The sequence below is a fragment of the Myodes glareolus genome, chromosome 3 (genome assembly GCF_982192425.1).
Source record: "Myodes glareolus chromosome 3, mMyoGla1.1, whole genome shotgun sequence".
Classification (NCBI taxonomy): domain Eukaryota; kingdom Metazoa; phylum Chordata; class Mammalia; order Rodentia; family Cricetidae; genus Myodes; species Myodes glareolus.
In genome coordinates, this window is record NC_142028.1 from 70,594,182 (window position 1) to 71,719,432 (window position 1,125,251).

Below are 1,125,251 nucleotides of genomic sequence, written 5' to 3' on the forward strand. Positions count from 1 at the left end.
ACAGACTGTAGTTTAGAATCATATGGGGGCATAAACCCTCTCTTCCCCAACTTGCTTTTTGTCAGAATACTTTTACTACAGCAAGAGAATGAAACTAGGACACCCGCTTTCTCCAACTAGGTCCCATCTCTTAAAGCCCTCGCCACCACCCAACAGGTATCCCTGAAGCCTCTTCTGATCATCAGATTTTTATGGAATGCTCTTTCTGGAACTTTATAAATGTTCAAGAACTTCATTTACAAACAACCCTTTTCTGCTGATGGCTTGCATGTCTCTATCTGGGTTTCAACATTGTCTCCTAACAGGATATTACAGGAAACCGCACACCTATCTGTTAACGGTAACACCACTTAGTCTCTTGGCCCTCAGCAGAGGATCCCACGAGAAGGAGCAGCCAGTGGAGTCTGACAATCCTGAGTTCAGAGGTGTGATGAGGACAGGGTCACAGTCAAGGGAAACTGTCATTAGCCACTCACACTTGAGAAAGAAAACGACCCCAGTCCTGTTCCATCTCCGAGCTTGAGTCTTTGATTTCTCTTTTTTAAATTATAGAATAGCCACACCAAAAGAGGTTTTTGTCTACAGACAACCTGAAGAATAATAATGAAACCAAACCCCACGTGCCACAGGCCTGGACCGAAGCCTTGCCAGCATCTCAGAAAGTGCGTGTGTGCTCTGCCACACCTCCTCTCCGCAGACCCTCTCCACCTAAGGTAACCACCGTCCTCAATTTCGCTGTCCTCATTCCTTGGGCTTCATCATTTTACCTTCTACATGTGCACTTCTAAATCAAACATCACCTAATTGCTACCGACATTTTCAGAAGGAGAATCATACAATAGGGGCTCTCTGTCAGCTTCTTCCTCTCAACATTGAATGCTGAGTTCAATCTAAAGTAATAATAATGTATATACTATAGTAGTCATGTTTTAATATATAATAGTAATGTTTTAATTTTGCTTCTTAATAATCCACTGTAAAAGTCTAGCACCGTCTCTTTATTATACTGTATATTGGTGTTTTGACTAAATCCATTATCTTCGCTGTTATAGAAAATTATAATACAAATGTTTATGCATTTCTACAGGGTACACAGTGGGGTGGAATCACTGGCTCACATAATGTATGGATGTGTTCAATTTTGCCAGAAAACTCCAGTCAGTTCCCCAAAATGGCTGCGCAAGCTTGCTCTCTCACAGCAGATCGGAGTTTGTTACTCCACATCTGTTGTGTGACTTTTGGGGGAGAAATAAAAAAATAGGAATTCACCCCCAAAATGGAGACAGAGCTGGCAGACTGGAGACTAAGACCATCAACTCCACCTTGATAAATGAGTTTATTGGTGTTACTGACAGACGGGCCCATGTAGTCGTAACACCAAAGCCCCCACCCTTAACTTCGGGGCAGAGAGGGGAGATGGAATCCCTGCTGTGAAGGTCACCACCACCACCATCATCATCACCACCAAGAGGGAATGTTGACCAACACAGCTATCTGCTGTCTGGTTCCGTGTTCTTTGAGTCGTGACTGTGGGTCACTGTCTCCTGCCAATCACCACAGGCACTCAGCTTCACAATGCTGATGGTCACGTCAAGGCCAGAGCCAACAATCCTGCGCCAGGACACCAATATCATCAAGAGGCACTGTGCCATCTTTACTTGGACATGTAACAGCATCTCTCTGCGGTCTTCCAAAGTTGTCGGTGGAGCTAAGGATTTCCATGAGCGCCTGTCTTTTTGTCCACTACTTGATTACAAAGCATAGATTTTAACACTCAGAGTCAGTTTTATAAAATGTCTTTCAGGATCTAACTTATCTTTTTACTTCAGGAGATCTTGTGAGGAATGTGTTCTTAATTTATTTAATTCTTTCTTTACTGTGTGTATATCATGACCCCTAAGTGTCAGGGGCATCTGATAAACTATATCCCAGAAGTTCTATTTGCCCTCTCCTGTTCGGTCACCTAATTCACATGGGTTTATTTTTAATAGATTATGAAGAATCAAATTCCTTTTTTTCTTTTAGTAAGGACAATCAATTTTCTCAGCACTATAAATGGCTAATTCCATTCTTCTCCAATGATTAGCAATGTCCACTGTGAGAAGATTGGAGGTTCCATGTGTATGCCACTTATTTACTTGGTTTTTCTGAGGCACGGTCTCACTAAGTTCTCCTGGTGTGGGACTCACTGTAAAGACCAGGCTGGCCTTGAATTCCTAGAGATCCACCTGCCTCTCTCTGTCTTCAAGTGCTGGGATTAAAAGTGTGCGCCACCAGACCAGACTCCGCCCACTTCCTTTCAGGCTCTTCCTTCTAGTCCAGTGTCCTCTGTGTCTGCCACCATCTTGATTTAGATTACTTTAAGATGAATCTTGCCACCTGATAGAAGAAACCCACACCCAGCTCATTCCCCTTGTTTAGAAGGCTCTCCACCCTTTGTTACACTGTATATACTCTAGAATTGCCTTCTCAAGTTCCAAATCTCAATGGCCTCGCATTGAATCCAAAAATAGCAGTTTGGAGAATTTATATCTTTATAATGCAATAGATTGTGTATATGAACATGATGTATGTCTTTATTCAGATCTTAATGTAATGTACTTCAATAATGTTTTAGAATTCTTCATAAATTTTTTCATACTTTATGATGTATTTATTTCCTAGACTTCTTTATATTTTTGTTCCTAATGTGAATGGTTTATTTTAAATTTTGCAACTGATTGTTATTGATGTATAGAAATTGAATTGACTTTTGTATATTGATTTTGTATCCAGCAACTCTGCTAAAAGTCTCACTTTTAATTCAAATAACTTATAGTTTCTTATGGGTTTTCATATAGTCAATAATAGATCTTCAAATAATAATAATTTTGTTTCTTCTCTCCTAAGGCTTGTACTTCATATTTAATTTTTAAAAATATGTGTCTTGGGCTGATGCCTGCCACCTCCTCCATTGGCAATAATAATCACTATTCTCTCTCTTCCTTTCAGACAGGGTCTCCTGTAGCCAGACTGGTTTCAAACTTCTCACTTTCAATAATGAGGAAACTTAGCCTCAGAGAATTTAATTTGTCCAAAGTCTCATCATTAGAAACAGAAAAGAAAATCAGTCCTCCAATTCAGACTCAACCCCTCCAGATCCATTCTGCCTTCTCCGCTATGGGCTCCTTTTCCTTTCTCCACAACTAAGATGCGTTTGATTTTTTTTTTTTAAATAGGTCACATAAAAACATCAAATTGCCACTAAAAAAAAGTACTTTCATTTCTTCTGCTTGAAAAAAAAAAAAAAGAGGGGGTGATTTTAATTTAACCACTCCATCTGTACTATCAAGAAGTCCCAGGGGCTGGAAGGAACAGTTTGCCCTGTGGGTGTTTGCTCTTCCCTCCCAAGGTCAGCCAGAAGGTTGGGTGAGTGTTCATATTTCAAGTTAACAATCAAGGAAACTGAGGCTCGGAGAGGGGGATTCTCAGTGGGAAGCAAAAGAACAGTGTGTGCACGGTACATCAAAATGATGCGTGTGGAATAGCCCCCACCAGGGACGCGTTTTCCAGTCCCAGGTACCAATGACGAGGGCTTAGAAAAGGCCCTTGTATGGTCTTTGCGAGTCTGTGGCGGCAAGGGACTCGTGTGGGGGTAGGGAGGAAGCCAGCTGGGGTCTTCTGCTCCTCTCCATGCACGTGTTCATTCACTTAATAAGCAGAGTTTTAGTAAGGGCCACCTGTCCCGTCCTAGTCCTAGATCTAAGGTTGAGAACAGAGCTGGGAACCAGCCACCAGCCATTCACAGTCTCTGCCCTGCTGAAGGATTCCACCCAGCAGGGAGTCAGCCCCACAAACCTCACTGCTGAGGACCTAGGGCTCCCAAACCCAGCCCCTGCCATCAAACAGGTCCACAAGGCTTGAGGATAGCGGGGAGTATCCCCCAGGTTTCTGTGTGGAAGCTGTCACGCCTCTCTGGCAAGCTGATGATGACCCTTGGGCTTCCCAGGGCCTGCCGCATCCCAGGTGCTGCTGGAAGCCTGTCCGTCAGCATGCCAATTGAAGGGGAAATTGAATCCAGGGGCTCCTTCTGGTCTTGTTTGCTCACTTTTTTCTTAGCATGATCTTTGGTTTCATTATATTTAGGTGTTTCTTTTATTTACCCATGCACCAAGAAGAAGAAGGAGGGGAAATAAAGAAAAAAAGAAAAAAGGAAGGTGCCTCTTTAAGCCAAGCATGAAATGTATTAGGTGCCTAAAGTTGAGAATAATGGGCTCCCCCCACCCACCTACCCACCCTGGAAAGCTAGCCTACAGGAGGAGGGGAAAAAAAATCCATTCAAATAATTTCGTTTAGTCCTAAGTATAAAATAACCGAAGTCAAGGTGTCTCCGCTGTTATTATTTTTTCTGATGTTTTTGACACCCGCATGTGGAGTTCTCCGGCGTTCACAGCTTCTAGAGCTGTGAGCTCCCACTCGGTATATCCGTAATACTCCTTAATATTTTCATTTTGATGTAATTTGCGGCCCCAGCTTTTTAAATATCCGCTCTGTAATAATGTTTAATTTCAGGGGTCACTCCGCCAAGGAGTATATTAAAGCTTATAAAACTCATTTCCAAAGCTCAAATATCAAGCTGTGATCAGGTTAGGAGGGCAGCATCTGTGAATATTTCATCCTTTATCATACTGATAATAAGGAGATGACAGAGGCGCATTATTACAATGAGAGAATTGCTCATTTCAGGCCTGGTGCTGGAAGCTGGGGTCTGCCGTGTGTATTACTCAATAAGACCAATTCTGATATGAAAAGCAAGTTTACTGAGGCACCACTGTGTCTTATTTGATTGGAATGAATAATATATGGAGCTGCCGTTCTGACTGCTGCCGGCCGGGGGAGGGGAGGCCTGCACAGAGAGGTGCACTTGGGGATAGACAGGGAAATAATTTATCAAAGGATGTGTTTTATGGCCTGAAAATAAAGTTAAGATAACCACTGTTTATTACAATCATTATTTCGGAAATCTGTATTCTGCAAACCTTAAACATGTGCCAGCTTACATGGGGGAAAGCCTCGTGATCCGTTCGTCGGGTAGCGATGCCTCATAATTAACTATTTGCGCATAGGGGCTGAGTGAACTTGACACTTGGGCTGATGCCTGCCACCTCCTCCATCGGCAACTTTCATTACTGCTTGCGTCAAGCCAACTTCATCAAGTGGAAACCTTAAAACACCGGCCTTGCTGGTAGGGGGAGGAGAAAATACTATCGGCTGTGAGCACCCAATAGGAAGCCCCTCTAATTACTGCCTCCTGCCCAGAAGCCCCCATCGCACCCACACTCACGCCTTCCTGTCGTGGTGAAAGCTGGTAGCTAGGGGGCAGCTTCTTGGTCGAGGATTCACGTTTCCTTGGAGCTATCCATTGGGTCTGTTCTTTCCCATTCTGACCCTGGCGTGCCACCGTCCACCCCGCTCCACCGTCCTCCACAGCTGCTCTTCACCAGGCCTCCTCCACTCGGCCTAGGATTGTGATCGTGGTCAGAAGTACATCCCTTGGCCTAGGATCGTCCTTCCTCTACACCATAGCTATTTGTCTTCACTTCCCGTCCACGTATCTCCTAAGAATGGAGTGCACCTAGTGCCCCACCAAGTCACATGCCATTCCCCACTTGGTTCATTCCCATCACCCCAAGGAGCCCAGTCCCTCAAGGCCAAGGCCTAATGCTATGCTGGTTACCAAGCCCACTGGCACTTCCCACTGTGTAATCAGCTTACCTTGATGGCCAAGTTAGTCCCCATCTTCTCAGAACCCTGCTGGGTTTTATCCTTTCCTCATTCCCTGTTTGCCTCTGGTTCCTCTTCTGGCAACTCTTGCCACCCTCCCTGAAGATGAGGAGCTACCACAGGCTTTGCCCTGACCTCTCCTTGTACCCCTGACCTCCCCTCGTACCACCCACTCTACTGACTTTGACTTAGAAATTGCAACTTATGATGATTGCTTTACACCGAGCCTTTCTTGGAGAACCAAACCCCTCTGTCTAATGGAGGGCCCCATTTGTACCCCAGTACAACCAGTGAAAATTAAACAACACAAACAGGCTTACACATGCTAGTCCTTCACCCCCCTCTCCCTCCCCCCATCCTCCTCCCCTCCTCTTCCTCACTCTCCTCATCATTTCTCCAGCTCCGCTGGAGAGAGAATCCTAAAAGTAAACCCAAACTAAAATGCAGGCCAACATCCTCAATCCTTTCAGGTCCCTTGGTCCCTACTTATAATTCTTTATCGAGCTTGATGCTTCTTTCTTATGATCTTAAAACTGACTATAAAAGTAACATGCACTTAAAAAAAAAACTTTTCAAACGATACTGAAGTGGAGTAGGCAAAAAAAAACAACCATTAACATTTTAATAAGGATTACATCTGGTGCTAAAACAAGTTCAGTCACCCTGTGTTTCCTGGGCACCAACTCTGTTCCAATCATTACTCTAGGCACAGGCATTCATGTTCCCCTTTTCTCTACAAAAGTGGGGCCTAGTCATGCATATAACACCTTTAATTTAATAAAGCACATATTTTCATGAGGGTAGCTACGGAGTCACGTACTCCATTAAACAGTTAATAGTGTCCCATTAAACGCCTGTAGCACAATTTACTTACTTAAGTAGATCCCTGCTGATGAACATTTGGGTTACATCCAAAATTTGACATCAATAATGACTTTCAATAAACACTCTTCTACATAAATCTTTTCTCACTTGTTCAATTATTGCTTTAGAACAAGTTTCTAGAAGTGTGGAGTTGAATATGATTTTTTTCCCCCCAGTGCTCAGGATTGAGTTCAGTTAGGGCTGTTGCTCTACCACTGAGCTACTTCCAAAACCCACGAGTGTACGCAGGTTTGAGTACATGCGTGTGAGTACTTGTTCAGGCCAGAGGGTAATGACAGGCATCTTCCTCAATGATTCACCACCTTAGTTTTGAGACACTGTCACAAATTGTCTCACCATTTTGTCAAGGTCAGCTGGGGAGTAAACCCTAATGATCTTTGTGGCCCTGTCCCGTTCCCTCCCCTGGCACTGGGTTTCCAGGAGCATGCCACTACACACTCAGCTGAACGTTCAAACTTAAGTCCTAATGCTTGTGAGCCACCTGCCCAGCCCCCAAGTACACAGATTTCAAAGCTTTTTTTAAAATTACTATTAACTATTGGCAAATACCTTCCAATGATGAATTTCCCTCCCACCAATGTGAAAACATTCTTACATTTAGCTTTGCCCATTTTCCATCCTTTTGTTATTGCTTATATCGCTACTGGTGAATTTCTTTCCATACTCCAACTGGCTACTGTGTTTCTAGTCTACAGCGCTTGTTCATTCACTGTCTTTGACAATTTGTTTGAAAGATGGTTCTTATGTTTCCAACTTAAGTGTTTATCAACTCCTTTTATCTTAGAAATTGCATGCTTAGAAATAAAAACAGGTTTTGTGTGTGTGTGTGTGTGAGAGAGAGAGAGAGAGCGAGAGAGCGAGAGAGAGAGAGAGAGAGAGAGAGAGAGAGAGAGAGAGGTGGCCTGAGGGTATACGTGTGCTTCGTGAGAATGCAGCGTCCATGGAGACCGGAAGGGGAGTCAGAGTCCCTGGAGCTGGAATTATAAGATATTGTGAACCGCCCAAGGTGGGTGCTGGAAACCAAACCCAGGTCCTCTGGAAAAGCAGCAATCACTCTAGAAACAGCCAGCTTTTGTCTACTATATAAGTTGCAGCCATTTTTAAACAGAGGGTAACTAGTCTTCTATATCTGTTCATAAATCTGGTCTCTGCTTTTAGAGGTCATGGTTAGAGAAGGCTTCCCACTACAAAGTTATAGCACATATAAAGATCTACATTTGTATTTTGTTCCAATAATTCTTCTATTTTCCCTTTTAGGTTTCAGGCCTTTACCTTTTAGAGTTGTTCTCAATGAGTGGGTTACTCATTTTTACAATGCCTTGATCAATAAAAACATAGGGTCATAACTGAAAAAATGTACAGCCAATAAACAAACAAACAAACAAACCCCAGTGCACTAGCCTAATAAAGAGTGACCGGGAAAGCAAACCAACAGAAAGACCCAGGCAATCATATGGCGTGAACTTCAGAACAAGTCAAGGACGCCTCTTCTACCATTTCTATCCAGAATCTATTGGAGCTCCAGGGCAGTGCAATAGGGAGGCAAAGTAGAGAGAGCGGGTATACAGACGAGAAAGGAAGAGTTAAATGGTCTTTGCAAAGAGCGTAATTATGGGAAATTCCAGGACAGCTACCAGAAACCACTTAACAGAACACAACTTTTAACACTACAAATCATGGAATAATAATAATAAAAATGTGCAAAAACACTTGGTGCCTTCTAGATCTAACCAAACAACAGGAGAATTAGAGCTTGACACAGTTTGGAATGAGGTTGAAGTTTAAGGTAAAATGTTTAGAATACACTTAAGAAAGATGAATGAGACGTTCACACTGCACACTGCAGAAGAAATTATACATGACATATATGTAGACAGCATACTCTATTCACAGACTCAAAAGGTTCAGTACCATCAAGCTGCCCATTCTTCTCAAATTAATCTATAAATTCAATACACTTCTAATCAAGGTCTTAGAGAATCTTTGCATAAATTGAGAAATTAATTCTAAAGCTAAATGGAAATACAATGGATATAAAAGTGCTAAAGGAAATCTGAGGAGGGCTGGGGGAAGGCCCAGTGGATAAGATGCTTGCAGTGTAGGTGTGAGGACCCGAGTTTGGATCCCCAGAATTATGTAAATGCCAGGCAGGCATGGTGCTTAGCTGTAACCCCAGCACTTGGCAGGCAGAGACAGGGGATTCCCCAGGGCAAGCTGGCTAGTTAGTTCAGCTAGCATTGGTGAGTCCCAGGTTCAGTGAGAGGCCTCACCTCACAAATAACATGGAGAGTCAGTGAAGAAGACACCCACATCCACTCTGGCTATGAACATGTGTACCCCCACACATGTATGTATGGCTATGCACACCTGTGCCCACACACATGTATGTATGGCTATGCACACCTGTGCCCACACACATGTATGTATGGCTATGCACACCTGTGCCCACACACATGTATATACACTACATTTACAGATAGACAATGGACTTTCATTTCCCAGCCACCCAGACCCAAATAATCACACAGAAACTATTAATTACAATACTGTTTGACCAACAGCTCAGGCATATTCCTACCTAGCTTTTATATTTTAAATTAACTCATTTCTATTTATCTGTGTATCGTCATGAGGCTATGGTTTACCAGTAAGATTCTGATGTTTTTCTCCTTTGGCAGCTACATGGTGTCTCCTTGACTCCGCCTACTCTCTCTATATATCTCTGTTCTGATTTCCGTCCTGGCTTTACTCTGCTAAGTCATTGGCCAAAACAGCTTTATTCGTCAACCTGTAAAAGCAACACATATACAGAAGGACATCTCACATCTTTCTAAATAAAAAGGAAGGTTTTAACTTTAACATAGTAAAATTACATATACAAAACAGTTTTCAAGAAGAATTATAGTTACAATGGTTAGTCCATTTACATTTGACAAATTAAGGAAAATACTCTATCATCTATCCTATCTTTGTGAGTCTAAAGTTTTATATCTAATTTATCTTTTATCATAACTAAGGAAAACAACTCTATCTAGTCTTCAACTCCATCAAAGATCCCAGAAGGGATCTATAATATAACCTAAGTAAACAGGAAGAAGTGCATTGTAAGCAACTTCCAATGTTCTAGAAATGACAGAGACATCTCACTGCCTGGATGACTGTCAGAGTTTTTATAGGTCCATAATATCTGGCAGACTTATCAGTGAAGCAGGAAATTTGAAGGTCTATTCAGCCTTGTAATGGCAAAATTTGTCAGTTGCTTTCTTCTGTGTCTTGCAGAAAGTCTGGCAATTTCTACTGTGAAGCAGGAACCCTGAAGGACCGTCACACCTTTTGGAAAGTTCAGCAGTCACTTTTCTGTGGGTCCTACATGTACAGTTTATTCAATATACCATCAAGCAGTCCAGGTAGGAGCAGTTTCTTGCTCAAATGGTTAGCCTTGTCACTTTGAAAGCAAATTCCATAACGAGTTTCTTCAATGCCCATCAACCTCTCTGAAGTAATTGGTGCTGCCAGAAGTAGACATATCTTACTGTCAAGAAAAGTCTAAGTTCTTAAGACATTTTAAATGCCATATTCTGTAGGTCTTTAAAGTGTTGAAGATTATCTATCAAACTGAAATATATCTCTGCATATCTAGAAAACCTAGCTAACATATTTAAAAGTTTGACTATTATAGATGATTATCTATTAATCTGTATTTCTTAATTATACATTACATTTTTAAATGAGCTGCACAAACACAATACCTTAAACAAGAACAAAAATACATAAACAAATTTGTGCACCAACATGGATAACTACATCCACATACAAACCTAAGGAAGCTTGGAAATGAATTCTAGACACACAAAAAAAACAAAGTTTAGCCACATTTTTTTTCAGCTGGTGGCTTGCTGCAGCTCCCTTAAGATAGGTCTTCCTGATTCAGCAGCAGAAAAAAAATTTTAAAAAGTGCATTTTTGAAACGGCAGCTCCCTGAGCCATGCTGCCAGCATGAACTCAGGTGCTTTCAGGAGGCTGAGCACTTGAATTGTTTATAAATGTTTGTTTACATTTAAAGGGGGATATACTATAAATATTTGCATTGGTATGGATCTTGGTTTATTGATACAAATTTAAGGTCAATTTTGTTATATACACATTTCTACTCTTGATTAAGGTACTGTGTTTGTGCAGCTCATTTAAAATGTAATGTATAATTAAGAAATATAGGTTAATAGATAATCATCTATAATAGCCAAGCTGTAGTCATGTTAGTTAGATTTTCTAGATGTACAGAGATGTATTTCAGATGGATAGGCATTCTTCAAACCTTTCAAAGACATTTAAAATGTTTAAGAACTTGAGACTTTTCATGACATGAGAAACATCTGCTCCTGGCAGCACCAATCTACTTCAAAAGGATGATGGGCACCGAAGAGGCTCCTATGGCATTGGTTAGCCATTTGGGTAAAAAACTGCTCTTGTCTGGACAACTTGATGCTATGCTGTATGAACTGGACATGCAGGACCCACAGAGAAATGACTGCTGAACTTGCCCAAAGCTGAGATGGTCCTTTGGGGTTCCTGCTACATGAAAGAGTCTGCCAGACATTCTGCAGGACATAGAAGAAGGCAGCTGATGGACTTTGCCATTACAAGGCAGAACAGATTTTCAAATTTCCTGCTTCGTGGAAAAATCTGCTGGATATTATGAGGCTGTAGGCTGAATATGGATACTCCAACAATACAGAAGAACTTTGGGTAACTGTCCAAGCAGAGATGTCTCTGTCAATTCTAGAGTTTTGGAAGTTGATTACAATGCACCTCTTGTTTACTTAGGTAATATTATATCCTCCTGGGGTCTTTGATAGTGTTGAAGAATAGTTATAATTATAATTTTCCTTAGTTATGATAAAAGATAAAGTAGATATAAATATTGCAACTGTAATTCCTGCTTGATACTTGTTGTTATATGTAATTTTACTATGTTAAAGTTAAAACCTTCCTTTTTATTTAAGTAGAAAAAAGGAAATGGTGTGGGAAGTCCTTTTGTATATGTGTTGCTTTTATTGGTTAATAAATAAAAAATCTGCCTTGGCCCGTGATAAGACAGAGTAGAACTGTGCAGGGAAAACTAAACTGAATGCTGGGAAAAAGAAGGCAGAGTCAGGGAGACACCATGTAGCTACCAGAGAGGAAAGATGTGAGCTGTGGTTATTTTGGGAGTCTGGGCAGCTGGGTAACAAACAAGCAGCCTCCTACAACAGAAGCAGAACTCTCATACACCACTAACAAGATATAAAATGATATAGCAGTTGGGGATGTAGCTCAGTTGGTAGCATGCTTACTTAGCATGTACCAAGCTCTGGATTCAATCCCCAGCACTGCATACATTGGGTGTGATAGTAGAAGACTTAATTCTAGCACTTGGCATGCAGAGGCAGGGAGATCAAGAGTTTAAATTCAACCTTGGCTATATACCAAGTTTGAGGCCAACCTGGGCTACATAAGACTTTGGTCCCAAAATATAAAACAATAACCCAAAAAATAGTATGGTCACTTCATAAAGTACTTTCTTAGACAGTTAATTACACACAGCCAAGGAATTCAACTCATGAGTATTTACCCAAATGAACAAATAACCTTGCACACTTACAGTGCTTTGAGATTTTCTGATATTTTTTTCTCTGCGTCTAAGGATGCAGACTTGGCGGCCAAGGGCACTGGGCTGCATCTGCCTCTGCCTCTGGGTCTAGAGAGAGGAAGCTGTTGCCCACGTTGGGCAAATGGTCATTGAAGTCTTTCCCTTCACTGTGCCCCACAGCCTCCTAGCAAACCTTCATCTCTGTCCTTACCTCCCCTCTACATTTGACAGGAGACTTTACTTCCCATCTCTGGTGCAGGTCAGGAGGTGTGTGTCCCCCTACAAGACTGGGATTCTACTTGGGTAAAGTTTAATGTAGCACAGATTCTAATTGTTCTTAATAATAAAAACTTGGCGTCAGCTATCAGGGAGTGAAAACTGAAGGATCAGAGAAGCAGAGCAGCCAAGACCCAAGGAGTTCCTGATGGCAGAGGAGTGGTTTCTGGTGGGTCTAGCTGGGGTGTGGATGTCAGTTAAGGATCCCTATATAAGCTGCCCTGGTACACAATAAAGGGGGTATTTTGGGGGGAATTCAAGGATGACCCATGTCTCTGTCTCTTTGTGTATGTGTGTGTTTCAATCTCCAGCCCCTTGCCCAGCTCGTGAAAGGTCCCATAGAGCAGGCCATACCTACAGGAACAGTACCGTAGTACACATAGTACAGGCGCTACAGGACCGTAGTCCATGGAGTAGCACGGACGGTACAAGTCACTAGAGTTCTTACCTCTACCAAAGCTCAGACCAAAAGGGACAATCCTGTTCTCAGACAGCCTCCTCTGACTGACTGCCTCAGACTGCACTGAACTCCTGCCTCCTCACACCTTATATTCCTCTCTGTGCCCAGTCGTATCACTCCTGTCTCTACTTCCCTCGTGCTGGAATTAAAGACATGTAATCCCAAGTGCTGGGATCACCTTTGTGTGAGCTGTTTCTCTTTTCGACTGGATCAATTTCATGTAACCCAGGGTGGCCTTAAACTAGCAAAGATCTGTCTGTCTCCCGGGTGCTGGGATTAAAGTTGTGTGTCACCACTGCCTGGGCTCTAGTGACTTACCTCTGCCTCTGTTTTTGTTTGTTAAAACACAAACAAAATATCACTGCAGTGTTAGGGGCTTAAGTATAACCTTTTTTTCTTTCCACATAATTCACTGCAGAGACACACACGCGCAAAGACGTGCACACAACTATTCATAATAGGTATTCATAAGTATATTCATAAGTATATTCATAATGGCTCCAATGACCATTTGGAAACAGTCCAGATGTCCATTCACAGGTGAGCAGATGAATGAACTATGCTGTCTACATCCCAGAGTACAGTCACCCCTTCCTAACAGATAGACAGGGAGTGGGATTGGGTCTAGGACACTCCCTCCCCACTGCTTCCGAAGTCTAGGGATGCTCCAGTCCCTTAAGAAAATGCCATGAAATTGACAAGCACTCTACACTCACCCTAAGCTTCAAATCTTTTCTAGGATACTTGCCTCACACAAAGTGGGCAGCGAACGGCTGTCACGCTGCATCCTTCAGAGCATAATGACACAAAAGAGGTCCCTGCAAGCTCAACACAGGCACAATCATTGCTAAATAGTTCCCATCTACAGTAGGTTTGAATCCAGGATGCAAAAGGTGTGGTTGGGGGCAGAAGGATGGGCAGCTGTGACGTTCTGCCATAGGTGAAACATTCAGAGACATGAATAAACTTCAGAATAATTATGCTGAGTGAAAGGAGCCGCATGGAAGGGGATGCGCAGCCGCAGAAGCCACAGGGGTAGAAATCAGAAGAGTGGCTGCATAGCACTGTGTGATGGAGGGACACCAGGACACCACGTGAAGGGAGGGATGTTCTAGACTCTACAGAGACGGGTATGTACATTGAAGTGCACTATGGCTTCTTTGCTTGCTTTCCTTCCCTTACACAGCTTAGAAAGAAAAGTACTAGACAATACAGGGCAGAACCACTGTTTGGATGGAAGTATCACTCCAGCCCCTGACATTCAATTTGGAAAGCTGGAGTGGAAAGTCCCATTTCAAGTCCCCTCCCCTGGGAGTTGCCTCAGTCCAAACTACACCCGCGAGAAAGACAGGAGGGTGACCTCTCCCCAGGGAAGGTCAAGACCACTCCCACAGGCTATTTAAACTGCCCCCCACCCCAGTCTTTCTGGTTCTCCTTCTCCTTCCTCTTTGAATTTTTCCTGAGGGCCACTCAAGAGCGCTGGCATCCATTAAACCTGGGCTTTGTCTAATTCGGTTTGATTTGGTCTGATTTGGATTATTGTGTCTGCGGAGAGGCTTGTCGGGCCAAAAAAAACTTTACAAAACTTTAACCAAAATTCCTTTAGAGCTTTGTGTGGTGGCATGTGCTGTAATCCCAGCATTCAGGAGGCAGAGACTGAGGGATCTCAAGTTCAAGGCCAGCCCGGGATAAATAGCAAGATTTTCTTAAAGTAAAATTTAAATTTAAAAAAGGAGGGTGGCATTGCTTAGCAATGCAGGGCTTGTTTAGTATGGGTGAGGTCCTAGGTTCAATCCCCAGTATTGCCAATTAATTAACTAACTAAAAAGATTCTTCTAACAACAGAATCTGAATTCAAATTATTTCATCTGATCAGAACAAGTATCTTGGATAGAACCAGCATTGTGGGTTCTCCAGTGCATTCTGTTCCCAGATGAGGACTGAGCGGAACACCTGTTTAGGTAAAGGGAGTGGCAAAGCTTGTCACCATGAGGGACACATCCATTCAAGTCACCCTCCCCATTCATTCTTCTGAGAAAATGGTGTCCACGAAGGAACCGAGGGAAGCCTTCGGGCATCAGTCTTTGACAATGGCTGCTGGAATCACGTCTCCTAATTAAGACTTTGAAACCTTGCTTTCCCTTATAGGAAGCTGCAACAAGAAGAGATATATAATGCTTTGGCTACTGAGTTACTGGGTAGATAACGATTCTATTTCGTAGCTTCAATTTATGTAGATGGACACTGTAGCCCAAAGACACATTCCCTTCAAAGACCATGGGCTGTCGGCTCAACTGGGCGCTTATTCTGAGTTCAGCCATCCCCTGGGTTTAGCGGAAGAGATGAGTGCCTACCTCTTAGCATCCACAGCGACACCCAAATACTGAGAGCTGTGGGTGTTCTGCACCCAACCAAGTTCTGAAAGACTAAAGAAGGAAAAGAAAAAGAGCACAGACCAGCAGCTTAAGGAAGGATGGGTTTGTTTGGGCTCGTGGTTCCGTGAGCTGTAAGCCCGCCACGGTAGGAAGGATATGGCAGTGGTCGCTCCATGGTGTCAAGAGCATGCCGCTAGGACTCCTCCCATCTCCCAGGATCAGAAAACAGAGACAAGACAGGCCCACCAGGGACCCGCTTCCAACAGCGGGACTCCGCCTCCTGAAGGCTCTGCAACCTCCCAAAAGAGCACCACCAGCTGGAGACCAACTGCTCAGATCCAGGTGCTTGTGGGGGGCAGCTTTACTCAAGCCACAGCGGAAGGGGTGGGGTAGGGAGAGGGCAATAGATGAAAGCGGTCTCATCCAACACCCACTGTCCTCCATGCCCACCTCCCACCCCACCTCTGTATCCCCTTCACAGTGCCTTGGACAGCCCCGTCCCACTGATGTCACGTCTCTCAACACCACCATGTGTCCAAGACACAGCACACACATGGCTACCCGGGAACTCCTCCGAGCACCCTTGGGCCCACTCAGCACTCCATTAAAAGGGTGGCCCCACCTTATTAGCAAGTCTATAGCCTCCGAGGCAGAAGGGTGTCTCTCATCCCATTTATTGGGCATATTATTCTCGTCAGTGGCTTTTAGAGGATTTCGCTAATGCAGGGACGGTACATACCATCACAATTAAGACATAGCTAATAAATTAAGTTTTATGGACATAAATCAGCAGGTATGCCTATTCAGCTGTTACACCGCACTTAGGCATATGCTTCACACCTGAAGATGAGGTCTGCTTCTATTCAGGCGTTGTAATGGCCTTGTTAATGGAATATTAATTACCTCGCAGTTGGACAGCACCACTATCCGCTCCTGCTCTCTTGCCACTGGCGTTCTCAAAGGAAAATGTTTCTCCACCTTTTCACCGGAAAGACATTGAATCTCGGCCAGGCTCACGATCACCTCCAGCAGGCCCATGTAGAATGAGGTTCACGGCTCCTCAGCTCTGCACCCCAAAGTAAGGGAGAAATACGCTTTAGGACATGACCAGGTATTGCTCCCCACTGTGCCCTGGACCCATCAGGAGAAAGATCACCCAAACCTGAACCAGGACAGTGAAAGCATCCAGTCCACTGTCCTCCCAGGACCCTATGGGAGGGATGGAGGCTTGGACTGAGCATAGGGAACTCAGCTCCTCATCAACTGCCTTCTTGTAAGTTGTCATCACCTGGGGGGTTAAACACAGGTGTTTATTTCTCACAATTCTGGAAGCTGGGAGGTCCAAAGTCCAGGTAGAGGCAGATCCAGTTCCTGGTGAAGAGTCACTTCTTGGCCATTTTCCCACAGTATATGCTCCCTACCCCATCCCCAGTTTTCCTCAGTGTGGGCTTTGTTCTCTGAGAGATAGAGGGAAGGAGAAAGGAGAGAAGGACTGAGAGAGGAAGAGAGAGAGGAGAGCAAAAAAGAGACCTTATCTTTCTTAAAAGCCATTCATTCCATCACGTGGGCACCATCCTCATGACTGCTTCTAAACTTCATTACTCTCCAAAGTCTCTACCTCCTTGACAGATTCCCATTGGAGATTAGCATTTCCACGGACGAACATTAAACCTAACACAACTCCAGCTATAACCATCAATACGACCTGAGGCTGCTCACTTACTGTCTTCGGCCTTGTATGTATTAAGAATGAAATCAAAGGTCGGGCAGTGGTGGTGCATGCCTTTAATTCCAGCACTTGGAAGGCAGAGGCAGGCAGATCTCTGTGAGTTCAAGGCCAGCCTGGTCTACAAGAGCTAGTTCTAGGACAGGCTCCAAAGTTACAGAAAAACACTGTCTTGAAAAAATAAAACAAACAAACAAACAACAACAACAACAAAATATAATTAAGTGACCATGGATAAAGCACGGATCATGGACCATCTTGTGATTGTCTTTTCAAGACTATGGAAGAAACACACTCCACAAGGAGATGGATAGATTTAGTCTGAAAGGAAGAGAGGGTTCTGAGTGCCAGTCATCCTAGATGGGTTGTTAATTCGGGGTGTGAGAAAAACTGGGGAGGGATACTAGGAAGAAAGATGGGTCTGGCAGCGAAGCATACGCCACACAAGCATGAGGATCCAAGTTCCTTTGCTAGTATGCATATAAAAGCCAAACATGGTGGTGTATATCTGTAATCCCAGTGCTGGGGAGACTGAGACAAGATGATCCCAGGGGCTTGCTGTCCAGACAGTCTAGACTAATCAATGGACTCCAGATTCATTGAGAGAAAACAAGGTTGGAAGAAACTGACCTCTGACCTACACACACAAACACACACACACACAGTAAACAAATAAATAAATAAATGGAAAAAAAAGTGTAAAGCAAAAGAGAGCCAGAGTCGCACACAGAAGTAGGACATATAGAATGCCTTCTCCACACAGAGGCATGAAGAAATTTTGACCCTAAATTTTGCAGCATGAAAAGGCTGGAGAAGAGTTGGGTGACCAACCGTGCCAGCTGAGCCAGAAAGAACAGGACTGTACATTTCAATCAGCAACACCAGAAACGGTAGCCACCCAGATGCCAGCACGTCACAGCAGCAGCCACAATCAGGGCACTTAGAATCTGGAGCCCTGTTACTATGGAGGACTAGATTTTTGGACACCAGGAGTAGAACCATGCCATGAGAAAAAAAAAATCATATACTTGAAGAGGGGGGTTTCCATCAAGAACATAGATAACAACCAAATTAATGTCTTAGCTACTTTCACTGTTGCTGTGATAAAATGCCCTGGAAGCAGGAAGGGAGAAAAGGCTAATTCGGTCACACAGATCAAGAGTACAGTCCATCATGGCCAGGAAGCCAAGGTACCAGGAGTTTGAAGCAGCTGGTCACATTGTAATAGTCTGTCCTGTCCCTTTAAGAGACAAGCCCCACCCACTCCCTCCACGGCCTACCACCAAGGCAGGTGGATCTTCCTTTTGCTTCCAGTCTAAGCTCTTCCTTTTCCATCTTTCTCCCAAAGAGGTAGCTTCTGCCTTGCTCTCTTCTCCCCACTTCTCCCCTTTCCCTGCCCTCTCTGCTCTTTCTCCTTCTTCCCTTCTTCCCTTCTCCTCTTTCCCCTTCCCTTCCATAACCCACTAAATAAATATCCTCACCTCACTCTGCATGGCATGCCTATCCATCTGTCTCTCACCCACAGTGGCTGTGGCTCCTTGTGGGACTGGCTGCCACACGAGGTCTCTCACCCACCATGCAGCTCCCTGCCTGGACTGGCTGCCCCTCATGACCCATCTTGGTCTCATGGCCCCCTGCCCACTGCCGCCACTCGGGGACCTGCAACATTTTATTTTTACCAAAACACACATGGCATCTGCAATCGGGAAACAGAAGGATGAACGCATGCACGCTAGTGCCCATATTCCACCTCTCCAGGACTCTCTTAAGATGGATCTTCCCACAATGACTAATGTCATCAAGATAATCTCCCCCAGACCCAGAAGCCCATCTCCTAAGTGATTCTAGATTCTTCCAAGTTGACAATTAACACTAATAACCACAGCTCGTAATCTCTTCCCTGGGATCAGTTTGTGCCCAAAAACCTGCTAAGCAAAGGAAAAAAACCCAACCAGGCAGGACCCAGCACACCTGCACCTCAGGTCCAGTTCTGCTTCCAAACCTCAAAATAGTAGGAGACAACTCCCAGCCTGGCCAGCTGTCTCTCAAACACCATTGTCAAAGTCAAGCCACCTTTTTCTCTGAGAAACACCAGTTAAGATAGTTTCCCCTCCTTTTCTTCATCTGGGGTTGGGGTGGGGGGGGGAATGTCTCAGACCAGGGATCGCAGGATTTCTTCCTTTGCATCCATTTAGCATATCAATTCCCACATTTTCTGCTTGAACTTCAGAGCAAAGGGAAGCTGAACCTTTGCCTATTTAATGCATGCTTTTGCATATTTTCCTGGACTCTTTCAGTTCCCCTTTGCCCTTGAGTTGCCCATCACAGACACACTCTGCTCCTGGGCTTAGGGGAGGCCCTTTCTCTCCACAACTAAATGGGCATTGACCCATCCCACACACTGCCTACTCCTTCAACAGAGAGTTAGGAGTCCAGGGCCAAAGTGGGCTGCAGAAATGGGGGAAGAGAATGAGGGATTAGGTGACTGGACACCAGACAGGGGTTATAGGTCTAGGCAGTCAGAGAAAAAAATGTGATTTGGTTTGCAAAGCTGATGGAGTGGAACCAAAACAGCTGATGCTCTGTGATGAGCCCATGTTCTGCGTGGGTCAAGTCAAGAGGCTCTCACAATGTAGGGGATTGCGCTCTGTAATACCGGGCACCCAGTGCTCATCTTCTGTCTCTCTACAATGAAGCAGGGGTGGGGGAGAGGGAGGGAGAGAGAGGAGAGGGAGGAGAGAGGAAGGAGAACAAATAATGGAAAGAAAGAGAATCTTTCTGGAGCTTTCAGTGTGAGATCAGTCTTGGACCACTTGCAGGAGCAGCAAATATAGCAGGAGTCTGTGGCCAAGCAAAGTTACATGACCAGCCAGAAAGCAAACACCAAGTGTATAAGCCAGTTCTATAGTCTCCTTTAAGGTAAGCCCCAATGACATAAGTGTCTCCCACCAGGCCCCACCTCTGCTCCCAATAAGACCACTCTGGTGACCCAATCCATTAATGCATAAATCTTTGGGGGATATTTGTCCAAACCACAGCACCAGAAGAAATCTTCAGAAGCATCCCAACCAGCTATTGCTGAGTAACAGACGGCCTCCATCAGGAATCACAGTAAGCATCCATTCAGGGCAGACATCTGCAGGTCATAGGTGGTGTGTATCTCATTCAGGCTGGGGTTGGCTGCCCAAATGCAAATGTTGGTTCCGCCTGGGTGTGTCACATTCTATTCCCTATTGGTCAACAAGCTTCCTGAGGTATGTTCTTCTCACAGTGGTGACGGAAGCGCAGAGAGGAAATGAGAGCCCCTCCATGACTTCCGTCCCTGTCATTGGCTAAAGCTAGAAGCTAGTCCCATGCCAAGCCTTAAGGTAGAGAGGTCCAGAAAATACATCGTTGCCTTAGTGGGAAGAACTGCAAAGGCTATGGGCAAGGGCGTAGACAGACAGAGAGGGTGAGAATCAGGGTCAGCAGTACAGACTGCAAGGGGAATGTGTCCTGTGGCGTCTTCATGTGTCTTCACTCTCCCTAGCAACCTTGACACGTGGTAATTTTATTTCCATTTTACATATGAAATTCAAACTCAGAAAGAAGAGAAATGGCTCAGCCACTCCACCAACAAGCATAAAAGCATGAAGACATATAAACCAATCTTTCAGCCAACTCCACGTCCATAATCTGCTCTAAGCCCAGTGTTCCTTCAGAAGATATGAGACCTTTTGAGGTGTTCTAAAGGGTCCCCCATTGTTGGTGGTCAGCAACAAACTTCACGGAAAAAAAAAGGACTTCAATGTTCCTTTTTTTATGATTCTTTAGAAATTTCATGTAGTCTTTTGAGACTGGGCCTCTCTGTGTAGTCTTGGATGTCTTGAAACTCACCCCATTTGACCAGGTTGGCCTTGAACTCACAGAGATCCACCTGTCTCTGCCTCCTGAGGGCTGGCTTTAAAGGCATGCACTGCCGTGCCTGGCTTATACAGCATATTTTATCATGTTCTTTGCCGTTCCCTGACTACTCCCCAATCCTCCCCTACTGTCTTAGGGTGACAATAGTTGTTACTGAGCACCATTACCAAAAGCAATTCATGGAGGAGCAGGTTTATTTCGCTTGCTCTTCCATATATCATTCACTGTTGAAGGCTGTCAGGAGCTCACACAGGGCAGGACCCCAGGCAGGAGTTAATGCAGAAGCCATAGAGGACTGCAGAGAACTGGCATTCTCCTTATGGCTTGCTCTGCCAGATTTCTTATAGAACTCAAGACCACAAGCCGAGGGATGGCACCACCCACAATTACTAACTAAGAGATTGTCTTACAGGCTTGCCTAAAGCTGGTCTTGTAGAGGCATTTTCTCAATTGTGCTTCTTTCCTTTCAGATGACTCCATCTCGTGTCAAGATGACATAAAACTAACCAGCCTACCCTCTTCCTACCCATCCAATTTTGTGTTCTTTCTCTCTCTTTATTTAAAAAAAAAAGCGACCAAAAATTGCAGTCTGATTTGTGTTGGCCAAGTACTCCTGAGCATGGGGCCCACCATGGAGTGTGGCTGACACATACAGGGATACTCCATTGGAGAGAACGATTTTCCTTCTGCAAGCAGCTATCATTTGCAAATCACTTCCTGGCTAGAGGTGGAACTTTGTGCCTAATTCCCCTCCATCCTGGGATTCTGTCTAGGGTGAGCCTGTGCAAATTCTGTGCATGCTGTCATAGTTTCTATGAGTTCACTCAGGTGTCTGCCCTGTTGAGTTTGGGAAATGCTGGTTCCTTAAAGGACTTGCTAACACTTCAGCTTTGGCTTACATCTCATCTCATGGAGTGGGCCTTCAATCTACTTTTGAAGACGTGGTTGGTTAACCCCTTCACATTGTGTCATGGTTGCAACCATGGGCATAGCTTGCAGGTGGGTCATTATTACAACTCACTCAGCTGGGGGAATTTGATGATGACCTCTCTCCTCCAGTAGTGTACACAGCACCTTTTAGCACTCTGGATGCTAGCCAATAAGGATGAAGCTTCTAGTCGGATTTCAGTCAAAACTCCAGCTAAATTTCTCCATGTTCGGTTCCAGAAGAATACATTGTGTTCCATAATAGGATCTTACTGTCAAGTTATTAAAGGTAACCTATATCATTGGCTATAGTTTGTAGGGTTAGGGGGTTCCTACAGGACTCCTTTGGCTGATGACTCAAAAAGATGCAACCTGTCCTGGGACTGGGGTTTTTTTTTCCCTTTGGTAGCATATAATATCTAGTTGGGACACTGCCTCCCCCACTATATGGAGACTCTATTTAAAAACTTCTGCAGGAGCAGGTTTTCATATAGCTTTTCAAATGGCCTTCAGTATTCTCAACTATAAAGGATTTAGAAGAAATGAGCAATAGAAAATGCCTGGCATGTGTGCTGCCACTAGCCATTCCTACTACATCCATGACAGACATCACTGATCAATGAGGCATCACTAATCAATGAGGCACTCTTCCTCCCCTGTCTCAACCTTTCTCCACACAGCTCTGCCAATAGCCATTGCTGTTGCACTAGAGATGACACAGAAGGTCAGAAGGTAAATCTTGCCCGACATGATGCACAGATTTCTTCCGAGGTCCCGCCAGGCCCGACTGCCTGTGACACTGTAAATAACAGTGCCGTCGTGGCACAACAGTGTCCTGGTTTCATCTGTTGGTGTGACAAAGCACACTGCTCAAAAGCAACTTTGGGGAGGAAAGACTTTGTTTCAGCAGAAACCACAGAGGAAGGCTGCTTGCTGGCTTGCTCGCTGGCTCATGCTTAGCTAGCATCGCCCAGCACTGCCTTTCCAGGGAATGATTCCACCCATAGTGGGCTGAACCCTGCTACAGTTCATAGTCAGACAATCCCCCACAGATAGGACCACAAGCCTATCTGACCCGGGTAATTCTTCCATTGGGACTCCTTTCTCGGGTGACTACAGACTGTGTCACGCTGACATTTAAACTAACTTGGTTGGACAAACAGACTGGAAAAGGTACCTGGTTATAGTCAGAAGAACAGATTCAAGTAAAAAAAAAATCGCTGAGACTGTAACATAAGAAAAATACTAAAGTTCTCTGGCGTGAGCACACCATTCCTGTGACCCCTGAAGCCACTTGAAGTCTATCGTTTCCTCCCATCAATGCTAACTGTACACCTATAGAGTGTCAAACACTGCTGCCAAGGGACTGAGAAAACCAGTGAGACACCTAGCACAGCCACAACCGTTCGTCCCAAAGGAGGCTGTAGAGTGGTGAGCGGTCCTCTTACTTCTGAGGTCCTGTCCGAAGCTAATATTCCACTAATACCAGTAGAATGCACAAGACATCATCACAAGACTCATAAACCCTCCCCATTCTCCAAGCCTGAAGACCTGGTACAACTAATGGGTTGCTATGACCTAGGACATCTTCAAGTGTAAATGGAAGAGGATTATCCCACAGCATCCAAGGCCCCAGAATAAACTATGAACGCCAAGCCCAGCTTCTCTGGACCTATCTTCCAGGTTTAGCAATTCTCAGCTCCTCTTCTTTGTTACTTAATAGCTGGTAGACCTTGGGTTCCCCTCCTTTTGTAAGCACCTGGTTACCTTACCTGAAAACCTCACTGCCACAGCACCTGTACAGTATTGTGCAAGCAACCACACGAGGGCCTGCAACAGGCCGCACCTGGAAGTTCCCACCCTGTCAAAGTTCCAGGACAGTCAGAGCTGTTACACAGAGAAACCGTTTCAAACAAACAAAAGCACAAAACAAAACAAGAACAACAAAAAACAGCTTCTCCAGTCTAGCTCTTGGCTATTTATGTCTTATTTTTTTAAATCTAGCTGAAGAGAGGACTTGGTTGGTAAAGCACTTGTCTTGCAAACATAAGAGCCTGAATTTGATCACTGTAACAAAATCAGAGCAGAGACAGCAAGGGCTTACTGGTCAACCAGGCAGGTCTACTTAGCAAATTTCAGGCCAGTGAGAAACACTGTCTCAAAAGAAAACAATGATGAACAGAACCTAAGGATGCACACCCTAGGGTGTTCTTATGCATAAACATATGCATCCCCATACATAAGCAGAGAGAGAGAGAGAGAGAGAGAGAGAGAGAATGAATCTAGTGAGCTCTCTTTTTTTCTTTTTCTGTTCATTTGTTTTTTAATTTTTTTGAGACAGGGTTTCTCTGTGAAACAGCCCTGGCTGTCCTGGAACTCACCCTGTAGACCAGGCTCACTTTGAACTCACTGAGATCCTCCTGCCTCTGCCTCCCAAGTGCTGGGATTAAAGGTGTGCATCACCACCTCTGACTCAAATTTCTTTTTCAACTGTGTTTTTATTTGCTCTCTGGCTCCAACCACCAGAGAGTCTATAAGGGCCCTTGACTCCCCAGATATTCTTTTCCTTGGTGACGAGGCTGAATGACCACGATTTCACTCCTAAACCCTAGCACTGGGGATGGTTGGCAGAACCGGAAGTACTCATTCTCCCATAGCTTACTACTTCCTGTTTAACTCAGCCCAAAGTTCTCTTCATTTTCTTCCATACACACCAGGGAGTTTCCCGGCCATGGAGATGGAGGACTACAAAGAAGTTGCTGCCCAGACTTGATAGCCACCCTGTCACCATGCAGGGGAGTAGCTATGGGGCAGGGTGGAGGGTTGGTGTATGGGTTTGTGAGTGAGGGTGAGGCGGAAGGGGCATGAGGCTAGGGGTATGTTCATATGCCCTAGGTGTGCTATTCCTATTCATGTATTATGTGTGGCTTGCCTGTGAGTGTGGAGTTGGGTTCCAGTGTACTATTACGTCAGTTATGTACTGTATGTATGGACCTGTGTGTTCATGTGAATGGAAGTCTCACACGTATTTGACATGAGGCTCCTCTGTATACATGGTGCTTGGATGACTGTGTACATGTATGTGAAGTGTATAGTGCATGTGTGTTAAATCCAAAGGTTCCTCTGGTCTAGGTATGTCTATTTGAACTTGGGTGTAGCATGGAACATGTCTGTCCTTTGAAGAAGTGGTGTCTATGTATGATGGGGTGATGGGAATGATGATGAGACTCATAAGGAGCCCCACAATGACCTGGAATGAGGGAGGAAGAGGAGCCCTTTCTTGGCTAAGCCTGTCAGAACTACACAAATAAAGAACCACAGCAAAAGGATGAGCCATTTGGAAAATATCCAGGTATAAATGGACTATCAGCTGGTCCCAAGAAGAAAGATGTTATGAGCCAGGCCCAGAGAAGTGGAGGGTGGGTGCCAGAAAATCAGTGGAGATAGTTATGGGCACAGCCTCAGGGAGTGTGAGACACACAGATCTGGGTCTGAATCCTCAGCCTCAGGAAGTGTGACACACACAGACCTGGGTCTGAATCCTTACCTCTGATAAATTTCTAAGTATGTGGATAGAGGGTACCAGTTCTTCTTCACTATCTCACCTTTGCCATTCATGTAATGGGCTATAAAGATGAAAACAAAGCAATACACAAGAGGGCTTTAAGATTTATTTTTATTTTACATGTATGGGTGTTTTGGCTGCACGGATATCTGTGTACTAAGTTTTTGCAGTGCCAGCAGGGGCAAGAAGAGGGTATCGGGTCCCCTAGAACTAGAGTTACAGATAGTTGCTAGCTACGGTATGGATGCTGAGACCCAAACTCAGGTTATCTGGGAGAACAGCCAGTGCTCCTAACCACTGAGCACTCTGTCCAGCCCTATAAGTGGTGCCTGGTATACAGTAAACACCACTGCTTGTACTGTTGTCTTCCCCTCCTACCCCAGGCCTCACCTCTGCTGCTATCAGGAGCTTCTAACAGAAGACTTGACCAGGAGGACATAGAGGTTTGAACCACCACCCTGCCAAGAGTGATACCTTAGCTCTCGGATACATGCCCCTCAAGAGGTATCCAGTGTTCCCTTGCTCCCTATTAGGCCTGGGCTGCCTAGTAAGACAGCTGGTGAGTGTGAGTGTGTGTGTGTGTGTGTGTGTGTGTGTGTGTGTGTGTGTGTGCGCGCGCGCGTGTCTCAGAATAACATACTTGCCTATGAGTGGCAGCTGTTTGTGTTTATGCATGTCTAACGGCAACTGCCTACACTGGGGCTCTACCCACAGCCAAATCCTGGAGCACGGTTGTTCATTCATCTACTCACTCACAGATTGAGAACCTCCCAGGAGCTGTCCTAGGAGCTGGGGAGATGGTGGTGACCGCGACACCAGCTGCAGGCATCGGGCACTTCAATAGCACGTGCCAGCTCCCTGAAGACAAGAATATTTTTTTGTTAAAATACTATTGTTGCAGGGCTTTCCAATATCTGAATTATTCACGTCCTTCCGAGATGACCAGAAAGCTTTCTGCTCCATCAAGATGTCTAATTGGCTCAAGGAGCACCTCATTAGGGCTCCATCTGTCCCTGCTGCTGGTGAAAGCCCACAGCACGTATCATGGACTGGTTGGTTGGACGTCACTTGCTTTTGCGTTTAGCTGGTTGGTTTTGGAGTTTTAGGTGATTAATACTCCTGCCAAGCTCATCTGGCTTCTGCTGTGCTTCTATGCGGCCCAAATGGCGTCTCCTTAGAATGAGGCCAGGAGTCACTTTAAGCAAACAAGAGGTTGATATGATAACAGGACTGCCAGGAAGGGGCCAGGGGTAATGGAGTTCCTCCACTTTCCTTTCTGCAGCCTGGGATTCCCTCTGCTCCTCTCGGGGAAGGACCTGTGGTGTCACCCCTCCTCAGAGAGTTGAGTGTACCCTTCAGTCTCTTAGAAGAACCAAAAGCCCCTCCATCCTTTACCTACCCCTGCCTCAGGAAACACGGAGAAGGCCTCGGTGGTCACAACTCAGTCCCTTAACAAAATCCTCGGTCCATCTCAAAATACCATATTACTGTTTTCTGGTTTTTGTTTTTGAGACAAAGTCTTATACTATAGCCCCAGGTAGCTTCATACTCAAGTTATAGCACAGGCTAGCCTCAAAGTTGGGGCAATCCTCAGGTCTCAGTCTCCCAACCCCTGAGATTACAGGTATGCACAACCACCCCTGGCCCACTCAATTATGTTGCTATAACAGCTTACCAACAGTACAACCATGAGCAGGATTCCTGGCCCTGCAGGAGCTTGTGTTGATAGCTGAGCCTGTGAGTGATTTCAATTAGTGGGACAGCTTTGCCACATAAGCAGCCATGCTCATGGCTAAAGGCTTTCTAATGGCCATTTGTCCACAGACCCACTCAGCAGTTCTGCCCGCCTTGTCTGAAGATGGCTCCTAGTCAGTCAGGTGGGGACAGGGACGGAAATGGCCTGGAGTAACTCAGTTTCCTACTCCATGCCAGCACAAGGCAGGTGCTGGGTCCAAGAAGAAGACTAGAAGCCTGCAAGGTTCAGAACTAGCATAGCCTGATTTCCAGAATGTTCTCCTGGGCAGAGTAAGCCATCAGCATAGCCCTCATCCAATAACGTCCAACCCTTTAAAAAAATTTTATTGTGCTTTAATTATATGTATATGTGTGTTTGTGTGCACATGAGTATAATGTTCCAGGACAGAGGACAGAGTTTTATTCCCTGGAGGTGGCTGTGAACAGCCCGACATGGTGCTGGGAACCAAGCTCAGGTCCTCTACACGGTCACCAACAAAATAGAAGGGATTAGTGGCATATGAAATCAATGCAGGCAAGAAGGTTCTTTTAGTAGGTGCTCAGGAGAGATGGCTCTGAAAAGATAGTTTTGACGTAAGATCTAAGTAATAAGAAAGAAAAGATTTACATCAAAGATTAGACGGTGTGTGTGGGCGGAGAAGGATGTGCAAAGGCCTGTGAAGGAGATAAAAATCTTCACTGTGTTCAGGACTCGAAAATTAGTGAACCCACTGCAGGCTGCAGCAGATAGAAGGAAGGGGGATGCTGGGACATTAAGAGAGAGGTGCTGGCGATGTTTTTGTTTGGTCTAACAGGTTGTGGGAAGATAATGGACTTGCTTTGTTTGCTTGTCTGTTTGCTTTGAGACAAGGTCTCACCATGTAGACCAGGCTGGCCTCAGACACAGACAGGGGGCTGCCTCGGCCTTCTGAGTGCTGGGATTAAAGCCGTGTGCTGCTGTGCCCAGTTAGATGCTTTGATTTTAGTTTAAACGTGACAGGAAGCTGCTGAGGGTCTTTGAACCAGGAAGTGAAACGACATGACTGAAATTTTTAAGAGCTCTTAAAAAGCTGGGGAGCTGGCTCAGTGGGTAAAGCACTGAGGGCGAGCATGGGGACCACAGTGGGAAGTCCAGAACCTGCTCAAAAGCCAGGCAGGTGCGGCAGCCTGCATGCAATTCTGGTACTCACTTTCCCAGAGCAAGCTCATATGGCAAATTCTCACTCGCTTCCACTGAGAGACCCTGCTCAGTGAATAAAGTCAAGAACATTCCAAGGGGATTCCTGAAATCAGCCTTGACAGACATATGCACACACATGTGAATTTACACACTTGCAAATCGATACACACACACACACACACACACACACACACACACACACACTACATATACGCATGAGGGAAAAAGAAAGATGATCATTTTTAAAGAGATGTCTTTGGAGGTTGAGGAGAGAAGAGGCCATGCAAAGGACTTCTGCGATACCCAGGTGAGAGGGGATAACCACAGAGACTCACGGGGAGGTGGAGCCAGTGCTAGAAGATACAAACCTGGGAAGACATCGTTTGGATCAGAGCCTGCGGGAGTTACTAAGAGATGTGATGTCGGAGGAGCAGTGGGGACGTGAAAATGACTCCAAGCTTTTCAGCTTGAGTCTCTCTAAGGATGGGGGCTGTGGTCCAAGTGTCTGTGTCTCCTCAGTATTCACATGGAGACAGAGCTTCCAGCAGGAGATGGTAGTAGGAGGGAGGGCCTTCTGAGACGTGGTCAGGGAGAATCCTCATAGGATTCACTTAGTACAGAAGAAATCAAGGGAGTCTGTCTTTTGGGGCATGTGAGAAAACACCCATCTGAAAAACAAAAACAAAAACAAAAACAAAACAAAACAACAACAACAACAAAAACTGACCAGATGCCAAATCTGGTACCTTGATCTTGGGTCTTCCTACCCTCCAGAACCATGAGAGAATATCTTCGTTGTTTATATAAGTCACCCTGTCCATGGCCTTTACTTATCGAATCCCAAATAGACTAAGACAATGAGCTTCAGAATTTACCACACTGTTAAAACAAAGACTGTGTGTAGGAGGAGGCACCTGAGATGAGGAAGAGTGATTCCAGAGCATTGGGGGCATGGCGAGTAGCCTAGAAGACATCCCAAAGGAGATTTCCAACAGCAGCAATGACTCATTGGGTAAAGACACCTGCTGCCGAGCCCGACATCCTGAGTTCAGGCCTCAAGACCCACGTGATGGAAAGCAAGAACTATTCCTGAAGCTGCCGTCTGACCTGCACCTGTGCTCAAAACACACCTGTGGCACCGCACACTAAATAAATATAAACCATAACCAGACAGGTGTTGGGGGGCGGGGGACGCCTTTGCCGCCAGCACTCAAGAGGCAGAGGCCAGCAGGTCTCTAAGAGACTGAGGCTAGACTTGTCTACATAATGAGTTCTACCGCGCCAGCACGGTCTGGAACCACGAGTCTCGGCGGAGGGTGTCCAGGTTGAATGAAATCCACAGAGCACGAGGTTGAGGTGAAACAGCAGCTTTTTTATTGTTCTGCTGGGGCTAGCTTTTATACCATGGCACCAAATGGGGAGGGGGCTGCGAAGGGACTGTCACCTGACCCAAGGAGGGACTCTCACCTGACCCCAGTAGGGGTCAAGGACTGATCACGTGCATTCAACCTTCACCTGTCCCCAGTAGGGACTGTCACCTGACCCCAGCAGGGATCAAGGAATAATCACATGCACTCAAACTTCCTCATCCAACTCCAGGAGCAGAGGGAAGTTATGATTCTTTGCAGATAAGCACCTCAAATGGGGGCAGGGAAATATAACTCGGGGTAGCAATTCCCACAGAGTTCCAGTACTGTCAAGGCTACATAGTAAGTCCCTGTCTCAAAACAACAAAACAAAAACAAACAAAAAAAATGTAACAAAAAGATTGTCTTTTTTTAGAAAGGAGGGGCAGTCCTCTGAGCCTGGGGTTCAGGATTAGGACTGTACAGAGACAGGCAGACACCTCAGTACAAGGCTAGATGAATCAACCAAAGGAGAGAAAGGATGGAGAAACAGACGGAAGCACAGGTGAGATTATGCAAATGTTCCTAAGTGGATTGGAGGACAAGCAAAGACGAAGACAGGAAAGCAGAAGGGAGACAATGTTACAAGGCATTTGTAGTGGAGCCTTCTGCTTCCAGCCTGGGTGAATAACAAAGGCCGGATGTAGCCATGCTTAAGCTAGAACCCCAAGGCGCTGGTCACAAGCGGCAGTTTTTCAGCCATTGTGCAATAAACTGGCCATGCATGTGGTCCCAGAGAGAAGGAACAATTCATGAGAGAGAAGTAATTTTCAGACCCCAACAAAGGGAGCGGCAGCTGAAACATAACCTGGAAGCCTGGGTGAGCTGGCGAGTCAGAGGCCAAGGAGCCTGAGTTTGTAAGACAGGGTATGGAGAGGAGGGATGGGCCTACGGGAAGACCGGAACACCGCTGCAGGTCGGTAGAGACCTGCTTAGTGGGTGATCCCTGCACATGCTTACAAAACAAAAGCCTTTATACTGCATGACCCACTGAGTCACACCACACCTTCCACGACAAGATACTTCCTTTTCTTTTTCTTTTACATTTTGTTTTGTTTTATCTTGGCGGGAAGGGTGTTGCAAGGGCATAGGACAGATGCCAAGGGTTAGGAAGAGGAGTGGGATCGACAAAGAATCAATAAAAAGTAAAATTAGAAAAAAAGGAAAGACCTTTCAGATGGAGAAAGATCCACCAGGAAAACAGAACACACTTCAGAGCCCAAGACCGGAAGCAGCCCTCCCAACACATCGGATCCTTGGTAGAGAAGTCAGGAGATAATCTGTTGCTTTAGCATTGGTGATGAATTAATTATACCTAAACCCAAAGTTGCTTTGGGTCTGCCAGGACAAAGTTCAAAAAGTATTCACTTTATCGCATCCCAAGTTACTATGCACCCCCAAAAAGTCCTACACGGTTCACATAATGAAATGCCGCAGCTATAAGGATATTCGGTACCATTTTGTAGCCTTGAAGCAAAAACTAACAGGGGTAGAAATTTCGTAATCAGGGTCAAATCAATCAGCAGAAACAGACTCACTGACAGCAGTGTTAGCACGGTAGAACAGTGATGTGGCTGTTGTAAGGATATTCCTTTTTTTTCTGTAAGGCAGAGAAAAACATGACATGAGAGAAAGAAAATAGAATACATCAAAAACAAGTGGAAATACTAACAATTAACATAGCGTGTTCATTGAAGAATAGACGGAGTAGGATGAAAAGACTGGACCTAGCAGAAGGAAAAATGAAATGAGAGACCTTGAAAATATAGGAATAAAGTAGGTATGTAGCTCACGCTTTAATCCCAGAACTTGAGAGGCAGAGACAGGAGGATCTCTGAATTTGAAGTCAGCCTGGTCTACATAGTGAGTTCTATGACAGCCAGAGCTATATAAGAGAGACCCAATCCTCTCTCTCCTCCAAAAAAAAAAAAAAAAAAAAAAAAAAAAAAAAAAAAGGAAAAAAGAAGAAAGGGAGGGAGAAAGGAGGAAGGAAAGGAAGGAAAAAGACTAGGATTATAAACTATTTACAATGAATTAATGAAAGACAGAGGGGCAGGAAACCTGTGTCAGTGACTTCTGGCCAGGAAATGGGGAGAGGCATAAATGAGCTTGAAGAAGAAAGACACAATTTTCCAAAATTTGGTGAATACTAAACTTATTGATGTACATAGTTCAGTAAGTCCAAAAGATAGCTGAGCATCCCTTTAATGCAGTCCTCAGAGGCAGGAGGATCTCTGTGAGTTTGAGGTCAGCCTGTTTTACATACCGAGTTTCATGATGATATAGTGAAACCTGTCTCAATAATGTAAAATAAACCCAAGGGTTAAAAAATAAAGAATTTAAAAAAGAACAAGTCCAAAGTATGCCACAATAGAAATCCTGGAAATCACAATACAAAGGAAACCTTAAAGGTAGAGAGCTAGGCACTTTACATACAGAAAAACAAAACAGAAAAATATGACAGCAAATTTATGGGGAGCTGGGAGAGCCACAGGAAAAGAGACATCATGATGTAAGCTAGTACAAGGCAAGGAAGAAAAAATGTCAACATAGAATTTTTTACCCAGGAAAAGCACTGTTCAAAAACCTACAAGTGAAATGCTCCCCCACCCCCCCAACACACACACACCCTGGACTGCCAGCAGACAGGGATGCTCCCCGCCCAACACACACACACCCTGGACTGCCAGCAGACAGGGACTCGGAGAACAGCTAGAACCATTTGGATAAGAATCTGGTCACCAAGGGGAACAAAGGACAGGAGCTGTAACTGGAGGATGCATGTAGAAAGCCTTCCCCCCATCTCTTTAGAAGACAAGGTCTGGCTTACAGTTTTTGAAAGTGATGGTGTATAGTTTATAGTGTATGGACAAGTCAATTTTTTTTAAAAAAAAAGCAAAAAATATAGAAGAAATGGGAAAATGTCACTATAAAGTTCTCATATGACACGATACATATATGATTTGAAGACTTCATAAACTAAATATACACGCATAGATGCCCAGATTAATGACAAAATACAACAAAAAGAGAGACTAAATTATTGTGGTTTGCATACCGAAGGCCCATTAGGTAAAGGCTTATCTCCAGCCTGCAGTGGTACTGGTAGGTGGTGCAACCTTTATGAATTGGAGCCTGGTCAAAGGGAGCTAGGTCCTTGAAGGGGACATGGGACACCACACTCAGCACTCATTCTCCTCTCTCTATCTCCCTGTTCACTGAGAGCTTAGCAGCTTCCTTCCACAGCACCCCTCCCCCATCATGTACTGCCTCACCACAAACCCGAACGCAGTGGGACCAGCCCACCATAGGACCTCCAAATCCACCAGCCTAAATACATTGTCCTCCCGCAAGTGCTTTGTGCCAGTGTAAGAGAGCTGACTAACACATGAGTCAGTATGGCAGACAACACAAAATCAGCTTTGAAAATAAGTTAGGAAAAAAGGATCAAAGATCAGAGGGACAATATAAATAGCAAGTTGGTAAAAATTTAAATGTAAACATATTGGTAATTTTGTAAACTATAAAAATCTACATCATCAAAGTAAATTTTTTAACTAAATTCATTTACGTACGTACATACGTATGCACGTGTGTGTGTGTGTGTGTGTGTGTGTGTGTGTGTGTGTCTGTCTGTCTGTCTGTCTGTCTTGGGGGGAGGGAATGCTGGGCTGGGCATGCCACAACATGTATGTGGCGGTCAGAGAACAAATTGTGGGAATCAGTCCTCCTGGGGATTGAACTCAGGTCGTGAGGCTTGGCAGCGGGCTGCTGAGTCATCTCATCAGGCCCCGCACAGTCTGATTTTAAGAAGCAGACAATCAAGCTGGATGCATTTGTTACCTACAAGAAACCCACTTTAAATATGAGGGTAAGTGGGTTAAAAATGAGAAGCTACAGAAGACAGCCACACCAGTGCTGAGGAAGGGAACGAAGAGGTCCCATTTATGAGGAACAGCTTCTCTGTGGAACGCGCTCACACTTCCTGAGCGTGCAGCAGAAGAATACAGACTTCCAAGTTTATGTGAAGCATGGCACCAAGATCATATTTGCACATAAAATAAGTCTTAAGTGTACTTAAGATAAATAAAAACACATAAAATACACTTGCTGGCCACAGTAGAGTTAAATCAGAAATCAAAACCAGAAAAAAATAGCTTTTATCCCCCAAATTAAGAAATGTTGGAAAATAAATCACACACTTCTAAATAGCCTATGGATCTAAAAAAATCATAAAATAAATGTGATATTTTGTACTTTGTGAAAATTAAAATACAATACCTCAAAATGTGTGAAATGTTGAGTCAATGCTTAAAGATGTAGCGGGAAAGATCCATATTCGAGAAGCAGAGAGTTCTCAAGATGATGACCGGCTTTCCATGTGACAGTTCAAATGAGAAATGTCCCATAGGCTTGGGCATTTGAACAACGGTCCCCAGGTGGCGGTGCTGTTTGGAGAAGTTTAGGGGTGCAATCTAAGGATGCATTCATCCCTGAGGAAGCATCTCACTGGGCAGTTTAAAGACTGTATAGCCTCATCTACTTCCAGTTCTCTCTCTCTCTCTCTCTCTCTCTCTCTCTCTCTCTCTCTCTCTCTCTCTCTTTCTCTCTCTCTCTCTCTCTTTCTCTCTGCTTGTACTTCCAGTAAAGAATATGACCTCATGGCTTCCTATTCCACTGGCCTTGACTGCTGCCCACCACCGCCCATTGCCTGCAAACACATTGTCCGCTCTGGAACCATAAGCCAAAGTAAATTAAAACCAAAATGCACAGAAAAGAGTAATAAGATCTGAACAGAAGTCGTTACATAGAAAACTATGGGGTAAATTGAAGAGATTAATAACCGGTCTTTCTTTCCTTCCTTCCTTCCTTCTTTCCTTCCTTCCTTCCTTCATTTTATAAAGATCGATAAGACAAACAAACTTCTAATGAGAATTTTTAAAAGGAAAGGCTGAAACCCCAGTTGCCATTATCAGGAAGCCCATGGCTCCGTCGCTACAGCTCTTCTCGCCCGGAACAGGAGCACAGGAATGGACAGGAATGGTACAAACAATGTAAGCTAATGAGTCACACAACCTATGTGAAATGGACGAATGGTTTAAAAGAGTCTAGCTGGCAAAGCTAACATCTCCCTACAAAGAAAACATCAGTCCCAGAGACATCAGTGAATTCCAACAAGCATTAACGGAAAAAGTAATGATCCTACACACACACACACACACACACACACACACACACACACACAATCATGACAATACGACAGGTAAAAGTATGAGCCTAGTGACCCAGGTTTGAGCTCCCAAATCCACATAAAGGTGGGAAGAGAGCACTAATGTCCACGTGTGTGCAGTGGCACTCTCACCCCACGTACACACCTTGAGTGCACAGCACACTAATAAAGGTTTTTAAAGGAAAGAAAGAATTACCATGGAGGGTGAGCTGTTTACTGGCTTGCTCCTCACTGCTTGCTCAGCCTGCTTGCTTAAAGAACCCAGAACCACCAGCACATGGACAGCATCGCCCATGGGCTAGGCCCTCCCCCATCAATCACTAATTCAGAAAATGCCTTTACAGGCTTGTCTGCAGCCCAATCTCACAGAGGTTAGTTTCTCCAGCAAAGGCTCCTTCCTCTCTTGTGTCAAGATTCTGGCTTGTGTCAAGTTGACATAAAACCAGCCAACAAAATGACAGAGTGTAGTTGGTGCCTCCCTCCAGGTTAGATCTAGGTACGTCCCTAAAGGTTTGGGATAGGAATTCAGAGATGGGGTAGAACCTTAGGTCAGGGCCTCCTGGAAGCTAGAAATGAGGTGACACCCGGTGGTTGAGGGTACCTTATGAGGTCCAGTGGTCCCTAAACATCATGTGGGCAATCACTGCAATCCTGCTGATAGACGCCATGGTTGGCGATAAGAACATAGGAAAAGAAGATGACCAGAGCATGCCAAAGCAGGGCCTCCTGACTTCCACATTGTCTTCTACAATGGCCGGGGTTGGAAGTGAAGGTGTTGGTTATAGGAGAAAGCCTGCAGTGGCAAAAGAGGAGAGGAGGTAGGATAGGCAAGGAAAGCACCAACCTGTGGTTCCCATCTGATGCCTATGACCTGAGAGGGGCCAAGGTCGGTAGGACAGAAAAGTCCTGCAGCTCGGCACAGTTCTGAGAATGTCTTGGCCAGGCTGACAGGGAGCCCTGGAGAGCAGACAGCCCATATACAGAGTCCTGTACCCAAGAGGAAACAACCTGGGTGAGGAATCTTGTGGTCGGAAGCTGCTCCTTCGTTCCCAGCTGCCCAGACTCGAAATAATCACACAGAAACTGTATTAATTAAATCACTGCTTAGCCCATTAGCTCTAGCTTCTTTTTGGCTAGCTCTTACATCCTAAACTAACCCATCTCCACTAATCTGTGCATCACCACAAGGTCGTGGCCTACCGGCAAAGTTTTGGCAAGCTCCAGCGGAGGCTCTATGGCTTCTCACTGACTTTGCCTACTCTCTCTCTATACCTTTCCCAGCCTGGCTACACTCTCTTAAGCCACTGGCCCAAAGCAGTTTCTTTATTAATCAATAAAAGCAACACACACACAGAAGGACTTCCCACACTAGAATCTCACAGTAGTCAGTGGTTGTCTGGCACAGGCCAGAAAAGACACAGGTCTCAGCTAGCCGTCACCCAGGTCCAAAGAAAGCCTCACAGGCCCTCAGCCCACCCCACTCCTTACCGCTGGTTCTCCAAGTGGTCCACTTCTGCTGCCCGCGTGGTTGATTTCATTCCGAAGAAGTCTTCTTTTCAGAGCATTTATTAAACAGGCTGGCAAGGGGATGAGAGTCAAAGGGGGTGAGGGATCCGAAATAAACAAGAAGGAACTGGGAGAGAGCGGGTGAAAGCAGAGCCTTCAGGGCTGAGATGAGAGCCAAGACACGTCCCATTGCTTCCATTCCCTGTGGCATTGTTTGGTTTTGTCGACCCTGGTTGATTAGAGCGGCCTGACTCCTTGTGTTTGTTGGCACTGTTTTATGAGAAACGCTGGGAAGTATTTCCCTGCAGCTGACAGTCCAGTCTGAAGTCCAGCTCAGTTCAACCTTGGTCAGTACCCAGACCTCCTTGAGGACAGTGGCTGGCACCAGAAGGTTATCTTTGACCCAGTATGGCTCATGGCTCTCAAGCTGCCCATGATCTCACGTATGGGTCCCCAGGAAGCATGCTGTTGGGAAAGAGCCAAGTAAAATCCATCAGGATGGGCAGATTCGCCAGCAGAGAGCAAACCCAAGAAAGTACAGCCCGGGAACTGAAGTGCGAAGGTGAGCGAGGGAGCATAGGTATGAGAGAGGCATCTGCCTGCCGTGAGACGACAGGGTCTAGGTCCCCTATGAGATCCTACCAACTGGTACGTACATGCAAATATCTATAGAATGAATTCATTAGGGAGCCGACCAAAAGGCAACCTTTCCCCCCACTTCAGTGAGAATTTTGGGGAAAGAAAAGAGAAGCCACACAGACAAAGCCAACCAAGAGGGACAAGAGGTCAGTGCGGAACTGGAAGCCACTCCACAGAGCCCGGAGCTGGGTGGAAGAAATCCCAGAGGCTTTTGGGAAGCAGAGGAAAGGGACCATGAGGTAAGATGCTCTAACAACATGAGGGAAGTCAGGGAATAAGCCTACAGTGAGGCTGGAGTCAGGAAGACATTTTTCTCATACCCCAGTGGCCCTTACCCACAGACTTCCCAACTATGCCTCCCAAGACAGGTAATAGGAAGAAGTCATAGGAACTTCCTCCAAAGACCAGGGTGATGAGGAGAGGAATCAGGAGCAGAGCTCCAGGCAGGAGCAAGAAAAGAAAGAAGCACCAGGGCCTTCCTTGCTGAGGAGCAAGAGGACCAAAAGTAAAGACCTTGGGGGCTAGAGATGAATCGATGCTTGACACACAGCATGAAAACCCTGTTTACCTTCAGCAACCATGTAAAAGCTAGGCACTGTGCAAAGTCTTGAACCCCAGTGCTGGGGAGTCGGAGACGGGTGGATCCTTAACGCTCATTGGCCAGTCAGTCTAGCGAAAGCCAAAGATTATGGGTTCAGTGAGAGACTCTGTCTCAAAACAACAAGGAAAGCTGAGCCGGTTAGTTTTTTGCCAAGTTTACCCAGACTTGGGTCTGGAGAGAAGGAACCTCAGCTGAGGATTGCTTCCCTCGGCTAGGCCTGTAGGCAAGTCTGTGCCACATTTTCCTGATTAATGATTAATGTGGGAGGGTCCAGCCCACTGTGGTTTGATTCTACCACTAGGCAGGTGATATGGGGTTATATAAAAGAGCAGGCTGAGCGAGCCCTGGAAAGCAAGCCAGTAAATAGCTTTCCTCCATGATGTGTGCTCCAGACTCTTGGTGAGTCCCTGCCCTGACTTCCTTCAGTGATGGACCTGCTACCTAGAACTGTAAACCAAATAAGTCCTTTCTTCCTCAGATGGATTTTAGTCTCGGTGCCTATCATAGCGATAGAAACCAAACCAGAAGAAGACACCTGGTGCTGACCTCTGACCTCTGCACACATGTACATAATAGAGACAAACATGGACATACATCACACACGCACAGACATGAAACACATTTACATGTGCATGCGCACAGAACTCAGGGTTTATAGGCACAAAGGCTATGACCTTGCTTTGTTGCGTGTGTAAACCATTTAATCCTCCTGATTGTTCTCAATAATTTCTTCAGGAATTCTCAGTTCCTGTAAAAACAGGTCAGAAATTTAACATCCATTTCAGAAGCAGAATCACATACCAGATGGGACTACATAGGGGCAGGAACGTCATGAGCCCAGTCCCTACTACCTGCAAATCCTGCCAGTGCCCTGCACAAAGCTCTGGCCACTGCTGACAATGGGACACCTTGGGAGCAGAAGCATACACCCTGGAAGCTGGTCTCCAAGGGGAGTGGACTTGACTTATGTTCTCATATACGGACCACGGTAGAGGCCAATCCCAGCAGCTCTCCAGAACAGGTTTTCTCCTCAGGGGCATCTTCCTCTCGGCACAATACAAGCAAATAGACCATGTGTTCGCCACGCCACAGTGCAGGCTGGCAAAGCGGGTGTGAGATTAATGGCTTTCCTGTACAACAAAGGCCTCCCTGCACAGCAGCAGAATTCAATATGCAAACCTCACCACCCTGGCCTCAGACCCACCCTCCCGACTCAGTGGACAGCAGCAGCTCGAACTCGTAATGTATGCAAGCTCCGGCTGCTGGGCCCGAGTTATTATTCATTACGGTTTTCTATTACCCAGTGATAAATGACGCCCCCAGGCTGGCGTTGCCCCCAGAATGCTTATTACGGCTCACTTAAGTAGGCGTTGATTTAGCTTAAATCGGTTGTTCTGTTCAGCCCAGACATGGGCCTGCCCCGGCTCTGCCTGAAAGACTCCCTTCAGCAGCGCCTAATTGAATTCTAACTACTTGAACCTCCTATTAGGGAAAAGTGGGGGTAGGAAACCCCTGTGGGGCCATAGGGTGCCCCAAGCCCCAACGGTGTCTCCAGTCTGTGCAATCCTAATTTGGTAGGAACTCTCCTTTGACTTCAGCCAATAAATTTTGACAAGCAACTCCAATTAGGCCAGAGAGAACTTGGCTGGCAGAGAAAGGATGAAATCGAAGGTAGAAGCAGCCTTGGGGTGCTACTGTGACCATCCCTAAGCCTTGCCTCTAGATCAGGACATGCTGTCTATGAGCTGTCCATCCGTCCACTATTTGCAAGAGGGATGGGGCCCCTCTTGCCCTTCACAAGGACCCAGCACAGAAGGATTGGCACCCGAGATGCCTCAACTTGGGTCAGAAGCTCTGCCATTCATTCATGGAAAATCTACTGAGCGTGGAGGCTGTATCAGGTGCTAACCCGGGTGGTAGATACACGACCGTGAACAGGAGAGGGAATGCTCACCCACCAGATGGGGCGGCACGGGCCTATGATCCCAGCACGTGGGAGATAGAAGTAGATTAGGAGTTCAAACAGGGCAGTGCTGGCGCATGGCTTTAATTCTAGCGCTTGGGAAGCAGAGGCAGGCAGATCTCTGGGAGTTGGAGGCCAGCTTGGTCTATAGAGAAACCCTGTCTCAAAAAAAAAATTTTTAAAAAAAGATTAGGAGTTCAAGGTTATACTCTGTTCTATTTCCCTCCATTGCCCCATCCCCCATTCCTGTCTGCCATTGTGGAGGTCACCGTCAAGTTGTATTTACTTTGTTGCTAGTTGTGTGCCACACATTGTTCAGAGGACCACACTCACAACACCAAACTTAAATACCATCACAGCCCAGATTTTCCTATTTTTACGGGAAAAAAACCAGAGTGTTGGGAAGTATCCAATGGTTCGCCCAAGGCTACTTCCAGGGTAACGGGTCAAGTGTGCAGTGAGATTTAAATAAAAAGCAAATCCAAGTTATGCATCCTCTTCTGTAGCTGCACGAGGTTGCACTCTTTCATTTGCCTCACACGCTGGAGGAGCTCATGCATTTCGCTTCCCTGGGAAGTCCCATAATCCCTCATGCACGCTAATGCTAATGGTCCCTTCTCATGACTGGAGCAGGAATGGCCGTAGCCCATGGCCACAGGGTGGCTAGAATACTTGACTGCGACAGGGACAGCCGTGGCCATGGTCACGGGGGTGGTTAGAATACTCGACTGCAGTGGGAACAACCGTGGCCCGTGGTCACGGGGTGGTTAGAATACTCGCTCTGCCTCATTCTAGCACCGTGATTGCGCAAGTCCTTTATATGCTCTAAGGCCTCCCTTTCCTCCTCTAAAATGGATGGCCGTGATAGCACTGCCTGGAAAGGAGTAACAGTGCTACCTCAGGTTAGACCAAGTTTTGGAGCACTTCGGCAGCAGTGCTTCGTGTGCGATGAGCTGTGATCTTCGGCGTGCGGCAGGACAGGGCAAGGCCAGGAAATGATAAAAAAACAAAACAAAACAAAGCAAACCAAAAAAACACCTAGGAAGTATCTTCAAAGCTAGATATAGGCTCGTGAATGTAAACTCAGCACTATGAGACACTGAGGCAGGAGGATTTGTGGGTTCAAAACCAGCCTGCGCTATTTATTGAGACTCTGTCCCAAAAAAGGAAAAGGAAGAGGTAGATGAGGAGGAGGAGGGAGAGGAGGGAGAAGGGGAGGGGAGGAACAGGATGAGGAGGAAGGGGAGGAAGAAGAACAGGAGAAGGATGAGGAAGTGGAGGAGGAGGAAGAGATGGAACATTTCTTTAACAGGAAGACAGGTTAAAGTATTGGGAATGCCCACATAAAAGCAGAGTTCTGTCTAAAGCTGGAATAATTGAAAATTCCTGCGAGAATTCCTACACAGACGTGGTCTGAGGCTCAGAAGTGTGAAGGACACAGGAGGTCTTTAGGTTGCTCTGCATTGTCCACTATCATTTTCTTCTCTTTCTCCCTTTGTAAAGTTCTTAAAGAAAAAGAACCTCTCCCCTGCTCCCCGCCCTGTCCCCACTGCAAGTGGGATACCAAGGGGAGAGATGATCACACAGATTGCAACCGCAAGGGCTGGTGTTTCCCGGGACTGCCATCCCCACTGGAGAAAGTGTTAAGGATCGAAAAGACCAAAACCACAGCTTTGCCATTGTCTGTTTAGCACTTTCTTTTCTCTTTCTCTCCTTCTTTCCTTCCTTCCTTCCTTCTTCTTTCTCTTCTTCTTCTTCTTCTTCTTCTTCTTCTTCTTCTTCTTCTTCTTCTTCTTCTTCTTCTTCCTCCTCCTCCTCCTCCTCCTCCTCCTCCTCCTCCTCCTCCTCCTCCTCCTTCTTTTTAGACAGAGTCTCTCATTATGTAGCTCTGGCTATCATGGAACTCACTCTGTAGACCAGGCTGGCCTCGGCTCACAGAGATCTGCCTGCCTCTGCCTCCCGAGTTCTGGGATTAAAAGAGCCCTGTGTGCTGAGAAGACACTGGGGATGTCTAAGGGTTAAGAACACCACAGTCCCAAAGGCCCCGAGGTCACCAGAACACAGCTAACCAGACTGATAGCAAGTGTCCTGGGTCACCACCTCAGCAGTCTCTGCTTTTGCTTTTGTTTGATTGCTTTTAATTTAAAATTCTTCCCAGCCAACAGGACAGTGCTTGCCTAGCATGGGCAAAGTCCTGAGGTCACTCCTCAGTCTGAGGATTATTTAAAAAATTAATAAGTATAAAAAAATAAATATGGGTAGTTTCTTCATCCAGGTTTTGGCCCACTGAGCTTCTGGATTGTCTGTTTTATCTCTGGGAGACACAGCCATGTGCAGAAACAGGATGCCTCAGGCAGACAAGAAGGGTTAAGCTGCTGCTGTGACCCTGGTGTGCTACATGTGTGGGGCCTGGGGTCAGGCCCACAGTGGCAGCTTTCCACCGGGTGTCCCATGAACTCAGGGCCTGAGCCGCATGTGTCCCTGCTCTCCCTGCGGTATCCCAAGCCTGGAACATTCCTCAGACAAGGTCACCTTTGCCTGGTAATAAGGCTCAGTTAGAGAATTATTTATCAGCTTTTAAGAAATACATCATTTTCATCATAAAAAATAATATCGCTGTGTTTCAGAAAAATTGGGAAATAGAAAAAAATAGAAAAGAAACAAAAATAAGCCATAATTCATTCACCCTGACATCTCTATTAACATTCTGGGAACGTTTCCTTTCTCCTAAGCTTTAACTCTTACCCCCATTACAATCATGGTGAACTCACCATTCTATATATGTATGGTGAACTCGAGATAGATAGATTGATAGATAGATAGATAGATGATAGATAGATGCATATATACATATATACACATGTATATATGTGTGTGTGCATGTATGTATATATATATATATATATATATCATACCATATCAGCTTAATATATGCCTAATACCTCCTAAGCATTTTGGGGGCACCATACATAATCTGAATAAATGTCATTTTAGTGACTATCTAGTACTCCATAGAGTGTAGGCAATTTCCCTAGGTAGTCCATTGATGAGTCTGTCATCATTGTAAACAACACTGGAAAGAGCATCAATGCAACTAATATTTTCTTCTCCAGTAGTTGAAGTTATTTCTTTCCAGTCATATTAGCGAAAAAAAATCTATTTTGTGGTACTAATGTGTGTGTGTGTGTGTGTGTGTGTGTGTGTGTGTCAAGGAGAGTCCTAGGAAAGAGACAGTGCTCAGTTTATTTCACTCACCTCTTCTTGACCTATAATGGTGACAACGTCACCTATGTGCAGGGCTGGCACTGGGATTACTTCCTGACATGTGATTAGCACCACATGTCTCTGGCTGTAGCTCATCAATGACCACAGAGCCCTGAGAGTTCAATTGCATGGTCAGTAGCTGCTGGAGAGGCCCTCGGGATGCAAGAATGAATTAACTGTGGGGCTGGCTGTCTCTCAGTGAATAAGCAAGGAAGAACAAAACAGCTAGTACATGCTACACTAAAATGGAGGGCAAGGCGAAGAAAGGAGGTACACCCTGCAGGAGCTCAGGGTGGGGATAAGGACGCTATGGGAAATGCAGTTTGGATGGAGGACACACAGGGGGATTGGATGAGAGACACGGGTGGAGATAAGCATTGGAAATGAAGCAATGGGGACCTGGGAGGTGGCCCAGTGGATCTAAGCACTTGCTTTGCCAACATAAGGACTGGAGCTGGAATCTCCAGCACCCATTTGAAAAGCTCGGTATACCTCCATTGATGCCAGGGAGGGTGGGGCAGAGGAAGTGGATTTCTGGGACTTGCTGGGAGCCAGTCTAGCTCCAGGTTCAGTCAGAGTTTCTGTCTAAAGAGAATAAAGTGGGGGGCTGGAGATATGGCTCAGAGGTTAAGAGCACTGGCTGCTCTTCCAGAGGTCTTGAGTTCAATTCCCAGCAACCACATGGTGGCTCATAACCATCTGTTATGAGATCTGGTGTCCTCTTCCAGCCTGCAGACATCCATGGAGGCAGAATGTTGTATAATAAATAAATAAATAAATAAATAAATAAATCTTTTTTAAAAAAAGAGAGAGAGAATAAAGTGAAGAGTGATACAGAAGGACACCAAACATCTTCTCTGTCCTCTGCACACACATGCACAGACATGTGGACCCCTCTTGCAAACGTGTGAGCATACACTATACACATATATATCATGCACACACGTTTAGGAAAGAAGGAAGGAAGGAAGTGAAAGAAACCAGCAACTTTTTAATGGGTTGACAAAGGGAAGGAGAGGGATTCCAGGGAGGAAAACTAAAACCTATACTTAAAATCCGTATGGAAACATCTAGTAGGTCCATGGTAGTCATGGGGTATATATACCTGGCCACTCAGGGAGCAGATTCGACTATAGGATGAACTTGCTTTCTAGAATTCGCTGCTGGTTCTCTGGTCTTGTCATCAGTGCTCATTTTCAACATGGACAAGATGGGACGAGGTGTTAAAACAGAAAGCATGCCTCTTACAGAAGAAAAGATTCAAATTCTACCTGCAACCTGTGCACATCCACCTCATGGCTGAAGCGGCAGACTTCCTCCAACTCCCTCTCCGATCAAGCCCTCTGCCACCTCTGGCCCTAACCCATGTCACAGCCAGTCCTTAGATTGCTTTCTGTTGTGACAAAATGCTGGCCAAACTCAACTCAGGGAAGGAAGGGTTCATTTGGTTTACAGCTTAAGGTCCGAGCGGGAGCAAGAACTTAGAGGCTGGAACTAAAACAGAGATCACGGAGGAATACTGCTCACCGGCCTCTACCCCATGACTTGCTCCCCCATGGCATGCTCAGTTTGTTTTCTTATAGCTCCCAGGACCTCTTGATTGGAGATGGCACTGCCCATGATGGGCCGGGCTCTTCCATATCAATCATAACCAGGGAAATACCTTACAGGCCATCTCATGGAGTCAATCCCCCAACTAAGGGTCCCAGTGGTGATACTTTGTGCTATAATAAATAAAGCTTGCCTGAGGATCAGAGTGTGGGGCAGCCAGTTACTAGTTCTTACCTTTTTTTTTTAACCCATTACCACACAGCACAAGCAAAATATCACCGCAGGTCCCTCTTTCCAGATGACCCTAGTTTGTGTCAAATTGGGGTGTGGAGGGACTAATCAGCATGCAACCTTTACTCTCACTCACGGCCTTGTCCACACTCATCTCCTGCTTAGCTACAACCTCATTTTGTCTCCTGTATTCACCTATTAGATGGCAAATCCCTCGATGGCAGGGATGGAACCGGCTGGTCAATTGTTTCCTTTGCTTTGGTTCAAGGACCCATTCTAAAGTTACTGAATCAAAACCAGTCAAGCAAACAGAATTCACCTAGACACAGGTGAGATGTGATCAGCATTATCAAGGCCAAGACTAACGCCACTTAACACTTGAAGTCATTTAACTGTCCCTACCTCTCTCTCCCTTCCCATCCTCTCTTGCCTCACTCCCTCCTTATATTCACCAAGCCTCTTGGATCACCTTTCAGATTACACCTCTACCCAACTATGCAGCTTTGAGTAACCTAGGAAACCATTAGGAAAAGGGGTGGGGGGTGGGAATAGTATTGCCCAACTATGCCAGTAGTCCACGTTGGTCCAAAAGCACCCATGATAAAATTAATGAGGTGCTTTCCAAGCACTGAGGAGTACTCTAGACATTAACATGCATAGACCTACATGATCTTTACAGCCAGCCTTTGGGGTATGATGTGAGCCTCATTTTAAAGATGAGGTCAGCACTGTAACCAAAGTCTAATTTGTTTGACCAAGTGTGCAGTCATTGATAAATGATTGCGCCAAGCCATGAACCAAGAAGTCTGACTCCAGAGTCCAGGCTTTTAACACTGCAGTAGATTGGTTTTGGATGCTTGGCAATGGACAGCCTAGTAGGGACACAGGAGTGTGTTAGACCATTCTTAAAATAGGGCATTTATAAAGAAATGTCAGCCTTTAAAATCCATGATAGACGACACGCAGGGGGTGGATAGGGAAGGGAATGGCGAAGAGATGGAGAAATGGACGGGTAGATGAATGGAGGATTACTGGACAGACAAATTTGACCCTTGGTTTCCTTATTGTTTAGCCCATTCCACAGTAAAGAACAGTATTGATTGAAAAGGAAGTGTGGTGACACACACTTTTAATCCCAGCACTCAGGAGGCAGAGGCAGGAGGATCTCTGTAAATTCAAGGCCAGCCCCGTCTCTGCAGAGAGTTCCGAGACAGCCAGAGATAGACAGAGAGATCCTGTCTCAAAGAAAACCAAATACAAACAAACAAACAAACAAAAAAGCAATTCCAACAATACCCTTGACATCTACAGGAAAGCTGGAAAGGGAACCCAGGGTTTGTGTTCTCTTGCTTTAGGGAGAAATTGCTTAAAGGACGTCCTTGCTTAAAGGACGCATTCTGAAATTCCTAGTTAGAGAAGGGTGTTTTGTGCCTGCTTGTATTCAGTGGGATATCTCAGAAGTAGGGAAGATGGAGGAGAAAGCTTAGAGTGTAAAAGGCGGCTATGGGAGAGGAGGTTCTCAAGTGGTAACAGAAGGGACCGAAGCCCTTGGTGAGTCCCACGATTTCAGCCTTAACTTGTCAGCCTGGCAAGATGGGCACTCCAGTAACACTAAACACACAGTGTGTCGTCTGCTCCTGAGAACCCTTCAGTAACTTCCTCCTTGCTCTCAGAACACCAGCCAAACTCCACAGCCAGCCTGTGAGCGCCTTCCTGAGACACTCCCCCAAGACCTCCGCACTGCAGCTCCCCAGAACCACTCCCACTAGCTGCCCTACTTTGCTTTCAGGACTTGTGATAAACACCAACCAAAATCAATTTGGAAAGCAAGGGGTTTCCTTGGCCTCCACTTCCCCATCACGGTGTATCATTAAGGTAAGGGAGAGGGGCAAGTCAAGCAAGAAGAGAAGCAAAACCATGGAAATGATTGGCTTGCTTCTTCTGGCTTGCTTGGCAACCTCTCTCCTAGAGCCCAGGATCACCTGCCCAGGGACCGCACTGCCCACGGTAGGCTGGGCCCTCCTGCATCAATTAGCAGTCAAGAAAATCCTCCCATGGACATGCCTGAAGGCCAATCTGATGGAGGCAATGCTTCCACTGCGGTTCCCCTTTCCCAGGTTTGCCAAGCGGACAACCAACATCAGCCATGGCGTTAGCATTCTTTCAGTTCAGCGAGCAAACTCTCCTGCCCCAAGATCTGTGGGCATGCTATTGTTTGGCTGAATGAATGTTTGTTCTTACCAATACCTCCAACTACTGGAATACTCTTCTCCCCTCCCCTCTGCAGCCTTCCCCTCCCCGCTAATTTCATCTCTGGAGAATGTCTTCTAGGACCACAATATTGAGTCTTCAAGTGCACAGTGAAGTAGGTTGCGTTCCCTTCCTTGATTCTCCAATAAGGGTTCTTATTAAATCAATAGAGCCTTTTCTAATCAGCGGCACACGGTGCTTTTTTTTTTTTTTAAGCTACAGTAACTGTTAAATGAATCACAGACAAGTACTCTGCCCCTCCCACTACAGCCGGTTCTTTCCTGCTTCTGCGACCCACCTACTCAACCCCCTGCTCATTAATGCCATGCGGGCTGTGCCCTTTGACCCTTCTGGCTTCTCATGTTGTCACCCCTTCAGAAAACTCCAGCTGGGACTGCCTTCTCTACAGAACCTGCTGATCCTTCCCAGGTTCCTTAGCTCTCCTAGGTTCAAAGGTTCCAGTGGCCTTGATCAGGTGAGCATGTCTGATCCTAACTATCTGAGCTGCCAAAACTTTGTGTGTGTGTGTGTGTGTGTGTGTTTCCCCTATGTTCTAGACTGAATTATTATAGCCAGAGGGAGCCATTCATCAGCTCTGACACTGCGAGAAGCTTCCTAGGCAAACAGCTTTATTGCTGCGTGAGATTAACCCAGACTGCAGTAATTTGTAACAAAGATAAGAAAATTGCACTGGTCTCGCAGAAATAAATCTGAATTCCAGAGTGGACAAAGGGGACTTCAACTCGAAATCTGCTATTTCAGATATAATCAAATTTATAACCGCCCCTGAAGAGCATAAAAAGCCAAGCGTAGCTTCCGGTCGGAGGTGCCTCTTCAAGACCCACCATGATGAAATCAATTTCGCTGGACCACATAACATGCTGCAAGTCCTGGCCCTGCCTCGTTTGTACGGGAGACCGTTGGCTCTGCTTGAGAAGCATATCCCTGTTCTGGCGTCGGGAGATGAGGAGGTGTCAGGAACCAAGAGAGGTGGGATTTCACGTGCGGTCAGGCAACCTGTCTCTTACCAGCTGTAAAATCTGGAGGAAACAGAAGATAAGAGGCCCCTCCCAGAGCTGCTGTGAGATGAGACAGGATAAGCATGGGAGAGGGAATGCAGACGTCAGTCATTAACGAGAGCTTGTTAACCTCAAAGGTTCCACGGCCGAGCTCCAAAATACTGCCACTGGATCAGGGCTTCGTTTGAGTGATGTGGCTGTCTCCCATCTCAGGAAAGGGGCCTTGTAATCATATCCATTAACAAAGGCAGAAACTGGAGGCCAGAGAGACCATGGCACCTACCCAAGGTCACCCAGTCAGCAAGAGGCAGGCCATGAGGTTGGACACCTGCTCTTGGAAACTATATAGTGTTTTCCATTATATGGCAGCCGCTGTGCTGGCCACAGGGATATAAAGGTGACAGTCTTGTGGTGTCAGACCTGGCAGAACACAGCACCTGGTGGAACACATGTCTATGAATAAGTTAGAGCCTTTAATCCAACAGCAAGTGACACTCATTATTCAAGTATGTGCCGGGTACGGTTCTGAGAGCTCCGTGCAAATCTCATTTGGTACTTACACAAGCAGGGGAGGCAGACACTTGTTACCCCGTGTGGATATAGGAACAGGCCCTGAGATCACACATGGCTCAGCAGTAGAATGAGGAGTTTAGCCAAGGTTGTTTCTCCTCTGCTGCAGAAGATGCCATAGGAGAGAGAGTTGGAAGAACCATGGGAACCAGGGCCAGGAAAGAGGCCCGAAGGTGTCACAGAATTAACAACCAGAAAGAAGAAGCAGAGGAAACCGAGGAAAATCTCAGATTGTCTTGCCACGAGGAGTGATCGGATCCACCCTGAGCTCAGGGACACTGAGAGGGAAATGGGCAGCCACAGGGACCTGGCAGTGCAGGCATTCATCGGGAAGACCATCTCCGAAGTCCCACTCAGGTCTAGTTCACAGTGGGCACTAATTCCTCATGAAGACACACCCAGACCGAGAAATTCAGACCCAGATGAGTTCTGGAGAACTAGGTCATCCAAGGAAGGAAACCAAGAGCCAAAGGAGGACAGAATTGGGTGAAACTGTTCAGATTCCGGGTCTGAGGGTCCAGACAGAAGGGAGTGGGATAGCATGGGGGACATCACTAGGTGGATCCACTGGATGACTAAGCTGCAGCAAATGGAGCCCTGTCAGCCTCAGTTTCCACATTTGGAAAACAGGGATAGCAACCTCTCTCAGGATGTCACCGTGAGGATTAAATGACAGCCGGGGAGAAATTGTCAGGATGTGTGACACTCTACTTCTCAAACAGTACTGATTGCACCTCCTTCACCCACCAAGCCAATGACCTCTGGAGCCCGTGCCACCTCCCCCAGCCATTGCTCATGGCCTCTTCTCCGTTCAGTCAGACCCTGCTCCCCTACCCCAATCTGCCTGAACTCAAGATCCCTATAAAACCTGTGAGACTTCACAATGACTCAGCCCCTTTAAAGTGGCCCGAAAAATCCAGTCAAAGGAGGGAGCGGGTGGGTTGATCTAAGACGGTCAGAACTTTGCTTTCACTAATGGGTGTGGGCAGAACACCTGTCAGAGAGAGCCCCCACCTTTCACCTCTCCTGACTGAAAAGGTGAGCCCACTTAGAAGCAGACAAACTGGGCAACCCAACATCACATTCCCCTGTCTTAATCATCGTCCTTACTCATGGGATTCAAGGAAAACACAAGTTCCTGGGACTTTCTTGTTGCTGCCTACACAAAGAGGGGTTGTGAGGTCCTGCGAGACACTTGATAGAAAAGCAACAGCGTGAGCGAGTGTGCGCGTGCACATACAAAATCTCAGTGCAGAGGTGGGTCACCTGGCCAGCAACTCCCTCACAGAGCATTTGCCCCTCCCCCTAAATCATTCCTTCCTGAGGGTCCCTCAAGACGTCTCTTTTGTACTTTGCCCAGAAAGAAAGTAAATATTTTTCAATGAAATTCAGCAATCAATTAAACACCGGTCTCTCTTTAATGCCAACGTTGAACCAACAGCGACTGCACATTCCAACAAGAATATTTAAAGCAATTAAACTTTAGTTACTTCTAAAACAAATTCTTTTAAATGCTAATGACCATTGTTTTCGCACTTCATAAGTAAAATTCTGTGTCGAGCAAGGTTAGATGATTGCGATGATTTAATTGTACTTCTCAAAGAAGAGAGAATGTTAAGAAAAAAGCTAAGATGGACCTCTTACCACATCCCTACCACAAAATGTCCTGTAACAATAGCAGCGTGATTTGCTGAAATTAAAATGCTATTATGGTGAAATTAGGGCTTCAATATTTTTAGCAGCCTTAATAGGCCTTGCATTTTAAGGGACATCTGATAATAGATAATTACATTTCATCTTAAAGAAACTGAGTTGTTTTCTTAAGGAAAATACTTTTCTTTCTTCCAGAGAGGTTAAAGCTGAGCCATCATTAGAAGCAGCTCGGAGCTCGAGGTTCCTGCTTCGGCATGGGAAATACAGATTAGCATATAAATAGCCTTCGGAGCCTGCTTGATTCCAGCTATTTTGCGTTTCAATGTGGCATCAGAATGCACTTAGCAAGAAATGTTCGAGAGGAGAAAGAGGTTTGTAATACGTCGCTTTTATAGAGGGGGGAACTTTAAGTATAAAAGATCATCCACTCTTCTGTGGGCTTTTTTTTTTCCCTTCCGTATCCTTTCAATGCCCCAATTACAGACTCCAAGGAGCCAACAGGCCCCCTAGAACAGATCCTTGGTTTACACCGCAGCTTTTCTCTGGACTGAGAAAATAAGTCCAAATGGCCCACTGGAAGTAAGACAAATATTCGGGTTTGCCTCTGGGTGAGGTAAGGGTCCTGGGGGGCACTCGGGGTCCTTTATCCTCACCCTCCTGCTACCCGTCAGCAGTGGTTATGTGCAGGGCCCCTCCAGGTCCCATTTGCTGGAGCAATGAGGGAGACTCCTGGCTTGCTGCCGGAGGCTGGCTTCCCCTCCTGGGAAATCTCCGGAACTGGGCATGGAGCCTGAGGGTCTCTTTGCTCCCCTCCACACTCCCAACTCCTGCCAACACACACACACACACACACACACACACACACACGCACACACACGCACACATCTTCTATTATAGATAAATGATTGTAAGCCTCCACTTTTTGAGCACCGGGCAGTTAGTTGTAAGAAGCATGCTGCCCTACCGTTCAGCTGTTTGAATGGGGGTGGGGAGGACGTGGATGGACAACGTGATTTTTCCTTAACGCTGCACGGGAAGACGAATGTGAGGCAAGCACCCAGTCTACTTCCCAGCATGGCTTTCAGATGGAGACAGGAACCATCACTGGGACCCAGGCCACAGTCTCTCGGCCCCTTAATCCATAACCATGTTACTAATCAAGAGCCCTCTTCTCCCTTGCCAATGCAGAGCCTTGGGTTCAAGTCCAGGCTCCCCCAATGAGCTTGTGTATATGTGTAAGAGAGAAGAAAAGGCAAGCCCTTTCCTATCCATCAGGAAGAACATAGATGCTTGCCTATCATAAAGGACAGGTGACACTCAGGAGGCAGGTGGATCTCTGTGAGTTCAAGTTCCAGGTCAGCCAGGGCTACGCAGTGAGAAACTGTCTCAAAACAAACAAACAGAAGGAAAGGAGGGAGGGGAAGAAAGGTGTTCTGGTTGGCTTTCTGCTGCTGGGATAAACACCATGACCAAATGCAACTTGGGGAGGAGAGGGTTTATTTTTTCATCTTCCAACTCTCAGATCACACTCCATCCCTTAGGAGAGTCAAGGCAGGAACTCAAGGCAGGAACTCAAGACAGGAACCTGGCAGCAGGAACTGAAACAAAAGGGGGATGTCTATTCCTCAGCCTGCTTTCTTACGTAAGTCAGGACCACCTGTCCAGGGGGCACTACCCACCATGGGATGTCCCCTCACATCCCTCATTGATTAAGAAGATTCCCCCCATAGACTTGCCTATAGGACAGTATGATGGACGCATTTTCTCAATTCATGTTCCCTCTTCCAGGAAATGACCCTAGCTTGGATCAAGTTGACAAATGCTGCGGGAGCTACTTCTGCTCCTTCAACCAATAGTCTTTGAGTTACCAGCCCACTGGGGTGTGGTGTCTTTCGCTTTAAAGATAAACTTTGGCAGCCCTCTCGCTCTCTTGCTTACTTCGGTTTTCACTTCTGACTATCAGACGCTTTTCCTGTTCCTGCAGGAGGCTGTTGTCTAGGACGGTGATCTGTAAGTTTTCCCTTTTAAATAAATAACCCTTTTATTAATCTTAATTCTGAGTTTGCGTGGGATTGCTTTTGTTTTGTGACTTACTCCATCAGACAAAAATAAAATAAAATAAAATAACCAGCCTAACAAGTTACAATAGAAAAGTAACTAAAAGCAACTGAAGGCCAAAATGAACCACACATGTACAAAAGATTCTGTAAGCCGAAGAACTGAATAAAATATCAAGACTACAGAGAGTTTGGATGCTGCAAATCCGGAGTCAAGTTGTCTTGGGCTATTTTCAGTTGCTCTGAAAGTCATTCATTCTCTACTTCTGTGTCCTCCTTCTGACTGCCAAGACCTTTAAGGTGCATCTTAGCCATGTCCACTAGCTCTCACCAATCTAGACACTAAGGATGCCGTCAGCATCTTAAGCTACAGCGGAGGTCTTCCTGCTTTGCTATGAGTTGCCTACCTGCAGCCCCCACCAATGTATTTGATTTATGACTTCCTTTGTTCTATAACTAATAAAATGTCATGTGACCACTTTCATGGCAGGATGCGTATTTTAGCTATGGCCACTCACATTTAGCTTAAAAATATATATAAGTGTCTCTTATTCTTTTTGAGGTGAGAGCTGTGTTTTTCAAGACAGGTTTTCTCTGTAGATTTGAAGCCTGTCCTGGAACTAGCTCTTGTAGACCAAGCTGGCCTTGAACTCACAGAGATCTACCTGCCTCTGCCTCCTGAGTGCTGGGATTAAAGGCATGCGCCACCACTACCCAGCTTGATCATAGTTTTTAAATGACACTGGACCCTTCAGATCAAAGCAAAGCTAAAAGATTCAGGGTTCGATGCTTTGGTTCCATGAAGCACGGTCAAAACGTGAGTGGTTGGACAAAAGGGGTGTTATTAAAAGAGGTGGTCTATCCAGATTCTTCTTGGCCCATCAGTTACAGTATTTTTTTTAAGATTAATTTATTTTTACATGTATGAGTATTTTCCTGCATGTATGTGTGTGCACTGCATACGTGCAGTTCCTGAGGAGGTCAGCAGAGGCATTCCATCTCCTAGAGCAAGCGTTACAGACAGTTGTGAGCCACCACATGGGTGCAGGAAACTGAGCTTGGGTCCTTCACGAGAGCAGCAAACTCTTAGGCGTCTCTCCAGCCCCCTTGTAGATTTCTTCCTCCATGATGTGAGGCAGGGTTCTGAGATAAGGATCTTAAGCACCCGAAGGCCCAGCTCTTAGAGAGACAGGTGGAAGAGCGCATGTTTAGGGTTCGTGACTGGCTTTGGGGAGGGTGGTACAGTAGTTAGCTCTCCTTAGACACTGATGGGCAGGCCCATGGTGGGTCATAAGCTGGTCACACCTGACCAACCCCCAACTGGACAAGTAACAGATGAAGACCCTCTCGATGGGGCCTTGGGAGTTCATAGTGCAGAGGGGCTGCCTTACTAGCAGATCCCAGGATAGGCTTAAAAATGACCAGTCCCCATAGAGATAGCCTCAGTCTTCATCCTGTTCCCAACATAAGACCCATAAAAGGCCACCGTGCATCTCAGCATAGAGGCTCTCCTACCACAGAGACACTGGGCGTGTCAGCACAGAGACATTCCTACCTTAGAGTCTCTTCTACTCTAAGAAGTTTTCCTCAACTTTCCTTAGTAATTCTTCATTTGCTTGGCTCACTCCTTGCCGGCTTTTTCTTATTTCTCTTGGGCAGAAGACAATGACCTCACAAGCCACTGGCTTGGAGTGGCTTTGGGGACACTCAGGCACCCTAGCTCCCTGAATTAAGCTCACTGAGAGCTGAGAAAGGCTCTGCCACTCTCAGAGAACCCTGCCCCACCATTATGACTCACCTTGGGGACAGTAATTAGGGTTTCTTTGCTCACTACAGACAAGGACAAGAGTGCAAGATCGGAGAGCCAGAGGGAAGCTTCTGAGGCTTTCACTTTGGGGTGCTACCTTCTGAGCCCCCATAGACACCCAGCATATCTGCTCTAAGCTGGGGTTCCCTCGTTGCTAACAGAATTGTAAACCCTACCTTATGGGCACATGCGCTACAGTAGGAAGACAGCAGAAATGGAAGTGGAAGAGCCTGGTGCGGTCCTCCACTGTTGCACGGTGTTGTTAGGTCACTTATATCTTTCCTGGATCATCCTTTAGTACAGGTCTGGGGCTCTGTCCATCCAGCCAGGCTGGAGCTAAGGAGTGGTCCAAAGTCTCACCCAGACTATATACAGCAGCTCAAGTCATTTTCTCTCCCCAGATCTAGCCACCACTTTGCTTGGATCCCTGAGGCTCCAGTCATAGCACGTGCTAGCAAGGCCTTCAGGAAGCAGCCAGTGCAGGACACTTGCCCACTTCCGGTCCTTTAAGCTGTATCAAGAGGGAGTAAGCATGGCACTGGGGTCAGGACTCAGAAAATGGTATCAAAAATAAGATCTGGAGAGCCAAAGGGTACAGCACGGGAAGCTCTCTGCCTCCTGATTTACAGGTCTGTGCCTCTAGGAGACGCTGGATTTGTGGATTTGGGGGGGGGGTCCCTTCCCCAGAGTGCTCTCATCCACAAGAATGGACTAGAGTGGAACCAGTCTCTGTTCTGTGTTCATGCATCACCTAAAGCCGACTTACTCTTCTGCCTAAATTACCACATCCTCATTTCTGTCTTAGTTACGTCTCAATAGCTAGGATGAGAAAGACACCGTGACGAACAGGCTTACAGCGTCCGAGGGTCAGAGTCCATGACCACCACGGCAGGGAGCGTGGCAGCCAGCAGACCGGACACTAGAACAGTTGTTGAGAGTTCACATTTAATCTGCAAGTGCGAGGCCAAGAGAGAGTCGCTAGGCACAGCGCTGAGTCTTTTGAAACACTGTGTATCTAACTGTGGGGGCAGGCTCTGAGGTGTCCTATGCTCAGGATACCACCCTTTGCCCAGTATGTCAGCTGACTTCATGTGGCCTGCAAGATGTAGCACTCACTCTCAGCTCCAGCACCATGTCTGCCTGTATGCCGCCATGCTCCTCATCATGATGGTAATGGACTGAGCCTCTGAACCTGTAAGTGAGCCACCCTAATTAAATGTCTTCCTTTTGAGAGTTGCCATGGTCATGGTGTCTCTTCACAGCAATAGTAACACTAAGACAGTGATGTATGTACCAGTAAGGAAGCCAGGGGGAGAGTGGACTCAGCCGAGATTCTGAGTGGACAGTATCCACCTAAAATCAATTAAACAGAATCCTCCTAAACCTAAGCAAAGTAAACGCCTCTGCCATGTACATGCGTGTGTGCGTGTGTGCATGTGTGCAGGTATGTGTGTCCCTTGTCAAACACATTTTTAGGATATAGACACGGAAAGCACAGCATAACTCTTTCTAAAGTGCAGAGAATATTTCATTCTTAGGCACCTCAGGTACCTTAACTCCGTCTCAGACACACAGTCAAGGTTACGGAATACCCTGAGTCTATCACCTGGGGTACTCTCAGGCGGTGCTATACGGAGAGCGTTGAGGGCACAGAAGTTTGTCTGGGGTTTTAAGCATCACAGCTGACACGGTCCACTCACACAAGGCAAGGTCTGTGCCTACAGGAAGGTGCGTTGCTGTGGCCATGACTGTTTTCATTCGTGTGCTAACACTCTCGTATGCTGCCCTGACATTTCCAAGCTGCAGCTTGGTAGACCTCTGCAAAACAAAGGGGGGGGGGGACAAATTGGTGGTCACACAACAATGTGAATGTCTTGGAAAGATAAAATCTTTCAAACCATAAGCACAGAGAAGTTGGGCAACAGGCCCGATGCTCCAGAGGTTGTAAGTGATGGGGTCTCACTGAGAACCGAGGCCAGGGCCACTATGGAGGTAGCTCAGATGCACATCTGGTCATCCCTCCTATGTGACTCCACCCAAACCCTCCATTCACCGTCAAAGCACTGCTGCCAAGTCAGCGCTTCTCCCCTTCAATCGTTATGTTGAGAAGTTTTCATTCATTTCATTGAACTCCTCCTTTCTGTTTTTTTCCTAGTGCTTTTCAGGGTGGCAGCTGGCCAAGACATTTCTGCCACTCCAAACTGTCATGAGAATCATTTCCCTAGAGCTCCCCTCAAACTAGATGATTCCATCGCCCCCAGTGAAGGGCCAAACTCCACAACCTCCTTGAGAAATCACACATCATGAGATAGTCTCCCATGATGTCTCTCCCCTCTACCTACCATGGTCTATCTAGCAGCTGGTTCTTTCCAGTCAACTTCCCAAGCTACCCGTTCCCCACTCTTCCCTCCAGGTCTAAGCAACTGTCACCTCCCTCCCTGCACATCACCCAATCCATCTCTTTTCTCCTACTCAGTCCTGGTCGAACACATTTTCCACAACGGAGAAACATCCTGTTTACTGCTCCCGTTCTCAGAGCCCTCCCTACCAGAACTCAAGCTGAGACCCAATTTTCCAGTCCGCTTCTGTTTCCCTAACACAGCACAGCCCTGCACAGGCTAAGGTGTCCGGGGAGTGCTGGTTACAGGAAAGAATCAAGTATAATAACCTTAATTGTAGACAATGAAAATCATCTGTTATACACGCAAAAATGGCCCTATATCTTTTTTAGTTGTGGGTTATTTGCTTGCTTGCAATTCCAACATTAGTCTTTATCTGAGGAGATGTTAGCATATCTAGACTCTAAGCAATTCCTCCTCGTCCCCCCAGCATCAGAGACAAAATAGAAGGCTTTGTGACTTGCATGCACTGAGACACGGCACTTCATTCTGTGGCTTGAGAACGGAAGGAGACTACAGTGATTGAACTGGACATTTTCCATCTCTATTATTTTAATTATAAACATAAACTATTTGGGGGTTAAAAAATCAAATGGAAATCTGTCTATCAATTTCACAATTAACATCTCATTTCAAGAGACCAATCAACTCAGATGAGGGCCAGTGACCTTAATCTCTCCCCAAATACACTACTTGATTCCTCTCATTAGTAGAAAAATCTCTAAACTATGAAACAACTGGGTTAACCCCATGACAGTGTCAACGATGTCCCTGCCGCATCTAAATAAGTCCAGGGATCTCGGTGACCTTGGTGTCACAATTTGTACGGGAGGAATCGAGAAGGCAAAAGCTGTGCCAATCGAATGGCAGAAGTCACAAGGCCACCTTAATTTTTTCATTTATTTGTCTGAGACTGTGGAAAGATGTACAGTCGTTAGGGAACTTCTTTCAGCACTGATTAGTAGAGGTTAACCCAGAAGGGGAGCAAAGCCCAAAGCCAGGGGCAGTGAAGTCAGCCCAGAAGGTTCTATGGAAGATTCGAGTGGAAAGAAAATTCATTGATTTTTGATTGCGTTTTAAAGATTTACTTTATCGTGGTTTTTAACTGTGGGTATGTGTGGGCTACGTATGGTGTCTTAGTCAGAGTTACTATCACTGTAATGAAACTCCATGACCAAAGCAAGTTGGGGAGGAAAGGGTTATCTGGTTTATGCTTTACCATTGAAGGAAGTCGGGACAAGAATTCAAACAAGGCAGGATCCGGGAGGCAGGAGCTGATGCAGAGGCTACGGGAGAGTGATGCTTACTAGCTTGCTCCTCATGGCCTGCTCAGCCTGCTTTCTTATAGAACCCAGGACCACCAGCCCCGGGATGGCACCATCCAAAATGAGCTGGGGCCTCCCCCTGGATCATTGAGAAAATGCCCTACAGATTTGCCTATGGCCTGGTCTTATGGAGGTAACTTTTTCAATCTCTCTGATACCAGTTTGTGTCAAGTTGACATAAAACTAGCCATCACAGTGGGTATCTGCACATGAGTGCCAATGCCTGACAAGTCCAGAAGAATCGGAGTCCCCTGGAGCTAGAGTTACAGGCAGTTGTGAGCCACCTGATAGGGGTGATGGGAATCAAACTCAGCTCCTCTGCAAGAGTAGTAGCTGATCTTGACCAAAGAGCCATCTCTCCAGTCCCAGGAAATGTTTTTCTTCTTTTGGAGAGGGTCTTACTGAGTAGCCCTGGCTAGCCTGGAACCTGTCATGTAGCTCTTGAACTCTGAGACCTTTCTGCCTCTGTCTCCTTGAATGCTGGGATTTAAAGTGTGTAGCGGTGTAGGAGGTCCTTCTGTCTATGTGCTGCTTTCATTGGTTAATAAAGGAACTGGCTTGGTCTGTTGATAGGGCAGAGCTTAGGCAGCCAGGAATATGGAACTGAATTCTGGGAGGAAGAAGGCAGAGTCAGGGAGACGCCATGGATTCACAGCCAGAGGAAGATGTGCTGAAACTTTCCTGGTAGGCCACGACCTCATGGTGATGCACAGATTAATGGAGATGGGTTGAATTAAGATGTAAGAGTTAGCCAATAAGAAGTTAGAGTTAATGGGCCAAGCAGTGATTTAATGAATGTAGTTTCTGTGTGGTTATTTCAGTTCTGGGCAGTCGGGACAAACAAGCGGGCCCTCCTCCTAAAGTGCAACACCATGCCTGGCAGGGAATTCAATTTTTTAAAAAAGTTAAAAGTAGGGCTGGGGTCAGGGAGGTGATTCAGTTGCTAAAATACAAGGAATACTAGTTCAATCTTCAGAAACCTCATTTGAAAAGTTGTACGTGGTAGTCCACACCATATCCCTTGCACCAAGGAGGCTAAGACAGGAGGATCTCTGGGTCTTATTGGCCTAGCAGTCTAACCTAAGAGGTAAGCTTCCAGTCAGTAAGAGAGCCTGTCTCAAATAGACACATTACTGAAGATGATTCCTGTGGTTTCCCTCCAGCCTCCACATGCACACCCCACACAAGCACCCACACACATACATACATACACATGCACACCCCACACAAGCACACACATACATACACATGCACACCCCACACAAGCACCCACATACATACACATGCACACCCCCACACAAGCACCCACATACATACACATGCACACCCCCACACAAGTACCCACATACATACACATTCACACCCCCACACAAGCACCCACATACATACACATACACACACCCACAAAAGCGCCCACATACATACACATACACACACCCACAAAAGCGCCCACATACATACACATGTACATCCCCACACAAGTACCTACACACATACACATGCGCAAATACATTCATTAAAATTGATTTTCTAAAGATGGGAAACAGGAAAATATACTATCAAACAATGCTTCTGCAGTATCCATGACCTTGCGAGGATCATTCATAAAACCATTCACTCCACAGAGAGAACCAGCCCTCCCAAAGTTCACAGGGTCACCGAAGTAAGGATGGGAGATATATACACAGGTACCAACCCAACATTAGGATCAGAAAAAATTTTTTTTACTAATGGACTCATTGACAGATTTCTAAGTAGTTTCATTTTGGAGGAGACTTGGGCGGCATAGGATACCAAAACAACCAGTAAACCATTTCAGTGCCTGACAGGCACACTCTGCCTTGTCCTCAAGTCCTCTGGTTGACTCAGCTTAAGCCACTTTCTCCACGTCTTCTCTGCGATCTCTGACTACTATCCCTCAACCTGCTGCAGGGAAGACTGAGCGGCCAGAGTTCTGAAGCTATAGGGACTAGAAACCCACATAAGCTAAGCTGAGGCAGCAAAGTAGGGTTCAGGGGTTCAGGAACTATTCCCCAGAACTCAAGGGCAAAAACAACAAGAGGCCTCCAGGAAGGATCTCTCTCTCTCTCTGCTGTTCTGCCCCACACTGTTGCTTATCAGTTCATGGGGTGGAGAGAAATGGCCAGCTCGTGCTCCCAAGCTCCCGCCTCCATTATGACAATCCAAGGAATATCTGTTGTAGCCAGCCTGGTCTACAGAGCAAGCTCCAGGCCAGCCAAGGCTCCACAGAGAGATCCTGTCCAAGGAAAACCTGAATCACCCAACGTGGGTCAGACATCCATCAAGACCATGCAGAAGGTCACATGGCACAGACATGATGATGAGGGCTTATACCAAAGATGAGGAGGGTGATTGGGGAAGATTACCAGGCACCAGGCAGACTCCCCGCTGGAGGTGTCTAGAAGTAATGAAGTGTGTTGTCACAACCAAAGGCCAAGGAACCAACCTGACACGGGGAGCCAGGGGACAAGGCAAATGACCCCGAGCTGCTGCCACAACCACTGAGATATCATTTGGACCCCACTCAGCATCCTGGTCCTGTGCTCTCCACCTAAAGAATTCAAAGGAGACACACAGAGTAGCATGTGGAAGACAAACTTTACTGCAGAGTGGGAGGAAGCACACTCTCAAGGGGTGTGAGTAGGCAGTGCCGAAGAGACTACTGTAGCGGTCTGTGTTTGAGGCAGGCCTGACGCCATTTCTGAAGTCCCTAGAATGGGCAGGAGAATATTCCTATCCAGGTGGTCGACAGGCTCATTTAGATGAATTCTCGTAGTCATGAGATAGGAATCTTACAGTCTTCCAGGAAGTTCAAAGTGTGCCATCTTCATTTGGAGTCAGAAACCGACTCGGATCCTGTTCTTTTGACCAGTGAAGAGAGGCCCCGCTTCAGTTCCTGGTTCTGCAGGCTGCCAATCTGGGGGAGCATCAGTCACCAGTGGCCTTCAAACTGGGGGACAGGAGAGAACTCAGTAGAAAAGAGAGCCTGTAGCTGCCCCACACCTTGGGAGAGGAGCCCTGGCTGTGCCCTTTGAGAGAATCTGTCCTCTCATAATGCTGGCCACGTCCATAATCTGCAAGACTCCTTCCACCACGCGGCCTGAAGCTCCACAAAGTCAGACACGACACTGCTTCTGTTTTTCTTTACCTTCTTGGCACTAAGTGGAATGCATCATGGGCACCCATTTAAGAATGCCAGGGGAAGTGGGTGTGGCTCAGTGGTTAAAAGCACCTGAAGCTCTTGCAGAGGACCCAGGTTCAAGCCCTAGGCCCACGTACATCAGGTATGATAGCACACGCACTGGGGACATGGAGACAGGAGGATGACTCTCAGCTATTTAGGGATTCAAGACCAGCCTAGCACGCCTGAGACCTCTCCCCACCACACACCGAAGCCCACACATCCTCACACGTGCACGAGAACACACGTGTACAAATCAGAGAGCTCAGTATGTCTGGTCAGATGATTCGGTTCATGAGCTGAGTTTCAGAGGACAGAGGAATCTTTCAGAAAGGTAAGACACTCCTGGTAGAGGGAATGACAGGGACCTAAAGGTGTGGAGGCACCTGGTGCAACCATGGGGCAGCTCGTGGTGAGAGAACTGGCCGGAGGGCATCTCATGGTCTCATGAGGAGGAGAGTGGCGTCCTAAGAGCCAGGAGTTATGTGTAGATATTAGATGCCATCCACTGGGGATGCCGGGAGGCAGGAAGGTGAATTAGAAAGTGGGTGGAATCATCCAAGAGGAAAGTGAAGGCAGCGAGGCAGGATTGAGAGTCAGGAAGGAGCCTGAGGTACAACTCAGCAGGAGAGCCAGTGCCCCGCATTCTCAAAGCCCGAGGTTTGATCCCAGCACTGAAAAAGTGTTAAGAAGAAAGCAGAATCAGTAAAAAATAGTAAGACAGACCTCACCTCCCCAGGGACTGGGAGTTTCTGCTCTGCCTGCCCCACTCCTGGGCTGCTGGGACTCACTGGTGCCTGACCAACACTCAGCAGAATTGCTAAGAGAATAAACTCAGGAGAGACTGACTGACAAACAAGGGCTGCAATAGCTACCAGGGTGGGGTGCCAGGCAGAGCCCTTGGAGGGTTTCCGAATCCTTGCTATGTCTTTATCCTACCTCCATGGCATGCCTACAGCACCCAAACACCTTTTATCCTCAGTTCAACCTTCAACACAGGCCTAGGCTCCCTGTAGGGCCAGCCCTCCATCCCCGCTACTGATCAGGACTGGAGTCAACGAAAATGGTAGGCCATGGGTCTCCTACTCTTCAGAAACTGCCCTGTTGTATGATGTTTTATTTTTTTTTACTTTTTGGGGGGCCCGTCACCCAGCTCCCAAATAAATCACAAACGAAGGCTTATTCTTAGTTATGAATGTCCAGCTTTAGCTTGGCTTGTGTCTTGCCAGCTTTTCTTAAATTGTCCCGACTACCTTTTGCCTCTGAGCTTTTATCTTTCTTGCTTCTGTATATCTTACTTCCCTTATTACTCTGTGAGTGACTGGGTGGCCCCTGATGTCCTCCTCTCCTTGTTCTCTTTCTGCTCCCCTCGGTCTTGTTCTCCTTCTATTTATACTCTTTCTGCCAGCCCCGCCTATCCTTGCTCCTGCCTCGCTATTGTCTGTCCAGCTCTTTATTAGACCATCAGGTGTTTTAGACGGGCAAAGAATCACAGCTTCACAGAGTTCAACAAATGCAGCGTAAACAAAAGTCATACACCTGAAAATAATATTCCCCAACACTGCTCAGCCTGAAGACCCATGAGCAAGGGAGTGACAGGGAAGCAAGGCTCAGGTAGGATGGGTCAGGGGTCTCTGCACAGAGCTTCCTTGGTGGGCACTGGAAAGGCAGCTCAGTGGTTAAGAGCACTTGCTAATCTTGGAGAGGACCCGAGTTCAGTTTCCAGCACCCACGTCAGGAGCCTCCCAGGGGCCTGTAGCACCAGTTCCTGCGGGTCCAACTGCCTCTTCTGGCCTCTGTAAGCACCTCTCTGTTTTGTTTTGGAGACAAGGTCTCATGCAGCAGAGACTGGCCTCAAACTCAGTACGGAGCTGAGGATGGCTTTGAGCTTCAGATCCTCCTGCCCCTACCTTTGGAGTGCCGGGATCCCGGACATGCACCGTGCCCAGTTTATGTGGTGCTGAGGATTGAACCCAAGGTTTCTTAAATGCTAGGTGTTCACTCTACCACTGTCATCCCCAGCCCTACCTGTGACAATTCTTTAGAGAGTTGGGTTTTCGTGTTTTGTTTTGTTTTGTTGTTGTTTTACAGTTATTAGAGAATAGACATTTGTCTTGGAGTTTCTATTATTGCAATAAAACCGTCCTTTCAGATAACTCTGTCTTGTGTCAAGTTGGCATAAGACGAGCCAGCACAACTGACCCCTTGTCAGCTTGAACACAAACACATCACTATTAAGCCACAACCCTTCCTTTTTAATCCGTCTCCAAGATCTCAAATTAGAAACATAAATAAGTTTAAAAGTCCCAGTCTTTACAAATTCAAACCCGTTAAAATTTCAGTCCCTTTAAAATAGTCAATTTTTCTCAAAAATCCAGTCTTATAAAATTCAAAGTTTTTCAACTGTAGGAATGAATTAAATACCTTCTTTAAGACGGACAAACCAAGGCACAGTCACAAGCTTAACTAAGCAAAACAAAACCCCAACAGTATAAATAACTCAATATCCAATTATCTGGGATTCACTCACGATTTCCTGAGTTCCTCTAAGGAGCTTGGGTCACTTCTCCAGCTCCGCCTTCTGCAGCACACATACAGCTCGCCTTCTGGGCTCCAGATGACCCCACTCCACTGCAGTTATTCCTGGTGGTCATCCCACGGTATGGGCATCTCCAAAATGCTGGGGTCTTCTACTACAACTAGGCGCGCTTTCACCAATAGCCTCTCTTGGGCTCTCCTCATGGCGTGAAACCTCAATTTTTCTGCATGCCCCCTTCAGTCCTGAGCCTTCGACTGCCATTGAGGCTGTCCCTTCACCAGCAGCCTGTCCAGACCTCTCTCAGTGCCAAGCCTCAGTTGCTGTCCGTGACTCCTTCGGCACAAGGTACAACCTCGGTCACTTCTAGAGCACAGCTTGGGTGTGCCGGCCCTGGGCAAGCACTTTCCAGAAGATTTTACCTCAGTGATGCTGGCCCCTTCTCAATCACCGCTCATGTCTTAGCTCCAGCTGACCAGAATCAACTGTCCCAGAAATGCAAGAGTTTCACTTCAGTATCGCCAGCGTCTTGTTAATTATGGCTGACTCCAGCCCCAGCTGACCAAAACAACAAAATCTCAGTTCAAAATAGCAAATGGCCCTGACAGAGTCTTTAAACTTCCCTCTGAAATTTCAAAAGCCAGTCCTCCATTTTCTACACTGCTCTCAACCTTCTGAACTTCCAAGCTCCCACAGAACATTCCACGGAGCTCTCAACACCCAATGACTTTTCTAGTCAAAAAAAAAGTCCCAAAGTCCCTCCACAGTCCTTCCCAAAACCTGGTCCGGTCTGTCCTAGCAACATCCCTCTATGTTGGTGCCAATTTGTCTCAGGGTTTCCATTATTGTGACAAAATGCCAGGACCAAAAGGCAAGTTGGGGAGTAAAGGGTTTATTTGGCTAATACTTCCACAGCCCTGTTCATTATTGAAGGAAGTCAGTACAGGAGCTCAAGCAAGGCATGGTCCTGGAGGCAGGAGCTGATGCAGAAGCCATGGAGGGGTGCTGCTTACTGGCAACTTTGTTAGAGAACCCAGGATCACCAGTCCAGGGATGGAACAACCCACAATGGGTGAAGATCCCCCCCATCAATTACTAAACGTCCTTACATCTGGATCTTATGGAGGCATCTTCTCAACTGAGTTTCCCTCCATTAAGATAACTCTAGCTACGTCAAGCTGACGTAACAGTAGCCAGCACAATACTGCATTTTAATGGGAGTTTCTGGTTATTATTGTCTGGATTTATTTTTTATAAGCGAAAAAGCAGAGCTGAATCCAGCACTTGAATCACTTCAAACAGAAACACTACCCAGAAATCCTAAAGGAATCGGGACACAGTCTGGTGGTACCTATACTCAGGGAAAATCTAGCCTTCAGCTTCCTCGCAAATGTTATTGTGACAGTCACCATGAAGCTAGAGGAGCAGCTCAAGGGGCACTGGTTAACTCTCAACTATTCCAAGCCTTTGGGTTGGCCTGAAAATTTCCCACTGTCTGTCAGACTCAGTTTGCCTCTATAATAACCTTGATGGAGATTTCCTCTAGACATAATCCATTTTGACTAAATCAAGCACTGTAAAGAAGAAGAAAGGGAAATCCAAGTTTTAAAAAAAAATTACCACACAATAATATGAATAAGTAAGTTTCCTTGTATCTTTACAGTTACATGGATGAGACGTCCAACACGTTCATGTTACCAGGCGCTCTGCCCACACACACTTAGCAGTTGTATTACGTCACCTCATGTGACTTAGCTAGGTTGATTTAACCACTAGCCGCTTTCTTTTTTGACAGGCAGACCTGTGATAAAGAACAACCTTCTCCCTGAAGTGGTTTCCATAATCAAGCTAACTAGCATGGAGGAATTCTAGGTGTGATGATAACTCTCCCCTGTCTACTTGACTGCATTTCAGAATCACCTAGAAGGTGTCTTTGAGAACATGTGGTAGTCTGAAAGAAAATGGCCCTCAAAGGGAGTGGCACTATTAGGAGGTGCGGCCTTGACGGAGGAAGTGTGTCACTGTGGGGACAGGCTTTGAGGTCTCTTTTGATCAAACTTTGCTCAGCGTAACAGACAGTTCACTTCTTATTACCTTCTGATCAAGATGTAGCCAGCACCATGTCTACCCGCACACCACCATGCTCCCCGCCACAATGATTAATGGACTGAACTCTGAAACTGTGAGACACCCCAATTACATGTTTTCCTTTATAAGAGTTGCTGTGGTCATGGTGTCTCTTCACAGCAATAGAAACCCTAACTAAGACAGGGCATTTCCACAAAGGTGTGATTGAGGTGAGATCTACCCAGACTGTGGATCCAGGGCTGGGGTCCCAGACTGAATAGAAAGGAGAAAGTGAGATGGGCTGCAAAATTCATCTCTCCCTGAGTCCTGACTCCAAAGGCAACATGACCAGCTGTGTCATGCTCCTGCAGCAGCACCTTCCTCACCGGCGATGGCACCCTCAAAGCAGGAACCAAAACAAATCCTTTTTTCCTCACGCTGACTTCTGCCAGGCATTTTGTCGTTAATAAACTAGGAGATGCAGCGAGGAAGAGAATGAACATCTGAGTACATTTTCTAGGGGGAAAAAAAGATATTGCCTTTGTGTCCTGCGTAGATTGTGATGCAGACTGAACCTGGGCCTTCTGGCTCTCAGGCAGTGTGAAAGGTTGCATCATATCTCAGTGCAGGGCCGGCATCCATCCGCACCTGTCAGCCTTGCAGGAAAGGTTGTTTCATGGCTTGTCTCACACAGGGAAATTCCTGCACACCTCACAAAGGACTCTGCATCAGGGCTCTTTCCTCAGATAACTGAAGCCAAGTATAGGTGATTTCAGCGGCACACGAAGACTGACAGTTTCCAGCCTAAAGTCAAGAAGCAGATTCGCAAATAAGCAGTAACAGGTCAGGAAGAGCTTGGGAAGACCACCACCTCCCCATGCATGCTCCACGGCCACCTCAGATTCTATTTGCTATTCATTTTAGTGTTTACATGTGTGTATGTGTGCATGCATGTGTGTCCATGTGTGGAGGCCAATTCAAAACTTGTGGTATTGTCATCAGGAAAGCTGCTTAATTCCTGTAAGATAGGGTCTGTCATTGACCCCAAGTTGACCAGCGCTGGGACTACAGTGCACACCATCATACCTGATGTGGGTGCTGGGAATCAAATTCAGAACTTCCCATTTACAAAGCCAGCACTTTTGCCTGCTGAGCCACTCCCCACCCCAGACAATCAGAATAACTCTAATCTGCCTCTACGTTGTGTATCAAGAACCATTGCACAGGGCAAGAGTACCTGATATGCTGAGCATGGGCAATGAACCCAGGCACATGAGTACCTGACCCTCTTCCATCTGAGTTTGGAAGGCAGAGCATCCTCTTACCTACCCACAAGTAACAGCACATTTGGATTCTAGACAATCTAAGAAGGGAAACGTATGTGTAGATGCCTATGGCCTGGCCATCTTGACTCTCACATGATTTCTAAGTCAATCACAAGGCACATTGCCCTCCATCTTAGCAAGAAAACTAAGGCTGGCTCAATGAGGGAAACTAGCTTCCTAAACCCATGCCAGAGGCAGAGCTGAGTTCCGTGGCCACTCAGTACTGTCTACTGTAACGTAAACTACAAATGTGTGTGTGTGTGTGTGTGTGTGTAGACATATGTGTATATATACATATATATGTATACATGTGTATATATATTTGTGTGTATGTATATATGTACATATATCAATTTATTAAGGGGTACAATGGAACAGACTCACAGACACAGGACAAGGTATAACCAGTTGCAGAATCCTTCCATTTTGTTCAAGGAAGCTGAGAACTGACCACAAACTGCTCCACCCCACCTGACCCAGTCGTCACAACCCAAGGGAGGTCACAACCACCTCCCTCTCAAGTAGTCATATCCGCAGACAAGAAGCCCTGCCCTAAGGCTGATACCCCAAGGCTACTGGCAGAATGAATTCCCACAACAATCTTCTCGTGGTCCAGTGTGTGCACTGTGGACATGGAGGCCTCTCGCTTGAGCAGTGACTAACGGAAGAGGTTGAGCCCCCACCATCACAAGAGTCTGTTCATACTGCTCTCCCGCACACTGTCTTACCTTTTTATAGCTGCTACCATTTCTGGTTCCTGAAGGAAAGATTGAGCAGTGAGCCCGTCTGTTCTGCCATTCAATGTGTTAAATTAGTGTGTGGACATAAGTTCAGTGGATTTTAAGGACCTGATACTTGCAGCAGAGGGTCAGGTACCCACATGCATGGGCACATTGTCCATGCTCAGCCGGTCAGGTAACTCTTGCCCTGTGCAATGGTTCTTGACACACAAAGTAGAGGCAGATTAGAATTCATCTGGTTGTCTGGGTGGGAAGTGACTCAGTTGATAAAGTGCTGTCTTTGTAAATGGGAAGTTCTGAATTTGACTCCCAGCACCCATACAGAAGTGCCAGGTATGATGGTGTGCACTGTAGTCCCAGTGCTGGTCAACTTTGGGCAATGGCAGACCCTCTTTTACAAGAAGTGGGCAGCCTTCCTGATGACAAGACCTGGTGTGGGAGAATTGTCTGTATTCTGTCAGTTATGTTTTAAATAAACGCTGATTGGCCAGGCAGGAGGTGTAGGCAGGAAAGCCAGACAGGACGTGGAAATGATGCAAGGAGAGCAGGAGGATTCTGGGGAGGAGGAAGTTGATTCCTCCCACTCCTGCCCAGATCACCGAAGCAGCAGGATGTGAGCTGCCCCACTGAAAAAGGTACTGAGCCACATGGCTAAAATAGATCAGAAAAAAGGGTTAATCAAGATGTGAAAGTTAGCCAGTAAGAAGCCTGACCTAATGGGCCAATCAGCATTATAACTTATAGAGATCTCTTGTGTGATTTTTCTCTGGGACTAAACAGACTGGGGGAACCGGGCGGGACAGAAAAACTCCCAACAAACAGGCCCCCTCATGTTACAAAGACCTTAATGATAATTGATCTTAACCTCGTGTATTAGGTAGACTGTCTGGAAACACAGCTTGGAAATTCATGGGAAGCAAAGGTTTTTGTTGGATTTTCAGGAAGGTGACATCTCAAGGAGGAAGGTTGGGACTTGAGAAGACAGAGAATCATGGTGAAGTATAGAGGTAGCTTGCCCCCTTCTACTCTGCATTGTCCTGAGTGCTAGAAGCAGATTAGGAAAACCAGAGAGAAACAATGTAGGGGACCTCTCTGGAAGAGATGAAGTTTGACATTGGTGGCCCTAGGGACTGGGAGTTGCATGAGGGTACATGGAGTGAGGACCATTGAGGTGACTCAACAGATGGACACTCGCCACCAAGTCTGACAGACCTGAGCTCTGGCCCTGGGATCCAAATAGCGGAGGAGAAAACCAGCTCCCTAAAGTTGTCTTCTGACTTCCACACATACACTATGGAGCACATCCATGCTCACACGCATGTGTGCACACACACACACACACACAAATGTAATGAAAACATTTTAAGCAAGGAGTGAGCTTAGTAGCCACAGGACATGAGACTGGACAGGCAGGGCATTTTTAACTTGGCCCCCGGACAAAGCCATTTTGACAGGGACTGAGACAAAGGGAATGAATATTTCACTGCTTTTATTACTGACACAGTGGGTGGTTGGCATTGTCGCCCAGTTGTTAACTCCACCCCCACGAGCTTGATGAAACTGAATAGTGTGACTGGAGGGAGGACCCAGGCTGCCTTTGGATTACATCATTTTAAATCATAACTGTGTAATAAGCATTAGGTCATTACATCCTTGCTTAGGTTTGTATATGTGTGAGCAAACAGTCTAGGATACCGCACACAGCATTTTCCCTACAAGGGACCTATGAGGCATGTCCACCTTCTACACCACACATTTTGTAAGGTTGTGGGGGGGGGGCGGTTTCCTGTAAGTGTTTCTTTAGTCCAGGAAAAACAAGCAAATAACAAAGATACATTTCACCTTCAAACAAGGATTTCAGGCCGGTGGACAGACTCGGTCAGGGCTTGCCGTGCAAACGCGAGGACCTGGGTATGGATGGAGACCCCACGCCCATGTAAAGACCAAGTGGTACATCCCTGTTACCACAGCAGCGGGATAGCAGGCAGGTTGATCTCTGAAGCTCACTGGCCAGCTAACCTCACTGCACTGAAGAGCTCCAGGTTCACGGAAAGACGCTGTCTCAAAAACTAAGGCGGTGAACAACTGAAGAAGATTTCCCTCATCCACCTCTGACCTCCACACTCACACACACAGAATAAAGGGATAGGAAAAGTCCAGTCCGTTGTTCTCTGCTGCGGTGGCCGCATTAAACATCTCTTGCCATAAAATGGCCATGTCAACATACCAGTGTCTAAAACCCTATTCAGGACCACCAAATGCTCGACAGTCCACATGGCCTCTCCCAATTCTCTTGCTCAGTTGTACTATTGCCTGTATCCCCAGACCTGTTCCAAACTCGCTTAGCCCTACAGAAAGCCCTTTAGCCATGCTTTGAGTTGTAATTTTTAAAATCAGATTTATTCATTCATTTTGTCAGTGAGTGTGTGTGTGTGTGTGTGTGTGAGAGAGAGAGAGAGAGAGAGAGAGAGAGAGAGAGAGGAGAGAGAGGAGAGAGAGAGAGAGAGAGAGAGAGAGAGAGAGAGGAGAGAGAGGAGAGAGAGAGAGAGAGAGAGAGAGAGAGAGAGAGAGAGAGAGAGAGAGCGCTTTCAGGAGTCAGTTTCTCCCTTCTACCATGTGGGTTTCAGGCATGGAGCTCAGATCCCCAGCAACAAGCGCCCCACCTCAACTTGCTGAGTCATGAGTTGGAAAATTTCAAACACCAGTGAATTAAATGGGTCTGTGAACAAAGAAAAGAACATATCCCAGCTGTCCTCCAGAGAGGAAGCCCTGCCTTGCTGGCTCTGTCACCACGTCGCAGGGTCTCCGTAGAGAAATGTGTATAATATATAAATAATAGAATGCCAGGGTTTGGGGAAGACTCGCAGAGCTCCTAATGACCTGACCAGAAGATGAATGAGGGAAGAGATAAGGTGAACGTGAAGTGATCTAATTCGGGACGGTTATTAGAATTGCGAGCAAGCCACCGTGGGCCCGTAAGTCAAGTTCCATTGTGTTTGAGTCTGTTTGGAGGTGCACAACAGGAGGGAAGCTCTTCCTGGCTCCGGTATCTGGGCGGAAATGTCAAGAATGTTGTCCAGTTTCAAAGCTGACATAGCACTCGCAACCACTGCCTGTGTAGGACACAGATCCCAAGGTGCAAATGTCAGTGCACAGTATCTCACGAGGTCAAGGCATCTCTGTCCCCAGGTCACGAATGCCCTAAAGTTATATCCAGCCCCTAACTGGCCTCTCCAAGTCCCTTCAGGGGCCTTCCCCGGCCTCCCTCAAGCAGGAACAAGGCCTGGGTGCAGGACTGATGCCCACCCAACATGTCACAGAGCTCTTGCAGTAGACAATAAGCTAAGATGTGGAGGCCACAAGGAGGGACGATCTCACAGTCAGGAAGGATAAAACTAGCCTGGGGTGAGTGACCCGTAAACAGAAGTACTTCCTGTTCCTTATACCAGGATACAGCTGAGAATAACCCCCTCCATCCTCGGCCCTCCTGGATCTCAGTGGACACAATTACTGCAGATAAATGAAAGAATTACCAACTCATGGGGCAGAGGGGATATTCTGAGAAGCCACAGTTGCGGATCTGACTAGAGGTCAGAGAAGTGGCCTTAAGCTAAGACCTACAAACTGAGGCAGGATCAAGGGCTGTGGGCCTAATGATTGACAGATGTCAAGGTCCTAGGCTGGAAAAGCTCAGGAAACAACCAGAGTGTAGAAAGAGAAACCATAGGGCTACAGGGCTGTGGGAAAGGTCAGGGGGAGTCCAGACAGAGTAGAGAGACTACACACGGAGCATGGAAGTGCTTTGGAGCCAGCCAGACTCGGGTTCAATTCCTGGACCCACCAGTTCTAGATGTAAACCCTTGGGTAGGTGGCTTGACCTCTCTGAGCCCATCTCTTCAAATCCATAAACAATAATCCCTTCCTACGTCGCAAAGTCGGGGGCAGGTGGAAATAATGCAACTTGTACACAAAGTCTTTTCTTGGTGCAATAACGACCCGTAATAAACATTAGGTGGATAAGAAAGTCAGTGCTGAAGCTGAGCCCCAGCAACAGGCTGGGAGCAGTTGTGACTTCTCCTGGGGACACATGCCACTTCCCCTGGTTAGCCTTGTCCTCTGACATTCTCAACACAGCTCAATGTCTTTGACAGAAGTGTCACCAGAGTTCCTTTGCCGCTGTCAGGTTCCTATTGAGTCCTTCTGCGGCTCCACAGAGAGGACACCGCAGCTCACATGCCTTCCCCGCAGGCCCTGCAGTGGTGCCGCCACAGCCGGTGTCACAGGTAGTCCTCCTCTAGTGGCTAAAAGATGCTGGAGCCCCCATTCCCGTCCCAGTGGCCCAACCATGGCTGCTAGGATCTGATGCCAATGAAGATTTCCAGAGTGTGTTCTAGAATACAAGGAGTCCAAACCACCTACTTCTGTCCATCTCCAAATCCTGGTTGATTCTCACCTGATGGAGAACCCCAGGGTCCTCCATATATGGCAAGAATATATCCTAGAGGCCTGGGCCTGGAACCTGCCTCCTAGCTAGGAATGACCGTCTAGGCCATGGGTCACAGTGTGTCATAGACATGCAGAGTTCCTTAGGTCAGTAGCCATCTATGGAAGAGACGTGGATCTGCCTTCCTTGCTCCCAGGACCACATGGCTAGTGTCCTGTCAAGTCACACGATGGATCCAGAGTTCTAGCACTCAGTCTAGACCCAGTAGCATCCTCATTAGCCACCATATAGCCATGTGCCGCCTCTGAGCCCACATGAGAATGCAGTGGAGGGCTATGTTGCCAACCCCTAGTCCCCTTTGGGCACCCATGGAAAACCCACATCTCACACCCAGAGGACACAATGCTAAGTATATAAAAAAGACTTAGAGAAAAGAAGGTCTTTTTTAAACTTTTTACATTTGTGTTTATATGTATATGTCTGTGTGTAGTCCTCACAGAGGCCAGAAGAGAGTATCAGATCCCGGGGAGCTGAAGTTTCAGGCAGTTGTAAGCTACTGTCTGTCACTGTGCTGACCAAAGAAGAGTTAACATTGTCACTTAGTTGCATCCTAGTGATGGAAAGCGTTCCTACAGGGATGCTCCAGCATTACAAGCACAGGGGTGACCCCCGAGAGGGTCCTGCGGGTGGCAGTGTACTGGCAGAAGCTGCTGTGCCCTGACACTGCCCACAGCTTGGTCAAAGGCTTTCCTCCCTCGCATTCCAGCTTCTGGACCAGCTCCCGCCTCTTGGTCCATTTCTTTTGGAACTGCGGACATCAAGCTTCTCTGAGTAGGAAGTGCAGATTAGGTCGGATGCTACTAAGTAGTGTCTTAGTCAGGGTTGCTATTGCTGTGCTAAAGCACTGTGACCACAAGCAACCTGGGGAGGAAAAGGCCTCACTCATCTCTCAGTTTCTAGTCCATCACAACGAAAGGCAGGAGCTCAAGGCGAGCATCTGGAGGCAGGCACTGATGCGAAGGCCATGCTGCTTACTGGCTTGCTCTTCACAGCTTGCTCAGCCTGCTTTGTTAACAGCATCCAGGACCGCCTGCCAGGGGCTGACAACCACGGTGGACTGGACTCGCCCACACTCATCACCAGTCAAGAAAACGCACTACAGAGCTGCCTATGCCCAAGTCTGATGGAGGCATTTTCTCGAATGAGGCTCCCTCTCCCAAATGACTCTGGCTTGTGTCAAGTTGACATGAAACTAGCCAGCATGATAAAAGGGCTAGGGAGCGTCATCCAGGCTTTTCTGCCCTGCCACCCTGTGCCACCCACATTCGTCCTGTTTACCCCCTCTGGAGGGTCCAGTAATGAGGTGCCACCTTGGGAGGAGAGAGCAACCCCTCTCCTCAGTTGAGGTCCCCTCTCCCAAGGTGTGTCAAGTTGACAAGGAGTCAATTGTGTTAGTTAGGTTTTTGCTAGCTTGTCACAACCTAGGGTCATGTGGGAAGAAGGACTCTCAATTAGGGCAATGCCTTCATCTGATTAACCTGTAGGCAAGCCTGTGAGGGGGGGACTTTATTGATTAATGATTGATGGGAGGGCCCACCACACTGTGGGTGTGCTACCCCTGAGCAGATGGTTCTAGAAAGGCAGTCAAACAAGCCGTGAAGAGCAAGCCAATCAGCAGTGTTCTTTCATGGTTCATGCTTAGGGTCCCGGTTTCAGAGTCCTGCCTTGGGTTCCATGGCTTCCCCTGATAGTGGCCTGTTACCTGGAAGCGTGAGCCAAACAAACCTATGCCCTTCCAAGCTGATCATAATGCTCATCACGAATGGAAAGCAATCCAGGGCAGACCACAGTAGGCTTTATGCAAACAGACGGAGTGGGTATGCTGTGGAGGAGAGGCCTGGATGTTCCTCTCCTGGGGACTGCCCGAGTTTTACCATCGCCTCCCTTCTACCCTTCCCCATTCCCAGACCCCAGCACCATGCCTTAGACCCTGGGGTCCTGCAGAACTACACAGGCATCAAAGTCATTAAAGTCAGGAGATGCTGCCCACCTCCAGCCACCAGCAGAACCATCGTGCCTCCGTGCATTCATCTTCTTTGTAACTGGCCAAACTGGAGCCTTAGCCAGTCCCTGTGGTATGTCAGAGCAATATGTTAAGAACTAGGCAAAAAAAGAAAAAAAGAAAAAAAAGAAAGAACTAGGCTCACAGCAGCCCAAGAAACATTTATAGTCGACACTTTGATCCGTTTACATCCTCTTTTCCCATTGTTTGGGACTGCCAATCATTTGGCCCACCTAGCCCTAGCCATAACCCTTACCAGGGCTAGATGATCAGAATGCCCCCATCCACTGGGCTCAGTGGTGAAGCAGTGAACACATGACCCTAGAAAGCCTGCTCTCCCGAAGCTCAAAATGAAACCAAGCTTGAGCCGACCCTGCCACTCAGGCTTCAGGAGAAAGGCTCAGAACTTATGAAGAAGGTTCTCCTTTTATGTGGGCTTTGCAAGAATGTCTCTCAGAACAGAGTCTTTTTCTACGGCAGGTGACATTGACTAATACAGGAGCCATGTATTAGGACAGCCCACAGAAGAGTGTAAGAAGACCCAAACAAACCCTGACATAGCAGAGCTAACGCAGTAAGTCTACTTCTCACAGAAAGTCAGGGATGGCCAGGCTGCCTCCCTTTGTCCCGAGTATCTGACTCCACAAAGTTACAAAGGATAGAGGGAGGACCCACCAGCTCCCAGTACCTTGTCCTTCCCCTGACCAGTGTCACTTCTACTCACAGGCTACAGGACAACAGTCACGTGACTTACGATCACGGCGGGGGGGGGGGGGGGCGGGCGCTGGAGCTCAGGGGTCCTTTTTCTTATCCCGATTGCCTATTCTACCTCTGGCACACCCAGCAAGATCGTCCCCAAAGCTGCCCCACTCTTAGCCTGGTACCCAAAGACAAGACTTCATGGAACCCATCCCAAACCCGGGGCTTAGGGCTGTAGACTCCCACCGAATCCCACAGGCTGGGTTTCTGTGAGAAACGTTCTTCCCCGGGGCAATTAGGCCAACCCAAACAAATTGGCCCAGAAAAATCAAGACTCCCACAAGTGCAGGGACTTGACCTTGAAGGGAGACAGCCTCGCCAGCCTCGTGCTTCTTAATCAACACAATTATGCCGAGGCCTCCACCGAGAGTCCCCTGCTAGTCTCTGCCCACCCCTAGACAGCGCTCAATTGGAAGGAGCCTAATTAGTGCAGAGAGGCACTAGGAGAAGGAGGGGTGGCCTCCTGATCCTCTTCAGGAGCCTGCTGAGCCTTCAAAGGAGCCAGGGCAGGCAAGTAGAGGGCTCTCCTGAGTCCCAGCTCGAGGTGAGGGAGAAATGGCAGCCAAGGGCTTGTAAATCAGTAGCGCCTAATGTAAACACCGCTCGCTCTCTCTTCTAATGAGCCCATTTTCCCCACAGCTGGAAGGGGCGGGCAGTGGCTGGGAGGCCTTTGATGTGATTCCTCGGGAGCCCGGTGCAAGCACCAGTGCGTTCTGTAGCAGGCTGGGCCCTTTCATCTCGGCTAAGAGAGCTACCTCCCTAATATCATAGCCTGCCCACCTGGAAGACAGGTCTCGGGACTCTGGAATCAGCTGTGGAAGAAATTCAGATAGTTTTGCTTTTAGTCCTCTGGTCGCATTAGCAGGGAAGCTGGCTGGCCAGCCTCCTGGAGAAGGAGCAGGGTGGAATAGGCGGGACAGGTGTACCGAGGCTGGGAGGCCACCGTGGAACACGTTATGCTAATGTACTCATATGCACAAATGAGAATGTTCTTAAAGACCACCAACTAAATTAGGAAAAATTTGTGATCAATGAGTGCAATTAGGGCAGAGTCCCCCAAAGAACACCCTTTAGGGAGGCCAGCGCGAGGCCAGAACAGAGGGGACCCTGGCCCAAACTGCTGGGGAAGCTCTGACGTCAGAAGAGCGATTCCAGAGCCTAGCAGGGCTTCCTGCTTGTCCCACCATCTCACACAGAAAGCTCAGCTCTTTTTCTGCCTTCAATGCCCTCTGCAAGATGCTTGCCTGCAGGCCGCATCACAATAGCCTCCTTGGTCTCTTGCCCAGTGCCACCCTCTCTTCTCAGTCCTCATTGCTGGTGGCACTGTCCCCAAGAGTCAGTCCTTTCCAGTTTGGCCTCTCCCTCACAGCCCCACTGTCCCAGCATGACTCCCTGTCATCTCTGGACCCCTCAAGGCGACCAGCTTCTCTAGTCCCTTAGCCATCAGTGTAACTGTCACCTCCCCTAAGAGTTCTCTAGCTCTACATGGCCTCGGATGGACCCACCTTCTTCATGGAACCCTGGCCTGTTTCTTGCTTGCTGACTCCAGCCCAGCCTCCTGTTCTTTGCTGAGTTGTGTTCCTAACCCCACACAATGCCTCCGTAACTCGATAAGATCTTAAATATTTAATGAAGAAAGTAAGAACGCAAATGAAAAGGGGTGGGGTGGGGTGGGGTGGGGTGTAATTTGTGCTATAGGTGCCGCCGTGTGTGGTGGTGCGCTCCTGCAAGCCCAACGCTCAAGAGGCTGTGGCAGGAGGAATGTCATGAGTTCAAGGCCAGCCTGGGCTACCATGAGGGCTAAGGTTCTATTTTAAGTTCCAATTACTATGCTTAGGAGATCTATGAAACACAAATGCCTCTAACCTGCAAGCCCCACTTGCCTAGGGACAGAAAACTCCCTGGAATGCTGGGGGCTGTTGTTCATGTCAGATGGCAAGCCATGTATTTTCAGTTCTATAAACAAGGTTGGTTGCCCCAACTGCACAGGGTGTGCCTGATCACACATAGGCTGGAGGTATGTAGGCAGGAAGTATATCTCAATGTATGCTTGCCCCGTCCCCAGTTGGATGGAAGAAGTACATAGCCCTGTGGGCCTTGCCTTTATAAGTCACCGACTAACATAATTCACTGCCATTGTCTGGGAACCCCAGGTACAAGCCTGGCCCAGGGTCCATCATCCTGGCTAGTATTTAGTAAATCTTGCTTCCAATTTGGCTCAAAAATTATGCTTATGGTCATATTCTCACCCGGTGGATTAACACTACATAATGAGTTCAAGGGAGTGTCCCCTTCCCAGCAGAGCTGAGGAAACCACCTGTGTGGCCAGAAGGAGGACCAGACAGCAAGCATTTCCAGGGCCTTCCGTGTGCCTCCCTTACAGCAGGAATCCCCATGACACTGCTTCAAGATGGAGACCAATATAAGCCCTGCTGGAGAGACCCAAGGGTCAGAGAGCACTTGCCAAGGTCACATAGCTACTAAGTGACACTCAGTTTGAATTCAGGCTGAATCCAGTGACCAGGTTTTTATTTAATGGCGTCTGCCTAGAAAGAAGAACTAACAATGATCATCCAGCTGCCGGAATCGCCTGTGAAAGACTGAGTTTATCCCGAAGGAAAGTGAGCAGGGAAATCACATCACTAAAGGGAACTATGGGGAGGAGAAAACGTGTAACTTTTCAAACACTTACAAATCTGTCCACATACGTGGGCTGGGGAGATGGCTCACTGGAGAAAGGGCCGTGCAAACAAGAGGACTTGAGTTCAGATCCTCAGCATTCACAGAAAAGCCAGGCGTGATGTAACCTCAGTTCCATGAATATAGAGACAGGTGGATCCTGGGAGCTTGCTACCAGCCAGTCTAGCCAATTGGTGAACTCCAGTGAAAATACCTTGTCTCAAAAAGATATGGAAGACAATGATAGAGAAAAACACTTGACATTAATCTCTAGCCCCCACACATACAATAGGGCTGGAGATGACTCTCACAGGGCTAGAGATATAGTTCAGTGGTAAAGGGCTTGCCTAACACTCGCAGAGCCCTGAGTTCAATCCCCAGATCCACACAAACCGAGCATGGTGGTATATTCCTATAATCCCTATACTCAGGAGGTGGAGCAGGAGGATTGTGGTAAAACATTCCTTTACAGCGTGTATAGATGTGTCACTGCGGTTTGTGTAATAAAGAGCTGAATGACCAATATCTAGACAGAAAGAGGTTAGGCGGGACTTCCAGGCAGAGAGAAAAGAAGAGGAGATGAATCTAGGCATGGGGGAAATGCCAGAAGAGACAGAGAAGAAACAGGACATGTAGGAGGAGAGAGAAAAGCCATGAACCAAATGGCAACATATATATTAATGGAAATAGGTTAATTTAAGTTATAAGAACTAATTAGAAACAAACCTAAGTAAACTAAGGCTGAGTTTTCATAACAAATCTCTGTGTTGTGTTTCGGGGGCTGGTGGTCAAAGAAAGCCTGCTACGCTCAGGCCTAACGGCCTGACTTTGACTCACACAGTGGAAGGAGAGAACCAATCCTGAAAGTTATCCCCTGACCTCCACACATTGTCAGTGGCACATGCATACATATGCACACACACACATACACACACTCATACACTCATACACTCATACACATACTCTAGAAACAAATGAAGGACACTCTGCACACAAAGGAACATATGAACAAAACAAAAGTAGCTCAGTAAGACCTTTTCTATTTCTTCATAAAGAGTGTGCCAAGTCCCAAGCCAGTTAACAAGCACACTTGGCCAAAATGGCGTCCACCTGCCGCTGTTGATGAGTGCATCTCATCCCATTGGTGAGAGCCAAACTTTACAATCTTCTGTCCTTGGTTAATCTGTGCAAAGAGGAAGGGGTCAGTTGGGGAAATATGAGTCCTTGCAGGGCTAACTATCTTTGATAGGAAAAAAAAACTTATTTTTCACAATGTAGACCTACATATATGTACATATACATAAACACACACATGTATGCATATATACACATATATTATACATGTACATATATACACAAATATCTGTGTATCATACATATATACAAACACAAATATATATACACATACACATACATATAAAGAGATACATGAAATATATATGCACATACACAATACATGCATGCATACACATACATAAATGTATCGTACAAACACATAATACATACATATGTTGGAGTTCCTTCTGTTTGTGTGTTGCTTTCATTGGGTAATAAATAAAGAAACTGCCTGGGCCTTTTGATAGGGCAGAACTTAGTTAGGTGTGGAAACAGAACTGAATGCTAGGAGGAAGAAGAGCAGAGTCAGAGGTGCCATGGATCCTCTGCCTGAGACAGATGCTGGTTAGAATCTTTCCCAGTAAGTCATTGCTACATGGTGATACACAGATTAATAGAAATGGGTTAAAATAATATAAAAGTTAGCCATTAAGAAACTAGAGCTAATGGGCCCAGCAATGATTTAATTAATACAATTTCTGTGTGGTTATTTCAGGGCTAAGCTAGCCGGGTAGCTGGGACGAACAAGCAGCCCCTCCTTACAACACACACACTTCAGAGGAAAGCAGGAACCGCACACCACAAAGGAAACACAGAAAGAACGAGATGCATGGTGCCTGAGCACGCATGCACTGCCCTGACCCTGTCTGTGATTATGCGCAGCTCTCACACAGGAGGACTGCAGACCCCACAATATCCCCTCACCTTCCACTCTTATGAAATAACTTTTTTGTACATTGTGAAGATGTGTCACTCGGATTGGTTTCATAAGCAGCTGAACAGCCAATAGCCGGGGCAGAGAGGATGCTGGGAAGAAGGTGGAGACATCAGGAGATGCAGAGAAGCAGGATGAGCAGTAGGGAGATGAGGTAATAAAACCACACAGCAGAAAGTAAATTAAGAGAAATGGGTTCATTTCAGTTATAAGCGTTAGTTAGAAACAGGCCTGAGGTATTGGCCAAGCTTTCATAATTAATAATAAGCTTTTGTGTCATTATTAGGGAGCCGACGGTCCCACAAAACATCCACACCTACGTTCTACTCACTAGTTCTCCTGCTGGACCAAGCCCAAGTGCTAGCTGAATTTCCCTCTTCTTGGCTTCTGTTTCCTACCCTCTTCCCATTGTCCCCCACCCCATGTTTTCTGGATAAGTCAGCTCCCAAACAAACTCCTAAAACCCCAATCCTTGCCTGCCTCCATCATTTGGCAATTTGACAACCTTAAACTACATTTCCCAGAATCCTATTTTCTGCAAGGTCAGATCACAAAGAACTTCCTAAGAGAGGCCTGGGAGGGAACACAGTGTGGTTGCTGGGCTGAGGTCCAGGGGAACGAGTTTGGCTCAGTGACCACCAGCTTATTTTCTCCCACCATAAACCCCCAAAGGTAAGAAGAACAGATGCTCAAAAGTTCCCACTGGACCCCAGCTCAGGCTTCTGAGTTCCTCTTTATCTTTGCTATCCCCCACGCTCTAACTGCCTTCCATTCCCAGCTAGCCACACACTGTCTATGCTTCCCAGTCAAAGCCAGGCTCAGTGACCCCAGTGTGACAAAGATGTAGTGTGTGAGGTCAAACCCCCATGAGGCATCCATAAGATATGAGTGTATATTCTAGAAGAAACCCTAGAGGTCAAGCGTGTCAGTGAGGTTCAGGTTGATCTCCATTGGGGAGGATCTTGGTTCTTCCTAGTGGTGGCTGGTGTTCTCTGTGAGTCCCCACTGATCCTCCTTGACTCAGATTCGGCTTTTGGGGAGAGAAATCCCCAGGATTTCCTGAACCACTGTGGATTGGAGTCTTCACAGGTAGACTGAGGCAGGACAAGGCCATTGGATGAGCTCGGTCCTAGCTGTATGCCCACGCCTCCTTCTGTGTCAGGAAACAACATTAGCGCCCTCTCCAGCATCCAAGAAGAAATGTTTCTGCTCAAATGTCAGGAACATTATCATTTGTTTTTTTAAGTGGTGGCATATTCGCTGGTGCTCTCCTTTAAGATCCTCAATACAAACTCAGACTGATGGTTTATGACTCGGTTCCCTGGGGCCGAAGCAGGCACCAGGTTCCAAGGGACTAGAAAAGACCCAGCCAGGCTTTCCACAGTGAAAGGTGCCAGAGGGTCAGCTGGAATCTGGCTGGAGTTCTTGGAGGATTCTGGGAAGCTGGGGCCCAGGAAGTGTGAGTGAAATGCTCACCATCCTGCAAGCAAAGTTCTTTTCCCCAGTGTTCTGAATTTCCCACTAGGCCCCATGTGTGTCCGCTCCAGCTGATACTGACTCCTCAGGAGGGAGACCTGGTGGGTTGGTTCCTCACCACCAGGTGAGGCTTGGGGTGAGTAGCTAGTGAGATGGAAAGAGGGGGCGATGAAGAGAGAGAAGGAGGGAGGAAGGGAGGAAGGACAGCAGCAACCTTAGAGCTAGATGTCACATCTTAGAGGTCTGGGAACCTAGCTTAGTTGGTAGAACGCTTGCCTAGCATTCATGAATCCACACACTGGATACAGTGGCAGAAGTCTGAAACACAGGACTTCTGAAGGGGTGGCAGAAGAATCAGAAGTTCAAGGTCATCCTTGGCTGTTGTCCTGGTTTGCTTCAGCTGCCATCTTGACACAGCCTAGAGTTTTCTGAGGGAGGCTCACTTGAGTAATTGCTCAGGTCAGGTTGGCCTGTTGCCATGTCTGGGATTTGTCAAGTATTAGACTAATTAGATTGTCTTGAATGATGATTGATGTAGGAGAGCCCAGCCTACTATGAGTAGCATTGTTACAGAAGAGGACTCCTGTTTGTCCCGGCCACCCGGCTAGCTTAACCCTGAAATAACCTGTATTCATTCAAAAACTGTATTCATTAAAACACTGCTTGGCCCATTAGCTCCAGTTTCTTATTGGCTAATTTTTACATCTTTATGTAACCCATTTCTATTAATCTGTGTATCGCCACATGACTGTGGCTTACCAGCAAAATTTTAACCAACGTCCATTTCAGGCAGAAGATCCATGGCTTCCCTTCTCTTTCCTTCTTCCTTCCCGCATTCAGTTCTGTTTTCTCTGCCTACCTAAGTTCTACCCCTATCAGCTAGGCCAAGGCAGTTTCTTTATTCATTAACCAATGAAAGCAACACTTGAACAGAAGAACCTCCTACACCATTTCCTCTTTTCTGTTTAAACAAAAAAGAAGGCTTTAACTTTAACATAGCAAAATTATTTATAACAAACAGGTATCAAATAAGAATTACAGTTATATGTTCTCTTTGAATTGTTTGAATTCTGAGGAAGGAACAAGAGCTGCTAAAAGATATTTGTTTATAAATGCTGCTGAATTAATTCAAGATAGGTATTTTACTTTGGAGAAGAGGTTTTGCTTTTGTTTTCACGGAAATGAGAGGCTGTGGATTCATTCTGAGTTAAGAATAATCAGGTTTGATAAAGAAAGACCACCTGAGAAATCTCTGGTAGGACCAGATGGCCCAGATGTGAGAGTTCTACATCCAGAACAGGTTCAAGACTGCTGCCTGAGATGATCAAGACTCACAGGATACTCTAGTCAGGACTTGATCATTATTCAAATTTTATTTAGGTCCCCATAAGATTATCAGTGCCCCCAACCAACAGGAAGTAGCCTGGAATACTATGCCCACATTCCCAAAAAATGGACTATGGATAGTTTCCTTTGTTTAAAAAAAGAGGGGGAAGTGGTGTGGGACAATTCTGTATTCTGTCAATTATATTTTAAATAAGCACTGATTGGCCAGTAGCCAGGCAGAAAGTATAAGCGGGACAACCAGACAGGAAGTAGAGGCAGGGCAATGAGAACAGGAGAATTCTGGGAAGAGGACAGTCCATTCCTCTGCAGTCCTGCCCAGATACGGAAGGAAGATGTGACCTGCTCCACTGAAAAAGGTCCCAAGCCATGTGACTAACATATACTAGAATAATGGGCTAATATAAGTTATAAGAGTTAATAAGAAGTCTGAGCTAATGGGCCAATCAGTTTATAACTAATGTAGACCTCTGTGTGATTTTCTTTGGGACTTAACGACTGTGGGAACCGGGCAGGACAGAAACCCCTCCAACAGCACAGCATCATCCCTGGGCAGGTGGGCTTGGACTGTATGAGAAAGCTGGCTGAGAAATCCAGAAAGCCAGTCAGCAAGCAACATTTCTCCATGACTTCAAGCTCTCACCTGGAGTTCCTGCCCTGACTTTCCACAGGGATGGTCTATGACCAGGAAGTGTAAACCAAATAAACCCTTCCCCAGCAGTCATGAAGCCATGTTGCTTTTGCTCAGACTGTTTGATCACAACAGGAAGAAACTAGAGCAGCTCCCTGACAAAGTGTAGGCCAGCCTGGGCTACATGAGACTCTCTATTCAAAAAGTAAAATAAAAAAATAAATAAAACCCTAGAAGTCATACATCTCAGTTCCTAGCCCAATAAAAGTCCTTTCCTTCATGCTTTCTGTACTCTACCCTCGCGCTTATAAAACCGTAATTGCCCCTCCATCATTTACCCAGAATTCTTCTGAACTATTCACTTAGAAGCCGTTTGTGTCAGTTACCAGGAGTCCAGCTCCTCGTGTTAGAAAGGAGAACTGTGGGCCACCCCACCCAAGACCCTTCAGCTGTGAGGACATGCAAAGCCTGTTTGCTAGGGTGTTGTCGCCTAGCCTGGCAAATGACAGTCTCCAGCTGCGTAAAGAACCCCAGCCTTAGACAGCCTTCATGCCTCCTCCCCAGCACCTCCAGCCTCCAATTCCAGCGTGATGGCCACTGCGCGATATTAGCATCTAAATTATTTCAAGGAGATATAATAAGATTCACCCAGCAGGCCATTAATGACGAAAGAGATTATTACTGGAAAAATTCCAAGACTGACTTGGAGCAGAGGTGGTTCATCTAAATGACCCGTTCCCTGCACCCCAGATCACCCTGTTCCCCAGAGAGGATTCGGATTTGAAAAAGTAGCTGCCACACAGTGTGTTCACATTTATGCAAGAGGGGCTTCCAGAAGGAGGTCCCTGGAGAGTCCGGGTCGGGAGTGCACGGCGGTGAGGAAAATGAGATGTTCCCTGAATTGTAAGAATGTTCTGTGGCAGAATTTACAGGAAGCATCTCAAGTCTCCATATTTGGCAGGCATCCAGCCAGAGTTGTCAAGTATTAGATTAATTTTAATTCGATGCAAAAAAAAAAAAAAAAACCCACGTTCGTGTAGTGTTGCAATCGAGACTGAAACACACAAAAGCCAAGAGTCCTTGAAGTACATCATTCCAAAGCCTAAGCCTCCTTTCAGGCATCCATCAAAAGAGGCTCCTCGGCAGAGCGTTCCCCAGCTAGCTACCGCCTTCAAACTGTGCCACTTTACCAAGTAAATGAGCCACTTCGGAGTGACCCGAGGGTTGGAGCTGTTGATTAACGTCCCCCCACAGGTTCTGGCCACAAGAGTTAAAAAAAAAAAAATTAAAGTCTCTGACCTAGTGTTCAGGAGCCTCCATGGTCTAACCTCAAAACTCCCCCTCCCTGCCCCGCCTCACCTATTAGTCCACAGGCTGCCATGGTACAGCATTACCATTGGTTCCCTTAGCTTGAACTTGAACCTGCTCCACTCAAAATCCCGAAAGGAAGCAGTCCAAGACCCCCTATCCCAGAGCTCCCCCAAGCCCCAGCTGCTTCTTGAGAAGGGAAGCATCTGACCCAGAGAGGGCGGTGCATTGGCTCTCCACCAGCCAATCAGGTTCCTCTTGCAGTTCCTACTGAGGAGATGCAAATAGAAGTTAGCAGGTAGCTGCTTTAAGCAAGGAAGAAGGAAGACATTCAAAGTCAATACCCAACGAGGAGAAAGTCGAGTCACCCCAGAGAGAGGAAAGTCAGGGAGCACGAGATGAGCCGGGAAAGAGCCTGCCAACAGGGCTCTGGTTTCCAGTTCCTGACTCTCTCTCAAGACTCTCCCTGCACCGTCTACCCTGGTGGCTGAAAAGTTTTTACACCCCAATAAACCTCTCCGCCGAGGCAATAATCTGAATCAGACCAAATCAAACCGAATTAGAAAAAGCCCAGGTTTATGGATGCCAGGACTCCTAGATGGCCTTCCAGGCCCTCAGAGAGGAGATGAGGAAGGAAGAATTGAAAACCACGTGTTGGGGCGAGGGGAGCAGTTTAAATACCCTGTGGAAGTGGTCTTGAGCATCTCTTGGGAGGAGTCACTGTTTGGTGGAGTCTGGACTAAGGCAATTCCCAGGGATGGGGCTTGGGATGGAACTTTCCACCCAAACATTCCAGATTCTTTGGATATATGGAGGCCGGGGGCTGGGGTGAAGCCTTAACCCAAACAATGACCTGTGAGACACCCTTCTATCCTGACGAGCTATTCGGCTCATAGTCTACCCCCAGCACAGGGCTTCTGTGGGATCCTTGGGAAAACTCTCACTGGGAAGATACAGCAACAACTCCCTTGGAGAAAAAGATACCTGCCACCTAGCATCCTCCACATACGGCAGGTGACCACATGAGTGCTCTAGATGTGGCCTCAGCTTCCACATCTCCGCTTGCAGCAGTGGGCCTCAACCCTCTTTCTGCCGAGGTCTCTTCCATGAGATGTGGACCTGTGACGAAACGTACTTTAAGGAATCAGTTCACATTATTATGGAGGTCAAAAAAGTCTAAAATCTCCAGAGCGGGCCAATAGTCTGGAGACCCGGGATGTTACTACTGTTGTTCAAGTCAGAGGGCCATATGCAACAGAATGCCATCAACAGATGGGGTAAGGTCCACTTACATAACTCACAGCTGACCACTGTTACTCTCACCCACAAATACCCCTGTCTTTATGGAAACATCCACAATAATGCTTGGTCCTCATGCTGACCCAGGAGTATAGCCTTACATGCTTATATGGTTAGGGGTGTGTGTGTGTGTGTGTGTGTGTGTGTGTGTGTGTGTGTGTGTGTATGAATGTGTTGTGCACATGCGTACACATTCCTGCTTAGAATCTAGACTCTTGGAGGAGGAAATGTTCTAGATGAACAATGAACCCACATGCATGAGAAGCCAGGTCAAGAGCAGAGTGTGCCCTTGGCCTGCATGCTTCCCTGCAAATGTGTGACTAAGTTGTCCAGTCACTGGCCTGGGAAGCTGTTTAGCAGTCTGCACTCTTTGATGGGAGACGGAACCCACCAGTGTGTGCCAGCTCAGTGTGCAGTGTTGGGAAGACGAGCAAGGCCGAACAGAGCTTCCTAACCTTTTCCAGCACTGTGGAGTGGCCAGGTGAGCAGAGCGGTCACCCACAGGCTTCTTACCTTTGTCACCCTATCTTGCCCATGTTGAGCCAGTGACCAGATTCCCCCATGTCCCCGTCCCTTGAGGAGGCTTTTTGAGGACCAATGGTCCAGAGGGAGCTAGAGCTTGCCTTCAAAACAGTTTTTCCTTCTGGATTTTTTTTCTTAAACCCTTTGCTCTTTAAGGAGAATCTAAGTATCTCCCATGATTGTAATACCCTACAACTAACACACATGCTTTGAACAAATACATCATTGTATGTACATTTTCGTATGTATGCACACACATATAGATGTGTACCAACCTACATGTATACATCTGTGGCCACACATACACAGATATATGCATACACGTGTGTATATGTGAACACGTGTACACACACACCTGCATGCAGCTGCACACATACATCTGTGTCATCGCACACAGAGATACACGCATGTGCATATATACATGCACACAATATTACAAATTGTGTCATCACTCATATACATGTACACATTATGTATACATGCAAACAAAACACCTGTATGTTTGCATGCACCTACACCAGACATCTGTCTTCACAAACCTGCATGCTCTCGCATCCATGCATTCACACATGCCTATGCCTGTACATGTGTATGTACACATGTGTATGCACACACACTGTGGTAGTTTGAATAAGAATGGCCCCCTAGGTTCATATATTTGAAGCTTAGTAATCAAAGAGCGGCACTACTTGACAAAGAAGGAGGTGTGGCCTTGTTGGAGGAAGTGTGTCACTGGGGGTGGGCTTTGAGGTTACAAAAGCTCACACCAGCCCAGCATCTCACTCTTCCTGCTGTCTGCAGAACCAGATGTAGAACTCTCAGCTACTTCTCCGGCACCATGTCTGCCTGCTTCCTGCCATAATGACTTACTAAACCTTCGAAAATGAAAGCAAGCCCCAGTGAAATGCTTTCTTTAATAAGAGCTGCCATGGTCATGCTGTCTCTTTGCAGCAATAGAACAGTGGCAGAGACACACATGTGTGCACACATGCATGAACACTAACTCTAGCCATGCCAAACTACCCCTAAACTCATCACTTTCTCCTCCTGTACGTCTCCTACACCAGGGTCTTCCAGAATATTCTTTACCTGTTTCCTTTTTCTACCTAGGTATTTCTTAGTCTTATGCCACATCCACACTTGAACTTCTGACCCTCAGTGTTGTAAGACCTGTTTACCTGTCTAAGCAACAAAATGCATGCCTATTATGTACACCATTGGATGTATCCCTGGTACCTGTATGAGCTAATATCCTTGGTATGAGTGGATGGATGGATGGATGGATGGATGGATGGATGGATGGATGGATGCATGGATGGATGGATGCATGGATGGATGGATGGATGCATGGATGGATGCATGGATGGATGCATGGATGGATGGATGCATGGATGGATGGATGGATACATGGATGGATGGATGGATGCATGGATGGATGGATGGATGCATGGATGCATGGATGGATGCATGCATGGGTGGATGAATGGATGCATGCATGCATGGATGCATGCATGGATGGATGGATGGATAGGTGGGTGGGATAATGGATAGGATGATGGATGGGTAAATGGTGGATGAATATAGAACCAATTTATTAACTCTTATCCTCATCTACCTCAGGGAAATAGTTTGAGCCTAGATCTCAGCACCCCCGTTGGTTCCCCAAGATATCTGTGAGCCCAGATATCATTCAGACACAGTCCCCTCTGTGCCAGGGCTCTGGAGAATCTTCAGCTTAAGGAAAAGGGGTACCCACAATTTGACTATGATATAGAAGCCTTCTCAGGTTCACACATAGTTAGCATCCCATCAGGCTGGCCTGACCCTCTCAGAGACTCTTAAAAAGTGAAAGCCCTTTGCTGATAACATATCAAGAAATCTCCGTGAGATATGGTTTCCTGACTGGGTCCAAACTGATGACCATGCCAAGCGGAGAGATAACGGGTGAGGGCTCCTGGCAGGAGCTGGGGATGAGGGCGGCGATGAAAAATGGCCACATCATGCTCTCTTCAACGTGAAAGTCTGTTCTGAGATAGAACAAATGAGGTTCCTGTCCTTGAGGAAGGCTCTCAGGAGAGTTTTCTCTCTGGGGAGAGGCCATGGGAGCAGGGCACAATCGGATTACTCATAAGTTTACTTCTCTTCTTGCCTCCGTGCATCGGGTGTCTGAGAGACCCTGTTTTCAGTTAACGCAGAACCAGCCTTCTCGAAGCCTTATTCTCCTTTCTATTCTGCACCCCCACCTGACGCTCCTCCTGGGGCTGCTATCCCCGGAAGCCACAGACCATCATCCCCAAGTCTCCCTTTTCCTCCCTGTACCCATCTCACAATCAAGAGTCCCAGTCACTACCCACTCTCAAGTGACTCCTTAAATATTCCTTGCCCTTTGCCCCCAGTGCCTACCTTGGGGCTCATCGGCCTTCCAAACTGAGTGCCTCCTCCATAGTCACCCTTCGAGCACACAACCATCACCTCACAGGTAGAATCCATTTCCCCACCTTTCCTAGCACATGGCACTGGCCACCCTCCGAGGCTCAAGGTCCCTTTCTCAAGTCACTCAACCTCCTGCTTAATCTTCCTCTTCTGTGTCGAAGCTCTCTCTTCTCCCTTCTATGAGGACACTTGTGATTGTATTTAAACCCTCCCAGATAATTCAGGGTGATTGCTCCATTGCAAAATCCATAGTGCAGTCCCATCTACAAAGGGTTTTTGCCATCTAGGGTAGCATTGAGGGCTAGGGATATAGCTCAGCTATGGAGGCTCATGCTAAGGCTATATAGCTCAACCTTAGCGTGCATGCATCCCTGAGTCCCATGCCCAGGAATGCAAAATGAAAAGTGATGTTTGCGGGCTTATAGGATTGGGGGCCATCATCTGGGCAGGCAGGGTGGCATCTTACAGAACGTGGTGGCTTACGTGGTAACATGAGTTGTAGCGTGCGGTTGCATCCAAGAGAGCTCCACAGCTTCTAGCTCAAGTCAACCACTGTGAGAAGAAAAGAGGGTATCCAAATTTGGAGGTGTCCTGAAGGCCTCCGAGATGGACTCGCATATCTGAAGCTTAGGGGAGCCTTCAGAATGGTTCAGAGTGTGGAGCCTGATGCTGGAAGGCTGGAGAACGGAGAGCTGCGGGAAGGACACCAATGGGCTGACTCAGGAGCCCAGGTAGGAAGCCCAAGTAGGAAGGCTCATATTCTTGATGAGGCGCAGGAAGAGTGAGGAAGTCCTGCTATTATTACATATACGTCCAGTGGTTCTTGTACTCAGATAAAGATTGAATTGCTCATATTGTTCTGGGTTTCACTTCACAGTGGGTCTTGCAGTGTGTTGGGGGCTGTGGACCCAGACCCTGAATTTCCTGTAAACAACTTGCTATGCTTGCAGCTGCTCTGAGCAAAACAACTTGTTTTCCGGTGTTTGCAGCTGCTCTGAGCATGAGACCCTCAGGAGTTCCTGATGGCAGGGGAGTGGTTTCTGGTGGGTTTGGCCTGGCTATCAGCTAAGAAGCCCTATATAAACTGCCATGGAACACAATAAAGGGGACATTCTTGTATCAAGGATGACCCCTGCCCCCCTGTCTGAATGCATGTGTTTTTAACTCTCCAGCCTAGCTCCCAGCTCACCATCCCGTGGTGCAGGCACTATGGCAGTGCTTGGAGATGTTTGCACATCAGCACTTAAAGACACATCTCATTCTTTTGAACGGCTCCATCAGAACCTTACTGCACCCACCCTAGCCAGCGAGCCCCCAGTTTACTTAACTCTTCCGCTGATGCTGATGGTGGCCACTTGAGTTGCTACCAACTTTTAGCTTCCAGAAGCCCTCCTGCTCAGACGCCTCCTGTGAGGATGGCTCTGGGACAGATGCCGCCTAGACATGCAGGCCAGTTGCAGCATTTTGATTCTTGATGGATGCTATTAAGTGGTCCTCCAAAGATACTCCGCCGGCTCCCCTCACCACCCACCGTGCAGGACTCATTTCCTCGCCCCTTCCCAACACGAAAATGGTGGTTATCCATATTTATAAATTTCCATCTGCCTGGCGAGGGGGAAAGGCGGCTGGTTTGGGTTTCCTTTGGCTTCCTGATGCGGCGAGCATCTCTTCCATTCCCGTTACCTGTCATATGCATCTTTACCAATGCTGGCTCCTTCTCTGTGGGCTATTTGTCTTTTTCGTATTGATTTGTAGGTCTTTGTGGTTGACTGGGTATGGAGATAGTAAAAGTGGGGAGAATTAAAGGGCACATCTTTAAAAACATCCTGAGGTTTGGGCAAAACTACAGGCATGAGGCTGTTCCCTGGCTCTGGAGCCCCAGAAGGCCAGTACTCAAGACTGTAGGGTGCAGAGTGAGATGGAGACCACATGCTGGGTGGCTGTCACTGTCCCTTGGGGGTAGGGGCTGGGTTTGTGAGCCCCAGACCTGGAGCAGTAATCCTTCACTAAAGAATCAACAGTCATCTGGGTGGTGGTGGTGCACGTCTTTAATCCCAGCACTCGGGAGGCAGAGGCAGGCGGATCTCTGTGAGTTCAAGGCCAGCCTGGTCTACAAGAGCTAGCTAGTTCCAGGACAGGCTCCAAAGCTATAGAGAAATTCTGTCTCGAAAAACAAAACAAAACAACAACAAAAAAAAGAATCAACAGCCACTCAGGCCCACCATGAACCAGATACTGTCCCAGGCAGAACGAATGTACTGGCAATATTTTAGTAAGGTAAGTAGAACATCCGTGTAAAGCGTAGCTCAATAAGCAAATCTTAGGCCATGGTGTATGTTGTAAATGAATCAGGAACAGCAACGCAGACCTCCAGCCTGATCAGGTTTTGAGAAAAGCCTTTCCGAGGAGGCAGCATTGGGGTCTGGATCACTCGGTGCTTGAGACTCCTGCCTCACCCGGGAGAAGAGCCTTGTACAGCTATGCCGCAGCCGTAGCGGCAGTCAGGCAGAGGTAGATGCTATAGGACTAGGGAGACAGTCAATGCACCCACACCCGCACCCGGGGACATAAAAGACAGTAGAGAAGAGGGTGGGTGTGGGTGAAAGGGTAGGGAAGCCACAGAGAAAGGCCCAGAGATGGGTGAAATAAAGGGTTTGGAGTCTGTTCCCAGGAAAATTTTGACCAAGGCTCGCAGTCTGAGGCCCTAATTAGGGACAGTCATGGTGTGATTTGAATGGACTTTGAGAGAAGCACAAAGGCCAATCAGGAAGCTGCTGTGAGGGGAACTGGTGAGATGTTGGTGCTGCAGCTGGAGACTGCGCAGATGGGTTCTGGTCCTCGGACCTGGGGGAGCCGGCACTCGGAGGGGCTGTGGGACAGACAGTGCTGGACAGCAATGAGGACAGGTAAGAAACCGGTGAGTGACGCTCCTTAGTGGAGTCTAGGTTTGTAACTTTAAAACTTGAAAAAACATCCAAACTACCCAATTAACAGATTTCTCAGAACCCGCATCTTCCAAAAACCCTGCCTCCGGGCCACTGAGAAATATAGCGCGGCACAGCCGGAATGCTCCAGAGGGCTGTGGCCATGTGTGTGCTGCCCTTAGAGACAGAAGAGGTGGCAACCTTTCCGTGTGGAGAGAAAAGAAAGAGCAAAGGAAAGAGAGAGAGAAGGAAGGGGAGAGGGAGAGAAGAATGAAAGAGAAAGACTTCAGATTCTCAAGTCAAACCACAGCTCCGGCGACTATTAACCTCTAACCCCCGGAAGCCCCTCAGTAGCTTTCAAGTGTCAATCTGAGCTCCCGGCCTGAATTAGCTCACCTTCAACTTTAAAGCACCACTGCCTAAGGTCAGGAAGAAGCAGCGGTGTATCCTAGGGACTGTCTCTGCTTCGGATAAGGATATTTGAAAGGCAGGGGACTTGGGAGAAGGACACAGCCAAGTGCAGCCACCATCTGGGCTGAAATCAGCCACCACCATTAAAATGGCTGCCTTGGGATTTAATGCAGTCCCTTATTGCTTAAATATCTAGAAAGAATTGTGGCAGAACACTGTGCCGACCCCTTACTCCTGATCCCCCCTCCCACACACTTAAGTATAGTGTTCCCCCTCCACAACCCACCCTCAGTGAATGCCAGGGGATAAAGGGCTCATGGTGATTTCATAACTTACAACGAAAGACACCGGAAAAGCGAAGTCTACAGGACTTGCGGAGCCTTCACACGCATGTGCGTTAGTGATGCCAGGAAGCGCTTGAAGCCTTTCTCTTCCTGACCTGACCACACTGACTGTGTTTCAGGCAATGTCCCTGAGGACCAAGGTCCCTCCAATACCACGGGTGCTCTAGGCCTTCCACACCTAGCCCAGGCCCGCTTCTAGCATCATCGACCCTGATCCACATACAGGTAACACATCTGAAGTTCCCAGGGCTCCCTGCCCTGCCCCCAGCACGACAGACTCTTAATCAGCTGCTCTCACAGCAGAAATGTCTTTTCTCGTTTTGCTTTGTTTTGTTCTAAAAGAGTCTTAAGTAGCCCAGGCTGGTCTCAACTTCACTATGCATAGCCACGGATGACTTTGAACTACTGATCCTCCTGAGTTCTGCCCAGTTTGCCTCCTCTTCTCTACCCGCAAACTCTGCTTGGGCCGTGCCCCACCTACACGCCTCTTTACAGAGTGACTGCCCTCAACGCCAGGCTCTACAGAAGCTGGAGCCACCATGCTTCTCGTCATAACATCAACGTGTGTGACCCTCACCAACGCCTTGCCCAAAGTCACATGACAAAAGTATAGCCGAGCTAGACTCAGTCCCATGCTCTCAAATGCTGGATCACTTCACTCAGGAACCTTCTAGACGAGCTCAATTCTGGGGCTGGCTGAGCCAGAAGCTGCACACTATCAAGGGCTTTGGTTCTTTGTTGGTGTAATATGACGGCCTGGCTTGTTGGGGTTTCTGTTCCACCCGGTACCCCACTGCCGACATACCCCAAGGGAAATCACACACAGGACTCCATAAGGTTATAAACTGATTGACCCATTAGGTCAGGCTTCTTGTTAACTCCTATAACTTATGTTACCCCATTATCCTTATCTACATTAGCCACATGGCTCCGTACCTTTCTCAGCTGGGCAAGTTACATGCTGCCTCTTTGCTGGTCTGCGCAGGAGTGGCGGAGGAACCTTCCTGCTTCCCAGAATTCTCCTGTCCTCATTGCATCACCTCTACTTCCTGTCTGGTTTTCCCGCCTATACTTCCTGCCTGGCCAATCTGGCCAATCAGCGTTTTATTAAAATACATGATTGACAGAATACAGATAATTCTCCCACACCATGTTGGTTTGTTTTGTCACTGTTGTTTTTTTCAATCTCTCGTCTCATATCTTCAATGAATCAGTTCTGCCTCCAGACTGGCCTCCCTCATGGTGCCAACATAATTGCAGTGGCTCCAGCCATCACATCCAGATACAACGGTGTCCTGAGAAGGAAAGGGAAGAGAGCGAAGGCCAAGAGCAGTCTCTAAGGGACCAGTCTTCATTCCTAGATGCCTGACTTTGAGTGATGTGTGCAGAGATGGAGTGGAGAAGGAATGAACTGTCTTGGAAGCTTCCCTTTCTCCTTAGGTTTTACCTCAGACCCTCTTCTGTCCCATCTTGGCCCTATATATTCAGCCTTGTCTCCTCCAGGAAGCCTTCCCTCGTGGCACCCCAAGCTGACTTCCTGCAGGCCAGCCTGAGATCTTCACATTGCTCTTCTCACTCCAGAATCTTATAATCTCGTTTCCTTGTCTGTGTTCTACCCTTAACTCTGGAGAGGAAGGAAGGCAGAAAGCACATGACCGGTCACCATGGCATCATGGCCGAGATGAAAGGAGTCCCCATATAGAGAAGAATCTTGTAAAAACCTGCTAGGCATTCAAGCAAAAGGCAGAGGCTCGGTGAAGGAGGAATTGTAGGATGAGCTTCACCATTTGGCTGCATCACCTTTGGGCAATGAGGTGGACAGTTCTTGGGGACCCCAGTTAGTCCTTCTTGAAGCGTGGAGAGGAGGGCTGGCCACTATATCCAAAAAGTCAAATGAGCCACATGCAGGGAGAATGTCACTTTAGGTTTTCCCCACAATTGGTGGAACCCAAAAGAGGCGGAGAGTCCCAGAGCAAAGCAATCTTGGACGATACAATCTCTTGAAGTTGGATTTAAATCTGCTGCTTCTTGTCCAGGCTTTTAGGAAAGCCCCTCACCTAGCTGGGCCTTACTTTCTTCATCTGGAAAACAGGAGTTGAAACAACTCCTCCCCCGGTGTGGGGGGGAGGGGGAGAGCTGCTGTCAAGATGAAATGAGTCAGATGGAAAATTCTATTATGTGTCCAATGTCTGATGCTCACGAGAGTGAGGGAAATCCTCCAGAAGGGCTGCTCCTCTCCTCTCTATGTGCACAGCCACGTGACAACCCATGCAGGAGGTGACCCAGTTTATGACAGGATTCTCTGGGCTTCATCTCTGGAACCCCAAAGAGACTTGCTGTGTGAAGGGCCTGATGGGAGAGGGTGGGAGGCCTGCTGACTGAGCACAGTCCTCTCTCAACCACAGTGGCCTAGCGAAGACAGAGATGAGGTCATCAAGACAGCTGAGGGAGGCAGGGCTATGGGCAGGGCTCATGCCAAGCTTTCAGAGGAGCAAGGAGGTGTTTTAGGATGAAACTTCCATCGATGTTTCTTCTAGGACAGTTTTAGGAATCAATTCTCGATGCCTTCCGAGTAAGTTCTCAGTCACTCCACAGTATGTCAGAAAGCTTACTGATCTAGGAGCCCAGACACTTGGATTGTCATCCTGGACCTATCAGCTTGCTTCAGGGCCTAGAGCATGCCCTTACCCTGGCCTCCATATAGGGCTCGGGGATCACAGAGTGACTTCAAAGGGATGTGGTTCAGTAGAGTGCTTACCTCTCATATGGAAAGCCTCGAGTTCCACCCCCAGCACTATATAAGCCAACCATGGCAGCCGTGTCTATAATCCCAGAACTGGAGGTAAAAATGAGGACTGTGAGTTTGAGACAAGCCTAGGCTTTTAAAAACAAAAAGTACGCCTATCAGGCAACTCAAAATCACCTGTGACTCCAGTTTCAGGAAAATCTGATGCCCTCTTCTGGCCTCCAAGAGCATTGCATACACAGTGTATGTGTAAATACACACACACACACACACACACACACACACAAATTAGAAATAAAACTTATTTTATAAATGCCTTTATACTCTGAAACAGATGTTGTAACCTGGTGGCTAAAAGGACCACAAACCTAAAATCTAAATTTAAGTGCCAGTGTTACCCTCACCAACAGTGGCCCTCAGTAAATCTCTGGATCTCTCCAAGCCAGCCTCAAGCTCACTGCATGTGACCTGGACACTTCATCATTCCCTTTCAGAGGACCTGTCTACACCACTTCCCCCACCAGCTGCTCTGAGAATGAGGAAGTAATTACTGGAGCCCTGAACCAGGCCTGTCACGTGATCACTCCGAAAGCGGGAGCTCCTGTGAGTCCCTGAGCCTCTTGACACTTTTGGTGATAGTAAGCCCTACTGAAAGCCTTCACAGGGGTGCATGACCCCCCCTCCAAACAGGAGCATCACCCCCAATGGTGGACAGGCCCTCAGTGCCCAGGGATGACTTGTTCTCTGCTTCACTTGGTCTCTGAGCCCCTCTGCCCCAGTCAAGCATCTTAACAAAGACCTGGCCCCAAAGCCTTAGTCATGTCAGGTGTGGGTGATGCTGCAGTCCCGCAGGGGCTGACTCCACCTCAAACAGAAATGTGTCAGCATGTAGAGGAGAATGGAAGGCAGCTCTATATCCGCTCCAAGTTTTTAAGTTTCCTTCTTTAAGTAGAAAATAACTTATACTTTGCCTGTGATTTAAAACCTGGGCTGGGATTGGAGGGAGGGCTCAGGGGCTAAGGGCACTGGTTGCTCTTACAGAGGACCTGGGTTCAGACCTGGTGGCTCGCAGCCTTCTCTAACTCCTGTTTCAAAGGCTCCAACACCCTCTTCCAGCCTCCACAAGGTACACATGCGTGCACTCAGGCACAGCACCACGTGTATAAGTTAAATTTTTCAAAACTAAATAGCACCGAGAATATTAAATGTTGAAAAAGATGTGGAGAGGATATATCATTGCTATACTTCTAGTGAAGATGTGAAATGTTGGCAGTCTTAAAAGTCAAAAGTGGTCAGAGGTCAGTTTCCTTGTCTGTCAGAGGCAAGGGGTGGGCAGGTGGGCAGGCAAGTGTACTGTCAGCAGTGCTGAGCTAGCAGGTGTCCTTTGTCTGCCCCTAGTTAACTCCCTCGTGCTCGGCTGCATGAGCCATTTGAAGCCCCGACATATGTCGGTGGGTGATGAGGCCTTCCAACTCACTTGTCCTCTGCCTTGACATGTCTTGCTGGATGCAACCCGAGTTTAAGCCCATGTGGGTGTCTTGCCTAAATGTATGTCTGCGCACCATGTGTATATCCAGTGTCATGGAGGTCAGAAGCGGGGCAGTAAATCCACTGAGACTGGAGTTGCAGGTGATTTTAAGTTACCACGTAGATTCTGGGAATCAAACCCGGTCTTCTGGAAGAGCAGCCAGTACTCATAAACAGCGAGCCACCTCTCCAGCCCCATCTCGTGATCTTAACTTGCATTTCCTAAGGCCTTGTCTTGCTCAGTGTCCTTCTATGACTTATGTACAATATAGTTCACATATCTTAATTACTGAAGACAGATCATATTCAAATCTTATACCCATTTTAAATTGACCTTATTGAATTTTGAGGGGTTTGTTTTGTTTTGAGACAGGGTCTCAGGTAGCCAGAGCTAGCTGTATAGCAACACCCTTTCTTGGGGCTGGGAATGGCTCAGTTGGTAGGTAAAGTGGTTGCCTAGCATGCATGGAGCCCCAGACTGCCTGCAATCTAAGCACTTGAAAGGTAGAACTCAGAAGTTCAAGGTTCTTTGCTGCATAGTGAATTGGCTGTCCTCTTGGGGCACATGAGACCCTGACTTAAAAAGAAAGAGAGAGAGAGAGAGAGAGAGAGAGAGAGAGAGAGAGAACAGTTCAAGCTCCTGCCTGGCTCCCTAACTGGTAAGGGACCTTGACTAGCCCCCTTCCTTCTCTGGGCAGCTGGATTTACAGATTCTTAGACTAAGTCAGTGTTTGAAAGGCTCAAGAGAAAGCACTTAGGAGCTCACTGTGGTGATTGAGTGTTTCTGCCTGTCAATGGCCTTCTTCTCTCCTGACCTCAGACCCTCTCTCCTGTGAAGTGGAACCAACGCTTACCTTCCCACCGGGCCTTTGCAAGTCCTAAGACCCTCAAAATGAACTGTCTGGGTCCCAAAGACGACAAAGGACCCAGCCAGTTCATTTTGAGGACCCTGGGGCGTTTGCTAGCAAGGGAAAGAAAAGCCCCTCACTCTCTGCTGGATTTCATACGCAGGAGGGAGATTACTTAGTACCTCTGAGCTTGGCCCAGGAGGCCCAAGTTCACCTGCTAACAGAATCATCCCAAAAGGAGCTAACAAAGAAGTCAGACCCAAGGACAGCAACAGAGCCCAGAGCCCTTCCCTGGTGCCTCATGTTCCAGGAGAGAAAATGTCATTTAATTGTTGTTTTCGGTAAGAGAAAAAAAAAAATGAAAGAAAAAATTTTGATTTTTTTTTCAAAGCAGTTAACACTTTAGAGTATATAATTTCCTAGTTTGTTTATTGGCCACTGTCTGTCTGTCCTCACTAGACTAGAAGCTCCCTGAGAGTAGAGATTTTTGTCCATTTGTTCATTGGTTTACCTGGCACCCGGGATAGCACCTGTCACAAGACAGGCAGGCGCTCAGCAAATACCCAGCGGATATGAATGAAGGTGTTCGAAGTCTGGAGAATAGTTGTAAATGTTCATAGAAGTTAGAAAAGATAGCTTCTTTTTCTTTTACCCTTTCTTTCTTTCATTTGAGATAGGATCTGATGTAGCCCAGGGTAGTCTCAAACTCCTTAAGTATGTGAGGCTGACCTTGAACTCCTGACCTTCCTGCCTCCACCTCCCAAGTGCATGAACCACCAGGTCCAATCTAAAGGTATCCCTCATAAGATTTGTGTCTTAGTTAGGGCTTTATTGCTGTGAAGAGACACCAGGACCACAGCAACTCTGAAAAAGGGAAAAATTTAATTAGGGATGGCTTACAGTTTCAGAGGTTTAGTCCATTATCATTTTGATGGGATGCATGACAGCAGACAGGCAGGCATGGTGCTGGAGAAGGAGCTGAGGATTCTACATCTTGATCTGCAAGCAACAGAAGGAGACTATGTGCTCCCACTGAGTGTAGCTTGAACATATACGACCTCAAAGCCCACCTCCATGGTGACACATTTCTTCCAACAAGGAACTATTTCTATGCCACACCTTCTAATAGTATAAGCCAAACATTCAAACACGTGAGTCTATAGGGACTATACCTATTCAAACCACCACAATTTGTTTGTTGAGTGAATTTGCATTTAGCTAATATCCTGAGACAAAACCTGACAGGGCTAACCTTCGCTGCTGCTGCTCAACACAGGAAGTCTTTACAGTGAGGGGAGGGTGCAACTTGTTAGAGACTGTCACAGAACGTCTGTCAATCTCAGGGTCTGGCTCTTGGTTCCCTTCTCATTCCTTCTGCTCTCCTTCAGTGAGTCATCCCCTCTCTGGGTAAGGCTGTCCTCCGTCAGGGTTTGGGGTACCTCTTCTTACACTAAAGCATCCCCACCTCTCTCTGCAACCCTACTTTTTAAAACAACAACAACAAAAAAATTCTTTCCCTGACTTCCTCTACCTTCCTTGACCCCACGAGTCCCCAGAGCGTCTCCCATGAGGAGTCCCTCAGCCTTTGCTGTTCCCCATTCTTCAGGAGTTTGGTTCCTGTAGATGATCCAGTTCCTCAGTAGAGAGAAAGTTACTGAGGACATCGCCAGGCTCCCTCCAGTATTCCAGCCTGTGGGCATGGTGGTCTGCTCTGGCTACAGCGCCCCCTGGGGCAGGATCTAGGAGAAAATGGAGACTGCTAACCATCGAGCCAGTGGGACAAAAGGAAACAAGCAAGCTCCATCACCAAGCCTTCTTCAAAGTCTGTCTGGAGGGGACACGACAGACGCCAGGCAGACAGCTTGAACACGTATTTAATTCACTCTTGCGTGACCCAACAATTGGGTCATTCCAGGGCAATGTGAGGTTGGTTTGGAGACCAGGGGGGTGGGCTCAGATGCTGCCAGGAGCTTGTGTGCTCATGCATTTCCTCTTTATAGAACTGAGAAGGAAAGCAGATCCTAGATGAGAAACAAACATTTGTATTCCCTATGACTTCATTTTCTGGTATCCCGATCATTTAAAAACTTGAAAAAAGAACAGGATGTCTCTTCTTTGCCCGAATACCTAATTATCAAGAATCCTGAAACTGTTTATATCATTTTAGGGGAATGAGATAAGAAAAGATCTTAAGAGGAAACATGACCCATACTTTAAGAGATGGACATCATATGCGGGAAAGCATTGCGAGTGAGATCAATATCAACAGAGTTCACTGTATTTTAAACAGTGGGATTCAAGTGGGCTTTTATTCATAACGCGATGAACAGCCCCTTGCATTAGGCCGTGACATCAGGGGGAAGGAAGAGAGAGGAGCAAGCGGTGGCCAAAAACATATGTGGGATCCTAAATGCAGCCAAACTAAAATGGACTTTTCCAGAAAACCAAAAGAATTAGGAGCAGGAACTATCCATCTAGTGAAAACCCCTGTGTTCCTGGTTCCCCGCTTATAATAGAGCTGGAAGGTGTTGACTCCCCAGTGCCACGTGGGCTACTTGATGCCATGTTTGAATTTGGAATGGAAAGATTCCGAGAAGCAAGGACAGGACGTTTGGTCTGGATGGAACTAGAACCCTCACTCAAGTTCAAGTATCTATCTAGCACCAGACTTTGACCATAGACCCAGAAGTGAGTCACAGATTGCACTGAACACTGGATTCCCAGCCGCCCCAGAATCCCCACTGTCTGAAAAGCTGAAAATGCAAATACCATACAAAATTAAGGAGTGACTGTTACAAGTTAAGTCACCGAAAGTCAAGCTTCGAGATGTGGTATTTCTCCAAGGGTTGTAAGTGTGAGCGTGCGTGCGTGTGCGTGCGTGCGTGTGTGCGTGCGTGTGTGTATGTGTGGCTGGGGGCGTGCTTTCAGAGTTTAGTTTGGAATTTGGAGCCCAAGTTTGCCCCTTGGTGCTCGGCACCATTTTGCAGTGCTTCTGGTTAAACATTCCATCTTGGTTTTAATGGAAGGACTCGGTACATCCAAAACCCTAGAAGCTCCCGCTACCTCTCCTGGACCCACACAGAGAATAAGAGGAAGCCTCGAGTCCCAGGAAGTAGCTCGCCATGTACGTGGATATTTCTAATTTACAGGTAGAAAACTCTCCAGTTAAAAAACAGGCTAGCTAGTAATCTATTTAAAACCGCGGCTGACATGATAAATGAAACAGAATAAATGTATACAGCGAGTGAGCCTCGGCGGGAACACGGGGGGGGGGGGGCAGAACGCTTCTGCTGACAGCGACTTTCCGTTAGTGGCCTGTCTCTCTTGGAGGCAGCTGTCAATCACAGGCCAGCCCGCGCTCCCGGGGGAGTTCATTGTGCCCGCAGACAGTTGTGGAATAACTGCTCCTAGGCGTCGGAGCAGCAGATGGAGTGTATCTGTCAATCATTGTCACTAATTATTAACTTCTGTCACTCAGAGCAAGGCAACATCTCGGCGCCTGATCCGCTGTGATTTGATCTGCCACGCCACCTCGGAGACAGACAGAGCAACCCTTCATTCCGGTCACACTCTCAGCACTTTGCTGGGTCAGCCGCTGTGACTCAGTGCTGCGCCCCAGACCGGGCTGACGCACGTGGCTGTGCACACGCGCCCTGGCTTTCAGGAGGCAAAGCCACTGCGAGAGGCCTCCTGGGGGCCCACGCCAGGGGCGCCGGTGCCTACTCATTAATTATTAAAGGAGGGCGTTTTTATCTTGTCCGCTGGCAGAATCGAGGCTAAAATAGAAGAAAGAGACCAATTTAGAGGGTTTTCTTCTCTTTGCTCCACCCGGGGACCAGTGATTATCACTCAAGTTCACATTGATTATATTCCTATGATCTCTTCTCAACCTTGTGATTTGGGAGCTTGCGATGTCAGCCTGAATAATTAATTAAGGCATCTGTGTAGCTCGCTTTGCAAACACGAGCTATAACCTGAGTGGATCTTTGCTATGGATTGGGAGGTGGGAGACTTGGGCTCAGAGAGTCTCTTCATGACAAGACTGGGGAGGGGACTCAGGGATCTTCAAGCCCAGCATCCCCCAGAGAGGACACAACTTTCCAAGGTTGCGAAGCCCACTGCTCTGATCCCTGAAGAAGACCTCTCACACAATCAGAATAAGTACATCACGTCCCAGGCTGGGCAGGTGGGGGTGCCATAGTGCTGTGCCAACTGCCCTCTGCTAGGGTGTTTGGGGAGATGCCTGAGACTCTTGTAAAGGGCTGAAAGTATGGCCACCTACTCTGAAGTCCCTCTGGGCACCCTAGTACGCACCGCTTTCCCTCTCTGGGAAATGATCTCTGCTCATGCACAAAACTGGGGTAATTACAGAAGCTCCTTCCAGGACTGGGGTAGAGCGCTTACATAGCATGAACAAACCCCTAACTCTCCCCTGCATCACAGACACTGGGTGTGGAGGTGTGCCTGTAATCCTAGCACTTAGGAGGTGGAGGCAAGAGGACCAGCAGTTCAAGGTCAACCCTAGGTACATAGTGAGTTCAGCGCCAATCTGGGATGTGTGTGTGTGTGTGTGTGTGTGTGTGTGTGTGTGTGTACATATATGTGAGACCTTGCCTCAAAAAAAAAAAACCAGAACTTCCTTCAATGGAGACACCTTGCCTGGCTCTTGCCTGGCACAGTTAATGCTCTCTTGGTGGGGATGCATCCATTATCCATTCATGCCAAGTGAGAGTTGGATTTTAAGAAGCATGAGAAACCAGCTATGAGCCTACAGACCTGGCTGTCGTTTCCATAACTACCCATCTGGGACCTGCTTGGGTGAACTGATGCAGCCTGGGGGTGAGCATACATGGGCTGTGTGTATGTGAGGTGATGCCCCTTAGTTGGATCTCTGTCAAAGCAGCCACGCTCTCTGACAAGCTGAGGTTCTATTCCCATTTGCTTTGTGTACCTTTTCTTCACGGAAGGTGCTCTAGGACGGTCCAGCCAGCACTTGGTTAGAAACTAAGCCAAAGTCCAGAGCAGGAAATCAGAGTCTGACTTTATTCGAAAGCACACCCACTGTGTGCAACACCTGCCAGGGATGCACTAAGCCATCCAAGATGAGAACCCCACATGACTCCCTGCCCTGCTAAAATTCCCATGACTACACTAAGCTGACCCTGCCTTGCTGCAGTCTCTGTGACCATACAGAGTGCTTACATGACACTGTGGGATCCTTTGTTGTCTAAACTGGACTGGTCCAGTCTGAACCGATCGAGACCGGTCTAAACCGGGCTGACCTGGCCTGAATAGATCTAAACCGGTCTGGTCTGGTCTGAACTGATCTGGTCCAGTCTAAGCCGGTCTAGTCCGGTCTGAGCCGGTCTAATCCGTTCTGGGCAGGTCTGAACCTGTCTCATCCGGTCTAATCCAGCATGGTTCAGTCTGAGCCAGTCAGAACCGGTCTAAACCGGTCTGGTCTGCTCTAAACAGACCGATACTGGTCTAAACCTGTCAATACTGGTCTGAACCAGTCAGGTCTGGTCTGAACCAGTCAAGACCAGCCTAATCCAGTGTGGTCCGGCCTGAGCTGGTCGAGACCAGTCTAAACTGGTCTGGTCCAGTTTGAGCCGGTCTGGTCCAGTCTGAACCAGTCTAAGCCCATCTGGTCTGGTCTGAATGGGTTTGAACCAGTCGGGACCGGTCTGAACTGTTCTGGTTCGGTCTGAACCGGTCGAGACCGATCTGGTCCTGTCAGAACCAGTCGAGACCGGTCTGGTCCAGTCAAGAAAAGTGTTGTCTGGTCTGGACCAGTCATGACCAGACCAGACTAGAACAGACCTGTTTAGACTGGTCTTGACCGGTTCAGATCAGACCAGACAGATTTAGACCTGTTCAGACCAGACCCTTGTCTCCTCAAAGTGATTCCTCAAAGTGATTTCTGGGAGCTGCTGTCTCCCCATTATCCCTCTTTCTCTACTCGGGCTGTGCGATTTCTCCAGTGTGTCAGCTTCATGGCAGTCGGAGACCCCAGGTGACAGCCAGAACTTCAAGGCAAAGTGAGAGGAGACAGGAGAAAGATAGCAGACAGCTGCCTGCTGCCTCTTATGTCCTGGTCTCCAAAGTCAGGCAGCCTCATTTCCTCCAGTGTTTCTTAGTCAAAGCAATGGCAGAGGTCGGGGGACAGACTCCCATGTCAAGCAAGAAAAGCAGGACTCAGGTACCTGTTGGTGCAGCTGTCTTTGGAAGCCACAAGCCATGACACCTTCCTTGGCCATTCCCCTGTAATCTAGAAGCCAGGTTGATACCATCTCTAGGGAAGCCATAGGACTCCAGCTCTGAAGAGGATGAGGAACCCAGAGGCTCATTTGCACATCACACCTAGGACAGGCAGTCTGGAGTCCTGAGCAGAAGGAGTCTTGTGAATACAGTGTTGCTACCATGCCCAGACTCCTCAAACAATGGGTTCAATCACAGCAATGCCTTTCTTGGGCTGGTATTGACCTCACTGGTTCCTCGGGGAGAGTGAAGCCCTCCACCTCCTGGAATATGCCACCTCCCTCCTTCCTTGAGGTCTGGCACATTCTGTTCCCTCTGTGAGGAACATGCCCTGCCCTGCCTGCGTGTTCTTGCTAACTCCGCTGAAGCTTTAGTCTACACTGATCGTTAAGTCTCCAGCCAGTGAGAGACTCTATCTCAAACACCGAGACAAACAACAGCACTTGAGGCATGACACCCAAATCTGACCTCTAACCCCTCCAACACAAGTAAACACACACACACACACACACACACACACACACACACACACACACAAGGGAGAGCACAGATCTGACTAATCTAGTAGTGTGTATAGCATGCCACCCTTCCCTTCAGAGGCTACCCACCCTACATGGGGCCTGGCAGGCTGTCTCACTGCTAAATCTTCAGGCCAGCTGAGAGTAACTGAATTCTAACACCACAGTGGTCGCCTGCCTGGTCTCACTGTGGTCACCTGCCTGGTCTCACAGTGGTCACCTGCCTGGTCTCACAGTACAACTCCATGCCACTTGGGCCCAGGGCTGCTGAAGGAGGGCCTGGAGTCCTTCCTTCCTTCCTCATGAGCTTCTTGCCCTTTACTTTGCCTCGTTAGCTAGAGGGACCTGTGGAGCATCCAGGCCTGTGTTCTGTGCGTATATAAAGCCCTCCAGACTGGGTACCCAGCCTGAGAGCTTCAGGCTGAAGTCGTTCAGTAGAACTCTCTACGCTGATGGTCATCTCCTGTGTTTTGTGCTATCTGATTCTGTAGCTATTAGCTACATGGGGCTAATGAGCATCTAAAACACAGCTGTACAAATAATGGGTTAGTTCTAATTTCTCAGTTGTTTTCACTACCTTCAATTTAAACGGCCACATGTAGCTCGTGGCTACGGCCCTAGCCTCAGACCTAAGAATAGTTCTAAATCCTAAGGCACAAGAATGACTTAGCTCAAGGACAACCTGTTCAGGAAGACGGGCTCACCTCTGTGCCTCCAGCCCCCCACGAGCCCTGACCATCTTTGAGCATCCTTTAAAGACGAAGAAAGATAAAATTACAGGAGGGGAGCGCAGAGCCCTTCTCTCCTGATTGCTCCATTCAGTCTCATCTCTTTGGAAAATGATATTCAGACTGCTCCTCTCGCTAAATATTAGAAGGCTAGGGAGCAGGGAGCCGGCATGCAAAAAACTACAGGCTTCTACCCAGCATCTGCTCTCCCTCATCCCACACCTGCACAAAAATTCGGGGAGCCATCCATCCCACCCCATCCCCTTCTCATTCTTGATGACCAGAATGGGGACAGGGAGCCACACAGCAGGAGGCAAGAGGGTGAACAGACCACAACCAGAGGAATCTGTAAACACCTGAAAGGGCGCCCGCTGAATCTGGGGCTGATGGGGACTTCAAGCAGAACTAATGGCCGGGTTCCACACCTCATTAGCTGGGTAGGATTCCTTCTACCCATCCCTCACCCCCACCCCACTACTGAGTGGAAAGAATTTTGTTAACAATGTTAAACTATTTGCCATTTCCAAGAGGGGGAAAAATCAATTAAAAAAAGAGAGCGAAAGTAAAAATTAATTTCTTCATTCCTTGTGCTGATCGTTTGAGATAGGATTCTCCCCAATGAGGATCCGGGGAAGAACACAGGTCCTAGGGCATTCAATAGAACATTCTCTCTGCAGTGATTAAGGTTGCATCTCCCACCACGTCCCTGAAAACGTGGCCCGGGACTCAGCACAACCTCCAGTTCATGCAGTTCCTCTTACTTCACAGGAGGGAAACTCAAAATTCGGGGAGCTTGGCAGCAGTAGATCAATGCAAGTGTGTCACAAAGTACAAGTACATTTTGTCACTGGGTGTGCTGGCCTAGGCCTGTAGTCCTCATACCCGGGAGTCAGAGGCAGGGGAATCTCAAGTTCAAAGCCACCCTGGGCTGTATAAAGAGACCCTATCTTACAAAAAAAAAAAAAATGCATTCTGCCTCTGCAGACCTTTCTGGATAAAGGCAGAGCCATGCTTCCCTTTTTCAGATTGATTTTTATTATCTTAAAAATATGTTTACATGTATGTCTACACACAGGAACACAAATGTCAGCGGAGGCTGAAGGCATCAGACCCCCGGGAGCTGGTGGTTCTGAGCCACCCGATGTGGATGCTGGAAACTGAACTTGGGTCCTCTCCAAGAACAGCAAGTGCCCTTAACTGCCGAGCCAGCTCCCCAGGCTCCCTCCCCTCGCTTCCTTCTAACGAATCTGTCTGTGATGGCCAGTCATCATTGTCAACTTGACTAGATTTGGAATGACTTCGGAGACACGCCCCTGGGTATGTCTGTGAGAACACTTCCAAGAGAGGTTTCACGGATGAGGACTCTAAATGTGGGCAGCCCTACCCCATGGGCTGAGCTCCCGCCCAGGCTGAATGACAAGAGGAAAGGGTCATCGCTGAGCACTGACATTCATCTCTCTTTCTGGACTCTATTGCAATGTGACCAACCACCTCATACCCCCGCGGCCAGAGCTAGAGCCCCCGTCACTGCCACGTCTTCTGCTCCACAATGGACTGCATCCCCCTAAACCATGAGCCCAAATAAACCTCTCTTTCATAAGGTTGTGTCGTCAGTGTTTAGTCACAGTGGTGAGAAAAATTACTAACGCAGAATGTCTCAGAAGCCAGAATGTGAACTCTGGACACAGCACACCTCCTTGTCCTTGCCCCATAGCTGCCCAGAAGCTTCTAGAAAGTTCCAAGTGTGCTCTCCTAACCTCAGACAACTCGGATCACTAACAACATTTCCAGTGGAGGAACTTTTATAAAATATTACAATCAATTCAATTGCATTAACACGCCTCTAAGTTCACAGTGGTAGAAAACACAATACTTCTCTATTACATCAAGTGTCTGGTCAGATATATATCACACGTAACTGAAACCAGAGGCACTGGGGGGACCCTGTTTATCCCAACTTAGCAAAAGGAATTATCTGACAGTGGGAAATGAAAAACTACTAATAAACATTACAGTTTATTGAAAAGTTTAAACAATGAGATTAAGGAAACTTCTGCAATATTAAGAAATGTATATTATCCTGCTTTACCTTTGCTTGGGGAATTCCTCAAGGATTTATTATTTTGTTAGGGCACCAAAAAGCCCGTGTTATGTTAAGGGATTCTGCTTCCTGCCTGCATTCCGCATGAATCTGGAATTAAGAGGCAATCTCTCTTCGGCACATTGTACTTCCCTAAATTAGGTTTAGTTTCCCGAGCAGAATTTGGAAGTCAGTGTTCTCCCGCACTCCACCCGGTATCCTTAGCCCAGAATAATAAAAACTCTGGAGAAGAAAGACCCTTCTTTGGCTGCCACTTTCGCTGGTGGTTGCTCAGTGCACGGACCTGACAGTGGGGACGCCGGGAAGCTGTCTGCCCTCAAGAGTTGAAGGCACAAGGCAAAGGACAGAAGCCAGAGGCTGCTGTGGGCACTGGTGTGGACTTTGGTCAGGGAGAATTCGGGTTGAGTGGCCCTAACTTTCAGATGCACCTCATTTCCTGGCTGCCTTGTCCCTGCCTCATCTCTCCATGTCACTGTTTAGTCCCCAATGGCGAACCTGCTCTTTCTTAGATATTAGACATTTCAGAAATAGTCTACAATGCTGTTGTGAGCTCCAAAGTTCAGAACTGAGTTCTGATTTTCCCACTGTACATTGAGGTTATTGACAATGGTAACTCAACATCACTGCAGACTAAGAGGCACAAGCAAGGACTTCTCCAGCCTTCCTGAATGCTGAGACCTCAAACTCACCCCCTCTAAACACCTGCCACACACACATACCACACCTCCACCATGCCGGATGCAAAGCTTAGGCCCTGAACATCACCCATAAGAAATCCATTAACACTCATGGATTCCAGTAGAACTTGGGAAGGCTTGTGAGGGTCATGTTGAGGGAGGAAGAGGGACAGGGACAAGCCACGTCCGACAGTGCAAAGCAGGCCACAGCTTGCTCTTCCCTCCCAGCCTACTGAAGATCTCACAGCTAACAAGAGGCCTTGGATATTCTCCCACCCCAAGAACACCTTGTCTTCTTGGATTGTTTTCAGAATAGGATGAGGTGACCTACCTTGAGTCAGGGAGGGCCAGCTACAGGTGTGTGAAGGTGACCTCTGTCACATGTAGTCCATGGGACGCAACCATTGCTGGGAGCTAAAGTGTTCTCTCTTCCACATTGCTAATTGGAACCAGCAAAAGGCAAGTGTGTACAGGTCAGCATAGCCTGGCATCAGGTACAACTGGTCCCCAGATGGTCAGGACCCATCTGGAAGATAGAAAAGAATGTAACAAACATCATTGTCTCGGACACACCAGACTCCTTGGGCAACCTCTCAAGATCTTAGTTTCCAGGCCTCAATATGCCCACTCTGCAAAGTGGGTACCATTCTGCTTCCTCAAGGCACCGAGAAAATTTTCGCCAAGGCCAGCAGGTTTCATCGTCTCAGACTCCTTTCCTGTTCCAGAATTGCTTTGTCTCATTAACCTACTACTGCAGCTGTTTGCCACCCTCCCCCCTCATCTCATTACCCAGAGACCCTGGGGGCAGCCGCCAGTCTCCAGCACACTCTCAGCTGGAGAGGTGAGGGCAAAGCTCATTTCCCACAGGTTAGGACGGAGGACTTGCTTTCTTCCATTATGTTCATGTATGTTGGAAATTTCCCCAAATGCATTTTAATCTCCATCTGCCATTATAGGGAAATTTTCCCAATTTTTTTTTGTTATTACATCTTGTCACTCTAGAATATAATGTTTAACCATCAACCCTCAAGACAAGCCTGTGCTTCAAACCCAAAAATCTCTCTCTTGGAAATTTATGCGTCGTAAGTTGCTAGCTGATTGCCCAAAGATGGCTGGTGCTAAGATTTGGCTCCATTCTTTTGTTCCTGCTACAACACAATAGAATGGTGCTCAAATCTGACTTTCCTCATACCTTCATGAGGTCTCAAGGAAACCAGACTTCTGCTCCAAGGGAGGTCATTATGCCAAAAAGGACATCCCAATGAAAGTCGCTCATCTCACCGAATCGGAGGGAAAGCTGCCGAGGAAGCCAGATAGAACAGAAGCCACACGAGTTAACAGCACTCGTCATGAAGACATTTGTCCCTGGCTGTGTAGTCATAATCTGTGTGTAATAGAAATCCTCTAACAATGGGAATTTCAAAGCCAGCATGACCTGCATCTTGTGGGTGGCTGGGGCATGTTGTGCAGAGGGCAGAGTCTAAAAGCAGCTGTGCCTGTCTTCTTGAACAGTAGGGAAGAGCCTGCCGGCCCACGGGATCTCCCAGCGAAGGAAACAGTGTTTATCTCCATTGCTGTACAGCTGTTCTTCATGGCCTCCAGTGTGGTAGGAATTAGTGTACTATCTCACAGATGGGAAAACTGAGGCTCAGTAATGAACTAATGTGTCAGAAACCACACGGAAGCATGGCAGTGGGTTCATACTCAGATCTATGTACCTTTAGATCTCTTCCCGACAGTCATTTACTATCCAGACTCTCCTCACTTGACCCCCCCATCACCCAATGCTCTAATACCTGCAGGGACAGAAAGAAGGTTCAGTCCACCCTGCAGTAGCCTCCCCTCAGCTCCCTGTTCCTGTGCGTGTGTTCCTGTGCGCGCATGTGTGTGTGTGTCCATGTATGCATGTATATACATGTGTGTGCATGCGTGCATGTGTGTGTGTACATGTGTGCATGCATATATACATGCCTGTGTGCATGTGTGTGTGCTCTTGCATGAGCGTGCCTGAATGTGGAGGCCAGAGGTTGACATCAGGTGTCTTCTTGTATTGCTCCTCCACCTTGGTTTTTGAGGCAGGGTCTCTCACTTACCTGGAGCTCACTGGTTTGGTGAGCTGGCTGGCTGGCAAGCCCAGGAATCTGTTAGTCTTTCCCTCCACAGCACTGGGATAAGAGGCAACACCACCATGCTAGGCTTTTACGTGGATTCTGGGGATCAAAGCCAGGTCCTCATGCTTGTGCCGTGAGTACCTCATTAACTGAACCATCTTTCTGCCCAGCTCCCTACATCTCCTCCCCTTCCACTGGGGAGAATTGGGAGCTGTCCCCTCACCAAGGTGGGACAGTAAGCTGAAAGCCTCAGAGCCAGTTGGTAAGATAAATCAATAAACAGCCAGGCTGGCGGCACAAATCTTTAATCCCAGCACTCAGGAGGTAGAGGCAGGCAGATCTCTGTGAGTTTGAGGCCAGCCTGGTCTACATAGTGGGTTCTGGGACAACCAGGATTACAAAGTGAGACCTTATCTCAAAAAAAAGACCTCCATTTGCAGCTGGAGAGACTGCTCAGTGGTTTAAAGCACTTACTACTCTTGCAAAAGGGCCCAGGTACAGTTTCCGGCACCTGCATCGGTGGCTCACAGTTGCCAGTATAACTCCAGTTCCAGGAGATTTGACAGTCTCTGATATTTAATCAAAACAAGAAAAAGATAGAAAACAAAACCAGAAACAAGAACCTATCCTGATTCGATGCTCACCAATGCCACTTCTTCAACAACAGCATAGTGAAGGCATGGGTGATGTGGAACGCAGCCAGCAGGCAGCCAGTGGGCAGCTGGTGGGCAGCCGGTTGGATCAACCCAGGAAGAGACAGTTCCCTTCACCAGTCCAACCAGACATCCAGGGAACCAGGGTTTGCATTCCTCACATTCTCACTGCCAGTCTAGATGACAACATTGCCACCAGGGAAGGGACAGCGGAACTGATTCAAGTCAACTGGGTGCGGTGCTGTCTCTTCCAGGTTCCTGTGTGCCAGGCTCTGCACAAAGCGGCTGTACCTGTCACCGCTGCCCCTAACGACCCTAGAAACTACTCTATTATTGTCCCTCCCCCATCTCAAGGAGGGATGGAGAGCCTGTGTTATCTCTGTATTCTAACTCTGTCTTTGCCTCTCTGAGCTTTCGGCTACACTGTGTGGCTGGGAATGGGTAGAGCTGGAATCTGACCCCTCTGGCTTCAGAGACAATGACTTCAAGCACTGCCTAGTAGCTATAGGCAGAGCCCACGCTGTAAGAGTTAGCATGGGTCTACCAATAACTGCGCATGAGACAAAGGTCATCCACCAGAGGGCTGATGAAAACCACCATGAGGCTCAGCAGTTACGAGCTCATGTTGCTCTTGCAAAGGACCCTGGTTAGGTTCCCAGAATGCACATCAAGCAGCTCAGACACATACATACACACTAAGCTAAAAGTAAAAATAAATAGGGTTTTTTCTTTTTTTATTGATTTTATTGAGCTCTACATTTTTCTCTGCTCCCCTCCCTGCCTCTCCCCTTCCCCCTCCAACCCTCCTCCAAGGTCCCCATGCTCCCAGTTTACTCAGGAGGTCTTGTTTTTTTCTACTTCCCATGTAGATTAGATCTATGTATGTCTCTCTTAGTGTCCTCATTGTTGTCTAGGTTCTCTGGGATTGTGATTTGTAGGCTGGTTTTCTTTGCCTTACGTCTAAAAACCACCTATGAGTGAGTCCATGTGATAATTGTCTTTCTGGGTCTGGGTTACCTCACTCAATATGAAGTTTTATAGCTCCATACATTTACCTGCAAATTTCAAGATGTCGTCATTTTCTTCTGCTGTGTAGTACTCCATTGTGTAAATATACCACAATTTCCTTATCTTCAGTCACATTCTTCGGTCAAGGGGCATTTAGGTTGTTTCCAGGTTCTGACTATGACAAACAATGCTGTTATGAACATAGTTGAGCACATGTCATTGTGGCACAACTGGGCATCCTTTGGGTATATACACAAAAGTGGTATTACTGGGTCTTGAGAAAAGTTGTTTCCTGATTTTCTGAAAAATCGCCACACTGACATCCAAAGGGGTTGTACCAGCTTGCATTCCCTCCAGCAATGCAGAAGTGTTCCCTTTTCCCTACAACCTCTCCAGCATAAGTTGTCATCAGTGTTTTTGATCTCGGCCATTCTTACAGGTGTAAGATGGAATCTCGGAGTTGTTTCGATTTGCATTCCTCTGATGACTAAGGATGTTGAGGATTTCCTTAAGTGTCTTTCAATCATTTTAGATTCATCTGTTGAGAGCTCTCTGTTTAAGTCTGTACTCCATTTTTTTATTGGATTATTTGTTATTTTGATGACCAATTTCTTGGATTCTTTGTATATTTTGGAGATTAGCCCCCTGTCTGATGTGGGGTTGATGAAGATCTTTTCCCATTCTGTAGCTTGTGGAAAATAATGTACAAGCTCTAATGCAGTATCCACTCCAGATGTTATGGTTTAAGTTAAGTGCCATCTAGACTCATGTGTTCAAGTGTGGTCCCTAGGCTGTGGAGCCCTGGGAGGCAGTAGTGGAACCTTTCAAATGATGTGGAACCTGGTTGAAAGTCTTCTGTCACATACAGCTGTGCCCTTAAATAGGACCCTCTTGTCTCTGTCTCTGTTTCTCTCCATCCCCGTCTGTCTCTCTGTCTCTGTCTCTCTGTGTGTCTCTGTCTCTTCATCTCTGTGTCTCTGTGTCTCTCTCTTCAGTATAGCACAAAGAGCTTATTCCACCAAACATTCACTTTTTTTGATATACTGCCTCATCTCAGACCCAAAAGCAACAGGTCTACCCAACCGTGGTCTGAACTTTTCAAAACTTGGGTCAAGATAAACTTTTCTTCTTTTCAATGTTTTCGCAAACATTTGTTACACTTACAGAAAGCTGACTAACATACCAGATATTGAGGAGAGAAAGAGAACTCTTCCTAGAATAAGCTATTTCCTTAACACAAGATTTATGCCCATTAAGTGCCAGAGCAAAGGCCAGACACCATTGTGTGGCGGTGTTTTGTCTGTGCTCTAACAAACGAAGCTTGTCTGGAGATTAGAGGGTGGAGCTAGCCACTAGTTAACCACCATAGAGGCCAGGCAGTGGGGGCACACGTCCTTAATCCTAGCATTTGGATCTCATGCCTTTGATCCCAGTACTTGGGAGGCACAGGTCTTTAATCTCAGCACTAGGGAGGTGGAGATGGAAAGTAATTTGGCGGGGCAGAGAGAGGAATATAAGGATGGTGGAGACAGGAGCTTGCCCCCTTTCAGGCTAGAAAGTTGGTGAGGTAAAAGTGGCTCTGGCTTGTTCCTTTGTCTTTCTGATCTTTCAGCATTTACCCCAATATCTGACTCCGGGTTTTTATTACTATGACCAATTAGAATTCACGGTACACCATTGAGCATATGCAAAGCTATGGAAAAGCCAGAGCTTTCACACATTGCAGATGGCCATATAAAGCGTTTTGAGAGAAGTTCTGGTACTTTCCCTAGGAACCTGTATATACATCTTGCAACTCAACACTTGTACTCCTCACTATTTTCCCAAGAGGAAGGAAGAAATGCATCCATAAAAGACTCACACACAGTGCTCACAACATTGTCATTCGTACTACCTAGAAACTGTAAAGAATTCAGGCATCTGGTCCTGGAGACCTGAGCAAACACCTAGGATTGGGGACGTCACAGTCCCTCAAGAGGAACTTGCTACTACTATTAAGCCAAACAGCCATGCAGCTAAACCACTTTCTAAACATTTAAACTTGCACCCTTAGTCCGGCAATGTCACCCACCTTTCCTACAGACACTTCATCTCGCAGTGGGCAATGGTTAATACGGAGACTCAACCAGGAAAAGGTTGCCAATGAATACTATTGAGTGTCCGTCCCTAGATGGGACACTTACGTCACTCTCCGCAAAACCAGAGAGCATCGTGAAGAGTGGGACAGGAAGGTTGTAAGTGCTGGAGGATGGGAGGAATCCCACGAAACACTGCCTTGTAGATGTACGAGGCTGATAAAATCATGAATACACAGCAGCTATGGCCACTGCCATAAGACCTGCACAGAAATGTACGCCATAAGGGTAGGAGGGGACTAGTGGGGGGGGGCGCAGGGGGGAGAATTGTCCAAAGGAGAGGGAAGTAGACAAATACAGCAGGGTGAGCAAGTTCACAATACATCGCATACACAAATGAAACTATTAAAAAAAATTTAAAAATTAGTTAATTAATTCAGGCATCTGTCTGTCTGTCTGTCTGTCTGTCTGTCTGTGGTGTGTTTTTATTCAGCTCACACTATTAAAAACAAAAGATAGCAGACCAGGTAGCTCAGATAACCAACATTCATCTGAGCAATTCCAGAGGCTGGGAAATTCCAGTTCCAGGAGGTCACATGGTCAGGTTGTGGTGCAGGCTCTGCTTCTGAGCTGCTGGGGGCCATCTTCTCAGTGTCTTACATAATGAGGAAACCCGGCAGGGGTGTGATTTCTTCTCCACAGAGTTCTAGAATATCTCAAACTAATCGATTGGGAGGAAAGAACTGAGCTGCGGCTGACTGAGGTGAAGGGGTGAAGGTGAAGACTGTGCAAGGAAGAAGCACCAAGGAACTTTCTAGAAGGATGTGACTATTGCATAACCAGAATGGGGGCTAATTTGTCAGGTCACACAGAATAGCATACGTAAGTTTGTACGTTGAATTAGGTGCGAATTTTACCTGGATGAAAAGTACTAAAAACAGGACTGGAGAGATGGCTCAGAGGTTAAGAGCACTGGTTGCTCTTTCAAGGTTCTGAATTCAATTCCCAGCACCCACAGGGTGACTCACAGCCATCTGTAATGAGATCTGGTGCCCTCTTCTGGTATGCAGGTGTACATGCAGGGCACTCATATTCTTAAAATATAAATAAAATTTTTTTTAAATCACCAATTTCTTTGTCAGGCAGTGGTGGCACATGCCTTTAATCCCAGTACTTGGGAGGCAGAGGCAAGCAGATCTCAGTGAGTTCAAGGCCAGCCTGGTCTACAAAGCAAGTTCCAGGACAGCCAGGACTACACAGAGAAAAGCAAAAGAACTGAAAATAGGTCTGGTGAGATGGTTCAGAGGGAAAAGGCACCTGCCACCAAGCCTGATGACCTGAATTCAATTCCCAGGACCCACATGGTGGAAGGAAAGAACTATCTCCTGACAAGAGCTCCATGGTATATATGTACACACACAGGCACACATGCGCACACACACACATGTACACACACACACACACACACACACAAGCACACCCATATGCACATAAATAAATGTAATTTTTAAAAATCTTACAGAGTACTAAAAGTAGGCATTGAACTCTACCTAAAGATACACACGCTGAAACTTTCACAGATAGAATTTACGGAGGCCTCCAATTCACTTTGAAATGCATCAAAAACTGAAGACCACTTCAGGTGGATGAAAGGCAGGACAGATGCTAGTTACATAATTAAAACAACTAGGGCAGGACACAGATTGCCGGCTAGGTGCAGGGTGTGGGCTGTGCCCAGGCAACTCTTTCATCTTTTCTGCGTGTTTGAAATTTTCCATAATAAAATGCTAAAGGGTTGCACTGGCCTCACCCTTGGTCAAGCACAAACAGCCCCAGCAAGGTCACAAGCAAGCCCTGGGTGGCTGCTGTCACCATTATTCCATGCTTGTCACTCTGAAAGTGCCCACCACATTTCAAATGCAAATGCCTTTAGGGACCTTTGTGTCCTCTGAAGCTGGGAGGGGCTGAAGTCTCCGAGGACTGCTCTTGGACCCCAGGCTCACAGCCCTGTAGCAACAGCAGCAGTGTGGACCCCGCCAAGATTCCCAGAGAAGAAAGAATTCCAGGTTTCAGTAAATGTGCCTGAACATTTTGTTTTTCAAGATATTTTGTTTTGAAAATACAGAAAACACACCTGGCCCTCATTTCTTTCCAAACTCCATGCTCATAAAGATGTTCTGGAGAACCTGCGTTTGGGCCCCAGCTCCTACGCCAGGTGCCACAGCCTAATAAGGCTCCAGCTCCACAGAATCCGACACCCTCCTCTAGCTTCCCTGAGCACCTGCTCACATGGGCCACACCCTCCTACAGACAGACACATATACACAAATAAAAAAATAAAACTGCTTAATCCAAAAGAAGCTTTGTCGCCTGTTGTTGCTGTTGGTTGGTTGGTTGTTTGGTTGGTTGGTTGGTTGGTTGGTTGGTTTTGCTTTTCTTCCCAGAACGGATTTCATGTATTTGAGGCTGGCCTTGAACTCTCTGTGTAACCGAGAGGATAATCCTGAACTTCTGACATCTTGCTACTGCCTCCCAAGTGCTGAGATTACAGATGTATAGTAGGGCATCAGACACAGGACTTCCTGAAAGACCAGTACTCTACCTGCTGAGCCACATCTTCAGCCCCTAACTGACTGAATTTTATAGGGAAACCTAGAGATTTCAGTAAAATGATGGATTACACATTCAATGTGTAAAAATGAATAACTTTGATATACATAAATTACAATCCGTTAGAAAACACACATGAAGTTGAAATCCAAGTGCAATAGCAATGACAACAAAGAAACAAACACTGTGAGGAGCTTCGGGCCACGAGGCCAATCTTAAAATGTTACTGAGGGACAGGCATGATGGCTCGGCAGGTCAGCATGCTGTCCCCCTGCCTTGATGACCTGAGTCCAGCCTCTAGGAGTCACATGGGGGAAGGAAGAAACCAACTCCCCAAAGTTGTCCTATGGAGGGAAGGCGAAGAGCACTGGCTGATCTTCCAAATGACCCAGGTTCTATTCCCGGAACCCACAGGGCATCTTTCCACCATCTGTAACTGCAGTTCCAAGGAGTCCAGCATCCTCTTCTGGCCTCCATGGTTACCAGGCACACGTGTGGTACACGGAGACGCATGCAGGCTCATACACATCTGCATACTCAGACACACAAAATTAAATAAAATTAAATTAATTTTAAAAAGTTGTCCTCTGACCTTCACTCACACCACAGCATGTACACACACACACACATACACACACACATGCACACAAGGACACAATAAATAAATACTAAAAGATTAATTAAAAATAAAATAAAATGGGGTGTGTGAGATAGCTCAGAGGACGAAAGGGCCTTAGTGCTAAACCAGATGAGATGACCTGGACTCAATCCCCAGGACCCACATGGTAGAAGGAAGAACATACTCTCCCAAGTAGGTCCCTTCACACACACACACACACACACACACACACACACACACACGCATGCATGTACCCATAAGAATAAATAAACAAATAAAATTTAAAAAGTAAAACTAAAATGTGACCAAAGTACTAGGCAGTAAAGGCTACACTCAGAAGAAACTGTACTAATATCTTTTCATCTTAAGACAGAAAATCATATTTATTCTCCCCTGGAGTCAGCTATTATAGTAGGCACAGAGGTCCTTGTGTTCATAGGTAGGCACTATGGGAACCTGGAACGTTAGCACACAGGGTTGGTTGTTCCTTCGAGGGAAGGAATGTCTAACCTGTTATCTTCCCAGAAGGCTGGGAGCAGCTGCGGTCTCTAGCCCGGTGACCTTGAGCTATCTGTGTGATCAGGGACCACACTGGACCATCCCCAGACCCTTATCATAAGCTTGTTTTTCTCGGTCAAACTATGGAACCCATCTTTTGGGATGGTGCCACAGGTACCTTACAGAATTTCGGTGGAGTCACAGCCCTTTCTTCAGCTTACTTTGTTCCTCAAGAAGATTCATATGTCACCAATTGTGCTGTACTTAATAAACAACTTGGGGTCAGGATCCTGAAGTTTAGACCGATGGCTGCTATTGGGTCGTGTTGAACCAAGCTGCCTTCTTGCCTCCCTTAGCTGTCTCTCTGCTGGCTGTGGGGATCACAGAGACCCCCACAAGCTGCGCGTGTGACCCTGGGATATCTTTATTGGACCCTCCTCTTCTTCCTCCTACTCCTCTGCGTTTTGTTTCTGGCTAACTAGATCTCCATATGAAGCCCTTGATAGCTGGCAACTCAAGCAGTCCTCCTGCCTCAGCTTCCTTGAGTCTTCTTAGTCAAGATCACAATACAACTACCCGGGAAATACTATAGCCTGTCTCTTGAGTCCCCTAGAGTTCTCATTCTCTCAGTTAGTCAAAGCCATAGAACTGGATCTGGCCAGTGAACTGTGACGAGTGATGCTTTGAAGTGGAGGCAATGATGAGTCTCTCCAACCCAAGGCCTTGTGCATACTACACAAGCCCCTGAGCTGGCTCTAAATGTGGGCTCTAAATCCACTAAAGCATCAGTTAAACACTTCTTGGGAGACAAGTACTAGATAGTAAGTTCATGTGCAAACATAGCATACAGGGCAGGGGATGGTGACATATCCATGGCACCCCAGCACTCTGGAGGTAGAGGCAGAAGGAACAGAAGTTCAAGGTCATCCTTGACTACATAATGACTTGAGGCCAGCATGGTTATATTGAGTTCCAGGCCAGCCAAGACTACACAGTGAGACAGTGTCTCAAAAACCCAAACATATAGAAGATGATAGACAGATAGATAGAAAGATAGATAGATAGATAGATAGATAGATAGATAGATAGATAGATAGCAGAACATTAGCAATTATAATTTGCTACGGAAACATGAATTAATGGAACAACCAATGGAGAGAAGGAAGAATCTAAAGGGAGACAAACTGCACATATTTTGGTATAGGTTTAGCTGTCAGAAATAAGGGGGGAGCAGTTTTGATGACTTGATAATGTTGGTTAAGCTAGCTACCCAGTCCATGAGGAGTTAAACCCTGGCTTTCCTTCTTCAGCTTTTATTAAGTATGTGGTACTGGGCTGGAACCCAGGGCCTCGGGCATGCTAGGCAAGCACTCTACCAGCAGGCTCATCCCATCCCTCTACCTATCTTTGTACATATACTACATGCTCAATAGTTGGAAGCTTTAAACATTACAAATGCATTCATGACTAAGAAGGTGACTCCGTGGATAAAGCACTTGCTACACAAGTGTGAGGACCAGAAATGTCGGGCAGGTGTGGCTACCAGCCTATAATTCCAGCCCCTGGAGGTGGAGGGATCTCCAGAGCAAGCAGGGCAGCAAGGCCACCATCATCAGTGAACTCTGGGTTTGATTGAGAAACCCTACCTCATTGAATAAGGCAGGAGAGCCATGGAGAATGATTTCCCACATCAACCTCAGGCTTCTGTTTCCTGACACACCTATACATGTGCACCCACCCACCCACCCAAGCACACACACAAAAAAAAACATGCATACACACAAATGCATACCACACACACACAAATAATGAATTCATGAAATACTACAGAAAACAGAAAACATAATTTGAAATTCAGAGAACAGTGTGATCTTCCCTGTATGTTCCTGGGGCATATATAGATAAAAATCCCAGGAATTGTTTTGAAAATTAGCAAATGTAATCACACAGAGAAGTGAAAAGTGTCTTCCTAGCAAAACAAAAATGAGTCAGTGTATCCCTGATTTTGCTATTTTTACTTTGGAATTTTTGAATGCCTTAATAAATTTAAAAAAAACAGAATTGAATCTAAAATACAAGAAAAAGAATTGCATATATATAATTATATAAGGTACACACATATGCCAATAGAGAATGATCTCCGCATATATTAACTGGAGAAAGCAAGACAGCTGAGACCAGTGTCTGAGCTGGGGATACAGTGCATGTGAGAGCGATCCCACAGAGCCGCAACCCCGCCCTTGGAGGCCAGCCTTTAAACGCAAGGTATGCACAAAGGGTCATGCAACACACACAAAATGCCTTGAAAGAGACAGAAGTATCTTTGCAGAAGAAACAGGACATCTCTTTTCGATCCAGATGCTCTGTCATGTAAAGTGATGGTTTCTACTCTCTAATTCCTAGATCAAAATCATTGGTCTGGAACCACCGGGATGAGACCTGCAGAATCCCACAGAAACAGAAGCGCTCGCTTGTGGGATAAGGAGTTTGCCTGGACACGAAAATAACTGAAGGTCTGTGTCCTGAGGGGCACATTGTGCGGGCCCGAGCCCTGGGGTTGGGGGTGGAAAAGCTGGAATCCTGACTTTGCCACTGTCCAGCTATACTGTCTCAAGTCCACCCCGGCACCTCTGCTTCTTCACACCTCATGAAATAAACTGCTACACCCACCTTCTAGAATCTCTCCTGAGGATTGAGTGAGACAGTACAAGTCAGGGGCTCAGTTAAAAGGCCTGTGTGCAGCAAACATTTAATTAGTAGTAGTTGGAGACAAGTTAAATTAATTATTTCACCGTAGTATTGTGGAATATTGTGTGGCATTTGGAAAGAATTAGACAAGGCTGTGCCTGCTAGTGTGGAAAGCCGCTCCAGGCACATTTCTTCCTTTAAAAAGAAGCAAACGAGAGAGCGGCCTGTGTACCAGGATGATGGAGAGAATGAGAAAAAGCCAAATCGCTATGCGTATTCAGAATCCGGCAGGGTCACCTCGCTGTCAGGGCGCAGGGTAAGCTCTGGGGTTCGGGAAGGTGAGGTGGAAGGACCTGGCTTAGCCCTCCGTGCTCCACGGCGCCATGTGAACTTTTTTAGTCTGGCATCGATCACTTTTTCAATCTAACAGGGAAGTACATCGCCCCCACCCCCACCCCCAACTGTACTGGCAATTCGGGCTCCCGAGCGGCGAGAAACCCGCTGAGCCCCACGCTATCAGAGCCGCCATCAGCCGCAGTGCATCCTGCTGCTCACGGCCGGGGCCCAGGCAGTGATGATGAGGCACCGCGTGACGGTGGTCAGGGCTGTGCCGCATTAGCATAGTGCAGGCCTCCGTGTTTGTTCTTTTGTGTTCATTTTCCAACCAGGGAAGCTTGGCGCCACCCTGGCCGCATCCTGAGCCACCAGGCCACCAAGTCGCAGGGTTGCAGACTTGGCCACTGCCTCCAGGGACGACGGAGACCCAGAGGACCCCCGGCTTCTGCTTGCCCAGCCTGCAGCCGCTTCGGACAAGAAAAAAAGGGAACGACCAGAGAAAAGGGAAGAGCCACCAAGTTGCGCCCTGGATCTGCCCCTCCCCTGTCTGGCTCTCAGGAAGTCACCTTGTGCCCTGAGGACGTGGGCCAGGCTTTGCTTCCTGGCCCTGTGGGGACCAACGGGTGCTGGCCCACAGCATTCACAGATGACCCTAATTTAACTACATGTCGCACAGGATTCAACACCCTGGTGCCCAAGAGAGCCCTCAGCTCCAGGAAAGTTTCTGACCAGTTCCAACAAGGAGACCAAAGAAAGAAAGAGTGGTCTTTGAAAAACAGCTAAGATCACGGGAAATGTAGTGTGTCGTGTCTCCTGCCCCAACATCAAAGGGCTTGGCAGTCCCTATCCATCACCCCAAACTCTTCACCAACCCTGTTGGGCAGGTGTCCCTGTACCTAGGAAGGGGGTGGATGAACAGGGAGGAAGACAAACCAATCAATAGTGCTCAATGGTGTGGTGAGCCGAGACTTCAGAAATAAAGCCATTGCATTGACCACCAATTGATTTTTGACAGTGGTACCAAGATAATCCAGTGGAGAAGGGCTAGTCTCAGCAAACGGTGAGACAGCTAGAGTCGTATCTATATACCAATTCGCATGAAAATTAACACTAGAATCAGGGAGTAGCTGAGTGGGAGAGCACTCAATTGCCTAGCATGCTCAAGGCCCCCACCACCATGGGAGAATAAAAATTAACTCAAAATGGATCATTGCTCTAATGAAGGAGGAAGAAGAAAAAGAGGAATAAACAAATTCAAGTTTAAAACCTTGGAAGATGGACGGGAGATGCGAGACAACTCGGCAGATAAGAGCACACCCGCTTTCAGAGGCCTTGAGTTCTCTTTCAAGTACCCACTTCAGCAGGGCACAAGTTCCTGCAACCCGGCGCCCTCTTTTGGCATACATGGGCATTTCACGCACATACACAGTCACATGCTTACATAATTAAAAGGATTTTAACGAATCTTTTGAAAATAGCTTAGGAAACATAAGAACTGTCTCCAAATAAGAGAAAATGAAAACCCTTTGTGCTACAAAAAAGTGAAAAGGCAACCCCAATGTCTTAGTTATGTTTCTGTTGCTGTGATAAAATACCACGACCAAAGCAAGTTACAAAAGAAAGCATGTAATTGGGCTTACAGTTTCAGAAAGTCCAGGATGGCGGAGAGAAGGCAAGGAGGCAGGAAGAGCTGAGAGCTCACACCTGGTCCACGAGTACAAAGCAAGAAAGAGAGACCCTGAGAATAGTAAGGCCACCCCAGTGACACATCTCCTCCTGCAAGACCTCACCTTCCAATTTTTCCCAAACAGTGCCACCAACTGGGGACCAATTATTCAAACATAGGAGCCTATGGGAGCCAGCTTCATTCAAACTGCCACACCAAAAGTGATTTTTTAAAATTACAAGTGGCACATCTAGTACAGGACTTTTACTAGAATAGAACATACAAAGAGCTATTGCTGCCCAGTAACAAAAAGACAAACCACTAATTAGAAAAAAAAAAGACTCCAAAAGCACAGGGAGTAAAACCACAGAAATCACAGTGAAACTGAAAGCTTCAGCACTACAAAGAGACAAATCAAGAGAAGAGAGGAGATGCTCGCTACACGTAAGTCACTCTTAAAAACTCAGCAATCTCAGGAAGGGCTGTGACTCAGTTCCTGGAGCGCACACCTCATACGCCGCAGCCCAGGGTGGATGCTCAGTCCTACATACGCTGGGCATGGGGGAGCACACCTGGAACCCCAGCACTTAGAAAGTAGAGACAGGAGGATCAGAAGTTCAAAGTCATCCTCAGCTGGACAGCAAGCTGGAGGCCAGCCCAGGATAAATAAGATCCTGACTCAAAAAAATCAACCCGAAAAAGAAAAATCCCATTACCCAACATAAAAATGAACAATAGATCCAAGGAGACATTTCTTTCTTTCTTTCTTTCTTTCTTTCTTTCTTTCTTTCTTTTTCTTAGGTGCAGAAATGGCCAATTGTTAGGGGAGGCTGTTCATTTGTTCCCGGCCACTCAAGTCTGAAATAATCACACAGATATCTGTATTAATCGTAATACTGTTTGGCCAATAGTTTAAGTGTATTTTTAGCTAACTCTTGCATCTTAAATCAACCCATCTCTATTAATCTGTGCACCACCACAAGGTAGTGGCCTACCAGGAAGGAGCCGACATCTTTCTCCTCCAGCAGCAGCTACATGGTGTCTCACTGACCTAGCCTTCTTTCTCCCAGCATTCAGTTAATTTTCCTGCCTGGCTCTACTCTGTCCTATCACAGGCCAGAGCAGCTTCTTTACTCATTAACCAATAAAAGCAACACATAGACAGAAGGACTTCCCACATCAGCCAATCGTATACAAAATAAAGTTCAGTGTGAGGGAACATTGCCAGACAAATGCAGATCAAAAGCACAGTGAGAGGTCCTCTAACTCCAGCACGAATGGCTGCTACCAGAAAGAAAAAAAACAAAATCACACATGCTGGTGATGATGTGGAGGAAAAGGAACCCTTATATGCCATGCTTATGTAAGGTCACACAGATATTATGGGAAACAGTGCAGAGAATTTTCAAAAAAATTGAAGGCTACAACTAGCAGATGACCCATCAACTTCACCACAAACCCTGTGTCCAAAGGAATCGAAGGAAGTCAATGCCACCACTTCATTCCCAAGGTCATTGCAGCTCGGCTTCACAGCAACCAAGAAAGGAAACAATGTAGGTGTCCATCAGCTGAAAGTGGACAGAGACATGCTCTACAAATTTATAAGGGAATACTACTAAGTCATTAAAAATGAGAACTTGTCATTTGCCACAACATAGTGGAGCTTAAATGAAACAAGCCAGAAGAACAGGTAGCTCACATTCACACATGTGGAATGTGAAAAAGTTGATTCAGAGAGGCTCAGAGCAAAGTAGTGGCTACCGAAGGCTGGGGGAGTAGGGGGAAGACAGGCTGGGGCAAGGCTGGCCAGTCAGTGCTAAGCTGCACAGCAGGATAAGAGTCGGAAGTTCCAGCGTCTTTGAGCTGTAGGTGACCACAGGCAGCTGTTCTATACTGTATATCTCAGAGAGTCAGCATAAAGGCTGTTTGGATGTTTACACGCCTCCACCCTTTGACAGGTGACACGATGCTGTCATCTAAAAACGTCACCCTTGAGAATCACACAATTGAAGGGCAAAAAAAAAAATGCAAACAAAAATCTCACAATATTTTAAGTTTATAATTTTGTGCAGGTTCATTCAGAGTTCTCCTTGCTCTCCAATGGATGTTTGAGGAAATTGATTTGTTTCACAGGATCACACAAGGGATACGTGTACTGAAACACTGTGTGGAGGTACTCTATTAACATGGGAGAGTTTAGTGATTTTACATATCAGTTAAAAATTTAACTAGGCTGAAGTACAAGTAGATATTTTCCAAAAGATATACAAACAGCTGATAAACACATGAGAAGATGTCACTCAGTGTCATTAATATTAGAGGCATGAGCATCACATTCCCTCACTAGAGAGGCTATAATCCACAGAGAGACAGAATGGGGAGAAACCAGAACCCTCGCGCATTGCTGGCATGGATGTAAAATGCCACAACCACTGGAAAGAGTTTGGCAACTCCACAAAAAGTGAAGCCAGGGTCACTGTATGATCTAGCCATTCTCCACCTAGGTGTGACCAAGAGATAAAAACACAGATACACAAAGCCTGTATCTGACGGGGCTAGGGAGGTGGCTCAGCATGTCAGAGCACGTGTTGCTTAAAGTGCTAAAGTTCAATTCCCAGCACCAGGTGACACACAGCTGTCAGTAACTCGGTCCCCAAAACACATTTGTGATCCCAGCATACCTGCAGGGAGATGGGAGGTGGAGACAGAACCTCCCAGAAGCCTGAGAGCAGAAGTACATAGTGTGCAGAAACAAGAGACCTTGCCTCAACAAGGTGGAAGAAGAGAACCAACTCCCAGAAGTGTCCTCTGACCTCCACACACACACACAGAGAGACACTCCAGAATAATTAATAAATAGACATATTTTTCTAAAGATGTTAACAGAAAGGAATGTGTGGATGTGGTGGTACCTGTAATCTCAACACTGAGAAGACTGAGGCAGGAGGATTACAAGTTAAGACCTGTCTGGGCTATAAAGAGAATTAGAGACAAGTCTGGGCTATATGGTGAAAGACCTTGTCTCAAAGAAACAAAACCAAATCAACTAAGCTGTACCTGTAGAGCAGTAATACTGTGCTTGTCTAGCATGCAAAAGGTCACAGGTTCAAGCCCAGGCATTGCAAATTTTAAAATAAAATTTTAAACTGAAATAAGCTCGAAGGTAGAAGAGAACAGATTAAAGCATTGCTTGGACAGATAAAGGTCATTTAAATAGTTCAGCAGTGGGCTGGGACATTGTCAGTGAGTAAAGGGCTTGCCTAACACACATGAGGCTGCTGGGTTTGATCCCTAGCACCCCATAAAGCAGGGGTGTTGGTGCATACCTGTAACCCCAGCATTCAGTATTAGGAGAATCAGAAGGTCAAGGTTATAAATGCCTATATGGTTTGAAGTCAGTCTGGTATCCTGAAGGGAGGGCGCTGGGGTGGGGGTGGGGTACTAGGAGGGAGGGGTGCTGTCACAGGTTGGAGAAAGGACTCTATCTATATCTATATCTATATCTATATCTATATCTATATCTATATCTATATCTATATCTCTAGAGTCCTATCTCCCCCTGTGACCTTGCTCTCCTATCAGACCGGCAGTCCTCAGCTCCCGCTCAGTGCTCCTCTGGGACAGGGCTGCTGACGTGGAGAGCACAGCAGGTACTAAGTCTCCACCTTCAAAGGCAAGTCCAAGCAATACTTTCATTTTCTCTAAGTCAATGTTGTGGGGGAGGCGATATACATCCCTCTAAAGTATGGGAAACTTGGTCAATCATTACCAGGGCTCGCCCCTAGCCCAGGGTGACTCCAGGACGCTGGGATCATGGGCATATCAAGTCTAAGAGGACTCTGATCACTTGTTAGTCATCTATTTGGGCTCAAGAAGATGGATGTATGGTGGCTCCATCATCACACCCTCCCCTCCATACACAGCTCCGTTGCCTCCATACCACTCGGTCAATGCCCTGGGGTCATATCCGCCCTGGACCTGAGTTCCTACAATCTTTGACGGGACCTATGAGACTTCCCCATTCTGTCCTCCCCCGATGCACTACCCAAGAAACCCCCACGAACACATGCAGTACCATTCCCTCAAGAAGCTTGGCTCTTACTTGAGTGACCGTACCATCCCTCCAATCACTCCTGCTTGGCCCTGCACAAGAATTCCAGAGGCAATTTGAAGGACATGCTGCATACTTGGAGAATAGAAAAAAAAATCCATTCTTGAATCAAAAATAGATCCTGCCACAAGCAGTCACCCGAAAACTGTGACAGGTTGTGAGGGGCTGCGCCCCGGGTAGGAGCTAGAGACCGCAGGCCTGGGCAGTGCTTCGGTGATTCCCTGGAGCAGGCAGCAGTCCTCAGGAAAAGCTTGGCTGTGGTAAGTCATTCATAAAGAATCACAGAAGAGGTGAAGGAGCAAAGTGCCCGGCTTCCTCAGCTAGAGTCAGCTTTCTGACCTACCCAGGGCCACACAAATCCCAACGTCAGAAGTCAGGGTCTGACAAGACCTTTTATCCTCTCTGATTCTAAAGTCAGTGCAGGACCTACAGCCAAAGGGAGCTGCTGCTGTGACCTCCACCCCACCCCTGTGACCTCCACCCCACCCCTGTGACCTCCACCCCACCCCTGTGGCCTCCACCCCACCCCTGAACAGGCTGCTACTTAGGACAAACCGTCTTCTTCAGCCATGCTCAGAGTGACTGTCATCATCCGTGACTGTCATCGTCATTGAACTGTGCTTCCAAGCACCCTCCACCCTTTTATGTCTCTGCTCAAAAACTCTCCTGCACTCCTTATGTGTTTGTTTGTTTGCTTGCTTGTTTACTGGGGTAGGGTCTCACTGTGTAGCCCTGACTGGCTCAGAACTCACTACATAGACCAGGCAGGGCATCAGACTCACAGAGATCCACCTGCTGCCTCCTAAGTGCTGGGATTGAAGGTGTGGTGTGCACCACCACACTCAGCTACTTATTTCTTTAATTAATCTCTATGTGTGTGCATGTGTTCGTGCACCTGAGCTCATTCCTCAGCCCTGGAGTCCTCTCTTGCCTCCCTATGTGGACCTCTGTTCCTGATGTCCCTTCCCGCGGGATCCATTCTGCCCCTGTGCAGGACTGCTTCCTCCAAAAACCATCTCATTGCCGAGGGGTGGTGACTAACACCTTTAATCCCAACACTTTGGACACAGAAGCAGGTAGACCCCTTTGAGTTCCAAGCCAGCTTGGTCTACAAAGTGAGTTCCAGGATAGCTAGGACTGTTACACAGAGAAACAATCCAACAAAAAAGCAAAATGACAAAAAAACCATCTCATCCAGTACATTCACTAAAATGCCTTTGGATCTCCCAAACAGCACGCTTCCTTGCTTTCACATAGGTTATATCCTTGTATTAAGCACAGTATGTGGTCTGGGTTAAGGGTGCATGATTTATGCAATAGTAAGAATCAAACCAAGGCTCTGTGTGTGCTACCTGGGCGCTCTGACAACTGAACTAGAGCCCCATCACTATTCTCTCTCATTCTCCTTTTCTCTCCCCCTCCTCTCTCCCTCCCTCCCACTGTCTTCCTCCTCCTTCTTATTCTCTCTCTTTCTCTTTGAGATGGAGTCTCCTTCTGTTGCCCAGGCTGGTCTGGTACTCCTGGGTTCAAGCAATCCTCCTGCCTCAACTTCCTGGAACCACAGACATGGACTACCAACTGTAGTAATTCCCTACTAGTTGAAGCGTTTCCTCCTGGATGGAGGAGAGATGCTCACAGGAAGCTCGCAGAAACAAGAACCGGAGAGCACAGAGAGTTATAAGGTTCATGTCCTCCCTGTAACATTTGTGGGGGAAGAGGAGACTCATCTCTAGAGCTGCCTATGAGCTGGGCAGGGAGCTCTAGGGCTGTAGTGTTGGGAGCTCTCTCCCATTCCGGGGTAGGTTTTGCATCATCCATATCCCTGTAAGTAACACCAATAAATCTGTTGCTTAACAAAGCTAGTCCCGGATAGACTATTTCTTTGGCCAACTACCTGTGCCCTGTCTCCGGTAAACAGGTATTTGTTCAATCTGTCCAGGTCACACAACAGATGCCTGACCAGTATGTGCCATCCTGAGACTGTTTTTTGTTTGTTTATTTTGTTTTTGTTTTTAACTTAGTGGGTGATCAAAGATGAAAGCAGAAGGATGAGAAATTCAAGGTCATCCTTGGCTGCATAGTGAGCCCGAGGCCGGGCTACATCAACACTGTCAAAGAGAAAAAGTGAGACCAGCTACAAACTTTTAATCCCAGAAGTCTGGAGGCGGAGGCAGGCAGATCTCTGTGAGTTTGAGGCCAGCTTGGTGTACAGAGTGAGTTCAGGGCTGCATAGAGAGACTCTACGTCTAAGAAAGAAAGGAACTATCTTAGTCGGGGTTCCTATGGCTGTGATGAAACACCATCACTGAAAAATAGGTTGGGGAGGAAAGGGTTCATTTGGCTTACACTTCCACAGCATGGCTGATCATCAAAGAAAGTCAGGACAGGAGCTCAAACAGGGCAGGATCCTGGAGGCCAGAAGTGATGCAGAGGCCATGGAGGGTGCTGCTTACTGGCTTGCTCTACATGGCCTGCTCAGTCTGCTTTCTTATAGAACCCAGGACCACCAGCCCAGGGATGACACCATCCACAATGGGCTGGGGCTGCCCCCATCAATAATTAAGGAAATGCCTTATAGCTGGATCTTAAAGAGGCATTTTCTCAATGAGGGCTCCCTCCTTTCAAAGAACTCTAGTTTATATGCCAGGTTGACATAAGACTAGCCGGCACAGAAAGAAAGGGAAAGGAACAAAAGAAAGAAGGGAAGGATATTGTGTATGTCTGTTTCTGTAAGGAACTTTCTAGAATAACCAACATCACAGGGAAGAGAGCACTTCCCACTGGGCATGGGAGAGACTGACTGTCATTAACAGGTGCGGAGAGCTTTAGAGTCTGGAGAAGGTGATGGTGGCACAGCCATGCGAACACAGCACCACTGAACTGTCCATGTATGTGTCAAAAAAGATAAAATTAAAACCAAAATGAAAAGGGCTGAGCGGATGGCTCAGAGAGTAAAGGCACTGGCTGCCAAGCTTGACAACCTCAGTTCGATCCCCGGGACTCGTATGATAGAAGGAGAAAACTGGCTCCCATGTTGTCTTCTGACCAACATACATGTTCTGTGGCACAGGCACAAAATAAACAAGTTCTAATTAATCAGTTAATTAAAAGCTGAACATGGTATTGCACTAGTGCAATACCAATAACTGGGAGGTGGAGGCAGGGAGATTATGAGTTTGAGGCCACCCTAGGCTACACAGTGAGGGTCTCTTTCTCAAAATAAAAACAAACAAACAAACAAACAAAAAACAATGTTTTTTAAACTCAATTAAAAGAGTCATTTTGGGCCAAAACTCTCAAGGGTCTTTGCGGAAACAGAAGCAGCTGAAAAGATCTGCTTAAAGTTTAAAATGTTTGAATATAAATATTTTTAGCGTCCGCAAGCCACCCACATGTCCGCACGCTCCACACCCGTCTTCCCTCTCCTCACCGGCTCTGGAGGGTGATGTGAGACTCATCTGCACAGGAAGGATCTAAACGACCTGATGATTGCAGGCTAATCTCCACACGATGAGGTTAAAAGCAGTGGCTGGAAAGTTCTTTCATAAGACCCGCTACACAAGAGGAGAAAATAATTTATGAGAACATGAACAATTAGCACTTTGTAAAAAAGAAATAATGCGCTTCACTTGATCCCTATATTTAACATCAATTAAAGATTATCCTCATGAATGAAACCCGACCTGGAAATTAACAAGGGATTTAAATTGCATTATGCAAGCAAGAGAGAAAAGCCTGAGCTTTGGTTCAGGGTTTCCAAGATCCACAGCTGCATCTGTGCAGGGCAGCTTGGCCATTCCTTCCGTCACCTTTCTCTGAGACTCGGATGCTACCACTGCACCTCGGGGGAGCCTTAGCCTTTGTTTCAGCAAGAAGAAAGAACAGGGAATGTGACAAAAATCCTTGCATAGTCACAAATTTGGCACCCTTCATTTTTAAAAATAAGTTCTCGGTCATTTTTTTTTTTTAACTGAAAAAACTGACCCAGAGAGTCCCTGAAAGGGGATGTCTATGCTGCTCCAGGATTTGGATCTGGACCATCTCCATAGGGCTATTGAAGTGAGCCCAGAGGGCAGGGCTAGATGAGAAATTATGTTCTAAGTCAGCTGATTTGAAGTCATTGAAATTTTTTTTTTCTCTACCAAAATGAGAAACTCCAAAGAAATAAAATAAACTGAAAGGAGCGACTCACAACTGCAATCCCAGTGCTTGGGCGACTGGAGCAGGAGTGTCTGAGTTCAAAGCTATCCTGTGCTACATAGTGAGTTTGAGGCTAGCCAAGGCTACATAGCCAGAATCCATCTCAAAAACGGGACAAGGGGATAAAAGAAGTGTCAGAAAACAAGTGTGGGCTCTAGCTACTTCTTTACCTTCTCACTTTATTTTTTATTTGCAGGTATTTGTGTGTGCCTAGATGCCAGAAGAGGATGCCAGCTAGCCTGGTCTGAAGTTTCAGCAAGTTGTGAGCATCCAGACATAGGTTCCGGTATCCCAGTTTGGGTGTTCTTGACCACCAATTCATTTCTCGGGCTGCTCTCCAGCTACCTTGTGTCCTCAGCAACCCCCTACCCGCTAGGTCAGCACTGTGGTCCCTAGATCTGGAGCTTGACCTAGGTTCATATGTGTCTAGGGCTCACAGAGGGCACGTGTGACAGTGGAAACGCAGAAACCTGCAAAGAGCGCATGCTCAGAGCCCGGGTGCTCCAGAGCCCGTTTCTAGAACAGAGGGGGAGCTCTAACTTTGTTGCTTTCTGACACAGCAGCATCCTGCCGTTCCCTGAGGACATGTCAGGACCACAGCTCTGATGCTGACTGCTAAGAATTGTCCCACTGAGAGGAAGTGGAGTGTTTCCTGTCATCTCTCAGACCCCCCGGAAGAAAGGCTCTTGTTCACAGACTAGACGGTGCCCCCTGAGAAAATGACTTTGGTTTATGCCCCGCCCCCATCCCCCGTACTGTCCATCTTACTACACTCAAGTGTTTGGGTTCCTGTGCCTAGCACTGGATCTGGGCACAACTTACCCCTTTGCAGAGGAACGGGGGAGCTCATCTCTCACATTCCTGCTTGCTGTGTGGATTTGTTTCTTCATTGCTACCTTGGGAGAAGAGAAAGCAGATGTTAACCGTTACCCCTTGAGAATTCACCTTGCTATGCTGTAAAATTCTGCGTTATTAGCATTCCAAAATTCTTCCATTCCTGTGTGCACGTCTTAGATTGCGGGGGGTGAATATTTGAGAATTCTAAACTGTGGAGAGGATGGAGGTGGCAGAAGTTTATTAAATTGGCCCAGGGCGGTTTTGAAATTTGAAAGTTTCTCACACTCCATGGCTCTGGGCCAACTCCCAGACGGCTCAGCTGAGCAGCCCACACAGGGCTGTCACCAAGGTGCCTTCTCTATCCTCACAGAGATGAAAGGCAAGCATTTGGGGGTGCTAAGGGAGGGTCTCAGGTTTGCCCAGGCCCAGTTAGGCTTGGGGACACACGAAGAACAGTCGAGACAGCACACGGGAGACACTCAAGTGACTTCATGATGAGCGCGTCGAATCTTGAAGCAGTGGCGATGTTCAGAGGAAAGCCCTCTGTAGGCGCCTTCTCCCTCCAGAAGCCAGGACGAGAACCATGGACTTCTCCTTCTCAGATCCGTCTGACCCCAGGGGAAGAGGGAAGCTTGTATTGTTGTTGTTGTATTACATTATCTAATTTTTCTCTGTTTGGGAGGAATGGAGGAGGCAAAGCTAAATATTTGTGAAACTCTTGCACACACACACACACACACACACACACACACACACACACAAACACTTTTGCCACAAAGACGACAGGGGGTTCCTGTAGCTAGAGCCAAGAACTGAGATCCAAGGTTTTGAAATTAGAAGTCTTGGGCTAACTTCTGCCTCTGTGCCTGTCCAGCTGTATCACCTTGCCCAAGTTAAGTAACCCGCCAGGCCCTCAGTTTCCACCTCTGAGAAATGGGAACACCACCAACACCTGTGCCTTAGGGGTGTTCTCAAGACAAAATGAGGGAACTGACATAAAATACACAGCCTCTGGCACCTGGTAGATGCCCAAGTAATTCAAGTGGCGTGTTTTATTATATTTTAATTATTTATCAGTTTCACTTTATGCGTATGAATGTTTAACCTGCATGCATGTACATGTATACAAGTGTCCGTCGGATCCCTAGAGATGGGGTTGTAGGTGATCGTGAGCTACACTGTGGGTGCTGGGAATTGAACCCTGGTCTTCTGTAAGAGTAGCAAGTGCTCTAAACCTCTGAGTCATCTCTCCAGCCTTGTGTTTTATTATTTTCATCCTTGTTCTTGTTGGTGTGGTCATGGTTAGGCAGCTGGGTCCCCAGGAGTGATGGTACCCCACAAGTCTCACCCTGGAAGTGCAAGCAGACTTGATGAGGTACTTCTCTTCCCAAGTCTGCCCCCTCGGTCCTCAGTCCCTACCCCTAGGAATTCCCAGCTATGAAAAACTCACTAAGAATGTTTCAGAGAGAAAAGGTAGAGAAAATAGAATAGAATTCCTGCAACTAGCTAATTAACTAGGACCCTCAATGAATGGAATCTTAAAATGCATTCCCTTTAAGGGAAAACCTGGCCCAGTACCAACCTCCATCCTGGTCTCCTCCCGGGGACAGACTGTTCTTTAGCCCAGTGAAGGCTAAGAAAACTCAGGTGAGTCCTGGTGTCTCCTGAGCCTCAAGGGATGAAGGACAAAAGACTCCTTGGTTTTGTGGCGAAAAAGTCAAGAGCTTAGAGTACACCTGTAATTCCAGCATCTGAGAGGCTGAGGCAGAATTGTCCTGAGTTCAAGCCAGCCTGGACGATGAAATTATATCATAATAAAGACATGCCCATAGCCAGAGAGAGATGGGGCTGTAGCCTGGCACAGATTCTCATGAAAGCCAAAAGGATGGTCTCATCAACTCAAATGACTGACCCAGGTAACTGGCCCAGAGTCACACTCCCTGGCACTTTGGGCACTTTGCTTGCTGAAGCCCCAGCTCGGGTGTGAGAGGCTAAGTCCCCACAGAGGGAACTGTTCAGACAGGTGCTCCCCTGCCAGAGCAGACAGCCATCCATCACTGCTGGAAAGAGAGCGGTAGGGATGTGAACTCTGTCACCCCCTCCCTCCTTCGCCCCTCTCCTACAGACAGTGGTGCAGAGCAAGAAACAGAACTTGAGCTTCGAACTACTTGGCTCCCCACCCCCTTTTCAGGAATGATACCGTAGACACAAGTTTCTCCATTTCTCTAAACAGCCTCTCCTTTTGCCAATAAGGATGGCTGCTCTTGGCCCTTGAGTGTTGTCAAAGGGGCCTTTTGGTGAGTAAAGGGGACAGAGATCTCTCTGGGACTTCTGGGGAGACTTGCTTCCACCCCCCCCCCACCTCCACTACCCCCACCACGGCCTGCTGGGCAACCTCTGCCTACCCCCACCACGGCCTGCTGGGCCATCGCATGGCAGTGTGTAGTGATTACCGAACAATTTGATGGTGAGCCTGATAGGTGCTGGGTCCCCTTTGAAATCACACTCTGCAGGCTCCGCATCCCCAGTGCACTGGGCGGGGTTAATGCCTAGGAACCCACATCCCGGGGCTGCAGGCAGTGTGCTCTGAGCCATTGCAGCCTAAGCTGAGTTGACAAGCTCCATTAGAGAGCAGCTCTGTCGTGGAAACTGTGGTGTTCACTGAGGGCCACGGCACTGGATAGCAATTCCCACACTCCCCTGCGCTGGCTAGCAGGCCGGAAGGCTTTCCATAGCGGTGAGTGGGAAGATGGGGGGCTTTCCCACTCCCGTCACCCAGATGCCCTCCTCTAGCTTGACCTGTAGGGAAAGTATGGCCTAGGGTTTCTCCCTTACCCAAGGAGACCCATGCTCCCAGACACCCAACTCAACCCCCGGGATCATGGCTTCAGGCGATTCTCAAAATAAATCCAAAGCCTTGAAGGACTTGGGGATCTAAAGTAGGGAAGCCAATGAGGGGTGCGGGGAGGTGACCTGAGTCCACATGTGCTTGTACACACAAAATAAATGAATAATGCAGGATTTTTCATTAAAGCGGAAAAGTCTTTTTTCGAAGACTCTGAGGCAGCTAGAGCTCTGGAGTGGGAGAACAGAAGGATTCCAACCACTTCAGCAAGAGCAACTCCCGGCCTTCAGCAGACAGGCCTCAACAGCCTTCAGCAGACAGCCTCAACAGCCCCCATTTCCAAGGCCAGGGGCAAAGCCCAGTTTCTCAGAACCTGAATCACAGTTCTATTGTTGCCATCCAAGATACGGTGACAGATGGTAGGTAGGCCAGGCCAGGGGCAGGCTGAGGTCTCCTTCTCTTAGAGGGGAAGAGAGTTGCCTCCTGCCAAGGCCCTGCACTGGAGAGCGGGGGGAGGGGGGGGGGGAGCTAGTCTGCCCTCATCTGCCTAGGAGGCTGTCCTGGGACAGTAATGAATGCCCTTGAAGTTACAGATCCTAAGACTTTGAACCTAACAGAATGAGATCAATAAATAAAACTCATGAATTTACACACTCCAGGGACAGAGCCAACTCCTGGGTCCTGCTCCCTCTTAGGAAAAGCGGGGTTCCCCCAACACCAAGTTCTCTTCATGCACTGTCTGTCTCCGCAGCTGGGCCCAGGACCCCAAGTCTCACTGGCCCCAGAGATGCTCCAATCTCTGCCTATCCAAAGATGTGACTGTGGATTGGGCATTGTGGGTCCTGGGTGTGGAAGGGGCATCGTTTAGGCTCAGAGGAGGGCCAAGACAGTGTGAGGCACAAAACACTCAAGTCTGGAAAGAGTTGAGAACAACCGAGAAGTCTCAACCACGAATGGGGACCAAATCTAACTACAGTCGCCGAGCCTGCGGGAGTCGTGCCATGGCCTTCTAGTCTGGCAGCCTGGATCCAAGGTGCCCTACCGCCCTGGTCTCACATCTGTCACTGCCCAAGCAGGGCAGGTGGCACGGGTCAGCCATCGCAGCTTTCCAAGCCGACGCTCCATCCCAGCTGCAAGGCAGCTCCCAGCCCCTCCCTTCTCCGGGCCATCCTGCAAGCAGGGGTTTTGGGTGCCAAAGCCGCTCTCCTATGGAGCCACCCTCGGGGCCTCCAGCGCTGGTCCCCGGCGGAGACCGAGGCTGCCATCTAGCGGGTGCGGCGGGTGCCGTCGGGGACTCGAGTCCGCGCCAGAGCCAAAGGCTCCCGAGTCTACGCTTTTTTTGGCTGGTTTAGAAATCAAGACTCGGAGTTCTGTGTGACCTCAGCCCCCGGCCCACTCTGAGTCAAACGTCCTTTCCCCGTAAACCAAGGGGACAGGATTCCTTCATTCTGGCCATCGGAAAATTCGGGACTCAGGGTCGTCGCACCCTCCTTCTCCCAACCACTGCCCCACACTCTTTCCCTGTGCAAGCAAACAGTCAATCTGGTCCCCCCAGACAGGGCAAATGAAAGGAGGAGGCGCTGTGGAAGCCCGCAAAACAGAGATCCGCTCTGAACAGCAGGATCATTTTCTAGGAATTGTAAACCCGGAACTGTAAATAAAATGCTAATGATTTATTCGTACTCAAACTCCGGGGGCTGCGCTGCAGCTTTTGAAGACAATTCCAAGCATGGCTTTCCAGGAAGGCGGGCCTTCCTGCTGCGCCTCCTTAGGCTCTGCGAAGGCTTCCCCACTTGCTGAGGGTCAGACTGGGGACTCCTGTAGAGTCTACCGGAGACCTTGGAACCGGGTCTAGCATACCAGTCTTTTCCTCCAGCAATTTTCCAGCACTCACTCAACCTCCACTCACCCAAGTAACTCTCACCAACGGCCATGGCAGTCAAAACGGTCTTAGGATTCACATCTCCTAGGGAAGCTTGATTAAATGAACAACCTCCCAAATAAACACATACTTAAAAATTACATCAGACTGGCAAGATGGCTCAGGAAGTAAAGACGCCAGCTGCCAAGTCTGACAACATGGGTTCAAACTCCGAGACCACCCATAGAGTGGGGGAAAAAAATCAACTCTAGCAATTGGTCCACTGACCCCCCCCCTTCTTTCTCTCTCTCTGTCTCTCTGTCTCTGTCTCTGTCTCTCTCTCTCACACACACACACACACACACAGAGTAAGCTAATTTTTGTTTAATTATAGAGATGGGCAGGAGATGTAGCTCACTTGATAGTGTTTGTCTAGCAGACACAAAGCCTTCCAAAGCCTTGGGTCCCATTCCCAGGGCTGCATAAACAGATCGTGGTGGAACACAGAAACAGAACTCTCAACCCGCTGGAGGTGTAGGCCGTGGAATCAGACGTTCGGGGTCATCCTACCTAGGGAGTGTGAGGCCACCCTGAACACATAAAATCCTGTTCATCACCCCACACACACACCATGACAGTGGGATAGATTTTCCTTCTGGCCTGGATTCCATGAGGATTGTGGGAACCTAAATAGACTCCTCTGTAAGCCTTGACTGTCCTGCCTGTTCTTATGTAGTTCTTTAAATGGTGGGCCTTAAATAAGTAAATAAATACTTGAAAGTCATCCAAGTTTACATCTGTGGCTACCACTGGGTGCCCAATGCTTGGGTGTGCTAGAAAAGCTGAGGGAAAGGGGTTTAAAAAAGAGTCCAGAAGCCTGCAATTCAGTCAGGCCGGCTGACAGGGACAGCAAAGATGGCTCTACTTCTCCTCCCCATGAAATAGAAGGTACTCAATAGAATCAGCAGCTGTTGTGGGATGTGTGTATGTTGTGTGAAGGTATATTGCTGCGATTGGTGTAATGAAAAGCTGACCGTCCAGTATCTAGGCAGGAGATACAGGCGGGATTTCCCGGGAGAGAAAGGAAGAGAAGGAGGAATCTAGACATGTGGGAGACAGAGAGAGGTAACACCACGTGATAGAACATAGATTAATGTAAATGGGTTAACTCAAGTTATAAGAGCTACTTAGGAATAAGCCTAAGCTATAGGCCAAGCTTTCATAATTAATTAGAAGTCTCTGTGTCACTATTTGGGAGCTGGCTGTTAGGACAGAAAAAGACAGGTTACAGACAGCCCCAGGCTCAGAGTCATCTGCAGCGGCCTGGGTGACCATAAACTCTCAGCCAAAGGCTAGGACACTCTCCACAGAGTGTCCTAGCTTGTTTTAGCAAACTTCTCTTCATCAGACTCCTTTTATATGATTTCTGGAGACATGGCGAGTCTCTGGCTAACACAGCCAGAGACTGTGTTAACATAGCCATTGGGTCTATGGTGCTTTCGGATGTAAGATATAAGTGGCCCAAGGGTAGATAAGACCCTCAATGTCTCCATCAAGAAGAGGTAGCCTAGGCTGACTGGAAACCTTCTTATGATCCCCCTGTCTGAGCCTTGGAGCACCAGAATTGCAAGCATGCACCACCACATATATGTGACAACCCTCCACATTACCAAGGAAACAGTCAATGGCCACTGGTAGATCTGTATATCACACTACTGGGGAACTGTGTATATCCTACGGGACCTATACAGAAAATTGTACTTCTCTGTTCATAGGAAAGCATATTGATCTACATACCGACTAGCTTCTGAGCCTTGGGGATACTATCAGATAGATAAAATAGGTGTAGACCATAGGAGACTCACAGCCTAGGTCAAATCTCCTTTGCGAAGCCAGGAATCCTGTCATTCACCTGTCCCTGTTCTCCATTACAGAGCTGTGGACCCTAACACAGCCATGTGTTCCTGAAACTGGTGGGTGTTTTGAGATAATTCATGAAACAATCAGGTCTCTGATGCTTAAAATAAGATGAAAAGTAAGGCCCACCGGTTTAAAAAAGAAAGAAAGAAACAAACAAAAAACTCTTTGGGACATCCAACACCCACCCTGTAGGCTGTGTTATCTCAAGAATCATAGTTCAGCTTATGTGGCAGGGTTCTAATAGATTGTTATACTAATTCTTATGGGATGGGGACGCAGCTCAGTAGCTGAGACTCAGAGTTTAGATCCAGAACCCATGGAAAGATAGACACAGAAGAAATGTCACCCCAACGTTCCACTTGAAAGATAGGAGGTAGAGACAGGGGAATGCCTGGAAGTCTGTGGCCCAACTACCCTGGTGTAGACATCAAGAATCAGGAGACCCTGCCCCATAAAGGGTGGACAGAGAGGACCAACAGCCAAGGTTGTACTCTGAACTCCACATATGTCATGGCATGCATAGACTGCACTTGCACACAGATACCAAAGATTTTAAAATTTTTATGCAAAGGAAAAGGAAAAAATACAAAAGCAAGGAAAATGAATGAAATTCAGCTCCTCGCGACAGAATGGATGATCTCTGCACTGTTAAATCAAAGAAATGAAACAGAGAAAAGCACATATATGGTGTGGTTCTACTTATATAAAGTTTAAACACAAGAAACAAGAAGCTATTTGGGTGTAAAATCATGAAGGCAAGCAAAGAAATGGTCATCGCTAGAGTTGGAGAAACAATCCAGGCACAGAGTCATTGGCTAGTGTCACACCTAGCCTGTTTGTGTACCACAAAGAAGGAGAGAGACAACACCTCTGGGTTCCAAAGATTCTAATAAATCACCCCATAAGCGGGTCACTGATCAATCAGGGCTGCGGGACAAGGACTCGGGAGCCTTGTGTCACCTGACAGCCCCGAGCAGGGGCAGACGCGGGGGTTATAAGCACGAAAACCACAAACATTGGTTGCCAAGTTACAGTTACAATATTCACCAATCAGGTTTAGAGATCAGGTGCTTTCCTTGTGTGTTCCATCATTGTCAGCTGACATACAATGCAAGCCTTTTAGCCCAACCAATCAGATTCATTTGTTCTTTCTGTTGTTAGGGGCAGCCTTAATGTTTCTAGAGCACTAAAGATATATAATGACTATTTCTTTAGCTTAGAGGGAGGTTGGTCAGCCATTGGAACGTTCTCAGTTCCCCTAGGGCTTGGGAAATTGAACTTTACTCTGCAGGTAAAATGTAATCTGAAGTCAAAATGGCAGTGCTCAGACCAAGAGGCTTTTGCCTGCTCCCTTCACAAGCATTGGCAGAGGCCCTAGGTTCTGCCCTCAACACCATCATGAAACAAAACACCAAATGCCAAAAAGAAAACAAAACACTAAACACCAAGGTTTAGCTCACACCTGGCCTTTGCTCAAATTTTTGCTTGCTTGTTTGAGATAGGGTCTCACTATGCAGCCCTGGCTGTTCTAGAACTCACTCTGTAGACCAGGCTGGCCTCAGAGAGCTGACTGCCTCTGCCTCCGGAGTGCCAGATTAAAGGCACACAGAGTAATGCTCAATTAAAAAAAAGATTTATTCATTTTTATTTTATGTATTTGAACCTTTGCCTCCATGTATGCAGTGCACCATGTGTGTACAGTGTCTAAGGAGGCCAGAAGAGGGTGCTGGGTCCTCTGGATCTGCAGTTACAGCAGTTATGGCTGCCGTGTGGGTGCTGGGGACCAGCCCTGGTTCTCTACAAGCTGCAGGTGCTATAAACAGCCGAACCACCTCTCCGGCCCTTACCCCATCTTATTTTCATTGTTTTGAGACAAAGTCACAGGGAGCCCAGGATGACCTGGAACTCAGCATAGCTGAAGATGGCTTTGAGCCTTGAATTCCCCTGTATCCACTCCTGAAGTGCTGTAGTTACAGGCATTTGCCATCATACCCATGGCCCCTATCTCTGCACAAACTAAATGAAAACTTCACATTTTTATTACACACACATTTACACACACACACACACACACACACACACACACACACATCTTTCTTAAACTGAACTCTTCAGTCTGGGTACCCACACTCGGCCTAAATTCTCTATCATTGCTTGCAACCTTTTGTTGGCTGTGGCCATTTCTAATAACTCTGCTCAGCCTTAGACTCACAGGCAAGATAGAAAGGCCTTTGGGATAGCCTTGCTAACTCACTGCATGATCTTTGGCACAGCCTTTTCCTCTGTCAGCCTCAGTTTCCCCTGGTATACTGCAAGGGAACATAGAGAGGATGATTTCCCAGGCCTCTGATTACGCAAAATGTGCCTTGTGTGTCTAGTGAGGTTTTCCCCATCCTAGACACCTGTCCCCAGAGCCCAGCAAATTCAGTAGCATCACAAAGCCAGAGTCAGTGAGTACCCCAAAACAGACAGCCAACACCCCGGGAGCATCTCTGAAAAGGTCACAAAGACGGCTCCAGGGAGGGCAGGCACCCACTTCTTGCCTCCTCCCAGACCTCACAGATGGGGACTCATGGATCCTCGCTTCTGCAGGGGCAAGAGCTGTCTTTGGGCCTCCTGTCCCTTGGGGAAGCAAACATGGCTAAAATCCCATTGATTAATCGGGTCCCACCCTCGGATCAATGGCTGGCATTAGTCAAGCTTAGCACTGTTTTATTAGTCTGGCTGCCCTCTTGCAGACGTTATAGATGAAGAAATAAAGTGAGGAGGAGAGGGAGAAAGGACAAAATCATTAGTCTGAAAGGGGTAAAAGAGCATCCCGTCTGTTTTGTATTCTGATTCAGAGCCAGGTCGTCCACAGCAGGAGCTCACACAACAATCCATTTCAAAGCTATTTCTAGAAGTTCTGCCCAGCCTCCTGATTTCCCATGTCTCGGGATAGCTAAGATCCCAGGAGCGTTTGGGCCATAGCAACCACCAGTTCCGGCTCTGAAGCCATTTGAGAGGCTCCAGAAACACCTGAGGTCCCATTCATTCGCTCCCTCATTTCTCACAAGAGCTGAGCTTTTGCAGGATGTAGGAAAATAAGCCCAACCATCCGCCAGACAATCGGTCTTGGAAGTGTCGTCTCTGCTCTGAAGGGACCAATCCTTCCGCCGAACTCTGAGAAGAGCCTGTTACATGGTCCCCATCTTGCCAAAACTTTGGTTCAGCAAAGGAAACGCATGCGCCCGCTTCCCAAAGCACTCCAGAGAGGAGCTTTGAATTAAGACCAGCAAAGCTTTTAAAAGACCCCAGTCTGGTCTTCTAACGATGACCTCTTCCTTAATTTTGTGATGGCTTCGTCTGCCTTTTTCGATCAGCTAGGTTGCTATAAAGAGCTAAGCACCTCCTACTAACCGCATTAGGATGAAAGCGGAGGATTTTATTATTCATTTTTAATAGGAAGAATCTCAAGCCCCCCATCTCCGGAAGTGTGAAAGGTAGGGTTTTGATGTATCTGGCTATGGAGAGAGGTTGCAACAGAGTTCACCCTCCAAGAATGGCAGTGCTAGGAAAGCTTTGGGTGACCCATCAGTGCACAAAAACAAAGTGGGTAGCCTTGGTCATTAGTCCCCTCCACGGCACCTCAGCTCCGCCGTTTGGACTGACTTCAGGACCCACCTGAGAAACCAGAAATCACACAAACCCCCTAGAACACAGCCTCCTGGTGATTGTCTGTTAAACATTTGCAACACACACACACAAAGGTAACTAAACGGAATGGCTCCCCCCAGGACTGTGCTGTTCATAACGGTAATAAAGCCCTCGCCACAGACAGTGTCATTATCCAAACGCCATTAGCATCAATATTCGTATCAAATGCCATCTGGCAAAGGAGCCCACAGACTGAAACCTCTCCTTCTCTGGGACTTCCCAGCTTAGCAGGGAGGGGCAGCCCACAGCTTCCTCCTCCCTCCACTGATGCTCCGTGCACGAGGCTCCAGGCCTGCCTGAAGACCCTGGGCCCAAGCTAACAGCGGAGCCCTGGGAAGAGGACCGCAGGACGCAAGGGAAAGGAGGCTGCGGGAGAGAGGAAAGCACAGAAGTCGAGTGTTTTCCGTCGTCATTGGCTTCTCTTCAAGTCTTAATTATGAAGACGCAACCAACTACTCCTTCCTGTTGTCATAATAGGGAACTGATTGAGTATTTATAGAAACCTCCGAGGAGTCACTGTTTTGCAAAGAAACAGAACTTAACCTCCCGCCAGTCCCTGGGCTGCCGTGAAGACAACAGCACACTCCAAACCCCATACTTAAGCAAGCAGGAAGAGCTCTCTATGGGGGATAATTTTGTGACCCCAGAACACCAGCTCTTCCTGGAGGGAGAGGTTAGGTGCCTGGGGCACTACTAGGCTCCTATCCTAGACTGAAACTGTCACCACATCAGGTCTTCAGTCACCACATCAGGTCAACCCTTGAGACCGCAAGATCAACCAACCAGACACGAGCCTCAGCATCCTCAAGCCTGTGCTCCTGCGGGGAAGGGAGAAGGCTGGGACCCTGGTGAAGGGCTCCTGGGCACAGACAGGGTGCAACTCAGGAGCAAGCTTCGAGTTTCCACTAGGCATTGCCCCCTGTCGACGTTAGCTAGTTAATTACTCAGGAACACATGAGCATGGGGGTTTGAGGGATGCGGACGAGCACGCAGTGCTGGTCGGTGAGGAGGACGGTGAGGAGGATGGTGAGGAGGACGGTGAGGAGGACGGTGATGAAAACAGGCACAGCTACCTTGCTCAACACACAAGACCAATTCACATGTTTTTGCTTAGTCCTCATAATCACATGGGGTTAAAAGGTAGTTATACCCATTTAAAAAGAAAAGAAAAAAGATGAAGGAGGGATTCTAAGAAATCAGGTAACTTGGGAGCAGGGGAGGTGGAGTTTGAGACTTCACCTACTGAACTCAAGTTCTGAGCACTGAGCCGTTCTTCTGTCCCACCCAAAAGCATTTTGGAAGCCCTGATGACTGCAGCACAAGACCCTGGTTCTGACTCTACCATGTTCCACCTGCGTAACTGAATTGCTTTGCCCCTCTGGGACATCTCTGCCTCTCAGCAGCGAGGGTGCCTTTCTGCAGTGAGGGCTGAGGCAGCCTGTGCCTCCTTCCAGGGGAAGACTATACAGATGAGGGTCAGGGCTGTAGCTCACTCGGTTGGTTGAGAGCTCGACTCACGTGCATAGAAACCTGGGTTCAGTCCCAAACACTACATAAACCCAGTGCGAGGGCTCATGTCTAATCCCAGCCCTGAAGATAAAGGCAGGAGGACCAGGAGCTTCAAAGTCATCCTTACTAGCTATATAGGTAAATAGGGAATCTGAGGCCAGATTGAGTCACATGACACTACCCTAAAAAAGGGGGGGGGACAAACTTTACAAATGAAAACACCAGTCATACCTGGCTTCACACATAGGAACATGGCTGGGAGACAGAGGGTTGGTGGCAAAAAGGGGTGGCTTTAGATAGTGCCAGGGAAAGGGACTGGGTAAGCAAGGTTCTGGGGAAAACCAAAAGCAGGGCACCCATTGCCAGTCCAACAGGCTTTCAAGGAAATACTCAGAGGCCAAAGAAATGCTTGGGCTATGTGCTGAGGAGAGGCCTCTGCCCCTAAATAAGTCACACCTCTAGAATTAGGCACCCAATCAAAGAACACAGAGGATACAGCCGCTGTCTCTACTGGCTGTCGCAGCATCTTTCATATTGAGATGAAACTGGTTGGCACCACACTGAGATCTGTTCAGACTTGCACTGGGTGGGCAGAGGTGAAGATGCTATAAGGCAGGAAATGCTTTCTACCCTCACCTTAAACCCTTTCTTGCCAGGCGATGATGGCACACGCCTTTAATCCCAGCACTTGGGAGGCAGAGGCAAGCGGATCTCTGTGAGTCCAAGGCCAGCCTGGTCTACAGAACAGCCAGAACTACGCAGAGAAACCCTATCTCGAAAGACCAAAATGATCAAACAAACAAACAAAAACAAAACAAAACACCCTTTCTGAAAACACACAGGTTTGGAAAATCCAGAAGATTAAAAGAAGTGATCTTGGGGCTGGAGAGATGGCTCAGCGGTTAAGAGCATTGCCTGCTCTTCCAAAGGTCCTGAGTTCAATTCCCAGCAACCACATGGTGGCTAACAACCATCTGTAATGAGGTCTGGTGCCCTCTTCTGGCCTTCAGGCATACACACAGAAAGAATATTGTATACATAATAAAATAAATAAATATTTAAAAAAAAAAGAAGTGATCTTTCTTTGCAGTACTGGAGGCGGAGACTTCCGGGGAGGCATCCCTCCAGGAAGACAGTGGACTTGGAGCCTAGAACTAGAGTCTGGGGGCGCTTGGCTATGGCCCAGCACAAAGCCTTCCTAGAGAAGACAGCAACAGGCTGAGGAAGGGGACCCTCTACCCTCTGGGACTCTGGGTCTTTGAATTCAATACAATGTTGTTCATACAGTGTTTATCTCCCACTGTAGAGCCTAACCAGCCACCGGCCCTGTAGCAACTTCCAGGGCCCTTGAGCAACACAGCAGACTTATACTGCCCAGAACAAGACAGAGCTGGGTTGGCAGAGCGGGGCAATGTCAGAGCCCAGCCCACAGCAACAAGAGCAAGGCTATAGGCGGAGAGAGGCTGATGGGAATCTGAGAAGTGAGCTCATCGGACGCGGCTCACACCCACTCACCCACCCACCCAAGCACACCTTTCCGGCACTGGAGATGTGAGGATGTGACTCATGGCTCTGTCAGCACTGTGCAAACACGGTGTCCTTGGAGCAAAGAGAAACTGCTCTGACACCAAGGGCACATGTGCCCAAGCCTGCCCTTGACCACTTGACCACCTGCGGTGCCCAGTGAACACCCTGGTCGTGGTCTCCTCTGAACCCAGCATACTTTCCTTCTTGCGGCGAGACAGGAGCACCATTAATACTTCATAGGGAATGAAAAATCAAAGGGGGGGGAGACTTGCTTCACTGTATTTTTTAAACATTTGGGTAAGAAAAGTCAGATGTCAAAGAAGAAAGCCCCCATTTACATCTTTTCAGATCTGAGCAATTAATATGTTCTGCGGAGGTTCACGCTTCTTCCCCCGATTCCGTTTGCAGGGCATTGCTCAGCCCGGCTTTGTAATTTGTTGCGTGCTTAAATATTCAGCCTGTATTTCATTTGGGCTACACATTTAATTCAGCCAACATGTTCATTTGAAGATCAATACTGTCATAACTATGTTGAAAAATTAAATTATTGTAACTTTATTTACATTTCTTAAAAGTACTGTGAAAATTATTCTTAACCAGGACCTAATCAATGTTAGAGTCTAAAAATATGCCACTCTGCATGAAGCTATAAAAAGATTAATGTACATTTTTTTACAAGAAATTAGTAGCTTAATGAAGTGGATAAAAACGCTGTCACAATTTTTATTGGATCTAAATTGCATAGTAGTGGAGGTACAGTAAGAGCCTTCTACATAATGACATAATGAGTCATGACTAGTGCTGGAAGGCTAATTTGCCCTTAACTGACACAAAACCAAGGAATTAACATCCCAGTCGCTCTACGCCAATAGCAGATGCATTATTTCATTGCACAGCAGGGTTTTTAACTAAACTCTTAACTGTAGAAATATTGATCTATTCTTCTGTGAAATGATGAAATTGGAATTTTTTTTTTTTAAGGACGTCTTAAATTATGGCTGCAGCAGTGACATTTGCTTCACACTCCCATTCCTGCCTACGGAGCAGATGCAACCAGAGAAGTTATGGAGGTTCCCACCTGTGTCTCCGGGTCCTCAGTCAGAGGAGAAAGGAAAGGGGGAGGAGGGTTGCAGGGAAGTAAAAGCTGGCACCAAAAAAAAAAAAAAAAAAAAAAAAATTAAACAAGCACTGGGAAAAGCTGGGAATGAGGCTCAGTCGGGAGGGTGTTGGCCTGGAATGCATGAGGCCCTAGGCTGATCAGCTCTGCAGAAAGTGGGTGTGGTACCTATAACCTACACCTAGAACTTGAAAGTAGAGCAGAAGAATAAAAAGTTCAAGGTCATCCTTGGCTACACCAGAGTCTGAGGCCAACCTAGATTACATAAAACCCTGTCCCCTGCCCTCGCCAAAAAAGAGCAAAAACAAAACAAAGCAAGCAGCACACACACCATTGGGAGACAAGGACAATGACAGCCATCTACACAGACTCAGGCTCTTTAATGAATCTTCTTGAACATTGACTCAGCCCATAGTTGGTTCGCTTTGAAGATCATTTAGTGTTTGCCAGTTGCTGAGGTACAACCCCCTACTCTCCCCCCCAAAAAAACAGAGACATTCAGCTTATGTCCCAAGTGAAAGCTGAATGGTGTCAAGTGGAATTGAAGTGGCTGAAGGGGCTAGAGAGTCTAACAAGGCACAAGTAGGAAGGGAGGGATGCCACCCCACCCTGGCTCAGCTTCTCGTGCATGCATCCATCCTGTATTTAGTGGTTGCCTACACAATGCCAACAACGAGGAGGTTCACTACCCTTGGTGGATAATTACTGCTTCTGTCAGTATAATGCCATGTAACATATTTCTTTGTTCAATTAAGTGTGTCAAAATTCATCTTGCTTTGAAAATTTCACAATAACCCTTGTACTAACTCTTGGTACCCTGAGCTGCCACAACCCAGGAATTCAGAAGAAAATAGAGCTATGTGCTGACTAACACACACACATCTGATGCCTCATGTGCATCTGTTTGGTGTTGGGGTCACACACACACACATCATTCTGGGACTCACATGGTAGACGGACGGAACTGATTCCTGCAAGTTGTCCTCTAACCTAGGCCACACACACACACATGCACACGCACACGCACACACACACACACACACATATTGATCCTTTGTGCTTGAAGTACTAGGAAGTCAAATGCACTGATCTCAACAAGCCTACCTTCTGTCCCACCACTGAGTGAGGCCTGGGCACAGAACAATGGCTAGATGTGGTCTGAGGTCGGTAGTCTTCAACATTAAATCATAATATGACACATGGCCACAGCCTTGCTTAGTTGGAGGGGGATGGGCCTGGCATCACTACATCTAAGTCACCCCAAGACACCGGGGAATACAGCCAGGTAGGGTCATGTTACCAGGGAAGGCTTGAACAATGACAGAATGAGCCCTGCATGGCCCAGGCACAGGACTCTAGGCATTGATGGTGGGACTCCACACAGGACAGACACAGAGGGACAGTCAAGGGCACACAAAGGAAGGGCAGTGTGATACTTTGGAAACGGCAGATGATAAACTCTGCCCCCTACTGAGTTGAGAGCCTTTATTCTGATACGTGTAAAACCAATAAACATCTCCTTCATTTTCTTTTCTATTTTTGTAGTCTTTTTTTAAAAAAAAATGAATATATGTATATTGTTAATTATAAAAAGGATACATATTCATTTACTCTAGAAAAACTGGAAGACGCTGTTAATATGGTTAAAAAAACCAAAAGTTATAAAGCTTTTCAAATCTATGTTATTTTAAAAAAAGTAGAAGAATCGATCTATTTAAGAACAGCCTAAAATTGGTTGCTGAGGCTTGTCTGAAGGATGCTGTTCTGTGCTCCCATCAGCACGCAGTCTCGTCCTTTGAACAGGTGCCCATTTGATAAAGGGGAAGGAACGCTCATTATTCTAATTAGCGTTTTCTTCTAGCACTAGTGAGTTTATGGTTCTTCGTATTTTTGGTCTCTTCTACTTTATCCATGCGTATCACATACTAATACCCTTCCCTGTTTTATTTTTGGAGTGTAATTCTTACTGATTTGTGAAAGTGTATAAAAATATTAACTTTGTCTATTATGCACGGCAAACATTCCTCCCAGCTTCCCTTGTTTTGTTTATAGTACATCCTGACAGGAAGAAGCTTTCGTTCTTACATAAACACAAACACACAGTCAACACGGTTGTTCAGGCCCCTCTCCCAGCTTGCTTCCCCTACCCCTCTTGGTAGGTTGGTAAGCCTATACAACTCAGAATCAGAAGATCCACATTCACTCAGCAGCTGCGTGGTGTAGGGGAAGTCACGCTGCTTCTCCGGAGTCACTGTCTTGCCCCGCTGCATCCTAACTTTTGTCACGCTGAAATATATATATACACACACATATATATATATAATATATATTACATATATATATATAATATATATATACACACACACACACACAGCCCAGAACAGAGCCCTGCAATCAGTAGGCACTCCATAAATACATGATGGATGCGTGAATAATTATCTGGCTCTATCCTAGCCCACAGCAGACAGTCAGTACTTGTGATTGAGTCTGACTGTCATCCCCGGCAGAGCCCAGAAATCACGACTCCCAAGCAGTCTTCCACCACGCAGGAGCCACCTCTGGCAGTCCTGTTTATGGCGGTCCCATCGTCCCCAAGCTCAGTAAAGTGAGGTCTGGACTGAATGTGAAATGGGAGCCCAGCTCTGAGGGCAGCAGAGAGGGGAGCCTTTCTGTCTAGGGCTAAACCTTCTAGGACTTCATTAAATGCACAGCCCCAGAACACCACAAGTGACCATTGATGGGGACACTCTGCTCTTCCAAGGCTTCTGAAACACCGGGGATGTGGGAACAGAAAGAATGCAGGAGCTAGAGGAAAGCAGGAAAGGGGGCGTGCTGTAGGGCGCAGACATGAGTGTGGTCTGACTCTCCACAGCGGGCTGTTATTACGTGCACAGAATTCATTCCATCGACATTCTGTCATGGAGGAGGATGCTCATGAAGACCCAGCCCTCCCTGAGAACTTACAAGCAGTTAATGATTCCGGTGGGAGGTAAAGATACTTCCTTCAGGGGTGTAGCCCCTGGAAAAGTGCCCATGCCCAGAAACAGCCCTCAGCAAGCTTCTATAAGTAACTGATTAAATTTGTGGACACACACACACACACACACACATCAACTAGCTGGGTGGTGGTGGCGGCACATGCTTTTAATCCCAGCACTCTAGAGGCAGAGCAAGTAGATCTCTGAGTTCAAGACCAGCCTGGTCTACAGAGCAGGTTCCAGGATAGCCAGAGCTACACAAAGAAATCCCATCTCAAAAAGCAAAAAGGAGAGAGAGAAAAGAAAAGAGAAAGAAAAAAGACATAAACTAGAAAGAAGTCTGATTGGGTAGGAGAAGAGGATCAGCGGAAGCGGGGAAAGAGACAATGGGAAATATGATCAAATACATTACACGCATGTATGGAAATGTCAGAATGAAACCGTTATCATGTGTAATTAGCATAGTCCAACAAAATGGTTGCTTGGTTTTCTTAGACATCAGTACCATCAAAAGAGGGGCTGACCCAGATACGGTAAGGTACACTTGTAATCCTAGCACTTGGGAGGCCGAGACAGGAAGACTGCAGGTTCAAGCAAGCGTGGACTACCTAATAGAAACTAGGAAGGTACTCAACAGGTTAAGTGCTTGTTCTACAAGCTTGAAGAACTAAATTAGGCTTCACCACACCCATATAAAAAGTCAGATGTGGCAGCATGCACCTGTAACCTCAGCACTGGGGAAGGAGAGGCAGGTGGTTCCCTGGGGCTGCTGGCCAGATAACCTAGCTCAGCGGTTTTCACCCTGGGTGTTCAATCCTTTGAGGGTCGAATGGCCCTTTCACAGGGGTTGTTTAAGACCATCAGAAAACACAGGTATTACGATTCATAATAGTAGCAAAATGACAGCTATGAAGTAGCAACAAAAAATGATTTTATGGTTGGGGGTCAGCACAACATAAGGAACTGTATTAGAGGGTCGCAGCGTTAGGAAGGCTGCACTGGTCTAGGTGGATCAAGGAGCTCCAGGTCCAGCGAATCTTAGTCTCAAGCAGTGAGGAGAAAGACTGTAACATCTGACCTACATCATCATCCCCCTCCTACAGAGGGAGAGAGAAAGGGAGAGGGGAGGGGGAATCAGAGAGAAGGGAAGGGGGGAGGGAGGGAAGAAGGGAGGGAGAGAAGGGAGAAAAAGAGAAACAGAGATGTAAACCAGGAGACTTACTAAGAGAAATCAAGAAGGGAAACACAGAGTCTAAAGGCTCACCAGGGGAAGAACCCAGACAGGGACCTGAACAAACTGACAAAGGACCGCAAACATCTAGAGGGGAAGAAGCTGTTGGCTAAGAAGTAAAGCAATGACAGAAGCTTGCTTTGGTCCCTAAGACTATGGGCTTGAAGCTCTACTTGACCACAGGACAGTTGGTTTTAGACTCATGACTTCCTCCCCGGGGATATTGCACTTGCTCAATGACACTTGTGCCAAGTGCTAGCATACCAGTTTCAAGAGAAACTCTCCTTTTATAGATCTTACATAGATAGGGGCAGAATTGGGAACCTCAAGGGATAAAAAAAAAAAAAAAGTAAAATCCTAAACGTGCAGCCAAGTCTGATTTTGTATTTCTGATCGAGAAGAGCCTGGTGAACGGCTCGTGCTTAGGCTGACGGTTAGCTCTCCGTCCTTTTGAATGCAAGGGAAGCTGAGCAGGGTCTGGCTAGCTGCTCCAGACGATGCTGCACACAAGTCCAGGAGCTTTCAGAAGCCCTGTACCCCATCCGTTGGTCCCTATACTCATGTGGTGAACCCCCTGCACTAGACGTTTATCTTAAAGAGCATTTCCCTGACCTCAGACTTCAAATTCTGTGATTTGAGAAACATGCAGTTATGTTGTTGAATTTTTTTTAACCTGACACAAAAACTGGATCTTTCAAGTTCATTTCTTTGCAAAAAAAAAAAGAAAGAAAGAAAGAAAGAAAGAAAGAAAGAAAGAAAAGAAAGGAAAAGAAAGAAAGAAAAAAGAAAAATAAAAAATGGAGGGGACAGGGTCTGTGTAGTCTAAGCTGGCCTTGAACTCACAATCCCCCTGCCTCCACCTCCTGAGTGCTGAGATTACAGGCACCACTGTGCCAGGTTCTTGGCAATGATCATTTCCTTCCCCACCGACTACCTGCCTGAGTTCCTAGCCAAGAATATGACCCAAACAGAGGACACAGTGCACAGATTTATCTGTCAGGCAGAAACCAGCTGCTGGAACAAAACCCTCGGTCTTGAAGGCTCACCACCAGAGCAAACTGCCCTGCATACATATCCATCCAATGTGAGGGTTTGGTATGGGCCTTCCATAGTAGATCCAGATATCTAGGGTCCTTCTACATGGAGACTGAAGTTTTAGCATTTTGGGGCTCATTTGCAACACTCTAGGCAGGGGCATCAGGACTGGGGGCTGGACCTTGGAGCAGTTTGAATTGCTTCATCCCTGATGTATTGCTAGAACTTTCACAACAGCCCCTAGTTACAAGAGAGGCTGAGAACACCTAACTTGGTCACAGGTCCCTCCTTGTGACAAAGGAGCGTTTGTCGACCAGACACTGGGCCTCTGCCCTGGGTGGTGCAACCATCTCAAAGAGTTTCAAGATGCGCTGTTCCAAGTCCATACGGAGCGCTTCTGCTACCAAAAAGGCACAGTTTTGCTCTGGCATTGGATAGATGAGACTTAAAGCCCAATCTCTGCCAATAAAATTAACAACATGGGAAAAAAAAGAAAAGAAAAATCTAACAATATGAAGCTGGCTGTGGTAACACATGTCTTTAATCTCAGCTCTAAGGTGGGATACATGAGATCGTGCTTCAAACACACACACACCTGGAAATACTTTTATACAAGTTCCTCCTCTAGATGCCCCAGTTCCCTTGTCTGTAATATAGCCAGCAACAATGGCTTCAGCTAAATGGAGTAAAAAGGTATGAGCAGAGCCCTCGGCACTATTGTTTATAATACAAATAATGTGATTGTCATTAGAACCTAGCCTGGATTCCCCCCGAGACAGGATCTCACTGTGTTGGCCGGGCTGACCTGGAACTCACTCTGTAGACCAGGCTGGCCTCGAACTCAGAGATCCACCTGCCTCTGCTTCTCCCAAGGTGAGATTGCAGATGTGTACCACTAAGCCCAGTTTTATGGGATGCTAAGAGCAGGATCCAGGGCCTCACACATGCTCAGCAAGCACTCTACCAACTGAATGATTTCTCCAACCCGACTCTGCAATTTTTAATCTACATGGAGATATGTAGAAAATAATAATAAAAAAAGAGCTTTGGGGACAGACTAGGGGAAAATGAGCATACTAGGTCAACAAGCATTTTCTGACCATTATCTTGAACCTGAAAAAAAAGTCAAAAATACATAACTCATGGCCGAACGACACCTGGAAAGAGAAATGTCAGGGACCTCCAGAGACGCACATACAGCCAGCCAGGTACATACAGTAGCCCAGGTCTCTGGCTTGAAGGACTTTTGAGGTCACTAATATCCCTATTCGAAATAAGGACCTGTTATTTGCTCTTGCTCTTTGAACCTTGGTGGTAAACATCCCTTTCCAGCCATCTGGTTTCCCTCACTATCATCAAGAGCATCCTAATTACTATCCCAGCCACCCTCCTTCCACCAGGTGAGACCACAGGCCTCCCTAAGCCTACCCTGCATGTACACAGCCTGCCTTGCTCAGTGCAACTGTCCACCCTCTGCAAAGCCTTCTCCCACCACTCTGGTTCTCAGAGGACATTTCTTTCTTTCCTTTTTTTTTTTTTTGTTTTTGTTTGTTTGTTTGTTTTTCAAGACAGGGTTTCTCTGTGTGTTACAGCTCTGGCTGTCCTGGGCTGTCACTCTGCAGATCAGGTTGGCCTCTAACTCACAGAGATCCGCCTGCCTCTGCCTCTTAAGTGCTGGGATTAAAGGTGTGTGCCACCACTGCCTGGCAAGAACATTTCCTGCCTCATAGCATCTTCACTTCTGCTGACCCAGTACAAGTCTGGACAGTTTTCAGTGTGGTACCAGGCAGTCTCATCTCAAACAGCTGGTCAGAGGACAGTCCTATTGCAATTTAGCAACCCAAACCTCACAGGAGTTCCTTTTTGCCACGCAACGTGCCTTTCTCAGTTACCCCATTTCTGCCAAGAGGTTACCACAGGGGCATATAGAAGGGGCATAGAGCCCACAAACTCTGTTGGTAGAGCTCTGGGCTAATCCTCTGTCCATCTCCCAGAGCTGTCAAACTAGGGCCTTTTCTGTAACAAACCTCCATTCAGAGCATTCCAGCACTGCATTTTTGAAATAATATAGGCCCGGTCTGCTCAAATAAACTAGCATTCCCTTTAGAGTTGGCTCATTACCGGGAATGCAACGTGTGGCAATTTGGATGGAGCCAGAAGAGGACGCTGAAAGAGATGTGCACTGCTTACCCAAACCACATGTGCCGAACACACAGAGCTGGAGGGATGCTCAGCGATTAAGAGCACTGACTGCTCTTGTAGAGGACCCAGGTTTGGTTCCCAGCACCCAAATGGCACCTCTCAACCATCGATAGATAGCTCCGGTTCAGGGGGATCCTAGACCTCACCTGACCTCCCCAGACGCACATGGCGCACATACATACACTCAGGTACATGCACAAAGCCAAGTAAATCATTTAAAAAGAAACAAACAGGAAAAGAGTATTGCAGAATATTAATATTCTGCTTTTACAGTTTGTGCTTCTGTCCGTCACGTAGGTTGTTATAGCGAACTAAGCCAGTCCATCTCCCGGATACCTCGGTGTTTGATCACGGTAGCTCAGGGGTGCTTTTTAAAGTGTAAGAAACTTCTGGAGAATGCTGTGACACCTTGTGAGCTGTGGTTGGTAGATGCAGACACTTTGAAGTCGGCGGGAGTGGGGGGTGAGGTGGGGGGACAGTGGAAGTGGTTTCCTGTCATTCAGTCCCTTATTCTGTCCTTTGTATTCAGATTAGTAGATTTTTGGCAATTTTATAGGAAATGTATTTTGTTCCTGTTCACCCATTATCTTGTCTCCCTCACCTCCGAACCCCTTCTTTTCCAACTAGGCCCCCTTTTATCTTCATGTGTGTGTGTGTGTCTATCCCATCAAGTTTAACTGGGGTTGCTACATGCACAATATTCTGAGCTATATTTAAGCAGAACTGGAGGTGTATTGATGTATCTATTTCCTTTTACATTAAAGTTTGTCTTTGCAGAACAAAGTCACTGCACAGATTGTAGAGCATTGACCAACCCTGCAAGAAGGCAGGTACTAGAGTGTCATGTGATGCTGGCCTTCTACTTTATGGAATTTTTATCTCTCAAGTTCAAGTGTGAAGTAATTTCAATAAACCTCATCTTAGGCAAAGGAACATGATGAAAGCTGGTATTTTAATTTAAACATGTGGCATTTCCTCCTGTGGGTGTCTTTAAGTACACTCACAGCACATCTACAACAAACAGCTTAGAGCACAGCAGGTTCTGGGCCCTATGGGAATTCGGATCGAACTATTTTCTTAAGGACCCTTTGTAACTGAACACACAATCAAGATTGTGTGACCTTCATCCTAGCATTCACTCTTGCTAAAAACAGAAAGCTGCAAACTGCTCCATTTCCTATAAAATTTCTCAGATAAATCTTGAATATCTTCCCAGAGGAACAACTTCAGAAAACCTTTGGGTTTCTGTTGGGCGAGCCCTTGAAGGATAAGGCAATAAAAACTTACAGAACTTAGCAAATAGGTGGAGCCAAGAAACTATGTGCTAAATAGTACAACACCGCCACCTAGAGGCCAGATGCTGAGGCACCAGACAAGGCCAACAAAACACTAAGCATGCTATTTATTTACTGTCCAGACCAGGGCTGAGACCTTGCCTTCAAAGCAAAGTCTCAGTGTGAGGCAGTTCCCATGTGCAAAGGCTTTTCCTCAGTCCTGGCATGCTGAGAAAAAGCTAGTCAAATAAGCCCATTCCTTCATTGCTTACGAGGATTGGTGCAGAACCACTCAGCCAAGAAACAAGCTTGCTTAAGGCAAGACACTTGGAAAACGGTATTAAAATATCAGTCCCAGGTTGGGGTGGAGAGCAAAGGTAGAGAGGAGCACTCGCCTCCCTGAGTATGTTACCCTCACCTTCACCCCAGCACCAAAGATAAAAGTCAAATTCCAATCCCATCAAAATGTTTCAGTGTGGCCTTGTGTGTCAGGAAATGCAAAGCATAACCAGGCCTAAAAAGACACGCCAAGGTGAGAGAGAGGGCTTCTTTACTGCAGATCTCAGGTCCGGCAATGTCTCTACAGTGACTATACAAAGCCCATCTCCTAGAAGGGATGACAGGATGCAGGCTTCCAGATTGAATTGCAGTATTTTTTAAATTTACTTTTATTTTATTTGCATTGTTGCTTTGCTTGCACATATGTTTGTGTGAGGGTTGCCAGATCTTGGAGTTAGAGACAGTTGTTAGCTGCCATGTAGGTGCTGGGAATTGAACTCGGGTCACCTGGAAGAGCAGTCAATGCTCTTAACCACTGTGCCATCTCTTCAGCCTGAATTGTAGAATTCTTTCTCTGCCCTACCACATGAACAAACCCTCTCTCTGAAGCCATGCATTAGTGTAAGGATAGAGACTCTGCAGAGTTCAAATTCTAACTCCAGCACTTCAATTTGCCTTCTCTGTGCCTGAGTTTCCCCATCTGTACAATAGGAATGGAGTAGCTACTTCACATTATGAAAAATGATTGGGTGTCTTGTAACACTGATAAGGCAGTTCTTAACACTGATAAGAAGCCTTTGGTTAAGAGAAACACACTTCTCTATTCCCAGCACTTAGGAGACATAGGCAAGCAGCTGTCTGAGTTCGAGACCAGGCTGGCCTACGCAAAACAAGAAAAAGACAGAGAAACTTACCAAAGTCCATGAATCTCAGGGCTTTTCCCAATAAGGGTTGAGAATGTCTTTTAAATTCATTTCTCTGTATCAGCACAGAGCTTATGTAAAATCAACAACCATCACAAATGATCCTGATATAGGCACACATGCAAAACATATACAATACATACATTTATAATCTGTGTGCATCTATGTATGTGCACATCTATAAATGTAACATCTAAAACCTGTATGGCCACATATAGCATTTACATCTGTGCACCTGTGAATGTGGGCACAGGAAAAACACTTTGAGAACTAGCTAACGGCCTCACTGCAGAGGAAGTTGAAGGTGCTTGGCCGGCCTTCCCAGTTTGAGGTAGCTATAGAGAAACACTGGGGACCCACACATTTCAGGTCACCCTTCTCCCTGAATACTTTCTTTTCCATGTTTTTATTTATTTTTTTAACTATTTTTCACTTTTTTCCTTTCTTAAATCACCCCTACACTTCTAGTTTTGTTAAGTTAGAAAAGGTAATTTATTGAGCCCCTAAATAATGTGCATAGTTTATTAGTTTGTTTTTTAAGACAATCTCCCCTTTGTAACTCAGGCTTTCCTAGAGCTATGCACAACAGGCTGCTTCAAACCCCAATTCTCCTACCTCGGAGCATTAAACTATGCTTCTCGTTGTTACCACCTCAGTTTGGGGGAGGGGGACTCAAGCTCCTGGCTCAAGTGGCCTTTCTGCCACAACAGCTGTGCTATGCAAATCTCCAAGCCTGGCCAGAGGCAGGAGGCAACAAGTGCAGGTGCCAGGCTGGCATCCACGCTCTACCTGCCATCAGTGGCATCTACGGGGTCCGGCCGCCTTGGCTGACCCCGGCACCACTTTACAGCTGGGGCTTAGGCATGAGGAAGGACGCCCTGCTTGGAGCTGCGGTACACACCGTATTATCCACAGCTCTCCTGTCTCACCTGTGGGAGACAAGGAATGGTTACATACATCTAATACATTTTTTTTTCCAGACAGCTTGTGACTTCTATTTTTGAAGTTTCAAAACATAACTTCTGATTATGAAGATTCTTAATAGTCTAATTATTAAATTAAATATCCTTCAAACAATACTTTCTTCTGGTTAACGAGTATCTCTTCAATCGGCTTAGGCTCACCTAACTATGCTTTTATGTAAATATTGACACCAGGTCAATGAGTACCTAGGAGACTTGGTACCATTATTTTAGGGGTTCTCTCGTGTTTGTCAGGGGGTAAAGGCACACATGAGTGTATGTGTGGAGGTCAAAAGACAACTCGCATGAGTGTGTTCTTGCCTTCCACCATGTGGGTCCTAGGGACTAAATTTAGGCAACCAGGCTTGGTGGCAAGCACCTTTCCCAGCTGAGCCATCTCACCTGGTCTTCTACTCCTGCTCTACTTCAGTCTCCTTACCTCAGCTTGCACACAATATACAAGCCATGCCAGGTTCTGGACACTCCCCACCACCAGTGGGACTGGTGACATAGAGTCCCAAATCCAAACATGTTCTCACCCGAACCTACACTCCTACCCCACAGCAGAAATTACTCATGGAAATGACATCAAGACAGAAGCCGAAGCGCTCAAACAGAAGGAATGGTAACCGCACATGGCAGTAAAGGACAGGAGCTGATGAGAGAATGCGAGCCACCGTATTTGACCACTAAGCGCTCTTACTCTTCACACAAGGAAAACTTTTTTTGGAGTAAATACATTTATTGATACCCATTTTACATATAGTTCAATGAAATAATCTATAAATATAAAAGCATTTTTCCTTTGGATATCACCATGGTCCATGTAAATACTCAACAGTCAGCCACCTGCAGGAAGCGCTCCCAGTCTCACTGCCTGGGTACAGACCTGAGCGTCACTCAGCAGTGGCACTGATGCACTCATGTGGCCCAGCGGTTCTGGACTGTGGCTACTGGGCATCTGCAGCAAAGACAATGTGGAAGTCTAAATCAATGGGAAGGGTATCAGCCATGAACAGGAGAAACAATTATGAATTCATATTCCAGGCAAAGGAAAGTCCCACAGCTGACACTTGGTGTCAGGACACCGGAGACAGGGTGTGTAGAGTAACGCACACTGCCCACTGCATGCCTCCTCCAAGCCACAGTGGACAGTCCACCAGAGCCTCAGGGCCACCTGCGGTCAAAAACAATTCTTAAAGAGCCTACAGAGCACAGAATAAAAGGCAGGGATCAGAATGAAAGAAAGGTGAGTTAAGCACTTCAGTGACATAATGAGTTTGCCCTCTCTGTGGGGCTGTGGGGAAAACCCTTCTGTCCTAAATTCCCTTTGTTACACTGTGCATGATCCCAACCAAACGAAGAGAGCACATCCGTCTGCCACCAAAACACGGGTGTGGAAATCCTCTTGTTTCAGTTTTTCCTCAACACATCCAGGGAACTGATGCAGCCCTTGTTGAGCCTGGCTCTCCCCGATGCTGCACAGACACCTCCTCTCTTCTCCTTCAGGACAAATACAGAAACACCCTTTGCAGCATCTTCCAAGGCAGCAAGTTAACGCATTTCCACAGGCTGCGAGGTACAGTGAGACCTGAGCTCTGAGAGGCAGTGTTAGAACGTAAGCAAAGCAAGGTCTTTAGACACTACTCAAGTGAAAGCCTAAGGGAAGCATACAAAACTCGGTTTTCCTATAGTTTTAGGCTGGAACTGACAGCAACATTCACTGGTAAAGATGGATAACTGGTATCATCTCCAGGTCCAAATTATTCCAACTATTTAAGGTTGGACCCAAAGAGGAGAAAGACACACTGAGTTCTGAGGTCTCTGTAATTCTTTTGTGCCATATTTTAAAGAGATAGTAGTTTCAGGTGCACAGGCTGAAGGCCTTTCATCTAAACGAGAAACTCCACCACCGTCTCTAGACTCCCATAGGCAGCAGCTCCCGTGTCCTGTAGCACATGGCATCCGACCCTGGAGGGAGGAGTGGGCTGGCACTGGGCCTTGATCACTGAGATTCAGACTAGATGGCATTCCGCGGCGTGCCATTGTGTGCCAATGCTTTCAGGCTCGGGGCACTGGTCTGGTGACTGCAACTCCTGTGAGATGTCACACCCACCTCAAACACCTCATGGATAGCTTTTCGGAAACAGTGGAAGTTGTAGTCTATCAAACCTGTGAGAGAGAAAAAGAGCCTGTTTAATGTCAACGGTGAAGTTCTCCACTCTCTCCACTCTCAATCATCATAAACCAAGAACTCAGAGGCTGACACTGTTGAATTTAAGGCAGGAGTGGGCAAGGAGGACCAGTAATATAACAAATCAAGAGGGGCCCTGTGGTGGTGACACACACCTTTAATCCCAGCACTTGGGAGGAGCAGAGGCAGGCAGATCTCTGCGAGTTGGAGGCCAGCTTGTTCCTGACTGAACAGTCAGAGCTGTTACACAGAGAAACCCTGTCTCTAAAAACCAAACAAAATGAAATGAAATGAGAAATAATCAAGTGGGAAGGTGGTTGCGTTAATGAAACCTGAAGTGAAGGATGCAGGAAGCAGGAGGCAGCATGAGTGCAGCTCATCAGGATCCAGCAGCCTGCACCCAGCTTCAGGAGGGAGACTTCCTCTCCATTTGTTTTAGAAACTGAACATCCACTTGAGGCTTTGGGTGAACAAAGGTTTCTCCTGTGACAGAAAGGCAGGTCAACACTCTCCACACACACTTTTTTTTTTTTACATGTAGAAACCCAATTCTGAACGAGCAGCTGATATTGAGCTTAAAACACTCCATTTCTCAGCCTCCCGAGCTACATCAAGCACTTGGTTTGAAATTCTGAAATGCCCAAACTGAACAGCAAGCTCTTCAATTCTTAGAACCACCAATATACACCCACTGGCGTAGCAAGACCACCCACCTGCACTTGTCCATATTAAACACCAAAAAGCACTCTGTGGCCTACCTAAACATCATGTGACCTTTCAGTAATTTATAGCAGACTGGATAAGACACTGAACACTATTGACAGCATGACAGCGGATGTAACGTGTCAAAAGCAGCAGCATCAGGTCCACACTTTCGAGCATATGCTAGCTGGGGCAGAAAGCCAAAACACAACAAATCAAAACAATCTGCCAGCTAAAGTCCACAGAAGGGAGAGCTAAATGCAGGCAGGGCAAAGCTGGCAGTGAAAACTTCATAAATGGGGCTGAACTTTGGATACACTGACTAGATTTCAGTAAGTCCTCTCACTTTTATACATGTGCACACATACACATCAACAAATGTAACAAAATTCTAAAAACAAAAACAAGTTACCAAAGAAAGCTGATTGTCTATGAAAAGGTGCTTGCCATGAAAAGATAACTGGCAATTAAATACGTACAAAAGAGACGCCATCTCACACCTACAGACTGAGAACACGGAAGACCAACAGTATCAAGCCTTATCAAGGAGACAACATGATGAGAACACCCTCACACTGATTGCTGTGAGGGTGAAAATGAAGAAGTCGTTTAGGAGAGCCCTTTGACAATGTGTCTGCACGTTCTGTTCTTGCACACTCACCCTAGACACAGTGATGACACAGTGCAAAGCAAATCTGGTCATGGACACTGGCTTTGGTTTGGGGTTTGTTGCTGTTAACTGCTGTTTGTTCACTTTTTTGAGCAGTCTCTCATGCAGCACAGGCTGGCCTCAAATCCATTAAGTAGCCAAGGATGACTTAAACTACTGATCCCGTCTCCATCTCCCAAGTTCTGGGATTATAGGTGTGCACCACTATACCCAGTTCATGTGGTGCTAGGGACTGTGAACCCTACATGCTACAGAAACACTGTAACAATGGAGTTACATTCTCAGCTGAAATAGGATGTCCTTCTGTATATGTGTTGCTTTTATTGATTAACGAATAAAGCTGATTTGGTCTATGACAGCACAGAAGAGATATATAGAGAGAGTAGGAGGCGCCAAAGAGATGCCCTGTAGCTGCTGAAAGAGAAAGACACCCACAAGAACCTTACCGGTAGGCCACAGTCTCGTGGTGATACATAGATTAATAGAAGTTGGTTAATTTCAGATGTAAGAGTTAGTTAGAAATATGCCTGGGTAATTGGCCAAACCATGTTGTAATTAATATAGTTTCTGAGTGATTATTTGGGTCTGGGCGGCTGGAAAACAAACAGTCTCTGCTTACAAAATGGCGCCCAACATGGTAATCCCATAGAAATAACATCACCTTCATGAGACCTGGAAGTAATTCTAGAAAACAATGTACCCCTCCCAACAGTTTGTCCTCAGGGCTAGGGATATTATTAGGGGTTGGTTATAACGGGTATGGGGTTGGGGGTGGAAATGAAATAGGATCAGGGATCTCTCTTGAAAAAAGAAAAAAAGGAATGGATGGGATGGGATAATAGGTAGATTACTGTGAGCTTACTCAGAGCAATAATAATAATAGGGAGTAATAATGAGATCACTTGTGAGCTATTATTTATAGACAATTTACATTGGTATAGATTCTTGTATATTGATACAAATCCAAATTATATTTGTTATATTGAATATGCTCCTACTTCTGTCAATAACATTTATGTACCTGTGCAAAGCTATTTTATCTATTTTATGCATACATGTTTCTACCTCTACTTAAGATATTTTGCATAGTGATACAATTTTAGGATATATTTATCATATTGCATGATACATTTCTACCTCTGATCAAAATACTTATATACTGTTTAGTACTCATTTGCTGCACATTTGTTTAAAGATTGTTTAATATTCTAATATGAAGTCTTAGTCTTTAAGCCATATAGGTATTAAGAATTACAGGCCAATAGTCATCCATGTTTGTCATACTCATAGTTAGACTAATCAAGTTCTTTAGATGCATAGACATTGTATTCTACATAGGTAGATAATCTTCAAACACTTCAAATAACTGTAGAATAAAGCATTTAAATAACTTAGGGTTCTGTTGACGTGAGACACGATTGCTCCTGGCAGCACCAATCTATTCCCAAGAAAATGTTCAGCACTGAAGACACTCCACTTAGACCTTGTTTTCTTCTTGGCAAAACTGGCCTTTGGGCAAAGAACTGTCCCTGCCTCGACCACTGACAAAATGCATGGTGTCCAGACTGGACAAGCAGAATGTAAGCAAAAAGACTGTCAAACCTTGCCAAGACAGAATAAAGAGTTTTTCAAATTTTTCTGCCTCTAAAAATGGTCTGTTAGATACTCTAGGCCTTATTCAAAGTTGGTTGCCCCAATGTTACATATGGGACTTTGGGTTATTGCCCAGGTAGCTGGTTGTCTATGTCATTTCTTGTACCTTTTGGAAATTGCATGATTGCACTTCCTGTTTACTCAGGTAATATTATTTCTCTTCTCAGGTCTTTGATGGAATTGAAGATTAGATAAGTCATAATTACTTTTCCTCTCATGACTTAGCCAAGACATTTTTAATATAAGACAGATTCCTTAGGATAGAATATAGGGTAACCACTAAAATATTTAGGGTATGTTTCTTGTTTGGTGTTGTTCATGCTGGCTGCAATTCTAATTTTTATATATGTTTTTGCCTCTTCTTTTCCCTGGACAATACTTGATATTTTGTTCTTATTGTATATGGTTTTATCGTAGGTTTATAACTCTCTTATTTAGACAAAAGGGGGAGGTGCTGTGGGAGCTCCTTCAGCCAATAGCCTTTAAGATAGAGGCCCACTTCAGGCATGGTCTCATGTACTATAAATGCAGATGAAAAGCGTGCATGTTTTGTGTCAACTTGACATGAGACACAAGCAAGTCATCTGGAAAGATGGGATCTTATCAAGAAAATGCTGTCTGAGGAGTTGTCTGTAGGAAAGTATGTACAACACTTTCTTGATTGATGATTGAGGGCCCAGCTTTTGTGGTGGTGCCATCCCTGGGCTGGTAGTCCTGGATTCTATAAGAAAGGAGACTGACCAAATCATGTGAAGCAAGTCAGTAAGCAGCACCCCTCAATGGCTTCTGCCATCAGCTCCTGCCCTATTTAAGTTCCCGCACTAACTTCCCTCAGTGATGGACTGTGATTGGAACTGTGAGCTGAAACAAACCCTTTCTTCCCAAAGCTGTTTATTGTCATGGTGTTGATCACAGCACAGAGACCCTAAGACACCTAGCTGGCCTCAGGCATACAACCCTTCTGCTTCTGCCTTCCAAGTGCTGGAACTAAAGAGATGAGCCATCATATATGGCTTACTCATGGGTATTTGTCACAAAATTAGTTGTACCTTTAAAATAATTTAAATGGGAACTGGACAGTGGTGGTGCATGCTTGTTATCCCAGCACTTGGAAAGCAGAGGCAGATGGGTCTACAAAGTGAGTTCCAGGACTACACAAAGAAACCCTGTCTCCAAAACAAAATCTCAATGTCTAGCAACAAAAACAAACTTCAATATGCAACAGTAGGAAATCTCAAAAATAACCTTGAACAAGGAGAAAAACAGATGTTGCAAAAACTAGCTTCAATTCAGCATCATTTGCACAATATTGCTTATGGGTAGGTATGAAACCAAGAATAAATTATGCATAGGAAAAATAAAATACATAGCACCAAAAAAGGAATCTAGATCAAGAAAAATATACAGAAGACTGCAGGTGAATGTCATGCCAGATCTTTTCTTAGCTATGTGCATATGTGTATGTGGATTCATGCACTTGAATGCAGTGCCCATATAGGCCAGGAGGCATCAGATCCTGGAGCTACAGTTATAGGTGGTCGTAAGCTACCCTGCCTGGCTGCTAGGGTCATCTGAAATAGCAGGACGTGATCTTAACCACTCCACTACCTCTCCAGACTCCAAACTGGTTCCTAATGTGAAAAGTAAATACACATAATTTGTTTAATATGGAAAAAAACTATATATGAATGTTTCTTTTAAGAATCAGGCAGAAAAAGAATGAGATTTTTTATGTGTTTGTTTTTTGTTTTTTGAGACAGGGTTTCTCTATGTAACAGCTCTAGCTGTCCTGGAATTCTAGCATTCAGGAGACAGAGGCAGAGGCAGGTAGGCAGATCTTTGTGAGTTTGAAGCCAGCCTGGTCTACAAAGTGAGTTCCAGGACAGCTAGGGCTACACAGAGAAACCCTGTCTTGAAAAAGCCAAAAGAAAAAAAGAAATAATTGATAAAAACTCAATGTGAGAAATGCAGAAGAATGAAAAAAGGAATCATGAAACCCCATCTATGGACCAATCTACAAAGGAATCTTAAAAACACCAATTACCTACCATAAGAAACTGAAGTTTGAACATAAGAAAAACGGCATAAGGTATGTCAAAAGCAGGGTAGGTAAGCATCAGAAGGGAAAAGAAATTGGGGGGGGGGGGGTGGCGTCATCAATGATGACTGCACATAACAGCCAGAACACTGGCAAATACTGAAGTGGAGATGCTTCACTAATAGGTCCACACACAGTACTACAACACAAGCTCCAGAAAGTTGCAGGTATAAATTTTCAGTTACAAACTGACTAACCCAAGCCATGGACTAGGGCTGGAGAGACAGCTTAATGGGCAAAACACTTCCCATGTAAACCTAACAACCTAAGTTCAATCCCTGGAGTCCATGGAAGGAGAGAACAAACTCTCCAGCCATCAACTGAAGGAGCTGACCTGAAGAGACAGAAGCAAGCAGAAAGATTTGACTCTGAAGAACATGGGATAAGGACAAAGAAAACCAGCCAGAAGAGATTAGGAGACAGAAAAAATACACAAGGTGATCCAGAGAAGAAAGTCGTGACTGCTCAAGGAAGGACTGACAGCCACATGCTCCAGAAGACTGAGGAGGCTGCAGAAGAGGAAAGGTCATCGATGAATCAAGAGGAGATAGCTGAAGACTAATTCAGATGGAAAACAAACCACAGGAAAGAACAGCCAACACAAGTATATGGAGAAAGAGGGGCTGGGATCAAACCTTGACTTAAAGCATAAGATTAAAAGGAAAGAGAATGTCTGAGCTATGTGTAGTGAGTGATATTTCATTTTTATTTTAATAAATAAAGCTTGTCTGAAGATCAGAGAGTAAAACAGCCCCATTGGTCAGCCTTAGAGACCAGGCAGTGGTAACACACACCTTTAATCCCAGTAGCCACACTAGTGGGATTAAAACTGGGCAGTAGTGGTGCACACCTTTAATCCCAGCCCTAGAGAGTAAGATGGAGGAAACAACTGTCAGACACAATCTCATTCTGAGATTCCTGGAGGCAGGATTGCCATTTTCAGACTGAGGTCAAGGTAGTGCTTAAGAGCCAGTGGCTGGCTGTTTTTGCTTTTCTGACCTTCAAGTTGAACCCCAAAGTCTGACTCTGGGTTTTTATTAATCATGTTACAGCAATATATAGACAGAAGGCATGGAAGTATTTAAGTTGACCTGTATGATAGTAATTAGTATTATGGCATAATACTACTTTCAAGAACCTGAGAAATCATAACAAAAATTGTAACTGAACAACTTTTTAGCTGGGTGTTTTAGCCCATGCTTTTAACACCAGCATTCAGTAGGCAGGTGGGTTTCTGTGAGTTCAAGGCTGGCCTGGTCTACGTAACAAGTTCAAGAACAGCCAGAGTACCATCATAGAGACCCTCCCTCAAAAATAAAACAATAGCAAAAGAACAGCTCTTTAAACTGTAGATGGCTCAGAGGTTAAGAGCTCTGGCTGCTTTCCTAGAGGACCAGGATTTGATTCCTAGTACACACATGGTGTACAACCATCTGTAATTCTAGTTCCAGGGCATCTGAAGCCTGCTTCTGGCTTCTGTGGGTACTGCATACAAGTAGTTCACAGACATACATGCAAGCAAAATAAATATATAAAATAATAAATATTAAAAAAGAGAAACAAACAAGCAACTCTTTGGGGGCTAGAGAAACAGTTCAACAGTTAAAAGTGCTCACTGCTCTTGTACAGGACCCAAATTTAATTACCAGCACCCAACGGAGCCTCAAAGCTACCTATAGCTCCAGCATTCCAGGGGCTCCAATCGCTTCTTTTGCCCACCTCAGGTTCCTGCATCCCTGTGATGCACATACATACAAACTCAGGCATACATACAAACATATAAAATAATAAGTCTTTATTTTTTTGGTTTGCTAAGACAAGGTTTCTCTGTGCAACAGCTCTGGATGTCCTGGAACTCACAAAGACTCCCCTGCCTCCTGAGTGCTGGAACTAAAGGTGTGTGCTACCACAGGCCTTTTTTGTTTTTAATGATAGTTCACAAAACCCTACACCCTGCAACTACAGTTTGAGGGGAGCCAATGCTTTTTCCTGGCCTCCACCAGCACTGCATATATGTGGTACATAGACATGCACCTGTACATGCATACCTAGACACACACAGTAAAAAAAAAATTTTTTAAAGGAAAAAAATTAAACAATGAATAATAGTTTTTTAAAAATCTTGAAAAAAACTTTACCTTTTCGTTCAAAGCTTTCTTCCCTAAGAATGCAAACCAGTGCCAAAAATTTAGTGACTTCCTTTAAATAAAGGACAGTTGTATTATTCAGCTTGATAATGGCCATCGATTCTTTGTCATAGGCACTTCCACTTCCATCTTCCTTCAATCTATTTTAAAAGAAAGCACCATTTATTACAAATTTCCCAACTAGGCATTTTGTACAAGAGCAAACCTTTCCACCCCATCCTACACATCTTTTGAGAAGGAACAATACTGCCTAAATACTGGGGCAGTCATTACTTTAGGGTAAGATCCCTAATACAACCCAGAAACTTCTGCTGACAGCAAAGCTGTGAATGGCCCTCTGTCATTACTATAAACAAGCATTGGAAACAAAGGTGACAATGATGTAGCTCTGAACCACAGACATTTCCAAAATCATGCTAGCCAGGCCACTTGCCTGCCCAGACTGTGCTCTGCAGATGCAGCTGAGGGCATTCTCTCTCACTTCCCTCAAGCTGGTGTCAGGTAATGGGTGGTTAGCCAGCTACTGTAGGATATATTCTACAGGTCAATCCAATCACACCTTCTCTCAGATATCTTTTGTTGTTTTCTCAATCCTCCCCGCTCCAAAAATAAAAATTTCGAGAAAATTCATAAAGTCTATAGAAGACCAGTCCCAGACAGAAAGAGGTATGAATTAAGTTAAAATTCAAGACCTTTTAGATGGAGTTTGAGGGCTGGTGAGACAACTTAAAGGAGTTTGGTGCCAAGCCTGACAAGTGGAGTTCGAGCCACAAACAGAAACACAGGAACGACTCCTGCCACTTGTCCTCCATGGCACACATGGCACCATAGTGTGCATGCACCTGTGCCTGCTCAGAATTGAGAGTCGTCAAAACTGCCTCTTTGGGGGCTGGAAAGATGGCCCACTAGTTAAAAGTACTCACTTCTCTTCTAGAGGACCCAGGTTTGGTTCCCATCACACACATCAGACAGTTCAGAATCCTGCCATTCCAGTTTCAGCAATCTGAAGTGTCCTCTGGTCTCCAAGAGCACACACACACACACACACACACACGGTGCAAATAAACTCATGCAGGCACACAGACACATACTCATAATAAACAAAACACATCTTAAAAGTATTTAAGCCTTCCAAAGGAGGATGAAAGCACTCAAGAGACTAGGGAAAAGGATGAGAAATTCAAGGCCAGCCTGGCCTAAAGTGAGACTGTTTCAAAGACAGAAAAAAAGCAATCCAAAAAAACTGCTTTTTAAAAAAAAAAAAGTGAAGGAAACATACAAAGAAAATGCTATCAACAGGTATCTGGAAGGAAACAAGGCTTCCCTCCTGTTTTCTCTTGCATTTACCATCTCATGTATTGTTCTCATGAAGGAGGATTTATGTTTTAAATTGCTCTAAATCTTAACAGTTCACCTTTTCATACATTTGATTCCCACAGCCCAGAGACAAATTGTTACTGATGCCTTATTTAACCACTTTAACATGGGGGGTGGGGCAAAACATAGCAATCTAAATACAAATAAAGAATTATGCCCATTTTTTTTAATATTTATTTATTGTGTATACAATATTCTGTCTGTGTGTATGTCTGCAGGCCAGAAGAGGGCACCAGACCTCATTACAGATGGTTGTGAGCCACCATGTGGTTGCCGGGAATTGAACTCAGAACCTTTGGAAGAGCAGGCAATGCTCTTAACCTGGCTCTTAACTGAGCCATCTCTCCAGTCCAGAATTATGCCCACTTTAAAGTCATAAAACTCTAGTTCATAAAAAGTAAAAATATGTCTGGCAAGGTCTGGACTCAAACTTAGGGTTTTCATTCAGTCCCAAGCAGTAGGGAAGTCTGATCCATACGTTTTAGAGTCAGTATAAAAGGAAACTGCTTCCTCCTGATGGAAGAAGAGGAAACGCTCTGTGCTGTCAGCTGATAGCCAGAGGTCAAGGAGATCCTATTCTGTGCCACACAGGAAGTGAGAGCAGGCACCAGCTGACAGCAAGCCAATTCAGACGTGCATGGATATCTGTGGCTGGACTCACAGCCAGCAGTTGCAGTTTCTGGTGTTGAGCCACATGATTCCAAGTCACACACTAACATGAGAAAGTGATGTCATGGAAGCTTGATGCCCTGAGTTCAATCCCCGGAACCCACATTAAGGTAAAAGAAAAAAAGTGACTCCAAAGTTACCCTCTGACCTCCATGTGTGTGTCACAACACAAACACACACACACACAATCTTTTTAATTAAAAAAAAGTTACAAGTACATCCTTGACTGGGGATACAGATTTGTAAGCACTTACTTGCTTAACAAATGCAAGGCTATAGGGGCAGAGAGAACAAGAGAGACATCTAGACAGCTATTCATGTCTAGATTAGACAGATTTTGATGATTAATAAAGTTAAGAAATAAAATATGCTAATGACCTTAAAAAGTAGACTTAAAACTTACAGGGTTTTTTGTTCATTTCTGTTTTGGGTCAAACTCTCTATATAAGATTTTGAGGCACCTGAATTAGGGATGTAGCTGACTTCCATCCCCAGTACCACAGAAAAGCAGTGTGTGGTGATGGACACCTGTAATCCTAGCACTTGGGAGGTGGAGACAGGAGGATCAGAATTCCAAGGTCACCCTCAACTAAATATACCAAGTTTGAGGCTAGCCTGGGCTACTTGAGACTCTGACTTCAAACAAACAAACAAAACAAAACCAACAACAACAAAAAACTTTAAAGCAAGTATGCTTACTTGAATTTTAGTCAAAATATGTCTAAGCAGAAGCAGGAAGGTCCCAGTCAAGAGGAAGGAAATTTAGAAGCAACACAACCTAAAGGGATTCAGCTGAGAGGAGAGGAAAGGGAACCTGACTAGTGCTGAAATTCTCAATGAAAAGAGTGCGGCAGATACCCTTAGAAGAACGAATGCCAAGCGTCAACACATACACCTCTCCAATGACCCAGCAGTATCCAGTATACCACTTACATGCTTACAAGGGATGCACACAGCAGACTTCAAACCTTCCCTCATATTTGTACTGACATAGTGTGCAAATGAGAGATCTAAAATATGAAAACTGACAGTAGTTTTTTGTTTTGTTTAGTTTTGTTTATAAAGGGGGTGGCACAAAAAACCCAGGTGACAGTCTGCTGCTCTACAAGAGCTAGTTCCTGTTCCAGGATAGGCACCACAGAGAAACTCTGACTCGAAAAACCAAACAAAAAAACAACAAAAACTAAAACAAAACCAAAACAAAAAAACAGATGACAGGGCCAGAGCTGTCTCAGCTTGTAAAAGCACAGACTGCTACACAAGCATGATATCACAGCTGCGTGATGAGATGGAAAGGTGGAGACAGGAAGTTCAGCACACGAGGGCCAACTGAGCCTGGAGTACGCTGCACAACAGTGAGTGCCGGGTGGTGGTGACGCACGCCTTTAATCCCAGCACTCGGGAGGCAGAGGCAGGTGGATCTGTGAGTTTGAGGCCAGTCTGGTCTACAGAGAGAGTGCCAGGACAGGCTCCAAAGCTACAGAGAAACCCTATCTTGAAAAAAACCAAAACAGAAAGAAAGAAGGAAGGAAGATGGAGGGAGGGAGGGAGGGACCGACCAGTGAGACCGTGTCTCAACAGGCAGAAGGTGAGAACCCACTCCTGAAAGTTGCCATCTGACCTTCACATTGAGCACCATGGAGGATGCACACACAAAATAAATAACAGAAAAATGTAAACTGGCTTTTAAATTTTTGACTAGTTTTCTTTTTTTAAAAGCAATATGCTCTGATCATCTATTTTTAAGAATGGAAAACACGAAAGTTTACTGAGTAACAGACCATCTCAGTTTTATTACAGAAAAGAGTACAAGGGACAGCATATAATCAGTGAGAATAGATAGAAACAGACAAGGTAAGGCATTCTGTTCACAGGCAGCTGAAGGAAGGTGCTGACAAACCAGGCACACAGACAGGAGGGGCAGGTGCAGCAGAAAGCACACATGCTGAAAGTGCCCTGGGCATTCCGACGTCAACGATCAATAGAGGAAAGAAGGCCACTCACAAAAATCACTGGGCTTTGGTGTTTTACAAATCTCTACGTAGAGTCTAAGGGAATATCCACATGTAAGAGACTTATTTCAGAAATCACATGCATACATCAGATATTTTATGTGCAAGCCCTTCTAACAACTAAAGTTCTGATTTTTTTGCTTACCTGTTTGAAACAGGGTCTGTCTCATTAATGATGTAGCCCTGGCTGTCCTAGAACTCACTCAAATTCAGAGATCCGACTGCCTCTGCCTCCTGAGTGCTGGGGTTAAAGGTGTGTATCACCATGCCCAGCTAAAATTCTGATTTTTTCTTAAGACACTGTTAAGATTAAGAATCCTCCATTTGGGTTGGAGAAATGGCTCAGTGGTTAAGAGCACTGACTGCTCTTACAGAGGACCCGGGTTCAATTCCCAGCACCCACATGGCAGCTCACAACTGTCTGAAATCCAGTTCCAGGGGACCTGACACCTTCACACCAATGCACATAAAATAAAAGATAAACAAATCATAAAATTAAAAAAAAAAAGAATTTTGCCAGGTGTGGTGCTATGTGCCTTCAGTTCCACCACTCAGAAAGCAGAGGTTGGAGGATCTCTGTGAGGTCAATCTGGTCTACATAGTGAGTTATAGGCCAGTCAGGGCTACATATTAAAACCATCTCAAACAAACAAACCCCAAAAGTCCCTCATTCCATGAAACCTGAGTTTAAATTAGGAAGCAGCATTTATTCAAACCATTTTAGTGTGTTTTATTTACTGTTATTTGGTTAGATAGGGCTACCTTCGACTTCTGATCCTCCCAGGGCTGAGATTCTCACACCTGGCTGTTTAGACATCTTGGGGACAGTTAGAGATGTAGTTCTTACTTTGTAGCCCTAGCTAGCCTGGAATTCACTATGTAGACCAGGCTGGCCTCAAACTCACAGAGATCTGCTTGCCTCTGCCTCCACATTTCATTCAGTGTAAGCCAGAGGTAGGAATTAGGTAAGGTTCCCGCCTATCTGGGATCTTGCAGGAAGGTGTAAAGCACTTACCCATATATACAAGACACATCAATTACAACATCAATCATGTCACAGCAAAGTTCGTAAGACTGCATATCCACAGGAGAACTGTCTGTTGCAATGTAGATTTTGCTGACAACATCAAAGAGAAAAGCTTTTTCAATACCTGAATTCTTGGAAAAACAAAATTGGATAAGTGTTCAGTTTCTTTTAGGAATCACAATTTGCAATTTTTCAAAGGCCTTAAATTACTGAAAAAACATTCTTAATTTTAAAAGTTATATTCCCCATGTTTTTTTAATGGTTCTGGGATAATGAATGCAGGGTTCAATAAATGTTCTACTAATGAACTCCACCTGAACCCTTCATATCACCTTTAAGAATACAAGTAAACACCAAAAACAAATGATGCTCGGTTGGGAGACCTTAAACAGAGCCTTACAAAGCATGTATCCCAATCATACTGCTTCTGTGTCTTGTGTTTTGAAAATACAGGTGTACAACACCACATCCAGCAAGGATTCATTATTATTATTACTTTTGTGTGTGTGTATGTGGTGCTAGAAACTGCTCCTATGGTTTTTCACATACTAAGCAGTGCCCCACCATAAAACTACAACCCAACCTTCATGAAGATGCTTACAATTAAAAAAGTACAGGGAACTTTACCTAAAAGACAAAAACAAACACCAACCACCACCACCACCACCACCACCACACAAGAACACAACTGAGGCTACACTTCATGCTATTATTTATCCTGTCCTACATGTTGAGTCACTGATCTTTATTTCAAGTACCATTTTTGTGGAGAATTAAATGCAAACACATTTAACAACGATGACAGAATTGAAAATTATATCAAAAGTAAATAGTTCACTTACTGATATAAAGATATTTAATAGGTTTTCCAAAGTTGGCAGCTGTGGAATGAGTTTCTGTACCACCTTACTGAAGGCTTCAAATATTGAGTGGTCATAGATGCTGGTCAAATAAAAGCTGAAAAATTCAACACCAGATGGTTACTTCATGAGTTCAATAACTACTGTCATAATGCCTTAAATTTCAGTTTCTTAACGCTTGTCTACTATCCTGATCATTTCTGATAGTTAAGACCATTTCCCAACCTGGCCGTGCCAATCACCCCCTTGACGACATTACACAGAAGGCAACTGAGGGAGCACCCAAGAAGGCTCATCAAAAGAGAAATCCAGAGGGTCACACATGCGCTGCAAACCACCCCTTAAAGCTTACTTCACAAACACAAAACTGAGATAAAAGCCAAGACTAAAATTCAAGATAGAGACAGGGTCATTTGTTTTTATTTATTTATTTATTTTAGACAGAGTAGTGGGAACCCAGGCTGGCCTCACACTCACTATATAGCTGAGGATGGCCCTAAATTTCTAATCTTCCACATCCCTGAGTAAAGCTGGGATTACAGTCCTTTGTCACCACACAGCAGAGTGGTATTTATTAAATAATACATTTCACATTTCAACTAAAATATCACCTCAAGAAGTTCTTTCCTGTCAGCCATGGTGGTATAAGTCTATAATCCCAGCCTTGGGAAAAGGCAGATGGATCTCTGAGTTTGAGGCCAGCCTGGTCTACATAACAGAGTTCCAGGACTATACAGTTAAATCCTGTTATTTCCTCTCCTCCCACTACCAGCCTACATACATAGTAAACCTGCACCTGCTGCCCTTCTGCCATAATTTGTTCTTCACAGCACTGTAAGTACTTAAAACTCCACCATACATTTCTTACAAGCTGTATGCTTTCAATCAGGAAAAAAGCAACGGTCATCTCTCTCACAGTTGCAAGCCCATTGCCTGAATAGTGTTCAGGATTTGCTGAGTAAACAAATCAGTCTGCAGCCATAACACCCTGAAACACCTGTCCTCTTCTGACTGTATGACTACACTGGTTCTCAGGATTAGGTAATTAGTCTAAGGAGGATTGAGAACTATAAAGAGTAGGAGTTGGACTCTAAAAGGATTACAGTGAAGAAATCACATGTAGATTTAACAACAAAACACAAATTTGTCCTTAAACACTATGGACAATTCCACTTGTTTTTTTCATTAAGGACATTTTTTTCATTTAATTGCATTCATGATCTATTTTATATAAACATTACCACATCAGAAATGAGGAGCTGTGTTTGTACTTTACAGATGGCGTAAAGAAAATTTCAAGGAAGTAAAATAAGAACTTAATCAAGAAGGGGCTCTACTCTAGAGGTGGCAGGTAAGGCTACGTGACTCCTGACACTAGCAAAGAAGGGACACTTCAGTGTTTTCTTTAGGCAAAAACTTGAGAAAAGTTAGAGTCATCAGGACCTGTGAGGACTGGAGATGGTTGGGGACTCACAGAACCTGCAAGGCACAGAGAATGTTCAGAAGCTGAGTTCCTAGAAATGGAAAAGAAAGCTGTACCTCACCCATATAACTGCTGGTACTAAACAGAGGTTTGGGATGTGCTGGCGGAAGCTCAAGGGCAGAATGCTTGCAGAGAGAATGCACAAGGTCCTGGTTCAATTCCCAACACACATAAACAGTAAAAGTCTGATGTAAAATTCTGCTGAGGCTAGGCTTATTGCAGGGCCTTCTAAGTACAGGGGAAAACATGGAATGTCCTGGAGAGCTTGAAAGAAGTTGACAAGGAGCAGAGAGAATAATATTGGTTCCTCACCAGTATAAGGAAGCAGGCTTTAAGTTCTGGCAAAAAATAAAATAAAAAAAAACTATATTACCAGATCCCTAAGATTTTATGGGATGGCACTTTTACTTTCTCTTATAAACATATATTTACTTTTGCCTTTCAAGACAGGCTCTTACTAAGTAGCCTTGGTTAGATGCACAATCATCCTGCCTCTGTTTCCCAAGTGCTGGGATTACAAAGGTACAACACCATGCCCAACTCTGATAAAGACTCGACTTTATTCTTTTTAAGCATAAATTACCTAGAAGTATTTTAAAATTTTAATATAAGAGGGCCAATGAGATTTTCCCTACAATGTTTCCTTGGAACTACCTGAAATATTCTACAGCCTAAGGCCCAGATACTTTAGGAATAGGACAACTGGCTAGAATACAGAAGGAAGTTTTTCTAACAGAGCAGGGATAAGGAAACTACACTTGCAACTCTTCTTGGCTTCCCCTTTAAGCTGTTTTTATGATCAAGTGGACATCCTCTCGTGTACTGTAAATACTCATTCTTCCCATTATCACAAAAGATAGGCAATAACATTCCTCATACACTTTTAGAATACAAATACACAAAATACATAACCATCAATCCATATTAGTATGTGTTTTTAGGGTAACTTGATATTTTGCTGCAAAGCAGCAGTCCTTCAAACTCAGTAGCAGCTATGTAAGCGCAGAAGACAAACTTCCCTAACTCAGACTGTCTAAGAACCATCGCTGTCTGAAAAGCTAAGACACACCAGAGTCAGTCCACACTTGGGCTCTTCCTACTGAGATACTGACAAGACCCAAACTCAACTTTCACAAAAATTATGACAGATTTCTTGCACAAAGTCAACTGGGGTTAAAAAGTGAAGAAACTAAGAGGGGGAGAAGTCCCAAGGCAGACTCACACCATGAGGAAAGAGCCTGATTCCAGTCCCTCGAGATGAGTTTGCAAAAGCACCAATGGAAATACTTCACATGACTTCAACCACCAGGAAAATGAAAAGGGGGAAAAGTAATCTCTCAGTAACACAAAGCTTACAAAACAGCTTAGAATTCAACAAAGAAGAGATCAAAATGATTACAAAATTGGGGAAGGGTCCACCAGTCACAGAAAGCTGGTGTGCGTAATGACAGAGATGGGAATACATTTACAGGGCTCTCATATCAAACACGCATGTTGTTACCTAAGATGGAGCTTTTCTAGCCCAGCATCTGCAAGGTCATCATTGGCCCTTTGATGAATGTCCCTCTGTGTTTCTATTTTGTGATCATCAGACAGACCATCAACTTTGTGAATAAAAACCTCAAAATTCATGTCTGGGTTAACTTTGTAGGCTTTAGAAACAGTAATGTGAAGTCGTGTTAAAGCCTCCATGTAGTCATCCTGAAAGTCAGAACAAAATATTTTTAACAAGAAATCTTATAAAACAGAAGTAACAAGTTAAGAAAGCCTCAAACCACCTCTTTCCCCAACCACAGAAAACAGGCTATACTAATTACTCATAAATATTCAGACGTGCTGACATATAACCAGTAAATAGCTCTTCCATTTCTTAAGATAGAAAATCAAATATCAAGTCAATGCCTGAAGTTTTAATGTTGTTACTATAACAGAAGGAAAGGCAAAATGCACATTTTTCCCAATAGAACTGTTAAAGTAATCCCAGCTCTGCCATTTGTTAGGTGTGTGGCTCTAAGTAAACTGCTTAAACCCTGACCTCAAGTCAAGGGTAACTACCCACACTACTCCATAAATCAGATGGTATAGGAGAAGGCACGCACCACGGAACTGGCAGCGTTCAAAATGCATTCATTCCCTACAATGCTAAACTCGGCTTACAAAAGGTAAGCTGAAGGGTGGGGACACAGCCCGCCCACCGAACTGCCTGCCATGCAGTGGGCCCTTAGTGTGTGCTGCTAGGTAAGTTCAACTTAAATCAGGAAGAGTATAATGGACTCATTTCTCATATTCTTCCTGTGGCCACTGATGGGATACTTCAATGGATGAGGTGACCACTGTAATATCTACTATCTACAGCAACATCTACTATTAACCAATAAACATACAAAGTCAATGGTAACTGCTCATTAAGTGGGACTCAAGAAACGTAAATGACATCTTCTAAGCACCTGAGAGTCTGGAATTGTACAATGACAGATCTGATCCCAAAATTCCCTCTGTAGCTGATTGTCTTACATTGTCAGGGGGATCTACTGGGAAGAGACAAGCTTCAAACATGTGACAAAGGAAACAAATTTCCTCTGTTCCTACATCTTTTTGCCACCAGAGAAGCGAAGCACACACATCATGCCTAACTACCTGGGCGTCAATGACATATATCAACGCTCCTGTCCCCCTGAAGATCATTTCGTAGTCAAAGGTTGGGTCAAAGAAGTCCATCTGTCCAGGAAAATCCCAAATCTGGAAGTTCACAAAGGAGCTATTGGAAATGTCATCTTTATAAATCTTGTTTGTACTTTCCAAAAAGAGAGTCTCATTTGGTGACATCTTATGAAACACCACCTGTTAAGAGAAACAGAACGATTTCACAACTATTTAACTACAGAATTTATATTAAAAATCCCATATCATTGACAGTAAAATTTTGACCTAGAATGACAACAAAAACCAAAGAAATAATAATTGGAGGCTAATTCTCTTCTACTTCTGACAAAAGCCACTAAGCCAGCTCCCCCACCCACTGCGAAGGTGAGTTTTCCTTCACTATCTCACCTGCCTACCACTAGTAGCACCGTCTCTTGCCTACGCTGCTCCCATGTGTTTGCTTTTCATTCTGGGTATTTGTAATTTTTTATCCTGGAGAGGGAAGGAGTTTTGTTTTGAAAAAGGGTCTTAGCTATACTGTAGCCCAGACTCAAAATTCAATTCTCTTTGCTTCCTCCAGTACTGAAATCACAGTGTCATTTCGTCAGGTTCTACTGTGTTTTAAACTTGTCAACACCTGCTTTCAGATCATGAAACTATTCTAGATGAAGTTTAAAACTTTGTACTCATTCAAAAACAACGCAGATGCTTACCTCCGCCTCTAAGGAACAAGAAAAAAGATAGATTGGATCCTGACCTCGTTGAGTTTACAATCTGAACAGAATGAGCCTGGAGGTGACAGGGCATACCTTCAATCCCAACACTTGGGAGGCAGAGGCAGGCAGAGTTCCATGAGTTCGAGCTAGTTCCAGGACAGGCTCCAATGCTACAGAAAACCCTGTCTAGAAAAACAAAACAAAACAAAAGGAAAAAAAAAAAAAGAAAAACCAACCAAACAAAAAAATCAATCTGAACAGAATGCAGAATTGTCCAGAGTGAGAAGTGGGGAGGCCTGTGGGAGGAGGGAGGAGGCAGCTACACAAGAAAAGAAGTTGGAAAGACAGCGAATTGGTAAGCCTCACAACGGGGAACCAGAGATGGGGATCCTGTGGTCAGAGCACCAGGTAAAACCTTGCCTGGCGGTTCACACCTGTAATCTCAGCACTCAGGAGGTAGACTCAGGACCAGAAATTCAATCAAGGCCAGCCTGAGATATGTAAAAAAGAAAAGAAGGAAGTTGGAATGAAAGAGGGACAGAGGGAACCAGCAGGGCTGGAGATATAGTTTTTAAGGCTTGCCTGATACAAATCTAACACAAGCAAACTTTCCTCTCAGTGTTAACTTGGAAGAAGAGAGAAAAAGATTCGCAGTAACAGTTTGCTTACCTAGCAAAGTAAGGCCCTGTGTTGAAGCCTACAAAGCCCACACCCTTCTTCCCCCAAAAAGCCCAAATTTTGAGACTGACAAAAGAAGTAAGGTAAATAAACTAGTTCAGTAAATGCGGGGGATGGGGTAGGTACCTTTATTTTCGAGACAGGGTTTTCTGTGTAACAGCCCTAGCTGTCCTGGAACTAGCGCTGTAGACCAGACTGGCCTCGAATTCACAAAGATCCGCCTGCCTCTGCCTCGAGTGCTGGGATTAAAGGCATGCGCCCAGGTAGGGTTGCGACTTAAAAAAAAAAACCGCATCTACAAAATTATCAGAAAGATTTGGATAAACCTTTGTGTCAGAGTGGAAACGGGAAAAGCCTGGGTGTCAGCGATACCAGCTTCATCAGAAGTTCGCTGTTTGTAAAGGGAACGATTGATGAAATAAAATCAACCCTGCCTCTATTTTCCTGATCACGGAAAATAAAACGCCTGAGGCATTCTACTCGATCTTGACAGACCCAAGGTGAGAACGAATGCACTGTGTGACCAGTTACAGGGGACTGTCACCTGTAGCTGCAATCACCGGGCGACAAGAACTAAAAGTTGGTGCGGTGCAGTGATGGGACCCTCCCCCCCCTCAAATAAACGTCACGGAAGTCTTCACCAGACTAATAACAGAAGGTACTTCGCTGCCCAATGTCTTTGCCACAACTCTTTCTGGAGTTGCTGCGGCCCTAAGCTTGGTCGGGGGCTCCCAGAAAACTCGGGTCACCGAAGTGAGGAGCAGCAGGAGAGCACGCTCACCAAGTTCTCCACGTGAGAACCGGAGAGGACGAGTCGGTTTCCTCAACTCCGCCACAGGGGCTGCGACCCAGAGGGCGGAGATGTAGGGCGGTGCCCGGCACCTGCCTCCACCCTCCAGCCAGCGTCGCCTCCTTGACCCGCTCGGCCCTGGGCCCGAGGAGTCGGGCGTTGGAGGCCCAGGTCCGGGACCTCAGGCGGGTGGCGCCCAAGCTCCGCGCTCGCAGGCGTGGACGGTGCGCCGGGACGCAGGGCCAGGCCGCCACCCTCTGCGGGCCTCCCGGGCGGCCGCCACCTGAGCGCCGCGGGCGGAGCGAGACCGAAGGCGGGAGGCCCGGCGCGGGGCGCTCACCTTCTGGATGGAGGACTTGCCGCTGCGCCGCAGCCCCATGAGTAGGATCCTGGGCTTGGAGCTGTCAGCGCCGCCCGGGCCGCAGCCACCGCTGGCCCCCGCGCCACCGCTGCCGCCCGCCGCTGCCTCCTCTTCCTCCTCTTCCACACCGTAGCCGAAGTCCTTGGGGAACGAGTCGGCTGCTCCGTAACTGCCAGCCAGGGGCGTCTCCTCCGCCCCGTACTGCAGGGACATGGTGCTGGACCGCCGCCGCCCGCGCCCTGACAGGCCAGGCCAGGCCAGGCCGCCGCCTCCCCCTGCTGCCGCTGGTGCCGCCGCCCCCGGCAGCCACCGCCGCCGCTGGGCCCGCCCCCAAACCGGGTGATTGGCCTGCCGCCGAGAACCGGATCCTTATTGGCTGAGTGGGTTGCCACTCTGGAGCAGCAGGGTAGGTGGTGTTATCACGTGCCTGGAATCACCTGACTAGCAGCCGCTGATGCGGGGAGGGGGAAGGAGGAGTCACGAGGAGAGCGGCCCGGCCGCGCCTCTTGTCGGGCTCCGGGCCTTCGCCCTGGGTGCATCCCTCCACCGCCTCGGCCTGCCCGGCGCGTACCGCGCTGCTCGCCACTCGCCGCCTCCTTTCGGGCTCCGAGAGCACCGCAGGGAAGATACTTCTGGGCGTCTGGGTAAGAGTTCATTGCCCCCTTCCTCCTCCTCCTTCGGTCGCAGCTGTCCAGCCAGTATTTATAGGATGCCTGCCAGTTCCTGGGTACCCCCCGGAAGGCACTCGAAACTGAAACCGCATTGCCCGTGCCTTCCCTCGAGTTGCTTGAAGGTTAACAGAGATTGGACATCTGTGTAACTAGACTCAGTACAGATTTTATGTGAGAAGGCCATGAGCACAGATGAACCGCTCCAGACCGATGATGCGGTGGGGATGTGCGAAAAAGTGTATAAAGTAGGAGCCAGTCAGAAGGCAGAGACAGTTATAAGTTCCGGGGATAACTTGCCCTAGCTGGTAGCTGGAGCCGATAAGGAAAACAAATACAAGCGTGGTAAAACACCATATCTGCAAGGAGATCGCGGATAGGATCCTGCTGTCTTTATAGTCAACAGACTCTAGCTTCCCGTTCCCAACTAGGCAGTGCTCCTCCACTATCCCATCCAGCAACTGAGTACTGCATCCTCTTTGACTTCTCTGTGATTAGAGACCAGAGGAATTGGAACAATGACGGCAAGTGCAGCAATGCTAACGTATGCTTCAGAAAGCCATATGAGCATTTTCATGTTTTGAACTCCAGAAGTGGAATTTGACAAGCCTTAAAGTACAGCCCTGTGGAGTTGTGGTAGGGGTCTCGGTTTTACAAGGATGCTGTGTTGTTTGCAGGGCCGGGGATAGAATTCTGGGCCTTTTGTGTATGCTAGGCAAATTCTACCCACACAGCCTTATGCCCTACTCAGAGAGACTGACTTCTGATAGTGAAGAAAAAAGCTCGTGTAGGCCTGGCACATTGGTTATGCTCGATCCTAGTAAGTTAAAGGCAGTATCTAATAGGCAGGCAGAATGAACTTTAATGTACAAACCCGCCGAGCCGTGGTGGTGCACGCCTTTAATCCCAGTACTCTGAAGGCAGAGGCAGGTGGATCTGAGTTTGAAGCCAGCCTGTGCTACAGAGTTCCAGAACAGGCTCCAAAACTACAGAGAAAGCCTGTCTCGAAAAACCAAACAGAAAAATGCACATGTCCCTCACTGTCTATGGGAGACTGCTTACAGGACAACCCAAACCCATGAACAGACTGGAAGACAGTCAAGTTCCATATATAGACTATTTGCATGTGAAACTATGCACACAACTCCTGTACTTTATGTCAGCTCTGCATTAGTTGTAATACCCAATAAATACAACGACATGGTGTCTCAGCCAGGTATGATGGCAATGGCACACACCTGTAAATCCTAGCACTTCAGAGGCAGATACAGAATCCCCCAATTAGTTCAAAGTCAGCCTGCTCTACACATCAAGTTCCTGGACAGCCTGAGCTAAGGACTTTTTTTTAGGAGTCATGGGGAAAATGTAACCTTGTTATGCCGTACTGCATAGATCAGGGCAAGAATAAAGTCTACCTATGCTCAGTACAATTCCCCCCCAAAAAAAATTCCAATTCAGTTGGCTGAATCCATGGATTCAGAGAACCAACTGTTTGCCAAGGGAAATCAAATTTAAGGGTAGCTGTGGTATGAATTTTAAGTTTTGGGTGGGGTAGAGGTCAGAGGACAACCTCAGATAGTTTCTTACCTTTCACCTTGAGTTTTGGGACAGTTTCTTCTTTGTGGTTTAGAGCATTGCACTTGCAAAGCTAGCTAGCCTGCAAATTTCTGAGTTGACTCCTGTCTACCTCCCAGCACACAATGGGAGCCCTGGGATTACAGAAAATACACAAGTCTGCTTAATTTTACGTGAGTTCTGGGGATTCAGACTCAAGTCCTCACATTTATGTGACAAGTGCTTTACCCACTGAACCATCACCAAAGCTCTGCCTGGTCAAAATTTTATTCGGAACTGGAGAGATGGCTCAATGGTTAAAAGCAATTGGTGCTCTGGCAGAGGACCCACATTCAGTTCCAGCTCCCGTGTAATGGCTCACATCCATCCGTAACTCCAATGTAAAGGATCCAGTGCTCTCTTCTGACCTCCAGGGATACCAGGTAGGCACATGGTACACATACATACAAGCAGGCAAAACACTCATACACATAAAATAAAAGTACATCTTTATCAAGTTTCTTATTTAAGGGGCTGGGGATGTAGTTGTTCGAATGCTGGCCTAGCTTTATGAAACCCTAGATTCTGTCCTCAGCACTGCATACCACAGGCCTGGTAGCACATGCCTGTCTGTAATCACAGTACCAAGGAAGCAGAAGAGGACCAGAAAGAAGTTCAAGGTTATTCTCTGCTATAATATCAGTCAGTCTCAAAAAAGGTTTCAAGCCAAGTCATACTTCTCAGTGCCTGAAGTGGAACAAAACAGTCACTTCTTCACAACAGCCCTTCTGCTATTCCAGGGCAGTCTTCATTCCACACCCGGTCTTCTCAGCCTCACAGAAGAGTTCCAGTCGTAGTCGTCTCTGTTCCCTGCTATCCTCAGCTGCTCTGTCATTGCTCCTACAGTACGGTGCAGGACGACTTTTGAGAGTAGAACCATTTTATGTCTGTACTGTTCGGGATAGGCACATGAATGAATGCCAAAAACGCTGCTGGTGTGATTGAGGAACTGAGCTTTTGTTTTTGAGTATACTGCCCTGTGTAACTGGTGGTAAGCACACTGAGCCACTCAGCCAAGCTTTCACATCCCTTCTCCCTGTTGATTATTCTTCCTTAAAATGCATTCATGCTCATCAGCATCCCTCAGCTACCTGGTGCCTACTCAGTAACCAACAGGGCTTCCAGGCAGACTTCTTTAGCACCTGGACATTTTGTCCTCCAGGTCTGCTTGTTTCCTTGGACTATAAATGGTTCACATTAGTGATCACTTGAAGTAGGATTTTGCCAGAAACTCTACTCTGTAAGCTTGTGTAACTACATTTTGTAACTGCTATATGACTTTATTTTTTAACTTTTTTGTTTGTGCCCAGCAGTTTAGGTACTCCAGATTATCAGGTTAAAACCTGTTCCAAGTAGTCAACCAGTCAGCCTTTCCAATTCCATGGTGTTTACAGATGTGGCACTACTACAACTGGTCTGTAGGCAGCCTTTAGTTTGCAGGGCACTTTTATACTCACTGTATTAAATCTGATCCTGACAGTAACTTTAAGGTAAGATGCAAAAGTACACACTTACACACACACACCTTGGGGGGGATTGAGACAGGGTCTTATGTAGACAAGGCTACTGTATAGTCAGAGATGACTAAGAGTCCTCCTCCTCCCCCGGGTGCGAGGATTACAGGCACGGGTCATCCACCCCTGTTCAGAGCTGTTTATATGCATTGTGAGCACATGTGGAAGGACAACTCTTGGGAGCTGATCTGCCACCTGTGGGATCCAGGGATTAAGCTGAGTTCTTCAGGCCTGTGCTCACACGCCTCTACCTACTGAGCCCATGTCTGTAGCCCATAATTTTTATCTTCTAGATGAAGCAGCAGAAGTGTAGCAGGAACTGAAGAGATGACTTACTTTCCTCTTCCATTTAGCATCATCTTGTATACATCTTCATTCAAGTCATTGATAGAAATGATAGAAAATGGGTTCGTGCGCTGCTTTTGGAGAGGACCCAAATTTGTTTCCCAGCACCCATGTTAAGTGACTCACCATGCCCAGTGACCCTGAAATCTTTCTTTTTTAGGATTTATTTGTGGAGGGTTTTTTGAGAGGATTGTTTGTTTGTTAAATCTGAATACTCTGTATGTATTCCACATTGTAAGCCACCATATGGTTGCTGGGAATTGAACTCAGGACCTCTGGAAGAGCAAGCAGCCAGTGCTCTTAACCAGAGCCCCAGATCTTGAATTCTTAACTACCAATGGCTGGCCCACGTCAGTTGCACCTACAAGTGGTAATCTAACTCACATACTGCAACTAATGTGCAAAAAGGTGGTTCAAGAGACAGTCACAAAACAACTGAGTAATAGAACATTAGACCAGACATGGTGGCACACACCTTTAATCCTAGCACTTGGGAAGCAGAGGCAGGAGGATCCTGAGTTCAAGGCTACCATCTGCTACATAGTAAGTTCCAGGCCAGTTACAGCTACATATAGTTAGCCCTGTCTTAGAAAGGATAGATAGATAGATAGATAGATAGATAGATAGATAGATAGATAGGTAAATAGGTAGATAATAGTACCATGAGAGAAAAAAACTGCCAGAAAACAAAATACATTGTCAGTTTCAACAAAATAGCTGCCATACAAACTGCCTAAAGAAGCTAAGTCGCCTCTCTTCCAAACCTTCATGAGCCTGTCTAGCTATTGCTACAATTCTCAGCACATCCTACTCACCTTGTAGTTGTTTACATACACGTCTCATAATAAATGAATCCTTACCAAACCAGCACTTAGCCCAGTGCTACCCATCTAGGAGGCACTCAGATTAGTAAAGAGAGAATCTGTCCAGCTAAATGTTCTTCCAGTAGTAGCTGGCCACCCTCCAGAAACACAAACCATTGCAACAATCCTGCCATGACTGATTACGATGCCCTTGTAAATGGCTTGGTCAGAGTTTCCAGCAGGTGCCAGTGCCTCAGCTTGTTAAACCAGCTTTGATTGGATGTGTGCTGTTTAAGGACAAGCTCCCTAACAATAAGGACAGAAGGCATGAACTAGAAGGATTTCACTCTGAGGGAGGAAAGGAAGTGACCAACAACACATCTGACTGATTAGGGCCAGATGGAGTGGGGAAGGCCTATAATCCCAGAAGCTGGAGGCAAGAAGATGAGAGCTTCAAGGTCAGCCTGGGAGTACGTGAGACTGTCCCCTACCCAAAAAGAAAGGACTAACAAAACGTGGTACTTTACCATTTACAAATCTTTCATGTACATCTCATTTGACCTCACAACAACCCTGTGAGGTAGGCAGCACATGTTGTCATGGTACAGACAAGGAAAGTGAATCTCCAAGCCATTAACTGACCTGCCCAGGGGCCGACAGTAACAAATTCATATAAATATCAGTCTTTGGCCTAAAAATTCAGCACCCAACCTCCCCTCATACTTGCCCTACCTACTTCACAGGGATAATAAAGATAAAATTAATTCAAGGCTCAAAAAAATACCTTTGGGGGGGGGGAAGCACTATATAATTACATATTATAATCATCTGTGACATAATGGTTCATCCCTCTACCCATCCCAGCTTGTGCATGAACCCAGAATTTTATATTATCTCTCTTCTGTGTTCAACTAAGGAACTAAGTAAGGCAGGGTAAGAGTGTAGTCCTACTGGAAGCTATGTAAATTACAATCAAGGTAACTGCAGCATTGAGCAAACTGAAAACAACACAGACTAATGTGCAACCAGGACGCACTAAAGCACACAGCACAGCAAGGCAGCATTATCAGATGGGCGGGATTGCATAGAAAGAAAACGTGGTGTCAGAGTTCACACTGGCACACACACAGTTATCTAAGGCAAAGTGGTGGCAAAGAGTTCTTTGTTCCGTATTATATAAGGGAGCAGAAGACGCATGGGAATCCATGCAGAAGCATTCTACATCACAGATCTGTCCAGCTGTCTACTTGGAATACACTGTCAAGAATGAGTGTGCCTACTATGCTCAAGTCCTCAACCAAGGAATAGCTCCATGCTAAATCTCCTAGCTAAAATATAACCAGTACCATCATTCCTAATTGGATAATAAATAAAATGTCTTTGAAGGTGAAAAGTTACGTGGCTCTTTAGCTTTTCTTCGAGATCTACTTTGGATTCTCCTCCTTTAAGACCCAAAGAAAGTTATATTGAGTTTTTATTGGTGATTCTATGTATATGTGTTTATAACATTAAAGTGTAATGAGTGGATTTTACATATTAAAAGTTTATAGCATCTTTTCAGGAAAGATTATATACTATACAAGCTATTCAAGTGATACAAAACCAGTTTTCAGTGTCTTTTCAACTGAGAAGAATCCTATTCAGCACGCTTCTCCTCCTGAGGTGGCTCATACTGAGCAAGCTATGGGGCAAAGACAGAGGATTTAGATGAATTTTATTTAAATTGGGTAAAAAACTTAGTAACACAATGAAATTAGATATTATATTCAACTTAGTTATTGAGTCAGTAATCAATTTCTGAACTTATCCTTATTAAACCATTTGCTTACTTAAGATTAAGCACAATTAAACCTAACAAAATCTCTTTTCGTATAAACCTTTAGCACTGCCGGGGAACTAAACTTTAATTTCAATTTATGACTCAACTGTTCAGATACTAGGTACATAACAGTCTAGCTTTCCAAAACTGCTGTGCTGTGTAATATGGAGCTTTCTTGTCTTAAAAAACAAAGACTCACATGACTTCTACTAGCATAGTCAATGAAAAGTAACTAATGCCTGACTTTAAAAAGTCCCAGAAGGGCCCTGGTGGCATGGCACAAGCCTTTAATCCGAGCACTGAGGAGGCAGAGGCAGGCGGATCTGAGTTCAAAGATAGCCTAATCTACACAGAGATTACCAAGTGTATCTCAGCATCTTTGATAATCTAAGACATTTTCTTTTATAAAAGCTTATGGTTCCTTACAAGAACATTAGCCTTCTTAAAATTTGGCTTCTTTCAATTAGCTGTCAGACTTGGAAAGTACATCGTGTAGTTCAGACTGTGGTAAGCCTCAAAGACTGCGTTGACGGTCAAGTGTATGGGAGTTTGAACAAAGGGAAAACTTCAGCTATAGATAAATTCGAGGGCAGTTTACGTCTGTCCTTGTACCTGGAGCTAGCGTGCTTGAGACGATGCAGACTGTGCACTGTCCCATTCTAGATGCCCTTAAAGCAATGGCCTAGACTGACCTGAACTGCCTAAGTACCTTAAAGTTATCCATTTACTTTAAGCAGTAGTAACAAGTATTCCAGCCTTTTTATTAATGCAGGTTCTCAATTCCCTCTTCTTGATCATACTTTGCTTACCCTATTTATTGTTGGTCTTGGGATTTTTCTAGATGAAGCTTAAGTTTGCCATGTATCTGATTCAAACTGATACTCAACTGTCCCTCCCTGCTGCCCATTTAGTGAAGTTTTGGGTTTAGTTGTTTACGCTGGTTTTATCACGCTGCAGATGGAACCCAGGACCTTTGCACATGCCAGACAGATGCACTACCACTGAACTACATCCCTGGCCTGTAGTAAGGATTTGGTCAGATAATCATTAGAGACAAGATTGGTTTTTAATTTGAATTTCTTTTTTAAATTTACCTTTGCTTTCAGTTTTTTATTTTCTTCTACAGTAGCTTCATATTTCTCTTTCATTTCTGCCAATTCTAGGCGAAGCAGCTCTATTTCTGGGCTTTCCGGGGTAGCAGCTCCTAAGTGATGCTTTAAAAAACTAACATCAGTGTTAAGAATGTACTCACAGAGAATGAGGCCGGGGACAGTCACCCACCACACCAGTAGTTATCCAAGGTCATGTCAAGATTCAAAAGAACTTTTCAATAAACCAAAGTATTTAAAGCTTATTATATATTTGAATAAATTAAAATGTCAAAAATATGGCCTTTTTGACTTCAGAGATGAAAAGGATACTCCAGAGCACTGGTGGGCTTCTCTGGCTCTTCATATAAGGCTACCAACACTGCAAACCAAAGAGAAAGAAAAGCAATGAGGTGTTCAGTGTAGATGGCTGAATCTTCTGAAACTCAGTAAATACTATCTGCCTGCTAGAGGGCAAGCAGATTGCTCAGATTGTCCATACAGTGATGAATACTCAGACGGTGTTCTTGCTTGCAACAAATTTACAGTCCATTGAAAAAGATAAGGAACACAGAGAGTATTGAACTGCAATAGTAGTTACTGAGTTTCGCAATGAGACTGGAGAAATGCTTAGCATCAGAAGCAGACCTGAGACCTAGCTGTGTTTCAGATAAAAACGGGAACGCTCAGAGCACATACTAGGGAATTGATATGTCAAGTATGTTGTGAGTAATAAACAGAAAGGTAGTCTAGGGTCAGACAATGGAAAAATGATCCTAAGGGCTACAAATATATTTCACCAGTTTTAAAGCAGGGGGTAGCAAGATCACTTCTGAAGGCTGTAAGAATGACTGAAGTGGGACATGGAAAATGGCAGAACAATTCAGAAAGCTGGGTGTGGTGGCCCACGCCTGTGATCTTAGTACCTAGGAGGTGAGGCAGGGGGATAAGGAGTTTGAGGTCATTCATTTGTAGAAAAGCAGGGAACTACAGATGAGCTACAAGGAACCCTGTCTTTAGAAAGTCTATGTAATCCAACTAAAGAAATTTAAGTTTTATGTAATTAACTGAAGTATTCCATTCAGAATATTCAAGAATTAAGTTTTATGTATGACAGGCTAGGCACCAACCAAAATGTTCCCAGTAATCGACATGCTCAGATTGGCATTTAAAAATATACTAGTGCCTCACAGGAACACTGTCTCACTCATCTACCGAACAAGTCCTCTTGAAACTCAGTATTCACACGGCAAGTTCTCCAGACTAGTGCTGAGGACCCTTTAAAAACATCTCCTGAGCTTGCAGACGCCTGAATATATATGTAGTTGAGACAGATAACCCAACAAGCAATAGTGGTGCATGCCTTTAATCCCAGCACTTGGGAGGTAGAGATGGGTGGATCTCTGTGAGTTTGAGGCCAGCCTGGTCTACAGAATGAGCTCCAGAACAGGTTCCAATGCTACAGAGAAACCCTGTCTCAAAAAACAAACATGACAGGTAACCCAAGCTGGCCTAGAATTTACTATGTAGCCCAGGCTGGCCTCAAACTTGTGGCAATCCTCCTGCCTCAGTTCTCCCATACAGGTGTGTGTCACCACACCCAACTTTGAAAATCTGACAAAAGCAAAAAGTGTAACTGTTCAATATGTATAACTTTAAGAGTCCAAATTAAGAAGTCCTGTTCTGCGGGCAGTGGTAACACACACCTTTAATCCCAGCACTCAGGAGGCAGAGACAGGTGCATCCCTGTGAGCTTGAAATTAGCCTGGTCTATAAGAGCTAATTTCAGGGCAGGCTTCAAAACTACAAAGAAACCCTGTCTCGAAAAACAAAACAAACAAGAAAGTTCTGTTCTAAACCAATTTACATGTCCTCTTCTGGTTTTTAAGAGTTTTAATAAATTAAATTCAGTATGAAAAAAGCAAGTGAACAGGTACTTTTAACTTACACCAAAATACAGAAAAAAATTTTGAGAAATCGCATTTATATCACCACTATCTACCAATCATCTTATCTAGCAATACTCAAATAAATCCCTACTTACTTTTTAAAAAATTGTATATTCAAAAGTGTTTCTTCCATTTACTGCCACTGATCAGTACTGAATCGTAACCTGTATTTACTGGTTTTGAAAGACTGCATCTCTCTATGTAGCCCTGGTTGTCTTGGAACTATGTAAAATAGGATGGCCTTAGCTCAGAGACTGCCTGTCTCTGTGAGTGCTGCACCCGATCTACACTTTGTAGGTGTGACTATCAAGGCTCTCGCCTTCTCCTTCCAAATTCCTGTCAGCAGTTCGTGCAAGGCTGCTGCTACAAAGTGTTAAGTTTCTTGTGCTTTTCTATGGGATGACTGTACTTTTTATCTGAAGAGAATTTAACCAAATTATATTCCCTTTTGCTTTAGCAGCTAGATTCATTTTTATTAGTTACATGGGGGAGGGAAGATCGGGCAGGTCAGAGGACACATTCTACACTCACTCGCCTCCTACGATGTGAGTTCCAGGAATCAAACTCAGGTCCCTCTGGCTTAACAGCAACATCTTCACCTGCTCAGCATTCTTACTGGCCCCAGCAGCCTGATTATTTTAAGCCAGGCATTTTACAGGTTGATATCCTGCTCAAAATAATAAAATGCTGCTCCAGATGATTTGTCACCCATCTTCTTTATGGATTTTTTTACTCGAGGTTTTTTTTGGTTGTAAGTTGATGGGTTGGTTTGGGTTTTTGTTTTTAAGATGTAGTCTCACTCTGTAGCCAAGGTTGGTCTCAGACTCAAGCATTGGTCCTACTTCGGTCTATCAGGTACAATTAGAAATAAGACAAGATACCTTGGTCTTCTCCATGTGCCTTAGACCTTTGAGGCAAGGTCTCTCACTGAGCCTGGAGCTTGCATTTTGCTAAGCTAACAGCCAACAAGCCTTGGAGATCATCCTGTGTCTGCCCTCCCCACCCCCCGGCCCTCTCAGCACGGAGATTACACAGAGACCCTGCCTGACTTACTACACAAGTGCTCGTATCAGAACTCTGATGTTTATGGTTGTGCAGCAGGTGGTTTGAACTTCTGAGTTATCTCTCCTGCCTAGCTCTAGTTTGCTTTTTTGAAATGGGTCTCGTTATGTACCCCAGACAAGCAGTGAATGCAAGATTCACCTTCCCTCACTAGAGCACTAGAAAACGTGCTGCCATGTCTGGCTTCTTACAGTGTTTTGACCTTAAAAACCATTTTAAATCCTCTCTGAAATGTTTGCTGAATAGGAAAATGTAAATTTGTATAAATCATGTTTGACTTTTTAAAATTAAGTTTTAAATCATATTAATAGATAGTATTTATGTTGTCCAATGTTATTTAGGAAAGTAGAATTTAAAAAGCTTGAGGAAGGGAGCATGCAAAGGTTTCCACTTTCTTACACAGCCTGAAAGCTGCACATCTTCTCTGTATTCATTTATCTACAACTCCTCCACCTGCCTTTTACTGCGTCTCTGTCCACTTACTGCATCCAACCCTACCCTACCCCATACACAGAATACTTGGGACCAAAAGCATTTCAGTGTTTATCTCGAGTTTGGAATATCTACACATACATAATGAGATATCTTGGGAATGAGATCCAAGCCTAAACATGAAATTTATTTACATTCCATATGGACCTTATACACATAATGTGAGCATGGCCTTGTACAAGCAAATATTTCTCGGCTCCCGTATTTTGACTGACATAACTTATGCAGTCAGGTATGGGAGTTTCCACATCAAATTACGGCTTTTGAGCAATTTAGATTTCAAATATTCAGATTAAGGCTACTTATCTGTACTTTAGCTTCTGCTCAAAGGTCTTTCCTCTTCCACTCAATGTGAAGTGTCACATCTTTATCACCCAGCCTTGCTATGGTTTAAGTTATACATTTACCACTCGCTGGCACTGTGTTTTGGTGTGTGCGTCCCTAACTATGTTACAAGCTCCTGACAGTGGGGACATTTCCAAGGCTATAACCCATGATGCCCAGAACACAAGGCTGGGATAAGTTCATTACATGGAAGAAACAAACATGAGGGGCTTTTTATCAGAATTCCAAGCATCTGAGACACTTCCGAGGCCACAAAGTAGGTTTCCCAGAGTAGTTCTTACAGTTTGCTCACACTGACTTGCAAAGATATAGGAAATTAAATCCGAGTCGAGAGTAGGTAGTATTCAAACCTGTCCGCTCATCCGAGTGAAGGAATTAGAAGCTAAATTCTCCCAGAATATCCCCTAGCCAGCCTTTGTTTCCCTAAAAAGCAGATACAAATAATTTCCCAGACACTTCCCATTCTCAAAAGGACCAAGGTTTCAGTCCCTGCCAAGAATTCCATTCTACTCCCTTGAAAACACCAGGCAAACACCAGGCAATGTTGTGTTGAGTAACATGTAGCAGGTATTCAATATACGGTCAGGCTAGTTTAGCTGTATTCTCTCTGAGGACCCTCTGGTTTCAGCCACCACACACTCTAACCTTACACCCAAAAAGGAAGGGATGCAGGTTCACTTTCACAGTGAGCTTCCATTTTTTAAGGTAAATAATATAGTCATTTTTATGTGCTCTGAAGCACTTCAAAATCTAATTCTACTTTAATTATAAAATCTATACAGTGTAGGAATTACTATAGTTTGAAAGAGTGGAAAGGCCACGGCCCAAATTGTCTATAAATCCCCAGCTTTGAGAACTAATAGTAACCCTCTTTCAAATCCAGTCATTTTCTTAGTTGCCTTTCGTCCAAAGGAAAATGTATGTATAAGGTCCCGCACACTATAAGGCAGGAGCAATTGGGATCTCAAGGTCTCTTGCTAACGTGTCCACTGCGGCTGCTCGAGGGAAAGCAACGGAAGTTGGAGAGACTTTGCAACAGCTGCAAGAGTTTCAGTCCCGGGCTGAGAGCGACGTCCCGCCGCCGGCGTGCGCCCGACCCGCGGGACCCCAAGGCCTCGCCGGTCCCCAGGAGGGCCCCACCTGGTCGGGAGCGCGCGGGTGCGGGCAGCTGCCGCCCGCCCCGGCTCACCTTTCGTCAGCGTGTCCAGCACCCCCGACTTCTCCAAGTACCTCCGGAACTGCTCGCGCTTCGAGTCGGCGGCCTGAGGAGACACGGCGGGTCAGGGACCGGAGCCGGGGGCTGGAGCAGGAAGACGGCGCGCCCCGCTGCCGCCCCCAAGCCCTGCACGCGCCCCAACTCCCACCCGGCGCCGCCCGCACGCCCCGAGCCACGCCGCGCCCCCCTCACTTTGTAATGGGCCATAGTGACAGCCACAGCGGCGTAGCTGGCGCCGGAGACACGGGCTGGCGGGCTCCAAGCCGCACTGCTCATGCGCGGGACAGCATGTGCGTCTGCGCACTGGGCAGGCACGGGCCGGGATAGCCGGGGTGTGGCCTGTTTTCATGGCGACCGGGACGCTGTGTATCCCTGTATCCGCGGAGCCCAGGGAGACTGCGTGCGCCCGCCCTCCGCGGTTCCGGGCAGCCCTGCGTCTTCCTCTTCCGGTCGCCGTGGAGATTCGGTTGCCTAGCAAGAGGCGAGGTTTTGGTGAATCCTGGCGAGCGTCCAGTGGGTCCCTGTGTGGTGTGGCCTGGAGTCAGCGGCTCTTCGCTGAACTCCTCCCCCACGTGGTAATGGGCGTACTCCTTGTCTGTTAGGGTCTTCGGAATTGGTGGGGACCGGCCAACGCCCGTTTCTTGACCTAGAAAAATACCCAACATGGGGGTGGTGAAAGCGAGAGGACCAGGAAAAAGTTCAAGGTCACCCTCAGCTACGTAAAGAGTTTAAACCTAGGTTGGGCTCCACGTTCAGGGCCCGCATATAAGCACAAAGCCCAGTGAGGTTTGCAGATACAGCTAGCTGGGAGAAAGCTATGTGGGCTGCGGGCTTACCTCTACCTATAGCAATGTTGGTTTAGAGCAATGACCTCAAAAGTCGTGGTCCTACCTTTATTATTAGTTACCCCCAGTACTTAACATTAACTTCTTTTCCATACATAATGTGCGTGTTTTTGTTATTATTTGAGCCAATATGTTGAAAATAATTACAGGTAGTATTAAGTATGTATATCTTTAGTTTCTTTTCCTTCATCCAAAATACTTGTCCCACTTTATCCTGTGATTCTCAGGAGCTACCCGAAATCAGAAGATGAATTTCAACGTAGGTCTGCAGCTGTTTTTCTACTGAGAGCATTCCTGGGCGCAGATGTACCCATTACTTGGCTAGATTTTATTTTGACTCCTTTGCGTAGAATTCATTCCATTCGCTATGAGGTGATGGCACATGCATTTAATTCCACCACTAGGGAGGCAGAGGCAGACTAATTTGAGTTCTAGCCCAGCCTGGTCCAGTACGGCCAGAACTACACAAATAAACCTTATCTCAAAACCAACAAACAAAAAATGTATTTAAAAAATAGATTTAATTCTATTCATGTTTCAATGTATATTGTCTCCCAAGCCCCACTATCTAGATTTCAAAAAGAAATCTAGATGGATTTTTTTTATTATTATTATTATTATTACTTTTAGGGGTGGGAGAAGGGAATTCGTGCCACGGTACAGCTGGAGGTCTGAAGCCTTGCAGGAATCTTAAGCTCTCACCTGTAATAACCTCATGCTTTGACAGCAAGCACTCCCACCCACTGAGCTAGCTCCCCAGGGCTCCCCTCATCTCTTATAAAAGTTAGTGTACTGAAAGGAGACTAGATGCAAGACAGATGCTGTATTAAACTGTTAAATTATTTGAGATGTAATAAAGTGGTCTGACCTGAAAGGAGAAGAAAGGAAGGGTAGACAGATCAGGGCTTGCTTGAGGCCCATTAAAGAGAAGTGTGTCCCTCTGGTAAAAAGAATGGAATCTGACTTTGACCCCTGGCCCTAATTGGAGACGTGACAATTTAATCTTTGAGAAATTGAAATAGGAAATACTATTGTCTCTTGCATTAAGGGTTAGTCCAACTGGACCTGTCCATCACTTGAGCAAGAGACCACACCTCAGGAAAGCCAGTATGCCTGAAGACATGCTAAGGAGATGAGAGGAATAATTATTCCCTTAATGAGATAATATGCTTGATCTTCTCAGAGCCCCTCTTTTGAGACAGTTGTTGACAGATCTTCGCAGCTAAACCTGTCACCTAAGTCTTAAAAATTTAACTTTTCCCTTTCCCCCCTTTTTTATATTGATATTTATTGAGCTCTACATTTTCCTCTGCTCCCCTCTCCCCTTCAAGCCTCCCCCAAGGTCCCCATACTCCCAATTTACTCAGGAGATCTTGTCTTTTTCTACTTTCTACTTCCCATGTAGACTAGATCTATGTAAGTCTCTCTTAGTGTCCTCATTGTTGTCTAAATTCTCTGGGATTGTGGTTTGTAGGCTGGCTTTCTTTGCTTTATGTTTAAAAAAAAACACCTATGAGTTAGTACATGTGGTAATTGTTTTTCTGTGTCTGGGTTACCTCACTCAAAATAATGTTTTCTAGTTCCATCCATTTTCCTGCAAAATTCAAGCTGTCGTTATTTTTTTCTGCTGTGTAGTACTCCATTGTGTAAATGTACCACATTTTTTTTTATCCATTCTTCGATCGAGGAGCTGCTATGAACATAGTTGAGCACATGTCCTTGTGGCATGATTGAGCATCCTTTGGATATATACCCAAAAGTGGTATTACTGGGTCTTGAGGAAGGTTGTTTCCTAATTTTCTGAGAAATCGCCACACTGACATCCAAAGGGGTTGTCCCAGCTTGCATTTCCACCAGCAATGCAGAAGTGTTCCCTTTTCCCCACAACCTCTCCAGCATAAGTTGTCATCAGTGTTTTTGATCTTGGCCATTCTTACAGGTGTAAGATGGAATCTCAGAGTTGTTTTGATTTGCATTTCTCTGATGACTAAGGATGTTGAACATTTCCTTAAGTGTCTTTTAGCCATTTTTAGATTCCTCTGTTGAGAGTTCTCTGTTTAGGTCTGTACTCCATTTTTTTATTGGATTATGTGATCTTTTGGTGTCCAATTTCTTGAGTTTGTATATTTTGGAGATCAGACCTCTGTCTGATGTGGGGTTAGTGAAGATCTTTTCCCATTCTGTAGGCTGTCGTTTTGTCTTGTTGATCGTGTCCTTTGCTTTACAGAAGCGTTTCAGTTTCAGGAGGTCCCATTTATTAATTGTTTCTCTCAGTGTCTGTGCTGCGAGGGTTCCATTTAGGAAGTGGTCTCCTGTGTCAATGCATTCAACTATACTTCCCACTTTCTCTTCTATAAGGTTCAGTGTGCCTGGCTTTATGTTAAGGTCTTTGATCCATTTGGACTTGACCTTTTCCCTTTTAAATCTCTTTAGATAACTAAAATCCCAAGCCCTGACACCCTGGGGTTTCTCATTTTTCTCTGAAGACCATCCCAATCCTGCTGCTTACAGACCTCCATTACTGACCCTACTCAAAAGACATGACTGTTCTATCTTCTTCCTCTCCGCTTCCCTTCCAGCATTATAGTAAAAACATATGTGTGTATGTATGTATATATAATTTATAAATATTTATTTTATAAAATATATAAATACATTTATATAACATTGTGTATACATATATATAATAAAAAATTGTTTAAAGGTTAGTGTTCAGTGTTAGGATTAAAGAGGTTGGGAATACGAGGGATGAAGAGTAAGGCCTAGTGACTGAGTATGATGAGACAGCCAGAACCAGACAAGAGAAGCAGAGCATGCAGAGGAGCGGCTCTGGACGACTCCCACAGACTCTGCAACCCCATCCCAGGAACCTACGCAAAGCACTGTTCCCTTTTCATGATGCTTCCTCCTAATACTGCCAGTTGTAATAGTCTTCATTATGGCTAAGAATGTTCTAACAAACCTTCCCAAAAGGGAAGCCACTCGAGATTCTGGTACACAAGGTGCTGGATTCCTTGGTAACCAGGAACTGGTGTGGCCACATCTTCAACTGTGATCAGAGTTAGCTCTTTACAACTTTAATAAAACTTCAGCTTGCCACATAAATGTGAGGACAAGAAGATATAGTTGAATTAATGCCTAGTGGACCCTACCAGGACCTGAGACCAGCAATGTCTTTAAGATCATCAGTTAATGAGAAGTAACCAACAAACCAGCTGAGGTCAAGGGAAATCCGAGATGGACAAGGAGCTCCAACCACCCTGAGTGAGTAGGTGCGCTCTCCATTGGCTAAACTAGTGTTTGTACTTAATCTGTTGTCTTCCTCGGTACTTCCAGGTGTTCACCGAAGCCCTGTGCTCTCCCCTTTGATGCTGCCAGTTTTCACATAATACATAACCCAGAGGCCATATATCTATTTCCTAAAAGTTGACTTGGCTCATAACCATAGGCTAGCTCTCAGTTTGCAGAGAGATGCTTTGGCCTTGTAAATAGAGCTATGTGTTGTAAAGCGGAGTAACCCACTGTTAACAGTTAATCCTCAAGCTGCTGAGAAAGCTGCAGACAGTCTGTTCTCATTCTCCTAGGCTTACAACTTTTTATTTTTCTATTTCTACATTCCTATTTCTGGAATCTACATTTTTATATTCTTATTCTTGGACCCTTCATTTAGTATTACTGTCCCCTGAAGAACACTTCTCATGACAGTCCTGTTGAGGGGAGAGTCAGCACCGCTCTTGTCCCTGAGTCAGCACCATTGTTGGTTCAAGTACATCTGTCTTCCGTGTTATGCCCAAATCCGCGAAGTCCCCCAAAAGCCAACAAGGAGGCTGAGTCCCGTATGGAAAAGCAAAGAGCCTTTATTTTATGCAAGTTTGCAAACTCGGTCTCTCCGCATGTCCAACGTATTGGAATAAACAGAGAGCCCTGAGCTCAGTTAGAGTTGGGTTCTTATAGAAGTAAAGGGGGGATAAGGGATTTCTGAGGTTCAGGACCCCTGATTGGCTGACATTTGTCCAGGGGTGTCTTGATGAGTGTGTACTGGCAGGTGATCCTATCTACAGCAGTTGGAACATTAGGCATTTCCTTTGGATGGTCTGTTCTTGGGTGGTACTCAGATAATCTCAGTTTATGGTCTTTTCTGCAACCAGGTATTGCTTCAGGGTAAACTACTGAGACTTAGGCCTCTATTAAACTTATCAATGGCCAAGTCCTATCACTGGCAGGTGATAATGGTTGGAAGAACTTCCTTTGGCTGATCTGTTCATATTCAGCTTATCATTGCTGGCTCCTACAAGCACATAGGCAAACAGCTGGGCCAGTAGACAAGATGGCACTAGCAAGTTATCTGCTGATTTGCCTGTCTCTGTCTCCCATCCCTCTGCAAGAGTTCTGGAATTACAGGTGTGTGCTACCACATCTGGCTTTTTAACTTGAGTGGCAGAGACCAAACTTCGGGCAGCAAGTTGTGAAGCAAACACTTTTACACACTGAGCCCTCTCCCCAGCCCTAAAACTTGTTTTGCAACAAAAGTCAAGAAATACTCTAGTTAGTGTCCATAAGGAAATGATCAGGCAGAGAGCTGGAATTAAAGTTCTCTTTTACAGTGGTGAGCCTTTCTGGCATTGTAAAGAACACAGATTTTTTTTTCCTTCCTTTTTCTTTTTTTAAGGAACTGAATTATTTGTGACTTCTGTCAGTGTTACTATTCTGTTGCTGCCACAAACCATGACCACGTCAGTGTGGGGCAGGGGTGATTTACTTTGGCTTACACTGTCATAGGGATTAAGACTCATCCTGGTAGAAGCAGCAACAGGAAGCTGGAACTCACTCGCTCAGCATGCATCTGCAAGAGCAGCTGAAAGTTTGTGAGGTCTTTTATTTCCAAAGGCCACCTCCAGTGATACACTTCCTCCCTCTAGCAAGGCTCCACCACCTATACCCCACCAAACAGCGCTGCCAACTGGGGATTCAAATCCCTGAGACTATAGGAGACATTCTCAATCAAAGCACAATACTCATAAGTATTATTCTGTTTTTCTGTGCAGAAGGCAATTTTCTATCGGTTCTTTTTTAAAGACGAGACCTTAGGTACAAATATTCTAACCAAGCAGAACACACGTCTTGATTTACAGTTTGCACCTAAAATGCCAGTGTACATAGTAGGTCCATTGCACGTAATAGCAAACTGGGCCTCTTCCTCAGCCGTGCACACCTCCTGCAGGAGGAGGACGAAGGCTATTAGCTCATTGCGGAAGCTCATTGCGGTTACAAACAAACGTATGCCTTCCAGATTTGCTCGAATTTTGTTGACAAAACTGCCAATCCTGAACACAGTTGTCCTAAGCATGGTGCTTTCTAACCATCGTGAAGCTATACTGCCGTTCTGCCAGCAGATGGCGCATCATCGGTAAGGGACGGTATGGGGGCGGGGCACAACACAAAAACAATTTTTCAAACCTGCTCTGAAAATATATAATGCATTTAATGGGAGAGGAAAATGATGTAATTATAATCTCAAAAAAATTAAAAAATATATATTTTTAAAACCTGCAATTAGTGTTAAGAATAAAATACAACCATTATTTGTAACAAGTCATTTCAAACAAACCAAATAAACCAAACAAACCAAATTTAAAAAGTCACATGAAAAATTCTAAGCAACTCATATGAACAAATACACAGTTAAGCACAAACTATTTCTTCTAGAGCTACTTAGTACAATGTTGAAGTAAATTGTCATTTAAAAAAAAATAGTACATTTGATGTCAAATGCCTTTAATCCCAGCACTCAAGGGGCAGAGGCAGGTGGATTCTGTGAGTTTGAAGCCATCTGGTCTGCAGAGCAAGCGCCAGGGTATAACTCTTTCTTCAAAAATATTTTGTCAGCTATGGCAAGATGAAAAACAGAAAGACAAATGCATAAAAACTCTAAGCAACCACAATCTGGAGGGGTAAAAAATCAGCCCATTATTGGAAGGGCAGCAGGAAGCGATAAGACCACCACCACTTGACAGGCTTCTAGGCTCCTAGAAGTGTGCCTCTGAAGAAACATGTGCATCCTCCTCAGTCCTCTTCCTCATCAGGCCACGCCAAGAAACTAGACTAACCCTAGGAATTTCACTCAGGGGAGGCTGACGCCTGGATCCTGCAGGAGGAGGGACTTGTCTGAGGGTAGGGAAAGGGATCGCTCACCGTTCTGACATCTTGCCTGACTGCCTTGAAAACAGACTTCCGCCAAGACAGTGAAGGGTCAGTGCTCAACGGACCCATCCCTCTGCCAGGAGGGCTTAGCTGTGCATGGCTTCTTATACCTAAACTTCACGTCAGACACCTGTTAAGGACCCAGGTTAGTGCATCCCCTTGTCCTATGTCCCAACACGGCCACATTGAATAAATCTTTTTCTACTTTTCACTATCAAGTCTGTCTTTAATTTGCTTTGAAGATGCATTACTAAACCTGCTTTGTTGGGCTGCTAGGGCACTAGCCTAATAGCTCCAGAACATAAAGTATGTATCAAGAATGAGCAGAAGAGGGCTGAGAAGGTGGCTCAGTGGTTAAGAGCCCTGACTGCTCTTCTAGAGGACCCAGGTTCAATTTCTGCAGTTCCCGTGGTAACTCACAGCCGTCTGCAACTCCAGTCCCAGGGATCTGACACCCTATTCTGGCTTCCACCGACACTGCATACATTTGGTGCACAAACATACATGCAAGCAAAACACCCATACACATTAAAAAAAAAACAAAACGGAAAAAAAATCCTCTAAAACATTTCCTCCCAATGGCTATTCCCTGGCATTCACCCCCTTGGCCAGGATCTCTGTGAGGTATGCTTAGTGGCCACCCTGTCAAGCTGTAGGTCTTAAATTGTACTGAGGATGGAACAGCCCCTCACTGCGCAACCCACTCTTGCCCAAGGGTCTGTGCACCACAGGGTTTGCAAAAGTCTTGAGCTCCAGGGGTCCTGTCAAGCTGTGGAGCAAGAAATCTTCCAGCACACAGTGGAAATAGTTAGGAGGGGACCCATGTAACAGCTGACAAGTGTAAGTCCAGCTCCACTGGCCTCTGTGGGCACTAGGAGCGCACACAATGCACAAGAATACAGGCACACAAAGCACCCATACTCTATTGACTGAAAAAACAAGGAGAGGCAAAGGGAACTGCTAAAATCTATAAACAGCTACAACAAAGGGAAGAGAAGATAGCAACATTGCACCACTAGGGGCAGATTAGGATGCCATGCCCGTTCAGCACCAGAGGCGAAAGTCAGATTGTATTCTTTGACCAGGAAAAAGACTCTGTCTTGCTTGGCCACAACAAAGCCCTGATAACATGACACTTCCTTTCACACGGCGTTTTCAATCTTTCTCTTTCTGTCCTGGAGCTGAGTATGTGAACCAGGCTTGAACTCACCCCTCCTGCCTCTGCCTTCCCAGTGCTGGAATTAAGGAAATTCTCCACCATGCCCCACAAGGTATTTTGAACATTGAAGGACACTTACAATGATTTGTTTCCCTTTTTGTTCCCAAAGAAATTTGAGACAGGGTCCATACAGTGGGATAGTCTTTCTGAACCCTGTGAATATGTGTTGTTCTCATTGGTTGATAAATAAAGTTGCTTTGTCCTATGGCATGGTAAGATAGATCCAGGTAGGAAATCCAAGCAGAGTAACAGGAGAAGAGGGCGGAGTTGAGGAGATGCCAACCAGCTGCCAAGGGAAACAAGACATGCTTGTTTTGAGGTAACAAGTCACGAACCACGTGGCAAAGCACAGATTAAGAAAAAAATGGGTTAATTTAAATGTAAGAGCTAGCTAATAATAAACCTGAGCCAATGGGTAAGTAATATTAACCTTCTGAGTGATTATTGGGAACTGGCAGCCGGGAGAGAAACCTCCAGCTACAGGTCCATCCTCAGTGGTCTCCATACCTGCTAAGGCCTGTCACCTGTCTAGCTACCTAACAATTTTGAATGTGTGTGTATGTTGTAAATGTTATCTGCCAAAACCTGAAGAGCAATGTTAGCCTTAGGGTCCTTGATCATTATGCCCAAAATTCATGTTTATAATCAGAAAATGTTCCTATGGCATATGTCATGAAAAGTTATACAACACTGATGTATACAGCATGCTATTAAATATTTTTTCCTTTGACTCCAGTCTGAGCTTTTTTCATGTAGAAAACTGTGATGCTGTGTCTTCTCTAGGTTCAGTATTTTTATTATTATTATTTATAGTTTTGGTGAGTTTTTTCTTCTTTTTTTTTTTTGGTTTTCAAGACAGTTTCTCAGTAGCCTTGGAGTCTGTCCTGGAACTAGCTCTTATAGGCCAGGCTGGCCTCAAATTCACAGAGATCCACTTGCCTCTGACTCCCTAGTGCTGGGATTAAAGGCATGACACACCACCGCCCTGCTTATTTTTAATTTATTCTAAGTGTCTTTCACATCATGTATCTTGATTCTGTTCATTCCCCATCCCTTTGCATCTGCCCTCCATCCCTGCACTCTCCCCCAATAAAATAAAACTCAAGAGAAAAAAGGAAAAAAATAAAATGGAAGGAATTAAAAATCTTGCCATGGAACCTGCAGTGTGACCCAACAAATCACACCATATACACTTTTGTCCATACAGCTCTATTTGCAACTGTTCATTGGTCTGCTTCGAGGCCCCTGGTCTCCACTACACAATCAATGCAGGACCCTCACTAAGACTCTTCCTGGACATTTCCATTGCTGCCCTGTGCTGTGGAGATCTGCAGCTTTGGGTCTGCGGGTCAGGCTCAAGCAGATCATAGATGAGGTGGGTATTGGGACACACCAAGTCGTACACTCTGTCTGGGCCTGGGCAGCTTTAGGGTTGGTCTGCCAGATGGGAAGTGGGGACAGCTCTCCCATTGCCAGAGTTTTGCCGCTGGCTCTGCCACATCTGCACTACAGTGTTGAATCTATAATGCTGCCCCAGCAAGGTGCCATGCCTGCTCTCCCGAGCGCTGCAGCTGGTGGGGGTCAGGGATGGCTCTCCCACTCCTATGACCACAGGGCCATCAGTCCCACCTGCCCCAGGTGTTGATTTAGGGGGAGGGTATCTCTCCCCAGTCCATGTTGCTATGTTGCAGATGGGGGGGGGGGGGGTTAGATTGAGCATGCTCCCATCCTCAGAGTTTGCTCACCTGTGCTCATCAACAGGATCATCTCTACTGTGCTGCCCAGGCCAAGTGCAGGGCTCACTTCCCCATGTGTGGCTGCTGATTGCGGGATCAGCTCCCCCACCATGTCAGCCTGCTCCCTTGCTCTCTCATCTCCAGATTTGCCTCTGTCCATAGGACCTGAACCATTCTGTCTGTCTGTCTGTCTGTCTCTCTCCCATAACACACCATGTCGTACCTCTGTCCATAGGACCTGAACCATTCTGTCTGTCTGTCTGTCTCTCTCCCATAACATACCATGTCATACCTCTGTCCATAGGACCTGAACCTGTCTGTCTGTCTGTCTCCCATAACACACCATGTCATACCTCTGTCCATAGGACCTGAACCATCCTGTCTGTCTCTCCCATAACACACCATGTCATACCTCTGTCCACTCTGATAGTGCCCAATAGCTGGAGCTACAAGGTATCAGGTAGGTCCATGTCTTCTCGGTGCCCAGGGTGGGCAGCCCCAGGCCTGCCCTTGGGTCTCCCCATCTCAAGTTGCTGTGACCCTGGGTGGGGCCAGGCTTCCACATCACAGGGAGATTATTATAGTACCCAGGTACTCTGCAAGAACAAGTGCTCTCGACCACTGAGTCATCTCTCCAGCCCAAGGAATGTTGACCTTTTCTTATTCCCTTACCCCTACCTCTTACGGCCTCATCTGCTGCATCTTTGAGCCTATCGCTCCTTAGTGTAGTAACTAAGTGCTATAACTACCTCAACAAGATTAATGGGTGGTATCTTTATCTGGATACTTTTACTTGGGGCATATCTTGTGAATTTCCTAGAAGATTTACTCTGACTTGACTTCCCAGTCTGTTCTGATAATAAGACTTCTCCATTAGTCCATAATCTATTTTTAAAAGGGGCACTAACCTCATTGTCAGCTCTTTCATATTACAATAAAAAGCACACATTCAACCCTGCAAAAGCCACCACCTCAGTACCTTCATTGATCCCTAAGCTAACGGCCCCTGTCTTTCCTAGACCTGCTGGTGAGGATGTGCTGGCGCTCTACCTGACAACCAGTTTTGTCTGTTGTGGATGGCTTGACAAACGGGAGCAGATATGGAAACTCCTCCCAGCTTCTGCCACTAGATCAGCCACAGCCTTTGCCATCATTCCTAAGCAACAAGCAGCAGTCAGACAGGTATCACCCCTATCTGTAGGAATTCTCTCAAGTGAGAAATGTTAGACAGGAGTTAGCTAGATGAAAGGAGTTAAGTGTAAGGCTCATGAGGAACCATTCCCCTATATATTTTTTTTTCTTTTGGTTTTTTGAGACAGGGTTTCTCTGTAGCTTTGGAGCCTATCCTGGAACTAGCTCTTGTAGACCAGGCTGGTCTCGAACTCACAGAGATCCGCCTGCCTCTGCCTCCCAAGTGCTGGGATTAAAATCATACACCACCACTGCCTGGCTTCCCCTATTTTTTATGCATAGAGCATAGTCTCCTCTCTGGTTGTATCCAGGGAGCATACATAGGGCATGCAGACTCCTCAGGATGTGCTCAAAAGTGACTGTCTTACTTAGGGTTTCTGTTGCTGTGAAGAGACACCATGACCACTGAAGGCGTAAGTCACAGACAATCCCACACCAGTTTGGAATTATGATTAATAGAATGGTTATTTATTCAAAGGGGAAAAAACTTACAGATTACCGTCCCAGACAACAGCCCCTCCGCGCGAACAGGAAAGGAGTCCAGGGGCCGGAAACGGAGCCGGAAGACAAAGAGAGAGTGGAGGACAGCCGCTGCTTTTTTTAAAGGGAGAGACCACGCCCCAATGGGCTGGTAACTCAGCGGCGATTGGCTGAAGGAGCTGAAGGAACTCCCACAGCATCTCCCCCTTTTGTTTAAGTAAGAGAGTTCTAAGCCTACTACGCAATTATATACAATAAGTACAAACCTACGAAATTATATACAATAAATACAAATATCCTATTCTAACTAGCTTAAGTCTTGTATAACAAATAACTTGGCCAAGTCATGAAAGGAAAGTAACTACATTTATATAATCTTCAATCCCATCGAAGATCTGAGAAGGGAAATAATGTTATCTGAGTAATTAGGAAGTGCAATCAAACAACTTCCAGAACATGTACCAAATCGCAGAGACAACTGGCTACCTGGACAAACACCCAAAGTCACATTTGCAGCGTTGAAGCAACCAACTTTGGCTAAGGCCTGATGTAACTAACATACCATTTTCAAAGGCAAGAAACTTCAAAACTATCTTACCCTGTCTTGGCAGGATATGACAGTCTTGTTTTATCCATTTACGGATATTCTGTAACTCTGTCAGTAGTTGAGGTATGAGCATTTTTTTACCCAAAGGCCAGTTCTGCCAAGAAGAAAGGCTCCAGGTGGAGTGTCTTTGGTGCTCAACATTCTCTCGGGCATAGATCAGTGTTGCCAGGAGTGATTGTGTCTCCCTACCACAGAACTCTGAATTAGATTAAAGGCCATTTTCTACAGCTCTTTGAAGAGGTTGAAGATTATCTATCTATACTGAATATAATCTCTATATATCTAAAGAACCTGATTAGTCTAATTATAAATGACAAACTTAGATGACTGTTGATCTATATAATTCTCAATATCTATCTAACTTAAAGACTGAGATAATAAACAAGTGTGCAATAAATGAGGACAATGAGACCTCCAAATATAAACAATGTGCAAGTATACATTGCAATATGGTAAATATATATCAATACATAAACAATATATAAGTATCTTAATCAGAGGTAGAAGTGTACAATGCAATATGGTAAATATACATATATCAATACAATATATATATACAAATACATAAAAATGTTTTAAACAGAGGTAGAAGCATGAAGCATGCATGCATAAAATAGTCAACATAATTTAACTTTGTATCAATATATAAGAATCGATACCAATATGTTTGTCTAAAAGCAATAACTCACAAGTACAAATCTATTTATCCCATAATCCAATTATCCCTCCTTTTTTTTTTTTTTTTTTTTTTAAGATTCCTGTGCTTATAAAATTCCTCCCCCAACCCTCAACCGTATACTAATTATAACCAACCCCTAAATGATGTCCCTAAACCCAAGGACAAACTTTATTGGGAGAGGGGACGTCGTTCTCTAGAATTACTTCCAGCTGTCATGGGGGCGACGTTCTTTCTGGGGGATCCTGTGAAAGTAAAATGATGGTTAAATTTCAAGATCAATGTCTTTTAAAATTGCAAATAGTCTCTGAGTATTTTGTGGAGGTCTGGCCAGAATGTTGTACAAGATGTGCACCATTTCAGCACGTTGGAACCGTCTTGTGCAGCTGGTACCCAAAACAGGTCTTGTAGTAGCGCTATCAGTATCATGACGTCATATCAACCAGGTGGAGTTGTTGTTATGGGGCCCCATCTTCTTCCTGGAAACTTCAAATGTCACTGTAGGAAAAACTCATTGTTCATTGTGGAAAACTTAAACATTAATTATATAGACATATACATGAATACCTATATTCAATGAGAGACATGATAGATATATTTAATGAAGGTATGATAGATATGAAGAAAAGTAAAGATGTTTTCTAAACTCATATTTCTTTCTGTCCCATATCATGGCTCTTGACATGAGACAGAAACTCCAGAAACTCTGGGTTTTTCTTTAAACAACAGGCTTGGAATTAGAGAGGGACTGAGCCAGAGTTCAACTCTAAAACCAGCTCTATAAATTTAGAAATATGATTTAGTATATGGTACTTACAGAACCTATTCAGTTTTCTTGATAGTCCCTATTGGGCCGTTATTTTCCATCTGTCAGTATTCAAATATCCAGGGTCCCTTGAACTTTTCAAAGATCAGTGTTTTCCTGTGGAGATAAGAACAGAACCCTGCCCCCATTCTATATGCTTTTCTTACCACCTGTATGGTTATCATCATTGTAGATGCTGTCATTTCTCCTTTCCAAGAGGTTTCTCCTCTTCAAATCGAACCTTTATTAATTTTGATGGTATCCACAATTTTTCTTCTCCTGTGGAAACAAGAGCAAAACCCCTTCCCCAACGTAGCACATCTCCTGGCTTCCATTGAGAGGTCAGCACGTCTTTGAAATAAACAGGTTGGTTTAGTTCAGAAGTTTTTTCCATTATCCAATGCCTCTCTGCTGCTGTTGTTCCTTTCTCATTAGCATTAAGAAAATTCAAGGTTAATAAAGCATTATGCAATCTATTTCTGGGGGTATCTTTCATCCCTTTCTGTTTGTTTAGCATATCCTTTATAGTACGATTTGATCTTTCTATAACTGCCTGACCTGTAGGATTATTTGGTATACCTGTAACGTGTTTTATATTATAATAAGCAAAGAAGCATTTCATTTTCTTAGATACATATGCTGGACCATTGTCTGTCTTTATTTGTGCAGGTATACCCATGATGGCCATAACTTCCAATAAATGTGTGATTACCGAATCAGCCTTTTCTGAGCTCAGGGCAGTTGCCCATTGAAAACCTGAATACGTGTCTATGGTGTGGTGTACATATTTTAATTTACCAAATTCCATAAAGTGGAACACATCCATCTGCCAGATTTCATTCCTTTGAGTACCCTTTGGGTTACTCCCTGCAGGCAATGGTGTTTGATTATAGAAAGAACAAGTAGGACATCTCTTTATAATGTCCTTAGCTTGTTGCCATGTAATGGAAAACTCTTTCTTTAAGCCTTTACTATTGACATGATGTTTTTTATGAAATTCTGAGGCCTGCAGAACGCTTCCAATCAATAATTGGTCAATTTCAGCGTTACCTTGTGCTAGAGGCCCAGGCAGACCGGTATGGGACCGGATGTGTGTTATGTACATTGGACAAAGCCTATTCCTAATTATGTCCTGTACCTCGATAAACAATGAAGTCAACTCTGTGTCATCTGGTATGAATTCAGCGGTTTCAATATGCAAGATAACTCTTTCTGCATATTGTGAATCTGTAACTATATTAAGAGGTTCTTTAAAATCCCTTAGCACCATAAGAATGGCATATAATTCTGCCTTCTGGACAGAATTATAAGGGCTTTGTTCCACCTTACTCAATTCTTCTGATTTATAACCTGCTTTCCCTGATTTATTTGCATCGGTATAAAATGTCCGAGCTCCAGTTATTGGAGCATCACGTACAATTCTAGGAAGAATCCAAGAAGTTCTCTTTATGAGGTTAAGTCTATCACTTTTGGGATAGTTGCTGCTAATTTCTCCCAAAAAATTAGCACAAGCTCTTTGCCATGGTTCATTATCTTCCCATAACTTTCTTATTTCCTCAGTAGTAAAAGGCACTATAATTTCTGCTGGGTCTATACCTGCTAGTTGACGAAGTCTCAGTTTACCTTTTATAATTAATTCTGAAACCTTTTCTACATAAGTTTTTAATTTTTTACTTGGTTTATGAGGTATAAATATCCACTCTAAAATAATATCTTCCCTCTGCATTAAAATCCCTGTAGGAGAAATTCTGGAAGGCAGTATGACTAGGATGGAACTAAGATTCGGGTTGACCCTATCCACATGTGCCTCCTGTAATTTTTCCTCAATCATTGTCAGTTCCTTTTCTGCTTCAACTGTCAATTTTCTGGGACTATTCAAATCCTTATCACCATCTAAGGTTTTGTTTAAATGAACTATTAGATCAGGTGTTATCCCAACAGCTGGTCGTAGACTGGAAATATCTCCTAACAATCTTTGGAAGTCATTAAGAGTCCGTAACCGGTCTCTCCTAATTTGTGCCTTTTGTGTTCGAATTTTCTCTAACCCTATTCTGTAGCCTAGGTAATTAATAGAATCTCCTCTTTGAATCTTTTCAGGGGCAATTTGTAATCCCCACCTAGGCAAAACTTTCTTTACTTCTTCAAACATACTTTCCAAAATATCTTTATTTGAATCAGATAATAAAATGTCATCCATGTAATGATAAATTATGGACTTGGGAAATTGCTTACGAATTATTTCCAGTGGCTTATTAACAAAATATTGACACAATGTGGGACTATTGAGCATCCCCTGTGGGAGGACAGTCCATTGATATCTCCTAGTAGGCTGAGAATTATTATAAGTAGGCACTGTGAAGGCAAATTTTTCTCTATCCTTTTTTTGCAAAGGTATAGTGAAAAAACAATCTTTCAAATCAATAACTATAAGAGGCCATCCTCTTGGTAATAGAGAAGGCAAAGGAATTCCAGATTGTAGCGGACCCATAGGCTGAATTACCTTGTTGACAGCTCTTAGATCTGTCACCATTCTCCATTTACCAGATTTCTTTTTTACAACAAACACAGGAGAATTCCAAGGGCTGGTTGATTCTTCAATATGGTTAGCATCTAGTTGCTCTTGTACCAGCTGTTCCAAAGCCTGTAACTTATCTTCAGCTAGAGGCCACTGCTTGATCCATATTGGCTTCTCAGTTAGCCATTTTAAAGGTAGGGCTGTTGGTACCTCTAAAGGTTTGCTATTGGCTGTGTGTTCTTGTACAGCCTGAATGGCTGGTGACCTTTTTCCATAATACCTCATTATATCCTTCCCAGAATTGTGAGTTCCTGGAACTACAGGAATGTTAATCTGGGTATTCCATTGCTGTAGCAGGTCACGGCCCCATAAATTTATTGCAATATTTGCTATATATGGCCTTAATCTTCCTATTTGCCCTTCAGGCCCTATGCATTCCACCCATCTTGTGCTTTGTTTTACACGAGATAGGGTTCCAATTCCCAGGAACTGAACATCTACCTCATGAAGAGGCCAATTCGGATGCCAGGATTCTGGAGTAATTATACTTACATCCGCACCTGTGTCTAATAAGCCTTCAATAAAAATGCCATTTATACAGACTCTTAGCTTTGGTCTTTGATCGTTAATATACGTTTGCCAAAATATACGTTTACTCTGTCCTCCTGAATTTTTTGACTCATTCTCCACATGTAATTCATCATTTAGACCAGTATTACTTTTTACGGCAGACATTGGAGTTTTTAATTTTCTTGGTGAGACACATTTTCGACTGTAACTGGGAATGACTGGGCCACTTTTGGCTTGGGGGCCTGCGAGAGGCCCCTCAAGGAGTTTCCCGATGGTATTGGGTTGCCTTGTCTGTCTGTTGTTGACCTGCATTCGTTGGACCAATGTCGGCCTTTACCGCATCTTCTGCATATACCTGAAGGCTGAGATCTCCTACTTTTGTCATTCCCAGAGGAGATATTATTCCTAGGATTTCTTTGCCTGCAATCCCTTTTCAGATGTCCTAATTTACCACAATTAAAACACCTGGTAGTTTGATGTCTCCTCATAGCTTTGGAAATCGCTTCTCCTACCCAGGATTCATCGTTATAGCTAAACATCTCAACATTCATTGTATGCTGTATCCATTCTTCCATTGGTGCTGATCTAGATCTTAAAGGCCCAATTATCTTTTTACATTCAGTATTTGCATTTTCAAAAGCTAGAGATTCAAGAAGTATTCGTCTAGCTTCTGGGTCTGTTACCCCTATGTCCAGAGCCTAAATTAATCTTTGCACAAAGTCAGTAAAGGGTTCTCTCTGTCCCTGCCTAACCCTGGTATATGATTCGACCCTTTTTGCTGGATCTTGTATTCTATTCAAAGCATTCAAGGCTGCTTTGTGACATAAGGACAGCACTTCTTCATCATAAAGAGCTTGGACCTGTGGATCAGCATATGCTCCTACACCAAGAATTTGATCTTGGGAAACCTCCACACCTTTTGCTCTTCCTTGCTGTTCCATATGTTTGGATTCTTCTCTGAAATAAATTCCAAACATCAAGGAAGGCCCATCATCTAAAACTGCAGACACTAGCTGAGAGAAATCATGGGGGGTAGCTCTGACATTAGAAGCCCAAGTCCTTATCATTTCCTTAACAAATGCAGAGTGCAAGCCAAAGTTAACGACAGCTTGCTTAATTTCTTTTAAATCATTCATTGCTATTGGTGTCCATCTAGCTTCTTTAACTCCCTTTGAGCCTTTGGAAGTTAACCCTTTGTCAGAATAAATTACAGGGTATGTTGTTAGGACCCTGGGTAAGCCAGTTCTAACAGCTGGTGGTGGCATTGTATCCTGTCCTTGTGCCTTCTTACTCTGTTCACCAGCTCCAATAGTTTCTTCAATCATTTCTAATCTTTTTATCATTGTATCCCTTAAATCCTGAATCTCCTGACCTACCCGTGTTTCTAGTAATTTCACTAAGGTATCAGTTTTTTGGTTCCCATTCTGGAGGTTCATTCTATCTGTTACCTTATCAAAACTTTGTGGTAACATCTGAACGTCAAATTCAACAGCCTGTACCCTTTCAGGTAACTTCCTAGTACCCTTGGACATGGAGTCAATTTTGTCTATCATAGTATCCACTTGTTCAGATAACCCCTGATTTTCAATAATTTTAATCCTTTCAACTAGTTGTTCAATATTAGTCCGTAAAAATCGTATCTTTCTTAATGATAAAATATTGAAAAGAAAACTGAAACCTAGCAATAAGTAAATTAATATATTCCCATAGTCATATAAACCTTGCATGACATAATCCATTGTATTAATAAAGAAAACAGTAAAATTGGCGTTGGAAACAAAAACTGCCATATTACCTCTTGTCTAGTTGGCGGCGCTGTTGCCAAGTTGCGACTAGAACCACTGCAAAGGTGACTTAAACAGGTCCTGTTTCAGTGTCTGCCTTAGTATTTGTTAAAAACTAGGAAATATAAGTTGCTCAAGAAAGAAAGTTGAATTAAATCAATTCCATACACGGAACCAGAAACCCAGAATCCAGGGGTAGAAAAGAGCAACCCGGAAGCCGCGTATGCCTCCACGTGACCGAGTCGTTCTGATTCACGCCACTAAAGCACCGCACTTACAAGGGAAATTTAAAAACAACTCAGAAAAGAGCAAACCAGGCAGGCAGAGACTGTCCCGAGCCTGTGGAGCTTGGGAGGCGTGGGGTTTAACTGAACTGCTGGCTCCACACACAGGGCACAGGCCGCAGCTGAGGGAGGTCTCGTGACTAGCCGAGCTGGTAGCAAGCAGTTGAGTGGGGGGGAAGGGGGGGTTCTACAACCAAACGTGGGGCGCCAGATGAAGGCGTAAGTCACAGACAATCCCACACCAGTTTGGAATTATGATTAATAGAATGGTTATTTATTCAAAGGGGAAAAAACTTACAGATTACCGTCCCAGACAACAGCCCCTCCGCGCGAACAGGAAAGGAGTCCAGGGGCCGGAAACGGAGCCGGAAGACAAAGAGAGAGTGGAGGACAGCCGCTGCTTTTTTTAAAGGGAGAGACCACGCCCCAATGGGCTGGTAACTCAGCGGCGATTGGCTGAAGGAGCTGAAGGAACTCCCACAGCAGACCACAGCAACTCTGATAAGAGAAACATGTTTAATTAGGGTAGCTTATATTCTCAGAAGTTTAGCTCATGATCATCATGGTGCCACATGGTAGCATGCAGGCAGACATGGTGCTGGCGATGAAAGCCCTACATTTTGATAGGCAGGCACTAGGAAGTGGTCTGTTACACTGGGTGGGATCTTGAGTGTAGGAGATCTCAAAGCCCACCCCCACAATGACACACTTCCTCCACCCCTACTTGAATGAGGCCTCACCTCCTAATAGTGCCACTTCCTTTGGGAACCATTTTCTTTCAAATCACCACAGTGACCAATCTTCATAACAAAAAAAAAAAAAAAGAAAGGAAGGAAGGAAGGAAGGAAGGAAGGAAGGAAGGAAGGAGAAAGAAAATGTGAAATTTGTGTTTCCTTAAGAAAAGCTGGACAAAACTATACATTTGTGTTTCTGCATCACTTAAACACCATGTCTGACCCCTGGATCCTGACTTAGGGTGCTGTGGTGATTTGAATGGGAACCCCCCCCCAGGCTCATGTGTTTAAATGCTCAGTCCCAGTTGGTAGAGTTATTTTGGAAAGATTTGGAGGTATGGCCTTGCTAGAGGAAGTATGTCACTAGGGCCATGCTTTGAGATCTAAAGAGACACACCTGACTCTCTGCCTCCTGATTGCAATTCAAGATGTGAGCTCTCAGCTGCTGCCCCAGCCCATCATGGACTCCAACCCTCTGAAGTTTACATCCAAAATAAATTCTTTCTCCTGTAAGTTGCCTGGATCGTAGTGTTTCATCACAGCAATAGAAAAGTGACCAATACAGCCGTCCTTACATGCCTTTGACTGTTTGAGGTAGGAGTGAAGGTCAGTGCACGGGAGAAACCCTAACTCTGGAATCGGACTGTAGCCTCAGGCAGGAATTGAGCAAGAATTCTAGCACAATTACTGCTGCCAAATGCCTTTCTGCCTTTTGAGCTGTAAAATTGCCACAAACCTGCACTTTTCTAGAACTCTAACCAGAGACCCACCTCCAGGGAGAGGACGGCCAAGCCGCTGGTGCAGCACTGGCCTCTTCGGCTTTCACTCAATAAGGTTTTCAGTTCATCCAGGGTAGCTCCGGAACCACGTCCCAGCAGACGAGAGAAAAGACTTCTTAGTGGACTTTTGAGGTTTGAGAGTCACTGCCAGGATATATGCAGCTGCTATGACAGCCAATGCTTGTGATCCCTCAAGGAGATCGCAGCCATGCTTGGGAAAGCCTTCCTTTCTCACCTGCTCTCTCTCGGGATTCATGCGTCATCCTTTGCTCTGTGTTGAGTCCTCGCGTAGCTCCAGGAGCTTGGACCTGACTCAGGATGGTAAGGAATGAAAGGAAAAAAAATGAACACAGACAGACACACAGAAAAGCTGGAATCAGGTGGTCTGGATTTTCTGATAAAACCAGACAACCCCGGAGGCTCAGTGTGTTACTTACATAGAGTTGAACAGAAAATAGGGTTATTGCATACAACCAAATAAGAAGCCAAGTCTAGCTAAGCTAAGGTGGGAGCAGAGCGGTCTCTGTGGGGGAGCAGCTGTAATCGAGAGGGAGAAAGCTACGGTGGGCATTTTCTGTACATGCTGTGAGCATCCCCACAAACATCAGCAAAAGCCTTTGCCATCCCTCTGAGCCTCATGGCGGGAGGAGGTGGGATGGGGGGACATTTTCCCATGAGTCTTGGTCATGCACATATCCACAGCACACGTTCTCTCAGGACTTCACTTGCTTGGGCCTTGAGGGTTTAAGAGAAAGATGCTTGGAAGTATAGGAGCCAAGAAAGCCTATATTCAAGGATCTTTTGTGGGGACTGGAGAGAGGGCTCCCAAGTAGAGCCTGCTCACTGCTCCTGCAGAGGACTCAGTCTTGGCTCCCAGCACCCACATGGAAACTCACAACCAGCTACACCTCCAGTTCCAGGGGATCCAAGGTCATCTTCTGACCTCCTCGGGAACCAGGGATGTACATGGTGCACATACATATGTGCAGGTAAAATACCTGTCCACATAGAATAAATAAATCTTTAAAATATACATATCTTTAGAAACTTTCAATCCCATAATGCTGGTTAGTCCTGAAATTCAGCACCAAGCCATAAATCTCTAGGTCCCTAAAACCTAGGGCAATGGTTCTCAACCTGTGGGTCACGACTCCTTTTGCAAGCCTCTCTCTCCACAACTATTCACATTACAGCTCCTAACAGTAGCGAAATCACAGTTATGAAGTGTCAATGAAGATGATTTTGTGGTTGGGGGCCATCCCAGCATGAAGAAGGTCGAGAACCACGAATCTAGGGGAAGTCCCCGGGCTCCTGACGATGGAGCTGTACCCCTGTCTCTTCAGCAATGACACTTGGAAAAAGAATTTTCTTTGTTCATCTGCACCTCACTGTGTCTTTTGGTTTGCTGAGGACAGGCTGTTAAGACCAGCTTATCAGAGGTGCCAGGAACCAGGCTCGCCCCCTAGTGGCTGTGTAAATGCAAAGTCAAGAATTACCAGACAGGTTGCTGGACATGTATGTGCCTTAGAAGGAAGGGTGTAGGCATCTATGGAAAAAAAAAAAAAGAAGAAGAAGAAGAAAAAGAAAAGAAAAGAAAAACCCTGGTTCCATCCCCAGAATCAGAGAACGTGGGCAAAGTGGCACACCTCAGGGCTCAGGGTCTCAGCACTTGGTAGGTAGGGGCAGGAGGATCAGGAAGCCAAAATCATCCGCAGCTACATAGACACCTATCTCGTTCAAGGCCAGGCTAGGCTCCATAGGGCCCCGTCATAAAAAAAGAATTGACTGAGGAATAAAAATGAACAACAGAGGCTCCTGATCTGAGCAAATTAAACATAATAAACCTTAAAAAAGTGAACAACGGGAAAAAAAATTCTTTAAAAAGAGAATTAACAGGAAAAAAATATTCTCTAAGTACTAAGGAATTGATAGTAGAGAACAGACTGGTACACTTATACTGTCAGAATGATTTATTAAGCTTCCAAATTTCAGGCCCGGGATACAAGAAGATTGCACCAAAAGCTCTTTGGTCGAGTACTAGGTCCATACAGAAAACTATGTCATCAAGTCTCCATGCCCACGATTTGCTACGAAATCAGCGTGTCCAATCTATCACTCCTAAAAACACAAAAGAAGACAGTGTTAGTCCAGACATGACTGTGGGGACTGGAAAGACTCGGAATGGTTAAAAAGCTGTTCTGCAGAGGACCTGGTTTGGATTCCCAGCACCCACATGGCATTCACACGGCTATAACCACAGTTCCAGGAAACCCAAAGACCTCTTCTAGTTCCCCATGGGACCCAGGGATACACATGGTACTGACATATATGTGGGAAAAACATCCACACATACCCAAATTAAATTATGCATGTATATGTGCACAACTATACCCAACTAATATTAAAAATAGTTCATCAATGATTGCACAGAAAAATATGCACGTGGAGCCAGTCCACCTTTCAAAGAAAGTGACTAACAGGGGTCGACCCTCACCCCCACCCCAGAGTAATCAGCCTCCCAAGAGATTCATCCCCCAAAACAAAGTCAGGAAGGGCTGGCAAGGCAAGAGACTTAGGAGTTGACCTACTTGAGTTTAAACAAATCACCCAAGCCGGGCAGTGGTGGCGCATGCTTTTAATCCCAGTACTTGAGAGGCAGAGGCAGGTGGATCTCTGTGAGTTTGAAGCCAGTCTGGTCTATGAAGCGAGTTCCAGGATACCCAGAGCTGTTACATACAGAGAAAGCCTGTCTCAAAAAACAAAAGGAATGGAGGGAGAGAGAGAGAGACAGAGAGACAGAGAGACAGAGAGACAGAGACAGAGACAGAGACAGAGAGAATCACCTGATCCCAGGCATCTGAACAAGCATCATCCGCATCCATTCCTTCCTATGCCCTCAGTGCGAGAGGCGTCCTGCCACTGTTACAGCATTTATCCATCCACTGAATGAGCTGTTTCCGTCATCAAAGCTGTTGGAGCCCTGGCTTCGTGTGATCAATAGCAGTGGGTAGATGCAACAGACCCGTGCCACCCCCCTAAGGCATACTTCCCGCCTGACAATGTAGGCACTGGTCTCAGCTTCTTTCTTTTTTTCACCCCACTGGGTTTTCAAAGAGCTCCATCACTTCAAGCTAAAAGTCAGGACAGGCTTGAGGTGGCCCAGGACTCCACCCACCCACTACAGTGAGCCTGCTGTGTCCATCCACTCCCTGCTCCTGGGTGGCAACAAGGCACTGGCCTGCTCCAAATGAAGAAGCAAACAAGCCCCAGCAGCCAGAGCCCTTGGTCTGAGGACTCCCAGGCACCACATTGTCAGTCCGAAGGCCTCAGAGTGGCCAGGCGGGCCTGATTCTCTCTAGTCTGCTCCTGGAGAGACCAGTGAACAGCTTAAACCACTGATTTGCTCTGCCTTCAGGGCTCTGCCCTGCCCTGGCTGCGCTGCAGCCTTTGCTGAGACATCCACCACAGAACACAATCTGAGGGAGGGTCCAGAAGGGCTAAGGAAAGCGAACAGAAATAGGCGCCGGCTCCATTGGGAGCCAAAGGCCTGAAACAGTGACTTTCATCAGGGTCTGAGAATTAAACTCATCTGAGTCCTTCCCAATAAATCAGAAGGATGGCTCTGAAGGATGGACCCCAGGGGCCTGTGTCCTGTAGAGAGAGAGTCATAGACCGTCATTCCTAATGGTGTCCTTCCACAGGAAGGGTCTTAACATGCTGGCACAGGTCTCTAGGTCCAGCTTCTGAGTAGGCATCCTTTCCCTCAAAGGATTTCCCTCCAGATCCTGGAGGTCACAGTTTCCAAAAATGCCTTCCAGAGAAACCCTCCAAAGATGGGACAGCTTCAAGCAATCTGGTGCTAGGCCATGTGTACCAGCAACAGGACTCAAGGGCAACTGCCAAGGGGCGCTCCTTTCCCCTCCCCTCAGAAGGACCTCCTAGGGCAACTTTGGTGAGAGTGTCCGACCCTATGAAGGTGGGGTCTCCACCAGGCCCTGGAGGACAGACTTTCAGAAAGACCTTCTTCTTGAAGGGACTTCAGGAGCGCAGTGTCCTCTAGGGACCTCATCTCAGGCCAGTGGTTATAGGAAAAGACCGGGGTAACGGGAGACTCACTAGCATGATGTTCCAGGAAATCCTTAGAGGGATGACAGGGATGATGGACACAGTCTCAGAAGGGCCAGCCAGGAGACACAGGAGGGTGCCCTGCAGGAGGAGTCTAGTAAAACTTTGGATTTCAGCAGACTATTGCTCTGGCCAGAAACCACAGCCCCGGGGCCTTAATGAGAACCTTTAATCTTCTCGAGGCACAAAAAGGCCGTTTTTATAACTCAGTCTGCCTATGGGAAAGCTCGGCTTCCACGGGTCACTGTGGAATCTTGAACAGGTCTTGTGAGGAGATTGTTCACGCTTGGTCAGTGTGACTGGGTCGCCCCAGAGTGTGGGATCCCACCACCTTGTCCTCAGCTTTCTTTTCTCCGTCTTTGACTGTTTTCTTGTGGTCTCCTTAGCGCTCTCATCCTGAGCAAGTGTCTGTACGTTTCCTCTGGGCACTCTGGGCTCTGACTTCAGACAGTTGTCTTTGGCGGACAGCTCTAAGGCCTGGGCCTTTTTCTTGTCCGGCAGACTTGCTCCTCCCCCAGGCACTGGGCCCAGTTCCCTCAGTTTTTTCTGGAGGAAAGCCTTTTCTCTCGAGAACTGGTACTGAGCCTCCCTTTCCTTAGCTCTCTTACCCTTTGCTTTCTCCCTCTTTGGTGCCTGTACTTCCTCCTCCTGGCTCCCCTCCAAACTCCACGAGGACAGCATTTCCTGCGCTGGTGGCCTTGATCTCAGGTGGATCTTTCTTCCCTCCAGGACATGCCCTTCAAGATTATCAGTTAGTTTGGGGTATAGGGACACCATTTGTAGGCCTCTCCTTGGTGATGCAATGCCATAGTTTAAGGTTAAGTCCTTCCACAAGTCCTGATAGCCCTGACCTCGTGGGTTTTGAGGTTTTTCTGCTTGATTATTGCCCTGATTAGGTAAGGCCACTGTCCTCCCTTTTCCCTGAGTCTCTATCGGTGCTGTGGCCTCAAGATTTTTCTCTGTCCACGCCTCCTTTGGATTTGGAAGGGAGCTTCTTCTGGTTCCTAACTCCACGCATTTAGTGAAGCCGCTTTGTAACATCTCGGTGATGAGAGATGAGAAAAAGCCCTCAGTGGCCCTGTCCCAACACTCGGCAGCAGAGCTTGCATGGTGGGGGTGATGATGTTCTCCTTTCCTTGGTTTCTGGGAAAGGGGAAATGACTCTGTTTGGCTTGCCCACAGACCACCCAAGCTTCTACTCTTGGATTGGGACCTCCGGAGGTTTTTCACTTCCTGAACAAGATGTGTCCCAGTGCTTGGCCAAATCGTAGGGCTGCTCCACCTTTGGGTACTTTCAGTCTCGTCCAGTCTCCTGTGTGAGCCAAGCTCTTGGCCCTTCATTTTCCCTGTCACACTCCTGGGGACAAGGGCTTTGTCCCTGATCGATCCCGCACTATCTCTCGACAAGATCTCTCGGCCCAGATCTGTCTACAAGATAAATAAACTTCCAAGTTCACCAGCCTCTGCCGCCAGCATTCCGCTGTTGCCCTGGGTTTGGAGAAAGTGAACTCTCTGTACTCACAACTTTAGCTACCCTGCCTGTCTATGATGCAATGGGCGGGGCTAGAGGAAAGGTGGCTGTGACCTGGGCTGACCTTCATAATCAGGGAAGCCTTGGGCCCTGTGTCTGCTGGTGTGGGCACAGACGTGGTGTGGCCAGGCGAGAAGTGAGCTCTGCCAGGCAGATCACTGGGTGTGAACGAGTTCTCTGGGGAGTCACGGGAGGGTTGGCCTGGCCTGACTTGTTAGGGCTGCCAACACAGAGGCTTTGACCCTGAGAAGGATCAGAAGACCCTGAATGTAAAAGGGCTTGTCACACAAGTCTGAAAACCTGAGTTAGTTCTCAGGAGCTCTCAGAGGTAGGTGAAAACCAACACTTGGAAGTTGTTTGCCCTTTAATCTCTGTGCTCCTGGATTCTCATAGTCCCCACCCTATAGTATTTTGGGTTTTTTGTTTTGGGTTTTTGGTTTTTCGAGACAGGGTTTCTCTGTAGCTTTGGAGTCTGTCCTGGAACTAGCTCTTATAGACCAGGCTATTTTGGTGCCATCTGATGGCCAGCATTGTGTCTCTGCGTGCTCTGAGCCACTCGCTTTTCCAGAGCTATTGTTGAACTGTCAGACCATTTGAATGACGGGCTCTAAGCTATCTGGGTTTCTTCCCTGACAGGGAAGGTTTTTCGGCATCAGCTCAATCATTGGGGGCTAAACCAACTGAGACAAAAGAACAAGAGTGTTAAGTAGATTTCTGGTGTGGTTAATGTAACCACCAAATATAGAGTCTTAGTCTGGCAGTGGTGGCACACGCTTTTAAACCCAGCATTCAGAAGGCAGAGGCAGAAGGCTCTTTGTGAGTTCGAGGCCACCTGGTCTAAAGAGCGAGTTCCAGGACAGGCAAAGCTACATAGTGAGACCCTGTCCCAAGACAAAAACAAATGAAAATGTCCTCTTTTTACATTGTTCTACCTTTTAAACCACAGCTGTCAGAATCAACCATTGCAACTCCCACTGAGCAGCAGCCAGGCTGAAAGAGCCACAGCCTGAGGGAATTCTGTTCCTTCAGGCACCGACTCTCAAAACTCAGAAGAGAACCTATCTAAATCTCCGTCCCTCTAAAGAACTGATTCAAAGGCTGAGGTGGAATCCTGCTCCCCAGAGGGGCTGAAGAGCAAGCGGCTCACCTAGCTCACCTCCTCTCCCTCCTTGCATCTCTCCAGAGCCCTCCTGCTTCTCCTCACCCTACTTTAAAACCCTTCCCCACCTGACTTCTCCCTACAACACTCTGTCCGCCTCCTGACCGCAGGCGGATTTTATTTAATCAGACACATCTCTGCATCAGTAAATCAATGTTCTAGCGCAGAAGCAAAAGTAGCACACCTCAGAATCATGTTCTCCAACACAGAACTATGGAGTCTGGGCCTGGAAAGAGGGTTAGGACTGGGGCTCAGGGGTCGAGACTGCTCTCTCTGACATGGCAACTAGTTGCCACGTTAACCTAGAGTTGGTTTCCTCCAGAAATGGATGAGTCTGACATTCAGATGTTAATTCTAGAAACTGAGGCTGACAAAGCCAACCTTTTTGTAGGATTTCCAAGAGAGATAACTGAACCTGAAGTCGAAATGGTCCATAATGTGCTTTGATCCGATTCTCAAAAATCCTGTATACTGTCAAAATGTCAATTTCAAGTTTAATTCTAGGACTCTTCTGTATGGAGATGAGGCAGGCAAGCACCGTTACATCAGGACTGACGGGGGCAACACGGAAAGAGAGAGGAGACCAGGCTGTGCAGAGGAGATGGCCCTTTCCTGGGACGGTGAAGGGCAGTGGGCTCTCGGCGGGAGTGGCTCAAGAGTTATAGGACAGAAAAACTTTGGGGGTGGAAGATGCCATCTGCAGGTCTGCTCCCTGTGGTCTCAAAGTGGTAAACACCAAGGGGGTTACTATGTTGATCTTTTGCCTGAAGCCTCCTGGATTCTACAAGCCCAGGGTGTTGCCTCGAGTCAACTTTTGTGCCCAGGGTTTCTCAGCCCTCCTGAGGTTTTGGGGCTACTAGCCGTTTGAATATAATAATTATCTTAGCAACCTGGGACTGCACTTGCCGAGGGATAGAGATTTCATCCCTCGTGGAAAAGAAAGGTTTATCAGCCTGCTAGCAACCCAGGCGCCACAGCCAACACTAACTGCGCTGGACCCTGCACTAAACTGGGCAACCGTTTCTCCTCTTAGCATCTTCTAGACAAATGGCAACTGTGTGCAATGGGCTGATCCAGCCTAGACTGGTTTCGGGTGGATGCACAATAAAGCAAATTGTGTCCTCTTAAGTGACCAGTTCTGGAGATTCCCTTGCCTGTGATGATATTCCTGGGCACAATTTTCATGTACATGGCAAATTATGGAACTGAATCTTTCAACCAAAATAGAACTTAACTCGAGGCCCCTTTAGCAACTGCATTAGTGAGCGTTCTCTAGAGTCACAGAACTTATGGAGTGAATCTCTCACGCTTATATATATAAGGGAATTTATTGGAATGGTTTGCAGACTGCAACCCAGCAATGGCTAGCTGTGAATGGAAAGTCAAGAATCAAGAGTTGCTCCGTCCCATGAGGCTGGGGTCTCAGCTGGTCTCCTGGACTGGATGGAATCCTGAAGAAGTAGGCTCCGATGCCAGAGAAGGACTGGACGTGATGACAGGTGAGGCCAGCAGGCAGAGAATGAATTTCCCCTCTTCCTTCTTTCATGTCCATTCCAGGATGTTGGCCCACATTAAAGGTGTGCCTTCCAACCTCAAGATCTGGATCAAAGGCATGTTCATGTCTTCTTGTTTCAATGTCTGGATCACAAGTAAGCCCTTCATTTCTGGATTATCGTTCATTCCAGATATAGTCAAGTTGACAACCAGGAATAGCCATCAGAGAAACCAAACTTCTCTGGAACCCCATACAAGGAGGCTGCAAGTGACCAAAGAGGCCAAAAGGAGGTGTGGGACCCCCTGAGCTGCAGATCCAGGTACTGAGGACCACTAGGCACGGGTATTGAGAACTAAACTCAGGTCCTCTGAAAGAACATCAGGTGCCCTTAACTCCGAGTCATCTCTCCAGCTCTCCCCGCCCCCACATTACTCTTGATAGTGTGTTAGTCTCTAATCAGCACTATCACTTTGCTCTGAATAAAGTACTTGTGCTACATTGTGATCTCCATGTGCTTATTTCAATGCTTTGAAGAAGACACAGGGAACCGGGGATAGCCCACGTAAGTTAGACCCTGAAAAGTGGTAACTCTTGTCTTCCTCTCTCTCTCTCTCTCTCTCTCTCTCTCTCTCTCTCTCTCTCTCGTGCATGCGCGTGCGCTCTTGCTCTCGCTTAGTCTTTTTGCCAAACAAGTCATCATATGAGAAAATACATTTTTCCTATTCTCCTGCCAAAAGTTTCCTTCAGTACTTTCTGATCATTTTTCATTCTGGTTCCTATATAAATCTATTTTATTACATTTATTTATGCAGTTCTGTGAATGTGTGTGGTCAGAGAAAAACTAACAAGCATCAGTTTTCTTGTACCATGTAGGACCCGGGACTTGAAGCCATGTCCATAGGCTTTTCCTGCTAAGCCAACTCATCAACCCAATCCCTACCTCTTTTAATATTGTTCCTACTGTCTAGACGGAACCAAACTCCAAAGCCATGTGGGATTTTAAAAGTTCTTTTAAATTAAAATGCCAGAAGTGGTGGTGCTCACCTTTAACCTCAGCACTTGAGAGGCAGAGTCAGTGGATCTCTGAGTTTGAAGCCAGCCTGGCCCAGTAAGGGCTTCACAGTGAGCCTGTGGCAGTTGGGATAACAATGCCCCCTACAGGCTCATATATTTGAATTCTGGACCATCAGGGAGTGGCACCACTTGAGAGGGATTCAGAGGTGCAACCTTGTTGGAGTAGGTGTGGCCTTAGGAAATGTGTCACTGGAGGTGGGCTTTGAGGTTTCACAAGCTCCAGCCGGACCCAGTGTCTCTCTCTTCCTGCTGCCTAAGGATCCAGATGTCGAACTCTCAGCTACTGCTCCAGCACTTTGTCAGCCTGTGAGCTGCCAGGCTACCCACCATGACAGCGGACTAAACCTCTAGAACAGTAAGCAAGCCCCAATTTAATGTCTTCCTTTATGAGAGTTGCACTGGTCATGGTGTCTCTCCATAGCATGAGAACACTGACTAAGACAGAGACCCTATCTCAAACAAGACTTTTGTCTGCCATTGATATTGATTAGCAGGTATGGGCCAGATGATTAAAAGCCATTAGGGTTTCCTCAGCTACAATGCTTACAGGATAATTGTGCTGTTGGACTGGGAGAATTGGATTCTTCCTGTAATAAGACAAACCTTCACATCTGTCAGGTCAATATTTATACGACCAATATGAATTACTTACGCCTTTTTTCCTGGGGCTTAGCCTTGTGTGACCTGTTCAAATGTCTCATTACTAAACTTAAGGGACCTCATCTTTCCTAACTACTATATAGTTTCTAGATTCAAGAGTACACATGTCTGTTCTTTCTGCGTTATAAACTGATGTCTCCACCTCTTCATTAGATCAAACCTATGCAACATACTATGGATCATCCCTACCAGCCTTTCTACACAGCTCCTGCAGAGGAAGACACTAACAAACCATCTCTGGTTTTCTAGTTACCTTAGAAAAATAACGGTCATCTTTGTCACATGTAGGCCTCCTGAGCAGATGAATGGAATACTTCTGACCCTAGGGAGAGATGTGACCTTCTCTGATGTACTCCAAAGAATAGGAGAGGGCATGCGACTATCTCTTCCCTAAGAGTTAACACCGGACTGAAGAGAGGGCTCAGACATTGGAACACTGTCTTTCCCGGCACCACAAGATGATGATTCATAAGCAGCTATAACTCCAGTCCCAGGGGTTCCCATGCCCTCTTCTGGCCTCTTCGGGCAGCATGTGCATGGTGTCTAGACATATACACAGGCAAAGTACCCATACACACAAAATAAAAAGAAAGAAATCTTTTTCAAAAAAGAATTAGTGGAAAAATAAAAAGCAACAATGTGGAACTTTGAGTGAAAACGTCCCCCATAGGCTCATGTATTTGAACGCTTGGTCACCAGCAGATGAACTATTTAGGAGGTATGGCCTTGGAAGAGTGTTATAGAATATTATTTTAATGTATGTTACATTTGTTTATGCTCTGGAACATTCGTTAAATGTTGCAAAGATGTTCCACCCGCGGTCAGGAGGTTGCCACAGCAACTAGCTGACCGGAAGTAGTAGTGAGGATCCAGGTGGAGAATGGTTTATGAGGAGGGGCGAGGAGAAGCAGGAGGACTTCTTGGGAGAGGAGAGGGGGGTGAATTAGGTGAGCCGCTTGCTCTTCAGCCTCTCTGGGGAGCAGGATTTCACCTCAACCTTTGAATCCTGAGTTCTTTAGAGGGACAGAGATATAGATAAATTCCTTTTGTAGCTTTGAAAGAGTCTGTACCTGAGAGAACAGAATTTCCGCAGACTGCGGCTCTTGCTGGCTCCTGTGGCCTAGCTGCTGCTGGTGGGGGCAGAGTCGCAGTTGCAGCTAGGATAGCGGCAGTTTAAAAGGCAGCAACAACTGAAAAAGGAAACAACAGAAGAGAAGTGGCCTTATTGGAGGAGGTGTGTCATTGCGAGTGGGCGTGGAGGTTTCAAAAGTACCAAAGCCAGGGTTTCTCTCTGCCCACTGCCTGTGGGTCAGGATGTAACTCTCAGGCGCCTCTCCAGCACCATTGCCTCCTGCATGCTGCCGTGTTCCCCACCATGTTAATAACGGACTAACCCTCTGAAACTGTAAGCCCCCAACGAGAAGCTTTTTTAGTAAGAGTTCCCTCTATCATGGTGTCTCTCCACAGCAAGAGAACACTAACAAGGACAAACAAACCCAAACAGAATCGACAGACGGGACACAGAGGGGCACACCTTTAGTCTCAACAATGTAAGACACAGAGTCAGGGGGACTTCTGTGAGTTTGAATCTATATAGGGAGTTCCAGATCAGCCAGGGATTCACAGAGACTCGATCTCAAAAATACCTTAAGACAGTAAAGAATGAAAACTCGGGAAAAATTGTTGCATCAAACAAAATGATTTATTAAAATATGAATCCCAAAACCAGAGATGGTGGCGCACACCTTTAAACCCAGCACTCCAGAGGCAGGGGAATATCTGTGAGTCCAAGCCAGGCTGGTCTCCATAGAGAAACTCTGACTCAAATAAATAAACTCAGAAAATGATTTTTGCATTTATATGTGATGGTCAGCTTTAACTGCCACCTTGGCACCACCTAGACTCACCTGGGGAAGAGTCTTGGTGAAGGATACGTCAATTGGGTTGACCTGAGAGCGTGAATGTAGGGGAATTGCATTAACTGATGCAGTAAGACCCAGCCCATTAGGGGCAGCACAATTCCCTAAACAGAGGGTCCCAAACTTTGTAGAAGAGTGCAGAAATCCAGCTGGCCACAGGGGGGAGCAAATAAGCAGCTAAGCAAGCATGCATGCTTTTCCTGCTGGTCTCGACTGTGGATGCACTGTGACGAGCTGTTTTAAGTTCTGGCACCAGGGTGTGCCTCCTCCCATAGGCTATTTGCTGAGACTGTAAGCTGAAATAAACTCTCTCCTTTAAGTTGCTTTTCTGTCAAGGTATTAGATCACAGCAAAAGAAATGAAACTAGGATAATACCTTTCCAAATTTCAGGCATGGGAACCAAGCAGATTCACCAAAAATGTGGAAGCCTGGTAACAAGTCCGTACAACAAAATAAGCTACCAACTACACTCAGGTACTGCTACCAACTACACCCAGTACTGCTACCAACTACACCCATGGATCGCTACCAACTACACCCAGGGATTGCTATCAACTACACCCAAGGATTGCTAGAGAACCAGAAGTCCACACAATTATCCTTATAACACAAAATACTTTGCTGGTATAAAAATGACCAAGGTCTAAGAATATAATTAAAATAGAATCTATCCATGACTGCACGCAAAAATGGGCTGGTGAGGCCCAGTGTGCCTTGAGAAGGAGCCATAGACAAGTGACAGGAAAACAAGAGACAGTCCCCCCAACCTACACCTACCCACCTCCGCTCCAGAGTAAGCAGACACATAAGAGACACTGCCCCCAGAAGGCCGTAACACAACCTTTGATTCCAGCACATAGGAGGTAGAAGCAGACCAGTCTCTGTGAGTTCGAGGCCAGCCTGATCTATAGAATGAGTTCCAGAACCGTCAGGACTACACAAAGCAAGCCTGTCTGGAAAAACCAAAAAGAGAGACAGAGTGGGGAGGGGGTTGGGAAAGACTGTCAAGACAAAGTGAGGAACGATTAGTGGGGAAAGGGACACAGGCGTTGAGCCACTTGGGTTGTTGAAAAGAACTACATTGCTAATCATGGGCGTTTGAGTCTTTCCTTCTACACGGGCTGTGCTGTCTACATTCACCCCTCAGTCATGGCCTCTTTGATACCAATTGTGAGTGTGGCTCCCAGGTCATCTGCCCCAAGAAAGCTGCTCAGTTCTCATACCACCCTGTGACTCCCATCCTGGTGTTGCCTCTGTGGCCCCCTGGACAATTGCTACCACCGTGGGTGTCATCCTTGGGAACCTCGCTCTCTGTTCTCCCTCCCCTGCCACCCCTAAGTGGCCCTCGGGATGCCCTAGCAGTCTAGGCCACACTTCTGGCATGACTGCTATGAGCAACCATCTCTGCCTTCTGCACTGTGCTGAGCTTGAAAGTGGCCAATCAGGTTGTCCAAAAAAAAAAAACCCAACAGAACTCGCAGGCTGCAGCAATGTCATGTGGCCTTAAGCCGCGGCTCCCATGCGGAGGGTGCCCTGCCTGCAGCCTTCTCCACATGGAGTAGGCCACCAGGCCTCAACAGTCAGTGCACTTGGTCTGGGGACTCACTGGCATCAGACTCCATCCTAGTCCCAAAGACTTCAGAATGACCAAGCAGGTCAGACGCTAATCTACGCATTGAGGTAAGGCCTGGGGATTCATCTGCAGGCCCAGCTTTGTCCCTGCCCTACAAACTGCCATTTCACCTTCGCATTCGCCAGGTCTCCCTACAGTTTAGGGCCAGTCTTTGCTGAGACATCCACCACAAGCCACACCGAGAATCTGAGGGAGGGTCCAGAAGGAATAAGGAAAGCAAGCAAAAAGAGGTGCACCTGGTGTGTCCATCCACTCCCTGCTCCTGGGTGGCAACAAGGCACTGGCCTGCTCCAAATGAAGAAGCAAACAAGCCCCAGCAGCCAGAGCCCTTGGTCTGAGGACTCCCAGGCACCACATTGTCAGTCCGAAGGCCTCAGAGTGGCCAAGCGGGCCTGATTCTCTCTAGTCTGCTCCTGGAGAGACCAGTGAACAGCTTAAACCACTGATTTGCTCTGCCTTCAGGGCTCTGCCCTGCCCTGGCTGCGCTGCAGCCTTTGCTGAGACATCCACCACAGAACACAATCTGAGGGAGGGTCCAGAGGGCTAAGGAAAGCGAACAAAAATAGGTGCCGGCTCCATTGGGAGCCAAAGGCCTGAAACAGTGACTTTCATCAGAGTCTGAGAATTAAACTCATCTGAGTCCTTCCCAATAAATCAGAAGGATGGCTCTGAAGGATGGACCCCAGGGGCCCGTGTCCTGTAGAGAGAGGGCCACAGACTGTCATTCCTAACGGTGTCCTTCCACAGGAAGGGTCTTAACATGCTGGCACAGGTCTCTAGGTCCAGCTTCTGAGTAGGCATTCTTTCCCTCAAAGGATTTCCAGACACTGGACCAAAGGATTTCCTGTGGGGATAGTTTCTTTGTGCTACAATAAGTAAAGCTTGCCTGAGGATCAGAGTCTGGAGGACAGACTTTCAGAAAGACCTCCTTCTTGAAGGGACTTCAGGAGTGGGGTGTCCTCTAGGGACCTCATCTCAGGCCAATGGTTACAGGCAAAGACCGGGGTAACAGAAGACTCACCAGTGTGATGTCGCAGGAAATCCCTAGAGGGATGATGGACACAGTCTCAGGAGGGCCAGCCAGGAGACACAGGAGGGACAAAGGGAGGGTGCCCTGTGGGAGGAGTCTAGAACTTTGGATTTCAGCAGACTGTTGCCCTGGCCAGAAACCACAGCCCTGGAGCCTTAATGAGGACCTTTAATGTTCTTGAGGCACAAAAACAGGGTTTCAACAATTCGATTTGCCTATGGGAAAGCTTAGCTTTCTCGGTTCGCTGTGGGATTCTGAACAGTTTTTGCGAGGAGATTGTATACGCTCTCTGAGTGTGACTGGGTCGCCCCAGACTGTGGGATCCCACCACTCCAGCCTCAGCTTTCTTCTCTTTCTTTTTTCATGTTTTCTTGTGGCCTTCTTATTGTTGTCATCCTGAGCCGAGGGCTGTAGGTTCCCTCCATTCACTCTGGGGCCCGAGAGCAAATGGTGGCCCTCGGCGGACAGCTCCAAGGCCTGGGTCTTTTCCTTGTCCAGCAGACTTATTCCTCCCAGAAGCAGTGATCCCAGCTCCCTCTGCTTTTGCTCCAAGAATGACTTGTCTGGTAAGAACTGGAGCCAGGCCCCCCTTTTCTTAACTCTCTTGTTCTTCATCTGCTCCTGCTTTAAGGTCTGTATTTCCAACTCATGTCTCCTCTCTACTCTGTAAATTGGCAGCGTTGCGTGCAGCAGCTGCTTTTTCTGGGGCTGGATCTTTTTTCCCTCCAGGCCTTGTTCTTCAAAAACATCAAGTTTGGGGTACTGGGCCACCATTCTTCGCCTCCTCCTTGGTGATACGTTGTCACCCCCTATGATTATGCCCTTCCACAAGTTCTCCCGGCTCTGTACTAGAGGGCTTTGAGGTTTTTCTTGTGTGTTCGCCTTATTAGGGAAAGCCATTGCCCTTCCTTTCCCCTGGCTCTCTGTTGGTGGCATTGCCTCGAGATTTTTCTTTGGCCATACTCTATACGATGTCTTTATAAAGGAACTTCCCTGGATCCCTGACTCCAGATGTTCACAGCTGTTCTGCAGTATCTCTATGGTGACTAATGAGGGGCCGGCTTTGGTGTCAGAGGCCCAGCTCTCACTGGCAGAGCCTTCAAGTAGAGAATGATGTCCTGATTCCTTCAGTAGCTGTAGAAAGTCAGCCAACTCTGCCTGACTAGAACCCACATCAGCCAACACCCTGCTGTTGCTTGGCACAGCCCTGAGGAATTTCACAGCCTGTGGAGCAAAATGAGCCCTAGTGACTGGCCCTGAGACTTGCCTGTCCATTCTTGGGAGGCTCACAGTGACATACAGTCTTCTGGGCGGGTTAAAGTCTTGCCAATTCATTTTCCCTCTCACACTTCTGGGGGCAAGGGCTTTGTCCCTTGCTTATCGATCCTACACAGCGATGGGAGATCTTTAGTATCTAGTTTTCTTCTCTCTGGCACGATCTTTCTGCAGGATAAATATGCACTTCCAAGTTCACCAGTCTCTGCCGCCAGCACTCCGCTGCTGCCCTGGGTTTGGAGAAAGTGAACTCTCTGTAGTCACAGCTTTAGCTACCCTGCCTGTCTATGATGCAATGGGCGGGGCTAGAGGAAAGGTGGCTGTGACCTGGGCTGACCTTCATAATCAGGGAAGCCTTGGGCCCTGTGTCTGCTGGTTTTAGGAGTGTCAGTGTCTAGGAAGATGTGGGCCACGGAGGGCACAGACGTGGTGTGGCCAGGTGTGAAGTCAGCTCTGCCAGGCAGATCATTGGGTGCAAAGGAGGGAGTGCTCTGGGGAGCCACGGGATGGTTGGCTTGGCCTGGCTTGTTAGGGCTGCCAGCGCAGAGGCTTTGACCCTAAGAACTCTGATAAGAAGGGCTGGAGAAATGGCTCAGGCTCTGATTATAAAAGCATTTCCCACACAAATCTGATGACAGGACTTGGATCCCTGTAATTCATAGTAAAAAAAGAAAACCAACTCCAGAAGTTGTCATCTGACCTCCACGTGGGTGCTTGGGACCTGTGAGTGAGTATCCTAACACACACACACACACACACACACACACACACACACACACACACACACAGAGAGAGAGAGAGAGAGACAGACAGACAGACAGACAGAGAAAGGGAGGGAAGGAGGGAGGTGGGGGAGGGCGAGCAACTAGGAGAACACATCTCAGGGACATACTGTCTTCACACCAGAAAGGCTAGAAACCTGCTAGCCCCTCCATCCCTGAGCCTGGATGCCTCACCAGTCTCATCTGGCACTGAGGAATGGAATGGACCGTTTCTAGAGAGCCACTGTTGTCCACATTGGAAGACAGGAAAGACTGGGTTCTGTTGATAGCCACGGGGCCAGAGCAGTAGCAGTTAGATAAACTCACGAGCTTACAGCGGAAGGATGAAGAAAGCCAACAAGCCAAAGTTCATCCCTTGACACTCCTTGAATCTTGGCAGCCCTGGGAAGTCCTGCTCACATTTAGGACACAGCGTCCCACTTCAATTAGCCTGATCAAGAAAATCCCTCAAAGGCTCTGTCTCTTAGTTGATTACAGATATAATCAAGGTAACAAGATTCACTCTCCCAGAATCTCACCATCACATAGACAACACCTACAGTTTGGGTAGTAAGGAAATAAGATTTGCTGCAATTGGGAAACTGCATTCTAATGTAAAGGCATCAAGGTTAACTTTTACAAAGATTGCTTTGATTTCAGTAATGGTTTGCATCTGGTTTAAGATACAAGCTTTTATGTTTTGTTAAAAACAAGTGTGAGGACTGGAGATGGCTCGGCAGGTATGAGCACTCGCCACACTTCTCGAGGACCTGAGTTCAGTTCCCAGCATCCACGTGAGCTGGCTCACAACTGTCCATAACTCCAGCTCTTTCGGATCTGATGCTCTCTTCTGGTTTCCATGGATAACATACACATACATGTTTAAAATTAAACACATCTTTAAAACTGTCTTCTGGACATGGCGTGGCCCGTATACTACATGATCCGGTATGAGTACCTGCACAAGATGGGACCACCAACATTCCATCATGGACAGGGAGGGGGCTCATGAGACACAACCCTCTCCAGAGATGTTATTGGAAATCAGTAGTTGCTGGGAGAAGTAGCAAGGGTTCAGAGGGAGCGGAAGGGGGATAAGAGAGGAATAGGAGATGAAAATCGCCAAAACGCATTATAGAGATGTACGAAGCTGTCAAAGAATAATAAATAATAAAATAATAAAAATAAAATGTATTTACCAGACCACTTCAGGAGGTATCTTGATAATGTCAGGGCTCATTTAAGTATCTTTGTATGTTACAGTCTTTTTGATGACCTGTAAAAAACTGATTTAAAGATTTTTACTTTTAATTAACATGCATAGTAACGCTTGTGCTACAGAGGGTTCATGAGCCGGGCAAGGGCTTAGAGATTAAGGAACACACAAAAGACATGGGTCATCCGTGAAAAGAGAATGCCAAATACCATTTATTAAAGTTTAGGAAAAACCTTATATACCTAACTGCTGTACAATGGAAATCCCCCCAGGCAGGTGAGAAATTACCAGGCCCAAGAAGGAGTAAACAACAGCCCAATAGCTAACCACCAGGGGGCAGAGGGAGCACAGGAACAGACAGAATGTTTTGCCAGATATGTTTTGCCAAAAACTGCAAGCTATCCTCAATATGAGTCCCAGGAGGAGGGGTAGACCCATGGGCCCTACATGTCCTCCTTTTTTATAAATGACATGACTAGGCCTGTCTTCGGTGGCATTGGATATCAGACAATATCCCTTACTCGTATTGGGAAAGCATCCAGGTCGAAACACATTTCCTGTCTTAGGTTGGGGCAGGCCCCCAAAGACCTTTCCCATCATTGGCTCACTAGTCACCCTTCACCATGTTCTGCCAGATTTGCGTTGAAGGATCCTCCGGGGCAATGGCTAAGAGGACTTGCGGAGTGGCAACATTGACCTGAGCTTGGCTCTGGCTCTGGCGCCATGAGAACATGAAGATGATGCTCCAGCACACATAAGCACTCCTAAAGAGGCTGTGCCTACCCCATCCTTAATGAGTCTGCCTGCAAATTGGAGTCCTTTAAGTAAGGTCTCAGTGCTCGTGGGAGGAACCCTGGTATTGTTAACTAGAATAATCTTATGAGCCAATTTGTAAATTGTGCACTCTAGGGTCCATGCATATCAGCATTAAGTATTTTCACTGCATCTGTTAAGTTGTAACCTTAGATCATTTTGAGTGGCCAAGGCATTTGCAACCTGCCCCCATAAGGTATCCGCCATGCTAGCAGTAGCCACTGACTGACTAAGGGCAGCGCCAGCAGCCACAGCGGCTGTGGCAGCCCCAGCAATGACTGTCATCATGGCTGCTGTAGTGCCACAATCTCTTATACGGGATGAGCTGATCATCACGGGATATGTTGACAGGTAGAGGAACAAGCCTCAGCACTCTGATGACCACAGCCAGCTCCTCAGGACCCCAGTAACTCTTCAGTTGACAAACCTGCTCAGAACAGTTTAAAACTCCAGAAATATTAGCAGGATGATCAACACCAACAAAAAAAGAAAGGGACAGTGACCCAAACCCCTGCCCAGAAAGTACAATTCTTTGCTGAATGGCATTTAAGAGTCCAGGGGGAGGCGGTAATGCACTTGGCCCAAAGTATGGAAAGACTCCAAGCATAACTCAAGGGCTCAGGCCAGCAGCGCCTGACTGGAGCTGGCTGAATTCTACAAACAGAAGTATACATTCTTGAGACCTACAACTGAGGAATTTTCCAAATCCCTGCGATAATATTTTGGGTGGTATCCAAAGGCACAGCGGGTTTCCTGTGCTAAAATTGGTAGATAAGAAATAGGCCACACAGGGCTATCCAATCCCACCAGCATCAGAAACAGAGGATTCTTTACCAGTGTCTATTTAAGCTCTTGGCTCTTTCCTGTTCTCAGGCTCCCAGACAGGAAAATCCACAGCCCGCACCAGTTGCTCAGGTACCCAAACTGGTCTGTCAGCATCCTGTGGGAAAACACAAACAGTCCCTCTACCCTACACCAGTACAGGATCTGGACCACACCAAGTGCCATCTGCTGGATTCTTCCATTTAACGTGAGGCACCCCAAAGAAACTAGATGCCAACGCCAGTCGGCAGTGGTATGAGATTGAGCATCAACAGTCAAAAAATTTAAAATGTATAAAATAAAAGATAAATGGTCTCTGGGGGTGGAAGCATATTCCCCCTTTTTTGTTTTATGTGAATAGGCTTTGAGTATATGATGCACACGCTCTACTATAGCCTGCCCTTGAGGATTATAAGGTATTTCCTGTTTTATGAGAAATAGAGAACTCAGAGCAAAATTTAGCAAAGCCAATGCCAGTGTAGGCTGGCCTGTTATCAATTTTTATAGTTTTTGGAACTCCCATGTAGGCGAAAGCCTGGAGACAGTGACTTTTAACATTCTGTAAACGCCATAGTGAAAATGTTGCTATGGAAAACTCTTCTGGCCCTCACTCTTTTAATACTTTTTGAAGGTCAACTTTTACCTGCTCCCAATCAGGAATAGTAAAGCCTCCTGTTTGTAGAAATCAGGGACTAAACTCTCTCAGAAAATTAGGCAATGCACTGCTTTAAGACTCAGCAATACCACTTTTGGGCCTATACACACACACCAAAAAAAAAAATGTCTTAATGAACTCTTGTGTTGTGTTGTCTTAATTTTAATAGTGGTGCCTTGCTTCTCTAAAAGAACTATCAATACTTGAACAGAATTACTATCACCCAACTTCAATTCACTCTCACCATCAATATCTTACCTGCTGACCAGCCTTCCGAGGACAATCTCTCAGGGGTCCCTACTTCCCAATCTCACTGGTGGCCTCCACCTGTAACGCCTGCACTACAGGATGGTTCGTGAGCCAGATGGAAGGGCCTGGAGATTAAGGAACACTCAAGAGATGTGGGTCATCCATGAAGAGAGAATGCTGAATGCCATTTATTCAAGCTTAGGAAAATCCTTACATACCTAACTGCTGCACAATGGAAATCCCCCCAGGCAGGTGGGAAATTACCAGGCCCAAGATGAAGGAAACAACAGCCCTAAAGCTAACCACCAGGGGGCAGAGGGGGCACAGGAACAAATTGGATGTTTTGTCAGATATGTTTTGCCAAAAACTGCAAGCTATCCTCAATATGAGGCCCTGGAGGAGGGGTAGACCTGTGGGCCCGACAACGCATGCGTGTGTGTTTGTGTAGGTGAGTGCAGGTACCCTGGGATGCCAGAAGATGTTGGGTCTTCCATCACTGTAGTTATAGGTGCTTATGGGATCCCCAACTTGGGTTCTGGGAACCAAACGTAGGTCTTATTGAAGATCTGTACGTGCTCTTAACAGCTGAGTCATCCCTCTAGCCCCTAAAATGATTTTAGGACATTTTCATGTTATGTGTAGAACTACATGCCTGAATCTGATATGTAATGAGAATATTTGCAACTAAAGATGAGTAAATTTAAGCCATTCAAGGGGAGCAGTCGATGCTGTTTTCCATCTTATTCAGATTAGAAAACACTACCATTTGGGCCATCTTGCTATGAGAAGTCCTGGTCCGTGTCTGGTTGCCCTGACTCTGTAACTATTTTATTACTCTAGCTATTAGATACAGTTGTACATCAGAAAAAAGCTCTATAATAACTAACATTGTTCCCTAAATCCTAATTTTTATTAGCACAAGAGACTTATCCTAGTGTCTTAGTCAGGGTTACTGCTGCTGTGATGAAACACCATGACCAAAAACAAGGTGGGGAGGAAAAGGTTTATTTACCTTACATTTCCACATTGTTGTTCAGTGAAGGAAGCCAGGACTGGAACTCAAGCAGGGCAGGAACCTGGACTCAGGAACTGTTGCAGAGGCTGTGGAAGACTGTTGCTTACTGGCTTGTTCCTCATGGCTTGCTCAGCCCGCTTTCTTATAAAACCTACCTGTTGGGGTGGTACCACCTTCTACAATGTTCTGGATCCTTGTTGTGGAACAATTTTTGTACATTGTAACTATGTATTGCTCTTATTGCTAATAAAAAGCTGATTGGTCAATAGCTAGACAGGATTTTGGGGGTAGAGAGAATGCTGGGAAGAAGAAAGATGGAGTCTGAGGAGTCACGAGCCAGATGCAAAGGAAGCAGAACAAGCCATGAGCCACATGGTAGACCCTAGGTTAGAGGTAAGGGTTAATTTAACTTGTAAGAGACAGTAACAAGCCTAAGCTATTGGCTGAGCATTTATAATTAATATTAAGCATCTATGTGGTTATTTGGAAGCTGGCCGGTTATCCCAATGAAAAACTCTGCCTACAGGCTCTCTCTCACCAATCATTAATTAACAAAATGCCCTACAGTTTTGCCTATAGTCTGATCTTTTAGTTTGTTTATTTGGTTTGGTTGTTAGTTTTTTTGTTTTTGTTTTTGTTCTTTTCCAAGTGAGGTTTCTCTGGGTAGCCCTGGCTGTCCTGAAATGCCCTTTGTGGACCAGGCTGACCTTGAACTCACAGAGATATCCCTGCCTCTGCCTCCCAAGTGCTGGGATTAAAGGTGTGCGCCACTATCATCTAGCCCTATTGCTGTGGGAGAATTGTCTGTATTCTGTCAATCATATTTTAATAAAACGCTGATTGGCCAGGCAGGCAGTATAGGCGGGAAAGTCAGACAGGAAGTAGAGGTGGAGCAAAGAGACTGGGAGTATTCTGGAAAGCAGGAAGCTCCCTCACCACTCCTGAGCAGAACACCGAAGAGGCAGCATGTAACTTGCCCAGCTGAAAAAGGTACCAAGCCATATGGCTAACATAGATCAGAATAATGGGTTAAGATAAGTCATAAGAACTAATAAGTAGCCTGGCTTAATGGACCAATCAGCTTTATAACTTATAGAGATCTCTGTGTAATTGATTTTCTCTGGGACTTGCCAGTTGTGGGGTACTGGGCAGGAACAGATACCCCAACAAGCCGGCCCTCATACTACAGATGGCACCCACGTGTCTAACTGCATCCACAGAAAGCCTGAGAAAGTTTGGGAAAGAATAGAGTAAAGCATGTTTTCTTGGTAGCAGCAATTTCTCGGGTCTGCTTTGCTTGCTAGAGGCAAGCAAGTGCTCTCATCTAAGAGAGGCTTCCTGACTCAGCTTTAGCTGCAAAACTTTGTAGCTCATTAAGAGGTCCTGCCACGAAACACTTAAACGGTGTTAATGAAAAGCTGAACGCATGCTTTTCGGCTTTCAGCCGTAGCAGGAAAAAAGCTGTGCTGTTTTAAAATGTTGGCTTTCTGGGCTGTCCTGCCAGGGCAAACTCTGACTCTTTCAGGCAGGCAGTCCAACTGAGTGTGGTCTGTGAGCAGAATGCTTCAGCTTGCTTGCTAGCAAGGACTTTGAAACACCATAGAGTTGTGGCAAGAAAAATGGTTGCAGCCGGTACCTCAGCCACGAGGCTGGAAAGCTAAAGAATGGGCTGGAGCTAGCCATCAAAGCCACAGTTTTCCATATTGCTTTGTAAATTAAAGGCTCATGTGGTCAGAAAAAGAGAGACATACAGTAAAGAGGGATTCAAAGATGAAGAAAACCTCTAAATGGTTTACAGTGTGTTAAAAATATATGCAGGCTAAAAGGTTAAAGTTATTAAAAATAAGAAAGAAAGAAAGGGAGATATAGGGTGTGGTGGTACACACCTTTAATCCCAATGCCTGGGAGGCAGAGGCATATTGACCTCTGTGACTTCAAGGGACAGAGGTAGAGATTGACCTCTGTGACTTCAAGGTGTGGTAGCACACGCCTTTAATCCCAATGCCTGGGAGACAGAGACAGACAGATCTCTGTGAGTTCAAAGTGTGGTAGCATACACCTTTGAGCCCAGCACTGGGGAGGCAGAGACAGAGGGATCTCTGTGAGTTCAAGGACAGCCTGTTCTACTGAGTTATTCCAGGACAAAGATATATACAGAGAACCTGTCTCAAAAAGCCAAAAGTTAAAAGTAAAATTAAAAGGAATAGAGGTTAAAATAAAGCCACATAAAGATGGAAAATACATGGAGAATCTTGATACTGTATGCTATTATGCTCTCTTTGAATTGTTTGAGTGCTGAGGAAGGAGCAACAGCTGCTAAAAGACTTTTGTTTATAAATGCTGCTGAACTAACCCAAGATAGATATTTTGAAAATACCTTGGCTTCAAAACTGAAGTCAAAAGGTATGTTACTTTCGAGAAGAAATTTTGCTTTTGTTTCCACAGAAAATGAGAGGCTGTGGATTCATTCTGATTTAAGAAAAATCAGCTTTGATCAAGGGAGGCCACCTGAGAAATCTCCAACAGGAACAGATGGCTCAGATGACAGAGTTCTACATCCAGAACAGATTCAAGACTGCTGCCTGAGATGATCAAAACTCACAGGATACTCCAGTCAGGACTTGATTATAACTCTAAATTTTCTTTAGGTCCCTATAAGATCATCAGCGCCCACAACCAGCAGGAAGTAGCCTGAAATACTACGCCCACATTCCCAACAAATGGACTATGGGTATTTTCCTTTGTTAAAAAAAAAAGAGAGGGAAATGGTGTGGGAGAATTGTCTGTATTCTGTCAATCATATTTTAATAAAACACTGATTGACCAGGCAGGCAGTATAGGCGGGAAAGTCAGACAGGAAGTAGGGGTGGAGCAAAGAGACTGGGAGTATTCTGGAAGCAGAAGCTCCCTCAGCCACTCCTGCGCAGACCACCAAAGAGGCAGTATGTAACTTGCCCAGCTGAGAAAGGTACGGAGCCATGTGGCTAATGTAGATAAGGATAATGGGGTAACATAAGTTATAAGAGCTAATAAGTAGTCTGACCTAATGGGCCAATCAGTTTATAATCTTATGGAGTCCTGTGTGTGATTTTCCTTGGGGTGTGCTGGATGTGGGGTACCAGGTGGGACAGAAACCCCAACAAGCCGGTGGTTGTCCCATGATACTGGCGTCTCCAAAATGTTGTCGTCGCTTTCTGCAATTGGACTGCACTTTCATCAGTAGCCTCTCCTGGGCTTTCTTCAGGAACTCCAACCCTACCTCACAGTACTAAGCCTCGACAGCTTTCCATGACCCCTTCATGCCTTCAAAACCAGCACTACATGGGTGGCTCCACTACCAAGTTTGGCTGCCAAAGCAAACACCAACCTTGACCACCTCTGGAACACAGCTTCCAGGGCTGACTCTGAGGAAGCACTTCCTCAATGATGCTGATCTCTTCTTAGTCACTGATAATTTCTCAGCATCCCAGGAACACAAAGATTTTCCTTCACTGGTGCTGGTCTCTTGTTAATCATGGCTGTCACTTCAGCCTCAGCTGACCAGAATAACTGAATCTTAATTAAAAATAGCAAATGGTCCCAAAGAGTCTTTAAACTTTCCTCTGAAACGTCACTAGTCAGGCTTCCATCCTCTACATTTCTCTCAGCATCCTTGATCTTCCAAGCTTACCACGCTTTGAACATTCCATGACTCCGCTAGTCCAAACAGCCAAAGTCCTTCCACAAAACCCACAGGCCTGTCAGAGCAAGAATCCACTATCCTGGTCCCAATTTCTGTCTTAGTCAGGGTTTCTACTGCCGTCATGACACACCATGACCAAAAGTAACTCGGGAGGAATAGGTTTATTTGGCTTGTGCTTCCACAGCCCTGTTCCTCACTAAAGGAAGTCAGGACAGGAGCTCAAGCGGAACCTGGAGGCAGAAGCCATGCGGAGGCCATGGTGGAGTGCTGCTCACTGGCTTGCTCCTCCGTGCCTCCTCAGCCAGCTTTCTTATAGAACCCAGGACCACCAGTCCAGTGATAACACCACTCACAATGGGCTGCCCCCTCCCACTAACACTAATTAAGAAAATGCCTTCCAGGCTTGCCTATAGTCAGACCAATTGAGGCTCCCTTCTCTTCAGCGACTCTAGTTTGTGTCAAGCTGACATAAAACTAGCCAGCCTACCAAGTGAGCCAAAGACTCTAAATTCTGCTTCAAAAGTAAAAGCTAAATCAGTATGCAGGCTGGCTATGTAGTTCTTCAGTGTAACGATGTTAATTACTACTGGCACTTTGTGTTAATACAACCCTTCTAAGAGGCATAACTTCAGACCTTGAATCTGAACTGTTAAGAAATAATATTAACATCTCTCTATATAGCCCCAGCTGTCCTGAAACTCACCAGGTTGGCCTCCAACTCACAGAAATCTGCCTGTCTCAGCCTCCCAAGTGCTGGGGCCAAAGGGGTGTGCCACCACACCCTGCCATTTGCACTTACCAGATGTGTTAAACGATATTCAGACTAGCTATGTACTACGGCAGTGCCTCCTAATAATTCAAAGATGTTGGACACTGGTAACAAGGAAAACATCTGTAAACCCACACTTAACTTTTGTGAACTGGATTTCCCTGAAGGAAGGAAGGGGGAGGAGTAGGGGAAGGAGAAGGGAAAAGGGCCGGAGGAGGCTGTACCTGTGTTAGAAGATTCCACAAGGTGGGGGATGGAGAAATGGCTCAATGGTTAAGAGCACTGGCTGCTCTTCCAGAGGATCCGGGTTCAATTCCCAGTACCCACATAGCAGCTCACAACTGTCTGCAACTCTAGTTCTAGGGGATCTGGCATCTTCGCACCAAATAAGGTGCACATAAAATAAAAAGAAGATTCCACAAGGCCAAATGACTAAACTTCAAGATTATAGATGGCGTTAAAATGTTGTAGACCAGAGTCAAATTACCTTGGGCTCTTTTTAGTCTCCTGGAAAGCCATTCATTGCCCACCCCTGTGTCTGACCTAGCATGCTTGTGAAGGGGTCAAAGTCTTAACATTGGTGTTGGAGAAAAAAAATCATCAGCAAGCACGAGGGTTTGGTTCCCAGCATCCACGTGGTGGCACACCACCACCGGTAACTCCGGCTGCTGGTCATCCTCTTCTGACTTCCAAGGGCACCAGGCATGAATATGGTGCACATACATACATACATACATACATACGTGCTAGAAAATATTCACAAATTAAATAAATCTTAAAACTATTTTTTTGTTTAATTTTAAATTGTATTCTTAGAAGACCACTAGCTTTCACCATCTCAAAGCTAAGAATGCCATCAGATTTGGGACACCATGGGGTAAGCAGCTTTGGATCAGGCTACCCCAAGGGCAGGCTGGAAAAGGCGGTCAAGAGCACCCAGCTACTGTGGGCTCCACTGCACCTGTTGGAGCAGCCACCACCCTGTAACCCTTCGGGACTAGCGTCAGATGGGCCTTCACTGGGGACGCGCCTCATTTTGTGGGAGAAAAATCCTGGCAGAGTGGGTCGATGACCGCCAAACCAGACTCAGCAACGCGGCATGGTGCATCAAGTACCAAAGGCTTCAAAGAGCCTGTGCGGACCCGACTCTGGTCTGCACCTAGTCCGCTCCGAATCTTCATCGACAGGGCCACCCCGCTCCCACCTGGGAAGTTCCACCGTTAGCGGTTGCTGAGGCTCTGCTCGCGCACACGGCCGTTGGTGGAGGGGCCATCTCCGACTGGGGACAGTGAGGAAGGCCAGGGGAAGAAAGAAGAAAAAGAAGGGGGGAAAGGAAAGGGGGGACAGCTTGATACAGAGCCTGAAAGACCAGAATCCAACAATCACCTTCCTCTGATGGTCAAACTCACTCCAGTTCTTTAGAATTAGCCAAAGTCGTGAATCTGGAGTGATGGGCAGACCCATTCTCTTGTTGAGATGGCGGGTCAAAGACCACAATTTCCTCTGGCATAATTTCTACTAAGGATCCTAAATGGTCGACAAGGGATTCAAGATGTAACTTCTAAGGGAGACCTCGCTCCCCTCAAAAGGAACACGAAGCAAACATATTCATCCTTCAGTGACTTGAGTGAGGTTGGAACATTTTAAAGGCTGTCCTTTTAAAAATTGGATTCCCACAGATGAGCATCTGCAGTTGGCTGACGACGGTGCCAAAAGCTACAGGAAACCACTGGAGAAATGGCTTTGGTACAAGGCTTTCCTCTGCTCATAAGGACCTTCCGGTGCTGAGGCCAACAGCCCATCCTCGAAGGAGCTTACATTGCAACTTTTGAAATTACCTCCTTTCCATTTTATTTTATTTTATTTTGTCTTTTTGAAATTACCTCCTTTTCAAAGACTTCTTTGATGGGACATTTGTAAAGGACCTGGCTCTTCGGCTCAATGACTAGAAGTATCCAGATATGTGGGACAATTTCTGAAGGACAGACTTCTCCCCTCAAAGGAACCCCTTAGGATCACTTTAAGACACTTGAGATGAAACTTTTGAAATGGATGCCCCTCCCCCTCTACAGGATCTCCTGTTGCTGATGCCAATGGTTAGGGACCAGAGGGCATCAGCCAGTGACTGGAGGATGGAACTTTCTAAAAGACCCAATGTTTGAACCCCCAGGAAAGTGGTGTTTTCAAGGGACAGGATACATAGGCTGCTGACTGCCTGCCCTGGGGAAAGGGATGATGTGCCAATGTGAAGCTGAAGAAATATTCACAGCCAGTCTTGGGAGGGCTGGCCAGAAAAAAACACACACAAAAAAGCTGAAGTCCCAGGGTGCTAGCTAAAGTTTCAGGGTACCCTTTAAGAGTTGTCTTCAAGACAGGAGGTCTTTGACTTTCACCAGAGTGCTGCCCCAGTCAGAATCACAGCCTCAAAGTCCTCCAAGTCTTGACGCAGAGAGAACGTTTCAGAGGAAGTCTCCAAGCCCATACTACAGTGGCTCCATGGAGGAACCAGAGTCAAGCACCAGGGCAGAGGCTACATAACAGGAATGCAGGGTTTTAAATGGACGTCAGAGGTCATTATCATTACGCTGTGGGGCAAGGAAGTCTTCCAGCACACAATCAAAATGGTTCGGAATGGATGAAGCACGTGTTGAAACCAGATTTCCTCGGATTTGTTCTCATTATCCTTGCTGGAAAGTGGACATGTCATTTTAGATGAAGGAAGGAAGGCGGCGAAGTGCAGGGACTCTGATGCCACGGATGGTGTCATCTAGTTGCTCTGATCTGTGGGCCAGGTGCCCCCACCATCCTGACGAAGCTCTGATTGGCGGACAAGGCTTCCCTCGTGCTCTGGCCAGGGAAGATGACTCCTCTCCGCTTCTCTAGTGTCAACTGCTGTCACACGTCTGCATCACGGATCTCAAGTTCTCTACATGAAATCTATACCATTCTTTTCCCAGAGATTGAACATCCCCAGCTTTGAAAGAAATGATCACTTTCAAGGCAAGGGTGCCTCCCCATCATTGACTGCCTGATGCTTGATTTCCAGTTATCTGACGCAGGTATTTTCTGACCTTACTGGGTAGTCCACTTCTTTCTCCTAAGCCGGTGTGAAATTCACTGCCCCACCCCTCCAGCTCCTCATCCAGGAACTTCTCGTATTCTCATCTCTCAAGCGTAAGCCAGCCTGGTCGCGGGCGCAGAGCTTAGGCAGTGTCTACAGAACCTTATCTCATTGCGTCTTACCAGAACAGCCCGGCAAACCTCTAGCGCAGCCTGCTCACGGAAGCTCTTCTTTTTGAGCAGTATTCTCCCCCTCTGCCAACGCTGCTGGGATGCTCCAGATTGCAGGAGGGTCTCGGTACCTCTTCTCCCGATGGCTGCCTCTTTGTGACAGTTCTGAGCCAGGGGCTGATGCCGGGACAGAACTCTACATGGTGTTCTTTGACTGAAAGGTTCAAGGCCCAGGGCCTTCCAGTTTGGTTTCTTCCTTGGTGACAGGCTCGATTCCCTCACTGTTCTTTCAAAGAAGGTCTTACGTTGGAGGAATCTGGATAACTTAGCTTCCATATACTTTCTATGACCACTGTAATTCTTCCCACACTTCTCTTGCCTCTAACCATGAATCACTCTGCTTGCCCATGCCCACACTAACTGGATTTCAGCTGGATCTTCATGCCCTCCGAGATGTGTCCTGCAAGGTCACTGGTTTGTCTGGTGTATCAGCACGTTACTTGGGACTCTCTACTTGGTTCTGTCTCACCACACTCCTGTAAATGTTCTGTGCCACCTCCTGGTTTTTCCCTGAGTTTTTCAGCACCTTATGGAGAACATTTGGTTTTGGCTTCTGCTATACCTTCCTAGTGTCTTACTATCTTGTGGATCTAAATGGCTATTTTCTTGCTCTTTTTTTTTTCTTTTTTGCTAAGCAAAGCCATAGTCTTTACTCTTAAATGATACTCAATTGTAGTTACTGTCTCAGGCTTTTTCTTGGAGAAAACATACATGACTTGAAGAGAGTTTCTGCTGCACTCTGCCTGCCTGCTCCCTGACTCCAAGCATCCGGCAGAGTTACTCTGTAGTAGGCGAGTCACCGGGGTGACTCTGTCCCAGTTTCCTCATCACTAGTAAAGACAGGTCAGTCCAGCTATGGCTAGCCCATAGTTCAGCCTGCTGTTGGCTGGGGCAGCCCTGAGAAGTCTGACATCCAAGGGTTTCAGGCCCGAGATGTGGCTCCTAAATTCTTCAGGGCTCACCATAAAACTCACTCTTCTAGTCTTCATGTGTGGGAGCCCAGAACTTGAAAACCCATTTCCTCCTCTGTCTCCTGAGGACCAGGGCCTTTCCCCTGTGCAGAGCTGAGTTTTCGGGGGCCAGTGGTTCTTCTCTCCCTATTGCTATACTCCTACCACACCACTCGCTTCCAGTGTTTCCCCAGCCTCTTGCATTCACACTGGACCTTTGCCCTGGTCTGGGAACTAATGAACTTGTTGGACAGTCCCAGCCTTTTAGCTACCCAGTAGTGGATAAGGATGGGGAAGATGGCTGTGATTTAGGCTAAAGCCCATCCCAGACTCTGGTCCCCATGACTCTTGATGTTAGGAATAGCAGCATCCATGAATAGCACCTGTGTATGGAGGGGCACAGGCCTTCTATGGGTAGCTGAAATGTGTGACAGGCAGAAGGCCAGAGACAAGGGACAGAGTTCTCTGGGAAATTGGAGATGGGTGATCAGGCCTAGCTAGTTAGAGATGTCAGTACGTAGCTTTTGTCCTTAATAATCCTGGTAACTGTTTTGATCACCCAGCCAGAGCATTTTGAGTGGCAGCTGTTCATGGCAAGATGACGCCACATGGAAAGATTGCCCAAGGCAGCTGCCAGAATCACTTTATTCCAAGGATTTTTCTTAGGTTTCTGCTTTAGCCAGTATCCAGTTTTTTGCCTCTTTGGTGAAACCAAGGAGCTTATAGAATTTGTTTGGAACTCTGTAGAAAGTTTGGTCCAGACTGTTTCTTCCCCAATCACTGTACCTAACATGTTGCCTTCCATTTCAGTACTTTGGGTTCCTTTGGAACTATTTTGGTGACTTCTCTTGGTGACTGGTTTTGTCTTTCCCGGTTCTTCTAAGCTGTTTCAGTTTTGTAGGGCTATTTTTGAACTATTATGCCATTTGTAAGGTGGGTATCTGGCCTACGACAGGGAAGGCTTTCTGGGTTCTACTGAGCCAGTACAGCTCTGTAGAACCATTTGAGACAGGGAGACAAGTATCAAGGAATTCACTGGTGTGAATGACATGACCATAAAATACATGAAGTCTTTCTTATGGTTATTACAGTCTAAAGCAGCTTGGGGCAATCAGTCTAGGGCTGGCATTCCTAAAATCAAGTCACAAATGCCAAGCCACTTTGTTTTTACATTTCTTTTTAAAAAGAATTCTTGGCACACCTTTACGAAATGTGCGTGTTTACAGGTATGTATGTTGTTCTTTCTGCGGAATACAAAATAGACCATGAGGTACAAACAAACCCACGTGTAGCTTTATTGCAGGAAAGGGGCGTGAGGACGGTGCAGGCTGGGAGCAGGAAGGGGGAAAAAGAGGAGGGGGTACCGCGGTTCTGCCTTTTTAAAGACCAATCCAGCGTATGCGTGCATCTGACGCTGCGTTCTGCGTCCCTGTTGGATTGTGGGTGCTAGTGATTTTTGGGAAATGACATCTTTTGAGTCAGGCGGACCACGCTTCACTCTGCGCCTGCGCATAGGGGCCTCATGGGGAATGCAGTTCCTCAGGAGAATTAACAATGTATACACACATACAAGTGCACCTTTTGGAGACATTTTGTAGGTTATATTAATCCTTGGAGTTATTGTCTTTATTTTTTCTCTCTTCCTTTAAAAGAGAGGTTAGCAAAGATGCAAGGACTTAGCAAATTTGAAACTTAAAAAAAAAAAAGACTGACTTTAGTGGCTTTCCCTTGGGCGCTCTCTATAAAGGCTAACTAGCTGATGTGCTCATGTTGAGCTTGCTTCCTTGGGGGAACTGCATCTGACACTGAATTGTTAAATCTGAAAATAGAGTGTTGAGGTCAGGCTGTGCTCTCCTCTTAAGTTACTCCGCATTTTATAGTACAGCATTTCTTTACTTCTTCTGGTTGTATTTTGCCCTAGAAGACATACCTTTACAAGCAGCTTTGATCTCATTTTGAGAGAGAAGGGTGACAACAGTCCCTTGGGTGGATAGAAACCGCAAGTCCACCACCCATCCCGCATAGACTTATTCCTGGGACTAGGAAGGGAGTAACGCTGTGCATCTGTGCGGAAGAATTGAATCTGTGGGGGCACATGTGTTAACATTGCAGCTTGAATGGAAATGTATCCTGGCAGTCAGGAGCTAAGGAATACATCAAAGTCACTGTAAGGACAGCCGCTTACAGCTCTGCCTCCGGGGAAGGGCTTCCCCATCTAAGTTGTTCCAGCTCTGCTCAGGTCCAGCAGAAGTCCCCAGGAGTGTACCAGCTTGGCTTCATGAGGGGAAGGCTTCCCCAGCGAAAGGTGTTACAGCTGGGCTCCCTCTGGTAAAAATTTGACACTGCATAACAAACCTCACTCAAGAAATTTACTGGGGAGGAAGAATCCAAGAGGGTGGGAGCCTCTAGGGTGGGAAACTGCAGCAGTTGCACAGGGTACAGAGCTTATACGGGGTTTCCTGGGGATAGGGGGCTGGTTTGAGATTGGCAGATATTCATGGTCCGATTCTGGGGTAAACTCGGGGATTGGTAGGATTTTGTGCTCAGGGACCTCAGGGGTTGGTGGAATTCTGCAGCCTGACTCTGGGGCAAGCTCAGGGATTGGTGGGATTTCAAGCCCTGGGTCCTGAGGTCAAGTCAGGATCAGGGTAGTTTTTTTTTTCGTTGGGCCAGGTTTTGGGTCTAGTCAGGGGCAGGATGGGGTTGGTTTGTTTGTTTGTTTTTGTTTTCTTGGCCCTTTTCACCCTATAACACAGGATGAATGAGCTCAGGGCTTTTTGTGTTGTTGTTCTCCAATTTACACCTTTAGCAAGTTCATTTCCACACCAGAACATCATACCTAAATCTCTCAAAGGGACAATGCCAAATGCAAATTCTCAATTAGAAATACCTCCAGTGTGCCAAACCAAGTTTACATAGATTTTGAACTCCTAGGAATGAAGCTCTGAGATAAGTCTTCAGACAGAAAGTACCGAAAACAGGACCGCAACCACAAAAGGCAAAGAAAACTAGGTGTAAACACTCCAGAGTCAACCAGTTGCAAAAATCTGCAGGGGCTTTTCCTACACCCAAGAGCTGATTAGATCCTTCAAACTAAGAGAAGGGTGTACTCCCTCACCTAACCTCTAGAAACTGATGGACTCCTAACACTACCACTAACATGGTATGATCCCACTTCAGCCTGTCATCTGATGCCCAGCGTGTGCTTCAAGGACCAAGGACTCCTGATTATCCCCCGAGTATCTCTTGAGTTTCGGCTTGGCTCTGTCTCCTGCTCACCTGCCTCTACCAGAGCAGCTGTTTCCAGTTTCCTGCTTCTGCCTCGGCTGAACTCAGCAGCACCCACAGCAAGGCCCTCCCAGAACCAGTCTGGTTCATTATCAATACGGACTCTCCCTCAGCCCACTTCTGAAACCTCTTTGAACTGCTACAACTCATTCTGTAATCTATAAAGATGTATATAGGCATAGCTGCTTTGTACCTTGTGTGGTGTGATATGAGAGTTATCACCAGTAATTAAGATTAGAATAAAGAACCGTCATTCACTTTGCCCAGGCTACCAAGGCAGACAGATTATGACAGAAACGGCTCGACCAGAGCTGGAGAGATGGTAAAGAGCATACTGTTCTTGCAGAGGACCTGAATTCAGCTCCCATCACCCACATCAGGTGGCTCACAACTGCCTGGACTCCAGCTCCAGCGGATTTGGCACCACTGGCCTTTATAGGTACCCACACTCACACGCACTGATTTTTCACATAGACGACAACATGCACATATGCACATAACTTAAAATTTTTTAATGGAAAAATATTTAAAGAAAACTGCTAAACCTTGTGACTTTATTTGCTGTCCAGTGAATCCCGCCCTTGTGGAAAGATAGACATGCCCACATGTGTTTCTGGCATAGTTCACGGTCCATGCTGAGGCTGAGAAAAGCCTTACAGGGTTTCTAAGAAAGATAACTTATAGCCTAACAGATGATTAAATTGTTTAAAATGTGCTTTTATTAAGTACTCAGAAATCTCCAAAGTGCTTTTTGATAGGCAAACTTAAAATGTAAATTTCAAAAAATAAGTTTAAGATTACTCTATGTAAAAATACTTTTACATGAATTCTGGACCTTCATTCAATGACATATATTTTGTCATCATTGAAATGAAATAATCCTGCTATTTAGCTAATTGATAACTGATAATACATTTGTTCATTTAATTTTTTTGGTTTTGGTGTGGTTTTGAGACAGGATCTTATTATGTAGCTCTGCCTAGCCTAGAACCCACTATGTAGACCTGGCTCACCTCAAACTCACTGAGATCCTCCTGCCTCTGCCTCTGCGGTGCTGGGATTAAAGGCATATACCACCATGCCAGATCCTACATTTTGTTTGAAGAATGACTTAAAATTAGGTATTTGAATATATGGCTATGCTCTCCGGAAAGAGTACTGGATCTTTGCGGGTCTCATTCATAAATAATGTTCTAAGTGAACTCAGAAGGAAGCCTGGGGACCACTTTATTGTAGCTTTGGAAGAAACAGGGCAGGCATGCTGGAAGTCCTGCTAGTTGTTGGGAAGAGGAGAAAGAGGTATTCCTTATTGAGTAAGGGTCCAATAAAGCAAGCAAGCTCGGAGACAGAAGTCTGTGAAAAACTGCATGGGTGAGGGTCTCCACTGAGAGCAGACCCCCCAGAGAGTCGGGTGGACATGTTTCCAGTTCATTGGGTATTTGATGAAAAGATAGAAAGGTTGAGTGCAGGGCAAGGTTCTGCTTTTGAGTTAGAACTCTTAAAAGTGGCCCACAGAGAATCTAGATACTGTGCATTATTGTATTGTCTTTGAATTGTTTGACTGCTGAGGAAGGAACAACAGCTTCTAAAAGATATTTGATAAATGCTACTGGATTAATCCAACATATATATTCTGAAAGTGCCTTGACTTTGAAATTGAAGTCAAAAGATATGTTACTTTGGAGAAGAGGTTTTGATTTTGTTTCCACAGGAAATGAGACATTGTGGATTCATTCTGGGTTAAAAATAAGATCTGATCAAAGAAGATCCCCTGAAAAATCTCCAGTTGGAACAGATGATCCAACATTTCAGAGAACCTTTGTTGCAGTTTCTTCTGAGTTCTACATCCAGAACAGCCTCAAGACTGCTGGCTGAGATGATCCAGCCTCAAAGAATACTCTGGTCAGGACTTGATCATAACCCTAAATTTTCTTTAGGTCCTCAAAATATTATCCACATCCCCAATAAGCAAGAAGTAGCCTAGAAAACTATGCCTACATTCCCAAAAAATGGATTATGGTTGTTTGTCTTTGTTTAGAGTGTTGGTTACAAGTTATTATTGATAATGGTCAGGAAAAAAAAAGCTAAACAAAGATTTTAGAATTCTTGTTTTAAAAAGAAAAGAGGAACTGCTGTGTGCGATAATACTCTTGTACTCTGTAAAGATTTGTCATTCATGTTGGTTTAATAAAATGCTGATTGGCCAGTAGCCAGACAGGAAGTATAGGTGGGGTGAACAGACTAGGAGAATTCTGGGAAAAGGAAAGGTTCAGTGTGCAGTCGTCATCCAGATGCAGGGGAAGTGAGATGAATGAAAATGCTGTACTGAGAAAAGATCCCAAGTCATGTGGCTAAACATAGATAAAAATTATGGGTTAATTTAAGTTGTAAGAGCTAGTTAATAGCCACGCAGTGATGGCGTACACCTTTAACCCTAGCACTTGGGAGGTAGAGGCAGGTGGACCTCTGTGAGTTTGAAGCTAGCTTGATATACAAGAACTAGTTCCAGGATATGCTCCAAAGCTACAGAGAAACCCTGTGGAAAAGCCAAAAAAAAAGTAATAAAAAGCCTGAGCTAATAGCCAAACAGTTTATAACTAATACAAGCCTCTGTGTGTTTCTTAGGGACAAAATGGCTTCGGGGTCAGGCAGTACAGAAACCTCTACAAAATCTGGTAGATGAATATATTCCATTTTGTCGAATTTGAGGAACTAAAATATGCACATCACACCATTGATACCCATTCAGGTTTTCTATGGGCAACTGCTTTGAGTTCAGAAAAGGCTGATTTGGTAATCATACATTTGCTAGAAGCTATGGCCAACATGAATAAACATGTACAAATAAAGACAGGCAATGCTCCAGCATATTTCTCTATGTAAATGAAACAGTTTTTTGCTTATTATAATATAAAACATATTGCAGGTATACCATACAATCCTACATGGCAGGCATTTATAGAAAGATCAAATCAAATGCTAAAGGATATTTTAAATAAACAGAAAGGGATGATAAATACCCCCAGAAATAGATTGCATAACGCAACCTATTATATGCAAAATAACAAAAACAAAACAAAAAAACCAGAGACTCATTAGAAAGAGAGTCTGCCACGGGGGTGTGGCTCAGTAGGTGTAGGTGGAGTGCCAGCTCTAAGGTTGGAGGCCCTGGGGTGAGAGCGCACAGCCTGAAATCCCAGCTGCAATAATGGAAGCAGAGACCAGAGTTCTAGGTTCTCCTTGGATTCAACCAGTTCTTGGCCATGTTGGGATACAGGAGGCTGTGCCTCAGAGCCACAAGAACCAAGAGTCCAACATAGATATGAAAAGTTTATTCTCAGGATAATACAGCTCTTGTGGCGTCTATCAAACAAGATATAAGTCTCTGTAATAGGATAATACATGCATACCCTGTGTATGAAAGTCTCATTTTTTGGTTCCTAGCTTTGTCTCTTTCCTATCGGAAGCTCCCCTCAGAGGTGATGAATCGGGTGATGTCCCATCTTCTTTATGCTGGGATGTTTGCGTTTCTTCACATTTTCCATTCCCCCCACGTGGCACTTTTAATAACTGGCTCATATTAGAGGCGAGTCAGTTCGCTGGGGACAGGAAGACGTTAAAAAACACAGCAAATAAGAGACAAATGACATAGGCAGCAATTGCCATCCAGAACCTGGGGTCTTTGAGCAGTGTCTTGTCAAAGCAGCTGAACACAGTGTAGCCGATGGACATCCCAGCAAATCCGCCTGCAATGTGCGCAGCAAAGGACACCTTGGAGAAAGGGGAGAATAGAAATGGGTGGGGAAATGCTAATTCTGTATTTCAGCTGCGGATCTTCTACTGGGGCAAATATATTTAGATCTCGGGGCTAAGACAAGGGAGACACAAAACACTTTGTTCCCCCGAGACAAGGTGATGCTGCGAAGCACATAAAGCTGGGCTTGGTGGAGCACACCTTTAATCCCAGCACTCAGGAGACAGAGGCAGGCGGATCTCTGTGTGTTCAGGGCCAGCCTGTTCTTAAAGTGAGTTCCAGGACAACCAGGGTTACAAAAAGAAACCCTGTTTCTTACCATCATTACTGTGTATGTATGTGTATTTATAATGGGGTACACACCACAGAGCACATGTGCAGGACAGTGGACATTTGTGAGGTCAAGTCTCTCCTTCCATGGTTTTCAGAGGCTGAACAGAGGCTGTCAGGCTTGCGTAGGAAGCTCAGTACACCCTGAGCCAGCTGACCAGCTCACCAATTCTCCAATTTGCCAGCTCTCCAGTTTGTCAACCCCATTCTTTCTTTCTCCCCTTTTACTTCCTTTCCTTTCTTTCTCATTCTTTTACTCTGAGACAAGGTCTTGCTATATAATCCTGGTTGGACTAGAACTCAAAGAAATTCTCCTGCCTCAGTCTCTTGAGTGTTAGGAATAAAGGTGTGTAGCACCAACCCTAACAAAACATGTCATTTTCACCCACTCTGTTTTTGGTTATACATATGTGTATTTGAAATGTGTTTGCATGTGCATATGTGTTTACATGTCTATGAGTGCACATACATATGCAAGCGGGCTTCCTCAATCAACTCTCCATCCATCCACTTTATATATTGAGGTAGCTCTCTCCATTTTTTCTTTGAAAAAAAATCTATTTAGTCCTGGAACTCACTTTGTAGACCAGGCCCTAAACTCAAAAAGATCCTTCTGCCTCTGCCTCCCAAAGCTGCATTAAAAGGTGTGCACTACCATGCCCGTGGAGGTAAGATCTCTTACTTGAGCCCTGAGCTCAGTGACTCCAACAATCTAGCTAGGCAGCTTGCCCTGGGGATCCCAGTTCCCACTTACCAAGGGCTGGGATTACAGGCTGGCCACATGGACTTGTTCAGCATATATGTGAGTGTCCTCCCACAGGTACATCAAGTTCTTTATCCATTGAGGCATCTCCTCAGACCTACCTTAATAATTTTTTTAACTTCCAAATGGATATTTGATTGCTTTAAATTGAAGTTGTAGCCTCATTTGATAACTCCTTTTTTGTGTGTTTTTTTTGTTTTATTTTGTTGTTGTTAGCCCAGGCTGCCCTGAACTTGCTATGTAGCTGAGGACGGCCTTGAACACCAGATCTCCTGCCTCAATCTCCTGAGGGCTGAGATTACAGGATGACTTTTTGATGGGAAAGTAAATTTTTCTTTGAAAAACAAAAGCAAAAGAAAGAAATTGAACCTGGAAAGATGTCTCCGCAGGTAAAAAAGTTTTTGCCTCAAAAGCCTGATGACCTAAGTTTGAGTCCTAGAACCCACAGGGAAAGTTGGATATACCAGTGAATATTGTAAAAAAAAACCAAAAAAACAAAAAAACAAAAAACTGAGCTGAGCAGGGCGGTGATGGCGCACAACTTTAATCCCAGTACTTGGGAGGCAGAGACAGGCGGATCTCTGTGAGTTCGAGGCCAGCCTGGTCTACAAGAGCTAATTCCAGGAAAGACTCCAAAGCCACAGAGAAACCCTGTCTCGAACCCCCCCCCCAAAAAAAAAAGCTGAGAGGGAGGTGGTGGTGCATGCCTTTAGTCCCAGCTTTCAGGAAGCAGAGGCAGGCGGATCTCCAGAACAGCCTGGTCTACAGATCGAGTTGCAGGATGGTCAGGCCTATACAAAGAAACTCTGTCGCTAAAAAAAGCCAAAATAAACACACAAAAAAATAAACAAATACATTCGTGCATGTGTGCACACACACACAAGAAGAAAGAGAGAAAGAAGGAGAGAAAGGAAGGAAGAAAGGAAGGAAAGGAGGGAGGAAGGGAAGGAGGGAGGGAGGAAAGGGAGGGGAAGGAAGGGAAGAAAAAGAAAGAAAAAGAGAAAGGCAGGCAGGCAGGAAGGAAGGAAGCTAGATACAGCATTCCTATATTCCTATGGTGTGATTGGAGGCAGAGACGGGATGGCTGGCAAGAACCAATTCTGAAAGTTGTCCTCTGACCTCCACATAACATGAACTTACGTGTACATGTGCATGCACACACACATGCATCGAGCACGAAGAAAGGAAGTAAACTCACCGGAGACCCATTTTCAGGGACAAAGAACCTTCTGTAGAGAGCAAATCCCATATCCGATGCAACTAGAAGAGAAGACACCCGATGAAGGCTTAGATCTCCACACTGGGCAGAGTTTTGTTCCCCTCAACACTGTCTGTCTGACTCTGCTGGGCCAGCTGCTGTTCTTAGAGCTCTCCCTTCAGCAATTCATTAATTCTCATAACAGCACAATGAAGTGGACGTTCTCGGTAACCCAGTTATGGATTTATCAATCAAAGAAGTAGTTGTTGATTATGTTCCAGCTGACAGCACTATTCTCACGGTAGACACAGAGCAAAGAGATCAGATTGCCCTGACCTATGGGGGGGGAGTGTGCATCGCCAGGTATGTTGGTTGGTGTCTATAATCTCAGTACTTGGTAGGCAGAGGCAGGCAAATTTCTGTTAGTTTGCGGCCAGACTACTCTACATACCTAGTTCCAGGCCAGCCAAGGCTACAGAGGGAGAGCCTATTTCAAAAGCCAATCAAGCAAACAAACAAAAGACAACAGTGTGCCATGTTACACTGAGTATGACAGAGAGAATACAGAGGAAGGAGGATTGGGGGTGTCAGGAATAGGCTGTCCTTTAAAATATTTTTAATTTAGTGTGCAAGTGTGGGTGTGTGCACGCAGGTATGCGTGCGCAGGTGTGTGTGTGCCACAGTCCTTGTGTGGAGGTCAAAGGACATCTCGCAGACGTCAGCTGTTCCCTGCTTCCACTGCGTGGGTCCTGGGAATTGAACTCAGGATGACAGGCTTGGCGGCAGGTGTTTTTACCCACTGACTGAGCCAGACATGTCATCAGGGAGGCTGCCATGTTTTAATAGGAGGATCGAGGAAGCTCTCCAGGAATCCTTCCCTGGGTGGAACAAGCCATGTTACTGTGTAAAGCAAGGATCTTTCAGATCAAGTGAAGAACAAGCTTGGACTTCCTGAGGCAGAAATGACCCCTAAATCATCAAGAGCGGAGTCATCTGGGAACTTCTGCTTTATTTTGTTCAAGATGGGTTTTCACTATATATCCCAGGATAGTCTTGAATTTACTGTCTAGCCCAAGTGGACCCAAACCTGCAGGAATCCTCCTGCCTTGACCTCCACAGTGCTGGGATTCTGGGCAGGAACCATGACACTTGGCACCAAGAACTTACTAAAAATGAAATTCTCTGGCTCACCCTGTTGTGGGAGTAACTTCCGCTGCCTCAACCAATAGTCGCTGAAATACGAGCCCACAGTGCAGCGGGGAGCGACTTCCGCTCCGTCAGCCAATAGCTGCTGAAATACCAGCCCACTGGGGCGTGGTATATTTCTCTTTTAAAAAGAGAAGCAGATCCGGATCAGGCTCTCTTGGTTCCGGTGCTTGGTCCCGGCTCCTGCTCCCGGCTCCTGCTCCCAGGCTCCTGCTTCCGGCTCCTGCTCCAGCGACTAGGCTCCCTTCCTGACGGTTTCTGGTGTATGTAAGTTTTACCCCCCAAAATAAATAACCCCTTAAAACATAACTGGTGTGGGATTGATTCGCCGATATCACCCTAGACAGGTGAATGAGTAATTAAAGCCCTGGGTCAGCCTCCCATGTTGTGGGGGAGTCTTCCAGGAGGTTCTGGACTTGAATTAAGGATGAAGAGGTAGGTGTCAGGATCAGGAAAGGAGCTGGGGAAAGACGCTCCGGGACTTCGAGACAGGGACTTTGACATACGACTGACATCTCCATGACAGGAAGGTTTTGAGGGTTTGCCTACGGGTGACAGGAGTCTGATGAGATTTTTGGTTTGCTTGCCTTGTGGGGCCGGGAAAGACTCATTCTGGCTATTAGAAGGGAAATAGGAAACAAGAACCAGAGCAGAGAGACCAGATAGAGGATTGCCTTAGCAACCCACGTGAAGGTCATGGCATTTTCTACACAAAGGATCCAAGACACGGAACGCAGCTATAGCTCACTTGGTAGAAAATCTGGGGTTGGATCTCTGGCACTATATAAAGCCAGGTGAGACAACACAGGTCTATAATCTTAGTGCTCAGGAGGTAGGAGCAGGAGAATGAGTTCAAGGTTGTCCTCAGCTACTTCTAAAGTTCAAGGCCATCCTGCTCTACCTACACAAACCTACCCAAATTGAAAATTTAGAAATTTAGGAGGAAGTTAGAGTATCTCAGTAGGTTTTTTTTGTTTTTGTTTTTTGTTTTCTGGGTTTTTTTTTTTTTGGTTTTGGTTTTGGTTTTTCGAGACAGGGTCTCTCTGTAGCTTTGGAGTCTGTCCTGGAGCTAGCTCTTGTAGACCAGGCTGGCCTCGAACTCACAGAGATCAGGTATCTGCCTGCCTTTGCCTCCCAATTGCTGAGATTAAAGGTATGTGCCACCACCGCCCAGCTATCTCAGTAATTTCTAAACTTTTCCTTTGCAGACAAAAATCATGTGCCCTCCATTGCATGAATATGAGAATCCAGAACAGAACTCGTAAGTGAAGCTATTGAGAGAGGCACACACACATCCAGAGTCCTGGTACATCATTGAGGCACCTCTGAAAGCGGACAGTTCTCCCCAACACTAGACTATCAATCATCCCTCATGGTGGGGTGGGGGACCCGAGGAGCCCCTCAGAAATCTGAGGAGGAAGAGACTGAGGGAGTAAAGTGTTCACCAAGGTCACTTACTTATCAGGATGATGACAAGCAGTCTGACGATCCCAAAGGCAGGAATCATTTCTCGAAAATTCTGGGAAAGCGATAAGAATATGATCTATAAACAAATGCCATCTTAGCCTGACTCCCTCTTCATTTGCTGTTTCATTTAAAGCAATGTTTATTGGTTTTCTTTTTGCTTTTGGTTTTGTTTTCGAGATAGTGTTTCTCTGTGCAGCCCTGGCTGTCCTGGAATTTGCTCTGTAGACCAAGCTGGCTTTGAACTCATAGAGACCCTCCTGCCTCTGCCTCTTAAGTGCCAGGATTAAAGACATGGGCTACCATACTCAACTTAAAGCAATGCTTATTCAGTAAAGATTTAAAAGACAAATATGTCCAACAGTCAAGTTTTCAAATGCATCGGAGAAAGACAAGGCTGCTGGCTGTACTTTGGACCACAAAACAAATTATAATGCTTAATTGTATAATGTAAATTACATAATTTCATTACAAGTAACATAAAATCAACATTTCACTTGTCAGTAAACAGAGAGATGAGTCTAGTAAAATATTTCTAAGCCTTTCTGGTTGTTATTCTTTTACTATTTCATCTTCTTTCCCTGTAGGACTTAAGAGAGATTTAGAGATTTAACCAATATTTAAGCATTTCTTTAATTTTTTTTTACAAGCCTGGAATGGCAGGCTATTATTTTTAAATTTTCAGAAATGTATCGTGTGTGTGTGTGTGTGTGTACACGCCCATGCCTCACATGTGTAGGTCATATGACATGTGAGAATAGGTTTTCTCCTTCCACCATATGCATCCAGAGGATTGAACTCAAGTGTTAGAGCCTAGTGGCAAGACCTTTACCTGCTGAGTCGTCTCGCTGGCCCTAGGCTGTTATTTTTAATCGAACTTTAGCTCCCTGGGAAGAAAGTTTATTATTTGAAAGGGGAGGGAGAAGCAACCTAATAAATCAAAACACAGATGTCTGACTAAGTGGTATCCTGGTGACAGCCTGACACAAAGGGTCACAACAGACAGACTGGGAGTTGTCTTTTCTAGTGGCCAAACAATTCTTAGCTCAGAAGAACTCAGTAAATGGTGATAAATCAGGATTCCCTGAATCAAACAACTACTCATTTATAAAGAAAACAAAAAGCAAAAAAAGTCTAAGAGCTAGCGAGATGGCTCCAGAGGATTTGGGTTTGAGTCTAACACCCACATAATGGCTCACAACCATCTGTAACTCCACCTTGAGGGGGTCAGATCCCTCTTCTAACCTCTACACGCTCCAAGCATGCACATGGCGTACATATATACATGCAGGGGAAATACACATAAAATAATATAATAAATGTATTTATATTTACAATATAAATAATAAAATAAACAAATAGGATTTTTTAAATTCCAGAAATGGGGTATGGTGGTGCTTGCTGGTCATCTTTGCATGCAAAAGGGTAAAGCCCCAGAACCTAGGCGAGAATCAAAGTAAAAGCCATCCTCTGCCCACATGTCAAGTACCAGGCTAGCCTGGGCTAGATGAAAGCCTGTCTTTGAAACTTCCATCCCCAAAATTCTTACCACTATAACATTCATAAAATAGCCTCCCATCAGTGCATAGACTCCTCCTGAAGCACCCACGAGAGACTTAAGGGGGTCAAAAATGGAGCTGGCGAGGGACCCTGGAGAAATAAAACACAAAAGGCCAGACAGAACTGTAAGAATTATAAATGAAGTAGGTTTTAAAAAGTCTCAAGTAAAAATACGGGACATTTTGACCATTTTCCTATTAGCACACAACAATTCCACCTTGCCCTTCTGTGCTGTGTAGATTCGGGCACGCAGGTTATTTCCGAAGCTTTTAACATCTGCTAAAAGTTAAACAGACAGGAGCTCCGGCTCTGGAGCCAGACTCATTAACCATGACTTCAGGACATTATGTCTCCTGTCTGTACCATGGAAATGCTAATAAAACAGTCCGCAGCAGGCTTTGAGGGGACATAAGAGAGCTGACACACATATCATCTGAAAGCACTGTGGGATGTGCTTTGTGGCCTGGCTAGCTATGACTTCGACTGGGCCAGCGAGACTGCTCAGAGGGCAAACGCTTGCTGCCAAGCCTGATAACTTGATCCCTGGGACCCACACGGGGAAGGAAAAAGCCAGCTCCCACAGGTTGTCCTCTGACCTCCACAAGAGTCCACACGCACATACACACGTACACACACAACAAAATAAGTGTGATAAACCATGTTCTGTGTACTAGAGGTGTTCTTACCTCCTATAATTGTAGAAAAGAACTGTACCCACTGAGCCATCTCCCTGGAGGGGGCCTCAGAATCCTTCTTGACATAAGTAAGGTCTAATCGTATTCTCCAAGCAAGGTGAAACTCACTTACTAACCCAGTCCTAGATATCTGTACCAAAAGATGAGCCTTATGATGTCCTCGCTATACTTCCACTCCCTTCATTCTTTAGGATGCAATAGCATCTATATTTTGTGTAAAAAACAATGTCTGAGGGCTGGAGATATGGTTCAGCTGTTACAAACACCGGCTGCTCTTCCTGGGTTTGGTTCCCCGTATGTACTCAGTAGTTCACAACCGCTCCAGTTCCAGGAGATCTGATGTCTGGTCACTGCAGGCACTGTATGCATGTGTGCCCCATGTGCATGCAGGCACTGTATGCGTGTGTGCCACGTGTGCATGCAGGCACTGTATGCGTGTGTGCCACGTGTGCAGGCAGACACTGTATGCGTGTGTGCTGAGTGTGCAGGCAGGCACTGTATGCGTGTGTGCCACATGTGCAGGCAGACACTGTATGCGTGTGTGTCGTGTGTGCATGCAGGCAAAACTCCCATACACATGAAAACAAAGGATGTGCTGAGGAAGCCCTCAGGAAGAAACGACTTTCTCAGAAGAAATTTCTGTTATGAGAAAAGGGGGAGGGAAAGGAAAAGGGAGGGACACAAGAGGACGAGAAACATCTCTTCAACAGGCATATCATGGTACTCTCAAATACACACATACACTACATATGTACGTACATACATACATACATACATAGAATGAGAAGTTGGCACAGAAGCACATACTTTTAATCCCAGCACATGATAGTCAGAGATAGGAGGATTGCCACAAATTCAAGATCAGTCGTCTACACAGTGAAATCCTATCTCAAAAAGCAAGAGCAAGGGCTGGAGAGATGGCTCAGTGGTTAAGAGCATTGCCTGCTCTTCCGAAGGTCTTGAGTTCAATTCCCAGCAACCATATGGTGGCTCACAACCATCTGTAATGAGATCTGGTGCCCTCTCTGGCCTGCAGGCACACATGTAGGCAGATATTGAATGCACAATAAATGAATAAATATTTAAAAAAAAAAAAGCAAGAGCAAAACAAAGCAAGTGCGAAAATTTTTACCACGGCATATCCACCAGATAATAAATAAAAAGATAGGAAATGGATTTTGTTGTTGTTTTGGTCTTTTAATTTTGTTTATTTTTTAAACCATGTCTTATTAAGTGGCCTTGGGCTGCTCTGGAACTTATTCTATAGACCAGGCTGGCCTCAAACTCACAGAGATCTGCCTGCCTCTGCCTCCTGAGTGCTAGGATTAAAGTTGTGCCACCACACCTGGCCTGATAACTATTTTTAAAATTGAATTAAACTTTATTTCCACAAAGCAAATTACAGGCCAAGATGACTTTATTGCTGGGGTTTTTGTTTTGTTTTTGTCAGTGTCTTACATAGACCAAGATGTTTACAAACTTGTTATGTAGCAGAGGGTAGCCTTGAACTCCTGATCCTCCTGCCTCCATCTCCTGAGTGTTAGGATTATAGGCATCCACCTCACTTCTCTGCTGAATTCTAACAATCATTGAAATGAGAAGGGATCGCAAGGCTGAGAATACGCCTCAGTGGCAGAGTATCTGCCTCCCTACTGTGTGTAAAGCTCTTGGTTTGATCCCCAGAGTAATGACAATTCCACCTAACCTTCTCCATAAAGCCAAAGAGGGAAGACACTTCCCTACTTGTTGTATGAAGCAAGCATTACTTCAGTGCAAAATGAGCAATGATATTACAAGAAAACTACAGTCAAGGACTATGGGATCTGACCCAGTAGGAGAGCACTTGCCTAGATCTGAGTGCTCTGGAAACAAAGGAAGGAGGGAGGGTGTTGTGGAATAATAGCTTCAGATGTGATGTTACATTTGTTTATGCTGTGGAATATTTATTTAATGATGCAAAGATGTGTTGCATTCTTGGATGTTGCATTTATTTAACTCTGTAAAGCTATGTTACTTTGCCTGCCTGAAACACCTGATTGGTCTAATAAAGAACTGAATGGCCAATAGCAAGGCAGGAGAAGGATAGGTGGGGCTGCTAGGCAGAGAGAATAAAAAATAGGAGAAATCTAGACTCTAGAGGAGCAGGAAAGGGAAAAGGAAAGGACAACACCGGGAGCCAACTACACAGCCAGCCACAGAGTAAGAAGTAAAGAAAGATATATAGAATAAAGGAAGATAAAAGGCCCAGAGGCAACACATAGAAGAAGAGAAATGGGTTAATTTAAGTTAGAAAACTGGCCAGAATTAAGGCAAGCTAAGGCCAGGCATTCATAAGTAAGAGTAAATCTCCATGTATTTATTTGGGAGCTGGGTGGTGGGCCACCAAAGAGTAGGAGGGAGGGAAGGAGAAAGGGAGGAAGGAAGAGAGAGAGGGAGGGAGGAAAGGAAGGAGAGATGGAGGAGGAAGAGGAAGGGGAGGAGGAGAGAGAACCAGTGTTTCTGGCCTCAGCTGGCATTTGCACTCATATGCGCGCGCGCACACACACACACACACACACACACACACACACACACACGCACGCACGCACACACATACACATAATTAAAAACAAAACAAATTGGCCTGGTGATAGTGGGCACACTCCTCTAATCCCAGCTTCAGGAGGCAGAAGCTGGTGGACCTCTGAGAGTTCGAGGCCAGTTTGTTCCACAGAGTGAGTTCCAGGATAGCCAAGGTTACTCACTGAGGAAACCTTGTCTCCAAAAACAAAACAAAACAAAACAAAACAATCAAACAAACAAAACAGAATCCGTCTTTTAAAACTTTAATAAATTGAATCCAATAACCTATAAAAATCATAATATACTATGGCCAAGTGGCATTTGTCCTCCCAAAAAGCAAGCTTGGTTCAACACGGGAAAGTCAATGTCATTCTACCTATCACAAAATAAAATGGACAAATTGTATAAATAAACAAAAAATAAGCTAATAAAAAGAGAGGGCTGGGGAAAGAAAAGAGGCTGCAGAGGTGGCTTAGCTGTACAGCCTTGCTCAGCAAGCATGAAGGCACTGGCTCAATTCCCACCATACCAAAAACCAAAGGGGAATGAATGACAAAATACAGACAGAAGAAAATATCTGCATGCCATATACAGTTCCATTCAATAAAGAACGTGAGCCAAAAATTCAAATGGGTAGATGATTCAAACAAACCTTTTAGAGACGCCAAAATGGCAGGAGGGAGTCATGAGTCATCAGAAGTGCACATTTAAACCCACCCAATTATCACTAGGCACATAACAGACAGGCTAATATAAGGAAAACTGACCGTACTAAATTATTAGTCTATGAAAGAGCAGGGACTTGTGCTATTGACATAAAACAGTTCACTTTACTGTCATATGCCCTACAAAAATGTGGGTTCCAGGGTCCCATCCCCAGAGTGTCTGAGTCAGTAGTTCTGGTGGGATCTGAGCAGCCTCAGGTGTCCCAAGCACTCCAGGCAACTGTGACCATCAGTCAGCTTGTGGGTGCTCAGCTGAAGGCAGACTGCATAGCTCAGTCTTTTAATGTGCTCCTGTGAGCTTACAGGAAGGGGAATTCTAGGGTCAGATCTGATCTGGCCCCAACACTCTGCCTTAACAGTTTCTTCTGATGCTGGCACTGGGGATCGGCAGGCACACCTCAAGGTAACAAAGGTAAGGAACTGAGGTGACACGGCACACAGAGAAGCGTAGAAAAAAAGGCAAGGGTGACAAAGAGCTCGCTTGTCATCTTGAATTTCTTTTGACCACTGAGAACCGCTAGGTACTAGTCTATTTGCAGGTGATCTCAACAGGTTGGGAAGCATAGACCTGAAAGGCGAGAGAAACATGCCAAGAAGCAACTGCCAAAATCACAGAGATGGTGAGATAATCTTTCACGTTCTCCTGCAGGACTTCTGCTCTGATGCCGGGGCAGTGCTGCCCACAGGTTGAAATCAAGCCCTGGGGTAGAGCAGGAATGCATAATAGATGCAGCAGGCCTGCAAGTCTACACCTCTGTATTCGAGGACAGGACAGAAAGATGCAGGAAGAAACAGAAAGTGAAGAACCTGGATGCAGTAGATGGGGTATCCAATAGGGAGCCAAGCCTTGGCACCAGGCCTTCACAAAGCTCTGTTTACTATAGCTCGAGACTGCTTCCTGCTGTCCATATTCCTGCCACTGCACACTACAAATCAGAAAGTCTCTCAAATAGCAGTCGACAAACATCTCCCATCATCTAAGGAAGAAAGAAAAAGCAAACACTAAACTGAGTTGAATTGTAATCCCTGAACCACATGACATTCATTGCCCAGGAATAATATTTGAAAACAGGAGATCTTATTTGATTTGTTTGTTTGTTTGTTTTGTTTTTTCAGACAGGGTTTCTCTGTGTAGCTATCTTGGAACTCAGTCTAGACCAGGCTGACCTTGAAACCAGAGACCCACTTCTACCTCCCCAGGGCTGGGAGTAAAGGTGTGCACTACCACAACCCACTGAGACCTTATTTGAAAATGAGGCTACAAAGGAGAAAACATATTGGTACCAGATGTGGTAGTGTGTGCTGGACAATTTTATGTTAATTTGACACAAGTTAAAATCATCTGAAGGGCTGGAGAAATGACTCAGAGATTAAGAGTGCAGGCTGTTCTTCCAGAGCCCTGAGTTCAACTCCCAGCAGCCAACCACGTGTTGGCTCACAACCATCTGTAATAAGATCTAGTGCCCTCTTCTGGCCTGCAGGGCTACAGGCAGGAAGAACACTGCACACATTAATTAATTGATTAATTAATTTAAAAAACTAATAAAATTAAATCATCAAGGGGGAACTTCAATCAAGAAAATGCCTCCATAAGATAAAAATTGGACTGTAGGCAGGCCTGTAGGGTATTTTTTTAAATTAGTGATTGATGAGGGAGGGTTCAGCCCATTGTGGGTGGTACCGCCCCCCACCCCACCCCCCCGGGCTGGTGGTCCTGGATTCTATAAGAAGGCAGGCTGAGCAGGCCATAAGGAACAAGCCAGTAAGCAGCACTCCTCCACGACCTCTGCATCAGCTCCTCCTCCAGGGTCCTGCCCTGTTTGAGTTTTTCTCCTGAATTCCTTCCTTGGCGACTAGCAATGCTGAAGTATGAGCTGAATGAACCCTTTTCTCCCCAACTTGCTTTTTGGTCATGGTGCTTCATCTCAGCAATAGAAACCCTAAGTCATAACTCATTCCTGCAGTCTCAGTACCTGGAAGGCAAGGGCAGAGGATCTCGTGTTTGAGGCCAGCTTGGGCTACGTTAGAGAGTGCAGTCTCAAAAACAGAAAGGTTGGGCTGTGGTGGTGCATGTGTCTTTAATCCCAGCACTTGGGAGACAAAGGTAGGTAGGTGCATCTCTGAGTTCAAAGTCATTCTGGTCTACAGAGAGAGTTCCAGGACAGCCAGGGCTACACAGAGAAACCCTATCTCAAAAGAAAAAAAAAAAAAGAGAGAGAGAAGAAAAGAGAACAGAAAAAAAGGAAGGCTGGGGGACATAACTCAGCAGGGTATTTGCCTAGAAGTCAGAAAGCTGCTGAATTCCCAACACCACATAAGCCAAGAATCCTACCACTTGGGAAGTGGTGGGAGGAGGATCAGGAATTCAAAGCATCCTTGGCTACTTAGCAAGTTAAAGGCTAACCTGGGCTACAGGGTGCCCTGTCTCAAAGAGCAATAGGAAAGGGGTTAAAACAATCCAGTTATCCTTCAAGGAGTCAACAACTGGACAAGACTGTAACACGGAACACAGCCGGGTAGTGGAGGCGCACGCCTTTAATCCCAGCACTTGGGAGGCAGAGGCAGGCGGATCTCTGTGAGTTCCAGGCCAGCCTGGTCTATAAGAGCTAGTTCTAGGACAGGCACCAAAGCTACAGAGAAACCCTGTCTCGAAAAAACAAAACAAACCAAAACAAAACAAGATCGTAAACAGAATACTTCTCTGCAGTGACAAAAATTAACCATGATGCTCTCCTGAAATGACATAAATAAAGAGTGAGAGCAGGTTAGTGCTTGTCGGCGGTAAAGAAGGAAGAGAGACAGAAGAAAGAGGCTGAGCCATAAAGAGGCAGAGTGAGGGTCCCCTGGGCTTGTGGGTATTTACTATCTTGACTGCATGACCGTGAACTGCATGACTGTTGTGTTACTACGTTAAACACATAGTAACTTGGCTGTGTTACTATGTTAAAATTTACAGGATGGCAACATTGGGGGGGACAAATGAGCAAAGCATTTGGGATCTTGAGGTACCGTTTCTTATAACTCATGTCAATTTACAGCTTTCTCAAAACGAAAGCATTTATTTAATTTTGAGATATCTGTGTAGCCCTGGCTGTCCTGGAACTGGCTCTGTAGACCAGACTGGTTTTGAATTCACAGAGATCCACCTGCCTCTGCCTCCCAAGTGCTGGGGTTAAAATCGTGCGCCACCATACCCAGCAAAATGTCTTTCTTAAGTATAAATCTGGCCATGATACTTTCCAGGCCCTTTGGTCTAGCAGATCAGGGGCTTCAAGAGCCAAACACCAAGCTGTTCGTAGTTTTGAATTGCGTGAAGGCTATGAGACTGGAGGTTAATCTGAGGACAGCCACTGCGACTTTTCTTTATATGCTTGTAATATCTCTAATATCTAATCTCTAGATCAGTCATCTCTAATACTTACCATGTTCCTTAGCATATTATGATTATGCATGTCATATGCTAGGGTGCAGTAAATATTGACTCCAGCAAAAAGCCCACTGTAGACATCTATTACCTTTGGCTTCGTCTTAAGAGCCCAGACTTGTTGATCCCACGTCCCCCCCCCCCAGAACACTGACCTGCAAGGACTCCTGCCAGGTACACCAGCCCCACTCGGAGGCCTTTGTGGACCATTTCCAAGGGGATGCCCAGAACGAGCTGCATGAAAAGATTGCCCACGATGTGCTGGACTCTGCAGAAACAAACACCGGTCAAATACCCAAGCGGCTGTGGTCATGGGAGACTCGCATGGGATAGTGCTCCTTAAGAATGTGCTAGAATCTTATTGCCTATCTTTAAGCAGACCAAGAGAGCGAGCGCCCATGGCAGCCAGAAGAAAGTGACGCATCATTCAGTGCTGGAGTCACTGAAACTGTGGGTCACTCCATGTGAGTCTTGGGATCAAAGTCACTGTCCTCATGACTGATTAGTAAGCATTCTTAACCACTGAGCTGGTCTCCATTCTAGTTTTTTTAAGCAGGTAACTCTTTTATCTGTTTTGTTTTCTTTTTTTAAATATTTTTTTTTTTTTGGTTTTCCGATACAGGGTTTCTCTGTAGCTTTGGAGCCTATCATGGAACTAGCTCTTGTAGACCAGGCTGGCCTCGAACTCACAGAAATTCTCCTGCCTCTGTCTCCCAAGTGCTGGGATTAAAGGCGTGCGCCACCACCGCCCAGCTTTTTTTTTTTTTAATCTTTATTATCTACTTATTATGTACACAGTATTCTGTCTGCATGTATGCTTGGATGACAGAAGAGGGCACCAGATCTCATGGTTGTGATGCTACCATGTGGTCGCTGGGAACTGAACTCAGGACCACTGGAAGAACAGCCAGTGCTCTTAACCTCTGAGTCATCTCTCCAGCCCCCTAAATAATTTTTAAGACTTATTTTTTTATGTATATAGTGATCTATTTGCATGTATGTGCAAGCATCATGCAAAAGGATCACTATATACATACACCAGAAGAGGGCATCGGATCCCACTAAAGATGACTGTGAGACACCATGGGGTTGCTGGGAATTGAACTCGGGACCTCTGGAAGAGCAGTCAATGCTCTTAATGGCTGAGCCATCTCTCCAGTCCAACTCTTATCTATTTTTAAATAAAATCTTTTTTGTTTGTTTTTGTTTTTTGAGACAGGGTTTCTTTGTGTAGCCTGGCTGTCCTGGAATTTGCTTTGTAGCCAGGCTGGCCTTCAAACTCACAGACATCCTCTTGCCTGTACCTTCTGAGTGCTGGGATTAAAGGCATGTGCCACCACCACCTGACTTGAAATAAAATCTTACCTGAAGCTTCGATATGTAAAACAAATAAAAGTATTTTAGAAATATAAATGTATAAATTCTGCTTTACAACAATTACAACTGAAACAAAGACCAATGAAACTAACTAAGAGAATGAAGTCCAGGCATGGTGGAGCACAATTTTAATTTCTTTTCCTGGGAGACAGAGGCAGGTGGATTTCTATGAGTTCAAGGCCAGTCTGATCTACATAGTTAGTTCCAGTACACCCAGGGCTACATAATGAGACCTTGTCTCAAAAAAAAAATTTTTAATTAAAAAAAACCAAAAGTGCTCAAGGGCTCAGGATGTAGCTCAGAGGAAATAGCACTTGCTCAGCGTACATGAAACTCCGGGTTTTATGCAAAGCACCCAGCACCCTGCCCTGTATGTCTGCTTAGTCACTGATCAAAAATTAGTCATTTAAATCCAGGGTGGGGTGGGTCACCTGGGTGAAGTTCAATTCATCGAATACCACAGGGCTCCCCCGCCCCAGGAAGCAGGATAGCCACAAGCTATTTGCTGACCAAAGTGGGCATGGGGGATCAAACACAATGAGCAAACACTTTTCACATTTTTTTGAGACTTGTAGTCTATACTGGCCTTGAAGACTTGATCCTCCTGTCTCTACCTCCCACCTACTGAGACTGCAGCCGAGCACCATAGGTCACCTGGTTCTGAATCAGGTCTTGAAAGGCTCTCACGTCTAAGAAACTGCAAATGACTGGGTGGTGGTGGTGCATGCATTCAATTCCAGCACTCAGGAGGCAGAGGCGGGGTGGATCTCTGTGAGTTTATGGTCATCCTGGTCTACACAGTGAGTTTCAGAAAAGCAAGAACTAGAGAGAAAGAGATGGGAGGGAAGGAGGGAGGGAAGGAGGGAGGGAGGAAGGGAGGGAGGGAGGGAGGAAAAAACTGTAAACAAAAGTGGGAAGCAAACATATTATGTTTCTTTCTTTGCCTCCTTCCCTCTTTTGTATGTGTGTAGGGGGAAGGGAGGTGCAGGTGTTGTGCAACTGCACCCTGAGGCCAGGAGAGGGCGCTGGGGCTTCTCTTCTGTCATTCTCTCTCTACCTTATTCCACTAAGGCAGCGCATCTCCTGAACCTGAGGCTTGTGTTAGTCAGCTAGGCTGGCAGCTAGGGAGCACCAGCAATCCTCCAGTCTCCACTTGCCACAGCGCTGAGGTTACACGCACGTGAGACCGTGCCCAACAAGTGCTCTTCACCCCTGTGCTTCCTCTTCAGTTCCGCCTATGTGGCTTCTATACCTCCTTATGCTGCTATTTAACTGGTAGTGAGTCGGTTAAATCCTAGTGCGCATCAGCCAATATGCTCACAAGTGTGTTTGGAGAAGGCAGACTGTGGTTGATTCAGTTCTGCTTCTTCACCTAAACGGTGACTGGACGACATCCAACGAGTAGGGCGACCTACTTTTGGTTTGATAATGACTTGGTCCCATCTCATTAATATTACTTTTTTTTTTTTTTAAAGACAGGGTTTCTCTGTGTAGCCTGTCCTGGAACTCACTCTATAGACCAGGCTGGCCTTGAACTCATGGAGTTCTCTGCTTCCAGCTCATTAGCATTCTTATAGCAATACTAACATTAGACAGTTATGCAGAGTTCAGTACTTCTAGCTTCCAAGGGCACCAGGGCACATGTGGCAGATACATACACACACAAATAATACAACAACAACAAATGTTCCAAACAGATCAGTGGCAATTTGGATCTTTTTATCTCTCTTTCTTCACCACCACCCCCCCCATCCTCTGGCAGAATCTCACTATGTAGCCATGGCTGACCTGGAATTCTGTATAGACCCCGCTAGATCTCAATTCACGAGTCTGCTTGCATCTGCTTTCCTAGTGCTGGGATTCAAGGTATGTTCCATTGCACCCTACTTTGTGTTACTTTTTTTTAAAAAAAAATTAAATCTTTGTGTGTGTGTGTGTGTGTATGTAGACAATTTGTTGGAGTCAGTTCTCGTCTTCCACTATGTGGGTTCTGGGGATTGAATTCAGGTCATTGGGTTTGGCAGGTGTCTTTACCTTACCCTTTGAACTCTGGGTTTTAAAACAGAGTCTGGCTAAGTGGCTGGCTGGCCTGAAATTCAACATGTAGGTCATGTGGACCTCAAACCTGCCATGATCTCCTTGCCTCTGACTGCCAAGTACTGGAATGACGGGCATGTGCCACCTTGCCCAGCCTAACAATTACGTCTGCTGTCTTCTGACGCCATCGGCCATCGTCCCTTACCCGGCGTGGACCAGCATGTACGAGATAAACCTCCAGGCTTCTTCCCTCTTCTCAGGGATGTAAGTTAAGGGACTTTCCAAGATCCCCGTGTCCAGAGTGATCCACTGCTTCTGAGGCTTCCACACAGCATAATAAACAAACACGGCCAGCTGTCAAGGAGGAGCAATCAAGCCAGTTAACCAAGCTTCCTCTGGAGGTGGGACTCATTCAAACCCATGGACAGTATCTGCGCCTGAGCGATTAGCTCTTCATGGGCTCCGAAGACGGTGGAGTTAAATTTCTCCACCATCCCCCACAGTGGTCATACTTCCTCATGGTGAGGAGCAGTGTTAGGCCAGATTGTAATGAAGCAGCCTGAGTCCCTTTCTCTTCGCTCTCCTAACTCTCTGTGCCCTGTCACCCTTACCTGTGTCCCTCACCTTCACTCTGACTTCACAGCCAGAAACCTGGCAGTCAGTCTTACTGAAGCAATGAAGATCAGTACCCAGTGATGTCATGTGAGGTCCTGTGTCCCGGTGTTGTCATGTGAGGTCCTGTGTCCCGGTGATGTCGTGTGAGGTCCTGTGTCCCGGTGATGTCGTGTGAGGTCCTGTGTCCCGGTGATGTCGTGTGAGGTCCTGTGTCCCGGAGATGTCGTGTGAGGTCCTGTGTCCCGGAGATGTCGTGTGAGGTCCTGTGTCCCGGTGATGTCATGTGAGGTCCTACCTCCTGATGTGATGGGAAGGACACTTTACATTCTATGACATTCTTCCCAACTCTAGCCTAACTATGAAAAAAATCAGACAGCCCCAGACAAGGACACTCTACAAGGTACTGGCCAATATACTTCATCTTTATCAAGGTCATGAAAGACACCAAGAAGCTGTCCTGAATCAGAGGAGCCTGGGGAGGGAGGACAACTTAATGCAGTGTGAAACCCTGAGCTGGAAGGGACCAGAGGATGAGAAGGAGACATTAGTGAGAAAATCAATCAAATCCAAGTAAAGCCTGAAGTTCAGTTAATAGTGCAGGTTCAGCATCCTGAACATAAAATTTAAAATCCAAAATGCTCCAAATTTTGAAGTTTTTGAAAACCAATGTGACACTTCAAAAAGTTTTACAAAATGTTGGGGAATAAATCCTGGGTTTCAAACACGCTAGGCAAGTCCTTTATCAACAGAGCAGTATCCTCAACTGGTTCTCCTGTAAAAGGCAGTGACTACGGTCCCTGCTCCAGGACCTCACTGTGGGGAGTTATGCTCTCAAAGTACTGCCTTATTCTTAAACGTGAGATCACTTCCCATTTTTTTCTCCAGCACCTCCCTTGTCCTCACGTGCACTTAGTACTGGGCAATGCACAGTCACACTGGGTAGTCCAGACACACAGAGAATCCAGACACAGAGCCTAACTCTTGCTTCCCAGTCTTGCAATAAAGCCCAATAAGAAAGACGCCTCTGGAAATGGCTGTGGAACATTGCTAGATGTGTTACAATTGTTTGTGCTGCGTTTGTTTAACAATGTAAAGATGTGTTGCATTTGTTTCACCTTGCCTGCTTAAGGTACCTGATTGGTCCAATAAAAAGCTGAACGGCCAATAGCTAGGCAGTAGAGGGATAGGCAGGGTTGGTGGGCAGGGAGAATAAGTCAGAGGGGGAATCTAGGCTCAAAAGAGAGAAGAATGAGAGAGAAAGAGGGCAACACCTGGGGCCTCCCAGTCAGACATGGAGGAAGCAGGAAAACAGAACATACAGACGGAAAGAAAGGTTAAAGGTCCCAAGGCAAAATATAGATGAAGAGAAACAGGTTAATATATGTTATATGAGCTGGTGGGACAAGTCTAAACTAAGGCTGAGCATTCATAATTGATAATAAGTCTCCTTGTCTTGATTTGGTAGTGGTTGGTGATCCAAGAAAGCCTGCTACAGGAAATGGTTGCACACTTGCCATGAAAAAACCTTTCTGCAATGGTTCATTTTATGTTCTGCAATGGTTTCTGCAATGGTTCATTTTATGTTCAGTTTGGCAAGGTTCATATAGACTCAGATACATCGTCAATCATTCCAGATGTTCCTATGAGTTTTTTGCTTTTCTGTGTATTTTCTACACATCAACTAGTTAGCTAGCTAGTGAATTACTTAGTTGCAGCATCCTGCTATATAGCCTAGGCTAGCCTCAAACTTACTGTGTAGCACAGGCTCTCTTAAACTCAAGAGCCTTCCACTTCAGATTCCGAGTTCTGAGATTACAAAGTCATGTCCCCATGTCCACCTGAGATCATTTCTTTTTTTGTTTGTTTGTTTTTGTTTTGTGAGACAGGGTTTCTCTGTAGCTGTGAAGCCTGTCCTGGAACTAGCTCTTGTAGACCAAGCTGGCCTCGAACTCATAGCGATCCACCTGCCTCTGCCTCCCGAGTGCTGGGATTAAAGGCGTGTACCACCACCGCCCGGCTGAGATCATTTCTTGAGATGAGATGAATATTTAATTTAGTACCCCTTTCCCTCCATCTTGTGTGGCGTTTCAGAAGAAAACATTAATAGAAAAAGATTATTTCTTGAGAAAAAGTATTACACAAGCAAGTGGCCTTGGACTCAGTACAAAAACCTTTAATGGGTCTCCAGCTTGCCCTGGAGTTTGGAGAGCTGAAACCTCCCTCCCCTTCCAGTTCCCTTCCTCACACCCTATTGGTTCTGTTCTGCTGGGAGCCCTGACCACTACAGTCCCTGACACCCAAGCTGGGGCATTAGTGGGAATTAAGAGGATTACAGGAGGGACATCTTAAGGCCCCTAAAGTCATATCCCTCCGGGCAGTCATCTCTACCAACTCATTCCTAAGACAGCCATCTAGGAGAAAAATCTTGGGTTTACCGAGGACAGGAGGGGCCCAGCCCTTCCCAGGCACTAAGACACACCCGTGGGTGACTCACCCCACCTCTCTGAGCTTTGTCCTCTTTCTGGAAACCAGGAAAGCTGAGCAGGTCATAGACCAAGAACACAGCCCATCAGCCCACAGTCCACCCACAGCAGGTGCCACATTTTCCTCTGAAGCTCAGGCAGCTGGGGACTGTTCTAAATATACATCCCAGGCCAACCTGACTGGCCAGTCTGTTTTGTTTCATGAGATAAAGTCAATTTGCAAGCTAAATATGGTGGTGCACGCCTGTCATCCCAACACCCGGGTGGTTGTTACAAAAGTATTATAGTGAGTTTATGGCCAACCTGAACGTCAGATCTCATCTCAAAAAAAGGTGGGGAGGGAGTGGAGCACACCTTTAATCCCAGCACTCAGTAGGCAGAGGCAGGCGAATCTCTGTGAGTTTGAGGCTAGCCTGGTCTACAGAGCAACACAGAGAAACCCTGTTTTGGGAGGTGCTGGGGAGGGGGGGCTAATTTGCATGCCCAAAGTCCCCTGGTTTCTAAAGACCCCACCAGCTAAAATGAAATGAAGTTAGTGAAATCAGCCAACGTCAAGCACCAAATTTCCATCAAGGATGAAACCAGCGCCTGGGTTGGCCGTGATTGAGCAGATCCGCTCTGGGAACAGTAAGGGGGCAGAAGCTGTGCGTGCTGCCCTCGTCCCTCTATGCCCTCTTCCTACATGCTTTCTCCTCTAAGGTCGGCTTTGTCCCCCGACTCTGTCTGCAGCTTCCGGTCTGAACCGGTGTGAGGGCCCCTCATGCGACCATGTTTACCTCAGCCAGGCTGACGGAGATGATGAAGAGCGGTGGCGGGAGGCAGTTGGCTCTCTCCAGGTACGTTCTTCGGACTGGCTCAGGAAGCATCCACTTTGAGACAATCCTGTGGACCTTTCTGCTCCTGGGGAAGTCTTTATCTTCCCCGTCCTCCCTCATCTTCTCCTCCTCCAGCTCTTCCTTTCCCGCTCTCTCCGTATTCAGATTCACACTCTCCATCTCCACATCGTCAGCAGCAGCCATCAGCCTGGTCCTCCCTCCGCCTAAAACAGACATGAATGTGGGGGGAAACGAGATGAACCTTTGGTCGGCCAGATGAGGCTCTTTCCTGGGCTCTTTGGAAAACTGTCTTCCTGGTCCTTCCTGTGCATGGAGCTAGGAGGCAGCTAAAGACGATCAAAGTGGGCCAAATCTAAGTGGCCACAAACGGTGTTTTCACCATATTGTTTTGTAAATTTTTAAAACATGGAATTTGGAACAGGTAAGACACTGGTGTGTGTGTGTGTGTGTGTGTGTGTGTGTGTGTGTGTGTGTGTGTGTGTGTAACAACCTAGTAGGTAAAGGCTCTTGCTACTAAACCTGGCAGCCCGAGTTTGATCCCTGGGATCCACACTGTGCTGTAAAGAACAGAACCAAATCCTGCGATTTGCCCTCTGACTTCCACATGCTCACTGTCGTACACACCCACCCACACAATAAACAAAAGTAATTTTTAAAACAGGGAGTCTGATGCTCATAGACCTTAGGCATGTAGTAAACTCTGTGTGCTCTTCTCTTTATAAAAGCAAAATAACAATAAAAAAGCCATGGGCCCGTGAGGTACCTCAGTAAGGAAAGGGATCTGCTGCCAAGCTGGATGACCTGTGTGTGACCCTGCAGACCCCTACTGGAAGGAGAGAACTGAGTTCTGAAAGCTATCTTCTGACCACCACACAACACGCAGAAAGTAATTCTCCAGTGTAATTTACAATAAACAGCTTAGAAGCAGAGACAAGAGGGTAAGAACACCCTTAGCAATATAGTGAGTTCAGAGCAAGCTTGGGTTGAAGGGAAGTAGTGGCGCACACCTTTAATCCCAGCACTTGGGAGGAAGAGGCAGGCAGATCTCTGTGAGTCTGAGGCCAACCTGGTCTACAGAGAGTTCCAGCACAGCCAGGGCTACACAGGGAAACCCTGTCTCAAAAAACAAAACAAAAACAAAAACAAAAAAGCAAGTCTGGGCTACAAGAGATCTTATCTAAACAAATAAGTAATAAAGTAGATAAATAATTGAATACATTCTTTTAAATAAAAAAGCATATCCACAGATCCAGACAGTTTGGGGGACTAAGGATGTCCCTCAGTTGGTAGAGTACTTGTGTGCAGCATGTGCAAAGCTATGATCCCCAGCACCGCATAAACTAGGTGTGGTCATCTCAGCACTTGGAGAGTAGCAGTCAGAGGATCAGAAGTTCAAGGTCATCCTCTGCTATGTAGCCAATTGGCTGTTACCCTGAGACACGTGAGACCAATCTTAAAACCACAGTCCTAGCCGAGTGTGGCGGCACGGCTCAGAGTTCTGAGTTCCAGCTCTCGGCAGCTGAGGTAGGAAGAGCACCTGAGCCCAGGGCTGTGACCACAGCCAGCTTGGGCAACACAGCCGGACTCCATCTCAACAACAGAAAAGCTGAACTCGTCCACATACCAACTGTAAGGGTACCTCAAGAAAGTCATATACATTGAACCCCAAATTACGTTTTTAAAACTACGGTAAACAATAGGAACCTTGGGCTGGTAGGATGGCTCAGCGTCAAGTCTGATGACATGAAATCAATCCCTAGAACCAAGAGTAAAGGAGAGACTTGGCCCCCCACCCCGCCCACAAAACAAATGAATGTTTAAAAAAATGGCTTTAATGACATGAAACTATTTTAACCATTTAAACAGTCTGGTGATATTGAGTGCACTTACAAAGTTGTGCAATCATTATCACCATCTGGTTCCCATAGGTTTTCCTCGCCTCCATGCCCACCCGCACTGAGCAGTCTCTGCCCTCTTGGAGTCTCCCCCTCTTCTCCCATAGCCTCTGATCTGCTCCTGTGACCTGGCAATGTCTGGAAAGCTCAGGAAATGTGTCCTGTGTTTTCCTTCTGGCTTCTTTCTCACACGGTGTTTTCAAGAGCCACCTATGTTGTAGCATGAACTACAGTTCTTTCCCTTTCTTTTCTTTTTAACATGTAGCCCAGGCTGGCTCGAACTCATGATCCTCCTGCCTCTGCCTCCTTCAGCAAATCCTACCCTCACGTGCACCGCAACCGGCTACAGTTCTCATGAGGATGAACATATTGTAGTGTACAAGCGGTACCTCGCATCCTGGGTATCACACATCTGTTGACAGCTAACAAGTTGTTTTCACCTTGTGCCTGCTGTGACCAAGCTTCCAGGAGGAGCTGTTTGAGCGCCTGTCTTTAGTTATTTGATGCATGTAACCTGCATACTGAGTCATGATAATATTAGGCGCCCCTCAGATTTCCATTCTGAGGTAGAGATCATGGCAGCGATTGGGGGCATGATTTTAGCTGACATATAAGTGACAGTTGGGCAACATCTGGCACTCAGGAAACATTCCATAATCATTCATTATTACTGGTAATGATTGAGTGAGTTTGTAGGTGTGTGGATGGATGGACGGATGGGTGTGTGGATGGATGGATGGGTGTGTGGATGGATGGGTGGGTGGGTGGGTGGGTGGGTGGGTGGATGGATGGATGGATGGATGGGTGTGTGGATGGATAGATGGATGGTGTGTGGGTGGATGCGTGGATGGTGGATGGATGGATGGATGCGTGGGTGGAAAGGCTGAATGGGTCTGTTTTCACAAGCAACTTATTGGGAATCAAATCAAACCCAACTTATTTCCAGATGAATCACCTCAGGCCTGACTCCATGGTACAATGTGTTATTTTCGGTGAGTTCAGGAAGGAGCAAAGTCTTTCATTTTTCTTTTCAACAGCAATTTTTCCGACAATAGAGTCTGTTTCCCACCCCGGCACCTTCTGCCTTCCCACTCGCACGTGACCCAGGACCAGACATTAGATTCGTATACGTAGTGGCTGAGACCAGCAGCTTTTACTCATAAACATGAAAGCGTTCAAATAAGGTCAGGGCTGGGAACGTAGCTCAGTCAAGGGCTCACCCACATAAGCGTGTTGTGGGGTGGATCCCCAGCGCTGCAAACAAAGAAGTTTAATTAGGAATTATTACCCTCCTAGGAAGAAGCCCCATTATAAAGTTAATTACCATATATGATCATCGTATGAGGGAATAAAATTCCACATTGTTGACAATGCGACTTTATGTTTATAAAAGGAATCAGAAAAATAAGGATGTTTTTCTTCTGTTCTGCTTAGATTTTCTGTCATCTTGACACACGCTAGAGGTTAGACTGTGGGCAAATCTGTGGGGCATTTTTTTGATTGATGATTGATGTGGGTAAGCCCCGCCCACTGGGGGGGCCCACTGCTGCTCCTAGGCAGGTGGTCTCGAGTGGTATAAAAAAGGCCAGCCTAAACTGGGCGATGGTGATGCACGCCTTTAATCCCAGCCCTTGAAAGGCAGAGACAGGCAGATCTCTGAGTCTGATGCCAACCTGGTCTGTAGAGCTAGTTCCAGGAAAGCTAGGGCTGTTACATGGTGAAACTCTATCTCAGAACCTCCCCCCCCCAAAACTAAAAACAAAAAACAAAACAAAACAAAAAGCCAGTGCAGTGAACTATGAGGAACAAGCTAATAACAGCACTCTTCCACGTCTGTTTTGGTTCCCGCCTCCAGGTCCCAGCCTTGAGTCCCTGCCCTGACTTCCCCTCCTGCGGACTATAATCATAAACTGAAATAAACCCGGTCCTCCCCCGTTTGCTTTTGGTTGTGAAGTTTTATCACAGAAATAGAAACCTAAGATAGGTTCTTAGATTTTTTTTCTTCCTTCAGATTTTAAAATGTCCAGATGTTTTATGACTCCAAGCTCACCATGTTAGCTGTGTAAATGCATATACATATGCCCTGTGACAAGGAGATACCCGGCACCCTTGGAGGAGCCAAGACTGCGCATGTCTGCGGTGTTTCCCGGCACGGCAGGCTCTGATACAGATTCTCCGTGTAACAACAAACTAACCGTTAGAGGTCATTGTTTTCACCTCTCTTGGGTGGCTGTCCTGCTTGGACCTCCCTACCTGTCTGCCTCTCCCTGATTCACCTTATCTCCAAGCCCTGGGCCTGTGCCAGGCGCAGGTGTCCCTTCCAAATCTCTGCCAGCCTGGCACTCCTCCTACACCTTCTGACCTCTCCCCATGCCTGAATTGCCGAGAGAAGTTAACAACCTGGGAAATATCAGCAGCCACATTGGCAAACCAGTGAAAAAGACTGATATTGAGGGCGGTCTGTGAGGCACAAGTTGCTGCAGCCTTTGGAAGGCAATCAGGTGGCCTCTCCGAATATTAAAATGGCTATCGAGATGGTTTAATGGGCGAGGGTACTTACCACACAAGCCTGGCACCCTGAGTTCAGCCCCTAGAACTCGCATAAAGGAGAGGAGAGCACTGACTCCCAGAACTGTCCTCTGACCTCCACATGCACATCATAGAAAGCGCCCGTACGTGCACGCACACACATACACACAAACACAAAGGAGTAACATAAAATTTAACATACAAAAAGTATATGACAGGCCAGGTGTGTGTGGTAGCACGCACTTTTCGCACTTTTATTCCCAGCACTGGGAGGCAGAGGCAGGTGAATCTCTGTGAGTTCAAGACCAGCACAGTTTACATAGCTAGTTCCAGGACAGCCAGGGCTACCAGGTGGGATTGGTCTTAAAAAAAAAAAAAAAAAAAAAGCTTTTCAAAAGAATACTTCTAGAATTCTACCCAGCAAAGGTATCTGAGTAAGTACACAAAACTATGTTCCAAGAATGTAAAATGTAGAACACTTATAATAATTAAAAGCTACAAACAACCCAAATATAGTTCCATGGGAACACTGCATGAGTATCTGCCTGCATAAAGCATGTGTACCTTGTGTGTATAGTTCCATGGGAACACTGCATGAGTATCTGCCTGCATATAGCATGTGTACCTTGTGTGTTCCTGGTTCTCAGGGACGTCAGAGGTCTCCTGGAACTGGGTGGCCAATGGTTGTGAGCCACAATGTGGGTGCTAGGAAGTAAACCTGGATCCTCTGCAAGAGCAGCCCATGCTCTTAAGCGCTGAACATCTCTCCAGTCCTGGATGTGCATTTCATGACAGATATAATTTTTCAGGATTTTTTTGTTGGTTTGTTTGTTTTTATTTTGTTTTGACAAGGTCAAAACTTTGTAACATTGGTTGACCTAAAACTTGACCTGTAGACCAGGCTGGCCTCGAATTCACAGAAATCCACCTGCCTCTGCCTCCCGAGTGCTGTGATTAAAGCCATGTGCTACCACGCCAGGTTTTTAGATTTTGTTTGTCCGTTTATTTCTTTATTTGTTTTACAGCATATATCATACCAACTTTCCCTATGTAAGGCCTCTCAAAGCAAGTCTAATCTAAAGTGATTCATTTTTTTCCTCACTTGGGTGCAGGCTGTGTATAAACTCCATGGGGTCTGGACGGCTTGTAGCAGCACAATTAATTAATTAACTTTGGTTTTATGAGATGAAGTGTCATAAAGCCCAGGATTTCTTATTGCCATTAACTTGCTATGTAGCCAAAGTTGGTCTTGAACTCCTGATCCTCTTGCCTCTGCCTCCCAGGTGCAGGGATTACAGGTGCGTGCCACTGCAGCTGGCTGGAAGCACCTTTAGACAAACAAGGTGGCATTTTCAGAGGCCTAAGGAAGTGCAGCGTGGCCTCAAGGCAAAACAGGTGGCAATGATCACAGCCTCTATAGTCTCTATAGTCTCTCTGAGATACGAAAGCACCCACAGCTATCCAATTGCCTGTTCGGTCACTTCATTACCATGCCACTCAAGTGGGTATTTACTCCTCTGACTGCTCCGTGACTCATTAAGCAAAGATCATGAGAGTTCCTGGCGTTTTCTTTCATGTCAGCAAGATACACCTCCTAATGTGCTGCCAGTTTTTGCTGCCTGTTCTTTGTTGAAATGGAAAAGAGGTTCTTCTTTTATTTTCACAGAAGATGAGAACCTGTGGATTGCTTCTAGACCAATATGGTATGATGCCCCCTTGAAAGGTTGCCATGAACACCCTCAAAAAATTACTTCACCCAGCTGCTGACAGAGATGAACCTAGCGTACAGGATATACCATGAAAGGCCTGATTAACAACACCCCCAGTCAGCAGGAAGCAGTATGGACAGAACTGTGCCCATATTCCCAATGTTTATTTACATTTAAAGGGGGGTATGATATGGGTATGAATAATTTGCATTGGTATGGATCTTGGTTTATTAATACAAATTTAAGGTCAATTTCATTATGTGTATATTTCTGCTCTTGATTAAGGTATTGTAATTGTATAGTTCACTTAAAAATGTATAATTAAGAAATATAGGTTAATAGATAATCTATAATAGTCAAGCTTGTAGTCATGTTAGATTTTTCTAGATGTATAAAGATATATTTAAGTTAGATAGGTATTCTTCAAATCTTTCAGAGACCTTCAGAATATGGCATTTAAATGTTTTAATAACTTAGGATTTTTCATGACAATGAGACGCATCCGCTTCTGGCAGCACCAGCTACTTCAAGAGGAAGATGGGCATCGGAGAGGCTCCTTATGGAGTTTGCTAGCTATTTGGGCAAGAAACTGCTCTTGCCTGGACTGCTTCACTGGACATGCGGCACCCGTAGAGAGATGACTGCTGAACTTGCCTAAAGGTGAGATGGTCCTTTGGGGTTCCTGCTTCATCAAAGAGTCTGCGAGACATTCTACAGGACACAGAAGAAAGTGACTGAACTGTCTTTGAAGTTTCCTGCTTCATGGAAAAGTCTGCTGGATACTATGGGCCTGTAGGATGAAGATGGATGACCCAGCAATAAAGAAGAACTTTGGGTGACTGTCCAGGCAGCAAGATGTCTCTGTCAATTCTAGAATTTTGGAAGTTGCTTACAATATACTTCCTGTTTTACTTAGGTAATATTATATCCTTCTGGAGTCTTTGATGGGGTTAAAGAATAGATAGTTATTATAGCTTTCCTCAGTTATAAAAAGATAAAGTAGATATAAATATTGTAACTATAGTTTTTGCTTGATCCTGTTTTGTTATGTGTAATTTTACTATGTTAAAGTTAAAGCCTTCCTTTTTGTTTAAACAGAAAAGGGGAAATGGTGTAGGAGTTCCTTATGTTTATGTGGTTGTTTTCATTGGTTAATGAATAAAGAAACTGCCTTGGCTTTTTGATAGGGCAGAACTTAGGTAAGCGGTGAGGTGGGGGGGACTGAATGCTGGGAGGAAGAAGGCAGAGTCAGAAAGAGACACCATGGATCCACCGGAGACACATGCTGGGAATTTTATCTGGTAAACCACTGCCATGTAGTGATACATAGATTAATAGAAATGGGCTAAATCAAGGTTGTAAGAGTTAGTCAATAAGATGTTAGAGCGAATATGCCAAGCAGTAATTTAATGAACACAGCTTCTGTGTAGTTATTTCGGGGCTAAACTAGCTGGGTGGCCGGGATGAACAAGCAGCCCTCTCCCTTATTAATAAGAGGTGGAAGCAGAAAGAAAAAAGAAACCTGAGTCAGATGCGCCTGGCACTTAGGAGGCTGAGGTGGGAGAATTGCAACTTCCAGGCCTGGAATATGCCCTAGCAAGACTCTATTTCAAAGGTAAAACAACATTAAAAAAGAAAGAATTAAAATATGGAAAGCACTTTCTTCCTTTGGGATCTCCCTGGTCCATGCACTGGAAAAGGTAGGACTCTGCTGCCAAAGCAGCTGCCTACATTAAAAATAAATAAATCAGGGCTGGAGAGAGATGGCTGAGTGGTTAATATCATTAGCTGCTCTTTCAAAGGACCTAGGTTTGAGTCCCAACAATACCCACGTGAAGGCTCACAGCATCCGCAAGTCTAGTTCCAGGGATCCCAAGGCTTCTTGTATCTTCTGTGGGCAGCACCGCACAGAAGTGCTAGACAGATATATGCATAGGCAAAACACCCATACAGATATAATAAAATAATAAATAAGAATTTTTAAAAAAAAGTTGGATTTCTTAGATAGAAGGTACCTGCTGCCAAATCTGAAGAATTGAGTTCAATCCTTGGGACCCACGGGGTGGCAAGGGAGACCCAACTCTGTAAGTTGTCCTCTGACCTCTAAAAATACACACACAGTTGCACACACACATGCACAATAAACAAAATTTTTAAATGTAATTTATTAAAAATGCAAATCAGTAGAACTGGTTGTGGTGATGTAAGCCTTTAATGCCAGCACTTAGGGAGGTAGAAGCAGGAAGATTTCTGTGAGTTTGAGGCAAGCCTAGTCTACATAGGGAGTTCTAAGATAGCCAGGGCTACATAGAAAGACCTACATAGAGAAACAAAATTAAAAATCAATAAGAGAAAAGAGAGTCTAGAGACACAGCTCAGTGACAGAGTACTGCCTGGCATACATGAGGCCCTGGGTTAAATTCTCAGAACAAAAGAAAGAAATTAAAGGTGGGAAGGTTTCATAAGAGACCCTTGACGTCAGCAAGGGACCCCTTCCTTAGTCACCTCAGTTCACTGTCTGTCATAGAACATCTCCTAATGCAACTGTTCAGTTATGCCACAAAACTTTAAGTGACTCCATTTCAGTCCCTACACGAATCTAAAAGCTCAGACGTAGAGTTTTTTCTGAAATGAATTATCTGAGGAGTAATTATACCCCAGAGTAGTACTAATGCTCAACAGCACTAATGCTCAGCAGTGCCGACACTCCCAACAGCACTAATGCTCAACAGCACTAATGCTCAACAACAGCACTAATGCTCAACAGCACTAATGCTCAACAGCACTAATGCTCAACAGCACTAATGCTCAACAACAGCACTAATGCTCAACAGCACTAATGCTCAGCAGTACTAACGCTCAACAGCACTAATGCTCGGCAGTGCCAACACTCCCAATAGCACTAATGCTCAGAAGTACTAATGCTCAAAACAACAGCACTAATGCTCAACAGTGCTAATGCTCGATAGCGCTGACACTCCCAACAGTACTAATGCTCTACAGCACTAATGCTCAACAGTGCTAATACTCAACAACAGCACTAATGCTCAGCAGCACTAACGCTCAACAGCACTAATGCTCAACAGCATTAATGCTCAACAGCACTAATACTCAACAATAGCACTAATGCTCAACAGCACTAATGCTCAACAGCACTAATGCTCAACAGTGCTAATGCTCAGCAGTACCAATACTTGGCAGCACCTGAGGTCCTAAAGAGGAAAGGAAACTCTTGGTGGGTTAGATATGTCTTCATTTATCTTTTAGTAAAATTTAGTTTCCCTTTTGTATTTGTTTGTTGGAGACAAGGTGGCCTTGAACTCCTGATCTCTATCTCCCTGGAGTTGATAACTGCCACCACACCCAGCTCATCTGAATTTTTTAAAAAAAATTTTTTCATCTCAATTTTTATGTGGTCCGTGTATGTACATGTTCAGAAGGGTGTGTGCATGTGTGTGTGCAAGCAGAGGCCAGAGGCTGACATTAGAGGTCTCTTTTCAATTGCTCCCCCACTTTACTTTTTCAATATTTACTTGTGTGTGTGTGTGTGCATGTAATGTGTGTGTGCCTGTTTGTGCATGAGGGTGTGCACATGCTACACTGTGCATGTGTGGGTCCCAGAACAACCTTGAGTGGTTGTCCCTCCACCTTGTTTGTGAGGGAGCGTCTCTCCTGACTACCACTGTGCGGCACACTCCAGCTTCCAGGGACCTCTCTTGTCTCCACCTCTAGGCCATGGAAATACTGGGATTACAGACACTCACCAGCCCACCTGGCTTTCCGTGGGTCCAGGGATCTGAACTCAATTTGTGAGGCTTTTCTGGGAAGCCTTGTTACCTGCTGAACCATCACCTGGCTTTCCACCTTTCCCTGAACCTAGGCTTAGCTAGACTGGCCAGCCGCGAGCACCAGAGATTCACCTACCAATTCCCATGCCAGGATCACACACTGTCACCACTGCCCCTGGCTTTTTATGTGCACACCAAGTCCTTTACTAACTGTGCCATCTCCCGAGTCCCGCATCTCCCTCTTGAAGAGTAATTCCTGTGCTGGCCAGCACTTGCTAACACCTTCTAAAGTCCTGCCTGTACCGAAGAGACACAGAGTAGACCTACGGATATCGGACATCCTAAACATTGCTGAGTTGGACATTCTACCCCACTCCATCCAAAACTTTTATTGGTGGCTGAAGTAAAAAAAAAAACAACAACAACAACAACGAAACTCACTTTCTCAGGCCTCTTTAACTTTCTTCATTTCTATCACTAGCCTTGCCCTGGCTGCTCCTAAACTCCCTACATGGGCAGAGGTGGCCTTGAACATCTGCTCTTCCTCCCTCCACTCCCCAAGGGCTGCAATTAAAGACATTCATCCCGTTTATGAGATGCCAGCAATCAAACTCGGGGAATCTGCATGCTACTTAAGCACTCTACCACCTGAGCTGTGCCCCAGCCACTGTGAGTCTTCTCTACTCCCCAACCAGAAACAAAGGCCGTAATCACTGAGATCACAGAAAATACATACTACATAAAGGTTGATCAGGCAGAGCCGGCCTTTCACCTCACATTCACACACATGGCTCAGGCTGTAGGCAATAGCCAATAAAATACCAAACCATATGTGTTTAATCTTTGAAAGCTGAGGACTTCCAGTAAATTCTTTTGATAACACTGGTCAATTGTCCACTTTTTTGGGGAATTCCAAACCTCTTCTCAATGAGCAGCAGGGACCACCTATCACAGAAACCAAGCATGCCTGATGCTTCCATTCCCCAGGCTCTAGGAAGCCAGGGTTGAGGTGTGGCCTAAATTTGGGCAGCTAACTGCATTTGCTTAAACAAAACAAACAACAACATCAAAAAAAAAATCCAACAATATTTAACCATCTAATTCTGACTGGCCTGAAACTTGCTATGTAGGCCAAGCTGACTTTGAATGCAGAGAGAACTGTCTGCCTTTGCCTCTCGAGTGTGAGAGTAAAGTTATACATCACTATGCCTGGGTTGGGATGAGTTCTGACGTATTATAATCTGGCCCCACTTCCTGTCCACTCTCTACTTTTGACTGAGAAATTAACCAGTTGCCTCATAATCCTGTGGCCATATCCTCCCAGCCATGGGAGATTGTATCCTTTCTTAAACTATAAGCCAAAATAAGCCCTCTCTCCCTTAAAAAAAAAAAAATGTAAAAAGGAAGGAGAAGAATAAAGAAAAAGAAAGGAGAAGAGCAGGAAAGGAAAGACTGAACCCACACCACGTTGCCCAGTCTTTGTATCACCATGTTGATTCCACACACAGAGACCATCACTGTTCAACATCAGGGCCGTGATCAGCCGTGATCTATAGAGCTACCATGCTGCGATGTTGTAATGGCTGCCCAGAGGGCCTAAGAGACGGTTCTATTCCCAGCATCCAGGTTTAGTTTCACAGGGACTTGGTCTCATTAGCAGTGGGCATTCTTTGTTGTTTGTTTGTTTTGGGATTTGTGTGTATGCATGGTGTGTGCACGTGTCTATGTTTATGTGCATGTGTGTGCACATAGAGGCTAGAGGTCCAACATAGGCGTCTTTTTCTTTTATGGCTATCATCATCATTGTTTAGAGTCTCCTCTCACTGAATCTTGAGCTCACAGATTCAGGAAGACTGGCTGGCCAGTGAGCTCCAGGGATCCCGGTCTCTGTCTCCCCAGCACTGGATTACAGGTGCACACTGTCACTCCTGGCTTTTTAGGTAGATGCTGGAGAGCTGAACTCCTGTCCTCATGATGGTTCTACGATCGCTTTGCTGACTAAGCCATCCCCCAGCTTCTTTCATGTTTTGTTTCGTGGTTTTAGATGGGGATCTCGCCCTGTAGCTGAGGCTGACCTTGAACTCACAGTGACCTTCTGAATTCAGCCTCCAAGTGGTGGGATTATAGGCGTGAGCTACTTTGTCCAGTTTGTGAGCTTCCTTGTAAAGTAGGGCACTGATACCCGCCCCCCCCCCACTCACAGATAAAGAAACTCGGGTTCCCAGGGTAACTTACTGGCAGAGAAGCCCTTCCTCCATATTTTCTTTCTCTTTCTTGTTTTCTCATTTTTGTGTATTTATTTTATATGTATGGGTATTCTGCCTGCCTGAATGTCTGTGTAGTATGTGCATGCCTGGTGCCCATGACAGACAGAAAAGGAAGTTAGACCCCCTGGAACTGGAGTTACATATGGTTGTAAGCCACCATGTGAGTGCTGGGAATTGGACCCAGGTCCTCCAGAAGAGCAGCCAGTGCTCCTAGCTGCTAAGCCACCTCTCCAGCCCCTTCCTCCGTGTTTCCTAAACACCACACATTACGGAAATGCACATCTTCATGTACTCCACCTTATCTCCCACCTCTGACTGCCCAGACAGACCCAGACCCAATTTTGGGAATTCTAAATGGAAGCTGATCTTCCGGTTGTCACCCCGGGTCAGGCTGAAAGTTCACAACACCACCATTGCTACCACGGGGACACCAAGTAGACGTAAGTGCCCCCATGAGAACAGGACTTGCCTCTCTCTCAGAACAGGATGGATCAAGCCAGGCTCACCTTCTCTTCTTTACCTAGCTCAGGGAAGTTGCTGGGCTAACGTCCTTTGAACAACTCTTCTTTGATGGAAGACACCTTGGTCATCTGCTCGTGTCTGTTCCCTAACTGCAGCCACACGAGTAGGTTTCAAAGAGCTGAATTGGTTTTTTCATGCAGTTGGTCCCACCCATTCATCAGTACCAGGCGAGTCCTTCCCGGGGCTGAGGCCAGCCTTCATGTGGCCAGGGAGCCAAGCAGTCTGTGCTGGATGCACCCACTTGCCGCCCAGCTGGGCCTAGTGGGAGGCTTTTGGTGGCGTTGCTACGCAACCTGGGTAATTGATGAGGCCAGGGATTGGGGTTCTGAGCCACACAGATTAACAGCCTCCCTCATCACACTGCAAGCCATCATTATGCCTTGGTCCAGAGCCTGCAGTGATCTCTCTGTGGTCATGGCCTGAAAGGATGCTTTTTTAGTTACAGAAATTAAGAACTGGTTTTTCAGTATTATAGGTTTGCGGCTGTGGCTGTTTTCTTTTAGCTCCATCTCTGAGCACACAACTTGAAATAAACAGGCAAAAGATTTAAAAAAACAAAAATTGCCTTCACAAACCCCCATCACTAAAAGTTTTCCTTCTGGAAGCAAAGCCCCCTGGCCCTCCCTAGCGAGGGCAAATAAGGTAGGGAGTTCTGTGTCCCCAGGCCTCTCCATGGCTCACTGTGCACTCAACACCCCTTCCTTGGACTCCACTGGTCTGGCTGTGGTTCAGGCTTGGAGCAACCAGAGCTTGGGTGGTGTACACAATAGTATGTTCGTATTCCCAGAGCTGGGGTGGTGTGTACAATAGTATGTTCGTATTCCCAGAGTTTGGGTGGTGTGCACAATAGTGTGTTTGTATTACCAGAGCTGGGGTGGTGTGCACAATAGTATGTTCGTATTACCAGAGTGTGGGTGGTGTGCACAATAGTGTGTTCGTATCACTTCCATTCAAAGACTATCATAATTCCTCCCACATCCAGCCGTCAGAGTCCCTCCTACTCATGTTATTTTGAGAGACACTCCCATCCTAAACTGTTGTTCCTATTTACAGATAAAGCAAAGGGGAAACCAAAGCTTGCATTTCAGATGACAGCAAAGTCAGTTCCCTGGAGCCCACAGCTGTATCACATTGCTCCTCCCAGAGCTACTGAATACATCAGTAGGTGCACGCACCCCAGAAAATAGTAATAACAGTGGCAGGAACATAACACTGCTGAGCCGCCCGTGGGCGATACACAGTGATCTCAGTACCCGTGAGGTCAGCTGAGCCCACATAATGAGTTCCAACTCAGATAGGCCTACATAGGGACCTTGTCTCAGAAAAAAAAGGCGAGGGGAGGGAGAGGCTGTGGAGCTAATTCAGCAGGCAAGAGAACCGGCTGCTCTTCCAGAAGATCCGGGCTTGGTTCCCAGCACCCACGTTGTGCTCACAACTCTCTATAACTCCAGTTTCAATGGATCTGACACTTCTTCTGACCTCCACAGATTCCTGCACACATGTGGCATAATATGTATATACATTCAGGCACACATATACACACATGAAATAAAATAAATAATTGTCTAGATTAATTCATTTTGTGTGTTTGGGTGTTTTGCCTGCACGTGAGTGCCAGGTGCTCCCGGAGATCAGACGAAGGCATCAGAGCCCCTTGAATTAAAGTTGTGGATGACGGTCAGCGACCATGTGTAGTCGCCAGCCAACTAATAAAGACTTTCTTTCTAGTGCCTTAAACCCCTGTCCAAGCAGTCTTCTCCCCACAGCAAAACCAGGGGGTGGGAGGAGAGAGAGAGGCAGGGAGAAGAGGAGGAGGAGGCCGTGGCAGCAGCTCCTGCCTAGAGGTTTGTTTTCAGGGCTGAGAAAGTAGCTCAAAGTGTAAAGTACTCCCTGAGCCGAATCAGGCACGGGCATGGTGGTGCACACCTGTGATCCCAGCGCTCAGGGGCTCAGGAGGCAGCAGCAAGCAAACTTCTGTAGGCCTGGTCGAGACAAGCAGACAGACAGGGACACAGAGACAGAGAGACAGACGGAGAGAGAGGAGGGGGAGAGGAGAAGGAAAGGGAAGTGAAAGGGAGAGAGAGGGGAAAATACAGAGGGGGGAATGGGGAGAAGGAAACAGAGGATGAGAGGAGAAAAGGGGAGAGGGGGAGAGAGGAGAAGGGGAAGGGATTGAAAGTCAGCATATATATACATATATATATATATACTATATATATATTGTGTATACAATATTCTGTCTGTGTGTATGTCTGCAGGCCAGAAGAGGGCACCAGACCTCATTACAGATGGTTGTGAGCCACCATGTGGTTGCCGGGAATTGAACTCAGGACCTTTAGAAGAGTAGGCAATGCTCTTAACCACTGAGCCATCTCTCCAGCCCCGTCAGCATATATTTTTAACCACTCTCCCTGTGTATTCTTATGTACACCATTCTCTAGTGACCACCAAAGCTCACGTTAAGTGTGTATGCTTTGGCCAGCAGTCCCTAGATGCCTGGTAAGTGTTAGACTCTAGAAAGACATAGAAGAAGAAAGAAAAGAAAGCAAAACAAACAACAAAAATGGTCTACTCCTCTACTATTCAGAGGGAAATAAAAAGTCCTAAGAATTGCTGCAACCAGCAGTACTGTGGCGTAAATGAAAAGTGAACCAGAACCATACAGTGGGACCACTGGTTAATCTCCAGTGGGTCAGCACCGGACAGTGGGACCCCTGTTCAGTCTCCAGTGGACTAGAACCGGACAGTGGGACCACTGGTTAATCTCCAGTGGGCCAGCACCGGCACAGTGGGACCCCTGTTCAATCTCCAGAACCCATTGCGGCAGACTGAAGGTGAGCACACTGGTTGCCGTTCCTCCTACTAAGAGATGGAACTGGTTTCCTCTCTTCTTAAGTCATGGGCCAACCCTGTGACCGGTTTTCACCAATACCACATGGCAGAAGTAGTACTGGGGACTGTCTTTGAGAGGTATATGCGTTGACTACTCTCAGGCCACCATGCTCTGCAGAAGCCCACATTCCCAGCACGGAGGCTAAGGCCGTGTAGAAGAGCAACAGGACACCAGACCAATAAGGACACCTTCCTGGACTTCCCAGGCAAGAACACAGCCAACTGGATGTCATCAGTTGACAGCAAAGGGAATAGAAAAAGTGTTCAACCTCCCCAAATTCCTGACCCACTGAGTCAGGACAAAATAAAACAGTGGCTGTGTTCAGACACTTATTCGGAGTTACTTGAGACACAGCATAGCTAGCAACACACAGAGGTAGATGACAAGAGGCCACCTCACTGTGTCTTCCCACTGACACTGGTCATCTCTGTCCCCTTCTATACAGTAGATTACAGATGACTCAGCTAACGCAGGCTCCAGAATTAGCCTCCGCCTCCATCCCTATTTCCGCCTGCTTTTTTAGACAAACCGCACTCTCGAGTATATTGACTTGCTCATAAGCCATGGCAAAGCTGGAGTGTAGCTCCCCAGTAGAGCAAGGCCCTCGGTTCCATCTCCAGCACCCCAAAGAAGAAGGGGGAACAAAACCAAAGCTGTTTCTGTTGTCTTCGGGATAAATAGAGTAGATGCATGACCTAGCTCCTGCTTTTTCACAGAATCCAGTGTCCATCAGTCTCCCCCAACAATGTGTTGCAGCCATGGGGACCTCTCTCTGTCTCTGAAACTCATCAGATATTCTCCTGCCTCAGAGTCATTGCACTTTCTGTTCTTTCTAACCAGCCCCCCAACCCCAACACAGCAACGCCCCCTATGGGGCTGGCACCTCCCTAGGAAGTCTCCTCTGCCTACTCCTTCCTCCACGCCAATACTCTAACACATTTTCCTGCTTCCTTGCTCCAAACACTTATCAGACCTAAAAATATCTAGCACATTCACTGTCTGTCTGTACTAGTGACAGGAAGGTCAGGATTGCTCGTTTTCCATTCCATCTACACCCCAGCGTCTTACCCTAGTGAAAAACACTTAGTGAGCCCTGAATTAACCACAAAGTAAAGGAAAAAGGAAAAAGGAGAGGAAATAGAGTGAGAAAACCCTGGTCCTGCTCCAGAGCATCCCCTGCTTGCCTGTGGAAAAGTCATCTCCTCTAACACAAGCCAGGAGTTCAGCTAGATCCCTGACTCTTTTAATGTTTTTGAGACAGAGTCTCACAAAGTTGCTCAGGCTGGCCATGAATGCGTCAGTCTCCTAAGAAGTAAGATCATAACTCTGTACCATCAGACTTCATTTTTGTTTTATGGTTTTGAGAAAAGGTAGTGTGCAGCCCAAGGTCTCCTATGGCTTTGTAGCCAAGGCTGGCCTTGAACTCCTGATCTTCCTGTCTCTACCTCCCAAGTAGGCTCCTCCCAGTTGTAATTTTACAATATATAAATAAAGCCCAAAGGACCTTAGAATTAATAGACTGATAAGCTGACTAAGAACACAAATTCCAAAGGGCCTGAATACAAACTTTGATTTGAGCAATGTACGGAACCTTTTTCTTTTTCTTTTTCTTTCTCTTTCTCTTTTTCTTTTTCTTTTTCTTTTTCTTCTTAAGTTGTGGGGATGGAACCCAGGGCCTTTCAAACAGTAGACAAGCGCTGTATCACAGAGCTATACCCGCAGCCTGTATTAAACCTCTTGGTGGCCCAGGAACTTCATTTATAAAAGAATAATGTGGCGGTTAAAACCATCAACTTGAATCACCAAAGATAAACCTCTGCTCCTGCCTGTGAGAGACTCTCTTGTTTAGTTCATTGTGATAGGAAACTCCACCCTAACTTTGGGGCACCATTCCTTTGGTTGGGGTCCCAGACTGGATAACAAAAGAAAAAAAAAGCGCAGCTTAAATAGGCCAGGCTGGCCTCAACCTCTTTATGGTGACCTTGAACTTCCAATCCTCCTGTGTCTACCCCCCAAATGCTGGGATCACACCTGCACCGCCATGCCCAGTTTATGCAGTGCTGGGGATTGCAGTCGGGGTTTCATATCTATGCAATGTCTACTAAGCCAGCACCCTGCCAATACATCTCCATGCCCTCCGTTCCGCTTCGTCGTTTCCTGTTGTCTTTCCACAGACGCTCACTGCTCTGTCTGCCCTCAGTCTTTCTGTGGCGCAATAGTCAGAAGGCTAATTGGAAAGCTGGGTGTGTTAGGGCACGTCTGTGATCTCAGTGCTCCGGAACCTGAGGCAGGAAGTGTTAGAATTCAAGGCCAGCCTTGTCTCATAAAAATAGAACCAGTCAGTTGTGGTATCACACACTGGTAGGTTGTGCTGAAGAGGCAGAGGCAGGAGAATCATAATTTTGAGGCCAGTCTGAGCCACACACCGAGGCTGGAGAGATAGCCCAGCCATTAAGAGTATATACTGTTCTTCCAAAGGATCCACATGGTGGCTCAGAACCACCTGTAACTCCAGTTCCAGGGGATTCAGCACCTCCTTCTGACCTCCATGGGCAACATGCATCCACACGGTGCACGTACATACATGCAGGCAAAACACTCTTAGAAATAAATAAATCGTTAAGAAGAAAGAAAGAAACCAGAAAAGTTTATAAGGATAACCAGAGACTGTTTTGTTCCTGAGAAAGAGAAAAGAGAGATCTGGTGACTAGAGGGGAAGGGCTATACCCTACTACGGATTCAATAGTACTGATTTTACTCAAATCTACTCATCGACACTAATTATGAACCAGATACAAGTCTAAGAATTTTCACAGAAAAAATAAACTTAATACTCAGAGCAAACCAGCACAGTCGATTCTCACGGCCCTTGTTAGTTACCTGCCGTGATAAGAGACCTGACAAAGGCAACCTAGGGGGTAACAGGCTTCTCTTGTCACAGTCTGAGAGTCCAGTCCCTCCTGGCTGGAAACCACAGCAGCAGGAGCGTGAAGTAGCTGATCACATGACCACATTGAATCCACAATCAGGAACAGCAAGTGACAGTGAGTTTGTGACTACTCATTGATGAGGCTCTCTGGCCAGCCAGGGAGCCCCAGGATCCTCCGTCTCCACCCCCTAGAGCTGTGAGTCGGGATTGGGATGATGTGGTACCACAGCTTTTACAAGAGTCGGAAAGATCAATCTTAGGTGTTCACACTTACGCAGCCTGCACTTTACCTACTGACCATCCCGCCAGCCTCTCAGCCGCATGTACCCGAGGCTATGGCCTCAACAGTTTGTAACTGAGGCCTTGGATTTGGTCCTCTGCACCCATCTCCTGAGGGTTAGGATTATTGGCAGCCATCTCTGCTCGTGGTTTACACAGCACTAGGAATAGAACCCAGGGCCTTGTGCACGCTAAGCAAGCACTCTACCAACTGAGGTATATCTCCAGCCAACCTCAATTCTTGCTTCCCCACCCCCACCCCCGTCCCCGCCACACCCTGTACTGTGGCCATACTGAACCTGAGCAGGCTGGGTTCCAGGTCTCCGATAGGTCTCCTCCTGAGCTCTGCCCTCTGTTGGAACGTCTTCCCTCCCTGCTGTTCCAATGTGAGTCCCTTTCCACCTCCTCTACAGAGCCTTGAAATATATATATATATATATATATATATATATATATATATATATATATATATCCCTAGCATTGTAGAGGCATGAGGTCTACGCCACAGCAGGGAACGCAGCAGACGTGGCAGAAGTGAGTGCCCCTGGAAGGCCCCTCACTAACCTTTGCTTGTGTCTGGGATGGTTTCTTTGTGTTGTAACTGCTTCTTTAACAGACTGTGGGCCTCCTGAGTGCAAGGCTTCCGTTTTAGCCACTGTGAATCCTATCACACCATCCATGGAATGCATCATTAGATATCGGTCAGCTTCTTCGTTCACAAAGGACTCACCAAGCATTCTTATAACACGAACACAGAAGGCGCCCTGCCTGTGTAACTGATAGAGACACCATTCCTGCTCTTGGGTTGCCTAGGCTGCTTCGGCTTTGTTCACTTAAGACAAGGTCTTTCTGTGTAGCCCTAGCTGGCCTGGTACTTGCTATGTAGCCCAAGGTGGCCTCAGACTCGCCCCAAAACACATGCTGCCACCACCCAGTGTAGGGACTACAGGCATGAATCATCATGCCAAGGTAATTACTGCCCTTTTGGAACCTTTAGGTCTCCCGGGACAGATAAAGCACTTAATGAATGAATGAATGAATGAATGAATGAATGAACGAACCAACCAACCAACCAACTACAAGAATATCTCCTCCCACCTAGATAAAACAGCCCTGAACAAAAGACGTGAAAAGGCTGGTGTTTCTGTAGTTAGGGAATGAGGACACCCCCCCCACACACACACACAAACACACCCCACTTCCTGCCCTTTATACAGAGACCTTGAAAAACAACAAGGAGTGCAGACAGCATGGAGTCTGATCTCCAAGTTTGAATTCTAGACCCATTACTCATTAGCCATGTGGTCTTAGGTAAACCCTAAGGGGATGAGAGTAATATAGCACGGTTATGATCTAATGCGATAATGTCTTTCTGTTTGGTTGGTTTGGTATTTGAGGCAAGGTCTCTGTGTAGCGCAGGCCGGCCTTGAACTCGGCCTCCTGAGTGTTGAGATGGTGGAGGTGCAGAGGCCCAAGAAAAGGCGCTTCAGTGAGTGAGAGCCCAGGCTCAGCTGGGCTGAGGGATGATAGACAGTTACCACCTGTTGGGGAAGGTGTGTCTCTTTCTTTAGTGGTGTGCCACAGACAATTTGTCTCTTTGACACTAAATAACCCCCACTCCCACTCCACAAATTAGCTCTAATTAAACTCAGTGGCCACACATTTGAAGTAGAAAGGAGATTCATTGAGGGTACCAGAGAGAGAGAGAGAGAGAGGGATGAAGATGGGGAATGGTGAGGGTACCAGTGGGGGAGAGGGGATGAGGGAGGGAAATGGAATGAGGGAGGGGGATGGTGAGGATACCAGTGGGGGAGGGGGCTGAGGGAGGGGGATGGGATGAGGGAGGGGAATAGGATGAGGGAGGGGAACGGGATGAGGGAGAAGAATGATGGAGGGGAATGGTGAGGATACCAGTGAGGGAGAGGGGGATGAGGGAGAGGAATGGGGATGAGGGGAATGGGGTTGTGAAAATGACTACAATTCATTTTATGAATGTACAAAATTATCAAATAATTTTTAATGGGGAGGATACACTGGGAAGGCAGAGGCAGGAGGGTCTCTGGGAATTCAAGGCCAGTCTAGTCTATGTAGTGAGTTCCAGGCCAGGCAAGACTACATAATGAGACCTGTCTCAAAAAAAAAAAAAGAAGAAGAATAAAATAGATTTTTAAAAACAATATGGAAGGGGAACAATGTTTTTTGCAGGTCCCAAGGCAAGAACACAGCGCAAGAGTCAGGCCCTAGCTATGGCCCAGTGTTTAGACCTTCACCCAGAAGTTGGTCTCCCTGCTCCCTCACACACCTTCTGGCCTCCAGCCCCCTAGAGCACCTGCCTCCACTGCTCAGCTCAGTTCACAGGCCACCGAGTTCTGCCAAGACCAGGGTTTGTCTTCTACATCTTTACAAGCCAGTTAGGGAGGGGAGTGGCTGAAAGAGGGACAAAGAAGGAGAAAGCTGTTTAGCCAGGCCCCACTGTGTGCCAGTCACCCGGCCTGTCCTTGATTCAGCTAGTTCCTTATCACCTTTCAAAGCAAACAAACAAAATGAAAACCCTGCGAGGACAGTGAGGCCCAGGAAGTAAACAGAAGCCGTGGGGTAGGAATCCAGGCCTCTCTGGTTCTCCAGCATAATTTCCCACCATGCCCCACTACCTGCCTACCAGTTTGAAGATGCGTGGGGATAAATTTCAATTTTCCTGTTCACGGGAGGAGAAATGGGATGCTCCTCTCTCCAGGCAAGTGAAGTGCACACTCAACTAATGAGCAAACAAATGAACAGTAGTAAATGAACGCCCATTTGAGTGAGTGAAATCCCTTGGGTGCCTTGTACCAGGAAGGAGGAAACAGTCCAGGGGAGCGCCTTGCTAGAAGTGGTGAGACTGTCTTCCCTGGCAAGCCCTCGGGGCAGGGGCAGGGGCAGAGGTTGGGGAAACACAGGGTAGAATCCCTGCTCAGGTGGAGATAGAGACAATACCTGCGTATGTGGTTGCAGGTGGAGCTAAGCAGTAGAACACTTATTTGGCATGATATAGTACACACACACACACACACACACAAGCACGCCTCCTGCCAAAAATAAAAATAAACCCTGGGCGTCCGAGGATGCTGCTACAAAGTAAAAGTGAGCGGCAGTGTTTGAAAAGTCAGTGAGGAAGCAAGATTAAACTCCCTGGTCACCTCCCCAACCATTTCCAAAGCGTTCCAAAGCGCTGTCAACTCTGAAACAAAAAGTTTCAGAACGCGAAGCGGCCACTCTAGGTTCTTCCGTAAAGTAGATTCTGGAAGCAGCACCTTTCCTTCCCCTCATCAGTTGGCAACCAGCTTTAATGCGCTGCCTGGAATTCCTGCCTTTTGCTTCCAGTTTCAGCACTTGACCACCCAGCGCCAGCCCCAACCCCAGCACCTTACCTGGGGAGGCCGAGGCACAGCCGTCCCACCCTGCAGTCCGATCTTGCTCTTCAAGCAGCAAACAGAGCAGCCTGCTGGCCCGCTGCAGCCTCCCAGGCTCTCCACCCGCCTTCCCTGAACTAAAATCGTCCAGACAGGTTCCTAAGGGGGAGGGCGCCTAAGGAAATTCCCTCTCCGCCTAGTGGCCTGGGCTAGGCTGGGCCAGCCTGCTAGGCAGTCTCTCCTGGGCTGGCCCTGGATGAATGAGTTCTGGCCTCCTCCTGCTTGGGTTTGTGCCAGGGAGCCAGTGACAGCCGCCCTGTTCTTTCTCCTGGGCGCTGCTATCCATGCCTCCTCCAGGTCCTGCCGTCCTGTCTGTGACTGAGCTGGGCCTTCTGCTCTCTGCGCTCTGGGAAAGGCCTGCACTGCAAGGCCTCAGTTACTCTGTCCTGGATCACACTCCGGTGTCACCCAAGCCTAGTACTCCACGAAAGGAATCGGTGGCTCTGGACAGTTTGGTCACAAGGCTCCTAGGTTCTACCCACAAACTGGATGTGCCTTCACTCTGGCGCAAGAGGCTTACCAATTTCTGATTATCCAATCAAAGTATCTGGAGGATGGCTGGCCTTGTGCCAGGTCCTGCGAGTGGGGAAGTAGGTTAACCTGGTGCCTGCCCGACCAACTGTGCTAGCAAGACAAAATGGAGTACCCCGCTGAAGATTTGCCCAAGATTCAGGCATCGTGATCAAGGAGGACTTCCCTATGTGGAAGAGTTCTAGCAAAAGCTCTCAGAGATGACAAGCCACTGAAGTTCAGAATTGTGAGCAAGAAGTGTCAGGCCAGGAAGGGCCTTGCAAGGCTTGCTGGGAACTATTCAGACTTTACACTAACACAGAGAGACTCAGAGAGGCTGGAAATGTGACGTCAGTTCAGATTGAATGTATTTTCTGTGCTGGGAATGGAACGTAGGGCCTTACACATGCCAGGCAACTGCTCTACCACTGAGTTATACCCTCACCTTGAGGTGGCGTTTTAGTTTGTAGTTTAATACAATAACTAATTTATGTGTATATTGTGTGCCTGCTTACTTGTATGTGGACCGTGTGCATGTGTGTGGTGTGTGTGTGTGTGTGTGTGTATGACGACAGGAAGGAAGGGTGGCTAAAATGTAAAGAATTTTTTTTTTTTTACTTATGAGTGACTTTTGCTAGAATGTAAAGAATTCTGGGGGTCAGGGCAGAAAGCAGAAGTAAGGGTCAGGAACCAGATTTTCCCTGAGGGCATAGAAGGGTCCCAAGTGTCCACAATCACCATGACTTTCTACTCAGTCAAGGTCAGTCTGTGGGATCTTTAATACAAATACAGCTTCTTCCGAGAACTTCAACACCATACATACTAGTAAGGAAATGATTGATGCCGGGTGGTCACAGCGCACGCCTTTAATCCCAGCACTTGGGAGGCAGAGGCAGGCGGATCTCTGTGAGTTCGAGGCCAGCCTGGGCTACAAGAGCTAGTTCCAGGACAAGCTCCAAAACTATAGAGAAACCCTGTCTCAAAAAACCAGAAAACAAACAAACAAAACCAAAAATAACAACAAACAAAAAACAAAAAAAGAAATGGTCGATAAACCCAACCACATTAATATGACTATATTTAGGGCCAGGCATAGTGTCACTGTCTGTAATTCCAGCATATAGGGGGTGGAGGTGGGAGGATCTTCTAAGATCAAGAAATTGAAGGGGACCCAGGCAATATATGGAAACCTGGCCCCACCACATCTCCCAAATTATTATCTTTGGGCTTGGGTGTGGCTTAGTGGCAGGGTATTTGTTAGGCGTGTTGGAAGCCCTATGTTCTATTCCCGACACTACAAAAGAAAAATACTAACATGTTTTCACCAAAACATATCAAAGAGAATTTGGAAAGACATCCAGGTTTTTTGTTTGTTTGTTTATGTATGTAGGGCTAGAGAGATGGCTTCACTCTTGAAGGCAGGCACACAAGAACAACAAAATCTGTATGTGTGCACACCCACAAGTGTGGAAGTCAGGGGTCGACCTCAGAGTCCTTCCCTAGGGACTATCTACCATTTTAGTTTGTTATTAAATCAAGACAAGGTTTCACTATGTAGCCCTGGCTCACCTAGAACTCTCTACGGAGACCAGACTGGCCTCGAAGTGACAGAGATCCACCTGCCTCTGCCTCCCAAGTTCTGGGATTAGAGGTATGAGTTACCACACTAGGGATCCTTCATTTTAGCATGTGTGCACCTGGGTGGAGGGGCCTGCAGGATTGTACCAGAGGTTAGTAATAGAAATAAAGCTTGTTAAGGAAGAGGACGGCATGCCTGAGATGAAGGTAAGTTACTGAGTGGAGAAAAGGTACACGCTGTGTCAGGAGTCTCTGGACCCTTTAAAGGTCATCCCCATAGCAACCGCCTCTCCATGGCTTCTTTGACTTAGTCTTTTTTCTTTATTAATTATTATTTTATTATTTCATATGTATGTGTGTTTTGCCTGTATGTGTGTATATACAGATATACTTATCTGCATAGATGTGCCACGTGCATGTCTGATGCCTGAGGAGGTCACAAGAGGGCATGAAATCCCATGGGGCTGAGGTTGTTAGCTGCCATGTGGGTGCGGGAATTGAACCCAGATCCTCTGTGCTCTTGACCTCTGAGCCAATTCTTCAGTCAGGCTTTTTCTTTGCAAGTTCAGCAGCCAGTAGCCCATCAGAGAAAGGGTTTTTTTTTTCTTCCGCCCAATAGTTCTTTACATATTAATCTATCTTTTTTTTAAAAAAGAAAAATAGTATTTATTGTATTTTTCCTGTGCTTACTGATATGCTAGCTATTTGCCATTCACTTTTGTACAGTCAGTGTTTCTATTTTTATATATCTAGTACTTTGTAGCTTCTGTTGGAGAACTGAACTTTTTTATGATTTTTTTACATGATTTCTAGTTTTCCTGTGATAATTTCTGAAAGTTTTCTTATGTACATATATATCTTTATATCTTATATAGGTATGAATAAAGATGGATAGTTGAGTACTTTTAAAAAAGAAATTTCATTCTTTTTTTTTTCTTTTTTTCTTTTTTTGGTTTTTCGAGACAGGGTTTCTCTGCAGCTATGGAGCTCTTGTAGACCAGGCTGTCCTTGAACTCACAGAGATCCACCTGCCTCTGCCTCCCAAGTGCTGGGATTAAAGGCAAGGCGTGTGCCACTACTGCCCGGCTTCATTCTTGGTTTTTTTTTTTTAGATTTATTTATTTATTATGTATACAGTGTTCTGCTTGCGTGTACACATGCATACCAGGAGAAGGCACTAGATCTCACTAACGATGGCTGTGAGCCACCATGTGGGTGCTGGGAATTGAACTCAGGACCTCTGAAAGAGCAATCCGTGCTCTTAACCTCTGAGCCATCTCTCCACCACCACCCCCGCCTCACCCAGCTTCATTCTTATTTTGAGGCAGAGTGGTCTCGAGTTCACAATATAGCTAGGATGACTCTGAAACCTTTTTGTTTTGTTTTCTTTGTTCATGGTTTTCTGATTTTCTCAAGACAGGGTTTCTTTATGTAACTCTGGCTGTCCTGGAACTCTCTCTGTAGACCAGGCTGGCCTCGAATTTACAGAGATCTGCCTGTCCCTGCCTCCCAAGTGCCTGGGATTAAAGGTGTGTGTCACCACTGCCCAGTCTTCCATTTTTTTTTTAAATTCATGTGTATGCATATAGGTCTGTGGGGTGGGCACAGCTGCCTTAAGAGGCCAAAAGAGGCCTCTCATTTCCTTGAGCTGTAGCTATTAGTGGTTGTGAGCCACCCAGCATGGATGCTAGGAACTGAGCTCTGATCCTCCAGAACAGTAGCGCTCTTAACCCCTGGGCCATCTCTCCAGTCCCACCCTGAACTCGCTTTCCTTTGTTCTAGTGTGTTCTATTCTGCTCTACTCTGTTCTGTTTTGTTTTATTGAGATAGGGCCTCACTTTGCAATAAAGGCTGGCCTAGAATGTAGACCAAGTTGGCCTCTAATTTGTGGGCGGTCTTCCTGTTTCTGCCTCCTTGGTACTAGGATTACAGGCCTGAGCTACCATGCCCAGTCCTGAACTCCTAATCCTCCTGCCTCACCCTCCCAAGCACCGCCATGCCCTGCTCTTATTTGTTTTGTTTTATTTGGTTTTGAGTTTTGAAATAGGCTCTCAGGTGGGCAAACACTTTTATTTCCAGTACTCAGGCAGAGAGGCAGGCAGACTTCTGTGAGTTCAAGACCAGTCTGGTCTACATTTTGAGTTCCAGGCCAATCAGAGCTACACAGTGAGACTCTGCCTCAAAATAATTAAATAAATAAAATAAAAAGAAAGAAAGAAAGAAAGAAAGAAAGAAAGAAAGAAAGAAAGACATAGGGTCTTACCTTATAATCCACACTAGGGTAGAACTCACTATATATCCCAGGTTGAGCCCACCACAGGCTCAAACACCTGCATTAGCCTCCAGAGTCCTGGGACAATAGTAAGAGCCACCACACTCAATCCAGTTCAAGAATTATTTATCTTAAGTCCTGTTTTGATTATACCCTGAAGGTAGGATGTGGCCTCATCCTCTATCAACAGGTTGCTCATAAATTAAGTAAATACCGTCTACTCTACATCTGGGAAAAGATGAGTGTTATTTTTCAAGTTTATGATTGAAGGAGGGAGGAAAATATTAAAACTGTTTAAATTGTCAATGGGTCTTCCTAGGTTCATGGTGTGTAATTTATCTACCTTGGAAAGGCAGCAGGAACTTCAAGTGCATCGCTCAGTACCCTCGGGTAAACGGGGCCTAGTTACCCTACTCTGCAGGAAGACTGAAATTACATTTATTATTGCAGGAGCCAGTTTAGAAATGGGCAGTCGTGGTGCATGCCTTTAATCCTAACACTAAGGAGGCAGAAGCAGGAGGATCTCTGTGAGTTTGAGGTTAGCCTGGTTTACTGAGTAGAGTTCCAGGACAGCCAGGGCTACACAAAAAAGCAACAATAAAAACAAAAGAAAAGGAAAAAAAGAAAAAAACTTGTCTCAAAAACAAAAGCAACAAAGAGTCAGGTTCAGTACGGTACACCTGTGAACAGCATTCAGAATGCTGATGTAGGAAGATCACAGGTTCAAAGTCAGCCTGAACTACACAAGAAAGATCCTGTCCTGGTAATAATAATGGAAAAAGAAAGCCCACTTTGTAGACTTCTTACCTAACACACACGAAATGCTGGGTTCAATTCCCAGCACCTCATAAACCATAAACTGATGATAGTGCAGGCCTGTAATCTCAATGATTTTTGCATTGCTAGGGTTTTTTATTGTTGCTATAACAAAATGCCCAGGCCTGAGGAAGGTGTAATAAAAAGAGGTTTATTTGCTTCACAGATTTGGATGTTAAATAGAATGATATCAGTTTCCTAATGAGGACTTCTTTTTAAATTAAATTATATTTTAAATTCATTTTACATTCCAACCACCCCTCCTCATGCCCATTCTCCTACCTCCTCCTCATGCCCCTCCTCCCACCCCTCCTTATGCCCCCCCCTCTCTTTCTCCTAGCCTACCCCCCATCTACTTTTCCCAACGGGTAAAGGCTCCCATGGGGAGTCAACAAAGTCTGGCACACTAAATTGGGGTAGGACCAATACCCTCCCCACTACATTAAGACTGAGCATGGCAACCCAACATAAAGAGTTGGCTCCAACAAACTAGATCATGCACCAGGGATAGAGCCTGGTCCCACTGCCAGGGGCCCCTCAGATAGCCCAAGCTTCACAACTGTCTTCCACATGGAGGTTCCACTGCTGTCAGTCTAGAGTTCATGAGTTTCCACTAGCTGGTTCAGCTGTCTCTGTATATTTCTCCATCACGATCTTGAGCTCCCTCTTTTCAACCGGCTTCCCGGAGCTTGGCCTGAATTTGACTGTGAATCTCTGCATCTGGCTCCATCAATTTCTAGGTGAAGGATCTATGATGATAGCTGGGGTAGTCACCAATCTGATTACAGGGGAAGGTCAGTTCAGGAGTCCTCTCCACTATTGCTAGGAGTCCTAGCTGGGGTCATCCGTGTGGATTCTTGGGAGTTTCCCTACCACCAGATTTTTCCCTAACCTCATAGTTGCTCTCTCTATCAAGATATCTCTCAATGCTCTCCCACTCTGCCGCCCCCCTGCCACCATTTGTTCCCTTGTGTTCTCATCTCCCATCCCCTCCTCATTACCACCCCCTCACCCCCAATTTACCCAGGGGATTTAATCTAATTCCTGTTCCCTGGGTGATCCATGTGTCCCTTTTAGGGTCTTCCTTGTTACCTATCTTCTCTGGAACTGTGGACTGTAGCCTGGGTTATTCTTTGCTTTATATCTAATATTCACTTATGAGTGGGTTCATACCATGAAACTAGACATCAAAATACCAAATAATCCAATTTTAAAAATGAGGTACAGAACTGAACAGAAAATTCTCAACAGAAGAATCTCAAATGGTCGGAAGACATTTAAGGAATTGCTCAACAACCTTAATCATCAAGGAAATACAAATCAAAACAACTCTGAGATACCATCTTATATCTGCCAGAATGACTAAGATCAAAAACACTGAGGACAGCTTATGTTGGAGAGGATGTAGAGTCAGGGGAACACTCTTCCATTGCTGGTGGGAGTACAAACTTGTACAGCCGCTTTGGAAATCAGTATGGTGGTTTCTCAGAAAATTGGGATTCAATCTACCTCAAGACCCAGCGATATCTCTCTTGAGCATATACCCAAAGAATGCTCAATCATACCATGAGGAAACTTACTCAACAATGTTCATAGCAACATTATTCATAATAGCCAGAACCTGGAAACAGCGTAGACATCCCTCAGCTGAAGAATAGATAAAGAAAATGTGGTACATTTAACAATGGAAAACTACTCAGCTATATATAAAAAAACAAAACAAAACACTGACATCATGGAATTTGCAGGCAAAGGGATGGAACTAGAAAAGACCACCCTGAGTGAGGTAACCCAGCCCAAGAAAGGCAAACACAGTGAGGACATCTTAGCTGCACCACAAAATGTATGGTGTCGTGGTCGGAGCATAAGTAAGGGGGAAGAGTTCATGTTAGAACAAGACCATCATGGTGGAATGGATGGCAGCAGGCAGGCGAGGCACTGGAGCAGTGGCTGAGAGCTCACATCTGGTCCATAATCAGGAGGCAGAGAAAGAGAGCTAACCGGAAATGGTGTTAGCTTTTTAAACCTCAAAGCCTACATCCAGTGATACACCTTTTCCAACAAGGCCACACCTCCTAAGCCTTCCCAAACAGTTCCACCAACTAGGAACCAAGTACTCAAACATAAGAGCCTGTGGGATCTTCTCATTCAGACCACCACACAGAGCTGCTCACATGTCAGGCACAGCCTAGTTTCCACTCGAATATGAATTTATTTCAGGTAGGTTTTTCTGTTTGTTTTCTTTTGCTTTGTTTGTTTTGGTTTTGACAGTGTCTCTTGTAGTTCAGGCTGACTTCAGCCTCCCTGTGGAGCTGAGGGTGACAATGAACTTCCAATGGCCTCCCCTCTTCCTCAATCCTGTACAGAGATGAAAGGTATCTCTACCCTACCCAGTTTATGTAGTGCTAGGGACTCTACAGTTGGCAAATATCATAACAGTGGCATCCTCGGACCCCAGAGATGTCCTCTCCAAGGTCCAGGTCAATTAACCCATGGGCTTCATACGATGGCAACTGTATTTTCAATGTGACTCTTACCTGAATGGTTCCTAAGACTTTACCATCTGTGCTTACTCTTGGATCTTTGGAGAATATGGTGCAATGTAGGTTGGTCATTTGAGTCAACATAGTTCCAGTCAGCCCTGGCCTGTTCTACAACTTCTGCTATTCCCATGGCATCAGTGGTAAAGTGTGATAGTCTCTTGAAGCTGCCTTGTGTCCAACTTCCCTTTGACCAAGTTATGGCAATAAGTTGATGAATCCAGATAAACTTGTGCCTGTGGATGTCTGTTCGACATCTTGCCATGTGAAGGAGAGAATTACAGTTGTTTTTCTTTTTTCTTTTTTTTGGGGGGGGGAGTGGGATGGGGAGTTAAATCTAACACTTCCTGTAGCACAAATTCTAATAATAAAAACTCGGTGTCAGCTATGGGGCGAAAGCTCAAGGATCGGAGAAGCAGAGCAGCCAGCCACTAGAGTTCTTACCTCTACCAATGCTCAGACCAAAGCGGCGATCCTGTCTCTTTGAGTCCTCAGGCTGCATCTGAGCTCCTGTCTCCTCTGGCCTTGTATTTCTCTCTCTGCCCAGCCATATCACTCCTGTCTCACCTCCCTAGTGCTGGGATTAAAGGCCTATGATTCCCAAGTACTGGGATCACCTTTGTGTGAGCTCTGTTTCTCTTTTAGACAGATTAAATCTTATGTAGCCCATGGTGGCCTTGAACTCACAGAGATTGTCCCCTTCTCCTAAGTGCTGGAATTAAAGGTGTGCACCACCACTGCCTGGCCCCTGTGGCTAACTAGTGGCTAGCTCCGCACTCTGATTCTCAGGAAAGCTTTATTTGTTAGATTACAAACAAAATACCACTATAACTTCCTGCATGTAAGATGAGCACTCTATCAGTGAGCTATATTCTCAGTCTTTTTAATTTTTTAAATTGTGTATATGTGTGTGTGCACATGCACGTGTGTGTGATAATGTAATGCTGAGTGTGATGGTGCATGCCTCTAACTCCAGCACTTGGGAGAAGAGGCAGTTGGATCTCTATGAGTTCAAGGCCAGCCTGGTCCACATAGTGAATTACGGGTTATTGTGGGCTACATGGTAAGAAAGAAAGAAAGTGTATAAGAGCGGGGGACTGAGAAATAAAGAAAAATTAACCAAATATTAGTGTTGGCACTGTGCAAAAATATTCTTGCCCAGTTTGTAACATGAGCAGAAGGGCTGGGAATGCAGTTCAGTGGTGGAGCAATTGCCTGGTATACCCAAGGTCCTGGGTTCAATTCCAGAACAGATATACAGAAAGAAACAAAATTGAGTCATCCTAACCATCTGAGATACACCATCCAGTTCGTTCTGACACTTAACTGGTAATGCAGGCTTTTTTTTTTTTATGTTTTTGTTTTTTCGAGACAGGGTTTCTCTGTGGCTTTGGAGCCTGTCCTGGAACTAGTTCTTGTAGATCAGGCTGGCCTTGAACTCACAGAGATCTGCCTGCTTCTGCTTCCCAAATTCTGGGATTAAAGGGGTCACAGCCCGGCTTTTTTTTTTTTAATTTTTTTTTGTATGTTTGAGTGTTTTGCTTGTGTGTATGTCTGTGTTTCATGTGTGTGGTTCCAGAAAAGGGCATCAGATACCCTGAACTGGGATACATTTTTAAGCTGCCATATGGATGCCCTGGAAGAGCAGCCAGTGCTCTTAACCAGTCCCAGGTTTATTTTATAAGTGCAGCTCAGATAGGTTACAACTGCCCTAGACATAAAAGTAGCTCATAATAGAACTGGCATTCGAATCCAAACTTGCTTGGTCCCTTCATCTTGAGTTTTAACCGTTTCACCTGGCAATCTGGCAGAAAGGAGAGAGTTAGGTCCCCAATAATGACAGAAACTGCTCCAGCAGTCACCACACCAGGACAAAACAGAGGAAGAGGCACAGAGCAGCCCAGGAGCCACGAAAGAAAGCCCAAGGCAGGCACCATGGCACCTAGTCCGACACTAGGATTCTGTACTCTGTGACAGAGGGAGATGGAGTGACCTCTGGTGGCCTCAGAAAAGCTGCACTCCCATGCCATCCACTCCCGTGCCATGCTGAGAGCAGGTGAGTAGTGGGTGTGAGTGCAGACAATGGGAGGGCGTGTGGGGTGCGCGTCCCGACTGCCACCAGGGCATCACTCTGTCTTTGCTCCATGCTTCTGGAACTATCACAGCATTCAACAATATACATTTTCCTTTTTTCTCTTTTTTACTTTATTAGTTCTCTATTCATCCCTCCTCAATGGTGACATAGAAGTTTGTGTATTGGGAAGTTCTTGGCTTTCTTGTGAGAAATCCTGAGCTTGGACCCTTCAGGTGACTCAGCAAATGAAGACCCTTGCCACCGAGTCTGATGACGGGAATTCCATCCCCAGGAACCACACGAGGGAACAAGAGAACCGGCTACTGCGAATTGTCCTCTGACTTCCACACAGCTGCTCTGGTATGCACATGCCCACTGACATATAAACAAATATAAAATAAAAAATAAATCTTTTTAGATTGTATTTTTATCAAATATTCTTCAGTTAAGTTTTTTGTTTTATGTTTTTATTTTTTATTAGTGCGTGTGTGTGTGTGTATGAAGTACCTGTGTGAGTCCTGATACACGCATGCCACAGTTCATGTGAAGTCAGAGGACAAGTTTTCTCCTTCCTCCATGGGTTCCAGGAATCAAATTCAAGTCATCAGGCTTGCGTAGCAAGTAGTTTTACTCACTGAGCCATCTTGCGTGTTTATAAGATGTCTTCATGTATGTAGCTGCATTTGTTTAGTGTATGGCTCTTACAAGTTACCAAATTATGTCTTCCATCACTCCATTGTTAATCAATTAAGTCCTCGTGTTTCAGATTCCTCCTGAAACCAGTGTTGACTCTCGGACGCGTCTGGCATTGGCTTTGCCAGATAGTCCTTCTGAATGCCTTTATTTATTTAACTTCAAAATAAATATTTTTACGTGAATAGGTATTTTTTTATGCATATAAATCTGTGCACCACATGTGTGCTTGGTGTGAACCAAGACCAAAAGAGGGCATCAGATCTCCAGAGACTGGAGTTACAGACAGTTGTGAGCCGCCATGTGGGTGCTGGGGATCAAACTTAGTGCTATAGGCATAATAACATCATACCTCAATTATAGTCAATTTTTTAAAAATTTTATCCACTTGAGAACATTCATAGATGGGAACTGGAGAGATAGCACACTGGTTAAGAACACCTAGGATCAGCTGGGCGGTGGTGACACACATCTTTAATTCCAGCATTCCGGAGACAGAGGCAGGAGGATGTCTCCGAGTTCGAGGCCAGCCTGGTCTAGAGAGTGAGTTCCAGGACAGGCTCCAAAGTCTCAGAGAATCTCTGTATTGAAAAATCAAAATAAACAAATAAAATACCCAGGTTTCTCTTTTAGCCTTCACAGGTACTGACATAAACACGGCTGATATACAGACACAACAAATTTTTTAAAATAAATAAACCTTAAAAAGAAAGCAAAGAGCCTTCAAAGAACTAAGCATGGTATGACTCCACTACATAAGCTGAATCCATAGGGTCGCCTGCCTCAAATCAAAGTCAGCCACACCTAGACAGTTCTAGGCCTGTCTTGGGCATACAGGAGGACCTAATCTCAAAAGAAGGTTGACTTGGTGGCATAGACTTTTAACCTCAACTACTCAGCAGGCAGAGGCAGGAGCATCGTATGTTCAAGGCGCACCTAGTCTGCAGAGTGCGTTTAGGGCCAGCCTGGACAAAGTTTGGTTTTGTTTGGAGTCAGGGTCTCATGCAGCCAAGACTGATCTCAAATTTGCTATGTACTGAGGCTGGTCTTGATCTCCTGACCCTTCTACCTGTCTCAGCATCCCAAGTGCTGGGATTACAGATGAGAGTCATCACGCTCGGCCATCCAGGTGAGACCCTGTCTCAAGAAACGAAGAGGCTGGGGGCTGGAGAGATGGCTCAGAGGTTAAGAGCATTGCCTGCTCTTCCAAAGGTCCTGAGTTCAACTCCCAGCAATCACATGGTGACTCACAACCATCTGTAATGGGGTCTGGTGCCCTCTTCTAGCCTGTAGGCTTACATGTACACAGAATATTGCATACATAATAAATAAATAAATATTAAAAAAGAGAAAGAAACAAAATTTCTCATGAAATAGCTCTGTTAAAATCAAAAGCCTCAGTAACATGCAAACCCTGCCCCTCCTCGCCCCCACACTAAGATTCGCTAAGATCTGTTGATTTCATCTCCTCTCCCTCCCTTCCCACATTATCTACAGAGACTTTCCTCCACAGCTCCCAGGTCATTACCTATTTCGGTGGAATGGGAGGGGCGCAAGTGGTATAGGTCTAAGGAGATTTGATTTTGTAACAAAGTCCAGGCTGCCTTCCAACTTGCCAGGTAGTTGAGGACAACCCTGATCCTCCTGCCTTCACCTCCCAAGTGCTGGAATTACAGGCCACCACTGGCTTCAATACCCTCCTTTTAAAAAAAAATTATCCTGCCAGGTGGTGGTGGCACATTTGCTTTTCATCCCAGCACCAGGACAGTCACTGCTACACTGAGAAACCCTGTCTTGAAAAACCAAAAAATAAACAAACAAACAAATATGTATTTATTTCCTTCGTGTAGTTCTCATTTTTTTCCAACCTGTAGCCAGGAACCTTTTCAAATGTAAATCTTTTTGTTTCATTTTGTTTTTGTTTTCTTTGCTACTCATTTTCAGCTCTTTACAGGAATTCTGCTTCTTGGGTTCCCATTGACTCCAGGACAGTCGAAGACTTCCAGTCGTGTTCTCACATCCTGTCCTTTTCCTTCCCAGTACTTGTCACAGATTATAATTAGATATTTGTTGGGACTGTTTCATTAGTAGCTGTCATCTCTAGCAGACTAGAAAACCTTGGAGGGCAGGAAGCAAGCCTCTTCTCATACCAAAGCATCTGCAACCACAAAAGCTTGATAGCATAATGCCTTACACATGGAGATACTCAATTACATGTGTGGGGTGCATGCATGTACATGCCTAGTCAAGTGCCTGCAGAAGTTACAGCAAAGTTGACCTGGAGTGCGGTGACCTCATAAGGACTGAGTTTCCATCCTGTCAGAGCAGCCCATCCACCTCCCTCATAAGCACCTCCCTGGTTGGGCCGCTGTCATCTGCAACATGTAATAGGATGTACCACCTACTTGTTTGGCTTCTGAATCATCTGAAACCACCCTCATTCAGCAATGTGGTCTATTAACTTTCAGAGATAGAATAATAATTGCCATTTATTCATTTGACTAATATTTATTCTGTGCCTATTCCCTTCTTGCGTTCAAACACTGTGTGGGTAATAGAGGAACAGAGATGAATAAGGCTTCCTTATTATTCTCAAGGAATGTGTGGTTTTGAAGCACAGTCAGACATATGTGCAAATTATAGCTTCCTCTGTTAAAACAATCTCCCAAGGCACGCTTGGTGTTTGAAAGGATCACAGAGTGGCTATCAAAGCATGTAGCAAAACCCTAGCTAAAAGAGGTGTGTTTAGAATGTCCACCCAAGGGACATACTTTTCAAATCTTCTAATCTCTCACTTTGGATCTGTTTATACCACAAGAAAACAATTTACTTGGAGCTCTTAAACATGTCCCCTTAAAAAATAACCACCATTGAGTGGCTTTTCATGTCCTTGGCTTTTATTGAACATAAGAAACAGCCATACAAGTCATCTTGAAGACTTAATTACATCATTCACTGTTTCCCAATAAAGTCACGAGAGTCCACCTTTAGAATGGAGTGATAGACAAAATGATGGTCTGTGTCCTCTGGTGAACTGATTCCTGTCAGATAATAACATCTATTCAGCTCGACTATAGCTTCATTTTCCGTTGGCATCTAAGAAGCTTGGAAGTAAATTTTAAATTCAGTGTGGTCATTTAAAGCCAAGATAATTGTGTTCTTTTTTTTTTAGCACTAAGGTTTTTTTTTTTTGAGGTTTTGTTTGTTTGTTTGAGGTTGTTTATTTTGGTTTTACAAGACAGAGTTTCTCTGTGTGTAGCCCTGGCTGTCCGGAACTTTTTCTGTAGACCAGGCTGGCCTAGAGCTCGCAGAGATCCTCCTGCTTCTGCCTCTTGAGTGCTGGGATTAAAGGTGTGCGCCACCACCACCTGGTTAGCTCTTGTGTTTTATTTCTAGATTTTGGTTTCAATCACCTTTACATCAACATAGACAACAATAGGCTAAAATAAAACTTAACAGGACAGGGGCTAGAGACATAGCTCATGGGTATGCCTGGAGAGACCCAAGGGTTGAACATGACAAAAAGCAAACAAAAACCCAGCAATTTGCTATGCTGGGCCATATTCGAATTGTTTATTATATTTTACAAAAATAAATGTGAAAGTACATGACCAATATTATGATTCTGTAGAAACAGAAGAGGACTCAGAGAAAAACAACCAAAAATGGACTTGGAAAAAAAAAAGACTGGAGGTAGTAAACACTTCTTCTCTAACGCAAGTGTGAAGTACATAGACAGCCACCTTGGCTATTAGAAATGAGTATCTCAAGTTTGGGCTGTCTGGGAAAGTCGATTATAGAGCTATGTTGAAGCCAGACTAGAGGAGCCACGACCATTAATATATGAATAAGGCTTTGAACGGGGGCAGGGGGTCAGCTCGCTCTGTTGATGAGTTTGAAAGCACTGGAGCTACTCCCCCAGAAAAATAATAACCACACACGGTTATAAAAGCAGAATCTCCCTGCGTTCTATTCATTTTGCAGAATATCAAAAGCATTTTCCAGCCAACAGTGCGGCAGAGAATCTAGATGGACCTGAGGAAGAGCTTGCCTGCGTTGCCAAGTCAGATGAGGAAGCCAGCTGCCAAATCAGCTATCGGGAAGTTCCTAGCATTCTGGTATCACTTGCTTAGACAGTTTAAGCCAGCGAGTTCTCTGGTAGTTTTCTTTTCTTTTCCTTTTTCATCCTTTTTGAGTAACACATCCAGCTGATTAATGGACGTGTCATCTAGCTCCAAAATACATTCACTCATAACACACCTCTTCCAGTTTTGCCCACGATAGCACAGGGTTCATGGATTAAATAAAGCCTATCCTCAGATAACCCGGCTATGTTTGTGAAGATTTCTTGGGACTCGGCGAAAAGCCCTTGATAACCCTTGAGAATCACCTCTTTTACCCGGGACAAGACTGCCCAAAAGCAGGTCACGCGGCCACCGGGAACCCCGGGTCTCCCTAGGTCTCTCCCATCTCTCCCCCCCCCCCCCCCCCCGGCCCCTGCCGCGCAAGTGCGAAAGACCTCCGAAGCCACCCCAGCCGAGCCAAGGAAGGGGGGGCTCTGGGAGGGGCGGGGGCGGGGCCTTCCCAGTGTTGCTAGGCGACCACGCTCTATGCCCAGACCGGCCCACTTCCTCCACGGGGGGCGCCTCGGGCCGAGCCCAGGCCTGCGGACCTCCTGGAGAGGCCCTCTTCCGGCTTACCCCCCTCTCCGCCGGGCGGTGGCGCGCGCCCGTGACGTCACAGGAGGCGGGGCCAATGCGGCTGCCGGGTGCCGGAGGCGCCATTGGAGCCGGCTTGGCTTGGGACCCGTAGCTCAGGAGTTGGGTCCTGGCCGCCGTTGTTGCTGCGTCTGCGTCTGGTCCTTGGCCCCTCCGCGGGATGGCGTGCGGGGCGACATTGAAGCGGCCCATGGAGTTCGAGGCGGCGCTGCTGAGCCCCGGTTCCCCGAAGCGGCGACGCTGTGCCCCTCTGCCCGGCCCCACTCCGGGCCTCCGGCCCCCGGACGCCGAGCCGCCACCGCTTCAGACGCAGATGCCGCCGACGAGTCTCCAGCAGCCTGCCCTGCCCGGCAGCGAGCGTCGCCTTCCAACTCCGGGTAACCTGCGCTGCTGCTGCGGACTTGGCAGGAAGCCAGGCCAGGGCGTGGGGGGGTGGGGAAGGGGCGGGGGTCGCGGATGCCGGCCGAAATCACCTCTGCACCTCACCTCGGCCATGGGAGAAAAAGGAACTGGGGTGCTGCTGGGCTCGGTTGCTTCCGGGGACAAGAGACATCCGGAAAGGGCAATGGCCCCGCTGTATCGGTTTTCGGGGTTTCCTAGGGCTGGAAAGCCTGGAGGGGTGGGCACCAAGATAAGGTGGGGATACCCCCAGGTCGCCGAAGGCGTTTGGTGTCCCTGAAGCCCCTCCTGCCTCCGCTGTACAAAACCTCCAGGCAGATCCAGTGGGCCATGGAAAATTGGATTCTGCTCACGAACCCTGCCTTGAGTGGGGCGGGAGACCAATTAGAGAGGAGGGGGCGTGAGTGTGTGCGGCGTCGCACCGGGCTGGAGCTTGTAGGGAGACTTGATTTCTAGAAGTCTTTAGAGACCAGGAGCCACCCAGCAGCCGTGGAATATGATTTCACTCTATTTCTTCGAGCGACTGGCCATGTTTTATTGTATGGCTATTGTCTTGTCTCCTGTATGGCTGGGAGTGGGTAGCTGGTGGGCTAGTGTTTGAGAATCCTTCAGGATACAGAGATTTTGAATCAGAAATACAGATGTCTAATACGGTGACTTGACTTCATTTTGGCTAAGGCAAAAAGGAAGGACTCATGTGACGGTCCAGATACCTATCGTATTGCAGCAGGAGGAGGGAAAGTGCCTCAGCATTTATATTCAGCAATTTCAAAGGGATCCCAGAAATGAGCCCTCAAAAGGGGATTTGGTCCGGTCGTTTCTTTGTATTGCTTAATTATTCTAAGCGTTAGCAAAACCTGTAATCCTTTTAAATTTTTCTCACCTTTTCAGTCGCTAGTGCCTTTAGTTTTCATTTCCTCCTTCTGCATGTCCACTCGGAGATGTTTGCTGCCACCAGCAGACCTCTCCAGCTTTGTCTCTGTACTTGTGATCCCTTCTTAAGCCTAGAATCTTTAAACGGTGTCTCTGCCCTTTCCCCTAGAGCCACTTTGCTGTATCTTTACCCTTGAGTTTGTTAATCTCAATAGTCACTTCCTTTGCTGATTTGTGACAGTGTCTCACTCTCTAGCTTGGCCTAGAATCCACAGTGCTGCCCAGGCCTGTCTTGAGCTCAGCAGTCCTCCTGCCTCAGCCTCACAAGTGCTGGACTCACAGACTTGAAACCCATTATGGCTGATCCCAATAATTTCTAAATAGAGTCTCCCCTCCATTACCTAGTCTGACCCATGATGGAATCTTTTCAATTTAAATGTCCTGATGACTCAATGTTATATATAACCTTACACACAGAATGACTGAACGCTGGAAGTGGTTTATTTTTTGTTTGCTTGTTTTTTGTTTTTTATGAAGGGCCCCAAAAGCAGGGGAAGGGAGGGCTGAGACAGATTGCTTGAGCCTAGAAATCCCACAGTAGCCAGGGCAGTGTAGGAAGACCCCAGTTCAAAAGGAATGGAAGTCTATTTACATAAAAGTTTTTATTTCCTTTTTTCTTTTTAAGATTTATTTTATGTGCATTGGTGTTTTACTTGCGTGTATGTCTGTGTGAGGGTGTCAGGTCCCCTAGAACTGAAGTTACAGGCAGGTATGAGCTGCCATGTGGGTGTTGGGAATTGAAGCTGAGTCCTCTGAAGAGCAGCCAGTGCTCTTAACCACTGAGCCATCTCTCCAGTCCCAGAAGTTTTGTTTTTTCAATACTTAATTTTCTGTACAATTGTGTTGTGGTTCAGATGACCTTAGCTGTTTAATGACCATTGTTAAATGTATTCAGAAAATTGAATATGACAGAGTTTGCCTGGAGGTGGTGGTGCACACATTGAATCCTGGCATTGGAGGCAGAGGAAGGTGGATCTCTCTGTGAGTTCAAGGCCAGCCTGGTCTACAGAGTTCCAGGACATCCAGGGTTGTTACATAAAGAACCCCCCTCCAAAAAAATATGACAGAGTTCTACAATGAGGCCTCTTTTTGTTGTTGGAGGTGGTAAGTTTGGAACCCAGAATTTCCGTCATGTCCTGGGGAAACTAAATGCCTAGAACTCTGTTATGCTTTGCAAGTTATTTATTTATTTATTGTTTTTTGTTTTGTTGAGACAGGGTTTCTCTGTGGCTTTGGAGTCTGTCCTGGAACTAACTCTTGTAGACCAGGCTGGCCTCAAACTCATAGAAATCCGCCTGCCTCTGCCTCCCAAGTGCTGGGATTAAAGGTGTGTGCCACCACTGCCCTGCAAGTATTTAATTTATTAAACACACCCCACCCTCATATTTCTTAGTGCTTATTGGATTTTGGTTCTGTCAGTCATGAAAGAAATATGAAGCATTAATACATTATTTAATGCTTTTTAAAATGTATTTAACTTTATTTTATGTGCATTGGTCTGACAGTATCAGATACCTGGAACTGGAGTTATGAACAGTTGTGAGCTGCCACGAGGGTGCTGGGAATTGAACTCAGGTCCCCTAGAAGAACAGCCCCATGCATTTAACCACTGAGCCATCTCTCCAGCCCCCTATTTAACGCTTTTTATCTTAAGTAAAAAATGCCTTCTGGACTCAAAGATAAATAGGAGAGATGTTGTCAGTTGCTCAACAAATAGAATAAGATTTGGCACTCCATACTGTAATCTCAGCACATAATGTAATCTCAGAAGCAAAAACAGGATTACTACAGACTCAGGGCCAACCTAGTCTATATAATGAGTTTCAAGCTACCCAGATCTTATCCAGACCCTGCCACAGAACTCCAGAAAACAGTGATATCATCTAAGGGGGAAATGAATGTAACAGTCTGATTTTTGCATTTTCCTTCTCTTTTTCCTCATTTTGGGAGTTTGGGGGTGGGGGGAGCATGTAGCATAGGCTGGTCTTGAATTCAGTAGATAACTAAGGATGACTGAACTCAGCCTCTTGAGCTCTGGGTTTCAGGCATGTCTTGATTTTGAATCAATTTGGCTTTATTGGACTAACACCCTGCTTGTTAACATTGTGTAGCCAAGGGTGAGTTTGAACTTCGGTTCTTCCTGCCATGGAAGAACAGAATCCCACTATACTGAGTGGGATTACAGACTCCTTGGGACTGAGTTTTTTTGTGGGTTGGGGGGTTAAGACAAAGTTTCTCTAGGTAACCCTGGTTGGCTGGATGCTGGGACTCAAGTTGTGCTCCACCGTGCTCATACGAGGAGGGCTGAGTCTTGCAAAGCATTAGTTGTGGCTTGTAGTAGCCCAGAAACACTGTAGAATTTTGGGGAGGAATTTAGCCTGATAAATAACTGGGAAGCTAAAAGCTAAATAATAGAATTGAGGATTGAAAGCATAACTGTTACAAAGAAATTTGCATTTTTTTAAATAAATGCTGTTTCCTGTTTTAGGAGGTCTTCAGAAGAAAGTCACACCATGTTCTTGCGTAGATTGTAGTTGGCATCCTGGACTGGGTAGCGGATACCGCTAGCCTTGAAGTTGTGTGTTTGCACTGTGCACCCTGCTGTGCACCAGCGCCCCTCTGCCCTCATGCTTGTCCTTTCTTGTTTCATAGCAGTTGCTCACTCACATCCTTGCACTGAATGACTCTGGCAGGTATGCACTTGAGGAGCAGGACTTTTTAAAAAGCCTCTCTGTATTCAAGAATCTGGAGGCTGGATTTCATGCTTTTGCTAAAGAAAAACATTACTATGTTTGTTCTAGCATTTAGGCAGAGTTAGTTTACCTAGATGTGCAATTTCTGGACATACCTTCATCAGCACCATTATTCATTCTGTGATTTTGGTTCTCATTACTTGTTCAGATAGGCATTTTCCATTTACATTGAACAACTAGAATAAAGATTTGAAATGACTTCCTAAAATTGCCATGGCAAAGTGTTATTATCAACACCTCCCACCGCTGAAAAATCTGGTTAAAGCAAACTATACACCGGAACAATTTGAGTTGAAGACTATAATTTCTGGTCTTTAGACTGGTCTGGAATTTGTTATATAGGCCAGAATGGCCTCAGAATGACAGTGATCTTCCTGCCTCCATCCCCCTCCTCCCTGTACTGGAATCACGGCTTTGGTCGCCATGGATGCAGTCTCTGCTTTTGTTATATGGGCTTTATAGTATCTGGAGAAGGAATTTAGTATTATGCCACTATATATAAAACTTGAAACCCACATCCTTCTGGACTCTTGTCTCCAAGAATATAGTTTTATGGTTGCTAATTGGTGTTTCCTGCATATTGGCAGATTCAGTTTGTGATGACTAACTCAAAATAATCATGAGTCCTAGCAAACATTGTCTATTATATCACCTTTCTTTATTTTTCCAGTGCTGGAAATTGAACATAGATTGCATGTGAAGCCAGTGCTCTACCACTGAGCTGTATCCTCGGCCCTCATTTTACTTTTTAAGATAGTCTTACTGAGGTGCTTGGACTGGTCTTCTTCCCCTTACTATATTCTCCAATGAAGCCTTGATCTTGGGGTACTCTTTCCTTGGCCCCCAGAGAAGCTGAGATTACAGGTTGGCATCACCAGGCCCAGCTCAGAAATGTTTTGGGTTCATGACTGGCTTGAGAACATTTGTTTGTTTTGAGACAGGGTCTCACTCAGCCCAAACTGACCTTGACCTAACAGTGCTCCTCCCGGTTACTATTTCCCAATCACTGAGATTATGGGCTTGGGCTACCAACCCAGCTCAGGCTGTTCTCAAACTCTTTGTGTACTCGAGGATGACTTTGGATTCCTGGTTCTGCTGCCTACCTCCTTCCAAGTGCTGCTGGGGTTACTCACAGGCATGGGCTTGCCACCACACCCAGCTCAGACTTTTTTTTTTAAAGAATTTATTTTTATTTTTAATTCTGTGTGGGTTTTTGTTGTTGTGTGGTTGTTTTTTTGTTTGTTTGTTTTTGAGACAGGGTATCTCTGTGTAGCCCTACTTGTTCTGGAATTCACTCTTGTAGATCAGGATGACCTTGAATTTACGGAAATCCTCCCCCCCCCCCCCCCCAGCGCTGGGATTACAGGTGTGCGCCACCAGCGCTGCCTGGCCTTTAGAAACACTGTTAATGAGCCATGAAAATCCCAAGCAGTAGCCCTGAGCTTCTCCCCTGTCTTCTTTTGTTCTTACTGTTGCACTTAATGGTTTTTGCAAAAATTTAACTGTTAAAAAACCTTTCACGATAAGAGACTCACCTTATACTGTGTTTTGTGGAAATGTAAAACTTAACTGAACTAAGATAAGAAGATTGCTTTAAATTTAAGACTAAGGTGGACTACAGTTTGAAACCATTTCTCAAAGAGCAGATAATGGTGGCACACCTTTAATCCCAGTGCTTGGAGAATAGAGAAGGGGAACAGCAGGGAGAGTCACGCGGTTGCCTCAGCTCCAGCAGGATCAAGGCCAGCCTAGGCTCTGCAGGAGACCCTTTCCAAAAACAAAACAAAGTAAAAATAATAACATGACTTATTTTACTTTAAATTGTAGCGGCGAATACAGCAAAATTCAGGTCTGACTTGCTTGTTTACCACGCGAAAAAAATTAAGGAAATTGATTGGGAGGCTTAACCAAAATAGCTATTATTTTAGGAATTCAATTTTTTTGAAGTTTATCTTTATTTTATGTATATGAGTATTTTCCTTCATGTTTGACTGTGCGCCACTTGCATGCCTGGTGCTGTAGAGGCCAGAAGAGTACTTAAATTCCTGGAACTGGAGTTAAAGACTGTTAGGAGCCCCATATGGGTGCTGGGAATCAAATCCAGGTCCTCCAGAGGAACAGTCAGGGCTCTTAACTATTGAGCCATCTCTCCAGCCCTTATTCTAGGCATTTAAAATGTTTTAAAATTTGCTCCAAAGCTACACGGAAAAACCCTGTCTTAAAAAAAAATTTTAAATGTGTTATGTTATCTGCATGACATTTGTGTGGTGGTCAGAGAACAATTGTAGGGCTGGTTGTCTCCTTACAGTTTTCTGTCAGGGAACTGAACGCGGGGCAACAAACTTGCACATCAGACACTTTATGCACTGAGCCATCTTACCAGCTCCATAAGTAGTCAGAATAAGAACATTGAGTCTTGAGCTCTAGGACTGGCATGTATAAACATTTACCTGTTAATAACATGGAGATGAGGAAGAGACTATGTATAACCTGTATGACAAAGGAAATATTTAGTCAGAATATCTTCTTTGGGCTGGAATGTATCTCATTGGGAGAGTGCAGGGCTAATGTAGAAAATACTCGGTTTGAACCCCAACATCTTCTAGAATAAAATAATAAAGACCTTTCTTGCCTATCTTCTCAAAGTTTTTAAGGGTGGGACGTTTGAAGAAATGACCACAAATGAATGTTCAAGTTTTTGTGTTTTTTTTTTCTTTTATAGAACAAATTTTTCAGAACATAAAGCAAGAATACAGCCGTTATCAGAGGTGGAGACATTTAGAGGTTGTTCTCAGTCAGAGTGAAGCCTGTACTTCAGAAAGCCAGCCTCCCTCCTCAGCACTCACCGCACCAAGTTCTCCAGGTAAGCATATTTGGTGTTGAAAATCTGTTTCAGAATTTGTGAGCTTAGTTTTGCGATGCACATCTATAACCTTGGCATTTAAGAGGCTAAGACCAGGATGGTGCGTTTGAAACCAGCTTGTGATCTATAGCAACACTCTGTCTCAAAACAGTTTGCCCCTCTTAGCAGCAGTGTGTCCTTTAGCCACCTGTGCTGTGTGACTTTCTCAGTATTGTGACAACCTGACAAATTAGGCAGGAAGGTTATGATTTCAGATGGCATTGTTCTTCATGGCAGCAGAGACATGGGGAAGTGACTTGATTCATGCATTGAGCTTTTGGCTTTTCTTCATATGGTACAGACCAGGAAATGGGGGTGACATGGAACCAGATGCAGAAACATAAACTTCAAAGGCCTGTCCTAGTGACCTATTTGTACCTGCTGGGCCTCATCTTTTAAGACACCACAATCTTCAAAATAATGCAACAAGCTGGGGAACAAGCCCTTAAAACATGGAGTTATGGGGGATGTTCTAGATTCAAACCATAAAATGGAGCCAAGTTATTTCTTATTTAAACTTACTAATTTTTTTTCTTAAATGTTTGCTTTGAAGTTTTGTTTTTGGTTTGGGCAAGTTTGTTTGTTTGTTTTGGTGATTTGTTTTTATTTTATGTGCACTGGTATTTTGCCTGCAGGTATCTACATGTATATGGAGGTGTCATATTCCCTAAAACTGGAGTTACAGACAATTGTGAACTTCTGTGTAGGTGCTAGGGATTGAACCTGGGTCCTTTCTTAACCACTGAGCCATCTTTCCAGCCCCTGGGCAAGTTGTTTTTAGATAGGGTATTACCATGTCATCCTGGCTGGCCTGGAACTCCCAGGGATCCTTTGTGTCCTGGGTGCTGGGATTAAAGCTGTGTATCACCATGCCTTGTCCCTCATTTTGTTGTTGAGACAATGTCTCAATATGTAGCCCTGTCTAGGCTGGAACTCAGTATAAAGACCAAGCTGTCCTCCAATTTGTGGAGGTCTTCTTGATTGCTGACTACACACTTGAGCTATCACACCCAGCAAAGCTAAAAATCCGGTGCTCATGTGCATTAATCGTATTTTAGGCACATAAATAGAAGCCGTATGTGGCACTATATTGGGCGAGCAACTGTGGGAAATTTGTTTTAGAAAGTTCTGTTGGACAGTCCTGTTTTGTAACCTTGACATGTGGTTTGCCGGGGCAGTGCTCTAAAATCTCAGGATTTGACATTGTCTCCTTCACTTAGTGGGATTTCAATACAGTCTCTCTGTGTATCCCTGGCTATCCTTGAACTCAATCTGTAGATTAGGTTGTTCTCAAACTCAAAGGATCTGCCTGCCTCTGCCTCTGCCTCCCTAGTGCTGGGATTAAAGGAGTGTGTCACCACCTCCAGGCCAGAAATACAATGTTAACATAGTAGAAAACAATGTAAGTAGAGAAATGGTGAGTGGCTAGATGTTTCAGTCCTGTCTCATTTGTAGATAAAAAAAAAAAAAAAATACTTTGTTTAGTTTAAGAGGAAAAAGCCACAAAAGATTTGTTTCAAGGTGATAAGTAGCTTAAATACTGACAGGAATGTAGAAACAGATTCTAGACTGACATCTGAGGCCTGGGCTAGAGCTTGGTCTTTATGTTGATTTATAAGGCTGTTCTACCTTCAGCAGGCAGGAAGTCCTGTGGAATCGGTTGCTCCAGAATCAAGCTTTTGCTGCCTTCTTTTGGCCTCACTTCGAAAGTAGAAGCTTGCTATAATCTTATCCCTTCCATTTTTGCTGAGTGTTTTGAGTGAGCTTGTTTGATAAAACATGTTCACATCTGAAATCTTAGCCCCCAAGAAGCTGAAAATTACAGTTTTGATTTCCACAGTCTCTGCTGGTAAAGCAACAAAACAGAAAAAGAAGCCTATAGGTAAGAGATTCATTATTAGGTAGCAGAGAATGACCTTGACCCCAGTTCCTTATCCTGCTGCCTCCACCTTGGAAGTGCTGAGTTTATAGGAGTCTGATTAGTCACAAAAGGAGCACGAGTTAATAAAGGTGTAATGACTGGCCCGGTTGGTGGAGTGCTTGCTCGCATGCTGATGAAGCCCTGAGTGGGATCCCCAGCACCAAATAAAACTGTAGCCCCAGTATTTGGAGAGGCAGAGGCAGAAGGATCAGAAGTTAAAGGTTATTTGGGGGTACTAACAATTTGAAGGACAGCCTGGACTTCTTGAGACCATTTCCAAAAAGGGAGTCGTAGGAGATTAAGGTCAGTACTTGTTTTATATTATAAGCAGGTCTGCTGGTCCTGAGCTTCAGACTCCCTGTAGCTTACAAAATTACTTGCGGATCCTAAAAGTAAAAGATGCCCTGGCCCTGCCCTGCTACAGAATCATTATCAGAAAGTGTATTTTTGGTGTCTGTTTTACAGACTTTTCTAATCTGATGTCCACGGGAGTGGGGCACATGTACCCCCAGGGTAGCTGTGAATGAAGTCTAATACAAAGTCATGAACTTTAGACATTGTGAGTGGCGGAGTGTAGTGTTGAATGCTTTTAATTCCAGCACTCAGAGGCAGAGACAGGTAGATCTCCGTGAGTTACGGGCCAGCCAGGACTATATTTTTTAAAAAAAAAACCTTGAAAACTTTTTTTTTTTAGCTTTCTTTATATCTTGATTATACGGTTAGTTCTCAGGCATGAATTTTGTAGATGACAGTGTTGTGTGTCCCAGTGTGTGAGAAGGTTGGACACCTCTGAGTGATTTCTGATGACCTTGTGTTCTAAATGTATTTTTCCTAATCAAGACTGGAGGCAGAGGCAGGCGGATCTCTGTGAGTTCAAGGCCAGCCTGATCTACAGGAGCTAGTGCCAGGACAGGCTCCAAAGCCACAGAGAAACCCTGTCTCGAAAAACCAAAAAAAAAAAATTGGAAGCTTCAGCTTTAAGCTTTTGGTTCTGGTCCTTTATGGGGTATGAACCCAGATTATTAGGACTCAGCTAGCACAGGGCACATATCTGTTCCCCTGCTTCTCAGTTTATCCTTAGTTTTGCTTCTAGAGCACAGACCAGGGAAATAGCTCCATCTATACAGGGCATGTTGGAGAGCCAGTCCTCAGAATGCACATTTTAAAAAAATCTAGTGTGGGGGGCTGGAGAGATGGCTCAGCGGTTAAGAGCATTGCCTGTTCTTCCAAAGGTCCTGAGTTCAACTCCCGGCAACCACATAGTGGCTCACAACTATCTGTAATGAGGTCTGGTGCCCTCTTCTGGTCTGCAGACAGAATATTGTATACATAATAAGTAAATAAATATTTTTAAAAAATTAAAAATAAAATAAAAAAATCTAGTATGACAGCACACATTTGTAATCTTAGCACTTAGAGGTGGAGATGGGCAAGATTCCTAGGGCTCCCTCAACAGCCAGGCTAGCCTAGTCTTTGTGTATCGTGAGTGTTTCTGTGAAGGTTGTTAATTCCGAACCATAGAACAGGAATCTGTTGTGTAAAGATTTGTCTTTTTGGGGGATAGGGAATACTTGAGGTTTGGTTCAAGTCTTGAATTAGGCAAGTGCCCTACATCAATCAGTCTTTGATTTTTGAGGGTCTTTCCCACTTGCGCCTCAAACTCCATACTTTTTGCATCTAGAGTAGCTGAGATTATAGGCATTTGCCACTGCACCCGGCTTATGTTTATGTTTTTGCCAGGTTCTTCCTGGATGAAGAAGGACCAGCCCACCTTTACCCTTCGACAAGTGGGGATAATATGTGAGCGCCTCCTAAAAGACTATGAAGATAAAGTTCGGGAGGAGTATGAGCACATCCTCAGCACCAAACTTGCAGGTAGGCTAAGGTGTGGACTGCTGCCGTTGATGTAACTCAGAAAAGAGGGCTTCGTGCAAGAGAGCTTATGGGGTTGTGAGCGCTGCAGCTGCTCTTTGGGGGCACAGGTGCTACTTACACATCATGGGAGAACTCATTTACATTTCTAAAAACAGATGAGCCAAACTCTATATGTAAGAATTTTCTGGAACTATAGGCATTGAGTAGGCCGCCAGCTGGCAAACAGGTGGTTGACTTAGGGTGCTGACTTCCTAACAGGTGTCAGAATTTTTCAGTGCAGTGTCACCAGCATGTTCAAAATTTCTGCATTGGAGTCACATTGTTGTTACAGAAGTTAAGTGTTCTTTGGGAGGTATGACAGAAAAAAAGCAAGTATAGGTCAGCTGAGGCTGGAAAAAAGGTCGTTATTAGTAAAGACAAGTAGAGCCTTGTGTGATCAAGCATAGTAATGGGGCTGATGTGACTCAGCAATTAGAGTACTTCCTGCCCTCCCAGAGGACCTGAGTTCAGTTCCCAGTACCCATGTCGGGTGGCTCGAGACCACCTATAACTCCAGCTCTGGCTGATCCAACACTGTCTAGACTCCAAGGGCACTAGCACTCAAATGCACATACCAACACATGCATACAAAAAATATTAAAGAGCTGGGCGGTGGTGGCGCGCACCTTTAATCCCAGCACTCAGGAGGCAGAGGCAGGCAGATCTCTGAGTTCGAGACCAGCCTGGTCTACAAGAACTAGTTCCAGGACAGGCTCCAAAGCAACACAGAGAAACCCTGTCTTGGGGGGGGGGGGAAATTAATAATAAAAATAAATATGTCGTGAGGCAGAACCTGGCAGATCTCTCTGAATTCAAGGCCAGCCTGGTCTTAGAGCATGTTCCAGGACAGCTAGACAGAGAAACACTTGAAAAAACAAAATAAAATAGAAATAAATCTGTAACTTACTATGTGGACCAGGCTATCCTCAAATCAAGAACTCCCTCAAGAAATGGGCTTCCAAGGATGAGCCACCATTTTCAGCTTACTTTTTTTCTTTGTTTTCTTAGTTGGGGATCCACCTCAACCATTTGTTTAGACAAGCCCTCTGTTACTGACCACACTATAATCCCACTCATTCATGCTTTCATTTTGTGATTTAAAAAAAAAGGACTTGAGGGCTTAAAATTTACTATCTTTGTTCTTAGAGACCGTGGGTAGTAGTAGGTGGAATTACGGGAGAGAGAAGAGAATGTTTGAGTAGAGAATGCAAACAGGGAAAACAGATTCCATCCTGCTTCCTAAATTGCCTGGGGGCTTAGGGATGCGTTTCTAGGATAAGTATATACTCTTTACTATATCTTCACAGAACAGTATGAATCTTTTGTGAAATTCACACATGATCAGATCATGCGGCGATATGGGACAAGGCCAACAAGCTGTAAGTTTACCAAGTTTTTCTTTAAAATTTCCAAGTTCTAAGATTTTGCTTGGGAGTATTTTGTGTCCCGAGAGCAGAAGGCCCTGGGTTGTTGCTCTTGCAGAGGCCCCAGACTCAGTACCCACATAGTGGCTCACAAACACCTTTAACTTCAGCTCCAGATCTGATGCCTCCTGATCTCCGAGGGCACCTGGCACATACATGGTGCACAAGCATATATGCAGGCAAAATACTCATGCATAAAATAAATAACTCTGAAAAATAAACGGTTTGAAAAACCTTATAAAGTGAAGTGACTAAGAATACTTTGGTGTTCAGAACAATATCAAGCCACGAAATCCTAATTTTACATAATCCTCGCAGTATCCTATGAGGTGGGACTTTCACTATTGACCCCACTGTATTGGTAAGGACAATACTTACAGATGGACTCACATTTCAGCCACAATTGCCACCTGTGGCCATTTGTCTCCAACACCAGTCTCTTTATGTCTTTTCTCCAAAAAGGTGGCTCCGGTTAGTTTATGGAAGTTCAGGGAGTGATCAAAATTTCTTAATTCTAAATATTTGAAATACTTGACAAATTTCTTAAATTCTGCCTTTTAAGTGGTAGCTCAAGCACTGTTTGATCGTTTACTGCTAGTGTGTGTTTAAAAGCATGATGACTGCATCTTCATTGTTCTTTCTGTTTGTCTTTTAACCCTAAATTGCAGATGTATCCTGAAGCCTTCTTGCCTATCTGGGTACCAGGTGTGACCTCAAGAGATGGCTGCTGTACACTTTTTGCAACTGGTTTGATATCACATTTCAGCTCCAACTTTGCATCCTGAGAACACTTAAATGTTTCTGCAGGTCCATTTTATACAACTTGAAAGACCTTAAAACTTTCTGGTTGCCACAGCATATCTTTCTTTTCTGCTCATCCACTACACAGCTGTGCCCTACTGTGATAGGTTTTCCAAACAAAAGTACCTGGAGCAGCAGTTTAGCAAAGAATGCCTTCAGTGGCACACAACACGTGGAGTTTCCCCAAGCACAGCTCTGTGAGAAGTGTGTGAGAGTGTGTGTGTGTGCGTGTCTGTGTGTTTTAAGTTATTATTTGTATTGTGCAAAAATTTTTTGATCTTGGGGATTCTGGCTGTGAATTTGATGCACGACAATTATGGTTAGAAACATTTTTTTTGGTCTACAGAAGATCATTAATGTTTGGTGACCATATAAGTTGTAACAGTGGATTGTTTTATGTGTAGGTATTATCGTTAAATACAGGGACTGTTTCCAGGCACAGAATTTGAATCATAAGTTAGGATGGACATTAGACATGATTATGATGCTGTAGGGAAGGTCTACAGTCCTAAATCTGCAAATACATGGTGAGAAATTAGAACAAACTGGAGACAGGCCATCAACATATGGACTCTGCCTAGCTGTGCTGGAAAACTACTTTGACTCCAAGCCTTAAAATACCCTGTGGAGTCTGAGCTCACCTCATTCATACAGTCAAGGAGCTCCCTGCTCCCTGGACACTGAACTTCTACAGGGAAAAGTTCTCCCCTGGAGCGGAACATCAGGGTGTGCTCGGAGCATAACACAGGGGAGTGCAGGGCTGGGCCAGGCCTTGCAGCACTGCTACTGGGGAGGAGCCACTTCACCTTCTCATCGGTTTCAACAAAGAATCTGGATCTTTTGTCCAGGTTCCCCCAAACTCCCCTAAGGTGTCCGTGTTCAACTGTTAGAACTTGGTTTTGGCAACCCCCTGCCTAAAGTCGCTTTTTGGCTGTTCTTTGCCTTGGTCCCGAGGCTGTGAGCAGAAAGCAGCCTCTGTTTTGAGGAGGTGGGAGTTAAGTATACATTTATTTTTACTGTGACTTGTTCAGGACCACATTATACAAAATGCCTTGTTTCCTTTACTGTTGTTTTGGAAAGGAAAGTTTTATTAAAATTGTTGTAGTTTGAATATAGAATAGTTTTATTAATTACGGCTTTATTTTGGGAAACTCTTGAGTTTTAATTCAAATGTTTGCCAATACCTTCCAAAGTAAGGTGATATTCAGAGACAGTTGTTGAGATCTGATAGCTTACGGACATTTCTGGGGTATTCACATTTGAAGATTCCTTATTAATGAATGTCTTTGACTTAAATCTAACCAAAAACTGCAACATTATTCTTTGTACATTTTCATTATATAGTGTTAACAAGCTTAGTTGCAAACAAATAAAATCCTTAAGCTATTTGTTTACCTTGCCTTCTTGGTACTGTGATAATGTGTACTCAGATAATTCTAAGGCTGCTATAACCATTTCCATAGTTCACCAACCTGTTGAGATTTATAGACGCCTAGAACCCACCTTCGCTGTTTTATAATTAAAGAATGATTGGCTCACATAAAGGACAGCTTGTTTCATCTCTTCTTTCTTTAGGGCAGTTACTTGTTCCTTGAAGAGGAGCCTTAGTAATGTTTTTGATGGCGTGGCTAAAGACCTGTGAGGGTGCCAAGTCTCAAAGACTGCTCACCCAAGGCCCGTTAGACACCAGTGCGCTGTGCTCCTTTACTAAGCGTCAGCCAGGTACTTTCATGAGAACAGTCATGCCACCCTCTCAACTGCTAGCAGGGCCTGCAGGCTGCTCTTAGCTTACCCATTGGGACCACTGAGTATGATACCACTGTGGTTGGCCTTAAGGGCATTAAAGCTACACACAGGAGACCTGGAAGCCTGTGGGTCTTTGAAGTTGAAGGTCATCCTTGGCTACATAGCATTAAAGGCCAGTTCATGAGACCCTGTGTGTATATGTGTGTGTGCGTGCAAGCATTTGTGTGTATGTAAAAAAAAAATTTTTTTTTAACTTCTAGGGATAGAACTTAATCGTATTTCCCGGGTAGGGAAATTCCATTGTCTTACGGAAATCCTAACTTAAGAATAAAACCTACAAAAACTACAAGGATGCATTGGAATGTGTAATTTCAGAAAAAAACTGTCCTGGGAGCTTCTTAAGTTACTCAGCTAGGTGTGGTGACTCGTACTGTTTGATAAGTTTTGCCTTTTTGACAGTACTGGGGTTGGACCTAGTGCTTCACAAATGCTGGGCAAGATCACTACCACTGAGCTATTTCTCTGTCGCTATAATAATGACCCTGTGTGCCTCAGAGGAAGAAGAGTGCCAGGTGATCCAAGAGTCGGTTAGAGTAGATTGGGGGTGCAGCTCAGTTGGTAGTGTTTGTTCAGCATGCACAAAAACCTAGATTTGGTCTCTAGTACAACTTGAAAGCACGCATGTGGCTGTGTCTGTATTACATCACTTAGGATGCGGAACTGAGAAGGTTAAGGCCCTTAGCTACATGGTAAGTTGGAAGCTTGTGCTGTGTGAGAGCCTTTCTGACAGTGATGAGGGGCTACAGGTGACTCTGGTTGAGCATGCACTGCGCTAGCAGAGGACCCAGGTCTGATTCTGGTTCCTACAATCCACTCTAGGTAACTCACAATCACATGTAACTACAGTTCCAGGGGATCTGATGCCTCTGACCTCGGGTACCCATACAACATGCACATTCGCCTACACATAGACATAATTAGAAACGACAGACAATCCAGCCTCCGGGATTATTTTTAATGAAATGGTTTACATACACTGGGCTTGCACCAAGGTACCAATGTTTGAGAAGTACAAAGGTCAAGATGGTAGTTCAAGGCCAGTCAAGGGTTGTTTAAAGCTCTCAAAAAGGGGCCTGGCAGTAGTAGCACACACCTTTACTCCCAGCACTTGGTAGACAGAGGCAGGTGAATCTAAGTTAGAGGCCAGCCTGCTTTATGGGATGAGTTCCAGGATAGCCAGAGCTACACACAGAAAAGAAAATGAGCTGGAAAGACAGCTTGGGTTAGGAGCATGAAGCAGTCGACATCCTCATGCCCCAATGTGTGTGCACACCTGAATGTGTGTATTCACACACAAGATTTAAAACAACGTCAGTGAGATGGTAATGGTAGTAACTGGATGGCTAAACTAGATTGTAAGGGCTTCTGAGGTGTACTGCACACACAGTACTTCATACCCCTTCATTTTATGCTTTTATAGCATTCTGTAATGCATTTGCTTCGTGACTTCCACTACTACGTTGAGCTGTATCACTATGGCCCTTTATCTCTTGTCTCCTGATGAGGGGCTAGCTGAAGTACACCTCTATATTCCGACCTCAACTCCCAGGTCAGATGATTCAAGCCTTCTCTCGGCTGTCAGTCTAGTGGACAGAAGGATAATATGGTTCCCTACTTAGTTAGGTCTTGTGTGCCTCTAGGAAAGAACAGTGTTTGCTAGGGAAGGCCCCTCAGCCCAGGCAGTGGCCTGCAAGTGGGGTCTGCTCTTAGGATGCCGACTCAGTAACACCTATTGTGGTCTATGAAACCAGACTGTAGTGTGTTAATCTATGATGAGGCTGGATGGCAGGTGTAGTAGACTCTGGTTTGCTTTACCATGCCACTTTATTTTTTTTTTCAAATATTTATTTATTTATTACGTATACAATATTCTGTCTGCATGTATGCCTGAAGGCCAGAAGAGGGCACCAGACCTCATTACAAATGGTTGTGAGCCACCATGTGGTTGCTGGGAATTGAACTCAGGACCTTTGGAAGAGCAGGCAGTGCTCTTAACCTCTGAGCCATCTCTCCAGCCCTACCATGCCACTTTAGAACCCTCATTTGGTGAGCCAGGCGGCAACGCCATACATCAAGCTATGAGGCAATTTGGATTGAGATGGTATTATATAGTCCAGGCTGTCTTCTCCCTGAGGCTGAGGGTTATCTTGAGTTTATCCTCCTTCCTCTACCTCTCAAGTGCTAAGGTAACAGGTTTGCATCCTCACAATACCTAGTTGTATATGTGGATCTGGGGTTGGAATCTAGCACTCTTACCAACCAAGTCACATTCCTAGCTCAAGGGGATTCTTTTTGTTTTTTCCACACAGCCTTCCTATATAGTTCTGGCTGTCCTGGGATTCACTATATAGACTAGAATGGCCTCATTCACAGAAAACCACTCTGACTCCCAAGAACTCAAGGGTGTAAGGTAAAAGAGGCCAAGGAAAACCAACCTGACCCTAGCTTGACTCCCAGGGCCATGGCTTGAAATCTTATGAATCCCTAAGCTTGCCCCAGAATCAGGCTACTGAAACCCATCAGCCCCAAGCCGTCCTGGAAAGCCCACCCCCCCACTGGATTGTACTCTTCAGTTTCCTGCTGCTTCTCACCCTCGAGGAGCCACCCTCCTCAGTAAATCCCTTGAGTGAGGTTTGTTGTGGGACGAGACAGTTTTGCTAGAACAGAGCCTAGCTTTAAGACTGGGGAAGTTTTTCCTAGAGTAGTTGCGCTAGCACTGGGGAAACCTTTCCCCAGAGCAGAGCTGTAAGCTGCTACACTTAGGGTGACTGTGATATTCCTTGGCTCCCACCTGACAGGACACCTTCCCATCCGAGCCGCAACGCTTGCAGAAGGGACTTATGTCTGGCATCTTGAGCCTGACTCTTTGCTCACTTGGCTTTAGGAATTCATGGTTTGTACTTCTTCCTTCATCTCCAAATGGAATTCACACAGTCTGGTTTCTGTCCTGCAGCTCAATTACCAGCCTGAGAATTTCCAGTATCATGGCCTCCTCTTGTTCCAGGCTTCTTTTTTGGGGTGGGGGCGGTTCGAGAGGGTTTCTCTGTGTAGCCTTGGCTGTCCTAGATCTAGCTCTTGTACACCAGGTTGGTCTTGAACTCAGAGATCTGCCTGCCTCTGCCTCCTGAGTGCTGGGATTAAAGGCATGCACCACCACTGCCCAGAGTGCCAGACTTCTTAAACTAATACTTTGTATAGCAGTAAAGACACTTAGAATTTCCACTATGTGAATGGGCCCAAGATAGTAGTGGGAGTGGATGCCCAGGGTACCTTGCCCCACCAGTGAAGCACAGACACCTGGTCCTCAGGCAGTCACTGAATTTTGTTCAGAGGGATTGGGCTGGGGCCCTAGGCCTGAGTTCCAAGAGCCTTGGAGTCTTGATGCTGCCGAGATGAAGATGGGCATAAAGTTCTTTGCCTCATTATGCAGTCCTAAAGAAGCATTGAGGAAGTTGTGGAGGGGTAGGGACTCAGAATGGAGGACCCAAAAGTTCATGTCTCTGTTTCGGGATATAAGCACAGAATTTCAGAAGCCTGTGCACCATAGCAACAATGGTTCAGACATGGTTCCTTCTTGGTTTGGGAGTTGTGGGTTTTTTTTTTTCAGCCTTTACATTCAAGGAAAGGCCAATGTTGCCTGTGAGGACCCTGTTGTCCAGTAGTAGGGACCCATTCACACTTAGATCTACAGCAGACATTGATAGGGCTGACAATGCCCTCATGAAGGGTTTAAAAATGTCTGAAGAGCCAGGTGCTGGTGAGCCGTGCAGTAAAGGTACTTGCCTTTAATCCCAGCACTCAGGAGGCAGACGGAGGTGGGCAGATCTCTATGAGTTCAAGGCCGGCCTGGTCTACAGAGCAAGTTCCAGAACAGCCAAAAGTTCTCTGTTATACAGAGAAACCCAGTCTCAAAAAGCCAAAAAGGGAAGAAAAAAAGAAAGAAAATGTGGCAAAATCTTATACCTTAGTTCTCTCAAAACAATAAGATGGAGCTATACATCTGGAAAGCTTTGCCCCCACCCCCAACTAATATAGGGCTCCAGTTTGTCAGATTTCCCACTGCTACTGTCATTCCTCAAACTGAGGCCAAGGATCATTTGCCACTGAACACATTCCTATGCAGTCAGTTTTTAATATTGGGTTCCATTTAGCTGAGGAAACACTGGGATTGTCCTTTTCTCTATTGCTACATATAGTATTTCTGAGGAGAGATATAATAAAGTCTGTACTGTTGAAAGCCTGGTCATGAAGATGGATTGAAGAACTGGGGACAGGAAGTAGATAATAAAACTTGTGAAAGGACTCTGCCTTTACCTGCCTGAGGGACTGAAAAGATGCTACCACCAAGAAATAAGAAACCAAGGGTGAGCCGTGCAGTAAAGGTACTTGCCATTAATCCCAGGATTTGGGAGGCAGAGGTAGACCGGACAGCCAGAGCTGTTAACAGGAAACCCTCTCTTAAAAAAAAAAGAAAAGAAAGGAAAGAAGAAAGAAAGAAAGAGTGGCTGGGGAGTGTAGCTCAGTCATGAGCATGTGCTAGCATATAATGACCTGGGTTCTAGCCCTAGGATTGCAAGAGAAAACAAAAGGAGTTGGTCTGAAAGCGTGGTCGTCAGTTCCTTGCTATTCGAACTTGGTAGCATGGTTCACACCAGCTATCCATAATGAGCTAGTATTTTGCTGGGCACACGCTGAGTGCTCAGGAAACGAATTGGGGTGAAACTTTTCACGTGGAGCATTTAGCTGATGGAAGGGGGTGGGCTAGAGCAAGTTGGAGTGATTGACATTAATATTGTGGACCTTGGGAATTTTCTACAGAAACTTTTTTTGGGGGGAGAATGGGATCTGGCTGTGTAGCCCAGGCTGGCCTTGAACTGGCCTTGAACTCACAGGCAGCCTTCAGTCTCAGCTTCCTGATTGTTTTTACGCAGATATCCTCTGATAACTTCGAAGAAATTTTTTTCTTTTTCTTCTTGTGTGTCTGTCCACCCGCTTTCCCCCCAGACAGGGTTTCTCTGTGTATTCCTGGCTGTCCTGGAACTCTCTGTAGACCAGACTGGTCACAGACTCAAAGACCCGCCTGCCTCTCCCTCCAGAGAACTGGAATTAAAGGGGTGAGTCACCACCGCCCAGCCAAAGAACTTTTTTTCACCATGTCACAATATAAACCAGTTTCTATAGCAGCTCTATAGCTATTTGTAGCCCTGGCGGCCTGGAACTAGAGATCCACCTGCTTCTGCCTCTCAAGTGCTGGGGTCTAAAGGCGTGCACCTCCGTGCTAGTAGCTATTAACTTTCTTTTAAGATTGACTTTGTTATGTGTATGTTTTGTCTGTTTGCATTCTGTATCACGTGTATGTTTCTGGTGTCGCCGAAGTCAATAAAACATGTTGGGTTCCCTGCCAGCCATGTGTTCCGGCTTCCTCTGCCAGAGCAACAAGTGCTCTTAACCCCTGAGCTATCTCTCCAGCCGGCAGTTAGGTTTACTAATAGGGAAACAGGCATCCTGAGCTTAGGAAATAGGGAATTACACACGTGCTTTGGGGCCACGGACCACAGGCAGAGCAACTACGTGTGCTTGGAGTGAGAGAAGTAATAATCTTTCCCAAGTGTAACCTCGGACAGTGCTGAGAGCGAAAACTCACTACGGGTACAGTCGCCTAAAGGTCAATCCGCAGTCAGCATCTGGAGGCGGGGCCGCTGAGTGCGCAGGCGCAGATCGGCTTAGTTTCTACGGCTCCCGCAGAGGCACGGCCGGCGATCGGCTTGCGGCGTCGCGCTGTAAACGTCGCACGGCGAGCGTCCTTTACGGCAGGCGTCTGTAGCTTTCCCGAAACCGGCTGTCGTGATCTGCGCCCAGGGAGCCTACAAGGGCACTTCTGTGGTGCGGTAGGTGCTGCTGTGTCCGTACAGCCAAGGTGCTTCGCAAAGATGTCTCCTTGACAAACTCCCTTTCGCTGTGGGTGGCCCGGGCCCTGGGAATGTCCTTCCTCTTCCCAGGTCTACCCCTCCAAGTCATCTCCGTCCTGTGCCGAACTCCTGCCTTGGTCTTTCCGCCCTGACGTCCCGCTTCATATTTTTCTTCTTCTTCTTCTTTTTCTTTTTTTTTTTTTGTTGTTGTTTTTTGTTTTTGTTCTGAGTGTAGTCTTGTCTGTTCTGGAACTCACGCTGTAGACCAGGCTGGCCTCGAACTCAGATCCGCCTGCCTCTGCCTCCAAAGTGCTGGAGTTAGCCACCACGCCAGACTGCCCTCGGTTTCTTAACCGAGTCCTCCAGTGATTTCGGCCCTCATCCTCCCGAGCCCTCTGCTTTCGTTCTGTGCGCTCGGCTCAGCAGCCGCACCAGAACCTCTGTCCCCACACATGCCCTAACTCTTCCTATTGTCATTGCCATATTGGAACTCAATGCTCGTGTGTGTGTGTGTGTGTGTGTGTGTGTGTGTGATTGCCGTATTGGAACTCACTGCACCTATGTGTGTCCCTTAGAGTTACAGGCAGTTATAAATTGATAAATTGTCATGTGGGTGCTGGGACTCAGAATCTCGAAGACTTTTTCTCATCTCCTGAGGATTCCTCCCGTGAATTCTAGCTGGTTTCCCGCTTTACCTGTAGCGTGCTGAGTAAATAATTGAAAGGATAGGAAGGAACTTTATAAACTCAGTTCACTACTAAGAGTGTGCCTACAGGATGCTATTGATGGGTGCTGTGCTTGCTTTCCAGTCTTTTGCAGTTTTGTCATTTAGGATTATTTTGTTCTCTCTATGTCAACATTACTATAAATTTTCCGCTTATTTTTTCTCAATGTCTGCTATATTTTTTTCTTTTGTTTTTTTCGAGACAGAGTTTCTCTTGCTGTGTAGTCAATCCTGGAGCTCTGTAGACAAGACTGCTCTTGAACTCTGCCTCCTAGTATTAAGGGCCTGTGCCACCACTGCCCTACACGTCTGTCGTATTCTACTGGGCACCAAAATTTATCCATTTCTTTATGGTTGTATGTGTAAATTGTTGAAATTTCCTGTTTGTTTTTAATTGTACTTAATTACTTTTTAGCAGTTTCCCAGCATTTGTTCTGTTTTTACTCTTGAAAGCAAAATCCAGTAAGACAGACATACAAATATTTTGTTACAGAAATGGATAAAGTACTTTTTTAATTTGATTTTTTTTTCTTTTTGAGTTTTTTGAGAAAGGATTTCTCTATTGCTTTGGAGGCTGTCCTGGAACTAGCTCTTGTTGACCAGGCTGGCCTCAGACTCACAGAGATCCACCTGCCTCTGCCTCCCGAGTGCTGGGATTACAGACATGTGCCACCACCGCCCAGCTTTAGTTTAATTTTTTAGTTATGTGTGGATGTGTGAATATGGGCATGTAAGTGTAGCTGCTCTGTGAGGCCAGAGGCATCATATTCCCCTGAAGCTGGAGCTACAGTTGGATGTGAACTGCCCCCAACTTGGTTGCTGAGAACCAAACAGAGTCCTCTGCTAGAACAGCATGCACTCTTAACCACTAAGCCTCTCCCCAGCCCAAGGCAGACTACTTCTGTGAAAGGAGACACCCTAGATTGAAGAGAGTGTCATCTAGGTTGGGATGGAAAGAGTGTATAGGAGAATGTAAAGACATGTGTGCTTACACTTCTTTTTGTTTTTCGTTGTCTTGGTTGTTGGGGTTTTGTTTTTGTTTTTTGGTTGTTTTCTTGAGTCAAAACAATTTTTTCACTATATATATATATATATATACACACACACACACATACATACATACACATATACATACATATATATAAACTCCAGTTTTCCATGAGTTTTGTGAAAAACCCCTAATTATTCAACTTGGAGAACTTGTCTAATAAAAAAGTTTGGTAATCCCTGCACTTGGAAGGTAGAGGCAGGAGGATGAGGAAGTCAAGGCCCTCGACTACACTAGTGACTTGAAGGCAGCCTGGCTGAGATCAGATAGTCTCTCTTTGGTGAGAAGAGAGTTAGGGACCAGGACCTCACAGATGAACTGTCTTGTTTTTTCTCAGAAGCATCTCATTTTATTACACTCTTATTTTCTTATCTTTTGTAGTCATGCCTTTCTTTGATGTGCAGAAAAAGCTGGGCATTAGCCTTGATCGCCACTTCGTATTCCAAAGTACTGAGCAGCCCTTCAAGATTCCCGCTCGATGCCATGCCTTTGAGAAAGAGTGGATAGAGTGTGCACATGGCATCGGCGCTACCCGGGCTAAAAGGGAGTGCAAGATAGAATATGAAGATTTCGAGGAATGTTATCTTCGTTATAAAACGGTCAGTAGGTAACAGTGACGGGAACTGAATGCCTTCCCTTTCCTCCCCCCCCCCTTTCTCTCTTTCTCTCTCTCTCCCTCTCTCTCTCTCTCTGGTCATGCTGGGGATCGAATCCAGGTCTTTGCACATGTTGGGAAGGTGCTCTGTCACTGAACATTTCTGGTCCCTTGGGCCATCTGCAGTGTGTTCAGTTGGTCTTTGGGCAATGGCTTGCTCACAGGTAATTGACGGATAAAGCTTTTGTCATGAAACATCCTGCACTCAGGAAATGAAGAGCCTCTGAATCTTAGGCGGGCCTGTTCTTCCCTGGTTTTCTTCTCTTCTCTTCTTTTCTTCTTCTCAGCCTGCCCTCGACTGTGACTAGAACTGCCTGTGTGTTCAGGCCGTATCTTTTCAGTAGTCTGTAAAGCTCCCTGGCTTTAGTTGGTTGTTCCTGAAAAGTTTTCGTTGGGTCTGGAGAGATTGGTCATGACTCTTTGGTTAAGAGCACTGACTGCTCTTCCAGAGGACCTCGGTTTCAGTCTCAGCACCCACATGGCCACTCACAATTATCTATAATTACATTTCTAGTGGATCTGACACCAGGTGGCCTCCGCTGGCACCTGGCACACATGTGGTGCAAAAACATATATGGAGGCAAAACACCCATACACATAAAATAATTTTTTTAGATTTAGAAAGAAAAAGTTGGGGTGGAACTTCCACCATCTTTGAGCCCTCCTTGGAGACGCTCTCAAACCCTGTAGATCTATTACAGGGAACATGATGGAACCAGCTGGATGTATTGCTGAAGAAAATGGAGGCGTTCATTAATGACTGCATTAAGCAAACTTGACCAAAGGTTCAGGGAGGGAAAGGTCTTAGCAAATGAATTGCATAACATGTGGGCCCTGATCTTAGAGAAGAAAGCATTGGCGTAGGCCATCATTTCGTCTGTTTTTATGTTGCAGGTATACCAAGCAGAAATTATTCACTTGTTTATTTACTAACTTACTTATTTTTGAAACAGGGTCTCATGGTATAGCTCTGACTGGTATGTAACTCACTATATAGACCAGGCTAACCTCCTACTTTCATGTGCCTTTCTCTGCCTGCAGAGTACTGGGATTAAAGGTGTGCACCACTACCCCTGGCTGAAGGTTTTTATTTTGTCTCCTAGTCCAGGGAGACAATCTAGATTTTTAAATTTACAGCCAAGTTACCTGGATCAAAAAATTTCAGTAGTTTAATTGTGTGGTAGCACAGGTCTTTAATCTCATGACTGCGTTGTAAGTTCCAGGCTGACCAGGGATACAAAGTGAGACATGCATGGCTCAAAAGAAAGAAAAAAAGAAAACAAAAAGAAATTTAGAGGGGCTGGAAAGATGGCTCAGCGGTTAAGAGCATTGCCTGCTCTTCCAAAGGTCCTGAGTTCAATTCCCAGCAACCACATGGTGGCTCACAACCATCTGTAATGAGGTCTGGTGCCCTCTTCTGGACTTCAGGCCTACACACAGACAGAATATTGTATACATAATAAATAAATATTTTTTAAAAAAAGAAATTTAGAAAGAATGAGGGAGTGTCATTATTTTTTTATCTTATTTTTTTATTTATTTTGTGTTCTTCAGCCTTGCAGGTGCTGGTATTAACACATATAATCCTTAATGCCCAGCTGTCTTTAAATATTTTAAGTCATATTAGGATGTACAAATGTATTGATTTGTGTGTCTGCATGTGTGTTCATTGTGTGGGTGAATGCATTTGCATGGTAGGTACATGGTGAAGGTCAGAGGACATCTTTGTGAAGTTGATTCTCTCCTACCATGTGGGTCCCAGGGATGAACTAGGTCTTCAGGCTTACATCAGCTCCTTTACCCACTGAGCTAGCTCACAAATATCTCTCTTAATAGTATTGTGATTATATATATGATAACATGGGGTGTTCTCATGCCTGTGTCACAAAGTCATTCTATCCTCATATAACCTTAATTTAAACCCCAACAGTTGTTGATGGTGGTGTTTGAGGCAGGGGCTTACTGTAGCCCAGGTGTCCTCTCCCAGAGCGTCCTGAGTGCTGGAATTATAGACAGGAGCCACAATGAACCATTTACAAACTATTTTGTTTTGATTTTTGAGACAGAGTTTTTCTGTGTAGCCCTGGCTATCTACAAATATATATATATAGCTATACATGTATAATGCACACACACACACGTGTATATATATATATATATATGAAATCTTGAGTCTGTCATCGTGGTGCACACCTTTAATCCTGGCAGTCAGGCAGAGTCAGGCAAGTCTCTGAGTTCAAGGCCAGTCTAGTCTACAGAGCAAGTTCAAAGACAGGGTTACACAGAGAAACCCTATCTTGAAAAATCAAAAAAAGATAGGAATTTATTAAACGTTGGGAATTAATTTCCAGCTAGTCCTTTTCTCTGTTTTTCAGTTCTTTAAAGCTTAATTTAGTAGGCTAGAGAGTTGGCTCGGAGTAAAGAGTATTTGCTGCTCTTCCAGAGGATTAAATTGAATTACCAGCACCCACGTCAGGCAGCTTACGACTGCCTGTCCCTCAGTTCTCACTTCTGTGGGTATACACGCTCATGTGTACACATACACACACAAATACACATAAATAATTATTAAAATATTCTTGTAAAATGGTAAACTTCAAGTCTGGGTGGGGCAGCATTTACCTAGCATGTCAAAGCCTTGGCTTCAGACCTCAGCACAGAAATTTTATTTTATCTTTTTGGGATTTTGGTTTGTTTTTATTTTTTGAGACAAGGTTTCTCTGTGTAGTTCTGACTGCCCTGGAACCTGGCTATGTAGACCAGACTGGACTGGAACTCACAGAAATCCTCGTGCCTCTACTTTGGCCTTCTGAGTGCTGGGATTAAAGGTATGTGCCACCATGCTTTTTAAAAAGCTAGAAATTTTTAAAAACAAAGACAGAAGGAGACTCCATCTCACTGGACTTCTTGCATAAAAGTATTCCTGAATTTAACAGTGAAACTACAGTCTAGCTTTTTCTCAAGCCTTCGTTTTCTGGGGCCCGTTTCCCCTTACCTTAATGCCTTTTTTACCCTTACAGATGAAGCGCCTGGGTGAAATCAAACGACAGCGGGATAAGCTAGTTAAAGAGGGGAAATACACCCCTCCGCCTCACCATGCGGGCCAGGCGGAGCCCAGGCCCTGAGCAGAGCAGGCGGACGCTGCTCTTGATGCTGTTTGCCGCTGGAAGAAAGTAATGAAAGCTGCTTCATCGAGTACATAAAATAAAGAATTAGTCAACCTTACCTATTGTGTTTTCTCTTGGGCCGTGCTTCGCAGTGGTGAAAGGTTATCTAAGTCCCCTCCTGATTAATGCCTGAAGAACTGAAGCTGAAACTGGGGCTCAGGGCAGCCAGGTGTTCGAGTGCAGTTTGTACGAGGCTCATTATCATCACACCGCCTGTGATAATAGGGCTAGGAGTTTGCAGTTGAGCAGTGAAGGCTGCTTCGCAGGCCAGCTGTGCAAGGTTATTTAAATGTTCAAGCATGTTGTTTGTCTTCAGAAAAACACCTGAGGTACAGGAATATTATTTGAGGAAGGCTGCAAGCATTCCTGTGTTCAAATGTCCCTCTTGAGAAGTAGCAACATGGCATGTTCCCATGCCTGTACCACAAATTTATTCTATCCTCATGTAACCTTAATTTAAACCCTAATAGTTATTGATCGTAGTGTTTGGGGCAGGGGTTTACTGTAGCCCAGGTATCCTCTCCCTAAGCCTCCTGCCTGCTGGAATTATAGACAAGAGCCACAATGAGCCATAATCAGAAGGTAACTTGCATTGATTGGATCTCTCCCTCCACTATGTTTGCCCCAGGGATCAGACTCATGTCTTCAGGCTTGATGGCAGGCACCTTTTATTTAGCTGGTAAGTCATTTCACTGCCCACAAATTACTTTGTGTGTTAAATGCCTGAAGGCCTGGTGGTGAAGGTACATGCCTTTCAACCCCAGCACTAGGGAGGCAGAAGCAGATGGATGCCTTGTAAATTCAAGGCCTGGTCTACAGATTGAGTTCCAGGAGGATGGCCAAGGCTACACAAAGAAGCCCTGTCTCCAAAATGAATGAATTTAGGTGGGCAGTGGTGGAGCATGTCTTTAATCCCAGCATTTGGGAGGCAAAGGCAGATGGACCTCCCTCAAGAGTTCAAGGCCAGCCTGATCTACAAAATCAAGTTCCAGGATTGCTAGGACTGTTACACAGATAAACCCTGTATTGAAAAAGAAAAAAAAAATGTCTGAACCTATGCCTTAAAAGTTAGTATTAGAAAATAACATTTTTTGAAATAACTTTTTTTTTTCTTTAGACAATCTTAATAGTCCTGTTCCCTGGAACTTGCATTGTAGACCAGGCTGTCCTCAAACTCACAGATCCACCTACCCGTGCCCTCTTGAGTATTGGGATTAAAGGCCTGCACACTCTCTTACAAAGCCCATTAGTGTCTTAATAGAAATTGGCCAATGTTCAAGTTCATATTGGGCTATAAAGACACCAGAATAGGCAAAACAATAATGAAAATGAATAACATGGTTGGGAAACTTCCAGTTCCCTATTTCAGACCTCACTACAGAGCAGTAGCAACTAATGTGATGTGCACTGGCACAGGGACCAACAGCTTAGCTGAGAGGAGCCCATGTCCCCATAGAGCTATGGTCAGTGGGTTTTGGCAAGAATATTCATGACCATTTATTGAGGAAAGAACAGACTTTCCGGGTTCTGGGAATTCAAACTCACGTTCTCGCATTTTCCTGGCAAGAATTTTAATATACTGAGTCATCTTCCCAGCCCCGGCTCAGAGAATTATAACCAAGGTAGATAGAGACAAGAGTGCCAACACAATCTCTTGTGTCTAACATCATAATCGTTCAAGGCCGAGCGTGCTAGGCACATCACCAAGTTTAACCTTCAGGGCACTTAAGGAAGAACCAAGATGGCAGATGGAGCAGTGGTTCTTGACATGGAACTCAGAGAGCAGTAGGGAGGAAATACAGGCACAAATAATCACTTCCAGCAGATGCCTCACTCAGCCCTACAAATCTTATGTGACGACCCAGGAGGAGGGAGAAAGACTTAAAGCAGAGGCTCTTACCATAGGTAGAAACCCCTTTGGGGGAGGGGCCAAATGACACTTCCACAGGCATCGCCTCAGACTGTCAGAAAACATATATACTACGATTCATAATAGTAGCAAAATTACAGTTATGAAGTAGCAAAAAAATAATTTTATTGTTGGGGGTCAGCACAGCATATTGGCGAACAGTAGTAAACGGTCCCACCATTAGGGATGTTGATGTCAGCACACCTTGGGGCTGGAGACTTAACTCCTTTACAGTAAAGGGGCTAGCTCTTTCCTTATGTGGGAGAAGGGAACTGTTTCCATTGTAACTGCCCAGAACATTTTGTGCTTAGTTGTTTCTATCCTGGGAGAAAGAAAACATTTTTGCAATGAGGTAGCAAATCCTGTAAGGATCCCTGCCAGGGACTCCCTTCCTCACATCACATTCAGTCTTTACTGCAGCCATCACTTCCCAGAGATGATACCGGTTTGATACATAGGTGTCAAGTTCCAGCTTCAGGACCCTGAGCAGATGTGAGGTCAGTTTGTAAACTAGCACAGATGGTACCCTATTTACACAGAGACGTATCTGGCTTTGACCAACTGTTTCCAGACAGAAGGATGGGACTATGGCGACAGCACCCAAAATTTGATGATAACAGAAACCTTTATTCTGCTCTTGTTGTTTGTTTGTTTGTTTTATAACAGGGTTTCTCTGTGTAGCCCTGGCTGTCCTGGAACTCATGTAGACCAGGCTAGCCTCAAACTTGGAGATCTGCCTGCCTCTGCTTCCCAAGTGCTGGGATTAAAGGTGTGTGCCTCCACTGCCTCAAAGAAACCTGCATTTTTTTAACCAGAAATCTGTATTGATGTTGTTGTTTTAATGTTGAGCGTTTGTTTTGTTTTGAGACAAAGTCCCACTGTGTAGCCTGAGCTGGCCTCCAACCCCAAACCCTCCTCCCTCCACCTCTCATGCACTGGGATTCCAGGCCTGTGCCTGGGTAAAGTGTTTCAAGTATTCAGCCCAGTTTCTGTCTCTGGAAAGACAGAGTAGACAAGCTTTTCCTGAATCCTCTTACTCAGTACAGCTAAATTCTGGACACTGTATATAAATGGAACAGGCAGATTCAATAAGAAAAGAGACCTTCTATGTACCTTGTGACCAAAGAATGACTTGGTGCCGTTTCCTGGATGTTCTTTTTGTCCCACATATGTCAAGATGGATGCTGGAGAGACACCAAGAACCCAAAACTGCCAGTAATGGTGCCAAGGAAAGTCCTGAGGAGAGCCTGCTTCCTTAGTTAAAGGACAAGAAATGGTGCTGGAGAGACAGCTAATGTTTAGACAGTGCCATCTTGATGCCAGCCTCATTCTTACCCCATCACTGGGCCAAGTAGAAAGCCTAGGGCTGCTAGGCTGACTGTGATGAAGCCCCTCCACCTCCTCTCCAAGTGATCAGAGATTCAGTCAGGACATCACCAATAGTGAGGCCATCCATGTCTTTGCACAATAGCAGTGGAGGCCCCTGGGAGACATAAAGAGGTATCATCCCATACCCAGCTTGTGTGGTGTCAGTGGGGGCCTAAAGCAGAAACTGCCTAGTGTTTAGAAGGACACCCCTCCCTCTCCAGCTCCAGCTGCAGTGGAGACCAAAGGGGACCCTGGACTTTCGCACCCTCCTGGCATTAGGGGATGCCATCCCTGTTCTTCCCACAGAGCGGTGAAGGAGGAGGAGTAAGCTCAGAATAAAATGAGACCCAGAGGTTGATCGTTTCCAAACTATCCTAGTCTCGATCCAAAACCTCTTCTCATGCCAAGAACCTCACAGATTTAACTTGAGGAAAAGGGGAAGCAGATGACTCAGTGGGCAAAGGTGCTGTCCCCCAAGCCTCGCAACCTGAGTTTGGTCCCTGGAATCCACACAGTAGAGAAGCCAGTTCCCACATCTTATCCTCTGCCCTCCATGATATCCTAATGGGAGAAAAATTATTGGGGGCTAATTGGGGTTGTGGAAATGGCTCAGCAGTTAAGAGCACTGGCTGCTCCTCCAGAGGTTCTCAGTTTGATTTCCAGCACCCACATGGTGACTCACAACCTTCTGTAAGTTCAGTCCCAGGGGATCCAATGCCCTCTCTGGCACCAGTCATGCGAGCGGTGCACAGACACGCATGCAGGTAAAACACCTATTTACATAAACATTTAAAAAATATTTTTAAAAGAAGAAATAAGAAGGGGCCAGTGAGATGGCTCAGGAAGTAAAGGTTTATGCTATACAAACATGGCAAGCTGAGTTCAGTCCTCAGAACACAAGTAAAGGTGAAAGGAGAGGACCAGCTCTACACATCTGACTTCTGACCTCCACAAGCTCACCTTGTCACTCACACATACATATACAGATACACACACACAGGCACACACAGATACACATACATACACACACAGACACATACATATCCACACACACACAGATACACATACACACACATGCAGGCACACAGATACATACACAGGCACACACACAGATATACACACAAACAGGCACACACATAAACACACAGAGATACACATACACACAATTGATAAATCAGTTTTCAAAAGCTACATAAGTGATGCTGACAAGAAAGCATCACAAAGAAAGCATGACAAAGAAAGTTTGGTTGAGAGCACAAACCTCTCTCGAAGAGGACCCCAGTTCAGTTCCTGGCACCCATGTTAGGGAGCTCACAACTAACAGTAACTCCAACCCTGGTGTGTCCAACATCTCTGGTCTCCTCAGGAAATATGTGCAGATTTCCACACATAGACACATGCATACTTACAAATGATAAAACATTAGAAAAAAACTAGACTGGATGAGGCGGCAGATGTTTGTGATTCTAGCACTTGGGAAGAAGGATGCACAAGGACAAAGAGTTTAAGGTCATCCCCAGCTTCATAGCAAGTTAAAGGCCCCAAAGCCAGTCTGGGCTACCACAGACAAAAAAAAATCATTTATAAGCTAGGTAGTGGTGGTGCACACCTTTAATCCCAGCACTCAGGAGACAGAGGCAGGTGGATCTCTGAGTTTGAGGCAGCTTGGTCTACAGAGTGAGTTCTGAGACAGTCAGGGCTACACAGAGAAGCCTTGTCTTGAAAAGCCAAAAATAGATAGATAGATAGATAGATAGATAGATAGATAGATAGATAGATAGAAGTCCATTATAGGCACCAACACAAAAATGACACAAATATTAGAGTAGTTAGAAAAAGCTTTTTAAATGGCCACCATGAAAATGCCTCACTTGCTGGGCAGTGGTAGTGCACACCTTTAATACCAGCACTCGGGAGACAGAGATAGGTGGATCTCTGTGAGTTCAAGGCTAGCCTGGTCTACAAAGTGAGTTCCAGGAAAGCTAGGCAATTACAGAGAAACCATGTCTTGAAAAAGCCAAAAAAAGAAAGAAAGGAAGGAAGGAAGGAAGGAAGGAAGGAAGGAAGGAAGGAAGGAAGGAAGAGAAAAGAAAATGGCTCACTAGCTGGACCCCATGTTGCCACCAAAGGCCACATGAATACCCAGGTCTAGGCCACAACTGTGGTCATGTGGGTGTCCAAGAGCCATGCTGTCACCAGGGTTACACTGATCTGAATATCCTTTGCTGCCACTAGGGTCATGGTGACACCAGGGCCTGGACTGCTGCTGAGGGCCATGTCTGGATCCGTGGTCCTGATGTGACTGGGGCCTGTGCTGAAGGCTCATGTTACCATGAGGGTCACAGGAACCAAGAATGTTGAAATCCGAGGACCATGCTGAGCTGGTCAGCATCTCACTGTTGTGGGATAACCATTTTGTGCACTGTGAAGATGTGTCTTTGATAAGATGCCTTCTGATTGGCTTAATAAAGAGATGAATGGCCAATAGCAAGCCAGAAGAGGTAGGCAAGACCTCCAGGGAGAGAGACGAATTTAGGATGAATCTAGGTTTGCAGAAGATGTCAGCAAGACACAGAGGAAGTCAGACATACAGAATGAAAGAGAGGTAGAAAGCCATTTGGTAAAATGTAGATTAATAGAAAGCAGGTGAATGAAGTTATGAGAGCCAGTTGGAAACAAGCCTAAGCTAAAGACCAAGCTTTCATAATTAATAAGTCTCTGTGTCATTATTTGGGAACTGGTGGTGCAAAGGGAAAGTCCAGCAACACCTCATTGGCCCTGGAATAGTTGGTCCATTTTATTTTCTTTCTTTCTTTCTTTCTTTCTTTCTTTCTTTTTTTTTTTTTTTTTTTTTTTTTTTTTTGATAGTTCCCTTCATTGCCTAAGCTTGGCTGTCCTGAAACTCCCTCTAGACCAGGTTGGCCTCAAACTCAGAGAAAACCACCTGCCTCTGTCTCTGCCTCTGAAATACTGGAATTAAGGCAAGTGCCACCACACAGGGCCCTAAGATTTTCTTTAATTCCTTTTTACAAGTTGGAAGCCTGTCTGAGTGGGGTCTTGCCCTGAGGTCACCACTCCCTTTATTTTATTTAGTATCAGATTTTCTTTAAACTTTTAATCTATATTTTCTACTTTTATTTACTTTAGATCTGCATAAACATGGTCACTAATAACTAAGTAACAGTCAACACCAGGCTATCTGGAAATTTCCTCTGTCAAAATTGTTAATCCATAACTCTTCAATTTAGTCTCAGACAGATTTTTTTTTTCAGACAAGGGTAGAAAGCAGACACGTTCTTTGCCAAAATATTACTTGAATGATCTCTAGGACACATGCTCACATTCTTCTCTGAAAACTCTTAAGCCAGGCCCCCACAATTCAAATCACCCTCAGCTACACAGTCCTCCATGTTCCTACTAATATGTACGTACCATTATGCGCTATGTAAAACATTCAGCTGCTTTCCAAAGTCCTAAAGTCCACATTCCTCCAAACAAAATCAGGGTCTGGCCTATCACAGCAGTTCCCCACTCCCAGTACCAACTTCTGTCTTAGTTGAAACAAATGAAAAAAAAAAAAAAACTAGCCTCAAGGAAAAGAAGTAATTCCTAGCACTCGAAAAGCGAAGGCAGACAGATCTCTGTGGATTTGAGGCCAGCCTGGTCTACAGAGTGTGTATGTTCCAGGACCACTAGGTCTACATAGAACTTGTTTGAAAAAAAAAAGAGAGAGAGAGTCTCCATCCTGGACCACCTATATGATGTATGCATGGTTCGTATGCATCATACTGCATATAGCATAAAATTATAAAACAGCTGGCAATTTCCTATTATTTCATGACATCCTAGCAGTCATAAGTATCTCTCCAGTGTTCATGATAATACTGGGGTTAATAAGTATATTACACTTGGGCTGGAGAGATGGCTCAGAGGTTAAGAGCATTGCCTGCTCTTCCAAAGGTCCTGAGTTCAATTCCCAGCAACCACATGGTGGCTCACAACCATCTGTAATGAGGTCTGGTGCCCTCTTCTGACCTGCAGGTATACATGTAGACAGGATATTGTATACATAATAAATAAATAAATATTGAAAAAAAAAGTATATTACACTGCCATCGAGGGAACAGTCAGTATGCAGTATCACAGTGTGGAGTATGTGATAGTAAGCAGCTTCAATGCTTATGTATTTACAGTACTATACCTTGATTTTTTTGTTTTGTTTGTTTTGAGACAGGGTTTCTTAACTCTGGCTGTCCTGGACTAGAACTCACTCTGTAGACCAGGCTGACCTTGAACTTAGAGATGTGCCTGCTTCTACCTCCTGAGTAGATTAAAGGCATGCATCATCACACCTGGCTTCTTTTTCAAATTTTTACTCTTTCTGTATTTTATATGCACAGGTTTTTGGGCAGCACAGGTGTTTGTCTGTGCCTCTGTGCATTCTTGGTGCTCACAGAGGGCAGCAGGTGGCAGTGGATCCCCCAAGACTGGAGATAAAAATGCGATGAGTAGCTGTGTGGGTCCTGGAAATCAAACTGAGCGCCTCTTAAAGTAGCCAGTGCTCTTAACTGTCGAGCCATTCCTCAATTGTTCTCCCCCTCGCCCCCCCCCGTCCCTATTGGTGGAAGTTTCTGTACTGCCAGCCAGCTCCCAAATGACCATACAGAGGCTTATTATTAATTACAATGCTCAGCCAACAGTTTAGTCTTGTTAGTAACTAGCTCTTACATAACCCATATTTATTCATTTACATGCTACCGTGTGGTTCATGGCTTGTTGCCTCATCTTCTACACGTCCTTCTGAGTCTGGATGGTTTCTCTGCCCTTCTTCCCAGCATCCTCTCAGTCTGGCTCTCCTGCCTAACCTCCTCATGCCTGGGTATTGGCCAGTTAGTTTTTTTTTTTTTTAATTAGACCAGTAAGAGCAATACATTTTCATAGGGCACAAAAGGATTATTCCACAGTATCCCCTTTATTTATTTCATGTGTCTGAATGTTTTGCCTGAGTGTATGTCTTTGCACCACATGCACACAGTGCCCTGGAGACAAGAAGAGGGAGTTGGATTCCTTTGGCTTGGAGTTACAAATGGTTGTAAGCTGCCATTGGATGTTGGGAACTGAATCCTGATCCTCTGTGATACTAATAAGTACTCTTAACTGATGAGCTCTCTCTCCAGCTCTGCATATAAAAGGAAACTGACTGAGTGTGGGGGGGGGGCATGCTTTAATCTTTTTGTTGTTGGGTTTTTTTTTTTCAAGATAGGGTTTCTCTGTTGCTTTGGAGCCTGTCCTGGAACTAGCTCTTGTAGACCAGGCTGGCCTGGAACTCACAGAGATCTCTCTGCCTCTGCCTCCCGAGTGCTGGGATTAAAGGCGTGTACCACCACCACCCAGCTGTTTTTGTTTTTTGTTTTATTTATTTGTTTTCAAGACAGGGTTTCTCTGTGTAACAGCCCTAGCTGTCCTAAAACTAGCTCTTGTAGACCAGGATGGCCTCAAACTCATAGAGATCTGCCTGCCTCTGCCTCCCAAGTGCTGGCATTAAAGATGTGTGCCACCACTGCCCGGCCTATACTTTAATCTTAACACTCTAGAGGTAGATCCTCTGCCAGACAGACCTCAGAATTCAAATTCGATTTAGTTAACTAGAGAGTTTCAGAGAGTTCCAGGCTAGCTAGGGCTACATAGACCCAGCATCAAATTAAAAAGAAAGAGGAAAGGAAAAAAGAAGGAAGGGGGAGAGGGTGTTGAGGAAAGAGGGAAAGCAGATAAACGTATCTGAGAAGGTCCTGTATCAGATATATAGAAGTCTCTAATGGGGCTGCAGGAATAGTTCAGTGGGTAAAGACTACACAGAACTGAGAGCCTCCCTTCAATCCGTGGAACACACACACAGACTGAGAGCCCCCCTTCAATCCATGGAACACACATTTAAAAAGCTGGATTGCAGCTGGGTGTGTTGGTGCACAACTTTGATCCCAGCACTTGGAAAATAGATGCAATTGAACCTCTTGGAGTTCAACGCCTGCTTAGCTGATAGAAAGCTCTCCGAGGCCACTCTGAGAGACTCTGTCTCAAAAAAAGTAGAAACTAGCCTTGGCAGCACATCTGAATCCCGGCACTAGGTGGAAGGGGAGGGACAGGAGAATTGCCCAGATGGTTGTGGGCCAGTTAGCCAGGTATATACATTGAAGAAACAATATGTCCTGTCTCAATAAAGTGGAAGGCAAGAACCAACTTCCAAAGGCTATCCTCTGACTTCAACACCCTGCCACAGCATGCGCCTGCTCCCCCAATCTGTCTCACACATACATAACTAAGTAACTAAAACAGAAACTTCTAATGAGTTGGATTGACCAGACAGACACAGAACAAGTACATGCTTTCCAACACTACCACAGCCAGGGTGCCAAAGTCAAAAGTTTGCAAAGTTGAAAGAAAATACTGGATCTCACTGTGATAGGGAGTTCATTGCTGGCTCCAGGTTTGTTAAGGCCCCAAGGAATCTTCATCCATCACACAGTGTAGAAGTGAGTGACAACTCTAAGTGCCAATGAGAGGTCTGCTGAAGAATTTTTTGGAAACTCTGAATAAACTTGTTGAGAAAGAAAAATAGTTGCCAGAGCAAATTTTGAACACAAGTGAGAATTCTGTGTTTTGGAATCATGCCTAAAGGACTTGCTTCCATAAAGAGGCGAAGTCAGTGCCAAGTTTCCAGGGTGTTTAAGGACAGTTTGACTGTCTTGCTCAGAGGTAGAGCTATAGGCTACAAGCTGAGTTCGTTTCAGCTCACTGATGCAGTGAGAGCCCTAGGGCCTTTGCTTGGCAAACCCCACCAGTAGCAGCAGGAGCTCTAAGAAACCAAGATCCAGGCCCCTAGCCTCCAATACTTGGAGGCAGAGGTAAGTTAAAGGTCAATCTAGTCTACATAGTTAATTCTAGGCCAGTCAGGGTTACATTGTAAAACCTTGTCTCAAAAAGAAAGAAAGAAAGAATGAAAGAAAGAAAGGAAGGAAGGAAGGAAGGAAGGAAGGAAGGAAGGAAGGAAGGAAGGAAGGAAGAGGAAAAAAGAAAGACAAAAAAGGAGGAGCCGGGCGGTGGTGGCACATGCCTTTAATCCCAGCACTTGGGAGGCAGAGACAGGTGGATCTTTGTGAGTTCGAGGCCAGCCTGGTCTACAAGAGCTAGTTCCAGGACAAGCTCCAAGAGCTACAGAAAATCCCTGTCTCGAAAAACAAAAAACAAACAAACAAAAAAAAAAAAAAGGAAAAGAAAGAAAAGGCAAAGATGATCTGGTTTCTTAGATGCCCTCCTGAGTTGCTATGCCAATGAGATAGAGAAGCACCGTTGGAAGTGTGCTGGCTAGCTTTTGTCAACTTGACACAAACCTAGACACCTAGACATACCTGGAAAGAGAGAATCTTTTTTATTTTTTATCTTATTATTTATTATTTTATTTTATTTGGGGTTTTTCAAGATATGGTTTCTCTGTGTAACCTTGGCTGTCCTGGTACTTCCTCTGTAGACCAGGCTGGCCCTGAACTCAGAAATCTGTCTACCTCTGCTTTCCAAGTGCTAGGATTAAAGGTTCCAGGACAGCCATGGATACACAGAGAAACCCTGTATTGAAAAATAATAAAAAGACATGAAAAAAGAAAGAAGAAAGAAAGAAAGAAAGAAAGAAAGAAAGAAAGAAAGAAAGAAAGATGGACAGAAGAAAGGAAGGAAGGAAGGAAGAAACCTTAACTGTATGACACTGTGTGACTTAGGAATTACTAAACTCCTTGACTTCTGTCCCAGATAAAGAAAAGAAGGTATCTACACAAACATGCATGTGGCTGTCCATAAAGACTTTATTTATAATAACCCAAACCTGAAAACAAATGTCTCACAAATAGCTGAAGGGATGAACAAAATATGGTGTTATATTCATATCATGTTGAAGGGGTAAACTTGAGCCCTTACCCAAAGCTCATGTACACATCCTGACTCCTAGACCTGAGAATGTGGCCTTATTTGGACAAAAGTTCTTTGCAGAGGTGACTGTGTTAAATGCCTTTTGAAAAAAATTGTGTGTGTGTGTGTGTGTGCATGTGTCCTCAAAAGTCCCCTGGAGCGGAGGCTACAGGTAGCTGTGAGCTGCCTGATATGGGTGTTGTGATTGGAAGGCCCCCGGATGGGGAGACTCTCACTCAAGTCTCGGGATAACACGATCCCCCAGGAACTCACGAGAGACCGTCCTTGCTGCAATCACATGGGGTTTATTGACAGGACAGGAACCAGTGCACTGCTGCTGGAAACTCACTTCCCACGCAGGGGTAGAGAGTTTGACCCCAAGTAGCTGGGAGAAGGGGTATTTAAGGGAAGAACCACAACCCAGCAATCCAAAGGGGGTAGGGAGGGCGTCATTGGAAAATTCTGAAAATACCAGTGATCACTGAAAAATTCCAAAAATACCAGTGATAATCACAAGGGGGTAACTCCCTGTTTCTCAAGATTATTCTCAAGATTATAATCTAACTTTATCTTCAGCTAGTTCTTGAAACAGTCACTGAACCGGCTAACCTAGATTTTTGGCTCTATTTTTCTTGCTAGAGGGGTCTGGATTTATCCGGGTCTTTCTTTCAAGATCTGAACTCTGGAAGAGTAGTGAGCCCTTTTGGCCAGCTGAGCCAGTCGAACTGGTCCTCCAGCCCCATGTTTACTATCTTGGCATGAGATTATGCTGAATTATCTGAGTTGTCCCTAAATTCAACAGCAAATGTTTGTAAGAGACAGAGGAAAGGGAGCTAAAGATGGGGCTCACTGGTAGAGTGTTTGCCTAGCACAGTGGTTCTCAACCTCTTTGGGGGATGAATGACCCTTTCACAGGGGTCACATATCAGATATCCTGCATATTGGATATTTACATTATGATTCATAACACTACCAAAATTACAGCTATGAAGTAGCAAGGAAATAATGCTGTGGTGGTGGGGGGGGGCGGTCTCCACAACACGAGGAACTGTATTAAAGGGTTGAAACATTTGGAAGGTTGAGAACCGCTGGCCTAGCATATACAAGGCCCTGGGTATTACAGATGTAGGTGTAGATGGGTTCTATAGATGTTGGCAGGGAAAGAGGGAGCAAGGAAAAAAGGAAGAGAGGATAAAGTAGGAGAGGAGGTGGGGAAGGGATTAAGGAAGTATGCCTGTGGCGGAAACCCTAAGTGGGCAAGGTCATGTTGTAACCAGCATAGTAACAGTTCATAGCGGCCTACACCTTTAATCCCAGCACTCAGGAGACAGAGGCAGGCAGATTGCTGAGTTTGAGACCAGCCTGGTCTACACACCAAGCTCCAGGACAGTCAAGTATACATAACGAGATCTTGTCTCAAAAAACAAACAAGTTAAGGGTTGGATATAGGGGCACAAGTCTGTGATCTCATCACTTAGGAAGTGGTGACAGGAAGATCATGAGTTCAAGGCCAGCCTACATAGCGAGTTCAAAGTATCCTGGGCTATATAAAACCCTAGCCAGGCGATGGTGGCACACACCTTTAATCCCAACACTCAGGAGGTTGAGCAGGCAGATTTCTGTGAGTTCGAGGTCAGCATGGTCTACAAAGCAAATTCCAGGACAGGATCCAAAGCTACACAGAGAAACCCTGCCTCAAACCATCCCCCCAAAACAAACCTAACTAAGTAAATACCCCATAGTGGTGCGTGGAGCATCCTATGCCTGTAGTTCAGTGTGCAGGAGAATCACAAGAACCCAGGAAATTTCTTGGCTTATCTGGGCAGCACGGTGTGAGACCTTGGGCAGCTGGAAGACACCAGAGAACATTCTGCTCTAGAGACTTCAGGGGAAAGAGCATACACTAGCCCTGCTGAGACCTCAATTTTGAAACTTCTGGCCACCAGAACTACATGAGAATAAATATCTTTTAATTTAAGCCACCAAGTCTGTGATGACTTACTGGGGAAATCCTAAAACACAAAGACACTTTGGGATACTTAATCAGCCATAACAAGAAGCACACTAAACACTTGCAACCTGAATCTGAAAGATTGAGAGAAAAAAAAAAAATCTCTAAAGGCTGAAGGTCGTGGTGCACACTTATCATCTCAGAACTCTGAGAGGTGGAAGCAGGATCCCAAGTTTGAGACCAGCCCGGGGTAGGTACAGTGAGACCTGTGTTAAGAACCATCTGTAGTGCCTTTAACCCCAGCATTTGGGAGGCAGAGGCAGGTGGATCTTTATAAATTCAGGGCCAACCTGGCTTTCATCACTCTGTAGTGAGTTTCAGGCTGGCGTGGAACTCACAGAGATCTTCCTGTCTCTACCTCCAGGGTGCTGGGTTTGAGGCATCTGCCACTGTGTGTGTCCCCAGCCACCCCTTAGCTGTCTGTGACCCTCAGGGAAGGGAGGGAGTGGCGACCCCTCCCATTGTGATGCTTTGTAGTGCTGACTGCGTGGTTGGAAGAATCCAAATGTGATAAGATGAGATAGAAGTGTATCTCCACTCTGTACTGCAAACATTGCGTGCTTTTACTGTTGTATTATAGCTATGTCAGATGTGATCACTGGAGGAGATGGATGAAGGGAGCATGGGGCTGCTGGTTCTCATTGTAACTCCTAGACATGTAAAATGACTTCAAAATTAAAAGCTGAAAACAAGCTCACTATCACGGGGGAGTCTTTGCGAGTGATAAGTGTTTTGACTGGAGTGTTGATTATGTTGTGACTGCTGTTCTCAGACTTCGTCTAACCAGACCCTTCACTCGGCTACATCTTTTGTTTGTTTGTTTTTACAAGGCAGGGTTTCTGGGGCTGGAGAGATGGTTCAGAGGTTAAGAGCACTGACTGCTCGTCTAGAGGTCCTGAGTTCAATTCCCAGCAACCACATGGTGGCTCACAGCCATCCATAATGAGATCTGGTGCCCTCGTCTGGCCTACAGGCAGGATACTGTATAAATAAATAAATAAATCTTAAAAAAAAAAAAAGACAGGGTTTCTCTGTAGCTTCGGAGCCTGTCCTGGAACTAGCTCTTGCAGATCATGCTGGCCTTGAACTCACAGAGATCCGCCTGCCTCTGCCTCCAGAGTGTTGGGCCTGGCTTGTTTCATTTTTTAATTTTAAATAAAGACATATTTTTATTTGTGGGTGTTTTATTTTCACTTATGTCTGTGTACTACTTGTGTGTCTGATGCCTACAAAGACCAGAAGAGGGTATGGTATCTCTTGGAACTAGAGTTACAGAGGGCTGTGAGCCACTATGTGGGTGCTTAGAACTGCACCAAGGTTCTCTGGAAGGGCAACAAGTGCTCTCAACCACTGAGCCATCTGTCCAGTCTCAGGATGTATGTCTCTGCATACTGAGGGCCAGACATCACTATATAGTCCAGACTGGCCTTGAACTTGGGGATTCTCCTGCTTTGGATTCCCAGATGCTGGGGTTGCAGATATACAGCACCTTGTCCATCCCAATTTATTTCAATTAAGTTAGAAAACACCAGCAACCCAAGTTTGTGGAGAAACAAAGCAGCACTTTCAGCCTGAGTTTCCCCAGCCCAAAATTGGAATATTATTTCCTTTGCTATTCCAAACCTTAGAAATATCGTATATCAAAAAAACAAATAAGTGATAAAGAGTATAAAATGTTTATTATTTCAAGTATTCTTTTTTATCATTAAGAACTTAATTCAATATATTTTGCCACTTCTTTCAAGGTAAAAAATCTTTAAGTGTATGAACATGTTCACAATATTCATACTATTTAAAAGGCATATGCTTTCTTCATTTATTCACTCTTCTGTGAAATCCTAAAATTATTTTCAAAATATATTAATAAATAACTCTGTATTAATTTAAGTCACTAGTAAATGTCTTTGTATCTTTTAAAAAAGAGAGATATCTTACATCACTGAAGGCCTCCACACAAGGCTTGTATTGCCTCACCAACATCCCACATGGAATGGATGAATGTAAACATTTATCATATGAAGGAATCCTGAAGGCCGCAGCAGAAGAGATGACATCTGGCCCGCAGCCTACTGGAGTAATCTAGATAGTATCTTGCTGACATATTTTAGGTCACTGTGTGTGGCTGTAGGCTTGAGAATGTAAAAAAGTTAGCTAACCATAGGCTGCAGCCCCATCATCCGGAGTGAAATCACTCCAGGACATCGGGGCAGGAAGTCTGGACCAGAGGCTATAATGGCTTTGGCTCATGTGGGCCATTATTCCTCCTATATCCTGTTTCCCTATAAGACTGAGCTGCGGGGCAGAGCTTTCCCTGTCATTCTAACCTCCTAGTCTTGAGAGTTCATTAAGCCCAGAAGCCCCTCAAACATCCTTCAGCTGCTGCTGAATACCAATGTCCTGTGCTCAAGAACATACACAGCTAATGAGAATGTGAAGGAGGAGCTGGAGAGATGGCTCAGAGGTTAAGAGCACCGACTGCTCTTCAAGAGGATCCGTGTTTTACTCATAGCACCTACATGGGCACTCACAACTGTCTCTAACTCCAGCCCCAGGGGATCTAATGCTCTCTTCTGGCCTTCGAGGAGACTGCGTATACATACATGCAGACAAAACATCTAAAAAATAAATAAATAGAAGTTTTTTAAAAATAAATAAAATATGAGCTAGGAAGTGGTGGTGAACACCCTTAATACCTGTACTTGGGAGGCAGAGGCAGGCAGATCTGTGTGAGTTTGAGGCTGGCTGGTCTACAGAGTGATTTCCAGGACAGCAAGTGTTACACAGAGAAACCCTGTCTTGAAAAACCAAATAAATAAATATGTAAAATATTAAGGAGAACTTAATATTTAAGAAGCTAGTAAATTAGCTGGTCATAGCGGCATATACCTGTAAACAGAGGTGGAGCTTGGCTTTGTTCCAACTGCCCAGTCCCAAATAATCACTTAGAGGCTTAATATGAATTGCAAAATGTTTGGCCTGTAGCCTGAGCTCAAGCTTATAACTAACTAGTTCTTACAACTTAAATTAACACATTTTTATTAATCCATATTTTGTCACATGGCTCATGATTTTACTTGTCCTCTAGCATCTTGCTTCTCTGGTATAGGACAATTCTATATTCTGTCAATTATGTTTTAAATAAACTCTGATTGGCCAGTAGCCAGACAGGAAGTATAGGTGAGACAACCAGACAGGAAGTAGAGGCGGGGCAATGAGAACAGGAGTATTCTGGGAAGAAGGAAACTCTTTCCGCAGTCCCGCCCAGACCCTGAAGAAGCAGGATGTGACCTGCCCTGCCAAAAAAGGTACTGAGCCATGTGGCTAACATAAATAAGAATAATGGGTTAATATAAGTTATAAGAGCTAATACAAAGCCTGAGCTAATGGGCCAATCAGTTATAACTTATGGAGTTCTCTGTGTGATTTTCTTTGGAATTTGTTGGCTGTGGGAACTGGGCAGGACAGAAATCTTATTCTGCTTTGCTATAGGCCAATTCAGTTTTAACCGATTAATTAACCAATTGACCAATGAGAGTAATACATGTTCACAGCATATAGAAGCATTATCCCACAGCATTTCCCCTTTCTGTCAAATCAAAAAGGAAGGTTTTGACTTCAATATAGTAAAATTACAAAACAGTTATCAAGTAAGAATTACAGTTACAATATCTAATCTATTTGTCTTTGACAAAATTAGAGAAAATATTTAATTATCTATCCTATGTTAGTGAGTTTCAAGTTTTATATATAATTTATCTTTTATCATAACTAAGAAAAATTATAACTATAATTATCTAGTCTTCAACTCCATCAAAAACCTGAGAAGGAAATAATATCCTTTAATTCCAGCACTCAGAAGGTAGAGGTAGGTGGATCTCTGTGAGTTTGAGGTCAGTCTGGTCTACAAAGAGAGTTCCAGGACTGCAAGAGCTGTTAACCAGAAAAATTCTGTCTCAGAAAAAAAAAGTTAGTAAATTGACAGTGAGTAAAATACTTAGATAAGAGCATTTCCACCCCAAGTGTTGGGACTCCAGATTCATACCCAATTTACTGTTTGAAACAGCCAAAGACCATTTCTCGATATAAAGTCTAAAGAGACAATAACATCTACCTAAAAATGCATGTAGAAGCTGGACCTGCTAAGGTATGCTGATAATCCTAGCATCTTAAGGCAAGAGGATTGTGAATTTGGGGTCAGCCTAGGCAGTGTAACCAGACCCTGTCTCAGAAGCAAGGAGGGAAGAAGGGAGGCCCAAGGGAGGAGGCATCTTGAATAGGCAGATGCCTATTTGTAAGTTGCCTCACGGGGTGTGGCCTGCTTAAAAGAGAACCCGTAGCTACTCTGTCCTCCTTTCTGCAACAAAGTATCTGACAAAAGCAACTTAAAGAACAAAGGGTTTATTTTAGCTCAGTTTTAACTATTGTCTCTCAAGATCCAGCCCGAGTTGGAGCAGAAGTGGACAGTTATCTACTGGCTCTCTCCTGTTCTTAGGACCACAGTCCACAGATCCGTGCCTTCCTCATTTGAGGTGGATCCTCCTCTCAACGCACCCAGTCTAGACACTCAGGCACTGACATCTGATACAATCTTTTCCTCTCAAATACGCCCAGAGATTTGTCTTCTAGGTGACTCTAGGTTCTGTCAGGGTCACAGATTTACCACCACGGAGGACTTGGGGGTTTTGTCCGTTTCATCCTATCAAGCCTGACTAGAGACTTGCTACTAGTTCCACACTGTTGGTGCCTCCTTTGTTAGCCAGCCTGAGTCTCCAACTTTCCCTGCCCTGCTGTTGATCACCTTCTCAGAGGCTATAATGAACTCATTTGTTCATTCACCCATTCAATTAAGGAGTATTTATTGAACACCATCTTGGAAACAAATGTAAAACAGAGATCAAGAAGGCACAAGTCCTGCCTCCACAGGCTTTTGTTCTTGTGGGATATTTTTTGAGACAGGTTTCCTAGGCTGGCCTCAAACATGCTATACAGCTGAGGCTAGCCTTGAAGTCTTGATTCTTCTGCTCCTGGAGTACTAGGATGACCACATACTCTACCTTCAGTGGCTCTCAAGCAGCGCTCATGCGTCTCAGCAACCCAGGTGACAAAAGGATGGGGACTACAGAAGCCTAGAACAAGGCAGCAGAGCCCGCCCCAGCCACACCTTGTCACCTTGTGCCTGCCACCTTGATACCCAGCCTTTCTCCACTTTGAAAGCCTTTCTCCACTCTTCAGGAAGCTCGCCCCTGTGATACAGTCTTTCCAACTTTTCTCTCTACTATGTCTTTTAGATCAGCCATCCCAGTGGGGTTAGGAGTGTCAAGAACTCTGGGAGTCTACTGAGTGGGGGGTCTAGTGCTAGGTGGAAAAGGTGACATCTGGAGATACAAATGTGATCCAAATCTGGATGGCATCGTTTTATATATATATATGAAGAATCAGGATAGGGAGGTAACTGTGGTAGAGTACTTGCCTATGTGAGCAAGGCTCTGGATTTGATCCCCAAGTCCTATCAACCACCACCACCACCACCACCACCAAGAACAACAAGAACAACAAGAACAAAAGCTGGGTGTGGTGGCTCCTGTCTTTAATCTCAGCACTCAGAAGGCAGAGTCAGGAGGATCTTTGTGTGTTCAAGTTCTACCTGGAGTTCCAGGACAGCTAAGAATACACAGAGAGACCCTGTCTCTAAAAAACAAGCAAGCAAACAAACAAACCCCCAAAAAACAACAACAAAACCCAATGACCATAACAAAAGAAATCTGTGCACAGAGGCCTACGCCTGCCATCCTAGCCTTGAGAAGAGGAGACGAGAGAATTAAGAGTGATTAATCCTCTTAATTAAGGTCATCCTCCAATATAGTGCTTCTCAATCTTCCAAATTCTGCAACCCTTTAATACAGTTCCTCATATTGTGATGACCCCAACCATAGATTTACTTTTGTTGCTATGTCATAACTGTAATTTTGCTACTGTTATAAACCATAGTGTAAATATATCTGTGTTTTCTGATGGCCTTAGGTCACTCCCGTGAAAGAATCCTTTGACCCAAAGGGGTCTCGACCCATAGGTTGAGAACACTGCTCCAGTACATAGTGTGTTTGTGGCCAGTCTCAAACAAACAAAAACTAAAGGAGGAAAGAGCGGAGGAGGGAAGGGGAGAGGAAGGAAGCCTGGTAAAATCACCTGGCACCAGTCTTTTGGAAAAGTCCCTTTTCTGTCTGTGCCTCTTCTTGAGGTCCCCCTACCTTCCTCTATCTACAGAAATAAAGCAGAAGTGTAATTTCCCATTTATCTATTTTTGTTTCAAAATAGGAGTAACTTAAGAACAGGGACTGTTTGTGTCTCATTCATTCATTCATTCATTCATAGATCAGAGTTTCACTCAGGGCTGGAGAGGAGAGATGGGTCAGAGATTAATGCTCTTTCAGAAGTCGTGAGTTCAGTTCCCAGAGACCACGTGGTGACTTATAACCATCTGTAATGGGATTGGGTGCCCTCCTCTGGTCTGCAGGCGTACATGCAGACAGAACTCTGTATACATAATGAAGTGTGAGCCTTCCACCTTCTGATTCTTTCCTTCCTTCCTTCCTTCCTTCCTTCCTTCCTTCCTTCCTTCCTTCCTTTCCTCCTTCTCTTCTTCCCCCTCCTCCTCCTGCTCCTCCTCCTCCTCCTTCTTGTCACAGGTACAAAGCTCAGTGCCTGGCCCTAGTGAGTATTTGACTACTTTTGTGGAGTGGATGTCATTTCCAAGTGTGAAAGGAACAGTGTGGCCCAAGTTGCAGGACTAAGCCAGGAAGGCAGGACTCACAACAGCCGTGTTAGTGAGAAGCTGCTCTGGGCTTCCCCCAAGCCCCCAAGAGGACCCAGGTTAGGTTGTTTGTACTGTGAGATTCCAATCCCACTAGAGAGAATCAGCAATGACCTGCTTGGGAATAGGATGTGGTGGAAGGGAGCAGTGGAGGGTGTTCTGGAAGGCAATCCTTTTGAAGTGTCTGTCCACCTCTGTAGAGGTCCTGAGGCACCTCTACAGTCCTCAAGGACAAAAACCTGATTGGATTGACGTCTGTGTTCCCAAAACAGCCCCAACCCCCGCCCCCCCCCACCCCCCAGCACACAGTATTCCTCAACAAAAGATTGCTGAAATAAATGGGAGACCAGTAGCCCAAGGTCATTGGCCCACTGCCAACAGGAAAAAAAAAAAACTTGGCAAATCTCATCAGCTGCTCAATCCCAGGGTAGTACTGTTGGAGCTAGGGACGTAGCCCTGGGGGATTCACAGCTGTACGTCCTGAATTCAGAAGGTTCTGGAAGCTCCACCTTCTGGCAGTTAGCAACATGAATAATTCAGCGCTGGACTAGTGGTCAGATTTGGGACGGTCGCTGAGGGCTGGGAAGAGAAAACCTTTAGATGTCCTCCAGTCAGGCCAGCGGGCATTCAGGCTGGCCGTTCTCTTCGTGGGCCTCAAAGTGGGCCCTGTCTCTGGAGACCCTGCCCACAGCTCCCTGCCCCTGTGGACACTGTTTCCCCATGCTCTCCCTGTATTTTCAGCTTGCCCAACCCCCTTGGCACCCACAGTCCTGTCTCACTGGGCAAGCACTGTGTTCATTTCAACACTGAAAATGATTTTTCAGCTTAATGCTTCCACACCTCATAGGACGCTTATTTTATTATTTTATAATCTAAATGCAACCTAATTTTTATTTTGCACATTACTGACCACAGCAATAGCTTAATTTCATTTAAGAATTTCATACAAGCATATCATCATGATGTGTCTTGATCAAATCCTCCCATTCCCTCCCTTCTGCTTTCTCTCCTGCTTCCCCTCTTCCCCTCCCAACTTCATGTGCTCTGTTTTTAATGTCTTCTTTCTAGGTGCATTTATTTCATTTTATATTTATGAGGTATGTATGTGCCAGCGAGGTCGGAAGAGGTTGTCAGATCTCCTGGAACTAGATTCTCCAATAAGCGGTTGAACTGCCAAGGAACTGACCCTGGTTCAGTTCTGGTGTGCTTTGTTTTAAACCCACTAAATCCATCTGGTGCAGCTTGAACATGCATGGAGGCAGGACTGTCCCCGAAATCAGAAACTTTGTTTCTTATATTTGTTTATAGACAAGTTACTGTGGCTGGGGGAGTTGTGTTTGTTTGTTTGTTGTTTTTGAGACAGGGTTTTTCTGTGTAGCCCTGGCTGTCCTGGAACTCACTCTGTAGACCAGGCTGGCATCAAACTCACAAAGATCCATCTGCTTCTGCCTCCCAAGTGCTAGAATTAAAGGCATGCGCCACCACCGCCCAGCTATAGACAAGTTCTTAAAACATATCTCAGGCTGTCCTGGAACTCACTTTGTAGCCCAGGCTAGTCTTGAATTCATGGTAATTCTCTGACCTCAGCCTCTTAAGTGCTGGTATTATAGTCATAAGCCACCACACCAGGCAGTTTTTCATCTTAAAAATGCATTTTTAGGGTTAGTGAAATGGTTCAGCAGGTATTTTCAGCTAAGCCTGAGGACCTCAGCTTAGACTCTGGGAGCCACATGATAGAGGAGAACCAACTCCCACAAGTTGTCCTTGAACCTCCGCACTGTGAACCTTGGCACATGTGTGCACAATACATACATACATACATACATACACACATACATATATACACAATGTAATAAAAATTCAAAATTGGGCTAGAGAGATGTCTCAGAGATTAAGAGCATGGGCTCTTCTGCCAGAGGTCCTGAGTTCAATTCCCAGCAACCACATAGTGTCTCACAACCATCTGTAATGAGATCTGGTGCCCTCTTCTGGCCTGCAGGCATACATGCAGACAGAATACTGTATACATAATAAATAAATCTTTCAAAAAATTTAAAATTATTTGGGATTTATGAAAGTTAAATATAGTTAGCATTTACCATATGCCATGACTTCTTTATTTGGGGTTTGGTTTTTCTTTGAATCAGGATCTTGTGTATGTAGACCTTGAACTTCTGTTCCTTGATCTTCTCCCTCCACCTCTGTGTCCTCTGTGATTTCATTTTTCTGACCAAGTCTCTGCTGGCCTTGATGAACTTGTGATTCTCTGCCTCTACCTCCCTGAAGGACGTTTGAGCACATCATCTGATTTTAGTTTTGTATTCATTCATAAGTGAAAGACCATAATGCCGGCTCTTGGAATGCCTTATGGTCTTATTTGATCTGCTGGACTGTAAACCCACTGGGGCCTGCGGGCAGGGATTGGATGCATCCTCCTCCTTTGGGGATCTCCAGTAACTAGGATGTAGACGTTCAAAGCATATTTGTTGAATGAATGAATGAATGATAAGAAATCTATGTCTGTCATCAACCAGGTAAAGTACTTTGCACAGTAACCAGAAGACATACCTACCCATAAGGAGGTGGCTGTTTCTGTGCAGAAACATTCTAGACACATTTACTTATCTGCACCACAGAGGATAGCAGATGTGCCTACAGCAATAGCTCATAGCTCACGCATGCAGAAGGAGCTCAATAAACGGCTTATCAGTGGAAGAAGCTTCCTCCAAGCAAGGCGCTGCCTTTACCCTATAGCCTCCAAGTGTCTCCCATCAATCAAGAGACAGGATTCTCTTAGGGGAGGGGGTGCTGGCTCCCCTCTTCCCTTTATCCCTCGGGAGAAATGGAGCCTTCAAGTCCCTCCTGGACTCAATTCCCCGGGGCCTTCTCCAAAAGGGGCCCCAGTAGTGATGACAGAATGTGGTTTTAGAGGAAGTGGGCAAGAGGGCAGGCCGAGGTTATTCCAGAACCCCGGCCGAGCCGGACCGGGCAGAGAGCCCGAGCCTGGGAGAGTCATCCTGGGACTGGCCGAGAAGAGCTCCAAGGGGCGGGCCGGGGTCAGCGAGCTGCCCCGGGCCAGGGGCGGAGAGGTCGGCGGCGCCGAGGCTGGGAAGTGAGGGGTGTGAATCGTCCCCGCGGGCCCGGGTGTCGTTGCGAAGGGAGGGACTGCTTGAGGACGCGGGGTGAGTGCGGAGGGGCGCGGGGCCGCAGACCCGCAGGGCGCGGCGGGAGGGGTGCAGGGCGGAGAGCGCGGCGGGCGGGGGGCGGTGCCGGCGCCGGGGGTGGGGAGCGGGTTGGGCGGCTGCGCGGGCTCGGCTTCTGCCGCCGCCGCTAGGGCGCGGGGGGCGGGGGGCTCGGCGGCGCGAGCTCGGCCATTGTGGGAGCCGCTCCCCTCCACCGCGCCGCGCCGCGCCGCAGCCGCCCGCCGGCCTCCTCCTCGCGCTCACAGGGTAAGGCGCGGGGCGGGCTCAGGGGGCTCCCGGCTCCTCCGCTGGCTGCGCAGTGATGCTTGGAGCCGGGGCGGCCGCACCCCAGCCCCGGGGCGACTGGCATACGGGTTGACAGGCACGGGCACCGTGACCGTGCGGGCCTCGCACCTGCAGCGCGGGGAGTGCGGAGCGCGCGGAGTCGGGGTTCCCTCGGGCGGCCGCTGCCCGGGCCAAAGGGAGGCGTGTTTCTGGGGAAAATGGGGCACACGACAGGGACCTGCAGGAGCGGGCAGGGCTGGGCAGGGAAACTCGCCTCTTGGTTCCCGAGATCGGTCGATGGCACCGACGCCCTGCCGATCCTCGGTCACGCGTCCCCGCTCTTTGTCAGCCACGCGCGGCGGGCACGCGGACCCACCCGCGCCGCCACCGACTCCGGGGAGCGCCCCTCCCCCGCGCCGTGGGGGTGGAGGGGAGGTGGGGAGGGCAGCAGCCTGTCGGTGCAGGGTCAGATGCTTGTAGAGGACCCAGGTGGTCTGGGGACCTTCGAGATGCATTGGGGGTGTGGGCGCGCGTTCCTGCCAATCCGGGATGGATGGAGTGACCCGAGTGACTGAGGAGTAGGGCGGAAGCCCGGAGGTCACACAGGTGTGAGTGTGTGTGTGAGAGTTCGAAGATTGTCACCGGCCCGGCTTGAGCCGAGGAGGGCCCGGCTCCTCACGGAGGAGGCCTTCCTTAGAGGGCCTTTGTAGTAAAAATGGGCGTCTAGGAATGGGAAGCTCTAGAATGAAGCAGGTGGTCTGAAAGGAGGGGCAGTCTCCTGCCCAGGGTTGAGGGTAGAATGAATACACAGCCTGAGTTTCCTAGAGGTTGGGGCTGTCACTTCAGCACCCGACCGGACCAAAGAGGTAGGTACTAGAAGGTAATGAGGAGACTGGGGTCAAGTGCCCCATAAAGGGCAAAGCCGTGCACGTCCTTGAATCTTTTCAACTCTTTTGGGGGCAAGAAGGGTCTTGGTGTTCCATGGGAAACGCCTCACTGCTGACACAGGAATGCCCTGACAGGGCTGCTCTGACTGCCCGGGCTTCACAGAAACCCGTGCATGGTGGGATCTTTTGTTATCTGAGTTCTGTGCTTCTGAGGGAGATGTCCCTGATCCAGGAGAGTGTCTCTACCTCTTGCTGCTTCTAAGCCGAGATTTCCCAGAATCTACAAGGAGCTATGCTAGAGATCCAGGCATTTAGGCCACTTCCCTGCTTTGCACAGCCCTCTGTGCAGATATTCCTTGTAAGGAAAAGTTGACAGCTTTCCCATGTCCTGTCTTTAGAGCCCAAACGGAACTATTTACCTGAGCTAGCTCTGGACCCTTATCGGAAGGCTGACAGCTGAAGGCACGCATCATCTTGGCTCTGAGAGCCCTTGGGGTGGTGGGCCATGTGTAGCAGATGGTTCAGGGCAGTGAGCTGGGCCTGGCTGAGGGAAGGCTGCCCAGTCTGACTGGTGGAGTCCAGCTGGCTTGGAATGATTGTGTTTCCACTCCTCTCCCTCCACTAGCTAAACTGACCAGAAAAACTGAAGGTCCTTACCATCACCCCGGTCTCATGCTGTGTGATGTATTCCCACACAGCCCTTGGAATGAGCCAATGAATATTTCATCAATGCCTGCTGTGTGACATACATGGTACCAGCTACGCTTACATTCACATTTCACTGTGTCCTTAAAATATCCTGGGAGGAGAAGTATTGCCCCCTCCCCCACTGTGGAGCTGCTGAGTCTCCGAGAGGTAGAGTGCTTTGCCCCTGATCTTACCGATTGTGAGTGACAGGACCAGAATTTACAGCCAGGTCTATATTGCTTCAGGTTTAGTCCTGTGTCTAATCTGTGCTGGAGAAACCAGGAATTCCCACCTATTGTCACTCATGTTTCTTTTCATTCCTGCTGCTGAGACTGTACATTAGCTTTTTGAAAATGTTTCCCATCTGTTGTCCCATTTTATCCTTATAGATTCCTGGGAGGTAAGAAGGGGAATGTAATAATAGCTTCTGCACTGAGTGCTCACTGGGTACCTGGCATCAAATGAAAGAATATTAGTTAGTTCTTGCAAACAACACTGTGAGGTTAGATGGTAGCATCATGTCCATTTTATAGATGAGAATGTCAAGGGTAACACAATTAAATAGCCTTTCCAGGGTCGTACAGCTAATGAATAATGGAGTAGAATTTGAACGCATATCTTTCTGTCTGGCTATTAGTACTAGAAGCTAACATTCACACATTATTCTTGTTTGTTTTTAGACAGTATCTCACTATGTAGCCATGGCTGGCCTGGAACTTGTCACATAGACCAGGCTGGCTTTGAACACACAGAGATCTGCCTGCCTCTGAGTCCTAGGATTACAGGCATGTTACACTAGGCCTGGCTAAAAATTCATTTTATTTTTAATTCTATGTGCGTGTATTGTGTGTGCATGGATATGTGCACATGAGCCAGGTGTCTGAAGAGGCAGAGGAGGGCATTAGGTCCCTGGAATTAGAGTTACAAGTAGTTATGAACTGCCTGCCGTGGGTCCTGGGAACTGAAGCTGGGTCTCCTATAAGAGCAGTATGCTTTCTTAACCATCTCTCCCTATAGCCCAAGTTTCTTTGTATGTTTGTTTGTGACAGGGTCTCCAAATATAGCCCAGAAGACACCGACCTCACAGTCTTCCTGCCTCAGCCTCTTAGCCTCACGAGTGCTGGGATTACAGTGTTTACCATATCCAGCCACATGATGCTTACGATTTATAAGTACTTCGGCTAGGGTTGTAACCCAGTGGTATAGCCCTTGCCTAGCATGTGCAAGGCCCTAGGCTCAAGCCCCAGCACTGAAGAGGAAGGGGGGAGATTTTTTTCAACAGACTTCTACGCTGTATCCCAGGCTGGCCTGGTACTCAATATGTAGGCTAACCTTAAACTACTTGTGGGATCCTTTTGCCCCTCTTTCTTTTCTCTTTTAATCTTCAAAGACATTATTGCTGCTGGGTGATGGTGGTACATGTTTTTAATCCCAACATTCAGGAGGAAGAGGCAGGCAGATTTCTGAGTTGAGGCCAGCCTGGTCTACAGAGCAAGTTCCAGGACAGCCAGGGCTACACAGAGAAACCATGTCTTGAAAACCCAAAACATATATATATGTGTGTGTGTGTGTGTGTGTGTGTATTTGTGTGTGTATGTATGTGTATGTGTGTGTGAGTATATATATGTGTAGATATATTATTATTTTTGTTATGTTGTGTGCGTTTTAACTGTTACATGCATGTCTGTGTACCACATGCATGCCTGGTGACTGCAGAGGCCAGAAGAGGTCATCAGATTTTAGTTTGGTTCTGACCTCTAGAAGAGTAGCCAGTGCTATTAACCACTGAGCCTCCCCTATACCTCTGTTTCACAAGCACTGGGATTATAGGCATGAACCACCATGCCTGATTTTTTGTTTTGTTTTGTTTGAAACCAGATCTCAGGTAACCCTGGATAGCCTTAAACTCACTTTGTTGCCAAGGCTGGTCTTGAACTCTTGGTCCTCCTGCCTCCACCTCTTAAGTGCTGGCTCTAATAGGTCTGTATCTATCTATCTATCTATCTATCTATCTATCTATCTATCTATCTATCTATCTATCTATCTATCTAGCATTCACATTCTATCTATAGATAGATAGGTAGATAGATCTATTACCTAATATAATTTTCCCCTAAACCCTAAGAATTAGTCTTGGCATGTGTTGTTTTTAATTTGTTTTGTTTGTTTTTCGAGAAAGAGTTTCATTCTACTCATTCTGTAGACCAGGCTGGCCTCGAACCCAGAGAGGCATCTGCCTGCCTCTGCCTCCCGAGTGCTGGGATTAAAGGCCTGCGCTGTCATGTCCAGCTGTGTTATTTCATTTTGTAAATGAGGAGACTGAGGTTCAGGAGGGTGACGAGATCAAGTCAGTAGCAGGGCCAGGAGTCGGGATCCTAGTTTCAGTGTTCCTTATGTGATCCTTCCATTCTGCTCTCATTCTTCCCCCTCTCCTCCAGATCCCTGCTCCCAGGACAGTCAGTCTTTCCCGTAGCCGCCCCTGCGAGCCGAGCCGCTGCCATGTCTTCCTCAGATGAAGAAACGCTCAGCGAGCGGTCCTGTCGGAGCGAGAGGTCCTGTCGGAGCGAGCGATCTTACCGGAGTGAGCGCTCAGGGAGCCTGTCTCCCTGCCCCCCCGGGGACACCTTGCCCTGGAATCTGCCACTGCATGAGCAGAAGAAGCGGAAGAGCCAGGATTCGGTGCTGGACCCTGCCGAGCGTGCCGTGGTCAGAGTCGCTGGTAAGAGAGACCTCCGGCAGCTTTGGCTAACTGGGTGCTGCGGGGCTGAGGGAAGAGTAGGCCAGTGTGCACTGCCATGGTAGGGAGCTGAGAGATCCTCAGAGCCGAGTCAGCTGGAATCTAGTTTGTTGTTATGATGACTGTTATTATTAAAGGATGATGAAAGGACATTCAAGAGAAACCTGGAGGAAAAAGAAAACAAAAACCCAGAGAAACCCCTGCCCACCCCCCCACCCCCAGTACTGACTGAGGCCTGTTCTCATTTCTCCTCCCTGCGTTCTTCTCACTCAGTTGTGGTTTATGTATGTAATAGTTACCTTCCTGGCCTCTGTTCCCGTGTGGATCTGTTTCTTTGTTTACCCGGAAAAAGATCTTCTGATTTACATCTCAGATTTTATGGTTATTTGAAAATTTATTTTTATTTTTGTTTTTTCATCACAGGGTCTTACTATGTAGCCCTGGCTGGCCTGCAACTTGCTTTGTAGACCAGGCTAGTCTCAAAATCACAAGAGATTCGCCTGCCTCTGCCTCCTGAGTGCTGGGATGAGAGGTGTGCGCCACCACACCTGGCTCAGACTGTGTGTGTGTGTGTGTGTGTGTGTGTGTGTTTCCTTCAAAAGTAACTATAGTCAGGGTTTTTCTCCATTCTATTCTTATCTCACTGTTCTGCTGTAGTAGGCTAGACAACACTATGACGATCATGGTTAGGAATAAAAACTTTTGATTTCTGTCACATTATTTCCTTACAAGGAAGCCTTTGGCGGAGGCGATTTTACTCACGCCACCTTTCGAAGGTTGTGTGTAGATTCTCCAGTACGGGTGCGAGGGCTAGGGGCTGCCTCCTCTGATCAGGAGGTGCCCGTTTGCCTTTCCCAAGCAGCAGAGGTTAAGAGTGTAGGCTTTGGTATCAGACTAGAATAAGGAGTTACGGGTGGTGATGTGCTTGGAACTGAACCTGGGTCCTCTGCAAGAATAGCCAAAACTCTTAACTGCTGAGCCTCTCTCCAGCCCTCAGCCTAGTGTTTAGCTAATAAAAGAGCTGCTTCACTGGAGGCATCCAGAGCTGGCTCCCAGATGTGCGCTCAGCACCTCAGCAGACCTTGGTGTCACCAAGCAGGTTGCTCGTTCAGTGACGTCATCAGCTTTGTGGAGGTCTGTCCCGCAGGTGCCTCCTTCGCTTCCTTGTCTCACCTGGACCTTCTTTCTGATCAGCCGGGTGGTTCTGGTTCCCTCGGTCTTTTCCTCCTGCTTCCACGTGACTGTCAGAGGATTTTAGTATAAGATGCAAACCTGCTCCCATCACCCCAGCTACTTATAAGTCATCTCTGGCTCCTCGTTGCCAGTGAGGTAAAGGCTTCTGCATAGGAACTCAGCCCAAACCAGGCCCCACTCCATCTCCTCCGCTTTACCAGCTGCCCCCACCCCCATCCCCACAGCACTGCGCAGTTGTTCGCCCTTCAAGGTATGCAGCATGTGGGATCAAACCTCTAGGCTTTAATTTTCTTCTCTGCAAGATGTTGGCTCCTCCTCCTCCTCTCTTAAGTACCAGCCCTTCTAGCCCTTATGTCCCCAGTGGTACCCAGAGTCTCCTCCTCCACTCTTATATATTCATGCTTTTCTCTCCTCCTGTTCCCTTGCCCTGCAGAGCAGTGAACCCACAGGGAGCCCATCACTCCCTCACGACTGTGAGCTATTCAGTGCTGTGGCTGATTTTATGCCTTGACCTTCAGTGACTTACACAGGGGCCCTGTGCACACTAGAGATTGTCAAGAAAGGAGTGACCGACCAAATGAGAACAAGAAGTACTTAGAGGCTAATATGTGGCAGTGGGCTGCGATGGGAAGTTAGGAGGAAGGGGGCTCTGTAGACGCATGGGTCAGGAAAGATGCAGGAGCGAGTTCTGGAGGAGCCAACGCCAGAGAAGCATGGCAGGCAGGCTGCAGTGGGAACTGCTGGAGGGCAAGAGGGAGCCCGTGGAGGAAGTCCTCAGGTTTCTTGGTCCTGAAACATCAGCTAGTAACCAAGTTTGGAGCAGGCCCTAGGATGCAGGAAGAGGTTTGCCTGCCCCAGCCTTGAAGAGGCATAATTCAGGGGCCACTGAGTCACAGACCTCTCCTCCTGAAGGCAGAGTGGATGCATCACTTTTCTCTCCTTGTTTCTAGCCTATCCTTCATCTCTTATACACAGCTCTAGATGGCTCGGTGACAGTTGCTTCCTCCAGTTCTCTCAGAAGGCTCTGCTGTTTAAGATTCTGGTCTAGGCAATAAGTCAGGGCATTCAAGGGAGCTTCATCATCAGGCAAAGGCCCTCAGGACCCTGCCAAGTCAGCTGAGAAAGGGCTGGGTAGGTGTTGGGCTGTGCTCTTATGCTCTGTTTCTGGCATCATGCTGATCTTTGCATCCCGATCCACCAATGGCTGTCTTGGGGAGGGGGCTGGACCAGTGAGGCTGGAGAGGGGGAGACTGCCGCAGTTAAAAATAACCATGCTGTGCTGCCCTTGGGTGTTTCCTTAGGAAAGAAGAGAGGCAGCTGAGTCGGACGAGGCTGCTACTTTAGTGTCTGGCTCAAGTCTCCATATGGTTTTAGAATGCTGTGGGGGCTCCACCAGAGTAATGAAACAGGCAGCCTTGCTTCTGGGGAGACTCCCACATGTGGGTGCTGGGACACCCTGAATGCTCTGAAGCTCTCTGCTGTAGAATTTGCCTTCTGGGAGGAAGTGAAGTCAGGCTCACACCGGAAGCAGCTGTGTCCTGTGTAATCTCCTCCCCCAGGTTTTGGGTTATGAAGCTAACTGGGGCTGTTAGAATCAGTCTCATCAAAAGCCAGACGGTGGTGGCGCACGCCTTTAATCCCAGTACTTGAGAGGCAGAGACAGGCGGATCTCTGTGTGTTCGAAGCCATCCTGGTCTACAAGAACTAGTTCCAGGACAGGGACCAAAACTACAGAGAAACCCTGTCTCGAAAAAAAACCAAACGGGTCGGTGTCTTGAGCAGGTCTTAGGACCCCACCTTTGGTGAAGGGGCGTGATGGGAACTCTCTGCTGGTCACTATTGCAGAGGAGAGAGGTCAGCCAGTTTTGAGAAAACCTCTTCTCAAGGCAGACTTCCCAGACTCAGGGATGCTGCTGGCCAGTCTGCCCCTGCCTGCCCTCACCCCTTTCTTGTCAGCCCTGTTCTGATCTCCCCAAGCCTAGCCCCTTCGAAATGCACCAAGAGTCAATTGTGACAACTTCAGGGTTTGCGGAGATTTCAAGAGGCTGTGAGCTAGTCAGGACACACGCTAGGCTAAGGCCCTGCGGCCCTGGGGACTTCTGTGAAGTCACACAGGATTGGCAGGCACAGATCTAGTTAACTCCTAGTGTGAGGTTGCTCCCATTTCTTAGACCACCTGGCCCAGTCTGACTCCTGCACAGGTGACAGTTTAAATAGCTGGCCTGCTCTCCAAGTCACCGCTGGGAGCAGCCTTGAGATACTGACGGATAGAAAAAGGAGAGGGCAGGGACAAAACTGGAGAGAGCCAATAGCCTGTCTCAGCATCTCCCTTAAATTCCACACCCCAGGCCTTTCCCTTGCTTCTTCCACTCTGACTCTGTCTTCAGTGACTAGCAGCCCTAATGGCTATCCTTACTCACTGAGGGCGGTCAACACATGGTGGGGGAGCTTGGGAGGTTATTTTTTACAAGGTATATAACATCAAACTGGGCGCTGAGGGTGCACACCTTTAGTCCCAGCTCTAGGGAGGCAGATGCAGGCAGCTCTCTTGAGTTTGAGGCCAGCCTGGTCTGCAGAATGAGTTTCAGGACAGCCGGGGCTGCACAGAGAAACCCTGTCTCAAAACAAAACAACAAAGCTCTATTCTTTGAGGCCTGTGGGAATAGGTGAAGAAAATGGTCAGACAGATATCATATGGTTTTACAACTACACAACTCTAGGAGTCACCATTCACATTTGTTGCCATGTGGGTTTGTACAGTTGTTATGATTAGTTTCTCGCAGACACCTGTCAAGTATCTTGTTTTGATTAGGGCAGGGTTGGTGCAAAGGGATTCATTCGCCTTCCACCCATCAATTAAGTATTCATCCATCCATCTATTTAGGCCTTTCTTAGTTTTTCTTTTGTTTTGTTTGAGCCCAGGTTAGCCTTGAACAATCTGGGTGGCAGAGGCTGGCTTTGAATTCTAGTCTTTCTGCCTCTACCTACCAACAGATGGATTTCAGGTGTGGGTCACCAACCCCAGCTTTGTTCAGTTTCTTTTATTTTGTTTTAAGGTTGAGGAAAATTTTATTAGAATCTACAAGGAAATCTGCAGGGCAGGCAGCTGTAAATCTCAGCCGCTGCCTGGAGGAGGAGAATGGAGAAGAGAAGGGAATACACCATGTGGTTTGTGTTAAGTGGGCCTCATGGTCAGCGAGCCACACATTGGGGAGGGGGACAGTGGGGGAAGAGTAAGGACATCCCTGTGTTAGGGGAAGCATCTTTCATCAGCAGGGAGGAAGAAGGAGAGGAAATTGTGCTTTTCTGATTAATTAGAAATGTGAGCCAACTTAGGAAGCTGAAGCTGCACACCTGCAGCCCTGCAGGAGACTGCCCGTTGTTCTGTTTCTCCCTATGATGTCAGACTCTCAGTCTCTCTGAGCCGCTTCCCATGCTGCCTCCCTCTCTTCCTTTGCTTTTGCCATTGGTATTCAAAGACAGCTGAAGATGTGGTTCTTTCTTTGTGGAATTCAGTCTAGCTGAGAGGATGGGAAGAAATTGATTACACTGTGAAAGCTACACACAGGAACTCAGGCTAATCAGTTGGACAGCATCGTAGAAAGTACCGTTTCCAACATCTGCTCCATTGCAGCCTCCTCCAGGAAGCCGCCTCCAATCCCTCCTATCGGACAGTTCATCTCTTCCAAGCCCTTTTCCATCTTATGTTCTAGCTCTTTGTTTCCAGGTTCATTGTCCACACCAGACATGGACCCTGTTCTAATCGGAAGTCCCATCTTGCTTTTCTGACCGTGGGCAGACAGTCCTGAGAACACTGATGCCATGCTCTTCACGGAAGGGCATCTGCTCCTCCTTTTTGTCCATGCATCTCTCCTCCGGATCAACAGATTCATCCATCCATCCATCCATCCATCCATTTATCTATCTATTCAATAAAAAGATCGAGCCCCTGCCATGTACCAGGAACTACAGAGACAGTTGTATCCAGAGTCAGGAAATCTATCTAGCAGATGACTTTAGCCAGGGAGCTTCAGTTTCATTTGTAAAGTGTGTGTGGGGTGGCGGGGAGACAGTCATACCTGCTTCCAGCAACCTTTGACTGGGGATCAGAGCTGACTGGTGAACAGAGGTGTACATGCCCATTACTGCACTTAGTGTGGTCCTTCCTAGTACTTGGTTAGCAACCCAAACTGCAGGAGGCCAGCAGTTTCCTAGGTCAGCAAGGAATGGGCCTGAGCTGGCCACTTTCGTTGCTTTCTTTTGTTCGGTCCAAAGGCTTTGTCAGAGAGCAGGTGGAAATGGTTTGTTCTGGCCAAGCCACAGATGGGATCAAGGGCTGTAGGGGTAGGAAATGGGACTCTAAAGAATATTTCTACTGGGGACCCATATTCCCGGGCAAGCAATCTTTCTTGTTCCGAGCATTTTGGAGCTTTGCACCCAAGAAGGCTCCTTCTCTTCCCAGCTTCTCTCACTTTTCCTGGCTGTGTGTTGTGGGTCCTGGCTCTATCCTGGAGCTTGGTTTCAATAGCAGGAGAGGCCTGGGAAAGTGGGGCAGCGAACTGTAGCTACACACCACCAGCTCAGCTGCAGTGCTTTGAAAGTGAATCTGGGTCACATTTGCTGGAGGGATAGAAAATGACCACGTGGGCAGGATTCTGTGCAAGCAGCTAAAAAGACAGCCAAGCTGTCCTTTCTCTGAGGCTCAGGGTCCCTTTGGGACCCCAGCTGGTGAGGGAGGTGGTTGCTGGATGGTGAGGTGCAATCCTTTTTTGTACCATCGTTTCCCACCATGCTTTTCGAGTGAGTTCCAGGTAATACAGAGGAATAGCAATCTGGCTTGTGGCTGTCTGTTCTGGACGTTAGGAATACAGAGAAAGGACTGGATGCTTTGGGGACAGTGAAAGGCTGTCATGTCTCAGAGATGAGCTGCCATGAGAAGAACTGACCGTCACAGGATCTAGGACTGCACTTGCCTCTACTCTAACAGCACGCCACCTCACAGGCATGTGATCATACCTGGGTGTGAGAATTAATTATCCACCACCCAAGTGTTATATCGAGCCCGTCTGGCATCTTTTCTCATAGTTGCTGTAGCTGAGGCCTGCCGTGGTTTGATTTTATAGCCTGCTGGTAGTTGTCTGGCTCTGCCTTGATCAGAAAGGGCCTTCCCAGCTGGACTCTCTCCTTGAACTAAGGATGCTGCTAAAGAGAAGAAGTGAAGCCCCGTGATCTGAAGAATGATCGCGACCTGTGCCCCACTCCTACCCCCGATGTTTTATGGCCAAGGGGAGGATTCTGCTCCAAGCCTCAGTGAGTGTGTCTTTGGGCATGCGCTCCTCACACCTTCGCTTGTGGAAGAGTAAAGGACAGTTGTTTAGGCTTCCGTTCATCCATGCGAGGGAATGACTTTGCATTCCCTCATTGGGGACCCTGAGAAGTCACTAACCTCACATTTTCATTGTTAAAATCGGGGAGCAAGAGAGCTGCCTAGGAGTTTTGTAAAGTGGGTTAAGAGATCATGTGAGTAAGCTGCCTGCCTTGTAAGCTGCCTTTAACGACATTGGCTAGTCCCCTTTTAGTATCCTTGATTCGCTCACAGGCTTCCCCATCGGTCTATGGGCGCTGGTTTACCTGTCTTCCATTGGTGCTGCACTTACTGACTCCATAATCGTTCCTTTAGCTACCTTGCTCAAGGTTCAGTGAGGGCTTCAGGGTTCAGCTCCTGCCTAGGAAAGGGGTGAGGATGCAGGCTGGAGAAAACTTCTGTGGAAGTTCCGAAGGGAGAGGGCTCCTCTTGCACCTGCCCATCTGGGACCTGGAGCCGGGAATACATTTGATCTGGGACTTGGGAAAGAACTAGGAGCTTGCTAGGACATCCTGAAGAGAGGGACACACTCACTGGGTTTTCATCCTTTCTCTCCTTTCTTTGTCCTCAGCAGGAAGGGGAAAAATGAAAGGGAACAGTTGGTGGGAGTTAGGAGTTAGAGAACACTGAGGGTGGCTTGGGGCGTGAACTCTGGACTTAGCCTAGGAGCTCCTAAGAGCTCATGTCATGGCTGGTAGCGCGACTGCCAAGACCTAGATGTGTACCAGGGCTTCACGCATGTAATTTCATCCTCACAGAACCCTGGGACATCACTGCTAGTAGAAAAACTAAACAACTTGTTTAGGTTTGTGCAGCAAGCTAACAGAAAGTCAGGGTTCGGCATTGTCAGTATGCGTGGTGTCTCCTGAAGCCCCATAGGCGCCCCGCTCCCTGGAGTTACTGAGTACTGGGCGGGTGTCAGGTCCAACCAATGCCAAAGCCCTTGCTCTGTCCAGAGAGCTTCAAATACAAGAGCAGCGAGAATGATGTTCTGAATAGTCATCACCCCAAAACAAAAACTACCAACCAGAGCATGCCTTTAATTGCAGTGCACATGAAGCATGGGCAGGTGGGTCTCTGTGAATTTGAGACAATCCAGTCTACAACGTAAGTTTCTAGACCAGCCAGAATTACATAGTGAGACCCTATTAAAAAAAAAAGTCTGTAGGTGCTGTAGGCTCCTTAGGAGGCTGAGGCAGGAGCATTCATGCTTCAAGGCCAGCTTGAGGCGCTTTAGTGAGACTCTGTCTCATAGTAAACGTATAAACATATAAATATACGTTTATATACGTATAAACGTGTAAACGGAAACATAGCTCAGGGGTAGACTACTTGCCTAGCCTGCAAAAGGCCTGACATTCAGTCCCCATTACTGAAAAAGAAATTTTGGGCAATCCGATACTTTTGCATGCCCTCCAACTTTTTTTATTAGCATATATCTAGTATATAAAATAATGACTTTTTTGTTGTTGTTGAGAGAGGGTTTCTTTGTGTAATTCTGGCAGTCCTGGACCAGGCTGGCTGCAAACTCAGTGATTTGCCTCTCTGCTGAGATTAGAGGTATGTGCCTTTAATTTCATTAGTTTTTTTCTTTTTTAAAAAAGATTTATTTATTTAGTGTACAGTGTTTCTGTACTGCATATATTCCTGCAGGCCAGAAGAGGGCACCAGAGTGCATTACTGATGGTTGCTGGGAGTTGAACTTCGTTTCCCCAGCCTCTTATTGATTGATTCGTTTGTTTTTTGTTTTTCTGTGTATCTCTGGCTGTCCTGGAGCACACTCTGTAGACCAGGTTGGCCTTGATCTGTTGTAGGAGAAGGTCCCTTTGTTTCATCCCGGCGCCCGGCTAGCTTACACCCGAAATAATCACATAGAAATTGTATTAATTAAATTACTGCCTGGTCTATTAGCTCTAATTTCCCATTGGCCAATTCTAACATCTCAATTCAACCCATTTCTACCAATCTGTGTAACACCACAAGGTTGTGGCTTACCAGGAAAGATTCTAACCAGCGTCAGTCTCAGGCAGGAGCTTCATGGCGTCTGCCACTCTGCCCTTCTTCCCAGCATTCTGTTCTGTCTACTCTGCCTATCTAAGCTCTGCCCTATCAAAAGGCCAAGGCAGTTTCTTTATTCAACCAATGAAAGCAACACATAGACAGAAGGACCTCCTATACCATCGATCTTTGCGAGTTCTGCCTGCCTCTGCCTCCCTGAATGTTGGAATTAAAGGCATGCATCACCATTGCCTGATGGTGCACCTCAGAAGACTTTTATTTTAAAGTTCTCCCCCCTCCCAGATTTATTTATTATCTATACAGTGTTCTGCCTGCATGTATACCTACATGCCAGAAGAGGGCACCATCATATGGTTGCTGGGAATTGAACTCAGGACCTCTGGAGGAGCAGCCAGTGCTCTTACCCTCTGAGTCACCTCTCCAGCCCCGCCTCAGAAGACTTTTAAGATCACAGAGAGAAGGAATCGCCTTGTGAGAAAAGTCTGTGTGTAAGACCTGTTCTGATGCTTAGGGAAGTATTCTGCCTGACTGTTCTCACCTAAAAACAGAGACTGCCACACTGTAGAGCCTGTTGAGGCCCTGGGGATTAGCACTCAACTCTGTCCTTTCGCAGATTTCTATCATGGGCAGTGTGGGAAGGAGAGATTTAAGGTGGAGGGAAGGCTCATAGATAAATTGCTGCATCTTTCAATTTGGGAAACATCCCAATTTCCTGAATTAAGAACCTCACTGCCAGCACTTGGGAGGTAGAGGCAGGCAGATCTCTGTGAGTTTGAGGCCAGCCTGGTCTACAAGAGCTAGTTCCAGGACAGGCTCCAAAGCTATAGAGAAACCCTGTCTCGAAAAACAAAAACAAAAACAAAAACAAAAACAAACCCCCCCCCCCAAAAAAAAACAAAAAAAAAAAAAAGGAAAAAAGAGGCTCACTGGGGCTCTGGAGAGATGGCTCAGAGGTTAAGAGCATTGCCTGCTCTTCCAAAGGTCCTGAGTTCAATTCCCAGCAACCATGGTGGCTCACAACTATCTGTAATGGGGTCTGGTGCCCTCTTCTGGCCTGCAGGCATACACACAGACAGAATATTGTATACATAATAAATAAATAAATATTTAAAAAAAAAAAAGAAACTCACTGCCCAGGAAGATGAGACCTGTTCCTGCAGGAAGGGCAATAGGGTGTGAATGAGGCTTGACACTTATATTTTGCTTGCTTTTTTTTCAAGTCAGGGTTTCTCTGTGTTGTCCTAGCTGTACTAGGACTTGCTCTGTAGGCCAGGCTGGCCTCAAACTCACAGAGATCTGTCAGGCTCTGCCTCTGGAGTGCTAGGATTAAAGGTGTGCAACCAGCATGAAGCTTGACTCTTTCAAGAGGGAAAAGAATACAGTTTTATTCCCACAGAGGTTGGGAGAGGGTGGAGGGACCAGGACCTTTTCTAACTTCTACTGATCTATTCCTTTGCATGTATCTGGTCTTTCTTTGACCACCAGCTCCCAAATAACGACATAGAGACTGCTTATTGAACATGAAACGTTGGCTTTAGCTTAGGCTTGTTCCCAACTACTTCTTTTTTTAAAAAATATTTATTTATTTATTTATTATGTATACAATATCCTATCTACATGCATGCTTGAAGAGGGCACCAGGCCACATTACAGATGGTTGTGAGCCACCATGTGGTTGCTGGGAATTGAACTCAGGACCTTTGGAAGAGCAGGTAATGCTTTTAACCTCTGAGCCATCTCTCCAGCCCCCCTCCCCCAACTACTTCTTAACACTTAAATTAACCCACCAGGTGGTGGTGGCACATGCCTTTAATCCCAGCACTTGGGAGGCAGAGGCAGGTAGATCTCAGTGAGTTTGAGGCCAGCCTGGTCTATAAAGTGAGTTCTAGGACAGTCAGAACTGTTATACAGAAAAACCCTGTCTCATAAAAAAGAAGAACAAACAAACAAAAAACAAACTTAAATTAACCTGTTTGTATTAATCTACATTCTGCCATGTGGCTTATTATCTATTTCCCCAGTACAATAGGTACAATGCTTTCTCTGCATCTTGCTGGCTAATCCCCACCTCTTAGATTGTTTCCCCAAGTTCCTCTCTCTCCCAGAAGTCCTGCCTATCCTATCTTGCCTAGCTATTTGCCATTCAGCTCTTTATTCAGTCAATCAGCAGGTGCCTTTAGGTAGGCCAGGAAGGACAAACACATCTTTACACAGTGTGATCAAATATCCTGCAATAGATCCCAGTGGTTAAATGGACTTTAAGAAGCAGGTGTTCTATAGTATAAAGGAGACAGACACCTGGAGAGTTCAGTACCTTGCCCTGAGGTCTCTCAGCTTCAGTAAGGGGCCAAATTGGGAATGACTCTAGGTCTGCCTAAGGCAACCCACTGTCTTTCTAGTGCACAGTAAGATAACAACAGCTAAGGTCTGTGCAGCACTTCAAGGTGCACGGAGTGTCTCTGCACCCTTTTGATGCACCCAGTCACGAGAGGCCGGGGCACGTGAGGCATTCCACATACCTTTGGGACAGCTGCTGATTAGGGCGCCTTTGCTCATTCTCCGCATGGGAGATTCTTTGGCAGTGACTCTGAGAAGCCACAGGAGAAGGCCTAGGGAGATTCGAAGGTGGTGAGACTTGGCCAGTTGCTATGGTTACCCAGATGGCTGGGTAACCATTTTGAGGGTTGCTATGGTGATGGGCTGCTGGGTGGCAGGGAACCTTCTTCCTGGGTGGCTGGCACCAGCCAGGCTTTTGAGATGAGGGGTACTGCCCTTCCACAGCAGAAGAGGGCAGCACATGTGCGGGTGAAGTCTAGCTGCCCCAAGGGGACATCAGGCAAAACTCAAGCTTCCAGGCAGCAAGCAACTTCAACTGGGACTGGCCAGAGGGAAGGGCTGGACCTGCAGACGGGACTCCTGAGGCAGAGACTAGAAACAGGCAGTTTGCTTTCAACCAAATGATAAGATTGAACAGTCTCTGCCTTGCCTGTTACCAGCTTCTATATAGACACAGCAGACAGCACTGTAAAAAAGAATAGAGCACACGCACGCACACACACACTCACACCCCTACTCGCAAATGTATTTATAAAGCATGAATTAACACATAGAAAATAGAGCTGTATAAACCAAATGGAAGAAGTGCTGGGAGCAAGCCTCCAGAGGCTGAGGGGCCTCCGCAGGAGATGCCATCCTCCACTACTCTCTTTACAAGCAGCACAGAAAGGGGCCTCCGTCCTTGCTCACTGAGGAAATGTTGGTTTGAATTTTTTCTTTTCTTTTTCTGAGACAGAGTCTCACCATGTAGCTCTGGCTGACCCAGAACTATGTAGACCAGGCCGGGCTTAAACTCATAGAGAGTGCCTAGGGAGTTCTGGGATGAAAGGCATGTGTTAAGCCTAGCTTCTGAATTAGATTTATTTGTTTGTCTGTTTATAGAGATAGGGTTTCTCTGTCTAACAGCCCTGACTGTCCTGGAACTCAATTTGTATACTAGATTTTTTTTTTTGTATACAAAGATTTACCTACCTCTGTGTGTGTACCAGCCACTAGGAGTTCCGGGATTTCTTTCTTATTATTTTTTTAATAATTTATTTTTTATTTTATATGTATTGGTGTTTTGCCTGCATGTATGTCTGTGAGAGGCTATTAAATCTTGGAGTTACAGACAGTTGTGAACTGCCATGTAGGTGCTGGGAATTGAACCCAGATCCTCTGGAAGAGCAGTCAGTGCTCTCAACCTCTGAGCCATCTCTCCAGTCCTGAATTATGGGATTTCTGCCTGGGTCAGTTAAAAGTAGCTTCATGTGTTGAGAGTGAGCTTTCACGTGGGATTTCAGTAGGCAGGAGGAGAGTAGCCTTTTTAGGCAAAGGGTCGGAGTTTGGTTCCGGGGAGGATGCTGCCCACAGAGTAGGAGATTCTGTGAGAAACAGGCATAGTATTTATGTGGGCGTGTGTGCCTGTGGCAGCTGGGATTGAACTAAGGTTTGTTGCATGCTAAGAATGTACTCTGCTACTGAGCTACAGTCCCAACCCTAAGGATTTCTTAAGTACCTTAGCCTAACCAGAAGCCATGATCAGCTGAGTATTTGGGGTCATCTGGTTCACTCATTTTTTTTTGTAGTTGATCATAATTTTAAAATTCAAGGAGTGTCCTAAACATTAAATGTTATATGCTGAGGATTTCACGATAACTAACACATACAAAAGCCCCAGCTCTTAGAGCTAATGTTTTAGAAAGGGTAAAAGTTAAGTTGGCAGGCACGGGAGAGGTGGCTCAGTGGTTAAGCGCTCTTGCTGCTCCTGCACAGGACCTGGGTTCAGTTCCCAGCACACACACGGTGGCTCACTGCTGTCTGCAGTGCCATTTTCAGGGGATCCAACGCTCTTCTGGCTTCTGTAGGCACTGCTTTGCACACATACATACACGCACACAAAACATTCCTGCACATAACAAAATAGAAACTACTATAAGATAAATGTAAAAGATAAAATGACAGTGCATGCCTGTGGCTGAGGCTGAGGCAAAAGGAATTCAAGTTCAAGGCCAGCCTAGGCAACATTGTGAGAACTTTCAAACAAAGAAAGACCTTGTCTCAAAGAAACAAGAACAGCCGTCGAAGAAGAGATCCAACACCCACACTTTGTCGTCTGACCTCCATTCCTATGCTTTGACATGCACACACCCTCATGCGCACAAAATAAATAAAAACGTATTAAGAAAGAAACAAAGAAGGGAGACAGTGTGGTGGTACAGGCCTGTAGCTCACGTACTCAGTGCTCAAGAGATAAGGTAGGAGAATTGCAAGTTCAAAGCCTGCTCAGGCAATTTAGAGAGATATTGTCCCACAATAAAGAGTAAATGGGAGGCCTGGTTTAGTGTCACACAGCCTCAGGAGTCAGAAGCAGGTGGATCTCTTTTGGTTCCAGGCCAGCCTGGCCTACACCTAGAGTTCCAGAACAGCCAGGCTACACAGAGAGACCCTGTCTCAAAAAACAAAACAAACAAATGAAAACAAATGTAAAAGAAGGGGGGAGGCGGCTCAGCAGTTTAGAGCACTTGCTGCCCTTACGAAGGACAGGAGAGGGGTTCCCAACACACAAGAGGGGCTACTGACAACTGCCTGTAATTCTATCTCCAGGGGACCTTGTAGCCTCTGCAAGCATCTACAATGAACACCCCCCCCCCCCCATCCCTCAATTTAAAAAGTCTAAAAAGGAGGGCTGGGGATAGAGTTCACTTGTAGAGTGTTACTGCTGAATGGGGAAATTGAGGAAGGGTTCCCTGTGAGCATTTCCAAGAGGAAAACGAGTTACCCTAAAGGAGAGGAACAACAGAGTGCATAGTTTTGGAGAAAACCAGATGGGAAGGCCTTCCTTTAAGAGAGCATATTTGATGCACACCTTTAATCCCAGCACTCGAGAGGCAGAGGCAGGCAGCTCTCTGTGAGTTTGAGGCCAGCCTGGTCTACAGAGCTAGTTCCAGGACAGCTAGGACTATTACACAGTGAAACCTTGTCTCAAAAAGCCAAAAAGAAAAAAAAAAGAAACAAAGGAGGGAAGGAGAGAGGGAGGAAAAGAAAGGAAGAATGAAAGAACGAAGAAAGAAAGAAGGAATGAAGGAAAGAAAGAAAGAGCATATTTGAGGAGCTGAAAAGTGTCAGGGTTTTTGGAGGGGGCACTTGACAAAAAAAATAGGTTTACTGCCTGTATTACCCGTCTCTTCCACTAGATGTCCTCCCAAGTTCGTTCTTACATCTGCCCCTTTCATAGTCACCTCTTTAGAAATTCCACAGCAGGCCCACCAGTCAGAAGGAGCCCCAGAGCTTTCAGCATTGTATGCTTTGGCAATAAACTCTCTCTTGGAAAAAAAGTAAAACAAAAACAAAAGCAAAAACCCTGCATTTTGGTAGGCTTTCTTCCCTCCTCCCGCCCCCCAGCAGCTTTGAGCCTTGTACAAATTTCTCCCTATAAAACAGGAACAGCAGCCAAACATGTGGACTTCCCCTTTCCCATTCATCAGAAGAATGCTTTACTTCAAACTCTCAGGGGAGTATTTAAATGCAAATTTCGTCAAGAAAGCGACTTGGGTTGGAGAGAGGCACTCTAGCTACAGTGCAAACCAGAACCCTCTTCCTAATTACCAGGTTTCTTTCCTTTTCTTCCTTTCTCCCTTTTTGAGGCTGTCACTATGTATAAATATAGTTTAGGCTGGCCTCAAATGTACAGTTCTCTTGCCTTAGCTTTCCAAAGGCCTGGACTGCAGGTTTGCATCACCACTCCTGGCTTTACTGTTTCTTTCTTTCTTTTTTTTGGGGGGGGGGTTAGGCACTCACAGAATGGGGACAATGACACAGGATGGGGGTGGGGTGGGGTCTCACTATGTAGCCTTGTCTAGCCTAGAACTCACCTTGTAGACCAGGCTGTTCTCTGACTCACTGTGATCCATGCCTGGCTTTTTACTGTGTTTCTTAATAGGAACCTCAACCCTTTGCCTTATCCTCCCTAGCCTCCTGGTCTAGCCGCTTCCCTCTGTTATTTCCCAAGCTTTGCCGAGTATCAGTCACTATTCTTGAGAAACCTGCTCCCAAACCGGTGCTGGGAGAAGGCCTAGGATGGGATAGGGGCCTTTTCTATTTGCTCCAATGCACTGAGGGAGGAGGCAGGTGTCGGTTGGTAAAGGGGGCCAGGGTGGAGACCTGTGGAGGTGACTCTGGCCTGGGCCCTCTTGGCCCTGGTGGTGTAAGTAGTGTGGAAAACGCAGTGACTCAGCGCTGGCCCAGTCCGGAGCTCCAGAGGAGGCCATTCTCTAGTCTCTGCTGGCAGTCCCCATACTCACTCCTTCAGTTTGCATTCTCTGCTAAATGCCTCTTATTCTTTAAGGAAAAAAATATAGCTGAGACCCCTTCTCCTTGTGTTTGTAGACCAAGCTTATTAGCAGCAGGCCTCAATCTGTGAACTATGTTTTTTTTTTTTTTTTTTTTTTTTTTAAAGCACAGAGTTTAACTGGAAAGAGAAGAACATTTGGCCCAAGGATCTTCCTTGTCCTCTTCCATTCCAGGCCCTCTTGGTGTAACCTCCACACTTAGAACTTGGGCAGCTCAGCAAAAATGGATGGGAAGACAGACGTATGATTAGTTATTTGCTCAGCTGCTTTCCGACCAGGGTGTGACGCGGGAGGCTATATTGAACCTATTAGTTAGAAGCGGCGTTTCTTTTCCTGGTTATTGATGTGCTGAGCAATGGTTGACCAAATAACTGACATTACTCACAAGGTACAAAGCTACAGTTCTTGCTCTAGGCTAAGAGGCTCCTACTTCAAACTCTTAAGAATGGGAACTGAAGTGGAATTCCAAGTGTCAATTTTGGTTGCTCAATGCCACGTGAAATCTTTTTATATGTGCTCATGTGCCTTCACTGTGGCATTTACTAGTCTAAGCACCACAACCACTTCCCCATCCCCTGAAAAACAACGGTTGAATGGGACTGTGTGGGTTAAAAGTATCATTTACAATTACCAAAGTTCCTCTCATTTGTCTGAGACAGGGCCTTATTCTGTGGGCCAGGCCAACTTTGAACTTGTAGCAATTCTCCTGCTTCAGCCTCTTGACTGCTAAGATGACAGGTGTGAGCTACCATAACCATCTTGGAATTCCTCAATCATTGCTCTTGGTTCCAGCTAACTCATGAATCCTGGGATTGAATGACACAATGAGAACCTGAGGACGCTGGGAACCCTTTTACAAAATGGTCCCAAAGAAATTCCTGCCCGTATTTACGTTTCTTTTTCTTTCTGGAGGGCGGGGAATAATTGGCTCTTGGCTTCACTCTTGTTGCCCTAACCAGTTTACTCCAGAAGCCTTTCTTTGTTCCCTGACAGTCCTGGTGCAGCCTCAGGTTCCCACATTTGTCCCTTTTGATCTAAGTCGCTCCGTTAAGAGAGCTGTCACAGTTTACTAATCCTATTGGGTCCCCCCCTCCCTGGGTTGATGCCCTCCCCCCACGTGCAGTCAGAATCCTGTTTTCATTGCTTTCTCAGTTGTCATTTCTCAGGCTCTGCTCCTTGGCCTGGTTTACTTTACGGTGATGGCTCTGTCCCTCTCGCTTCCACTTCGGTTTTGTCTCTTTCTGGACAACCCTTTGTTCCTGGGCTTCTTTGTGGTCGTACTTCGGCCTCACAGAGTAGTCCTGGCCGGGGCTTGCCCTTGTCTCGGTTCCGGAGCCGTCTGGCCTTGGATGTGAGGCGTCTAGGTCTTTTGCTCCCCGTCTGCCTTCAAGGTTTTCTCTAGGACTTCTCCCGCAGCCGCACAGGCCGTGGCTCCCTCCTTTGTCCCGGCTGCCGGTGTAGGGCAACGCTGAGTGGGGCTGCGGCTCAGCCTGGGTCGGCCCGGGGGTCTCCCGGCCGCTACCACCACAGCTCTGGTCCAGACGGACGCGGGGCCTCCTGGCGGCGGGCCTCAGGCGGCGGCCGGCCTGTCCGCCGCCCCGCTCCCTCCCGCGGCCCGCCCGGGCGGTGGTCGGCTGCCCACCCGGCCCAGCAGGCAGCGGCCGCGGGCTGAGACGCGCCCGGCGGCGGAGGCGGAGGGCTGAGGGGCGGGGAACCGGCCGGGCCTGGCGCTCCTGACAGGAGGCGCCGCCGCCGCCGTCGCGCCGGGGCGGGCTGAGGGAGGAGCGGAGCCGAGGGGTGGGGAGGCGGAAACGGGAGCCGGGACCGGCGGAGCGCGAGCGGGCCGGGTGCGAGCGGGCTGAGGAGCCGAGCGCGACTGCCGGGCCGGGCGAGACGGACGTAGAGGCGAGAGCGAGAGAACCGAGGGAGCCACCGCCGCCGCCGCCGAACCGCACAAAGGCCGAGGCTGGGGCCGCCGCCACCGCCTCAGCGCGCGGGCCTGGAGCCGGCGCCCCCCGGGGCCCCGGCAGAGCGCGGCGCGGGCAGCCATGGCCGGCTACGTGCCGGGTCAGCAGCCGGCCAACCGCAGCCAGGAGAAGGAGTTCGTGCAGGCGTACGAGGATGTGCTGGAGCGCTACAAAGGTGAGGCTGGCGCCGGGCCGCCGCTGGCCGGAGCCCGAGGCCGCGGCTTGGCCCTCGCTGCCCCGCGCGCGGCCGGCTGCAGGTGGGGCGGGGGGCGCGCCCACCCGCGCGGGCCGGGGCCGGGAGCCGCGGCCGCCACTCGGGGACCGGCTTCTGGAGAGTTGAGATAAACCCGGCGAGCCCTGCTGCCAGGCCGGCGCTCCCGTATCACCACTCACACTGTTTGCTCCTATTATCTGGCCGGGGCCGGAGGAAGAGAGACGTGGAACTGGCTCTGGAGACCGACTGCTGTGGGACTGGGTGGCGGAGGAGGAGCTGGGCTCGAGGGAGAGTCTCTCCATCGGTTCCCTGGGGCGAGCTTCCCAGCGGTGGCTCTCCGGGTCGCCCGCCCGCTTTTGTCTCCCCGACTCTCGGAGGAGTGGCGCGCGGGGAGCCTAGGTTGCCCAGCAGCGCCCTGGCCGGGGGTCGTGGGGGATCCGGGTGGGTTGCGTGGTCCGTGAGTGTGCAGATTTCGGTGGCGAGGCCTTCCCACCCCCACGCCACCCCCTCCCTTGGTGTCTGGGCCTGCCGGTATGAGGCAGGGGGCTAGTTATTTTTTCCCCCCCTCTCAGAAATAAAGATTGGTCTCGGAGCTCGGATTTCAGCCCCTGGAGGCTGTCTTGGGAAGCAGTTGAGCGAGTTAATGCCTAATCTCCGCCGAGTGCACGCAGAGAAAGTTTTGACAGGCCAGCAGGCTGCCTTCCCTAAGCGCCCAGGTGCCCCGAGTGAAAGGCAGGGGTGCGTGGCGCTGGGGCCCCAACTTTGATTTATCAGTGTGCTCTCGACCGCAGCTTGCACTCTCTCCCAGAAAGTTCACAGGCAGCCACCCCCCCCCCCCATCCCCTTTAAAAGCTGGGGCTCTGTGACTAGCCTTGCCGTTCTTTCCCTCTGAAGGAGAGAAATCTTCAAGCCTTACGATTGAGGCCGGCATACGTGTTTACAACACCTACCCAGTGAAAGGAAACTAACGACAAAGCTGTAACACCCCCCCCCCCTTTCTTTTTCTGGTCACACTAGAGCTCTATTTGGGAATGCAGCATGGGGGTGGGGACCAGATGAAATGGTAAAAGGGACCCTCTGGGGCTTCTATTTGTTTTTGCTGCATCAGCTTCTGTAAGCCGTCCAGTTTTCCTGCCTGCAGGGAGTTTTCTGTCAGCCCCCCCCCCCCGTGGCCCTCCTTTTAAGAAGTACGGATTATTCCCGAGCGCGGAGAGGTTAGGTTGTGCTGTTCAGCCTCATTGAAAAAACGCTGCTTGCTGAATGCTTCCATTAAGTCTCCTCTGCAGGCTTTTTAGCAACCCTGGACGGCTCCTCAGAGGGAGGCTGTGCTGGGGCTGGCTCCGGCTGTGGCAGCTTTCAGCCGGCAGAGTTAAAGCCCTGAGACAGGAAGAAATCTCAGGACCTCCCTGGGTTAAGTTACTGGTGACTCCCAGCTGAAAGGAAGTTGGGCTCTCTTGTCATGGTAAAGAGGAAGCAGGGCTTGTTCCTGGATGGGCGCCTGGTGTTTCGGTCTTTCAGGCATCTCACTCAATATGACTTTGTTCCAGTGTGGAGGAATTCGATTCTTTTCAGATACAGGCCTATTTCTTTTATTTCGAAAAGACACTTTTCTTTTCTTTCTTTCTTTCTATCTATCTATCTGTCTATCTATCTATCTATCTATCATCTATCTATCTATCTATCTATCATCTATCTATCGAATGAGTGTTTTGCCCACATGTATGGCATATATGACTATGTACCGCTTGGGTGCTTGATGCCTGAGGAGGTCAAAAGAGGTCGTTGGATCCCCTGAAACTGCAGTTATGGATGGTTGGGAGCCACCATATGTGTGCTGGGAATCAAACCTAGGTCTTCTGTAAGAGCAACAGGTACTCTTAACTGCAGGGCAATCTTTCCAGTCTGCATTCTATCAATCTTAAAAAAAAAAAAAGCCTTGGGGTTAGAGAGATGGTTCAGAAGACAAGAGCATGCACTTCTCTTGCAAAGGGTCAGGGTTCAGTTCCCAGCACCAGTGTAGCAGCTCACAACCTTTGGTAACTTCAGTTCCAGGGGATCTAACAAAACTCTTTTGGTGTCCTTGTGGACCAGGCACACATATGGTACACATGAATTCCTGCTGACACACACATGCACAAAAACAAATAATCTTTAAAAAAAATTTAGTACATCCATGCCTTCAGTTCCAGCATCTGGGACACCAAGGTAGATAGATCTCTGAGTCGGAGGCCTGTCAAGGGCTACATAGTGAGCTATGTCTCAAAATAAAATAAAAGTTATAAATATTAAAAAAGAATTTGTCTTGGAGAGAAATGGGGAAATTGATATTACTGTAGGCTTCTAGACTTTCTTTGGTGGGCCTCCAAGTTAGTTGCATCCTTACTGTAATAATTCGAGGAATTATCCTTACACAAAACAAAATGGGATTTTCAGATAGAGCAGGAGGTCTGTAGTTCTCAACTACATAAATTGTCCATAGAAGGGGCTAACGTGACAAGTGATGTGTTCACAGTGTGAATGGAGCAGAGCTGGGGATGAAGCAACTTTGTTGGGAATGGTTGTCAGGATTTTCCAGAACTGCTTGGCAACTGTTACCCTGCGTGTTGGTAGTGAGCATGGTTTTGGCAGGGCTGGAAGATTCAGCATGGACATAAATGCTCTCCTTCACTTCCCAAGTAGCCCACAGACTGTTTCGGAGAGCTGACCAATAGACAAGAAGCACTGGATAACTTGTGGGAGCAACCGAGAGAACCCCCACATCCCTCAACAAGTGGCTGGCATTGGAGATGCTAGGATGATGAGAGAGGTCTGGTTCCTGCCCTGGTTATTCACATCTAGCAGGGCAAAGATAGACACAAGTGATTCTGAGGCTGATGAGGACGGAGAGAATCTCTCTGGGTTTGTTGGGAGGTTTGGGCTTGTCCTTTTGTTTGATTGTTCCAGGCTCTTGCTGCATAACCCTGCTTTCAATTTTAAAATCAGTTAGTCGTCTTGAAGACAGGTTTTCAGCCTCGGAGGGGCATGTAGCTAGCTGAAACTGGCTTTGAATTCCCAAGTCTCCTGTCTGTGCTTCTCGGGATTACAGGCTAGTACGCAGCGCCAGTTCAGAATTAGATTTTGTGTTTTCACAAAATTTTGAAACTTAAAAGTCTAAATGTGCCGGCCTGGGCCAGGAATAAGAGAACGTTTACATTTTAACATGGATAATGTTGACAAACTTCAGAATTGACTTACAAATTGAAATTCTTGTTAGATAGTGTCCTCACCAGATGCAAGGTTAGTTAGGACTGATGGTTAGCATACCACAGAAAGTCACTGCACAGAGTTAGACGAAAGATATGTATACACACATACATGTGTAAGCACACACACATGAGACAATTTGATTGTAGTAGAAAGATTTTTGAGTTCAGATTTGGGCTCAAGTCTAGCTCTGCATCTCTGCTGCCGTAACCCTAAAAACATTGCTGACTCACTCTTTAGGTTTTCATCTATTAAAATCAAACAATCAGTGATTTATTGGTTTTTATGAGAATATCGAACTGTTAGCATACATTACACTATCACTATTTTTAAAATTTTTCATGTATAAAATTTAGATTTTCAAAGCCATTTCTTATTCATCTTACTTGAGTTCTGTAATACCCTACACGGGTAGTATTACTAAGAACAGTGAATTTAGACACAAGGACTTGTCCAAACACAGGTTTCCGAGCTCTGGATGAGGGTTTCACATTGACACAGAGGAAGTTTTGACATCAGAGCATTGACTTGGGTTTAGTTGTGAAAACATTAGTAAAACACAATTACTAGTGTCATTGCTTGCTTTTAGCCTCTGAAGGATAGGAACACGATGAAAGTGCCTTGTAATCTACAGCTCTGAACTATGGAGACTTTCTTCTCCCCTTGTTTATTTTAAACACAGTCTGGTTATGTAGCCCTATTGGGCCTGGAACTCATATAGACCGGCTTGACTCCAACTCCCAGAAATCCACCTGCTTCTGCCTTTCTTCCCATTGGTTATGGGGAAGTTTGTGATATATAAGCCTTTGAGAATTTTATACACAAAATGATGCAATTTTGCAAACTCATCGGAAAGTGTAGACTGAGGATTTGGAATTGCTTACTTAAGTAACACCCTGAAGAAACCTTAGGTCAAAAGTGAACTCAGTTCTTAAGTTCCCTTTTAGAACAAAGTCCTGGAGTTGGAGTGGATTGCTTCTAGAAAGAACAATGGTGCATTTGCTGCTTCTGGACATGGACACTGTTAATTCAGAAATTGAGTCAAGTCCATCTGCTGGGGAATCACAAGCTTTGGCCACACCACGCTGTTGAAATAATACAATGTGTGCATGTACTGGCAGTGCTTATGGGAACCATGGCCTTGGTTTGGCTTGGCAAGTGATGTGACAGGCCAGAGAGATCCACTAGCCATAGTCTGTTGTCCTGCTGGTTTTCAGTGCCTGTTCCAGATCCTAGAGATCTTCGTGTGAACAGAAATGTCCAGGGACTGAACCTAGGACCTCCTGTGTACCAAGCAAGTCTTCCACCCTTGGGCTACATCTCCAACCCTTTAAATTGTTTGTTTATTTGTTTATTTAATATATGTTTATTTTGAGATATAGTCTCTGCCTGTCCTTTAGTGCTCCATCTTCCTGCCTCAGCTTCCCTAGAGAACATTTTGTGTTACTTTTAATAAAACGTCGTTTTTTTTTTTGTTTTGTTTTTGTTTTTTTTTTTTTTTTTTCCTGCAGAACTTCTCAGTTTGGGGATAGATTACAGTAGGTCGCTAAGTCTTTGTCTCCAGGGTTGGGCTTTTCCATGATTTGACTTGGTCTGGACACAAACTGTGCCTCTTGTTCAACAGGGTCCTCTGCTGTTTGTGTTGATCTCAGAGCCCTTCATTCAGGTTCTCATCCTGACTCTGTGCCTTTTCTTAGGTCCCCTCTTCCTTTCTGGGTATGTGAATCTTACCTCCTTTATTGAAGCTAAAGCATCACATTTGCATCTCCCTTGCAGCTTTCCCCTGTTATTTTATTCATTGGTGGCTTCCTTCTTTCTCTCATGTCTTATAATATCTACATTACGATTAGTCTCTTAATTACATATATATTGTAAAAATATTGCTCTTGCGTTGTTCTTGACTTTTATAATTGTTTCCTTAGGGAAGCAATGCTCTGTAATGTAAAAGTGCTAAGGCTTCTGTCTTTTGTGGTTGTATCATCTATGGTATCATTCATGTACTCTCCCACTGAGTGACACCCCCAACCCCTCAAATTGGAACTTTGTTTTATTTATTTTAAAAAAAATTAAAAAGATTTATTATGTATACAAACACCAGAAGAGGGCACCAGATCTCACTGTAGATGGTTGTGAGCCACCATGTGGTTGCTGGAAATTGAACTCAGGGCCTCTGGAAGAGCAATCCATGCTCTTAACTTCTGAGCCATTTCTCCAGCCCTCTCCCCCACCCTGATTTGTTTGTTAATTTTTGAGATAGGGTCTCAATTCAGCCTTGGCTGGCCTTGAACTCACTGGCCCTCCTACTTCAGCCTCTAAGGCCAGGATTTTAGAGCTACCAGTCTTTTAGGGCAGTTGGTATATTTATTGGATGTATGGTTGATTGTCAGGAATCTCTCTCTCTCTCTTTTGGTTTTTAGAGACAGGTTTCTCTGTGTAGCTTTGGAGCCTGTCCTGGAACTCACTCTTGCAAAACAGACTGGCCTCGAACTCACAGATCCTCCTGCTCCTGCCTCCCAAGTGCTGGGTTTAAACCCTGTTAGGAATTTTTCTTAAGAGAAAGGATAGTTATATGAGTACTTTCAAGCTATATTTTGTAAAATTGCTCAATTTGGGTTGGGAAAAATGATTTAGTAGTGAAAGCTCTTGCCTCACAAGCAGCAAGTGTGAAGACCAGAGTTCAAATCCCTGTAACCCATGGAAATCTCACTGGTGTGGTGGTGCCCTACTAAATATAATTCCAGTGCTCCAAAGGTAGAATCAGGGAATTCCTGAGCAAGCTGGCTAGCTAGATTAGCCTTATTGGGAGCTCTGGGTTCAATTGAGAGGCCTTGCCTCAGTGAGTACAGTGCATAGTCATTGAGGAGGACTCCCAGTGTCAGCCTCAGATCTCTACATGCCGCATGCAAACACGTATGAACACACATGCACACTTGCATGAATACCACATATACATGAAAAAAATCTGATATTTAATGTAGAAAATTTTAACATATGGGAATGAATGTATATATAGTTTTTGATTTTGTGTGCGTGCGTGCGTGTGTGTGTGTGTGTATGTGTGTAAGCCCACAGATAGATGTGGTGTGCCTAGGAGAGAGTGGAGTGCTCAGGGACAGCTTTGTGGCTGGCTCTATAAAATTTATAGAGCCAGCTTGTTCTGGCTCTATAAAATTTTGTTAAAGTGGAACGTTCCCTGGGTATAAGCACGTGTTTTTCTCTTTTCAAACTTTGTTGGAGTGATCATGTGTCAGTCATCAGGGATGTTCCAATTATCAGGAATGATTTGGCCAGTAACCTGAGACAAGTTAATTAATTGGTTGATCATCATCATTTTTTTGGACAGGGCTTTGCCAGCTGTCCTGCTGGGTTCTGTCTTGCTATAATACGTTTCTATAGTAATTTTTACTCAGAAAGATAAACATGGTTGCTTTATGTTGATGCAAAGAATAAGCTTGTTTGAGTTGCGTTTTGGAGTTTAGACAGTTGTCTATCCAAAGGAGCATGCTGATTGAGACCTAGGAAGTAATTTCTTTTGGCTGTGCTTTTCAGTCAGTTAGCACCAGTGAATCAGCCACTGTACTTTATGTTTTGTTAGTGCCTCTCAGAGATACTGTGTTGGAGCATGTGGTACTGGGGAGATGGGTGGGACACTTGAAAGCATGGAAAGAATGAGATTGAGATTAGAAGTAGATGTGGGGCATGGTGGTGTGCATGCCTGCAGTTCCTTCCAGTTGAGGAGGGGGGGTTAAGGCCAGCCTGGCCTGCATAGTAAGACTCTGTCTTTTTGAAAAAAGAAAAAAAGAATCTTGGTGTGGTGGTTCAAGTTTATAACATCAGCTCTAGAGGGGCTGAGGCAGAAGTATCTCTAATTTGAGGACAGACTGAACTGCAGAACTGAGTTCCAGATCAGCCTAGGCCAGATAACAAGATTCTGTTTCAACAAAGCAAAATAAAGCATAGCTGAGTTGGTAGTACACTTGCCTAGCATTTAGGAAACCCTGGGTTTGGTTCCTAGCCCTTCGTAAACTGGGTGTTGTGTTGAATGCCTGTAATTTCAGCACTTGGGAGCTGTAAAAAGGAGGATCAGGAATTTAAGTCATCCTTAATTAACTACGTAGTGATTTCCAGACCAGCCTGGAATGCATGACACTCTGTCCTCAAACCAGACCAGACCAGAGCAGATCAAAATCTAACCAACCAAATAAACAAAAAAAACCCAACCAACCAACAAGGAAACATATTTATCAGCTAAACAGATAAATAAGACAGAAGGCTCTGGATAAAGTGCTTGATGCAGCCTCAGATCCCTACAATGCACAGATACAGGCGGGCTGTCTGTAATTCAGAGATGATTACTGGTGCATGCTGGTTAAATAGACTAGCCCAGTTGATGAGCTCTGGGCTCAGTGAATAAGGTGGGAAGTAGTTTAAAGAAGACACCTGCTATCAGCCTTCCACAGGCAGACGTGGGTACACACACGTACCTACACATTTTTTAACACTGAAAACGAATGCATAACTTGTGCACATGTGCACTCCCTTGTGGCGACACACACACACACGAGTATGCAGAGAGAGAAAAAAGAAAGAGGTAGAATCCTTTAGGAGTAGGGAGGAAACTCCGAAATGTGACTGTGAAAGCTTGTATTTCATACTCTGGGAGGAGTGATGTAGATGTAATGATGAATGAGAGTGAGAGTGCTCTCCAGGCGCCAACCACTCTAGAGGCTGATGCAGTTGAGTCATGAAACTAGATTACGAGGTGATAGAAAGGCTGGAGAGAGTGTTCACAACCACCTGTAATTCCAGTTCCAGGGGACCTGAAACAAAGGCACCAGGCCTGCACATGGTACACAAGCATACTCGCAGATGCTCACACAATAGAGAGAGAGAAAGATGGGATAGGGTCTGGTGGAACATATCTTTAGTCCCAGTGCTAGGGAGGCAGAGGCAGGTGGGTCTCTATGAGTTCAAGGCCTGCCTGGTCTACATAGTGAGTTCTAGGCCAACTAAGCCTACATAGTGAAATTGTCTCAAACAAATAACCCTCCCCAAAACACACACACAGCGAGAGAGAGAGAGAGAGAGAGAGAGAGAGAGAGAGAGAGAGAGAGAGAGAGAACAAAGATGTTTAGGTGGAATAGGTGAAAGCCCTACCGCTGTCCATGTATACCCAAAAAGGTTGGGATATTGGGGATCTCCAGCTAGGGGGTCCCATTCCCATTCCACGTTCTGGTCTCCTTCAATTTTAAATCCCCTCTCTGAGAAAGCCAGGCAAAAGTCAACCCCTCCCTGGAGCTGCTCAAGACCACGCCTACAGGGCCGTATTTGCCATGTGATTCTTCCCCTGCTTTCCCAAGGGTCACTGAGGAGGTGCTTTGCTCTGTTCATTAAACCTGGATTTATCAATTCGGTTTGATTTGGCTTATTGCATCCGTGATGGAGGAACCTAGCAACCAGAGATCCAGTATCTATCAAAAGATATATTGGATACTATTGGGGCATCTTTACTGATTACACTTCAGGATTTTGTTTAAACAATTTTTAAATTATTTTTAATTATGTGTGTGTGTGTGTCTATATTGTGGGTATGTATATATGTATTTGGTGCTTATGGAGGTCAGGGTTTTGGATCACCTCGTAGCTGGAATTATAGGGAGTTGTGAAGCATCAGACATAGATGCTGAGAACTGAACTCAGCTCCTTTGCAAGAATATCAGGTGCTTGCTGGGCGGTAGTGGTGCACGCCTTTAATCCTAGCACTCAGGAGGCAGAGGCAGGCAGATCTCTGTGAGTTCGAGGCCAGCCTGGTCTACAAGAGCTAGTTCTAGGACAGGCTCCAAAGCCATAGAGAAACCCTGTCTCGAAAAAACAAACAAACAAACAAACAAAGAGTATCAGGCTCTCTTAACCACTGGGCCATATCTCCACCTCTGACTTTAAATTCAGATACTAATGTTGCTAACAGTTTCCTATAAGATTTTGCCTTCAAAAATAATAATTAGAGGCTGGAGAGATGGCTCAGCAGTTAAGAGCACTGACTGCTCTTTGGGAAGACCCATGTTCTATTTCTAGCTTTCAAGTGGTGGCTTACAAACCATCTCTAACTTCAGATCCATAGGACCTGACACTCTTCTGGACTCCCTGGGTACTAGGCACACAAGTGGTGCATAGACATACATATATGCAGACAAAATACCCAAATACATTAAAAATAAAGAAGAAAAGAAATAAAATGAGAATCAATCCCCATCCCAGGATTTCTTTAGAAACTCCTCTTTGTCTATATATAAGCATCATGCTTTAAAAGGATTTGACTCATGAGTTTTTAAGATAGGCCTGTGTATTTGAACCTGCCACTCCCTAAGTCATGTTTAACCTTTTTTTCTCATTTAAATTAGCAAATGCTGGTGTCCCATTGCTGTGGGATAACCCTTCTGTAGGATGTGAATACATGTTTCTCTTGTTGGTTGATAGTAAAGATGCTTTAACCTATAGCAAGGCAGAATATAACTAGTGGGAAAGCCAATCTGGATACAGGGAGAGTCTGAAGAAGGGTGGGTCGAGGAGATGCAAGAGCCTGCTACTCCTGAGTCTTGTTTAACCCTTTCTTCTCTTAAATTAGCAAATGCTGGTGTCTCATGATACCAAGTTTTTGTTTTTTGTTTTTTGTTTTAAGATTTATTTATTTATTAAGTATACAGTGGTCTGTCTGGCCTGCAGGCCAGAAGAGGGCACCAGATTTCATTACAGGTGGTTGTGGACCACCATGTGGTTGCTAGGAATTGAACTCAGGACCTTTGGAAGAGCAGGCAGTGCTCTTAACCACTGAGCCATCTCTCCAGCCCTTGTTGGTTGTTTTCTCCTCCCTCCCCCGCACTGCTCCCCTTTGGTCAGACACCAGATAGAGCCTCCTGGGAAGAGCAGATTCTAGTTGAGAAAATGCCTACACCATATTGGCTTGCAGGCATGCCTGTGGGCCATTTCTTTATTAATGATTGATGTGGGAGGTCTCAATACACTGTGGGCAGTGCCACTTGGGCTGGTGGTCCTGTATTGTATAGGAAAGCAAGCTGAGCAAGCCAGTAAGCAGAGTTCCTCCATGGCCTCTGCTTCAGTTTCTGCCTCCAGGTTCCTGTCTTGGTTTCCTTTGATGCTGGACTGTATTTGTGTATTGGAGGAGTATATTTATTTGACTGCTACCTGTCAGGCAAATAAACCCTTTCCTCCCCAACTTGTTTGGTTGTGGTTTTATATCACAGCATTAGAAAGAAAACTAGGATACTAGTCTGCCCATTCTCTGCACAACTTTTCTTGTAATCATTTTAACAATAAATAACTGGCAAGGGTTATATAAGAACACTTTAAGTTTTCATCAAGACCTATTTTGCCATTTTTGTTTGTTTTGAGACAGGGTCTCACTCTGTAGCTTGTGTGTCCTGGAACTTGTGGCTATTTTCCAGCCATAGCTTTCTGAGTGCCTAAGTTACCTACCATGCAGCGTTCAGGTCTACCCTGATTTGTTAATTTCTCAGAGTGTTGGGGGGGTTTCTTTGGAAGACTTATGTGTTCATCAAAATACACTGAATTTGTATTCTGAACCAGGGAGTAGGTGAAGTGCTGAGCAAACAAAGATCTTTGTTCTTGCATCCATCCCCGTGATCTTACAGTTAAATAGGGGAAGTGTTGCTAAGTTGATGATTAGCATCTGTTGTAGGCAGTGTTGTAATATAAATAAATGCTGGTACTAAGGTATTGTAGTACCCAGTGCAGGCAAGGTAAGAAGACAGAGAAGGAATCTGAGGGAGATTAAGCTAGTGGGTTTTACCTTAAGGATTTGAGTCTCTTTGGGCAAAAAGGTTGGGTAAAGGGCATTCTGGTCTTCACACATAGAGGAGGGGCTGAAAGAGCTTATGGAAGAAGAGAATATGGGTGGAATTGGGAGTGTAAAGTATAAGGGAAGAATGAGATGAGTGGAAAATGTGGGTAGGCCTAAGACGTTGACAGGCTTTGAATACCATACTGTAGTTTGGACTTTATTTTTGTAAAGACCCGTGGGAACATTGAAGTTTTTAGGCAAGGATTGTGGTTAGATTTACATTTTAGGAACATTTCCTTTCTGCAGCAGTGTGAAGGAAGATTGGAGTAGGGAGTAATAGTGACAAACCAATTAGGAGTCTGTCACAGTAATGGAGGCAGAGAGTAGGCCGTGGAGGTTACTGTCAGGAATGCTCAAGGTCAGGTCCATGGGTTTGGTAACTAACTGGACGTGGCTGTGATGGAGAAGGGAAAGAACTGACTTGTGGGTCCCTGACTCAGATATCTGGGTGAGTGGTGTCACAGAACAAAATAGGGACTATAAGGGGGTGGCTAATTGTAGTTAAATGGTGGCAACAAAGGAGCAGAAGAAAATTCTGTGTTTTGTGGGGTTGAGTTGAGGTCAAGGTTTGTGAGACCGTGGTGCAGTGCAGCTGGTGGTCTAGAATGCAGAGTGAAGAACTGTGGGTCAGCTTAATCAAAGCCTCAAGCCCAGGGAGGGAGGCCACCTAAGGAGTGAGTATACAGTGGAAGAGGTTGGAGACAAAATCCCCGTCTGTCAGGAGGATCTTTTCTGGAGCAGAGGTTGAAGGCCCCTGGGAAGAAATTGTCTGCAAAATGGAAGTGGGAGAGAATTAGGAGGAACCAAATAGAAGTTTCTAGGAGGATGTGTGTGGAGGGTGTGTCTCGCAGACTCAGATTATGTGGAGATAAAAACCGGAGGTGAGCTGTAGGTGTGTAATGCACAGGTCACTTTTAGTGGAGGTGTGGGAAGTGAGTGCAGAAGGGATGAGCTTTGAGAACGAATTTGAAGGAATTAGAGGAAATTGACCTTTAAAAGAGGTGGTTGTAGGGCAGAGATTTATTTATTTATTTACTTTCTAATAAGAGTCTCTAGTCCAGGCTGACCTTGATTGCGTGGTGGTAACCTTGCCTCAGAATGCTGGGATTAAAGGTGCACACCACCTTGTCCTGCTTTGTTTGGCTTTCTTTATTGTATTCTTGGTGAGATTTGAGAATGCCTAACTAAGTGCTGTTTGCAAGGAGCCAGTAGAGCAGGATAAGTTAATAAAATTAAAAGAAGGGAGAAATGCTTGGAGCATAGGATCTAGTGGGGGAAAAAAAAACAAAAAAAGAGCCCAGCAGTGGTGGCACCTGTCTTTAATGAGGCCACGGAGTTCAAGGTCTGCCTGGTAAAAAGCGAGTTTCAGTACAGTCAGTCTGTCTTGAAAAACCAGAAAAAATAATTAAAAACACATGCACGCACACATATGCACGCACACACCTGTGCCTTTGAGACAATCAAACAGAGGTAAGAAAGCAGGTGATTGAACTTGTTGCTTTCTGAGAAGTGAGACTTGAAGCCTTCTACACCGAGAATCAGGAAGAGAGAAAGGGATATTCTCTCTCTCTCTCTGTCTCTCTCTCTCTGTCTCTCTCTCTCTCTCTCTCTCTCTCTGTCTCTCTCTCTCTGTCTCTCTCTCTGTCTCTGTCTCTCTCTCTCTCTCTCTCTCTCTCTCTCTCTCTCTCTCACACACACACACACACACCTTTTCTCCAGCTGCAGAAGCATTTAGTCACCTGTCCAAGAAGCTGAGGGAGACAAGTAGATTAATCCAAGATCAGAGATTCTAGCATAGTTTTTTAAAACGTATCTCTGTGTTTATGTATGTCTCTGTTTGGGTCTGTGCACATGAATGCAGGTGCCCACCAAACCCAGAAGAGGGGGTCAGATTTCTTGGAACTGGAGTTAAGCAGTACACTCTGTTAACTGTTCTTCTACTCTCCAGTGTATGTTTGATGCTGGAATAAAGGATTCTTGTCTTAAAAAACTTAGCACCTAGCTTTCTGTTTGACTTGCATTTTGTACCTTGAGCAAAACAGTTTGCTCTTTCTGGGAAGAAGTATATATGTAATTTTTGTATTTTATTCCAGCAAAGTGCTGGGTAGAAATTGTTTGTTTTCAGTATTAATTCATTTGGTGGGTAGGGGTTTTGTTTTTTTTGAAGTGCTGGGGGTTGAACCCAAGGCTTGTGTAAGTGCTAGGTAAATCCTCCGTCATTGAACTTTATTATAGTCCCTGAAAAGATATCTTATTCTTGACACAGAGAGGAAGAACGCTTCTCCCCTGTGGCCTTTAATCCTATCTCACTTCTGATACGGAAAGTGCAAGATTCACTGGTTTGGAAACCTCCAGGCCTAGCTCCTACATAAATCTCATAGGCTAGCCTCACTACCAATTTGCTGAGGTTAGGAACGTTTGTGGGACTTGTACTCTATGACAGTTCAGGCCTTAGTATACTCTGTTCCATTTGTACCAGGCTTTTGAAGACCTGGGTTCTTTGCAAGACTGGACAGAGGGGCTATTGTGGGAGATACAGCTTCTTTCTTGTTTATTTTGGCAGGCTGGCAGTGCTGTGATGGGTTTGTTCTCATGACTCAGAGCTCTCTGCTTTACCTTTGCAAGTTCAGTATAATTACCACCTTCCAGGTGCTGATGATGCCCTTCAACTTATCTGACCTTAGATCTAACAGGAGTGTCAGGTTCCCTTGTCCTCTCCTTTCATTTTTTTTTTTTTTAACCTTTACTCTAGTATAGAGGGTATTTCCTGGTATTATTTTAGGCCTACTTCAGAATTCACTTAGGTCTCAATCCCTTTTGGCACATCTCATGGCTTTTGACTGTTAATTGGCATGTTCTCCACATCGTTGCTTGTTTTCTGCACCTTATTTTGTAAATCTGGACTCTGTATCAGATAGTTTATGTGAGTCACTCCAGGGAGTGGAAGGTAATGTCTCCACTAATTTAGAGAATCTTTGATCTTGTTTCAGTCCCTAGTTTGGTTTATTCTGTTGATTTTCTGCCCTGGAAGAGGTGTGTGTGCACCTTGTGTCCTTTGTCCCTTGTTTCACGGTTGGTGCAGACGCTCCACTCTCAGAGATGCCACTTGACAGATATAGATCCCTCCAGAATCCTCGTTATCTCAGTCAACAAATAGAACTTCGTTAAGAACTTCTTAGATGTAATTTAGAGGATGACACTGAATAGTAGGTTTCATAACTTTCCGCTGCCTTCAGGGGGTTTATAGTATACAATAGATATTACACATGACAGGATAATGACCATGTAAATAGATGAACAAATGATGGTCACCCCCCACTTGGCTGTCATCTTATAGAAGGTGTCTTTAAAACAGACAGTAGGGATCTTTGATGGTCCAGTCAGTAAAGTACGGCCATACAAACACAAGGACTAAGTTCGATCTCCACGACCTGTGTGAAAAGCCGGGCGCTGTGGTGGTGCTCTGTAGCTGCACTGGAGACAGAGGACTCCTAGTGCTTGCTGGCCAGCCAGTCTAGCTGAACCAGTGAACTCCTGGTTAAGTGAGAGACCTTGTCTCAAAAAGTAAGGTTCAGTGTGATTGAAGAAGAGACACAGTGACAGCCTCTGGCCTCCACATGCATGTACACAAATATACACACATGCAATATATGAATAAGCACACATAGACACAAAATTAGGACAACAAAAACCTAGGCTTAATAAAAAAACCTAGGCTTAAAATACAGAGACAAGAGAATCTTCTGTCTAGTCCGTGGCCCTCACTAATGTTCTTCTAGGCCCTTTGAGCCATATTTTCTTTCTATATTGCTGGGGCAGAATCCCTGTGAGGCTCTTACTCTACAGTGACCCGTGGCTGAAGAGATAGGCTCCAGTTCCAGCAGGAAGAACACCTGGAGGGCCGGCCTTCTCGGTATAATTATGTCTGTAACATGAGGACAATCATCTTAGACCTAGGATAAGCATTTGTGTGCTCATAAACACCCCTAGCTTCACATCAGGGAAGGCTACCTCATCCTGAGTATGGATGTCAGGGTTGGTTCAGAAGATGCTGACCTGGCCCATGCCACCCCTCCAGGAAAATAGCAAGTTCAGTTCCAGTGTTTACTGGTCATTTTTACTAATAGTAAACAAGGACTCAGGCCAGTGAGATGACAGCATGGTAAAGGCACTTTCCACCAAGTCTGACGCCCTGAGATTGACTCTAGAGCCAGCATGATTGAAGGAGGGAACTGACTGCTACTAGTTGCACTCTGACTTCTACACCTATGCTGTGCTCCCTTCCCCCAAATAAATTAGTGTAAGTTTACAAAACTTAGAAAACAGGGAAGCCAGACGGGGATGTTGCATGTCTTTAATTCCAGCACTCCTGAGGCAGAAGCTGGAAGATTTTGAGTTTGAGACCAGCCTACTCTATAGAGATCCAGGGCAGGGACAGCTAGGGCTACACAGAGAAACAGGGACTAGACTAGTTTATTTGGGATTATTTAAAATCATTGTATGTGTGACAGGACTTGTTATTTGTCACTTTATTGGAATTTGTTATTATATAATGATAGTATTCATATAATACTGTCTTTATCAGGAAGAATAGGGAAATGCCATGGCCTGGAATTTCCCTATATCCCTCCATCTTTCTTTTGGGAGAAGCAAACAGAGGGATAGCAAGATCCCATCTCTCAGTCCTTCTCTCCTGGATTAGCCTGTGATCTTCCAGAAAAGGGGAAAGAAGGCAGTACAGCGAACAGTCTAGGCTCTAGCAGGAATTGGCCTTTGTGAAGGGGTATGAGGCCTGTTCTGGGGTAGCCTTAGCTCAGGTTCTGGGTTAGAGAAGATAGACACGGGGCAGAACTGGGAACTAATAGTGGCAGATAGTACTATGTGTTGTTATTTGCCTTTTCTTACACATGGAAAGAGCAGAACCGAAGTGCTAGTATTCCTTTTTCCTGTTCTTTTTCTCAAGTATGTCTCATTTTTTCTGGCTTTAAAGATGGTATAGAACTTGGGACTGGAGAGATGGCTCAGCAGTTAAGAGCCCTGACTGCTCTTTCAGAGGATTTGACTAGGATTTGACTCCCAGCATCCACAGGGTGGCTCACAGCTGTCTGTAACTCCAGTCTGTCCCAGGGGAATATGATGGCTGCTTCGAGCATTGAATGCACATGATACACATACATACATGCAGGCAAAACACCAATACACACATAAAACCAAATAAAAACAAAGCCAAAACAGATGGTATGGTATCTTCAACAAATAGGCTGGTGATGATTTGGAAAGTTCCATTGGAACTTTTTTTGGAAGGTAAGTAATGATTTGATTATGCTCTTTAAATGTAGCAAGTGTTTTTCTTGCTATTCATTCTTGTAGCCCAAACTGCCTTGCTTATCCCAGTTTTTGTATTTTTGTACTTAACTCAGCATATGTTTGTCTGAGCTTTCCAGCCTAATTGTGATCTCTCTGAAGGCCTTTAAATGAGATGAATAATATGATCTGTTTCATGAATCGAACCACTTTGTAAATTGTGATAGCTCTTATGTTTCTTAGTATTTCTAGCAACTTTCAGCACCTTTGACAGCATTTTCCCTGTGGTTATTCTACAGACATCCTAAACGCTATATGTGTAAATGTCTGTATGTCTCTCTGCCCCCAGACCTGCTGCTTGTCTTCTCCTCCTTTGCTATCTATCCAGTGGCCCTGTCAAAACCCAGGCTTTATGTGTCTCTGTCCCCTGTCCTGCAGCTGCCCAGACAGTCAGTCCTTCAACAAGTTTTGTTGAGTCTATCTCCTATGCTTCTCTCCACCTGTCATCTCCTTAGCTCCACTGCTAGCCAACACGGGAGTCCAAGTTATCTCTGCTTTGGACTGCTAAGGAACTGCTGATAACTGATCTTTCTTCACTCTGTTTCTCATCAAGCTTTCTTTCACATTCCAACTAGAAAGATAATCCTCAGAAGTATGAAAGTGCCCGGAATGGCGGCCACCTAGCACTGGGGACATTGGCACAGAGGAACTGCATTGAGTTTGGGGCCAGCCTTTCCTATAGAGTGAGACTTACATTTAAAAAAATGCTAAATTAATCAGATTTATTTTCCTGCTGAAAAAGTCCCATAGTGGACCTAGCCAGAGAGTATAGTCTAAATCCCAGCCACTTAAGAAGCTGAGGCAGGAAGATCTCAAGTTTAAGCCCTGTCTAAGGTATAGAATGAGTCTAACCTGGGCAATTTTTAGTGAGATCTATCACAAAGTTTATAAAGGAAAAGAAATGTAAGAGGCTAGGGATATAGCTTAATGGCAGGAGAGTGCTTGCTTAGATATGTGAGGCTCTGGATTCAGCACCCAGTACAAAAAATTAAAAACAAAAGCTTCCTTGGTAACAGTCCCCATTGGCTGTATGATAATGCCTAAGTGCACAGTAAAATCTGCTTCTCTAACCTCTGCATGCCTCTGTGACCTCTTCCCTGCTTTTTCTCCTTTTCATTGTGAAGCTATGTTCAGCTCCTTTAGCCTGCTGGGGTGGGGAATGTTGCTGTTGTTTGCTTTGCTTCTAATTACCCTCAGTCTTGAATTTCTTCTGTACCTGTTAAACTAACCTGTCAGCAAAATATTAAACACAATTCAAACCAGACCTTGGTTGTGCAAGCAGTGTTCTCAGCTACTGGGGAGAAGTGGGATAGGAGGAGTGTTCAAGGCCCATGCAGGCAACTTAGTGTGACTTAGTTTTGAAATAAAGAACCCAAAAGGGCTAGGGATAATAGTTCATTAGTAGAACACTTGTCTGACATGCATGAGTCCCTGAGTTCAGTGCCCAGTACTGCCAAAAACCAAATAAAACAAACAGCCCAGAAATCAATCGTTGGATGCATTCTTCTTTTTCAGTCTGTGACTTGTGTATGTTCAGTTTCTTACTATATGGTTGTCCTTCCGTATTAAGCCCTCTTTGTTCCCTAGCTGTGCTCAGCACAGCACTTACTATGAACGGCACAGCAGAGATGTTGATAAACGAATGCTGTACACACAGATTTCTTACAAGCATTTCTGCATTTCTCAAAATCATGTCTAAAAATCGGGCGGTGGTGGCACACACCTTTTATCCCAGCACTCAGGGGGCAGAGGCAGGTGGATCTCTGAGTTTGAGGTCAGCCTGATTTATGGAGCGAGAGTTCCAGGACTGCAAGGGCTGCACAGAGAAACCCTGACTCAAAAAAAAAAACAAAAAAAAAACCAAAAAAACAAAAAACAAAAAAAAAAACCCCAGAAAAAACAGAAAAAAAGCCAGGCGGTGGTGGCACACACCTTTAATCCCAGCACTTGGGAGTTTGAGGCCAGCCTGGTCTACAGAGTGAGTTCCAGGACAGGTTCCAAAGCAACACAGAGAAACCCTGTTTTGAAAGATTTTTTTTTTTTTTTTTTAAATTTTGGTGGTGGAGATTGAACCCAGGCATGTGCTCTGCCTCTGAACTACATGCCTAGCTTTAAAGTAGTTTTAGGGGCTGGAGAGATGGCTCAGTGGTTAAGAGCATTGCCTGTTCTTCCAAAGGTCCCGAGTTCAATTCCCAGCAACCACATAGTGGCTCACAACCATCTGTAATGGGGTCTGGTGCCCTCTTCTGGCCTTCAGGCATACACACAGGAAAAATATTGTGTACACAACAAATAAATAAATAAATATTTAAAAAAATAAAGTAGTTTTAGTGTATCATGTTTGTGTGCTCTCTCACATGAGGTCAAGTGTGGGATTTTTATTTATGCATCATGCAGATTTTTAGAGAGTCTTGGATTTGGCATCATTTTGGACTTCACAGTTGTTCGAGATGTTCAATTTGTGTTTAGATGATAGAAGAACTCTTCCATTAGCCTAAGGATAGCATGAGATTGTGAGGATGGTGTATTTCTTTTGTACTTTAAGAGTTTCCTTTCAAGGGCTGACCTTAGCAGTTCCAGTACTTGGAGGCAGAAGTGAAAGGATCGCCACGATTTTGAAACCAACTTGGTTTACTTAATGAATTCCAAGTCAGTCAGAGTTATAGAAAGACCTAGCATCAAAGCACAACAAACAAACAAACAAACAAACAAACAGCACAAGAATTTCAGTTTGGGAATAACAAAACAAAATTGACTTTAGAAACATGGCTGCAGACATTCTAGTGGGTATTTGTGGAAGCATCTTTGTTCTTAAAAACTGCCAGCTCCCCAATAAATCCCAAGGCTCCTGCTGGTTTTCTCTTAGTTTGTTGTGTAAGAACACATCAAATGTCACATCTTTTCTCCAGTGTAAATTACTTCATGCAGTATTGTTAAGAAAAGGTTAGAGAAAGTGATTGATTCCATGATGCCTTAGATAAAGTTTTCCAGGAGAGGCAAGATGCTTTAAGGCTTCTTAAGACTAGTCAAAAAAAAGTGAGACTTGGTGCTTGGAGTAGGGACATCTTTGTACAAATCATCTGGCACAGATTCAAACAATGGCCTCTACCTTGGTACCTAAGTAAATGATACAATAGGAGACGATTTTTTGCAAAGCCTTATGTGGATCATTTTGTCAGACTAAGACTTGAGTAACAAGCCCACATTGAAGCAAGAAAGAAGTTTACAGAAGTCAAGTGTTGTCTGAGATGACATCTAGAAGTATGATTTCATTGTTTTTGCAGTAGAGTCTGTGTTTTGATGTCTAGTAAACAGTTTATAAAGAAATTTTCTTGGCCAGGTGGTGGTGGCACATGCCTTTAATCCCAGGACTCAGGAGACGGTAGGTCAACTGGGTCTGTAAAGCATGTTCCAGGACGCCCAGGGCCACACAGGGAAATGCTGTCTTGAAAAACCATTAAAAAAAAGAAAAAAAAAAAAGCTGGGCATTGGTTGCACATGCCTCTAATTCCAGCACTAGGGAGGCAGAGGCAGGTGGATCTCTGAGTTTGAGGCCAGGCTGGTCTACAGAATGAGTTTCAGGACAGCCAGATGTACACTGAGAAACCCTATTTTGTGAAGGAGAGGGTATTCTTGTTAAACAAAACAAAAAACGAACAAAATTAGCTCCTTTCCCTAAAAAAGTGGAGATATTTGTTTACTAGCTCTCGTTATCCCTAACTCTTAGAAGAGTGTCTGTCTGATATAACAGGTGTAAATTCTGGTCACTCTTGTTCCTGATAAGGAAGAGACCTGTGAGGGCACAGTGACTTGTTCAAGGTCAGGTAACTACTAGTAAAGCTAGCTAACTCTCTTGTTGAGGCAGAGTCTACCCATGTAGCTCAGCCTGGTCTTGAATTCTTGATCCTCTAGCCCTAACCTTTTAAAGTGTCTGGGATCACAGATTGTTGCTGTCATACTTGGGTTTGGGTTTTTTTTGTTTGTTTGTTTGTTTGTTTTTTAAGTAACATTCACACACTTATGGGGCTGGAGAGATGGCTCAGCCGTTCAGAGCACTAGCTGCTCTTGCAGAGGACTCAGATTAGGTGCATGATGCCTTACAACTCTGAATAACTTCAGTTCCTGGGGATCTAGCACCATCTCCTGGGTCCGGTGGGCACCAGGCATGCACGTAATGTACTCACATACTTGCAGGCAAAACCGTTCATCACATTTAGAAAAAAAACTTTGCAAACATCCCCCTCCTGTGTGTGTGTGTGTGTGTGTGTGTGTGTGTGTGTGTGTACATGCACATTCACAGCGAGTGTGTGGAGATCAGGGGACACTTTCTACTTTGTTGAGGAAGGGTCTTTTTGTTTAGTTTTCTGTTTATTGCATACTCCAAGATGGCAGGTCTACTAGCTTCTGGGTGATTATCTTGTTTTTAACCTCTCATCTGGACTTAGGAGTGTTGTGATTACGTGTGCATGCCACCACATCTGGCCTTGTACGTGGGTTCTAGAGATTAGACTCAGGACTCAGGATTGTGCAGCTAAAGCTTTTACCTGCTAAGCCATATTCATGGTCTAGTAGTTTTATTGTTTTGGTTTTTTAAACGAGACTGTTTAATCACAGCACCTTCCGTGACTTGGTATTAATGTGTATTATGACTGTCTCTCCCTATGACAGGAATGGACGAAGGAAAAGTTAGAAGCCTTTGTATGCTGAAGTATGACAAAGGATAGATATTCTATCATTTAATCATCCCTAACTACATCCTGTGACAGTCCAATGACACAGTAGATTTTACAGCCGAGGAAACAAGGTTAAGGACCTACGTAACTCCCCTGGGGGTCTCACAGCCAGTGATTTAACTTGATTTTCAGTTCAGTCTGATTAACCCATTTGGTATTGGACCCTTTACCTTAAGTTACAGCTTAAGGTTTGGATTTGTGGCCTGAGTTGCTTTTAGATTTTCATGTCGGGTAACTGAACAATAGTCTGACCTGAACTCCTGAAGTAGAGCTGAAGAAATTGTTAACTTTAAGAGAACTGTGGAGCAGTAGGTCTGTAGAGAGGAGACTCTAGGGCTCCTGAGACAGAAATAATCTGTGCTCTACACGTGCACACAGTTAAATTATTGCATAATTTAAACTTTAGACTTTCTTTTAGATCAGGGTCCAAAACAGCTAAGAAAGGCGATTATAATCACTCTCTTCTGTGCAGAAGCCACTTCTGAATGTGTTTGGTAGTGTTCTTCAGCACCAAGAGCTCCACAAAAACAGTGTCAGAGATGTAGAACAGGTAGAGTGGGAAAAGACTGAGCCCAGTTGAAACTAGCTGTTTCGGTAGTAAGTAGGCAGGTCCTAATTATCTGTGTTGCCTAGAGACCTGAGCTGAGAGTTAGGGTGGAGTTCGGTCATACTCATTAACTTTGGAGATTTTCATTAGCTGATCACAGAGATTAGGACAGGCTAGAGATTCAGGGGCGGGAGTGGAAACACAATAGTTTGTCTTTAGCTGGTGGGCAGTTAGTGGTTGGGCAGGGACCTGTCACACCTGGGAGCTTATTAAAACTGCAGAATCTTTGACCTCACTGCAGGTTGTCTTCCTTTTTAGCAAGATTCTCCAGTGATTGATTCTGTGCATATTAAAGTTTGAGAAAGACCAAATTTATCATTAATTGTTCAGTGCAAAGTTTATCATTAATTGTTCAGTGCAAAAGCTTTGAGAGTCTGCAAACCCGTTATTAAAATTTGGTGTCACTAGTTACAAACTTTGTTCCCTTGATTGTTGGGGATGGAACCCAGGGCTTTCTGTGTGCTAGGTAAGGGCTATACTCTTCTCCTAGCCCACTCATAGGACTGTTGAAGAGAATAAATAAACTATTGGTGAATTTATGTGCCTTATTTACTAGTGAATTGATATGCTTTAGAATTAGTGGAATTTGATGATGTCTAACAGAAATAGTGCTAATAGAGAAAAATAGTCAATGCTATTGTTAACTGTATTAGGCAAATTTACAGGGAGAACCTGTCTTCCTCTCTCCTCTCCCTGAGAGCAGTCCTATAAAACTGTGCTAGTGCATCCATACACTGGCATTTCCCCAGCATTGTCAGTTTTTAAACATTTATTTTTATTTTATGTGTATGCATGTTTTGCCTACATATATGTCCGGTGCCTGAGGCGATCAGAAGAGGATATCAGAACATCCTGGGGCTCACAAATGATTGTGAGCGACCATGTGGGTAGATGCTGGGAATTGGGCCATGGTCTCTGGAAGAGTAAGTAGTTAGTGCTCTTACACTCCGAGCCATCTTTTCAGCCTCTCCCTAGCATTATTTAATGCTGGTTGTGGCAGCTGTAGCAGTTAAAACACACAGCACTTATTAATGTGTTCATTACTTTATGTATTTATTAATTCGGTCCATAGAGCAACCTATGAACTAAGAATTGTGTCTGTTTTCAGAAGAGAAAACAGAACAAAGAGCTTAAATGAACATGCTCGCACAGCCCATAAATGAGAGAGCCAAGTAAACTGAGAGTCTGATTTGTCCATCTGTGCTCTATTTTCATGGATTTTGATTGCTTTCAAATTTATGTGGTGTACTAGAAAGCAGAGAGTATTGGTTCCAACTTTTCTTCTTGCTTCTTATTTCCTTTTTGTAAAGCTGGAATAAGATGAGATTTGTAAGATTTTTTTCTCTCTCTTCAGAGAGCCACTTGCCTCTGCCACCAGAGTGCTGGGGTTAAATGTGTGTGCCACCACGCCTAGCCTTATTTCTTCTTATAAGGTCTCTTTGATGTTTTCAATCTAATACTTAAATTTTTTATGTTACATAGGTAGCATACACAGAGACACATAATTAAAAACAAAAATAGTTAAAAATTAGTTAAGTTTTTGACACCCATTTCATTATAAAGCCCTGGCTGACCTGGAATTCACTGTGTAGACTAGGCTTGAAATGCAATTAATAAAAACTCAAAGAGAGAAATTGGGATTCAATCCTAAAGTTTGAAAAGCAAAGCAGCTAGCCACTAACTCTTACTTGATCTCAGTCTGAAATGGTGATCCTGCTCCAGTAATCTCAGAGACTGTCTGAGAGCTGTTTCCTCTCATTTTATAATTCTATCTATTCTGGGATTAAAGGCATGCAGCACCCGGTTTCTATGGCAACTAGTGTGGCTACTGGGATTAAAGGTCTATAAGGCTGGCCAGTGTGGCTGTTTTTCTTTTCTGATCCTCAGGCAAGCTTTATTAAAATACAAGTGAAATGCCACTACAAGGCTGGTCCCAAACCAACGGAGATTCACCTACCTTTCCCAAGCTCTAGGATCAAAGATGTACTCATAATGCCTGGCTCAAATTTTAATGTAGTATTTTATTAATTCTTCAAAAATTTTAGGCCGGGCGATTGTGATGCATGCTTTTAATTCCAGCATTTGGGAGGCAGAGACAGGCAGATGTCTGTGAGTTTGAGGCCAGCCTGGTCTGCAAGAGCTAGTTCCAGGACAGGCTCCAAAGTTGCAGAGAAACATGAATGCTGGGAATAGAACCGTCTCTTAGGCCCTCTGGGCAGCCATTACAACATCGCAGCATGGTAGCTCTATAGATCACGGCTGATCACGGTCCTGATGTTGAACAGTGATGGTCTCTGTGTGTGGAATCAACATGGTGATACAAAGACTGGGCAACGTAGTGTGGGTTCAGTCTCTTCTGTTCTTCTCCCTTTTTTTCTTCATTCTTCTCCTTCCTTGTTATATTTTTTTTAAGGGAGGGAGGGCTTATTTTAGTTTACAGTTTAAGAGAGAATATAGCCGGGCGGTGGTGGCACATGACTTTAATCCCAGCACTTTGGAGGCAGAGGCAGGTGAATCTCTGTGAGTTCGAGGCCAGCCTGGTGTACAAGAGCTAGTTCTAGGACAGGCTCTAAAGCTACAGAGAAACCCTGTCTCGAAAAACAAACAAACAAACAACAATAACAAAAAAAATCCCAAAATTATACAATGTTTAATGCAATGCCCATCAAAATCCCAGCAAAATTCTTCAAAGACCTCGAAAGAACGGTACTCAACTTCATATGGAAAAGCAAAAACCCAGGATAGCCAAAACAATCCTGTACAATAAAAAAACTTCTGGAGGCATCATAATCCCTGACTTCAAACTCTACTACAGAGCTACAGTACTGAAAACAGCCTGGTATTGGCATAAGAACAGACAGAAGGACCAATGGAACTGAATAGAAGACTCGGATATCAATCCACACATCTTCGAACACATGATCTTTGATAAAGAAGCAAAAAATATCAAATGGAAGAAAGAAAGCATATTTAACAAGTGGTGCTGGCATAACTGGATATCAACATGTAGAAAAATGAAAATAGACCCATATCTATCACTGTGCACAAAACTCAAGTCCAAATGGATCAAAGACCTCAACATAAAGTCAGCCACACTGAACCTTATAGAAAAGAAAGTGGAAAGTACACTTGAACACATTGGCACAGTGAACCACTTCCTAAATATAACCCCAGCAGCACAGATACTGAGAGAAACAATTAATAAATGGGACCTCCTGAAACTGAAAAGCTTCTGGAAAGCAAAGGACACGGTCAACAAGACAAAACGAATGGGAAAAGATTTTCACTAACCCGACATCTGACAGAGGTCTGATCTCCAAAATATACAAACAACTCAAGAAATTGGACACCAAAAGAACATATAATTCAATAAAAAAAAATGTAGTACAGACCTAAACTCTCAACAGAACTCTCAACAGAGGAATCTAAAATGGCTGAAAGACACTTAAGGAAATGTTCAACATCCTTAGTCATCAGAGAAATGCAATTCAAAACAACTCTGAGATTCCATCTTTCACCTGTAAGAATGGCCAAGATCAAAAACACTGATGACAGTTTATGCTGGTGAGGTTGTGGGGAAAAGGGAACACTTCTGCATTGCTGGTGGGAATGCAAGCTGGTACAACCCCTTTGGATATCATGGTGGCGTTTTCTCAGAAAATTAGGAACAACCTTCCTCAAGACCCAGTAATAACACTTTTGGGTATATATCCAAAGGATGCTCAATCCTGACACAAGGACACGTGTTGAACTATGTTCATAGCATCTTTGTTTGTCATAGCCAGAACCTGGAAACAACCTAAATGCCTCTCGATCGAAGAATGGATAAGGAAAATGTGGTACATTTACACAATGAAGTACTACACAGCAAAAACAACAACAACAAAAACTAACAAACAAACAAACAAACAAAAACCAACATCTTGAAATTTTTTAGGAAAATGGATAGAGCTAGAAAACATTATTTTGAGTGAGATAACCCAGACACAGAAAGACAATTATCACATGTACTCACTCATAGGTGGTTTTTAAACATGAAGCAAAGAAAGCCTGCCTACAAACCACAATCCCAGAGAATTTAGATAACAATGCGGACATTAAGACTTAGATCTACTCTACATGGGAAGTAGAAAGTATAAAAAGACAAGATCTTCTGAGTAAATTGGGAGCATGGAGACCTTGGGGGAGGCAGGGAGGGGAGCAGAGAAAATATAGAGTTTAATAAATATCAATAAAAAATGTAAAAAAATACAATGTATTTTGATCATATTGACTTCCAAATCCACCATGTCTCCCCACCTCTCCCAACTTTGCCTCCCCTCCTTTGGGGGCATTTTCAAGACAGGGTTTTTCTGCGTAGTTTTGGAGCCTGTCCTGGAACTTGCTCTGTAGGCTAGGCTGGCCTTGAACTCACAGAGATCCGCCTGCCTCTGGTTCCTTAGTGCTGGGATTAAAGGTGTGCACCACCATCAGCTGGCGTCCACCTCTACCCTTTCGTAGCCACCACTACTGCCCGGCTCTTTTTTTTTTTTTTAAACTGCTCAGTCCAATTTATGCTGCCCTCATGTGTGGGGCTATCCACTGGAGCATTGGGCCACCTATCAGGGATCACACACTTAAGGAAATTTGACTCTTGCTCCCCCAGAAATCATCAACTGGCTATAGCTCCTTACTCAGTAGAGGAGGCTCATGAGACCCTCTCCATTTACATGCTAGTATGTTGACTGGCTTGATCTTAGGTAGGCTTTTTGCAGACAGCTGAAGCTGCGATTGATGAGTTTGTGAACGCAATGGTTAGTCATGTCCAGTCCTCCCTAAACAGTGGTTCAGAGCTTTGAGGATAGGGGTTGAGATAGATGTGTCTCATTTGTGCCTGAGCACTATCCTGACATCCTCTGTACAAAGAAACTTCTGATAGGACTTGGTGCTGTGTTAATCTATGGGTACAGATATAAGAATTTAGAAGACACCTTGGTAAGGTCTTTTGTAAGGTCTCTTAAGTGAGGCATTTAACACCTACTAGTTTCAATCAAAACTTTGGGAGAAACTTATATCTAGGGAGTTGGTTCAAAATTACTTGTTCAAGCAGGTTGGTGGAATTAAAAAGAAGGTGTTTGAACCTTGGCTCAGCTACTTCCTGGGTACATAACCTTGGGCAACTTATTTAGACTTTCTAAACATTGATTTCCTCATTAGGAGTGGGAAGAATAGTTCATACCTTGCAGGGATGCTGTAAGATTTGAATAAGATAATATGTTACCAGTGTACAAGAGATACACAGTGAATAGTTAGTATATGTGGGTTCTCTTTTCTTCCTTTCTATTCATCCCAGGGATGGATGGGAAGCAGATTGGAGAAACTTAAAAATGTTTTAACTCTCTGCAGGTTCTATGGTCTTTCTGTAATAGTATTTTTTTTCTTTTTTCATTTTTTAAAAATTTTTATTTATTATATGTACAGTGTTCTGCCTGCATGTATGCCTGCACACCAGAAGAGGGCACCAGTTCTCGCTACAGATGGTTGTGAGCCACCATGGGTTGCTGGGAATTGAACTCATAACCTCTGGAAAAGCAGTCAGTGCTCTTAACCTCTGAGCCATCTCTCCAGCCTCTCTGTAATAATATTATTGAGAGATGTTAGTTCTGTTTTTGAAATCACATTTTGATTTTAGATTAAAATTTGTTTCCAATTACATTTTATAATAGGACAAGTACCAGTGTTTAGTTGCTGCTTTGTGTTTATTTATGTTTTCCGAGGCAGGGTTTCTCTGTGTAACAATCCTGGCTGTTCTGGGACTCACTTTGTAGACCACACTGACCTCAAATTCAGAGATTCCACTACTTCTGGGATTAATTTTGTTTGTGTTTAAAGATACCCACCTTTTTTTTTTTTTCCGTTTCGTTTTTTTGAGACAGGGTTTCTCTGTGTAGCCTTGGCTGTCCTGGAACTCACTTTGTAGACCAGCTGGCATTGAATTTGGAGATCTGCCTGCTTCTGCCTCTTGAGTGCTTGGATTAAAGGCCTGCACCACTGCTGCCCAGCTAAAGACCGCTTTTAATTAAATTTTTTTTTTTTTTTAAACTGGGGATAGAATTTAAGGCTACAAAGATGCTAGGTAAGTGTTCTGTCTATCTGGGGTTATTGGGAAAGTTGGTTTTGAGATTTTTTTTTTGTTTCGTTTTTTTTTATTTTTATTTTTATTTTTATTTTTTTTTTGTTTTGTTTTTCGAGGCAGGGTTTCTCTGTAGCTTTTGGAGCCTGTCCTGGAACTAGCTCTTGTAGTGCTTTATGTCTTGTTCCTAGCTTCTGGAAGCGTCTGGAAACGTCAGGTGTTTTGTGGCATCTATAGATAATATTTACTCTATGCTTTCATACCAGCTCTAGGGTACTGCTCTTAAATATTCACCATTAAAGTATAACCTAGCCAGGACAATCCCCGTCTCAAATCACAAAGCTGACAAATTACATTTATAGTTATAGTTAGGGTTTGGCCTTCAACAGTGTTACTAAGTTTACTAAGAGTATGGATACTGGTACCACCTAGGTTTACACCTTGTCTTGTGTTGTCAGCATTAGGGAAGCACTCAGATGGAGCTGATTGACAGTTTGGGTAGGAGATATTTCCCTTTTCTGGGCTAATTAGATTAATAATTTTAATAACTCCTTGTAATGAGTCTTTCTCTGTCCCACCAGCCAGCTCCCAAATAATGACAAGAAGACACCTTACTCTGAAAGCTCGGCCTATAGCTTAGGCTTGATTCTTACTAGGTCTTATATTTTAAATTAGCCCATTTATATGAATCTGTATTTGCCTTGTGGCTTTTTACCTTTCTTTTATCTTGTACCTCCTGTTTCCTTTCTGTCCTGCTGGTGATTCTGCCTTTCTTCTTCCCCCAGTCCTCTCTGCCCTGCTTAACTCCTTTCTAGCTATTAGCCATTCAGCTTTTTATTACATCAATCACAGTAATACATTTTCACACAGGGTACAAATATCCCATAACAGCTCCTATTGAGTTTGTACTTTGTGCCAGAGATTATGTTAAGAAATTTATGGATTTCAGAACAAAACAAAACAAACGAAAAAACACTGGGAGGTGGTAGCACATACCTTTAATCCCAGCATTCGGGAGGCAGAGACAGGTGGATCTCTGTGAGTTTGGGGCCAACCTCATCTACAGAGGGTGTTCCAGGACAGGCTTCAAACAGAGAAACCCTACAGGAAAAACACAGGCCTATTGTTTTTTATTATTAAAGAATAATATTGTAATGCATTTAAGTAGAAATAGTAAAGCAAAAAAGTGGAAATTTTCTCTTTTGCTTTCCTTTTCTCCACCTAGTCCACTGGTTAGGATTTACCAGTGCTCAAGCGTTATTTATTTACTTACTTGCTAACTTATGTTGACACAGACCCCGAATTCAGTACTTTTTCCTTTTAAAAAATGAAGTTGCTGTGATTTAAGCTCTGGTCTTCAGCTTGCACAACAGTCACTGCAACCCTATCTTGAAACCACCCCCACCAAAAAAGGAAAAAAAAAATTTATGGATTTCCTCATTTATTTCTCATAACAAACCTATAGATTAAATAACAGACCAATAGATTAATTAATTTAAAAATATGCATGCATGTGTATGTGTATATGACTGTGTACATGAGTGCAGGTGCTTGCAGAGGTATCGGATTCCCTGGAGCTGGAGTCACAAGTGATTATGAGCACTTCCTGATGTGAGTGCTGGGAACTGAACTACAGATTTATGAAAGAGCAGTCTGTGTTCTTAACCATCTCTCCAGCTTCCCTTCCCCCATAGGTTTTATTATCACCATTTTATAGCAGAGAAAGTGTGGCTCAGCATGTGAAGATGCTTGCTCCAGGTTACACTTGCTTGAGTGGGGAGAGGGGTTTTAGAACTGCACTCTTGACCCCTGTGTTAAACTTCCGTCTCTCCCTAGGGTAGAGCTCTCTGTCCGAGTCTCTTTTTCTTTAAAAAAAACCTCCTAGTTCTGAAATCTTGCCTACTGAAAGGGCCAGGGCCATGGCATTTGCTTGCGTGTCTGTATCTGTTGAGTCTGAGTGGAAAGGAGTGTGACTTCTGTTGCCGCTCTGATCTACTGGTTTGAAGTTTGCCAGCAACTCTTAGTATGAGAGAAATTGTTATCTACTTTAAAAGGGAATGCCTTAAAATATAAGAGAAAAAACACAGGCCTATTGGTTTTTATTATTAAAGAATAATATTGTAATGCTTGTAAGTAGAAAGAGTAAAGCAAAAAAGTGGAAATTTTCTCTTTTGCTTTCCTTTTCTCCACCTAGTCCACTGGTTAGGATTTACCAGTGCTCAAGCGTTATTTATTTACTTACTTGCTAACTTATGTTGGAACAGACCCCGAAATCAGTACTTTTTCCTTGTAAAAAATGAAGTTGCTGGGATTTAAGCTCTGGTCTTCAACTTGCACAACAGTCACTGCAACCCACTAAGCTGACTCTCCTGCCAGTATTCCTCTTGTTGTTCCTTCTTTTCTTGCTCAATAAACTTCCTGTCTGCCTGTTTGTCTGCCTGCCTGCCTGCCTAGCTGGCTGGCTATATATTTGTATAGTTTTTGGAGATAGTCTCATTCTGCAGGATTGGTCCAGACCTCACTGTGTAGTGCAGGCTGGCCTCAAATTCATGGTAACCCTCCTGCTTCAGCTTCTCAAGTGCTGGAATTATAGATTATAGTCATCATGCTTGACTACCCTGCTTTGACTTTCTTAGTACCTGGATTTTTTTCTTTTTGTGTTTCTAGCTTACTTTTGAGTATCTTTTTGATATGTAAGATATATGTCTTTAAAAAAACTTTTGTTAATTTTTTTTGTGTGTGCTATTTATATCATAGTTACTTTGTTTTGTTTTTTTTTCTGTATACAGTGTTCTGCCTACAGGCCAGAAGAGGGCACCAGATCTCATTACAGATGGTTGTGAGCCACCACGTGGTTGCTGGGAATTGTACTTAGGACCTCTGGAAGAGCAGCCAGTGCTCTTAACCACTGCGCCATCTCTCCAGGCCCCCATAGTTACTTTTCTATTGCTGTGAAGCGACACTGTGACCAAGGCAACTTACAGTAGAGAGAGTTTATAGGAGGACTGCAGTCCTGGAGGGTTAGAGTCCATGAACATCATGGTGAGGAACGTGGTGGCAGACATGGCACTAGAGCAGTAGCTGCCAGCTTACATTTCATCTACAAGCGTGAGGCCCATCCAGAGAGCTCTAACTAAGAATGGTATGAGTTCTCGAAGTTTTCAAAGTCCACCTCCAGTGACACACTTCTCTAACAATCCTTCCCAAACAGTTCCACCAACTGGGGATTAAGTCTTCAAACATATGAACCTATAGGGGTTGTTCTCATTCAAACCACCATAGTTCATATTTCCAGGTACATGCCACAGTACAGGTATGGAGGTCAGAAGACAACTCGGGAAAGTGAATTCTTTCCACAGTGTGAGTCCTGGGGATTGAACACAGGACATCAAACTCGTCAGCAAATGCTTTCTCCTGCTGAGCTAGTCTAATTGGGCCCATTTTTGAAGCTCAGGTCAAATATTCCCTTTTCTACTAATCCTTTGCAAATAGTTCTAACCTGTGATCACTCACTGGGTTTCCAAACTTAGCATGAATTTCTACCATTCATTTATGGAGTGTTGTATATCACCATTATCCCTTCCCCCTTTAAGGTTGTCTCCATTCCCCTTGAGTGCTGGGATTACAGTAGGAGTGTCTACTGCATCTGATTTTGGTGACATTGGGAATTGAACCGGAGCTTTGTGCAGTCTACCCAGACAGGGTACCAACTGAACTGTGTCCTAGCCATCATTTGTACTTGAATTATTTAATGATTCCATGTATTTGTCCAGTTAGCTGGTGCTGCTCATGGCTTAAGATTTTTTTCTTTTTCTAGTCCATTTTGCGTAGCCTAGTGCCCTATATTCAGCAAGTATTCATCAAATGGTGGTGTGATTAGATTTTGTTAGTACTTCACACCCTGTCAAAGAAAGGTGCCTAGAACTGGAAGCCTAAAGGAACACTGAGCTGGCTTACATCATCTTGGCTACCTGACAGGACTGGGAGTGTGCCTAAGAGGAGTGTCAACAGATGAAATACCTGTGCTTCAGGTTGTGCTTCCTCCTCTGCTGTATGAAGTCAGGGAAGAAAGGTAGCAAGTGTAGGAGGAGGCTTGGAAAGGGAATGGATGGGAGGATATCACATTGTTAGACGTGGGGATTTGACTTTATTAAAGCCATAAATAAAGGGATGGTGTAATGCAGAGAGGAGCTTCTTAGAACCAGTAGGCTAATTTGACAAACTGGCTTCTCTGGTGCAAACCAGTTATTAATTGCCATTTATTATTATTATTTGTAATAAAACTGTACCACCCAGCCACTTACTTTCTTTCTCATTAGAATGAGTCTACAGAGAAAGCTTGAGTTTGAATTAGGAAATCCAAGAGAAGCAACATAGCATGTATGGGGAATAGAGATATTATTTCTTTCACTTTTCTTTCTTCCTTTTTTTTTTATTTTTTGTTTTTTGAGAAAGGGTTCTCTGCAGTTTTGAAACCTGTCCTGGAACTCACTCTGCAGACCATGCTGGCCTCAAACTCATAGAGATCCACCTGTCTCTGCCTCCCGAGTGCTGGGATTAAACCACCCTATACCTTGGGGGTGAAGACCTCTTGGTTTTAGCAGTGTGAGCTGGTAATGACAGCTCTTGGTTTCAGTGCTGCTGTTTTCATTTGCCCCTCTGTCTCCCTGATGTCCTCCCACTAAGCCCACTCAGTGGGCCAACATTTCCACCCCTGAGGACCAGGTGTGCCGTGGACCCTCTTGGGTTTATCTACCAAGGACTGCGTCTACTCCACCTTTCCACTTCTCTCTTCCCCTCAGGTGGTAGGAAGGGAGAGAAAGTAGTTTGTAACACTTAAATTAGCCTCCTAATATGATGGTCTACTCTTGTCGGTAGAGAGATCTCATATCTCAGTATTTTTCTTTCTTTTTTTTACTTTCAGTAGTGTGAACCCAGAGAATGTATGTTAGGTTTGATTCCCCATTGCTTATTAATGAATATCTTTTCATCAGAAGATAAGATTTAGCGATACTTTGAACAGAGTATGAGTATAATCCAGACCTTTAGAGTACCTTCTTCCTTCCTCCCTCCCTCCTTCCCTCCTTTCTTCCTTCCTTTCTTTTTTTCTTTAGGGTTTTATGAGACAGGGTTTCTTTGTGTATGCCTGGCTGTCCTAGAACTCACTCTGTAGGCCAGGCTGGCCTCAAACTTACAGAGATCTACTTGTCTCTGCCTCCCGAGTACAGGGATTAAAGGTGTGTGCCACCACTGCCCAGCTATAACACTTTTCTATTGACTGAGCTTTTAAAAATACTTTTTAAAAAATGAGTTGTTTTATGTCAGATGCCTCCCTGCATGATGAAGTTGCCGTTTAACCTAGTGTGAAGAACAAAACTAATGACAGACTGAGACTGTCTTGGGGAGAGGTTTGGTCCCTGGGAATAATGTGGGTTTTGATGTCTACTCCTTTCTTTCTCTTCAAATAAATCCTCCTACACGTCCAGTCTCTGGCCCTGGGATGGGGCGGACAATAGGAATTGTTCAGGTCAGGTTTTTTGGGTGTGGTCTCGTGGAACTTCCTCTGAAAGCTGACTCAAGAGTACTCTTCCCTTGTGGAGCTGTTCCTGTTCTTACACGTCCTGCTAATTGGCAGCCTTGGAATTGTGGGCAACATCATTTGGATGTGTTAAGTTGGGAATGAGGAAGGTAGAATATTTTCAGAGATCCTTTATTGAAATGTTCCTTTCACTGGCTAAAACAGGTATTTCTAGATGTGACTGAGAACCTATACTCTTTCTTTTGATGTTACCCATCCTGCTGAATAACTATTATTTGCCTTTTTGTCTTCTGCAAGAGTCTGCACATCTTGAGTGCTGGGAAGGCATCTCATTCATCTTTGTGTTCATAATGTTTAGCACAGTGCTCATTTCTAAGTAAGAATTCATAAATGTATTCCAAAAAGCAGCATGTTTCTGGGTGTGGTGCCATACGTCTTTAATTTCAGCACTTGGGAGGTAGAGTCAGGTGGATCTCTGTGAGTTCCAAGTGAGCAGGGTTACATAGTGAGACCTTCTCTTAAAAAACAAACAAATAAGACAAATAAAGGATGACCTGGTGGCATATGCCTATAATCCTGAACTTTGGAGGTAGAAGCAGGAGGATCGAGAGTTCACAGTTATCCTTACCTATATAATGAGTTTGAGGCCGGTCTACGGTATAGTGAGATCTTGTTTTGAAAAACAAACAAATAAATGACTGAATGACTGACTAAATAAATGTCAAGTTAAATAGTGGAGGGATGCTTTAAGTGTGTGGGCTGCAGACAGGTACGTGCCTATCATGCCAAATTGAGAGATACTGGGAGGAAGTGGAGAGAGAGAGGGAGAAGGCCTTTTGTCTGGTAGATTGGATGACTTTTTGTGGAAGAACATTAGTAGTTGTTGAGTGTTCCCTCTCTTTAGCTAATGGCCTTGGATAAGACTTCTAGCTGATTGTGACCTTTGTAAGCTGGAAAAAAGAAAACCTTTCTGTTCCTCTCCACAAGAAATAGCCTTCAGAGGGAGGGGCCAGGAGTCTGTCAGGAGGCAGAAAGCCAGCACTGTGCCCTTGGTAGCTAGGCATTGTAGGAAGACTGTTATTACAGTCATTGCTCTTGGCAGACAAGAAAGTTTCAGCCAGGTTCTCTGACTTTACCACACAACCCAGTTACAGTCCCAGATTGGGTAGGTACAGGCAAGTATTGGAGTCACCTGTAGCTCTTGGCAAATGCCCTTTGTGCCTCTATATGTATTTTGCAAGCATTACTTTTGGGTTCTTTTCCTTCTGTCCATCAACAAAGGTAGGACATTTGTGGAATGTGATTCTGGTTGGCATTAGAGCACAGGGTACTTTCTTTTGCCTATAAGAAGATGGCTTGGCTCAAGAGCAGCTAGGTTTTGTCCCTGTGTACCAGATGGGTGTAGTCCAGAGTATCCCTGACCTTGATTTAGATTTTGAGCAGCTGATTTCCTGTCTCTATAGGGATGGGATGTGATGCGATTCTTCCCTTTCCTTAGGAAAGAAATGGATATTTTTTCATTTCCTGTTTGTTAGCATATTTTTTGAATACCAGGAGACACTCAGTGACTATAAATCAGTTGGGTGTTGGGTAGGAAGGAAAGAGGCTTTGTTTTCAGCAGAAGTTTTCATTTGAGGGAAAAAAAATGAGTAAGTCAGAGCTTCCTCATCTTCTTTGAAGAGTTGCAGACAGAAGAGGATTGTTTTGAATCCCTGTCCTGGCAGTACCTACTTGACCTGTGCTTTTAGACCCCTTCATTCTCTGACATAAGCCATAAAAACTGGGTTCCTCCTGGAGACTTGCATGGTTCCACTCTTACCACATTCTCTGGGCAGTCCTTTATGTACTTGAACCCTCTAGGAAGCAACTTGTTAGAAGTGACATGAGCTTTGGAACAGAACCTGGCAAAATGTCCCTCGCTTGACAGAGGGACACAGACTCCTTTGGAATCTGGCTGTCCAGATTTCCTGTCCTCTCCCACCAGATGACCTTGAAGGCGCCCCCCCCCCCCCGCAGCTGGTTGTTAACCAGCAGCGCCACCTGTGGGCCCCCTTGGCCACTGAAGCTCTCCTAAGCCAGTGAGCCTGTTCAGTCTGATCTGTTTTTGCTCCACCCAGATGGAAAGCAGAGGCCTTATTAAGTTTTAACACAGATCTAAGCAGAGGTTTAACAGAACAGGGGGCTCAAGAGTGTGGATATAGAATTCTCAAGGACAAAGTCATCTTTATTTGTCTTTAGAATAGTCATTATATATGCTCTCTAAACATTTTTGATGTATTACAGTCATGCATTTATCTTGTGTTTGTACATATGCATTGCATGTGTGCAAGTCAGAGGACAGCTTGTGAGGGTTGGCTCTCTTCTTCCTTCTTACGGGTTCCAGGGATCAAGTCTGGGTTGTCAGTCTTGGCAGTAAGTATTCTAACCAGATATGATTTTGGTGGCTTCTGAAGTTATACCTTAAAGGATTGCTAAGGCAGTTAAATGAGATCACAGGATAGGGTAGTTCCTAAGGGCCGACTGGATGGGGTTACAGCTGATAAGATAAAACCTGAGAACACAGAGTTCTATAAAGGAGTCAAAATGTTCTTTCTGTAAAAGCTTATAGTTTTATTTGTGGGATTCTCAGAAAATTGTCAGTTTACATCTGGAGGAGTAAGATCATGTGTGTTTAGGCCTTAAGCATGATCGATTGCTGTTCTAACATTCTTATTTGAACTCTCTCTATAAAAAGAATCTTATGGTTAAGGATGTAGCTCAATTAGTAGAGTGCTTACCTAGCATTCACGAAGCCTTGGATTTGATCACCAGTACTACATAATCTGGGCGTGCTAGTTTAAAAAAAAACAAAAAAACAAAACCAAAAACTGCTGTGGTCATGGTGTCTCTCCACAATAGAAACCCTAACTAAGACAAGTGGTTTGTATGAATTTTTTGTTTTGTTTTGTTTTTCGATACAGGGTTTCTCTGTAGCTTTGGAGCCTGCCCTGGAACTCGCTCTGTAGACCAGGCTGGCCTCGAACTCACAGAGATCCACCTGCCTCTGCCTCCTATGTGCTGGGATTAAAGGTGTGCACTGCCATTGCCTGGTGGTTTATATGAATTTACCCCCAGATCTCTGCTATAAAGGACTGCAGTGTTCTTGGGTTTTGTTATGTTTTTGTTTTCTTTGTTTGTTTGAGACAAGCTCTCACTGAGTAGCCCTTGCTGTCTGGGAACTCACAGAGACCTGCTTGCTTCTGTCTCCCAAGTGCAGAGGTTAGAGCTGTTTATCGTCATGCCTGGCACCGTTGGGTTGCTAACTTGTGTCATTAAAGACTATATCAAGGCTGGAGAGGTGGATCAGTGGTTAGCAGCACTTGCTACTCTTGCCGAAGACCCGATTGGTCTTCCAGCAACCACATGTCTGTTAACAATTATATGTAACTTTGGCTCCAGGGGATCAGATGCCCTTTTCTGACCTCTAAGGGCAGGCTTGCATGTGGTACATGTACATGCAAGCAAGCATATACAAATAAAGTAAAAAACATTATTTTTTTTTCTTTTTCCAAGATATGATTACTCTGTGTAGCCCTGGCTGTCCTGGAACTCTATAGATCAGACTGGCCTCATACTCAGAGGTCTACGTGTTTCTGCCTCCTGAGTGCTGAAATTAAAGACATGTGCCACCACCACCCAACATCAAATCTTTTTTAAATTTATTTATTATGTATATAGTGTTCTGGCTCCAGATCTCATTATAGAAGGTTGTGAGTCATCACGTGGTTGCTGGGAATTGAACTCAGGACTTCCGGAAGAGCAGTCAGTTCTCTTAACCTCTCAGTCATCTCTCCAGCCCCAACATCAAATCTTTTTTTTTTTTTTTAAAGAAAAAACAAAAAACAAACTACATCCTCTCAGTGTTTGCCGTCTCTCAAATTAGCTTGTGCACATTGGCATGCTGCTATTGGACCTCCAGAGTCCATTCAGGTACTACTCAGGGCGATTGTATGCTGTTCATGTGGTATGAGTGAATTAGTCATGTAGTAAATTAGTAAAGGTCCCTTTTTGTTTGTTTGTTTGTTTTGTTTTCTATTTTATTTCGAGACAAGGTTTCTCTGTGTAACAGCCTTGGCTGTCCTGGAACTTGCTCTTGTAGACCAGGTTGGCCTCGAGCTCACAGAGTTTCGCCTGCCTCTGCCTCTCAAGTGCTGGGATTAAAGGCGTGCGCCACCACTGCCCAGCTGTTTTTATTTTTTGAGAGAGGGTCTCAATATGTATCCTTGGCTGACCTACATTTACTCTGTAGGCCAGGCTAGCCACGAACTCAGAGAAATCTGCCTGCCTTTGCCTCCCCAGTGCTGAGATTAAAGGTGCAATGGATGGTACATGCCTGTAATCTTAGCATTTGAAACAAGAGGTTGAGGCAAGAGATCATAAGTTCAAAGCCAGCCTGGACTACATAATGGAGCAAATAGATATTTTTAAAGGCCACTATAGAAAAGGATCTAAAAAATGAATTTTTTTTTTTTTTTTTTTTTTTTTTTTTTGGTGGCCGGGTGGTGGTGGCACACACCTTTAATCCCAGCATTTGGGAGGCAGAGGCAGGCGGATCTTTGTGAGTTCAAGGCCAATCTGGTCTACAAGATAGTTTCAGGAGAGGCTCCAAAGCTACAGAAAAACCCTGTCTCGGGAAAAAAAAAATTCTTTTTTTTTGTGTGTGTGCACATGTGTGCATGAGTGTAGGCTCCTGCAGAGGGCAGAGGGTAACTTTCAGGAGCAGGCTCTTCCCTGTTCTGAAGATTGCGCTCAGGTTATCAGGATTTTCTCCTTTTTTAGTTTTTCGAGACAGGGTTTCTCTGTAGCTTTGGGACCTGTCCTGGAACTAGCGCTGTATTATAGACCAGGCTGGCCTAGAATTCAAGCAGATCCACCTGCCTCTGCCTTCTGAGTGCTGGGATAAAGGTGTGTGCCACCACTGCCCGGTGCAGGGGATTCATTTTAGAGAAACATAGTGTAAATATGAACGACAGTAGGGGGTCCTTGTGCAACAGTGGAATAAAGACAAACACAGGCGTGTGTTCAGTTTGAAACTTAGCCTCTGACATGACCTTTTCTTTGGGAAATAAATGCTTTTATCGGTGTAGCTTTCTTTTTTTAAAAAATATTTATTTATTCATGTATTTATTTATTATGTGTACAATATTCTGTCTGTGTGTATGTCTGCAGGCTGGAAGAGGGCACCAGACCTCATTACAGATGGTTGTGAGCCACCATGTGGTTGCCGGGAATTGAATTCAGGACCTTTGGAAGAGCAGGCAATGCTCTTAACCACTGAGCCATCTCTGCAGCCCCCCAGTATAACTTTCTTTATGCAAAATTGCAAGTTATATAAAATGTTTGACATGATTTAGTTACTTATTTTTTATTGAGTAAAAATGCACTTCCTTCAGAATATGTTAAATTTGCATTTTATTTTTAGATGCTCTTTGACATCTGTAGTTTCTCTGTAGCTTTGGAGCCTGTCCTGGAACTAGCTCTTGTAGACCAGGTTGGCCTCAAACTCACTGAGATCCGCCTGCCTCTGCCTCCCAAGTGCTGGGATTAAAGGCGTGCGCCACCATCGCCCAGCTGAGATCCTGTTTCAAAACCAAAAACATTCGTATTCTTTCAACCAAATAGGTCTTTATTGTGATTATGTATGTATGTATGTATGTATGTATGTATGTATGTATGTATTGGACAGGATTTCTGTGCATAGAGAAACAGTCCCAGTTGTCCTAGAATTTGATATATAGGCCAGGCTGGCCTCAAACTCAGAGATCTTCCTGTCTCTTCCTCAACAGTTCCAGGAATAAAGGTGTGTGCCACCATGCCCAACTCTTTTATTAATCATTCCATTTGCTGTTATGTGTAGTTACTGGTATGCTATGCCTGGCCTAGCTGTGCAGTGCCCTTACAGGAAGGTGAAATGCCTTAACTTGTGTAGTGTGCATAGCACAGCAGTAGGTCAGTGACCATTTGTGAAGGTTTTTGATAACAGACAGTGAATGCATGTGCCTAGTACAGTGTCTCGCACACACATACATGCAGTAGTTAGAAAGCATTTATATGCCATTTATTCAGTTTCAAGCTTATAAAATACTTTATATGACTAATTTTCCCTTAGTGCCCAGAACCTAGGCAAACACTCTATCACTGAACATCATCCCCAGTTCTGACTTTGGTTTTTTGTTTTTGTTTTTTCATTATTGGTGATTATTGAACCTAGGGTCACACACATACTGGGCAAGTACTCTGTCACTGAGCCACATTCTCCCTTATTATTCTTTTTTTTCCCCTCAAGACAGAGTCTTACCATGTATCCCTTGTTGGCTTGAAACTTGGTATGTGGCCTAGGCAGGTCTTGACTTTGTAATCTTCCTGTATCAACCTCATAAGTAGTTGAGATTACAGGCCAGGCCACTAGGCCCTGATGATAGTGATATTTTTGAGCTAAAGTTTCTATCTTTAGCTCCATTTTACACTTGACAGAAAGGCATAGATGCCTGGAGTTCGATGCCAGCCTGCTTTACACAGTGAAAACCCTATCTTGAACTCCCAGCGCCCCCCCCCCCCCCCAAAGACATAGTGACATGTGAAAGACACACAGCTGGTCAGCTGCAGGACCAGGTCTCATGATGACAGACAATATGCCTGTATCATTTTCATGTATTCTTAACCACTATGCTATGGTCAGTAGTTCAGGGTGTTTTTGCATTTTTAAGTTCCTCCTAGAGTCTTCTTTTGTCTTGGGTGTGGCTCAAATACAGACAAGCCAAAGCAGCATAGTTTATGACTATGCTCCTGGGGTTCTTCACCTTGCACCAGCATCAGAACCACCTGGAGGGCCTGTTAAAACAGATTGCTGGGTCCCTCCCTGGTTCTGGCTCAGTATGTACTGAATCACGGGTGGGGCTTGAGAATTTGTGTTCATTATGAGTTCCCAGGAGATGCTGATGCAGCTAATCTGGGGACCACTGGTGCAGAGGATTGAGGTTAAGATAGGAAATGAAGCTGTCATGGTTTGAATCTTGGCCTTGCCACTTACTTGCTGAACTCTGTCAAATGCTTGCACATTCATGTGCTTTGGTGTTCATCTGTAAAATGTTTTGCTGATAGTACCTGCATTGTAGGATTCTTAGGAAGATTGAATGAAATAGTATGTGTAAAGTGCTTGAAATATGTACCCTTTGCTACAATGGTAATGAGATATGTTCCTTCTTTTGTAAACTTTAGGGTCTAGTTCTTAGACTAATAGCAGCAAAAATAGGAATTCAGGTATTAGATGATATAGTTCTGACAGGTCAAATGTATATTGGAGCACAAGGGAGGCAGTGAGGACCAGGAGGAGGAGAGGTGAGTGCTATTGAAAGGTTGGGATTGTCAGGGGTTTAGGTTTCATTCTCAAAAGATCCCAAGGAAGATGGGGGGAGGGGGGAGAGCAAGGTCCCTGCACACATTTGTCTAGAGCTGATATCTGTCTGGTCCTAAGGTTACTGCAGTGTTTGCTTCTTGTGGAGAACAATGGTGGAGGAAGTGGTTTGCTGTCGACTCCGGGAGTTGGGCTCAGCAGCCTTTATCCTCTGCAGCTGCTGCACATACTTTTGATTCTTGCTGAGAAAGGCAGTTGTTAGGTTTGGAATCTTTAGATTCCAGAGCCAGCTGGACAGCTGACCTGGTAGCTGTTTCCCAAACTTCAGCTCTCTGTCACCTCATCTCCTTGCCCCCCCCCATCATACTTTTTTTTTTTTTTTAAACTTTGGAATGATATTCTATATTTAGTGAGCTAGACAGTTAGAGGGTTGGGGGAGACCATGGATGGAGTATTTGAGCCAAGGACAAAATATATTCTCTCCCCAAACTTTAACCCTTTCACCCTCAAATGGCCACTTACGGTGTTAGGAATGTATCTCTACTTCATGGGTGAGAGCAGTGTTTATTTTTGGGTGTCTTGGAGAAAATATTTGGGGGGAAGGAGTGGGGAGATGTTCGTACCACTCCATTTATGGCTGAGCAATGCTTGGTATTCTACAGAGGGTGCTGTAAGAACAGCAGGAGAAAGAGCTCCACATTCTGACTGTTCACCTTCCCTTCAGAATGGCTACGACCTTGTGAGCTCCAGAGGGGAACAAGGATGTCTCAGGCTCACATGAGCCCCAGCTGATTTTCCTGGGCATCTTCTACTCTCCCAGGCTCTTGAGTCACCACCTAGGAATGACTAGGAATGGCAGTAGCCAGGTTCCTACCTGGAGCACCTGGAGGGCTCTTGGCATACTGCAATGTTGGTGTTGGTCTCCTAGACACAGATTGGGCCTCTTCGGGCTCTTCGAATCATAGGCTGGGACTTAGCTCTCCCTCCAGCTTGTTCCAGGAGGCCCTGACCTACTTTTCAGGGACAATTAAGTGTTTGTGAGCAAAGGAAGGCGGTGACCAAAGTGAAGGTAAACTAGAGTTACATTAAACAAACATAGGGAGTTTCTTTTTCCATCTCAAACATCAGAGCCTGTCTCAGTCCAGTGGAATGGTAGACCAGGCTGATGGGGGCCAGATTCCAGATGCTTATTGAGACGGCCACCCAGTCCTTGAATTCTTGTCTTGTCAGTACACTATAATATTAGAAGTTTCCTTTCATAATCACGCACCCTCTGTCTTTTTAGAACAAGATATGAAAGGAAGTGGATTGGCTAGTGAGAGACACCAGTCCCTTAAGGTGACAGCGTTCTGGTTGGTTTGTAGCATCTCTGAAAGAATTTAATCTCTCTTCTTATTGTAACAGACTGGAATAATAAGATAGCCAGGAACCTGTACCTTTAGGGAATAAGTAGAGTGTTTAGGTTTTCCTTTCCTTATAAGGCAAGAGATTGAGAAGTATTATATGTATAAGCTTTTAATAAATAAGTTAGAAAACTCAGCAAGAATTAGTATTAAAAACGAGATTCAATAGCCGGGCGGTGGTGGTGCACACCTTTAATCCCAGCACTCAGGACGCAGAGACAGGCGAATCTCTGTGAGTTTGAGGCCAGCTTGGTCTACAGAGTGAGTTTGAACGGTCTCTAAAGCTACAGAGAATTTCTGTCTCGAAAAAACAAAACAAAACAAAAATTAGATTCAGCCTTTTTCTTCCTTTCATTCTCTCCTTCCCATTCCCATACTGGGCCTGTAGTCATTTTATTTTTTTCTTTCTCTCTTATTGTTTTTAATTATATATAATTATATATGTATTTATATATATGTATATATTTCCACTCTCTTACCACCCTACCCCTCCACCCCATACTCCAAATTATCTGGAGCTGTGGATTGTAGTCTGGCTATACTTTGCTTTGCTTCAAACACACAGAAGCTTATATTAATTATAAACCGTTTGGTTAGAGTTACTCCTGGGTGAGTTTGTTTCTTTTTGTTCTAGAGCTTTCAGGTGTGCTGTTAAGTCACTAGCGTGGGATTTCTCCAATTTTTTTATGTAGGCACTTAGTGCTATGAGCTTTCCTCGTAGCACCACTTTCATTGGCCCATAAGTTTGGGTATGTTGTGTGGTCATTTTCATTGAATTGCAGGAAGTTTGTAATTTCTTTATTTCTTCTTTGACTCAGTTGGGCAATATTTAGTTTTCATGAGTTTGTAGGCTTTCTGGAATTTGTGTTGTTTTTGAATTATAACTTTAAACCTTGGTGATATGATCTGATAAGATAGGTTATTCCAATTTTCTTTTTTTTTTTGTATCTGTGGAGCTTTGCTTTGTTACTTTGTATGTGGCCAATTTTAGAAAAGGTTCCATGAGGTGCTGAGAAGCAGGTATATTCTTTTGTGTTTGTGCGGAATATTCTATAGATGTCTGTTAAGTCCATTTGAGTCATAACATCTGTTCTCTTCTTTCTCTGTTAAGTTTCTGTCTGGCAGACCTGTCTAGTGGTGAGAGTGGGGTATTGAAGTCTCCCACTATTAGTGTGTGGGGGTTTATGTGTGATTTAAGCTTTAGAAGTGTTTCTTTTACAAATGTGGGTGCTCTTGTATTTGGGGCATAGATTTCAGAATTAAGATTCATATTGATGGATTTTTCCTGAGTCAAATATGAAATGTCCTTTGTTTTCTCTTTTGATTTTAGTTTGAAGTCTATTTTGTTAGATATTATGATAGCTACACCAGCTTATTTCTTAGGCCCATTTGCTTGGAAAACCCTTTCCCAACTCTTTTTTTTTTAAATATTTATTTTATTTATTATGTATACAATATTCTGTCTGTGTGTATGCCTGGTGGCCAGAAGAGGGCACCAGACTCCATTACAGATGGTTGTGAGCCACCATGTGGTTGCTGGGAATTGAACTCAGGACCTTTGGAAGAACAGGCAATGCTCTTAACCTCTGAGCCATCTCTCCAGCCCCCCTTTCCCAACTCTTAACTCTGAGGCAGTGTCTGTCTTTGAAGTTGAGGTGTGTTTCTTGTATGCAGCAGAAGGATGGATTCTATTTTTGTATCCAGTCTGTTAGCCTGTGTCTTTTTATTGGAAAATTGAGTCCATTGGTATTAATGGATATTAATGACCAGTGATTGCTGGTTTCTGATATTTTTTTTTTTTTTTTGGAAACTGAGTCTTTTTTTTTTTTTAACATTTATTTATTTATTGTGCATACAATATTCTTTTTGTGTGTATGCCTGCAGGCCAGAAGAGGGCACCAGACCCCATTACAGATGGTTGTGAGCCACCATGTGGTTGCTGGGAATTGAACTCAGGACCTTTGGAAGAGCAGGCAATGCTCTTAACCTCTGAGCCATCTCTCCAGCCCCTGGTTTCTGATATTTTTGTTGTTGGTGGTGGTATTGTGTGTGCCTTTCCCTTCTTTGGTGTTTGCTGGTGTGGGATTATCTATTGCCTGTGTTTTTGTGGGTGTAGCTAACTTCCTTAGGATGGAGTTTTCCTTCTAGTACTTTCTGTAGGGCTGGATTTGTGGATAAGTATTGTTTAAATCTGGTTTTGTCTTTAATATCTTGTTATTTTCATCTGTGGTGATTGAGAGTATTGCTGGGTATAGTAGTCTGGGCTGGCATCCATAGACTCTTGTTTTCTACTTAATGCCTGTCTAGGACTTTCTGGCTTTCATTATTTCCATTGAGAAGTCAGGTGTATTTCTGATAGGTCTGCTTTTATGTGTTACTTGGCCTTTTTCCTTTGCAGCTGTTAATATTCTTTCTTTATCTTGTATGTTTAGTGCTTTGATTATTATGTGGCAAGGGGACTTTTTTTTGTGGGGTCTAGTCTATTTGATATTCTGTAAAGTTTCTTGTACTTTCATAGGCAACCTTATCTTTAGGTTGGGAAAGTTTTCTTGTATGATTTTGTTGATTATATTTTTTGTGACTTTGAGATGAGCTTATTCTCCTTTTATCCCTATTATTCTTAGGTTTGGTCTTTTCATGGTATCCCAGATTTTATGGATATTTTGTGTTAAGAGTTTGTCGGAGTTAACATTTTCTTTGACTAATGAATCCATTTCCTCTATTGCATCTTCAATGTTTGAGATTCTTTCTTCCATCTTTTGTATTCTGTTGTTTGTGCTTGCATCTGTAGTTCCTGATCATTTACTTAGTTTTTCCATTTCCAGAATTTCCTTGGTTTGTGTTTTCTTTATTGCTTTTATTTCAGTTTTCAAGTCTTAACCCTTTCCTTAACCTGTTTAATTGCTTTTTCTTTGTTTTCTTTAAGGAATTTGTTGATTTCTGCCAATTTTTTGTCTTTTCCTCCATTTCCTTAAGGGAATTTTTTTATATCCTCTTTAAGGGCCTCAATCATATTCATCAAGTTATTTTTAAGGTGATTTTCTTCTGCTTCATCTGTGTTGAGATATTCAGGTATTGCTGTTGTAGAATCACTAGTTTCTGGTGGTGCTGTATGTATTGCTCTTTATGTTGTTGAGTGTATTCTTGCACTGGTGTCTACCCATCTCTTCCTTCAATTAGTGGAACCTGTGCTTCAGAGGGTCCCTCTTCCTCCATTTGGTACAGTTGGTGACTGAGTCCATTGAGCAGCAGGGCTCACTCCTCCAGGTGCAGTGACCCCAGACTCAGGCGGTTGCTTCTTCTGATGCATATGGAGTCAGAGCTCTGGTGCTCTTGGTGCAGGCATGTCCATAGCTCTGGTTGTTGCTGATGCAGCAGGGCATCTCGTACAGAGTGGCACTGGAGGCTGGCTGGAACACAGGTGCTCTTTCCCAGCAGGACTTTTTAATATAGTTTCTGGAAGCCGGTGCTGTTGATGCTTCCAGGCTGCCGTGCCTGTACTCCTTCACTGATGCTTCTCAGGCTGGCCAGCCACCGCAGCTTTTCCTCTCTCTCTGCCTCTTCCAGGCTGGGGCTGGGGGCCACCGCTGCTGTCCCTTTCCCTGTCCCGTAGTCATTTTCTCTACTGAACTTCTGAGTGACTCCTTGACAAGTACATGAGGGCCACCACTTAGCTGCCACTCCTGCCCTGAAATCTTGTAATTCTATCATATTGATTCCAGTTCCCTTTCCTTGCAGCATCTATTCTAGATTTGCTCACAGTCCTCGCTGGCTTCCCCACTCCCGTCAAGCCATCCGTTCTTTACTTACCAGACCTTACCTTTCATTTCATCTGTGATCTCTACCAGTTCTCACCTCCTTACCTGATTTCAGAAGCAAGTTGCTAGATAATTATTAGTTTGTCTTTCTCAATCAGCCTACAACTCCCTCCCTCCCCCCATCTCCTTCCTCTCTTTATATTGCTTTACTCTTCTAGATAATCATTACCAGTCTGTCATTACAACTGAAGTTGCTCTCATTTCCATGACCTACTTGAAGAACTCGGCAGTCTCTTTTTCCTTCTTGTGATGTTTGCCATAGTTTTTGATAGTTTTAGACATTTTTAATCTTTATTTTGTTTTTTATATCAACTGATTATTTATTCTCTGATTATTTCATTTATTAACTTTGTCTATGATTCTCACATCACATTCCCTGATTACGAGTCCTCCCTCCCCCAGGTTCATACTTGTATGTCTGTCTATACTTGATTTTAGCGGGAAGGTTGAAAAACGATGCTTACTGGTGTGTAAAGTGCTTGCTGTGCCTTTTCTACAGAAATGCTAACCTTTTCCAAGCTGAGCCCATTGCCACCATCCTTCTTTCCCTTGCCTGAACCCGCTTCTCTTTTGAACATCTCTCCTAACAACTCTCCTCCTGGTTGGACCCACTTTTCTGTTTCAGGTCACATCTCTGGAAAGGATTATCAGTTTTATCCTTTGTTGATGTCCTTTTGCCTTGAATTTGCCTTCTGATTTACCTGCTTCACAAACACCTATTTATACAGTAATCTTTTGTTCCCAATGAAAGGTAGCTAGTGAGTGGTGTTCTTGCTGTCTGCCCCAGCGAGGGAAGTTCAGCTTCTCCTGGAGCTCTGCGGTACTTTGTATATCGTCCCGTCTTTGTGCTTGTCATCTTATTAGCAGTTATCTTGTTAGTTGTCTGATTCCCAAGACGGAGTTCATGAGAGCAGACTTTACCATCTTCATCTGTTCTTTGCTGCCACGACAGTTGCGTGCATTGTTGGATTGTGTGTTATGTTCCAGATAGTTTCAGATAAAGGGTACTTGGAAAAATCTAAAAAAGTTATTAAATTGTAGCACAATTGCCTCGCTTCATTTTCTTTAATAAAATAACCATGTTTATTTTAGAAAAAATATAAGATAATGAACAAAAGCATAGAATGAAAGCAACCTGAAATTATAGTGTAGCATTTTGAATTCAGGACCTTGTGCCTGTTAGGTAAGTTCTCTATTTTCTTCCTCTTTCGTCCTTTCATTTTTTCCTTCCTTTGTCATTTTTATTCTGTGAGAATTTCATACATATAATGTATTTTGATCAAATCCACCCTTCTTTTCTTTTTTCTGATTTCTTCCCTGTCTTTCCTAATCTAATTTGCTTTTATGTGTTCTTTTTAAAATAGAGTATATTATAAATTGGTGCTCAGTATGGTGGTGCATGCCTTTAATCCAGCACTCAGAAGGCAAAGATATCTAAGTCAGAGGCCAGCCTGGTCTACATAGTGAGCTCCAAGATAGCTGGGGCTATGTAGAGAGACCATGTCTAAAAAAACAAAGAAAAGTGTAGTATCAATTTAAATGGCTTTCAATATTCCCTCATATGGCTGTATTGCTCTTTCTTAAATTAAAAAATTATTAATTTATGTATATGGGTATTTCACGTGCATGTATATCTTTGTACTACATACATGCTTGGTGTCCTAGGAGGCCAGATGACAGCGTGGACGTGGAGTTAAAGGTGGTTGTGAACCACTGTGTGGTTGCTGGGAATTGAATCTGGGTCCTCTGGAAGAGCAGTTAGTGCTCTTAAGCACTGAGCCACCTCTCCAGCCCCTGGATGTATTGCTCTTATGTCAGTCTCCTGTTACTGTATTTTAAAAGAAGTTTGGCATTATTTGGCATTATAAATAGTGAGATAAATAAACTTGTAGTATAAAAATATATTTCACACCGTGTTGACAGTAGTTTCTGTCCTGCCTGGTCCCTCAGCCATTCAGTTCCAAGGAAACACACAGGGGTCTAAATTAATTATAAACTGGTTGACCTATTAGCTCAGACTTTGTATTAACTAACTCTTACATCTTTCTTTCTTTCTCTCTCTCTCTTTCTCTCTCTCTCTCTTTCTTTCTTTCAATTCTTACATCTTACAGTAACCCATAACACTTGTCTGTGTTAGCCATGTGGCTTTTATCAGCTAGGCATTCTCATCTTGCTTCTGTGTCTGGATGACGACTGCAGACTGAACCTTTCCTCTTTCCAGAATTCTCCTATTCTGGTCACTCCACCTATACTTCCTGCCTAGGTACTGGCCAATCAGCATTTTATTAAACAATACAACTGACAAATCTTTACAAAGTACAAGACTGTTGTCCCACAGCAACACCAGGCTAGTGCTACATGCCTTTATTTATCCCAGCCATCAGAAGGCAGAGACAGAGGCAGGTTGTTTTCTGTGAGTTTGAGGCCAGCCAGAGATATATGATGAGATGCTGTCTCCAAAAATAAAACAAAACCAGGCCTGGTGTATACCTTTAATCCCAGCATTCAGGAGGCAGAGGCAGAGACAGGTGGGTCTCAGTGAGTTTGAGACCAGCCTGGTCTAAAAGTTCCAGGGCAGTCAGGACTACACAGAGAAACCCTGTCTTGAAAAACCAAATCAAAATAAAAAAACCCGTAAGCCAGGAGCTCATAAATTAAGAGCATTGACTAATCTTCCAGAGACCCTGGGTTCAGATGACCACAACTATCTGTAACTAGTTCCAGTGATCTCATACCCTCTTTTGGCTTCCATAGGCACATGGTACACTTACATACATGGAGGCAAAACACTCATACATATAAAATAAAAATAAATATTTCTAAAAAACAACCATAAGTAAGAAGATAATAATATATCCTCTGTTTTGTTTTATGTATTTTTGGTGAAGGAGGTCTTGTATAGTCTAAGTTTGCCTCAAATTTACAATTCTCCTACCTCAGCCTCTGGATTGCCAGGATTATAGGCATGTTCTTTCATGCTGGTTCAGGCTTATACGCACATCTTTAAGAAAAGTTTTTGGATTTGGAACTGTGGGGTCAAAGAATATGAATAGTAAGCTTAGTGAATAGATAGATCCATTGCTAAATTTAAAACTTTTTGTTCCCAGTACTTCAGTCTTATAACCAGAGATGATAGCATAGAAGCCATAGATGTTTCCAGTGTTTGTTAAACAGATGTGGACATTCTCACTGAAATTCTATAAGGTACTTTCTTTGATCCCTTAATTTTGTGATGTTTTCTCACAGATTCTCAGAACTTGTGCTCTGCCGTTCTGAAGTCACCATCGTGTGCTCTGTCCTGGGATTTCTTATTAAATACAACTCTATTGTTAGCAAAAGGCAGTTCCAAGTTAAAATATCGTTAATACTATATTTAGTGTCTGGAATCTGATTTCTTAAAAATGTTTATTTTGCCTTTTTCCTCTGCTAAAGGTACAAAAGAATGCTACTGAAGTGGGTAGCCTGTGTTTTTTGTAGACTTGTTTGCTTTTTCTGGCAGACCCACCCAGGTGACTTGAGCCAGTAAATACCTTTCTTAGTTTTTTAAGAATAACTAATTGTGGTTTTCCTAAGCCGTGGCCTACCTTTAGCCTGTTCGAGTGCCACTGTATTCTTGATGCCTTGATAGTGGTGATGATAGGAATCATTTTTAGAGGCGGTGACTTCTTATACAGTGGGGATCGAAAGCCTCACTCTAGTGGGAAGGGGATCTGGTCTCTGTCTTTTCCGTAAGTCCTCATAGTTCCTGGCAGGGAAGCTATCTTTCAAGCTGTTTTGTGATTTTATAAACTGCCGCAACAACCTTAGTTTCAGGCAGGGTTTGCATCTCAAGTCAGGCAGGAACACCCTAGGGCAGGTGTGTTTGTTTGCCTTCCTTCCTAGTTGCTAGGACTTTATTACATTGTTGGTTCTAACATTATACTACTAGTATGGGAAGGTAAGGATGCAGGATTTGACCAAGGACTGTGGTGGTCTGAATAAAAATGGTCCCTATAGGCCCATATATTTGATGTTTAGCCATAGGGAGTGGAACTGTTTAAAAGGATTAGAAAGATTAGGAGGTGTAACCTTATTGGAGTGGGTGTGGTTTTGTTGGGAAGTGTGTCTTTGAGAGTAAGCTTTGAGGTTTCAAAAGCCCAGCGCAGGCCGGCCCAGTGTCTCTCTCTGTGTGTAGATCAGTTACTTCTCCAGTGACCTGTGTGCTACTGTGCCGCCTTGATGGATGATAAGGCCCTAGCCTCTAAAACTGTTAGCAAAGCCCCCAATTAAATGGTTTTGTTTTAAATCAGAGTTGTCTTGGTCATGGTGTCTCTTCACAGCTATAGAACAGTAGCTAAGACAAGGACTCAGGAGTATTAACTGATTTGAGGGTCTGTGGTCCTCATGAATTGTCTTTCACAGCAGTGTCAGGCCTATAGTGGGTGTCCAAGCCATACCAAGTACCTCCTTAGGTCTTGGCCAGACCCGTACTTGGTTCTCTTGAAGGCTCCTTTGACTTACTAAGTCAGTCTTCTGTCTAAGCTGAGGTCTGAGTTCTTTGTCTTCTCTTGCTCATCCCTCGAGAGGTGGCTTTGGCCCTTGGATAATCCTTTCCTCAGAGGGCAAACTAATTTTCTCTTCAGCAAACCAGAGGACCAGGTGTAATTCAACCCTTCTCACTCTCAAATGTACTTCTCACTCCCTATGTACTGCCATAGGGAGACAATGAAGAAAGTGATCTTTGCTGCTCTCAGAATAAGACCCTGAACCTGGCACCTGTTTTCATTACTGGCCCCTGAAGTCATTGGAGACATTTGTGCGTGCTCTCTCTGGGCCAGCTGCTGCTTTGGGATAGTGGTAGCAACTGGCTGTCAGAGAATCAGTTCTGCTGCAAAGAGAATCTATGTATTTACACAAGGCACTTCCTTTCTGTGTCCCTTACCCTCTTGTCTTCACAGTTCATGTGGTGAGTGAGCAGCCAGAAGTCATCTGTACCCTTAAGTAGATGACACCATGACCCTCATCTCTCAGGAGGAGATACTGCCCTTTCTTTTTCCTCCTCTCTCATTATAGTTCTGTGTCCCCAGTCGCTAGTCAGTGTCTAGTGCCCCGTGAACGTTTAAAAAGAGTGCATGTGAAATGAAAGGGGGGATAAACTCCGTGATCGGTCCAGGTCTAGTATCGCTGACCTGACAGGCAAGTGCCCTGTGGGCAGAGGATCTTTGTTCAGGAGGATTGCTTTGCATGGAGTTTTGGAGCCACTTATTTCTAGAGGAGCCTGGGAAGCCTTGGCAAGTCCAGGAAGATTTGTTCTCTCTTCATAAGCCTAGTCTAGAACTTTCTTTTTAGTCCCATTTCTGCTGGCACACTGGCTCTCCTTTCTCAGGAGCACTCAGGGCTTCATGTCACCTGGTTTCTGTCTCCAGGCCCCTTGAAGATAGGGCAAGACATTCCTTTTGAACAGTCACCCCATTATTGAGAGTCCAGCCAGAAATCATCAGAACCATACCCTGTGTTTGGATTCTACACTTCCTGATCTGGCTGCATCTAGTCAAGCTCCACTCAGCTGTTAGGTGTCTGTGTCTTTGTTAGGGCTGTGGAGACAGCGGAGTCTTTTTTCCCCTTTGTCAGCAGCTGGCTAGTGGATGCCTTTGGGTTGCCAGATCTGAAGCCATCCACATTTGTCTGTCTGTGTCTGAAATTTACACAGAATCTCTTTTACCACCTGAGCTAACCTCTCACTGTACACCTCCTTTGTGAGACTTAGCATAGGATAAAAGACAAATAGCTGCAGAGTGTGTAGACTATTTGGATTGTGTTACTTTGAAATACTCAGCTTCTGGAGAGAAATGCCCCAGTCTCCAAGAATGCAACTGGAGTCCCGACCATTTCACCCTGATCCCCAAAGAGCCCTCAGCTGGAACCACCACTTATTCGGTTATTCCAAACATCCTTGTTTTTGTTTAATTTTTATCTGATAAAATTTTGTTAAACAATTTTATGGTGTAACACACAGAGGAAATGACAAAGCAGCATGTTGTCTTTTAAGTGTGCTCAGTTTAAGTCAGCTGCTCCTGCGTCGGATTGCTGCTGTGGGGCTGCTCTCCTCCTGGAGGCGGGAGGAGTATCTGACGAGATATAGACCCAAGGACTCAGCTCTTCTGACTGCTTGACCCACTCTATTCACATCTCATTGTGTTAATTGCTTAACCCAGAAGAGGTTTTTATCTGAGATCAGCTCAGGACATCTTTACCTGAGGTTCATTGATCCCTCTCCATTCAATTCATAACCTTTTTTTTTTTTTTTTTTGTTCTTTGATTTTCAAGACAGAGTTTCTCTGTAGTTTTGGAGCCTGTCCTGGGACTACCTCTGTAGGCCATGCTGGCCCTGAACTCACAGAGATCCGCCTGCCTCTGTCTTCCTAGTGCTGGGATTAAAGGTGTGCACCACCACCACCTCCTGGCTCAAAACAAATTTGAATAGAGGTGAATATGTAGTTTTTTTTTCCCCTAGGAAAGACTATTCTTAGCTTTAGTAAGATTCTCAGTGGTGTTTTCAATGAAAAGAAATTAAGAACTAGCATTTTATAAGCATTTGGGACTCTTGTCCACATAACTATTAGTGGCAAAACTGAATCTTGAGTTAGTCTCAGAATTTAAACTTTGACTCTGTATCTAGTTTTTTTTTCCCCACTGACACTGTTGCCTGTTCTTTTCCTGGAGAAAAAGTAGAATGTCTCCAGAGGATCAAAAGGACCTAGGTTCTGTGTTTATCTTACTCAGTCTACATAGACATAGTCATAGACAAAGAACCCGGCTGCCATGAGTGAATCGGGGAGTTTGCCTATTAGACTGTATGGTTTGCCTATTAGACTGTATGGTTTGCCTATTAGACTGTATGGTCTGCCTATTAGACTGTATGGTTTGCTTCCCCCCTCCTTTCAGTGCTGGAACTGGAATCTAATACATCATAAAATCTATACTTTTCTTTTTTCACTGTATCCTACTATTTGATTTTTAATCTTAAAGCATTAAATTCCTACTTATCTTGCCCACTAAGTTGCCTTTTGAGAAAAGGAATTAGGCATTTAAGTTTCCCTTATGTGAATCCTGATGCTAGATTTCTACAAAGTGGTTGGCTACCTTGCTGGGATATGAAAAAAAGCTGAAAGTATGTTTGCTTTATGAAATCTGCCCTTTTACCATGTGATATTTGCCTCAGAGTTTCTGTTGTGATGATATTTTTTGTGATGAGTGTGGCATTTTATAATTTTTGTTCTCAAATGCTGATTGGACCCTTCAACTGGTGTACTGAGGAGTGTTCAAGCCAGAGGAGCAGTAAATCCCAGCAGAGCCTGGGCTGGGGTCTAGAGGGAAGGTGGCTGATGGTGGGCTGGACTTGTTATGGTCTCCTGACTCTTTTGCACAAAAGGAGGGGCTAACTTCTGCGGGGAGGTATTTCCGCTCACTGCAACAAATGAGGGTACACAAAGGGCTGTAATCTAATGAGGCTTCTCTGGTGATGTCACTTGTACTCGTGGTCAAAGTCCAGTTCTTGGGAGCTAGCAGTCCGGGAATAGACTTCGGTTGGTTTGTTCATTCTCTGTCCTCAGCTGTCACTGCACCATGGTGCCTACTTCCAGCCGCTGAACCAACACAGCTGGGCGGGAGCATGAACGCTTACAAGTACCAGAAGTTCCTGGAGGGACTCAACAACCTTAGAGGTATTCAGGCTGCCCTCGCTGATTGTGTGAGCACTGGTGGATGAGCGTGCTTGCAGGCGGAGGTGGGGGTGGGAGCCTTTACTTTCTCTTACAGGCAAAGGAAGCCCTCTTAGCCAGAGCTGCCCCCTTCATGTGTTTAGGTAGTTAAATGCGGAAGGAATAGTTTATAAACGCATCTCAAGTTAAGTTAGAAGAGAATGCCTCGAGGTATTTTAGCAGTATCCTGCTTGCTTTCTTGCCTGAATGGGTGTCTAAGAACTGTCCCCTAATCTTCTTGAGCTCAGCAGGACTTGGGCCACTCACTGTTTTTCTCTGAGACTGCTGACAGTGTAGGTGGAGGGCTCTTGCTACTTAGCCCTGCAGCCTCTCCTAGGTGTTGTTAGGTTTCTTGGGCAGGGGTTTCTAGCCATATGAAGAAAACAGGGAGTAGACAGAGTGGCTGAGGAAGAAGCATGGATTGGTGGTCTATAGTGACTTCAAAAATATGAATCAATGATTTTTCTGAAGGGGACAGCTTTTTATTAAAATGATATTTTAAAGAATAGTTTGTCTTGTACCATTGACAAACTCTTTCCTGACTATTGATAAAAATAATCCATGCAGCCAGCGTGATAGTGAGCATCTTCAATCTCAGCACTCAGGAGACAGAGGCAGAGGCAGGTTGATTTCTGTGAGTTCAAGGCCAACCTGGTATAAATAGTTCTAGGCTAGCCAGGACTTCATAGTAAGTCCCTGTTCTGTTCTCTCTCTGCCTCCCACCCCCAAAGTCACTCAGATATGACAATGCAGGATTCTTTTGGCTATTATGGTGAAAAAGAATTGAACTCCTTTACTTTCCCTTATCTGGTTACCAGATGGTTCTATTTCCTTGTGTCGAGGAGCATGCTCTGGCCATGCATCCCCCTTTCATCAGGAGTCAGGATCCTGGACTCAGAATAAGCATGGTGTGTGGAGGAAGGAGGATGGTTAGAGGGAGGAAAAAGTAAAGGGTCCTTTTCAAGAACAGAGGAGTGGCAGACAGGGTGTGGGCAGGAGAACTGAACTCCTTTCCTCCAGGGTTGGTAGACATTTCCCCTTCTTTTAAAGGCTGTCGAGGAAACATGAGAGACGTGCTGTGTGCTCTGAAGGGATGGGTGCATTGAGATTCCCTAATCGGAAATGCTGTGGAATCTGAGATTTTAAGTGTCCTATCAACACTCAACACATTTTCAGTTTCAGAGTGAGCTGGGTCATTGGATTTAGAGATGCTTGGTTAGTAAAGTATATGTAAATTTTTTCTTTCCCCGAGACGGGTTCCTCTGTGTAGCTTTAGAGCCGGTTCTAGAACTTGCTTGGTAGACCAGCAAGTGGCTTCGAATTCATGGAGATCTGCCTGCCTCTGCCTCCCGAGTACTGGGATTTAAGGAGTACACCACCACAACCTGGCATATGTAAGTATTTTTTAAAAATTAAATCTGGAAAGCCGGGCAGTGGTGGCGCACGCCTTTAATCCCAGCACTCGGGAGGCAGAGGCAGGCGAATCCCTGTGAGTTCGAGGCCAGCCTGGTCTACAAGAGCTAGTTCCAGGACAGGCACCAAAAACTACAGAGAAACCCTGTCTCGAAAAATCAAAAAAAAAAAAAATTAAATCTGGAACACTTTCTCAAGCATTTCATTATAAAAGATAGTTAACCCACCATACCCAGCATATTTTTTTTGCTGCTGCTTTCTGTTAAAGAATTGGAGGAATAGTTAGCCGCATTCGAATGGCTCTGTGACTCAGATTTAGCAGTATATTTCTTAATGTGCTGGCTAGTGTTTGTCAACTTTATACAAACTAGAGTCATTTTGGAAGACTGAACCCTACTCGAGAATATGTCCAGATTGACTTGTGGGTAAACTTGTGTTTCAGTTTCCCGATTGATGATTGATATGGGAGGGCCCAGTTCACTGTGGGTAGTGCCACCCTGGGCTGGTGTTCCTGTGTACTTGAAGGAAGGTTGAGGAAGCCATGAGACGCAAGCCAGTAAGCAGCCCTTCTCCATGGCTTTTGCTTCAGTTCCTGCCTCCAAGTTTTCTGCCCTGAGATCTGGCTGTAACTTTTTTAGATGATGGACTACAAATTATAAGATAAAATAAACCCTTTCCTCCCCAAGTTGCTTATAATTATGGTATTTTACCACAGCAATAGAATCCCTAACTAAGCAGACACTGGGGCTCTCAGCAGATGCTTGGCAATCGTGTGTTTTCTCAACCCACCAGTAACGCCCCCCACGCCCACTTCCTTTTAGCCCATTTGTACTAGGAATGAGTAACATTGCTAGGAATGAATGAGCAACAGGTGAGTTGTACCTGTCATAGGGAGTGTCCTATGGCTAAAGTCAGAGAATAAAAAAAAAAAAGCCACAGCGGCACCAGCTTCCTATACTTTCCCTGTTCCAGATACTGGGCTCTCTATCTCTAAGATGGACTCAGAAGTACTGATTTCTATGAGCCTTAATGCACACACACATGCACACAGACACTCTCATTCATTTATTCACTCACTCATTCATTCATTCATGTACACTTATTGCACTTATCCAAAGTGAGATTAGGATTCACCAGCTGTTACTTCTAATACTTCTGTGTTTTTTTCCTCTCTTCTCTCAGGGCAGGCTGGCTGGATAAAGGTCCAGACAGCCTGCCTCCTGCCCACCTCCCTCCCTCTCTTCATTGAGACAGATAGATTGGCTTTAGATTCCCTGTGTAGTTGAGAATGACCTTAAATTTCTGATTCTCCTGGCTCTACCTCCTGAGTGCTGAGATTAACCCATGTAGCACATGGGTTTAGGAAGAGCTGGGCACCAAACTCAGGACTTCATGTATGCAAGGCAAGTAGTCTGCCAACATTGCCAGCCCTTAGGGATTTCCTTGGATCACAGAATTCTTGTATGCTTTGGTCCGGGATGAACTAGATCAGATCACATCATGTGTTTCCACATTTTGTCTCCTGGATCTCCACATGGAGTCAGTAGGATGGCTGAGGTCAGCTGACTGCAGTACTGGTGGTACTGGTAGGAATGGTGAGCACTCAGCAGATGTTAGTTGCTGACTGAGCTACATAAATTAATCTATCCTTGATTTGGCTGACCTCAGGCTAGGGATCATTCAACCTACTAATGAGTACCTAGGAACATGCCAGCCAAGAACATGGCTACTATTACTGTGTTGCTAACCACATGACATAGGCAAGAAAGCCCACTGCTGACCAAGTGCATGCACCTTTATCCCAAGAGAGCAGCAGTATGGTGCTTTGGAGGGAAAGTAATAAACCTTTTCTTTCCATACTACCTCCCTTGAACTCGGTTTCTAATTGTTTAGCCACTGGTATTTGCTCTTCTCTGTCTCTGTCTTTCTCTGCACATGCGTGTGGTATAAAAGTCTTTATAGCACAAAATATACAACACAAATCAGTTTCTCCACCAGACAGAGTGCGGTGCAAACTACTGCCTGTGTCAGACTGTAGGTGTGCTGATTTGCTGTGTACCTTGAGTATGGGAACAGTTGCTTTCCCTTATGTCGTCTGTATCTTTGTGTGTTCCTGAAGTGCCGACCAAAAGAAGTAATTGGCTCCCCTCTTCATTCAGTTGCTGACTTTTGCTTTACTGGACATGGTACAGGCATGGACAGCGTGTAGCCATTCTCCCATCTAGTAGATAACTGTTGAAGGGAGCCCTGTGGGGACTAGAGACACTGCAGATGTTATTTTGAAGTCCTAGTCCCGTTTTCTATGCCTTTGGTGGAGGTGGATGGTGGGGGTGTGTGCTTTCCCAGGATTGGAGTGGATTATATTTCATTGCTGCTGCTGTTTAAGAACTTTAACTTACATTTCTCAAGTCTGCCACAGTCTATGTACTGAAGCAGTTTCTGCCAAGAAAACTCTACTCTCATAAGTATAAGCTGAGTTGTTGGCCTGAGTCCTGTTCTTTGTCTCAGCTCAGGCCTATGACTTGACTGTGATTAGGGATTAACTAAAGGAACAGAGATGGAGTGATGAGAAAATGCTCTCTAGACTTTGCTAAGCGTACAGGGACTGTGGACTAGGGATGAGGTTTTTATTTGCAGCCTGTTCCAGCATAGTGCTGTTGCACTTTCCTCCGTGCTCTCTTCTGTTTGAGACAGGGTCTCTCTCTCTAGACCACCGCCCTGGCACCTTTCCCCTCACCGTCTTTTGTGTGAGACAGGGTCTCACTCTCCAGATCACCTCCCTGGCACCTTTCCCCTCACCCTCTTTTGTTTGAGACAGAGTCTCTCTCTCCAGACCACCGCCCTGGCACCTTTCCCCTCGCCGTCTTTTGTGTGAGACAGGGTCTCACTCTCCAGATCACCTCCCTGGCACCTTTCCCCTCACCCTCTCATTACCAGGTTATGACTTTCATAGAGCTCCCTAGTCATTTAGCAGTTTTAAGTAATTTTGGTCAGAAATGGTATTTACTTTTGTGGCCTAGGAGTGAGCACATTTAATCCTAACTTGGGAGGCAAAGGCCGGTGAATCTCTATGAGTTTGAGGCCATCTTGGTCTAAAAAGAGGATACCAGCTATATTCAGTGAGATCTTGTTTCAAGCAAAACAAAAATGATACTAGTCAAGACATAATAAAATCCAATTTCAAAATAGGGAAAAACACTTCCACTGAACACATCGGAAGGCACTGCTCATCTGTAGCTAACTATAAGAAGGGCCCCAAGTGTATTTTAACAGCTGCAATATCAGTGAAAAAGATGAGCTGGGGGTGTGCTGTAGTGAAATGTATGAGGCCCTGTATTTGAACCCGGCACCGGGGTTTAAACACAAGTGACTACTGAGGAGTGAAACAGACTTTCCTTAGTGTTACTCCCTTTGGTATAATTTGTCAAATGACCTTTCATATTAATTTACAACTTTATTTTGCATATCTACTTAGTCTGCCGGTCAAGAAGCCGGTCTCCTGTTGCCACATTTGAGCAATCTGGACAAGCCTTAGCACTCCTACCTGTACCGAGGTGTCCCCCTTCTTTGACACAGTTGATAGGGGGCTGGGGAGATGGCACAGTGGTTGAGTTCTTGCTGCTGCTCAGCAGAAGCTTTGGGTTCTGCTCCCAGCACCCACATGCTGACTTTCAACTGTTCCAGGGGATCTGGCGCCCTCTTCTGGCCTCCTCAGACATCAGTCACATACACTATTAAACATTCATGCAGGTAAAAGATAGACCTAAATTTTAAAAAATCTTTTAAAAAGGTGTTATTAATATTACCTTTTAAAAAAGTAAATAAAAGGCATGACTAATAAGATAATAAGAAACTCAGTACAAAACTTAGGTCATAATGATAGATACACTATATGGGAAAATAAAAAACAAAATCACCAAGACTCTATACCTTCAGTTACTATTCTTATGTTGTCATAGTTCCATTGATTTTTTTCCCTAGCCACATATATGTGTAGAATATCTTGTTTTTGTATATTTCTTGTTATAATGTGAGCATTTTTAATAATATATTTTTATTTTATGTTCATTAGTGTTTTGCTTGCGTGTCTGTGAGGGTGTCAGAAGCCCTGGAACTGGAGTTACACACAGGTGTGAACTGTCATGTGGGTTGCTGGGAATTGAACCTGGGTCCTCTGGAAGAGCAGCCAGTGCTCTCAACCTCTATAGCTCCAAAGAGAATAATCCCATGCCTTTATTTTCTATAGCAGCCCCCTTCCCAAGACAGTGTCTCACTGTGCCGTTCCAGATGTCCTGGAACTCAGTATTGTAGACCAAGCTGACCTTGAATGCACAGAGATCTGTTTTCCTCTGTCTCCTGAGTCCTAGAATTAAAGGCATGTGCCACCACACACACCTGACCTTACAGAATCAACTTTAATACCAGGTACTAAGGAAGTTTTCATGTAACATTTTCTAGTTGTGGGAACAAATATAATATGTATCTTTTATTTCTATAATATGGCAATGAACAGCCTTGTAAATGATTTTTTAATGCTTTTTTGCCGTTCTTTTGGACAGATTTGTAGAATGGAATTATTGGGTCTTAATATATCTATTCAAAACTCTGAATGTTGTTTGTTTGTTTTATTTTACCTCTAAAAGCCATTGAGAAGTTAACAGCAGGATACCTGTAACATTGAGTGCCCTTCTGATGGATTCCAGTCTCTTGCCCTCTAGGGAGAGTCCTGGCTTCAGGCTTAGTGGCCAGCTGGCTCAGATGTTTTATTATCCAGTTAATTTCATAGTGGGACAAGTGCCAAGTTTCTCACTTAGTCAGCGTCTCCCACATGTCACCATCATATCATTGTGCTGCTGTGCTCTGAAGGTTCGCTCTCAGCAGCTCCTATCATTTATCAAGCTTCAATTATGTTTCCAGTTTTATTATTCCTTTCTCTTATGCCAGGGAATGATCCACTGGTGTTGAATGGGAAACTACAGTACCAAAACTGACCTAGTCAGTGCTGTACGGAAATCCCACACTGGGACCTAGAGTGCTAGCTAACAAATTGAGATTCCCGTTGCATGTCCTTGGAACATAAACCTAGTAAAGCTGGGAAGACTAGCCAGCTTGGCCTGCTATCATAGGCGGACAGATGACTGTCAGCACCATGGTTTATGGTAGGTGCCTATTCTTCAAGTGAGTTTTAAAATTAGCACATTATTGGTCAAATGCAAATCAGCTTCTATTTCTTGGGTAGAAGTATACGCTGCTGAACATACACACACAGACAGGACACTCTGGGTTTGCCTCTAAGTTGACCTCCTGTAGCAGATAATATGATTTTTTTTTTTGACTGATGACAAATTAGTTTTTAGCTGTTGGAAATTGGCATGAGGTGTGCCTGAAAGAAGCTATGTACGTATGTGTGGCTTTGGGATCCAGCAATAGAGCCTGCACAGCAGCCAGGTTAGTGGAAAATGGCTTGAGTCACTGACAGGATTGCATCCTTCACAATGAGAACTGTCTGCCCCTCCCATTCCCAGAGCCCTTAAGCAAACCTGTCACAATGGTTTGATTCTCTCCACTGCAGGAACTCTGAAGTCGTGGGGCTTCTGGGCTTCTGTGCTTCTGGGATGAGGCTTGTCAACACATTTTACTGTACTAGGACCTTTAAGACACTGTACTTGTTTGAAAACTAGTGTGGTTACTGGGATTAAAGGTGTGTATCATTGCTACCTGGTCTGTAAAGCTGGCCAGTGTAACTGTTTTACTTTTCTGATCCTCAGGCAAGCTTTATTTATTAAAATGCAAATAAAATGCCACTAGTGTTTGTTGAGTGTTTTTCTTTTTAAAATTTTATTTATGTCTGTGTCTTTTTTTTTAAGGTATGAGTACTTTGTATGCATGTATGCCTGCATGCCAGAAGAGGGAATCAGATCCCATTATAGATGGTTGTAACCACTGAGCCAAATCTCCAGCCCCTTCCTCCTTCCTTTTCTTTCTTCCTTCCTTTTTAAAAGATCTATTTATTTTTCTGCTGCATGTATACCTGTGTCCCGTGTGTGTATGCCTGGTGTCTGTAGAGGTCAGAAGAAGGCATCGGATCCCTAGGACTAGGGTTATGGATGGTTGTGAGTGCTGGGATTGAACCTTTATGTCTTTGTGATTGAATCTAGGACCCAGCACATCTAAGTGATACTGTTCAATTGAATCACACCCCTCCCCATATACCTTTTTTCTGACTAACTGTACAGTATCCTAAGGGGTAAGGTATTCTGACGAGGTGACAGGCCTATGTTTAAGTCCATGTTTCTGGGTTTATTGGCTCAGTGACCTTGGCTAGTTGGTTTTTTGTTTTTGTCTTTGTTTTAGTATGTATGTAGCCCAGGATGGGCTGAATTTAAGGAAGTCTTCCTTTTCCTTCTCCAGCCTCCTGAGTGCTTGGGTTATAGACATGACCCACCTAACCACCTCCCTCCCTACCTCTACCTGTGCCCAGTGCTGGGGATTGTGTCCAGGATGTTGTCCATGTAAAGCAAGCATCTTATTACTGGGTTTTAAAACCCTAGGGCCTTGAAGTGAGTATTTTCAGCATTAGGCTTAGACTTGACTTCTTCTAGTCCCTGCTTTTGACAGTCGTGATAACATTCTTCTAGCCTGCGAGATCAGAAACCCTGGAGACAGTGTTGACTCTTCTCCCTTGAACAGCCCTCTTTTTTAGTCTGTCATTGAGTTCTTTTGTTGCTTCAGAATGTTTGTTAAATCTACTCTTTCCTCTTTGGTCCCTGTACCACAATTTTAGTTATCTCAAGCCTGAATTATAGCAACTGCCTTGATTGTGTGTGTGTGTGTGTGTGTGTGTGTGTGTGTGTGTGTGTGTGTGTTCTCTTTGTTCCTTTCAATTAATTGTAGCATCTACTTTCCTAGTATTTCCTGTGAGGAAAGTCCAGTTTTGTTTTTAAAGATTTCTTGTGTTCTGGTCCCTTCCCACTTGATCAGCCTTCCTTACATAATTTCCTAGATACACTCACAACCCGGATAAGTCTAACTCATTATATTCAGTGTCCCTTATGCATTCTCCCCTCTTGCCTTTTCCTCATAGTTCTTTTTAATTGTTACTTTAGATTTATTTTATTATTTTTGTGTGTATGAATGTTTTGCACCACATTCATGCCATGGAGGTAGTGAACCTTCTTGTGGGTTCTGGGAATCAACCTGGGTCCTTTGCAAGAACACGTGTTCTTAATCACTGGGCCCTCTCTCCAGATCAGGTAGTTCTTTCTTAAAAAATTGCATTCATTCGTTCGTTCATTCATTTGTTGTGATGTATACTTATGCCATGGTGCACAAGTGGAGGTCGGAGGATAAGTTGAAGGAGTCAGTTTACTTCTTTATGGGGCGGACTCTTGAAGTTAGGCTCCTATAGTCTCATACTAGCCCAGCTGAAATGCTCATACTTGAGCCATCATAATGCAGAGTGGCCAAAGTTAGTGATTTTGTTTCATTCAACAGATATGTAGAAGCACCTGCCATGCCTTAGGCCTCTGCTGGGCAGTAGGATCCATCTGTCAATAAAGAACACAGTAACAAGACTGGTTATACTGTACATAAATACATACTAGTCAAAGATTTGTTGGTGAATTTGATTTGAGAAAATCAGTCAGGGCTCTTAAATCAGGGGAATGGCAAGAAGGAGAGCTTAGGAAGTAAGGAACCTATGAAACAGTCCTTATAGGAAGAGGGTGTTGAGTGGACCCTTCTAGGAGTGGTTTGTCAGGTAGCCTTGGTAATTTAGTGTAGGTATGAGAGATGCACCAGCGACTAAAATAAAAGTATTTCCCCTTGTAGAACTTTTTTTCTATTAATCCTTTAGTGTTTTTTATTCTTATATAATTTATTTATTTTTATTTGCATTGGTGTTTTGCCTGCATGTGTGTTTGTGTGAGGGTATCAGATCTTGGAGTTACCGACAGGTGTTAGCTGCATGTAGGGGCTGGGAATTGAATCCGGGTCCTCTGGAAAAGCAGTCAGTGTTCTTAACCGCTGAGCCATCTCTCCAGTCCCTAGTGTTATTTTTTTTTAAAGGTTTACTTTTAGTATTTTTTTAAATTTTATGTGTGTGTTTGTGTGTCTCTGTTGAGTGAATGCCATATGTGTTCTCTGACCACAGAGGCCAGAAGAGGTTGTCAGATCTGGAGTTAAAGGCGGTTGTAAGCTTCCTGATGTACATTCTGGGAACTAATGCAGTTCCTCTGGAGGAGCAAAAACTTACTTTAACTATCCAAGCCATCTCTCCATTCCAAGAGTCATTTATTAAAAAGGGAAAGTGCTTAATGTTAGTTGAAGCCTGTCATAGGGCAGCAGTGAAGGAGTTAATCCTTGGCTATGTCTCAGGGCTTTGTTGAAACCTGTTTTTTTTGGCCCTAGGGATTAGTGGTCTGGGCTGAGGGAGACTGTCTCACTGTCCCCTAGCACACACACCTGTCCTTCTGGGCTCAAAACTCTGCAGCTTGTCCCCCTCAGTAAGGAAGTCCTTGTTTGCAGGCTTGTGATTGTAACTGTAGCTCTGACTATGTGATTTTGACATTTTTCTTTTCTTGATATTTATTTACTTCCAACATTGCTCAACAGAGTCCTCCTATTTATTTGTTAAACATTTTATTTTGTGATTGTGTGCACCACATACATGTAGGAGCATGCAGAGATCAGAAGCGGTGTGAAGCCCTTGAAACTGAATTACAGATGTTTGTGAGTTGCCATCTGAGTTCTGGGAATTGAACTTGGGTCTACAGGAAGAACAGCCAGTGCTGTTTACTGCTGAACCCTTTCTCCAGCCTCTAACAAAGTCCCATTTTTAATTTAACAAATTTTAGGACTTGTCTTTGTTTCCTTCCTCGTCCATATTTATTTTTACATAATTATAATCCATATGTATGTGTTTTCTGACCTTACTAAAATTTTTTTAGATTCATTTATTTTTATGTATATAAGTTTTATTTGGAGGTATGTATATATACCATGTATGTGCCTGGTGTCCTCTGAGGCCATAAGAGGGTGTTAGATTATCGTAGAGCTGGTGTTGCAGATGGTTGCCATGTGGGTGCTGGGAACTGAACCTGGGTCTTCTGCAAAAGAAGTGAAATACTCTTAACCATGGAGCCATCTCTCTGTCTCCCCATCCCCCATGTTTATTTGTTTGTTTAAAGATAGTGTTTCTTTGTGTGGTTGTCTTGGACCTCTATGGACCAGGCTGGCCTCTGCCCCCTCAGTGCTGAGATTAAAGGCATGAGCAACCACCGTTCAGCTTCCCTTGATTTTTTTTTAAATCATAAAGTATACATAAAGTTTACATTGTAACAATTTTCAGCTATATAATTCACTAACCTTAACAATATTATACAACCATCATGATTATCTAGTTCAAAGATCCCCTGCCCCCCGACTCCAAATAGAATCCCTTTCAGCAGTCACTACTCCAGCCAAGCCGCTGGCAAACACTAAGCTGCTTTTTGACGTCCTATTCTGGGTATTTTATTTAATAGACTCATGGGTTTTGTTTTGTTCTTTTTTTTTTTTTCCAAGACAGGGTTTCTCTCTGTAACAGCTCTAGCATCCTAGAACTTGCTTTGTAGACAGAGATCCTCCTGCCTCTGCCTTCTGAGATTAAAGGTATATACTACCACTGCCTGGCCTCGCTCGTGGTTTTTTGCAACTAGTTTCTTTCAGTTAGTGTCTTGGGCTTTCTGTTGCTGTGATGAAACACCATGACCAACAGTAACTTTGGGATAAAAGGTATAATTTCTGTTATCCTTCCATCCAAGTAATAGTTCATCCTCAAGCAGGGCAAGAACCTATAGTCAGAGCTGGTAGAGGCCATAGAGGAGTGCCAATTACTGGCTTGCTTCTTATGGTTTGCTTAGCCTGCTTTCTTACAGAACCCAGTACTACCAACTCCAGGGGTGATCCCAATGGGATGGGCACTGCTACATCAATCACTGATTAAGAAAATGTACTATGGGCTTGCCTACAGCTGGATCTGGTGGAGGCATTTTCTCTGTTGAGATTTTCTCCTCTAAGAAGACTTTTATCAAGTTTACATAAGTAGCTAGCACACACAAATACCCTTCTTATAGGAATATAAAGAGAGTTTTTTTAGTGTTAATTTGTAAGCATTATAAATTTAAGTCACTGTGTTACTAACTGTGGATATCTCCCTGACAACACACTGCCCTCTTTGATGGCACACTGCATACTGCTTGCAGAAGAACCATGGTCTCTGATTTAAAGTGGCATGGCCAGTTATCTGCTGTGAGTGAATGGTGGAGTAATGAGCCTTATATGGAAGAGAACACCATTGTTTGCATCGTAGGAACTCCCTCATCAGGAAACAGCAGTGAGGGTTTTGTTGTTGTTGTCTGTTGTCTAACACTGTCTAACACACTCTTGTTTGCATAGACGTAGAGAGTAACTGATTACAGCAGTTGAAGATAAAATGTTTTACTTTTCACTCCTTCAGTATATATTTGAGAGCCAGACCCGTGGATTTGGGACTGAGTTGTGCCTTACTGAGCTATACCTTTTAGTCCATGAGCCTTTGCTTCTGCTTAGGAGTAAGACTAGGACCTATTTCCAGAGGCCTGAGACATATGGGGCCATATTTACCTCATAGCTTAACACCTGAAGCTTTGGTGCCATTGCAGATATTAAACACACTTTAACTTAGGCTGCTTTCCCTAGGGGTTTCAAGGCCAAACTGAGAATCCTTGTATATGGCTACTCTTGCTCACCACCTGAAGTTTGGGCTGCTACTCTTGCCTTTGCTCATTTAGCCTCCTGATAGTTTTGCTCATAGTTTCCTGGGCAAATCAACAAATGGGAGGGTGCTTGTTGGCTGGGTATAAAGACTTCAGGAACCCTTTAATAATAATGTTATAGTGGGGTTGGAGTGTCACAGATTGTAAATTTAGAATCGTGTTTCTTGACCTTTTTCAACTAGTCTATTTCTTCTCTCCCTTCCCTATCCACCCATGTAAGACAATGATCACCTGCTGCTTCTGTAGTGGGAATGGAACCTAGAGCCTTCCTTAGCTCTGTTACTGTGCAGCCCTGGGTGGTCGCTCAGAACTCTCAGAGATCCTCCTGGCTCTGCCTTCCAAGTGCTGGGATGCTTGCCTTCCATCCTCATGTTATTTTAAAAAACAAAACAAAACAACAGCAACAACAACAACAACAAAAATCATTTTTTCAAAAGTTTTGAGATTAACACTCAGGCAGACTTTGAAATTGAGATTTCCTGAGTTGTTCAGACCAGGTCTGACCTAACTAAATTTTTTTTTCTGTGCTTCTGGAAAAATGTATACCTCCAAATGTCATTAAGGACTACCCTATGCCTCTAAACCCACTGTTAAGTGGAGAAAGCCCTGGGACAACTGGTAATTTTTAACCGTTCACTTAGGGAACTGTTGATTTGGGTAGAGAAACTAGTGTGAACGCCAGGAGCTAGTCATGATGGCTGTCCTCTACTTGCCACTGTAGCGGTCTTCCTTTTGGGTGCTCAGCTTTATCTTATGCGTGTCCCACTGGCTCTTATAACTTTTTTTAACCTATTTCCCTTCATCTATGTTTTGCCTCAGGGATTTTTACCTCCCCCCCCCATTTATTTATTTATTTATTTATAAGAATTTCCACTTCTTCCCAATACCCTCCCGCTCCCCCCACTCCCTCTCCTCCTCCCTCTCCAGTCCCAAGAGCATTCAGGGTTTCCTGCCCTGTGGGAAGTCCAAGTTCCTCCCCCCTCCTTCCAGGTCCAGGAAGGTGAGCATCCAAACAGACCAGGATCCCAAAAAGCCAGTACATGCAGACGAAACAAGACCCAGTGCCATTGTCAATGGCTTCTCAGTCAGCCCTGTCAATGGCTTCTCAGTCAGCCCCCATGTCAGCCACATTCAGAGAATCCGGTTTGATCACATGCTCGTTCAGTCCCAGTCCAGCTGGCCTTGGTGAGCTCTCATTCGATCAGTCCCCTTGTATCAGTGGGTGAACACACCCTTCGTGGTCCTGACTTCCTTTTTCATGTTCTCCCTCTTTCTGCTCTTCATTTGGACCTTGGGGGCTCAGTCCAGTGCTCCAATGTGGGTCTCCGTCTCTATCTCCATCCATCATCGGATGAAGGTTCCCTCTGGTTCTGCCTTCCTTGCTCACGTTCTCCCTCCCTCTGCTTCTCATTTGGACGTAGGGAGTTAAGTCCAGTGTTCCAATATGTGTCTCTGTCTCTATCTCCATCCTTTGCCAGATTTAGGTTCTGTGGTGACATGCAAAATATTCATCAGTATGGTTATGGGCCAAGGCCAGTTCAGGCACCCTCTCCTCTGCTGCCCAGGAAACAATCTGGGGACCTCTCCTTGGGCCTGGGAACCCCTCCAGAATCAAGTCTCTTGCAAACCCTAAATGGCTCCCTTAGTTGAGATATAAACTTCCCTGCTCCCATAACCATCCTTCCTCCCTCCCCCCTCCCATTCCCCCAAGGCATCCCCAATCCTCCCCCTCTCCCCTTTCCCTAACCATCTCCCCTTAGTTCCACCCCCCACCCCCGTGCACCCAAGTTTGCCTGGCAATCTTGTCTACTTCTAATATCCAGGAGGATAACTATATGATTTTCTTCAGGTTCACCTTCTTATTTAGCTTTTCTAGGATCACGAATTATAGACTCAAAGACCTTTAACTATGGCTAGAATCCACTTATGAGTGAGTACATACCATATTCCTCTTTTTGTGTCTGGGTTACCTCACTCAGTAAAGCGTTTTCTATTTCCATCCATTTGCATGCAAAATTCAAGATGTCATTGTTTTTTACCGCTGAATAAAATTCTAATGTGTATATGTTCCACACCTTTTTTAACCCTTCTTCTATTGAGGGGCACCTAGGTTGTTTCCAGGTTCTGGCTATTACAAATAGTGCTGCTATGAACATAGTTACCTTTCACTTTGCATGTCCTACTCCACATTCGGCTGACCGGCTGCTGGCCCCAGATGTGTCCTTCATTCTATTGTCCCTTGTTTCCTGCCTCTCTGAGATTCTTCCTATTTATTTTCTCTGCCTGCTAGCCCCACGTATCCCTCTATTGCCTAACTATTGGCCTGCCATTCAGCTTTTTATTAGACCAATCAGGTGCCTTAAGCAGGCAAGGTGAAACAGAACACATCTTTACATAACTAAACAAATGCAGCATAAACAAAAGCAACACCCTTTACATAGTTAAAGTAATACTCTGCAACATAAACAAATGTAATACCCTTAACACAGTTAAAGTAATATTCCCCTACAGCCACTTGTTGCTTTTTTCTTCTTTCAGTGTCAGTATTTGGTTGTTCTCTGTCTTCGGGTCTGTTATCTCTGTGCACTTGAAAGCTTTTGAACTGTAACAGTTACAGAAAGGATGGAGGGAATGGGACAGACTGCAGGTCGTAGGGTCTAGATTCAGTCTCTCTTTAGAACCTGGCGTTAGCCAAAGGCCTAGGGTTACTGGCTGAAGGATATGTTTGTTTTCTAGTGGGCAGGCTTTTCTGAGGGGTTATAAAGGCTCAAAGCACAGATCATTCCCACAAGCCTAACATTTTCATATTTCTTTCTGTGCCAAAGAATCTTTGGTTGGTGTTAAGAATAATGAGTTTGTCTGTGGAACTACCAAGGCCTTTTGTTTGCCAGAAGAAAAGGGCTTTTGATTAAGGCCTTCTTTGCAGTTACTTTCCACTTCTTTCTTCTCCTTAAACTGCTTTGGGGAGATTGCAGTGTGTCTGTAGGTGCTGTGTATGAGGGGCATGGGGAAGGAAGGATAGCTCAATAGTCTTCAGTGCGCTCTGCTGCCCATTCTTGCAGATGAAGAGCAGCAGACTCTTCTGACTCTTGATGCTGGCTTCTTCTCGCCCTTTTGTGCTCTCGTGAAGTCTGCCCCAGACAGCAGTTCCTGTAGGTCCTGAAATACTGATATAATCCTGTACCACAGTGCACAGTACCAAAGCTTAGGGTGACTTTGGGCTATATGTTTAATCTCAGAATTTCATGGTTACAGTGTGGTTGTTTGTTTGTTTGTTTTTTGGTGTTTTTTTTTTTTTTTGAGACAAGGTTTCTCTGTGTAGTTTTGGAGTCTGTCCTGGTATTCGCACTGTCGACCAGGCTGGCCTCAACCTCACAGAGATCCGCCTGTCTCTGCCTCCCAAGTACTGGGATTAAAGGTATGCACCACCACCAATGGACCATTTATTCATTTATCTGTTTGTTTGTTATAGATTATATGTGTGTTGTTTTGTTTTTAGATAGGGTCTCATGTACCTTGAAGAATTTATTCTTTGGCAAAAACAGTTTCTGAGAACTGCAAGATGGAAGTGGTTATGACTGAAAGTCATTTGCTCTCCCTTTCTCTCTAAACTGAAGACAATGATGGAGAAAGAGTTATATTATAAATAAATTTTAGAGTGTTTATGTCGAGATCCAATGCAACGTTCCTTTATTTGAAAGCTGTTATTGATGGTAAATCAGTTTCTAACACTGTGATCTACCTGTCACCTTATTTCTCCTCTGCCCCACTTCATTTTCTCAAGACAGGGTTCTTTGTGTAGTCCTGACTGTCCTGGAGCTCTCTATACAGACAAAGCCAGCCTTTAACTCAGAGATCTGCCTGCCTCTGCCTTGGAGTACCACCACACCCAACATTACACTCTCAGTTTTTGTCTGAGGGTAGTGATGGTTCTTTTCCTCCAGAAAAACCTGAGCCGCCAAAGTACTGAGGAGGGCTTCCTAGCCCTCCCCCCAAAATAGTAAGAGGTAATTTCTCAGAAGGAGCAGGCATTCTCAGGACTGAGGCTGGGCCCAGTGATTGCCACCAGGTTGAAGGAGTGTCAATTCTGGGGCTTTGGAGTTACCTGGCCATAAATGTCTCCAGCTACTTTATGAGCTGGTGTATACCCCCCACCCCAAATGGCTGGAAGTGACTTAGGAAGTGATACAAATTTAGGTCTTTTACCTCTTTCTAATTTTTTCTATATTGCCTATAGCATTTATTCATTTATTTAGTGTGTACATGTATGTTTGCCTATGGAGGTCAGAAAACAGCTTGTGGGAGTCAGTTCCCTCCTTTCATCATATCGATCCAGAGGATCCAATGCCCTCTTCCAGTTCTGCAGGCACCAGGCATATACTTGGTATGCATACATGCATGCAGGAGAAATATACATCCATAAAATAGAAATAATTCTTAATAAACAAACAGACATGGTTTTGACTATATGATAGGGCAGAACTGAAACATCATATAAAAGAAGGGACATTTTATATTTGAAAGTAATCTTACACTGTAGCAGGCACATGGGAACTGACACTTGAAGTCTCACATTCAAGGCCTCTCCTTTTACATAGCTTCTCCTTGGGATAGAACCTCATTGAGTGGAATCAGGGCTTCTCTTCAGCACTACTTAAATACTTTCCCTCTTTCTTGCCAGACTTGGGGGGAAAATGTGTGCTGTGATTTTTCTGCTGTTTTTCTTTAATTTTTTAAAATTACACTTATCTACTGTGGGTATACATCCGCTGTGGCTCAAATGGAAGTCAGTTCTTTGGCTAATTGGGCTCCAGGGATTGAACTCAGGTTCTCAGTCTTAGTGACACACACACACACACACACATAGACTGAGCTACCTCACTGACCCAGTTTCCTGCTGTTTTTCTGTTTTTAGTCTTCACTTCTAAACCCATTTCATAGCTAAGTTTGTTGTAATTCTTAGACCTTTTGGGTGCTGGAGATGGAACTCAGGTCTGTAGACCAAGCTGGCCTCGAACTCAGAGATCTGCCTGCCTCTTCCTCTGTAGTGCCAAGATTAAAGGTGTGAGCCACCACTGCCCAGCTTTTCCTAAGGCTTTCTAAACAAACTGCATAACTTCACCCAGCTCACATTCAGGATCTTTAAAGAAGTCTTGTGGGGGGCTGGAGAGATAGCTCAGAGGTTAAGAGCACTGACTGCTCTTCCTGAGTTCAATTCCCAGCAACCACATGGTGGCTCACAACCATCTGTAATGAGATCTGGTGCCCTCTTCTGGCCTGCAGGTGTGCATGCAGACAGAACACTGTATACATAATAAATACATAAATCTTTTTTTAAAAAAAAGAAACCGGGCAGTTGTGGTGCACGCCTTTAATCTTAGCACTTGGGAGGCAGAGGCAGGTGAATCTCTGAGTTCGAGGATAGCTTGGTCTATAAGAGCTAGTTCCGGGACAGCTAGGACTGTTACACAGGGAAACCCTGTCTCAGAAAACAAAAAAACAAAACAAAAGAAAACAAAACAAAACAAAAAAAGAAGTCTTGTGGGGCCAGGTGGTGAGCACACCTATAATCCTAGCACTGTGAGTTTGATTCAGGTCAGCCTGGTCTACAAAGCAAGTTCTAGAACAGTCTCTTTACACAGCAAAACTGTCTGGAGAAACTAAAACAACAAAACAAAACCCCAACAACAACAAAAGCAGTCTTGTTGGACCCATATAGCCTTTTCCATTTTATATTGCAGTCCTAGCACCTATTTTCACCTTCAGGCCCTCTGCTCCGCTGCAGAAAAGGTCTTACAAAGGGCGGTTTCTATGCAAGGCTTTGATGGCGCGCAGACAGCTGACCCAGAGGGAAGGCTCTGTGTCTAAGTAGCTGTGTTCTGTCTAGGTTTTCTAGGTGGCCTTGGTCAGGTAGTGTTTCTCTAGGGGACTTTCCAGGTGGATGGTGACATGCTGAGAACCGCTTTAGCCCTTAGCAGCTGGTGTTTAAAAAGAGCATCAGAGAGCTAGCTTTCCAGGAGCCACACCTATCGGAGAGGAAGTCGTGGTGGTGGCAGAGGTGTTTGTGTTCTAGAGGAAGACGGAACTCTAGTACTTAACACCTCCCCCTTGCTGGGCACTGAACCCTGGGCCTACACACGCTGTGGAAATTCTACCACTGACTCATGCCAATGTCGCCTGGTGATAGAGTCAGCTCCAAGAAATAGCTTTGGGGAAGTGTCTCAGATTTGCTCTGTGCTGTTTACTTTGGTATCGTGACCAGCAGCTGTAGTAAATGGGAGAGCCATTGCCCTCCAAAGTGCATAGAGGTAGCTAGCTCTCAGTGACCCAAGCCTCCAGAATCATTTGAATGAACACAATGCTAACCCCCACCCCCACCCCCGCAGTCAGCTGGTTCCAAAGAAAAGTTGTACTGCCATGGCAATAACGCTCCTCATTGAATAAGTAAATGGCAATTTCCAAGAAGCTGTGTGGTAGTTATTTCAGTCAGGTTGAGAAATGGGGAATGGTGGGGGATGTGGAGAGGGGAGTTTCCACAGAATGGAGGCTATGGGGTGGGGGGGAACGGTTACTCCCTACAGGCTTTTATTTACAAATTCCTGGGGAGGAAGGTTTTGGAAGTGCACAGAGCTGGCCATTGAACTGGCTCCGTTATTAGCTTTCCTTTAAGAGACTCTCTAACATACTGCACACAATCTAACACTCACTGCAGAGGGCTCCTGTGTTAAATTCATCCTAAGGCTGAAAAATAAGAAATAGAAATGTGTGTATGTTATATTGTGCTCCTGGCAAAATCAGTTTGAGTTTCTCCTTGTCTCTTGTCCTGGCACACTCACCTCATGAGTGAGTGTTCAGCATTTTCTCTTTTTCCTTTTCTGTAGTTCACTCCACTGGGGCAAATAGTTGCTGGATTTGGCGACATTCTTTCCCAAAAGATTCTTGGTGCATGAGGGCCACTGAGGTTTATTTTTAAATTCTCTTGATGGAGGAAAAGCAGCTGGCCTCAGTGAATTCCCCTGTGGAGGCTTCCAGCTGCCCAGACTCCCCGCATCTTTACCAGGCACATTCCATTGCTCATAAGGCCTGACCCTCAGGAGTGAAATGCTGGGCTGGCGTCTCTTCTGGAATTTCTTACAGCAAGACCATGGAATGAATTAGGTGTCCAGTTGAGAAAACTCATGGAACAGGTGGCCTGTGACTTTACTATAAAACTTCCGACTGGTGGAATGTTTTGTAGAACTAGACTTATCAAAAGTTCCCGTCACCTTTCTTGTTTCTTGTCCTCTTACCACCCTCCTCCTTTTGAGGTAGGGTCTTAATATGCAGCCCTATCTGGTCTGGAACTCACAGTGGACCAGACTGGCCTTGAACTCCAGAGATTTTGCTTCTGCCTGGAATTAAAAGTGTGCACCACTATCTCCCACACTTGCTATCTCTTGATTGTCTCTCAAGTTCCTTCCTAGGGTCTTCCAGGAAGCTGTCTGTTGGAGGTGGAATATGAGGATTTAAACCACAGTGAACTTGTAGAGAATGATTAAACAGAGATTAAGGAATAATTTAAGTTCTTTTTACAGGGGACAGTTGGAAATCACCAGTGGAAGAAGTCTGATGTTTTGACTGTCTTTATATCTTTGTTGCCCAGGACTGCCTGCCCTTGTTCTGTTTCATTTTTTTAACATCAAGGTGAACTCCCACACAGATTTATTTTGGGGGGCAAGGGGTTCTAGAAATGGTTTCTCTGTTTAATAGCAACTCTGGCTTGGAACTTCACTCTATAGACCAGACTGGCCTCCAGCTCAGAGATCCACCTGCCTCTGTCTCCCTTGAGCTGGGATTAAAGGCGTGTGCTACCATGCTTGCCTTCAAATAAGACTTGTTTACTGATGTCCATTGTCATCTTTACTCATATTCCTCCTGCTTCTGTTCTTCCACCCACACGCTGTTCTAAGAAAACCAATACACACAGAACAGTTTGGGTGGGACTCAGTTGCCCTTTGTGTGGTTTCATGAAGTCCTTCGGGTGAATAGACATGGTTGGCATATTGGGAAGCTTTGGAATTGGTGGGGAGAGCACTCAAGTGAGGGTTGAAGAAGCCTGGGTTTGCATCCAGCTGTACTCCTGAATGACTGTTTGATCTGGGGCAGGTTACTTCATCTCTTTCCGTCTTGGTTCTCTGTTATATAAAGTATGAATGAGGACTCCTACTTTTATGAATAGAAGTAGAAATGATTCAGAATATGTGTAAAGAACATTGCCTGGCACACATATTAAGCATTTAATTATGTTAGACTAGCTTTGCTGTGGATTGAAGATTCAAAATTGATAGTTTAGATTGCCTTTGGTTAGCTTTTGTCTCTTCTCACAGTGTTAGTTTAAAGTTTAGAAGCCATAGTTTGAAACTGTGCTTTTCTTAGTCTTTGTTAGAGCCAAGTAGTTGTAATAATACCCAAGGGCCTTGGGCTTGGAGCCCCATAATCCCCAGCATTTCCCTAAAGCTGGTCTAAATAGACAAACTGAAGAAAACACTGTTTACTGTATACGTGAAGTGTTCAGTGTTATTGTGATCACTTCTCCCAAGCATATTGCTACATACAAGCCTATTTCATACTTGTCATTCTGTACTTTCTATTTCTCTTAAGAAGTGTTTCTGTCCCACCTGGTTCTGCAGCTGTCAAGTTCCAAAGAATCACACAGAGGCCTACATTAGTTATAAACTGATTGGCCCATTAGCTCGGTTTTCTATCCTATTCAGTCCTGCAGCCGTTAAGTCCCAAAGAATCATACAGAGGTCTCCATTAGTTATAAACTGATTGGCCCATTAGCTCAGGCTTTTTATTTACTAATTCTTATAACTTACATTAGCCCATAATTCTTGTCTGAGTTATCCATGTGGCTTGGTCCCTTTTTCATCAAGGCAGTCATATCTTGTTTCCTCTGCATCTGGGTCACAACTGCAGACTGAAACTTCCCTCTTTCCAGAATTCTTGTTGCCTCACCTCTACTTCCTGTCTGGTCGCCTCTACTGCCTGCCTGCCTACTGGCCGATTAGCGTTTTATTAAAAATAATACAAGTGACAGGATAAAAGACCATTGTCCCACAGCACTCCCCCCCTTAAAAAAAAAACTCTGAATCTAATACACTTTGTTTAGCTTTTCTCCTGACCATTAATCATAACAACTTGTAACCAACATTCTAAACAAAGGCAAACATCCAAACTCCATTGGCTGGGGGGGGGGGTGTGTGGGTGTAGTTTTCTAGACTATTTCCTGCTGATTGGGGGCACTGATAATCTTATGGGGACCTAAAGAAAATTTAGGATTATGATCAGGTCCTGACTGGAGTATCCTGTGAGGCTTGATCATCTCGGGCAGCAGTCTTTGTACTCTTCTGGGCCATTCCTCCTATGAGAGATTTCTCAGGGGGTCTTCTTTGGTCAAACCTGATTTTTCTTAACACAGAATGAATCCACAGTCCCTCATTTCCTGTGGAAACAAAAGCAAAACCTCTTCTCCAATCTTTTGACTTAAATTCTAAAGTCAAAGCATTATATATATATATATATATATATATATACACACACACACACACACACACATATATATATATATATATATTAAGATTCATCCAGCAGCATTTATAATCAGATGTCTTTTAGTAGCTTTTGCTTCTTCCTCAGTCATCATCAATTTAAAGACCACACAATAACATACAGTATCCAGACTTTCTGTGTAGTTTTCATCTTTATGTGGCTTTATTTTAACTTCTATTTCTTTTATTTTTAATTTTTGCCTTTTTGAGACAGGGTTTCTCTGTGTATCTTTGGCTGTCCTGGAATTCACTCCATAGACCAGGTTGTCCTTGAACTCACAGAGGTCCTTCTGCCTCTGCCTCCCAAGTGTTGGGGTTAAAGGTGTGTGCCACCACACTCAACTACTCTTTTTCTTTTTTAAGGACTTTAATATTTTTTTCTCTCCCAAGCCTACATATATTTTTAAACACACTGTAAACCATTTAGAGGTTTTCTTCGTCTTTGAATCTATCTTTACTGTATATCTCTCTTTTTCTGACCACATGAGCCTTTAATTTGCTAAGCGATATGGCTAGGATTAAAGCTGTGTGGCTTTGATAACTAGATCCACCCTATTTCTTAGCTTTCTGAGAATCTAGCTTCATGGTGGAGGTACTGGCCAGAGCCGTGTTTATTGCCACAATTGTATGGCAATTCAAGGTCCATGCCACCACCAAGAAGCATGCTGTCAGTTATTCATAAACACCATTTAAGTGTTTTATGGCAGAGCCTCTTAAAGGGGCTGCAAAGTTTTTGCAGCTAAAGCTGAGTCAGGAAACCTCTCTAAAGATTTATTTATTACATATACAGTGTTCTGCCTGCATGTATGCCTGTATGCCAGAAGAGGGCACCAGATCTCGTTATAGGTACCCAGGAGGCACCATGTGGTTGTTGGGAATTGTACTCAGGACCTCTGGAAGAATAGCTAGTGCTCTTAACCTCTGAGCCATCTCTCCAGCCCAGGAAACCTCTCTAAATGAGATGCATTTGCCTCTAGCAAACAGAGCCCACCTGAGAAAATGCTGCTATCAATAAGCCATGCTTAACTCTATTCTTTTCTGTCTAGAATTACTTCCCAAGCTCACTCAGGCTTTATGTGGATGCTATTGTCCATATGTTGGGCACCATTAACTAATTCTTACATCTTATCTTAGACCGTTAATCTTGTCTGTGTTAGCCACATGGCTCGGTACCTTATTCACCTTATTCAGTGAAGCAGTCACATCTTGCTTCCTCTGCATCTGGGTCACAACTACAGACTGAAACTTCCCTCTTCCCAGAATTCTCGTTGGCCTGCCTCTACTTCCTGCCTGGTCGCTCTACCTACACTTCCTGCCTGGTTACTGGCCAATCAACGTTTTATTAGAAATAATACAAGTGACAAGATAAAAGACCATTGTCCCACAGCAAAGAAGGATTTGTAGGCACTTATATATAAAAATATATGATTCTGGGAAGGGGAAAGGTGGTCAGCTAATACTAAGTATGCATGAAACAGCCGTAAAGAAATTCGCTACTCTGTAAACTAAGACGTAAATTAGAAAAGTTATAATTCTTGAGGAATTTTTAGTAGAGATGCAGGGCACAGTAATTCTGTTTTTGTTTGTTTGTTTGTTTTCTTTTTCTTCACTGGGGAGAAATGAGCCACATCTGGCAGACCCTGGCATATCTCAAGCTGTTTGTGTTCTTCTCAACTCTAGCTGTGCTTGGCTAGGTCTTTATGTCTTATGTCTTTTTTTAAAGTATATTTAAATTCATTTTATGTGCATTGGTGTGAATGTGTCAGATCCCCTGAAACTGGAGTTACAGACAGTTGTAAGCTGCCATGTGGGTGCTGGGACTTGAACCTGGGTCCTCTTAAAGAGCAGCCAGTGCTCCTAACAGTTGAACTATCTCTCTAGCCCATGTCTTAAGACCTGTGGTGGTGGGCTGTTTTAGGAAGTTGTTAAAAAGTGTTGTTGTCATAGCTAACTTTAGCTGTTAACTTGACACAAACCTAGAGTAACCTAAGAAGAAGGAAATCTCAAGTGAAGAATTGTCTTGATCAGATTGGACTGTGGCCCTGTCTGCAATGAATTTTTAAAATGGACTTAGGAGGGCCTAACCCACTGTGGGCAGTGTCATCTCTAAGCAGGTAGGACTGGGCTGTAAAAGAAAACTATATGATCAAGCCAGGGGAGAGCAAATGGTCTTTCTAATGAACTATACTGGTCAGCCTGGGTTACATAGTAAGTTCTAGAGTAGTCTGAAGTCTAGCTGAGATCCTGTCTCAGATAGACAGACAGACAGACAGATAAATAGAGGGCAGATAGATAGATATAGATATCAAAATTGAAAATGGCCATGCTTCAAATGATAGATAGTATCTAGAAGACGAGAAAACATAGCTTGATTGAAAATGTCCAAGTGTAACGGTACCCTGTACAATGAATATACACAAAGAAAATGGGTGTTTTTGTTTGTTTTTCTGAGGCAGAATTTTTCTGTGTAGCCCTGGAGATCCTGGAACTTACTCTGTAGATTCCAACTCCAACTCAGAGACCCACCAGTCTCCTGAATGCTGGGATTAAAGGTGTGCACTACTACTAGCCAGATGAAAATGTTTTTAAAGTGAAAAACATTCCACACAGTGGGCAAGTATTTGAAAATCATGTACTTAATAATGTACATATACTTAACACATATGAAGAAATCTTGAAATTCAACAGAAAGAAGACAACTAAATAAAAAATAAAGAATTTGAGTAGCCATTCTCCCAAGCAAGTATGCAAATAGCAAGTAAGCACAAGGTAAACACATGAAAAAGTGCTCTACATTACTGGGCCTTAAAGAAATAAAGATTTGCTGAGCTGTGGTGGTGCACACCTTTAATCCCAACACTTGGGAGGCAGAGGCAGACAGATCTCTGTGAGTTCGAGGCCAGCCTGGTCTAGAAGAGTGAATTCCAGGACACCTAGGGCTGTTAATACAGAGAAACCCTCTTTCCAAAAACCCAACCCCTCCGCCTTAAAGAAATGCAGATTTAAGCCACAATGAGACACCAGCTTAAATTCATATTCAGAGTTGTAGCAAGACTGTTTTAAGATTTACTTATGTTTATTTATTTGTGTATGTGTGCATGTGCATGTGTGTGTTTGTGACATGTTTGTGGGGGGCCAGCAAATAGAGGTGTCAGATCCCTTTGTACCTGGAGTTACAGGTTTCAGTGAGCCACCTAATATGGATGCTGAGAACCAAACCCAGGCCCTCCTGAAGAGCAATAAGCACTCTTCTCTCCAGCCCCAAATTTATTTATTTTTTTTTATTTCTGTGTATATGCTTTGCCTGCATGTATGTATGTGCAGCATGTGCATGCCTGGTAGCTGAGGAAGGTAGAGAGGGCATTGGGTGCCCTTTGACTGAAATTACAGATGCTATGAGCAGCCATGTGAGCACTGGGAATCCCATCCGGAACCTTTAAACTGCTGTGCCTAGAGCTTGGAATCTTAAACCTATAATCCTAGCACTCAGGAGTCAGAGGCAGGAAATACATTGGAAATTTCAGGTCTGGCAGGGCTATAGAAACCTTGTCTACAAAAACAAAGCAAAAACCAACTAAAAAACAACAAAAAGCAGACAGTGAAGATGTATAGAAATTGGGACCCTTACATTTTGCTGTTAGCAGTATGAAATATTGCATCTGCTTTAGAAACAGCAGTTTTCCTAAAAATATATCCAAGAGAACTGAAAACATACTTTCATAGAAAGGCTTTATTAAAATGTTCATGGCTCAACATATGTAATAGTGTACACAACCTAAGTGTTCATCAGCTAATGAGTGGATTAAACAAAGTTTAGTAATACAATAGAATATGTTTTGTAAATTGAAAAAAAAAATACTGGTCAGTAAGAACATGGGTCTACCTTGAGCAGTAAATGGGTTCATGTGAGATAGACGACTTTATAATGCTTGGTTCCATTTATACACAATAGGCAGATCCCCATTTATACACAATAGGCAGTAAGTAGGATAGTGGCTGCAGGAAACCAGAAGTTGCTGTTAAAAATGTTAGAGTAGAACTGGCATTGGACGGCTCAGCTGGTCCAAGGTACCTGCTGCCACTGAGTCTGATCCCTTGGCCCCACATGGTGGAGGCGAGAACTGACTCCCAAACATTTTCCCCCAACTTCCACAACCACACCACCACCACACAGGGAATAAATAAATACATGTAAATTGAGTAAATAAAAAATATGATGGTGATTTGTATGTCTGGTGTCACTGTCAGTTTTTACCTTGCCCATTAGGCTGCCATTGAGAATCCTGAAGCTGGACTGTGGCTGTCTGGAGCTCTGGGCAGCTTCTGTTGTCCCTAACAGGTTTGCAACCATTTACTGAGTAGTCGATGACATTTTGTATCAGAATCTAAAATTTTATAAGCTAAACCCCCTGGGGGGAAGTTTCCCCACCTCCACGTAACTGTGCCCTATTCTGCTTTCATTCTCTCAGCTGTATGTCCCACGGGAATAGCCAGTTTGTATTCTGGTTCCCAGCCACCTTCCTAGATCCACAAAGAATTACTTCATCTACAAGCTTGCTCTGAAGCATTCTTTCCTGGGTGGTGTGGAAATAAGGTCTGGAAAAGCCGCTGGGTGGCGCCTTGCTCCAGAACACTACAGCAAAAGAATGGCATGCCACAGGCTCCAGCCTGTGTTGGCAGGAAAATGACTCATTTTTCATCAAAGGAATTTCAAAGAAAATATAATGACAGGGTGATGTCAGAGGAACAGGTGGAGACAGGAACTTTGATTGAGTGTGAATGGTGTGGTTGCCTGGGCAGCGGGAATGATTGACTGGCATAGATCACAGGAAACATCACCTGCCTTTTAGTTACCTCCTCAGAAACTCTCGTGTGGGCAGTGTTGTTCATGTGCCCTCAGAGCATGTGGTCAAGTCTGTGCATGTTTTGGGTGTATACATGATTGGCCCACAGCATCCTGTGCTAGTCATGGACTTCTTTCACAATGCCATAATCTCATGTGGTTTCTTTCACTCAACACCATTCTCTGGCTAGTAGGGTCTGTGTCTTGGAATTGAGACTGACATATTTTTTGGTAGCTGACTTAGAGGTGTGTCACTTTCCTTGACGTAAATGCAGGAACTTGACATTAGAAGGCCCCGATGTCAGGGGTGCTACCTATTGCTGAAAGTACTCTGGTTCCCTCCAGTGTTTTGGAAAAGAGCTTCCTAACCTAAACCCAACCCCCCCCCGCCCACTTTTTTTTTTTAAGTAGAGCACCCTCCAGTGGTTAATGTGAATAAAGCTATTAAGGATAATGGGTTTTGATAATATTGTCAAAGCACTAAATTTGGTTATTTTCATTAGGTTTATAAGAGTATGTTCATAGTCACCACTGTGTCTTAGCAGCTGCCAGAGTCTATATGATTGTACAGTTAGAGGTTAAATCAGTTTACAGGAAAAGAAAGAGGTATTTCAGGCCTCTTAAGGAAGGTCTTAGGGGAGATGGCTTAGTAGTATCAATTGCTCAATTGCTGTTCCTCTTTTATCCAAAAGTACATAGACATTAGGCTGCATGGGCCACCACCAAAACTAGAAGACATTGCTTTTTTTTTTTTTTCCTTTTTCTTTTTTTGGTTTTTTGAGACAGGGTTTCTCTGTAGTTTTGAAGCCTTTCCTGTAACTCACTCTGTAGACCAGACTGGCCTTGAACTCATCCACTTGTCTCTGCTTCCTGAGTGCTGGGATTAAAGGCACGCTCCACCACTGCCCGGTTGACATTACTTTTTGTGATATATAATAAGCAAGACGAAAAAGTTGAAAAATACAATTCCAAAGTGAGGAGGAAAATTGCTTGTTTTTTGATAACGTCTTCACTGGAAGCCTCCTGGTTGGTTGGCCATGATCTCTGCTTTTAGACGGAACTAAATCCAGGTGAGGTGAAAAGTGATCGCTGAGTAGAAGGAAGTGAGTCAGGAGGGGCTGAACTTACAGACAAGGGTGCTGACCTTCCTGGGTCTTATATTCTCCCCATGGCCAGCTGTGCTGCTCTCTGCCTCTCTCCATGGAAGAACAGATCATTAACAGAATTCTAACCTAAAGTGCCAAAGGTCCCAGGGAGACGTGTTCCCTAGGGGAAATTTAGTTTGGGGGCTTTCCAAAGGTTGTCTTTGTGATTAAGTTTTACAAGTCATCCTTGACTTACTAGATCACATGCAAACAACTGAGCAGAAATAATTTGGAACTTGACATGTTCTTGTTCGTGGCATATAAAATGTATGGGCCATCTTTTCCCCTTGAAAAGAGCTAAAGGTCTTTAATGAAAGGTGAAACGGCAACCGGTCATGGAGAATATTCTGAAACCCCAGTTAGCCAGAGTGTTAAAAGGTCTCTCTCCCTCACCCTCCCTCAGAAAATACTCTATGGACTATGAAGTAAAAGCCAAAGTTTTCATTAAGACTTTAAATAGTCCTGCTCAACCTTTCTTTTGTTTGTTTTGTCTTTTTAATTTTTTTAAAGTGAGGTCTGTGTGTCCAGAGATGTCCTGGAACTCTCATTGTAGTTGAGCCTTATAGTCATTTTTTGTGTGACACTACTCATGGCTCAGATGCCATCCTTCCAGTACTAGGAATCAAACTCAGGTCTTCCAGAATGCTATGCAAACTTCTTCTACCCATGAGCACTCTTTCCCATTGTTTTATTTTTTTATTTCTAAAGATTTATTTTTATTTTATATAATGAACATTTGATCTGAATGTATGAAGGCATGTGTATATATGTGTTTACCATGGTTTGTCAGAGAGGGCATTGAATCCTTTAGAACTAGAGTTAATGACAGTTGTGAGCTACCACATAGATGTGGGGAACTGAGCCCAGGTCCTTTGGAAGAGCATCCAGAGTGCTGAGCCATCTCTTCCGCAGTCAGCCTAAGTGGACCGACTCCTAAATCCCTTGCCTTGCCCCTCCTTCCTCATTTTGCAGTTGGGGAACCTCTTCTCACGCTGCTTACCTAGTGGGTGTCCGCTATTAAAATTAGGTTGCCGAGCTGGGTGGTGGTGGCACACGCCTTTAATCCCAGCACTCAGAAGACAGAGGCAGGTGGATCTCTGTGAGTTCGAGGCCAGTCTGGTCTACAAGAGCTAGTTCCAGGACAGGCACCAAAGCACAAAAGTTTTGTCTCAAAAAAAAAAAAAACAAAAATCAAAAATTAGATTGCCAAGCTTGTACTTTTGCCTATGGAGTCATCTTACTGGCCTCTGAGTCAGATGTCTCTCCCCTGCTCCTCCTGGTTTTTTGTTTGTTTTTAATTTAATTTATTTCCACCAGTGCCTGTTTTTCATGTAAATTCCTTCTGATTGTTTAGTTTTGTTCCTGTCAATGATGTTGGAATCTCCTTTAAAATGTTCAGCATTAGGGCAGACAGGAGGATTACCTGGGCTGCATAACACACCCCTTCCACACACACCAGTTTAATGTTTTATGTTTTAGTGTTAGTTCTTAAGCTGATTGGTGAGTAATTAACCAAGGGTTGGAGAGATAGTTAAGTTGGTAAATAGCTTGCCCTGGAAGCACAAAGACCTGAGTTTGATTCTAGGATGCCTGCATGCAAAAAAGCTGGCTGTAGTGAGACGCTTAATCCTAGGACTGATGAGGTAGAAAGCGGGCAGATCCCTGGGATTCCTGGCCACACAGTTTGTCCTTGAGTTGTAAGCCTGAGAACCTGTCTCCAAAAAAGTACTACAATCAAGATTGTTCTTCACCACTCATACATAGGTCATCGCACACACACATATACACACACACACACCACAAAATAATACATATAAAATTTTTTAAGAGGGACACCCCCCCCCCCCAACAGTGCCAGGGAATCAAACCCAGGAAATTTAGATTTCTGACTATTTGGGGCTGGAGAGATGACTCAGTGCTTAAGAGCAGTGATTTTCTAGTCCAGGGCAGTAAATTTTATTCCCAGCTTCCATTTATTTCCTGCGCCTCCTGCTCCAGGGCATCCAACATCTCTGGCTTCTGAGGGCTCCAGTGTTCACGTGCACACACCCACACACAGGCCCTTACACATAACTAAAAGAAAAATGTTTGTTTGAGCTGGTTGTTGGTGGTGTCACAACCTTTAATACCAACATTCGGGAGGCAGAGGCAAGTGGATCTCTGAGTTCAAGGCCAAGGCTAGTCTGGTCTACAGAGCGAGTTCCAAGACAGCCGGGGCTACGCAGAGAAACACTGTCTTGAAAAACAAAAACAACAAAAATTTGTTCATCTACTCTCCAGGTTATCATTTTTTTTGTTGTTGATATATTTTTGTTTTGTTTTGTTTTTCTGTAGGCTTGTGAGATTTCTTTATTCCTGTGGTCACTTTCTTTTCAGAAATGTAGATAACTAAAATTGGGCAGAAGTTAATTTTCTCTTACCACCCCATTCACAAGCTTTATTCTAAATATTTGTACACCTTTTCCTTTCCACTCTCCTTCTTGACCATTCTCTCCTTCTGGAAGGTCAACTCTTCTTACTTCAGATGCTTAAATCCTTGGCAATCTTCCAGGCCCATCACATGCAAAGCCTTTCCTGATTTTTTCCAACAGGCGATGACTATTTGATTGAATTTCTTCCTTTAAAAATTTATTTATTCATTTATGCATTTATTCATGCATGTGGTGACAGCAAAGGCCAGACGAGGGCTTTGGGTACCCTGACACTGCAGTTACAGTTGTCAGCCACTGTGTGTGCTGGGATCTGAATTCTGGTGTTAGCTGCTGAGCCACCCCTCCAGCCCTCAGTTACTGAGCCACCTCTCCAAACCTGGACACTGAGTCACCCCTCCAGCCCTGGACACCGAGTCACCCCTCCAGCCCTGGACACCGAGTCACCCCTCCAGCCCTGGACACCGAGCACTGCTCCAGCCCTCAACTGAGTTTCTAAAGCTCCCTACCTTGAGTCTTGCCATCAGAACAAAACAAAACACGTGTGTGAAAAATTACTTTATATACATGTTATTTTCCTAGTGGATTCTCACTATGGGACCAGCTTTATAATTCTTTTTGTTACCAGTAATAGTTAATGTAGTACCTAGAAAGTAAATATTTCACAGAACTGAAGAGTTTTTGAGATAGAAAAGAATGTAGAGATCCAGAGTGTTAACTTCTATGAACGAGTAAATAGGTGCGGTGTGGTTGGGAGTCATACAGTACTAGGCATACATCGGAACTTTAGCTTCATTCTGAGTTATCCAAGATTAACTAGAGGGTACTTTGTGTTTAATTCTTACTGCGATTCTTTTGCATATTTTGCCTTTAGTAACTAGGTATGCCATAAATAATTCTCTTTTCTCCCTTCTTCCTTCTCTCCCTACTTCCCTCCATGCCTCCCTCCTTCTCAACTAGGAATGTGATTATTTGGGGATATATATATATATATATATATATATATATATATATATATATATATATATATATATCCCAATATCCAAGCTAGATAAGTCTTCTTGCAAGGCACATGAGCATCTAAGACGAAAGGATTGTATCTGAGGAAAAAAAAATTGCATGTCTACTGGTAGTGCCCAAATTTCAAGGAAACTAAACAAAACAAAACTGTGATATTTAACATCTTTGAGATGATTAATTTTGTGTATAATAGTAAAGTATAACTTTCTTGAGTCCTAGTTAAAAACTTAAAAAATTTCAACCAAGGGGCTGGAGAGATGGCTCGGTGGTTAACAGCACTGACTATTCTTTCAGAGGTCCTGAGTTCAATTTCCAGCAACCACATGGTGGCTCACTACCATCTATAATGAGATCTGATGCCCTCTTCTGGGGTGTAGGTACGCATGCAGGCAGAACACTGTACATAATATAGAAATAAATCTTAAAAAAAATTTTCAGCCAAGTGGTAGTGGCACACACCTTTAATCCCAGTATTAGGAAGACAGAGGCAGGTGGATTTCTGTGAGTTTGAGACCAGCCTTGTCTACAAAGGGAGTTCCAGGACAGCCAGGGCTGTTACACAGAGAAACTCTGTCTTGAAAAACAAAAGCATAAAACTTAAGACAAATTTGATTGTTCATTAGAGTTTTTGTTTGTTTGTTTGTTTGTTTTTAATGTGTCGGGGTGCTTTTTCCTGCATGTACACTGTCTGTGTGCCTGGTGTTCATGGAGCTTAGAAGAGGGCATCAGATCCCGTGGAGCTGGAGTTACAGACAGCTGTGAGCCCCTGTGTGGGGATGGAAATCAGAGCCTGGTTCTCTGGGAGAACAGCTCTTGAGTGCTGAGCCATCTCTGCAGCCCCTGAAAATATTTTTGAAGTAAACTGACAAAAGTTTAGCCACAAATTTTCTCACCTGCCCGACAGCTCTTAGAATCTATTCTGAGATTGTTGGAGTAAATTCCAGGTTTTTGTTTTTAGGAGTCAGAGCTTCATATACCCCAGATGGAAGAAAATTGAGCTTCAGCTGTCACCTAATAGGAAATGTTAAGTGTCACGGTGCTAGGTGCTCACTGATCAGCAATGCAGATGCTTTTCTTTTTCTTAACTCTCCTTTGGGCATTGGAGGGTGGCAGGTAAGCACAAGGTCTTCCCTTCCTCTGAGATGACGCAGACAGTGAGTATGATCATGGGACTAGATTGTCTCTAGCAGATAAAGCAGTTGCATGACCTGTAACCAACTCCCTAGGTTAGGTTGCTTTGCCTCATGCCCACCACTTTTGGTTTTATGCAAATTAGAAGCTGTGGCCTCCAGTTTCCAGAGAAAGGCTTTGTAGGCCGAGACTGCTCAGACTCAAATAATCACACAGAAACCGTATTAATTACAATACAGTTTGGCCTATTAGCTCAGGATCCTTTTTTATATACATTTTTTATTGATATTTATTGAGCTCTACATTTTTCTCTGCTCTCCTCCCTGCCTCTCCTCTCCCCACTTCAATCCTCCCGCAAGGTCCCCATACTCCCAATTTACTCAGGAGATCTTATCTTTTTCTACTTTCTACTTCCCATGTAGATTAGATCTATGTAAGTCTCTCTTAGTGTCTGCATTGTTGGCTAAGTTCTTTAGCTCAGGATTCTTATTAACTAACTCTTATGTCTTAAGTAAACCCATTTCTATTAATCTGTGTATCAGCATGAGGCTGAGATTTACTGGTAAGGATCTGGTGTCTGTCTCCTTTGACAGCTACATCATGTCTCCCTGACTCCTCCTACTCTTTCTTTATGTATCCCTTCCAGCCTGGCTATATTCTGCCCTGCTATAGGTCAAAGTAGCTTCTTTATTAACCAATGCAATAAAACATAGTCATAGCACACAGAGGGGAACCCCACATCAGGACTTGTTTTACTAATTGACATTTTTACCTTTTTCTGTTTCTGCATTGCTACCAACTGACACTGGAGTGAATTCACTGCAATTCTAAGTCCTACAGGGGTTGAAATTATTTTATTACTATCTCTAAATAGTAACTATTTAGAGAACTGTCTGTTTTCAGGATGGGCCATGTGTTTTCCTTAAAACTGACACTGTTACCCAGATTTCCTTTTATGACTTGTTCAGTCATGGGCAGCTGGGAGGATAATCTGGGGAAGTATTACTCACCAGGCATGCAGAGTGGCCCTGACTGCAATGACTTCCCGGCCTCTTCTGAGAGTGTGTCACCACAGCAGTGGAAGGGGTGCTGAGGAGGTCAGGGACAGTGACTGCACCTTCTCAGTCTGTTCTTTTTCTTGGAGGACTCATTACAGCCCAGACACTGGCTTCCAGTAGCTTTACAGTGATGCCATTTCCCATGAAAGGCCCGCCACTATTCCTTCTGTGCTGTAGGAAAATGTTAAGACAGACTTGAGCTTGCATGATCAAGGCTCTGTGTATATTTTACTAGAAGAAATGCAGCAATTTAGTCTTCTGTATCTGTCTTTGTCCAGTAGGGGTCACTGGGGGTTTGGGCTCCAGATGAGACTCACTAAGCCTATGAGAGACCAGATTTCCTGTCTATTGAATGTTATACCAAGTGCATTGGTGCAGGGATGACACACATTTTATGCATACACATTAGAGCATTAGCAAAAAAAATGGGAGCTTGTACTAAAAACTTTGTGAATTTACTGAGTCTTTGAAGAACATTTATTCCAGACACCAGGCATTTCTGTTCTAGAGATGAAGTTTTGCTCTGTTGTCTAAGCTGGTCTCCAGAACTCAAGTGGGCCTCCTACTTCTGCCTCCCAGGTGCTGGGGTTTCAGGGTGTGCTGGATGTGCCTCACCAGATGCTTGGCAAAAAATGAAACCAAGGCAGAGATAAATTGCTTTTGTTTAATTTCAGTTTCTTTTTCTTGTTATTTTGCTTGTTTGAGACAAGGTCTCATTTATGTAGCCCTGGATGCTGTGGTATTTACTGTGTAGCTAAGGCTGGTCTTGAACTCCCGTTTCTTCTTATTTTACCTGCCAAGTGTTTGGATTACAGACATGTCTCCATGCCTTGCTTTGAGTAGGTCTTTGAGAAATGGAGGAGAACGGACAAAGAAAATGCAGGAATTCTTTAACCTGGGTAGCTACTCTGAGAAACTTTCTCCCCACTGCCCATCTTTACTCCCCCTCCCTCCCTTCATCCCTATTATGGACCCAAAGTACAGAATAGTAGGTAGCTTCATCACGATCCCATAATTATGAAATGTACTCACAGGGTAGTGCCTGTTGAATACATTTTATTTGGTGTTGATCCTTGAATTCTGGTCAGGGGTCATTAGGGCAAAGGTGTTATTAACTAGAAGCAGAGCCTGGTGGTAGACTCTCAAGAAATAAAATAGTTCTAATGTGATAGATTGAATGTTTTTGTTTTTTTGAGAGAGGGTTTCACTGTAGCCCTGGGTGGTCTGGCACTCACTGTGTAGACCAGGCTGGCCTCTGTCTATTGGGATTAAAGGTTTGTCACAACAGCATGCCTGGCTTAGATATTTGAGTCTTGACCAGGCTCAAGAGGTCAGCAGTTGGAAGGAAACTTATGGGTCTACCTTTGTTTTCATTGACAAGTTCTTCTTTCTTTTCATTTAGGGTTATTGCCAGGGTATGAAAAACTGTTAGGGACCTAAAATTAGCTGTTGTAGGCCAAAGCCTGGTTTCAATAGATAATTTGTGTATGTCTCATGTTCAGCTGGGACTTGAACATCTCTACCTACTGTAGGTACATACCTGCCAAGTAATTGTACTACCTTCTTGTGTTAAAGGTATCTCAGGACATCTGAAGTTTATTTTTAATACTTCCCTTTTACAGTAGAGAAAACTAAGGATTACAGAATGTAAGTAATTGCTTCAAAGAAGCACAACTAGAGGTGAATCCAGAACTCAGTGGTGGTGGTGGTGAGAGGGGGCAGCATACAAGTCTCATGTAAGGAGGCTGGTCTCCATCTCAGTATGTAGCTAAGGTCCTTGAACTCTGGATGCCCCTTTTACAGCTTCTTGATTACATACAAGGGCCACCTCCCTCAGTATGAAGCCAGAATTTGGAAGCAGATTTGGTTAACAGATCATATTAAAGTCTTGGTCAGAGAGAGAGAGAGAGAGAGAGAAAGAGAGAGAGAGAGACAGGTTGACTGACTGATAGAGACTGCTTTCCCAGATCACCCCCCCACACACACACACACTTCATTTTGTACTCTGTCCCTCAGTTTATCATTTCTCTTATCTTTGGCTTTCTTAAGAGCCACAACTGCTGAACTGGGCAAGGTGTCTAGAGTTTGGATGCCAGGCATAATCCATATCTGGAAAGAATTCCAGAAGTAGAATTTCTGAATTAATAAACCAGTTTCTTTTTTTCCCCTCCCTCCATCTCTGTAGGAGGAGGCCGCTTGTTGGTTCCCAGCCACCTGGTTAGCTTAGACCAGAAATAATCACACAGAAACTGTGTTAATTAAATCACTGCTTGGCCCATTAGCTCTAGCTTCTTATTGGCTAACTCTTACACATTAGTTTAACCCATTTCTATTCATCTGTGTATTGCCATGTGGCAGTGGCTTAATGTAGTATGAGGGCCGGCTTGTTGGGGTTTCTGTCCCACCCAGTACCCCAATAAGCCAGCAAGTCCCAAGGAAAATCACACAGAGTCTACATTAGGTTATAAACTGATTGGCCCATTAGGTCAGGCTTCTTGTTAACTCTTATAACATATATTACCCCATTATCCTTATCTATGTTAGCCACATGGGCTCAGTACCTTTCTCAGTGTGACAGCTTACATGTTGCCTCTTCAGTGGTCTGCACAGGAATGGCGAGAAAGCTTCCTGTGTCCCAGAAAACTCCCAGTCTCTTTGCTCCACCCCTACTTCCTGTCTGACTTTCCCGCCTATACTGCCTGCCTGGCCAATCAGTGTTTTATTAAAATATGATTGACAGAATACAGACAATTCTCCCACACCATTTCCCTCTTTTTTTTTTTTTAAACAAAAGAAAATACCCATAGTCCATTTGTTGGGAATGTGGGCGTAGTATTTCAGGCTACTTCCTGCTGGTTGGGGGCACTGATGATCTTATGGGGACCTAAAGAAAATTTAGAGTTATAATCAAGTCCTGACTGGAGTATCCTGTGAGTCTTGATCATCTCAGGCAGCAGTCTTGAATCTGTTCTGGATGTAGAATTCAGACATCCAGGCCATCTGTTCCTACCGGAAATTTCTCAGGAGGTCTCCCTTGATCAAAGATGATTTTTCTTAACTCTGAATAAATCCAGAGCCTCTCATTTTCTGTGGAAACAAAAGCAAAATCTCTTCTCCAAAGTAACATACCTTTTGACTTCAATTTTGAAGCCAAGGTATTTTCAAAATACCTATCTTGGGTTAGTTCAGCAGCATTTATAAACAAAAGTCTTTTAGCAGCTGTTGTTTCTTCCTCAGCATTCAAACAATTCAAAGAGAGCGTAATAGCATACAGTATCAAGATTCTCTGTGTATTTTCCATCTTTATGCAGCTTTATTTTTAACCTCTATTTCTTTTATTTTTACTTTTACTTTTTGACACAGGTTCTCTGTATATCTTTGTCCTGGAATAACACTGTAGACCAGGCTGTCCTTGAACTCACAGAGATCCTTCTGTCTCTGCCTCCCCAGTACTGGGCTCAAAGGTGTTGCTACCACACCTTGAACTCACAGAGATCCATGCCTCTCTGCTTCCCCAGTGCTAGGATTAAAGGTGTGTGCTACCACACCTTGAACTCAGAGATCTGTCTGTCTCTGCCTCCCAGGCATTGGGATTAAAGGTGTGTGCTACCACACCTTGAAGTCACAGAGGTCAACTACCTCTGTCCCTTAAAGTCTCAGAGGTCAACGTACCTCTGCGTCCCAGGCATTGGGATTAAAGGTGTGTTCTACCACACCCAATTACTCTCTTTCTTTTTACTTTAAGAACTTTAACTTTTATCCTGCATATATTTTTAACATACTGTAAACCATTTAGAGGTTTTCTTCCTCTTTGAATCTCTCTTTACTGTATATCTCTCTTTTTCTGACCACTTGAGTCTTTAAGAAGAGGATGAAAGCTGTGGCTTTGACGGCTAGATCCTCGTGGCTGAGGTACCAGCCAGAGCTGTGTTCACTGCCACAACTCTATGGCGTTTCAAGGTCCTTGCTAGCAAGTAAGCTGCAGCATTCTGCTCACAGACCACACTCAGTCGGACTGCCTGCCTGAAAGAGTCAGAGTTTGCCCTGGCAGGACAGTCCAGAAAGCCGGCATTTTAAAACAGTGCAGCTTTTTTTTCCTGCTACGACTGAAAACCGAAAAGCATGCATTCAGATTTTCCTAAACACAGTTTAAGTGTTTAGTGGCAGGACCTCTTAAAAGAGCTGCAAAGTTTTACAGCTAAAGCTGAATCAGGAAGCCTCTCTTAGATGAGAGCACTTGCTTGCCTCTAGCAAGCAGAGCAGACCCAAGAAATTGCTGCCACCAAGAAAACATGCTTTCCCAAGCTTTCTCGAGCTTTCTGTGGATTCAGTTATCCACGTCTGGGCGCCATATGTAACACGAGGGCTGGCTTGTTGAGGTTTCTGTCCCACCCGGTACCCCAAAGCCGGCAACTCCCAAGGAAAATCACACACAGGACTCCATAAGATTATAAACTGATTGGCCCATTGGGTCAGGCTTCTTATTAGTCCTTGTAACTTATATTAATCCATTATCATTATCTATGTTAGCCATAATGGCTCAGTACCTTTTCCAGCGGGGGCAGCTTACATGTTGCTTCTTCAGTGATCTGCGCAGGAGTGGCTGAGGAAGTTTCCTCCTCCCTAGCCTTCTCCTAGTCTCATTGCCCTGCCTCCACTTCCTGTCTGGTTGACCCACCTATACTTCCTGCCTGGCCAATCAGCGTTTTATTAAAATACATGATTGACAGAATACAGACAATTCTCCCACACCAGCTTACTGGCAAAGTTTCGGCATGTCTGACTCTGGTGGCTCCATGGTGTCTCTCTGACTCTGACTTCCTCCCAGCATTCAGTTCCATCTTCTCCACCTTCCTAAGTTCTGCCCTATCATCAGGCCAAGGCAGTTTCTTTATTCAACCAATTTTATTTAACCAATAAAAGCAACACAGAGACAGAAGGACCTCCCACACCACATCTCTTCCTCTGGAACTCACTTTATAGACCAGGTTGGCCTTAAACTCACAGAGATCTACCTACTTCTACCTCCTGAGTGCTGGGACTAAAGATGTGCCTGGCTTCGTTACAGCTCTAGGAACGAGGAAAGCTTGCACATATGTCCTCAGTCATTTTTCTCTAAGTTCCCAGGTAGATCTGAAAGTCCATCAGTAGAGGTGGTTTGACTCTACGCTTTGTGCTTCTTGCCTGAGGTACCCAACTACTTAAGACTCTTCCTGTGCCGAGGTGAATGGTGTTTTAGGTGCTGCTTCTCTCCTCTGTGAAGTAGGTGTAGTCTCAGAAGGAACTGAAGCATTCATATTTGGGAATATTCCTGATTTGTTGGTCTCAGTTTTACTCTTTTGAGTTTGTTTCCCCTTATGTACCTCCCTCCTTCCCTCCGTCTGTCACTCTCTCCCTTCCTTCCATGGTACTAAGTCATACTCAGGGCCTTGAGCATGCTAGGTAAGTGTTCTACCACTGAGCTCTTATATAGTAAGTGTTCTACCACCTAACTCTTATATAGCACTTTTTAGACCCCTTTGTTCAATATCTATTTGCTCACTCCACAAATATCCAGTTATTAAGATTTTATGAAAAAGATACAGGCATTTGTTGTCTATTTTACTCTTTGGGGGATCTGCCACCCAACTCCCAAGTAAATCATGCGCCAAGGCTTATTCTTAGTTATGTATGCCCAGCCTTAGTTTGACTTGTTTCTTGCTCATTTTTCTTAATTTAAATTATTCCATCTATGCAGGGCAGTGGTGGTGCTGGCCTTTATTCCTAGCACTTGGTAGGTAGAGGCAGGTGGATCTCTGTGAGATTGAGACCAGCCTGGTCTACAAAGGGAGTTCCAGGACAGCCAGGACTGTTACATAGAGAAACACTGTCTCAAGGAAAAACAAAACAAACAAAAAATCCCATCTGTCTTTGACCATGGAGCTTTTATCTTTCTCTATTCCTGGCTTCCTTTCCTTCTTACTCTGTGTATGGCTGTGTAGCTGGGTGGCTGGCCCCTGATATCTTCCTCTTCTTGTTTATTTTTTTTTTATTTATACTCTCTGCCTGCCAGCCCCACCTATCCTTGCCCTTGCCTTGCTATTATTGTTCTTTAGACCATCAGGTGTTTTAGACAGGCAAAGAATTGTATCTTTACAGACTTAAACAAATACAACATACACAAAAGTCACACACCTGAAAATATTCCCCAACAGGCATTCATCTAGCTTCAACAAAATCAAGGGGATGAAAAGATGTGACTCATTGATTAGGAGTACTTGCTGTCCTTGCAGAGGACCCAGTACTCAAGTGGTAACTCACAGCCATCTGTAACTTTAGTTTGAGCAGATCTGATGCCCTCTTCTGACTTTTTTTGGGCACTAAGTATATGGTATACATGTATATGTTCAGGCAAACACTCATACACCTTTAAAAATAACTTAAAGCAATCTAGTGAGGGATTAAAAGAATGTGTTCAACTACATTATAAAGTCCTAAACATCATGGAAAACAGATAAAATATAATAAAATAAGAAAGGAGGAGGAGTCGGGGAAATTCTGTAGATATACTGGTCTTGATGATTACTAGAAATCTGATTCATGTTCAGTGATTGAATGGAGAAATAGCACAATGCAAATGCGAAGAATATTGTAAAGCCATGCAGTTTGGGGCTTAAATTCCTGGCAGGAAGAAACCAGAAACTTTAGAAAACATTGCTAATTAAGTGTGGCTAGAGAGATGACTTAGTGGTTAAGAGAACTTCCAGTACCCACATGATGGCTGACAACCATCTTGGCCAGCAGTAATTCCAGTTCAGAGACTCCAGTGCCCCCTTCTGGACTCTACAGGCATTGCATGCACGTAGTGCACAGCATGCATTCAGATTTAAAACGTTCAACAATGTAAAATCAAAATAAATAAATATTTTAAAATTGCAAATAGGGAATGGAATATTTAAGATGTACTAGTCATTTTTTATGTACCAAGGAGATTAATCTTGTAGTGATTAAGGTCAGGATTGGAAGGCAAGAGACTGGGATTAGGTAGGTTAGGTGGGGTTGTTGAGGTGATGAGATCAGATGCCAATTTGCCAAAGTTTTGTGCAGTCTGAGCAATGACAATAATGACCATTAATTATTGGGTATATGTCAAGCACCTTGAGTGCATTAAGTCATTTAATCCTCACATAACTTTATTAAGACATGTTCTGTTATCATCATTTTCAGATAAAGAAGTAGAGGTTTCCTTAAGTTGAATAAATTACTCACAGGCACTAAATGTTTTATAGATGATAATCTAGATGTGAATACAGGCCCATTTGGCTATGATAATGCTAATGCCTCAGGTTTTCTGAGTAAGAAACAGGAAATTTTTGCTATTTTATTATATCCAATGAATGCTTGAGTATATGGAATATTTGTAGACGTTCTAGGCCTTGGCATTGTTTAACATTGTTTCAGTATCATGAAGACGGTCATGGATATCTCCTAATTCACTTGTGTGAAGATCACATCCTCTGCCCTTTGACAGTTAGATGCCAAGTACTCACAGGAGAATGTAGGTGACAAGAGTTTCGGGGCCATACCTTGATGTCTGGATCCTGACAGTTCCAGAAACCTAAGGTTTCTAGTTCTCTCTGTAATATGCCTTTCTTCTACTAAGTTTATTCCTGCAGGTGTATTTGGGTGTGGATGTGTGCTTTGGTGGTTTAGGACCCTGTCCTTTTGCTGTGAGGTGGGAACATTCTGGGTGCTAAACATGACATTAAGTGACTTGTTCTATGTATAATGAATAATATCTAAAAAGAAAACTAGCCTCTCCCTTCTGCCAGCCTCTAACCACTTCCTGTGAGTGATGAGCACAGATCTCTCAATATCTATTTTATTTTCTCAAAGATGGCTCCCCTCTCTTCCTTTTGCCTTCACAAATATATACACATAAAGCTGCTGACTGGAGGATTCTACCTGTTGTGTGCAGAGATGTCATGTATCTAAGGTAGACCATATCCTTCCCAAGGATAGCATAGAGATTAAATGAAATAACATATGGAGGTTTTTGATGTGTTGTTTTGTTTTTGAGACAGAGTCTCAATGTATATCCCTGACTGGCCTGAAACTCACTATGTAAGCCAGACTAATCTTGAATTCACAGAGATCTCCCTGCTTGTGCTGGGATTAAAGGTGTGCGCCACCACCCCTGGCTCTGAAGTTGCTTTATAGTAGCTGCATAATAAATGTTAGTTTCCCTTCCAAGCAAATCCATTTATGGACACCATAGCCCAGGAGTTTCTCTGCTTGCTTCCCACTGTAGGGAAGCAGCTATGCTTGTATCCAGGGCATCTTTATTTAAGACTGTGTTTTTTTTTTTATTGAGTGAACGATGCTCTGTGAACCCCTACTTTTTAATTGAATGAAGTGCTCTGTTTAAGAAAAAAAGGGAGCACAACTCAATTTCATGGTACTGTGCCATTGATTTGTATTCTTCAGTGTTTATGCCTTTAACAAACACTGTTACATTACATCTCACATGCTAAGAAGAGTTCTTTTTTGCTACCATGTCTTTCTTACTGCAAGACTTCTTGGCAGAGTTGTCTTCACTTGTCACTGATTCTTCTCTTTCCATCTGTTCTTGGTTTACTCTGATTGGGCATTTTCTCTACTTCATCAATACTACCCTTGTGAAGAACTTAGTGACCTCCACCAATTGACAGTCAGTTTCAGTCCTCACCTCACACAGACACTGTGGCTAAATTGCTACTTCTTTGAACCCTCCCCTCAGCTGACCCTGGGACAGCATGCCCCTTTAACTCTCCACTTCTGAGGCCTCATTTTTACAATCTCTTGCTGTTTTTATTCTTTCACATCTCATGCCGGAGGTTTTCTATGGCTTAACCCTTGAGCTTGATCTTTTCCCTCTTCATGTTTACTCTATAAATGACATCATAAAGTCTCCTGGGTTTAAGACCAAGTGTGAACATTTCTGAACTCTAGAATAGTTTGTTTGGTTGTTTGTTCAATGTTCTATTTCAACATCTAGTTGGCATTTCAAAACTACTATTCAGAAGGCCATTTTTTACACACTTGCCTCCCATACAGTAAACAGCCAGTCACAGCTACCTGCCAACCCTGGAGCCTCTGCTTCCCAGACAGCTTTCAGCTTTTCAGCCAAGACCCTGGTCTTTTCTCCCCCTCCCACCATTCCCTCCTTTCTCTTTTGTCAACAAACCCTGACAGCTGAAATTCTTATTTATTTTATTTGTATGAATGTTTTGCCTGTATGTTCATCTGTATCATGTACATGTCTGGTGCCTTCGGGTTAGAAGGCGTTGATTCCCCGAAACTGAAATTACAGGTGGTTGTGGACCATCGTGTAGGTGCTGGGAACTGAACCCTAGTTCTCTGCAAGAGCAATCAGTGTTCTTAACCACTGAGTCATCTTTCTAGTTCAGCTCTTTAAAAATTATTTTATTATCTTCTCACATGTGTGTGTATGTCACATGTGTACAGTGCCCATGGAAACTAGAAGAGGGCATCTGATTTCCCTGGAGCTAGAGTTCAGGTGGTTATGAACCACCATGAACCAGATGGGGATACTGGGAACCAAACTTGCAAGAACAGTAGTACACTCTCATAACCACTGGGTCATCTATCCAGCCCTGCATTCCTGCTGCTTCTTACAGGCATGAAGCGCACATTAGGTGTGAAATACAGAGGAGCACACAATTGTAGATGATACTGGATTTAAAAGCTCCTATTGTATTCAGTCCTCCATCAAAACACATTGTCGTCTTGGGCAATAGATTAAAATCTTTCCCTTTTACTAGGGAAATAATAGAGCAACAGATATGTAAAGCAGCCCCTACCATTTTTTAAGTAAATAGGATCTCACTCAGTAGTCCATGCTGACTGCAAACTCCTGATCCTTTGCCTTGGTGTTGTGTGTACTGACCGCAGTTATGTACCATCTCTGTTGGCTCATTTGCATTTCTTAATATTTATAAGAACACAGTGTAGTAGGTGCATTTGAAATAAAGAGCCAGTTTGGTAGGAATGAGTCTGTGACTTGTACCTTCCCTGAATGGACGGTGATAAGTGTCCCAAAGGACATCAGGTGTACTCCCAGCTCTTGGGAGCCAGTGTTATATGTACGTACTGTACCTTGTAAAATACCTTTTGGAGAGGGAGGTAGTGGTAGCTCATTCAATTTAGATTGTATAAACTCCTTACTCACTTTTAAATGTATTATTTTTATTAGGTTTGTCAAATAATTACTTGCACACCACCATTCACCCTTTCTGGTGTGCTTTTTCTGTTTTGTTTTGTTTTTCAAGGTAAGGTTTCTGTCTGTGTAACAGTCCTGGCTGTCCTGTAACTTGTTACTTGTTTTGTAAATGAGGCTGGCCTTGAACTCACTGACACCTGCCTGTCTCTGCCTTCCTGGTGTTGGGATTAAAGGTGTGCACCACCATCGCCTGGCTCTGGTATACAACTTACTGTATTTGGACAAACGAGAGCAGAACCACTATTATGATATGTAAAACACTCCCAGCATCTCACAGTTCTTTTGAGCCAGCTCTTTGAGCCCCAGCCTCTTTTGCTTTTATCACTATCATTTTTTATAATATGTAGCATTTCCTATTTGACTTCTCTCTTATGCATGCATACAACATTTAAATGTACCTCTAGCTTTCTTCTTTTTAGTACAGAGCAGTGCTCTTATGTATGGACACTTTACAGTTGGCTTAAGTTTATAGACATTTGAGTTATTTCTTTTTGTTTATTTTGCATGATATTGGTAATTTAACATTCATATACAGGTTTCTGTGTGGGCCTTTGTTCTTTTGGTGAGATTGTTCTCAGTAAGGTTGCTTGCATTTGTATGGTTAACTTTATAAGAATTTGCCAAACTCATTTCTGCAGTGGTTGTTGTAGTTTATCCTGCTAGCGGCAGTGTGTTTAAGAGGTCTGTCCTTGTCAGAGCTTGGCATAATCATGCTTTTTAATTGGAGTCATTCTGACTGGTGAGCAGTGGTGAAGATTCAGTTGCTGCTGCAATACCCATATCAGGTTCGTAAGCAGGCCCTGTTTTTTGGGAAGGTGTTGCTTTCTGCTGCCATTTAGTTCCTAATGTTCTCCCTGCTTACATAGCTGGTGGAAGGTCTTTTGTTGTTTCTCCTCAGCCCCCAAAAGTGGCCCAACGTTGCTTGTAGAGCAGTTTGCTCCGCTGGATGCCCAGTACTCGGTTCTGTCTGTCAGCTGGGGTCTGTGTGCATCCTCCCTCCCTCCTGTGCTCTTCTCTAAAGCTGTAGCTGTGGAAGGGTTGCTGTCTGTCTGTGTCAAGGCTCTCGTGTCCTCCCTGCAGGAGTTTCTCTAGTGCTTCTGTGACTCTTTCCTTCTGCTTGCATCCTGAAGTTTGGCATTCCAACCAGGCGGGGAATGGAAAGTTCAGAGTGTGACGTCCTCTGGTCCTACACCCTCCCTTCTTGTAGAAGGGTCTGAGGTTTGTTTAAGCTGGCCAGAGGATGCCAAAGATAGAGGTTTGAGTCAGCTTGACATTGACTTAGGCCTCCTTTTTACTTTTCTTCCTCCTTTCTTTTCCCCTCCCCCGCTGACCAGTTGTTTCCTGGCCTTTGTCTGAGACTCACTGTGTAGTTTTAGTCCCAGTCTGCCGCTGTTTGCTGAAAACAGGCAGACGCGAGATGGAAGAAGCTGCCAGAAGTTTCTTACTACGTTAAACCCAGGCATCTGCCTCTGTCGCTGAGCTGATAGTAAGGAACAGCAGTAACCTCAGGAGAAAGGCATCCAGGGTCAGCACTGGGCTCTGCCTGTGGCTAGCAAGAGAAGAAACACAGTCCTGGAAATGCCTCTTTTAGATTCATCTTATTTGCCGCCAACCATCTTTGTTTTGACTCACATTCTTGGAATTGCTGGTGTTCTGTACTGGAAGAGATGCGTCAGAGACAGAGCAGGTAACTTAGCGGTGCCTCCTTTCTTTAATCTTCTATGGGGCTCTGAGGGTGCGGTAGATGCGCGGGAGGTCTTCCTGCTCACTTGTTTTTCTTAAAGGGCCAGTGCACCCTTCTGCCGGTGTGCTCTGTGTGTGTGTGGGGGGGGGGGGGGTTGGAGCAGGAAGGGAGAGACAGAAAGAGAAATGCGCGCACGCACACACACTCACACCGTCGCGGGGGCTGGGGAGAACATCAACCTAAGAAATGGCTGTTCTGGATCATCCGGGACCCAGACTCCTTCTTCCTGTTCTGTGACACTGACTGAGGTTGCAGGACCGATGAGATGATGTCTGGACTCACAGTTGAAGGGAAGTGACCACTATTCAACATGTGTCCTGCTTCAGAGGATCAAGTCCTTTCTTACTTTGTGTTCTCAGTCTCTAAGTGGAGTTTTGGAGGCCTGTCACCATCTTCTGAAGTATGAGATTGGTGTATTAAAGACAGAGGAGGGTCAGGAGGGTCAGTGCCAGAAAGGGTTTCGTGGTATCTTTCCCGAGATACAGTCTGTGTTGTTCTTTGATGGAGTTGATGCTGTTCCTTTTGGGGCACTTCACAGTCTAGCTGCACCTAAGCCATAAGTGTTAGGAAGCTTGTGGTTGTTTTCCCCAGGAAATCAGGCTCTGATAATTATGGCACTAGAACTCTCTCTTGCTGTTAGTTTTATTATACATTGATTTCTAACTGCCACCTGTGGGGATCAGCACCAAGTACAGCTGATTCTGAGTTGCTATAGGTGAGCATTAGAAGGCTTAATTGTCCTGGAGTATATACCCTTGGACCTCAGTGCTTTTTAATATTGTCCCTGTTACCAGCTCAGTACCTTCATGCTAGACTATTTAGATACTTGTTACTGGTCTCTTATAAGCTAAGGTCGGGACTTGGTGACCTATTACTTATCTTTCTATTAAAAGTTCATGAATGCCTGACGGAATTAGAATTAGATGCAGTCATTGTCCAGCGTCCTTTCCAGTAACTCCCAGAAAAGCCGTTGGCTAAGTATTCAGGTTCAGTATGTGGCTCTATCAGCAGAAACAGAGACATTTACAATTATGTGTATTTTTATGGTGCTGTGTTTAAGGGGTACCCCAAAGTGACATTCCTGTATTTGAGCTTAGAAAGAAATGGCTGGTGAAGTCCCTTTGCACACACCCACAATTCTAGAACTAAGAAAGCTAAGGCTGGAAGATCTTGAGGTCAAGACCAGCCTATTACATAGTGAGATTTTGTCTCAAAATAACCATAGAGGCAGGATTTAGCTTAGTATGAGCCCCCTGGGTTCAGTTCCCAGCACTGCAAAACAGAAAGAAAGGGGTGGGCAATGTTTGAACCTGTGATTCATCATTTATAAAAAGAAAATAACGTTTAGTTGGAGTCTGCTGTTTTCCTTTCTAGTGCATTATGGTAATGAGATTGGCTAATGGCTTTAAAGTTTATCTTTAGTATAGGATGTTCTATGGAATTTAAGAGCCATCGACTCCTTTTTAAGTACTTTCATTTTTATGTTTTAAAATATTAACTTCACTAGCAACAATAAAGTACATTGAAATTAAAAGATGATGAATGCCTTGTGAAGCCTTTTATTAGTGAAATGGCTTTGACCCTAATACCTATATTAAGGATGCACTGTGTTTGATTTATCCTTAAAATTAGATGACTTTTTAGTTGAAAACAGTGGATACCAAATCATACATGGAAGTACTTAGGGGATTCTGAACCAATTTTATTATCATTTCAATTTTAATGTGTATTTTGTCTGTTGAAGTGGTTTTTGGAAATAATGCGTACACTCTAATTAGTAGTTGCCAAATGAACATAACCAGAATAAAATTTCTTTATCATCCCTGTATATTTGTATTGCTCATAAATGTGTGTGTGTGTGTATGTATGTATGTATGTATATATGAAAATTCTTGTTTTCTGTCTCTGGCTGAGATTTTAAAACTCTCCTGCTTCAGCCTCCCAAGTGGCGAGGATGTGACACCACATCTGCCTGAATACTGTCTTTTTTTTACCAGATCTGTTTTTGTTATTGATTAGAACATATGGAACGTGACAGAAAAGGCTCAGTTGTGGGTCAGGTGTTTAACTGTAACTGTGTGGGTGACACATTGCTGTGACGTTGTGAGACTGGTGTAGTCTGTGGAGGGTCTTGCTCTTCTTGTCTCACTTTATTCGTATTTCCACAATATAAATAATGGGCATGGTTTTAGCTATTGAAGACATTGAATTTTAAAATATATTTATATTTAGTTATTTGAAGATTTTTATGTTGATTTATTTTAGAGAAATGGTGATTATGTTTATTTCTGTTTTATTTTATTTGTATGAGTGTTTTGCCTGCGTGTATGCATGCATATATACCTTCTGGTGCATGCCTAGTGCCCTTGAAGGTCAGAAGAGGTCATTGGATCCTCTGAAACTGGAGTATAGATTGGTGGGTGCTGAGGATGAAACCTAGGTCTTTTGCAATAGCAGCAAGTGCTCTTTACCACCAAGCCGTTCTTTTAACCCCATGTTTGCTTCTATTTATTTGTATGTGCCAGTCTTAGAAGTATTGTCTTAAAAAAAAAAGTATTGACTTTGTCAATAAAACACAACCTAGAAATAAGCCAGATGCTGATGTTACTGAAATTCCCCAACAATAAAAATTATGTAGTTGCTGTCATCATTTTGCTTTAAAATAAGTAAAGTACCAAGTGGTGGTAGCGCACTCCTTTAATCCCAACACTCGGGAGGCAGAGACAAGCGGATCTTTGTGAGTTCGACGCCAGCCAGATCTACAAGAGCTAGATCTAAGACAAACAGGGCTGTTACACAGAGAAACCCAGTCTCAAACCCCCACCCCCAAAAGTAAATCTGAACACATAAATTGACTTATGCTATTTGTTTATGTTTTATATGATGAACTCAATATGCCCCCCTCCTTTTAGTTATTTAAGATAGAGTCTCAATGTCTAGCCCAAGTGTGCTTTGAACTCATTCATGATCCTCCCAAATGCTGGGACTATAGGCATGTGCCACCAGGGTGAAAGAGTGTTGCGAGCTGAGTGTGGTGATACAGGCCCGTCTCTGAGTTCAAGGCTAGAGTTCTATATAGAGAGTTAGTTCTAGTACAGTCAGGGCTACATAGAGAAACACTTCCTTTTTCAAAAACCAAACCAACTAACCAACAAATAAACAAAAAAGGCTTTAATCTCAGTACTCAGGTGACAGAGGGAGGTGGATCTCTGTGAGTTTGAGGCCAACCTCTACAGAGTGAGTTCTGGTACAGCCAGAACTACACTATGACAAAAGTATTATATCAGAAATGCGTGTTGCTGGATGGCTAGTTTGTAAAGCCCTTATAGCACTGCAATCCTGGGACCCCATGTTCTAGCAGAGCCTCATTGCCTGGGTAGGTATTTGTTTCACATACCCTTAGAGTGAACAGTGTTAGGTTTTGCTTTAAAGATGGGCAGGGTCCATATATATTAACAGATCCAATGTCCTACTTAGTTTTACATTTTTTCATAAGACATTTGTGATAGTTTGCATGAGAATGGCCCTATTGGCTCATATTTGAGTGCTTAGTCTCTAGATAGTAGAAATGTTTAGGAAGACTTAGGTGGTATGATCTTGCTGAAGAAGATATGTCGCTGGGGTTGAGTTTTGAGGTTTCAAAAGCCCACATTAGGCCAAATCTTGTTTCCTCCCTCTCCTCTGCCTGCGATGTGCAGATCAGATGTGAGTCCCCAGCTACTACTGCAGCCATGACTGTCTGTGTGCCGCCATGCTCCCCACCAGGATGCTCACGGACTAATCCACCTAAGCTGTAAGCAAGCCCTCAATTAAATACTTTATTTTAAAAGCTGCCTTGGTCATAGTGTCTCCTCACAGACAGCATTTATCTTTTGCGTGAAGATATATGATTGTAGACTATAGACTATGGACCCTTGTGTTGGCGACAGTAGACAGATGTCCTGCTGACTTAAACTCTTAGTTCAGATTCTTCCTGGAAAGATCCTCTTTTCCTAGCTTATATTTGAAAATCACCACCCTTTCTCTGCCAGACACCTCCCTTCCATTACTGTGTGATTTCCTAATTCTTTGCTGTTCTAGTACTCTTCTTTGGACAATAAAGTTTATTGTTTTTACTTTGAAAATGTGATGCCCTGTGTGTTCGTGGTGTGTGTGTGTGTGTGTGTGTGTGTGTGTGCATGTGTGCGCGCGCGCATGCATGCGTCCCAGAGTACAGCAGAAAGGTGGGGAAGAAACCACTGTGAGTGAGATCTGGTTATAGAACGTAAGGCCCTAGCTTTTAGGGCCATATTCTCAAGTCACTATTTCTTAGGAGATGTAGACAAGATATAAGAAAGCACTGGCAGTTTGTAAACATTCAGTTAGCATTTAGAATTTAAAATATTCTCAAATATTTACATTTTAAGTATTTAAATATGAACTGTCAGCACTTACTCACATATCTTCCTGTTCTCAAATTTACTGCTGTCTTGAGTCTTCTGTTACTCCTCTCCTTCTGTTGAAACTGCCCCACCACCTTTCCACTTCATCCTGTGTCCTCATGGGAGCCCGGATGATCTCCCTAGCATACAGAGTTGGCTGAAAATGGCTTAGTGAGGAAAGGCACTGCCATGCAAGACTGGTGGCCTGACTTCAGTCCCCAGAGCCCATGTAAAGGTAAAAGGTGAGAACCACCTCCACAAAGGTGTTCCCTGGCCTCCACATGCACTCCGTGGCATACACGTGGCCACAAACATACACAGTACCATTTTTATAGTCTTAATATTTGGTGTTTTTGGAAATAGATATGTTGGCTTAGTTTTCTGTACTATGTAAGAAAGCCCACAGCTATAAATTTTCTTATGACTTCTGCCCACTTGTGGAATCCTGGCTGAACCTTTGTGAAGTCTGCTGGTGGTGGTCAAGTCACCCTTTCCTGCCCGGGGCATGAAGAGGTCAGAGTGGCCGAGTACCTTACCAGCTCCTGATTGTCCTCTACTGGCTACAGCATCTCCCGCTTTGAAGCTCGAGATGTGTTAGAGACCTCAAGGGAAGTCTGTTTGGTTCTTCAGTGCCTTTAGGTTCTTCAGGATGCCAGAGGAATAAAGAGATGGCACCCGTTGTTGCTCAGTCTTACCCTGGAGTGGCCATGTTGAGTTTTGGATACTGCAAAGGTGTATTTTTATGATATGCTCTAAATCCCTAGTCAGACATAGTTTCTTTTTGTTGTCAAGGGTTTGAGACAGGCTGTTACTTTGTTGCCCAGGCTGGCCTTGAACTTGAAGCAGTTACTCTGCCTCAGTTTCCTTAGCTGGGATTATAAATATGTGTTACCACTTGTATCTGGTTTCAGGGATTGTTATTTCTTAATTTTCAGAAGAATATTCTACTTCCTTAGTTTTTCTGGTTTTGTTCCTTTCAGAGACAGCAGATATAGTAAAAGGCACAGCCTTGGAGCTGGACAGATAAATATCTAATCTTGGTTGTTTTTTAAATCTCTTACGTTGTAGTATATTTTACTTCTAAAATGGAAATGATACTTTTCTTAGAGAATCGTGATTAGATGAAATTAGAGCTTTTAAATCATGAATGCATGATTTGTGAATTGTTAGTCACAGCAGATGATCAGTTAGGCTTACTTAGCCTAGACTACTGACTACTCTCTAGCTGCTAGAAACTGAGCTTTGAAGATGAAGTATAGCACTTGGTGCTCAGGATTTGGATTTGATAAAGGAAAGGATTACTAAATCTGACTCAGAAAGTATTCATTTTTATTCTCTTTCCTATCTCTTACACGTTCCCTTTCCCAAGACAAGGTTGCTTCTAGAAGGATTCTTCCTCTCCTAGGCTAAGGAGTAGAGATGAATACCTTGGTCACAGGTTATGAAGGCGATCCAGAGCTTAGTCAAGGAGGAATTGAGTTAGCTGAGGCACTTTCTTAGTAAGCAATAACAAGATTATTAGCAGTTTGTTGGTGGGAGGAGTGAAGGAGCTTTTTAGGTGACTGAGGTCACAAGACTTGTCCAGTAGGCAAAGTCCTGTTTACTTTTTCCCACCTGTGGTCTTTTGGGATACTCTTGCTGTCCTGGTTGTCAATCCCCTCCCCGCACCCCCGCGTGCCTGTTTGTGAACAGGATTGAAAGCAGCATTAGCCTAAAGAAGTTGTTCTATTTAGGGAGCTAGAGCAAGGGCAGTGATTAGGTCCTTATCAGAAGCCTGCCTTTCGGAGAGGTGAGGCCAGAGGTGGGGTGTCTTTCTTGACAGCCTGTGCAGAGATAGGGTCAGAATCATGAAGAAGCAAAGATAGGCTGGGCCATCTGAATGAAAAAGCCATTCATTGTGGGTTTTTTCCCCCAGCATTCCAGTGTCTGGTACAATTAGTCAGGACTCAGAAAACAAGTTGGACAAACAAGCCAGCAGCCTTCCGCTGACGGACAGAGGGGATTCTGGCATGGCTGAGTTAGGTGCACTGACTGTGAAGGAAAAGACAGGATATAGGAAAGGGAACCGGGCTTTGTGATGCCATTTCTGGCTGGTTGGTGAGGGGAAGGAATGGAGCAGCAAGCAAATTTTATTTCTGAAGCTGATGAAGTCTGCTAAGCTGATTGCCACTGGCTTCGGCTGGGCTGTTTTGTAAAGAAGTTGGAATCAAAAGTTTTGGGCAACTGTAAGTTGGGGGAATAAATCTCCCTTTGGAACCTAGGAGTCGGCATGGTCTTTTCCGTCCTAAGACCTTCTCAGTTGGCTAACATTTTAGTTGTGCTTCTGCCTGGCTAGAGGCAAGCCCGAGGAGCAGGTTGTTGGGCAACCCTGACTCGGCAGTGAGCCATTTAGCTCACTAGCTCACCTGCCACTGTCTAAGATGCACCAGGTCACAGGCTTCTGCTTTAAGGCCAGCTTCTATCTGTCTGCCTAGGCTTATTTAATGCCTTGTTTGGAGTTTTGCATATGAAGCTCCCACTTCTTCCCTATGCTGATCTGGGAAATTGTGAGTTGGTGCCACTTTTGAGTAGTATGTTCTCTACCTGAAGATTTGTACTGGGCGTCTGGAAGAGATCTAGGGAGGAGCTTCCTCTCTGACCTCAAGGGAAGAGGAGGTCAGTAGGAAGTTGTGGGTGGAGCCACTTTTCTGTTCTTTTTTTCTCCGTGTGTTAGTCGCACAGCCCTTTGGCTGTCTGTCTCTGTTGACACCCACTTGAGGAGCTGCAGAGGGTTCAGAGGTCACTAGCTGGAAGTCCTCTGGGACCCAAATTTCTTAGGTGGGGCCAGTAGAGCCATGTGGCCCAGTTACCAAGATGAGCATGAGTTCAACGTCCACCTGGTCTGCCGCATGTGCTGCATGGGTTAGTATGTGAAGGTTTCTTCTTGTCTTACAGCCTTGTGTTCTTTGACTCATCGGAATGCGACTCTTTTGAAGCCCTGCAGGCGTTACTCAACCTTTGGGCTTTTGAAATGTGGGGTGGAATGAACTGGGGTTCCCCACTTCCTGGGGACCATCTTTGGTTTGTAGGGCAATTAAGAGCCCAAGCTTTGGGTGTGGGGCTGTTTTATAGAGTGTGAATTCATGCTCATGCATCTGTCTGTGTCAGGAAGCCACTTTTAGTTATGTTGCACAGAGCTGAAAGTCAGGGTATTTTTAGCAGAAGTTGGTTGGTTAGGGAGTTCACCTCTGGGGGAGGGAGGGGGTGAAGGCCCAAGTTTCCTCTTTGGGGCCCACTGCTAGTTGTTTTACATTTTCCTTTCTAGCTGAGCCAGAGAAAAACACTTAAGATTTGGGAAGGTCATGGGAGGAGGCCTGTTAGCTATTGCTTAGGTCCCTTGGTTAGGGAGTTCACTAAATAATGTTTTGTGACCTTAATCAAATGGTCTAGGGTTTTTTAGTTTTACGTTTCCTGTGGAGTGTAGAGACTGGTACTGGTCTGAACAGTTCCTTGATTCTCAGTGAAATGAAAAAACTAACAGTTATGTATTCATAGAGCTGCACTAACTCTCCTTAATAAGCCAAATTGTACTCTGAAATGTCCTCCCAGTTTTACATTAAAATACCCTTTCTTTTATGAAGATATTGTTATTAGATGGTAATTTCTAGATAGTCTTCGTATGTATGTATGTATGTATGTATGTATGTATGTTTTTTTGAGGCAGAGTTTCTCCATGTAGCCCTTGCTGTCCTAGAACTTTGTAATCCAGGCTGGTCTTGAACTCTGCCTCCCGAGGGCTGGAACTAGAGGTGTGCACCACCACCACTGACCAAGTTAGATCGTCTGGTCATCTTGGAGAGTTTATTGATCTATAAGATAGTATATCTTTTGATTTTGTATTTTTAGTTTTCTTAAAGCAAAACAGAAGTATGATCCAGATTGGACAGATTTTCCTAATGAAATTACTGGTGGTTTGATCTAGAGGGAGCCTGGAAAGAAATCTGGAGGAGAGGAACAGTGGCGAGATTCTGATCCCTGCCTTCAGGGTCAGAGCTGCCAAATTCTGAAGTGGTTTTTGAGGCATAAGCTATACGGTGTTTATGATACGAGGAGAGCAGAATTAGGCAGTTATTGCCCAGCTCTCTAGCTTTTTATCTTTCCAGAAAATTTCTTCCTGGGACCTGAAAAGAATGATCTGCATTTGAGAGCGCGTGGAGGTCAGCGCTGAGCCCAGGGTCCCTTTTCTTTATTATCAACAAAGGATGGGAGGAGGTCCAGGATCTTCACTGATGTAAGACAGAAACTTCGGTTCCCAGTCTTCCTAATGCTGTGACCCTTTCCTCAGTTGTAGTGACCCCCCCCACACACCATAAAATTATTTTCATTGCTACTTCATAACTGTAATTTTGCTACTGTTATGAACCGAAATGTAAATATTGTGTTTTCTGATAGTCTTAGGTGAATCCTGTGAAAGGGTCATTTGATCCCCAAGGGTGGAAAGCCCCTGGGGTAGAGGCACTGCAGCCTAATGGTTAAGAGAAGGAACCACAGTTACAGCCACCTCCCAGCCATTGTTACACAGACTCAGAGAAAATTGCCAAATATTTTTGTGCCCTGATTTCCTCACTGTTAAGAGGATTAAAACAGGTCCTAGTACATGAAGTAGTTATGAGAAGTGTATGAAATTAAAGTGATTAGCCTAGTGTCTTCTGAACACATTCATAAATCCTAGCAGTAACTGTGGTAGTATATGTATAGTATGTTAAGTCTGTGCTTCTCACTCTCCCCCTCACACAGCCAGACTTGTGAATGGATCCTGGTAACCGCAGTGGAGATTGCTGTGGATGCTCCTCACTTCTTTGACTAGAGTGCCTGGTAGCTAGAGAAGGTAGCTCTTCCCTAAGCCTACCTAACTCTGGTACCCACAGACCTGTGGCTCTCGGGAAGCCAGTTGGGCTTTGCCTTAGACAGTTTGCTTGAATTTGAACTTTTTAAGGTGCTCCAGGTGATTTTGATATGGCTGTTCACAGACCAGTATTAGCAACGTTGGCCTAGTCTAAACTCCTCATTTTATAGGCTACACTCAGGCTCAAAACGAAGAAAAGAGAATCATAAAAAGGAAAGCTCCAGGCTGGAGACCGAGACTACACATTATAGACTTGCCCTGTGTGATCGTGTCTACTCTCCTACCTCAATATCTTTCAAGTTGTTTGTTCTTTTATGTATTTATGTGTATGAATGATTTGCCTGAATTTATGTATGTATACCATATTTGCCTAGTTCCCCCAAAGGACAGAAGGCATCAGATCTCCTGAAACTGGAGTTGACAGATGATTGTGAGCCATCATGTGGGTTCTGAGAACTGAACCTGCAAGAGCAACAAGTACTCTAAACCATTTGAGCCGTCTCTAACCCTATCTTACCTCAATTACTGTAAGATATTCTTCTGGGGATATTCTCTCTCTCTCTCTCTCTCTCTCTCTCTCTCTCTCTCTCTCTCTCTCCCTCCTCCTCCTCCCCCCTTCCCCTGGGGTATCTCTCTGTGTAGTCCTGGCCTAGAACACACTCTTTAGACCAAGCTGGATCTGAACTTAGAGATCCACCTGCCTCTACCTTCTGCTGCTGGGATTAAAGGTGTGCGCCACCACCACCTGGCTTTTTTGAGGATTCTTCAGTGTCCCTGTATCTATAAAATATTTAGCCTTCATGAATGTAATACTTCAGTGAATATTCTAGAAAACTATGCTCTTGTCTCCTTCTGTTCTCTGTTTTAGTTTCTCCTACTTTGTCTTTGTCCTTTTGCCACTGTGCCTACTCTGACTCCTTTATTTTATCCCTCTTTCCCATTCCTCTCCTTTGTTTTTTCTCCTACCATCTCCTATTTTTTGGGTGCCAGGCTTCAAAGCCTGGGTCTCAGGTATGCTAATCACAAATTCTTACACTGAACTATATACACTTATCCTGGGTGTGTGTGTGTGTATGTGTGTGTGTGTGTGTATGTGTAGTGTAGTGTGGTGTATGTGCATGTGGATGGACCTACCCCATTGTGGGCAGCAGGGGAAGGTAGTAGGGGTCTCCTTTTATTGCTTTTCACCTTCTTTTTGAAACGGGATCTCTTGTTGAGTCAGAAGCCCTGCATTTTGGCTAGGCTGACTGGCCAAGGAGCTCTGGGGATCTACCTGTCGCTGTATCCCCAGTGCTGGGATATAGATATACATCTGTACCTAGCTTTTGTGTGGGTGCTGGGGATTCAAACTTGCGTCTTCATGTTTGCACAGATAGTGCCCTTACTCACTGAGTCATTTCCTCAGCACCTGGCAATTTTCTTTAACTATTGTCCTGTACTTTCCAAAAGTCCAGACAGTTATTATTAATACAGATAAAACTTTCTTAAGAAATAAGGTAAATTTTAACTTTGCCCTGAGGGCTCTAGAGTTATCATTTCTCTAAAATCCTAAATAACCCTGTGGAGACCTTCTTGGCATCATTAATTCTTGATATTAGATGTCCTTGTGAACACATGCCATCCTCACAATTCACATCACTCCTTTCCCCTGTGTATGTGGGACACTATTGTGCTGGCTTGAATAAGTCCATGGAGGCTCTATGTATAGTGGATAAAAATCTATGACTTAGAATATAGCAAACGTGAATTTGTATTCTACTATTTACTGTGTGACTTTGGAAAAGTTAATAAGCCTTACTGAGCATGCCTGGAATATAAATGAGAATAAATAGGGGCTGGAAATTTTATGGAAGCGTGAAAAAGAATGAGCAGCAGGCAGGGATCATGTAACAGTGGATCTGTAGGTCCTAAGCTATGTAGTGTGAGTGCTATCCTGAATGAAGTATTAGGATATGGCATTGTGCAGAGTTGGGTTCATATGTGACTCCTATGATCTTGGGCAAGTTGCTTGTCGTTGCTGGGCTTTATTGGTCTATTAAATTAGCATAGTAGCCACTTTATAGGGCTGTTGAACATCAGAAAGACTATGAAGGTGCTAAGCACATGTGAGTAGATATTCAGTAGGTTCTAACTACTAATTTTTCTTTTGTTCTAAGTCAGGGTTTTACTATGTCACCCAAGACAGCCTTGCACACGTTAAAGTCCCACTGGCCCAGTCTCTTAAGTGCTGGGGACTATAGGTGTGAGCCATCACACACAACTTCTGACTACTAAATAGATACTCACTGGAAGATTTTTTTGGGGGGGGGTATGAGTGCTCTGTCTGCAAATATGCCTGCATGCCACAAGAGGGCATTGGATCCCATTACAGATAGGTGTGAGCCACCATGTGGTTGTTGGGAATTGAACTCAGAACCTCTGGAAGAGCAACCAGTGCTCTTAGCTGCTGAGTCATCTCTCCAGCTCCCGACTAGAAGATTTTAAGGTAGACAGGAGCAAGATCATCCTGGCTGATACAGTACAGGCAGAAATGATGCAAGCAAAACCTGTTGAGAACAGGGAGATTTTAGAATATAATCTTTCCTTCCTTCCTTCCTTCCTTCCTTCCTTCCTTCCTTCCTTCCTTCCTTCCTTCCTTTTTTCCTTCCTTCCCATGTGCTTGCTGTCCCCCACACACCTCAGATACTGAGTGGTGAACCCAGAGCCTCATATTTGACAAACAAGTACTCTGCCACTCACCTGTATACCCAGCTCAAGAATTTAATTTTAGAGAAGTTGAATTTCAGATGAGAGTGATACAAAATATTTGGGAGGCAATTTAAATATGAGAGTAGTGTTTGGATTAAAAGCCTGAGGTGAAGATGGATTTACCAGTATATAGGTTACATTTAAGACCAATGGGACAGGACTAATAATTCTGGGACAATGTAAACGACAGGTATTAGTAACTTTGTTTTAAAGAGTTACATACTCCCCCCTCACATAACACCAACATTTTCCCATCTAATTTTAAGTAGTTTATACACACTTTTCAAATTTATCAATAGTCTTCAGTCCATAGATACTTTAAGAAACTATAATGTAGAATAAAGGAAAAAGAGGACTAAGCGTGAGTCAATTAGAGTGAGCAGAAGAAAAGGAGCAACCAGAGGAGGGAGAGTTAGGGTAGAGAGAATCTCAGCTTCAAGGTAGAGATTGAAAAGACGGGAAGAAGCCTGGTGTGTGGTCCATACCTGAGCTGCTGAAGCAGAGTTACCAGTCCACAGGCCAGCCTGAGCTGTCTAGTGATCCTCTGTCTTGGAGTTGGGGGAAGGGAAAGGAATGCTTGACCATATCTTTTACCACAGAGAATTTAAGAGAGATGCTGAATATGTTGATGCATTCCTGTATTCCTAGCACTTGGGGCATGGAGGCAGGAGGATCAGGTCTATGAGATCCTGCCTTAAAAAAATAAACTAAAATAAAAAATCCCACTTCTTAAAAGTACTGATTAGGTTAAAATAAATTTTGTTTACCTTTTTCTTTTCTATCTGTGAATTAGCTGACCTGTGATGGAGCACAGCAAATGTTGTGTTGTGTTTGTTTTTCAGAGTCTCATTCTAGTCCTGGCAAGCCTTGAACTCAGAATCTCCCTGCCTCAACTCCTTAATGCTTGGGTTACAGGTGTGTGCCACCACACCCTGCTTCTAAATGTGTAAGTTTTAAAATGAAATTCTAAAAAGCAAACAGCAGAAAATGTGTGTCTTCAGGGTGAGAGGTTTTACAGTTGGAATCAGACTGTTCTTGGTCTTTGAAAGCAACTAATCTAGTGCAGCAGAATGTGTCTGACGTGCGTGGAAGTGCAGGGTCGGAATTCTGTTAGCTCTCTCTTTCTGTTGCGGCTGATGGCCCAGCATACAGTCCAAGTGGCACTCAATTGAAGTTTGAGGAGTTTGTGTATGAAATTGGGCTCTTACACAGAATTCAGCTGGGTGTTGAGCTCCCGTGGGCTGCCCACTCTACACCTTGCTCTCGTTGTTGTTGTTTTCCCCTCATCTCTTGTTGTTTCACTAGTCATAGAACCATGTATTTGGCCAGTTGTATAAGTTTTTTGTTTTATTGTTTTAGGGCTTATTATTTAAGGGTTTTCCTGTAGCATTTGGAGCCTGTCCTGGAACTCGCTCTATAGACCAGGCTGGCCTCAAACTCACAGAGATCCGCCTGCCTCTGCCTTCCAAGTGCTGGGATTAAAGATATATGGCGTCACCGCCGGCATGTCTTGTGACTTAATCTCTAGGAATGATTGAAATTCACCTTGCGGCAGTGGGGGGCAGCAGGGAGTGGTCGGTGACAATGAGAATGTTTCTTTTATGGTTTTGTTATGTTTTTCCTTTTGAAAATCATTATTAGAGACAGACAGATAGTTGAGTGGAAAATTCTGTTTGCTGCCAAACTTGACAAACTGAATTCAATCCCTAGCGCCCATATGATAAGGAGAGAAATGACTCTCAGGTTGTCCTCTGGTCTGAAAGACACACATAGCATGGCGCACACACACATACACACACGTTGTCTCTTTCTCTCTCAATAAAATGTAATACAAATTTAAAAATAATTATTAGCATATTTATCATTCAAAAAATGGGCAGTGGTGGCACTTGCCTTTAATCTCAACACTTGGGAGGCAGAAGCAGGCAGATTTTTGTGAGTTCAAGGCCAGCTTGATCTACAAAAGCTAGTTCCAGGACAGGCTCTAAAGCTACAGAGAAACCCTGTCTTGAAAAACCAAAAAAAGAAAAGAAAAACCAAAAAACAAGATGGGTTTCATTATATTTTTATATAATATATGATGTATTTTGCTCATGGTCTCCCAATGAGGATGATTGAATAGAGCGCTCTATGGGTGGTTCAATCTTTAGGTAAATAGAAAAGAATCAGGGCTGGCCCCTCAGTTTTCTGGAATTGGCTCTTGGGAATTGCTGGGAATTGCCTCAAGTGAATCTTCACAGGACTGGTTGTCTGTGGGGCAGCCATTGTCAGGTATTGACAGAACTGATGTTTCTGTTGAAGAGGTCTTTGGTGGGGGGTTGAGAGAGATGAGGAGTTTGTCTTTGTAAACTTAGGAGAAGGGAAAGGGAAGAGATGCTCAGGGAAGCTAACTTGGCTTTGGGGGCATTGGCTGGATGTTAATGACTTGTGAGGAAACTGGAATGGAATACTGGGCATGAGAGGAGGCAGCAGTTAGGTGGGCTGAGTGATGTAGAGAGATTTAGCAATTGTAGTGTCTGTACTACACCTGAGCCTCCCCACCCTTCTCTTGCTACTATTTGTAACTTTATCCTGTTGGGACTTGTGGGGGATGTGGGAGACCAACCATCCTGCCCCTGCTCTCCTCAAATCATTGTGCTGAGGAGACGTTGCCATGAGATTTTTGAGTCATGTGATTCTGTCCAGAGGCAAAATGGTCATAATCAAAAAAGGGAACAGAGGTGTTTGAATGAGCCAAATCTCCCTAACAAGAAGTCATCGTCCCATGGTTCTGTACCTAAAGTTAGTCTTTTGTGTTGGTTCTAGAGAAAGCGGGATGTGGGCAGGGCAGAGGTGTGGGAGCGAGCTGCCTGCAGAGCACTCAGTCAGCCCCTCTTCTGTGTTTCCTTTGCAGATGAGCGGGATCGAGTTCAAAAGAAAACGTTCACCAAGTGGGTCAACAAGCACTTGATGAAGGTAGGATTCTTTCATGTTTCCCCAGCTTTTCTTACTCTGTGTGTGTGTGTGTGCGCGCGCACGCACCTGGCATGTTTTTTACATGTGCGTGGGTTCTTGTACATATGGAAGCCATGGGATTGATGTCCGAAATCATTCTCGATTCATCTTCCATTTTGTTCACTGAGGCAGTGCTCATTCATACAGCGAGTCTTGCTAGTCGGCTCGCTTTGCAGATCCCCTGTGTCTGCCTTCTGAGACTGTAATTGCAGGCAGGCCATCGTACCCACCCAGTATTTATGTGGGTATATGGATTTCAGGCTTCATGCTTGTCCCCCAACCCCTGCTCCAGTCTTCACGCTGTGTGTTAAGCACTTTAACTACTGAGCTATCTTGCCAGTCCCCCCATATATTGTAAGTGTGGAGCCAACAGTGTTACTGTACTGCCTCAGCAGAGTAAGGTTGGCAATACCAGGGGATGGTTCCTAAGATCCTAAGAACACCACTTCACATTTTAAAAGTTATTTTATAAGGCTGGAGAGTTGGCCCAGAGGTTATCAACACTCCCAGAAGACCTAGGTTTGGTGTCCTGAAGCCACATGGAGACTCACAACCTCCCATTCCTCTACTTCGAGAGTTTCCAGTGCTCGTTCTGACCTCTGCAGGCAACAGGCACACATGGTGCACAAGCGTACACACTCATACAATAGAATAAACAAATAATAGATCTAACTTTTCAAAAGAAGTTTTATAACCTACCCCCTTTAACCACCGTCTTATTATTTGTAGCACTAGAGGTTTAACCCAGAGCCTTGCTTTTTAGGCAAGTGCTCTATCTTTTTTTTTTTTTTCCTATTATATTCAGGCAAGGGCTCCCTGTGTTGTCCAGACTGACTTTCAACTTTCAACCTTCCTGTCTTGGTCTCCAAAGTAGTAGGCATTATAGGCGTATACTACCATGCCTGAAAAACCTATTTATTTTGGAATACGATCATGTATTAAGGACTAGAGTGTTTTGTAAATATGAAGTGTTTAATTGATTTGGGTGGGGGGAGGGAGAATGGGGGCAGTACTGGGGAGAGATCCCAGGGGGACCTTGACTTTGTCAGGCCACCAAGCTATACCTCCAACCCCAGCTGACGGAGTTTTACATTAATTTTATTAAAATCAAGAAGCACAGGGAGCTCCATCCCCTGCTAGCATTTGTAATCCTAACACACAGGAGGTAGAAGCAGGTGGTTCCTGGTACAAGCTGGCTAGTTAGACCACTTGGAATTGATGAGATCCAGGTTTAGTGAGAGGCCCTGCTTCAGTCAGTGCATAAGCAATGGGGAGTGATTGAAGAAGACACCTGCATGTCAACTCCTGGCCTTCATACACATGCACACACATGTGCATTCTTATTCTTTCCTACAAGTGACCCCCACACATACTGGAACATACACCTACACACAAATGTGTACCACACATACACAAACATGCAAAGAATAATAAGATCATAGCAGAAGTGTGGTTAAAACTCTCTTAAGGTTGCTAGCACTTGGGCGGCAGAGGCAGGTCATCCCTGTGAGTTTAAGGCCAGCCTGGTCTACAGAACGAGTTCCAATGCTACACAGAGAAACCCTGTCTCGAAAAAAACAAAACAAAATAAAACAAAAGGACTCTCTTAAGGTTCGCCTTCCTGGCAGTCAGATCCAAGCAAAGTTTTTATGTTCCATTATTACTGCTGCTCTATGAAGAATCACCAGTGACTGAGTGATTGATTTACTTATTTAAATATTTTAAAAATATATTTGTTAACTACTCTGTGTGTGTGTGTGTGTGCGTGTACACACACACACACACACACACACACACACATGGATGCTTGTGAACTTGTGTGTGTGAGTACCGGTGGGTGCTTGTGAGCGTGTGTGAGTACAGGTGGGTGCTTGTGAGCATGTGTGTGTATGCAGATGGGTGCTTGTGAGTGTGTACTATGGTGCATATCTGGTGGTTGGGGAACAACTTGGCAAGAGTTCGTTCTCTCTTTCCACCTTGTGAAACTCCAGAATCTCAGACCTTGGCTTGGAGGTGAGAACCTTTGCTGAGCCTTCTTGCTTTTCCTCAGCCCTTATTTTGAGACAGGGGCTCACTGTTGTAACTCAGGCTTCCCTTGAATTTGAGATCTGCCTATCTCTGCCTCTCTATTTGACTGTAGCAGCAATCTACAATACAGTTACTATATTCAATGATGTAGTTTTATCTTCCTGTTGCCTGACTTCTCTTTTGTACTTATCACTGTAATCTGTTCCTCGGAACCCTCCCTTCTGTTGACTGCTTCTTCCTCAGTCATTTTTCTTTCTATAAATGTTGATTTTTTCTGTTTCCTACCCCCACCCCACTTTCTCTTTCTCTATGAAACAGACTGGTCTCATCTGTATAGTTGAGGATGATCTTGAACTCTTGCTCCTTCTGCCTCTCCTTGTGGTGCTTTATGTGGTCTGAGACAGTGCTAGGCAAACACTCCATCAACTAAGCTACATCCTCATCCCTTTTCTGCCTCTTTCACTGGCTTTTTACTTTGTTTCCCTCTTCTGTGTTGATGTTTCCAGGGTTCTACCCTTGACCATGCTCTTGTCTTCTTCTATGTTCTTTAGCAATTTTGTTTCTTTTAGTCATAGTGATTTTTTTTTTTTCGAGACAGGATTTCTCTGTGGCTTTGGAGCCTGTCCAGGAACTAGCTCTTGTAGACCAGGCTGGCCTCGAACTCACAAAAATCCACAAAAATCCGCCTGCCTCTGCCTCCCGAGTGCTGGGATTAAAGGCGTGTGCCACCACTGCCTGGCCATAGTGATTGTTTGATTGCTGCAATACAAAGAAACACAAGTAGAAGTGGCCACAGGATGATCCTAGTGAATCTAGCATCTAGATTCAGCTGGACTTTATCAAAACAAGTTATCACACAACTTATTTCTCTTTCTCTTTTTAAGAGGCCTCATTTTTCTCTCCTTCGCTTCTGTTTTTGTGTCCCCTATATACATCTCTCTCTTTAATTATGTGTAAGTTGTCGTGGCTTTCCCTCACATGGTAAGGCACACCTGTCTGTGATCCACATGACTTTAAAGGCACAGACAGAAAATTTGGTTGATTGGATTTTCTTTTTCTCAGTTGGGTCAGTCGTTCAGGAAACCAGACCAGGAGGTATTACATATATTAGACGTAGTTCCTTAGTACCACTGGTTCAGTAGCGGCTACAGTGAGAGTGGTTTTTAAATCACAAAACCTGAAGAAAAAGAGTCTTTTCCACATTTTACCTCAAGCCCAAGATGTGCCTTTCTCAGGTTTACTCACTTGGCTGATTCATCTGCATGTTGCCCAGGTGTATCCTATATTTGACACATCTCAAATTGCTAAATACTTTTGCTTCTTATTCTGATCAGGAATCTAGACTCATATTTGATTCAAGACTGTCAATAGTAATCTGTCTGTCCCTTGTTACCAAATCTAATCAGTTCAGCTCAGAAAGGTGGCTTGCTTCTGTGTTTTCCACATCTGTCACTTTTGCTTCTGTCCAGGGAGTCTTCATTTCTTGCCTTGCCCACCATAATAGTCTCATAACAAAGTGGCCTATAGTGACACTGATTGTGACATTGGTATTAGTAGTTTTTGATGCCTTCCAATAAGTCAGACGTTTTATAGTAAGTCCTTCCCAAGGATTAGCTCACAGTCCTTCACTGACTGTGCTGAATGTTCTATTAATAACCTTATTTTGTCAGTGAGGAAAATAAGGTTTAAGGAGAATGTGCAGCTTGTTCAAAGTTACACCATTAAAAAAGGAAACTGAAATTGTAGGCCTCAGTTTGTAACACATGTTCCTTAACATGTAAAACCAGCCCTGGCTTCTGCCGTGTATTGGGGGTTGAAGGGTGGGGAAAGGAAGAGAACCAGTGAGTTTAATTAGGGTTCTCAACTTATCAGTGGCTGCTACTGAAGAAAACATGTTTTCCTCAGCAACCATTAACTGCCTGTGGACCCTGAGGAGTGGTGGGAGGGACCACAGCCAACTTTTCTTATCCTCCCCACCCCCATAGTGCCAAATTCCTCTCCTATCTAAAGTTGTTGCCAAGCTGTGAGACTTGCTATTTTACTTCTCCGTATCTCTGCTCTGCTCTCCCTCTGGCTGTTCTGCCTATCAACTTAATATCCTTCAATAAATATTTTCCTGACTCTCCCAGGTAGACCCAACCACCCTTTCCTTCGAGCACTTCTTAGTCTTCCTTATGTACTTGTTACTGAAATTATATGCCTTATTCTTCCTGCAAGATTGCAGTTTTTGTTTTCAGATTGTATCTTTGTTCTAGTTTCTTTCCGTTGTTATGAGAGCATCTTGATAAAACAACTTTAGGGGTGAAAGGGTTTATCTGGGAAGTCCCAGCAGGCATTTCTAGCAGTTAATCACATTGCATCCACAGTCAAGAGCAGAGGAATAAATGCACACATGCTTGAACAGTTCATGGCCCACAAATGGTCTGCCCACTTTTAGGCTTTGGCTTCCCATCTCAATTAATGCCTTTAGGAAAAATGCCTCCCGGGCATGCCTATAGGCCAACCTGATCTAGACAGTCCTTCATTGAGACTCTCTTTCTAGGCGAATCTAGGTTGTGCCAGGATGATAATTAAATCTAACCATCACAATCTTGAAGAGGAACGTGTCTTGTTTTTGTTTTGTTTCGCAGTTTTGTGGTATCAGAACTAGCAAAGACAAGAAAAAGGCGGGGCAGAAAGAGGACAACAACCAAAAGCTTATTTACTGCTGTAAATTCCTAGACTGGTTTCCAGTTATCTCTAATTGATCTCTGATGATTTGATATGCCTCTTTTGTCATTATTCAGAGTTCTTCTTTTTTTATTTATTCATTTATTATGCACACAATATCTGCCTACATGTGTGCCTGCATGCCAGAGAGGGCACCAGATCTCATTACAGAGGGTTGTGAGCCACCATATGGTTGCTGGGAATTGAACTCAAGACCTTTGGAAGAGCAGACAATGCTTTTAACCACTGAGCCATCTCTCCAGCCCCCTCAGAGTCCTTCTTAACTTGGTTCTAACCTCCTTGTTATTTCCAGATAGTCTTAGGCTGTGGTCACACCTGTTAGCTGGCTGCCCCTAGAAGTCCTTGTACTTTCTTATTGCTTTATTTGTTCCTATTCCTCAAATGCTCACCCCAGTTTCCTATGCTTGGCAACTGTCTACTGACCATTTTTGACTAAGGGATATAATCTTTCTGACCTACATTCCTTACACTAAGTGACTTGCAATCCCCTCTCTATTCTGTGTCACTTGGAACAGTTGCCTGGGTGTTTGCATATTGTCTCTTGTTAGAGTATCCATGGAGACTGAGACGGTATAATATTACTATAGCTTCAAGCATTGCGCTAGGACATGAGGGATAGCCAATAATATTTGTTACCTTGAGTAAATAGTAGTAGTGCTTTATAGCTTACTAAGTGCAATTTATCTGATTTGCTTTTTACAATAACCTCTGAAGAAGGCTGCTGCCTAAATGATGCTATCTTTTATGGATTTTAGAATATAATCCTCTCAGTTTTCATGACAAAAGAGTTGAAAATTAGAGAGGTGAAATGAGTTCCCCAAGATCTGCAGCTAGTGAGGGACAGAGGTTAGGCCCTTCATAAGCCGTTATCAAGGCTACTAGGTCTGTAACAGTTGGACAAGCCAAATGTCTGTTTCAAGCTGGACCACTAAACTTTGTATTTGGATTCAAATACTCTGGCTCTCTGATACTCCTTTGTAGCTGATATTGCCTGTTGGACCTCTGCCTCAGTGCTGTGTGATGACAGGAGGTCTGGGAAGGGGAACTAGAGGAGCACATCCCAGCATTGCTGGACACTGGAGGCCAGCCAGAGCTTTACTGAACCCCTGGGCTGTTTTCATCATTTTCAGGCTGTCAACCTTCTGACTCCAACAGCACTTTCTCATCTTGGGATGTTAGAAGGAGAGCGAGAGCCGCTACTAACCAGAATCAGTCTACTAAGACTGAATTTTTTGAACTTTCGATTGAATGTTAGGGAACAAAATTTGTTTTGTGAAACTCGGGCATCTTTTGTTTGGCTGTGCAACTACACTCGGATTCTTTCTTTGGTCAAAAGGCCAGTGTAATATCAAAACCAATTAAGCCTCTCAAATTCTAGATTTAGTTCTCCCCACACCCCTCCTTACCTTTTGTGTGGTTTTGGTTTTTGAGACAGAGTCTCACTCAAGCCCAGGGTAGTCTCAAACTTTCCTGCTTCCTATTTCAGTCTTTCAAGTGCTGAGATTACTTGTGTGCAAAGCTACATCTGACTTTCCGGTACAACTGAAGACATTTCAGTTGAGTATAGGACAACACTGAGGATTCCCAGCACTGTTTGGTGTGCAGCCCCTGCCCGGGCCACTTAGAGGGTTCTCTACTCTCCAAATGGTGAATGGATTTTCACACTATCACCTCTTCCCAGTTGACCCGAATTTTCATTCTGAGAACTGAACCCAGAAACTTGCACATGCTAAACAGTTATTCTAATACCACATCCTTTACCCATCTTTTCAAAAATGGAGACAAGAACCTGAAACATATTTGCAGCATTTGTTATGTTTTGTTTTGTTTTGTTGAAACTGGGTTTCTCTCTGTTGTCCTGGAACTAGCTCTGTAGTCCAGGCTGGCCTCAAACCCACAGAGATCCGCTTGCTTCTGCTTTCCAAATGCTGGAATTAAAGATGTGCGCCTCTAGGTCTATTTGAAAACTTCCGTGAAGTGTTTGTTGTTCTTCTACTTAGTTGGATCAAGGACATTAATCTGCTGTGTTTCCTTTTAACACATTATCTTAGAGGAAAGTTTTTGGATCAAGTTTCCCAATGTCAAAAAAAAATGACATAGGAAAGCTGTTTGCTGTTGTTGCTGTAGAGACTATCGAAGCCTTTAAAGGGGAAGAACGCAGCTGAAAATAAGGGCACACTGATCTGGATCCAGCTCTGGCACTTCCTGCAGTGGCTTATGCCTGCAGACCTGGGTGTTTGGGAAGCAGAGGTAGAAGTATTGTGGGAATCAGGAGTTCTGAGCAGCCTAGACAATGTAATAGGACCCCATTTCAAAAATAAAGCAGCCACCAAAAGAAGAATCATGTATATCAAGTTCAAGGTGGAAAGGGATGAGTGGTTATTTTAAATTGTTTTTATTGCCCTATATGTTTTTCTCTGCCCCTGTCTCTTCCTCCCCTCTCCTGCGACTCCCACACTCCTAGTTTACTCAGGAGAGCTTCTTGTCTTTTTCTTCTTCCTGTGTAGATCCATGAAGGTCTCTCTTAGGGTCCTCTTTGTTGTCTAGGTTCTCCGGAGTTGTGAACTGTAGGCTGATTTTTCTTTGCTTTATGTCTAAAAGCCACTTATGAGTGAGTACATATTATATTTGTCTTTTGGGTCTGTGTAACATAATTAATAAAAATCCAGGGACAGAAATTGGGGTTCATCCTGAAGGTTAGAAAAGCAAAACAGCCAGCCACTGGCTCTACCTCAGCCTCAGTCCAAAATGGTGGTCCTGTCTCCAGGAATCTCAGAATAAGACTGTGTGTGAGAGCTGCCTCCTCTCTAGGACTGGGATTAGCGGTGTGTGTTACAACTACCTGGTCTGTAAGGTTGATCAGTCAGGCTGTTTTATTCTTTGATCTTCAGGCAAGCTTTATTTATTAAAATACAAATGAAATATCACTACAGGTCTGGGCTACCTCACTCAATATGTTTTTTTTCTAGATCCAACCATTTGCCTGCAAATTTCAAGATGTTATTATTTTTTACTGCTGAGTAGTACTCCATTGTGTAAATGTGCCACATTTTCTGGTTGTTTCCAGGTTCTGGCTATTACAAATAATGCTGCTATGAACATAGTTGAGCACATGTTTTTGTGGTATGATTCAGCATCCTTTGGGTATATACCCAAAAGTGGTATTGCTGAGTCTTTAGGTAGGTTGATTCCTAATTTTCTGAGAAATCACCATACGGATTTCCAAAGCGGCTGTACAAGTTTGCACTCCCACCAGCAATGGAGGAGTGTTCCCTTACCCCACATTCTCTCCAGCATAAGCTGTTCTCAGGTTTTTTTTTTTTGATCTTGGCCATTCTGACAGGTATAAGATGGAATCTCAGAGTTGTTTTGATTTGCATTTCTCTGATAGTTAAGGATGTTAAGCATTTCCTTAAGTTTCTTTCAGCCATTTGATATTCATCTGTTGAGTGTTTTCTGTTTAGGTCTGTACCACGAGCAGTATTTTGAGACAAGGTTTCCTCTAGATCTTGTTGGTCTTCAATCTCCTTATTCTCCTGCTTGTGCTTCTTGAAGGCTAGAGGACTATAGGTGTCTTCCATCATGCCTACTAAAAATGTAATTAAAAAATAATACATCTTTTATTTAATTCAGTTGTCCCTTTTTATAATCAACTATTAGTTATTTTCTAGCATTTAAAAAAATGATTCGTGTATGTGTGCGCATGCATCCGTGTGCCACATGTGTGTTGTAATACCAGAAGAGGGCACTGGATCCCTGAGAGCTGGAGTGTTGGTAGTTAGGAGCTACCTTCCATGGATGCTAGTAACTAAACTCAGGTCTTCTCAAAGAGCAGAAGTACTCTTAACCAGTGTATTCTTTTAAAAAACAAATGATACCAGAGAGTGACCCAGGGCTTGGTGTCCATCCGGCTAGTACTTCACCACTGAGCTATGTTCCCAGGTCCTGGAATCTTTTTAACTTGCCATTCATTAATTTATGGTATGATTTCCATTATATTATTCTCTTGAAAATTTCCTCAACTTGCATGCTTGCACATACACACAAACAATCAACTTGTACTAATTTATAGGGGCATAAAACATTTTTTAAAAAGGACCGGTGGGTAAAAGCACTTTCTTTGTAAGCCTGATAACCTGAGTTTAATTCTGGAAACTCACTGTGGAAGTAAGAAAACTGACTCCTGAAGTTCTCCTCTGACCTCCATAGGCTTGCATCTACACTACATAGATACAGGTGTGTGCACACGCGCGCACACACACACACACCTCCACACGCCCCACATAAAAATAATGATGATGATGATGATTTTTAAAAGCTTGAAACAGTTTTCGTTGCCGTCCTCCTTGATCCCTGTCGTACTTCTTTCATGCTACAATCTTGACTGTGCTTTTTTGTTTTGCTTTTTCTTTCTCTAACTGCTTCTGCTTTTTATTTACTTAGTTTCTCTCTCTCCCACCCCACTCCTGGCCTGTATTTTATTGATTGCTTTTCCATCTCCCGACTTCTAATTTAGGCTACTCCCTAAGGCCCCATTCCTAGCACTCTGTTCTTCTTTCTTACCCCTATCTTTGAAAACCCAGTATTCCTCATGTCTTTAGCTAGCATCTCAATGCATATGACTTCTGAAGTGAAGCTCTCAGCTGGCCTGGGTGAATTCTGATTGTTCCCACGGCTTCAAGGACATATCCATTTGAAGGTCTTTTCACTGACATTTAAAACTTGCTGTATTTGAATTTTTCCCCTTCTAGCCTTTATGATCTCTTCCTTTGTTAGCAGTTGACTATGCTTTATGTACAACAAAATCTTGAAACATTGAATTATTTGAGGGATTATGTTGATATTTTGGAATTGCTGGTCTGGTTTGTGTAGTCAGATGTTCCTTTGAACCACTACCTCACAAAAAACGACACAGAGACTTACTATTAATTATAAAACCTCGGCCTATAGCTTAGGCTTGTCCCACTAGCTCTTAGAACATCACCCATTTATATTAATCTGCATTTTGACTTGTGACTTTTTATCTCTCTTTCATTTTGCACTTCCTGTTTCCTTTCCACGTCTTCTGGTATCACTCCCAGATTCTTCTCCTTTTCCTCTCTCTGCCCTGATGTCCCACCTAACCTCTTCCTGCCTATCTGTTGGCCATTCATATATTTTTTTGTTTGTTTGTTTGTTTGTTTTTTGTTTTTGTTTTTTTCGAGACAGAGTTTCTCTGTAGCTTTGGAGCCTGTCCTGGAACTAGTTCTTGTAGACCAGGCTGACCTGGAACTCACAGAGATCTGCCTGCCTCTGCCTCCCAAGTGCTGGGATTAAAGGCGTGTGTGCCACCACTGCCCGGCTCGTTCATATCTTTATTAAACCAGTCAGAAGGTGCCTTGACAAAGACACATCTTCACAGTGTACAAAAAATTATTACACAACAGGTTTGGCTCTGTAGAATCATGAGAACAAAATGTTAAATACTCAGCAATTTGTAAGCTGGTTGTCAAATATGATCATTATTAAAATTAAGTTATAAATTCACAATAAATTATATAAAAAATAAAAGAGGACAATCTGTGTTGGTGTTCTTCTTCAGGCTACCATCCTTCTTGCTTGTTTTGTTTTTTTTTTTTTTCCTCCTGAGACAGGGTTTCTCTGTGTAGCTTTGGAACCTGTCCTGGAACTCGCCCTGTTGACCAGGTCGGCTTTGAACTCACAGAGATCTGCCTGCCTCTGCCTCCCGAGTGCTGGGATTAAAGGCGTGTGCCACCATCCCCGTTCGCGCCTGCCCCCCTTGTGTTTTAAGACAGGGTTTGTCACTTGGATCTGGGGCTTTCCAATTAGCCTAGCCTGGCTGGGCAAGCAAGGATTTCTGATCTCTGGTATTGTGTTACAAGTGCTTGCTATTGTACCCAGCATCGTACATGAGTGCTGGAGATCAGACTTAGATCTTCATACTCATAAGGCTTTATATACCGATGTCTCTCTAACTCCCAAATTACTTTTTGTTTTGAGACAGGACCTCACAACTTGAACTCATTTCTTCTGAAAATATCCTTTCTTTTGTTGTCTAGAAATTTATTTATGAAAGAATTGTTTTCTTCTTACTTTTATCAGTCTCCTCTTAGTGTCTCTTAGTGGAATTGTTTATAAACTCAGAGTCAGAAGACTTGTGGCAGCAAAGCCATAGCTATGAGACCCGAGTTCTTCCAAACCTCTGCTCTCTGTGTCTTCTGTGGAATCAGAAGAATAAATTTTATTCTGATTCTTAAGAAGAGAAGATGGTGACTGCCCATACAGCCTAATGCTTAATGGGGAAGACTAAGCCAAAAGAACCTAACTGAAGCCAAAGCCTCCACTTTGTGAGCTTGGGCTGTGCTGAATCCTCATGTATAAACTAGGAATGACTAACAATACCCACAGTTATGGGTGATGGATAAGATAAAATATAAAGCATTAAGCATCATGTTCAGCATCAACCACATTTTTCAAAGTGAGATCTGTTTTTTACCATAGTTTTAATTGTATTTATTTCACTTAATACAATTTGAAAATTAAAGATGATTCTCAAATTTATTATTAGAAATATGTGGCAAAAGAATGTTTACATTGGAGTATGTCCAGTAAAATGTTGAGTGTCTCTCTTTTGTTTACTTCTTAGCATCCCAGAAGAATTTTCAGACACTGAGTGGACTCATCTGCCCATTTTTGTCAATCACATTTTTAGTAGTCTGTAGTCATTCTTTTTTTTTTCTTTTTTAATTTACTTATTTTTACATTGTGCACATTGGTGTTTTGCCATGGGTGTTGGGTCCCCCAGAACTGGAATTACAGACAGTTGTGAGCTGCCATGTGGGTGCTGGGAATTGAACCCAGGTACTCTGGAAGAACAATCAGTGTTCTTAACCACTGAGCCATCTCTCCAGCCCTCTATAGTCATTCTTAACATGTTCCCTATGTCCTTGTCATGCTTTCTAGAATATTGTCCAGTGTTGGTTAGTATATGATAGACCTGACTTCAGCTTAGAAAACACATATACTGTGATAAACGTTATTATTCCGTGTGAGTTTTGCTCAGACTTGGTAATTCCTGAGTTTTATTATTGCTTCTTGGTTACTATTTTTTAATTCTCAGATTTATCTAGAACTAGACGTTGTCTGGTGGATGATCAAATGATTCCAGGTCAGGTAATGACTGGCTTGTCTCACTGTTCTTCACAGGTTCGCAAACACATCAATGATCTATATGAAGACCTTCGGGATGGACACAACCTGATCTCCCTGTTGGAGGTCCTCTCAGGCATCAAACTGGTAAGTGCCTTTCTTCTAATGAGTATCCTGCAAGTGAGGCTACTGACAGAAGTCCATACAGATGACCTTTACTGCTCGCTGCCTTGGGTAGCAGGGAGGAGTAGACGAGGTTATTGATACACTTTATTTCTAACTCAGGCATAGAACTTACAAGCAACATCATCTCAGTTTATGTATTATGTATTGTCATGTGAGACCCCTTTCCCCTGATCTCTAAGGATTGAACCTGAGGCCTTATCTGCTAGAAGGCACTGTACAACTAAACTGTATCTCCAGCTTTAGGTCTTATGTCTTGATAAAAATCAGAAATAGTTGTACTTTGTGCTGCCTGACGACTTCTTCATCATTCTTCATTTCTTTCTAGATACTAATATTTCAGGAACACTTATTCGTGTTTAAAGTTTTTTTTTATATAAATTACATTTTTCTTCCTTTAGTTTTTTTTTTTTTTTTTTAGTTTGTAGACTCCCCAGTTCTCTTTTATATTTTTTGTTTTTTCTTCTAATTTTCTGTATTCAGCTAAGGATTTAAAATTTAATTTAAAAGCCCAGGTGTTTTAAATCTCGCAGATGCTGAAGTTGGTGCCTGTACGTAGTCTGAGAAAGCAGTACCGATGGGCTGTGTGGGGAATGCTTACAGGAAAGGAAATCCTGACTGGGCCTCCTGGCCTGTCAAAGGATGGTTCTTATATTATACTTGCTTTGTCTGAGGTGTTAAAATAAGACTCCTTGGGATGTTTGTTTCAGATACCTAAGCCTGACGGGAGCAAGTGTTTCTTGTGCTCCAGCGTCTCTCTCTCTAGTGCCATAGACAATGCAATTTTCACTTGGAAACATCCACACTTGGAGATTGGAAGCATCTGCTGGGGAAAGAGACCTGCAGAGGCGCACAGCACAAGCTGTCTGAGTCTCAGCCCACTCAGTGCCTCTGGTGGGTTCTTAGTCACTGTTTGTTGTGTTAAAAGAATAGAGTTTGGCACACTACATTTCACTGCTTATGTGATGTTCAACTCCTTCTAGGATTGGGGCTTGGCTTCCCTGAGCCCTTTGTTTTGGGTTTAATTTAAAAAAAAACAACTTGTAGTGCAATTATTTACATGTATTTTTAGTGGCCAGAATTGCCGTCAACCTTTGTTAGCATAACTAGCATGTATAATTCCTAGTTCTCTTCTGGCCCTCATTCATTAATCTGGTAAGATATTGGAATTCCATTCTTGTCTGGTGAACTTTATTCCACAACACTACTTCAGTCTGTCTCATACAATTAGTTATTTTTCTTTTCTTTTTTTGGTTTTTCGAGACAGGGTTTCCCTGTAGCTTTTGGAGCCTGTCCTGGAACTAGCTGTTGTAGACCAGGCTGGCCTCGAACTCACAAAGATCCTCCTGGCCTCCCGAGTGCTGGGATTAAAGGCATGCCGTGCGCCACCACCGCCCAGCCCACAATTGATTATTATATTGATGAGTTAACAGTGAGTTTCATATTGGAAGGCCATCTTTTTTTTTGTTTGTTTGTTTGTTTGTTTGTTTGTTTTGAGACAGGGTTTCTCTGTGTAGCAGTCCTGGTTCTCCTGAAGCTCACTACTGTAGACCAGGTTGGCCTTGAACTCAGAGATCCACCTGCCTCTGTCTCCTGAGTCCTGGGATTAAAGACGTGAGCCACTACTACCTGGCTTGATATGCTTTTCAGAGTTTCTTTTGTCTTCTTTTCCTCCCACAGCAGATTTCACAAATGTAGGTAGGCAGACATGGAGAATTGATGATACTCTCAAAATCAGAAGCATTCAATATATTCTACTCTTATCTTGACTTGATTATTTGTCTCTCTTTTGGAGGTGGGTGGTGTTTTCACTTTTTTAAAAAAGAATCATTTATTCATTTTGTGTGTGTGTGTGTGTGTGTGTGTGTTTCTTTTCTGTTCCTCTGTTGTGTTTTCTTTGGTTGGTGGTCGAAGGAGCCAGCAGGGCTGAAGACCCTTCGTCTTGTGAGCATGCCCTCCTGGCGCCATACAAACAGCGAGGATCAGGAGGAGGAAGATGATGATGATGTAGTAGGTCTTCCTGGGAATGCCAGCATCCCAGCTGGCACTACAGGGCCATCAGAGACGCCAGCATTCTCAAGGTCTTCAAGTAGCTTGGTCACCAATTGCTTTCTCTTTCCACCAGGGAATATGGGTCCCAAAGAAAATAGTTAAAACTAATTGTGTCTATTACTACTATTAGATGATCCTGAAGTGGAAATGTTTTGCTTATCTCGGGATGATTGGCACAAAAGTAATCACAGTACTTGGAAATGTCAAGTCCCTTTGTGACCTGGAGACCTATGGCTTTCTGCTGGCCTTGTTGTGTTGCCTGAATCGATTGCAGAACTGTGGATGTGTAGCTGACAGCATGAAAATCAGTTGCTCACAGTTCCACAGTATAGACTAACTGATATCTCTCTTCACTTTTCCAGCCTCTGGGTTCTCACCAAGCACATGCCAATTGTTTTCAAAATAAAGTGTTGTTTGCAAACTCACTGCATGAGATACTTTGACTTTGGTCAGTAATTCTCTAGTTACTGTAAGAAACAGATTTTAACTTGCATGCTCCTAGCTGTTTACTTTTGGTGGAGGATGTGTTTGTAAGAGAAGTCTTTTCTGCAGATAGGTCCTAAATTATAACCCATAATCTGTTTTCAGAGACAGGGTGACTCCCCCAGTCCCTGAGCTCTTCAAGTCATCTTCATCTCCCTTTCCATTGCCGTAGGATTCTGTTGTAGACTGTGATTCTCCAAGCTGTATTCACAGTTGGTTTGAAATGATTGAACAAAGGTTCTTGCTGAAAAAATGTCCCTAAAGCTTTACAGAAGAAGTTATCCTGTTTTGCAGAGAGACCTTGGCATTTCTGTACATTATCCCATTTGGAGAATGTTGTTTGGAAATGCTGGCGTGTACCAGGAGGAACACTCTCTTCTCTCTCTGTGTGTTGGGCTACTTTTTTGCTGCTATAACATTTCCTTATTATAGATCCCACCAAGAACTACCTTATATTTGGTCAGCCTTTAATTCATGTATCAATTTAATATTTACAAATGAATTGGTGTAATCTAATGATGATGATGCCCCAGTTCTAGCCTTAGAAAAATAAATCAGCGCTGCAAAGTGAGGAGCTGTGGGAGCAGATGCCTGTCTCTAGCACTCACTGGGCGGGCAGCCCTCACTCACCCCCTAGTAGTCATGACTGAGCCCTGGGCAAGGGTGACAGGCACCAGATAAAGATGGCTTTTTTGTTTTTTTGCTTTGTTGTGTGACCCAAGGATTAAGTGGCAGAAACAGTTTTCTTCATGATTCTTAAACAGCCTGTCACCATTAAGATTTCATTGCTCTGTGAATTTCATTTGGGAATGTGTGGCTTTCCTAGAGTGACACTCACCTTCTTGGGATTAATTCCTAGATTTTCTCTCCCAGTTTGGATTTTTCTTTTTCTTTCTCCGCCCCCCCCCCCCCTTTTTGTCATTTTTAGCTTTTCTTGAGCACCTTAAACTCCATTCTCTGTACTTAAAAATCGCCCTCCTAGAGTCAGTCACCCTTCTCTCGCCAGTTTGCAATAAGGTTGGTTCTACTTGTTACTGAGTTATGCAGTTAGGGCTTTCTGACTTTTCTCTGCAGTGCAGGTAACTGTGCTTTTAGGAGCCATAGAGCTACACTCTGTGTTCCTGTTAACCTCACAGCAAGCTCTGCTACACACAGGCGCAGAGGAGCCTGTGGAGGAGGCAACACCGGTGCAGTGACAGAGCTCAGATTAGCTGTGGTTTGTGTGATGCAAGACGTTTTGTCAGCTGCTGAGTGTCTGATCCATACATGCAGGCCCTGCTCTCAAAGGTGCTTCATCTAATGCTCCCACGCCTGGCTTCAGCCCTGAGGAATTCTTGTGTGGTCTTTTAGTCCTTGAAATGAAAGAGGAAAGGCTGTGTAGAGGTAAATTGGCATAGCTAAAATTAGCATCCCTGTTTTTCCTTGCAGCCTCGGGAGAAGGGCAGGATGCGTTTCCACAGGCTGCAGAATGTGCAGATTGCCCTGGACTTCTTAAAGCAGCGGCAGGTAAGAACATCCAATGGTATCCGGTTCTGACTCTTTGTCCTTACACAGAACTTGTGCTTTTTGAGAGGATCCATGTTCATGAACAAAGGTGAAACTAAAAAACCCATGGAGGTTCAAAATGAAGATTAAAAAAACCTGTGAAGAAAGTGGTAGGACAAGGGAAGTCCAGGGTAGTTTGTCAGACCTATCAATCTGAGGAAAAGGTCTGACTCTCATGCAGTAATGGCTTTTTTTAAATTTATTTATTATGTATACAATATTCTGTCTACATGTATGCCTGCAGACCAGAAGAGGGCACCAGACCTCATTACAGATGGTTGTGAGCCACCATGTGGTTGCTGGGAGTTGAACTCAGGACCTTTGGAAGAGCAGGCAATGCTCTTAACCATTGAGCCATCTCTCCAGCCCCAGTAATGGCTTTTGTGGTTCTGGGTATTGAACCCAAGGCCATGTGCTCAATAAGCAAGAAAGGACTCTATCACTGAACCAAATCCCCAGTAGTGACTTAAGGGAATGGCTGGCTATTTATTTGTGCCTGCCAGCCTGCCTGCCTCCCTCTCTCCCTCCCTCTCTCCCTCCCTCCCTCCCTCGTTCCTTTCCTTCCTTCCTTTTCTTCTTTCTTTCTGAAAGAGTCTCACTATGTAGCTCAAACTGGTCTGAAACTTACTATATAGACCAGGCTAGCCTCAAATTTACAGAGATCTGCTTACCTCTGCCTCCAGAGTGCTGAGACTAAAGGTATATACCACTACATCTAGCTTATTTATTATTTTGAGGCAAGGTCTAGCCTTATAGTTCACTCTGGTCTCAAACTCTAGACGTTTCTCTATCAGCCTCCCAAGTACTACGGTCATCGAAATGTACTACCAAGTCTGGCCAAGAAAAGGTTTTTAATAGAGTGGAAATATTTGAAACATATTAAACCTAACTATCAAAGGGAAAGAGACATTGTTTCCTTCCTAGATAAGGAAGACAGCAAGAGGTTCAGACAGGGAGGAGAGGCCAGTGAAAGGAAACGACTGAAAATTATCAGGAGAATTAGAGTCACAGAGCTGTGTGTGATGGTCCATGTCTATAATCCAGCAGTTGGAAGGCTGAGGCAGGAGGATCATCATGAGTTTGAGCCCAGGCTGGGCTGCATTGCAAGACCCTAACTCAAAACAAAATGACCAAGGACCGAGGGGTGGGGGGTGGTATAAAAAGATAGAAGTTTCCTAAAATGTTTATTCTAGAAAATATCATAGAGATCCAAGAATCCAGTTTCTTTGAGTTATTTGCATTAAAGAGAATGAGATCTGGCTATCTGAAGTGACCTGGTCCAGATCCCAGAAGTTAGAGCAGAGCTAGGACTTGAACTGGACTGCAGTCTCCTGACATGTGGGCCTGTGTTCCTCCTCCTGTCAGTGCTGGTCTCCACGCCTCTGTCTTCTCAGGCCCAAGGGATAAGAAGCAGAGCACAGTTGCTCTAGTTATTGCCCTAGCTGGCCTGGAACTCTCTATGTAGACCAAACCTACCTTGAACTCATGGGTGCTCTACCTGCCCTTGCCTCCTGAGTGCTGGGAATAAAAGCATGTACCACCAATCCTTGCTGGTGAAGTTTTTGAAAGGGAAAAAGACTTGCCCCTCATTAGGGAGAAAGGATAGGGGGTGAAGATAATGCTGTCTTGTGGTGGGGAAGAAGGTGGATGAGGCAGGGAGGGTCAGAGGGTCCACCTCCCTGGTGTGAGCTCTATGGAAAAAAAAATTGGCATATCTAGGATTGACTAACAACAGTAAGTCAACATGACATTAATTGGCTTGCATTTTTTTAGTCTAATTAACTTGGGAGAATGTTCTTAGTGCTTCTACAATAATGTATGAATGTAACATTTATTACTGTATTGTTAATTCCCCATATGCTCCAATGTACTGCAGGTTCTCTTAGGCTAGGGAACATGTTCTTAACATTTTTAGCTTCAGTACTCATCAAATCGAGTGGCCTATAATTGATGAAGATCTATCTATATGTTTACATAATTTAATAATGAATGGTAGGAGAAATGGAGGCTATTGGAATATTTCGGAGGAAGCCACATTGGAATGTCTGTTGAGTTAGAAAAACCTCAGAGATGTCTTTACAGACAAGCTAAAATAAGAATTGATAAGCTGGAAGTGCAAATAGGGATAGAGAATAGAATTGATTACAATAATAGAAGGAAAATGTGGGCAAATGAGAGCCATAATAGACTCAGAAGGTCAGGAAATCACTAGAACAGTTTCTTGTAATGGGGAGCCCAAGCTGTAGTTATGCAGGAGACCAAAGTGTCTTCAGAATTGAGAAGTCAAGCAAACTGCAGATAGGGCAACACTTGAGTCATCAATGTGTGTGTTAAGATTGTAAGAAGGGTGACAGATGGTAAGGAAGGAAAAGAAAATAAAAGTCAAGTACTAAGGTCATTGAGGAAGTTATTAGAGATATTCTGGCCAAGGGAGGTGGCATCCCAAGGGTAGAGGAAGAACTGTGCCATATGGACACAATGGTACTGTCCTTATGGCAGCTCTCGGTTGTTAGTGACTAGGGAAAGAAGAGCAGGTTCTCCCATCTCCACACCACCCCGGAGTTAGAACCTAAGTACAGAAAAGGGAAGACCTTTTCCAGATGAACTTTAGTGTAACCTCTGAGTGGAGATCACAGGGGTCCTTTACAGATAGATTTCAGTTCTGTAGACAAGACAGAGACCTCCCTTTCCAGCTGTCACAAGTAGCAAGAACTCTGTGAGAGAATGGCAGAAAAGACCAGTGGAGTTGAAGTAGATGAGTGACTTGCTCAGCACACTCTTTTTAAAACTTTACACCTTCATTAAGAATCCTCATCTCAGCTAGAGAGATGACTCAGTGGTTAAGATCACTTGTTGCTCTTTCAGAAGACCTGTGTTCCTATCTCTAGCACCCTTGTGGCCCCTTATTCCATCTGTATTTCCAATTCCAAAAGATGTGGTGCCCTCTTCTGGCCTCCTTGGACATCAGGCATACATATAGGTGAAACACTCAGAAAATAAAAATAAATATCTTAAAACAAAACAAAGCAACCAAGAAGAGCAAGGGTGGTGGAACACACCTTTAATCCCAGCACTTCAAAACTCAGAAGGCAGAGGCAGGTAGATCTCTGTTCAAGGCCAGTCTGCTCTACATAACTGATCAGAACAGCCGTGAGTACAAAGAGAGACCCTGTTTCAAAGAACCAGCAAAATTTAGACCTCAGTTTCCTGCATAGCAGGACAGTCAATCCTCAAAGGGAAGGACTATCTACTTGTCTATGCACATTATGTTCTTGGAAAGGGTTTAGACACTATGGTCTTGGAGTGAGTTTTAGGAGTAAAGCTGAGGTGGGCATTATATCAGGAAGAGAGATCTATGACAGAGAGAAGGAAATGGAGAGAGAAGCAGGAGTAATGAGGGAGAAGAGGCATCTCTTTTAACCCCCAAAGAAACGAACAAGTCAGGATTCTGACTATTGACAAGACTTGCAATGCTGTGTGCTTTGCTGGTGAGAGTACAGAATAGTTCAGCTACCCTGCAAAATCATTTGACAGTTTGTTACAAAGCTATGTATATCTAGCTATGTATGATCTAGCAATCTCCAAGGAGTCTACCCTAGAGAAATGAAAGCATACATCCACACAACAATCTGAACAAGAATATTGAAGCTTTACTCAGAAATTCCAAAAACTGGAAATAATCCATGAACCCTTCAGTGGATGAATGGGCAATCTCAGGGCAAGACAACTGTACAATAGAATACTCCTTGGCAATTACAGGGAACAAGTCATTCATGTAGCAGCTTGGAAGGGAGTCTCAAGAACATTATGCTCTTTTTTTTAAGATTTTTATTTATTTATTATGTATACAATATTCTGTCTGTGTATATGCCTGCAGGCCAGAAGAGGGTACCAGACCTCCCTACAGATGGTTGTGAGCCACCATGTGGTTGCTGGGAATTGAACTCAGGACCTTTGGAAGAGCAGGCAATGCTCTTAACCACTGAGCCATCTCTCCAGCCCCCGAACATTATGCTCTTATAGGGGGTGGGAGGAACTACCTAGTACCAAAGGTTACATGCCATTTATATGACGTTCTAGAAAAAACAAAATAAGCCAGTGGTGATTGGGACTTCAGAATCAGGCAGGGTTTCACTGTTTGAAAGGGGCGTCATGGAGCCTGTTTTGGAAGTTGAGAGTTGTTTTATGTGGTGCTAGAAAGTATTTGAATTCATAGACTCTTCAGCCAAATATTAATTTAACTGTATATTGAGTGAAAATGAGGACAAATCAAACCAGAAAGAAACTTCTTGGGCTCTGAGACTGGCTTAACTTTCTTTTTCAGGTGAAGCTAGTGAACATCCGCAACGACGACATCACGGATGGCAACCCCAAACTAACCCTGGGGCTGATCTGGACCATTATTTTGCATTTCCAGGTAAGGTCTCGGGTTCTTGTTACTCAGTTTGTTCATGGCCTAGAAACCTGTGCTGCTGCCTTTTGCAGAAAGAATTTGCGTCACTTCTCGGTGTTTGGTTAACAACAATGGGTAGCAATTGGAAAGGAGAATTAAAATGAGCCTGGAAACACGATGCTGCATCCTTTGCTCCCAGTGTCATCGTTTTTGGAATTTTTCTCTTGTGATTTGGTCTTGTCCCTAGAAGTCTGGAATTAGAAGTCTGCTTTCTTAGTAATGTCAAACCTGGGCTCATTAGGGTCTCAGCATGAGGGGTAGGGCAATGTTGGGTCTGATACGTTAGGGGATGCGTGAAGAGTTGTTACCCACTCTGACAAGAGTCTCCTCACCTGACCTTTGAATACTGCTGGTTAACCATGGCCCTTTAGTTGCTGTCTGTGTGTGCTGCGGGGAACACAGCCTGTAGGAGCTTTCGTAGTGACAACAGTGGCATCCTGAAATATCTACAGCTCTGAAGGCCTTCCTGGTGCCATTTCTTTCAAAGTTGGCAGAAATTCTTTTAAAGTCTGGATTGTTGTTAGAAAAGAACAGCACTCTTAGGAAAAAGAGTGTTCTTTTAAAATCATTTTTAGTCTGGCCTAACAAAGCTGTTTCTCAGAACTCTCGATATCCACTTGTTGCATGTAGGATGATTGGCTGAGGGGAGCATCTTTTAGTAGGTGTGAAGAGGCACAGGGGTGAGGCCAGAGTGACACCCTACTTGGAGAGATTGCACCACCTTCTGGTTGAATTAGAGCAGCAGTCTCAGAATTCCTTAGACCTTGACAAAATTCTCAGATTGCAGGCTTGTTGCTTAGGACTTTGGTTTAGTGCCAGTGCTGGCATTCTGCAGCATGAGTAAGGTTTGGAATGTGTAGAATTAGTGTGTATTTTTGTGGATGTCTACACCCAAGGTTTGAGTGTAGGAATAACCGGGATCCTGAGCTGGGTGAGTGTACCATTCAGAGTAGAAATAAAAATTTTGTTGAGCCTTTACATAGGACTGCAGTTACCTCCTTGAGACTCATATGAACAGAGAGGGTTTTTTTTTGTGGGAGTAGGGTTGTTTGCTGTTCGTTTTTTAAAAAAATATTTATTTTTTATATATACAATATTCTGTCTGTGTGTATGCCTTCGGGTCAGAAGAAGGCACCAGACCTCATTTCAGATGGTTGTGAGCCATCATGTGGTTGCCGGGAATTGAACTTAGGACCTTTGGAAGAACAGGCAATGCCCTTAACCACTGAGCTATCTCTACAGCCCTGCTGTTCATTTTTTGACATTAAGTACCAGCATTGTGAGCACTTAACACTGTGCTCACAGATATGATACCTGATATGTCTCTGTTTTCCTCGACAGCAACTAATTCTCCTTTAAAGGAGAAAACTTAGAGGCCAAAGAATGAAAAACTGTGTCTCTCAGTTGAAGCTGTGGTGCTAGGGGAGAGGAGCACAATGGAGTGGTTGCTTTCCCAAGACCCTCACCAGGGAGCTGTCTTCTCTCCATTATAACTCTTTCCAGTGCTCAGGGTGTGGCTGGGCAATAGGCTGCTTGTCATGCAGGCAGGAGGCCTTGTGCACCATACCTAATACAACAAACACATTTTCTTTAATTGAAAAATTTGTTTATTTTATGGATATGGGAATTTTGTCTGCATATGTATCTGTAGAGTTATCAGATGGTTGTGAGCCACCATGTACATGCTGAGAATTCAACCCAGCTCGCCTACAAGAGCAGCCAGTGCTCTCAGTAGTTGAGCTGTCTCTCCAGCTCCACAAACACATTTTTTGTTATAAGAAATTCACTCATTTGTGGAAATAGAGAAAATGTAATAAAGAATTAACACATAACCCACATCTAGTTCAAGAATTATTTACTCATAATCATGATCTCCTTTATAGCCTAATTCACTCCTCAAGTCTCAGCTTTTATCTGTACATAGTTTGGTGTGTATCTCTGAAAGATCAGACCTTTTCGTTTAAGCAAGTCATAAAAAGTTCATACCTTAGAATTTAATACTTCATAAAATTATCACATATCTGATTAATGTTATGATGTGCTCAGTGATCTCACTTTTAAAAAAAAAAGTTTGGTTTGACTCAGAATCCAAAATAGGTCTACATATATATTGTATCAAATCCATCTTTTCCCATGTACAATTTGCTGAAGAATTTAGGACTTTTATAGAGTTTATTAAGATACTGATAGCATTCCTGGGGTATCTTCTAACAATGTCCTCTGTTCCTGTGTTGCCTGTAAACTATTAGTGTGGATCTAAACTTGAGACTCAATGGCACAGCTTTAGAACATCTTCCCTTCTCCCTCGCTTCCCCCTCCCTTCTGAGACCGGATTTCTCTTTGTAGCTTTGGCTGACTCTCCTGGAACTCTCTATGCAGACCAGGCTGATCTCTCTGCCTCTGTCTCCTGAGTGCTAGGATTAAAGGAGTACACCACTATGCCTGGTACATTGGAATTCCACTCCCACCCCTCAGCCCCCCACCACCAACAGGGTTTCTGTCTGTAGCCCTGGCTGCCCTAGAACTTTCTATGTAGACCAAGCTGGCCTCGTACCAGTGATCCGTCTGTCTCTGCCTCTAAAGTGCACCACCACCTCCTGGCATATGTCAACTTTTCACTGCTCTTTAGTATTTTGTTATATTACATACTATAGATGTCATTTTCTTTTCTTCAGAAGTAGATGGCATTTGGGCTCCCCCCCCCCCCGTTTGGATGTGAGATTATTATAAACAGTGATGTAATTTTTTTTTACATTTTATTTTTGTATGCATGTATATGCACTCATACTCATGTCATAGTGTGCATATGGAGTTCAGACTGCAACTTTCAGGAGTTCTCCTTCTATCTTGTGGGTTCCATGACTGAACTCAGGCCATCTGGCTTGGCAGTATGCACCTTTAACCACTGAGTTGTCTTACTATCCCAGCATGAATATTTTTATAATAGTCTTTGTGTAGATAATGCTCTCATTTCTTATCATGGGTATCACAGTACTGGTGTTTGGGTTCATGCAGGTTCGTGAAATGAATACTCAATGATACCTCAAGAATTAACTTAACCTTTGTGGCCACAGGGGTGCCCAGTCTCGGTGGGCTGAAGCACTTTCCCTTAGTTCATGGTGTTTTTATTTTTCTCTATATTTACACTTTAGCCAGTAGATTTCCATATCTCAAAACAACCTGAATGAAGCTTCCAAAAATATAAAGCCAAGTGTAAATACCTGATTCATGAGGTACCACAGTTTTCCCGGATGCTCCTAACCAAGTTTTGCATAGACTTTGTATTCTTGGGAAACTCTCAGACAAGATTCATATAGAGCAACAAAAGCTATTTGTAACACAAAGGATGAATTAGGGCTGGGTGCTAACTGGGGAGCTAGGCCAGGTATGGTCCAGAGAGGGTTATGACTACTGGGGATGAGGGTGGGTGGGTGGGGTTGCTTGCTGTCTCTCTGGCTCCAAGCCAACAGGACACTCTGCCACAATTTTTCTCTTTTAAAAAATTTTTATTGCTAGCTGGGCTGTGGTGGCGCACACCTTTAGTCCCAGCACTCAGAAGGCAGAGGCACGTAGATCTCTGTGAGTTCGAGACCAGCCTGTTCTACATAGTTTCAGGATAGGCTCCAAAGCTATACAGAGAAACCCTGTCTCGTGTGGGGGGGGGACTTATTGTCTTTTTTCATATAATATTTCTTGATTGTATTATTTTGTCTCCCCAACTTCTCCCAGATTTCCCCTACACAACTTCATGTTCTTTCTCTCTCAGTGGAAAGAAAAAACAAATGAAAAAGACAAAACAACCACCACCCTCACATACACAAAAAAGTAGATTCCATTTTGTGCTGACCAGCTGCTCCCCAGCATGGGACCTGCGCCAGAGTGTGGTTGGTATATATGCCCAGAAAACTGATTTTTCCTCTCTCGCTGGCATAACTGCAAATAACTTATTTTGGTTAAGGGTGGGACTTTCTGTTCGCTTCCCCTTCTCTGTACTAGGGTTTTGTATGGCTTGAGCTTTGTGGATTCATTTTTGCTTGTATATATACTTATTAGATTCTCATCAAGATTACAGTATATGCATATATATTGTAATATCTTGTTACTATATGTAATTATATGTAGAAACACACAAAGTAGCGCTGTTAGATGTTAGGAGGTCCAAAATTGTCATTTTATCCACCCTTTGCCATTGGTGTTGATGAAGGAGAATACTGATGTTTGTGTACATGTAGATGAGGTGGTGGTTTTTGTTGAAATAGAGGCTAGGTCCAGACTAAAACTTGCTAGTACTGATGAGATTAGTAGCATCATTATCTTTATAGGGAGACTTACAGTTTCTAAAATACTTTTGACACATTTTAAAAATATGTGTTAAGTGGTTGGAGTTCTTTCATTTCAAGTTGTGTTTTTAGTTATGAAAATTCTGAGAGCTCAGAAGCATATGCGATCCTTATGTGTAGTCACTTTACATCGAGACAGAGGCTAATATTTTGTTCTTTATACTTCAGAGACTTTTTCCCTCTTCTTTTTCTTTAAAGAAACAAAACCTTCAGATACAGCCAATTTTCTTGTTCCTTCTGCCCATGGTAAATACTCTTCTGAAGCTGACATATATCATTCCTTAAATGCTTTTGTGTCTTTATAGCAGATTTGGGGTCATAAACAATATGTGCTAATATTTGTATGTTTTATATTTTCAATGTGCCCGTTACAGCCTTGTATATGTAAGGCCCATGCTCTATTACCAAGCTAAATACCCAGCCCTAAATTTTGTGGGGTTTGTCAGTGATGGTGAAGGGTGGCCTGGCTTGTTCATCTGAACTGTACCAGAGTGTGGCATGAGTAGTACTCCCCACAGCTGTGCCGCACGTTCATAGATTATTACTTAATTATATAAACAAAGTGCTCATTGTTGCAGTGAGCATCCATCTGTGTGAGGCCTTCCATTAATGGAAGGAGTCTGAGAATAGACCCCTCGACTGCAGTTTCTAGGTTGTATGTGGAGCCAGAGGACAGCTTTATGGAGCTGCTTCTCTTCCACCTTTATGTGTGTGGGGGGGTTTCAGTGATCAGACTTAGGTGGATTACCTTACTCAAAACATCTCTTAACCTGCTGAGCTATCTCACCAACCCTTCTTTCCTGTTTCTTGCTTATAGCTTGTCTACAAATCGCTTTCAAAACTACTGTATGACTTACAATACTTGTTAGGTAATATAATTATTTGGCATATTGCATGTTTCTTGTTTGTTGGTTTGCTTTTGATCCCTGCACTAGGAGTAAGCTTAGCACTAGTGGTGCCTTCCTTGTCTTAGAATAGGCACTCAATGAATATTCATTAAGTGATGGATTGTTTCATGAATTTGATCATCTAAAAGCTGTGAAGGTAGGTTAACCAGAAAAATGGGCTATGATGGCTGTTTTTTTATTAGCACGCTCAAGTGAGGAAACTGAATAGAGTGGGCCACGTGTGTTTCCAGCAATAACAGAACTCCTTTTCTCTAGGTTTGTTCAAGCCTATTTTGTGGTGTTGAGAACTTTTAGTTTTCTCTCCCCTAACCTCCCTCCAGAGAAGGTCTCTTGTGGCCCAGACTCTTAATGAACTTGTGATCCTCCTGCCTCCACCTCTCCAGTGCTTAGGGTTATAAGTATAAACCACCGTGCCAACTGATTGCTCCTCATCCTCTTTGAGGCATGCATTTTATGTGCTTTATGGTGCTCAGCACTTGGGGTATGATAAGGTGTCATTCATGTTCATAGAGTGAATGAATAGATGTGCTCTTTAACTCTGATTATATCTCAAGTAGAACTATGGGTAATACATGATTAATTACAAGAAGCCGAAAGAAAAGACTTTTATTATAAGTAGCTCTCAAAAGTCCAGTTTCCCAAAGGTATAGCCATGTGTTCATAGGCTGTACCAGGAGAAGCTCCATGGAGAGGTTAGTCTTGTGGTCAGAGTTAACCTAGTAAAACAGCGGAAGCAGCCTCCTCTAAGAACAAAACACAAGCTTCTGAACTTTCAATCTTGGTTTCCTTAGAATCTAGTCAAAGAAAAAAAATATACTGGAATCTCTGTGGGAGCTAGGGATGGCTCCTAATGTTTAGCTCCAGGCATAAAATGGAATAAAAGGAATTGCTATAGATCGGATGGGAGTGCTTTATGGAGATTGTATCATTAGTCTCGTCTACATCCCCATTACGTAGGTGGTAGTGTCCACATTGTAAAGCTAAGGAATCTGAATCACTGAGTAGATTAGTTAAGCCACTTAGCTTAGGTGAGATTTGAACCTAGTTCAACCTCACTGAAACTTCTGTTCCTGTCTTGACCAGTTTTTCTCTGCAACAGAAGAAAATGATAGAGCTGATATATGCAGACATTTAGAAAAGAATAGACGCACAGAAGCAAATATAAGTTTCATAAGCTCCCAGAGAAACCCTACAGCAGTGATAGTTATAATTAAGCTTCTGTCTCCTGTCCCAGGTTGATCTGTTTCAGCGATTTGTTTGCGTATATGTAATTGATGACAGTCAAGCTTATACCTTGCTGCATGCAGCTTAAGAGTTCCATTATTTCTGTTTCGTCATTGGATTTGTAAAGGTTTGGTGACTGCATTAACAACTTGGTTGCATTGTCATGGTTTTTGTTGAGGAACTGATTTACTAAATCTGTTTTCCATGCTCTTCCTTGCTGTGTTTCATGTTGTCCATAAGATGGCGCTGCAGCTTTGTTGTCATCTTTAGCTACAGGCTTAGGGGGAAGGCTCCTGCTGAAGTAGGTGGGCAGTTTCAGGAGCGCTACATAGGAGGAGGGGCTTGAGGGTTTCTTTGATCTTGCCTTCCAGGAAGGTTCATTTTAGGTTCAGGGAAGGTGGGTAGGGCTATGTTGATAAAAAGTTTTTGGTGCTTATACAGAGCTGGCATGGCAGAGAATTCCTTGAGCCCAGGGGTTCGTTGCTAGCCAGAACAACATAGCAAAACCCCATTACATTTATCATACACACGCACTGGGGATGTGTGGCTCAATGTGGTATGCTCGTCTCTGTCATGTACAAGGCCATAGAGCTGGCACGACAAAGAATTTCTTGAGTCCAGGGGTTCAACACTAGCCAGGACAATATAACAAAACCCCATTACATTTAACACACAGACGCAGGGAGGGTGTGTCTCAGTGGTGGTGCACTTGCCTTTGGCATGTGCAAGGCCCTCTGACTCGCAGCACTGTGGAAACAGAAAAGGGTAAAAGCTACAACAGAGAAGACACATGCATAGCTCTTTTCACCATTCCATTCAGAGACAACCTTTGGGTTGTAGTGCATTCTCACTTGTTAGACAGTGCACTGAAAACACCGGGGTAGTGGAACCCTGCCGATAGCACAGGGTGTGGTCTGTGCGGCTCACTTAGATGTAGTTCAGACTTCATTCCCTGTTTCAGTTTAAGTGAAAATCACCTGAGTCTTAGTCCCACCACCACTATTCCCTCCCCCAATTGGCAGCAGGTGCTAGATTTCTTTATTGCTCAACTGCAGAGTCCAGTTGCTGGTTTAGAACTGTTGGGGTATCTTCTTGTTTCATATGGCTGAGAGCTGATTTCCCTCCCTCTAGTGATTAGAATGGAGCTGAAATGAAAAGTCTTTTTTATTCTTTAGGTATTCTTGAGACAGGGTCTCACTCAGTAACCCAGGCTAACTTCAGACTTGCTTTGAAATCCTTCTGTTTTAGCCTCCCAAGTGCTGAGATTACCGATATAAACCATTTTGCCTGGTTGAAATGAAGCCTTAGAAGGATTGTGCCTGGTGTTGTCACTTAACTAAACTTGGACAAGTTAATCAGCTTTCTTAAATCTGAATTTCTTTACTTACAAAATTGGGCTTCACATGGTTGATGCGAGAAACAGGATAATGCGTGCACGCGCACACACACACACACACACACACACACACACACACACACCTTTACAGTATTTGGCACAAGCACATACACACATACCTTTACACTATTTGGCACATACATAGTGTTTAAAATATGGTAGTGTCATATTTTGGTAAAAGCAGCATTGATGATTACTAATGAACAATTGTCAAATGCTGTTGGAGAACTGGCTTTTTATATTTTATTAGCAAGTGATCACCTGTCCATCAAGCTTTAACATACTATACTCATAAATCGATTTCCAGGTCTTTCATCCATGTGTTAATGGCCATCAAAATTAATGGATGCTTTTCTTTCTTTCTTTGGAAATGGCCATAGATGCCACAGGAGATTAGATTGTCCATGCCCCTTTTCCTTTTCTTAATGGAAGGAGTCAGCTCTAGTCTTTCTTAGGTTAAAATATGATTACGTATATCTTACTTGCTATTCTCCTTTGGGTATTTTGGAGCAGTGATTAAAACGTATTTCATTTTGGAGTTTGGGAGCCATAATTGCAGCTTCTCCAGTCTCATCTCCCTTCCCCTTGCTGGTTAGTACCAGCTGAGCTGGTTTGCTTCCCCCCTCTTTGATATTGTTCTCCTCCTCCTCCTCCCTCCAGGGTACCTCTCTTCCTTTCCCCTCCCTTTTCCATTTACTCTTACGTTCTCCCCTCCTCCTCCCTCTCCCTGATTTCTAGCTCCTTTTTGCGTTCTGTTTGTGTTACTGAGGGCAGTGCTCCAATTACCTCATATTTCGAGAGAGGAAGCAGCAGCCAATCCGGCTTCTGTCTGCTTTTAGGTCAAGTGATTTCTGAACTGCAGTGAGATGCTTTGAAATTTGTCTTGTTGCAGCTCTGAGCCTGTAAGATGGCTGTCTGAATCGAGCGGCTGGAAGAGACAGAGAGAGGCGAGAGGCGGGGAGGGAGGAGAGGATAGGAGGGATTGCCGGCATAGTGCTTTTTTATTTTTTATTTTTTTTAATGTGCATCGAATCCGATGAAGCCGACATTGGAATTTCTCTGGGATCTAAGGACTGATTTAACTGCATTTTTTTCTGAGATTGAGAGAGGAAAGAAATGGGAAATTCACTGGGCTGTGTTAAGGAGCCGAAAGAGTCCATAGCTGTTCCTGAGAAGGCTCCCTTATCTCCCAAGAAGAGGGTTCGGTTCAAAAGGAAGTGGAGAGGGAAGAAAACCCCTACTCTAGAAGCACCTCACAAAGAGAAGCCTTTGGAAGTCACTGGAGTCATTGAAGAGACTAAAACCCTAACCAAGTTCACAGCGAGTCTCCCAAAGGAGCACGGAGTGGGAGGGGCAGAGCATCCCCCATCAGACGTTTTGTTGCTTGGAGACTCAGCTCCCAACTCAGGGGTGGGTGATCAAGGGATGATTGTGCAGGTAAAGGAGAGATTCCAAGCAGAGATCCAAACTGCTCACCTTTTGTTGGAGGATGAGTCATCAGTTGTTGGAATGGTCTGGGATTCCCTGGAAAAGGGTATGACAGTCATTGCTCACCTGCTTGATAACCCAGCGGAAAGGAACTGTGAGAAGTCTGTGAGCCAACTGGTGGAATTTCCGAGGACAGCATCCTGCAGCAGCAGGGCTGTGCTGCTGCCTTTGCAAGGAGAAACTGCAGTGGAACAGGGAAGCACGCTGCTTGGATTTCAGAGCAGCATTTTGCCTGGGACAGACTACGCCTCTGACACAGGAGATCAAGACCAACTTTCAGAGGGATGGAGTGTAGGGGGAAGAACCAAGAATGTTCTGAGTGCCCCTCCCACAGGTTCTTGGATTGCTAAGTATTCTGTTGCTTCATCAATACTAAAACAGTCAGTAAACCCTATTCACATAGAAGCTACCCAAGTGGGTGAAGTGTCCCTCCGGGGTCCCATATTGCCTGCTTCCCAGAGTGATTTATCTGTTGGTGGCATCACCGTGAGCATTTTGCCATCTTCCTCTGGCTATGGCAGTGATGGGCTACCCCTCCATGGGATCCGGTCTGAAGATACAGAACCTGAAAAGACCTCCACACCCTTCTCAGAAGAGGATGGTACCCTGTCTTTGGAGGCAAGCCATACTGATCGTGGGGTCTGGAGGAGGTGGGTGGTATATTTGGGGTAATCAAACTGTCTTTTGGATTCCTGCCTGTCAATCATATTAAAGTAGAGTAGGGTAAACAGTCAGGGTCTTGGTGCATTTCAAACTTCGCACTACATGGGGGATTGCTAGGGTTTGGCAAGCATAATCTATTTCAGGTCTGTCCCTTGATGCTTAAAACCAAGTCTTGTTAGCTCTGGGGAATCCCAGGTGTTACATTTCCATGTAGTAGAATTGCTGAAGCTCTCTGGCAGGATTATCTTTCAAGGTGCAGTGCTAGATATTCTGCATACTTAGGCAGGGTGTTGTTTTGTTTATCCCCTTTAAGAAGTTGTGGTGTAGCATAAAGGGTAAAGGGAAGCCTAGCTTAGTTCCTAAGATTGATATGGGGGCATAAGGAATCTTGAAGGCTTGGGGAGCAAGGCAGTTGTCTTCAAGGTGCTTGCTATTCTCTCTGGAGAGTGGTATTATTAGTAGAGCTAATGTAGTTTCTTCCCTGTGAGGTTGTATCTAATGATCACACTCATTGTGTGTTTGTATAGGAGAAGAGGAATGAGATTGGGGCAGTTTGAAAGTTCAAAGCCACAAAGTTCACTTTGTGATTGAACTTGTTTAGGGCTTTAATATGTCTTGTTTGGCAATGGTAGTAATATTTCTAGGTCTCAAAAATCACCTGAGAATTCAGAAAACTGGATACCGAGGTACGGTCACAGGGCAATTCTGGGTAGCATACAGTATAGCATGTAGATCATCCATGGTTGAACTTTTATTGGTGTGTTGGCCTCTGCAGCATATGAAACAAGTTCTAGAGATGCAGACTTTTTTTTTTTTTTTGTGGCTAAGCTGTGGACTATGGACGGACATATGTAACCTAAGAAATAACTTCTAAGAAATAACTTCATAGGTTAAATGTGAAATTCCTTTAGAATTAAAATCATTAAAGCCACGGGTCATGAAACCAGTATCATCTCTGTGTGGTAATGTGTCTTCAGGGACCTTGTCCCTTATTTGCCAACTATCCACAGGCCTATAGGACAGCAACAGCTAGGAAGAGAGAGGGCAGCATGTTCTGACTACATAGGTATCTGTGAATGTGGGGTGGGACCCCTGGACAAGCATCTGTCTTGAGTACAAGCTCCCGCTGTAGTGGAAGCACGAGGCCAGCACGATTGGAGGAGCAGCTGTGGCTGATCACACACCTTCTGGCTCTCTACTGTTGTTTCTAATGTGTTAGAGTAATAATACATCCCAGAGAATAATGTTAGTTACAGAGTAGCATCTGTCTGTATAAACTTGTTCTGCCTCATGCTGTTTGGCCCAGGCGTACTCATGGAGCTTTGGTGACACAACCTTATACCATGAGTTTGTTGCTTTTCAGAAATGGAACTGATGCCCATTCTTGCCAAGTGCATATTTTAGACAGTGGAAGTTATTTGTGGCCAGTGTGCAGTTGGAACTTCTGTTATCAGGAACTAGTGAGAGTAGAAGCAGGCGGGTAGAGGGCAGCCAACAAGCATGGCTTTCAGAGCACTGAGAAGCTGGAGGGAGAGCAGCTGTGCTCTGAGGTCAGACAAGGCCTCGTGGCCCTTCCCTCCTTCCAGGACTCTGTTCCTATCTGCTGTCAGTGTCTAGAACACTGGGCTCCTTTAAACAAGGAAAATCCCTTCATCTTCCCATCTTAGCTCCTGCCACCAGTGTCTTGCCCATACAGTTAGTGGATCCTACTGCACAAGGAAGTGAGCTTCATATGTCCTTCACACACCTCAGCGCCCCTACAATTTGGAGGGGGGTAGCTATATAAGTTCTGGGGCCAACAATGGGGATGAGGTCAGCTGGTATACTGTTTTCTGGGCCTTTTTCAATCCTTTCCCCATTTCTCCTCTTTTATCATAGGGGAGTTGTTTTACTCACCTTGGTTTTATATTGTAAGAAAAAAGCAAAACTCAACTAGACGTGATATTACTGGGAAAATGTAGACGATAGTTTTGATTAGTATTTTTTAAGATTTTTCTTTTTAAATATGTACTTAATTAAATACTGGGCAGGGTAGCTTGTACATACCCAGCCCTTGGGAGATAAAGGCAGGAGGAATAGCAGTATTTCATGACTCTCAGCTACATGGTGAATTCTAACCCAACCAGGGGCCTGCTATGTGAGACCACCATCTCAAAAAACAAATCAAGCAAAAAGTTAATTAAAAACATATAGAATTATTACTTTGGGCCTACAATAGTGATGTTATCTTAAGAAACATTTTGAAGACAATTACTGAAGTGTTTATGGAGAAAATAATATATATCTTTTAATAGTAATAATTAAAGTCAATTGGGCAGTGTGGATGAAACAAAGTAGCTAATAATGGTGAAGCTAGGTGCTGGGTGTATAGCAGCTTTTACTGTTACCTTTTGGTATGTATTTGAAATTTTACATTTTCTAGTGATATTTTGTTTGTGATCTAACAAATAAAACTTGCCTGAAAATCAGAGTGCTGAGTGAGCCACTAGTTAGCCATAGAGACCAAGCAGTAGTGGTGCCCGCCTTTAATCCCAGCACCTGGGAGACAGAGGCAGACTGATCTCTGTGAGTTCAAGGCCATCCTGGGCTACAGAAAATCAATCCAGTCTAAAAAAGAAACAGAACCAGGAAGTGGTGGCTCACACCTTTAATCCCAGTACTTGGAAGACACATATCTTTAATTCCAGCACTAGGGAGTAGAGACAGGAAGGAATATGGCTGGACAGGAAGAGGAATATAAGAAATATCATGCAATCAGGTTTCATTGAGATAGTATGCTGTCTGAAGCTGTCAGTCTGAGGTTGCAGTCAGTCCGAAGAGACAGTCTGAGGACAGGATACCCCTTTCCAGTGGTTGGCTGCTCTGCTTCTCTGATCCTTCAGCTTTCACCCCCTCATAGCTGACTCCGAGTATTTATTATTACGACCAATTAGAATTTGTGCTACAACATTTCATATGGTAGATTGGGGAAAATGAAACATAACAGTAGTGATAAAATTATTATATTATTTAATGCATATACTAAAAGGGGGCTACAGTTCGGAATGTTTGACATGTCCAGCTGAAGTGGGTTACAAGTGTGGAATGGATTAGCTGGTTTTGAATCCCAGCCCTGCAGTTTATAGTGTACCTTGTGAATCTGTATATTGTGGGTCATCATAGCATGCAGTTGGTAGGACTGTTAATGGGAGTTAAATGAGTTGAAAGCAAAGTTCAGTGTGTATTAGCAATTAATATCATTTTAAAAGTTTTATAAATAGCATGAAAAGGAAAATTCCCTTGTATAAAAATGAGAACCTCTCAGGAACAAGTAGTTCATGCGCACATACACACAGCACACAGTCCCTACAGTTGCCTCATACACATAAGAAGACTCACTGCTGAGTCATATGATGTCATTTATACTATTCATGGCAAAAAAACCTTAAAAATGCCTATTGCAGGAGGATTTAGCCTCTGGGGACAAATATAAATTTATACCATAATTTAGAATAAAAATGTACACACCCTATATGACCTTAGCCTTTCATTCTTGTTACCTTCTCTTACAAAGTTCTGAATTAGAACTCTGTAGGTCTTCCACTGACCTCTCCTGAGATTCACAGCTGCTAGCTGCTAGGAAGTTTCCCTGCTTGGACGTTTATAATAAGCTATGCGCTGACCCTCCCTTACTGTTCTTAAATGAAAGTTTTCAGGGTGTGATGGCTTCTTTCTAACCGTTTGAGGTCAGCTGGGAATTTCCGTTGTACCATAATCAAGCACGTGTGTGCTCAGAGCATCTAGTCCTTTCATTTCCTCAGGCTGATACAGAGTTACAAGTCTAGCTCCTCAGCCTAGCATTCCAATGCTCCATAATCTAATTTCTGTCCAACATTCTTTCCTTTCTTTTCCAATTTCAACTTTCCCATCTTAACACATCAACCCCTTATTTACCCTACCTCTAGGGTATGTGTGAGGTCTCACTACGTAGCCTAGACTGGCCTCCAAAAGATAATTTTATTATCTCAGTGTTTAGTTTGGAATTCTCTTTTCCTTTCCGTTTTTCAGTTCTGTAACATCCTTTAAGGATGAATCTAAGTCATACTCATTTAAGAAATCTTATTGATCTTTGCAAAGCACAGTAAATTTCCATCCTCCTGAGACTCTCTTGGGGTTCTATTATTATTGCTGCTTATTAGACATAGATAATAGATAATTTTTAGATAACTGTTAGATATGACAAAGCTGAGATGAACTTTTTAGCTTCAGGTAGCTGCTGTAAACAAAACTTATTACTGGTTTTGAGTTTTTATACAGTTTTGTTATGGCCTCTCAGTGAAGTTATAGCTAGCTCATTACCAAAAAACAAAACAGGCAAGATTAACTGAATAAATCTATGTCACCATGTACTAGTTCAATCTGTACTAATTTGGGTAGAGATCAAGTGACATAATCCATTTAAAGAAAATGAGAGACAAAAGAGCCAAGGAGATCCAGTTATTCTCCTTGGGAATATAGCCTTCTAACTTGAAGTGTTATATGTAACTATATATAAACCTTAATACTGAAAATGTTTTTCAAAGGACAAAGAGATGCTTCAGTGGATGAAAAAGGTACTTGCTTTCCAGCTGAGTTCCACCTTTGGAACCTGCATGATGAAAACAGAACCAGCTCCTCCAAGCTGATACCCACATGCATGGTGGAGTAAACACACATGCCCTCCAACACACACACACACACACACACACACACACACACACACACACACACACACACACACCAAATGAACAAACAGAGAAATAAAGAAATTAAAATGTTTTTAAGAGGTTGGATGGATGATTTGGTGAGTAAAGGTCTTCCTGCGCAAGATTACAGGCCAGGGCTTGGATCCCCAGTACCCATAAAAAGTCAGGAGAGTGGCTATTACTGCTGAATTGCTGAGTTCCAAATTCAATGAGAGACCCTATTAAAAAAAAAAACAAAAAAACACCAAAAAAAAAAAGCAAGGTGAACAGTGGTAGAGGAGGAAGACACCCAAAGTTGATTTCTAACCTTTGCCTGTGTGTACATGCATGCATGAATGCACATACACACACACAGACCTAAATAAATTTTGTAGATAACCCAGTAAGTGCTTGTCTTGCTAACACAAGGATCCCCAGAACTCATATATAAAAATTCAGGCATGATAACTTGTAGTCACAGAGCTGGAGAAGTGAAAACAGCCAGCCAGTGAGTTTCAGGACTGTAATAGATCCTGTTATGTCCCCTCTTCTCCCTGACAGGGCTTCTGTATGTAGCCCTGGCTGTCCTGGAACTCTCTGTAGACCAGGCTGGCCTGGCCTGGAACTCAAGCTCTGCCTCTCAAATCCTGGGATTAAAGTGCGTCACCACAGTCCAGCTGATCCAGTCTTTAAAAACAAAACAACAAAAAGGTGTTTGAAAACTGAGGAACAACAGCTGAGGTTGTCTTCTGGCCTGCACACACACCTCTCCTCTTTTGTGTGTGTGTGCGTGTGTGTGTGTAGATCAGAGGACAACTTGGAGGAGTCACTTCTTTCCATACACTCAATGGGTCCTGAGAGAATTTAACTCAGGTTGTCAGGCTTGGTGACAAGTGCCCTTTGCCCACTGAGCCATTTTGCCAGCCCCACATTAATGGTTTATAAGTTATTTATATTAGTTATAAAGCTCCCATAGCCTAGTGGTCATCAATTCAGTATAAAACAGTTAGATTCTTGTGGTTTGGAATCAAATTTCTGGAAACCCAGACTCAGAAAAACATGGCTGTATTACAAAAATATTAAAAAAGAGATGTAGGTGATATTTCTAGAAAATTGCTCATCAAGTAGTTTTTCCTATTAAAAAAAAAGATACTGGTAGCAAAGATAGCATTTGAATAGTATTTTTAATATAATTATAAAAATTCTAAATCAATTATACAGTGTAACTTTAATATTGTTTTTCATTTTTTCTGTGGAGGGAGCATGGACATAAGTAGAAAATGTGTGTGTGTGTGTGTGTGTGTGTATGCGTGTGCACACACGTGAATGCCGGTGTGCACAAGAGTATAGAGTTCAGAGGTTTATAACATAGAGCATCTTCCTCAGTTTCATTCTACCTTGGTTTTTGGTTTCTTACTGAACCTGCAGCTTACCTATTGCCTAGTCTAGCTGGGGTGAGCTCTAAGGGTCTGCCTATCACACTTCCACACCTGACTTTTCTGTAGATGCTGGGGATGTTTTATGTTGTTACACTTCTTTGGAGAAGAAATTAACTGAAGCTTGGGTAGTATGTGATGGGAGGAAGTTCGAGCAGATACGTGTAGTCGCTGGCATGATGTTGAGGTTATCTTTCCACTCGGCCAGGGGAGGAAACTGATGAAAGCCGGATCTCTGTATTTGAGTGTTAAGGTAAATGCTTCTGTAGACCCTAGTGATGGTATGCATACTACATGAGAGCATCACAAGAAAAGGTGGATAAAACTCAAACTTAACTACTGAGATGCTTGCAATGATAGTCACATTTTTCACAACCTAGTTTACAGTCTGGAAAGGTCGCAATCCAAGCGTGGTGCTGTTTTCTTCCCCTAAGGAACCAAACATTGTCTCATCAAACCTGTGTTGAAAATCTGAAGCAAAGCTCTTCAATGAAATAGTTTCAATGCAGGGGCTGGAGAAATTGCCTTAGTAGTAAGAGCACTGGCTGCCCTTTAGGGGACCCAAGTTCAGTTCCGGGGGCTCCAATGTCTTCTTAAGGCACTGCATGCGTATGGTGTATAATACATGCTGGCAAAACTTATGTACATATACCAATTAATGCAATGTGCATATAGGCATTGTGGCTGAAACGGTGATTGGCAGGTAGGGGATGTCATTAGAGAGACGGTTGTGCTTATTTTGGTTAAATAATTAGAATTTAGTTTTTGGTAAAGAACGCTAATGCTCAGAATTTGTTTTGTCAATTCTTTCCTTGTTTCATTTCACCAAATCTATTTTATGATCTTTCTTAATATGTACATGAAGCAGCTGCAATGAAAGTGATGGGTATATGTCAGTGTCTAGTAGAAATATTGGTGAAGGGAATGGAAATAGAGCTGACTTTAGAAAGAGACTGTTTATACTGAGCCCATAGGGTGCTGGCTGTTGGGTTGAATGTACTATTACTGAGTCCTTACTTTGCAGCTTCGTGACTCTCTCTATCAAACTTGGAATTGATTGAATTTTATAGCATAGTTTCACATGGTTTATATTTATAAGTGATTGATGGGTCTGAATTAATTTATAAAATGAATTATAACTGTAAAGTTGTTGAGTATCTGCAGCAATCATTTAGCTTTATAGTATGTATGTACGTATGTGCGTACGCACATACTTAATGTGTATATGTATGTACGTATGTATGTATGTGAAACAATAATTTGAAAGTTGTCAGGTAAATATGGAGTCAGCAGAGAGGTGGTGAGTGATAAAAAGATTTGTAGAATCATCTTATTATTAGGCATTATCAAAGTGCACTAGTCTGAATTTCCTTTGTATGAATATACCTGTCAAGGGCAAAACTGTACCCATGAGTTTGCTGCTTGTTCTGCCATTTCATTTCACTTTGACATGTAAGTGGCTTCCTGGGCTCTATGCAAACTATCTATACTATTCTTGCTGTCTGCCTTCAAACATTTTGGCAGTATTTAGAAGTCTGCAGGGTTTGGTTGTTTTGTTTTGTTTTGGGGTTGTGTGTGTGTGTGTGTGTGTGTTTTCCTAAATAAAGTATTGAACTTTCTGGCCCCAATTTTCCTGATTTTAAAATAATAGAAGTACCCTTACTCAAAACAGGGTTATATCCCAGTTTGATTTATGTATTTAATTTGAAATTGTATTATCTCTGTAATTTAAAAATGTATTTAATACATTAACCTACTGAGCCTCATAATTTAACCTGGACCACTTTAGACTGCACAGAACATTTTTTTGCCCATAGTTGGGCAAAATTATCTAACACAATCAAAGCCTTTTATTATAATAATAAAATATTTCATAACTGGTATAACTTATTGAACATGATTTTGCTGAACATATAAAACAGTACTTGACAGTAAGTACACTCTTTTTGGTTTTTTGAGACAGAATTTCTCTGTAGCTTTGGAGCCAGTCCTGAAACTCACTCTGTAGACCAGGCTGGCCTCAAATTCACAGAGATCCACCTGCCTCTGCCCCTCAGTGGGATTAAAAGTGTGAGTCACCACTGGCTGGCCAACAGTAAGTACAGTCTTAAACTATTGTAAAAATTTAAAAATCCAAAATAAGTTGAGAACCTAGCGGATGGATGCTCTGTTATAATCTCATTTATTTTGAGTTAAATATGTAAAATTTAGTATAAGACACTTGGGTGTCTTATTGTCTGCTTTATGTATATATGTATATTGTTCTCACATATACATGCAGACAAAACAACGATGCATATAAAATAAAAATAAATACATTCTTTATAAATAAGTATTTGATTTAAAACTGACATCCTGCATAAATGTGTTTATATTCTCCATAGTATACTTTCAAATGATAATATCCAATTCTGAATATTCTCTCCATTTTTAATTGTTAGCATTATAGACCAACCAGCCTTTACTTATTTGATAGGTTTTGGGTGTTTTGTTTTGTTGCTTTGGTTTTCTTGTTTGCTTGGTTGATGGGTTTGGTTTTTTGGGACAAGGTTTCCCTTTGAAGTCTTGGCTGTTCTGGAACTCATTCTGTAGACCAGGCTGGCCTCAAACTCAAAGATCAAATTGCCTCTACCTCCCAAGTGCTGGAATTAAAGGCATGTGCCCCCAGCACCAGGCCAGTCTGATAAGTTTTAATTTGTGTTTCTCTGGTTACCAGAGATGTTGAATATCTGTTGGAGTTGACATTCACAGTGTTGCTAGCCAGTCTTGGGTCTTTCTTCCTTTATTAGTCATAATATAGAGAAAAGAGAAAGACAACAGACTTTATTGTATTTGAAGGAGTTATTCCATGTCCTATGTGTTTGCAGATATCTGATATCTACATTAGTGGGGAATCAGGGGATATGTCAGCCAAGGAGAAACTACTCTTGTGGACTCAGAAAGTAACAGCTGGTTACACAGGAATCAAATGCACCAACTTTTCTTCCTGCTGGAGCGACGGGAAAATGTTCAATGCACTGATTCACAGATACAGGTACGTACAGTGGATTCTCACTGCTCTTAGAAGGAATTCTTCCCACCCCATTTGTAATGAGCTGTTACACCATCTTCCCCTCCCACCAAGGCTTAGACTCTAATTTATTGCTCTGTTTTGAAAAGCAGTCTTTATTGAGCCCTACTGTTCTAGGCACTGGCCAAAGCAGTGAACCAATCAGTGTTCCTGCTTTCAGGGAGCTGACTGTCCACTGGGGAGAACAAGCAGTAAACAGAGAACTGGGTGTTGTCATATAGTGGCAGGCACCGTGGAAGAACATAATTATAGGGCTGTGGTAATTTGGACAGAGATGACCAGAGGTAGATGAGGGTCTCAAGAGGGAGCCATGCAGGCTCTGGGGTCAGAGCATCCCAAGTAGGTGAAAGAACAAGTACACAGGGCCTCAAGAGGGACCGGACCAAAGTAAGGAGCGGCAGGTGAGTTGGTATGACATGAGGAAGGAAGATAGGAATTTTAACCACAAAAAAATAATTTGAGCTCTGGGTGGTCGTACACATATATCAATTTTCACTGTGTACTAGTTTATGAATTTGTGTAAACTTGGAATTGGGTAGCATTAGGTGCCTAGTATGCAATTAAAAGTAGGTTCAGGATTGGTATCTTCCTGTCTCCTACTTTCTCTCTAGTTCACTCAGTGTTTTCTAGTGAAAGCCTTTGGGGACTAGCTCCAAGACTCTCTTCAAGGTTTAGACTGGCCACACAGCAAATGCAAAAGACTTTTTTCTTTGGATATCTGAGGACAAATAATCAAATTCTTTCACTATGTGCTTTTCCAATCAGTCTCTATTATTCTGTTTCTATTCTAATTCTGTACTACTTCTAATTCCTCCCAACTTATCCTCCTACCTTCTTCTCTTCTAGACTAAAAACTCGTCTCTTTACAGAAACATTTAAGTGATTAAAAAGAAATTACAAGAGTTAGTCTCATTGGTAGAAAGCACATTCCTAGGGTAAGCAATAGGGAGCTGAGCCTCTTCCATGGTAACCCAAAGTTCCAAGGTTACTGGAGTAAGATCATGACCAGATTGGGGAGGGGGTACAGTGCCCAGTGACAAAGCCATTAGATGCTTTATTCTTTTCCTGTATTAGATAGTGTCACCAGATTGCTGGATGCAGAAGGTGAGAGTTACTGAAATTTAAGTACATTTAACATGTTTGAAACATAGTTCTGTTGTTAGCAGAGTGGCAAGTGAAGACTTGGCATACTTTTCTTAGGGTGCTTTGTGTAGCAACCTAGGTTTGACATCTGCGACTTTGACTTTGTGCATAACTATAAAATTTTAAACTTACAATCTGTTTACAGAAAGCCTTTAGTCTAGTTTGAACTTGCTCTGAGGTAAAAGTGAGCTAATTGTGTGCAGTTAGTCTAAGCCAAAAGGAACAAAGCAGGCTTTTAAGTGTCTATAGTCTTCATGGGACAAATAGATCTAGTTATGAAGCATGTCACAGTATATATTCTATATATAAAGATTATACAGATAAATGAAGAGTCATCTTCCTGATCACCCACAGATATATGTGCCCCCCCATAAGATTGAGATGTAATCATGAGATTACATATACATATCACATGAGATTACATACTACAATGCAGGTATTGAGGAGACACCAAGATGTTTTAGCAAAAGTGAGCAAAAAAGAGTTGATGATCCTTCAGGTATTGCCTTGACAGGATTAGCCCCCATCAGAGTCACCCCCTGCTTGGTGACATTTGAATTATCGACTGCCGTATGCTGTATATTCTCATGGCCTCTGACAGTTTTCAGTTCTGGGAACTGTTAGGTTCTCCTTGTGTGAGCTTATGTGCTGGATAGACAGTGGTTTTTCACTTGCGTTGGTGGACCTTTACAGACCCGATCTGGTAGATATGGAAAGAGTGCAAATCCAGAGTAACCGGGAGAATCTGGAACAGGCTTTTGAAGTAGCCGAGAGACTTGGGGTCACCAGATTGCTGGATGCAGAAGGTGAGAGTTACTGAAATTTAAGTACATTTAACATGTTTTCATAATTCCTTCTCCTGGCAAGTTCCTCATTCTGACGAAGAAATTCTATCTTTCTCTCAGATGTGGATGTACCATCTCCAGATGAAAAGTCTGTAATCACTTACGTGTCTTCAATTTATGATGCCTTCCCCAAAGTCCCTGAGGGCGGAGAAGGGATCAGTGCTACGGTAAAAGAACATTTTCCTAAAATACCTTGTTTCATTGAAATAGAGTGCCTTCATTAGATAGTGTTACTTAGATTCTTATGCATTTACAAAGACCCACTGTCCTTAAGAATGAGCCTTGGTATTCCTAATTTTATGCCATCTAACATAGACCATTTGATGTTAAATGCCAGCAAAGAATGCTGTTTCCATCCCCAGCCGTAATTCAAGATGATGCAGTGTTTTCTTGGCTACTGATACAAGTTTGAATAGGCGACATGGCTGAGCTCTAGGCTAGCCTTGAACTCATGGTCCTGCTGCCTCAACCCCCGAGTGGTGCAATTACAATGTGAAGAATCACCATGTCTGACAAATATTGTTGACCTTAATTTTAGTAGCTTGGTTTATAGTCTGTCTATGTGTCAAGATATTGAATGGCAGCTTTGGGTTCCTTGGGGAGATTTGAAACTGAAACTTTGAGTATTAAGTTGGACATCTGTCTAGGCAATTAGAAGAGGGTTTTTCATGGCCTGGGGTGGTCTGAGCCACTTTGTCCTTGTTTCTGCTGCATGCAAATCTGGTCTACAGTGTCTGCCTTCTGACCATAGGAGGTGGATGCCAGGTGGCAAGAATACCAAAGCCGAGTGGACTCACTCCTTCCCTGGATCAGACAGCATACGATCTTGATGTCAGATAAATCTTTCCCCCAGAACCCTGTTGAACTAAAGGTAAAAGCATGGACTTAAGTTGCTTTTTATGAATTCTCTCTGGGAGTAAGCTTCAGAGATTTATGCTGCTGGGATGGGGGAAGTGGTGTGAAAAATTGGTCCCTGTTGCTTTGGTCTATTAATTCATTCATCAAATATTAATATTTGTAGGCACTTTATAACCAATATATACACTTCAAAGAAACAGAAATTCTTGCCAAGGAGAGAGAGAAAGGAAGAATCAAAGAGTTATATAAGTTACTGGAGGTAAGGAAGCATATTTCTTGTTAAGACGTGGGGTTTGCCAGTTTGTACTCTCGTTGTTTCCTAATAGATTCCACATGCTCCCCTTTTATCACTGCCGAGGGTAGTGATACCCTCAGCCAGTCTTGGAACTCTGTGGTAAAGTATCACACAAACTGTCATTAGTAAAGGAGTCATTGAAAAACAGTATCTCTATTCAGAAATCCTTTTTTCCTTGCTTTTTAGAGTCAAACTAAGTCTTTAGAGGGAAACTATAGAGTTGGGTGGATTTAACCTTGCCAGTATCAAGTTCATTTAGAAGACAGATTTCTAGAAATGATAGAAGGGATGGGATGGTTTAGAGCAAGTGGTCTCTGCATGTTAGAGTTTAGATACAAATGTTTTGACTCTTAAGTTGTTAGATGCTTTATTCTTTTCCTGTATTAGATAGTGTGAAAAACTACTGCTTGACGGGAACAACAACAACAACAATAAAAAAGCAAGAAGCAAAATACAGAAACAGATCAAAACAGTCCGGAGGGTAGGCTGTGGCTGGGCACTGAAAAGTATCTCTTTCAGGTGTGGATTGAATTTGGCAGAATTAAACTGCCTCAAGGCTACCACCCTAATCATGTAGAAGAAGAATGGGGGAAACTCATCATTGAAATGCTGGAGCGAGAGAAATCCCTACGGCCTGCTGTGGAAAGGTGGGCCCGGGTGGCAGACTGGCTTTCCTTAGTGCTGCTTTGAGTCTGTACTTCATTATGGTTTTTATTTTTTTAGGCTGGAATTGCTGCTTCAGATTGCAAATAAAATACAGAATGGTGCTTTGAACTGTGAAGAAAAACTGACACTAGCGAAGAATACACTGCAGGCTGTAAGTATTTGCTTCGTCCTACATCTTATGTCACATGCTTTCCACTTTGTACCCAGCTGCTCTAACAGTCAAAGTTAACAGCTGAGGAATCCAGCTGTGTTACTTCCTTTTCCTCAGTTCCCTCCCTCCTAGTGGGTGAGAGCAGTGACATTTTCTCACCCAGACTCTCTTCTGTCACAGGATGCTGCACATCTGGAATCAGGACAGCCAGTCCAGTGTGAGTCAGATGTCATCATGTACATTCAAGAGTGCGAAGGTCTCATCAGGCAGCTGCAGGTGGATCTCCAGATCCTCCGGGATGAGAAGTACTACCAGCTGGAAGAACTGGCCTTTAGGTGAGGAGGAAGGGGCTCATAGGGAGGGCTGACATAAGAGCCAGGTACTGAATCTTTAACTTGAATATCAGAACTCTGTTTCTGGGGCTGCTGCATGTACACCCAAGCAGGACATTGCCTGGGCTGAGTTTCCCTTTTTGCACACCCATCCTATTAAGTGTCTATAGTATATTTCTCGGTCACTATGTCATCTTACCGCATTTCTGTTTCAGAGTGACCTGCAGAGGTATGCTAGAACACTTGACTTTGAATCACTGGGGTCTAGTGAACTCATTTTACAGATGGGGAAACAGGTCTGCAGAGAGGATAAGCAGTGTTTAAAGTCACATGGCAGTCCAGCATTTATTTTTTTTATGACCTTTAGAAGTCGTATAAATATTACATTACTTCCTTCCAATTAACACTTTAGTTTTGCATTTGCCTCGAAAACTCCAAACTAGATGATGTTAAAAATACCACTTTACATTCCTGTAACACTTTTTCAAAACACTTTTCTTGATATGGTCCCATTTTTATTTTTATCATGTGCTTGTTAAATAGATAATGAAGATTTTATTTTAAGCTTGTTTTAAGTTTACTCTTCTCCTCCAGGGTCATGCGTCTGCAGGACGAGCTGGTCACCCTGCGCTTAGAGTGTACGAATCTATACCGGAAAGGCCATTTTACGTCACTTGAATTGGTCCCACCCTCTACCTTAACCACTACACATCTGAAAGCAGAACCCCTGAACAAGACAACTCATTCTTCTACCTCCTGGTTTCGAAAACCTATGACCCGGGCTGAACTTGTATCTATCTCCTCCTCTGAAGATGAAGGCAGTCTCCGATTTGTATATGAACTACTTTCTTGGGTAGAAGAGATGCAGGTGGGTGTATGTCCAGAAAACTGTCTTAAGAGAGGACCAGGTTGCTTTGTGTTTCTGGTAGAGAAAGCCTTAATAATTGATCCTATCTGCACCTGAGACCCCTTCTTCTTAAATGTCCCCTTGCCTCTTCACTGTTTAACCCATGCTGATCTGGAAGTCAGTGTAGTCTCATTGTCCTTGAACACATGATCTTCCGACCCCAGCCTCCTGAGTGCTGGGATTACAGGCATATGCCACCGTGCCTGATTCCTTCCTCCTTATATTCTAAATGGACAGGATTTATATAGATTGTCACGGGCTTTTCTGACTTGAAGCTCTTGGAGAGTCTGTTACCTTCTGTTAATCATGCCCTAAGTGGTAACTTGTGGGAAACTTGTAGTATCTATATATCTCAGTTGTCTTCTGATGGTTCCTTGTTGATAGGAAAGTGCATTCTTCGGTTTTTGTTGTTTTGGTCATACATCTTAAATCTAAGCAAGACTGATGTATTTATTCCACAAGCCCAATGCTACTAAATTATATTTTAGGTCAGTAATAGCTCAAATTTGACATTGTTCTGTGCCAGGCTATCCCTGTAAACCCAAGACCCAGGAGGCTAAAGCAGGAGGTGATAAATTCCAGGCCAGCCTGGGCTATTTTATAGGATTTCCATCTCAAGGAAGAAAAAAGGAAGGGAGGACAGAAAAAGGGAGAAGAGATCTATTGGCTGATGCTGTGAATCAAAATATTTTTTAGATCTTTCTTTTTTCTTTTCTTTTTTTTGTGGGGGGCTACTCTATTAAATTAAGAAATTCATAATGATTTATTGTTGTTTTGTTTAAGACAGGGTTTCATTACATAGCCCAGGTTGGCCTGAAACTCAGATCTGCCTGCCTCTCTGCCTACTGAGTGCTGATATTTAAGGCATGCACCACCATGTCTTGTAACTCTATAAAGGGGAATGTTTGAATATTCAGTGTGTTAAGCCCCACTTCTGACAAACTCAGGGTTGTTTTCTCATAGGCCACCATTGCTGTAGTTAATGGGGCTTCCTCTGTAGGCTCTTGAGGGTTGATTGTAATTTATTTTCCTGTACAAAGCCATAGAATGATAGAGACAGTTTAGATGCCCAGTCCTTACACCTTGCCATTTTGCTTATTTAAGTCATGGTCTTATGTGGTCCAGGCTGACCTGGAAATCCTGAGTCTTCTGTTCTAAGTGCTGAGATCACAGATGTGTGCTACTATACCTGGCTCTTACCCCTGATCATCTCATCCAGATATTGACTGACCACTCTCCTGTCTTTTGCAAGTTTTAACCCATATGTGCTTTCTTTTTCAGATGAAGCTGGAACGAGCAGAGTGGGGTAATGATCTGCCTAGTGTGGAGTTGCAGCTGGAAACACAGCAGCATATCCACACCAGCGTGGAGGAGCTGGGCTCGAGTGTCAAAGAGGCTAGGCTGTACGAGGTAAAGAGCATTCAGAATCTGCATTAGGAGAGTTCTGGGGAGGAGCAGGTAGTGGGAGGTTTATTCCACACTGCTGTTTTTGAAAAGGAGGAGGCTCTGAAAAGTAAAGTATATAATGAATAACACTTTACAACTAATTGTGGCTTTATTCAATGTGTCTCTATTAACCTTTGAAATGACATTGTAAAAAAAAGTGGGATTTTTTTTGGTTTGGTTTGGTTTTTTGAGACAGGGTTTCTGTGTAGCTTTGGCTTGGAGCCTGTCCTGGAACTCACTCGGTAGACCAGGCTGGCCTCAATCTCACGGAGATCCACTTGCCTCTGCCTCCCAAGTGCTGGGATTAAAGGCGTGCACCACCACCACCTGACAAAAAACTGAAAAACTTTTAAAAGTGATGCTGACAGCTGAAGTCAGAATTAATAAATAGCAGTATCTAAACTCGGGACTTCTGTCTCCAAAATTCATACTTTTCCTTTTGCTGGGAGCCTGCAGTAAAGAGCTGGTGTGAAGAAGCTGCTCGCTTGGTCAGTCCTGCATCAATCATGGGTCTGTCTTAGTTTTTGAGTGTCTTGGTTTGTTTTCTGGTGGTAATGGACCAAACTTAGGGACTCTCTGCCTGCTAGGCAAGTGCTCTACTACTGTGCTCCTATCTTCCTGATTTTTATTTTGTCACCCCCACCACCTTCAAAAGAGCAGATGAGGAGTTCGGTAGTCGTCAGGCGTAGGATTTGCTCAGAAGCTTCTGACTGCTGAAAGTACGTGCAGAGGACTGGCTAGATTACCCTGCTGAACTGTCCACTCAGTGCTGCCTCTAGCTATGAAGTCTCGGCTGGAAAATTGTTGCGCAGGCCTGGGTTTCCCAGAGCAATGGGCCCTCACCTGCATACCCACATCTTGTTTACATTGTTGAAACAATACCACATAGTTTCCCCACTGTTTCTCTAATGTCTTGTCATTTCATTCCTTTTGTGTCAGGGAAAGATGTCCCAGAATTTTCATACCAGCTATGTTGAAACTCTTGGAAAGTTGGAGACCCAGTACTGTAAACTGAAGGTGAGTCTTTCTCCCAGACCTCGACTAGTCAACTTCTACTATGCTCATGGAGACTTGGGCTCCCTCCAAATAAGACTTCTTCCTAATTCAGAAAGCACATGGTTTGGCTCTGTTTTAGCGTGTTTGTTTTTTTTTTTAATTTTTTTTTTAGATTATATTTACTGTGTGTAATTATTCGTATGGGTTATAATATTCTTTTTGAGGTGTTTTCTTTACATAGCCCATGCTGGCCTTTAAACTACTCTTGCCTCAGTGCCCAAAATCCTAGTATTATAGTTTTATTCTGCCACAATGAACTTCCAAATTCTTTTATTTTTTTCGAGACAAGGTTTCACTGTAACTTTGGCATCTGTCCTGGAACTTGCTCTTGTAGACCAGGCTGCTCAAACTCACAGAGATCCACCTGCTTCTGCCTCTTGAATGCTGGAGTTAAAGGCGTGCTCCACCACCTCCCAGCTGAACTTCCAAATTCTTAAAGGTCAGAAACCACTGTTCTGGGAAATTGTAAGCAAGTAAAGCCCATCTGAGCTATGTTCCTCACCAAAACAGTGGTCATCTGTATTTTGAGATACTATAACTAAAAAATTTAGATGACTGAGAGGGAATTCTTCCATCTATTGTTCATGGTGGAATAAGCCAAGATCACTCTTTTTACAACAACACTTACAAAAGTCTTGTGAGTCACATCTTCAGTGTAAGATTGACAAGGACCCTGAAAGTTTTTTTTATCAAACTATGTAAAATGAGTCCATCAGAAAGAATCCAGATTTTTTTTTTAAAGGCTAAGGGTGTGTGTGTGTGTATGACTTAATGGTAGAGTGTTTCCTTGCATGCCAATGGCCTTAGGTTTAAATACACACACTTTAAAACAAAACTAATCAAACTGGATCTAATGCGTTTCCTGGGTTATTCTTTCCTGATGTCACTGTGCTATCTTCTCCAGATGCAAAGGCTGGCACTTTAATTTTTTAATACTTGGTTTTTCCAGGAGACTTCTAGCTTCCGAATGAGGCACCTTCAGAGCTTGCACAAGTTTGTCTCCAGAGCTACAGCTGAGCTGATCTGGTTGAATGGGAAGGAAGAAGAAGAGCTAGCCTGTGACTGGAGTGACAGCAACCCTAATATCTCAGCCAAGAAAACCTACTTCTCTGTGAGTGTCCCACAGCAGGACCGTCATGCTGAATAGCAGTGGTGAGAGGCAGAGAAGCAGTCTGCAAAGACTGCTGCTCGAGCAGTGGCTCTCAACCTGCGGGGCGTGACCCTTTAACACTATCGCTAAGAATTTTTATGTTGCAATTCATAAGAGCAGCAAAATTACAGTTATGAAGAGAGGGTTTGCAGGATAGGAAGGTTGAGAACCACTGTGCTGGGCGATGTGCTGGTAGATAGAAATGGGGACTCTGCTCCTTACGTCTGTTTTGTGAGAAAGATGTGTGGAGGAGCGAGAGCCCTTGAGTGGATTTATTTAGAAGAGTGTGTTTTGAGTTAGATAGAGCAACAGTCTGTATGGTGAGTCATTTGGAAATTAATGCAGATTTATGGTTAAGATTATAGGGTTTGTAGTATGACGAACCTAAATTCAAGTTTTTATTTGTCCACTAATTAGCTCTATGACCTTGGGCAACACATTAATCTCTCTGGGCCTTCATAAAAATGAGATAATAACTACTTGAAGGGGTTGTATAAAAGGTTGAGTAAGACTTAATAAGATAATCTAAGCAAAGTGTTTTATAATGCAGGAGTTAATATTATTTAACTGAGTTGTACTTTTAGATTTCTATAATAATTTGAATTATTATTGACATTTTAGTCTTACTCTCTTAAAATGTAAAATGGTCAGGAAATCTATAATTAATGGGGCAATGCCTTATATTCTCTCTTCCTTCTCTCTCCCCTTTCTTTCTCTGTCTCTCCCCTCCTCTCTAATCTTTAAAAAAACCATTCATTTTATGTGTATGGGTATTTTGCTTGCATATATGTCTGTGTACCACATGTGTGAGTTACAGACGGTTGTGAGCCACCATGTGGGTGCTGGAAATTGAACTTGGATCCTCTGGAAGAGCAGTCAGTGCTCTTAATTGCCAAGCCTTCTCTCTAGCTCTGTTTTCTATTTTTTATAATGAAGAAGTAAACAAATAAGTAGGAGGAATTTTTGCTACTTTTAGTATTTCCATACTCGGGATATTAAAACATGTTATAATCCTCTATGCAAACAGACAGCTATTCCACTAGTGCCCACTTTGGTTGGTTTGGTTCCATTACAACTACAGTTATATTAAAAATGTGGTCAAGCACTGGTGGCACACGCCTTTAATCCCAGCACTCAGGAGGCAGAGACAGGCTGATCTCTGTGAGTTTGAGGCCAGCCTGGTCTGCAGAGTAAATTCCAGGACACTCTCCAAAGCTACAACAAAGAGAAACCTCGAACTCCCACCCCCCACTCTCTCCCAAAAGTAAGGGTCTTCTGATCAGAGAAGGACACAGGAATCTTCTGAAGAGGAAAGGAAAGATGAGGTGCTCTGATGGTGTCAGCAGCATGTGTGGAAACTGCAGCGAGGCTGCTAGACATAGACAGTGCTCTGGAGCTTAAGGAGAAGAGGTTGAATCTGATAGTAAGGGTTCACTGAAAAGCCGGCATTTAAATTGGGTCTTGTATTAACAGAATTTTGTTTCAGAGGAGAACATTTTAGCTGAGAGAATGTTTAGCAAAGCTTCTTAGTCAGTGATCTTTCCACTAGTGTGTGTGCTTGTGGTGCAACTAGTGTGTCTGCTTGTGTTGTGCTGGCTAACTTGTATTCCCCTTTGTGTGATGCTGGCTAACTAGTGTGCCCCTTTGTGTGATGCTGGCTAACTAGTGTGCCCCTTTGTTAGTTTTTGGCTAACTAACCACTCTAGCCATGTTTGCTCTTACCTCTACCTCCTGAGTTCTCACAATCTGCTCAGGGCTAGCTCAGGTCTTGTGCTTTCTGAATCCCTTCCCTTTAATTCTCTCATTTTTACATTTTTTTCCTGAGATTCCCTCAAGCGTTTCCGGTTTATACATCACATTTTGGCACCAATCCTGTTACAGGATTCTTAAAAAAAGTCAGGAGGGAATATTGTGTTTTTTTTATTGCCTCTTCTTCTTTAATAGCATTTATTCCATAAAATTAAATTCAATTTGCAGGAGTTGACAATGGAACTGGAAGGGAAACAAGATGTATTTCGTTCTCTACAAGATACAGCAGAACGCTTGTCACTTGAAAACCATCCAGCTAAACAAACAGTGGAGGTTTGTGGTCTTACTATGTGTTAAGGTCAAGGTGTTATTGTGAAACTGTTTTTGTTGGACAAAACTTGGAGAAGCTTTGTCCTCCAAGGCCGGAGGAGATGTCACATCCCTTGTTTTAGATTACCTTCCTTCCTATCCCAGACTGTTCAGCAGTTCCCAGAAGCCTGCACAGTTTCAGTAGTTTGAGGAGACTATTATTAAGAAGAAGTTAAGAGACTTTGATTCTTGATTTATATATATATATACATCTTACTTCTCTTTTTTAAAAAATTATTTATTTATTTATTTATTTATTTATTTATTTATTATGTATGCAATATTCTTTCTGTGTGTGTGCCTGCAGGCCAGAAGAGGGCACCAGACCTCATCACAGATGGTTATGAGCCACCATGTGGTTGCCGGGAATTGAACTCAGGACCTTTGGAAGAGCAGGCAATGCTCTTAACCACTGAGCCATCTCCCCAGTCCCCCTTACTTCTCTTTTTAAAAAGATTTCTATGTTACATTATGAGAACGTTTGTATTTCTGTGTACCACATGCATGCCTGGTACCTATAAAGGCCTGAAGATGGCATTGAATGCCCTGATTACTGGGAGCTAACATGTGGGTGCTGGAAACCAAACCTCTATAGGACCTCTAGAAGAGCACCAGTGCTCTTAACCACTGAGCTACCTCTAGCCCCACATCATACTTCTTGTTGGTGTAGTGCTGTTGCCAGAGAGCGAAACAGTAGAAGAACCAGGAGGGATTTATTTATTTATGCTATGTATTTTTCTGAATTAGTTATAACTGAGTATAGAAGAAGCTTTTTCTAGGTAACCCATTTTAACCAAGACAAGCTTCTTTCTCCCAAAAAGCATTTTACTGGTGTCAGTTAATGTCTCTGTGTCTCTTTTTTGTGTTCTTCATCAGTAGCAGGGTTGTATTTGGAAAGAGACTCACACATATAATTTGAACCTCTTAAGCTCATGCCCTTCTGCACATGTGCTTGGCTGTTTATAGGCATATAGTGCTGCTGTCCAGTCACAGCTGCAGTGGATGAAGCAGCTGTGCTTATGTGTGGAGCAACATGTGAAAGAGAATGCAGCTTACTTCCAGGTATGGTGGTGGTGGTCGACGGCTGTACTTACTTACACCAAAGGTTAGATTTAAAATACACCAATATAGTAAAACCGGGTGTGGTGCTACACACCTGTGATTCTAGCATTCAGGAGGTTGAGTTAGGAGGATCAGAAATTCAAGACTAGTCTTGGGCTACATGAGATCCTGCCTCAAAAAAATGGGGGGAGGTGGCTTACAAGCATTCATTCATATCAATTATCTTTTACTGTATAAGACAACTCTAAAAACTTAGTTGTTTCAACTGTTAAGCATGAGTGCTTTCAGTTTGATCTTTGCTCAGCTAAGTGGGTTTTTTCCTCTACGACTTGTCTCATCTTGCCTGTCATGTGCACGGCTGCAGGTAGCTAGTGGGCAGGGGCGGTTTGATCCCACAAGGCATTATTCACGTATCTGAAAGGTGACTGGGGGACAGCGAGTGTAGAAAGCCCTGGTGTCCAGTTGTCTTCTTTACAGAGTGGCTGTACTACAAATGGCGAGAGAGGACAGCCCACATGCACAGGCACCTTCTTCTGTTTCTGTCATTTGTGCTGCACTGGTGAAAGCAAACCAGCTTCAAGAGGGGAGACAAACTCCCCCTTGAGGAAAGATCGTAAAACATTAAGATTCTTCCTTATCTCTGCCTATCATAACAGCAAAAAATACACATTTTTCTCCATGTAAGGGTGGAGGAGGAAATAAGCTATTTTCTCTCTTATGTTTTTCTCTTTAGTTATATAATTACATCAGTGAGGTAAACATTGTTTCACTTAGCTTCTTGGTTATTTCATGAACTAGGCCTCATACCAAGTGCTGCCACCAAGCAAAAGTCAAGAAGGGTGAAGCAGGCTAGCTTTATATAGGATCTAGTGAGTGTTACTGGAAATTATCACTAATATTTTACACTGCGCTTTTTTAAGCCCTCTGGTTTGTACTCTGGACCTTTTGTAATGGGCGGTCACAGGTCCAAGAGAGTATAATCAGCTTGGTTCAGCTTGGCACAGAAAATTCCTTCTTTGTGAACCTTTCACTAGGCTGAGGCATTGATTACAATCCAGTCTTTCTCTGTGTTTCCACAGTTCTTCAGTGATGCCCGAGACCTGGAGTCATTCCTGAGAAACCTCCAAGACTCCATCAAACGAAAATATACCTGCGACCACAGCACCAGTCTGTCCCGCCTCGAGGACCTGCTCCAGGACTCCATGGTGGGTGTTGCCTTGGTGGGAATTTTTGCTTCTGAGAAACAGAGTAAACGGTGTCAGTTGCTGTCACAATCTATATCCTTGAAAGTTGTGGGGCGATGAGTATGGCTCACCTCCCAGTTGTCCAGTCAGTGCTGTCATCTCTTCTGTTTCCTTTCTTTGAAGAAGTTGCTGATGAGATTCCTTTGGGGAGCTACGAAGCAAAGTCCTTGTAACTGTCCCCTGGGCCACCTGGTGCCCATGTTTTCTCTGCGTCATCCTTGTTTTGTTGTCGTTAGAGCCGAGACTGATGCTCAAGAGATTAAGTGGCATAGTAGGTGTTTACTCTGTGAAACACACACAGAGATCTGAACCAGTTTTTTCTCCTGACCGTTTTCTTTTGGTAATGATGAGATATTAGGAAGTTAATTTTGGTTACTAAGGGCAGCATTAATATCTTAAGTAGAGATAATACAATATTTGTCCATTTTTAAAATGTAATATTAACTTTTAAAGATAGTTCTTTATACAGTTTTTATTCAAAATCAATTTTAGATTTATTTGCTCCAATAAATTATTTCTTTAGGAGTTGCAGTTGTAAACTCAGCTGCAAAACCTGTGTTTATTGAGTGCAATATACAGAAATGTCAAGACAGGGCTCGGCAGCATTGCAGGGGAGGAACTAGAAGATTGCACATCTCAGGAGATGAGTCCAAATAAGAGAGACACATTTTTGTCTTTCTTATAACTCAAAAGCATTTTTGTTTTGCTTTACTTTAGCTTTATTTATTTGACTTACTTTTTTTTTTCCAGGACAGGGTTTCTCAGTAGCTTTGGAGCCTGTCCTGGAACTAGCTCTTGTAGACCAGGCTGGCCTCGAACTCACAGAGATCCACCTGCCTCTACCTCCCGAGTGCTGGGATTAAAAGCGTGTGCCACCACCGCCCTAACTTACTTGTTTTTTGGGTGAAAGTAGGACGTTTTTTGTGTTGAGGATCAAACCTCAAGTCTTGTTTACAACATGCAAGCTCCGTACCACTGTTATCCCTGTCCTAATTTTCTTTTCATTTTTTCTCTCTTTTCCCTTCTTTCTTTTTTTATAATGACTTCAGACATGAGTAGGCTTACATTCAGTGCTTCACTTGGGCAATGGAATGTTAACTTGGAATGAAGGATACAAACTTGACTTTACAGTTACTGTCTTTAAAATGTCTTTCTCAGAGGTACTACAGGTGTGAAGGAGGACTGTCATCCTTGGCTCTGCTCTCCTCCCCACAGAGTACCTTCCTGTCATAGGGTAACCCCTCTGCAGTTGTCGTATCTTCTCTTCTCAAGGAGGGTGGTTGCTGCTCTGTTCCCTCTTCTCCAGGTCAGGGGCATCGGGTTGGTGACATCATTGGGGCAAGGAGTCATGGCTGTGTCTGTTCCTCAGCTTCTTGACCAGGTTCCAGAGCACCTGTCTTGGCCTCTGGTTCTTTTCAGAGCTTTTCCTACATTGAACACTTGGTCTTTGGATCTAAAAATGTTTGACTTGTGGGTTAGACATCTTTATTGCAAGGAAACTGTGATGGGAAGACCAGCTCTCAAGTGTGGAAGTGTGGCTGTCTCCCCTGTGTCTTCCATTCCTCTTTCTTAACTAATAAGTTAAAGTTGTATTTCTTCCAATCATGCTCCCGGGGACAGGCACAGGTAGTTTTTTTAAGAATTTCTTTTTCTTTACCTGCATATTCTTAATTCTTTAATGGTATATTTCTTAACATTACTAACTCTTTACTCTTACTGCATCCCTGTCCATCCTAAGAAAGCCCTCTTTCTGGGGACTTTCACATCTCACCATAGGTTGGACCATTCTGGACAGTAGATAAAGATTATCATTTACTCTCCAATGGAATTGATAGCATTCTGCTACCAATTTTGTTGACAAGTTTATTAGCTTTTAAGATAATTGGGTTTGCAGAGATTTTAGAATTTTGACTTTTTGCATGATACTACATTCAAGCCAATCAAATTTATGCGAATACAGCACGGCAAGATAAATCCTAAATCATTTGTCATGATGCTCTCATCAGCAACATTTGTTCTGAGCTGTATTTGAGAAAATCCTTCATTAGTTCCATTGCTGTGCTCGGCAACTAGGCATTTGTTTTATTTATTTATTTCTTGCATGCGGCTTCATTGGTCATTGTTTAGAGTACAAGGAGAAAGCTGCAACTTTAGAGTACAAAAGCATCTGAAAGAAGACAGACATTCTCTCCTTTTTTTCTTTATCCTTGTCTATACCATTATCTAAGATAGCTCCACTAAGGGTCCCTACTTAACTGAGAAATGACATTCTCGTAGGGAGTGGAGCATTGCATTTTCATTATTGACTTAGTGACTCAGAATACCAACATTAATGTCTTTTTGTTTTTCTTGTTTTATAGGATGAAAAGGAGCAGCTTATACAGTCCAAGAGTTCCGTTGCCAGTCTTGTTGGGAGATCAAAAACGATTGTCCAGCTAAAACCGCGCAATCCAGACCATCTGCTAAAGAGCACTCTATCTGTGAAGGCCATTTGTGACTACCGGCAGATTGAGGTGAGAGAGGAGCAGGTACCTGGCCTCTAAAAGGAAGGATATGAGAAGGGAAGCCTTCAATTAGTGTTACACTACAGGAAAAAGTAAAACACTAAGTCTATAAACCGGGTATTTATGGAGGTCAGAGGATATGGAGTTTAAGACCAGTTGGGTCTATTTGAGACCCTGTCTTTATAAGAAAGAGAGAGAGAGACCGAAAAGATCTAAAAGCAAGAGAAGAGGATTTTAAAATGAGAATTTAAATGTAGTCTTTTATCAACATAAACAACAAACCCTCCAGTCTATAATCCTGATGTGCTCCTTGCCTTAGTGATTGGTGTCATCATCCATTCACTGTGTAAGTGTTGATGGAGAAGGACTTTGTTACACTTTGGGGATACATTTAGCTCCCTTGTCATGGTTGTTCCTACAGCTCATAGGGTCACCAAGTCAATGCTAACTTGTAAATCATCTCTCGGGGCTGCTGTTACTATGCCTAAATCAGATTGTGTGTTTCTTGTGTTTGGATTGGTATACTAGCCTTCTCATTTAGTTCATTCTTATCCTACCTCCAGCACATTCTTCTTTTTTAATATTTTTAAATTTATTATGTATACAATATTCTGTCCGCGTGTATGCCTGCAGGCCAGAAGAGGGCACCAGACCTCATTACGGATAGTTGTGAGCCACCATGTGGTTGCTGGGAATTGAACTCAGGACCTTTGGAAGAGCAGGCAATGCTCCTAACCGCTGAGCCATCTCTCCAGCCCCTCAGCACATTCTTCTTAAGGAAGCTATACTCCTGTGTTGGTGCTACAGTATGTCATTGTTGTTCTTAGGGAGAGAAGCTTTAACTCCTTAATGTGGCTTTGAGGTTCTAAATAATATGTCTTTAGCTCATCCTTTGTACCACTTCCTGGTACTGCATTTGTCACAGAAAACTGTGGTACTAGACTTTCCTGCCCCAAAAGTTTTTGATGTAGGGCATGTTTGTTTGCTGACCACTGTGCTACTTTTATCCTCTGTGTTATAGCTGATACAGCACATCCCCTGACACATAGCAGACATGAGTGTGAGTGAAATGAGTCTCATGTACCTCTCTAATCCTGGCACTAGAGAGTCACTCCAAATTCAAGTCTGCCTTGACTACATAGTGTAAAAAACAAAAACAAGTTAAAATAGTTGTCTCAACATTTTTTTCTAAAGCAGACTGTGTTTATTATTTGTCTCTCAAGAGAAAGAATTGATGACACAAAATGATCAAACGTTTTTAGGAGCCTGGTAGGAAGAGGAGGAAGAGAGGGGAGGCGTGTCCCAGAAGCAGAGCTGTGATACATATCCCAGCAACTCTTAATCCATAGATGTTGGTCCAGAGATAGCTCTTGACGGTCTTAAGGTCTCCTTGTAACTCACATGCTCATTATTCCCCGTGATAGGCACTTGATTAATACCTCTTTCCTTAACTTACTTGATGGGTCTATGGATTTATAAATTTTAGGGACCCTCACTAAGTGGTAGCAAATCAATCCTTACTTCCCCTTTCTTTCTTTTTCTTTCTTAAAGAAAGAAAACAGATTTATTGAATATACTTTTGCTAGCAATAGTGGACAAAAATACTACCTTAGTAACACAACTTATTTTTTGCCTATATATGCATGTATGGTGTGTATGCATGCATGCATATGTGTTTACATGACAGGATATATGTACACCAGGATGCTTGTGTATGTCGAGGCCAGAGGTAGTTCCTCCATCACTCTCCAGACTAAATTTACTGAGGTGGGGATTCTTGGCAATTGGAGCTTACTGATTGGACTGGTCTAGCCAGCCAGCTTGTCCCAGCGATATCTTCCTCTGCCTCCTAACTGATGGGATTATGGTGGTCTGCCTTGCCCACCTGACTTTCATGAGATACTAGGAAGCTGAACTTTCGTTCTCATACTCGCACAAAAAATCCTTTATGCACTGAACCTAAGGAAAGCATTTATTTTATGCTTATGTATATGCTTGTGTAAATGGCAGGGGACACAGGAGTTCCATGGTGCACATGTATTCCAGTGTGAGTGTGTAAGCCAGACGGCAGCCTTTGGGAGCTGGTTTTTACTTTCCACCATGTGGATTCCAGAAACTGAACTCAGGTCATCAGGCCTGGCAGCAAGAACCTTTACTGACTAAGTGATGCTATGGCCCTGCAGATGTTTTTCTTAAGGAGACTTTTTTCTTAGATATTTCATAGCCTTGGGATCAGGCCTGTTATTAGATTTCTATTAGCAATAATTTGACTTCATCTTTTCAGATCACTATTTGCAAAAATGATGAATGTGTGTTGGAAGATAATTCTCAGAGGACCAAATGGAAGGTGATCAGCCCTACAGGGAACGAGGCAATGGTGCCATCAGTCTGCTTCATCATTCCCCCTCCCAATAAGGATGCCATTGAGATGGCCAGCAGGTAACTATGGCAGTGTGCTACTCAGTACAAACCTCCCATTAGAGGTTTCAAGTGCCCCACTACCAGCCAGCTGTTTTTCATGATGGATGGTTGTGAGCCACCATGTGGGTGCTGGGAACTAAACTCAGGACGGAGGAGCAGCCAGTGCTCTTAACCTCTGAGTCATCCTTCCAGCCCTCTTTATCTTTATTTTTTATGTAACTGAGAGATCCTGTTGCCTAGTTTTCCTTTCTAATTTTTGTTTTTCAAGATAGGACTTCTTTGCCTAGCCCTCTAGACCAGGCTGGCCTTGAACTCACAGAGATCTACCTTTCTCTGCCATTGGAAAATTTTAATCTGTAGTTTCCTTGTTTCCCAAGTGAACTTCAGTAGCTTTTGTAATTATTTCAGCATGTTTTGACTGCGTGGAGAACAGTAAAGCACTTGTAAGAAGTAATGGTGCGGTTTTCCAATAGCTCCAATGAGGATATTTTATCTATACTCTTTTATTCATGCTTTCCTTGTTATTTCTTCTCTCTGGCTTCTGGCAATCTTTTTACATGCCGGTAACGTTTGTGCTACTGAAGGTGTGTTCTGACAGAATACTATAGGCGGTCCAAATGAATGTCTCACTGAATTCCAAAGATGCCTTTATTGTCAGAACTTGCTACCTCTTCCTCTGAGCACCCAAGCTCTACCTTGCAGTCAGAGCTCTGACATGCACCTCCGTTATTTCTAGGGTAGAGCAATCTTACCAGAAGGTGATGGCTCTTTGGCACCAGCTGCACGTTAACACCAAAAGCCTTATCTCCTGGAACTATCTGCGGAAGGACCTTGACCTCGTACAAACCTGGAACATAGAAAAGGTAATTGTGAAGCTGTTACCTCTGTCTGATACCTGAAGAGTAAGCTTTATCAGAAGTTCTTTCATTACTGATACTTGTCCCCCAGATTAATGAAGGAAAGTAGAGTCCAGGATATACTTCAGTATTAAGGACCTGAGAGCTTTATTAGCAACTAAAAGTGGCAATTAGAATGGTTAAAGAAATGGGGAAAATAAGAGGGAGTTCAGTCTTCTCACTATGTAGAACAAGCACCATCTCTGTGTGCGAGAAGGTAGAGTGTGGAATGTGTGTACACTAGTGTACTGTGTGAGCAGGTAGAGTGTGCACACTAGTGTACTGTGTGAGCAGGTAGAGTGTGGAGTGTGTGCACAGTAGTGTACTGTGTGAGCAGGTTGAGTGTGGAGTGTGCACACTAGTGTACTGTGTGAGCAGGTAGAATGTGAAGTGGGTGCACACTAGTGTACTGTGTGAGCAGGTAGAGTATGGAGTGTGTGCACACTAGTGTGCTTTTTATTGACTCATATCCAGGGTGGAACTAATGGCATAACTTGTGAGTCCAGGAGCTGAGACATGATTATGAGTTCAAGGCCAACATACATTACATAGTAAGACTGAATGTGGGTAGAACAATGAACATTGTCCAGTGGAGCACAAGGGATATTCTGGTGTGGGAGTGCTATTATGCTACTGTTTACTCTGAATGTTGATTATATTGATGGGTTTTTATAGTGAAAATCAACATGCTAACAGCAATTACACTTATTTGTTTGTTTGTTTGTTTGTTTTGGAGGCAGGGTCTCACTCTGTACCCTGGCTGTCCTGGAACTGTGTAGACCAGGATGACCTTGAAATCACACAGATTTTTCTGCCTTTGTCTTCTCTGTACTTGGAATAAAAGCATTTGCCACTGTGCCCAGCCGATTTGTACACTTTTGTATATATGACAGAATCAACAAAAAAAGGAAGGAAAGGGGCTGGAGATATGACTCAGTGGTTAAGAGCACTGACTTTTCCAGGCGGTAGTGGCGCACGCCTTTAATCCCAGCACTCAGGAGGCAGAGGCAGGTGGATCTCTGTGAGTTTGAGACCAGCCTGGTCTACAGAGTGAGTTCCAGGACAGTCTCCAAAGCTCCAGAGAAACCCTGTCTCGAAAAAGAAAGAAAAAAAAAAGGAAAAGAAAGAAAAAGAACACTGACTTTTTTTTCCCCAAAGGACCCAGGGTCAACTCCCAGCATCCATATGGCAGTTCACTACTATCTGTAATTTGAGTTCTAGGGGATCTGACACCCTCACACAGACACACATGCAGGCAAAACACCAGTGCACATAAAAAAATAAAAATATATTTCTAAAAAAGGAAGGAGAGTGAAAATAGTATTTTTCTATTCTATTGAAATTTATTTATTGATTTTATTTTATTTTATTTTTTAAAAGCTTCGTTCCTTAGCCCCAGGAGAGTGCCATCAGGTTATGAAGAACCTCCAGGCCCACTATGAAGACTTTCTACAGGACAGTCATGACTCTTCTGTCTTCTCAGTGGCTGATCGCTTGCGAATGGAAGAGGAAGTGGAAGTTTGTAAAGCCCACTTCCAGCACCTGATGAAATCAATGGAGAATGGTGTGTGCAAGAGGCAGAGGGAGGGAGAGCAGTGGGAGAGCACCCTGAAGGGTGCTGACGACCCTTCTAATACAGAAAACCTTAGAGATGAGTTCTCACAGTCTTGCTGTGGAAGTTGATACTCTTTGGTTGTTAATGATAACCGACCTGTCACATTTCTTGGTGTATGTAAAATGTTCAGACTCCTAATGTCAGTGTGTAATGAGCATCAGGCAGGTCTCCAGAATAAGACTTTGCTTTCATCAATGGGACTTCTCATCTGCTGGAGCCAGTGGTGCCTTTTGTCTTAAGTAAGCTCTGTTGTCCTCAGATGAAGCTAAGTGATCTGTGCTTGTGTGTTGATAGAGGACAAAGAAGAGTCTGTAGCCAAAGTGTACATCTCAGAGCTGAAGAACATCCGGCTACGCCTGGAGGAGTGTGAGCAGAGACTCCTCAAACAGATTCAGTCTCCAGCCAGCTCTAAGACTGACAGAGATGCCAGGCAGGACATTGCATTAAGGATTGCAGAGCAGGAGGTAAGATGCAGGAAGAAGAGGAAATCCTTTTAGAATGAATTAGGAAGCAAACATGTAAGGATTCTAAGAAATGAGGCAATAGGCTTAAGACAGTCCTACTCAGGAATTCAGCCTACAACAGTGCCATTTACTGTGGAAAATGAGGATTTAAGCTACAAATATATTATTGAATTGATTCGTTTCCAGTACTTTTCCACTGAAGATAAGGACTACTTTCTAACATTGTTGTTCATATGTCTCCATTGTTATCGTGCGTTTTGTTCCTGATAGCACACTCAAGAGGATTTGCAGCGTCTGAGATCTGACTTGGATGCTATTTCTGTGAAATGTAGCATCTTTCTTCAGCAGTCTCCATCAGGCTCAAGTGCCACCACTCTGCGCTCAGAGCTGAACCTAATGGTAGAGAAGATGGACCACACCTATGGTCTGTCTACTGTCTATCTGAATAAGTGAGTACCATATCCATGGTCTGTGTCTGTCTGTGCTCTGTCTACTGTCAGTCTGAGTAAGTTGAAACCTTGGATTCAAAGGGCAGGTATTTTTTTTAATTGAGATCATTCCATGAATGATCCAGGAAGACTACAGATCTTGAAGAGCAGGTATCTATGCTGAGAAATTTTGGCTTCAGTTCCTAAGTAACATGGAGTGGGTTTACTTGGACTGTAATAACAAATGTCAATATTATGGGTGATGAATAAATTTGCATTGTTAGGTCATTTCTTACCTCATTTCTATTTGATTAGATACCTTTGAAATAACAGTTAAATATAGTAAGGAAAGTGGAAGAGAGCCTCATTCCTTCTTGCCACCAAAGGTGGCATGTCCCGGTACCACTTAGAATTTCACTCTGAGCTAGCTTAAGCTAACAATATTTATGTATCAGACTTTCTCATTTTTACAAAAGCCTGTTATTATTTAATGTGATAAAATTGGTTTGGGCAATTGTATTTTGTGATCCTAGGTAATACACATTATAAAACTCAAGTGCTGAGCTGGGCATGGTGGTACATGCTGTGGCCCAGCCCTTTGTAGACAGAAGCAAGACCAGCCTGGTCTACTGAGTAAGCTCCAGTACAGCCAGGGCTACACAGAAAAACCCTGTCTCAGAGGGAAAAAATTAAATTAAAGAATTGATTTTATCCCCACAGATTAAAGACTATTGATGTGATAGTACGTAGCATACAAGATGCTGAACTGCTGGTCAAAGGTTATGAGATCAAGCTGAGTCAAGAAGAAGCTGTGCCAGCAGACCTCTCAGCTCTGGAGTCCCATCGGGCCACACTACAGGTTGGCTGCTCTAGTTTCCTAATAGGTTGATTTACCACTGCTTTGGGGTTACAGAGGATTCAGGGGGGATGACTCAACACTGATGCATGTTTGCCCTTGAATTAGGCAGAGAATTGTTTTAATATATTTTAATAATATGTAGTCAAAGGGAAAGAGAAAAAGCTAAAAGGGATGGGACAAAAACGCTTTTCTCCTGTAAAATTATGGTTTATTAAATATAACCAATGATTGTATCAAAATAGCTTTGTAAGGCATTTTGCTGTGGCTTCACTGCCACTCTCACAGCCGCTCTAAGAAGTGAATAGGAGAGGGGTGTTTGTCTCTTGATGACTGAAAACACCAAGATCTAAGCCAGCCACAAGCCTTTTCATAACTTATATGTAGTAAAGTCAGATTTCATACATGAAGAACTCTCTGCACATTTTCCCGTGTGGTGCTCTGGGCCTGGTTTCTGGGTCACTGATACACTGTAGACTCTGCCGCAGACATTGTCCTTTTGCTTGTCTTAGCCTGAGTCTTTTTTAGGAAGAAAAATATTTGACCTGTTTCTTATGTTTCTGTAGCATTGGCTTAATGACGTGAAGGATAAGAATTCAGTGTTCTCAGTCCTGGATGAGGAAATCACTAAGGCAAAGGAAGTGGCAGAACAGCTTCGTCACCTAACACCAGAGCAAAACTTGGATTTGGAGCGTTATCAGGAGAAGGGTTCTCAGCTTCAGGAGCGCTGGCATCGAGTCCTTGCCCAGCTGGAAACCCGGTGAGGGGCATCCTAGCTTTCCTCCTCTTGGGGTTCAGGGAGTAAGGCTTAAACAGAAGCAGTTACCAACTATTTTAGCATTCATGTCTAGAAGTAGGAATTGATACGGGGTGCAGAATTTTAAAACAGCATGAATTCTGAACAAGATAAGCCCCAGAACATTGGAATCCTCTATTGTAAGGCAGACCTACGACCCTAACGCATGTGTTCCATCACTAGACTACATTCCTAGCCCACAGCTTGTTTTTGAGAGCTTTTTTCTTGGAGGGAAGCAAAGCTTTGGGAGGGATTATCCACCTAGCCAGTCAGATCAGTTCAGTCAGCTCTGACCGGTCAGTAGGCTCTGATCGCCCTCACATCCCCAAGTTTGAGACAGCCGTGATCCTTCTGTCCGGTGCCTGGGAGTAAACCTACGTTCTTCCACATGCTAGGCAAGCCTTGCGCCGCTTAGCCACATCTATAATGCCATATGTTTTTATAATATAGATTTGAATAGTGTTATGGTGACCATTTTTTAAGGAGAGAACCAAGGTTTTGGTGCTTGTTTTAATTAGGTTTGAATTTAAATTTGATCCATTTTCAGAGTGAGGCTTTATAGAATTCAGTGCTTCTATCACCATGTTGATTTAGTGGATCTGCTTTACTTCTGTCATCTGATGTAAGGTATGACTGGTAAAGACAGAAAATTGGCTTTCCTGGGTCTAAGAGTAGGAACATGTGCAGGGACTCATTCAAGTCCACTGTTGTCTCTGCTTAAATTGCTACCCTAATGATACCAAAGGATATCTAAAGATTCTAATTCCAGGTAATGAAAGAGGCGAATAGATTTTCGTTTATTTTGATACTCAAGGGTTATTTGTTTTTATAAGTTCAATGGATTTGACTGATGGTGTTTGTGGAAAATTGTGCAATGAGATTTTAAGTTGTATAAGGACCTATCTTTCCTCACCTTCTGCTACAAGAAATTACAGTGATTTAGCCAGGTGTGGTGGTGCACACCTTTAATTCCAGCACTTGGAAGGCAGAGGCAGGCAGATCTCTGTGAGTTCCAGGACAACCAGGGCTATTACACAGAGAAACCCTATCTCAAAAAACAAAAGCAAAAAAAGGACTCTTATACAAGGAAACCCTATCTCGGGGGATAAAAAAAAAAACCCAAGAGGGAAAAAGAAAGAAATTACAGTGATTTCCAAATCGTGGCTCTGGCACTCTGGCAGTTAATCTGTAAAATGGAAAAATTTGATAGGAGTTATCATGAGATGCTTGGGCTCTGTAGGATTTTTGTGAAATTTTTATGAAAACAACCCATTTCTATTCATTTTTAGGGCCCTGACTACACACATAGGTATCACTCAGCCTTGCAGCACTATTCCTATAAATAAAACTGCATCCTCCAAAAAGGAAACTGGCTCACTCATTGTGCTCTATTTATATTAACATTAAGATGTCTAACAGTGCTCCCCTTTGTCCCTCTAGGCAATCTGAGGTGGAAAGTATCCAGGAAATTCTGAGAGATTACCGAGCCTGCCATGGAACTCTTATCAAGTGGATTGAGGAAACCACTGCCCAGCAGGAGCTGATGAAGCCAGGCCAGGCAGAAGATAGCCGAGTGCTGTCAGATCAGCTCAGTCAGCAGACGGTGAGTGTTGAGTTAGCTCATCCTAAAAAATGATAATACTGCAGCAATCAAACCTTCCTCCAGCAAAACATCTAAGCCTGCTCTTAGATTTCAAAGGATAGTCTTAATGTACTGTTTGTTTGCTTGTTTTTGTGTTTTGAGACTGGGTTTTCCTATAGCTTTGGAGACTGTCCTAGAAGTCGCTCTGACACCAGGCTGGCCTTGCACTCACAGAGATCCTCCTGCCTCTGCCTCCTTGCTTATTTTTATAAAATACTCTTGCCAGGCTGTAGTGGTGCACGCTCTCAGGAGGCAAAGATAGGCGGATTTCTGTGAGTTCAAGGCCAGCCTGGTCTACAGACTGAGTTCCAGGACAGTCAGAGCTGTTACACAGAGAAACCCTGTCTAAGAAAACAAAACAAACAAACAAAAAAGATACTGTTAACATTTAGGCCAGAGACAGACCCATTAGGACCTTCAATCCTGAGTTTCTATGGTCATATATTAAAATTATTAAACATCTCCATTTTGCTTCTTATGTTATATTTTATTTTGCTAGAACCGGATCATGGGGTTTGGAAGAAAATTGCTTCATTTAGAGAATTTTTCTTGTTGGTGGTGGTGTTTTGTTTTGCTTCATACTGTGTTATTAAGTATATGAGGTGTGGAGTTTAATTGATTACTGTCATGGCTTACATACCTTCTAGCTATAAAACTTTGAAGAAATTAATTATCTTTCAGTTTTCTACTTCTTTTGTTAATCCTACCAATTGAGAGTAAGACCAGTACCACAGTTTGAAGCCAAATTTGAAGCAGGCTTTAATTAAATACTGGCAGGTTGATAGGCTCTGACCAGGTCCTAGGAAATGGCCCAGAATCACAGTTTGCAGTGGCTTAAGAGGGAAAATTCATAATTTATTGCATTTCTCATCTGGTCCAATCAGGGGCAAGCATACATCCTGATGAATTTCCTACCTGTAAACCTTCCGTCCACATGTGACCAAGCATATCTAGTGCAGATTGGTTAAACAAACTTGTTTAGGGGAATGAAAAACACATGGCTTATTATTTTCCATAGTAAACAACAGCCTCCAGCATTTCAGGGACTGTCTGTCCTTGGGCAAGGGACTTGCAGATCAGAGACATTTTTGTTTCATGGATCTCTAAGGCATAGTAATTAAAATTATTAAAATTTAAAATGTAACTTTGGTTCTTACAATTTATTCTTAAAATATATAGTTTATTATTCCTTTAGCCTGACTGATGAAGTTAATGCAAGAATTACTTGAAATTGTACATGTAAAATATTAAAGGGATGTAGACCAGTAGCATCAATATCCCCTGAACCATGTTAGAAATCAAGGTTCCTGGGCCCAACTCAAGATCTAGGCCTAGCCCTTCAATCTGATTGTGATGCTTCTAAGGCTTGAGAGTCACCACCATAGAATATAGTAAGTGTTCACCGCTTAGTGATGATATCTCAATGGTAATGTGATATTTTGGTTCTAGGAACTGTTTGCAGAAATTGAGAGAAATCAGACAAAACTGGACCAATGTCAAAAATTTTCCCAGCAGTACTCCACTATTGTGAAGGTAACTGTACCACATCCCAGAAGGAGTAAATGATCTCCATCTTAGGAAGATTTCACCATCACTGTAGGTCTCTTCTAGAGACCACTCCCCGCCAGCAGTGTCAGCATCACAGAGACTGCTTGAAGTGCCCTCCCATCTATTGTATCTGATCACATAGTTCACAGGCTTCCCAGATGGTTTCTATACATGTTGATGTTTGACAAAGTAGGGTATACATCCTTGAAAGATTTTAGAGGAACGGGTGATCATATTTGCTTTTTGGAAAAGATAGCAGTAGCAGATGAGAGTAGAAGTAGGGAAGATAAATAAGATACTGTTTAAATGAAGAAAGCGTGGAAGGGGGTGGAAAAATGCTGCAGGTTGCAGAGGAAGCACAGTATATGTAGTAAAATGAGAAAAGCGTTTTTAAAGGCTTTGGAAAGTTTCTAATCTCTGCTGGATTAATTAGGGAAATCCACTTCCCGTGTTTGAACTTCAGTTCCCTTAAGAGTGAGTTCAAAGAATTGGGTATCAAATCACAAGTTAGAAATTCAGGATTCAGCAGGTTATGTATGACCCACAGGCTGAATCTGTGCCATACACTCTTGGAGTATTAGAAGTTCAAGGTCAATATTTTTGCTTCACAGATTGTTTGAGACCACCCTAGGCTACATGAGACCCAGACAATAAATAAATAAAGTGATAAGAACTTGAACTTTGAGTGCACATAAATTATATTGCAACAGTGATTTTCCTTCATTTCCATACTATAAATAGCTACATTCATTTATAGAGACAGAATTAGTATTTCTGACAGGCAGAATGGCCCAATAGTTGCCAAACTAGTCTGAACAAATAGTAAACATAATCTAGCAACAAAGTACTATGGTTTTGTTGTGTAATGTGTCAGCTATGAAGGTCTGTGCAAAGGTAGTCAAGTTTCTCCTTCTCCTAGGACTATGAGTTGCAGCTGATGACATACAAGGCCTTTGTGGAATCGCAGCAGAAATCCCCTGGCAAGCGCCGCCGCATGCTCTCCTCTTCAGATGCCATCACACAGGAGGTGAGCAGGAAAGGAGGGATGCCACCATCTTCCCTTAAGAAAAGATCTCATTTGTGTCACCTTTCCGTTGTCCTCCTTATTTCCAGCTATTGAATTTTACTTTTCCAGCAGATAACTTACCTAAATTGTTCTTTATATAGTTCATGGACTTGAGGACTCGATACACAGCTTTGGTGACATTAACAACTCAGCATGTGAAATATATCAGCGATGCTCTCCGGCGGTTAGAGGAGGAAGAGGTGAGGATAGTTGGGTCCTAATTCTTCTTGAAATCACGATAAAAAACAAATGCTATGTCTCACCAGACATGGTGGCCCATGCCTTTAATCCCAACAGAGGCATCAGAGGCAGATGGATCTCAGAGTTTGAGGCCAGCCTGGTCTATAAGAGTGAGTGTCAGAACAGCTAGGGCTATACACAGAAACCCTGTCTTGATAAACCAACAACAAAAAAACTGAGCCTCAGGCAGAGAGTGTGGCTCATTAGTGAGCTTATAGCTACCATGAGCCAAGTCTTAAAGTTGATCCTCGCACTACATACTAGAATTCCTATATCTCATCTTTTAAAAGGTAAAGTTCATGCAGTTCTTGTCTTGTATTTACAGTGATCATGTTCTAGAAAGTTTGGTAAATACTAAACCAGTGTTCTAATGGGAAATAGTTGCTTTCTATAAGCCTTGGATTACATTTACAGCCTTGATTTGTATGCATTTTTGTTTAAAGATACTTTATTTAATGTGTATTATTGGTTCATGGAAACACTATCACTTTTCTCTGCAAAATGTTTATCAAAGATAGATTTATCTCTAAGACATGTCATAGCCCTCCGAGGCTTAGGAATATTAAACACTTCAATATTAGCCTAGACCTAAATTATGAAAGTTAGCAAGATTCTGTATGTAAAGAACAATTCATTTCCTGTCTGGCTTTGGAATCATGAAGTCATACAGCACAACGAGACTGACAACAGTACCAACTTTCTATTTCCTGCTGTAGAAAGTGGTAGAAGAGGAAAAGCAGGAACATGTGGAGAAGGTTAAAGAACTCTTGGGTTGGGTATCTACCCTGGCAAGAAATACACAAGGAACAGCTACCTCATCCCACACCAGTGCGTCCACAGACATTGAAAAGGCCATTTTGGAGCAGCAGGTTAGTGGAATCATTCATTGAAACAACAATTCTCATGGCCGTTTTATTCTAAAGTATTACTTTAAAAAAGGCTAACTTCTAAGACTTACAACAACTTCAGCTGTCTTATTTGTTTTCTTGACTGTTTAAAACATCTGTAGCTCATTTGTAATATTTGACCTAGGTTGTATTTTCTCCTTTGGTTTTAAAAATTTATTTGAAATCATGTTTGACTTGTTTAAATCTTGTTTGAAAAGTTTCTTTTTATTTCCTACTACTAGGTTCTGACAGAAGAACTGACAACCAAGAAAGAACAAGTTTCTGAGGCCATTAAAACGTCACAGATCTTCTTGGCTAAGCATGGTCATAAGTGAGTGTAACCTTTTCACCTGGCTGAATCTTAGGTTTGGGATGAGAAGTTTGAATAGAGAATTCTTGGCAACAAGAGCCAATTGTCGAGAGCCTTTTAGTTTGTACTGAGGAATTTTTTTGTTTTGGTTTTTAATTCTTGTCAGATATGGGAATTAATTTTAAGCATGATTGACATGGGGGTACAGGATAGAAGACAAGAAGCAAATTAAGAGGCTGTCCTGATAATGAGTGCAAGAAATGTGGTAGATTACAGCGGTGACAAACATTCAAGAGCTAGGGGACAGCAAGATGGTTCAGCACATAAAGTTGCTACCAAGCCTGACAACCTGAATTTAATACCCAGGACCCACAGGGTAGAAGTAGAAAACTGACTCGCCAAATTAACTGCTGACTTCCATATGTGTACACATGTGCCTGTGCACATACACATATGCTAAATAAATGTATGAAATTAAAAAAATATTAAGAATGAGTCTTTGGAAAAATCATTAAATAAACTGCTAGACTTGCTGGGCATGGTGGTACATACCTTTAATCCCAGCATAGGCAAATGGATCTCTGAATTCAAGGCCGGTTTGCTTGATCTATGTAGTGAGCGCTAGACCAGCCAAGGCTATATACTGAGACCTTGTCTCAAAACAAAACAAACAAAAAACTTGCTAGGCTTCTAGCATAGGCTGTTGATCATATAATGATATCAATCACAAAGATAAGAAACAGAAAAAGGAGTAAGTTGCAGAATAATGCAGCTTAGACATTGTTGAACATGATAGCCTCTAGAACGTCAGAGTAGAAATACCTGATATTTAGTAAGATTTGTGGACTACCTTATGTAGACTCACTAAAGATTCCCTGTGGCCAGGTCATAGCAAGTTTGGAATTAATGACAGAAGTCTTAAAAAGACAAAGATTTTAAGTCATTAATATAGTAGAAATCATAAAGGTAAATTTACCTAAAAGACTTTTAGGTCTTCTCAGTTTGTAAAGGGAATTTCAGAGAAGGAATAGAAAATTGTTGGTGAGTAATACCTCAGAACCCAAGAAAGTTCCAAAGAGGAGGGGGTTCAACAGTCAAGAAAGATTAATGAATATCTAATATATTTGGCAGCCGGAACTTTTTGGTGGCACTGATGAAAAGTTGATGGGTGAGTTCAGAGTCAGCATGGTGAACAGTAAATAAATGAGAGATGAGGGGCTGTGATTCCTAAGGCATGGTCATTGGAGATGAAAGCACTAAACACAAGTAACAAGGAACGGGATATACTCTCAGAAGACTGTGACTTCTTAGAGCATGAAGGACACTCAGCTGTGTTTACACTGCCTTAAGTCCCCCAGAGAAGAGCTTGTAGAAACGAAGGAAGTGAGAGAGGTTGGAATCAATTAGTAGCTAGAAAGTACAGCTTTAGTCAGGAGATATAGGCTCAGGAAAGGTGTGCACAAAGGTTATCTTTGTCAAGAGTGAAGTCCAGAAGTAAGAGAAGTAATTTCTAGGGGGCTGGAGAGATGGCTCAGAGGTTAAGAGCATTGCCTGCTCTTCCAAAGGTCCTGAGTTCAATTCCCAGCAACCACATGGTGGCTCACAACCATCTGTAATGAGATCTGGTGCCCTCTTCTGGCCTGCAGGCACACATGCAGACAGAATACTGTATACATAATAAATAAATAAATATTTTTTAAAAAAAGAAGTAATTTCTAGTGGTCCGTATGTATTTTCTTTTTTAAATAGGCAAAGGGGTTTATTGAAGATTAGGGTGGTGCTCAGGCAAAATGACAAGGGATTAACTCTGGCCTCTCACCTGGATTTTCTGAGGGAAATACTCAGATCCAGTTAAAATTGCAAACCAGGAGTATATCCACATGGCTACGGGATCCCCTTTCCTCACAGGATATATTTGCAGCAGTGGATCTTAGAGGTCTGGTTTTTGTTACAAAAGGAGATCCCGGCTAGCTTACCCCCGAAATAATTACACAGAAACTGTATTCATTTAAACAGTGATTGGCCCATTAGTTCCAGCCTCCTATTGGCTAACTCTCACATCTTGATTAACCCATTTCTATTAATGTGTGTAGCACCACGAGGTGGTGGCTTACCAGGAAGGATCTTAACCTGCATCCATCTTGGAGAGGAGAGGTACAGCGTCTGCCTCACTGCCTTCTTCCTCCCAGCATTCTGTTCTGTCTTCCCCGCCTACCTATATTCTGACCTATCAGGCCAAGCAGTTTCTTTATTAATTAACCAATGAAAGCAACACATAGAAACAAGGCCCACCTACATCACCCGCCTACCTATATTCTGACCTATCAGGCCAAGCAGTTTCTTTATTAATTAACCAATGAAAGCAACACATAGAAACAAGGCCCACCTACATCAGGTTTTTATCAAATTAATGAATGGACAGGCAAGAATAATATTAAGAAAATCCACTGCAGGGTTTGAATGCCAAAGATAAACTGAAGACAAATAGAGAAGATGATAGGTAAAGAACAATTGGAAGAGCCACAGAAGGCTTGGGGAATCTCATTGAGTTTGTAGGTAATTCTAACATAAATCGACATAGTTCATTCTCAGAATTAATATGGGGGGGCTTTTAGTATTCACCAGATTCAAGTTGTGAACCTCTAGGAAGACAGGAAAAGAATGAACTTGGTGACAAACACATGGTGGCTTTAGTTACATATGTAGTGTCATGTTTCCTAGAAAATGTTCTAAAACAAATGCGGTTGAGTAGTAAAACTTTGAGTTAAATGAGCTATTGAATGGTAGTAATCCTATCGTGGGGAAATAAACCAGAAGGGTCACCAGCTCAGCCCCTTCTTAGGCTACATAGAGACCTTGTCTCTTAAAATCAAAATTCAAAGCAAACAAACAAAAATGACTAAGACTGGGGAAGGGATACCAAGGAAAAGGAATGTGCTCAGAATATACATCCATGTACAGAGACTTTAAAAATAAGAAAAGTGGGGACTGGAGAGATGGCTCAGAGGTTAAGAGCACTGGCTGCTCTTCCAGAGGACCCCTGGTTCAACTCCCAGGACCCACATGGTAGCTTACAACTGTCTATGGCCCAGGTTCCAATGCACATAAAATAAATAAATAGATAATTTTTTTAAAAAAAAATTAGAAAAGTTAAAGATGACTAGGTAGAGAATAGGTAAGTGAAATTTATACTTTGTTTAAAATGAGAATAACCACAGGAGGAGTAAAATATAAAGTAGGACTTTATCATATATTCTGAGGTCTAAGAATTTAAATGTAAAATAATTTTATATTATTTCAGCATCCAAATTTGCTGTGTATGGGTAAGGCTAAGGTATTGAGACTATCATTTTGATTGAGATTTGCAGAACTACAAGCAAAGAGTTATTTATTTAGCATTGACATCATCGAGAATCACAGAAGGATATGAGTGAGATGCCAAAGTTGAGTATAGGAGACTGGTTATATCCAGATAATCCATTCATGGCAGCAATATAGCAGGTTTTGAATATAGTTTGGAGAATTTTTCCCCTGAGAAAGATGTAATGCTTCATCTTTCAGGCTCTCAGAAAAAGAGAAGGAGCAGATCTCCGAGCAGTTGAGTGCCCTGAACAAGGCTTATCATGACCTTTGTGACGGCTCTGCCAACCAGCTCCAGCAGCTCCAAAGCGAGCTGGCTCAGCAGACAGAACAAAAGGTATTTTTAGTTTGGGGATCCATGTATTATGGGTGCCATTTAAATGATATGAAAGTGGCTTTGCTGATTGAGAATCATGTTCACTAGCTCTCCATGACCAATGTGACTTAATATTTAACCTCACCTTAGCAGCCATTTATCATGTGTTTCTTTACTGGGGTTCCATGATGTGTTGGTCAGTCAGAAATACTAGAGAGCACTTACAGCAAACCCTCTGGATCTGGTTCATTCCCACTTCCACCCCCACTCAATCACTGCACATCAGAACAGCTAAGGAGAACTTAAATTCTGTGTTGTGTCTGATGACATTCCTTATGATAAGATATGATAGGATTACTCCTCTGTGACCTTGTCACCCAAGGTTGATAGCCAAGAGTTGTAGACGTTGGCTCGTGAAAATGCTTATAAACCTCTTCCCCCGCACCGCAGAGTGACCAAACTATCTGGCAGATTAGCTTCACTGACTGAGACGCTGGTTCCCCTCGCCCATGGTCATCCCATCATGCAGCACAGTTAACAGTTCTCACTTCACGTTCATTTTGTACCTATGAAAGCCATAGTTGCTGTTGGTTGTCTTAAATTCTTCCTGGATACTCATGTGTGTATGTGTGTGTGTGTGCGTTTAACCAAATTATATTCGTGTGTCTCTGGGATATACATGTGTGTTTGCCTGCTTATTTCCTATGTTGTGAAGCAATGGCCAGTTTATGTGGGGAAGGCCAATATGTCATAAAACACATTTGGTTTAATGATGCTCAAAATGATTGTCCAAACAAATATCTTGATTCTGGCCCATGTATATAAATATGTAAATTCATAAAATCTACAGAGTAGAACCAGTGCTGCTTTGATGGTATATTTCCAAAAAGAATGTGCTGGTGTAGAATTTTCTGTGTAATGTAGCCCACTTCCAGTGGCTTGTTGCTTCACTATATAAGGGAGTATGTGAAAAGTTTTAACAATTGCTTGCTGAGAACATCCAGTTCTCATTTTGAAAGGTTAAGAAGGGGTGGGGGGAAAGAAAGAGAAAAAGACAAGCTGCTGAGCACCACTACATTGAGCATGATGTGTCCCTGTACTGTGCGTTTCATGTAAAGTGTTGTTCTGATTAACTGACATCCTTGCTTACAAGTTTCACTAACCCTTTGGAGTTTAAGCACAAATGCACAAAGGGAAAAGAGGACGACCTGTTTGGGGTTCTTTTTTGCAAAAAACAAACAGTCGCATGCTGGACGCTAACACCAAGCTTACACTGTGTATGTGACACGGCTGAGCTGCTCCATAAGGCTCTATCTCTTACCTGCTGAGGCGGGCCCTGCAGTTTGGGTAAGTAGAAGCCCGTTATGTTTTCTTTCCATTTCTTCCCCCGTCTTTTACTGTTCATCTGAGTCAGACTGTCCATGTTTGGTAGACTGGATTTCACTGGATTACCTCCCAACTCAGTGCTGCCCGTCTGTCTTCCAGTAATGAGGGTGCTGGGAGGAATTATGAAGGCTTTTCTCTGGCTGGATTCCAGGCTTTTCTTCAATGTCAGTATTTTTGAGATTATAAATCTTACAGAAAACTGTAAATTTTCAACAGTTTTCCCCTTTGTCATAGTATCTCTTTCTCAGCAGGCTTTAAGTGGATTTTTAAAAAGGAATTTTTTTAGGTATTACAAGAGTCATACACCAGTGAAATTTTTACAATCTCTATAAAATAGATATATAGTAGATTTGTATAATTTGTGTGTTTTACTTATATAAATTGAACCCTACACTACAGAAAATAAGTTGGGGAAGAAAATAGCCTGGGGAATTATACCAAAATGTGCCATCATCAATTGAGCATATTCAATGAAATGGAGACATGAACCAAATCTTTGCTACGCATTCTATATGCATATGCGCTGTTACCATGCTTAAACTCTTCATGCAGTCTTCATGTGGAGAATGCAGCTCAATGGTGCTAAGGGTCTGCATACACATTTTTATTCATTCTTTGTTTGCTGCATGGTAGATACTGTCCCTGTACACTGAGGGGCAAACCATGTTTTTATATAGTTTGCTTCTCATTGAGACTAGAAATTAGGTACACTTGTTAGTAGACAGGGAAGTGATTGACAAATCAAGATTCTGTACGAATAAGTTTTCATGAGCTAAATAAAAACCAAAAATAACACTGTCCAAAGAGGAGACAGATAACGTCATTAAAGAAAATAAAGATGATGACTAGGAAGGGCATAGTGGCACCTGCTTTTAATCCCCACACTCTGGAGGCAAACGCAGGAGACCATGGTGTGTGAATTTGTGTCCAGCCTGGTCTACATAGTGAATTATTAGGACAGTCAGAGCTGCATAATGAGACCTTGTCTCAAACAAACAAACAAACAAACAAAAAAGAACTGTAAACTTGAAGTGTAATACAAGTAACAAAGCAGTCTAGGCAGTTAAGCTCTTAAATGATTTAAAGTTTGGAATAAAGGGCTTTAAATTGAGAATCAGCAGCCTGTTTTTAGAATTTGCAAGGGTAATTTTAATAATATAAAGATTTACCTTATTCTTTGAATTTAGAGACTAACTTCTGTTTAAGGTGTGGCTTTATTGTTTGCTGTTTTCCCAAACCATCCAAAGAGACAGTATAATAGCAAAAGACTGGAGGCCAGGTTGGCTTCTGGAACTCACTTGTAGTAGTAGTTACACCATCTGCAGTCCCTAATCTGTTCCCTCCCTGACTTACTACTTTCAGGTTTTCAAACTAACTTAAGTCAAAATCATTGCCTTTGGAAAAGCCAGAATTGGCTTCCAAGAGAGTTAACTCAATTACACACTCCTTGAATGATACATACAAGCCCATTTATTAGGATGTACAACTATTTTGTAGCTAAAAATCTCTTGTCCTTTGTACTAATCCTGTTATCAGCCACACCCCCCCCCCCCCAAAAAAAATAGCTGTTTCCGGAGCCTACATGGGCTGCAGCGCTGAGAAATTATATTGGGAACTGGTATGTGTCTGTAAGAATCTTTCTAATAATTTGATCTTATAAATAACTATCTAGATGTTAGAGCATGGATGGTTCAGTGATTATGAGCACTTACTGCTCTTCCAGAAGACTTGAATTCAATACCTACATTAGGCAGTTCACAATCATCTGTAACTCCAGCTCTAGGAGATCTGTCACCTTTGGTCTACTAGGGCACCTACACTCATATACTCATACCCACACATATATGTATACAGTTTTAAAACTAACTACCCAAGGCCAGCAATGTGGCTCAGCAAGTTAGAATACCCACTGTCAGGCTGATCACCTGAGTTTGCTACCCAGGACCCACATGATGGAAGGACAGAACCGAGTCCCACCAGCTGTCCACTACTTACACATTTGCGCTCTGGCTCTTGAATGCCTACATGAATACACGTACACATACCTTACACTCTGAGTATGTAAATAAGATGTAAAAATTAAAAAACTAGCTATCTTTTGTTCAACTGCTTGCCTCTTTTTAAAACTTTTTACTCAGATATGTTTAATGCTTTTATACTTTAAGCAATCTATGAACTTCTGACTCTATTAAATATTCTGCAATTTAGAAAAATGATTTCTTAGCATAAATGGCCTGGCTTGCATTTGACATTTCGTGTAGGTTTCTCTTGTGTTCAGAATTTTATCTGCTGTGGTTCTTTAAAAAGATTCCTTCTAATAGTTACACTTTACCATTGACTCTGATTCAATTTTCATTTTAATTTTTTTTTTTAGGGTTGCAGAGCTGTTGCTGGGGTGATTGACCTAGGCACAGTGGAGATATTTCCCATCTTCAGAGCCATGCAAAAGGGCCTTATTGACCAAGACACAGGCCTTGTGCTCCTGGAATCCCAGGTTATCATGTCTGGCCTCATTGCCCCTGAGAACAGTGAAAAACTCTCTTTGGAAGAGGGTCTCGCCAGAAACCTCATTAATCTTCCAATGTACCAACAGCTCCTGGAGCTACAGGATTCTCTGTCCTTAATAAGCAGGCTTGCAGAGACCCAAGGCCCCCGTTCTGTGGTGGAAGCAATTGAAAGAAAAATAATCAGTGAGAGACTCGGACTGAAAATCTTAGAAGCTCACCTGGCAACTGGAGGTTTCAGTCTCTCTCCAAGTGAGAACTGTATTAATCTGGAAGAAGCTTTTCATCAAGGTTTCATTTCATCATGGCTTCATTCAGTGTTACAGTCTCACCTGAGATCATCCAAGAATTTGATAGACCCTAACACAGCTGAGAAAGTTGGCTTGCTGGAACTGATGCAGAGGTGTATCATCCATCAAGAATCAGGCCTGAAATTGCTGCCTGTCAAGCAGTTGGCAGGGGGAATGGTGAGCTTGAGGTCAGGTCGGAAGGTTAGCATTTTCCGTGCCGTTCAGGAAGGATTGATAGATAAGCAGGTCACTGTCCGACTGCTGGAAGCTCAGCTTTTTGCTGGTGGCATAGTAGATCCAAGAACAGGACACAGACTTACAGTGGAAGAGGCTGTGAGACATAATTTGATTGACCAAGATATGGCCTGTGCTATTCTCATAAGGCAGCTTCAGACAGGGGGCATCATTGACACTGTCACGGGGAATAGGATGACAGTGGACGAAGCAGTGAGCAATAATCTAGTAGCTGCTAAGACTGCCCTTGTAATTCTGGAATCCCTCTGGTCATTCATGGGGTTACTATGGCCTGAATCTGGTGAGATACTCCCAATTACAGATGCTCTAGAACAAGGTATTGTGTCTACTGAATTAGCACATAAAATTCTCAGTAAACGACAGCAAATTGAGGCTCTTTTTCTACCAACAGTTACAGAGATTTGGTCCTGGAAGAAAGCAACAGAGAGTGGTATCTTAGATAAAGAACTTGTGAATAACTTAAGATCAATTTGTATCCCTGATGTTATGCCTCACATACAACTAGCAGACTCAGCAGAACAAAGTAAATTAGGTGTTGCTCCTGGTACCCTACCCCTGTCATGCCAAAGAGAGAAAATAGTAAGCCATGGAGAGAAGCTATTGTTTCAACTGATGACTCACAGCTACATTAATGTACAGACTGGGCAGAGACTGCTTCTGTTGGATCAGGAGCTGCTGGAGATTCTATCATCCAGAGATGAATGTCAAACAGATCTTCCAGATGTATTTGAAATTCAGCATCAAAGACTAGACACGTCTGGGGAATTGCAAGAATTGGATACTGGAAGTAACACCCAAATTTCCAGTGCTAAATGTACTAGGAAGCCCTGTGAATCCCAGTTTTCTTCTCAGAACAAAGACTATCCCAAGCCAGAAAACTATCCTGAAGCAAAAGGCAAAAGGACTGTTGTAGGAATAGAGTGCTCTTCTGAAGAGAGCCTTGAGAAGGATCTGTTTGTAAGAGAGCAAAAAGCAATTACTGCAAATGTTGGCACTTTGAAGGTCATAAATAAAGTCAACTTAGAGCTTCAAAGTCCATTGTTAGATACTAGAAAGGAAGAACAAACAGAAATGTTTAGCAAGGAAAACACCAGTGGAGGACCCCTCCTTGTGAAATGTCCTGAGGAATCTGAAGGTATGTCTTTGGTGCTTGAGAAAGACCTCCTTTCTACTGAGAAATCAGAATGGCAAGCTCCCACAAAGACTTCCTTCATATGTCAGAAAGAAAAAGTAAAGACTGTCAAAACTGAGTTTATTCCAAGTGAAACTATAATACCCCTCATAAAGTTCCAAAACAAAAATTCACAATGTCAGGTAGAGACTTCAAGCTTAAAATCAGAATTTAAGTCAGAAAATGGTATGAATATTAATTCTTTGGAGGAAGAGTTAAATGGAACACTTTTGGTTAAGGATAGCCACAAACAGAGCCAAGAAGGACAGAGTGTTGCAGATGGTCATATGGTGGTATTAGAAAAGACTGATACAGATGGTGATGGTGGTGAACCTTCCTTGTTGTGTGGTCATCCTTTTGAATTGCTGGAAGAAGCTACCTTAAGTAAGTTATCTTCACAGCTACTGGATGGTGGTATCATCCATGAAGAAACAGGTCAGAAACTCTTACTAAATGATGCAATAGGCCAAGGCCTTGTGTCTAGCCATACTGCTGTGAAACTAATGGGAAAACTGAACATGTTTCGGGGCTTCTTTGACTCTCAGACCTGTGAGTCTTTGACAACTGAAGAAGTCATTGATGAAGGTCTGATGGATGAAAAATTACTACATAATGTCCTTATGTCAGACAAAGCTATAAGTGGTGTCTTAGACCCCAGAACCAACTCACTGTGCTCTGTAAAGCAGGCTGTGGCAGCTGGCCTTCTTGACAAGGAGCTAGCCACCAGGATTTTAGAGGGGCAGGTGGTAACTGGGGGAATTGTGGACCTGAAACGAGGCAAAAAGCTTTCAGTAACTTTGGCCTCAAATCTTGGTTTGGTAGACAGTGCTGACCAGACAGCCCTTATAAATCTGGAAAAGGCTACCAAAGGCAGAGATGCTCAAAAAGCAGTTAAGGAGAGATTAACTGAGCTACAAATGGAAACAACAGGACTTATGGACCCTGATAGTAAAGCACCATTAACAGTTCTGCAGTCCATTGATAGAGGTCTTCTGGAGAGAGAAGAAGCTGTTTCTCTGTTGGCTAAGCAAGTACTTGATGGTGGTATCATTCATCATATTTCTGGGTTGAGACTTTCTGTTGATAATGCCTTCAAACATGGCTTAATTGGTGAAGATGTAGCCAGGCAGCTCAAAAAAGTTGAGAATTTAAACCATCATCAATTTTTTCATCCTCAAACAAAGGAAGCTCTTTCCTTCTCAGAAGCCATAAAATTAGATCTTGTCTCTCCAGAGTTGAAAAGAGAAATCCAAGAGATCCAGGACTATAGTGGGAACTTGGGAGGCTCCTTAGCTCATAAGACAGAATTACCTTCAGGAATGACACATGGAGTCGTAGATCCTGAGAACTGCAGAATTATTCCCTACTCAGAATTAGTAAAGAAATGTAGGATTGACACTGAGTCTGGATGGAGATATCTTGAAGTAATCCCATTCTCTGATATTAAAGATGAGATGAGCAACCAAGTGCTACCATTGTCTGAAGCAGTGCAGCATGGCAAGGTAGACTTTGCATCTACACTGAAGGTTTTGGAAGCTCAGGCGAACACTGGTGGAATTATAGATACAACCACAGGAAGAAGATTGACATTGGCATCAGCTTTGGAACAGAAACTATTGGATGAAAACATGGCCAGAATTATTGCTTTTCATCAGATTTCAAGTGGAGGAATTATTGATATATATAGTGATCAAAGAGTGACTTTAAAGGATGCTGTAGAGAAAAGATTTATTAGCCCTGAGCTGGCATCTGTGATCCAAGCAGATACCTTAGAAAAGCAAGGTGGGACTGAAGTATGTGAGTTGAAGGGTGAATTTCCAAAACCGGAGTTACTAGTTGAGTGTGGTGAGACCTCCAAGGGGAGCTATGATAAAGAACAACATGAGAAAGTGGTCCAAGTTGGAAGTCAGTGTGTTCAAGAAGAGGTTAAAGGAAGGGTTTCTAGTAGGGGAAAGGCAGAAGGAGGCAGGAAGTTTTCACTAAAGGAGATGGAAAGCAAGTCTCATGATGAGGAGAAAGCTTCATTGGACAATAAAGTTCCTGCTGTCATCATAAGTCCTGGTGGTCTTGAAGGTGAACCTTCACACCAAGCTTCTGATTTGAAACCCAGAGAGGAAGCTAGAAGTCACATGAGAAAGTGTGCAGATGTAGAGCAGGAGAAAGTAGCGACACAAATAAAAACGATTTCTCACGTACGACAATCTACGTCAGGCCTGGATGCTGAAGAAGCAAGAGAATGTCAAGGGAAAAGGATTTCAGAAGGCCAGGAATCTCATTGCAAATCAGTCGGCAGACTGTTGAGTGAGCAGTCAGTGAATGTGAGGGTTAACAGAGGAGTGGCTGTCGGGAAAAGTGTCCACACAGGCAAAGCAACAGGCCTTCCTGAGGAAAGCTTGGACCAGGAAGTTACTGTTGGTAATGAGCATGACTCGTGTATAAAGAGCCAGTCTCTGAGAATGATTGGAAATGAAAAGAGAAAAGACATTGGTAGAGAAATGAACTTTTCTGTTATTTGTAAAACTGAAGATTTCCCTTCCCAAGTGACATCCAAAGATGCTTCCCTACGAAATCAAGATGCTTTAACATTCTTCAGCGAAGAGGAAATAAAAACTGTGAACCTCTGCTCGATCTTAAGACCAGAAGAAAAGTTACCTCAAGAAATTGATAGTGATGCCCAGAAGAAACCATTCTCTTCTGAGATCCCAAGACCTGAAAGACTAAATGATCCGGACTCAGATGGAGAAGTCCCCGTTTCAGACACATTCCAAATTTCCAAAAGAGACATGTCTGCCCAAAGACCCAGCAGACAGAATACTACTGATGGCCAAAACCTGTGTGCTACATCTAAAACTGGGAAGACCAAAGATAAGATTTTCGCTTGTAAAGATGATAAAGAAAAGTTATACCAAGAAATACCTTTGGACTCAACAAGAGCTCATATATGGAAAGAACCCACAGTTTCTACCATAAATACAGAAGTAGTCAGTCATCTAGACTCCTCAGATAGAAAACATCTTCATGAGGATAGCAAAGGGGATCATGAGCTTTGTGAATATGAAAAATCTAAAATATCAACAACCCAGGAAACAAAATTTCTTGAAATAGTAAATCCTATAACTAGAGACCCAGAAGGAGGATCCTCTGAAGACACAGTGGGTCAGAAAGGACCCAGGGTCTTGGTATCCTTATTTCCAGAGAAATTGCCCAAAGGAATATTACTGAAGGAGAGCATAGAACAACACAATGCTGTCACTAGTCCCACTGTTTCAGAAGTCAGTGAAGAAATGCCAGTGTCCCTGCCATATTCTGCAATGAAGATAGATGAGAAGGTGCCTCAGGAAAAGCACAAAGAAATCCTTGGTGAAGAACAAGCTCCCTTCATGGCTGTACCTGGTGAGAAGGGGAAAGAAGGTGTAAACCCAGTGCCCTGCAGAGCTACTCAGGCAAGTAAATGTTTCTGTTTGCTTAGGGTTTGGGGCCTTTTGTTTTGTTTTGTTTTGATTTTGTTTTGAGGCAGGGTTTCACTTTGTGACCTTAGCTGACCTGGTACTCATTATGTATCCCAGGGTAGCCTCAAACTTATAGCAACTCTCTTGCCTCCCATTCTAGAATTAGAGAACACACACCATCACTTCTGGCTTGTAGTTTATTTATTAAAGATAAAAGTAGCTTTAGTGCTATGATGATTTTTTTCTTCTTTTCTATTTTGGTCTGCTTCCTAGGCAAGTACTCTACTACTGAGCTATATTCTCAGCCCTAACTTGATGCTGTAATTCTTAATTGGATATGGAAGTCACTTGTGTAAGATTGTATGCACTTATACATGCGTACATACATATACATACATACATATTTATTTATGGCATTACCTAAATCTCTTAAGTTACCAACTCATTTATTACCTATAATATAGTTGTTGGAAAATTAAGCATTGCCTGTGAATATCTTCCTAAAAATTTTTAAGAATTTTTGTTTGTTGCTTTTTATTTTTGTGATTCTAGCATTGGACCCAGGGTTTGCTATGTGGTTATTATACTGTCAGGACCTACCACCTGCCCAAGAGTCCTAAAGTTAGAAACTTATTTGAAATATTGGAATGATTTTACTTGAAATTAGAATGTCTTTTAGAAATGTTTTTAAATGAATCTAACTTATTGGTAATGATGTGCTTCTGTTCTCTGAGAAGGTTAATAAAATCACTTTGCCGATTGCTTAGAAATGGCTCAGACAGAATAGCATATTTCATCCTGTCTTATTTGTAGTACAAATAGCTTCTTTCTGTAACAAACAACTACCTCCTTTAAAAGCTGACGTTTAGGAAAACAGAACTTAGTTTTACTTTTGGTTCCACAGAATGTGTTTACCCGACGGCTTTGTTTAGAGCATGATGAGAAGCTGGTGTCCTATCTGTCTCTCTTACGGGATATTGAAATGAGAACCAAACAGATTCAGCCTTTGGAGCTTAGTGTGGCAGAGCTGCAGGACCTGCTGTGTCAGGCCAAGGTACGTTCCCAAACATTCTTCCATGTCCACTGGCTTCAAGATGGTGGCCTCCAACTATCTTGAAGATTTCAAGGCTTAAAAGTGCTTTTCACTCTCTCTCTCATTGGAAAAAAAAAATCTCTGGCTCCTTATTAGGCATTGGTAGGATATTCTAGGCTAGAACAGTAAGAGCCAGATTTGAATATACTTTGGATAGACATGTGCTGCTTTGCTTGTGTGGTCTTTGATTTAATGAGATAATTTCAAAAGCATTGTGGTTAGTTAAGAAACTTGAAGTAAGGTAGGCATGGTGATACATATCTTTAATCCCAGCCCTGGAAGTCAGAGGCAGGAGGACCCCTGTGAGTTTGAGGGCAGCCTAATCTACATAGTGAGCTCCAGGAGACTCTGTCTCTCCCCCGAAAAAAGGAAAGAAAGAAAAAAACAGCTTAATGCTGAGACTGGAGAATGGCTCAGCAGTTCAGAGCACATGTTGCTCTTCAGAGGTTCAGAGTTCAGTGTCTAGAAACTGTGTCTAGTCAATCACAGTTGACCGCTGTAACTTCAGCTCCAGTGAACTGACATCCTCTGCTGGCCTCCAAACATACATACATAAACACATATACAGCACTTAAATTAATAAAAAATAAATCTTTTTTAAAGAAAGAAAAAGTTTGCTTTTAGCTAACAGGAGAATTCTAGCTTGCAAACTTCAGTGGATGAAGTTAAACAGCAGTGTGAGTTATATTACCTAAATCCCTCTTTAATAGTAACACCAGAAAATAGATAAATTTGCATATGCAAAAGAGTTCTAACTTGTTTAAAGTGTAAGAAGCAATTAAACCTACCCATTGCCAGCTCTTTCAGTAGTGTAGAGCTGCATGTGCTGTTTCCCTACAGAAGAGGAAGAGTTGTCTTCTGAAGAAAGCGTCTCTTAGACTCTGTGGGTGGACACTGTGGAAGGTGAGGCTTCTTTGCTGCAGTGATAAAATTAGGTGAAAGCGATTGACCCATGGGCTTCATATTCATTCTACTTCCAGTGATTTAATTCACCCATGGGAAAACAAAACCCAGTAGTGATAATGGAAATGTGAGGCCTGTATTTATGAGACCAACCCATGCATATAGTTTGTAGAACTTTTTAGGAAATTCAAAGTCACCATTTAAGTCAGTAAGACATCTCATTGAAGCAGGGCAGTGGTGGCACACACCTTTAATCCCAGCACTTGGGAGGCAGAAGCAGAGCAGATCTCTGTGAGTTCAAGTCCAGCCTGGTCTACAAAACAAGTTTCAGGACAGGCAGGACTGTTAAACAGAGAAACCCTGTCTTTTTTTTAAAAAAAAAAAAAAAAAAAAAAGGCAATCTCATTGGATAAAGGCACTTAATGTCAAGTCTGGAGATCTGAGTTTAATCCCCAGGACCTGTGTAGTAGAAGGAGAGAATGAATTCCTGCAAGTTGTTCTCTGGCCTCTGTATTGTGTTTGCATTGTAGCAATGTCCTTTAAAAGGCTATAATATAATATAACTTTAAAAAAAAAGTGCAGCTGGGACTCTCTAGGAACAGAGATCCATTCATGAGATAAATAAATCCTACTATTATGTTTGTATGTGTATCTCTGTGTGTGAGTCCGTGCATATGATTGTCAGTACCTATACCTGCAGAGATCATAGTGTAGGATCTCCTGGAGCTAGAGTTGACAGGTAATTGTCAATTGCCCAACATTGGTGCTAGGAGCAATAGGTGCTCTTGACTGCTGAGCCATCTCACCCATAATGCTTGTGCCTTCCTGCTGGGAAAACCGACAGTGTTTTACTTACATTTCTGGCTGGATATGGTAGTATATGCCTGTAATCCTTCCCCTGAGAGAAAGAGACAGAAGGATCACCACAAGGTTGTTTATATCATCACAAGCCTGGTCTACATAGTGAGTTTCAGGCCAGCCGAAGCTACATTTTGTGTCTTAACAGAAACAAAACCCAGGAGAATTGGACACACTTGTAATCCCAGCACTGGGGAAACAGAAATAGGAAGGAGGAATCCTACAGTAGCTTGCTCACCAGATAGTTTGGCCTAATTGGTGGGCTCCAGAACAGTGAAAGATCTTGATTCAAAGGAGGTAAATGACATTCCTGCTTGTCCTTTAGCCTGCACATACTTCGTTTTTGTCTGTTTGTTAAATCAAAAATTTGATTCACAATTTCAGAAATGAAGCCAGCTATATTTAGTCGGTTAATTGGTTGGTTTTAGTGGTTTGGTTTTTTTTTTCTTTTGTGTATTGTGCATGCACATGTATGGTTGTACACACTCACAAGTGGGCCATAGATATTTATTTCATTGTCCCGTTCTATCACCCTCTATCTTACACCTTTTAGACAGGGTCTCTCACTGAACCTGAAGTAGGATGCTGGCCGCAAACCCAAGCAATATTCTTGTATTATCCTTCTCTAGTACTGGGATTACATGTGTTCATGGCCATTCCCAGTTTTTTCTGTGAGACTATAAAATTTGAACTCAGGTCTTCATGATTCTTCAAGCAAGTTCTCCTACCTGCTGAGCCACATCCCCAGTCCTGTCTCAGATTTCAAAGAACACCAAGAAATGTTGACTTTATAGAAATGGAGGAAAAGATCTCTAGGAAGAACAGAGGCCACAGATACTAAATCCAGTGAAGACAAATTCATTATTACCATGGTAAAAATGGTTCCCATTAGAGGTAGAGGCAGGCCAATCTGAGTACGAGGCCAACCTGGTCTACAGAGCAAGTTACAGGATGGCCAGGACTACTCAGTGAAACCATGTCTCAAAAACAAACAAATAAACGAACAAACAACAACAAAAATGGTTTCCATGGAGTGAGGAGATATAAACTGATGGCAGACGATTACTGTATGTCATTCTTTCCAGAAGTGTTTGTGTTGCAGGCAGCAGCTAGAGGATGTAGAGTGACTAAGGAGTGTTTTCAGTGGATTCTGGAGATGGTAAGGGAGGGAGACTTTGCTACTAGATAGTATCATGCTCTTACATACATAGAAAGGATAGAAAGGCAACCTTGAAAGGGAAGATGAGTCGCTTGTTGAAATTGGAAGCCAAAATGAAGATGGTAGAGCCTGTGGAAGTTTGCCGTGTTTCCCAATACCCGGTGTGTGGCAGAGGTAGGGTGGCTAAAAGGGAAATGAGGCTATACTCTAAATCACTATTATGCTTTTCCACCACCCATTGCTGGCTTCTCTGTTGAGGAGTAAGAAATTATAGAACAGCTGAGTGGGAAGACTGTTTCCAAGTATTTTTGTATTCTTTGGATCTTCCCCCCTAGAGTTTGGATTGAAAAAGTCTTTTTGGTTGACTTCCCTTGATGCACTCTAACCCCACATGTCAGCTGCCTGGGGACTGCCGCCACCAGGAACAGCCTCCCACAGCTCAGGGATTGAAGGGGGATCCAACGGAGCTGGCTAACTATTCGCTCAGCTTGGTTTTTCTATCTGAGGAAGTTAAACTTAACTCCCTGGGGCTGACAAAAAAAGGGAAAACACACACACACCTATAGGATCTCTTTATCATCTTCTTCTCTTCTTTATTTATTTTCTTACCTCTATCTAGATGTATCCCTTCTGTCTCTCTTGATGTCTTCCTTCTAACTAACTTTATTTTTACCCTTATAGCTTATGTATCCCAGCAGCATCTTTGAAGCAGTATAAAAATTAAAATATGGCTACATTCTGTTTTTAAGTGAATGATTTCAATGAATATAAGTTTTAAACAACATGTTTTCCATATTCCTTACATGAGTAACATTTTATGTATTATAGGTGAAAAGCAAATTATCCCATGAACCCACATACATTCATATTCAAGCAACTTATTATAGATTAATAGTGTAAGCAAGCAAAATATTTTTTTCTCAGCCAGTTCTTTTATAGGCAGGCTGCCTTTTGTGGTTACAAAGAGGGATCAATCATTTTATTATTTATCTCTAAGGATAATCTTATAAAAAATCTTAAAAGAATTGCAAATCTAAACTTTTATATATGAAAAACAATCAGTCAGCTCTGAATCCTCAGGGTGCAGACCCATTCTCAACAGTTCCTTATTTCAGGAAACTGAGAGCAGAAATGGGTTCAAAGAGTTAGACTTCTGATCACCAACCCCTGCTAGCGAGACAGTCGCATCAGCTAGTAATAATTGGAATGCTTTTTCTTGTTCCTTGACCTCATTAGTCCCTCACTCAACTATGTGCCTTTCTAAACTTTAGATTGTTTCTCAAGGGTTTTTACCTCAGAGTTATTAACAAAAACATCTTAACCTACCCGGCAATTTTGGTGCACGCCTTTAATCCCAGCGCTTCAGAGGCAGAGACAGCTGAATCTCTGTGAGTTCGAGGCCAGCCTAGTCTACACAGTGAGTTCCTGGACAGCTAGTACTGTTATACAGGGAAACCCTGTCTCGAAAAACAAAACAAAAAGCAAAAAAAGGCTTAACCCATCCTTACCTCATATTTAAAAATTTGTTCAGCTATGATACGCACTGAAACCTGCAAACACGTCTCCACATTAAAATGAAAAGAACTTGAGCTAGCTGGGTTTCTGGGACTCAGCTGTTTCTCTTTTCTTTTTCTTTCTTTTTTTTTATTATCTTTATTCATGTGGATTTGTGTTTTTGCCTGCATGTATGTTCATATGAGGTGCCCTGGAACTGGAGTTACAGATGGTTGTGAGCTGCCATGTGGGTGATGGGAATTGAGCCCAGGTCCTCTGGAAGAGCAACCAATGATCTTAATCACTAAGCCATCTCAGCCATCTCTCCACGTCCTTAATTGTTCTTCTTAATCATTAACCTAAGCCACAGTCTATAGGACTCCTCGAGAGAAGCTCATGCGTCCTAGCTGTGTGATACTTCCTTGTTCTTATTTTTTATCCTCTACACCCCCTGTTTTTTCAGGAGCTGAGTCAATATTTTATCCTATCTTTACCTATGTTAATTTTCCCACACTAAACTTAACCTTTGTCACTATCCCTTACTATATTAAAAGCCCTCAATCATCAAAATCCTATTTAAACTAACACTATTAATGTATAAAATTATTGCTTCAGTTAGACAGTACAGTTTAGGAGGAAAGCATCTTTATAGTAATCCACAAGTCAAAATGCCCGGTAGAATGGAATATTTCCATGAGATAATCACACTACATTAAAGGCAGTGGAAATCTCCTCATGCCTGTTCACACCATGCCAGATGGCAGTGGCAAACATGTAAAGATACAGCAGTAGCAAGAGGTATTCTGGGACTGAGGCTCTCAGGGGCCTTGCCCATCCAAGAGTCACCCATCAGTGCCTTGCATGCTGATGGGCTGATCCCCTGAAGTCAGTTGCCACCTGCTGCTCCTCTGGCATAGCCAACATCACCTGAGAAAGGAAAATTGACAGTCTTAGAGAGGAGTCAATGTCTAGTGGTCAGAGTACTACACTGAGTCAGAAACCTGAATCCAAGACCTCACCTATTTCGGTTTGGTAGCCTCAGAGAAATAATTCTTGATGTTTAAGCTAAGAAATATGAATTAATTAGTGATTAAACTAAGGAGCCTACTTTTCTAAGCCCCAAGTTCTATGTAGACACAAGGTGAGCTGACAGATATGTTCACAGCTGATTTCCTGCAGACAAAATTGCTATTCTGTAAAGAGGGTTGAATCTAGGTCTTAAGCAAGGTGGGCACATGCTCTACTGCTGATCCCCAGCCACAGCACTGCTCTTGATTTTGGAGGTGACTTTATTCTCTGTTCCCTCAGGTATTAGACAGGGAACTGAAAGATCTGTCCACCGTGGTGAGTCAGGAATTGGAGTGCGTGGATCGGATTGTTATCAGCCAGCCACAAGAAGTTCCTGCTCAGCTGCTGAAGGCATTAGAGAAAGATGCCAGAAATCTTCAGAAGTCTCTAGACTCCGTTAGTGACTCTTGGGGTTCCAGACTCCTCTACCTCCAGAATGCCATGGAAGTGAAACAGGTAGTGTCTTGGTTTGGGGCTTTGTTCTTTGTGAGCTTTTTGTTTGATTAAGTTGGGGTCTTTTAAGATTTATTTTTTATTATGTATTATGCCTAAGGACTCACACAAAGTCTGCAGAGATCTGGAGGGTCATGGTCTGACTTGCTGTGTATTTCTTAGACCACAGTGTTCAATCAGCACATGGAACTGGAAGGCAAACTTGAAGATCTGAGAGCCTGGGTTGACAGAACCAGTCTTACTCTGAACAGCAGGGGATGTGACAGTGAAACTGATGGGGACAACCTGCGTCACTCTCTCCAGCAGTGGGAGGTAAACGCCCACCCATCCCACCCTGTCCTTCAACAACACTGATTCTGAGAAAGTCTGAATTTCCTCTTAGAAATGAGATCAATTATGTTTAATTTTTAAGATTTTTATGCTCCTAGAGGTTCAAAACCTGTGACTCTTTTTCCTCTCAGTTATTCTCTGAGAGTCTCAAGAGTAACTTTATAGTACCAATTTTGTATCTTTCTTGTACTGTGTTTCTGGGCTCTGTCTCATCTTTCTCTTTCGATAGTATCCAATCTCGCACAATTTCTGAAGACATTTTCACCATTGACCTAGAGTGTGAGTAGCCAAGCTTTTTCTGTGGGCCAGATGGTGCCTTGTAACCCCAGGCTTTGTGTGTCAGATTTAGCCTAGAGGTCACAATCCTAGACAACTTGATATAGAGAGATTTTTTTTCTTCTTAATAAGCTCCAAACTAATAGTTCTTACTAACCAGTGAACGGAAGTTAAAATTATGACTTATAGCTACATAAACATATGTGCCCGTGTGTGTCTCCATCAGTTGTTCTTTTGTTACTGTTCTGTTCAGTGCATTGTTCTCTCTGTTGCTATATCCTAGAGTGTATCAGCTCTTAGTACTAAGTCATGAATTTTGTGTTACAGAAGAATGTCACCTTGTAAACTCTCTAGAAAGTAAAATGGAAATAGAGCTATTTCTCTTCTGTCCTCTCCCCTTTAAGTTCAATACCCAGAATTGCGTGTAGAACTGAGTGTAGAAGGAGAGAACCAATTCCTGATAGTTGTCAGCTGACCTCCATGCTCCAACAGTGCCATGAGTGCATCTGGGTTGATACACATGACACACACACACCAACACCAACACCATTATCATAGATTTTAAGATTTGATTTTGGGGGCTGGAGAGATGGCTCAGTGATTGAGAGCACTGACCTTTCTTCTTGAAGGTCTGATTCAATTCCCAGCACCTACATGGCAGCTCACAACTGTCTGTCACTCCAGTTCCAGAGGATCTGGGACCCTCACATAGATGATACTTGTAGGGGAAGCACCAATGCACATAAATAAATCAATTTTTAAAAAAGATGTTATTCTAGGGCTTGAGAGATAATTCAGCAATTAAGAGCACTGCCTGCTCTTCCAGAGACTCAGGCTCAATTTCAAGTGCCCACATAGCTTTAACTCCAATTTCAGAGGATCTGATGTGCTCTTCTGGCTTCTGTGGGCTCTGTATGCACATGGTACACAGACATACATGCAAGCAAAACAACCATACTCATAAAATAAGAGTAGATAAATATTTTTTTAATACAAAGATTTTTTTAAAAAAAATATTATGTATATGTGTTGAGGACCCGGGTGTTTGTGGCACACCAGAAAGGAAGTCAGATTCTCAGGCACTGGAGTTACAGCCTGTCCTGAGCTGCTCAGTGTCCTCTGGAAGAACAGTAGGTATTCTGAATCACTGATTCTCTCCAGCCACCTAAAAGTAAAGTCAGCTTAGTGAATCCAAGTAAGCTTCCTGCTTTCTCAGAACTGGACTACAAATTAAATAAATATAGATGCTTAAGTTTACATGCAAGATGTTTGGCTTGCATATGTGTCTGTTTGTGGTATGCACATGGTGAGGCCAGAAGAGGGCACTGAGTCTCCTAAAGCAGAGTTACCACCATATGGGCTCTGCGAATTGAGCCCAAGTCCTCAGGAATAGCAGTCTCTCCAGCCCAGAATCTTACATCAGAAATTAATGTTGTATTTTTTCCAAAACTTTTGTTTGTTTGTTTGTTTGTTTATTAAATTAAGCCAGGTCCTCTAATTTCAGCTGCTTGAGAGTTTGAGCTGAGAGAATCACAAATTCAAGGCCTTTCTGGACTATAAAATGAGTTCATGGCCAATTTGTTTTGTTTGTTTGTTTTGTTTTATTTTATTTTGTTTTATTGTTTTTATTGAGCTATATATTTTTCTCTGCTGTCCTCCTTTCTGCTCCCCTCCTGTTCTACCCTCTCCCGTGGTTCCCATGCTCCCAGTTTACTCAGGAGATCTTATCGTTTCTAATGTTCCATGTAGTTTAGATCCATGTGTGTCTCTCTTAGGGTCCTCATTGTTGTCTAGGTTCTCTGGGATTGTGAATTGTAGGCTGTTTTTTCTTTGCTTTATGTCTAAAAGTCAAGGCCAATTTGAACAGCTTAATAAGACCCTGTCTAAAATAAACCAGACATACAAAAGGAGCTGGGATGCATCTCAGTGGAAGAGTGGCTGCCCAGTATACACAAAATCCCCAGCTCTACCAAAATAAATAAATAAGATTAAGTCATATATGTTTTGGTTAGTAATAGCATAATTCTGTTAGCATAAATAATTGAAAGGTTGCTGAATTGTAAAGCTAGGTCCAGTAAAGGAAGCATTCTTGCAATCAGTGCCTTGTTTGGGGGAATTTGTAAAGAACAGAAAATGAGCTTTGCCATGCTGCTCTGGTCCTGTAGTCACCAATGCCAGTGATGAAAATAGGAGGTTATCTTTTCATTCTCAAAACCAGTAACTTTTCCATGACTAGAGAAATAAAAGTTGTCTATTTTCTTCCGTTTGTGTTTTTTCCTTACTTGTCTTAGGTTATAAAACAATCTATAGCTGAAAGGAAATCTCAGCTGGATGTTCTTGCTTTGGATGTTGAGCTCTTTATCAGTGAGCATGCACAAGATCTGTCTCTTCAGCAGAACCAACAGATGCTGCAGTTTCTAAATGAATTACAGAGGTCCTTCCATGACCTTGTGGAACAGACTGCAGCTCAGATGGAGGCATTACAGGACCATCTTCAGCAAATCCAGCAAGAAGTTCAGGTTAAGGTCAGACTGAACCAGCAACTGAGTTCACTTTGTCTATGGGGATGTCTTCTGGGGGTTTTCTGACCGGTCTCCAACGATCATGAATCCGGGAATCTAGGTTTATCAGCTTCAAAATCTTATGTCCTTCCAGGCCAGTATGACCTGGCCCAAGAAAGAACTGTTCTGTTTTTCTTGTTTTATGTGTGTAAGAGAATATATATGTTTGTGTGCAAATTGCATGTGCAAGTGTTTTCATTTTAGTGAGGCGCTACTCTTACTATGTCCCATTGTCTCAACTGCCATGCACAATTTGTAGCTAGCCCTTTCTACCTGTTGCTTTCTCAGCATTCATTTGAGACTATGAAGAGCATCTAGGTACTCTGAGCTCTGGACAAGAATGGCTCTGAAATCAGTTTTATTAAAAGACTTTTAAAAATAACTCAAAATAAGATTTCTTGACAGTCTTCAAATATCTGGCAGAAATATTTAATCAGAATAATATTGTTTTTAAGACAGTGTTTCACTGTGTAGCCTAGGCTAACTCTATGTGTAGCAGGTTGGCCTTGAGCTCACAGAGATGCCCCTGCCTCTGCCCATGTGCTGTAATTAAAGGCATTAGTCAGCATGCCTAACCTTGTTTTTGGAATATTTATGTTATTATTTTCTAGCACTTTATTTTCCTATGTGCTGAAGTGATGAGTTTTTCACCATGCAACATAGTGTACAAAAACAGGGTTGATGGTTTCCTTTCTTTTTCTTTCTTTATTTAAATCTGATGACAGTCCTACTATTTCCCAGCTTATCTCTCACCTTACAAAATTTAAATTTAACATAATTCAATTTTTAGTATCATCATAACCTTAGACTATCTTGAGTAATGCTTTTGCCATTTCTGCTATCTGAATAAATTGGTATACAACAAAATGATAGTAGAATTATCATGTTTCCCAGAAAATCTGTCTCAAGGGCTCCTGTGTTATGCAAAGTATAGTTGAGCTTTTGGATCAAACTTAAAGAAAATTAGGTTAATTTGTGCCTTCTGTCCCCTGGTACTGTCTAATTATTTCAACTGCTTTGAAACTGAAGTAAATCCTGATAAGTTTTTCAGGTTGCTCTTCATACCTGAGCATGTGTAATGCTCTTACCTGATCATTTAGATAGTCTAGTTTATCCTGTGTGTAATTAGTAAAGCACATTGGTTTGAGCCACCTTCAGCTTAACTGAAGCAGGTAATAAAATTGCATGTGAACATTTTAAGCATGGAATTAATTTCACGGTATGCATTAACCTTGTCAGAAACACTCTGCCTCTCTCTGTATTTGCTCTGAATGTGTGTGCGTTAACTTGTTTGCTTTGCTTTTTCAGATTCAGTCTGCACTCATCCTAACCCATGAAGATCCTGTTTCACAACTGAAGAACTCTTAGGAGTTCTCTTCCAGTGCACTTCTGTTTTTTCCTTAAGAAAAAAAGAAAGGGAGTGAGGGCCAGTATGGGCACCTGTTTGTAAGTGCAGGTGACTGTGACGTCAGAACGCCATCAGAAGGCAGTCTGGAAGAAGCAGTTTTTAGAACTATTATCAGGAGAAACACATCATGCTCAATTGTTGCTCAGTCGGGTACTCTAGTGTCATAAACTGACCTTAGAGATGGGGAAAGGATCAGGCATGGAAACATATTCCCCCCCTCTCTGGGCCTCACTTTTCCAGTGGTATTAGTATAGACACCCAGAAGACTAAGACAGTTGCTATTCTTGGGCTGTTTTCTTCTCAAAATAGCCAAACCACACTTCTTGACTCTGCCATGTAATCATTTTATTTAATGGTCTTATGCAGTTTCAAGACATTTGATTTATAAAGTCAGTTCAATTATTAAGAACCTCATTTAGCTTATCAATTATCCAAACTTTTGAGTTTTTACTTTTTGTTCTGATTACACTTTACCACATTTCTGACGTAAATTGCAGAATATCCTCTTGTTCCAAAGGAAGAACTTCTCAGAGAGACATCATCATCACCACTACCATGTGTGGTTTTCATTGTTGTCCATTCCAAAAATGATAATAGCAGTCTCCAAAGGAACTTGTAAACTAATCCGCATTAGGAGCACATCTCTGCAACTGTCCCTGACTATCATTCAACTGCACACCAGATAACAGACAGCCCAGATGAGGGGAGCTTCCAGAATATAACTTCTGTGCCTTTTTCTCTCCCTGTTTTCCACCAACCTTTCCATCTTTGATATATAATTGTCCTGTTTTACATTTCAGGAATATATCTTGTATCTGTAAAATGAAAGTTGATTGTTTCTTGACTCCTCTGCATTTTAATTAGACTCTGCAGAAGCATCAAAATACCTGCCATCAGAAGCTGGAGGACCTTCGCAGCTGGGCTGGACAGGCAGAAAGAGCTCTGGTAAGACACCAGGGCGGAGCCTCTCAGCAAGAACTCTCTGCTTTGCAGAAGGAACAAAGGGGCTTGAAGGTCAGTGTGAATTAATCCTTCTTGTCATTCCTTCAGTAAATGTTTGTCAAGGCTCCATAACAGTGCTTAGTAGCAACATCATTGCTAACCAGACATTGCTACCCTCATGAAAGCTTACGGCTTGGAAGAGATACATAGGCACACAAACTATCACAAAAAAAGGCATCAAACTGCTAACTATTACATGTATAAAGGTAAAGTTACATGAAAATACACCAGAAAGACAATCTAGGGTTTTCTGTAGGGTGCCAGGAAAGATTACTTCAAATAATGTCATTTAAACTGAGAAGGATATATAGGGCTTAGTGCACAAAGGGGTAGGAGGCAGAAAGTACACCAGGCAGAAGCTTCTACATCAGACTTAAGTTCGGAGGGGAACTGAACACAGCACGGTCAGAAACTGAAAGAAGACCCTTCCTCTGGGCTGCAGAGTAGTGATCGGAGATATCTTCTTGGATTTGTAGACCACACAGAGAGAAATGATGATAACCAGGAGAATGCAGTAGTCTCTCCTGTTGGTTAGACCCTAAAGAAAGGAATAGGTACTTTTCAAGTCTCCCAGTCAGTCCCTGAAAGCAGGTATTAGTGAACTATTGTTCTTGAACATATGTATTATTCTTGAACATATACAGTTTAATTTATAAATTAGGCACAATGAAAGATACATCCTTAACTAAATTAGAACAATTATTATACTATAATAGAAATCATCACTATTCTTGTCCTTTGGGGCCATTTTTATATGAAATGAGGACTCTTGGAGTATAAGCACCATAATACAGCAGATGACCTGATAGCTGAGTCTACTACTATGTATCTAATAGTCAAGTTGGATGAACTAGACAAAGGAGCTATTCACATCTCAAACTGGGTAGAGCAAGGTGAAGTGAGATTTTTTTTTCTGTGGGTGCGTGTTTTGCTTGCATGTGTGTACATGGCCACATGTGTCAGTGCCCATGGAGGTGTCAGATCCTCTGGAACTGGAATCATGAATGATTGTGAGCTGCCATATACATATTGGAAACTGAACCCAGGTCCTCCCCCAAAACAAATGCTCTTAACTGCTGAGTCAGTCCCGTCGTCGTCCCCCCCCCCCCCGCCCCCGCCGCCACATCATTTTGTTTGTTGTTTGCTTGTTTGTTTGTTTTAAGGCAGGAACCTTGACTGACCCAAAATTTGGCGTGTAGACCAAAATAGCCTTGAACTCACAAAGATCCTCCTGCCTCTGTCCCTGCTTCCCCTCTTCCCCTGCTGGGCTAGGATTAAAGGATAACCACCACGTCTACTAGGAGCGAGTTTCCATCACTTAATTTTTTTTTATTTCTTCCACTTTGCAAATAGAATTTTTAAATCTTAAAGTTCTTTTTTATTTATCATAATTGCAGATGTATCTCTTGTCTTCCCACCTCCACTATGTGTATGTGTGTTCCACACCATGCTTTTTTAGAGGCCAGTGACAGCAGGGTAGAGTCAGTTTTCTTCTTCCGTCTTTACATGGGTTCCAAAGAAGGAACTTATAAGTCAGTGGGATCTCATAGAAAGAATGCTCGCTGGGTGTGGTTGTGTGCACCTTGAATCCCACCAGAGACAAGTGGATCTCTGAGTTCATGCCAACCTGGTCTACAAAGTGAATTTTAGAACAGCCAGGGCTACACAGAGAAACTTTGTCTTGGGGGGTAGGGGGAGATGGAAGGAAGGTAGTTTGTTCTTTGAGACAATATCACCAAGTAAAAATCTCTACTGTTCAACACTGAATGTTTGCTGGGAAAATTAAATATATTAATTTTTTTCTTTCAGTATAAACTATAAGTAAACTCTTATCAAAAGATCAGAGACTGTGTGTGTGTCCTCATTATTCTATTAAAGACTTGAAAGGACTAAAAATAAAGGCAGTCATCTTTGTTTCTCTTTGTTAGGATTTGCAGGATGATATTCAGAATCATTCTGCCTCATTTGCCTCGGCTGTCAAAGACGTTGAAGGGTTCCTGGAAGAGAACCAGACCAAGCTGAGCCCCCAAGAGTTAACGTCTCTTCGAGAAAAACTTCATCAGGCTAAGGAGCAATATGAGGTTCTCCAGGAAAGGACACGGGTGGCTCAGAAGGAGCTGGAGGAAGCAGTAACATCAGCCTTACAGCACGAGACAGAGAAGGTAGCAGTCTGCCATATTTAATTGTTTTCCAAAGCCAAATCTTATGCCAGTATAGAAACTGGGGGACCTTTAGAGACACAGAAGAGCACTTTAGGAGCACGTCCATGAGTTGGTCTTTCTTTACCAAAAATGTCCAGGAGTTCAGATCAGGAGTGATTGGTAAAAAGTGTATTTTACTAAAACCAAAATGAAAACTTGCTTAATCTATAGTTTGTACTTTAGCTTAGATGCAATATTAGACTGGGTCAGAAAAAGCAGATGGTATGTTTCTTGCATGAATATTGATTGATGACCTAAGAGTATTAGAAAAATAACTATAGGATCTTTTGGGGTATAGGCTTTACTCACAGGCGGGCTGTATAGTTACAGTGTGGACTGTGGGACTAGGAGAAACTGAAGAGCAAAACTAAAAGGTGAAGTCTTGAATGGTTTTACTCAATATTGGCGGGTTGAAGGGTTGAATTGGATCCTTTGTTCGGCTGTATACTACTTCTGTACTAATTGGAGAGTAGAAATCATGGGAAGGAGAAGCAAGCTACACAAAGATGAATGTTAAAAAATATATGAATATACATCTTAGCACATCCTTTTTTGTTATTTTGTTTTGGGGGGGGTTATTTTTGTCTTTTTTCCAAGGCAGAGTTTCTCTGTATAACAACTCTGTAGACTAGGCTGGCCTTGAACTCACAGAGATCCACCTTTCTCTGCCTTCCGAGTGCTGGGATTAATGTCATGCGCCACTATGCCTGATTTAGTGTGGCCTTTTTAAGTATAATACTTGAAGAACTAGAGAGTAGAATTGAGAGGCAAATTTAACAACTAAGTGCTCAGTTTGGCTGTGATAAAGGTGACAGATATCTTCAGGAAAGAATAGCCAGATAAGAATGGTACCTATGGCATATCTTACTCTTCCACCTAGTGTGTCACCTCTGCATAGTTAGGAAGGATTCAGTGCATCACCTTTGTATAGTTAGGAAGGATCCAGGAATAGTGCTGCATTTGCAGGACCTTTCTAAATTCTGACATTTGTCCTTTTCATTGCAGTATTTTTGGTTATTTTTCTTTAAGCTATTCTGCTATTGAGGAAAGCTGGAGTTTATCTTAAATAACTATTTTCACAAGTTTTAGAAGATTCCCATTCTTTGTTGCATGGAAAGATTGTATAGCAGGACAGAGCATTACTTTTTAGCACTGGCCTCCTTTCCCACTCGCCTTATTAACCGTTCTCTCACAGTGGAGTGCCAAGGGTGTTCTCACTGGAGTACCTCTGCATTTCAGAGTAAAGCAGCAACCGAGCTGGCAGAGAACAGGAGGAAGATTGATGCTCTCTTGGATTGGGTGACTTCTGTGGGGTCATCTGAAAGACAGCCGCAGACCAGCCTTCTAGGAATGGAGCAACTCTCTGGAGCTAGCCTTGAAACCCGAGCCTTGGATGCCACCGATGGTTATGTGGAGGGGAACCAAGTACCAGAGAAACTGGACAGGCAATATGAGTTAATGAAGGTAAGGACGTTAGCTTGTCTTTGATGGGTTTAGAAAGGAACTTTCTCACTCTAGAAAACTGATCACAGCCTTAGTTTGTGTCTTTGATATCACAGCAGCTTGGACACTGTCAGCCTTTGAGATACTGTTATCCTTCCAGGTAGATCCAGGCCTCTTTCCTGGTACTGAGAAGATAGCTCAGTTGGTAAATTATTTGCCACACAAGCATGAGATCCAAGTTTGAATTATCATAACCCATGTTAAAATGTGGCATAGTGGGGCATGCTAAGAATCTTAGCATGGGGATTCCATGTTGGGGTCCCAGCCAGCCTAGCCTGATTCCAGGTCCAAATGAGAAAGTAACTCAAAAAAATAATGTGGGTGGCTTTTGAGGAACAGCACCCATAATTGATCCCTGGTTACATACGCATGCACTTGTTCATGTGCACAAATAGAAACTCATACACCCAAAACCAATACGCTTTTCTTGGGTACCCTTGTCTATATACCAGATACCAGTATTGACAAATTCCTTGAAAACAAATTTTGTCTGTAATCTGCAGCCTGACCTCACCTACATGTTCATCCAACCTGTTCTTTGGATATTCCTAACTTCCCAAACTAATAACCATCCTAGATTTTTTTCTCTTGCTCTCCCATATTGAGCCATTTTATTTGTAAGATGCTGTATCTTTACATAACTTTATTTTACCTTCCAGATTAAGTCCAAACTCTTAATATGGTTTACTGTCATTACCACCCTCCTAGGATCTGTTTCTGCTTACTTAACCTCATCCTTCATCTTCCTTCCCTTTGAGTCTCCAGCTGCCAAGTTCTCACACCCTGAACTCTTGCGTGCTCTTAGAATTTTCTTTCTCCTTATGCTGAACATAAAGGAAGGCATGGCTCATAGTTAATTTTTTCTTTTATTCTTCAGATCCTAGCATAGAGTTTACTTTCTCTAAAGAGTATTCTTCACCACTCCCACATTTAATATATTCTTTTATTTGTATATTCTTAGGACTTCAATGTAGAGTTTTAGCATATCTGACCCTTAACTCATTCCATAACTTTAGTTGGACCCTGTAACATCTTTTGGCATTCACATATCTCATCTTAAATACGATATTATCTACCTACAGCAGTAGGTTTTTTTTTTAATTTGTTTTTTACAATAGGGTCTCACTATATAGCTCTTGTTCTCCTTGAACTCACAGAGATTGAAAGCATATGCTGCCACACCTGGTCCTACAGTGAGTGACATTTTGAAACAGAGGTGGAAATTGCTCTACCCCTAGCTGTAAATAACCAATTGTTCACATTTTCTCACTGACAATCATCTTTGGGGTAATTTATTCACCAGGCACATCACCAAGAATTGCTGTCTCAGCAGCAGAATTTTATTGTGGCCACCCAGTCAGCTCAGGCCTTCCTGGACCAACATGGTCACAATCTTACACCTGAGGAACGACAGAAGCTACAAGAGAAACTAGGTGAACTGAAGGAACAATATGCAGCTTCCCTGGCCCAGTCAGAGGCAGCGCTGAAGCAGACGCAGACACTACGAGATGAACTACAGAAGTTCCTGCAAGACCATAGGGAATTTAACAGCTGGCTAGAGCGATCTGAGAATGAGCTGAACGGTATGCATAAGGGCAGCAGCAGCCCTGAAGCCCTGTGCTCCTTGCTAAAGCGGCAAGGAAGCTTCTCAGAAGATGTCATTTCCCACAAAGGAGACTTGAGATTTGTGACTATCTCAGGACAGAAAGTCTTAGACACAGAAAACAATTTTGAGGAAGGCCAGGAACCATCAACTACCAGAAGCCTAGTGAATGAAAAGCTGAAGGACGCAACAGAAAGATATAACACGCTCCACTCTAAGGTAAGGGGAGACCCCCATCAACCTCCAGAGAAACAATCTTGGCAGTCCTCAAACAACCATGTTTAAAGTTTCTAAGGCTCAGAATATGGGCCACCGTGTGTTAACCATAAGCAAATTGGTTTCATGAGCTATATAAAAAATGCAGACTGTGGGCCCATGGTCTAACACCTAGTCCGTCAGTGTTGGAATGTGTATCTCACCATTGGGGAAGGGAGAGGTGCTCATCTTCCTGTGTTCTGACCAGTGTCTTGGGCTTATCAGAGGCATAGCACAGCAAAATTTAAACCAACTACAATCTTTATTCCTACACAGTGTGCTCTAGGATGAATCCTTATCTTCCTGCAAGTCCAAAAAAAAAAAAAATCTTTGTTCCTCCTAAAGTTGAGAATCTACACACCACTCCCTGTCAACAGCTCCCAAAAGGAACATTTTTTTCACCTTTCATTCCTGACTTTTGCCTAGAGTCTGATGTATATTTCTTTGGTGGCATGTCGTGTAAATCATTAAGTCTTCCCAGGGACATAACAGGATGAGATGACTAGTATAGTACAAATAATGACGAACTCGCTTGTAGACACTAAAACCGTGCTCTGAAGCTGCAGTCACCTCCCCCTCATCCCCAACAGCACAGGGTTCTTTCTTTGAACACTATTCTGGAAGCTGCTACCTTTTGGTTTCTTTCTTCCTTTGGCATAGTGTACACGATTGGGCTCTCACTTGAACATGCTGCTAGGCCAGTATCAGCAATTCCAGAGCAGCGCTGACAGCCTGCAGGCATGGCTGTTGACTTGTGAGGCCAATGTGAAGAAGCTCCTCTCAGAACCTGTTGCCTCTGACCCTGCAATCCTGCAACAGCAGCTTGCAACAACAAAGGTAAGCAGATGTAGACCATGTGTGTGTGTCAAGGTCTTTCATTTCATTACTTAGAGGGAACTAATAAAATATATACTAATGCATTAGTTGAGGTAGCTTAAGCAAGATCTGATTCATAAATTCTTTAATATCTATGTCTGTGGATAAATAGAAATTTCTATAAGGTTGGCTACTATTTTAGGTTAATAGAATCACCTTAAATTACTCACTGAAATGTGGGGGTTTTGTTTTTTGTTTGTTTGTTTGCTTTTGTTTTGGACAAGCAGCAGTTACAGGAAGAACTGGCTGAGCACCAAGTCCCTGTAGAGAAGCTTCAGAAAGCAGCCCATGACCTAATGGAAATTGAAGGAGAGCCAGCCCTGGACCATAGGCCTATTCAAGAAACTACAGGTATCAGCGGTACTCCTACCCCCTTAGGTCTACTGTGATCTTTGGTTTGCAGTACATAGCACTCGGTGTCAGCAGGTATCAAGAGCACTAAGATAAGGGCAGGGGACAGAGCTCACTCTCCAGTGAACTCTCTTACCCACTGCCTTCAACCCTTTCAGTATCTGCTGTCTACTTGTTCCGTGCTTCTTACATTTTCTAAGTAAACTTGCCATTCCCAAGTTTTACTGCCTTTGAAGTTTCTCCTGTTTCTTACCTAACATTTATTTCATTGGGTTCTCCCCTAGTGATGAAATTCTGTTCATTTTTCAAGATTTAGCCAAAGGTGCAGCATGATGGCTTTAGTCAATGCATTATATATTTGAAAATTATTAAGAGGGTGAATTTTTAAATGTTTTCACCATGAAAAGTGCTAAGTACGTGAAGTAACCATGTTAACTAACTTGATGCAGTCATTTCATAATGTGTGTACATTCTAAAATATGATTTGTGTGCCATAAATATCTATCCTTTTTATTTGCCAAGAGTCAAGGGGAGGAAGGAAAAGAGACAAAGCTGAGATTTTATGGCCTTTGTCAAATCCTAACCGTTAACCCAGTATCTTAGTTACTTTGCTGTGATAAAACACCACTACCAAGGCAACTTATTTAGGAAACATTTAATTGGGTCTATTGTTCTAGAGGGCCAGAGTCCCAAATGGCAGAACAAAGTCGTGCTGGCAGGAAGAGCTGAGAGCTCATGGCTTGAACCACAAGCAAGATACACAGAGAGAGTGCACTGAGCATGTCAGGAGGCTTTTGGGGCCTTAAATAAAACCACCCTCAGTGACACACTTTCACAACAAAGCCATCCTCCTAGTCTTCCCATCTGGGGATCAAGTATTCAAGTGTCAAAGACTCATGAAAGAACATCTCATCAAACCACCACACCTTGTCACTCAAAAAGCAAAAAATAAGAAATAATTATTGTGAGTTCCTCTAGAACAGCTTCTAGTACCGGTACAGTAATCAGGGCTTTTTATAGTTAGTTGTTATATCTCTTCTATCAGTGCTGATTTGCAGTCTTCATTTTGTTAAGACCAGAACTTTATCTTAACTATCTTTAGTCCTTGACATATTGCATAATTCCTGGCTCTTACTGAATGCCAAATAACTAATTATTGAATTTGGCTCCTATACTAATATACTTCAAAAATATTCCATTTATTTTAATGTCAATTATTTTTAATTAATGTATGCAATTTAAATACTTCTGCTTTTTTGCGTATTTTGTTTGATTTTTGTTTCATTTTGTATTTGAGGCAGGGTCTCACTATGTAACAATGACTGTTCTGGTACTCATTATATAGGCTGGGGAACCTCAAACTTACAGAGACCTACCTGCCTCTGCATCTTGAATGCTGGGATTAAAGACATATACTACTTTCTTTCCTTCCTTCCTTCCTTCCTTCCTTCCTTCCTTCCTTCCTTCCTTCCTTCCTTCCTTTCTTCCTTTCTTCCTTTCTTCCTTTCTTCCTTCCTTTCTGATACCAGAGACTGTAAATGGAGACTGCATGTTCTTTTCCTGGCCACCCAGACCCGAATAATTACACTAAAACTATATTAATTACAACACTGTTTGGTCAATGGTTTAGGCATGCTCCTAGCTAGCTCTTACATCTTAAACTAGCCATTTCTATTAGCCTATGTATTACCATGTGGCTGTGGCATTACCTTATTTTGTACATGTCCTGTTCCTTTGGTGACTGACTGGCATTCTCCTTCAGCAACTACATGGAGTCTACCTGATTCTACCTACTTTGTCCCTGCATTCAGTTTAGTTTTCCTACCTACATATATTCTGTCCTGCCATAGGCCAAAGCAGCTTCTTTATTAACCAGTGATAATAAAGCATATTCATAGTGTACAGAGGGAAATCCCACATCAAGAGACTTGTTATATATGTATCCTACCTAGCCTTGAACTCACTGTGTAGCTCAGAGTGGCCTCCAAGTTCTTCTGCCTCTTGTCTCCTAGGTAATGGGATTACAGGCATGTCCCACCACACCGAGCTTTTTATTCTTCAAAACACCTTATAAAAATAGTATCCAATGTTTCTTCTTATGGCTTTGTTCTTCCAGATTCCATATTCAGTCGCTTCCAGAGCCTCTCCTATAGCTTGGCTGAGCGCTCTGCTCTGCTGCAGAAGGCAATTGCTCAATCTCAGAGTGTTCAGGAAAGCCTAGAGAACCTGTTGCAGTCCATGAGGGAAGTTGAACAAAACCTGGAAGGGGAGCAGGTGGCATCACTCTCATCAGGGGTCATCCAAGAAGTCTTGGCCAACAACATGGTAAGATTTTGTCCTGAGTGTTACAGTAGAGGATGTGTTTGTCTTTTCTGTAATAATATAACTTTGAAAAAGTAACAGGAGAATAATTCTTAACCAGGAATCTTCTAAAAGGCTCACAGGTGTTGACTAATCCATGCAGATATTTCTGCCACTAGGAGTGGGAGTGTAGCTCAGTGATAGAGCACACACTTAACATGGACAACTTCAATCCTCAGCACCACAAAAAAGAGAGAAAAATTTTTCTCCCTGATTTCCAAACCTCTGTTGAACCCAAAGAAAAGTGATGGGATCAAAGTGATTTGGTGAGATGGATAGAGAACTAAAAGGATGTAGCGTTCTTCGGGTTCATACAGTCTTCCAATCTCATTGATCATGGAGTTATTAAAAGTTATTGATTAATGACTCAGATATATTAGAGTAACAAAGCCCTAACTGACAGACTCATTCTTGATGACAGAAACTGAAACAAGACATTGCTAGACAAAAAAGCAGCTTGGAAGCCACCCATGAGATGGTCACTCAGTTCATGGAGACTGCTGACAGCACCACAGCCTCAGTGCTGCAGGGCAAACTGGCAGAGGTGAGCCAGCGCTTTGAGCAGCTCCAGCGCCAGCAGCAGGAAAAGGAGAGCACCCTAAAGAAGCTCCTGCCCCAGGCAGAGATGTTCGAACAGCTCTCCAGTAAGCTTCAGCAGTTCATGGAAAGCAAAAGTCGAATGCTGGCCTCTGGAAATCAGCCAGATCAAGATATTGCACATTTCTCCCAGCAGATCCAGGTAAGGAAACATACCTGCCATCTTGGTATGATAAAAGGAAGGGCAAGAAAAGAGCTAGCATTTACCTAACACAGACTTTGTCAGTAATGCTGGAAACTTTACTTTCATTGCCTTTGAATTATGAGACCCAGCTTGTGAACTAGAAGTTGTTTGTCCATTCTGAAAAAGTGTGGATTTTTTTTTTCACTTCTGCTATATAAGGTTATTCACAAATCAGCAGGTTCATCAGCTCACTGTAATTATAACCATATGCACTCTGACATGTGCTTTGATGGTTTCGTCTCTTAAGAGGAAGAGTGCATAGCATAACCATTTATATTTCATTAGTCAAAGCAGGTTTTAAGTACTATCAGAGACCAGCTAAAATACCCATACCCAACTTTCAAAGATGTTGGAAAATAGTCCTACAATATATCTAGAAGTGGCAGAACTGGAAGTAATAGGTAAAAATATTATCAACTACCACTAATAAATACCTAGGAGTACAATTTCTGGGTCATAATATTATGTATACACTTAACCTGAGTAAGGAGTGGCCAATTTGAGTTCCAGAATTTCTAGATAGCCTACATTCGCATCTGTAGTACCTCACATACATTCCTACATTATTGCCTTGTTTATTCAGTGTACTCTTTTATTTTTCACATTTCATTCATTGGGAAGGGATTGCAAGTTAGCGTAGTCCTCCTCTTTCACCATGTGGTACAGGGTACCAGGTTTCTACATTACTTTTCTGTTGCTGTGATGATATACCGTAACCAACACAGCCTAAAGAAGGAGAGTTGACTTTGTCTCATTTAAGGTTCCAGGGAGTAAGGGTCTGTCATAGCAGGGACAGGTGGCAGCAAACAGCAGGCATGGTAACTAGAACAGGCATCAGAGCTTATAGCCTTTGTCACAAGCATGACGCAGAGAGAGAACTGGAAGTGGGTAAAGGCTTTAAGCTCTCAGAAGTGGCCCTCAGTGATGCACCTCCTCCAGCAAGACTATACCTCCTACACCTACCCAAGCAGTGTCACCAAATGGGAACCAAGTGTTCAGATACCTTAGCCTATGGGGGACATTTCCCATTCAAACCACCACATCAGGCCTGAGAGAAAGTACCTATGCTGGCTTAGTCATTTCACCAGCCCTACCCAATTTTCTTTTTTCCATTTTCTAAGTAGGATCTTAATATTTTGTTTTGGTTCCTAAATTTTTTAGTTTTATTTTGAGTCATTTTAGACTTTGTAGTAAAGTAGGAATGGCTCGACAAGTAATGGCCTTCCTTGATTCACCAATTGCTAATTATTTTATCTCTTTATAAAAATATCATAGAGAGTTTAATTATGAGTATTATTCATTATTTGTAGTATGCAAAAGTTTCACCTAATTCAGTCAGTTGGATCACCTTTAAGCTGTGTTCTTTTTTAAAAAAAAATATTTATTTATTTATTTATTTATTTATTTATTTATTTATTTATTATGTATACAATATTCTGTCTGTGTATGTGCTGCAGGCCAGAAGAGGGCACCAGACCTCATTATAGATGGTTGTGAGCCACCATGTGGTTGCTGGGAATTGAACTCAGTACCTTTGGAAGAGCAGGCAATGCTGTTAACCTCTGAGCCATCTCTTCAGCCCCCTTAAGCTGTGTTCTTATGTCCTTTTGACCTATTGGCATCAACATAGGAGTACTTTCTAATTTCCTTGTCTCATATCTGAAACCGGTTGTTTTCATGAAGAAGCCCTGCTTTTGGTAGGGAATAATGGTTAGAAACCAAAATCTAGACACTAAATAAAATAGATAAACTACTAGGATATTGCTTCTAAGTTCTGTCATCAGATATTTTGGGGAATACATCATGAAATCATGCTAATTATCCAATAGAAACACAACACTTTAGGATTCTTCCTTTATTCCACATTTGTATCTTCCTTTCCTGTAGGGAGAATCCTGGGTTCCAACAACCTCATATACTATATATATAAAATTTTGAAATTGTGCTATTATTTCTACCACAACACACACATATTAAATAGAATTGAAAGTTTTTTTTGTTTTGTTTTTGCATGTAAAACTGAATGCAAGTTTGCTTCTGTAATCCCAGTGCTCCTGCAGGGGTATGGGAGGTAAAAACAAAAGAATCCTTGTAAGTTCATGGGCCAGCTAGCCTGGGCATATGCAGCGGGGGATGGGGGTGGGGCAAGAGTCCCTATCTCAAACAATGTAGAAAGTGAAGACCTGCAGTTGAGGATGTCCTGTGACCTCCACATGCACAATGTGGTATGTGCATGCCCACACTCACACATAAGAACACACAAACCATGAGATATGTACATACAAACACACATGTGCACAGAAAGATTTTTTTAAAAGTAAGATAATAGGTCAAATAATTTAATATGTTTCTTGCTCAACAGGAGCTCACTTTGGAAATGGAAGACCAAAAGGAGAACCTAGATACTCTTGAACACCTTGTTACTGCACTGGGCTCCTCTGGCTTTGCACTGGACCTGTCTCAACACCAGGACAAGATACAGACACTCAAAAAGGATTTTACAGAGCTGCAGAAGACAGTTCAAGAAAGGTGAGTGCTCATCTGGCTTGGTCATTGATACAGAACTAGTCTTGTCTTGCTGTGGGATGAGATGATCTTACTTCCTTACCATAAAAAGTTGTGTCCAAAACTCTGCTACTGAGCCTATACATCAAAAAGGACCTCCTTTCCTAGGAGTGGTAGCTTATGCATTTAATCCCAGTACTCATGAAGCAGAGTCAGACAGATCTCTCTGAGTTTGAGGCTAGCCTAGTCTACAGAGCTAGTTCCAGAACAGCCAAGGCTACCCTCTTCCCCCCCCCTTTTTTTTAAAAAAAGGTTTCTTTTTTAGTTAAGTTACCCAATACACTTCATGCTTATTGGTCTCTATTGTCAGTATTCAGGCATCTGTACTGGCCTGACCTTGGGGTATCCATCCTCAACTGTAGCCTCTAAGAGCATCTCCTGTGCACATTCACTATGTTCCCCTTTAAAAGAACCCTGCCAACTTCCTCTCTCTCTCTCTCTCTTCTCTCTTCTCTTCTCCCACTCCTATCCCCAGAGGCTGGTCTCCCTCTCCTTCCCCCTCTTTCCACTCATTTTCCTCCCCAATATGAACCCCTCCACCTGAGCTCTGTCACATGGCATCTTTCTCTGATGAGCCACTTCTTTTTTTTTTATTGCTTTATAAATCATACCATTCAAAATTTCTACTTCCTCCCCTCCTCCCATTTCCCTCCTGCTCCCCCACTCATCCTCCCCCCCCTTCAGTCCTAAGAGAAGGCAGGGTACCTTGCCCTGTGGGAAGTCCAAGGCCCTCCCCCAAAGCCACTTCTTTCAAATTACAACATCTATTACTAATTGATTCTTCTCAGTATCAGGTCTGAATGACCAAAAACCCAGGTCACCTGAAGCAAACAGAACAAATTTGGAATAGTAAGTAGGATTACAACTGAATTTAAAATAAACACTAAAACTAGAGACTTCCTAGATATGATTATGAGTTTTATTCATGGACTGAAGAGGTGACTTAACAGTTAAGAACACTTGCTATTCTTTCAGAAGACCAATGTTTGGTTGCTAGCATCCACAGTATAATTTCAAGGAATCCAGTGCCCTCTTTTGGCCTCTGTGGGCACATGGTGCACATATAGACAAGCACACATACATATGACTTGTCAATGTCTTTTGGGTAATGTTAAGTTATTTAAGAGAAACATCCAGATTCTTCTTTTAGCACAGATGCAGGAATGTATGACAAATACTTGCCGATTTTAGTTTACTGTTAGATTACTCACGATTTCCCATTAGGAGTCTCACATGGATTTAATGTCATGAATTCTTACTTGGTTTAGATGCAAATGCAATATTGATTTATGATGACTAGAGGAAAACTTACTCAAACCAATACTTAGAGCCATGTGCGCTTGTAATCTCAGCCAGCAGGAAGTAGAAACAGAATGATCAGGAGTTCAAAGCCGGACTTGGCTACATATGTAACTAGTGTGAAGCCAGCATAGGCTATAAGAGACCCTGTCTCAAAAATAAATACTTAGCAGCAGATTGAGTGGCTTGGTTGAGGACAAAGGCCAAGAGGGCTTTTTGTCTTCTCAACTGTTGAAGCTACAGGAGAACCAGAATCTCTGAATTGATCCCTGATATGTCCATTCCTTGGTTTATTTTATTTATGGGCATGTGTAGCCTATAGCCAATCATTTAACTTCCATGAGCCTTAAATTCAGTACTCAAGTCAGATTTCTTCTTTTTTTTTAAAGTTTATTTATTTATTATGTATAGAATATTCTGTCTATGTATATGTCTGCAGCCCAGAAGAGGGCACCAGACCTCATTACCCTCATTACAGATGGTTGTGAGTCGCCATGTGGTTGCTGGGAATTGAACTCAGAACCTTTGGAAGAGCAGGCAATGCTCTTAACCACTCTCCAGCCTTTGTGTGTGTGTGTGTGTGTGTGTGTGTGTGTGTGTGTGTGTGTGTGTATGTGCTTCTATGTCTATGTGAGGGTGTCATATCTTGGAGTTACAGACAGCTGTGAACTTCCATGTGGTTGCTGGGAAATGAACCCAGGTCCTCTGGAAGAATAGCCAGTGCTCTTAACCGCAGAACCATCTCCCCAGCATGAGATTTTTTTTAAGACTCGTGTGTGTGTGTACACCTGCATGAGTTTATATTTAACACATATATACATACAGGCCCTCAGAGGCCAAAAGGCAGCTTCTGAAATGAAAATCACAGGTGATTGTAAACCACCATATTGGAACCAAAGCCAAGTCCTCTGGTAAAGCAGTTAATGCTGTTACCTACTCTCTCCATCTCTCCAGCCCCTAAATTAGTTCTTGAAACAACTGAACTGTAACAGAGCTTGACTGGAGCTCCAAAGGCAACATTCTTTCCATTGTATCACAGCCTAAATAGCAGGCTCCCTTTAGCTTTCTCACTTTCACTTTAGCCTAGAGTAAGATTAAAGACTTCTTTCCCTAAAAATGTCCAAAGAAGGGCAATAGAGTCTTGAGTTTGATGCTTTTCTACATTGTGTATACAGCCAACCTTACTGTGGAAAGGAAGGACCCTGTTAGGAAATTGGTGCCTAGAGTCCCAGGATGAGCCTAATTTTAGTTCAAGTCCATTTTATAAATCTTAATCTAATGAGTAACAAAACATTTTTGTTCACAGAGAGAAAGATGCATCAACTTGCCAGGAGCAGTTGGATGAATTCCGGAAGCTGATTAGAACCTTCCAGAAATGGCTGAAAGAAACTGAAGGAAATGTTCCACCTGTAGATACTTTCATGAGTACTAAGGAATTGGAAAAGCAGATTGAACACTTGAATGTAGGTAAACAAAAGGTCTCCAGGAGTCTGGCTAGAGAGTAGTTTGAAAGTGTATACAAACTGAACTCCAGATACAGTAGGGAGGTAGCATGAAAAATCCAATTTATCTGTCCACACCAGAATTCCCTTCTTCATGTGGTTCCATATGCCTACCTAGAACTGAGCACAGCAAAGTTTCCTATTTCAAAACCAAAAACAAAGTCAATCATGGTGACACATGGTTTTAATTTCAAAATTCGGAAGTAGAAGCTGGAGAAATTCCTGTCAGTCTGTTACTTGAAACATGGTTTCCCTAATCTACCACAGGCTATTTCTTAGGTGCCTCTCATGACATAATAAGAAATTTAAAATACTTTATAGAAAAGATTGGCAAAATTCCATTTCTTGAGAAGCTTACATTTTTATCTTGTGGTTGAGAATTATCATTAGTCATGCTTGAGATTTAGAGAGCTCCATATGAGCAACTGACCAGACACTGGGTCAGCAGCCTTGGTGAAAAGAGCTAGAACTTCTCTAGCTCATCAGAAGTGAAAAACACAGCCTTGGAAGACCTTTCATGGCTGGAACTAGTCCTTCACATTGACTCATACTCACACAGGATCTGACCAAATAACTGTCATGTGTTTGTCATTTCTCTCAGCAAAGCAAGCTGAATCAAGAGCAGATGAAAGAGAAAAATCTGGTTATTTTCATAGAATGGAAGCTAAGAGAATTTGCTGTTAGAATAACCAAAGGAGCCTGGCAGTAGTGGCACACGTCTTTAATCCCAGCACTTGGGAGGCAGAGGCAGGCGGATCTCTGTGAGTTCAAGGCCAGCCTGGTCTACAAGAACTAGTTCCAGGACAGCTAGGGCTGTTACATAGAGAAAAGCTTTGAAAAACCAAAATAATAATAATAATAATGACCAAGAGGAGAAGAAGAGGTTCCTCAACTTTATTAGTTCATAGGGCCCTTAGTGTTTCAAGAAAAATTTTAATCCTAATACAACCTAATAATTCCACATACTAAGTACTCAGATCCAACATGGTGTTCAACAAATATCACTTTTTTTGTTTGTTTGTTTGTTTGTTTTTCGAGACAGGGTTTCTCTGTAGCTTTGGAGCCTGTCCTGGAACTAGCTGGGATTAAAGGTGTGCACCACCACTGCTCAGCTTCCCTGAAAATTCTTAAGTATTCTCCATGTCTGCACATCATATTAAGTATGAAACCCTACAATTAAGAGTGATTAGTTTGACAAGCAGTGACTGCCTGCCAGTCTCTTCTTTTTTACGTTTACAAATTGATATCATCACTCAATGCTTCCCTCCCCTGGGTATCCTCTTATGGCCTCAGAGTTCATTAACTATACATATTTCTATAATAGCATTTATTGCATTATAATCCGAACTCAGAACTATGTCATAAAATCAGATATGGAGTTCCAGTACTCAGGCTAAGGCAGAAACTTAAAGAGGTCAGCCTGGGCTACATAGTAAGACACTTTCTTAAAAACCAAAAACAAGTCCAGGCGAGATGGTACATAACCTTTCATGTCTGTTGTGAGACAGGCAGGTGAGTCTCTGTGAGTTTGAGGTCAGCCTGGTCTATACTGGGAGTACTACACAACCAGCATTACATAATAAGACCATTTTTGTTGTTATTTTAAAAAAGAAAAGCCAAGCCGGGCATTGGTGGCACACGCCTTTAATCCCAGTACTTGGAAGACAGGTGGATCTCTGTAAATTTTAGGTCAGCCTGCTCTACAAGGCAGGTAGGACTACACAGAAAAACCCTATTCCAAAAAACTAACAACAATTTAAAAAAATTAATGAGGGCAGACTGGAATATGTAAGACCCTCATCACAAAAAAAAAAGAAGAAACAGAAAAAGAAAAAAAATCCTAAAATATAAAATTAAATAAGTCAAAAGGGAACTATGTCATAATCCTCTTGATTTTATTTTGTGTCCTCAGTGTTGGTGTGCTGCCTAGTCAATAAATATTTGACATATGACCAAATAAAACAGAAATTTTTGAAAATTTTAGAGTATCATTTTTGCATTTCTTGACTGACTAAGCCAGTATCTTGTAATGGCTGAGTACATAAGCTTAGGGTTTTTTGTTCATTTGTTTGTTTCATTCATTCGTTCCTTCCTTTGTTCTTTTTGTTTGTTTGTTTTTGTTTTGTTTTTATTTATTAGTTATGTATACAGTGTTCTGCCTGCATGTATTCCTGAAGGCCAGAACAGGGCACCAGATCTTATTACAGATGGTTGTGAACCACAATGTTGATGCTGAGAATTGAACTCAGGATCTCTGGAGCAGCAGCCAGTGGTCTTAACCTCTGAAACATCTCTCCAGTCCCCTTCCTTTGTAGACCAGTTTGGCCTTGCATTCACAGAGACCCTCCTGCTTCTGCCTCCAAAGTACTAGGATCAAAGGTGTGTGCCACTACACCCAGCATAAGCATAGTTTCTTGTCAGAGTGGTAAGGGAGTTACTGGAGAGATGGCTCAGCAGTTAAGAGTTCTTGTTGCTCTTGAGAGGACCCAGGTTTGGTTTCCAGCACCCACATGGTGTTTCACAACCCTCTGTAACTCCAGTCCTAGGGAATCTAATTCCTTCTTCAGGGATGCACATGGAATGTGTATGTGTTTGTGTGTGCACATGCGCATGGGCATATGTGTATCTATAGATATATATACACATACACACACATATATGCAGGCAAAACACTCTTACACATAAAATAAAATGGTAGGGACTATGTCTGTAACAGCTCTCCCTACTGATGAGGAAGGAAAAGGCCAGATGTTACATTTACCAATTTGGTTCTTTAACAGGGTCTTCTAGATGACTGGGCAAGTAAGGGGATTCTGGTGGAAGAAATCAGTTGTAAGGGGAGTTCCTTAGAAAATCTCATCATGGAGATCACAGCACCTGATTCCCAAGCTAAGACAGGTGAGTACAGGTTCTTCAAAATGGGATGACTACATGCACTACTCAGCTTGTAGCCCCTGGAGACGCCTTTTTGTTTAACTAAACTAAAAATCAAAGTTGAATATGGGAAGAAAGAAGACCCACAAGACCATGTTCTCTTATTTTTACCTGCTTCTTGCCCTGCTAAACAATGCTGCTCCATTTTACAAAGTTCGTATATCTGAGCCTGTGGGCCCACTTGAGCTGTCAAAGAATATAGAGTTATTTTTCATCTTGGGGGCTTTTCCTGTTTTGAGCAGTAAAGGTTTTTTTGTTTTGTTTTTATAGATGGTTTCTCAGTCCTGTACAGACTGTCCTGGAACTTGCTTTGTAAACCAGACTGGCCTTGAACTCTCATAAGTGCTGGGAGGCAGAGACAGGCGCCACTGTCGGGCCCATGTAGGGGTATTTTTTTTTTTTTTCGGGTTTTTTTGGTGTTTCAAGATGGAGTTTCTCTGTGTAACAGCCCTGGCTGTCCTCAGCTCACTTTGGGGTTAAAGGTGTCCTACCACCACCACCCAGCGTGTAGTAGTTTATTTTTCTTTTTAAGACAAGGTCTCACTGTGTACTTCTGGCTAGCCTGGAACTCACTGTGTGGACCAAGATGGCTTTGAAATCACAGAGATTTGTCTGCCTCTGACTCTCAGATGTTGGAATTAAAGGTTAGAGCCGTCACACCTGGCTATTAATACTTTAAAATTAACTATTTCTTTGAACACTCCAGACGTAACATTTCAGAGAACAGATTATGTGTATAGTCTAATATAGGACTTCATATATATTTGCTCTTTGTTATTATTTCAGTGAAATAGAGTTGGACTTTAAGAAAGATATTTTAATGTAGGCTTGAACTCAAGAATTATGAAGAAGGTATTCAGAAGATAGTAAGACATACCCAACTGCGTGGGTCTGGATTCCCACAGTTTTAAGAAGCCGGTTTTTACTCCAAAGCCGGTTTTAGTGGTACATGCCTGTAATACCAGAACTTAGCAGCTAGAGGGAAGTGAATTCCATAGTTAAGGGTTACTCTCAGTCATCTAGGAGATAAGGCTGTATATAAACTTTTCTCAGAAACAACAGCAACAACTAAAAAGAAGTAGTGCTCTAATGTATGAACCTCTTTTTTGGTGAATTATCAGCATGTGGCTAGATTAGAAGTCAGTGACTTGTTTCTGTAAATATCCAGATAGTAAAAAGCTTTACAGACCATATTCTTATATACCTCTATTGCTATGGCATAAAAGCAGCCATGGACAAAATTTAAATGATGGTGTAGCAATGTTCCAAATAATGTTTTTATTTTTAAAAACAGAAAAAGGGCTATAATTGTCCACTGGGCTATGATTTGATGATTTGATGGCTCCTGGTTTAAATTGGTTGTTTTTCATGCTTTTTAAAGTACCTTCGCCGGGCGATGGTGACGCACGCCTTTAATCCCAGCACTCGGGAGGCAGAGGCAGGCGGATCTCTGTGAGTTCGAGGCCAGCCTGGTCTACAAGAGCTAGTTCCAGGACAGGCACCAAAAACTACAGAGAAACCCTGTCTCAAAAATAAAGTACCTTCGTTAGGAATTTTGTTTATTTGATCTAATGACTGTTTGGGGGTTCTAAAGTGATGCTGGGGATTGAACCCAAGGCTTCATGTGTGTTAGGTTCTAAATGTTAGTGAGACTATTGAATCGGCCTTAATGAATATATAAAAAATTTGAAGTAGTATTATTGGATGACTGCTTCATTGTGTGGTATTGTATTTGGTATCTTATCCATAAAATGTGGTTCATACAATCAAGTAGTTGCAAATGTTGACGTATGTTTTTAACAGTTCACTGTTAGAATACTATTAAATTATACTGAAAATGATGTAGGGGGCAGGGAATTATTGTTTCCAAGGTAAGCCACTAAAAAATCTAATAAGGGATTCAATTTTTTTTTAAACACAGAAGACACCTAAAACTAACATTAATGACAAAAGCTACCTCAAAGTTGACATCTTTATGACCCTGAATGTTGAGAATTCTGTGATTATACAGTTCTGTCCTAATGAGCATTTGCTTGATCTTTTTTATATATAACTGGTTTTGTCATGTTCTCCATGTGCTATTGCTGTTTTCCTTTGTATAGTACTATGCAGCAGTTTTCATATACAGGTTTCAATATTATAAAATACTAACAAAAGGCTTTTACAATCAATGACACTGAAAAAATACTTTTAAAAATATACACACACACACCTGTTACTGAAATAGCAAGAGCTGTCCGTTCTTCACAAAAGCAGTATGTGTTGATTGTCATAGCAGAAGAAACTAAAGCTGCCCACAGATTAAGACTCACATATGAGTTAGTGATAGTCTTGACCAGGACTCTCTCCTCATGACTAGTCTAGTTTGTTTTCCATGATTACATTATTGCAATGGAAAATGGTTTTCTGTTTGTTCCATTTTTAATTGAAAATACATGAATATTAATAGTTAAGAAACCTACCTACCAATCTAACAACTACTTTTCAGTTTAATCTTAGATAACACTTAGCACCATGTAAAAAGTACATAGAGAAGTGTTTCCCTGCCCTCTTTTTGCCCCACCCTCTTTTTTTTAGTACTGGAGATAAAAACTAGGGTTTGGTGTGTGCCAAGCAAGTGCTTTACCTCTAAGTTATAATCACAGTCTGATTCTGTCCTTTCAATTCAGCATTATGTCATGAATATTTCTCTTGATTTCTCTATAATCTTAATAATTCCATAAACTGATATATACTTAGAAAGGTCTCCAAAGTAAAAGGAAGAAATTTAAGAAGAATATAGGTGAAACTGTGGCAATTAGAAACAGGACCAGATGCCCAAAGGAGAATTTTTAGAATGCTTATGGGCCATATTTCTCAATGTTTTAATCAGTTTTCTAATAGAGGAAGTAGAGCCAAAAGATGCCGTGAAGAAAAAGATAAACAATTTCCTAGAGAAACAACATAAGGAGGGCATTTTAGTAACTCTACTTTTTATGTTCTTAATTGTGCTCTGTGCTCACTTTTTTTTACAATGACAGACTCTGATATTAAAGGTAATGTTTTAACTTTATTATAAATCCTTATTCCAAATGTGCAGATACCATTCTGAAGACTTAGTTGTTTTAGCAATACTTGTTTTCCAAAATCAAGAAAGGTTTCCAGAGATCCAAGGTGAAGATTTAAGATGAATTGTTATTTCTATAGAAAGAACTACAAATCATACTGCAGAGGAACTGAAATATCACAAGTGACACTTTGTTGCCTGACAGCTAAAGTGACCTGTCTCCATGAGCTGTTGTCTTGTGTTGTGTTAGCTTTCTGATAACCCAAGCTCAAAAATGCAAGCCAGAAAAAAAAGAAATGCTGTGCCTATATGTATTCCTAACACGTTGGTCTTGCCCTGTTTGTCTCCCTGTCCTTCTGCTCAGGTTCCATACCACCCTCTGTAGGAAGCTCTGTAGGCAGTGTAAACGGATACCACACCTGCAAAGGTGAGAACTCATTTCAACAGTGCCTCCTTGTTGGATGTGTTAGTGTTCATGTCTGCTATGTATGTGTTCCAGTATGTGTAAATTAACAGCTGCCAGGAGGGGCATGAATGATGGTGAAAATGATGGCATGAGGATGGTGAAAATCTGGAGAGGATCAACTGTGGTGCCTCCCTGTTAGCTGGCTATAGGCTAAACAGGTTGGCATCCTGGAACTAAAGTTCTGAGCAAAGATACTAGGTCACCAGATCCAGTCAGCAAGGAAAGACCTTCTATAAAGTGTATATGGATCTATGAGTTATAAAGAAGTATTCTTAAGCCAGATACAGTGGTATTGGTCTATAAACCCAGCTCTTGAAGGTAGAGGCAAGACAATTAGGAGTTCAGGCTTTCACTAGCCTTGGTTATATCAGACTGTCTCAAAATGGAACAAAGCTAGTCCACCCTCAGTCTCCTGCTGAAATAGTGTCAAACTATTTCTCAGCAGCTAGAAGAAGAGGGAGAAGAATGTTTCAGGTTGATTAATCCCAGAAGTATGCTTTAGTGACATCTTATTTCATTTCCTCACTCTGTCCTTCCTATATTTATTCATCATTTTATGGCATATATCTTTGTGTAAAATGTCAAAGCCAGAAAGCAGATTAATAGGGGTTCTTTTACTTTGTGTATTTAAACAGGAGCTTTGATGTGATTTGGAGGAAGACAATTACTAGTTGACTAGAAGAATTAGAAGAGGTGCTTATACTGACAAATCATTTAGGAATGAGAAATGAAGGGGAGAGCAGTATTACCAATCTCATTGTTTTTTCTCTGATACTAGATCTTACAGAAATCCAGTGTGACATGTCTGATGTAAATTCCAAGTATGAGAAACTGGGAGAAATCCTTCGAGAACGCCAGGAAAGCCTTCAGGCTGTCCTCAGCAGAATGGACGAGGTTCAGAAAGAAGCAAGCTCTGTATTACAGTGGTTAGAATCAAAAGAGGAAAATTTGAAAGCCATGGATGCCTCTTTGTCTCCAACCAAGACAGAAACAGTAAAAGCCCAAGCAGAATCTAACAAGGTACTGTGTTTACCGTGAACTGCATTCCAGCAGTACGGGTGCTCCTGTCCAGTCTTAGGACTGAGCCTAAATGGGGACAGTTCCTGACTGTAATTGGTGGTATGTTGGCCCTCATTTTTTAACATACCTCACTCAAGTCTTCTTGAGAATTTTTGTTAACTGTTGTTATAATTCAGATTCAAAACGGGGGAAAAAAAGACATGTTTGCAGAAAGAGGAATGATCCCCCCCGCCCTTCACATTATTAGCTCATGGAGAATCGAGTCTTGTTTACCATGTAATGCTACCAGATAGCCAAGCTTTTCTCATTTATGCATCTTTACAATTATAAGGAGAACCTAAAAAATTTTGCCTATTTATTTATTCTTAAGATTGAAATGTAAAGAGAGATGGCTTAGCAGAAGTCCCAGGTTCAGATACCAGCACTTACATAGTGTCTCACAACCATCTACTCACAACTCAGCTGTCTACAACAGCTGGTTGTATGGGATCCAGCTTCCTCTTCTGGCTTTCTCTGGCAACAGGCATACATAAATACAGCAGACAAATACTTGCTTACATAATAATTTTAGTGTTTTAAAAAATTTGAAATGTGGACTAAAGAGATTATCAGAAAATATAAGAACATAAAATTTTTCTTACGAAAATTTTCTCCAAAATTTTAAATATCCCAATTGATTATGGTATGTCAGCTCTCCAACTACCAAGATATTGCCATTATCTTAATCTTACCTTGGCACTTCCAATTAATAAGAAGTGATGGTCCTTACTTAGTTGAGTTTTATTGACATGTTGTGCTTAAATGAACTCAGATCTTGTCACTTTCATTGTAGAGTCAATACTGAAGCTAAGTTCATGAAACAAGCCACACACAGGGCCAGAACAAGTGAGACTTCCCATCCACTCAGTCTCCCAGTCATTTCTACCACACACAAAGCCGGGTTTCTGCCCCCAGAATCTCAAGGCATGTATGATATACTTCCTCCTAGGCTTTCCTGACTGAATTGGAACAGAATTCCCCTAAGATCCAGAAAGTAAAGGAAGCTCTGGCTGGATTACTGAGGACATATCCCAACTCAAAAGAAGCAGAAAATTGGAAAAAAATGCAAGAAGAGCTCAGTAAGTCATCACAGGAATGTTTTATACTTAAAATATCTTGTCTCCAAAGCAAATTGAAAACGTCAGTCCCTGTAAAGCTGGGGTTCGTTTCAGTTAACTTCTGAGAGCAAGCAGAGGCCTGTCTCTGTTTCTCTAGGACCAGAAAACTGCCTGGATCGGGAAAATTCTAGAAATTAAGTCAACAGAAATCTGGTTTTCTAGGACAAGTCAAGCTGGTAGTCTACTCTGATCAGAAGTTTAAGAGAATATTGAGGATAAAAATGAAAGTGGGAAGTGGTGGCCCACACCTTTATTCCAGCACCTGGTGGTAGAAACAGGTGGTTCCCTGTAAATCTGAACCAGCCTGGACCGTAGAGCAAATTCTCGTCCAGTCAGGGCCACATTGGAAGACCTTGTATCAAAAAAGAAAAAAACAAAACAAACCTGGGGTTCAAGAGCTGGCTCAGTGGTTACAGGCACATTCTGCTCTTTTAGTGGACCAGAGTTCAGTTTACAACACCCATGCTAGGCAGCTCACAGACTTCTGTACCTCACGCTCCGTCACCTCTGGCCTCTGAAGAGTACTGCACTCATGTGCACAAACCCTCACACTGACATACATAATTTAAATTAAATTAAATTAAAAGAGAAATGGGAAATAATCTAATAAAGAGATAAGTAAATTGTGTGTTCATAGTATTTGACTACACATAATTTAGGTGGATATTTGTTACAAAGATTTCTTTTCATGAAAAGAATATATATTTTATGTATATAATTGTTTATCTAATAAATAAATAACACAAGATAATTTATGTAATTCATCTTATAGCCTGTGGGGGACAGGGTGCTTCCATTCACTTTCATCAGTGTAGTTTCTTATTACTAACAGCCCAATGAATACAGAACTATTTGTATTACTTTAGTTCTTAAATATTTTTAAGGTTATTTTTAATTTTTAAAAATGTCGAATAATGGCTCATGTCATTTCCTCTTGTATATTAGGAGTACAGCTTAGAGACCAGGCCAACGGCATTCTCTCATTTCCTCTCAACAGATTCCCGATGGGAAAAGGCCACCGAGGTTACTGTGGCTCGCCAAAAGCAGCTAGAGGAATCTGCAAGCCATCTGGCCTGCTTCCAAACTGCAGAATCCCAGCTCCGCCCTTGGCTGATGGAGAAGGAACTGATGATGGGAGTTCTGGGACCCCTGTCTATTGACCCCAACATGTTGAATGCACAGAGACAGCAGGTCCAGGTGAGCCATGTAGTTTAACGCTTAGAGCAAAGAAATGGGTATCATGGAATCTGGATTTGAGTGCTTTTTCTGGTGAGTGGATTCCATTACCCCAGACAAGGTTCTCTTTCCTCAGATTTGTTTGTGTTTTGTTTTGTTTTTTTGACACAGGATTTCTCTATGTTACCTTGGCTATCCTGGAACTCACTTTGTAGACCAGGCTGGTTTTGAACTCACAGAGATCCCCCTGCCTCTGCTTCTCAAGTGCTGGGATTAAAGGAGTACACCACCATAGCCCAGCATATTAAGCAATTCTTAAGATAATGCTGCATCATCTTAGTAGTCTGGTCCCTGGAGTTTTATGGCTTATTTTCAAAATGGACTGGCACAATTCAAACTCAGTTTTTGTTTTGACACTGCCTTTAGATCTGTTTTCTCTGTCTAAACATCTCTGTGTCATTTCTCTTTCAGTTTATGCTGAAGGAATTTGAAGCTCGAAGGCAGCAGCATGAGCAGCTGAACGAGGCAGCTCAGGGCCTCCTAACAGGGCCTGGGGATCTCTCTCCATCCACCAGCCACGTGCAGAGAGAGCTCCAAAGCATCAATCAGAAGTGGGTTGAGCTCACTGACAAGCTTAACTCCCGTTCCAGCCAAATTGATCAAGCTATTGTTAAAAGTACCCAGTACCAAGAGTTGCTCCAGGACTTATCAGAAAAGGTGAAAGCAGTTGGACAGCGACTGAGTGGCCAGTCAGCCATCAGCACCCAACCTGATGCTGTAAAGCAGCAACTAGAGGAGACCAGTGAGATTCGGTCCGACTTGGGACAATTAGACAATGAGATTAAGGAGGCTCAGACACTGTGTGATGAACTCTCGCTGCTCATTGGTGAGCAGTACCTCAAGGATGAGCTGAAGAAACGTTTGGAGACAGTTGCCCTGCCACTCCAAGGCTTAGAAGAGCTTGCAGGTGAGCTGAAGTGAGAATAGCAGAAGAATAGCACAGCAGGCCAAGACTTCAGGGTGACCCTAAGTCACTTTTTAGGGTTGGCATAATGTCATCCTAGCCTTGCTTTCAGTAATCATGAGAGCTGTTGTGGTTATTAGCCATTGAGCACTGGCATATATTGAGCACTGGCATATATGGAACTCCACATAACTGAACACAGTCCTGGAGATAGAATCTCTAACATTACATCAGCTAGCCTGCAGGCGCTCGTGTCCAAGCATGCACTAATGGGTGGAGTTCTATACACACTTTAGCTGAAGCACTTGTTTTCTGTTTGTTGTTGATGGGCATGCATAGCCTTGACCCCATTATGCAAAGTTAATAATGTATTTTGCAATTTTTAAGTTTTTCATTTTTAATTTTATCATTGCTTACATGTAGTATCTGTAGAGACCAAGAAGGGGTGTCTAATCCCCTGGAACTAGAGTTACAAGGATATGCGAACTGCCTTGTTGGTATTGGGAACCAAACATGGGTCAGTCCTTTATAAGAGCAGTCAGTACTCCTAACTGCTGAGTCATCTCTCTACCCTATTTTGGACTTTTTTTTTTTTTTTTGAAGAAAAACTTTGTTATTGACTTGTTCCTGTTCTGGAAATGTTATGACTTAGACATGTCAGGTCATGTTACATGATTAATAAGAGGATTGAATATGTATATAGGAACCTGGCTTTATACATATTTTGATAGTAGATTCTCAATATTTATTTTCTGTTCTTAAGATTAAACCGTACCCTGTTAGCAAACATTTTATATCCCATGTTCAGGCTTGATTGATTTTAATTTCATTTTCTTATGTCAGCTGATCGCATGAACAGACTCCAGGCAGCTCTCGCCAGCACCCAGCAATTCCAACAAATGTTTGATGAGCTGAGAACCTGGTTGGATGAAAAACAAAGCCAGCAAGCAAAAATCTTCCCAATTTCTGCAAAATTGGAGCGACTCCAGTCTCAGCTACAAGAGAATGAAGAGTTTCAGAAGAACCTTAATCAACACAGTGGTTCCTATGAGGTGATTGTGGCCGAGGGGGAATCTTTACTGCTTTCTGTGCCTCCTGGAGAAGAAAAAAAGACTTTGCAAAATCAGTTGGTTGAACTCAAAAGCCACTGGGAAGACCTTAGTAAAAAAACTGCAGACCGACAGTCTAGGCTCAAGGACTGTATGCAGAAAGCTCAGAAATATCAATGGCATGTGGAAGACCTTGTGCCCTGGATAGAAGATTGCAAGGCCAAGATGTTTGAGTTGCAGGTTACTTTGGATCCAGTGCAGTTGGAGGCCAGCCTCTTGAGGTCAAAGGCAATGCTGAGTGAGGCAGAGAAGCGCCGTTCCCTGCTGGAAGTACTGAATAGTGCTGCGGACATTCTGATCAATTCTTCAGAAATAGATGAAGATGAGATCCGGGATGAGAAGGCTGGACTCAACCAGAGCATGGATGCCATTACAGAGGAGCTACAGGCCAAAACGGGCTCTCTAGAAGAAATGACTCAGAGGCTCAAGGAATTCCAGGAAAGCTTTAAGAATATTGAAAAGAAGGTTGAAGGAGCCAAACACCAGCTTGAAATCTTCGATGCGCTGGGCTCTCAAGCCTGTAGCAATAAGAATCTTGAGAAGCTAAGAGCTCAGCAAGAAGTTCTGCAGGCCCTGGAGCCTCAGGTAGACTACCTGAGGGACTTCACTCAGGGGCTGGTGGAAGACGCCCCAGCTGGATCTGATGCCTCCCCACTTGTGCACCAAGCTGAGGTCGCCCAGCAAGAGTTCCTGGAAGTGAAACAGCGAGTGAACAGTGGTTGCCTGACAATGGAAACCAAGCTAGAGGGGATTGGGCAGTTTCACTGTCGAGTTCGAGAAATGTTTTCTCAGTTGGCTGACCTGGATGATGAGCTAGATGGCATGGGAGCCATTGGTAGAGACACGGATAGCCTCCAGTCACAAATTGAGGATGTACGGCTATTCCTTAACAAAATCCAAGCCCTCAGGGTCGACATAGAGGACTCTGAAGCAGAGTGTCGAAAAATGTTGGAGGAAGAGGGGACTTTGGACTTACTAGGTCTCAAGAGGGAGCTAGAAGCCCTTAATAAACAGTGTGGTAAACTGACAGAGAGAGGGAAAGCTCGCCAGGAGCAGCTAGAGCTCACCCTGGGCCGAGTGGAGGACTTCTATAGGAAACTGAAAGCACTCAATGATGCCACGGCAGCTGCAGAGGAGGCTGAAGCACTCCAGTGGGTTGTGGGCACTGAAGTGGATGCCATCAACCAGCAGCTGGCAGATTTTAAGGTAAGTCTTGCTCTCCTTTTTTTTCCTCCTTTTTCTCACTGATGCTTAAAATTTAGATGACAGTTGAGATTGCATTTTTCTCTTGGGTCCTGATTTCCTTGTTCTCACTTTTATTACCACTAAAAACACTTGTGTGGAAGTCTAAAAAAAAGTCTTTAAACATTTTTCTGTTGTAGTTTCTTTCCATTTTTATAGTCAGTTAAGGATATGGAAGAAAGTGTTTAAGCCTTGTCTCTTAGCCTAAGAATCTCCTCATGATTTATTGGACTTTCAAATTAACAAATTTGGTTACTGCATTGAAATTGAATTCATAGTCCTGTTTTTCAAACTGAGCTATTGTTAGCCATTTCCTGAAGTGTTAATTTTGCACATCTTTCAGGGAGACTTTATTGATATGAAACAGTGTAAGGTTTTCATGAATTATTAAATGAAACATTGAGTCAAAGAAATCTCTGACTTGCAACAAGCAGCCCATGAATCCTCCTGACACTCTTCAAGTACAAGTTCCTTACCTGTAGGAGAGTTGGAGAAGTTCTGCCTTAATTGCAAAGTGTTTAGTCCTTTACCATAGTCAGTCTTTCTGGTACTAAAATTTTGAGTCTAAATCAAAATAACAGGGGCTGGAGAGATGGCTCAGAGGTTAAGAGCACTGACTGTTCTTCCAGAGGTCCTGAGTTCAATTCCCAGCAACCATATGGTGGCTCACAGCCATCTGTAATGAAATCTGGTGCCCCCTTCTGGTCAGCAAGCATACACAGACAGACAGAACACTGTGTACATAATAAATTAAAAAAAAAATCAAAATAACAGGAGGTGATCAAGTGACTGAACCCTAAAGTGTGGGTTTGCTGGTCAAGTGCTTGGTTCAAGATTCCTGTAGTTACAGTTACCCAAAAAAGTCTCTCGTTCTGCTGGCATACCCTTCATGGCACAAGGAATAGATTTGGAAATAGTATAGGTAGCACGTCATTCTATCACCAGTGCTAGTTACTCCCACAGATGACACTGCTGCCATCAGAATATAAAGTGAGGACATGGTAGGTAGCACACGCCTGTAATCTCAGGTCTTAGGCATCTGAGACAACATTGAAAGTTCTAGGACAGCCTTTAAAGCAAGACCTTATCTCAGAGGAGGAAGGGGCTACTGGCATCAAAACAGAGGCACACTAACCCTGGAAGGTTATAACATTATAGACCAGATCCTAGTGTGACATAGGCAGAAGCCACATTTGGAGATAGTGTAATTTGTAGCTACAAAAGGTCATCAGAGCTGAGTAGTGTTTGGTAGTTAGAGAAAATTCAGACCCATTGCACATACCTCTGTTTCATTGGCATTGGGAAAACTGACATCAATCCCTATAGGCTACAAAATAGTATCATCTCAGCGGATCCTAGTTTGTGGACAAATTATTTGAAATTTTTTGTATGCAAGTATTGGGCCTGCAACTTGCTGGGCAAGTATTCTGCTAAGCTGTGACCCCAGCTTGCCTCATTTTCTCAGCAGGGTATTGGGCATACATTTTCCATAAAGAGTACAGGTTGAGGGCTGGAGAAATGGCCCAGCAGTTAAGAGCACTGGCTACTCTTCCAGAGGTCCTGAGCTCAATTCCAAGCACCCACATGGTGGCTCACAACCATCTGTAATGAGATCTGGTACCCTCTTCTGGCCTGCAGGCATACATGCAGACAGAACACTGTATACATAATAAATAAATAAATCTTTAAAAAAAAGAGTACAGGTTGACATTAGAAGATATTATTCTCTTATGGTGATATTTTCAAGGATTCTTGGGGCTGCTTTGTAGTAAATGTCCCCGAGTCACCATAGTCTGAGTGCCTATTGAGTTCTTGTTTGGATTTTCTATAGTCTATATAGATAAATAGTGAGGAGGTAATTTTTGAATTTTTTTCCCGACTACCATGATGTTAAGCATTATATTTTGTTCTCTGTATAGCTGGTTTCAACTAACTACAGATTGAAAATATTTTAGGAAGAAACCCAAAGTGTAAGAAATAGCAATATAACAATAAAAAAAAACATAGTTTTAAAAAATATAGCATAACATGATCTATATTGCATTAGGTATTATAAGTAACCTAGATATGATTTAAAGTAGATGAGAAGATACAAATACTCTGTCACTTTTAAACATGGATTGAGAATGTGTGAATCTGAATAAGTATGGGGTTCTGAAGTCATCTCCTGAAGGACCCCACATGTACTGCTGCCGTCGCTTCCACAGCAGTCGCTGGATCTGCCTGTAGCAGTCTGGTCTTCAGTGAGCTAGAAAATGAAGTAAACAAGCTCTGAACGTTGTATTAGTCAGGCATGGTGGCACATGACTGTAATTACAGCACAAGGGAGGCTGTGGTTGGGAGATCATGAGTTCAAGGCCAGTCTGGGCTATATTTCAAAAAGCATTAGATGCTAACTCTTTTTTTCTGAGCCAGGGCTTCTATATGTGTAACAGTTACTGGCAGTCCTGGAACTCGCCTTGTAGACTAGACTGGCCTCAAACTCAATGAAATCCGCCTGCCTCTGCCTCTCACGCCTGGCTGGATAGAAATTTAAAAAGGAGCACCTAGAAGACATAAGTTGTGTTTGATTTGATAAGACTTTTTTTCCTTCGTTTACTTCAGTAGTTCTCAACCTTCCTAATGCTACAACCTCTTACTGGATGTAGTTCCTCATCTTGTGGTGACCCCCAATCATAAAATTATCTTCGTTACTATTTCATAGCTGTAACTTTGCTGCTCTTATGAACCATGATATAAATATCTGAAATGCAGGATCTCTGATATGCAACCCCTGCGAAAGTGTCATTTGACCCCAAAGGGGTTTTTGAGAGATGTTCTGGAATTTGATGAGGCTAGAAGATTCACTGGGCATTGCTGGGCATTACTGCTTTCATGTCTAGTCTGTTAGTTCCCTCAGGGCGCTCAGAGTTCAGTAGCTGCTTAGCTGTTAGAGCCAGCTAGCTTCGTTGTTTTCTAAGAATAAGCTTCCTTCCTCTGAATATTATGATCATAAAGGTTGGAATCAGTCAGTCAGCTGGTTACTGGCAGGGTGTTTATCTACAGGGGTGGGGGAAGGGAGTGGTGGATGCAGGCATGGCAAGCCTAAAAGTGAAGGGAGGAGGGTGCTAAAGTGCTTTGTTAAAGTTCATAGGGACTTACTATAAAATGGTCAGTACCCTCTCCCCACCACTCCTAGGTTTGTGGTCAAGTCCGAGTCACTAACTTTCCTAATAGGGAAGCCTTTTTTTCGCCTCCTCCCAGCAGAGGACTTTGGTCAAGGAGGGAGGAGCACTCTTTTGGCTGAGCTCTTGGGAAATGAAAACAATGAGAGAGAAACTCTCCGCCAGTTGCCCAGCCCTCTAGAAGTTGCATAATTGTCTTTTTGGACCTATTCTAAGGACTGAATCATTTTCACGATGGGGATAAGTGTTGAGCTTCTGGATTAATGTGTTGTAGTTCAACAATTGATTAATCTGCCCTTGCCCCAGCAGCAGGCTAGATTCATAAAGATCGACTCAACTTTCAAATGCAAATTATTTTCAATAAGAAAAATCAAGTGAAAATACATATTAAAAGTCATTTTAGCTTAAAATTTTCTTTAGCACACACTCTGAGGGAAGATAAGAATCTGTGAGGCAGAAACACAGGCCATGCTTTGACTTGACTAACTCAACTCCTCCTGGGGATAGTCAGATAGTCCAGTCCATGGAGGTCCTCAGGCTTCCTTGGCACAGCAGTGCTGATAAACTCATAGGTTGCAGTTAGTCTGTGGGAAATAGTTTTCATGATGTGGAAAAATAAAAGCCATTATTCCTAGGGAAGATTCTCCTTTGGTTGCCCGTGGGTGACTTGTAGAATCTGGTTGGGTCGGGGTGTATCATTCAGACACCAACAGAAGACCCTTTTTCATTCTAAGCAAGTAAATTCCTCAACCATCTGCACTGAGACATTCACCATGGCCCCATCTCTTTCTGTGGGAAATAGACAGGAAGGGGCCTTTCCAGAAACCATGACTGAAGCATGTTTTCAAAAAACTGTGAGGAAAAGCTGTTAGCTAACCTCTTCAGGAAATCCCGTTTCTGATTATTGAGGAAAAGGAATTGTGTATGTCTAACAGGGGATTAATAAGAAAGGAGGGACCTTTGTTTATAACACTGAAACTTGAGCCAGAGAATTCTCCTAGTGTGACCTTCCTGTGAAGGGTAGGGGAGCAGAAAACAAATCAAAACAAACAAACCTATTCAGTCTGGTGGTTAGTAAGAAGCTTTCCTCATTTGGAAACTGTCTGTAGATTGACATTCTGAGTCTTAACTTCACCTGTCCTTTGCACCCCTGTTCCCCAACAAGAGTCATGCTTGAAGCCCAGGCAGAAAGGATATAATAGTTTGGGCATCACATAATGAACAACATCTGTGTCTATGTGGAGTCATTTGGGTTTTGTGCCTGTGATTAGGATAAGCTATAGACTTAAAAATCTCCTAGGGTCTGCCAAGTTTCCCACATTGCGTAATAAATGTCACCTAATGGTACATTTGAGGCATCCAATCCAGTCAATCTTTTGGTTTTGGTTTTGAGATGGGGTGTCTTGTAGCTTAGGCTAGCCTTAAACTTCTGATCCCCCTGTCTCTGCCTCAGCTGCTGGGATTACAAGCTTCCATGCCAAGTTTTATGGATCTCTAAGAATGGAGCAGGACTCTGTGCATGCTAGGCAAGTATTCTACCTTGTGAACTATAGCACCAACCCCAGACTTCCTTGTTTTTGAGGCTGGCTAGCAGGGTGTAGGTTCTGCAGCAGGTTTACTAGCCCTGTCCTCTTCTACCCCAGTGGTTCTCAACCTTCCTAATGCTGAGACCTTTTAATATAGTTCTTTATATTGTGGTGACCACCAACCATAAAATTATTTCATTGCTACTTCATAACTGTAATGTAAATATCTGATATGTGACCACAGGCTAGAACCGTTGCCCTAACTCAAGCTGAACAGAGTTTAGGGTCAATGATACTTACAGCTTCTGTCTGACAGAGTCGGGTAGCCTTCTAGCAAACCAGAGCGGAAGCTCTTCAGTCACAGTCCTTTGATTTTCCCCCTCGTGGTAAACAAGCTTGTCCAGCCTCTTATGTGCACAGATGAAAACCCTTGGCCGATAGAGCCCAGCATGGTACTGAAAGACTGCCAATTTGCAGATACTTGTTCGTTCCTTTCTCCACAGAACAAAGGTATTATCAGTTGGCCCAAGGTTTGCCAGTTAGTACACCTGCCTGAGAATGAGTCACTAGCGATAAAGCAAATGAGGTCAGCATTATCTACCTGCCTTGGGAGAGAAGGGAAAATCAAAGCAGGGAAAACCTGTCTGTTGCTGCAGGGTTAGACACCCCCTTTAAAGCAGCCAACGGGAGGCAGACTCCACCCTCTAGTCTCCTCCTTTCCCTAGTGCTAACTGAACCTTGGACTGTTTGAGATTTTTTTGTTTGTTTGTTTTGTTTTGTTTTTCTCTATTTCTTTTTCAAACAAACACCCTGTAGTGCTACTCGAGTGGCAACTGGGATCCAAGGAAGAAAATACCCTAAAGTGGCTTCCTCACCTTCGGCCTGTAAACATTTTTAGTTCAGTTGTTTTTTATTGTGGGGAGCTGTCTTGCTCATTGGAGAGTGTTGAGTAGCATCTCTGACCTGTATGTACTAGCAATAGTAGCTTCCCACTTGTAAGAACCTGATATTCCCAAAGGCCCCCTGAAGGCAGAGCTGCCCTCTTTAGAACGTCTGCTCTGGGAGAACATTGCCTCAGTTGGGATGGGTACTAGCTGATTAAGTTAAGTATTTGTATTGCAGGCAACCTCCTGATAATCTGATTATGACTGTGTGTTAGCAACACTGCCTCTAGGTCAGCCTGCCTTTAGACCAGCTCTGAAGCCTTTGTTTTTCTGGTGATAATAATTTGTGTCTGGTTGAAATTCTCCTAGACACTTGCCCTGGCGTGTGAGATTTATATGCAGTTGTTAGCTCAGGTATTCAGCTGATGATGCACTGGAGTTTTCTTGGTGGAAATACTTCAGGGCACTTCCTTGTTCTGTGCCTTTAACGGAGATTACAGTACGTCAGTTGTTCTCTGGAACCAACCCAAAGTTTGACTGCTGGTATTTATAACCTTATGTGACCACCCTCCACCCCTCACCCCCCAGAATTCCAATGCACTGCAATAATCCTCTCCACCTCCACTACCAACTGAATGGGGAGGAGGCAAAGGAACTTTTGTGTTATGTCAAACCTTTTCTAGTTCTCTTTGTAAAGTATTACCCGCCAGACAAAAGGACTACTGGCAACTGAGAGAAACAGAGACAGAGGAATTGTCTTCCCTGATTGGTGATCTAATCAGCAAGTCGTCAGCCCTGAAAACACATACAAGTAACATTATAAAGTCTGAGCAGGTTGTATTTTCATATTAGGAAGGAATGTGTGTGTGTGTAGCCACATACATATGCATATAACAACAACTAAAGGAAAAGAGGCCTTGAATTTGAGAGAGCAAAGCTAACATGGGTTAGAGGGAGGGAAGGGAAGGGAAAGAAGAAAATGATCTGATTATATTATAATCTCAAAAACTAAGTTCTAATAAATTATTTTAAAAGTTTTGCCACTTAGTATTTTAAATATAAGCATCACTTGGCATAATCTGAAGCCTTTAGCCACTGCATTGTCCTGAAAAGCCTTGTGCCTCAGTAAATGTTAACTGGAATATCATCAAGAAGTGCTGATAAATCTCACTTTTGATAGCAAAAAGATTTTTTAAACAGTAAACAAATATATTCTCAACCAAAGAAAAGGACTGAGCACTTGGATTTGAGCTTATGGAAACTATATACAGTATTGCACCTAGCATTCACAACTGTAAGGCATCATATAGCTTTGTACAGAAAGAAAGAAAAATCTATTTCCAGAAAAAAGCAGAATACAGTCTGTGCAAAAAAAAAAGTGTTAAATATTCGATTAAGTAAACATGACTTATGGAGATCATCACAGACTTGCAGAACTAGACAGTTTATTGCTATGTCTAAGAATGGGTGCAAGTGGTCTCAGCCTTAGCCTGACCTTTAAAAAAATACTGGAGTCTGATGTAGTCAAGTATGCCTGTAGTTCCGGCTGCTGGAGGCTAAGGCAGATGGGTTTCTTGAGGCCAGGAGTTCAAAGCCAGTTTGGACAGTATAGGAAAACCTGAATACTTTGAAGCTAGTGCTCAAACCTTTTGGAGACATAGAACATCTCTGACCTGACAGTTGGTACAGTTGTCTACTTTGCCAAGAATAAAGTTAATGCCACAGGCAATCCAGTCAGGTCACTGCCGAAAAGGACTGCCTCCTGCCAAATGGACATGTCCCAAGACTCAGCTGTCATAATTGGAAAAACCTGGCTATGAGAAGAATGTGTTTCCTCTTACCTTCTGTAACTGCAAGAAGCACAATGCTTAAGCACAGTACTGGTGGCAGGAGGGGGCTTTTCAGTCCATCCTTACTTGCTCTGTTCCAGTACTTTGAAGGGTAGTTAACAGTGGGAAACAGGCACAAAGAATCACTCTGTAAGACTGTAATGGGAAGTGCAGCAAGAACGTCTAAATGAGTTCTTATAACCATCCTGTAAATCAGGCATTTAAAATCTCAGCTTGCAGATAAGAAAATTTAGACTTGCTGGGCAGTGCTGGTGCACGCCTTTAATCCCAGCACTTAGGAGGCAGAGGCAGATGAATCTCTTGTGAGTTCAAGGATAGCCAGGGCTACACAGAGAAACACTCGGAGGTGGGGGTCGGGGGATAGGGAAAACTAAAGTTTAAGAGGAAAAAACAAATTTGCTCAAGCATGGAGCTGGAAAGACACTCAGTAGTCAAGTGCTTTCTGTTCTTCAGAGGGAAGATGGAAGTTCAGTTCCCAGTACCACACTGCTCACAGCCGCCTGGAACCAACTCCAGGTCCAGAAGATCCTCTGGCTTCTGAGTTTGTACTCAGGTACAAACTCACACAGAAACACACAGACATATACACATAATTTAAAAAATAGTATATTTTTAAAAATAACTTGCTCAAGCAACTTAGCAAATAAACTTTTGAATGAAACTGGTGTGTTTGGTATGAAATTTATACTGTGCCAGTGGTTCCTCACCTGGAGCATTTGTGCTCGTTGGGAGTCATTTAGCAATGCCCAAGAAACAGTGCTCTCTCTCTCTCTCTCTCTCTTTCTCTCTCTTTCTTTGTTTTTTTTTTTTTTGTTTTGGGTTTTTATTGTTGTTTTTGTCATTGTTGTTTTGAAGTAGGATCTCACTATGTAGCCCTCGCTGGCCTTGAACTCACAGATATATACCTATCTCTGTCTCCCGGAGTGCAGTCGGCAATAGGAAGACTGCTAATGGTGTCTAGTGATTGCTACTGGATATTCTAAAATACACAGGATAGTTCCTCGCAGTGGAAAAAGTTACTCAACCCACTTTTAGAAAGATAGTAGAAAGATAGCAGAAAGATAGCGTAGGACTGGAGAGATGGCTTAGCTGATAAGAACATTGACTTCTCTTCCAGAAGACCAGGGTTCGATTCCTGAAACCCACGGAGCAGCTCACAGCTGTCTTTAGCTCCTGTTCCAGGGAATCTGGCACCCTGTAGGCAAAATACTAATACATATGAAATAAAAATAAATATTTAAAAAAGAAAGATAGTGTATAGTGATATTTTATTTGTGTTTTAATAAATAAAGCTTGCCTGAAGATCAGAGTGCAAAGCTAGACACACTAGTCAACCATACAGGCCAGAAGTGTTGGTACACACCTTTACTCCCAGAACTCAAAGACCCTCCTAAGCTACATGAGAGTGAATCAATCTGAAAGAGAAACAGAGCTCACACCTTTGATCCCAGCACTAGAAAGGAATATAAGACAGGACTGCAGCCTCAGTCTTCAGTCTGAGGATTCGTGAGGACAGGATCTCACCCTTTTGGTCTGAAGATTTGGTAAAGGTAAAAGGTCTCTCTAGTGGTTGGCTGCTTTGCTTTTCTGATCTTCAGCTTGAACCCCAATATCTATCTGTCTCTGTGTTTTTAGTATTTGTGCTACAATAGGGATTGTTTTTTGTTTTTTTTATCTTCCTTCAGACTACATGAATACTGCCTAGAGAAGCTTCAGTGGCTCTCCTCACCTTACTAAACATTTAGTTAAGAAATAGGGTTGCTTCCTGGGATGACTTCTGCAGTCAGGATCTTTGTGAACTGATTTGACTCAGTGGCTAAAGAATTCTCTGTGCTTCACCAGTCCCCACCCCACCCTGCCACAAGGTTCCTGCTGTGGACATCAATCAGCTGTGTATCTCAAGCTACTTCCTGTAGGGTGTGTTGTGGAATGGCATCAGCCCCTGCACCAGATGGGAGTGCTGATCTCAGTGTCATTTTATCAGATGCTGGTTGGAACAAAGGATTCCCTCTTGAAAGACTGAGAGCTGGTGCAGTTGGACCGTCAGTGTGTACACATATGGTTCCCACAGAAAAGGGAGACATAAATCATCCCGTAGCCTTTTAAAACATGGGTCTCCAAGGTGGAATTCCTGCACTCTGACTTCACCTTTGTCTTGGCAGTGCTTATTCTTCTCCCAAATCAATGTGTGAGCCATCAACCTGATGAACTACGTGGTGGCATCCTTCAGAACCGACTGGTTTCTTTATCCCAGTCTTTTCCTTCAGTCTTCGACTAAGTACTTGATTGCCAGTTTTTCTGGTCCTGTTTCTGATATAGTTACTCCTGCACTTCAGTTAGTTTTTGTGCTCTATAAGTCAATATTATTTTCAAGTCATTAACCAGAATTAACCAGAGCACATTACCGGCTCAGTGAGTTTCCTAGCCACCCAGTTTCTCATCAGATCAGCTTTAATAATCTTGGAGTCCTAATTAACTGTAGCTTTCATCACACACCACCACATTATCTCCTGCATTGCCATGCAGAGGCATTGGCTGAGTCAGCGTCTTTAGGAGAGACATTTCTTAATATTAATCAGTCTTTAATTAAAACATCAAAGCGTAAAAGGAAAAAAACATCAGTTTTGTTTGAGGAACAATCAGCTTTTGAAAAGACAGAATTCATCTCTCTGCAGTATCAACCCACACTGTGATGTTTTACAAGAAGTCTTTTTTTATGGTTTCAGTAAATACTGACTATATCTAATATTTGGTCTAATATGTATGTATATCTGATCCAGAGGTAGATGATAAGAATTTAAGGCACCTGAAGGTTTATCCTACTTGAATTCATGATATCGTTCAAGTGAACCATTAGGCTGTATGATTTTATGGTTAATCTTCAAAAGTGAGCTAGCTGTTTTGGATCTTCTATCTTCCTTCCTTTCCTTTCCTTTATCAGAGAGAGGGTGTGAAGGGATAGAGGGATGGACAGGCACTTGTGGAGATCAGACAACCTGCGAGAGTTGACTCTTTCCTTCCACCATATGGGTTCCAGAAATTGTACTTAGGTCATCAGGCTTGGTGACAAGCACCTTTATCCATTGAGTTTTCTGGCCAGCCCTTTGGTCTAGTTCTTTAATCTCAAACCTAAGTTGTCTATTTGTTCATTTGTGATCAAAAATAATTATTTGAGTAGGGGCTAGAGATGTACCTCCAAGGTATCATACTTGCCTAGCATGCACAAGGCCCTAAATGTGATCCATATGCACACCAGTAACAAAATTAAAGAAGTGGGGTTTTTTGTTGTTTGTCTTTTGGTTTTTTGAGACAGGATTGGGGGAACTCACTCTGTAGACCAGACTGGCCTGAAACTCTGCCTGTCTCTGCCTCCCTGAGTACTGGGATTAAAGGCATATGCCACCACCGCCTGCCAAAGAAATGTTTATTAAAATGTCTGTATTACTTGATCTAGCTTATTTTCTCATATTTGAGAGGGAACACCTGCAATAAGATTGTTCAGTGATCCAACCCAGAAAAGCCACTTTGATAGTCATGGTGATAGTCGTATCACCTTGAAACTAAAGAAGACTACTCAGTCCAGGGAAGGCCTTTATCATGATGTTCTCAGCAACCAAGGCAGGGCCCCCAACTCATTTTTTCAAAGCACTGTTTGCTTTTTTTTTTTTTTGAGTCCTTATACAATGAGCACCTATCTCAGCTACTAGGATGGAGATGCCTGACCATGTCTCATGAAGATATCTCAATTCCTAGTCTAGAGTACAAAGTAGGTTCCAATAAATATTTGTTGAACAAATAAAAAGATTAAAAAGTATAACTTTGAGCCAGGAATGAGACATGAGCCTAGTTATGTGTGGTCCTGCTTCAATCCTCAGCATTGTTAATTAAAAGAAAAGAAAAGAAAAGAAAAGAAAAAAATTAATACAGCCTCAAAGGGACTAGAGAGATGGCTTGGTGCTTAAAATCATTTCTTGTTTTTTCAGAAAACCAAGGTTCTGTTCCCAGCACCCATGTGGTAGCTCATGTTCATGAGGAGTTCTGGATGGTCCAGTGCTTTCTTCTGATTTCTACAGGCTCCAAGCATGCACACATATGGCAAAAACAGTCATACACATAAAATCAAATGAATAATTTTTTAAGAATATAACTTCAGTTGTCCAGGGGTGGGGTAGGGAGCCAGAAGAAGGCACTCTCAAGGGATGGCAAATACTCCACACACCCATTAGCCTTGACCTCTGCTGTCTGACTCAGCACCCACGCTCTGAGACTGTTTCCCTAGAAATAGTCATTGGCTTCCCATTTGACTAATTGGGTAACGTTGTCTAATTCACTGTCCTCTTTCTTAAAGACTTGTTTTTAGGGACTGCTGGCTTAGTCAGCCAGAACCTGCCACACAGCATAATAACCTGAGTCCAGATCTCTAAAACCCACATAAAAGAAGTCAGACATAGTGGCGTGCATCAATAAGCCCAGAGATGGGGTGTGAGTAAAGGGTACTCAGAGGCAAGTGGATCCTTACAGCCCATTGGCCTGCCAGTCTGCCATAGCGGATGAACTCAGGTTTAGGGAGAGTCCCTGTCTCAAAAAAATGAAATAGAATGAAATAGAAGAAGACATTGTCCTCTGGCCTCTAGGTACATGTGTATGTGTATCTACATGTACTCATCCACACAAACATGAGAAACCTTGACTTGAGGCTGGCCTCACACTCATGAGTTCTGAGATTACAGGTGTATGCTACCATGCCTGGCATCTACTTATGGTCTCATCGTTCTCATCTCTTCTGCATGATCTGTTTGCCTTTGGATTTGCCTTCCTACTAAATATGTGACTTCTGGAGCTCTGTCATCTGTCCTCTTTCTTCTTTATATTCATCCATGCTGAGATAGCCAGCCCCACACTGCTCCACGGTGAAAGGCTTCTAAATCTATATCTCTACCTCAAAATGGAATCGTCTATGTGAGGGACCATTCTAGACAGCTCTACATGAGTTGTCTTTGAATGCTCTAAACAAAATGAATCAATACCTTCTTCCCATACTGTTCCATGTCCTTAGTGACCCCAGAGTAATAGTATAGCATTATCTTTATTTTCTCTCTAACCTCTACTTTCTACCCAGTTCGCAAGTCTACATCTGACTTCATTTTTTTCATAGTCCTTTATTTCATTTGTACTTTTTTTTTTTAAAGACAAGTATACTTACCACCTCAAGATTCAAAAGTTAAGGATTTAGATTCTCAAGTGTGGCAAAAAAGAGATAGATGTTAGCTGAGTGAGTGTCCCACACGTTTCTGTTAAGTATTGTTTTCTCTTTCTTGTGACAAGGTCTTATTCTGTAGCACATCCTAGCCTCAATTTATGTTAATCCTCCTGTCTCGGCCATGAGCTACCCCACCTGATTTATAGTTAGCTAAGTCTTGTAATAATGCTTTTCTGAGTAAAGCATAACATTCCCTTAGTATGGACTTCTTTCAATTCTAACATTTTTTTTCCCTCCACACAACCTGTACTTAAGCCATGCTGAATTAAAATTTGCTTCTTTGGGAACTTTATTTTTGCTGGGCATGCTGGAGCATACTATAATCCCAGCACTTGAAGATAAAGCAAGAAAATTGTCAATAGATAGAAGCAGCCTACGGTTACATAGCAAATACCTATCTTAAGAAGAAGAAAAGGTGGTGGTGCAGCCTTTAATCCCAGCACTTAGGCAGATCTTTGTGAGTTCAAGGCCAGCCTGGTCTACAGAGCTAGTTCCAAGACATCTAAGGAACACTGTCTCAAAAACCAAACAAACAAACAAAAGTAGAAGAAAAAAATATTGTCCTGTCTCAAGTTCTTTACTTGAAATACTTGTTTTGTACTATTTCAGTGTATCTGAATCCCAATGTGGTGAACTGTGGGTGTAGTTCAGTTGTTGAATTGCCTATCTAGCAGGCACAAGGCTCTGGGTTCCATCCGTAGCACCACTTAAACCAGGTAAAGTTTTGTACACTTAAGTCCAACATTCTCAAGAAGTGAAGGTGAAGGCAAGAGGATCAGAAATTGAAGGTCATCCTTGGCTACATAGACAAGCCTGGACTACATGAGACCCTGGCTATAAATAAATAAATACTCTAATGCCTATAAATAAACAATAAATATCCCAGTGAAAAAATATTCCCTCCTTGAAGCCTTTTCTGATTCCTCTTGCCTTCCTGTCTCCTACCTTCTGTCAGGTCTCTCTAACTTATAAAACCTCACCATTTTTATTGTCATCTCCTTCTTGGTAACTAACCATTAATCTAAATAAGAAATCAATACACTGTCTTTTGGAAAGTCTACAAGCAAGGGCTTTCAAGGGCCGTGGGAGTTCTGTAGAGTGTGTAGAAAGTTTTCTTAGGAGTTCAGGAATACACAAGAACTCAAATATCTTCAAAACCTTTGGTTTCCTATTTAAGACAAAATTTAAGAAAAAGAAATTCATACCATATTCTGTTGATCTGTATGCTACACAGAATGTGCTATCTTTATAATAACAAAAACACAAAACATGGTAGTCACTGATGCCCAACAGGGACAGACTTAATACTGTGGAGTTCTCACTTGTCTCTGAGTAATGCTCATGAAGTCTAGATTGAAGATTTAAAATTCCTAAGATCCAGCCCCCTGTATCCACTTCTGTCTAGTGAATCCTCAGAGAGAGAGAGAGAGAGAGAGAGAGAGAGAGAGAGAGAGACCCAGTCCCTGGCAGGTAGATGAAAAGGCATTTCATTCACTGAGGTGTGGTAAATGTGGGAATCTCTTAGATTATTCAGGCAAGCTGGCAGTTCAATTTTGGGCAGACAAAGGCAATGCCAGATCCAAAGCTTGAAGGGGGCTGGTATGAGTGTATGAGAGGACTCCACCCAGCTCACTTTAATTAGGAAGACGCTAGAAGGGTCAGCATAGTTCTTTCTTTTAGGTTCACTAGAGGAAAATCTGACACCAGATTCTTTTCTTAGGAATTCCAAAGTGTGTAGGAATTTTTTTGAGCTCTGTAATCAACTAACAGGACACTAATTTGAAATGTGGCTTGAACACATCCATTTGTGGTTTCAGGGTGGGGAAAGCATCAGAAGAAGTACTCTGGAGCTCCCTGTGTTTCTCCTCAGAAGTTTAGTAGGGCCTGTGAATGTACAGATGCCTTTTGTGTTAGAGCTATCAAGGCAACAAGAGGGTGAGAACTGAATCAAGTGTTTATTTCAGTCAGATGGCTACTGGCAGAATTCCACATACCAAAACTAAAGGGATACTCGTGAACAGATAAAAAGTAAGACATAAAGGAAGAGGCCTTCCTTGTGCTTTATCTCCTTGCTTCTGTGTAACAGATACCAAGGACAAAAAGGAGCAAAACTAGGAGGCTTCTTGGTGGTTGTTTTTGAAGGGGTGGAACCATTGGATTGTGTGAGTCTATAATGTGTTGGGGTGTGTGTGTGTGTGTGTGTGTGTGTGTGTGTGTGTGTGTGTGAGAGAGAGAGAGAGAGAGAGAGAGAGAGAGAGAGAGAGAGAGTCCGAGAGTCTTCAGTGAAGACCACGATGGCCTCATGCTCACAGAGATCTTCTTCTGCTTCCTGAATGGGAGGACTGCAGTTAAAGGAATAGTCATCGTGCCTTGTGGAATCTTTTCTAGAGGCTTTGTTTAAACTTTTAGGAAGTTTCTCTGGTATTTTAACACCTTAATTAAATAGAGTATGATTAAAACTGATAAGTAATTTGAGTCTGAACCCCAGTTGCTAGATTGTTACTAGGAGAGTAAAACAAGGTGGATAGGTGTGGGGAGGGTTTAGTTAGGAAAAGACTGCTGTGATAGGCACCTGCCCTGGTGAGGAAACAGGGAAGGAATTCCTGGCTGTGAAGGCTGTGATTCCACATCGAGATCATTCTTTATAATGGGATAACCACCCACCCTTAAGTCCAGAGCCAGAATTCCTTAGATTCTTCCTACCAGAGGGGCCCTGGCATGCTACACAGTCTGTTAGGATATCTGAACACTTGGTAGATGTATTTGGCTAGGAAGACTTGCTAGTGAAATTAATTCTGTCCACTTTGGGGTTTTCTAGTTGTATTGAATAATTACAACAAAATTAAAACCTGAATTCCATGAATTGTGAGGAATCAGCGCAGTAAACGGATCTGCTCTTTGGTCACAGTGTGCCATGGGTGCAGGAACTCTTAAGGCTCATCCCGAACAAACTGTAAGATTTGTGAATCTGTTTCACAAGGCTGCTCTGCCACATGACTGCTTCAATTTCTGCTCACACTCCTCTGGGACCAGAAAAGTCACCCTTTTAGGAGACACCTTCTTTGAATAACTGTGAGAAAACTGATGGTTTGAAATCTGCCCTTGGATCTTGGTGTGCCAGTTTAAGAAGACATTCAGAACAAATTTCCTCCCTCCCACGTCCCAGCTCCTCAGATAGTGAATGTTGCTCATATCCCCTGGAACATGCTCTAGATCAAGTTTTCTTAATTCTTTTCATGCTATGTTTATAGAAGAGTTTTCTGGTGTCTTGCCGGTCACTGGATTCTAGACAGCTCTTTTAAAAGTTGTAAATTTAAGGAATAGGGTATCTAGAATAAAACAGTACATTCTAGAACATCCCAGCACTTCCTTCCATTTGCAGATGAAAAGAGTCTTTGTACTTGAGTGGGTAGAATTGATCAACTTCTTTTGAAGTGAGAAATGAAGTATGAAGCATTTTGCCAGGCAAAGTTGTCTTTTACTTGCCTAGTCTGATCATAGGCTTCAGCCTGTGCCTCATTTTACCAAGGAAGTTGCTGTTCCTCAGATATGTCTATGGCTTAACTCCAAGCTTTACTTCTGGGTCTCCACACACCAATGACTGTTTTTATTTACTGTTTGTGTAGAGAGTGGAAATAACTTTTTTATAAGTTTTACCATCTAAGCCGGGTGGTGGTGACGCATGCCTTTAATCCCAGCACTCGGGAGGCAGAGGCAGGAGGATCTCTGTGAGTTCGAGGCCAGCCTGGTCTACAAGCGCTAGTTCCAGGACAGGCTCCAAAGCTACAGAGAAACCTTGTCTTGAAAAACAAAAGCAAAAACAAAAAAGGAGGATTTACCATCTATATTGATCATGTGGACCAATAGGAATTTATACATTCTTTTTTACCTTCATAAAATAAGAGGGACCATCCCAAAGGAGTAAAGTATTACGTCTTAAAGAGATGCAAGCTGCCTCTTGCAGGCAGTCTCCTGGGTTGCTCTCTGTACTTCATTTAACAGTTACAGGTCACCAAGTAGTTTTGCTAAAAGGCAGAAAGGGGTGTTCATTGTTGTGTAACACGTTTCTCTAATATTTTCTTTTTTGAGACTTGAAATACAGACTCATACTTTTCATCTAGCCAGGAGGCTTCAGGTTTCCTTGGACGTGCACGGCAATGAAAAAGCAGTCCAGGTGTTGGGCATGGGCTGTTCCTGCTAGTGTGCCCACTGCCCCCCAACCTGAACCCCATTTTCTGGTCATTAAGACCGTTAAAGTCTGGGCAGAAAAGTCCAGGTGGTGCAATGAACCAAAATCTGACAAACTTGAGAAGGGAAACTGTGCCTAGAGTTTACTCAGTAACTTGGTTTCTAAGTCTAACTTAATTCCATGGGATACCAAGAAAAGACTTTGTTTAAGACTTGACTGTTCTTTGGTCAACGCCAGAGGTGACATTGGAAAAATACACGAACACCGTTGGCGGTCAAACTGGAGCCTAGGGTAGTGCAGACCGCCCACCCCAGCCTGTGAGTCTCTGTTGGCAGATGGGTCCCCGAGTGGCCCTAGCTACAACCGGCTGGCAGCAGGGGAGGCGGGGGCGCCCCTTCTGGGTTCGCCCTTGGGCTAGGCTCGTATCCCGTGGGTTGGAAAGAAGGGGGGGGGGGGGCAGCGCTAGGAGGGTGGGGCTTTCCTTTGTCAGGGGATTTGCCCGGTGTGACCAGGACTGTTCCTCTATGCTCACCCTCGCGGGCAGGGGCTCTCCGACGCCCACGGGTGTGGAGAGAGTGAGCTGCAGACGGGTGGTGCGGGATGTTCTGGGGTCCTTCTCCCCAACCCCGGGACGCCCCTCCCTCGGCGCCTCAGCCTCCAATCCATGCCTCCGCCCTCTCCCCTCCCAGCGGGGCTCCCTGTTGGCCCCGCCCCCATCCTCCTCCCTCGCAGTCCGCGCCGCGCGTTCCCGGGCTTCCAAGGGGGCTGCCCGGGAGGGGCGGCGGCTGTGGTGGTGCTGGAAGGGGGAGGAGAACCACCCGCCACCGGAGCAGTTCCAGCCGGCGGCGGCTGAGCGGACCGCGCGGCGTGAGAGAGGCGGGCTCACCCCCCTCGTGCGGCCGGAGCAAAGCCTTTTGTTCCCAGCAAGAAGTTTGCATGCCGGGACCGTGACAGCTGCGGGCGGGGAGGACGGCCGCAGGGCCGGCGGCGTGGTGAAGAAAAGAGGCGACTGCTTGTCATGCAGCCCACGACGCAGCGGCTGGGGGTCGGGGACCTGGGAGGCGGCACCCACAGGACACGGGACTCTGCTGCCCGAGGGACAAACTAACTTCCTGAGTGCGAGACTGGAGGCCAGCGCGTCCGGAGCCACCTGCAAGGCTGCGGTGAGACGACCCTGGCCCTCCGGGCTTGAGGCATGGCGCGGGTTTGCGGGGCGGTGCTGAGTGAGTCCTTCAGACTGCCCCTTGGCCGCTGCCGCAGCCTGCCCGCCTTCTGAAAGGCCCAGAGAGGGCCTCCTCTCTCCTTGTTTTGCGGCCACGATACAGTGTTGGCTTGGAAGCCACAACAATGCCATGATGTTTTGGAGACAGGAAGCCCCAAGCTGGCCCCGAATGAAGGACTTCCTGTGTTTAAAGTTACAGGAATATCCGCTGACCAGCCCTGTTCAAATGCAAACACCCCAACTAGAGAGGACGAATGGCTAATTCAGACCAGCTGGACTCTTCAGGGCTGAACACAGGATAAAATGAAAGGAATTCTTAGGAGCTTGGACCATACTTGAAGGCTAGAGAGGGTGTGCCATTGTTATTAAAGGACATACTTGATACAAATTTTCTGCTTTCAACTCAGCTTCGGTGAGAATTGAGTGAAACTAGATATCGAATGAGACTTGTCAATATCAAATTTTTTTTTGCTGACCGAATTTCAAAAGACAGTGCTCTTTCAAAAAGTAAAACCAGAAGCCATACAAGTAATTGTTTTATGCTTGTTGATTAAATAATATCATTTGTCTGCCTGCAGTTATGAGGCTTGTAGCCTGTGAGGAAAAACCCGTTTGTCTTAGAGTTTCTCCCAAAATGGTTTCAAATTGGAACTTCCAGATATTTCTGGAAGGCAAATGTAATTGGTGGTTTAGAGTATAAACATGTAAGAGGACTTACAACTCGTGTAGAATGTATTTTGGGAGAACCTGTGGGGGGAAAAAAACTTGTGAAAGATTGATGGTTCATTTTTATTGAAAAAGTATGGGTAAGCCACTTAGCAGGCCAGACTGTTTAAGGCGGAACCCCACCTGCCTGGGGAAAGGGGAAGAGGAAGATGGCTATATAGAAGATTGCTATGTTCCACAGCGCTCTATATATGATACCATGAGGATAAATGAACAGATTGACCAGGGGTCAAAACTTAATCAGACTTCCAAAAGCACCATGGAGAAGATGGAAGGAAGTACCATATCCAGCAATGGTACATTAGGAGCATCGTCTAATGTTTTTGAATCTAGAGTGCCAGAAGGCAAGAAGCTGGATGAGAGAATAATATTTGATGCTTTAAAACTAAGCAGTGATGTGCAGAAGTCAGCTCCTGTGCCACCCAGACGTCGGCCAAATGCAGAGCGCAAAGATAACATTAACAGGAGGTCGTGGAAGTCCTTCATGCCACCCAACTTCCCCGAATTTGCAGAAAGGATGGAGGCTTCTCTCAGTGAAGTCTCAGAAGCTGGTGCTTCAAATCCTTCCTTACAAGAGAAAAAGGAATCCAGTTCTGCATTGACAGAAAGTTCTGGTCACTTTGACCACAGGGAACCTCAATCTGAGTCTGTAACTTTGGAACACATGTCCAAATCTGTAGATATTCCAGAAGTGCAAGATGGAAAAAACTTGCGAGACTGCCAGGACTTGAGATTCCAACTGCACAGTGAGAGCTCTCCCCATGAATTCCAGCCTCTAGAGTCAGAAGCTACAGCAGCAAGTGCTAACTCCGATGAAATGCAGGAACACAGATTCTCAAGTGCAACCTGGCCTAGGGCCATGAAAACTAGTAAGGGAGGCTTCGGTGAGAAGCAGCACCCCCTTGGGGACACTGCCTGCACGGTGGAACTGCCGCCTCTCTCTCCTTGCCTGAGTGAAGAGCTAGTGGATCCAGAATTACATAGTCTGGTAACACCTAACCTGAGAGAAAAAACAGAGTCTGAGTTAAAATTTGAGGAGGATGAGCGATGGATCATGATGGAGGCTGAGGAGGAGTGGGAGGAAGAGAAATTGTCGGAGAGAAGAGAGAGCTTGACGGGGATTTTTGAAGAAAGAAAAGCAAACACAGTAGCGGTGGTAGAGAGTGAATCTGATTGCCCATCCGCCTTGGAAACTTCTGACCATCTAGCTCTTCCTCAGATTTACTGCTCTGATGATCTGCAGCCAACTAGAGACCACCTTGCTTCTGTTCCCAGGGGTACATCCCCTGACTGCCCCTGTACACCTACAAGTGAAGATGTTATCAGTGAAATGAAAAACAGAACTGCTCAGGGCCTAGAGGATCTGATCTCAGGGTACCAGAGTCCTACCGAAGCTGAGCAACTCTCTGACACAGATTCTGTGCAAATGTTTCTTGAACTTGAGAAGGAATGTTTATGTGAGGAAGGAGTAACTTCTTCAGTTGAGCTGCTGAGTCAAGCCTCTTCGGAAGGACTGGCCCCATCCCAGGTCGCAGAAGATTCTCTTTTAATTAGTCATTTTCCAGGAGCTGCCTTAGAAAAGGAACAGCATGTGGATCTTGTAAGGATAAAGGACCATAATACAGGATTAGATGGTGAATATTGTAATGCCCTGGATTCTTCTCAGGTGCCTAAAGCTGTTGAACTTAGTACTCATCCTGATAGCAGGAGGGATACTTTCACTGTTAGCAAGGAGTGTGAAAAAGTGCCTTTTAGCCCCAAGATTGGCAGGGAATTTAAGTCTCTGGCTGATCTGGAGCCACTTGGAGAGCTGGACACAGGAGGATTGCTGAACTCTAATCCCAGAGCCTCTTGTGAAGAAAAACTGCCAGTCTTGATTGTTTCTGAGCTAGCCAAAGAAAATGGCAATTTGTCCCAGGTAGACTGCAGTCAAACTAAGGGGAACGTAGAGGTGTATATGGAAAAGATGCCTCTCAGTTTTGCTTCCAACTATGAACAAGATGTTACCTCAGGACCTGAAGTAGAGGTGTTATCATCTGATTCAAATTTATTAACAGATGAGATTCATTTAAAAGGTGGGAAAGGAGCTATAATTAATCCAGAAAACAACAATCCAACATCATTGGAAAATGTAGACCCTTGTGAGTTGTCCATGAAGGAAGTTGGTGATAAAGACAGCGAAACAAAAGAGCTAGATTGTCAAGTGAAGCTTTTAGAGGCTGGAGCTCCGGTATGTTTTCTTGGAGACTTACAGAGGAAGTCTCCAGAGTCAGAGGTTCTGAGTCTAAGTCTGCCTCTGCTGACTGGAGAACTGCAATGTAATCGGGCTGCAACAGAAACCATAAATGATAGAGAACCTGAGCTGGGAATGGCATCATCACACGAAGGGGAGATGGGAATGAGAGATGTAGATTCAACCCTGAACATCTTTCCAGAAGAACAAATCACCAAAGCCAATAACACTGTACCAGGTTTAGAGGAATGGATATCTGGCCAACAGGGGCCTGCCCCAGCTGCTATAGTACCCATGATAGACAATGTCCTGGATGCTGTAGTACCCATGCCAGGACCAGGAGAGGCTATCCCAGCTATAGCAGTGCCTGCTCTTGAGGGCCCTGCTGCCAAAGCCTCTGCCTCAGAGGGAACTGCTGTGACTGCTCCAATCGTGTCTTTCCCCAAGGAGGATATCCCAGTTGCCTCAGTGGTCATCTTAGAGGAGGATGTTACAACTAAAGCGTTATCAGCCCCAGAACAGGCTGCCATTTCATCTGGTGCAGTGCCCATCAGAGATGAGGATGTTACCTCAGAGGAGCCTGACCCTCAGGCTGCTGCAGTGCTCCTCCCAGAGGAGCCTGCCCTGACAACCCTTTCAGGGCCCACCTCAGAGAAACCCAGTGCTCCAGCAGTTGTGTCTGCTGCAGAGGAGCCTGGCATTCCTCCTCCGGCAGGGCCTGCGCTCGAGGAGGCTGCCGCCCTAGCTCTTGAACCTACCCCAGAGAAGTCTGATATTCAAATGGTTAGTGTGTACATCCCAGGATGGTCTGTCACTCCAGCTCCTGCAGTGCCTGCTGTGAAGGAAATGTTCTCTTCTGGTGGCCCTTTCCTGGGAGGAACTACCCACACTGATTCAGTGCCCATTGCAGAAGAAACTCCTGTTCTTGAGGCTGCTTCCTTCCCCGGAATGTGGATCAAGGAGGACCTTGATTCTTCAGCATTTGGAATAAAAGAGGTGCCTGACCCAGTGCTACATGGGAAAGTGCCTCTGGCTACAACTGATGGATTAGATTCACATGAGGTAATTGTTGCTCATTTCATTGGCAGGAAGGGCCTAGGGAGTAAAGTGAGAATTGCCAGTTCTCTCACTTGGTGGTTAACTAGTAATGGCAGAAGTCATTTGTTAATTCTGTGCCCTGGGCTGGAGTTTCTAGATTTTCTGTTGAGTTTAGAGGGAAAATGTATCTTAATTTTCTCTGGAATGAAATTTTGCTCATTTTTTTCTTACATATGTTGGAGCCCAAAGGAACACAATTGTAAATAGGCATTTTACTTTAAAAAAAATTGTTATTAGCAGAAAAATGTGATTCCTATTAAAACTATAGCAAGCCTATTTCCTAAAATCAAGAGAGTTTATGTTTATTAGTGATGTACAGTTAGTCCAAATTACACTGAGCTTTGAGTGAGACCCGAGTACTGCTGAACCACTCTGGGACGATTAGATGTTCTGAGTCTTCTCACTCAAGAGTCCTCACTTGGTAAGGCAGAACCCTGAGAGTATTGTAGGATAAGGTGGCAATGCATTTAAAGTATCACATATGTAAGATTTCGAGCTCTGACTATCTTCTTCCTTCATCCTGTAAATAGGTTTGCAGAATTCACAGAAGCAGATTAGGTGGAAACCATGTCAAAATACAAATGTGTGTTTCTTTTAGAGTTTCTCTGTGTAGCCCTGACTGTCCTGGAACTCTCTCTGTAAACCAGGCTGACCTCAAACTCAGAGAACAGCCTGCCTCTGCCTCCCAGGTGTTGGAATGAAAGGTGTGTGCCACCACCAGCAGAATAAATAATTTTGATTGTGTTCAATTACCTTGTGATGTAACTTCCTGTCAAGTTAGAATTTGTTACATTTATGGACTGCAGGATTGATACTGAGAGTGCAGTCACCTCTTAAGTCAGTCAGTGACAGAACAGTTCCTTGCACCCCTGAAATATGAAACATTTGTGGAGTAAAGCCTACAGCAGCAATCAGTGACACCAGTTTGATCCTGCATAAAGAGGAGTTCAGAATCCTCATTTTATAAAGTACTGCCTGATAAAATGATGGAGAAGGAAATGGTGCCATCCACCACTCATTCTTTAAGTGGGATTATCTGAGGGAAAGTGTCTCTGTGTAGTCCTGGCTGACCTGGAATTCCTTGTGTAGACACAGGCTAGTCATGGAGATCTCCTTGCCTCTGCTTTGTGATTAAAGATGCACCACCACACCCGACTATTTTGATAGTGTTTATGCAGGCATGGTGATGCATGCCTACAGTTTGAGCACTTGGGTCATTGGGGAAGGGATGGATATTTGAGGCCAGCCTGGGATACATAATTATGGGGTAGCCTGAGCTGTAAGAATGGGGAGGGAAGACGGAAACACACTACTGAAATAGTTATTAGTTGGATTTCAAAGAAGTTTTTCCAAGTTGGACATGTGTGTGATTGGTAGAGTACTTTGCCTGGCATGTACATGGTCCTGGGTCCATCTATAGCACTGTAGGGAATGGAAAAGTGTTTTCCAGGATTGTATGAATTCCAGTTTTTACATTTTTAGAGTTTTTTGGTATATGTGGGTCTTGAGAGAGGTCCTATTCTGGCTGGCATGGAACTCACTATGTAAGGACAGACTGGCCTCAGACTTGTGGAATTCTCCTGCTTCAACCTCCTGAGTGCTGATATTGTAGGTGCGAATTACCTTGGCTCTTAGGAAATTTTTAAAGGCAAAAGAACTTGTTGTTTCTATGCAGAGATACTTAGAACTCAACAAGTGATCATAATCTGGAATTTGATTTAGAGCAAAGGGCTTCAGAGCTTTCATGTTTATGTATGTACAAAGACACATGTGTATACCTAGCATAAAATATAAACTTCCCAACTCTAATATATAAACTTCATAATAGGAACTAACAAGAGCTTGGTTAGAAGAAGCAAAATATTAGTTTATTCATTATTTTTATATTGGTATCTCAGGCCACAGAGAGCAGTCCCCAGTTATTTTAACCTCTACCTATAGGTTCCCTCGGTTTTACAGTCAAAAGTTCAGAGGAAGAGGGAGCAGCCTTTTATACAAAGTAGGGCTTTCAGAAAATTAAAATTGGCCAAGGAAGTCTTTTTAAACAAAAATTTGGAATTGTCACAACACCAATTCAGTGTTCGAATGTCCAGCTGATAGGCAGATCTGTCGTGGGTTTATTTGCTTTTCCCTTAAGCAATTTCTATACAAGGAGTCATTCATTCAAGAAAGACATAGTTACTGAGCATCAACTTTGTGCCAGATCCCAGCCTCTTACAGTGAATAGAACTGGCACAGTGCCTGCCCTTGTGAACCTTACAGTAGCATGTGGGAGGCTCTTGTGAGTATATGATTATAAACTGACAAAGTGGATTTTGGAGACCATTGGATAGAGTCAAGAAATACTTTAGAAGTAAAATTAAAACCTGCTGATAGATTTTCTATTAGAGATGTGTTAGTTATCCAGGATGACATGGAATCTGATTTATACAATTAAGTACAAACTGGACAGTAGTAAATTATTGTTTTCAAGACCAAATGTTAGTTTGATTTTGGGAAGAATAAATTTGAAGGGATGGGAAAGCGAGAGATACTGTTTAATTGAAATCATTAGATTCAAGGTACCTGTAAGTGGTTGTTATATAAATAGTAAGAAAACAGTTGGATGTGTGGATTTGAAGCTTAGAAGATTTAAGTTGAGAACCATGGTATTTATCAGAGTTAATAATTAAAGTGATAGAGATAGATTAAATTGCCCAAGCAGGACACTAAAAGAGATAGCCAGGCATGGTGCTATACACCTAATAATTAGCCTAGCACTCAAGAGGCTAAAACAGGAGGCCCGTGAGTTCCAGGCTAGCCTGAACTATATAGTAAAGCTTTATAGTGGTATAATATTTGTATTTTAATAAATAAATCTTGCCTGAAGACCAGAGGCAAAGCTAAAATGGTGACAGACACCTTTAATCCTAGGATTTGGGAGACAGAGGAAGATAGATCTCTGTGAGCTCAAGGCTATCCTGGGCTAAATAAGATCAATGCAGAAACAAATCCAGGTGCTGGTGGCCTACACCTTTAATCCCAGTACTAGAGGGAATATAAAGTGGGAGGAGAAAGAGTCTTAGTCTACTTAGTTTGCAGTTGCCCAGACCTTGGTAGAGGTAAGACTTCTCTAGTGACTTTGCTGCTTTGCTTTTATGGTTTTTAGGTTGATTTATTTATTAATATACAAATAATATACTACTATAAAGCTTGTCTAAAATAAATAAATAAGAATTTTAAGGAAGTCTTTTGACTAACATCCTCCATTTAGGGGTAAAGAAGAGAAGAAAGAGAACAAAAACATCAAAAAAAATCAACTGAATTCAAATTGAAATGCAATTCAGTACCACCAAAGATAAAAGTAACTACAGCCCTTTCCAGTACCCACTTATGCACAAATAAAAACAAATCTTTTTTTAATATTTATGTATTATAAATACAATATTTTGTCTACGTGTATGCTTGCAGGCCAGAAGAGGACACCAGACCCCATTACAGATGGTTGTGAGCCACCATGTGGTTGCTGGGAATCGAAATCGGGACCTTTGGAAGAGCAGACAATGCTCTTAACCATTGAGCCATCTCTCCAACCCCCATAAAAGCAAATCTTTAAAAAATAGCTTGCATGTATTTGGTTTGCTAGAGTAAAATGGGCCCTTCAGAGTGGACTTGATACCTTTCTTCTGTCTTCCTGGCCTTCTTTCCTTTGTCTCTCCATTTCTTTTTTGTTCTGTGTTGTTTTGTTTTATGATTGTTTTTTCCAGACAGGGTTTCTCTCTACATGGTCCTGACTACGCTGGAACTCACTTTGTAGACCAGGCTGGCCTCAAACTCAAAGAGATCCACCTGCCTCTTGTCTGGTTTGTCCCTCCATTTCTTTTCTTTTTCTTCTTCTTTTTTTCCTCCCAAGAGAAAGGAGTCATCTCTGAAACTCAGCTGTATGTGGAACCAGAAGGGTATCATCACGGCATTGTCCCTCCATGTCTAATCCTCACCATCATTAATCAACTTCAGAGCCCGTGCCCTCATAATAGCCCTCATCTGTTCTCATCCTCTCATGGTTTTTCTTCAGAGTAATATCTTTAGTGTTATAGAATAGAGATATATGGCACTTGTGGTTTGTTTTTGAAGCTGAATTCTTTGTAGTTTGCCTAACAAAATGCAATCTAATCAAGTTGTAGTATAAGTTGAAATGTACTGGTGATTTCAGTTTGTCCTGGGCTTTCCCCTCTATACCGACTCACTTATCTAACCATAGGCATTCCTTTGGAATTAGATTCCTAACTATGGTGTGATATATGGTCTGCTGTAGAACAAAATTAGCCTTCCTTCAACACTCAGTTCTTGCTTACATTTATTTTGTTCTCTTCCATTCTCTGTCATCTCTGGCTTTAATAGACATACCTGTTGTTTTTTTGAAACTGAAGGAACTTTGTATAGAAGAGAAAGAAAAAGAACTGAAGTATATATAGCCAGGTTGTCAAAATATGGCTAATTTTATGCTCTAATAATTAAGAGAAACCATTACTTAGGGATAAATATTTGTCATTCTTTCCGTTAAGACTATGAATTTGGCAAAAGTATGTCAAAACTAAAGTTTCGGTATTTGTTTGTTTTGTTTTTTGATTTTGAGATAGGGTCTCATGTACCCCAGAAAAGCCTCAGATCCTCTATGTAACTGATAATGATCATGAACTTTCTGATCTTTCTGCCTCCACCTGAGTGCTGAGATTATAGGGTTGGTGGCTTACACCCAGTTTTCAAAAATTCCATTTTTTGTTCAGACCTAGAACATCTAGAAATGTCTAAGTTTTAACTGTAGTAAAGAAAAATAGGAATCTTGCTTACTACACTTTTATTCTCATTGTTTTAAATTCTTTTGTTTCATGGTGGACATGATCCATGGTATCATTTTTTGAAAGTATTTTATATCCCTATGTCTTACTCAGCACATGTGTCAGAGTTGTTAGGAGCATTTTTTCTTGTAGGCAGGAGAGTACTGTTTCAAGATGATTGAATGAAGCAGAATGAAATTAAATGGCCACAGGGGTATTGAGCTATGAGCTTTGCATTTTTCACACTGTTGATTTAGAGTTACTCATCCGAGCCAGAAAAATACGTTGCCTTTTGTCAGTGGTCAAGCCGCTATTCTCCACGGCATGTTCCCAAGTTCTTAAGAACTTGTAACTTGATAGCATCCTTCCCTTTCAGGATCCATAGTATTTTAAGACTAACACTTCACTTTTCCCTATAGCTTTTAGCATTAAAAATTAAGCAACTGATTTGAAAGAAGATACTGAGTCATTGGGTTAAGGACCTAAACAGTGCTGCTATAACTGCCTCTGGGTGTATGTTACTAAGAGGATACGTAAGAAGATATGTAACTGAAGCATGAACCCATGTGTCTCCTTAGTATCTCACTGTTCTGATGCTTACATCAGTTCCTTGCCCTCCTTCATTAAGTTGTAACTCTCTTGAGGATGACCAGATACTGCAGTGTAGAAGGCTTAATGTCCTTAAGAGTAAATCTGCTTTGTTTTGCAATTATCTAGACATTTCAGAAAGAACAAGTGGATCCTCTACAGGTGAAATTGCAGCAAGTGAATGGACTTGGCCAGGGATTAATTCAGAGTGCAGGAAAAAACTGTGACGTGCAGGGTTTAGAACATGACATGGAGGAGATCAATACTCGATGGAATACACTGAATAAAAAGGTGAGTGGTGAATGAGTGACTCGTGAAAGAGAAACACCGAAACCTCAGATTTTCCTTGAAACTAAATGCCAACAAAATTCTGTTGTTGCCATCTGTAATTACTAAAAGGATAGTCGTCTAAATGCTGCCCTCTTTCTTGTTACTGAGCTCTCCATGTCTGTGACACAGGTTGCACAAAGAATTGCACAACTACAGGAGGCTTTGTTACATTGCGGGAAATTTCAAGATGCCTTGGAGCCATTGCTTAGCTGGTTGGCAGACACAGAGGAGCTCATAGCCAATCAGAAGCCTCCATCTGCTGAGTATAAAGTGGTGAAAGCACAGATCCAAGAGCAGAAGGTAAGTGGGAACGTAGAGACAGAGAACTGAAATGGCCACGGTGACAGGCAGCACATTTGCTTATCACTTAAGGAGCAAATCCAGAGCTTCAGTAGAACCTTAACATACATCATGTTCTCCTGAGAAGAAAGATGGAAATTGATTTTCAGTGGTTTTACTATGGCATTTGTTAGATTAAGCAAGTTACATATTTCCTTATGTGTTGTGTTTTAAGATCAGCAATATTTATGTTATATGTCATGCATGAGTTGTCTATTTTTTTGTCTTATTTGCTTAATGTTAATTATACATAACACTGGGTTTAGTTATGACATTTTCATTCATGTACATAATATATTTTGATCACATTCGCCCTCCATTGCCCTCTTATCCCTCTTCTACTCATCCCTTTCTTCCCACCTAGCCCTACTTCTGCTTTGTGTGTGTAAGAAAGACCTAGTGAATGTTACTAAACTGTTTACAGGAATATGGGTACCTTGCCAGTGTCTGTACTACTGAAAAAAAAGTCTTTCCCTCTCCCATCTGCTGTTAACTGTTTCAGATCTATAGGAAGGGTAGAATGAGCCCCTCCCGTTCTGTGACAGGGTGTCGAGAAGCCAGTATTAATGTGGATGTATACATGTAATCAACACGTACACACACACTACTTCCTTTGGCTCTTACATTCTTTCCTACCTTTCTTTTATAGTAGTTCCTAAACCCAGGGAGAGGAGATGGATAGATGTCTTTATGGCTTGGAATTCAATAGTCTTTGACTTGTTTGAGTCAGGGTCTCATGTAGTGTGATGGTCAGCAACATTATGTTCCTGAGGATGGCACTGGATTTCTGATTCTCCTGCCTCCACCTCCCAAGTGCTGGGATTACAGGTGTGAACCTCAGCTGGTTTGTGCAGTGCTGGGGATCAGACTTCATGCATGTGGAACCAGCACCGTACCAGCTCAGCTCTTTATCTCCCAGTCCTCTGGGAGATAAACCCCAGTCCTCTATATTTTTGTTAGTTTAATTTCTGTTTCAATGCAGTATTGCTTTTAAATTTTTTTATTTTGTGCCAGGCATGGTGACGAATACCTTAAACCAGCTCTTGGGAGGCTAAGGCAGGAGGGTTTTTTTAGAGTTTCAGGCTAGCTTTGACTACATAGCATAAATCATGTTTCAAAATAGCCAGGTATGATGATTGTACACCAAAAGGAAAAATTTTATAACCATGTTTATCTTAAAAGAAAATTTTGGATTTTTCTAGTTTTAGTAAAATATAATAACAAATGAAATTTTATATATTTGCAACATACAAGATGATGTTTTGATATATATATATCATACATTGTGAAATGACTGCCTTAAGCTAATAACATATCTGCCATTTCAGATCCTAATGATTTTTCTGTGTGATTTTTGTCTTTTGCTTGTTTGTTTTCTGAGACTATGGCGTGCTTAAAGTTCAGTATGTGGACAGGCTGGCCTCAAACTCACAGAGATCCACCTGCCTCTGCCTCCTGAGTGCTAGGATTAATGGTGTATATCACCACTCTTGGCTCATGTACTTGTGTCTTAATTCAGAGGAAGTTATCTCTCAATAATATAGTGACAGCCATGGTACTATTAAAAAATTGAAGTGAGTGGGGTGGTAGGAACTATATTGTCTCATACTTTTTGAGTCAAGAAAGCTTCAGATTTGCCAAGATGAGTTGTTTGGGTTTTTGTTGCTGTTTTTAAGATAGGGCCTTATTATGTAGATCAGGCTGACCTCAACTCATAGAGGTCCACCTGCCTCTATTTCCGCGGTACTGAAATTAAAGAGTATGTGCCACTACAACTGGCTCTTGTTTTATTTTTAAATGACCCTGTGTTGTTACTTTCCTTTCTCTTTAAACATATATGCCACAGTTGCTCCAGCGACTCCTAGATGACCGGAAGGCCACAGTGGATATGCTTCAGGCAGAAGGAGGCAGAATAGCGCAGTCAGCTGAGCTAGCTGATAGAGAGAAAATCAACGGACAGCTGGAGAGTCTTGAACGTAGATGGACTGAACTCCTCAACAAGGCAGCAGCCAGGTAAGGGACTTGAGTCATGTTCAGAGGATTATTTTGTCCTGTGTTTGATGGACAATTGCTGAAGTGCTTTAAAAGCTCTTGGATAACTCAGGGATTGCTCTGGAGGGTGTTCGGTAACTTTTATTGACAGGTGATAAGTGTTTAGAGATAATCCACGTATTACTCTCAGAAACTGAGCTGCAGTTACTAATAAGTTCTGGGCTGGAGACTGCTTGCTGTGAGTGGTGGCTCTGCCGTGGTGGAATTGCTGTTCTAATAACAGATGCAGAAGCCTATAATCTAGCTAAGTTATAGTCTATAGTCTGAGTTTTTAGGAAGTTCTTTTTCCTTTCATATATATAAACTATGTTTTAATGTTTATAATTGAAACTTGTCATGTTTCTCTTTTGTTAAAGTAGCTGTCTTCTCAACCTGTTCATCGCACCCAAACCCAACATTATGGCATTTCATTACTAATTTGGTGTTCATACAAATCTGGTTATTTCCAGGTTCTCTGTCTCCCCTTTGTAATTTACAGTACTCTTAAGATCCAAGCTTAGTGTGGATATTATATAAGATTTAAGATTCCAAATGACCTGTAAAGTGTGGGTGTGTGTGCGTGTGCATGCTAGTCTTAAATTTGGACTCAGTACAGTTTTGGCTTGAAATTGCCAGGAGCCTAATTGTGTTGACAGAAGTTTCTGTCCCATATTATGTCTGGGACATAATTGGATTTTTGAAACTGGGGAAGGACTTCTAGCTCATAGAATCACTACTTTGGTTTTCTCTTCACGCATGTGCAGAGATAACAAGAATAGCGTAAGACGTGAAGACAGTTGATTTGGAGTTCCTTTGTTTTATTTATTGTGGCCATCTGTTCTGGTGGTGCGCATCCCACATTCCATTCTGAAATGTGGAAGGTAGTCTGAGGAGTGCTAAAAGAGCTCCTTCTATCCTTAGCCTACTACTACTCATGAGGTGACTGAAGAAATACTTGTTTAAGCCATCAGGGTTAGCTTTCTCTGTTTTAATCATGAGGTAATTATCCAACCCACCTTAGAGACGGTCAGTGGAAGATAATGCAGTGAAAGCTGCAGCCGCAAAGCAGTGATACCTAACAGTGTGTTCTGTTTACTGTGGGCATGCCTGGGAAGACTGCTCTTGTACTGATTTGATGCTCCTGACTGTTCTGCCTGAGCATCTTGTTCTGTGTATTTGTGTAGGCAAAAACAGCTGGAAGATATCTTGGTTCTGGCCAAACAATTCCATGAGACAGCTGAGCCTATTTCTGACTTCTTATCTGTCACAGAGAAAAAGCTTGCTAACTCGGAACCTGTTGGCACTCAGACTGCCAAAATACAGCAGCAGATTATTCGTCACAAGGTAGGAAGGTGTTATGATAAATGAAGCACAGAACTGGAGATAGAAACTGAAAAATTAAAGCATTCTCTAGAAAATGTTTTATGGAGTTTTTATTTTAAAATAAGATGAAATTATTAGATGGAAACGATACATTGGGTTGGAATAAGAATAGACATTGCCTGATAAGCTAACAGCAAAGGAGGAAAAACAGCTATGTGCGACTTTTCATACTCTTTTTGCCATGCAACAGGTCAATTTTTATTTTAATTTGGTCTGTTATTTGTTATTCATTGTTTCATGTTTGCTTTTCATTATTTATTTATTTATTTTTGTTACTCATTTTTTCCATCTGGATTTTCAGGCTCTAGAGGAAGAAATAGAAAACCATGCAACAGATGTGCACCAGGCAGTTAAAATTGGGCAGTCCCTCTCCGCCCTGACATGTCCTGCAGAGCAGGGTAGCATGTCAGAAAAACTAGATTCATTGCAGGCCCGATACAGTGAGATTCAAGACCGGTGCTGTCGGAAGGCCACCCTGCTTGAGCAGGCACTGTTCAACGCTAGACTGTTTGGGGAGGATGAGGTGGAGGTGCTCAATTGGCTGGCTGAGGTTGAGGACAAGCTCAGTACAGTGTTCGTAAAGGATTACAGACAGGATGTCCTGCAGAAACAGCATGCTGATCACCTGGTATTTGTGTTTTCATTCTTATATTTATGTTACTGAATTATTTTGTCACTTTGATATGTGTTTCTCTTCATTTCTTTTCTTTTTTAATTTCTGTCCCCTTCATTCCAAACACTTTAACTGTATTGTATGCATAATAAATTTATGCATATAAGTGCATAGTTAGTTGAATTGGTGCCAAGTACTCATTCTTTTTAGATAGGTCCAGGAAAATACTTGTATTTAACAGGCTTAGCTGATGATTCTAGAAGATCATACAGGTTAGAGTCAGGGCCCGTCTCACCTGCAGCTTGTGATTTACATCATTGGGATTGGATAATGTAGCAGGTAGATTTTTGAGTACATGAGGGAATACTGTAATAAACCATATATATCTAAATGGTATCCATAATCGCATCATGTAGTTGTAACAGAAATAGTTCTAAAATCCCAGGGATTCTGTGTCATCTTATAAAATATTCTTGTTTCCATCTTTTTTTTTTTTTTTAATTATGTGTCTGTGAGTGCAGAGGCCAGAAGTGTCAAATCTGTGGAGGCAGAATTACAGGTGGATGTAAGCTGCCTGATGGTGGTGGTGGGAATCAAACTCAGGTTGTCTGGAAGAGCAGTGCATGCTCTGAACTGCTGAGCCATCTCTCCAGCCGTGTTTCCATTTGCTTTTATGAAGTCTCTTTATTTTTAATATAATGGGCATTTTTGCTGTATTTCATTTCTAACATTCTTGTGTTTAAGTTTAATACTGATAGATTGGTAAAGCTGATTTCATCCTAAATCTTTTCTCATTCAGCACAAAAGAGAGCTTGCCTATAAAGCATCTCTTAATTGTCTTGAATAATTAAATAGAGAGTAACCAAAGAGATAAATAAGGGAATTAAATATTTGATCTTAAACAAAACTGCTAACTTATCTCTTTAAATGCCCTTTTTTTTAAATTACATTTTTTATTAAGATTTTTTAAATACAATCTTTCCTCATTTTGCACAGCTATCGTTCCTTTTAGAGAAAACTCTCACATCTCTTCTCTTTGTTATGCCATATTTTTCGGGTTAATGCTATTTTTTCCTTTTCAGGCTTTAAATGAAGAAATTATTAATAGAAAGAAGAATGTAGATCAAGCTATTAAAAATGGTCAGGCTCTTCTAAAGCAAACTACAGGTACTTTGAAAAGTGTACCTCTTAGCACCTCTGTGGTCTTTTAGATTTTTATTTTATGTGTTGAATGTTTTGCCTATATACATATATGTGTACCACATGTGTGCTTGTTTCCTCAGAGGGTGTTGGATTGCCCTAGAACTGGAGGTGCGGGTGGTCGTGAACCACCAGATGGTTCTGGGAGCCGAACTGAGGTCTTCCAAGCCCCACCAATCCTACCTCTCTAGTCTTAAGGATCATAAGCACCCAGCACTAATCACTTCTCTTGGTCTATGAGAAACTCGGTATTCAGTGACTATGGCTGTGTGCTCCAGGGAAGTTGGTTATGTGTTCATTTCCTGCTAAGTCTTTTGAAAACTACAAGACTTAGTTATTTTATATCTGGTTATAAAGAGCAATTCCTCCTGCCTCCTAATACACTGAATGCTAGCATTGTCTGTAAAGTTCTAGAAGCACCTGCAGTTGGATTAAAAGCTTAATCTTAAAAGTCTTATGCAGTCAGGTTTATTTCAAGTTAACTGTCAGTTTGGGATATTAAGATATAAGTCAGCACCGTAGGAAGGAGTCTATGAAATTTAAGCTGTTAAAGACAAGACTGAAGAGAGTTTCTTCATGTGAACAGTGTTGTGCTGTTGAACTCCTTCGTGTGAACAGTGCTGTGCTGTTTTTCCCAGGTGAGGAAGTGTTACTTATCCAGGAGAAGCTGGACGGAATAAAGACCCGTTACGCAGACATTACAGTCACTAGCTCCAAGGCCCTCAGAACTTTAGAACAAGCCCGGCAGCTGGCCACCAAGTTCCATTCTACATATGAGGAACTAACTGGGTGGCTGAGGGAGGTGGAGGAAGAACTGGCAGCCAGTGGAGGACAGTCTCCCACAGGGGAGCAAATACCCCAGTTTCAGCAAAGACAGAAGGTAAGCCATAATTTTACACTGTAACAAGGAAAGAAGTTTCATCTTTGTCTGAAGTGTGTTTCCTTACCTTTACCTTAAATCTAAACCATATGTACACCTGCTTTCTGTAACATGTTGGGCCTGCTTGTTTGTTTGTGTTTTCTATCCCCGTCTGGTACCCCACAGCCGGCAAGCCCCAGAGAAAATCAACCACACAAGAGAGCTCCATAAGTTATAATGCTAATTGGCCCATTAGGTCAGGTTTCTTACTGGCTAACTCTCACATCTTGATTAACCCATTTTTCTGATCTATTTTAGCCATGTGGCTCAGTACCTTTTTCAGTGGGGCAGCTCACATCCTATGGCTTTGGTGATCTGGGCAGGAGTGGGAGGAATCAACTTCCTCCTCCCCAGAATTCTCCTGCTCTCCTTGCATCATTTCCACTTCCTGTCTGGTTTCCCTGCCTACACCTCCTGCCTGGCCAATCAGTGTTTATTTAAAATATGATTGACAGAATACAGACAATTCTCCCGCACCAGCTTTCTCTCTTGTTTACTCATGACAGTAAAATCTGACAAAACTATAGTCTGAAGAAGAAAAATTATCAATTTCCAAGTTCATAGGAAGTTTGCTTGCTGGTTTATGTTGTATAATTTACCTCCATTCTCTAAAAGGAGACACTATTTGGAAACCAAAAGAAAGCAAATGAGAAGGAGGCAAGGGAGATGAATGAGGGCACTGGGAGGGTAAAGAATAAGAACAAGACAAGAATTAAATGGGGAGAGGTGCTTCATAGTTACTTCTGATTCAGTTCTTTGTTGTTGTTTTGTTTTCAAGACAGGATTTCTCTGTGTAAGAGCCCTGGCTGGTCTGGAACTCACTTTCTAGACCAAGCTTGCCTCGAACTCACAGAGATCTGCCTTCTTCTGCCTCCCAATTGTCAGGGTTAAAGGTGTGCACCACTACTGCCCAACTCAAACGCAGTTCTTGATGCAAAGAAATTCTGGGCAGCTGTTCATTAGGTTAAATGTCTATATAGTTGGAGCATTAAAGAATAGAAGGAAAGGAACACTGTTTTTTTACCCACAGACAGTATGGCTCAAGCCTTGCAGACAGTTCTAAGCAAGCATCAGCTAAGTCTAAAGTCATATTTCAAAATGATTGAAAAATGTGAGGCAAGGAAAAAAAGAGCTGAAGGAAGGAGGTCAGTGCCCTGCTGGGATGTGGTAGAGACAGCGCTTTCCACTGTTCCACTGCTGATGTGCTTAATTTAGTAAGGTGTGGCCTGAAAACTTTTTCCTCCTTAGGAACTGAAGAAGGAGGTCATGGAGCACAGGCTGGTGTTGGACACAGTGAATGAGGTGAGCCATGCTCTCCTAGAGCTGGTGCCCTGGAGAGCCAGAGAAGGGCTGGATAAACTTGTGTCTGATGCCAACGAGCAGTACAAACTGATCAGTGACACTATTGGACAAAGGGTGGATGAAATTGATGCTGCTATTCAGAGATCACAACAGGTAATGTTTATAATGCTGTACGTTAGTGTTTTAGACCATGGGGTATGTGTGGGATACAGTGCTATAACCTATGTAAATATAAGCTCAGGAAGAATAATGAGATGAAAATAAATACAATAAGCATGCTTCAGTAATAGAAAATACTTGGAAGAGGTTTGATTCAGATTTGAGCCAAAATACTCAAACCTTTTGAATAGAGAAAACCTTGCAAGAAGAGACCTATGTGAGGCTTTTTGTTTTTAAAGATTTTTTTTTAACTTTTATGTGTATGGATGTTTTTGTCTTCATACATGTCTGTGCGCCACGTTTATGCCTAATACCCAAAAAAGCCAAAAGAGGGCTTAAGATTAGATGGTTGTGATCTGCCATATGCAGATCCTCTGCAAGAGGAAGTGCTCTTAACCTCTCTGTACAACTCTCTAGCCCTGCCTCTCCACCTCCCTCATTTATTTATTTGTTTGCTTTTATTTTGTTTTTCTGTTGAGACAGGATCTCACTATGTAGCTCCAGCTTGCCTTAAATTTACAGAAATCTGCCTGCCTCTGCCTCCTGGAAGCTGGGGATAAAGGTGTGTAGCACCACTGTTTAGCATTTGATGGAAAAGGGAAAGATACCAAGACTATAATTACTTTCAAATATGCAAACCAAAATAGCACAGTTGCCCAAAATAGAATCCCTTAGTAAACACAAGTGTCATGTTTCCCTCTTTTTCCTTTTGCTTTCTGGCAGGGACGAGAGATAATTACTTTTGTCGGTAGCTAGATATATACTTTTTATTGAGACAGACTCTCCCTATGTAACTTAGATTGGTCTGGAACTCAAGCTCCTCCTGTCTCATCTGTGGCATCACTGTCACATGAGATGGCCATGCACCTATTAATATTCCATACCAACATACACATACACTCTCTTGAATGAATGGATGACCTCTTGAGTTCTCAATGATTATGAAGACTTTTAATGATTTCCTCTACATCCCTAATTTGTCTTTAGGATTATTCCTAATCAGTGTAGCTATTTTTAATTGCAGTATATTATGCTTGGGAAACTGAGTCGCATATACACTCTGCATACATATTTACTTTGAGACAGTCTGGTGTGGCCTTGTCTGTCCTCCAGCTGACTAACCCTGTACTCCTAATTCCTCATGTCTCTGCCATGTGCCAGGATATCAGCCTTCTCCACAGTGTCCAGTACATTACCTTTCTCTTTTTTGGTTTTTCGAAACAGGGTTTCTCTGAAACTTTGGAGCCTGTTCTGGAACTAGCTCTTGTAGACCAGGCTGGCCTCGAACTCACAGAGATCCACCTGCCTCTGCCTCATGAGTGCCTTTAAGCATGTGTCACCACTGACCAGCCATAACCTTTCTCTTTAAACATAGCTTTAGCAATCCTAATCTTAAAAATGTAAAGTATTCCAAAATCCAGAGGATGCTCAGCCAGTAATGTTGCCTATAAATATTCTAAAATTCAAAATGCTTCTGTTCCTATGCATTTCTGATAAAGGGTACTAAAGTAGACAGAGGTTAATAAAGTGAAAGAAAGGATTATAAAGATTAGAGAACTGTAAAGATCAACAGTTATACAGAAAACATTAGTCTTGGTGATTGAGTTCAGGGTTCTTCTAGGTCCCATCCTTTATCTTGGCAAGTTTTTCGAAATTAATACTACTCGGCTGTCTACTACCATTTTAAATTTATATTTAAACACCTATATCCAGGAGATGACACACACTTGTAATCCTTGTCTCAAAAAAAAAGAAAGGAAGGAATGAAGGAAGGAAGGAAAGAAAGAAAGAAAAGAAGAGAGAGGAAGGAAGAAAAAGTAGTAAAGTGTTGGCATTGGAGAGGGTTGACAGAAAGTACCACTTGTTAAAGTTCCCTGATTCGAAAGATTCCAACTGCTATTTCTAATGGAGGACTAACCATCTACTAAGTTCTGTGGCTTCTATTGAAGGAGTTGAAATCTAATTTTCCTACATTTTTGTTGTTGTGATTTTGTTTCTTTTTAGAAATTTTTGCTACTATTGTAAGACAAGGGTATGCCTGTGTAGTTCAGGCTGGCCTCAAACTTTCAATTCTCCTGCCTCAGTCTCCCAAGTGATAGAATTATAGGCATGCGTTTTTATACTCATCTTAAAGAAACGTGTGTTGTCATCCCTGTTCCCATGGTGCTGGGGATTGAGCCCGCAGCCTCATGCATGTTCATTAAGTACTTTTTCCACTAGCTACAAAGCCCTCTACAGCTTGGTTTGTGATTCTTATGAAACTGTTTTTAGTTTTTAATTTACCTTTTGAGGTACAACTATATTTCTAGAAATCCAGGCTTTTCTGGCGTTGGTTAATTTACAGCTGTAAGAAAGAGACCTTGACTCATATAACTCTTCATTTTTCTTGACTCTATTAGTACGAGCAAGCTGCTGACGCAGAACTAGCATGGGCTGCTGAAACAAAGCGAAAGCTGATGGCACTTGGTCCAATTCGTCTGGAGCAAGACCAGACCACTGCTCAGCTGCAGGTACAAAAGGTAAGTACAGAACAGCCAAATGCTCACATGTCCTGACTGGGAGACACTTAAAGGGGATGGTTTAATGGAATATGATAGAAATTAATCTATAAATACTCGATTTGGTGACTGGAGAGATGGCTCAGTGCTTAAGAGCACTGACTACTCTTCCAGAGGACCCAAGTTCAAACCTCAGCACCACATGGTGGCTCACAACTGTCTTCACCTCCAGGGAATCTGATACCTTCACACCAATGCACATAAAAAAAAGTTAAATAAATTATCAAAAAAAACTTTATTTGGATGAGGAAAATATATTATGTTTGTTCTCTTTATAGAAAAGGATAAGTAGATCTTTGAATCCCAAAAAGAATAGTTAGCAGTCTCCTGAGTGGTTGATTTAGGAAGGAAATGTTTTTGTGAACAACTAAAAATAAGCACTGAAAACAATTTTTCCTTTAAAGATAAGCATCGATAATAGGTAAACGCTAACCTTTAAGAATACTCTTTATGTATTTTTAAAACAAGAAATCTCACTTGTTGTGTCTGACATTTCACCAGCATGGGCACAGGGCAGATCCTTTGGCTTCTTGGCTTAATTGTGGTTTACTTTTCAAAGGCTTTCTCCATTGACATCATCCGACACAAAGATTCAGTGGATGAGCTGCTCAGTCACCGTGGTGAAATATTTAGCACATGTGGAGAGGAGCAGAAAGCTGTACTGCAGGTGAATTACAGTTATTATTCGTGCTGCATTTCTTCATCAAGCTAAACAGGAAATTAAACAATGAAGTAATGTTTTAAAAGTGTTATTTCTCCTACTAGACTTTCTGATAACTGATGGTTAGGGCAAGGCATGGGGCACATGCCCTTAGTTCCTGATAGAGTGAAGCAAAACCTCTCAAGTTCCAGGCCATCTAAGTCATATCTGTCCTTATCTTAAAAGTGCAACCAACACAAGGTGCGTGGTGGCCACTGCTTCTCAGACAAAAGTTGGCCTGAGCTGTTCCTCCCACACTCTAAAGACTAAGTACGCATTTGGAGGCTTCCTCTCCAGTCAGCACTGGGCATGTCAGTTTCCCCACAGCTTGGTTGTGTCTCTCTGCTAGGCTTTGTTGTTGTTATTTTTGTTTGTTTGCTTTTTGGGATGGAACCTTGGCTGGCCTGGAACTCATAGAGATGAACTGGCTCTGCCTCCTGCGTCACCATACCCAGCCCTAGAAGATTATTTTTAATTATTTTTTTGTGCTGTTTTACTACCTTTTCAACCATATCCATACTTTTCAAATCCTGACATAATGTATATGTATGGTAGTTAAATTTGAATTAAATATGAAGAAATTAAAAATCACTTATTCATTAGTCCATTTTAGTTAATTTAGTGTATGTTTCTTTACACTTGTTGATGTGCATGCAATTTTGTGGGAGGCCTTTATGCATCATGCATTTTTTTTTTAAGGAAAAGAAGCTTCTATTAATATTTATTTTCTTTTTCTTTTTCTGTTTGACTCGTAGGAGAAAACTGAGTGTCTAATACAGCAATATGAAGCTGTTAGCCTGCTCAACTCAGAGCGTTATGCCCGCCTAGAGCGGGCACAGGTCCTAGTGAACCAGTTTTGGGAAACATATGAAGAGCTTAGCCCCTGGGCCGAAGAAACTCTAGCATTAATAGCACAGCTGCCCCCTCCAGCTGTCGATCACGAGCAACTCAGACAGCAGCAGGAAGAGATGAGGGTAAGGAGCATGCCACTTCTTCCTCAGTGGAGACGGACCCTGTAACTCACTGAAAACACTTATTAAGGCTTATGGGGTGAATTTTAGGTTGCAAAGTTAATTCCTAATTAGAATTTCTTTTCACAATGAAAACACGTGTTAAATTTTCTTTGTCATTTAATATTAATTTATTAAAGATTATAGATGTGTCAGGAAGCTGTGAAGCCAGACATAGTAGTACATGCCTGTAGTCCCAGCACTCTGGATGTTGGTGGTCATGAGCTAGAGAACAGCCTAGGCTACAGAGAAAATTCTAGTTCAGGCAGGCTTATAGCCAAAAAAGTTAAATTCTTCAAAAAGTTAAAGAAATTTTTTAAAAATCTTTTGTATATGGGGAGAAAGAAAGAGCTAACTAGGGCTGGGATTAGCTCAGTGGTAGAGCACTCAATGCATGCCTGAGGTCTCAAGTTTGATCCACAGTGTACAAGAAAAAAACATTGAAAAAAAAACAGCTAAAAATCAAAGAAATTTAAAATATTTCTGAGGTTATTCAGGTATTAAAGTGTTGCTGGCTCTTTCACTTGATGAGAATGGGAGCTGTGAAGAAATTAGAATATTTTTGCCTCATAGATTTAAGATGAAAGAAATTTATAGATGTTTCAGCTACAACTATTACATGAATAATGCTTTACTTAAATGTTCATTTCTGGTTTGTGATTTCTCCTTAGTACTAGTCCCATGTTTCTTTAAGTGGAGGTAGCAATAAAGGCAGAGTGGTTGAGTTACCAAATGATTGCTGTTCTTAAGTTACCCTGCTTGGTGACTCAGTCTGATGTGTAGACAGATACTAAGCTATGTAATATATTATATTATGATAGCGTGATACCAAGACATACTTAGAAGTGGGGTGGTTATGCCCAGGAAGACTTCCATAGTAATTGGACATCTGATCTGAATTGGGAAACTAAGAGAATTACATAGTATTGGAGCCCAAACCCTCCATAAATGGTGAGAGGCTCAGACTTGCTGGTTAACAGTTCAGTTTGTTTCTCTCAAAGTTGTTATTACCTATGATCAAGATATCTAAATAACCTGATATAAACCTGCTCATTATTTTTGGTTTGTCATTACCTAGGAATCCTCATTGTATTTTTGTTGCTAATTGCTTATTGTCTTTACTTACTATGTTTTAATTCATGTTTCTTTCCATAGCAACTGAGGGAATCCATTGCTGAGCACAAGCCTCATATTGATAAGATACTAAAGATAGGCCCACAATTAAAGGAGTTAAACCCTGAAGAAGGAAAAATGGTGGAAGAAAAATACCAGAAAGCAGAAAACATGTATGCCCAAATAAAAGATGAGGTGCGCCAACGGGCCCTGGCTCTGGATGAGGCTGTGTCCCAGTCTGCTCAGGTATGTATGTTTGTGTTAGAGTTCTCAACTGCCCACTGGTCTGTTAGCCTCTCTGTGCAGGAGTAACCAGATACCATGTTGCTAATCCATTATCTGTAGAGAGGGAAATCTGTGTCCTTGCATTTCTGCCCTCAAGAGCATTGGTGCACTGACACTGTGTGAAAGGTGGAGTGCATCTTGGCTAATCTGTGTAATTGTTTATTGATGGCTTCTCTGAAAGCTTCATGCTACAGTGACTCTTTAGTGGGGATGATTTGAGGATAATTTAATTTTGCAGATCCAAAACCAGCGATTACCTCAACAAAAGTCAAGTTCTAATTGAGGCTATTAATGGTGAGATTTAGAATGACAGCACATTAATTTAAGCAGCCAACTTTTTAAGTTCAGACAAAAGTATGCTTCCATAGGAAGTACACCAGAGAAGGAAAAACTACCAGCAGTAGACTTTCAAGCATGTAACTACATACTTCTCGACTAATATATTACTGTTAGTGGTACTCTTGTCATGTCTGGATATTTTATTCCTTGTTGAGTCAATATTTTTGGTTAATACTTGTACTTACTCACGTTTTTTCCCCCCCCACCTCCTGTCCCATCTCACTCACATTGTGGAATGTGTTACTTTGTGTTGTTGCTGCCTGCTCCTGTCTTCCCCACATCGTCACATTTCATTGTTGTGTTGACCGCGCCCACCATTACAGATCACAGAGGTAAGGTACCCACTCACTCCATGGGAGTCAGTGTTCTTCTAGAGCTGAGAATTGAGGACAGTGCCTATAAGAAAGCTTCATCTTACCTTTTCTGGAAATTTAATGTGACCATTTTGCTTGAGATGGAATATAGAAGTAAGGGAGTAGTGGGAATGATTTAAGACATTTGTTTCTCTTGTAGGGCACTTGGCATTGATGAGCCTTGCTCAAATTAATAAATCCAGGGTTGATTTTAGATGGGGTTTTTAGATGAAAACTCTTTCTGTGGTATTCTCTCTTTCCAACTTATATATCAAATTATAAATTCAGAATTTTATGATTTTAGTCATTTTATTCAAAGTACCAGAAAAGTGGAAGGTTAGATTTGGCCTTCCTTGTTACCGTTCATCATGCCAGCACTTCACTTTCTCTTGTTGCACAGTGTGGGTTGTTAAACTGTATACTATAGTATTTCAGACTCCAGGCACCCAGCAGGTTAAGTTCCCATCCGTTTACATAACTTGTTGCTCTGGTCTGTTGCATGCAGTTGTCATCTGAAGTGCTGAGTACTGACTCTCACCAGTTCATAGTCTTGTACCTATCTCATCATATTAGTTGGAGTTTGAGAAGTATTGTGACAATACTAACCATTTTGTGACTTTTTGGTGTATTAGTATTTTTTGACTCAAAAAATAAATATCTTCTTTTTGCCACTCTAATGGACCAGCACTAGTTTACTAAGTCCAAAACAGTTTTTTAGACAAACCCAACCCTTTAACATAGCCATTGGGCCAGACTGAACACGGGCAATCCTAAACAATAGGTTTATAGTTTGACTTTATGCCCTAACATGTTCCCCAACATGATAAAGTATTGCTATGATGGCTAATAACCCAATTTTGTCTAGTTTCATGATAAAATTGAACCCATGTTGGAAACTCTGGAGAACCTTTCTTCTCGCCTGCGGATGCCGCCCCTGATTCCTGCTGAAGTTGACAAGATTAGAGAGTGCATCAGTGACAATAAAAGTGCTACCATGGAGCTGGAAAAACTGCAGCCATCCTTTGAGGCCCTGAAGCATCGTGGAGAGGAACTCATTGGGAGATCTCAGGGAGCAGACAAGGATCTGGCTGCAAAAGGTACTTGGTGGATCTGATTATTCTTTAAGAAAGAGCACAGACTGAATTCCAGGCTGTGGCTACCTCCAACATCCTACCCAGAGTCACTGCTCAAGTAATGAGCATTCTAAAAAGTCGTGTAGAACTCATTTAGAATTCAGAACACACTTTCCTATTGAAACAAGTTTACAATTGGGAGTTAGATTCCCAGGCCAGGAAACAAATGCTCCTTTAACCCCTAATGTGAGTATCACAGTATCAATAGTGGGCAGAACATAACTACCTTTTGTAACATTTTCCATGGGAAATTCACAGAAAGTTCAATAAGAACACTAGAAGGAAGCATTCCCATTTCAACCCTTAAGTTAAGGACTTTTATCTGATCAGATATTTTGTATGATATTTCCAGATTGCTTCCGTGTTCCTTTCTTTCTAAGGGAGATCAACAAGCAGAAAAGACTAGTGTAGAAATGATAGTGATATAGCTACGATGAACTATAATGTCAGAATTAGATTGAATTTCAATGAGAAATTTAGGTTTCAGATTTAGAGAGATTCTGTTCACATCTTTGCTTTACTACTTCAGAAATCCAGGACAAGCTGGATCAAATGGTATTCTTCTGGGAGGACATCAAAGCACGGTCTGAAGAGCGAGAAATTAAATTCCTTGATGTCCTTGAGTTAGCAGAAAAGTTCTGGTATGATATGGCAGCTCTCCTGACGACTATCAAAGACACCCAGGATATTGTCCATGACTTGGAAAGCCCTGGCATTGACCCATCCATCATCAAGCAACAGGTTGAAGCTGCTGAGGTAACAAAAATACAAAACATCATCTTGTGTGAGTCCTTTAAAAAATACTATATCCAAGTTGATTGGGGTGTATGTGCATGTGTGTGGTGGTGATTTTTCTTATTTTTTTGTTTTCTTGCAATGCTGAGGATTGGACCTAGGGTTTCATCCATGCTAAGCAAGTGCAGTGCCTCTGAGCTAAGCCCCAGACCCTGAGTATGTGTGGTAGCTGCTTTGTTTTGTTTTTAAGGTGAGACTTTTTTTCCACTTTTAGGGAGGAGATAGACAATAGAAAATAAAAGATTCTGAATTCCTCATCCAGGGATAACAAGTCACTTAAACACATCTTTTTCCTAGTATTTCTGGGCACTCTAATTTTTGACTAGACGGATTTCACTAGAGAGCCGTTTGGCACAAGCAGTGCCTTTCTCACCATCTTATTTGAGACACTTTTCAAATAAGGAGGATGGAAACTCCTCCTCCTTTATCCTTCTGTTGGTATGTGAGCTGTCTCAGACGCTAACAAAGAGCTGATTGTATGTAAGATGATACAGCCTAGCCGTGACCTAGCCATCAGCACCAGCCTTTGTGACCGCTGCCGTGTTGTTTCAGCATATGTTTTTTTCTTGGAACTAAGAAGGGCTGGTTAATTATCAAAGCTCATTATACCCTTCAAGTTAATGCTCTACCTGCCATTTTTGTCATCATTATATGCTCATATTTTTTGACTTATGTATATAATACATTTGATCTACTTATTTTTTGATATGTAATCTACATTGACCACTTGAGTATGAGGCTGCACTCTCTGGATAAGTAATATCTTAAGAGAAAAAAAATTTTGTGATTTTTCAGGCTCTACTTAGTGTTTGCTCTTGATGGGGGGCTATGTTGTATTTGCAGAATTTGAGAAGTTATGTTCTGCTTTCTGTTTTGACTCATTTTCTGCCCTTCTCATCTAGACAATTAAGGAGGAGACAGATGGTCTGCATGAGGAATTGGAGTTCATTAGAATCCTTGGAACAGATTTGATTTTTGCCTGTGGAGAAACTGAGAAACCTGAAGTGAAGAAGAGCATTGATGAGGTGTGGAGAGTGGGTGATGGGTCAGATGAACACAGTGGGTTAGACCAGAGAGACATTGCTAGAAGGGTTTGATTCAATATTTCTCCCATAGATGAATAATGCTTGGGAGAATTTAAACAAAACTTGGAAAGAAAGGCTAGAAAAACTTGAGGATGCCATGCAAGCGGCTGTGCAGTATCAGGACACTCTCCAGGTAAGAGGCTGGGGGATGCCCACAAAGGAAATACATGTGCTCTGTTTTCTCTTGTCATTTCTAAATTTGGTACGGGATGACTCGCCCTCAGTACTGAGGTGTTTTGAAACCTAAGACAGTGTTGCTTCTACACTTCTGGCCTAAGTTTCCCACGTCTGTTGAGAAAAATGTTGACATAACATACATTCAAGTTTCTACTGTACTACTGCCATTTTCATTGTCATTGCCTGCTTGTCATGCCCGTACCCATACAACTGTTCAATGAAGCTGGCCAGATTGTGTCAGTCACCACTTGCTAGAGGTCCTAAACCCTTTTATCGTGAAGTCGATAGTTGGGAAGGAAATGACCCTTCTCTTCTAACCTCATGTTTGTGTTTTTCAGGCTATGTTTGACTGGCTAGACAACACTGTGATCAAACTCTGCACCATGCCACCAGTGGGCACTGACCTCAACACTGTCAAAGATCAGTTAAATGAAATGAAGGTTTGTATCTAGAAATGGCTTAGAAAAGAAAGTTGCTACTCTTTAGTATTGAAAATTTGGTTTATTGTTAACATTAAGTACATCTTTTATAGGAGTTCAAAGTAGAAGTTTACCAACAACAAATTGAGATGGAAAAACTCATTCACCAGGGTGAATTGATGTTAAAGAAAGCTACTGATGAAACAGACAGAGACATTATACGAGAACCATTGACAGAACTCAAACACCTCTGGGAGAACCTGGATGAGAAAATTGCCCATCGACAGGTAAGGCTAGTGGTACCATAGGTTAGTGAACTGCTGTGTACCTTCTCTGATTTCCTAACATATTCCTTGTCTTGTCCCGAGCAGCATAAACTAGAAGGTGCTCTCTTGGCCCTTGGCCAGTTCCAGCATGCCTTAGAGGAACTAATGAGTTGGCTAACTCACACTGAAGAGCTGCTTGATGCTCAGAGACCAATAAGTGGAGATCCAAAAGTCATTGAAGTTGAGCTTGCAAAACACCATGTAAGTATTTTCATTTCTACCTAACTCTGTCCATTTGAGACCAGATACCACCGGAAGCTTTAATGTTTTGTGAACTTTGAGCCAGGTTTATTTGACATCAATTGAGATATCAATTATGTCATTCAACATTTTTTAGGTTCTGAAAAATGATGTTTTGGCTCATCAAGCCACTGTGGAAACAGTCAACAAAGCTGGCAATGAACTTCTTGAATCTAGTGCTGGAGATGATGCCAGCAGCCTAAGGAGCCGCCTGGAAACCATGAACCAGTGCTGGGAATCTGTGCTGCAAAAGACAGAGGAGAGGGAGCAGCAGCTCCAGTCAACTCTGCAGCAGGTACGCATGTTGTCCAGGTGGCAGAGCGTTGGAAGGAGACCTAAGTGAGAGAAAGGAAGCCATCTGGGGTAGAACCCTTAATGTAAAGAGCAGCTTTTGATTGGTGGGTCCCTTGGGATTTGTTTGCAGTTCCATGTATTTACTAATCACAATTAGTCTTTACTCTGACTAACTTATTTTGAGATTCAGGTTTTTCCTATATCATCAAGTCAGGCTTCTCCCTTTTCAGCAATTCCTTAGTCCATTCATCAGATTGTATTGGCATCAATACTGTGTTATAGTTAGATTTTGGTCATAAGCAAGCAGATTGTGCCAATCCAGAAACAAAATAACTACTGTGCCTGGGAGCAGCTTCAGATTCCTCCCAGTAAGCTCAGGATCATTCCAAAAGTTTGCTTTTACACTTGCTTACTGATACTGTTGATATGTCTTTTTCTCAAAAGGCCCAGGGTTTCCACAGTGAAATTGAAGATTTCCTCTTGGAACTCAATAGAATGGAGAGCCAGCTTTCTGCATCTAAGCCCACAGGAGGACTCCCTGAGACTGCTAGAGAACAGCTTGACACACACATGGTAATAGCAGTTCTTCAGATTGCACATAAGCATCTCTGTTCAATAGCCTCTCTGAGAGACACTAGTGCAGCTCATCTGCACTTGAGTGCCCGACACAGGCAGCAGTAGTGAAAGGAAGAGTCAGCTAGAGCGGCATCGGTGAGCTGGTAAACCATCCATCTGGTGGGCACCAGGGTATTGACTAGAGGTGAGAGCATTGCCAGTGTTTGTGTTCGGTAAGGGTTCAGGAGAAATCTGAGCAGTTTGACAGTGTTTTAAGAGAGCCTACTGAGAACAAAAGGTAACATAATTTTTAGGGAAATCCTTAATTAAAAAGCAATAATAAATTATTAAAGACTACTTTTGAAATCTTTGATCCTTAAAAAATTATTTTCTTGGTGAGTTGATTGTTTCCATGTTAAGGAAGAATTATAGGTTTTATTTAATAATAGCTCATACTTTGAACTGAACCTAAAAGAAACTTCTATCAAGACAAGGCCTTTAGGGATTTTCCCAGACTGTGCTATTGAATTCTATGTATATGGAGTCTTCCAGGAAGTAGATATTATTGATATCATTTCCTGTGTTCTCTTGTAGGAACTGCATTCTCAGCTGAGAGCCAAGGAAGAGACTTACAATCAGCTGCTTGACAAGGGAAGGCTTATGCTCCTTGGCCGTGGTGATTCTGGGTCTGGCTCAAAGACTGAGCAGAGTGTGGTTCTCTTGGAACAGAAGTGGCACGTGGTCAGCAGTAAGATGGAAGAAAGAAAGGTACCACCACAGAAACGTTGTTTGGCAATGTGTTTGGTGACCATAGGCATTACTGTCTCTGTTTTTTGGTGATGGTTTTGAAGATGGGTATGTTGTGATAGAGAACTTACCCTCACAGTGTACTTCATATTAACCTATCTTTGAGTTCTGTTTTCTGTGTCACTTACGGCTTTAGCGCCTGTCGGTCTTCGTTTTATAGTTGCTCCTTTTCTCCACCTACCAGTAAGACATCGCTGCCTGTTACTGTTAGTACTGGACTTCATATCTGACACTAATGCCAGTGTGGGTTTCTACTAGAAAACAAAGTTTAACATAGAATCGAGAAGTTGGGGACAGGGCAGTGTAAGTGTGACCAGCAACTTTCTGCAAGGATTTTTACTAGAAACCAGGAGAAAGGTCAATTATGACCTCTTACTGCTAATCCTCAGAAACTGGATTTTCTTCTTTATAACTGCAGAAATGGGGAGAAGGGATCAAGGCTTTTTTTTGAAAAAGTTTTTTTGTATGTTTGGTTTTTGGAATTTTTTGTTTGTTTGGTTGGTTGGTTGTTTTTTGTTTTCGATACAGGTCTCTCTGTGTAGCCCTGGCTTTTCTGGAACTCGCTCTGTAGACCAAGCTGACCTCAAACTCAGAGATCTGCCTGCCTCTGCCTCTGCCTTGACTAGGCCTGGCTAGTTTTTTTGTTTTGTTTTGTTTTGGGTTTTTGGTTTGTTTGTTTGTTCTTTTTAATGACTACCAACTCTCATTTTCTTCTTTGCTTGTCAGGTCAAATATAAAATACACAAATAACCTCTCATTAATTTTCTTTGTCTTCCAGTCTCTCTATCTTCCTGTCTCTCATGTCCCTGCTCAGATGGCCTTTTGCCACCTTCACCCCCCAATACACCTCTTGCATGAGGAAAAATAAATGCAAATAAATCACTTGGTCATCTCCACTCAATAAATAGTAAAGAAGTGTGTTCTGGACACTGTGCAGGTGCTACAGGAAGAGTAAACACACTTACCCAGTCATTTTGGAATTGCTGGGCAGAAGAACATAGCCTGCACTCACACACACTAAGGAATGCTTTTAGAGAGGCACTAGTTTGTCAGACCGTTCTGGTGTGGCTTTGCATCACTTTGTGATGTGAAGAACCTGAATGTAAGCCTACATTCTAGTTCTTGTTCTCTGTCCTGCAGAAAGCAAAAGCGAAATTAATAAGAGAAACTGAGGCAGAGTTCAAACTCAATTAAGTTCCCTAGCAAGGATTTTGAAGCAGGAGAATCTCAAATGTAAGGGCAGCATGGCTGTAAAGCAAGAAAACTACTTTTGGTGTCAACAATAGTCATTTTTGGTTATATAGGAATATTATATTTTGGGATATTTTAAAAATCATTTATTAAAGATGTATAGTACCCAATTAAAGAATAGACTTTAGTTATTAATTTCTAGATGTGTCTGAAAGCTTTGATGTGACCATAGTGTCCACCAGAGTTGTTTATATTGGTTGGTACTTTTTTTTTCAGTGTTGGAGATTGAACCTAGGACATCATTCATGTCCTAGGCATGCATTCTACCACTGCATGTTGTATGCTTTTAGAACATTAATTATAAAGTAACCTAAAAGGATAAAGAAAAAATATGTAATTTAATCAGCTGCAATTAGTAACAGTCTAAGTTTTCAGTGTACTTTTTGAATGTATTCATTTTTAGTATATTCTGGATATAATCATCTTTTAAAAACCATCATTTACTTTGCCTGCCTAGTAGATGGCCCCAAGTATCCACTAAGAAGCTGGGAGGGACCAGAAATCCCTGAGAATGGAGCTCATGAACCCTGGGCTGGGAAGTACTAATGGAGATTAGCTCTTGCCCTGAATGACCATTACTTTCTGTCATTCTGATTTAAATGAGAGTAGCTTAAAAAGTTATATTTCAGTGTGTTCCTAGAGTTCTATGGCATAAACACACTCCAGATTCAGATACTTCTCTTATACTTTCTAAAAACATGTATTTAAACAGTGAACACTGTAGTGGCAGTATCTTTACAGTCAAGCACTCACCATTTACTTTCTCCGCACCATAAGATGTGCATTAAATGTGGGTTTTTACCTGGAGCAGGATTTAGGTTCTGTAGCTATCACCACCACAAGAGCATGCTCACTTCTACTTACTGAGTAGTTTGCTCTTTCCTTAAATGTCCCAAGAAGCAGAGAGTGGCCAAGAAAATGTAAACACTAATTGTGCTTTTTCCTTGTTTATTTATTCAGTTCTTGTCCAGGTGTGTCTAGATTCAGACGCTTAACATTTAGAATTTCCATCTTTTGTATTTGAGGTGTATTTAGTGATTCATTAGATGGGTCTTCCTATCTAGGATCATTTAATCTGGTATACATCCCATGCTTTTGTTGTATACTTTCTGAACATGGTACTTTTTCTTCTGTGTGTTTTATTTAAAATTTAGTCAAAGCTCGAAGAGGCCCTTAGCCTGGCAACAGAATTCCAGAATTCCCTGCAAGAATTTATCAACTGGCTTACTCTAGCAGAGCAGAGTTTAAACATCGCCTCACCTCCCAGTCTGATTTTGAACACTGTTCTTTCCCAGATAGAAGAGCACAAGGTAACTGCCTTAAGATGCTGTCACTTCCCTTTAAAAGGACTCATGCAAAGGAGCGCTCCTTTGCCTTATTTTATGACTAAAATGAGCAATATTTTCCCACAGGTTTTTGCTAATGAAGTAAACGCTCATCGAGACCAGATCATCGAGTTGGATCAAACAGGGAACCAGTTGAAGTTCCTTAGTCAGAAACAGGATGTTGTCTTGATCAAGAATCTGTTAGTTAGTGTCCAATCTCGGTGGGAGAAGGTTGTTCAGAGATCTGTTGAAAGGGGGAGATCACTGGATGATGCCAGGAAGCGGGCAAAACAAGTAAGTTATTAAAGAAGGCACTGAGTCTGTGAAAGCCTTGAGCCCTGAACGTCTGAAATGGTGGTTATGGATGAGTTGTACAGTTTGCATATTCTTTTCTGTTACAATGTACATCTTACTTAATTTTAGTTCTATGAAGCTTGGAAAAAACTGATTGACTGGCTAGAAGATGCAGAGAGTCATCTGGATTCAGAACTGGAGATTTCCAATGACCCAGACAAAATAAAACTTCAGCTTTCTAAACATAAGGTAAAATGGTTCATTGTTGTGAGGTCCTAAGCTTAGTATTCACCAAAGCTTGTTGCTTGCTAAAAGTAGAAACCAGAGCCTATTTAAAATAGTTGATCACATTAATATATCAAAAGGGGCTAGGAATGTAAATCATTTGATAAGAGTTCTTGCTTGGCATGGACAAGGTCCCGCATTTTGTCTCAAAAAAAAAAGTCAAGATGAAAGTTAAGCATGGTGGCAAATTCTTATAATCTTATTCTATTGCTTTACAACCTGAGGCAAGAGGGATGAGAGTTAAAGAGTAGCTTGGGCTTCATGAAGAATTCCAGGCCAACTTGAGCCACATAGCATAGTTTTAAATGTCATGGATAAAATTTAGGCTTTATATAAGCTAGACAAGTGTTCTTGGTGCTATGCACCAACCCCACGAGTCCATGGGATACCTAGATAACATAAAAGTCGTACTCTATGTAATAGTTTAAACAAACTGGTTATATGAGTATTTAAGTAAAAGTATGGGGTTTTAGAAATTACCATGTGCTGTTGTGTATGGTATACATGAAAGTTACAAGTTTCTTTTAAGAGTAAGCTAGTTTAGTTTAGTTTTTAGTTTAGTTTTGTTTTATTTGGGGTTTTCTCTCTGTGTGTGTGTGTGTGTGTGTGTGTGTGTGTGTGTGTGTGTGTGTGCTGTTGTTGTTTTTAATGCTATATTTAGTTTATAAACCTGGAAACTTAAAAAGAGAAGTTGATTACAAATCAAAATATATCCTACACTGTTGGGGGACTGGGAATTAAATTTTTAATAAGTATGTATGTATTATTTGCTTATCTTTCTTTATTTCTGGAAACAGGAATTTCAGAAAACTCTCGGTGGCAAACAGCCTGTGTACGACACCACAATCAGAACTGGCAGAGCACTCAAAGACAAGACTTTGCTTGCTGATGACACTCAGAAACTTGACAACTTGCTAGGAGAAGTCAGAGACAAATGGGATACCGTCTGTGGCAAGTCTGTAGAGCGGTAAGCATGTATCTGTCCCCCGTAAGGGTAGACCCATACAGATATGGTATGCCAAATTATCTTAAGAGATTGTCACTAGATAGGAATGAGGGGGTGCTGGTGACTTAGAACACCTGTTGCTCTTGCAGAGACCCAGATTTGGTTCCTGGCATCTATATGTGGCTCATGTTCATGATCAGTGATAGATACCTGTAACTCCAGTTCTCGGGGATCCAGCTCCCTCTTTTGACCTTTGCAGGCACCAGGCACACTAGGTGCACATATGCACCTGCAGGCAAACCACTCATAAAATAGATCAGTCCAGATATCTAGACAAGGTTTGATTTAAAATGTCTAGGCATTTCTCTCATTTCTTTGTCGTCTATATTCCTAACTGTTCTAACATAGAAACTTACAGAGTTTAAGCAGTATTCCATTTCAGCAGTCAGGATTGTGAGCATTTCTTCTTCTTTTTTTAAATCCCTGAATTTTGCATGCCTTTTTTAGGCAGCACAAGTTGGAAGAAGCCTTACTGTTTTCAGGCCAGTTCATGGATGCTTTGCAGGCCTTAGTTGACTGGTTGTACAAGGTGGAGCCACAGTTGGCTGAGGACCAGCCTGTACACGGGGACCTTGACCTCGTCATGAACCTCATGGATGCCCATAAGGTGAGGAGTAGAAATTGGTTTCTTGGGAGGCAAAGTCTTTTTTTTTTTTTTCACCTTCTGCTCTGTGTTGACCATCTGGAGAAGAATAAATGCCTGATGTGGAGGAGCAGCCCTTTGTCCTCTGTGTCCAAACAAACTTTTGACCATGTGTGATGGTACGTGACCTTTAATCTCTGTAGTTCAAGGCTAGCCTGGTTCCTGGACAGCCAGGGATACAGAGAAACCCCCTCGCAAAAAAAGTAAAAATACTTGCTGGGATTCTGCATCAGTAACAAAGAATTTACCAAAATTGGTTTGATTCAGATTTGGCAGCATGTGAAGAGCTTCTCCCTGTTTGTCTCTTGGTTGAGTCACAAATGAAATTAAAATTCAGAGGAAGACTGTTAAGAAATCCATTCCCACTAACACCTAAAATGGAAATGGGAGATTTTCCCTAATCACTTTGTGTAGTAACAAGCCTACCACCTTCTATACCACCAGTTCTCTGTCCTATCCCTGTTGTGTTGAGCTGTATAAGTTCTCCTGTTTTAACACAAAACATTCTACTTTGCTTTGAAATTATATCACATTCTATGGGCTAATGAGATAGCTTGACAGGTGATAGTGCTTGCTGCCGAGGCTGATAGCCCAAGTTCAATCCCAGGAACCCACATGGTGGAAGGAGAGACTTGACACATAAACAAAGACAGGACTAAGTATAATGCTCCACATTCTCTGGACTCCAGATAGGTTCTTACTGTTCCCCTCCATTCTAGAAACTTTTCAGATTAAGAATCATTTCTAGAGTCAAGTGAATCAGAACGTCTGAACTAACACCCACAACTACAACTTATGGTCTTTTGTTTGGGGGGGGGTTGTTTTGTTTTTGAAGATAGCTCTTGCTGGAACTTTCTCTGTAGGTCAGGCTGGCCCCAAAACTTAAGAGATTTACCTGCCTCTGCTTCCTGGTTTTGTTGTTGTTTGGTTTGGTTTGTAGACTGTGTTTTACTGTGTTGTGTAGCCCCTGGGTTTTTTTGTTTGTTTGTTTTTTAAAGCAAATTTGGAGTTTGCTGAGAAACAAGTTGACTATAAATTTAATAAGGGATAAAGGGGTTGGTAGTGCAGGCTTCTTGAGCATCACCTGTTTGTTCTTCCTGGCATACCATTCTGCCTTGCTGTGCATAATGAAGACACATGATAAGAACCTACCAAGCAGATTACAAAACACGTGTCAGACACAGGGCTAGAGAGATTGCTTGCCAGGTAAGAGCACTTTTTGTTCAGTTCTCAGCACCCATGTGGTGGCTCACTACCATATTTCCAGTTCCGAGGATCTGACACCCTCTTCTGGGCACTAAGCGTGCACATGGCATGCAAACTACAGACACCACACTCATACACAAAATAAAATAAATATTTAAAAATTAAAAAAGAAACTAATTCTCTTTTCTTCTTTAACTAGGTTTTCCAAAAAGAACTGGGAAAGCGCACCGGCACTGTTCAGGTCCTGAAGCGGTCAGGCAGAGAGCTGATTGAGAACAGTAGGGACGACACAACCTGGGTAAAGGGGCAGCTCCAGGAACTGAGTACTCGCTGGGATACTGTGTGCAAACTCTCTGTTTCCAAGCAAAGCCGACTTGAGCAGGCCTTAAAACAGGTAAGATAAATTTGTAGGAGACCTGAGTATATGGGTCTTAGTTTCTTTACCGAGACAGTGAAGTCCCACGGTCTTGGAACAAAAATAAAGTTGATATTCTGAACATTCTGTGGGACTTTGACCAGTCACTGAACTGTTTTTCAAAGGTCTACAAATTAAAGTGACCTTCTTGGCATTGGACAGGGCCATCAAATGCCTCTGGTAGAGTGTGATCTGGATACTTTTCCAGCATACTCTTGGTGTCTGGTATCTGGTGCCTCCGCCGCAGAGGGAATCCAGATCTTCTTGTGCTTGGTTGTTTCAGGCAGAAGAGTTTCGGGACACAGTCCATATGCTGTTGGAGTGGCTTTCTGAAGCAGAACAAACGCTTCGCTTTCGAGGTGCCCTTCCTGATGACACAGAGTCCCTACAGTCTCTCATTGACACTCACAAGGTAATCTAGCCTCAAGGTTTGATGAGCTGTGCTACTTGACCATGGTGAGAATTGCCCCACTACTAACAAAAAGCGGGACTTTCTTATAAATGTCAGACCTCATGAAAAGAAAAACCAGAGTGGGCTGTGTGTGTATGTACTCAGAGAAACCTGAAGCTTTGTGATGCCTGTCATCAGCATTCATTCATTTGTATACAACTCACTCATATTGGCTTTATATTTTTTAAGATTTATTTATTTTTATTTTATGTATATGGTTTTACCTACATGTATGTCTGTGCACCTTATGCATGCCTGGTGTGGAAGAGAACCAGATTAGATTTCCAAGAACTGGAGTTACGGATAGTTGTGGGCTACCATGGAGGTGCTGGTAACCAAACCCAAGTCCTCTAGAATCAGCTAGTACTCTACCCGCTGAGTCTTCTCTCCAGCCCCTCACATTGGCTTTAAACAAGTAAAACCACACAGGGTTCTAAAAGGAAATGCAGAACATTTCCCTTTCTAAGTTTTGCTTGTTGGTTGGCTAGATTTTGAGATGGGGTCTTATTATGTACCATTGAATTCCTAAACAGCCTACCTCAACCTCCCAGGTGCTAGGATTACAGGTGTGTTATCGTACCCAACTCCATTTTACTTTTCACCTGTACATGCCTTTATCTGCCCTAGCTTATGTTACTAACTTTTTGGTCCTTATCTAATCTTCTAAAACCACTTAGCATGCTGCAGATAAAACATGGTCTCTGGGGCCTCAGTCAACTCTAATGAAGGAGGAAATGTTTCATGTTATCTATCTAGATATTTTAATTTTAGTTTTGTTGTCAAATTCTATTGTGGTAGGAATTTTTAAATATTAGGGCTTTACGGCTATCATCATTTTTCTAAAAAAATATACTTTAAATACAGAAATAAAAGGTCTGGAGAGATGTCTCAGCAGTTAAGAATACTTACTGCTTTCTCAGAGATTCTAACATCCACGTGGTGGCTCATAGCTGTCTTTAACTCCATTCCAGGAGATCCAATACCCTCTTCTGGTCTCTTCCAGTATCAGGCACACACATGGTGCACATACATACAGGCAAAATATTCATACACATAAAATGTGTTAATAAAATGGAAATGGGAACTGGAGCAGAGGGAACAGAGGTGCACCATTGTCCCTAGTCTTTGTGTCTTCTCTAACTGAGCATCATTCTTACCTCCTACACTTGACCTGGATGCACCATGTTAATAACATCTGCATATAAACAGGCTTTTTCACAAACACACCTAACTGGTCATATGAGGGCTCCAATGACTGGTCAAAGTCCCACAGAATGTTCAGAATATCAACTTTATTTTTGTTCCAAGACCGTGGGACTTCATTGTCTCGGTTTAGTAGTCCCGTCATCATAACCATGTATGCAACCTACATTTTCATTCTGCCAGGTTGCCTCTCAACTGCTTACATTTTCCTTTGTCGGCCATTGCTTGTTCTTATTGCCTTTAGATTTCTGTGGTCTCCTGTAGCATTAGCTTCATCCCAGTGTTTTAACACTGTGGCTGCTCACAAGGAGTTACCCTGCAATTTCAAGGCCTGTGTTAACACAAAGGAAGAAGACAATGAAATGTTTCTTCTTTTACTACAAACTCATGGATGGTACTGATAGGTAGATTTGTCAAGTTTTTGGTTTTGCCTCGTGTTTATGTAGGAATTCATGAAGAAAGTAGAAGAAAAGCGGGTGGATGTGAACACAGCGGTGGCGATGGGAGAAGTTATCCTGGCTGTCTGCCATCCTGATTGCATCACAACCATCAAACACTGGATCACCATCATCCGAGCTCGCTTTGAGGAGGTGAGTCGGAGTCGCAGTGAGTCTATCAGATAAAGGCCCTTTTGAGTGGCTGGTACAATGAGGTGCTCGTCACTAGCTTCTGCAGACACCTTACGTTTTGCTTCCTTCCTTCCTGAGAAGTTTGTGCCGAATAGAATGTATTAGGTTTGCTTTGGCAGAAATGACTCCTTTTTCTACCTCTCAGCTTGAACTTTCTCAGCTGAAGTCAGAGAGGAATCTCTTGGTTCCTTAAGTTGGTCACTCCTCTGAGTAAAAGCTGTATAGTCAGGCGGCTTTGAAACAAAAAGATGTGCTTTTCTGAAAGAGGTCATGTTTTCTTTCTCTCTCTACAGGTCCTGACATGGGCAAAACAACACCAGCAACGCCTGGAAGCAGCTCTGTCAGAACTGGTGGCTAATGCTGAGCTCCTGGAAGAACTCTTAGCCTGGATCCAGTGGGCTGAGACCACCCTAATCCAGCGGGATCAGGAGCCTATCCCTCAGAATATAGACCGAGTTAAAGCTCTTATCACTGAGCATCAGGTATCTTGTTCTCTGTGTCTTCTGTGTGTTGTGGACCATATTCCCTCCTTACTGTATCTATCACTACAGACTTAGCAACTTGCATCAACTCTGTTTATAAGTTTCCATGCGTTAGGAGTCAAGGCGTGGGTTAGCATCTTAGGGTTTCATCAGGCAGAAATCATGATTTCCTCAATATTGAGGTGTTGTGCTTTGAGATACTGCTCTAGTCAATAGTTTTGCAGTTCTCATATGGAGGTCTCATGGATCCTCTGCCATGTTCATTTGTTTTCTTGACAGTTCAGTTCCTTGTATTTGTAGGATTGAAGACTCTATTTTCAGCTGGGCGGTGTGGCACATACCTTTAATCCCAGCACTCGGGAGGCAGAGGCAGGCAGATCTCTGTGAGTTCAAGGCCAGCCTGGGCTACAGAGAGAATACCAGTACAGGCTCCAAAGCTACAGAGAGAAACCTGTCTCAAAAAAACAAAAAAGAAATTAAAAAAAAAAAAAAGAATCCATTTTTTTGCTGGCTCCAGCTGTTCCTGGAGACCACTGAGGTCATTTCATATATATACATATACATGTACATGTATACATATATACATATATATACATACTAGCAGAAACAGTTTAGAGTTTTCTTTTGAAGGTGAAGTGTGCCTCATGGAGTATCCACTCCCAGTTTCACAGGCATTGCATGGGACAGTTCACCAGAAGTGGAGATCTGAGAGCCCAGCTTAGAAGCCTGGCCTTTGTTGGCCTGACAACATTTTATCACAGAGATAGGAAAAGTAAATAATAGAATTTCCTAGCCAATCTCCTGTCACTCTGCCTTCTGTACTAAAGGAAGAAGAATTTCTCTCAAGCGTAGATCAGATCATGATAAATCCTTCACTTGCCCCCTGTTTGGTCTCGAGAAAAATCCTAATTCCATAGCTGAACATGGGCCTTTTTGGATCTCCTGCCTACCTCTCCAGCCCCACTTCTTGCTAATCCTTTGATTGTACCTCTCGCCACTAAATGAAATGAAGAGTCCTGATCCACAGTACTGTCAGGCTTCTTTGTCTGTCCAGACCGTCTGTCAGAACTGCCCTCTGTTCCTCAGCAGCTCAGTCCCAGGCCACTCTGTTTGTCACTTACTCAGGTCTTCTCTGCATATCTGTGTAACATTTAGCATTAACTTCTTGGTTTTCATCACTCGGCTGTGAGTTCATTGAAGGCAGAGGCCATCTCTTCTCTTCCTACTTCAGTCCTCAGTCCTAATCAAGTGCTTTGGTCAGTCCTTCTCAATATGTATCTGTCTGTCCCTCTCTTCTTTCTTTCTGTGTGTAGTGTGTTTCAGTCTAGGGCCTTATATACGTTGAGCAAATACTTTACCATTGAGTTATACTCCCGGCCCAATTTAGTCTTTTGTTAATGGGTAAGAAGTTACACAAGGCTGTCTGCCACTTGGGCAATCTACCATAGGTTGGCCTTTGTTAGTAAAGACTTTCCATTTTAGATCAAAAAACTCTGAATTTTCTTAACTAATTTCTTATATTTATCAGTCATTTATGGAGGAGATGACACGCAAACAACCTGATGTGGACCGGGTCACCAAGACATATAAGAGGAAGAATGCAGAACCTGCCCATGCTCCTTTCATCGAGAAGCCCCGCAGTGGTAGCAGTATGTTTCCAGCCCACTAGTTTAGGTTGCTTCCTTCTGCTAATCGCAGATGGGGCTTCACAGTGCCATCGCGAGAGCTGTGTTCATATTGACTCTAGACAATAATCTCTCATTTTGAAACTTTACTTTTCTAACAGTGACTAGTTACACTTTATTTGTTTTATTTATTTTTATTGATTAATAAGAAGCTTCGAAGTGGTGAAGCCTGTTCTATTATTTTAACAGTGGCCTTTCATTGTTGTGTTTCCATTGCACTGGTCTAATTGTAAATAAGCCCTTATGGAATCCGCTGCTGTTTTCTGAGTTGATGTGTCCTCGGGTCTCTAAAGTAAAGCCTAATCAACTGGGTGTGTAGGGGTGGGTACTCTTTGCTGGTGTAGAGGAGAGCAGTGGTTCTGGAATTAGTATGCCTCTGTACCATGTTTCTTCTTGGTTATGAAGTAGATATTAGTGTAAAACATTAATTCATATATACAGTACTTTCTTGTCTTGATTTTTGAGGCAGTGTTTCCTATATCCCAAAGCTAGCCTCAAACTTGATATATAGCCACGCATACAGCTGTTTCTTTATGGACTGGCAAAGGCAGTATTTCTAATCTTGTGATTATTTTTCCACTTAGGAAAGTCCTTGAGTCAACCCACACCTCCTCCCATGCCAATCCTTTCACAGTCTGAAGCAAAAAACCCACGAATCAACCAGCTCTCTGCCCGCTGGCAGCAAGTATGGCTGTTAGCACTGGAGCGCCAGCGGAAGCTGAATGATGCCTTGGACAGACTAGAGGAGGTAAGCACTGTCCTGTAGAGCTCTCTCTGTGCCTTTATCTACTTCTCAGAAGTAAAGTCAGCCCTTCACTCACTTGCTCCCCTTCTTCAAGCTCCTGAATAAGAAGAGATCGGTTTTTTAAGAAAACCATTCAAACAAAAGAAATCTGTGCCATATGGAATAAAACTATAAATCAGACCTTCCATACAAGAGGGGGCTCTGCGGTCTGAGTTTCCTCAGCAGCTTACTATAATTCAATTTCAGAAACAAAGCTTCCAAGGTTGTTTCTAAATGTGTAGTTTGTATAAAAGGGGAGCTAGGCATGGTGGCACATGCTTGTAATCCTAGCACTTAGGCAGAGACAAGTGGATCTCTGAGTTTGTGGTCACCCTGGTCTACAAATGAGTTCTAGAATAGTCAGGGCTACACACGAAAACTCTGACTCGGGAAACTCCCCCCCCCCAAAAAAAAAGCCTTGTTAGTGATGCTGTCATCGTGTCGTGGGAAGGAAGGAAGGTAGAAAGGTAGGTAGGTATTCCATAGCTATGAAAGAAGAACAACTTTTTATAATCTTGTTTCTTGTTAGTCTTAGAATAGATCAGGAAAAGCAAGTCAGTTCTGAACTCTCATCTAAGATACATGGTACTGCACTTCCTCCTTCTAACACAAGCATCTAATATCTTTTATATTCTTTTGTTTGTGCATATCAAAGCAGCTATGCCCAGAAGTGAGTGTTCTGTGTTTTGTTGTTGTTGTTACTTCCGTAGGTCAGTTGCATTTTAAGCACATTGGTTGCCGCCTCCTCCTTTCCCCATTCCTTCTAACTTTTAGTTTGAAAGACCAAAGGGGAAAATGTTGTGCTGTTAAATCATTCTGTGAATCACTAACATGGTACAAGTAGCTAAAAAAAAAAACCTGCCCTATATTCATACAGGCCTGCTTTCCACCAATCCAACTATTTAGTAGAGATGTTGTGTGGGCATTTGCTCCCTCTGGTGAGATTCCAAAGAAACATGCTTGGATGTAGGGTTGCATTCTTAATGCTTTCCATCTCGATCTGTAAGATCTCAGAAAATGATGGGAAACATGAGCCTCTTGATGTGGTTCCTATGTGTGTTTATAGTGCCTTCCCATGCAGCCTAAGAGAGGAGTGCTGAGGCTTTCCCTTCAAGACAGAATCCATCCCTTACATCTAAGTAGATGATCTTGGAACAGTCCCAAGAGAAAGCAAGACTGACTCTCCCAATTCTTGTTCTGCCTGCTCCTTATTTTCCAAAGCTGTTTTGCAGTTATTCTTTTTGCTGCTCCACCATTATATCACAGCTTGTTTAAATAACCGAGGCTTTGAGTGAAGGAGGCAGATTGTGCTTCCACCAGTGAGTGTAGATAGCATTGTTGGTGTCCCCTGGAAGGCCTGCATGGCTTTACTGAATGTCTGAGAATTTAGACATGCTCTGGGTTCAGAATAGCAAGACTTACTGATATCTCTGACTTTCATCTAGTTAAAGGAATTTGCCAACTTTGACTTTGATGTCTGGAGGAAAAAGTATATGCGTTGGATGAATCACAAAAAATCTCGAGTCATGGATTTCTTCCGGCGTATTGACAAGGACCAGGATGGGAAGATAACGCGTCAGGAGTTCATCGATGGCATTTTAGCATCCAGTAAGTGGATTTTCATTCTACACACAGGTCACATCTAGATCCCTCACACTTGGTAGAAGTTGTAACATTGTGGTAAATTGGTATTTCTTAACTATAGTTTGAGGGAAGAAGCTCTCTGCTGAGTGTGATCTGTTGTTTCATGAACAGAAGAATCTCATTTCAGTAGGAATAGAAAGAGTTCAAACATGATTGTGAAGTTTAAACAGGACAGGATGCTATTCCAAAGCAACACTATTTTAGAGTAACGACATCGTTTTAAGCATCCAACAGGGCTGACATAAGTAAATCTTAAGATGAGTGATAATTCTATGGATGGTTGTAACATTGTTTTAGTTTATATTTTTTTTTTTTACTATATCTAAAGTCTGATACTACTTTTTGTTTTTAAAATGGGGAAGGCCTCTGGAAATATCATTCTTATTAAAGTGCTTATGTAGCTTGTATGAAGCCATAGATCCTATCCTCAGACCCCATAAACTGGTCATGCTTGTCTATATCTCTGATCCCAGCACTTTGGAAGTATTGGCAGGGATGATCAGAAGTTTAATGGCCAGTCTGGGTTATATGAAACCCTGTCTCAAAAAACAAAACATACAAAAAAGGTGAGGGGTCTGTAGGTAAAAACATTAAAAAATCAGCAATGACTAATCCTTGGGTGATACATTTTTTAAAATTATTTGTATCTTTTTTTAAAATTAGATTTATTCACTTTATGTTATGTGTGAGTTTTTTGCCTGTATGTACACAAGCTTGGTGCCCTTGGAAGTCAGAGGAGGGCATCAGATCTCTGGATCTGTGGTTGGAGATGGCTGTGAACCACCATGTGGGTGCTGGTAATTGAACCTGGGCCCTCTACAAGAGCAACAGTACTCTTAAAGCTGAGCCAATGATTTGTATCTTTAAAATTTGTGTCTCCTGAATTTTCTAGAGTAGATATGTGGTGGTTTTGTTGTTGCCTAGGAAAAGATCAAGATATAATTCTTTTTCTTCAGGTACTTATATAATTGCCAACCAGCCACATACGTTTCAGTGTTTCAAATCATGGTTTCTTTTCCCCAGAGTTTCCTACCACCAAGTTAGAGATGACAGCTGTGGCTGACATTTTTGACAGAGATGGGGATGGCTACATTGACTATTATGAATTTGTGGCTGCCCTACATCCCAATAAGGATGCCTATCGACCAACAACTGATGCAGATAAAATTGAAGATGAGGTATGGACAATTGGAGTAGAGTATTTTGACCATAGGTTTATATTGCCCTGAATTTGGATGTGTGAATCATTTTGGGAAGCAATCATTTAGAGTTAGTGTTTCAGCAAACTCTAGAAGGCCTTTGACGACTGAGTTCTAGCTTGGTCTAAGGATGGCTCCAACCCTAATACTCACGTCTGTAATTCTATAAGGTTCCGTAGGGGGACTTCTAAGGGATCAGGTGGTCTTCAAATGCAGCAATAAGGGGTGAACTGTATCATGGCTGTGTCGATGGCTCAGTGGGGAAAAGAACTTGCCATGACCTGATTCAGTCTCTAGAACCACATTAATGTGGAAAGAGACTGATCCCTGGAAATTTCTATGTAGAAATTTTGTTCAGTTCATGATTTACTTTATTGGTCATTTGATTTTGATGGGTCCATATTAACACTTTTCTTCTAAAGAATTTTGAAGCAATGATGAAGAATATTTCTTTCATCTGGTGTTTTTTTCTCAGTATCTCTTATCTCAAGAAGGGTTAAATTTTGAGTAAAAGATAACACATGTATTAACAGCCTAAGATGAACCAGGCAGAGGCCTTTAATCGCAGCAACTAGGAGACAAAGGCAGACAAGATCTCTCTGAGTTGGGGAGCAGGGTAGTTTGCGTAGCAAGTTCTAGGATCGCCTGGACTTCAGAGTGAGATCCTGTTTCCAAAGGCAAAAGGCAAAACTCTTTTAAAATAATAATAATAATAACAGCAACAACAATAATAACAAGTAGCTTCGCTGTTTACATTTAAAACAGAAAGTCATTCTCTGCTTTTACACCATTTTGCTGTTCACAACCAACAGGTCACAAGACAAGTGGCACAGTGCAAGTGTGCAAAAAGATTTCAGGTGGAGCAGATTGGAGAGAATAAATACCGGGTAAGGAAGGGAAAACAAACCCACCATCTGTGGAGGCCATTTCCTCCTGTGTCATCCTGCCTTTTCACTCCTGATGCCTCCAGAGGCCTGGAACCCATGGGCACTCATTCATAGGTGTCTGGTTTCATGCCCTGTGTAATTTCATCTGAAAAGTTACGATTTTCCAGGGAGACCGTAGTTTCTATTTGACAAGATAGAAAACATTTAGCCGGGCGGTGGTAGCGCACACTTTTAACCCCAGCACTTGAGAGGCAGAGATAGGAGGATCTCTGTGAGTTCAAGGCCCGCCTGCTCTACAAGTGTTAGTTCCAGGACAGGCTCCAAAACTACAGAGAAACCCTGTCTTGAAAAAACGAAAGAAAAAAAAGAAAAATTAATATTTTAGAGTTCTCATTCTCACTGCTGACCTAGGTCTTCAGGGGAGTGAGGATAAGGGAGCTTGGGAAACAGTTTTATCAAGGCTCATGAAGCAGAGCCTGGTAATCTGCCTGTAACCACACAAGTTGGGAGGCAAAGGCAGAAAGATTATTGTAAATTCAAGGTCAACTCTACATAGTAAGTTCCAGCTTCCCACATCTATATCACAAAAATATCTCAAATTTTTTTTTTAAGTAGGGATGAGGGACTGGAGATGGTTCAGCATGTAAAGGTACTTGCCACCAAGACTAACAACCTGAGTTCAAGTCCTAGGATCCACATGGTAAAAGGAAAAACATACACCCAAAAAAATGTCCTCTGGTGTATGCACATACAAATTTTCCTTTGTTCTAATTTTTTCACTTAAAAAAAAAAAGAATGATGTTTTATCCCCAAGAACTGGTCATTGCAAACATAAGTGCTCCCACACTTCTGGAAAATAATGTGCCAAGGCCCCAGCACATTAGTGTTCCTGTGCTGAGCTGGGCTACAGCCGTGACCCACATGCACTGAGGAGCCAGTCTCCTTCTCTGGAAAAACTTGTTAGGTGTGGCCAGAGAAACAGTAAAATATACTTGTGTCTTAGCCTCTCTTGGGTCTAGAGTCAGGGGTGTAGTAGAGACCTAAACCAGGTCTCCTTACCTGTTCATCAACTTGTCAAGGAGCCCTAAAATTTCAAGAAAAAAAAAATCTATAGTTAGCAGAGAAGACTTAGATGGCCGTCTCCAGCTGAGAACACAGGGACAGCCAGGCTCCATAGGAACTCAGCTGTCCTCAGAGGCCAAAGCTGTAGCTCAGTAGGAAAGTGCTTGCACAGCATATACAAAACCCTGGGCTCCCCTGCCACAGCTGGGGTTGGGATGCCCTGAGTGCACCTGAAGAGGGCAGGTAGCTCTGCCTCTTACCCAGCCCAGAGCACTTAATAAGCTCTATCTTAAATCTTGGGTTTTGTTTTCTTGTGTTTATTTTTGTTGTTGTTTTGTTTGGAGTTACTTTGTTTGTTTAATTACCAATGAGTAAAATGGATTGACAAAAGAAACACAAGGTGGAGAGTTCAGGCTTTAGTTGTAAAATCTTCCCCATGTCGATGCTCAGTAACAATGTCATCAGTGTGTACTTAGGTTGGTAATATGATAAAATTGCTGTGTCTTAGTGTTAACTTGACCAAAATGTTCTCTTTTTTCCCCTGCATCCTTTACTCTTACTGTCTATAGTTCTTCCTCGGCAATCAGGTACAGTGTGCCTTGCAATATCCTTCTCGGTGGATGTGGTCTTTGTATGGGGAAAGGTCATAATCTTCTGGAAGCATGCCTGGGTCACATCTGGTTATCTTACCAAGTGGAGAAACTGCTAGCAAAGCTATTATCACAGAGCTGTCTTATCAGCAAAAAGATACAATTTTATATTTTTTAAAAAAATAAATTTTGCCATTCCAAATTAGGCTGGCTAAAAACAATGATATTGTGCTGCACTGAGTTACTACTATGACTCAGGAAAATCAAGGCTCTGATAGCATCCATTCCACCTGTAAAGAGCCTGGACTTACACTTCTGTATTTGGGGTTATTGGCATAGTTCTGATTCATTGCCAGTCTTTTAATACAAATTTTCTAATGTATACTTGAGTGAAAAAGTTCTGAGGGTATCTTAGTATTATCTAAGTACTAACTTAATAGTTACAGGTCTTTATATTTACATTTTAAAATACAAATTATAATTTATAATGTGGAAAACGTAGTTGACTTCTGCCTGGAATTTGCAGATTATAGCCAACTATCCAAAATGAAATGAGTTCAAATTAGATTTTCACAAAGTATTGAAAGTCTTGACTCCACTTGGCAACTCTAACCTCTGAGATTTCTTTTGAGGATTCTTGGGTGCTGTCTCTCAAATGTGGAAGGAAGTTGCATGAATGAAATCTATCTGACAGGAAGTTAGAAACACTAAGAGTTAAATTGAAGTCCTAAATCACTGTTAAATAAATTACTACAATAATCACTAGCTACAGTAATATTCTGGGCCAGTGGGAAGAACAAAGACTAGAAAAATATAAGATTGAGAACAGTCAAGTTGGTTTTAAGTAAATCCTCATGAGCTGGGCATAATGTCTTCCTTATAACTGTAATCCTAGCTCCTTGGAAGGCAAGTTTGAAGCTAGCTTTAGAAAGTCCCTGTTTCAAATTTTGAAAATAAAAATAGAAAACTAATAGTGTATCTCAGTGATAGAACATTGCCTTATACATCCTTAGAGTCTGTCCCCAATGCTACAACTAGTTAATAATAATTACAGTCAAGCACCCAGCATGCCTGCTTCTGATGATTGCACCTATTAGGTAGGGTCCCTTTGATGGCACACTGACACCCTACTCTACTACTTCATTAACCTGGGGAGGATTTGGTGAATCGCTCTAATATTGTGAGCAGAATTATGAAGTCCGTTTTATACATGTACTGGAGGCCTCAAAGGTTGCATGCCACGCTCACACAGCTGATATCATAAGAACTTACTTCCCAGTGAGAGAAGGAAACAGTGACTGGCAAGATTCTTCCTGAGTTCTCTGTGGCTCTTCCCCAGCCTTGTTCTGCAGGCCTCTAGAAGCTATATAGCCCCCCCCCCTCCCTGGAGTGTTTAGTAATTCTAACAAATTAGAATCTTTCCAACAGCTTTGGGGAGATACTAAGGAAAAGCAACCCTGAGGTCAGTGGGTAACAACCTGGAGGGTTTAGTATTTCCAGACCACCCCTTCCCTTTGACTCCGGGAGCCACACAGGTGCACATCCTTTCTAGTCCTCACTTATTCAGAGAAAATCCAAAATAGTGGCTCAGGTTACTAATGGCACATCAGGCCTGTTCCCTCAAAGGTAGGGAATAGCTTCCCTTCCAGAAAGGGTCTTTTTCCTCACAGCCGTGAGAAGTGCTGATTCTGCTCCACTGTGCTGTCCCTCGGACCACTTTGTGTAAACATTTAAGCGCTGTGTGACACAAATGCTATAAGCATTTGTTTTTGGAGTAAATGGCTGAGGAGGGAAGAGAAAGCATTTTCCAAACTTCTTCCTGTGTACATAGTGCACCTGAGCCAGAGCAATGCAGAGATAACCAATAGCCACTGTTTATTATTACCGAGGAGGATGGCTGTGTATGCTCCTCAAACATCCTTTCTTGCAATTTCAGTTTTTCTCCCTGTTTCAAAGTTATGATTCTTCTATAACTTTGAAAATCCTAGTTAAGAGGTTAAGTCCTTCTTTTTACTTACCTGCCCCAAACAGTCTCCTTAATAGCCTTAGGAATTCTATTTCTTTGACTTTTGGTCTGGTGTTTGTTTTGAAATCTTGGTATGCTTCTTCTTCTTCTTCTTCTTCTTCTTCTTCTTCTTTTTTTTTTTTTTTTTGTTGTTGTTGCTTCATTTTGGGAAAAGGTGGTTTGTACACTGGGAATCTCCAAATATTAAGGTAGAACTGGGAAGTAGGAAATTAGGAGTGGAGACAATAAAAAGCCCATCTTACTTTTTTCTAAGGTCCAGAATGATTATTGAACACTGTTTCTAATCATGATAAGAGATTAAAATTTCTGTTTCTTCAACTAAATTTTAATTCCATCTAATCATTTATTCAGCTTGAAAACTTTTTTTCCTGGTGACATCACAATCAGAGTTCATATAGAGTTTGCTTCTGAGAACCGGATGAACAGAAACCAAACTTCTTCCTAAGCTTGTAATGAGGATGCTTTGCAAGAGTCTTTTTAATGCTTGACTTAGTATTTGCTGCCATCCATTTAACTTTCCAGCACACTGTATTCAGAAGTTGATCCCCATTCTTTAAAGAAATAAACATAACAGTGTGGGGTGCTCCCTTTGGCAGAACCCTCAGAGGAATCCAAGTGAGCAAATGCATGTCCTTCTTGCCTCCTTTACCTGTGGTACAGGAGTCAGGATGTAGCCATCAGGAGCTAATTTTATCCCAGTGGAAGGATATCATGACAGTGGCTCATAGTCTTTCTGCTTTTCTGTTTGCTGACCTTTTTCTGACAATGTAAAAATGCAAAATTGAGTTCTAAATTCTTCCCCAACTGCCATATCATTCCTGTCTGAATACAGTCTGCTTTGGGAGTGTGGGGGGAATATAAGTCTACACTAAGGTGTTCCTGTTAACTGAATTTCCTCTTGATTCCAGTTTGGGGATTCTCAGCAGTTGCGGCTGGTCCGTATTCTGCGCAGCACTGTGATGGTTCGTGTTGGTGGAGGATGGATGGCCTTGGATGAGTTCTTAGTGAAAAACGATCCCTGCCGAGGTAAGAAAGCACCCCACATTACATGGAAGGATGTATGATCAACCCACACTGATTTTCTGGGAAGCATTGATGGTGGGTCTTTTTGATTTTTGTCTTGTTATTAAGGTATCTGATATTGTATCATCCAGCCCAGATTAGAACCCGGAGTTTCAGGTAGAAAAACCTGAAGAAGCTAAAGCTGTCAGGAAAGAACACAGGAATGAAAATTAAGAATTTGTTGGTATCCAAGCTTTCATATTTGTGAGATGGAGGCAGGAGATAAAGTGTTGAAAGTCATCCTCAGGTTCATAGCAAGTTCAAAGCCAGCCTGAGTTAGAATGAAACTGTGTCTCCAAAACAGAAAAAGAATCTATTGGTTTTACCTATTTATGTGTGGTGTGACATTAACACTAACCTAGAGGGAAGCCTTGTGTACTTTCGGGTCCTTAAAGCCTCTGATCCTCTAGTCTGTAATTCCTGTGACTGAGACTCAGAACCCCTCCCATGCAGAGGACTGGTGACCATCCTTAATGGGGGAAGGAAGCTAAAGGACATATGCCTGCAGCCCCACAGACAGTTGCCTAAACAAGACAGGAAAAGACAACCACCCCCAGGCAAAAGAAAATGGGAGCTTAGCTTCAGCAGGTGGTAGTCACAGCTGCAGCAAGGGGACAAATGGCCAGATCCCAGCTGCTGCATCCTGCCCAGCCACGACCTCTCCTTTTTCCTGTTAGAACTGCATGTGGGTACACAGGAGACCCAGCTCTCTGTCTTCCTTGACTGGTTTCTGTGTTTCCTGCTCTGTCTCTGTCTTTGTGTTTACATCTTTTTTATTCCAGTTCATCATCCCGGGAGTAAAATAAAGCGTTCTGATTCCAGCTCTTCGATTTCCAGTCAGTCTCCCATAGGTTGGCTTTTATGCTTTGTCCCTCTTCACCTGTCCTTTGAGAATGGCTTTGCTTCCAAAACTGTAACATCTCTTGGCTCTCTGATATCCGCTGCCTTGGCTATCTCTAATGAGATGGTATCCACAGAATTTAATACTATTTACTAAATACCTCTATATTAAGAATAAGAAAATAAAAATAAATAAATACCTCTACATAAGTACTTTACAAATAAAAATACAACTGCATCTCATATTCATCCTATGAGGTATAGATTCTGTTATCTCCATTTTATAGAGTAGGAGCTTGAGGTATGGAAATTTTAAGTAACATAAGGGCCAGCCAGGCTTTTAAGCGGTGGTCCTGACCACCACCCTATTCTCTTGCATGTCCCCTGTGTGTGTAGTTGGTCCAGCCTGTGCAATTAGGTTATTAAAGCTTATTCATAAACTAAGCAAAAATAAATGTTTGTAGTACAGTTACATAACTTCTTTGAAAGAAGTTTTTAATCATTCTGAAAGATTTAGAGAAACCTATAGGGTATGGTTCTCATATGAGTATATGAGTATCTATAAATTTCTTCTCTTTAATTCATTCTGCATTTACTCCAGCAAGCCAGAATAATAGCTGAGGAGTAAATGATTGCTCAGAAGTTTTTAAATTTGAGTTTTATTTAGTTTTAGTATTTAATTTTATCATGAACCGGTGTCCTTGATTTAAGAATCTTTTCACTGCTTTAAATGAGGAACAACATACGCATCTTTTTAACCTCATCGCTGTACAAACAACAAAACAGTGTTCTCTAAATCTACCATGTTCCCATTTTTCCAATCATATAAAAAGTTAGGCTAAGCAACAGCAGCGTTGCATGTGGCGTTTATAACCCTTGGTTGCCTGTTTGCTGCCTGCTCTGTTCACAAGCTGCTGGCTGGAAGAATACTGCCTGCTTTATCTTCCTCAGTAAAAATCGGAAACCCAAGGACATTTGGGAGGGCAGTCTAGTAGCTATTTTCTGTGGGAACTGGTGGCCCTCTTCATCTTTCAGAGCAAAGGTAAGACACTCCAGGTCCCCAAGAATACAACCTTGGGCTGGAGAGATGGCTCAGAGGTTAAGAGCACTGCCTGCTCTTCCAAAGGTACTGAGTTCAATTCCCAGAAACCACATGGTGGCTCACAACCATCTGTAATGGGGTCCGGTGCCCTCTTCTGGCCTGCAGGTATATACACAGACAGAATATTGTATACAAAATAAATAAATAAATAAATAAATAAATAAGAAAATAAATAAATAAATAAAATTTTAAAAAAAGAGTACCACCTTGCAGCTTGGCGATCAACTTCTGTCCATTGACTGAAATAGAACTTACCGGCAGCTTTTAGTAGCTGCCATCAGTGGGCAAAATCTTGTTCTGTCAGAACAGTGCTAGAAGTCAACGCCCAAGGGCTAGAGAGCCTGGCAGGAAGCTAGAGGTACAGGAACATCAAGACGACTAGTTACTTGCTGGGCTGGTAGTATCTACTGTAATTCCGGCTGTTTAAGGCAGAAGCAGAAGGATCAAGAATGGTAGCCTGAGCTACATAGTAAGACCCTTCATCAAAAAATAGACAGTGGATAAGGACTTATCCGGGGCTTCTGTAGGGCCAACTGCTGTTGTACTCTTTGTGCCTGTGAACTATAGAAGATAACATACTGAGGACATCATAGAATTAGTGACAAGATTATTAATCCCAAATCTTTTGTTACTTCTTTTACATAGCTACTGAAATGATAAACAGTCTCAAAGCATGTGTTGGTTTAGCCAAATTTAAAAAAATAATCATATTCCACTAAAGATGGGTTTGCTGTTTATACAGTTTTCTGATACTGCCATAGTGGGTCTTGTTTGTTTTTGTGCAAAGATCATACATAATGCTTTGGGTGAAGATAAAAGCGGTGCTTCTAGGTCTAGTGAGATGAGATGGCTCAGCAGATAAAGGCACTTGATGCCAAGCTTGATGACTGGACCCACATAGTGGAAGGAGAAAACTGGCCCTGAAGTATTCCTTCCACTTATACACGCACACTGTGCCATTTCTGCTTTTAAAAACTGGTACACCTGTGCCTATTGTACTGCGTATGTTTTAAAGGGTTAGCTGTTACTTCCCTCGGGTAGTAAAGATCTAGAAATCATTTATGGAGATTTTAAAAGGTGGTTTTCAGGACTGGAGAAATGACTGGGTCAGCAGTTAAAAGCATATAATGCCCTTTTAGAGGATCAGAGTTCAGTTCCCACCCACATTAGGAGACTTACAACTGCCTATAAGTCAAGCTCCAGAGGATCTAATGCCCTCTTCTGTCTTCTGTGAGCACCTGCATTCATGTGCACATAGACCTCTCTCTCTCTCTCACACACACACACACACACACACACACACACACACACATTAAAAAGTAAAAATAAGGAGCTAGAGATCCAGCTCTGCAGCTGGAGTTAACTCTTACAGAGGACACAGCGGTTTTGGTTCCCAGAACTCATCTGATGGCTCACAGCCATCCGTCACTGTTTCTAGGAGATTCCCCTCCTCTGACCTCCACAGTCATTAGGCACACATGGTGGTACCTATACGTATATGCAGACAAGCCACTTGTACTCAACCTAAAAATACTTGGCTTAGAACTTTGTGTGTGGGTGTGCATACATGTGCAACTGTGCGCCCGTTGAACCAGAGTTGAATTAGGGTTACTAGAGGAGCATAGACAACAAGTGGTTACACCTCTGAAAATGTCTCTCCCTCCCCCAGCAAAGCTACTTGTATAAATTTATCCTTAGGAAGTGTCAGAATATGTACAAAAATATTTTAGAAGCTGTATTTTTAAAACTATTAACAAATCAGAAATGCAACATTTAACCAGTGAAGTGACATATATGATGGAATTATACCTTGAAGTTACTTGGAATTTAACATGAGAGACACAGGAAATGGAGGTATGGTCCTGATATTTTTGTATTAAAAGTATGTATACAGTTGCTCAGAGAAATGAAGATATGCCAGTATGTTAATCATAATGTGCCTGCTATAGGTTGTAAGAATGAGCAACTTTTGTTCTTGTCAGAGGAAGGGTGCAGGTGTGCTAAAGCTTGTAAAAACCAAGGCTGGCATTGGGATATCTCACTAAACCCGGAGCTTGCTGTTTGGACTAGGCTGACTACCCAGTGAGCTCCCAGGATCTGCTTACCTCCTCTCCCAAGCTCTGGAGTTACAGATGCACACCTCCATACCTGGTGTTTACATGGCTTCTGGAGCTCCAAGAGGTCTGGTTATGAAGTAGACCTTTACCCAGCAAATGCCATGGAGATAAGCTGATGTGAGTGATGCCTTAAAGAGAATGGCCAGTAATGGCTTGGAGTCAGGGTAAACAAACAGGCTACCTCTGCTGTGATTTGACCAGTGTTTGTAGGCATTTCCATTCCTTTGTCTAGTGAGATAAAGATGCTTCTGAAAATCAAGTGTAGTATTGCATGTGGTAATACTGTATAAATTGTAGCGTGGGGAGGAATATAATCTTATCACTCCATTACTATAGATTGTCCTCTTTATTGTTTGCTTGTTGAGATGGAATTTTGCTCCATTTGCCCAGGCTAGTCTCAGACTCATGGGCTGAAACATCTTCCCTGCCTCTGTCTATGAAGTAGCTCGTTCATGCTACCACCTGCCTATTGCCTTTTCTAAAAACATTTTAAATTTGGCTGTCCCCGACTAGTTACTGTTCCCAAGGCTTCCTCTTATATCCTCTGATGTTTTTTTCTTCCCTCAGATAGCATGTTTACTCAATTAGGACTCCTCTACTGCCTGCCAAATAGGTGTAATATAGTCTTAAAATGAACCGTCTAGAGTAGACAAGCAGGTCCAGGGTTACTGCAGGGCATTGTCCAGTGAGAAATCAAAGGATCTTTTCCAGAGGAAGTATTTCTTTTAAATTAGCGGTGTTTTTAACACCAACATTTGTTCTGACTGTACTTGATAGCTCTGACTGCATCTGTATTTGAAGTTCTGGTCTCAGCTCCAGAAGACCCCGAGGTAGCAGCGGTGCCTCCGCTGCTGTTCCCGAGTCTCCCTCTCCAGTTTCTCTCCTGCTGCAGTTGCTCTTCCAGCTGCCTGCTGCTCTCAGCTTTTTACCTAACGGATTCTCACCCGCAGTTTTGTGCACGGTCTTGGTCTTTCTCTCTCCTTACATGTTTATTTCTTAAAGAATCTGTCCTCATCTTTACTGTCCTGGCTTCCTGGACTCCTTTCATTAGGATTATTATTGACAGAATTCAAATGGAAGAGTCCTGATGCCACTTTTCTCCACTACATCATTACTGTATATCCTGCAAAAATTCAGCAAAAAGTACACATGTCTATGAGAGAGAAAACGAGTTTGATTAAGGTCTGAGGCTTGTGTTCTGTTGCATCTGTGTCTCCTGGGCAGCTACAGTTTGCTTACCCCAGGAGACAGCAGCGAAGCCAGATGATGACAGCAGAGTGGGTGGTCCTCTGTGGATAGGCTTGCTTGTTAGAGCAAGCTATGATCTTAGCCCGTGTATCTGCTGTGGGTCAGAACATGACAAAGCTGTTTTTAAAGAATCCATAGGTGGTATAAAACCTATGCATACCCTACTGTTATCATGGGGTCAAGCAACTGTATGACTATCCGAGATACATTTTTAAGATAATTGACTATATGCATGTATGTGTGTTTGTTTTCTTTTTAGCACGAGGCAGAACTAACATAGAGCTTCGAGAAAAATTCATCCTGCCAGAAGGGGCATCCCAGGGAATGACTCCATTCCGATCACGGGGTCGAAGGTCCAAGCCATCTTCCCGAGCAGCTTCTCCCACTCGCTCCAGCTCAAGTGCTAGTCAGAGTAATCACAGCTGTACGTCCATGCCTTCTTCTCCAGCCACCCCAGCCAGCGGAACCAAGGTGTGTGCTGACCTCCTTTGTGCTGTCCTTTCCCATTCCTATCTTGGTAGATGTTCATTGATGGGCAGCCCCTGAGAAGACTAGCAAGGAAAAGAACATAGCAACTCTGCCCAAACCCCCACAGCGCACAGAACATTGTAAAATGCATATTCAGGCTGGTTATATCAGAAACATTTTCCCAGAGTTAGGTCACTGGTTTGGAAAGTCTAGGTACTGTCTGAGCAGCTGGAGCTGACAGATGAGCTTGTTGGTACAGCGAGGTGCAGGTGAAGAGTACCTTTCTACTGCTCCATCTCGGCCCATTGGACTTCCGTGTGTTTTATTTGTTTCTGTTTCTTTAAAATTTAGTGTTGTCATCCCCCTCCCCCAATTTACTCCCTTTTCTGTTCGATTTTTCAATTGTTCCCGCCCTTCCCTTTGGATTTCCATCCCACAGACTCCACTTCAGGTCTCTCGCTGTTATGACAAACCCTGGCTGGTAAACAGTAAAGCTGGCACCCATGTCAGGGACAGCCACTGTTCTGACCTCCAGCTCCTCAGCCCTGAGGTAGAGTATGGCTTTGCTGAGTGGGACACGGTCATGAAGAGGCCCTCACTCATGCCAAGAACCAGCCCAGCTCTTTTTCCTGACATGAGGCCAAAGTCTCTTCCATCTTTGGGGTGCTTGCTGACACAGCTGATTGATCAAGTTGGCCAAGTGTTTTCAGGAGTTTCTAACTCGGATTCACCAAAATTGGAGATGAGTAAGAGATGCCTAAAACAAGATTGCTTAGCAGCTTTGTAAGTTTTTAAACATAACATTTGTTCAGGATGATTGATAACAGTCATTTCTGACTGTTTATTTGTTGACCATACTTATAATTAGGTCTCTTGAAATCTCCAAATGTCAGCTACACAGACGAGTTATAAACACTTGAAATTAAACCCACAGCGCATGTTCATCAATGTTCTATGTGTTTAGAACAGGAGAATGATTTGCAAGACCCCTTGCTAGGGTGGTTGGTGCTGCCACATGGGCCCAAGGCATGGGTGCTATCTACTCCAATCAAGCACAGTTTCCCTACAAGTGGCCACTGCTCTGGGGCTCCAGTTCCACCTTCTTGGTTCCTTGGCTTAGGTACCTGGATTTCTGTAGCTTTGATTTAAATACACATACCAACAGTTAAGCATGTTCACATACAGTCATTAAAATACCTAAACACTTTTGGAGGAAGAGTGTTTGAGAATCAAAACATGGGTGGGTGTTGTAGCACACACCTATAATCCCAGCACATGGGAGGCTGAGGCAGCAGGTCTGATGTCAAAGCCCATGTGGACCATGTATTGAGAGCCTGCCTCTAAAGAGGAAAAGAAAAAAGCTGAAACAAAACCTGGGCAGGGAGGCTGTGCACTAGCAGCATATTTTGCATCTCTCAACTCCTGCAGAGAATGTTGGGCTCTATCCCTCCAAGCACGGTGCCATCTTTGGTTGGGCACAGAAGCCAGGGCTGTGAATGAACAGCCGCTGTGGACTTATCCCACTCCCGGGTCAAACTCCAGCTGAGAACTGTGGTCGCAACTTAACATCCGGCTGACTGCCCGAGAACCTAAGATTTAGCTTGTCCTTGCTTTTTCCTCTGGGATTTCCAGCTCCATTGAAATCCCAAATGTGGAAAGTGTCAGTGTTGCTCATGACACAGACTCCATAGGATTCTGAGATGGCCCTTTTTTGTCTTATCTTACAATATAACCCTTCAAGTTCTTTACTCATCAGTACTCTGCGGCCAGGCCAGACCCTAAATTAGAACCCCAGTCCAGAAGCGCCAGATCTGTGAGCTCCAGGCAGCAGTGCTCGGAAAGGATAGCTCTTGGAACTGGGGCTGCTCCTCTGGTGGCCAGGAGAGTTTCTGCTTGAGTATCAATCACTTCCTGTCGCTTTTGCTTTTCCTTTGTGAAGAAATTCAACTTGCACAATGATATGGGGTGCTTTACTCTCTTATCTATATAAGCATCTTAAAGGTTCTGGAAAACAATTTGCCCAACTTACTTCAAGGAAAAACTGGAATTGTATACCATGTCATAGTAATATTTTAAAACAGACTTTAAAATGTTCTTTCGCTACAGTATGATATTTTAAAAAAATCACGTAAGGAAATGTAGCAATAGCAGCAGTTATAAGATACAGCTCTTATTCAGGTTAGGATTATTCAGCAAGGTGGGATGGAGTCCTTTTTAGCCACATAGTTGTAGGTGCAAAGATGTGAGAGTACATCAATAAAACAAAAGCTTCTGCTTTTATGGAATTAATGCTTTAATGTGGGACAAAGAGGCCATAAGCAGATATATACGTCAGGTGTGAAAATGCTATCCTTAAAAGTAGAAACGCAGGAGTGGAAGAAAGCTTCGAGCGGTGTTGAGGTGAGGCCTCTTGACGAGATTACCCTCTCAGCATAGCCCTGAGGCACGTAGTCTAAGCCTTGCGTGTGTTTGGAGAGGACGGTTATTGTACAGTGACAGTGTGGGTTCAGTTAAGAACAAGGAGACAAGACTTCCCAGGATATAGGGCAAATAGCAGGGAGGCCCAGACAGCTAAGATGGCTGAACCAGAAGGGTGTGTGATAGAAATGGAGAGACGGAATCCGTCCCTCATCTCCTGAGGGTCTCAGGAAGAGATCTTCACATCTGTTGCGTGTGCTGATGGCAGGTGGCTGTTGCTTTAGATTGCTGCCCCAGCACACTGGGACATAGAGCTATTTGAATTTCTCTTCTTGTTACCTATCATTCATTTGTAGCTGGAATGTCTTACTACTTGAAGATCTCACATTTCTAGGGAGATTTATCAGCAGGGTAACAGGCACTGCATTCCTAGGGAATGGCAGGCATTAGAAGACACTCTGAAGGTTTTAATTGGACCTTGAAACCTCTTCTTGAGAATATTTTTAAAAAATCTATGATCTAGGGCATTTTGTGAATTGATCTTTGTTTTCCTGGACTTTTAATTTGCTTTTTCAAATGGTTGTCTATAAAGAGACTTTTAAATAGACAATATAATTACATACTTATCAAAGATTTTATCAAGTAAATATGACCTTTTATTATTTTGAAGGTTATTCCATCGACAGGCAGCAAGCTGAAACGGCCAACACCAACTTTCCATTCTAGCCGGACATCCCTTGCTGGCGACACCAGCAATAGCTCTTCCCCAGCTTCCACAGGTGCCAAAACTAACCGGGCAGGTAAGTACCCACCGTACACAGGGCTGAGGATAGGAGGAATAGCCCAGCTGCTTTGAATTGGGCAAATGTCAGCCTCTCAGGAGCCAGTGTTAGGATGAGCCCTTGATGTCCTGCCCAGAAAGACACTTGCGCTCTTTGGGCAGCCGTTGCTTTTCTTGTCAGTGCAGCGAACTCTGACCTCCTACACTCAACACTGGAGCTAATGCAAACTGTTAGCAACTTTCCCAGGGTGCCGTGTTTTTATGACTGCTGGTGAACTGGGGAAGTGGAAGCTGGCTGACTGCAACTCCTCCTGGGAACCTAAAAATTGACCTCTTAGATTCTCCTCTTCCCACCTGCACCGCCATTTGCCATCTGCTCACATATGCTGCAGCCTCATCCATCGCCTTCCTGAGCCACGGTGACTGAGCAGCTTTGCTTTCTGCTGCTCAGGGTGACAGGCAGCCTCACAAACCAGACAGGGCTCACTGCCTGCTATACTGATGAAGTGTGGGTCCAGAATGGCATGGTTTCCCACAAGGCCACTCAGCAAATTAAGTGCTATTTGTTAGGAGCAACCTCTTAGCCTCCGGTCACTCGTGCTTTCATAGTAAGCCTTCTCCATTAAATCCCCTGCTTTACTCTTTAATTCCAGACCCTAAAAAGTCCGCCAGCCGTCCTGGGAGTCGGGCCGGGAGCCGGGCCGGGAGTCGAGCCAGCAGCCGGAGAGGAAGCGATGCCTCTGACTTTGACCTTCTAGAGACTCAGTCAGCTTGTTCAGACACTTCTGAGAGCAGCGCTGCAGGGGGCCAGGGCAGCTCCAGAAGAGGGCTCACCAAACCTTCCAAAATCCCAACCATGTCTAAGAAGACCACAACTGCCTCCCCCAGGACTCCGGGTCCCAAGCGATAACGCTGTACAAGCACCCCATACCACTATCCACTTTGAATCCTGCTCCATACATTGGGTGTATATTTATTCTGAACGGGAGAAGTTATATTGTTAAAATTGTAAAAGAATAATTGTGTTATGAAGCTGCCTTATTTTTTTTCCTTTTTGTAAGTTACTATTTTCATGTGAATATTTATGTAGATAAAATTTGCCTCCTGGTAGCCCTGTAATGGATGGGGCCCAGAGATGAAATATTTGAGGAAAACAAAAGGTCAAGACGCAAATGTGTATTAAAAAGAAAAGCCTAAATAGGGTTCATGTGGCGCAGGGTTGTAAACCTGCTTTATCTTTTAGGAGTATTCCTAAATGCATCTTTATAAACTTAACTTGCTATATCAGCAAGATAAATTATATTAAAAAAATAAGAATTCTGCAATGTTTAAGGAACTCTTCTTTGTAAATCACAGACACCTCCATTAGCAAGAACTAAGGAGAGGGCACTTAAGATTGCATTTCCATTGTTCTACTGTCATGGAATTGTAGCTAAAGAGACAGAACCTCATCTAGATAGCTTTTGCAAAGAGTTCATTGCAATATTGTCTTAAAATAAAGTCTCAGTACTGGGTGTTAAAGGCACATAGCTGCTAGGATTCAGGGGTAAAGGAAACTTCAGAACATTGGGGTTTTAAACTGATTTGTAACAACTGTCCAGCCCAGCCATCAAAAACTCCTATGCTCACCAGGCCCCAGGCCCTGGTGAGGGAGACTCCTTGGTGGCACTGTGAATTCCAGATTTGTTTATCTGCTTTTTTCTTTTTCTTTCTTTTTCTTTTCTTTTTTTTCTTTTTGCTATTTATTTAAATCAATCAACCTCCCACAAACTGAGGAATGAATTCCATAAGCCTATTTTGAAATGTGGACCTAAGACAAACACTTGCTCATCCTTTGACGGAGTTCACCAGCACACCTGTTCACCAGTCCCGTTTGCTTCCGTCTTTTTTGTGTGTAATAAAGTCAGCTGACCAAGTGACCATGAAGGGGGGCTATCTGGGGCTCCTATTTTTTAGCTGCTGTTCCTCGTCAGCTCTGACCATGTTGCTGTGTGATTATCTCAATTGGTTTTAATTGAGGCAGAAATTGAAGCTCTACCAATGAACTGTTTAAAAACAAGACACACTTTTGTATTAAAATTGCTTGCGGTAACAAATGTTTTGTAATTCCTGGCTTTATTCTGGACCACTACTTTATATTTGAATGTTACCCCTGAGGCATAAAAATGTTGTAGTACTTAAATACATCATTCAACAAGAGTTTTCTTGATGGAAAAAAAATCATAGAACTCATTACTTTTTTCTTTATTTTATCCTTGTTAATTTTAACAAGGCACCGAATAAGTGGGATGTTTTCACAGTGCCCCTATGTAGGGACACTGTCCGCCTATGGGGTGGGCAAACTCCCCACAGTAGGATGACATCCCTGTGACCTGCTGGAACTTCACAAGCCAGAGTAGTTACCCTGTTAACCTGAAACCGCTGCTGAGGATGGAAACAAGTGCACATGCAGGACTGTGGCACAGAAAGGACTTGATTCTGCTGAACTAGCTGATCAGTTGGCACCATAAAGAGCTGATTGTAGGGATCATAGACTGACCCACCCCTTCTCACAGTGGCCAGATGATAATATGTCGCCTGGTGCTCACCTAGACAGTCTCACAGTTATATAAATCCAAGACCCATCATTTCCTTCGCTATTTGAATTTACTAGTTTGCCCACATGGCCTCCTGTCATGGACCACAGTGGACAAGGTAGAGGGAATAGTCGCTCTGAGGCCCTCTTGCTGGTTTCCAGACTCGTGAAGGAAAACACTACCTAATTATTGGGGAAGATGGGTCAGGTGAAGTTGAGCCCACTGGAAGGCAGTCCATTCCGATCCCTTTGTTTTAGAGCTGGAGAAGCAGGTGTATCCAGGAGACCAGTGTGAAGCCACTGGTGGACGCTTCTGGGGGCGAGTCTTGGACTCCTGTGCTAGTGTGATGCCTCTGCTGCTTCCAGTCCTGAACTGGCCCTGACATGGCCACAATAGCCAGCTTCTGACTTGAATAATGCGGGGGTCAAACTCAGATCTGTGTTCTTACTCCTCAGGCTACATGCCCCCCTTAAATTCTAGAATTTGGCAAAGTTGTAAATGCATGTTTGCCAAAGCTACGTAAGGTCACATGTTCAGAGTGAAGGAAATATATAGATAGCCTTTCATGGAACTGGATGACCTGAAAGCTGTCAGCCTGGGTTTGGAGAGTTGGCTCAGTCATTAAAGAGCATTTGCTGCCCTTGGAGAAGACTTAGTTCAGTTCTCAGCATTCATCTAGTGGCATAGAACCACCTATAAATCGAACTGCAGGGAATCTTCTGGTTTCCATGGATACCTGTACATAACATGCACATATACACGTGCTATACATACTCATAATCTTCTGGGGCTGAAGACATGCTAGGAGCATTTGTTGCTCTTCCAAGGAACCCGGGTTTGTTCCCAGAACCCTTATCAGGCTGCCTCTATAGGCATCTGCATTCACATGTATGTACCTACATGTGACACACAGACCTATTCATTTTGGTTTTGAGACAAGGTCTTACTATATAACCTTGGCTGTCCTGGAACTCACTAGGTAGACCAGGCTGGTCTTGCGCTGCCTCTGCCTCCCGAGTGCTGGGGTTAAAGTCTTACGCCACAACCAGCTTTACATACACATAATTTAAATAGATTTGTTTTTAGTTTAAAATCTTTGTCTTAAAAAGCTGTTGGAATTTAGTGTAAGATAGTGTTTTCATCCTAATTGGCTTCTGCCTCCTGATGCCCAGCAGCATCCATCCCTCCAGGGTAGACTATCTGCTCTTCCTTTCTTTCCAGGAGACTTAGGTTCTAAGTATTCAATAAAGCTCAGCTGGCAGGTGGGGTGGGGAGTACTCGGAGAGGTGGCTCGGGGCTTGAGACCTGTTCTTACAGGTCTTGAGCTAAGTTCCCAGTACCCACATAGGGTAAGGAATTCAATGCTTCAGCTTCTAAGGACATAGACACTCATGTGTGCACACACACAATTAAGATAAATCTTAAAAACAAAACCAGAAACTGGCTGGTGGTGGTGCATGCCTTCAATCCCAGCACAGGCAGAGGCAGACAGATTTATGTGAGTTCCAGGCCACCCTGATAGACAAAGCCTAGTTCCAGGATAGCCAAGACTGCACAGAAAAACCCTGGAGGGAGGGAGGCAGAGAGAGAGAACAACCCAAAAAAGGGGGGGAAGCTCAGTAGTACCACAGAAAGCTTATTTCCATTAAACAGGGAACTGTGTAAGACATAGGAAATAGACAAGAAAGAGGCTTAAAATACTGCAGAGGTTGACAAGGTGAATCAGCAGAGAAGGTGCTGGCCACACATGCCTGGAGACCTACTTCCCTTTAGTCCCCAGAACCCACAAAAAGATTGGAAACGGCTTCCACAAAAATCATCCTCTAACCTCTACACAAGCCTCTCCCCCATAATAACAGTTCTGAGATGTGATTTAGAAAATACATGTTTGATGGGCAGTGAGAGGGCTCAGCAAACAAAGGTGCTTGCCACGAATGACTGAGCTCAATCCACAGCCCACACAGTAAGAGAAGACCAGCTATTCCCACAAGTTGTTTTCTGATCTCCACACATGGCACGCACATGCATGTTGCACACACATTCGACATAAATGATACAAATTTTGTACCTGCTGAAGCTTTACATGGATAGTGAACATTTATGGGATGCTGGCCAGCATTCCATACATTACAGAGAACTTGTACGCTAGATAGTTCTTACTACACGTCCCAATTCCATGATCTTGAGTCTCCCTAAGGATAAAGTTGAGTATCTTAGCAAAATCACAGTCGGCAGGTGAGCCAGGAAGTCCACACTTTGACGCTACCTTCTCCAAGAAACTTTAGCCACCTTAGTCTTTCTGCTGTTCCAGGGTTCCACTGAGGAACCCTTCTCTTCCCAGCACCCCGGCTCTGCCCTTTCAGAACCGTCACCAGCTCCTCCAGAGGAACAGCTTTCATTCTGCCTTTGAAATGACCAAGTTCACAGATGGTCAGCCCTGCTATAGTGGGAACACTCAAAGGTGGAGTCTTGGGTCAGGGCCCAGTAGAGCAGCCCACCATGACTGTTAATAAACCGAATTCTGAGTGGAGGATGTTGAGTGGCTGGCTAAACCCTGTTTCAGTTTACAAGAAGTAGGTGGCTAGCTCCTAAGCTGAGATAAATGATGCCCCACCTGCCCACCCACGAGCCAGTCCCAGGCTGGGCTGATTGTAGGAAGTAAGTAGCCTGCCAGTCTAGCCTTGCCTAGGATGAATGCCACCTGAGACTTCAGATGGGGTGGAAGGTTCTTGGTGGTATGGTGTGACGTTTGGTGCAGAGGGCACCCAGAGTTGAGAGGGGACCAGGGTAGGAGACTGTGGCAGGAGACTCAAGCTCCTGAACAAAAATCATATGGAGAACATCTTACTGCCTTCTCCAGTCATCGAGCCCTATGGACTCAGCCTCTGACTTCACCCCATCACTATTAGAGAACCATTGTCAGTCCCTCTGTTGCTACATCTGTCTCCAACTTCAGCCCCTGTCTTGTCTCCCTACCACCCACACGCCCCTCAACATTCTAGTTCTAACCTCAGTGTGGGCAGTTTCAAAGGCTACTTGGCAGCATCGTCCTTAGAAGGCCAGCATTTTTCCCTCTTCTCCCTTCTTTCCATTCCCCTCACTCTCCTCTTCCTTGTTCTGCTTGCTTTGTTTGGAGACAAGGTCTGACTGTGGAGCTGTGAAGTCAGTCCTAGCTTTCTGGAACCACAGAAACTATTCTGGCCTTGAGTTCGCAGTGATCTTCCTGCTTCCCCCGCTATTCTTTATCTTTATGGGGACTTTGAAGTAGTATGGAAATTGATCTGTTGGATAAAAGACAGGCTGTGGATGATTGCTTGAAGAATTTAGTTGATTCTTGAACCTTGAAACAAGACTGGAGAGATGGCTCTGCGGTTAAAAGTCTTCAGAGGGGGAGCTGGAGAGATGGCTCAGAGGTTAAGAGCATTGCCTGCTCTTCCAAAGGTCCTGAGTTCAATTCCTGGCAACCACATGGTGGCTCACAACCATCTGTAATGAGGTCTGGTGCCCTCTTCTGGTCTGCAGACAGACACACAGACAGAATATTGTATACATAATATATATATTAAAAAAAAAAGTCTTCAGAGGATCTGGGTTCAGTTCCCAGAGCAGCAGATGGCTCACAACAGGCTGTAACTCTAGTTCCAGGGGATCCACTGCCCTCTTCTGACCTCAGAGGGGAGGACACTGAACACAGGAAGTACACACATTTAAGAAAAAGCAAACTTTTGAAAGGATCACCTCAGCATATTTTGGTGACCACTATACAGTTATTTGGATTTTTATTTTGAATCCACACTGGAGAATTTATAATTGGCCCAAATCTGCATGTAGCACCCACCGCCTGCAGGTCTCTTTATGGTCTCTCTCCTGGAGCCCCTCCGGCAGCCACCCATCAGCTCTTCAGTTCCTCTGTTGTGCGTCCAGAGGTAAAGCACTTAATCTCTGTGTGCGTCAGTTTCCCTATCTGTTAAAAAGAAAAGTTCTGCGGGGCGCAGCAGCACATGTCTTGATCCCAGAGGCCGGCGTATGCAGTCGTATCTCTGAGTTTGAGGCCAGACTGGTCTACAGGGCAAGTTCCAGGTCAGCCAAGGCTACATAGTGAGAACCTACCGAAAAGAAAAGAAAGAGAGGAAGAAAGAAGGGAGGGAGGGAGGGAGGAAGGAAGGAAGAGAAAGGGAGAGAGGGACGGAGGGAGGGAGAAACGCAGGAATGAAAGACCACTGTGTGCTCCGTAATGGTGTGTGAATACTAAGAATAAGCCTGGAAGCGCAGTCACCTGCCATTATGACACTCCCAGCCTTGACACAGTCATTCCTTTTGCAGGGCACTTTCCTCCCACTGACTTCCGTCCTTCCTGGTCAATTCCTTTCAGTGACACCTGAGCCGCTTTGGAGCCTTTACGACCAAAAGTCAATGCTGTGGCAGCAGCCAGGAGAGGCCCGAGTGCAGAAAGGGGTGTAAGTCAGAAAGTTTTCCTGGGGTTCCTTTCTTGCAAGCAGCTGGCGGCTGTCACAAATGAGGAGCTAAGCAAAGGTGTGTCCCCTTCGGGAGGTTCCAGAGGCCATCCATGTGGGACCATCAACGGGATCCGCCGGGTGGAGAAGGAGCTTGGTACTCGAAAAGTAGCGGGGACTGGGCCCTGGCAGCTGAGGGCAACGGATGTGCCCCACCTTCCCGGCACGGCTGGCACTAGCCCAGCCCAGACGGCAGGAACTATGTGTCTGGGCTCCGTCTATGTCGCTGTGTGGAGGAGAAGGGCGACGCGGCGGGTCCCACGGCTGCCCGGGAACTCGGGATCTCGCCCGCCCCAGGGCGCAGGTGCCTGCTTCAGAGACCCCGACGTCTCCGCGCGGAGCCCGGCGTGCGCCCCGGAAGCTGGATGGGGATCCAGGACACCCTTGAAGGCCTCTCCCCAGCCCGCCCACTACTTACCTCGGGGTCGCACGAGGCGCTCCCACCACTCCGCGCCACAGTAGCTGCCGAGACACCGGGCCGGAGTCTGTCCGGGCTCGGACACGCCCCTGAGGCCCCATTGGTTGGCCCGGGCAGGGGCGGGGCCGAGGAATCGCTCGCCGGTCCGTGAGGCCACGGGAGGTCCAGCTCTGGACACTCGCGGGTCCGCGCTGCGGGAGCCCAAGTTGCTCTGCGGGACCTACGGGCTTGGCGACTGGCTGTCGAGCGCAGGGTGCGCGGCCGCTGCAGAACTCCCAAGACAGGTGCGAACTCAGGGGACCCGCTGCGCCGTCCGGTCCTCGCCGTCGGGGCGTCTCTCCCGGGCCCTGCGAGCCGCGAGTGGATGCGCGTCCGCTGAGCGTCTGAGATGGCCGTGCGACCCGGGCCGCTCTGGTTGCTGGGCCTGGCTCTATGCGCCCTGGGCGGCGGCCACGGCCCGCGTCCCCCACACACCTGTCCCCAGCGTCGCCTAGGAGCGCGCGAACGCCGAGACATGCAGCGAGAGATCCTGGCAGTGCTCGGGCTGCCTGGGCGGCCCCGACCCCGTGCGCCACCCGCCGCCTCCCGGCAGCCAGCGTCCGCGCCCCTCTTCATGCTGGACCTGTATCACGCCATGGCTGATGACGACGACGACGGCGGGCCCCCTCAACCTCACTTGGGTCGCGCGGACCTGGTCATGAGCTTCGTTAATATGGGTGAGTTCATGGAGGGCCCCTCGTGGCAGCAGTCTCCATGCGGTGTGGGCATGACCGCCTATCTGGGGATGATGCCCTCTGGTAGTGCAAGGCCCCCTGGGACAGAGAGTCAAGGTGCAAGAGCACCACGGGGAAGAGGCGACTGTAGGGATCAGGGCTGGAAGGTCTGAGGGCTATCGCGGGTTCCCAGGGTCTTTGCCCACCAAGGCGCGCAGGAATGGGAATCTGGTGATGCCCAGGAACCCCTAGGCCCAGGAAGACAGCTGGTCCTGGGAATGCTGATGAGTAAACAGAGGGCTGTGATGCTGTCGTTGTGATAAACGCAGTCCAGAAGAGAAGGGCAAAGTTCAGTGTGGAAACCTGTGGTCATATCATCAGAGTGACCAGAGCTGATCCACACGCCCTGACGGCAGGTTCTTTCTGTGCAGCAGGAAGCGGGTGGGTGGGGTGCACTGTCAGGAGGTGGAGTGGACAGACTCAGCTGTGACTGTAGTTTTGTGGGACTGGGCCCGAATATCTGGACCTTGGTCTGGCACAGGGTGAGTGTTCAGGCCAGTGAACGATTCAAGGAAGAGCTGTGGGTCTATTCTCCCAAAGTGTGGCTCTTCCCTTTTCCGTGTATCTCAAGACCTCAGGGCCACCAGTCTTTTGCTTGTTAATTTACGTGTGTGAGTGTTTTGCCTACATATATGTCTGTGTACCACATTCTTGCCTGGTGCTGGAAGGGGCCAGAAAGGGTCATCAGATCCTCTGAAACTGGAGTTACAGACAGTTGTGGACAGCTGTGTTCGTGCTGAAAAATCAAATATAGGGCCTCTGGAAGAGCAGCAGTCAGTGGTCTTAATTCCTGAGCCGTCTCCCCAACTACGTCCCCCACCTTTAAAAAATACTTTTCTGTTATGCATATAAGGTTTTACCTTCGTGTATGCATATGTACCAAGTGCTTGCAGTGCCTCATGGGGGCAGAAGAGAGCGTCAGGTCCTCTGGGACTGGAGTTAAAGATTATTACAGGAAGTCCTGAGCAGCAGGTGCCCTTAACTACTGACCCTCTATCTCTCCAGCCCCGACCTCTAATAGTCTGAAAGGTACTTTTCCAGAATACCTTTTCATCACTGCTTTGCTGAGGTTTGTGGTGGGTGGGGTCTGCGCAGCACTTGTCCAGATGAATAGCTACAGTCTCTACTCCTATTGCCCAGGGATGGGCAGGGAGGCCCAGAGAGGCACTGAATGCCTGCGATATTCCCTCCAAGATGGGGAGAGCTTTTGATAGGATGGGCAGAGGAACACAGGGGACTGGACAGCAGGGTGTGTGTCCTCAGCTATTTGTTTTCCTGCCGGAAGGCAGGAAGAAACGGCACCCAAACCTCTCTTTCCCAGTCAGAGCTGGTGGTGGCAGAGGTAGGAAGGCAGCTATTTAGCCAATAGCCCAGCTCTAAGGAGGCACTGCAGCCAATGGGCTCTAGATACAGCCTTTCTGCTTGGAGGGCAGGGTGGGGATTTAGGATGGACCTCATGTGGGGCTGTAACTGCCTCTCCATCTTTAGGACAGGCTGACCCAGGGCTTGGGACTAAGAACTAAGGATAGAGTTGCCCAAGAATGTCCCCAGAGAAGCTGCTGATCAGAATGAATCACCACCCAGCCCATGTTCTGCACCCCACCCCCATCCTCTGATCAAAACACCAACAGCTCTGGTGGGAACTGTTGCTGTAAATAGAGCAGGACCTCCTCCTCCTCCTGCTGCTGCTGCTGCTGCTGCTGCTGCAGTGCAACTTTAGGGAAGTCCCTTGTCTCTGAGCCTAACACCTGTCCTTTAAATGGGACTCGTTGGCCAGGCATGATGACACACAACTTTCATTCCAGCACTCCAGAGGCGGAGGCAGGTGGATCTCTATGAGTTCCAGACCAGCCAGCCAGGGCTATATAGTGAGACCTTGTCTGAAAAATAAATGAATAAATGTAGTGACCTGTCCTCAAGGTTGTATGACTGACTGACAGGTGAACAGGAGCAGAAAAGCGGCCTCCCTTCACTTAGAATGTGAATTGGGCCACTGCCGACCCCCAGAGTGATCAGGAGCCAGGCCACTGCCAAGCCCCAGCCCTTCCAGCTGCAGCTCAGCTGTGCAAAGAAAGCAAGAAAATCTGTGTGGATGCATGTGGTGCGTTACAACTCTAACCCTAACACTCAGGAGGCTGGGGCAGGAGGATTGCCACAGCTTCCAGGCCAGCCTGGGCTACAAGGCATCCAGAGCATCAGAGTAACCACAGGCCCTAGTGAAAGAAAGACAGTGGGAGAAGGGAGAGGAGAGATGAGAAGGAGGGAGGAGGAGAGAGGGGAGAGGGAGGGAGGGAGGGAAATCAACCTCATGTGTCTGTGTCTCATGCATACTGAAAGCTGGAAATAGATTCTAAAAGCCAACCAAAGGTTGTATGTCCTGTGTTTCGAAGAAAAGTTATCCTTTGACCTTTACATCCTTCCATTTCTCATTTGGTTGAGACAACAGCATGTGGACCTGTTTTGCCATCCAGTTTCATGGTCCCAGAGAGGATAAGTAGCAGGGCCAGAAACACACAGCGTTTAGGTCACATCCATGGTGATGGTTTCTAAATCCTGTTTCCCCCACCAACTACTGCCTGTAGGATCTGTGGAATTAACAGCAGGTCCTTTTTGAGTGCAGACTCACTGTGAGTGACCTACTACACTGGCCATGGCAGTAAACTCTCCCAGCTAGAGTGATCGTGTTGGTTTTCTCAAGACAGAGTCTCACTATGTGGCTATCCTGGAATTCCCTATGTTGACCAGGCTGGCCTTGAATTCACAGAGATCCACCAGCCTCTGCCTCCCCAGTGCTGGGATTAAAGTGTGCACCTCTATGCCCATCTTAGAATGATTGCTTACCTGCTGAGTACCAGGCCCCGTGTGTCACACACATACCTGATGCCTTCTGTTGGCAAGCCCAGGGCTGAGCCTGAAGGTCAGGACCACTGGCAGCAGCATCCCAGGGTATCAATGTCTGTGACCCTGTGGGGCAGCGTGACAGCAGACTCCTGTCCCTGGTGTCCCTGTGCTCAGAGAAGGGAGAGCCCCAAGCTAAGTTGGTACTCTCAGCCCCGGACCCGACTCTTGTCCCCCCCTGATCCACCCTCAGTCCCTGCTGGTCTCTGCCATGCATCCTCCCTTCTGTGGGCCTCTGTCTCTGTCTGTGTCTGCTGTGATCAGAAAAACGAGATGCCTCCCAGCCCTGATCCTTGCTTCTGTTTCTTTGGCACCTGCTGGCCTCACAGCTCTGTTCCTGGGCTGGGTGGCCTCAGGCCTTTCTATCCTTCCCAAGGGTGGAAAGGGGCAGGAAGGACAACAGCCCTGCCTGCTCATGTCTGTGAACAGGGAGGCAGTTCTGTTCTGGATGGGGAAACTGAGGCACAACCAGCACCAACAGGCAGAGCCCAGCAGGACCACATGGAGCCATCTGCACATGTGTCAGCCCCTTTCCCAGCCCAGGAGTTTTTCTTCCCGAGGCCTCAGATGGCTGAGGGCAGGGGCAGCAATGAGCTATGGGGGCCACATCTGAGGGCATGAGAGACCCGGCCTTGGTCCCGCTCCGTCCCTGCCAGTCGTGTGACCTTGAGGGTGACACTTTCTCACCACTGACCTCAGGGTCACTTCCTGTGGTCCTTTACCAGGTACGAACCAGGTAAATTGAACCAGGTCTTCTGGAAAAGCAGTCAGTGCCCTTAATCACCGAGCCACCTCTCCAGCCCCAGAGATGCTCATCTTTAAGGGGCTCCTGGGGCCGAGTGAGATGACAGCAGCACTGACCACATGGCCAGACATCTGTCCCTGCATTTGCGGTCACCGTGCTGGCTCAGGAGAGCGAGGCTCAGAGAAGGCTGGTGATATTCCCAATGCCACACAGCAGTTCCTCTGCACCCTGGGCTGTGCCCTCCATACAGCTGCCATCCACAGAAGTTTCCCAGGCTCATTATATAAAATTCAGACCATCCACAATCAGATAACGAGTTTCCCTGGGAATCCTGCTTCTACCAGCCAGTCCCCCTAGGCAACTGCTGGGATTCCTTTCACCCAAGTCTCTCGGCCTCTTTCTAAGCTTCACAGACATGGGATCATGCAGTACACTTTTAACCCACTCCACGAATTTCTCTGAGAGCCACCCATGTTCCTGTTTCTATCATTCTTAACTTCAGAGTAGCATAAATGGTCCAAGATCATCTTTGTTTTGTTTTTATTAATGGAGATTTGGTTCTTTTGGGAGGGTTTTGAGTAAAGCTGTTCTATGACTGTAGCTTCAGGTACTCGGGCACCTGTACCCGAACAGAAGGCTGGAGCATTCTGAGTTCACAACGAGCCTGGGAAACTTACTGAGGTCCTGTCTCAAAGAAAGGAAAAAAGAAAAAAAGAAAGAAAGAAAGAAAGGAAGGAAGGAAGGAAGGAAGGAAGGAAGGAAGGAAGAAAGGAAAGAAAGAGGGAAGGAGGGAAGGAGGAAGGAAGAGAAAGAGGGAGAAAACTAGGGCTGGAGAGATGGCTTAGGGTATGGGGAGATTGCTGCTGTTCCAGAGAACCTGATTTGGTTTTCAGCACACATGTCAGCATGTCAGCCGGTTTACAGCCCCCAGTTACTCCAGCTCTAAGGGGATCTAATTACCTCTGGCCTCTGTGAGCACCTGCACTCAAGTGCACATACCCACATACAGACAGACAGACATACATGCAATTATAAGTAATAAAAATAAATCTTTTTTAACGAGAAAAGAGGCGAGGGTCAGTGATGGAGCCCTTGTGATAGGCCCTGAGTTTATTCCCCAGTACCAAAAAAAAAAAAAAAATCCCACTCTCAACCAAAGCTGGTTTGTGTGTGTGTGTGTATGTGTGAGGGAGGAAGGGAGAAGGGGGGGAAAGAGAGAGAGAGGAGAGAGAGGAAAGATAGAGGAGAGGGAAAGAGAGAGAGAGAGAGAGAGAGAAGAGAGAGAGAGAGAGAGAGAGAGAGAGAGAGAGAGAGAGAGAGAGAGAGGGAGGGAGGGGAGAGAGAGAGGAGAGAGGGAGAGGAGAGAGAGAACTCATGCCTGTACATCAGACTCAGGGCCTTTCCCTTCCTAAGCAAATGCCCTTACTGCTGACCTTCACATATATCCACCTCCATTTTTAGAGACTGGATGAGAAACTCCACCCCTGTTTTAGAAGAGGTGGTCAAGATTTTTATATTCCTGACTTAGCCCAACTCTTCCATCCTTGACAGGCAAGCTCCTCCATGATGAAGTCCCAGCCTGCATGGTACATCCCCTAGGGTGCTTGGCTTTCTCTGCCTGAGTTGGGGTCACAGACAGCCCTTTCTCATCCTTGGAAAATAACCTAGAAATGACCCAAATGGGAGCCTTCCATGGCTCTCACCCCACTTGGTGCCACAGCCCCCATGGGTGGGTGCTCAGGGCAGGCTGGCAGAGGGGAGGGAGACAGCCCAGTGAGGTCAGGGAACACCGAGAGCTTCGCTGGGTGGGATGGAAGCCGGCCAGCCCCATCTCTGGGACACCAACTTCTCTGAGACTCAGCAGAAAGAAGTAGCTTCAACAGGCATTCTAGGGTCCTTGTGGCGTCACCTCCACCCCAATGTGCCACCTGTTGAATTCCAGGGTCACTCACTTCACCTGGCTGAGTCTGAAAGTCAGGATGACACTACCCTGAGCTCATGTGTGACCTCAACGGAGACCTGCCTCAGTTCCCCTGCCTCTGAACCCCAACCCTGAAGACCTTCCCAAGTTCTGACTCAAACTGTGTCCACACACCCTGCCCACTGATGGGGGTCTCTCCAAAAGTGAGTCATGGGATAGGGAAATAAACAGGCATGTGTCGTCATGACCACATCTTTCTGGAACATTCCCACAGTTCAGTTCTTCCTTGAGTTTCTTCTGGAGGAATCGCGCCCTTGCTCACATCTCCTGGGAATTATTTTTTACCTCGGCAGGCTTGATGTGGTGGCCTGTGCGGGTGTTCCCTTTTAATTTGGGGTCTGGAGCCAGCTGAGGACTGGACCAGTAATTATGTGTGCAGAGCCGTTTATGGAAACGGCCTATGAAGAAAGTCAGTGCGGAGACTCAGCTGAAAATACCCCAGGAGTGAGCCTGGGCCTTGGCACAGTGCTGAGGCTCCTGGTGGGAGAAATTCCCTCAGGTGCAGAATGCACAGGTCACTAACCCCAGGCCCCACCCTCCTCTGAGATCCTGCACGAGCCCAGGAGCCCAGGGTCTTGTAAGTCTGGTGTGGGCCCCTCAGCCTTTGGTACCAACTGCATAGGGCAGTAGTATCCAGCCCCTCCTCCTCGGGGCCTGGAAACCTGTCCCCACCCTCAAAGGCCCCACCAGGAAAGGAAACAAATGTCACAGCAAGTGCAGACATCAGTGACCTCTGGTGGAGACGTCTCAGGCAGGAGAGAGCAATGGGGAAAATGAGCCCCCGGAGACCGGGGAGGGTCTCGGGCAGAAGGCATAGGAGGCAGTGGTGGGTTGACAGACAGCTTGTGGGGTAGGGGGTTGAGGGGGCCTGAGACAGCATGGAGGCTTTCTTTCACATGGGCCCTGAGGGGCTGAGGAAGGCAGGCTGCTTCAGGCTAGTGAGAAGGCCCCATCCTCCAACCAGCCCCTCTGAGCAGAGGAGGAGGGTGACTTCTGAGGTATTTCTTCTGGTCAGGAGAAGGACAGATTTAGGTTGTCTGGGTGAATCTAACTTTGTCTAGAAGAAACATTTTGTGGGTGTCTCGCTGATCAGCGCAGGGTTTGGCATGTGGAGGTCTGGTCTGACAGGCTGGGCACAGAGCCCCAGATGGACTGGCAGGATGTGGATACTGCTGCGGCCGGGGAAGCCACCTCCTGCCCACAGTGGGCCTTTTTCGAAAACATGGCATCTGGAGCTAGTTGTATCAGGGTCTGAAGAAGGAGACCAAGGGTTCTACAATTGTTTTCCCAAAGCCTCAGGCAGCTCAAAGGGTAAACTCAGCTTCCCTGTTTACAGCGTTTCAGAGGGCAGCATGTCTGTCACCACATTGAGCGCCCCCGCCATCTCTCAGCTATGTGGAGCTGCCTGTCTAGAGTCCTTGCTGAAGACTCCATTTTTCTTTCATGTGTATGTGTGTGTGCACGTGCGTGCATGTAATATGCATGTGTTTGTGTTCGCGTGTGTGAGGGTAGGTAGGTGTGTGTAACATATGTAGACGTGAAGTTGGCACTGGGTTCTTCTTTGACCACTCTCCTAAGGTATTGACAGGGTCTCTCCCCGAATCCCGAGCTCGCCAATTCCTAGTCTAGCTTGCCACCTTGCCCTGAGCATCTTTTCTCTGCCTCATGAGTACTGGGATTGCAGGCGGCCAACAAGCCTGCCGGGCTTTCCTGTGGATGATGAGCATCTGCCCGCCAGGCTTTGTGGCATCAGTGATTTCACACTGAGCCTCTCTCCCCAGACCCCATTGCTGGAGACTCTAGACACACATTGCTGCCCAAATGGCAACAGGTTTGCCTCTGAGTACCATTGACTGTCACAGCATCAGCAACAATTGAACTGAATAGAATTCTTCCTAGGTCAGAGGGGCATTTGGGACCACTGTGCTGAGTTATTTGAGGTAAGGAACAGAGTGTCCTATGACTGGCCTGGCCTTTCCTGTTATTCTGTGGTCCTCTTGTGTCCCTGAGCCCCTGCCGCTGGATTCCAGCCTTGCCAGCTTCTTTAGGGCTCGCATACAGAGGCCCAGTGTTTCTCAGGGGTTCTCTGCTAGGACAGCTCTTCCTTCACCCCTCTGAATGCTGGTTCTTTTTTTTTCATTAATTTATTATTATTAATTATTATTATTGGGGCTGGAGGGGTGGCTCAGCAATTAAGAGTTTGTGCTCCTCTTGTAGAAGACCTGAATTTTATTCCCAGCACTCAGGTTGGGCCAATCAAAACCACTCAGCTACAGGGGATCTGATGCCTTCTTGTGGCATCCAAGGGTCCCTACACTCATGTGTACATACTCTTTCCCTCCAGTTAAAAATAAAAACAGGCCAGGCGGTGGTGGCACACGCCTTTAATCCCAGCACTCGGGAGGCAGAGGCAGGTGGGATCTCTGTGAATTTGAGGTCAGTCTGGTCTACAAGAGCTGATTTCAGGACAAAGCTACAAAGAAAAGCCAAAAAAAAAAACAAAAAAGGAATTTAAAAATCTTTTTATTTATTGTTGTGTATGTGAGTAAACACCTGCCACAGGGGCTAGTTGGAGGTTAGAGGACAACTTTTGTTAGTCAATTCTCTTCTTCCACTGTGAGCTCTGGGATCAAACTGTGAGCATTAGATCTGCGGAGAAACTCAAGTCACAAGCCTCATCCTTTCTCTTTCTACAGTCCTGGCTCACCAGGCTTTAAACTAGAACATGGTTGCTAGCATCATCTGTAGACTGGTTCTCAGCAGGAGCAATTTTGCCTCCCTGAGGATCTTGAGCAATGTCTAGTCATTGTCTGTTATCGCAGCGATGGGAGGGAAGGATTCACGTGGGTATCTGACAGGTGAGGGATGTCCCTTACAAGCCTACAACAGAGAATGAGGCCCACAACAAAGAATGTCCTGCCCAAATGTCAGCAGAGCTGGGCCAAGGCACCGTGAAAAGCAAGCAACATCCAATGCTATTTATTTATTGGTTTTTCGAGACATGGTTTCTCTGTAGCTTTGGAGCCGGTCCTGGTACTAGCTCTTGTAGACCAGGCTGGCCTCAAACTCACAGAGATCCGCCTGCCTCTGCCTCCCAAGTGCTGGGATTAAAGGCGTGTGCCACCACCACCCAACCTAATGCTGTTTATTTGCTGAGTGTTAACATATGTGATATTTCGGTCTGTGTGTGTGTGTATGCGCATGTGCTCACTTGCGTGCATGTGTACTCGTGTGAGTGGTGTCGACTCATTTAAGTGGTGTGTGCATGCCTGCATGTGTGTTTAAAGGTCAGGGGACAGCTTTAAGTATTATTCCTCATGACCTCTCCACCTCTTGGTTTGGCTTATTTGTTTGTTGTTTGCTTGTTTGTTTGAGACAGAATCTCTCTCCCTGGCCTGGAACTCACCGATTAGGCCATTAGGCTAGGCTGCTTGACCAGGTAAACCCGGGAATCTACCTGTCTCTGCCTGCCCAGTGCTGAGGTTAGAAGCCCACTCACTGTGCCTGGCTTGGTTTTTTGGTGTTTGTTTGTTTGTTTGTTTGTTTGTTTTTAAGACATTTCTCTGTATAACTCTGGCTGTCCTGGAACTGGCTTTGTAGACCAGGCTGGCCTTGAACTCACAGATCCACCTGCCTCTGCCCCCCAAGTGCTGGGATAACCCGAAAGAGCCAGAAGAGAGCTGCAGACCCCCTAGAACTGGAGTAACAGTTCTTAGCTGCCAGCTGGGTGCTGGCACCTGAACGCAGGTCCTCTGCAAAAGCAACAAGAGCGCTAACTGCTGAGCCATCTCTCCAGCCCCTTTATTTTGTTCTTACACTCCCTCACTAAACATGTATGGTCAAATTGCTCTGGTTTAAAAATCACACAAAAAAATATTCTCATTTTAGCTAAGCCACCGAATCAATATACTATTGCTATGCTTTGAGTTTTCCTAGGTTTCCTCTTTATTCTTGTATTTGAGTTGGTTTTTGTTTCATATTCTGTGACATCTTTCAAAATGAATAAAGCAGAGAGCCTGGCAAGTGGTCTGATTCCCTTTTCCATGCCCTGCACTCGGTCTCTGTCCTCTTTCATGACTCAATATTTTTTGTTTCCTTTGTGGCTTAGCTCCCTATTTAAAATATACAGTTGGGAGCAGGGGCAGTAACTCAGTGGTTGAGACTGTTTGCTCTGCCCATGAGGACTTGTGTTTGAATCCCTAACACTCATGTTAAAAGCTGAGCACGGCTGTATGTGCTCCCAGCGTCGGGAGGTAGAGGCTGACGGGTCCCACAACCTGCTGGCCGGCCAGCCTCACTGCACTGGGAAGCTTGCTGTTCAGTGAGAGACAGAAGACAAGGTGGCCATGACAGCAGAAGGCACCCAGTGTCCGGCTCCGGCTTCCCCATGTGTGCACACAGGCACACCCACCCACACATTCACATGCAGATATCATACAAGTACACACACATGTGCACACAATTACATATATACCTGAGCGTGTCTGCATGATGTATGTCTGTGTTAGTCTTACCCTTTATTAGACAAAGGATGTATTATCTGCACTGTTCTCCATGCTCTTTCTAAAGTTGTGGTATTTCTAGGGAACATGTCATGACAGACTACAGACATGCTTCGGTGGTTTTTCCAGCTGTGCAGCATCCCACTGAGATGTCCTCAGTTCACAGCGTGTCTCCTGTTGATGTTTGGGTAGTTTCTGGTCGGCTAATGCTGCAGCAGCCTTGCATACAGCTCTTTATGTATTTTTGTTTTGTTTTGTTTTGGTTTTTTGAGACAGGGTTTCTCTGTAGCTTTGGAGCCTGTCCTGGAACTAGCTCTTGTAGACCAGGCTGGCCTCGGACTCACAAAAATCTGCCTGCCTCTGCCTCCTGAGTGCTGGGATTAAAGGCATGCACCACCACCGGCTTCTTTATATATTTTTGTGACTATCTTTGGGATATTTTCCTGGAAGTTGAATTGGGAAGTCAAAAAAATTCTATTTTTTCTTGATTATTACTAGACGCCCACCACAGGGATTACACATCCTAAACCGGCAAGGCTGGAGAGGGGTTTAGCATCATTCAAAGGACGTACTTTTTTTCATCCAGGGTCAGTTTTGCCTCCCTGGGGGCCCTGGACAATATCTCGAGACAATTTTGGTCATTGCTAATGGGGAGGGGAAGGTGATCCTGAAAAGGCTGTGGGCATTGTTACAGCATCCTCCTACACTCTGCGGGACAGTGCCTGTGGACAGTGCCTGTGGCAAACCAGCCCAAACAAGAAGCTGGCTCAGGAGAGCCATAGTCGAGGAGCACACCCAAAGTGAGCCGCTCTCGGAGGGTCTTAATAAAGAGGTCTATTGTGGTCACACCTAAAGTAGCTCCACTCCAGACTGGGACTGGATGCTCAGATTCTTGCACGAGCTGTGCCACCATGGACACAGAAATACACGTGTACACTCAGGTGTGGGCTGGCTTGTTTCTTGACCCTGGCCACTGAGTCAACCTAAAAATGATACTCCAATGTCACAAGCAGTCTGGTACCCAGATGCTGCTTTCTAAAGACGCCCTCCAGCAAAGGAAGCCGAGCTCTCTGAGCAGCTGATGTAGACTGTGATGCCAACATAGTCTTGACATAGAACAAAGGAGCCTTGGGTGACAATGCGTGCTTGATCTCAGAATTTTAGGAAGACCATGAAGTTGAGGCCAGCCTGGGCTACCACAGTGAGACCCTGTGCCAGGCAGGAAGGGAGGGAAGGGAAGAAGAGAAGGGGAGGTATTGGATCTTAGCCTATGGGATAGAATAAACATCTATTAATCTATAATTATGTTAATGTAATTAAGAGAAAGGACAACTCTTAATAAATGAGGGAGGAAACAAAATATTATTGCAGATAATGTAGACTGATGTGGGCAAGGTCTACTTGTAGATGCTTAAGTAGCACAGGTTTAAGAAGAAACACGTTATTCACATCCTGGAGATGGAGAGATGGCTCAGCAGTTAAGAGCACTTGCAGAGGACTCAGATTGATTCCCAGCACCCACATGATAGCTCACAACCATCTGTAACTCCAATTCCAAGGGATCTGATGCCCTTTTCTAGCCTCCACGGGCACCAGGCACATATGTGGTGCACGGACAGACAAACCAGCAAAAAGAACTCATACAAATAAAATTTAAAATAACAAGAAAAACCTGAAGATACCTTCCCCATATTATGAAAGGAAAATGGTAAGATCATAGAAGGGGAAATCTGGCAGACACCAAGGATTCAGTTACTGTCACGGACATTGTACCGTCTAATCTGATGCCCTGAGAAGGCATGCTCACTTGTGCCATTCTCCAAAGTGCTTGTCATCATTCTCCCCAGGAGCAGACAGGCAAGCTCATCCTGAGACATGCCACCCGTACCCTGCAAGGGTGCCGAGGTATTGAGAGATAAGGAAAGGCTAGCAACTGTGATAGATCGGAGGAGCCCACAGAGAGGTGACAAGGACGTGCCATGTGGATCCCAGATGACAGCCTGGAACAGAAGGAGGACGTCGGAGAGACGAGTCTGGTTCAGTTGCACTGGTGTTGAGCTCATCTTCCACAACCGAGACTGGGTTCAGACAGTGTTAGCAGCAGAACTTAGAGGAGCAATAAGAGATCTTTGTTTTTCTTACAACCTAAACAGTTAAAATTTTTCAGAATAGAGTCAAGGGCATACAGTAGCCCCACAGTACTCCCTTGAGTATCTCCAGTCCCACTTCTCCCTACCTCCCAAGGACACACTCTAACTCTGTAGTGCAGGCTGGCCCAACTCACCCTGTGACCCAGGCTAGCTTTGAACTCAGTAGCCTCTTTCCTCTGCCTTTTGACTACTGTGATTGCAAGACAGTATACCATGCCGATAGGTATGTATATCTAGATAGACAGGTAGATTGCCAGGCGGTGGTGGTGCACGCCTTTAATCCCAGCACTCAGGAGGCAGAGGCCAGCCTGGTCTACAGAGCAAGTTCCAGGACAGGCTCCATAGCTACATTTCAAGCCTGTCTTGGAAAAAAAAAAAAGACAGATAGATAAATACACACTCAATAATGAATGGATGAATGAAATTTTGAAATGTGATGAATAAATGAAGTGAATGTTATTAGGGAAAATGAATGCAGAAACTGAAGGATTAAAAAAGTGATGATTTTGTGTATGTATGTGTGCGCCTGTGTGCATATATGTGCACCGTGTGTGCAGGAGCTCTCTGAGCAGAAGGAATCACATCCATTGGAACTGGAGTCGCAGGTGATTGTGAGCTGACCAGTGAACTCTGTCAACTGAACCCGGGTTCTCTGCAAGAGCAGTAAATGCTTTTAACCTGAGTCATTAGAACAAAATTGAAGAATTTTATAAAGCTGTGAGAACCATGAGAAGAAACTATCCAGAACCTTCTCCCACGTACCCCAAACTGACATTCTGGGACCCCCACTTATCCATGATTAACTGCCCAGGCAGAGATACTCAACTCAGAGACCTTGCTCCAAGCATCACAGCCCCTCCTGGAGTCACCTTTGAGAATTCCCGGCGGGCATCTCACATGATCAGGATGCAGCATCGTGGCCAAGAAATCGGCAGTGTGCCCCACACACACACACCGAGTCTGTCTGACGATTCCAGGGACCGAGTTTTGCCAGCATCATAGCCAGCAACAGGATTTTACTGGGAAAACCCGAGAAACCACATCTTCCAGGCCACGCCCCTTTCCCAGATCCACTCGGTGAACTCTACAATCAGGGGCTGGGAAGCACAGCCTTTTGTTTCCCCTGGTCATCCGTCTGTCTGTTGACTAGTTCTAACTCACTGTCCACCATTGTATGGCACATGGTGTCAGGATGCTGTAAAGGAAGGAACTCTGCCGAGAGGTAGGATTCCTGAGTGCTGTGCCCATATGTGGACCAAAGTCCAAATGCCACACGGTGCTCTCATCCCAGCCAGAACATCATGGAGGGGCTGCTGCTTGGAGTCTCGGCATCTTTGGGAGATTCCGGACCCTAATTTATAGGAAGGTGAGGGTTGGGTATGCATGGAAAGGGAAAGACTTCTCATGGGGTTCTTTTGGCACCATATTAGAGGTTCATTACATAGTCGAGGGCAAGATCTCAGTGAACTGCCAGAGACCAACGGGTAGACCGAGCATCTGGAAACATTCCATACGCCTTTGAGCTGACAGATTTTCATGGTATGGTTTCTTGTTCGTTCTTTTGTTCAGAAAAATAAAATTGAGCCAGAAATGGTGACACAAGCCTTTTTAACCCCAGCACTCAGCACTCGGGTGGCAGAGACAGGAGGATTTTTGTGAGCTCAAGGCTGGCCTGGTCTACTTAGCTAGTTCTGAGACAGCTGGGGCTACACAGAGACACCAGTTGAGAGAGAGAGAGAGAGACAGAGAGAGGGAGAGAGAGAGAGAGAGAGAGAGAGAGAGAATCAAATGTGTCTCCTGTTCTCCTGTGGCACACCCTTCCAATGGGGCTCTCTGAAGCCTGTCCCACGGATACACAGGGAAGTTGAGAAATTAGAAATCAGATGGCTGCTACTCATCCTTCGGCTCCTGCATGAAAAGGATCCCCGTGTGTGCTCACTTCACATGGACATGCTAAGCTCACAGGGGATGACCCTGGAGCTGCCACGGCAAACGAGCCACACTTCTGAGAGCGACCCCATGACTATTCAAGGAGTCTCACAGGGAAAGCAAAGCCCCAGCGAATGCTCTGCGGTGCCCCCCCCCCAGCTTTCCAGACTCTAGTAACACAGAGGAACTGCAGCTCCATTGTCTTACAAAGAACCGGGTGCTTCCCCTGAGCCACTTCCAGCAGCAATGTCTGTTTTGGTGCAGCATCCCATGACCTCCGAGCCACTTCAGAGGAAAAGCACATCCATTTTGCTAAAAACTTCCCAGATCAGCCTGGTGGTGATGGCACACGCCTTTGATCCCAGCACTCGGGAGGCAGAGGCAGTCAGCCTGGTCTACAGAGTGATTTCCAGGACAGCCAGAGCTATTACACAGAGAAAGCCTGTCTCAAAAAGCCAAAAACCAAAGGAAACCAAAACGAAACAAACGAAAGCCTTCCCAGATCCTCTATTTGCCTGGGACAACCACAGCAGTTTCTGGTGCTGGAAACCCTGCCTCTCGATTTCACAAGCCCATAGCACAGAAGTCTGGAAGTGAGGACCAGTTCAGTCTAAGAGTATTTCAAGATACCCGGTGTAGGTCACGCACATCATTAAGGGAGGGTGGCCACAGAGTTCGGAATCAGTCCCCAGATAAAGCTCCCAGGATGCCCTTGTGTGCCTCACTTTGTCCTGAAAAAGGTGGGGAGGAGGATGTGCCCGAGGGACCCTATCTGACCACACCCTGTTACAGAAAACAGCCTAGACCAACTTTATCCTGTACATCGGGGCCTGAGCACAGTCATGTAGGAGGGGTGCCTGTGCAGCTCCTGAATCCACTGAAATGGCCGCCAACATTGTGGGTGTGCAAGTAGCTAGGTAGGAAGGAGGACGCATGAGGATAGATATTCATAGCAGGAAAAAGCTCTTGGCCAGGGCTCAGAACCCACTCTCAATGCGGTCTGCCTTGTGGCCTACGAGGGAGAGACCAGCACCCTGTCACATTCTGTCTCTTGACTTTTGGGCACATGCTGTGTGCCCACTACCTTTAGATGCTGTGGGACACTATCCACTCCTTCCTCTCCCTTTCCACCTGCTCCTGCCCAGATGTGTCTATCCCTTGACTCTGCCCAGCACATCTGTATTCCATCTATCACTGGACCAGGACTCTAGGGAGAGGACAGGAAGTGCTCCTCACATCCGCTCACCCTGGTGCTTTTTAAAACCCGGTTTGTGGTCACTGAGCCCATAGCCACAGAGAAGATTTTTTTAAAAAGACTAAAACATATAATTAAAATCTCTGTTGAGTTTTGGGGACGGTGCTGGGTGGCTCCCCACCCCTTCTTTCCGGAAACACAGATTTTGGCATTTGAAAGTGACAAGCAGCTGAAGTCAGGCTACCCTAAATATACCTTCCTGAGCACATCTGGGCAGCTGGGCACATGCTTTATCCTAAAAACTTGGCATTTGCTATAGGGAGCAAGGATAGCTCCCAGCCTGCGCTCCTCCTCAGCTGTCTCCCTAGACTGCCATTACCTTCACCTCCAGCAGGTCCCATAGGGGCTTCTTAGAGCACATGGCTCCCACTGGCACAGCCTTACTCCCAGACCTGGATTCCAGCCAAACCCACTGTTCCACCCAATGGCCATGGTCTACAGATGCTCCCCTCTGTCTAGAGCATGCTTGTCCATCATTTCAGATGTCACTATTTCCTCCTGCTGTCTACCTGTCTCCCTGCCTTTATCCTCTAGCAGGTCCTTTGTCCCCTGGTTGCTGGCACTGGGTGTCCCTCCCTTTCCTAAGGTCCTTCTGCTGCTGGCCTTGTAAGGTGACCTGCACTCTGTGCTTCCCTCTCCTAGGACACCCAGGAAATTCGAACACAGAACTAACAGTTCTGCTCAGCTGTCAGATCTGAGCTCCCCCATCCCACCTTCTCCTCAAGGGCAGGCCCTGAGAGTCCTCTGTCCCACTGAAATTCAGCCAGTTACGTCCCTGTAGACAGGGTTTTCCCCTGAACTGTGCTAGTTTTCTGCCTTGGGAGCAATGTCCATCTTGCTGTTGGCCTAGCAGCTCTAAGAGGAGGCATCGTGATTCATCAGTGGGACCAGGACCCTGCTGAGCACTTGCTGAGTTTCCCACTACACCACCTCCTGGGGCCTGGTGTGCTCCCAGAGCAGACCACAAGCTGTGTGTATAGCAGGAGTAGCCCCCAACCAGGCACCACAGGGAGCCCTACTCTGAGCACAAGCCATCCTGGTTCCCAATAATGACCTCATTCCCACTTTGTCTTCCAGTGGAGCGCGACCGTACCCTGGACTACCAGGAGCCACACTGGAAGGAATTCCGCTTTGACCTAACCCAGATCCCTGCTGGGGAGGTTGTCACAGCTGCTGAGTTCCGGATATATAAAGAGCCCAGCACCCACCCGCTCAACACAACCCTCCATGTCACTATGTTCGAGGTGGTCCAGGAGCGCTCCAACAGGTATCTTTCCTCTGCCCAGGTACCCACCCCACTCATGGTTTCATGGTCTAGGCTCTGGCAGGGCCTGACCAGAGGGTGCATTTCCCAGAAAGGAAAGGGGGCCTCCTGGGAGAGGCACCTCAGACACGAGAAGGGGGCTTGGCCTGGAACTCTGCACTGCCACTGAGACTGTGGAGTCCTAAGAGGCCACAGCTGAGCCGGTGTACCATCAGCGCATAGACACATTTTACTGTTAAAATGTCCAGGGTTGGTTATCAGTGAATTGTGGTACCAGAGGAGGCCAGACCAGAGCCGAGCAGGGAAGAGGCTCTGAAAGTGGTCCCCAGGAAGGCACAAGATGCAGGCAGGCATGCGACCTCAGCCCTTGGTTAATTGTTCTTTCATGTCCACAGGGAGTCTGACTTGTTCTTTTTGGATCTTCAGACGCTCCGATCTGGGGACGAGGGCTGGCTGGTGCTGGACATCACGGCAGCCAGTGACCGCTGGTTGCTGAACCATAACAAGGACCTGGGACTCCGTCTCTATGTGGAAACCGAGGATGGTGAGGCTCCCGGGCTTAGCAGGGAGCTGCCTTGGGGGTCCTGGGAGGGTGTTCCAGCCCAGGCTGCCAGCCTAATACATGGAGCCCTCTCACTGGGCCACAGCTTGGCCTTTCTTGAGGACTCAGTGTGTAGTGGTGAGGTCCTGGACACGAGGAGGCCCCAGCCAGGGCTGCTTTCCTGATGTTCCTAATAGCAACTGACCTCCTGAGAGTCAGCTCCAGCATCCAATGGTGGGAGGTGTACTTCTTCCTGGGCAGCAGACCTCCACTCTGAGAGGTTCTGTTCTAGGAAGGAGAAGTGGGGGACCCGCACCCCAGGTTCTTAGTGCAGAGCCTGGGTTATCCTTGCTCTGCAGTGTTGTAGCTCAGTACCCGAGCCTCAGTTTCCCCGTCTACACAGGTTTACAGCCACTGCTTCACTCTCAGGGTTTCCATGCTCTTGATGTGGGGCAGTGAGGGCCGAAAGGCAGGAGACTGGCTTGTCTGGGGTCCAGCAAAAGGCTGGAGGGATAGCTTGGAAGGAGAGGGGCAGAGCGGTGGCAGGGATCACTCTGAGTTAAGGAAAGCTGGCAAGGTACTTGGAAAGTTTCGATCAGTTTAACAACAGTGGGTGACATATGCGACTGTGGCTTTAAAAGACCCAGCTAACTTCAGCCCCCAAGGAATCCTAACCCCGCCCCCAGATGAGCTTTCCAGGGTACTACGAGAGGGGGGGTGGTGGCGGACTGGACCCAGCACCGGCAGTCAGTTGTTAGCAGCATTACCAAGGAGTGTCTATCCAAGATGTTGTGAGACAGGTCAGGCGACAGGGATGGCCAAGGGTGTCCTCAGGCAGAGTGTGACCCATGGCGATCCCAGTGAGTGTCCTCCCTTCTCTGTGACGCAGCAAGGAGGTGGCATCGGGCAGCTCACAGGGTGCACCAGGCCTTTGCCACTCCGTTCCGGTCCTGGGAGCCTCGTGCCACTGAACGATGGCGGCGCTGAGGCTTCTGGCGTGGGCGCTCCCGCGCGGGGTCTCCATCTGCCGCCCACCGCCCGCGCTGCCCCACCACCTTGTCCTCCGCTTTGCTAGCGACCGCTGCGGACGGGTCCACTTCTACACGGACCCTGTGCAGGCGGTGGAGGGCGTCAAGGATGGGGCGACCGTCATGCTCGGAGGCTTCGGGCTCTGTGGCATCCCCGAGAACCTGATCGGCGCTCTGAAGACCAAGGGCGTGAAGGACCTGACTATCGTCAGCAGCAACGTGGGCGTGGAGGACTTCGGCCTGGGCATCTTGCTGGCCTCTAAGCAGGTCAGGCGCGTGGTGTGTTCGTACCTGGGGGAGAACACGCTGTGCGAGAAGATGTACCTGTCGGGCGAGCTGGACCTGGAGATGACGCCGCAGGGCACCCTGGCCGAGCGCATCCGCGCAGGAGGCGCGGGCGTGCCCGCTTTCTACACGCCTACGGGCTACGGCACGCTGGTGCAGGAAGGGGGCGCCCCGATCCGGTACTCGCCAGATGGCCACCTGGTCACCCTGAGCCAGCCGCGGGAGGTGCGCGAGTTCAAGGGCCGCCACTACCTGCTGGAGCACGCTATCCGCGCAGACTTTGCCATGGTCAAGGGCTGGAAAGCCGACCGTTCGGGCAACGTGATCTTCCGGGGCAGCGCGCGTAACTTCAACGTGCCCATGTGCAAGGCCGCGGACATCTCTGTGGTGGAGGTGGAGGAGATCGTGGACGTGGGCTCTTTCCGCCCAGAGGACATCCACATCCCCAACATCTACGTGGACCGTGTGATCAAGGGGCCGAAGTATGAGAAGCGCATCGAGCGCCTGACCACGCGCGACAGCCAGCCCGCAGCCGCGAGCAAGCAACAGGACTCCATCAGGACGCGCATTATCAAGCGCGCAGCTCTCGAGTTCGAGGACGGCATGTATGCCAATCTGGGCATCGGGATCCCTGTCCTGGCCAGCAACTTCATCAGCCCCAAGATGAAAGTCTACCTGCACAGTGAAAACGGGGTCCTGGGCTTGGGCCCGTTCCCCTTGAAAAATGAGGTGGATCCCGACATCATCAACGCGGGCAAGCAGACGGTGACCGTGATCCCTGGGGGGTGTTTCTTCGCCAGCGATGACTCTTTTGCCATGATCCGCGGAGGACACATCCAACTGACCATGCTCGGTGCCATGCAGGTTTCCAAATACGGTGACCTGGCCAACTGGATGGTGCCAGGAAAGAAAGTGAAGGGCATGGGCGGAGCCATGGACTTGGTATCGGGTGAAACCAAAGTGGTGGTCACCATGGAGCACTGCACCAAGACAAAGCAACCCAAGATCTTGGAGAAATGCACCATGCCACTGACTGGCAAACGCTGCGTGGACCTCATCATCACCGAGAAGGCCGTGTTTAAGGTGGACCCAAAGAAGGGGCTGACGCTGGTGGAGCTGTGGGAGGGCACGTCGATGGATGACCTCAAGGCCACCACAGCCTGCGCCTTTAGTGTGTGCCCCAACCTCAAGCCCATGCAGCAGATCAAACCTGATGCTTGAGGAGCCCTGACCCCTCCCTCCAGGGCTGGTTTGCGGAGGAGTTAGCGACCCGGGGACATCTGACCTGTGTGCCACGGGCTCCTCGGACTTCCTGCTGCCAGATGATATCTTCTCAAGAGCCGAGTGATTTTAATTAAAAATCCTAAGCCGAGCCTGTGTGTCCGGTGCCTAACTAAAGCCCTCTGCTGACACCATGGAGGAGACTGGTTGGCATCTCCCAGTTTCTGTGACCTTCACATACAAGGCTCCAGAGCATCCCCTGACAGGTCTCAAGACCAGTGCTGCTTCTCATAACTGAATCATGAACCGTAGAGAAAAGCAAAGGGCGGGAAGGAATCCAGAGTTCACCTGGTGCCACGAAATGCAGAGCTAGGGTCTGTGAGCAGGGGGAGCTCTGGTTTCTCTTCCTGGGCCCTTGTTTCTGCTCCTAATTTTGTTGCCCCGAGTCCGCTGACACCTGACTTCTTCCTGGGAGCAGCTTATGTGTCCCTAGAAGGGAGGCAGGCCTATAGGGTGTGGCCTGTGGGAGGAGACTGAGGGAAGCTGATTGGTGCTGTTTCTCTGCCTGGAATATCCACTGGACGTAAACAGTGTCCCAGCATGTCTCTGAAGAGGCCCAAGCTTAGCACATGGATGAATTCTTACCTAGTGAGCTGCAGTGTCTCCTGTTGCCCCTACCACACTGACATTCTGTCCGGGAAGTCCACTGGCCTCCCTTCCTAACTCCAATATGGCATCTTGGGGTCTGTCATTCTGAATCTGTAATCTCACAGTGAAAGTGAAAAAAGTTACATAGGTGTGTATGTGTGTGTGTGTGTGTGTGTGTGTGTGTGTGTGCGCGCGCGCGCTCTGAGAAAGCATGCCCTCCCCCATTCTCTTCTGTCCAGAGCTGGGTCCAATATGGCATCTTGGGGTCTGTCATTCTGAATCTGTAATCTCACAGTGAAAGTGAAAAAAGTTACATAGGTGTGTATGTGTGTGTGTGTGTGTGTGTGTGTGTGCGCGCGCGCGCGCGCGCTCTGAGAAAGCATGCCCTCCCCCATTCTCTTCTGTCCAGAGCTGGGAAGCCTGGTGGCCTTCGACCAGATAGAGTTCTGTCTGATGATGGGGATCGAGGAGCAGAGCTGACAGGGAAGGTGCTCTCCGATTCAGGCGAGGACACCTCCTCTGGGCCCATCAGATACAAAACTCTGGAAAGAGCAGCAGCAGTTCCTGTGGGCTTCTGCCCCGCCTCACTGGGTCTCTGCCTTGTGCTGGGCAGGGTAGGAGTTGCTTGGCTCTGCAGCTGCTTGCGCCAGACCTAGAACAGTTGATGCCCTCTCTGGGTCTTAGTTTGTGTGCCCCTAAAATGGAAACCTTGGCTTAGCTGTATCCATGGGCTCCCAGCACAACTCACCTTGCCTTGGGAGCCTCCAGAGGTCTCCAGCACCCATCCCAGCTAGTTTTGAGGAGTTCAGCCAAGGACTGCTCTGTGTCCAGCAGAGCCTAGAAGACCAGTTACATAAAAGGAAAGCAAACGTGGCTGAGCCTGGAACACTGATGGCCTCTGTGTTCTGCAGAAGCCAGGCCTCTGGGACTCCACAGTAAGTAGCAGGGACACAGGCCCTGTCCTGGGCCCAAGCCTGCCCCTTGTGTCATTCACAGGGCCTGACACTGTGGGCCCTTCCAGCTCCCAGCTGCTCCGTCCTCCCCGTGTGGGGCCCTGGGGCCCTTGCTATCTTTCCCTCTGCCTGAGGCTCTGCCTTCTCACACCATCTGCTTCCCACCAGCCTCACTCTGGACCCCATTCCTCCTGCCTGACCTCACCTGAGTCCCTTCTGGGCCACGCCTGCAGCCTACGCCCCTTGTCCCCTTGTCCCATAGCCCTCAGCCATGGTCCTGGGATGGAGTTTCAGGCCTCGCACATTTGTTAGTAGCAGGTGAAGTCATAGGTTGCATCAATGAGCTTTTCTTTCAAGTGGTAGGTGGACATCTGGAGTCCAGTCCAGCTGTGGAGTGTGGAGTCCAGCTGCCTGAAGGGCTGACCTTTGAGTGGACTGTGGCCTTGACTCAATGTGTGATGAAGAGCCTGGTAGAGTGTAAACAGAGCACACAGACCTGAGTGTGCATGCACGTATGAGTGTGTTCTGTTCCGTCCCAGTTTTTGTTGGGATTATACCTAAGGCTTCGTGCTTACCAGACAGGCTCCACTCCTGAGCTGTGGCCTCAGCCCTTTGGACTCTTTTACCTTCTTCCAGTTTTAGGGTAGAACCCAGAGTGCTGAGTATACTAAATGAGAACACTGAGTCACATTAGTGTCTGTATATATACATGCATGTACATGTGTGCATCAGTGCTTATAACATGTCAACTGAACAATGGTGCTGTGTTTAGTGATGGATAACATGAGCATTGCTGGGCTTTGGTGTAGGCATCTCACACGGGCACCAAAGGAAATGGTTCTGAGCCCTGTCATGGCTGCTGCGTGTGGCCATTATCGTGCAGAATGGTTCTAATGATTCTAACGATGGGAAAGGTTTGCAATGCTAAAGACTGTTACAACTTAAGCCAGCAGGACAGAAGCAGCCCAGGATGTGAAATAGAAGAGCTCTGGAGTTGTGAAGGAAATTTATGGTTACTCTTCCTTCTTGAAAGTTCTTTACCCTCCTGTGTTTGTCACACTGTTTGCCTGTTTTTATTTGGTTTGGATCTTTAATTTAATTTGTTTGTAAGGTTGGTTGTGGGTTTTTTTTGTTGTTGTTGTTGTTTGTTTTGAGACAGCCTTAGTGGGTCTAGAACTCACCTATGTAGACCAGGCTAACCTCAAATTCATAGATATCTGCCTGCTTCTGCCTCCTGAGTGCTGGACTCAAATACATGCGCCACCATGCTGAACCTTGTTTGCTTTTGGAAACAGGCTTTTATTTGACTGACCCCCAATATGTAGAATAGAATGACCTTGACGTCTTAATCCTCCTGTATCCCCTGTCTGAATGTGAGGTTTGCAGGAGAGTGCCATCACGCTAACTTAATATGCTACTTCTGCAGTTAAAAAGGACAGGGGCCCCCAGGAAAGTCTGAGCTTGTGCTGGAGGCTTTGCTATACTGGGTTGACTGTACTGTGAAGGCATCTGCAGTCCTTAGTGGATCAGGGGACCCCCCATAGGCTCCACTCTTCCCATGGACAAGCTCCCTGTCTGGCTCCCTGAAGCCCCTTCCTTTCTTTGAAGCCATTGGCTGGCCTGGAGAATACAACACCAGCACTGGATTGAGCCTGATGTGAACTGAACCCTGAACTTTGTGACTGTTCTGACCTCTGTCCCTGCTTAGTCTGGGACCCTGGTTGTGGGCATCAGTGGGCATCAGGGCAGTGAATGTTCTGCCCTTGGATGATCAAGCTTGCCGGACTGGGAGGATAAGCCCTAGCAATGTCCTTGCGGAGGCAGCCATGAGCTGCAGGTCATGAACCCCACGTTCTAGTCCCCAGAAAGTGCAGGATGAAGATGGGACCCGGGTGTTAGATCAACGGACCAAGGGAGTCCGGGTCCTGAACATCACCAGCAAAGGACTCTGCTCATCTCTGAGTGACTGTGAATTGGGGTACAGTGATGACAGCCTGAGGAAATTAATGGGCAGAACCCTTGACACCTGCCAAATGTTTCCCATTTATATCAGGGTATGCCTGTGGCTGCTGAGGTCCCTGTCCCTGCCACCTCAGACCTGCTGACTCCAGATGAGAAAATAGGTTCATAGATGCCACACCACCATCCACAAGTCTCTCTCTCTCTCTCTCTTTCTCTCTCTCTCTCTTTCTCTCTCTCTCTCTTTCTCTCTCTCTCTCTCTCTCTGCCTCCATCTCCCAGGGCACAGCATGGATCCTGGCCTGGCAGGTCTGCTGGGACAACAGGCACCACGCTCCAGACAGCCTTTCATGGTAACCTTCTTCAGAGCCAGCCCAAGTCCTGTGCGGGCCCCTCGGGCAGTGAGACCTCTGAAGAAGAGGCAGCCAAAGAAAACGAACGAGCTTCCTCATCCCAACAGACTCCCAGGGATCTTTGGTGAGGGTGGGATTGAGCCTCATCTGAGGCCCCTTCAGAAAGCAGTGGTCTGCCAATGAATCTAACTAGTGTGTCTGGCAGGGAGGGTGGGATGTGGGCAGAGAAATCAGAAGCCGTGTGTGCCAGATGCCACCTACTGAACACAGTCACACCCTGTGGTGACGGGAGCCACTGAGGACTGTTGAGCTGGGTCATGGCCTGAGCAGGGATCCAGATTAGAACTTGTGATTTCAATGGTTTAGCTTCCTGTTGTCCTCCATTTGTAAATGTGCCTGTTAATGCCACCCACCCTGACACTGGGAGTACCCATGGCAAGTGTAGAGTGGAACCCCTGAATAGACTTGGTACCTTTTTGTCCCTACAGATGATGGCCACGGCTCCCGAGGTAGAGATGTTTGCCGTAGGCATGAGCTCTACGTCAGCTTCCGGGACCTCGGCTGGCTGGTAATGTCTGCTTCTCCTCTCTGAATGCCACCTGAAGAGCCTGGTGTCTCGGGGAGGGGGTGGAGCTACTGTGCCTTTAACTGTGCATTATAGCCGTGAAAACGGAGGCCACCTGAGCCCTCTGCCCAGTAAACTGTCAGCGCTAGAATGGGGAAACTGAGGCTGGGTGGGCGGGGCCTTTGTGCTCTTCCTGCCGCAGCTGCTGCAGGAGGCGTGGGGGCAGCTGTGGAGGACACAGCAGGGGAGGGTGAGGCCTGGGGTCACACCTGCCTGCTGAGGGGAAGAGGGGACCGGGGCGGGGGGGGGGGGGCTCACAGCCTCAGGTCACCCTGTGACAGGAGTTGCGCCAATGGTCTTAGAAGGACACGCTGATGTGACTCACCTTTCCCCCACACAGGACTGGGTCATCGCCCCCCAGGGCTACTCAGCCTATTACTGCGAGGGGGAGTGTGCCTTCCCACTGGATTCCTGTATGAATGCCACCAATCATGCAATCTTGCAGTCCTTGGTCAGTACCACAGTGGCTAGCTGGGACCCAGGGGGCGGGGCCAGGTAGTGGGAACAATGTCCACAAGGGGGGCTTTCTCTGCAGACTTAGCTACAGAGTGTCATTCCTGAGCCTCAGTAAGAGTGGGCCTCTGTGCGCAGACACTTGGGCGAACATGCGCTGCCCATGGGTACCCTTGGTCACACTGGAACACACATACAACAGATGGGCACCCCATGGCAGCCTGTGTGAGCTCAGTGTGCCCAATGGACATGTGGCGCTGACCTTTCTAGTGTGCATGTATGCTTATCCGTCATGCCTGTCAGGTGGGCCTCCCTCCCCTTGGGCTCTCTGCTCTTCTGGGCCTTGACTCATTATCCCAGACTGGATTCAGAGTCAGTGTGTAACCAAGGATAACTTTGAACGTCTGCTCCCCTGCCTCCAGCCCAGAGTGATGGGATTATACGTGTGCAGTATTATGCCTAATTCATGTGATGTTGTGGATCAAGTCCAGGGCTTCCTGCGCTAAGCAGGCACACAGCCAACTGAGATCTCCCCAGAGCCCTGCCTCTGCCTCTGTGTTTTTGACCCCATTTTTTCCCTGACTGCTCCTTCAGGGGGTGAGCAGCAATGGAAGCAGGTTCTAGCAGGAGCCACACCGCAGCCTGTATTTGACAGGCGTTGGTGCTTACTGGCTCTGGGGTCTAGACCTTATTCTAGAATGCTTTTCCTGGAATCCTGGTGTCCCATGGTTTTGTGTTTATCTAGCGAGAGGCTGTGCCACGTGATGCTCTGAACTGACAAAGAGCTGTCTGAGCTGATGCTAAGGCATCTTTTCACCGTGGCCACTGGCATTTGCCGGACACCTGGAGCCACTGTCCTGGGAGGAGCAGTCCAGGTGACACTGGGACAGGCAGTCTTTAGTTCCTTGGTATGATGGGTGCACCTTGCCTCCCAGGTCTCGTTTCCTCCCCACTTTGCTCTGCCCTCTGTTTCTCCTGTTGACAATGGCTTGGCCAAAGTAAGCAAGTGCTCATGATCTGCCTGGCGGCAGACGTGACCATCTCTGTCCCCCGGGGAGGCTGTAGTGAGAACGTAAGCAAAGCAGCAGTGAATGAGAGGAGAACCATGTGTAAAGTGGATCACTGATGATAGGGGGAGCCTGGTTTAGGCTTCTGCATCAGGACCATCCAGGGCAGCAATAGAAAGAAGAAAGTCATGCCGGGCAGTGTAGGGGCGCACACCTTTAATCCCAGCACTCAGGAGGCAGAGACAGGAGGATCTCTGTGAGTTTGAGGCCAGTCAGGTCTACATAGCAAGTTCCAGGACAGCCAGGGCTACATAAGGAGTGTGCCTGTCTCAAAAAAGAAAAAATTCAATACCCAGATGGCCCCATCCGTGCTGTGAATCAGTTTGTAGATGTTGTGTGAGTGAAAGGATGCTCTCCACATCACCACTCAGTGAAGCCTAGGGCTGTGGCCAGTGTGGGAAGGAGGAGGTACCTTGTGGTGCCTACCCTCTTCTCTCCAGTGGCCCAGCTCAGGAAAGCCCCCGCTGGAGTTCAGCCATTTCAGCCCCCCCCCCATACTCACAACGGACATCTCCCAGTTCTGCCACAAGCATTTGTAGATGGAGAGGTAGGCAGCAGCTACCCCCAGGTGCCAGCCTGGCTGCATGTCACCCTGGAGACCTGTCCTCCTCCATGGCTTCAGTGAGACTGCCACTGCATACCAGGCCAGTCAGCAGGGCTGCAGTGCAGAGGCTATGGGAAGAGGGTGTTCATCGGATTGCCTTATGTAGCCCCTGTTTCCAGGACCTGGAAAGCCTGTGGAGCTTGGGGTGGCTGAACACACACACGCATACACGGAGGTGGTAGATTTTTGTCCCCTCAGCCTCCCCTCTGGTGGGAACCTTGAGAAGAATCCAGTTTGAAGTCCAGGATAAGCATGTTTAGAGGCTGAAAGACTATGACTCACTGAGACTTTCAGGAAGGCAAAACTGCTTTAGCGATGGGTGTACGGATTAACACCACTTTCAAGGCCAGTGGCCGTGGGAACCCCATTGCAGTCTCTGTGCATCACCTACAAAGACAGTCTTTGTTCAGAGTTCAGAGGCTGAGCCACATCAAGTGGGACAGAGTTCAAGAGCTTGTGCGTTCTAACTCAGTCTGCAGTCTCTCTCTCTCTCTCTCTCTCTCTCTCTCTCTCTCTCTCTCTCTCTCTCACACACACACACACACACACACACACACACACACACACACGTGCGCGCATGCAGCTCAACACCTGTTGGGGATGTAGTAACGCGCAGAGCAGTGTGAGGCAGTGAAGGTCCAGAAGAGGCACCTCAGAGGGTACACAGCCATGGGCACCTAGTGCTGGGGACCAACAGAGTCGTCTGTGTCTGGCAGAGCAGATATGGCAGTGGACCTTGGGAAGGGAGCAAGTGAGAGCCAGGGCTTTGCTGGTCAGGTTATTGAGGAGGGCACCAGGTTCATGCCCTTGCCTGCGTCCCCTCCCTCCCTGCCAGGTACACCTGATGAAACCAGATGTCGTCCCCAAGGCCTGCTGCGCACCCACCAAACTGAGTGCCACCTCCGTGCTTTACTACGACAGCAGCAACAACGTCATCCTGCGCAAGCACCGCAACATGGTGGTCAAGGCCTGCGGCTGCCACTGACACCCTGCTCCACAGCCTGCTTCTGCTACCTTACCCGTCTGGTCTGGCCCCCTTCCAGAGGCAGGAAACCCTCCTATGCTATCGTAGCTCAGATGGGGGCAACAGGAGGCCCTGACTTCCCCTGGCCACTTCCTGCTAAAATTTTGGTTCTTTCCCAGCCCCTCTGTTCCCTCCTTGGGGTTTGTGGCCTATTGCTTGCCCCCTTCTGCTCCCCCAAGCACAGACTGAATGCACATGGCATCCTAGAGCTGTGCCGACTGAGGGGTCTGGGGTCAGCACTGAAGACCCACATGAGAGGAAGACCGGTCCTTGGCCATCTCCAGCCCAGAATGGTCAATCCTGGATGGTCTAAGGCGGCGCTGGAGTGTGAAACTGGCTGATCTGGGCTCTGCACCATTCACTGCGGCAGGGGGCGGGGGCGTGTCTAGATATAACAGACACGCCCACTTAGACCAGTGCATTGCTGTCCTGTGCTGTGGAGTTAGCTTGTTAGAAATAGACTAGTCAGAGGCAGCTGGGGTAGTGCACACCATTAATCCCAGCACTAGGGAGACAGAGGATCTCTGTGAGTTCAAGGCCACACAGGGGAATCCTGTCTCAAAAAAGAGAAGACAAAAGAACCACCTGGCTGGGACCAGTGAAAGGGACATTTTATGACCTGTGTCCTGGACCTGCTCTTCTGCCCGGGAGCAAAGGACCCTGGGAACTTCCAGTTCCCTCTACCACTGCTACCATGCTGACCAGTTGGGGGCTGGACACTGAGACAGAGCGAATTCTCAGAAACGAGAACACCCTGAAGTGACTGGTGCAGGTTGGCACCAGTGGGGGGCTGCTGCTTCTCTAGCCTGCTCAGTGATCCCCTCCGAGCGCTCACGCTGCACCTGGCCAGGCCTCCACATCCTCAGCACAGAGCTGCAGAATGCCGCCACCAGCTACTCAGAGGGAAAGGTCTTGGCTTCCCTCTTCTCCCAGAAGAGCCACCCATTCCGCCTAGGCCCTCCAGTCAGGCATGGGGCAAAGGGGAGGAGTGTCCACGTTTGCTTATGTCTGGGAACTAAGAACAGGTTGGTCACCAAGTTGGCGTCACCCTGGGGGCCCAGCAGCCCCATCCTGTTTCTGGGACCTGTGAGTCAAAGAAAGGGCCCCTGTCCCAGGGGACTGGCAGGTGGTAATTAGGCCGAGTTGGGTGGGGAGGCTCGGAAACCACTGCTCTCCTTGGGGCAGCTGCTGGGAGCTGGAGTGTTTATTTGATTTCTGACTTGCTAAGCCTGTAATTTACCTGCGGGAACAGAGTCCAGCTGCCCAAACTGTGTCATTAAGAGCAGGTCTCGGGCCCATCCCCATCTAGAGACACACCCAGCGGAGGTGGACCCACCCAGGTGCCCAGGGATGCACTCGCTGGGGTTCATGCTCTGCACCCCTGAATGTGCCTCAGGGAGGCTAGGACTAGCGACCAGAGTGAGGCTGGAGGGAGTGAGATGGGGGCCATGCTGCAGGCCGGCAGCCTCTCCCCTTGGGCCTGGGAAGGTTTCCTGTGTGAGATCGGAGGAGGGAACCCCTCCATGTGTACAAAGAATGGGCCCAGAGTATCTGCAAGATGGTGAGTTCACCAAGAGCTTCAGGCTTCTGGGGCTGGAGAGAAGGTTCAGGAGTTAGGAGCACTGGCGGCTCTTCCAGAGGACCAGGGTTTGATTCCCGGCACCCACAAGGCAGCTCACAACTGTCTGTAATTCCAGTTCTAGAGGACCCGATGCCCTCTTCTGGCTTCCGGTAACTCTGCATGCATGTGGTGAACAGACATACATGCAGGCAAAACACTCATATACATAAAAGTAAATAAATCTTTTAAAAAGAACAAAAGAGCTTTGGATTTCAAAGAAAAGCTGGCTGGGATTGCACAAGGCCTCCGCCTGAACATCAGTACACTGACTTAGTGTCTGGACAAATGACCTTTCTACCCAAGCTTAAATCTCCCATCTGTAACACAAAGCCGGCTTTCTGTTATTGTAACAAAACGCCAGAGACAATCAATTGGAGGCCGGAAAAGGTTTCTCTTGACTCATAGCTTCAGAGGTCTGTGGTTAGCTCACCCCACTGCTTTTGGCTGGTGGTGAGACAACTGACTGTGGCAGAGAGCAAGAAGGGACAAAACCACTCATCTCAGGGAGGACAGGAAGCTGAAGAAAGGAAAAAGTAAATTGAGCCCCAGACTCTCCTACAATGACACAAGCCCCGTGACCAGAGAAACCTCCTCAGCCGTAGCTGCCACCAGCTCCTGAGCCTGGGACTAAGCCTTGAGTCCATAGGCTGCTGGGGACATCATTTCTTGCCAGAGGACCTGTCTACCTCCCTGGCCATCCTCTCAAAAGTTTGGCCATGGGACTCACAATCTTAACTGACAAGAATTCCCCTGAACCAAAGCAGGAAGTGGAGGCATCAGTGTTGATCTCATCGGTGCCAGCATCTAGCCTGGCTTGGTCAGGGGCACCTGAGTATGTGAAATGTTTGGAAAATGCAACCTCTGTACTGTCACAAGGCAGAGCAGGAGCACAGGGCCACTGTGATTTCCTCCCACAGCAAAGCAAAGGCCTGGTAGTCACAGCCTCCAGTGCTCGGACATCTGACACCATTAGCCAAGCAGGCAGTCATGGGTGACTCGGTCTTAGAGAAGATAGATAAATACATACATAGCATAGCTAACCTGGGATCAGCGCTATCACAAAGACCATCTGGCTTAATGGTGCCCTCTGACCGCCCCAGGTATACATCAGAAGCAAAACTGACCTTCACTGGAGGCCCCTAAGGGCAATGAGAAAACACCACCACAGGACATAAAGGCAGGACTGACTGTCGGGGACAGACCCTCATGACATCTTCATGGCTGCAGCCCAGCACATCTGGATGCCAGCTGGGTACAGTGCCTTTCCCGTGTCCAGCTGCAGGAAAGTAGGAGATGCACTGTGGAGAAACTCCCTACAGTTTACAGGAAGAGAGGCCGGGGGAACGGGTTTGGAGTGAAGCAGAACAGAGCTACCACCAAGTCCTGGCTCTGGCTGTCTCTGTACTCTGCCCCTGCCTGGTCCTCAGTGCTAACACGGGCCCACTGGGTACTGGGTTAGACCTGCCCTTCTGAGCCCCCTCACCCAAGGCTCAGATGTGCCCACAGAGCCCGCAGCACCCGCCACCTGTACAGGTGTGTATAGATGGTCTCAGTCTCTCTCTCCCTCTCTCCCTCCCTCCCTCCCTCCCTCCCTTTCTACCCACACTCTCCATTTTATGAGACAGGGTTTCTCTGTGTATCCCTGACTATTCTGGAACTCACTCGGTAGCCCAGGCTGACCTGAAACTCACAGATATCTGCCTGCCTCTGCTCCCTAGTGCTAGGGTTAAAGGTGTACGCCACCACCACCTGACTGATAATATCTTGTTTTAAATGGACTTGGCAGCATGGCCCAGGCCAGCCTTCCTAGCAATGCCATCTTCCCCACAGAATGTCCTCCTGCTGTTGCTGTATTGACAACAAAATCATGCTTACCCCAAAACATCTCAGAGTGAGGGGTGACCCTGAACTGTGACCACCTGTGAGACAGACCAAGCTGGAGCACTGGGGTCTCTGGGGTGAAGAGATGCCAGGTGTGGCCCTTCTGTGTCCTGATAGCAGCCACATGCCCACTGTGTCCTCGTGGGTGAAGGGACTTGAGAGGTTTGCTTCTTACTAGGAGAGAAAACCTAAGCAGACATCTGGCCTTTAAAAAAAAATTCTTCTTTACTTAGGAAACTTATGTATATACTGGGGGATGTTTTTAAAATTAATTTTAAATTTAAATCTTAAAGGATAGACTCCAGATCCTATAATTGCACCGTCTGGATAACCAGGGTTAATAATCCCCCCAGTCTCTTCTGTGCACACACACGTCTGCACAGCATTTGTGGGTAACCTACAAAGTCAGAGGGGCGCTCTACACTGCCGGCGAACTGATTTATCCAATGAAGGGTGCGCTTTGAAATTTTATGATATTAAATATTTTAAAAAACAAATCTGAACAGCTGTCTATGCCTTGACCCCTGCTTCCTCCCTACAGGACAGGCTCCTCGGCAGGCAGCAGATGCCCTGGGCTCACTGGACGTTATCTCAAGGTCGGCCCACAGCCTGGATGGTGGTGTCTCATGTCTCCAGCACTGGGGAGGCAGAAGCAGGCAAATCTCTATGCGTTTAAGGTCAGCCTGGTTTACAGAGTAAGTTCCAGGACAGTCAAGGCTACACAAAGAAACCCTGTCTCAAAAATCCCAAAACAAAAAACAAAACAAAACAAAAAGACAGGAGTCGGGTCCTGCTGGGCTCTCAAGTCAATGACCGCGGCTCAAGTCAACCTCGTGGGAAAACCCAGCCTGCGAACAGGCAACGGGTCTGGAGCTACCAAGGCTAAGGCAGCAGGCTTCTTCTCCCCTCCAGGTTTATCCTCACTGTGACCCCAAATGAGAACACATCCAGAGAGCAATAGCGCCACCCACAGGTTCTTGATTTCAAAACAGACACTGGAGCAGGTGGCAGCTAGTGGGGGTGAGGCTTTCTGGTGACTGGTGGGGCTCAGCCTCTACATTAGAGATGCCATAGGGGCATGACTAGCCAAAACCAGGTGTAGAAAGTGAGGCCAGCCTACTGCCGTTTCCAGGCAGGACTTGAGAGAGGGGGCGTGAAAACAAATCTGGCTTGTGTGTGTGAGACCAGTTCCAAATGGAACTTGGCTGCCCCATGGGAGAAAAATTCTGGCTTGGCGTCAGTACGTGAACGAGGAGAGGCCACATTGTGAGACTGACTACAGACAGCCATTAGACACGGTACCAGTGCATGTGAGAGCGGAAACAGGCCTGGTCAACCTGGTCCCTGCCTGGTACCAGCAGGAGAGCAGAGAAGCACTTCTGCCCAGTTTGATCTCATCTTTTCCTGCACTGAGCACGTGTGGATGTCTCTCCAAGGTCTCAGCCTCAGAGGAACAGCAGCAAGGTTAGGTCTATCCCAGCTGCCACCTCTGGGTACCAGCTGGAGGTTTTTGTTTTTGTTTGTATCTAAAACAAACAACAATGACAAACACTGCTCAGGAGCCACAGATGGCCCAAGACATGTTGGGGCACTCCACGCCTGGGAGAGCCAGTGGCTAGGTACAACCACTCATGGTAAGGAGGGAGACACTTGGACTGGCTCCCAGGCCCCAGCTACACCTGAGAAAGTGCCCAGAGCATGACAGGCCAGGCTGTACTTGTACTTTGGAGGAAGTGTTCCGGAGGAAGCCGAAAGGGTCAGGCCCGTGCTGACTTGCTTCCTGGGATACCCCCAGCATCAGCGCTCACAAGGCGACCCCCTCCACCCCAAAATCACAGAACCAAATGCAGAGAAGAGAAAGCACAGCCTCCTCGCCTGTGCTCACTCCAGGCCGCAGTGACCACCGCTTCGGCTTCTTAGCCTCTGGGCCTTGGCAGGCAGAGCTGAGGAGTCAGGGGTCAAAGAGAAGGAAAGCATGAGAGGCCGAGAGGCTCAGGGACCCCCATCTGCACCCAGAACCTGACCACAGAGAGCTCTCTCCAGACTGTGCGCAAGGCTTTCAGCCAGGACGGGCAGGGTGACCTAACTCGACCTACTTCAAGACAGTGGGGCCTTTGGACAGCCCCAAACACCCGAGCTCACCACCCAGATGGTCTGCTTTGCACAGATCAGGAAGAACTGGAAACTGGTGTTTGGGCCTAGCTGAGCTCGGAGAGGCTTGTGAGGAACAAGCATGGTTTCCCTGCACCCTGCTCCCAGTCCTTAAAGCCTGTCTGCACATGTCGGCAGCCCTCTACAGGCTGACCCTCGCTCTGGGATGCATTGGCCTCACAGATGGGGCGCCTGGCTTTTCCTCACCAGTGAAACAGGCTAAGGAAAGATGTTTTGATCTTTTAACACTGCTTTCTCTTCTCATTTATTCAGCAAATACGAGCTACCTACGTGGTAATGGGACTCCTGTGGAGCTAGGCCCCAGCCATGGGGAGACTCATTCCCTAGTGGGGAAGAGCCCCCAAAAGATGACCGTAGAGAGCCTGCGGTAAAGTGCTCGCCGTCACGTGGGGAGTGGAGTTTGGATCCCCATAAAGTCGGACACATGCCTGTAACCTCAGCACTGAGGGCGGGGGCGGAGATGGGCCGCTCTGAGAGCTTGCTAGCCAGCTGGCCTCGCTGAATTGGGGAGCTTCTGTTTCGGTGGGAGTCGCTGCCCAGGAAGACACCAAACATCCTTCTCCACCCTGCGAAGCTTGAAGATCAGCTGCACAAGACCATTCTCAGTGAATAGCGAGTTCGAAGGCAGCCAGGGCTACATGAGATTGCCTCAAAAACAAAAACAAGGGGAATTTAAAATGTAGAGGTCGGGCAAGGCAGCTCAGAGGCTAAAGCACTTGCTGAGTGTGGTAACATGAATTCTGTCCCTGGCACCCAAATAAAGGTGGCAGGAAAGGACCGACTCCACTTGGCTGTCACATAGGCATCATGTCGTGTGCCCCACATGGCACACACAATAATTGCAAGTAAATATATTTTTAGTTTTTGGTTTTTCGATACACAGTTTCTCTGTGTAGTTCTGACTGTCTTGGAACTCACTCTCTGGACCAGGTTGGCCCCAAACTCAGAGATGCACCTGCTTCTGCCTTCTGAGTGTTGGGATTAAAGGCCTGGCTATAAATACTTTTTTTTTTTTTTTTTTAGTTAAAATTGAGTGAGAAAATGATCTGTCAAGTATGATAGCACTTGCCTGTACTCCCAGGACTTGGGAAGTAGATGCAGATGGCAAATTCATGGCCAGCCTGGGCTATGTGTTAAGCTCTAGGCTATTCAGGGCTACATAGTAGGAACCTGTCTAAGCAACAACAAAAAGATAGCTCTGACCAAACTAGCAGGAGGCAGAGGCCATCTTGGAGACAGAAAGATACCTAGGAGAACTATGTGGTAGGTGTGGGAGGGATGGATCCAGCTGGGCCCAGATGAATGCCAAGAATGAGGCCCAAGACCCTGACCAGCAAGCTAGGTGGTAGTGTCTGCTAAAACAGAAAGTATGGAGAACTCGATGACTTTGATCTGAGACGTCTAAGGGGGATCTACGTAGGAGCCACTGAAGACCACAGGCAGACAGCAGCCAGGAGCAAGAAGGTATAGAGCGGTCAACTCGAAGAAGACTCACATAGAGACCGGTTCATCCTGGGGCAGGAAGTGCTTGCCCAGGACAGAGGCTCTCAGTGGGGTGCCACTGCCCTCTAGAGGCTACTTGGAAACTGAAAAGTGTGTCTGTAATATTTGACCTAACTACAAAGTCAGATCCTGTTTTAAAAACTAACAACCCAATGGTGCCTAGGCCTTTAATCCCAGCAGAGGTAGGCAGATCTCTGTGAGTTCAAGACCAGCCTGGTCTACAGCGTGAGTTCCAGGATAGCCAGGGCTACCCAGAGAAACCCTGTCTTGAAAAACCATACACAGATAAAGCCTGCCTCAAAAAACAAAACAAAAACAAAAAAAAGGCATGGAGACCTTTGTAACCCCAGAAATTAGGAGATGGAGGTGGGCGAATCGGGAGTTCAAGGTCATTCTCAGACCAGTTGGGCTATATGAGATCCTGTCTCAAAACAACAAACAAACAAAACAAAGCCAAACAAAAACCACCAAGTGATGATGATGATGCATCTTTTAATCCCAGCATTCAGGAGACAGAGGCAGCCGGATCTCTGGGAATTCCAGGCCAGCCTGGTTTACATCATAAACCCTGGGCCAATCAGAGCTACAGTCTTTAAAAAATAAAATAAAGGTTTAATTAAATTACATAAAAACAAGTTGGTTTTTTTTTTTCTTTCTTTTTTTTTATTTTTTTTCCGAGACAGGGTTTCTCTGTAGTTTTGGAGCCTGTCCTGGAACTAGCTCTTGTAGACCAGGCTGGTCTCAAACTCAGAGATCCACCTGCCTCTGCCTCCCGAGTGCTGGGATTAAGGCATGAGCCACCACTGCCTGGCTTAAAAACAAGTTTTTACACAGCAAAAATACATTATAAACAAAGTAAAATAAACAGCCTGATAAACCGAGAAAATATTCATGTGCCTCCCACATCACATGATGTCTGGTACCCGAGGACAGGCAGGAGCTTGGATCTGGCTTTTGGTTCAGGCGGTGGTCGTTGGTGGTGCACCTGTGTATACAGTGTGCCTGATGGTTTCATTGCCCAGCTCCAACGGGGGGAAATGTTAAGTCTGAAAGGTAGAGGGGCTGGAGAGATGGTTCAGCAGGTAAGAGCTCATAATGGTCTTTCAGAGGCGGGGTTTGATCCTCAGCACCCACATCCGACTGCTCAGAACCACTGTAACCCCAGCTCCAGGGCTATGGACACAGCAGTTTCGAGGCACCTGCGCTCACACGCTTGTGCAAACACACACATACACACACACAACTAGAAATAAATTTTAAAAATGTTTGAAAGGTAGTAGTGACACGTCTATAATACCTGGAAGGCAGGAGGATTTGGGCTAGTTTGAGGCCAGTCTACACCGTGAGTACCAAAATAGACAAAGCTATATGGTGAGACCCTGTCTCAAAAGTAAAATAAGACAGCTAGCTGCAGGTAACTCCAGCTCCAGAGGGGCCAACACCCTCTTCTGGCCTCCTCCTGCTGATGTGTACACACAGCACATAAAATTACAAACAAATCTTTTTGTTTGAGACAAGTTCTGTGTAGCCCTGGTTGTTCTGGAACTCACTCTGTAGACCAGGCAGGTCTCAAACTCACAGATCCATCTGCCTCTGCCTCCAGAGTCCTGGGATTAAAATCATGCGTCACCACAGCTTGTTTACAGTAATTTGACCCTTTGATCCAGTAATTCTAATTCTAGGAATTTACCCTCAAGATTGTTGTGGGATGCATTTCCTCTGGGCAAGGCAGCCCCCATCTTTGACAGATCAACTGCAGGACTCGATCACCTTCAATTTGGAGGGGATTTGGGAAATTACTGCAATCCCCTCACCTAAGATTAAGACACACACGTACATGCACACACACACACACAACACTGCAAGGTCCCCTCACCTGAGATTAAGACACATACATGCACGCGCACGCGCGCGCGCACACACACACACACACACACACACACACACAGTCGCCATTAGTGTGTAATTCGGCCCTAATTGCTTGTGGCCTTGTGGGCTGAGTCTCAGGAGGTGCTAGATGTACAGGCTGGGGTTTGCGGTGGGGTGGGGTCCATCTCTGTGACTGTAGGGAGTCATCCATGGTTAGCAGAGTCTCTATTGCAGCTGTTTGGATATACCACACACCTGTCGTAATCCCTCCCCTAGTAATGAAGCCTGGTAAACTCTCTGGGTGAACTGGTAGACTACTTCTGTTTAAGGAGAGAGCAGACTGTTTACAACTCCTCAGGAGAGGATTCTGACTAAACTGGCGTGGCTCTAAATGTGCACACTGTGTGTTACTCCATCAGACACTGCCCAGCTGCCATCCATCACAGGGCCCCGGCTGGGTCAATAGTGGTCAGTCTGCCATGGACGCCTAGAACCTGACGTGGACTGACTTCCAGAGGCTGCCACACCAATACAGCAAAGTGAGAAAAGAACACTTACAGTTTTAAGCAGGAATAGAGGAGGATAAATAAGGACATTTTTGTTTGTATCTGAAAAAATAACAAAAACAAACCACTGAGGATTTGCCAGAATTGGTTGCTATGCCTTGAGCTGGAAGTTCTCCCACCACACACTAAGGCTCTGAAGCGTGTTCCTCAGCTGAGGGCACTGTTCTGGGAGGAGGGGGAATCTTTAGGGTATGGGACTCAGCACCTGATTCACTAGGCTCTGTCTTTGATGGTGACGTCTGCCCAGGTGCTGGCTCATGCTGCCCTGCCCATCGGATGCTCCTTCGCCATGAACAAGCCTTCCCTGCAGTGATGAAGTGAAATCCGGGTCCAAAAGAACACTTCCTCCTGAGAGATGCTCCCGATGGGCATTTGTCTTCCCTACAGGTGTGCCTGTCATGCATTTTGTCCTCCCCAGAGGTACCCCGTCGGGTACTCTGTTCTCCCCAGAGATGATCCTACTGCATATTTTGTTCAGTGATAGAACAGGTTTAGACATGAGCTGAAGGGGCAGCAATGTTATGTACTTAGCATGTGCACGGGTGTTTTGCCTGCGTGTTGTGACTGTGTACTCTTATGTTCCTAGGCCAGATGACGCTGGATCTCTAGGAACCAGTTACAGAAGGTTGTGAACCCCCATGTGGTTGCTGGGATCCAAATCCAGGTCCTCAAGGGCAGCAAGTGTTCTTAACCACCCAGCATGCTAATCTTTTTTTCCTTTCCTTTTTCCCTTTCTTTCTTTCTTCCTTCCTTCCTTCCTTCCTTCCTTCCTTCCTTCCTTCCTTTCCTTCCTTCCTTCCTTCCTTCCTTCCTTCCTTCCTTCCTTCCTTTCTTTCATAAAGACAGGCATAGCAGCACACAGCACTCAAGAGACTGTGAGTTCCAGACCAGGCTGGTCTATGGATAGCCAGTTCCATGTCAATCAGGGCTACCCACTTAGACCCTGACTCAAAATTAATAATAATAAAAAAAAACCCTAAAAGCCAAGCATGATGTAGGCCTTGTGATCTCAGTATTCAGACAGGCTGAGACAGGAGAATCTCAAGTTCCAAGTTGTAACAGTGAGGCCCTGTGAGGGAAAACTGAAAAATTCTCAAACATGAAACATCATTGACTTGGCCTTAACCAAGTGATGGCAGACGCTCGAGTCCACTCCTGCACTTCCTCCCAGGACACACTAATCTGCCGTGTTCCTGCAGCGCTCACAGGATGACTGAAGTCAACCCTGGACCTTCGAAAACAGGACAACAGGAACCTGGGAAGCAGATTCCCATGAAGGGGACTGAAGAGATATACCGACCAGCATAGACTGGAACCCTCAGTCAGGGATGAAAACCACCAAAGCCACTGTAAGAAGATAAAGTCTGAACAGGGCCAGAAAAGGGCTGTGTTGTCCCTCTATTGAGTTTATACTTATAGTTTTTTATTTTTAGTTTTTCAAGACAGAGTTCTATATAACAGTCCTAAGCTGTCCTGGAACTCACTCTGTAGACCAGGCTGGCCTCGAACTCAGAGATCTGCCTGCCTATGCCTCCGAGTGCTGGAATTAAAGGAATTTTGTACTTGCTTTTAGAAAGCATATTAAAGCTGGGCACTGTTGCCCCTAGCACACAGGAAGAGGCCATGAGCTGAGAGCCAGGCCGACAGTGACACTAAAGATGAAATTTAGAAATTAAAAATTAAGGAGTAAATGGGGTGTAATGTCCTGTTTTCTCTCAACCAGTGCGGAGTGAAAAAAATGTGTGTGTATATTTATATATGTGTGTGCACATACATGCATAAAATATATACATAAAAACGGATTATAATTATGTATAAAGAAAATGATATGTATGCTCAAGGGCCTGCCTGGGTTCCATGCCAGTTAGAGACAAGAAGGACAAGTGTTCCTGTGGGGATGCTCAGGAGATACAGCAGCTGTTGCAAACCCGAGGACACTCAGTACAGTACTGATAGTCACTGACAGGCACCTAAACCCCAGAGCCGGGGATGGTGGCGGGAGGCAGGTAGAACCCACCTCAAGGTTCTGAGGCCATCTCAGGTTCAGAGTCAGAAACGGAGGGAAGAGCATGCTCTAAACATTGGCTTGACTGGTCACTATTGGGTTTAAAGCGCCATATGTGAGTAATGGAATCCTTAGAAGCTGGCTAAGAAACTAGTCCTACCTGGCCCCCCAGCCTCCAAAAGGGCAGTTCTGAATGGAAAACCCGGTTTTAGCTCAGTGAAAACCACCTTCCGGAACTGCAACCAAACCTGTTCAAGCATTTTCAAAGTGCCCACATATCAAAATCCCTGCCTGTTAGCTGCTCATAGCCTACTTTTCAGTCTCTTGTGTGTGTAGTGTGACAGCCAGATCATGGTTCAGTTGGTCATGAGGCTCAGTTACCTTTCTTTACCAACCCAAGATTATTTTGGTTTTTCAAGAGAGAGCTTCTGTGTAGCCCTGGTTGTCCTAGAAGTCACTCTGTAGACCAGGCTGACCTTGAACTCAGATTCACCTACCTCCCAAGTGCTGGGATTAAAGAGGTGTGCCTGGAGTGTTAGCTCTGTGGAGTGTGCACGAGTGAAAGTGACCAAGGAGGGAGATCTTGGATACCCTGGAGTTACAAGTGGTTTTAAGCCTCAATGCATGCAGAAATATTAGAGTAATTTTGTTTTATTAGACAGAGAGTCTGGGCTGGAAGACCAGCCCCTAAAGGAAAGGAGTCCGCCCAGAGACAACCTACCCACAGCCCTAAGGAGGTCAAGACTGGACAGACAGCTGACCTTGGCCATAACTTGTGTTCCTACCGGGGGACTCCTGAGCATTTCCCACAGCTGAAGCCTTGCTGCAGGAACTGGGCCACTGCATCTTCTGCTGTGTGAACAGGGTGAGTGACTGCAGGAAGCTGGACAAACCTTACCCGCCCCTGGGGTACACAGCTACCCCAGTGGAACCTGGACTCTTACCAGATTCAAGTGTAGACTCTGTCATGAGGATGCAGCCAGCGTCCTATGCTGGTTCAATTCACACTTAACTTTTTCATGTTTGAGCCAAGCTGGCCTCCACGTATCATTGGGCCTATGACATAGTATGTGCCAGGCAAGCTCCTCCTCCCAGCCCCACATTTAACTTGGGGCATCCTTGCTATAACCTTGTACTATTCTTCTAAAAAACAAAACACACACATTAAAGTAAATTCATTTGCTATGTTCTGTCCCGCGCTCGGCCTCGCCAGCAAGAACGATGCAGGGCACTTAGGATTCTTCTGCAGTAAAGCTTTAATGCGTCTTGAGAGGGAGAGCATCAGCTTCCAAAGCGGAGACCCAGAATGAGGGGAACCCAGCCCTTATAAAGGAAACAGTCCTCACTTCTGACGTGTCACTCTTGGATTGGTCCGCTGCCCATTATCCCAGGTGATGCCTCAGAAGTAGGCAGGGACGCAGCAGTAGAGAGTTACCAAGCCCATGAGCTAGGATTAAAGGCGTGTGCTACATCACCTTGAACTCAGAGATCTGCCTGTCTCTGCCTCCTGATGGAGGAGGGTTATCTGTCTATTGTGTTATTTTCATTGGTCAATAAAGAGACTGCCTTGGCCCTTTGATAGGACAGAAAATTAGGTAGGCGGAGTAAACAGAACAGAATGCTGGGAAGAGGGCAATGGGGCAGATGCCATGGAGCCAGCCACTAGGTCAGACATGCTGAATCTTTCCCGGTAAGCCACACCTCGTGGTGCTACCATGAGATTATTAGAAATGGGTTAATATCAAGATATGAGAGTTAGTCAGTAACTAACTCTCTAGAGATAATGGGCCAGGCAGTGCTTAAATGAATACAATTTGTGTGTTGTTATTTTTGGGACTAAGCTAGCCGTGCGGGAGCTGGGTGAGGCGAAAAGCAGGCCTGCCCGCAGCTCCTTTCTACAGCCTCCCAGGCATCAGGACTAAAGGCGTGTACCACCACACCTTGAGGTCACAGAGGTCAATCTCTACCTTTGTCCCTTGAAGCAATGGAGAATGTGGTTGCGGCCCTCCACATATGTTCAAAGCCTAACAGCACAGTCAGCAAAAGCCCCAAATTATGGAGTAAAAACAAGGGCAACACACAAATATGACAGCTAGTTTTATAGAGATTTTTTTTCTTTATTGAGAAACTTAAAAGTCTTGGGTACATTAAATCCAATTTCTGGGAGGGGGAAAAAAATCAAAACCCACAAATAGAAAAAAAAAAAGTTACCTCCCGGGCCATAGCAGAACCCAGAGAATATATTCTCTTAATTGAAAAATTCTAGGTGCTTCATAATTGACCTCTTGATACAAAATGACCTATTGAATTTGCAACTTGTGGTTCTTGGTGTGGAGGTCCGCAGACGAACTAGGGAGTCTTCAGACCTCCGCTGAATGCCATGAGGGGTTATTTGGCTTTTGACTCCTGAATCAAAGAGAAACACAAACAAGCAACCTCAGGCCAAGCTGGGAAGACCTGTACAGACAGCAGCAGATTCATGTTGTAATTACAGCTGTTTCTGTCAGTATTTCAGGCCAGGAAGGTGGGGGCGCTGGGCCTTGAGATGGTGAGGTCGTCTGTGTAACTCACTCAGACGAGACTGGGCACTAGTGATCTAAGGCCTTAGCCACACGAGCAGTTGGGATTACAGGTAGATGCTGTGTTATGCCTTTAATCCCAGCATTCTGGAGGCTGAGTGAACTTAAGGGCATATGGGAGACCCTATCTGGAAAAACACCAAACCCAACCCAACCCAACTGTCAAACCTACTTTTTCCTTGTCTAAGAGGTAGCAGCAGCAGCAGCAACAGCAGTGCCCACCTTCTGGGCGGCTTCTTTCTTGGCATGATGAGCCTGCAGGACTGCCACAGCTTCATCCACCTGTGAAAGACCCGAGAGCCAGTGATGGAGGAGGGCCACCTGCCTCTCCCTGGCCTCTCCCAGTGTCACCTTCAGCAGTAGCCCACATCACAGATGAGGCATGAGAGGGGTCACAGGGACAACAGACCTTTGTCTAGACAGACGAGAACCTAGCATTCGCCAAACACCCCAAAGCCCATTCTCTGAAGCTGGGCCCTGATGTCACAGGGCCTAAAAGGCAGCCCACCTTGGAACGGAGAGACTCGGGGGACTCCAGCATGTGGAGCAGCTCGGAGTTGTCGATTTCCAGCAGCATCCCTGTGATCTTGCCGGCCAGGTTTGAATGCATTGTCTGGATAAGTGGGAACAAACGCTCCCCTGGGGGCAGAACAGTCAGCATCACAAGGGTATCCAATCCCACTGGCACCAGGCTCACTGCTCTTCTACAAGCACTGGACACTTACCCAGCATCTGCTTCTGTTCCTGGGGGGGCGCTGCAGCCAGCATCGAGGCAGTCAACGGCTCCTGGCCCTGGACATGGACCGCAGGCTGAGGTGTCTGTGAGCCAGCAATAGTGGGTTAGCACTATGGAAGACACTCAAGCTGAACACTTGAACATGTACCCACGAGAAAAAGAAGAGATGGTGGAAGTGGCTGTCTAGTGCTTAAAGAACTAATCCTGCCCTTGGGGAACTGAACCAGCCTCGAATGTTGAGTTGTCAGAAGTCACAGTCCTCTGACCACGCAAGCCTGCCATGCTGGGTGAGCATTTGCCTGGTGCTCCACTCGCCTAACAATTCAAGTCCTTGCAGTAAAAACAGGCCACACGGAACTTAATTTTGTGTTTTTCATGTGGTCTTGCTGGCCTGGAGTTCTTGATGATCCTTTTACCCGCAGTCCCCAGGGCTGGAATAAGCACGCTCCAGCTCCACAGTAAACTGTACACATCTCCTCGTCAAGGTCTCCTTTACGTTAGTTAATTCCAGCGTGAACGAAGCCAGGAGTCAGAGAATCTAAGCATGCCCAAACATACCTCACCGTGTAGTCTCTCTTAACCCAAGCTGGCCTTGAACTCAGTATGTAGCTAAGTGCTGACCTTCAAGTCCTAACCCTTCAACTCTTGCCTCTACCACCCCAGTGCCTGGATTGCAGGCTATACCAACATCCTAGCTATATTTTTTCCTTCAGCACCAGGTCCTGGACCAGATTTTTACATATATGCAGGATGATTAACATGTAACAGTAACATTGCTGAGAGCCCTGAAAGGCCTTACAGGTGAAGGACAACCCCCACTTTAGAGACTGGACGAAGACACTGAAGAATAACCCACACAGCAGCTCACACTCCCGAAGCTATCTGTTTGCACAACCAAGGCCAGGCACAGCAACTGCTACCAAGCTCTGAAATGAACTGGTTGTATCCTGACTCATATTTAGTGGAAGGAGACAGCTTAGGCAAGGGAAGCTCTCCACATTCTGTAAAGCCTTTTCTTCTGGGTGTTTGTGTGTGAAGGGGCCAAGGTAAACCTAGGTAGGGTCTTATTCTTCCAGCACCACTCACCCCACTAAGCTTTTCTATGGCCTGGAATCTGCCTCAGGGATCCTGTTTTTGCCTCCCCTATACTGACATTACAAAGATGGCCCACCCTGCCCAGCCTTCTGTGTGCACGTGCCATGTCCAAGTCAGATATCCTCAAACACTCGCCACCTTACTTCCAAGACATGGTCTTCCCAAACTCACTACAAGCTCAAGGGTCCATCTGTCTCTGGCCCAACAGCATGGGGGGTACCACCGCGTCCAGCTTTCCATGTGTGTTTGGGATCTGAACTCAGGTCATCATGGTTACAAGGCAAGGCTTTGGTCTTGAGCCTTGTAAAACCTGCCAGCTGAGCTGTGTCCCTGAGGCTGAGTTTCAATTCTAAGTCAGAAGTTACTAACAGCCGTTATATTCCAAACCAAGGATCAATTAGGTCACTGGGTGTGAAAGTGTTGTCAGGGCTCACAGAGCTGATAGGCAGGTGTCTTAAGGGACAGGAAGCACCAGCTGCTTCCTGCTATTTCTGAACTGTTACTAATCAAAAGGCTTTCAAGCCTGTTGCTCTCAGGGCCAGCGTCTGAATCACCACAGTGGAGACAGAGCAGGCGCGGAGACCCTGGTGAGGGAATCAAACCAAGGCATCTTTAAAACTGAGCACAAACAGGACAGACGCTTCTATGGCTGTGGTGGACCTCACCTGCAGCGGCTGAATGGCAGGGTGAGGGCTGCGGACACTGGAGGCATACTTGTATGGAGCCACAGCCCTGGGAGCGGCGGCAGCGACTGCGGCACGAGGTGCAAGGCTTGGCACGGCTGCAGGGACGCCTTGTGGGAAGAACAAGCATGATTAAAGCCCGTCAGCCTGGGCAAAGGCCCGTCAAATCCCAGCTTTCCCCCGTCTGTGTGCAGCCAATACCACCTCCAGACTGGCAGCTGTCAGTCAGCCCTTGCTGGGCGGCACCAGCCCCACCAAAGTCCATAGCCAAGCGGTCCGGGCACTCAGACCCTACAACAGACCAGCAAATGCGCATCAGTGTCGGCAGCGGATGTCCAACTGGCCACGTCCCACGGAAAAAGAATCTCCAATACATGACCACACATGTCCCTCACAGGGCCAAAGGACACCACACAAGTCTTTGTACATTAGAACATGACATACTCTAAACGGTTCCTTGTCCCCCGACCCATCAACAGCAGGTCTGTATAGTAATCCAGAGAGAATACTTCTGGTTAACCCTTCACGTGCCACCGTGAGCAGGAATGTTCAAAGTTACCAACACACCCAGGGTTCATTTCGTCACTGCTCCTGCCTGAATAAACAGCCTGCCTAAGCACACAGCTAAGAGATGGGACCAGGCCTTAGGAAAACGAGCCCCAGACTGACCAAGCCAGGGCAGAGCTAATCATCCTGACTCCCTCCTCCCCGGCCATGCTCAGCAGGCGAGTTTGCTCACCGACTCTCTGAGTGGTAGTAGGAAGGCCACGAGAGGCCGGAGCATTACCAGTTGGAGCCAGATGGCGAAGAGCCGGACGAGGCCCAGACTGCCGTATAGCACTTGGCATTCCTTGGAAGCCTGGCGAAGAGACAGGGACAACAAGTCACCAACAAGCCAGAGGCTGGGCTGCAGAAGCAGGAACTGGACAGGTATACCTGGGTGAGGAAGCCCCTGCTTCCAGCTACCTACCTTGAGGTCTCCCGCCTTGCTGCCAGCGTGGGTTAGGCCTCATCTGCGCTAGTTGGTTAGGTGTGTAATACGGAGGTCTTCCCTGAGCCTGAAGGGGAGATGAGCACCCAGAACCTGAGAACCTGAACACACCAGCCTCGACTCCCTCACCTTACTACTAAGCCCCAAGTTAATGAGTGAAAGGCACTCTACCCAAATGATCACAGGTTAATGTCTCCTTACTTCAGCATCAGTATCCTCAAACCCCTCCCCCAGCTAAAGAACACAGAAGCAGCTGCCACCGTCCCCTGGCAGACCCACCTGCGGAACTGCTGGCACAAAGTAGCCACCCGCCGCAGGCTGGAACTGATTTAAGATGGCATTAGCAGGGAGCGCTCTCATGCCAGCCACACGCTGCATATACTGGTTGGTCAGGTGAGCCTTTCGCTCTTCCTTCCTCTGCGCCAGGGCAACATACAGCGGCTTGGAGCCCACAATTCGTCCGTTCATCTCAGTGACTGCTTTGGTCGCCTCTTCAGGAGATGAGAAGCAGACAAAGCCAAACCCTTTGCTTCTTCCATCTTCCAGCATCACCTACAAAGGAGCAGCTCATGTTGAGGGAGGCACATCTACTAGAGGGGCCAGGATGCGCACACGCGCACGCGCGCACACACACATACACACACGGGTTGGGGAGGGAAGAGGTTCAGAAGCTCAAGAGCTGCTGTGAAATCCTATCTCAAACAAACTAATTGCAGCTTAGTTTTTTCCAGGTTGCCAATGGCTGTCACCCGTTCAGTGGGAGGCAGTGACCTGGAACCCAGGGAACCCAGATTCTAAACAGTCTGACCTGCCCTCTGAGCCTGTGTCTCCACAACTGTAGAGCAAGCCACTATTGTCTTTCCCTGTCCGAAAGGGCACTTGCTTTCTCTGAGTCTTGTGTGTGCGGGCATCATCAGCCCAAAGTCAAGTGTCGCCAGCTCAACAATGTCCTACCCACGAAACAGCGCTCGGCCATGATCTTGAAAGCGGCACCAGGGACCTCAGGGGGATTCTCCCACAGGCCAGCCAAGTGAAAACACCAAGAGGAAAGTTCGCCAGCACCAAAGCAGTCACATGCCACCTCCGCAGCTGCTCTGGCTAATCACTCACATCCTCCAGGGTTCTTTTTGCCAACACCCCGAATTAAACAGAATAACCCCAGCTCGATCGATATAGTGGCACACACCTTAATCCCAGCACCCAGGAGACAGAGGCAGGTGGATCTCTGTGAGCTTGAGGTCAGCCTGGTCTAACGAAGCGAGATCCTATCTCTTTAAAACCATAACAATACAAATGGTAACATCCTTTGCACAACGTCCCTACCCTGAGAGCAGTTTACACTAAGAGCAGGGTCACCAAATCCTACTTAGTCACACAGTCCCCTTTTTCTCACTACCAGTGGCATCCTCTACCAAACAGTATCTTATGGCAGGCCGTGCACATTCTACACAGCAGTCTGTCACGTTCCCAAAGTGCCAAGGACATACCACTGCTCATCCATGTAAGCATGGCTACCCAGCCAAACCTTCACATGGAGTCTGCCCAGGAGGAAGTGTGGCAGAGCTGTAGGGACAGGCCCCAAGACAAATGGAAAACGACCCGTCTGGATATTCTCTGCTCTACTGTAGCACCGTCTGTCCCCAAACCGGCACAAGGCAGCAGGACTGGGAAAGATTTGAGTGCTGTAGGGGCTACAAGGAGGAACTGGGCCGGACTCCAAGCTCCAGTGCAAGCAGACACCACACATCTACTTCTCCAGAGCATGACTCTCAGGGGCACCCAAAGCAAGGAGGAACATGCTGGAATAACACTGTACTCAGGACCACCGTCATAACTAACTGACATCCACTGACGTCACCAGCAGAACGTGCTGCTTCCAAACCCTTACCTTAGCGCTGGTGATCGATCCAAAAGGAGAAAACTCTTTCCGTAATTTCTCATCGTCAATGGTGTCATCCAAGTTCTTAATGTAGAGATTCACTCCCTGGGGAAGGGACCACTGTTAATTACACCTGTACACACAGTCACTTCCCAATGTGAGCCCCAGAACATGCTTGGGAACCTGTCAAAGTGTTTTAAGGAGAGAGGGTTTCTGAGAGTTCAAGGTCAGCCTAAGCTAGACTGTGACTTTCTCCATCCAGGTCAGACTGGGTTAAAAGTAAATCACGGTCTCTACAAGCCCAAGTTGAGCAACTTCTGCCCTAAAACTGCCAGGGCCAACAATGCAGCCACGTCACCTTCTCCACAGCTGCCCTGGCCAACCACTCACTCTTCAGGGACCTTTGAGCTAACAAAGGGGGCATCAGTTTAAGAAAAATGAACCCACACAGCAAAGAGTAGTGAGCAGACACTTTCAGAACAGAACAGAGACTGGAAATCACTGTCTCTACTCAGCAATGCCCTCCATACCCAAGGCCATAACCTTTATTGGCAGACAGGTACAGATGCCAAGCCCACCTCACCTGGTACCGACTAATTCGCTCCTGCTTCAGCTGCTCAAATTTCCGTTTTAATTCAGCCTGACGTTCTACTTTTTTCTGTGCACGGCCTACAAATATGGCTTTCCCACTCATTTCCTTTCCATTCATTTCTTCCACAGCCTAGAGAGAAGACGTATGTCTGTAATGCAGGTGCAGAGAGAGGGTCTTCTTCTGGAGTGACTGGGGTCCCACCTCTAGACTCATCTGCTAAGTGGGGCTAGCATCTAACTGTGCTACTGGGTCTTAATTCCCAACCCCAGCATCTTCCAAATGCCCTCACTGCCCAGGAGGAAGTGTGGCAGAGCTGTAGGGACAGGCCCCAAGACCTGCTCTACTGTAGCACTGTCTGTCCCCAAACCGGCACCAGGCAGCAGGACTGGGAAAGATTTGAGTGCAGAAGGCAAAAAAAGAGAGAGGGAGAGAAGATTCCACACCCAGTATTTGTATAAAACATAGGCAGATGCCTGTCTTGACTAATCTAGCTATAGGCTTTTCAGGCCCCTTTGCAGCTTAAGAGTCCAGCATACTGCTCTACCCACAGGCAGAGGTTCAACGTTTGAGGCTTCAGTTCCCCTACAAGAATGGGAACAACTACCTGTCCCAATCTTTCAACAGCAAGTGACAGGTACGAGCAAATGCTGGGTGATGTAACAGATACAATAACTGACTTGCATCCATAGCACTGCACACCCACCACTAGGCAGCCCACTCCAGCTCGGCTCTACCGGGCACCAGGTACTACCTACAGGTTCTGCCACACCCTCACAGAACACTCACCTTATTGGCATCCTCGTGCTTTTCGTAACTTACAAAGCCAAAGCCTTTGGATTTCCCACTGGGATCTCTCATCACTTTGACACTTAGGGTTTTACCTATTATCAAAGGACAGAACTATTAGTGACACCATCTCTACCACAGCTCAAGATTTCTTGCTAGTAACTCAAACTGAAGGAATCTCTGGCTGAGCCCAGATGGGCTTAAGGCAGAAAGAGGCTAACATGCCTGGCCTTAAAAAAAAAAAAAAAAAAAAAAAAAAAAAAAAAAACGATGAAAGGAGCTAGGATGAAGCTGAGAGAAAAAGGTCGGGACCCTACCCACCCTCTGACCCTGAGACAAGTGCCCTGCTTGTTAAGTAAGAACAGGTTATTTCTCGAGCCAATGGACAGACAGGACAAACGGACATGTGGGCTACAGACACCAACTCACCAAACTGACTGAATAGTTCTTTCAGGTTATCATCATCCACTTCTTCCCCAAAGTTTTTGATATAAACATTGGTGAATTCCTTGGCCTTGGCTCCAAGCTCAGCTTCACGCTCCTTGCGAGACTTGAATCTGCCCACAAACCTACAAAGACACCGTGACGCACAGCGCTTACTCAGAAGGAACAGACATGACCTCCAGGGGCCCAAAGGAGTACAGAGGAAAGGCTGACAGGAGAGGTTAATACCAGGGCCCCATCCACCGTGAGAACAAGCTCAGACGCCCAAGTCCCCAGCAGGAAAAAAAAGAGGCAAGACTGTCCTGCAAGGACCCGTCCCAGGCCCCTGGTTCAGACCAGGGCCACTCCTACCACATCACACTGCCTTCGTGAAGAAACCTGACGACCATGTTTTTAAAATGTTCATTTCTGTGCATCTATGTAAATGCATAGAAAACGTCTGGAAGGGTACAAACCAAACTGTTAACAGCGGGTAGTCTGGCGGTGAGATGGCTGTCACCGGGAGCCTTTCCTCTCCTGCTGTATCACCTGGTAACTCCACCAGGAAAATAGCTCCACACCCGACAGACATAAGCACAGCCTTGTCTGTCCCACACCACAAAGGACAGAAATGATCGCTGCTTCCAATAGCCAAAATGTAACAGTACTTTCGCTCCCCCACCACATGGTTCAGCTAAGTTCTGTCCCCACCCCACAGTAATGACAAGATGTTACGCGGTGTCTCCGCAAAGAGATGTATTTTTCACTGTATGCAAACTATGCATGCAGTAAAATGGGAGTCGCAGCTCAGAGGAAGGAAGAACGAGGTAGAGGAAAATTTAATGACCTATGGGCAGACCCGAGTCATAGGAAAGTCAAGGTCACACAGCTAGTAGTATCCAGCTCCTGGTCAGCCCAGGGCCTCTCCACTCTGCCACTGGCCAAGACCCCTGCTCAGAGCAGGCTCAGAGCTGTCTTCTAGCCAGTCCCAGTTGCTGATGCTCACAAAACCCACAGATGAATGCCTTTAAGGGAGAGGCAGCAGGCAGGCCATGGCTCGGGCAGGGAGCCCACCGTGGCGAGTCAAAAGGGCTGCCATGGCTCGGGCAGGGAGACTCACCAGCCCTGGAGTGGAGAGGTAGGAGCAGGCCACACTTGGGCCGAGAGAACCAGTAGCCGCCTTGTGTGTGCCAGTTAATACCGAGGTGGGGCCATGGCTGGCTCATGCGATGGTTGTCGCTCCAGACTGGGACACTCACACTTTGCGGTCATTGAGGAGCATGCCATTCATCTTCTCGATGGCCTTGTCGGCAGCCTCTTGGGTCTCGAAGTGGACAAAGGCATAACCCTTAGAGCCATTCTCATCACAAACCACCTGTTGAAGAAGAGGGAGACCACCTGAGCATCCGCCAGACGTACCAGCTGGGACCTCCTGTGACCCAACATCACACAGCACCAGCACCTGAGAGTACTCCACTTACAGTTAGCCTGCTTCTACCCAAAAACATGTTTGTGAGGTCAGCCTCAGGGGGTTCTTTTGGAGTCAGTCTGGTCAGGTCAGGCTGGCATGCAAGCCCCCAGGAATTATGTTTCAGGTTTTCTATATCCCTCCCCAGTACTGGTATCATATATGCATGCCCATGTCCACTTTTTATGTGGACAAACTCAGATCCTTTTCTTGTATAGCAAGCACTCTACCTCATGAGCTTCCAGCTGAGCGTAGACTTTTGTTCCAAATTTACTTTCATTATTTTTTTTTTTTTTAAAGAATCTGGCTAAGTGTGGTGACAAGCTTGTAATAGCAGCACTTGGGATAGCCACAGCTCGGATGAGGTTCAAGGTCATCCACAGTACACAGAACACTTTGGAGCCCAGCCTGGATTGTAAGATTCTGCCTCAAAAACAAATGATTAAAAAAAAAACCCACAAACAAACACAAGGGGTCTGTATGTGGTCCGGTGTGTAAAGGAGCTCACCACCAAGCCTACAGCCCCAGTTCATTCCCTGGGGTCCACAAGGTGAAACTGACTGACTCTTGTTAATCATCCTCTGACCTCCACAAGCATTTAAAGAGAAGGCTGGAGACAAGCTCAACAGTAGAGCCGCGCCCCCCACAGCACTGGACAGGTCCTGGGTTCAATTATCAGCGCAACAAAGCAATAGGAAAGAAAAAAACAACCCAGGAGATCTGGGTAGAAACCAAAGTGCTTAGGAAGAAACTGCTTCTCAAGCACAAAAGAATTCAAGTCTCAGTCTTAAACATGTAAATAGCACCACGTGAAGGTTAAAGAATGCCTCTGAGATGGCTGAGTAAGGGGTCCTGGAAACACTGGGCCTCTGTCCTCCCCCTCCCTTATCCAAAATGAAAATTGTTCAAGCTTCCAAAAGCAGGTAACATGAAGGCAGGGAAGGTGGAGAATAAGCACAGAAAACACCTGCAAAATGCCATCTCTCATCACCCCATCATCCAGCAGAGTGCAGCCTGGAATGCTGCCCTGCGCTCAACCACAGGGAGCACACACCTGTAATCTTAGCATTTGGGAGCTGGAAACATGAAGGTCAGAAAAGTCACCCTTGGCTACACCGCATACAAGAGTTCAAAGCCAAGCTGAGCTAAAGTACTCCTGTCTCAAAACAACAACCACCCTCCTCCTCAGGCTATGTGAGGCTGTGGTTGGGATGATCTACAAGTACTTCTGTGAGGATTCCATTCCCAGAATGGGATCCAGCTTGGTGGATGAGCATCTATGGCAGACCTCTAATAACAGCTATTCAGGATGCAGAGACTCATGACAATCACAAGTTCAAGCCAGACTAGGCAACTTGGTGAGGTGTCTCAAAGAAAAGTAAAGAGGGCTAGGGATAAAGCTTGCTGGACCCCAGAGGCTTTGTGCAGAGATGGGGGAGGGAGTTATGAACAACCCTAATGAAATGCACTAGGTAACACAGAAAAGATATAAAGATATAAGACAGAAAAGCCACAAAAATAGCTCCAAAGCTACAGAGAAACCCTGTCTCATAAAACCAAAAAGAACTAGGAACGGGATTACAGGGAGCGAGCCAAGAGTAAGTAATGGAGGTCCGATATGATCGAGATCATTATGTATAATGTATAAGGCCCCCAAGTTCAAGTCCTAGAACTGAAGGAAGAGGGCGATGCTCCAATTTTAGCATTTAAAAAATGATCACACCCAACTGTCTCTAATTCTAAGACACTCTCCCTTTGATATTATCTTGTTTTGAGTCTTTCTACACCCCAGGCTGTGTTTGAATGCCCTAGATAGCTCCTATCTCATTCTTGAGAGCATACCACACCCAGCCACAGCATTTATCCTGTTTTCAAGATCCAGTAAATATTCAACTAAAATAATTCAATGTTGGGGCTGGGGATATGGCTCAGAGGTTAAGAGCACCGGCTGCTCTTCCAGAGGTCCTAAGTTCCATTCTTAGCAACCACATGGTGGATGCTCATAACCATCTATAGAGATCTGGTGCCCTCTTCTGGCCTGCAGACATACATGCAGACAGAACACTGCATACATAATAAATAAATCTTTTTTTTTTTAAAGAATTTTACTGCTTACCTTACAGGACAGGATGTTTCCAAAGGCTGAAAAGGTATCATAAAGTGCCTTGTTGTCTATAGATTTGTCCAGGTTCTTGATGAAGACATTCCCCACACCAGACTTTCTCAAAGAGGGATCCCTCTGAGACCACATGATCCGGATCGGCTTTCCCTTAATCACATCAAAGTTCATGGTGTCCAAGGCTCTCTCAGCTGTAGAAGAGGAACATATTTTAATTAAGAATGCTAAACATCAACCAAGAGACTGTCACCATTCCAGATCACTGAACTATTAATACCCGATTAAAAAAGAAGGTCCTCAGCCATGGACTATATACTCATGTTCAAGGGTCTTTGCTGTCCACCAACCCTGCCCCATGTGAGTAGCCAATTGTCACACTCAGGGCAACTAAGAGAAACTTAACAAGAGACTCCATCCAGTTTTTTGTATTTTCTTCGTTTATTTATGAGGCAGAGTCTCTCTACACAGCCCTGGCTGTCCTGGATCCCATGTATAGATCATGGAATTCAGAGTCACCTGTATCTGCCCATGTTCTGGGATTAAGAGTGTGTGCCACCACACCTTGCCTATTTTTGCACAAAACTTTACACACACACACACACACACACACACAGTTTAAACAGAAGCGCTCTCAGCATGACTGTGGCAGGGTAAACTGCCACAACCTTTATCTGAGGGCACAGATAGTACAGATAGGCCCTAATGCCTTTGGGCGCCTAGACCTTTCAAAGGTTTAATCAGAATTCTAGAGAATCTTAGGAATTCAGCTGCCCTACTAAGCCCACCAGGCACCACAGAGACAGTGAAGGACCAAAAAAAAAAAAAAATCTCAGCACAGGAAGATCACAAGTTCAAGCTCAGCCTGGGCTACGTAAGGTTCCCAGCTGTGCTGTGTAAATTTCCTCCCAAATTAAAACATATTCCATCCTGAAAGAAGCTACATATGCAAGAAGGCAGAAACAGCTCAAAATGGCTTTAGGAAGTCCCTAAAACTGATCAGATTCACTAGGGCACTCCCTGCAAAAAAATTTAAAAGTCACCCCCTCCTCCAGTGGGAAGGAAGCCAAGCTGCCAAGTTGCTCAAGAGAAGAGCTGTAAAAATGTTAAGAGTGGACCAGGTGCCTAGAAAAAGCAGAAACCAGCCAAGCAGCCTAGAAGAGGGCTTCAGCTTTATGAGTGGTCACACACACACTGCAGTGGGCTTTGGTCATGCAGCTGTCTCACCCACATTCCTGCAAGTCACCCCAATAAAACTCATTGGCTTTTGTTGGTATCTTCACTGGTATCCACGCTTTGTTCTGTCATGGGCTCTTATTTGGGGTGTGTTGTATTCCCAGGAGGTTTTGCCATATGGCAAAGGCAGGTGATCCCCCAGTTCAAGGCTAGCCTAGCCTGGTTCACATTAAGAATTGAGCTCATCTGGTGGTGGTGGCACACACCTCTATCCCAGCATTGAGAGGCAGAGGCAGGAGGATCTCTGTAAATTTGAGGCCAGGCTGGTCTACAAGGTCTACAAGGTCCTAGTTCCAGGTCAGCTAGGACTGTTACACAGAGAAACCCTGTCTCAAAAAAGCCAAAGAAGAATTGAGCTTCAGTACAGCGAGGACTACATAGAGACCCTGTCTAAAAAACAAAACAAAAAAGACGAGCAATAGACCTAGTAGTAGGACAACTGCCCACTAGGCTGAGACCCTGGCTTTAATCCCTAGCATTACCAAGAAAGGGGAAAGCTCCCTAAAACTGCTCAACAAATCCAACTATCCAATCAGCCAAGAGGATTTACTCCCAACCTTGCCCATAGCATGTGCGTTAAATCTTCATGGGGGCTGGGGGCTGGGGACTGTGGCTGGGCAGAGGGGAAACAAGCCAGTTCAGAGAAAGTCCGGTTGGAGCTTATCCCTAAGTCTGCAAACTATTCCATTATATCAGCAGTAAAGGAACCCATCCCAACACAATCCCTGATCTATTTCAGACAGCACCAGGAGTTGGTAAGCTGGCAAATCGGGCTACACTTATTTATAGCAAGGAGAAAGTCCTACAGAGGTATGTGCTGGCAGGCACACCAACCAATGGCTTCTGCTATCTCTAAGAGACACAACTTTTGTTAAGAAGTCAAGAAAGCAAGGCAACAGCTAAGGGACTCCATTACTCCCCTGCTAAGATAAACAACAACAACAAAAAAGCCCCCTCTTTATACCTCCACGGACAAGCACTAGGATTAGCCTCTAAGTACTCTGACAATAGAAATACCTGTAGTCCATTAGACCAATTCCCTGGTCTCAGCTGCAAACTGGGGAGAAAAGTCTCTGCCTCATCAATGGAAGGAAAACAGGGGCCTGGACATCCTCGGCCACAGGATGGCTTGTGTCCTGCCTCCACCCCTCCCCCATCAGTGGTCTCTGCAGTTGCTCCCTTTTAATCCGGAGTCACGTGCAGCCCCCGGTTGGGTTTCTCCAGGGCTTATCCAAGGTTTGCCTGCAGTCTCCACTACTCCACCTGGGACGGCAGGACACTGCACTGGGAGCCCAACTTGGTGTGGTTCTTTTCCGTCACAAGGGGTTTCCGACAATCATAAGGCACCACCCACAGGTGAGGCGATTAACTAAGTGCCCAGGAGATTTCAAGTGACTACCACCCTAGACTACCTAGGCACCGTCCCCCACAGCCTAGAGCTTCACACAGAGCCGAGAAAAGTCCCCAAAACACTGTGTGTGGCAAACGTGGGGGGGGGGGGTGCGGGTAGATGCAGCCGGCGACACTAGCAAAGGCGCCCTCAAGGTTAAGGCATGAAATTGTCTCCCTTGCTTCCCACTGCCCTACAGTCACCCTAATCAACACAAAAATCAAGACTCGGGACAGGTTAAGGGGCGGGGAGGATCAGTGGCTTTGCAACCAACACTTTTGGAGGGCGCTGCTTCAAGCCATCGAGGAGTGCCAGTCCATGCCAGGGTCTACAACAGACCCACTTCTGCTTGAGTAGGACTGGACACACTAGATCAGTCCAGTCACTTCATTCAGATCCCAATTTACAATCTCCTGGCGTTCCAACCCCCACTCCACCCCACCCCCACCCAGTAGCCCAAGGTCATCAGGTTAGCGAGTGGTAGAGGCAAGGCTGGAAGCCGGGGTCGTGACCACAGGCTCGGCTCTCAAGCACTTGCTTCCACCGATGGCTTCTCTGGCAACATGCTGTCACGTTCCTCGCCAGTTCTAGCCAGATCGGCCTCCGCCTACAGGTCCCCCCGGAATCTCCCGACTGTGTAGACAGTTTCTACTCACCGTCAGCTGGCTGCTGGAAGTTGACGTAGGCATAACCCAGAGAGCGGCGGGTGATCATATCGCGGCAGACCCGGATGGACAGCACAGGCCCCGCAGGACTGAACTTTTCGTATAGCATGGCTTCGGTGACGTCCGAGTGCAGGTCGCCCACGTACAAGGAGGCCATGGGGTAGCTGCTGGCCGCAGCGTTCATCTCCCCACCCCCCACCACCCCGAGCCCCGCCAGGACTTCTTACAGGGCTCACTGCAGGACAAAAGGGGCTCCGAGGAGCCGTGGCCCGCGCCGCAGCGCACAGGTGGCACCAGCGACACCGGGAGAGGCTGGAGCAGGCGGGACGGGAGTGCGGGAACGCTTGCACGGAACCGCAAAAGCCCCAAAGACAAAAGGCTTTCAAAAACAATATGGCCCTCTCCTGGAGTTTGTACTCTCCAGCTGTCCTAGCTTGGGGCTTAAAAATAAAAATTAAAGTAGGGAATCCCCTGGCAAAGGGGGGCTAAAAAAATTTTTTTTCCAGGAGGCAGACAGATGCTGCGCTCACAGCGGCCCTGGGGACACGCGTTTCTCGATAAATATAGGCCCCGGGCTCCCGGCGGTTTACAATTACAGCGGCCCGGGAAGGGGGAAACCGAATCTTTGCGGGTGCCGGCGAAGGGCAGCGGACACGTGGTGCGGCCGGGGCGCGGGGCTGCCACGCGGCGCAGAGGCGTGCCGTGCGGGCCGGGGGCGGCTCACCACCGGACGGACTGACGCGGACAGACAGGCAGGCCGGAAACGTGCGAAAGTCACTTCCCCGCGGGCACCCAGTACGACTCGCTCTCCCGTTCTTGTTCTTTTTCTTCTTTTGCTCTTTTTTCTTTTCTTTCTTTTTTTTTTTTAGGTTTTTAGGCTTTTTTGTAATTTTTTTAAGCTTTTTCTCTTTTTTGCTTCAGGCTTACTGAGCCTGAACGCAGCACAAGCTGCTGCGACCCGGGGCGGAGAGAGGCGGCCGGAGCAGCCACCGCTCCATTTATACCCGCCCGCCCCGGGCGCTGCTGGTCGAAGGGCGCCTCGCGACCTGGGCGCAGTCGTGCCCGCCCACTCTGCCCGGGGGCCCAAGGCGGGGCGGCCACACGAGATGACCTGGAGCCGCGGCGAGGCGCCACAGCGACCCCTGGCGTGCGGAGGACCGACCGCTCGCACCCGCCGAAGAGTCTCCTCAACACCCGTTATCCGGAATGGAACCCACGTAGCCAGAACGTTAAAAAAAAACAGCCACGAGACCGGGCAGTGGTGGCACAGGCCAGCCTGGTCTAAAGAGCGAGTTCCAGGACAGGCCTCAGAGCTACAGAGAAACCCTGTCTCGAAAAACTAAAATAAATAAATGAATAAATAAATAGCCACGAAATGCCTATTTAGGGACGCTAAATTACAGTTAATAGGTGGCCCACTAAATGGTTGAGCTGAATACACAAGACATACTGAAGTTTTGAGAACATATAACCTTAAGGTTGGATTGTGGAGGTCACTGAGTTCCAGGCCGGCCTGGTCTACAGAGTGAGTTTCAGGATAGTCAGAACTATACAGAGAAACCCTGACTCCCAAAACCAAAACCAAAACAAGCCCAGCACTCAGGAGGCAGAGGCAGGCGGATCTCTGTGAGTTCAAGGCCAGCCTGGTCTACAAGAGCTAGTTCCAGGACAGGCTCCAAAGCTACAGAGAAACCCTGTCTCGAAAAACCAAAACAACAACAACAAAACCCAAAAACAAAACAAGCATTTATATAGCATTTGATCCCTCCTCAGAGAAGTCAGCCCAGACCACCCAGCCATTTAAAGTAGCTCACCAACATTCATAATCATGATTACATCATCACAGTTTCTTTAGTTTAAAATTTCTAAACCAAAAAAATATGCTGTTCAAACAAACGCTGAGCACCCATGAAGCCAAAACTTTGAACCCTGAATCTGCCCAGGTGTGGTGACACAGGGCTCTACCCGACTACACCTTCAACACTTAGGAGGCTGAGTCAGGAGGACTGAGAGTTTGAGGATCACACACAGTGAGTGCAGTAGGGTCCTGTCTCAAAAACTTATATACACACATAAATATTACCTGGGCTGTATATGATCAGTGTATGTGAGCGTGTGTGTAAAACCGGAAACACCAGTCTGAGGATGGAGCTATGCTGTAGAATGCTTGTGTCACGTGTACAATCCCCAAAATCTTATAAAAACGGGCACAGTGGCCAGCCTGAGCAAGATGAGAAAAGAAAGAATGTAGAGAAAATGTCAGTGAACCCAGGCTTGGAGGACACCTCCTAGTTCTTGGAGGCAGAGGCAGGTGGATCTCTGTGAATTCGAGGCCAACCTGATCTACAGAGTGAGTTCCAAAACAGCCAGGACTGTTTCACAGAGAAACCCTGTCTTGAAAAACAAAATAAAAAAGATTCAGGCCTTATACCTAAGATATATTTATCTGCAAATATTACAAAATCTGAGAAAAAGGAAGGGTTCAATACACTCTGGTCTCAAGCATTTTGCCTATTTCCTTATTTAGTGTCTGTCTCCCCCCCCCAAAGTTTCATGGTAACAAGAACATAAAATGGCATCTAACATGGCACAGACTAAATGTTCAATCCATATCTGTTAAATAAACACATGAATTCAAGGCATAGAGAAGCAAAAGCCACATGTTCTTATGCTCAGGACTGCCTAGGTGGTATGACTGTCACCGAGCTAGCTGGCATCTTGGTTTTTAACCCCTAATAAAGTCTGTTAACACAAGGGTTGGAGAGATAGTTCAGAGGTCAAGGACACTTGCCGCTCTTACAGAGGACCTGGGTTTGATTCCCAGCATCCATATGGCAGTTTCTAATCTCCCCTAACTCCAATACCAGGGGATCTGAGGTTCTCTTCAGGCCTCTGCAGCACCAGGCATGAACACAGTACATGCACATTACAGGTAGATACTCACATAAATACACAGAAAATAAAAATAAATCTTAAAAATTCCTTCAAAGTCTATTAAACACAACAGGAAAATATAAGTACATATAAACTCTTTGCATAGATATTAAAAGTACTGTAGAAGATCATTGTGGTGCCTACCTGTACTCCCAGGACTTGGGAGGCAGAAGCATGAGGCTCTGTCTGAGTTCGTGGCCATCCTGATCTATATAGTAAATGCCAGAGAGACCCTGTTTCAAAAAAAAAATTTAAACCATCTAGGACTATATAGCGAGACCTTGTCTCAGGAGGTGGGGAATAGGTAAATAAATAAGGGGCTGAAGAAATGGTTCATCAGTTAAAAGCACTTGTTCTTGCAGAAGACTTGGGTTCAGCTCCTGACAGCTTCATTGTGCTAACAACCATCTGTAACTCCAGGTTCGGGAGATCTGACACCTTCCTTTGGCATCCTAGGCACAAGGCACAGATGTGGTACACATACACACATGGGCAAACATTTATACACGTGAAATCAAAAAATAGATCTTAAGAAAATAAGTAAATGAAACCGGGTGGTGGTGGCATACTCTTTTAATCCCAGCACTTGGGAGACAGAGGCAGGCAGATCTCTGTGAGTTCAAGGCTAGCCTGGTCTATATGAGCTAGTTCTAGGACAGGCTCTAAAGCTACCGAGAAACCCTGTCTCAAAAAACAAACAAACAGGGGCTGGAGAGATGGCTCAGAGGTTAAGAGCATTGCCTGCTCTTCCAAAGGTCCTGAGTTCAATTCCCAGCAACCACATGGTGGCTCACAACCATCTGTAATGGGGTCTGGTGCCCTCTTCTGGTCTGCAGGCACACAGACAGACAGAATATTGTATACATAATAAATAAATATTTAAAAACAAACAAACAAAAAAGTAAATGAAAGTTATGAGTGTGAAGCTAAGAAAAGGTGGGAAGTTCTAAAGTGAAGGCAGAGGGAGCAACATGAGTGGGGATGGGCTCCTGTGAGCCTGTAGCCACGAGTCGGGGTGGGTGCCTGTGAGCCTGTAGCGGTGGGTGCCTGTGAGCCTGTAGCCACAAGTCGGGGTGGGTGCCTGTGAGCCTGTAGCCTTGTGTGGGGTCCAGGATGACATGAAGAACCTTGGACTTTATCCCCAAGATCAAAGAACAAAGCTGAAGGATTTTTTAAAGGTTAAGTGTCTTGGCTAAAATTATGTTAAAAATAAATAAATAAATACAAGAACTCTGACTTTGAAAGAAAAACGGGTTGAAGGATTGGACTAAGGGGAGATAGGGTGATCCCCCCGACCAAGGAGATCAGCAGGTAGTGATTAGGGAGGCGAAGGAGGTCCTCTTCCTTTGCTTTTTTTCTGTCTTGCTGTTATTGGTGGTGGTGGTGGTGGTGTGTGTGTGTGCACGTGTGGTTTCCTGTGGGTGTGTTCACATATGCACATGGAGGTCACAGGTTCACATTAGGTGTCCTCTTTGATTTCTTTTTGCCTTTAGAAAATGTATTTATATGTTCATGTTTACACATGTGTGCACCCCTAACTCTAAGTTAGAGCGCAGCTTGCAGATGCCTTTCCGCCATGCCTGGCCCAGGGATTCAGCTCAGGTTTGGCAGCAATGCCTTTCCTGATAAGCCATCTTCCATCCTATGACTTCATTCTCTGAGACAAGGTCTCTTGTTGAATCTAAAGCACATAGATTTAAAACAGACTAAAGGTTGGCCAGTGAGTTTCAGGGCCATTCGAGACATGAACTCAGGTTCTCATACTTGTCTGGTATCCATTTTGCCAACCCCCAGAAATTTATTGATTAAAGATACATTTAAGCAAGGTATGGATGCTATAACCCCAGTAGCTAGGAAACTGAAGCAAACAGATTGCTGTGAGTTCAAGGTCATCTTGGATGCTATCTCTCTCTCTCTCTCTCTCTCTCTCTCTCTCTCTCTCTAAGACAGTATTTAGAGAGTAGAATTTGTGATTAATTTGCATGAGGGAAAGGAGAGAGAAGAGTCAAGGATGGCTCCCAGATTTAAGGGAAATCTGAAATACAGGATCTCAGCTGGGTACAGTGGCACACACCTTTAATCCAAGCCCTTGGGGAAGCAGAGGCAGGAGGATCTCTCTACATAGTTAATGCCAGGATAGGGAAGACTACATAGAGATCTTGTAGACACACACGTTTAACCCAGCACTTGGAAATCTGTTGGCCTGCAGATTTCTGAGTTCAAAACTAGCCTGGTCTACAAGAGTGAATTCCAGAACAACATCCAAGGCTACAGATAGAAACCCTGTCTGAAAAAAAGAAACAAACGAACAAACAACAGCATAAAATATCAGTCTCCTCTTCCTCTTCTTTTTCTTCCTCCTTCTTCTTCTTCTCTTCTTCCTCTTCCTCTTCCTCTTCTACTTTTTCTTTGGTTTTTCGAGACAAGGTTTCTCTGTGCAACAGCCCTAGCTGTCCTCAAGCTAGTTCTTTAGGGCAGGCAGGCCTTGAACTCACAGGGATCTGCCTACTTCTGCCTACCTCTGCCTCCCAAGTGCTGGGATTAAAGGTGTGTACCATCACTGCCCGACTAAAATATCGGTCTTAAAGGAAGGGTGTGTGCCCCTATGAGACTATGTATGCCTTCATAGAGGTACAGGGACACTCAGGTAGAAAATTTAAGAAGTATCCCATCATGTCAAAAGGTAGGTAGGAAGAGTCTGGATAAAACACTAAGCCAGGAATCTGGAGCGAAGCTTGGTCACCTTAGTACAAATCAGTATACTCTCACTGGGGGCCTTTTTTCTTTTTCTTTTATCTTTTTCTCTTTTTATTGACATTTATTGAGCTCTACATTTTTCTCTGCTCCCCTCCCTGCCTCTCCACTCCTCCCTTCAGTCCTCCCCCAAGGTCCCCATGCTCCCAATTTACTCAGGAGATCTTATCTTTTTCTACTTTCTACTTCCCATGTAGATTAGACCTATGTAAGTCTCTCTTAGTGTTGTCTAAATTCTTTGGGATTGTGGTTTGAAGGCTGGCTTTCTTTGCTTTATGTTTAAAAAACACATGTGAGTGAGTACATGTGATAATTGTCTTTCTGTGTCTGGGTTATCTCACTCAAAATAATATTTTCTAGTTCCATCCATTTTCCTGCAAAATTCAAGATGTTATTATTTTTTTCTGCTGTGTAGTACTCCATTGTGTAAATGTATCACATTTTCCTTATCCATTCTTCAGTCAAGGAGCATTTAGGTTGTTTCCAGGTTCTGGCTATGACAAACAAAGCTGCTATGAGCATAATTGAGCACATGTCCTTGTGTCACGATTGAGCATCCTTTGGATATATACCTAAAAGTGGTATTACTGGGTCTTGAGGAAGGTTGTTTCCCAATTTTCTGAGAAATCACCACACTGACATCCAAAGGGGTTGTACCAGCTTGCATTCTCACCAGCAATGCAGAAGTGTTCCCTTTTCCCCACCACCACTCCAGCATAAGTTGTCATCAGTGTTTTTGATCTTGGCCATTCTTTCAGGTGTAAGATGGAATCTCAGAGTTGTTTTGATTTGCATTTTTCTGATGACTAAGGATGTTGAACATTTTCTTAAGTGTCTTTCAGCCATTTTAGATTCCTCTGTTGAGAGTTCTCTGTTTAGGTCTTTATTGGATTATGTGTTCTTTTGGTGTCCAATTTCTTGAGTTCTTTGTATATTTTGGAGATCAGATCTCTGTCTAATGTGGGGTTAGTGAAGATCTTTTCCTATTCTGTAGGCTGTCATTTTGTCTTGTTGACCATGTCCTTTGCTTTACAGAAGCTTTTCAGTTTCAGGAGGTCCCATTTATTAATTGTTTCTCTCAGTGTCTGTGCTGCTGGGGTTATATTTAGGAAGTGGTTTCCTGTGCCAATGTGTTCAAGTGTACTTCCCACTTTCTCTTCTATAAGGTTCAGTGTGGCTGGCTTTATGTTGAGGTCTTTGATCTAATTAGACTTGAGTTTTGTGCAAGGTGATAGATATGGGTCTATTTTCATTTTTCTGCATGTTGAAATCCAGTTGTGCCAGCACCACTTGTTAAATATGCTTTCTTTTTTCCATTTGATATTTTTTTGCTTCCTTGTCAAAGATCAGGTGTTCGAAGATGTGTGGATTGATATCTGGGTCTTCTATTCGGTTGCATTGGTCCTCCTGTCTGTTCTTATGCCAGTACCAGGCTGTTTTCAGTACTGTAGCTCTGTAGTAGAATTTGAAGTTAGGGATTATGATGCCTCCAGAAGTTCTTTTATTGTACAGGATTGTTTTGGCTATCCTGGGTTTTTTGCTTTTCCATATGAAGTTGAGTACCGTTCTTTCGAGGTCTTTGAAGAATTTTACTGGGATTTTGATGGGCATTGCGTTGAATTTGTAGATTGATTTTGGTAAGATTGTAGGAGCCTTTTTTTCTAAGGCAGAACTTACTTTAGGGCTGTACTTGGTAGAAAGGTCTGGTATGTCTACAAGAAGAATATGTTCATGGATGGGAGGAGGAAGAAATGGAGAGGAGCATGACTACATCCAGACCTGTGGGGGTGTGGCTATATGCAGTCCTTTATGGGGACGTGGTGATATGTAGATCTTTGTGGAGGCGTGGCTATGTGCAGACCTTTGTGGAGGTGTGGCTATGTGCAGACCTTTGTGGGGCGTGGCTATGTGCAGACCTTTGTGGGGGCGTGGCTATGTACAGACCTTTGTGGGGGCGTGGCTATGTGCAGACCTTTGTGGGGGCGTGGCTATGTGCAGACCTTTGTGGGGGCGTGGTGATATGCAGATCTTTGCAGGTAATTTTACATAGAGAAGTATAAATGCTTTGTTTTCTAGATTCATTTGCTTGTTTAGTCAACTGAGTTTTACATGGTACTCTGAAGAAGCTCTGTGCTCTCAGTGCTGAGGTTGGAACATGAGCACAGGTTCACTTCAGCACCATCAAAAGACAAAACAAGCAGGGCGGTGGTGGCGTACGCCTTTAATCCCAGCACTCAGGAGTCAGAAGCAGGTGGATCTCTGTGAGTTTGAGGCCAGCCTGATCTACAAGCGCTAGTTCCAGGACAGGCTTCAAAGCTACAGTGAAACTCTGTGTCAAAAAACAAACAAACAAAAAAAGTAAACTGAATAAATGGACAACAAAAGAAGGGCCCAGGAGAGAGGGCTCAGCACAGAAAGCCCTTGCCGTGCAAACCAGAACCACAGAAAGCTGGAAGGAGAAAGCCGACTACACAGTTTTCCTCTGACCTCCTCACGTGTGTACCCCCATATATATATCACACATAGAAGAATAATGAGTAAAAATTCATAAACAAAATAAACAATTAAAGAAAGCAGTATTTTAGAAGACAGACATGAAGTAAGCGCTGGAGCAGAGCTCAGCAGTTGAGAGCACTTGCTGCTCTTCCAGCAGACTGGGGTTTGAGTCCTAGCATTCACTCGGCAGTTCACAAACATTAGTAACTGAGGTTCTAGGGAATCCCATCCCCTCTTCTGATGTAGGTGGGTCTTCTCTCTATCTGTTGCTTTCATTGGTTAATTAATAAAGAAAACTGCTTGGCCTGATAGGTCAGAACATAGGTGGGTGGAGTAGACAGAACAGAATGCTGGGAAGAAGGCAATGAGTCAGACACGATGAAGCTCTGGCCCAAGATGGACGTAGATTAGAATCTTCCCAGTAAGCCACCACCTCATGGTACTACACACATAAATAGAAATAGGTTAATCAAAATGTGAGAGTTAGCCAGTAAGAGGCTGAAACTAATGGGCCAGGCAGTGTTTAAATAAATACAGTTTCCGTGTAATTATTCTGAGGCTAAGCTAGCCGTGCGGGAGCCAGGCAGGACGAAAAGCAGGCCTGCTTGCCTCAACACTACATTTGGAGCCCATGTGGATAACTGAATCCATAGAAAGACTGAGAAAGCTTGGGAAAGAATAGAGTAAAACATGTTTTCTTGGTAGCAGCAATTTCTCGGGTCTGCTCTGCTTGCTAGAGGCAAGCAAGTGCTCTCATCTAAGAGAGGCTTCCTGACTCAGCTTTAGCTGCAAAACCCTGCAGCTCTTTTAAGAGGTCCTGCCACGAAACACTTAAACAGTGTTGATGAAAAGCTGAATACATGCTTTTCGGTTTTCAGCCATAGCAGGAAAAAAGCTGCGCTGTTTTAAAATGCCAGCTTTCTGGGCCGTCCTGCCAGGGCAAACTCTGACTCTTTCAGGCAGGCAGTCCGACTGAGTGTGGTCTGTGAGCAGAATGCTACAGCTTGCTTGCTGGCAAGGACCTTGAAATACCATAGAGTTGTGGCAATAAAAATGGCTACAGCCGGTACCTCCACCATGAGGCTGGAAAGCTAAGGAATGGGCTGGAGCTAGCCGTCAAAGACACAGCTTTATCCTCTCCATAAAGACTCGTGTGATCAGAAAAAGAAAGATATACAGTAAAGAGAGATTCAAAGATGAAGAAAACCTCTAAATGGTTTACAGTGTGTTAAAAATATATGCAGGCTAAAGGTTAAAGTTCTTAGGGTAAAAAAGGAAGAAAGAAAGTAGTTGGGTGTGGTGGTACACACCTTTAATCCCAATATCTGGGAGGCAGAGACAGAGTGAGTTCAAGGTGTGGTAGCATACACCTTTAATCCCAGCACTGAGGAGGCAGAGACAGAAGGACCTCTGTGAGCTCAAGGACAGCCTGGTCTACAGAGGTATTCCAGGACAAAGATATACAGAGAACCTGTCTCAAAAAATAAAAGTAAAAATAAACGAAATAGAGGTTAAAATAAAGACACACAAAATGGAAAATACACAGAGAATCTTGATACTGTATGCTATTATGTTCTCTTTGAGTTGTTTGAATGCTGAGGAAGGACCAATAGCTGCTAAAAGATATTTGTTTATAAATGCTGCTGAACTAACTAATCCAAGATAGATATCTTGAAAATACCTTGACTTCAAAATTTGAATCTAAGGTTATGATGCTTTGGAAAAGTTCTTTTGTTTTCACAGAGGATGAGACCCTGTGAATTGCTTCTATCCCAATATGGTATGATAGACCATGCCCTCCTGAAAGCTTGCTGTGAACACCCTCAAAAAATAACTTTGCTCAACTGCCGACTGAGATGAACCTAGCAGACAGGTTATACCATGAAAGGTCTAAATAACAGCACCCCCATACAGCAGGAAGCAGTTTGGAGAGAAAAAACTGCGCCCATATTCCCAAATATTGTTTATAAATGTTCTTTTACATTTAAAGGGGATATGATATAGATATGAATAATTTGCATTGGTATGGATTTTAAGGTCAATTTTGTTATATGTATATGTATTTCTGCTCTTGATTAAGGTATTGTGATTGTGTAGCTCATTTAAAAATGTAATGTATAATTAGGAAATATAAGTTGTTAATGGATAATCATGATAATAGTCAAGCTTGTAGTCATGTTAGTTAGATTTTCTAGACATATAGATAGGCATTATTCATATCTTTTAAAGACTATAGAATATGGCATTTTAAATGTTTTAATAACTTAGGGTTGTTCATGACAATGAGACACGTCTGCTCCTGGCAGCACCAATCTACTTCAAGAGGAAGATGGGCATCGAAGAGGCTCCTTATGGAGTTTGATAGCCATTTGGGCAAGAAACTGCTCTTGGCTGGACTGATGCATAAACTAGACACGAAGAACCCGCAGAGAGAGGACTGCTGAACTTGCCTGAAGGTGAGATGTTTTTTCAGGGTTCCTGACTCATGAAAGAGTCTATGAGACATTCTGCAGGACGCAGAAAAAAGTGACTGAACTGTCTTTGAATTTTCCTGCTTCATGAAAATGTCTGCTGGATACTATGGGCCTGTAGGCTAAAGATGGATGCCCCAACGGTACAAAAAAACTTTGGGTGACTGTCCAGACAGCGAGATGTCTTTGTCATTTCTAGAGTTTTGAAAGTTGCTTATTTCTTGTTTACTTAGGTAATATTATATCCTTCTTGGAGTCTTTGATGGAGTTGAAGAATGGTTAGTTATAGTTATAGTTTTCCTTAGTTATGATAAAAGATAAAATAGATATAAATATTGCAACTGTAATTCTTGCTTTATAACTGTTTTGTTATATGCAATTTTACTATGTTAAAGTTAAAGCCTTTTTTTTTTTTTGCTTAAACAGAAAAACAGGAAATGATGTAGGTGGATTTTCTCTCTATTTGTTGCTTTCATTGGTTAATTAATAAAGAAAACTGCTTGGCCTGTTAGGTCAGAACATAGGTGGGTGGAGTAGACAGAACAGAATGCTGGGAAGAAGGCAATGAGTCAGACACGATGAAGCTCTGGCCCAAGATGGACGTAGATTAGAATCTTCCCAGTAAGCCACCACCTCATGGTGCTACACACATAAATAGAAATGGGTTAATCAAAATGTGAGAGTTAGCCAGTAAGAGGCTGAAACTAATGGGCCAGGCAGTGTTTAAATGAATACAGTTTCCGTGTAATTATTCTGGGGCTAAGCTAGCCATGCGGGAGCCCAGCAGACGAAAAGCAGGCCTGCTCGCCTCATCACTACACTCTTCTGATCTCCGTAGGTACCATACACATAAATGTTCAGGCGAAACACTCGCACGTATGAAATAAAATAAGTAAATCTAATAAAGGAAATGAAATGGGGCAATGATTGAATGCTCTAAACAGATGTCCAGAGGAAACTAAGCCATGAATTAGCTGGATAAGCCATTTCCTAGTTCCTGGCCTGAATTGCCCCATCAGTAGAACAGGAATAAGATGAGAGACTAGAGGCTAGACATGCAGAAAGCATTCACAAGACAGCAGTTAACGTTGGGTTATTACAATGTAACATTTTCAAGGTTATTGTGAACAGATAAATAAGGCTAGACTTTAGAAGAGTGGGAGGGGAACAGTGTGTGCCTTCTGCGTGCATATACGTACTGGGTGTAAGCCTGTGTGTGTGCCTGTGCCGGTGTGTGCATTCCTACCTATGTTGCAATAGAAACATAGCAGCAAAACAGAGCTGAGACCGCATAGAGGTCCTGTGACGTCACTCTGGAGCCTGCCATTTCCAGAAATCGTTTCACTAGTACTATTATTTGGAAACAATGACACAAATCCGTAACACAATGTAGTGCCGCCCACATGCCAGGCACTATTCTCAGCCTGGAGAGTCACGGCCAAGATCACAAAAGCCAGAGTGAGTAGGTTGGGACTTAACTATCTCCTTCCTCTTACTCTCACGCTGCCTACAGCAATGCTAATAATAACATCGCTGGCATTTATTGAGCTCGCACGCATCATTTCACTGAATCCTTTCAACAGGTACAGAGTGTGCAGACACTGTGTGGGGCAGGGGGTGGGGACCAGCTTCAGAGGCTAACAGGGTGTTGGCCTGACCACTGGCAACAGCTGGAAAGCCGGCAGCCATGGACATATGCCGCTCCTAACTCTTGGAAGATAACTTGCCATGGAGAGTGGACTTAATTGACAGTTGTCACTCTTTTTTGAGAACTGACATTGTCCTTGCTGAGGTCACACTTGCCCCAGCCTGCTCCAGCCCATGCTGGGCATAGTAGAGTTTTGTACAGAACGGGCCTCTTCTCATAGTTGGGCCTTGTGCACTTCCCATCAGCCTAGCAACAATTTCAACTTTAGATTTGGATGTACCCAACCCTTCTTTCTGTTTCCTTGCTTAGCTCTCAGGCCTCTATCACAGTTATGATCCGAAGACTCTCCCTTCTCACTTCTAATCCCCCTCCTTTATCCTTCTGGGCCATTTCTCCAAATAAAAATCTCTTACATATCTAATTCCACCTGATTGTCTGCTTCTGGGGGAACCCGAACCTGCCGGATGCTCTGCTATTGTCTTAGTCGTTCTGCCTTTAGAGGACAACCTTGAGGTTGGTAAAGCATTTACACCTTCAAATTCATTTCGCTGTCATGAGAATGCCTGTTGGAAAACCTGGTCCTGAGTCGTTTGGAACAGAGCCTCTCAGTCATGAAAGTCTAATGTTCAAAGGCAAGGACATATTGTTCAGGAGGGAGGAGCTGTATCCTGTGGGTCGTGACCCCTTTGGGGGTTGAACAACCTTTCACAGGGGTCACCTAAGACCAAGTGAAAATACAGGTATGCCAGGAGGTGGTGGCACATGCCTTTAATCCCAGCACTGGGGAGGTAGAGGCAGGCGGATCTCTATGAGTTCGAGGCCAGCCTGGTCTACAAGAGCTAGTTACAGGACAGGCTCCAAAGCTACAGAGAAACCCTGTCTTGAAACACCCCCCCCAAACCCAGATATTTACATTAAGATTCATAACAGTGGCAAATTCACAGTTCTGAAGTAGCAACTTAATAATTTTATGGATAGTGGTCACTACAACACAAGGAACTGTATTAAAAGGTCATAGCATTAGGAGGGTTGAGAACCACCATTCTCAGAGCAAGGGCTACAGACTTAGCTTCCTGACCCAATCCAGCCCCAATCCTGAAAAGAGGTCCAGAGAGAAAAGGATGCCTCAGTAGCTCTGACAGCTAGACCAAACCAGTCCTCAGATTTGAAAAGCTACTTTTATCAACTTTGATTGCATAGCATAAGCATTGCTGTCTACCAATGGAAGGTCCAAGAATCCAGTAGTTGTTCAGTCTACAAGCCTAGAAGTCTCAGCTAGTCTTAAGGATAAGCCAGGATCCTGAAGAAGTAGGCTCTGATGCCAAGAAATGACTTGTTTCTTCTTTCTATGTCAGCAGAAGGTGTGGCCCAGATTAAAGGTGACCTTTCCCACCTCTAAAGATCAGGATTAAAAGCAGGTCTTCCTATTTCAATTAGTTTAATTAAGAAAAAAATCCTAGCCGACTGTATGGATAGACACTTTAATCTCAGCGCTTGGAAGGTGGAGGCAGGTGGATTTGGTGAGCTCAATGCCAGCTAACTCTATATAGTGAAGTTCCAGGACAGCCACAGCTGTATAGTGATACCCTGTCTCAAAAAAGAGATATATTTTTAAAAAGAAAGAGAAAAATTCCCTCACAAGTGTACCCAGCTGCTTGGGCTTTAGTTAATTTCAGATGTAGTCGAGTAGACCTGGTTAGCCTTGAACTCACAGAGATTTGCCTGCCTCTACTTCGCAAGTGCTAGAATTAAAAGTGTGTACCACCACACCTGGGGCCTCTTCCTTCTTGCTTTTATGTTTGTTTTGTTTTTGTTATTTTATTTTATTTTATTTATTTATTTATTTTGAGACGGGGTTCGCTGTGTAACAGCCTGGCTGTCCTGGAACTCACTCTGTAGACAGGCTGTCCTGGAACTAACAGAGATCCACCTGCCTCTGGTGCATGCCACTACCACCTGGTGAGATTATATTGCTTTTTTTTTTTTTTTTTGGTCTCTTTCTTCTTTATCTCTTAACAAAAGCAAAACTCCATGGCCAGGAGTAGTGGCACATGCCTTTTATCTGTGCATTCAGAGGCTAGCCTGGTCTTACATGGAGAGTTCTAGTACAGCCAGGACTACATAGAGAGACTTTGTTTCAAAATAACAATAACAAAAGCAAATTTTGTGTCAAAGGGAAAGATCTGTTTTTAAGATAAAAGAAGGACTGGTGTGATGGCTCAGCAGCTAAGAGTAATGGCTGCTTTTTCAAAGAACCCGAGGTCAATTTCTAGCACCCATAAGACAGCTTACAACTGTCTGTCACTCCAGCTCAGGGCCTCTGAAGCCCTCTTCTGGCTTCTTTTGGCACCAAGAAAGCATGTGGTACACATACACTCAGGGAAACACTCATTTATAAAATGTATTTATTTTGGTTTTTGGAGATAGGATTTCTCTGTGCAACACCTCTGACTGTCCTGGAACTCACTCTGTAGACCAGGCTAGCCTCGAACTCACAGAGATCTACCTGTCTCAGCTTTCAAAAGCTGGGATTAAAGGTGTGTGCCACCACTGTTGTGATCTGCTGGCCTGGTCTGTCACCTGGGTACATTGTCCCTTTAAGAGACAAGCCCTGCCCTCTCCCAACCCCTCCCCTTCCACTGAGGAAAGTGGATAAGTTACCTCCTCCAGCCTGGCATGCTCTCTTTCCTTTCCCTCTCTCCCAAAGAGGTAGCTTCTCCTCTCCCCGCTCTTCTCTCTCTCTCTCTGTTTCTCTCTCTCTCTCTCTACCTCTCTCTGCCCTTCTCCCTTCCTCCCTTTCTATTTCCCCTCCATAAATCAATAAATCAATATCCAACCTCACTCTATATGGCATGCCTATCGTCCCTGTCTCTCACCCTTTGTGTGCTGTGTGGCTCCCTACCTGGGTCCTGCTGCCCCTCGTGGCCCGCTGCCTGCTGCCACCACTTGGGGAACCGCAGCATTTTATTTTTACCATTACAACCACTGCCCAGAAAAAAAAAATATTTTAAAAAAGATAAAAGCGGGCTGGAGGGATGGCTCAGAGGTTAAGAGCGCTTACTTGGCTGCTCTTGCAGAGAACCTGAGTTCAGTTGCCAGCACCCACATGGTGGTTCACAACCATCTGTAAACTTCATCCAGTTCCAGAAGATCCGATGCCTCTTCTGACCTCTGTGGGCTCCTCCACATATGTACATACACTTGGGCACACACAAATACACATAAAATAAATACATATTTTAAAAAAGATAAAAGCTATAGAGAAAAGAGAGCTCAAGGTCTATTAAAAAATCTTATTGCCCTGGGCGGTGGTGGTGCACACCTTTAATCCCAACACTCAGGAGGTAGAGACAGGTGGATCTCTGTGAGTTTGTGGCCAGCCTGGTCTACAAGAGCTAGTGCCAGGGCAGGCTCCAAAGCTACAGAGAAACCCTGTCTCGAAAAACAAACAAACAAACAAACAAATGGAAGATAGCGAATATACGCATGCTCTTTAGCGGCTGCAGCTAGGGATGTATCCTGTAAGGACCCCAAGGGCAGGCCAGTGCAGATGCCTGAATATTAACACTCCTGTCAGGTCTCCAAGGATAGGCCAGTACAGATGTCTAAATACTAACACAGACAAAGATCATTCTTAGCCACACATTTTCAGGCCATTCTTAAAACAAGTAAGCAAACAAAGTTGGTACCCTCCTTCAATTTAACTGGTTAACGCCATTATACTCCCTTAGTGTTTCTGTAACTTTTGCAAGGACATACAGACTATCCAGTCACTCACAGGGCTAGCAGGAGTTAAACACTACCACTTTCTCCTGTCTTATTCCACTGCATGAGCCGGCTATGCAGCGGCATTAGCACAGCCATACCTACCCACCCCTGTGGGTGCTTTCTGCCTGAATCCTTTCTAGTTCAGGCTTGTCTCCCAACCCAAACCCTGAGCGGTGGGGAAGCCGCAGGGAAGCAGCTGTGGACCTAGCATCAGCTTCCTTCTCATTCTTTCAATGTTCCTCCGGCCTGGACAAATTGCAACAATTTGGTCTATCTCCATTGGTTTTTTTGTTTTGTTTTGTTTTGTTTGTTTGTTTTGACTCTAGAATTAGACACTGGTCCCATAAAATAGAGCTATGGGTTGAGCACAATAGGTTGCTTTTGTAGACAGAAAAAGGTTAAGAAAAGCAGAACCTAAGTAATTGTCCTTGTAAGGCAGAGCTAGAAGACAGTTCGGGGACAGCTGATTGGTTAACGGCAGTTTACCGCAGTTATTTTGTATAAGGATTAACTGGCACGTTTGGGAAGTTTAGCTGTTGTCTCTTTAAATCCGATTTCTTAGAGGAAAAAAAATCTTAGTTTCAACTTGGGAATATGGATTTTTAACATGAATGATTTTTACATTTTGCCTAGACTGTTGGAGCCCAATGCAAGAACTTAGATCAAAATAATGACCTCTCCTGTACTTGTATGTGTGTGTGAATGCAAGTGTGGTGAGAGGTCCACCTTGGGTGACATTCCTCTGGTACTGTCCACCTTGTTTTATTGGCTTTGGGCTTTATGATTAGGCAAGGCTAGGCTGGTCAGGCATCTGTCTGCCGTTACACCCCCCCACCCCCCACTCGCCAGCACAGTGATCACAGAAACAGGCCACCATGCCCAGCCTTTTTACATCTGTTCTAGGGATCAAACCCAAGTCTTCACGTTTGTAAAACCATCATTTTACGAACAGAGACATCAACCCAGACTGTGGTACTCGGTCTCTCCACATGTCCAACGTATTGGAATAAACAGAGAGTCCAGAGCGCAGTTAGAGTTGGGTGTTTATAGTAGTAAAGATGGGGGTTAGGGGTTTCCGAGGTTCAGGACTCCTGATTGGCTGACGTTTGTCTAGGGGTGTCCTGGTGAGTGTGTGCTGGCAGGTGATCCTATCTGCAGTGGTTGGAATGTTAGGTATTTCCTAGGGTCTGTTCTTGGGTGGTGCTCAGGTAATCTTAGTTTATGGTCCTTTGTGCAACCAGGTATTGCTTCAGGGTAAACTACTGAGACTCAGGCCTCCATTAAACCTATCGGTGGCTGAGTCCTACTCTGGCAGGTGATAATGGTTGGAAGTAAAGAACTTCCTTTGGGTGGTCTGCTTCTATTTAGCTTATCATGGCTGTGTCCTACAATCCTAGACTATGAACCACACCAAGTCATAGTCACTGTCTCCAGGGGATACAGCTCTGAGTGAGGGTGTGCACTTGGCATGAACAAGACAACCACATTCTGTCTGCCATTGTATCCCACCCATTGCTAGCACAATAGCATGGGCTGTTAGTTGCAGAAGTGTCGGCTGGATGAAACAATGGCCACATAGGTCTGGGAATCACCAAAAGGGAGAAGGTAGATATGGACCCACCACCAAAGGGTCAGTAATGGAGACCAGGGGATTCCCAGAGCCATGGCTATGGGAGCAGGGCTACCAGCTGGATTCCCGTAGAATCCATCTCACGACACAACAACTAGGTATTTATTGCCATAGGAGATTGCCAACTGAAGGAAAGAGAAGGAAAACCGCAGAGAGCGTGAAGAAAACTAGAGGCATGAGAAAGGGGTGGGATGTAGTGCCCAATTGGAGGGGTTGAATTGCCAATGGAATGTGATGTTGTCTCTCTATTGTCTGTCCCTTAAGGAAGGAAAGGAACAAAGGATGGGGGTGAGGCAGCTTCCGGCTGACGACCTCAGTTTTCTGGGGAAAGTGGGGTAAAGAAAACTCAGTTCGGATCCTGCTGGTCCTTATGCAGCATCAGACAGGGCTTCCCAGGCTTCCTTCCCTCCCTTCTGGGAGTTTAGTCCTTTTTCCACTTTACTGAAATTATTGCCTCCTGAACCCAGACAGTGCTGGTGTTGGGAAGACAATGGAGATCGAAACAGCCCCCACCCCCTGGGCTTCTAGCCTCCTGGGGAAGATGGGGGTGTCAACTGATCACCGCAGTTTCCCTTCACAAGCTGCTCCTGCCCAAGCCATCGTTTATGGCAGTGGTCTCAACCTTCCTAATGTTGTGACCCTTTAATACATGTTCCTCATGTTGTGGCGACCCCCAATCATAAAGTTATTTCAATGTCGCTTCATCGGTGTAATTTTGCTACTGTTGTGGATCATAATGTAAATATCTGATATGTGACCCCTGTGAAAGTATCCTTTGACCCCAAAGGAATCACAACCCACAGGTTGAGAATCACTGCTTTTTATGGTTCTGTTTATCCTTGGGTGCTGGGCCGTCCTCCCTGTGTGGTCTCCGAGTCAGTATCTAACCATCAGGGAATAGTCAGAAATGAAACCAGCAGGCTTCAACCTCAAACCCAGTTAGAAGCTGGGGGCGGAGTGTGCAGAACTCCACAATTTGCTTAAACAGCCCCTTCAGGTGGTCCCATTGCAGGCTCCTGTTTCCCACAGGCCCTGCGTCCTCCTCCGGCTGTCTGCTGCTCTGGTCTCTCATCTCATCTGGATGAGCAACCACGAGGATGACTCCACCCTCGCACTCATACCCACCCAATGAGAGCAACCCATGGATGGAGAATCACAGGCTGTCTCAAATTCATGAAGCCACAGGCTGACCCGGGGCCTCTCCCCACACCTCCTGGGTCCCTAGCCTGGTACATCTAACATTATAGGTGTTTCCTCTGGGTCCTCCGAATGACACCCAGACTCCTTGCCTGAAGGTTTGATCAAGGAGCCAGTCACAGTGGTGCAAATGGGTAATCCCAGCACTTGGGAAACAGAGGCAGAAGCATCAGGAGGCCAGTTTGAGTAACATAAAATCCCGTTTCCCTTTGCCAAGCTGCACTGGCCCTTCCATCTTTACAGGGAAGAGAGCTTGGCCTCATTAGGCCCTGTCTTACCATCCTACAGTGCTAAGCTACTGCATCTCCTTCTCAGACCACAGTCTCAGGTGTTCCCAGGTGTTCCCAGGTGTTCCCAGGTGTTCCGACTCTTGTGTGCTTTGCTCATTACCTTCCCAGATATGCGACAGGAGTCTAACAAGCCCTTGCGCTCATTCATCTGGAATGCAAGCTCTGTTAGGGGGCCAGGTAGGTCTCATTCCTTCTTGTATACTCAGTTCGCAGCATAGGGCAGACTTTCAACAACTCTCCTCATTCACCCATTTGCCCAAGCTTGAAGACCCTGGTGTCTGCTTGTTCCTCTTCTCGTTCTGTGCAGCTGATCTACCAGCTGGTAGCTCCTGACCTTCCCTGGACGCACCCCAGACCTCACTCCTTTCCATACTCAGCAGTACCCCAGACTCCTTTACCTGTACCCCCAGACCTCCACCCCTTCCTTACTCAGCACAGCTGCCAGTCTATGACGCTGAAGTAAATCTAGTCCAGCCTTCCCCCCTAGCTTAATCCCTGCATGGCTTCTGCGTCCATAACAAGCTTATATTGTTCGGGTTTCTGCTTTTTGGATATAGGGTCTTTTGTAGCTCAGGCTAGCCTCAAACTGATAGGTAGCTGAGGATGACCTTGGACACCCCCCCCCCCACATACACACTTGGTATTGGAATTACAGGCATATCCAAACATATCTGGCTATTTTTTTTCCTCTTTTGAAAAAGAGTCTGTGGGTGCTGTGGTAATATGAACCCCCACCACACACAAAATAATTTATTTAAAGAAAAGAACAAAAATCTCATGTAGCCAGGGCTTACCTTTAAGTTGTTATTTTGTTTGTTTTTGCTTTTTTGTTGTTATTGTTTTTTGAGACAGGGTTTCTCTGTGGCTATGGAGCCTGTCCTGGAACCAGCTCTTGTAGACCAGGCTGGTCTCAAACTCAGAGATCCACCTGCCTCTGCCTCCCGAGTGCTGGGATTAAAGGCGTGTGCCACCACTGCCCAGCTCTTTAGCTTGTTATGTAGCCAAGGATGATATTCTGGTATTCCTTCCTCTGCCTCAAGAGCAGAGACTTTAGGTGCACACGGCCACACTGTTCCAGAATAAATTTTAAAGGCTGTGACACCAACCTCTCCTTTCCTGTCCTCCTCTTCCGTAGCCCTTCCCATCACCTTCCATTTAGCTCTGCCGTTTTGAAATCTTCAAATTTCAAAATGGCCTTTTTCTAGGTTTTCTTCTTGTCTTCCTGAGTGGACCTTAGAGCTGTTCCACCCCCACTTTCAGGAGGATCCATGAAGGTCAGGGCTGTTTACTTGATTTAATTATTTAATTTGTAAATTTGCTTTAGAGATAGTGTCTCACTATGTTGCCTTGGCTTGCCTGAAACTCACTATGTGGACCAGGCTGGTCTTGAATTTACCGAGATCTGCTTGTCTCTGTCTTTCTCGGCTGGCCTTATTTATTTTCGAGATAGGGTCTTGTCATGTAGTGGTGCAGGTTAGCTTCAAATTAGAGTTCTTCCTGTTTTTCAGTGTTGAGATTACAAGTCTGTACCATTATGATCAAACCCAGGCAGGCCTTTGTTAAGAAAAATCTTAGGATGGGCCTCTCCACCAGTGCAAAGAACTCCAACCAAACCAGATTAGACTGAATTAAAATGCCCATATTTAATAAATGCAGCACTCTCGGGTGGACTGAGACAGAATGGCAGGGAGAGGAGAACAGGCAGACCCGGGAGACCATGTGTTCCTTCTCCCAGCATGAGCCTAAATAGCCTGTGGGAGTGGTCTTGACCCTCCCAGGGGAAGGGTAAGCACTTGACAGGCTGAGAGTTGGAGTTCAAGTGCTTGGCAGGCTGGGAATCAGAGTCCAAGTGCTTGGCAATTCCCAGGCCAGGGTCTGGGGTGACACTTCCAACTCAATATCATATTCCAGACTCTTTGGATATAGGGGTTTGACAAGGTGCTGAGGTGATATTTATGACCTACATTTTAGGCTTTCTTTGGATAAAGGGGCATTGGCTCAAGTCTGGCTACTTCCTGCAGGCACGGGGCGATGTGGGAGAGGGGAGAGCTGAGAGTTGGCGCACTCATGCTCAGGGAGAGGAGCAGCTGGGGTTTGCTGTCATCCTGGAGTTCTCAGGCAGCTGCTTTTTTGAGGGAAATGAGAATGCAGGTGACTAAGAGAAAAAAATATTGTCATTATTGGCCCTATGAAACGGGGCTATCAGCCATGGGATGGGACACAATAGCAGATTTTAGTTGGCAGGTGTCCTTGCTCCAGAAGAACTGGTACCAATGGTGAAGTCCCAGGATCTGGTGCAGGTCTTTTGGCGTTTGTCTGGGGAGCGCTTTGTGGGTTGGTCTTGGCCCAGGCAGCAGGAGTGGCTATAAAATATGCTGGGGTTAGTGTAGGTTCTGGAGACTGTTAGTAGAACTTTTCTAGGAACCTGTGTAGTATCTGTAAGAGAACTGGAACAGATATTTTTTTCTAAAAGATTTTTATTTATTATGTATACAGAGTTCTTCCTGCATGTATTCTGCAGTACAGAAGAGAACACCAGATCTTATTACAGATGGTTGTAAGCCACCATATAGTTGCTGGGAATTGAACTCAGGACCTCTGAAAGAGCAGCCAGTGCTCTTAACCTCTGAGCCATCTCTCCAGCCCCTGGAACAGATTTTAAAGGAAATTGGGGACTCTGAACCTCTGAAGACACACCTGAAACCTGTTAATCCTGGACTACAAAGTCTGTTTTAGCAGGAAACTTCATTAAATGTCATGGATGGAGTAATAAGTTAACAGTATCTTAAATTATCAAATGCCATTAGACAGATCTGAGAGGAATAAATGAGCAGAAATGAGACAGCTTTTTAGCTATACAGGCAATCCCAAAACCTCTCCTTAGTCCTTGGAGAACACCAGTCTGTTTTTTTAAATTTTATTTTTGAGAACACCAGTCATAGAAGCAGAGCTTGCCATTAGCTGCTGAGTACAAGAGGTCCAAAGATTTTTCCTATGGGGGAAAGATTTAGTCTACCTGTCGTGGTAGGATGAGGAGATCGATTCTCTGGGTGAAGCATCCAGGAAGTTGAAGAGGTGAAAGACTGCTTTTTGCTGTGTGAGTGACTTTGCCAAGGCCAAGGCAAGCCTGGAGGCAGAAGGTCCTGTAACCATGCATCTTATTGGAGGAGCTATAGGGTGCTGCATGTCTGTGATAGAAGCTCTTTTGATAAATGCCATACTCTCAGATCTGTAACAGCACTTGAGAACTAGGTACCATTACCTGTTATTTAAACTGGGCATATAAGCTAAATTTAGGTGTGTATTTTATCCAATTAATTATAGCTTATCAACCCTAGTGAATGTAAGAAGGTTAAATGGAATATTTTAATAAGGCAATGACTCTTAAAACAAGCACACATGCACACAGAAACATAAAGTTACACAGACATATTGTGGCCACATTATTCTAACAGAGAGACAAATACAGCGCTTTTGGAAACCTGTGATAGAGAGCAGGGGGGTGGGGGAAGCGGGAGAGCAAGAGCACATGGCAGAAACTGCGGGCTTTTGGAGCCTTGTTTAAGTTAGGTGTTAAAAGGATTTTTTGTAAAAGGCTGCCCAAGTGACAAACATCAGGGAGGGGGCAGGAGCTGTTGGAGCCCTGCAGGCTATGGAGAAAGGGAAGTGGGGACGGGACAAGAGCGCAGGCTGCCAATAGGCAGAGAAAGAGAAACGGAAGTGGGGGCAGGATAAGAGTGCGCATTTAGAAACCGTGGGCTTTTAGAGCATTATTAATTTGGGTTAGATAGCCCCAATTTAAAAGGATTTTTTAAAATAAAAGGCTGCCCAAGGGCGTTTGAGTAATCAGCTTTGGATCACAAGAAACCCATTAGAAGTGCATGCGTGTGTGACTCAAGCCTGTTACGATGCAATGCATCCATTGCATCCACCGAACAGAGCCCTTGAGTCCAAACGCACACCCAAGTCCCATCTCAGGCGTAGGCCTGAGCTTTCAATGAAAGTCCAAAAAGTGAATGGATCACCCCCAAAACCCTGCCAGCCATGCACCTTAAAAGGGAACTCACTGAGAGTAGCTGATCTTGCCTGGTGGAGGACACACATGGGAAGGGCATTTTTCAGCACACAGTCCTGGGCCCTGGGCCCGAAGGGAAAAAAACGGGCCCTTTTGGTGGTGGACCTCCATCTGTTAGGTTTTTTTTTTTTTTTAAAGACAGGGTTTCTCTGTAGCTTTTGGTGCCTGTCCTGGAATTGGCTCTTGTAGACCAGGCTGGCCTTGAACTCACAGAGATCTGCCTGCCACTGCCTCCCGAGTGCTGAGATTAAAGGCGTGCGCCACCACCGCCTGAAAATCTTAAGATGGGCCCCTCCGTGGAGCAAAGAACTCCAATCAAAACAAATTAGACCAAATTAAAAATGCTCACATTTAATAAATGTAGCACTCTCGGGTGGCCAGGAGCATGCGAGTGGGGGAGACAGAGAAAGAACACCTGCGGAATCCAAAACCAAGTGTTACAAGTGAGCCTAAATAGCCTGTGGGAGTGGTTCTGACCCTCCCTGGGGAGGGGGAGGCAGAGGCAGGTGGATCTCTGTGAGTTTGAGGCCAACCTGGTCTACAAAGTGAGTTCTAGGACAGGCTCCAAAGCGTCTATTTTTGTCTTGAAATAAAACAAAACAAAACAAAGCTCCACGTTTGCAGTGCGTTTGCATAACGCACAAGTGGAGGTCAGAGGACAAAATGCAAGGGTCAGCCCCTATGAGTCCTGGGGATCTAGCTAGAGAGTCAGATTTGGAGGCAAGCACCTTTACCTGCTGAGCCAGGGCCTCCACCCCCATTGTTGACCTTTGCACTCTTAACTCAGGCATCTTGGGAGCATACCTTTGACTCAGCTTTCCCATCACAGGGTTGGTGAGCTGGAGGAAGAGAGAGCAGGCTTGCGGGAGTTTTAAAGGGCCAGAGTGCTAGAGCCAGAAGAGGTGCTGCAGGTGTGTAATTCCGGAATTTAGAAGGTTGAGGCAGAAAGATCCTGAGTTCGAGGCTACCCAGGGCCACCAAGATCTCCTCTCAAATGAAACAAAAGGGAGCCAAGTTTGATGATATATACCTCTATTCCAGTAGTCACGAGAACCATGGGTTGGAGGCCAGCCTGAGCTATGTAGGGGAACCCTGTCACAAACACAAAAGGGATAGCAAAAACAAAAGGGGGGGGGAGAAGGGAGTGTGGTAGTTAAGAAATAATGAGAAGGAAGGACCATTCCTGGGAGAAGCCCTCAGGGAGGCCATCTGGGACAATACCAGCTTCCTGAAGAGAAGTTTCGGGGAGGGGCTGGCACAGGCTGGGCCAGAGCATGCCTGAAACAGTCAGGTGTGGACTTTGGTGGTGGCCTTCTCAGCAGCTGTGAGGTACAGGATCCAAGGACCCATGACGCCATGTGCAGTAATCAGAAGACTTTTTTCCTACTGGGGGAAGCAGGCTAGCCTGGAACGCACCACATAGGCCAGACTGGCCTGAATGCTGAGATTGAAGCTGTGCACCGCCACACCCAGCCAATGCAGGGGCCTTCACTATGAGGCAGCAAAGAGCTTCATTGTGAGCCAATTATGAAGCCCAGTTGCATATTATAAAGGAACGATTTTAACTTGGATTTAAGCAGGGAATTAACAACAGCAACAAAATAACAAAAAGAGAGGCATTCAAGGCAAGGATAGGATTTACCCAAGTGTGGCTGTGGGTTCTCAAGAGAGAAGCATATAAATAATTTTATTCCTGTGTACGGGTGTTTTGCTCGCATATATGTATGTGTACCATATGTGTACAGAGGCCGGAAGAAGGCATCAGATCCTCTGGATTGGAGTTACATACTGTAAGTCATCATGTGGGCTGTGAATGGAACCTGGGTCCTCTGGGAGAGCAACTAGTGCTCCTAACTGCTGAGCCATCTCTCCAACTTATTAGATGCCTTAACAATCATCATATGTATGATTCTGGTGGCCTCTCAATTTATATCTCAAAGAATTGCTAAGAAGTGTTTTTCTCCCGTGAGTTGGGGTTGTGACTGAGTTCATGGAGTTCTAGCCTGCAAAACTAGGTTCAGTTCCCAGCACACACTGGAAACACTAGTGTTTGGGAGACAAAGGCAGAAGGACCGGGAGATCAAAGTCATCCTCAGCTATACAGCAAAGCTCAGGTCAGCCTGGGACCCACGAGACTGTCTTAGAAACAACAGCAAAATGTTTTTTCCCTTCTTTTGGGTAAATGACATCCTAGGGAGATTCCTGAGTCAAGGGGGTTAGTATTCCATCTGATAATAAGATAAAAGCACACTGGTCAGGAAGGTTACATAAGAGGACAAGGAGTCTTTTACTATAAATGGAGTTTATCATCTTGCGGTGGCATCCCTAGAAAATTGCAGGTTTACGTCTGAGAAAGGGGAAAGGCCACACCAGGTCAAACACTCTTGGACTTTAGCATAGCTGCTTACTATGAAATATTCCTAGATACAAGGCAGATCGCCTCCCTGTTAGCAACCTTCACAGCAAAAGCTGATAACTGCATTAGAGTTCTTGACTCTTGGTTGGTTGGAGACTTCAACAAGACTCCCGTGAAGGATTCCTCTCCTTCCCACACCCCCTGAAAGTTTTCGGCCTTCATCCCGCTTCTGCCAGAGGTGGGCAGGCCATTGGTGTTTAGGTGACAAAATGTACCCGCCTTAGTTCCTGACAAAGGTAATCAGCCAAGTGAATAGACTTCAGAGCCCAGTGGGCTGTCATCCCGCGGTTCTCACTGGGGTCAGCCTGAACTTGCCAGGGATCTGGGCTCTTGCACGCAGTGGACCCACCGTCCGGAGTCCAGCAGCCCTGGGGCGGATACAAAGACGGGAGGCTTGGAAAAGTTACACTTATCTGGTATGGGCTTGCGTCAGCACAGAGGGATAAAAGAACAGACGGCTTCTCGTAGGGTGGGACCTGTGCAGCCTCTGATGGAATCCACCAGCCAGCTCCCCATTCTCCGCCGAGTCAGAACCCCACAGCTGTCTGTTCCCTCCAACTCCCACGTGACCGCAACCGCTTTCCCTGCCTTCCTGCGGCACTCCTGCTGAACCCTGCACGTGGCAACCCGAGTCATTTATCAAAAAAATGTAAACGAGACCCAGTCACCAGCCTCCCCCAGCTGCACCGCGGTTAGAGGTTTCCCACGGCTCTTAAGATAGGAGCTGGCAATGGTACCTTCAAACAGGTGTGGAGCGGGAACAATTTCAGATGCGGCCGGGCAGAACATTTTATAATTTCAGTGCGGCTTAGCCAAGCACAAGTGGCATATGCGTCATTTATTATTATTACTACTGCGATTATTACTATATTTCAATTTCTAAATTTAAAATTCAATAAATACATACATCTTCGTGTATGTATGATGCAGATTGAGTGTGGCGGTCAGAGGGACTCTGTGTGGAGTCAGTTCTGTTCTACCTCTCTGTGGGTTTCAGGGACTGAAATCAGGTCATTAGGCTGGCACGAGAAGCATGTTACCCATCTTGCAAATTCCTATGTCAGTCTTCAGCCTTTTGAGCTCACAAATATTCTCTGTAACTTTGGAGGCTATCCTGGAGCTCGCTCTGTAGACCAGGCTGGCCTCGAACTCACAGAGATCTGCCTGCCTGCCTCTGCCTCCCGAGTGCTGGGATTAAAAGCGTGTGCCACCACCGCCCAGCAAGCTCACAAATATTCTTGCTTAGAAGAGGACTCAGAGACAAAAACAAAAGAAAAATATGGAAATTTGAGGCTGAAGAGATGACTCAGTGGTTAAGAGCACTTATTGCTCTTGCAGAGGATCCAGATTTGGTTTCCAGCACCCATATCGTGGCTCACAACCACCTGTAACTCTGGTTCCAGGGGATCTAGCAACCTCTTCTGTCCTCTGGGGTCTCCAGCATGTATATGGGGTATAACTCATATAGGTACACACACACACACACACACACACAGAGAGAGAGAGAGAGAGAGAGAGAGAGAGAGAATAACTATACCTGAAGGAGGGGAGGGAGGGGGGAGGGAGGGAGGAAGCCAGGTGTTGTGGCATATGCCTTCAAACCCAGCAAACGCAGGGGGAAGACCTCTGTGAGTTCAAGGCCAACTTGGTCTACATAGCCAGTTACAGTCCATCCATAGCTGTAAACCAAGACCCTGTCAGATAAGAAGAAAAAATGACTGAAGTACTGGTACAAGTGGACCCCATGTAGGAGTACTTAAACAAGGCTCAGGACATTGGGCCCTTCTTTAATCTCATCCGGACTCCTTGTTCCTCCCTCTCTGGCTCGAGCTGCACTGGTCTTGCAAGATGTTAAAGAGGCTGCATGTTCCTCTGTTAGAATGTTCTCCCGCCCCCAACCCCAAACTACTTCCCCCATCTTCTTATTAGCTCAGGACTCTGAGGTGTCTGTTCCGGAATCACCCTTGAGGAGTCTCTGGCCAGGGTCCTGGTGTTACTGTCTCACAGGCCCCTCCTACTTTCTTTTACTGCGCCTGTTAGGTACCTCAGTGATGACATGGGTACCCACCCTGGAATGTAAGCTTCCTGAAACTTGGGTCATGTAGCATCTTCTACAGCGTGCGGCACATACAATACTAAACAATCAATTGAAGAAATGAATTTGTGAATGAACAAACCAGTAATTTCATAATTCCACCTGCATCAGTATCTAGCATGGGGGGGGGGTGTAGATTCCACCTGCATCAGTGTCTAGCATAGGCAGGGGTGTAGATTCCGCCTGCATCAGTGTCTGGGGGGCAGTGTAGATGCCCTCTGGGATCACCAGCATCCAGCAAGATGCTCTCCAGCTGTCCATTTAGACAAGGTCTCACAATTTATGCATGTGATCCTGGGTGGAGGTCAGTGTCAAATGAGCTCAGGAGAAGGTGATGGTTCCCCTCCTAGCACACAGAGATGGAAGGAGATGTGGATTCTAAGAGACGCTTCTGGACTTGGTTCTGGCTCTGTCCAGGGCTCATGGAGACCAGATCCAATTCCTCTTCCTGAGGACCCAGGGAAGCCATTCAGCCACCATCAAGGCCTCAGGTTCTGAGGTACTCCGTCTTCCCTCCCTGGCCTTAGAGTTCGCTTCTCCCTCTTCAACAGGCCTTAACCCAGACACTACAGCCCCTGATGCCAGACTTTTGCTGTAGGTCCAGAAACATGTTATTTTCATTCTGATTTAAAATCAGAAAACCCTGAGACTAATATATGTGCTGATTGTCCAGAATATAGCAATCAACTATTCGCACTTTTGCTTCGTATATACTAATTTGAAACAAATATATGTATATATGAAACAAACGTATCAGCTGATTATTATATTATATATTTACATTTTTGCATTTTGTCTTTTTTCTTCCTTTCCTTTGTTTTATGGCAAGGGTCGCATGCTTTCCAAGCTGGCCTCAAGCTTTCGACGGAGCCGAGGATGACCTTGAACTCCTGATTATCCTCTTCCTAAATACTGGGACTGTAGATCTGCACCACCACACCTAGCTGTTTTCTGTCTTTCCTCTTTTTTTATTAAAAATTACAAACTGGGGGCTGGAGAGATGGCTCAGTGGTTAAGAGCATTGCCTGCTCTTCCAAAGGTCCTGAGTTCAATTCCCAGCAACCACATGGTGGCTCACAACCATCTGTAATGAGGTCTGGTGCCCTCTTCTGGCCTGCAGACATACACACAGACAGAATATTGTATACATAATAAAATAAATATTTTTAAAAAAATTACAAGCTGGTTAGAGGACAGCTTGTAGGAGTCACCTAGGGTAGAGGGACTGAGCTCACATCATCAGGTTTGACAGTGAGCCCTCGCACATATTCTGTGTGTCCTTCTTGAAACAGGGCCATTGCAGCTCTGGCTGGCCCAGGACTTGCTATGTGGACCACAGCGGACAGGTCTGGATCTTATCGGCTTCCTCCTCTGCCTTCCAAGTTATTGTTTTGACTTGAAAACAGGGCTTCTCAATCCTCCTGCCTCAGCTTTCCAAGTGTTGGGATTATAGGCATGAACCACAGCACCATGCTCAGATACATTTTAATTTTATTTTTATTTTGAGACAGGGACTTACTATGTAGCTCTGGCTGGCCTGGAACTAGCTATGTAGACCAGGCTGGCCTTGATCTCATACCTACCTACCTACTTCTGTCTCCCAAGCGCTGGGATTTAAAGGAATGCTCTACAGACCAGATTCAGAAACATTTATTTTAGTTTTTTGAGACAGGGTTTCTCTGTGTAGCCCTAGATATCCTGGAACTTACTCTGTAGACCAGGCTGGCCTCAAACTCAGAGAGATCTGCCAGCTCTACCTCCCGGGTGCTGGGAATAAAGGCAGGTGTGTGCCACCACCGACCAGCTTATTTCTTTACATAGATTTTATTTTTATTTATGCACAAGTGTATGCGTCTGTGTGAATTTTTGCCATATGCATGTGGGTGTCTGAAGGCTAGAGGTGGGCACAGCTCTTTAAGTTCTAAGCCAGCCTGGTTTATATAATGAGTTCTAGGACAGCCAGGGCTAGAGAGCACCTGTCTCAAAAAAACTCTACCAACCAACAAATAATACCTTCTCAGATTCACCCAGAATAGGACAAACAGGTGAATACTTCACTGTAATGCAAAGGTGATTTATGAAGCCAGGTAAAGCTGTACTTGGAATTCTGATCTCTTTATGCAGCTGTGTGCAGTCTGATACTTGGGATGTTGGACAATAGCAAGGAGCTGCGGTTCCTAGCTGTCCATTCAGCTGTGAGGGTGAAAAACAGGGGCTCTGCAGTGCGTAGGAAGCACCTCAGGCGTGTTTGAGGCATTTATCAGGATAAGGATACCTATAAACTGGATAGCCGTTACTGTATTCTGATGGACCACTAGGGGGCAGAAATGGATAAAGAGCAGGCACATGGGCTGTGAGACGTGCTCCTGTCTTTAAGGGACTTGCTGCTAAACCTAGAAGACTTGAGTTTGATCCTGAACCCGTTTTTATAATTTATTAATAAAAACATTATTTATTACTAGTGTGTGCTATTACTGTTTTCTAAAAAGCTAGTAGTCACACACACAGAGAGAAATCTCTTCCTTTAGCTGAGCTTGGTGACTCATTCCAATCCCTGAGTTTGGGAGGCCTCTGAGGCAGGAGGACAGACAAACCTAGGCTACCCAATAACTTCAGGGCAACCTGGGCTGCAAAGTGAGACCCTATCTTAAAAAACAACAACAATATTAAAAAGGACAAAAGAAAGAAAGAAAGAAAGAAAGAAAGAAAGAAAGAAAGAAAGAAAGAAAACCTCCTATCACCGGAAGCATTCTAGGAAAAGAAACTGACAAAACCAGAAAAATTTATGTTTCTATTTTATTAATTATTATTGTTGCTGTTGGCATTGCTATTTGAGCCAGTGTCTTACAATGTAGCCCCTTTTGGCCTAAAACTCCCTACACAGATCAGACTGGCCTTGATCTTACAGTAATAGTCTTAGGATGAGTATGAAGAACGCCAAAATGAGAGCAGAGAAGAGAGCTGGGGATGCTGGGGCTTGAGGAAGCATGCACGGAAGAGGGGGCTGTTAGAGAAGTCAGTACCACACTGGCATTGAGGAAAATTTTAAGGAGACAGAGAATCAGCTGTGTGGATATCCAGATGCCTCCTGGAGGTCTAGGAGCAGGGCCTTTGGGAAGAGAAAGCAAAAGGGGCCTGAGATAGGACTGTGCACACCTGCAAGGGATGGCGGAGGCCAGTGTCACAAAGGTGGAACTGATAGGGTTTGCTGGCACACTGACTAGAGGCCCACGGGGTTAGAGTGATGATGGCTCAGCAGTTAAGATCATTCGCTGCTCTTGTGGAGGAGGTGGGGGTCATTCCCACCATTCACATTCAAGGGCTTGAAACTACACTGTCCGAGGGAACCAATGTCCTCTTCTGACATCTGCCCCAAATATGCATGCGGTGCCATTACATACATGTAGGCAAGTACTCATACACATAAAATAAATCAGAGAGCAAAGACAGAGAAAGACAGATAGTTGTGCCCAGAACTTTCCTCTTTCTTTCTTTCTTTCTTTCTTTCTTTCTTTCTTTCTTTCTTTCTTTCTTTTCGTTTTTTGAGACAGGGTTTCTCTGTATAGCTTTGGCTGTCTTGGAACTCACTCTGTAGACCAGATTGGCCTTGAACTCACAGAGCCTGCCTCCACTTCCTGAGTGCTGGGACTAAAGGCATGCGCCACAGCCACTGCCACCGCCACTACCCAACTAACTCCAGAAACACTGAAGATCTGAAGAGTCCCTCAGGGGAAGAACCAGATCTGGAGGGATCTGGCTTGTGGCTTTGGGTGTGGTCGTCTGGATGCCTCTGAGACACTGGCTATAGGAATCCAAGTCTGGACTTTGGGGCCTGCGCGGAAGGCATCAATCCCAGCCTCATCTCTGACCAAGCAGGGAAGTTGCTCGAGCTCTGCCCAGGACAATCTGTGCTCCCCCGTGAGCACCTCAGGTGCTGGGCTGTGTCAGAAGCCTGCTGCAGCCCCTCTCTTAGCCATTGTATACCACCCGACATGGAATCTCAATAGGAGCCCTGTCCTCAGGGACTTGTCAGGGTCCAGCTTCAACAGGTTCGTGTGTTCCAGGGTAGGGGCGTGTGAATTAGAAGTGTTAGACAGAATAAACTGAGACACAGAAGAAATAGACAGAGACACAGGATAGAGTCAGGAGGGCAACCCAGTGAATACTGAATCTGCTCCCGTTTTTTCTCAAAGGCTTTACATACCCCAATCCAAAGAGAAGGGGAAGACAAAAGGCTTCTTTGCCAAGATTCAAGGAACAAAGTAATCACCTTCTCAATACCCAAAGCACCAAGTAATCACACCCTAGGTCAAAACATCCTGTTAATGACCACGCCTTGGGTCAAACCTCCTGTCAATAACCTCGAAGGAGCAAGAATAGGCCTGAGCTCTCTGACTTTTGGTGAAGGTGGAAGGAATTTACACCCGTGGGCTCTGACAGGGACTGAGGCAGCATGGAAGACACCCACACATATTCCCTGCTGGTCATGGCCCGGGGCCAGGTGCTTCGGGCTGATAATTCACAATACCACAGGAACGAAGCTGGAAATCCCCAAGCCTGGTTACCTATGAACTCAAGTCCTGAGTGAGGGCCAAGCGGAGCTAGTCAGTGTCTAGAGAAGGCAAATGGGTTTTATCTGCTGAGCCAACAACGATCAGCCACATTTGCTTCTGGATTTCAGCTGTCTTTAGAAGGGACAAGGGTGGGCTGGTGAGATGGCACTGCGGGTGAAGTACCTGCAGCGCAGGCCTGGAGATGTGAGCTCGACCCCAGGCACCCATGTAAAAGCCGCTACGAGGTGCCTGCCTGTGACAACAGCGCTCCCGTGGTGAGGTGGGAGCTGGAAGAGCCAGCTGGAAGGTAGAACACGCAGAGCAACAGCAGAAATGAGAGAGCCTGCCTGAAAAACCGCAGTAGAAGCCGGGAACTGATTCACGTGGCCTCCACGTGAGCATGCGCGCGCGAACGCGCACAGAGTGATATGAGCCCCCATAGGCTCATAGATTTGGGTGCCTGATCCTTAGGGAGAGATGCTACTTGACCGGAGTTTGGATGTGTGGATTTGCTGGAGTAGGTGTGGCCTTGTTGGAGGAAGTGTGTCACAGGGGGTGGGCTTTGGGGTTTCAAATGCTCGAGTCAGGCCCAGTATCATTCTCTCTCGCTGCTGCCTATCTGGACGTAGAACTCTTAACTACCTCTCCAGCACCATGTCTGCCTGCAAGCCGCCATGATGATAATGGACTAAACTTCTGAAACTGTAAGCCAGCCCCAATTAGATGCTTTTCTGTATAAGAGTTTTTGTGGTCATTGTGTCTCTCCACAGCAATAGAACCCTGACTCAGACACCCCCAAATAAAATAAAAAAATAAATCTTAAGAAGAAAATAACAAGGGGACAGGATGTGAAATTGATTAGTAATGTTTGCCGTGAGCGCATGATCAGGGGTGTCTGCACCGGGTATCGTTTCTCCGCATTTACCTCTACGTGCTTTGGACCCTGGCTTCAAAGGGGCTCTGGCAGTGCTGTGTACTGTGTGTTAGTCAAACCACATCCAAATCACAGCAGCACAGATGGACCATTCCTTAATCTTCTGCTATGGGCTGGGGACTGGGAGAGGGGCCAGAGGATGGAAATGTCCCTGTAAAAATTAATTCTACATTGTTTCTCAGAAAGCCATCAGCCTTGGACTGGGGTGTAGCCCTGTCTGCAGAGTGCTTGCTTGGCACACATGAACTCCTGGACTTGAGCCCCAGCATAAACTGCATAAGCCAGGTCCGAGGGGGCACACCTGTAACCCCAGCCTTTGAGAGGCAAAGGCAGGAGCTGAAGTCCGAGGTCATCCTCAGCAGTACAGAGTTCAAGGCCAGTCTGGACTAGTTTTTTGATACCCTGTAAATAAAACAAAGCCACCCAACCAACCAACAAGGAAAGAAAAAAACTAAACAACAAGTAAGCAATCAAGCGGTCATCAGCCTTCTTCAGGTTGGATTCTAAGCCACCTAATGAATAGAAATGTCTAACTGGGGAAGATCCCAGCTCTTCTCTTTGTATCTCCTAATAAGAGGCGAAGCCCAGCCCACACAGGCTAAACCACAGTCACCCGACCTGAGCACTGTTATCGAAAGTATCTAGGTATTTCAAGGAATAGGTGAGGTTGAATCTCCTCCCCCGTTCCTTTTCTTCCTCTTCCCCCTCCTGCTTCTCCCCCTTCTTTTTCATCATCATTTTGTTATTGTTGCTATACTTTGTTTGTTTCTGTGTGTATGGGTGTTCTGCCTGCATGTCTGCACCATAAGCAACCAGTGCCGAGGAAGCAGGAAGCAAGCCTCCGAGCCTCTGGAACTGGAGTTAGTGTTTGTTAGGTGCCATGCTAGGAACCGAACCTGGGTCCTCTGCAAGAGCCACAGTGTCTTAACCAATGAGCCATCTCTCCAGTACACCCCCCTGCGTTGTTGTTTGTTTGAGACAGTCTCATATTGCCCAGGGTAGCCTTGAACTCCTGATCCTCTTGCTTCACTGAACAGATGCACCTCTATGCTCAGCAGCACCAAATTCTTTTTCTTTAAAACAGCTTTATTAAATCTTTATTTGTGTGTATGTGTGTGCACAGATGTGGGTAGCCATTACTGCACTGTGGCCACTTAACAGATGAAAACGTTAAGTTCAAGAAGGCCAAGAACTTGAAGAAAATCCCTTCTCGTTAATGAGGAAGATCAGTTTCAGAGCTCAGGTGAGCTCATCTTTCACTTGCACCGAGGGACTGCCCCCAAGGAGTTCCAAACCTGCTTCTGTAGCTTCCTGCTTGAATTTCTAGATCTCTGCAAGGGGAGTCCCTTGGTCCTTTTCGGGGAGGGCGTCCTTCCAGGGCCCCCTCCCAGAGAAGCCAGAGAAGCACACCTATTCTGCAGCCCTCAGCCTTCTCCAGAGCTCTTTCCACATCCATCTTACTTAGGCAGAGGATACGCTGCCCTCTGAGTGACCGTGTGTTTGTTACCTTAGGCTCTGTTTGCCCTGGTTGGCACGGGGTGGGTCTCCACGAATGTTGAATTTGTTGGGAGCTGAATATATTACGGAGTTAGGCCAAGAGCGAAAGCAAACCTGCTGGCAGCCTCAGCTGGGAGCATGCACTCCAGGACCAACACACTTGCTTCTCCTCTGGCTGGGGACTTCTGACCATTCTATCAGAATGCCCAGTCCCTTGGCCTTGACTCCCTGGTCTCCTCTCTAAGCCAGCCAGAAGAAATAGGGGTGGAATCCACCCTCAGCGGGGTCTGGCTAGCCACACAGGAAGCCAGAAGCCTTCTCACCTTCTCCATCTATGAACAAAAGTTCATAGGCCAGTGACGATGAGCAGGCATTGTGCTTAGGACTGGGTACAGATGTGAGCACAGGCCAGGTATGGACCCCGGAATTATTGAGCTTACATTCCAGTGGGGAACATACCTAACCAATAAGTACACAAGCAGGTATGCATTAGCAAACTCTCCATGAAGAGAAACATTTGCGACTTTGGAGATGAATGAGTTACTCAAGCACATCAGTCCTGGAAGGCCTCCAGGAGGAGGTGATGTAGAAGGCCTGGCCTGAGGGCTCAAGTAGGTCATGCCAAGGGAAGCGGGGAGCCTTCTGGGAACCTCATGAGAGAAGTTCTAAAGATGGGAATGCTGGGGATATGAGACTAGGCCTGGGTAGCGTAAGCACTGAGCAGGTTTGGGGCTGGCAAGAAAGAAGGCCAGACGTCAGGTTAGGATTTAGAAAGAGCTGATTTTGTCATTAGAAAAACAGGGTGTGGGGTGGGGGTGGTGTCTAGGTTTCAGGCTGGGTTGATGCGGCATCCTCTGTGAACGCCACATGGCTGCTGAGAACTGACTGGTACAGACAGAGCAAAGCAAGGAAACTGGGACAATAATCCAGGGGAGAGGGGACATTGCCAGACCTGGAGCTATGGGGCCAGAGACTCTAAAAACATCCAGGAAGTAGAAGCGGAAGTTTGTTGGTGGAAGTTTCCAGAACTAAACATCTTTATTGCTTCTCCGCAACACCCTGCAGTGGGACAAGAGCGCTGGGGCCACCAGAAAGGCTTGGGACTAGAAACAGGAGATTTGAGTACTCAGCTGGGTGTCGAGGAGTGGGGGAGAGGTCACTGCCCAGTCTCCCGGGAAAATGTCCCAAGGCCAACCAGGATGGATGCTCAGAGGTTTTGACCACTTCTGCTGTATTTCCACAGTGTTACATTTCAGGTACCTGCAACATGGAAATGTGTTTCCCATAGCTCAGCTGTGAGTGAACACGGAATCTCTGGCTAGGAAGTTGCCGAACTGCATGCCCGCAGTAAGATTCTAATATCCAGGGAGCCCCAGGGTATCTCTGCAGCCCCAGGAACCTGCAAACCTGCCTGACTCTTCTATTCCCCCTCCCCACACATATCTGTCTCTCTCAGTGGGCTGATGATGCACTCCACAGGGATGCCAGACGGATCCAATATGGCAGCAAGATTAAAGCACTTGCTTCTACTAAGGAGTGAAGAAGTCTTTATCTCTTCATGGCCTATTCACAAACTCTTTCTGGGTCACTCAGATGACCTCTGCCCTCTGTCCCACTTTTCTGAAATGACCCTTATGCTCTCAGGGTCTGGTAAACTCTACTTTTGTGCCCACAGGTTCCTTACTACAGCTCTGGCGACCGTGGTTCCATCAAAGGCCAGGACCGGGATGGGGGTACTTTCTGGAACGACCTTGAAAGTATTTCATAATCACCATGGCCCCAGCATTAGTGAATAACCAGTTCCAGGTTCCCACAATCTTGGTTTTGCCAGGCCTAACCAGGGTGTTCCCAGATGGCACACTGGGCTGTCCTCGGGGGTACTGTGGGGAGCAAGTGCTCACCGAAGAGGACAGAAAGACTTCCACACTTTGTCCCCTAGGATAGGGTGACCCTAAATGTCAGTTCAGTCTCTGCTGGTCCACTGGCCCTTTATTCCCATTAGAGAGGCGAGTGGCCTCAGGCGGAGCTGGGGAGTGAGCTGGCCTCTGAGCAGAGGCAGCTGTGTGAAATGTGGGTGAGCAGGCTCTCAGGCCCTCAACCCGCTGCCTGACCTTGAAGAGCCCAGCCGCCTCCGCCTGGATTCCCCCTCCTCCAAGTTATTTTTAACCAGCCTGACAGCCCTTGGCTGTGGCAGCAGTCTGGGCTCTGGGAGCCGGATGCAAACCAGGCGGCTCAGATGTCTGGTGCCGAATCCCAAGAGAATGCTTCTTAGGGTGCCACCATCAGGACCACAGGTCGGCAACACTCGGAACCCTGTGGGAAGGATCACAGTCCTGGAGGATGGTACCCGAGAGAAAAGGAGCAGGGCTCTCCCGGTCTCTCTCAGCCCTGGTTCCTGTCTGAAGCGCTGTGGAGGGACATCCCGCCAGAGCGCCACTGCTGTGGGGAATCCTCCTGGTCTTGCTTGTCAAGTCTTAGTGGGTAGTCATGTGGGCATCTGAAGTTGGAAGGATGGTAGCTGCAGCCTTAACTGATTGGAGAAGAGATTTGTCCTGTGCTTCCCTGTTCTGGGAGGGGCCCCAGAGGCGTCTCCACAGCCACTGCTTCCTTTCTGTCTTCAGGAAATGAAGCAGACAGCACATTCCATCCTGTTGGCCTGGGGGTGGCTGAATCCCACCAGTCATCAGGACTGGGAGTCCCACCTCATCCTGGGAGCAGCCTGCGCCTCCATGGCAGCCTTTAGGTTAAAGCTTCCACTCCAGACTCAAGGTCCATGTGTCCTGGGTCCACAGTGCCTCGGGGGTCACAGGCACCAGGTAATCATCTGTGCCTGTGGGAAATGAGACTAAGGTTCTGAGCTCCGAAAAGGAGCCAGGGGGAGCCAGGTGGGCTGCAGGATTGGTCGTGAGTAGGGGCCTGGGAGGGCTCTGATGGGGGAGGAGAGAAGCCTTTGTGTCGAAGCCGGTCTAGAAAAGGTGGCGCCATTTTCAGAGCTCCTGGGGGAGAATAGCAACGTTCCCCATTTCTAGGGGATGGGTGTAGGGGGGTCAGCTCAGAAAGCCCCAATTTCAGTGATTTCAGAGACCCAGGAACGGCAGAGCACCGCTGCTGGTGGCCTCCCAGTTGGCCCCAAAGGAGATGGACTGTCATCAGACTTCCCAGCTCCAAGGGCTGTCGGGGAAGACGATGGCAAGACAGCATGGTTGCTCCTGGCAGCCCTGCTACCAGGGGCTGTGGGGGGAGGGGCAGCTGGCCTTTCAGGAGGATGGGCTCTCTGGGTGGAAGCTGCCCCTCGACTAGGCAACAGATTCCTCCGGGCTGGCAGGATGGTACCAGCCACTCTGTGCACTGGTGTGGACCGGAGGGCAGAGATGGGGTAAGTGGGAGAGGAGACGTTGGGAAGGACAGGGCCAGGCACTCTTCCCAGAATGGCGAGCTGGCTGCTCAGAGAAGGCAAGCCTGGACAGCTATGGAGGAAGGACCAGGGCCACACAGGGAAGGCCAGGGCCCCAGTGGGTGTGGGTGAAGGCTCCATCTCAGCTGCATAGCTGTTGAGGTGGGAGAGAAGGCGAATCCGGACAGGGTCTGTGTGGTTGCTGGGTCCTTCCAGGACCCCCAGGTACCTGATGACCTCCGTGAGACATTCCCGAAAACCAATGCTCCGGAAGTCAACAGCCAGGGCTCGGGCATCAAAGAACCCTGTAAGTAAAGTACCATGAGGGCATGCCAGGAAGAGAAGGGCTTGGGGGAAGGCACCCTGTGTGACCTGCCCCACCTATGTAACCTATAATGACCCCGTTCCCTGTGACATATCCTTTCACCTCTCTGAGCCCCTGTCTCCCATTATAAAGCACAAGAAACCACGCTGCATCTCAAAATGCATTTTCCTCACACTTTGTGATTAACGTGACTGCAAAGAAAATCTTGTGGCCCACGTAATTTCTCTAAGGCACTGTGAAACAACAGCGCCTATAGAAGATGTGGGCTAACCCTAAAAAGAGACAGGTTTTGGGGGAAGGAGGGAACGGCAGCAGCTGTCAGAGTAGAAGACCTCTTGGAGAAGGCACAGTTGTGCAGTGGTGAAGCCTTTAGAAGTCACCAGAGCTGGGTTCGGATCGTGGATCTGCCACTTCAACTGGCCACGGATGAGCATCCCTAAGCCTCAGTTTCCTTAGCTTGAAAATGGGGAGGCAATGGAAATCATGCTTGCTGCTGCTGTAGTATTCGCTGCTGCAGTGAGCAGAGAGGATGAAACTAAACAGTACTCGGACCCGCTCCATAAACGGAAGTGCAACGATCATTTCTACCACTGGCTGGAAACGCAGCAATCACTTCCGCCACTGGCCCAGCTGCTGCCGCATCTGAGTTCATCCTCCAGCTCAGAACTGGAGGTTTGGAATGTCCTGGCCCCATGCGGCTGCCATCAGGCAAGGGCTCTCTCTTGGCCTGATGTCACTGATGGGCAGGCCAGGTGGACCGTCCACACAGGCATCCACACCTCTACTGCCTCTACATACCTGCCCCTCTCTCAGCCACCTCTGGACAGAAGAACAGCAGGACTGGCTCCTGACTTGTTCATGGCTGGGGACCCTTGGAGGGACAGGAGACTGCCGAGTCTGGGCAGTTTGGGGTGAGACTTGGCTATGCTGTGTGATGATGCACCTCTGTGTTTGCTGTGCTCTTCATTTTACACACACACACACACACACACACAGAGAGAGAGAGAGAGAGAGAGAGAGAGAGAGTTTGTTTCTTTGTTTTCTTAAGACAAGGTTTCTCTGTGTAGCCCTGACTGTCTTGGAACTCATTCTGTAGAGCAGGCTGGCCTAAAACGCAGAGTGCTGGGATTAAAGGCATGCATTACCGCTGGTCAGCTTAAACATTTATTTCTTTATGTACTTTGAGACTTGGTCAAATGTAGTTCAAGCCGACTTTCAACTCACTATGTAGTTGAACTTTGATCATCTGATCTTCTTGTCTCCGCACTCTAAGTACTGGGACCACAGGCCTGGGCCACCATGCCTGGTTAATACAGTGCTAGGGATTGAACCCAAGGCTTTGTGAATAATAAGCAAGCATCTGCCAACTGAGCTACATCCTCAGCCTCTTCTAATTAATTAGTTAATTTTTAGATAGCCATTCTCAGAGTGGCCTGGAACTCACTGTGTTGCCTACAACGATCTGGAACTCCCCCATCCTCCGGCCTCCAGTTCCCACACAGCTGTGGTGACGTGTGCACACCACCATGCCTGGCTAGGTTGTTCTTTTAAACAAGCGTCTGCTGAGTTCACACTTACTACACACTTCACCCCAGTATCTAATTCAATCTTTCTGAACACTCTTGTACCGTACCCACTTTAGAGCTACAGAAACCCAGGGACAGAGAAGATAAAACCATTTGTCTTAAGCCACAGAGTTAAGAAGCAGCACTGCCAGAATTCAAATCGAAAGCCTGCACTCCCAACCACAATTCTCTGACCTCGCCATTAGCCTGAGCCGGAGTGGCGAGGACCAATGCCCCCATCCATCTTCTCCTTCCCGGTTCTTGTGAGATAAGTGAAAACATCTGAAAGCGCTGCCCACATGCTAATCACCGCTTTCCTTTTAATAGGATAACCAGGAATATAATTTGAAGCATCTCCCTGTTGGGTGCCACTGTTAGAAATGTGTTCCTTTTGCAAACTTCACATTCGAGCTCTTGGGTAGGTCTGCGAAATTTGCGATGAATTCCTACAGTCCAATCCAGACTGCCTCCTCCCAGGAGACCCTGCCCTGCGGTGCTGCCTGTCCCCAGGTGGCACCACCGAGCTGCCACAGATTCGGACCACTTAAAACGCCACTGTTCTCTCCCAGAGTTGAAAGCTGTTCTTGAGCTTTACATCTTTGTAGCTAAGGTCTGTGGAGCGTGAAGGCTTCCCGATTGTGAAATCGCCAAGCACACCTAGAAACTTCGAGACATGATTTCTGTTCACCTGGGAGTTCTTCTAAAGGTCATAGCTGTCCACGGTTTTAAGGGAAGGCACTAAGGAAATGATGGGATGGCTTGCCTGGTCCTGTGCTCGGTCTGACACCTGCTACGAGTATGACTCGCTTCCTAGTACTGCCAAAGATACAACAGCAGTCCAGAAGCTTAGGCTGACGCGCAGAGACATCAGCGAGATGTCTGTGGCTAAACTCTCAGGTTAGTTGAAGATGGGGATTCTAGTGAAAATTTGCTTATCCAAGCTGCCTACCTGTTAACCAGGTCTTGCTGGTGGGTCTTCTAGAAGCCTGTTGCACAAAGACTGGGAAGAGTCAACTGAAGAAAGGGTTAGGCCAAGTGGAGACGCGGGAAGCAGTGAGGGGGACAATGAAGGAAGGGAGACAGTTCGGTGTGGCCACTCCTGCCTGTCATCTCAGAGCTCCAGAGGCTGAGGCAGGAGGAACTGTGAGCCTGAGGTCAGTGTGGGCTCCAGAGCGAAACCCTTTGCTCAAAGCAAACACCAAGGAAGAACCCAAGAAGAGAGAGGAGCTTGGCAAATGGCGGCTGGAATCTGTCAGTCCTTCCACAGAAGGGCAATGACAACCTACTTGGTCTACTAGTCTGAGCTCACCCGTTGATCCTCACGGCCCTATGTCAAAGTACATGTCGTGTGAGTAAGATTGTACCTGTGCCACCGGAGGCGTGGAGCATCTTCAGGTGATCCACCGTCATCTGCAAGACCTCGGCCTTCTCCAGCTTGGAGGAGCCCTGTGGGTACCGAAGGCAGAGGGTGCAGCCTGCGGGTGACTGCTGTTGCTCACTGCCTTCCTGCCCTGTCCACACTCACAGCCTGGATTTCCCCCCTTTCCTCCCACACCCTGACCACTAGGGCTGCTCCTCCGTCCAAGCTCTCCAAGTCTGAAAGGGTGCTCGCCAGCTCCCTTCTCAGTCCACCTGTTCGTATCACTGCGGGGCTTCCATCCTAAAACCCCTCCCTGATTCGACTGCCTTGATCGAGACCTCTTTAGTCTCCTTCCTCCTTGCCTCTTGGGTGCCTCTCTGCTAAAATGCTCTCAGTGACTGTCAGCCCGCCTCTCTCCCAGAAAGACTCATCTGTCTCCACAGCCTCCTCACCCTCACCGGACTCCTGCTGTTATCCACCACCTGCCCCACAGACCTGCTAGCCTGGGAACCCACCTCCACCCTCAGTATCCCCGGGTCCCAGCATCATCTGAAGCACTTGCCCTTCCTCCGTTCTCTCTTGGGGATGTTTCCTAAGCCTCTGGGGAACCTTGGCTCCCATGGGAAACCTGAGGGTCAGCCTCTCCATGCCAGTCCCTTAAAGACAGACACCAAGTCTAGTTCATTGCTGGCTCTGAGAAGGTTTTAATGAGCATTTGTGGAATGGCTGACTTGTACTTACTGGCCTAAGGGAAGGCAGATGTCATGTGACCTGAGCCTTGAGCGCAGGGTAAGGATCTTTGGGGCAGTCCGATCAACTGTTTGTCTCTCCACCTTATGCCCCCCATCATTCAACAACAGCTGCTTACTCCCTGAGTGGCCTGTTTTACTATTAAAGAGCTCTAGAAATGTCTGGAGACACGTGATACAGCTCCGTGCTGTTTCTGCTCAGATAGGTACTAGCCGTGGAATGTAGTAGATAGATATTACATGACATCTCTGTCCTTCACTTCCTTGTGTGCGATGTACAGAATGATCCCTGCCTCTCAGGATCACTTTTAGGATTTAATCCAAAGGAACACATCAGGTATAAAGCCACCATACCCAGGACACCTTGCTAAGAATAATCATCTCTCCCCCTTGTCCCCTGGTCAGTAGCAACTATGCATAGGTGTGTGTATGTACATGTGTGTGGCACATGCACATCTTGTGTATGTGCGTGTACACATGTGGAGGTCAGGAGATAGCAAAGTATCATCCTTTTAATACTCTTTATCTTATTTTTTCTTAGACTTTTATTGTTTCTATGTAGAGTGTGTATCTGTGTGAATGTATGCTCATGTGCGTACAGGTGCCTGCAGAGGCCAGAAGACATCATCAGATCTCCCGGAGTTGGGGTTGTATGCAGTTGTGAGCCTGCTGGCTGGGAATTAACCCTAGTCCTCTGGAGAGCAGCACATGCTTTTAATTGCTGGATCGCCTCTCCAGCCCTACGCATTAAGAATTAATGGTGTGTGTGTGTGTGTGTGTGTGTGTGTGTGTGTGTGTGTGTGTGTGCATGTAGCTCAGAGGTCAGCTTGCTAGAACCATCTCTCTCCTCCCACAATGGGAGACCCAGACTGAACCCAAGTCCTCCCTGTCCTGGCTCCTAGAATCTGCCTGTCTCTGCCTCCCAGTGATGGTGCTACAGGTGTGCACAGCCGTGTTCAACTTTTCATGGCTGCTGTGGATTTGAACTCAGATCTTAAACAAGTGCCCAGACTCCAGTGACAGCTATTTATAGATGATCACAGCTCTGCCAGCAGTAAGCGATACCATGGGAACTACATCCTGCCTCCTACCCAATCAGCAATGTCACCTACCTGTTTCTCAAAGGCCGTGGGCACCAAGCGTCGCAATTCAGAAAGGCTGCTGTTGATGCGGTCTCGGCGCCGTTTCTCTATGATCTGAAAGCCAGTGACATGAAGTTCCCTGAAGGCATTTCATCACACTTTCCAGTGTGCCCTGCTGGACACTGACTCACATTTTCCCTAGATATTATTTTTTCCTGGGGGGTAAATCTATTTCTTATTTATGGAGGATGAGAATGAGGGTTCAGAACGACAATAATTTGCTTAATGTCGCACAGTAAAAGTGTAGAGCTGGGACTAGCACTGAGGCCTCTTGTCCTGGTCTGTAGGGACGGCATTCACCATAGGTAAAGCAGGGCACTGCCTATCAGCATGGGGACACCAGCCTCAGCACTGGGAGACCCCGCCAGGCCAGAGTTAGCCCTCCAGTTTCTGGATTATGAGAACCCCTGAAGAATTCTGGGTCTTGTTCTCTCCAACTGCAGAGGCTTTTGTTCACACTATCCCCGTTTTCCCCACAATTCTGGCAATAGAAACCTCATAGATGGGTAGAAATTATAATCCATCACTTCTTAGAGGCAGAATACGAGGTAGGGAAAAACGGTTTGCCTAAGTTTTCTGGTGAGTAAGTGAATGGCTGGCTCATGCCAGATCCCAGGCCTCTGGATCCCCAGGACAAGGTGGGGTGGGATACGATAGAGCTGCTACCCAGGAGCTCTCCTTGGCACCTCCCTTATCCACACAAAGAGGACCAAGTTCTGGGTAGAGGGGAGACTACAACCAGAGTATCAATGGTTCATTGTCAGGGGTCCAGCAGAGTTTACAGGAATGCACTCAGTCTTCAGAACAGCCCTTTGTGGGCTAGGAATTTACTCAGTTGGTAGCATGTTTGCCTCTAGCATGTATGAAGCCTGAACTAAATCCTCAGGACTGCAAAAACCAGGTAGTTCATGCCTGAAATCCCAGCGTTTGGGAGGTTGAGACAGAGGGAATAGGAGTTAAAGGGCATCCTTTTTGTTGTTGTTTTGAGACAGGGTTTCTCTGTAGCTCTGGGGCCTGTCCTGGAACTCCCTCTGTAGATCAGGCTGGCCTCGAACTCACAGAGATCCACCTGCCTCTGCCTCCTGAGTGCTAGGATTAAAGGTGTGTGCCACCACCACTTGGCTACAAATCAGTCTTTTGAAGTAGGTGCTACCTGTCACACTCAGAATAAGAAGCAAAGCATTGGAGGGGTGGTGGCATGCCCAGCCACCAGGATTGCAATGGGCCGAGCTTGGGTTTGAACCTGTCCAGTCAGCTGGGATTCAGGGCAAACCCCGCCTGGGCTCCTCAAAGGCTGTTGCTCACTCACCCCTCTGCGCTTCTTCCGGGCTTGCATCTGCGAAGGGCTGGGGGTGGTCAGCGGTCTGGCCATCTGGCTGCAGAGGAAGAGAAAGGCTAGTTTCTCAGAGCTGAGGGACCATCTCTCTGGCCTAGGCTGCCCTAGGAGGCCCAGCTGGAAGCAGGTCGGGACCTGGATATGTGGGGGGTGGAGTAGGGCTCCCAGGAGGCTGTAGTCTCCCAGACCAGGAAGGAGCACAGAGCATGCAGAGGGGTCGCCTGCTCTCATTTCTCCCCGGTACCCATTTGTCTGGTGCCAAGTCCTCTGTGCTCGCCTAGCTTGCTGTCTGTCAGCCTCTGGCGACGTGGGTAGCTCGTCTACCCCTTGCCCGCCCTTGCGGACGGCCGACCGTCGGGGAACCGCGAACCGAGATGCTCTTTCTCGGGTCCTGCAACCTGATCCCTGGGGCGGGTTGACTGAGGGTGCGGGCCAGCGGCCGCCGGGCCGGCCCGAGAGGGTTGGATTTCAGAGCTAGCCGCTGGGAAGGAGCGTGGAAAGCGCAGATGCCGCTGCTTCCCACGGGCCGGAGCGCAGCCGCCCGCCCTCCGCCCGGCCCGCAGCTGCCGCCTCCTCCCACGCGGCGCGGCCGGGGGCGAGTTGGAGGCGGCATCTGGGTCACAGGCTCGTTTCGCATGCTCGGGGACAGTGGTCTGGCCTCCCAGAAGGCACGAGTCCGGGTTTCCTCGCTCTGCCTCCCATGCCTGTGCCTCCCTCCGAAGCCCAGGCTGAATGATGGATGTTTGCTCCAACCCCAATAGTTAGTTGTATTATAAAGATTCAGCAGAAGGGTTTCCTGTCCAGATTTTGGCCAGAGTAATCACCCCAATTGCTTTCCCTCTGAATGGCTTTTTGCTCCAGCTGTCCTCGCAGAAGGCAGAGGTTCCCTGGAGAGCACCAAGGACCTAACCCTATTGATGCTACGCTTCACACCTTTGAGCAAGGTGCCTCCCTGCCGTTTTGGAACCCCAACAAACATCTCAACAGGAGCCCATGAGCTTGCCAGGCACCTGTTTTCTCTACCTAGGTTCTCCATCTCAGTAAGGGCCACCCCCAGCTTCTAGTTCTCTGGCACTTTCTTTGATTGAGCCTTTTCTAGATAGTTTCATGTGTGTGTTTTCTTGTTCTCCATGGCCCTCTGTGTCTCTCACCCACAGACTTACAAGAGCCTTGGGCCCGGGACACTTGTTTTTCCTGCCACTACCAGCAGAGCGAGCATTTAAATGCACACTTGATCTTAACCATCTTAAATCGCCCCCTGTGGCTTCTCAATGCTTTTAAGACCCCAAAACATCATCTTTTGGTTGGTCCAACTGGTTTCTGTCACCTCTTAGATTCAGTTGTCTCTTGCTCTGCACGCTCCAATCTGAATACACTAACTCTCCTATGTTTGCATGTGTGTTGTGTAGTCTAGAAATCTCTGGTCCAGCCCATCTCCTCACCGCCTCACCACAGCCTAACGACTTCAACCAACCTTCAGATTGCTACTCAACTGCCACCTCCCTTAGGAGCCCCCCTTTGGAATTGCTAGTCTGTCACATGGCCCCTGCTGTTTACTTTCCCAGACTCCTGTGTTCACAGCACTTACGCCGGCTTACTGTTTTATCCATGCACGATTATTTAATTAAAGTCCATCTCTCTAGCAGACAGGTCCATGAGGTTATGAGGCCCGTCCATTTCACTCACTGTTACAGCTCAGGTCCTCAACAAGCTTGGGACACAGCAGATCTCACAATAGGATTTCTTACTCCCACCCTCATCTTTAGCGTCACAGAGACCATAAATATGAACACCATAGAAATCTGCCTTTGGGACTCTTGTGGACGGGGCACAGGCAGTTCACCAGGAGGGTCTCTGCCCATGTGACGCTCTTTGTGGCATCTGAAGTTCGGTCATTCTCAATGCCTCACAGCAAAGCCGCTTCAGGAGAGACCAGATAGCACATTGCTTCAGGCTTGTTCCAACCACATCTGGAAAAAGATGTATCTTTCACCCGCACATCTGGACAAACAGAGCCACTAAGAGGCCTGTGAAAGCTCCTGGGAGGCCAGGCTCCATGAGCCAGGGCCTGAGATCTGTAGGGCAGTTTGTTTACAAAGCTTCCCTGCTTCACTGGGGACAAGCTCTAAGAGCCAAGGTACATAAGAAATACAGCCTTTGTTTCCCTGGCAGGATAAAGCATCTCTCTGGGTATTGGGTTAGCCTTGTGCACGTCACTGCCTCACAGACTGATCCCTCCTTAGGGACCGTCTGTCAGAGGTTGACAGGCAACACCCAGCTTCAGGACTAAGGGCACCGTTCCACCTTTCCCCAGCCTCCTGGTCAAGTCTCCCCTGCCAGCTGGTCTGCCCCTTCCTCCAGATTCCCCAGGCAAATCTCACCTTACAGTTTGCTTGGCACCACCACCAAGAATCTCTCTTTTCTGGGTTTTATAAAAGTCCATTTTCCAGATGAGGATGCTGAGCCTCAGGGAGCCCCAGTGGCTTGGCCAGCCCACACAGCTGCTAAGGAGCAAAGCAGCCTGGGAACCTATCTGCTGGCTTCCAATGCAGCATTGTTTTCCTTCTTAAGTCTGACTTCCTGTCTGTCTGACTAGTCCTCCAATCCCCTTATCCTCAAGGCTCCCAGCCAGAGCTCACCACAGCCTGGGATCTGGCCCTGACGGTGGGAGGAGGGCTGGGAGCCTCTCTTCTGAGAGTCTAGGCAGATCTTCATGGATCCAGGAAGGAGCTGGTGAACGCCAGTGTTTCCATGGGCTTCCTGCACCCGCTACACAGGATCCCAGGGCAGTCTCTTCAGATGATGTCGTTTTCTAAGTGGTCTTCCTGCCAATCCTGAACACCCCCAGTCCCAACTCCACCTAGGAGCTCGCCTGTGTGGGACCTTTGGAGATGAGTTCACTCATTTTGTATCAAGCAAAGGCAGTATTCCAATCAATGATGATTGGAATACTCTAAATGATGGACAGTCACACAGAACTTAGACTGCTTGTAAAAACGAGAATACTCAGAGAGGGAAAGGACCTTTGACCAGCCACACTGCAAGTAAGAGGAAAAACTAGGATCCAAGTTACATCTACTGCCTTTTTAAAAAGAAATATATGCACGTATATTTTGTGTATATATATACACACATATATGTGCGTATATACATATACACACATATATGTGCATATATACATATACACACATATATATGTATATATTGTGTGGGTGTTTTGCTTGTGTGTATGTCTGTGCAAAAATGCACCAGATCCCTAGGAACTTGGGTTATGGTGCCGAGAGTCAGACCTGGGAGAGCCTATGTTCGTCACCCACTGAGCCATCTCTCCAACCCCACATCGACCGGCTTTTAATTCAGAACTCTTGCCAATGCCTTCCAAGTATGCACCGTCCCACCATGTCTTCCTGGTAACCTGCACTTTCTGTTCTAGACAGCAGAACGTAGCCATTTGTCTCATACATTGCATAATAGACCTTAGGAAAAAACAACAGTGTTGGGGGGAGGGGTGCAACAGATACGGAGTTGAGAATGTCCCACAATGCAGTCTCTAGATTTCTAGTTTTTCCACTAAACTTTGCTGTCTTGTGAATGTGGCGCCCTCCCCACAATGTGACAATATTTACTAGAAATTACGTGTGCCAAAGCAAGAAGCTATGTGCTATATGTAGGTACAACCTCATCCAAGGCTCACCCTCAGGGGCAGATAGTTATACACTCATTTTGTTTTTTAAAAAAGAAAAAGCAAAAAAAAACCCAAAAAACAAGAAAAAGAAAACGTCAGTAGTTCAGGAAAGAGTAAAGTCACTCACATAAGGAAATGGTGGAGAGGGTCAAACTCAGGTCTCTTAGACTTCAAAGACTACCATGTGCCTTAAATCATACAGGAACAGCCCATAGACCCCGACTTCGAGTCTGACATGTGGGAGGCGCTCAGGAAATATTCGAAGATGGATAAGGGAGAGGCCGTATTCTGTGTGGATCCAGACTGTTTCTGGGGCCAACTTCACACAAGAGCTCTGTGGGTGATTCCCACGGATGGAGCAGGTCGCTGCCACCAGGCAGATGTCCTTGGTGACATCAGAACACACCCTGCCCCTGTGGTCTCACGTCTCTGAATGTGGGGGATTTGTGCACTGCCTCTGACCCCCAGAGTCTGGCTGCCCCAGCCCTGTGGCCCCTGCCACTGTTTATCTGGCTTTCTTTGTACATGAAGCTCTTCTTCCCTGAGAGTCCCCCGAGGGCAGAGGCTGAGCAGGATACATCTGGACTCTGATGCCCAGCCCAGGGTCTAGGCCACAGCAGGCATCGTTCAGTGGTCTCTGAATTGAAGCATTTATGTCTGCTGGGGGGAGGGCCCTTGGGAAAGTGCTACAAAGAGGCATGTTATAAGTCAGTCTGCCAGATGTCCAGCTGCCTTCCCTCCTTGGAGGGGTCTGGTCTTCTGGAACAGTCTCTGACAATGAGCTCTGGCTAAAATGACACCAAGATATAAAGGGGAAGGAACCTGCAGTGACCTTTGACACCTTAGCCACGGTGCTGCCGCCACCAGGAAGCCATTATCACCGTCCCTGGCCGTGAGTGGCCTCTCCCCACTCGGGGGTCCTCAAAGCTGGCACTCTTCTCCACCCAATCCAGATTCTCTGTAGCCCTCGGCAGTACTGCCCAGGCTGTATGCTCATGAAGGATGGAAGCTGGCTATGATTCATCTCAGCTCTCTGGCATCAACTCTGTACACTGCTCCTTGAAGACCCAATGGCACGAGTTTGAGCTGTTGTGTTCCCCATCACTATGGGGTCCTGGTTCCCTCCTATTATAGCAGCGCTGGCCTTGAGAATTGTTGCTATAAATAGTCATTTCTGCTAAGTAATTTTTAAAGGGTTTACATAAGGAACTATATTATAAATCCCCTAACATGCAAGATGAGCAAAAGACAGAGAGAGAGAAAGAGAGAGATCTAATGCCATTAGTTCCCCTCTGTTTTTGTTTTTGGTTTTTTGCAATAGCATCTCACTATCTTGAAAAGTAGCCATAGCATCTTATAGAAATCTGCTTGTGTCTCTGTCCCCCAAGTGCTAGGATTAAAGGCACGTGTCCTCATGCCTGGTCATAGCCTCTTAAAAAACAAGAAGCTATGCGTGTGCTACGTGTGCCAGGGCACGAGCCTGTGAGGAGAGACAAGGTTTAGAAGACCAAGGGAGATGAGCGACTTCAGTAGCTCTCGCTTCCCTTTCTACTCTTATCCTTTCCCCAGAGTGGAAACAGGCCCAGGCAGGGAAACCAAAGGCTCAAAACTGCACGGCGGTAGGGTACTTGGCTAGCATGCACCAGGCTCTGGATCCAATCTCTAGTATTGAATAAGGTAGAAGAAGAGGGGGAGAAGGGGAGGAGAGAAAAGGAGAAAGGAGAGAAAGACAGGCTGTATGTGACTTGGTGGCACATGTGAGCCGGGTGGTAGGGGCTTGAAGACTCAGAGTGTGAGCCTAACACTAAACATTCACAATGAGCTGCTAAGGGCTTGATGTTTCTTCTTCCACTTGACTTTTACCAACCCTACGGAGCTGACTTTGTTGTTTGTTACCATTTTACAGATCAGAAAACTGAAGCTGATGGAGTCACAGAGCTGGGAAGTAGCAAGAGCTATACAAATTCAGTTTGTTCCACAGATTAACACTGGCAATTTGGGTGGTTGGTTGGTGGGGCACTGAGATTGGAGTCTACACTCTTGCAAATTGGGTATGATTTTTTATTTTATTTTTGTATCTAAACCCCAATTCGCGTTCAGGGTGCTTAAAGGGAAAAACATCCCCCCATTCTTTTGTGCACGATGTGAAAACTGCTCCCAAAGAAGGGTAAACTGGAAAAGTACAGATGTCTTCATAATAAATAGATTAGGGGCGCCGGGTGGTGGTGGCACACGCCTTTAATCCCAGCACTCAGGAGACAGAGAAAGGCGAATTTCTGTGAGTTCAAGACCAGCCTGGTCTACAAGAGTAAGTTCCAAGACATGTTCCAAAGCTACAGAGAAACCCTGTCTCAAGAAACAAACAAATAAGCAAACAAACAGAAAAAAAACAGAAGAAAGAAAGAAAGAAAGAAAGAAAGAAAAAAAAGGAAGGAAGGAAGGAAGGAAGGAATTAAGGGAAACGGAATGTGGAATCTAGTCTATGAAAGTTTTCAAATATCTTCAGGAAAACTTCCCAGGGGCATCCATCCCTGGCGTAGCCAAATGGCATAATATACCCCCAGCTGAACTCTACTTCCATACTTCCATCCCAGCGTCTTGAACCCTAGCTGGCTCGGAGTACCTAGGAATCTACCGCACTGGTGCTATGGACACAGTGGAGACACGGCACACACCCCCGCACCCTGGCTGACACCTGCTTGCTGCTGTGCTGGTTTGAGTGTGCTGGATTCTCTCTCACCCTAGACGGCCTCAGCCCCACCCTGTCTTACCTGAGGTCGCTCTCCCTACCCACGTCAATGGCTCCGTCAGACTCGCCATCCGAGCCACTGGGCGCCCTGGGCCGCTTCATAGCGAGAGCTGGCAGTGGGGTCTCAGCCCTGCGATCCGTGGAGTTGGTCGTTGGGCCCCGCCCCGGCCCCGCCCCGGGAGCCGACACCGCCCTTTCCCAGGGCCCTTTCCTGCACCGCAGCCCGGAGCGCCCCGGCGCCCCCTCGCCCCCGCGGTGACGCGCCACCGAACCGTGGGAAGGCCCCGGGCGGTCACCGCCCCCATCGGCCGCTGGGAGGTCCGGCTCCGCTCCACCGGCGCTGCCTGGACTGGCGCGCTGGGTGGCCTTGGGCAGGTGCCCTGGGAGGCCCCACGGGGGAAGCCCAGACAGACTCCGGATCTGTCCCTAGTTTATGTGCGACAGACTTCGCTCTGCAGTGCCTCTGCTTTGGGAGGGACAGACCTGCACCTTCCTGCTCCGTGGGGTCCAGGGCAGACAGATAGGTTTGGAAAGGTTACTGGGGTGTGTGTGTGTGTGTGTGTGTGTGTGTGTGTGTGTGTGTGTGTGTGTGTGTGTGTCTGTGACCTCTTGGACAGTAATTCCTCAGCCATTCCTTCTACAGAGAACCAAAGTAAGTGGGAGTGGGAGGCGGAGTGCGCTTCGAAGGTCTGTGATGAACTCCAAGAGGGACGGCAGCTGCAGGTCAGCTGAGAAGGCTGGTCTCAGGCAAATGCTGTTTAGAGAGGAGGAGAAGACAGAGTCTCCTAGAGCCCAGACTGGCCTTGGACTTGGTGTAACAGAGGATGATCGTGAACTACTGATCTTTCTGCCCCACATCCCGAGTACATTACAGTGGCCAAGACCTTTGTGGTACTGATTTTCAAGAGGGAGTGCAGGAAGGTAGAAGGTAGGGAGGGGTGCGGTGGTTGGTAGGGTGTCCCTGGGAGTCAGTTACCAGTTCACTTAATGACAGAGCTGTCCTATCAGGCCTAGGAAGAGAAGAAAGGAGCCTTGGGCTTCTCTTTCTGGGGGAGCCTGTCTGACCACAGACAAAGCTGTTTAGTCAGTGAGAGTTCCTGTCCCTAGAGAGGAGAGAAGCACCCCCATCCTCCGAGGTGAACTTCTGGCAGGGCACGTGGGAGATTGTAGAGGTTGGTACCGCGCGTGGGACAGGGGACATCAGAGAAGTCCCTTCCCTTCGTCCTGCTCACTGGGATGGGCACAGAAGAAAGCAAGCTTTTGGTGTGGAGAACTGGGGTCGGTTGTCAGAAGATGTCTGCAGTTCCACTCAATAGGAACATCTGCTTGCAGACACTTCCTGATGGGAAAGGACAGGCCTCTTGCCGTACAGACCCCCACAGAACCACCTGGCCAAGTACAGAAACCAGGCACACAGTCAATAGGTAGTACAGACACCGCCTGGCATAAACACCCAGTGTCAGGAAGCCCTGCGGGCTGCCCCAGCTGCACATACCAACTCTACTGCTTCAAATACTCTCTCTGGGGGCACACACCAAAGCCGTGGAAACCTCAACCAGTATAGAAGTTTTCCATTCCAAGCACTATGCGTTTGTTTCCTGAAAAGGCAGATACTTGCTCCATGTAACTGGCTGAGACAGCAAAGGTTGGCGGGAAAGCTCTCTTTATAGCAATACAGGGAAGCTATCCCCTATTAATTTACAGGGGAAGGTAAGGACTCTGTGGGCATGTTCACAAAGTGATGTCCCAGGTCCTCAGAATCCACTGCACAGTTAAATAGGAAGTATATGGTTCAGAAAAGAGATCTAAAACTTGAAGTTATTTAAAGTTAGGGGAGTAGACAAGTGGTTGGAGGCGGAGTCTATTATTTACTGCTTTGCTGTGGGTACTTATCACAGTACCAGGAAAGATCCCAAGTGACCAAATAGTAATAGTGATTATTTCCTCACCTTTACAAATGATAGGACAGAGGCAGAGTAAATCAGCCCATGGCCAACAGGCAGAGGAAGAAGAGCAGGGATGTCACAGGCAGCTTGATCTCAGAGGCCAATAACTAGGCTTTATTATCTATAATAATAATTTGTAATTATTATTATAGAGCTCTCAGACATTAGGCTATGCAACCTGGCACTGAGCTTAGTTCTGGGCCAGCAACACAACAGCCTTGAGCCACGCACGACTTTGAAGAACTCGAAACAGGAATTCCTGAGTGCAACACAATAGAATTTTTTTTAATATTGCTACTATCTATTTATCTAGTGTGTGCATGTATGTATGCGCATGCACGCACGCATGGCGTTTCTGTGGAGAACAGAGGACAGACTGTCGGAGTTCATCGTCTCCTTGCACTATGAAGGTCCGAGGGTCCCAGCTCAGCTTGTGGGAAGATGGGGGTGGCGAGCATCTTCACTTGCCGAGCCATCTCTCCATTCACTTCCTCCTTTCCTTCCCCTCCTCATCTTCCTATTCTTTTGTCTTCTTTCTTATGCCAGTCCGTACTCCTGGCTGATGTTGAACTCAAGAGAGCCAAGATTACTGGTGTAAGCCATGCTACCTGGCTTTTGTGAGTGCCAGAACACCTTCAGATATATGTGTAGTTCCCATGATGCTTTTATTGGCTAGTGCTAACTCAGCGCCGGTCTGCTCAATCTTCGTACTATTAACGTTCAAAGCTGGCTAACCAGTGGACGGGGCTACTCTGTGGCCTATAGAATGTTAAACACCAGCCACTTCCCACAAGATGCAAGTTGCATTTTCCAGAAAATACGCAGAGAATACCAAATGGGAGAAATTGCTCCCGACTGGCTACTGCGGGGTCCCTTAGAGAGGAGATGTGGTGCGTAGCAGAGTTTTCAGAGTAAAGTTTCTCTGGCTAAGACATCCCCTAGCTACTTCCCATCGCGCCCCAGCTACTTTTAGTAAATTCGAAGTCACTAGAGTAGGTTGCAAGTGAGTGGTGTAGCCCAGGAAGATGAGGACACTCAGAAGGCTAGGAAGACTAAGAAGGCACAGCAGGAGCCCACAGAGGGCTGCCAGGACTTGGTTGTGACACAGGTTCTCTGTACGGCTCTGGCTGTCCTGAAATTCACTTTGTAGAGCAGGCTGACCTCAAACTCACAGAGATCCGCCTGCTTCTGCCTCCCAAGTGCTGGGATTTAAAGGCGTGTGTCACCACTGTCTGGTGATTGTGATTCTTTAAAATGTCCTGCTCAGTATCACCCACAGGCTTCTCACGGCATCTTAAACCAAACGCCAGCTGCTTTCCATGCTGCCACAGGGGGTGTGTGTATAACTCATCATCTAACCCTCAGCATCTTTAAGACCGAAGGGACGCAGGACTAGTACTGATTCCAGAATGGTCCAGGGAGCGCCAGAGGTACAGCCACCTAGTTAGTACTTGCCCCTGACTATCTCCTTAGCTTCGTCCCAGCCTGTTCCTGCCTTGCTCCTGCAGCAACTCCAGCCTTCCTGCCTTCCTCCCACTTGGTGCTCCATGCTTGTCCGGGAATCTGAGCCCGACTATGCTGATGTTTTCTTCCTGGAGTCTTGCACAGGTCCGCTCTTATCAGCTCTCACTCCATCCAGGTCTTTGCTTAAGCGTCACATGACTAGAGAGAACTCTCCCGACTGTGCCCGCAGCCACTAGCCTCCCATCCGTCTAGGCCTTCTACCTCTGCGAACCCTTTCCCACAGTAGCTGTCCATATAATTTACACGATATTATATATGTCTAGTTATTTACTGTCCACGTCCCATATGAAGGTAAACTGATTGACAACAGAAATATGCGTCTTGCGTTGACTGCTGAAGTATACACCTGGGACATGTTTGGCAGGTGTGGTAGTTTGGATGGAGTTGGCTCCCATAAGCTCATAGGAAGTGGCACTATTGGGAGGTGTGGCCTTGTTGAAGTCACTGTTGGGGCGGACTTTGAGGTCTCCTTTGCTTATACTTTGCTCAGTGTCACAGTCCACTTCCTGTTGCCTTCTGATCAAGATGTAGCCAGCACCATGTCTGCCGGTACACCCCCATGTCCCCAGCTGCCGTGCTTCTAAGATGATAATGGACTGAACCCCTGAAACTATAAGCCACCACCCCAGTTAAATGTTTTCCTTTATGAGAGTTGCCGTGGTCAGGGTGTGTTTTCACAGCCATAGAAACCCTAACTAAGACAGCAGGAAATAGGTGTGCAGTAACCATGCGCTGCCAGAACACTTGTTTGAGAAGCTAGACTGCTGTGGTACCTAAGCTGGGGGAAGAGAAGAGTGGAGTCTAGCCAGGGTCTGTTGCTTTTACTTTGTTTGAAGATGGGTAGGCATTACAAACAGGCTTCATAGCCGAGCGTGGTGAATCTCTAGGAGCTGAGTTCCAGGCCAGCCAGGGTCACATAGTGAGACCCTGTCTAAAAAACCAAACCAAACCAACCAACCAAACAAACAAAAAAGTTGAGTGTGGTGGTGTATGCCTGTAATCCCAGTGCTGAGGATCCCTAGGTCTTGCTGATCAGCCCGAAGTTCTGAGGATGCAGAAATAGGTGTGTCTAGGGAATGGGTCACGGGGAGAGGGAACACGCAAGAAGCCCTGGGGTCAGCAGGAGCCACCTGTTGGCTGGAGATGAAGAGCTCAGCTGTAAGCACAGGAGTAAGTGTGGGGGCTGTGGGTGCTTGGAGTGCCGGGCAGCCTCCGTCTAGAGGATGAAGACGGGGAAAGGATGGCTATTCTCTCCACTTCCCTTGTGACTGTGCTCTGGCCCTGAGCAAGCTGGAGATACTCAGGGACAGGCTTCAGCCCTCAAGGTACTTTCCTGATCCCTGAGGTCACGCTAGGCCAGTCCCATCTTCTCTCATCCACCAAACAGATGCGGCCCAGGCTACTAGTGGTTAGCCACCCCGTGTCCATACCAGCTTCCCAGAGACCTCAGCTGGGCTGACCATGCAGCCTCTCACGCCATGGGGTGGATGGATGGGGTGTGAGAGATGCTTTGACAGCAGCTGGTAAGTTAAGAATTGTGCAATAATTTACGTCTGCCTTGGGGACTGCTTTGGAACCTCATAAAAGCAGCAATTGTGCTAGGCTTGGTTGCTGTCAGCTCCCATCATCTAGCTGAGTCTGGCACGTAGCGGGTGCTTGGCACATGGTGGCTGAAAGTGTAGTGATAAGACAGAAGCAGGAGGGTCCCTGAAGATCTCCACCTTCTCTGTGGAGGATGCTGTGCTGTGACCACTGGGAAGACACAGTCGCGACCAGGACTGTCCCTTTGCCCATAGCGCCTTAGGGCCATAAGGTCTCTTTACAGTGTCTTGCTGCTTCCTTCATGTCTGAGGCCTTAGGATCCACAGAGGGGCAGGAATACCTACTGGTGCTCACAGTGATGCTTCATTTTCCTCATTTATAAAGTAGGCTAATGCTGGAGCTCTTATTGCTGTAGGCGTGCGGGCACGAGACGAGGGCAACCCAGCACAGTGCCTGGTGTATGGAGGGCACCTGGTGTGTGGAGCGTGCACCTTTGTCTCTACCCATCCTCTCCCTAAGTGATTCGCTCACACCCATGGCTTCACCTCTTACAGTCATTCCCAAGTCCTGCCTCTTGTAAGGCCGGCCTGAGATGCAGGCCCTTGTATCTCACTGTATAGTCTTCATATGCCAAGCAATAGTTAGGGCCTTCTGGGGCTGCCCTGACCTCCCCAGACGCTCTATGCCAAGGCCCAGATGTCAGGTTCCTAGCGGCTGCTTTCCTGCTCTGTGGTGCAGCCTGAGAACGTTCTGAGCTTCCTTGTCTCACCCCATGACCCCTGCTCATCTCAGGCCCTTCCTGTCCTCCTCCCCCCACCCCCGCCCGCCCTCCTGGGACCCATCAGCACTCACCCCCACCTCCACAGCTGCCACCACAGCTGGTCACTGACGGAATGTGCAGCTGCTGGGAGCCACATGTGTGGAACAGGCGGTGCACAGCTTCCCCTGGGGCTGGTGGGGATGAGAGTGAGACCATCTGTCTTTGTCTATTTGTCTGTCTATAACATACACACATGAACAAAGACACACATTCCCCGTTCCTTTTCTGCATAATGCGGGGGATGATATTGGCTTGATTCCCTTTTCTTAGCCCTGGACTGGGGGTGGTGGGGGCGACGCTTCCTGAGAGTGACCCTCAGACCTGCTGCTGGATGCTTCCCCACTCCCCACTCCCATGCTGAAATAGCCTGAGTCCTGAAATGACTGCTCAGAGCTGGAATGACCTTCAGAACCTCCCAGCTTTCCCAGGCCCTAAGGGACAGCCTTCCGTGGAGGAAGCCAGAGGTTCCAGACACATTCCAGAGCCCCCTTGGCAGCACCCAGGGGCTCTGGACTAGCCTCAGCCTGGGGCAGTGCCAGCAACATCTGCCCTGGTTCCCACACTCTGGCCCCTCTGGAATCTCACAGATTTCTCTTCCATGTGTGCCTGATGTCAGCAGGACCAGGACACTGTGGGAGGCAGGGAAGAGCTGAGCTTCCCGAAGTTTGATGGCTATGGGTGTGGGGCAGGGATAGAGGGAGACCCTGGTCCTTGCTATACTCACACATGAGGACAGGGTGGCTCATTCTCTGGCTCTTGGACCTAACTTGGTCTCAGAAAGCGGCTCAGCTCCTCTTAGACCTGGGCCTTCTCTGTAGTACGGGAGGAAAGTAGGTTCCCATCTATGGGCTATCTAGTCTGGTCCTTCTTTGTTTTTCAGATAGAATTTTGCTGTGTAGCTCGGCTGGCTTCAAACTTGTTATCCTTCCTCCTCGGCATCCCTAAGAGCTGGGATTATAGGTGTGCATCACCACAATAATTAAGTCCTACCACCATAATTAAATCTTTTCCTTTTGAGGGGGAGTGATAGTGGTGGTGGTGGTAAAGGGAGCAGGGTCTCATGTCACCCAGGCTGGTCTTTAACTCACTGTGTAGCTGAAGATGACCTTGAATTTATTATCCTCCTGCCTTCACCTCTCAAGTAATGAGATTATAGGTGTGTACCACTACACCTTGTTTTATGTGGGTGATACAACCTGATACAACCCAGGGCTTTATGTATGCTAGTTAAGTATTCTATAAACTGAGCTACATCCCCAGATTCTTTCCTTCCTTCCTTCTTTCCTTCCTTTCATTTTTCATTTTATGGTGTGTGTGTGTGTGTGTGTGTGTGTGTGTGTGTGTGTGTGTACAAGTATGCATGTGTTTGGAGGTCAAAGAACAATGTGCAGTTGATTCTTTTCTGGATGGAACTCAGGTCACCAGACTTGGCAGCAGGTGTTATGCCACCTTGCTGGCCCCAAATTAAGTCATTGCTTAAAGCCCCCAAAAAGCAGCCATTTCTGCCTTTCTGCAATTAAGGTTAAATCAAAGTCCCACTGTGCAAACGGAGTTAAAACAGCTCAGAGCAGGAAAGTCAGTAGTAGAAACTAGGTTAGAATCCGGTCAAGGGCTCTTTTCTCTGCCTCCAAACTCCTTCTCTGATGCTTTTATATGGAGGCCCAATGGTGGTGAGCGCCACGGCCTTGGTAATTAGCTGATATGCCTGAAGTTGGAGCCTACCAGGTCCTCTGTGTTGTCAGGGAAACCACACTTCTCCTTCACTTCTTAGTGATGATGGAGGCTTTTAAGAATACACTGCCCAGTGCTGTGCTCTCCTGAGTGTAGACAGACACGGATTAATGGCCCAGGAAGGTTAGCTCTTCTGGGAGACCGAGGCTGAGCCCAGCTGGAGGGACAAGAGATTTCCTGGAGAACCAGCTTGGAAGGATAGATGGGAGGGAGCACCTGCTGTGGGGTGCTGTGGAGTAGCTTCCTGGAGATTAAACCTTTGGTCTTGGAGGGAAGCTTGTAAAGACACAGGACTTTCCAATGGGAAGTCCTTAGACAAGCTGAGCTACCGAGAAAAGGCCAAGACCAGCTGAGCCACCTGGAAGAAACAGACACCGCCTGAGCTGTCTGGAGGAAGGAGAGTCTAGCCCAGCTGCCTGGACCAGACCAGCTGTCTGGAGAGGACAATCCCCGTGCTGAGCTGCCTGCAAACTGCAGTGAGCTCAGGGTTCCCAACTTTAGTGAACAGTCACCCAGGCAGGAGTGGCCTTCGGGGAATGTCCTGAGTCATTTCTGTGCCTGTAAATCACCCCTCACCCCTACTCCTGTAACTACCCCTCACCCCTACTCCTGTAACTACCCCTCACCCCTACTCCTGTTAAGTACCTCTCACCCTTCACCCCTACTCCTGTAAGTACCCCTCACCCATACTCCTGTAAGTACCCCTCACCCATACTCCTGTAAGTACCCCTCACCCATACTCCTGTAAGTACCCCTCACCCCTACTCCTGTAAGTACTCCTCACCCATACTCCTGTAAGTACTCCTGACCCCTACTCCTTTAAGTACCCCCAAGGAAACTCACTGGTTCACCAATTTGGACTCTGGCTGGTATCTGAACTTTTTGACCTATCACTGGTTCCCAATCTGGAGTGAGTAGATGTTCAGTCCCATCTCCCTGGGAATTGTGGGACATGACATGGGGCTCTGTCCTATGAAGGAGCAGGGAGAGGAAGGAGGAAGGAGTGTTACAAGTCTTTTTCTGTCTGGCCAGTCAGCTCCCAAATTATGATGCAGAGACTTATTATTAATTATGAAAGCTCAGCCAGTAGCTTAGGCTTGTTTCTAACTAGCTCTTATAACTTAAATTAACCCATTTTTATTCATTAACTGTCTGCCTCATGGCTTTATTACCTCATCTCTGCATTGCCCATCCTGATTGCTCTTCATATCGTGGCTGCTCCCTCCTTCCCAGTGTCCTCTCTGCTCCAAAAATCCTGCCTAGCTATTGACCATTAAGCTTTTTATGAAGCCAAAAGAAGTCAGTGACGCATCTTCACAGTGTACAAAAAGATTATTCCACAACAAAGGAGGCCTGCAGAGTAAGAGCCACTGGCAATCTTTTGGTTCTGAGGGAGCCATGAGCAGGTCCTGAGTAGATAGGAGAATATTAGTTCAGAAAGAGCCAAACATGGTGCCTGGGGAGATGGCTGAATGGGTAAGCATTCTTGTGGTGTGTGTATGAGGTTCCGAGTTTTTTCTTTTATTTTTTCGTTGTTTTTGTTTGTTTGTTTTTTGTTTTTTGTTTTTGTTTTTTTGAGACAGGATTTACTCTGCAGTTTTGGAGCCAGCTCTTGTAGACCAGGCTGGCTTCAGACTCACAGAGATCCACCTGCTTATGCCTCTCGAGTGCTGGGATTAAAGGCATGCACCACCATTGCCCAGTCAAGGTTCCGAGTTTCAACACTCAGCACCCAATATAAAAGCTGGGCAGAGTCCCACACACCCATAACCCCAGTACTGGGACTTTCTGACTCTGCTCAGTGAGAGGCTCTGTTTTAAGGAATAAAACAGTGTCATAGAGGAGGACACTTGATGTCTTCCTCTGACCTTTGTACCTGCTTACACATGTGTCTGCATGCGTGCACACACACACAGAGAGAGAGAGAGAGAGAGAGTTTGTTTTTCTATTTTATTTGTTTATTTGTTTTATTTATTTATTTTTCAAGGCAGGGTTTCTCTGTGTAGCCTTGGAGCCAGCCTGGTCCCAAACTCACAGAGATCCGTCTGCTTCTGCCTCCCAAGTGCTGGGATTAAAGGCGTGCACTACCACTGCCCAGCTCACACAGTTGTTTTTAAAAGGAAAAAAGAAAACCTAGAAAGAAATGCCTGGTATTTGTGCCCCCAGCATGCCCAGTCACTCCCGCAGTATTGAAGGAGAAAGAATCCGAAAAAGAATCCAGCTGCCCATGAAAGCTGCGGGTTGAAGGTGTGACCCTGCAGTCTGTGAGCAGTGACATTTCTAAATCAGGTTCCCAGAAAGGGAGATCCCAGCGGCATGCCCTCCTGGCAGCTGTGGAGGTGGGGTTTACAAGGTCACCCAGCAGGCAGGTGACAAGTTCACACCCCTGACTGCACTATCTGTGGGAGGTGCTTTGCAGCACACAGCAAAACTTCCCAGACTTCCGAATGAAGATTCAGACGGCTGTAGTCTGCATGCTGGGCTCTTCCCGCCCCCGAATGCTGTGGTGGCACTCAGCGGTGGATAATATTAGGATGTGTGGCCCATGGGAGGAAATTAGCTCACGAGGGTCTGCCCTCATGAGTGCGGTCAGTGTCTGTGGGGAAGAGACGGGGCAGCCTTTGTCCCTTCTACCACACAGTGAGGTGGCCAACCGAGAGACAGAAAGGGCACTCACCAGACACTCAGTTGGCCAGATGCCTGATCTTCAATTTCAGCCTCCAGGATTTTGAGAAAGGTGGTTTTCTTTTTGTTGTTCAATCGCTTGTTTGTTTGTTTGTTTTTGAGATGGGGGTCTCTCACTATTTAGTCCTGGCCATCTTGGAACTTGCTGAGTAGACCAGGCTGTCCTTAAACTCACAGAGATCATCCTGCTTCTGCCTCCTAAGTGCTGGAATTAAAGCCGTGCACTACCACGTCTGGCCTGAGAATTAAGTTTCTATTGTTTCTAAACTTTAAGTTTCTGGGAGTTTGGTAGAGCAACTGGAACAGCCCAACACATGCCATTTCACGGGAGATGGCTCTAAATCTGCAGAGACAGTTTGGTGTTCAGTTTCCTTTCTAGATCAGACAAATGTTTTCCTTTTCTCTGCAAGATGTAAATAAAAAAAAACTTCACTTGTGTTGGACTCTAGTGTCCAAACTGAGAAAGAGTCGCCCACAGAGACTATCTCATACACCACAGCCGATGCAAAAGCATGAGGATTTTATTAACTCTGTCATGACAGGGTTCGTCAGCATTCGGGAAGCCGAGAGACCCCGAGTAGCTGGTACAGTCTGCTTTTAAAGGAGAAGGCCCCATAGAAACAAGAGGGGTTGTTCCTTGACCATTATGATTGGCTTATTCGAAAAGGACTAATACCAATAATTGGCTGGAGAGCTATTGTCAGATCAGATGAGGTAAGAGGTCATTTTGACCCCGTTTCCCAGGGGACTGAGTCAAAACATACGTGTATGGGTAATTGTTCAGGAACTGAGTACGTGCATGTGTAGCTGTTAGGTCCTTGGTTCCCAGGGGAGGAGGGGAAGCACTGAGGCACAGAGGCTGAGAGGGTTTGGAATTGTCAGAAATGGCTTCAAAATTGTCTAAAGTCTTACACTTGTATTTCCAACTCAGGGAAAAAAAATAGCGGGATGAAGGCAACCAATATTTTTGTCTCTATACAGAGGGACCTGCTCTCCCCAAAGTCCCCATAGGAAACCACTTCATGTACTTCTGCTCAGAGTCACTCAAATGAAGAGGTCGGTCCACTCCTCAGGTTTGGAGACACATAGTTCAAAATAACTTAATGACAGCTCAACATTTCTCTAGGTTTTAAAAATTATTTTTGAAGCCAAGTACCCACACCTTTAATCCCAGCACTCAGGAGGCAGAAGCAAGTGGAATTCAAGACAAGCTTGCTCTGTGTAGGTGGTTTCAGGCCAGGAGACTATGTAGCAAGAATCTGTCTTGAAAGAAAAAAATGGGGGAGGAAGGAGGAGGGAAGGAAGGGAAGGGAAGGGAAGGGAAGGGAAGAAGGAAGAAACCTGTTCTTAGTTATATATTTTCTGAGAGAGCCTTCAGATGTACCCCAGGATCGTGTCAAATTTTGAAACTCCCTGTCTCCGCCTCTCCAGTTCAGGGAGTAAGGGTGTTCTCCATTACATCTGCAATTCCTGAGTTTTATCTTTTAACATATGTATAAGGGACTAGAGAGATGGCTCAGTGGTTAAGAGTACTGATTGCTTTTCTAGAGGACCCCAGGTCAATTCCTAACTCCATAACTCCAATCCCAGGAGACTCAATGCTCTCTTCTGGCCTCTTTGGGCACTGGATGCAAGTGGTGCACAGACACACATGCAGCAAACACCCATACACATGAAACAAAACAAAATAATAAATAAATGCATGTACTCAAGTCCCAGGTGTGGCAGCGCAGCCTGACCTATGATCTACATGGAAAGTTCCAGGTCAGCCCGTGATCTATAGTCAGACCTTGTCTCAAAAAGAACAAAGCAAAAAACTAACAAAATTGCGGGTGTTTATTTTGTTTTTTAAAAGCATGTAAGAGCATCAGGACAGTGTAGCCCTTAAGAGACACCTGCAGTCGATTGATGAGATGCTTTTGTGTTTTGGTCTGCAGTTTTTGCTTTCTTCCCTCCTCTTTTCCTACTTCCGTTCCTTTTTCTCCCCTCCCCTCCTACCTTCTTCCTCCCCTTCTGCCCTCCCTTTCTTTGAGATGGGGACTCTCCGTGTAACTTAGGCTGGTTTGACATTCTGGTTCTTCCTGCTGCAGCCTCGAAGTGCCAGGATTACAGGAGTATAGCACCACTCTGGATCCAGGTGACAAGCTGACATCCAGCCTTACCGACGGTTGTGAGTTACCAAGTGGGTGCTAGGACCTGAACCTGGGTCCTCTGCAAGAACAGCGAGTGCTCTTAACCACAGAACCATCTGTCTTGTCATATATATATATCTTGATTTTTCGAGGTAGGGTTTCTTAGTAGCTTTGGAACCTGTCCTTGAACTAACTCTGTAGACCAGGCTGGTCTTGAACTCACAGAGATCCACCTGCCTCTGCCTCCTGAGTGCTGGGATTAAAGGTGTGCACCACTACTGCCTGGCTCCTAAATATATCTTTTAGAGAACACAGTGTACCCTCATGAACTGTGCTCATAGTTGTCAAGACTATTTGTTTTTAAAGTGACCTACTGGGGAGTTAAAGTGTGGCCAATGAGCAAAATGAAAGGGATATGTAACTCTTGGGCCATCCCTGAGCTCAGCAAGTAGGAAGGAAAGGGTGCACAGAGAGAAGGAATGGTGCCCAGGCGCTCTCTATTCTGTTGTTCCTGTTTTTCAGCGCCAAGGCACACTCATGTCATGGTGTTTTTGTCCTCAAATCCAGTTTTGAGAGCATGTCAGAAAGTAGAGGATTCAGTCCCGGCAGCCGTCCTCCATCCAGCTGCTTCCCTGGCCTTGGCCGTGACCCCGGCTGCTAACCACTGAGAGTAGCTCCGTATCCCCAGTCAATGGACGTTATAAAAATGTCTTGGTGTCATCAAGATGTCTGCAAACACAACTGCTATGACTTCCCCCAAGATGGAGGCTCTAGGGCTCCTGAACTCAGGAACCTGCTGGGCGGGAGCTTGGAGGGAGGAAGTGAAAGACCACGTGCCTCCCCACCCCTGGTGACCAGGATGTGGGAATGAGAGGGAGAAGACTTAAGGTTGGAGAATCAAGGAGGCACATTTCGGTCTAGTCTTAGGAGTCACAGGAAATGCTAGGACAACCTTGGGGGCTTCTGGCTACACCAGGCCTAAGGAGGTGTGAGCTGTGGTAGCCAACCCCCAGATTGCTTCCCTTCTGGTAATCAGGGTGGTAAGACTGTCTCACCCTGAATCAGGGTTGTGGCCCACAGACAATGGCTCCTGAAGTGTTGCGTCTGAGGCTGGGTCATTAATGACAATGTCTTCCTTCTCCTTTCACAACCACCGTCTCTTGAGGACATTCAGGCAAACTGACCAGCTGCAGACTACCTGCCACAGCCACGTCACCTTGGAAGCAGACACTGCCTCCCCCCATAGCCCCACCTGACAGTTGACTGCAACTGTTCTGTCACCATGTTGCGATGCAGGGAGATGCTGGGGTACAGAGGAAGGACTGTGTGTCGGTGTGGTTGGGATGAGTGTCAGGTGACCTTCCCAATCTCTTTTTTTTTAAAAAATATTTTTTTAAGATTTATTTATTTGTTATGTATACAGTATTCTCAGTATTCTGTCTGCATGTATGCCTGCAGGCCAGAAGAGGGCACCAGATGGTTGTGAGCCACCATGTGGTTGCTGGGAATTGAACTCAGGACCTTCGGAAGAGCAGCCAGTGCTCTTAACCACTGAGCCATCTCTCCAGCCTGACCTTCCCAATCTCATATCCTTTCTCTCCCACTTCTCCCTCACCCTCCAGAGGAAACAGAGTCCACAGTGTTTGTTTCTTCTCCTGTTGCGTGATAAACACCTGACCAAAGCCAAGGGAGAAAGGGCTTACCTTAGCTCACAGTCCATCATAGCAAGAAAGCCAAGGCCGCAGGTCTTTAAGCATCTGGTCACATCAAATCCGCGGAAAGCCGTGATGGATGCTCATGTCCAGCTTCCTTTCTTCTTATACAGTCTAGGACCCAAGCCCGGGGAATGGTGCTGCCCACTTTTAGTGTGGATCTTCCCACCTCAACTTAATAACTAATTCCTCACAAGTCTGCCCAGAGATGATTAGATGATCCCTCACAGCTGTCTAGCGGCTGGCCTCCTAGGTATTCCAGATCCGGTCAAGTTGACGTGGAGAAGCCTGCCTTTCAGGGGCTCAATCTTCCATCCACCTCAGACTCTCCCCCTCATGAAAGAGAGGCCTAAAGAGAGACCTCAGCATCACTGGATTTTAAGCCAGACAGGTTTGGTGACACATTTCTGAAATTCCAGAATTTAGGAGATTTGACGCAGGAGGATTTGGAGTTTGAGGATTTTCTGAGCTAAATGGCAAGACCTCTCTCTCTCTCTCTCTCTCTCTCTCTCTCTCTCTGAAGCTTGAGGACAATTTACTAGGGATCTAAGATTAAAACAGCAGGGAAAGAAAGCTGTAAATCCAGGCAGCTGCTAGGAGAGGGTAGAAGAGGAAGAGAGAAACTGAAAACCATGTCATTTGTAAGCAGCTTCGTGGTAGGAGGGCGGTGGGGGGGGCTTCAGTGGGAGTGAGGAAGCTCAGAACACCAAGAAAAACATGCCCAGGCTCTCACTGGGTAGCCCTGACTGCCCCTGACTATGCCATGCAGACTAGCCTGGCCTCAGACTCACAAAGTCCATCTGCCTCTGCAAGGATTAAAGCCATAGTGGCCCAGCCTAAAGAATAGAAAGAAAAAGGAAGGCGAAAACAGGTAGGGAGATGGCTCGGCAGGTTAAGCACACTCTTCCAGACAACCCAGGTTCAATTCCCAGCACCCACAAGCAGCTCACAACTACTTGTATCTCCAATTCCAGGTCCTAGAAGCAGGCAGGCCCCACGGTGCTGTGGCAGAAACTCGGCAAACACCTGCAAGACTGGTTTGTTCGTTCATTCGTTTCTTCTCTTCCCTTCCCTTCCCTTCTCTTTCCCTTCTTTCCTTCCTCCCTTCCTCTTTTCTCTTTCTTTCTTTCTTTCTTTCTTTCTTTCTTTCTTTCTTTCTTTCTTTCTTTCTTCCTTTCTTTCTCTCTATTTAAGGTAAAGCCCTGGCTGTCCCCAAAACTCACTTTGTAGACCAGACTGGCTTCAGACTCACAGAGATCCGTCTGCCTCTGCCTTCCCGAGTGCTGGGATTAAAGGTCACAACTACCTGGCTTGTTTTAAATGACAACAGAGCCAGATTTCTTAGGGCTTATACCAGCTTCTGGATTCATTTGTAAGAAATTAAAAAAAAATAGGGAAGGCAGAAAAGAAGACAATATAAATACATTTGAATGGCTGTTTATTTGTATGGCTTTTAGGAAGCAGAGCCCTTGTGAATGAAGGCATAGAGCGAGCATAAGGGGAAGGACTCACAGCAATAAGCATGTAGCACCCTTTATCATCTGACCAGGAAATGAGTGGACAGAACAGGAGCCACTGACGTGCTGAAAGTCAGCAGTGGGGAGGGGCTAAGAACGGTGCATGCCCACTCTTGTTCCAGGTAAGCGGGGGTCACAAAGGAGCACAATGGGGAGGGGCTTAGAATGGTGCGTGCCCACTCTTGTCCCACAGGTAGGGGGACCACAGACAAAGGAGCACATGCTGTCCCTCTCCATGGAGGCATTTGGGGGTTCACACCAAATAGCAAGCCAGTGAGGTCAGATGAAGGAGCCCAGGGCAGCAGAGATAGAGTTAAGCAGGGGCTACTGCTAGGTGGGCCAGCACAGTGTTTGCTATAGTGAGAGCTTCGTTCTTGACCTTGCTCTCAGTAGGGGATACTTGGACACTATTGACAAAGGAAATTGGAAGTTAAGGTTATAGGTGTGTTGATTTAAGAACAAAGTTTGTGCCCATTCTGTTTTTTTGTTTTGAAACAGGATGTCATTGTGTAGCTTTGGAGCCTGTTCTGGAACTCGTTCTGTAGACCAGGCTGGCCTTGCACTCACAGAGATCCACCTGCCTCTGTCCCGAGTGCTAGGATTAAAGGCGTGTGCCACAGTACCCAAGGACATTCAGGTTCTTGTTTTGTCTTGTTTGCTTTTTGATAGGGTCTCAACAGGAAGGCCAGGCTGGGTATGCACTTCCCATGCCCAGACTTTACCCAAGCCTTTAAACACACAGGGGATGTTCTACACCATCCCCAAGGTCTCATAAAGACCCCAAGCTATGGTTCTGAGAGCAATGTCCTTCCGTTCTCAGTTACTTGAGTCTAACAGTCCCAGTTCAGCTGGCTAGGGTCAGCAGGAGCAAACTGGAAATTGGAGGGATAGATTTAACAGATAAGATAAGCTACCTTTGACCAGTGCAGTGTTTTCTAAACTTGAAATAGTTGTCAATATTTGAAAGTTCAGATTTCTAACTTCTCAGAACAAAACAAAACACAGTGGAACAACAGGTCCTATCAGCCCAAATTCCTACATGGCAAAGATGTACAGGACCCTGTATGCCATTGTCCTCAAGACCTAGCCCGACGCCCTTTGCTTCTATCTGCTTCCTGAGAGGCTCCTTAAACATAGGGTTTGTGACCCCCTGACTCACACAGTATGTTTGCAATGACCTTGGCAACTTTCTGATCAGTGGCAGCCACAAGTCTAACCTTGAGTCTAGTTTAGTGGCTGATAGCCACGAAGACATATTCAGCCTTGGCCAGGAGTGTGAGATACTATTCTGCAGGGTTTTGAGTTGCTTTATGGAAGCACTTACTTTGCAAACATGACTCGGTCTCTAAAGCCTTTGGGTTTGTGAGGGTGAGGCCCATCAAGAAGATACTTCCCAGTCAAAGTCAAAGGTAAACTGTGGCTGGCAAGAACCAGAGGCCAGGAAGGAAGTCAGCTTGCCTAACAGTGGCCGTAGCGTAGCTCCTAATCAGATCATATTAGCCTTGGCTCTGTTAGAGGAGGGAAGAAATGTGGGGAGACTGAGTCAGGTGGCGTCTGTTCTGCCACTTCCCCCACAAAGCTGCAGAGCCACAGGGAAAGGAGATGGAGAAGTCAGAGGCGACAGAAGTGAAACAGAAACAGAAGGCCTTCGTTGCCCTCGAGTGAGGCACATGCAATGCCCGTGAGATGATGGGGGGCAGCCAGGACCAAGGAATGAGGCTGGTCATCAATCTGCGGGACCCCAAATCCTCAAATAACAGAGACAACCATCTGTACACACTCCAAGCTTGCAGGTGTGTGTGATGCACAGGGACACAGACACACATACGAGTATGCACACACAGTCCTCAGCAGAGAAGTGTGTCCCTCACATCCCTAAACACATACTCAGTCTATACCGCAGGACATGGTCACAGTGTTTCTCCAGACACACCATCACAGTGGTTTTCGGTGAGAGCTGCCAGCTTGTCACACAGAGATGTTTCAGAAACATGGTCAGAGCACCTGAAGTCCTTTTTGGCTCCTAGAGCGGCTCCCTGTGAGAGTCCAGGACAGTAACCTATAGCATGGAAGATGAAAATAAACCACAGGCACAACTGGATGCCGGTCTGCAGTGCCACCTACTGGCAAGAGAGGTTTCTGCACCTTGCGTTAAGGTCAGAACACAGGACACCTGTGCAGTGGGCCAAGGGTGGTCCTCCTCCTCCTCCTCCTCCTCCTCCTCCTTCTCCGATTCTGTTGGAGACAGGTGAGAATCTGGCATCCTTGGAGCTGTACCACAGCATCAGAGAAGGAATATTAAGGACCATGCCTGCCTGCTGGAAAGCAATGATCCAGTCCACAAAGGCAGTTAGGTAGTAAACCAGGCTCCATCTTTCATGCCACCTCCCTCTGGGACAGGCTGTCTGAAATGCTGCATGAAGAACCTGAGGCCAAGCCTGGCCTTTGTAAGGGGGACTACCCCGATGGGTGACATCAGCTGTTGTGGCAGGTGAGACCGCTTGGCATGTTTGCAGTGAATTCAGAAAACTTCCACTGTAAGGGTGGCTTGGTTGCTTGTGTCTCATACTTGAAGAAAACGTCTACCCTGTAGTGGAATCTGGCTTTTCATTCCATCAGCATCCTTCTGAGACAAAGCCTTCCAGGGACCCTCGAGAACTTGTTTTCAGAGACGGAGTGAGGATGGCTCACTAGATCGGAGCTGCTGAAGTCAACACTGGGCGCTCCCCTTTATTCAAAGCCCATGTTTTACAGCCATTCACTTACCAGCCCTCATTAGGGCTCAAGAGACCCCATGGGGCCAATGAGGAGCTAAGGAGACAGCTGCAGGGATGGGTGTTGGGGAACCAGCAAAGCCACCTGTAGCCAAGGTCATGTTCCTGGTCCCTCACCCATCAGCTTGAGAGGGTGAATTCAGTCTGACTCGTGTCAAATGTATGCATCAACCAACTTGCAATTTACAGTACTTGGAATTTTAAATCCTTGAGTGTCATGAAAGGGTTAGATAGTTGTTAAGTCCCCATCTCTCCCTGCCTCCTTTAGCTAGGGAGTTGATTTCTGTCCTTAAATGCTTAGAAGGAAATAACCTTGTTTGTCCCAGTGGGCCAGGGTGTTTACCTTGATGCAAGGGTCAGCAGACATTCTCTGTAAGAGGGTCAGATAATAAGTATTCTTTTGGCTTTGGAGTTTCTGTTGGTACCATCGAGTTCTGCTGCTGTGGTGTATCCATAAGCCAGTGGATGTGATATTTAAAACAACAGAAGCTTCTTTATGACAATAGGAAATGGATCCAATTTGGCCTCACCCCTTATTAGCTCAACTCAATGATCTGCAAACTGAGTTTCACATAGCTTGAAGTTGTTCAAAAGCGGTTTAGAAGGACTGCCCTTGAGCTAATTTACATCACTGTCAGCGAGGCAACTCAAACCAGAATGTACCTGTTCAAATGTGTCCCAGCTTTTCAACAAGTCAGCTTCGGGCGAGTTCTTCCAGTGAAGACCTCAGAATGGAGCTTCTCTGGTCACTGTATGGGAAATGATGGATATCCAAGTCTCAGCATCAGATAGTCCGAGCACTGCTACCTACGAGCTGGGCAACTTTGAGCAAGTTACAATAGCTCCCCAAATCACTGCGTCCTGGACACCTCAAGAGGGTAGAAATTGCCACAGCGCTGGTATCTCCTCAAGCAGACTGGATCACAGGAAGATACAGGATTCCCCGTGGAGGGGCCAGGGTTTCTGAGGTTACCAAGGGATACCCAGGGACACATTTGGGGCAGGGCTATTTACCACATGCTGTGGAGGGGCTTTGGTATTCTGATCATCACTTTACTGCACTCCAATCGAACAGAGGTGTAGTCTGTCATGGACTTGAACTTCTTGCTAGCTTCTTAGCTCTTTCTGCTGCATTCCCACTAATGTAGTCGACTGTCATGTAGGGGAGGGTTTGCGTTTTTCTTCTTGCGATGGGGTCTCATGCTGCCCACACTGGACTTGGACTGGCTACGCAGCTGAGAACCACCTTGACCTTCTGACCCCTCCTGCTTCCACCTCTCCAGTGTTGGAGTTGTAGGTGTGCACCGTCATATCTAGCTTGTGCAGTGCTGTGGGTTGAACCCAGGCTTTTGTATTCAGTAGGTAAGCACTCTGCTAGCTGAGCCAGATGCCCAGCTTCCTCTCCCTCCCCCGAAGGGCATTCTGTAGTAATCTTAGCAGTCTCCAGGCTTAATAACAAACAGAGCTACTGTTCTGCTGAGTGGCAGTTCCACAGGGCCTGGGACTCGGTTGGCAAGCACCTCCTAGGAGGAGTGTTCTGCCAGACCTAGGGATGTGGTGCTTCCAGCTAAAGGCGTCCAGAGTTCTGGGAGCGGTTGGCTCTTCTGCCCCAGTGCTGCGGTCTGAGGTTGGGCCCGGAGCTTTGATGCTCAGCTGGTTTTTAAATCTACTGGTAACACAATAAACAATGCTTCGTGCTGCCAGGCTCCTCTTCAGCCCTCGAGTCCATCAGGAGGACTGTGCGGCTGCAGCTGGAGCCTGCCCCCAGGACTTCTGGCCTTTTAGTCCAGCGCCAGAAGCTTTTGCCCAGGCTTGAGATGCTCGATTTAGTTTCGGTAATAGAATTCAAACCTTTCTGCGCTGCCCAGGGCTGTCTGTATCTACTCATGGTGTCTCCCATGAAATCCGTAGCTTTGACTGCACCTTATCTTCTTGCTTCTGGCATGGTACCATTCCTGTTTCCTGAGAAACCTGCAAACGTTTGCCATATTCATGACCAGGCCCTGGCCACTAAGCCTCCTGCATCCCAGCACATCCGGTGCTGTCTTCAGCCCAGTCTTTTTGACTGGGCACCATAAGGACACTCTGTGAGCCTTCATTCTGCACATCTCTACAAGCTTCTTGTGACCACTGACTGAGCCTTGAGGAAGGGACCCATCAAGGGGGTGACGATGCCCTCACGGCAGACGGCTACCGTGTGATCTAAGGAAGACGGAAAGTGCCCCGTGGCTGAGCTTCCCCTCTCACCCCCCACTTCATTCCCTTGCAGCTGCTCCTACGTTGTGCAGCATCTCTGGTCTATCATGGAGAACCAGTAGTGGAGGAAGCCTCTTACAGACTTTGTTCTACCCCAGGCCTCCTCTGCTTGGCTGGAAGGGTCCTGCTATAATGATGAAAATGACCCTGTGCAGAAACACCTTTGCTTTGTGCCCTCCTGGGTGCAATAATGCCAGTGGCTCCATAAAGCAGCTCTGTCTATCTCACGTGCATCACCGCTTTCCAGGAACAATGTTTGCATGTAACACAGATGGGAACCGCATCTGCATGCTGCAACACAGACAGGAACTGCATCCGCATGCTGTAGAAACAGATGGGAACCGCATCCGCATGCTGCAGACACAGACCGGAACCGCGTCGACATGCTGCAGACACACACAGGAACAGTGTCCACATGCTGCAGACACAGGTGCACGTTCAACCCCGTGTTTCTCGCTTGGCCCAAGCTGGTTCTCATTTCCAGGAGCTCCTGAGCCTTCTTCATCCTCCTTCCTGCAGCTGCTACCCTGAGACACACTGCTCAGAACATGTTCTCGTTCAGATCCTGAGTCAAATGCTTAGAAAGGCAGAGGTCAGAGTCTCCGGTTGCCCTTCTCCCCATTTCCAGGCCCTGTCCTGGCCCTCTGATGATGCTTTGGGTTTCCCCATTGCTGAAATCCCTGTGGGAGCCAGGCAATCGGTGCACAAATACATGTACCTGCTTGTCTTCTTAGGGAACCAAGCATCTAGTCTTTCACCCTTCCTCTGAGTGCCAGGGCTGCTTAACAAAGGAGGAGGTGACCATCACTCATCATGTGGAGAAGAAAGGGCTGCCTGGTTTCACGCAAAGGTGGAGTCATCACTGGTACCTCTCAGGGGGCCGGTTCATCCCAGAGTCCTTTGTACCACACCCCAGTGACAGCTCATCACCTCCAGGGTAGCTCTGACTGGCTTTTCCTTCTCCACAGCAGCATCATGCTGGTGCACGTTCAGCGCATCCCTCTCTAAGCCGGCACGTCCTTAGTGTCTTTGGGTTCAGATAAGATCAGACCTGACACTTCCCAGTCTCCCTGCAGCAGCTTGCCCTCAGACTCAATCTGGACAATCACTCATTTAGAGCCTGTGGTTTCTCCATATTTGGGGCTGGAGTGCTCTTTGGTTGCTGGGAGACCTTTCTTACAGCATGGTAGGTGGCAGTGGCTGGTAGACCCAGGACTGAGGTGAGGAGGTTGGCAGGCAGAACTGCCGAACTTTACCTAAAAACTGAAAGCACAGGAACCCCCCCCCCCCCCCCACCAGTTGTTAAGCCACTAAAGCGCAATCCAGGAGGAGCCTGCAGTGCCCCCTGCTGGCTAGGGGAGAATTTGCACGTAGGGTACATTCCTCCCATCATTTTTTCCCCACAAACCTTCCAGCTGGCAACAGACAGTCAGTTTCGCTCAGGTTAGCAAGTCACAGGAAACAACAGGTCACCCCGTACAGTGGTTCCCAAGCATGGCAAGATATAGGCAGGGCTGCTGTGCAGCACCGTGCGAATTTCCCATCTGATGGGCTGAAGGGCTGAGGAGCCAAGGTCTGGAATCTAGCCAATGGCCAGGCTTGGGCCAGAGGAAGGGCCATCATTTTTGTCATTCATTCACCTAGACAGAGCGTTATCTTGTAATCTACACAGGTGCCATAGGGACCAGCAGCCCCGGCACAGGATTCATTTAGGGCATCATCTTGTAAAACCAAGCTTTGACTAAAGGACAGCTTGGAAACCACTTAAAGCGGGGAGAGTAAACTGAGGCTTACAAAAAAGAGGGACTTAAGTCATGCAGTCCATGCCTTAATCCAGCCTCTCCTGCACAGTGCTCTTCACACTACATGTGACAGTTTTCATCCCAAGCCCTTTGGCATCCTGGCTTCTCTGACTGTGCCGCTCTCCGTCCTACCAATTTCTCCAAACTACCCTGCCGAGTCCTGCTTTCCTCGCTAGGATCGTGGCAGTGTTTGCCCAGCAGGGACTGTGAGAATGCTGGCCCAGACTTCCTAAATTCCTTGGAGTATCTGAGCAGAGGGAAGAGGGCAGCAGGCAGGACGGTGGACAGCGAGAAGCCAGGAAAGGTCACCAGATGAGGTTCGGAAGTATGTCAGGGAGCCCACAACGAGCTGACCCTACTACTGTGACCCTAGAGTCTGCTTAGCTGCAGCTGCCCGCCGGGGTGTCTGGGCTACACCGTAAGGCACATGGGCAGCCACTGTGCCCATCTCCTGTGCCCCAGCCACATGAAACATCTGGTCATCAAAGAAGATGTGTGGGCGGATCTTCTCCAGAAGGGGGCCCTTGGGTGCTCCAGCTAGGAATAAGGCCTCATCGGTCTCCAGGCCCCAGCTTCGCAGGGTCTTGAGGGCCCGAGCCCCAGAACTGGCTGCACTGCGTGCTGTCACCAAGTAAGTACGAATCGGGCACTCCAGCCGCAGGCCTTTGGAGTAGAATTTCTTCTGCAGTCTACCGAGTGCTTCCAGAAAGCCTTTTAGGGGGCCCTACGGAGTTAAGGAGACACTGTAAGATCCCTCCTAAACATCTGCCCTTTTATCCTAAAGCACCAGGCTATTGGGGTGGGAAATCCTTAAATATTTTTGTTGTTTTGCTTTGCCTCTTCTGGCTACTGTGTACCTGTGGGGTTGTAGGTACCTGTAGTCTGGGGTCTATCTTACTGTGATGGGGTGGTGTCAGGGCAACTGTTGCTAGGCATATTCATCCATGTCTCTTGTAGCAATCTATCCTGCAGCTCTGTAAGTGTGGTTGTCTGTGTTCATTAGCAAAGAAGGAATTAAAACGAGCTAGTAATGACAACATGAGCACCTGTCAACCAGAGTGGACTCTATCTGTGAATATCTGGGCCAGATGGCTCAGTGTGTAGCTACCGACTGTGAGCCTGTCTGTGGACAGACACACGTGTGGCTCAGGGTGTTGGGCTCAGGCTCTCTGGGGTAGGGTATGTGCCCACAGCAATAAAGCTACCGCAGGTATATGAATAAAGAACCAGATGGTATAGAATGCTGCCCATTTTCAAAGCAACTGGAGCCAAGGAAAGTGGGCTACTAGTCCTGGGGATTTCCCTATCTGGGTAACCTGGGGTAAGCAATGTTCTGTGTCTCTGTCAACCACTTAGTAGGGAAAGTGTCCTGCCCTGGGCTCCAAGATTTCTATAAAAGCTTAAGTTGGAGCTCCCAGCAAGGCTGGAGAATCCCATTGCTCCACCCCTAAGGAATTTCTAACAAGCTCCAAGACACATTCTGTTCTCAGAGAGCCATTGAGAAGAATGAGGGCAGGTGAGGCTCTCTGAGTCACTTAATCAAGGCACAGTAAAAGGTGGTCCCAGGTCACCACATCCTCAGCTACCCACACTAGGGTAATAGAGTTCTTCCTGTCTCCTGGTTACAGGAGCAGGGGCTTCTGGAGGGGTAGCTGCTTACTCAGAAGGGGATTTAAAAAAGAGGAGCTGAAGTTTACAGGGTAAGGTCAGTGGATGTGGTGGGGGGGTGGCTCAGATTTTAGGGAGGGCTGGGGACTTCAGAGAAGGATTGAAGACTCAGAATGGGGGTGGGTGCTTCTGAGAGGAGACGGAGACCTTAGAAAGGGGTTTGGAGGAACAAAGCAGGGAGGCAAAGGAGTCTTCAGAGAGATGCTAGAGGCCCAAAGGGGGGGGGGGAATGGGACTTGAGTGAGGAGGTGGGACTCAGTGAAGGGGTGGAGTCTCACTGAAGGGAGCCAGGGGCTAAGTAAGAGGGTTAGAACTTGGCGGGGGGGGGGGGCAGAGGCAGGCAGATCTACACAGAGAAACCTTGCCTTGAGAAACGAGAGAAAGAGAGAGACAGAGGCAGAGACAGAGAGAGAAAGAGAGAAACAACATGCAGAGAGAGGGACAGAAAAGGAGAGAGAAAGAGAGACAGAGAGAGAGACAGACAGACAGAGAGAAGGCTTGAGTCGTGGTAAGAGAACCTGGTGGGGATGTGGGCTTAGCGTGGGTTTGGCCCTGAGCTGGGAGTTCGGGCCAGGCCGGTTCTGGGGAATAAGGGGGTATTTGGGGGTCCTGGGAGTGTGGAGCACCTGTGCCAAAGGTTTGTTCTCGTGGGCCTTCTCATGCTCGAAGAATCTGTCCAGTCCATGGGCCTTGACAATGCGCTCTGACTCGTCAGAGAAGAGCACAGCGTCCCCATCGAAGGCCACGCGGAGCTGACTCTGGGACACAACCACGTCCCTGCTGGGGCTGAAGATGGTGGCAGCAGCAATCCCTGCACAGGAGAGGTAAGTGTTGTCTGCCTGGGCACGAGAGAGGGTGTCTCCCGCTGTCCTTGTTCCACCAGCTTCCCCAGAACGAGAGGCAAGCGTAACAGGGACTCCTATTGAAAGCGTTTAATTTGGGTGTCTGCGGATCCTGGCTATGCGTATGCAGCAGCTGCAGCGTAGAGGTGTCACTCTGAGGGTCCCCACCAAGGTCTAGAGGACACCTCATTAATACTCTCTGCATGGAGAGCTCCAGAGGTGACCTGGGACAGGAGGACACTGAAGAGCTATTTATCAGCCAGCGTGAAGAAATTCGAATACTTTAACACTGAAGAAGATCATGCTGGTGTGGACTAGTGAAACACCAGTCTTGGCTGGGAGCACAGGACTCCTACATCCCTGTTCTGTTTGGAGCTCTGCACCCTGTATGAACCTCCAGCAGACAGGGAAGCATGCCTTAGGGGTGCAGTGCTTCCTTCATTAGCAATGCCAAGTTACATACTTTCTCTGGACCAAGATAAAATTAATGTTCTTTCAGGTCCGTTTGAGGCTGAGCTCTCAGGCTGCAGGAGAGATGGGTGGGTGTGGACACCCTGTCTACAGCCACCAAGCACCCAGGTATACTGACGTCACGTTGGTTCAGACTGTAAAACAATGTGCTTGGTCCTGGGAGGCAGCATAAATTACCTGTGATAATATATAGAGACTTCCTGCAACCAGGGTTCCTCTGGGTGCAAGGATGCCTGTCAGAGACCAAGGCTCCAGGTTAGAATCAGCTGAATCCCCTTCCCATGGTCGTCATCTCTCTGAAGGCCCCTTCTACCCTACTCCTTGGGAATCTAGGGTCATGGAGGTAGGCTTCCGCAGAGCTCTGGCAAGAGCTAGCAGTACAGGTCTCACAGCGGCTTCACTAGCCTAAGGATAGAGTAGGACAAGGTCCTGAGTATCAGGCTACCTACCTTCTCAGCTCTGTCAATCAAATGCCAAGATGGCCCAGACTCTCCCTACTCTGAGCAGGACATCCATTTAACCATACCCCCTAGACTAAAAGCCAAATTCCACATGCACAGAAGCACACACACAGGTTAATTAGTTCCCAGACCCCAAACAAAGGGTGTGATGTATCTAGGGAAATGCCCTATGGGTCCTGGCTAAAGAATCCTCACCAGTACGGAAGGGGAAAGAGGGAAGTTGACAAAGAATCCCTGAGCGTCCAGCCTGAGTACACATCCAGGCAGATGGGCATTCATTCTCTCCTCCTCTGTGGACTCCTGTTGGGAGGACTGAGTCCATGCCTGTCACCCCTTAAAAGGGGCACATGGAATGAACTTCTCATTATCAATACTTGTAGCTGAGTCCCCTAATCTCACCTCAGCACGGGACAGTTCAGCTATGGGAGATGAAAGCCTATCATTCAGGCCGGGTTAAATATGAATCTTCCCTCTTTTTCACTGGCCCAGTGATGGATGGAAGCTTCCTGATCACACAGGAATCAGAACTCCCATCAGTCCTGAGGAATCTTAGAAGGCAATAGCTTTCTGGGCTGTAAGGAAAGTTTCTATGGAAACAGAAGGCTAGGTGATGCTGATGGATGTACACAGGAGAGCGGAAGATGGGAAGGAGGATTAGGTAGGGCTTTGCTTTCACTTTACAAGACAGATCATGGGATGTATGCACAGTTCCCCTTGCAGTTACCTTGGCAACTCCAGTGCTGTTCAGAGCTTCAGGACCAGGCTCCTCACCACTGGGACCCCTTTACGTATGGGCAAGTGTCCCCATATTCTCCCTCTCCTTTCTGACTTACCCTCATCAATGGCTTCTCGCACTTTTTCTGCATCAGCTGACAGGTAGAGGTTGGTGTGATAGGCCTTGAGGTAGCAGATGGGGCTGTTCCCACCTGTCATGCAGAATCGCTCAATGAACAGGTCTGTGGAGGTAGAGCGAGCCCAGATGAGGCCCCAGAATGGTCTCTCTGTGCCTAGTGTGAGCTGGCTGGGATCTGAGTGGGGGAGGGGGCAGCAGAGTGCCTCTCTGTTTCCGCCTGGCATTTCCCCTGCATCTTTCCTTGAGGAAACGGAATGATCACATCTGGAGAAAGCTCCTGGTTCACAGCATCCCCACTACTCAGACCCGAGCTTCCTGCTCACAGCTAATTGGACTGATTGGCAGAGTCTGGACCCAGCAGAGCAGATCAGAGTCCAACATGGGTAGCTTGCTCCCACGGTGGCAAAAGCTGTAACATAGTTGCTGACTAACGAGTGGCCACTAGCCTCAGCCACTACCCGAGGACAGGACTGCTGTCTTCCTCACAGCCCACAACAGTCAAGGTTAATACCACCCCACAGAGGTTCCCTCAGGGCCTACGCAAGCACGGAGTGCTGCCGATTTTGACTGCTCAGCACCTGTGGCTAAATAGTGCTAACCTCGCCCTCACATCAGAAATTTGAAATCAGTATCATAAAAGGCCAGCTGGAGACTAAGGGTGTGGTTCAATGACTGAACACACACAGCCTACAGAGGCCCTGGTTTCATTCTCCAGCACCCATAATAAGTAAATACAGTTTGAAGTAGTGAATGGGGCTGGAGAGATGCTGACTCGGTGGTTAAGAGCACTGGCTGTTTTTCCAGAGGACCCGACCCGAGTTCAGTTCCCAGCATCCATGTGGCACTTCACAACTGTCTGTAACTCCAGCTCCAAGGATCCTGATGCCTCTTCTGATCTTCAAAGGCCCCTCACACAGGTGGTATGGCATTCACTAACAGACACATACATAAAGGTTTTTTGTTTGTTTGTTTGTTTTGTTTTGTTTATCAAAGGTAGTAAAGCACATGTTTTTAATCCCAGTACTCAGGAGGCAAAGACAGGCAGAACTCTGCAAGTTCTAGGACAGCTAGAGTTGGAGATGCCCTATCTTGAAAGAAAGAAAGAAAGAAAGAAAGGAAGGAAGGAAGGAAGGAAGGAAGGAAGGAAGGAAGGAAGGAAGGAAGGAAGGAAATGGTGGCGCATGTCTACAATGTCTGAAATTCCAGTACTAGGAAGGTACTCTCAAGTCTAAGGCCAGCCTGGAATACATAGTAAGATCCTGTATCAAAATTAAGTAAGTTCAAATAAAATGAACACCTAACTGGGTTGTTGGCTGCTTGAAACAAGAGCTTGTAAAGCTATAAATATGAATGAGTTAGTGTTGGTTTTTTTTTTCTTTATGGTTTATTTATTTTTTATTTTATGTGCATTGGTGTTTTGCTTGCATGTATGTCTGTGTGAGAGTGTTGGATCTCCCAGAACTGGAGTTACAGACAGCTGTGAGCTGCCATGTAAAATGAACCTGGATCTTCTGGAAGAGCAGTCAGTGCTCTTAACACTGAGCCATCTCTCCAGCCCCCGGTTTCTCCATTTTAAAAAACGTCATGTGTTTGGGTGTTTTGCCTGCATGTGTGTCTATGGACCCTGTGCATGCCTGGTTGCCTGTGGAGGCCAGAAGAGGGGCTGGAAGTATTCAGATTTCCTGGAACTGTAGCTACAGATTAAAACAAAGAAATACGCTTGCTAAATAAGCGCAAGGGTCCATTTGGCCCGGAGAGAATACAAGCCCAAGAGAGATCGCCAAGACTTGGATTCTGGCCTCTCTGGGTCCATTTTTTCCTTCCTGCTCTATGGTTCTGAGTCATTCTGGAACCAACAATGGTTCCCTTCGCTGGAAGTTTGCTCCGAGAGACTGAGAACTTTCAATCAAAACTGTAGCAAAAGGAGACGCACCCTTTCATCCTGAACAGCCCCTGATCTCCCATCAGTCTCGTGAGGCTTGCTAGTCTCCTACAGCTAGAGAAACCGAGGCACAGAGGCAGTAAACATCTTTCCTTTTACACAGGGAGCAGGGTCTGTTCGTGTGGGTTGTAACTGGCTTGTGCCAGCTTGCAAGAGCCAGCTATTAAATATCCAGGAATTTTATGAGCCAGTTATGCTGATCAACCATGGGTAGCCAGAAATCGGCCACAGACGACATCCTGTAAGCAGTCAGCATTTTCAAATCAGTTTTGTTTATTTTTACAGGTTTTCGCCAGTGTTTGTTTTTCTAGACAAGGTTTTTCTCCCTGTAGCCGTTAGCTGTCCTGAACCTACCTCGACAGATCAGGCTGACTTTCAACTCAGCGATCAACCTACCTCTGCCTCCCAGGAGCTGGGATTAATGGTGTGTGCCCCCATACACAGCATTACAGTCTTATTTTTAATGTGTTTTTTTTTTTTTTTGAGGCAGGGTCACGTGTAGCCTAGGCTGGCCTCACTGTGTATCTGAAGATGCGCTACTCATTCTTCTGCCTCCGTTTCACCGACTGCACAGCTGCTGGGGTTACAGCTTCATATACCACCATGTCTTGGTTGTTTGCTTTTTAATGTGGTACTGGGGGAGCAAACACAATTAAGCCACATCCCCAGCTCCTTGTTTGTTGTTTGTTTTAAAACAGAGTCTCACGTATCTCAGACTGGCCTTGAACTCACCACGTAGCCAAGGGAGACTTCGAATTCCTGCCCCCATCTCCTGAGTGATGGCATTAGATGCATGCATTCCTATACCTAGCTTTTAAGCAATGTTGGAGATTGAGATCTGGACTTTCTGCCTGCTAAGCAAATACCCTACCAGCTGGATCACAGCCTCAGTCTTACATGTTTTAAAAGACCAGGTTAAAAATACAATACGATGCCATGTTAGTAGAACTTCACTGAGTTTAGGAAGGCAGTCTGTAAAGCCTGACCCTACAGAGGTGTGGCCTTCCCCCAGGGGGCGTGTGTGGTAGGGGCATCCCATGGTCACCCCACCCCACCCTCCATGCTTACCATAGTGGTTGATACTGTTGATGAGACGGACTCCCACTTGAGCATGGTTGTTGGTCATGAGGACAATGTCAAAAACATCTTCGCTATCGGGATACAGCTCCCGAAGCCGCTTGTTCACAGCCTCCAGGGCCTGGGAGGGAGAGAGCAAAGACCAGGTCAGAGTCCCAGGGAATGATGAGTGGAGTTGGTGGCTAGGGATCCACTGAGAAAGGAGAGGGGAGGCCAGGGACAGGCGTGATTTCGAATGAGATCTTTGCACACCACCGCCCTTTCAATGACACTTTCCACCATTGTGGGGGTCGTTCACTACTCAGAGGCACTTCACCAAAGGCGGATGAAGGGGGATTGATCCTTAGGCCCCATTCTGGGGCTCCATCAGTCCCGAGGATGGTGGCCTCCTCTTCCCACCAAGTCTCAGTCCTCTAGCTGTGGGGTTTGCCTCTACCAGGCAGAGCTGCTTCAGGAACCAGCCCCTCACCTTCACAAAGGGGAAGGCTGGCCCGGGACTGAAGGGCTCATTCTCGTGCTCCAGCTGGTACCGCACATACTCCTCCACCCCCTGCTCCGTGTAGATCCTCTGCTCCTCATCCATGCGAAACAAGGCTCTGGAGGACACAGCGATGGTGACCGCATTCTGAGGCTTTGGCTACAAGAGGGTCAGTAGGACAGCCGGTTACTCAGACTCACTCGGAGGCAGGTGTATTCCGCGAGCCCTTCCTGCACCCGGGGACGTGGAGAAGGCCAAGGCTCTGCTCCAGAGCAAGTCAGTCTTGGGCAGAGGTCACTCTGGGTTGGACCCTGCTGGAGACTGGTTCCTTATTACGGGTATGACAAGGAGGAGGGCAGGCCCTTAGGGAGCGTGTAATACTGCTGGCCATCTGGACACCGCGGAAAATGAGTTCAATGCATATAGACAAAGTAAGGCTGCACTGAGATGACTTCCAAATGGTTTCCGTCATGAAAGAAGGGCTGCATGCCGCCAGGAAGAAATTAGTGCCCAGGAACACAGTAATTATATAAGAATTTTTAAAATCTCAGCTTGAATCTGTTTCCTGAGCTGCAGACTCACGTATCTAACTGCCCCAGTCAACCAACAAACCATCAGACACCCCAACTTACAGCTCCTGAGGCTGAGTTCCCCACCCTTACCCCCAAACTCAAACCCAACCTCCCCCTTTTACTGCATCTTGTGCTCAATGCCCCATCTACTCATCCAGATTACCACTTCACGAACAGACAGCTGAAGCCAGGAAGTAAACCTCACCCCCACCTTTCCCCACTCCTTTCTGTGTTGATTAAGCGTCCAAGTCACCCATACCCGGAATCCACCCACTTCTTCTCTTCCATAGCCCAGGCCACCATCACCTCTACCCTTGCTACATTTTCAGAGGGTCTGTCTAAAGTGCAGACACGATCACAACTCACCTAGTCACACCTAGTCAGCGGTACGGAGTCAAGCAGACAGCCTTTCCCACAGAGCAAGAAGTCTTTTGCAAGAGACCTCTACTTCCTTTCCATCCTTAGCTTCCCCTTGCCCAGCTTTGCTCAGCCTCACGTCTCTTGTGTCTTTGTGCACCTTCCCCTTGTCCTCTGACCCTCGAACCTGGGGTTCCCTTACTCACTATCCTCACTATTGCGAATATGCTATTCCCCGCATCCTCTGTCTAGCTGACTCGTGCCCTGGCTCTGGAGCTCCTCTTCAGTTGGTTCCCCTATGGCGTCTGCCAAGGAAGGGTTCTGTTAGGAAGACATGGCTCCTGCCCTCAGAGTTCAACAGAGGAAGGGGGTGGGGGAAGGACAGAACCAAGAAGCAATGGGATGGGAGGAGTATATAACGGGGGGGGGGGGGGCAAGGTCTCGATGATGGCTTCAGGGGAAGTCATGGGGGGTGGGGAGGCCTTTGAGGAAGACCCAGAAGGAAGAGGCCGTGAGGATCGGTGAGTCCAGACCCGAAGCTTTCAAAAAAGTGAGCAGAGACCAGGATGGAGGAGAGTGTAAACACGTCCAGAAGGATAGGTGGGGGCTGGATTTCAAAGGGGCCTCCTCACAAAAGGGTCTAAGCATTCCTTCCCAAACGCTGTATCTGAGTGAATCCCCCACATCTCACGTTGAACTATAATCCTGAATGTGATCATATTAAGGGGTAGAGCCTTTGAGAGTGGTTAGGGCTTTTCTTAGAAAAAAGTCACCAGAGTTTGCCTTGACTATTCCACCATGTGTGGATGTAGCTAGAAGTTAGCATCTTTAAACAAGAAAAAGGACCCCAGTCTTCTGGTTCCTTAATTTTGGACACCCAGCCTCCAAAACTGCAAGAAAATTGTTTACAGTGTAAGTATTCAGTCTGTGTCACTTTGATACAGTAATCCAAATGGAGCAAGACATCTGACTTGGGTAGAATGGGGTGAGGGGAACGCCACCATGGACAGCAGCTGAACCCGGACTGATTTCTGGGGAAGCCCAGAACATGGCTGTGTAGGAAGCTCATGGACACCTCTTCTCTGTGACAGTCCTAGGGGCATGATCCTTTACAGTTGAGAAGACAGGGGTTTAAACTGAAGCAAGACTTACAGGTGGACCTAAAACTCTGGCTTGTTTATGATAATCTGCGGATGATGTATACCACCACTGCTTGGCTCCAAAATGATTGGCAGCATTGAGTGATGCTAGGCTGGGGGCATGTCAGGAGGCAAGGCAGGTTTGGTCTCTGTCCCCAAGGAGCTTCTGGCCCATTCTCCAAGCAGAGACTCAAGGCATCCTTTAGAAGATGGGGCGAGGAGCCTGCCACCATGGACAGCGACTGCAGAACCGGACTATAGGTGTGTGGGGATTGTATGGACGCCACTTCTCTGTGATCTGGGCAGCTCTAGAAGCTGGGCCTTTATGGTAGTACTCTATAAACTGTGCTGTGTGGCTGTGCAGTAACTTTAAAAGTGACAGGTGATGCTGAAGATTTGAAATCTAACATCACTTACTTTATAAAAAACAAATAAACATAAATGAGTGCATATGTGAGTGTGGAGCCCAGAAGTGGGCGTCAGTGTCTTCCTCTATTGCTCGCCACTGAATGTTTTGAGACAGGATCACTCTCTCACTAAGGCTGGAGCTCACTGACTGGCTACACTGACTGGCCAGTGAGCCGTGCACTTCAGAGATCTGTCTCCACTCACTGACTCATACACACCATCACACATGTAACTGCTGGTGAACCAAACTCAGGCTCCTTGTGCTTGTGTTCCAGGCACTTTACCAACTGACCTATCTCCTTGGTCCCTAATTTTACTTAATATTAATGAATTTAAGCTGCTTAAATTAATGGCCAGTGAAGCCTCAGAGCCTCAAAACAGGAATGGAAAACCCAAAGATTTCTGCAAAGTCGTGTAGCTGACCACAGCTTGTGTTGAACTTTTTAACTTCAGCCAAGATGGTGTAGGTGCCCAGCGGGGTCAATGGAAGACAATAGTGCAATGGTGCCCCTTCCCTCTGAGGTTCAGCCCAATCTTGCCAGTTTCTGACCATCTGTGAGTCCGTTTGTCCATATGGGGTTGGGAATTTCTCAGCGTCATCAGCCCTTGGGAGTCTTAGAGACAGAACTGTCATTCCCTTCTCTTAGCAACTTCCCTGGACACACAACCCAGCTTCCCTTCCCATATTTGGGAGAAATGATGAGAAGCACCGTGTCTTCATCCTGGGATGTTTCATGGTGGGATGCTCTTCTCCTGAAGAACAGTGGTCCCCAGGAGAGGCCCCTGCCTCCTGCTCAAGTCACTCTGATTCAGCATAGGCGAGGTGTGGGAATCCAAGTCACCCTGATGCAGCATAGGCGAGGTGCGGGAATCCAAGTCACCCTGATACAGCATAAGCGAGGTGCGGGAATCCAAGTCACCCTGATTCAGCATAGGCGAGGTGCGGGAATCCAAGGGCTACAGACTGTCCAGCCTCCAAGTGGGTCTGAAGGAACAGGTGACAGGGTCTGTGCAGAGCCCTGAAAAGCTGAGCCCTTATAGACTGGCCCTTTTATGCCTGACCAGGTCTCTTAACACCCAAGCCATATGTTGTGATGTACGCCAAAATCTGAGCATCCATTTCAGGCTAGGAACTGGGTCAGAACAACCTAGGGGCTCAGCCTGAGAGTACTGAGCTTTAGGGAGCCATGGTCTTGTCAGCTCTGAGACTCAGGCTGATCACTGCGGCTTCGGGGTGAAGGTGAAGAATTAACGGTGGGTATCCCAGTGCCACTGACCTGCCCAGGGAGCTTCCACTCAGCCTGGCAATCTGTCTCTTGCACTCGAGATAGGAACATAGCCAAGCAAACTGCTATTTCTGGAAGGACATAGGAGGGATGCTCGGGAGAACAGGACAGCTCTGGGTGAAGGCCTCTGAGGGCCTTCGCTAGGTTAAATATTTCACTCAAACTCCTGGGAATTAAAATGAGCCCAGACCAGGCCCTGATGGGTCCCATGAGGCTTGCAACCCCCAAAATAGCCTGTGGGAAGAGGGGCGATGACAGGAAGGAACAGGAGCTGAGAACGCCACCTAATCAGACGAGGGTTCAAGGGCAGAGGAAGGGGCCGTGGCTGACACGGCCTGGTTCTCAGAAATGGGTTTTTAAATACTGAGGACTCCTGTTTTTCAGCGTTCGTCCCTCCCCATCCCACAGGCCAGGACATTGGCCCAACTTTGATATCTCACTGGTCCGACTGCCGCCAGACCCAACCTTTCCAATCCACCTGAATAACAGGCCAGTGTTGTCTTTATAAAATGAAAGTGGAACCAAGTTAATCTTTGCTTAAAAAATAACAAAGATCCTGCAGCAGTCCCATTATGATTTTCTTCCTTTTTTTTTTAAAAAAATATTTATTATGTATACAATAGTCTCTGTGTATATGCCTGCAGGCCAGAAGAGGGCACCAGACCCCATTACAGATGGTTGTGAGCCACTATATGGTTGCTGGGAATTGAACTCAGGACCTTTGGAAGAGCAGGCAATGCTCTTAACCTCTGAGCCATCTCTCCAGCCCCTCCCATTATGATTTTCATACTTTTAAAAGGTAGGTTGACCTTTTTCTTTTAGTCAAGTGAATCCTTAGGCAGAGTCCCAATATGTAATATGAGCCAACAATATAATTGCTTTAATTCTTAGAACTCAGATGTGATAGCTACCTACCTACCAACCTAGCTACATGAATGTATTTGTTACAAAACTAACCAATGGATACAACTTGTGGGTAACAATGCATTTGAAAGCAGGAGTTAGGGCGCTGCCACAGACTTAAACTTCAGTATCCAGCCAATTTATTTTTATGTTTCTGCACAGCCCCCAAGAAAGCCCTGATTCGCACCACTAAACACTTGAGAATGGGAAGAGCTACTTTTTTCAGTTATTTAAAGTATTTTTTTTAAGAAGAAAGAAAATAAATTGGATTCACGGGTCTGAAGACTGCCTGAGACATGGGATTCCACAGAATCCAGTAGGAAAGCCTCAACCCACTAAATAAGGTCCATCCGTCATGGCTGTCCCTGGGCTGGGAGCCTTTCTGGGTCCTTGTAAGACTTCTCCCAAGAACCCTGCATTTCCCACACAGCTCTGAACAAGGAAGGCCCTTGGCTCCAGAGACAGCTCCTTGCTTTTCAACCATTCTGTTCCCCTCTGTTCAGGAGGCCACACCCACCGAAGATCAAAGCCTTCCCGGTGGCAATCGCCCCCTCCCCTATGATCCCACAGTACTGTGAGATCTTTTACCTGAACATCCACCGTCTCTGTTGCCTCCGTGGGCAAAATGCAAACTCCTGAGACAGGCAGGGCACAACTTAATCTCAGTAACCAGGGTGAGTGAAGGCCCCCCGGGGTGACGGTGGATAGCGTGGCCTTCTGGGTAAAGTCACTGAAGTGAAGCGGTGGGATGCTTTAAGGTCAGTTACTGGGTCTAAGGTCGCGGCGTGAACAAGGTCAATCTATCATGAACTTGTCCAATAGAGGAAGAGGAATTCTTGCCTCTGCACAAAGTTGCAAAGGGCTGATGCCACCACTGTGATTTCTGTATTATTAATGCCTACCACGAATCAGAAGCATTGTCTAGGACGCAAGGCCTAGCGTTGGGAGCTCAGAGCCTGGGAACGAGGCCTTGAGCCTGGAGCAAGTAGCAGTTTCTTTAAAATGCAGGGAGAGCGATCCCACTGATTCCCCAGGGCATGGGTCTCCAGTTAGAGCTCAAGAGCCAAGACTTGAGCTGGGAAGCCGAGCTGGCCGCACGGACGCTGGAGACCTGAGAACACAGCGAGCAGCGGGGCTTCCACTTCCCACTGAGCCCGGGTGCTGCTGCCCGGGTTGCTGACCAGCTCTGTCAACAAGTGCGGTCCGCGAGCGCTTCAGGGGCTGCCAGCGCCGGGGAGGAGATAGGTCCCTGATGATAGCATGGGGGAGGGGGATTCTGGCGTGGAACCTGAGCCCGGGATGGGGGAAATAAACCACCGCCACCAGAGCAGAGCTCCCAAAATAAACTGGAGCCCGAGCCAACTGCCGGGCACATTCTGGGGCGGAGGAGCTGTGTCCCCTCCGGGAGGGGTTCCACGAGTCCATTTCCAGAGGGCTTGAGACCCCTCCCTGGAAGTTGCCCGTCCAGTGTCGTCGTCCCCCCCACCCCCCGCCCCAAACCCAAGCCCCGCTTTTACCGATTTGGGTTTCTTCTTGGGCGAGAGATTGTCATAGAAAGTCTTGGCCTCCTCCCAGCGCGGCGCCACAGCGGTTTCTGCCCCTGGCCCGGGTTCACGGACCTCCCGGGGCTGTCCCGGTTCCATGGTTCGGCTCGGATCCGATCCGGCCAGGCGGGAGCAGGTGGCGGCAGAGACACGGAGCTCGCAGAACTGGATTGCGGGAGGGAGGCGCGTCCCGGGCAGAAGAAGCAGGCGGGCAGGACCGGGAGGGAGTGCGAGTGAGCCCGCCCCGCCCGCCCGTCGCGGGTGGGGGGCAAATAGGTTCAAGGGGCCGCTGGCGTTTAGGGGACCGCTGAGCTCTGGTTCTCTGACTGACCCGTGTCTGAAGCAAGTTGGGGTAGGTGCCACCTGCTTTCTGGAGAGGGCCAGCTGTAGCCGGACTTGTAGGGTGCTGCGGATTCAGGGTTGAAGGGATGAAGTTCAAGGGCACCGAGAAAGGAGGAAGCCTAACAACTTCCTCCTAACACAGTGATTCCCAAAGCAGAAAATAAATAGGTAAGCACCCCTCCAAACTAACAGGCCCCTTGTCCCTTGGATGCCAGCATCCTGGGACCCTGCTCAATCAGCCACTTTTTCTCAAATCCCGGCCCATCCTTGGACACAGAGAAGTGGTGGGCAGACAACTCCGTTTATGAACAGGGTGCCTCATTGCAGGTGGGGGCAAGTGCGGGACTTCCACATACAGGCGAAGGGGCTCTCAAATCCAGGGCTATGTTAAACTCGCCCGGTGGGCGACGCAATCAAGAGAGATTCCAAGGGACTCTGAAACCGGATTCATGTGGGCTCCCCTGTATACCAGCAGAGGGCGTGAATTTTCAGGTCCTGGGTGCTGAACTCGGGGTGGTTAGTGACAGTTGTGAGGTGGCTAGAGGAAGGGAAGAGAGGAATGGGGTCTGGAACCCAAAGAATTATAGCCTAGCATTTTAGAATTTCAGGGTATTGTCCACACTGGTGAAGAGCCCTGGGTTATCGGTTCCAGTGCACAGCCATCTATCAGAGGTGGTTAGGATACCCCGAAAAACACTAGCCTAGCTGGGGGCATCCTTTGCCTGGGATCTGGGAAAGAGTGGACTCTGTCTAGCTTCCGCCGTGCCCTGGGAGGAACCAAGTAAATCTGGTTCCGTAGCTGCTTCCTCCTGATGAAACATTCCTTCCTGGGAGGTTCGGAGGCCCAAGAAACCTACAAGGATCAGGAAGCCCAGGAGATTTTAAAGACTTGGGGTTCCCTCCCAATGATATAAAGGGCAAAGTAAACCGGAAGAGGCGAGCACCTTTGGTGGTGTAGCAGCCTGCAAGCTGAATTGGGAACCCCAACATTATAGCTTTTATGAGTCATCACCCGTGCTGAGCTTTTTGGTGAGGCTGTTTCCCCCAGTTGCCCAGATTCTTTAAAGAACCATCACCCACACACTGGGGTATGTAACCCCAGTGAGCTCACTGGTAGGCTGGACTTGGATTACATCACTTTGGGTGTTGCCTTGTATCTGGAGTGAATAGAGATATCTCACTGGAAAACCAGTAACATAGATTTGGGTGAGAGGAGAGGGAAAATTAAAAAATAAAAATAAATCAGGGGAAGTTGTTTCCAATGTAACCTTTACCAGACCAGAATGGATGGGGATGCGTGTTTTATTTACATAAAAGTAATCCATCCCCAGCAATTCTGATTTAGGTGACTGGCTTGTCAAATTTCTCTTTCTTTAGAATGTGGAGTTAGGTGGTCAGCCGCCAGCATGATTGAGGATGAAGTGTAGCCATCTCCCAAAAGGCCTAGATGAGTCTCTGCAGAGTGTTAGAGTCCTTCTAAAACAGAGCGTATGTGGTCAGAGAAGTCCCTATGGGCGGATATAGGCAAAGATGTCAGAGGACCCGTGAGAGAAACCAGCTGCCTGTGTCTCTCCAATACTCAGGGACCAGCACAGTTCTGAGACTGGGTTGACCATTTGCTGAATTTACTGACTGATACAGGAGTGGCTGTGTTGCCCCCTTCTGGGCAGTCATAGCAATACCCTGAGACTTGTTGGGTTTTGTTGTTGTTGTTTTTTTTAATCTCCTTGGGCTTTGTTGTTTTTGTTTTTTGTTGTTGTTGGTTTTTGTTTGTTTACTTGTTTTTGAGATAACATCTGCTTATGTAGTCCTGACTGTCCTGGAAGTCCCTGTGTACAGAGGCTGGCCTCAAACTCACAGACATCTTCCTGCCTCTGCCTTCTAAGTGCTGGGATTAAAGGCGTGCGACACCATGCTGGGTTATCCCATTGGGGTTTTAATTGGGAAAAATTGAGCAGATGAAAGGATGCAGAGAAGCCAGTCTAGGTCAATGACGTTGGAGAGAGAAGGGGGGGAGGAGTGGGGAGGGAGAGAGCTGCCAGTGGGAATGGGTGGAAGGAGCTTCCGGATCCGGTGGGAATTGAGCGTCTAATTGTGTGAGTCAAGAAGCTGCGTTTGTTTGAGCTTATTTAGCTTGTATTTTCGCTCATGTTTTGTTTCTGTTGTTTGTTTTTAGACAGAGTTTTACATCATAGCTGAAGCTGTCCTAGAACTCACTATGTATCCAAAGCTGGCCTCAAACTCAAGACAATCCTCTGCCTCGGTCTCCCGAGGACTGAGAATGTAGGGTACATACTGGTGTCCTGAGCTGGTTTCCACCTGCAAACAGAAGCCCTGCCTAGCCCGTGCCTCCTTACTCGTGCTGACAGGACTAGGTGTCTGTTCCTTGCCATCAAAGGACGCTGCCATGACGTATTCAGTCCCTGTCAGAGCTTTGCCTAGACCCTGTGTGAAGGATTCTTTTGACCCTCTGGTTTCTGGCTGTCCTCCTGGCTTGCATGGTCCTCCCTGAGAGCTGGCTGCTGTAGGGGTTCCCTGGCTTTACCTTGCTGCATTCCTGCTAACAATTTCTCTTGATGCTTAGCACCTCTTCAGATGATAAACCGTGAACAGACCCTCTAGGTCCTAGGACATCCACATACCTGAGCTGCTTCCAAGGGCATCCTGCCCCAGAAGGCCTGGTACCATTGGCTGGTATTTAGTGAGGCCCATGGCATGCACCACATCTTCACATAACCATTGCTCCTCTTGGCTCTTTACCTCTTACTAGCTCCACCAGGCTTGCCAGCCCCATTCATATTCTGGATTGGGTTTACTCCCTGAGCTCAAGCGCCTGAGGCAGAACAGCAGCTCTGGGAGGCCTTCATCTCCATCTTTTGAGGAAAGCAGATCGTATTTGCCACTTTGGTGTGGCTGTGACCAGCTCCCTGGCGGAAACGAGTCAAAGGACTTAAGAGTTTACTTTGGTTTGTAGCTTTAGAGGGTTCAATCTAGCAAAGGGGGAGCAAGCACCTGTTGCTTCTGGCTCCACGAAGAGGCAGAGTGTCCTGGCAGTGGGACCAGAGGGACAGGGAAGATGACTGGGGACACTGTATCCACAAGGATCCACACCTAGTGGCCTGCATTCTCCAACTAAGTTCCTACTTCATATCCAAACCATTAAAGAGACTTAAATGTGCTTGGCCTGGCTGCCTGGGAACCACGCAGGAAGGTCAGCTGACTGTAATGGGCCCTGTAAACATGAGGGGCTCTTGTTGGAGGACAGCAAGGCTTCCCAAAGATAGGGGGGAGGACCAGTGGCCCAGAAAGGAGCAATGGCTTGTGGGAGTACATAGGCCTAAGAGGCCCCAGGGAAGGGATCCTGGGTGGCTCCCACACAGGGAGCAGGAGGAAAACGTGACCTCAAGGATTATGAGGTCAGAAGGTGCCAGATCATGCAGGGCCTTGAGGAATATTTAAGTAACAGATCGTAATGCAGGGGAAGGGCCCTTGGAAAGATGACTTAATAGGGGGCGCGCTTTAAAAATGCCACCCTGGCTTGGAGGCGAGTGGAAGGCAGGACGGAAAGTAGGAGGTAAATCCACCTGCCCTGTGAGAAACTAAGGAATTTGGCAAGAAGGCAACCTGGGACCTGTGCATCTCCAGGGAGGCAGGGGACTGGACTTCCTGTCTTGCATCAACTTTAGGTTTTCCAGCTTGAGTCAGGCTCCTGAGCCACCTCCTCTGGCTCATGGTTACCTGGAGGCAGGTTAGCCACCTTCCTCTGTCCTAATTGCTTCCTGCCAAGAAAGCTGCCTTCTCCAGGTGTCCTTGAGGCAACCCTTGTAAAAGCAATGGAGCGGCTCAGAAAGAAGCCAGTCCCTCCACCTGCCACTGCCCCCAAACCCCTCTGGCTGTCGAGGGGGTATTCTGAAAAGAGCTTTTCACCGCTTCCTCCCACGCTGGGTCAGTGAGTTCTTCGGGATTGGACTGAGTTCCTGAGGATGATGGGACAGGTTTGTACTACATTGATTCTGCAAGCAGGGAAGGGGAGGGTTGAAATCCATCACGTGTTCTACTTGTTAAACTGAGCACACTGCAATGACATTTGTGCAAAAGGGGAATTAGTCTTTCTCTCTCTTGGGTCTCACTATGTGAACTCACCATGCAAACTAGGCTGGCTTTTTCTTCTTCTTCCTCTCTCTCTCTCTCTCTCTCTCTCTCTCTCTCTCTCTCTCTCTCTTTTCTTTTCCTTCCCTTCTTTTGAGGCTGGGTTCCCCTGTGTAGCCTTGACTGTCCAGGAACTCACAGAGATCCACCTGCCACTGCTTCCCAAGTGCTGGGATTAAAGGCGTGCATCCCTGTGCCTGGCCATACATTTCTAAGGAATTTAAAGGTGCTGTTCGCTGCTTAGTTACACACTTACTTTCACACAGAAGAGTGTCTCTTCTCCATTTACACAAAGGCAGCTTACAACCATCGTCTGGCTCTTAGCCATGAGTTACTGTCCACTCATTTGGATTCTTGGGATGCCTTCTACCAACGTCTCCTGCCATTAACATCCTCCAGGGAATGCTGGAACACTCCTGCAATCCCAGGGCTCAGAAGGCTAAAGGGGGATTAGGGGAGTAAGGCCAGGTTGAGCTACTAAGTAATAGACCCTGTCTTAAACAAACAAAATACAAAGTAACCATTACCCAGAGACTCAAAGCCCATGCATGATCCCAGGGTTGGAAAGGGAGTGGCCCAGTTGCCACATTTGCCAGTTCTTGGAGGCCAAACCCGTTCTTTTTTTTTTTTTAAGATTTATTTATGTATTTTATGTATATGAGTGATCTTTTGCATGTATATTTGCATGACAGAAGAGGACATGAGATAGAAGAGGGCAGCAGATCCCACTATAGATAATTGTAAGCCACCATGTGGTTGCTGGGAATTAAACTCAGGACCCCTGGAAGAGCAGCCAGTGCTCAATCGCTGAGTCATCTCTCCAGTTCTAAGCCCAGATCTTTTCATTTTTGCTTCTTAGATAAGGACTCATGTATCCCAGGCTGGGCTTGAACTCAGTAAAATAGCCTAGGATGACATTGAGCTCTGAATCCTCTTGTTTCCACCTCCCAAGTGCTGAGATTACAGACATGTACCACCATGTCCATTTTACGCAGTGCGGAGGATTGAGCCCATGGCTTTGCACATGCTGAATAAACAGCCTACTAACTGAGCTACACCCCCAGCCTGGTCCCCGGGTTTTGAATTGCCTGCCATTGGAACCCTTTGCGATCTGTTTCCCTTTTTCTTTGAAGTAGCTGAAGTGGTTGCCACGCTACATGGCTAGATTTCCCACCAGACCAAAGATCTAGCTTGACCCTAAGGCGGCTCCCAAGGTGCTCTGTGAACTCCGTGGGCCTCTTCCCCGTGGCCCCACCCCAGCCCTGCCCAGCCAGCTTAGGAAAGAGGAGACGTTACACAGTCACGCCTTTTATTCATTGTCAGTGGGGAAAACACACACCACACGGCACAGGATTAGTCAGTGAAGATGGCTGCTGTGGGCGCAGCTGGAAGCGACATATCTGGAGGTTAGCGGGGGTCTGCTTCCTCCCTGCTGCTGCCGGAAGGCCCTGGACCTGGTCAGCCTCCACTAAGCAGAGAGACTCACCCATCTTGGGAGGCCCTGCCCCGACCCCACACTCTGACAAAGCTAAGAAGAGAAAACCATGGAAAATCTAGAAGAAAGAAAAAGCTCATGTCTCTCTAAGACTTTCAAATTGAGCAGATGAATTATTTTTTTCTCTAAGAACAATGAAGGAGCTATGTAAGAAATGTATTCGTAACCCCCACGGTGATTTCCAAAGTCAACACAGAGCCTCACTGATCTTTCCTCAAAGATCCAGGGTGGATCCTCAGGAAATAACTTTTGCTTTACTAAGTTTTTGTGTAAAAATATTGACAGTGTTAGCTTACTACTGCCCTGCCTGGGAGGACCGGTTGGTTCTCTCTCTTCTCTTTCTTTACTCCCACGACCTCCCGTGTGAAATGCAATTCTGCTGCTGAGCTTCCGCCATTGCCAGGGCAGAGAAAAATTAGCGCCTCTGCTAACAGGCTTGTTTTTGTTTTCTTCTTCTTAAAAGGAAGTCAGTAATTATGCAGCTGCCCGGATTGGAGTGGCACCTGAGCTAAGCAGCCTACGCGGATGATTCTTAGAGATGAGACATAAGGGACTCATCGCTTAGCCGGAGAGGATGAATGAGGAGAGCAGGTACGAGGAGGCTGAATCTGGAACCAACGCGATTCACAGAATCCCTGGAAGAGCATGCAGAACCTCAAAGGAGAACTTGGGTCTATCAAGGCTTTGACGGCCTGCGTGTCTTCATGTCTGTGCAAGTCATGCATAGATCTCTGCTAACCTTGTGCTTCGGGCTAAGTGCTTCTCAAGCTGGAGCAGAGATGGGAGACCTATCGCTCTTCTCAAGACAGGGACGGGTGCTCTACCATATGGTCTCCTGGGCACGCAGTGCTCTAGACACCCAAGAGAATGTGGGAGCAAGGTCTAACCTGCCTGCGGCTCCTCCCATCAGCAGGAAGGCAGAGACAGTTTGGGGCCTGTGGAGCTGTCTGAAATCCTTGGCAGTAGCAAATACTGCCCATGAATAGGCAGCCTGAAGCCTGGAGTGACCAGTCACACGGGTAGAACTTGCCTACTAGCTTGGAAAAACAAAAGCGATTCTCTCGGGGAGGAAGAGAGTGGGGAAGACAATGTAAGATGCTTCTGGAATTTGGTTAGCAGCCTCCAAGAATGGCATGGTCTGTGCAAAGCCGCCCAGAAGCAGAAAAGAGGATGCTTGAAAATGGAGAGACTTCAAGTGCCTCCTCTTTTTTGGAAGACTATAAAGTCAGTTTGTCCTGCTGTCAACATCTGAACAAACAGATACAGAAATGAACAGGGCAGAGAAGAGTCTCTTAGCGAGAACCTTGTATTCGCGTCTCAGCATTGTGTTATCTCCTGACTGCTTGCTCGCACACAAGAGACCGCCCCACCTTCAACCCTTAACCTTAGCTTCCAAGCCTGACTAAAGGTCCTGAAAATCCCTGTCTCTCTGGACAAAATGAGATGCAAGCAGATACAAACCTTTGCAAGCCAAGGAATTTTGTATCACTATGAGTCCGGCTAGATTCAACATTTGGGGGGAAGGAAAAGCTTGTCACTAGGAAATTCAGGTCCCAGCTGAGCCAGGCTGTTGAGCGGTGCTGATGACAGCACAAGACATACTTAACAGGCAGCTCATGAGCGCCATAGAACAGCCCCAAGAAGCATCACCAGATAAACACACCTGCTAGCATCATCTGAGGCTACGAATTCCTCAGCCTCACCACGTGGCCTGGATAGACAGGACAGAAAGAAGGTGGCTTGCTACCTCCAAATGCCAGAAGAAGGAAGGTCTGACAGAGTTTTGGACCACAGGTCAGCATCTCCAAAAGTTTCTAGCAGCAGGGAGGTGAGCACTCAGGAGTGAGAAGCAAATAGCATCCTTCCTGCAGAGCAATCTCCACCACAGCACGCCCTGGCTTCACAGGCTTTCTCTACTCCCACCCTGACTGAGAACATGAGGCAGTTTCCACAGCAGTTCAGGAGGAAGTCAACTGTCACTGCACGTCAAAGCTAACTCCTGATCACAAGCACGGGCGAGATGAAAGTGAAGGACTGGAAGAAGCAAGATAGGTTTCTCTGGAAAGCATGCAACACAATAGTTAGCTCCTAGACCCCAAAGTTCAGAAAGCCCAGCTGTTGAGCCTGGAAGGTGATAGATTTGTTCTCCTGGCAGATCTAGGGTGGAGGGGTCAGAAAATGCCTTTCTCATGGAGTACACCCAGCGTATTTTTTAGGCATTTGGTCCATACATGCAGCCCAGAAGCCTGAACAGTGGCTGGATGACCCTTTTCTTCCAGCTCCTTCTAGCTGAGGCTGTGAAAGAACAAGCCAGTCCCGGAAACCAGCCAAACTCAGAAACAAGCCGTTGAGATGTGGGACATGAACTGCTCGGGCTCAAGGCAAACCTCGTCTCCATCTCTGACGCCAGCACCCAAAGCGTGTGACAGAAAGTCACTTGTGGAATTGAAAAAGGGTGAGAAAAGGAAGTAGCAGAAGCAGCAAGGACTGCTGATGGGCGAGCACAGGTTCTCAAAGTCTGCTGGTGCCCCCACCCCTTTTGCCTAAACACTTCCCCCCTTGAAAATTAGCATTTTTATATCCATTTAAGACATTTTTATAAGAAACCAAGTAATATAGAGTATATCTTAATAGTCTAATAAAATGATCTTAGCTCTTTGAAAGGGCCCTAAAAAAATAAATATTACATAAATTTTTATTTTTCTTAAAATTTCTACCCACGTGGCACCTAAACTTCCACAGGCTTTTCATCTGGTCTTTCTGCAGCCTTGGGTGGTGCAGCTGGAGGGCACGCTTGTTCCAACAACTTGCCAGCTGCCTTACACCCTCACCTCCGCTGTGTCCCACTAAGACCTCAACCCTTGGAAGTTGTCTCATTACCCTGCGAGCTTTCCGAGGGCAAGGAATGTGTTTTTGTAAACAACCATATTCTTAGCACCTTCAGGTGCCTGGCATTGAACAAGGACTCAACAAGTATTAGCTGAAGAAAAGGACTCAATGAACGCTCCCAAGGGTGGGGCCGGAGGAGCCAGGTAGAGTCAAGGGGGGGCGGGGCAGAGACCACCTCTCAAGGAATCTGGAAAGGACGGACCTAGTTTGGACCTTTGACTGGGGGCCTGTGGGACCACACTGGTTATTTAATCCTGGGAACAACAGGATTGCGAAGCAAGTCCTCAGCCCCCCTCCTTAACCTCGCCTCTTGGGTCAAAAGCCAACTCCCCTAAGCCCAAAGGATGTTGATCCTAGGCCAAGGCTAGAGGTGGAGCTAGTGACAGACTATCTGAGGACAGGCTACTTGAGAGGACCCGTCTCTTGCAGGATGAGGTGGTCCCTCATGGAACTTGACTGAGGAGAAAAAGGCTTGGGCAGAGGAGTGGGTGACCTAGAGAGTGAGGCTGGAAGGCCCCTCCCCCTGGGAATGGGCCAGCAGAGAGGACATCAGGTTGGGTGGTGCCATGCCTGTCCTGGCCAGGGACCCTGCCCCTCACCAGTCTCTACTTCTGCATGTCACACTGCAGCAGCAACACAATGGATGGGTCACTCTTGGCTGCCTCCTTGAACTCCTCCAGCGTAATCTGGTCGTCCTTATCCTGGTCCATCTTCTTGAAGATCTTGTCCACGCGCTGCTGGGGTGTGAGCCCATCCTGGTTCATGCGCATCATGATCACAGTGCCGACCATCTTATAGATAGCCTGATGGAGCAGAGACGGAGGTGTGAACACCCGACTGGCAGGGAGGACTGAGGGGATGCTGGGGAGGAGAAGGCACTAGACAGAGACAGATGCTTGCGAAGACCGGCTCTTTAGGGCTGGTTAGATGGCTCAGCTGGTAAGGAGCTAGCTGCACAAGCTTGATCACCTGAGGTTGGTCTCCAGAACCCACATAAATGTGGAAGGAAAGAACTAACCCCACCCCCACAAAGTTGTTCTCTGACCTCACACAGACACTGTGGTAATGCACCCCTCTCCATCGTGTACACACACACACACACACACACACACACACACACACGTTTCTTTACTCATTATGTAATTCTGAATGGCCTGGAGCTTGCTATGTAGACAAGGCTGGCTTTGAATTCACTGTGCAGACTATGCTGGCTTTGAATTCACAGAGATTCATCTCCCTCTGCCTACTGAGTTCTGGGATTAAAGGCGTGCTCCAACACACCCAATCAATTAAAAAGACAAAAAGACTGTCTCCCTGATGAGTACCTTAAACGAATCATGTCTTAACAACTCTTTAGCCCACTTCCCACCTGTTGGGCCTCTAGAATTCTCTGTCTCAACAAGTATCGCCTTCATTCTGCCAGATTTAAAACAAAAACAAAAGCAAAAAAAAAAATAATAAAGCCTCAAGTTGAGATACTGCTTCACCTGTAGCCCACGTTGGCTTCAAACTCATTATGTTGCTTAGTCTAGTCTTGAACTCACCACCCTTCTGCCTCAGCTTCCTGAGTGCTGGGATGACAGAGGTGTGACACCATGCTTAGTTCTCACGTCATTCTTCTCTCCCCTCCTCTTCACACATACATCCAGTCCTTCAGCAAAACACGCCAATTCTAATTCTGTCGTGGGCCCTATGGCGACTTCTTTCCACCGTTTCCACAGCTCATGCACGAAGGCAGCCTCCACCAGCTCCTGACTGCGTTTCTCCTAACTGGTCTCCCTGTCTCTGCAGCTCCCAGTCTCCTCTGCCATCTGCTCTCCACACTCAGAATATGCTTAATGCCTCTTCTCTAGCCGGAGCCACTGATGGGACTCCTGGCTCCCTGTGGGACCATCTTCCTGTCATTCTCCGCGCCCCCATCCCCAACTCACACCTCCACTACTGCCCAGGCCTCCTAACACAGTTTGAGCCCTGCAAACACAACTTCACTGGCACAGGTGGTTCACTTTGCAGACTTCAGCATCAGCACCCTCTCATCTTCCTCCATCACTCTCCCTTCCTTTACTTGGCTTTTTTTTTTTTTTTTTTTTGATACCATTTACTGCCTGGCAAGACCCAAATTTTACTTACTGATTTACTAGAAGAAGTCTCCTATGAAAGCACATGGCAGACACAATATATTTAAAAAAAAAAGACAAAACTTAAAAAAATAAATAAAACTGGGGGGGGGGGAGAGAGTGAGCAAGGGCCCTGGCATGTCTAAGGTCAGAGGACAAATGTGTGGGAATTGGTTCTCTCCTACCACGTGGGGTCCCAGACTCAAGCTTAGATAGTTAGACCTGGTAGCAAGCACCCTTACATGCGGAGCCGTCTCTTCAGACCTCAATACTTACTTCTTGAAAAACCAAATGGCTAACCACTTGGCTACCCTAGATTTGATTCGCGAATGGCTGCCACATGCTGCCTTTTGTTCATCTGGGAATATATGGGGTACTGACACCATCTACCCCAGGGGTTAAGCACTGAACAAGGGGCCTGCGGAACTGTGGTGGGAGAACGCTGGGGAGCAGCTAGGATACTCCTGAGGCTCAAGGACACTGGACGCCCACCCTGGCCCCGCCATACCTCGATGATCTCCAGCATCTCCAGGCGCGTGATGCGCCCGTCGCCATCCAGGTCGTACATCTCAAAGGCCCAGTTGAGCTTCTGCTCGAAGCTGCCACGGGAGGTGACCGAAAGGGCGCAGATGAACTCCCGGAAGTCGATGGTGCCGTCGCCGTTCTTGTCGAATGTGCGGAAAGCATGCTGTGCAAACTTGGAGGCGTCTCCGTAAGGGAAGAACTGAGGCAGGGGTACGGGTTATTGGGGTGCAGCGACAGTCCCACCCTCCCCGCCTACCCCATCCTTCTGAGTTCTGCCAGTTTTCAGTCCCCAGTACTCGCCCACCCCGCCACGCCACGCCCCACCCTGCACCTTGATGTAGAGCTGCTGAAACTCCTCCAGGTTGAGGATGCCGCTGGGACAGTCCTTCAGAAACCCCTTATACCACTGCTTTAGCTCCTGCTCGCTGAACTCTGTGTTCTGGACCAGGTCTTCCAGCACCTCGGGGGCCAGCTTGCTGTTGTTCTTCCCCATGGTGGGCCTGCAGGACAGAGAGCTCCCTCAACACGGCCCAGGCTAGAATCTCACGTCTGCAAAGTGATTCTCCACCCTCGCCCAACTTGGACCTTTCTTCACCCGCCCACAAGGGGGCCCTCTTCCGAAAGTCAATATTCCTCTTTCCACAGGAGCCCACCCTTTCCTTGCCACCCACTTCTGCAAGCCCCACCTTCCTGAACATGCTCAGCGTTCACTCACCCCCTTCTCATAGGAAGCCTATTTTCACTGGATCTCCCTCTTCCCAGGACCCCCTTTCCCCTCACAACACCCTGCACCCCAGAGCAGATCCCCTCCTGGAAGGACATTTCCAGCCTTTACCGAGGGCAACTGACCCCCTCAGTGACTTGTGGTACAATCTTCACCCTCACCTCTCCCATCACCCACCATTCCCTACATCCCTAGTGTAAAGCCTCGACTAATCTCCCTGCTAGCAAGGGCTGTCTGTATTTTGCATCCTCCCTTCTGGGTAGCCGCCTCTTCTCCCAGTGTCCCTCAGGAACTATTTCCCAAGTTCTTCCTCCAGGCCTTCCTGGGGGCTCCACACAGGAAGCATCTCTCCTTCCTTCCTGTTCACAAGTAGAAGTTCTGGCCTGGAGCAGGGCTGGTCCTGTTTACAATTTGCCTTTCATTAACCCATTCACTCCCTGAGCATTTGTTAGGGGCCTGGACTCAGTATGAAGATAAAACTAAGACGAGCCAGCCTTCAGCAGCTCATGCAAGGTTTCCAGAGAGAGACAACAAAGAGCCTTCAACCCATGCCAACCTGGACGTTTTAAAGCAAGAGTTTGGAAGCCAACATTCATCCCATAGCATGGGATGCTCACAATATGCCAGGTCCTGATCTATGTCCTGGAAATCCAGGCATTTTCTGGGGAATTACTTTGGGCTGCAATGTGCAAGATGATTTGAGGGTCGAGCTGAAAAGATGCCTTAGTGGCTAAGGGCACTTGCTGCTCTTCCAGACGATCCAAGTTGGGTTCCCAGCACCCAGGGTATGTCAAGCGGCTCACAACCAGCTGTAATACCAGCTCCAGGGCATCTGCCATCTCTGGTTTCTGAGGGCACCTGCACTCATGTGCACATGCTCACAGGCAGAAATGCATGCCTACACATTACTGAAAATAATAAAAACAGATCTTGAGTAAAAGGTGGCTTGAGGTGGAGTGTGGTGTGCTGTACAAGGAAGGGCTTGGCATCCAGTTCAAGTGGAGAGATGTGGACGGACCGAAAGGTGCCGAAAGGGGGCTTTGTTAGCCCTTGCTGACTGGACAGAGGAGTGAGATGAACACAGAAAACAAGGCAAATGATTCCCAAGCTCCTTACGGTATATCTCCGGATCTCAGGATCCTCCTCTGGGTCATGAGATCAAGGAGCAGATCCTTCCCTAGCTACTAACCTACCACCCCCAGAAGATGAAGAATTCCACAGAAGAAGCCAAGGAGGGGGATGCATGCTATCTTCGGGAGCTTAAAACCGCACCAGGGCCAGAGTCAAGGGTGCCTCGAGACCACCCATAGGCAGAAGTGAGGGACCATTCCAGCTGCACCCTCCCCCAACAATTGTGTAAGCTCAAGGCGTAAGGAAGTTGGAAACCTCGGAAGCAAAGGTGTCTGGTGGGGGAGGCAGAACCGCTCCCGGGGCTCTTGTAGGATGTGCCTGAGTGTCTGCACGAGGGGCTGGGTCTATGTGTAGGAGGGTGTCAACGTATGAGGCTGCAAATCTGTCACAGCGCGCACGTCTCTATGCGTCATGGTGTCTGTGTGGTCCTCACCTTCTGCTCCCTTTCTTCTCTCTCCTGTGCTACCTTCCCACCCTTCCGTCTTCAGGGTCCTTACCTGTGCCCTGCCCCTCCTTGGCCCTAGACCCAGTGAGGACCAGAAAGCACCTCCTCATCTATTTTAGATTGTCAGAAAGCTAAAGTAGGCAGCACCCTTTGATATCATCTCCTTATTTTAGTGAAAGACGAAATTGAGAGAGAGCAGTGGCTTAGACGGAAGTGGCACCGGGTAAGGAGTCCGCCGAGCATCCAGGCTGAGTCCCTACCACCTGCTTGAGTTGTCCTCTCCACATCATGACTGTTCCTTCTCAGCACAAACCTTCTCTACCCCTACCTGCCTTCTTGGAAAAAAAAAAAAGCTCTAGTCTTGTGGCCTTCGAGGGACCATTTTGCCTAAGCTGTAGCCCATAGTCTCTGATAGGCAGAAACTACCTATCCATCCTAGCGGATGCCCACAAGCAACCTTGAGCCAACACAGCTGCAGCCAGGCTCAGCCTCCTGAGCCTGAAGAAGAACTCGAACTTCTTCCCTGATCCCACCTCCTTCTCTCTCTTTCTTTCTCTCTCTCCCCCCCCTCCCTCCGTTCCTCTCTCTGCCACCTCTGGGTGTGCAGTATAAGGAGAAGAAAACAGATCCTATGGACTTTTCGGATTTCCCCCTTCTCTCCAGGTCCTGCTTGCCATCGGGTCTTGTGTTTTTTCCATTTGAAATGTTCCTGGAACATTTGCTATGTCCATGAGCTCACAGTGATGAAGATCAGCCAAGCTCTTTGCCAAGTCAGGCCCATGGTCAACAGGGCTTACCTGCCCCACAGGAAGGGCCTTTCTCCTGGCACCTCTGTTCCAAGGCATGATCTCTCCTAGTTACAGTATGGGGTATAAGTGACACCCTGAAGCGCCAGGATCTTCTAGAATCTCATCTCAAGGTTAGGGTAGACATACACACACACACACACACACACACACACACACATACACACACACACACACACACGACCAGACCCTCTGAATCTCCAGAATCATCTAGAATCTTGTCTCAAACTGCTCACCTGTTGATCTTCACCCTCCACTGCTCTCCCCATAACCACACACTCTCCCTGACTCAGGTATCTCGAAGCCAGAACCCACTTTATCTATAAATAGTGTCTTTCCCTTAACCCTTTTTTCTCTGGGCAGACACAAGCTGCAAGCTACCTTCACTTCTTCACAGCCACCTTCTTCTTTGCAATCAACCCTTTCCAAGCCGGGCAGTGGTCAGGTAACAGCGCAGGCTCAGCCCTCTGGGCACAGGCAGACCCTGTGAGGCTACGGGGTGGAACTCTCACACATATACCATCTCCTGATCTATCTAATCTAGGATTCTAAGGGAGGCCTTTGCATTGCCTGAAACAAGGGGAGTTCCCAGGTCTTTCTGCCCAACAATAAGTTTCTCCCCTTCCAACAGAACTTCAACTCTTCCTGAGCATCTTGGGTAGGGGAAAAGGTGCCTTTTTTCTATTGTTCCTGGCTGTCCTCCTGAAGCGCTCCCCATTGGTTCCTGCTTTCCCTCTCTTCACGAGAGCACCCTGCAGAAGCTTGAAAGCAAAGCCTAGGATGCAGTCATGTTCAGTGAATGGCACTTAGATTATGAGAAAAGAACAACATGCCCTCCCTTCTTTGGTACTAGGTCACATTGTTTGTTTATCTGGGATCGCCTATCATCAGAGACAATGGAACCCAGAGTCAGGGAAAGGAAAGGTTCACCCAAGGTCAACTGGAGCCCATCAGCTGCAAAACAAAGACCAGAGCCTAGTTGGGGGTATGTTCTGTGGAGTAGTGGCTTATGGAGGACTGTCCTCCAGTTGAGGAGGCACCTCTTGCTCTAAACCTGACCCTCTGTGCTCAGAGGTTCCTTCTAGAGGGCTCAGGGTCAGAGAGTTCAAGGGGAGAGGTGGCAGTGAAGGTAGGGAGGGACTGAAGGAGGCAATAATCCCACATCCTCGCCTAGCTTCAAAGGAGCTGGTGCTGAGGCAGTTGCCATGGTGACAACAGCCTGGTCAGGAGATTTTCTCTTTCCCTCTCCTCCCTTTGCTCTTCTCCAAGCAGCAGCAATCGCAGTAACAGTCAGGTCGTGTTCTTCCCCTTCATAATAAGAGGCCAAAGTGATACCTGCAAGATGAGCTGAGTTGGCCACCTCCAGTTTGGAGCTTTCATGCCAGGGTGGTCTGAAAAAGACCTAAGAGAATGACCCTGCAGGATGTATCGGAGGCCTGAGAAAAAAGGATGTCCCTACAGGGAGGACTGGGGCCTCTCGGGTCTCCTCTGAGCAATATCCTAATGGTTTACGCTTTGTTTTTCCTGTAATCAGCTGTGGAACCAGAGTTTGTCAGAGTTTGGAAGGCTGTTCAAGACCACCTCATCTAATGGTCCTCTGACCCGCTCTTTCCCCCATCGCATGAAGTCCAAGAGGGAAAAGACTTGGCTGAAGTCAAGCAGCAGCACAGGCAAAGGCGAGGGTTACAGCAAATAGCACTGCTTCCCCAAACAGGCTCAGGATAAGGAGAAAGCGAGTTCACAGGGAGGAAGCAGAGCTCCATCTCTACAGACAACAGGAAGTGGAAAGAGAGAGGAACTAGGCTCAAAGAAGGGCAGAGAGGAACTGATTACAAAGAAAGGAGAGGTGCGAGGCATGCAGACTGGAGCTATGGGGGGGGGTATCTCCTGGAAGGAGCACCCCTGCTTCATGCTCCAGACAGGATAAAAGAGGCAGAGATCTCTGTCTAGTCTGGGGGCGACTAGTGGGGAGCTGCTGAGTGTGCCTGGGGTAGAACATTTTGGGGGGGGATCTTCATCCGTCCCTTGGGTGCCCTGTGACCTGTCAGCATCAGAGGCAGAGGTAGTATGCTCAGAGAATGAATTTGCTATGGAGATATCTTTGGGAACAGGACCCTGTGGTGCAAATGATAGTCAATTGTTGGTGTGAGTGTGGGCTCCCTCCAGGTAGAGGTTTCCATGGGGCTGGCAAACCACCGTCTCCAGAGGCAACAGGAGATAGAGTGACTGAAGCCTCCTCTAGCACCAGCGACACCACACCTCCGTGTGTGTGTGTGTGTGTGTGTGTGTGTGTGTGTGTTTGCACTGGGGCCTGAGGAATGGTTGTTCTTACCTGAGCTGGGGGTAAGAAGGCAGCTGTACCGCCTTGCTTGAACTGGGGACCCGGCTTGAAGTGGAGCTCCCTTGCCCAAGGCGGGCCCTCCAGATAGATGGCTGTCCACCTATGGATAGACCCAGGGTCGGGAAGATGGATCTGAGCAGCTGAGGATGGGAGGGGAACGCGGAGGAGGAGGGGCTCAGGGCCTCCGCCCCGTGGGGTTACTCCGAGGTCCCGGCCCCACCCGCATTACCTGAGGCCGCTCGCTGACTCGTTGGATGGCTCCGAGCCTGGGCGGCCGCTGGGACAAGGCTGGCTAGCAGGCGGACTCCGGGCTCTGTAAGGTCCGCGTCGGAGCCGCCTCCCCAGCTCTTGTATCACTATGTGCTTCTCGAAGACGACACGATTTGCATAAGGCCCGCCCCCTCTCAAGAACCTTGGACATCGATAGGCTCATCTGGCACCGAGTGACAGCCGGAGTTTCAGGTGGGGATGGGGTGGCCTGTGAGTCTGGGCCACCGGAGCGCGCCCCGCCCGCCCGCCGGCGCTGACCTTTCCCGAGTCGCCAGGATTGTAGAGGACTGTACCCCCATCTGTCCCTCAACCCTGAGGCTCAGAGCCTGGGTCACAGTTTGGAGCGAAAAGTACAGATGATTAAAGTGGATTCGCAAAAACAACCGCACCGTTGCTATGGGAACAGAAGAACCACAGTTGAATCTCTAAGCCTTCTCTTCCTGGGCCCCAGCGGGGGGTGGGGGTAGGAGAGGGGGTGATTCACAAGATGCGACCCCATCCCGTGTCCTGCCCGAACCTGGAGGGAATCAATGAGGAGCTACAGAGTGGCAGGGTGGAGGGGAGAGGAGATAGGGTGGTCAGGAGCTCGGCTCTTTGCACCAGTGCCCCCCCTCCCACCATGAAGCAGAGGGGAGGGTGGGTACTGCAAGAGCTGGGTGGATGGGGTAGTACCCTCTTCCTAGACACATGAGGGCGTGGGCTCCCGCCAGTCACCCCTACAACCTTAATTCAGATCCATTCTCAAGCTCTATCCACACTTCTCGAGGACCTCCAAACGGACTCTTAAGTTCTTCTGCAGAAGGACCCTTCTACGTACCCCAAGGACTGCTCCATCCCCACCCTCCCGCATTCCCGTTGCTTAGATGGAGCCGGTTCCCAGCCGCCGCCAGTCTCCGGCCTCGGATGTTGACACAAACCGGAGGCGGTTTACACTGAGCGGGTCTGGAAGGTTTCAGGGCAGCGAAACGCCTCTTTCCCGTGCTTGAGGGTCTCTCCACAACTTGCCCAGCCGCCAGGGATGTACTGATGTGTGAGAGCTCACAACCCAAGGTGGTGGAAAGGAGCTCTTTAATGCCAAACTCGGGGCGAAAGGGGAGCAGAGATCCCTGGGTTGGGCCACGTGCGGAGGAGGGACTTCAAGGGATCTATCAAAACTGGGGGCGGGACGCGTGGGGATTGGTTAAATAGGATTGCAGATGCTGAAGAGCCGCGGCGAAGAGGCAGGGTTTCTGACCAAGCAGCAAATATACAGATGGACAAATATACACTAGGAGATGGGAATAGGCCTGTAACCAGCAAAGGCCCCGCTTTTGGGATCGGTCTTAGAAATTCCCAAACCAAGTACCCTGGGGAAAACAGTGGGACCCCTTGTCTTCGTTATGAACCATCCCATTTTCTCTTAAGCCAGTTGCTCTGCCCTGTTCTCCTAGCATCTGGGTATGCCTCCTCTCTGGGGCTGTAGCAAAGGGCTGGAGGCTCTACAGTGCCAGATAAGAGACATCCCTGGCACCTTTGGTTGGTGACTCATGATGGTGGCTTCCCAGGCACCTTCCATGCTCTAGGCCCTGAAATAGTAGGCAAGAGTACTTGATTACAGTTAACCATAACCAATAACCACAACTAGTCTTATCACCGCAATAAAAACCCTAAGACAGCCAGCAGTGGTGCATGCTGGGTGTGGGGTTAGATGAAAGTCTCAACTCTGTTCAGCCAAGAACTAGCTTCTTGGGTAAAGTGGGGACAGGGAAGTATAAAAGTGATGGGCTGTCCAAGGCTATGGTTGCCTGTTTACCAATTGGTGTGGGAGTATCTTGATGCTTTCCAGGACCACTTAAGCCATACTGGTGCAGAGACAACAGAGTTTCAGCTGGGTATCACGACTTCTCGGCAGTGAATAGGCCCAAAGTTCCCTTATCACAGAGGTCAGCAGCAACAAAATTTGGATTCCAGCCTTGGTTTCAGTTCAGATTCCTCACTTGCCACCACTGGATGTCCTGTGTACCTAGGAGTGGAGTCCTCACTGGGTTGCGGTCTCCTGTGAAGCAGCTGCAAACAAACCAGACAGTATTTTGATTTAAATTCTGGAACTTAAGACTGGGAAGATGCACCAGCCAGTAAACTGAGAAAACCCAGATGGTGGCATGTATCTAGTCTCAGTACTGGGGAGGCAGAGACAATGGGTCCCTGAGGCTCACTAGCCAGTTAACCTAGCCTACTTGGCTAGTGCTAGGCCAGTGAGAGACACTATTTCAATGATGATGAGGAGGAGGATGAGGGGGATGAGGAGGAGGAGGAGGAGGAGGAGGAGGAGGAGGAGGATGGGGACAGAGAGATGGCTCAGCGATTAAGAGCTCGCTCATTTTCATCTAAAGGACCTACGTTAGAGTCCCAGGGTCCATGTCAGGGAACTCATAATTGCCTGTAATTCTAGATCCCTGCTCTGCAGGAACCTGTACTTCTGTGCACATTCTTACGCACAGCCCCATAATTAATTGTAATAAAAATTGCCGAGTTTGGAAGTGCACATCTGCAATCCTAGCACTCAGCAAACAGGAGCAGGCCATCTCTGTGAGTTCATTGCCATTCTGGTCTACACAGCAAGTTCTAAGTCAGCTAGAGCTGGATCAGGAGACCCTGTCAATGATAACAACAGCAACAATAATAATATAAAATCTTTTTAAAAAAATACAATTGAGATTATCTGGAGGAGGCATCCAATACTTTGGGCCTCCACATGCAAAAGCTTACATGTATACACACACCTGTACACATACACAAGCAAGCATCCACATAGACACTCACACTACACACACAGTCAAAAATTCTGGGGTTTTGTCTGCTGTTTTTAGCCTTGCACTTTGGCAAACACCTGTTCTGTGGAGAACGGGGGTGGGGGGGTGGGGCAGAATAAGCTGTGTGGAAGGACCGTGTGGCCGGCTGTAAAGGAAGCCCTTAAATGGGCTGTGGAGCCCATAAGCTTCCAGGGAGGCAAGAGCACTAGCCACTTCAATTTGCTCCACTAAAAAGCTATTCTTCCTCTCCCTCTAGGTCCTGAACAGTGCCCATGTGATGGATAATGCCTCTCTGATTCCCTGGGTTTTCTCCACTGTGGCTAGTGCAACCTGGTGACAGCTGGAATTCCCTTGGGCCCTAGATATTTCACTGTCTCTTTGTGTCTGGGAGAGAATGAGGTCACCAGAGCCGAGTTCCTTCCTTCCCCCATATTTGCTAAGCATGATTTTGTTTTTAGTGTCTCAAGTGCAAATCAATCATTTCTGGGTCTCTGTTCTTCCCTCACTGTGGCCCTACCCCTCTCTGCCAACTTCATTCCTCCCTAACGTGAATCTTGAGCAAAGCACCTCTGGGAGGCAGTTCGTTAGTATTGGCTTATTCCAGAGCAATGCCGTAATGCCATTGTCTATTCGTTCTTGTTATTCCAACCCCCAGGAACCACTGTGGCATATGTCCTTTCCCAAGCCTACCCTTTAAGGCTAGTGCACATCACTTGCAAAATTTCTTTTTCTTTCCATTTCTTAGATAGAGGTGGTTGCTGTTTTCTTGCAAAGAACATGTATGAGTTTTATATATTTCTCTATCTGTTATCATTTTTGATTACAAGTGGCAGAGAGCCCAGAGCATAGTGGGTTAGGTAGAAAAGAGAAAGCAATAGCTCAGGGTGAGAAAAATCCAATAGATTGGACTTTAGGGATAGCTGGACCTAGGGGCTTTCTCAATATTGATAATATTTAACTGAGACCCAGTCTTGTCTCCTTAGTTTTGCCTTCTTTCTTTACATCAACGTAAGGATACAATCTCCACCAGCATCTCAGGCTGGAGTCCTACAGAAAGCAAGAGTGCTTCTCTTTCCCGGCGTAGTCACCAGCATCCCAGCTGTAACCCATGCTAATCTCCCAGTCCATCACTGAAGGCCGTGGATGCATCCCTCTGATTGGCCAGGCTGAAGCACTTGCCTACATCTACAACCTGGAGCAAAGCCAATGCTTCCCACAGCAGGCGTCCCAACTCAGAAAGGTGCTCTTTCCAAGGAAGAAGGGAGAGCAGTCCAGGTGCAGTACGCTGTGCAGTCCGGGTGCTGACTGAGGTCTCTAAAGCTGCAAGGGAACTGTGCAGTCCGGGTGCTGACTGAGGTCTCTAAAGCTGCAAGGGAACTGTGCAGTCCGGGTGCTGACTGAGGTCTCTAAAGCTGCAAGGGAACTGTGCAGTCCAGGTGCCGACTGCGGTCTCTAAAGCTGCAAGTGTACTGTGCAGTCCGGGTGCTGACTGCGGACAGCACTCAAAGCTATCCTGCTAGTGGCTTGTCACACTGCTGTGATTTAACACCCTGGGTGGGGGGCAACTTAAAAAAGAAAAGGCAGAGCCGGGAGCATGCCTTTAATCCCGGCACTCAGGAGGCAGAGGCAGGTGGATCTCGGTGAGTTCCAGGCCAGTGTGATCTATAGAGCAAGTTCCAGGACAGCCAGGGCTACACAGAGAAACCTTGTCTCAAAAAATCGAGAGAGAGGGAGAGAAAGAGAGAGAGAGGGGAGAGAGAGAGAGAGAGAGAGAGAGAGAGAGAGAGAGAGAGAGAGAGCAGGCATGGAGAGATGGCCCAGAGATTAAGAGCACTGACTGCTTTTCCAGAGGACTTGGGTTCAATTCCCAGCACCCACATGGCAGCTCACAACTGTCTATAACTTTAGTTCCAAGAGATCCAACACCTTCATACAGATACACAAGCAGGCAAAACACCAATGCACACAAACAGAATAATAATAATAATAATAATAATAAATAAATAAATAAAAAGAGAAAAGGCATATTGTGGTCCACAGCACATGACAGGATTGGCTGGAGCTTGAGGCATCGGTCACATTGCACATGGAGTCAGAGAGCAGAGAGCAATGCGTATTGTGCTCAGCTAGCCTTGCTGGAGCCCAGGACCTCAGCCCAGGGAATGGTGCTACCTCACCCCAATTAGTTTAATCAAGATAAACTTCCACAGACGTGCCCAAAGGCTAACATGATCTTAACAGTCCAGGCCTAGGTGTACCTGGAGACTGGTCTCCTAGGTGACTCTAGAGCAGTGGTTCTCAACCTTCCTGATGCTGAGACACTTTAATACAGTTCCTCATGCTGTGGTGACCCCCACATAAAATTATTTTTGTTGCCACTTCATAACTGTAATTTTGTTCCTGCTATGAATCATAATGTAAATATCTGAGTTTTCCGATGGTCTTAGGCAACCCCGTGAATGGATCCTTCAAGCTCCCAAGGGGGTCGTGACCTACAGGTTGAGAAGCACTGGTGTAGAGCCTGTCAAGCTGGTGGTTAACACTAGCCATCACGGGGATCGTCATTTCTCACCATTATCACATTTATCACCAACTGAAGATGAGTCAGCCGGGGTACTCTTTACACAGGAGTATCGGGTTGAGAGAAACTAATAAAATGCTGTCAAGCGCCCCTAGAACTAAGACAATGAACAGACACTACCAGTGAGCTCCCCACAACCACATGGCTTTCCGACTGGAGCTGTGGTCTTTGGCAAAAGAACACAGCCCTTTCTGTCGGGTAGTCTGAGAGAGCGCTCAGAGCGGGTGGAACAAAACCTCTGTCTCCTCTGTTCCGGGTACCTCACTCCTACTTGTGTCTCCCACTGGCCAACCCTCAGGAAAAGCCAGAGCGATGCAATGCAGACAGCTTCCTGCAGAGCAGAAATCAGGAGGAGACAAGCAGAAACCACCGCCAAGCTCCCACGCTTTCAAATCCGACAAACCTTGGACAATATACTTAATCTCCCTGCAATTTGGTGTCTTCGCCTATACATGGGTAACAGGAAGCACTTGGGAGTGAAGATCCAGCGAGGATAGAGTGCCTGCCATTAGGAAGTGCTACATTCCCACGCTGTATTAATCCTGGCTGTCATCGGCGAGGCTGAGCTGCTGTAACAAATAGACCCCCAGTCAGTGTGACTCAGAGGCAGTAGGTTATCATTAATTCTGATTTGTGTGCAGTCTGCGGTCTGTGTCAGGTTGATAAATGACTCCCCACCCTTTGGGGATTTACACACCTTGAATCTTGCGCTCTTATAGTTGATCTGTTCCCTAGGGCAGCGGTTCTCAACTTTCCTAGCTCTGCAACCCTCTAATACAGCTCTTCTTGTTGTGGTGATCTCCCAACCATGAAATTATTTTCGTTGCTACTTTATAACTGTAACTTTACTACTGTTATAAATTGTAATGCAAATATCTGCTATGCGACCCCTGTGAAAGGGTCATTTGACCCCCAAATGGGTCACGATCCACAGGTTGAACACTGCTCCTCTAGGGTCTGTCGTCATTGAAAACAGGGCGGAATAAGCATACCTCTATAAAGGCTTTGCCAGGAAGCGGCGCCATCCCTTCCCCTCTCATCCCAAGGAAAACAAAATCCATTCTAGAATTTCGGAGAAGGAACGCAGTACTAGGGACTGGATACACATGTTGGAAGAGCTCGGGGAAGAAGTACAGACCATGTGGTTACCCAAAGACGTATAAGTACAGAAAGCTGCCACCACTCCAAGGCTGGGAGGGCAAAACAGAAACAAATCCAACCAACAATGAAACGATGCTCTCCAGAGCCCACGTGTTACCTTCCTAAGAGTAGCTTTGGCTACTGTCACCCTTAGGAGCAGCATCGCTACTGCCCTGTGGGAACCCAGGAGCTCCCACGCTCGCTGAGGTTGCAGCAGAGGTGTCTGAAGTCTGCTGTTGCCATGCTGCTGAGGCTCCTGGGGTGTCTGCGGTCCCCTCACAGCTGGAAGAGCTGGAGTGGCCTGCATCTGCCTTGATGTTTTGGACGCTGCGGTGGCTGTTTCTCCTTCCGTCGCTGTGCAAAGAAAGAAAAGTGTACCTCTCCTGCCATCCAGAGACTACCAGCACCGCCCATTACCATAATCTAATATCAGAAGATAAAGACTCCACCCATTTAAAGGAGGGGGACCTGTGTTGAGTGTGAAGCTGTCATCTATCAGGCTGGAGGTCTGGATGGAATGAAAGGGGAGAAAGGAAGAAACTAGCTAACACAGGCTACCATCTGCTTCTTGGTCACCACGAGGCGAGCAGCTTCTGTCACGTGCTTCTACTGTCGTAATGTTCTGCCTGGCCTTAGGGTCAAAGCAGTGGGTTCGGGCAATCATGGACCTTTGAGATCATGATGCAAAATAAATCATTCCTTTAGTGGTTTCTCTTGGATATTCATCACAGCAAGGAAAAGTCTAAAATGACAGACATCGATGGATTAGCTCATGATGTTTTGACCTATCTTCAAAAAGAGCAGAGTAACTCCCTTCCCAGTTGTATGTCAGCTGACCCCATAGGGTGTGTGAATTTGCCACGGCGATTCTAAATCCAGGCATATTGACAATCCGGAGTAACCATCACACAGGCCATTCAAGGACACAGCCTTTATTCTCTCTCCAGTTGATACTTACACCATCATCCTTTGTCTCCAGCTCTTCATACCTCACCCCACCCCTGTCCTTGCAGAGGAGCCTGGGGGAAGCAGTGACTTACCTAGTGGGTCCAGAAGTCTTCAGCGTCTTAACAAGCAATGTGGCTGTTCTAATGTGAATGCTGGCTCCTGGAATCACCATGGAAACACACGTCTAGGTTCTTCAACGAGGATGTTTCCTGAAAGGTTTAATTGGGCAGGGAAGACTCACCCTGAATGTGGGTGGCATCATTTCATGGTCTGGGATCCTGGACCACTGAGCACAAAGGACAAGGGAGGCTGAGCTGCAGCATCCGTCTCTGTTTCCTGACTGCAGAGGGAACGGTAACCAGCAGCCTTGTGCCCCTGCTACGGGGTTGTCCTCATTGGGACAGGCAGTACCCTTGGATTATGAGCTAGAATAAATACTTTCTTTGATAAGTTTCTTTTGTTGAGTATTTTGTCATAGCCAGGAGAACAATAATTAATGCGGTCAATTCCTGAGAGTTACAGAAGATGGACTCTGTAGCCCAAGCACTGAAATAGTCTATGCTCACCCCACCCAGAAAGGTAGTCATGGGGCATGAGTGTTAGTGAGCACTTGAACTATGGCTAGTGCAAAAGAGACTGAATCTTATTTATTTATTTACTTATTTATTTTTGGATTTTTGAGATAGAGTTTCTCTGTGTAATAGCCCTGAAGGCCCTGGCACATAATTTGCAGATTGGGCTGGCTTGAACCCGCCTGCCTCTGCCTCCTGAGTACTGAGAGTAAAGGTGTGCACCACCATCCCCAGCAAGCAACTGGATTTCAAACTCCATTTAATTTAAATTTGATTAATCTTATGTAAGCCACGGTCAGTAGGATGGACCGTGTGTTTATAAACCTTAATTTTAGGCTTGTTAGCCAGTGATGACGGCACATGCTGGCACTTGAGACGCAGAGGCAGGAGGAACACTGAGTTCGAGGCCAGCTTGGTCTACAAAATTCCAGGACAGCCGGGGATACACACAGAGAAATTCTGTCTCAAAAAACCAAAACAAAAACAAAAAAATGGAATTTAGGCTTGTGAGATGGTTCCATGGGTAAAGATCCTTGCCACCAAGCCTAATAACCTGACTTCCGTCCCTAAAACCCTGAGGTGGGAGAGAACCTACTTCCATACATGGTCCTCTGACCTGTACACACATAGCACAGGATGTATATGCACGCATGTACACACACATGCACGCATAATCAATCTGTCAACAAATGGAACTTTAAATCTAGGGGTATAGACTAAAGATTAAGAGTCATGAGCTTACTGGGACCCTTGCTAAGAAACAAGTCACCCTGCTAACTGGTCATCTACAAATAATGTAGCTGTTTCACAGACCAATAATACCTGAGAGAATGGCTTGGGATAGTATCCCCCATCCAGGGCTTCCCTGGTGGCTCTGGGAATAGAGATAGCAAATTAGGTTAGCATAGGGTGGAGAGGCTGAATCCACATCAGAACAGCCACACTGATAGTCGACACACAGAAGAACTTCAGTATCCCGTGGTACATGTGGAGCCACTTCCTTCAAGCTGCCACGTGAGCTATCTCCTGGAGTCTCTATTTCCCCTTCCCTCCAGCCTGGCACAAAATAGAACTGTTAGCACACTGTTTAGAGATTGGTCAATGACTTCTGATGGGTCCTTGCAAGTGCCATTCTGGCAGTTCAGTGTTGGGAACAGCATCCTTGGTTTTAGATGCTTCCATGGCCCTCTGGGAGTCCATGGCCAGATACATGGGGCACAGTCTGGCTCAAGCTAACCCAGTTAACTGCTGTGTCCTGGTAGTCTGGAACTGTGAATGGAGAGACATGGGGATCCAGATGAGTCACCTGGGTAAGGAAGCAGTATGAAGATAGTCACACGAACTCTAGCTATGGGGACTGGGACCCACCCTTCCCTTCTGTGACAATTTCTTGGTTGTTCAACCCTTTCTCAGTGTCCCTGAGATACCACATCACCCTTCTGAGCTGTCATTCCTGGCTGACCCCACCTCCCCTCCCCAGTCTTTGTCCTCTAACCTCTGCCCTTTTCCCCTATAGATAGCCAGAGCTGGTGGTTAGGGTTTGCAGCCAGAGGCATCTCAACTAATAGAGGTCATTCAAGGTCAGAGAAGGCCTGTAGTGAAGAGCAGCTGCCAGCAGAGGGGACTGTGGGTTCACTTTGAAGGGTTCTGAGTGGCCCTAAAGGGCTTTAAAAGGAAAGGTGGGTGGAAGAGCCAGGCAGGGACAAGAAGGTTCTCCCTTGCAGTATTATATCCCAGCAAGGCCAGCAAGGGCAGAGAAGGCACACGGGGAGATTATTCCCCTCATAGCTATATCATCGACCCCTTCCACTGTGTGACCTTCCTTGGGCAAGTCATCTAACTGTCTGTTTTGTTTATTTATGACGAGAACTTCCTGTAGAGAACACTGCAAGGACTGAAAGTAACAATGAATCTTAAGTACTGCCGAGAATATTGTCCAGCATATATGTTGACAACATTTTTTTTCTTTCTCCTTTTGTGTGGCTGGAACCCAGGGCCTCACGTATCCTAGGCAAGTGCTCTACCACTGAACCATAACTCCAGCCCTTGCTTTTGTGTTATTACTCTCATGTCACTTGAGCATCGACTCAAGTTATTAAAGACAGAGACTCTAAAGAGCACATGGATATACTTCAAACCAAAGGACTCTTTCTAACACCCTGAAATGCGCAGTTCCAGAGGTCGGTAGGTGGGATAGCATATCATCTTCCTGGAAGAGTTAGGAGAAAATAGAAAATAGAAAACCCTAAAGACCAGAACATGAGGACAGTCCCTTTCTGAAACTTAGGGTTGTATGACAGGGTGCAGGCCCCAGGCATAAGGCATCCTCCTGTAGGCATTTATTTATCCTGGGCTCTTTGCTATGAAGATCTAGTGATGGTCTGACTGAGAAAAGGAGTTGGGGGGCAAAGGGGAAGGGTTCTTAGATACATGTGTTGGTCATAGAGGCCCTTAAAGGTACCTAAGCAAGAGAATTGGTCTTTGTACTCTCTCTCTCTCTCTCTCTATATATATATATACATATATATATATATATATATACATATATTGTGAGTGTATATAAATATTTTATATATATACACATAAATATTTAACACACACTTTTTTATTATTGAATTTGTTTATTTGGCTGTAGGGAGTGGGTTCATGAATGCTACAATGTTCGTGTGGAAGTCAGTTCACTCATTTTAATAGGTGAGTCCTAAGTCACCGGTCTTGGAGGCAAGTGCTTTTACCTGCTGAACCATCTCACTGCCCCTGTTATATATATTTTAAATTTGATCATCTTATTTTGGCCATTTTTCAAGAAAGTACACATTTTTCTACAATCATTTTAAAGCCCAAAATTCCTATTCTATATGTGTTCATGTGGGGGGTTGTAATTAGGGGTGTAGGTGTTTGTGTATGTGCGCATATGTGTAGAGGCTACAGGTTGATACTGGATGACTGGATATACTCAGCTGACGGGTGATTGGGTGTACTCCTCAGTTGATGTGTGATTGGTGTACTCAGTTGATGGGTGATTGGTGTACTCAGTTGATGGGTGATTGGGTATAGCCCTCAGATGATGGGTGATAGGGTATACTCCTCAGCTGATGTCTGCCTTAGTTGTTTGTTTATTTTGTTTTTTGAAACAGGGTCTCACTATGTAGCCCAGGCTGTCCTGGAACTCTCTATGTAGACCAGGTTGGCCTCAAACTCACAGAGATTAGCCTGCCTCTGCCTCCCCAAAGTTTAGTTTTTGAGTCAAGATCTCTTACTCAACCTGGAACTAACTGATTCCGCTAGGCTTGGTGGTCCATGAGTTCCAGGAATCTGCTCTCTCCACTCCCCCAGTGCTATGGCTCCAGCCCTGCACCCCTGTCTGGGGACCCAGCTTAGCTCTTCAGGCTTACGCAGCAGGCGCCTTGCTGACTGAGCCATCCCCTCCTACCTTCATTTTCTATGCACCAGAGTTCCTTTGGGCAGTTTGCTCTTGTTAGATATTGAAATACTTCTTACAGCTTCCCATTATTATAAATCATGGTACAAAAGTTCTTTATATTCCTTATGGCTAGTGTCTATGATTTACCATCAGGACAAAGTCTAGAAATATAAAAATTTTTCTATGAAATATATCATCATGGTTAAAATTCAGTATTCAAGAAGGAGTAAAGAGTGACAAATATTTGCTTCCCTGGACAAATCCAGCCGTCTACTTTCCCTGCCCTCTAGTCAGTTCCTAGGAACAGAAGACATCATATTGCTCTCCAAAGCCTCTGAAGCTTCAGGTCTCACAACAGTTTCATTATAGTTTAGTATTTTTGGGTGAGTGTACATGTACTCATGCCTGTACAGTATGTGTGTACATGCTTGTACAGTGTGTGTGTGCATACCTGCACAGTGTGTGTGTGCATGCCTGAACAGTGTGTGTGTGCACGTCTGTACAGTGTGTGTGTATGCATGCCTGTACAGTGTATGTGTGCATGCCTGTACAGTGTGTGTGTGAGCATGCCCACACATAGATATGTAGAGGTCAGAAGTCAAACCAAGTGTCTTCGTTGATCTCTCTTCAGAGTCTCTCCCTGGACCTGGAGCTCATGAATTGGCTAGGCTATCCAGCCAGGGAGCCTCCTATCACCCAAGCGTTCCTCTTGTCATGCCTTTCAGTGCTGAGATTACAGGCACAGAACTATAAACCTGGCATTTTACCTGGTCTGGGGACCCAAACTCAGGCCCTCATATTTTCTCAGCAAGCTCTTTAGCTACTCTTGAACCATCCTTGCGACCCCAGCTTAGTAATTTTATCTGTTTATTTATTTATTGGGTTTTTTTGAGACAGGGTTTCTCTGTATAGCCCTGGCTGTCCTAGAACTTACTCTGTAGACCAGTCTGACCTTGAACTCACAGAGATCTGCCTGCCCCTACTTGCTGAGTGCTGTGATTAAAAGTGTTTGCCACCACCATCCTGTCAATTTTTAAAAATATGAATGTTTATTAAAAATTTACAGGTCAGTCCTTCCTTTTTCTGTCTTTTAACGAGATTTATTTATTTGTGTTTGAGTGTTTTGCACCAATGTGTGTGCACTACATGCATGCAATGCCCAGAGACATCAGAAGGGGATGTCAAATTCCCTGGAACTGGAAGTACAGATTGTTGTGAGCTCCATCTGGGGGCTGGAAACCAATGCCTGGATCTCTGCGGAAACAGCGTGTGCTCTTAAACACAGAGCCATCTCTCCAGCCCTTTCTTTCGTTTTTGAGACAGGGTCCCTACCCTGGGCTATTCTAGAACACATTATACAGCCCAGACTGACTCCAGACTCAGTCTTCTGAATGCTGGGATTACAAGCATGAGACACAACGCCCAGATTTCTCTTTCTGTGATACAAGAGTAATTCATGATGCAAGTGTGGTGGTACACTCCTGTAACTGGAGCATTTTGAGACTGAGGCAGGAGGATTATGAATCTGAAACCAGTTTATACTTCATAATGAGACCTGTCTCCACTACCAACAAAAAAGATTAAAGAATGATTAAGTAAATTAAATAAAAAAAGAGAGAGAGAGAGAGAGAGAGAGAGAGAGAGAGAGAGAAGGAAAGAGAGGGGGAAAAAAGAAGAGCAGTTCATGTTCACTGAAATGAGTTCAAACAGTAAAAAGGACACATCACAAAGGGTGAAGGTCTCCCCTTTCCGCGCTAGCCTGCAGCGCCTCCAGGAGCATCCTTAGTTAAGCTCGAAATCTTTACTTATTTTTGTCATTATTGCACTTGCAAACACACACACACCACACCACACATACACTCACACACACATCATACTGCGCACACACATCACACTATGCACACACAAACACACATCACACCACATACACACACCACACTACACACACACTCACACAGACATCACACCACACACACACAAAAACACATCACACCACACACACAAACATACATCACACCACACACACTCACATTTGCACACATATCATAACACACACACTCACACACACATTACACTGCACACACACTTTTGCACACATAACACACCACACACACCACACTGATGTGGGAGTCCCCTCTTTGTGCTGTGGTTATCATTAATGAATAAAGAAACTGCTTTGGACCTATAGCAAGGCAGAACTTAGGTAGGCAGGGAAAGCTAGGCTGAATGCTGGGAGGAAGAAGGCTGGAGTCAGAGAGATGCCATGGAGTCGCCACCAGAGATAGACGTACTGAAACTTTAGCTGGTAAGCTACAGCCTCATGGTGATACACAGATTATTAGAAATGGGTTAAACTAAGATGTAAGAGTTAGCCAATAAGAAGCTAGAGCTAATGGGCCAAGCAGTGATTTGATTAATACAGTGATTATTCTATGTGATTATTTTGGGTCTAAGCTAGCTGGACAACTGGGAATCAACAAGTTCCCTCCTACAACACTACACCACACACACATATGCACACCACATTGCCCCCAACACACACACATACACCACACACCATCCCACATGCACCACCCACCACATACACCCTACAGCCCCCCTCACACTACACATCATATACACACTCTGCACAACCTTGCTTGTAATACATTTAATCATTCTTCTATTATCAGGTAGGGTTATGGTGTGAGTGTGCCCCAGGGGTTCATGTGTTGAAATTTGATCCTCATTGTGAGCTCTTAGAGGAGAAATTGAATCTGTAGGGCTTTGAGAGGTAGTTATTAGGGTTATGTAAGATCTTTGAAGCAGATACCCTATGATTGAATCCTGGTGGCTTCCTAAGAAGAGAGAGACCAGAAGAAACACACATATATCCCAGCATTCAACCCATGTCATACCAAGTGATAGTCTATAACCTTGAGACTGTCCACAAGGCCACCATCAGCTACGGGGCTCTTGACCTTGGATGAAACTGTAAGTTTTTCTCTTTATAAGTTACACAACCTGTGTATTTGGTCATATAAATGCAAAACAGACCAATTTGGATATCTATAATTATCTTCTACCTTTCGTTGTTAGAAACTTTGTTTTAGTTGGGTGTGATTACTTATGCCTGCAATCTGATCACTCAAGAGACTGAGGCAGGAAGCTTACCAAGAGGACTGGAGAGATGGCTCAGTGGTTAAGAGCATTGCCTGCTCTTCCAAAGGTCCTGAGTTCAATTCCTGACAACCACATGGTGGCTCACAACCATCTGTAATGAGGTCTAGTGCCCTCTTCTGGCCTGCAGACATACACACAGACAGAATATTGTATACATAATAAATAAATAAATATTAAATAATAAATATTTATTTAAAAAGAAGCTTACCAAGAGTTAGAGGGCAGCCTGGGTTATGGAATGGAACTTGTCTAAAAAACCAAAAAAAAAGAAAAGAAGAGATTGATTTTGTGCTCTCTCTCTAATCTCCCTTTTCTCTTTGATTTCAAGACAGGATTTCTCTGTGCAGTCCTGGCTGTCCTGTAACTTGCTGTGTAAACTAGCGGGCCTTGAACTCAGAGATCTTCCTGCTTCTGCCTTCTGAGTACTAGGATCAAAGGCCTGTGCTACCACCACTAGACTATTTTAGAATCTTTTTGATTGGCAACTTCTTGATACAGTTCTCTGCCAGTAATCACTCCTATAGTGAATTGCACGGGTTGTTTGCAACACCTTAGTCCAATTAAGCATTATCGACTTCTAAAACATTTCAGTTCAATAAGAAATTATATCTTGGCACTGACTCAGACCCTTTCCTCTGATTATTACTGGTGTTGAGTAATATATCTTTTGACTTTTCCTATTTGTTTATGACTGGTCTCTTTATAACTCTAGGCCAGTTTGTAAATGGCTTGTCTTTTTCTTATTAATTTGTCATATCTCTTTATGTGTTATAGGTAAAATATTTTGCCTATCATATAGGTAGTAAGTATTCTTCTTATTTTGTATTTTAAATGAGCGTGGGGGCTGCTGTGTGCCACAGTGCACACGTGAAGGTCAGAGGTCAGCCTTGGATGTAGGTTCTTTTTTCTTCTTTGAGACAGAATCCCCAGGTGTTGACCACTGTATGTGCCAGGATAGATGGCCCACAAATTTCCAGGGATTATGTCTGTGCCTCCCATCTGGCCATGAGAGACAGGGGATTGTAGGCACACACAATTATACATGGATTCTGGGATCTACACTCAGGGGCTCATACATGCTAAGAGCTTTGCCCATGGAGTCATCTCCCTACACCCCCAGTCTATGCTTTTATGCTTTTAAGCTTTTGCTTAAAAAAATATTTTTCTAGACCGGGCGGTGGTGATGCATGCCTTTAATCCCAGCACTTGGGAGGCAGAGGCAGGTGGATCTCTGTGAGTATGAGGCCAGCCTGGTCTAAAAGAGCTAGTTCCAGGACAGGCACCAAAAACTACAGAGAAACCCTGTCTCAAAAAAATCAAAGAAAAAAAATATTTTGCTAGGCAATGGTGGCACATGCCTTTTGTCCCAGCACTCAGGAGGCAGAGGCAGGTAGATCTCTTGAGTTTGAGGCCAGCCTAGTACACACACACACACATACACACAACATATATATAGAGATAGATAGATATGTATATATCTTCATATCTATAGTCTTTCTATGTCTTTCTTATTTTTAAGTGTGTGTGTGTGTATGTGTGTGTGTAGGTTTGTGCACAAGAGTGCAATACCACAGGAAGCCAGAAGAGGAATAGAGGAGTGGGTGCTTACATGGTAAGACTCCACCCAACTAAGTTTCCAGCATGCAAAAAGAAATTTTCTGCTCCTCAAAAGCAATCAAACTGATACAAATTTAATTCAAGGGTACCATGGTTCCCCCAAAGTCGGTAGTCAGAAGTGACACAATCATCCATGTGGTTCTGCCTTTAGAATCATGACGGTTACAAGAGTAAAGGGGACGAGGAATCTTTCTCTGAGGTAGAGTAGAGACACCGAGGCCAGCAATGTGACAGGTGAGTTCCAACATGGAAGCCGTAAGAAGCCATTTCATGTGTTGGAGACCCTGGGATGTTTGAGGTGCTAGAGCCCTGGGATATTTGCCTATAGAGCGGAACGAGCCCAAGAGAGGGAAGTATATTTCAGTCAGCAAAGCTGAATGCGTAAAGTCATTATAGTCCTTTGACATCAAAGACAGAGCTACAAAATTTAGTTTGCCCTGCGAGGCTTGGTTTTTACTTTGGTCTAGTATTTCCTCACTAAGCTCCAAATGCTCCCTCTGGGAATGGTAACGTATATTCTGTAACCACTGTGTGTTAGCAGTATGTAATTGCTTTTTTATTCAAGTTAACCCCCTTAATTGTAATGGGGGTTACAACTAAGAGATTGCCTTGTGTCTCAGAAAAGACTTTAAACAGTGTTGAGGCTGTGAAAGACTATGGGGACTTTTAAAAATGGACTAAAGGTGTTTTGTATTATGATATGACCACAAGCCTGTGGGGACCAGCGAGTGCAGTGTGGTGGTTTGAGTGAGAACTGCCTCCATAGGCTGGATATTTGAACGCCTGGTCCCCAGTTGGAGTTTGGCAAGGGCTAGGAGGTGTGTGTGTGGAGGAAGTGTGCTACTAGGGGCAAGCTCTGAGGCTTCAAAAGACCTACATTATTCAGACTGTGCCTCCCACTGAGAGACTCACAAATCGAGAGACTCCCTTGGGAGGCAGACAGCTAGGGAAGGAGGCCATGCCTAGGTAATAAAGGTGGCAAATTTCTAAGATGGCTGACTTCTTCCTCACTTTCCCTATTTGAGACAAAAGCCTGGCAGCTTAAAACAAAGGTCTTGAATGTTTTTGTCTCCCACCGTCAAGCCACTGGCTGATGAACTGGTTCAAGTTCCAGGCCAGATCAGGACGCTGTAGCCCCAGTTGTTGGCCAACCAACCGTCCTGTTTGCAATCTGACCAACCCTAAGTTAGGGGAGGAAAATTCTTTAGAGACTTAAAGAAAATCCCAGCCCTTGACACCCCCCCCCCCCCCCGCTCTGCAGAAGGTGTCTTTCTCTGAGTGTCAGCTGCGTGCGCGCGTGTCTCCTCGCCCCCAGGAAACGCCTTTCTTCAGCTGTCGGTTCTGTCAGCTGCTGTCTGTGCTGTCCGAGGCTTCTCCCCTGCTACCTGCTGCATTGGAGGCTTTTTAATTTAGTTTAATTTAGTTTTTTCTTGCCTTTTCATTCTTTAAATGGCAGAGAAAAATAAACCCAACCAAGACCCCTAGACTATGGGTCAGGATGTGAGCCCTCAGCTGTCCCTGCCGTCACGCCTTTGCTCTGCCGACGCGGGCTCCATCCCTCTGAAACCGTAAGTCCAATTAAGAGCTTTTTTTTTTTTTTGTAAGTTGCCTCGGTCACAGTATTCTGTCACTGCAATAGAAAAGTAACCAAGACTAGCATCCGTAACAGGTGGCTCACAGACATCTGTAACTCCAGTTCCAGGGAATCTTGATCACCTCTTTTGGTCTCCACGGCACCAGGCAGGCACACGATACACATATATACATGCAGGCAGAATACTCGTGCAAATGATGTTAAAAGTAAATCTATAACAAAACCAAACAAACAAAAGCTACTAAAAAGGCCGGGTCCTAGGATGTCTGGGGCAGAGGCAGACAGATCTCTGGGAGTTCGAGGACAGCTTGGTCTACAAAGCAGCTCCAAGGACAGTCAGGGCTACAAGTGATGCTTTGTGTCAAACAAACAAGAACCAAACCAAACAAAAATATCCACTAATAATAATAAATAAAACATTTTTTAAAGTCTGTTAAACTTGCATTCTGAAAGGAGAATTTGCAGGCGAGGAGAAACCTGTCCGTGTGGGCTTGCTGACATGGCCCAACAGAAAGGCTACTGCCACCAAACCTGGTGGCCCCAAGTTCCTGTCCTCACGACAGAAGGAGCAAACCACCTCCTTCAAGTTGTTCTCTGGCCTCTGCATGTATTCCGTTACACGTACACACAAAGAAATGAGTGAATGTAATACGAATTTTAAACCAAGAAAAGAAAACTCCCAGTTCTGACAAACTCCCCGTAACCCCACAGTGACAGGCACTGTGGGAAGCAGGGCTGGAAGCGTGCGGGAGCGACGAAGCATCCAGACCCTGACGTGCTCACTGGCCAATGCACACACAGACAGTGCGGTGAAGAGCAAGCAAACTCTTTACAAGTTATAAACTCGTTAGGGCACCATCGTGACCATTGATAAATGAGCCTCCCAAAATAGCCACCCCTGAGAAACATCAGCAGCCTCTGCTGCCTCGCCCACATCGCAGCTGACAGCGCGCAGCGCATTGCTCATTGCTGCAGAGAAATTGTCGGTTTATCTTTATCCTGAATTACTCACTTGCTAGAGCCCTAACAAGCCAGGCTTCGCTTTGGCTTTCTAGTCTCTCTTATTTAGGAAGAACAGTTTGTGGAGCATGCTGAAACAGGGCTGTAACTAGAGTCCTCCCTGCCCAAGTTAGCTCCATTGCTTGCGCAGCGTAATGTTTGTAGTGTGTAGAGAGATGCTTCTCTTAAAAGACCCAGAACCTCAAGACATATGCCTGGGGTAAGGAGACAGCAGCTGGGGCTGGAGAGATGGCTCAGTGGTTAAGAGCACTGGCTGCTCTTCCTAAGGACCTGGGTTCAATTTACAGTCCCCACATGGTGGCTCAACACTGTTACCAGAGGCCAGAAGGTCTCTGCTGGTGACAGGCATTCAGATGGGTCACAAACACACATGCAGCAAAGCATCCATCTTCATAAAAATAAAACGTAAAAGGAAAGAGTTGGCTATGGTAGGGCACACCTTTAATCCTAGCACTCAGGAGGCAGAGGCAAGTACATCTCCATGTGTTCAAAGCCAACATGACCTCCACAGTGAGGTCCAGGCCAGCTAGGGCTACATAGTGAGAGCCTGTCTCAGACAGAGAGGTGCGGAGGGGGGAGTCAGCTTTCAAAGCTCTGGGGACAGCTGCTGACACTTGCCTAGGGAGCCAGAACAGCCTTGAAGGTGGTTTACCTTCCTTTACCTCTAGTTTAAATTTTATCTGCTTATTTATTTATTTCTACTTATTTATTTATTATACAGTGCTCTGCCTGCATGTATGCTTGGTTGCTAGGAATTGAACTCAGGACCTCTGGGAAGAGCAGACTGTGCTCTTAACCTCTGAGCCATCTCTCCATCCCTACAGTTGAATTGTTCTCTAAACAGACATTGATCTTTCAAAAGCAAAACCTGTCCTTGCAGTCTTCCCTCCTCCTGTGCCTGGGCCCATTTCATATATATCACAGGCCTGTATTTAATGTACTCCAGAGAAACAGAACCAATGGGGTGTGTGTGATGCGCATGGAGACACAGCCTTAGGGGAACTAGCTCATGTGACCCGGAGTCAGGACAGTCTGTGAGACAGGCTGGCTGGCGGTTCAGCAGCAGTTGGTTTGCTTTCTTGTGGAGTGAGAAGACTGGAGAGACAAGGACACTTCCTTTTTTTTTATTTCTATTAATCATTTTATTTATTTAATTTTTTAATACAATCTTTTCTCATGTTATGTAACTATCCCCTTCCCACTCCCTCCTCTCCTCCCACTCAAACTTTCCCCCCAGCCCAACACCCCATCTGCTCCCTCACGGGGAGTCAACAACATCTGGTATATCACTTTGAGGCAGGACCAAGGCCCTCACCCCTGTATCTAGGCTGAGCATAGGAGGGATCCCTCCAAAGAGAATGTGCTCCAAGATGCCAGATCAAACCCTAGGGATAAATCCTGGTCCCATTACCAGTGTCCCCACAGACTGCCCAAGCCTCACAGCTGTCCCCCACACTCCGTGGGCCTCGTTGGGTCCTATGCAGATTCCCCCGCTATCAGTCCAGAGTCTGTGAGCTTCCACGAGCTCAGGTCAGCTGTTTCTATGGGTATCACCATCATGGCCTTGACCCCTTTGCTCATATTATCACTCCTCCCTCTCTTGGACTGGTCTCCGGAGCTCGGCCCAGTGCTTAGCTATGGATCTCTATACCTGTTTCCATCAGTTACTAGATGGAGGTTCTTTGATGATAATTACGGTGGTCATCGATCTGATTACAGGGAAAGGCCAGTTCAGGCTATCTGTCTACTATTGCTAGGAGTCTTAGCTGGGAACATTCTTGTAGTTTCCTGGAATTTTCTTTGGGCCAGGTTTCTCACTAGCTCCTGAATGGCTCCCTCAATCAAGATATCTGTTTCCTTTCTCTTCCTCTTTGTCCTTCCCCCGTCTTGAGCAGACAAGGACGATTTCTAAACTGGGGTCTGGCGGTAGAATTCTTCCTTCCTCGGGGTCATCGACTGACTGAATGACACCAATCCACGATATGGAGGCCAAGTGCTTTACTCAAAGTTTACTGAAGTCCGCTGCTTTAAATATTGATCAGATCCCAAGTAATACAGAAGCAACAGCTAGATTCTTGTTTGACCAAACAACTGAGCACCAAAGCTGGACTATTTAACAATAAATCAACATCACCCAGCCTCTTGGTCGTTCTTGAGGGTTGATACAAGTCTTATCTCAGGGTATTTCTACTTACCCTGCTCTAGCCTAAGGTTCTGCTCCCTGATATATCCGTGTAGCTGTAAGATACCCACACAGTTGCACGGCAGCTCTCTCTAACAGCCCCATGGCCAGCCTCCTCTAGCCTCCTCCTTGCCTGCTTCTGCTAGCCTTCCTCTACACATGATGCTCCCAAGTGTGGCAATGCCTCAGAGATGCGTTTTCTGTTCTGCTACATTTCAGTCATACAGTGCATTTGCCCTGCACTGTAAGCTCCTTGCTAGTTTGGGCCTTATCTAACTTGCGCACTGTGAGGGTGATTAAGCTGCTCTCCTTCTGCTCCATCCCGCCCCCCATAATCTGCTTTGTGAGGCTAGGGTTGGGCTCTGGAAACCACTTTGTGCTCTGCTAACTGACCTTAGGTTCCGTCAGTGGAAGATGCTGCGTGGGACTGTTTAAACCAGGGGCCGTGGGGAAACACAGAAACGGTCGTGAGGCAGGGAGAAGTCTCTCACGGGTGCCCGAAAACGGGGAGGCGTGACATTGCAAAGCAGAGGGTGGGTGGACGTGGAGCCGCAGGGAGATCAGCTGGGGACAGAGGAGAGCCGGGTAAACATGGGCCTGATGCTTGGTTGTGCTTTCCCCTAAAAGCACCGAGCAAGGCAGAGTTAGCAGCCTTGAGTCTGGTTGGTTTGGGGTACAGGCGCTCTCCTTAGGTGTCTGGAATTTGAATTCATGACTAGGGCAGGTAGAAAACCCTCCATCTCTGAGTGGACTAGAGCTGGTGGTTAGGATGATAGGCGCTGCTTTGTCTAGCTTGTTTGCACGTGAAAGGCAAGCTCTAGGGTGGGTTGCTATCTAGGTGGGTATATTAGGGTTCTCTAAAGAAACAAAACCAGAAAAAGCAGCCCCAGAAGAGAATGCCACAAATTCCCACTGTGCTTTACTTTTTGTAACTGATACTTTAGTCTTTTTTTTTTCCAGAATCATCTTGAATATTATCGGACAATGTCTTTACTATTTTTTGTGAATTTTTGATTCTATGAGTTGCATATAAAACCTTAGTAAGTTTAGGGTTTTTTTAATTAACTTTTATTTTTATTTTATGTGTATGGGTGCTCTGCATGCATGTTTGTCTATGCACCATGTGCATGTAGTGCCTGCAGAGGCCAGAAGAGGGCATCAGATCCATCAGAACTGGAGTTATGGATGGTTTTTGAGCTGACATGTGGGTGCTTGGAACTGAACCTGGGTTCTCTAGAAGTACAGCCAGTGCTCCTAACTAGCCAATCCTACTAAATTTTTATTATAATGAATCGAATTTCAGCCTGGGGTGGTGCACACACTTTTACTCCCAGCACTTGGCAGGCAGGTAGGTAAATCCCTGTGAGTTTGAGGCCGGCCTAGTCTACATAGTGAGCTCCAGGACAGCCAGGGCTATGTAGCGAGACCCTGTCTCAAAAAATAAAACAAAACAAACAAACAAAAAGAATTAAATTTGAAGGTTTATCTAGGGGGACAAATGACAAGTTGCGATATTATTTTTTCTCTTTTTATTGAGCTATATATTTTTACTCTCCCCTCCCCTTCTACCCTCTCCCATGACCCTCCACACTCCCAATTTACTCATCAGGAGATCTTGTCTTTTTCTATTTTCCATGTAGATTAGATCCATGTATGTCTCTCTTAGGGTCCTATTTGTGTCTAGATTCTCTGGGGTTGTGAATTGTAGGTTGGTTTTTCTTTGCTTTATGTCTAAAAGCCACTTATGAATGAATACATATTATATATGTCTTTCTGGGTCTGAGTTACCTCACTCAACATGATGTTTTCTAGATACATCCATTTGTCTGCAAAATTCAAGATGTCATTATTATTTTTTTTAACCTCTATGTAGCACTCCATTGTGTAAAGGTACCACATTTTCTTTATCCATTCTTCAGTCAAGGGCATTTAGATTGTTTCTAGGTTCTGGCTATTACAAATAATGCTGCTTTAAACATAGTTGAGCACATGTTCTTGTGATATGATTGAGCATCCTTTGAGTATATATCCAACAGTGGTATTGCTGGGTCTTGAGGAAGGTTGTTTCCTAATTTTCTGAGAAATCACCATACTGAGGACTGTTCTCTTTACCCCACATCCTCTCCAGCATAAAATATCATCAGTGTTTTGGATCTTAGTCATTCTGACAGGTATAAGATGGAATTTCAGAGATGTTTTTATTTGCATTTCTCTGATGGCTAAGGATGTTGCGCATTTCCTTAAGTGTCTCTCAGCCATTCTAGATTCATCTGTTGAGAGTTCTCTGTTTAAATCTGTACCCCATGTTTTTATTGGATTATTTATTCTTTGATGATCAGTTTCTTTGAATCAAAGACCCAGATCTCAACCCACACACCTATGAACGCCTGGTTTTTGACAAAGAAGCAAAAAATATAAGATGGAAAAAGAACGCCAGCATAACTGGATATCAACATGTAAAAGAATGAAAATAGACCCATATCTATCACCATGCACAAAACTCAAGTCCAAATGGATCAAAGATATCAACATAAAACCAACCACACTGAACTTCATAGAAGAGAAAGTGGGAAGTACACTTGAACATATTGACACAGGAGACCACTTCCTAAATATAACCCCAGTAGCACAGACACTGAGAGCAACAATGAATAAATGGGACCTCCTGAAGCTGAGAAGCTTCTGTAAAGCAAAAGACATGGTCAAAAAGACAAAAAGGCAGCCTACAGAATGGGAAAAGATCTTCACCACCTCCCCATCGGACAGGTGGCTGATCTCCAAAATATACAAAGAACTCAAGAAATGGGCAGCATTGTTTTTTATTGACTTTTGGAACTCAAATATGTGAAGAGGCCAGGCAGTAGTGTCATATGTCTTTAATCCCAGCACTCAGGAGGCAGAGGCAGGCGGATCTCTGTGAGTTCGAGGCCAGCCTGGTCTACAAGAGCTAGTTCCAGGTCAGGCTCCAAAGCTACAGAGAAACTCGGTCTCAAAAAACAAACAAAACAATGTGAAGAGAAGCGCAAATGGACCCTTGAGCATCCAAAGCAACCACCCTTTTCTACTCTGCTGAGGAAGGGAGTCTGCAAGCCACACTTTTTTGTCAAAGCGGGCTCCCATTAGCGAGCAGGTAGGAGGGGACTGTCTCCTTCCTTTGGGTTTTCTGAGTTTGTGAACATCACCCAGCCATCTTTCTTCACCCTGACTACAACAATTGCTACCTGTGGGCTGTCAGAAGACAGGTGGCTGCTATCCCATTCCTGCAGACCAACTTCACCCACCCCATCCTGCTTCATTTAAAACTATAATAACGGTTGGCTGAGGGACAACCCTCTTTGGAGATTTGAGCTTCACTCTGCAGGGCCCCTCAGCTAAGCTTCAGGGGTTTTTGTTGTTGTTTTGTTTATTTTGTTTTGTTGTTGCTTTTGTATTTTCAAGACAGAGTTTCTCTGTGTAACAATCCTGGCTGTTCTGGAACTAGCTTTGTAGACCAGACTGGCTTTGAACTCACTGAGGTTTTCTTACCTCTGCCTCCCAACTGCTAGGATTAAAGGCTTGCACCAAATTTTTGATAATCTAAACATCTTCCCTTGATTCTTCCATTCCAAGGGATGGCTGGGTGCTCCTGGAATCACTGTTTCCAAGATACTATGATATCCTTTCCTTGCCTGCATTTTATCTCCTATCCAGGCTCAAAGTCATGCAGTGGGTAATTACGCCTGTCTGCCTATGCTCAAGGCTTAGCCAACATTTCTGTCATTTCATTGAGACAGATGAGGAACCTGGCCCACAGAGCAATTAAGTCACCTTCCTTTGGTTGCCTAACTGACAATAGTCAGACTTTGATAGGCATAATAAGTAATCTCATTCTTCATTTGATTCAATTTCCTGTTTGCAGTCTTCCCCGGCAGGTACCTGTATGGATCAAGCCTTAGTCAAGCAGGCTGTTCCAGAGGCAATGCATTAACATTGCGGCATCCTGCTTCTATAGGGAAGGAAGAAAGGACGAAGAAGAGGAGGGAGAATGGGAGAGAGGGGGAAAGAGAAGGGAGAGATTTGCATATTGTTAAGACAATGGTCTTTGGTGGCAAATAGATCTTGGTTAATATCTCAGAATTACCTTTTACTTTTTAAAAATTACATCAACCAAGTAGATTACTCAGCTTTTGTTAGACTCTGTTTATTCACCTGATATCCATGCAAGACAATTTTATTTAAAAAAAAAAAAAAAATAGGGCATCAGCTATGGTCTATGACTGCCCCCTAGAGGTAAAATTTAAATGCTGCCACCATAACGACATAAAAGATCACCTCAGAACTAGCCAGCTTTGCCCAAAGCCAGTAGTTTCTGCAAGTCGAAAAGCCTGCTGATAATTAGTCGTCAGTGACTTGGAATGCTTTGAATTGCAAATCCATGCTTCTTCATGGGGACTGAGAAACATCAGAGGGATGTAAAGATGGGTCAGGTAGTAACACCCTTGTCCTGAAAGCACAAGGATTGAGTGCACTCCCTAGAAACCATGCTTAAAAACAAACACACACACACACAACAAAACAAAACAAAAAAACAGGTGTACCTTTAATTCCAGCACTCAAGAGTCAGAGACAGGTGGATCTCTGAGTTTGAGGCCAGCCTGGTCTACAGAGTGAGTTCCAGGACAGCCAGGGATACACAGAGAAACCCTGTCTCAAATACCGAAAACTAAAACCAACAAACAAAAAGCAGGTGTGTTTGGGGCAGGATAATGGTAGCACCCACCTTTAATCCCAGTACTTAGCAGACAGGGGCAGGTGAGTCTCTGTGAGTTCGAGGCCAACCAGTTCTACACAGCAAGTTCCAGGACAGCCAGGGCTACATAGAAAGACCCTGTCTCAAAAACATGCAAAAACATAATCCCACACAAATCTTATAGCTGGGCAGTGGTGGTGTGTGCCTATAATACCAGCAATTGAAAGGCAGAGGCTGGCTGATCTCTGAGTTTGAGGACAGCCTGGTCAGCAGAGGCAGGATATCCAGGGCTACACAGAGCCCAGGATATCCAGGGCTACACAGAGCCCAGGATATCCAGGGCTACACAGAGAAACCCTGTCTCAAAAAAAAACCAAACAGCATGACAAAGAGGTGTGGTGGTAATCCTAGCTTAGGAGTGGGAAGAGACAGGTGGATCCCTGGAACGTCTAGGACAGCCAGCCTAGCCTGTTTGGTAAGCTCCAGATCAGGGAGAGAGTCTTTCTCAAAATGGGGTAGATGGGCTGAGTAACAACGCCAGAGGTTGTCTTCTGGCTTCCAACCATACAACCCACGTTTACACACACACAGACACACAGACACACACACACACACACACACACACACACGTACAAACATATGCTGGTGCTTAAACTGGCCAGTGTGAGTACAAGAAGAGAGAAGGGCCCCCAAAGAACCAAGTCCCATGAAAATTTACCCACCAGCAATAGCAACAACCATGCTTTAAAGAAACAAGCTACCTCTGCATTATGAAAACAACAAAGAGTCTACTAAATAAATAAACAAACAGACAGACAGACAGACAAAAAGCCAAGAGAATATGACCCAATTCATCTTATTAGTCTTAAAATAGGTCTACAATCTTTTATCTTAAACTTTATGAGTTTGGGAGTATGGAGAGATGGGTCAGTAGCTAAGAGCACAGACTATTCTTGCAGAGGATCCAAGTTCAATTCTCAGCACTCATGTTTGGTGGCTCACAGCTACCTGTAACTCCAGTTCCAGGGGATCCTCTGGCCTCCAAAGACACCTGCACCCATGTGTATGTACATGTATGTGCTCGTACACACGCTTGAACACAAACACACAATGTGTACACGTGCTCTAAATTTTTAACCTTCTATGAGTTTGGGAGTTTAGAAGGTGTGTTTGTTGAACTTTCTAACATCCTAGTACAGCTGGACGAGCTTCACACAGTCAAATACCCCAGTGACAAAATTCATTAAGTGAGATAAGCAGAAGTTAAAGGGTGTTCCAGAAGCCCCCGATATGTTTTGATTCCCGGTGAGCTTGCTCAAATTTTTTCCCTACCTCCAATAAACAAATAAACAAAGAAATGTATCTACTTCTAGTTTTCAGAATAAAAATTTAGTTTTAGAACTACAGATAAGGATTTTGAACCTACACCATCAATCCCAAACTGATCTGGGACAGTGTGAGAAAGAAAATTCAATCGAAGTTCAACTGTGAATATACTGGCAGAAATACTAAAATGAACACTAGAAAATAGAATCTGGTACTGTACAAGATCAATACACTTTGGGGCCAGGGGAAATGGCTCAGTGGGTAAAGTGCTTGCCATCCAAGTGTGAGGACCTTAGTTTGGATTCCCAGCACCCATGTAACAACCTGGGGCAGTGGCCTTGTGCACCTACAATGCTGATGGATATGTGAACGGAGGATCCCTGGAGCTCACTGGCCTGCTAAGCCCAGCTGAGTCAGCCAGCTCCAGATTCAGTGACAGACCTGGCATCAACCTCTGGCTTCCACATGCATGTGTACACATGTACATTTACACCTGCACACATGTACACACAAATCATGTATGTGTACACAGACAAATACGCAAATACTCCCACACGTGTACACACACATTCTGATGGTTGGAATGGATGTGTTGCACGACAGTGTGATTACAGCTTCAGGTTGACCAAGGCCCCGTGAGACACAGGAGTCGGTGCACCTCCACCTCCCGGAGAGCTCAGCAGCTATCCAGCACCCGAGTCCTGCTGTCACTCATCCACACAGCTCAACCACATGGTTGTGGTTGAGTGACACAGCTCATGTGTCACTCAACCACACAGCTGCTGCGGAAAGCGAGGCATGGGGGGTCAACCTGCATCTCTCGCTGTTTCCGACAGTTACAGTTGGATGAGCAGATGGCCTGCACGCCCACCAGCGACACCTCCAAACCCACACAACAAAGGCTGCGTACACAATGCCCCATTTATCTTCACTCTGCAGTTTCCAAGGAAACAGCGGAGTTGGAGGCCAAGGCCAGTGTCGTTCGGCTTGCATGGGTCCCAGATTGATTTAATTTCCCCTTTATTTGCAAATGGACAATTTAATGTTCGGAAATCGGAAATTTGGCACTCTGGATGCCCGTTAAATGGTGAAGGGAGAAACGACATGAGTTTTTCAAAGGTACAGAAATAGCATTAAAAAATAAACAAGGATTTTTTTTTTCTTGTTAGCAGGGACTGGAGAACTGGCTCAGTGCTTAAGCATATTTGCTACTCTTGCAGAGGGCCTGGGTTCGGGTCACAGCACTGATGGGGTAGCTTACAGCCACCTGTAACTCCAGGTTTGGTGCCCACTTCTGGCTTCCACGGGCACTGCTTGCACACAGTGTAATTACATACAATCAGGCAAGCAAATGTACACCTATAAAATAAATTAATTTTTTTTAATTGACGGCAACTTCAAAATGGAAGGGAGGGGCCAGGTGTGGTCACACATCCTTTAATCCCAGCACTTGTTAGGTAGAGACAGCAGGTCTCTGTGAGGCTAAGGGCAGCCTGGTCTACAGAGTGAGTCCCAAGGGCTACACAGTGAGACTCTGTATACACGAGAAATTGCTAAGAGCAGAGGGAACATTTCCAATCTATTAAAGGCTATCTACCCCAAACCTAAACTTTATGCTGAATATGAAAATCTGAAATTGAACTGTGGCTGCTATCAGCACTACCATCTCCCTTCTCAGAGTTACTAGCCTATGGAATAAGAAAAGTGAATAACAGATGTAAGAATGGGAATGAGCCAAGTGTAGTGGCGCACGCCTTTAATTCCAACACTTGGGAGGCAGAAGCAAGTGGATCTCTGTGAGTTCAAGGACAGCCTGGTCTACAGCGTGAGATCCAGGACAGCCAGAGCTACGTAGTGTGACCTTGTCTCAAAAGGCAAAAAAGAATGCGAACGAGAGGGCACTCTCCCTGCACACAGATAACACTCCTGGCAATTCAGAAAACCCAGAGAAAACTCTTTGAACTAAGATGAGAGTTCAGCAGGCCTGATGCGTGTGGGCTCAACAACAGCAGCCAAACAAGTCTGTCTGCTTAAGAGAATAAGAAACTAGAGAGTGTAATGGGTGGAAGAATTCTGGCCCAGAACTCACCAACCGGATGAGGTTGGTGGTCCAGCGATCCACCTCCATCTGCCTTCCTAGTGCTGGGACTGCAAGTGTGCACCGCACACTTTAGTGTCTTTCACAGGGGGATCAGACACAGTGACATGACTGACCTCACGCTTCACTGACTGAGCGGCCCCTAGTACTTTTTATTTATTTGAGTGTTGTAGTAAGGAGCTGTGGGCAGGCCTGCTTTTCGTCCCACCCGGCTCCCACACGGCTAGCTTAGCCCCGGAAATAACAACACACAAATTGTATTCATTTAAACACTGCCTGGCCCATTATCTCTAGAGAGTTAGTTACTGGCTAACTCTCTCATATTGATTAACCCATTTCTAATAATCTGTGTAGCACCACGAGGTGGTGGCTTACCAGGAAAGATTCAGCATGTCTGAACTGGTGGCTGGCTCCATGGTGTCTGCCTCATTGCCCTCTTCCCAGCATTCTGTTCTGTTTACTCCACCTACCTAATTTTCTGTCCTATCAGAGGGCCAAGGCAGTCTCTTTATTAACCGATGAAAATAACACATAAACAGAAGACCCACCTACATTAGAGTGTGTGTGCACGCGCACACACACATATACACACATTCACACAGTACTGTACATGTGGAAGTCAGAGGACAACTTTTGGGAGTTGGCTCTCTTCTTTTGCCATGATTGTGGGTACCAGGGATCAAACTCATGTTGTCAGGCTAGGTGGTAATTGCCCTTACTCACTGAGCAATCCTGCCATCCTGACTTTGTGTGGATGTGGGGGGGTGTGTGTGAAAATTTATATTTTGATTTTTATGGTGATTAACTATCAGTCTTACATGTTTTCTATCCCAGAGTTTCCATCCAGCTGCATCCAACAAAAAGGGCTGGTAGCCACTTTTCCAGACCATCACCTAAATGGTGGTTGTTGAACACAGAACAGCCCAGTTTAAATTAAAAACAGACATCAAGCTGGTTAAAATGAAGTAATTTTGCTCTTCTATACCTGTATTTTCTTCTATACCTTTTCCTTCCTTCCTTCTCTCTTTCTTCCTTCCTTCCTTTTCTTCTTTATCTCTTTCTTCCTTCCTTCCTTTCCTCCTTTCTTTCTTTCTTTCTTTTTTTGTTTTTGTTTTTTCCAAGACGAGGTTTCTCTGTATAGCCCTGGCTGTCCTGAAACTTACTTTGTAGACCAGGTTGGCCTCAAACTCACAGAGATCCACCTGCCTCTGCCTCCCAAGTGCTGGAATTAAAGTCATCTGCCACCATGCCCAACTCCTATACATGTATTTCTCTGTGTAACAGTCCTGGCTGTCCTGGTACTTGCTTTGTAGACTAAGCTGGCCTCAGACTCACTGAGATCTGCCTGCCTCTGCCTCCCAAGTGCTGGGATTAAAGGCATGTGCCACCGCCTGGTGCATCTTTACCATTTTAAAGTGTGTGTGATTCAGGGGCTGGCAAGATGATGGCTCAGTGTGGCTAAGGTCAGGGGATGCTCTTGCAGAGGACCTTAGTTCTATTTCTAGCACTCACATGGCTACTCACAACCATCTGTAACTCCGGTCCCAGGGTTCTGGTGGCCTCTTCTTCTTGCCTCCAAGGGCACTGTACACATATGGTGCATAGATATCCAAGTAGGGAAAACACCCATACCTACAAAATAATAATTTGTTAAAGACTTTAAAGAGCCATTAGGTGTATTTGTTATATCTGTTAGGTATATTCACAGCATTCTGCATCCACCATCACTATGTAATTCCAGAACGTTTTCATGTCTTCAAAAGAAAATTCTGTATTCGATAAACAGTCAGGTCCCATCCCCTCCTTCCCTGGCCTGGTGGCTACTACACTTCTTTCTCACTATAGATTTGCCCATCTGGAATGTTTCCTGTAATAGAATTATAAAGCATGTGGTATTTAGTATCTGTCTTCTTTAGTTTCATATAATATTGTCAAAGTTCATCAGGCTGTGGTTTTTAAGATTTATATGTGTGTCTACGTACTTTGCCTTGAATGCATTTATGTGCAACACATGTGTGCCTAGTACCCTTGGAGGTTAGAAGCCAGCATTGGATTCCCTGGGACAAGAATTAAAGACAGTGAGCCACTATGTGGGTGCTGTGGACTGAACCCAGGTCCTCTAGAAGAAAAGCAAGTGCCCTTAACCACTGAGCCATCTCTCTAGTCCCAGTTCATTATGTTTTAATATGTATGAGTGTTTTAATCCTTTGGAGACAGAATGATATTCCATCATCTCAGTGGTTCTCAACCTTCCTAAAGCTGCAACCCCTTAATACAATTTCTCATGTTGTGGTGACCCCTACATAAAATTATTTTTGTTGTTACTTCATAACTATAATTTTTGCTACTGTTATGAATTGCAATATAAAATATTTTTGGAGATAGAGGGCTTCCAAGGGGGTCACGGCCCGTTGCTTGAGAATCACTGCATTACCTGGACACACCATGTTAGAAATCCATTTGTTTCTACCTTTAGCTATGATGAATCAGAGTACTATTCCTGAACATATGGGCGAATATGCTGAGATATCTGCTTTTAATATTTTAAGATAAGAACCCAGAGTGAAAATTCTTGGGCATGTGGTCAGTCTACACTTAATTTTGTGAAGAAGAGCCAATTGTCTTCCACTGAGACTCACCGTTTCAAGTTCCTGCTAGTGAGGTACAAGGACTCCAACCTCTTTTCATCCTTACCAGTGACCAGTGCCTGGCACTGTCCACTGTAGAGTACAGCCTTCAGAAAGGGCATGAAGTGGGATTTATTTATGTATTTATTGTTAGTATTTTTATTTGGTTCTTTGAAACGGGGTCTCATACTATGTAATCTTGGCTGACCTGGAACTCACTATGGAGGTCAGGCTGACTTTGAGCTCATGGAGATAGCACACCTCTACCTCCCATGCACTGGAACTAAAGGATTGTGCCACCACACCTGACTGTGGTTTTTATTTATATTTTTCTAGTGAATAATGTTGATCTTGTCGTGTGTAACACCCGATTCTGTGTTACCCTTTCAGTACAGTTCGCACGCAACTATACCAAATGCGAGTTGGGCAAAGGCCTGGAGATTGAAAGAAACACACAAGAGACCTGGGTCATTCGAAAGAGATCAGCCCAATGCCACTTTATTCAGCTTTTTGGGAAACTAATATACTTTGCCTGCAGCAAAAGGATTACCTCTCAGGCAGGGGGGAATCTGGCTGCTGCAAGAATTTCCTCCCAGGCAGGTGGGAAATTACCATTCCAAAGATGAAACAATGCCCTACAGCTAATCACCAGGCTAGAGCAGAGGGAGCACAGGAGCAAACAGGACGCTAGCCGCCTGGCCAGAAACCGTCCTCAAATTTTCCCCCAAGGAGCAAGGGTAGACCAGGCCCTACAGTCGTGCACTTGTGAACAATCTATCTTCTCCAAAGAAATGTTTTATTCAAGCATTTTTAGATTTGATTAACTTTTGTCATTGAGTTTTAAGAGTACTTTACATATTTTGGATAGTAGACTCTCATTGGTTATTATTTATAAATGTTCTCTGCCTTTCCATAGGTTGTCTCTTGGTAGGGTTCATTGGTGTATAATGGTTTTTAATTTTGATCAAATCTAATTTATCTATTTTTGTTGTTGTTATTGCTTGTGCTTTTGATATTTTAGCTAAGAAATCACTGCCAATTCCAAAATTTTTAGATTACATTTTACTGATCAATTGATTTATTCAGTGTGTAAATGTGTGTGTATATTGGGGGGTGCACACACACCCCACATTTCAAACGTGGAGGTTAGAGACAACTTCCAGGAATTGGTTCTCTCTTTATATCATATGGGACCCAAGAATTGAATTCAAGTCATCTGGCTTGGAGGAAGGGCACCTTTTATCTGCTGAGCTCTCCATGGGCATTTAAAAATGCTATTAATTTATCTAATTTGTATGTATGTGCCTGATTGTGTGTGTGTGTGCACCCGCCAGAGAAGGCCAGAAGAAGGCATCAGATCCCCTGGGAATGGAGTTGTAGGCGGTTGTTAGCCACCCACTATGAATACTGGGAATGAACCTGCTGGCTTGCTTCCTTTTTTTTTTTTTTTTTTTTTTTTTTTTTTTGCGAGACAGGGTTTCTCTGTAGCTTTGGAGCCTGTCCTTGAACTAGCTCTGTAGGCCAGGCTGGCCTTGAACTCAGAGATCTGCTTGCCTGTGCCTCCTGAGTGTTGGGATTAAAGGTGTGCACTACCACCACTAGAACCTGGCTTTCTTTCTTTTTAAAAAAATTTTTCGAGACAGGGTTTCTCTGTGTAGCAGTTCTAGCTGTCCTGGAACTAGCTCTTGTAGACCAGGCTGTCCTTGAACTCACAGAGATCCTCCTGCCTCTGCCTCCCGAGTGCTGGGATTAAAGGCATGTGCCACCACCGCCTGGCGTTTAGAACCTGGCTTTCTTTAAAAGCTTAAATTCTCTTAAGCTCTGTGCTATTTCTCCAGGTCCTCCACGGGCATTTTTAAAATTTAATATTTCATGGACTGGAACAGTAACAGTACACGCCTGGTATGAATGAGGCCGTGATTGCTGGAATGGCTCCCCAACATATAGAACTGTTTGGGAAAGATTAGGAGGTATGGCCTTGTTGAAGTTGTGTTCCTGAGGTGGACTTTGAGGTTTTAAAAGTCTCCAGTTTCCAGTGTGCTCTCTCTGCCTCCTCCTTGAGGATCAAGACATGAGTTCTTGGCTAGTCCTGCTATAGTGCATTTGCTCCGCCATGATGAACTCTTCTAAAACAGTAAGCCCAGGTAAATGCTGTCTTTTCCAAGTTCCTTTGGTCATAGTGTCCTGTCACAGCAACAAACAGTAAATAAGGCTGAAGACTGGGTTCAGTCCTCAGCACCAATAAAATAAAATGAAATAAAAGAAACTTTAAGGTGTCCGGAGAGATGGCACAGGGGCTAAAAGCACTTACTGCTCTTTCAGAGGGCCTGGGCTGGATTCCTAGTATCTACGTCATGGCTCACAACCATAGATAACTCTGGTTAATTCTATAAATAAATTTAAAAATTAAAATGCAATAATAAGATTGTCTGTGAACATCCCTGATTTTAAAGTATTTAATTATGTTTGTTGCATGTTTCTGAATGTTCTGCCTGAATGTGTGAACTTGCATCATGTGGGTGCTTGGTGCCAGCAGGAGGTCCGAAGAGGGCCTTGGAATCCCGGAACTGGAGTTACAGACTGTTGTAAACTGCCGTATTGATGCTGGGAACAAAGCCTAGGTCTTCTCAAAGAGCAACAAGAGCTCTTCGTAACTGATTGATCTCTCTGGCCTCCATTCGCACCGCCCTCTTTTCCATCCAGAATGAACCCTATTTCTGTCTCCATTCTCTTCATGTGTTATGACTCTCCTTGGGAAACCATGTCTCTAAACCAACAGCTTGTACTCCTGGGACCTTGGTTAGAAATGAGCTTTCTTGATTTCATAAGATCCACTCTGGGAGTGGAGCTCAGCAGTCTGAACAAACTGTTGCATGCGTGGGTTTAGCACTGCTGTCTGGGGATACGGAGAACCTTCCGCATATGCTGACAGAAGCCGAGGGTATCGGTGAACCCGGGGCAGGGGGATGAGTGTGTAAGGCAGGAAAGCGGCCACCAGCTCTAGATTACTGCAGACTTGAACATTTCTTCCTCCTGCTCACTCAGGAATGTGCTCCTGGCTCACAGTTAGGCTGTTTTAGCTTCTAGTCCCTCCAACAGTCTCCACACTACAAATACTGATTCAGTCAAAGGATGCCCGGTGGTTGTCAAGAGCCGTGAGCTTTGGGTTGGTTTGTTCTTTCTTGTTTCTCTCCAGTGCTGAAGATGGAACCTGTGACCTTGCATATGCTAAGCAAATGTTCAACAATGGAGCTACATACCCAGCCTCAGGTTCATTCTCTGGGAGCCTGCTGTCACGTGGCTCTTAGCACCTGACCCACCGCGTCCATGTTTGCTGCTCCTCCTAGGGCTGCTGCTCCACATAAAACACCCCCAATGTTGGCAACCCACGGCCTGTGATTCAGCCTCTGTGGCAGAGACCCAGACACCCAATGCACTAAGAATAGACTTTTCCATTTCAACTTTATTGAAAAGACGCTTTTCTTGGCTTCATTCATCAGATATTAAAACTCGACTAAATGCCAAAGAATTAGGATGCAGAGGGCTGAGGATGCAGTGGGCTCAGGGTGCAGTGGTGAGCAACTTGACAAGCTCCTTGCAGCCGGAGTGCACTTTTTTTGGCAGGAGAGACAAGGATATAGAGAATGAACACAATACAACTTGGGCCAAATGTGACTGTGATACGTAACCTCCCCGTGGTAATCTAGAAAAGGATGCTTTCCACTCCTCTGGGAGCACTCCCTGACACAGAGTGCTGTGAAGATAGCTAATCTCTCGGTGTAACATCATATGAAGAGATAGTCCTCACTTGAGTTGTCACTGACATCACAGGCTGATGTTTCCAGAGCATTCAATGAGAGAGACAGGTATGGCTTGTCACAGCGTTTCCTCTTCTGGTGGTTATACCCTCTGGCCCAGCCACTTCTGGGACTCCTTCTACAGGGGACAGCATGGTCTGTCTTAGTTAGGGTGTATATTGCTGCAATGAAACACCATGACCAAAACAAGTTAGGGAAGAAAGGGTTTATTTGGCTTGCACGTCCACATTACAGTTCATCATCAAAGGAAGACAGGACAGTAACTCAAGAAGGGCAGGGACCTGGAAGCAGGAGCTGATGCAGAGGTCAAAGGGAGTGCTGCCCGCTGGGTTGTTCCTTACGGCTTGCTCAGCCTGCTTTCTTATAGAAGCCAGGACCACCAGCCCAGGGATGGCTGCCCGCAGTGGGCTTGACCCTCCAACATCAATCACTAATTAAGAAAATGCCTTACAGCTCCCCCCTTTTTTTGAGACTGGGCTTCTCTCTGTAGCCCTGGCTGCCCTGGAACTCATTCTGTAGCCCAGACTGGCCTCAAACTCACAGAGATTTGCCTGCCTCTGCCTGCCGGGAGCTGGGATTAAAGGTGTGTACCACCACCACCTGGCTACAACTGGATCTTAAAGAAGCATTTTCTCAGTTGAGGCTCCTTCCTCTCTGATGACTCTAGTTTGTGTCAAGTTAACATAAAACTAGTCAAGACAAGGTTATTGGGAAAAAAACAAAAACAAAAACAAAAACCAGTTGTCCTGTTAGTGATGGTTACTATGGCATGGCACGTTCTTCTAGATACAAACTGAATGGTTGAGCTTACTAGGTCTCTAGGTAAAATAAGATGATGCTCTTGACCTCAAAAGCTTGTGTGTGGGTCCTAGCATGGTGGCACCCACCTTTAATCCCAACACTTAGGAAGCAAAAGCAGGTGGATTTGTGATTTGGAGGTCAGCCTGGTTTACATAGCTCATTACATGCTGGCCAGGGCTAAATGGGAAGATTCTGTGTAAAGGTAAAGGCTTCTGTGGCATTGGGAAGATAGCTCAGTCAGTATACTACTTGTTGAGCAAGCATGAGGACCCGAGTTCAACTCCTAGAACCCACATAAAAAAGCCAAGGATGGTGGTGCACACTTGTGGTTCCAGTGCCAGGGAGGTGGAGACCTCCACACACATACTGTGGCATGCATGCACACTCACACCACAAATAAACACACACACACACACACACATACACACATGCAAAATTTAAAAAAATTAAGCTTATGTGGCACCAGGCACAGAGGTACACACCTGTAGTTCCAGATTCTCAGAAGACTAGGATATAAGGGTTACTAGATCCCAGGAGTCTGAGGACAGTCTGGGAAATATAGCGAGACCCTGTTTCACCAACAGAAAGTTTGTGAGAAGCAAAGGCCTGAAAACACCTCTTTGGTACAAGGCCTGGCACAGAATGCATGTCTTATATGGGTTAATTTCCCTTGTTCACTGTGCTGCATTTTTATTTGTCAATTGTGAGAATCTATATGACTGTTATATTATCCATCCCCAACGTGGACTGAATCCAGCCAGGAGCCGTTACCTCTTCACCCCTTCCCCTGGCTTTCTGAACACAGCATTCCAATGACAATGGTTAGATTATCCTAATCTTAGCCTCTGCTGTGTCCCTTCCAAAGTGCTAATGTGCTGGCTTCTAGAAAGCCATGGAGCTGGGAAAGGGGCTCATGGCTACCTCCATGCTGGCATTGGAAACACTCCTCTTGGAGAGCCGAGGAAGCCCTTAGCGAATGTACATTGTTTGACATGAGATGGCCATGTCAAGGACCAAGGCCTTGGAGCCATGGGAAATTGCTAAAAACCTTCCCGCGGATCAGGCCTGGAAAGGCAAAACCTTCTTCCTCTGGTCCAAGTGTGAATATCTATGAATCATTGATCAATGTGTGTGAAGACTAGCAGCTGCAGATTCTCCGCCCAGATGTTTACAGCTGGAGACTGCTCACTGGAGAAGACTTCCTACAGAGACCAGAGAACCCTTCTCCACCATGCCATACCTATAGACATGCTGAGGTTTCTCGTTGCTATGGTATTGGTGTGGCTTCATCACCTGATTCAGCTTTTTGATATGCATGCCTGTGTCTGTCCTTTCTTCATTCCTTCACTGTCCCTAGTCAGGTTTCCAGGACTCAGCCGTGCTGGATGCGGCCGCTCATCTCAGAAACAAAAGTAGGTACCCCAACTGTTTACACAATAGGAGCCAGAGCTTGATACCCACCACTGTGGGATCCACTCTTCACTGGGATCTTTTTCTTTCTTTCTTTTTTTCTGAACTGTCCTGCCCCATGGAGAAATTTGTTTTGGTTATCCAAATAAAGCAGTCAAACCTTTCTAAAAAGATGTGTGGGATGCTGCTGGAGGCAGGCAGCTACCCGCTGAAGCACATGCTGGAGTCACTAATCTCTCTACAGTCCTTACGGAGCTGTTTCTCAGGCCCCCAGACTTCAGTTCTCTGTTCCAAAGGATGTGTCCTTGTACATCCGGTTGTAGCAGAGTGACCTTTGTGTCCTGCCTGTCACTATCATAGGATGTTGGTAAGGAAAGGGGAGATGCACTATGAATTTCGAAGGGAAACAACCATTTCCCACTGTGTGGTGGTTTGTTGTGTTCCTAAGACAGGGTCTCCTGCGGCACAAGCCTGGTCTTAAACATAGATTGGCCTTGAACTCTTGATTCTCCTGCATCTGCCTCCTGATGCTGGGATTCCAGATGTGTGCTACCCTGAGAGGTATTTGCCAGATTGGCTTTGAACTTGAAACCCTACTGCCTCAACCTCTTCACCATGGCTAACTGTGTGGCTTTTTTCAAATGCAGGTCAATTCTACAATTCTCTGACACCAACTGGATGTCCCAGAATCCAGTTCAACTCAGTTCTGAGCTAACAAAGACAGCAAAGGTTAAGGATTCAGCCCCATCAGACTGCCCCTACTTTAGACACTAAAATACAGTCCCCATGCTACCTGTCCCTCTGCCCAACCAACTACACATTTGGGCGCTCCCCTGGCCCCATCCTCTTGAGGACGTTCTCTAAACACTCACAGAACTCACAAATGGATTCTAATAGCAGTTTATTATAAAAGGTACGACCAAGCAAGAGTCTAATAGAAGATGCACGGAGCAAGAGGGTCCTGGAGGGGAAATGTGGAGTTCTCAGATGCCAAGCATGCCAGACCCACCCATCCTTGAAGCACATCAACATACTCAGCTACCAGAAAGTTCTCAGGTATGGAGTTTCCTTACACGGGCATCATTGATTCATTGGTGGCAATTTCAATTTCCTATTTCCTACCCTCTCTGAGGGATCTGGAGGTGGACCTAAAAATTCAGCTTCTGATATTTAACAAATGGTGCTGGCATAACTGGATATCAACATGTAGAAGAATGAAAATAGATCCATATCTATCATCATGCACAAAACTCAAGTCCAAATGGATCAAAGACAGCAACATAAAGCCAGTCACTCTGAACCTTATAGAAGAGAAAGTGGGAAGTACACTTGAACGCATTGGTACAGGAGACCACTCCTAAATTTAACCCCAGTAGCACAGACACTGAGAGAAACAATTAATAAATGGGGCCTCCTGAAACTGAAAAGCTTCTGTAAAGCAAAGGACACGGTCAACAAGACAAAACGACAGCCTACAGAATGGGAAAATATCTTCACTAACCCCACATCAGACAGAGGTCTGATCTCCAAAATATACAAAGAACTCAAGAAATTGATCACCAAAAGAACAAATAATCCAATAAAAAAAATGGAGTACAGACCTAAACAGAGAACTCTCAAGAGGAATCTAAAATGGCTGAAAGACACTTAAGGAAATGTTCAACATCCTTAGTCATCAGAGAACTGCAAATCAAAGCAACCCTGAGATTCCATCTTACACATATAAGAATGGCCAAGATCAAAAACACTGATGACAACTTATGCTGGAGAGGTTGTGGGGAAAATGAAACACTTCTGCATTGCTGGTGGGAATGCAAGCTGGTACAACCCCTTTGGATATCAGTGTGACAATTTCTCAGAAAATTAGGAAACAATCTTCCTCAAGACCCAGTAATACCACTTTTGGGTATATGTCCAAAAGATGCTCAATTGTGCCACAAGGATATGTGCTCAACTATGTTCATAGCAGCTTTGTTTGTCATAGCCAGAACCTGGAAACAACCTAAATGCCCCTCGACCAAAGAATGGATAAGGAAAATGTGGTACATTTACACAATGGAGTACTACACAGCAGAAAAAAATAACGATATCTTGAATTTTGCAGGAAAATGGATGGAGCTAGAAAACATTATTTTGAGTGAGGTAACCGAGACACAGAAAGACAATTATCACATGTACTCTCTTATAGGTAGTTTTTAAATATAAAGCAAAGAAAACCAGCCTACAAACCACAATCCCAGTGAACTTAAACAACAATAAGGACATTAAGAGAGACTTACATAGATCTACTCTACATGGGAAGCAGAAAAAGACAAGATCTTGTGAGTAAATTGGGAGCATGGGGACCTTGGGGAGGATTGAAGGGGAGGGGAGAGGCAGAGAGGGGAGCAGAGAAAAATGTAGAGCTCAATAAAAATAAAAAAATATTCAGCTTCTGCTGAAGACTCTGATCCCCTTGGTAACTAGTTTCCATCTGGAAACTATGAAGGGCCCCACCACGAGTCAACTGCTGAGCATAAACTCAGATATGATCAAAATGGGCTAATTATGAATAGCAAGACTCAGCCACATTATTTGGAAAATTCCTAGGGTTTTTAAGAGCTCTGTAACTGGAGCTTTAGGCAAAGACCAACTATACATACATATTGTTAGTACACCATACCCATATAAAGGACACCTGAATAAATTCTCCCGAGTGACTGTGTTGTTCTGGAACACTGCTGAGTACACACACACACACACACACACACACACACACACACACACAAAAACTCTCCTAACCAGACTCCAGTGTCTTATTCCTATAAGCATCATGTCTTAGTGAAGCATGAGACAGGTGAAGTTGAGAATGTGCTTAGCTCTAGGAACACAATGGACCTTGGTGTCAAAGACCTGGATCTGATGGAAGACAGGCACACCTCTAACCACAGTTACAGGAGGCTGCCAATCAGCTTCCATGGACTCTGTGGGGTCACAGGTGAATGCAGAGTACACAGAACCTCCAACAAGAACTGGCAGGTGCCTCCACAGGTAAAGAGAGAACCCGATAAACAAAGGTAGAGACAAGGAAAATGGTGTGTGCTAAAGGGGTGAAGGGCTGGCATAGAGATCAGGCTTAACATGGAGCAGGCACAACTCCCTTGTCAGGGAATGTGTTGTTGGCATCAGTAATGTGAGCAGGGAGCATGGGATGGTTTTAGGTTTATTTTGAAAGACAATCACTCCAGAGATAGCAGGTAGATGGGCTGGAGGGAGAAAGTTACTACCCCCAGCTTTCCTTGTCTGCTGTATTAACGTCTTGTGCTCCCAGCCTCCACTCAATCCATTCTAGACATAGTAGTCAGGCTATTGTTTTAAAGTGTAGATGGGAGAGGGGTCACAGATGGAGAGATGTTTAAGAGGGTAAGAGCACTTGCTGCTTTTGCTAAGGACCCAGGTTCAAGTCCCAGCACCCAGATGGTGGTTCACAACCATTCACAACTCCAGTTACAGGGGATGTGACACTCTCTTCTGATCTCCGTGAACACCAGGTATGCACATGGTGCATATACATGCATGCAGGCAAAATATTCATACATTCAAAAAATCTAATATATATATATGTATATATATATGTATATATACATATATATATATATATTCACAAATAAGCATAGTCTTCATCCCTCATCAGGGAAACTTCTATTTGCAACAGATGGAGACCATTACAGAAAACCACAACCAACCAATAGGCAGAGTTGGGGAGTCTAGTCCCAGTGGGTACATCTACAAAATACTCCCATACCTTTGGCCCAGGGAACATCGCAGAAGTGGGGGTGGAAAGGTTGTATGAGGCCTAGGATCAGGGATTTTGCTCTAGAGTGTGTCTCCTAAAAACATCAGAAGTCCCAGAAATCCCAACAACATGACCACCCAAACGTGAGCTGAGCAAGAACACCAATAAACATACCACACCACACAGGAAGAAAAAGCCCACAAGGCCTTAACCCTACACAAAGAATTACATGCAACTGAGTAAAGCTGGGAACAGAAGAGATGCCCTCCCTCGGGGTAGAGCACACCAATGGGTTGTCCCCAGTGCCAAATGGTCACCCCCTCATGTCTGTGTGCTCACAGACATGCAGATGCAAAAGTTACCGCAGGAAAGTCTAAGTGCTCTGTCTAAAATAGGTGATGGTGGATCAGTGGTAGAGCATTTGTCTAGCAATGGACTTTGACTCTGGGTTTGACTTCCATCATCACAATAAATAAAGCCTGGTGTGGGGGCTCACTCCGCTAGTCCCAGCACTTGGGAGGCAGAGGCAGGCAGATCTCTGTTCGAGGCTAGCCAGGTCTACACAGTGAGTGCCAGGACAGCCAGGGGTATGTATGTATATAGGGAGATCCTGTCTCTACATAAGCAAACAAACAAGATTAAACTAGTTAAATTTCTGTTTGAGGTAGTTTGGTGGGGCATGACCGAAAGTGAGATACTCTAACAAGTAAACAAACGTAGTCTTACTAATTTCTACTGCTAATGAGAACCTATAATTTAAATATTTTTTTAATTTAGAACAAGAATTCCCAAAGGGTCAGATAGTAAAATATCGTAGGCTTTGGGTGGAACAGGTCTCTTTCCTTTGTAACAGGACCGATTATTTCTGTACCTAATAAAACTTCTTGATATTGAAATTTTAATTTCATAGAATTTCCATCTGTTATGAAATATTATTGTCTTGCTCCTCCCCGTCCCTTCAAAATGTGAAAACTATTCTTAGCTTCCGAATTGGCCAAAAACAAGTGGTTGGACATCCTGGACGGTAGTGTGTTGGCAGTGGGCCATAACTGCCGATAATTCCCCGGCTGATAGTACCGAGGCTTGTTTCCTCCAGCACCACCAGCACCGGAGCGTCCGCCCCGCACTCCTCTGGGTTGCGGGACGCCGCAGTAGGCGGGAAGGGGCGGAGCCTGCAGTCGCGACGCCCAGAGGCGGACCTAAGGGGAAGGGCGACGGAAAGGGGGCGTGACGAGCGGCGACTTCCGGCGGAAACGGAAGTGAAGAAGATGGCTACCACCAAGCGTGTGTTGTACGTGGGTGAGCAGGCGCGGGTGCTAGACTGAGTCTGGGGAATGTGAGGAAGGCGATCAGCAGCCGGCTCTGTCGAGGGTCTTGCTGGACCTGAGGGTGTGAGCCGAGATGGAAGGAACAGTTCCGGCGACCTTCCTAGTCCACTAAGCGCACAGGAACCCCCCCGACCAGTGACAGGAAATGGTGACAGGAATTATGGGCTTCCAAATGCTCCCGCCCATTAGTTTTTACAAACATTCTATGCGGGAATGTCTGGGTCTCTGCCTTTACGGAAGGAGTTACCAGACTAGACAGAAGAAAGTGGGGATTAACCTAAAGACCGCACTTGGATAAGCGCGGTAGTAAGGACGAACAGTGATGGCAGGAACTTGGGTGAGTGCAAGCTTTCTGTTGCCGGGACGCAGGAGTTAGGCATGGGGCAAGTCAGAGTAGTGGCAAAACTGTCAGCTGTACTGGAGCCGAAGCCCAAAGATGTAAAGTAATCTGACCCCTGGGGACACGTGGGTCATTTTTCGCGAAACGCAGGGAAACCAAGTGGAAGTGAGGCTCGGGTGATAGCCCTGTGTGCTCTGCTATTTAAGGAGCTCTCCTTTACCTTGAGATCGGTGACGTTTAAGACTTTGAAGTCTAAAAGAACTGATGGATTTGTTTCCATGCCCACAAAAACATTCCTACTGGTTTGGGGACGGTTGACACAGGGAATGGAGGCAGGGAGGCCACATAGGAAGCTGTTGTGGAATCTTGGAGATCGATTCGGATCTGTTTGAAAAGGGTTGGCGAAAAGAACCTAGCGTGGGCGGGCAGGAGAAGAGCGGTGTTTGTGTTGATGAAGGTATGGGTGGAGACCCCTCCCCTTACCTGGCATGCCAATGGGCTGTGGCGGCTTTTGAGTGCGGAGAACAGAGGCTCAGAGTGCAGAATGCCCTTGACTTTTTTGCAGGTGGGCTGGCAGAGGAGGTGGACGACAAGGTTCTTCATGCTGCTTTTATCCCATTTGGAGACATCACAGATATTCAGATTCCTCTGGACTATGAAACAGGTGGGTCCTTTGGGTGTCTCTAATGTTCATTACCCTCCTGTAGGAAAAGAATTTTGAAAGATTAAAGTCTCATGGGCCGTGGTGGCCCAGGTCTTTGATCCCAGCACTCAGGAGGCAGAGGCAGCTGGATCTCTATGAGTTCCAAAATAGCCAGTGTTACATAGAGAAACATCTTCTAAAAAAAAAACCACTAAAACAAGCAAATAAACAAACAAAAAAGTCACATTCCAACTCAAAAGTTACATTCTTGACAGGAGGTATAGCTCAGAACTCTTGCCCAACATGTGAGGCCATGGACTTTATTCCCAGCACTAACCACACACACACACACACACACACACACACACACACACACACACACACACTCACACCCACAGAGAGAGAGAGAGAGAGAGAGAAGAAGAAGAAAAATAGTAAGATCATTAAACTCTCTGAGCCTAGGGAATTCTTTTTTCCAGTAGTTGCTGGGCATAGTGGCACATGTCTGTAATCCCAGTATTTCAGAGGCTGAGGCAGGAGATAGAGTTTAAGGACAGTCTGGGCTGCATTGTGGGACACTGTCTACAAAAATAATGCAAAAACCAGTTCTATTGATTTGTTTTTTTGGAGGGGGGTTGAGACAGGTTTCTCTGTGAGCCCTGACTGTCCTGGAACTCACTTTGTAGACCAGGTTAGACTTGAACTCACAGAGATCTATCTGCCTGTCTGTGCCTCCTTAGTGCTGGGTTTATAGGCCTGCGCCACCACCACTGGCTGACTTTCTAATGGATTGTATAACTAAGTTGGCATTGTTGTGTGTGAGCTTTCTACTTATATCAGAATTTGTCTGAATTCTGATAAGTTGATCTGAATTTATCAGATTTTAGAATTTATGCTTTATGTGTAGTTGATGATCAAACTGTATATTTGGTTGGTAGCTTTTTGCCTGTTTTAGCTTTGTTTGGTTTTTACTTCAAAACAATCTCACAATTTTGTCCAGGCTGGACTCTTAACTGTGATCCTTTTGCTTTAGCTTCCCAAGTAATTGGTACCCCAGGTACATACTATGGCACCTGGATTCAAGTTAAATAACCTACCTTGCTAGTTGTACTGCATGAAAGGTTAAGGCGTATGCTTGACTTTCATAGATGAATGGAATGCCCTTTTAAAAATGCTTTTTTTTATTAATTTCTGTGTGGTATGGGAGTCTTAGGACAGTTTGCAGGAATTGGCTCTTCTACCATATGGCTTTTGGGATTGAACTCAGGTCGTCAGGCTTGATGGCAAGCTCCATTACCCACTGAGTCATCTGTCCTCAATGCTCATTCTAAAGTTTACAAATAAACTTTAGAGCCAGGTGGTGTTGGCGCATACCTTTAGTCTCAGCATGCAAGAGGCAAAGGCAAATGACTCTCTAAGAGTTCAGGGCCATCCTGGTCCGCAAGGGTTACACAGAGAAACCCTGTCTTAAAACGAAGGAAAGAAGGAAGAAAGAAAGGAAAAATCAGTTCAGGGCTGGAGGGATGGTTCAGTGGTAAGAGCACTCACTGGCTGTTCTTCCCAGAAGACCCAGATTAAATTCCCAGCACCCATGTTGTAGCTCCCATCCATCTGTAATTCTAGTCCAGGGAGGAATCAGGTGTCCTCTTCTGACCTTCTCAGGTACTATACATACATGGTCTTTAGACATGCCTGCAGGCAAAACACCCATACACATAAAAATTTTAAATTACTTAGCTTTATCCATAGAAAATGTTTATTATTGCCTTAAATAATATTGTAAAAGGGATCACAGAATGGGATTCTTTCTTTCTAAATAGTGAGTGGGTGTGATTTCTGGTGTCTGGACATGTCTTGTGATCAATTTCTTTGCGACTGTTCTTTTCTTCCGTTGCCTCACATGGTAATTACTTATATTGTGTTTCTTCATTTTTGCAGAAAAGCACCGAGGATTTGCTTTTGTTGAATTTGAGTTGGCAGAGGTGAGACTTCTGCACTACCCTTGTTTAGTCTGTGCTTCCTATAGAGCAGTGGTTCTCACCCCTTTGGGGTCACATATCAGATATTTACAGTAGCAGAATTACCTTATGAAGTAGCAATGAAATAATTTTATAGTTGGGGGTCACTACAACATGAGGAACTGCATCAAGGGTCACAGTTATAGGGAGGTTGAGAACCGCTGCCGCGGAGGAAGCTGTTTTGGGTCTTAGGCTGATGCTTTCAGGAAGTGCCGTATGAAGGAGAGTGCGCTGTCAGACTGTGTTCTGTGGGTAACGGCTCAGCCTGACTGTCAGACCCTGCTTGTCATGCTCCGCAGAGCGCTTACTGCTCCACTGCTCCGTTCACTGAGCATTCTTGTCTGGCATTGCTGGCGCTCATCTTGTGCCTTCAGCTAGAAGCAGATCATGGCCCTCCAAACTAGAAAATGGCCCATGAAGTGTTGCTAGTCACACTAACAACTTTTAAAAGACTTTCCTGTTTATTTTGCTACTAAGTGTGCATTTAGACACACAAGCAGCACTCAGATACTAGCCTAAACTTAGATCTTGCATTTCCTTGGCAGGATGCTGCAGCAGCTATCGACAACATGGTATGGCTGGGATCCTCATTCTAACTGAAGTTGCCTTTTGCTGGTATACGGGCCTTATTCAAATGTTGGTATTCTGGATCTCTGAAGTGTCAGGATTGGGTGGGGAGGTAAAAGTTGCCATTAAGTAAAAATATTCATTGTGAACTGATCGCTGGTGAAGTTGGTTCCTGCTCAGACACCTCTCCACTTTAACGGTGTACTTCCTGCGCATCCTTCTCAACTGACCTCTCACTGGCCACCGCACATGATGGTGAATGGCAAACCCATTGCCCACTGAGACTGTATTTGCACAAAGGGGAGGGCTTCATGAAATGTTAGATCAGTTAGCAATCGAGAAGAGAAATTCGGTAAGAGTAGCTGAAGGCTGTGCTACTGATGTAGATTCACACAGCCTGGAAAAGTGCTTGGAAATGATGATGCTGAGATCTGTGGCTGGCACAAGACACTAATGTGTCATTTCATGTCAGATATGAAATGCAAAGTATCTTATCCTGTTGCTAGAATTTTGATGAAAAAAGTACTTGAAACTAATTATCTCTGTTTATAAATTTCTATTATAAATCAGTGTGTAATTGAGTCTAGTATTATCTGTAAGAAATTTAAGTTTTTCCCATGAAGTTTTCACTGCTGCCTTAAGTTCACATTAAGTGGCCTTTCTCAGTACCACTTTGAAATTCCATATTCACTGCTCTCCACTACCCATTGTCATGTATACTGTCTCGGAGCCGATCTTGCTTTTAGTCACTTGAATCCTTTGAGCTCAGAATAACTCTCAATAGTGCAGGTCTCCACTGGTATAGCCAGGTGGTGGTAGTGTACACCTTTAATCCCAGCACTCGGAGGGCAGAGGCAAGCAGATCACCCTGAGTTCAAGGCCAGCGTAGTCTAAAGAGCGAGTTCCAGGATAGGCTCCAAAGCTACACAGAGAAATCCTGTCTCGAAAGAAAAAAAATGCAGCAGCTCCAGGGTTGAAGTTTCCTGTAATTTCCTTCCTTGATGTCTGTGGTGAAGGCAGAGCTTTTGTTGCTGAGGAATCCGGATTAAAGAAGGAGACTGATCAGGTCTCAAGTAAATGAAAAGTTGCCGGAGATTTTTAATCTGAAAGTTTAAGCAGCTGGATTTACAATCTTTCAGAATGAATCTGAACTCTTTGGACGGACAATCCGTGTCAATTTGGCCAAACCCATGAGAATTAAAGAGGGCTCTTCCAGACCAGGTGAGTGGGGCGTCTCATGGAGTGCTTGTCAGGTCCTATGGTTTGGCCTCCTTTACATGGGTGCTCAGTGCTGCTTCTGGTGGACAGGAGTGGAGTGGGGACAAGTGGGTGGTGGTTCACACCGGCCAAGGGTGTGCATTACCTTTATTGGTGAAAAGCAGCAAAGCCAAAGTCATTGTTCCTCTTGATAGGACCCTGCCTGATCTCTCACCTCCCAGTTTCCTTGGTATCCCATTCCTGGGAAAGGAAAGCCAGCAGAGCCTCTCTTTGCCTTTGGCGTAGCTTTCTCCCTAGTCCTACTAAGTGCTGGGCCTCTGGGGAGTCCCAGTGGGAGCTTAGTCTTGAGCATTGTCAAAGGGGACTTCTCTGGCCAAGAGGAGCCAGAGATGACCAAGCATCTGCCTGGCAGTTAAGGGACAGTCTGATTTCTTCACATGTGTGTCTTTTCCTTCTAGTTTGGTCAGATGATGACTGGTTGAAGAAGTTTTCTGGGAAGACTCTTGAAGAGAATAAAGAAGAAGAAGGACCCGAGCCTCCCAAAGCAGAAACCCAGGAGGTGAGAAGGAAGGTGCTGCCTCCCCCAGGAGACAGGCTGAGCTTTCCCTCATTATGGGGACTCAGATGCGTGTGTTTACAAAGTGCAGAGGGGGTGGTGAACTTAGACCTTGGTGAAGGTGGTGCTGAGGGAATGAAAGGGCATGGCTTTGGGGATTGTGTTTGTGCTGCTCCACACCCTGCCAGGCAGCCCTTCTGTCCTGAGGTCCTTGGCCTCATACAGAGGTGACAGGACAGGTAGTGTTTTCCCTTTAGCTTGTGCATGGCTTCTGGGTGTGCTAAGGCAATTCTTCCCTGGCACATTTCCTGGTTCTCAGCATATCCCTGTGACCAGTGCTGTAGGACTTTACTTCCTCAATGCACCCTGTAAGGTTGGCATTCTTCTGTGCTTGTTCATGGCACGTGGCTTTTCTGTCCTTTTCAGCTGAAACAGCAGCTGTGCTACACTGTCGACTTTGATGGTCTCTGTGTCTCCCACTCCCATCTCATAGGGGTCATATCGCCTGAAATGGATGCTCCCCCCTTATCTTGTCCTGCTGTGCTCTTAATCTGGGTGAATGTCTAACATACATTTACCTAAGCCAGAAATTTGTATGCAGGGCAAACACTTAAAGTAGCAGTCACAGTGGGGTCCCCCAGGCCATCCTAGCCCTTTCTTTACAACAGAACCAGTACATCATCGCCCTCCTCAGGCGTCTCTGAAACCTCCCTTTGTACTTCCTTTGTGCTGCGGTCCCTGTCTAACCTCAAGTCTCTGGCTTGGAAATTGCCGTTGTTTCTGGTTACAGTCTTGCTCTCCTCCATGCTTTCCCAATGGAAGCAAGACTAATCTTTCCACTTTCCAGAGCACAGATTCTGTTGTTTCTCTCAGACTCGGAACTTTTCACTTCCGTCATCCGTCTCAGGGCACAGGCTTCCAGGTCTTCATCCTGCCCATCTTGCAGGTGTCATTCTCTGCTTCTCTGTAGTCCAGTCCCTGCCTGATCTTAGTAAAATATAGTTTCCGTGCACACGTTTGCTTTTGCACAGACTGCTCCTATGCTGACTGCCTTTTCTAGGCCGTGCAGTTGATGAGCCTTGTACTGTGGGGTGGAACACTGGACTGAGAGCCTGGACTTGAGGGAAGAAGGTGGCTTATTTTTCAGTTCCTACTCATCAATTACTACCTTTGTGACTTGGTGCAAATTATACAGCAAATACTGGATTGTTGTTGCTGCTGTGGTATTGCTCACACCAGTGAAGCCAGCAGTAGCCAGAGCCTCTGCGTCTGCATGATGACTTGGCATGTGCTTGATCAGCTGAACCAAAGCAAATGTAATTTCCTCTGTGTAATCTCCCCTACTACAGTACAAAACAAGACTCAGCCTTTTGTCCTTTGAGCACTCCAATCAGAAGGGCTCACTTGTGTGCTTCCAGGGTGAACCTGTGACAGTGATGATTGGGCATGCAGAAAGAAGTGTCAGTATATGAGTGTCCACTACTGTAGTCAGGTATATGACTTGACTAAGACACTGAGGAGGGTTGAGTGTTCTGACCCAGTTAGCTGCAGGACAGGGGAGATGAGCCGGCATGTCTAAGAGTGAGCATGGGGAGATATGTCTATAGATAGCGGCCCCATTTTATAATGCTGAGTGAGGGTTCCTGTCACTGAGTGTCCAGTTAGGTGCTGTGGCCATAGTTCCTGCCTCATACAGCCCTATTAGGGCCCAAGACCTTCCCTGTCAGCACCTGTGTTTGGGCTGTGCACTGCAGTTGTGGTGCTGTGTTCGGGGTGTGCACTACAGTTGTGCTGTGTTTGGGCTGTGCACTGCAGTTGTGGTGCTGTGTTTGGGCTGTGCACTGCAGTTGTGGTGCTGTGTTCGGGGTGTGCACTGCAGTTGTGGTGCTGTGTTCGGGGTGTGCACTGCAGTTGTGGTGCTGTGTTCGGGGTGTGCACTGCAGTTGTGGTGCTGTGTTCGGGGTGTGCACTGCAGTTGTGGTGCTGTGTTCGGGGTGTGCACTGCAGTTGTGGTGCTGTGTTCGGGCTGTGCACTGCAGTTGTGGTGCTGTGTTCGGGGTGTGCACTGCAGTTGTGCTGTGTTCGGGGTGTGCACTGCAGTTGTGGTGCTGTGTTCCAGAGATTACTCGTGCATCTACTTAGGGAACACTGGCACTAGCATTTCTTTTCTTTTTCTTTCTTTTTTGCCCGCTCTTCCTTCCTTCCTTCCTTCCTTTCTTTTTTCTGAGACAAGGTTTCTCCATGTAACAGCCTTGGCTATCCTGGAACTCACTCTGTAGAGCAGGCTAACCTCGAACTTACAGAGATCCACCTAACTCTGCCTCCCAGGTGCTAGGATTAAAGGCGTGTGCCACCACTGCCAGCCACTAGCATTTCTGACTAATATTTTTTTCCTGCACCCAGGGAGAACCCACTACAAAAAAAGCGCGGTCAAATCCTCAGGTTTACATGGACATCAAGATTGGAAACAAGCCAGCTGGCCGAATCCAAATGCTGTTACGTTCTGATGTTGTTCCCATGACAGCAGGTAAGCAGACCCCTATGGTCAGATTGGCAGGAAGCTGGTGGCTGAGCATTCTTCCCAAGGTCCTCACTGCCTCAGCTCTTATACCCTTGCCGTTGTTTCATGATATCTAAGATCCTAGGATCTAGTAACAGATCAGAGCAGATATTGAAGCTTCATAAGTGCTAGTTTACTGTCTTTTAATAAAGAGAGGCTTATAGCACGAGTAATATATTATTATGAATACATTATGAATAATGTATTCATTGTTTAAAAGAAAGTCTCACACACATATATATATTCTAACAATATTACATTCAGCTCTATACTCTAGAAGTAACTAGTACTAATTTCTAGTTTATTAAAATATTGACTTATTTTTTAATGTAAATTTTACTTTTACACATATAATTTAAGGAGTTGTTATCACAAAAGTTAGTTTGAAAAATCACTAGTCCCTCTGTAATAATAGGGACCAACAAACCCCATTCGCTACCCTGTCACCAGCACCATTGCTGTTCCTCAGAGGCAGCCAGTTTCATTTCTTAGCTAATTATTTTGGTTTTAACTTCCATGTTAGAAGATAATAGCTATATATTCACTATATATAACTTACATATATTATATATGATAAATATACATATTGTATATATTTTTATATTATATATGTGTTTTCAGTTTGGGCATTATCTTTTGATTAACTGCTTCTGAAAAGGAATTAGCATTTTCCTCCTTTACACCTCCTTATCTATCTGGGTAGTTGCTGTAATTTTGGTCAGACAGCTCATAGGTACCTGTAACTTTAGCTCCAAGGAATCTGATGTCTCTTCTGGGACCGACTTTGACATGGACATGATACCATACAGGCACATTACATGAATATGATTTTTTAAAAAGAATATTATGGTCAGTTGTGATGGCACATCACTTTATTCCCAGCATTTGGGAGGCAGGGGCAGGCTAGCCTGATCTACATAGAGTTCCAAAATAGCCAGAGCTACATAGTGAGACCCTGTGTTGTATATGTGTGTATAGCATGTGCATGACACATGTGGCAGTTAAAGTTCCAGGAAAGCCATGAACAGATGTCTACTGACTCCAGGGAGGGAACTGATGGACACAACAAAGGGAAAATACTGTAAAGTTCATCGAGCTCAGCCCACGACTTTATTGTGGTTACTTATGGGAGTAAGAGTTGGTAGGTAGTTAGAGGAGCAGAAACTGACCCAAAGGCCCATAATGACTCTGAGAGCTGGGAACCTGGGGCTGTCTGCACAGCTTCAGGCAGTTTGACAAGTTAGAGAGTGGTTTTTCCCAGGTGACTCTATTGGTTTGAGATGACTATAGGGCGCTCCATTCGTCTGACAGTGTCTCCCAGTGGTCCTTTCTGCTTAGAGAAGAAAGGATCCTATTGAATCCGGTCAGTTTGGGGACTTCTTGATGCTATTGAGTTATTTACTTCCTGAGTTGACAAGGAGCTAGTAGGCTAGACTGTTTCACTGCCTTTGGAACATCCTGAGTCTTAAGCTTTTCTCAAACATGGAAAGCTTTATCTCGGAGGAAAGTACCACTTAATGGTCAATTCTGTCCCTCCGTCTTCACATGGATTCTGTGGTTCATACTTGGGTCTCCAGGCTTGCACAGTAAGTGTCTGCCTTTACTTGCTGAACTGTTTTACTGTCCCTGGATTATTTTTATTTTTTCTCCCCATCCTTTTATTTTACTTTGTTTATTTGGTTTGTTTTTTCGAGACAGGGTTTCTCTGTAGCTTTGGAGCCTGTCGTGGAACTAGCTCTTGTAGACCAGGCTGGCCTCAAATTCACAAAGATCTGCCTGCCTCTACCTCCTGAGTGCTGGGGTTAAAGGCGTGCGCCACCACTGCCCGGCCCCATCCTTTTCTTTTTAAAAACAAAAAAAATCATTTTGAGGTGCTGGAGAGGTGGCTCAACAGTTAGAGAGAATTGATAGCTCTTCCAGAGATCCTAAATTTAATTCCCAGCAACCACATGGTGGTTTGCGACCATCTATAATGAGGTCTGGTGCCCTCTTCTACCATGTAGGTCTATATGCAGATAGAGCACCATATACATAAAATAAATAAATTTTTTTAAAAAAAAAAATCAGACTGGGGGGCTGGAGAGATGGCTCAGTGGTTAAGAGCATTGCCTGCTCTACCAAAGGTCCTGAGTTCAATTCCCGGCAACCACATGGTGGCTCACAACCATCTGTGATGAGGTCTGGTGCCCTCTTCTGGCCTGCAGGCACACACGCAGAAAGAATATTGCATACATAATAAATAAATAAATAAATAATTAAAAAAAAAAAATCAGACTAGAGAGATGGCTCAGTGGTTAAGAGCATTGGCTGCTCTTCCAGAGGACCTGAGTTCAATTCCCAGCACCCACATGGCAGCACACAACTGTCTGTAACTCCTGTCCCAGGGGATCTAACACCCTCACACAGGCATACTTGTAGACAAAACACAAATGTACATAAAATACAAATAAATTGTAATATAAAAAATCACTTCATTATCACTTTAGTGTGGTTTGGGGGTATAGCAGAGATAGAATGCACACATTCTGTCCTGTTTAATTGGGGTAGCATGTGGCTGTTTAGTAGATCAGTGTCATACATAATAGCTTCTAAGGAGAAATGAGAATGCAGTTAACCTTCTCCATCCGTGAGATCCACATCTGCGAATTTAACCAACCACAGCAGAAATATGTGATGGGCCAGTCAGATGGCTCAGCTGGTTAAAGAACCTGCTGCCAAGTCTGGAACCTGAGTTCAAGCCCAGGACCCACATGATAGGAGAGAACCAAGCCCTGCAAATTGTCTTCAGACTTAAATACATATGCACACATATACACACATGTGCAATATATAAATGTAATAAAAAATTTTAAATATATTTGAGGGGAGCCCTGCATCTCTACGAAGAATGCTTGTATTGCCCCCTATTATACACCCTAGATGATATAGCAACCATTTATGGAGTGTTTCTGTTGTATTATGTATCATACATAATATAGAGATGGTAGAAAAGATAGAGAATCCAGGAGAGTCCTGGGAACCATCTCCATGTCGATGCCCAGGAGCAGCTATGCAAAACTAAACAAGTAAAACATGTCTTGTTCCCCCATCCCCATTTCATACCCCCTCACCTGGTCAGGAAGCTGGGTTGTCTTCAACCTCAGCACCTTTTCCTTTCTCGATATCAGAGAATTTCCGTTGCCTGTGCACCCATGAAAAGGGCTTTGGCTTCAAGGGAAGCAGCTTCCACCGCATCATCCCCCAGTTCATGTGCCAGGGTGGTGATTTCACAAACCACAACGGCACGGGGGGCAAGTCCATCTATGGAAAGAAGTTTGATGATGAAAACTTCATTCTCAAACACACAGGACCAGGTAAGTGCAAATTCTGGTGTGGTGAGGGAAGGCGGGGCTAGGGCAGACTGTGACTGCCAGGACTGGCTGTGGTTGGCCAGCCACTGAAGAAAGGCATGCTGGGGTGAGCTGCTGGCCTCCAGTCTTGTACTCCTCACATCCCAGCTTCAGTCCACTAGTTGGTGTTCCCTGCTAGCTAAAGTGTCCCCTCAGTTCCAATCAGAGATCACAGTCCATGCCTGCTTCTCTTCTAGAGACCTCCATATTGATCTTAGGTCTTGCCTCCTGCCTACCATGGATGCATGCTCTGACTTCCCTCCTGTTATAGAGGCCACCCCTCTCTATGAGGGAGTCTGTCCCTCTGTTCTACTTAGGAAACTGGCATTTTCTGCGACTCCCTTTGACCTATAGAATGTGTTTCCCTTGCTTAGCCAGTTTGGTTCATCCGTGTCCAGGTATGCAATCTCAATCTTTAAAAAAAATTATCTTTGGACTCTTGTTCCTCTCATCAGCTGTTATCTTGACTTTGGGGGAAAAATGTAAGACTCACTGCCCTTTTCTTCTAAGTTCTTCTATCTAGACTTTTAAGCCCCAGATGGCCACTCAGACTTCTCTTGCTAAAAATGCCAACCATCTTTCCTGCCTGTAGTCAGTTATCTGCCTCACCTTGTTCCACCCCAGCAGCATCCCGTACTGTCGGCCCTGTGCTCCTATTTCTTGCCTTGCTCTGGTGGTCGCTCCTCCATCTTCTAGTTGCTTTGCCTGCTTCGCTGCCTTTTTATCCTGCGCTTCCTCTCTCCTCGATTCCTAAACATGACGTGGCTCACAGATCAGTTGCTTTCTCCATAGAAATCTGTTCCCTGTGCCTTTGTTTTCTTCTTGCAAGTTTGTGCCAGACGGAAGTACATGGACAGTAAATTCTTCCTGCCTACATTATTTTAAAAGTCAGAATGTCCTAATAGGTACAGGTACACCAGAAGACACAAAAGTTATTCCACTGTGTGCCGCACTCAAATGCAGCAGTTAGAAATAGAGATGTGTCTACTGACAATCCAAACACCATAGACAGTATTGCTGGTGCCAACTCTTATTTTGTGAAGTGATGAATGAGATCCATTGTTTTATATTGTAGTTGTAATTCATGGGTTGTTTCTCACACTGTGTAGCTCTGGCTGACGTGGAATATGCCATCTAGACCAGGTTGGCCTGGAAATCACAGAGATCCACCTGTTTCAGGTGCCCAAGTCCTGGGATTAAGGGCATATACCTCTGTACCTGGTTTGATTTTTGTTTTTTGAGATAGGGTCTTACTTAGTGTGTAGCTCAAGCTAGCACTGAACTCTGGATCCTCCTGGGTACTAGATTTATAGTCATGTACTGCCACATCGAGCTCCCTAGAAGATTTCATTATTGGGGAAAGCCCTTAAAACTTGGGGTTTCTGTAATGTAATAGACTTAGTTCTTAAGGGACTAGAGAGATGACTCAGTGGTTAAGAGCACTGGCTGTTTTTCCAGAGGACCCAGGTTCGGTTCCCAGCACCTGTATGGTAGCTCATAACTGTCTAACTCCAGTCTCGGGGAGCCTTTTATGACCTCCTCTGGTACCAGGCAGACATGTGGGCCATAGACAAACATGTAGGCAAACACCCATACCCATAGACATGATTTAAAACACACATGCACACACAAAGAAATGGTGGTGTATACCTTTAATTGGGCAGTGATTATCACTGCACACCATTATCCAGCACTGGGGGCAGAGATAGGCGGATCTCTGTGACTTCAAGGCCAGCTTGGTCTACAGAGAGTTCCAGGACAGGCTCCAAAACTACCGAGAAACCCTGTCTCAAAAAACCGAGAGACAGAGAGACAGAGAGACAGAGACAGAGAGAGATTGATTGCTGGGCGATGATGGTTCTTTGTGAGTTTGAGGCCAACCTGGTCTACAAGAGCTAGTTCCAGGACAGGCTCCAAAACTACCGAGAAACCCTGTCTCAAAAATACAAAGAGAGAGAGAGAGAGAGAGAGAGAGAGAGAGAGAGAGAGAGAGAGAGAGAGAGAGAGAGAGAGGAATAATTAGGGTCCATCTAGGATTTATCTCCCATCACCCATAAATGTTACCTGTCTCCAGCTTCTCTCCTGGCCCAGCTTCCTTCCTTCCCCTGTGTGACTGTCCCTGCATCTTAGTTGTCATAGCACAATATTCTTTAAGATGTGTGTATGTATTTATCGTTTGTGTGAGTTGTGTGTAATGCATGTGTTTGAGTGCTGGTACATGTAGTACAGTTTGTGTGTAGCGATCAGAGGGCAGCCTTCAGAAGCCCTTCCTTTTACTATAGGTTCTGGGGATGAAATCCAGACTGTCAGGCTTCTGTCTGCAGAACCATCTCTCAGACCCATACAATTCCATTTTAAATGAATGTTTTGCTTGTCAGTGTTCCAGGATTTAATGGGCCTGGTTACAACAATAACAGCAAGTCATTGTTAAAAATGAAAAGACAAATGAACGTGAACAAAATTGAAACAACCCATTTGTCCTTCTGTGGTGAGGAAAGACAGGGTGCCACATCTCAGGGTCCATGTCCTGGAGCCTGAGCCCATATGCAGAAGCACTGTCACAGTCTGCACAGGCATATGCCGTGGGCTCGGAGCAGTATGGGGGAGCTGAGAAGTCTGTTTTTTCCCAGGCCTTCTCTCCATGGCCAATTCTGGCCCAAACACCAATGGCTCCCAGTTCTTCCTGACCTGTGATAAGACAGATTGGCTGGACGGCAAGCATGTGGTATTCGGGGAGATCACTGAAGGCCTGGATGTCTTACGGCAGATTGAGGTGAGTGGTTGGAAATGGCTGCCTACCGGGACCTTGGGTGGCCGGCACCCCAGTGGGAGAGCTGAAGGGAGTTCTCTATGGCTGTGGAAGGGGGCACTTGGAAGAGGTCCCTACTGGGGGAGAGGGTAATCCCTGTGTAGCTCTCAGCCCTGTGCTTCTCATGATTTCTCTGTTGTGCTCACAAAGGCTCAGGGCAGCAAGGACGGGAAGCCAAAGCAGAAGGTGATCATCGCTGACTGCGGAGAATACATGTGACGCTGTGCTTGTCCTCACTCTGCACACAGGGACGGGGCTGCCAGGCCGCCGGCCTAGACAGTGCACTACCAGTATGTCCTGAGCTGACTAGATCCATTTTATTTGCTAAAATAAACTATTTTTTTGTACTGTTGCCTCCATCAAGCCTGGGAGTTATCCATGGCTGAACTGTGCCCTGGATGGGACGGCAGGTTTGTGAAGGTGTAGTGCCTTTCTGTGGTGTTTGTAGCCTTCCTGGGGCCAATTCCCTTCCATGCCAGATAATGTATCTTTATGCCAGATGTCCTTGTCAGATCCTCTCAGGGCAGCAGGAATCAGAGCTGCTTGTCTCTGTTGCCTGTGCCCCGAACTCATGCTGCTTGCCTGGTGCCAGCCTTAGTGACTCCAGTGTCCAACATTATGTTGCGTTCTCAGGTGTTCAAAATGGTATATTATGACTCAAAAGCCAACTCTGCCAGATACTGGGCTTCTTGTCAGGAGACAGGAAGTGGGCATACTACCTGGGTCTTGGGCAGCCTGCTGCTTGTTTCTGTGAATGAGGTTTTATTGATGTGCGAGCACTGCCTGTGACTTTCTCATTACAGCACTGGAGCCAAATAGTTGGTGCCTGACCGTGTATTTGTGTGTTCTTGGGGTTTATGGGGGGTGGATATACATGCATACATGCATGTGAACACGCAGGCACTGACTAGGGAATTGGCTCATGTTTATGAGGAGTAGCAGGTCATGTGTGCACAGCAGGCAGCGAACTAGAGGCCCATGAAAAAAGCAGTGCTGACACGCCCAGTCTTTGGGTAGGCTGAGTGCGGAGTTCCTCTCGGGGCGCTAACCTGATCCAGTGAACTAAATACTAATCTTCCTGGAACGTGCCTGCACGGGAGCAGCTAGACTTGGCCCAGGCTGTGATTGACCCTGCTGTGTTCTCCAGTCAGAGGTCAGCCTCAGTGAGCAGAAACCAGTCTTAGGACAGGCATTTGAAGTGAGGACCACAGTACTTAGGACTTGTTCTAGAACCAAGCAAAGAACTTAGCAAAGAGTGCCAAGAGAGGGGGAGTTGCTGTCTTTGTGACCTTTTTCACTGATAGCCGGAAGAGTTGAGGCTTGGAGGCAGCTGAGGACAGAGAGACATATTGGAACCCTTGAGGAAAGGTTTTGCTTGTTTGGCTTATACTTCTTCTTCTTCTTCTTTTTTTTTAAATGTGCATTGGTGTAAGGGTTTCAGAGTCCCTGAAACTGAGTTACAGGCAAGTGTGAGCTGCCATGTGGATACTGGGAATTGAACCCAGGTCCTCTGGAAAGGCAGCCAGTGCTCTTAACCACCGAGACATCTCTCCAGCCCCTATTTGGCTTATACTTCTACATCATATAGTTCATCATTGAGGGAAGTCAGGGCAGAAACTGAAACAGAAACCATGGAGGAACACAGTTTTCTTATAGAACCTGCTCAGGAATGATACTGCCCACATTGACTTGGGCTTTCCTCCATTAAGAAAATGTCCCACAGGTGTGCCCATGTGCCAATCTGATGGAGGCAATTCCTCATTGGAGAGTCCCTCTTCCCAGGTGTCAACTTGACAACTAAGATTAGCTGTCAGAAACCCTGCACAGAAAAACCAAACCTCTGCCAAAGATCATCCAACTGGCAAAACGGAAGTCGGGTGGAGCTTGTCGTGCCTTGGCTATCAGCAGTAGAGTACCACGCCTCAGTGTGCTGGGGTTTTCAGGGAAGACAGCTCTGGAAGGATAGCTGGGGCTGAAGTCATAGTCCTCTGCCAGGCAGGAGTCCAGCGCGGCTCTGGGGCCTGGGTGAGAATGCCCCGCAGCATAGCTGTGCTGCTTCCCATCCTCACCATGCAACCCCTGCCCTGCCACCCGCCGCTGCATGGACCGTGAGCACCTGAAGGGGCCTCTCTCCTTGAGGCTCCTTGGCTTCTCTTCCGGGGTAATCTTGCCCATGACACTTTTGCTCCGGCTCCACGACAGCACAGTTTTATTTTTCTGGCTATTGCCAAGTTGTGTGCCTGCCTGTGATGGCTGCATAAAGGCAGAAATGAGGACTGTGGACCAAGAAACTGCTGGCATTTCCTTTAATGGCAGTGGCTGAATCCGGATGTCAAATCCACAACAGATTTTTCATCAGTTGGTCTCCTATGCCTGTCTGTGACCAGAGGTTTAGTTACTGAGATCCATAAATACACTAGGGTTTTGCTTGGTTGTTGTCTTTGTTTTTTGAAAGATCTTGAAATATATTTTAGGCTGCCCTTGAACTCATAGTAATCCTGCCCCAGTCTCCCGAGTACTAAGTGTATATCACTATTCCTGGCTTTCCCATGTTTCTTAATAACTCTTCTCCAGAAATCTCGTTTTAAACCTCCAAGGCACAGGCTATGGAGTAATGGAGGGAGTTGGTCATGTCTGCACACACCTAAGGCCTCTGGTGGATACTAAAAGAGCCCGAGGTCCATTTAGAGCTCTGTTTTCAAATCAGTCTGAGCCAGCAGTCCTCATGAATAGGTGGGCAAATTAGACTTCTGTGCCCATCCCAAAGGATGTTTAATAGATGCTCCTGGGGGAGGGGCAGAGATGGGCTATTGCTTGGGGACTCAGGTAGGTCACCAGGATTATAACCAGGACCATCTTCCCACCCTCAGGCAGAGGAAGGGAACAGAGGGGCCAGGAGAGGGCCAAGCATGTGAAAGGGCAGAACAAGGACCTGAGTTGAAAGCCCCACCTTCCACCTTGGCCTTGGATCTGATAGGATCTATTCATTTCATTTCCTGGCCAGGGGGCTAACCAGGGTGATGGCAGCAGGCTGTGGATTCAGTGGCAGCCGCAGGCCTGGACCACCATGTTGCGCTCCTTGCGTAGGATGACGTTGTTGCTTCTGTCATAGTAGAGCACAGAAATGGCACTCAGCTCGGTGGGTACACAGCACACCTTGGGGATGACTTCTGGCTTCATCAGGTGTATCTGGTAGGGAGGGGATGCAGATCGGGACATGAACCTGATGGTCCCAGTTCCCACCCACTACAAGATTTTAGCCCCTTCCACCAGTCCAAGGTCATGTTCCACCGCAGCTAGAGGGGCCTCTCCCTGCACTGCCCTGCCCACTATCCTCAAGGCAGCCCAGGCAGCTGACTTGGAGGACGGATACACAACCCTTTGGCGCTCTCAGCCCCTGGGCCACTGTTGCCTCCACTTCTGCCAATACTCAAGCTTACTGGTCCCCAGCACTGAGTGCCATGGGTCACCTTCTGGGGTCTTACTGCTCAGAATGGCTCTCTGCTTTACTACATTCCCACCAGGGAGGTGTCAGCTGTGGAAGGGGCAGCCTCTGTTTGCAGACTGAACTAGAAACCTTGCTGGTACAAATGGGTAAGTTCGAAGACTCTTTCCCCTGCTTGATGTAGCTCAACTTCGGAGGCAAGGCTGTCTTTACAGGTGATAAGCAGGCTGCGTGGAGTCCCCTTGGGTGTCTGATGGTGGCACTAAGCTTGAAACGGGTGCCCATTCCTCCATCAGGCTGAGCATCTCTCAGGACAGTGGCTCCAGGCATCCAGCAAAGACCAGTGCCCTTTGTGAAAGGCCACCTTAACAATGACTCAAAGCAGCTCTTAACTGTGATGTTCACTCTAGAGTGGTTCTCACCCTTGCTATTGCTATGGTCCTTTAAGACAGTTTCTCATCTTGTTGTGACCCCCAGCCAACAAGTTACTTCATTGCCTCTTTGTAACTGTAATTTTTACTGCTAGGAATTGTAAATATCTGGTGTGCAGGATACCTGATGTTTAACCTAAAAGGGTTGTGACCCACAGGTTGAGAACCACTGCTGTAGCACATCATTAGGCACAATTGTCTATTGGGTAAACAAAGCCAGGGTCACTGGGTGCTAGGATTCTAGACAAAATATTCTTGAAGGAAGTCTTAACACCAGGCTCCTCAAGCACAAATAGATGGCAGTTGTTATTGCCTTCCTTCTAGCAACTTCTTCCATCACTGAGTGGCCCAGACTGCCACTCATTAGTACTACAACCTGAGAGACCAGCCAGGAGAGAAGTGGGGAGTACGTCCAGGAGGAGCCAGGTCCCCAAAGAGCTGAGGGTTCGTGAGCCACTGAGTCAGGCAGGATGGTTGAGCACACAGAATATCAGAGAGGACAGAGCTACCAGGATACACAGGGCACTTGGGGCATGACAGCCCCCAGTGGGCACCCATGTGTGTGTGCATGCCTCAGTCTGACTTCAGAGGCTAACTGTTAGTCTGGGCCCCACACAAGTCCACAGGTTCCCACCCGGGCATGGGCAGTGCACATGTGCTCAGGTGTCTGTCCAGAAACACCCATGTGAGCAACATTTACTGAGGGCCAGAAACCAAACTTCATGGCGAAGATTGCAGAGAAAGTTCCCTTTGCCACTGTTCTTTCCACCCCAAAGCCTGTTGAGTCCCTTGGGCCCCAAGGTCACTGTGATACTGACCAGGGCCTGCATGGTGGCGTGGTTGGTAGAGTTCATTCGGTGGCCCAGTGGGTAATTGCATTCTCCTGCACAGTAATAGGCTGAGTAGCCTTGGGGGGCGATGACCCAGTCCTGTTGGGGGGGGGGGGGGAAGAGGTGAGTTACATCAGTGTGTCCTTCCAAGACCATTGGCACAACTCCTGTCACAGGGTGACCTGAGGCTGTGAGCCCGCCCCCCCCACCCGTCCCCTCATCCCCTCAGCAGGCAGGTGTGACCCCAGGCCTCGCCCTCCCCTGCTGTGTCCTCCACAGCTGCCCCCATGCCTCCTGCAGCAGCTGTGGCAGGAAGAGCACAAAGGCCCCGCCCACCCAGCCTCAGTTTCCCCATTCTAGCGTTGACAGTTTACTGGGCAGAGGGCTCAGGTGGCCTCTGTTTTCACGGCTATAATGCACAGTTAAAGGCACAGTAGCTCCATCCCCTCCCCGGAGACACCAGGCTCTTCAGGTGGCATTCAGAGAGGAGAAGCAGACATTACCAGCCAGCCGAGGTCCTGGAAGCTGACGTAGAGCTCATGCCTATGGCAAACATCTCTGCCTTGGGAGCTGTGGCCATCATCTGCAGGGACAAAAAGGTACCAAGTCTATTCAGGGGTTCCACTCTGCACTTGCCATGGGTACTCCCAGTGTCAGGGTGGCATTAACAGGCACATTTTCAAGTGGAGGACAACAGGAAACTAAACCATTGGAATCACAAGTTCTAATCTGGATCCCTGCTCAGGCCATGACCCAGCTCAAGAGCCCTCAGTGGCCAGCCCACCCTCCCTGCCTGGCACAGTCCACCCTCCCTGCCTGGCACAGCCCACCCTCCCTTCTAGGCACAGCCCACCCTCCCTGCCTGGCCAGCCCACCCTCCCTGCCTGGCACAGCCCTAAGGTCAAGGGGCTCTAATAAGACATAGCTGACAGACTGGAAGAACTCGGCCTGAAAAGGAAGCCTCAATCAGATCCCAGCCTGACCCTCACCAAAGATTCCTAGGTGTTTGTTCAAGCGCTGCATCTGGATGGTTTTATTTAGCTGCCTCTTCTTCCTCTGTGGCCTCACTACGTGAGGGGCCCGCACAGAGTTCCGGCTGGCTCTGAAGAAACCAACCATGAAAGGCTGTCTGGAGCGTGGTGCCTGTTGTCCCAGCAGACCTGCCAGGCCAGGATCCATGCTGTGCCCTGGGAGATGGAGATAGAGATGAGAGAGAGAGAGAGAGAGAGAGAGAGAGAGAGAGAGAGAGAGAGAGAGAGAGAAACTGACTGACTTGTGGATGGTGGTGTGGCATCTATGAACCTATTTTCTCATCTGGAGTCAGCAGGTCTGAGGTGGCAGGGACAGGGACCTCAGCAGCCACAGGCATACCCTAACATAGACAGGGAACATTTGGCAGGTGTCAAGGGTTCCGCCCATTAATTTCCTCAGGCTGTCATCACTGTATCCCAAGTCACAGTCACTCAGAGATGAGCAGAGTCCTCTGCTGGTGATGCTTAGGACCGGACTCCCTTGGTCCTGTGATCTAACACCCGGGTCCCATCTTCATCCTGCACTTTCTGGGGACTAGAACGTGGGGTTCACGACCTGCAGCTCATGGCTGCCTCAGCATGGACATTGCTAGGGCTTATCCTCCCAGTCTGGCAAGCTTGATCATCCAAGGACAGAACATTCACTGCCCTGATGCCCACTGATGCCCACAACCAGGGTCCCAGACTAAGCAGGGCCAGAGGTCAGAACAGTCACAAAGTCCTGGGTTCAGTTCACATCAGGCTCAATCCAGTGCTGGTGTTGTATTCTCCAGGCCAGCCGATGGCTTCAAAGAAAGGGAGGGGCTTCAGGGAGCCAGACAGGGAGTTTGTCCACGGGAAGAGTGGAGCCTACAGGGGGTCCCCTGATCCACTAAGGACTGCAGATGCCCCCACAGTACAGTGAACCTAGGGGAGCAAAGCCTCCAGCACCAGCTCCAGCTTTGCAGGTGGTCCCAACAGTGGCCCTGTCCTTTCTAACTGCAGAAGCACTCCAGTAAGCTGGCATGGTGACCCAGTCTGGGAACACTTAGAAGGGAGAGGCAGGAAGCAGAGGGGTTCAAGGTTATCCTCTGCCATACACTGAGCTGGTGGCCAGCGTGGGCTACATGAAAGCCTGTTTTTCAAAACAAAAAACCAAACAGATGTGGCTACTGGTAGGTTGCCTGCACCACTGAGGATGGCCCTACACCCATGGGCGGATGGGCAGCAGCAACAGAACCTGGGTTATCAAGAGCAACAGAAAGAGGAGACCATGAGGTTGGGAATCAGACAGGGAGGCACTAGAGAAATTAGAAATAGATAGTGACCAGGTAAAGGTGCAAACCCTTAATCCCAGCACTTGATAGACAGAGGCAGGTGGATCTCTGACTTAGAGGCCAGCCTGGTCGACAAAGCGAGTTCCATGACAGAGCTGTTATAGAGAGAAACCCTGTCTTGAAAAACCAAAAAGTAGGTCGTGGTGGGAGGGTATGATCAAAACACATTGCATACATGTATGAACTTTTCAAAGAATAAATTAAAAAGGGTTAGAGAGATGGGTCAGTGGTTAAGAGCACTGACTGCTCCTCTAGAGGACTTGGGTTCAGTTCCTAGTACCCACATGGCAGGCAGTTCGCAACTATGCAGATAGATCTAGTTCCAGGGGATCCATCGCACCAGGCATGTATGGGATGCACGTATCTGTGAATGCAGGCAAAATGCCCATACCCATAAAGTAAAATGATCTTAAAAAACAAAACAAGAATAATAGAAAGTCCTGAGAAGCCAATCAAAAACTCTAACAGTATAACAACCAACAATCGTTCTGCATAGTAATGGCCCCCACACAGCAGCTCAGGTGGGTTCATCTCCCACCAGCAGTCAGGATCCTTCCGGTGCCATAACAGGGCTCAGAACCATTTCCTTTGGTGCCCGTGTGAGATTCCTACACCAAAGCCCAACAATGCTCATGTTATCTACCACTAAACACAGCACCATTGTTCAGTTGACATGTTACAAGCACTGATGCACACATGTACGTGCTTGTATATATAGACACTAATGTGACTCAGTGTTCTCACTTAGTATACTCAGCACTCTGGGTTCTACCCCAAAACTGGAAGGAGGTAAAAGAGCCCAAAGGGCTGAGGCCACAGCTCAGGAGTGGAGCCTGTCTGGAGTGGAGCATGAAACCTTAGGTATAATCCCAACACAAACTGCAACAAAACAGAACACACTCATACGTGCATGCACACTCAGGTTTGTGTGCTCCGTTTGCACTCTACCAGGCTCTTCGTCACACACTAAGTCAAGGCCAGTGTCTACCTGTGGTGGACAGTCCACTCCAAGTTCAGCCCTTCAGGCAGCTGGACTCCACGCTCCACATCTGGACTGGACTCCAGATGTCCACCTGCCACTTGAAATAAAAGCTCATCAATGCAACCTTTGACCTATGATTTCACCTGCTACTAACAAATGTGCGAGGCCTGAGTCTCCATCCCAGGACTGAGAGCTGTGGGACAAGGGGCGTGGGCTGCAGGCGTGGCCCGGAAGAGACTCGGGTGAGGTCAGGCAGGAGGAATGGGGTCCAGAGTGAGGCTGGTGGGAAGCAGGTAGTGTGAGAAGGCAGAGCCTCAGGCAGAGGGAAAGATAGCAAGGGCCCCAGGGCCCCACACGGGGAGGACGGAGCAGCTGGGAGCTGTAAGGGCCCACAGTGTCAGGCCCTGTGAATGACACAAGGGGCAGGCTTGGGCCCAGGACAGGGTCTGTGTCCCTGCTACTTACTGTGGAGTCCCAGAGGCCTGGCTTCTGCGGAACACAGAGGCCATCAGTGTTCCAGGCTCAGCCACGTTTGCTTTCCTTTTATGTAACTGGTCTTCTAGGCTCTGCTGGACACAGAGCAGTTCTTGGCTGAACTCCTCAAAGCTAGCTGGGATGGGTGCTGGAGACCTCTGGAGGCTCCCAAGGCAAGGTGAGTTGTGCTGGGAGCCCATGGATACAGCTAAGCCAAGGTTTCCATTTTAGGGGCACACAAACTAAGACCCAGAGAGGGCATCAACTGTTCTAGGTCTGGCGCAAGCAGCTGCAGAGCCAAGCAACTCCTACCCTGCCCAGCACAAGGCAGAGACCCAGTGAGGTGGGGCAGAAGCCCACAGGAACTGCTGCTGCTCTTTCCAGAGTTTTGTATCTGATGGGCCCAGAGGAGGTGTCCTCGCCTGAATCGGAGAGCACCTTCCCTGTCAGCTCTGCTCCTCGATCCCCATCATCAGACAGAACTCTATCTGGTCGAAGGCCACCAGGCTTCCCAGCTCTGGACAGAAGAGAATGGCAGAGGGCATGATTTCTCAGAGCGCGCACGCGCACACACACACACACACACACACACACACACACACACACACACACCTATGTAACTTTTTTCACTTTCACTGTGAGATTACAGATTCAGAATGACAGACCCCAAGATGCCATATTGGAGTTAGGAAGGGAGGCCAGTGGACTTCCCGGACAGAATGTCAGTGTGGTAGGGGCAACAGGAGACACTGCAGCTCACTAGGTAAGAATTCATCCATGTGCTAAGCTTGGGCCTCTTCAGAGACATGCTGGGACACTGTTTACATCCAGTGGGTATTCCAGGCAGAGAAACAGCACCAATCAGCTTCCCTCAGTCTCCTCCCACAGGCCACACCCTATAGGCCTGCCTCCCTTCTAGGGACACATAAGCTGCTCCCAGGAAGAAGTCAGGTGTCAGCGGACTCGGACTCGGGGCAACAAAATTAGGAGCAGAAACAAGGGCCCAGGAAGAGAAACCAGGGCTCCCCCTGCTCACAGACCCTAGCTCTGCATTTCGTGGCACCAGGTAAACTCTGGATTCCTTCCCGCCCTTTGCTTTTCTCTACGGTTCATGATTCAGTTATGAGAAGCAGCACTGGTCTTGAGACCTGTCAGGGGATGCTCTGGAACCTTGTATGTGAAGGTCACAGAAACTGGGAGATGCCATCCAGTCTCCTCCATGGTGTCAGCAGAGGGCTTTAGTTAGGCACCGGACACACAGGCTCGGCTTAGGATTTTTAATTAAAATCACTCGGCTCTTGAGAAGATACCATCTGGCAGCAGGAAGTCCGAGGAGCCCGTGGCACACAGGTCAGATGTCCCCGTGGTCGCTAACTCCTCCGCAAACCAGCCCTGGAGGGAGGGGTCAGGGCTCCTCAAGCATCAGGTTTGATCTGCTGCATGGGCTTGAGGTTGGGGCACACACTAAAGGCGCAGGCTGTGGTGGCCTTGAGGTCATCCATCGACGTGCCCTCCCACAGCTCCACCAGCGTCAGCCCCTTCTTTGGGTCCACCTTAAACACGGCCTTCTCGGTGATGATGAGGTCCACGCAGCGTTTGCCAGTCAGTGGCATGGTGCATTTCTCCAAGATCTTGGGTTGCTTTGTCTTGGTGCAGTGCTCCATGGTGACCACCACTTTGGTTTCACCCGATACCAAGTCCATGGCTCCGCCCATGCCCTTCACTTTCTTTCCTGGCACCATCCAGTTGGCCAGGTCACCGTATTTGGAAACCTGCATGGCACCGAGCATGGTCAGTTGGATGTGTCCTCCGCGGATCATGGCAAAAGAGTCATCGCTGGCGAAGAAACACCCCCCAGGGATCACGGTCACCGTCTGCTTGCCCGCGTTGATGATGTCGGGATCCACCTCATTTTTCAAGGGGAACGGGCCCAAGCCCAGGACCCCGTTTTCACTGTGCAGGTAGACTTTCATCTTGGGGCTGATGAAGTTGCTGGCCAGGACAGGGATCCCGATGCCCAGATTGGCATACATGCCGTCCTCGAACTCGAGAGCTGCGCGCTTGATAATGCGCGTCCTGATGGAGTCCTGTTGCTTGCTCGCGGCTGCGGGCTGGCTGTCGCGCGTGGTCAGGCGCTCGATGCGCTTCTCATACTTCGGCCCCTTGATCACACGGTCCACGTAGATGTTGGGGATGTGGATGTCCTCTGGGCGGAAAGAGCCCACGTCCACGATCTCCTCCACCTCCACCACAGAGATGTCCGCGGCCTTGCACATGGGCACGTTGAAGTTACGCGCGCTGCCCCGGAAGATCACGTTGCCCGAACGGTCGGCTTTCCAGCCCTTGACCATGGCAAAGTCTGCGCGGATAGCGTGCTCCAGCAGGTAGTGGCGGCCCTTGAACTCGCGCACCTCCCGCGGCTGGCTCAGGGTGACCAGGTGGCCATCTGGCGAGTACCGGATCGGGGCGCCCCCTTCCTGCACCAGCGTGCCGTAGCCCGTAGGCGTGTAGAAAGCGGGCACGCCCGCGCCTCCTGCGCGGATGCGCTCGGCCAGGGTGCCCTGCGGCGTCATCTCCAGGTCCAGCTCGCCCGACAGGTACATCTTCTCGCACAGCGTGTTCTCCCCCAGGTACGAACACACCACGCGCCTGACCTGCTTAGAGGCCAGCAAGATGCCCAGGCCGAAGTCCTCCACGCCCACGTTGCTGCTGACGATATTCAGGTCCTTCACGCCCTTGGTCTTCAGAGCGCCGATCAGGTTCTCGGGGATGCCACAGAGCCCGAAGCCTCCGAGCATGACGGTCGCCCCATCCTTGACGCCCTCCACCGCCTGCACAGGGTCCGTGTAGAAGTGGACCCGTCCGCAGCGGTCGCTAGCAAAGCGGAGGACAAGGCGGTGGGGCAGCGCGGGCGGTGGGCGGCAGATGGAGACCCCGCGCGGAAGCGCCCATGCCAGAAGCCTCAGCGCCGCCATCGCCTACAGGCCACGGGGCTCCCAAGACCCGGACAGAGCGGGAAAGGCCTGGTGCACCCTGTGAGCTGCCCGATGCCACCTCAGTGCTGCGTCACAAAGAAGGGAGGACACTCACTGGGATCGCCATGGGTCACACTCTGCCTGAGGACACCCTTGGCCATCCCTGTCGCCTGACCTGTCTCACAACATCTTGGATAGACACTCCTTGGTAATGCTGCTGACATCTGACTGCCTGTGCTGGGTCCAGTCCGCCACCACCCCTTCTTCTCATAGTACCCCGGGAAAGCTCATCTGGGGGCGGGGTTAGGATTCCTTGAGGGGCTGAAGTTAGCTGGGTCTTTTAAAGCCACAGTCGCATATGTCACCCACTGTTGTTAAACTGATCGAAACTTTCCAAGTACCTTGCCAGCTTTCCCTAACTCAGAGTGAGCCCTGCCACCGCTCTGCCCCTCTCCTTCCAAGCTATCCCTCCAGCCTTTTGCTGGACCCCAGACAGGCCAGTCTCCTGCCCTGCTGTCCTTTCTGCCCTCACTGCCCCACCTCAAAGGCATGAAAACCCTGAGAGTGAAGCAGTGGCTGTAAACCTGTGTAGACGGGGAAACTGAGGCTCGGGTACTGAGCTACAACACTGCAGAGCAGGGATAACCCAGGCTCTGCACTAAGAACCTGGGGTGCGGGTCCCCCACTTCTCCTTCCTAGTACAGAACCTCTCAGAGTGGAGGTCTGCTGCCCATGAAAGTACCCCACCCCATTGGATGCTGGAGCTGGCTCTTGGGAGGTCAATCACTATTAGGAGCCTCAGGAAGGCAGCCCTGGCTGGGGCCTCCCGGTGTCCAGGACCTCACCACTACACACTGAGTCCTCAAGAAAGGCCAAGCATGGCCCAGTGAGAGGGCTCCGTGTATTAGGATGGCAGCCTGGGCTGGAACCCCCTCCCAGGACACCCAGGGCAGCTCCCTGCTAAGCCCAGGAACCTCACCATCCTCGGTTTCCACATAGAGGCGGAGTCCCAGGTCCTTCTTGTGGTTCAGCAACCAGCGGTCACTGGCTGCCGTGATGTCCAGCACCAGCCAGCCCTCGTCCCCAGATCGGAATGTCTGAAGATCCAAAAAGAACAAGTCAGACTCCCTGTGGACATGAAAGAACAATTAACCAAGGGCTGAGGTCGCATGCCTGCCTGCCTGCATCTTATGCCTGCCTGGGGGACCACTTTCGAAGCCTCTTCCCTGCTCGGCTCTGGTCTGGCCTCCTCTGGTACCACAATTCACTGATAACCAACCCTGGACATTTTACTGTGTCCATGCGCTGATGGTACACCGGCTCAGCTGTGGCCTATGTGGACTCCACGGTCTTAGTGGCAGTGCAGAGGTCAAGGCCAAGCCCCCTTCTCGTGTCTGAGGTGCCTCTCCCAGGAGGCCCCCTTTCCTTTCTGGGAAATGCATCCTCTGGTCAGGCCCTGCCAGAGCCTAGACCATGAAACCATGAGTGGGGTGGGTACCTGGGCAGAGGGAAGATACCTGTTGGAGCGCTCCTGGACCACCTCGAACATAGTGACATGGAGGGTTGTGTTGAGCGGGTGGGTGCTGGGCTCTTTATATATCCGGAACTCAGCAGCTGTGACAACCTCCCCAGCAGGGATCTGGGTTAGGTCAAAGCGGAATTCCTTCCAGTGTGGCTCCTGGTAGTCCAGGGTATGGTCGCGCTCCACTGGAAGACAAAGTGGGAATGAGGTCATTATTGGGAACCAGGATGGCTTGTGCTCAGAGTAGGGCTCCCTGTGGTGCCTGGTTGGGGGCTACTCCTGCTATACACACAGCTTGTGGTCTGCTCTGGGAGCACACCAGGCCCCAGGAGGTGGTGTAGTGGGAAACTCAGCAAGTGCTCAGCAGGGTCCTGGTCCCACTGATGAATCACGATGCCTCCTCTTAGAGCTGCTAGGCCAACAGCGAGATGGACATTGCTCCCAAGGCAGAAAATTAGCACAGTTCAGGGGAAAACCCTGTCTACAGGGACGTAACTGGCTGAATTTCAGTGGGACAGAGGACTCTCAGGGCCTGCCCTTGAGGAGAAGGTGGGATGGGGGAGCTCAGATCTGACAGCTGAGCTGAACTGTTAGTTCTGTGTTCGAATTTCCTCGGTGTCCTGGGAAAGGGATGTGCCGAGTTCAGGCCGCATTACAAGGCCAGCAGCAGAAGGACCTTAGGAAAGGGAGGGACACCAAGTGCCAGCAACCAGGAGACAGGACCCACGTCCCCTCTAGGGTACAGAAGGAAAGTGGAAGAAGAGAAGTAGAAAGTATTAAAAATCAAAAGTAGGATGGCAAACTCTTGGACTGGCCCTCGACCGCTGGAGAAGTCTGCCCCACTGCGTTTTGAGGTCCAAACAGGCTTCTTGGAAGACTTGAGCTTAAACAGGCCTCAGAGGGTGGGGAGCAGATGGCAAAGGGTACTCTAAGCAGCGGAGAGATGGGGTGCACTGGGGAGGGACTGCTGTCCACAGACTTATTGTGGGGTGAAGCCATGAGTTAAGCGGGGCCTATCTGCAGTAAGCTGGAGCTCGGGGCTAGGAACAATGCTGTTCTCTGACCAGTGGGAGCCACATAGTCTGAGACCAACTACAAGTCCCCATGATGGCGAGGGGAGGATAGGATGGGGTGACAGTTGAGGTGAGGCCCAGGGTGGGTACAGCCAACAGGGCAGAGACCAAATCTGAAGAACATATCCCACATTTGCCCAGCAGCACAGAGATGCCCAGGGAAGAATATTCAGGGGAGTCTCCTTTCACATCCTTCCTTTCTTACTTCTTTCCTTCTTTTTCTTTTTTTCTTCCTTCCTTCCTTCCTCCTTTCTTCTTCCTTCTTTTCTTTCACTCTCTCTTTCTCTTTTTCTTTCTCTCTCCCTTCCTTCCTTCCTTCCTTCCTTCCTCCTTCCTCCTTTTTTCTTCCTTCCTTCCTTCTTCTTCCTCTCTCTCTCTCTCTCTTTCTTTTGTTTTTCAGGACAGGGTTTCTCTGTGTAGCCCTTTCTATACTGGAATTCCCTCTGTAGACAGGCTGGCCTAGAAATCACAGAGATTCACCTGCCTCTGCCTCCCAAGTGCTGAGATTGAAAAAGTGTGCTTCCACCACCCAGCCCCTGCTTTCACTGCCAAATGCCAAAAATCTGTTTCCAGTAAACAGGGGTTGAAGCAGCCCAGCGTATTCCCCAAACCTAACAGATTTTAATTATGTGTTTCCAAGTCGTTAGCAATTCCTTCTGTGACCAACAGGCTTGCTGACTGCAAGCCAGGTTCTACAAAGCACCAGGTTGAACTATCAGAGCAAACCTGAAGACAATTTCCTATCTTTCTGTGAGGACCCAAGTCTGCAGTGACTGACACACAACAGGGCTGGGGTGGGCTGGGTGACAGGTTTGCCTCTATGCATGCAGCCCCAGACCAGGGTGGGAAGGATAGAGTCCCACAACACCTCAGCTTGTCTTTGAAGTTTTACAATCAGAACAAGGTTTGTTTGGTGTCTTTCTCTGACAGATGTAGTTCTCTGCTCATTTCTGCACAGCTGCCATAGGTGGCGGCAACATCTAAGTGAACAAGACAGTTAAGCTCAGTCCTAGTGAGGTTTGACAAACAAGGGAGGGCCAGATGGTGACACACTCCTCTAATCACAGCACTCGGGAAGTGGAGGCAGGTGGATCTCTGTGAGTTCAAGTCAGCCTGGTCTACAGAGTGAATTTCAGGACAGCCAGGGTTACATAGTGAGACTCTGTCTCAAGAAGAGGAGGAGGAGGAGAGATACAATGAGATGGTTTAAAAAAAATCTTGTAAATGTGGGATCTCACACCATTACCCACCACACACACACACACACACACACACACACACACACACACAAGCCAAAGCCAGTTAGGGAATATCATTTGTTTGTAGGTGGTATTAAGAAATAGAAGGGATCATGGGTTCAAAAACGATGGAGGAGAGGGTTTGGATGCTTTCCATAGGGTCAGTACGACCTTTGAGAACCTAACAGGTAAGATCATACAGGTAACTGTCAACAGGGGAGACCTGCAGTATGGACAGCAATGCTGTCTACACAACATTCTGCAAAGCTGAGTCAATTGACCATTCGGTGCAAGAATCCCAGACATGCTTGGCAAAACCATGGGAAGACACACAAAAAGCAATGCCCGGGGCACAGAAAAAGCTGTATTTGGTTCCACGGTTCCCTGTGCTGGTTAGTTTTACGTCACTTTGATACAAGTTGCAGTTATCTGAGAAGAGGGCATCACAATTGAGACAGGTTGTAGGAAAGCCAGTAGGGTACTGTATTGATTAATGATTGATACGGAAAGAGCCAACCCACTGTGGGTCGTGTAGCCCCTTGGCAGGTAGTCCTGGCTGTATAAGAACGCAAGCTGAGCAAGCCAGTGAGCAGCGTTCCTCTGTGATCTCTACTGCAGTTCCTGGCTCCAGGTTCCTCGTTGCTTGATTTGCTTCACTGACTTCCCTCAGTGGTGGAGTGTGACCAGGCTCTGGGTCTGTCCCCTTCCCTTGTGCCAGCGGGTTGTGTCCCCTTTAGATAGTGAGCTCTTTAGGGCAGTAGCTGCACATGGCTGGTGGACGGATGGCAGTCTGTTCAGGGGACAGAGAGAGCGGACTTCTCTTCTTCCCCAGGACGCTGGCTCAGTGTCCACCACTCACAGCTCCTGGGGCTGGGGTCTGTCGCTGATCTGAGTGACAACCATGTCACAGGAGTCTCCATCAGAGGTCACTGATGTCTGCACTTGCTGTGACATTTGTTTCCTTTCCTGGTGGGGCCTTTGAGGGTGGGGACAGGTTTCCAGGTCCTGAGGAGGAGGGGCTGGACACGACTGCCCTATGCAGTTGGTACAAAGGCTGAGGGGCCCACACCAGACTTACAAGACCCTGGGCTCCTGGGCTCGTGCAGGACCTCAGAGGAGGGTGGGGCCTGGGGTTAGTGACCTGTGCATTCTGCACCTGAGGGAATTTCTCCCACCAGGAGCCTCAGCACTGTGCCGAGGCCCAGGATCACTCCTGGGGTATTTTCAGCTGAGTCTCCGCACTGACTTTCTTCACAGGCCGTTTTCGTAAACAGCTCTGCACACATAATTACTGGTCCAGACCCCAAATTAAAAGACAACACCCAACAGGGCCACCACATCCCAGGAGATGTGAGCAAGGGTGCGATTCCTCCGGAAGAAACTTAAGAATGTGGTCCATGATGACACAGCCCTTCTTGCCTGGGGGAGGGGAGGTGGCTTCTGGGAGAGGGTGGCTGGAGTGTGCCCTCCACCCCATGACTCATCCCTAGAGGAATCCCCATCAGTAAGGTGAGCACAGCTTGGGTCAGAACTGAGGTCTTCAGAGTTGAGGTTCAGAGAGGGGAAACTGAGGTGGAGAAAGGGTTCTATGCCAAAGTCACACATGAACTCAAGGTCCATTAACAAGGACTTTCAGACTCACAGCCATGAAAGTGAGTGGACCTGGAAGTTTAACAGGTGATATAGTGAGGTGTAGGTGACTTTCAGCATCTTCTGTCCCCAAGAACCCTCGAATGCCGGCTAAAGCCACCTTCCTCCTGCTGGGTCCCACGGAACACGGGCTGTCGGGAGCACTGCTGGCTGTCGGGAGCACTGCTGGTGTCACGCCTGATGCAGCTCCTAGTGCTCCCTGACTCCACTGGGCTGTCTCCTTCCCCTCTGCCAGTCTGCCCTGAGCACCTGACCACAGCTGTAGCACATGGTGGGGTGAGAGCCATGGAGAATCTAATTTGGCCATTTTTATATCGTTCAGTTTCTCTAGTGCCAAGGAAGATGTAGGCTGACTGTGGTCCCAAATCTGACAGGCAGAAAAAGCCAAATATCTATTAATAATAAATTAATATGAATGCATTATGGGCTATTCAATCAATAGCATTCAAGTCAAAAAAAATAAGACCAGAAACAAAGACTGGGGATGTGCTCGGTGGTAAAGGATTTGCCATGAAATGTGAGGATGGCAGTTCAGATCCCCACACCAAGGCAAAGAGCTGGGCAGGCAAGGTGGCTGCCTGTAATCCCAGCACTCGGGTAGCAGAGGCGGGATCTGCAGAGCAAGCTGGCTAGCTAAACTCTGTAAAAGCGGTGCACTCGGGGCTCTGAGACAGACCCTATCTCAATAGATAAAGTGAGGGCAATTGAGGAAAACACCAAATGTCAGCTTTGCTCCCCCATAAGCATGTGCACCTGTGTACACACATATGCCCCCACACATGAATGTGTATGCACATACACACACAGTGCATACACAATTAAAAACTTTTAAATAAAACAGGTCAAATGAATCTTTGCCAATAGGAATTACAGAGCACTGAGGGACTGTCTAGTAAAACTGGGGATCCCATAGAAGCCCCCGATTTCAAGCAGCTTGTATTTTATATGATGAGCACGTGACACTTCTGTGAACTCAGGAGCACTTTATGAACAGGAGTGGCAGCTTACAGAATAACTCACATTTAGACTAATACAATAGTTCTTACAGCACCTAGGGACAAGACAGACCCCCGGCTAAGGACCTCCATGGAGCCTACATGGAGGGCATAAGCACAGGGCGCAGACGAACTGCTGTGTGGCATTGGGAATATCACCAGCCTTCTCCAAGCCTCGCTCTCCTGAACCAGCACTGTGAACGCAAATGCAGGAACAGATGTGAGGTCTGGCCATGTAGTCGGTGCTGCTGTCATCTCACGCGGCCCTGGAAGCCCCTTAAAGATGAGTAGCTCCATTTCACAGAAGGGGAAACTGAGGCTCAGAGAGGGGAGCCAGGAAAGGCCAGATCACAGTGAGAGTCGGCATGGCGTCAAGATAGGAATTCTCTGAGTGAGTCCCAGGTTAGAAGCCCCTCGACCCAGCCCTTCTCAGGTCCTCTTGTTTCCAAATTGGGGATTTAGTGGGTATACGGCATCCCCTACAACCACCTTCATGACACATGTATTGTCTCCCCCACTGTAAGATCATCTCTGAAAGGACACAGGCAGTGTCTGCCTGTTCAGTGTGACTTCCCCAGCAACTGGAACCAGGAGCCAAGACTGGCGCATAGTAGGTACTGCATGACTATTTGTGGGAGGGATGGAAGAATGAATGAGCGAGTGAGTGAAGAAATGAAGGAATTCCCTGGCAAAGGACCACAGGAAGTGACCTGAGGTCAGTGGTGAGAAAGTGTCACACTCAAGGTCACATAGCTGGCAGGGACAGAGCGGGACCAAGGCCGGGTCTCTCGTGCCCTCAGATCTGGCCCCCATAGCTCATTGCTGCCCCTGCCCTCAGCCATCTGAGGCCTCGGAAAGAAAAACTCCTGGGAAAGGGGCTGACGCATGTGCAGATGACTCCATGTGGTCCTGCTGGGCTCTGCCTGTTGGTGATGGTTGTGCCTCAGTTTCCCCATCCAGAACAGAGCTGTCTGCCTGTTCACAGACATGAGCAGGCAGGGCTGTCGTCCTTCCTGCCCCTTTCCACCCTTGGGAAGGACAGGAAGGCCTGAGGCCACCCAGCCCAGGAACAGAGCTGTGAGGCCAGCAGGTGCCAAAGAAACAGAAGCAAGGATCAGGGCTGGGAGGCATCTCGTTTTTCTGATGCTATCGCAGCAGACACGGACAGAGACAGAGGCCCACAGAAGGGAGGATGCATGGCAGAGACCAGCAGGGACTGAGGGTGGATCGGGAGGGGACAAGAGTCGGGTCCGGGGCTGAGAGTACCAACTTAGCTTGGGGCTCTCCCTTCTCTGAGCACAGGGACACCAGGGACAGGAGTCTGCTGTCACGCTGCCCCACAGGGTCACAGACATTGATACCCTGGGATGATGCTGCTGCCAGTGGTCCCTAACTCTCAGGCTCAGCCCTGGGCTTGCCAACAGAAGGCATTCGGGTCTGACGTGGAGCCTGGTAATCAGCAGGTAAAATCACTCTAGATGGAAGAGTTTACTAGTGTGGCCAGCGCATCAAAATAAAAATAGCGCTCTGATGGATTGCCTACAGTGAGTCTGCACCAATCAAAAGCCTACTTGTTAATTCCACAGATCCCACTGGGACACTCGGGCAATAATGGAGGTAAATGTGACATGGCAGGAAACACAACTTGAAATCCATTACTATGGATGTGGCCTTAGACACGTGTGTGGGCCTGGGCTAGCCATTTAACCCGAGTCCATAAAGCAGGGATTCCCACACAGCTCATGTACTGTTGCTAGCGGCCAATAAAGATGGAAGAATGTGTGAAAGGCCAAAGATCTTTTGGACTGGAAGGAAATCCTAAACACAGGACGCGCAGCTTTTGGTTGGCTTTTAGAATCCATTCCTACCTAGGTTTAAATGTGCAGAAGACACAGACATATGGAAATTCCTACCTTAAGCCCTCTTTCTGTGTTTATACATGTGTTTTGACTCACTCTGGTGCCCAGACTGGCCTTGAAGCTGTAGCAATCCTCCTGTCTCTGTCTCCCGAGTGCTGGGATTACAAGCCCAAGTCACCATGCTTAGCTCACTTGAGAATTTTGCTGTCATTTGTGTGAAACTGAGCTGCAGGTAGCAGGGATGAGGATCAGCGGGCACTGGCCCTGGTCCAGCCTCCCCTGGCTCTCTGCCTATCCATTTGCCATCTCTAGGGATTTACTAGGGTCCCAGAGGGAAGCGATGTGTGGCGTGGAGCGAGCATTGCAGTACTGGCTACAGCTCTGCAGTACTGGCTACTGCTCCATTCACAGCAACAGTTCCCACCGGGGCTCTTCATGCTGACCCAGAGCGGGAGGGGAGAAGAGCATGGGCTGGGTGGTGACTCATTTTGATCATTTGTTCCCTGGGGGAACATTCTTGAACAACTTTCTCGTCAGTTTTTCTATGCCTGCACCCTCGGTCAGTCTTCCTGAGGCTGGAGAGCCACACGTGGTCTGTCTTAAGTACCCAAGCCTGGTCTTGAAGCAGGAAGGTGGTATCCAGAGCCCACTGGCTGCAGTGCCCTCCTGGCTGTGGGCTTTCAGAGCTGGCTAAGAACTGTCTTGTCCTTCACTGTGCTCTCCCCCACTTTAGCCACCAGCAACAGTAGATGGGAGAGTAGAGGCTTGACTGTGTCCCCTTTTCCTACCTCCGGGTAGGAAACAAGGAGCTGATGGCACTGTAAACCTGCTGCTGCCCCTTACACTCCGCTGACAAAGTTCTTCTCACCCTGAAAAGTATGTCAAAAACTGAGCACTGGATGCAGAGCCATGAGCCTGGGCCTTTCTCAGGTGGTTTCCGAGCTGCCAGTGTCTCCCTGCCCTTGCCTGTTCCATGGGCCCCTGAAGGATGAGTGGGTGCAAGGGACTGGTGGCAATTGCAAGGTCCATCTTCCCCCTGCTCTCAGCTCAGGCAGCCTAGTGTCTGCTGCAGCCCAGGCTGCCTGACACAGACAGAAGCAAAGCGGGGTGGAGGGGGAGAGCGGGAGGAGGGGGGGGATGACGGACTAGGGACCTGACCCAAACTAAATATTTGTGGTTACAGATAAAAGGTTTGGGAAAAATGCAACAAAGACTAGTAGGAGAAAGTGGTCCTGAGGTCAAGAGATACCTAGAGAAGGGAGTCAGACCTTTGGAGATTGAAGAGTGTCAGAGTCTCCCCTTGGGTCATTCATTGGCCTGGACATTCACTCTCGGCCAAGTCCAGGGCCAGCTGTGGGGCCCAGGCCCACAAGACTAGTCACAGTCTGAGTCTGTCCACTCCACCCCCTGACAGTACACCCCACCCACCCGCTTCCTGCTACACGGAAAGAACCTGCCGTCAGGGCGTGAGGATCAGCTCTGGTCACTCTGATGATATGACCACAGGTTCCACACTGAACTTTGTCCCTTTCTTGAGGGCTGCGTTTATCACAGTGACAGTACCATAGCCCTCTGTTTACTCATCAGTCTTCCCAGAACCAACTGTTTTCCAGGACCTGGGCCTAGGGGACCCGGGCATCACCAGATTCCCACTCCTGGGCGCCTTGGTGGGCAAACGCCCGGGGAATCCGCGATAGCCCTCAGACCTTCCAGTCCTGACCCTGTAGTCTCCGCTTTTCCGTGCTCGTGTCTGCTACACCGTGTTTCCCTGCTTCAAGGGCCTCACACTCCTGGAGGACCACACAGGTGACTAGGAACATTATTCCCAGACAGGTGGCCATGCACTCTCCACGTGGAGACTGCAGCCACGCGGGCCCTCCTCTCACTCACCCATATTGACGAAGCTCATGACGAGGTCGGAGCGCCCCAGGTGGGGCTGCGGGAGCCCACCGTCGTCATCGCCATCAGCCACGGCGTGATACAGGTCCAACATGAAAAGCGGCGCGGACGCTGGCTGTCGGGAGGCGGCGGGTGGCGCACGGGGTCGGGGCAGCTCAGGCAGTCCGAGCACCGCCAGGATCTCTCGCTGCAGATCTCGACGCTCGTGTACTCCCAGGCGACGCTGGGGAAAGACGTACGGGGGACGCGGGCCGTGGCCGCCACCCAAAGCACACAGAGCCATGCCCAACAGCCAGAAGAGACCGCTGCGCGAAGCCATCTCAGGGGACTCGCATCCAGAGACACCCCGACGGCGGGGACCGGATGGCGCAGAGGATCCCCTGAGTTCGCAGCTATCGCTGGCAGCTCCGCAATGACTGAGCACCACGCGCTCGGCAGGCGATCGCCGAGTCTGAAGGACCGGCAGAGCAACGTGGGCTCCCGGGGCGCTGACCCGCGAGTGTCGGGAGCACGACTTGCCTTCGAGTGCCTTGACCTAGGAGCTCTTCCTCGGCCCCGCCCCTGCCTGGACCAACCCAATCGGGATTCGGGGGCGGGCCCGAGGACGGACCCAGGTGCACTGGGTGTCTGTACCGCTACTGCTGCACTGGGTGGTGGGAGCAACGGGTGCGACCCCGAAGTGGGTATCGGGAGGATGGGTTCGGGGAGAGGCCATCGGGGGTGTCCTTGGTCCCCATTCAGCTGCCGGCCGGGACACACGCCCGGCTCTGCGCAGAGACGTCGGGGTCTCTGAAGGAGGCACCTGCGCCCTGGGCCGTGTAGTTCCATGTGGGGCGGGTCATTCAGTGTTGGAGAGGATCCTGAGTCAGGGAGCTGTGGTAGGACCCAGAGTCATGCGTCTCCGCACGCGCCCATAGTTCCGGCCGTCGGGGCCGAGCGGATGCCAGCCATGCCGCGAGGGTGGGGCACATTCCGTTGCCAGAAGCAGTCACGGCCCGGACTTCCCAGTTTCTCGCCTGCCAGGCTTCTTCCCCGCTGTCCTGGGAGCGCAGCCTGCGGATGCCTTCCTCTGACGCGCGCTCTAATGCACTCGGTCACCGGCTTTCCGCTTGCTCCGGCCAGACCCTGAGGACATAGCTGCTGAACAAACCCGGGACAGACACTTATGGAATCCGGAGGAGGGAAACTGAGGTACAAGAACTTAAACACCTTACGACGGGTCGCACAACAGTGGAACTGGGGATTTCAGGCAAAGGGTGGCTGCTGGAGGGGCTGCCAGGAGAGAGACATTAAAACAGTGGTTTTCAACCACAGACATGGGTAGAATATCAGATATTTACATTAGGACTCGCAACAGTAGCAAAATTACGATTATGAAGTAGCAACGAAAGTAATTTTATGGTCGGGGGTCACTACAACATGAGGATTTGTATGAAAGGGTCTCAGCGTTAGGAAGATTGAGAACCTTTATGGCATAAAGGATCCAATGGGCAGTATGTTACGTGTAGGTTTTGACCAATTAAGGATTCTCCAATGCGGATTCAAAATAAAATTTCAAATAAATGTGTGATCACTAAAATAATCTTGCTGTGATCTTTTCAAAGTTTTAGATATCAATTAGATTCTTGATGTAATTTTTCAGTTGTGTCTCAAGCGCACACTAGTCTGGCTTATAACTAAACCGAGAGATCAATTTCCATAGGACTTCAAAACCCCACAAAGATAACGGACAATGCCAAGTAGCCTTTGAAAGTGACTGGGTGAGACAGAGCCAAGATACTGAAGGCAGGTGTGGGTTGGAGTGAGGAGGAGAGACTTAGGTGCTGATGTTGGAGTCAGGTAAAAGTGTGTGTGTGTGTGTGTGTGTGTGTGTGTGTGTGTGTGTGTAGCAGTGGAATAGGAAAAGAGTCTGGAAAGCTATTTGGAAGACTGAATCCACAGGGCAAGTCTTGATGACAGAGACATACGGTTTTGTGTGTGTGTGTGTGTGTGTGTGTGTGTGTGTGTTCTAGTGCTGGAGATTGCATCCAGAGCCTTGTATGTACACGCTAAGTGAATGCTCAAACATTGAGCTAAGCTCTCAGCCTTGTATATTAGTTACCACATAAGAAAATGATCACATTTGCTGTATTGCTTTCTACCCACCCCACCCTACTATAGCAAGATGGGGGGAGGACATGAGAATCCCTAGGAACAGGAGGGCCAGCTAGCCCGGCATAGGCAGTGATGAACAACAAATTCCGGTCTCGAATGAGGCAGTGGATAAGGGCAAACATCTGAGGTTTTCCTCTGACCTTCACTTGTCTGCATATGCGTGCGCCCGCATACAACCAGTAGCTGTGGATTTCACTTTTAAAACAGAATTTTACATGTTGATATTCCTTGCTTTTGATTTTTTTCAGTTTTCCTATGAGATGAGTTTGGGGGCCACTGTCCTCGGCACACACCCTTGGGAGAGTCCACCTGGCACCTAGCATTAAGCCCTACGAGGAAAGGGACATGTTTTGTTTGGGTAGAGATACCTTTTAGATTTATTTTTGTTATTGATGTATTTTGTTACATGCTTCTTATGAGTATGTATTAATTGTTGTTTCATTTTGTGTTTTTGAAACCGAATCTTACTACACAGTTTTGGCTATGAACTCACGGAGTTCATATAGTCAGGAACTCATAGAGAGCCCCTGCCTCTGCCTCGCATGCCATCTTGCTCACAACTGTTTAGCTTTGACTCAGCATCTTCCAAATTCATTGAATCATGGTTTTGTTTCTCCAAGGACTACATCTTAGGGACCAGGCAGGCACAATATGATCAGGTGCCCAGCATTTGTTGAACTGGCATCATCCCTGGGTGCCAGGTGCCAACCCCCTCCACCATTCTAGATGACCACTTATCTCATACACCTTGCTACTGTCACATGAGACTACTTGTGGTTTCCCAAACAACCCAGATGACATTCCTGTGAATGCATGGCTTCATGGGCTGAGAGCAGTTGTCTAGGTTACATCAGAACATCACCAACTGTCCCGAGTCCTTTTCCACCTGCATGGGCACATCCATCTTCCTAACCTGTCTCTACCAATGTATTCACTGTGTCAGCTGAAGGGCACATAGACCTTGCTCACTGGGTAGCAGTGGGGAGTTGGGGTAGCATTTTATGACCCAAGGCCCTGCTCTATCCTATCACAGGCTCCCAGAGCCTGCCCCGGAGCAGAGGCACTGCAGAGACTCTCTGAATGAATGACCCCTGAAGGCCCAAAGGGTATCTCACTTGCCTAAATGCTGAGAAAATCCAGTTTGTCATATTCTTAGGACGCAGATACGCATCATAAAAGAACAAATGAACATAATAACCCAGCAAGGCTCATGCTTCAACCCCCAGCAACAATAATATTTAAATAAAAAGAATCCATAAGCACTTTGTCTACCTGGGACATCATCAGCCATTGGATCAACTCATCTCCTGCTGATGAATTCCAAATAAAAGCCAGAGAATCCTAGATGTCTTAATGGAAGAGGGCGGGAGCAAAGCAAGAACAAAGCTGAGTGTGGTGGTGTATTTGTAATCTCAGTTCTCAGAAAGTGGAGGCAGAGAATTAGGAGCTTAGAGTCACTGTCAACTATGCAGCACGTTCCACTTGTCTATAAGAGACCACTGTGAAGGTGAAGAAGCAGACTGGAACTGAAAGGGTAAGGAAAAGAGGCATCGTGCAGAGGACTGTCGGGAAGGCTGGAGTGGGGCTTCTGTGATCAGGCAAACTAGATGCCGGTCTAGAGTCAGGTGTGAAGTCAGGCATGGTGGCTCGCACCTGCAGTCCCGTGCTCAGAAAGCTGAAGAATTCCGCTTAGAATCTGAGATCAGCCTGGGCTACAGGCACTAGCAAATAACAACAAAACAACAGCAGCCAGGGGAGGTTACAGTCTGTATTAAAGGTGAGGATGGGGTGGGGCTTGATGGTAGAGCCCCTGCCTGGCATGCAGAGACTCTGGGTTCAGTCCCCAGTGCAGGAGGACACACAGAATAAGCTCAAGCCATGATAACTACTGCTGTGCCCGATCCAGAAGTGATTTAAACTCCTGTTTATTTAGAGAGTCAGTGGCAGTGAACGTCCCTGAAGGCTCCTGTAAAAATTGAATTCATATTGCGACCGCAGTGAGAGATATCAATGGATAAAATGGACCAGCCAATCTCGGCCAGACAGAAAGGACAGGGACTGGTGGGGGGACCTCTCATCAAAACGTTACAAACTGTTTACAGTTTAGATTTTACAAATCTAAACCTTGGCGAATTCTTTGTGGCTGGTGCAGATGCCAGCAATAGTTTGTAGAAACAGCTGGCGCCGGGAACCACCTCTCTGACAGATGTGTGCTATCAGGCTGGACAACACCTCTAGATTAACCTGGAGTAGAAAGGACCAAACAGCCTCCCCACCAACTCTGCTCCCCTTGCCTCATGGGTAGCCAGAGCTCCACGCCTAGGTAGTGGTTCCCATGCATAGGCCTGCCTGGATTCCACCTCACATAACCAACTGATGAAAGCCACAAAGCATTCAAGAATGATCCCCAAAACAGCAGGGGTCCCCCTAACTTGTGCTGTCTGAGAAAAGTGTATAAACTTCACTATTTTGGGAAACCATTTCAATGAACGGTTCAGTAGAAGGGCAAGATTGAACCCTATGAGGAAAAGGATCTTGTCAAACTTGGTGGCACATGGCTTTAATCCTAGTGCTCGGGAGGCAGACACAGGCGGATCTCTGTGAGTTTAAGGCCAGCCTGATCTACAAAATGAGTTCCAGGACAGCCAGGGCTACATAAAAAGAAAGGACTTCTGTGTGGGAATAGTTAGAAATATAATCAGAGTGACCAAGGTGACATCCAAAGCAAAGACAGCAAAGGAAATAAAAGCAGATTGATTGGCCCTTTAGACTTTATGAGAATTTAAAGTGTCACCAGATGTGAGGGGGACACTGCGAGTGTGTGATCCAGGCTGCCCTGGGTCGTACAGACAACTGAGTCGAGCTTTGGCTATATCGTTAGACCTTGTCTCAAAAGTAAACAAAACACCCCCTTCGTGTGCCAAAGGGACAGTATCAAGAGAATAAAAGGCAACACAGGCTGTGCACGGAGGCTCACACCTGCGATCCCACCACTCAAACCGAGGCAGGCAAATTGCCCTGAGTTCTAGCCTAGCCTGGTCTACATAGGCAGTTCTGGGCCAGCCTGAACTACAGTAAGACTGTCTCGACAGACAGAAGAGGCACTCCACAGAATGAGGAAAACATTATTTTGTGCAAATGGTTAACATCCAGGAAGTATATACTTATTATTTTATTACATTTGTTTGATGTGTGCATGCCTGTGTGCTTGTGCGTGTGTGTGCGTATGTGCATGTGTGTGCGTGTGTGTGTATATACACACACAGTGCACATGTGATCATAAGAGGAGAACTATCAGGAGGCGATTCTTTCCTTCCTCACCAGTACTGGGGATTGCTCTTAATCACCAGGCTTGTGTAGGAAGCCCCTTTGCCCATCTTGCTAGCCTCTCTGTTGTTTTTTGTTTTTGCTTTTAAAAAACTAAGACTTTATTTTATGTACAATAACATAGTTTACGTATCAAATAACACTAGAAAAGAATGATTTGATATAGTTTTGAACAGAAGAAAAATGGGAAATGTTTCAGGGTATAAAACCCCTCCTCTCAGAACAGCTTCTTAAACTGCTTTTTTCTGAGTGGATTAGTGTGATAAATACATTGAGGGTTGTGTGTCAATTCCCATTGCACCAACAGTCAATGAGTTAGAAAGAAAGTCCAACGTTCACAGCCACTGCTCCAGGAGAATAGCACGTACTGGATTTTTATGGACGCAGGAACGAGTCTGGATTTTTCAGTATCCAGAAAGTATTTTTCAGAATCCACATACCCACCACCCAAAAAGAAAAACCTGTGGTGGAGTTGACACTAGGAAAAAATGAACCTAGATCCTCTTGCACGACTATGTGTCCCGTGGCCCGCATTCCGTCCTTCCTCCTCAGCTGTCTTATTCCTAAGCTTTAGATTGTAGCCACACCTACTCCTGAGTACATGGATGTGTACATTATAGGCTGGGATCTGTATATAGGGCAGAGCTTGTAGGGAGTTTTATTCCCTTTTGGTGTTTAGGTCACCTCCCTTATTATTGGACTTTCAGGTTCAACTATTTTCCCACAAATATCATTTTTTCTTTCTAGCTGAATTATTCTGTTGTATATGTGTATCATATTTTTCATTATTTTCCATCTGTTGATGGACATCTGTGCTGGCTCCATGGCCTTGCTATGTCCAGGAGTGCTATAGCTGGGTCATAGGTTAGTTCTAGGTTGTTTTGTTTGTTTGTTTGTTTCTTTTTTTGTTTTGTTTTTTGTTTTGTTTTGGTTTGGTTTGGTTTTTTGAGACAGGGTTTCTCTGTAGTTTTAGAGCCTGTCCTGGAACTAGCTCTTGTAGACCAGGCTGGCCTCAAACTCACAGAGATCTGCCTGCCTCTGCCTCTCGAATGCAGGGATTAAAGGCATGAGCCACCACCGCCCGGCTTAGTTCTAGCTTTTCTGAAGAGCCTCTGAACTGATTTCCATGTATTAATTTGCTTTCCCACCAGCAGTGAATAAGGTTCTTCTTTCCACACTTCCTTTCTAATGTTGTCAGATTTCTTGATACAGCTGTTCTGACTGAAGTGAGGTGATCTCTCCGAGCAGTTACAGTTTGTATTTTTCTGATACCTAGGATGCGGACAACTTTTTAGAATAGTTATTGGCCACTTATATTTCTAGGAAGAAAACCTATAGCTAAGTATTCATATTTAAAAAGAAAACTTTAGAAATGTCAGCCAGGCAAGGTGGTACACACCTTTAAATCCAGCACTTGAGAGTCAGAGGCAGGCAGATCTCTGTGAGTTCAAGACCAGTCTGGTCTACAGAGTGAGTTCTGGGACAGCCAGGGCTACACAGAGAAACTTTGTCTTGAAATAAACCAAAACCAAGACAAAACACCTTCAGAGGTCTCAAACACACAACCTAATAATGTACCTCAGCACCTTGGATAACAAGAAGGAGCCCATCCTAAACCCAGACAGCCAGGAATCATAAAGATTAGAAAGAAATTAAGTAAATTGATTCTAAGAGAACAATACACAGAACCAAAGAGCCGGTTCTTTGAAAAGGTTAATAAGGTTGGTAAACCCTTTGCCAATCTCACAAAAACAAAGCAGGGGAGGACCCAGATGAACAACATTAGAGACGAAGGGGTGTTGCTGCCACAAAACGGTCCTACTTGGAGTGGGTGATGATAGGATCCCTTCTCGGGTTCTTCCCTGAGCAGTCTCCTGCAGCGCCTGCTCTCCTGTCCATCCAACCTAACAGGAGCTCTTGGCCACTGTCTGTGTTTCTCCCTGTTCATTGAGAACGTAGGAGAAAACCATGCTCGAGTTTGTTTGCTTTGTCTGGTGCTGTTTTTTAAGACAGGGTCCACTAGCTTCGAACTTGTAACCCTTCTGCTTCGGTCTCTCGGGGCTGGGATCACAGACACGTGTTACCAGGTCCAGAAAGCCAGACTTGCATCCATCACAGTCTCGCAGGAATGCAGCCTGACCTGTCAATTAGGCCTTACACCATCTCCAGGCTGCGGTAACTAAAGGGGAGGGTGGATTTCTCAGCGCTGTCTGTGCCTGGGCTGGAGCATGGCAGAAACAGGAGCTCCTGCTGTCGGGACCGGGGCTCAGTGAGTGCCGCAGGCAGCACTACCCCATCTCTTTATTTCTTCCCTTGCTTATTGATGCTCGAGACAGGCTCTCACACTGCAGTCCAGGCTGACGTCAGAGTCAGGGAGGTCCTCCTTCAGCCTCCCGGGTGCTAGGATTACAGACACACACCACCACTTTCGGTGGAACACTGATCTTTATCCAGGAACCAAGCACGGGAAACACGATCCAACCGGCAGCGTAACTATCAACTATTCCAGAGGACTTTAAGTGACCCAGATGAGAACCTTCCTTCCTAATGGAAAGACATTCCATGGCCCATTTTCCCCTCTTCAAGCCTTGTAGGGGATATAACTGGCCTATATGCAGGCTGTACAGGAAGAGAGTGCATTACTGCTGAACTCAGAGGCAAAGGCCTATCACTCTTTCAGCATTTAGTGAACACACCAGTTTTTTCCCCTGGGAATGTGCCGTGGTCCAGCAATCACACACTGGGTGCCCCGATCTACTCCTTCGCCCATTTGACTACATTGGCAAGACTTATCATTCTTAGCAAGGGCGCGCAGGACTACCCAAGGCTTAGGTAGATTTTCCCATCAGAGATGAGAGTCTGGAAGAAGGTCTAAGTCACAAAAACAGCAATGCAATTAGGAAAAAAATGTCTGAAAACCCCAAATCTCCAGAAGAATAAGTGAAAAGGCTCTTGTGTTAGAGGCTTGACCCTTGACTAGTGATGCTATTGAGCGGTGGCTGGATCATGGGGATGCTAGTCAATGCGTTCTCCCATTGGTCAGTTCAGAGCTGATGTTCTCCCATTGGTCAGTTCATAGCTGATGCACTTGGGGCGAGGCTGGAGGAAGTATTGCTGGGTTAATGAGGATGTTCTCTGACCTGTCTCACTCTCTCTGCCTCAGGCCCACAGTGATGAGGCCACGTGACTATGGTTTGGACACTCTGAAAGTGTGAGCCAAATTGGCTCTTTCCTCTTCCAAGGTGTTTCTGTCCCTTATTTTATCACCGTGACGAGGCTGGCTTTCTGGTTAATTAGTAGTATGACTGTAACAATGTGAACTTCCTGGTTCTACTCTTGAAGGGTTGTGCAGAATATTGGTTTTGTTTTCTGCTCCAAGGTATTAAGAGTAAGTATTAATGGGGTTTGATGTCTATAATTTACTCTTGATTGGCTCAGAAAGCTCTATATAATATATGGCCACATATTTATCTATAATATAAATAAGTATATAAAAGCCAAATGGAATAATAAGACAAATGGTTGCTCTGAATGAAGGATGTATGTAGTCTTTGCACTATTTCATAGCTTTCTGCAGTGAATGGATGAAAAGTAGACAAATTGAAAAAAAAACAGTTATAACTATCTCTTTTTTAGATTTATTTATTTCATGTATGAATGCTTTATCTGAATGTGTGTATGTGTTCCAGGTACGTTGGTGCCTGTGCCCTCAGAGGTCAGAAGGGGGTATTTAATCCTCTGGAACTGAAGTTAAGAATTGGTTGTGAGCCACCATGTATGGGTGCTGGAATTGAACCTGGGTCCTCTGCAAGAGCAATCAATGCTCTCAACCACTGAGCTGCCTCTCCAAATCATGTTATAACTATTTTAATATCTGATTTTGTTTTCGAGCAGGGATTTTTTTTTGTACAGCCCTGGCTGTCCTGGAATTCACTTTGTAGACCAGACTGGCCTCAAACTCAGAGATTCTCCTGCCTCTGCCTCCTGAGTGCTGGGATTAAAAGTGTGCGCCACTACTACTCAGCCAGAAAGTTTTATTTGAGGCAAAAAAATCATTATTGGAGATAAAGACAAATGCTTTATGTCAATGTTCAATCTCACAGAAAGATAAAACAATTCCAAACTTATATTTGCCAATAACATCAACTCAAAAAATTGAAAGATGCCAGGCAGTGGTGGCACACTCCTTTAATCCCAGCACTCGAGAGGCAGAGGCAGGTGCATTTCTGTGAGTTCAAGGCAGCCTGGTCTGCAGAGTGAGTTCCAGGACAGCCAGGGCCACACAGAGAGACCCTGTCTGAGAAAATCAAAACCAAAAACATCTTAAAGGGAAGATGGCTGCTGTGGCCATATACTACTGAAACCCCAGTGTTTGGGAAGTGGAGGCAGGGGATCAGGAGTTCAAAGTCATCCAGTCTGGGCACATTGTACCCTGTCTCAAAACAAACAAACAAACAAAACAAAAAGGAACTTTTAATACATTTTTATTAGTTCAGCAGAGTCTTAAAAAGTTTCAAAATGGCCCGCCAGCCATCCCAGCTTCCATCCAGAGGGCCTTCCCGAGTGATCCTGCATCTGACGAAGGACGGCGATACAGTCGGAGACCCACATTGCAGCACGGGACTGAGCCCCCCCGAGGTCCAAGTGAGAAGCAGAACGAGGAAGAACATGAAAAACGAAAACAGTACTGCGAGGGATGCTATCACCCACTGATACAAGGGAACGGATCTGATGAGAGTTTACCAAGGCCAGTTGGACTGGGACTGAAAGAGGACGTGATCCAACCAGACTCTCCGAATTTGGCCGGATTCTCTGACTGTGGCTGACCCGAAGTCTTTCTGAAAGGCCATTGACTATGACACTGGGACCTGTTTCCTCTACATATAATGGATTTTGGGGATCCAGTCTGTTTGGACACTCACCTTCCTGGACCTGGAGGGAGGGGGAAGGAACTGGAACTTCCCACAGGGCAGGAAACCCTGACTGCCCTGGGGGACGAAGAGGGAGGAGGAGGGGGAGGAGGGGGAGTGGGAGGGTGTTGGGAGGGGGGGTGGAAATGGAAACTTTTATAATTTAATAAAATTTACTAAAAAAAAAAAAAAAGTTTCAAAATGATATACAGTGTGTTTTTTAAGAAACAGTTATCTACTTATTAAGAACACACATCACCTAGGATGATTGTTTTAATGGAGAAGGCAAGAGAAGAACTTAATGTTAAATTACGACTCAGACAACAGTTTCACTTAGGTGACTCCTCCATTGTCCAAACAATATGACTACTGATGTGAGATGCCCTTCTGAATGCTGTGACTATGTTTTATTACTATTGGTTAATAAAAGAGCTGATTTGGCCAATAGCCAGGCAGAACAGAGCCAGGTGGGAAATCCAAGCAAAGGGAAAGGGAAAAAGAAGGTGGAGTCAAGAGAGCTGCCAGCAGTTGCCAGGGAAGCAAGATGTGAGGTAACAAGTCGCGAGCCTTGTGGTAAAATATGGAATAATAGAAAAGAGTTAATTTAAGTTGTAAGAGCTAGTTAATAATAAGCCTAAGCTAATAGGCCAAACAGTTTGTAATTAATATTAAGCCTCAGAGTGGTTATTCAGGAACTGGTGGGTGGGAAAGAAACCTCCAGTTACAAACAATTTACAAAAAAACATGTGACTTGAAAAGCATTGGGAGAATTGGGCGAAGACACTAACACCTGCAACTGTATCACTTGCCAGGCAGCCACACATTATGTCGTTTTGATAAATTAGACAGTGCAAGGGTTGCAGCCGTGTGCTCAGTGGAACGGTCGGTGACAGGCTGCGCTACCCACCATTGTCCCCCAAGACCGTAGCGTAACTGGAAGAGAAACTCACGGCTGGAGAGGTGAGAGAAAAGGAAACCACGGAAGAGAAAAGAATAACCCCACAAAAAATGCATAGAAGAGGGCAGAGCAGGCTTTACGGCCCTCAGGAAACTCAGTTGTCAAACTGAAAGTGTGGAAGCTTTTCGTCAATAGAGAGCATGCCTGCAGCACAGCCTCTGCTCACAGCAAACCTTGATGAGGAAAGCAACCAAGAACAAACTACATGGGGACATTTATGAAACCTGACCCCTGCTCTCGAAGGGCCTCAGGCAGATGCTCAGAAGGATCTAGAAGGCTTTATCAGAGGAGGCAACAGTACCTTGTGCGATCATGTCTCAGAAGACATTCCTGCGGGACAGGGGCAGAGATGGCATACTGCAACACCAGTGGCATTTGCATCGTGGTTTTGTTCAGTTCGTGAGGTCCTGGGGATCAAACACAGGGTGCTGAAGGCGGTAGGCGATCACTTGGCCCTTGAGCCGTGCTCCCAGCCCTCTGTACAATTTTAACAAAAGATTTAAAGGGAGGAAAGAAAATAGAGAAGATGGAAACAGCTTACTGGACCTTAGCGAAGACCTTAGTTCTGGTCACTCTGGAGACTGAGCTAGGATAATCACAAGTTCAAGGCTAGCCTGAGTAATTCAGCAAGACTGTGCCTCCAAAGTTAAAAAGAGGCTGAGACCTGAGCGTGGTAACACACACCCATAATCTTAGCACTCTGGAGGCTGAGACAGAAAGATAATCTTAAGACTTAAAGGAGGCTAGCCTAGGCTACACGGTGATTTCCAGAACAATCTGCATAATAAAATAAGACCCTTTCTAAAGAATAAAATGATAACAACAAAATAGACAACCAAGGGTGCACGTGGAGCATTTGCCTATAATCCCAGCATTGCAGAGGTGGAGGGCAAGGGGTCAGGAGTTCAAGGTCATTGTGAACCACAGCAGCAGCCCATTGACATGGTGAGGGCAGGGCTTCAATTCACTCACTCCTAAAGCAATTTCTGGTCCAGCTAGCTTCCTTCATGGCAGATGCCCTGTGCAGGTCACCACTTGTACCATTTTTATCTTTCATACGACACTCCTTTCTTATTTTCTAAAGTTTTTTTTAATGATTTATTTTCATTTTATGTACATTGGCGTTTTGCCGGCTTGTGTATCTGTGTGAGGGGACCAGATCCCCTGGAACTGGAGCAACAGACAGTTGTGAGCTGCCCTGTGGGTGGTGGAAATTGAACCAGCCAGTGCTCTTAACCTCTGAGCCACCCCTCCAACCCCTGCATTTAGTTATGTGTTTGTTTATTGCTGTTTTGTTTCATTTTGGGTTTTTTTTTTTTTTGAGACAGGGTTTCTCTGTGTTGCCCTAGCCTTCCTGGAACTCACTCAGTAGACCAAGCTGGCCTCAAACTCAGAGACCCGCCTGCCTCTGCTTCCCAAGCGCTGGCATTAAAGGCGTGCGCCACCACCATCCTGCTCACACTGCATTTCTGTGGTCCAGTGTCCTTCCCTCTTTGATAGGGCCTTGCTCCATAGCCCAGACTGGCTCCAGTTTTGCAAACTTCCTGGTTCAGGCTTTCAAGCACTAGGATTCGCACTGTTCACCATCACATTCAACTTGATTGAACCTTTCCTGTGTTTAGAGGCACACACACCACTGTGTTTGCCTACAGCATTCCGTACAGCAGCGTGTTGTACAGGTTTGTAGCCCGAGGGCAATAAGCTACACAATAGGACTTGGGAGTGTACTTCACTCTGCCGTCAAAGTTGGTGTGCACTCCTGCTGAGACATTCAGACGACGACAGACGACGACAAAACTCAGGAGCAGGGCAACGACTGTTTGTCGAAATGATTCCTATGAATGGGTCCATATAAATACATGTATATCTACCATATCCACTTGCTAACTACGTATTCCTTTGAACCTATGTCTATTTTCAGTGCAGAGATAGAACTATAGAGTAAGTTTTCCAAAGGATCAATGGGTCAAAGTGCAAATTCGGGGCTTTAAGGTGAGCCTTGCTCAGCGGCCTTCCCGCCGCTGTGACAAATCCCCGTGACCAAGGAGAAACCTTCTGATTCCCCTTCTAGTTTCTCAGGGTCAGAGATCATGATGGCAGAGGAAGTAATAGCTGGGACTCACATCTCCATCCACAACCTTGAGGCAGAGAGAGAACTCTGGGTAGGAGTCTCATGAGTCTTTCAAAACCTCCAAGCCTGGCCTCAGTGACACGCAGCCTGGCCTTGGTGACACATAGCCTGGCCTCGGTGACACGCAGTTTGGCCTTGGTGACACACAGCCTGGCCTTGGTGACACATAGCCTGGCCTTGGTGACACATAGCCTGGCCTTGATGACACACAGCCTGGCCTCCAACAAGGCCACACATCATGATCCTTCCCAAACAGTCCCATCAACTGTGGATCAAGTATTCAAATATAAGAGCCACTGGGGGACAATCTCATTCAAACCACCACAAGTTCCGTGGGATAGCACTGGCCTGGTACGCACACCCCTGATTTGAACCTCAGTACCACAAAAATGCACTAGAAATGTTGACAGACATTATCTAATCACTCGCACCGTGATTGCGCTATTCTTATACTCTCTTTAGAATTAAAATGCTGATTAAGTCAATTTATTAAAATAGCTGACATGGGCATCTGCAATAGTGACTTCAGTCTTCACTCAATACTGCCAGGAGTGATCTGTTTAATGGTCTCAAAAAGATGGGGAGATCAACGAGCTGCTCCTGGATCTCATGCCTGAACCTCTCAAAAGGATGGTGAGATCAATGAGCCGCTCCTGGATCTCATGGCTGGACCCCTTCAGAAGGCTTTTCCTGCAGCGATTCTGGGTGTCTTGGGGGCCTGGGAACTGGGTCCTCTCACTTTAGCCCCTTTTCCTCTGTGCCTCGATCAAATCAGCACTAATGTCTCCAGAGATTTCAGTGTGGGGCTGGTGAGGGGGTTCGAACTCCCCAAATCACCACCTGAGCTTACGAAGCTATTGTTAAAAGCCGTGCCTGTTGACCTGTTCCTGTGCCAGATGGAATAGCCACATGTCAGGTCAGGAGGAAACAGAAGCTGGAAGCTCCCACACCCACATCCGACTTCAGAAGTCACCCTATTTCTCCACAGCACTGCTGCAATTTATTTGCAAAGCTGCTCTCTCTTTTTTTTAAAGACAAGGTCTCTTGCGAAGAACAGGCTGGCCTTGAACTCACAGAACTCTGCCTGCCTCTGCCTCCTGGGTTCTGGGACTAAAAGCATTTGTCACCATGCCTAGCCCTTTTAATTGGTTTATAAAGACATTTTGTTTATTTTTTAAAAAAACATTTCTTATAGTTTATTTAACTTTTATTTTATGTGCATTGGTATGAAGGTGTCAGAGCCCCTGGAACTGGATCTTCAGACAGTTGTGAGCTGCCATGTGGGTGCTGGGAATTGAACCCTGGTCCTCTGGAAGAGCAGTCAGTGCTCTTAACCACTGAGCCATCTCTCCAGACCCCATTTTGTTTATTTTTACTTGATGAGTATTTACTTGAGTATATATACCATGTGTGTGCCTGGAACTCTCAGAAGTCAGAAGAGGGTGACAGATCCCCTGGAACTGGACTTGTAGGCAGTCGTAAGCCACTGTGTGAGTGCTGGAAATTGAACCTAGGGCATACTAACTCTACTTTTGAGCTATATGCCAAGCATGGCCAATAGTTTTTAAAAATGCTTCTCAAACAGGTGTCATAATAAAGGAGATGGCTAGTGGGGTTCACCTAGAGTTAGACACTGTGGGGAATGGGAAGCCAGGAAGTGACTGAATGGCGGAGCATGACAGTAAGCTGGCTAACGGGGCCTGAAGCAGACCCCACAGCCATTCCCTCTCACTGCTGCAGAACACACCTCCTCATCAGCGAGAACTCCCTTCCTACCCAATACGAGGCCACAGAATGTTCACACGCACAAAACAAAAACAGTACAGCAAATATCGTCTCTGGCCACAGTAATGGAACTAGAAATCAACCGTGACGTTTTCCTTCAGTAGCCAGGTAAACAAACAAATAAAACTACACACACGACTAAGTAAAAAGAAGTCAATGAAGAACTCAGAAGAAATATTTAAGAAAGACTTTAAGCAGGATGTGGTGGTGCACACCTTTAATCTCAGCACTCCAGAGGCAGAGGCAGGCGGATCTCTATGAGTTCAATCCCTGGAACCACCTGACAACCAAGTTCAATCCCCGGAACCACACGGTGAAGAGAACATACTCCAGCAGGGTGTCCTCTGACCTCTACATGTGTGACACTCACATATTAAGTGTTTTCAAAGACCAAAGAAACAGCCAGGCAGTAGTGGCATACACTTTTAATTCCAGTACTCAGGAGGCAGAGGCAGGAGGATCTCTGAGTTTGAGGCCAGTCAGGTCTACAAAGTGAGTTCCAAGACAGCCAGGACTACACAGAGAAACCTTGACTCCAAACAAACAAACAAACAAACAAGCAAACCACAAAGAAACAGTAACAACAGTAACAACAGCAAAACCCATAGAACAGTATCTTGTCTAACATGGATGTAAAATCCAACAGTATATACCCAGGGATCCAACAAAAGCAAGTCAATGAACACAGTAAATTAGCTGGGAGAACGGCTCACTTCTGTAATCCCAGCACTCAGGAAGCTGAGGCAGGAGAGATGCCATCAGTTTAAGGACAGCCTGGACAGAATAGCTCCAGGCCAGCCTAAAAACAGACTGAGATCTCCATCTCAAAAACAAACAAACAAACAAACAAAAAACGAAGAAGAATAACAAAACACAGGGCTGGAATGAAGGCTCAGGGGTACAACCTTCGCCTGACAGGCCTGAGGACCTGAGTTCAGCCTCCAGAGCCCACAGTAAGGGTGGAAGAAAAGACTCCTCTGACCTCCACATGAATACCATGTCACAAACACGCACACACAATCCATAAAAATTTAGTAAATAAAAAATCCCACAACACATCACATCAACAATATGAAAAGAAAAAACTATAATCACATGGCATGGTGATCTCTTGTGAGGCAGAAGCATTCAAGGCTACCCTGGTCTACACAGCAAGTTCCAGGGCAGTCAAGGTGGGGGTTCCTGTAAGGAAGCTCAGTTCAGCCTGACGTAGACAGGCTGGTTAAAACTTCTGGAGTCTAACCTGGAGCGATTGATATTTTACTTATTTAAACACGGCAGAACCTTCAAGTTTCCCCATGATGATCACAACAACAAAACTTAAGGCGTGGCTGTGCGGAAACTACTTTGCAAACTACTCCTTTGCAAAAGTGCCAGTGAGCTCTTCCACAAGGATGGGCGCTATTGACTGAGAACCAGTGCTCGGGATATGGGGGATTCCTGCCAGGACTACTCTACAGAATAGCAAAGATCAACAGGTTGTTAAACAACACCCACTCCACCCTTCGGATGAATCCTTCCACTGAGGAGAGACGCCTGTTTAACAAACACCGCTCTCTGTAAGACCGTGCCCTCTACGAGTCAAGGCTACATAGAAAACTCCTGTCTTAGAAAGCCTAAATAAAATTAAATACAATTTAAAAATCTTAAAACAAAAACAAACAAAATCAGACAAGATGTGGTGTGGCGTATCCCAGAGCTGGGGGCAGCAGAGTAAGTCGGGGGACACTGGGAAGAGAACAAACAAACAAGGTTATGTGCGGCCCCAGGAGCAACATTGCCCTTGACCTCTGACTTCCAAAGTCTCCCCCATAAACATGCATCCCTACCAACACACACACACACAAGCATGTGTGTGCAACACACACACACACACACACACACAGAGAGAGAGAGAGAGAGAGAGAGAGAGTTCAAAGCTCAGAAAGATGCTGTGGTGGTCAGGGCCCTGAGGACAGGTGCCAGGGGCTCAGGCAGCGCGAGTGAAGAGGTGTCAGGAAATAGGTTGTAGAACTGGGTATAGGAACGGGGGGCAGGGAGTAGGGGATGAGTTGGAGGGTGGGGAGAAGGTGATGAAACTCAGAGGAAAGAGAAAATGAGATCTGACCTTGGCGGAAAGGTTGTGAGAAGAAAGCCATCAGGGCTGAGTGACTTCTTGAGTCTGGGGGATGGAGGAGAAGCAGAGGTGATGGCAGCTGGGGCTGGGAACACTCTCCAAATCATAATTCAGCATGGTTTTTGTTTTTTTGGGTTTCTTGTTGTTTTGTTTTGTTTTGTTTTGTTTTTTGTTTTTTGTTTTTGTCTTGTTTTGTTTTTTTAGACAGGGTTTCTCTGTGAAACAGTCCTGGCTGTCCTGGAACTCACTCTGTAAACCAGGCTGGCCTCAAACTCACAGAAATCCGCCTGACTCTGCCTGCACCCTCCCTCCCCAACAAGAACTGGGATTAAAGGTGTGTGCCACCTCTGCCCGGCAATTCAGCATTTTTTTAATACGTCCTCTAACAGCTAGTCCTCCTCATATTCTGATGACGTCGGCACTATTAAAACAATCTTCTAACAGAGGGGAGGCAGCTGTGGCAGAGATCGCAGACCCAAGAGGCGTTAACTCAAGTGTTCCCGTTATCTCCCCTGGGTGCTAGTCTACTAGTGGCCACCAGGGGGCAGAAAGAGGCCAGGAATTCAGACAGGCCAGGGCGTTCTTGAACTTCCCTAAATGTTTCTTTGTGCAAGAGGGTTCGATGATCAAATGGTTTGACCTTCTGTGTTTCATTTTGCCACAGATAAACTGAGGATCAGTGAGGAACAGTGACTGACCCAGGCTACTGGACCAATCACAGGCAGGAGTGGGGCCAGCATGCACCCCCTGCCAGCGCCTTTGTCTTCTGCCCAGACTCAGCACCTGAAGGAAGGTGAGAAGACACGGTGGGCAAGGATTCTGAGCCCAGTCTGTCACTCCACAGACACGGAGGCTCCACACAGCCCACACCACCCAGCCCACAGACTGGCAGAGCAACCGTTTCCTGAGTGAAGCTCGTTGTGAGCAAGCACCCGAGCACCTGGGACAGGGCCCATTCTGAGAAACGACGGCCTGGACCTCACAGGAAGCGGCTGCTCCATTGCTGCTGCCATCACGAGAAGCATATCCAGCTTTCCTCCAGGCAGATGTCTGTCACATCATTCCCAGAGGTGTGACGGTGAAGCGGGAGATTCAGCCGCCCTGGGCTGTGATTGCACACTTCGCCTGCCGTCAGAGGCCTTCACACGTAGCTCATTGGTTAAACCTATCGATACAGGCTGGGCTTTGAGCCTGGCTCTATGGTGGTTACCTGGTGCCTCACCTGGACCCCCTTGAGGTAAATGACCAGTGAGCAGAATAAGAAGAAACTGAGGCAGGCCAGGTCAAGAGCCCCCAGGATCCCCAGATCGGGCCCAGAGCAGTGGGTTCAGGGTACGGAATGCCATTCCTGAGGGTGTGTCTTGTGCCACCCCTGCCTGTCCAGGGTTTGCTTATCTTAAATACAGAGTCGTACAATACCAGTCAGGACACCCCCCAGGACATCCTGCCTTGGGGACATCCCTCAGTCAAGGCCTACTGTGGGGTTAGCAGGATCTGCTGGGAAGAAGGCTCCGGCCAGCGGTGGTGGAGGTGGCTGTCTGAAGCTGGTGTGGGCTAGTAAGGACAGAGGCCACTTCTGCCATTCTTTTTGTCCAGCTTTGGGACTATCCTGGTCAGGGGACAGGAGCCCACACTCAGATTTTAGGATCATCCTTACAGGCACTGGCCCTGTATAAAACAGTGTAGACGGATCTGCAACAAGGTCCAGGAGATAAGAAGGGAGCGGGCGTTGCCACTCAGCTCTGCCCCTTGCCCTCCTGGGCACAGCAGAGGGCCCTGGAGCAGGCTGCACCCCCCCAAGAGGAAACAGTTGCTCCTTCTGAGTCCCTGCAAGCAGCTGCAGCTCCGGCCTCGGCAGCCCCTACGCACTGGGCTGGAGTGAGACTTGATGTCGGCCTGGCCTGCACCGGGGCCAGCCCTATCTGAATGAAAGAGTCCTATTGAGACGCTCTCTCGTCTAGACACAGGCCTTGAGCCCTTGCTTGGGGGAGAGGCAGGATCTGGTCCAACCCAAGAGGCCTGGTGTCCCCCGTGGGCCTCCGGGTGCTGGGTCACAGCTGTGCCAATTGTCCCCCTCTCGGAGTCCATCCCCACGCCCACTTTGGGTTGAACCTGAACTCTGTAGAGGGTTTTCTTCTTCACCATAGACCCAGATCTGGGCAGTTTGCACTTCGTTATAGAAACTCTTGTCACAAGGTAGACCATCTATTGCTAACACCGTGAAGCCGGTTGACCCGGATGCCCTGGAGGAGGGGACAGCAATAGGAAATTCAGAAGCCCCAGAGTCCTATGTAGTGTGAAGTGACGTTGCCTCTTCCCCTAAATGCCTGCCTTGAGTAGCCAAGGAAGTGTCCCAGACTGGGCATTACCTCAAGGCCCCTTGACAGCCTCCTGAGGCCATGTAAGGACCTGACCTAGGCTGGCCCTAAGGTCGGGTTCCTCGGCTGAGGATCGGCAGGGAAGAAGAAGGCGGCTAGCTTGGCGGGAGGCCTCCTTTGTACCAAGTCTTTTCTCAACGGTGGAGCTGGGCTGCCTGCCAGGTGCCAGGGTGCGGCTCTGGCCTCCCGCCCCACAAGCAGCTTTTGCCGCCAAGCCCTGTACCTGGCTCTGCAGCAATTTCCCGCGCTTCCTCTGCCAGGTCCGGCAAAGTGAGAGGCAGGGTGTGTGGGGAAGACAAAGTGGGCAGGCTCCCAGCTCACCCAGCCCACAACTCTGGTAGGGATTCCAAGCCTAGACAAAAGGACTGACTGGGGTTTGGGTATTTAAAATTGAATTCTCATTCATATATACATATATATGAATACATACATAAATGAATATATATGAATGAGAATATATACATATATGAATATATAAATGAGAATATATACACTATGAATATATATGAATGAAAACTCAATTTTAAATGCCAAAGTATATGTGTGTATGTATGTATGTATGTATGTATGCATGTATGTATATATACTCTTACTCAAATAAATGGAACCTCAACCCCACCATGTGTTAGCTGTCAAACAGGGATAAGTCACTTAACCACAGTGCTTCATTTCTGTCTGAAAAACTGAGGGCAATACTTGCTTGTAACTTACAAGGTTTTTGGAAGGATTAGATGTTTGCCCCGGCCTCTCTCAGAACCAAATCTAGGGACAAGAAGAGCTGCAGAGGCCTTGCTATGACTATGGTGTTGCTATCAACGGGGAGAATGTTAAACAACATGGCTGGTTACACAGAAACAGAACTTTGTAACAAGTCTTCAGAGGCGTCACATGGAACCCCAAGAACAGGGAACAATCAGGCATAAAGGGGAATGAGAACAGGGATTTTTTTTTTAAATTTTCATTTATTTGTGTGGGTGCACACACTGTTGTAGATGTGGAAGTCAGTGGACAATTTGAAGATGTCAGTCTCCTCTTTCCACCATGTGGGGTCCTGGTGTCAAGTGTGTCATCCAGCCTGGTGGCAAGCACCTTTACCTGCGGAACCAAACCACCAGCCGAAGGGCCAGGAGCGGCCAGGAGCCGCCAGGAGGCTCCTCTGTCTCTCTGGCCCTGGCTGCCTCCCGCTGGCCTTTCCCTGAACTTCCACTTAGTTTTCATCTCTCTTGGCAGCTCCTCTGTATCTCTGAACACATAGCCAAGCACAGCCAGCTCTGGGTACTCAGGTTAGGCGAGCAGCAGAAGCAGACTGAGCCTGTCCCCAGAGGTCCATGGGCCTAGGGCAGCGGAGTTGAGGTGACGGCATCCTGACGTAGAGCCTGAAGCAAGATGATGAGGTCATCCAGAGCCCTGCCCTTGGAAGGAAACAAGGTAGTTCTCAGGGGACCCTGATTAGGTCTTTGGAGAGGAGGGCTACAGACTGGCCCTCTTGACCCCCTGCCTTCCTGAGAGCTCTTCTGAACAAGTCTGTGATGCTGTTCTCTACCAAGCCTTCATCACAATGAAGCAGAAGCTACCACCATATGCTCCTTGGAATTGAGCTAAATAAACCTCATTTCTATCGAAGCTATTCAACTGCGGTATTACGGTATAGTAACAGAAAATGAGCTAATACAAACTGGCACCTCTGAATCCTAGCAATGGGAGGAGAAGCTAGTGAACAGTTTGGGTTGTACATCAAGAGTCCAACTATGGCTAAGAACCCTGGGAAGCAGAATTGGGTGGGCAGGCATCCTGAAGGGATCTACTCCCGTGGTGATCTGGAGAGGTTGTCAAGGGACCTGTGCAGGGTGTTCGTACCACTTCAGTGCTGTTGACCCGTGCAGTCCTTTATCCCAGCCCCTGGGTTGATTGCTGATGTGATGTCTCCCTCCAAAGACCGAGCTTTCCGTTGGTTCCTTCCCTGAAAGACTGTCTAGACAGCATCAGCCTTGGGTGAGGGGTACTGGAGGACCCTGACTCCCAGCTCTGCTCCTCCCTAAAGCCTGCTGCTTCCCTTGTAGTAACACGAATGGCTTCACCTCACTACCCAGTTCCTTTCAAGTTCAGATCCTGGGGTCTTCATCCCCAGACTGACAAGCATTTTCCCACTGAACTGAACTCCCAGGCCCCCAGTGTGAACTTGCAAAGGCAATGCGCATGCCTCTGGCAGACTAGGTAGGGGAGGGTCACATATGAGGAAGTGTGGAAAAGCAAAAGCACAAATATTAGTATTTCAAGATGTTTCCCTCCTACACACATAGTCAAATGATTGCAAATAGGGCGTCCAAGGGCCTCTGGTCAGGGGTGACAGACTTCCCAGAGTTCAAGAGCTGTGGAGGAAGGAACTGCCAGCACCTGCGTGCAGTGGGAGGGTCAGAAGGAGTCTGTGCAGAGGAAGCCACACATGAGGCAGGCAGGGAAGGAATGGGCAAAAGCTCCCAGGACAACAGGTGTGGAGAAAGTCTTGCAGAAGGCGTCCAGAGGGCTGGAAGAACCCAGAACAAAGCAGGAAAAGCTAACGTGTGCCAAGCCCTGCTTAAGCGTCCTCTCAGCAGCAGTGTAATGGTCACGACCTTTGAGGGTGACTTTTTTTTTTTTTAACCAGGTAAGGCTCAGAGAGGCTAAGTTACTGGCCCAAGGCCTCCTCTCTGGCAAGTGGTGGTGCTGAAACTCCAGCCTGTGTGTGGTTCCAGAAGCCTGTGACGCACGTGTCCCTGACAGGCGCTGCTGAGAGCAGCTTTGTACAGTTAGGGAGATTCTTGACCAAGGGAGTGAGCAGAAGGCTCAGGTGGAGCCCTGTTGCCGAAAGGAGGTTAGAAAAGACTCCCCATTAAGAGGAAGATAAAAAGATGTCACTAAGGCTGAGGACAATGGTAGAGTGTTTACCTAGAGTGTGTGAGGTTTCAACTTTCATCCCTCACACCACCCAACACACGGACACACTACACACACACACATACAACATACCACACACACTACACATACACACACCTCAACACACAGCACACACTCACCAACACACACCACACACACACACTACACAACCCAATACATACATACTACACACCCCAACAAACACACACACACACAATACACACATTATACACTCACCACACATGCACACACCACACACACACACAAAGAAAATCCAATAATGGAAATTGATAGGGGGGGCAGAACCAGAGGCAGAGACCAATTAGGACAGGCTAGTATGGCCTCCAGCCTGAAGCCCAGGGACGGTGGACCAGAGAGGTCTAAGAGGTCACATGGGTAGGACGATGTGAAAGGAGTCCAGAGAGACCCACGTCCTGATCCTCAGAACCTGTGGGTGCCTTCTGTGACAAAGAGACCTACAGATGCGACTAAATTAGGGACCCTGAGATGAGATGACTTTTAGGTTGGCTTGGTGGGCCAGAGACAATCACAGGGCACGTTAAAGTAAGAGGCAGGACGTCCGCGGGCAGAGGAGGAAGGCGCGTGTGGCGGAAGCGGAAGCGGAACCGGAACCGAGGCAGCTACAGAGCATATGTGGCCTCCAGGGGCTGAGAAGGACAAGGAACAGATTCTACCCCAAGGCCTCTGAAAGGAACAAGTCCCTGAACACTTAGTCTCATAATTCACTTCAGATTTCTAGCCACTGGAACTACACAGTAAAAATCCAACCACCAGGTAGTGGTTGCGTCGGCAATTGGAAAGTGATATAGACAGCCAAGCTCCTGGGGCCTTTTTCTCGAGGCAGAGTGTCTCACTTATGTACTCCTAGAACTTTCTATGTAGACCAGACTTGCCTTGAGTTCACAGTTCAAGATGCCAACACACTCAGCTTCCGGTGTCCTTGTAGCTATGAAAGGCTGGGGTCACCAGAACAGTTAAGAATGATGACCAAGATCTTGGTTTGGCTGATGAGACACAGAGTATGACCTTTATAATCAGGACTGAGGGACCTGTGAAGTGGCTCAGCATGCAAAGGGGTTTGATGTCAAGTCTGACACAGAGTTCGATCCGTGGGATCCACATGGTGGTAAGAGAGGACCGACTCCGGAAGGTTGGCTTCTGATGTCTCCATGACTGCCGGTAGCCTTCCTACAGATGTGCGCACAGGCGACACACATACACTCCACACACATAAATAAACACACACATAATAAATATAAGAAAGAAGGTCTGGGAAGAGTAGGCTGGGAGGACCAAGGTGCGTTCCATCTTGGATTTAGCAAGTTGGAAAGTCACAGGCTGTCCAGGAGAGCCTGGAACCCCGACAGGGTTTCCTTCTTAGCTCCGAATCTGTGCTGCGAGAACCACAGTCTCTCCTAGATGCAACAGTAGAGCACTTCAGCCCCTTGCATCTGCCCTCTTCGCCTCTGTGGAAAAGACTTGTTCCAGACTGCAGAAGCTGCACTGACTCTTTGATGTCTTACGTCTGCAGTCTCTGGCCCAGGAGGGCCTTCGTGTCAGAGGCCAGAGGTCAAAGCAGATGAGCTCCGATGAGCCACTCAGGGTGAGTCCTAATGGCTCCTGAAGGCCATCTCACTCCTGGGTCCACTTCAGAATACTTATTGGTGTTCGGGGCTGTTCCACTCCAAACACACCTGTGAACAGTGGTGTGTGTGTGTGTGTGTGTGTGTGTGTGTGTGTGTGTGTGAGAGAGAGAGAGAGAGAGAGAGAGAGAGAGAGAAAGCACACTGCACTTTCCCTCAGCGGAGCCCGACCAGTCATAGTGCACATTCCAACACTGAACACACGTGCGTGGGGTAAAAGTCATTTATCATTTCTCATATAAAGAGCCTGCTTGGCCTGCCGAACAGGTGGGAGCTAAGGCCTGAGAGCCAAGTAGATGACCTAGGGAGGACCCCTGGCCTAAGAGGAAAGGGGCCCAGGCACACCTTGGACTTGGGAAGGGGACCTCTGATATCCTCATTTCTCTGCATGAAAACTCAATGGATGAGTTCTAATTCACTACTTACTCAGTGTGTGTGTGTGTGTGTGTGTGTGTGTGTGTGTGTGTGTGTCCTCAAGTGCAAAGCCATGCATGCGGAGGTTAGAGGACCACCTTGAAGAGCTAGCTGTCGCCTTCTACCATGTGAGTTCTGACCTCGAGGCAGCAGACTCGGTGGCGAGTGCCTTTACCTGCGAGCCATCTCATCAGTCCCCTGTTTTTTTGTTTTTAAGATAGAATCTCACTCTTTAGCCTAGGCAGGCCTAGAACACACTGTGTCGCCTAAGCTGGCTGAGAACTCAACCGCAGTCCTCCTGCCTCAGTTCCTAGAGTGGAGGGACCACAGGTGCGAACCACCGTGCCCATCAAAGGATGTTTGACAAAGGAATGCATGTGTATTTTGTCTTCTGTCAAACATTACAAGGGAAGAGAGCTAGGAAATCTGTGTCAAGTCTGTGTTGTGACACTCGCCTGTGCTATCCCTCACTTGGGAAGTGGAGGCAGAAGGATCAGGAGTTCAAGGTCATCCTCAGCTACTTAGCAAGGTTGAGATAAGTCTGGGCTACATGGGACAACCACAAAACAACACCACCTGGGGAAAAAAGTGTCAATTGTATATGTAAAACAGCAACAAAAAAAATAAGATGTACGTTAATAATCGAAATAACTGAATTAATCATGTCAATGTGAAACTGGATTCTTATTAGAAATAATTTAAATATCTATGCCAACCCAACCTGAAACGACTGGTCTTAGAAGTAAACAGAGAAGGGCCTGGTTAGAACCTGAAAGGGAGAAGGGGACTGGAGAGTCCACTCCGCAGTTAAGAACGCTTGTAGAGGACCTAGGATCGATTCCCAGCATCCCCATAGCCGCTCACAACCAACTGTAACTCCAGTCCCAGGGCACACATGGGGTACACATACATACATGCATATAAGACATTTATATACATAAAGTAAATAAAGTTTTTTAAAAAGGAGAAAGGACTTAAGAAAAAATAACATTTTATTTTGAAAATAACTCATCTCAGGAAAACTGGTCCTAAGCAGTGGATGAAATAAATGGGGCCAGGTGTGATGTTGCACACCATTATTCTCAGGAACCCTGGAGGCAGAGGACATGGATCTCTGTGAGTTCCAAGTCAGCATCATCCACATAGTGAGTTCCAGGCCTTCCAGGGCTACATAGTGAGAGCCTGCATCAAAGAAAGGAAAGGAAAGAAGGAAGGAAGGAAGGAAGGAAGGAAGGAAGGAAGGAAGGAAGGAAGGAAGGAAGGAAGGATAGAAGGAAGGAAAGAAGGAAGGACAGAAGGAAAATAGGAAGGAAGGAAAATAGGAAGGAAGGAAAATAGGAAGGAAGGAAGGAAGGAAGGAAGGAAGGAAGGAAGGAAGGAAGGAAGGAAGGAAGGACAGAAGGTAAATTCAATCACCTTTAAGACACTGTCATAGACCTACAAATCTAGAAACAAAGATAAGAACATGTTGGCAAGGCTGTGGAAAGTGAGGGCACCAGTTCTCTCTCTCTCTCTCTCTCTCTCTCTCTCTCTCTCTCTCTCTCTCTCTCTCTCACACACACACACACACACACACACACACACACACACACGCAGCATGGTCATGAAGGTTGGGAACCAGAAACGCAACGCATCATCCAGGAACAAGAGCAGTCGGGGTGCATATAGAAGACGTTCACAGGAAAGTGGGGTGTTTTCTAATAGAACAGAGCTATCTCCGGAACCCAAGGGCAGACTCTAGGCCTCAGGAGCGACAGAGCCAGGGAGGCCGTCAACAGGAAACTCTTTATCTCACGCTCCTCCTTGCTAGGCTCCGCTCCCACATCTGCTCCTTCTTCCTCCTCCTCTGTGGACTTAGTCTCGTTGCTTTGCGGGGCACCGGTTCATACACCAAATATTTGTTTTGTGTGTATGCCCAAACATGGCTGTCCTCGTCTGTGTTCAAGTAGACCCAGCTTGGACCCAGCTGCAGCCGCCTTCCTGGGAGCAGTGGAAGTGGCTGAACCTGTTGGTCTCCCATTGGACTAATAAGCTAGGAACTGAGGGTGGGGTGCTGAGGGGAGCATTTATTGTTCTAAGGGACTTCGGTGACTCTAATCCCTTTTTTCTGCAGGAAAATCTGTCATCTCTGTGTAAGTCACCAAGTGTGGCAGGGTAAACTGGAGACGGAGCCCCAAGGCACAGAAGCGGCTTTTTCTCCTCTCTCTCCCTCTGTCTCTCTCTCTCTCTCCCTCTCTCTTGTTTGTTTGTTCATTTGTTTGTTTTAGCCAGTTTGTCTGTCTGTGGAACTCAGGGTGGTTCGGCTGCCTCTGCCTCCCACGTTCTGGGCTTACAGGTGTGAGCTATGAAGACAAATTAATATTAACCACCCCATCTTCTGAATTCCTGGCCTTGGTCCCAGCTAGGGTATTCTGCTCCCCTCCCCTACCCTTTTATTTCTTTCTTTACTTGCTTTTTAAGACAGAGTCTCATAATATAGCCCTAGCTGGCCTGAAACCTGCTATACAGACCTGGACCAAGCTAGCCTTGAACTCATGAGATCCATCTACATCTGCTTTCCAAGTGCACATGCCACCATGCCTGACCTCTTGCTTATTGATTTTTTTTTTTAAAAAAAAAAACAGGGTTCCACTGTGTAGCTCTGGTTGTCCTGGAACTCACTATGTAGACCAGGCTGGCCTCAAACTTAGAGATCCGCCTGCCTCTGCCTCCTGAGTGCTGGGTTTAAAGATGTGGGCCACCACCACCCAACATGGTTTGTTTTTCAGGGTAGGGTGTCATTATGTTCAAATTCTCCATCTTCCTGCCTTAGCCTCCCAAGTGCTGGGAATCCATGCAGATGTCATCACACCTGGCTCAGACTCATCCTTAACCCACGAATTAGATCATATTCTTCCCTAGGGAAACAAACCTAAAAAGATTCTTGCCCTCCTTCTGTTGCAACTAAACTAAAATACAAATTCCTCTCCTCAGCCTACCAGGCTCTGCCTGAATCAACCCAGATACACAGACTTTGCCTTTCACTGACTTTCGGCATCAACACTGTGGTCATCACTCTCCTCTTTCTAGTCCTTGACCACGCACCAAGATCATCTCACATGGACACCGCCATTGCCTGTAGTTCTCTCTGCTCTGTACTGTTGTGTGATGGATTCTTTGTTAAGCCTGATTAAGGTAATGGCGCCCTGTCACAGGGTCTTCCCAAACCCTCCCCTCTGAGGTAGAAGCAGCAAGAACTGCTCAGTCTTCCCAGCTTCTCCAGGTGTGCCCCTGGGGACCCACTGAGCCCCTTCTGATGTTTGCCTGTATATTTTCTCTCCCTCTCTCCCCTAGAAGGAAGCTCTAGCTAAGCAGGGACCTAGTCTGTCTCATTCTTCCGTGTTTTCCCTGCAGCAGAAATGAGTCTTGTGGCTGGGAGACAGTATAAAACACTCAGATGCCTGCCTAAGTAATTTGACCTCAAAGTAAGACAAGAGGCAACACAACGCAGCAATTTGGAGCGAGTCTTCCCGCCTCCTACCCTTGCAAACCCGTGCACACGTGGCTTCTCTGCTTCGCTCCCACCGTGTGCAGGACCCAGAGGGTGCAGTTTTATCCCGCGGGGCAGCCACCTCTGGCCACGTTCTCACTTGGAGAGGCTTTGCCATCCAGCAGGCGCTCAACATGTGTCTATCGTCTAGTTCATTACTAGTCAAGAGTTCATCCATTTATGGTTTCTTAAGCTCCATCTCCATCATTAGCCCCTCCTAGCTCTTCTTAGATCTTAGTTTTCTTAAACGGTAGACAATGTGAGTCCAAGTTAGTATTGAATCTCTCTGCTGGGTTCATCCTGCCCTTCACTGCTTCCATGCAGCTTCCCCTCCCACCTTTTTTAAATCACCTTTCTTTCTTTTTTTTATAATTTATTTTCTGATCATTGGTGCGAGGGTGTCAGATCCCCTGGAACTTGAATGACAGATGGTTGTGAGTTGCCACATGGGAGCAGGGAGTTGAACCTGGGTCCTCTAGAAGAACAGCCAGTGCTTTGAACTGCTGAGCCATCTCTCCAGCCCCCTTTTCTCTTCTAGTAATCACTTTCTAATCCTTCTTTATCTCCGATTAGTCCATTTGTAGGATTGCTGCCTCTAAGTTAATTATATAGCATCTTTTAAACTGAAAATCAATCAAGTCTCATCGCCACTTCTAGCAGCAAGTTTTTTTCTGAGGGTTGTAGTTTCTTAAGCCTTCGGGGAGGTCACTCGCTTTGCAACTTGGAAGAGTTGTTATCCCACCTGTGCTGAGGGTGGACAACCATCTTGCTTTCCCCTCTCTGAGGGGTTTCCCAGATTTCGGTCCTGAAACCAGACAAGTGTCTGGAGGACAAGGACTGAGTCGGTGGGGCTGTTTCCACCGACAGGCCTTCACATCTTTCACGAAAGGAGGAAGCCACATATAACAGCTGTCACCACGGGCTCCTACCAGCCAGCATTTAATCTCGGGCAAGTCTCAGAAACAAAGGAAAAGCTTCCTCCGAACCCCAGGCCTTGCTCCTTCCCTTCAGGACTTCAAAGACACCATGGCCGCCTCCTCTCCTGTCTCTCTTCAAGCCACTGAGATGCGGCTTCTGTTTTCTAACCCCAGAAGGCCCTTGTTTAACCAAGGTCACCACTGATGTCCTTGTCACTTGGTCTCTCTCCAGTTTCCTTACTCCCCTCTCAAAGCTCTTCTGAGATGTTTTGTCTTTGTTCAAGGTTCCCTCCGGATCGTTCCTCCCCTCACTCTGGCCCCTGCTCTAAGCAATCTCATTTCCCACAGTCAATCCCGCCGGCTCACAGACACTATCTCCAGACCAGAATGGGAACTGGGCTCCACCTCAGCACCCAGTTTCTGCCTTTCTTTTCATTAAGAGTCTTTTTCTCTTGCTTTTCTTTCTTTTGTGCTGGAAATTGAACCCAGGACCTTGCGAGTCACTCCGCTAATGAGCTACAGTCCCAGCCTTACCTGCTAAGTGTCTGAAGTACTCTGGGCCACCCACCGCCCACACAGCTTCCAGTGATCTCTCCCATAGACCCACCCGACTGTTATCTTCTGACAGATGTGCGAGAGTGTACTCTATCACCAGTTCCTGCAGGCACTTTCTACCTGTCTCGTTCCCAGTACGTCTTAGATGCCTTTTGTTAGGGAAAGCCTTCCCAGACTGCCCTGCACAGGTCCGGTAAAGCCATGTGTGTTTCCCTTGATAGCCTCTCTTTAGCATCTATCATTGACCACCGCGCCCCCACGCACACACATGTACACACACACACACACACACACACACACTGCGCCCCACAATGCCACAGAAGGCTGGAACTCTTTGAAGACAGGAACTGTCTTGTTCCCTGATGTCTAGCACCTAGAACGGGTGAACAGCAAGCACTCATTAAGTCTGCGGAATACATAACACATTCCTAATTATAAAGCTTTTATCTGTTTATTAGAGTAGACTCCCAGAATCCTCTACTTGCCTTCATGCTAGTTCAGTACAAATTAAGATGCGATAGAAGAAAAATATGACTTTTGTGGGAGGTTTATTCAAAAGATCCAGAGAAGCGGCACCACACACGCGCGCACGCACACACACACACACACACGCACGCACGCACGCACGCACGCACGCACGCCCTAAGCCCGCAGACCTGGGCTCCAGCTGCCACTCTGCATTCACCCGGGTCTGCTGTGGGTGACCACCTAGCCTCTCAGGGACTCTGTTTCTCCATCTGCTGCGTTATGAAGCAGTTCATCTAAATCAGTGACTCTCAGAATATGTCCCACAGGGGAGGTGATTGAAGCAGAGGAACCCAGGGACCAAAATCCAAGCTCTGCATAGAACAGTGGGATTCATGTGTAGTTTTACCCAGCAGGGTGATCTACAGATAAGACAAGTTCATATCCAGGGCCAGCAAGATGGCTCCGTGTGTAGAAGAGGTTGCTGCCAACCCTGATGCCCTGAGTTCAAATCCCAGAACTCACATGGTAGATGGAGAGCGCTGACTCCAGAAAGCTATCGTTTGGTCTTCATGTCAGCGCACACTCCCCCTGCCCAAACAAACAAATAATATACGTGCTGGGCACAATGGCGCAAGACTTTAATTCCAGCACCTGGGAGGCAGAGGCAGCAGGATCTTGGTGAGTTCGAGGCCAGCCTGGTCTACACAGTGAGTTCCAGGACAGCTAGGGCCACACAGTGAGATAAACAAAAAACAATCAAAACAAAAAAAAGTAAAAGTTTTTTTTTTTTTAATTTAAGAAAGTTGTGTGAAACTGGGCGGTGGTAGCACACGCCTTTAATTCCAACAATCGGGAGGCAGAGACAGGTGGATCTCTGTGAGTTCGAGGCCAGCCTGGTCTACAGAGCAAGTTCTAGGACAGTTGGGGAAACACAGAGAAACCCTGTCTCAAAAAAACAAAACAATAATTTAAAAAGTTGTGTTACAGCAAAAAACTTATCTGAAAATACCTGAACCTTCTCCACATTGACTCCTTTCCACACCGACGTGGAAACACTGCAAGCCTTGAATGCTTTGAGGGAGAACATGGTTTCTGGGTTGTTTTTGGCTTTTGTTTCTGAGTCAGAGTCTCACTGTACAGTCTCTCAGTACTGGTATTAGAGCCACGCACCAGCCTGCCTGGCCTTGGAGAATGCGGTTTCTGAAGTACACTTACAAAGTTTGCTCGCAACTGAACTGGGAATGGTGGTGAACAGGGGAGGCCCTGAGGCAAGAGAAGAGCTGAAGCCAGGAGATCAGCTGAGACAACATAGAGAGAATCCAACTCATAAAAATATGTAGGAAAGAGGAAGACAGGAGAGAAGGGGGGAGGCAAACAGAGGGTAGAGAAGAGATTAATTGTGACTGTGAAGGTTTGGAGAGTGGGCTGGTGCCTATGTGCTGTGGGAACCCATCAGCTCCTGCACAACTCCACCTCAAACAGATCAAGCAGGACAGACATTTTAGTTTTCAATGGTAATGGTATTGAACCAACCCAGGGCTTCACATATACTAGGCAAGCTCTCTACCACTGAGCTATATACTCAAAGTTTTTGTTTGTTTGTTTTTAAGCTTTGAAATAGCTTCTCACTAAGTTGCCTAGGTTGGCCCTGAACTCCTATAGCCACGGTTGGTTAGCCTTGACCTTTTCCTGCCTCAACCTCCCAAGAAGCTGGGATGATGGCCTTCTACCACTAGACCAAACTAGAACAGACATTTTGAATCATAAATAACATTCATATGCAAGTCTATGTCCCTCGGCTCCCTTGAAATAATGCCGCTGCTCAGGCAGACAGCAAAGGCTTCATTCAATAGACTTCATTAGCCCACTTCTGGTGACTCAAAGTCTGACCCCAGCTTCCTACCTGATCATGCAGCATGCTAGGGGCCTCACAGAGATGGAGCTGACTAGGGCAGACAAGCCCTAGGTAACATGTGCTACCAAACACAGCATCTGGGAGACCTGGGCTTCAAGCCATATTACTGCTATAGCTCCATCTCTAGCACACTCAGAAAGCTGCCCCAGGCCCACTCACGTCATACACTCCCACAGCAAGATAACCGGTCCTCAGAGGACCAAGTGGGGATTGCAGCACACACCTTTCAGTTTTCCCTGGGGACAGACTTGGGACTTGGGACTGTGTCTCTGCTATGGGCACAAAGTGTGGGAGCTTTGTGACCATTTGGGCAACACTGGTTGGCAAGGAGGGAACGTGCAGCAGGCAAACACGGCAGAGACAGAGCTGGCAGTGTCGGAGTCCTTGGTGGCAGTTGTTCTGAAGCCCAGCTGCATCATCTGCCCTTAGGGAGTGGGGGGGAACACATACGCTTGACTCTTCCCTGGATCCCATGAGTTGATAAATCCTTCTTTATACCTACACTCATTCACATTGGCCTCTGGGCCTTCACCAGTCAAATAACGCCAACCCTGTTAAGTCACTTAAATGCTGACTCTGTTTCTTCATTTGTGCAAAAGGATTTTTGGCAAGAGCTTGTGAGATAAGTTGCTCTGTACAAACACTGCTAAGCTACACATTTGCAGGGAGTGATTATTACAATATCTGGTGGAGACATGGCGGAGCCACCTACGTGGAGTTTGAATCTGAAGCCCATCTCCGCTGCTGGAGAACAGGCCATGCTCCCTGCAGGCAGTAGCTCCACAGTGGAGATGCAACACTGCGTCCAGCACCCTTTCCCTTCTTCCAACCCCACACACCTTCTAGGAACGACTGCAAATCCATTATGTTCATTTGGTTTCCATGGGAACTGCCTCATCCTTGTAGAACTCCATCCCAGTATGACTGATGGGCCTCAGCGGAAGTACTGCATCCAACTTGAGCTAATGAATCTCTTCCATGAACTTGTCCCCCTAGACATAGTTCTTAGGTAGCTCAGGCTTTCCTGGAACTTGGAAGCTTCAGGCTCTTGAGTTATAGGATTATGAAAGCATAACATCACATTTGGCTCCTTTTTTTAAACAAAGTTTATTTTCATTGGGGACTGGAGAGATGGCTCAGAGGTGAAGAACACTGGCTGCTCTTCCAGAGGACTGGGGTTGATTTCCAGTACCCACACTGCAGCTAACGATAACAGCAGTCCCAGGGGATTCTATGCCTTCTCCTGGCATTTGCCAAGGAGTGCACAAATGGGGAGCACATACATACATGCAGGCAAAACATTCATATACATAAAATAAAAATGAATCTGAAAAAATGTCTGGGATGGGGGAAGAGTCTTAAAAATTATCAGCTCAGTCAGGCAGTGGTGGCGCACGCCTTTAATCCTAACACTTGGGAGGCAGAGGCAGGCAGATCTCTCTGAATTCCAGGCCAGCCTGATCTACACAGTGAGTCCTAGGATGGCCAGGGCTACACAGAGACCACCCTGTCTCGAAAAACCAAAATAAAGTTATCAGCTCAACCATTTGTAATGATGGTTCAGCGCCATTGAGCAGGCTGATTTCCGTGCAACCAGCGTCTGGTGCTTTTTCATCTTGCAAAACCAAATCCTAAGCCATCAGACCATCCCAACTTGCCTCCTCCACGCCCAAAGCCGTGGCGGTCATCAGGGTTTTCCCTAGTTGTACACTCTGGATGCCTTGAGTGGCTCCATGCCCGTTTGTCTTTTAGTGGCTGCCCTATTTGACTTAGCAGCAAGTGACTGAAGTCCACTCATGGATCAGCACGTGTCAGTACTTCCTCCGCAGGCTGAGGATCCCACCGCACATATACTTCACAGGTTTGTTTATCCCCCCCACCCCCATCTCTTGAGCGACATTTGGGTCACTGCCTCTCCATGGCTGTCGTGAATTCTACTGCTCCTGCTATGAAAACAGATGTACAGATATCGCTGAGATGCTTTGGGCCCTAAAATATGGATTCAGAAGTGGAAGTCTTAGGTTTCATGGCAACTTTTAAAAATAGTATGTGTGATATTTGTGTGCGGCGTGCAGACAAGGGTGTGTATGGAGCACGTGTGCATTTGCCAGGGTCGGGGGTAGGTGTCTTCCTCCGTTGCTCTCTACTTTAGTCCCTCATTGAAACTAGCAGCTTCTTTCGGGCAGGCTGGCTCCTACACCCACCTGTCTCTGCCCCCCGACGCTGGGGTTACAGACACATGGAGCTACCCCAGTTTTACATGAACTCGGGTCCTTACGCTTGTATGAAAGCCTTTACCACTGCACCATCTCCCTGTCCACAATTGTTTTTAATTTCTAAAAGGAGATTTGTTTTTATGTGTATGAGTCTGGGGGTATGTATGCGCGCCTGGTGACTGTGGAGGCCAGAAGAGGGTGGATCCCCTAGAGCTGACGTCATGAACAGCTGTAAGATGAGGGTGCTGGAAAGGGGCCTGGGCCCTCTGCACGAGCAGCAAGTGCTTTTGACCACAGCGCCATCTCTCCAGCCCCCCTTTCTAAGTTTTTGCACAGCAACTCCTCCATTTCATTCTTTCCAACAGTGTGCAGGCTTCCCATCCTTGCCAACACTTGTTATTGTCCTGACACCAGGAACCCTAACAGGTGTGAGATATCTCTTGGTACCCAGACTGTTAAGAGGTGAGGTCTAAGTGTTATTAACAGCCCTGCTTCCGCCCAACAGAGAGCCTGTTTGCAGACAGGGGAAGAGCTGACGGGTTGTGGGCGTCTCCAGAGCCATGGGCTAAATAGTACAAGTGTCTAAGGACTAGATGCTTTCCTGGTCTTGGTGGGGATGAACTTGACACAGTCTCATTCACTGGGCCCCAAGCTGGCCTCAAACTTGGGCCATCCCTCCTGCCTCAGGATCCTGATCACTGAGATTAAAGGCAAGAGTCACCGAACGCTCTGTCTCTGCATTTGATGAGGCAGTTCAGTGATCTGATAATAAATTCACCTTTTTATTTGAGTTCAAGTTAGCTTGTTTAGTTTGTAATCATGAGTCTTTAATATAGTTAGCGCTTTAGGATTTTTTAACCCTTTCTTCTCTTAACCTCTTTTTGTAAGTAGACACAATATTAATAATTTGTACATTAAAAACCCCTGCAGAAACATGCTTGAAGTTCAGTGAAGCAATTAGGGCATGAGTTTGGAGTCAACCCAATCTGGCTTCAAATCTTAGTTCAACAAATGTTACTGGACGTTAACTAAATGGGTTAAACACTTCCTAAGATATAATCAAATTGGGTTATATACCTTAAATATGTAGTTTTGTCAATAATATCTCAATTGGTGCAGGAAAATTATCTGTATTCTATCAATCATGTATTTTAATAAAATGCTGATTGGCCAGGCAGGAAGTATAGGCGGATCAACCAGACAGGAAGTAGAGGCGGGGCAATGAGAACAGAATAAGGCTACGGAGGAGGAAGGTCCCTCCGCCATTCCTGCGCAGACTACGGAAGAGGTAGCATGTAACTTGCCCAGCTGAAAAAGGTACGGAGCCATTATGGCTAACATAAATGAGAATAATGGATTAATATAAGTTATAAGAGTTAACAAGAAGACTGACCTAATGGGCCAATCAGTTTATAACCTAATGTAGATTCCATGTTATTTTCTTTAGAAATTGCCAGTTGTGGGGTACCGGGTGGGACAGGAAACCCCAACAAGCTGGCCCCCTCATGTTACACTCAATGAAGCTAGAAAAAATGTAAAGACTGGCTTAAAACGAAAAGGATAAAAAGCAAGCCGAGTGGTGGTGGCACACGTCTTTAATCACAGCACTCGGGAGGCAGAGGCAGACGGATCTCTGTGAATTCGAGGCCAGCCTGGCCTACAAGAGCTAGTTCCAGGACAGGCTCCAAAGATACAGGGAAACCCGATCTCGAAAAACCTAAATAAATAAGTAAACAAATAAATAAATAAATACACACTAAAAAAAACCCTGGGTGTGCTGGCAGATACCTATAATCCCAGCCCCCGGGAAGCCGAAGCAGGATGATTGTCATGAGTCGAAGTCCGACCTCAGATACTTAGCGAGTTCCGGGTGAACTCACACACAGTTGCAGAGACGCCTCCAGAAGCAGGCCTTCGTAGGTGCCCTGCCCCCAGAGCTGCCCAGCACCCAGCTACTACTTGGATTTCGACTCTGCGAGCATTCTCTGCACGTTCGTCCCTTTGCAAAGTGGTGCTAACACAATGCCTGGGCTGTTAGGGGTACATTATGAAGTACACATGTGTGTCGCCTCCAATGCCTGGCACAGTGAGTGCTCGATGAAGGGTAGCCTTGACTAGGGAGGCACGCCTGGCAGGATCCAGCCTGGCTATCTACTGACCACCCACGACTGTTCCAGGTTGGTCTTACGATAAAGGACTCCCATTCTGGTAGGATTTCCAGTTCAGTGGGAGCAAGACAGTCCCAGGTAGGATGTGTGACAGCAGAAGAGGGACACTAAACAGACGGAGCCACCCACCTTGTTTCAGATCCCAGTCTGCCCTTAACAGCTTCCCTCAACTGTAAAATGGAGCTAATAATAGCAGTGGCCCCTTGGCTCCTTTGGGCTATTGTGAAGTTTGAGTTAGTGTGGGTAAAGAGAACTATGACGGTGCCAGGCAGCGAGCGCTGCGTAAGCCCTCACCAGTGCCCTGTGTAAGTGACCACACAGGGAGGAAAAACCATGGCAAGAGCCTTAATTTTTATTTTTGAATTTTGTGTGTGTGTGTGTGTGTGTGTGTGTATACATAAGCATAGATGCTCTCAGAAGCCAGAAGTGTGGGGGTCTCACTGTAGCTGAAGTCATAGGCTGTTGTGAGCTACCTGGTGTGGGGGCTAGGAACTGAACAATTCCTAGAGCAAGAGCAGCCAATGCTCTTAACTGCTGAGCCAGCTCTGCATCCCGAAGCTTCTTCTCTAGAGGAGAGGACATGGGATCTCAGCCTGGAAGTGTGTGCAGGTGCTTACTAGACAAAGAATAGGGGGCACGGCACTTCAAGCAGAATAAACAGCAGGAGCCAGATCCACGACAGAAGAAAACAGACTATTCAAGCAAGCAAAGACACTGACCAACCAAACCTGGGAGGTAAAAAGGAGGCGTCATTTTTGGCCTTCAGGAGTTCGGTTGGCCAAGTCAGAACTTGCCCTGGTTAAGTACTGAGAACCGACACCATAACCCAAGTCCACATGCTAGCAGCGTTCACAGGTTCTCTCCAGTAAAACCGACCAGTTTAACCCATACCCACTAGTTGCCGGACACTGCAGTGACAGGTGAACGGACCATTCACAAAAGGGCCTGGCTTAATTCTTACGATGCCCCACCCCCCAAGGGAGGTAATTCTGTTTTGTATAGGAAGAGGCTACTTAACGCTACAGATAACAGACTGGGTAGTAGTGTGATCAGCTACAATTACAAACAGTGGGGTTTCCCCCATAAAAGAAACCTGTAGCAGTCCTATCAGAGCTCAGTTTCATGCCCCCCTCCCTTCAGCACCTTGGCGGCTGGCCAAGGCTCAAGAGCATCACATCTTTGTAATGCTTTTATTCTCAAAGTTCTACCAGCCAGGATTTCGTCATGTTCGACTTTTCTGATGGTTCAGAGGTTAGCTTAGGTGACTGTGGCTTCTGTGACTCTCTCCTCTTCCTCTCTCTCTCTCTCTCTCTCGTTTGTTTGTTTTTTTGAGACAGGTTTCTCTGTTTACTCCTCACTGTAGAATGAGCTGACCTCAATACTCAGAGATCCTCCTGCCTCTGCCTTCCAAGTGCTGTAATTAAAGGCATGTACCACCCTGCCTGGCCCATAATTTCACAAATAGAAAAAAAAAAAGAGAGAGAGAAAGAAAAAAGAAATTGGCCCCTAACAAGTTAGCAGAGGCAATTCACTAAAGTCTGGAATCAAGTTTTTGATGATAATGATTTAGCGAAGGCTACAGAGTCTACCCAAATCTGCTCTCCTCAGTTCTTGACATGGGACTTGGCTCATTTCTCAGTCTCTCTGGTGGGTAGGTGTGGTCATATGGATAGTGAGTCCATGGCTAGTGAGCAGTGAGCAGACTGGCGGGACCTTCAGGGGGACAAGCATACCTCTCGAGTCTTCTTTTCCTTTTCTCCTGCTGGGACCAGGGATGACCAGCTTCAAGCACAGAGGGCTGAGCTCCAGAGGACGCTGAAGCAACATGATACAGGGAACCTGTGTCCCTGAATGACCACTGACCTGGTCATTCAGAGCTGCCCTACTGACCTGGTCTGCTCTCCTCAGAGAGGCTAACTCAGAACCCAGAGCTGGTACACGAGGAAGAATGACTGCTTTGTCCTTGAAGCCGCTGTGTTGTTGAGTCTCTGTTACAGCAGCCTAGCCTTTCATTTCAGCTCACACCACCAAGGCCCTTTGTGAATATTTAGAATGGCTTCACAAATGACCAGCCACCACTGGAGAAAATTGCATCGAAGCGGGTACTAGTCAAACATGCAATTCCTGCCTGTGGCCACCACCCCAAGTCCTCAGCTTGTGTGAAGACCATTTAATGGTTGAAACAGACTGCTTATGTTAGGACTCACTTAGCTTCTATGTAACTGACTCAATAAGCTTTTGACTATTTCTCCCTGCTGGGGACACTGCCACTGTATTCACAAAAGCTCGTGTGTGTCTGTTGTGTAGTTAGCTTTTAATACGCTGTGAGTTTTTTTTCGGTTCTGTTGTGCTATGGATCAAACCCAGGGCCTTACAAATAACAGGCAAGTAATTCCACACTGTAGCCCACCCTTCCAAAGTTAGTATGGGATGTGTTTGAAGTGGAAAATTGTCGATGTTGGAAGGAGACTGTACAAATACTTACTGAGCATTACAAAGGGGCAAACTATGTGCACAGACCAAAGATGAACCCTTCCTGATAGGTCTCAAAAGAAATACTTTTTTTTTAAACTTACACTTTAGAAGTTTCTACCTCCTTGTGCACGTGCCCTCCTACGGGCATCCATGTGGAGGCCTGAGACAACTGGCCCTTTCCCACCTACCTTCAAGGTCCCAGAAGATGAATGCAGGACAAGTCACCAGGCTTGGCTCGAGCACACTTACTGACATCTTATAGGCCCAATACAGACAGTTGGAGTTAGCCTCAACTCTTCAAAGTACCTTGAGAGATTTTTTAAAATTTATGTATGCGTGTTCTACCTGGATGTGTGACTACACGCCAGAAGAGGGCATCAGACCCCATTACAGGTGCTTGTGAGCTGCCATATGGGTGCTGGGAATTGAACTCAGGTCCTCTGGAAGAACAGAACAGGCCTCTTAACCACTGGGCCATCTCTCCAGCCCCAGAGCACTTCTTTTTTTAAAAGATGCTTTATGACTGTGGACACATGTGGAAGCCAGAAAACTTTTCAGCTCTCTCCTTACACCGTTTTTTTGAGGTACAGCCTCACTATTAAAAAAAAAAAAAATCAAATGGGGTAGAAGGTGCTGGAGAGATGCCTAAGACCGTGCAGGGGACACAAGATTGGCTCCAGCACCCACGAGGAAGCTCCTTGCCACCTGTAGCTCCAGTTCTGGCCTCCCAGGGCATTTGCAGCAAAATGCAGGCGCGCGCACATGTGCACACACACACAATTTAAAAATAAATCTTAATTTCTTCTTTTTCCACTACCTCCTCCTACTACTACTACTACGAGGAAGACGAGTCTAACTGCTCACTGTGTGTTGGAATTAATCACCAAAGGCACTCAGACAACACCGCTGGTGGCAAACTGAAGTGACCTGGATGAAGGACCCTGCTTGTCTAGGGATTAGCTGAGGCCAGATGGTGCAGTATGAGCAAACAGCCCTCGCTGGTCTCAGTGGACTTCCCAGCTAGCCAGAGTTGTGCTGGTGAAGGGGCCACACGTGCTGCGACTGGTACAGCCACGTTCTCACTTTAGCTTCTACCTGTGCCAAGGCTGACACGTCTCTTGCGTCTGGTGGAAACCCAAGGGCCGAAGACTGTGTCCTTCCCTGGCCGCCTCCACCAGAGAGCAGCAGGGCGATGCCAGCCCCAGGCTTTTCCACAGTTGCTGCAGGAATCTCATCTCCCATCTCACCGTCTCTAACGTGAGCAGTGGGTTCAACCACCGTGCCCTGCACTTAACAGGCACTTAAGAAAATCATTAGACACTGACTGGTGGGTGCGGGAGGTAAAGCAGTCTCAGATTCCAGCAGACAGAGAAGTGAGTTCAGAGAAGCCACCGCTCCTGGTATTTCAGATGGAAGGATTAAAGAGGTCTTTTGAGGTAGAATTAGTAAAACTTGTTTTTCTTGATTGTCTGCTGACATTTTTAAGGCTTTAAAATATATTTAGCAAGCCAAGTGAGGCATTTCAGAAACTAAGCTTCCTCCCTAAACAAAGCCAACTCTACACAACACTCAACAGCTAGTATCTTCAGCTGCTCAGACCCTCCCCCTCTTGCCCCCAGCTAGCTGGCTAGCCATGCTCCCCGGGGGGGGGGGGGGCCTGCATCTCCCACGGTTCTGCCTCCAAGGCTGGGGGACAATAACGTCCCTGAAGTGCTTGGCATTGTTTGGCTTCACTGTACTCTGCACCCAAGATGTGGCTTCCCAGCCTGCTGATTCAGGTAATACACCGGCTGGGGAACTCAGACACAAAGAACAAGATGGCGGGGGCGCACCACTGGCTTCTTTGACAGGAGAAAATATTTATTAAGAGCCGGCCAGTACTTTTGCTAAGAGGTCAAAGTTTTTCACCCCGATTTCTACGTAGCATCCAAAAAACATAACCACACTTTGAAGGGTTCCTTTGCTTCTATTTTGTGTATGTGTGGGGGCATGTATATATGTGTGCGCATGTGTGGGCAGAGGCAGGAGAAATGACCTTAGGTGACACTCCCCCTCAGGCACCAGTTTGTGTTTTGTGTGTGTGCAGGTGGGTGGACACCTGTGTGTGCATGCATGTGGAGGCGCTCTCTGCCTTTAAAAACAGTTATTATTTGGTAGGTGTGTGTGCTGTACGTATGTGGGGGAGTCAGTTCACTACTTTACTGCGTGTATCTTGTTGGTACACGCTACGCACCCCAGCTTCACAGGATTGTCCCGTCCCCTGCACCCATCTCTCAGGAGTACGGGATTACAGAAGCCTACACGACATCCAGTTTTTTACATGGGTACTTTCACCTGCTGAGTCACCTCACTAGCTCCCCCCCCTTTTTTGAGACAGGGCCTCACTCTGAACCTGGAGCTTATGGATTGTCTAGGCTGAGTCACTGACCTGCCACACCACCACTTTATTTTCTGGTTTGTCAAGACAGGGTTTCTCTTTGTAACAGTCCTAGGTGTCCTCACTTTGTAGACCAGGCTGGCCTCGAACTTGGAAATCTGCCCGCCTCTCTGCCCTACCACCTTATTTTTGGACAGTGCATCTCATTTGTCTCTAGTAGCACATATTATGCTAGGTTAGCCAGCCAGTGGGCCCCAGATATTATTTCTAGCTCTCTAGCAATGAGATTAGAGGCATGTTGTGAGGCTGAAGAGATGGCTCACCAGTCAAGCGCATTTGAGGCTCTTCCAGAGGGTTTGGATTTGATTCCCAGCAAACCACACAGCAACTCATAATCATCCATAACTTAAGTTCCAGGTACTGGATGAAAGGAATGCTCATGGCATGCACATAAAACATGATACACACAGGATCAGCAAGAACAGCAAGAGGCTGGCACCATGTCAGGTAGGTTCTGGGGATCTAACTCAGGTCTCATACCTGTGTGTCCAGTAATTCACAGACCTAATTTGTTCATGCTGTGCTATTGGGTGGGGTTGTTTTGGTTTCACTATGTAGCCCAGGCTGGCCTGGAACACATGATTCTTCTTATACGGACTTCCAAGTGCTTGGATTCTAAAAACTACACCCTTAAGAGATGCTCCTTCTTCCTCATTTTTTTCTTTTTGTTTGTTTTTTGAGACAAGATTCCAATATATAACAGTCCTGGCTGTCTTGAAACTCATGTAGACCAGGCTGGCCTCAAATTCTGAGAGATCCACTTGCCTCTGCCTCCAAGTGCTGGGTCACCATGTCCAGCTTAAGATGTTCCTTCTTGCATGATTCCTTCTTCTTTACACTGAAATCTGCAGTTTCTCTGATCTTCAGTACTCTTGGTACACTGGTTAGTTACATGGATCTTCCTAAGATTCCCCAAAAGCAGACTGACTGGCATCTCTGTTCCCTTTGGCCCACTCCAGGGTCTCTCACACCACCTGGAACAAAGGCCTCTGAAGAACTACAGCTTCCAGGGCAGAGTTCTCTAACGGAATGATGAAAATGTTTTGAAAACAGTAGCGCTGACACCCAGCACTGTGAATGTGGAATGCCGAGGAAAGCATCAAAACACCCTGACCTATGCTGTACACAAAAGAGCAGAGGCTTCAGATAACAACCCCCGGGAGAGACCCTGCAGGAAAAGGAGGCGTGGGAAGCTCGGTATACATCGTATCTCTGCTGAGTGCTGAGCTGGAGAAAGAGTTACCGCACTGACGACAGAGCACGCTGTGAATAAACTAGAGGGCTATTGCAAACCTTTTTATTCACATCTCAAAAGAACATATAGCTTTCTGCCCTAGAAAGACAGCAGTGCCAGCCATTCTGCACGGCAGCAGCTAGCTCAGCAGACTCAGATTCTTTCTTTAGTCTTCAAGACCCGGGTCACAACCACCTCTGCCTGACCCCTCCGTCTTCTGAGATTCAGAGCTAGGACAGCTCGCCTCGTCGTCTCTCTGGGCTGCTCCTTCCTGCCGTTCTCTCACATCCAGAACTCCTGACTGTGCCTTACAATACTTCAGTCATTGACAAAAGCATCTGGAAGCGAGATATTTTTAGCCAGCACCCGGGACAAGAACTCTCTTTTAAAGGATGTACTGAATCTTGGTATTCACCACTAAAAAAGATCCTCCAGTAGAAAATGTGCAATCTGTGCCTCTTTCTAAAATAAAACCTTTAAGGTTCAAAGAAAAAAAAATCCCACCCTGAACTACATCACTACCAGACACAACAGCCACACAAGGGCTGAAAGGCCTGCTATTCCCACTGCAGACCACAGCACAGAATAAAAGAAGATGCGTGGGACACCAACACTCCCCTCCCTCCTGCACTTGATCCCCACATCTCTGTAAAGGCCACCAGGCACATCTTTCAAACCCTGGCTTTCAGCTCTTGCTCATGCTGCCCTGGGGACTTCTCCTCTTTAGGTTCCGGGTCACAGTCTGGGGAACTACTTTGAGTTTCTATGTGAGCAACAGCATCTGAGTTCAACTTTCTTCTTTTCTTCAATTGGTGCAAGTGAGATTTGGATTTTATATGTGCTGAGAAGACAAAAACCAAATAAACAAAAAGACATCAGCTTTCTTAGAATTCTAAAAACAAACAAAAAATAATAAACCAAACCAAACATTTGAATTTAACTATACAATCTTTAACTATTAATAAATAACAGAGTAGACACATGTTTGCTCGAGACAAGGCCTTACTCTGTAGCCCAGACTGACATCACGCTCAGGCTCCCCCTGCCTTCGCCTCCCGGTCTGTGCTGCACACTGGCTGAGGCTCTGCTGGGCAGGTCAGCAGTGAGCGTGCTCAGTCCACTGCTGCACAGACCCACCGAAACTCTCACTCTTACCCGATGACTGTTTCATACAGGCTCATTTTTACTATCCTGTTCTTCTGCAAGAATTATCCTCTGGGAACACCTAAAGAGAGGGATGGCTAGGCTAATTTTAAAATTTATTTATTTACTTAATTGTGCATGTATGTAGGGGTAGGAGATTGCTTGCTGGCAAGCTTCTTTACCCACTGATCCTAAGTTAAAATTCTTTTACACATAGCAAAAACATCATTTTTTGGGGGGAGGGGGGTTGGAAGTATAAGTAAGGAAATAAACTGAGGAAATTTGTGTGGGAAGAAGAGGCAGCTTTATTCTCTAGGCGTAAGGCAAACCTGGGCTCTGGGCTGCTTTCCATGGCAGCAGGAGACGGAGCAAGGACTCGACAGATGGCACTATAGAAGGCTCACACAGCCGAGCTCACAAAGGCTCACAAATGTTGCTTCTCTGAGGCTCTCCCCAAAGGACATTCGACAAATCGAAGCACTAAGTTTCCTTCACAAAGCAATCAGACGCCCTCTCTCTTCCCCTTTCATCATTATACACCACCAACAACCAAGGCTTCTTCTGCTGGATGGGCACACAGTCGCCCCGAGTCTCTGACAATGGGGTTCATTTTGTCAGAGATGTCAGTTAATAAATCTAATCATTCTATGGGCTGATATGGAGAGAAACATCTACTCTGAGAATCCAAGCAAAACTGTACTATGAGCAGGTTTCCTGCAGCTGGGTCAGGCTAGCTCAGGCTAGCTCAAACTAGTTCTCACAGCTTTTTCCCCACCTACCATCACAGTTTGACAAGTTAGCCTGAGAGTGCTACAAAGACCGCCCCTTGGCCTCTGAGGACCCTGTGCACACCTGCTCCCTCCCAGCTATGCCTCTGCTCCCTCACAGCTGGAGGGTGAAGGTCTTCTGCACTTCGGGATATGGGGCAATTCTCCAGTCTGGGAAAGGTTCTCAGGAATCTGTCTGACCTGTTACAAAGCTGACTCCAGCATCCAACTATTAAAGACTAAGTTTTAAGAAGTGCGACGCCCCCTCTGCCCCCCAATTTAGATCTCATGACCCCACACACAGCCTCCATCTATCCCCACCTGCCCATTCCCGGTCCCCGATGATGATCCGGTCACACAGGTCACACATGTGGTAACTTCTCTTGTTCTCAGTTTCATCATACGCCATCTTCATTGGCGTGGCTGTAGGTTTGTGCCCCTAGAGAGCAAGGGGAAGGACATTCAGCTCAAAGAGATTTGGGGACAATTCTCTGATATTAAGGGGAGTGGGATTTTTCCCAAGATTCCTTTTTCATCCCCCAGAGAACAGGTGGGCTGTTAACATATTTTAGCAACAACCTTTCTAAATATGAAAGTTAAAACAAGCTCCAGGGATTTAAAAGCAGCCAGCTTGATGCTTTACCCCACTGACATGAGATCTGGCTCCCAAACTAGCAGCAAGTGTCAGCAAAAGAAAGCCCTTTGCAAACCTGACAACAGACCTCCTTAATAGTCACCTGGATGAAACTCTGTACTATATTGACAGCAGGTTCCAGAACAGACTCTTCCCACTTTGAAACATCAGATACTTCTAAGCCATATACTGGAGGGACACTGGGACCAGGTCCTAATGATGACAAAGAAAAGTTGTGAGAGCCTGGTCTACGGGACCCAATCTATTCTGTTTCCAGGACTCTTAAAACCCTCAAGAGGAACACACAGGGCCAAAGGAGTGACATTCTGATCACGCTATTCATCCTACTATAAATATCCCAAAGACCCAGAAGCCTGACTTATATGCAGCAACATGCCTGACCATGCAAACAGACTCGAGAGCAAAATCTTTGACCAGTAAGGAAATAAAAATGGAATAACAGATCTGATGCCCACTGTGTGGGCTGTTGTGACAGAAACAGCACTTCACAGGAGGAACTAAGCTAAGAGCCCCGAGTGAGGGCCTGCTCTAAATTTTATGTCACTGGTAGCATTTGGATAACCACAAGCATTAACCAATGGACCACTCAAGAACTAGTCTTGGGGCTGGTCTAGTTGAATCTCACTCTGACCTTCATGACTTTTTCTTTTCTCTTTTCTTTTCTTTCTTTTTTTTTTTTTTGATTCAGAGACTGTTGTGACCCAGGCTGTCCTCAAACTCACTGGGTACCCGAAGTTGGTCTTGGACCCCTGATCCTCCTGCCTCCCCCTGTCTTCCAAACAATTACAGTCATGTAGTACAATGCCAGGTTCCTAAACACCTTCTTTTAAGAGCCACATCTAAAGGAGGATACACGTGTCCTCGTGAACAGACACAAGGTTGGCGGTATGGACGAGTGGACAGCCACCCTCCTGGGCCAACTGCACTGCGACAGTTTAGCTTCAGTTCGGCCACACTCTACAGACACACTGGACCATCGCTACAGCTAGGTGAAGTCAGTTACTTGAAGGCAAGAAGCATTGTCCCATGGACAAAAAACATCAAAGGCATTGGGATGCCAACGGCTGACAGGTGCTGGCCTTTTGAGTGTGCCAACCACAAATAAGATTCTTCATAAGCCGGACTGGCCTACACCTGCCACCACATGGAAAGGTGAGACCAGAGGGTGCAGGCAGTGCCCACCGCACACCTGGCCTTAGTTGAGCTCTGCACCTGTTTCTAGGCCACTCTACGTTTCCCTTTCTCCTCTAAGTCCTTTGTTGGGCCTCTGTGCCCTGTCTAAGCACCTTTCAACAAGTTCTCGGCTCCCAGCTGCTATTTCTGGCTTGGGTCCAAGGCCAAGCTGGGGTGGGGAAGTCCCTCTGGCTCTCTGCCAGACCATATCCCAGAAGACTAGCCTTGCCCAATCAAATGTGGCTCCTGACTTACAGGGCAGCTGTGCCTTTCTCTCTGGCACCAGGACTGTGCCTGCACAGAATGAGGTGCAGGCAAATGACACTGTGCCATTAACCCCTCCTGGTTGAGACGGGTTACTGTGGCCTTACCACAAGAGGAAGTTCTAAACTATCACAAAAAAGCCTTTTGTTTCAGACTTACTGTCAGACTTGGGAAGGGAAGCTGCAGTTGAAATCTGTGGTTCTGAACCCCCAGTTCAGCTGAGACCAGGCTGGGATCCCCACTACTTATCAAGACAGGCAGGAAAGGGGAATGGAAAGAAGCAGCACCATGGATCAAGGTGTACAAGGTCAACTGGAGATGACGCAGAAGAGGATTTTAAAAGTGTCCCCAGGATAAACTAGAGTTCGCTACCTTAAATCTATCTCCTTTTAGCTCATAAGCACACAACTGGGGTCCTGGGAGCCTGTACAAATGCTGGTCAGCCAACAGCATAACTCAAAGAAACATGAGCCTAGACTTAAAAGTCAGGCCTGTATTGGGCTCTATTGCCTTCTAGCTGGGGGTGGGAGAAGGGTTACTGGACTCCTGCTAGGTCTTCATGTTCTTATCTGTAAAATAAATGAAGCCTCAACACAACTACTGCAGCACGACATTTGGTGACAGAGAAAGTATGAGACTTTCCTTCCCTCGCCCTTAAAAGTTCTGTCCAATTGCAGAGTCAGCTGAAGCAATTCAAGTCCCCACCGTGTATTTGACCACAAAGATAAAGCGAGGGAAAGCAGAGAACGTTTTGTCCTTTCTATTAAAGATCATCAGACCCAGGACCATTTTAACTGGGAAAGCTCCCAGCAGCATTCTGCCTGCTCTCAGGTATAAAACGGAAGCTAGAACTGGATTTAACGCCCAACCTGCTCACACTATCTTGCTCTTCTTACCTGTGCTTACAGTCACCACTTTCTATTCAAGGAGTAAGGAAACTCTTCAGTGGAAACTTAACTGTTTCTTTCCCCCTAAGACATCACCAGAAAACACCCCTGAATAATTCTCCATGCAAAAGACCCACCTGTGGTCTAAATTCTCAGGACAGATCTAGAGACTACTGTTCATTTGCTGAGTGAGAAGACATCAATATTCTGCCAAAACTGATCCAGAAGAGAAGGAGAGAAGTGGGACTTACTGCTCAAAAATCGGTTCCTAACCCATCGGTTTTGCTTCCGGGCATATCTCTTAGTTACTTGTTTCAGAGCCTCAATACCTGGAAGATACAGCAGACACAGTGGCATCCAGGTGAGCATTTCTACCTGTCAGAAGACAACCCCTCCCAAGTCAAGAGCAAAAGAAATGAGCACACTGTTAGACTTCACAGACAACAATCTCAGTGTTTAGCTGGGACTCTTCTAGCCTCAGCTCAGACTATCACCCAAGGATGTCCAAGACTAGGTTAGATGGAGGAATTCACACCTTTCTTTAGAAGCTGGTTACTAGTCTCTGGTGTGCATTTTCCCTCAGTGATCAGGTACTCGTGAAATTCCTTGAAGCCAATTGACTGGAAGATACCATGTTGATAGTCCTGGCTGGGAACAGGAGAGCATCAGCAGTGAGCCATAGCCTCTGAAAGCTAGCAGGGGCCTTGGATGTTATCTCATTGGTGAGAAAGTGAGAGCCTGGAATTTTCCCCTTCCCGCCCTACCAGTCTCCAGGTTACTTCCTTAAAAGTAACTTCTGGGAATGCCTGAAGAAAAACAAATTACCCTTGGAACAGGTATATAATAAACCTCCTTCAATGAGCCCTGCCAATGCCAAGGCTGAAGACTAGTAAGTAGATCCAAAGCCAGTGTTATGTCTACGCTCTTGCAACTATGGACAAGCAATGAATGTAGAACAGAACAGCAGCCAAATCCTCACCTATTTTCTGAAATGTTCTTAAGATTATAGCGCCTGTGAAAATCTCTGAGCTCCTCCAGGAGTCCGGCAGCAAGCATGGCGTCCACTCTCTTGTCCAAGCGTTCATCTAGAACTTGAGTCAAAATAGCCCATGAATGAGCAGCACGTGGCAGGGGCCGACACTCACACGGCGAACTAAACAGGCTACCTCAATAAGGGTTTTTATCCAAATGAAAGAATTCAGAGTATAGGGGGCTGGAGAGATGGCTCAGAGGTTAAGAGCACTGGCTGCTCTTCCAGAGGTCCTGAGTTCAATTCCCAGCAACCACATGGTGGCTCCCAACCATCTGTAATAAGATCTGGTGTCCTCTTCTGTACTGTAGGATACATGCAGGAAGAACCCTGTATACATAATAAATAAAAATCTTTAAAAAAAAAGAATTCAGAGTATATTAAAAATTCATATTGTTTTACTTGTATTTTGGACTGTGCATGAGCAAAGCAAACCAGAATGAAGCACGTGCCTTAGCTGGAGTGAAGGGCGAGAGCACTCACTATGGAGACTGCACACCACTGCTTTTCAAAGTGGCTGAGAAGTCTCCTGGTTTCTTCGAAACAGGGTCTCACTCTGTAGATCAGGCTGTCCTGGAATTCACTGTGTGGAGTGGGTGGCCTGGAACTCACGTAGATCCACCTGCCTCTGCCTCCCAAAAGTGTGCACCACCACATCCAGGGGTTGACTTTTCTTAACTTCTGTCCTATTTTTTTTTTTTTTTTTTTACTCTAACTTTGCTACTTTCATTTCAGAATCCCCAGATGACATCTTGGTGCATCTTGAACTACCAAGTGGGTAGATCATCATTCAGGTGCAACAGCTGGACGTGGCTCTGCCATGAGTCAAAGCCATTAGTTTATATTGAACTGCAGTGTAAGGTTTGACTGTTAAACATTTCATTATGGAAAAGTTACATTTTCCCAGAAACATATAACTGAAAGTGATTTAAAAGCAAACTACCCTTATAATTATGATCATCTGTCTGTGTCTCCATTGCTGCTACCTCTCAGCCTCTAATGAGCACAGCTCTTGTTCTTGCCTTGCTAAGGTTTGTTTACTGAGGACTGGTCATGTATGAAGCTCACTGCAAGTGCTCTGAATTCCATTGACTTACTCATTTATTTTGCTGAGCTAGGATCTGAACAGAGAGTTCTCTGCATACAAGACAACTGCTCTGCTACTGAGCCATACTCCCATCCCACAACTTTGTGTAGTTTTAGTATTTTGAATCACTAATGGATGTTATAAAATATGTACTATTATTATCATTTCTATTTTATAGAAGAGTTAGAATACATAAAGGTAAACTAATTGGTCTTAACTCACAGAACAGACTGGGTGGCGGTGGTACATGCCTGTGATTCCAGCACATGGGAGGCAGAGGCAGGTGGATCTCTGTGAGTTCAAAGCCAGTTTCCTAGTCTACAAACTGAGTTCTAGGACAGCTTAGAGCTATTATACAGAGAAACCCTGTCTTTAAAAACAAGACAAAACAAACAAACAAACAAAAAAGAACTCACAAAACTGGGAGACAGTGGAGCAACTATGTGAAGTTTAACAATGTCTTCAAGCCTGGCGATTTGCCACGTACCGCACTGCCTGCCCATGTAGCCATTTTGTGTCCCTACTCCCCAGAGAATGGTCACCATCTCTTATCTTAGGCCCAAAGCACTCTGAGCACTCCTCTGTTGCAGAACTGTCTATCATCTCACCCCCAGGAGACCTGCAAGTGCAGGAGTTCGTACTCCTCTCTACGGCATGGCGACTACAGGGTACATGGCATTTTACTCAGGGCTCACTGATTGCTTGCTGGGGCAACAGACAGGGCATCACAACACTTTTTTTTTCTTGGGGGGGGCAGGGTTAGGGGCAGGGCTTCTCTATGTAGCTTTGGTGCCTGTTCTGGAACGAGCTCTTGTAGATCAGGCTGGCCTCAAACTCACAGAGATTCACTTGCCTCTGCCTCCCAAGTGCTGGGATTAAAGGCGTATGCTACCACCGCCCAAATGGCAACATAATACTTTAGCAACAAATGCTACCAGGTTAGCTAGCTAGCCATCAGACCTAGTTCTCAGGTTTATCAGTGACTCAGCCTTCCCCCGGAAACCTTCCCTTACTCATCTTCCAACCTTCTCTAAACAGCAGTCTCTTCCACTGTGTACCTCTCATCCTACCCTACTCTGGTGTCTGAGAACCAGCATTCTCCTCCACCCTTTCCAAAAACACCTGCGGGAACAGTACGGAGCCTAAGTGAAGGCAGGACGATTGTCACAACAAACCCAGTAGATACGTTAGTGTTCATTTTCAGCCACGTGGTTCTAAGCTAGATACACAAGAACCTCGTAGTCTATGTTTTAGCTCAGATGAACTCCAGACGGAAGATATTTTACCTGTCTGGTCAGCATGAAGCCAGAGGATGCATGGGTTAGGGAACCTGAGAGGGCCTCCCAGAGGACCACCGCCTTCTTCTGCATGTTGACGCTGAAGAAATTCACTGTGAGAGATGCCTGTTTCTTCAAATACTTGCAAGCTCCTAAGTTGTTGAAGAAAGGAGGTGGGGTGGGGAACCCATTAGGAAATATTCATTCTCAACTGGAATAAAGAGAAGGACTATCTCACAGGAAGGAGTCAGGTGTGGTGATAGATCCTGACTCCAAGCACTGGGACACTAATGCAAGCAGACATCCTAAGACACAAGGCCATCCTAAGTTTCATTCGTCAGCTTCACGCATAAATTCCCAAACCAAGAAATTCCAGCTCTATTCTAATCCTACAGCTATTCAGTAAGGCCCTAAACTCTGGGTGAGAAATAACACTGTTCTTTTAAAAACACATTCTAGAATTAGTTAAACGGGTTCAGAAATAACAGGTTTCCTCTACACAAACAGAAGGAGACTCACTTTCAAGTGAGCAGTAAAAGCTTGTTTGGGACACTCTGTACAAGCCAACATGTCTGGTCTCGCTGGAGTGCCTTTCCCACAGTGCCAAGGCATGCTGTACATCCAGCTCATCCACTTTCTTTTTAAATATGTCTAAAATTAATCAAGAATGCTCCTGGCTAATCCAGTACACTCTCCTGGAACAAAGACTACCGGAGACAGAGCCCACACGCTCATTCTTAAGCTGACGGCCATGTCTGTGTGCGTTCTGTTACATTACAGCACCAGGTAACTGAGCTCCCAAAGCCACACTCTCCACTCAGGTGACTGCAATTTATCAGCTGGAAAGTGATCTTTCCCTTCCTGACCCACTTCTGCTTCCTGAAACCCCAACAGCAGAGTGAGACCCCTTGTACTTCAATCCCCATGGCCACTCAGAGCATCTATGAGGAAAAACTTAACAGTACCTCACTTATTTACAGGAAGAATACAGACTCTACCCAAGAGAGATGATAAGAGGTCTCTATCTTCCCTATGGGAGACACTGGAGCTCTTGCTTGGAGCCTAGTGACCCTTCCTGAGGCACAGTTCTCAAACAGTACAAGGGAACACCGTAAGAAATAAGATCTGATTAGGGATGGAGAGGAAAGCAAAGACAAGTTCTTGTCCCAGTGTGCAGAACTGGGAATGGAAGGTTCACTTTAATGCCCTAGAGTTTAAATAAAATGGAAATATTGGAATGAAATAAAGTACTTGGAGTCAAACATGGTGACAGATGTCCGATTCCAAGTACTGTCATACAACTATAAGAAGTGCAGGAGTCGGGGCTGGAGAGATGGCTCAGAGGATTAAGAGCACTGACAGTTCTTCCAGAGGACCTGGGTTCAATTTCCAGCACCCACATGGCAGCTCACAAGAGGGGATATGATACTTCATACCAATGCACATAAAATAAAGTTAAATAAATTAAAAAAAAAAAAAGAAGTGCAGGAGTCAAGGCCACCCTTAGCTAAGTTAGTCAGGACTACATAATATCCCATCTCAACAACAGAAAGAGTGGCTACTTAGTACAAGCAGCATTTCCCTTAGAATATCATTCCTACCAGGATGAAAAGTCCCTCAATGAGGATAAAAACACTTAGAATAGAATGTGGCCCTCCAAGGACACCTCTGTATGAGAAAGGTCTTTTTCCTTTAATGTAAAATTTCATTGGAATAGGGAGCAATGAGGTGGGGGTATTCTTAAATGGCTCTTCAAAGGCAGAATAATGAAAAAATATCAGAAACACTGGTATTAAATCTTTTGAAGCTGGGCGGTGGTGACACATGCCTTTAATGCCAGCACTCGGGAGGCAGAGGCAAGCGGATCTCTGTGAGTTCGAGGCCAGCCTGGTGTACAAAGTGAGTTCCAGGACAGCCAAGGATACACAGATAATCCCTGTCTCGAAAAAAAAAAATTTTTTTGAATAGAATATTTTACGTTAGCATAACAAGGGATATGTGTAGCCACGACACAGTGAATCCTTAGATGGTCTCCTGTGCCAAACACAGGAACCGCTCCCAACACTGCAGAAAAATAGAGCAATATATGCAGTTCCAATTCCAAACAACTCTAAAAAAGTATGTGAGGGTTCATTCACCATCTCTCTTCTCTACAACCAAGTTTTCATGTGCGGGTGAGCCGACCTACAAGGCAGCTTATAAACTCCACCTCCACTGAGAAAGCTGCTGGGCACAACTCAGCATTGCACAATCAATTATGAAACTCAAGTCACAATGTAAACGAACTGCATGCCAGAAAAATTTATATGAAAACTGTTATACAAGCAAAGATCAAATAGAAAATGAAGCAAGATTACATAGGCCCTGGGGAAAAACAATATTGTACTATGCCTTTAAAATGTAACAACAAAGTAGGGTGCAACTGTTTATTGAGGGAGCTGGACTGTGACGGGGCCTAAGTTAGAACCTCCAAGCCCATTGACAGAACAACGAACCAATCTCCACCACCCTGGTCTCCCAGCTCTATAGGAATTCCAGGGAATGGAAGACCCAGGCTTTCTTACCTGGCCACCTTGCGTTTGTCATGTGGGTGTAGCTTGGCGGCCATCTCCGGGTCTACCTGGCTGAGCCGCTTATGGAGTTCACGGCTGTCCTCCTTCTCAAGCTCTACTTTCCGGTCAGCCGCTTTCCCGATGCCCATCTCCTGGCGCTAGTACATGAAAGTTTAGAATAAATCTATTCCAACTATTCAATAAACACTGAGACTATAAATGGGTCAGGCATCTTGCTAAGCCTTAGAAATAAAAAGCAGAGATGGATCTGAAGATCTTACCATCCAGCGAGGGACAGATCATAAACCAAAAATTCCAATATGCTGTGTAAGTGCTGTGAGGAATGGCGGCTCCCTCCCAGGGAAGCACTCTGAGGTCCTGCTTGACTATTTTACCTGAGCAACCATGTCTACTTTAACATATCCAGGAATGCAGTGCACCCTTCCCAAGGAAGACTGACCGGAACTGCCAGCACACAGCCATTTGCAAAGCCTTGCCCTACCCAGTGGAACCTCCATAAGAAAGGTCAGTGTTGGACATCTCTGACATACACACTGTGCTGGCAGCCAGGAAATGCTGAGTCAGACTGATGTAGTACTAACTTACACCGGGGTGCTAATTAATCCATGCAGAACCTTTTTCCCACACACAAGCACTACCCTCGGGCCAGCTTGGAGGACTGCACTCACGTACGGAGGTGGCATTTGTTCAGAATATTAAGTAGGAAAATTACAGCTGCTGACTCTAAGAAACAGGTAAGAGTCAGCCTTCCTCCCACTAAAATTATTTGGCACGAGAAAAATGGGAACCACTCCTTTAGTGAGTTACTCGTGAACTAGACTTACCTTGGTATTCACAAGAACTTTCCAGAGCAGAGACTCAATGTAATAATTGGTTCCTCCCACAACAATAGGAATTTTGTTTCGAGCAAAAATATCTTCAATGTAAACATTAAGAAAATTATTTAATATCAATAAGAGAATCCTGACTTACGTGGGAAGAAGAGGAGTAGCAAGAATTCACAAAGGCCAGCATGTGGATGCACACCTCAGGCCTCCACCCATGGATGGCTATGAGCACATGTACACACACATGCACATACTCACACTAACAAGCACACACACACACCACACACACATCAAAAACGGAAAACAAGAAAGGGAGGGAGAGAGAGGCAGGCAGAGGGGCTGGAGAGATGGCTCAGCAGTTAAGAGCACCGGCTCCTCTTCCAGAGGACTGGGTTTAATCCCATCACCCGTGTGTGGTTCCCAACCATCTGCAACTCCAGCCCCCGGGAAGCCAGCGTCTTCTTCTGACCTCCTCAGGCACCAGTCACACATGTGGTGCACAGACTTATGCAAGCAAAGCAGTCATACAACATGTAAAATGGTTAATAATTGAAAAACAAAACAAGAAATCACACTCTTCTGGAGAGCTGGGGTTAAAAGGAGGAAACAAAAAGAAGTGGCACTGTCTTCAGTGTTTCCTGAACTTTATGGAATAACTTTCAGCTAGACCCTCAGGGACTTGCATAAACCAGACGCAGCATCTGAGAATGCAGTTCTCAAGAGTGATTGCTTAGCAGAAGCCCTTGGTTTAATTCCCAGCACCACATAAACTGGACTTGGTAGCACACATCTGTAATCCTAGCACTCAGGAAGAGGTGGGAGGGTCAGAAGTTCAGGGTCAGCCTGGGCTATGAGTCCTTGTCTCAAAAAATAACAACAACCACAAAACCAAACAAACAAACAAAAAAGAGGAGGCTGGAGAGATAGCTCAGTGGCTCAGAGTGCTTGATGTTTCTAATACGCACATGGCAGCTCACAACCATCTGTAACTCCAGTTCTAAGAGATCCAATGCCCTCATCTGTCCTCCACTAGCACCAGGCATGCCCTTGGTGCACAAACACACATGAAGGCAAAGCATCTATACACAAAAAATAAAGTAAACCTTTTGTTAAAATTTAAAAACAGAAACAAGGAAAAAAAAAAACTTGAGAGGCTGAGGCAGAATTCCCTAAGGTCAAGGCCAGCCTGTGCTGCATAGTAAGGACAGGACCAGCCAGTGCTACATAGACCTTACCTCAAAAACAGACAGGGGCTAGCAAGATGGCTGAGCAGATAATGGTGCTTGCCACCAAGCCTGCTGATGGGCTAGCTTTGAGCTCCCCATCTTCCTGCACTGGACTCTTGAGTGCTGGGATTCTGGAGCTTGTTAAGAACTTTCAGTCTGACATTGTGATTTTATGCTCTTAGGCAAACTTCACAAATCTAACCTCGCGTTGGTCCGATGATGTCATCCTCTGCTGTTTCTGTCCTTGGAAAGCTTAAACACTCACTACGTCAGTTCTTTATGAACAATCCAGTTACCTTATAGTAAGACCTCATATTTGGTGATAGGTGTTAATCGTCAAAGGACTTTCATATATACTATGTCATCTGACAGAACAGCCCTGCAAAGTAGGTAGACCTGAAATTATTATCTGCAATTTTTTATTTTATGTGCATTGGTGTTTTACCTGTGTGTACATATGTGTGAGGGTGTATGATCCCCTAGAACTGAAGTTATAGACAGTTGTGAGATGCCAAGTAGGTGCTAGGAATTGAACCCAGGTCCTCTGGAAGAGCAGTCAGTTCTCTTAACGCTGAGCCATCTCTCTAGCCCCCTATTATCTGCATTTTAATCTGTCCATTTGAAAGGCAAAAACATTACCTCATTGTCTGGATTTGCATGCCTACAGCAAGGAGGGCAAACCTTTTCCATGTTTATCACCATATCTGTACTTGCTCCTATGAATTACAGACAAGGCCCTGGAAGTATTTCCATATTCGCAAGAGTCCCTCATGTATTAAGAACACTAGTTACTTGTTCTTATGTTATAAATATTTTCCTCCAAGTTTATGTGTTCTGTTTGTCCAAAGCTGGTTTCAAATTGCTATGTAGTCAGTGGCCTGACCTTCCATTCCTAGGTGCTGGGATTACAGGTGCACACCACCACACCAAGCATAGTTTTGCTTTTTAACTTTTATAATAACAGTGGCAAAACAGACATGTAGCCTATAATTTCCAACATTTATACTGTTTATAAAATTCTTCCATATTGACTGATGCTACAATTTATTCATTTTTTACTATTACAAAGAACTTCTATGCCAGGTAATGGAGGTCCACGCCCTTAATTTCAGCACTTGGGAGGCAGAGACAGGTGGATCTCTGTGAGTTTGAGGCCAGCCTGCTCTACAGAGTGAGTTCCAGGACAGCCAGGACTACACAGAGAAACTGTCTTGAAAGAAATAATCAACCCCCCCCAAATAACAAAATAAAAGCAAAAAAAAAAAAAAAACTTCTATGAGCAAAGCAAACTTTGCACATTCTTCTAAGAGTGAGAATTCAGGTGATTATTGCTACTAAGTGCAAAACTGAGATGCACATCTAAGAAAAATCTTCTGACCAAGAGTGTCCCTAGAGCATATGCCTAGGTGTTCTAGTTCACAAGTCTTCTTATTTTATGTTTTGAGACAAGCTTTCTAGCACAGATTTGCCTAGAACTCCCTATGCTGCCATGACTTTGAACTTCTGATCCTCTTGCTTTCCTCTGAGTCCAGCCTGGTCTACAGAGCGAGTTCCAGGGCAGCCTGGGCTATACAGAGAAACCCTGTCTGAAAAAAAAAAAAAAAAAAAAAAAAAACCCAAAAAAAAGAAGAAAAAAAATAAAAACAGAGGGAAAACCAAACCATACTTTAGAATCAAAAATCAAGTAACTACTTAATACATTGTATGGTCTATTTGTTCCAAGTTTTATAAATAAACATGTGTATATATATTTGACCCCAAAATTCATCTGAAATTTTTAATGTTTTATGAAATACAACATATGAAAAGACCTAATTTTACTTTCTTCCAAAACAACCATGCTAAGAATAATTATATTTCTATTCATTCTTTTCTTTCGAGACAAGGTTTTTCTATGTAGACCAGGCTGATGCCACTCAGAAAGATTCACCTGCCTCTGCTTCCCCTGGTGCTAACACCATTCATTCTTTACCATTCTGAAATGTGGAAGATAAATGCATACACTGAATTCAATCTACACTGTATCTCCTATTCTGTTATGGGTTTTGTTTCTTGTGTGTGTGTGTATGTGTGTGTGTGTGTGTGTGTGTGTGTGTGTGTGTGTGTGTGTGTCTACGTTTAGGTATGTCTTCTGTGTGGTGCGCTGTTGCGAATCAGTTTTCTCCTCTTCTACTCTGGGATCTGGTGACCCAACTTCGGTCATAAGATTTACGTGGCAAGTGCTTTTACCTGCTGCGTTCTCAGCGGCTCGTGTTACAAATTCACCCAGTATTTTATAATTGTTATTGCCAATGCACCCTCAACTTAATGGTTTAAGATCCCCTCCCCCCCATTATGGGGGACTGAATTTAGGACCTCATTCATTGATACTGGTCAAGCGCTCTGACAGCTGGCTACACCCCCCAGTGGTTACTATAACTTTTCAATGTTTGTTTTAATAGCTGGAAGTTCAAATAATAAAGATAATCTGAATTTTAAAATACAAAATAGGCCTCTTACATCACTCATTTTTGATTTTGTCTTTATGCTTTTGAGATGGTCTCTCCATGTATCCCAAGCTGGCACTGAATGCACAATCCTCCTGCCTCAGCTTCCCCTAGAGCTAAAATGATAGGTGTGAACCCCATCCCCAAGTTCCTTTTCTCAGTCTTATCCAGGACTGTCCTTCCCACTCAACAACCTTTCAAGTTCTCAGCGACTTCACTGCCATCACAGATCTAACTTCGTCTCTCCACTGAGAAGGCAGGAAACTGAGGCTCAGCGGTGCGAGCAAGTGCTTTACCCAGTAAAAACAACATGGCCAAAAGAGGTAAGTTTAGAGTTAGAACAGACTTTATATTTCTAATCCCTGTCATAAAATGTTTTTTCGTAAATATCCTTAGGAATCAGGTGTAGGCTGGTGAAATGGCCCACCAGCTAAAAGCACATGTCCAGCAAGCCTGATGCCTGAGTTCGGTCCCCGGGGACCACATAAAAAGCCAGATGTGGTGCACGCAACTATAATCCCAGCATGCACACTTCAAAATAGAAGACAGAAGCGGGAGAGTCACTTGGAAGCTCATCACAGGTCAGACAGCCTGGAGTACACAGGGTGGCAGACACAACAGAGACCTTGCCTCAACAAGATAAAGGAGAGACAGAACTCCTGGAGGTTGTACTCTGGCTGGCACACATAGACATGGCACACATATGCACACACATGCAATAGTAAATAAACTTTAAAAGAAAGGACCACGCAGACCTCTTGTGATAGTGCAAACTCTAACTTAGCAGATCTGGAGTGGAGCCTGAGTCAGCATTGCTCATGAGTCCCGAGGGAAGCTGCCTCTGAGAGTGGGTGCTCTCGTGTAGAAGGCACCACTAGAAGCCCACCCAACCTGGGCGCTCTAGCTCCTTAAGGATATCAGTGTAGTTGCTCTGTTCCTAAAGTCCACCACGGTGTAGCTGGTCACAAGGGGGTCCACAAAGCTGATCATATGGTGCTGGCACATCTTCTGCTCCTGGGCAGAGACCTTATTGGTGATGATGTCTAGCCCTTCGTAGACCTATGAGAAAGAAAGCGAATGTGAGAAAGTCATCGCCCTCCACAAAATACACACTTGATAAGTAGAAGTGACTGTCTATTTCTCCCTTCAGCTAAATCCTTGGCTGACCCCAAGCAACAGATCTAGCTTGTATCTGGGAACTGGGCCAGGGGTACAAAAGCTAAGTCATAGAAAGAATAAAACAGAGCGCTAGTTTGCTTGTCACACTGTAGTTGTTAGCCTGGCTTAAAGATTAAGGAGGTATGTAAATCCATGCCAGGAGAGGGAACTCCACTCCTGAGCATCTCAAATCGAACCGCTTCCTTATTTATTCTACTTATCACAGGTCTCCAGAAAAGGGAATGTTTTGCATTGTTCATAACTCTATTCCAAAAGGCTCAGTAGTTCTTGGATTTAAGGGGCTCTAAAAGGCTTTTAGGATTCATATAAGATAGGTTCCATCTTATGAAGAAGTGTCCAGTCTATGCAGACACATAAAACACACGCATTCTCCCCATGGCCTTGTGCTCAATGAGTGCTCAGGGCAGCACTCACATCGAAACATGACGGGCGGCAGCCCACGTGCAAGCTCTTCATCTTCATCTTCATCTGCCAGTTCAACTAAAAACTTCAAGTGTTCCTTGTCTGAACGCAAGGTCTCCGATGGAGACCAGATTTGAAAATACTAGTCTGAGAACAGGAATGTTTGGGCTGAAATGTTCTCTCTGTAATCACTGATCCTACAAGGAGCACTGAACCAACAAATAGCAAGCTCCACAGAGCCCACAGGATGCTAAGGGCGTTTTCTGTCTCACATTTCCCTTTACTTACAGAAGTGTCAAGCAGCTAGAGGACAGTGCTATGGTTACCAGGGAGCCCTGGCGCCCTGCTGCCTCAGATCAATCCCTGGCTCTGCCACTTACTAGTTTTTGTTCTTGGAGCACACAGGCACTAACTTCAACCTCAACCGCTCCTAAATGCAGTGGAGACAATAACACGAACTCTGGGGGCTGTGAGGCTAACATGTTTAACCCACATCGAATGCACTTTGTTTTCACCTGGTGCTCACTAAGCACTGTGAGGGATGACACACACTCACTCCATCTGTGTCGTCCGCTCACCGTTCACACTTCTCTATCGAACCCTCACATGGCTGACCTGCCTTGAGGAATATCTTCTAGGGCAGCTTCTCACCTTTCCTAACGCTGCACCCCTAATGTGGGGACCCAACCATAGAATTATGTGTGTTGCTACTTCATAGCTGTAACTTTGCTACTGTTAGGAACCATAATGTAAATATCTGATATGCAGATTGTCTTAGGTGGCCCCTGTGAAAGGGTTGTTTGATAACCTCAGGGGTCATGACCCACAGGTTGAGAACCGCTGTTCTAGAGGCCCTTAAGATGGCAAGTTTGAAAAAGTAAACACAGCCAGATGTGGTGGGGTACACCTTTATCCCAGCACTATGGAGGCAAAGGCAGGCAGATCTCAGAGTTCAAGGTCAGCCTAGTCTACAGGAAGAGTTCAAGGACAGCCAGTGCTATCTCGAAGAAACAAAAACAAACAAAAAAATCAGAAAAGCAAACTCCAGCCAAAGGAACCCCAATAGGCCTGTGGAACTAGAAACAGAACTGCCTACCATGCAGTTCAAAGTATTTACAAATGCCAGAAATATCAAGAAAAATGAACTCATAGTTTAACTTGTAGTCATAGAGTTAAAAACTATAATTAAAAATCCATAACTTATAAAAAAGTAATTTTTTACGGGGGGGGGGTTTCCCTGTGTAGCAGTCCTAGCTGTCCTGGAACGAGCCTGGAACTAGCCCCCCCCCCCAAATTGTCATCTTTAAGCGATTTGTTAATCCTTTGTCTACTACAGCATCAGATTAATCAGGACAGGACATAAAATATGATGAGCTGAATGAAGGTGGTGGCACTCACTTGTAATCCCAGCACTGGAGAGGCTGAGATACAAGAATTACAAGTTCAAAGCCAGTCTGTACTGCACCAAGAGCTCCTATCTCAAAGCAATAAAACTAGGGGCTGGGGAGATGGCTCAGTAGTTAAGAGTACTGACTGCTCTTCCAGAGGACCTGGGTTCAATTCCCAGCAACCACATGGCAGCTCACAATTGCCTGTAATTCTAGTTCCAGGAGACCCAACACTCGTGGCAAAACACCAATGTACATAAAGTATAAATAAACAAATTTTTTAAAAAAAGCAACAAAACTAAAGGACACCTGTCACTTCAAGTCTGAGTCACTAGGCTTCTTATGTGACAATCACAGAATACACGACTACAGACTAGGTCTGCTACAATGTCAAAATAACCACATTGCAGTGTTCTACACCTAGTTTCTGGAGGTTGACCTACACATCACTGTGTGACTCTATGCAACTAAAAATGCACACTGCAGGAATGAGGGAAGGGTAGACCGGCAACACCGGCCAAGCTGTCCAAACTAAAGCTAGGTGACAGGCATGGGAATTTAACCTACTACTTTTGGTCTCCATCTCTCTGTCTCTGTGTCTGCATCTCTCTGTATATTTCTGTCTCTGTCAAAGTCTCTCTTTCTGTGTGTCTGAATGTGTGTGTGTGTGTGTGTGTGTGTGTGTGTGTGTGTGTGTGTGCTTACATGTATACTAGGGAACAGTCTTATATTGGAGGGTAGAGGTAGGAGAACAGGACACTCAGTGAGTGGGTAAAGCCACTTGCCACCAAGCCTGATAACAGCCTGAATTTGATCCCCATCTTCCATCTCTGACCTTCACATGAAAGCCATGGCCTGTACACCAACCCCCACACTAAAAGAGCAAATCTGAAATAGAGCTGGAAGGCACAAAGTCCCGGGCTCAGTCACAGCCGTACACTGCAGTGTGCCGGAGAAACATATAGTGGCCCATGCTTGTTGTAATCTCCACACTCTGAAGGTGGAGGCAGGAGGGTCAGAAACTCAAGGCAGATCTCTGTGAGTTCGAGGTCAGCCTGGTCTACTAAGCGAGTTCCAGGACAGCCAAGGCTACACAGAGAAAACCTGTCTCGAAGAACAAAAACAACAACTAACTAAGTACATAAATAAATAAATAAATCTGAACAAAAACAACTAACTAACTAAATAAATAAATCTGAAACAAGATAGTTTCAGGCCAGTTTACACCTTATCTCATATTAGTTAAATCTCAGTCAAGGTTTCACTGAGCAGCTCTGGCTAGTCTGGATCTTGCTCTGTAGACCAGGCTGGCCTTAAACTCACAGATCACCTGCCTCTGCCCTCCATGTGCTGGTATTTCAGGTCTGTGCCATCATGCCCAGCTTATTTATTTGTTTGTTTGTTTGTTTAAAGCATCAGGCAAAGCTGGAAGTGTAACTTAGTGAAGGGCACTTGCCTAGCAAAGGAAAGACTTTCTAAATTAGAATCTTAGCACCACAAGAAACAATTAAAAATGAGGTTGGGCGGTGGTGGACACACCTTTAATCCCAACACTTAGGAAACAGAAGCAGGTAATCTCTCTGAGTTCGGTGCCAGCCTGATCTACAAATTGAGTTCCAGAACAGCCAGGGCTATTACACAGATAAACCCCATCTTGAAACACAACAATAACAACAACAACAACAACAAAATTACAAAAAGAGAAAGAGGGAAAGAAGAAAAAACAGTACAGAAAAGCAAATGCTAAGAAGGATGTAAAGAAACTGAAACTTTTGGGACACTTAGAAATTTAAACAGTATATACACCCCAGAACAGGGCGAAGCTCTCAGGCTCTGGGCTGACTCTGCAGTTCCTGGCTGACATCACTAACATTACCTTGGCCTCTAGGCTGACTTTACAGACCCTTCCCTACTGTATATCAGCTCCTGCTGGTTAGAAATAGTCGGCTCAGGGCCAGTTTCATCCAGTGTGGGCTAGAAGAGAGCAAAGGGAGTACCTCAGGGGTCTGCCTCTTGACCACATCATGGAATCTGTCATCTGGACAACAACCAATTTGACAACCAACTCAACCAGCAAAATAACAGCTGTACTACTGATGAACCCACCATTTAACCCTTCACCCACCATGCCTAGCCAGCTATCCACCTCCCTGTGGAGTCTCCTCCCACTTCTCAGCCACTCCCTCTGCAGAGCACCTGTCACTCTCAGACTCCGGACGTCATTCACTGGAGGTGACACAGAGGAGGCTGCCATCGATTTCTCCCTGAAGCTCTACCACACCTTCTCAGCAATAAGGAAGGCTGAGACCAATATGGCCTTTTTCTACTCAACACTGCCAGTCTCCGTACCCAGATTCCCCTTCAGACTGAAGACAGCATACAGAAGACCCTGGAAAGCATCCTCTCCTACTGCAAGGACTCTGCCTGTATCCACCAGGCCCCAAAGGCCTTCACATTCAAGGCATCGCTTAGCCTCTGGGCTCTGCCACAGTCCAGACCTGGCCACAAGGGACACTTCTGTGCCCTCATAGCCAGTACAGCAGCAGCCCCAAATTCCTAGGCAATGACAGTGATGGCAGCTAGGAGTTTGTCAGCACCGACCACAAAATCAGACAGCTGCAAGACAGCTTGTCTCTCAAACACCTGCCTTGTCCTTCTTGATGCCATCTGTCTGCCAAGTAGAAGAAAATATTGATAACAAAACATGGAGTATTTCCCCTTAAAAGCCTCCATGGAAAAATCTCTCATGATGAGTTGTAAGATATCTGAGGTCAGGCATGTAGTTCACAACTATAATCATGGCACTCAAGAAGTGGTTTAGGCCAGCCCTACAGAGCAAGATCCTGCCTCAAAACACAAAAATGAGCCAGGTGTGGTAACATGCGCCTTTAAATGTAGCCTGATCTATGCATGAGGTCCAGGTCAGCCAAGACTACATTATGAGACCCTGTCTCAAAAATTAAATAAGGAGGAAGAGGAGAAGGGAGGAAGAAATAACCACAAAAGGGTCCTATGGTTCTCTGACCTGACCCTGAAAGCCAGGAGAAGATGGCAGGAGCCCAGATAGCTGAGCTTTACGATCCCCATACAGAAGAAGTTGAACTGCCTTCAGGGACATGCAACAGGCTCTCAGCCCACTGCCTGCAAGGCCACCATGAAGCTGAGCGGCCCATGCTCTAGCCTACTTTCCTTGGCATCGCTGCATCAAAGTGACGAGCATGAAGGGCACATGTGACTCATGGAGAGATCAGAGTTCTCTGATTTATGACCTCATCCTGCACAGGCTGACAGACAACCTACAGGCAACCCCAGACCATGCCAGAGCCAACCAAGACAGCTGCAGGGGCAGCTGTGGCCTTCAGCATTCTGTGACCTGCCAATGGTTTATCTCTGAGGCCTAACAGTTCTTCCCCTCCCTGCTCTGGGGGACTAGCAACACAAATTTTCTGCGTTCGTGGGGCCTGAGATGTACAGGAGCAGGGGAGTGGAGGTAAGGGCGAGCCCTACTGCCCGAGCCTCAGGTTTTCAGTTCAGCTCGGCTGTCTCTCTAGACTCACCCCAGGTACCTCCTGCCTCAAATACCCTCTGTCCTCCACTGAAGGGCTCCTTCAGCTCTCAATAAAGAGTCTGAACAAAGTGTCTGCTCCCATGAGTCCTTCTCTCTGGCCCTGTTATACTTGCTAAACCACGTTTTTGGTAGCTTTGTAGTTTTACTCTACAAGTAAAACCTGATGGACCGATATAGACTATGAGAAAACAAACGTGGTAGAGTCAGGGGCTGAAGAGATCGCCCTGCAGTTAAGGGCACTTGTTGCTCTTGGAAACGATCTGGCTCCAATTCTCAAGAGCCACAGAGCAGCTCATAACTGTTACTGTGGTTACAGATCCAGGGGATCCAATGCCTTCTTCTGACTTCCTCTGGCACTAGACACACTCATGGTACACATACACACACGCAGACAGACAGACACATTAAAAAAATCTTTAAAATCATTTTTAAGTGGGGGCAGTGGTGATGCACGCCCTTAACCCCAGCACTCAGGAGGCAGAGGCAGGCAGAGCTCTGTGAGTTTGAGGCCAGCCTGATCTACAAAAGTGAGTTCCAGGACAGGCTCCAAAGCTACAAAGAAACCCTGTCTCCAAAAAACAAAAACAAAAACAAAAACAAAAAAACTTTTTTAATGGGTAGAGCTAGAATAATAATGTGGAAGTTCCTCAAAAAATAAAATAGAACTATTACATGGCACAGCAAATTTCCTTTGAGTTTATATCCAAAATAATGAAAGCAGGGTATTGAACACATATTTATGTAACCATGTTCATAACAGCACATTATTCTCCAAAGCCAAAGCCAAAAAGTAGAAGCGACACCAAATACCCACGAACAGGTGAATGGAAACACATAATGGAGTATATTATACACCCTAAGATAGGATATTATACAGCCTTGAAAAGAAAGAAGAAACTATGATTTGTGTTAAAACAAAGACAAGCCTCGAAGACAAATGACTGTGAGTGAAATACACCAGCCCGAAAGGGCACAAGCTTCTGAGGCCCATGAACATGACTCTACTCACACAGGAACTGCAGCAGACAGAAAGCAAACTTGTGTTTAACTGAGGGATGACTTAGCAGGGAAAGGCACTTGCCACCAAACCTGCCATTGAGTTTGACCCCCAGAACCCACCGCTAAACCGTGCCAGTTGTCCTCCGGCCTCCATATGCACGCCACGGCATGTGCACATGTATCCATGGAAAATGCAGGCTAAATACACAGAGCTATGTATATTTATTCTGAATTTATTACTTTTAATTTTTATTGTTGGAGACAGGATCTCATGCAGCGCAGGTTAAACTCAAATTCACCTTGTAGCTGAGGCTAACCTTGAACTTCAAATCCTCCTGCCTCTACCTCCCAAGTGCTAGGTTTATATGTGTGTGTCTCACGCCATTTCAGAAAAGAAAAGCACTGACGACAGCTGTGAGGCACGGTGTGAAAGCAGAGAATATCAGAGCCACTCAGAGAGCTGATAATATCTCATTTTTTTCCCTTTGACAATTTGTTGAGCTTTACGGATACAAGTAATATGTTGTTTTGGGTTTTTTTTTTCCCTTTTCTTTCTTTCTTTCTTTTTTTTTTTTTTTTTTTTTTTTTTGGTTTTTTGAACAGAGTTTCTCTGTGTAACAATTCTGGCTGTCCTGGAACTCACTTCATGGACCAGGCTGGCCTCAAACTCACAGAGATCCACCTGCCTCTGCCTCTGCCTCTGCCTCTCGAGTGCTGGGATTAAAGGTATGCACCATTACCACCTAGTTTATTTTTTGTCTGTTAAAATCAGCTTGCAAAGCTAAGCAAAAACAGCGGGTTGGATGATCAGCTTGGTGGTTAAGAGCACATGATGTTCTTTTTTTTCTTCTTCTTTACTTAATTTTATGTATGAGTACTCCACATGTACACCTGCTTGTCAGAAGAGGGCATCAGATCCCGTTGTAGATGGTCATGAGCCACCACGTAGGTGCTGGGAATTGAACTCAGGACCTCTGAAGAGCAGCCAGTGGTCTTAACAGTTGAGCCATCTCTCCAGTCCCAAGCACATGATGTTCTTGCAAAAGTCCTGAGTTCAAATCCTAGCACTCACTCAGGTGGCTCACAACTGCCTGTAATTCCAGAACCGGGGGAATCTGACACCCTCTCCTGGCCTCTGTGGGCACTGCATCCATGTTATACGCAGACAGGCCTGCAGGCAAAACAGGCATTCCTGTAAAAATAAATAAACAGTAAAATCACAAGAATAAGCACCTACCCATTTGCATTAAAGATAATATTCAGGTACACCTAAAGGGAGCTGAAGGCATACATAGCTCAATGGGGAGCAAGCACTTGTCTAGCACAACCTAGGTTCAATCCTTGGTACCGCAGAGAGAGAAAAATAGAAAGAAAAATAAAATAATAACAAAACCTAGGTAAAATCATTTGTAAAGTGTTATTTTAGGGCCCGGATTTAAGTGACACCCGTATCTCAAATGCCACAGTCATGCTTAGAATTTTATCATTTATTTATTTTTCATGTTTAGCACACTCTCTTACCAGGTCGCAGTAGACGTGCAGCTGAATGCTTTGCATGCACCCTCATATACAGTTCCCATTGGCTTCAGTGTGCTTCTCAGAACAGTTAGTCTGGAAGCTGAAAGAGCTAAAAAGAAATCTTTCAAAGACAACAAGTCACTCGGCTCCATTCCCCTGCTCCCAAGGGAACTTGTGACAGGATCACACAGAAGTGGCTGAGGGAGATGGGCTGGCAGAATGGTGGCCCAGCACAAATGAGGTCATGAGTTACTCCCAGCAGTACATAACTGAGAGTGATGGAACATGCCAGTTATGATAGTATAGTGTGGGTTTCTCTGTGATGTCTACAATGTTCTCAGAATTTAGAGTTTAAGGAAGAGAGACGGTTCAGCAGGTAAGGGTGCTTGTTGCCTGATGACCTGAGTTCAGTCACTAGGACCCACGTGGAGGAAGGAGAGAACTGGCTCCTGTGGGTTGTCCCGTCACCTACATACTTTGTGGTACACACAAACATGCATGGGTGTACGCTAAATAAAGGTTTAAAAATGTTTTTAAAACAATTTAAAATCAGAGGTTTAAGTCAGTCAATTATCTAACCTGACTTGTCCCAGCATACATTTACTAAGAGCCCATTACCCCTCGGGTATTCTGTCAGATGCTAGGCCTGCAAACAAGGTTACGAGTTTCTGCTGGGCATGGTGGAACCTGCTGTGATCTCAACTACATTTGGGAGGCTGAGGCAGGATGACTACATGTCCACGATCAACCTTGACAACTTAAAGACTCCACATCAAAATAAAACTGGGAAGGAAAGAAGGAAGGAAGGAAAGAAGGAAGGAAGGAAGGAAAAGAAAAGCAAAATTGAGAGAATGTAGTTAGTGGTCCAATGCTCGCCCAAAATGCCTAATGCTCCCTTAGAAAAAAAAAAAAAAAGATCCTGTTCTCATTGAGGCCAAATTAGTGATGCTTTGCAAGATACAAAAACCTGTAACAACAGAGCAAGCAATATAAGCATTGATAAAAGCTGGTTAAAATAGTGCACACCTACAATCCTAGTACTTAGGAAATAGAGGTAGAGGGATCTTGAGTTGGAAGCCAGCCTAGGCACACACTAAAATTAGCTTAATTTAAAAAAAAAAAATCTTGGGAGGCTAAGACATGAGGACTGCTATGAGCTCAAGACTAGCCTGGACTACACAGGGAAGTCTAGGGCAACCTGGGCTAAAGAGTAAGGTGTTTCAAAAATAAATAAAATGTTTAGGGCTAGAGAGATGACTCCACAGCTAGCGCACTTGCTCTATAACCATGAGGATCCTGCTCTAACGAGGGCAACAACAGGATCCCTGCAGCTCACTAGTTTCCAGCCTAGCCAAGAAAGAAAGGACCGGGTTCAGGGAGAGACTCAGACGAGAAAGGAAAAGGCAGAGAGTGATGGAGAAGAACTGTGCCTACGACTAGCCACGACGTGAATATCACAGGCACCTGCCCGAGGTATGCGTGTACGTAAGCATACACACATAATTGACAGGTTTTACAGTTCCTGAGATATTAAAGTTTGTGCAATGTAGTAGTCCCTAAATACCACTAATGTTCAAAACCACTGAACATTAAGCCAGGCAGTACTGTCGCACCTTTTTAATCCCAGCATGCAGGAGGCAGCGGCAAGTGGACTCTGTGAGTTCAAGGCCAGCCTGGTCTGTAGAGCCAGTTCAAGGACAGCCAGGGCAATACAGAGAAACCCTGTTAAGGAAACTAAACAAAACAACAAAATCAAACATTTAACACTGAACTGAACTTTATAGGGGAATACATTTCTGTCTTCCCTGTTTGATGCTTTATTTCCAGAGCGAAATTTTTCCAGGAAAAATTAGGCCAGAAAGCTTAAGAAAATTGACCTCTCTAAATCAACAGAGCTGGAGTGCCCAAAGATGCTAACAAGGGTGGGGATACTACAACAGAAGTGAAGGAAGCCAGATTAACTAGGAAATAGTAACTGCCAACTGGAAGCCATTCTGTCCACCAGGGGACACTTGGTGGTCGCCTGCAAACACAGCGGCTGTCAAAACTGTAGGAGAAAGAGCGCTACTACTTACTGCCTGTGGACCAGTTATACTGAAAAGATAAATAAATCATGATAAACAGAAGAGTCCTTTGACCCCTTCATCAAGCATTATCTGCCCCAATGTCAACAGGCCCTGAAAGGGAGATCCTGTCCAGTAAATCCCCGAGAATCTCTTCCCAGATCATGAGGGATCCATTTAAAGCTCGAATCCCCTAAGGCTGCCATCCTGCAGGGTGCACCCATGACTGTGGTACCAACAATGCCCTGGCCCTAGGCAGACTGGAGTTCCGACTGAGCTGGCTGGCTTAGGACACCACAGTATAGCATCTACAGTAAGAGGAGAGGCTTCTCCCTAAGTTGGCTCTTTACTTCCAAGTCATTGGCCTGTTATGACTTCATTTCCCTCCCTCCCCACATTAGATCCTGCGGTCCTCCAATCACATTCTTTCCTACCTAGAAAACCACCATCTCGGTTTACAGACCAATACAAGCACCACCACCCTTCTTTCTCACTGGCTCCACCTTCAAGTGCTCTGTGAATGTCACTGAAGTCACAAGGAACCTGCCTGCCAAATGCAACACTGCTCACTCAACTTCCAAAACAAGTTCTGGAAAAGCAGCAATACACTACTGCTGAACGCTCCAATTCAGAAGCTGTGCTCCTCTGGGCTCCCACAGCACCGCTCTCTCCAGGTTTTCTTCTCCCCTCACTAGCCCTTCCTCAGTCTCCTTTACTGACCAGTGATCAACAATGCCTACCACGGGCACACTATCGACAAGCGCAGTCTTCATGGCATGTGCCAGCCTACCCACAAACTCTCTGGATACCATGGCTTCTACAACTGTTTTTGTGCTGACAATTCCCAAGCCTGTCCACGGAAGCGGACATTTCCATCTCAGTGAAAGTTGCCTGCAGTGCTCAACAGCATAGGACTCTGAATGCCTGACAAGGCTCGGGCTTCACCACTCACTAGACGAGCCCCGTTACTTAACCATTGTGCCCCAGACTCTCCACTTACAAAGTAGGGTAACCTTAACCCTAACCTCTAAGAGTTCCTGTCGCAATGAAATGATTCACATAACAAAAGCACTCGGAGTACAGCCTTCCTTAGAGGCAGTTGTCCTCCATCACCATCCTCGCCCCCAAACAGGTACCTGAAATCTGATGTACCGCAAAATGAGCTGCTTATCTCCTCGTGTTTGAGTAAACCACCTAGGTAATAAATCAAAAACCTTAAAGGGTTCCTGGTACCTCTATTTCTCCTCACATTCCCTATCTACCTCAACTTTTGCCCATACCAGTTTTTAAATTATTTGTTTGTTTGTTTGTTATTTTTCGAGGCATGGTTTCTCTGTGTAACAGTCCTAGCTGTTCTGTAACTCAGTTTGCAGACCAGGCTAGCCTTGAACTCATAGAGATTTGCCTGCCTCTGCCTGCTGGGATAAAAGGTGTGTGCCACCACCGCCCAGCTACTTATTTATTTTTTGAGACAGGGTCTCACTGTGTAGTCCTGGCTGTCCTGGACAATTCTATGCAGACCAAGCTGGCCTCAAACTTACAGAGATTCATGTGCCTCTGCCTTCTAAGTGCGGGGATTAAAGTCATGCACTGCCATACCCAACTCATGATAATTTTAAAAATGACCTCAACAGGACAGTGAGACGGCTTGGTGAGAAGAGATGTTTGCCACCAAGCCTGACAACTTGTCTTTGAATCCTGGAACCAACAAGATAAAAAGAGAAAAAAGACTTCTAGCCAGGCGTCCTCTGACCTCCACATGCACACCATGGCACAAGAATACCCACACACTCATACATATATATAAACACACAAAAATTAAATGCAATAAAAATCTGAACACTTACCACCATCGTTATTTCCTACTGTCATTACAAACTGATCTACATGATTGTGCTAGATTATTCTATTAGCTGCCTCGCTGATTATGATCTTCAAAGTATAACCTCTCCAACAGAGGTCAACATCACATTTTTCTAAAAAGAGAATCAGATTCCATCCAGCCCCAAACTCCTTCAAACCATGTTGCTGTGAGAGCTGAGCTATCCTCAGGGCCTCCCCACCTCCCCTCTTTGCTCCCACAGAACCCTCATCTCCCACCATCACAGAACTTACTATATACGACTTCAGAAGTTTCATCTCCCTGCTTCCATCTTTCTGTGCAGAAGTCACAATACATCCTGGAGCCCCAGGTTACAACACTGTTTTTGCAGCCATGTTGCTGTAATTCCTGATCTACACAAATCAGCTTGTGCGTTGGCCAGCTCACTCTCTCCCCGGGAGCCCCGTGTTTCTCATACCTAACCACTTCAACAGTCCAAATTTCAGGGGATGGGCTGGGGTGGGGGTGGGGGTTGAACATAGGCAGATGAAAGGAAGAAAAATTCTTTTCAAGAATACTGGCACTAGAAAAATGTGTTTGTTTTATAAGCTAGGGTCCCACTATACAGTCGTTACTGACCTGGTACTCTCTCCGTGGGTCAGGCCATCATCCTCCAGCTGGTGGCTATCCTCTTGTATGGAAGTCACCAATACTGAGATTACAGGGTGGCAGGTCCACCTAAAAACTGGTTTTCCTTTTATCAAATTCAACTAAGCAGATGCTCGACAGCGAAAGGGCTGATCTCACCCCGCTAACGTCACTTTCTTCAAAGGTTAGCTTTTTAAATTTACAACTTCTCTCTCTCTCTTTTAATAATTTACCTTATTTTATGTGCATTGGTATGAAGGTGTCAGATTCTCCAGAACTGGAGTCAGACAGCTGTGAGCCACCACGTGGGTGCTGGGAATTGAACACAGATCCTCTGGAAGAGCAGACAGTGATCTTAACTGCTGAGTCATCTCTCCAGTCCCAAATTTGCAGCTTCTCTTGGTTACAAAGAATGAGTGTGCTACAGAATCATGGCAAGTGGGTCTTTTAGCTTTATTTAGCAAAATTCAGCTGATGGGCTTGCTCAGTCGTTAAGAGCAAGCACTGCTCTAGCAGAGGATCCAAATTCATTTCCCAGCATCTATAATAAACAGCCCACAACTACCTGTAACTCCAGTTCCACAGGATCCAACACTCTCTTCTGGCCTTCACGGGCATCTGCACTCAGATGCCAGTACATACATTCATGCATACACAAGTACATATAATTAAAAATAAATCTTTTTTTTAAATGCAGCTGCAGTTATGCTAAACGGTTCATATGCAGACAGAGATGCTCAGGCCAGGTCTGGTGACCTACTTCTGACGTTGTAGTCAGTGATTTCTGAGCAACTAAACTATCTGGAAGTGTGTGTCTGAGTTAGAGAAGGCAGCTGTGTATACCGTATAAAGGAGCAGGCTGTTAGCTTTAAATTCAGGCAGCTTACCCATCTGGAGCCTTCAACTGGAAGGTTAAGCATCTAATTTTTATTCTGCCTTAAGTTTCCTCATCGGTAAAGTGAAGCTAATGAACACATCTACATTCTTCACTGAGTAGTCTGATAATTAGCTAATATATGTAGTGTTTAGAACAGTGCCAGCAGACGGTAAGTACTACATTAACTGCATGGCATTATATTTAATATATTTAATTACTGGTGATTAAACATGATTTTCCTTGGCTCTTGGAGGTGAGCCCCCTGGCAAGTATTTGAAAGAAAAGAACCACAATTTACTGGAGCTAAAAGGGTAACTGGCCTAAAAGTGTTGGGAGGCAGGACAAGTGCAGAGGGTGGTTTCTCTCCCACCGTGTGGTCCTTGGGTTGGGCAGCAACTCTATGGCCCAGGAATGAGGCTATTCCAAACAGACCCCAGTGTCCTTCTTTTGGCTATCAGACTATTCAAATACTGATCCCCAAGGAACTGGAATTTCCCCAGGAATCCCGTGCTGGGAGAAGGAAAAGGCTGAACACTAGTATCACCAGATGAGGAACTTGGCTGAACCCTAGTACCAAAGATGAGAAACAGTATTCCGAGGAAGACATTTCAGAGTTCCACAGAGTTCCAACACTGTGTCAGGCCGCCTGCAGGCGAGGCTGGAGCCGAGACTAGAATACAGGTGCGGATGGGGGGGGGGGGAGGTCACTGGATCCTATTCTTTATCTGTTCCTCTTCCCATTGTGGTCACATTGCATAAATCCGCTTGCCCTGCTGTTCACTATGCTTGTCTGTTTAACTGGTCTATTAAAGATGAGTGTCAGGCACCAGGCAGTGGTGGCAGACACTCTAATCTCAGTACTAGGGAAGCAGAGGCAGAAGGATCTCTGTTGAGTTTGAGGTCAGCCTGGTCTACATTGAGTGTTCCAGGCTTCACAGTAAGACTATCTCAAAAAACAAAGACAGGAGGCTAAACCCAAGTATTAGGGCCCTAACAGCTCCAATAACAAAAGGGGCTTTAAACACTAAGATAATGTATGACCTAACAAACATACAAATGAAAATCATTATAAAGAAGTGAACACAGCGACTGAGAACAGAAAATTCAAAAGGAGAAAAACACAAATGCCCAGGGGCTGGAGAGATGGCTCAGAGGTAAAGAGCACTGGCTGCTCTGCCAGAGGTCCTGAGTTCAATTCCCAGCAACCACATGGTGGCTCACAACCATCTGTAATAAGATCTAGTGTCCTGTTCTGTACTGTAGGATACATGCAGGAATAACCCTGTATAAATAATAAATAAAAAATCTTTAAAAAAAACCACACACACAAATGGCCAATCCATATACCCTTGAAAAGGCAACTGCTGCCACTAGAAAAAGGAGGAGGACGAGGGAGAAGGCAGGCAGGCTACTTGTTTACCAGACTGACAAGAACAAAGGATAGATAATATAATACAGGATTATCAGAGGGCAGTGGCAAGGAGACACAAAGCATAGATACAAACTTTCTTGAAAGAAATATAATGTGATACATGCAGATCAACAACAAAAGACAAAAAAAAAATTGAAAAATAAGCAGCCAGAAGCTGCCGACAAAGGTCCATGCTAAGTACAGCACTAGCAGACTGATACAGGAAGATACCTACAACTCTGGGACCAGTATGGGCTACACAGTTAGTTAAACATAGCCTAAACTACATACAGAGACCCTGGCTCAAATTAAAAACAAACAAACTAGGAAGAAAAATAAATAATAAGTAAACAAGCAAACAAGCGAGGGGCTACAGCCCCATGGCACAGCACTTGCCTGGCATAGATGAGATCATAAGTCTCCCCTGTATTGGGCAGGAAAAGTTAGCAACTTTTTCAGAGTTTGGGGCGGGGCTGGTGTTTGTAGTTAAGTGCTAGACTGCTAACCTAGCATAGGTTCCATCCCTAACCCTGGGGAAAAGGTCAACAAAACCATCGGAAATCATTAGGGAACTATACATGAAAACTGAAGTTAGATACCACTTTCGGAAGCACTAGAATGGCTTCTTTAGAAATTTATTTATCATGCATACAGTGTATACAAGTCAGAAGAGGGCGCCCGATCTCATTACAGATGGTTGTGAGCAACCATGTGGTTGGTTGCTGGGAACTGAACTCAGGACCTCTGGAAAAACAGTCAATGCCCTTAACCACTGAGCCATCTCTCCAGCCCCCTAGAATTTTTTATTAAAGTAACTTTAAATTTATTTAGGGGCCCATACCATGATGCCTGTGTGGAGGCCAAAAAAAACTTTCCTGCCGGACAGTGGTGGCGCACGCCTTTAATCCCAGCACTAGGGAGGCAGAGGCAGGAGGATCTCTGTGAGCTCATGGCCAGCTTGGTCTACAAGTGCTAGTTCCAAGGCAGGCTCCAAAGCTACAGAGAAACCCTGTCTCGAAAAAACAAAACAAAACAAAACAAAAACAAACAACAACAAAAAAAAACAACTTTTCTAAGTCAGTGTTCTCCTTCCACCAAGGCTGGGCAGAGGGCTTGGCAGGTAAAACTATTTGCCCCACAAGCCTGACAGTTCTTCAGGCGCTTTGATCTGCTCAGAGCCCACATGAAAAGCTGGATGCCTGCAGTGCACTGTGTCCCAGCACTCCTGCTGTGGGAGGAAAAGTGGAGACAGGCCAAGCTCACAGTCCAGGGAGGCCAGCCTTCTTGGCAGACCAAGCAAAGTCTCTTGTGAAGGGAAGTAAAGGATGAGAAATGAGTCTGACTTCACAGGACTGCCATGGCACATGTATGACCCATCACCACACACACAAATACCGTAACTATAGACTGCAGCATCCATCAATTACAAATGTCCACCACAACTAAATCGGGATGGGGAGTGGGGACTAAATGTGGCGATGTACGCTGGTAATAGCAGTATTTGGGAAGCTGAAGCAGGAGGATAACAGTTCAAGACCAGCATATGCACTTGCACGCATGTTTGCACACTTGGGCTCTCTCTCACACACGCACTCAAGTGAAAGCAAAAGGAGCTTACTATTAAATTCTGTGACTAAAATAAAACTACACAGTATTGTAGTTGGTAACTTTAGTTCCCACAGAAATAATTGCTAAGACTACTTTTCACATTATAAATTTCATTAAAAAGTAAATATATTACAGGTATTATATATTTTCCTTTCGAAAACAAGATCTCATATAGCCCAGGCTGGCCTCAGACTCACTCAGTAGTCAAGGCTGACCTGGCACTCCTGATTCTTGTCTCCACCTCTAGAGTGGTGGGGCTACAGGCATGTGCCACCATGCCTGGTTTACTGTGGTCCTGGGGAAGGAACCCAGAGTTCCGTGCTCATGCTAGGCCAGTGTTCTGCCTGCTAACTGCTACATCCTTAGCCAAAATGTTCTTTGGGAATTTTTGCTTGTTTGATTTTTTAAAAAATATTGTTTACGGTTGGTTTGGTTTCTTTTTAAATTTTTTTTATTAGTAGGTGAGTGTGTGATGTGCGTGTGTAAGTGTGGGCACATGTGTGGAGGTCAGGGGGTAATACAGGGAGTGTCTGTCTGGCTTCATCCGGCTTGTCCTCTCACCTGACACCGTCATGATACACTGAGACTAGGAGCGTGTCTGGAGCCTGGTCCTTGACCTACAGGTGTGGATTTTACCCACTAATGTTGCCTTTCCAGTTCAGGATCCAGTATAGGACTCCGTATTGCATCTAACTGTGTGTCCTCGGTCTCCTCAAGTCAGGACAGCTTTCAGTTTTGTCTTCATGTCCTTGGTTCGTCAGGTCTTTCCTTGACCGTTCCTCAATTTGAGTTTTGGTTTCTCAGAATTAGACGGCTGATACTTTCCTCACTGCGTTGTATCAGGAATAATCAACACGAGTGGAGGGAACTTCAATCATTTAATTAAAATTGTATTTGTCTTGCTATTTCTCTTTCCAGGCTACTCTGCCTTCTCATTTCAGTTATATCACAGCGTCTGGCCAAGTTCCTTAAAAATGAGTTGCCAAAACCATCCAATGCTGAATGGAAGAGGAATTACAACTTTACATCCCAGCAGGACAGATGATGGCAGCAGGCCAGTATGCTTGTAGAAAGACAGCAAAATTGGGACAGTGATACTGGGAATGGTGACACGTGCACCCTGGAGGCTGAAGCAGGAGTACTATGAATTTGAGGGTATCCTGGGTGAAGGGGTGAGACTGTCTTAAAAAACAAAACTGCAGGTTAAGGGTGGCTAGCACAGAGCCTGGAGGATCTGAGTTCAAGTCCCAGACCCTGCATGGTGGAAGGAGAGAACCAACTCCCACAAGTTGTCCTCAGACCCACCCATGTCCCACCCCCATATGTGCACTGGGGCATATTCGTAAGCACACACACATGAAATAAATACAAATTAAAATTCTAGAAAGAGCTGGGCAGTGGTAGTATACACCTTTAATCAACGCACTTGGGAGGCAGAGGCAGGAGGATCTCTTGAGTTCAAGGCTAGCCTGGTCTACAGAGCAAGTTCCAGGACAGCCAGGGCCACACAGAGAATCCCTGTCTTGGGGGAGGTGGGGAGATTCTAGAAAGAAAGCTCTACCCAGAGCTCTGGCCAAGATGATGCAGTAGAAAGACAAGAAGCCTAAGCTGTCACCCAGGAGTTTTGATCTGGTCCCTGCTCATCGCAGAAGATGGAAATGCTGAAGAGTTTCTATGGAGAAGATTAAAGTCAATGGGAAACTGGAGATCTCAGGAATGAACTCACTGAAGGCTGGGAGAACAAAATCACAGCTCTTTCCGAGAGCAGTTCTCTAAAAGGCACTGAACACCTTACCAAAAGATGCTTCAGAAGTATCCTGGCATCTGACAAGGAGACTGTGACTTTCACTATTTCCAGATCAGCCAAGATGAAGCTGGGTGAGCATCTGAGGACTATATGGCCTTTGTTCTTTAATAAAATGCAAGTATGCTAGAGAAAGAAACCTAAAAACAGACTTCAATTATCAATGAATCAAAATCATTGTTCTCTAAAAAAAATTCTAGGGAAAAAAAAATGTCTAATTCATTCAGTCATGCAGGCGAATGCTCAGAACGCAAGCTCCCTCTCTGACCCACTCTCCACTCAGCCAGAGTCACTCTCACTTCCCTGTGTATACCTCAGACCTCATGGCATGGCTTTTAAGTAGCTCGACAGTTTGTTCCTAGGACCTGTGTTTTCAGTTTCACCTCCTACGACAGTCCCTCAAGAACCCTGTGCTGAGGGCTGCCGGCCACTCCTGAAGTGGAGAAGGACACGAGCTTCTAACGAGATGGGAGACAATGCAATGTCTTTGTTATGCTGGTTCCTTTTTAAAAATAATGTTTGGTTTATTTATTCTAGGTTCTGAGTGTTTTGCATGCACATATGTATGTGCACATGTATGCTGGTGCAGGAGGAGGTCAGAAGAGGGCATGGGATCCTCTGGAGGGGAATTAGATGGTGGCAAACCATCTCTGACACTTAACTGTCACTGAAGCTGCAGGGCAGCTCACAAACCTCAGTCTCAAGTCTCATGTGTGCTCTCTCCCCTGTGGTTTCTATCAGCCAGCAGTCACTTCTCGTTTCTAACATGAGGGTCTCCCTGTAGTAGCAAAAAGTGACCACATATGCAGAACCTACACAAAATAAAACTTTATTTAATATGGAAGTAAACCAAGTGACCTAGAAACCCATTTCTCTCTGTCTCTGTCTCTCTCCACGAGTCAAAAACATTTTAAATTTCCTTTTTGGCCTCTTGCCGCATTTCGTCATTTTAAATGTTGCAGCCGCCAGCAGTGATAGGAATCCTCTGGACAGGCCTTGTCTCTCCTGGTTAACAGGTCTTTGTGCCTTTGATCTGAGTCCTAGGAAGTCTTTCCTATCCTTCCCTGTGCCTCCCAGATCTCCCTAGAGCACTATCAGACAGACAGTCCTTTAGTACAGAACACTTCCTAAATTATGTCCCAAAGCAGACGAACAGAACACAGAGTCCACATCTACTAGCTACACACAGCCTGCTGACTAGCCACTCCACCTCTCACCTGGAGCTCTGGGAAAACACAAAGGGAACCGGGCTCTTACGTCTGACAGCGCTTCTCCCCAGGACCCGAAGAACTGAAGCATTAGAGACATTTCCTCTCCACAAACCCAAACAGAATGCTTTATCTCCTCTGAGCATACACCTGGCAGTCTATGTTTTCAAGAAGGCAGTGTACATGCTCAGCGACGGCCTTCAGGTCTCGCGGTCACTGAAGGCGATGCACTCCGCCTTGGATTTGCACGCCAAGATGACAACCCAGACTGAAAGGAAGCCCTTCAGGATCATCTTCCCGCACCGCGGCAGCCTCTACAAACATGTCTGCAGAGCCAGATCCAGTTCCCAGGTGCGCAGATGTCTTGCACTATGAGCTCCGGGTGGCTCTTTAATCTTCCTGCACTTCAGTTTTTCCATTCTGGAAAGCAAGGATTGTGTTACTGGCCTCCCCTTGAATTCTGACCCTCATTGCTGAGTGAGAATATGTATGTTTCTATACACTGAGAATCAATTGGGGTTTGGAAAAATCACACTACTATCAGTACAAAGGGTCACTTCTGAAAGAGCCACACAGAAAAGTACAGGAGGGATCCTCAAAGAATCGCTCTGACACCCCAGTCCACAAACCACAGGCCTACACCAGAGCGAAGCAGGACCCGCAGATGCTCAAGCCACTGCTCATCAGGCTCTCCGGACAAACGCCTCACTTCAGACCTGTAACCCTAACAGTATGCTGCCATTACCACAGGGCTGAACTTCAGCACTCCCTTCTTTCTCCCCAGGTTGGCTATATTCTCATGGGAATCCTCCTGCCTCAGCTCAAGTACAAGTATTTAATGGCATAAGCTGTGCTATTAAAAATATTTATTCAATGCATATCGAAACAAAGTCTTCCCTAGAAAAGTTGCTTGTAAAAGGTTGCCATGGGTCGGGCAGTGGTGGCACACACCTTTAATCCCAGCACTTGGAAGATCTCTGAGTTCAAGGCCAGCCTGGTCCACAGAGTGAGTTCCAGCACAGCCTGGGCTATACAAGAAAGCCTGTCTCGAAACAAAACAAAACAAAACAAAACAAAAATCTGGAAAGTCACAAAGAAAGATGCCTGACATCAATCTATGTGTGTATATGTGTGCACGTACACATGCCAATCTGTACTTACGTGAGACACTATTTATAATTTCATTTAGTTACTGGCACATTTCTGAACATAAACATCCAAGGAGCACATCTAAATGGAATACGAAAATGCAAAAATAATAGTCACAGGGACTATAGTCTAGCTACTTAGGAGGCTGAGGTGGAAGATCACTTGAGCCCATGAATTTAACACCAGCCTGGACAACACAACAGACCCCATCTGAAAACATAAACAAATAAAAATAAATTAAAACTCTACTTGGAAACTTGAAAAGCCTTTCTAATTATCACTCTCCACTCATCTCGCTTTCATCTATGGCTGTTAACGAGGTTTCCAGCACTGTCTGGGCTCCCTACAGACTGAGTTTCTCCTCTGTCTCAATAAACATCCATCTTGGGTACCAACTTGATGTTAAATTCTATTTTTTTGGCTAAACCAAACTTAAGTCCCTAAGAACACATCCAATGACCACTATTCCGCTCAATATTCCATCTGATATGCATCACCATGATCTACATTATGAATCTCTTTTTTTGGTAATTAAAAAAAAAACCCTCTACTAGCCAGGCAGTGGTGGCGTAAGCCTTTAACCCCAGCTCTTGAGAGGCAGAGGCAGGTGTATCTCTGAGTTCAAGGTCAGCCTGGTATACAGAATGAGTATCAAGATAGTCAGGACTGTCTCACAGAGAAACCTGTCTCGAAAAACCAAAGAAAAAAACAACCCAAACCTCTACTCATGAGGAAGGAGAGTGCACTGTGCCACACAATCTGTATGGAGCCAGCTGACAACTTCTAGAAGTCAGCTCTCTCCTACCACATGCTGGTGCCAGAGATCAATCTCAGGACCTCAAGCCTAGCAACAAGCACCATTGCTGAACCATTTCAACGGCCCTGACATTTGTTCTCTGAGACAGGATCTCATGTAGTCCTGGCCTCAAACTCACTATATTGCTGGGAATGACTTGAATTTCTGGTCTTTCTGCTTCTGCTTCCCAAGTGCTATTACAGTTTGTATACTGCCTAGTCAGGCTTCACATTATGAATCTTAAGGTGCATTTTAGATCCTGATTAAAATTTAGCATATTCATTTAAGGGATGACTGAGAGCATTCGTTCCCTGTGACTGAATCCTACAGCCCTTGCCTCATCTAAAGAGGAAAATCCAACCTGTAAAGCAGAGAACTATGCAAGGTAACAGATCTACAGGTCTTGGGCATAGTTCCTGAACTGTTAACTATAGCTACTTTATGTTACTTACTGGGAAGACATAACAAGAGGATTAAGGGACTCTAGAGATGGCACATCAGTTAAGATGTACTGCTCTAGCAGAAGATAAGTTCAGTTCTCAGCACCACATGGCGGTTCACAACCACCTATAACTCCACCTCTGGGGAATCTGATGCCTTCTTGCTCCCATGGGCATCCCATATAGGAAGCATTCACACAAACAATTATTACACATAAATTGAAAACAAATTTTTTAATTTCCAGAGTATAAAATCTAGGCGCTGGAGAGATGGCTCAGTGGTGAGGAGCACTGGCTGGTCTTCCAGAGGACCTAGCCTTGATTCTCAGCACCCACATGGTGGCTCAGAGCCACCTGTTACTCCAGTCCTAGGGGATCCAATGCCCTCTTCTGCTCTCCACAGGTACCAGAAAAGTGATAGACAAAGATGCATGCAGATAAAACACCCATACACATAAAATCATAATAATAAAAAGCCACAGGGCAATGGTAGTGCATGCCTGTAATCCCAGCATTCAGGAGGCAGAGGCATGGATCTCTGAGTTTGAGGCCAGGCTGGTCTACAGAGGGAATTCCAGGACAGCCAGATCTACACAGAGAAACCCTCTCTTGAAAAATCATTAAGGGAGGGAGGGAAAGAGGGAGGAAGGAAGGGGAAGAGAGAGAAAGAGAGAGGAGAGAATGTAGTAGCACATACCCACAACCCCAACAATTAGGAGCAGGAGGCAGGAAGAGGAGGAGGAGGAATTCAATATCATTCCCTTGGCTCTCCAGTTACACTCTCAGTTTGAAGTGCTCCTTGAGACCTTCTCTTCAAAAAGATATTTTATTTACATATTTATAAATTATATTCTGTGAAAGCACTGAAAAGTATCCCTAGGGGCTGGAGAGCTGACTGAAAGGTCAAGCGCTCTTGCTCTAGCAGAGGACCCAAGTTCAGTACCCAGCACCTAAATGGTGGCTCACAGCTGTCTATTATTCCAGTTCCAGGGGATCCGATGCCCTCCCCTGGCCTCTACAAGGCACTGGACACACATAGGGCAATACATATATGTAAACAAACAAACATAAAATAAACATACACACATGCATTACATAAAAGAAAAATTACACATATAAAATAAATCTTTTTTTAATAGTATTTCTATTTGAGAAGCTGTACAAAAGGACTGTGAGTTTGGGGCCAACCTGGGCTACACAGGGAGGAAACCCTGTTTCAAAAAAACGAAACAACAGCAACAAAAAGCATCCCCTCCTTCCACTGGCTAGAAAATACGCTCTAGTTGTAACAGAGCACAATAGTGAGCAAAGACAGAAATGCAGAACTGGGTATAATTCTGCACACTCAGTCACTAGGACATGAATATTTTATTGTATATTTGCACTTAAAAGTAAAAAATCAAAGATCAGTCTTCTTCAATTGGGACCAAGAGGAAATGTTATGAACATCCAAAATTAAACACAGTCTAAAATTAAACACAGCTCAAAAAGATCAAAAATACTCTATGTTTTTCATATATTAATAATCCTCAAGGATAAAGGAAATTTAATCCTCATGTTCTAGTCATAAACATACAATTCTGAATGTGCCTGCATGCACCCAAGAACCAGAAGAGGCCACAGCAGGAGGAATACACGGTCTGAGAGAACCACCAGAGAAGGACCTATATATAGCCTCCTCTTCCCTACACACAGAACCCACTTGCGCCTCCTACACAGCAGCGAATGGAGCCTGCTAGAATCAGAGGGTCTGAGAACTGTATCAAGCCCCACAAAGCTCAGGGGACACTGAAGGGGCGGGGCTGAAGGACAAGGCTGATAGGCATAGTTCACGTTAACACTGCTGCTCTTTCAGAGGACCCAGGTTCGAGTTCCAGCACCCATGTAGTGGGCGGCTCACAACTATCTGTAACTTCAGTTCCAAGAGATCTAATTCCTTCTTCTGGCCTCCACAGACACTGCGTGCATGTGGTATGCAGACATACATGCAAGCAAAACACTTACACATATAAAAGGAAAAAGAGAGACAGAGAAAGAGAGAGAAGGAAGAACGGGATGGCGCAGAAGGCTACAGTGTTGTCTTCTGAGCATGACGACAGGGCTGCTGTGCTCACAGAACCTGTGGTTACCTACACAAGACCAATGCAATCAAAATTCCGGTGTGGACGGCGGAGAAACTCATGAAGTTCCGATCCTAGCTGAGTGATATTGGCAAGTGATGGCAGCTGGGGGAGGGAAGTAATTTGGGGTTGTGGCCACTGGTAGGATGCCCTTGCGGGCAGCACTAAATGGACACAGCAAGCTATTTAAAAAAAAAAAAAAAGGGAGGCCATGAATGTGGGAGGTCAGCGCTGGGAGGACCCAGGGGAGCAGGAGATGAGAACATGCTAGAGTTCTGAGACAGACTGGCTCAGAAACAAACAAACGGTAAAGAGCACCTAGCGACAGCACAAAGGTTGCCCTCTGGTCGTGACATGAATGTGTACATGTGCACAGGTGCCCACACATACACAAGCACACACACAAAAGATGTGCTATTTGGTGCTAGGAGTGTAGCTAAATGGTCACAAACTGTCCCAGCATGCCCTAGGTTTAATTCTTAACACCACAAGAAAAAAAAACAAGTACCATTTTAATGCACTATTTTGTAATAAACAAAAGGTCTACCACACTGTCAGCGATTTACAGGGCAGTGTAAAACAAAGAACTCTGACCGACCCTCATATAACACAGCTACGAGTAAATAACCATTGCTGAGACTACAACGGCCACTACAGAGAACACCCAAGCCAGGCGTGGTGGCTCGTGCCTCTAACTCCAGTGCTCCAGAGGCTGGAGCTGGACAGCAACCAGTGTGAAGCCTGACTGGGCTACAGGGGAAGCTCCCATCTCAAGAAAACAACAAAACAAACAACCAGGAAAAATTACTTAAAGCGCGTTTAACAGGGACTAGATCTGAGAGATGAGAGATGATTCTGAGAAAGGTCTGAACGAAGAAACGCAACACGCTGGATGCATACGAAATCGCAGGAGGCTCAAACCCAAGAGTCCTGGAATACACTCCTGTCTACAACACTCCCCAAATAGCCATGAACAGACTTGACCTTGGATGCCCCGCAAACTCTTCCTGACTTGGAGCTTGGTCCTGCTCCCAGGCCCCCAACTCCTGAATCCTGCACCACACAAGGCTCATTATTCTTTCTGCCTCAACTGAACCATCTCCAGTCAGAACTGCAGAACACAAGGCCTGGAATGGTTCTCAGCACAATGCGGCTCCAACTTACTGATGCCTGAGGCAATCAAGTCTTCGAGGTACAGGGCTCAGTACTAGAATTCAGAACACTTGAATTCCTTCATAGGCTCTTCCCAACCATTATGCACACTGGTTACAGATCAGTGTCCTAATAGACTGCTCTTACCCTGTCCTCATCTCCCAGGGCAGAAGACTATGATCACGCCCTACTGAAGTCTCTTCCTGCCCCACTAACACTCTTCGGCCAGTCTTAGCCTTCTTTTGGGTTACTTCCTGTTACATACCTTTTCATTTTTCTTTTCTTCTTCTCCTTCTTCTTTTTTTTTTTTTTGAAACAAGGTTTCTCTGTAACATTTTCCTATTTTTCAAACCTTAATCTTCTTCTTCTTTTTTTTTTTTAAACTTTGTTTTTCCCGAGACAGGGTTTCTCTGTAGTTTTGCAGCCTGTCCTGGAACTAGCTCTTGTAGACCGACAAGGTCTCACTATGTAGTCCCGGCTGACCTGGAACTTCCTGTGTATATCAGGTTGACCTCCAACTTACAGCAGTTCTCATGCCTTAGTCTGCGAAGAGCAAAGATTACAATGTATGCTACCTTGCCCAACTCCAGGTTCTTCTTTAAAATTCATATTTACTTATGTATTTTTATTTTTTGAATTTGTGTGTGCATGTGTACGTACAGAAATGCACATAGAGGCCAGAGAGGTCAATGTCAGGCGTCCTCCTCAATGGCTCTCTACTTTATGTTTTGAGACAGGGTTTCTCACTGAATCCAGCACTCACCAGTAGATTGAACTAGCTTGCCAGTGAGCTCTGGGGGTCCTCCAGTCTTACAGCCCCCTATGCTAGAGTCGGCTTCTTCACAGGAATCCTGGGGATCCAAACTCGGGTCCTCACACCTGTGTAGCAGACACTTCGCTGACTGAGCTACCCCCCAGTCTTAGCCCTTCTTTAGAGACTCTCCATGACCTTCCATGATTTCTCAAGAATTCTATAACATGTAATAGTTTATCATGAAATCCAGCACTTGTAGTCTATTCTCCTGAACCTGACCACCTACAAATACTCTGGAAATAGCCCTGTTCACTTATTAGCTTTGCCTTCGGTCATGTCTACACAGACTACCATTCTCCAATAGAAGGAGTATGGCCTTATCTGCACACACACACAAAAATAACGGCGGCCATATTTTTTCACTATTACCATATTTTTTAACACTAAGTTGTATCAAATGCTTCACATATTGTACTTCATAATCATCCCAATGCTGTTATTGCTATTCTTCCTATTTTACATTAGAAGGAGAAAATGCATCTTTATTCAAGTTAGCCCAAAGTTGGGGAAACTAAGGCTGAGATTCAAGCTAAATTCTGTCCCCCAAAGCCGGCACAAAAGGGGCTGCAAACGACACAAGTTGCTGCGTTATCTACTACTTTAGCATATGCTGGTCTTAGCATCGATAGGCGAAATAATGAGGGCAGAAGCCACGCCAGGAGCCTTAGGAGGTGGACTGGGGTAAAGAACCACCCTTTCTGATTAGTGCCCACCGGTTTAGGTTTGGTGACTGACTGTGTAAGTTGTTGAACCTTTAAACACGCCTAAGGGCTTTTGTAATCCTTCCCCCAAAATGTCACCTACTCTCTAGCACAAATGCTTCCACGGGAGTTGAGTATGGCATCCCTTCTGCATGTCCTATCTCAAAGAGGACAAAAGGGTCAAGAAAAAAATCCTCAGCTTCAGGCAACATTTACGACAATCGTTGGCCTTTTTCTGAGCTGCCCACCCTGGCTCGCCGGTGTAACACTCAACATCTCAATCACTGCCGCCTTGGGACTGAGGGAAATGACATTGCCTCCACTTTACCAATAAAGTAATGTTCAAATAAAGGGCACTGCTAATCTGAAGTCACGCGGCCAATGGCTGCCTCTGACTGCGATCCGGGTCGCCTGACTATTCTGCTGCCCACTCACAGGTGGCATCTGATTTATCTTGGTCTCACTGGACTAGAATTAAAATTATGGCAAAAGTTCCGGAATAATCTCCATTTCTTGAAATTCATCGGATACATGTCAACCTTACACGTTCAAATATCTCTCCTCCCCTTATTTGCAATGTGCCACGCACAAAGCCACTTCACCTTCCCAAGCCCCAACATTTTTATCCATACACAAAACTATTGGTAATATCTATGAAACAGTAATGGCCTGAGAAGTGACCACAAGATACAGTCGGCACTGTCTGCCATTGGATGGGTTTCTAGCAGGTGTGGGTTCTTTTCATCCGCATCCCCACAAGCCCCGGGGTTCACCCAATGCAGCCACGCGACAAGGTGTCGATGAGTCCAGAGGCCCGCACGCGACCTCCAGGGTTCCCAGGCCCTGGGCCAAGCACTCTGCCATACCTGCATGGAGTCTGCGCTGACGATCTCGCCGCCGAGCCGCTGGCCTAGCTGCACAGCCAGGGTGGACTTGCCAGTGCCAGTGGCCCCGAGAATCACTACAAGTGGCAATGTTCGCTGCAGGCCCCGGAATCCTGAGCTCACAGGAACTGCTCGTGCAGCCGCAGCCGCCGCCATCTTGAAGAGAACTGCGCGTGCGCCGAAGCAACTGTCCCCATGGCAACAGTCAGTGCGCCGGCGCGGATCTCCGGCTCTGAAGGGAGGGTGCAAAGGAGGAGGAAACTGCCGGACAAAGGTACCAAGCTTGGGAGGCTTATGACGTAACTGCCTTCGACTAGCTGGGATCAGCCCAAAGACTTGCTTTCTCAAAAAAGAGATGGTAACCCATCTAAAATATTTCTGTCTACACTGCGTCCAGACACCCAATTCGCTTTCTTAATAGCATTAATTCCAGTATAAAACTGTAGAACTGGCCTCGGGTTTATTGTCTGAGTAACTGGAAACTACTGTAGGCTGTTAGTTTCACAAAAACAAGGGGCAAATTCTGACTAGGTCATTGCGGTATCTTCCGTGCCTAGCACAGACACCCAATAACGATTAAATGCACTGAGAAAAACAGCTTGCCTACTTATGTTGGAGCTATTAAGCTCAGAGACTGGCATTCTTCACAGTCAAATCTGTCCAGTTGTCAGGCAAGGGCTTGGCTCTAATGTTTTCATTCCACAGTCATTCAGACACAATCAGAAAGCAGGACACAACTTTCCCTCCGCATAGCCAGCGCCGCCAAGAGATAGGCTGAGAACAAAAGAACAAGCAAGTGATCAACAACCCACAAAATGAGAAGAAGTCTGGCGGGGGAGGGGGGAAGGGGACACAGGATAAAGCGGATTTAAGTGAGGAAAAGAAAAATTATAGCCAAAAATGAACAAAATTCAAAAGATTTCACACACCCCTTTAAGAAACAGCCTCAGGGGAGTCCAGTGGAATGGCACAGCAGGTAAAGGTGCCTGCTGCTAACGCTGATGACCTGAGTTCAATTCCCAGGATCCACATGGTGGAAGGAGAGAACTGATGCTGACCTCTGTGTACATAGACAGACAGACAGACAGACAGACACACACACACACACACACACACAATGAATTTTAAAATTAACAAAGAACACCTGTAGAACCAAATGAACCTGGATTCGAATCTCAGCTCTCAGACTCATCAGCTGTGCGACCTTCCGCGAACATCACTTTTTTCCCTCTTGGTCTGGAACTTGAACCCAGGCCCCAGGCCCCCTGGATGCTCACCATGCACTCTAGCACGGAGTGTACCCCCAGTCCCTTACTTCACCTCCTAACCCTAACGTTTTCTCCTTCTGTTCCTCTGAGGATTGCCATAAGGAAAAAGTGAGATAATGTCTGGAAAGTGCTTGCTGCAAATGCCCCAGCACGCACAACCACCATTTGTTGAACAGTTTGTATTATTATCATTGTACAACCCCATCTGCCTCCCTAGGTAAGTAAGGCCTGAGGGCAGAGAATGTTTCAATAATGTGTGAAGAGCTTTAAGTACCCCTTCTGCCAACCTCTATCTAGTCAGGCAGTCTATGGGGTCTGAGGATGCAGGTTAATGGTAGAGCATCTGCCTAGTAAGCGTGAGGCTCCGGGTTCAGTCAGCACTTGGGATGGGGAGGGGGCCATAAACGCTTTTTCTCTGAGGCTGCCTCTGTCTAGCTCCCAGGTAAAGAAAGAATTCCTTGTGTCAAAATAGTGTCCCCACCTCCCCCCAGAATCCAGAGCATGTGACTGGCCTGTCTAGAGTGACTGCCATTATATTTTCCAGTCACTTGAATTTCTTCAGGCAAAATGACCACTCTTACAAACCTAGGCTAAACCATGGAGCTACATATATTGTTTTAGAGAACTCCTATTACTAGCTCTTTGTCCCTAGTACCTCCTTTACTCAATCCAGGCTAGTTTGATGAAAAGCCTTGTTCTCTCTAATTTGTGGTACCCGCCTGGGGCTGAGTTTAAAATGGAGATGTGTGGCCACGTATTGGCAGACACTCTCACATGACGGTTGTTAACTGTAGAGCCTTTGCCCGGAGACTTTCAGAGGGTATGGTTACCATGACAACCACCAGAAAGATGGCAGGCCAGAGGGATGATGCACATGAAGAGAAAGGGGAGGCTGGTGTCATGACAACCTGACGACAACGACAGGCTCTGCTCACTCACGGACAGGCTAGCGCTGTGCGAGTCACGACCAGGTGACTGTTACTAGAGAGAGAGATAAACAGGAGGGTGGAACTTACCACCAAGAGACCAGAAGAGGAAGAGGCTGGTTACCAAGGCAACTGGAGAGAAAGGAATGAAAGAAAAAAAAAAATAGGGCTCCACCACAGCAGCAGAAAATTGCTTCTAGCCAAGCAACACAGGGCTGTTGCTATGGAAACAAGGAGAACAGGGATCCTGTAGACCATGGGGAGAATTATCACTGAAATGCTGAGCAGCAGAGACTCCTAAATCAGAATGGAGCCTATGGTCCAAAACAAATGAGGAGAAGCGAGAAAAGGCACAGCGCCGTCTCCATTCACCGCATTTCCACTGGTCCTACTGAAAGAAAACAGGGGCGTTAGCCACCCCCCCTCACACACACACACTTCTTTTATTTGTGGTTCTACTGTAGTGATCTTCTGAACTCTGAATTATACTAAAAACAGTTCCTGAAAGATATCCTGTAATTCGAAATTCTAATCAGAGGCATTGTGTTCAAGGGAAAACTAGGAAATGGAAGTCTATAACCGGGAGTTGATAAGTGCTTCTGAGACAGTAACAGCATAAAGCCTTTGAACGGGAAGCACTGCCAGGGTAATAAGGAAATAAAAGACGGCACACGGGAAGTCGGAAGAGCTGTTTGTACTCATTCCCAGGTACAGAGCTTGACCCTCTCTCTCTTCCATGAGACCAGAGGAGAAGAAACTCACTCTGTTCTGAAAGGAAGTTCAAGAGAAAAGATTATTATGTCACTTAAAGTGTATGTTCATACCCTGGACTGAAAGGACGCTGCAGAAACCCACCTCTAACATACTTCATGTTTCATGTCAGACTATTGCAAACAAAGGAATCCTAGGGGGTTTTGTTTGCTTGCTTGCTTGTGTGGGTGCTGGAGAACAAACCCAGTGGGTTCGTGTTTTCTAGGAAGGCATTCTACTGCCAGCCTAAAACCTCAGCTAAGAAATCCTATTTCTGTTTGCTTATTTCTGAAGCAGATTCTCCCTACCTAGCCCAGGATGACCCTCCACCATCCTCCTACCTCTGCCCCCTGAGCACTGGCATTAGAAACATGAGTACCATGGCAGGCTCTCAGAAGTCTTAGTTTTAAATCACCGGTGGTGGCACATGCCTATAATCCCAGTGCTTGGAAGTCTGAAACCAAAGAATTGTCACCAGTTTGAGGGCAGCCTGGATTCATAGCAAGTACGTGGTCTGGGCACTCATCTCTATCCTTTCCCCCAAAAACAGAAATCTTAGTTTCAAAGGCAAAAATGCCAAAATAGGTTGAGTTAGGAAAAGTATGTTAGAAACATAAAAATTAGGTTCTAGGGGTTGGAGAGATGGCTCGGCGGTTAGGAGCACTGGCTGCTCTTCCAGAAGGCCCTGGTTCAATTTCCAGCACCCACATTGCAGCTCACAACTGTCTGTAACTTCAGTTCCAGGGAATCCAACAGGCATACATAGTCAGGCAAAACACCAATGCCCATAAAAATAAATAAATCATAAAAATAATTTTTTAAAAAAGAATTAGGTTCTAGGAACATCCAGGCTACTTGGAGAGTAGTGATCCCTTCCTACCCTTCTGAAATACCAAGGACAGGCACCTAATTTTCACAGTGTGTGTGTGTGTGTGTGTGTGTGTGTGTGTGTGTTTCCCTGGGGGAAGTATATTATTAGGTTGGATCTCTCTGTACCGTTCTAACCTTCTTAAAAAAAAAAAAATGTAGGTTGGGGACGGGGGCGGGGGGGGAGCATAGACCCACCAGACACAGACACCAGGGACGAAACATGCTAGGAGATGATCTCATGAGTGTTCATTGCATTGTCTCCAATTCTGTTATAGTTTGGATGTGTGTGTGTGTGTGTGTGTGTGTGTAGGGGAGTGCGTGTACATACATGTGTGTGCAGTGCACAAGAATGTCTGCGGAGCTCAGAGGTTGACATCAAGTGTCTTCCTTAGTTTTGCTCCAACTTGTTTTGTGAGACAGTCTCTCATTGAACCCAAGGCTCACCAGTTTGGCTAGACTGGCTGGCCAGTAAGTCCCAGGAATCCTCCTGTCTCCATTGGGATTGCAGGCACATACCACCACGCTCAGCTTTTTATGTGGGTGCTGAACACAGGTCCTCATGCTTGCGCAGCAAACACCTTCCTGACCGAGCCATCTCCCAGCCCCCAGATAACCTATTGGTTTTTCATTTTTAGGGGGAAAAGGTATAAGATGACAAGCGAGGAAGCCAGTAGAGTAGAGGGGTCAATCTAAAGCAGATCGTGTAGAAGATGTAAACATATAAGGTGGAATTCTGGAGGATACTGTGGCGTTCAGAGTAGAAAGATGAACAGGCTATGGGAAGCCTGAATTGTTGGTCCTCAAGGAAAGAAAGCTGGGTCAAAAGCAAACTCACTGGGCACGGATGACACACATCTGTAATCCCAGCACTTGGGGGGCAGAGACAGGCAGATCTCTGTGTGTTCAGGCCAGCCAGGACGGCAAAAAAAAAAAAAAAAAAAAGGAAACATACTTTTTTTTTTTGTACAACTCAAGATACCCTTGCAGTAAAACTTAATTTTATATATCCCAAAGAAAAAACTACTCCTTCTGGGAAATATTTCATAATAAATTCACATTTAATCAATTCCTAGAACTTCCATAAGAGATTAACATAAACCGGGCAGCTTAAAATGAGAGAAATCAATTTTCTTACAGTTCTAGAAGCCAAATATCTGAAATCAAGCTGTCTGAAAGTCATGCCCCTGTACTCTCTCGTTTTGCTTTGGGTGGTTGCCAGCAACTCTGCATGCTCCTTGGTTTGTGGCCATATAACCCCAATCTCTGTCTCTTTTTACTTGGGCTATTTCTCCTCTTTCTTTTTTCTTCCTTTCTTTTCTTTTTCTTTTTTGTTCTGTTTTTGTTAGTTTGTTTGCGTGTTTTTGTTTTTCAAGACGGTTGTGTGTGTGTGTGTGTGTGTGTGTGTGTGTGTGTGTGTAACCCTGACTGTCCTGGAACTAGCTCTGTAAACGAGGCTGACCTCGAACTCACAGAGATCTGTCTGCCTCTGCCTCCCCAGTGCTGGATTTAAAGGTGTGCACCACCACCACCTGGTTCCCCTCTATCTGTCTGAATTGCCTTCTCCTTACTGAATTGAGGATCACTCCAATCCAGTATGTCTGACTCTTAACTTGATAACACCTGCAACTATCCTATTGATAAACGAGGTGACACTCACAGGTTCTGTTTGGTCCAGATGGATTAAGTAATCACAGTGTGTTATATTGTTTTCTGAGTCACTGTTGGCACTGGTGATTGGCCAGTTGAGATTTGGAACATCATAATTGCTCAATATAAGCGAGAGAAGAAGAAAGGAATACTCCCTTTGTTCTTGAGTTTGTGTTCTACTAAAAGTTGTGTCATAGTATCTACTCCAGAGCACACCAGAATATTCTCAGAGACAGCCTGTTCAGAGTTGTAGGAAATCTGTACAGTTAGGATGGTGAAGAGTCAAAAAGACCCATCAGAGGGGCTCACCCATCCTCATCTCATGGGTGTTTCAAACTCTCTCTCTACTTGTCAACCTTCTCTTTCTCTTGGATGACATTCTGGGTCTTACACGTCTTTATATCTTTGTGAGTTTCAAGCTTGTGTCTTCTGTTGAAATCCTTTTAAATTTTGTAGTATATTTTATTTTTTCATTGCATATGTATGTACATGGTGTGTGTATGCACGTGGGTGGTGTGTGTGTGTGTGTAAGGCAGAGGACAGCTTGCAGGAAGAGCTGGTTCTCTCCATCCACGTTGTGGGGCCAAGGGTTAGAACTCAGGTCATCAGGTCTGGTAGTAAGCATCTTTACCGGCTGAGCCGCATCACCATTGAGATCACTTTTGGATTTTGGTTTGTCTTTTAAGACTTGGTCTTACTATGTAGCTCTGACTGGTCTCAAACTCATGGTAACCCAACTGCCTCTGCCTCAAGCCCTTTCTAAGACTATTATATCCAGCTTTCTGTTGGGAGCTTCACTTTGGATGACCCCATCATCTCAGTCTTTTTTTTTTTTTAAATATTTATTATGTATACAATATTCTGTCTGTGTGTATGCCTGAAGAGAGCACCAGATCTCATTACAGATGGTTGTGAGCCATCATGTGGTTGCTGGGAATTGAACTCAGGACCCTTGGAAGAGCAGGCAATGCTCTTAACTGTTGAGCCATCTCTCCAGCCCTCATCTCAGTCTTATTGTGCCCAAACCACAATTTTCTGTTTCTTCCCTTGACTTTCCTATCTCTTTGAGCGTGGGTGTCCATTGCTTAGGACAGAGGACTCTGTGAGTGTGTGTGTACATTGCTCAGGACAGAAAATTGTGTGTGTGTGTGTGTGTACATTGCTTAGGACAGAGGTCTGTGTGTGTATGTGTGTTCATTGCTTATGACAAAGGTCTATGTGCGAGTGTGTGTGTATTGCTTAGGATAGAGGTCTGTGTGTGCACATGTGTGTCTGTGTGTGTCCAATACTTAAGACAGAGATCTGTGTGTGAATGTGTGTGTCCATTGCTTAGGACAAAGCTGAGGACTTTGTTTGTGTGCTAGGCAAATGCTCCTACGGAGCATTCCCAGCTCTGACTTCCCTTTCAAAGAATTTCAAGAGGATGTTTGCTTCTGACAGGACCCCTTCAGAGATCTCCTTGACTTTAATTTGTCAAAATGAGAGTGCTTGGCTGGTAAATGAGACCAGATTGCTCCCCTCTGCCTAGATCTGACAAAGACTTCCCAATTTGTTCTCTTGAAGTTATTCCCTGATCCCAGAGCATTTTCCCCTCCAAGTAAACTTAAACACACCACCTGTGCAAGGACTTTACTGATGCGATAACCACTGACATTCTCTTCTCTTTCAGAGTCTGCAACCCTCATCTATGACCCTGTGACCCAGGCTCCTGAACAGTGTGACTGGCTAGTTTTATGTCAACTTCACATCTCAGAGGAATGAACCTCAATTGAGAAAATGCTGCCGTAAGATTGAGCTGTAGTCAAGCCTAGAGAACTTTTTTTTGTTTTGTTTTGTTTTTTGTTTTTTGTTTTTTGTTAGTGATTGATGGGGGACGGCCAGGCCTTTGTGGTTAGTATTACCCTGGGCTGGTGGCCCTGGGTTCTATAAGAAAGCAAGCTGAGCAAGCCAGTAAGCAACATCCTTTATTGCTTCTGCATCAGCTTCTGCCTCCAGGTTCCTGACTGGTTTGAGTTCCTCCCTTGGCTTCCCTCAGTGGTCTGTGACTCATGATATGTGATCCAAATAAACCCTCTCCTCCCCAAGTTGCTTTTGGTTATGGTGTTTCACCACAGCAATTGCCACCCTAACTGAGACAGCTAAAAAACAGGAACCAGAACTGCATATACTGCAGGATGTTACTGCACGCTGCCCGGCGGATGATTCTCCAAGCACCTGGACCAATGATCTTCTAAGTATCATCTCAAGTCCACTAGCTTGCTTGCCTGTGAGCAGTATGGTGTTGGCTGGTCTTATGTCAACTTGACACACGAACTAGAAGTATCAGAAAGGAGGGAAACTTAATTGAGAAAATGACTCCATAAAATCCAGCTGTAAGGCATTTTCTTAATTAGTTAGTGATTGAAGGGGAAAGGCCCAGCCCACTGTGGGTGGGTCAATCCCTGGACTGGTCCTGGGTTCTATAAGAAAGCAGGCCAAGTAAGCCATGGGGAGCAAGCCAGTAAGCAGCACCCCTCCATGGCCGCTGGATCAGCTCCTGTCTCTAGGCTCCTGCCCCATTTGAATTCCTGTCCTGTGTTCCTTCAATGATGAACAGCAATATGGAAGTGTAAAGTCTAATAAACTCTTTCCTCCCCAACTTGCTTTTTGGTCATGGTGTTTTGTTGCAGCAATAGTAACGCTAAGACACAGGACAAATTCCAGACCCTGAACTTCTGTGACAGTCTTAGGGGTGAGGAGACACACAGAAGTTTGAGAACCGTTTGCCTCTGCCAGGTCTGATAAGGCAGTCCTGCAATTCCCGCTTCTCAGAAGGCTAAGGCACGAGAATGGCAGGGGACCTACTTGCCTGGGCAATTTGGGTGGACCTATCTCAAAATAAAAGTTTTAAAGAGCACCAGGCATGATTGAACACCCACTTATAATCCTAGCACATTGGGTGACTGATGCAGGAGGATTACTGCAAATTCCAGGCCAATTTTGTCTAATAGTAAGTTCCAGGCTAGCCCAGGTTTCTGAGCGAGATCTTATCTCGAATCAATTAAGAGTCTAACTAGAACAATTGAAGGGGATCAGTTTGCTATGTCTGTCCCAAGGTACCACAATGCCCTGTGATGTACAATGGAGGGTTTAAAACAGGTTTATAGATGTACAGCTTCTGCCCACCATGAATCCTGGATGCTGGGGGCCAGAGTCTCCAGACTTTGCTCCCATCTTCCTCGTTTGCCTATCTCACGCTCCCAAACCCTCAGTGCTCCTTCCATGATGATTCAGCATCACACGAGTGCACCAGTGTGGGCATTACAGTTTAAGAACTCATTCATGAAAATTTCATGTGTCGTGGGAGGGGGTGCATGTTTGTGTGGGGGAAGGGGATAGATAGATACATTTGAGAATGTATAAAAGCCAGCGGTCAGTTCCCCTCAGATACCATCCACCTTTTTCTTTTTCTTTTCTTTTTTGCTTTGTTTGTTTGAGACAGGGTTTCTCCGTACCTTTGAAACCTGTCCTGGAACTAGCTCTTGTAGACCATGCTGGTCTCAAACTCAGAGATTCATCTGCCCCTGCCTCCCGAGTGCTGGGTTTAAAGGCATGCGCCACCACCCATCCACCCTTTTGTTCTGAGATAGAGTCTCTCACTGGAACTGGAGACTTGATGATAGGCTAGGCTTCCTGGCCATCTACCTGTCTCTACCTCCCCAGCACTGGGACTGCAAACAGATTCCACCATACATGGCTTTTGCTTTTAAATGGGTTCTAAAGATTGAACGCAGAGCCCCACATTTGTGGGGTATGTACTTTACCAGTTGAACCATCTCGCCATCCCCTGCTGGAAACATTTCTCATTTTAAAATTCCTTCTGCCCATCACCTTTCAAATATGACTAATCTGTTGTCTAAATGTGGCTTGTTTTTTTTTTTTTTAAATTACATATCTGGGTGTTTTGTTTGCATGTCTGATGCCTGTGGAGGCCAGGAAATCTCCTGGAACTGGAGTCATAGACAGTTGTGAGCTACCATGTGGGTGCTGGGAATGCAACCCAGGCCTCTGGAAAAGCAGCCAGTGCTCTTAACCTCTTGAGTCATCTCTCTAGTTCACTAAATTGGCTTATTAATATTGTTTCGATACTACCAATCATTTACTGAATAGCTACAACAACCCAATTAGGAAGGTGTTATTATTTTTATCTTTTTAAAATTTTAATAGTTGGGGAAATTGGAGCCGGACAAGGTTAGTAACTTGCCAACAATCATACAGCTAGAAAAATGCAGAGCCAACATTTGGAATTGAGGTCTGTTGGGTCTGAGTGGCCCCTTAACGTACTGTTCTCTAGTTTAAAGGCAATCCAGTATTTGCCAGGCTCCTAGTAGACCCCTGGCTCTGAGCCTAATCGTTTAATAGCACACCTGATTAGAGACTTTAAGAACATATTTACATTTCCTTGCCAAGAGAATGGCAACATTAATATAGTCGATCCCTTTGGCAGCGGCATTCCAAATAAACAGACATTAACGAAAGGCCGCCCACTGAGTCCACGGGTAAGGAAACTTTAAGCTGACACATTTAGATACTTTCCTCTCCCCGTGCTAGCCACTCAAACATCCACGATCTCTGGCTATCTTATCCTTAGAAAAAAAACACCTCCAGCACGCCTGTCACCTTTCAGATCATCACAGGCATCCCGATCCCTTTCCTCTTCTAAAGCGAACATTCTGGAACACCGCGATCTCAGGCGCACCTATGACCACTTCAGATCAAATAGGAGAGTCTAACGCGTCTCAGTTCCCCTGTAACAGCCAACTGGAGCAGGAGTTACGCACGTATGGCATGCACCTTAGCCTCGCTCATATTATTGTCCAAAAAGGATGACCTGTTTTCTACGCATGTAGAATGTAGCTTTTCCATGGCCCCTTAATGTGTTCATGCTAAGATGGGTGTGCAGTCCTGCAGGTATACCTTTCAGAGGCAAACCTAATTTGTAGAAACTGTTCTCTGAAATCCAGGAATAAACTCTAAGTTATTCACAGGCAAAGACAGAGGTAGGAGTTTGCAGAAATGAGCTAGGAAGGAGCTTAAAATACTTCACATTCCAGAAACTCCCTCCCTTCCCCCCCAGGAGACGGCTTTATTCCCCCTTTCCTTTCTCAGTCTGACTCAGAGGAACTGAAGGTTGGGTAGCTCCAGACCGTACTGTGTGTGAATTCAAAGAGCAGTTTTACTGCCTCCGAATTGTCCAGTTTGCTTTTCTGTGAAATGGGGCCACCCCCGGGCCCTGCTCTCTAGGTTGTGGTAAAGATGAAGATCGGCAAAGAAGCTAGCGTTGCCGTCTTTCCCCTGGGTCCTTATTACTCTAGGAAGGCTCAGGGATTCTTTCAAGGTGTGTATGGGGGTGATCCTTCAAATCAGTCTCTTGACAAATGGGCTCAGAAGAGTATATACCTCAAATGTACCATGCCCTGCGTTCAATTCCTAGCACCATCAAATACACCATAGCAAATAAAGAAGCACTTGGGAATTTTAAGAAAAATCATATTTGCCAGGTATGAGAGCATATGCCTTTAATCCTTGCATTCTAGAGGTGGAGGGGGGGGTCAGAAGTTCAAGGTCATGTTTCACTATATAGTGAATTCAAGACCAACCTAGGCTACGTAAGATCCTGTTATCATTCATAACGCTTGGTGACCTGAGGCTGGAGCAGACATACATGCAGGCAAACACCCATACACACGAAACAAAAATGATAAATACATCTTTAAAAATTGAAAAGAAAAGCTTTCTGAAACATCTTCTTAGGTTCTAGGTGTGGCAGTCCGATGGGATACTCACTTGACAAAAGATCGGACTTGCAAACTTGATTTTACTGTATGACTTTGGGCAAGAAAACACACTGGGCCCCAGTACAGTACTATGCAGTACAGTACGGCAGCGGTTGCTGCTGTTGCCTACTTACCAGGCTGTGTTAAAGATCACCCTGGAGACGGAGGAGCTAAGAGCTTTTCTGTTCATTTTTGATGCTGCCTGAGATTGAACTCAGGGCTTTGCACATACCAGGCAGATGCTCTCCTACTGTACGTCCCAAGCCCCAGGAGAAGCTCCGCAGGCAGCCAGGCATCAGGCAGGCAGTGAGGCCCCAACTGTAAGGTAGGATTAGTGGAGACCCAAGTGGCCTCTCTCCCCCATGGTGTCCATGGCATTTTGAATAGCAACTGTTTCTTTTCACAGAGGGCATCTTTGGAGTGAAATTATCCAACCCAGGCCACAGATGCTGCTGCGGGGTGGCAGGCTGCTCTTGGGACATTTGTTTCACTTCATCCCAGAAAGGGCCAGGCACAGTGTCCCCAAACAGGCAGTGGAACAAGCAACTGACAGTGTAATCTCCTGATTCCTTCTCGGCACGTCCCATGTCAGAGGAGCTGATCAGAATCGTGTAAAGGATAAGGACCTCTGGTTCTAGGGATAGGCCGAACGCCACTCAAATCCCCATGCACGTACTACTCCTTTACTAATGGGGTGATTTTGCTTAGCTCTGTTTTCTTGTAGAACCTCATCATCTTCATTTGTAGCCTTGACAAAGTGGGGTTGGCTTAATACTCTGTGAGCAATAAGCAGTGATCCAGGAGGAAGGGCCATGGACAAAGCCTCTCCCCTTGCATTTACAACAATTTAATGGGAGAACTCTGCAGAGCCTTAATTTTCCTTTCGTTAATTGAGAGAGGAAGAAAAAAACAAAACAACAACAACAACAAAAAATCATCACACCAGAAATTCTCAGAGAATTGTTTTAAAACCATCCTACAGCTAGCCGGATGGTGGTGACTCATACCTTTGATCCCAGCACTCAGGAGGCAGAGGGAGGCAGATCTCTGAGTTTGAGGCCAGTCTGGTCTACACAGTCAATTACAGGACAGCCAGGGCTACACAGAAACCCAGAGAAATCAGATAGATGGATGGATGGATGGATGGATGGATGGATGGATGAACAGACAGATAGACAGGGAAATAAAACTATCCTACAAATGGTTTTATGAGGCTAGGTGTGGTGTTGTACACCACAGTACCTAGGAGACAGAGGCAAGTAGATGCTCTCTGAGTTCAAGGCCATCCTAGTCTACATAGGCCAACCAAGGCTATATAATAAGACCCAGTCTCAAAAGACCAAAACCAGGCTGGGCATGATGGCACACGCCTTTAATCTCAGCATGTGGGAGGCAGAGGCAGGCAGATCTCTGAGAATTCCAGGCCAGCATGGTCTAAGTAGTGAGTTCCAGGTCAGCCAGGATTATACAGAGAGACAGATCCTATCTCAAAATAAAATAATTAATAACACCCCCACACACAAAAAAGATGAAAACCAAATAAAACCAGGACTCCGTAAGAACAGTCCCCGTATGAGGTTGTATAACTTAGAAAGAAATTAAAAATCTACAACCTCACTTGAAACCTGCAAAAAACCCAGGGAACTCTTTCCAATCGTCTCACAGATAAGGCATCGAGGATTCGAAAAGACAAAAGTAAAAGGCCACAGCCGTGACAGAGTTGGGGTTTCCAGCCTTGAAACGTACAGCTCAGCACTCTGCAATTCACCAGGGAATTTTGTTTTCACTGAGCCCTGAGCCCTGAGCAGACAGGACATTGTTTAGGCATGTCTGAAAGGGCATTCAGGGACCCAGAGTGGAATGACCAGGTTAGCAACGTGGTAGAAAAATGCAGCCACCCAGATGGCTTGTGGCTACTCTGAAATAGTTTTCTCCGGTTCGGGAGGACTCAGATGGCATATGCTACCCCCACTCTGACATTTTTGAGAAATCTTTTATTAGAAGATGTCCCAGGAGGCAACAGTTTAAAATCAAGCAATTAACGATTACAACTAAATACAAAATTTCAGGTAAACTTGCCTTTCAAAATAAACCAGACCCTTGCAACAGGAGGTTTTTGTATGTTTTTTTTTGTTTGTTTGTTTTTTCTTGTACAAAAACAGTTAACACCACTTTGCAAAAAGCATACAAAAATACAGTATTAAAAAAAAAAAAAAAGAGTCGCGCAGCACGTAACCCAGCAGCAGCTTATAAAATACAAGCCGTTCAGATGAGTCTTCAGTAGCCTGCTTCCCACTTACCCTTCCAACAGAGTCCCAGGAGTCCCTTGGTGCCTGAAAGTCCGGCCCCAGCAGGCAGAACGGCTACTTCCAAAGCTTTCTCTGAGGCCAGGAAGCAATGCCAAGCCATCATGGTCGGCAGATCTGGAAGTGGCAGCTGGTCTTTGAGAGGCACAGGTAGTATTTACCATCTGTCCGCCCCCCACACTGTTCCCCTACTTCCAAATGCAGGGCCAGCAGGAAGGAATTGGCCGTTCTGGGCAGAGTTCTGAAAAGGTTGACTCTTCGTTCAAGCAAAGTTTAGGATCTCCCAAGGATGCCCACATGACCACCGCTAGCTTGGGTGACTTTCCCTATTGAGGGCTGTACCTAGAGTCCACCTGGTGCTGCAGAACACAGCTGGAGCAAAACCAGTTGGGGTTGGCTGGGCACTGCTCCTAGGGCACCTCCTGGGGCACCTATAGCAGCTCCCTCAGAGTATCTATCAGGCCCAGATTCTGGGAGAAGGAAGTGACTCAGGGAACCAGGATGGTGGCTTCGGAGCCAGAAAACGCCTTGAAGTGGCTCGAGAAGGACAGATTTACACTGTTCCTGCAGAATTTAGACAAAAATCAAGAACTGACTTGAGAGGCAGGAGGAAAAGAGGAAGTGGTCGGGCACTTCCTTCTGGGGCTCTTTGTGTCTGCCTTGAGAGAAGGTTCCAAGCTGGGCTTCAAATGACCCTGCAGAAAACACCCGGGCAAGGAAGATGTTCAGGAGCCAGGATGCCAAGGCTTTCCCATGACCCATTTTCCCACGTCCTGCAGAAATATTTCTGATCTGTAGGAAAGGGTGCTGTGATGCCAATTGCATAACAAAGGCAGAAGCAAACAAACAAAAAAATACCTTGTAAGGATAGGCAGGTCTCTCTCTGAGAAGGCTCAGAGCGCTCTGAGACAAAGACTCTACAGGCCGAGCCCTTTAAATGTTTTCAAAGTCATAGCGTTGAGAGTGGAGGGAAGGGTGTGGCCTAATGTCCTAATGTATCTTAAAGGTTTCCACTCCTCAGCTACTGTAAAGTGTCTGACAGTGAGGTAATGGTCCATGCTGATCAAGCCTGTCTTCACCCAGGACAGCTCGCTTGTCTCCTGGAAAACAGGGCCTCGGGGACAGTATCTATCCAGGCCCAGCTGTCCTCGCATCATCCCCAGAGACACCAGTGGGAGCAGAATCCTTTCCTAGCCTAAAGCTCTAGCACAGTGTGAGATTTCATGCAGGCTGCAGTCCCTGGCATCGCCCACCACCTGTTGCATAGCATCCGGGAGCCTTTCCTCAGAAGCCAGTGAGCTAGGCAGACCCGGAGTCTCCTCAGTCAGTCGCCTGCTGAGAAGCCAAAGGCGCCAGAGAAGACAGCACTCCCGTGAGTCAGGCAAGAGGGCGAGTTGGGTTTCGAGGTTTCCAAGAATGCAAGCCCTTATTGTGTGTGCACTGGCTGCAATGCATTCTGGGACCGACTGTCCAGCCTGCCCCGCTGTAACCAAAATGTGCAAATTACTAAAAGGGAGAGAGAAGATAGAAAATAAACGTGTGTGTGTGAGAGAGAGACAGAGAAGTCAGGCTTTTTGGTGGGTTAGTAGCCACTGAGGTACGCGATTCTTTTCTGCAGCTGCTGCTGCCGACACCGGAGCTGCCTTTTCTCTGTAGCCATCTTCTTCTCAGCCCCCACCAGAGCTTGCAAGTACTCCAAGGCCTTGCTTAGGATCACGACTTTGGGGGCCTTAGAGCAGCTGGCCAGGGTGGGCACCTGGTCCCTCAGGGCCAGGAACCGCGAACGGAGGTCATTCCTCCTTTTTCGTTCTAAGAAGTTATGGTTCTTCCTCTTGGTCACATCCTCAGTGTCAGAACTGACAGGTTTTGGGTGGCAGGACTGGGGAGTCTCGCTTTCTACAGGTGGGGGGCTCACAATTTCTTCCTCCTCCTCTTCCTCCTCTTCCTCCTCTTTCCCCTTGGGAGCTTCTACCTCTGGAGCCTCTGGTTCCTGGGGACCCCTCTCTGGAGCCCCCTCCTGAGAGCAACTTTCCGGAGGAAAGCGGGCAGCATAGTTATGCTGTTGCTGATGGATAGAGATGTGGAAATGTTTCATGCAGGGGTCCAGAGGGTCTGCTCGCACCGTGATGGTGACTGGCTTTCGGATGTCCAGAGATCGCCTCTTCTCCACCGTTACCACATCGATTTCTTCGCCCTCTGTCCAAGAAGAGATATGAAGAGAAGAAACGTATCCCATGAGGAACACATATACACACACCCTTCAGCCTCAGTTCGCAATGTCTCGGCTTGTGAGAGTAGGTGATGTGCCCACAATTTACTTATCACCAAACTGAAGTGAGGAGAGAGACCACCAACTCATTTATTCTAGGAAAATGGCAGAGTGAAGGGGGAAATAAACAAGGAAAATAGTCTCCAGTTTCCTTCTGTACAAGGCTTGGGTAAGAACAAAAGGCAGACCCCAGCCAACAGCCCCCAGTCTGCACAGGCTCCCTCCTCCCCCACTGAGGGGATGGAAGGAGCCACTGGCCTAGGACAAAGTTTAGCTATAAAGATCTTCCCCATTAGGGCTCTTTCATGCCCCATCAGAATTGTAAATGAGGGGTCTGTGGGCAGAGTTGCCCTTTGTTCCTGCCCAGCACAGCCTGCGCTTGGGAATTGTTACTTTTCACAAGTTATAAATCCTATTATTCCCCACCTCTCTGTTCTACCATCCTTTCAGGGGAAGACACGCCGAGGAGGGAGGAGGGAGGGCAACAACCGGTTCTCTCCAGCCACAGAGGGGAGGGGAAGGGTCTCCCTCAGGAGCATTTTGTCCCCGGGTTCAATGGGTTTCTAAAGCCATCCATCATTTATAGGTCATCTGCCCCACCCCCACCTCTGGACCAGAAGAGGGTTGGATTTATAATCACAGGTCACAAGAGCCTTGGGAACTTCACAAAGGTACGAAAACAACCATTTCCCAATGAGCTGCACCAGAGGCAGAGAAGGAACAGCAGAATGACCCAGATAAAAGGGCCAACATGCCAGGGACTCAGAGACACCAAGAAGTGTCTGTACCATTCCCTAGCTGGAGGGTCTGTGAGAGGAACCCAACCTGGTCAGGCAATCAGGGAAAGACCTCCTGCTCCCCACATTCTGCAGTCCTCAACACAGAAGGCCACCTTGGAAGCATTCTGGCTGACAACAGAAGAGCTCCGATCTCTGCCTCTTTTGCATATCAGGAGGCTTGAGCCCCTTTGTCAGGAAGGTTTCCATTGTGTGGACAATCGCATTATTTCTCCATTAATAAAACCTGACCATTCAGCCCCCTGGCCTCAAAGCCTGTGATTGGCTGGCTAAGGAGTGTTTGGAATGCTGTTTTCCCCAGCCCCAATCCCTATTGGCTGATCTGTGCCGTCAGTCACACTCCCCACCCCACCCCCTCATTGTTTGCAATCTGTTGCATTTTGTTCTAGGCCATGTGGCCAGAGAGTGAACCAGGAGCCCACAAACAGGTCCAGGTTAAAGGGCAGGTCAGAAAATGATTCAAGTTTCTGTACATCCCAAACCTTTAGTTTTCACTGTTAAATCTCACAGCACACAGGGCTGTGTCTAAGGAAGGTATCATTTAAGACACCATTCTCCTTTGCAGAACATAGTCTCAGATTCCACAAGATAAGGGATGTCCTCAAGCGGGACAGCCAAGTCCATCCCTCCTCATTTTCACAAGAAGAAACGGAGGCCCAGATCAGACTGGCTCCCTGTCACTTTGATAGCGGTCTGGACCGCAGATAAAGAACTCCAAACTTCCAAGATGATGAGCTTTCTACTCTAACCCCCCCTGGTAGAGCTGCATCTTCATTAGTTTCTTGATCTCAAGATTCCCATTGGAGCCGTTAGACAAACACACAAGCTCCTTGCAGGTTAAAAATGATTCTCACCACCCCCCCCCAAATAAATGTACAACAGCTTCCACAGCCAACTCCCCAGTTCCCTCTCAAATACCCATGTAAGGTGTTTTCTTATCACTGCAGTGACTTTTCACTCTTAGCGACTGTGCCCAAAGCGCCCCCCCCCCCCCCGCACCTGCAATAGCACCTACTCCTGTCCTTCTCATGAGTAGGGAGGGGGCTAAGAGGCTGGGTGGTCTGACCTCAGCGAAGTCTGCCCTTCATCAGCACGGAGGGAGGCCTGGAGCACTATGACCGTTACCTCAACGCCAGCTCTTCTCCCAGAGGTGGGACAAAGTAGGAATCATTGAACATTTGTTGAATGCAGCCGAGCAGCTGAAGCCCACAGATGTGCTGGGAGGGAGCTTGGACACTAGCTAAATCCAAAGCAACAGGCATGGTGGAGCCTTTCCCAAATAAGCTGCGAGCAATAAATATTCCCTCTAAATATCGGGGAAGACCGGGGTTGAGGGTAGGGAAAAGAAGCTGGATAGACAGCAGGAGGCTGGGGCTCACTCTTCGGATTTCCTGTCTCTAAGCCTCGGTTTTCCCATCCGTTAAGAGGAGCGTTTATTCTTCCCCACCTGTCTCACTGGTGATGAGGGTGCATAAATGGTAATCAGGGGAACTGGGATAGGAGGGGAGCCTAAGCAACTTAAGATAGCCTAGAGGTTTCCGAGAGGATGTAGACTTTGGTTCTGCACAAAAGGTTCCTTAGTCTTTTCTCCCTTAGGGAAGTGTGAGTTTCCCAGGGAAAAAGGCAGCAACAAAAAAGCTTCAAGCTTGGAGTGACTCTTAAGGGCACCCTTTTAAACCTCCCAAGGACAGAAATCCCCTACAGTCCAACCCCAGTATTGTCCTCTCTAAGCGCCAACCCTCAGCTTGTCGCCCCTGTCCCCAGGGGCTCCAATCACCAACAGAGGGACGCTGGCTCCCTCCCCACTTCTCCAAACTGTTTACCAACACACCCACGTGCCAGACAGACACAGCTGGGGGCTACACCGACAGCTTCAGTCAGAAAATGGGGAGGTGATGGGAAGGTTTAAGACCCAATGCTTGACCTCAGACAGCTGTAGAGCTCTGGCCACCCATGGGATGCCTCCCTCTTAGCTAGCCCGGGGTGGTCCTTACCGGAGTCGCTGGGGCTCTCGGACCCGGAGCAGGCCTGAGTCTTGGGTTCGCCCAGCTGACACGGGGTGGCAGGCGCCGGGTTACTACTGGTTTCCAGACTGGGAGTGCAGTCCGGGGTGGCGGGCGCTTTGGGCGGGTTCCCCCGGGGCGCGCCTGGGGTGAGTCGGTCGCTCACTACTCTCTCCAGTCGTTCCCGGGCAGAAAAGCCGCTCCACATGCAGTCACGGCGGATGATGGAAGCATAATTCCTGCCCCAAGTTTTCGAATGGCCTCGAGATTCCACCTCGTCCCCGGCACCCCCTCCGGGCCAAGGCTCCCCGGGACTAATCCCAGAGGCTGGGTCCCCGACGCCGGGACCCGAGCCCCAGGGCGGCGACGTGGGGGGCGACGGCACCAGCTCGAATTTCTTCCAGATGTCCTCGCTGGGCGCCGTGGAGCGGTAGAAATCCTCTCCGCAGTCATAGTCGTAGAAATAGTGCTGGTACGAGTCGAAGTCCATGTCCGCTCCCTGCGGGAGGGAAGGGGAGACGTGCTGACTGCGGTGCCGGCCGAGGGAGGAGGCGGCTCCGAGACCCTCGCCGCAGCCGGCTGCGGGGCTCCGGTCCCTCCCCAGGCCCACCGGCTTGCAACCCGCGCCCTGGTCCCTGGTCCCGGGGAGCCTGGCCTGGGGTCAGCACGCTCAGGGCAGCTCGCAGCGGGCCGACCAAGCTGCGGGGAGCGAGTTCAAAGCAAACTTTGCCAGCACCGCCCGGAGCGCAGCTCCTGGGGCACAGCAGGGCCGGGCGGGGGCGCGCTGTCTCGAAGGCAGCCTGCAGCCTTGTAGACCGCCCGTCCCCCAGGGACCCGCGCCCGGGCCACCCGCAGCCTCACCTCGCTCCCGCCGCCCGCCACCTGGAGCGGAGCGGCTCCCCGCCGGCTCGGGGAAACCCGGCAGCCCGCACACACACACATGCGCGCCACCGAGCGCGCGGCCCCGCACTCACGAGCGCGCCCCCTGCGCGCGCTTCCCCCTCCTGGCTCGCACACGGCAGCCAGGACGCTCCCGGGATCGACGCGGGAGCGCGATCTGCAGGCGCATTGTTTCCCGACTGCTTTATATCTCGTCGCGTGCCCGGGGCTCGGGGACCAGGAGGGGGGGTGGTCCCTAGGAGACAAGCTCCACCCCCTCCCCCCCCCTCTCCGCTGGCGACAGGTGGGGCTGGCCCCACCTCCTGGCTGCACTGGTCGTTTCTATTCTATCCCTTGAAGCCCCCCTAATAAATTGCACGCTGGGGAGCGCAGAGCAGAAGAGCTGATGCAGCCCCGCAGTCTCCTGGTGGAGGCGTGACTCTTCAGAGAGGCTTCTGCGGTCCCGGCGACCTAACTAAAGCCGCTCTCTCCGCCTACTCAGACCCAGGGCCTAGAGCTGCTCCCCGCCCCACCCTGCTAGCCTACTTCCCAGGGTGCGCCCCAAAGGGTTCAGGTGCGTCCCACCCCTGACAGAGGTAGGGTAGGGTTGAGGGGGAGGACACACTGCACCTCCACCGCGCCACCTGGCGGCCCTTGCACTGAACCTGGGCTTCTGAAATAACCCACTGCTTCAGCAACCGTTAGCCCATTTCTTAGCTCGGTGACTCAAACCTGAACAGCAAAGGAAGATTCAGCCTGCAGCACAGAACGTCTCTGAGCCTCGGTTTTATGTGTGAGATGAAGGGATGGTCATAACTTCAGAGGGTTGCCTGGGAGAATTTGTTTACTAAAAAGAGCATCTTGGGAGGGGATGTGTGAGAACAGCACCAGCACCAGCACCAGCTTATCCTTGGGTGGGTAGTGAGACGCCACCCTCCAGGTCATAACTGACACTTGACCCCTCCTTCACTGCCCTGACTCTCAATAATCATCCTCTACACAAAACTCTCCTAAGAGCTGTTCTAGAGATTGGAGTCTAGGGGTGTAGTAACTTCATTCTGACCTCTGGTTTGCACTTCTAGCTGTGGGCTCAAGGTACTTGAAGCTTTGCCTGGAAGTCCTGACCAAGATGATGGCGATAGAATTCCTTTGTGTTATCCTACACAGGCTACCTTCAGAGAAAGGAAGAAGCTATGCAGCCTGAGATTTAGGTCCAAGGAACTTAGGATAGCAGCCAACACATCTAGAATCTTCCACCTGGCATCAAGGTCTGGTGTCTGGTTGTCTGCCATCTTTCTCTGCCTCCCACCCTTTTTGTCTGACTAGTCCAAACTCCACGCTGTTGCCATCCCCACAGACTGAAGCCAAAAGTACAAACACTTCCCTTTGTTTTGGGGCAGGGAACAGGAGGTGTGAGATGACCCATGAGTTGGGTGAGAAGGCAGGGGTGTGTATGACTCTCTGTTTTCTGTTTGTTGTGTCTAAGGTGTGTTTGGGACATCCTTGAAGGCAGGAATTGGCTCTTAGTTGCTTTGTAATCCTGGCATCTAGAATGATGTCTGGCAATATTTGTGCACTGACTTCTGAATGACCTAGCCAACCAGATTTTATTGAGACGGCCTGTATGCCCTGTTCTGTGTTGTACCAAGAGGCCCAGAAAAGGCTCCAAGTTTGATTGCAGCCCTGGTGCAGAGAGACTAGACTTCATTTTGGTGTCTGAGGTGGTTGCAGTAGAGGCCAGGGGTTTTGGTTATGATGACAGACACCAATGTAAGCGGGAAGAATTTATTGCATAGAATTCATAGGAGGCTAGGAATGTATGCTTGGAAAATGGGCCTACTTGGTTATTCATTTTGTTCATTTATTTGTATTTATTTATTGAGACAGAATCTCATTCTGTTGCCTAGAACTGACTATATATAGGACCAGGTATGGTGGCTTATGCTATAATCTCGACACAAACTTTCTAACTGTAACACGAGGATGTACCAATTCCCTTGCTGGAGACAATCTAGACTACTGCCTGATTGATGATATTAATGTAATGAGGGAACAATGGCACACACCTGTAATCCTAGCTACTTGGGGAGCTAACCACAGGAGGATCACTTGAGCGTTGGGCAACATATTGAAATCTGGTCTCAAAAATAAAATGATTTTTCTTCAGTGGTGGGACTTGAACCTAGGGCCTGATGTAAGCTGGACAAAGGCTCTACTCCTGAGCCATATCCCCAGACCACAACTATTAATATAGCTAGGAAAGGATTGGTGCTAGTCCAAAGGGTTTGAGCAGCAGAGAAAGCCAGAGGTCAAGGAGGGTTGTCACGGTAATCACCAGCATTAGCTATCAAGATGTCTCTGGCTACGGAAATGCTGGCTCAGAGACTGGGGAGATGGAGGCAGCATAGTTTGGAGCCACACAGTTCGTCCCCTGACCTTACTTGGGCTCTGGATCACACGGCAGGTCTCAGAAAGCTGTTCTGCTCTCCTTGTGAATCCACCCACTGGGAGAGAAGGCACTCAGCAACAAACAGAAATCCAGGCTGTTCCAAAGCCCCACTTCCCCTTATAAATTAATGAATTGGCATCTGATTTGAAATATCAGTCTCAGGAGCCTGGTTAATGTGTGTCTGTTCCGAGGAGACGCCGCTGCTGTTAGGACTAACAACTGTGGTTTCTGAGTTAATGTCTGAACCCAGAATGTTCACCAAGGTAACAAATACTACCCTAGAGGCATCCAAATTATCTGCAATTTGGTTGTTGTTGTTGTTGTTCCAATTCATTAAAAATATGCATATACATTATATATATATACACACATGGGGGTGGGGGTATGTGGAGGTCAGAAGATAACTTGGGAGGCAGTACTTTTCTTCTGCCATGTGGGTTCTGGGAGTTAAACTCCGGTTACTGGGTTTGACAGTAGGTGCCTTTACCCACCGAGTCATCTCACCAGCCCTGATGTTCTGTTTTTATTTCTTTGAGACAGAGTCTCATCTAGTGTAGGCTGTTCTTTATACGCACTATGTAATTAAGATGGCCTCGAACACCTGATCCTCCTGTCTCCACTCCCATGTGCTGGCATGGTCTGCGTGTTTTAAAATGTTACTTATTTATCTAGGTGAGATTTTTGTTTGTTTTGTTTTTGAAACAGGGTCTTATTGAACCCAAGCTGGCCTGGAACTTGGGTCAATCCTTCTGTCTCAACCTCCCAAATACTAGAATTATCTATCATTTACTTAGTTATTTTTGTTTTGCTTTGAGATGGGGTCTCACTCCATAGCCCAGACTGCCTTTGAACTAATGGCAATCCTAAGGGAAGAGAGAGAGAGAGACAGAGAGAGGTGACTTTAACCATATAGTCAAAACAGCACAGACATTGACCGTTTACTTGCTTAAGAACAGAGAGCTAGTTAGGTAACTCCGAGTGTTGGCCTACAAGCCTGAGTACTATATTTAATTTAATTTAACTTTATTATTGCCTGTAATAAGAAAGTAGTTAGGGGTATGTGTGTGAGTGCTGGCATGCTTGCCACTGCCTCTAAGTGTACAGGTCAAAGGACAACTTTTGGGAGTCAGCTTACTTCTTCCTCTGTGGACTCCTGGATATCAAATTCGGGTGGTCAGGTTTGCATGGAAATGTTGCTACCTGCTGAACTATCTTGCCCACTTGGCTCAGCTCTCTCTCTCTCTCTCTCTCTCTCTCTCTCTCTCTCTCTCTCTCTCTCTCTCGTGTGTGTGTGTGTGTGTGTGTGTGTGTGTGTGTGTTACCAGCCTGACTTTAGCACTCCTTTTAAAAACACTTCTTCAGCATTGAATTGCTTCCCTTTTGTTTCCATGGGCCTATTAGGTGTTGAAACACTTGCCTCCCATTCACACCAGACACCAGCTACAAAGATTACTTCATCCAGCCCAGCATACCGGGTTATCAATCTGTCAGTTACATTTCTCTTTTCTTGGAACCACTGTCTGGGAACCATTCATCTTCCTATTGGAATCTGAACTTCGTGGTTTCTTGGCCAGCTTCACCACTCTCAGGCTAGAACTTCCCCTCTCTCTGATCCTGGAAATCCCCGCTGCTTCTGTCCTGCATTGATGGCCTGACATCTAGAACTCATTTCTTCCTCTTTCTTGATTTACTTCCTCACCCTGGTGAAGCACAGCACCCACCATCTGCCTGAGAAAGTGTACTTGGAAATAAGATTCTGAGATGCAGCCTTTCTGAAATGCTGTTTATCGTAACCTCGATTTTGGTGGATAGTTTGGCTTGGTATAAAATTTTAGATTTCCCCTGAGCATTGTAAAGGTGTAGTTTCCTTGTTTCCTGGCAATCAGTGGTGTGCTGAGAAGTCTGACATCATTTGTTCTACAAGCCTTTGTATGTCACCTGTTTTTCTGAACACTTTGAGGTTGTGCTCTGGCATTCTGAATTCAACAATGTGCTCTTGTGTGGGTCTACTGTAAAAAAGAATTTGACTAGACTTTGTCCTTGGGAGGCAGGAAGTGAGTCTTGGAATTCCCCAAGTATCAGAAGTGTGTTCGTTATTCATGGTGGCCCCCAGATAGTTTGTACTAATAAGGTGAGTTGTGGTAGACCCTTACATAGTTAAGATGACTCATGCCAGAGAGACCAACCATGTGATTAAAAATTGGTGCTTTGAGTCATCTGGTATCAGTCTGATCTCTGGGACAGGCGATACAGAGCTAGAGCTGAGTCCAGTCATTTGGATAATGGTTCTGTGATCCTACCTACCAGATCATGACCTCCCCCATTCAAACTATGAATAATGAAACTCAGGATTTTTGTGGGGTTACTAATTATTTTTTTTTACCATTATAGCTTTGTAGTTCTTAAATGTTTTTCATTTCCTAAATATTCCCTCGCTTTCTCTTCTCTCCCCACTTCTTCTTTTCTGCTTTTGTTTTATTTTGTTGTGTTTTTTCAGACAGGGTTTGACTTTATAATACTAGCTCACGTCAAACTCCTGATATAGCCCAGGTTAGTCCCCGGCGTACTGGAACCGCAGGTGTGGAACATGATGCTACATTCCCCTCAATGTTCTCTTTTGTAGCTCCCTGTTCTCCCAATAATTGCAAAGCTTGAAAATTTTCCCTTTCCATCTGTTTTTTTCTATTCCCTTTGAGTTCTTCATTGTTTGCTATGCTATGTGGGGTTGTTTTTGTTTTGTTGTTGTTGGAGGCCTTCCTCAAATACATGAGTCTTTCTGTCTTGTTTTTCAATTTTTATTTTAAAAAATTAGATTTATTGATTTTATTTTATGCGTATGAGTATTTGCTTGTGTGTATGTGTGTGCACCACATATATACTTGGCACCGTAAGAGAGGTCAGAAGAGGGTGGATCCCCTACTACCAGAGTTATAGATGATTGCCAGCTACCATGTAGGTGTTGGGGATTGAACCTGGGTCCTCTGTAAGAACAGTGACTGCTCGTTACGCTGAGCCACCTGCCCAGCCCCTTTCCTTCCCACGTTCTTGATAGTGTCTTGGATTCATGAAAGTTTTTTTTTAATTATGAAAAATTGGCTTCATGGTTTAAATTTTTATTTATTTTTAAGTTTTATTTTTTATTATTTTATTTTATGTCTATGGGTATTTGGCCTGCATGTCTCTCTGTGCACTGTGTGTGTGGCTGGTGCCCTTAGAGGCCAAAAAAGAGCATCAAATCCCCTGGGACTGGAGTTACAGATAGTTGTGAGCCACCATGTGGGGCTTGAGAATTGAATTCCTGCTCCCTGGAAGAATAGCTAGTGCTCTTAATTGCTGAGTCATCTCTCCAGCCCCTTTCCCTTCATATAATAGTGAGGCAGTGGTAGTGGGTGGACACACATGCCAGAGCACACGTGTGGTGGTTAGGGTTGGTTCTCTCCTTTCACCTTCATGGGGTTTAACGGATGAATTCAGGCTTTCAGGCTTTTGTGACAATAGATGACCTGCTAGGTTTCTCTCTCTCTTCTTTCTCCTAAATTTATTTTCATTTTGACACAAGGTCCTGGCTAAGACTGTCTTTGAACTCCTTATTCTCCTGCCTCCACCTCCCAAGTTTCAGGATTACAGGAACCTCCACTGCACCCTGCTTTTTAAATATAATTTTATATAATTATAAGAATTATATGGGTGTGAAATTTTTCTGATTTGTTGTCTGTCAGTGTTTGACTTCTGTACCTATTTTATAGACCTACATACCCAGGGTCATGTAGAAATTTCTCAGGTGAAGTCAAGTCTGATGGCACATGCCTTTAATCCCAGCACTCATAAGGCAGAGGCAGGCAAGCCTGGTCTACATAGTGAGCTCCAGGCTAGCCAAGGCTATATCGTGAGATCCTGTCTCAAAACAAAAACTCAAGTGAAGTATATTGAGGATGGAAAGAATTTAAAGGAGCCTTGGCACAAAAGTTTTTAATGTTCTTCCATTAAAGCTAGCCAGCAATACCCATGTAATCCAGACTAGTCAAAATCTTTCTTCTTCAACTTTCAGAGTGCTGGGATTACAAGTGTGAGCCATCATGCCTGTCTGAGTTTTTAATTTTAATACAATCTAATTTTCTTTTTTTGCTGTTGTTACTTAAGAAATATTGATGTCATATTTAAGAATCAATTGCAAAATCCGAGGCCTTATAAATTCATCCCTATGGTCTTTAAAGAGTTCTAGTTTTTTTATTTAGATTTAGATCTTTGTGTACGTTCATGTGTGTGTGGTGCCTAAGTGTGTGTGGTGCCTATGTGTGTGTGGTGCATATGTATGTGGTGCCTCTGTGTGTGTGTGTTGCATATATGTATGTGGTGCATGCGTGTGTGTGGTGTATGCGTGTGTGGTGCCTATGCGTGTGTGGTGCATATGTATGTGGTGCCTCTGTGTGTGTGTGTGTGTGTGTGTGTGTGTGTGGTGCATATATGTGTGAGGTGCGTGTGCGTGGTGCCTGTGTGTGTGGTGCATGTATGTGTGGTGCCTGTGTGTGTGTAGTACATATGTGTATGGTACCTATGTGTGTAGGGTGCATATGTGTGTGGTGTCTGTGTGGTGCATGCGTGTGTGTGGTGCATAGGTGTGCATGGTGCATATGTGCGTGTGGTATGCACATGTGTGTGTAAAAGTGTACACAGAGGCCAGAGGAAGGCATGGGGTGTCCTCCTCTATCATCCCTCCTTTCCTTTGAGGAACAGTCTCTCACTGAAATTGGAACTTGTGTTTTTGAAAGCATGGCAGCCAGTCAACAAGCCCCAGAAATCATCTTGCATCTGCCCCTCTCAGTGCGGAGTTACAGGTCTGTGTGAGACTGCGCCTGGCTCCTGGATGGGACCTGACCGCCCATCCTTTGCTTGTGAACAAGAGCTCTTGAACACAAGGCCATCTCTCCCGCCCCTATATTTAGATCCATGTGAAGTTTCTTTCCCTCTCTTCCTCTATCTTCTCTTTTGTTTGAGAAGGTCTTGCTATGTAGCACAGGTTGGCTTGAATTCTTTCATTCTCCTGCCTCAGCCTCTGGGGTGCTGGGATTCCAGGCATGAGACACTACACCCAGCATGAGTTATTTCATATATGATATAAGGCATGTGTCTAACTTTTTTAAATCTTACTTTCATCTTGTCCTTGTGAGTTTAAACATCTTTTCCCCAAACCGTTTGTGGCACGGGTGAACTGCAGGAGTGAGGGGGGATAAAGAGTGTGTGCTCAACCCTCACACTCAGCCGGAAACCTGCTCTTCCTTTCAGAGCGTGGTTCTTCCTCTCATTCTGCAGACTGGGCCAGGGAGTGTGGAGGGCTTTCTGGAGGAGGGAAGTTCAATCTGAGCCTTGAAGATGCTGAGGATTCCAGGAGCTGGGGATGTAGAATGGGTAAGGCTTTAGTCTGAGGCCTAGCACTGCAAAACAACACACACACACACACACACACACACACACACACACACACATATCTCCCAATAGAAATAAAGGGAAAGGTAGAAGAGGACGAGAAAGGAGCATTTGAAGCAGTTAACCAGATTAAGGGCTAATTTTCCATTCCATATTAATGGCTCTATTATCTCTGCTTGGGTTTTCCTGCAAAGCACCCCTTCCCTTAGAACCCTCTAAGGAATGTGGCCTTGACCTAAGCCACAGTGGGGAAAGGGTTCTGGGCCTTTGTGCTTAGCTCTGCAGACAACCTAAGGAAGCAGGCAGGCCCAGTGGGACAGCAGCAGCTTTCCCTAGAGAAGCAGGTTGCGCAGACGATGTCTCCATTTGGAAGCTGTGTCAAACTAGCCTAGCTTGTACCTCGCCTCAGTTTCCCCATCTGTAAGGTGGTGACCTCCAGCTGTGGTGCCATGCAGAATCAAAGCTCAGTCTGCTGTCTTGCCTGGCGCAGACAACTTCCAAAGGGTCCACTGGGGGAATTGAGGCAAGTGATCTGCTGATTTCCCAGTCAAGGCTTGACTCCTTGGCAGAGAAGCTGAAAAGAATGAGGGACGGTCATGGGTTTGGGGACAGAGGAAGCCAGGTGGATCTGTACTTTGGGAAGATCACTTCGGAGATTCCAAGCACAGTGAGGGAAGGGGTGTTGTGAGCTCAGCTTGGTATCTGATTGGCTCCTTTCCCCTCTGTGTGGACATCAGCCTTGCTTCTCCCGAAGTGGCTCTTCCAGTTTGCTTTCTTAGAGAGACCTGATAAGCAGAATGGGAGGGCTGGCCCTCAAGCCTGAAGGGCTGATGTAGCCATCCTGAACTGCTACACAGGGTACTAGATTACATGGCGTGGCATTAGTATGGAGACCAGAGAGGACCTTGAGTGGCAGTCCCCTTCCACCTTCTTTGAGATAAGGTCTGTTGTTGGACACGGTATTTAGTCCAGACTAACTGCCCTTTGGCCTTCTGGGCTTCTCTTGTTTTTATCGCCCTTCTCATCACTGGCATTCTGGGAATACAGAAACATACGATGTCTTTGGCTCTGTGTGGGTTCTAGGGATCTGAATTCCTGTCCTCACAAGTGGAGAGCAGCTATTTCTTCAGTTGAGGGGTACGGTTTCAGAAATTCTGGAGATAATTCCTTTCACAGGGATGGAATATCAGGTGTGTAGTACCTCAGGACAACTGAAAAATTATTGTTCTTTTTTTTTTGCTTTATATTTATTTATTTATTTATTGAGACAGGGTTTCTCTGTGTAAGTAGCCCTAGCTGTCCTGGAACTGGACCAGTCTGGCCTCAATTGAGAGATCTGTCTGCCTCTACCTCCAAAGTGCTGAGGGATAAAAGGTGTGCACCACCACTGTGGCACTGTGGTCTTTCTTAAAGAAATCATCTATCTATCTATCTATCTATCTATCTATCTATCTATCTATCTATCTATCTATCTATTGGTTTTTCAAGGCAAGGTTTCTCTGTGTAACAGGCCTGGCTGTCCTGGAACTCACTTTGTAGTCCAGGCAGGTCTTGAACTCACTGAGATCCACCTGTCTCTGCCTCCCAAGTGCTGGGGTTAAAGGCGTGCACTACCACTGCCCGGCTTGAAGGAACTTTCTTATGCACGTAAATTCAGACAAAGGCACATAAATTTAATTTTTAAAAAAAAAAAAGACAGAAACTCTTGCCCATGATGAGTCAGGACTTTGCTCTGGGTTGCTGCGCTCCGGGCACAGGTGCAGAATTACTTGAAAATGACTCTTTTGTCCACTAGAGGGAAACCCAGGCTAGAGAGATGGCGAAATCCAGCCAGAGAGACCACAGCTGCCTAGCTGAGTGATGCTACAAGCCCAGTGCTGTGTGGGAGCTGGCTTGTAGCAGCTTGACTGACGAGAGCCACTTGTTGCATTTTGCGAGCTCATGGGAGCTGGTTGTTAAAAAGTCATTAAAAATTAAGCTATTCAAACTTATACTTAAATCAACTCTATTAAAAATGACTGCAGCTGGGCATGGTAGCACATGCCTGTAATCTCAGCAAGAAGATGAGGAGTTCAGGGTCCTTCTTGGCATGAAGTGAGTTCAAGACCAGCCTAAACCACAGGAGACCCTATCTCAAAATAAATAATATAATGACTCTAAACATAAATTTTTAATTTCTATTCTATTTAACTGGTACCACCTCTCTGTTACATATGGAGTCTTACATAGTAGTATGTTATTGTCTGTCTTCAAAACTGGTAACTTGAAATTGGCCATGGAATATCTCCTGCATGCAAACTCACACACGCTACAAACCAGGGTTTCCCATTTCTGATTCCCTTCCTCCATAGGTTGATCCAAATGCCTGCTGAGGTCTTTCTCACACCAGTCACTGTTCTAAGGGGCTGGGCTTTTCCAGGTCTGCAGAGAACACTCACAGATATCCCTGGGGAGGGATTGGTCCCTTTCATCAGGCCAGGCTGTTGAAGGCCCCTTGAATGAGTCACAGCTGTGCTGTGATTGTCCCAGCGTGGCCTGAAGGTGCCGGCCTCAGGCTCAGGGTCTGCCGCCTGCTCCAGAGACCTGTTCCGGTTCAGCCCTGCCTTTCTGCTTGTCTCACGGCCATTTCCTGGGATGGACGCTTCCCCATCAGAAGGGGAGCTTCCTGAGGACCAGGGTTGGCTTCCACCTTCATCTATACCTCCAAGCTGGCCTCAAAACGCAGCAGTGCTGGGAGCAGGCCTTTAATCCCAGGGAAGAAGAGTCAGGCGGATCTCTGAGTTCGAGGCCAGCCTACGGAGTGAGTTCCAGGATAGTCAGGGCTACACACAGAGACCCTGTCTTGAAAAACCAAAAACCAAACCAAACCAAACCAAAACAACAACAACAACAAAAACCCACACAGCATACAAGAAGACAGTGAAGTGGTAGGAGCTAAGCTCTGCCACCTGCTAGCAGTATGACCAGAGAAAGGCACTTTAACCAACAGCTCTGGTCTTTTGCCATTTGACTTGGAAAACAAGGTGAATACTTCTTTCTTTCTTTCTTCTTTTCTTTCTTTCTTTCTTTCTTTCTTTCTTTCTTTCTTTCTTTCTTTCTTTTTTCTTCCTTTCTTTCTCTCACTCTTTTTTTGTAAGTGCCTTTCATTGGTAAAAGGCAGCATCCTTTGACTTAGGGAATTCTAATTAAAATAACATCGAGTCAAGAATAGACAGCTGCTTCCTGGCATTTAGCCATTGCCTGCCACAGGCCAGGGAGTACACACTGAAACACAGACCAGTCTTCTCGTTTCTGAGACGGTGACAGAAACATCGTTAGCCATTCATGATCTGAATTTTGGTGTGTGAATTAAATTATGGTACACATTAAAAGTCACGAGACATAAATTACTCCTTAATAGCCTTTTTAAGATAAACTATTAGATCCGCCCTCTCTCCCTTCTTTTTAAGTCCAGAGATCATTCCCATTTCAGAGATGTACTTTTTGGGATTCTCCAAACATTCCATCAGGTATCCTCTCCCCAGGTGATGCCTTTGTTCTAGTTGGCATCTGTGTGCGAGAATCCAGCCGCCTGACCTGCCTTTCTCCCAAACAGACCGTGGAGGTTTGCTCCAGTCTTATGCTTGCCTCCCTCGTCCACCATGGGGCACTGGGCACACTTCTGAACAAAAATTGTCTTCCCTTTCTTAACATCATCCGTTTTTAATTTGCTCCTGGGTGATCAACGCCATAATCATGTGACCTGGAGATTGACGTCCTGTTTTCTGAACACTTCTTTAAAAAATAAATAAATAAAATCACGAATGTGTGTGTGTCAGTCTGTGTGTGTGAGTCTGTGTGTGTGTGTGTGTGTGTGTGTGTGTGTGTGAGACTTGTGGGAGTCCCCTGACACGTGGGATCCTGGGATTGAATTTATCAACAGACTTGGAGACAGGCACCCTCTCCTGTTGAGTCACTCCCCAACCCAGGTAAATACTTGTGTATCATCAAGTCTGGCTTCCACTTAGACACAATGAGTTCATCCAAGCAAGGCTCTCAGCTGGCTGGCTGTTTCCAGACCCAACAAGGTGCCTCGTGACGTAAAAGGTGCTAAGTTAAAGGGACACACGCGCCTCAGTACCCTGATATTGTGTGTCAAGGAAGTAGGGAGGTGGTAGAGATCAAAAGACAAGGAGTTAACAAGTTCAGCAGTGAGTATGTTCGAGTGTCACAGCCGGGAAAGTGTACCCTTGCCAAGATACTGCCAAGTGCGCCATGCCTGATAAGGGGCACCTCTTCCCTATGGCCATGTCCTCCACCTTTGCCTGGGTCTCTGGGGCTGGGATGCAGGCAGCCGGATGTGGCAGGCCCAAGGCTGCTCTGCAGGAAGCAGCGGCTGGGACAGTCCTGAGCCTCAAAGCAACGGAAGGGAGGGAGCAGCCAGCACCTGCATTGTGCGAGGCCCGCTCCCCGCTGAGCCACCGAGGACCCCCTAAGCACATTCTTGGCGAGGGTTCCCTGCTCGGGGCGGTGGTTCTCAAGCAGATAAAGACCGAACCAGAAGAGGATTGCTACTCTTTCACTCCCCGAGGAGTTCGCTTATTCTTTCACCTGTCAATCACTAGTAAACGCAAAACAGCCCATGATCCTACAAGTCTTTGGTTCTTCGAAATTGGAGGTGGTCTCCGCGGAGTAGGTTGGAATCATGGCTTCTCTATCAACCTAGCGTGCAACTGACAAATGAACTCTCTGAGCAGCTCCGAGACGTTTCTCTGCATTGGGGGGGGGGAAAGTCTGGAGGAAACTCCATTGCTCTAGAGAGTGCTGGAATCGGTGAACCCGCTGCGAAGCACATCCGCCGCTGCTAGCAAACAAGGAAAGGATCTTTCAACACTAATTTTTATTTTTATTATGACAAAAAACCATTGGTGGGAGAGCCCAAAGCTGCACAACGCTTTTAAAAAAAACCTTTCAAATTGATATGCAACATTTAAAAGTTGTGAAATTTCAACTCAGAGTTTGGGGTCTTTTGAAAAAAAAAATGTGGGAAGGTGTGTTTTATAAGCAGTTGGGTTATCCTAGAGGCGGCAGTCTCTCTCTCTCTCTCTCTCTCTCTCTCTCTCTCTCTCTCTCTCTCTCTCTCATATTGTATTTTTGAGTGTCCTCTTGCAAAATGATGTTAATTGTTATATAAGTTTAAAGAAAACCTCTTGGGCAATTCCCTGTTGCAAGGATCTGTGAAAGATAAATTTATTTTGAAACACTGGTTTGTTTGTTTCGTGTGTTTCGTTTTGTTTTGTTTTTTAGTTGGGATCCTTGATTGGTTGGCCATTCTCAAAAATGGTCTTCTGGGACAATCTTGTAGTAAAAGAATTTTAAAATATGTCATAGTGGGGCAGTGTGTGTACCCATGGGAGTCCCCAGATCAAGGAAAAGATCCGAGTTGGCACAACTGGACCTGAGGCCAGGAGTCTGGAACAGGGGAGATGTAGTCATCTCACGTGGGTAGAGTGGAGAGGACAAGTGACAGCCAGCTGCTTAAAAAATAGGACTGACAGAACATGGAGCTGGGAAGAGGCAAGACTGATGTTTGGGTTTCTGGTTTGGGAGAATGGTCAAGAGATGGTCCCATTCACTATTTTGAGGGTCTAGAGGAGGGTCTGCCTTGTAGCCCGAGAGAGTCAGAGGGGCAGAGAATGGGGGTCAGTAAACCAGAGACTGATGGGCCAATAGACCTCCAGTGGCTAGGAGAGGGAGCTGGATTTAAGAGTCATTGTTGGGCCAGATTGTGGTGACCCATGCCTTTAATCCCAGTACAGGGATAGGCCCAGGCAGAGGCAGGGAGATCTCTGTGAATTCGAGGCCACTCTGGTCTACAGAGTGAGTTCCAAGACAGGATCCACAGGGAAACTCTGTCTCGAAAAATAAAAATTAAAAAAAAAATAAAAATTCATTCCTTCATCAGCCCCAGCATTTTGTGTAGAGTCAGGTAGGACCAGCCAGGAGAATCCATTTGTAGTTAAGAAATTATATTGAAGAGAATTGGGAAGATGTCAAAGGAGGAGAGACATGGGAAATACTCATCTCCATCCTGCAGAAATGGGCTGCTCCTGATGTCGCCACAGAGGTGGACTGTGGGGTAGGCCAAAGGGACTTTGATTGGGTCCTGCTGTGGTCAGACAAAGGATGAGGTGGGGCAAGGTTCCAGGCAAGTTCATGACCTCTGAGTGCTCCTCACTGCAGCTTCCTGCCCTCCAGGGCCACTTGGTGGGCTTGGGACCCTGCTGGGAAGAGAGGGGAGGACCCAACTGGCTGGAGTGTGAGCAAATAGGATTCCAGGACATTCTTCTCACCCAGGAGTGACAGGGCTGCCATGCCAGCTCCTCAGACTGTACGTGCCTCACTTCCCGGAGCTCCCAGGAACACGACTGAGGTCAGTCAGCATCTTGCTTGGGAGCCGGAAACCAAATGGCTCACCCTCATGGCTCGCTCACCCTCAGAAGTGTCTTGTCTAGCCCTCGTGCATTTCCTCTGGGGGCAACAGAACTTTTCCCATTCTGTAGAAGAGGAAACTGAGGCTCAGGGAGCAGAAGTCACATTCCAAGGCCACACAGCTGGGGAAAGCGGAGCTGGAAGGACAAGCTCAACCCTCCAGTTCCTCCCGACGCGACCCCATTCTGCAACGGGTTTCCAGCCTTCCAGCTTACTTGGTGTCTTGCTAGGTCCACCTCTCCTTCACACCCCCACCTCCAGAGGATCGCCACAGCCTGCAGATCCTGCCTAACTACAGACCCAGCATCTGCCCTCTTCCCATTACTTATGGCTCACTCTCCATCTGGGACTCTTGGCCTGACTGTGTCGTTGGCTGCCTCTCTGGTCTCCCCACTTTAAGTTCCTTGTTCGTATCAGTAGCCAGAGGGCTCTTCTACAACACGATTCTGAACACATCACCACCCTTGACGTCTGCCAGTGATATCCCCTTGCCCTCTGAATAAAGTTCACATTCCTCACCAAGTCATCAGAGTCTGCGAGTTCTTATCATCAGAGCTAATGGCACTGTCCTGAGCCCAGCTGTGCACATTAGCCAGGTAGAAAGATTGCCTACCCTTTCAGAGCAGACCCTGTCCTGGGCTTTCTTGCTTTGGGGTCTTTGCTCCTACCACCTATTCCTCCTTCCACGGTTTCTCCCCACTTTGATCTCTCTTACCCAACTCTGCCAACTGACATTTGGACCACCCTTCAGACGTAGCTCCATGCAAGGTCCTTTGCCATGATAAACCCATCACCTCTGTAGACAGGTGAGCACCCGCATTCCTCCCTCTGTTCGCAGCACTGCGCCTGACATACCAGTGAGGTTTCACCAGCACGTGGTTGGACCGCCTTCCTCTGGGTCTCCATCTTCTCCCTCCAGAGTCTGGTTCAGCCCCTTGTCCTGGCCTGCGTCTCTTCCAGCCGGTGGCAGTAGCTTTGGGCCTGGTTCTTGATTTAGTTCCAACTCTGATTCTAGCCCTAACCTGCCTCAAACTGTAGTACTAGTTCTTGGCCTGCTGCCAGCTTTGACTCAATAGTCCAGTCTATTAAGAACTTAGCACAGTCAAACGTCTTCCCACTCTCCTGATCCCCAATTTTACTTCCCTTAGGAGAAGGCCCTTGTCTCGGTATTGGTATTCCTAGTCAGAGAATGGGAACTGAGAAGCCTAAAACAGAGCTTCCGATAGCCTGCAGTCTTTACCCTGGCCTGGGACCACCTAGCCGCAGCCAGCATCCTAGCCCTCAGGATACTCTGAATGCTGTGGGAACCAACAGCCCAAGTTCAATGTCAGACACTACCATCACCAGACTTGGTGGTGCCTTTAACCACAGCACTAAAGAGACAGAAGCAAGTGGATCTCTGTGAGTTCGAGGCCAACCTTGTCGATATAGTGAGTTCCACGCCAACCAAGGCTACATAGTGAGACCCTGACAAAAAAGAAAAAAAAAAAAAAAAGAAGGAACTGCCATTTACTGGCTGTGAGGTTTAATCTCCCTGGCTCCATGTCTGAGTGGATACAGAGGAGCAAAGGTGTATTTCTGTGGTCTGATGCACTCAAGGCCCTAGTTCTATCCTCGAGGCCTGAAGAGGGTAAAATGGAAAGGAGATCCGATGTGGGAATGACAGGAGACCAAGCTGTGGATGTCCAGGTTCAGTGCCTGCAACGTGAGGACTATGAGGCCTTTTGCCCTGTCCTCTGGTCCCCTGGGCCAACTGCTATTGCACAAGGGTTTCTTCTGCTCCCATGGCATCGGTGGGCCAGGCACAGGTTGGCGTCCAGGCTGCTGACTGGGACTGTAGTCTCCAGGGTATCTTGTATAGTAGGTACAGAGCCCAGGCATCATGCTGGATCTCCTGCCAGAACTCCATGTCCCTGACGTCAGGAACACACAATGGTTCATAGGGTAGTAGGGGAAAGGCCAGTCTACCTTCTTTCCTATGGGCCATGTAGATATGTTTGGGTTGGAGTAACGGAGACGTTGTCAACTCTTCTCCAACTTCCTCTCTGAGTCTCTGTCTCCTTACAGCTCAAAGGGCAAAGATTCCTATGGATATAAGAACTTGGCACCAGGAGTGGTGGCACATGCCTTTAATCCCAACACTCAGGAGGATCTTTGTGTGAGTTCGAGGCCAGCCTGGTCTACAGAGTGAGCTCCAGGACAGCCAGGACTACACAAAGAAAGCCCGTCTTGGAAAGAAAAAAAAAAGAGTTTGGGGACCTTGCTTTGAAAACATAGGGACCAATGTTGGTAGAGGCCTGGATATGATGTGTGGGTGAATGTGTAGCTAGCTATAGGTACATGTGTGGTATGTATACATATAACATGAAATATAGAGAGAGAGCATGAACATGTTGAAATATTGCATATTTAGTGTGTCTGTGTCTGCAATACATGTGCTGGGGTTTGGAGTCTATAGGGTCTATATGTGATATGTATAGTGGGAGGGCCCTGCCTTTATGTCCCATGTGTGTGGCAGAATGAGACTTGTGTGTGAGAAAAAGTATATATATGAAGACATGGAGACAGATATGTGTATTAAGCCTGTATGCCATGTATGTCTGTTGTGGAAGGGGTCAGGGAACAGTGAGTTGTGACGCTTTTGTCAGGCAGTAAGCAGGTGTTGAAATATTCGGGATTTCTAGCTGAACTCTCTGAGGTGACCTGAGCCAAAGTCATTGTCCACTTGTTATAGGAACAAAGAAGGGCGGTAGAGACAGAACGGGAACTGAGTTCATTCCTAAGAGCCAGAGTGGCTATGCCCAGCTGGCTGCCCTGCCCTCGTGTCTGTGGCCACATCAGGGAAATAAACACAACCTTTGGATGGCCTGTGATATGTCTGGGGAGGAGGCCCCAACTAGCAGTTTGTGTAGCCTCAGCACCACACAAATTGCCCTGCCGCTGACCAGCAGTTAAGGAGATAGGGCCAGTGGCCATCCTGCCAGTGACCAGTCCTGGGTTCTTCGTTCAGCGCTTGTGGCCAGTTTCTGGCTTTCCAGAGCTTCCTTGCCCAGGGAACTTGGTCTAATTGCAAATCAATATCTCTTGGAACTCAAGCCTGTGCCAGGGAAATCTAGGGACACTCTTAGGTCCAAAATGTACATGGGTTGCTTTCTGCAGGAATACAATTCTGCTCCACCCCTAAGTGTGCAGGCAGGGGCTATTCCTCCCTTCTCAAGATGACTAAAATGTGTGATCGTGGGGCTTGGGGAGAGAGCTCAGTGGTATAAGCATGCATGTTCAAATGTGAGGGCCTCCCCCACAGATCCCAGGAATCCTTACAAAAAGCTGGAGTGGCCACATGTGCCTCTCTAACCCCAGCGCTGTTGGGGACAGGGACAGGGATCATTGGGACTTTCTAGATGCCAGCCTAGTTCCAGGATTAGAGAAAAAATTTTATCTAAAGGGGACAGAGCAGAGAGGGAAAGAGTGGGTCGCGGGGCACGTACCCCCACCTCCCAAGCACCAGCACTTTCAGACGGTCTCTCTGGGACTGGGGCTGTGATTCGCGTGCACAGAGATCTGGGTTCAGCCCGCAGCAAAGGAGAAGCAGCAGGGTGGTACACACCTGTAACACACCTGTAAGCTCCGTGCTCTGGAGTTAGAAGCAGGTAGAGAACAGTTCAAGGTCATCCTAAGCTGCCAATCTGATTCAAGGCTAGCCTGGGTTACTCGAGGTTGGTCTCAAAGAAAACAAAATCCCTGAATGCTCTGTGTAGCCTAAACACCCTTTTCTGCCTGGTTAATTCAGATTCTTATCTCAATTTCAGGGTAAGTGTCAGCTCGGCCGGAGCCTTTCTGAAACTGCAACCACTTCTTGTTCCTTAAGGGTCATCACTGGACTCGTCACTGAAGCTTGTTTTTTCAGCTACCCCAATGGCTGGCACGGAGTAAAAATATCTTCCTTTTTCCAGAATTCCTTGCAGTTAGGTGTGGCTGTGTGACTAAGTGCTGGCCAACAGCTTAGGCAGAAGTCATTTGTGCCACTTTGAGGAACTGGTGTCAAACGGGGAGTCTGCTGCTTTCCACTCCATCCCCTTTGGTTGGCTAGAATCTGACTGACTATCGGGCCCTGGAGGTGGAAGCATCTGTCGTTCAGGATGGCAGGGGTTGGAAGAGAGGCATAATAAAAAGCACAAGGACTTTTATGACCTTGGACCCATTGCACTAGCTCTGAACTAATTATGTCCAGACTTACAACTAGATGAAATGTGTGTGTGTGTGTGCATGCTTGTGTGCATATATGCGTATGTGTGGGCACAGACGTGCATATGAAAATGTGAGTGCACGTTTGGGAATTGGTTCTCTCCTTCTTCCATGTGATTTCTGGGGATCGAACTCATGCCATCAGCTAAGCTTGCTGGCAAGCGCTGTTCCTCACTGAGCCAGCTCACTGGCCTGGATTTGAGCTTTTCAGTTTGTCACCTACAGCCAAATCTAACTGATATAAGGCTCTTAGATCAGCTGTCTTGTGTTTCCCAGCTTTCTCTGTAGATACTCTGTATTCGAATTGCTTAATATATCTGCTTATTAGGTCCTGAGCTCACAAGGTTAAGGTTCACGTTGTCTTCTAGACACGTGTCCTAAGAAAGGGCATGCTAATTAGATGAATAAGTGTATAAAATACACATTGCAGCACCTGTGTAGAAACAGGCTATAGATCTGGCCATTGATCGTACAGTTGAGATGGTTGTTGCAATAGTGGAAGAGGATGACCTAGACAAGAGGATTAAGAGAAGAGGCCTTCTGAATAGTATCATTTAAGGACACCTTGAGGCAGAAAGGTCCTTGAATAAGGCTGGGCGGGAGAGTCAGTGCATGGGCAAGTCCAGGCAAAAGGCCACAGAGTTCACAATGGTATGGAGCTGCAAAAGGAACCATTCGGAACTGGCCCAAGATGGTGGAAGAAGGCACTGACAGGTGTCTCAGCATCCTGGGAAAGAGGATCAGGAAAAAATCTTGAAGATAGGCTGGGCGTGGTGGCGCCGTGCCTTTAAACCCAGCACTTGGGAGGCAGAAGCAGGCAGATCTCTGTGAGTTCAAGGCCAGCCTGGTTTGCAAAGTGAGTTCCAGGGCAGCCAGAACAATCGAGAAACCTTGTCTTGAAAGATAAAACAAAACAAACAAACAAGCAAACAACAACAACAACAAAATCTTAAAGAGAGAGGAGTAGAGGGATGGTGAGTCCTAAAAGCTTAGGAAGCAGGCCATATGGGAAGGAAGGCACATACAAGGGAGCGAGAACTAGACAGTCTTTTTAAAAGCATAATGAAGTCTCACCAAAGCTAGGATTCAAAATAAACTCACCAAATAGTTGTTGGGCTTTTATTTGTTTTTGTTTGTTGGTTTGTTTTGTTTTCTCCTACACAGAACTCTGGCCTCTCTCGGATTTCTTTTGTAGAACTCCAAGAATCCCAGGGGCATTTCCTAGATGCTTGGGCTCCCACAATCCCCTCCCTGCGCTCTCTCTCTTTTCTGAAGTTCTCAATGGAGTTGAGTCTGATCAATGCCAATACTCCCTGGGAGCTCACTGCTGCTGAGAAACCTCCAGGAGACCTGACCAGAGAGCTGGCGTGTGTCTCTGGTCTGCACAGAAGCTACTCTCCAAAGTCAAGGGCATTGGTGTTGATGGAAAGGCGCAGGACTCTAGCGTCAGGGGGCCTGGGTTTGCATCTTGACTCTGTAGTTCAGTAGCTCTGGGATCAACAAGATGCTTAACTTTTCCAAGTCTCAGTTTCCCTGTCTGTAGAGATAATAAAGAGTCTACCTCCTGGGATTGCTATGAATTAAAATGAGAAAACGCACATGAATTCCTTAGCTCTGTGCTGGGCCTCGAATGAGTGGTTAACAAAGGCTGCTGGTTATGACTTCTAGAATTATGGTTCTTGCATTCATTAACTCTTTTAGCAAGTGAGCACTAGGCACCTCCCCCCCCCCCCCCCCCCCCCGGCCTGGGCTCAGTGCAGCAGCCACAGTATATTCCGAAGACTTCCTCATGTTACATGTTAGTTTGCTCTTACCTCCTCAGCTACCTGGAGAACTTGCTTTTGGAACTTCAAAGCAATTGGTTGAACCCCCCTGACTGAGTCAGAGGGCTTCTTTGGGTTCCCACATGCTGAAGGTCATCTCATTGCAAGCTCTTTGGAGGGGACCAGTCATCGGGCTGAGCAAGACAGCAACTTTACTCCTGTCACTCCTGTTTCCCTATGTCATCATTTTAAAAAAAAAAAATTCTATTTATTTATTTATTTTATCTCCTATGTTGTGATTTTTATTACTCTTCTTTTGTTGTTGCTGCTGTTTTTGTTTTTCGAGACAGGATCTCTCTGTAGCTTTGGAACCTGTCCTGGAACTTGCTCTGTAGACCAGGCTGACCTTGAGCACACAGAGATCCATCTGCCTCTGCCTCCCTAGTGCTGAGATTAAAGGTGAGCACCACCACCACCTAGATTTTTTATTTATTTATTTTTTATTTTTTGCTTTTTTTTTTTTATTACTCTTACTTTAGTGATGTAAAACTCTGAACTGAGGGACTCTGGCTGACACATGGCTCAGCAAACGGTGTCTGAAGTGAAGGCTTCCTCGACTGGTTACTGCATGGCGGGGAAGACAGAACGACCACCATGAGACATGTCAGAACAAAATGCAAAATCCAGGCCTGTAATCCCGGTTACTGCAAAGGTAGAAACAGAAGGGCTAAAAGTTCAAGGTGTGTCTGGGCTACGGGAGCAAGTTCAAAAACAGCCTGGCAACTGACGAAGATAGTCTCAAAATAACAAGTGAAAATAGAGGGGGTGGGGTGGGGAGATGGCTCGGTGAATGAAGTGCTTGCTGCACAAGGGTGAGGACCTGAGTTCAAATGACCAGCATCCATAGTAGCCCAAGTCCATAACCGGATACTCCCATGGAAGACGGAAAGTGGAGCTGGAGGATGCTCTGAAACTCAAGAGACAGCACCTGGTTATGCAGCTGTGAGCCACAAAAGACACTGCAAACAGGGTGGGAGACGCAAATGTATTTCTCTAAATGTATGTGTGTATGCGTGCACACATACACATACAAGTTAAAAAGGGCCAAGAAGGTTGAGATGGCTCAGTGGGTAAAGGCACTTGCTACCCTGCCTGTCAGCCTGAGTTCAATTCCTGAAACCTGCTAGAGAGGAGACAAGCAACTCCCACAAGTTGTCCTCTGACCTCTCCTTGCTGGCAGTGTGGCATGTGCACCCTCCAGGCAATAAATAAATAAATGCGGTTTAAAGGAAAGGGGCTCTGGGACATAACTCAGTGGTTATGTCTTAGCATGTGTTCATCCCCATTGGTTTCAATCCCCGATACTAATAGGAAGAAAGAGTCAGGCAGTGGTGGCTCACGCTTTAATCCTAGCACTCAGGAGGCAGAGGCAGGCAGATAACTGTGAGTTTGAGGCCTGGTCTACAAGAGCAAGTTCCGGGACAGGCTCCAAAAAACTGCAGAGAAACCCTGTCTTGAAAAACAAAAAAACAAAACAAAACAAAAAAAAACAAACAAAAAAAAGGAAGAAAGAAAGAAAACAAAATGAAAGCAGAGGTTTGAGCCTTGAGGGTTTTTTCCTTTCCTTTCTTTTTTCTTTCTTTCCTTTTTTTATTTTTACCCTGAGGCTTTTTAAGAACATATAAACAAGGCTGCTAGAACCATGGGACCCAGTGAGGGCTGGAACAGAGGCAAAAGGAAGAGAGATGTGCTTAAACAGCCAAAGGCCCACACTCTGGATCACTGTGATCAGGGGTGGGACAAATTCCTGTTCTAAGACATGATAGTGCCCTGATCTGTGGTAAAGATAAGGTCATTACAAAGCTCTTATAGGAACACTATGCACCTGAAAGAAACCATCACAGGTTCATGCTCTCTGCCAGATCTCTTGCTATTGCATGGTAGGCGGTGGTACAGGCTCATAACCGAAGGACATGTGCAGAGGCTTTGACATTGCTGTGAAAATTGATGTGAGCCCTAGTATCACCGGAGGCAGGCACTGGATTACAAGGCCTTTCAGATAGTAGCTCTTCTTCAGTATGGATTTAGACTGTACTGCTGGACAGAACGGCCCCTTTCAAGCAAATTCTGTTTGATCCACATTTAGCCACTTCACGGCCATCCCCACTTGTTCCAAAAGGCCAAGACTAAACAATGAGGAGCAGGCCTCGCTTGTCATTTCTCATGGGCAGAAAGACTTTAAAGGGACAAAACTTTGAAGTTTAAAACTGCCACACCTGCCCCAAGCTGTCTGCTGCATCCTGTTCCCTACGCTCCGCCATCCTGCTGTGATGACTCTGGACCAAATGTGTAACAGAATTTGGGAGTTTCCTACCGTTTCTCCTCCCATTGAGCTTGCCCCATGTATGCTGGGGAGCATGGTTTTCCGTACAGAGGCTACTGGGGATTTTGCCGGTGGAGAACTGAACGGTGGTATCTTTCTGGGACTGTAAAGAGGATCTGGGACAGCGGGGTGGATCAAGTTAGGAACTGAGTGTACCCCTAAAAAGACAGCCGTGAAAAACCGAGCAGGTGATGTTGTTGTAACCCCCTTAGGGAGGAATGACACCAGCACTTTGTTTGTTTTTGTTTGTTTCAAGACAGGGTCTTTGGGGGCTGGAGAGGTGGCTCAGAGGTTAAGAGCACCAACTGCTCTTCCAGAGGTCCTGAGTTCAATTCCCAGCAACCACATGGTTGCTCACGGCCATCTATAATGAGACCCGGTGCCCTCTTCAGGCACACAAGTATACATGGAAGGAATGTTGCATACATAATAAATAAATAAATCTTTAAAAAAAAAAGACAGGGTCTTTCTACAAAGCCCTGGCTGTCCTGGAGCTCACTCAGTAGACCAGGCTCACAGAGATCACCTGCCTCTGCCTCTCAAGTGCTGGGATTAAAGGTGTGTGCCACTACACCCGGCTGACATGTACAGTTTGAAATCTCTTATTAATAATATTTTCCCTGCAGCAATTCCTGTCATGTCGGTGAAGTTGGCTGCCTTGGGGTTCCTGCCCTGGAGGTGGTAAGTGAATGTGTAGGGTAAGCAAAGAGGCCGGCTCTCCAACCCCTTGTTCACTCCTCTGGAAGTCACTATGAAGGAAGAGAGTGCACAGGACCTGCAGGGGAATCTCACTGGGCGGGCACCCTTGGAGGCCCTGAAAGGTGGAAGGGGACAGCTAAGGGGACAAACACTAGTGGGGCTAGGAAGAGTAAAGGGCTTGTCGTGTAAGCATGGGACTCGAATTCGAAACCCTGAACCTACAGAAAGCCAGACACTGTGACATGTGCCTCTCATTCCAGTGCTCGTGTGGCGAGATGGGAGGCAGGGACAAGAAACTGCCCTGTTAACCTGCCTCCCAGAACTGTGAACAGCAGAGACCCTGTCTCAAATGAGGTGCAAGCTGACACCCAAAGTTGTCCTCTGACTGCCATGTGTGTGCATAAGCGCATCCACATCACAACACACATACACACACACACACACACGACTATTACAAGGGAGAAGTGATCCAGGCATGAGTAGGCCCTGGGAATAGACGCTTGTGAAGTCCGAAAGCTTTAATTGCACTTGTGGCTAGAGGGAATTCTCTGCTTAGTGGAAGGGTTTTACCAGCAGGCAGGATGGTCCCTGGTCACCCGAGGACATTCCATATGCTACTTGCCCTACTCTTACCTTCTACTTCCTTCTGGCAACTCAGTGAGCCTACTAGTACCTTCGCTTGGCTCCACTGTCCCAATAGAAGCAAAACTGAGCTCCCAAGAGGAGTGGGGTGAGAGACCTTGCTCCCTTCAGGAGCACCCCACTATAACCAACATAAGCTGCACTTCAGAGCCTGCAGCTGATTATCTCAGTCTAGAACCCTGCCCAGCCCCTGAGTTCATCTAGAGATGAGACCCAGATCTCAAAAACATCCCAGTGCTAATAATACACAACACAGAGCTCCGAACCCAGAGCCCAAGCCGGCCCAACCCTAGTTCAAAGTCTCAAGCCCAGGACCCAGCTTGCAGAACTTGGAGAACCACCTGGACCAGGCCCAAAGCCCAGCCCGAGCCAAAGACCAAGGCTCAAAATTTATGTTCAGTCCTAAGACTGAATCCAGCTCACAGACTCAAAACCTAGTGTTAAGAAAGCCCAACACCCTGGCCCTAGAATTCAGACCAAAGCTAAACCAGAGCAGAGCAGTTGATTCCAGCTCAGCACACACCCCCAAACCTAGAACCCAGGCCAGACCAGGCCCCATCTTTTGTTGTTGTTGTTGTTTATTTGTTTTTTTGAGACAGGATTTCTCTGTGTAGCCCTGGTTGTCCTGGAACTTGCTCTGTAGACCAGGCTGGCATCAAACTCAGAGATCTGCCTGCCTCTGCCTCCATGTTAAAGGTATAGGGTTAAAGGCGTGCACCACCACTGTCTGGCTTGCCAGGCCCCATTTTAACTCCAGATTTAAGAGTCCAACTTTAAGCTGGGCTTGGTGGTGCAGCCTTTAATCCCAGAACTCAGAGGCCAGTGCAAACTGCTAGTCCCTCACTCTCGGACCTCATCATGCCTCTGTGTCTCAGGCAGTCCCTTTGTTTCACATCTGATTTCCTCGCCTCATCCTCCAGAGCTTAGCTGTCATTGCCTCCTCCGGGAGGCCTTTCAAGACCTCTATCCCTCAAACAAACTCTGGGGTTCTCAAGTCTGGGCATCTGGACAGAGTTCTCTGGGCCATAGTCCTACCATGTGGCTATATTCAGCCAGTATCTCCCTCCATAACTAGATGTGATCTCTTTTTTTTTTAATGATTTATTTAACTTTATTTTATTTGCATTGGTGTGAAAGTGTCAGATCTCACAGAACTGCATTTTCAGACAGTTGTGAGCTGCCATGTGGGTGCTGGGAATTGAACCCGGGTCCTCTGGAAGAGCAGTCAGTGTTCTTAACCGCTGAGCCATCTCTCCAGCCCCAAGATGTGATCTCTTCAAAAGACAAGATGGGCCATACTTTGTTCATCTCTGTGCTGATTCAAAGAAGGCTTCCATGACTGTACCCACAAGGCCACCCTGCTTCCTTTAAGCATTCTTTCCTGTTCTCCAGCTCCCACACCCCTCCTACCTCTGTCCACCCACCCAACTCACAACACATGAGGCCACTGTGCATTAAGTTCTACAATTCAAAACATGGTAAGAAGTTTGTACTCCCAGTGCCTACTAATCAAAAGCATACATCTTGACAGTAAAGCAAAGAAGCTACCATATGTTGCGACCTGTAAAGTTTGTTTTGAACACACACGTTGTCTCACTAGATCATCAGGATAGCACCATGAAGCATATGAAGCATATGAAGTTGTGACCTGCCCCAAATCACATATGTAACCAGTGACAGAACCTGGCGAACCTAGATGAGTCCCAGCTACACTGTTATCTCTTCTTGCCTTTTATCAATATGGATGAGATCAAACATTATCATAAAAAGTCCTGGCACGCCTTTTATGAGCTGGAGATGGCAAACAGCTATCTGTTCAGAGGGATAAAAAGGAAGCCCAAAGAGTGGGCAGGACTCCATGACCTCTAGGCAAGCTCTGTTCCTGCCTATCCAATTAACCCGAGTCTAGGCTCCTCCAATTATGAATGGGCCAAGGCTACCAAAGTAGGGCAGGGCCTCCTTGCAGAAACATGGTGTGAGCATGAGGAGGGCCTCATGCTGGCTAGCCAGGAAGGGAGAGGTATTGCTCAGGCACTAATCCTCACCCTTTCTCCTAATGTTACCTGCCTGGGCTCTTGCACAAGGAGCTCCACATTTGATCTCATGAGCCCCGAGGACATCTGTAGCTTGGCACAAACCACTGCAGCTTCCCCAGCACTGTGGGTCTTAGCGTGGCCTCGTGAGCCAAGGGTGACATCTTCCAGCTTCTGCCATTCCTTCATCTTTACGTCTCCTCAGCAGTGGGAGTAGGACTGTGTCTTTTGTCTGGGGACAGGAACTTTGAACTTGTGACAGGGCAGACTGAGAAGACCCCCGAGGCACTAGTTGGAAGCAGGGCACCAATTGTCCCATAGAATCTCTGCGTATTCTCCATGCTCCTCAGTTCTCTGAGAACTGGGGCTTAGAATCACCTGTCATCCAGCTCAGAAAGTGTTCCTGGGCAGTGATACACGGCCTCATGGGAGCAGATGGATCAGTCTTGAGGCCTCTCCTGATCCATAATTACCTAACCAATATTCCAGGAACCAGCAGCCTCAAGTGACTTCAAGGGCCCTCGGACACTTCCTCTCCAAGGAACCTCTCTTGGGACCCTCAAAGTTCCCTCCTTCTAATTTTCTGCCCCACCTCCTCTTCATGGGACAAAGGGACAAGATCAGAAACCGGCAGTTACTTCAGGAAGTCCTTGCTCCAGGACCTGCCCGCTCCCTACAGCATCCCCACACGGGATGTAAATTTGCCAGTGAATTGTTGAGCAAAGTGTGGGCTTGACCCTTTTCTCCAGAAGTCAGGGTCATAGATCTGACAGGTTGGACTATAGATCAATCTCACCACTAAGTGACAAAGTGCAGCAATTGCATTCCGCGGCGCTTGCCCTCCACGAATACGTGCAAGTACCAACTCCTGTTAACCTGCCCTGGCAGCATCCTACTGGGCCAGAAACACCCTCTTGAGTCATTAGATGTAATCTAGCCCCCAACCGTTTACAACAGAAAAAGGTTTTCTTGTTGAGACAAGGTCTTTCTATAGCCCTGGCTGTCCTGGAACTCTCTATGTGGATCAGGCCGGCCTTAAACTCACAGAGATCTATCTGACTGCCTCTGCCTTCCGAGTGCTAGGATTCAAGATGCACAGCTGCTTGGTTAGCCTGGCTTAGTGAGGCTTGGCCCAGTATAGAAATAAGGACGACGACAGCAGCCACAATGAAGCCCTTCATAAAGTGCTTACAGCAGTGCTTCTCAACCTTGCTAATGCTGAGACCCTTCCATACGGTTTCTCACGACGTGGTGACTCCCGACCATAAGATGATTTTGTTGTGACTTCGTAACTGTAATTTTGCTACTGTTACGAACTGCAATGTAAGTATCTGATATTCAGAATATCTGCTATGTGACCCCCCCAAAGGGCTTAGGACCCACTTGTTGAGAACCACTGGCGTCCAAGGTATCACACTCACTATTTTAAGCATTCCATTTGATCTTCATATACTCAGCTGGGCGGTGGTGGCGCACACCTTTAATCCCAGCACTTGGGAGGCAGAGGGAGGCGGATCTCTGTGAGTTCGAGGCCAGCCTGGTCTACAAGAGCTAGTTCCAGGACAGGCTCCAAAGCCACAGAGAAAGCCTGTCTTGAAAAACCAAAAAAAAAAAAAAAAAACCCAAAACAAAACAAAAAACCACCTCATATACTGATGCCAACCCAATGACGTAGGTATTGTGTGTGGATGTGTATGTGTGTGTGTGTGTGTGTGTGTGTGTGTGTGTGTGTGTGTGTGCGCGCACGCACGTGTGCATGCATGTGGAAGAAGAGTATATATTCACCCATGCGCACATGTGTGGAAGCCAGAAGTCAACATCTGGGATTTTCCTCTATAGCCTTCTACCTTTTGTTTTGTTTTTTGAGACAGAGTTTCTCTGTGTAGCCCTGGTAGTCATGGAACTTGCTCTGTAGACCAAGCTGGCCTTGAACTCAGAGATTCACCACCTACCTCTGCCTCCTGTCCCTTCCCCTCTCCCCCCTCTTCAGCTAGGTTAATCTTGAACAATCCTTCTGCCTCAGTCTCCTAAGTGCTGGGATAACAGGCTTGCACCAGCATGCCAGTTACTGGGAATCAAACTCGAGGCTTTACGCACTCTACCAAGGGAACAATATCCGTATCTCCTCCGGAACCTGTGTATATATTCTACTTCTTTACTTCCAGGAAGGTCAGGGGACCCAGGTCTCTGGGGGAGTACCCAGAGGCAGCCTTGCATGGATGCAGAGAGGCACAGAGCAACACAGAGAATTTACACTCATTTGCCCTTCCCTGAGAGCCTGAGCTAGACCCAGAAGGGTACTGCTGGCTCGAAGGAAAGTCCCACCACTGGACGGCTAGCTACCTGCCTACTAGGGAGAAGTTCTTTCTCCCATGGGAAGATGGTGCCTGTGAATAAGTGGCCCAGGTTTATGCTCCAGTCTTCTGAGGCTGACAGGGGTGGTGAGGTTTCCAGAGCTGGGCTCTGGGCCTGGTGGTTGTGGATATGAGGAGGTGGAAAGAGGGATGTCTAAAGGGGTTAATGGAGTCACATGGCCAGGACTATAGTAGGTACCTGAAGGGTAACAACCAAGTCTGTCATCAGATTTATAAAATCAAGTCCTAGCTTCTCTTCGTTTGGTCTTCGGTTTGTCTATAGAACGGAGGTGATAAGAACACCCTGGTTAGTGTTGGGAGAAGTGAAGTAGACTATTTAAAGCAAAGCCCGCAGCACAGCGCTCACCCCATGCATGGCGGGTGTGCGGTACTTGGGAACTGTTGTGTCCGAGCTGCTCTGACTCAGCTCATGCTGAATGAGTGTCTCTAGTGCTGCGTTACCGGGCTCTGTCCTGACCAACACGGACAGAACTGAAGTTGTAAGGGCAAGCTGGACCTACATTTAGAGTGGAAGAAAACCGTGGGCCACAGAGCCGGAGTCCAAAACAATTTATGCAGGCTGAAATAAGCAAGATGACATTCTTTCGCCGAGAGCTGGGCAGCATTATGGGAAGTAGAGGACGGTGAAGCAACTCGACTTGACCCCAGGCTCTGGTGCAAAGGGTCTGAATGATTTAGTTAACCATAACCTGATGGGACCTAGTCATGGGAGAGAAGGCTCTGAAGCCTAGCAGTCTTAGGCTGCATTAACAATGTGTCATGTCCAGACTGGGGGAAATAATGGGCCTATTGTGCTGGCTTGGTCAGGCCATATCTGGAATCTTGCGCTGCTACACTGACAGACTGGAATCAGGCCAGGAGGGGACCAGTCCAGCCTCAGCTCCCAAGCTCTTGCGCTAAATTCTTCCTGTACAGTTTCTTGTCATAGCCCCCAACAACCCTCTTAGGTAGGTTCGTACTTTGTACACAGGGAGGTGAACAGAATTGCCCAGGGTCAGCTGTATAACCGGTGCACGGAGATGCTGTGGCTTTTCTGAATGGGCTCCTCTGCTCTTTGCACATTCACTCCCTGGAGTTTAGTGGGATGTGGAAGTCAAAGAGATAGAGTTTTTATTTGCAAGGAGGGCATGCTCTGGCCTGGTGATTCAGATCGTTTATGGAATGCTGTGATTCAAGGGAGGGAAGAATTTAGGGCTGGGAGGGATCAGAGAGATCCCTTAGCCAAATCAAGACTAGGGCGGGGAAGAGAGACAGGGTAGTGTCTCAGGGCTCACAGTGAGGACGTGAAACCCCATCTGTGTCTTCTTATGGGACAGGATAGTGTCACAGTAGGGACATAGAGCCCTACCCATGCCTTCTTATAGGACAGGGTAGTGACACATAGCTCACAGTGGGGACATGGGCTGGACTGTGGTGGCACATGCCTTTACTCCCAGCACTTGGGAGGCAGTGGCAGGTAGATCTCTGTGAGTTCGAGGCCAGCCTGGTCTACAAGAGCTAGTTCCAGGATAGGCACCAAAGCTGCAGAGAAACTCTGTCTCAAAAAACAAACAAACAAACAAACAAACGACACACACACACACAAACAAAAAACAGTGGGGACATAGAACCCTGTCCATGCTTTCTGATGGGACAGGGTAGTGGCACACAGCTCACAGCAGGGACACAAAACCCCATCCGCGCCTTCTTATGGGACAGGTTAGTGACACACAGCTCGCAGTGGGGACACAAAGCCCCATCCACGCCTTCTGAGGGTCTTCACTGTTTCACTGTTTGTTTCTGTACAGTGATGTGCCCAGATGGGATTGGTCAGGACACACCAGGGAGTGTGCTGTGGTCATCGAGGGGGAGTCAGATCTCAATATCTCTTCCCTGCAATTTGAATTAAAAGAAAAAAAAAAGGAGCCCAGCATGGAGAAACACAGGTCCTGTGTAAGCGGCCTCTGAGAATCTCAGCAGTAACTTCACTGATGAGGGAGAGCTGGACTTCACCCAGGCTGCTGGGGATCTGGGAAGCCTGGGGTGACGTTAGCAGAGGTGGAAGAAAAGGCTGTTCTTTGCTGGCAGCTATGCCTGGCCTGTTTAGATGAAGGTCCTCCTTTCTTTCAAGGACCACATTCCTCTGTATTCTCTTTCTCAGAGCTTTCCTTTTTTTTTTTTTTTTTTTTTTTTTTTTGACACAGAGGGCTGTTGGAGTCTTGTATCTCCCAGGGCTTCCTGTCTGGGAGCACATACACCAGTTCAGCCTTCTGTAATTTATACTGAGGAGCAGAACAGGAGAGTCCGGACAAAACCTTCCTGGCCTGTACACTCTGTCATAACAGCTGCTGTTCTTCTCTGTGTCCCCCTTTCCTCGGCTGTAAAAGGGGGATAATAATAGTACCACCCTCAGATGGAGTTCAGGAGCACCCAATAAAATCGTGTCAAGACTCTTAGGAGCTAGCCATAAAAGGCTGCTGTGGCCCTGACTTCTTCGTAGAACTTGATAGCTTCCCTACTGGAAAGGGCAGTCACTGAGCTGGCAAATTTTCCTGTCCCATTGAAAAAGGTTCCCTAAATATCACAGGCAAAGAGAAGGAATGACCGATCTTGAGACATAGAGAGGGACATTGATAGTGAAAGTTACAGCCTATGACTTCAGGTTTGGGGGAAGGGAGAAGCCACCTGACTCCAGCTTGTTAAAGGGGGCATCGGGGTTCAAAAGTCATGGGCTAGCAGGCTCGACTCGGGGAGAACTCACTCTGGGGGCCTCGGGCAGGTCACTTTCAGCCTTGGGGTTCAGTTTCCTCGGGCGAGTCAGGTGGGGTGTCTCAGCCTTGCTTAGATGGTTAGGAGCACGCGTTGCGGATGCTGGCTTTGAGAACGTGGCTGAGCAGCTAGGCTCCGTCAGACGAGTAGGGCAGGCTCGTGCGCGGATTGGCTGGAGGCTCAGGACCAAACCTTTAAGAGGCGCGGAGGGGGCATGCCAGTTTTCCTTGCCGGCGTTCCCGGTTTGTTCAGTGCTGGTGAGCGTACTGGTAGCTGCGGCTGCGTCTACAACGGGGAGTCCCAGGCGAGTGCGGGCCGGCAGAACACAGGAGCATCCCGGCGTCCCGGTTCCAGACGGCGTGGCCCGCGGGTCATGGCCAAAGGAGAGGGCGCCGAGAGCGGTTCCGCGGCGGGACTGCTCCCCACCGGCATCCTCCAAGCCAGTGAACGGCCGGTCCAGGTGAAGGTGAGGTCCCGAGAGGAGGGTAAAGGGTGGTGGGCAGACGGAGAGGTGGGCACAAGGAGCATCTGAGGTTAGGCTTGGTCTTTGGGACACTGAGAGGAGAGGGTGAACCAGGGTACAGTGAGACTTGGAAAAAGAAGAAAGTCCAAGGGGTTCAAGGAAATCCCCAAAATTTGAGAGTCCCCTTCGTTCTCGATCTCTTCACCCACCCCCGCCGCCCCCTCTACTCTCACGTTTTAACTCTGAGAAGGGCCACTCAAGTTCATTCATAAGAACAAGGGCTCTGCTCTTAAAGGAGCCGCATACCGAAAGCGTTTGTGTGCCTCTAAGCGTTCAACACGCACAGCGTTCAGGGGTCCTAGCTCTGTGGATCTATTTAACCACCCCGGTGGAAACCATGCGGCCCCAGGAAAGGGATCGCTGACAATAGATCTCCTTGGGAGGTGCTTAACTTTTCCTTTTAATTTTATTAACTGATCTTGGAAGGAGCCAGTGAGCAATTATGCTGTTACCACATATGAGTAATCTCTACTTTCCCCAGGCAACCTCAGCCTCCCCTAGTGTTCTGCCTGGAGAAGGCAGAGCCCTGCACCTGGAGCCCTTTTCACCCCTCTCCAAGGTCCCCTAGGAGCTGGAATGGGTTTGTGTCAGGGAGCCGGAGGTAGGACTGCTCAAGGGTTTGCCTGGAGCTAAAGACTGTCTGCAGGGACCCGGGAACTTTGGGACAGATGGAAGGAACAGCTGTGGCTGCAGTGGCCCGGTTGGGGCCTCCCCGCAGCCTTGGTGTCCTCACCCAGTAGGCAGGTGGATTCTTGCGGGGCGTCGGGGAGGGAGCCTGGGCTGGGCTCAGGCTGCTTTTGGCAGCAAGAGGATTTTCAGGTTGTGGCAGCTAGTGCGGGGTGGGAACCGGTCCACTGCTTCAACATGCTCTCTCTGAGTAACTTGGAAGGGAGCAACGACTGAGGGACCAGGAGATTTTCGTATTTGTTTGTTTGTTTGAGACAGGTTTTCTATATGTAGTCCTGACTGTCTAGGAACTCGCTCCTTAGACAGGCTGCCCTTAAACTCAGAGACCTACCTGTCTGGCTCTGCCTCCGGAGTATTGGGATTCAATGTGTGTGACAACACACCTGGCCGGGAAGAAGATCCTTAAAGATGGAGGGTGATAGTTTTTCTCAGGGTCTAGGTGGGAGGGGGAGAGTCTGTATTTAAGTGTAACTTCCTCTGGGGTAGGGGAAGTGGGATTTCCCAAGGTGGAGCCGCTGCTCCTGGCCCAGTTGACTGGAGAAAGGGCTGTGCTTCTGGCACCTTCTAGGTTGGAGGCCAGAATCCTGAGCATATTTTCAGTCTTTCCTTCTCTCCCCAGAAGGAACCAAAGAAGAAGCAGCAATTGTCCATTTGCAACAAGCTCTGTTATGCAGTTGGAGGGGCCCCATACCAGCTGACAGGCTGCGCCCTGGGGTTTTTCCTGCAGATCTACCTGCTGGATGTGGCTAAGGTGAGTATCCTGAGCGCCTAGGCACCTCCAATCTGCAGAGGTGGGAAGTGGTAGGCTCCTCTTGGTAGGGTCACCCACTTTTCTCCGTTGGTAAAACAGGACCAGATCGTGTTCCTTGGCTGCCACTCAGGGCCACAGTGGATGAGAAAGAAGGCTTTAGGAAGTGTCCAGGAAGGGGAGTCTCTCTGCCCCGGGAGCCACAGCTGGCAACTTGTCCTGGCCTGGCAGGAGCAAGAGAGCCTGGAGGACTAAGCAGCGGCTGTGAGGGAGAATGGGACCCGTTGGTGACGCTGTTCTTAGAAGAGACTGGCACACCATGTCCCTGGCTGGAAGACAGTCAGCTGGCTTGGCTTGGGGTTTTAGTGGACGTTGCCAGGCTCTGGAAAGAACTGTATCCCACCTTCACCTGAGAAGTGGCAGCGGAGTGGTGGGTAGGGAAACCTGAAGGTGTGGGCATATGTAATGTGCCCCAGTACTTCAGGTCTCATCTGAAGAAGCAGGGCTACTGTGTGTATTTGAGAAGCCTTGGCCAGCAGCCTGGCATCCAAAGAATTCACCCTGTCTGGATGAGAGAGTGGGAGACTGAGTAACCATGGCTCCAGGGTGCCCTCACTGGCTCTTTTCTGTGTAGCATCCCTGGGCAAGCGAGGCACATTGGTGCATATTCGTTTCCGTTTGCAGGTGTGGGACACTGAGCCCCAGAAAGGACAGAAGACCCATTCAGTAGCTGGATTTCAAATAGTTCCCATGGTTGGGCTCTTCGGGGTTATAAATAAGAGGAACCTGCAGTTGAGCATAAAGTGGGGTTAGAGTAAGTGGGGTGAGTGTAGGGTGGGGGGACAGTTCGGGAAGGCTGCCAGCTTTCCAGAGCAGGGCTATAACAACTGGACATGGTGGTACATGCCTGTTACCCCAGCAGTTAGGAGGCCAAGACAGGAGGATCGGGATTTCAGAACCAGCGCAGGACCCTGTCTCAAAAACAAAGAAAAAGTCAGTCAATCAATCAAGGTTTTATGGATGAGGTTGAAACTGGAAATTCTATATTTAGAACCTAGAGTGTTTGGAGGTGACCAGTCACTTTTAAAAAGCATCTGTAGGGTAGGCATAGTGATGCACATCAGCAATCCCAGCACTGGAAAGGGACAGCCAAGACGAGGATCCTTACAAGTGAGAGCCCAGCCAGGTCTACTTACCAGGTTCTAGACTAGTCAGGACTATAAAGAAGACTGTCCCTCTTACACATACACACACACACACACACACACACACACCACACACGCACGCACACAACATACACACGCATGCACGCGCGCACACGGTGTCACGGTGGGGAACGTCACTGGAGAGACTGCTCAGTGGTTAAGGGCTTACTGCTTTTTTCAGAGGACCATGCCAGGCCACTCACAGCCACAACTACCTATAACTCCAGCTCTAGGGGATTCAACGCCTCTGGCCTCCTGTATTCCTTCAAAAGCACCCCCTTATACACACACACAATCACATAATTTGAAATAATAAAATGAATTCTAAAGAAGAAGATGGGAGAAAGCACCTATTGATTCCTTTTACCATACCCAGTATAAAACCTGACCTCATAAAACATACTGCAACCCGTAACTCTTATACAGATGAGGCTCACTGTGATTGACCAGTTAGCCTGTCATACTAGCTCTGTCATCGGGTGGTCAGGGGCTCAGAACTATGAGAAGGAAGGAGGGAAATGATTCTGTGTTCATTCTGTTAGGTGAGTTGTTTTTTTTTTTAATGTGCATGGGTATTTTGGCTGGATGAATGTCTGTGTACCACTTCTGGGTACCACGTGTGTTCAGTGCCCATGAGGCCAGAAGAAGGTGCCAGATGATCCCCTTAGAACTGGAGTTATGGACAGTCATTAGCTGTCTTGCAGGTGCTGGAAACTGAACCGTGGTCCCCTGGAAGAGCAGTCCATGCTCTTAACCACTGAGCCATCTCTGAAGCCCTGACAAGATGTTTTTAAGTGCATCAGAAGGAAGGAAAGATCCAGAAATGCTTCAAACAGTCCTACTTTGATAATACAGTTACCAGAGAAATGCTGTTGTCAATGTCATCATTTTTACTAGTTATTATTATTACTATTATTTTGCTTTGGGGAGACTGGGTCTCTCTATGTAGATTGTCCTGGAACTCACTCTGTAGACCAGGCTGGCTTTGAACTCACAGAGATCTGCTTGCCTCTGTCCACTGGATTCTGGAATTAAAGCCGTGCGCCACCATGCCCAGCTGCTGTTGTCATTGTTTTTTACAATGTGGGGGAATTGAACCCAACACCTCATCCATTCTAGGCAAGCAATCATGCTACCACTGAGCTAAACTTCCGGATCCGCTACTGTCACTATTAAGAACGTGAGTGAAACTGGATGGTGGTGGCACACGCCTTTGATCCCAGCACTCGGAAGGCAGAGGCAGGTGGATCTCTAAGTTCAAGACTAGCCTGGAGTACAGAGCAAGTTCCAGGACAGCCAGGGCTGCACAGAGAAACCCCATCTCGAACAGAGAAAGAGCTGAGTGGAAAAGTTAAAGAATGCAGGGGGAGCAGGCCTTGAAGGCCTGGCTGCGGCACTGAGGGAAGCCCCACTGAGGGCTGAGGTGAATGACGTCTTCTTCCGCCTCTTCCCTGTGGCAGGTGGACCCACTCCCTGCTTCCATTATCCTTTTCGTGGGCCGAGCCTGGGATGCCTTCACTGATCCTCTGGTGGGCTTCTGCATCAGCAAGTCCTCCTGGACCCGCCTGGGCCGCCTCATGCCCTGGTAAGTAGAGACGCTCCTACCACGTGCTGAAGGCCAGGCTTCGCTGTCTCTGGCCCTAGGTCCTGTCTCTTGTCACACAGGCTGGGACCTGAGGGGAAGGAACGACACAAAAGCTCGAAGGTGTTGAAAGCCCAGGCTGAGGCCTTCGCGGCCCCAGAGGTGGTCACTGGGACACCCAGCCAGTTATTTTGGTTATTTTGGTGGTTATTTCTCCCACTCGGCACCTCTATAGCGGCAGAAGTAGGTCTTCAGAACGGTCGGGAGCTTGCCTGGGTTTGAATGGCCGCTTCACGACCAACAGCTGTGCTGTCACGAGCAAGTTACTTAACCTCTCTGAACCTTAGGTAAAACGGAGGTATAGTGAGGATTTTAATACGGAAAGCACTCAGGAGAGTGTCGGGCAGGCGTTGATATACGAGTTGACATTTCTCTAGGGTGGTTAATGGTAGGACATGGGTAGGGGCCATTCTGAGAATGGAATCGTGGAGCCATCATTTCCAGTGCCTTCAGTGGAGGAGCTGTTTCTTCCCTTGGAGATATTCAGATTCAGCCTGTGGGGCAAGTTGTGGGAGGCAGTTACCATAGATCAGACAGCGGTGGAGACGCACAAGACAGGCCAAGCCGGGGCTCTGGTTCCCTCCAGGACATCCTGCTTCAGGGGGTGGGGGGGTGTACCCCTTTCATCTCCAGCCCATCCAAGCTTAAGTGGGCGCCTTCCTGCCCCAGGGGCGCCCATACCTGGTCTCCGGCCTTCAAAGCTCTTCCAGCAGCTTCTGCACCTCCACAGTTTCCTTTCCCACGAGGCCCCCCACCCACCCCAATCCTGCCAGCCCCTGGCAGAAGCCCAGTTTGGAGTCTTTGATCCAGGCCTCATGGCCAAGGGGCTGGAGGGGAGGGCAGGAGAGCCTCCTTTACCTGGGCAAATTGCTCAGGGAGTCCTGAGCGCCAGCCTGTGAGACTTGGCCCCATGCCGGCCTCCTGGCAGCTGGTGGAGGGCGGGGCCCTGCTCCCACATCGCCTCATGAAGCCCAGCCAATAGGAGGCCGCTGTCTGGTGCGCTGCCGCACAGGGTCACTCGCAGTCAAATCGGGTTCCTAGGCGGGCATTGCTGTTCAGCTGTCTGCCTAAGAGGATGGAGTGTTTGGGGAAGGCTGAGGAGACGATGTGACTGACGGGGTGGAAGGAGGAGGAGGGCCGGCAAGGCCTCCCTGTGAGAGGGAGACCTGAGGACTTTTGCTTGGTCAGTTGTGACAGCTACTCCAGGAAAGTCGCTGGGGACCCCTTAGGCTGCTCTCTGGCTGGCAAGTGCCTGGGTGTGTGTCAGAAACGCATGGGGTGGCTCATAGGCTGAAGGGCCGTTGTATTCTTCCCAGGTTGCATCTGCTCAGGCCCAGAGACAGTAAAGGCAGGATCTGAGCCTGTTGGTTAGTGTTAGCCCTAGCTGGGTCTCCTCCCAGGCGTTAGGGCAGTTCCTACTCCAAAACCCCTCCTGCAAACCACCAACGGACTGACATTCCCTTTCCCAGAACTTCCTAAGGCCACCTGTGAGACCCTGTCAGCTGAGTCACACTGAGAGACTGAGATGGAGTGATTACCAGGCATTGCCCACTTGTGGCCCTGGCCTGTAGTGGTTTCCCGAAGGCCACTTCTCCTGTTGAGTCCTCCTGAAATGATCATGGCAAACACTTAATGCCCCAAGTACTGTTCAACATTTTTTCTGTCAACTTACTTAAGACTTGAGCCTACTTCAACCCACAGAGTTGAAGTCCTCACATTTGCCTGTGAGGTGTCCCCTTTTTCTCCACATTATCTCCTAATTCCATCTTCCTCGCTTCCTGCCCTCCAGCCCACGGGTCCTGCCTAAGGACCTTTGTACTGACTGTTCCCTGCCTGGGCCCACACTTGCCTCAGAGATCTGCAATGCAGACTCCCTGATCACATCCACGCCTTCTCAGTTACTGCCCTCTCAGCCAGCTGTGAACTGCACCCCAAGCCTCCTGCCTGCTTAACCTGCTGTAGCCTGCGTTAGCTTTAGCCTGCAGTAGCCTGCTTTCTTTTCTCCATATCTTTTGCCACCCTTTAATATGTTATCTAACTGTATAAAGACTATGAAAAAAACCTAAAGCTTAGCATTTACCCTATTTATGGATTTATTTGTGGTAGAACTCAACTGCAGGGCCTGGCACATGCCAGGGAAGCGTTCTACAGCCTTGATCTTCGTTTGATTTTGTTCTTTGAAGACTAAGTTTTCTGTAGCCCAGGCTGGCCTCCAAGCCCTGATTCTTCACCCCCTAAATGCTCAGATCACAGTCATGTGCCGTCACCTCCAACTCAACCCTTGTTTAGTTCGCTTTGTTTTTGAGACAGGGTCTCACTATGTAGCCCTAGCTGCCCCCTACACTTGTTATGTAGACCAGGTAGCCTTCAAACTCACAGAAATCCACCTGCTTCTGCCTGCCTCTTGAGAGCAGAGGCAGGGGATTCCCTGAATTTGAGACCAGCCTGGTCTACATGATCACATAGAGAGATCCTGTGTCAGAAAAATGAAAAAGCAAAATGAAACATATATGTGTGTATGTGTATGTGTGAGACTATATACACCAAATACACATACACACACACACACACACACACACACACAATACTATATGAGTGTTTTGTTTGCATGCACACCTGTGCCTGGTACCTGAGGTCCGAAGAGAACACTGGGTCTCTGAAAACTGGAGTCATGAATGGTTGTGAGCTACCATGTGGGTGCTGAAAATTTAATCTAGGTCTTATTTAAAATTTAATCTTAGGAGCAAGAACAAGTGCTCCTAATTGCTGAGCCATCCCTCTAGCCCCTGTGCCCTTGATTTTTTTTTTAAAGAGATCTCACCATGTGTCCCAGGTTGACTTTGAACTCATGATCTTTTTGCTTCTGTCTCTTGAATGTGGGGACTACAGTCCTGTAACACCATGCCCAGCTTTATTTTTCTTTTTCAAGACAGGTTTTCTCTGTGCAGCCCTGGCTATCCTGGAACTCTCTCTGTAGACCAGATTGGCCTCAAACTCATAGAGATCCACCTGCCTCTGCCTTTCCAGTGCTGGGATTAAAGTCGTGAGGCATCACTACTTGGCTCTTTTAAGGTGTCCAAGAAAGTAGCATTAAGAATGTTCACATCCTTGTGTGACCATCACTGCCTTCCGTCCCATTATTTTTTTGTTGTTGCTCTTTTTCTGCATAGCCCTGGATGTCCTGGAGTTCACTTTGTAGACCAGGCTGGTCTCGAACTCACAGAGATCTGCCTGTCTCTGCCTCCTGAGCTCTAGGATTAAAGGTGTGCACCACCACTGCCAAGCGTATCCCAATACTTTTTCTTCTTTCAAACCAAAACTTGGAGTTCATCAAAAAATAATCCCCGTGTTACCCTCCCTCTGTCAAACCCTCCCTTCTTCTTCTTCTTTTTTTTTTTTTTATTCAAGGAGGATATGGGGGGTGGGGATGGTCAGGGGACAGTTTTCAGGAGTCGATTCTTTCTACCATATGAGTTCCGTGAATTGAACTTGGGTCATTAGGCGCAGTAAGTACCCTTAGCAGCTGATGTATCTTGCAGGATGAATATGAAACTATGGATTTGGTAACTCCCCTATAAGTTAAACTGTACAATACTTGTTTTTTTAGAGACAATCCTATTTCATTTGGCCTATGAAGGCCAAGGTTCTGTGTTGTAGCATGTGTCAAGATTTTTGTTTTTAAGGCTGAATATATCGTTTATGTTGTTCACCAGCTAGAGTGAGTTCTGCGGGATCAATGCGCTCTTTTTCTTCATGGACACATCTTCAACAGGCGGAATAGTTCCTAGCACATCTGGAGCTTCATAAATACTTGGGCAAATGTTGAATGTAGACAGTGTACTATTTCTTGTTTTCTTTTGATATATGAGGAAGTGACTCTCAGAGAAGTTAAGTAACTTGCCCAAGACTAAGTTTTTATAGTGACAGACTCAGAAATGGATCCCAGAAGTATATGCAACACAGGACTTTCCTCTTTTTAAAAATATTTAGTGTGTTTGTGTGTGTGTGTGCCTACATGTGCACATGCCATGGTACATGTGGAGGCCAGAGGACAACTTGTATTTCCCTTCCACCATGCATGCTCCAGGGGAAAATATCAGGTTGTTAGGCCTGGCAACAAGCGCTTTTACCCACTGAGCTGGTCTGAGGCCTTTTTCCTTTTAACCTTTGTACTCTCCTTCTTCTGCTGATGCTGTGAAGTTGGTCTAGCCTGAGGTATTAATAACCTCTCATGATGTGGTGAACTCACATGTGGGCCAGACATTTGTCCCCACCCTCGTTATAGTTCCGTGACTGGGTCCAATCCTCCTGCGTGGCCCCTCTCTCCTACCTCACCGGAAGTTGGCCTCTTCCACCCACTCTACCTTCCCCGTGTGGGTACAAATGAAGCATGGAGGGTAGGGGATGGGTGCTCGGCCTGTCCCCTTCACTGGGACTCTCTCATCAGGAAAGAGATGCCTCATGCTCCTTGCTCTCTGACCCCTTCAAGCTCCTTGCTCAAGATTTTGGTTCAGGAACTTGGCCCCACTCAGGTCCTTCAGGCAAGGCCCTCAGTCTCTTCCCCTGAGGCTCTGGGTTGGGAGGGTTCCGAGTAGAAATTTCCTTCTCCGTTGATTGGCACCTGTGGAGCAGATTTGAGCGCTTAGAATTCTCCAGCCTCCACTCAGACCCTCCCCTTCCTCAGGATCATCTTCTCCACTCCCCTGGCCATCATTGCCTACTTCCTCATCTGGTTCGTGCCTGACTTCCCACTAGGGATGGAAAGGTCGTATGGGTTCCTTTGGTACCTGCTTTTCTACTGCCTCTTTGAGACGCTGGTCACGGTGAGTGTGGGTACCTTGGTGAGGGGCAGGAGTCGAGGGTGAGCCCTGGGGCCTCTGCATGTCTCTCCATCCATCTAACTGGCCGAGAGCTTCTCTTCTGCAACAGTGTTTCCACGTTCCCTACTCCGCTCTCACCATGTTCATCAGCACAGATCAGAGTGAGCGAGACTCCGCTACGGCCTACAGTGAGTCCCTTCCCCATCACCTTAGCCCCGTCCACAGCGGGGCCCTGGACCGCTCTACTCCTAGCCCACCACCACAGACACCTTGTACTTTGTGGGCCCGCTCTTTGCTCTACTCATGTGTGTGCCTGGGAAGGTGGGGGAAGCAAACCCCCCTCCTGCCGTCCCTTGTCTCTTTGATGCTGGGGATTGATCCCAGAACCTTGTCTCTACTAAGCAGTCACTTAACCATTGAATTATATCCCTCAACCTATGAAAACATATTAAAAAAAATAACTCAATCCCTTTATTGCTCAAGTGAGACTCAGGGATACAGGGACTGTTCTGAAGGTTACACAGAGAGAGGCCATGAATGTAGGTTGAAATGTCATCACCCTGTCCCCTAGTCCAATTGACCTGGAGCCACCAGTAGCTCCCATATGACCTTCTTTCCTGGGTCCACGGGCCCTGAGGCACATCCAAAAAGACGCTTTTCTTGTGTAGGGATGACTGTGGAGGTGCTGGGTACAGTGATAGGAACGGCGATCCAAGGACAAATTGTGGGCCAAGCCAAAGCACCTTGCCTCCAGGACCAGAACGACTCTGCAGTGGCCTTAGAAGCTGTCAATCGTACACAGAGCACCGGCTCCCTTAAAGAAACGGTGAGGCCCCTGGCTGGGCAGGGCTTTGTTGGGGAGAACAAATGGGGGCACTTTGCAGTTATTCTAAAAGTAGTAATAGTAGCTAGTGTTTACCAATTAGTGGGCATCTGGTAAATGTAAATATTAGTCCGTACATATACCCACTTTATAGACAAGGAACGTGAAGCCTGGGAGGCTGAGTAACTCGTCTGGGGTCCCAGCGAGTTGCAGAGATGGGGGGAAGACTTGGGCTGTGGGCTCACACACTACGTAGTCTGGCCGTGTAACATTTTGTATACTTGGACTTAGCCCAGCCTTGGGAAGCAGCAGCAGGTCCAGGATGACCCCCCCCTGGTCCACAGATGGAGACAGTGAGGCCCCCACAGGAGAAAGGCCTGGCCTGAGATCGTGGAGTGGGGCTGCTGGGCTGAGATCAGACTGACCCTGTCTCTGTATGTCATAGCAAAATGCATACCTGCTGGCAGCAGGCATCATTGCCTCCATCTACGTCATCTGCGCCATCATTCTGGTTCTAGGCGTGCGGGAGCAGAGAGGTGAGAGGCGTCCTGCGGAGGGCTCAGCCCACAGCCCAGGGAGCAGTAGTCCCCTTCTGCCTGGTCTTCAGGCTTTGGGAGGGACCTCTACTCCCTCCTCATTATCCTTTCTGATCCCCAGAGCCCTATGAAGCCCAGCAGGCCGAGTCGATGCCCTTCTTTCAGGGCCTCCGGCTGGTCATGAGTCACGGCCCCTATGTCAAGCTCATCGCGGGCTTTCTTTTCACCTCCCTGGCGTTCATGGTGAGTGAGGCCTGAGATGCTCATCCTGAGGGGAGGTCTAATAGGATGGGGTTGGAGAAGATTTGGATTGGGGTGAGGCTGAGGGGCAGGCAGGAGGGAGTGGGACACATCGAGGACTCTGGAATCTCCAAGTCACCTTCTCTCTTTCATTTCCTTGTCCTGCCCCTTCCCCCAGCTGGTGGAGGGCAACTTTGCCTTATTCTGTACCTATACCTTGGGCTTCCGAAATGAGTTCCAGAACCTCCTCCTGGCCATCATGGTGCGTACAGGGCGTATGGTACTGATGAATGGGTCTTTGGACAGTTAGAGGATACTTTCAGGCTGGTCCCTAGTCATGATGGGATGAGGGAGGTTTCCCTGGATCTCACCTACAATCACTTAGAGATGGTTATAAAATGAGGCTTTGAGTCCGAATGGTTATGGTGCCCAGTACAGCAAAGACAAGGATGCCAGCAACTTAGTGCAGCTTTGCACTCCTATTTATGAAAAGTCGGGAGGATGGCTTGCTCTCAGCTCCCACAGGAAGCTGTCAGACATGCCTGTCAACTTCCTCACTGCTGACCTGGGAGCATCTTTGGGGGCCTCTGCAGCAATAAGCCACCTGCCTCACCTTTTCTGTCACTCACAGCTCTCGGCCACATTCACCATTCCCATCTGGCAGTGGTTCCTAACCCGGTTTGGCAAGAAGACAGCTGTCTATGTTGGGATCTCAGTGAGTGGGGCTCAAGGGGTAGAGTTTGGGTTAGGTGGTGGTGGGGTTACATAGGGAGCCTCCTAGGTAACCCATGTTCCTCATTCTCTGTCCCAGTCAGCAGTTCCTTTTCTCATCCTGGTGGCCCTTATGGAGAGCAATCTCACCGTCACTTACGTGGTGGCCATAGCAGCTGGTGTCAGCGTAGCAGCTGCCTTCTTACTACCCTGGTAGGTATATACGGGCTCACTGAGTTTATGCCCCAGCCAGCATTCTGGGGACTGTGCTCTGCTGGCTTCTCCCCCTGTTCTTCTATGGGTCTGGGATGAGGCGGGTCTGCAAGCTCCCAGAAGGCTAGGTGGGGGTCACTCATGTCTGCCGTCACTCACTCTGCGTAGGTCCATGCTGCCTGACGTCATTGATGACTTCCACCTGAAGCACCCTCACTCCCCTGGCACCGAGCCCATCTTCTTTTCCTTCTATGTCTTCTTCACCAAGTTTGCCTCTGGAGTCTCCCTTGGTGTCTCTACCCTCAGTCTTGAGTGAGTGGCCTGTGAGTCTTGGGCAAGATTGGGGACAGGGTCAAGGTCCAGGCACTCCATCCTCACCACTCCTTGCCCACTGGGTCCCACAGCTTTGCCAAGTACAAGAAGCAGGGCTGCTTCCAGCCGGAACAGGTCAAGTTTACACTGAAGATGCTGGTGACGATGGCGCCCATCATCCTCATCCTCCTGGGCTTGCTGCTCTTCAAGCTGTACCCCATCGATGAGGAGAAGCGGCGACAGAATAAGAAAGCACTACAGGCTCTACGGTGAGCGCTGGGGAGGGTGTGTGTGTGTGTGCACGCGTGTGTGTGCACGCGTGTGCGCGCGAGCCAGTCTAAGTTCTCAACTTATGTCACTGGTGGATGGGTCCAGATAATTCTTAATTACATGCTGGGTACTACACTGACTGCCTTTGTATGTAGTTACTCAACAAGCAACACTTTCTGAATGCCAGCATTGTGTTAGGAAAACCCAAATCAAACCAAACCAAACAGAGAAAGGCCAGGCCTGGTGACACACGCCTTTAATTAACAGAACTCTAGGCGGCAGAGGCAGGTGGATCTTTATGAGTCTGAGGCTAGCCTGGTCTATGTAGCGAGTTCCAGGACAGCCAAGGCTATGTAGAGAGACCCTGTCGCTCAAACCAAACAAAACTTCCTGTCTTGAAGGAGCTTGTGTTTAGAAGTGTACTTCCAGCACCCCATCCCTACCCACCACCTTCTAACAAACCCATTCCTAGGCAGCTGAGTTGGTTTGTTTGTTTGCTTTGAGGCAGGGTTTTGTTTATTTAGCTCAGGCTGGCATCAAACAAGTTGCGTTGCCAAGGCTAACCTGGCCCTGCCTTCTAGGTGCTGATATGACAGCCACTCCCATGGCAAGATTCTTACGATTCCTATCCTGCAGATGAAGGGAATTGAAGCTGAGCCAGAAAATGTGGATAAGGCTTTGAGCCCTGCCCTGTGTTCTAGTTGCAGCCTGTACTCTGGTGCCCTCCTGGCATACAGGCCCTCCGGCGTGGCCAGAAATGATAGGGCAAGGTGGAGTGACTCATGCCACCATGCCAGCCAGCCAGAGCCAGTGGCTCTCTGAGGTCTGCAGTGCCCTTCGCTCGGCAGGAAGAGGCACCAGACGTTTCCAGGCCGGCAGTGGGAGTGAGTAAACTCCCACGGTGTACACAAGACTGACAGCTGACTTGGACTCGGGGGCCAAGTTTCCTAAGGCAGGTGTCAGCAGAGGAGGGTCAAGACGCTTGGCCTAACCTGTCTTTTCTGTTGCAGAGATGAAGCCAGCAGCTCAGGTTGCTCTGACACAGACTCCACAGAGCTGGCCAGCATTCTCTAGGACCTGCCATACATCACCTGAAGCTACCACACAAAGGACCCGGGGCACCAGGCAGCATGAGGCACGGAATCTTTTTGTCCTTACACTGAGCAGCTGTTCTTCCTGTGTCAAGACAGGGACCAAGGACTGGATGGAGGGTGAGCGGTCCGGGACATCTGTGCTCACTGAAGGGCTGGTCGCTCTGCAACCTCCTCACTGCCTGCCCACAGGGCCAAGCCCAAGGGCCGCAACTGTGAATATGTCAAGGACTGACTGGGCCTAGCTCAGAACCCTAATGTAGAAACGTTTTATACAGAGACTAATTAATAACTTAATGACTATGTACATAGTGATGTGTGTATGTATATGTCTGTGAGCTATTAATGTTATTAATTTTCATAAAAACTGGACAACAAAGCTGCCTGCTTCCATCTCTTTTTTTAAAAAAAATGGTTTATTTAACTTTATTTTATGTGCATTGGTGTGAAGGTGTCAGATCCCCTGCAACTAAATCTTCAGACAATTGTGAGCTGCCACGTGGGTGCTGGGAATTGAACCCGGGTCCTCTGGAAGAGCAGTCAGTGCTCTTAATCACTGAGCCATCTCTCCAGCCCCTCCATCTCTGTTCTTAACCATCCATGGAGTAGGCCTGGCGGTGGTGGCACACGCCTTTAATCCCAGCACTCGGGAGGAAGAGGCAGGCGGATCTTTGTGAGTTCGAGGCCAGCCTGGTCTACAAGAGCTAGTTCCAGGACAGGCTCTAAAGCTACAGAGAAATCCTGTCTCGAAAAAAAAAGAAAAATCTTAACCATCCATGGAGTCCTTTGTTGTGACCCAGATAGTCCATGGGCTCACAAAGCCACGGGTGCCAGGGGAATGGGACAGTGTGCCTGAGGGCATGGTAGCAGCCTTGACTGACATTTACTCTGTCCCAGGTGCCTTATGCTGGCTTGGCACACAGTTCGTTGTGATCTTGTTGGACCTGTGGAGCCCTTGTGTCATGGCAGGACTTGTCCCTGTCTTAAAAGATGAAACCCAAGCTCTAGCATTAAAAGGGATGTGACTAAAGCCACACGGCAAAGAATGGCGTTAGTGGTGCTCCGTGTCATCTCTGTGAGCCTCTTAGCACTTTAGCCACTGCTCCCCGTGTCCCCATGTGTGAAAAATCACACATGTGTCCGTCACCACGTGTATACCCGAGCTTGTGGGGCTAGGTGTATTAGTTGTGGGTCAGTAGTGTCCCTGGAGACTTCCCATAACTGTTGTCAGTCATGCTGGAGGTGGAGACTATTTGTGTCCAGGTGTGGGTGTCGGGTAGTGGCGAGTCTGGTGGGGGAAAGCCTGGTTAAAGTCCCATTCCTGCAGTGTAGCCAATTCAAGTTACTCTTGCTTGTACCATCTTGAAAGTTCCTGAGAAGTGAATAGTTGGCTCTTCCAAGTACGCAAGGGTTACCCTACCATACCACTGGGTTGCACACACCCAAATCAGGCTCTGAAAACACAGGAGTAAAGCTGGCAACACCCTAAGGGAAGTGTTGGGACTGATTTGTCCTTGAATTCGGGGTCTGTGGTTATGGATAAACAGGATAATTTTCATAAAGTGTTTATTTCTTTTTCTTTTCTTTTGGTTTTTCAAAACAGGGTTTCTCTGAAGCTTTGGAGCCTGTCCTAGAACTAGCTCTTGTAGACCAGGCTGCCTTGAACTCACAGAGATCTGCCTGCCTTTGCCTCCACAGTGCTGGGATTAAAGGCATGCGCCACCAACGCCTGGCTTTATAAAGTGTTTCTAATAGGCACTGTTATATATGTTCATACATACTAATTCATTTAGTCATGAGTTCCCGACAAGGAAGGTGTTGCTATTATTCTGGTTTTACAGATAAGGAAGCCAAGGCATGGGGAAGCTAAGTGATTGACAAAGGTCATTAGTAAGTGGGTGGGGTTGATTTAAGTCCACTGTTTGGCTGTAGGCCCCAACGTCTGTCACCAGTCACATTAATGGTGACAAGTTCTATCCTACTAGACCAATCTCACAGCCTTTGAAATAACTGTCATCTTCAGTCAGAGGCTCCCTAACAAGACAGGAGCCACAGGGCCAACTGGAGTACTCAGGGATTTTTTTTTCTCCCTCCCTGGCTGCTCAGGGATTTTTATAGTGTTTACAAAGACCCACTCCTGTTTTCTCTTCCCTCAATTCTACCCAGTAGCCACTAAGGCTTGTCTGTCTTTTCTATTTTCGATTTTTTGGTACCCCTGGGGATCAAACTCAGGACTCCACTCAAGCTAGCAAATGCTCTACCACTGAACCACACCCCATAGCCTAAGGCTCATCTTTAAAACAACAGCAATAATAAGAGCTACTATTATCATTATTACTTGGGGCCCTGCGAATAGTTCAGCAGTACAGTGCTTGGCTGCCACACAGGAGGCCCTGTGTTCAATCACCAGCGCTGCAAGACGGAAAATCACAAAACTGAAATTTGTAAGCCTGCTCCTTTGCTATTGCTGCAATCACTTCTCGGACCTCTTCTCACCCCGATCTTCATGCACGCGCTCCCTGGGGATCTCTGCGGCCCTGCCACCTCCCCGGCCTGAGATTTGACTCCTTTCTTTAGCCCACCTCTTGATCCAAGATACTCTCCTGCCTCAGCTCTGCTACCTGCAGTGCTCGCCCAACAGGTTCCAGCAAGTCTCCCTCCGCGAGGCAGTTCTGGCACCTCCGCTTCTCAAGCCAGCTGTCCAGCCTTGCCTCCCTTACCGTGCATGTGTGCGTGCGTGCGTGGTCTCTCACACACAGCCCGTGGCTAAGAATGGGAGGGTGGGTGTGCGAACTGGATGAATGAGAGCTGACTGGAGAATGCAGAGGTTAAAAGGCCAGACCTGGTTCCTACGGGCCCTCTAATTTGCTCCTGTCTGGGTATTTCCGCAAATGTCCTATGAAGATTTAAACTGACAACCGGTGCCCCTCTTCAGTTCTGTGCTCACAGAAAAGTACCATGCTCTTTAAAAGCCTCTTCTATATTCACAGAAGTGACTCGGCTGGATACCGGATACAGAACCTAGTGAAAGAGGGAAAGTCATCTAGGATTCCAGAAAGTCTTAATTATTCCAGAAATTTCACTAATGGCCTTTAGGGGCACTGACTACCCAGGCCCCTCTAGAGCCCTCACAATTCCGCTCTCACGCTTCCTCATCCATCGGAAGACATGCTATTTGTCTTTCATCAGTCTGGATCCCGCATTACTGCAGCCACCACGGTCTTGGCCCAGGTCCTAGCCCTCAACTATTTACATCCCCCTACCCCGCACCAACTCCCACCACTTCAGAGGACCAGGTGTGCTCTTGGCGCCACCTACTGGGATATTAGGACAAGACGGCCACATTGTTTAAAAAAAAACACAGATCATTGATCTGAAATAGTATTCCATATTTACAGGGAGTCTGCCGTATGTAACGCACCTGCAGGCTCTAAAAACATTGGTGGACAGGCACAGAGCTTGAATTCTTGGTGGAGTAACACATAATCTCAGGACGTAAGGCCGGCAGGATGGCTAAATGGGTAAAGGGTCTCATTGCCAAGCCTGGCCTGAGTTTGATCCTCAGGAACCACATGGTGGAAGAAGGGACCCGATTGTCACACGTTGTCCTTGGTCCTCCACATATGTGTGCCATGGTGTGTGTCCCTCACAGTACACATTAACAAACTGACGAATTAAAAATAAAATGAAATTCACAATTCTAGAGGCAAGAGAGATAGATGGCTTAGCAGTTAGGAGCGCTTGCTGCTTTCCCGAGGACCTAGGTTAGTCCCAGCACCCGCAGGATCCACTGCCCTCTTCTGGACTATCAGGACCTGAACACATGTGGTATTCACACACACACACACACACACACACACACACACACACACACGTCCAAATTAAGAAAAATAAATCTTTAGCTGGGTGTTGTGACACATGTCTTTAATCTCAGCATTCAGGAGGCAGAGGCAGGCGAATCTCTGTGAGTTCAAGACCAGCCTGAACTACACGTTCAGCCTGGAACTACACGAGCTAGTTCCAGAATAGGCTCCAAAACTGTAGAGAAACCCTGTCTCGAAAAAAAAAAAACCAAAACAAAACAAAACAAAAAAAACCCAAAAACAGTGGGGACACAAAGCCCCGTCCACGCCTTCTTATGGGGCAGGGTAGTGACACACAGCTTACAGTGGGGACACAAAGCCCCGTCCATGCCTTCTTATGGGACAGGGTAGTGACACACAGCTTACAGTGGGGACACAAAACCCCATCCATGCCTTCTTATAGGACAGGGTAGTGACACACAGCTTACAGTGGGGACACAAAGCCCCGTCCATGCCTTCTTATGGAACAGGGTAGTGACACACAGCTTACAGTGGAGACACAAAACCCCATCCACGCCTTCTTATGGGGCAGGGTAGTGACACACTACCTTCGGAGACCTGCGGCGTGGGCTCATGCACCGTCCCTGCCTGGGACTGGCTGCTCTCAGGACCCGCTGCCCCCTGCCTGCCACCACATGTCCCACTGCCTGTCGCCACTGCTCGGGGACCTGCAGTGTTTCTGCCACTGTAACTACTCGGGATCCCGCAGCATTTTATTTTTCCCATTACACCGAGGACTATGAAACTTGTGTTTAGTACAAGTAACTAAAATCTTTCTCCTTTCCTCACCTAGTAAGACTTGTATGCAAACATTTTACTCCCTGTTAGCCTTTAAAGCTCCTGTCGCATTCCAGGAACTTGATGGCCCAGAGCAGTGACCCCTTCCTCTTCCTCAGAGATCCCTTTCCCTTCTTCCTTCATTTCCTGTTCTTTTCGGACTAGCCAATTGGATAAGACTGTGAAGTGGATGACAGCCAATGGGAAAAAGACACGGTTCCGCCCTGAGTTTGCTCTCTTGACCAGGAGTAAAGTTTTCCTTGTCCACACACTGCAGTTGGAATTGTGGTCTCTTTTATTTCGATCTCAAACTTATTTCTAGGGGGAGACTCAAGGAGGCAAGAGTAGAAGAAAAGAAAGCAGGAAAACTCAAAATATAGATATATACTTTAATTTTTAGAAAGATGACACTGATCATGGTATGTGTGTGTGTGTGTGTGTGTGTGTGTGTGTGTGTGTGTGTACGTATGTGACATGAGAGGGCACACTTGCTTTACCTGCTCAAGCATCTCACCAGGCTAAGTAGGAAGACTTTTTTTTTTTTTAATGAAGAAGCTGTTTGTGTAATGTTCCCAGAATGAATGAAGTTCTGAACATGCCACCTGGGTGCTGGCAGGAGAGAAGAGAGAGGATGGCTTGGCAGCGCATTAGCCTGGAGCAGATGGAGGGAGCGAAGAGAGAGGGAAGAAGAGGGGAAAATGGTGCCCAGAGTTTCAACTCGGGAAACAGTGAGTGACACTCCTTTTTGGCAACACAGAAGTCCCCAGAAGAGCAGCAAGTTCAGAAGGCGTATCTGCCACATGTTTCTACCACTTCCATATAACTGGGAAAGACATCACACTTAGGTGCTCCGCTGTTCATGCCTACAGAACACACGGCTCCTAGTTCAACTCCTAACACTGAAAAAAATAAAGGCGGGGTGGGTGTTAGGGGTGGGAAGGAAGGAACTCACTGGTGAGAACAAGAATAATTATAATCAGGCTCGCCCATTACCAATATAAATGTGTAAGCTACATTAGGCAATGTTTGGAGTAATGGCACATGCTTATAAGCCCAGTGTGGAGGAGGCTGGAAGATCATGAGTTAACGGCCAGCTTGGGCTACACAGCTGGAGATGTAGCTCCTTAGAGCTCTTGTTCAGCCTAGACAAGGCGCTGGGATTGACCCTCAGGACCACAGAAGCAGACAACATAAATAACTGCACTGACCCATGCAACCGGATAAGAAAATAAAATAAAAAGTGACCCAGACTAGGTAAAATTACCTTCATTTGTCAAGGATATGTTTATTCCAAGAGAATCCAAGTAAATCAGCTAAAAAACTAAACAAGTAAACTCAGTAAGAAATGGGGCATAAAGTGGGTATGTGTGAGCTGCATCATTGCCACTGCAAAATGAATAGGTTTCAAAAATTACGTTCAAAGGCATACCCTTGCATAGACAACATGCAATGGGCTGTAACTGCATCATGGGCCATAATAACCACTTCCACTGTGACTGTTAAATTCATTATGGTTAAATTAGATTCAACACAATTAAAAATTAAAATTCATTTCCTCACACAGAGTCACCTTCCAGGTTCTCATAGCTACGTGAGGTTATGGACCGGGCTGTCAGAGAACATTTCCACCTTCGCAGAAGGCTTTACTGTTCAGGATTGAGGGAGGAGATGCGGCAAAATAGAAGACTTCATTTCTAAGAGAGAAAAAAAAATAAAACAAAATAAATCCAGGCATTACCTGGTAACAGGAAAGAAATCCGTTCTTTGTTGTACCACATGACTTAGCTTTTGGACTTCATGCACAGACCTCCCTGAGCACTGGGCACAGAGACTCTGCTCTGATTCCCTCGGCCTGGGTGAAAGGTTCTTCCAGGGCCCTGTGTTAATCAGACCAGTTACCACTGGGACAAACACCTGGCATAAACGACTTGCGGGAGAAAGGATTTGTTTTAGCTCACAGTTGCAGTCCACGGTTTCAGTCCACGGTTGCACCCTCTGTTTATGCTGGCCTGTGGTCAAGCTGAACACAAGGAACAAGCACAAGGGCATACTTCCCTCACAGTGGACAGGAAGCAGGGAAGAGGGGACCAGCGACACCCTTCATCAAAGGCATCTCCCAGTCACCTTCTCCCTCCAGCTCAGCACACCTAGGGAAGTTCCCGTAACCTCCCGAACAGCATCATGCACTCAACAGGTATGTTTTAGATTCAAGCCACAGAACTCCTCTGGGGACATACACAGTGGTCTTCACCACTCGCACATTCCATATTTGTGAAGTCGCCTGCTTGCAGAAACTAATGGTAACCCCAAAACCAATACTTTGTGTGTGTGGGGGGGTGGTTCCAAGACAGGGTTTCTCTGTGTAGCGCCTAACCAACACTTATAGTCATTCATGGGCAGGCACAGAAAAGCCAAACCTTTGCATAGCCTGATGGACGCTTTCCAGCTGCAACAGTGGCCATTCCTTTTTGGGTTGTCTTTTGCAAGGTTGTATTCACTCCTTTTGCCTAGCACTCTGACTTTTTCTTTTTTCAAGATAGGGTTTCTCTGTGTGTCCCTGGTTGTCCTGGAACTCGTGAAGTAGGCCAGGCTGGCCTTGAACTCACAGAGATCCATTCACCTCTGCCTCGGAGTGCTTGGGTTCAGGGTGTGTGCCACCACTGCCTGGCTGCCATCTAACTTCTAAAGAGAATTTTCACCAGAGAGGTTAAAATGTTCGCTATTGTGCGATCTTTCTTCAGCTGAGCAGAATCTAGACAAAAGAGCTTCGGATGGCAACAGAGCGCACAGCAGCTTCCCTTGTTCTTCAGTCCTGGGCGTCAGGGGAAGGAAAGCAGTTAAAATGCTGTGAGATTTAACACGCAGAGAACTAATGTGTTTGTCTAGCAGGAACCAGCCCCGAAAAGCCAAGGGCAACTGAAAAGTTCTAGCCAGACAAGTCCTGATTGATAGAAATATTACCAAACATTTAGTCTCCTGATCCTGGCCCCTTTCCTTTCTATAGAAGGGTTTTCTTGGACCAGCATTCTGTAAGATGGGGTGCTAAGGACGGCAGTCGCTTGTCTTAGTCAGGGCCACAGTTGCTGTGATGAAATACCATGACCAAAAGCAGCTTGGGGAGGGTGGTGGTCGGAAAGGAAATGACCCCAAAGGAAGTAGCACTATTAGGAGCTGTGGCTTTGCTGAAGGAAGTGTGTCACTGTGGAATTGGGCTTTGGGGTCTCCTGTGCTTAAGCTACTACCTGTGAAATTGACCACTTCCTGTTGCCTGCAAGCTGTAGACTCTCAGTTACTTCTCTAGCATGGGAATTGCCTGCACGCTGCCATGTCCCACTGTGATGATGATGGACTGAACCTCTGAACTGTAAGGAAGCCATCCCATTTAAATACTTTGCTTTATAAGAGTCGCCATGGCCATGGTGTCTCCTCACATAAAAAGAAACCATAAGACAGGGAGGAAAGAGTTTATTAGGTTTAAACTTCCATATTGCTGTTCATCACTGAAGGAAGTCAGGACAGGAACTCAAACAGGGCAGGACCCTGGAGGCAGGAGCTGATGCAGAGGCCATGGAGGGGTGCTGCTTACTGGCTTGCTCCCCTTGGTCTGCTCAGTCTGCTTTCTTATAGAACCCAGGACCACCAGCCCAGGGATGGCACCACCCACAATGGGCTGGGTCCTCCCCCTTCACTCACTAAGAAAATGCCCTACAGGCATGTCTGCAGCCTGATCTTAAGGAGGGAGCTGAGGCTCCCTCCTCTCTCCAAAGACTCTAATTTGTGTCAAGTTGACATAAACTAGCCAGCACACGCCTCCATCTTTTAAGAATTCTGGCTCTTGACTAAATTGCCTTCCTACACAATTCACATTTCTCTAGTGTTGGCTTTAAGAATATTCTTTAAAATCGGCATATACTGTATCAGCTTTATTTCTGACATTTTTAAAATCGGCATATACTGTATGCCGATATTTCTGATATTCCAAGCAAAAATTGTGTTGCTGGGCTGCAAAGATGGCTCAGTGATTAAGAGCACTTGTTGCTCTTGCAGAAGACCTGGGCTGGATTCCCAGCACCCACATGGTGACTTGCAGTCGATTATCCTTAACTCCAGTCCTGGGAGAGACACGTCCCTCTTCTGATTTTCCTGGGGACCAGGCATACATGTGGTCTACATACATACAAGCAGACAGAACACTCATACATACAAAATAAATACATTTTTAAAAATAAAAAAAAAATCATTTTGCTGATTCTCCTGAGCCATTTCCAGCTCCCTTGTCCACGCCTGTCCCTCCATAGCCCCTTTTCTGCCTTCATGTCACATCCTACTTTCATTTCTGTGGCTGCGATAAAAACACTCTGACGAAAAGTGACTTAGGGGAGAAAGGGATTTACTTCAGATTTACAATTTCAGATTGCAGTCCCTTGTGAGAAGTCAAGGGAGGAGCTCTAAACAGTCACACCCTATCCAGTCAAGGGCAGAGAGAAACAGCGCAAGTGTGCTCATTTGCTTGCTTGTGCTCAGTCTGATTTCTCCACTTTGATACAGCTCAGGACCCCCTGTCTAGGTGGCAGTACACTCCGTCTCCGTAAATCTAATTAAGATGGCCCTGTACAGATATGCCTAGGCCAACCCAATGTAGACAATCCTCCTCTGGCGTCTCTTCTCAGTGGCTAGTCTGTGTCAAATTGACAATTAAGGTCATCTGCCACACCCTCATATCCCCTTCTTCAACAGCTCTTCCTCCTCTCATGGTCTCCTTGCTGGTTTTGTAGTCTAAACCCACTCTTACCCTTGTTGCATATGGACGTTGTAATGATCTCTCTGGTCCCTTTAAGAGACAAGCCCCGCCCACTCCCTCCCACTTCCGCTGAGGCCGGCAGATCTTCCTTCCTGCTTGTAGCCCAAGTGCTTTCCTTTTCCGTCTGTCCACAAGAGGCAGCTTCTGCTTTGTTCCATTCTCCCCACTTCTCCCCTTCCCCTGTCTGTCTGTCTCTCGTCTCTCCTTTTCCCTCTTTCCTTCCATAACCCAATAAATAAATATCCAGCCCCTCTCTACTTGGCATGCCTATCCATGTCTCTGTCTCCCGCCCACCACTGCTTGGATCCCTGCCTTTGGAGACCTGCAGTGTGGTCTCCTGGCATGCCCATCTGTCTCTCCTCGTGGCCCGCTGCAGCCACTCGGGAACTGTGCTGTCCGTGCCTGGGACTGGCTGTGCTTGGGACCCGCTATTCGCTGCCTGCTGCCACATGGCCCCCTGCCCACTGCACCGCTTGGGGACCTGCAGCGTTTCTGCCACTGCAGCCACCGAGGATTCAAGGATCCTGCAGCATTTTACTTAATCCATTACAGATATTAATAGATGACACTGTAAATCAGGATCTGCATTATTAGGTCCAAAAGAAACTCCAGACAAATGACTATCTGTGCTGCATATTAGCATACTAACGCACGCGCTGGCCTCCAGCCTCCCTCAGTATCACAAGTCCCTAAGGCTCTTCTCAGCTTTTCTCAACCTGCCCCCTACCCCTAAACTTCTCCAGCTCATGGGCTTCTCTTCCCCCCAACTTCTCATTCCTATATAAGCCTGCCAGTTCAGCCATGCACTCTTTTTGGTCTTAGCTCTCTCTCTTTTTCTTTTTAAAGATTTATTTATTTATTATGTATACAACATTCCTTTCATGTATGTTCATATGCCAGAAGAGGGCACCAGATCTCATTATAGATGATTGTGAGCCACCATGTGGTTGCTGGGAATTGAGCTCAGGACCTCTGGAAGAGTAGTCAGTGCTCTTAACCTCTGAGCCATCTCTCCAGCCCTCTTTGCTCTCTCTTTCATCCTCCTCTCCTCGATTCTCTTGTTCCCCCCACTTCCCCCCCCCATAGTTCATGTGCTTGCCTGGTTTAATTTACTACTTTCTCTCCCTGCTGTGGACTCTTCCAGATGTCTCTGACTGTACTTTCCCTCATATCTATAATAAAAACTTTCCCTTCTGTGGTCTGAAAAAAAATGGACCCCAAAGGGAGTGGCACCCACAAAAGAGGTATGGCCCTATTGGAGGAAAAGCATCACTGTGGGGGGCAGGCTTTGAGATCTCTTTTCTCAAGCTTTCCTCAGTGTGACAGTCGGTTGACTTCCTGATGCCTGCAAGATGTAGCATTCTTGGCTCCAGCATCATGTCTGCTTGCACTGCCTTGCTCCCAGTCATGATTATAATAGACTGAACCTCTGAAACTGTAATCGAGCCATCCTCAATTGTAATTGTAAGTTTCTCTCCCGCTTATCAGTCCCCAAATAAGCACTCTGAGGCTTAATTTTGCTTATAAATTTTGGCTTATGGCTCTGGCTTATTACTAACTAACTCTTACAACTTTAAGTTAACCCATTTCTATTAATCTGTGTAATGCCACGTGGCTGTGGCATTACCAGCTTGCTGGCATGTTGTTCCATGGGTGGTTGAATGGTGTCTCCTAGACTTTACCCTTCTTCAGTAACTCTGCTTCGATTTTCCACCTGGCTCTATCCTGCCTTGCTATAGGCCAAAGTAGTTTTATTTATCAACCAATGAGAGTCACACATAATGTACAGAAAGACATCCCACATCAGTCAAATAAATGCTTTCCTTATAAGAGTGACTGTGGTCATGGTGTCTCTCCACAGCAATAGTAAACCCAAGACACCTCCCCAGCCACACCTTGGGGTGGTCACATTCTTACTTTTTATACATGCATATGAGAAAGAACATGACATTTTTGTGTACTGACTTTTGAGTGGCAACTAGACACACCTGACCTTCGTAATAAGCTACAATAGAAAAGGGCATTTTCTTGACTTCTTTCTTTCTGACCCATCATGTTCACCATTGTTCTATGTGTGGTCTGTTTAGTGCCATTGTGTGACTGGCATCTTTGTGCTCCTCTGGGTGAGTTCACTATTTAAAATGGCTCTCAACTATACTATCAAAGGCTATTGACAAGAAGCTGGCGATAGTGCCTTACAGAGAGAATTCGTATGTGAAGTAAGCTTCATTCAGTCATGAAATCAATGGGAATGAGTCAACAATACTTGTTCAATAGTGTCTTTAAGTAGAAGCACACATGTTATGCATTGATCAATTGGCAATGATGCGACAAGCAGAGACTTTCAGGAATCTAACCTCCATGTCTCCCCAGAGATCAACAGTCTAGTATTTGCTAATTTGTTATTTGTAGAGACTTTAAGGCACAGACAGGAAGAGAAATGAAAATCAATTGCACAGGTCTGTCTCTCTAGCTAAAGTGTGCGCTCCTTAGGACAAGGTCTAGGAAAATTGTCCTTAGGATATAAATCAGCACCTGGCAGTAGGAGTCAGGGAAAAGAGAAAGAAAGATAAGAAGCCGTGAGGGACTGTGTGTTCATATCATATCTAACTCCAGATTCTAGAATCCAGCCCCTTTCTCCTCCAGGGACTGGATAGGGCTCCTATCTCCAGAGCAATCAAGGAAGTCCCTGATTGCTGTGGCCTCAGGCTGGTTCCGGGAGAGGACTGAGCTCTAAAGAGGCTTGGCCTTGGGTGAGTCCTGACTGTTCACCTCCCAGGGAAGTTGCCTTTCCGCTGACAGAAATGCCTTTGAAACTAGCTTGGGATGGGTGTGCCAGGTCCTTGCCATCTAGGTGATACAATGTGGCCAAGTGGCTTGAGAAGACTGTGAGATATTCTAAAGGAACCAGAGATAGAAGTAGAGGGAGACGGAAGGGATTATCTGCCTTCCTGGTAGTTTCCTAGGAGATACAAAACTCAGAGCCTCTGGGGCTCTCATCTTTCAGGACAGTCACAGCAACCACTGTCATAACACCTTTCCTTCAGGAACTCCCAGGCAGCATCAAGAGCCCCAGAACCTGGAAAACCCCAGCACCCCCAGGTTCTAAGAGGGGAAGGGGAACAGAAACAGAATAGAATATCAGATAGTTTGGGGAGAATCTACTTCTTTCCCTATAATTTTAAGTTTCTGCTATTTCCTTGAGCACCAAGCACGACTTGTTTTGGGTCTTACTTGTAAGACGTTGGAATCTGGCCTGCGTAGAGACTGAAGACATGACCAATCCGTGTATGGTTGGAAGGAGGGGTTTTATTGTAGATATGAGAAAGAACAGCCAGAGGCAGCTGGAAGAGTCCAGAACACAGAGAGAAAGAAGCAGATTGGTCCCGGCCAGGGCCTTCTGTGAGGGGGAAATAGCAGAAAACAGAGACTAGAGAGAACCTAGCAGAAGACTCGGGAGGGAGCAAAGAGAGCACAGCAAGAATAGTGGGGCTATAGAGAGAATGAGGAGCTGAGGGACAGGAGATTACAATAGGGGAGCAGATAAATGGAACAAATGACCGAGGTGCCTATTCAACAAAGCACCGGCTACTAGGTTTTCCCTGTACCCCACTTCCCTACCTGTTACAGGGACCTCCTGGATGGCTTACCTGCTCCTGACCCTGAACTCTCCAGCCCCAGGGGCTGGGCTGCCCTTCCCTATATAATCCAACTGTTGTGGTTACTCCACTCCCTTTGTACCTTTGGGCCTCCAAGCTGCTTTGTCTGGTTCCCCTCTCTCCTCTCTCCCTTCCCCTCTCCTCACATGGCATAGCTCAATCTGATGATGTCCACTCTGAACTCTCCCTGATGTCCCTGCCTCCCTGATCTAAATATGCTCTCCCATAAGATCTATAACAATTTTTTTTTCTCTACTGTACTGAGGAGCGGTCATGTTTCTTTCCTCTCCCTTCCTTCCTTCCTTCCTTCCTTCCTTCCTTCCTTCCTTCCTTCCTTTCTTTCTTCCCTCCTTCCCTCCCTCCCTCCCTCCCTCCCTCCCTCCCTTCCTTCCTGTAAGAAGGGCTAGGATGCTAGCATGGACTTTGAAATGTGTAACAGGTGCTTGCGATACTGAGGGAGCTTAGAGGCCAGCATGAGCTCTGATGTGCTGACAGGTGCCACAGGTAGGCGCACGTCCCTTCAGTCAGAGGTAAGGGAAATGACTCCTTTCCAAGTCAGGAGCTGGCTTCGTAAGTCCTGAGGTACACTGGCTTTTATCTAACCACCAGGAATCCTCCAATAATCCAACTTGAGCTCATTTCTGGATATTTGGGCTGCATTTTGGAGTCTGGGAATTGGAGTTTCCTTTGATTCTTAAGATCTGTACTTAGACCACAGTTATGCAGCCGTGCCTCTACCCCCATCAGATACATACAGGCTTCCACTAAGACTCTGCCAGTGAGGTGATCCTGGCGCCAGAATTCTCACCTGGGAAGTGCGTCAATGTTGTAAGAAATGCTAACTGTCAGTAATGTCACTTCTGTCAAACACTGTAAAGCTTTTAGTTCATAGCATGAATTCAAATCTTTTTATCAATTCACCTTGTAATACTGTCATATAAATGTTTCAATCCCCCTGCCCAGTAAAATTTATATTGCAGAGACCCTGCTGTATTCTCAGGACTCAGCTGTCTGACTTGATTTCCTGATTTCCTTCAGTTTCTTTGCTCAGATTCTTTTAAAACTAGTCAGTCAGGAAAGACTGTGAGATCAGACCCCAACCAAAGCCAGAAAGACTCAGTTACCACCTGCCTTGGAATCAAAACCAAGGGTATTTTCCATCTTCCTTTTCCCACAGTGAGTGAGTGAGTCTGCACCATTATTTCTTTGAAGAGAGAGCCTTACTCAGTAACTCTGGCTGGACTGAAACTCCCTAAGTAGACCAGGCTGTCCTTGAACTCATAGAGAGATCTGGCTGCCTCTGCTCCCTGCCCGCTGGGATTGAAGGTGTGCGCCACCATGTCCAGCTTGGTTCACTTGCTGCTCAGAAATGGTTGTGCCTTGCTGAGACACTTTAATTAGAGTGCTGCACTCTTTCCTTGCCACCCCGAACTTCTTTCCAACAACATCAAAGTGGGTACAAGCATAGCACATCCTGCTTCCGGCTCCCTTCCCTGCCTCCTGCCTGGGACTCAGAGAGCCTGGCTCTATGTTCTTGCTGTGAAGCACTACCATCCCTAGGGGGCTTGGTCCTCTGCCGGGACTCTAGCTTGTCACTCTAGAGACCCGCCTACTGTCTGTCCCTGGAGCTGGAGCCTGAACTATCTCAGAGCCCCTGCCATGCTCTCGCCCCTCTGTCTGTCTTTCCATGGCATTCATAACCCTTCCAATAATCTCCTTATTCCCCAGGAACCCATTCCCTTGACTCCACCCCCACTTCCAAAACCTAATGCTCTTCAGTCCTTCATTTCCTTCAAGGCTCAGACTTCTGAGTTAATTCCCAGAAGTCTGAGTTCTAGCAAATGGGCTTGGGCATTAGGGAGGAGTTGATCCTGCTCTATAGTCCTTAAATGGATCCAGTGGCCAAGGAAGAGGCTTGGGCTAACCCGACCTTCGCCTGATCAAACACCCCTTCCTGGTAGCTGGTTGGGCCTATTTGCATACATCATTGGCAGACAGCTCTTTATGGTCTAAGGTTGACTTTCATTTTTGGAGGGTGGTGTTGAAAGATTTTCCTGCCTTGAGTATCACATATGTCTGTGACTTGAAAATTTGGGGGGAATCCCCTAAGAGTCACGAATACTCAGGAAATCAGGGCCCCCTCTTGGGGTTTTTAGTCTCATTATTAAGAGAATTTAAGAGTAGACCCAAATGGAAGCTTGGGGGCAATTTTATTAGAATTTAAAAGAAAAACCTGTAAGTCTTGGCAACAGCTAGGAGGAGGAAGATGGAGAAGCAACTCACTTGGGGTGAGCCCGAGTGGAGGTCAGCTACATCGTGGCAGGCAGAGGCAAGGACTTCAGAAATAGGAATAAGGTACTAGAAAAATTATCTTAGGCTATTGGCTAGCACTCAAAGGAAAAAAAAAATACAGGAAGTCAGGCAGTGGTAGCACACGGCTTTAACCCCAGAACTCGGGAGGCAGAGGCAGGAGGATCTTTGAGTTTGAGGTCTGTTGGTTTACAGGGTAAGTTCCAGGATAGCTAGAGTTACATAGAGAGATTCTCTCTCTCTCTCTCTCTCTCTCTCTCTCTCTCTCTCTCTCTCTCTCTCTCTCTCTCACACACACACACACACACACACACACACACAGAAGATAAGAAGAAAGATTAGTTATACCTTTTTGAGGCAGGCAGACCCAGCTAAACCTCATGGTCCTGTGCAAGGGGTGGAAATTCTGGGAAGGAAAAGCGCATTATCTCATTACGGACCAATTCTTTCTCCAATTACACCTCTTTAACACAAGTGAACCCACCTTCAGAAAGGATGCTCCCTTAGCCAGGTCAGGGACCAGTGCAATGGAATGTTAGGTCTTCGCTCGAGCCAGAGACTTCCTCCTTCTGACCAGAAGGAGCTCGTTTTCTCGTAAGGTCCCTTTACTGTTGCTATGGCATCTCCTCATGGCTTGCCCGCCGTTTCTAGACCTGACAGTTGGCTTCTGCCTCAAGTGCATCCTCCATCTATCCCGTTAAAGACTTGCAGATAACTGCAAGTCAGACCACATCTCTAGAAATGAGATCATTTATTATTCCTCGGGTTATACTTGTTTTAATAATCAGTTTGTGTGTGGGCGGTGGGATCATGCATTTATGTTTCTATAATAAAAACTTTTTAAAAGAATTAGCATATTTATTTATTTAAATATTTATTTATTATGTACACAATATTCAGTCTGTGTGTATGTCTGAAGGCCAAAAGAGGGAACCAGACCTCATTACAGATGGTTGTGAGCCACCATGTGGTTGCTGGGAACTGAACTCAGGACCTTTGGAAGAGCAGGCAAGGCTCTTAACCTCTGAGCCATCTCTCCAGCCCATAATAAAAACTTTTAAATTTATTGTAGTTTAATTTACATACAAGAAGGTATATGAATTGCAGCCACACAACTCAATTACTCACCATGGAGCCTCCTCCCAGTTGAAAACACAGGACCTCCCACCTTCCTGGCAAGTTCTTCACACCCTGTGTGTTTACACACTGGTGCTGGAACCATTGTGCACATGAAACACATGCTCTTACTGTAATAGGGACTCGGGGTCTGCTTTCGCTAAAGGCACCAACTCTTTACGCTGCCCTGCAAATGTCCTGTGGCTAAGAGCAGGCTTTAAAACTTGGCCTTTCTGGGGGCTGGAGAGATGGTTAGAGGTTAAGAGCACCGACTGTTCTTCCAGAGGACCCAGGTTTGTTTTCCAGCACCCACATGGCAGCTCACCACCGTCTGTAGCATGTGCATGTGGTGCACAGATACATATGCAGACAAAAGCACCGATACACTCACAGTAAAGGAGTGGAAATGAAGCTTGACGTTTCTGTTTCCAGTTTACTCATCTCCTTCGCGCCTTGGCGGTCACCCTGACTTCAGGGGCAGCAGTAGCTGGTGGAAATGGAGCCCACGCAGCAGTGACTTTGCTACCGCTGTAGGGTCCTGCCTGACCAATCCTGACGAGAGTCAAGCAATCAAGGCTGACATAATGATGCATGATTTTTGTCACCCCTCCCCCCACCCAGCCACTTATGTCCCTCGTCTATATAACCTGAGAGCTCATCTTGGTCCCTCATGAAGGCAGGGGGCTACAGCTGTTGATCGCCTGTGTCTCCCTGGTATAGTTATGCCGATTAAAATTCCTTCCTGGGGATTGTTGATCTTGCAGAGAACAGAAACTCAGTTCTCATTACCTCAGTTAATAGGTCACAATGGCTTGTAACTCCAGTGCCAACACCCTCCTCAGGTACCTGCACACATTCAGCATGTGTGCATGCACACACACTGAGCCATCTCTCCAACTCTTAATTTCATTTTCAAAAATCATTTAAAAATATTCAGAGTCTGCCTGGCAGTGGGGCACACACACACCTTTAATCCTAGCACTTGGGAGGCTGAGGCAGGAGTTTTAGGCCAGCCTGGTCTACAGAGTTAGTTTCAGGAGAACCAGGGTTACACAGAGAAGCTCTGTCTTGAAACACCAAAAAATAAATAAATAAATAAACTAATAAGTAGATTTCAGGGTCCTTTGGTTATATGTACCTGGGCATAAGCTTGTCATCTTACACACAAGCACACACACACAGGTGTGTGCCTGCTGGGAGTTTGATTGACTATTGTATTGAATGACCACTGAATCCTGTGGGACAATGGTTTTTTATCCTGTCACTTGTATTATTTTTAATAACACGCTGATTGGTCAATAGCCAGGTAGGAAGTATAGGCGGGGTGACCAGGCAGGAAGTAGAGGTGGACAACAAGAATTCTGGGAAGAGGGAAGTTTCATCATCCAGACACAGAGCAAGATGTGATTGCCTCGCCGAATAAGGTACTGAGCCACGTGACTAACACAGACAAGAATTATGGGCTAATATAAGTTATTAGAGTTAATAAGAAGCCTGAGCTAATGGGCCAATCAGTTTGTAATTAAGGTAGGCTTCTGTGTATTTGGGACTGAATGACTGCAGGACTGTGTGGGACAGAAAACCTCAGTCAACAACTGAATATTGCATTGAATTGACCATTTTGGAAACAAAATGATATCTAACTATTGTTAAGTCTTCCAACTCATGAATATGTAAAATTTGCGCATGTATTTAGGTAATGCTTAATTTACTCAGGAATGTTTTGTTGAGAGTTGAAGACATGACTCAGAGGTTAAAAGTACTTGTTACTCTTGCAGAGGACCCAGGTTTTGCTTTCAGAATCTATGTGTTGGTCCAGAATGTCTATAACTCCAGTCCTAGGGAATCTACTGCCTTCTTCTGACTTCCTTGGGCACCAACTATGCAAATAGCACACAGACATATATGCAGGCAAAACACTCAGACACATAAAATAAAAATTTAAGAAAGAAAAGAATACTATTTTCAGTATTGGGTGTAGAGAAAAGGTTGAAAACAAAGCAAGGTTCCCATACTTTAGCAGGCAACAATTACTTTTTTAATGTTTATTTTATGACACTTTATAGTGTATAATATAATGTTATAATATGATTTTTTACATAGACATCTGAAGTGTAATCCAGTGGCCAGTCTCAAGGAAAATTTATGCTATTAAAGTTATAATTTCAAGCCGGGCGGTGGTGGCACACATCTTTAATCCCAGCACTCGGGAGGTAGAGGCAGGCAGATCTCTGTGAGCTCGAGGCTAGCCTGGTCTACAAGAGCTAGTTCCAGGACAGGCTCCAGAGCTACAGAGAAACCCTGTCTCAAAAAGCAAAACAAAACAAATGCAATTTCGTAAGACAGTGAGATGCCCATGTGCCTACCCAGATCTAAATTCTCTTGCAGATTAGACTTTCCCTTTAACTGCTACTGTAAGGAGGGAGGGCTGGAGAGAGGGAGAAAGAGAGAGCGAGCCCTCTGATCTCCCTTTTACTTGCTGTAAGGCACAAATTCTGTCATGGAGACCCCACCTTCATTACCTTCTCAGAATCTCACTGCCTCCTGGCTTCACCTCCCATCTTTCCAGCCATCAACTTGAAGTTTCTAGGCTCCTGCCTCAAGTATCTTCTCTCACCCATGTTTCTTTACTTGGTTTGCTGGTGACTCTCAACTCTGTCATACCAAAGTCATACTAAATAATGAATGTTATTTTATCTTGTAAGTTTATTTTCTTTTTCTTTTTGTTTCTAGAATATCTTTACAAAAGTTATTTTATGTTTATGTGGGATTTGTCAGCGTGCATGTATGCACATGTACCACGTGTGTGCCTGCTGCTTCCAGAGGCCAGAAGAAGGCAACAGATCCATTGGAGCTGTAGCTACAGATAGAAGGGAGCCACTATGTGGGTTCTGGGAATCAAGTCCAGGTCTTCTTTAAGAGTAGTGAATGCTCTTAATCACTGGGTCGCCTCTCCAGTTCCTGTTGTTAGAATATCAATTCCTGAATAATTTAATACATGTGTACAATGTTTCTTGATCATTCCACAATCCACTTTCTCCTCCAACGTTCCTAGGACACCCCTGAAAAACACCCCTTTCCACCCTCATGTTTTCTCCTTTGTCTTAAAATAACCACTGCGTTCAGTTAGTGCTACCCGCTAGGATGTTGGCTGATTTATCTTGTGGGCTTGACTTTGTCTAGGTCTTGTGTAGGTAACAGGCGTGAGTTCATGAATGGCACACAATATCAGGAGAGAGCCTTTTAGAACCCCCTCCCCATTCTCCAGCTCTTACCTTCTGCCCAGCCACCTCTTCCTCCAGGAACCTGGCAGAGTTGTTGCTGCAGATGTCCCATTTAGGACTGACTATCCAAAGGCCACTCATTCTCGGCACTTTGACCTAAGTGTCTGCATTGATGTCCAGGGCAGATGTGCTTCTCCGGCGGCACTGACTGATTTGAATAGGATGGGAATGGCCTCCAGAGGCTCATCGATTTGAGTGCTTGGTTATCAGGGGGCGGCCTATTAGGAGGTATGGCCTTGTTGGAGGAAGGGTGTCACTGGGGTGGGTTTTGAGGTTTCAAATGCTCAATCCAGGCCCAGTGTCTCTTCTTTTCCTGACGCCTGCTGATCCATCTGTAGAACTCTCGGCTCCTTCTTGAGCATCATATCTGCCTGCATGCTTCCCACCATGACAATAATGGACCAAACCGCTAAGCCTGTGATCCGACCCCAAATGAATGTTTCCCTTATAAGAGTTCTTGTGGCCATGGAGTCTCTTCACAGAAATAGAAGTCCTAACAAAACATGGAACAAACAAATATTTAGAAGGCGTTTTGATAACATGTATGTCTAGCAAAGCAATAACAGTATGCTCCTCCATGCCCCCAGGACCTTCCCTGCCACAGACTTTTGACTAGGTTTATAGGAGATATGAATTACTTGGCTGGAGCAGGCCTCAGATCCAATCAAGGAATGTTTGGTTTATAATCTGTTTTTCATGACATACATACAAAACGGAAGGAAATGTGCTCATAGGCATGAACACCGAAATTCAATATTTAGCTGTAGTTCCACCTGTGGTGGTTTGAATGCGAATGGCCCCATAGGCTCTTATATTTGAGTGCTTGGTTCCCAGTTGGTGGAACTGTTTGGGAGGGATTAGGAGGTGTGGCCATATGGGAGGTGTGTCACTGGGGGAGGTTTCCGAAACCCGTGCCATTTCCCACTAGCTCTCACTCTCTTCTTCCTCTCCGCCTTGTGCTTGTGAGCTCCTGCCCCCTGCCCCAACACCATGCCTACCTGTCTGCTGCCGTGCTCCTCACCACGATGACCATGGACTCTAACCCTCTGAAACGGTGAGCCCCAAATGAAATGTTTTCTTTTATATGCTACCTTGGTCTTAATCACAGCAATAAAAAACTAAGACTCCGCCCATTTCCATGATTTCTGCTTCTTTGTTACAATGTTGTAAAGCAAATCCTGGCTGCTGTCTTCCTTCACTCTGCACATCTCAGTGCGCACTTCCTGAAGGCATAGATGATTTTCTTACCTATCTATGGTGTCAATGTCAAGTTTAACAGAATTTGAGTTAGTTCTTTGGCGTTATTGAGTGACCAGCCTGTCACTGCTGAGTGCCTCAGGACCCGTTATGGCTGAGCTGGTTCACATTTAGATTTAGGAAAGGTCTGTATATTACAACGAGTTGACTTGAACCCTGCAGTTTTCTTTAATCTGCAGTTCTTTCTCCCTTGTTGTTTTTTAAACCACTGGTTTCCTGCAGAAGCACTTCAACTGGCCTGTAAAATGTTCCACATTCTGGACCAACTCCCCTTTTTATAACACGCCTTTTGTAACTTGGCTCAGTACTATTCTGAAATGAAACGCAAAGATAATAAATATGTCTACTGTGTTAAGTAGGGCCTGGCAGGAAACAGATGGTGTACTCAAACCCAGCCTGATTGAGACCTGTGTGGTGAAGGGAGTATTGTCATAAAATATTGGCAAAGTTATGGGAATCAGCAAGGAATGACAAAGCACTAGAGAGTCTCTGCCGCCCACAGGCCTGCGGGGACAAGATAGGACTAGTAACCTTTTTTGGCTGAACCCAACTGCAAGCCACCGGGCAAGTGAGTTCTTAAATATAATTTCTGAGGGCAGGGACTGGGGTGTAAAAGAACAAAGTGGACCAGGACGGACAAATTGAGAACACCCACAAGCAGCTCTACATGTGAGCATTCACACTCATGAACTGTGCAAGTAAACACGCTCAAACTGCGCACAGCTTCATCAGAGGCGCTGACATCACCGTCAGATGCTCAAAGCCGTGCCTAGATTTCCATGACATGTTGATGGCAATAGTTGTGCATGTGGGCCAGCCCAGGAGACCTGAGCTTGTTGGCTCAATGGGCCAACAGAAAATAAACAAGAAGATAAACTAAAATCAAGATCAGAAAGCTGAGTAGATGGCCCAGAGTCTGAGCAGTCATGGAAAAGGTGTTGGCTCTCACTCTGAGTGAAAGAGCGAACACTGCAGGCACCATGCGACTCAGCTTACACGTTTCTCACGCCGTCATCTCTCACACTGCCCTCTTCCCTCTCTGGTCTAGACTACTCTCGGCTCTGGCTGCTTTGACTCTTTAAAATCTCCTTGCCTTCAGTCTTCATGCTTCAATCTATTCCCACACGATCTCCATAGAGACCTGTCATTTTTCTTTTTTATTTACTTTGTGGGGTGGGGACCGAACCCAGGACCCACAAGTATGCTGGTCGAGTGATCTACTGCTGAACCGCATCCCCAGCCCGAGAGATTTTTCTTCAGCACAGAACCTCGAAGTCATAATTTCCCCAGTTCAATCACATCATCTGTTCTCACTTTCCAGAGGGCCTCTACCCATCAGCTCGGCCCGCTGTGTTCTCTACCCATCAGCTCTGCCCGCTGTGTTCTCTACCCATCAGCTCTGCCCGCTGTGTTCTCTACCCATCAGCTCGGCCCGCTGTGTTCTCTACCCATCAGCTCTGCCTGCTGTGTTCCACGGAGACCAAGCAGGCTCCCAGCTTGGCCAATCTGTCTACTTGCTTGCTGAAACCTCTTCCGTCTTCCCTAGTCAAGATCAAGGCCACTGCTTTTAACATTACAACTTTTCTGCACCGTTATCTTTCCCCAGAGGGGGGTAAAACCATGCTGACACTTCTCATTCATAAAAAGAAAATTTATAAATTCATAAAAACAATCTCTTTTTAGAGACTGCTTCCTTTCTCTGCTGCCACTCAGAGCTCTCCCAGCAGCGGGGCCAGCAGGTCCTGGCCCTTAAAGTGACTTTGGTTGAAAGCAAAGAGAATACGGACTAGGAAGGAGGGGGAGTCAGCTATACAGGCTAACCATGGTCATGTGACTTCATATGGAAATGGAGACTACTATAATGCAACTTTTCTTCTTTGTCCTGGGTGTGTAGATTTTTTTTTTTTTTTAGAAGGCAAAACATTTGTTTTATGACCGACTGTTGAAATTGCAGCAGCCACCCTCTTGGGTTTAGGTGTTCCTCCTTTATGGAAAGCCTGTCTGCCTCTGGGACAGTCTTAGGTGCTTCACTCCACAGTTGCAGCAGCGTTTGCTCTCTCAGCCTTTGCAACCCGGCAGGGCTTCCACAGTTGCCACAGTTTGGCTCCTGAAGGCGGCGAGACTCACAGCCTCAACTGGCACACGGCGTGCACACCTGTCCGAGGTGCTTTCCCAGTGATGAGGTTCCCTTCATCAACTTGAGAGTCTAGGCCTGAAGGAAAGCAGAAGCCGTCACCACTCTGCCGTAGCTGAGGAAGGCGAGGCTTTCAGCAGCCAGGAATTAGGGTGCAGCCTCCAGGCGTTACCATGAATCACCCACTTTGGTGTTTCTGGCAGATGAGATCACTGGTGGTTGGGCCTCATGAACTCCGTACTTCCTGATTCCCAAACGTTAACAAATATCTTTGGCTGGAGATTCTTTTTTTCTTCAAAATACTTCCCAAATCTATTATTACTAAGTGTTCTTCCTCTTCCTTAGTTACACAAGCATGGAGACCCAGCTGAGCAGGCCAGGGCAGCTTGACCTTGTTCTCCAATCCGGAGAAGAGACACAGAGCTACACTAGGTCTCCTAGTACCCTACTACAGTTAGAATGTGTCACGAAAATTTGTGTGTTAGAAACTCATTTCTTGCCGGACTTGGTGGCCAGTATCTTTAATCCCAGCACTCAGGAGGCTGAAGCAGGCAGATCTCAGAGTCCGAGGCCAGCCTGGTCTACAGAGTGAATTCCAGGACAGCCAGGGCTACACAGAGAGACTCTGTCATGCAAAACCAAAAACAATGAAACAAAACAAGACAAAACAAGAAAGGAACTCAATTCTTGATGTGTTCAAGTGATGTGGGACCTTTAAAAGGCTGGCGAGATGGCTCAGTGGGCAAAGGCACTTGCTCTGCAAGCCTGACGACCTGAACGATTCCTGAGAGCCCTTGGGAAGGTGGGAGGAGGAAGCTGACTCCATAATGTCCTCTGACCTGCACGTGCATCCTCCCAACACACGTCACGCATCCCCCCACCAATAATAAGTAAACAGTTTTAACTAGATGTCCCAAGGACAGAACTGCCATGAATGTACTAACAGTATGGCAGGAGCAGGTGTACCGTCAACGCAGGCCTGGTCTTCTCGTAGTTTCTTACTGAGTGGCATCGTTCACCACGTTAAACCCCAGGATCCTGGACTGCCCAGGCTCCAGACCCATAGGCTGAGTCAATTTTGATTCATTATGAATTATCCAGTCCCAGGAATTCTGTTACAGCCACATAAAACAGAACTAAGACACACCTCTGGACCATGGCTCTAGCCTCTTCCCTGGAAACACTCACTAGGTAGGGGATCGGTTGCAGGGCATGGACGAGGATCGATTCAATCTAGACCTTAGCTGGGGCTGGGACTTAGTGGTAGACTGCCTTGCACATTCGAGGTTCTAAGTTTGATGGACTCCCAGCTCACAAGCCAGTAGGGGTGTAACCACAGGCAAGCTACAGAACCTCCCTGAGCCCCTGTGCACATGTTAATCAGAAAACACAAACAATGGTAAGGAGTCAAGAGAACCACGGGCTTTGTCCCCTTCCCTCTCCCTTTCTTCGGGCTCCCTGTTATATAATGGCACAGGCACAGCCTGGAGGAGTCGCAGGGTTTAGTTTCAAAGCTTTGGCAGAGTCTTTGTGCCATTGTGTAGAAAAGGGAGAAGTCATTAAGAGGTACCTGACTCTTCAATAGGCTCGCCCGGTATTCCCAGCAGGCCTAAAAGAGCACGATTTGAAAGGCCAGGGATCAAAGAAAGAAAACTGTTCTTCCTTGCAGAGAAGTCCGGAGTCCTTTGTGAGAGAGGCAACTTTGGGAATTCTGGGAGTGAGGCTGCTAGGGCAGGAAGCCCCAGTGGGGAGTTGTAGAAACCTTCAGGGTAAAGGAGGCAAGGAGGTGCAGTGTAGGCCAGAAGTGGGAGGTGTAGGCTTCCCTTTCCTGTTCTGATAGAGTTGGTGGCATTAGGGCTACCTCTCTACCACAGGGCGGCTGGTATAAGCGAGTCTGCTCCCTGAGTGCTGTCTCTCCCCGTCTGTGTGACTTCAAGGTTATGCTAAGCAGCCAACCCCAAGTGACAGCCCTCATTGTTGACAAGTGCAAGAAATACCTGTCAGAAGGAGTGGGGGGGGGGTGGAGGTAGAACAGGGGTGAGGCCTGGGACTCGCCCTCATATACAGACATGCCTGTGAATGTGCAAAGCTCTTTATCCTTCGACGTCACTTCAAATCAGCTCCAAATCCTGTCCTAAACCCTGCGGGGGATTCTACACTGTCTGTAAGAATCCTGAATTCCCGAGGACTGCATTCTCAGGCCATCCTTCTGGTTTTCAGATTCTGTCTCTTTTTCTCCTTGTGGTGCTGGGAATGAAAATCAAGACTTTGCTTGTGACAGGCAAGTACTCTATGGTTGGACTGTGTGTTCTTTCCCGGGGTTCACTCTACAAGTATCTTCCATGTTTTATTACTATTATTATTTGTTTTGTTTTGTTTTGTTTTGTCGAGACAGCATTTCTCTGTAGCTTTGGAGCCTGTCCTGGAACTAGTTCTTGTAGATCAGGCTGGCTTCGAACTGACAGAGATCCGTCTGCCTCTGCCTCCTGAGTGCTGGGATTAAAGGCGTGTGCCACCATCTCCCGGCTCTTCCACATTTTACAAGTACCACTCACTCATTCTACACATGCATTTGGGTATCAGTGTGTTCTAAAAGATTAGAGGGGGCTGGAGAGACGGCTCAGAAGTTAAAAGCACCAGCTACTCTTCTAGAGGACTGCCTCTGATCTCCAGCACCCACGCAGTGGCTCACAAACATCTCTAATTTCAGTTCCAAGGGAGCCAATGCCCCCTTCTGGTTTCTATGGGCACCGTGTGTTCTTAAGGTACAAACATACATACAACGCAAAAATCCCACACGTAAAATAAAACTAAATAAATCCTAATAAATAAGTAAAACATTTGAGGTGGAGGGAAAGGAAAATGAAGAGTCACTTGTCTGTTTGTGTGGCTCAAACCCAAGGCTTCCTGCAAGTCAGCCTCAGTCTGAAACCAATGTCTGTAATAGCTGAGGCATACTTAGACTTCGCAGCAGGAGGAACTTCATCTTAAAATTCCCCCCAGTTACCCAGGTACCCTAGAGTTGCACACTCCCCCCATCTTTCGGAATTTTCTGATTTCCCTTTCCTCCGCTCCCATCCCCTTCCTAGGACTGCCTTCGGTAGTCCAGGTTTATTTCACTCTGGCGTGCAGACCCATGAAGAGGTTCAGATCTCAGCCCTGGTAACTCTGTCCACTGAGTCGAGTCTTGTAGTTAGTGGGAAGCATCCTCTTATGCTATATCACCTAGCTTACGGCGAGTCGACCAAGAAACCCAGTCAACACGGCCTCATTCAGCGATGTCGTTTTCTGGTGACTCTCTGGGCCGTACAATATGTAATGGAGGAAGCACAGGACAGTTAGCAGAGTTGGGAGGGTGAGCTTTAGCCCGACTAGCAGCTCAGGTTGTGGCGTTGACTGCTGGAAAAGACAGGTGTTCCCGTACGTCGAGTTTAATTGGGAGTGTATTGGCCGTATTGACTTTTCTTTACATTGGAATCAAAGTCTCTCTAAATGAACCCTTTAATTTGCCACTCCTTAAAGCACAGAAGGGAGGGAAGTCAGTTCGCGTAGGTCCTGGATTTTGCTTGTTGGTGCTGTTGTTATTTTGAGACAGGGTCTTGCACGCCTTCCTAGTGATTTTTATTTTATTTTATTTTATTTTTTGAGACAGGGTCTTGCTATGTAGCCCCAGCTGATCTGGAACACACTACGGAGACGGACTTGACTTCTGCCTCCCAGTGCTACGGTGAAAGGCGTATACCACCACACCCAGATTCTTCCTAGTGATTCTCAAACAGTGTGAAAAGCAGCAACTGCACAACTGGAGAGGTGGCTCGAGGTGTGCTTGCCACACAAGGGTGAGGGCCTGGAGAGGACAGCTCTCCAGACCTGTCCAGAATCCTAGCATGTCTATGGTGAGAACAGGGCTGGAGACGGGAGAATGCCTCAAAGTTCTCATGCCAGCAAGTATCTTTAGAGGTGAGGGAGAGCCCAGCCTCAAGAGAACATGGAAGGTAAAGATGGACACCTGAGGTGGTCCTCTGATCCCCCACCTCGGCACACACATGCCGGCACTCACAGACACATAAACACACACACATCCACACTGAAAAGAATCCGTAGTGAAGGCGTGCTTCACTTAGTCTTAAACATGCATATACACGAGCATGTGGGTGCTCGTACGTGTGAAGGCTAGAGGACAACCTTAGAAGGCATCCTCAGGAATGCCATCCTCTTCTTTGGAGACAGCTCCCTCTCAGAACTGTAACTCACTGATTAGGCCAGGCTGGCTCACCAACGAACCCCAGGGACCTGCCTGTCTCTGCATCCCAGCTTTGGGAATCCTGGCACATGCCTCCATGCCCAGCCTTGTCTTTTCTTTCTTTTTTTTTTTTCTTGTACTAGAAATCAAATTCAAGTCTTCATGCCTGAGCAGCATTTAACTTAGCTGTCTCCCTGGTCACAGCTTCATTAGTCTCCAACGCTCTGTGTCAGAAACGATGGCCAGGAGAGCAAGAAGCCACGGTAGCAGGCCGCTTCCCATTGCTTTAATCAAATGACTGAAGAACTCAACTGTCCTGGATTTCTCTCTGTTCCTGTGATAAACACCGTGACCAAAACCAACATGGAAAGGGAAGAATTTGTTTCAGCTTACACATTACACGGTTCATGATTGAGGGAAGCCAGAGCAGGTGAGCTCAAGGGAGGAACCTGGGGGCAAGAACTGGAGCAAATTATAGAGGAAAGTTTCTTCCAGCTGGCCTAGCTGCCTTTCTTATACACGCCAGGCTCGCCTGCCGAGGGGATGGCACCAACCACAGTGGGCTGAGCCTTCCTACATCAATTAGTAGTTAAAAAAAGATACTCCACTAGGCTTGCCCACAGACAAATTTGAGAGGGACAGTGTAACTGAGTAATTGTGTAATTGAGGGTCCTTTCTCCGGTGAGAGGGGTTGTATCAAGTTGGCAGTGGAAGCTTATTATGACACTCCGATTCGTCAGCTTTGACCCACAAACGCTTCGCTTTGAGCCATATTCTTTTTTATTTGCTCTCCCCAAGGTCTCCAGCTCCTACCACAGTATAAAAGACAGCAAAATCTTTCCCCCCTTTTGTTAAAAATAGGTTTGTTTTCTTGTATCAGATATCTTGATTACAGCTTTCCCCTCCCCGTACTCCCCCAATTCTTCCCCACCTCCCTTCCCGTCCAGATGCACCCCCTTTCTGTCTCTCATTAGAAAACAAACAGACTTCTCAGGGGAAATAATAAAAGTAAGATAACACAAAAAGAACACTGGAATATGGCCAAACAAACGGAAGGAAAAGAGCCCAAGACAAGACATAAGAAACAGATCTAGACAGAGAGACCCACTTGCTCACACACCCAGGAATCCCATAAAAACCCAAAACTGGAAGTTATGATATATACACAGAAAACTTGTAGGGGTTAAAAAATTAAATAAATAGATAGATAGATAGATAGATAGATAGATAGATAGATAGATAGATAAACGAATAAGCTCTGACATGACATTATGAGACCAAGGAATCTCCAAATATGCCATTGAGTTCATTTTCTGTTAGCCATTCTGTACTGGGCATGCAGTCTCCCCTCAGTAGTTTGAGACTCCCTTGGGGAAAACTAAACTTCCATTTGCACATGGTTGTCAACTGTAGATAGCTTCCGGGTTAGAGATGGGGGGGACTGTGTTCGCTCCTTCCAGCTCCAGGCCTCCAGCTGGTGGAGACCTGTGCAGGCCTTCAGCTGGTGTAGACCCGTGCAGGACTCCAGCTGGTGTGGACCCGTGCAGGACTCCAGCTGGTGTAGACCCGTGCAGGCCTTCAGCTGGTGTGGACCCGTGCAGGACTCCAGCTGGTGGAGACCCGTGCAGGACTCCAGCTGGTGTGGACCCGTGCAGGACTCCAGCTGGTGGAGACCCGTGCAGGACTCCAGCTGGTGTGGACCCGTGCAGGACTCCAGCTGGTGTGGACCCGTGCAGGACTCCAGCTGGTGTAGACCCATGCAGGACTCAGCTGGTGGAGACCCGTGCAGGACTCCAGCTGGTGTGGACCCGTGCAGGACTCCAGCTGGTGTGGACCCGTGCAGGACTCCAGCTGGTGTGGACCCGTGCAGGACTCCAGCATGCTGCTCCAGTCTCTGTGAGTTCATTGCGTGTCCATTCTGTTGACTTAGAGGCCTTATTTTCTTGTCATTCTCCATCCCCTCTGGTTCTTAACCCTCTTCCTGCCTCCTCCTCCTCTGGGTTCCCTGAACCCTGAGGGGAGGGCTTTAATGGAGACATCTTATTTAGGACTGAGCAGCCCAAGACCCCTCAGTCTCTGCATATTGTCTGGCTGGGGGTCTCTGTGTTTGCTCCCATCTACTGCAGGAGGAAGCTTCTCCCATGATGGCTGAGCAAGGCACTGATCTGTGACTTTAGCAGAATGTCATTAGGAGTTATTTTATTGCTACGTTCGTTTACTAGATCAGTAGTATTTGGTTTTGCTCTAGGTACCTGGCCTATCTTGTCTCAGGTTCTTGGCCACAGGACCAGGTATGGGTTCCATCTCGTAGAGTGGGCCTTAAGTTAAATCAGGTATAGGTTGGTTACAGCCACAGACTTTGTCACCATTACACTAGCGTATCTCGCAGGCAGGACACCATTGTAGATTGAAGGGCTTGTAGCTCAGTTAGTGCTAACATTTTTCCTCGGGTCGGGTGCAGAGTACCTCCCTGTACCAGACACCAGCAAGTCGGGTTGAAAGCTATATGTAGGCACCAGCTTGACTTCTCTGTTAAAACATAGTACAACTTTTAAAGTACCAGTCTTTTTAAAAAATCTCAGTGGTTTTAAAGTTCAGTATCTCTTTAGAAATTCAAAGTCTCTTAACTGGAGATTCTTGTAACCTCAGAATACATTACACGCTTCCTTATTCCCAAAGGGAGAAATCAGGGCACAGTTACAAGATCAAATCAAAATCAAAACCCAACAGAGTGAAAATGGCCACAGACTTGTCCATGGAGGTAACTCTCAAGTGACTCGAGTTGTGTCAAGTGGCCATCAGAAGCTAACTGTGACTGGGCGCACGACTCTGGAGGGGCCACCCTGAGACTGGGTGAGTCTCTGATGAGGGCGGTGTGCATGGCAGGAGTGAGAAGTGGATCGAACCGCATTCACCTCAAGAGCCAGGAAGCACATGAGAAAGAGAGGCAGCTGGGGTATCCCTCGATAGTTCTCAGAAGACCCCACCTCCGAGGGGTTCTACCACCTCCCCAGTGTTGCCATTTTGTGGGGGGATCAAAGCCCATAGCTCAAGGACATTTTTGAGACACTCATTCGAACCACGCCAGTACAATTACTTGGGGGTAATTTTACTTAAACATGGGGGTAGAGCTACCTCTGGCGCGGCAGTTTCTAGATGCTTTGATCATTCAGAAATTGGAGTGGAGCCGGAAGCAAAAGGTCTCAGTCACAAGCAAGCTAAATAAGCCAGAGGTCTCGCTGTGTACCGCGGTGTTTGACGGCACCACGCCAGACATCAGTGAATCACAATTCCAGGTAAGTGGGAAGGAAGTAGGCCAAGTGCATCTGCTGTTTGCACACTGATCTCACTGTTCCGTAGAGACGAGGCCAGTGCGCTAACAAAAAGGCTATCTAGAAATGGGGCTGGAGGGACGGCTCAGCGCAGCTACAAACCAGCTCTAACTCCAGTCTCAGGGGATCCTACACCCCCTGCTGGCCTCCACGGGATCTGCATGCACACGGTGCACAGATATACATGAAGGCAAAATACACATATTGAAGGAAAAAAAACACCTTTCTTAACGGGGCCTTAGCAATGTTGCAGTCTTTCCACCGTTATATGAGTTTCAGGGATCCAACTGGTCACTCGGCATTTGCAGCAAGCATTCTTACCTTCTGAGCATCTCACTGGCCCCAGTATTCTTTTTCCTTTAAAGAAAATGTCCCACGTGGCTGGGGAGATGGTTCAGCGGCTAAGAGCACTGGCTGCTTTCCCAGAGGAACTGGGTTTGGTTCCCAGCACCTCTGTCAAATGTGTTGCGACTTTCTTTGTAACTCGAGCTCCAGGGGATCTGAGGTCTCTGGTCTCTGAGGGCACCTGCACTCAAGTGCACATAGCCATATGCGGGCACACACACCGACAGATAATTAAGATCAGTATGGGCTGGAGAGATGGCTTGGCGATCAAGAGCACTTGCTGCTCTTTCCAAGGACGTGGGTTTGATTCCCAGCACCCACGTGGCAGCTCACAACTCTCTGTAGCTCCAGTTCCAGAGGATCCTCTTCCTCCGACTCTTAAAGTCTCCATGGGTGCACATGTGGTGCACAGATACGCATACACCCAAAACACCTATACCCGTAAAGTAAAAACTTATTCTTTAAAAATTTACCCTCTTCCCAGGCTGTGTGGCTGCTCCTGGGAACAGGAAATTGAGGATCTGAGCAGTGTGAGGACACAGGGGAAGAGAGCAGGGAGTGGAGTTCCCATGGCTCTCCAACTGCTTGCCAGAAAGTTATCAGCCCACTGAGAACTCTTCACCCTTCCAGGTCAACCCGCTGAGAACTCTTCATCCTTCCAGGCCAGTTGGCAACCACACCCTTAATTCAGCAAACCCGAAAGGGCTTGCTCAGAACTCTAAAGGATGCTGCCGGGCTTGGTGCGGCATGCTTTTAGTCCTAGGACTTGGGAGGCAGAGGCAGGTGTATCTCTGTGAATTTGAGACCAGCCTGATCTGCAGAGCGAGTTCTAGGACAGTCAGGGCAACACAGAGAAACCCTGTCTTGGGAAAAAAAATCCTGAAAGACACACCTTTAATTCCAGAACTGGGGAGGCAGAGGCAGGCAGATCTCTGTGAGTTCAAGGTCAGCCTAGTAGAAAGTTTCAGGGTAAATAAGGTTATCTAGTGAGATCCTGATTAGAAGAAGGAGAAGAAGGAGAAGAAGAGAAACCATCTGTACAAACCTGTTGTTCTCCTGACTGCACATACATGCTGTGACACATATGCTCCCTCCACATACACATCATGTGCACACATACAACAAATGAGTGCAGGGAACGGCGATGTAGCTCAGTTAACAGAGTGCTGTATAGCATGCACGAGGCCCTTTGAGAAATCAATCCTCAGCACTGAATAAGCCTGGCTTGGTGGTACACACCTGTGATCCTGGCACTTGGGAAGTAGAGGCGTGAGGACCAGGAGTTCAAGGTCATCCTTAGCTACATAGTAAGTCGAGGTCAGCCAAGGATTCGTAAGAATCTGTCTCAAAAAAAGAAACCATTAAAAATCTGAATACAAAAATAAATAAATAAATAAAAAAAATAAAAATGAAATGTAACTTTGAGAGAAAAAAAATCTGAATACAAAGTTCAGTGCTTGGTCTTGGAAGGGTGTCACACAAGAAAGGGGTCATAAATTAGGCTCCGCGAGTTCCACAGTAAGTATGCCTCCAAGTCTGCCCGAGATTTAGAAAGTCTCTTCCGGTCCACTGTATTTCTGGCCATCTATTCTTCTGGAAGACAGCATGGAAAAGAACCAAAGCCCATGGCATTCATGACTGCTGAATG

General features: G+C 45.7%; 20 protein-coding genes, 6 long non-coding RNA genes, 3 other non-coding genes and 1 pseudogene across 64 annotated transcripts; 11 read left to right on the forward strand and 19 right to left on the reverse strand.

Annotated features, from left to right (window-relative positions):
* Positions 1-60,494: 60,494 nt before the first annotated feature.
* LOC148122683 (uncharacterized) lies at positions 60,495-472,429 on the reverse strand. Its single transcript, XR_015737501.1, has 2 exons — positions 471,589-472,429; positions 60,495-60,865 (listed from the first exon to the last, which is right to left on the reverse strand). It is a non-coding gene; the product is annotated as an uncharacterized LOC148122683 (long non-coding RNA).
* Positions 157,349-178,920, reverse strand: Rragc (Ras related GTP binding C). Its single transcript, XM_085686556.2, has 7 exons — positions 178,687-178,920; positions 176,157-176,360; positions 175,021-175,220; positions 172,019-172,133; positions 171,165-171,307; positions 166,083-166,231; positions 157,349-158,799 (listed from the first exon to the last, which is right to left on the reverse strand). Exons 1-7 carry the CDS (start codon positions 178,918-178,920, stop codon positions 158,648-158,650), a joined length of 1,197 nt encoding a protein of 398 aa, XP_085542682.1. The 3' UTR covers positions 157,349-158,647.
* Positions 179,014-220,862, forward strand: LOC125400427 (uncharacterized). 5 transcript variants are annotated; one of them, XR_015000921.2, is made up of 4 exons: positions 179,014-179,351; positions 201,095-201,262; positions 218,651-220,362; positions 220,549-220,862. XR_015000921.2 is itself a non-coding variant. In XM_085686558.2 (2 exons), the coding sequence occupies exons 1-2, from the start codon at positions 179,162-179,164 to the stop codon at positions 219,526-219,528; spliced, it is 351 nt and encodes a 116-aa protein (XP_085542684.2). In that variant the 5' UTR covers positions 179,069-179,161; the 3' UTR covers positions 219,529-220,862. The 5 variants fall into 5 exon arrangements, 1 of the variants encoding a protein (XP_085542684.2); XR_015000918.2 differs by having other exon boundaries at positions 179,069-179,351; positions 218,651-220,862; XR_015000919.2 differs by having other exon boundaries at positions 179,069-179,351; positions 219,368-220,862.
* On the reverse strand, positions 185,108-191,951 carry Mycbp (MYC binding protein). Its single transcript, XM_085686559.2, has 5 exons — positions 191,815-191,951; positions 191,596-191,668; positions 186,892-186,940; positions 186,565-186,694; positions 185,108-185,332 (listed from the first exon to the last, which is right to left on the reverse strand). The coding sequence occupies exons 1-5, from the start codon at positions 191,896-191,898 to the stop codon at positions 185,288-185,290; spliced, it is 381 nt and encodes a 126-aa protein (XP_085542685.1). The 5' UTR covers positions 191,899-191,951; the 3' UTR covers positions 185,108-185,287.
* Positions 214,007-217,699, reverse strand: LOC125400426 (uncharacterized). Its single transcript, XM_048434484.3, has 2 exons — positions 216,165-217,699; positions 214,007-214,166 (listed from the first exon to the last, which is right to left on the reverse strand). The coding sequence occupies exon 1, from the start codon at positions 217,512-217,514 to the stop codon at positions 216,342-216,344; it is 1,173 nt and encodes a 390-aa protein (XP_048290441.3). The 5' UTR covers positions 217,515-217,699; the 3' UTR covers positions 214,007-214,166; positions 216,165-216,341.
* On the forward strand, positions 239,204-245,642 carry LOC125400428 (uncharacterized). The gene is made up of 2 exons (XR_007231945.3): positions 239,204-240,991; positions 245,108-245,642. It is a non-coding gene; the product is annotated as an uncharacterized LOC125400428 (long non-coding RNA).
* On the reverse strand, positions 248,779-292,876 carry Rhbdl2 (rhomboid like 2). The gene is made up of 8 exons (XM_048434485.3): positions 292,709-292,876; positions 270,431-270,693; positions 266,762-266,910; positions 263,298-263,410; positions 255,726-255,826; positions 254,171-254,231; positions 251,507-251,568; positions 248,779-249,232 (listed from the first exon to the last, which is right to left on the reverse strand). The coding sequence occupies exons 2-8, from the start codon at positions 270,671-270,673 to the stop codon at positions 249,053-249,055; spliced, it is 909 nt and encodes a 302-aa protein (XP_048290442.3). The 5' UTR covers positions 270,674-270,693; positions 292,709-292,876; the 3' UTR covers positions 248,779-249,052.
* Positions 307,956-328,865, forward strand: Akirin1 (akirin 1). Its single transcript, XM_087903893.1, has 6 exons — positions 307,956-308,328; positions 314,759-314,899; positions 318,600-318,734; positions 320,081-320,152; positions 328,429-328,620; positions 328,717-328,865. The coding sequence occupies exons 1-6, from the start codon at positions 308,112-308,114 to the stop codon at positions 328,863-328,865; spliced, it is 906 nt and encodes a 301-aa protein (XP_087760019.1). The 5' UTR covers positions 307,956-308,111.
* Ndufs5 (NADH:ubiquinone oxidoreductase subunit S5) lies at positions 328,545-334,365 on the forward strand. Of its 2 annotated transcripts, XM_087904630.1 has the most exons (4): positions 328,545-328,569; positions 328,610-328,692; positions 330,867-331,084; positions 334,161-334,365. In XM_087904630.1, the coding sequence occupies exons 3-4, from the start codon at positions 330,869-330,871 to the stop codon at positions 334,263-334,265; spliced, it is 321 nt and encodes a 106-aa protein (XP_087760756.1). In that variant the 5' UTR covers positions 328,545-328,569; positions 328,610-328,692; positions 330,867-330,868; the 3' UTR covers positions 334,266-334,365. The 2 variants fall into 2 exon arrangements, with proteins under 2 accessions (XP_087760756.1, XP_048290446.1); XM_048434489.3 differs by lacking the exon at positions 328,545-328,569 and having other exon boundaries at positions 328,604-328,721.
* Positions 361,888-695,859, forward strand: Macf1 (microtubule actin crosslinking factor 1). 20 transcript variants are annotated; one of them, XM_085686536.2, is made up of 101 exons: positions 361,888-362,122; positions 493,994-494,055; positions 506,059-506,148; positions 508,099-508,194; positions 510,148-510,225; positions 514,589-514,681; positions 533,743-533,909; positions 535,782-535,894; positions 535,994-536,100; positions 536,685-536,804; positions 536,955-537,050; positions 537,606-537,733; positions 537,810-537,903; positions 538,084-538,238; positions 538,830-539,103; positions 540,424-540,552; positions 541,528-541,605; positions 542,594-542,755; positions 544,772-544,876; positions 545,879-545,974; positions 547,054-547,179; positions 549,579-549,731; positions 552,007-552,161; positions 552,880-553,006; positions 554,420-554,603; positions 554,949-555,118; positions 555,389-555,567; positions 556,267-556,405; positions 556,969-557,162; positions 558,639-558,801; positions 560,290-560,373; positions 561,308-561,415; positions 561,556-561,654; positions 562,411-562,563; positions 562,824-562,912; positions 566,453-566,588; positions 570,328-575,616; positions 576,527-576,676; positions 582,438-582,653; positions 582,813-582,962; positions 585,548-585,781; positions 588,090-588,239; positions 590,156-590,389; positions 591,668-591,892; positions 593,235-593,753; positions 594,450-594,626; positions 594,893-595,016; positions 597,133-597,341; positions 597,799-598,116; positions 600,521-600,687; positions 603,329-603,485; positions 606,305-606,422; positions 609,869-609,931; positions 610,749-610,990; positions 611,979-612,108; positions 613,145-613,344; positions 613,795-614,290; positions 615,131-616,602; positions 644,325-644,486; positions 644,655-644,825; positions 646,711-646,877; positions 648,080-648,239; positions 648,580-648,906; positions 649,974-650,058; positions 650,730-650,971; positions 652,259-652,465; positions 654,871-654,990; positions 655,589-655,696; positions 656,485-656,703; positions 657,895-658,098; positions 659,695-659,926; positions 660,492-660,718; positions 661,660-661,782; positions 661,874-661,975; positions 662,358-662,459; positions 662,552-662,725; positions 662,810-662,965; positions 663,102-663,299; positions 663,743-663,871; positions 664,448-664,621; positions 667,066-667,221; positions 667,324-667,530; positions 667,660-667,779; positions 668,613-668,782; positions 669,269-669,428; positions 670,870-671,064; positions 671,369-671,497; positions 673,186-673,329; positions 673,662-673,850; positions 675,379-675,499; positions 676,120-676,283; positions 677,765-677,927; positions 678,987-679,141; positions 679,975-680,049; positions 681,681-681,698; positions 684,636-684,753; positions 685,572-685,640; positions 690,356-690,567; positions 691,004-691,114; positions 693,653-693,782; positions 694,417-695,859. In XM_085686536.2, exons 1-101 carry the CDS (start codon positions 361,903-361,905, stop codon positions 694,671-694,673), a joined length of 22,614 nt encoding a protein of 7,537 aa, XP_085542662.2. In that variant the 5' UTR covers positions 361,888-361,902; the 3' UTR covers positions 694,674-695,859. The 20 variants fall into 20 exon arrangements, with proteins under 20 accessions (XP_085542662.2, XP_085542663.2, XP_085542665.2 ...); XM_085686540.2 differs by lacking the exon at positions 361,888-362,122 and adding an exon at positions 478,694-478,989; XM_085686537.2 differs by lacking the exon at positions 685,572-685,640.
* On the reverse strand, positions 609,488-621,972 carry LOC146895169 (uncharacterized). Its single transcript, XR_015000917.2, has 2 exons — positions 621,629-621,972; positions 609,488-616,086 (listed from the first exon to the last, which is right to left on the reverse strand). It is a non-coding gene; the product is annotated as an uncharacterized LOC146895169 (long non-coding RNA).
* Positions 642,672-642,743, reverse strand: LOC125400542 (small nucleolar RNA SNORD53/SNORD92). Its single transcript, XR_007231981.1, has one exon. It is a non-coding gene; the product is annotated as a small nucleolar RNA SNORD53/SNORD92 (small nucleolar RNA).
* A 5,421-nt stretch (positions 695,860-701,280) lies between the features above and the next one.
* Positions 701,281-731,350, forward strand: Bmp8a (bone morphogenetic protein 8a). The gene is made up of 7 exons (XM_087904637.1): positions 701,281-701,987; positions 718,582-718,771; positions 719,164-719,312; positions 725,686-725,880; positions 726,245-726,324; positions 726,722-726,832; positions 729,341-731,350. The coding sequence occupies exons 1-7, from the start codon at positions 701,660-701,662 to the stop codon at positions 729,488-729,490; spliced, it is 1,203 nt and encodes a 400-aa protein (XP_087760763.1). The 5' UTR covers positions 701,281-701,659; the 3' UTR covers positions 729,491-731,350.
* On the forward strand, positions 720,194-721,994 carry LOC148122684 (succinyl-CoA:3-ketoacid coenzyme A transferase 2A, mitochondrial-like). The gene has a single exon (XM_087904636.1). It carries the CDS (start codon positions 720,284-720,286, stop codon positions 721,841-721,843), a length of 1,560 nt encoding a protein of 519 aa, XP_087760762.1. The 5' UTR covers positions 720,194-720,283; the 3' UTR covers positions 721,844-721,994.
* An 11,889-nt stretch (positions 731,351-743,239) lies between the features above and the next one.
* On the reverse strand, positions 743,240-758,778 carry Pabpc4 (poly(A) binding protein cytoplasmic 4). Of its 4 annotated transcripts, none has more exons than XM_087904639.1 (16): positions 757,777-758,778; positions 754,495-754,688; positions 752,170-752,285; positions 750,917-751,056; positions 750,488-750,582; positions 749,693-749,830; positions 749,119-749,214; positions 747,510-747,782; positions 747,210-747,297; positions 747,027-747,098; positions 746,444-746,530; positions 746,222-746,349; positions 744,451-744,544; positions 744,234-744,364; positions 743,898-744,007; positions 743,240-743,552 (listed from the first exon to the last, which is right to left on the reverse strand). In XM_087904639.1, exons 1-15 carry the CDS (start codon positions 757,967-757,969, stop codon positions 743,909-743,911), a joined length of 1,944 nt encoding a protein of 647 aa, XP_087760765.1. In that variant the 5' UTR covers positions 757,970-758,778; the 3' UTR covers positions 743,240-743,552; positions 743,898-743,908. The 4 variants fall into 4 exon arrangements, with proteins under 4 accessions (XP_087760765.1, XP_087760764.1, XP_087760766.1 ...); XM_087904638.1 differs by having other exon boundaries at positions 746,979-747,098; XM_087904640.1 differs by lacking the exon at positions 746,444-746,530 and having other exon boundaries at positions 746,979-747,098; positions 757,777-758,777.
* On the reverse strand, positions 748,781-748,913 carry LOC125400549 (small nucleolar RNA SNORA55). The gene has a single exon (XR_007231988.1). It is a non-coding gene; the product is annotated as a small nucleolar RNA SNORA55 (small nucleolar RNA).
* LOC125400548 (small nucleolar RNA SNORA55) lies at positions 750,002-750,105 on the reverse strand. Its single transcript, XR_007231987.2, has one exon. It is a non-coding gene; the product is annotated as a small nucleolar RNA SNORA55 (small nucleolar RNA).
* A 34,770-nt stretch (positions 758,779-793,548) lies between the features above and the next one.
* Heyl (hes related family bHLH transcription factor with YRPW motif like) lies at positions 793,549-809,029 on the reverse strand. 2 transcript variants are annotated; one of them, XM_085686529.2, is made up of 5 exons: positions 808,871-809,029; positions 802,388-802,454; positions 801,049-801,132; positions 799,192-799,273; positions 793,549-796,242 (listed from the first exon to the last, which is right to left on the reverse strand). In XM_085686529.2, exons 1-5 carry the CDS (start codon positions 808,948-808,950, stop codon positions 795,596-795,598), a joined length of 960 nt encoding a protein of 319 aa, XP_085542655.1. In that variant the 5' UTR covers positions 808,951-809,029; the 3' UTR covers positions 793,549-795,595. The 2 variants fall into 2 exon arrangements, with proteins under 2 accessions (XP_085542655.1, XP_085542656.1); XM_085686530.2 differs by lacking the exon at positions 808,871-809,029 and adding an exon at positions 804,796-804,927.
* Positions 809,030-824,361: 15,332 nt separating this feature from the next.
* On the reverse strand, positions 824,362-845,604 carry Nt5c1a (5'-nucleotidase, cytosolic IA). Its single transcript, XM_048434506.3, has 6 exons — positions 845,264-845,604; positions 839,073-839,240; positions 838,595-838,724; positions 835,565-835,687; positions 833,584-833,768; positions 824,362-832,013 (listed from the first exon to the last, which is right to left on the reverse strand). Exons 1-6 carry the CDS (start codon positions 845,387-845,389, stop codon positions 831,648-831,650), a joined length of 1,098 nt encoding a protein of 365 aa, XP_048290463.1. The 5' UTR covers positions 845,390-845,604; the 3' UTR covers positions 824,362-831,647.
* A 5,469-nt stretch (positions 845,605-851,073) lies between these two features.
* Positions 851,074-862,640, reverse strand: Hpcal4 (hippocalcin like 4). 2 transcript variants are annotated; one of them, XM_048434507.3, is made up of 5 exons: positions 862,484-862,631; positions 862,246-862,354; positions 857,139-857,307; positions 856,791-857,006; positions 851,074-854,968 (listed from the first exon to the last, which is right to left on the reverse strand). In XM_048434507.3, the coding sequence occupies exons 3-5, from the start codon at positions 857,298-857,300 to the stop codon at positions 854,771-854,773; spliced, it is 576 nt and encodes a 191-aa protein (XP_048290464.1). In that variant the 5' UTR covers positions 857,301-857,307; positions 862,246-862,354; positions 862,484-862,631; the 3' UTR covers positions 851,074-854,770. The 2 variants fall into 2 exon arrangements, with proteins under 2 accessions (XP_048290464.1, XP_048290465.1); XM_048434508.3 differs by lacking the exon at positions 862,246-862,354 and having other exon boundaries at positions 862,484-862,640.
* Positions 862,641-905,382: 42,742 nt separating this feature from the next.
* On the forward strand, positions 905,383-919,931 carry Ppie (peptidylprolyl isomerase E). 2 transcript variants are annotated; one of them, XM_048434511.3, is made up of 10 exons: positions 905,383-905,439; positions 906,374-906,472; positions 908,390-908,433; positions 909,015-909,041; positions 910,176-910,257; positions 910,713-910,813; positions 913,214-913,337; positions 916,538-916,723; positions 919,390-919,532; positions 919,719-919,931. In XM_048434511.3, exons 1-10 carry the CDS (start codon positions 905,409-905,411, stop codon positions 919,785-919,787), a joined length of 906 nt encoding a protein of 301 aa, XP_048290468.1. In that variant the 5' UTR covers positions 905,383-905,408; the 3' UTR covers positions 919,788-919,931. The 2 variants fall into 2 exon arrangements, with proteins under 2 accessions (XP_048290468.1, XP_085542651.1); XM_085686525.2 differs by lacking the exon at positions 909,015-909,041.
* Positions 919,932-921,198: 1,267 nt separating this feature from the next.
* LOC125400442 (bone morphogenetic protein 8B-like) lies at positions 921,199-941,818 on the reverse strand. Its single transcript, XM_087904644.1, has 7 exons — positions 941,280-941,818; positions 932,570-932,759; positions 932,032-932,180; positions 925,264-925,461; positions 924,778-924,857; positions 924,263-924,373; positions 921,199-922,757 (listed from the first exon to the last, which is right to left on the reverse strand). The coding sequence occupies exons 1-7, from the start codon at positions 941,605-941,607 to the stop codon at positions 922,608-922,610; spliced, it is 1,206 nt and encodes a 401-aa protein (XP_087760770.1). The 5' UTR covers positions 941,608-941,818; the 3' UTR covers positions 921,199-922,607.
* Positions 929,341-931,076, reverse strand: LOC125400435 (succinyl-CoA:3-ketoacid coenzyme A transferase 2A, mitochondrial). Its single transcript, XM_048434499.3, has one exon. The coding sequence runs from the start codon at positions 931,050-931,052 to the stop codon at positions 929,493-929,495; it is 1,560 nt and encodes a 519-aa protein (XP_048290456.3). The 5' UTR covers positions 931,053-931,076; the 3' UTR covers positions 929,341-929,492.
* On the forward strand, positions 931,093-932,222 carry LOC148122685 (uncharacterized). Its single transcript, XR_015737502.1, has 2 exons — positions 931,093-931,260; positions 932,052-932,222. It is a non-coding gene; the product is annotated as an uncharacterized LOC148122685 (long non-coding RNA).
* A 35,056-nt stretch (positions 941,819-976,874) lies between the features above and the next one.
* Positions 976,875-984,548, forward strand: LOC146895166 (uncharacterized). The gene is made up of 3 exons (XR_015000913.2): positions 976,875-976,955; positions 983,070-983,165; positions 983,678-984,548. It is a non-coding gene; the product is annotated as an uncharacterized LOC146895166 (long non-coding RNA).
* On the reverse strand, positions 984,002-1,028,073 carry Trit1 (tRNA isopentenyltransferase 1). 4 transcript variants are annotated; one of them, XM_087904648.1, is made up of 12 exons: positions 1,027,881-1,028,021; positions 1,025,765-1,026,042; positions 1,000,264-1,000,406; positions 995,633-995,729; positions 994,800-994,945; positions 992,245-992,387; positions 989,821-989,932; positions 989,377-989,489; positions 989,093-989,170; positions 986,585-986,709; positions 986,184-986,301; positions 984,002-984,793 (listed from the first exon to the last, which is right to left on the reverse strand). In XM_087904648.1, the coding sequence occupies exons 3-12, from the start codon at positions 1,000,350-1,000,352 to the stop codon at positions 984,624-984,626; spliced, it is 1,191 nt and encodes a 396-aa protein (XP_087760774.1). In that variant the 5' UTR covers positions 1,000,353-1,000,406; positions 1,025,765-1,026,042; positions 1,027,881-1,028,021; the 3' UTR covers positions 984,002-984,623. The 4 variants fall into 4 exon arrangements, with proteins under 4 accessions (XP_087760774.1, XP_087760771.1, XP_087760772.1 ...); XM_087904645.1 differs by lacking the exon at positions 1,025,765-1,026,042 and having other exon boundaries at positions 1,027,881-1,028,073; XM_087904646.1 differs by lacking the exon at positions 1,025,765-1,026,042 and having other exon boundaries at positions 986,600-986,709; positions 1,027,881-1,028,072.
* Positions 1,028,074-1,041,149: 13,076 nt separating this feature from the next.
* Mycl (MYCL proto-oncogene, bHLH transcription factor) lies at positions 1,041,150-1,047,915 on the reverse strand. 2 transcript variants are annotated; one of them, XM_087904651.1, is made up of 3 exons: positions 1,047,750-1,047,915; positions 1,046,542-1,047,049; positions 1,041,150-1,043,677 (listed from the first exon to the last, which is right to left on the reverse strand). In XM_087904651.1, the coding sequence occupies exons 2-3, from the start codon at positions 1,047,038-1,047,040 to the stop codon at positions 1,043,064-1,043,066; spliced, it is 1,113 nt and encodes a 370-aa protein (XP_087760777.1). In that variant the 5' UTR covers positions 1,047,041-1,047,049; positions 1,047,750-1,047,915; the 3' UTR covers positions 1,041,150-1,043,063. The 2 variants fall into 2 exon arrangements, with proteins under 2 accessions (XP_087760777.1, XP_087760776.1); XM_087904650.1 differs by lacking the exon at positions 1,047,750-1,047,915 and adding an exon at positions 1,047,412-1,047,676.
* A 10,529-nt stretch (positions 1,047,916-1,058,444) lies between these two features.
* Positions 1,058,445-1,059,558, reverse strand: LOC125400233 (cytochrome c pseudogene; annotated as a pseudogene).
* A 19,320-nt stretch (positions 1,059,559-1,078,878) lies between these two features.
* Positions 1,078,879-1,092,861, forward strand: Mfsd2a (MFSD2 lysolipid transporter A, lysophospholipid). Of its 2 annotated transcripts, none has more exons than XM_048434519.3 (14): positions 1,078,879-1,079,127; positions 1,080,491-1,080,622; positions 1,083,285-1,083,409; positions 1,088,151-1,088,289; positions 1,088,396-1,088,474; positions 1,088,955-1,089,112; positions 1,089,555-1,089,645; positions 1,089,767-1,089,888; positions 1,090,064-1,090,147; positions 1,090,517-1,090,600; positions 1,090,697-1,090,809; positions 1,090,978-1,091,121; positions 1,091,214-1,091,390; positions 1,092,402-1,092,861. In XM_048434519.3, exons 1-14 carry the CDS (start codon positions 1,079,035-1,079,037, stop codon positions 1,092,463-1,092,465), a joined length of 1,605 nt encoding a protein of 534 aa, XP_048290476.2. In that variant the 5' UTR covers positions 1,078,879-1,079,034; the 3' UTR covers positions 1,092,466-1,092,861. The 2 variants fall into 2 exon arrangements, with proteins under 2 accessions (XP_048290476.2, XP_048290477.2); XM_048434520.3 differs by having other exon boundaries at positions 1,080,494-1,080,622.
* A 5,526-nt stretch (positions 1,092,862-1,098,387) lies between these two features.
* LOC146895165 (uncharacterized) lies at positions 1,098,388-1,113,349 on the reverse strand. Its single transcript, XR_015000912.2, has 3 exons — positions 1,113,291-1,113,349; positions 1,112,284-1,112,785; positions 1,098,388-1,098,816 (listed from the first exon to the last, which is right to left on the reverse strand). It is a non-coding gene; the product is annotated as an uncharacterized LOC146895165 (long non-coding RNA).
* Between the last annotated feature and the right edge of the window lie 11,902 nt (positions 1,113,350-1,125,251).

Coding starts and splice junctions, on each gene's coding strand:
- Ppie (XM_048434511.3), top strand. CDS start 905,409: ATGGCTACCACCAAGCGTGTGTTGTACGTGG. Junction 906,473..908,389: donor TCCTCTGGACTATGAAACAG/GTGGGTCCTTTG, acceptor TCATTTTTGCAG/AAAAGCACCGAGGATTTGCT. Junction 908,434..909,014: donor TTGAATTTGAGTTGGCAGAG/GTGAGACTTCTG, acceptor TTTCCTTGGCAG/GATGCTGCAGCAGCTATCGA.
- Trit1 (XM_087904645.1), bottom strand. CDS start 1,028,054: ATGGCGGCGGCTGCGGCTGCACGAGCAGTTCCTGTGAGCTCAGGATTC. Junction 1,000,407..1,027,880: donor TCAGCGCAGACTCCATGCAG/GTATGGCAGAGT, acceptor TCTTTCTCATAG/GTCTACGAAGGGCTAGACAT. Junction 994,946..995,632: donor AAGTTCTTGTGAATACCAAG/GTAAGTCTAGTT, acceptor TTCATGTACTAG/CGCCAGGAGATGGGCATCGG.
- Bmp8a (XM_087904637.1), top strand. CDS start 701,660: ATGGCCGTGCGACCCGGGCCGCTCTGGTTGCTGGGCCTGGCTCTATGC. Junction 718,772..719,163: donor GTCCAGGAGCGCTCCAACAG/GTATCTTTCCTC, acceptor TCATGTCCACAG/GGAGTCTGACTTGTTCTTTT. Junction 726,325..726,721: donor TCCGGGACCTCGGCTGGCTG/GTAATGTCTGCT, acceptor TCCCCCACACAG/GACTGGGTCATCGCCCCCCA.
- Rragc (XM_085686556.2), bottom strand. CDS start 178,920: ATGTCCCTGCAGTACGGGGCGGAGGAGACGCCCCTGGCTGGCAGTTAC. Junction 175,221..176,156: donor TATATGTCATTGACGCCCAG/GTAGTTAGGCAT, acceptor TCTGACTTTCAG/GATGACTACATGGAGGCTTT. Junction 172,134..175,020: donor CTAGAAAAGCTCCATCTTAG/GTAACAACATGC, acceptor TGAATTTTTCAG/CTTTTATTTGACCAGCATCT.
- Hpcal4 (XM_048434508.3), bottom strand. CDS start 857,300: ATGGGGAAGAACAACAGCAAGCTGGCCCCCGAGGTGCTGGAAGACCTG. Junction 857,007..857,138: donor TTCAGCAGCTCTACATCAAG/GTGCAGGGTGGG, acceptor CCCCTGCCTCAG/TTCTTCCCTTACGGAGACGC. Junction 854,969..856,790: donor AGATGCTGGAGATCATCGAG/GTATGGCGGGGC, acceptor CTGCTCCATCAG/GCTATCTATAAGATGGTCGG.
- Mycl (XM_087904650.1), bottom strand. CDS start 1,047,492: ATGTGTGTGTGTGCGGGCTGCCGGGTTTCCCCGAGCCGGCGGGGAGCC. Junction 1,047,050..1,047,411: donor TGGCGGGCGGCGGGAGCGAG/GTGAGGCTGCGG, acceptor TCCCTCCCGCAG/GGAGCGGACATGGACTTCGA. Junction 1,043,678..1,046,541: donor CGAGAGCCCCAGCGACTCCG/GTAAGGACCACC, acceptor CTTCTTGGACAG/AGGGCGAAGAAATCGATGTG.
- Akirin1 (XM_087903893.1), top strand. CDS start 308,112: ATGGCGTGCGGGGCGACATTGAAGCGGCCCATGGAGTTCGAGGCGGCG. Junction 314,900..318,599: donor CACCGCACCAAGTTCTCCAG/GTAAGCATATTT, acceptor TGTTTTTGCCAG/GTTCTTCCTGGATGAAGAAG. Junction 328,621..328,716: donor GAGCGTCCTTTACGGCAGGC/GTCTGTAGCTTT, acceptor GTGTCCGTACAG/CCAAGGTGCTTCGCAAAGAT.
- Ndufs5 (XM_087904630.1), top strand. CDS start 330,869: ATGCCTTTCTTTGATGTGCAGAAAAAGCTGGGCATTAGCCTTGATCGC. Junction 331,085..334,160: donor GTTATCTTCGTTATAAAACG/GTCAGTAGGTAA, acceptor TTACCCTTACAG/ATGAAGCGCCTGGGTGAAAT.
- Rhbdl2 (XM_048434485.3), bottom strand. CDS start 270,673: ATGGCTGCTGCTGACGATGTGGAGATGGAGAGTGTGAATCTGAATACG. Junction 254,232..255,725: donor ATTTTATGAATGTTATAGTG/GTAAGAATTTTG, acceptor TCGCTTTCCCAG/AATTTTCGAGAAATGATTCC. Junction 251,569..254,170: donor GCTTGTCATCATCCTGATAA/GTAAGTGACCTT, acceptor CTTCTCTTCTAG/TTGCATCGGATATGGGATTT.
- LOC148122684 (XM_087904636.1), top strand. CDS start 720,284: ATGGCGGCGCTGAGGCTTCTGGCGTGGGCGCTCCCGCGCGGGGTCTCC.
- Pabpc4 (XM_087904638.1), bottom strand. CDS start 757,969: ATGAACGCTGCGGCCAGCAGCTACCCCATGGCCTCCTTGTACGTGGGC. Junction 747,298..747,509: donor TTGTGCCAGCAGTTCCGCAG/GTGGGTCTGCCA, acceptor TCTCCCCTTCAG/GCTCAGGGAAGACCTCCGTA. Junction 744,365..744,450: donor GGAACAGAAGCAGATGCTGG/GTAAGTGTCCAG, acceptor TTCTGCCCCCAG/GGGAGCGTTTGTTCCCACTT.
- Heyl (XM_085686529.2), bottom strand. CDS start 808,950: ATGAAGCGGCCCAGGGCGCCCAGTGGCTCGGATGGCGAGTCTGACGGA. Junction 802,455..808,870: donor GGTAGGGAGAGCGACCTCAG/GTAAGACAGGGT, acceptor CTTCCTCTGCAG/CCAGATGGCCAGACCGCTGA. Junction 801,133..802,387: donor CCCGGAAGAAGCGCAGAGGG/GTGAGTGAGCAA, acceptor ACTGGCTTTCAG/ATCATAGAGAAACGGCGCCG.
- Macf1 (XM_085686536.2), top strand. CDS start 361,903: ATGTCTTCCTCAGATGAAGAAACGCTCAGCGAGCGGTCCTGTCGGAGC. Junction 603,486..606,304: donor AGCAGATTGAACACTTGAAT/GTAGGTAAACAA, acceptor GTTCTTTAACAG/GGTCTTCTAGATGACTGGGC. Junction 661,976..662,357: donor AGTATCAGGACACTCTCCAG/GTAAGAGGCTGG, acceptor TGTGTTTTTCAG/GCTATGTTTGACTGGCTAGA.
- LOC125400426 (XM_048434484.3), bottom strand. CDS start 217,514: ATGAAGGGCCAAGAGCTTGGCTCACACAGGAGACTGGACGAGACTGAA.
- LOC125400435 (XM_048434499.3), bottom strand. CDS start 931,052: ATGGCGGCGCTGAGGCTTCTGGCATGGGCGCTTCCGCGCGGGGTCTCC.
- Mfsd2a (XM_048434519.3), top strand. CDS start 1,079,035: ATGGCCAAAGGAGAGGGCGCCGAGAGCGGTTCCGCGGCGGGACTGCTC. Junction 1,088,475..1,088,954: donor AGACTCCGCTACGGCCTACA/GTGAGTCCCTTC, acceptor TTTCTTGTGTAG/GGATGACTGTGGAGGTGCTG. Junction 1,089,646..1,089,766: donor AGGCGTGCGGGAGCAGAGAG/GTGAGAGGCGTC, acceptor TCTGATCCCCAG/AGCCCTATGAAGCCCAGCAG.
- Nt5c1a (XM_048434506.3), bottom strand. CDS start 845,389: ATGGAACCGGGACAGCCCCGGGAGGTCCGTGAACCCGGGCCAGGGGCA. Junction 839,241..845,263: donor CCAAGAAGAAACCCAAATCG/GTAAAAGCGGGG, acceptor ACCCTCTTGTAG/CCAAAGCCTCAGAATGCGGT. Junction 833,769..835,564: donor GCGAGAAGCCATTGATGAGG/GTAAGTCAGAAA, acceptor TCTCCTGTGCAG/GGATTGCTGCTGCCACCATC.
- Mycbp (XM_085686559.2), bottom strand. CDS start 191,898: ATGAGCAGTGCGGCTTGGAGCCCGCCAGCCCGTGTCTCCGGCGCCAGC. Junction 186,941..191,595: donor GCTGGACACGCTGACGAAAG/GTGAGCCGGGGC, acceptor TTTGGTTTGCAG/TGTTGGTAGCCTTATATGAA. Junction 185,333..186,564: donor ATAAAAAACTGAAAGCAAAG/GTAAATTTAAAA, acceptor TTTGCCCCATAG/CTTGCTCAGTATGAGCCACC.
- LOC125400442 (XM_087904644.1), bottom strand. CDS start 941,607: ATGGCTTCGCGCAGCGGTCTCTTCTGGCTGTTGGGCATGGCTCTGTGT. Junction 932,181..932,569: donor GTCCAGGAGCGCTCCAACAG/GTATCTTCCCTC, acceptor TCATGTCCACAG/GGAGTCTGACTTGTTCTTTT. Junction 925,462..932,031: donor CTATGTGGAAACCGAGGATG/GTGAGGTTCCTG, acceptor TCCATCTCCCAG/GGCACAGCATGGATCCTGGC.
- LOC125400427 (XM_085686558.2), top strand. CDS start 179,162: ATGCGGGGAGGGGGAAGGAGGAGTCACGAGGAGAGCGGCCCGGCCGCG. Junction 179,352..219,367: donor AGATACTTCTGGGCGTCTGG/GTAAGAGTTCAT, acceptor GTTTAATTCTAG/GACTCTTCTGTATGGAGATG.